Source organism: Bombus terrestris, chromosome 6 (assembly GCF_910591885.1).
Source record: "Bombus terrestris chromosome 6, iyBomTerr1.2, whole genome shotgun sequence".
Classification (NCBI taxonomy): Eukaryota; Metazoa; Arthropoda; class Insecta; order Hymenoptera; family Apidae; genus Bombus; species Bombus terrestris.
The window spans coordinates 4,819,575-5,799,216 of NC_063274.1; the positions used below are offsets into that span (position 1 = coordinate 4,819,575).

Consider the following 979,642-nt stretch of genomic DNA (forward strand, 5'->3'; position numbering starts at 1 on the left):
GCCATAGGGTCTCTGAATGATGACAGACACATCATCGTCAATCGATATTCCAGTCGTGAATTTTTCATTTTTGACTCTTCAACAGAATATTTTCTTTTTTTTTTTAGAATATAAATTATTAATTATTTTAACGTGAAATTTGAGAATTTTAAAACCTGAAATATTATGCTATAGTATTTAACTTTATAATTTTTGCACTTTAGGACTTTCGTTCATGTCATTTCATTGAACGCTAATGATTGAATATCATTTATTTGTTTCACCAAATAATTTTGTTCATTAATAATTTGAACACCAATTTCATTTCAATTGCATTCATTTTTGATAATAAGCAAGAATAATCGTCCAAATAATTCTTAAATTTCTTCATCATTGCCCCTGTATTTTACCCTAATTAATCCTCCAATTTTGCCAAACAACTTTGGAGATTACCGAAACTCTTTTTTACTCCGCCCCTCCCCCCCTATTGATACACGATGAAGCTTCGTGCTTCGAATTCACAATCGTTTCAACGGTCTATCTACTATTGTAAGTACATAGATTACGATGTGACACGGAAGAAAGAAGAAAGACGAACACAAGAAGAAGAAGAAAGAGAAAGACGAAAGGCAGAGACAAAGGGAGAAAAAAGTAAGAAGAACATCGGCGAGGGACAAACGAGGATAGCGGCCGGTTAAATCCGAAACACGGTCAACGTTCCATCAAATCGAAATTCATCTAACGGGAGAAGGGCATAAATACAGCCGTGTTGTTGCGCATCTGCTTTCGCGAAAGAACGGAACGGTTAGGAAAAGGGCGAGAGATGAGGAATCACTCGAATCGGCGGGAGCTCACGGCGGGGCGTGTAATATTCCCGGGAAGTAAAGCTCCCGAGAATTTCAAGACCCCTCCCCCACCGTCAACCCCCTGTGTCCGTCTCCCTGTGGCCCCTCTACAACCACCCATCCCATCCTTCCTTTCTCCCCCCTTCTACCCCCCTGTGCGAACGTATCCTCGTACTCGCAGCAGGCAGTACCAACCATCCCACCGACTACGAGAAGGGATGCAAATAACTGGTGATAACAACAGATAGCTGTGCCGGTACGGCTGACTCTATATCTGTGTCGGTGTACCACTACGCGGTGGCGGTTTAGGTTTCGGGGGCGAAGGGAGATCGAGGAAAAGAGCGTGGCAGGGTGGTAGAAGGGGGAGGGGATGACTGAGGGTGGTCGGCGCGGAGAGGCGCGCAAAGAGGACGAGTAACGGAGATAGAGGGAGATAGAAAGATACGACGGAAGATGAAGAGAGTACACAGAGGGTGGTCGTCGGTGGGAGTGAAGAGGCCGGCAGAAATCGTAGAGTAGCGAGAGTCAGAGAAGAGATGGCTTCGGCTGCGAGAGTAGAGGGAGTAAGAGGTGGCGGTGGAGGTGGAGAAGGAGGAGGGGTGACAACAGAAACCGGGTAGAAGGTAGCGAGATGGGGAGGGTTGGTCTCTCTGTTGGATGTGGAGAAGGGTGCAAAGAGAGTAGATAGACAGAGAGGAATGGATAAAATGAGGGAAATGAACGAACGAAGGGTAGAGAGAAAGGACTGAAACGAGTCAGCTTACTGGAGAAACGAGAAAGCGAGAAAAAGGTAGAGACGGAGATAGAAACACGGTGAAAAGGGGGTAAGGGCGAAGGTGGAAAAGAGAAAAGCTACGTGACTGTATAGTAGTGGTCCGAGGAAAGCGGCGATACGGAGGGTGACGCGAGGGGAGCATTCGAAGGGTGTGTAGACGGGTGTGGAGAGCGAAGGAGAGGAGGAAGCGGAGGGACGTCACTCGCTGTCGCATCGAGCGCGAGCGATGAGTGGCGCGCGCTCGCTCGTCTTTTGTTTGCGATACGATGCGACTGCCAGGCCTCATGACAGCGGTGATGGGCGGCGGGGGTGGTCCGTGGAGGAAAGGGATCACGGCGAGGAGGTGGGTCGGGGGCGTTGGAGGCGACGGCAGAGCGAGAGGGAGAGCCGACGGTGGTGTGCGACCGCGAGGATGAGCAAGAGGGCGCGGGGAGAGGGTAGGAGAACTGAGCTGGGTACCGGGTGAGAATCACAGAGGTACGCTACACTTAACGCGACCCATGCGTACATATGTTACATGGATGAGCGTACGTATATGAGCGTCGATACGTGCACGTAAATTTCTACTGCCGGCTTGTTCGGTGTATTGGGGCCTTGTTGTCAGCAGGTTGCCGGATGCACATCCACCTACGGATCTCTCTGCTCTTCTCTGCTCCACTCTTCTGCTCTACTCCGCTTTGCTTTGCCCGCGAGTAACGCACCGCTGTTGTATATGTATATATACGTTTGTATGTACATACGTGTGTGTATGATTGAGTATGTGTGTCTATCGAATGTATCGGGACTAGCAGCTATACATACGGTTGACGTACACGACGTTTTGGGGATAATCGTCTCTACTATCGTACGCGTACTATTGGATCAGACTTAGGTGAATGTTGTAGGGTCGTAAGAACGAGATGAACAGAAGAGAGACAGAGACGAATGTACGGATAAAAGGGAGCGTTGAGCAATTTCAGATTTGCTTCCGACACGAGTTGGTATTTCGTTTAGCAAGTTATTGAATCAGCAGCGCGGGTTTCGCGTTAACGCTAATTAACAGGTTATCGATATTTCTTTAACGAAGAAATTTTTCTGCTGGATAAATTGCGGTGAATAGCAGCTGTTCTTCCTTTTTGAAATTTTATATGATTCGCAAATTGATAAAGACTAACAATAATTTATCCTTAGAGATCAATAAATGCTACGTAATAAACGTACCAATATAATTTATTATTCTTATATTTCAACTTTTATATTAATTAATCGAATATTAATATCTTTTACAATACCACAAAGCATAATTCTATTCCCTTTTTATAATACTTTTTAATATTTTACCAACTTTTTTAAAATTCAATTAAAAATATGTAAATGAATGGTAAATTAAACAATTATTCGATAATAAAAAAAATAAAAAGAGTGTGTCGTCTATCAAGTCAAAGAAATACATGTGCCGTCCTGTGAACAGTAGAGTCTGTTCATTACAGAAAACTTCTACTGATCCCCGAGAATGTGTAGTTGTTTCACTGACTGGCCAAGCATCCTACGCACGTGAATTCATACACAAGGTCGTAAACGATCATATCCAATAATAGGATTTCAACCAGCAATTTTTATGATAGGTATGACAGAAACGAATGCATCCTATCAGGCTGATTATTACGTAAAATCGTTATTACATTCGTTTGCTCTTGTAGCAATCATCAATGATTGAACGTATGCATGCACGCAAATGCTTCGCTTATCGGAGGCTTATTGTCAATATGACTGTTTGCATGCAGAACAGTAGATATGCCACATCTGTATTTGTCTTTTCAGTATTTCGGATCCTCTCTATTAATTCCCATTTCACGTCAACAATATTTGCGTTCTATTTTGAGAATGCACGTGTTCACGCGGCACGCGCGAAAGATACCACGTTTTCCATGAATTTCTCACGTGAGGATGTTGCCTTGCTCCATTCCCCTATTAGCTTTCTCTGTGATTGATATATAACCCTGCTACGAAGTCCTTAAGAGGTTTCGCGTCGAGTCTGGATTTATCGTGAATTTACGATAGCCAGCAAATTTTCATTCAGCTAGACATATTCTTCATAACTATTCTTATACCTATCTATAAAAAAGAATAAAGCGTTAATAATTCAAGTTTACAGATATTTCTCTACAATGAAATATTCCAATGCAGGTTTCTAACTTTCTTTTAAAGATTTTACATTTCTCGAATGTTCAGAGATCTCAAAACATGTTTCCAAAATATTTTAATAAAGTTTAAAATTGAAGACGTTATAAAGATTTTTTACCGTTACAGTCTATGTGAAAATCTGCATGGATTTTTTACAGAGTATTCTTTAGAATAACGACGACGCGACGGTTCACGATATGCCATAAATTACTGAACCGATTGATTTGAACTTTGGCGTACGTGCTGAGAATATCTCTATATCTCTTACTACTTTTGGATCAATATTTTTAACACATCTTTGCAGTTTGCAGAAGTTTCATGTGCTGCACATTTAAATTAACTCTCGGACACTACCATGGTTGTTCATGAAAAGTGAATTTTTTCCCAATTATCGTTTTCTAATAATACCATCGGAATATCGTGATGTTATTTGTAAAACAATTACAAACAATAACTTGTCTGCTTTTCATTTAATCTTGAATAATAATAAAATATGTAATTGTTTGAGCTTACTGATAGAAATCAGTGAAATAAAAGAAAGCAATGAAATCTCACTCACAATAGATTCTAAGTGTTACATTGAAATCTTGCTGCAATTTTGAAAAAATTATTGTGACGATACACGTTAGGCAACGATTCCTACGATGTTAATGATAAGGAATTGAAATCTTTCTGAAACAATTGAATTATCAATAAATGTACATACCTGCAAAATTACTATGTCACAATCTGATTTGATTTTTTATATAAAAAAATCCGAACATCAACATCTAAATGTATCATTTAAATAGAACAGCTGTTTAATTTTTTCCAAGCGTAAAAGCGATACGTACTAAACGATTAAACTTAGTCAGGGCTTACGTTACAAAGTTTATCGGCAAGGGATTCTGTGTCCTTAATTGCACGACGTTCCGCGGCGAAACATTTTTGTTTCGCGACAGTGAGCGAGCAACGCCGCGGAAGCGCGACCGATGTTTTATTGTGACAAGGCTCAAGTGCGAGGTGTTCGGTGCACGGGAGGAAATATACAACCGCGAGCTTTAAAGTGCACCGATGCACCGCGCTCGAGAATTTCCGTGGATATAGAACGCGCACGGTTCGTAGGAGTATACGCGCCAACGCGACCACGTATTATTACGTAAGCATTCGATACTAAAGAATGCCGTGCACCAACCGTCGCGGTATTTTATTAAACGTTTCTCTATTTTAAATGGAAAAACGCGAATTTTTACCTTTGATAGAGAGGAAATGTTATGCTAAGAATAGGATAGGCGAACAACATTTTAAAAGGGAAGAAATTTGCGTGATTGTTGTTTACATGTATATTATATTGAAATTATTTTGTAAATGGTCATTTAGAAATGGCTAGTGCAGAAATGTTATATTAAATCCGTAGCATAGAATTTTGGAAAGTAAATTTATTTATATGTTTTAAGTAATTCTATTTCAAGATTTCAAGATCCTCATTGACAAACGCTTATCAATTATTGTAATCTTTTGAAATCGAAATGAATTCCGGTGATTATCACCGAATTTGGAAATCAAATTAAAATTTTGTCAAGATATTGTTTTAAAAGGTAAGCGGAGAAAAATCAGAACGAAAGAAAATGTTCGAAAAGAGTTGATATTTTCCGTCATCCTCGTTTTATTAAAAAGATATAATCATATTAAACGATGTAATTATATATCATCAACTATATTCGAACTGAATTTACTTTCTATATCTCTAAAAAGTTGTAGATATGAAAAATAAAATTCTATATTACTTCTGTCTTGCATAGAAACGCTTTATTCTCAGCTAGTAGATACATATGTTTCTTTTAAAATGTATATGTAAAGCATTCGAATCATTTGTCCGGAAGAATATCGGGAAGAAAATGGGGAAACCTGGCCGAAAATAACGGTTTGGTGATACGAAGAGGAGGCGAGGTAAGTTCGAGATGACAGAGTGGGGTCAGAGGATAACTCGGGTCTCGACCGGAGCTGCTTTTGACACGAATACGTTTATGCGATCACTTGGCCTCTCGTTTCTCACGTTAAGGCTCTGTCCACACCGACACCGGATCACTTATCGGTTATTTTATTTCAGGAAGGACGCGTCGCCGAGCTTCTTTATAACTCAAGAAAAAAGATTTTCACCCGCTGATATTCTAAAGGGATATTTCAGCTAGGTCGCGAAATTTCCTTTTTTCCGTTTTTTCTCGTCTTCGCTCGCGCTTACTTGGATACGTCTGAATCTATAATGCTTTTGATATCAAGCTTTAGTCGGTTGGTATAATCGAGTCGCTTCGCGGTGAAATAAAAAAAAAAAAAAAAAGACGGGGGAGGAAAGAGACAGAAGAGAAAAAGAAAGAAAATGAAATCCGCTGACGACAGAGCTTGGTTTTTAAGTGAATCGCGTCTGTAAACGCGACGTCGCGTAACACGAGTGCGCGAAACACCGCGAACCTATTAGCGCGTGAAATGGAGCGACTTGAAAGAAACGAATTCTATCCTCATCGAGGACGACGGTAATCTACGTAATCGCAGACACGCTTCAAAGCGTTCAACTTAATCCGAGATGCAGGAATTTTCTCGACTACTAACGCGTAATTAATTCGCGAGCAGCATCAATTAAATCGCGACTCACCGATTTCGCGAGTGCATACTTCTACAAATCGGTAGAACAAGAAAGGAAAGGCTTACTCTACCTCGGCCAACGTCCATTATATTAATACATCGGTATCGATTCTGTCGTTTAAAATCAACGATTTGAATAGAAGCATGCAGCGTGTCTTCGTATAATTACGAGCGGCATAAAACAACGGCGACGGACGCACGGATTTGGCTTCGATATCGGCGCAAATTAAAAATAAAACGCAAGAGGGTCGCATTGTGATGTCACCGTCAACTTCGAGGAACATGAAAAGCGTGACGTACAAAATTTTTCTCTGTGTAATTGCGATAAAAGTATATCTATATATTTACATATATACATGTATATATGTGTATGCGACAGAGTAAATTAACGTTTCGCGTGTAGCACCTTGCCAACGCAACGATATAAAAGAAACCGGTGCAAATGGGTTAAGGACGAGATACTTTTCACGAAAATCGCAACACGCTCGTGTGGTTCTTTTCTTGCCCGTTGACGCGTTTACTACTCAGCCCACCCATCCGGTGACTTCCGGTGACATGATGACGAGTATAACTCCCGGGCCATTCGGCGCATTAAACGCGAGGACAATTAAATGGCCCCTTCGCTGATTCCCGCCGGTAACTTATTCCCAAAGTTTCCAAACTTGGTCGCGCAAACAACTTTAATTAAATATCTACCAGCGATGCCTGCGCGCGTTCGTCGATGAACCACAGACGAAGAAGGAAGAGCTGGAAACAAACGAAAAGAAACGATCATCGAGCGAAGAACAAGAGAAAACGAAGAAAAGAAGGTAAAGTTAAAAAGGAGAAAGATTTACGGAGAAGAGATAGAGAAAAGTGAAAAAGCGAGAGAAGTAAATGTGAATACCTAATAATGTAATACTAGGCTAATTCTCTTTAGAAAACTCGGAATCGCGGTTTTCGTTAATGAAAATGAATAATGGACAGGGTAGATAATCATACCGCATTCGATGTACACAACCACCCCCAACCACGCCATTTTCTAATTGAGTCCATCATCGTATTGGCATACCACGGTTTTCGTTAATTGTAATGAATCGCGAGTCCCAACAACGCCTGTATTAGGGTAAATACAAGACTGGCTATTTTTGTTACGTGGAATCGAATTACATGTACGTTTCTGTAAACAAGAGATCACTGCGATATCAGAAAACCGTTTTAATGAAACATAACGAGAAAACTTGTCACGACTTACCCTCGGCCATAAACAACGTGATTTATATTCGTACGTGTAAATTATATAAATCCTGAATTTTTTAGAATACTACTTGAAGATACAGTTATTTGTCTGATTGCTTTTTAGTGTATCGATTTGATTAATTGTATGAATTGTAGACTGTAGTAAAATATTGACATTATGTGTATATATGATGTTTACTATGTTGATTAATTGAAACAATTTAATTGAAACAATTACTAATTAAGTTAAAATGTGAAAAATGTAATCCACAATAATAGTATGCCAACTATTTATCCATTTAACGCACTTACATGCCCGTGACATCTCTATAAAGAAATAAATAGTTTTTAATTTAATCTTTAATAAATTCAAGGAAGGCGTATAATTTAAGATCTCAGAATCTAAGTATACATATATATCTTATAAAAAATAGACGATACACCCATCTGTATTGTAAGTTGTTTTTTTATTATGAAAAGAATAATTACATACTCTTACTCTGTTAAACTTCCCATAGATACGTAAACATCCACAGTTTATTTATGATAATCGCATCGACACCGGCCAATCTTCGTAATCAACGTTCGTCATCAATCCGCCACTCTTGTGAAATCATTTCGATCTTGACTGGATGCATCAACGTGGAGTGAGCCGGGAACGAAAAATCTCTCTCTTTAGGAAAATTATCGACGGTTCGGAGGAGCGCGATCCAGTCGAAGAGCACCATTGATACGAAAACGAGTATCGACTTTGACTGTCCACCGACTCTCACCTTTGCCAGTGCGTTCCTTTTAATCTATCCGCGTGATGCAACGGACTGCAACGTTCTTCTGCCTCCGAGGGCTTTCGGATAGCAGTAGAGGAAAAGAGAATGAGAGAGAGGGAAGAAGGAGAGAAAAAAGAAGAGAAGATGTATGCGGAATCGCGCGCGTCGAGTACGTGGAACGCATTACACGATCATCGCGTACGGAAAGCCCAGATCAATTACATAATGGCGCGACTGAAACGGATGCTCTTCAACCACCGCCCCGAGCCCCCTTAGCCCCGTCCCACCCCAAAGCGTCCCTGCGCTCCTGGCACAGCCCCTTTCGCAAAGTGACTATAGAACAAAGGGTTGAGCCTCTTCTCTGCGGGCGCAGTAATTATTATGCTCTTTGACGATCCCTCTGTCTGTCAACGGTAACGCCAACGGAATCGATACTTCTAAAACTTTAATCGTTTCACGTATGAGTGACATGCTTTCGCGTTAAGCCGCATGTAAAAATATTTCACGTCCGCAGCCGAGCCTCGGGGGAAACGAGGAGGTGTCGAGAAGGGTACCATCCGTGTCGATGATTTTCCTTTCATCTGAATCGATGACTCGGTGGAGTAAAAACTTTATAGATCGGTAGATATAGGGAAAAGTTTCGATTTAGCTGTAAGATGTTTGGTTTGGCTGAGTGTGTCGTGCGAAGATATCAGGTTGAGGGATTAATAATCGTCTAAAGGATTAATAAACGATAACGAGTTCTTCTTATTTAAAAAGAATGTACTTAAAATATCTTATCGAATACGATATCTCTTATTAGATATATCCATGTACTCGAAGATTTTGCAACCCATACACTGTGGCACCTTAAACTTTAGGCCATTAAGAACAGTGTATAGGTTCCAAGGACCTTGACCCATTGTGTAGATTTCAAGAACTTCCACAGTCCCCATAGTTGATTATGTGGTTCTAATGTATGCCATATTGCTTAAATATTAAATATTGTATTGTTATTGTAGTAAATATATTTAATTTAATTCTTAAACGATTAACTTTAGTTTGGGATCTGTTTCGTGTGGTATAAATAATCGTCGTGGATTGATACGTACGATTGATTGCGAAAAAGTCATGTTAACTATGAGAAATTGTGAAAATCGTATAATCATAAAAAATGTGTAGAAAATATTGTGTAACCACCCTAGAGGAATATTATTCTTTTCTTCAAGAAAGGTATATTCTGTCCCATTATTTCAATGATTTAGATAAATATGAATATAAAGAATATTAAACCTGCAGACATGTTTGTCGACTTATTAGATAAACTTTCAGTCTTTTCAATTTTCGAATTTTAAATATTTAACACTATATTCTACAGGAACTACTAAGAGATATTCGATATTACTTCAGAGACGAACAGAAATAAATACATTCGATCAAAATACAACTAAACGCAGCACATAACAATTACATAATTTCTTATCGTGCCTATTACAGCGACTCAGACGTTGATAAAGGAACAAACAGATAAGAAATTGTTGACTCTATGTATAACAGCGAAGGAGAGGGAATACAGAAGATAAACGGAGGATCATGATATTGCCGAGAGTTAGATACTTTCCTGGATCAGTAGTGAAAAATGATAGGGCGCGATCGAGCTGGCGTCGCTGGGATCTCATTATACCCCGTGGAAAGACGAGATCGTCTCCGTAGAACTTCTTTTTCGCCTGGAAGGAAGGAGGGCCTCCCGTTTCACGATACAGAAACGCTTTCCTCGTTAGTCTTAATTTTCTCTTGCGGCCCGACATAGGCGACGACACTTCATATCGCGAACGACAGTACATTCGTGGGAGCGTTAATGACACCGTGGAATACACGCGATGAATAAGATCGTAATAACGAGTGCCAACCGTTGTTCGCAACGGACCCCTTAATTTTCCTGCCTAATGTTTGGATTAATTTTCCGTTCGTCTTTTTCGCGCGCCGCGTATTTACTTTTGTTGAAATAAAACAAAGAATGTAGGCCGCTGTCTCCTATCTGAATATGAAAATCTCTTTTGCAGCTGTATCGTCACAGATTCTCTGTGTATACATACAATATGCATGATACACACTTTCCGGCGAATCACAATTATAATATATATAAGTATATGTATATAATTTTGTTTCAGCGGAATATCGTCACTGCCAAATACTCAATAGCATCCTGGATAATTTAAAATATTATTTTGTTACTTCTGCAGGGGATGAGCGCGTACATATAAAGTGCGCGCTTATATTGTTCCTTTCTGATTCTACATTAAAACTGTTTCACAGTATTTTGTTGTTCCATTTTTTGTTTGGAACCTGCATGTAGACATTTTATTTTGATATTTGAAGTATACAAATGTCTTCGTTATAAGTTTTAGTTGTTATTTTTCATAATAAATTCTTTATATATTTATCATCTTAAATAATCTTGTATAATAGATCGTTAAATTTGTACGAACCAATAATTCCACTAAAACGTAGAACGATATAACATTAATCTTGTCATATTTTTAACACATTTTATTTTAATACCAATCAGTAAAGCTAAGTCAGGCAAAACTATTTTACATGCTTTTTATTTTTAGAACTTAATATTTTCTGTAAAATGTCAAGTTCTTTAATAAGAGATATTACAGATCTTTGACCAGAACGTATCTAATGATACGAGGCGAAAAAGAACTGAAGGAAATGTCTGACTTTTCAAACGCGTTTCTGATGGCAGATATCGCGTATCACTACATACATACACGCATAATATGTACACAGACATATACCAGAGATGCTCTTGGCCCGAGCAAAATCTCAGCCCGCAGGAATGACAATAGACTGTCAGATAATGAATCCCCACTGTCACCCCCTTTACCATCTCACGTCCTAAAACCCACCCTTTGCCATGCTCTCTCTTTCTCTACCTGTCTTTTTCCCGCGCGTATTTCCTTTCTCTCGGCAGCGACGGGTTCGAAACCATCAACTTTTACTTATCGAAGAACAAACTTTTTCACGACATCGATATCATAATGATAAATTAGACTGATCGAATCGACGACGAAATAATATTTGTCCAGCTAATTATTTATTATACCATTCTCAGTTTATATATCTCTAGTTTAGAATTTTAAATGAAGAAATTTAGTGAAAATTACTTACATTAAACTTATATCTTAAGCGTTTATTTTAAACTGCATAAAATATGAAAAGATAACGGCCAATGTTTTGCTAATTCTATATTCTTTTTTTAATTTAAAGATACAACATTGCGATATTGCTGTTAGGGCTAATTTTCTTTAATAAGTAATTAGCTTTCTCCTTTCTATTTTGCCATATAACGCTTATTTTATATTAGTATTTTTTCTTTTTTTTTTTTTCATTTCTTGTAATACAACCAAATTGGAATAAAAAGAGTCGTATTATTGCGTAAGCTAATAAACGATGTATGTAACTTTTACTTAGATCTCAGTTGTATCTCTCGCTAACTATACCCTTTATATTTTCCACCCTCTACTCTTGTAGCAAACAGGACTATGACCGAGTAGGCGAGGCGTCCACTTAACGCTAATGCCCCTTTTATTGGTCAAGATTCCAGTCAAAAGCTGAATAGACGCTCGAGTTATACTCCCAATTCAGTTTCCTCTAAAAATTGAACGAACAATTCATTATACCTGCTTGTAAATATTATACTCAATCCCGTAAAATCTCATTTGGCAACTAATATAATTTTTATATGCCAAACGATACAGATTAATTTACTTTGAACAAATTGAAAATAAATTAAACGTAATTTTCCCATTCGAGCAAATATTTCTATATTTTTTTGATTATGATTGATTACGTTATTTATAGCTATTCCTTATATTGTTTTCAATTCCACATTTAAACATAATTAATATTCATTTCCGTTTATAATTCACATATTAAAAAATAAAAGAAAGGAATTCAGTCGTTTATCCGCTTACGATTAAGCCGATGGGTTCTTTTAATCTAAAGTATAATGCGTATTTAAATTTATCATGGTACATGCGAATTCTCTTCCATTTTTTCCTTCCTTCTTTTTTTACGTGAACTCGGAAACGAATGAAGCAAAGCCGGAAAAAAGAATTGGAACGTGAGGTGTAACATATCGAACTGAATGTTGAAGCCAGTGAGAGAGCGAGTCGAAAAAAAATTTTGCCTGGGCCTGGAATAACTCCAGGCAGAAAAAGTGAGCAAAAAATTTCCATAAAAATGCACTCGTACGTATAATCCGGATAAAGCTTAGCATCGTGAGAGCGGCTATGTCACCAGTGGAAATGGCGAAAAAAACAGAATTGGTATGTGGAAATGACGGTAATCGAAGATTGTAAAAGGGCACGTGAAGAAAATGTTATAGCATACAATAATTTCAAAGATATCTTCTTGAATAAAAAAGACATATATATATATAAGTATAAAATTCATGTTAAAAATAAAACATGTTAAAAAATTATCTTTAACAGGAATATTGTAGTACATATATTAATGACATATGACTAAAATATATATGGGTTAATATCATATTAGAAAATAAACATTTATTATTTTGTTAAATAAAATTTAAATCTAGAATAATTTTGTGAAAAAAATATATTTTCGTTACTTATTTTGATACATTCATGATAGTTTGTATATAAATATGGCTTATACATTTAGGACCTGAAATTCATCTTTTATGTATATAATTTTGTTTCAGTCTCATAGAACAAAAGATTTGATCATTCCTTTTTTAATCTTTTGTCCACAAATGTTCGCACTGAATAAAATATTACTTCTAAATTGTATGTACAATATCAAAATATCTAAATTTCACCGATAGCTTTAACAAAATATTAAGGAAATTATTAACATCAACAAGAATGGTGTAGAATATATTTATTACAAAATACTTCAGATAATGTATACTTACTGACGTACGTCCGCACAAAATTTGGAAGATAACGACATTTGTTTATGTTGTCAAGTTGCAATATGGAAATAGTGTTGCGTTAGTTTCCCGTTTAAACTTGACTATAAAGTTATGTTCAACTACTATTGTGTAAGAAAGTTTGAATAAAAAAAGATATTTTTGTACCATGTTATGAAAGAATGGAACTCAAATTACAAATGAAAATATGCACTTTAGAAAAATATGACCCTATTTTCATTGAGTGAACTTCTGTATGTTTGAAAAATACGTTACTTAAAAGATTGATTTATATGCTTTAAAGTCAAATACGTGATATATTTTCATGAGATCTTAAGTTTTAATGATTACGCATCAGTCTTCAGACTGTTAACTGATTAGTCATTAGCAGTAAATTAAGCTTTATAGATCACAATGGTTTAGTACTTTACATTCAACAAAAATAATCTGTAGTTTAGGCATTTTCATTAACGGGCCTCTTCTTATTCTAAAAAATAAATATAGTTTGTTAACACACGATTATATGTAATCAATTACATTAAATTTAATGCCGTTCTAATAATTATCTTACAGTTTGTTTAGATGGTTTAACATCTGTACTAGAAGTACGTGTTTTGGACCTCTCTTGTTCTAATTGTGCATGTAAGGATGCTACTTCGGACGTCAACTCATCTCGTATTTCTTGTAATTTTGCGACTTCAGCTAATACTGACGCTTTGTCTTTCACTAGAAACGAACAAGAAAATTAATCATATTTACAATAATACTAGAACTATCAGTAAAGAACTATTAAGCCTACTTTCTCCATGAGATAATATTTGATAAAGCTTTTTATTCCTTTCTTTAACTTGTGTTAATTCCTTTTTTAAGTTTTCTACTTGACTCTTTAATTCATTAATGATTTCGTCACGTTTTTCCACCTCTACCCTTAATTGAGCAGATGCAATATCATCATCGATTTTATTTAATCTCGCCTTCAATATATCCTTTTCTTTTTCCTTTGTGATTTCTTCTTTTGTCTCCTTTTCAATTCTTTCAAAAAATTCTGTGTCTAATTCTATAAATAAATTGACTAAATTAATAATTTTTTATCTACTTAAGATTTAAAATATGAAATTATTTTACCTTTGGATTTAGTATCACCATTTTCTGGAGGTAATACTCTATTTTGAGTAGTAGTAGTAGTAATGGTAGTAGTTGTAGTAGAAGTAGTTTCTAATCCCATATTGTTGAACTGCTCCAATGACATAGTAGCCTTTTTTGATTTTTTCCCTGATTTCTTATTTGACTCTTGCTCTTTTTCTGACTTGACTGCACTTACTAGCTGCTCTTCATAAGCCAGCTTTGACAGCAAAATGGCTTGATGTAATTCTTGCTCAAACGTTTCCTCGACAGCCTTAAGGAAATCACAATTGGACGTGATAACACACAACACTTATAAATATGTCACTACTGAAACAAAATCTTAGCTTTAACAATTTATATCTAAAACTAAACTATGATTTTCACACATATTAGTCAAGCCTGTGCTGTCCTTTATTACACACAATTGGTTGGGTGTCATTGTACCAATGTCCAGATAAAAACTTATTTTATTAAATTTATAACAAAAATTTCATTAAACTAAAGACAAGTAAATAAAATACATTATAAAAAATGTATACATTACCATTGTATCTTTCTGTTTCCATTGTTCCCATTGTTGATTTTCATTGCTACTAGTTTTTTTCTTTTTTCCCTATAAATAAAGAAAAAGTGTAAAATAAATAAAACATTTATTTTACAAATTTCTGAACATTATTATGATGATATTAAGAACTAAATTATTCTATTAATTATAAATTGATTTGCTTCCTACATTTAAAAATATATTGAGATTCATTATATACACCACTAAAGGACAAAATCAATATTGAAGTTCGTTTCAAAATACAAGGTCCCGCCACGACTTACAAATACTATGACGTTTACCGGGTAATCAAAAACAAAAAAACAAAAAAAAAAAACAAAAACTACACGCATCATACCTTATTTTGTTTTTTCTTGTCGTCCTTTTTTGGTTGCTGCTGTTGTTTCGATTTGTCGGTTTTAGATTTTTGATTCGTCTTACCGGCAGTAACATTCTTCTGAGATTTCTTCGGCTTACAATCATCATCATCAATGCTGAGAACTGCGAATCTTGATGGTACGGCGGTCGCCATTTCTGTGAACTCTGAATATACGTATTGATAACGAAAACTACAGAACTTCCGGTATCATTATACTCATAAAACTTGTAATGTTCATTGAGTCTTGTGTTATTGCATCGTGTATCATGTAAAAAATGATATAACCTAGTACAAACGAACGACTTACGTGCTATACTTATCGCACACAAACGGATGTATAAGGAAAAATGAAGAACGATGTTAAGCTATCACATAAACCGGAAACGAATAGTAGACGTTATTGCAAACTTTCAGCGCCTCTAGCGGAAAATATTATGGAAATTACACTTACCCGCCCGGCGACACAGTAAGACCAACTGTAGAAATAGAAATAAGAAAATTGTATATTTCAAAGTTTCAAGAGTTTAACATGGTACTTATACTTGAAAGAAAATAAATTTATTACTATTATATATCTCAAAGTACTTACATATTTAATACCAAATATTATATTTGAATTGTTTTATACATACATACATGCTATAATCTTTTCCTTGATTTGTGTTAAAGTTTTATTACTGTTTATCACAATATAACAATATAACAATATTAGTAATTAAGAAACGTTATCGATGTTAAATAGTTTGCAACTTATTTTATAATTAATTTCATATACATTTCAATTTACATGTCATAACTGATAAAAAATATTTTAGTTTTATAACTCTAATATAATATGATATTATACTTTTATACTTGTACAAAATTTAAATGTATCAGTTATTAAAGTTATAAGTTGATCCATTTTGATATTTGAATTTATATTTACATCATAGTTATTGTTTTATACTTCATAATATTGTAAAAAAATTTCGTAATAATTTTGTAATTAAACTGTATTTCTTTTTGTTTATTTGTTATACACTAAATTTAGTTTTTTAAACTTTATATTCACGTTATGTATACAAAATATAAAAGTATGCTATTTATATTTAATTGTAGCAAAAAATGCATTCTACATAAGTATTAAAAACATAAAATCAGATTGATATTAAAAATTTATATACGAAGTATTACATATAAATGCAACTATTGATAAATTATATTGAAGTGATAAACCATGAGAAATGTATGTGTATTACCAGGTATTACTTAGCATTTAAATCCTTATCACCTTTGATCTTTTATATAATTTTTATTTCATTATCATATATAGAATAAAGTCTTTTTAAAATCAACAATGTTTATTTATTCCTATCCTGAAAATAATATTTAGCGCAATTAGCAATTATTGGAATAATTATAAAATTGTAGAATTACTAAAATAAGATATGTATATAAGTAGAAATTGGTAGAAAGGTAGGAGATAGATAAAATGCAACAGTTGGTAACATTGTCGAATCGAGAATCTCGAACAACGAGAGAGAAGGAAGTATCCATCACACATCCATCCATCCACCGTACAGAGCCCCGTTGCACGTCGGGAAATTGAACATGTACGTATGTCGTATGAGCGACGTAGAGCGTTGAATGTGTCGATTGCGTTCGGGGTTGGCTTGTACTTTTCGCGGTTAAATGTGCGCGCAGCAACATCGCATGGTCAGCTATCAAGACGTTTGCGAACCCTTCTAGTTTATAGTGACTAAGTGATAAGAGGTGAGGTGAAAAGAGAAACTTCTTTTCTTGGGACGCTCGCCAATTTCGGGGCTATAACATTCTATTGCGGCGTCGTCTTAACAAACAGTCAAGAGAACACATAAAGGTTCACTGCTGTGCATCTGTGTGTGGAATATATCCAATCACGGAATTCGCGGGCTAAGATGCCCGACGTGGCTCTCGCGGACAACGTCGGCATCGAGATCAACGAAGATCGACGAAGCGGTGCACGGAGCGACGCTCGCTCCTGGTTTCCCGCGAATACACCTCCGATTCCATTTTTATCTATGCCCGCGCATATGGGTGAACAATTTGTCGTATTTTGAAACATCGGAGTGCTTGTAAATTAATTGACTGTTTTGAAGAAAAAAGATATTTGTTTTATATACTACGGATGATTGCTATACTTTGTTCAAGATAACATAACATGAAAACAACGACAATTTGTTAGTGTATTATCTGTTCTTTTTTTCTTTCTCTCGTGTATTTCTAATAAAATATGTAATACATGATTTTGGAACGAATATTTATGGTGCAATTTATAGATCTGGAAGAAGGACATATTAATTAAGGCTTAGTAGCAGGATTTACTCTAGTGGTTATATTGTCTTTTGTATTTATGCCTAATGTAAAATGTTACACATGAAGAAATCAAAAGCGTTTTGATCAATCAATGTATGTACTTTAAGTTTAAAAATTTACAAAATGAGAGAAACGTAATCGAAAAGTGTCCATAAACTTAAGAGAATCATTTATTCATTTGCAAATTGCATATTGCATTTGTTTATATGGTTTTCCATAGATATTTATCATGTTTCTTCTCAAATTAAATAAAACCACTTATTGTTACTATATATTAAGACCAGATTTCAGTCAGTAGAATAATTCTTTCTTATTGTTACAATACGCGAACAATTATTACTTGAGGTGCTTCATCTAAAGATAGATAATATATAAGATATTTATGTTGAATTTCAATGCTGGTTTTATGAAAGAATAATATTAAGTATCTTTCTAAAATGTGTGAGCAAACAGAAATTAATTATTTGGATGGAGATGTTGTTTGGGTGAAACTCGGAGGTTGTTGGTGGCCTGGACAAGTTACTGGGTTCCACAATTTACCTGAAGATATTCAACATGGATTTCAAAAGAAACCTTTAATAGCTGCTGTGAAGTTTTTTCAAGAAGATACATAGTAAGTAATCTTCAACTTATTTTTATTATATATTAAATCTATTAATGTTTTTAATATTATTTTTGGCTAATAGATATTTATATCTTTTATATATATATGTCTCAATGTTTTAATTTTTTCAGTGAATTTGTCAAGAACTATCAACAGATTTATAAATACAACTGTACCCTGAAAGATGAATTTATCAGGAAAGGATTAGGTAATATTTCTTATATTTAGAATAGTATATTTCTAATACTTATATGTGAGTATACAGTTTAAAATAATAAATATAATAGGGTAGGTTGGGAGGTCATTCAAACCTACTTTTTTTTTTTTACTTATTTTTGCATATCAAATATTCTCTTGCCCAGGTATACCATCCAACCTGGCACATTTTGTATAATTATACATTTTATAATATTACTTGCAGACAAATATAGAAGCAGATGCAAAGATGGATCCAGATACATGGACAAATTTCCTGGAGACGTTGAAATGGCTGAAAAGTTAACAGGAGGAGATCCTGATATATTAAGCCATGATAAATTTTCTCCAGAAGAAAAGCCAAATATATCGGCTTTATTTGGAGATAAGAAAATTCCTAAAAAGAAACGAGAACGTGAAGAAGGTCATAGAAAAAGTGATAGTAGCGAAGTTGTACGAAAAATCACACATCCACGATTTTTAAAAGAAAGTGATCATGAAGTTCGGATACGTCAACAACCTAGCAGCTTACCATCTACACCGAATAATAGTGGGTCTCCACAATATCCTTGTCATTTATGTAATTTCACTTCCTCGCGAGTAAATGTTATTATTTGTCACATAAAAAGCCACAGATCAGGAAATTCACCAATGTCCAAATCTAAAGTAAAAACTTATTCTCAATATACAAGTAGATATTCTGATGTAGATACTCCAAAAAGGAAATATACAAAGAAAGAAAAAGGTCAATCAAATAAGAATAAAAGCAGCAGTGAATCTGGCAAAAGAAAACAAATTAAACAAAATGAGAAAGTTGCTAAAAAGAAAAAGACTTCAGATCCTAAAATTCGCGATACTATATTAGCAGATTGGGAAGATGAATCAGATGAAGAACTTAGCTTGAATAAAAGTAATCCAACTGATATAGCATCTATGAATGATTCTTCACCAAAAAATCAATTTGATTTTGACAAATCAGAAGAACTTAATGAAAAGAATAATACACTACCAGATGCTAGTGAAATTATTGCAGAAACTGAAAAATTACTTAAAGAAACCGAGACGCTTACAACAATTAACATAACAGAAGATTCTTTATCTGATAGTACTAATATTTCGAAAAATCTGAAATCAAATCTTTTTGATAAACAGTCGTCCGAATTAGAAAAAGATGCTAGAATATCTGATGTTAGGAGTAATGAGTCTAATAATAAATCACAGATGGAAAAAGAAACTTTTAATGTTGACAGCGAAAATAAACCTACTGCATCAAATAAAGATAAAAAATTATTATTATCTTGTTTTGATTTCCATGAAGAAGAACCATCCATACCCCCTGTAAGGAAAAAGTCTCGTGCATTTCATCAGAAAAAAGAAATAATAAAAGAATTTGAAATGAGTCAAGCTTTAAAAACAGAACAAGAAAAAGAAATTGAACATAATAAACCTGAAGATGAAGATAATACTAGTTCAAATGAATGTGAAAGATTAAATACACAGTCATCTTTAAGTGAGCAGAGTTTAGAAAAAAGTAAAAACAGTGACAAGGTTATAATTAATGATAAAGAGACAAATAATAAACTTGAACATACAAAGGAAAAAATTAAATCCGGAAAAGAATCAGAAAAAACACAGAAATCTAATGTTAATACTTGTGAAACAGAATTAGAAATCGTGGAAATATTTGAAGTTGAAAGGATTGAAGCTGAGAATGAAAATACTACAAATGCTTCAAAAAATGTTGAGATGCAAAATTCTCCTACAACAAACGTAACGTTAAATATTAATAAGAAATTAATAGAAAACAAAAATCTAGATGTACAAAATATCCCTATTGATGATGAACAAACGGACATTAAAGACGCAACTATTAAAGGAAATGCAGAAAATGTAAAACAGGAACCTTCAAAGCAAGTTGAAGAAACTTCGTTTGAGCGTTTTACAGTAGAAACAGAAAATGAAGTTATGTCTGAATCTGCTGAAACATTTCCAGAACAAAGTGAAAATTCAGATGCAGATATGCTGGATCAAGATCAAGTGCCTAATTCAAATTCTACAAAAATTTTATCAAATGACGACCAGTTAAATATTACTCTTCAAGGTCGTAAGCCCAGTAGTAAATTAAGAAAATCAGAACCTATGCGTGCTAACACTAGTGAAAGTGCCAGTGGTTGTGAAAGCCCAAAAATAAGGGATAATAAAAGCAATTCAAAAATATTTGAAAAATTTGAAATAGAAAAAACATCAGAATCTGATAGCGAGCGTTCATATGGTCGAAGAAAACGAAAACCAAATAAAAAATATTTAGAATCTGATATATATGTACAAGATGCAGATCAAATGATATGTAAGACTGATGAAAGTCAATCTGAAAGCGAGGAAAAATCTTCTGAAAAAATAAAAAATAAATCAAAAAGAAATAAGAAATTTATAGAAAATATTAAGAAAATAAGCAAGGACATTGATCTTGAAGCAGAAAAAGAAATAGAAATTTCCTGTAATACTATACATACAACAGAAAATAATGTTAATTCTTCAAATATAGAATTAAAAGATGAATTATTTGAGAATACATCTAAAAACCAAATGTTTATAGAATTAGATACAAAACTTGCAGACAATCAAATTTCTATTGAAATTCCTAAGAAGTTACAGGTATCAACTGAGGAAAAAGTTCTACTAAAAGAATCTGATACATCTGTCCTTGAAGATACAAAATCTGCAGTAACAGAAGATAATACTGCTAAATTTGAAGGTACAATTCTTGAATATGAGAAAACAAAAGACAATGATACTGAAAGTATATTAACTTCAAGTAATCTTTCACAAGAAGATTTAAAAGATCTAGAATCTCCTACTTCTCTTCAACTGGAACTTTCATCAGAGAAAGAAGCATCTTATCAACAATTAGATACTTCAAAAACTGTTGACATGCTTCCTCCCAAAAAATCTCAAATAAAAAAGTTTGAATTATCACAAATTGATATTTCTGGTACTGATGAAACTCAAAAAATCATGATAGATCCTAAATTAAATAGTGGACAAGAACAAATGAAAAATGTAACTACTAATGAAACAATTGAAACTAGTACAGATACAGAGGCAATTAATTCTTTAAAGCAGGAGAAAGATGCTCCAGAAAAACTTGAAATAGACACAAATAATGTAGAAATTACAAAAGATGTAAATCAAATAGAGGAAGAAAATAAAATTCAAGGTGGAAACACAACCATACCAATAAATCAAAAAATTCAGCATATAGAAATGGAAACATTGGAGAAAGAAGAACAAAAAACTAAACTAGAAAATTTAGAACAATTGCCTACAGACTCAATAAGTACATTAAGCGAGCAGCAAGCTCAAAATAGAACATCTATGCAAACAAGATATAAAGGAAAATTTACACCAGATACATGTGCAAAATTAAAGAAAGATAAAGAGTTATTTCCTGAAGAAAAATCAACAAATACATTCCAGGAAGCTTTCTTAAAAACTTTGCATATCGACAAGAAAAAGGGTATAGTTAATGATTCTGATACAACTGGTAAAGGAAAAAAAGGTAAGAAATTAGTGAAGAAAAAGCCTGAAGAAGAAATAGATATAAATACATCTTCTGAGACAACTCAAAATATGACAACTGAAGATCCAAATATTCCAGAAAATTATCCTAATCTTTCTCAAGACAACAATTCTCAAGTCACAGTTATGAGCAATTTTGAAGGTATAGAAGTAGTAGTTGATCAAAATCTTGAAATCGATGCTAAAGTGGATGATACTATTTTTCAAAATGTTGACCAACTTACATCAACAAACGAATTTAATATTATGCCTAAATCATTGATACAATCACCTACTGAAGACAGTACTAAATCTATCAATATAGATGTGCAAAAGTTAGATGAATCTTCAAGATCATTAACTTCTACACCTTCCCCATCATCAGACGTTAATGTACCAGTAAAAAAACGTGAAATGCCACGAATAATTGAAAATGTAACATTGACCGAACCTATGCAAATTTTAAAGTCAAAATTATTAGATAAATTACCACAGAAAGGAGTAAAACATAAATTAGAAACCGATGGTACAAAAAGGTGTGACCAAAAGGGTGGTCCAAAAACGAAAATAATGAAAATTGAATCTGCATCTTCAAATACCAAACTGAAAACTGGTTCAAAGGTTACATCTCCACATTTGTCTTTAACTAAAAAGTTACAAGTTTTAAAAGCTGAAGAAGCAGAAACAGTTGCTATGTTAGAGGCACAAAATGAACAGTTAAATGTAAAAACTTCAAAAACTCCAACTACAACTACTACAACTGAAAAATATATTCAACAAAGTTCACAAAGCTTGGCAGATATGGAACTAGATATAAATTCAATGCCATTTGTTTTAAGTGAAGATGTTTTAACTCCAGAAAGCATTGAACAAATGCCTGTTGTTATATCTTCTATTATACCTGCATCTAGCACAATTCCAACACTATCTTTTACACCAACTACGCAAATAGTATCTCCCACTCAAAGTCAGTTCAAATTGAATGAAACTACAAATGAAATGTCACCTTCAAAGAAAAAGAGTGGTACTCCAGCAATTTTGAAAAACAAAACTAAGGCAAAACCTACAATTACAAGTATAAAAACGCTAGTGCCACCACTTACAGGTGGTGTGAAAGGTATAAAATTTCAAAATACGCCAACAACAAACAAAGTGCCACCTCTTTTAACACAGAAGAGTACATCAGGAAAATATGTAGTAGTACAAACATCTGGAGGTCAACAATTGCGATATGGTGTTCAAGGAAAAACTGGTGTGCAACAAAAAATTGCTATACCTGGTAAAAGTACTGGAAATGCCCAAGTTGTTCATCAAGGTAGTAAAGTAGTTATATTAACATCAGCACAATCAGGCCAAACTAAAATGCTACCTTTAAATATTTCTAAAACATTAAGTGGCAAGGTTCAAAGAATTATGACAAATAAGGGTCAAGTGTATTGCCCTATCAGTCCACAGGGTATTATAAATTCAAAAACACTCATTGCTCCGAAAGGAGATGGTGTCTCAGCAACAACATCTAAGCTTCCTGCTGGACATAAGATTATTAACACACAAGGTATAATAGCTTCAAAAGGAGTTCTAACTCCTATCTCAGGAACAATTGGAAAGACTGCTTTATTGGGAACGTTGTCTCAAGGAATTTTCACGAAAGGTGGAATTTATACGCCGATAAGTGCTTCTACTTTAGGCGGGAAAACTATCATTGGATCAAAAGCCCTAGTTACAAAAGGTACAACCATTTTATCTTCACAAAATTTAGGTACTTCTAAAGCTATTTTGACCCCCATATCTCAAGCTATTTCTGGCAAAACAATTTTAAGCACTCAAGGTATAGTAAGCAATAAGGCAACAGTTTTGACACCAATAACAGGACAGCAAGTAAAAGCTATTGCAGCAAAAAGTCCATCCAAAGGAAATAAAGTACAATACCAATCAGCGCAACAAAAAGTACAGCTTCCTATGTTACAAAAATCGCAAAAAATTCCAATGTCTACTACTTCACAAGGAAGATCTGGTCAAATGAAAACTGGTAGCAGCAGTACAGTAGTATTGCAAAATACCATTCCTACACAAAAGACTGTGCAACAAGGAAAGAAAGTAATTAAACAGACAGTTGTACAGCAAGGTTCTACTATTCAAAATATTGTATCTCAAAGTAGCCAACAGACAATAGGTCTAAGTCCACAAATTCAACAGAAAGGAAAATCTGTATCTACATCAAGTATACAAAAAGTTATTATACCTCGAAGTAATCGACAGCAAAAAACACAACAAAAAATAGTTGTTCAAAAAGTACAAGAACCTGCAATTACAACTGTACAAAATATTCAATCAAAACAAACGGTCTCAGTACCATTAACTACTGTACCAAATGTATCTAAAACAACAATTCAGCAAAAACAGGCAGCTAGTACTACTGCAACTACAAGAATTAGTACAAAAGGCCAATCAGTAAATAAGACTACTACACAACAGCAGAAGAATTTGTTGAACATTGCAATGAATTCAGTAACTACGACTAACGTGAATACAAATGTTTCTACATCTTTGTCTCTTCCACCATTAGAATCTACTGAATCTGAGAGGAAATCGAAAATAGAAGATGTACTTGTTGAATCTGTTCAAAAGGACCAGCCTAAACTAGAAAATTTCAATGTTGAGAAGGGTAGCGAAATAGAGAAAATAGAAGAACCGAAAATAACAACACAACCACAAATAATGGCTTTGCCAACAGAAAGTACTGATGGAACACAAACTTATGTTTTGGTAACTATTGATGAACAAGGACAAATACAACCTCTTGATAATAATACTCTTATGTCACTAGAAGGTACTACGCAAAATCCAGATGGCACAAGAACATTATATATAGATCCTAGTTCATTAGGAGAAGCAGGCACATTAGATAACATTGTTCTTCAATTTGATAATGCTGTATTACCAAATATACAAACCAGTGCTACAGAAACTACTCAAACAATTATATCAGAAAGTCTTCCTACTTCAGAAGTAATACATACATCAAATCAAGATATTTTAGCTGCTGCTTTGGCAAATACAGATTTTCAACAAGAAATCAATTTAACAGAAAATCCGGCAGGAAACGTAATGACCACTGGTTTGACTCAAACAAGTTTAATTAATCAGACTATCTTGCAGTCAACTATCGTACCTCCTACAGAACCAATATCTTCTCCTTGTGTGCTTGAAACTTCATTGACTTTAAATCAACCCATAATGACGCCTTTAGAAGTGCCTAGTAATTTGCCAATACAATCAGAGTCAACTCCAGCTTCTGCTGTGACAACCATCCCGTCTTCTCTTGAATTACCAATAACAATCACAAGCCCTAATATTTCATATATTTCGACGGGAGAAGCACAAATACAAATCCCTGGTAATTCTATGCCAGATATTGGAGAAATCATGGAAAATCCAAGTACAGCAGAGATCGCTCGAGCGGAAATCCCCGCAAGTACTCAATATTTGGTATTACCAAACTTAGAAGATAATATTGCTGTAGGAACTTCGAGTGAACAAAGTAATACTATTTCAATGCCTAGTGTTTCATATTCAGTTTCAATACCAAATAATATAGTTTTACAAACTTCACAAGTCCAAACTACTCCTTCAATGCCAATAATAGACGATACCTATACTGAAAATGTGCAATTTGCTTCAACTATAGAACCATCAATGGCACCAGAACAGACTTTTGTAGATGTACCTGTTTCTGAAATGCTTGTTTCAAAACCAGTTGTTTCCAAGAAAAACATAAACTCGCAAGACACTGCTGCAACATCAGAAATGGCAGTATCTCATAATGTTTCTACATCTTCCCAAGAATCTATTGTATCAACAAATGAATCTCCCTTATTAAATGAAGAACAAGATACCACAATACCATTGCAAGAAGTATACTCTTCTCAAGAAATTTCTATTAAGTCAGAAGAGATGCTCTTGGAACAAACAGTTACAAAGGAGGAGAATAATTCAAATGTGGGAATTAGTAGCCAAAGTGAAGAAGTTAGTAATAATGATAATATAGTACATGTACAAATTATGGAGCAACCAGATGATGCAATGACAAATAGTATGTCATTAATGGATGATAATACTTTAGTTACTTCTGAATCCAATGCAAAAATTTCGTCTGAAGAACATGCGAATTTTGAAGTTTCAAATTCAAATGAAATAAATACAAATAGCTCACAAGAAACACAGAATATAAAAAAATTTAAAGAATTAAGTTTTAATGAACGATCTGCTAATAAAGTCCATTCTCCCATATGTGAAAAACAAGCAGCAACATCCAATGAAGTAGAAGTTGCTCAAGAAGGGGCACAAATCCTACCAGCAGAGTCACTGAACCGTTTAGATGAACATAGTATGGATATAGATGAGGTTATTGAATCTAAAATTTATGCTGCAAATACAATGAAAGAATCCGAAGATTCTCAAAGAGATGAACCATCATCTCAAGGTGAATCAGATTTGATTCAAAGAAATTTAGAATTACATTTTGGAGAAACAAATGCAGAGGCTAGTCATGAAATACCATCACAATCATATGAACAGTTTGGAATAGCAATGACTACTGATTCCACTGATTTACCTAGTCAATCTGCTACAAAGTCTGAAAATTCAAAAGAACCATCACAATCAATAACATATGAACCTATGGAAACAGATGAAGAAGCTGTTGTAACAGAACCACCAACACAATCATTTGAACATTCAAAGATAAATGAAGCTTCTCAATCATATGAAGCATCTGCAGAAGCAAGTACAAATGCGCCTACCCAATCTTTTAACGAATTAATGCAAAGTCAAGAAGAAAGATCAACTATTGATGATGCAATTGATGATCAGACGTTCCCAACACAGAGTTACGAAGTTGGTAAAGCAGAAAATATTCCAGAAAATTTAGAAACGGATGCTGAAATTAGTCAGGAAGGAAATATGCCATCTCAATCTAATGATATTGGTACAGATGGGATTGGCACATCCTCAGTTTCTACAAATAATTCTGGACTTAATGAAGATGAAACTGCAAGTTCATCTTATGTTCCAGAAACACCTGAGAATCAAGAAAGGGATCCAGATCAAGAGAGTGCAATAAGTACATCATCTTGTGAAATTCCACCTTGTGCTGAGTTGAATATTGCATCATCTAGTGCAGAGCATACAAGTATCCATGACAATGGAGTACCTGAAATACCTACATCTTCATATAATTTGAATCCAGACATTACTTCAACTCATGTGGATTCTGTACCAACCTCTAGTTATGAAGAGCAAAATGTATCAACTTCTTATGAAGTTCCAATCTCAATGCCAGGCCTAGAGGAAACATCCTCTCAGAATTTTGTTACAGAAAGTACAGATCATAGAAACGAACCATCTAGTTATTATACTCATCACCAGGAAGTAACAGCAAGCTATTATGAATCTGTGGGGCAAGAAACAAATTCGAGATTGGTTGAAGATCCACAAGAGGAAGTTACTCCTAGCTATTATGACAGTAATCCACAAGAAGCAAGTCAAAGTTATTTTAATCCAGAAGAAGCCACACCAAGTTATTCCAGTCATAATGTTTCTCCCAGCTATTATGATCACAGACCAGAAAGTGAAGCAAGTCAGAGCTACTATTCTGCAGATGACATAGAAAAATCAGAGCAGTCTTCCTCACAAAATATTGAGGCATCACAAAGTTTCTATCAAGAACAATCTGATGAATTAAAATTAACTCAACAAGGAGAAGCTACACCAACATATACAGAAAGATATCCAGTTGATTACACATTAGAAAATTCACCAATAGACAGGCACGATCTTGTAGAAAGTTCTGTACCAGCCACTAGGCCTACAGAGAGGTAATATATTATGATGAGAAGTAGCGTTGCGCTATAAAAAGAGTCCTTGTTTTTATAGACTAATGGACATTACAGCCATTGATAGATAAACTCGTCTATTTTCAAATGTAAATATAATATTAAGATGATAAATAACTAAATATAAGTTAAAATTAGATTCTTATCTATAATTTATAACAATACATATACATATATATGTATATATATATACATACATACATATATACACACATACACACATACATACATACATACATACATGCATGCATACACGTATCACAAATGTGCAATGTTTATGTACATCTGTGAATAAATATGTATGTATATATATATATATATTAATTATATATATTCGTACATAGAATTTGATAAGTGAGCAGTGTAATTACAGAGGAAAACTATGGTTTTGTTACAAAAATATTATCTTATACATATATCCATCTTATTTAATATATTGAAAAAATATAAACATTTCAATATATTGAATTAGATTATCATTCATAACTTCTTTCTCCTTTCTTTTAACTAGATACAATACTTTATCATATACTAAATTGATTATATGTTTTCAAATACAATACATATGCAATGTGTATATTGTAAAACTTTGTAAACTGTCATTGGGATAGTAGTAACAACTGTTAATTATTGCTAGTTTTGCAATAAAACTTAATAGTTACACTATATGGACAAATGCAAAATGTAAAATATTTGTATATTATTGTGGGTTCTTATGGAGAATAATCAGAATCGAATAAGAATTGGAAAAATAATTCAGTGAAACTTTACTACTACTCCATAATGACGAGTCCTAAGGAACGTATAAATGCACAATATACCTTCAATAAGTACCAATAATGTACGTCCCAAGATATTTGTAAAATTCAAATAGAAAGTTTCTTGGATTATTCTTTAAAGACTTAATTTTTCAAATAAGTTTTTCATTCTCCTTTTTGACTACTTATGAATCTATTTACTGACAGGAAAGTCTTTATGTATAATCAGAAGTGTAGATAATTAAGAGAATTAAGAATTGAATTATTACACATACATTGTTTATTTGTAGGTAATAGTTTACATTTATGATAAATAAAGAAGCCTATTATTTGAATTATGATAATGTATAATCCGTGTGCTAAAATGTAAAGAATAAAAAAATTTAATAGGAGATCTGTCATGTTTGAAATCAGTCAATATTTACAGGGGAGTAATTTAAAAATAAATTAATAGAAATAAACGATTTAATGTAAACAAGATCATTTTATTCCTGTGAAATATTTACAATTACATACCATAATTTTATATGTAAACAAATTTTTACACATGTGCATTAATATACATGAATATTTTTAATAGTTTTAACATGTTTTAATAGTTTTTCTAATAATTTAGAACAAATAATTCTTTTTGAAGAATGATGTAACCCTCAAACAAGACAGATTTCCCAACATATTCTAGTATAAAAACAGTTATATTATATTCTTTATAAACTCATGTTATCAAAAAGAAATTTGTTTTTATTTTTCGCGGCGTTTTCAATCGTGATCACGCATGTATATATTATGTTACTGTTACGGGAAGAAAGTTATTGATTATGATATATCGGATTTAATGGAAGAGAAATTAAGCCAGAGAAATTTTCGAAAATGGACTGAATTGTTAATATTCTTTGATTGCTTTTTGAATTCAATCAATATATACATAAATACACGTGTACATATATTTTTCAAAGCAATTATATTATAAAAGTTTCTATACCTATAAATAGTATGTAATACTGTGAAATGGGGAAAATATAATTACATTTTCTATTAAAATTTTCTGGTACAATCGTAAGTTGGGATATAATTGCTTCATTGAAGTAATCAAATTTAAGTGACATAAAGTGATATTGATTAAAATAGCATTAATTCGTTGTTATATGGATAACAATTTGATATTTTCATCACTAACAATATTATCTTTTTATTTCTACAGTGTGCACCACATACACGATTGTAACTAAGAGATAAAATAAATACATAAATATTTACGTAACAAATTATATATACAATAAATGTTTTTGTTGTTTTATTATTTGGACATGCCCATTACAATAAATTTTTGCCTGTAAAAAAATATATTTACTATTTTATTTAATGTATTTTCATAAAGAAACTAGTAAGCAATATTTTTATTATACTTTAAACTGTAATTTACGAAAATTATTGACATATATATAATTTACATGTATAGTTCACATATATATGCAGTAAAAATTTTTTTTATTATGATCATATAACATGTTAATTATTAAACATTTTTGTATGCAATTTACAAACATATAAAAAGTACTAGTATATATTTATTATTATTATCAAAGATTTATTACCTAAAATAATCCCAAAATACAATAAATTATGTTACATTTATAGACGTATGGTCATTTATATACAATATAGTAATATTTGCAATAGTTATGAAGGAACACAGTCTTTACAATCATTATCTCGATTGATTTAGTTTTATTTTCGCCAGTATTGTGCAAACTTGTGTAATTGTTCCACTAATACTGCCATTACAGCTGTTACTGATAAGTCCAAAAGATTATGTACATAATGCACTGCTTCTTCGTCGCTCAAATCCAATCGTAGTTTATCTTGAACTTTTTTAACAGCTTTATCTGGTTCTAAAGCTATGTCTGGTACACTAGCATCAACCATTAACGAAAACAAATTTAGAATTAAATTTGCATGTCTGCGCAAATGTAGAAATGCAGTGTAACATTGTTTTCGAAATTCATGATAATGTTCCGAACCTACGCCCCCCATAGCTTCAACCATCTCTTTACTCAATTTCATTGGTGGTGGTAAAGGCTTTGGATCTCGACCCAAAATATAGCCGAAATCTATATGAAAGAGTTTACCTGAAATATAAATGTTATTCGATTTTATGAAATGCTTACAATTTTATATATGTATGTTTATTGATTTCATAGCTTATATAACTAAGAAATTTATACCAGAAATTACCTGACGTTGTTAAGAGTAAATTATCTAAATGTCGGTCACCAACACCAAGTACATATGTGATAATGCAGTAACCGGCTGAAATTTTATGATTTTATATAATTCAATTTGATATAAATTATTTCGGGAAGACAATTCTTACCACAACTTCGAACATAAGTATCCATAACTTCAGGTACAACACCATAAGGGCCATTTTCGGATGGATGATGTTTTCGGAAAAAGCTTAATATGGAACCTTCACTAGCTAGAACTTCTGCAACTGTTGTAGATTCAATAAATTGTAAAAAACCATGTCTAGTACTTGTTGCAAGTACCCTAAAAATAAAGTAATTCATATTTTAAATAACGTTATATGTTGACAGATTGTTCTAAGAACTTTTACCTATAAGGAGTAAGTTTTAAATCCAAATTTTCTCTTCTTAATAATTTATCCATAAGTGCAATTGTTTGTAAAATTAATTGATCTTGTCTGAGGTCATCGCCATGTTTAAAAATCGCAATGTATTCGCTGTTTTCCGTTGTTAAAAATGTTAATTTAGAAGGCATAAGAGCTGATTTAAAAAGACTGGCTCTAAAAAATAACTTACATTACTTAAATATATCATATATCATTATTATGGAGAAAGAATTGCACATACTTTTCAGGTATAATTCCCTTGATACAAATTTCTGGATCCAAGGGAAAAGGTATTGGTTCAAAATTGGAAAAATTGATTTTAAATGCTGGATCCGGATCTGCCAATAATATCCTGAGCCGGTCAGTTTTCTTTTTACGATTTCCGCTTTCTCGTGCAACTGCTTTTACCAATGCTACTAATTGATCAATAAACATTTTTTGGCGTAAAAGAAATGCTCTTCTTTTTTGCCAAACAGCATTTCCTTGTGCTAGCATCATTGAAAACATTGACATTACAGTATTATACATTTCTTTAACACGAGTATCTTGTTTTGCACTTATTGATGGATCACTTTGATCTTCACATTCAATAGAGAGATACCAATAAAAGTAATTAGCCAGTGTAGTATTTTGGCATGCACGAGTAATCAGAAAAGATGCTAAATCCATAAGAGAATCTTGACTTGCTGAGAAATGTCCACTTTCAGATTCACTGGACTGTAAATCATGCATAATTATTCGTAACAAATTAGAGAAATTCATTGTTTATACTATAAAATTACTTACTGTTGTTACAGCTGTAGATGAAGAATCATTAATTTGTACTTCTCTATCTAATTTTTCAACTTTTTCAGATTCCTTTTCTTTTATTAATGTCTGATGTGCCCTTTTGATGCTTTCAAAATCTTCATACTTCAAAGCTTGTACTAATTGCAACAAATACAACATTAAGTCATCATCAGGTGCTTGATTAAGTCGAGTAATAGCATATCTTCTAACAGCTGGATGTGTAAATGCTGGGCCAAGTAACTCTAATGCATCTTCAGGGTCAGGTGGTGCCCATAATGCTAACATTTCTAATGCTTGTCGTTCTTCTCCAGCAACTTTCCAATTTACGCATTTCACGAATTTTGTTAAAGCCTTCTTTTGATTTGACAAATAAAATCTATATTTCCAAATAAGATCTTGTTCTTCTGTAGAAAGAGCCGTTGTTGGCGGATAACTTAATATTATGTTTAAAGCATCACGAACATTTGAAGTTGGTTTTAATTCTCGAGTATGGCCACCGCTTCGTAAACTTCGAGCCAATTTATGATGTTTTGCTTCCACAAGATTTTCCTAACAATAAAAATATATGAATGAATATAATAATTATACATATACTACACATAGATATATATAAGATAATGATTTAAGGGTAAGCCAAATAATAAGAACTGACTTTTTTATTTTTTCTCTTTCTTGGAAATAATTATAGCTTTTATGATAATAATCATAAATAAAGTTGAAATCTATTGTATATTTTATATAAAAGTTTGTAATTATACTTACTTGCAAAATTTCATAATCGGGCAAAGTTACAACATCTGGTTGTGATCTGTGTTGAACAACTTCATCCCCATCTTTTTCGTAATACACTATAGAGTACTATAAATATATATAAAATATTTAAAATATTTAGATTAATAATAAAATTTATAACAAAATTATAAATAACAATTATATAATAGCCTATAGCACCAAAATTTAAAGTTTTTCATACCGGTATTCCATCCATAGTAATTTCTGGAAACTCAATCATTAAGTACAAGTATTCAGATGCTCTTTTCTCTCTTTCATTAATTAACTCAATTTCTCTAAATGTTAATCGGTCCAGCCAGTCAACTTTATTCATTTGACCATTCCTGTGCTTCTTGACAAGTTTTGCTAATCGTTGCATTTGTTCTTTCCCATGATCTCTAGTTTTTCCTGGTGTACTAGTTAGTACACTACCATCTGCTTCTACCCCAGGCCACACTCTAAGGTCTAGCATTCCTTGACGAAACACTCCATGTTTTCCAAATAAAGATATTGTTGTACCACCAACTGGTAATTTTCTACCAGGTCCAGCACAGTCATATAAACTTATACATAATTGAGCATCTCGTGGTAGATCAGAATAAGAAATCGGTAGAGTTACCCATTGATTCCAACTAAGAAAATTCATATATATATTACACGTATTTTAGAAAAATACTGTCACCATACTTCCAAAACAATAATACATACTTCCAACGTGATGTGAAATGTTTATATGCTGTATGAACGGGTAAAGCAAGTGGTCTACCACCAGCCCACACCTGTAAAGAAGCTGCTAAATCCCCACGTCCTCCATTGGTTCCATATAGACCAGAGTATTTCAACATAGGGTCGATAAGCAATTTATCATATTCTGGTCGTTGTCTTTTTCCTTCTAATGTTCCTCTATGAAAAGGAAAATGTACTATATTAGAATAATTTACATTAAAATTGATATGTATTCATATGGCATTTTAATTAAAAGATCCAGATAATCTGTAATGAAATATTTGATTGTCTGTACTACATTTAAATTAGAATTTGTAATCGGATTATTTTATATTTTATGATACTACCAGTAGTCCACCTGTTTTTATTGGGGAAATACATTATGGAACATTTATTATGGTAACCTGATAGCAGCTGATACTGACACTTATTACATTTCACACACTTACAATTAAATCTTACATTTTAATTTGTATTTTCGTGTCTAACGAAGAACTGTACACATAGAAAAACTTATCATTAATATCTTCCATCATTTTATGAAATTACAAAGTTAACATATTTCTCTACTTCACATTTTCCATCATTCTGCCGCGTCTATTGTGCTTAATACATTGGTATATATACCATACTGTATGAAGGAATATTGCTACCATAGGGATGTGATATATGTACGTACATAACATATATAGGTATAAATATTTCCTAATAGAGTCATCTATAGTATTTTTAGTAATATAAAAAGTTATGGTAACAGATGTTGGTAACAATTTTTATATTATCGATTGTTAATCAGAAAGTTGTATCACAACTTTCATGCTTTCGTTTATAAGTAGGCAACTTATCATTTGTAAACAAAGTTATAGCATTACACAAAATCTGTATAAATAGTGTACAAAATACATAATTTTAATTTTACTTCTAATTTTGTTGCAAATTTACTAATAATAAAGATTTGTCTTTTTTATCAAATATTAAAGATATTATACAAGTACTATGAAACAAAGATATTATAAAATTTATTTTTATTATAGTATTATAATATCTAATATTTTACTATTTCTTTCTATTATAATTTTTTATTGTTATTTACTTCACTATCAATACACAATATGTTTTTGTGAATATGTTTCTTATTCTTACAATCTTGTTGTATTTTGACAGATAAATAAATCATAAAACATAATATTTCAATATAAATATTTATTATTGAAATACATATAGCATTGCTTGAATAAAAAGTAAGTAGTTATTTTATTCCTGTTTTTGTATTATTGTAAATTAAAAAAATTTTAATAAAAGCAAAAGCAGAGAGGAAATTCTTCTCTGGCAAAAGCAACCATAGGGATATTTCACATTTTTGTTGGCAATACCCATTTTACTGAAGTATATTTCATTCTAGGAATATTCTTCAATCGTCATCCCCATTTCTAACCAATTATTACGAGTTCTCGTCTTTCGTTTTCTTCTGGAAAAGTCAGACGTGTACTTAACTATCATTTTTTGTCATAGTATTTTACTACTATAGTAATTGAAGAAAAATGTTTGGATCAGGGGCTGCTCCGATCGTAGTACTGAGTATGTAAAACAATTACGATTTTGGTTGTCATTTATTTCAATAGTGAGATTAAGAAAAATTTATTTCGTTATGTCGTGTGCTTTGATTATTGCAGGTCAAAATACGAAAAGGGATACCGGTCGAAAAGTTCAGAGAGAAAATATACAAGCTGGGAAGGTGAGTCTGTACGATGCATAATTTACGTACATATTTGCCTTTTAAGGCCTTCATTAAATATCTATACGCCCACGTGTATATTCTGTACGAATAACTTTCGTTACGAAAAATTGATGCTACGTAATAATATAAAATATAGTATTTATAACATTTATGACAAATAAGGTCGGAATAAAATTTATATATCAAATATTAAATAAATTACTTTAAAATTGAAAACGAATATGAACTAATTCTACATTATTTACATATTTAGGTGTTTTTTAAAAATAAATTTAAATAAATTTATTTTACATTTAACATGAATCTACGAATTTTTAAATGTTGTATCTTTCTATAAAGGCCATTGCAGATGTTATTCGAACATGTTTGGGACCACAAGCTATGTTAAAAATGTTGATGGATCCAATGGGAGGTATAGTTATGACCAATGATGGAAATGCTATATTACGAGAAATAACGGTACAACATCCAGCTGGAAAATCTATGATAGAAATAGCTAGAACTCAAGATGAAGAAGTTGGGGATGGCACTACATCGGTTATTGTATTGGCAGGAGAAATTTTAGCTACTGCTGAACCTTTTCTTGAGCAAAATATGCATCCTACAATTATAATAAGAGCATTTCGCCAGGCTTTGGAAGATATGGTGGCTATTCTCAATGATCAAGTCAGCATAGATCTGGATTGCAACAATAGAAGCAAATTGATTCAGGTCATTAATTCCTGTGTGGGCACCAAATTTATTGGACGTTGGTGTGAATTGGCATGTCAAATTGCTTTAGATGCAGTTTATACTGTAATGCTTGAAGAGAATGGTAGAAAAGAAATAGATATAAAACGTTATGCAAAGGTGGAAAAAATTCCTGGTGGCACTATTGAGGATAGCACTGTTCTTAAGGGAGTAATGTTCAATAAGGATGTTACTCATCCAAAAATGAAAAGATATATTAAGAATCCAAGAATAGTTCTATTGGATTGTTCCTTAGAATACAAAAAAGGAGAATCTCAAACTAATATAGAAATAATGAAAGATACAGATTTTACCAGGATTTTAGAATTGGAAGAGGAGTTTGTTAAGAAAATGTGTGAAGATATTATATCTGTAAAACCAGATGTAATAATCACTGAAAAAGGAGTATCAGATTTAGCACAACATTATCTTGTTAAAGCTGGAATTTCTGCTATCCGTAGATTGAGGAAAAGTGATATTAACAGAATTGCAAGAGCTTGTGGTGCAACTGTTGTTAATCGTACAGAAGAATTACGAGAGGAAGATGTTGGTACTAGAGCTGGTCTTTTTGAAATTAAAAAACTTGGGGATGAATACTTTTGCTTTATTACAGAATGTAAAGATCCTAAAGCATGCACTATAATTTTGAGAGGTGCCAGTAAAGATGTGTTAAATGAAACTGAAAGAAACTTACAAGATGCTCTTCATGTTGCAAGAAATCTTCTTATTGAACCTAAATTAGTACCAGGTAATATTTATTATTAATATAGCATAATACACAAAACGCGCATGTAAAATATGTATTATTATATTGTATTTGTATTCTTATACATAAAGGTGGAGGAGCTGTGGAAATGGCAGTATCAAGGCTTCTAACAGAAAAAGCAGCAAGACTTGCAGGTGTAGAGCAATGGCCTTACAAAGCAGTGGCACAAGCATTAGAAATAATTCCAAGAACGCTTGCACAAAATTGTGGAGCAAATACAATCAGAACCTTAACTGCATTACGGGCAAAACATGCCACTGAAGGAATGACATGGGGTATTGATGGAGAAACTGGTCAATTGGTAGATATGAAAGAACGTGGAATTTGGGAGCCTCTATCTGTGAAACTGCAAACATATAAAACAGCTATTGAAACTGCTATTTTGCTGTTAAGAATTGATGATATTGTATCAGGAAGCAAGAAGAAGAAATCAGATAATGAGCCTGGTCAACCTGCACAAGTTTCAGAAGAATCTATGAAAGATTAAAAACACTGAATTTATATTGCACTTGCAAAGCTTTTATTTGTTAACATTTCATAATTCGTATTCATGATAATTTTATCAAAACTTAATTCATGTTTATGAGAAGCATTATTTGCCTGTCTGTATGCATTTTCATAATAATAAAAATACTTTAAGGTATTAAAAATTGATGCAAATATTATATCTATTTATATATTGTTTTCAGTAGTTCATTTCCTTATCCGTATCAACAATGTTTCATAAACTGTCTCAGTGCATGTTTAATATATAGCAAAATAATAATATGATACTGCTTAAATATTATGTTCTGAATCTTTATGTACCTATCACTTTCACATTTACATTATAATACTTGTTATTAACTTCAGTTCCACCAAATGGGTAAATATTTTTATTCAAAATTTTGATCTTTATAAATTTTTAATTATTCTTAAATTTTATGTTCATATGTCAGTGTCTCAAATAGCTTGAACTATTCTCATTACTTCAAATATTGAATAAAATGTTCATTGAGAATTTCTGTAGAAGATTGTAAGTATTTTGTTATCAATTTTTATCATTTGCTTGATTTGTTACAAACGATCAAATCATTGTAAATATAATTCTTCATAAATCATAAGTTTTAGGTATTTAAAAAAATTGGCAAGATATAGCCAGTTTCCTATCCCATTCTTCATAGTCTTTTTAAAGAAAGGTAACATTAATTTATAACCTTTAATGATAAGTAATTAATAATAATCAACGAGGTGTAAATCGAGCAGTTGGTATAATGTAAATTTTAGATTCTAAAAAATGAAAAAAAGTTCAAGGAGATTGTAATACATTTTGAGGAAGGTGGCGTTTCACGCGACATAGGTATATTGATTGTGTGTGTAGGGTGGCCGGCATGAGTAAAGGCCGACGAATGGGACACAATTTTCGTAACGGCTCTTTGCGAAACTTAAAACTGTTCGGATAGACTGAACGATGAGCATGAATGTGAGATGATGCCAGGCACGTCTCGCAAATTGGGAACTTCGAACGGTGGTAAAAACCGACTTCCTTTCAATTGTTTTTAATCTTTCTACACAATATCGATGTCGATGTTTCTGTCAAGGCTGGCAGATGTTTAATATATCTTCGCGATTCGATACGATCAAGAGATGCAAAGTGTATCAACAACATTTTTAATGCACGATTATTCTGATCTTAATGAAAATACATCCACGTGGCTACGTGTGTACGGAAGTGAATTTCGTATCTGTTTACTACTGGATTGACAGGTGTCTATGTTCTGTTAGTTTTGAACGACGACTATTAATAAATAATTATTATTGTATAGCATTACACATTGATTTTAAAAGATTAAAGAACATTCGTTATATTACTTCTGTTCTATTTATATTGATAGATATTTGTAAATAATGTTGTTTAAGATAAGTTGTTCATGTAGAAATAAAACGTTTATTTTGTAAACATTCGTATTTTTGTTATATACATATATATACATATGGATATCTTTTGAATAATATTATGTTTGTGAGAAAACTTATTTTCTATTAGTTGATAATTTTATTTTAGTATCTATCAAGTTCTTTTTATTTTGTTGACAGAATACATATAATTTCTATATTGGTAAAGTGATATATATAAGCAAAGTATATATCTTTTACATGTAAAAATCTTTATTTATTAAATAGGCCCTGAGTGGGACACTTTAATGGAGGTTCACCATGAACCAATTGAAAAAAACTATAAGTTACTGGAAGAAATTGGAAAGTAAGTTGTCATACAATGTACAGTTTGCATTTATAATAAATATATGAAATTACAAATCTACATATTTATAATTTACAGAGGACAATTTGCAATAGTACGGAAATGTATGGAAATAAAGACTGGAGAGTTTTATGCTGCCAAAATTATGAGAAAAAGACGAGTTGCCAGAGGCGTGGCAGCTGAAGACATTGGTAGATATTTTTGCATATTTGATAATACTTTTCCTGTATAAATAATTGTTGAATTTTTGTTTTAGCTCGAGAAGCAGGTTTATTAGCACGACTAAGACATCCAAATATTGTTTCATTGCACAAAGTTGTTGACACAGGCACAACAGTTGTTTTACTTTTAGAATTAATTTCAGGAGGAGAACTTTTTCATTGGGTACCATCTGGTGAATTAGAAGCTGCACATGTGGTTTGTAATTTTTTTTTTAGTAAATGTAATCTAAAATAACTAATATAAAACAAATACTCAACAATGTAAATTTGTATAGGTTCGTCAAGTTTTAATGGCTCTTAGTCATTTACATTCTCATCAAGTTGCTCATTTAGATATCAAGCCTGAAAATATCCTGTTATCAACTCCACCACCAATGCCAAATATAAAATTAATAGGTAAGTTATTACATTAAGGTTTACATGTGAATGTATTGTTTAAAACATGTAACAAAAATTTGTATATTTCAATATACAGATCTAGGTCTTTCACATCGATTAGTACCTGGATCTGAACACAGAGCATTATTTGGTACACCTGAGTTTGTTGCTCCTGAAATTGTAAATTATGAACCACTCAGTTTGGGAACTGATCTTTGGGCAGTTGGTGTTTTAACATATATTCTCTTAAGTGGTGCATCACCATTTCTAGGTGAAGATAAACAAGAAACTTATGCGAATGTTGCTGCTTGTCAATATCAGTTTGACAATGAATATTTCAGTACAGTATCTGAAATTGCCAAAGATTTCATACAATCCTTGTTGATCAAGGATCCAAAGTAAGTATGAGAAATTTAGAAGCAGTGTTAGAAAGTTTAATTTTAAGATATATAATGATTTAAAATGGAATGAAGTAACAATGAAAAATTTGATTTTCAGAGAAAGAGGAACCGCAGAATCGTGCCTTAAACATCCTTGGATCCTCACGGTCTGTTCCTGAAAGCAATATTATAATTTCCTTTGTAATTGCCAGAGCTGACTATCATTTTTATTTTCTATCATTCATATTATTCTTTGATTTCTCATGAAATAATGTTTATTTATGTACATCGCATAACGAATGTTAGTAGCATTTGTACAGTTACATACCAATTATACATCATGCATATACATTATTTCTCACAGAATATACATAAGTTAAATGTAACAAATTTTTTTATTGAATATATGTACCTTAATTATTATGTTTTAGAAAATATAATTTTTTACATAGTACTATATAATATAGAAATGTTATTCATGTTGATAATTCATTTTTAAGGAAACGTTTTTATTGGCATTTGTATATAAATATATGACTTCGTAATTGTATATTGTAATGTAATTGATCATAAAACACGATATACATAAAATACATACATAATATGTACATAAAATAATATAGTATTGAATAGTTGTGTTTGTTTGTTTTTCTGTAGGAATCAGAAGCCTCTCAAGGTCTTGGTGGAGCAATGATCAGTGCCGTTAAACGAGGCTGTGTTGAGGCTGTGTCTCAGTTACTATTGCAAGGAGCACCATTGAATGTGAAAGATTCTGTAAGATTCTTTTCGCTATATACGCCCAAATGTAATATAAATAAAGTGTGAATAATTTTGTTTTTTAAACAGAAAGAAGATACGCTTTTACATATAGCTTGTGAAGCAGGGGATGAAGGAATGGTAACTTTTTTAATAGAGAATGGAATAGACTTGGATACACCGAACAAGAAAGGCTTAACACCACTACATGTGGCTGCTAGATATGGTTATATTAATCTTGTTAGACATTTGTGCCTTGCTGGTTGTGATGTTGATAAAACAAATCGTGGAATTAGAGCGGATGTGACAGCAATCAAATATGGACATCCAGATATTGCATCATTGTTGGATAAGCTTCGAAATGTATGTTATTAAAATGGTCTATTTTTGTTATATTTGGTATTACATTAATGTACTTATTTAAAATTATAGCCCATTCAACGTGAAAATTATATTAAACAGTTACAACCAACACACAGACCAATAGATCGTTTACACATAAGACTCTTAGGACATTGTGCATCAGGAAAATCATCCTTAATAAATTCTTTAAAATCGGGTATTTTTAGTTTTGGATTTTTTAGAAGATCAAGAAGTCAGAATTATACTACAAAGGTATTTATTTTTAATACTTTAAATATAAAGTAAAGGTATATATTATATTTATTTGGCACGTTGAGAGTGAAAATTATTTTTACTAAAACTAATTTTATAGAGAGAACCAAGTATTGAATTAGATGTAACTAGTAAGCACGGCTCACTTAGTTTTGAGTACAGTGACAGTGAATATGAAGGTACACAAGGAGTAGAATGGAGTCGCGGTAACGTAGGTAAGGAACATAACTAAATATTCTTATTTATGATTATATGAAATTACATATATTTATAAATTTATTAATTAATAAGGTGGTGAATGTATCTTTTGGGAGTTATGCGGTCGGGAAGAATTTTTACCATCTTATCACTATGTACTTACTTTTCAACAACCTGTTGTACACCTTATTACAGTTAGTCTTAGAGAACCACTCACTATACAACTTCAGCAAGTAAAATTTTGGCTACGATTTATTTCAGATCGTATTGCATCAACTAATTTTGGTAAGTTTAACGATCTGTTTATAAGGAAGAATATAATTATATTTATTAATTATTTATATATTTATAAATTACATGTCTTTGTCAAATATGTTTTTGCAACAGGTTTTGGTGGCAAATATAATGATGTAAAAGTAATCTTAGTCGGTACTTATGCTCCAGAACCTCTTGCTCCAAATACAAATAGTGCAAGCCTTCTTGCCTCCCTTTTACCTTTTTTGAGAGAGTTCGCACTAATTTTGGGAGATGAACCCCAAATGGTCGCAGTGGATGCAACTAATCCTTCTAGCCCTGGTCTGAAACTTCTAAGATCATACTTGAATAATGCAAGGATGGAATTTTTAGAGGTGAATTATGAAAGTAACAATATTTACATTTTTTACACATATTACAAAACAAATTTTTTAAAAAGTATTATTACGAGTCTCTCAGATTTAACCGAGTTTCCATAATAACTCGTAATTAATTCTTTATTAAACTCAATCAAATTTAAGACATTTAGATATTTGAAATTTTGAATTAAATTTTTAAGACACACCAATTTAAGTAAACTATTGCATGTCATCATACATAATATCAAATTAAGATCATTGTATGAAGATCACTTACTTTAAATTAAGAATGTAGGATGTAAATCATAAATGAATATGTTATTGCATTAGTATATTGATGATAATTTCTTATGAAATGAGAAAGATATTTAAGGGTGTAAACATATTTTAATATTTATGATTTACATCTAGGAATCTCAGTTCAACATGAAAATCTACAATCATTTCATGCTTGGTTGCACGAGCGACTCGTTTAGTAAAAAAAAGGTCAATTGATATATCACTGAAAAATTGATGCCAAATATACAAAATATTAAAAGGTTTAGGTTCAGCTTAATATATTTGTGTACATAATTATACTTCCACATCTTTTTACAGGGATATCGCCAGTGTTTGTACAGCATGCAATAAATGTGTGCATTAACATTTTCAAAACGATTCTGATCAGAATCGAGTCATTTCATTTGCATAGTGCCAATTACATTTAAACGATTCACGTCTCTTTGATTTCAAATCCCGCAATGTTAATACTATGTTGAACAAAGCATTCATTCCTAAATATGATGCAATCCTTTTTGTTGAAGTTATGATTCAGTAATCCATGGTCATTTCATGATGCATGGTTGATTTAATATATATGTATAAGTAATTAAGCTCACCAAATATAATACTTTGTATTATCCATAATTTTCGATTAAAATAATTATTTGCGACATTTAATCAAGCACATTCTCTAAAAAAACAAATATTATAAGTAAAATTTCTCAAATCTGCTGTCACTTTATCACATAATCAATTTACTAACGACATATATTTTAGTTGCTGATTATTTGGTCATTAACGTTTATTAACATCAGCCTTACTGCATGCAATGCATGATGTAGGAAGGACCGGAAGTTGCAGAAAGTATTCTCCGACGTGACACGCCGCGGGCTGCGGCCTCGTACGTGCCCTTGGCGAATCTTGATAAACAGGTCGAACTATTTCTCAATTCCTTTGATAAAAGTGATGCGTATAATGAAGCTGTAATTTATTTAATAATTACTCTAATGCTTTATCCCATTAATACATACGTGCACTACTGTCCAATGCAATTAAGAAACTACTCTTGTATATATTTTCTGCATCAGTGTATTATTTAATACTTTTCCCTTGTATTTTATTGTTAAAGATTCCATAATTTTATTATAGAGTGCACTAGTGTGGACTGGTCTTGCTGAATCTTGGAGATCGTACATGCAATCATTAGAAGTATTTCCAGTTATGCTAACACAGGAGGAATTTTTGAAGGAAGTGAGAAAAATTAATCCATTAGTTTCCTTAGAGCACTGTAGACATCTTGGCTTACAATTACAGGTTTCTGTTCCTACTGTTGTATCTTTTCCATTTAGTTTTTGTTCTTGATACATTAATTAAGATTTAATCTGCAGAATTTAGGAGAATGTATGCTTCTTCCTGGGAATTTAGTAGTTTTAAGTCCAGAATGGTTTTGGCAGGATGTAATAAATTGGCAATTAAGCCTAGAACAAAGAGGACGTCTTGGTGGTCGTACTACAGGGGTTTATGCTTTAGAAGATTTTCAGGCTCGTTGTCCTTGTCCTGCAGGACAAGCTTTACAAGCTTTACAGGCTGTAAATTTATGTGTGCCGGTATGTATTTAAATGTCTGCATTTTATTCATAAGATAAATTTATGTTATTTTATTTCAGTGTGAGGTGGATGATGATGAAGTAGAATATGAAATACCATGTTTAAATCTCGTCGAGCGTTTACCAGGATTATGGGAACCATGGAAATCTTGCTCCAATGTTTTACCTCATTCTGGTCTTCGCCTTTCTCCATCCGAAGCACCCTTATATCATTTGACTGCAGTATTTCCACATTTACAAGTATGTAAAAATAACAAGCACTTATGTAATTTTATAATTGTAATCACATTTTTGATAATAATGCTATATAGGCACAATTGAGGAAAATTACACAAACATGGGATCCATCAAATTCAGATTTATATCAATGGTGGAGAGGATCAAAATTATGTATTGGTCCTTGTGAAAGTATTATTACTTTCGAAGAAGAAGAACAGAGTTGTATAGAGATAAGAGTACGTGGACCGCGAGGTACCAGTGCTCAATGTTTCGCTCTTTTCAGCATTATTCTCGATGCTATTGAAACAACGATTGAATTAGTTGCTCCTGGCATGTTACTTGAAAGACATTGGTTAAGTCCTAGTCAACTTCGGGAATATGATGAAGTTAGTTATCTAATAATAGTTAAATAAGAAAGTAACGCAATATAAAAAAGTGTATTTAATGTTTTTTATGAAATTTTATAGGTAATACATTCTTGGGAACCAGCACCAGTTATATCAGCTCTAATTGATAAAGGTCTTGAAGAAGCAACACTCAAAAATCCTTTAAATGGTCAAGAAGAAACTATATGGGAAATAGTAGGTTGTGGACTACCTTTAATAGAAAGTTGTCTTCCTGGACCAAAGCAACCAATAAAACAAATCAAGTCTGCTGTACAAAGAAGATTGGCGCAAATGCTCGATCCCCCTGATCATCATGGAAGAGATTGGTGTTTACTTGCTGTGAGACTAGGTTTGGGAGATCGAGTCGCGCAACTAGATAGTACAGTAGACAGTCCAACATTAAGGTGAGACAAATTTGTAATAATTATTTATTATAATCCTGAGCAGCTAATCATGTATTTCGTGCAATTTATTATTTGATAGATTGCTTAACACAGCAGGTGCTGATTGCACCGTAGGATCTTTAATACAACAACTACGAGCTCTTGATCGGGAAGATGCTGCACATCTTCTGCTCTCTTATACACCGACATATATATTGTCAACAGCTGCTGATTCTGAAACAGGATCTAATCTTTCTAGATGACAATGTTGCATTTATCAATGGTGCATTAATACTTTTTGAGGAAGATGCATTTCTGAAAAAAACTTTTATCCTCATTATGGGTTTGATAGACTTATTACGTCACCGCTTCCGCCCAATATAAATTGTGCATTGCTCTTTAAGCTAAGTACATACATAATAGTACATTCCTTGTGTACATCTTTAGAAATGCACATGCACCCATGTGTACTTTTATATCAAAATATTAAAGCACATTTTAAGCGGCACAAAATTCTTTTAATATATTCTTTTTAATATATATACACACATACACACACACACGCGCGCGCGCGCGCACACACACACACACAGAGGTGAAATGTTGCATAAGTTGCATAAATTTCTGTCCTTTCTTATGAGCTCTTATAATTCTAAAAAAGATATCATAATTTAAGTATACTTGTTAGCATAAAATATATTTATGCTAATTCTGTGTTTCTTTTAAGTTTGCAAATATTTACTTAAGGAGATATATATAAAACGAAGTTTTAATTTATAATATTTAGAATCTTTTTAGTTGTGAAACATTTGTAAGCATTTGTATTGTGATATTATATTATATGATTAACTACATTTTTAATCAAATTTCTTAAGTAAATTTGTATTAGACAGAATAATTCTAAATATTACACATAAAACACATTTACACATTATATAATACGATATTATCGTATTTGATACTAATATTGTTTTGAAAGCTTTACTTGATATGCATATATACTATATGTCTTGCCAAAACTCAGTGTTAATATACGCTGCTTTTTATGATATTTAGAAACTATTTATGTGAAAAAAAGGAGTGAAACAGTTCGCACAATTGTTTGCTTTTGGTAAATTTATGGAAGCTCCATTCTTATATGGACATTTTTTACTAAATCAACATTCCTAAAATATTTATTATGTGCCATAAACGAGATTTGCTCATTTATACTTATAAAAAAAGAAAAAAAAACGTTGGAACGTTCTCTAAAAATTTCTAAATTTCTAAATTTCTAAATTTCTAAACTGATCCTTCTGCTGATGTTCATGGAAATAAAACACTTTCTTATTAACGATTTGAAGCTTACGATACAAAGGATCATTGTTCAAAACAATCTCAAATAATGACAATGGATTTTGACATAAGATATTATTCATGTTTTATAGGCACAAAAATATTACACAAGGCGCACTGTTCATGTGTAACGCGCATGGATGTATGTATATCATTAAAAATACTTGCTGTTCATCGAAAAACTATTCTTTGAACATATCTATTGTGTATTAACTTTATCCAGTGAACACTGCTTATACATAATGTGTTGAATAGGATATGATTTTTATTCCCATCTGACATAATACAATGTTTGATACGAATCTCAAATATATGGGAATAATTGAACATGATATGAATATAAGAACAAGACAAAAGTAGTGTATCTAGTTACAAAATATCTAAAAAGTTAGTTCTAATTTGCTCTTGTAAAATGTATCTAAGATACTTCTGTTATCTCTGTGTTCTATGCATATGTATTTGCTATACAATGAACATTTACTATGATGTTGTGTGATACACGAATTGTCTAATATTTTGGTACTGAATCATCTTTTCGATTTTGGAATTTGGTCTTAAGTTTGCATTCTTTTATGCACTGTGTTCATCATGCATTTATACGTCGACGTTTGAAATATTAAACGTTTTAATATTGTACATTACATAGAGAATTGTTTTCGTAATGCGGACATTAAGTTACAGACGAACATTTACTTTTGAAAGTTTTGTATTGTTAATTAATTATTTAGTAAAAAGGACATTTTGCAGAATGGGAAATTGAAAAATATAATAAATATAATTACAATCGGTCTTTATTTATACCTTGTGAAAAATAGAAATATAGTAATATTGATTTTATTGAACTTTGTAGTATTTACAATTTTCTAGTTTTTATAATAACCTGAGTGTTTATTGAAACCTGCTCTTTTTAAACCTTTTAAAATCATAATTGAGAGATCATGTCTGACCAATGACATCATTGAGAGACTGTATTCTTCAAGCTATAATCAAAATTGATATTGAAATAATCTACTAGTGTCGTAAAACAATTCTGAATATAAGAGAAGAAAAAAAAAGATAAACGAACTGCAAAGTGTCGAGAAGTTGCGTTCAATTTTGTTCATCGCGTAATGACTTAATAAGTTGTATTTATATTTCTTATCCATACCTTTGTAAAAACGGTCGATAGTAATAAGAGTGAATATACATTCTGAATGAAAAAACGTATATGCTGCGCATTTATTTGTAACGACAAGCGATGAAAAATATATTAGCTGAACGAGATGTGTAATTATTCCTTTTATACTAGGAAAGATGTCAATAAAGCCATGTTGCTTCATAGGTGTATTTTAATTTATCATGAGCCCAACTAATAGCCCCTTTCATAAGTTCAACTTCCTATAAGAAAGCAATATTTTCAATATAAGTATAAAAAAGTATTAATACAAAGTATATTAAATAGAGTATATGTGTATTTCACTACGATAGATAGTAAATATACTTTATTAAATTAATATATGCAGCTACAAAGAATTTTATTTTAATATATAAAAGAATTAACGTACCGTTTTTGGATGATCAAGACGACAGAATTCCCGCGTTTACAACGTGTAATGTACGTTGTAGTGAACGACATCGATTCGATGGATCGACAGGGGTCGCCGTTGGGAGCGGGAAAATACAAATATTAGAAAGACAACGTGGACGATATGGCGCGAAATTAGACATTTTTCAAGATAACAGAGAACAGGAGAATGTTTATCTCGGTATGGTATTTATGTAGACTAGGTTACGTAGCCGACAGGAAACAAGAACGGAATTCCTTCGAGCCGAGAATAGCATAAGGGAGGTGGAGATCGCGTTTCGTTGGTAGTCAGTGCGACGAGCAGCAATCAGCCAGTAAAGAGCCGAGATAAAATCGGGACGACAGCCAACAAGGCGACAAGCAATTATAGAATTGGATTGGATCGAGAAGTTCGAGGAGGCCTGCGACGCCGGTTTCGTTTTATTTTAGCTTAGCTTTCGAAGGCATCCGGTTGTGCATTCTCATCGCGGATCGTCGCCACGATTACAGTGAGTGTTGTCCCCCTTTTAACTCTAACTTGTCTTTTCTTTCGCGCTATTTGTTATTAAATGTTGCTTACCGGTGAGTAGCAACAACGGCTTGGGTGCCGTATGAGAGCTAGATCGCTCGTTTTTCATATCGTGCATCGTCGAACGATACTGGCTGAAGTAAGTACTTCGTTTCGTATTCGTATAAACTATATCAAGTTTAGATGTGCTACCGCATCGTTTTTTATTAAAAAGAAACAGGTTAGAGATATTTTACGTTGCTCTTCGCGAGCGTATTTCTCATGGCGGTTTGATTTTGTAGTAGCGTTAGCCTAATTGTAGATATGCAGTAGATACGGTGCGATTATAGTCAGACCAAAGCAGAGTAACGCTACTTTTAATTTGAACGTTGTTATATTATCAACTTGTATTTATTCCCGATTAAAGATTAAAATAAGAAGTGGATTAAATAACAATTCGCGAATTTATAATGTTACAGATGCATCTTTGATTAATGATAATTAATAATAATAGTGTACTGACAAATTACGCGTTTCGTTACTGTAATATTAATAAATCAGTTTATATATATATATATGTCAACATTAATGAATTTATTAGGTTTAAACTGCCGACAAAGAATAGGCAATAAGAGGGGAGAAAAACACAGACTATCATCATGGAGGCGATTAAAAAGAAGATTGCGGCGCTGAAGCAGGAGATGGACGCCGCTAATGAAAAAGTCGAAGCAAATGAAGCGAAAGCAAGATCAGAGAACTTTCGAGCGGATAAACTGAACGACGATGTAAGGGATTTACAGAAGAAGCTGGCGCAGCTTGAACGAGATTACGGTATTACCAAGACGAATTTAGAGCAATCCACTGCCGACTTGGAGCAATGTGAAAAATCTTGGTCTAAGGTGCGTAAAGACACGTGCTACATTGATTTACGAAAGTCGATATTGTGTAATTGACGAATGATGTTAATAGGCAGAGCAAGATCGAACTACGTTGACCAAAAGGGTACAAGAGATCGAGGCAACGTTAACGAAGAAGGAAGAGTTGCGTCTTTCAGCTCAATTGAAACTTGCACGTGCGACAGAACTTGCGGACGATGCTCAAAGGTTTATATTACATTTATTATATTTACTGAAATGCTTTTAATAAGCGATAAATAAATATCGTTCGTCTTAGCAGATATTCTTTGTCATATTTTATATCTCTATTATCAGATAACTTAGAGAATTTTTATTAAAATTTAAGTAACGTATTGTAAAGAAATATTCTTAGGGTAGATGAATTTGTCGAGTAATATTTTGACACATCGTAGACTTTATAATTAGCACGAATGTTTGAATGCGTGAATAATAAACGAATCTTTCTTTTTGTCGTAGAATGTGCAAAGTATTAGAAGACAGAAGTCGGCTGGACGAAGAGCGCATGGAGAAATTGATGCACGAATTGAAAGACGCGAGATTAATCGCCGAAGATGCAGACGCAAAGTCTGACGAAATATCGAAGAAGTTGCAATTCGTTGAAGAAGAACTGGAAGGCGCTGAGGAGAGAGTCAAAACCAGCGAGGCGTTTGTATAATTATGTTACTCTATTTTTTCCACGATTCCCATACCATTCTTCTTTATACGTTTAAACGCATTTGCAGAAAAATCGTAGAACGAGAGGACGAGCTCTTCATTGTGCAAAACATAGTAAAATCTTTAGAAGTATCCGAGGAAAAGGTAATCATCCTTTACGAACTATGTATAGTATATAAATTTTAAAATAGCAAAATTCGATCAACTCGAAAACGTTTCCTTATCATATATTTCGTATTACAAATCAGCTTTACCGTGTTAAATTTTTTAATATACTTTTACATATTAAAAATTATTCACTTAGGCTAATCAACGAGTGGAAGAATTTAAAGTACAACTAAAACAGTTAAAGAAAAAATTGAGAGAGGCCGAGAAACGCGCCGTCCATGCTGAAAGAACGGTGAAGAAGTTGTTGAAGGATGTCGATATGAAGGAAGGTAGGGTGTTTAGTAGATGAAGATCTACCTTTTTTTCGAGGGCGATATTTTTCAACGATCGCTGTGTTTTAGACGAACTGAGAGAAGAAAAGGAGAAATATAAGGCAGTCTGCGACGACATGGATGCCACATTCGCAGAAATGACAGGATATTAAGGCCACAGAAACGGACGGAGTTCCTTTTATTTTGCTATTCTGAGCTTCTTCCGCTTATTCGCTACATTTAATAATGGACATCAGTCGGCTGTACTCAGCTACGCTGATTTGACTCGACTCGTTATAGTGTACCGTTAAAAAAAGCTTTCAATGGTGCTTCAAACATAATTTGCTATGCGAAATTGTGCAATTAACATAGCAATTAGAGAGCGTACACTGTACTAGTATTCCGTTAATGTAATGCTTTGCTTCAAGCTTAACACTCTATAAAAGCTTCGGGGCCAGAGATGATTGGACTGATGGTGTTATAGTTGCTTCAGAAACAAATAGTCTCTTTTCGATAGAATTAACGGCATCGCCTATTTTTCTTTCAGAGACGTTGAAGAGGAGTCGGTGAATATGAATGCAAGCTCGATACTGCATCCTCTTTTTATCATTGTACGCCAAATCTGTATTTTCAATAAACGGTATTTAAAAAAAAAAGAATTCTTCATCGTAGTATGATTTATGAATTAATTCAATACCTTGTTAAATCCTGTCAAATAAAAATAATATGAAAAGCTTAAAGAAAATGTATACAGGGATAAACGATATCTCTTTTATGATTCATAACTGGGAAACAGAAACTTAAACTATATACTGCTAACTTTTTATAGATAAATTTCTAATTGCATATTCTCATATTATAAAAAAAAGACGTAATCGGGTAAGATTTTATTTTTCACGTTTTAAAACATTTCTTATCTCTTCTTTTTAAATAAATTAGTAGTTTTTAATAAATACATTTGCAGACAGAGAACGGTCTGTAGAATAGTTCTATCGTATCGAGTAATTTTTTTTATATGCTGTATATATTTTTTTTGATAAAAAAAAATATGATATCTTTTTTATATGATAAAAACTGTATAAATTTTTTTAGCAAAGATATTTTAGGATTTGTATATTCGTTAATACTCGAATCCTCAGCTTTGTGTCAATTGAACTATTGGAAGAGCATAAACGTCTAGAGAAGTCGAGGAATTCGTTTGCGTCTAACTAAAGAAACCGACTATTAGGTTCTTTTGCATTTCTTTGAGTCTATAAAGCATTGTCCTCGTCGGTCACGGAGTGCAGTAACCCGCGAGCTTTGCTTTGAAAGACCGTGCGATCATATTATCTTTACGAATTTTATTTTTAATATATTAATACGTAAGATCATAATTATTTCACAAATAGGGTGAAACGTTTTGTTCGACGTTCTGTTTTAACGTAGTGTGAAAGTGTTTTAAATGGACTAATAATAGCCGTAGAATTAGTGTAATATCGGAGTAGTAAAAAAGTGTTTCCAATATATGAACTTTTGACGCAACTCAGTTCCCTAATTTTCAATACTTAATCGTTCCTTCTTTAAAATATCGATTCATGTGTGTCGAATATTCTCGTTTTTATTAAATTTTCCAACATCTATCTGTACAATTAGAACAATGTTCTCTTTTACATTTGAATTCTTCTATTTATAAAATATTCATTACTCTTAAAAAAGAATGGAGAAAAAATATTGCAAGATTTAATTAAAAATATTTCAAGAATTCGGGAAATTTATAGAAATACTTTTTATATATAGATTGCACATCAATAGTGTGCATGCCTTGATTAAAATCTTTTAATCAATTAAGATGATTCATAGTAGAATATTGGTCGAACGTTTTTGCATTATCAAAGAACGATCCAGATTTTATTAAAAGAAAACAGAGTTTCGTTGATAAAAGATTTATTGATCGAATTTTCCATATAGCTTCGCGTCGAAACGTCGGTCGTTGTGATGAACGCGATTAAGAAACGCCTGCAAACGTTGAAGATCGAGAAGGATCTGGCGATGGACAGGGCCGATCTATGCGATCAACAGGCGAAGGAGGCGAATCGGCGAGAAGAAAAACTAAAGGACGAAGTTCGGGAACTGGCGAAGAAGCTGGTGCAGATGGAACGCGACTTGGAACTGAGCAAAGCTCAGTTGGAAAAGTCGAATAGAGATCTCGAGCAAAAAGAGAGAGTTTATATCGTGGTTGGTGATTTGTAAAAGCATAAAATCTTCTTTCAATACATTCCATAAATATCATAAATTAAAATAATTCTATTCCGATAAAAATTAATTTTTCATACGGGATAATGATCATTTTTACAAAACGTAAGAATAATTAAAGATAATCTTTACGAATGACAACAGACGCAATCGGAGTTGGCGGTTCTGAACAGAAAGATGCAGCAGTGCTTGCAGAATTTGGAAAAATCGGAGGAACGCCGTTTGACGGCTCAAGCAAAATTGGCACAAGCGATGGAGACCGCGGAAGACGCGAAACGGTTTGTCCAGTGTGAAAGAAGACGAAAGGAATTCGATTAACGTTTGAGATTTTATTCGTAGTAAATTGTTGCTTTTAGCATCTGCAAAGTTTTGGAGAACAGAAGTAAGCAGGACGAGGAAAGGATGGATCAATTGATGGCGCAGCTGAAGGAAGCGAGATTGATCGCTGAAGACGCTGATACAAAATCGGACGAGATCTCGAGGAAATTGGCTTTCGTCGAAGATGAATTGGAAGCGGCTGAAGAAAGAGTGAAATCGAGCGAGGCGTATGTAGGACTAATCGTAAATCATTTTATGATAATTTTTTTACAAATTTTACTTCCATGTACAGTAAGTAATTTTGTGCAATGATTTACAGCAAGATAATGGAACGAGAGGACGAATTGTTCATCGTTGGTAACATATTGAAATCTTTAGAAGTATCTGAAGAAAAGGTAATAATATATTATTTATCAAATATTTTTTGAATTTTTTATTAAGAACAATATTAAATAATAAAATAACTTTTTTATATTTGAGACAAATATTTATTAATCGACGCTATAATATCGTATAATGAATCACTTTCTTGATGGTTAAAAGATCCTGAAACAAAGTGTAAAAGATTGAAGTTAATAGCTAGTTAAAAAATTCCCATTTTGGAAATTTTGTAGGCTAATCAAAGGGTGGAGGAATTTAAAACACAGCTGAAGGAGTTGAAAGTGAAATTGAAAGCTGCCGAAAAAAGAGCCATCATCGCGGAGAAGATGGTCAAAGTGTTTTCGAAAGAGTTGGATGCAAGAGAAGGTATCTTTTTTTACAATTCTTTTCATACTTTTTAGTAAAGACCTCCCTTGTCTGTATTTACTTTTCGCTTTTACTTCACGCTTTTGTTTTTCAGATTTCTTATTCAGAGAGAAAGAGAAATACAAATACATCTGCGACGACATGGATTCCACGTTTGCTGAACTCACCGGATATTAGTCAAACTTTTGTAATATCGAACTCTGTTATTTTCTACGCCAGTGTATCCATATTGTATCTTTTCTATTAAAAGCCACGCTCGAACTTACTTATTCACGTATTTAAATTCAATCATAGAGTGTAAAGTAATCTTCGCTAATTAATTAATCCGTTAACCGAGTCGTTTTTTAATCAGACACTCTCGTAATCTCAAAGTTGAAGCTTAATAAAGATCAATTTGAATTAAGCCAGCTTTATTTTTTATACATATAAATATAATATAATTCATTTCTCATAAAAATGAAACGATAAAATAGAAGATCCCTAAATAAGGAAATTCCGATGTCCAAGAGATCGACGATGACTAAGCGACGAATCAACTCGTCTGCCCCGGTTAACAGGTTAATATTCATTTATCTAAAATCTTCAAGGAGTGAAACAAAGAATCAACAAAGGCGATTTTCGTACAGTACTTTACAGGATATCAATTTATTTTATCGATTCTACGATCGACACAATGCTTCGAAACGCCATACCACCGACTCGAATACAATTTCAACCGTGGCATTGATAGTCACGTCGCGTCGCTTCGTTTGCTTCGCAATTGTTTGAAACAGGGAGAAAGATCGCGACTTTTTCGACGGGGTTATCCGACGTCCCTCCGCACCTAGCCATGCCACTCAAGAATAGAATCTCGATACGCAGATACACCCTCACATTCGCGCCTTCATCTCGTCTTTCTTTACCTTCTCTTTCAGTTCTTTATTATTATTATTATTTTTTCTTTACAACGATGCTAATAGTATAGTTACAGTAATAATTGTTCGTTTGATTTGCTCACTCCCCACGCCTTCGTTCATTCGCAAACGCGGTCAAACCGGTGACGTAATCTCAAATACTCAATCGAAATAAAGACAGTTCCGTATGAAGAATCGCGACCAAGGGGAGTTTGATGAATTTTTATAGAGACACACGAAAGATCTAGATAACTATATAGCGATACAAAGTCCATCATCGATCAATTTTTAGATTTTAGACGTTGTAAAGCTGATGCTTATGATTATCGATATTTCTCTCTAAAAGGTTCTCCGCTACGTCATTTTAGTTTTACATTTTACGTGTTGAGAATATAGTACTTATACGATACAATTGTACGACTAGCTTGGATTTTTCAGAAGGACGTAAAATATTATGTTTGTTATGTCGATGTTGATGAACTTCCATCGCTATTTTGTTTTTTAGATTTTCGCATTACTTTTCATAACGTGTACCCGTGTGTAATGCGATTGTGTGTATTTCGAGGTGTTTTAAGTGACGTCACCGTTTTAACTGAAACGTACAGTTGGAAGCATCGTTCGTGGCTCAACGATTAACGCGGAGGAAATAATTGGCAGTAGAGTCGTGTGTGCTCGAGGAATTTCCGGCTCTTCATCGAACAGATATTCTTAATAAATACCGATTGACGAATACGATCAAAGATGTATAGAAAATCTTATTAAATCTTGCAATAAATTCTTTAGATACTCCAATACGACGATTCGAATTATAGTAATGCGTTTGTTACATTCCAATATATAGTGGCTTTAAAAGTAAGCCAAAATCCATAACTCATCCTCCAGATCCTAGATCGATACTTTCAAGTATGTATTTTAAACTGTAAGTCCTTACAATACCTGTATTATCTACTTCGATAAAATAGAAGGTAAGCGTTCATTTAATCTCGAAAAATTGATTCTGATAGATATGATTATTTCGAGAGATTATTTTGTCTGGAGCCAGAAATTCCCAGAGGTAAAAAACAATCGAATAGAAAAAGAATCCGGGCATATCGACGAATATACGGAGTCCTCGTTAAGCGGACGTCAGTCGGTCGGCGATATAAGCAAAAATGTACAAAAAACGTTATCATCGTCGCGATAAACGATACCCGCTTCCCGAAAATGATCTAACAAATTAATCGAACTCTACGAGTTTGATTGACGTGCTTCTCGATATATACATTCATGTATGTTGAACCGTAATGTATACGCTTACACGCGCTTTTAAGTACATATGTATATATATATTTATATAAATTTATATATATACGTATACCTATATGCCCTCGTCTTCGCAGTGTCGCGCACACTCTTGGAACTCAGGTTGGAATTTCACGAAGGAAACGATTGAAAATTCATTATAAAGTTCGTCGAAAAAACCGCTCGTTTTTAAAATCCTAAAAATCTCGAAAAACCTGCTACCTGGTGATGATAAAAATCGCAATTGTAAAATTATTGTTTCCGGAAGTAGGAAATTGGCCATGATTTGGCACTATTCGAGTTAGTCTGCGGAATGGCAGTGTCGTGGTAGTGTGTGTTTGCAACTCGTGGATCACGGTACGCGTAAAAACACGCGCGTTAAACCACGTTATTTTTACTTTCAAATCAGTCTGAGGGAACGTACGAATTTGTCGCGGCTCGCGCGGACCGCGGTGCTTCGCCACGTTTCTATTTTCCATTTGTTTTTTGATTTCAATTTTAACGAGATCGATATGCTTCTTTCTTTTTTTTTCTTCTTTATTTCAACCGTTACCGAAAAAACCTCGAAATCTGTGTGAGAACAGGTTCTTCAGATCGCTCATTTAAGAGCCATCGTCGATGCCACGCGAACGTATTCGCGTGCAATTTGTTATTTCGTACTCGCCATCGAACCCGTTAAGGTCCAAACGATATATATGTATATATAATTTATTATAATGTTGCGTAAGATATTTTACCATCTCCAGTTAAACGAAACACCCTGTGCATTATCATAAAAAGACTAATGTTCTGATAATCGATATTGTTGTAATATCCAAACTGATGGAAAGAATACGTATCTGATCTAAAAAAAAAAACCAACTAAAGAGAAGCTTTGATAATATAAAATTGATTGACGATTGGGTGTACAAAATTAAAAAAAAAAAAAATGGAAAATATTATACATAATGCAATGTTGGACCTTAATGGGTTAATTCGAGTTTGATTATCATTTAATCAGAAAATAACGACCGTTTGGATCTCGAATATAATTCGAGTACAATTCGCGAATATTTCGGTCGAAGTGCGCGACATTCGAAGAGAGATGTTGATGTATTTAATCGACGAACGAACCAGAGTCGAAATGGTCGCTGTCGATGTTAGACTAGCGTTTTGTCGGCACGGCGAAAAATTTACAGAGCGGGAGAGGAGCGTGCGGTCCGCCCGCACGCGGAAATAATGCCTTACTTAGAAGTCTTAGGATTTAATAACGGACTTAAAGTAATCAACGGTGTTTAGACGTACGTATAAACTTTACAATGCAACAGAGCCCAACCTTCGACGAGCCCGTCTTGAAGACGGACGAACGCGTCTCATTGTTATCTTCTAAAACGTACCACGAATAGTTTTACGTTAGCTCGCGTAAAACCGCGCTGAATCGGCACTCTCTTTCGAGTTTCTTCTCGGTTAATAACTCTCATTCCGATTCTAATACCACGCGCACGTATTTAACTGGACACAGGCGAGCACGGATCGAGAACGTGGAAAACGACGTCCGGCGATTCGTTCGTTGAAATTAGATCGAATACGAGCTCGTGAACAATCGCAATCGAACGGAGAGTAAGAAAATCAGTCTTACGAATTGAAAAAATCGCTTCTTTCGGTAACGAACGTTACACGAGCTTTGAACCGTTTGTTGAGATTCGTTGTTGCTCGAGGAGCATATTATTCAATAAAATTTGTAATATTTGATCAGAAAAAATAGTTGATGCGATTAGCTAACACAGTGAAAGATAACAAAATGACTAATTTCTAATATTAATCATCGTTTGCGAAATTTAATATTTGGTTCATATTTAGGAAAAGTGTTAGTTGAAGTTAATCGGTACGATAGTACAGGATAATGAGTCAATTTTTTGATATAGCCGTGTTAAGGAATTTTTAAACGTCGTAAACAGACGAAAAAGAATATTTTAGAAGCAGAGAAATACATATACCGTCTACTGTGACTCATAAAATAAAACATTTCGCATATATACAAAACATAACATAGAATTCAGGAGTTGCAGTTTGTATAATGATCGAATCGATTGCGCCGGAGAAGTCGATAGAAAAACGAACGCAGAACGTAGTTGCAAAAAATAACGACGGACCTGTCTAGAATCGTAGAACGGACAGCATAGGCCAGCGTGACCAAAATAAATGCTCCCGGTGTGCATCGAGAGGAGACAAGTTGTTTAGATCGTGACAATTAGTTACGTAATGATCAATTTAATCGACGTCGAGTAAACGTTTTTTCAATTGTGTTGTACCGTGTCTTTGTCATCGTTATTCTATTAATAATTACTTCTACTCGTCTATACCATGAGAATATCCAATCGGTCAAATGTATGAACGTTCAAAGCCGATCGTCCATCGTTCGAAGAAAGATCGAAACGCGAGATTTCCACGAATACAAGATACCATCGTTTTCCACGATTCGCTGGTGCTCCAAGGACTTTCCCGTGCTCTGTTCGTACGATTAAGTCTTTGGTCTCGAATGGGTCGCCCGCCGGCAAACGAGTCGCAGCGGTCTGAGCAAATTGTCGTTTGGCACGCACTCTTACACGCGATTAACTCATTCAACTTCTTGACCATTCACTCGTTACGTACACGCACGCACGGATATAATATCTCGTTGCGTCATAGATAAAGAAGAGAAAGGTAAAAAGTGTATAACTTGTTCGACGTTCCATTAACGAGGGATAACGAGTCGGTCGAATTATTTTTGTTAACAATGCACGTGATACAGTTCATTTCACGATATTTATTTTAATATTTCGTTTATTTAGCCTCTCTCCGTTATCTATGAGCGATTCATCTGCCGATATTCCCAGCAACGAATATAATTTAATTTTCATCTATAATCGACAGAGAGAAAAAGGGAAACGGACGCGCGTACTTACGCGTCACCAAGTCCTATCTTTCAACTTTTTTTTTTCTTTTTCATTTTAAATCTAACCACGTCGAAACATCCGGCGAGACACCAGATAAAAGGATTTTTTTTTCATTTATCTAACTCTTTGGACCATGGGATCAAGAGAGGGAGAACAGAGATATCTTGGCCTACCACGGACAATAACGGGAAGTAGAGGAGGCACACAGAGGAAGAGAGTGGAACGAATTAAACGGCGATAGAGTAATCGGAGGAAGGATTATTTTGGGTACTCGGCCTTGACCATAGGGAGCTCCTCAGACCGAGTTTCAGCTTCTTCAAGGAGTCGATATCGCACTCAGCTTCGCTGAGCTCTGGCCTGTCGGAACGGTCGCCATTCCCTGGCACTACGTTTCCCTGATTGCCTCCGACGAATGTGGTCTCCGCGACCGATATCGGCGGTAATAATGTGCGTAGAGAGCTCCTGCTGGGAACATGCCATCTTACGGGACAGCCAAAGAAATGAACTTACTACGGGTGAGAATATGACATATATGAGTTTGCTTTTTTTTCAGCATTGTTGGCTGAATCTTCGCCGTACAGAGAGTTCTATGAATATTGGATGATCTATGAACATGAACATGATACATGGCCTTTTTTTGGAAATCAAATTTGGATCATTGTTTTATGATCGAGTTTCGCGTATGATATACTGTGCGAGTTTTCTACTTGTATCATTTGGGAGTGAAACTTTGTAAAATATTTTGTGATTTGATAAGTTTGATTAAAAACTAGGCCTTTGGATCTTAATTATATACTATTCAGTTGGTATAATGTAATGATCGCAAATTTTTTAACGATGTTATAAGTCAATGAATATATATTCTAATAAATTTACTTTTCTCATTTTGCCTCTATTATCTATGATGTTGATCTCATTCATTACATTGTCTTATAACTGCATAATTATTATATTGAAACCTCTTTGCATATGTGTGTGTGTGTGTGACAATTTAAGAAAAAACTACGTATCAAATTAATTACTGGAGAAACGCTCTGTACGATGTGTTATGATTACGAATCAATTATGAATGAGACGAATGATAATTTAACTAATGAATGTATTTAATATAAAAATATTAAAAATTAATGAAAGATAGATTATTTATCAATTACCTAGATCGTCCTCTTCGAGGAAGTGACTTCTGCTCTGACATGGGCGAGATGTCTGAAGAAGTGCTCGACGTACCGTGATAAATGAAATCGGAAACGGCCCGAACTAGAAGTAAAATTTTATTACTAAGGTATTATCTTATGAACGAGTTGGATAGATGATTACGCATACTGTGTTTGAGTTTGCCCGCGTCCAGTTGGTTGGAAGACTCTGTGCGAGAGCTCGTCAACTGATCCGGGTCAGACTCGCTCTCGTCGGTCTCGACATCGCCCGGAGTTTGTTGCTTTCTCTGCTGTCGTCTCCTCGAAGAAACGCTCTTCATGCTCTGTGAATATAACACGATATGTAAGACTAATAAAAATATAAAACCTGTGACTTCTCATCACATTTCACAAATGAATCACTACTTTAAGAAATATCATTAACATTAAAACGTATCAAGTAGAAATAATTGTATAAAACTTTACTTGCTTCTTTTTTATGAACAAATAATAACAGGGACAGAATCTATTTATTTCCCTTGATATATAAAATATGAATTAATACGTGAAAGAGATGTGAAAAGGCCAATTTATACAAAACAAATGTCTATGGGCAATTGCAATATGTTTAATACATATGTATGTACGCTAGCAATCAATAGTTACCTCATAACAATTAATATCGCGATTAATATAGAAATTAATATATGTAATTAATGTTACGTTATTTATAATTAATGTAATGAATATATTCATCAATTAACGTAGTAAGCCCTGGGATGGTATTAATGGTTGCATATATTACAGATTATAGTTTAATGGGAAATAAGAATTTAGTGCTCAATAAATTAGTAAAATATTAACATTCTTAAGCTATTAGCTATTATTAATTTAAACTGTGAACTTACTGTCGCGGCAGGTGGAGGGCTTGCGCACCCTTCGGTCATGGCATGCTCGTGATACATGAAACTGTGTAGCAGAGTGTTGTTCGGGTGGAGGCCGGCTGCTGAAGCTTCCGCCGCGCCTCCCAGTCCTCCCAACCCTCCCAACCCTGCCAGGCTTCCCCCGCCACCCTCCGAAAGCTGGAACGTAGCGTACGGCGAGATGTCCTCCGCTGTCTCTGTAACCCACCAGAGGCATTGCCTACCTTTCAAATCGCGTTGGGATGAATTTTTTATGTGAGAATCGATTTTTATCTGCTCTACTATAGAATGATTTTACTTTCATTTTGTAATTTCTCTGTTACAATTTCTAACGTGAACTATGATTCTTGAGAAGCAACTGGTTTCTTGAGGAGAATATCACGAAACTATCATCATCAATCAAACGCACCTCTGTGAATTTTTTGGTTTATTTTGTTAATAGATGTTTTTGAAAGTATAGAATAAAATATCCAATAATGCAACTACAATAATATTCTTTTATATTAGAATATATTTTTTTATAATATTCTCCTGAAAGCAGGATTGACAAATATAGAATTGACTACAAATCTCTCTAATGAGTTCTCGTCACTATTAATTTAGAAATTTTAGTGATATCCTAAGTGATACAGTTTCTAAAAAGTTACAGAGGGTGGTCGATGAAGGCAGAAGCAATGCATGATGAAGTGACGAATGAAATATGCAGTGGAACGCGAGTGAAACATTCAAGATCGGTCGCATAAAGGGTAAAAAGAAAAAAGACGATGATCTACGGTGATGGAAGGAAGATGTAAAATAATCCACCTTTGCTTTGTGAACAGCAATCGAACGCTAACGGGTCTGCCCACTTTGGTTGAACAGCGCTACGCGTGCGATTTTCTTTTACCTGAACAACAATTATAGTACCAAACCTGGCTGTCGTCCGTATCGTAACAAAGGTTCACCTGGAATCTTGTCGGGCCCTCCACCCGTATTCGCCGCTTGTTGTAAAGCCACCTTGTGAATCGTCGCGTAGTAACGTTCTCTTTGGGTTTCGGCATTCTGTTGATTCTCTTGGGTCTCTTTCATGGGACGCTGCATTCTGTCTCCGAGATATCCTTATATATAAATAGAAATAAAATATGTATGTACTTTGTATGAATAAATATTTACAATATATCTATCGCTGATCAAAATTGTTTCATGATCCATTGATTGTGAGTTTCACCAAGTGGAACATCAACATCTCATGAGTTATATGCAAGATGAAACATTATTGTAAAATATAGATAATTAAATATCACCGTAATTTATTTTATTCATATATGGTTTAAATTTATAACTAATGAAACATCCGCTTTCTTTACAGGGAATTAATTTTTCTAAAAAATAATTTTACGAATGGCATGAAAAATACAGAGCGAACTGCGATATAGGTAAACCATTCAGATATTAAATGTGGAGTTCGACAATTGATAGAAATTTACAATGAACAACTTACTGCTTCGCCAGCGAAGACCTACGATGACCACAGCGACAACTAAGGAAACAATGGCCACGATCAGAGGCAGTATCACTTTCACATCAGCGTAGAATGGCACGGATGAAGCAATTCCACGTTTCGACAGTTCTGGAGGAGGCGGTTCTGCAAGGTTTCAGGAACACAGTGCTTTTGGATATAATTCTTTCAACTTGAATATTGTCACCAGATTGATTCGTTTTGCTCTATTTCAAATTTTGTTAGAAGCTGTGAAATGTCTCTATCCTTTGTCCATTATAAATTAACTGCTCTTGATAATTGAGAAATGATAAATTTGTTGCTTATTATTCGAATTTTGAAATTCAGCTTTAATGATCAATTGGTTTGGAACGAAGAATAGTTATATCATCAAGCTTACCGCCTTCCTTTGTCAATGTTACGAATGTGAACTCCGCTTGATTGTTACCAGCTACATTGTGGGTTTCAACTTTCAGCTGGTAAACCGTACTCGGCTGTAAATTTGTCACGACAAATCTTCGTTGCATTTTCACGCTGTTTGAGACTAATGTCCAATGAAATTCGTTTATGGGTCTGTACTGAATCACGAAGAAAAGAATCGGACAGCCATTATCTGGCCACACGTGAAGTCGGAGGACTAATGTGGTCGAGTTTGGACTGAGAAAAGCCGCGGCTGGTGGTATTCCTGGTGCCTGTCCCTGTGTTCGAACTGAGAGGACTGGTGACGATGGACTGCTCCCAATTTTGTTGTGAGATGTCAAGTATAGTTGATATGTGTTACCACATAGGAGACCCTAGAAATTAATAGATTATATCAGTAATACGTTCAGTATAAAATATTCTTGAAACATTTTATTACGCTTTGGAAATCTTTTATTTTAAAGATATGAATATAGAATAAATGTACGTCTATTATACCTTTAATTCGTGACTTGTGGCATGACGAGATAGTTGCAACTCGTCTAAATTTCCATGTGTCGTTCGATAATGTAACGTGTAGCCTGTGAGTGAAGCACCACCATTGTGTCCAGGTTTCCAGTGCAACAAAATACTGCTTGATGTGGAACTCGTTACGTACAGAACGGGTGCACTAGGTGGTACTGTGAAAAAATTCCAATTAATCTTCTTACAACTTCAACTATTAATAACCATTTAGCCTTCAAAAATTAAACTTACCCTGTGCAGTCAAAGTATAATGTAACTTATCACTGCCTTGAGCGTTTTCCACCTGACAAGTATAATTTCCACCATCTTGTGATTGTAAATTCGACAGCACGAGTTCTCCAGACGGTAAAATTTGTATGTTTCTGGTTGCGTCAGTACGAATTTGTTCGGCTTGTCCTTTATACCACTCTCTAGTAGGGTCGCCAACTGCGTTGCAAGCCAACGTAGCAGATCCTCTCCATGGTCGCACTACGTGGCCTCCAAAAGATGTAATTCTCGCTGGTACACGATTTGTTGGAACCTGTGCGGCTACTCTGGAACTTTGACCTTCGCCTACACGGGTGCTACCAGTCACCCAAAATTGATATTCTACGTGTTGTTGTAAATCAGTCGCTTCGAAATAAGTGCTTGTTGCTGGCAGTGTTCTTTTACCGTGATTAAGTTCCTCTCGGCCATCTACGACCCTATGACATTTATATTTTTATAGTAATAAAACTAAATAGAAATTTATTTAACGATTTCAGTGTGGTTGTTTTTACCTCGTATACAGATTATATTTTGTAATAATTCCATTTGGTTCTAAGGGTGGGAGCCAAGAAATAAAAAGTGCCTGCGGTGAGCTTACCACCACTTTTATGTCCGCTGGACTGCCTGGCACTGTGGATAAATTAAAAATACTGCAATTATTACGTTTTTACTCATAAGATTATTTAATTTCAAGTTATTTCCTATAGATACTTCTACAATTGTGTAAACTTTCAATTAGATTGACAAAAATTACCATCCTCTTCTGTTTGGCAGTAAGTTACTGTTGTAGGTACTCCATCTCCAACTCTTGTAAAAGCTAATACTTGAATGGTATAATTTGTATATTTCCTCAGACCCGTAAGAATAATGGTTAGAACGTTAGTCTTACGAACCTAAAACAAAGTGACGTTGAAGAATCTCAGTTTAAATCTGTCTAAGTAAAAGAGATATTATGCTTACTTCCATTTCATCGACACTGCGCCACATATCCGCCAGGATAGGTTCATAATGTAACTTGTACCCCTGAATAATACCATTGCTGTGCGTATTAGGTGGTGGCTGCCAAGATACTTGAAGTGATTGTGAAGTTAACGCAGCGCATCTTACATCTTCGGGTGGCATGCTGGGCACTAAATAAATTAATTTTTGTAATTAAATATACCTTTCGAAATACACAATTATTTGACATATTAAAAAATATCATTTACCATCTTCCATTGTCTGTGTGAACAAAGGTTCGGAAAGTGGACCAGATCCAACTTGATTATACGCTTGAACCACTAAAGTGTACTTTGTATAGGGTCGAAGGCCTGTTAGCCGAAGTTCTGCACCCCCTTCTTCTCCGTCTCCGGACACAGAACTGAAGTTATACGAGGGATTCGCCGAGCTGAAAGAAGATTGCTAGCGTAATGGAGTTCTGAACTTGAATAGTTCAATGCGCTTCAAAATATTTGTATAATTAGAATTGAAATGTAGTGGCGACAAAAAGGATTTGTATATCATTGTATTTATTACAGCATTTATATTCTAATTAATTAAGTCCAAATATATTAAACATATTAAATTTGATGGTACTTTTATACGACTACAAAAATTTAATACTATGAAAATGAAGTGTGGCACCTGACAAAAAAATTTTATTTAAGAAAATTTCTAGTATCTTTAATTTCTGTTCAATATATTTCGATTCTTTTAAACAAAATATTCATCATGTTACTTCGATGAGCGTATTTGTAATTAATACATTGCAGAAGAGTTATATCTAATTAAATCATGAAGTACTGGACCCCATAAGAAAGTTTTTACAGAACCGGTTGATTTTCATTAGACATAGGTCATTTTTCATAATTCCGAAATTATAAAATATATGTAAAATTTACTAACATAAAATGTTTACTTATAGAGTGACAACTTTTGTGCGTGAATTTTAAACTAGAACGACTGTACAAGACAGATTACTCTGCTTCGATATTCCTACCTTGTTTCCCTGTAGCCAACATTGAATCCCTGAATGTCACCGTGTCGGAGTTCAGGCAGTGGTGGCGACCAAGTAATTAAAATTTCAGAGGAGGACAGAGCCCTAGCTTCAAGATTAATCGGGGGTCCAGCCGGTCTTTGTGGCTCGGTTCTGACAATCAGTTCTGCCGAGGGCACTGATCTACCCGCTGGTCCTTCGGCTATTACGCGTATAGTGTATCTAGTTGCCGGTTTTAATTCGTCTATTAGAGCTGCATACGAAAGAGGCGGCCCGGTGAATTCTTGTTGTTGCCACATTCCAGCTGTATAATACAATTTATTCAATAAATGTTGATACATATCACTAGACTTGGAGTGTTTATGCAAATTCAAATTTTGATCAATTATAAATCAAAATTTGCTTGATCTACTAAACATTACAACGAGCAATGTGATCTAGAATGACAATAATGATACATATTTTATTATTAGATTTTTTCGTTTTTTTACTATGATATATTTTCTTTAAATAATTGAAAAATATTCACCATCGCCTTCTTTATATTGGAGAATATATTTAGTCACTTCACTGGTGTCTTGTGATTTATGTTGCCATTTAACGTTAATGCTTCGGCTGGCAACCATGGCAGTTTCTAAAGAACTTGGCGGCTGTGGTGGCTCTAGATTAGAATGAAATTGATCGTTCTTTAAACGAATATTTTTTTAGTAATATCTATTTTCATCGATGAAATTATACCTTGTACGAGGAGTTGCACTAACTGTTGATCACGACCATACAGATTGCTTGCTTGACAAAAGTACGCGCCACTGTCTGAGGCTTCCGCCGAAGAAATTTGTAATTGTGCAATCACACCATCCGGTGTTACTTCTCGTTTCACCGTAACTCTTTACACATGATAAAGTAACCGTAAAAAATTTAGTCATAATCCTATGTATAATTAATATCTAATAGAAAAACAATTGGAACGCAACTTCTATGAATTGAAATTCTTTCTAATATAAACACTCGTGTATGTACATATTCATCTTACACAAAACACTCGCCAATAAATGACGAATCATCTCATACAGAAACAAATAAAAAAAATTGATCAAAATTTAATTAAAAGTTAATAAAACTTTAAAACAACTTTTTTCTATCACGCGTTTAAAAATATAAGTTCCTAGCAATATATCAAAGAGTTTCATTCGACAGTATTCAAGCTAATCCCAGCTTTACCGATAGTTCGTCGAGGGATTTAACTCAATTTTTCCTCCTTTCAACCAGGTGACTGTGACCGGTGTGTCGCCGTGTACCTCGCAATGCAAAGTTGCTGTGTCACCCTTCTTCACGGTGACGAGCCTCGATGGTGCCGCGAAATATGGAGAAGCTACCAAGACATCAAAACGAGAACATAATGCATTTTACGTTGATTTTACTGATATACAATTTATTATATGATTATTCGATTTATACGTTCAACACAAAGGTACTTACAGTTTACTTTTAGCTGAACTACTTTGCCAATACCACTCCCAATGCCATTGCTCGCTTGACAGAGGTAAAATCCTTCTCTGTCTTCTTTCACGTGTTGCAATAGTAGCGTACCATTACTGAGGATTTTCGTGTACGCTCTTTCCCGCAACTCCTCGTATTCACCGGATTTGCTTCCTATTTTGTTGAGATAATGAGATATATCGAATCTGTTTTGTCAACGAATTTTAGACGTTTTTTCCCTTTCTTAATTCCCTTTATTATCCAACTAAGAGCAACGTTTATTCGAGGTCTTCTGATAGAAATTCATAATAAAAATGGTACGAACTTTTCCAACAACTCAATGCTTTATACAAGTTCATTACGTAAATCAGAAACAAAAAGGACTTCCGATAAGATATAAATGAGCGCTTTAAACTTCACAGATTTCTTGAAACTTTATAACATTCCAGAATCTGCGATCTAAAGTTGAGAGAACAGTGAACAACGCTAAAAAAAAAATATATTAAATAAATTCTTGAAATTTCTTCTTATCGCTACGATGTTAACAATAAGATCCAATTATGTAAATCGACTAGAAAAAAATTGCAAATGAAATATTGTCAGCCCTTAATGGATTAACGTAGCAAATTTCTTACCCGTGGCCTTTTTCCAAACGATAGTAGGTGTAGGCACGCCCTGCGCTTGGCAGTGCAAAGCGACGTGCTTGTTTCTTTCGACGCTCACGTCCGCTGGTTCCACGATCCACCGCGGAGGTACTGAAAACCAGAGCGGACAGCTTTAGACAAGTCGTTGTAATACTTCCGTGTACGTTATTTTTACTGGTCGTTAGCGATTTAGAGACAGGTACGTCGTGAGAGAGTCGTGAAAAGCGCGGTCAAAGGACGAGCTCGTCGACGGTATGGCGCTATATCGTCGTAAACGCAGTATCGAGATACATATGTACAAAACGAGAAAGATACACTGTACAAAAGTGAAAGTACGAAGAGAACGGAGAACGACGGCGCCTGTCGTCGACGAGAAACGATCGTTCCTTTTTTTCGTTCTACTCTTTACTTTTCTTTTCGACTCCGTTTCTATTCGAAAATGATTTATCTGAGAGGTCGAGCGTTCGGTATCGGAAAAACAAGCCGCGGAAAGATTCGACACGCGACTAAACAAATTTTGACAAAATCTCGAATTTCCGTAATAATGGTGGAAAAAATGGTAAATTTACATAATGAAAAAGTGGCAGAGACATTAAGAGATAAAGTGAATGAAGGTTCGTAGGTGAGGTTTAGTATGGAAGTGGGGTTTTTAACTGTCGATGCGAGACGTCCGCGACGTACAAGCCTTCGACCGATTCTCTTGGATCGCTTGGAACAAATAAACGACTGGAATTGTTTCTCTGCTTCTACTAAAGGATCATCAATGTAAAGCGGTTCGATCGATACACCATCAACGTACATACGTAGCCCAAAAAGGAGACAGACGAAAAGAAAAAAAAAAGAAGAAAAAATTAGAGAGAGAGAGAGAGAGAGAGAGAGGAAAAAAAAGAGAATGAGGTACACAGTGCAGTATGAAGCATCTATCTGAGATCTCTGTATATCTAGCTACGGCTCAAACGAAATCGCCACTAAATGTGTGCATCGTCTAAATTGCGACAAACACCGGATATGAGCGAGTTTCCAAAACGGTATAAATGATCCGTGACGGTACGCCGCGCATCGACCAGTGTCGAGAGTTTGAGGTTTACTGTATTTTTGGGTGTACTGTTTGGCGGGTTCTACTTTTTACGGTGGTGAAAAACGCTGCACAAGCGAGATACTGTGAGTGGGAGTTCCAACGTTTTACAAGACGGCAAATACCGGCCACGCATTAACGCGTGCGACAATATAATATATATATAAATATATATATATGTGTATGTAGACCAAATGTATGTAAAGATTGTGTGTATAACGTGTTATTAAATATATAAGATACTCGTTCAATTGTGGCGTGAAACAAGTAGAACTCTCGGAAGAAGAAAAGGCGCAATTGGGCAGGAAATGTGAGGTTGTTGGATGAGAGCATGTCGGCGGAAAACCGAAAGATATATATCGTGGATAGGCGAATAATAATATATATATGTATATATAGATATATCAAGTACCCGCTTCTAACGACTAGTTCGACGAATACGAATTTAATTAATAATAAATACGTACTACTAGCCTACATTACCGGAAAATTCGCGTTGGAAACACATGGGGCGCGTGTTCCTTTACTTTCGACATTGCGGCATGCAATGCATCTATATTTCTGCGGATACGTTCACATAGCGCAGCACTTTGTGTGTTTATATATTTGCCTTATTATCCATTCTCGTTTCGCGTACGGTCGGATGAAACTAATTCGAGTTCGTTGCGACTCGTGCCCCGTGTATTTCGCGACCGCGAAGGAAAGATAAAAAAGAGCGTGACAGAGAGATAGAAAAGACAGTGAGAAAAGCATGCAGAAGTGTAATGAAAAAAGGTTGCCTTCCAACGAGCCCAAAGGAGAGCCACAGCGCATAGGTTCTGTGAAGATTTTTGATCGTGAGCAGAGTGGCACGTGCTCGTACTCGGTTAATCAGAAAACACTTAAAATATATATATATATATATATATAGAAGTAATAATAATAATATATGTACACAAACACGTAAGGTATATGTATATATAAATATATGTATATGCAGACAGAAAAAACGACAGCTATGTCAATAGTAAAAAGAGAACATGCAAATAAAGTGTGTATGATGCTCACATACACGCACGCACGCAGGCCAGAAGAGAGTTTTATTTTTGTTCGTACACATCGCCATTATCATTTTTTTTTATAGTTTTGCTTGGTTGGTTGGTTGCTCCGTTTTAAAGAAACGAGTAAAAATAAGGAAAGGTGCAAACTGTTACCTTTATTATTCGGTCAAGTCAAGCAAACCTCGGGGGTCCACGAGATACCGACGCATTCCCAGAGAGCCAAAGCAACGTAAATGTAATACACACTGTGTTTGAGGGAACAAGGAGATTTCTTTGGATTTCTAGGAGAAAAGGACGGACTCGATGATTCAAGAAGGTTCAATGATGAAACGTGCGTGATCTCGCTACGAATAGACTCTGTATTCTTGATCAATCGAACAGGCCACAGTAACGTGTATTGCTATATGTAACAGAATTATTGGTTTTAATGGTTCGTCTTTAATCCGTGCGAGAACACTACGACGATTAACGATGGTTATGCAAGGATCGAATTAGTAAAGCGTTATGACGTGATTCGATCGTTATGGATGTTAAATATGGACGATAGATTATGGCGATTTGGATAGAGGTGGATCTGGTGAATCTCTCCGGATGTACAGTTGGGATCGGGACAAAAGTTGATCTCGACCTCGACGTTATTTCTTTCACAGAATATATATATATATTTCTCACTGAGTTATTCTATTTATCTGTTTAGCAGATATTAAAAATTCTCTTTATATCGATCAAAATAGATATGTAATCTCCGATTGGCAAAAAATATTCAGGTACATCTACTAAATGTGCAGATTCACTTTGTCAAATGTCTACCAAAAACCAAACGACAAACACGAACTCTAAATAGATACGTACAAAACTCTTACAGCAAATTCAATCGTCTAAAAATTTTACCAACAAAAAGCAAAGTAACAAGTACGAATTTTATTTGAGACGATATACTAAAAATATTACATTAACCTAAGGAAAATAGGAAACAAGAACAACGAAAAGAACGTGTTAGCTTACTAGGAACAAACCACAATTACCTGGGATTTAAGGAGAGAAAGAAACAAAAATGGGCGAATGAAAAATTCTTCGAAAGGAGAATAAGAAGATAATTTCATAGCGCGTATACGTAAGAGGATAAAAGATATTACTGATATTTCCGTCGAGATCGATGGGAAATGATGGTATAAGATCAAAATTGGAAGTTTCGGGATAATGATGGAAAAGGTCGCCGATCATCTAGTTACCTTTTACCTGTAGCTTGGCCGTGTACCTGACCTCGGCGGCGGGGTTCGCGGCGACGCAGGTATAGTCGCCGGAGTGCTCGGCCGCGAGGTTCGTTATACTGAGGAGACTCGAATAAGGATCCAGTTGGGAGATGTTTGCGACGGAGGCGAGATTCGGCGGCAAAGGGAAAGGACTTTGGCCGTCTTTTAGCCAGGATATAGTTAAGGGTGGGTCACCCGCCGCGACCCCGCACACCGTCCGCGTCCGCATCCCCTCGGATAGTCCCTCTTGAAACGTAAATGGCTCAATAATAGGGGGTACTGGAAAAGGTCAAGAGAGAAGAGAGAACCATACGTGAGAGCGAGAAAAAGATGGCACCAAAAAAAACGCAAGAACCTTTTTTTTGTACCAGGTACATGTGTTCTTTATATATATATGTATAAATATATATATAGATGTTTTTCTTCAATATAGTAGCGGTATGTTCATATATATTATATATATAGACAGTAGTACGTCCATGTATATGTATAGATATATATATAGAATATAATATGTATATATATATATGTAGAATATGTACAATAGAGGCAGTATAGTAACGTAGCAATGTAGAGGAGAGAGAGGGTGGCCCCGCCGCGGACCTGCCCCTGCCGCCCTACAACACCTTGTACACTTATAACTTGGCATCGCACACTCACGCTGCATACGGTCGTTCCCAACGCAAGAGCTAGCATTCGCCGACTCTTCGAAAATTTAGTTTCATACAGATAACAGATTTTTGTTTAGAAAATACTTTATACAAATTTACATTCGTACATATAAGCGATGCACTTACGTTGTTAATTTTTATCCAAATGTAAAATCTCTTTTCAAAGAGTCGAGACAAGGATGGAGGAGAAAACACAGGATGTGATAATGGCAGGTCTCGTGCAGGAGGATGAGCCACGCTAAGCGTGAGCCGTCATTAAGTACCCGTCATCAGGTCTCTACGTTCCTGAATGACGTCCGATGGCTTTATATCAGATAAAAAAAGACTCCTTCTCGAATGAACGCGTAAGAATTTAACGAGCTGTGTGATCACGCATCTTCATTGTATCGGTTCACGTTGAAAGCTATTTACAGCGGTGAGACAGCACTAACACACATCGAAATTTTCAGATGAAGCGAAAACGAAGAAACGTGTGCGAATAGAGACTGTGGAAAATGTTTTGTACTCGCTATGACTTCCACGGAGGCGCAAGAGAAAGAGAACAGCACTTCGAGATCCTCACGCGGTTCATTCGCGAGTGTGGGCAACCGTGTACGCACTCACGCGATCGACACTCGTACGGATTTCGGGCGGTCAGGCGGTCGTCAGGCAAAAATGAAGGGGGCCTAGAGGAGGATTACCATGAACCACAAGCCGCTGCGTGTGTGATACCTCTGCGGCCAGATTACGGGCCACGCACGAGTAGTTGCCGTTGTGATCTGGAGATAAACTTTCAATCATCAGTATGCTATTGTACTGGTCCATATTGGTGACACTGACTCGCTCCGACGGTCCCATAGATCGTCCGTCCTTGAGCCAGGAGATCGAGAGCGGCAGATCGCCTCTTGTCACCGAGCAAGTCAATGTAGTTCTTTCGCCGAGATGAAGATCACGATCTGCCGTGAATGGGCTAATTTTGGGAGGAACTGGAATAATAACAACAACGACACCTCGTGAACTCGAGAAGCATAGACGAAGATAAACACGTCGCATCTGGCAATCCTTCGCTGCTCATCGTGGAATCCTAGAAATTATCTTCTTCTTTTTCTCATTTTTTCTTTTTTTTGGGCGGTTCTTTCACCTTGCGATTTAGGTCATATTCGATTTAGGTCTTCGTCTTTGCCACGAGACAATAGTTAAGACTTGGTATCGTCTTCTCGGCATCGAAACACCTGTAACAATCGTACAATAGTGGCACGAACGAAATGCCTTACCGATCACTGCGACGTCTCCCGATCTTCTCGCGTTGTGTCCTTGTTTGTTCCTTGCTGAACACGTGTACACCCCTGCGTCGCCCTTCTTCTGTACGCTCGTGATGACCAAAGTGCCGTCCTTAAGCACTTTCTGCCGGAGATCGTCTGGTAATTCGCGATTTGCCCGCTCCCACTTGATTTCCTCGATCGGGTAGCCAGCCACTGGACACTTCAAGCGAAGAGTTTCGCCGGCGACGGCAGTTACCTTTGGAATTAGTCGAATGTATGGAAGACCTGAAGGGAAAATCCAGCGATTAATATATTAAGATTTATGGATTATGGAAGAAAAGTAATTTATCGGTAGTTTCGCTGATTTAAAATAATTAGAATCAGATCCAATAAATTGGAAATATTTATTTATGCAATTCTGAAATCTTAGAATTAATTTTTAATTTTGCAACCTTTTTGAAAATTTTACCCGAAGCTTCTACAAGTCAGAATGAAAGATTTTCTTATTGCAGGAATATACGAAATTTCGTAGCAAGATAACTTCGAAAGATGTGTGTTATCATTGCAGTGAGAAGTGGAATTGGTCTGACTATGAACACGGTAGTACTACTTTTACACTGCTGGAATAAAATTCTCTTGTCGGCAACAAAATTTTGCATGAAAACATAAAATCAAATGCAAATTTCGCACAGAATGTGTGAATAGCAAAGAATGACAAAATTTTGTTACTTCGAATAGATGAAATATTCAACTGAACGCATGAGCAAACGGCCTAACATCATACGCGGTAATGCTACTTATTCGTTCATAGCTGATAACGCAGTGACGTATTTTAGCCATTTTACGTGGCTCTATTTACTCGTGTAACTTATTTCCATTTTATTTAAATAATTTTCAGCTGCGAAGGGCGTCATAGAGTCAGAAATCAAAGCTCAAACGTAAACCATAAATTGGACAAACTCTAACAGGACATCAATTTGCTAAACATTATTCACGAAGTTCGGTCACCGGATTTAGCATGAAATTTACCGTAAACGTTGAGGCGTGCAGCGTGAGTGACTTTCCCTGCTCGATTTTCAGCTGTGCAAGAATATTCTCCTCCATCCTCCACCATCACATGACTGATATTGACGTGCGATATAACATCGCCGTGAACTGTCACGTATTGACCGATAACGAACCTTCGGACATGGATAACAAATTCTCCTTTAATGAACCGTAAATTATTTCTAGATTATATCTAATATAATATTTCTAATATAATTTATAAATTATTTTTGACATAATATTTACAGATAGACGAAAATTGGCAGAGAAATGCGCAAAACTCTAGAAAAATGGCCCTCAAAATCGGTAGATATCTGGCATTGATGTCGAGTAACTGATACAATCTCGCTTTTTTCGATAACGCCATGTATATCTCAATATTGTTTCTCTGTTTCCTTTCATTAACTTCAACGAATCACTTAGATACATATTTATAGGATACATTCAGTCATATCTGTCCTAACCCATGGACGATCATGCGTTCTACCGAGTCTCTACAGCATGTGAAACCAGTATGTAAAAGAACAGAGTTTTTCCGTAAAAATTCTCATTGACAAAATAATCAGCGATGCACTAAACAAACCTCAGAAATTCCTATAAACTCGTACCACCGTACGTCATTCGTTGATCTTTTTTTCCAGCTTATATTATCATTTAGCAGAATTCCGAAAGGACGAACGAATATTTCCATCGAGAATGTTCCAAATTGAAGCTATATTTCACGAGCAAAGCTCTCTACGCAATTTCAGCAAAATCCTCCAAGTTAATGAACAAAGTTTTTTTTCAATTAACGATTAACTTTGATGGGGGAGGGAACACAGTAACTTTCTACTTCCAATACAGCGCAGAGAGACCACTTTTCAATTACCGCGTCGCAATGCGCGTTCTCGACCAAAGCGGCCCGATTTCAATGAAATTGCTAATTTCACGTGTACCGAGAGTCGCGGGAAACAGTTTGTGCGACGAGAAGCGAATTGCACGCGTTTCGCCCGAAGCTGGAGGATCGTATAGGATGGCTTTTCACAGAAAGGGGAAGGAAATGGTCGAGAACGAGGCGGTACAACAACGAAGTGGCACAGGAGAAGAATCACAGAGCGTCTTTTATGTCGATCTGTCGTTAAACCTTACGAGGGTCTCGCGTCATATCCTCTCGTGTCCGTCCTCTCGTACCTTTGCCTTCTCTATCCTCGACGAATGACGGCCCGTGTCGTCGCAATAAATATTCCCCGGCTTCTTGCTGGGATATTGCACTTGAAATTGAAATTGGCCTGGCTGCAGATGCGACCTCTTGACTATCGCCGCCAGGAGATTGCATTTTAATTACGAGGCATCAAGCACGCGTTAAAACAATTGTTCCAGAGTTACGATCGTATGCTTTATGCGACGATCAAAGAAGCAGTAGCGTATTTTATCAGTCGTATGCGGAAGTAATGGTTGTCACGTTGAGTATCGTTGAATTGAGATTTAGCACGGGCACGTGACAAATTAACCGACTAGCGGAAATAGTTTAAAATTAAACGATCAATATTAAGCAGACAGTTATAGAAATGAAAAAAATTTAATCGGACAAAATATCTCGTCGGAGTATTGCATAATTTAACACGAGCGTGTTGACAAATTAATCAGCTAGTTGGAATGTTTTAAGATTAAACGGTCGATAGTTGTAAGAAATAGGAAAGATTTAACAAGCTGGAATATATTGTTAGTTGATAAATTATTACGCAAGACGACCTTGATAACTTATAATAGGTAATAAATCAAATTAAGTTCGATACTTAATGTAGCAACACTGAATACTTGGAGTAAGAATATTCGTTTCTTGTTTCTTTTCTATCTGTTAATTTGATAAAATGTATTTATATAATTCTTGTCTATAACCTGCAACTTACAATTTGTCGATTCTACTATTATTAATATAACAAAATTAAATTTGATGTTTGACAAATCTATCATTTTTTATTTATTTCTTGATCAAAAAGCCATTATATGATTGTTACAGTTAGATAAGTTAAATTAAAAACCATACGAGCAAAATCTACACTTCAGTCTTTACACAACCTCTCGTACAATTCTATATCCGGATCAAATTAATTAAGTAACTTATAATTTGCCTTGCAGCGTCTAATCGATATATGCAACAATTAACGACCAATTATACCTTGCATTACGTTAAATACACCGGTATTTGGTTACGTACAATTAAATGAAGCCTACCTTCCGTTGGTTGGCAGAGGAAAGCCGTCCAAGGCCCAGGAGACTTGTGGTGTTGGATTCCCAGCAGCGGAGCACTTCAAGGATACAGCCGGGCCCGGTTGCAACGTTTGTTCGATAAACGAATAGAGCAGCATCGGTGGTGCGTCTGCGAACAAAGAAAACAAGACCAGGACACGTATATTTCTCGGTATCCTTCGTTTTTAACATTCTTCCCTTTTCCAACTACCCTCGTACTTTGCTCGCGTTTTATACGACTTCAAAGAAGCATTTGAAGCACACGCGGTTATGAAACGGCCAGAGAAATATCGAAAGAAATACCGAGCACAGAGGAAGAGAAATTCTTTTTTTTTTTTTTTTTTGACGTTGCTACTCGACACAGATTGGACTTTCGATCGCGGTGAAGTCCCTCCGTTTCCATCGGTCGATTCAAAACGAGGATGGAGAAAGGCGGAACGGGAAGCAGAAGAAGAAAGGTCGAGTCAGCTCGACCAGAGAATAGCCATTCGATTCGTAAATGACCGCGACGCGATCGGATCCATCTCGTTAAAAACGATACGCGGGAAGGTTAGGGAGCAGCAGGTAAGGGTTGAATTGGATAGCAGATAACGGGAGAAGTAGAAATCCCCGTTTGCTCGGGGAAGAAGAAAGAACAAGAGGCAAGAGCGTGAAAGACCACGACGGATTCTTGATTCTGAAAGCCGCCACGCCTGCCTGCCTGCCTGCCTGCCTGGCTGACTGACTGTCTCCCGTGCATCGCGATAGAAAACGAAAGACAATGGGCTCTCTGCGACGGAAGCGCGTCAGAATATTTTTCTCTCTCGATGTTTCTATCTCGACGACACGACGACCGGTGGAAAGGGGTCTAGGAAGGATGAAACGGAGAAAGAAAGAAAGAAGAGTAGAGGATAGAAAGTAGAGGTAGTGGAAAGGCAAAGAAGAACTGGGAAAGTCCAAGATCGAAGTCGAGCCTCTCTCGGTCGACGCCGAGGGACGGAGCTCGCAGGATGAGAGACTTTCCATAATTAAAAGTGTCGATTTCTTCGTCATTAAAAATGCTCGAGCGTCCCGTTACAAAAGACAGTTCCGTCGTCTAGAAACGAAGAGACAAGCGGGTGGATAGATACGTAGATAAATAAGAAGATAGATAGATAGATAGAGAGAGAGAGAGAGAGAGAGAGAGAGAGAGAGAGAGAGAGAAGAGAGAAGGAGGAACAGATGACTAAAACACTTTTGTCTATGATGAATACAGGCAGGAAGTAGAAACTATGTTCGCGGATCCGTGTGGAAATTGATGAATCTCGTCTCGATGCCTTCGAGCGATCGTCAATACGTAGTCGCGAAACCGCGACACTTCGTCCGCTGGTTTCAATAAAACAGAATTTCTACCTGATGTTTATTCAGTCTGTCTGCCTTGGGAGAATCGTGAAGGAAGCAGGGAAATCGCGAGGCGAGTGTCGAAACGTTATGTGGTAGTTGGAAAATGTGGAGCTTTCCTGTAAATGGTCCTGAAAATGGTTCGTAGTAGTATAAGTCTATAATAATTCATAATATACAACTGTATAGAGTATACCGCTATAATATTTTAGTATACACAAAAAAAGATCGAGATGCTATAAATATAGCGTTCTGAGATTAACTGCTAATCACTGAGTGATAATTAAAATAGATGTAAGATAAAAGTGAATAAAATATATGTATATGAAACAGATATGTACAAACATAAAAGACATGTAATTGGAAAAAGATACGAAGGAATAATACGCGAGCATCGAGAGCTTTTGTTAGTTGGAGCTATGGGTCATTTAAAAATGTCCACAGAATTAATCAATGTAACTGTGAATTTTTTAGGAGACTGTTATTTTTACGAACATCATCATAACGGTTATTTTACGTTGAATACTTTGTATGCTTTTACACATCGTGTACACTCTATGTATTTTTCTATCTCAATGTCTAAATATGCGCGCTCTAATTATACATTATACACAAGCTTAAATAAGTTACAGCTTTGCTTCGTATTAATTCGTAACAACGTTTATTACATTAATTAAACGTTTTCAACATCACATCCATAGAAATCTCTTTTTCCTGTATTTCACAGCATGAAAGAATTTTGAGAAAGACGAACAAATTTCAGCGAGGAAAAAAATGTCCCAGTTGTCGACGTTACAGCTTCGTCGAAGTGTATTCACGAGGCCGTGAATCTTCATTCACGCGGCTCGACAAAATACGAGGCAGCCTGGCGTAGCCACATCCACGAGAGAGGCGAAATTTCATAATGCACTATAGTTCATAATTTTCGCAGGAAAAGTAATAGTTTAGTGCTCTTGCGATCGTACTTTTTATATACGCAAACTCGGCCTTTTTTTTCTTTCTTTACGTCACCACGAAGGCAAGAAGAAATTCGAAGCACCACGAGAGTGTTCCTGTCGAAGTCGAGAAAAGCGATTCGTAGGTTACCAGGGCGTTCGATCGGAACGCGATTGGTCTCTATTCGGTTGCAGCTCGTCAACGAAACGACTTTTTTCCGCTAGCCTCTTGGCTCGTGGCATTACAGGCAAGTCATCTCTTTCCCTTTTATTCCTACATTTTTCCTAGTCGTAAAATTGTAACGAACCGGTAATCCTCCCTCTCTCTCTTCCTGTCTCTCTAAACTCCTCCTTGGATATATATATATATATATTTTGGCCTCTCTCTGTTGCTCTGTGTCCAGACCACGGTAGGTCCTTACCACGGGTGTATGGCTTGCTCGAATTCCCTTTGACGTAAATTCCGTGCATTACCGACGCTGACGAGCGAGAGACGCTAACTTCATTGTTGTTTCAAAGGCTCTCCTCTGGCTGGTTTCCTCCGCGTCCCTCGCCAACGGCATGTTCCTCTTTCATGCGCTACTCCTCATCCATAGGTTGGCGGTCCAGATATAGGGCAAACGGTCCAGAGAAAGAAGAAGGGAGAGAGGCAAAGGAAGGAGAGAGAGAGAGAGAGAGAGAGAGAGAGAGACACTTCGTGGTGGTTACCAAAGAGTAGAGGGGAAAGGGGGTTGACAGTGGTAATAGTGGCGAGTATGGAGGAGGTAACGAAAGGGATGGGAAGAGGTAAAGCGGCGTAAAAGAAGCCTCCTCCACTTCAAAGCGGAGATCTCTGTTCTCTCGACGTAACGGTCCACGTGGTTGACATGCTCTTTTCATGATAATCGAGTTCCTGGTAATACGATCGGTAACGTTCACTGCCGATCACGCGAACCTACTTTGGAGAGCGCTACGCTTGCATCGCTTCTGACACGTAACCGTGTCGCGTTCTCGAAAAGGGGTGAGAGATCAATTCTCACAGGTATCGATCGGGTGAAAGTATTTTGGGGGCAATGGGGCTCGATTTCCAACGATCGATGAACAGAACACTTGCAATGATGGAAGTTTGTAAGCGGCGAGGGGAATCGTGATTACAAGCTTGGTTTGGGTCTGCCAATTTGGTATTATACTCGATGTGTCTTTAATGGTGTAGTATTAACGAGGCATGTTACGCAATATGTAATTGCGTATTAAATCGTTTTGATATCATCATTCGTTGAATTTTAATTTTTCTGTTTTTATATCGATACGTATTGGACATGAGTACCTCCGAAAAATTACGCAAATTAGTTGTAACGATGTTGAGGGTTGGAGCGAATCAATTGGAAATTCGAAAAAGTCCAAGACTGTTGAAATAATATCTATTGAACGTAAAATTCGAGCACACGCTGCTAAATTACTAAATTAGATTTGATGAATGAATTTTTAATAAGAAATCGGTTAATTCTTGAATAATTTCTTAGAACGCTTGCTTGTTTCAATCGAGGTATCACTTGTAATTATCAAAGAGCTAAAATTTGTAAACTGTTTGTTGTTCAATATAGCGACACTTGAATCGATTAGTATTTTTAATTAATTTTATGCCAGTCGAAGTGGAACGCAATTATTAAAATCAAATTCTAGAGCAATCAAATATATCGATAATCAAAATCAGAGGTAAAACAGTAAAATTTATTAATTCCATACAAATTGCTTGGTTAATAAAAAAAATTAATTCAAAATTAATATTCTAATTGTATAGTTTTTTTCTAGACGAAAATAAAAGCCGTTGTTTATTTTACATACATTTGCAATGGAACGAGGTCGCGGATTCTAGACGTCACGTCGTATCAATTTATTAAATTTCCTCCCTGGTAGAATGGCAAGCGTGATGCATTTCCATGCTAATTAGACCGCGTGAATTTTCACGGAAGCGATAAAGTTTCGAGACGCAGAAAATGAATCTTCGAGAATGACCTAATTTGCTTTGTGCCCGACCAAGGTTGATAGTTCCGCGAAAAGTGAATTTATACGTATGCATAGACCTATTGAAAGCCCCCTCATTTGCAATTCCGATCGAAACTGCACCGCAACTTTCCATGTAATTTTCCTTTGTGCAGTCCAAGTCGAAATGAAGCCGAGTATGTGGAATTTGGTAATTGAGATCGAGCGAGTCGAATCGAATGGAATACTGTACGTACGAATATATGCTGTTGCGCATTTGCGTGTTTCTGCATACGAAAATTACGTAACTTAAAGTAGCTATTCGATCGAATACCTTTTTCCAAGTGGTATTCGTTAAATTTTCAAAAACGACGCGAAATTTACACAGGTAATTGGAAGAAGATCATTTCTAAAGAGATTTTCCCAAAAAGATGAATTTAATCCTGTTATGAGCCCCAAACCTGTAATATTGCCCCGGTTTCCATTATGGAAAGGTATAAGAGATAAATGAACATTCCTTACGTACCGCCCAATTGTAGTTCCGCTGAGGCCTGTGCAGTGTCACCCTCCGCTCGTCTGACGATACACTGGTACATTCCACGATCTTCTCTGCTGATACCGTTCAGCCTCAATAATTCTGATTGTCTGCCGGAGCCTGGAAGCTGGCGACCATCCTTGTACCAGGTAACAAAGTGTGGTCCAGCTTGTGGATGCGTGCTGACCTCGCATCTAAATTCGGCATTACCTCCTAAATGGACGCTTAACAACGGTGGCGTCACTTCGATGTGTAGCGGAGCTGTCACGATGAGCCTGAAGAACGATTATTTACTTTGTAACATTGGTTTATTCCTTCCAAGTGCAGGTTTCATTAAGGACTTAATCAAAGACACCTTTTATCTTATCATTTAATTGGTCATGAATTTTAAATCGCAAACGGTTTAGTAATCTTATCGAAATATCAACGCTTTCCTTATCTTACTATCTTTGTAATAAAGTACCGGACGAAATAAAGGCGTTAATAATTTCTTTGTAATAAATTATCAAGATATTATTTGTAAAGTTAAATATGTAGATAGAGTATTTGCAGGGAGTCCACGGTCTATGGGCATAATTACCAGAAGCAAAGCTTTAATTGGTCGATTAAATAAGTTTCTCGCTTTCTCTGTATAAAAGGAGATAAAAATGTTAAAAATTTAACGCAATGGATATCTTTCTATAATTAAACGTTCTCTAGAAACTTCTTGACCTAATTTCAAGTTCTTAAACTTTTGTATAGTAGGAAACGCGCTAATTTCGGAATACGCTTTGCTGAAAATAATATATTTATTCTTTTCACTTTCGTATAGATGTTAATGGTTAGGATATAATTTATTAATTATTGAATTTCTTTCTTAATTTATTACTATTTGTATGAAATCTATTCGTTACCGAATTTCTGCACTAGCTTCGCCACCAGGATTGGACGCAGAACAACGATAAATACCGCTATCTTCTAACGTCACAGCTTCGAGGGCCAGAACAGACCCGAGCAATCTGGTCCTTGGTCCAGAGAGTACCAGCATTGGCTCGGAACCGGTTTGTGCGTACCATCTGGAAATTGAATCGTAGATGGAACATTAAACCTTAAATGATCGAACCACTGTTTGTGTAAGCAATATTTTACTCTTGAAATAATCCAACAGTGCTGTGAAACATAACGGAAGATTTAGTGATCATAAAGCTTAAAAACACTTTCTGCTTGCAATTATGATTCATTAAAATCGTTCTTGACGTTATGTTTCAATTATGTCTTCGTTAACGTACTTTCTCTATAAAGCATTATGAAGTTATACAGTCTAGTACAACTTATGTTTGTTAAACATGTATAAAATTAATATAACTTCTTAATATATCCTCTTCTAGGAAAATTTTTAATAAATCTCTAGATTTATTTAAGTATCAAAGAAGGACTATACTCAGATATCTTATTGTAATAGAATGGGTTTTATAATCGTCGAATTTTACCCCCAAGACTATAATCGTATATATGTATATACATATAGTATTATATCCGTATATTGCACATCTTTACTTCCCGTTTATAGCTTTAAGCTTCTTAACATCGTAATTACAGAATTAATATTACTATCATCTTAATTATAGATTTAGTACTACTATTATCTTAATAATAATCACCGTTAATTAAAGTCTTCGTTGTTGTACAAAATCTAGTTCCCGTTTATACAACCCACGTATTAGCAAATACTTAGCTACTCAGAAAATTATTGAAACACGTGAAAACCAATTTTTATATTACGATTCTTTATATTGCGATTAAAACGAAATCAAACACATATTTACGAGATTCATTCCACTCGTTATTACCTATTATTTTCATTTCGCGCTATCCACAATAACATATTATTTCTCTAATTTATATCTCATGCGAAATTATCCAAAGTACCAATTAAAAATTCCATCGAATCGACCAGCAAACAATCGTGAAAATTCAGCCGACGATAAATTCCCTCGTAATCTCGATTAATTCAAACGTCATTCTACTCACTCGGCAACATAATATATCATCCAATTACATTAACTGAATCCATTGAAATCTCTTTATCGGCGTACAATTCGCGAAATTCTAGCCGAACATTCCGTTGAAAATTTGTCGGCAGCCGCGCAGAAATCCTTTGTAGCGTTCGCACGAAAATGGGTCCTGGCAGCATTCCATTCTGTTCCCGTTCTCGCACGCGAATTCCGGTAAAAATTTTCAAACGTAACGTCGCGCGGACCGAACATTTCGAAGCTAACGCGGTTTGCATGATTGCAAGTTAATGCGACTTTCCCTGCCGCTTCGGAACTTCCTTTTTTCCCGGTAAAGACTCGAGGAATAATTTTTCATCGGAAGGCAAAGCGCTCGCGTATCAGGCAAAGGGCTGGTTGGTGGAACCGAGGCGCTTCAATTTCACTGGCTTTCGGGCACGACGACCTAGAAACGACATCCAGTCGCATCCACAGTGAGCATTTATCCCGGAGATTCCGTGCTTTCTTTCATCCTCACCTACGTCTTGACAGTTTTCGATCGAAGCACGTTCGTCGGCTCGAACCACTTCCACAGATCCCCTGCTCTGTTTTTCGTTTCTTTTCCTCTCTTCACTTTCCCCGATCTTCTTCATCTTCGCCTTTTTCGTCCTCTCTATACCTCACCTAACCCCCTTTGTTTTTTGTAGATCGTCCAGGAACATCGTATCTTGTATCTTTGTTCGTTCTTGGATTTCTTGATACGTAAGGGAACTGACTTCCTTCGGGAATTTTAGTTGGTAGTTCTAGGGGAAGTTACCCGAGGTAAAAAGGTAAGAAGTTAGAGTTCAAACTCGTCTAGTAGATCAGTTCTTCGATTCTTTCGAGAGCGTCAAGATAGCTGAGTTAAGTTAAAGGTGTATTTTATTTGAACTTTGCGACTTTCTGCGAAGTATTTCTCTCTCCCTCTCTCTCTCTCTCTCTCTCTCTCTCTCTCTCTCTCTCTCAAGGAAAAGGGAATTACGTTTGTAGCGCGATCAGTTTCATGGTAAATACGTGCTGCACATGGTCTGACTGCAGGTAAATTGCAGTAAGTTTGTTGTTAGAAACCGAGCGTTTCTAGTTTCGATTGATTGCTCTTGCTTACGTCGTGTTTTGGAATAATGGATGGTGTAGGAGCGTGCTAATTTATAAGATGAATGTATGGTCAGCCACGTGTTAGAATACATACAGCCACATGTTACATGTATGTATAATCTACTAAAACAATGTTTCTTTACGGAATCCTACACAAATCTTCACAATATGATACAATGTAACATAATATAACGAATGAAACGAGAGTTACTAAATTTCTGGAATTTAATTAGTTTAACATTAAATGAAAAACATTAATTAGTTTATTGAACATTACATCGTAGCCTCGCTTTAAGTTACTAGATGTATTACTATTAGAAACAACTTTTGAAGAAGATACAATCCCTTTTCTTAATAATTTTCTTCAAATTTTTCGCTTCATCGCCAATTTCCTCTCTTACTGGCAATTGTTTTCTGAAACATGGTCCTTAATTCACTAGTCACTGTTCTTTTTCTTATTATTAGCATCATTATTGTTGTTAATAAAATAAATTACCTAAACGTACAGCTTCAATTGCTAAAACATCCATCGCTTCGTTATTACAAGATAGAACGAGTTAAAAATGGTTTCACTCATAAATCTGTAGCCGAGCCTAAATCACGCGATAAAACCAGTTCACCTCGTTATTTCAGTCGAATGGATTGGTATCGGTGAAGCATGTAAGTACTGTTCAAGCATATCGTTCGCAAAATGTCTTGGCACGCCATGCTGGCTAGCGATAACGTCAATAAATTTTCATCTCTCCAGATGTTTCTTGTCCGGTGCATGCATCTGCCTGTGGTCCTGGGTCGAGGAAAAGGAGATCCAGAAATTCCAAGAGAGAAAGAAAGAGAACGAGGAGAAAAACTTTGTAGAGCAGAAGGCTCCTCGAAGACCCGGTGAGCGACATGGAGAGTTTCCGATTGTGCTCCGTTCGCGAAGCTTCACGTTCGAGTGCTTCCACTTTTCCTCGATCAAAGTCCTGCCCAGTCCTTATTTCTTTACTTACCTTCTATCTCGAATATTCCTGCCTCCGATCCTCCTTTTCCTGTCTCTGACTGTCTTTTCGTTCATCCTTGTTTCGATCTACCTTTCGACGCTGAAAAACGTGGCTCGTAGTTTTCTTTTAGATTAAAGAGCCAGATTAGAACGTGCGTTGCTTTTTCTGCTTCTTTTGTACGTTACGCTTTTATCGCCTTTCCATTGGCATGGAGGAATTTTCTCTGTACCTGAGCTTTCAGACGTTTGTCTTCGATCTATGTAGTTCTTCGGCGAGGGCAAATGTATATGTCGATCGTAGTTGATTTACACAGTTGTACGTTGATTTATCGTTTTTTAAAAATTGATAAAGGTGGAGAACCCAAACGGTAGACGCACAGAGATTTATCGTATCACACAGAGATTAAAAGGTCTTATTCCGAAGGATTACGTCTATAAACAGTCCTCGAAGGATCGATGAATTTTCATATCTTGCATCGTGACGGTAATCCTATCACTAGGAAAGGCTATACTCCTCGGTGAACGCTCGATTTACGCGAGAATTCGTGTTTCCGTTTTATGGATGCTTCGTTTCCCGCCGCTTTGAACTCGCAACGACCAATGCCCCGCAATTACAGCGTTAAATTCGTTTATATCGTTTGTAATAATAATTGTAACATTAAATTTACCATGCAACACGCCATCGGTTTTCGATTACGCGTAATTATTCCCATGATTATTTGGATGTATTATGATTTAATTTATATTTGCCAAACATTCACGAACAAAGACTGTACATAGATAGCTCGATCAATTGAGCTGCGTCTTTCGTTCCATAAATATCCTTTCGCCGTAACTTCGTTCGCGTGGACTATCAATATAGAGAACAATTTTTAAACGGATGAACTTTTACGAATGAAATATCTGCATATTTTTCATACCAACAGTTAGACTGTTCTCCGTGGTAAAAAATATTAAATTATCAAATGTTTGGATTTCAGAACAAATACGACGTGAATAATAACCGTCGTAGCTTGACAACTCGAACGCCAGCTATTTCTCAGTTTCCAGAAAACGGATCGAGATGGAACATATTCTATTTTCTTTCCCGGACACTAAGATATGGAACAGAGAAAATCCCAGCAAAACTCGTTCAGTAGTTCTTACATGATGCGAGTATAAGCAGACAAACAAACAGACAAAAATTGAAAGAACTAGTCTTCTGGACACAATAGCTTATGAACTGTTCCTGGATAACTGTTTTTCTCTTATTCAATACACAGACACGATCCTTCTATCATTTTATTATTATTATATATAGATATGGATTGCTAGATAGTTGGAGAATTTCTGGCATTTTAGACGCACGTCGGTGTATAGTCACCTGCATGTTTTGATCTTCGACATTTTTACTGTTTAATTTGCCTTTCGTGAATATAAAATATTGTTCCCTTAATAGTAAAGATATCTCTGTATCTGATTTTCGTATATCGTATTAAATAATTTAGAAAATACAAAGTAAAGAACCAAAGAGAGTATTGCTCGATATTCGTAAGTTGACTAGTAGAATGAGTCCTTCGCGACAGACACAGTAGTACTAACCAATCATTAGTCTCTAGAGCGACGGAAAAATTGTACGATCTTTGTTACGTACAACTGGTTGTAACGAAGAGAATAAGAAGAAAGACTATGTTGTATATTGCAATAGAAAAAAGAAATATTTTTTTTAAAGATGACAAACAGGAGTCATGATTATTGCAATTATACATATATATATATATATGCTACATAAATCTCCAAGTATTCTACACACTGCAAATATTAAATGTAAAGTAACAATTTAAATAAAAGATATAAGCTTCTAATTTAATTTACATAAACCTTATGTATTCACGTTAATGCGATTAAAAAGATGCTGCGTATCTAAACAAAAGTTCGCCGATGTAAAATAAAATTTATACTTTTTATAACAACTCTCCGTAATGAGTAAAGAGCTAAGGTATCTGTATCGAGATAAATGAAAAACTCACCGATATTCAGGAGTAGGGCAGGCCTGTGCTACGCAGACTAACGACGTTGATTCATCTTGCGCGACGTGAACAACGCCAGAGTTTTCAAGAATCACCGGCGGCATCACCCCTCGGTGATCTACAAAAAAGAAAAAAAGGGGAAAAAAAAGAATCGTTCGAGAGAGGGTCGATTAATGCGGCGGGTAATTGGAAAAAACCTCGGCAATTTCCCGGCGATAAGAAAAATCGGCCTGTCCACCGGAGTGAAAATTACTACCTGCTATCCTTACGTTGGCCACGGAACTCACTACCACTTGTCTAGTGAGACGATGCATCGTTCGACATCTGTAGCCGTGTATTTGATCGCTGAACTCCAGGCTGTGGACCAGAAGTTCCCCGGTTGGTAAAAGGTGAAACTTCCCATCTGCAACGCAAATAATGAAAAAGAAATTTATGCCTTTGTATCGTTTATTGTTTCTTATCGTCGTAGTTTCTCGTTACATTATATTATATATCCGCGTGTTACGCGTATTCTATACACTTTTCATAAATGCGTGAACATGCGTAGTCTAGTTATAATCATTCGATTCAATAACGATATCCATTAATTTCAACGATCTATAACAACGATCGTTCGTAGTAAAACAACTACGATAATTTCAGCCATAGATCGTTCGTCGAATCTAATAAACAAAAGTATCGATTCGACGAACTAAACTCTCTTTTCAGAAACTGTTGCGAATATTCTCGATACGAAGTATAATATCGGAGTCGCCATACGTTTGGACGCGATTCGCGTTCGAAAGCTTTCATCACGACCAGAACATGACCGGGCTATCGAGTAGACGTTTTGCAATCCGCAAAACGGCGAAGGCTATCTTGCCCGCGGTGTTAAACGCGATTATATCGTCCCCGGAGCAAATAACTGCACGTTCGATGAATTATTTAACGCGAGATACGACGATAGTGGGATTCGTGATACGTTGCAGAGCATCCTCTGCGAGACACTCTTTGGTACATGGCAGAAATATAACGAGGAATTTTCTAATCTCCGTATTATTCATAACTGGCATGCGTGGCGATAATTTATAATCGGCGTCGACGTTTCTCAATAAACGTGGCACGCGGATTCGGAATTACCTTTGATAACTACTCTGTGCCATCGATGAACGAGCTATCGCCAACGTTTCGTGATATTTTCGTCGGTGAACCGGCGAACGGTTTTACCGTAACGATAATTATGCTAATTCCGGGATTTCCAGCGGCCTGTTCTGGATGACTGGCGGAGGTACTGCCTCGCTGTTCTTGCCCTGCGCGGCTTAAGCCGATGCTCGTTCCTTAGATAAGCCCGAGCAACGTTAATGACGGTAGTTATCCTAAACATTCGCAGTCGTTTTACGAAAACCCCTATTCACGTCCGGATATCTTTAACATGGCTTTCGAATATATGATTATCTTGCACGAAAGAGGTCGTTCTTCCATTAGTTCTCGTCTTTCTTTTTATTCCTTTTTCCTTCCACGTTGTTCGGCGTGTTTTTCGCTCTTCGTTTTTAAATAATTTTATGTGCTAGACAAGATTGGCCGCGTAGTAGTGACACACGTATGTGAATATGAGTGCGTGGAAGTATGTGTGTGCAGTTCCGTCAGCAGTGTGGTACGGAAGATGGTGAGACAAAGAAAGTGCTGAGATGCGTGCAAATGTATATCGACGAAGATCTTGGAAATCGTTTATTAAATAAATCTAAAACTATTTTAATATGAATTCTAAGTGTAACCTTAGTGTTCCTTTACTTTTGTATGAAAGATGCTGAGACAAAGAAAGTGCCGAGATGCGTGCAAATGTATATCGACGAAGATCTTGGAAATGGTTTATTAAATAAATCTAAAACTATTTTAATATGAATTCTAAGTGTAACCATAGTGTTCATTTACTTTTGTATGAAAGATGCTGAGACAAAGAAAGTGCTGAGATGCGTGCAAATGTATATCGACGAAGATCTTGGAAATCGTTTATTAAATAAATCTAAAACTATTTTAATATGAATTCTAAGTGTAACCATAGTGTTCCTCTACTTTTGTATGAAAGATGCTGAGACAAAGCAAGTGCTGAGATGCGTGCAAATGTATATCGACGAAGATCTTGGAAATCGTTTATTAAATAAATCTAAAACTATTTTAATATGAATTTTAAGTGTAACCTTAGTGTTCCTTTACTTTCGTATGAAAGATGCTGAGACAAAGAAAGTGCTGAGATGCGTGCAAATATATATCGACGAAGATCTTGGAAATCGTTTATTAAATAAATTTAAAACTATTTTAATATGAATTCTAAGTGTAACCATAGTGTTCCTTTACTTTTGTATGAAAGATGCTGAGACAAAGAAAGTGCTGAGATGCGTGCAAATGTATATCGACGAAGATCTTGGAAATCGTTTATGAAATAAATCTAAAACTATTTTAATATGACTTCTAAGTGTAACCTTAGTGTTCCTTTACTTTTATTTCGTCAATTAAGATCCACAATTCTCAACAATTTTCATTCTATTTCTCGTTGCTTCGTTGGAATCTTGCATCGCGAATCGATGAAGATTTGTACAAGTAATTGCGCGTTTCTTACCTCCGTGTTTGTTGGTCTCGCTAACGAAATTTCTAGCCGCGCGTAGTACACGCTACCTCCGTATCCCTATCCAAGATTCTACGTTATTGCGTCTACGTTCGAACGCAAATTCGGCTACGAGACATTAGCACAGCTAAGACCGGCAGAGATAAGCGGCCCTGCTAAATAGCGATTGTCGGCCAAGTCAGCCGGCTTGGATGGGTTATGTAGTTTCGGTATCACACTCGATGCTACTACCTATACCCTGTCCTCTCGGATCTATTCAACGTAGATAGACTGCGTATGTACGTGACCATGTACACGATGTACATACGCGTATGTATGCACGAGACGGAGGAGGCTGCCTCGAATTACGTGCAGTCTGACCATAGCGCTATTAGTAAGATGGATATGTTACGCTTACAGAAATATAGCGACCATAGATGGGGAACAAAGGCGGCTTAATATTACATAGGCAGCAAGAAATACGGGATTGCTGCTTGTGAGAGAATTGTTGTAGAGCCGCAAGAGAACGGCTGAATGCGTTGTGAAGTTAAAAACGGCAAGTAATTTGATGAATTGTAACGTTTATTCAAGGGGTGAAAAGATATTCGCGTAACATCTGCGTGGAAATTAATTAGTTGTGGTTGTAGGAAGGTATAAGAGGGATGATCGAATAATTGGCAGAATTTTAATATTAATTAGGTCAACAGAAAGATGTCTATATAACGTCCAAGCACAAATTGATTGTTTCAGGGTATGGAAAGTTAAGAGAAGGATGATTAAACAATTTTTAAAACGTTCGCGTTCCAGGTGCATAAAATTAATTGTTTTAGGATATAAGAGATTATAAAAGAAATAGTTTATAGAATTTTAATGTTTATTAGATGGAGAAAAAGGTACCTGTACGATATTGCAGAAGCGATAATGTGATATTTATTAAATGCGCATATAAAACGGTAAACTATTAAGAAACGTATGAAATAATAATGCCCGTGTCCTGGTAAAATAAAAAAAGAAACGCAATCAAGAGAAATGCGAAGGAAGATCTCTCTTTCAAAGATAAAATATCTGCGTTCAAGTTCGAATGATTCATTCAGTTGGCCAGTTACACTGAAATGCCTTTCCTCCTCTGTTTTAATACATCATGTTAACCTTTTTATATTATTTGCTGTTCGAATGCGAGCAATTAATTCGCACAATTTCCCGTCGATTTCTCTGAAAAACCATCGAAACGAACACTTTCGTTTAATCGACGAATGTTAAATTTGCGCGCTCCATTTACAAACTTTTTCTGTTCTATTCGCCGGCACCATTTTCTGTTCGAACGTTTGGATTAAATTACAAACAAAAAGGACAGGAAGAAAAGATAAAAGAAAAGAAAGGAAGGGCACAAAATGAGAGAAGGAGAAATAAAGAAAATTAACAACACGTTTGCACGCTGAAAACAATGAAACGCGGAACCGTATTGTACCAATACCGTTTGGTCAATGTACGCGCGCACCTTTAACGAGTCGTAAGCATCAACTTTGCGAACGCATGTAACCTTTTTTGAGAGCCGTGTATTCAAACAATATCGTTTCACGAAGACGATTCTATCGGCGAGCTCGTACGCGAAGCAATTAAAACTTTTCGCTCGTTTCGCGCGACAATTTCGTGCGTGTTCACGAATAAACGTTCGACAATCCTCTTTGGAAAAACGTTGGCTTGTCAAAGAATTCGTGACAGTGGACATGGCGGTAATCCTCACGCGACTGTGTCTGCACACGTGTACAGTGTACATGGATGAAATGTGCACGTGGAATTAATTGCGGGCTGATCCTGATAGATGTATAGGGATAGATTTAATGGAAACGTACAGGATATAATATATATAGGGTCATTCAGAATTAAAGGAGAAAACGCAATGAAAGAAGGCTGGCAAGTTCTTGTTCGAGCTTCTGTACGTTCTTTAATCCGAAGTTGCTAGTTTCTGGTATATTATGGTAAATGTAGACTGACGATATTTATGCACATTCGTGTTTTTATGAGCATATTATCTTCGGATATTTTATGCATCTTTACATATTACGTGCACTTTGCACGTGTTTACCTTCAAAGTTTCTCGTAAATCGGCATAAATACGGTACAACTAGCTACGAATGAAAACGGTTAATCAAAGAGAGCTTTTCAAAGTTGATACGTTGAATACTTGAAATTTGTGCGGAAAAGTTTTTCATCTGGCGGTACAAGGGATTAGGTGGAACGCAAAATATTCTTTAACCGGGAAATAAATCGTATTGTATATACAAGTGAACATTTTGAAAATACCTTCAGTTTGGAAGATAACGTTGTTCCGTAGATCGTGAACTGCGAAATACAGTTATTGGTTGAGCAAAAGCCCGAACTAATTTTTATCAAACCTGGAGCAAATGTAACAACAATGCGAAAACATTTTTGAAGTAGCGCACATTTGTACAAAATTATTTTATTGTATTTAATTTTCGAACGAATTTCTAGAGAATTTAATTGTTTACTTATCAGATCGCATCTTCTGCACGTTTGTATTGTTTCGATTTGTATCGAAAGCATTATGATTCCGAACGGAAAATGGAATTTCCGTCTAGCGAGTTTAGACGAACGACGGAAGCGGAACACAACAGACAAAAGAACTCGGTGAAATTTAATTTCTCGAGAACATTCGGAACGCTGTACACGTTCCTGTCTCGATTCGAATGATATTGTAGATCTTGCACTGGATTTGTTACATTCCTCTTCGCACGGTGTTTACAAAGATCACAAACGTGTGCCGCGTTTGTGACAGGAAGCAATTAAAAGAAACGGAGAGTTATTTTTAAATATATTGTTTTCGATATATTCTCTAAACATATGAGAAGCTAAGTAAATATGAGAAGCAAAGTAAAGAGAAGCTAATAGTTAGAACAATAATGGACGATTTTACGTTTGCCTTTTAAAGATTATGCAGAAATTCTGCCTGTTCAAGATTATCGCGTCATCTTTTATTATGTACATTATCGAGTAGTCCATTATACTTAATATTACATTACTTACTATACTTAATTTTACGCCATATATTATAGAAATTCAGGATAGAAGAAAGAAGAACAAAGAGAGGAAAACGAGTGAAAATTTAACGAGATGAAATACGAGTCAAAAGTTAGAAACGAAATGTTTAAACAAGAGTATACAGATATAAGTTTCTATTTAAGATTATAAAAAGATTTGTAGTTTGTATACTATTATTCGATATAATGGTAATCCTAAAAAGGGACGTTATTCGCCAGAACTCATAATTGGAAAAAATAACATTCGTCAGTTAAGATTGTCGATATCAAATTAAATAATTTTATTTTCAATATTATATTTCCTATCGGAGAGCATACTTCGATACAATATTGGTGAATTGGTATCAGAAATAGTCGACACGACACATCGTAAATATGGAGGAACGAAGACATTATTCGCGACACTTTGATCTGTAGCGGTTCCCCTTGGATATTAGCCACTAGGGTGCCTTCCGTCAGAACATCACTTCCAAAGCATGTACTTACTTCCCTATACATATAGTTTCGCATCTTTCAAATATATTTTTCTGCTTTCACTATTAAGCACTTTGCTGTCTAAAATAGATAAACTTTACACCGAATATTATAACATTTTAAGATCACGGTATCGATGCATTCGATAAAATCTTCATTCTATATTCTCTCTAAGCGACAGTATTTTAGTTCTACTGGAACGTATAATTATAAATCTTTTGACTTGCCTATCAATATTTAATATATCCAAAAATGTCGTATTGGAAATCTATAATATGTCGTTGATTAAAGACGAAGGATATCTAAATATTTTACCAAACAAAACATTTTTCTCCAAATAGGTTCCAACCAACGAGGAGGAGATAATTTAATATCCTAATATATCCCTTTCTCAAAATAAATTTGTTATTGGTCGATAAAACTCCTTCTACGCACTCGTCTATTGCAAATACAATAAATTAACGTTTCACTTTTAATTTAATAATAGTTGATGAAGGAGAAGTATTTTGCTCTAGAGCTATTTCGTTTAACAGGCTACATATGAACAATGTGATTCGAAATGAAGTATCGATTTTCCATTAATTTCTATTTCCATCGCGTAAACCAATTTATTTCTACGCCAAATTCTCGCGCAAATGAGACGGATCTATCGACGATAGTCGATCTCTGTAGACGGTTTAATAGCTAAAACGCGTTATAGATCAGTAGGAATAAAGACAGTATCTTTGACAGTCGCTTAATCCATGCCGGTGCCTTCCGCATTTACCCGCACCTTCCCAAGTGCTTTCCATCAGTCCCAATTCCCATAATGTCTCTGCTATATGGTCTCCGATTCCGTGAAATAGACGATTCGTTTCGAATGTTTGCATGTCGAAGATATGGGTTTCTAAATAGCCATGCTGACAAGTGCGCTAACAGACAATACGTGAAACGTGCCAAGAATCAAAAGAGATTCGGCAAATTGGTATGCTCAAATCGTAGGTTACGAAATTTTGTGCCAGTAAATCCTGAGGAATACGAGAATTTGATCTTCCATCTCAGCTGTTTTAAATTCTCTGATATAATTAAATTCGTAATACGATCGATGTGTGCTTAAATTTACGTTTTTATCTCGAACCGATCTTCGGTAGTTTCTGATGATTCCTATTCTCATTGTTCATACGAATATTTATAAATGGTCAATCTTTTACCTTTTAATTTCATCGAGCTGCATTAACGATGGGTTTTGTTCGAAGACGCGTTCCTTAAAGTTTCAATCTACATCGTCGATCGACTACTCGCTGAAAGCTAATTAATTCTTTCAGAAAATCGATTTAACGAATACGTCATCAGATATAAGGTCACTAAGTTTTAAAGAAACAGCATCTTAGAAGTTTTCTGAGCGCTGATAGTATCGTAAAAAGAAATTTTAACAAGGAGGAGAAAGCATAAGAAGGCAAGAAATTATATCGGAAAGCCAAGCGGGAAGACCAGGAGGTTCGTTAAAAACAAAGCTACATGCAGGAAATTTTATGTATCACGCGATAACAAGGACGGTTCACGGTGTGCCAATATCTTCTCGTTGAGGGCGACGTGTGTTTTTACTGTCGTCTTTTTTCCATGGTCGTATAAAAGTTACGCTATCCCGTCGTTCGTCGCTCGAAGACCGAACGACGATGCTCGTTGGATACCAGCCAGCTCTGTATTTTTTCATCGACTGCCGCTATCGTCGGCGAATATGCTTTTCTCAATGTTCTGCGTAATTATAAAATTTGTCCAAGCATCGAGAGTTGACGTAACGTGGAACGAACTGATTTCAGGATCTACATATGTCGGTCGGACGTTCATTATTCCTATCGCTCGATACAATGTACTATACTACATTTGATGATCCTGACGTGCTGACAGTTCGCCAGAGCGCGTGTCCACCAAAATGTAAACAAGAAGAAATCTAAACGAAAAGAACAAACCAGACGGAGCAACAAGACGAAGAATAGGCAAGTAGAAGGGAAATAATTATCAGTGAGACGAGTAAGGTAAATCGCGGGAAGATTGCAAGACCATCCTCAAACGGCATTAACAACGGCGTGTCGCGTCCAATTAAAAGGATTACTAATTAAGCTTACTAATTAATAGCGCGCGAACCGACGTGATATTACGTTTTAATTACCGGGTATCATCTTTTTCAATGCGTGTCGTCGCAGCGACAGAATAGTAAGAGAAAGAAGGAGAAAGAAAGAGAGAGACAGAGACAGAGGCTCGGGGAAAAAGCAAGACCAGCCGACGACGTTCTTAAATCCAATTAATTTCTACGACTATTAATGAGCGAGTCGCTCGACCGTTACGAGGTCGATGTCCTCGACGATCTCTCCGCGACCTACAGCAACGCCGCGGGACGGTGATGCAAGATTATTGTGGATATTAAATTTCACTGTACCGGCCGGCTGTACGCCCGTGGCCGGATATTAAATTTTAGTCCTAGTAAGCAATGCCACCAGCCGGCTATTATACATCGTGCTACCTTCTACCTACGTGAAAATCGCCCCTACAACCTTTGCCATCTCCGCTCTCCTTTCCTACACAGTATCCTCTCTTTCGTCTCAGTGTTTCCCTGTTTTACCGCACGAACGTGGCCGTATAATTCTTCTTGTTTCATGCTTTGTGCTTCGTACACCTATCGGCTGCGTGTGTTGTTGCATCTGTGCCAATGGAATGTCCCTTGGGCTTTTATTACCACCTCCTACCACACGAACGACCGCTACGGGGAATATTACATTTTGGTAGATAGGCGAAATTATCGATTATATGATAGCGCGCTGCTTTTCATATAGAATAATAGCGTTCGGGAGAGGAGACTGCCGCAAACTCAACCAGCGCGGCTATTAGCCGTACATATTCTTCCTGGTGTATACACTCTCGCGCGGCTTTTGGAAGAGAGCATGGTTTTTTGTTTAGGTAATGCTACCGTCGAGAATGGATTATTGTTAACGCCGGTTTCTAATCTTAATTGGAAGAAGAGCGTAGAAGCGTCTGTAGAATGGTAAAGAGATAGAATAGCAAAGTGCGTGTAATTATGTTCCTTTCTCGATAAAACTCAGCATTAATTTTGTCAAAAATCTCTACATGTATTTTAGTAATTGTAATGAAATGTCTGTAACTAGCCGTTTCAATTCTGAGTCGGTTTAATTCAATTTTAAATCTTACAATATTTGAAGTAAAAACTACCTCATTGAATATATCTTCGAGGTATTCCATCATTCTTAATACAAATATTTTACTGTACCGTATGTATAATCCCTTGATCTGTTGATGGATATCATCGAACGTGATTATCAAGTATCACTGCATATTTTACGTAGGTCATATTATTTTTTTATTATTGCCATGAAAAGATTCTAACCAGGTTAGGACTGAACGTACCTTCGAACGATTCGAATACGCTACGATATCTTCCCTTCGACTATTGCGAGTATAAAACGAAAACAACTATGTAAAAAGGGAAAATCTCTTACCTCCTTGTAGAGAAGGATAGATGTAGAACGATGGTTCCTGCAACCAGGACACCACGCGGACCAGATCTTTCACGAAACTAGGAACGACACATCGTAACACCGCTGTGCAGCCCCTCGATGCACCTCCGATCACCTCCACGTCGACTTTGTATGCTTGGGCTACCACTGTGAACAAATAAACGTGAAGTTACATTTGCGGTTGTACACAATTCCAGTGGAAAGATTTATGGCTGTAATTTTGCTTGGTAGACGCAGAGACAAAGTTATACTACTAAAATAAATGAAATAATACACGAAGGAAATAAACTAATATCAAAATAATATTCTTCATCGATAAGCCAACTTTTCAAGGAAACAGTTCAACATATGGATATAAATATGGATATAAATACAAAATTCAAAAGCGTTAAATCTCTAAACGATTAACATACTAAGTTTTCAGAACAATAATTCGGATTTATCAATGGTACTGTAAATTAACGTCGTATGAACTAAATAATCATATCTAAAAATATATTAGACCCATTTCTTTTACCCAAATCCATTGATATCATAAGCATATCATCCTTAACGATCGCTAAGAGATTCATAAAACTTCTCCCCTATTTCCCATCGTTTCTCCTCTGACAAATTCAATTCACCAAGTTCATATCATCGCCACATACTACTACTACTACAGCGTAAGTATTACAATTCTACGTAATCTCTCCGATTGGAATATTTTTCTCCAAATTTCATAATTGCAAAACGTTTCCGACAAAACTGATCAATGCCGACGGCAAACAATTTTACTGTCGTTTAAATCAAAACCTTCAGCGAACAACCTTAGCAGTGATTCGGAGAACAATCTAGAGTTCTATTAATCCAAACTTTCGACCCAGTGCTACTCGCGTTGAAAGGGTGCCGCGCAGCGATAGTTCGCGTTGATGGTAATTAAAACGTTACGTTACACGCGTCGCCCTTATCCCTCGTTCACTCGCGTAACGTATACATTGTACACATGTTCGTAGACTTATATACAGGATGTCACGTCGTTACTCGTCGTCGACAATCGGGTGAATCTCGACGTCGACGTCGGGGAAGCGGCGAGGCGTGAGGCGACGCGAGCGTAACGAACGCCTCGTCCTCGACGTCTGTCGCTCGTTTTTCTCCTTTCCTTTTTTGTTTCTACCGTCGCCCAGCCGCTCGAGAGGCACTATGCTCTTCCGGAGATTTTATTTACGTGGAAATTCCAAGGGCGACGGCCAGCGACGCTGCAACCGGTTCTGACACGCCGACGCGACGTGGCGACGCCGACGAACGTTCTCTTCCTCTCGCGTCTTTCGTCCCTGTAACACGCTGAATTTCTTCCTTCCATCGTTTTCTTACGTTGCAGCCTTCCGCCCAACGAAGAAACTCGTTCCCTGTCTCCGTCAACACCTTTTTATCTCTTCTCTTCGCTTATTGTCGCGTTTTCGCTCGGTAGTCGCGCCTTCAGCTGCCTGCCACGTTACCCATATTACGATATTTCATCAATTTTTCAAAGGATTCGAATTTCCTCGCAATTCCCTTCTCTTGGCTTTTGGCGTTGCCTCGTGTCGTCGAATGTTTAACGTGTCCCTGGGGAAGCTAATAACGCGCTGATCGAGCGACGCGAACTCGATGCTGCAATAGAGATTCTTCTGGAAATGAAAACACTTAAACGCGACGGGCGTCGAACGCGATTCGAAATTGGAATCTCGCTGTAGCTGGCGAAGGCTGCGGGTTACACAGAGGAACCCGCGCGGTGTGATTGCAGCGCGATGGGGGTTAGGTCGTTTGATCGGAGAGAGGAATTTTTTCGGTTCGATCGTCGTTCGCGTTGTTTCCACTGCAGATGAAGGCAGATACCAGTAAATGTGGGTTACGCGAGTAGAAATTGTAGTGTCGCGTTGATTATAGTACGCCGAAGTCAATTAAATTTTTTATTGTTGCAAACAGGGAAATTGATATCGGGGATACTAAATGATAAGGTTGATCGATGTAAAATAAAGCAATTGTCTTTTTTGTTTACTTTATTTAATTTTTTATTCGATAGTTCTTCGGGTCAATTTAAAAATGTATCGTCGATTTCAAGCTCCCTTTCTCGTTAAATGACTGACGCGTCAGAGAGTCTTCTAGGATTCGTTCGTAACTTGCGTTGTTTAAACTAGCGCTTAAATTTAAAAGAAGTAGAAATAAGTGGATATTTATATGATTAGAAACAGTATGAAAAATTCTTACTCGAATAATATTTTCGAATCGATAATTTTATCGTTAGAAACGCAATCAGAAAAATGCGACTACCAACTGTTCTACTTTGGAGTTAGATGCGTTATTCGTACAATATTGCGTTAAGAATTAACTTTAATTGCAATAATTAAAAAAGATCGTACGAACGTAAGTAAGAAGTAGATATAAATATCAAAACGATACGGGTAAACGAAACTATCGTTGTTTTGGCCATCGTGCATCGGTGAAACTAATAGTCAGAAAGAGATAAATATTGAGAAAATTAGACGACAAAGTCAAACGATAAAATAAAAGGAAGTAATTTGCGTATCTAGCGTATTTAATTTCCCTCGTTTCTTAACTTCTTTCTCGCGTTAATTTTAAGCTGTACCGTTAATTGAAGATAATGAGAATGGTAATCCGATACAACGTCTGGTGAGAAATGCAGTAGATTGAACGATTAGTTCACGTAATAGCCCTCCTATAGTTAAACAGATTGCACTGTTGCTTATGTTGGTCTACAGCTATTTGCATATTCAAATTGGGCAAATAGTCTTTGTATTACGTTCACTCGCCCAAGACGTGTTTTGCCTAAGGTATGATACAAATTCCAAGGTCTTTACGACACAATGTCAGCAACAGTACGATCCTTCGACAAAAATATAGTTAGTTACACCAAAAATGTAGCCCTTGCGTTCATTAAATCGTATTCGCCAGAATTTTATTTCTTTTAGAAAACGGAGTCGAGACTTAAACTTAAAATCTAACTTAAAACGTTAAAATCTAAACAAATCTTTTTACAAGGTACAAAATATAAATAACAGTAACTGTAGGACGTAAACGCTGAAAGTTTTTTGATCTGCTTTCTTCTTTCAAGTCTTTCTCCCACTTTCGCGCGATAAAATTGTTGTCTCAAATCACTAACATTAGCTATAATCGAAGAATAAAATTTTGAGGAAGGTTCGAGGTCTTGAAACCGAGCCTCAACCTTGACGTACCAATGTAGTCAAAGTCAAAGGATCTCGAACTTCATAACACGCGGTCTAAGATCCCCTCAGACCAATCTCTGGATCGTGTAATCTCCACAGTTTCAGAGACGTGAAACACATCAAAATCATGCCAGAGGTCTCAGGATCTCGACTTCAATAGCCGACAGTTACGAAACTCGCTAAAGCAAATTCCCAGATCAATAAGATCGAGATCGTAAGACATTGAACATCTATTACGACGTAAAAGAATGCGTTTCGAATTCTAGATCCTGATTTCGAATTAATCTTAGATCCCAGATACGCGAGCTTATACCTTGACTTCGAATTCTACTCCTCGAATCTCAGATTTCTGTCCTCTCCTGCAAGCACATCTCCAGAAACTAAGAAGTGTCGTCTCGAGCGTAAGATTTTACGTTTATAGGTAGCTCTGGTAAAGCTTAAAAGCATTCCGTAGCGTGGTTGTTGTTGGTGGTTTAAAATATAAACTTTTAAAGTTCTCTCTGCGATGCTAGGATCAAACTTGGTGAGCTTAATAATTGTACGAAACACTATGAAACTCGAGGTCCTACGTGTTTAAGGTTGGACTTGCTGGATGTCATGTTCCACGTGTGAGTCAAAAATTTCGAGTCGTATGATCTGAGGCTATGAAATTCGAGGTCCTTTAAAAACTCGGTATAACGACCTTCTCATATTTGCATACTGGTACATTCGCCAGCTACGATACGCATTCTCGAAATTCACCACTCAACTACCCTTTTCTATGATATAGATATCGCACATCTTCTGACATGGCTTCCACTATCCCGACACCTGAAAGTTCAATAACAAGCTGATCGACAAGCTGAGAACGAAATGCGCTTGTTTCTTCCGCGTTTCTCTCTGCTCTTCCCTCTCTTTTCTTTAATTACAGCGTTACGCACATTCTCATCGATCGATGATGACGCGTTTCGTTTTATCCCGATTCATCGCAAATCGCTTATGTCGTCCTTAACGCAGGAAGAACGCTTCTTCTCTCGGGATACACGCGACAACAACGACCATCCAATGAAACGAAGCGAAACAGTATCGATACGACATTCTTGCTGTTTCTAGGTTTCCTTCGATGCTGAACGATGCAATGGGCTGCGAAAACTTCCGATTCGGATCAGTGGAGCCAGTTCGGGATAGAAATTTCTTTTGTTAAACTGAAAGCAGGAAGTAAAGTTTTAATTAACGGCCACACGTCCCGGCCAGAACTTTATAGCCGCGAGGGAGTAGTTGGCAATCCTGAAAGCGTCGGCCGACCTCGCAGCTGCCACGGATTTGCATTCAGATTGCATTTTTTTTCCTCTTTCTCTTTTTTCCTCCCCTCCTTTCTCTCTCTATCTCTCTCTCTATCTCTCTGTCTTTCACTCTTTTTTTAAAGAGGTAATTACACTGAGCTCCACACGGAGAAAGCCCGGCCGCGTCTCATCTGCATCCGGCCGGGTTTAAAACATCCTTCGTCAGGACTTGCCTGGATTCCGTGCCTTGCCTCCTTCGAGGAACAAGACCAACGCATCTCCTAATGATTTTTTAATTGCTCCTCCTATTCATTCGAACGCCCCCGGCGCAATCAACGCTCGTTTGCATCGTGTTCTTTCGCTCCGCATAAATTGTAGTTGGTTGTTTAGATTTTGCTGTCCATGTTGGACGTCGTATTTTGAACAATGTAGACGGACTTTTATGTCGGAGAAACGAAGAACAAATTTGAGACTATGAGCAGCTGGGGAACCGCGAATCATGCTCTTCTATCATGTCAATCGTAAATAGAACATTGACTTTTTTAGTAGTCAGGTGTTAGTTCTGCGCGTAAGATCTTTGTCTCAAGAAATGTCTTCTGTTATCTCCTAAGTAAAAAGCAAATGAAACGATTCGAATTCCATCTACCATTTCCTCAATAGCGCTGAGCTTCTATCAGCAACGATACAGATAGATTAAAGATTTTTATTGCAAAGCTTGTGTCGCGACAGAGGAACGTTGACTTGAAGTAAAGTTTTAAGGAAGAAGGACAATAGATAACGATAGAAGTGTAGAAAGTATTGAGAAAGTAAGATCGAGATAAAATCTGCTCGTAGTTGCGAGCTAGTACGTCACGTGTGTAAGTATTTTCGGCGGTGTGCAAAGGCGAAAGGCTGACTATAGAAGAAAAGGTAAGCGGTACAAAAGAAGACGCAAGAATTCCAAAGATATCTAAAGAAGTAGATCAGAAAGTTGGAAAGAAGGAAACGAGGGAGATGTTTCCGCGAGATTGCGCTTGCCAGAATCTGATGCTAGCGGTGTAACATTATAAATAGCCAAAAGTCATTTATTTAACATGAAAAATAATTCCTTGCAATTTGAACGACCTTTCATATTTTATTCCATTTACGATTCAGCTGGTTAATATCCAATAAGCTAATTCCAGAATCTGTTCGTGCTTGGATGTTTTAATATCTTTGGAGCGAACAACGTATCTTCATCGATATATTTAAATTCTGTAAATTCGTACTTTTACAAGTACAACTAAAGAAACAGATAAACAGAAATTTATTATGCATACTTTTAGATTATTATATACATCCTTTACGTTCCTGTATCTTTAACCCATTGACGTACAAATAAAATGGAATTTGATGCGTCTGAAGAATATTATTTAATCTGGCTCGACTGAACAGTTATAAGCAAGCTCAGAAACAGAATATTTCATTTCGAAATTTACATTGCTGTATAATATTTAATCGAGTTGATATATAATGTTAATGGGCAGTAATTAAGTAACGTTATAAAATAATAAATTAATAATTCTATAAAGTATGATACATTTCAAAACATTTTCGAATATACAGAGGAACTAAACATTTTGTCACTGCCAAGTTGTTTCGCTTCTTATATTATTTTTTACGCACACATGGTATCTCTTTGCAGGATGTTCCTTTTTATTAGTCGAAGGTATAAGTTCAGGAAAATGTGCCTAATATTTTACCTATAGCCGAATTGGGAACTCAATTTGCGATGGTTTGTTCCGACAAATTGTGTAGCACATCTTCTGCGATATTCATTTTGTTATCGGTACTGTTGCGAAGAAAGGAGGTGAGAGCATCTCGGGCATTTTAAATAAAACAGAATCGATGCACGATTTTTGACGTCAGCCGGAGACAGTTCTTCACGTCTCGGAGACGTCAAAGTCTACAATGACACATGAAATGGATGATGTATTTCGTACGTCACTGTATACCAAGGAGTTAAAGTCTCACAAATGCGCAAATATCCGAAGTCTATTCTAACGCAAAAGAATATAATTTATATTTAAAACTACGATTAATCTTAACTATATTTTGAAGTGGAAAGTAATCGAACGAAACAGAATAATTCCTGGCACACGTAGAATATCGACTCTAGGATCGTAAAATAGAATTGCGAAGGATTAAATTGCCTCTTCGTTCCAGCGAATAGAGAAACTCTCAATACCATCATATCCATTACCAGTAATTTTCTTACCTGCCCTGACCTGGACGTCACGGCTGAGCACTCTACCGACGGAATTGCTCGCCACGCATCTGTAGGCCGCGCTGTGCACATCCTGGCGGAACGCGGCAGCCGGAAACGGCAAAAGGACCAACGTGCCGTTCCTCAGCACCCTCCGTACTCCCGGTACGTCGTTCACCGGATGTCCGTCCGCGGTCGACCAATCGATGTTGGGCGGGGGACTTCCTGTCGCGGAACAGTCCAGCCAGGCGCCGCTCGAATTCGAAAATTCCACCCTTGACGGTGGCTCGATCACGAAGCTTGGGCCACGTAAATGTGCGTCGAATCCATGACCACCCGCGGATGTCACCGCCGCGGCTGCACCTGCGAACAAAACGAAACGTTCAACGCTCGAAAATTCGCATAAATCTGCCGGCTGATTGCGGAAAAACGGCGCCGTTCGCTGAATCGTTGACCGCCCGACACGCGACAGTTTAATTGCGACGTAAATCCCGGCCCTCCTCCATTTTTGCATATTTCTCTCACCACCCTCTGTTCCGGGTCTCTGCTAATAAAACGCTTCGCGTTCACTCGTTTCGTCTACGAGCTTTTCTTTCCTCCTTCGTGCGGATATTTCCGCCGTGATTGCGAATCTTGGCTTCGACGTCTGTCTGCAACGAGCGGAGTGCGGCTATCGATGGACTCGAGGCAGATTTAAACGCGTCAGAGCGCACGAAATGCAAAGACACACGAAATAACAAAATGCAGCAACGAAATATTATTTATCAGGAATCGTGGAACACGAAATGGATTAACGTCTATAAATTGATATTTCTCCAACTCGTCGTTCGCGTTACTCGTGCACCAAAAATGATCCCTCTCGCGGTTCTTCGTCAAACGAAGAAGAAACTCACGTAGTGAGAACAATATCTTTTTTCTGATCCGAAAGCGCCGATCGTTCCTAGTCTTAGCCTATGCTAATATCGATTGACATGCTTCTAGCAATTAAGCGTAGATCTCGATAATTAGCGCGTGGTTTCATCGTAAAAATTCAAAGCGCACTACGAAAGGAGCCATTGTTCGTGCAACGATTCCATGTAGTTAACTTTCGTTAGGAAATTTTCCGCGAGAAAAATTGGAGACGGTTGCGAGAGAAACGGAGGCGTGCGTTATCTGCGGGTTATTCTTACGCGGATCGTAGATTGTGCCGTGGAACGCAATTCGTCGATTTTCAAAACCGATTAAACGCTTCTGTTATCGCGATTGTCGAGCGAACGATGGCCAGCACGTAACGGGCAAGTTATCCTACTCGAAGTATATCAGAGGGGTCGTACTTGGACATAATGCTTTGATCGGGGGTGCGAAGACACGAGTCAGCAAGTACTCGGCTCTTGCATCGTTAGAAGCCACTTCAGGCTAATAACTCCGGCCAGGCCACTCCCGCGACTCTGGAGTGTAGTTTAATTGTCGACGTTATTCGTACGCTACGGTAAAGAAACTACGAGCGAAGTTCTGTTCTAGCGGGTGGATAGCTAATATCGTTCATTGCCCTACTCTTCCGTACCCTTATTTCCCCATTCCATGAAACGATTTAAGATTGATGGTAACTATGTCGAATGACAGAAGTATTCGGACACTGTAATGTCCGAATAGATCGATCTGGGTTAACGGTAGAAATATCATGGCTTTTCCTTTCTCATAATCCTCTGAATCCTGTTACGATTCTTTAACTTTTTACGTCTCAATCTCGTTTTAGTTTCAACCGAGGGAAAGGCTTTTAACGTTTTACGATAAAAAGATCGTTAATATAAAATTGGAACGAGAAATCACGAACGTTAATAACCGTTCCTTCGTATTTTCCTTGAGTTTAGGAAATTTTTTAAGGATAGAAAGATACGATTTCGATCGGGAACGACTCAAATGTTAAGAGTATTCCTTTGTTATAGTTAAAAAGCAATTACCGAACACAACGATCCGATATCATTTCAAACAAAAGGCAGAAGAAGCTTGATCTTTGGTTTGCGAGTAAAACGTCAGCCAAGAATGGTTGTGTCAGTGAAAATAACAATTTCTGCCTGTCTACTCTTTGTTGGGTTAATTCAGCATTTCTGTCTAATCCAAGAGACTGTTTATACGTGTACAGTTTCGTAATTACTTCGCTGAATTCTTTTATATTCATACGTTCATAAATATTTATGTAAACATCGACACCGCGGTACAGATTAAAGTCATCTCATCTTTTTCAGATGTACCTTTCACTGAACTTTTAGAACCGCAATCTAACAGGCTTGAAAGATCAACACATCGATGCGTTGTTGTACAAAGACGAAAATAAATTGCATAGCCATAAAGAGACGGAAATTACTTTACGCGGAACATCACAAAAATTTCCACAGAGAGGCACGTTATATTTTCCCAAGACCCGGTTCCTCTAGTTTTTGATAGACGGCGCATATGGACGAGGATAGGACGATAACGGCGATCAAAAGAAACCCTCGTTGGTTCGTATCCGCGCAGAATTCCGTTGGTTCGATTTTAACGAAGATCACGATTTCATAGCGGCCACTGTAGAAAGCGTACGTTCTAAAATTTGCGTATCGATCGCTGGCACGCTGGCCGTGTGGTCGTGTGTTAATTAAAAATTCATTTATCTTAAATTCAATTTCCTCTGACTACGAGCCAGTCGTGCTTGCTCTCTCACTCTCTCTCTCTCTCACACACACACGCATATACATATCCTGAATGAATGAAAAAATGTCTAAAAAATTTATACCATGCAAGTAGAAAGAAAGGGGCGAGAAAAAGAAATGGTAAAAGTGACAAACAGAACGGGAACGCAGCGGTAATGCAAAATTAATTCGTCTAATAAAGGCGTAATTTTTGAAGCGAAAGAGCATGTTCCGCCATTAAAAAGAAGCACCGCCGCTGGCTGCTCACGAGCGTACTGAAACCAGGAGATGGAACGATATTGCATATCTCTCTGGCATCGTCCATAAGTGAAGAGCGGTTCGGTGAAACGTGGAACTCATAACGACGCGACGTCCAAGGGAACGGACGTAACTCGTTTATAACGACATTTGAAGGAAGAAGAGGGATACAGAGAACGAGAGAGAGAGAGAGAGAGAGAGAGAGAGAGAGAGGAGTGAGAGAGAGAGAGTTTTGAGTCGCGACCGAATTTCGTAATACCCGTTGCAGGATAGTATGCGCGTCGCATACAAAACACAAAGTATGCAAATCCTGGGTGCCGCGCGGTCGAATTGAAATCCCCGTAGTGTCCGGCAATTACAAACCGTCACGGTGACTCGCTTCCGGAATTGTCTCGAGCACTTAATTACTAATTCCAGCCAAGTATTTCGTTGGCCGGGGGCATCGCGTTGAATTACACGCATGGCACCTTACCCTCCGCTCGTTCGTTTTCCACGCGCATACATTATACACGCGAGTGTCGCGATTAATGTGGACATCTCGACTTTGATGGACGGAACGTCGCACGGAATTGTTCGCTTCCGCGGTACAATTTTTTAATGGAAATTACTGCTGCGTTTTTAATGCTGTTTTCGGGCATTGGTTTTTAACAACAGGCGATATTGACTTATGGTTCAGTGGTGAGTCTTCGGGAATCCTTGCGCTGCAGTAACTTTCATCGGAGAATTTGTGGAAAGAAATTTTGTTCTTTCTATTTTTGCTTTTTTTTTTTAGTGTACTCGACACAGACAATTTTTTAAAAATTAATTTGAAGGTTTAATCCCTTCGTTGCGTCAACTATTAGAGAAAATAGTTTGGACTACAATTTTAGAGAACCATGGTAATGTAAAGGTTCTTAGAAAGAAAAGGAATCATCTAATACCATTGGAATAAACATTCTTTAAGTTATTCTACCACGCAAATACGTTTAGCTGATTACTTCGTTTTCGGTTTCTAATCAAAGTATCCTGGAAATTACATCAATTCGCCGATTTGCGTTTAGTTGATCACCATATCGATGCAAACTGAATTTCATTACATTTAATAATCGACAATTAAATATGTAAATGGAATGGCTAACTAAGAATAGTACACAGCTATTGTTACATTATCATCACGCGTATACAACTATTCCCGTAATAATATATACCAATATATAAAACGAAATAAATATAAGGCGAATCGACGAAATAATGGTTGGCTATATGCATATGCATCCTGAATATATACGACCTAATTTAAATGATAATTATTATATAATTGCGACATTAATACAAAGCTAACATTGGAAACAAAAAGCGTAATATTCTACTCCCGTGTTGGACGAGATTGGACGCTTTTTAGTTTAAATCGATTGAATAGTTCTCCTCATTGAGGAAAATTTAATAAAAAGTTTACTCTAGAAGTATAATTGTATTATAAGTTTAGAATGAAAATTCCAGAATTATACTGTGATCCCTAAGTCATGGGAATGTATCGTACCATGTATTTGCGGGAATTTCAAAATTAGAAAAATGTCTGAAATACGTATAATGCACAAAAAGATAGAAAGTATGCAAAATAGAATATTCCTTATATTTCCAGGGTTATGAATTTGTTTGATCGAAACTGTTCGATGGAAATATTTTGCGATTGATTAATTTTGAATCAAGGGTTTCATCGATTGATTTCGATAATAGCCTAAATATAAAAGAACTAATATATAAAATGTATAAGAAGAGAAATTAATATATATATATATATATATTCTGATCATGATTCTTGATTGTTCCCCTATAATGACAAGCACTTTTCTATCGACAAATTAAAATTTAATATTGCACATCGATATTGGACGAGATTCGACGTTTTTCAATAACGTAGGGTAATTATGGAATTGTTAATTCGACGCGAGAATTTTTATCGCGCTCCGGGAGAAATTAAAATGCGAATTAATGGACGAGTTAAAAGGAACATTTGAATTTAATTGAGGAGAAGCGGCCGTGAAATAGCCGCGTTGGTTGCAAAGGGAACGTGTACAAGATGCTTTAAATCGAGAGAAACAAGGTGTTGTTCATTTTCCTCTTTTTTCTTTTTTTCGTCAGTTTAGTTGCAAAGAACTACGAATGGATGAGGAGCACTGGGAGGCAAAGAACGCGAACCTTTTTGCCATTTGACTTTACGGAGCATGAAGGAAATTATCCCATGCTGAAGCTAAGTATCACTAGCAGTCCGTAATATCCGTTCTTGTTAAGCTACTTTCCATTCTTTGCCATTTACGCTGCTGATAAATTATTTTAAGGTATCAGTTTTTACATTTTCTATTTATATTACTATAGGTTTGTAAACAATGTTGCAAGCTTACAACGTAATGTAACATTTCATACGTTTGTGAAACATTTTTTATTATACAAATTTAGATTGTAACTTTTTATGTAATTTTAGTATGATCTTTTAAAGATCTTTTCAGGTGTACGGTAAATGAATGAACCTAATTTTCCTGTACAAGTGCAAAATAAATTGGATATTCTACTATCCTTTTATATCCCACTTAAACAATGATATTTTCCTTTCTACGATTCTCAGAATCATTTTACACACATAATCTTTTCAAGCAACATAGAGCTTCCTGTTTACCGAGCAATAACAACGTCATCTTCACCACCGTAATCTTTTTACACGACCAATAAAACGACATCGTTTGATAAATAAGATACAGTATTTTCAATCTTCCAATAACGTAATCACTTTAACCATTGATCAATCCTAAGATCTCAATAAAGACAATCTCATTAGATTTCAATAAAAAAATACATCACATCAAGCATCAAACGAATTACATTAATTTAATAAAACAATCTAAAAATGATCTTTTAGAAAATGTCTCCTTTACGATATACTTGTTCCTAACTCAAAGAAATGAAAAATTCAATCAAATTCTGACACATCCCAATCTAATCCTAACGCTAATAAAAAATTCTAACACAATTCAAAAAAATAAATTTTACACGTCTATCTTTACTAAGTCGGAAGCCACAGTTCAGGATTTATCGCGGTTGCGTAAGAGAGAGTCACAATCTCTGGAAGATTTAGATTCGAACGACTGCAGCGGATAGACAGCAGAACGAGAGAATTAAAAATGCTCGATATCAGCGAAAAGAATGTCTGACTGAATTCAACCGAGTAACGCTCTAATTTTTTATTTGCCCCCTTCCCTATTATCCCCGTCTACCCGTATCGATACGAAACCGTTCCGGACCGCGTTCGTTAGATTCCTCTCGGGGAAATCTAAAAACGCTCTCGAGCCCCGGGGATCGGATCCGACCAGACGATCCGTCTTCGCGGAGCGTCGTCTCAGGCATTTGTTCGACGAGCCGGAAAATCGAACGAGAGTTGGATGGATGACAGGAATTCCCGACAACGTTGGGAATCGCGCGGATTGCACGGAACGACCGGGACGTCCGAGACAACCACCGGCGGACTCCATAAAGTGGCGGAACGCTAAATAGCGACCGGGACAATTAAAGGGCAAGACGTTCGAGAGGGATGGAGACGAGAAGCGTCGTAGGTTTTATGTTTGCGCGTAAAGTTGGAAGAGAAAAGGAGATGTTCGTTGAAGATTGTAAAGATGCGAAGGAAAGAAAAGAGAGGAAGAAAGTACGGATGAAAGCAGAGCAAAGGATAGAAAATAGCGAGAAATGAAAAGGTCGAGAAGAATGGGAAGAGGAGAAGAGTTTGTGAAAATGGCGAGAAAATATAGTAGCGAATGATAAAAAGGGTAAAGAGTGCGAGAAAGGTGAAGAGGGAAGACGGATAGAAGAAAGGGAGTTAATTAAGAAACGGAGATGATGAGTAATAATAAGTTAGAAGCTAGCTAGGATAGAGAGAATAAATCCTTTCTATTTAGAAAGGAAGAAATTCGCACGGAGAAATAGAAGAGTAAAAGCTGCGAAAGAGTAAGAGGAGAGCGAGAGAGAGAGAGAGAGGGTTGTAACGATAAGCGAGCGAGAAAGACGGAAGGCGTGAGAGCAAAGGGGAAGAGGATGAGAGAGAGGAAGCACTCGGCAGGTAATAGCTCCCAATTACCATAACGCTTGGCTAAGCCGACTAATCGGTTCCGCTTATGCCGACCGGCAAATTATTATTAATCACATTGCACGTGGATTACCGTTTATGTACATCCCCAGCGATGGCATTTGCACTCTGGGTCACGTCGCGCGTCCATGCCAGCCTAGTAGCATGAATTTCCAAATCGGTCTTTGATCTCACGGTTACTCACGCTCCAGTAGAACTGGATCCTCGAGAAATGCTAAAAGCATTTCCGGCGGGTTACTTCTCAGAAATTCCTCGATTCGAAATGTGGAAATGCCGATAACAGGCCTCTCGCATCGTGTCAGAATTATATTTGTTAGCATTGTTTGCCGTCAATGTCGGATTTCTAACTTTTGTCAATATATCGTCAAATATAAAGCTCGTAACCGTGTAATCAATAGTCAGCTGCAATTTATGGCACTCTATAAATTATGCAACGTGTACGTAACATGTACACTCATATAGTTACATATCGATATATAGGTATTGTTATAGAAATTACATAGTCAAAGTTAAACTCGAGTTATTTCATTTTAGAATCTTCGATCGAAATTTTCATTCTATGTTGTACGCGATGAGTGATTCTATGGTCTTTGCCAGCTGATGGAATTTTCGAAATTCTACCTTTTAGAAATATTATAATATTTTAAAATACATTACTACCAGAGGCAAAACTTATACATACGTTGTAATTTTTAATCAACGTTTCAACTAATTCCGTATATTGCATTTGACAATCAAAAAACACACGTGAAACAAAATTTCAATTTTAAAAGCTTTATACCATTATTTCGCGTTTCAATAAAGCTTTGAAACTAATTTTTCCTGAAAAAAAGAAAACGTAATATAAGTATAAAAATGGATCGTCCACTTTATACGAGTGTAACGAAAATTGAAATTTCAAAAATCTCTCTCCATTTTCCTATACACAAATTTTTAATCTCGACTTTTCCTGCGTAAAACCTTTACAAAAAAGCATTCTGATATTAAACATAATCGACAAATACCGATCAAATAAATTTTGATCCGGGACACAAAAAAAAAAATGAATATCATTTTGTTCAAAAATTTCGTAACCAAATTTGGGAAAAAGTTGAAGATACTGAATCTTTCTATCAACAAACTACTCGACTTTTCGATATTTATTGATTAACTTCGTGATTACTTTACCGCAAAAACTTGCAAAGTATTCAGTTTCTTGACAAATGTCGAGCAACTTTTATCTATTTCTCGTAAGAATACAAGTCTTGTCTTTCTTGTTACAAAATGATACGTTGACTAATACAAAAATTTGTTCTCCTATTAATTGCATTCGACGTTCAGCTAAAAGTATAATTTGTCAAACAGCATTTATACAGACGACAAACGATAATATACAGACTATAAAGATATGTATATCAAGTGTCAAAAATGCTACGAACTTCTCGAACCACCGGAGAGAAACCAATATACACATTTGTCACGATGATCAAAGCAAAAGTATCGAAAGGTTTGTGGTTCCTTACATCATCGCTGTACATTGGCGAGGAGATTAATTGTCCGTCGTAAATCATAGCGGAATTTCGTTGGGAACGTCGGAGTTCGTCGAGCCAGTTTAGTCGAGGAAAAATTGATAGAAAGAGAGGATTATATTCGGAACAAGTTTCCTTCCGTGAAAAATTGGGTTGCTTCCAGAATCAGAGCTTTTGTGCGGGATTTCGGGACGTCGCGTCGCGTCGGTGGAGTCGGTTTCCATGAAACGAGCCGACTGGCTCGGGACCGGCCAAGGTAAGCTCGACTACGAACTCGGAATCAATAGGCGGAACAAACTGTGTAGGTGGATAGAGGTCGCTGGTAAGATTGAATTTGCAGACTCTACCGCCCTTGTCGGTGAGAAGGGACCGGATAAAAAGAAAAAAAAAAGAAAGGAAAAGGAAAGAAGAAGAAGAAAAAAGAGGGCGAAGGGCAAACCTAGAACGGATAAGAGTCTAAAAGTCTCACGAAGGTGGTTCCTCGCGAACTGTTTCCCTCTTTTTTCTTCCCCGCGAAGGTTCCCGTGTTTACACTACCGATCAAGACAGCAATTATTTGATCCGGCTGTAGGGACGAACTTCATCGCGAATCGTAACCTTTCGAGGAGAAGGTTCTCCACTTTCCTCTATCTTTCTACTTGTTGAGATTCTGTTCTCTCTTTCCTTTCTGTTTGGAATTTTGAGATAATTTGATATTCGCTCGAGTGGATTTTAAATATTAAGCGGAATTGCTGGAAATTTGCTCATCGTCTGAGTTTTCTTATTTCAATACCGCTTTATAGGTAAATAGCGGATACGGGATTACCGGTTCAAGAAGTCATTGTTGGAGTCGATAAGGTTTATACTTGGGGTTGGAGATACAAATATATACTCCAGTTCTTACCTTTCGTTCTTTCCGTAAATAACTATGACTATTCTTTCCTCATTGATTCGTTTAATCCGTAAACTCTTTTCCTCTATATTAGGAAATTCTCGAGAAAAGACAATTTTCTCTATAGTAGCCGGTGGTTTGTGTTAGCGTCCTATTCAAGTTCAAGCGTCGTACAAATATCCATCTAAAGCTGCCAGAATATCTCCCAGTGCACGGTATACATTTCTTTCCTTTCAACGTATCCAATTTCCTCTCTATCTTTTTTCAATATTATCGATCGACGTATCTCGCAACAACAGTCGGAATTACTTCGAATAAACCGCAGTTAATTTTTACCGTGTAATTAACCTCTCCAATTACTTTTGGTTCAGTTCTAATCTTCAAGGAAGTAACATTTCTTCATTTTCAACCTTCCTGCATTTCCTATCTCACGAACAAATTTACATGTATTGTACGTCGTTATCGATTTACGATAAAAGAGAATAACAGCAGGTATTAGATGAAAATCGAATTGTCCAATGAACACGTATGTAGTTACATGGCTGAGCACAGCCTAAGGATCAAGGCAATTTGCATCGAGCGGAAGAAAACAAATTATCTGATATAATATCCGATTAACAAACATCCACGTCTATCCTTCTCCGCGCAACGATCAAACACACTCGCTAAAACCCTCCACAAACAAACGAATAATCTCAAAGAAAAACACTATCAAAGCTACTTCACCTATTTGATACGAACTATGTACATATCTACCCCGTACACTTAGTTTTTTTAATTCGCTAAACAAGCAAGCGCTAGTCGGTACTCGCTGCATGTTCTATCAGCTCCTTGCAGGAGCATAATAGGCTAAGCTGAGCGATAAATTCTGGGTATCTTGTCGCGCACAGCTACCAACGGATTCATCGACGTATTTTAGAGGACACTCGAGTCACCTGAAATATTCACCTCGACCCGTTGGGTACGTCTGAAGCCTTATTTCTCTCTTGCTCTCCCCCTGTCTCTCTCTCTCTTTTCTCTCTCTCGAGGGTTCTGCGTTTAAAGTTTAAGGAGACCCGTATTCGCCGTTGTACGATGTCGTTGTGTTTCCGACTGGTGTAAGGAAAGAGCCGTGAGCTTGTTCTAGGTCGATACCAGCTTTTTCGTCTCCTGTATGGATGGCTTCCCTGAGGCTATGCAGTCACGTCGCTGCGTTGTAACTTTCAGCTGGACCGATGTATTCAATCTGCTACGGTGATCCCTGTACCGGAGTTTTAAATCTCGATGTACAGCAGCAAACGAATATTTTCCATTAAGTAGCAGATTGTAATCTTTGTTTACTGTGTCTAGATCGAGGATACGATCAAAAAGTTTGTACAATTTTCATTTTTTTAAGACAGTATGTATTGTTTCTCGATATTTATATCGTCCCCTTCAGAGCAATCACCATTAACGATAATACTCTTTTGCCGACGTTTGCTCTATCCTTCGAAACATTTTTGGGATTCATTTCGTTGTATGTATTTTAGTTTGCTCTGCGTTTTTTGTTTTATGTCTTCGGTGTTCTTTCATAGGTTTTTCCATTCATGGCAATAGAAAGGAGGCAATTGAGAAATCACAACTGTATCGTTCTTTGCCAGAAACTTTCTAACGAGCAACGATGCGCGAGTATGTTCTTCCAATCTAAGCGACCAGAAAATCGCCGAAATTGCGGACACACAACTTAATCAACGGATAATCAAATCCGAAGTGATCGGTCGATTTAAATAAACAAACTGAAGTGAGTCACGAACAGACGAATTTCAACAACATAAAGCAATCTTTCTTGCAACAGGTATTTTCTAATTACCAATTTGCGCGAACGTTTTGATCACACCTCGTATAGTATATCCTGCATTGTATTAGGTTCTTCGGAAAGTTCATTTTCAGAATGAAATTCTAAATTCCGACGTTTCTATCTATTACTTATCAAATACAGCAATTAGGGTGAGACTGAAGATGAGTCAATAAAATGATGTTCTTCAACGAGACGTTAGTTCTCGAGGAATGAAGATCGAATAAAACTCGAATGTCAAAGAGAGGCGCAATCTCGTTAATTGACAAAATGTCACTGCAACGTATCTATAATACAACGTGTACAGCTGAGAAAGAAATACGAAGCGACGAGGAAACGAGGCAAGCGACCGATTTTAGGAGCCAATGCCACAAAGAAAACGTCAGGGGCAACAAGTTGCGAAAGTTGTTTAGACGCCTTGGAACTGGTTTGGCGAACGCTTCTGAAAAACTATCACCGTGTAGGGACACGGGGCAATTTTACAGCGTATACCGGGCCGGGAAAAAGTTTCCGTGGCGGGCAACAAGTTGGAGAAGTTTCGTTATGACCGCGGTGGCAGTGCCTCGTGAACGGTCCGTGGGGCGTTTCGAAGAGCGTCGAACGACTAATCTTACGGCTTGCGGAACCTCGATATGAGACTATACGTGGAAAGTTTTCGCGAATCCTGCTCGTAGAAAAACGTCATCGATTTCATGGAATAGGGGTAAAGTGAATTGTCTTGGTTCTTCCAATCAACTACGATCTTTCTTACCGGCCACTTCTTAACGTTCGAGATTATACGATTCGAGGATAAAAGGAAAATTACGAACGTTTGGGTCTAGTCTTTTGATTTCTTGAAAAGATTCGTGAGAAGGACACAAGAATATTCTTCGATGAATATTTGTTTAAAAATTATTTTTAATTTAAATTCTACGCGAATGAAATTTAATATGATGCTACATGCTAGAATAGATGGTACACTTATATAGGTAATGCATTTTTATTTTCAAATGCTCTACAGATTTAAAATATCTTTAGCAATACACTTAGATAAAATTAAATGAATTTCGATAGAATGCGATCTTTTTACTGCTACCAAACAATGAACTAAACAACTCCCGAGTTATTAATACCCAGAACGACATCCTCGTTATCTACCTTCATAAAGTTTTATCTTTACATTTTCTATTACGCGTGCATTAACCCTCTTTTTTTTCTTTCTTTTTGTTAGTAGTACCCGTCAACTGTCGATCTAATTTTCTTCGTCATAATTAATTTATGTATGGCACAGCAATACAGACGGAAATGAAAAATCTCGGGCCCGCAAGAATACAAGGACGTAATAACGCTCTCTTTCATCTAGCATTATTAATTCCACTGCAGGCTTTTGTTACAATAAAAATGAATTTTTCATAAATGAAAGAGACAATACCGGTTTAATCCGTAAAAAATGAAGTCATAGTTTCCCTTTATTCCGCGTAGTCGAAATAGGAGATGCAAAATACCATTATTTTTTTCGGCAATCATTGCAATCGAACGTACCCATTGAAAGGCGTTCGGACGAATCGTAATACAATTTTACGTCTCTCTTATTCATAATATACATATATTTATACGTATTTACAGCGTTACCATAGAACAGTGATATATACACGTGCCATTATATCGCGATACTTCGAGGTTTCGCGAAAGTTTCAATTAAGACGAAGAAAACGTAAGAGAAGGCTCGAGAAGTAACCAAAGATTATATTCCGCGAGTTATTCTCAGCCGCTCGTATTTTTTTTTTTTTTTTCTCTTGGACGAAGAAAAGAACGAAGAGGGTGTTGGAAAACGCGAAAGCTCGCGCGCACCTTTCTTTCGAGCGGAGGTGAACGCACCTTTGGTCACTGCTGATGTTGTCGACTCTCGGAGGTGTTAGTCGTTTTAATTTCTCGAATAGAGAGGAAGAATGGAAGGGAGAGATACAAGAGAAAGAAGGACGGATGGATTGTGATTATTTGAAATATGAGAAAAACTTTCAACCCTAACCGCGCTTAAGACGAGAACCTAACCTTCCCCTATCCTCCTCCTTCTCTTTTTCTCTTTCGCTTCCACTCGCTTCCCTTTCTCTCGTTGTTTCTCGTTTCCACTCTAAGCCAGAGCATACACGTTCTTTCAGTTACTTTTTCCCTCCCTTTCAGGCTTCCTTCCTGTCTTCTAGTACGCGCAGATTTCACAGCGTACCACGAGTGCTCCGTAGCGTAACCTTTTCGTCATTTTAAAACGCTCTGAAAGCCCGTACGGAGTTTTCGGGACAAAAAGCTGCTTTTCTTCCGGTTACGTTAGTTTTATCGTGCTCTGTTCACCTGCCGACTTACTTTCTCTCTTCCTCTGTTTCACTTTGTTTCTATCTCCCTCTTCCTTTCTCTCTCTCTGTCTTGCTTTTTTCTTCTTTTTTCTTTTCGACGTCGTAGCAATTTCTCAGCACTCGTGGCTCGCTCTTTCATACGACGTCTAGTTGATACTTCCGATAAAAGAATCTTCCTGGGGGAAAAAGGTCCCGTGAAAATCTTGGTGTTCTTGTTAGACGGCGAACTTCCGGACCAATTTGTCGTGGTCAAGAGACGAGCGTCGCGTTTCTTTAACTATTGAACGCCATCGATTCGAAAGACGAATTAAGTTTCTGGTGATTTTGGGAACGTCTCCTGACCAATTGATCGCATAAATATATAAATACTATAAATAAATACTATAAATAATTATAATCTTATATAGTTCCTATCAAAAAGCTGTACAATAATAGTTTTGCCCCACGATATTTTAAGATATGTTCTAGTTTCTCGTGCTTAAGTTTCTGCAAATGTCCACGAACACTTGCGAACATATGGTAGTCAAATTTTCACAACTGTAAGCAGGTAGGTATTGATTACCTAAAATATCAAATATAATATATAAATATTTCTATCTGTGGAAGATAAGTTTTCCGCTTAAATGCATCATTATGAAATGAAAATTTCGTTAAAAAATATTATATGCTTCGTTTCGTCCATGAGTAATTTATTAAGAGCAACAACGCATTAAAGTCACAGTTACAGAACGAAGTCGAAGTATCCACTGATCGTAAATTCTAAAAAAAGAAAAGAAAGCCAACAGAGTAACACGTATGTTGTTCAAAATTAATATCTGACGATTTATAGTCACCACATAAAGGAGTAGTTTTAAGAAGAAGTTCGCGAATGAAAAGTGCTCTATCAGCAGCAAAAAGACGAAACTCGTTTTATTTACATAATTTTCATTCCGACCAAGCTTAAACGAACGTTCTCAAGCGTTCCGCGTCCAATCCCGCTCGCATATCGATTTCGTTTGCCATAAGAAACCCGAACAGCATGAGATCGCCCTAAAGAAACAATCGGCTCTTTGATGACGGAGCTATCAAGCAGATGTATGGTGCTTCTCTTTACGATTCACCGAGCGAGACTCGACTCAAACGATCCATCGGCAGGCGGGTAAAAGGATTTCCCGATCGTCGAGTGGGACGTAACAATCTCATTTTCTTTGTCCCGGAAGATCGAGTGGGTGGTGAGAGGCGGATGGACGCGTTCACCGCCCCGCAGGTGCAAGGATATAGGTTCGCCTGGAACAATGAACGCAATCAATGCGGTGTGGCACCCCTTCGACGTCAATCAAACGGTCGGTGTACGCGCCAGTAGCCCATTGGCCCCGATTGCCTTTTGTCGCCCCTGTAGTGTTCGCTGTACGCGGCAAAGAGGAATTGGATGGACCAGGATCCACGCGGATAGCCAGATTTGCATCCAACAAAGACAGACGCGGAAAGAGTGGAAAAGGAACTCAAAGGATAGAGCGAGTTGGCTTGGGATGAAGTCGAAGCTAGGGTAGATGAACATGGGTGGACAACGATGAAAGGGAATGCGACGCGTGAGGAAGGATGGATGGAAACCGAAGAGAAAGGCCAGAGGAGTATAAACTGATAAATGGAATGACACGAAGGGGGAGCGTAAGCTTGGTCAGGGAATGGCGAATTGATGGTGGGGGTTATATAGGGGTGAAAGGGGAGAGAGAACGGATAGAGAGATTGCAGCGGACGGTAAATGGGGCGAATTCCAGCCGAATACTGCCTGCTTGCGACACGCGTGTTGCAGTACTGACCAGTCCACGACCCAATTTCGAAGGGTTGTTTTCTCTCTCCCTCTCCCTGTGTATTCGTCTCTGTCTGGGATGCGTACCATCCCTTCTCTTTCGATGGTGGTTTGTACTCCACTCTCTCTCTCTCTCTCTCTCTCTCTCTCTCTCTCTCTCTTTCTCTCTCTCTATCTATCTTTGTGTCGATCTTCTTGAATCGAGTGCGTACGTGAACGAGATATACATATATGTGCACGTATATATATACGTATGTATGTATGTTGAAGAGGTAATATATCGGCAAGCGCGTTGATTCGAACGTATTCGGTAGGTGGAGGCGTAGAGGGTGCGAGTCGATCGATTATCGCAACACGAGAGTCAGGTGAAAGCGGGTGATCCTTGTTTCGAGCATGGATACTCCCTGCTGATTGATTGCTATGTAGGACGCTAATATCGCCACGCGGTGACAACGTGTAAAACATCGTCCCGTGTCTACGATGTTTCTTGTAGTTCCATAGTAGCTGTTGCTTCGTTGCGAACAGACAATCGTCGCTATCGGCCAGATCAAGTTTTTCATTCGAAAGAATAATTAGCTCGTCGTATCCGCAAACGTCCGATATAATTTCGTTGGGTATTTTATCGGAAGGCGAATAGGAATTTCGAGCGAACGCTCTATATTATCGATCTCGTCGGAGTAGCCAAGAGGAATTTGTCGATACGAATGAAATTTCGGATTGCACTCGATAATAGGTTTAAGTGGCGTTTTAATGACGCGGTATAATAATTACACGCAGCTATCGATTGCTTTCCGCTTTCCATTGGCTAGAGATATATCAGATCGTGCTCGACACGACGAATATCGGCTCGCATCTTGTTAGCGATATTCCATTACACGGCGACACGCTTATGAAACAGAAATAACATTTAAGCAGCGTGCTAAACGAACTGATTTTAACGAACGGCTCTTTCGACGTGCTCCAGCCGACAAGTTCTTGTAATTAACAGAATTGTTACCTCTTTTTTTTCTCTCTTTGTATTCCTGTTTTTTTGTTTGACGTTGCCATCGTGTCTACGACCTGAGATAATTGAAGATGAATCTTCCACTTGCTGAATGTTCGATGTTTCATGCGCGGTCAATAACCTCGCCGTTGATCGATAAATGCAACTATATCGCGCTTTGTAATTATAGATAATGCACCCGTGGAAACGTCGAGTCGCGTTGCTTTTCAAATTTTCCATGTCTCCGAACGTCAGGCGCGGAAACGGTGATGCGCCATCGACATTTTATTCGAAACGTGATAATGCTCGTGACAATTGTGTTAACAATTTCTAAAAAATCTGTTCCGTATCAGTGAAATGTAACGCTGAAAGCACTGTTTTACTTTTTAAAGCAGGAAATGTTTAAATCAGGAAATGTTTAAATCAGGAAATGTGCTTTTAGTTCGAGAAACGTCTATTTTAAAGTATTATCTTTTAATGAAATCCAAATGTTTTATATCTATAGTTCCTGGGAGGAAAATTACGTAGCGTTTTCAATAAGTAGCTAGATTTTAGGTTGAACGGAGTTATTAAAAGAATTTGCACGAGTAACGAATTATTAATGTTAAGAGCGCTATGTGCAAAATTAATAACACAGAAAACTGCATAATTTTATTAATATGTTTATTGAACTTTTAAACCTAATTTCTGATACGTGTAATGTATAACGTCATTGCGTCATTGTATAACTAGACTTCTAAATTTATTCAAGTTGCAATCAAGAACATAAGATTTGTACAAACGCTATCTAAACTTAAACGAAACGTCTATATTCTGTTCATACTTTTTATTACACTATAGTGATGTGTATATTATTTAATAATCAACATTTTATCAAATATTATTTTTATTACGTGTTTTTTAAACGTAATATTAACATTTTATCGACGGATCTTTTCGCTCAACGCAAATGATACATAATAGTTACATCAATCGTGCACCTTTTGCAAGAGCCAAAGCGCTTTTAGCGTGTATACCTATTACATTGTAATGTAATAATTTTACGTAGGACGCCAGTTGATCGCCGATGCACAGCGTAAATTTTACTTAAAACACCAATTACCATGCTTCGCCGTTAACGTTGTTAATATCATACAAAACCATAATAAAACTTATACTTTGTGGAATTTTGGTTATTGAGTACATAACATAATTAGTGGATTTTAGACCCTTGGACAGATTAAATTTTGATTGTTAAATTAGATTTCATTAAAATTATTAATATTAGTACGATTAAGAAACGACTAAATGATCGTTCACAAATATTTCCACAATTATCTCAGGACCCTGCACGAATCGATGCTTTGGCGTTTGAACGAAGAACGTCGTAAGACTGCGTGTGATTTCGAACAAGTTAACGAGGCTATCTTCATCGTTTGGTAGTTTATCGTCTTCGATGGATTTAAGAAACGAGCTAAGATGGTTGTCGCGGAGTATTATGGCAGTGTTTCTTTGCAAAAGGAAAAGGACGATGGGGAAGGAGGGAGGCGACCAAGGAGGGAGGACTATGAAGGAAGCAAGGACGACGGGTAAGGACACCGATGATTTCCCAAGAGGGATCGTCTACTTCTTCTTCCGTCCGCTTCTTTCTAGTATTTCCTCGCGTCGTTTTATCCTCGCAAGTAACATTGTTCGTGTCTTAAGCTCGGCAACGTTATTTCATCTATTCCATAGTCGACAATTTGTCTCGTTATAAGCAGAGGTAAGAATCGAGATGCTCCGCACAACAGAATTTTAGTATTTCACGCTTTCCGAATGCTGAAGAAAGATCGAACAATTTTAATACAGCGGTGAACTAATAACATCCGACCAATTTGATGTTACACGTGTCGATAAAATGACTTGTAACCATAGAAAAATATATGGACTATATATTAGAGCAGACATGATTGATTAAAATAAGGACATTTCTAATGAGAGAAACGCGCAATTCAATTAGGTGAATGTTTAGGGACTTTTTATGCTTCGGGAACAATTTTTATAATCGAAGCCTCAAAAGACGATCAGGATCAGACAACTTCGAGCAAACTCATTGTTCGACCTATGTTGCTATTCTCTATCGCTAGATTGGAATAGAAATTCTGCAGAAAACAGGCAACAAATTTCATTTGAATTCCTCTATCCTGTTATTCTCTCTTGGAGCCAAAAGTTTCGGACCTACAGGTCCTAGAAACTGAAAATAAAATCAATTTAAACTTTTCTTACCGTAGGAAATTGTTTAGTCAAAAATCTACAGAAGTAAAAGAAATTACTACTTGCTTCACGAATTATAGTTACGGCTGAGAAAATGATTCTAAATCATTAGCCGATAATGTAGACCAATCTTTGCAAATTATTGCATGTTAACACGTATTTATAGATGTTCTGGCATATAGTTATCTTTTGCTAGGTATTTATTTTTTCAACAAATTTATACGAACTATTGTACATATTTTTCGTATACATCTTCACTGAGTTCTAATCAATGAAAATCAGCATCATTTAACCATCGTGAACGTAACCTTCGACGCTTTCAACGCTCAGAATCAGACTAAAACGTGAACATCATTTCGATATTTTGGCAGACCACGTTCGTTAATTTTTTCTAACTTCCTGATGAATTAAATCGAATCGCATCGGATAATATTTACCAATGTTTCGCGTTTGTACACCATCTCTCGATTCGCTATCTGTTACTTGAGCCGAGATGTATACAGATTTCGATGGTATACGTATATTTGTTCGCTGGAAGATAAATAATATCGCCTGACGATATTGTGCTACGCGCCACGAGAGAATTAGAACGGCCGTTATTTTTTACGTAACGCGTATTTTTGCAATATCTGTTTGCACAGGGTGTTCCAGAAGAACAGATGAATTAAATACAGACAGGTAGAGGTAGATTTTGGTGATTGCAACATTTTTTGTTTAACGAATATGTATTCGCGATCGTGATTTATTTTTTTAGTAGTAAAGCTTTGAAAATAGTGGGTTTTAGCTCGTCGACGAGCAATCCACGATAGATTGACAATTCTAGGTTCGGAGTTTTAGTAAAATTTTTAGCAACAAATTATGTATTACCTTGTATGGCAATTAGAATATTTATTGATTATAATATTTTATTTACATATTTACACATGCGTCGAAACTTTAGTACAGTACTTGGGTCTCTCTAAGGCTGAAACAAAGTCGTACGAAAATAAGAAATTCCTCTTTCGACTAAAGTTTCTTTTATAACGTTCTTTCCGTATATTTCAAGAATGGCTTAAAAAATATTTAAATTGAGTTGCGTTGACTTCGACATCGGTATGATCTTCTTAATTACAAATATCAGTGCTACTTGCTTTTGCCCTCCGTCCAAAGGAAAACAACTGTTCGTAATTTTATACGTGACAATCATAATTATGAAATTTCAACGTAGGCGAATATCCTCATCGAGGATAGATTCTAAAGTTGCGTTTCCGCGATATTTTTCCTTCCTTGAAAAAGTGAAATACGGTAGACGCTAAACTCTGGTAACATATGTACTTCGCTCACAGTTTGTACACATGTCCAACACGAATCGTACAAAGATATATATACGATCATACGTCCGTTTTATTCATCACAGTTTTCTTAACGAACTCAATTTCACCGGATACGCAGCAGAGATAAATTCTGTACTTCACGATGGCCATAAACTTCCATCTGATGTTATCAATTTATTTTTCCGCAGGGCGGGCATAATTCAGAAGAGGAAGTCATAACTTGATCCCCTGCCGTATAGAAAGCTTCGGTATACCGCTGTCCTCCGTCGTTTTCTTCCGGTGCGGCCGGCTCACCTGCGGGAGGTCTTATCTCGCTGCGCCAGCCGTACTTCGGTTGCTCAGCTTACTCTCCGTTTCCATCCACTTCCACCCACCGCTGTACGGCTCGTAATACACACAATGCAATCGCGCATTCTGAGAAAAATTCCGAACAAGCTCTTTCTCCCGATGTTACGACGACACTGAGTGGCTTTTACTCCGCTTCCTATTCCAATTCCCATTATCACGAGGGCGCACGATGGGGATTATTTTGAGTGGTTATGCGTGTATGGATGTTGCGTGTGTGTATAGTGCGACGTTTTAATATCCTACGCAATTGTGTGGAAAACATTGCACAGTACTGGTCGTTATACGCAGAACAATTGCAAAACTTGAGTGAGTCAAAGCTGACGAAATCAGTAGTGAAAACAATCGCGTTTCAGACACTAGGACAATGATATTGACAGAAATACAGCCGTAACGTTGAATTAATCTTGAAATTCGAGTCACGACTATACATGTAATCATTAACATTTCCGGTTTATCTATTTGTCAATGAGACACCGTCAGTCTTAATTTCCTACTTCAATTGCGTGGATTCTTGAAGCAACATGCAGAACGTACTATTCTAATTTTATGCGGACACATGAATTTAGCGCTAGAATCGAGCTTGTCAAAACGACGCACTTTAAATTTGTTGTTTCTGCGATTAAAAGCTTGTAGCTAAAAGTGTCTTTGCCAAAATTAACACTGACTTTTACCGGGATAGGAATGTAATATCATTTTTATCCAATCGTTTTCATCATAATCGTTTGTGTACAAATGTATAATTCGAGTTTTAAAATCTTAATACGGTAGGCTCATAGCGTATATAAAAATCGAAGACTCGTATAATACGAACTACATCTCTGAATCACATGCATCAAATCTGCAATGTTCAATAACGTGTCAGAAATATAGATCTTGCTGAAGCTGCGACTGCACTCGATACCATTATTCCGAGTAACCCGTAACCGTGGAACATAAGTGCATTACCGCGTATTCCCCGTCCAATTTCCGGCTTTCCGCTGGAAAAATCGTTTATCCGTGCGTTTCCAGGCGTTCTCGAGGATATTCGACGAGGTTACGTACGACTTCACGATATACGTACGTACGAACGAGGTTTCTTCTTCGGGGTGGAAACAGTCTCGAGGGTCGGTCAACGTCTAACCGGGAAACGTCTTCTCCGCTGTTGCAACGCTTGGGGGGTTGATATCCCCTTTCCTTTCTTTAGTATCCCCTAGCACCTGCACTGGTACTTATCTCGAATCTCCAGACCGCACCTAACGTGCTTCGTCTTCGTGTTCCCTTTTTGCTCCGCAGCCTAGTTCCACCCTTCGAAGACTGCGAATTCGCAAGCCAATCGGCCGTAGCTTCGCGTTACAGACACGCGAGAACAGTTCTTAACTGGTATACGTTGCCATAATTCACGGTGTAATGGTTCGCAGGTGTGCCGCATCGGGACGTGTCGTCGTCTTGATTGCCGAGCGCCGTGTACACGATACTCGAATCCTCGTGGTGCTATTGAACACGCGATGTGACGTGTGAGGGAAGGGCTGTTAACCGTGTTGCTCTTTTGATAGACTCGAGATCGCTGCCTGATATCGAAGGAGCTGCTAGTTATCGCGTTACTGGAACGTGCTTAACTAGAAGCGCGTGTAATTGAATGCAAATACGCGTACAGCGAGGAGATGGTTTACGAAATAGTTCCGGATAAAGATGTTAAAACATAGAGATCGATGTAACTGGTTGAAGTAATTTGAGATTGTTGGAAGGCGAGCGGCAGGATCGCGACTCCGTTTGCTTGTACCGTCACGTTTGCTTAAATTCTATCAGAGTCGTTTCGAATTCAAGTAGTAAAATATTCCTCTTTAACGCTTTCTTTTCATTAAATAAGCATTTCTATTTCTTAAGATTCAAAATTATCTTCCGACACGTATGCGTATCTCTGATTATTCTTCTACAAAGAACGAGATATCCTCTTGACACATCTAAAAATTACATAACTTTACAGAACCACATTTTCTCGTATCCTCAGCAATGTTCATTAAATCCTACAACCCTCAAGCTGTCCTCTACCATTCAGAGTACATAAGAGATTAATTGCGTTAGATAACCTTCTCAGATCCTATTCACCGCCATTTTTTGCCAGTTTCGTTAAATCTGCCCTCTCGGCAGGAACGCTCTTTCCTGTTCATGGTGTACAAGAGATTAATTATATTAGAGATTATCGTGCAAGCAACCCCCGAAACTCCTTATCAACAGGATCGACTGGCTGGTTGGATTAGCTTCGATGGTTCGGTGCGCTGAATGCGACGTTATCTCTCGCGGTGCAGTAAAATTGGCGGTGCTTTTTGGTGTCACGAGGCGTATAAACACGTATAAAGGTTACTCCTCGTGTAGATGGTCTACTACGATAGTCCCGGTTTAACGACGCCGACCCTTGGTAATAAGAGGCGTCCCGGGTAACCGGCAACCAACGCTTCCAACCTACAGGCGGCTGCGTCTCTTATCGGCGGCGTTTATCTGCTTCGCTTGTGAATCAGTACATACGCGACAGCCATTCTTTACTTCTATTTAACGTCGCCGACAGACAAAACTAAAGACAGCAAATAGGATTCTCGCTGAACGGAAAATATTTCATTCTGATTCACGTACGTACTCTTGGAATAAAGGATATGCACGGTCATAAATCGAAGCATTAAGTGGACAGCGCTTAATCTAGCTATATCTAGGGCTTTATGCATCCTGGACAGATGTAAGCACTCTTTTTAGTCTAAAGGGTCTTTAAAGTGGAAACATTTTGAATTTCAGGTTGCAGATGTCATTTACGAGTAGACGTATGAATCTTCTGCTTAAAATCGCCCATTAAAACGTTATGGTATAACATAATCCTGTAACGCTTTTTATTTTACGACGATCTGTTCGATACGAACGTCGACTACAGCCAACAGCTGTCGAATATATTCTCGCGACCGAGCGTCGATTAAAGTCAACAAAAAGTAAAACAAACGCTACGTAATCGCTTAATTACAATATACGTTTATAACGTAATATTAAACGTAGAAAAGATTAAAGACTCAAGATACTCCGATCCCAAGACATAATCAAGATTAATACGATGTAAAGCGGGTTACTCCATTTATTGCGAGGTAAGAATCTCTTCCAACAGTCCTATTTTCCGTGATCATCCGGACTGAAGTTTCGGTGCGAGGCTTACAGTTAAACCAAGAGTTTCGACACTAATTACTACCGCCATAGATAGTAGTTAGTTAACGGAGGTTTAATTCCCTTTATCATTTTGCATTTAACGTAATATTCCATATCCGAACATTTTCCGCATCCAATAACGATAGGATAGTACTTTAATTAAGGAAGTATGATTATCCCGAAACTAGGACGTTCGTTCACATCGCGTTCGCACGTATAACGCTTTTGCTAGACATTTAATTGGCCAGAAAGGGAAAGCAAAGGAAAAAATAATGATCGAGCAAATTAATCGCCGGTGACGCGTTTGGCGACCAGAGATCCGCGTATATCTTGTAGCAGAACAAACCGAAATTGACAAACGGAGAAAGAAAGGAAGAGGAGCGAGAAACGCGAGATAAATTCGGATTTGCGGTTCTAGAGCGAGCCGAGAGCCGGGAAACGGCGTTGCGTCTGCTACGCCGGAATTTCGTCTCGCTGAAAACAACCAGGAATTTCGGCGAACGATTGCGAATAGCCGGGAAATAGGGTGTACGTATAGTCGAGTTGCGTTTCATTCACGTTCCATCGTGAATTCCATTCACGGTTAAAAGTCTCGCCGAAGCCGCGGCAGCCCGGAATCTCTCTCCGTGCACGGCCACGGATACAACGTGTTCGAGGGAGCCAGAGGAACGAGATCCGATGGCGGGCGCAGGACAGCGACTGGTAAAAACAGTGAGAGAGAAGGAAGGGAGGGAGGGAGAGAACGAAAACGAGAATGGCTGTGGAGTTGAATTGCGAGCCGCGGGACAGAAACGGTGAAAGCTCCAACTTCATCCGCGTAACGATAATGGGGCAACAACGCCGGAGGAAAACAATATGTAAATCGTTCGTTCGCTTCCCAATCAAAGTCAGAATCCGCGACGCGAGCTTCCGCGTCTCTCTAACGACGCAATTTAAATTCCGAACGCAGCACCCTGAACTACTGCTAAGGTATATATCTTCGGTGGATGGAGAAAATTCAGTCGCGTTACGACGAACAGGAAACGGAAGCCACGTAGAAGGGACAGAGAAGTATCGTAAGAAAGGAGGAGATTAGGTCGGAGAAACGGTCGAAGAGAGACAAGGCTAGCGAAAGAGAGAGTTGGCGGAGTTGCGTTGGGCGCGAACTCGCGTCGAAGTGACTTTTGTAACTTCCGGTGATCTTACTTGTATCCTCCTTCCATTTACTTCGTGACTACCGCGTCTTTTCTCTTCTTCTCTTTCTTATTTCCTCCAGGGATCTCCCTAGTGCATAAGCGATTCGAGCTCGCAACTCTTCTTATCCCCATGCACGCGTCAGAGTTCGACTAAGAATTGGATTTCATAGAAATGCATGAGTCGCTCGCGGGCGTGCACCGGCCAGAAACGAGACGGATCGCGCTTCCCGTGTTTTAACATTTTTCCGGAGATCGTAGCGCGCGCTATCGTATCTCGGATGACTTTGTCGATGAATATGATCCTAAAATATACGGTCCAAAGCTGATCCACCGTTTCCTGCAATTTTATCCACGACGGATGCGATGTTCTCCGTTTCAAGAAATACGATAGTTTCCGTAAATCGCATGGTGGACCAACGAAAATGTCATCCTGCCTGCGTTTCCATGACTCTGGTGTTCCGCTTTCGTCGTCGGAATTCGTACGTACGTTTGCAAAATTCGAACATATCGAATTAATACGTATGGCGTTCCATCATCCCGTGTTAACAAATCGTGTATTTATTCCGTTTGACACGGCCACGACGCCGTTGACTACGGATTTCAATTTGAAATCCCAATTTACGGGCGACGGATAGAGGGACGGTTTACGTCAAAAAGAAAACCAAATGTAAGAGAAAAGGAATAAAAAAAAAAAAAAAAAATTGAAAAAATGCGAGTTCGAATCGGCCTGTGTACGTACGAGCCAGGCATGAATAATTCAACGGGGCTTGGCCCGTATTCTAAGGACGCGCTTGTGCATATGTTACGTTGCACGGTATGAGACCGGTTCGCGGATTCGCGGCGGCAAATCGCGTGCAGCGTACGATTTCGACTGGTAATAAAATGCGAGACGCAGATGGGCCCGCTTGTATTCGGCCATGTTTACGTGCGTCGCTTCCATTTACATAGGGCCATGGTATTTTTAGTCGAATCGATATCGAGGCGAATCGGACAAAGAAACACGACTGGGGAAAACGCTTGAATTTTGCGCAAATCTTGACGATATCGATTGTCATGTTAAGTGCGAGCGAAATGAATTATAGAATTATTGGATGAAGAGAAGGGGCAAGATTGTATATTGCGCAGGGATGTTTAGATCAGAATTCCTGTAGCTGAAACTGTGCTAAGAACTTTTGTGTATACCTTTGGACACTTTTATGCACGATTTTATGAGAATATTTGCGTGCAGAAATATTTGTACGAAATATGTTTATGTGCGCATGTAGGTTGATTAAAGAGATTCTTCTAGTTTATCGAGCTATTTGTTTAACTTGTAGAAAATTTCTGTTGCAAATATACGGAATGTGTTACCTTCCGTAACAGATGATGGAAACAAAAACATGGCTTCCATTTGTCTGTGTTGCTCAGTTTATAGCTATTTATCCGATCAAAAACTAGGTATATATATGTATATATAGGATACTTAGAGAGTGTGCTCAAAATACTTATGTTTGGTTTGTACATAAATTTGCAGTTATTATACGTAACTGAAGAAAAAAGAAAATACGACGATTCTTCTCATTTTCACTTTTACGATTTGATTTTTTTGTAAATTACCGATTCGATCGAGATCTAAATGTCGTGCGATCTATAAGATAGTAGCTTCTCAATCGCTCAAAAACTGCAAACATTTGTATACTTCACTCTGTATAAAGCGAGATAAGGAGAACGTGTCTACGCAAAATACAGTCCGAGCAGTGTGAAACATCCAATACAAATTTGATCATACATTTTCATATTTACGGGGCTCTTTCCCAGTCCATTGCATCCCCCGTGTCTCGTAAGTTTCTTTAACAAACGATTCTCTAGAATCGAATGAAAACAGCGCGAAATTTAAATCCCACCGGAGGGAGCGTCGCACGAGTCACAAGACAGCACAAACCCATACACTTCCTCTGCGAATGAAAACCAGCGTGCAAACGAACTTTACGCTCGCGCGATGCTCGCCTTTGGGAACGCGCAATTCTCGTAATCCGCTCAAAAGGAAGAGATACGAAAGTCAGGGACGAAAGGTTCGCGGGGGCGAAAATCGAGGCTGAGCGCGTCAATGTAAACGAGAGCGGCGTAAACGGAACCAACAAGACTTCATCCTCATCTTCTACCTCTTTTCTTGGCCGGATCGTGGTCTGAATGTCCGAGCGAAGGGCTAATACACGAGGTCGCACCGGCTCGACGTTGAAATATCGGCATATAAAGGCCCGTAATGTTCATAGGATGGTTGAAATTACCAGCCCGGCAATGGCACGGAGGCAAGAGGGTGGGCTGACAAACGACGAAAAATTTAGCGGTAATCTCGAGGCCGAGCGGTCTCTGGACGAGGCAATTCCCTCGGCTGCCTCTACCGCGCACCGTAGACGTTGCTCGCTTTATGTGCGCCTCTTTGACTCGCGCGCGCCAACAACCTTCTACCCTCTCGCGTACCTCCTTCGCCGCCCTCCTCGGTCGCCTGTCTCCATCCAGCGGTACTCCTCTTTCTCCTTCTAACACACTAGCAGCAGCCTCTACATCGGTTCAGCTTCAAGCTCGCCCTCCGTCGGTTCCTCGTCCTTTCATCTTTCGTGCCTCATCTTTCTCGTCCGCTTTTCTTCCGCGCCCGGACTGAAAGTCTGCGCCGTACAATCGCCGCGCGGAAAGTTTTCGTCTGGAAATTTCGACGAGGATGCCTTTCCGCCGCACTGCCCTATCCTACTCGCATCCGACGAGTCCACGGAGCTTGTTCTCTCTCTCTCTTCAACCTGCGGTCTTCCCAGCTATATCATCCCCGTGTCTCGACCCATCCCAACCACCCGACGCTCGAATAGATAGAGAAAAGGAAGACTTCGCGGGGAATAAATTTTTCGGCGATTCTCTCTCGTTCCGGCTGGTCGAGCCAACGACCACCACGCCGGAAGAATATTTTACGCCGGTGAGAGGGAGAGAGGGGGGGGGGGGAGAGAGGAGGAGAAACCGGGAGTGTGGGAGTGTGCTTGATGAAAATATTAGCGGGCGGCGTACGAAAAGCGAAGCAGCACCGGCTTCTTGCTGCTCGGGAAGCAAGAACAAAGATGGCCAGGGAATAATGAGGCGGCAGAACGACCGGAAATACCGGGCCTTGGCTTGTGAGCGGACGACAGAACGTTCGAAGCACATTTAACTGTGGCAAGACCGAACTTTTTCTCTCTGTGTCTTTCGCTCTTTCTCTCTGCGTCGCTGATCATTCCGAGGGGATGGGCCATCCTTTGTCTCCGAAGCGATACGGAGTTGGTTCCTCGCGCATGAATTATTTCGAAGTTCTTGAAAATTTCCACGGAGCTCGTTCGCCTCTTTCTCTCTGACCATTTCTCCCTTCCAATCTTGCGAAGCTGATTTTACCTCCGAACGAATTCGCTCCAAGTATATTGTATATCGTAGTTGCGCATCTTCCGGGTCACGCAGGCCTGTACGTCGTTTGATATTCCTTACGAGATTCATCGTACCAACGGGAAAAGAAATATCTCGAAGAGAGACTTATCCGTCGAAGAGCACGCGAAAGGCTGAGCGTTGTGTATGCGCTGTTCGTAGTCGGAAAAAGTAAATATAGACACGTATATGGATAAATATACGTATGTATGAGGAGAGGGATAAGCCGTGAAACGGGAAACATCCTTTATATTTGATCGCAGGATACGTTTAGATCTATTTCGAAGGGAATTGGAAGAAAGAGAGCGTAACGGGAGAAAGGATAGCGAAGGATGTTGGATATGCTCAAATATTTGTATTTTCCAAATAATTCTTCGATTCGTACCGCAGATGTTTGCTACGTTTGACTCGGCTATTTGTTGCTGGTAGAAATATGATATAACGAATGGCTCAGAAAAAATGATAAATCGTTTTCGTTTTCGGGATCCAGGATTCAGTTTGAACAGATGCGGACATGCAATGGAGAATCGAAACATTTATGGTATTATTAATAGAAACAGTTTATGGTATTTTGTTGTCTAAGAAATGAATGATGTAAATTTTATAAAGCATCGTGTCTGTCGGTAGGGTTACAACATTGGATCGAAACGCCATTCTCTCAACTGAGACTAATTTTTATAGGATTCAATGTATCTTATCGACTAACTAGTTTCATTATTCTAAATTTATAGGAATTACAATTAGTTCTAGAATTCCAGTATTCTCGGAACGGAGTTGTTTCTCTTAAAATAATTTTTGTTCTATGACATTGTTCGTAAATTTACGTTTCCAGAAACTTTCTGAAGACTTTCTTCAAATTTAAACACACAAGGAGTTTACGAGATATATTGTTCGTAATGTCGTCAAGATACACCTTCTTCGTGGTTTTGATATTTTTATCGCAAATCTTCTCAACATTGAATATATGAAATCGGCAGCTTTCTTTTCCTTTGTTAAATATGTAATCGACTCGACAAATTTAAAGTTTGAAGAAACAATCTTTCGTATGATTGAATCCTCACGGTACATTTAAATTACGAGTAAAGAGAAAGTTCCAAATAAAAACATGAATATTAAATACGATATTTGCAGAGTCGTCTATTCCGGCTTTCAGTAAGAAAATATAAACTTCCTCGTTGCCATGAAATGTTAACTGAAATAAATGTACACTTTGCCTGTGTTTCAAGGAATACGGGAAGATCATAGCGGAGCAAGAACTCAAAAGAACTTGGCTCCGTGCAAAAGTTCGTTCGAAATAATACAAAAAGCATACATAATTCTTCGTATACATTATAACGCGTTCCATCTGCTGCAGGATGGCTAGATTCGTTGGAATTTGCATTTGCCATGAACCCTGGCAATGTTCGTTGGCAAAAAGCTTGTGAAATTATGCAGTACACGAAACCAAGTAGTCCGATTCTGGACAAATGTGCAATTACGTAAGAGCGAGCCTCTAAGTAGCAGAGAAAGGAAAATGAGCGATAAAAGAATAAAAGAAACGTTGAATACAGACACGGATAAACTAGGAAGAATCGCAACGAGACGGTCGAATGCGTTTATACAAGCATCGACATACAGTGCAAGTGCATGGTAATTCGGACAAAAAAAAAAAAAAAAAGAAAAAAAAGAAAGAAAGGAAGAAAGGAGGGGATCGTGGTTCAGGACCCGCGAGGGAAATGTTTTACAGTATCGAGTTGATGCACCAACGATTCTATAGAACACAAAATGGTGGCTGTAGCGATAGTTGGAAAACTAACGGGAACGATGTATTCAGGTTTCGTTATATTTTCGCGATTCTACCTCTAACGAACAGACCGATCTGTAGCCGTAATTTATTTCCCTGTGTCTGCAATATTCATGGAATTTTCCTGCTCAAAGTGAAATTCGAGAGAAACGGGGAAACATTCGTCAACAAGTGAAATCGATATTGCGTTGCGCACGGATAAAGTTTTCGATTGTAATGAATTTTATGTATACGGTTACGAGGTTAGTATCAAACAAACGTTAGTTAGTACGAAGAGTGTCGTGTTTTAAGTTCATAAGAATAAGTAAGCAGTAGGTAAAAGTAGTGGGAAAATTAGACGGAAAGAATTTCTTTCGATAAAGAATGTTTCACACGGTCGATCTACGATTTCAGCGTTCAGCCATCGACTTGAGAACGGGAATAGTTTCGATGTCGTGCGATATAACGAAATATTATTATCCGCTGCAGTTATCGACATATCCGTATGTACAATATGCTCAGAATGTTTATCTTTCGAATTGAAAGCCCTTTCAAACGGAGCAACTGTGTCGTCTTGCACCTGTTGACTTCACTTTCTTGCGAGCAAACTTCTAGTCTCGTCTCTGATGTAATGCCATCCGTATAGACTTTCAAACGATGATAGACTGTTTGATTTTGAACGCGAAACTCGTTTAAACTCGATCAGTTTCATAACTGTAAAATCGTTCGCTTTTATGCAACGATTTCAGAAACTTATCTCATTATCTATGTATACGACCGAGGAATCTGATTAATACGAGACACTTTTTATTATCGAGGGGACCGCTAAGTGTTGAGGCGCGTATAGGTGCGTTGCTCGAAATAAAGGACAGTATTTTGTGCTACTTTGAGTTTCATATCTATTGCTTGTTTTGTACATTTTTTGAACGATTATCTTCGTCGATTTATAAAAATATCAAACGAATAACTCGTCAAACTCTATCAAACCTACATGATTTCTTTTCGCTTTTATTTGCTTGGTTGGTTAATAGAACTGTTCATACTAGTGATCTTCTAATTATCTTAATTATAAAAGAAATAACGATGGCAAGAACCCACAGTGTCAAAGCATTCTACAACGATAATAAAATCACGAATGTTTATACAAATTCATATTTTTATGAGGATAATTAAAGGAACATGGTCAAGATAAACGTTTCATCTACCCACTAAAGATGCTATATATCTCTACTCTGGATATTTTATGTATTTTTACATTCATACGTATTATTAATTATCATTCAAACGTAGACATCCTATGCATCTTTCCTTTGAATTTCTCATGAAAGCACAAATATCTTTGCTCTGACGATAATCGTAGGAACAAGCGTATTACGAATAACATGCAGGAGTATCTCGCCGCAAAAAGTTCCACGAGCCTTTGCGTCTGAAACACTAATCCAGCGATCGCAATGGAAGCAAGTACCGTGTTTCCTAAGACATCCTCTGCCCTTTTCCTTCCGTCTGCTTTATCCAGGAGGTATACGGTGTTTGTTTGTACTCGTAGTCTCGTTAGAAGTACGCTTGAATACTTCTAACAAGGAACGAATGAGGGGAATGAGGGGATAGACCAGCCAAGGTAATCCAAAATATATTACCAGGGCTTTGTACCTTTGTACCTTCCGCAAGCTATCCCTGGAGGGTGGTAGTGTACGCTCTCCCCACCAATCTCTCTTGCTCGTTCCTCTCTCCTCCCTATCGCTTTTCCATCGCAGCATCCCTCTTTTTTCACCGTATTTTCGCTGTTTCACTCGCGCCCTCCGCCGGTCTCATCCCCCTTTTACGCTGGAGTTATTACCACGCCAGGGCCGAGAACCGCAAGCTCCACACGCATAGATAACGGCTTGGCCGCGCTCGAAATGAATTCGAATCGCGCAGAATTTAAAAGCCCGCAGGTGGAACGTGTATGTGGTGCGCGCATCCGCGCGCATTTGCACACGCGGAACGCGAACGGATCATACGTGCAAACGCGTACGTACCGGAAAAATATCTAGCGTTCTCAGGCAAGAATTTCGCTGTGTTCGATTTTTTATCATCACGGCCAGCCATCCGTCGCACGTGCGTCACGATGAATAATCGATACAGTCCGAGATTTTATTTTCTTCGACAATCATCGAACGCTACCTGTGTTTCTTACCGAAACGAACCACTGTATCTGATATATCATTTAGGCTAGAAAATTGTGCGAAAATGACGTCGATGAGTAGAATCACGAAAGCGACGTGGAAGGAAAGAGAAGACGGTTGAATGGATTTGAACGATCAAAATTTTTATACGAATCGCAGGGGAAATCTCGGTGAGATAGAGAAAGATGTCCGCATCGGTCGTAAAGTTAAACGAAGTTACATTTCCAAGCAAATAGCCTTTTTTGTCGGACGTCTAGCCTAGTCGTTAAGGCTGATCCTATCCGTTTAACGTTACGATACATGCGCTACGAAAACTAATTGAAGCGCGACGCTACAGCAATATTGAATACTACACCCAGTCTGACCAGCTAGTATTGATTAACAATTAAACGTGTCACGTTATATAAACGTGCCCGCCGCTCGTGGCTGCTCTATGCGTTCTTGAAATTGCTCTCTTAGGGTGGGTCGGTCAGTTCGATGAACCTTCCCCCGATCATATATCTCCTGTCACGAACATTTGTTTTTTTGTGCATCTTCTGCTACTGTGGCGGCTTAGTTATCCAACCGCAAAATGTAAAACTGTGCCCGCGTTGTGCCACGTATCGTTTATATAATACGTATAGATCGCGCGCAACGACAAAAATTTACTGCTAATTACTTTTCACCCCGTCTACAGACGCCTAGGTTGTAGATAGATGGGAAGTATTCGCGCTCGAATGACGCTACCCGATCCGACGATATTGAAATTAATTAAACCTCGGCACTCTTAATTAAATCAACGTTCCATGGGGAAAAAGGGATTGTCTTTGAGGCACAAACGGGTACCCGTTCTCCCATTAATATATCGTACGATGATATTTGATTTCACCGTTGACCCAGTTTGGCGCCAAATTCTCGCGACCTTTGATCTCTGCCAAGCGTTGTAGTTTACAGAAGACTGACCAAGGCACGATGGAATTTCACGTTTTAACTTTTCTTTTTTGCTTTTTCCGTCTTTCATTCTTTTTCATCCCCCTTTTTCCGTTCCACCCAATGGCGACGGATGCAATGTCCTCTTGCTCTAGTTGCCCCACTAACGTATTCTCTCATTTTTGTTCGAACGGGCGAATTAACACGGCAGACTGGGTGGAAAATTGTGCCGCATGGGCCGAGTGTTAACACTTTGCGGCTCTGCTATCTGCGCGTTCCCACTCTTTTCGGCATCGGTTATCCGTTTTACAATGTTTTGAGCTTCCGCGAAATAAGCAACGTGTCTGTAAAAAAAATGTCTATTCGAGCAAACCGCTTGTATGTTGTATAGTAATAGAACAGATGAGACGAAAGGCGAATTCATTTGTTTTTCACGTCAAAGAGCAGAAAACGCTTCGAAATTGCTCGTCTGAATAAAACGTGCGAAACTCGTTAAGAACTGTTCGAGGATTATAGTTTTCGACACGTATTAGCCATTGATTGTTACTCCTCTTCTATTCTTCCCGCTGGAAAAGTGCTTTCGAGCCACTTCGAATTACCGTGATGTAGGTCAACGTGTACCTATCAACTTGCACACGCTTTGCTGTTTCGCTTGTTATCTAGAGTACGACACTTTGTGTGTGCACAAGAGTGTCTAAAGTAGTTGTTTCGATATTTAGGAGCCTGACTGTATTGTGAAATACGAAGACACAGGCTACTTTGCTATTCGAACTATTAACTCTTAGGTATCGCGACAGTTGTTACTGTTTCATTGAACGTTATTGAGTATGCTTAAGTATCTGTTCATTCTCGAAATTTTTCGTAAACTAATTCTGGTGATATTAAGAAATTAATAATTCTTTTATAAACAATTTTTTGAAAAATCTGCTCAAATATACAGTGCTTAATATTTATATTATACCTTTTATGTTTTGGAAACGTAAAATTATAGTTGCATGGTAAATGCTTTACGATAATAATGCATCAAATTGCATTAAATACGTATAATTCACCCGCATCTGCATAATTATTATTGAAATGTTTATTTCCATCGAATATTTCGGTACGAAAGTTAAAACGTAATTAAAACGCACGATTAAATTTTACAAGGTATTCGAAATGTAATTACAATTTGAGGTAGCTATCTTAAAACTGATTACTTTCATCCTATAATCAGTAATTATACGGAGAAACTGATACAATTTATTCGTTCTATTTGCAATGTTAGCTGTTACTCTCGAAATTGAGCAAGCTTTCGCAGCGCAATAATTGGAACAGTAAACCGTTCCAAACAGCCTTTGGCGAATCGCAATTAGCGTGTTCACAGTCCCTCAGGCTTTTCTTACCTCAAAGCGCGTGGTAAGAGCGTGAAATGAATTTCATAACTTTACAGCGAACGCTGTAAATTGAACAAACGAGCGTTTACATTCATGGATGCTCCCTATTTACAGTGCATTAAGATAGTAAATATTATCGGATAAATACCTTTGCGAGTAATTACCTACACTTAATGTTACATGTCTAAATATGACATGCGGGACAAATGTGTATATTGCAGCAATAACGGGCGTATAATATTTGGAAATTATATGCGAGCCAATATACGATGCAATTTAATATGCAGAATACAGATTTTGTATGACTAACAAAGAAGGAAATTGTTTTTTAGAAGTTATACAACAGTACTAAATCTTTACAAGTGTGCAATAACGTTTAAAAAGATTTGTTTAGTTATATGTTAAAATAAAAATAACTTTTTAACTCGAATAATATGTTTCCATATTATAAAAATTATTATAAATTAATTAAAAGATTTCATCAATTTTCTAAGTTTAATTTAATTATTTGTGGAAATATTTGTTTTAATGAATATTACACGTTGCTTTATCTTTGGATTTGGAGATTTGGAAAAATGAATTTCAAAGATTCTAAATATATTTATGTATAATCGATTAAAAAGTAAAGCTGTATTCGAGCAAGAGATAAAAAGGAAAGAAATATTTCACGCTTGGTATGAATTTCCACATTATGAATTTTATATTTGTTGCTTGAAATATTACTCGATTGACCTACTATATGTCCAACGTATTCTCTACATTAGGAACTTTTAAATTTCATCGATTTCTACGATAAATCGAACACTGCGAGACAGTGCCGCGGAACGTTTTATTGTGAAAAATAATTCTCAGGATGGTTAGCACGGAACCGTGAGTTTTGTCAGAAACAGGGAACTATTTCGTGAATTCATTGGAGCGGATATCTTTACGTGTTTTCCCCTCTTCCTTTCCCTTCCGCAGCGATCACATTCGCCCTTCCAATCTGCCCTCTTGCCACTTCTCGTTTCTTTCTGCACGGTTCACGATATATTTCACGGACTGAATACGAACCATGCCCGCGTTGGAATCCTCGTGACGTTGGTAAACGTCGAGTCTTCGACATCAAAGAATATTGCTCCCTTCGCTCGACGTATTGCTACTGCCGCACCGACGACAACCCCTTCTGTCCACGGCTACCTTCTCAACAATGACCTTCCTCCTCCTCTCTCTCTCTCTCTCTCTTCCTCTCACTCTTTCGCCCTTTTGTTTCCTTCGCGTAGGTTTTGCTCAAAGAAATGTTTATTCACCGGCATTTTACCATTACTGGGATCGTACACCGACGCAGAGGTTAGGCGAACCAGGTCGTTTTCAAAATAATACAGCCATATGTATATCGCGGGTATATTTTTATCGGTCGATCAGAGCGCTCCATCGATTCGTCGCAACTGAGGCGCAAAAGCTTCGGCGTGAAAGAGAACGAGAGAACCAGAAGGAATTGGAGGAAAAGAGACGATAACGAGAGACCGAAGGAACGACGAAGACGCAAGATGAGAAACAGCAATGAAAAGAGAGAAGGGTAGAGGAGACCGTGAAGAGCAGGACAGGGAAGGTCGAGAGAAAGGGTGAAAAGGGGAAGGAAAAGGAAAAGAGAGAAAGAGGTTCGCCCACGCCACCCACGGTAATTATCGAAGGCGGGGTTGTCGACCTCTTTTAGTCCTGCCTGCTTGGACTTTTACCGGTGGTGGTTGCCTCGAGGATGGTGTTCATCTCAAAGAGAGGTATGCACGTAGCGGCGCGATATCAGAGAGATAGTTAAGCGTGTACCACCGGACGAGGTTTAATAAAACCGCCTACCCTTTACACCGCCTGGATCTACACGACAAATACCAGGCTGCACGCAATAAACGAAACTGAGAAAAAGTTATCTGTGCGTTGTTACGTACGTTCGACGCAAGTGGTCGGGCTTAACGCGTCCTGCGTGTAAGTACACTTTCGGGGATAATTAATCGTGCCGATGTTGGATCCAACAGACGTCCGCGCAACCGTTATCGGTTTTCGATTCGGATGAAATTATACGGTTTGTATTGAATCGTGGCCGATAGACGATCGAAATTAGATAGCCAGGAATGTGTACCTGCTTCCACGGTTATATTCTTTCTATTCTAATAAATGGTTCCCTTTTCCTGTTCGCTTCGTTAAGTTCGATACACTTTATTAATCAGTGCGCATTAATGGATTCATGGAAGGTAATCATTCGCCATCGTATAGGGATGTAGATATCGCTAGCTGAAAATTTTCGAGAAATCGAACCAGCTAAAACAATGACCTATTTAGGCATCCATATGAGACGCTCTTGATCGAAGCTTGTATATCGATATAAATTAGTTTTATATCAGCGAAAGTTTGTTTGAAAGTTACTTAACGATTTCTGATATTATTTCCGTTTGATTAATTTATCTTCGATGCTTTTACTTTCTTCTTCACTCATCTTAATAGCATGAATGGAATTGAAAGTCATCAAACGTTGTTATTTCCTTCGCGCAATATCGATTCATATTTTCGAGAACGCTTATAGGAATGAAACGTATGGATAGAGTCAGATTCAGGAAAAAATCTGACGCTTTCGAGATTTCTATCGACTCTTCTAACTACTAACGAGCCAAAACTTCTCTTTTCTGCTTGTCGAACTGGAACACTCTAAGTCTCCCACTCCGTGGCTTTTTGCCCTCCTTTTTCTGGATTCCGCTATCCCGTCCTCATCCCCGGAGATTTTTTCTTCTTCCCCCCCCTCTTTTTTTTTTAACGAAGAAGAGGAAAGTCGCCGGAAGTTCCGGCAACTTTGCCACGGCTCAACGAGTGGAGTCAATTTTTCATCGCTTTCAGTTGCTCTTTCGACGGATAACAGAGAGAATGTCCGCGGAGAACCGGCGAGACTTATTTTCGATCCGCAAAATGTTAAAACTTTTATTAATGGCCCATTCATTTTTATAAAACTTTTTACAAACTAAGCTTTGTTTCTAACTTACAGGCTAGGTTAATTATTCTACAAAATTGCTATGTTGCTGAAGAAAATGTTTATCTACAGATGCTGATCAGAAGATTAACGTGAGACAACAAGGAAATTGTTCTCGACAAGTTGAAATCACGAAAATGATATCGCACTTGAGACGATACAATTTAAAGCTGAGTAATTTTTCTACACGGAGTATACATGTAGTATGTATATATATATGTACAGAAATTATATTACTATTTATATATGGAAATTATTAAAATGGCTTTAATACAAACTAAAGTCAATTAATTTTTTTAGATAAAATTCTGCATTGTGTTATTGTCTATTTATATGAATTGAATATTTAATATATAGAAAACGTAACATGTGTATGTTAATATTAGTGGTGTGTGCTAGTATTTTATGTTATGTATATCTGTATATGTTAACTCAACCTTCGTATTTCGCGGAAATTTATTTCAATTTAATTAAATAATACAGGACCAATAAATTACGATGTATTCAAATGTTTATGGACATGAAATATAGGACATAGGACAGTGTGTGTAAAAAAAAAGGGTCCAGAGGTATTCGTGTTTTTATTCAAATGACCAACACATAACCTCTTTTGGTAGTCATAAAGTAATATAAATTACCATGGAGATAATTCATGATATGAATAATATGAAAGGAAATAACGTATTTTACTCACCAGTCTGGTGTTCAACTCACTGTTGTCTGCTTAATTTTTCATTGCAAATAAGTAAGTAGGTACATATCATAAATAAACACGTGATGTTATACAAAGAGTCCAGAAATTTGTTTATAACGTTTGAGAATTAAGTGATTGAATGGAATATATTAACACAGTTTAGAAAATTTATAAATATTTGAAACGAAATTAATTAATTATTTTATACGCACAACTACACAAAGGATCACTCCAACTTGTTCAAATTACAATACTTGAATCTTAATACGACAACTTTCTCAACGAATAAGAATCTGACACCAATCAGAGAGTTGTATTTGTTTGTACGCCAATCGCGAAAAAGAGTTTAGATTAATATAAAAAATTAATACATGAAGAATGCGCACATAAATAATCCCTTTGAATTATTTAAATTATTCAAATTATTCAAATTATTCAAATTATTCAAATTATGTGAATTTTGATGACAGATTTCTTAACCAATGAGGTTCTCTACCAATCGGAGAGCTGAGTTTATTTATACGACCAATCAGAAATATTTTCGTAAATGCTTACCTAAGTAGTAGTATATGTACATGTAGGTAGCAGTGATAGTGTTCTTACAAGTTCGGATGTATTTGATATTTTGAAAGTGTAGATATCTTCGCGGAGTTATAAACCGTTTACAGTCTTAAAAGGTATCCTAATAGTGAAATATTGTCAAATTACAATCACGGACAAAGATTCGTTTCAACGACGGTGAGAGAGAATCTTCGGTATCTCCTCAGAAGTATGTACATTTACCTTGAAATTGCATCGACAATAGTGGGTTTGCATCGATCGAATACACATATTGATTTGTTTGCAGTAAACGTTGCCTATCGTGTTAATTCGTTGACAGAAACACAACTAAGAGTTTGCTATTCGTGAGGTGTATAATTCTCTCGAGTAATATGGATACCAGTTATTTGCACAGTATTTGATTCGTAATGTCCATTTGCATCATTTAATTTACTAATTATATATTCAGCCTAGAGCGTAAATTACACGCGGTAGATAAAATAACACTAATATTGATTTTAAATTATTTAACTAATTTCATGCTTTCGTATTCGTAATAAAATATAACAGAAAAGTAATGACGCTTTACGTGTGTGGTATGGTGTGTGTGGTACGGTGTGTGTGTATGTGTGTATACGCGTATATAAAACGAATTTCTGTATGTTGACACGATTCAGGTCCAACAAGACTCGTCGTTAAATGCGAGATGAAAAATGAAGCGATTTCATCGTGATATATCGTGAGCAATATATTGCGATTTGTTCCTTGCAATAACCAATTTTTTATCAAATTTTATTGGGACAATGTTATCGTCAGATGAGTTCGTTAAGGAGAGAGGGAAGAGGATGGCTTGATTACTAGATGATCATACGAGAGCGAGAAGGATAATAGTCGAGAAAAGTGTGGAGATGCTGGAAGCGGTGAAGAATGGAGATGAATTGCTGTGCACATCCTAGTGGGGGGTAAGTAAGAAAGTAACAGAAAATATCAATTGCCTTCTATCTCCTTGTTTCGTCCCGTCGTTCCTCCTCTAGTTTCTCATTCTAGATTTATGTTAACGGTTGCTCAGATTATACGGATACGTATTCGCTCGAACGACAAAGTATCTCGAGTCACGTAATTTCTTAAAATGACTACTAGATTTCATTTTGAGTATCTTAGTAAATAAAAGAAAAAATTAACTTATATGCGCGTATGATAATTCATATTTTTAATTGAAACGCGTATCTTGTTGAAAATATACATGTTGATTTTTAGCTATATACTATAGGATAGAACCAAAGGGATACGATCCACTATGAAAGGAGAGATAGTGATGATTTATGTACGCCATGCAGGTTCAATTTGTATCACGTCAGGTTTTACCGACTGAGACGTGTAGCTACGTGGACAACTGAATTATTGTTCGAACTAGAATCGAGATATTTATAGATAGAAATAACTGAAACGATATGTACGATCGAATCAGGAAGATTTTAAACGAGTGTCTTGTTCAATTTTGTGATCTTTATTACCGTCTGAATTCCCAGTTGAATCTTTCTATCGACGATTTTTTATTTTGAAACATCTTGTTCTGAAATATGTATGTATAAGGTTAGAATGACATTATGTATGCACATATGTATATACTAATGTATGTACGTACGCTGTCTTTTTACATGTATTTTACATGTATTTGTACATGTATTTTAAATTCATGTTTCTGCCTTTTTTGCACTTATGTTACTCGTTACTTAAATATATTTCTCGAGTTCTCTTGCAATTTCTGATATATAGTAATAAATAATACAAATTTCAATATTATTTTGAAGGTTATGTTCTTATCTTGCACTATCTTAAATACTTAAAATCAATATTTATTTATTTACTCCACCGCAATATTTAACACGTTTATACAGATTCCATTCGTTAAATTGTTATTTATCTTGCATCCCATATATTCCAATTTCGCGATATTCTGTACAGAGAAAAAAAAAAACACACACTCTGCTAAAAGTTTTAAACGCTTATTATAATTCTCTCAAAATTGGCAAAAACGTAGATAAATCATATTGTAATAATTTATTTAACTCGATCATTTAAAATTATTAAATACGAAAAACTTATTAAAAACAGGAGATGTACTCTAAGACTTTTGTGCCAGAGTGTACGTAAAATAGAAAAAGCACGTTGTCTCGAATCGTAAAAATTCATTATCAACTGCAACAAGCACCCTATTCGACGATATCGTCCGTGAATTCATTTTCCCCGTGTTCCACGTATCTTTGGATTTAACCGGAGGCCGTGACGTGAATGCAGAACTGCTCAGGAATCCCTGAGCTGACTCGGTTCGGATAGGATTCGCAGTTTTGGCGTGGAGCCCGTTGTTTAAAGGAGTCCAAGTGGTTGAAACAGGAGCTCGTACCACGCTGCTCGGACAATATTACTTCTCATGGAGTCGAGAATTTGCCGTAGGCCGTAGGTAACGTCGTGCTAATTCGCAGACTCGCTCCGTCGACGAAAACGGAATATTACTGTCTGTGGTCCATGTTTCTCTCGGTATTTGAATCTCTGTCGTTTCAACGAATGTCTGAATGCGTATCAGGCCGTATTAAAGACACGTGTCCCTTGCTTAAATGTGGTGCAACGGTAGTTGCAATTATAAAGGATATGGGCTGGAAAAGTGGTTACTGTTAATGTGATCGTTTAGTGCTGTGCACGCTACAATTTATTTATTAGTTTGAATTTTTTCAAGCGATTTTGGATTTTTTAGTTTTTTCGGAATTTAATAATATTGGAATCTCTTGTTAAGATTGATCTCATACGAAATTAGAGGAGTCGTGTACTAGTTCGTGATTCTTATTTTAACTTTTAAATCGAAACTTAAAGCCTTAATATGATGTTTTGATTGTGATAAATTGTAGAATATAGCGATTACATTATCAATAGAGTTAGTGAGATTTTGTTTACTAAAGATTGTAGAGGAATATTTCAATAAAAAATATTTACAGGGAATTTCATTTTTAGAGTGTAGCGTATGTTGTCGCTTGGTTTCAGTTAAATATTGCAGTTATTTTTAACAATTAATCTTTCCATGTTAACAATCCATTAACGTTTCTTTTTCCTATATTCTTTTTATAGGGAAGGATATTTATTATACTTCGTTTCTAACTTAATAAAATTTACGATTACCAGAGTCTCAAACAATTTTAAGTATTAAATCCAGCAAGATTACCATCCTGACTAAACAAGGTTTATCAATGACAAGATTAAATTCACCTTCCAAAATTAAATGTTTCATTTATATTGTAGGATTTCTTTATTTATTTAGAATGGATTAAACTGGAAACGATGGTTATTTAACGTGAACTAAATACAGTAATGTGCTATAACTAAGACAACTAAATAGTTAATTTACAACTCTTGTCACCACGGTTTCAACGCTCTCTCTCTCTCTCACGCGAACCATCCTCCTCAACGATGCTGACAACATTGTCTTTGACGACGCTGACAACGCTCTCCGACAACGCTGACCACACTCTGACGTCTCATCTAATTACTGCCTGTTAATTCGTCTTTCTCCCTTAAGCATCCCTTTGCCTTTTCTCATAGGCCCACATCGACCACACCTTAATCTGCATCGGAGATAAGACTTCCTTCCCGACCTTTGGACTCTTTTGCACACGTCACCAGCTTATCATCATAACCTACACCGAGCCCGTCAACATCCCCAAACCAAAACGTATATGTGTCGAGACTTCAGCAAACTCAGGCAGTTCTTGTTCAGCCTTTCTCTGATTCAGTATATTATACTATCTCTGTAAGACTATTGTAATCATTGAATTTATAATAAAGTTTGATAAAAGAAAGTTAAGAGTTGGGCTACGGCTCAACCTTCTTTCTTTATAATCTAAGTCACAAGTTTACGTGACATACACGTTCCGCGACCGTCTGCGACTGTCACGTAAAATTACAATTCACAATTCAGATTATATAAAAGTAACAAGGTCGAGCCGTAACTATTAGCCCTCCTTTTATCAATCTTTATTATGAATTCAATAGTCACAATTGAATATACACTGAATTGACACGTATAAATCACAGTTCACTCCAATAACTTTATATAGGAACTAGTTACCCTGATGGTTATGTATAAACTAAGTATGCGACTGGTCTAAGGGCAGAAACTCGGTAAAAAGATGTTGACTATTCTAAAGATAGAAAATAAGTGAAGTTCAGTGACGATGCTGAGTCTGAGGAAAGCTAGTTATGGGTGTATCTAGCACACCGGACCATCGGATTTGTTGATGACAATTTTGGTTAGGAAGGTGAGGGCAGTAGACATTGCTTCTGATTGGATAATAAGAAGGTTGGTGGAATAGGAAGGATCTTAGCCGCCCTCGATAAAAAGTTGCTAGTGGGAAGCATCATACGTGAGAAAAACTAATTTTCCCGTGTCAACCCGCAGTAAACAATAAATGTAAAGGACACCTGAAATAAAAGATACTTGTTTGGTCTGAAGGACCTTAACTATGGAAATGCCAAGATTTATGGTGGCTCCTTAAGACTATTGAGGGTACGCAGTGAGGATGTATAGATATTTGGATGCCATCTTGCCCATGGTGTGTGGCCTGGTCTCTGATGTGGATTGAGATTTGGTTGATGTTATCGGCCACGGTCACATCTTTTTACCGCGTAACTATTTGACTGAAACACCAACGACACATTGATGGGCCACACGGTCCATTGAAGCTTGCAGACCCTTTTGGCCTGTCGGCATTTAGGCTTTCTCGCAACGTTGTTTATGGTTCACCCGAGATTTCTTAGACAATCTGTCCAGGATACTACAATATTTACATATTTAGTCATACAAAAACGCATTTCTAGTTTTCAGAGTGCTATTAATTTTTTCCAGAATATACGCAGATATCGCTGATAATTCGATACGAAAGTCGTTCTAAATATCCAAACATTTTAAATACTAAACAGTGAACAATCATGCAGAAATTCCACCAGAAGTTTCACGTGAAATTCGCTAATGTTGTTCGCATAGACAAAAAGTTTCAATGAAATGGAATTTCGTACCGAGCGTTTGCCACATGCTCCCAGTTTTAGACACTGAAATACTTTTCTGTATTAAAATATAAACGTCGTACGGTTCGTTATTCGCATATTAATGCTCAGGTTTCTGATCGAAGCTTCTCTCTGGTGGTAGCGAATAAAAACTCGTCGTTATCGCGGTGGTTCGAATTTTACGCCAACCATTGATATAATCGAGTCTATTCAGTCTGTGTAACAGACCATATCGGTCGTACTCCCAATGAAATCATCTCGTCGAACTTACCGCGCATTGAATCTTTTACCGCGATAAGAGCTGTGAACATTGAAGTACGAGTGTCGACCCTACATACAGTATGGAGTACTATAGAGCATAATTGCGGAATCGGAAATAAAAGTTACCCTAGCGGACGCTCTGAACTTCCCCGAGTTATCTGTACAAATATACAAGTCAATATTAAGCTCTTTCTATTCGTACAAAATCCAAATGGTAAATCCAGTTCAAAAGAGATATGGTTTTTTTTCCTTTAAATAAGAGATAAAAAAATTATTGCACACACGTAACAGAAAATAACGTTATACAAGAAATACGTTAAAAAACATGTCCTTAAAGCACAAACTCTCTCGTGTTTGATACGTTTTCCAGTAACAGTATTTATAAAGAACCGAAGAAATTCATTTGAATTCATTCTTTGATCATTTGAAATTGGGATCGTCGTAGAATCTTCGACATGATGCACCTATAGCAGATAGTACAAAGTAAAACGTACAAAATGTATGTTCGAAGATCACGAAAGACCTAGTCTAAGGGTTAATTAACTGGTTTCATTGAAAATTTAGAAGTTAGAAAACAATATTGGCTTACATAAAGTATAATCAGAAAACTTTAATTAGATTATACAACAAACTTTATGTGCTTTCGAGGTTCTCGGGCTCTAAAGGAACAATTTTTCGCCGTATCAAAGTTTCCCTTTGTCTCTTCATTTCATAGTCTCGCAAAAACGCGTCGTTTTTAATATCCACCCCATGGATCACCCTCAAAAAAAAGAAAAGACACGAGCATACCATGCCAACAGAGACGAACCAGACGCGAATTCCTGAAATTGCTCGCGTACTACCATGACAAAGTTGCCTTTGTCTGGCCCGCTCGCTAAATCGGTAGTCGTCGATCGATAAACGGGAAATTAAGACGCGAAACGAAAGGTTAATGATCGTGTATAGTGCATAGTTTATATCGAGAAGCGACTTGAACGGCGATTGTATAAGGGCTGCGAGAGTTTACTACGCGAAACGCGACAGGGCCCGCGAGCGATCGGACAATGACATCTTTCAGAACAATTCATTGTTCCAAGGAAGCTCGTCCGCTTACGAGGGGAGGCAGTCGGTGGAGCAGAGTGCGGCGTCTCTGGGTGCTCGCAGTTTCTCCGGCTGTCCCCTGGCCCCCCTGACGGTTAGTTGCCGCGGGCCGTCTCATTGAATACACGCTGGGACAATGTAGTCTGCACAATACCGGTGTCAGCCGGAAATGACGCCACGCAGAGAGAGACAGAAAGAGGTGGTGTACGCGTGTAGTCAAGCCTCGCGAATTGGCGGCGTTAAGGCAGCCAAGCAAACCCCTCTTCCGCGAACGAGCAGGCTATCTACACTGCGTAACGCACAATTGGCCATGTTGCAGGCTGGCATACGCGGCTGACTAGGCTATTTCTCTGTCTGGCCACCCATCTCAGACGGTACTTCTGCCAGACGCGTCGATATCGCGGTTAGATGGCGTTATATCCGTGCAAATTTTTCGATCACGTTATTCGATAAGCGCGCGATAGGTAGCCTGCAATGGGATTCATTAACGTGTTGCACGAACAATCGAACGATAAGGAACGGCTTGATGGCGCGTCGTAGACATTGGGTCGTACAATGGCGTCGATGGAACCAGTCAGATGGGAACCGTTTTAAGTATCTCGCCGCTACGGACGCTATTGAACCAGCTTTCGGTGCCCGGGAAAATGACTGATCGGAGAAGAATTGTCTGTAGATCGTCGGCTCCACTTTGTTGCGTTCAATGGCGAACGTAAGTTAGACGGAAAGTTTTACTGACGAGGAAGATCGTGGCAGTGTTGATCTTGGATCCTCGAGCTTGGATTCGGCAAGTTTGTTTGCCTTTTCAGATAATTACAGATAATACGAACAAAGAAAGAATATTATGCAGAGATGCGTTTTTGTAGCAGTATTTGGCTACTTCTATATTCGTTTTCTATGTTGAGGGAACAGGGATAAAGTAGAACCAGGCTGGAGAATAGCCAGTATTTGTCGAGAAAGTTCAAGGATGATTGTAAGCAGTTTTGACAGAGAAACGGATAGTACCTTGGTAATATTTTAGTCATTGAAATATCTCTTTTTCGAAATCAAATTTCTAATTCAAAATTTTACGAGAAAGTAGCTTATCGAAATATCCAATGAATTTAATTCTAACTGTTTGATTGTGCAACATAGTAGATACGCGTGAATTTAGTATGCGTCGAGTAGAGAATTTAGATATTATCATCGAAATGGCTATAACAGGTATTGACTTTAAATGTGACTTCATCTTTCAGATTTATTGATAATTGTTAACGTCCATAAAGATTCACCGTGATGTAGGATATATATAGTGCTATATCTATACTATATTGATAGTTTTGAATGATATACCGCTAAGATAATAGTTCTGTTTCGAAGCTTTCCGATCTTAAAACGATTGATCTTTATTTATGTTCATTTGTTAAATAAAATTTATTCAGCTTACGAGTAGAAACAAAGCAAATACATTCTATAATTATTCCACTTAAAAGCACGTATATTCCAAGTATAAATATCATAATTAATAATCTGGTGAGCTATGAACTGTGTGAACTAATTTCAAGGTAAACGGGGACGTTTTCAGGGCAGATCATTCAGAAAGTTTCCTGACTGTCGAATCGATAATCCGGCGAATGAATTTACAATCTCAACCTAAAATCGGCGGTCGTAAACGTTCGGTCACGATTTTGCAGTAATTAGCAGTGAGAGGAATTAGAAAAGTTTTAATTAGTTCTTCCGAGAGTTAAATCTTACAGCGGAATTTATTAGCATAATTTGGAATCGATCGCAAACGAGAACAATAAAACGGTATGTATAATTGAATAGCGTGGAAGTGGAATATTCAAGACCATTCGCGTAACTGATTCATCAGCCATTATATCATTGTTCCATTGATATAAATTTTAAAACGAGTATCTGATACAATACTTATTTCACAATAGAATATTCTATGGTGAAAATGTCTGGAAATGAAATAAAAAGAGAGAAAACGGGTCGATTATTGAATATCTGGTATAGTAGTCGTTTCACGGTGGAACTTTCTACGGCGAAAACGTCTGAAAATAAAATAAAAGAGAAATCAATTATCGTAATAAACAACCCCTTTTGTGAAGTCTTGCATTAAAGTCGCCCCAACATGATAATTTCAAGACAATGATATCGCTGTAACGACTCGCTAAAGACGGCGGAAGTTTTTTAATTAACGCACATTAGGCGGTTATACGCTTTACATGGCAAATTCATTTATCACGAGCGTGAAGTTTCCTACAAAAGATGCAGCAGCCTCGTCCTGCAACGGAAAACTTTATTATGCCGCAAGCCAACAATCGTTTTACATATCCCGTTGTAGTTGAAAGTAACAACACCAGAAAACATACATTTCATCTACAAAGAATTGCGGTATTTTATCGTGTTCTGCGTAGGGTCGCGTTGCCCTTTGCCTCGAACTTTATACCAGCTTGCGAGTAAACGCTACTCTCCGAAAACCGATTTTTATTTAACCAAATTGCGAATTCTCCTTTATTCTTATATTTTATTACAATCCCACTCTTTAATGTATGCATTTCTGCATCTCGAAGTATCCATTTTAAAGATTTGAGTATTTAGCATAAATCAAAGAATTAGATTCGTAGCAGTTTGATGATAATTTTCAAAAGTAATATTAATTTCATCTTTTCCATAAATGTTGCTTCTAGCATAATTGGCGACGTATTTAGCTAAACACCAACTTGTCTTCCCATTAAAGCAAATAAAAATTTGATAAGTATCAAACAAGTTTCCATTTACCGGATCACGTCATAGCCTTCTACAGTCTGTAAAAGACATAATCTTTTAACAGTAAATTTTTATCGAACTGTGAATACGTAAGAATTATCACGGACGAACATCGATCCATTTTCCCGTCTCAATTCCACGATTTTACAAACGAGTCCATTAATCATCGAAATAGAATCGTCTGGTTCAATAAACCTGTATATATACACATACACATACATACACACATATCTCTACTTTCTCAAACGGCATATCTCTCAGAGAATCCCAAGAGCAAAAAGTAACGCGTGTTCGTCCTTAATTCGCGGTGTGCATCATCTTGTCCCTCGTGCACTTTCACTAGCCATTCGAGAATCGGGATCAATGTCCCTCGCCATGGTTCAGCGCGTCGTATTGACCTCGGGCCAAGAAAGATGCAATTGCCTCCAGTCGAACCTTCAAGGGAGAGCGGTGTGAGCGTCGTAAGAAAGTAGGCCAACAAAACAAACCGCATCGCCTGATTCATACGCTGCAAACTGTTGCTACGTTTCTGGCGAGCAAGTCCTACGTGCGCCGTTTTATTTACGATGCTCGCATAACAGTGTTAGAGAGGCTATGGAGCAAAGCCGAGGGATGATGTTGCATGACTCGCATGCTCCCACGCCAAAGAAGGGACGAACCTTCTTGCACGAGATCCTGGCTAATTTGCAGTCCGAGGATGCTCTTTCGATTCGAGAAAGAAGAGCGTCGGAAAAACGAGGACAGAAAATGAGAAAGAGAAGGATCGAAGGAAGGGAGAGAGAAGGAGAGAGAGAGAGAGAGAGAGATTGCGAAGGTAGTAGAGAAACTGATGTCCTCTGGAGATGAGCAGCCGCCTGAAGGAGAACGATATTGCTCCTTGGCTGGCTGGATACTGTGACTCCACCTCTTTCTCCTTTTCCTCTATCCTGCGGACCACGAATACGAGGAGAAGGATAAAAAGATTACAGGAGCAAATACCCGAGCGGAGACGAACCCGTCGTCGAATGGACCAACGCGGATGGATAAGAATCTTTCGCCTCTCTTTTAGATGGCAAACACCGTGCACAATCCCTTATCCACGGGGATAATCGATGTATTAATTCTTTTATCGAAATCACTTTTCGCGTTCATAAATTTTAGGAGATTTGTATTTTTGGAGAGAAGTAAATTTTGGAAATTTATGAATTTCAGATATTTTTGGCTACATTAATCCATTAAAGGGTGATTTTACGCGAAGCTAATGTTTCATCTGTAGTTTTCTTCCATTCAATTTATATTATTCGATTTTTGTTTCTTTTTTTTTTTTTTTAATGTATAGAAAGAAATTGAAAAAGTTTGTTCGATACTTTTTTTCGTTTCAAAGAATTGGCTTGAAATTGTTTGCGTCGATACTGGATCTTGTTCGTAATGGATTTAAGAATTCATTCTTGATATAAAGTGCGATGCTCTTAGTCAAAGATATAAATACAAATTGGATAAAAATCCTATCTAAATACTCGAAGATAGAAAATGGTATTGAAATATAATATGTAGGATGTCACACCTTTTGTTACCTATATCTAAAGATGACTCGATACTTGAAAAGCATCATGATTCTATCTGAGTGCCATTTCCCTGAAATGGCTTTTGTCCTGTTCCAGATAGTGAGAAAATATTTTTTCCGATATTTCACGAGAAAAACGTATTAATCGATGTTCGTAAAACTGAAATTGAAATCCAATCTCAGAGGACGTCTACAGCCCTTAAAAGAGCGTGTATCAGACGACCTGTTAGTCGTATATCCTGTTCGGATCAAAGGAGAGTAATCTTTACCGGATCTCGTGGAAAATCCATGGGATTTATGAAGCACCTCGCTGACATTTCTCGATCCAGTTCTGTAGAATGTAGAAGTTAAGAAGAGATCATTAAAAATCTATCTCCCGTGAATTATTTATTTCTCCTGTCCCTTTCTATTTCTTCTCTCTAGCTTCCTATTTAAAGTAATCGGATAATTATGATCAAAGTACTCATATTTTTCATTCATATCGTCGTTTTGCTATTTCGTTCGAAAAGTATGCTCCAAAAATATTTGAATAGAAATAATGTCGTCGATTAAAAGTTTTAACATCTCTCTAAGAGAAAATAATGTACAGTGAAAAATCTTCGAAACTATTCGATTAATTAATTACGTTTCCTTTGACATAAATCTTCATCTTTGTACGATAAAATTAATCGAAATATGCTCATTGTTTCTATTTCGTATGTAGCACGTTATTATTATTATAATTTGTGATCATTCACTAACTTAAAATCCTTAACCGTGGAATTTTCAGATGTTTCCAATATTTGCTATTTTAGTACATTTTGCTCCAGATCGTTCTTCATCATTGATACTCTTTACTATTAAGTAATACCTAATTATAGATTTCGTTCGTACAATTTTATGATAATTCTCTTCAAAATAATTAAAGTGAAATACTTTCCAGAGCTACGTGCAGATATTTGGTCAAATAGATTTTTGATGATTCCTCTTAAATAAATTAATTCAGCATTCCTCTATATAGACACAAGTACAGTAATAACCAGTGTTTCTTTGTTATATTATTTTCTTCAGCTAACATCCACTATAAAATAACACTCCCTCATTTTTTTTTTTTGCTTTCAGAGAGAAACGTATGAAATCTCGCTGAATAAACATTTTTGTACGTCGCTGTACAGAATATGCTTTTTCGCTTTATTTCGCTTCTGCTATAAAAGATACACAGCTGGTCATTTTTATTGATTTCACAGACGACTCTTGTTTAGAACAACGAACATCGTTTTGACTATATTATTAATTAGAAATTGTACGTGCCACAAAGTGAAATTATTCGAGAAATATCCATCGACCTTTGAAGTCGTTTGAATAATTCTGGCCAGGTAATATCCTACATATTCAATACCAATGGCATATTATGTTAAATAAATTACGACTACATCAACGAACAATTTAAATGCACAGGAAAAAGTCTGTTCCCTCGACGAATAAAGATAGAAAAATAAAGAAGAATCAATCGCGAGCGGATTTGTATGTTTAAGCCAAAGTCGAAATCCTCGTTGGCAAAAGCGTGTATATGTAGATCTGAAACCGACTGCAGTTTTGACAGCGCGTTTACCATTACGCTCTCGTATTGTGTATATTCCCATATGAGCGCCCCCGTTGAGAAGCTTGTGTCCTTTTGATCCACCCTCGCTCTTCAGCTGGCAAAGAAGAAAAGAAAGAAAAAGAGCCGATAGGATGAGGAGTGACGGTCCTTTTGCGCTGCGCGCGCGAGGCACGCTGCTTTGGGAAGGACGAAAGAGAGAGAGAGAGTGCAGGCGGAAATAATATTTTACCGTCGAGTCAACGACCGCAGAAGCACGCTCTTATCTCTAGCAAGGAATATCACGAAAATCGGAAGCACGAGGATTTCGATAAAAAGTTCCAGCAGCTTTGCGCGGCCATTCGAGAAACACCATCGATGTCTAAATCGCGAATTTCTTCAGAAATCTCGTCGCTTCCCATATCCAGGAATATCCAGCTATATTCACCGAGAAATTTGTTTAATATTTTTTTTCTTATTATTTTTTCTCTCGATTAAATTCTCTAATCTTATGAGTTTTGAAAGAGAAAAAGAAAAGATGAAATATTTACAGCGCTGTAAGTGCTATAAGTCAGGAAATCTTTTCTTCCTGATTTGTAGAAGAACTTTTGTAAAAGTTCTATTATCGTAGTACACGTTTTATATAGCATAGGTAAAACAATATTTTTCAAAAATGTATATACGTGAATCTCGAATTTTTTGATTTTCAATTCTCCACAAGTTCAGATTTTTCGTTATAAATCCGTAGATCTTTAGATTTTTAGCTTTTTGAATTTTTAAAATTCCGTTTTTTATTATTCGTCGGATGAGGTTTACGCAACTTTACGGATTATTGTATTGCTCGTTCTCCAATGGATTAATTGGTAAGTGAAATGGCTACGCGATTGTACGATATTATTATCATTAAAAAGCGAAGGTGAAAGGAAGATCGGCCGGACACTCTCTAATTTAATATTTTACGTGAAACTACTTCCTTATCTGGGATTTTTGATAAAACGTTAAGTGAAGTCACGTTTAATGTTTTATACTCGGGAGAATGGGACTTCCTTGTATGTTTATATAAGCAAACATCGTACAGAATTGGTAAATCGCGAAAGGAAACGTAAACCTGTTTGTATCCACTTGCCAGAAATAGGGAGAAAATGACGTCCTCCCTTGAAAAATCGCAACATGTCATTATTCCACGAAAGCTGGAGGGCACTTGATGAAAAATATAAAATCACGTTAGTGCAACACAAAGATATATTTTACAAAAGCCGGAAACGTCGTTACGTGTCTTTAATTTTACTTACACGTAATGTTTTCTAAATTCTACTGTGTCTGTTTATGACTGACCTCTTCTACTTTATTACAACGTGAGTTTACATTACATCGTTTCTCTAGTATCGAGTAGTTTACTTATTGGCTCTCGATTTCCAAATTAAAATAACAATTGAAATCTGTACTCGTAAAATATCGAAAAAGCTATATTTTATCTATAAATTAGTTTTTCAAATAAAATATCGACTCGCTCTTCTCTATTCTAATCTAAAACGCATAAACATCCTCAATTATGCTGAAATGTTAACCGAAATAAATTTCATCCATAATTTAGCGATCAAACTGCAATACCATTTACGATAAGCAAGGATATCGTGAGATCTTCGTTGGCGTGGCATTTCGCGTGTCTTTCTAGGACAACAGACAGCTGGAGAACGGTTGTGCCATCAAACCGGAAGGCATCTCCCGGAGGGCGTTTATGTCGCCAGGCGACATCAGTCAAACCGACATGTTACTTTGGTCGACGCGTTATCGTGAAAGGCAGGTGGATGGATAGGGAAAGATGGAAGGTGAAAGAGGGGTAAGAGACACTGGAGAGCATCGGAAGAGGGGAAGTGACGCTTGAACCAGAGGAGGGGACGTGAAAGGAGAAAGCTCCGACTATTCCCAGGTGTAGTCGTGCTGTATCTCATTCTCGACGCGAGCGTCAGGTCGACTGAGACGACGGTATGCCGCTCGTATCGAATTTGCGTCGTATTTGCTCGAGTAAGGCGACGAGACGACACTTTCTTCCGGTTCCTTCGGCGTCGTTCCTCTACCATCGTGTCGGGAGTTGCGCGATAGTTGTTATGACGTGAACGTTTTACCAACTAAAGGGAACACGCTGGTCTTTTCTCTCGGTAGCTGTTGACCCTCGATTCCGGAAATTGGTCGACGTGTTACGTAACTTGTATGATAGGATTCGTTTTATGAAAATTATTTATAGAAATGAAATAGCTGGCACGTTTGTGATTGTGTTTTTAGAAATGAAAATTTCGTGGCTTTCTATTACGAGTCTCACAAATTTCTGACATCTTAAAATTAATCAAGTTACGTTCTTGATTTAAAAAATTGTATCGTTAAACATATTGTACGAAAGTACACGAAAGAAGAAATGCTTCATGCTGAACCTTTGCTACAATATGCCGTGATTACATCGTTTCACGACCAAAGTGTTAAACACTTTCTCCATTAATTCTAATAACTACAAGTTACTTGCTTAACTACACGCCAAGTGTATCTATCCTTGTGATTTACATACTCTCGTACACAAGCTAGCGTTTCCTCTCATTGATAAAACTCGCGTATCTTTTCGCGCATATCTCGCGACTTTTGCCGCGAGAACTATAAAAATCCAGAAGAAACACAGCAGCGTAGCACGGAACGAAGGTGAGCCACCTCTCAAGAACACCCGTCAAAACGTTTTCTATCCCAGTAACCGGCGCTGTCCCACTCGACAGGCGAGGGCGCACCCCCGTGACCGGCTGGCTGGTCCTGAATTTAAAGCTACACGCCACTGTCGGCGTATAGACGATGGGACAAGGGAAGAGGGCGAGGATCAGACGACTGGAAAGAGAGGTAATGAGGGTGCACGGTGTGAGATGGGACGAAACAGAATGAGAAAGACAGACGAAGAAAGAGAGAAAGAGGGTCAGGTGGAGGGGGAGTGTAAAGGAAAGAGGAGAGTAGGTGTTCGAGAGGGCAAGGCGAAACCATCAGCCATCGACCCCGAGAGTCGGATTCGAGCTCGTTATATTCTCCTACAGGATGCATCCGCGTCTCTGCATCACCATGCAGTTGCACGAAAGCGGCAGAGAGGGAGGGGCGCACATTCACCCGCAGCCCATCGTGTACCGATACTATCGTGGACACGTAGCACATAGGTCCTCCTCGTGCGCTCGTGTCATTGAACGTGCCACGCTGCTACCACCTCGGTCACGGCTAATGTGTATCCGTGCAGTCGCGACGAAAATTATACATACACTTCCGCCTGTAAGTTGGGACAATCGATAGTTTCATATAAAACGTAACGAGCAGCGTTATCAAGGAACGATTAATGGATTTGAGCTTTGTGTTGGTGAATTTGCAACAGTAGAAGCTTAGTTGAATAAAGAAATGGAGTTTTGAAAACGTAGTATAGTTTAGACTTCCTTATAGTACACGTATATTAAGAATATAATAATTATATAAGTGGAAAGAGTGTTTTGTCTGACTCATAGACAGTGCTACACGTAAACAGGAGTGCGTGTAGAATCGCGTTGCGATTCGTCGACTTCCGGTCTACCATAACTCGGTCTGTTCATTGAAAGTAACTTGAAATTGTTGGGAATAAAACTGTTTTTCGAGGTGAACTTCGTTTCCATGGAAGGAGGGGAGGGGAAGGTACGATTTTAAAAATTGAAGCAGGATCGTATTCGGTGCGTGCGCTCGTTGAGATTTCAGCGTAATGGACTCTGTTAGCGACGACGATTGTGTGAGTGTGCTTGTTCGTGGATACACTGCTCGAAAATTGGAAACGTTATTTTATTGACCAAAAATACGAAACGCGCTTTCTAAATCGGGCAGAAGCCAGGCGAGTACGAAATATGGACGCGATTAGATTACAGCGATGAACGTCGAGCCACAGTTCTACGTGCATCGTCGAAACGAAAATTTGTAACTATTTCGAAATTGCTCGAATACTGCAACTACAAAGGGGAACGTAATTGGTCGTTCTGAAGCAAATCCGTATAACGAAATGACCTACGTATGCACATGGGAAGCTCGATTCAAAGACCAAAACCATTTAAAATGATTTTGTTCCCTTTAAGTTTGATTCTTTATACTCGATATTATATGAGAAGATTATCTCGCGTCGTGGTTTTTGTTTCAATTTGTATACGTCTATCCGTAAAGCGATAGCAAAAGCAAAAAAAAAAAAGGAGGAAGGAATTAGAATTGTGGGAAAAGCGGCCATATTTTCTTCTTTATTCCTGTTTTCCACTATAAAGACGATGGCAATAGAAAGTTAGTATTTGGATCGATACTTTTAAATGACATTTATGTCTATATATGTGAAAAAAGGCGAAAGCGAGTAAAATAGTCGAAGCTTTAATCGCCGCAGGAATAATCGATATACTCGTCTGTAGGACGACGCTATCAAATTGCTGTTACATTTTTGGAGAACTTTTCTTCAATCTCGGGCTGACCTGTTTCTTTTGCATGCACGCTTTTGTCATGACCTCGATATTGTCGTACGAGACGCAGGTATTCCTAAAAAAAATAGTCTAACGTTTATTTTTTGATGGAATTGATTTTAAATTTATTTTATATATTACGATCTTAGGATACGTTTTGTATATTACGATCAAATATTCTTTGCTTTTTATAAATTATACGGTAGGGTTAGAGGTTAATATATACTAATAATTAGCAACGATATTTCCATATTCAAATTTCTTCTTTAATTGGGTATCGAAAAATTAATTTTTGACCTGTATATTTATATTCAGAATATTCATAAAGCTCGCTGAGATTTTTCACGAAATGGTCAGCGAAATTCTAAATAAATCACAGTGCCTGTTAAATAATTTTGGGAATTGTTGGGAAATAATTTAAGAAAATTGGGACTAATTTTGGGCAATGAAAGGATCAACGATAATCACTCCGTTTCCATTATTAAACCTGTTAATCTAGTCACCCCCTAACCAGAGTTTCGTACGGATCAAGTAAACTATAATGCAAATATGTTTTAAACCAAAAGAATTGGATACCGCGCTAATATAATATATCGTAACGTCAAAGTAGAAATTTTCAATATATCCGCCACTTTGATTTTCGCCAAGATATCGACCGTCTATCCGCTCTTTGCTGCCACGATAATGCACATTCATCAAAGGAAGGTCGCGTGGTCGTTGTAAACAGATCCCTGCGGTATTCGCTGCTTTATCGCAAAATTACATTAAACGGTGCAGTACGATAAATGTGGGCAATTAATCAGCGGCAGTAGCCATCGAGCTTTCGAGATGAGTGGCGACGATTTTGAAATGCAGTTTCTTAATTCACCAAGGGAACGAGCGAACGGGGCGGTGGTTCATTTTTTGAAAGGAACGACAGACGTTGCCCGCGAGGAGTGTGCTACCGTATGAATATTAAATGACCGAGGCGTGCTGGACCGCCTTCGTAAACAGTAAAACGAGACACGGAAGAAAAGCTTGAAGAAAAGATGGTCGATGGAGGGAGAAGGCTGACCAAAGTGTGTCCCTTTTGCCATCTCGTGTTTGAAACTGTTACGTGTAATTTTCCAGGAAAATTTCCACGAAATCTTTGTGAAGATTAAATATCGGTTTAATTTCGGATATTATAGAACTATGGAGCTACAGTTAATCGATAGCTGTACTATAACGCGAAACAGATTTATTGAAAATTGAAATGGATCCGATTGCGTGAATTCTGAATATTGATTCAGTTTTGTCCGAAGAATTAGATAAACGTATCAAGAAGTCTCGTTTAACGTGAAAAGCTTAAATGTCTATACACGCACATAGATACTTTTACAATCTTAAATCATAAATCTAGGTCATTTTCAAATTTATGTTTATAACATATAACATCGCCTCGTAAATTCCTATTTCACATAATACTCAAACTTTGATCGCTTAACATCGCAACACAGAGCAACATATCCACATTTCGAAGTACATAATCGTAAATCTACTCCAAAGTATCCATTCACCTTATCGTTTCCAATAAACAAATTTGCGAAACTTTCGCGGTCGTTTTATCTCTCAACCAGACGCATCCTTGTCGAAGGATAATTTGGTGGAACGAGATGGAGTTTAAAAAAAAAAGGATATGGTTCCTGGTCGGGCTCGACTCCAAAGTTCCAGTTTCCGAGCAGGTTAACGAACGAGGAGGCTTCGGCTTCTCGGCGTGGCATAAACTCGTGTCTTTTCGATGAACGAGGAGGGAATAGCCTCCCCTAAACCCTACAGAGACTCGGGATGGTTGCAGGGGTAGGGGGTTAATGGATATCGAGCGAGTCGTGCCAGCCCGCTCACCGTCTCCGTTTCACCCTCTTGTGTTCCTCCTCCTGTTCCCCTTCCGCTCGTTTGGGAGCTTCTTGAAGACTACGAGAGGAGGACGAGATTGTCGAGACTGCTGCTCGCTGGGTAGTTGCTTCATCGAGATCGCGGTACATCGGTACGTAACGATGCACCCGGTCACCGGCCGAGCATGATAAGGAGAGGGTTGGAAAAGTAGGTGTACACGATGATGAACGCGTGTGCGCGCGTTCCGTATACATACAGTACGTGTACGACGCCCGAGAATTCCTCACTTCGTTCCCTGCTACGCTTTGATCTATGGCGTAATCTGCGATGCGTGAGGAATTTGCAGAACGTCACGTAGCCGATAAGGAAATCGTCCAAGGGGAGATAGAGAGTGCGCATGGAGAAGATAGCCGTGAGAATGGGGCAGTTACGAACGAGCTTGCGAACGACCGTGATTTCTTGCTAGAAACGAGGTTGTTAAAGAGGCAAACACGTTTCTTGCTTTGATAAGAGCCAGATAGTTCGTATAATCGAGAAATTATTATTAGTCTTGGGATGCAACGAGCTATGTACGACGTTTGCGATCGCGTAACGGTGATCGTCAGGTTGGAATATGTTGTGCATTTTGAAAGGAAAGGAGAGGAGGAGGAATGACCTGATGAATCCTCGTTTATTGTCCGAAGATCACGCCACATATCCGTAGAATCTATGTAAGCCAGTTCGAAATCGTAAGGTTTCCGTTTAATCTATTTTGAGAGGAAGACCATAGGATGGTGCAGCGGAAATGAAGATTTTGGTATTCTGGTAATCCGGCCACTACAGTGGTGTGATATCGTCATTTGCGATGGATGGCCGCATTAAATAGCGCGTCCACGCACAAAACGTTGCGAACATGCTCGAAACATTGGGAAGAAGGATAGATACGTGGTGGTGGACGAATGTGTGTTGCGGAGGAATCATCGGCCGTGATGATTCGTGTTCGCGTGCACCGGGTGCATTCGTTAAATTGCAGAGAAAACGGTTGAATTATTCAGAAATAATTCGAGGGAACCACGGCAATAGCCTTTAGTGAATTATTGCCAGGAATGGAACAGTGGAGAGGTCGTTTGTTTTACTACTGGACGAGCGCAAACTCCGCGACGAAATTATTCGCTCGGACGTAACCGTGTTCGCGGACGATATTCCCTTTCTTTCTCTTTTTTCCTTTTCCTCGATTCTTCTTTTTTCGATAAAATGCCTCGCGAAATGACTCGAAAAATAGAGCAACTACCGCGTGGCCTGCATCTTTCTCCGAATCCATTAACTTTATGGTAATCACGTTATCTTGGACTAATGCACGAACAATTTTTTACACCTCTTTTTTTCTCCTTTTTTTTTTTATAACGTGTCAGATGTCGATGCGACACCGCGACTACTGATGTTCCATCTTTGATCGAGCGTCGATAGAGAAGTTGAATTAAAATAAACGTAAAAATACACACGTACAAAAATATACACGTACTTTATATAAACTATCAATATGAACATGTATTTCAAATAAAAATTATATTCTTTTTTTTAATTGAGGTATAATACTTTCGTACGAGGAAATTACTTTGTGGACTATTTGAAAATCAACGCTTATCGGGTTCGTTATTTTAATTTCATTATATATTATTTTATATATTTAAGAAAGATTTGAATGATCTTAGGATCTTGGAATACATTGTTTTCTTACAATATTTGTCTAGTTTGAAACACATACGTTCATTCAATTTTACATCGATTATAGATAATTTTATCATCGGTATAACTCGATCAAAGCGTAATAACCAGAAATACAGACTGGCAGCGAGAAGGCGATTGCAATCGTGTGATATAATTCGTAAAATCGACGGGCGTCTTTATCCCATTCCGTTCCATCCGTTCGTTCCAAGATATCCTTGCGTTTCTCTAAACTGGATTAAGACGCGCCGCGGACTTCAATTTCCTAGGAGGAAAATCGAACTAATCAATTTTCCAGGAATGAGAATCGATCAGCTTTAACGTTGATTTCCGTTCTAAGCTGCACCGAATTCACGTCGAAAGATCGTTCGTAATTTCGTCGTTGATTTTTCGTTTACGTATCCATCGCCTCGTTCACAACTTAATGTTTAACATAAAATCCGCCTTTGTCGTGTAACTGCTTCAGCGTCAGAAGAATACGCTGCTGTTTTTGCTCCTGGAGAGCGTCAATATATTTATGTGGCCATTTTCGCCCACTTTACGAACTAAATACAATAAGACGTTATCAACGATAACATAATGAAGAAACTACAATGATAAAGGTGTTTCTGAAGCCTTTCAGCTTGTTAATGTGACCATCTTCAAGACGATATGTCAATTTTACGCAATATGACATTATCAACGATGATTGATAATAAAATATAAAAGTTACAATAATAGAAGTCGTACAAATGTAAAATGCCTGTATAATATTCATTGTATCGTATCGAAGCGTACAAGTTCGAATACAATACCGACAGTAATTACATTACAGAGACATTTTTTCTCGTTGTAATGATGTAACGTGATAAAGTGAAATGATCAACGTACATGCTGCGATATGATGTTACGCTATTATTAATATCGCGACGATAAATCAAAAGCTCACTAACGATCCGACCCAAGAATTGTTAATTTCACGATTTATAAAATTTTCTCCTTAATATTTTTAAAACGCGATAGCACGGACGTGGATGTAATATGGAGATTCTACCGTAATTAATTTTCCAGAAATAAGAATTTAAAGTGGGGTTTGACGCGAATTTCCATTCTACGCTCGACCCAGTTCGCCTTGGTACTTAGACCATCGATCTTTCGTTTTTTATGGCGTTGTTCACGATCCTCTGCCCAACGTAAAATCCGCCTTTGTCGTGTAGCCGGTCAAGCGCCAGAGGAATAGGTGCGCTGCTGTTGCTGTTCCGGAAGTGTCTCAGACTGCACGGAACACGCCTCTTACTTGTTCGTAAGTTCGTATTAGCTCTAAGCAAGAGCTGTCGTACTTCTCTCGTACACGCAGTGTTTATTAAATTTTCACGTAACCCGGCGTAGTTCGCCGCCTCGTAGTCGAACATTCTTCTGATAATGGGATTTCAGCCGATCAACTTCCCTCCACTTGTTTCGATGGAAACTTAGAAACTTCGGCTTTTGTAGGTTGCCGCATCGTGCACCAGATCGTCGCTTGTTCGTCTTATTTCGATGCATTGCCAAAATGTAGGCTAAGTTAAGGTGAGTAGGATAGTACAGAGTTGGAACAACGATGCCACGGTGAAGTGAGAACATCTTTACATACCGATAGAATTGAAATGAATTTTAACGAGAACCTGTGAATTTGTTTCTTTCTAGTTGGAGCTTAGGGTCATTAGCATTACATTAGTTAACTATGAATTTTATATATTTTTTTGGGGGGGGGGGGGAGGAACCGCGATAGGTTGAAATATACTGCGTAACGTTTAATTTTTGCGAGATACTCTGCGTATTGTACTTGTGCACCTTTCTGTGACAATATTATTCAAGTTATTTCTATTGTTGACAATTTTTCAGACCATGAAATTTGTCTTATTTTAATCGTACTAGAAAATGTGGGTCATCGATAACCACCGTAGCAGGCAACGATTATAATTCAATAGTGTTCTTTAGTTTAAATTTTGCGGTAGCGATTGCAGTGAGCGATTTAAACTGTATTTTACGCAATCTTGCAATGTCAGGACACAGTTTATGTCCTGAGTTTATGTCTGAGTATGAGATCTTCTGCATTCGCGTAAAATATTGAAAACATCGTAACAATAAATGCTTGATGGTTATATACATGCGTGTTTGTTTTCTTTATTAGGAGTTTATGGTTTATTCTAGAGTACATTATGTCGCAAGGATCTTTTCATTTAACGATGATTCCCAATATCGGAGTTCCTCGATGATTTCAACCTCTGATTTTTAAATCAAAATTCTAGTAAAATTGGTATGGAAATCAGTAAGGCTAAATTTCTTTATAGAATGGAACACATATCTTAGCATTTTTCAATCGCTTAGTACGATATTGGAAAAATTATGTAGCTGCGTTTAAAAGCCACAAAAGAAAGTTGATTGGTCACATTTTTCGTTTTTTATAGAGAAGCAATTTTAAAATTCAATATGCTTCCGACCAATATCTGTGTTGTGAAGATTCTCTTTCTATTTGATTCACAGATTAAATATCACTCTTCCGAATAGTTTAAAGATATTATTTGTCATAATACGAATTATTTGTAGAAATTTATGATTTTTAATTCATCAGAATGTTTCGCTTTTCAACCGTGTTATATATTAAAATAATGTAACTTTGATTTTGCTGTAAAACGAATACATCAAAAATTCTACGTATTAGCATATTACCTACTCTGACAAATTTTCCCTAATTAATAATTTTCCTAATAATTTTAATTAATAATTTTTAATTAATAATTCCTAAATAATTTTTTCGACCTCGCTATCCCTTAAGTAGAAAAAACTGTTGCAAAAAATATCTTGTTCAACGCAAAAGAGTAAAAACTCGTCGACACAAACCGACCAATATATCTTCGAAATTCCTACTTTCCTCGAGAAGAAAAAAGAAAGAAAAAGAAAAATCTCATTTCCCCGAGTAATCGATTGCCCATCGATTCACAGCAATTTCATTTGACATCGATAAAGCCCATACGATGAATTAAAGAATTAACCGGACGAAATACAATTGTACAGCACATGCGATGCAGTGGCGAAGAGGGGCGAAAGGCACAAACGTACCGCTAATGACAGAACAATAGAGTAAAAGGACACGAGCGTTTAGCGCGGTTCACGCCGGCTATTTCAAGTTTACATTTGAATTTTTCAACTCTGACAAATCCTGTGTGTTTAAAGGGTGGCCGAGGCGCTGTGTTTGCCTCGCTGAAAAATTTCATCGATGCTGCATCGGCGATAAAGCATCGGGCGACGCGACAAGGAAAAACGACGAAAAAAGGGGGAAATCGAGGGGAACGAGAACAGGTACGCGTGGAAATGCGTTCGAGCTGTTTAGCGTATCGTTTATTCACCGATACGTGACCGTCGTGCAAGCCGTTCGATCGAATTGCATAGATATTGAACACGTCTATTTGCCGGTGCGATTAAAGTAGCCCGCGTGACGCTCGTTGCGCGACTAAACGTACGCAAACACGTTTATCGTGGAATAATTTAGTAGCTGGTAACGTAACGTGCACACACGTGCGATACGTGGCTAGACTAACGCCATGGTCCTACTGGGATTCACGTTGAGTATCACATGCACGCGTGCACATTCTCAGTCAGAAGTGAACGTTAGCCTCGTCTGCTCATGTTTATTTGACCATTTGCGTGTACATACTGCCGAAATCTCGAACTAAGACTATTAAGATACTAAGTAATTAATTAACCTAGTCTTCGAGCAATGGAAAGTTTCTCATATTCTTGTTTTATCAAGGGTAACGTGATTCGGTGTCTTGAAATTTTGACGTTTCTACATATTTTAAATACCAATACTTTCCCGCGTTTCGCTTCGTGAAATTTTTAAATCGTGTCGTAAGACTTATAAATTGGTAATTGGATAGTATAGTTTGTTTCGACGATAAATTTGATACTTGTTAATCCATAGATAAAATGTAAATTTTGATATATTCGTGGTTTGTTTATTATGGATTTTTCGGCTTTCGTTCGTGTTATTAATATGTTGCGTCCTGTTTCTACGTTTCTTGAACGCTCATCGTTTACAGTTCACTTGCTTCAGACAATTTTCAAGTAACTGAAAATGTACAATAAACGTCGAGGCGACGAACGAGGTTCAAATGGTAGCTTTATAACGGAGGAGAAGAAAGAAGAAGATTAATCAACGATTAACGAGTAATTCTTTTGAAGATACAAGGAACTCTCTTTGTTCGTTAAATTTACCGTTAAGAAGGACAATGTTCATAAAATAGGATCAAGTGTCGCTTTTGCAATTTTTATCTTATAATCTTAAAAATAATAACAGAAATATCTGGCAACGAGCTTTCAACTTAATTCCTCTTTGATTTCAAGCAACTTTCGATCTTTCAAGAATTACGTAATAAAATGTAAACTATGAACGTGCTAACAATTACGAGACTTATTATAGAACAAATTTCGAATTTTAGATATAACACGCAAATTTGCTTTTAATTATTGCTGTACACGTCAAAAGTAAACGATGTTTTTATGATCGCTACCGAAAATCTTGAAAGTTTCGAAGCGTGATTCTTGGAAATTTAATCAACGCTTCGTTTTCGCGTTATACGGGACTCTCCCTCGTCGCCATCACCGGAAGAGACGTAATGTCGGAAGGCGCGATGCAATTTGCACGGCTCAGAGTCACCAATTGGCCATACACTCGGGACACTTTTGTCGCTGATACGTGTCGTTGATTCAATGACCCATAGCGATTTTATCGAGGACATAAGTAGTTTGCAAGAGGAGGATCGATCGGTTTTGTATTCATTATTTTCATTCCTACTCGCGTGTTCTCCTCTTGTGTTCTCTGCTTCAATTCAATATTGTATTGATTCCGATATCGTATTTTTTTCTGTCGATGACTCAAGCAATGTGAGCGATTATATAAACAAATTTAAAAAGTTAAAAGATTCTTTTGAAACTGTTATTAAGCATTATTTGTAACGCCATTTACCGAAACGTTTTATCATTCTCTAGTGGATCTTTTTACTAATTCTATATTTTTATTCATCACTTGTGCCAATACGCGTGCCAATTTCTTGTCTCGTAGCATCAACTCTCATTTGTGGCAAACAGTGCTTACGACATAAACAAGAATTTTCTTTCAATTTTAATGTTCATATATTAGATGCATCTAATGTAATTTACACGTGTCAGGACTATTGCACTCGATTATTGTCATTTAAAATTCAATCACTCAAGCTCTCGTACCAAACACTTATTCCCACGGGATATACAAGAAAAAAAAAGAAAAAAAACCCCTGGAGAAGAAAAAGGAATAAGAATTTCGATGAAATATCTCATACACCGTCGCTTGTAATTAATCAAACGGATTTAAAGTCCATATATATTAATTTCTTTTTTCATTGTTCCAACAAAGAATCATATAGATATATTAGCAATAGCGAGAACTCTCTTACTCAGCCCTTGTAACAGAAGCAAAGTAAAAGACTGCTTAAATTAAAAGTAAAGCATGGTTTAAATAATCGGAAGCTATGCTGTACAATTTTTCAATTAACCTATCATTCACGCGAACTTAACCTAATCCCTACCTACATAAATAATACCGTCTCTTGTTGCCATAAACATCGGGTAGGAAAGCGACACGAGACTCGCGTTTGGTGCAATTTCCTTCCTCGAAGAGAGTCGCGGGCAGCCGAACTCTGCTTCTCAAAGGTTTGACCCGGTTGATACGATTACGGATCGCCGTTTAAATTATGTTTTAGTGTCCCGGAGCTGGTAAAGTGGCAGGAATAATGAGCTCATTACCGTGCAAATTAGCTGTGCGATTCGTTGGCTCAGTCAAGGACGACGATATTACACGATGGTCGACGATACAAGTTCGAGAACGTTGCCAAGGAGCTCCATTGAAAAACGAGAGCCCGTGGTGAAGTACCCCCACGCGTGTCACGGGGGTGCAGTTCGTGTGTACTTGCACCCGCCTGTGTATATCCTCTTTTTCCGTAACAGGAGAAAGAGAGAAAGAAGCTTTTGTCGTGTTCACCGAGCGTCGATGAAAAGCAATCCCGGCGAATGAAAATAAACGGGTCCGGCCGACCACTCGACGAACCAACTGGCGTGCGTGTTACGGTTGAGAGTTTAAAGAGGGTTGGATCGGGGGTTGAATCGGGGGGAGACGAAGGAGCACGTTCCAAGGCGGCGCAACACGAGGGCGGCAGCGCCAGCCAAGCTTCGATGTTTCACCCATGGTCGATCAGGAAATTGGCTCTCCTTTCGTCGTTTTATCGCGCGTAAAACTGTGACGCCTCTAACCCTGGTGACGACTTAATTTACCGGCACAATGCTTAGACCCAGCGAGAATTTCAACTCTCTTCTCCCTTTCTTTGTTTCTTTTACCTTCTTTCATTCTTGTATCTTTGCTACTGTCGCAAAGTTGCTGATTAATGGGTTCGAAGATCATTGGATCTTACCAATCCCCTTTTGGGGTTTATTCCGACAGTTTCGGTCATCTCATAAAGATTGGTTATATCTTCCTTTCTTGTTTTTTTTTTAATTAGTATCTTTCATTAATTTTTGTTGTATTTTTACGGTTGAACTAACCGGTTGGCATCGCCTGCAATCATATTAGTTACACCGACGTTGGGACGTATACACATTAGATTAAGTTAAATAACTTAACGCGTTTCAAAGAGTTAAAGACGCCTGAACATGCCTCGAGATTTATAGCCACCTATCTTTGTTTTATTGTTCGTTTTATTTTTGCAAGTTTATGACGTTTGTTGTTTCATTGGCGAGGCTCTTGCGGGCTTTAATAATGATTCCAGTGAAGGAGACTGAGTATTCGCAATCTTAATCGCTTCAAACGAAAGTTTAATCTTTTACGGCTATCTACCGGTGTGAAACTTTCCCCGGGCAGCTACTCGTGTAGGAAAAATTGCGAGGAAGCTCTTTTGGAAGTTAGAGAAGAGGATTCTTACTGTAAAGAATCTTCGTCCAAAGTTCTGAATCGTAGATACCTGTGTAGCGCGATCCAGGAGCCTTAAATACACAACGAGGATAATTTACTGAAGTAGACTATTAGGAAAATATGGAGAGCAAACTGAAAAGAAGACCTCTTAACCTAATGTCCAAGTAGAAACCAGTATTGTGCAGTATTAAAAAATTATTGAAGTAAACGTCGTCTACTCTTATCAGTTTATTATTTTTTTGTTTAATCTTTACAGCAGGTATTTCGATCAAAAGTACTGTAGACGACACAGAAAATCTGTGGTATAAAAGTCTAATGTTCGATAGAAGAGATTTAAAAATATTCCCCTTTCATAATTAAAGAGGTATCTTATTTGAGCTTCAAATTCCTTCAACGTTTTACCACATTTCTGAAATCTTTTTCTTTAAATACTTAAGCTTAATAAAAAGTGCGGTAATATGAAGTAGGAATAGGCAGCGTTGGAATTTGGGTTAACCTTGACGCCTTTGCTCACATTTTTACACTACGTAACAGAAAGGCAAGAAAAAAGAATACAAAGAAAATACGGCAAGAAGAAAAGGAAAAATCAAACTTGTTATATTCGCGAAGAAAGGGAAGAATTTCATGTTGACGTGATATGACGCGACGTGACCCCAGGGTGTAGCATTTCCCGGCAACCAGCCGGAACCTTCAAGAACACGGGAAAAGAACAGCGCGGATATCCGTGGGCAGACTTTAAAGTAATAATCCAGAGACGAGGAGCGAAGTAATTTCAATTGTAAATGCCCGGGCGCGGTTAACTTTGTTCGCTAAGGAAAATAGCCAAGACGCGGACCTTTCTTCCCATGATCAACCAGGGTCAGAGGTGACAGTCATAGATTCAGTTCTAACGTGTTTAAATCGCTTTCCATTCTTGTAACGTGAAAAACACCAAAATGGGGAGGAATAAAACTAGTCTTCGAACTTGATTTATGGCTTTACATTTTCGCGATCGCCAACGATAAATTTGTATTAGCCTATAGTAATTATTATACAATAGGCTGACCGCTATTAACACGGGAATATTAATTATTTCAATATCTGAAAAATTTTGTTGACAGAAAAGCTGGGTTACATCGGTGATTACGGTAATCCTTTAAAAGAGTCTAATTTTGATCGATTGTTCTTGATCAATATACGCATGATTTTCCCAGATCTTTCTCGCAACACTGTGAGTATTGTAGGAATAAATATATTTTATCGTAGCGGAGAATAGTTGCATTATGATGTTAGTTAGTAGTTCATTTACATGTTTGATTATCGATTATTAAAGGTAGTTGAATTTGATTTGCATAAATACAATGAACGAGTGAATGCAAATTGGCACGTTGGTATGATTACGAAAGTACGATGACCGAAGATGAAAAAGCCACGTGTATCATTCCAAATGCAATTTTTTTTATTTAATTAACTTTTTAGTTTTATCGAAATAAAGCGCACATGAGTTTATGGAATATTTGATTTGCCATTTATCAATAAATAATTTAAACACGTTATTCACTGAATAAGCGTTTCAAAACTTATATCCTTAGAGATCGAAGAATTCTCTGGCCCATATGTTTAACATACTTCGTAACAAGTACTTTAAAACAGTACTTTAGTACTAATTGGTATCAATGTCTGTTACACGTGTAATTCGGGTCAGAACCTCATTGCGTGTACGTATGATAGCTCTTGAATTACGTTGTTTTCTGCTTCATAAAATTTATCTTATTAGTAGAATAAATGTAAGCAAATACATGGACCAATAGTGAAATTTCTTTTCACGTGTATTTATAATTATCGAATATTACGTTTTACGTAAAAATATAACGTCGAAAACAAACAGTAACTTGAGCAACGCGTGATCATCAAGCGACACTTCGTAAAAAAGCGAATATTATTATTCCTCGCTGAGATGAACTTCTTTAAAATGGAAAATATTTGCCAACAAAAATTGTCGCGGAATCATCGCGGACACAAATTGTCATGGACTGTAAATATTTACGCAAATACATGTTTTTATGAAAACAGTTAAAAAAAAAGTAATCAGAAATTTGCTTCGCCTATTATATATTATAATAAAAACTGTACGTTAGATACTTCGTAGAATTAAATTCCACGCAACGTATACATTACCTTCGATATAATGTAACATCCAATAAATGAGGAGAGATATGTACATTGACAAAAAAATACGAACCGAAAATACTAAGAGAATAAAAGATATAATGGGGACAGAAGGTTATATAATTTCTACAAATGTGCAATGTTTGCGAACATGTAAAAGAGGGGAGATTGTTTAGTGGCGTTCGAAGCGAAAGCAATGAAAACGAAAAAGAGGAATTCACCGATGGCATAAGAATAAAAACATCTGTCGTGGTTGAGTTTCGTATGTGGCGATGCGTTTGAAAATCTCATTTGCCTCGACGATGTTTTTCTTCTACCTTACTGCGACCATGGACAAACAGTTATGCATATTCGTTCTATATTTTTTCAACGATGCGAGCAAAATTGAAACGCGCTTTGCGAGATTGAAAGAAACGAATGACGTGGAAGGAATAAAATTAGACACGGAAAGGGGCAGCGAAAGAAGATATTATGACTCGCAATGGCGAACGTAAAAGTTTCTCGTTCGCGACGATATCGGAAACGGGGAGAAGGAAATTCAAGAAACAACCGTTGGAATGAACGATGGAAAAAAGGACGATACTCAACCTGGATGAATATTGTGCTCGATAGGGAAAGTAGATACTTATGTATTTCAATTGAAAATTCCTTTATCCGGTTAATAGAAAAGAAGAGATGAATTAAAAAAATAAAAGAAGAAAGAGAACTGCGTAGTAGAAAGTAATAAAGAATTCCGTACGACGAAGAGAGTGATAAAATGATAAGAAACAAAAAGTCTTAAGGAAATTTTAGGAGAAATGCAAATGAAGTAGCGTAGTAAGAGAAGTGCAAGTACAATAAAGTGGGATTTATATGCATATGTATATGCTAAACTGATACTTGGAAATCAAGAAAGTTTTTGATACTGACAAGCTTCTTAACAAGTTCCAAAGAATATTTGCAACGTGCTGTATCCTAATACATATTTAATCAGCCAAAGTTAAATGTTCTAGTGGTAGTTATAGACGTCATGTTATTTTGTCAAGGTACGGTCATATAGCTTGTAACTTGGCCATTAACGACCAAACGATAAAACAATTCGAAAAATGTATTTCCTGGGTTTCTTACCAGTATCTCTTTTTTTCTAATAATGGAATAAATAAACAACAGAAAGATAGATGAAATTGCCAATTCAACTCTTCAACGAGACACTTGAAACTTAACAAGATTTAGATACCATCGAGCATTTTTACATAATTCATAAGAAAGAACATTTCGGTTTAGTAGATGATTTAAGATCCTTCTACAGTACCTTACAATTCATTTCGTTTCATGCTTATTGAAATTGAATAGAAAAAAAATGCCATAAGATTACCAGTGTATCTTTAACTTCTTAACGCGATAGAAGGAAATGGCGAGGAAGTATTATCGAAAATAGCGCGATCAACTAGAAAGGAGTGAAACATTCAGCGAGAATCGAGAAAGAGTTCCGGACGATGATATGGATCGAATTAAATTGAATATGCTCTCGCTAAACAGCAGGGATATGTTGAATTGAATTTGGACGGAAGCACCGGCTGTAATTCGATTCGCGAACGTCTAACTGAAAAGCACGCTACTAGCACTCTATTTTTGCTATTCGACAAAGGAATACGATGATTGCATGGCTTCTAGGATAGAAAGGGAAGAAAATATAAATAACATCGTACAATGGTACCTATGTTTCCGTGCGAGGGCGCAATAACGTTTGCAACTTCTACTTTGTATTCTCATTACGTGTTTCCTGCACGATTAATATTGAAACAAAAATGTCGGGCGGTTGGCCAGGAAACGGAATTAATAAAGCGTTGCGTTTATTTCTTGTTGTTACGGAATACAGGCATGACCGTATGCCAAAAGACAGAATATATCAGCTTTGTAAAAGTTTTGAATAATTTCGTAGAATCGATAGAGGAGATACTTTTCTTGTAAGTAATATCAGAGGATAGTTCTGATGTTGCTTATAAAACATTCGTTCAAATTACGATAATAAACGATAGTCCTCTTTTAATGATATTTTTCAACTCGCAAATTACAAATTATCGATAGATTCTCTTGCGTAATTGGAACAAGCTTGATAACGAAACGAATGAAATTTTACAAGCGTACTTTCATTCGCATAAAATTCTAATATTACAAGAAGAAACCCAATCGTCGCTCGTTATTCGCAACTACTGTAATCGTTGTACAAGGAGATTCAAGTTTAGGAGAAAAGAAACGCAACAGATACAGAGTCGTTCTTATAAAGAAAGTCAATGAATTTAAAGTATGATTTGTTATTTCATCCACCGTATTGACCAGACGAGACTTAGTTATACCTGACATTCGTCCATTACCACGAGTAAACAACATTTCCTTACTGCGAATAAATTCTCAGTTTCCCTCTCCGATTGTTCTCTGCCAACAACCTTCTGCATGATAAACGACAAAAACCTTCCCATGTCAACTGTCTGCGGCTAAAAAAAATTTCAGCGGTGCAAGAATACGAAAAACGTCAGGAACGGCCACGAAACGTGGGTACGATAAGCGCGAAAGTTAGCAACACGATTGCAGCGTGAGATGTCCCTTCCGTCCGGTGACGAGGGTGCTCGCAAGCGTAAGTGGTAGTTTAGAGTGTAAACGCGGTGGTACGAATCAGTTTCCTGGAGTCTATATTCATAACGAATAAGTTATTCAACCAGCCCAGGGTGTGCCTATCTGGTTGTATGTATAGGCCCGTCACGTTGTCTCGTATTATCCACATAATCGGAGAACGTGGAATGTAACCAGAGAGGAAGAGAAGGATTAAGCATAGATGAGAGAGTAAGAGAAGGAGAGAAGGTAAGAGGAGGAGAGATAGATAGATAGAGATAGAGATAGAGATAGATAGAGAGAGAGAGAGAGAGAGGGAGAGAGAGAGAGAGAGAGAGAAGGAAAGTGACAGAGCATATACCTTATCCGTATGTCTCGTACTCGTCGTTGGCTCCGCCATCTCTGCGAGAGCGCAACCCTTCAGACTGTCTAGGGATCCGTGTACAAACCGCCGGTATACTTGAGCGATAATTTTCACAGTGACTGACAGCACTCGCAGAGCCGCGTCCTGCTGTTTCCCCGTTTTTATTTTCGAGACAGAGTATTAAGCTATTTGCGTTCACCGGATCCGGTCGCTTTGTTTTTCGACAACAACCTTCCCGCTTGACGTCTCGCGATAAAGTTCGATCGATACTTCTCGTTCGTTCGTTCGTACGTTCGTTCATTCGTTCGTTCGTTCGTTCGTTCTTTTTACCGTGGAGTTATTCCGCTGGAAAAATAAACCGAGCCGACGAGAATAGAATAGAGACAGGAATAGAGGAAGAGAGGTGGCGCACGCTTCGAAACTTTAATTACGCGATTTCGTTATAATTATATCATATTTGGAAACGAGCATTTTTGTGTTTTCGGCTGCTACTGCTGGCATAGACAGCCATAGGGAGAACAGTTTCAGAGTTTCGTTCCGAATCGGTAACTTCTCGCGCTTTCCAGAAGTAACTTTTACCCAGCGTTGTCGATGAACATTTCGAATTTAGTTTCGCATCGATTCGCGCGTCAGGTCGGCTTCTGACCTGCCATTTTGCCATTTCCGAGGAAACGTTGCCTTTCGCGTGACGCCCACTTACTTTCGTTCATTTCGATGCTTACGTGTTTTAAGTACGTGTACTCGTCCTACCTCTCCACGATACATACGCGTAATCGCGATAAAGATCGCATTTGACCTATCGCTTAATTCAAGTAAGACGTATCTTACTCAACGATGCGGGAATTTAGAAGAAGATACAAATTACGGATAATACACGATTACGTTAAGACTAAGTGATGTATAAAAATATCGAAGAGATTAAAATGAGAGATACACGGAAGAGCGTATAATGTAAGGGAGGAAGTAAATCCATGTACCACAATAAAAAATCGCTTTTTCCTAAAAATAAGCATATCGTCGTCGTAAACTTGCAAAATTTCTATGAAAAGTTACGAACCGGTCGATTAAATCAGTCTGGTAATCATAGTATCGAAGCTAAGTATTCTGATTTCTAAAAAATCAACGTTCTTCTACATCATCGACTTTCTCCGTTATTATAATTCGACAAAATTAATTAGAAAATTTTATATTGTATTTATATTAAAAATTCTCATCCGAATGTCGATGGTCTCTTGACGTATCATAAGAAGATGAAACGTGTGTAAAACGAATGAAACTATCACTTTGATAGTTCTAGATATATCGATATACGAAGGATTATTTATTAGAAGTACTAGCCGATACAGCCAGTTTTTGCTATCGATTTTATATTTTTTATATGTTTTAATAACATGGCTGACGATTTTGTGAATTTCTATTGGATCGGTAAACGTAGCCCCATAGTCCGTGAAACAACATCGATTGTTACACAGCGAAGTCGTGAAGTTGCTTTTGACGTGCCGCATTCCGGAAAGAGAAAGACACTGTTCGGAGAGGAAATCATATTGCTTCGCTACATTATGCTAGCGATTCTAAAGAAAATACGATCGCAGCGAAGAAGGTTGCTGTTGCGTTGCGAATATCCGCGAAACTGTCTCTTTATATTTCCTGCTGTCTCGTGGTTTCTTCTGTCATAGGTTAATGTTTCACGCGCTTAAATCCTACTCGAGATGTGCTGCTTAAAATGGTGAAAATCGCATGGAAATCTATTCAGTGGAACTCGAGATTAGCTCGAACATGCTATAGACGCTTGCTGGGAACTTTATTTTACGCCATGGATATACAGAAGATATAGATTTTCAACTTTGACGTAGATTTACTAGATTCCCTCGATCTGATCAAAGTTGCGTTAAAAGTTTGAAACGAGTAGAGGAACTCGAAAATGTTGCGAATAAGGGAATGGTTAGCTGTACGATGTTTCTATTGTAATTCCGGCGAAAAGCTGTGGACAAAGCTGGCAAATTGTTAAATAAGCATCGTTGAAAATCCGAACAACAACTTTGAAAAATCGTTCAAAACTACACGAGGATCTTTAAAAACAGATTTTATAAATTTGTCGAACGATTGCTGGAAGTGTGTAAAGAAATCGTTCAGAAACGTGGAAGTTACTTCAAATAATACGGCTTCTTATCAGTGGAATCCTTCGCCGTTTTCCTTTTCTTATTTGTACGAACGTTAATGATCATATAACCGCAGGGAAGATCAAATTTATTGAAATCAGATGCCTAGTTTTCGCGTAGAAACGCAGATATCTCTTTCCCTCATAATCATGCTATTTTTGCGTTTATTAATCATGTATCGCGATAATGATATGGTATAATATTCGAAACGAGTCATTCATTGAGTTACAAGGCATTTTCTTTGCAACTATCGCGATTGTCACGACTTTTTCGAATTAAACGTTACACAAAGACCAATCGTTTGATGCAATACGTTTTTCGAAGGTTCCATCTCTCCAAATTCCAAAATTTCCCACGCTCAAACGCAGTGACATATTTTCATACGAAGATGACGAAGCTCTTCATAGCGCAAACATATTTTTCTCCACGACATCTCTATTTTATTTACTACATCGTGTGATTTGAATGTTACACGCAAATGTATCTTACGAATGTTATCTCGCTGGTTACTGTACCATTCGATACTATTGCGTCCAATTGTTATACCATTATCGCTTTATACACAGCAATTACGTACGTATTATTGGTTGAAGTCGTAACGCCAAGAATATCCTTAAAGCAGCCTAGTCACTGACTAGGATCATATCCATACTCCACCATCGTCTGGCGCCCTCCATAAGACACCGCTAACACCTTATCTGCTTATCCCTAATTTCGCACAATGCACTACCGGTGAACAAAGGTTGATTAAAGGTTTGCTTAGCCATTAAAATATTCCATTAACGTTCTCGCCTGTGTGCTATCGGGCGCACGGTGTAGGTGAGGTCAGGTGAACGACGAAGAAAGAGGAATTACAGAGCGTATGAGAAAGTGAGACGGAGATGGACAGCTAGACAGAGGGAGACATATATATCGTGGAGAGTGAAAGAGAGGAGAAGGCTAGTAGGCAGAGGAAGGACGAGACGATGGAGGAACCTTATTAAGGGTGTCTGTTCCGCCTCTTCGAGCGCTTAAATTTCAAACTGTCGCTCTACGAAACACGGCGACGTCGTTAAGGCTCGGCCGTCGAGATTAAAGGCTTTCGAGATTCGAGAGATTTAAAGTCTGGAATTGTCCGCAATTAGTGCGAAACGGATAAGAAGAGGACAGCGACTGGTAGGGTGGTAACGAGGGATGGGACGATGGTAGAGAGTTGACCGGGTGGCGAGCTCCTTCAGGAAGAGTACAGAGAGCTTCCTGCAAGAAACGAAAGAGCCAGTAGAACGTTAACGAGAGAGGTCTTAAGATGCGTCGTGATCATTATCGACATTCTTCATTGTCTGAGCGATGTCGTCTCATCCTCGTCCGGACAAACGTATTGTTCTTACGAACGCAAATAAGACGATGTAGCTCTTTGTGGACGTCGTCGCGAAAGCCAATCGTCCGTATCAGTCGCGTCGACTGTTTGTTTCCCTTCGATTCCCGCGTTTTTTCCTGATTTTTCTTTCTTCTTCTCTCCCTTTTTTTCTTTTTCTTTTTGCTTTTCCTGGTTCGCTTGTTACCCAGCGTAATAATGGATATCGTTGAGAGACAGAATGAAAGTTACGGTAGAATAGATTTTCACCTACGCAGCATTTTCCATGACGATGGCTATTCAATTTTGATATCCTCCGTTTTTCGTCGTTTTGTAAAATAATCGTTGTTTCTCGGTTCGACCATACGTACACACGCGTATTACTGGGGGGAAAAAATTATTAAACGCGGAAGCTAAGGATTTGGAAAAATGTTGGTACAGAATTTTGACCGGTTAGAGAATTCGTTTTTCGATAATCGTTCCAAGCAATGGAAATAATTGACGATATTTGAAGCATTCATTTAATCACCGATAATTATTAACATCTGATTTCGTTAGTAATAGTTATTAACCACTCGACTGTTTAGCGATTGAAAGTAGGTTAGTGAATTTTTTCATTACGATCGAGTTAATTGCGATTAAATTTTAAAGGTTTCTAATAAAACATCGTTTACGCGTACTTCCTATTGTTAGAAAGAAAACGAATGGAGGATTTGCTAAATCTATGCTAAATAGAAGGCAACGTTCTTCCTTTCGAATAGTATAATTTCTCTAGAGAAGTATATCACTCGCATCCGAAAAATATGTGTTAGATCCTCTTTCGCGTTTTTCACTGGCAAATTTTGAAATGAAAACATGGGCCTGGTAGCGTGGCGCACGTTCTTCGGAATGAAATTACAGTTTTTCCTTTTTGCTGGCGACGAGAGATTCTCTCTAACGAGACTTTTTCACGGGGAAATTTCCACGAGATATATTCCACGAACGAACGAACACGGCACCGGTTGATCGAGAATTTTTATATCTAAAAGAAAAAGCCGGGAAGACGCAGTTCGTTAACCGGGCCACGATTATGCCCGTGATTTTTCGATTCGAATTTAAATAGAGCCTCGTTCGAGTCCGCCGTACGATTATTGTTCCTTTAACGCGGTCATAATATATGTACTCGAACATCGGTTTTCTCTCGAACGGACGCGACCGCCGTCCAACAAAATTTAACGAGCGAGTGAAAGTCGTTCATTTCTATAGTTGATGATATTCGTATTCGACCAGCGGTGTATTTTGCTATTTGATACGTTTTACGATTACGAAGATTATTCAACGCGAATCAAAGGCTAAATAGAGAAATAAAAGTTTATAGCGGCATGAAAGTTCTAATGTAAAAATAAAATGAAATATTTTATTCGTGAAGCGAAAAATAGAGACATTCGGTTGTGAGATAAAGGTAGAATATTTTACGTTTAGAAATGAGACAAGAAAATATTTCGTGGGAAGCTAGAAGAGAAAGTTAAATTTGGTAGCCGTGCTGATCCCAACTTGCTCTGTAGATTCGGAGGGTACTCGAGGAATAATATCGTGATTCCACTAGTTTGGATATGATAATTTTATAATGGGTCACGTTTTTGTTAGAAATCCCTATTTCAGCTTAAGCAAACTTCGAATGAGAAAAACGGGGAAAATTGAGGAAGTATTTCTTTAGAAGGTTACGTGCTAGGATGATTCGAACGATAAATAAATTTAGATATGTAGCGCGATAGCACTCCGTAAAGTAGGCACTTGTTAGAATCGCGGTTAGAGCAAACGGTATTTCTTTTATCACTTCGATTCAATTCGAATTATTTCCACGCCAAATGTTTTTAATTATACGAACAATTTATCTTTCAAGTACTGTAGGCACGTATACGTGTCATATTATATCGGTGAATGTCGCCAATATGAATTACAAACGTATATATGTGTTCAACGAGATTTTCCTACTACGAACCATCGAGATACTCGAAATACAAAAACGCGTTTCAGTATTTTCATACGGTTAGGTAACATATAGAAGATGATCTAGACGTTGTCTAGAGAATATGTTACGAAGAAACATTCAACTCCGGATTTAGTTCATCCAACGCTTAATCTTGAAACAGTTCAGAAGTTTCTTCGAGTATGCGTTAAATTTTCTATCACCTGTGGGAAATTTCTTACTGTAATAGGAAATGCAGAATCTAACCAAAGATATTTCTCGTATTCGTTGCATGTATTTTCACGTTTTTAAATCCTCAATTGTATTCGAGAATCCGCGCACATACTTATCAATTGGATCAAACTCGAAGCTTTTAAACGAAAAGACTTTTTTTTATTGGAAAAGTATGCGTACACAGAAAATCGTAAAAAATGAAAAATCATTGGTCGAAGACCGATTTTTCAGAATTCACGTACGCGATAGTTGGAATAAAGGAACACGTCCCTAACAGACATACCGTACGAGACGTTTTCACACATGACTCACTCACTGATGTCCGAGATGCATTCATGCACACAAGTTACGCCGCATAGAACGTGGTCCTTTGATTCGACGGCTCGATAGGATGCGCAGATTCGCCGCCTCTATTTCACAAATTAGATTTACACGGATGTCACGTGCTCGGTCGTTATCTCGTTTCCAATACGCGTTGCCGAGCGAAACTTTTAGAAAGAGGGTAGACGCACTCGCGTCCGTACACGACGAACGTGCGATTGTTTCCTGGACGGTGGAAGCAGCTGGTTTTTCCCGAAATAGCACTGCGAAAACCCCGGAACTATCGTCGATGCTTCCGCGCCTCTTTTTTTCGCGGTAATTTTACGCGCCGGCGAATTCCGTCAGAGATACCCGTGAAATCAGTTCGTCCTTTCATCCCTCGTATCAGCACATCCACGTTGAAAAAGGAAGGTAGAAAAAAAAATTTGGGGAAAAATGGAAACGGCGTTTTGTGAAAATTTCTGAAAGCACCTGGCAGACTTCTATCGATCATCGTCTGACACGTAACGAAACGATGTATCCGAATGTATAACGTGCACGAGTATATCTGTGACTGTCGAACACGGCTCTATCGCGCCTTTTTCACGAATCGGATCCATGCGAGACCTATGAAACTTCACTCAACGACCGACAAGATCAACTCGCAAAGTTAACGGACAGCGTGACACACGCGAAAGCAGACTCGTAATCGCAGGACACTTACCAACAAAAATTAGGCAGCTGGCCAGCATCGTTCGGATCCTGACCCGTTCTCGGACCTCTTGGTCAACCCTGTCGAAGGCAACTTAAACGAGGAGCACTTAGCCGGTGGTCCTCGAACGTCACACCGGTGCCGGCGCTCGGTCGTGGTGGAACGTGGTCGTGGTCGCGGTCGCGTCGATCGACCGGTAGTTAGTCAGAGGTCGCGTTCGTTCCTCCGATCCTCTGTCCGTGGCCGCGACGTACGCGCGAAGTAACACGCGACGACGAGGCTGCGAGGATCAGCGACGATGGTAAGTCACGGATGGTTAGGGACTTCTCTGTTACACGACGATCGGTGTCGTGATCGACGTTGATGGTGGTGCAGCCGACCGCGAAAGTGCACGCGGTGGCGGTGCAGGGTCATACGTGCGCGGCCAGACTAGTCGCGGCGTAAATCGGCGCCGAGGAGAGGAGAGGAGGGGACAGATAGGTGTAGATAGAGCGAAAGAGGTCCGGCAGAAAACGCGGCGCGTCCACCCTCGCGAAAGTCTTTGGCCTCCGGCACCGCCGGCCACGACTGATCGTACCGGAGAACCCCCGCGAGTCGTCGCGCGCATGCGTTCAACCCTCTCCCTCGTGAACTATAGCGATCCTTCTCGCGCCGACTTCAGCTTTCCACTGCCTCGCTTCTACTCCGCTCGGCCGTGTCGTAGGGGTTGGAAAGGGTAGCTGCAGGTGCCACAAAGAATGAAAGGGAGGACGTACGGTGCGCGGCCGTTGCACGCATCCAGCATTCGTAGATGCTTGCGATGCGTTACGCTTTTGTCCGTTTTTCTCTCTGTCTCTCTCGCTTCTTTCATTCTTCTCCTTCTTTGTCTTTCTTTTCTATCGTTCCTCGATATTGTCTTACTATGGAGAAAGAAAGTTCTTTCCAGAATATACGGTTGCGTCTTCAGGTACGCTCTGGATGTTCGACGTGAAACGCGAACAGGTAGGTAGATGATCAGGATGGGTTAGTTTGTGATTTCTGGCTCGGCAAGTATCTTCTTCTTTTCTCTTGTGCGTTTTTCACGAAGTAGAATGCTACGTAAAGTAGGATGTTGATCCGACCGCTGTTTTCGTCGAGTTTCTGTTGTATATACTTGCTGTTGTAGTTCCTTTAGAGCGTCGTAAAGAGTAACTCTAGCGTAATTTTTATTCAGCTTTGTCGCGGATGTTTTCTCGTAGCTTTTGCCACGATCGACGGGGATGGCGTGTGCATGGGTGCTTGGAATGAAAGGCCGCGAGTATTATGCTTGGTGATTGTTCCACGCACGGTGGAACTTTCGAAGACTCGGCCGGCCCGTATTTTGTATTTTGTGTACGACGCGCGCGCGCGCGCGCCCGTGTTTTCGCTTGGAAATTGTCGCGCTCGCTTTCCACGACACGCTATTAATCTAAACGACGGCGCACGAAAGTTTGTAATATATTCGATGTCATTTCGCTTTTAATTTATTCGGTTTTACGTTAATTAAAAGAAAACACAGGCTTTTTTCTATTAAAATATTTGGGACATGCAGCGTTATTAATTTATGTAGAGTTTTTAATTTTACTTCACTGCCTGCGTCTTCGCTCCTCTGTTATACGCGACCAGATTCGCTATTGAATTTTAACGCCTAACAAAAATTGCGTTCGGAGCAGGTTTCTAGTGGAAAACTACGTGCAAGCTTTTCAACGGTGGCAGCAAGTCTATTGAGGTCGAATAGGTTTGCTCCTATCAATTTTTCGTAAGAGTCTGTCGTCGTTTTCGTTTTAATTCTTTGGTCACACAGTCGACGCTAAATGTCTTGGTACTAGATCAACGTCACATGTGCGTAATATTGAGTTGGCAACTAAGTGATTGCGGATTTTGTCAATACTACCTAATGCCAAAATCCGCAATCACTTAGTTGCCAATCCAATACATTGTATCGTGCGTTCAATTAGACTGGTTACGTATGTGTTAAATTTTGGCAAATTAGAAAATTCATTTCAGCATCTTTAAAAGTAAAAATATGGCATCCAAAATAGTTTGGTACCGGTCGATATTTTATACATCATCTGATGACAAACGCGTAAAACAATACCTGGATCATAGCTTGGATATACCGAAATATTTGGAATGCATACGCTAGTAACCTTAAGTTGTTGAAACCGATACACCGAGATCCCAATATCTATTCGTTTAATATGCTATTATCCCTGTCATTGTGTACAGCAGTTGATATTTTTACGTTACGTATAGGTATTCCCGATCCGAAGATGTTGTGAACCAAAAATCGCATGAACTAATAAGAATCAAAGACGTTAAGAATCATAGAATGCATAGCCTGAACTTCTAAGATCATTGGGACTCACGTATTAGGCTTTTGAAGACGTAGGAATTTGCATTTCGGATCTCCGAGATCATCGAAACCAATATATCGGACCTCATAAGTCGTGGAAACCCATACGCTAGGACTTCAGCACTGCCACGACGTCGTTCGAATCCATACACTAGGATCCTGACATCCTTGGAGCCTACACGCTAAAACCCGAAGGCTTTGAAACCAATACACTATGACCATGAAACTATATACACACCTAGAGTCTACTGGCTAGGTTTCAGCAAGTTCTTAGCGTATCAGCTTCAACAGCCTCGAAGTCCAAACGTATGGATTTCGACAATCCCAAAGGTCTAGTATGTGGGTTCCAACGACTTTAGAGGTCCTGTGTATCGAATCCGATGACCTTAGAAACCTAGGACGTAGATTCTAACAATCAGAGGCGTAGTGCGCGAGTTCTAACGTTAGGGGACGCCTAGTTTATGGGTTCAAACGAGCCAGGAGACCTAATATATGAGTTCCATTGATCATAGAGGAACAGTGTGTGAGTTGCAACAATCTCCTAGTTTAGATGTTTGGATTTTAACGACATTGATGTAGCAGAATACGCGTTTCATTAATCTTGGTGTCTTACGATCCTGGTTTCGGCGATTTCACAGACCTGCTGTATGAGTTTCAGCGACATCGTCGTAGTACTGGTATATGGGTTCCAACGATCTTGGAGTTCCAGTGCATGGATTCCAATGACCCGGGATGTTTAGTCCATGAATTCCAATAACGTGAAAGTCGTACTATATGAACTTACACGTCTAAATACACGGATACATACACGAATCTTTGCAGATTCCATTTTGAATATTATCCAACTTCGATTCTCCGTAATTCCTCGTTGAACGTATCAAACAAAGTTCAAACGCAATGCTTATGATACTGTTTGCTATGAAGTATCGATGAGTCATCAGCGCGTTTAAACTATTAAGAGTCTCGCGTATAATTTAAACGGGCCAGCGAATAATTCATGATTTCGCATACGATAGAGATTAAAGTTTCAGCATCCTTGCCGCATATAATCCCTTCCGAACCGCACACGCGATTTGCGAGCTCCAATGATCGTTTATTGTGTTGAAATATGTAGATGCCGTGTAGAGCCAGGAAGAATAAAGCAAAAGCCGGATATTGTGTAACGATCGTACGATGCGATACACGTCGTGTTTGAAGCCACGATGCGGTGACGACTCAAAATGTTTCCTCGTTACGTAGTAACAGCTTCGTAGAATTATAAATCGCTTAATTCTTTTCTTTCTTTTTTCTTTTCTTTTTTTTTGTCTATTCATTTTACGTGTCTGACGTTCATAGAATTCTCCGAATGGCGAAAGGGAATATTTTTGTCAATTTGGCATTGCAATTTAGTCGTTCGTGTTTTCGAAATATACGGGAATTTGCTCGTATCCGAGTTTCAGGTTCTTTATTTTATTATGCGCGTCTGCCAGTTTCTACGTGAACGTCAGAATAAAATAGTGGAAATTGTATTACTGTGCAAAAGTTGCAGACTTTTCGAGAAAAATTTCATAAGTGAAGCAAAGGGTGTGTCCGTACGATATTATTTGTATTCTGTTGTTACTTTTCAAGCATTCGATTCTGGAATTTAGTAATTGCCGCAAAGTATCTCAAATCGAAATATTCGATATTTTAAGAAGAAGAATATCTTAGAAAAAAAAAGGAAAGAAGAGGAACATGTATAAATGTTTAATTTCCATTCGCGAAACGTTTTTACAATATTTCCAAAAGAATTTTGATATGATCTCGTGTAACGTATCACAATTTAAATGTAATGGATGCTTAAAAAAATATTTTTATACGTTCCAGTAGTATTACATCACGGAATCCATAGGTTCCGTTGATTTTATAAAACTTTATAAAGTGACGCTAAAGAGAACGTATTAGAGTCAACCCCTACACACAGTAAGGAACAAATCGTAATCGTTATCGTTACAAAATCGTCGAATGATCATAATCTATTACTATACTGTGTATATTTCAGTAGCGCGTATATATGAAATCTCAGACGTTCAGCGACTTACGGGAATATTCGATCACTGGGGATAAAGTTAAATTTTGATAGAAAATGGTCTGTACATTCTCAAACTTTAAAACCTACGTATGCAATCGTAAAGGCGTGCAAAAATTCATAGCAAGATCCTCCAGAGAAATACGGATTTTACGTATCTCGTCTGACTTGAAAAAGGAAAAAAATACACCGATACGAGCTCGATATTTGTCTTCCAGTACATTCTATTTATTTGTCCCCCGGCTAATCTAATGTAAGAGCGGCAAAGGCAATTCGAGCGAAACTGAAGACACGCGTTTGTATCAGAGCTTAACGCCCCATCGCGAAATTCGCTGCTTGTTTCTTTGAGCGTTCGACGAGCACGCTCGTTACCCGTTCCCCGACGATTCCTTTGTAACAGTTTGCTGAAAATTTATCGCGCTTTATGACGCGTATATTGCGTCCCGGCGTCTTTCTCGTTACCGGTTGTCATGTCGAGATTTCTCGAACGAGCTGCCGACGCGTCGTAAAGGGTGGTTGGCGAAGATGGAGAGCGTCGCGTGAGTATCAGCGCGTATGAAAAAAAAAAAAGGGTGAACATTTTGCAGTCGTTGCATCTTTGAGGAACTTTGCAACTTACGTGCACGCAGTCTCTCGTCCAAGCAGCACCGAGCTACCTCGGAATGTATAATTTATTCTTTTAGAGTTCCTCCTTATGTTCGTCCATCTTCTTTTCCTCTCCTCTCTCTCTCTCTCTCTCTCTCTTTTTCTCTTATCTTCCTGGTTCCTCTACATTTTTTATCCTTACTCAAACAAGGCTCGTCGTTTTCCATATCGAGCTTTCTTCTCGCAGCGTGCGTTGTCTCTGTGCTTAAAAAGCAAGAAACGAAAGGGAGAAAATGCCGTAAAAAGAGAAAATAAGTAAGAAAATACAAGTCGGAAAAATACGCATTCGATTCTTCAATTTTTACGCAGTTATTTGCCAGAGATTCCAGCGTCCGAGTTTTAACGACTTTATTAAAATATACTCGCCTCCAGTTTGGTTTTCATTCTCTCCTCTCCCTTCCCTCAATTTCTCTCTCTCTCTCTTTCTCTCTCTTTCTCAGGTTTTCTCGGTGCTTTCCGAAACGAGCTCCTGGAAGTTGTAAGAAACTGGATGGCTGCAGTTTCTTCCTCGGAACAGAGGATGCCGGCTATATCATATTCATACAGTTTTTACAAAGTTCTAGGGCTTCGTTGTTTATGCATACGCAGTAGCGAAATTTCTATACCAGAGGCAACGATCCAGCTCGCGATGTAAATTCCAGCGAACGAAATTTTCTGGTTTACTAGGCTCGAACGATCCTTGATCCTTGACTGAGAACGACGAGCCGACTTGGCGAATCAATTTACATTTTATTTTGCTACAATATATTTTAGACTTTGTAATTTAATTAGACGAGCACCGGTTCGTTTTTTAACGCACGGGTAGATTATACGAAAGGTACAAGGTATTTTGTTTGCACTGGCGAACATTAAATTCGGCTTAATTAATTCTCCTTTATCAAGAGTTTAATGCGGTATTTGAAGAATTTTCTAACTCTGGAACAATCCAGTAATCGGGTTAAGGGGCTGTTCGGTTTAGCGCGCTGAAAATTATGCGTTTCTCGTAAATGTTTTGCAGAAAAATCGTTGAACATAATTGCGATTTTTGCGTCTTTCCAAATTATTGTAAAACGGAGGAAAATATTTTATTCAGTTGTACGCGTTATACTAGCGAAGAGAAACAGAACCAACGCTAAAAGCATTGCCTTTTTATTTTTATTTTTATGTTTTTTTAGTGTATTTTATCGTGGTGCGAAAAAATGGCAGTCTGCAAATTGACTTAAAGCAAAAAGCGTTCGTTGTAATCAGCAAACAATCTTTATTGTAATGGTATTTGAATTCTTCGGGCTAGAAAATTGGAAAATATGGTCTCCAGAAAAACGTGTGATATATAAAGAACTACTCGTGATAAAATAGCGTGACAAGGTCTTCAATTTTCTGATTGCGATCTATTGGACTTGTTTCATCAATTTCGGAAAAAATCTTTGAGATGCTTGTTTTAGAAATTCCAAGTTATCCATTAGAGAAAGGAGAAAACATTCAGCCCGTGATCCCTCGGAATCGAGTAACCTTCCCAACTTATTAGCCGCGTCATAAATCAGAAACTCTTTTGAAAATAGAGTTAAGCTTAATAAAGACAAATTACTTGGGCTTGAACCTTTTCCAATACAGACACGGTATAATGTGTATTTGATACATTATAATAGATCAGAACGATTCATTAATATCAAAGCTAGTGACGACTAAAAAGTTTAAAATTTATATTTAAAAAAAAAATGCGCTATCGTAAATCTAGAAATTTTCGAAAAATTTCATTTCGACTATTCTGACAATACTGTTTTTTTAAGAAACGAATCATTAGACGTGCAAACTATCGGAAATCCACTGAATATTAAATAAACAATACTAAACTAGTCTATAATTATAATTCTCGTATTTTAAATATTATCATAGGTATACAATTATTAATAATTTATCTCCTATAGAAAGTTGGAACTTGTTACGTATCAGAAACAATGTAAGATTTTAAACAATCTTAAGAATAAAATAAGAACTCCTTCTGAATTTTTGTTACACCTTCAAAGCGTTGCCAGTCTGGAAACTTAACCCTGACCATCTCTCCGCGTGCGTCTTCGAAATGATCACCATGGAACAAACAGGGAAAGAGGAAGCAGCAGGACGGGTTGTTTTCGCGAAGGATGGAATCGCTGGTAATAAGGCTGGACACCCAGTGTACAGGCGGAAGGATGTGTTCATTGGCTGAGAGAACGGGGCGGCGACGAGGGACACGAAAGTTTTGACGTTAAGCGACGAGGGAGCTTGCAGGCAAGCTTGAGCCGTATGAAAGGAACGACGGAGACATACGGAGCCGAGGTAACTGTTGTCGTGGTTAGACAGGGACGAAAGGAGCAGGAGACGGGGGAGGAAGTGGCGCAAGAGAGAAACGAGGAGTTTGAGGTTGGCGAGTGAGATTGGCGATGAGAAAGAACAGAGAGAGAAAACCGAAGGTGGAACGAAGGTAGCACGGCGTGCAGGACGGAAAGAGACGCGAATAGCCCGAGAGTGGAGAGTGAGAATGAAGGAAGAGAGTGGAAGCACTCGACAGGGGCAAAGGAGCAACAGGAACGAAGACAAAGAAACAGAGAGGAAGAGAGAAGGAAGGGAAGAAGGAGAGAAATAGGAGAGCGTGTCAGCATGTGTGTATGCGTACGTGCAGAGAACGAAGGCAGAGCTTGGTGCGTCCCGGGGTTGCAGCATGCACGAAAACGAAACGAAGCGAAGGCTGGAGCGCGAGAGACGGATGGAGCTAGGCCAAGTAGAATGAACGAGGAGAGAGGGTAAACGTGGTAGTGAAATGGGCGAAAGGAAGAGAAAAAGAGAAAGAGAGAAGGACAGGGTTACCGTGGAAGAGAGCGCGTGCATCGGAGGCAGAGGGATGCAACGACTGTGTCCGAGCACGTCGTTAAAACCCGACCCGGGGCTACGGATTCCGAGTCGTCTACCGGTGGTAGCAGCCCCTCTTCGGCATCCTCGACACCCTCGACACCCTCCAGCAGCGCCGGTCTATCGCCCGCGCTCTACTCGTTCGACTATTGTTTCGTCAAGTGCGACGTAAAAGACTCGAAGATCCGCCCATTGTACTGGCTATTAAGGCTGTTGTCTTGACGCTCTTTTTCTCTATCTGTCACATTAGTCGCCTGTATCTCTGTCTCGTTCTCTCTATTTCTTCCTATTGCCTTCTATCCCCGTTTCTTTCTTGCTTTTGCTCTTTCTCTATCGTTTTCGGCGGGAGAAGCCACGTAAGGTAACTCGTAAAAAGCTAGCCGGAATGATTTGCACGAATTCAAATTTGTCCCCGGCTCACGTTCTCCGCAGAGAAGCGAATTAAGGGACCAGGGAAAAGGGTACCGCGGGAACGCGTGCTTTCTAGGTGAATGCCTCGGGCACCGGATACGCGAACGTTCCTCTGTTGTTGCCAGTCAGTGATGCGCGCGTGTTCTGACCTTAACAGAGTGCCTACACCGAAATATCGGATGCATTTTCGGGTCTTGAAAACGTTGGCTCTGGTTACGCGGCTTCGGGTACTTCTGTGGCGCGCTCGTTCGTATGTGTGTACGTATGTGTGACCCAGGTATATAGAACACGGAATGTTGGGCTCGCAAGGTTCGTACAAAAGGGGCTCTGGAGCTTCCGTTATTTTTTGAAAACTCTCTATTACGTTCATTTTATTCCCATGATTCTATTAATATTTCTTTATCAGTTTCTATTACGCAAGTCGATGTAAACGATAGATGAAAGATGATCTATTTTCAATTTTATTAACGAACATTGGTAGTTATAAATGCTGTTAGAATTTTAATAACCGCTTCACTTTCGACCCGCGATTGCGCGAAATGTAGTGTAACATAAGTAGAGACAATTATCTGTTTATATAACACGTTCACTATATTACTGAAATTTGGGTATATTACGTGTTACTTTGCGTAAAATCCATTTCTTTGCCGTAAAGATGCACACCCTTTACTCAAATTATTGTAATTTGTATATGGAAAGCATTCTTCGAAGTTTTGCGATTTTTAATCGAAGCGCTTAACAATCGTATTGATCAAATGAGAAGAACGAAGATGATCCAAATATTTACTCATAAAAATTTACCTTTTGAAATTTGTTTACAATTACCTATACCATTGTTTATGACAAATAATCTTATGATTAATTAGTTTGGCACTTGAAAAGTTGAATACTAATTATACATATATCCGGATAATAAACCTGAAAATTTATAAAAACTGAAGTTAGGTTTATCAGTTTCGTTTATAAAAATACGTGGAGGTATCGAGCGAGGATAAAGCATAAAATCACATTCGATCATGCGCGAAAAGATCGATAGATAATTCACGACCAAGAATCCTATAAATACTAACAATACGTAGAAGTAGTCGAAAAATGATTGCTTAATGATACACCCGATCTATTAAGAGCTTCATACTATATTAAAATTAAAGATTCGGCAAAGAATTTCGTCGCATGTAATTGTCGGAGAATACCGATTCTCTAATTAGAGCAGAATTTTAACGAGACAATTTCTTGAAAAATTGATGAGTTTTATAATTGCCGTTATTTCTTGGAATAGCTTGGAGGGAAGTATTTCCGCATCTTCGAATTATCTTTTCGCAATAAAACTGTAGGTAGTCGCACTTCATAGCGTTGACCTAGTTAGGTAAATAACGAGCATCTTTTCTCGGAAGAAACTTCTATTACAAGTTGCCGCACGCTTTCAAAACAGATTGTCCTACTTAATCAATTTAATTCGTTCTTAAAGTGGTTCCCGATCCGACTCCGACACGATTACATCGATATTATCGTTCAGAAATTTTACAGCAAATATCGTATTCACGTAACGCGGACTAATATTAATGAAACGTAATTATCGATTCGTTACGTATCGCGCGAGGAAATCACATATCAAAAACATTACCATAAACGTATAATCCTTTAAACGATCATTTTTTAAACCGATTTCTTATTCCGAGTTTACCATCGAACAAAAAGCTCTCGAACGTAATACGTTCGTTACGCTGAATTTATCTCTTTAATACGCGTACTGGCAGCCCTTTCCCGCGCTTTAGGAAAAAAATCTGTGTTTCTCCGAGCGCAGAAAAAAACGCTCGTAATTTAAGTTTATTTCCATGCTTGATTTACCGGCAGTCCAATAATCGAATTCTAAAAGCGCAGCGAAAGCGGCCGCGACGGAACACACACGCTCCGCAAACCCTACCTCTACAGCGTAATATATCAATGCAGCCAGTGTGGAATGGTACGTCGTTTGTTTTGTACTAGTTACCTCTTTCCTCCGCATTCTTCCGACCATTTTGTCCCTCCCCATTAGTCCTCTTTTCTGTCTGTCCTCTCGCTTTCGCCGTTTCTTTCCCGCCCTCCCTCCTCCACAACCCTCTCTACCTTTTTATAATATCTAGGCGCAAATTGCACTTGGCGACGTTGCAATTGTTCCCTTTTATTTCCTTTGTGATGCGCCGTAGGTACGAAATTGACATAAACAGTGGTTCCGAGCTTCTGTCTCCCTTGCCACCCATTCCCTCCTCTCCACCATCCTCCTCGCCTTCTTTTATTCGTTGGCTTTTCCCTCACTAGCCCCTGGTAACACGCCGCTGTTCGAGGCTTGTGTGACGACAAATGAACTATTAAGGCAACGACGGAGGAACATGGCTGAAATTTTCACCGACGACCGTTTTAAGGCTTGGCGACCACTTAACTTCGCCATCGCGTGAATTGCATCAGACCAACATCGACGAGTTTCACCGTGGTATACGTAGTTTAACGCATGTACGTACGGCGTTGCGAATTTGACGGTGATGTAATTTAACACGTTTGCACTTATATTGAAAATGGGAGTTTGCCAACTGTATATTGTATAACTGGGTTTTGTTTCGTTTTGTACATTCATTTAATTGTTCGTTTAATCGTGACGTGACTGATCGAGTATCCGAGTACCCATTTCTATATCTATCATTTTCGATAATTTTTACATTTTCTAGCGAAACCGTTCTATCGCCATTCTTTGGATATTTCAATGTTTGAATTTATCCAAAAGTTATAGCTATGAAAGATTTGAAGTTACCTGCAGACTTGTTGAATGGTCACAACGTTGTGGCTGACTATGTAAGAGCTAATCTACTGAAGTCGCGTGTGAAAGCGTAGCATTTCGTTGAGACTCTCCCGTTCCAGTTGCAGATTTCTTCGATGAGAACTGATGATACGTTTGCATCGTGTTACATATTTTTATTGACAGTTAATTTTCATTAATTATTATCGCAAAATAATTGTCCATATTAAGTATGAAATCCATTTTTAATTTTTCCTGATCGTAGATTCATATCTTCCTTTTCCATCATGTTTATCGATATGTTAATAAGCATTAACAAAGCCTATATAAACTCATACCTAATCATTGTTCCTAAAAAATGCTATTTTATCTGTTACGAATTTTATTGTGTTTTTAATATTTAGATTCTCGGGCTTATTAGCACACAAGTAAGCAGTAGCATTTTACAATTTGATTTTCAAGCGTTAAGTGACAAGTTACTTTAACGTATTAGCGCGAAACCTATTCCAGCGCGTACAGCAAAGCGTAGAAATGAAGTTAATGACGAGAGAAAGTCGATTCGTTTTATTAATAGACGCGCACGAACCGACACGCTATTGATCAGGCTATTAATCATATTACACATCCCTTTACGAAATGTTTCGTAAACACTCATCTTCCAGCTACGATACATACATACATTGACGTACACGTATAAGCAAAAACTGTATCGAGTTTCGGAATTAACTTCCGCGACGCCTTTCACGACGTAGTTCGTAAATTCATGGCATATCCGCGGAAGAAACTGCTCGAAACAGATTCGAAGAACCGAAGACCGAGAGCAGAGAGAAGGTGGCTGCCACGAGAGGGTGAGAGAGAGTGGCTGGTCGCAAATTGGCTGGGTAATCGATGCCGATCTTGGAATTCCATCCCGAGATCAGGCTTGTTGTGCCGTTTAATTAGAATACGGCTGCACCGCTGTGTCAAATACCGGAGTACCGCTGCCAGAATGGGTTCAACTTCTGCAGATTTTCATAGTTTCGTCAGATTGATCGAGCCTGTTATCGTACCCCATTGGCGTTTCGTGCTTTGCCGTCGTCTATCGCACTCGGCCGATCCGTATCTTCCGAAACGACCAGTCCTTAGAAAGAGATTTAAGAAGAAGAAGGAGATGTTGAAGTAATTACTTCAAGAAAAACTCTACATCTTTACTTTTTGTATATCCGTGACCTGGAGCCCGCTGTTACGAAGAGAATAGAATTTAGTGAAACAAAAAATTCGAAATAAGGAGAGGTCCATATTATTGTGCCTTTGGATGTAAATTATGTTTTGGGTTACGAGGTCTAGAAACAAAGAGCTATGAGTAGATTTCTATTGCTGTTTCTTGTAGCCTTCAGACAGAACTACAAGATTAACTTTTTGGGTAATGTCCTTTGCAAGAATTTAGTGAAACAACAAAATTATAAATAAGGAGAGGTCCATATTATTGTGCCCTTGGATGTAAATTATGTTTTGGGTTACGAGGTCTAGAAACAAAAGAGTTATGAGTAGATTTCTATTGCTGTTTCTTGTAGCCTTCAGCTAAAGCTACAAGGTTAACTTTTTGGTAATGTCCTTTGCTACAATTTAGTGAAACAAACATTTCGATATAAGGAAAGATCCATATTATTGTGCCCTTGAATATATAAATTATGTTTTGGGTTACGAGGTCTAGAAACAAAGAGCAATGAGTAGATTTTTATTGCTGTTTCTTGTAGCCTTCAGACAGAACTACAAGATTAACTTTTTGGTAATGTCCTTTGCAAGAATTTAGTGAAACAACAAAATTATAAATAAGGAGAGGTCCATATTATTGTGCCCTTGGATGTAAATTATGTTTTGGGTTACGAGGTCTAGAAACAAACCGCTACGAGTAGATTTTTATTGCTGTTTTCTGTACCCTTCAATTAGAGCTACAAGGTTAACTTTTTGGTAATGCCCTTTGCTACAATTTAGTGAAACAAACATTTCGATATAAGGAAAGATCCATATTATTGTGCCCTTGAATATATAAATTATGTTTTGGGTTACGAGGTCTAGAAACAATGAGTAGATTTTTATTGCTGTTTCTTGTAGCCTTCAGCTAAAGCTACAAGGTTAACTTTTTGGTAATGTCCTTTGCTAGAATTTAGTAAAACAAAAAAATTCTAAATAAGGAGAGGTCCATATTATTGTGCCCTTGGATGTAAATTATGTTTTGGGTTACGAGGTCTAGAAACAAAAGAGCTATCTGTAGATTTCTGTTGCTGTTTCTTGTAGTCTTCAGCTAGAGCTACAACTTTTTGGTAATGTCCTTTGCTATAAATATATGAACGTGTTCCCTATCATAGCTCCTATTCTATTATATTGTAACACTATAAGAGTGAGGATCTGGATCAGCATACACTTATACTTATACCTATACTTATTTCAATATATTTTTCTATTACAAATTCATCTATTCGTTCTTTTATCAGTCAACCTCAACAGAATGGATATGCAGGTCTGTCTCTTCTTCTATCATTAAAACAACGTTCTCGGCCTAAAACATACTAAATACAACATCACGTGCATGAGGACACGCCGGTATCGGTAAGAGACATGACGAGAATGAGAATTCGGAGATCGTTCAGAACATTTTGAAGCTCGTTCTACAGCTTAATCCTTGTATGCGTGTAATCTTGCAAACATTGTACATCAAATAGGATCAAACGTATATCCAATCACGATAGATCGATCAAAATATCTACCCGTGTCTTTATAAGGTGGTTCTTGTTCTAAAGTTTGACCAGCTATCCATAAGACATAACAAGAATTCTAATTCCTATCGAATGGTATCTATACGATATCGAAACTGATGGAAGCTAACGAGAATCGTAAGCGTCGCACAACGCGTAATCCACGTTCAACGTCGACCAATCACCAGCACGATGTTGCAAAACTTGTAGAAATCGATTTGAATTGATTTGACAGGGACATAAACCATTAATTAACGATTGTCGGTTTGTTTAATTGGCATTAGTTTAATTGCCGTTACTATCCACAGCACCTCGAACGGAATCAATGGCGAAGTAATGAGAATACCGGAACCTCGAATAAATGCGAAAAAAAAAACGAAGGAGGGTATGGCCGAGGATTGGCAGAGAAGTAGAGAATGAATCGATCGGAAGAAAGGCTCGTCGATGCGAATGTTTTCTAAAGGATAATCGAGACGGGGAATAAGATAGCGAAACGAAGGAGGAGCGGCCAATGGAAAAAGAGAATTAATGAAGATTGAAGCCCAGTAGACGACCAATTCTGAATACGTTATTACATCTTTTCATAATGTACCCCGTCATTATTTCTGTATAAGAATATTTATTCAACGATCAATCGATAATACGCGCCATGGTCGTGTGTATGCTACAACCGTTGCATAGCTGGCTAACCAAGCTCATGACAATCGAAACGATTCAAATTGGACGAACATTGCAACGCCAATTACAGGAAAATAGAACCGTCTTCGACTATAATAGCATTAACGGAAAGAACTTTCTGATTATTGTCTACTTATTATTCTCTACGTTCCTGTCGAGTTCTTAGCGATATTCTTTGTACTACGATGCTCCGAATGTAATTCTTTGTTACGAATTGTATACCTTTGTTAATATCGTGAGCAAATGTGAAGTTTGTAGCGTGTATGTTGAAAGCGTATTAAGAGAAAAAGCAAAGGAATTAATATACATTCGTTGTTTCATTATTTTATGGTCTCAGATTTTGTCTTCTGTTAAGGTAATTTCTTTTGTTTCCTCCGATTGAATTCATTTCTTGGAAGACTGACTTTCATCATTTTCAGACGCTTCATTTTTATCCAATAGCATCTGTATTGCATATCGTAGGATTCTACTACGGAGAAATGAATTGGAAAGGTGAAGATGGAAAATCTTGACGCAAAGTTAGGTGTACTTAGGTGCACTTAAATTTCGATTACGTGGAGCTCTGAATAGACGAAGATTTTTGTTCCTATTTGCACTCGTTAGCATTACAAAGATAGTTTATTATCATTTCCGTTATTGATGAATAATTGTTAATAATTGTACGTCTACTGAATACTTCATGAGGTACATCCATGAAAGTTCCAGATTCCATTTTCTCAGAAATAAGACTTCGTCTTTAACAATAACTCGACGAATAACGTAGTCCACGGATTTCTACGCTAATCCATATTTTTATAAAATCTTGAAAAATTTCAATTTCAAAAATTTCAAAAATTTCAATTTCAAAATTTCAATATACAACGCGTAAGAGTATATGGAATACAACACATACAAAAATATACAAATTAGTCGTTAGAATTTTTAACGGCTGAAACACATCTCCGTTTAACTTCCATTTCTCCGTTACTACCTCAGTGAAGCTTCACCTGCACTCGTGAAAATATGATAGTTCATAAAGATTCATAATCGATTTACAGAACGCGATTATAATCGCGAAATACGTTCATAGAACGTTCTATCGATCAAGGTCTTAACGGGATTAAAAAAACGGAAAAAATCGACAAGCAATAGGTGGGTTAAACGCCCTTTAAAATTTAAGGCGTTCCACCCTTGGCGTTTCGCCCTCGTCCACGATCATCTAGCTAGCTCGTGGATAAAGAGAGCCGTCGAACGAAGTAAAGCGGAAGAAAGAGGGAACAGAGAAGAAAGGCGCGTCTTAACGTCCCGAAGGCGGCAGATGCGAGAGCGAGATAGGCCACGAATCATGGTTCGAGGGGCGGAGGAGCAAGGCGGTTACGTGAAGGGTCATAATTAAATTCAGATTTGGCGGGGCAGGTGGTGGGGAAAAAGAAAAGGGGAAGAGGGGTTGGTCGAGAAAAATCGGGGAAGAAAAAGTAACAGGGAGAGAAAAAGAAGATGGAGGGAGACACGGCGGAGACGCGTCGCTGTCGTCGTCCTCGTAATTGAATTAAAATTTGAATCGTTGAAGAGACGAGTGCCTTAAATGACGGAGAGAGGAGAACGACGAAGCCTTGGAAAGTCGGATAGAGCGAATGAAAAAAAGGCTGCAACCGCCATTCAAGGATATATCCCTTCGAAGAGTAATCTCGCGTCGATTTCTTCTTCTCTGGCGAAACTGTAAAAATGCAAAGTGAATTCTTTTCACAAAGAGAGCCGACGGAGCGTATTTCGCCTCGCTTCGAGACAGAATGAAATGGTTCCCCGTGTGTTATATTGTATTATATATTGTATTGTCTGTGTATATATATATATATTCGTATATATGTATATGTATACATTCTACGTACGTACAGGAGACATTTTAAACGGTCGCACCGTACGATCCAAATTGTGACGCGTATTCAGTGCTGAAATTGGTTCCAATTCATGTCGACGAGCAGCCTTTGCTCGAGCCGGTGGTGGCAACCTGGAATTTGTTTACATCGTGCGAACGGTGAAACGTGAAAGTCTCTCGGACAATTTGTAACCTTATATCGAACAGATTGATATTGAAAAATAGCTGCTGGATTGGTTAATTATTTTCCGACAATCGTAAAGGCAATGATTTTTTAGTAATTCTCCGACAACGACGGTGCGATTTCTAAGAAGCTTTTAGAGTTTTCGTATTTGAAAACTCGACGATTCTCAAGTACGAGTGTAGAACGTAATTGTTACGAGTTACAAAATTTATCGTACTTATTAAGGAATTAACGTATTTGTCGTTCCCTAGAAGTATATATTCCTTTCTTTTCTTTAAAAATCGTTAGAGTTTTGATTTCAAATGTTCGGTCACCGTCTCGAGGTTCTCTAACGAGTGAGATCTTGTACGATATTTTGTGACGATCAAAATAATTGAAAATCTACCGCTGCTAAGCCCACGAAACGAATCTTTCATAGAAATTATAGCACTGATTTAAAATCCTGGCGTCGTCATATCCGAGAATTTAGGTTCGTTTAAAACAATTCAACGAACATTTACATCCTCGGGCGAAACGAATTCTATTTCGTACGTCTCATCATATTTAACAAGCTTATTGTCTAGTCGATAACATTTAAAAGCAACTTCTGGCTAACGTACATCATCGTACATATAAGGTAACACGCAACGTGTGTTCCACGAGTACAATGTGTGTTGCGCAATGGAAAATCGAATCAACGTTGCACAGTGGCCGCGTTAGGTCATAAAACGTCACGTACTTACTCGCAACGCATGTATATGGAACAGCCGAGACTCGTGCTTTCCTTTCGCTGTGTACGAGAATGGTTGTACGTATCCGAGAAACGGGTGGCTGAACGGAGATCTTTCTGCCTCTCGTTTAAAGAGCGATGGCCGCTGGAGGACGGAAACTCTAGCCTTTCGAGTCGAACTTGGGACCGAGTTAAGAGTTTCTCCCTTTCTAATCTCTCTCTCTCTCTCTTTCTTTCTCTCTTTCACTTTCTCTTTGCTTTCCGCGTTTATTTCTTTCGTGGTTTCTATTTTCGTCTTGTATTCCCGGGTGAACGGCACGAACGAGCGACATTCCGCCACTTTGACACGTTTCGACCATCCTCCGAAATTATTTAGTTACGAGAGATTCGTGAACCGATCGAATTCACTGATTCCAATTGGTTATTTAAATCACGTCAATGATATCGAGCAGCATGGGAAATTATTGAAACATCGGTGTTTTATGTTGCTGTTTAGTCTTTAATCCCATCTTCCTTTCGTTATTGTTAAAATTGTCACAAAATGAAGAGAGTCCAAAAATCGATTCAAAGGCGTGTTTAATTCGTTGTAATCATAGCTGTGTTTAATTCGCTGCAACTTCGTTAAAGATTCGAATTTATTGAATTTGTTAATGAATCGCTTTGACGCGATATTATATTTAAAGCTTCAAGTTTTCTTTGAACGAAAAAACAACTTCAATCTTTGAACGTTTTATGAAAAACATTTGCACACCGTCGTATTTATCATCTGGTCATCGTGCTAATTAACTATACTAGTACAACCGAGTATATTAAACGCCGAGTATATTATTTAATGCTACCTTTATAGAACGACAAAAATTTGATGCCATGAAAAATGTAACGAGAAAAAATTGCTTAACTGAAAAGTACGAGTATTTTAAAATACCTTTTCTAGCCAGTGTATTGTATCTGAAAAAATAATAAAATAATCCAAGCGATTGCTATTCCACTCAAATCTTGGATATTTCATCGTCAAATTTCCCAATTACCCAGGCACAATGGCTGCTGGTAATATAAAGCAGAGTAGGCGGATAGAACTAAAAAGGAAAACGAGGTGCTTGCATGTAGCGCGTAAAATGCGACCTATTTAATTGATTGTCGCTGCAGGAGAACGTTAGAACGGTAATTATTTTTAATTATCCCTTTACCGGCCGAGCAATTACTCAGCTGTATCGTTGAAGTTTTCGCAAGTCGTCCCCGTTAATCATTTATACGATGCGCAATCATTCTTCCGGGGTAAGAGGGCGGATGTTAGTCAATCCTTGTGACCGAAGATTAATTTCAGGAAAGCCGTTCATTGCCAAATTGGCTTTTACGCATCAGGGGTGATTTAACCGATAAACATGGCCCGCTTTGATCACGCGTATCGAAGTAATCGGCATGCAATTCGCTGTATATTAGGCCTCTGTTTGAAATGAATCAAACTCTGTTATCATGGATCGTAACAACATTCCGCCATGCCGTTATTTGTTGTTAACGTGCACTCATAAAGGTTCGAACAACTGGTCTAATTAGCACTTCGAATCCAGGCAACTTCGAATTCCGCTCTTTGTAGATGATAATCCTCGTAGAGGCAATATGATACGTCGTCGTGCACAGTTTCAAGTTTTTCACTTGGATCGATGTCTTGGACATATTGGATATATTTTGTAATTAAATTTATCAAGTTTCGATGTTGTATCAATGCAACGTTTCATTTGCAGCTTCTTCCTTTCTTTTTTTTTTTTTTTAAGTCAATTTGTACCGTTTAAGTCAATACCGTGGTATTGAAAATAATTCGAAAACGTTTTTTAGTATTTTTTCATGATTATATTTTCTTCCTTATAATTCCTATAAATTTCTGCGTTCCTACGAAGTTTGAGAAAATTGATGTATTCATCGATCGTTCAACTATTTCCCTTCACTTTTTCGCATGTGTACAGTAGCTTTTTCTCAAAGTATCTGTCATTTTAATACACCTTTTTTACCCTGATAAAACGATATATATATTCCATGGTGAGAGATAGTATGTTATTTTGAATGAAGAATTTCATAACTTAGATAATTAATCATTTTCGCGTAGGCTTTAATGTATCAAATAATTACATCTTTCCTCCTTTCGAGTACCTAAATTATGATAGCTCTTGAAGCTATTTCTTCCTCGAATAAAATATTAGGTTGTCCGAAAAGTTCCTTTCGTTTCAAAAGCTGATAATAAATGAACAACAATTTCTGTTTTATATTATTTTATTGAGTTAGGTATGATCCATTTCGTTATATTTCTATTATTATGTTCGTGCATAATTCAATAAACTAATATAAAACAAATTATTATTTATTATTTCCTTATAAAACGAAAGAAATTTTTCGGACAACCTAATAATTTTGAATACGATTCTGTCTATTTTAAAACTGATAACTCGTTAAATTTCTTCTGCAACGTGCAGAATTTCTATCCACGGTAGTAATAAGCGAGAAATGTCTGTGAAAAGTATTTGCTCTCGTATGCATTGGTAAAGTCCCGACAAAAAGATCGTTTAGGAATATTCAGGAAGTCGCGTCTGGCAGACTACACGTATTTCTCAGATATTAGAAATGTATTTTCCGTGATACCATTTCATCACGAGATTTTAACGAGTCGCAGCTCCATTACTATCTGTGGAAGCGTCTGCATATCGACGGATATTCTGTTTCTACTCCCCCTTTTCGGAACATAGTAACACCTGCGACGTCATCAGAATAACGCGCGATTTCTGCACTCTGCGAGAAGCTTTCCGGATAATACATGTAAAATCAAAGTTTTATTCGTTCGCATTACTCAAAAAATTCGACTGTTCGATCATTAAAAAATGTCTTTAGTTTGTTGACGTTATACTCGATTTAATTATTTTATATCTTACTCCTATGTTATATTATCACGCTATATTATTTTATATGACGCTATATTTTATTTTATCTTATTTCATATTTTCCCAGAATCATATTCTTCAAACATAGATATTCAATTTTTTTTATTAAATTTTGTCACGTTGAAAAGGACGATCTAACATGTTTATCCTTTAAACACGTGTGCTAGGTAGGAAACAAACTACACGACGTTCATATCGTATTATATTGCTACCTTTAGCATAGAGCTCGATTTAAAAAAATGTCGACTCAACTTTTTCCAGAAAAATTGCTTATGCGAAGGGAATATCTTTTACATAGGTAGACACTATTTCTCTCTCCATTTCCTTACCTCTCAACCGAAACAGTACTTGGGTCTAAATGTTCGCGTCGAGTCTCAACCAAATTTTCACGGAACTATTTAATCTCATCTATAACTTCAAGATAATTTAACAACATCTTAACGCACGCTCTCGCGATATACACAGGTATAAATTATTTTTGGTCCAGCTGATTATTTTCGATTATTACTCATCTTTATGCTTTATAAGGATACAAAGTTACCCACGTATCTTGTAAAAGCCACGATTTCCATTTTGTTATTTATTTCCCATTGAGGATTAATCGTTCTCAACGATAAACCCAGCGTTAGGTGGTTAAATCGGTTGCTGCAGAAAAAAAACGCTAACGTCCGGTACCTCGAACACGGGATGAACTATTCGCCGCCTGCACAGGGGTCGAAGGTTGTTTAATTCGTCCCTGTCACGGCCTCTCTCGTTTGAGGTAGATTCTAATCCGCAATTTCAATGTCTCTTTCTCCGAGTCCCGAAAGAAGCGCGAGTGCAGGGCAGCCGGGGAACGAGAGAAGCACAGCAGGAAAGGCGTGCGCCAAGTACGAGAAGGGATGCGAGAGAAAGAGAAAGAGAAAGCGAGGTCGCACAAAAACCGAGGGATGCGAACCGTGAATCAACGGACGATTCACAGCGGGACTCATTCCGCTCTGCTTTTATTCCTGAGACTTGTGGATTGATGGTATCGCTCGCAGATGGAAATGCGTGTAATTTTTATAACACCCGCGCCTCGCGATCGTCTGCACCTCTGAAATTCTAAAGGGTTTCCGCCGCGAACGACGCGCCCCTATCCGACGTCAGTTATGCCTCGTCAATTTTCATACGTCGTTCAACGTGCTGACCTTTGGCCGCTTTTGTGTCGGCCAAATGACCATTTCACAATCCGTGCACCTGTGGCGGGTGCACGAGAAATAATAAGCATTGTTTTGAAAATTAAACGCGCGTCTTCTATAGCCGCTAGTTTTCGGGGAAATTCCGAGCGTGGAACGAAAAAATGGATGATTTGGGGAAGGGAAAGTATTGGATGTATCGGTGAAAATATATTTTACGCAACGGTATGACTGACGTAGGTTCGTAAGGAAGAGCTGCGTTGATCGAGTTTGTTGCTGGGACTGTTCTCACTTCAACATCTAATCGCCCATCAACACAGCTTTGATATTAACTAACGTTACTTCGAACAGAGGTTCCATACTAGCAAATAATCTCAGACACGTCTCTTGAAATATGGTTTCCATTCTCAATTTTCGGGACTGTTTTATTGAGATATGTATAATTTTATGTGCTAGACTGAGTTAGCTGTATAGTAGTAATACTTGTATGCGAATATCAGTGTGTGAAAGTATGTGTGTGCTAGGCGTCTCGAAAGCAAAGAAATGTAAGCTGTTCAATCGGTTAACAGTCGGATGTGGAAGAAAGTGCTGAGACGCGTGCAAGTGTGTATCGATGAATATCTTTGAAATCGTTTATCAAATAAATATATAATTATTCTAATATAAATGCTAAGAGTAAATTTAGTGTTCCTATACCATTATTTCGGCTATTAAGATCCAAAATTCTCAACATGTTTACACTCATTCAACGTGAATATCAGCACGTAAAAAGAAATACGCGTGGAATAGTTGTTAAATAGATGGTACATTTATACTGTACATGTGAGAGTGTATGTGAGCGTTGAAGGACTTCCAGGTCTCAGTTGAGACAAAAGCGATTAAAACAAACAAACGACTAGGATGACGAGTCCTTAGTGTAGATAGCGAGTGTAGAGCTGAATAATTTGTAAATAAATTTTAAACTATTTGTTTTTCCAAATCCTCTCTATGCCTTAAAAATAGTTTTTGCCAGAACTATGTCGTACATGAGTTTCATTAAAATCGGCGATTTATGGTCGATGATGTTAGATCTTTCGCAAGTTTTGTCCGAATTGGATTTCAGCTGTATTAATAGAGAAAGCTTATGTTTGTATTTAGAACGAATATAAAGAAGCATCTGGTTTTCATTTACTAAACTACGTTGCTTGTCATATTATGCGTTACAGTGACAGGGACGCAGAAAGTTTTTAAACACGTATGGTCGTCGGAATGTGGTCGTAACGCGAGTAACAATAAACCTGTCATGCGTCGTTTTGAAATTTTTGCCGCAGTGACAAAAAAAGATTGCAACGCAGTGCCGTGATTGCTGCGTCAAAAAATATTTCATTTCGTCGATCAATTTCGTTATTAAAAATTGCTGTTATTGTTACATCGATGTAACCTTTATCTTTATCGAGCAAGTACAAGTTACTACACCCACATTAAATATCTGTCTCCTCTCGAAGATTGCTACCTTATATCATAGAATCTTGCTTAAAATATCTCATCTGGTACATAATACGTATTTGTCGAAACGTGACACGAAAACAAGCCTAACTCGATTACTTAAAACCAAATAGCTCCAACAGAACAAACATACGTGCCTCATCGTCGATCGATCTTCCATCCTCTTTCCCCTCCTGCATACCTGTTGAAGATTTACTACAAATTACCAAACGATAACGCGCGTTCCCCACCCATGAAACACTTTTAATCGAGCAGCACGAATGCCAATTAAACCGAGCCACCCTCGTCCAGGTGGCAAACACCGGCCACCGGAAATACCAGCCACGCCTGTCCGCGTTCCCCGACCGACTCGCGTTAACCCTATACACGTAGCAGCGCCGAACCTATTCCTAGTAGGACTTACCGCGGAAAAATGATTTTCCGTTTCAATCGTGGCACGCGGCAGCGATCGGAACGAGTGGTGAGAAATAAACGCCAGGTAACGAAGTTCCGTATTGATCAGTGGGGGACGGGGTCACTGGCGAACCGGTTAAGCGATTCGTTGATCGTCCGTCTGCGATCTCTTGCAAAATCATTTATAAACACCGGAATCAGCCGATTTTATCGACCACCGGTAGGCGAGTGTCACTTGTGCCATTCCTGTTGGATCTTTCGCTCCCCCTATTCCGCCTTTCAACCCCGTTGCCTGCACCTCTACAACCCCTTTTCTCTCTCTCTTTCTCTCTCTGCCTCTCAGCCCGTCCCACGCTCGGTCAATACGACAAATCCGCCGGCAATAAAACACCGACTCGCGCGTTCTCGTTCCTCTTTTTTGGCATTTTTCTCCTCCCTCGCCCTCTTCCCTTTGTCTCTGTTCCTCTTTTTTAACCTCTCCCCCTCCCTCTGTCCAGCTACGACCAACAGCGCCCAACTGCCACCCAACCTACTCACCCCCATATCCCCTCCCACTCTTTCCACTCTTCGTCCCACTCTCTTTCGTTCCACTCGGTCTCTTTTTCTCCTCTTTCGAAACCTCGGCGTTTGCACGTATCCCAGAGCCACCCCGTATGGATCGAGGCCGGTGGCCCAACAGCGAATAATAAATTATCGTCGCCCGGCAGCGCGTGTGCATCCGAATTTTCCGCAGCCCTCCTCTTCGCCCCATTTTTTCCACCGTTTCTCCCCTTTTCTCCTCTACCTGTATATATTTATATATTTCTCTGTTTCTCTGATTGGCTTCGTAGAAAATACAGCGGCGGTTAATTCGAGCGAAATAAATAAAAAAGGAAAAAAAAGACATTTTGAAATGGTTGAGAAGGGAAGAGGGCCGTGTGTAGGGCAGTGTCGATTGAATCCAGGTCGACGCGAAACGTCCGCGTTTTTTCAGTGAAACGCACCCACGTATTCGTTACCATTTTTTTTGTAATTCGTTTTTTTCATTTTCTACATCTGTATCGCGTTGCAACGCGCTGCGATAAGAATTTCGATGCGGCTGTAGTAATACAGTGATATGTATAGTTATACGTAAGGTGGAATTTTCTTACAAGTAGGAAAGCCACGTGTTTTTCGACGTTTATCGCCTCCGAACCGGTACCGTCGATAAGAATTTCTTTTATTTTTATTCCCGTTGGTCGCGTGTGACAGCCAACGCGTTAACCACACTACTCGAAGAGATTGTTGCAACGTATTAACAAACGCGTGACGGATTGCGTGCCTGGATATAAATATTCTTACTGTTCGATCGTGGATGTTACTGGCTTCGACTATGACAATTTTGAAACTTACGAGTTGGTTATATTACAGTTAGTTTTATATCGTAGTTAGCATTTTTACAGCGTGACATTTTGTACAGCAGTCGTTACACATATTACGTTTTGATTACGCTATTTATTAAAATGTCTATATTTCCTAAGATAATGGAGCCGCAATACCGTATATTATGTTTGAACAAACGTATTACCAAGATATAAAGTACCTATATACAGGCGAATAAATAGCGTTGTTCCAAAGATAAATGACTCTTTGTTTTATTATTTTATCGTCTCTGTAACCTCGTTGTCTTACAATTAGCGTTACTCGTAATTGTTGTTTTCTTGTACGAGTATACAGAGTGGTCCACAATTCACTCAAGAATAACGATATCGCGTAGATTTGTTTTTGAATAAATTGAGTTTGAAAATTTTGCAAAGTATAGATGCAAATTTGCTTAATTCGCAGCCCGACTGGAGCAGATAATCGACAATGGGTGCTTGTTTTGCATGTAAAAGTAAATCGAAAATATAGAACGCAATCTTTTCGTAGCACGTTTCGTTTCGGAGAAGATGAAATTTGAAAATTGGTCCGGTACACGTGCACCGAGCTAATTCTTAACTAACATGGTCAAATTCTATTTCCTCGAAAACGGGAACGACGAAACTTTATTCTCCGTTTGCAACGTAATCTTCTGTCAATTATCTATTCCTGTCTAGTTTCGATTTAGCCAAAAAACCAAGCCTCGTTCTTAAGACATTAATAACTGCGTAATTAACGATTCCACGTAAAGGTACACTTTGCCTGTTCGAAACAAGAACGTTAATCGCGAAACACCTCGTTAAGCTTAATGAAGATTCTTCGAAAGCGCGAATTGGGTAGAGAAACGGCAGACACAAAAGTCTAGATGTCTTGGAAATTAGTTTATCGTCGTTGACAGAACAAGATGGAATTCTTGAATAGTCGTGCAGCTCGTTTATTCGGCTGCGAACAAGGCTACCTAACCTTCTCGACGGTTGTACACTCGCTACCGAAGGAATTCTGTTACGCGATTCTCGTGTTACACACTGTCTTTACAATGCACGTTACTCGCGTTGCTTTCCACGTCAACTATAATTACTACGAGGTTAAGTCGTCGTAAGTGTATAACGTTCCGAGAAAGAATACACCATTTGCGAATTTATCCTGTGATAAATGTTTCTCCAGGGTATTATGGTTTCCCTTTTGAAATAAATGTCACGATTCTTGTTACCGCTTATCGGTCGTGTGTTGCGCCTTCTCGTCTCGCTTAATCTCTTAATTTTACGATTCCGTATCATCGATCGCTCGTGTCACGTCGGGGACGCAAGAAATCACGAAACCGATAGATCGCCGGTGATCTCCTCGAGTCGCAGTTCGAACGTTTCGCGAATAAGGCGAAGAAATTCAACTTTGTATATGATAATAGAATTTATTATGCAAATCCAATAGACTGACGGTTCAAAATGTTACAACAGAATGATTCAAAGTGTTACAAGAAATGTTTTAACAGACTGGGGCGAACGTTTATTTTGGAGAGTTTTTATACTGAGGTTTTAGTCCTTCTGGAGGGGTTGTCTACTGCTATTTGTCTACTATTTGGTTATTGTTTCGATGGCTGTGATCGCCTAGCCTATCTTATTACTCTTTTTGAGCGGGTGATCTTCTTGAGCGTGTAGCATTTGCCAAGCACCGCCAATTGCGCTCAAACTTCTTACGGAGCTCGTACGTGGCAATTCGTATCGACCGATCCCTTTAACGAGCCGATCGTACGACGAAAATATACGAGCGAAAGTCAAAGCAGAACCTTCTTTCTGTACTTCGTGGGGATCTCGAGCCAAACACGCAATGTCCGCTCTGTCGTTTAATGACGTTACCTGCGTCATTAAAGCCGACCGACCGGGAGATCGGTGGGTGATCGGTGATGGCGCCTCCTTCGATACGAAACGGCCGCCAATTCGGATCCGGCGGGCACAGTGTGCGCCTAATTGGTCAGATTTGTAATCGACTACGGTGAGCGTCAGGTCGATTCCAGTTTGGCACTACGAGGCTTCTCGTGATAGGGGCGAAACACGACCGCGAACGTCTGACGAAGATGGAGGTAACGCGCGTTCGACCGGATAAAATAGGACGAATATAGAAACTGTGCGCTTTTTAGACGGTACAGGTAAAACGATGGGGACAGATGGAGAGGGTTGAAATACGAAGGTGGAAGGGAAATGCAAGGTGAGAAAGAAAGAGGGGCAAGTGCATGTAGAAGGCGTTCCAGAAATAGATGGCCAAATGTTGGCCACAGCAACTTGACAAACACGAACGTTAAAATATATCGTGAAACGTATTCGTGAAGTGGATTCGACCGGCAAGGGTTCGTTTAGTCGGGCAGTAATTAAAATTTTTATTGAAATAAATGGAATTTGTGTAAACGAACGTTCTATCGCGTATGGAGCAGCTCACGATGGTGTTTGAACGTTTGCCGCAAAAATATGTTACACGAAACGTTTCGAATTTCATTAGTACTGCAACGGAACTCGATTATCGTGATTACATCGGTAAAATTTTTAAACAAATCTGAAAATATACATAGAAGCTGTGAGATATTTAATGCAGAGATCACTGAAATATCTGAGCAATCAATTGTCCCTTGTATAATAATAAGTTGCATCTTTGATGTTTATCGTACTCGATTATTTAAAACAACTACTCATGCCGTTTACTAATTTTTTATTAGATATATTTGCAGCAAAAATCTCGTAACGTTTACATGAGTATGAAATTATAGCAACACAGTGGTGACAGTCAGTCGTGTCTTATTATAGTGGCAATGAAATCTCAAAATATTGTTCTATAACTGATATGAAATATTTTTACCTACTTTATGGTAGGTGTCCAAATACTTTCGCATATTTCTATTAGCTTGTTTCATTATTCCAGTACAATATTGTATAAAATACTCGAGATCGGTATCAAATTATAGCAACACAGTGGTGACAGTCGTGTCTTATTATGGTGGCAATGAAATTTCAAAATGTTTTTTTATAACTAACATGAAATATTTTTACCTACCTTATGGTAAGTGCTCAAATACTTTCGCATATTTCTATTAGCTTGTTTCATTATTCCAGTACAATATTGTATAAAATACTCGAGTTCGGTATCAAATTATAGCAACACAGCGGTCACAGTCGTGTCTTATTATGGTGGCAATGAAATTTAAAAATATTTTTCTATAACTGACATGAAATATTTTTACCTACCTTATGGTAGGTGCCCAAATACTTTCGCATATTTCTATTACCTTGTTTCATAATTCGAGTAAAATATTGTATAAAATACTGGAGTCTGATCACGTATTTCTGAAACACCCTGTATAAGGGAGTCTCGACGAGAAATAAACGGAGAGAACGAGAGAGAGAGAGGAAGAGAGGAAACATAGGAGGGTTGGAGAGCGAGAGGAGACATGGCCGTGTGGCACAGATGTGTTTGAAACATGCTACCACTACCAGGCCTACCCCAAATTTATACTCGCACCCTCCGACCCCGACCGCCCACACGGTCATCCCCTATTTCACACACACTGGCGCGCAATTCCTAAACCGCGCTAATTTAATTGCTCCTCGTCATCGATGGCCATTAAGCGAAATAGAATTGTCGACGATATCGTTGCCTGTACAAGACGCAATTTCTGTAAATCCAACTCCTTGATGGAAACTTCAACTGCTGGACGTCTAAGGGTTACATCGAACGATCTTGCCATGTGCGTTCGTTTGACAGAATGGATTTGAAACTTTGGATTGGAATAGATGGAAGCAGATAGTTATGGGCGTGAAACACTCATGGAATGTACATAGGTGTTCGTAATGGGAAGCTCCAGGTACTATGAAGACGTCTTACAGACATCTTAAAGACATTTGGTGTTCTGTACGTTGTGTACACTCTGGAAGGATATCCATGAAATCTGAATTACTTAGGCTAATTTGACAAAGAAGCTACCTTCATACAGATCGAATTAGTTTTTAGCTATTAATAGCTTACGATAAATATAAATGTTTAAAATAAAAAAATATTTAATTTTGTCGTGAAGAAGATGTAAGAACTTTTTCTAATTTTCGTTTAATTGTCACACGTTTTAAAAAAACGATGCACTATCTTAATTGTACTAATAATAATATAAATTCCCGTACAAATAAACGAATATATAATCTGCAACAAACGGTGCGTAATAAAAGACGTAGCCGTTTTGATCGATCGAATAAATTCGAACTGAAATTTGCGTTCGATTTCGATGGGTGTCGCGTTTAATGTGAAAATAGAGATAAGTGGAAGCGTTAGAGCGTTACAGGGATGAAACGATACCGTTTCCGGTTTTGCCAGTCGGTCGGTTACCGCGGCGGTGTCATAAATTGGTGTCAGTCGATTGCACGGTTGCGAGGCCATCAGCGTCCAATAAATTTATGCGACAATTGATGCTGCCTGGACGTCTACGGTGAAGAGCCTTCACTTGAAATCTAATTGGTCGCGCGCGGCCGAACGCACATCGAATATGCCGTTAATTGAAACAGAGTAGCGAAAACGTCGTAACGTTCGTGCAAGACAGACTGAAATTCATCGTCTTGCCGTCTACTTCCCTCGTGTTCCTTTTTTGATCAAATTACTACGAAATATTAATATTTATAAAAATGTCGCGTGTCCTGTTGTAAATGTATTATTTTGAATTCTTTGATGATGGATTTCATATTTCGTACGAACTATACGTTTGTCAGCTGTCACAGTGGGACAAAACGAACAGTGACAAAAAAAAAAAAAAAAAAAATGTTTAACTCTGCTTCCGTTTTAAATATTTTTGAAGTATTATATTACACGCATATCAAACAATTTCTCAAAATTACAGATTCGAATTTATAAAACTTTAACAATTCTAGCAAATGTAATTTAATGATATACTGAAATCTGTTTCACGTTCAATAGTATCGCGATAAATAAAATTACGTATGCCATAGTAATAAGATTCGTTTAATCCGGAATTTTTAAAACGATATATTCGTTAAACAAAACATCTGTTACGTATATTATTTCGTAATGTAACGTTTGATCAATGAAATACGCGACGCGAGAATAGTTTCATGAATAAATTGACGTAAATCGAAAGTATGCCGTAATTTACGTATTTTCGCGATTGTTTTTGGGTTTAGCAAAAGCAATATTGCCTCGATATAAGCCATGTTTCTTTCTTTACGGAAGCGTAATGACGAATCGCTACCTTTACTGCGAACTGGCTGAAACGCCATAAATGGGCAGCGAGATGAAAGAGGAATTCCTCGTTCCTGGAAAAAGTTGCCTCTTCGAGCAGGAAGGATTTCTCGAGCGATTCGTTCGCTTATCGATTCAGTACCTAGCAGGATACTTGATCGAAAAGAGATCAATGCGCTTTCTAAAGGCAATTAGGATGTCGAACAGAACGTTCTAACAACAAAGTACACAGATTCTTTTCCTCTTACTTCTCATTCGATATACAAACTCCGTATTTTCTGCAGGAATAATTCGCGGATTCCCGTGCGATTAAAATTGTTTTCCAGTCTTTTGTCAAATTTTATGCGTAGGTGATCGGACAGAAGATAGTTTGGAACTTAAATCAGAAGGAATATGATAATATTACGAAACAAAATTGTAATAAATAATTTACTAATGTTACATAATATATATTACTAATATATTACTAACATGTTAAACGGTGTTGGTACAAAGGATAATTTAGTTTCTACTAGAAACGATATATCGACTCGAAAAGCTATACGTACGCGAGTAACAAGCTTGCAAACGATATGATCTCTGCTCCATAGGATATTCAGTTTACAAAATGTAGACATCGAAAGATTAAAATAATTTTTCGAGCGAGAAATTCTCTTATCCGATGAAACTTCATCGTCGAGAGATTAACTCGAACGCGCGTTTAGCAAGCCGGAAATCGTGTACTACTCTTATGGATCACGATCATTGGAAGCGGTTTAAAAATCTCGCTTCAACGCACCTATACCAAAAAGAAACACCAAGAAGTTACTTACCAATTTGTCGGATTCGAGTCGGATGAAAGAACCGGGCCACCGTTTGAAACGAACCAGAAAAGAAGAATAAAATATCATCTGGCTGGTTAGATAAAAAAAGAAAACGTGGAGGGACGAACCAAGAGAGCAAAAGGGGGTGGCATCCGCGCGAATAATTCGAAGACGGACGCTTGGTAATTATTCAAAGCAGATATCTGAAGGGTCCAATTAGCGTCGGATGCTTTTCGAGGCTTTCTTCGAGGGCACCTGCAAGTTCTGTAAATTGGCTGCATTAAAAACAACGCGGCGATAGAACGCGAACGTGGAAATCCGCGCCGCGAAGTCTCGAGTCTGCAGGTTCGTTTCATCGATCGCAATTATTCTTCGATAACCGAACGCCGTTCAATGAGAACCGTTGTCGACGATTATTATTTGATAATTAGGAGGTTCGTCGATGCATTGTTTTCCAGCAGTTTCGTATTCTCACAGTTTTGATAGATGCAACTGGATTTTATATATTTAGTCTGACGAGGTAGGTAACAGCCGTAAAACCTCGATCCTCTGGAGACTCGCTGTCAAGCTGCGCCAATGTGACCATATATCGCGCGAAGATAAGACATAATCGACAATCACCTGCCTCTCGATGGTCAGTTAATACAAACTTCATCGATCTCCCGATATATACCCGACATCGGTTTAATTCTACAAAAGCAAAACGTACAAAACTAATATATAACGATACCGATCCGTCGCCGTTGCCAACGATATCTCGTGTAGCGTTCCGCGTGAACGTATTTTACGTCATTGTCGATTCGCTGTAAACTCATATTTATTGGCACAGTTACGTGTATGTTTTAAACTTTCACGTTGTATCGCAAACCGAGCGATATCGCGCGTTGCAAAATTGAATATCGATCCACTGGTTCGATAAACATTAGAATCGAGACATAGTTCATGGGAATAGAAGATAAATAGCGGTAGTTGTCGCGATAATAGTAATTAAGCAAGCTGTAATGGCAAGGAGTTAACGGGTAGGATCGTCACGCGAATATCCTGTTTCGAGTTACGCGGTCGTCGATGCTTTTGTAGAACGTTTGCATCGTGTAACTTACACGAACGGATTATTAATGGCAACAATTACGGTCAGCCACGGTACGTTTGGTATAGGAATTTCGTTCTGTATACGTCTTCTGACAGGAAGTTTCCTCAAGTTCGTATCTATCTAAATAGAATCCATTATCAACCATTATCGCGCACTATCATTAAGTTGGTTCATGAAACGGAGATACAGAAAATGAACTGGCAGCAATTCCGTTAGGCAACGCTAACGAAAAATTAAAAACGTTATGTCCTACACAGCTTGTTTCTTAACATTTAATTAAGATGTTCGCCGTAACTGCGCTTTCAGCATTTGTACGTTTCCATCTTCTTCTTGTTTTAATAAATAAACAGATATTTCACGATTTATTACTTTACTATATTTATTGCTTTGCAACTTTAATTAACGACATCGTTAATGATTCTTTCGTATTTTCTTCCGATTTAAGATACTTTTTACCGATAGGCAAACACACGATCGAGTAGAAGATGACTCGAGGTTTTTTGGGATCAGCGTGGTTGTTGCTTGTGAACGCAATAAATAAAATTTAGACGTTAAATAGATCGACGTACTTGCACGTAGTATCTCCGACGTGCGATCGAACTAAGCAACGTAAACTTATCGGTGAATGTGAAATTCTTGAGAGTGTACATAGATTACATCATTTTATGGAAAGAAAATAATATGGAAACTGGATTACGCATTAAATGATCAGGCAGAATAATAAATTATGTTTAGAATAAGCGAAAGTTAAAATAGAAAGTTGATCGTTTAATGAATCTTGTTGTATTTCTTTTACATTTCATATTCATTCGATTTAATTTCCGTTAGAACAATTCATCTACCGTTTATCGTTGGTTTCTTGTTAGTTTTTCCCTCTTTCCTATTTCATCAGTTTGCTTCGTTTCAATTTATTCTGTTCTCCATTCCATTTCTATTGTTTTTACTTCGGATTGTAACCTCGTATCTGCCGCGGCCACGCTGCTTTACGTGTATTTCATCGCTTCGACAAACAGGTCGCTAAATAAATAAACAAATACTGATATCCGGTAATTTCTTGAATATTACATTACAAAATTCTGTATTATGGAAATCACGGCAACTTGTTAACATTATTTATCGCATTATTCATCAGGCCGCGTTATTAATCTTTTATACGGGATATCGGCTTATCGTCAGCGAACTTCAACAAATTCGATCGATCCGTCTACAATATTCTAGAAATATCGAAATTACTCGAAACATTCGTCGCGATTAATGACACAACATTTCATAAATTCATCAAATAAACCTTTAAGCATGTGCTCGGTTTTTTGAAAAACAAAAGGAAAGAACAGAAATCCGTGCGTTTGTTGATTCAATATTTTCATTGCGTTACTTCAAACTATAAAAGACACGTTGTCGTGTCTACGAAGCTGATATTTCAATTTTAAGTACCGTTTTACATTTTCATCGATATGTAACGCAAAAAGTAGCCACGAACACCGTGACAGATGATAAAGCAAATATTTTTAATGATAATGCGTGGACTATATTTCAGTGGTTTTAAGAAATTCAAGACAGACAAACGTTAAGAATAAATTGGCGAATCAAAATAATCGGAATCATCGATATCAACAGAGCGTACGGTAATGCGCAAAGAAAATGTAACTCGCACGTCTGAAATATTTCTTTTTATAAATTTTACCAGATACTCGTTAGATACGTAACATCGAGTTTCGATATATCGAATAATCAATAATATCATAATTATGTGTATTAAAACCCATTTACAAATTAACTATATAGTCGTAAATAATATTTTCCCAGCGATTGTTATTCAAATAATTGTTGAGAAAAAAAGTAGGTACGTTCCATTCGCAGAAGCAGACAAAGTACAAAATTGAAAGCACAGAATCCCTCTTTGCCGTTACTAAATAAGAAACAACAAGTAATTTCAGACAACTGTCTTTCAAATTCTCTCGGAAGAATAAAAGTTTCTTCGCAAGTAAAAGGGACGTGGAAATAAAAGTACGAAAGATATAAAACGAGAAAATCACAAAAACTCTTTCTTTTATTTACATTTCTCGGCGCGTTATACTTTTCTATGTCGAACAAAATTTCCTACCTCGGCATCGAGAATGCTCAGGGCACGTAACCACGTAAGTGCCTTAATTGCCGCGTAACTTGATTACGTAAATTAATTAATGGCAGGATATCGGGCGGACCGCGGCAGTCTTTCGGCTGTCTCTCGTAAAACGTAACGAATTTCGCGAATGCTTGGCAAAACCTGGTCAAATTTTCGCCTGGCTTCGTACGCCTCTTCTTCGAAATTAAACGACAAAACTCGTTCTCTGGAGAAAGCTCGTTGAACAGCTTCGCGAACAAGGTAAGGGAGAAAGGGTGATGGAATCGTGAAAGAATAAAGGCAATTAACGAAACGAGTCTTGGTCTCTTCGTCGACGAAAATATCTTTCCAATCTCTTTTCATATCTTCTTCGTGTCTTTTCTTGAACGATATTCGTCTGGTTCCGCGCGTCGCAACAATGATTTTGGCGAACGTAGGCTTCTTGTTATACGAGCGAGGGATGACGTTGAAAGATACAAAGAGATACAACGAGTTTATCGTGGGCATACATAATTTACATTATTGGACTTTCCATTCAATTTGAAGATCATGGAAGAGGAACGTGATAATTCTGTTTATTTCCTATCTTAATACTTTTTATATTTAATAACTTTTTCCTATTTTAATGCGACGTAATTGGGAAGGAAAATAACACGTTGGTTTGAAAGATGCGACTCTTTTAAAAAAAGTAGCTGAGAAGTTTAAACGAAATTTTGTGGAAGTCAAAGATAATCGTTATTGAAACAAACAATATCCTAATATTACAACGAGTAGTAGTATAGTTACAATTTTTGAGAAATACACGTTTAGTTTCAAAATCAAATAATGAAATAATTGTTCGGCGATTGATGACGCATTGAACTTTTAAACTGCTTCTCTATAGAAAAAAGTAAGAAATGCTTATTATGTTCTTCTTCCGTCTCTCGTATTCTTGCATCTTGCCTAAATTAGTAGCAATGCAAAAAAGAAAAAAAAAAAAGAAAAGAAATGGAAAGTTTCGAGGAGTTACAAATTACCATACTAATTAATTGAGAGTATTTTAATATATAAATATTTATTATATAAATATTTCATATCTTCAATAATTTAGTAGGTTTTGTGTAAACTTATTATTTTTCAAATTATTATTTATGGTAGGTTTCATATTGAGTAGTTTTCTGCAAGAAGATTATTTTTTACATTGCAGAATCACGTGTTCCACCGTGGCCGTAACATTGCGTAATTACCCCGAGGAAATAGAAATGAGCAATTTTTAAAATTGAATTTATTTTCATACACGAGAATGCTATATTCTATAAAATATTATCCTACGTCCATAATTGCGTAGGTAGTTAATTAGACTTCGTGGCCTTACAGTTGGTATTTCTATTGTTATCAAGGAATTACGTTTCTTTGATAAAACATATCGTCACTAATGGACATCGTCGTTTCGTACGATACAAACTTCAACAAATTTGAACAAATTACAAGAAGATTATTTTTTACATTGCAGGATGACGTGTTTCATCGTTGCTGTAACATTGCGTAATTCAGAAGCTGAAGGTCTTATTTCTCGAGGAAACAGAAGTGAGTAATTTTTGAATTTGAATTTATTTTCATGCACGAGAATGCTATATTCTATAAAATATTATCCTACGTCTATAATTACGTAGGCAGCGTAGGTGTAACGTAGGTAGTTACGTGGGTGTTATCGAGGAATTATGTTTCTTTCATGAAACATATTGTCACTAATAGACATCGTCTTGTCCAACACAAACTTTAATAAATTTGATAAACACCTTACCATATAAATAGGTCAATACTCGTTTCAATATCGTCAATAGATGCTATTTTACGATTCTAACGCTACCTACCACTTTTAATACCATTTTGCAATTAATTCAGACTTTGAAATCGTATCATTTCGAAATATCTACTCTCTTCGTTCCCAATACTACCTTACAGTCTAATAAATCAGGATTAAAGATCCTCTCATCCATTCAAGGTCGCTCAGACACTCTCCAATGTATTTTAAAATACATTATGTAATCGAAGAAAACAATAATTTACAGTTACTCGCAAAAGAATATCAATAACCTCGAGAAGCGAAAAAAAGATGGTCCCGTCAACCAACTTCGCAGGCGAAATAACGAACCACTCGCTCGATCGAGTTTCTCCAATTTTTCTTTTTCAATTAATGAACTCTGCTCGCGAACGACGCATTTCGTGCAAAGGGTAGCTTCGAGTGAAACATGAAAGTCGTAATCAAAGATGGATTTCCGACGTTTCCCTGTGACACATAGTTACGAGGTTTGCTGCTCCTGATTATCCAGCGCCCTGTGCACCGTATCTTTTCCGTAGAGCGATATTTGCCGAAAGAAGCCTCGGACCGACCGTGATATGAATTTTCGGAGCCATTGGTGCTTCGCGTAATTTTCCCATTTCATCTCGCTCTACGCCGAATCTATTAGGTTGTCCGGAAAGTGTCTTTCTTTCGCAAGCGTGTTTTTTACAACAATGCACCTTCGCACAAACGTGAAACCAAGTCTGTGAAATGTCGCGGCGTTTATCTCAACAGAACAAAATGAATCGTAGGTAATTGGACAAAATAATATAAAACAAAAAACGTGCGCCTATTATTTCCTGATAAAACGAAAGAAACTTTTCGGACAACCTAATACGAAACAAAAAATTAATTTGAGGTTTGTAGAGGATTTGTAGAGGATTGTAATATAGAATAACGACAACTTTCTGTTGCAACCCGTCAAATATATTTCAAATAATCAAAGAAATTAATAGATATAAATAACGTCGAGAGACGCTCGTACAAACGTATTCGCCAAGACAGTGTATAATTTCTCGCTGATAACTCGTAGATATTGGTCGATAACTTCTGGATACTCGGTATATACTCATTTTCTCGCGATCGCGTGCGTTTGTTTATACCGGTCGGGGGAAAGTCGGAAAATTCAAAGTCGTCTTTGTTCGAGGTTGCACGTAGCGGCAACATTATTTTACCCGAAATTTATTTATCATTACATTATGTAAGTCCTAACGATATTGATACTCCGAGGCAAAACAACAACGCGATTTAATTTCTCTTCTACCTCGTGTGCCGATACAGATTTAGTCTCGTCCGTAAAAGTAAATAAAAATCACGAGCGAAACTGTGCTGGCGTTTCGCGTATCGTAAATTCAAGAGCGCTGTCGCGAAGTCTGGAAAATCGTGGACGACGTTAGCGGCGCTCAGGAATGGTCGCGTTTCGAATTCATAGCAGTCGTCGGTCGCCTGTTCTACGCGCTATCGCTATACTTTCCGAGTGGATCATTCAACCATACCGTGTCCATGATATTTACGTCGTTACAATCTCGTAACCGAGGAAATGTTATTGCCGCGAGCGGCAACGATAGTAAATCCATTGGTTCGGCGATACCGCGGTCTGGCCACGCCCGTTTTGCCGCGATTTTAATTTTCGCGCGCCAGATGACCGTGGATTCATAAATCGAAAGGGGACTCGCCAAATCGGGAATTTACAGCCGTTTGATTCACGCCGCACGCGTGTGTCGTTGCGTGTGTGCAAAAGGATTTGCGCGATTTATTGGTTCGCAGATTCGGAACAGGGGACAAGGGGTTGGAAGAAGGAGAAAGGAGAGTATTTTGCCCGCCAATGAATCTTTATTTGTTCTTGGTGTGGGTAGTTGTGGGAATCTGTATTTACGTGTTGAATAGTCGTAGTGCTCAATTATGCATTTACTCGCGCGTTTTCAATCTTCGCCTATACAGCAACGCGTGACTTATCGCTTTAGAACTTTCTCGCACTTTTTGCAATTTGGAAATTTGCAAATCTGTTTTCGTGTGTTTTCAAAGTGACGTGTACCTGTTCGCGTGTATTGTCGGATGAATATCGTGCGGTGTATTATATCTCAAGGATCGGAGAAGGATCGTGTAAAAGAAATAAAAGCTCGTTTTGTGTGTCAATGAATTTTTAATCGTTGCTGGTCCCACGTGGAAATCCAATATAAAAAGAAGTACAAAATATGCTGTACAATATTCTATCCCCCACGTCGTTACAACTTCTTCATTTTTCAATCCTTTTCCTTCGTGAAACCGAATTATGCGCGGATATACTGTATGAACGACGTGGGATCGAATTTACAATATCTACAATATTATTTGCTAAATATTTTGGTCGAAGAGTAGCCCGTACCCTCTCGTTCGGATATATTCCGTGAATTCAACGAAACGAATAGGGATATCGAATTCCTAATCGAAAGAAAACACGCGTTTAGCTCGGGGATTTTTGTATGCGAATGTCGCAGGTCGACGAAAGAGGTCCGTCCAAGGGTTTGCCGGAAGTGGATTGGCAATCTCGACCAGCTTGTATGTACAACCAAAAGCTCGATCTCGTTGCGTTACGAAGAAAGGGAACCTCGGAAGCGTGATGGTGGCCGCTGCTCTCGCTGTTGTCCTTTTCTTTCTTCTCTCTGTGTCTGCTTATATTCCGGAAGTCGCGGCAGATGGAACCGCGCGTTTCTTGTCGCGACGGTGTCGCTGTCGCGTTCTTCTTTTCATTCCTCCGCGATGGTCGTGTTCGCGTGAAGGAAACAAAGAGAGAGAGAGCGAGAGCGAGAGAGAGAGAGAGGGATAAAGAAGGAGGAATCAAAGATGGATGAACCACACAAGAGGGGTCAGGCTATTTCTTCGTGAACCGACAATCGGTGTGATTACAGCCAAGATGTGCACTGGTGGTGATCGGTGAGCAAAATTTCCTTCTAATTATTCGCGGTCCTCGGTTGTCCTTTACCACCAGCCTGAAAAGAATTTTTCGTGCGTTAATCGGGAAGGGACGACGGGACCTCTTCATCGGACGATGGCCCCGGTAACGGAGCTTTTGTTTACAAGCCCTCTTTGTCTCCTAGGACCCAGAGATCGTTGTTTTTTCTCCGCTATTTTGTAACGTGAAGTAACCCCTTTAATCAAAAGCACGGAAGCGACAAGCCACGTGGAATTGTTCGTTACGTGGCGGCGTCGCGTCGTTTCGTCCCAATTACACGGCTTCGAAACTCTGTTTCCACGTTATTTCGTCGAACCGAGCCTCTTCCCGCCGATTAATCGCGATCGGGCCAAATCAAATGTTTATCATCGCACGTTACGCTACGAAATGGACGAATGTTTTTGCGATATATAGAGATGGGGAGGGAGGCAGAAAGCTTTTTATGGGTTCCTATATCGAAGCTGCTGCGTGAACAGCTTAATCGGTATTTAAACTGCGCGCCATAAATTTAGATACATCGGGTCCGTTCATTTTTGATCGGGTATATTGGATTTCTCGGTCGCGGCTAACTAGTTTTGCGTTTCAGCGACGCTTCAACGTTTCCCACGAGCCCGGTTAAAAAATTATTGACGCGCATTAAGGGCTATTTGTATCAACTTCACTGCGAGAATGTGTCGTTCGGATCGATGTCAATGCTGTTAGACTCTCGAGGCAAACCTTTTAGAAAAGTCTTTCGATTGCACGTTAGCGTGAAAATATGTCAGGATGCGTGCGAACGCTATCGTTCGATGATAAATTCTGGTCATATTTCTTTTAGAAATATTTTAAAGATGTTCGTGAAGTTTCGTTATATAGTTTTTAATACTCTCCGGATTGGTTTTAAATTTAGATAGAAAAGAAAAGTTGGTCTTGTAGTAATTCGGACATATGCAGACTCAGTGAAATATATTAGACAAATATTTAGAATATTTATATACTGATAATGTAGAAAATCGGAATAAATGAACAATTAATCGTCATTGATTCGAAAGTATTTGTAGAATAATCGGCATTTTTGAATATACAAGTATTTCGTTCGTTAAATTTTCTAATTATTCTTCCATCTGGGATACTTTTCACGCGAAATCGTTTTTGCAATTCGATATTTCTTCCTTTTTAACACCGGTATTTATTACCACACACACACGCACAGTATTTGCCAGCGGGTCCCAATAAAACCGTATAATTAATCACAACTTTAAAATCTATTATCCACCGATAATTCTCTGCGTCGATTCAATCCAGGATCCATTCCATTTATCTTGCCCAGCCTTGACAAATTAAATCGAGGATCAGTAACAACATTCCCCATAAACAAACAAGCAAATAAATCCCCCTGCCTTCGAATACCAGCTAAATCAGCTAATTAACGCGTTACCCCTTCAACGAACGTGTCAAACAAAGATCCACCCGTCCAAATTAATTTGCACGTGCCAAGAAATTTCGTTACAGCTTCATCCTAATTTCGAGAGTTGGAATTCAAGTTAAAGAGGAAGAAACAAGCTCATGGAAAATTTGTTACAAATTCAAACGCTACTGATCGATGTTTTTAAATTAATATCTCGGAATTGATCAACTCTGCTGGGACAAATATAAAGAAAGAGAAAGAGAAAAACAGAAAAAAGGGAAGCCACGGATAACAGAAAATTCATTGCTTATAGTTTCAAACACTTTCGATCTCTGTTCTTGCTTGGAAATTGATACTAAAACGAAGAAATAATAGAGAAAGAAACGGGATCTTGGAAGATTCTTAGTAACTTCCGAGTACTCTTGATCGCTGTTCTTCCAAAGTGGTACTAAAGTAAGGAATAAGAAAAGAGAAAACAGCGTAGAGGAAACGAGATTATGAGAAATTCATTATACCTTCACCTTCGAACCGATGCTTACTTTATAATGTTATAGGGAAAAGACAGAAGAAATAAACAAAGAACAAGCTTTTAAAACATTCGTAACAAAACGTTCGATATTCTCGCTTCGAAATTGACAAACTTATCGAAACGAGGCAGAAAGAAAGAAAGGGAAGAGAAATGAGATTATAAAAAGATCGAAAACGTTAAAAGATCGATATTCTCGTTCGAAAATCGACGAACGTACTGAGGCAAAGAAGAGAGAAGACGAACGAAGAAAAAAGGAAAGAGGAGACGGTAAAAGATTTGGAAAATTAAATTGTTTTCTTACCACCGCCGCCGCCGCCGCCGCTCCATCCGCCACCACCACCGCCGCCGCTCCATCCTCCTTTCCATCCACCGCCGCCGCCACCACCGTTCCATCCGCCACCGCCGCCGCCGCTAGGCCATCCACCTCCACCGCCGCTCACAGTGATCACTTTGATGATTTTTCCACCGCCGCCACCACCGCCGCCGCCGCTCCATCCGCCACCACCACCGCCGCCGCTCCATCCTCCCTTCCATCCACCGCCGCCACCGCCGCCACTCCATCCGCCACCACCGCCGGACCAGCCGCTGCTTATGTAACCGGCTGCGAGACAAAACGAGAGCGTTCGTCAATTTTCTTGACTCGTTAACGTACACAAATTGCTACGCTGCCAGGCTCCTTCCTATTTATTACACTTTTCTTGATACACAGAGTAGACTGTTAAAAATTATCCTCCCCATGATTATGGTTCACTATAATCGAACGATTCCGGAAAGTATAGAACGATTTTCTGTTGACTTGATATTAATTTTTGAAATTACCGATTGGTTACCTTTCCGAAGGATAACGGAGCAACGCTAAAGTTTAGGTTTTTGATTAGCGTGGATTTAATTTTTACGATTCATCGTTAGTGCGGTTAAATTCGCGCTTTCGATCAAAATTCTTCTCATCTAAGATCGAGTTCCGTCGAGGTAAGTTTCCGTTCGAACTTCGGTTCGAGTTTCGGTGTTTTCTAGAAATAGAAATCGTCGGAGCGACGATACAGTACGGTACTTTTAGCCTCGAGTAGGCAACCCTTGAAGCAACACTGTTGCTTCGTGTTATACGAATTCACAGAAACGTAACTTTCCTACACGCACGAACCTATAATTCTTTCTATTTGTTTAAAAAATTAGACTGCGCTCGAATCGAATGATAGAAATCGTATAGTTAAAATATCGCGTTAGACGAGAATTTGAACCCCCGTACAATTATTTATAACGCAAAATCATTTGAGAATGTTGCTCGCGGCGACGCGACGTCGTTACAAGATACACGGTCAATTTGATTCTTGGTAAGTCGATTAACGATGGAAGGCAAGCGATCGTGAAAATTGAGAGAGCGTGCGCGGCTTTTTGCCCGTCACTCGATTAACGTCTCCTCCCGAGGGTAAGAAAGCTCGTTCCGATCGCGCCGTGTTTTTCGTCCTACGACTCATCCATCGTCCGTGCTCGTAATCGGAAGGAACCACGGTTTGCTAGCCGTGATATATACCGCGATTTCTTAGCTCCGTTAGAATTTCTCAGTCACTTTAAATCCACGTTCACTGGCCTTAGCAGATACTACTCACCATAGGTGGTGGCTACGAGCGCCAAGAGGATCGTAATCGCGAACACCTGTAACGAAAAGATGTCGTGTAAATCGTATCCGAAGATCCGGCGAGAAGAAAGAGAAAGAGAGTACAGAAGAAAGAATAGAAAGAACACCGTGTACGAATGGAAACGCTTGCGAACGCGTCTTAGCACGTACCTTCATGTTGAGGTGTTTGATGCCCATCGTCGTGACCGGTGCCTCTTTTATAGCTCTTGCCTTTCTTCGCCGATCCCCGCCTTTCCGCCTCTCCCCGTTTAAGCAACGAAGTTCGTCTTCTGCTGTTCGTAACACCTAACTTTCGTGACCACCACCATCGCGACAAAAATCCCCTACCTGGCCTGGCGATCAAGCCAGCATACACATCTCGCAAAAGCCCCCTCTTCTTTAGGGTCTCTCCTCGTAACGTCGTAACCAACGTAACGAACCGCGCGCTGGTTAATCTGAACGAGCAATCGTGAATCTTTTCATGAGGCCGACATCGCGTCTGGGTTACAGGGTCGTGCGATCCTTTCTGCTTACTTCTTCATTTTCTACGAATACGTACGGTTGCGTATATTTGGCTCTGCGTCGGCTTCGTCCACGTATCGATATTTCATTGTTGGATGTACGTGCGTGAGAATATTTCTATACGAACGCCTCTATATTCGCTCTCGATGCATACGAATGTCTCTTTGTGTTCGTTTTGTTCGTTTCTATCGTCGCTGCGTAAATGTTTCCACAGTGGCTATAAAACTTCTATAGCATTGTATTTGTCGCAACAATTAGGATTGACGTGCTAATTAACTAGATCCAAGTATATTATATTTCGCCTCGTGTTCATCGATATTTTCATACGATTGATACTCGACACTATGAAAATGAAATTTAGAACCTGACAATGCGCGCTGCATCCAAGGGTAAGCGTATGTGTGTACATATTCTGTGCGTTTGTCGCTGTACGTTTGCTGCGTGTGCGTACGGATGTTTGTGTATCGGTGTATGCGAACACGTGTATCCATCTCTAAGTACATTTCGTGTGAGTATGTGTGACTCGGTATACAAGGTACTGCTTCACTCTCTTCTCTCTTTTTTTCTCTCTCGTGTGTTTGTGTACGCGTATTGTTGTCAAAATCGCAGATCGTGAGGAAATTCGTCGACCTCGTTGCCGCAGGAAATGCGATGATTCATTAGCAAGATAATCCGCGATGCTTATGGAATGTTTACCCGCGAGAGACGCCCGACATGAATTCTTCTTCTACTTCTTGTTCGTCGTTGTCGAACGAGGTCGACGCGGTGAATCTTCTTACAATAGATAGTCGTTAGAGCGAGGAAAAAGCAAAGGGAAGGAATCTTCGGAAGATCTGAGGATGCGAGAATTTGATGCAATTTCGTGGAAAATGTGTCGGTCTGGGAACCAGGAGACCAGGATCGCGAGCGAAATGGCATAACGTTTTTGCACGTTTTATCGTTTTCGTAACGAATATCGCGTTTGCGATCTTGGAAACATGAGAACCGAAGTCGTGTGATCAGCTGCATGTTTTATCAACTCGTTCCTCTGCATTATGATGTAATTGTTATGTCATTTCTATTTAACAATTGTACGATGAACAATCGTACACCGCCGGAGTAAATATTACACAAAGTATTTCTTAAAAAGTAATAAATCTGCTCTTTTTGAGTATTCAGGACGTACATATGTACATACATGAGTCATCCAAAAGTAAGATTGATCGACTGTATTTTCTGAGAATTTCTAAAGAATTAACTTTCCACTTCATGATCAGAGAATCAACGTCGATCGAGCTAAATTGCAAATTTCGTTGCGAGAATAACAAGATGACCGTAATTCTCTTCAAATTGATTTTATATTTTACCAATACGTATCGTATAATCGGTGTGATTGTATCCTATTGCAGTGGTTATAAAATTTCATAGCTTTTCATACAACGCATATGAAGCGTCTATAAAAATCTTCCATAGTATCAAATTGGTCAAATAGTTTCGCGAATCGCTGTACGTATATCCGAAGCTTTTAGAATGGGAAAGCACACATATCATCGACGTGATTTCACGAAACATTTTGCGGTAAGCAGATTATTAACTAGTAACGTATAAAGGCCTCCTTGAACCACTAAACTAATAGGAAAACTCTAAAACTTCCATTTTGCCAATTACAAACGGTCCGTCCTTGAATCCCAGCCAATTCCTCCGATCCGGGCAAGTACCCATCATATTGCCATACTCCGTCCCAAACTCATCTACATTTCAACCCATTACGCAAACTACACTTTTACCAGACCGGCGAAACGCAACAGCCAGTAGCGTCATTGTTACGAGATTCAGCGTTGCTTCTTAATTGAGTAAATTCGCTGCAGCATCGTGATCATGCGAATATCCAGACACCAGCTACCATTTCACCGCTACGTTATTCATTGAATTCTAATCGCACAATCTAATCTAAGTTTGGCCAATTTCAATTGTTCCGCGGCGTTCACTTTCTAATTCTTTGGACAATTTGAAAAAATATTTAATCTCTTATCGTTTGTAATTCTTCGTTCTGGTTTCAATCACGAGATACGTATATTAATAATTTAATATATTTTGGAATTGATCGTTAATTCACAGGTAGCTTTTAATTCTTTTTTTAAATGCATCGTTATCTCTATGTTGGGAATAGATCGTCATATAAATATTTCCAAAAACGAGAATCGATTTTCTATCGAAAAAGATTCCCTGGCATTCGTTTGTTCTTTATTATCTGCGCTTTATCTGCGAGAGTCGTTCGTATCGTTATTCCATATCTGAATACAAATTGATCGGTTGTTCAATTTCATTAATTTTTCTTTTTTAATTTCATTCGATTTATGTCTACATATATATGGAAATATCCAACGTAAAACAGTCGTGTTATGATATTTAGATAATGAAACAAATCTTTATATTTGCGTTATAATTTCAATCGAACTTCCGATATCTCGTTATACTAATTGGTGCGAATATACTCGTAAACGATCAATTTAAAGAAACCCTCGTTCACATTTCGTTTGCCTGTGTTCGTAAAAATATAAAATTGCATGAACGCTCGTAATTTAGTAATTGATATTCAGGATCGTCTCAGCGTTTAGTGCGAAACACGCAAAAGGAAAGAAGGGAGGAAGAACGAGGAATAATTTTATAAAAGGGCGAAATAACGAATGGCGAATTGGCCGGACCTAAATTACTCGCTTTTTCGGCCGAAAGTGTCCATTATCGTGGATTTCCTCGATCAATTGGGGTTTCGCGATGACGATAAGCGTTTCAACTTCGTAATAATGGTGTTTCGAGCATAAAATGGTACGATTCGAACCGATCATCGCCTCGCGGCTCGCTCCTCCAGACGAGAACCGATCTTATTCGTCGGGTTGCATCGTCGAGGCGCTTAATCGCTCTGGAAAACAATGGAAATCGACGATAATGGACCGTCGTTTTGGGGGTGGTTCGCATGATCGTTCGTTTCTGCTAATGCGTCCACGATCACGATACATCTCGCGCAGAACGATCGCATCGCGTGAAACTGTTCGCTTTCTCGAGATGGAATAAAGGTAAACGACGTCTCCCGAGACAGGGGCCGAGCCTTTCTGGCCTTTCACCGATTCTTCGGGCCGATCGACTTCTTCTTACGTTCAGACGGACCTCGAAAAATTACGTCAAGGTGGGATTTCCTATACAAAGAGTTTCTGTTTTTTCTGACTGGTTTCCAACTGTTGCGTTTATCTCAGCCGATGTATTCTATAGCAAGCGTGCATCGCACCTTTGTTCGTACAAGTCACGCGATACCTAAGAAAAAATAAGACGAAGGTATAAAGTAACTAGGAGTTATTAACACGTTGATGTATTAATGCGAACGTAATTAAGAATTGAAAGAGAGATAGCGAAGAAAAGTGGCGATTCTGTGTGTTAATTCAATCGATATCATACAGAAAGCAAGAATTTCTACAACGTCTTCAAAGAAAATTGAACAAAAATTTTAATCTTCTTTTACGTTTAATCTTCTTACAGTGTAATAAAATGACAAATAACTCGGAATAACCAACTCGCAAGATAATTGTCGTTTTATTACATCGAATATTAACAATTGTTTGTTACGCGCGTGGTAACGCTCGAGATGTGATCATTTGTGAAAAGACAAATTCGATCAGCGACTTATAAACTTTTAGAGTTCCGACGATACTTTCGAACAAGTCCAACAAACTTCTTCTTTATCCTTATCCTTTTCAAGTTATAAATTAAAAAAATAACACGTGATTCTTATCTAAATAATAACTCGATTTATGTCGATTTACAATACCAAAGATTTTAGGTAGTCATCATGGAACATAGATGCTTCGAATTGCACAAAAGCACGTTTAGCGCTACGAAGCTCACAGAACCATGATCTTTCGGTCCCTTTGTTCTTCCTGGCAGGTCAGCCGCGACCACAATGACTCTTCTGTCTGTGGTCAGACGAAACAGAGGCTCGAACAGCTCATGCGAGGATTTGAATGATGCTCGTAGTACAGTCGCGTTACTCTGAATCGACCTATCGGATCTGATCGTGCTGCACTTCACCGGTGAAAGTTGCACTGTTGCGCGTTGAACAAAGATATACGGGATAAGAATTACTTGGCAGAGAGACCGGTCCGAGGATCCATTCGAGAATTATTGGCTCTGATCTTGCAGAAATTTTGACGATAATTTAGCTTTTACCTTCTTGCTTTACTTTTACTTTTATTCGCCGATGAAAGTATCGAAGAAGGTAAGGATCGATTTACGAGGAGAATTCGAGCTACGATTACGTTGAACCTGTAAAATCAGTTCATCGTTGATTCAGCGATCGGACAGGTTAGACAGGATTTTTTTATTTCATCGTGGATTAGACGTGATGCAGGAGCTTAAAAAGATTACGTGAATTGGGTGGTGAGGGGTAGACCGCCGGTAATTAATTCCATGAGTTAATTGGCGTAGAATGGGAAATCTAGTTAATTTGGAAAGGATAAGAGGCGTAGTTTTAGAAGTAGTTTGAGTCGTGCTTTAATTTATCTCGTCTTTTACTTCTTTTTCCTACAAGATCTGGATTCTATCTAATAAAAACACGTACGCTTGAATAATTTCTCATCTCCTTCCGTGCAATAATAAATCCGTTTCGCTATGAAAAGACGTTGAATTTTAAAGTTTGGAATTTAGTCGACAATTTTTACTCTGTGGAATTCTCATTTCTATATAATTTAATATATTTAAATAATCGATATTTCTATCCGCGACTTCCCATCATCTTTTTTGTATATTTGAAGTTATTTCTATAGAGCAACTAGAGTATAAATCGAAAAATATTTCGATTAAAATTGAGAGAAATAAATAGAATTTAAATATAATATAAATAAAACGTTTTATTTCTGTTCTCTGTTCTATAATACAGAATTTAGAAATTACATATCCTGTACTCCTAGAACAGGTTTTAAAATATTATTTATAAATTAATTATATGAATTATATTTAGACCAGGAACTTTCTCTGTTTTGTACCTGTTACCGTGTATTAATTTCATCTTTAAATCGTCATTTTTTTACATTTATTTATTGGTTAGAAAAATCCTCGGTAGTTTGCAAGTAAATTAACAAACTCGAAATATTAATCATCAACTTCCGTCCATTAGTTCGCTATTCAAAACAACCATTCACCATTCAACATAAATTCTACCACTTCGTCTGCGTATCACAGAAAAGTCTTCCTATTCAAGCCATTCAATCCACCATCAAGGAATTCGATTCGCTCGTAAACCATCTCGACTCTCGAGCAGAATTCTTTCGCTTGGCCTGTTATTTCTGGCGAAACGTAGCTGGGATCCGCCGAGTTGCACAATTTCCTTCTGTTATTCGATCTCGATCGTTGATTCAGTGTCCAGAAATTTCATTCTCCTCTCTGTCGTAAGAATTAACCTTGCCTCCCGTCGCGTTTCTTCTTCTTTCTGATTCTGCTTTTATCATTTACAACTCGTTTATCGCCCCTTTCGATGATACACGACGATGCATCATTTCTCGATCATTTTTACGACAAACTTATTTCTAATATCATCCGTCTTAAATGGTCTACTGTAAGCGATAATTATCTGGTTTTAACAGCAAAATTTTACAATCGCACGACCTGACTTTTTGCAGTGAAGACACGTTACAGTGTAGAACCACGTTATACTGGAAAAGATGTTAAAAATCGACGCTTGGATACAAGCATTGATATTGGCTTGACAACTAAATGATACTATCATTTAATTAAATGATGGTAAATGGTACTAAATGATATCGTAAATATCATCTAATGACAAAATAATCACTTAGTTGCCAACCCAAAAATTTCTTAATTAAATGCTTCTTACCACGTTGCTATCGATCGTTTATTCTACTGCGTGTTTATGATATCCAATCGTTGTTTCTGTTCGATATAATTTTATAGCACGTCGAAAAAAATTTCGTTTCAGACAGATTTCTCTATCCAACTATACGTTCGGTGAAATCCGCAATTAGAATCTACTCTGCGCAAACACGTGCTTTCTAATTGAGTCTTCCTCGCAGTTGAAAATTAAGCGCCTCTTTACAATTTAGTGGATTTACATCGTTTCATGCGATTCGTAAATTCAGTTTTCGTCGCTCTTTGTTTCATTTTCTGCAGAATTTTTGATAAAGAGACCAGGAAACGTGAAACACGCTTCACTGTTTTGTCCTACTGTTTTAGACACTCTACGGACATTGATGTATGGAACAAAGACGAATCATACGGAAAGGGTTGATCCGATACAATAAAACTTGGCATGCCGTTGTTAAACGAGCTCGATACAAATTGTATCCTTTCGCGAACGTTTGCAATCTCCGCAGCATTATGCGAAGTGGTGAAAGTTCCGCTGTTGCAGACACCCAAGGTGTAATGGAGTAAGTATAGCGCAGGCTGGGCACGGAAAACTAGCCAGAGGGCGGCTGGTTCAACGTTCAAAGCGGACTCAAAGCAACAATAGCTCGACGTGTTTGCGTTTACCGATCGATGCAATCGAATTCGACCGACCGATGCGGTACGATGGTTTGATCGTTTCGGCTTTTGGCTATCGCCGATACGTTAGCACGAGGATCGACCGAAGCAGTCGAAACGATTTTCTTGCAGCTCTACATAAATTGGGAATAAATTTTCTTTTTATCCTTTTTGTCCGTTCCGATAAAAAGCGGATAACGAGATGCGATATTCGATTGACGAGATCGCGATTATCGGTTTCAGATGGCCAAAAGAATGCAGAAATTTGAAAGAAAGCAAACTTAGTGTATTTTGTCATCTCGAAAAACAATTTATCGCTAGCTTCGTCAAACCGTATTGCGACAAACTATTTTGAATCGATAACGCGTTCAGGATACTGTAGCGTTTCTATTTATCAAACCAGTTAACATTTCAAATTGCCAGATGATTTCAGTACTCAATATTGTGGAACTAATTCCACGTATTTATAACATCACTTCGAAAGATCACTGCAACGCAGTGACCTAGCGTACTTCTACCATTTACGAAATTCGACGCAACGATGGCAACATGGATAATCGTAAATATACAGAATATATAAAATATTATCGTCACGCATACGTGAAACTCATATATATATACATACATACAAGTATTCATCAATATCGGTGGTGAATTGCGAAATACGCGAGCATTCTCGATATCGAAAGAGCAAGGGAATCTCTCTCACCGCGAGATGCTTCTCCGGCACGTGACGTAATATTACGTGCCTCACGGTCAAGAGGTGAAAACTGGTCGGACCTGCTAGCGTTGGAGAGATTTTCTCGCTGAAAAACCCACGTATCGTCGAGTTTATAGGCCGTAAGCATCGATCGGTGTTCTTCGTTTTTTCGCTTTTCAGGGTCTGCTTCTTCGTCTGTTCCTTCGAATAGGCGTCCTTGCGGAGTTTCATAGTGTGTGCATAAATGTTTGTAACGCGCACTCTTTCGTACTTGCTCCTCTGTGCGCAACGGAAAGAGAAGAAAAAAGCAGCGAGGAAACGAAGGCGAAAGTTTTACAAAGTACAAAACGCTGACATTGGAAGCAGCGGTTTACAGAGAGTTGCACTCTTGGAATTAGTTTAAGGGGAAATGAAAACTGTTGATTATACGTTTTACCAGTGCGGGATGTTTCAAATATCTTTCGAGATGTTTTGTTGGAAGAAGCTTTGAAAGCGGCTGTCTCGCAGAATAATAATCGAGGAAAATGCTTTGAAGGATAATTAGAGAGCCCTTTAACGCCAGAATTAATCCACGCGTAATCTGTGTTTAAATACGTTACGCGCAGCAGATCGTGAATAAAGAGATACGATAAATAACGCGCGATTAATCTGGTCTCTAATTTTACAAATATCAAAAAAGTAGGTTTACGGAAAAATAACGTCCGTGGCATCGATCAAAGTACAAGGGAAAGGTAACAGCGCGAGAACTTGTCTTCTCTAAATATCCAAAACACTGGTGATAGTTTTATCAAAACCGTTTCAAAAAGCCAGGCGAACATATATATGCCAGAACCTCTCGACAAAACACACCACGAAACAAGCATCTCCACGAGAAGCGTTAAATCTAAAACACGCGACACCACAGCAAATTGAGCTTTTTCTATGCAAAAAAACAAGTTGCTCGCGTCCTATGTACGTCGAAACAGAGGAAAACAAAAAATCCACCGTATACACGTGTACGTGAACTACGTTAAACTGATATCGCAAGATATATTAAATCGATAAAAATATTAAACAAATAAAGGTATCTATGAACCAATTAAAGTATAGTATTAATTAACAATTACATCGTAGCTTCACAGTGTTCTTTAAAAAGCAGAAGGAAGAAAAACACGTAAACCGTTCAACGAAGAGAAACTTGTCTATAGAATGTCGAAGCAAGAGTGTCGATGCGACTCGATTGATTTATCGGTCTTATAGATCTATATCGTGGATGGTCGTGGTCGAGGCCACTAAGGAGTACATAGCGGTTGCTTTCTCGTCGTTGCTTGGTCGAGAGAGGAAAAATAGGGGACGATGTTCTGAAAATACAGGAAATCCGATGTTCTTGCAGTCGTTAAGGTTAATGGGTATCGAAGTAGCATCGGTGGAAAGCTAGAAAGAAAGAGATATATATTGGAGAGAGGGTAGGGTCGCTTGGGTGGTGAAGCATGCCGGTAAAAGAGCGGACAAAGTGGTGGAAAACGGCGATAGTTGTCACGAGCATTGGCCATTCGGGGTTTGGCTTTTGTTATTTTCAAGCGGACGCTGAAATTAATCATTTATTATTGGCTTATAATTCCCGTTTAATTACTGTCCCGTTTCGTCGGCACGAGCAGCATGTGTTGTGTATTATTCGTTTAACATTGATCAAAACATTCGTTTAATTCGCCTCGACGATGTGGATAACAATTAACTTCGCATTAACGGCGTATTATTTGGCGAACGAGTTTGCCGCATCGTTCTGCTCTCTCGTCAGATTTCGCGCCACCATTACCCTGATTAGAATGATTAATGCCCTGCTGAATTTTCCTCCTGTTTAAATCGCACCGTTAAACGCAATCGTAAATTTCCTCGGCTACGATTCCTCGCGCTTTCCGATTCAGATTAAGGAGATAGCTGAATGAAATCGTCAAGCGTAGCTACGTGAATGAGGCTCTGCTATTCGGTGTATGTAAAAGTAATGGCTGTTACATTTGTGTTAGTTAAGATCGCAGTAAGATTTTACAGAGATGGAAGAAATATTGGCCAAGTAATTGGAGTGATTTGAAATTAAATAGCCAGCGGTGAGAAGACGATCACAGGGAATAGATAAATTCAACGAACCAGAAGAAGATAGATGCATCGCGCCCATTATCCGACGATATTTCATTTCGATCGGACACCTGTTTGTTGTTATAGCATTTACACAATATAGAATTAACAGTATTTTAATGTCGTATTTAATTGACGACGGGAAATAACTATGTCATGAGAATTCCTATATACTTTGAACATTTCGTTCATCAAGTGCATCTACGCATCTTTAAATTTCTCATAAAAATCCGCGACCTAAAGATCATCGTTAAGCTTGCGACTGGTAACGCTGCAACGAGATGTTTATACGACGAAAGATGTTCCGTGGTTTAAGTACGAAAAAACGCTCTCTGTTACGACGTTGTTTAACACGGCTATGTCATAAATAATAACGTCATGATCATGTCCTTCCCTATATTCGTAATTAGAGTTCAGAGATACATTGAAAAACTACTTCTTAAGATATAGAGAGGATTTGGAAAAACAAATAGTTTAAGATTTATTTACAAATTATTCAGCTCTGCATGTACTCGATAACCTACTCGCTTGGTTGTTTGTTTTCTTCTGATTCATTCTAATTGCTTTTAACAGTCTTTAATATCTTCTAACCGCTTTTAATCGCTTTTGTCTTAACTGAGACCTGGACGTCCTTCAACGCTCATATACACTCCACACGTACAGTATAAATCTAGTACCATCTATTTAGCACTACTGACGATAAATAGCGATATCGACGTTATATAGACAAGATAGGTAGTAGCTCTGTTTGAAGATTATTATTGTCAAAAAGAATTGGAGAAAATACCAGCCCAGCAACCTTCTTGTACTCGTCACGATTTCCACAATCATTCCATTCGTACAGACATGTATACCTGGTGATTTATTTTTCACTGCCGCAAGCGAAAGACACGAACCTGCCACGAATGCTTTCCTGCCAAGACCGCTAGCAAATCCCAGACGAAGCGCACTTTCCTGCTCTTGTTACTCGTTCTTCCTACTTTCTCTTATTTCGCTTCCGTCTGTATGCAACATTCAGGACATTATCCTTTTAACATTGTAACTTCAGATATTTTGTAATGTCGAACGATACAACACTTGCCAACATATCACCGTTAATATCACCGTAATATCCTAGGGCGACGTCATTCCTAACAACGACGATATTCTTCGTTCAAAAATATTACGCAAACGAAAACGTACGAACGTGCAATAATATTAGGTTGTCCGAAAAGTTTCTTTCGTTTTATGAGGAAATAATAGACGCACAATGTTTTTTGGTTTATATTATTTTGTCGAGTTAAGTACGATCCATTTTGTTCTGTTGAAATAAACATCGCGACATTTCACAGGCTTGGTTTCACGTTTGTATAAAGGTGCATTGTAAAACAACATGTTTGCGAAAGGAGGATGCTTTTCGGACAAACCTAATAGAAGAAAATATATCAAAAGTAAGGATCGACAGATGGTTTGTAAAAAATCCAAAATTGGTAAAATACTGAAATATTTCTATCCGATGTATCTGTGTAGTATTTAGCCTGGAAATAAGCAACTGGTTTGCGACTCGAAGCAAACAACTCGCAGTCCCTTGTTCTTTAGTCGACAGAGTGAGAGCTCCGAGAACAAGAAAGAGATACACGAAAGCGAAAAGCCATAAAGTTTTATAGTCGGACGAACAGTGACATCGTTTGGTAGACGACGAGTAGAATATGTACGATGCTTTCTCGTTTTAATATCAACTATCCTGACGTGATTGTACGCTGCTTGGCCAATCACTTTTTCATTTGCCGTCATCTCCAGCCTCTCGCTCGTTCTCCGTGTTCTTTCTCGCCCGGTTCGAGAACAAAGTCAAGCTGAATTGCATGTCTGGCTCGTAATAAGTAATTTATTCGTAATATAATTTTCTCGTAATAAGTAAATTATTTCGATGCAGGGCCGTACTAGCTGTCGATTGTCAAGGATCGTCTTATTTTCCAACGTATCACCAGTTCTCATGATCATACGCTGTAAGACGCGTCGAATTTACGCTAACGTTCCGGGTAACGCGGATTTCTTTGGTACTTTGGCTGCACGTATGAGCACATTTGCAGAGCATCGTATGAAAATTACTCGCGCGTGGAAAACTCAAACGCCTTATTCCCTTTCTCCTTAAGTTTTAACAGCAGAGTGCACTATGATGCATCATAGTGATCCGACCGCGATGAGGCAACTCGCTCGTCAGGCTTGCCAAAGATCCTGAAGTATATCTTTGTGAGAATCAGCTTGAGATTCTCTTTTTATTAGGTTGTCCGAAATGTTTCTTTCGTTTTATAAGGAAATAACAGACGTACAATGTTTTCTGTTTTATATTAGTTTGTCGAATTATGCACGATTATAATAATAGAAATAGAACGAAATGGATCACACCTAATTCAATAAGATAATATAAAACAGAAATTGTTGTTCACCTATTATCACCTTATGAAACGAAAGGAACTTTTTCGACAATCCAATATTTCTCTGACCTTTGTCTCGTTAGAATGAAATAATTCGATGTCTATAGGAACTGGATACATCGTAAGAATGAGTTTGTAGGTGAAGATGCGTGCGTTTGGAAATTGAAAGTGATTTCGACGGCGAATAATCGTATGACGCGAGAGTATAATGTTAGTTTTGCACGCACGCTCAACGGAAATGAGAAAAAGAGTGACAATCTGAAAATGAGTGGAAGCCTTGACGTTAGGCACGCGACGTGACTAATTGCCGGTCATTAAGGTATCAAACAAGTATTAATGAGTGGAAGTCACGCAGCTACTAAACGATAGTGTAATTGCTTGTTTGGAGTAGTAGCGTATGGCTGTGTGAGAAGATGATATCAGAAGATAGGTAGCTTGTGTTTTATTACTATTAGAAGTGCCAACATTTTGTTTACCTTCGGATGAAAGAACATGATGAAGAACAACACGATAACGACTTATTTCTTCGAACAACTTTCTCGAGAATACCAAGATGAAACGTCTATTTTTTTTCTTTTTTTTTTCGCAGAAAACGCGAAGAAGAAACACTGTTATATCACGCAACTAGCAAACTATACTGTAACGATCGTTATATCAAATGATTAGCAATTTGTTAATCTCCATTGACTAATATCCATCTGATAAGTTTCTCTAGTATCCTGTATCGTATACGCTCATTGAAAAATCGAGATTTACGTAAAATTCTCTCTCTGATGTTATTCCTTGTGATTATAAATGCTTAAGTCATTCCTGTTTTGCTAATGCATTAAAACGTTATTAATATGGCAGTATAGGCATATATGTATAAATCAAAAATACTTTTACCATTTTCTCTTTCGAATTCAAAATTTTGATTTAAACGTAGAATATAAAATTTAGGAAACTGCGGAATATTTTAATAATTTTTAATTACCTACACCGAGTGCCATAAGAAACGCAGATGGTCGATCAAGTGACGTTTATGAAGACGAAAAGAAAATGACTCTGTATATTTACGAATAGTTTACAGCTAATTTCAGCTTAATAAATTAAAGAAATAACTTTAAATTCTTGATTTTAGCTCAGGTACATTTCAAAAGTAAGTAAATCACGTTGCAAAAGCTTTGCATATTCCTTTACTTGGAAATTGGTACATCTGTTTACATAAATATGAAACTCATAAAATTTATACCCACGCACATCCTAAAAGGGAAGTCTCGAAAGCAAGTCGCTTTCAGAGTATCACAATGAAGATCCCCCCTTGCTTCTTCGTGTCTTCTTTTTTATCGTATCAATAAAATTAAAACGTGGCTACTTGGAAACGAGATTTTTACTTCACCACGAAGTACCATAAATTAATTTCTTAATTCTAGTTTCACCGATTATTTTTAATATTTTACGCTTTACCTTCCACTTTATACACATTATGCTCACAAATGTGTACATACCAATGAAATAATTTCGAAAATGTACGTAGAAATTGCCGGATAGATATTCAATATATTTTCAATACTCTCAATGTTGTATCAAATGCTTATTTAACGCTTGTACGAAATTTTCGTAATAGATCGACACGATCATAATAAAGTTTTAAATTTACATGTATAACACACACAGTATATCCATAAAAATTTTCTGCTCTAACTGACTTGAGTCTAACTTTGTGAATATAATCGTTTATATATTTCCAATACATCGTAGCATTATCAAATATTTTCCACGCTTTTCTTTTCACCCGATCGGTCGCTAACAGATTCGAGGTGTGACTGGTCGCGTAACGAAGGGTTTGACGAATAAAAGATTCGCGGAGGATGATTAAGACGTAATTAATAGTCGACAGAGGAATGATATTGAAGAGGATCGTATCTAGCCAGCGGGTCTTCCTGCCGCGATGATTATTAGGTTATCACGGAGAAAATCACGAATGCCGCTACTTGCATCTCGTTACGAGAACTTAAGCGCTTCGATATGGACGGTAATGAACGGCATTGTTTGCCGGCCGATGCCTCGCCGTACGTTTTCATCTCTTCTCTTCCACGGATACGCCGTTAATTATTAAGCGCGTACTCCATCGTCGTTCATTATGCGCCCTACGATCCTTAATATCGCCCTACACCGTCCGATTTATCGACGACCCTCGTCAATAAAAATCCCTATGGTCTTTGACTCGCGTTCCTCCTTCGATCAGAGTGGCACGAGCAGCGCGCCGTTGAATCGGCTGAGGCAGTGAAAACATCAGAAAATACGATATACATAAAGGGAAATGACGTTTATTTCATACGAAGATTATAAACGTGGAAGAAATCGAGTAGTTCGTGGAATCGATCGCACGGATGATAAAAGAGATTTTTTTTCTAAATACAAAGTATAATACGTTTGATTTGTATTAAGAAGTTTGATCGATGTTCTCGTGGTAAGTCAATTACGGATATTCATGCATTTGTGTTAATCGTGAATATACACGATGCAGCGTAAACGCAAAAATACGTGAAATATTAAAAATAAAATATACGTTAATACAGTTAATAACAGATAAGACATACGTTCGGTTTATTCGTTTGTTGGAGATTAACTGGAAAGTAGAAGTTGCTGCTTGATTTATCTCGATAGATAGAACATAACACGCTTAAAAGGAAATTCCAAAATTCAGACGACGAGATCGTTAAGTAAACCGACCACTTTTTACCGCCTCGAAGAAGGAAAATCGCTTTGACAAATTTTTACATAGAATTTAGCTTCCGCGACGTCTTTCGCAAAAATGGCAATAACGTTAGAAAATTGAAGATCGAACTGTAGGAAACTTAATTATTTTGGTCGATTCGTCGCTCGTTAAGCGTCGACAAAAAGAACACGAAATAATTAGAGCAGAATTTACTCGCGTACAATTACAACGATAATTTTCAAATGATATGGGTCGAAACGCTGTCCCGTACTATTTGCGAATAGTCGAGGCTAACGTTGAACCAGCTCGACGCGAATGCGTGGAATTATTTAACGAAATAGCTCGATGCTCGCGCGATCCTCGCAATAATGATGCCTACAGTCGCAAAGTGACTCGACGGAATGAGATTGCAGGCAAGGTGCCTGTCACGTTTAGGATGCAACGCGCATAATCGCTAGACCAAGTATTATACATATGTACATGCACGTATACATCGATCCGCTGCCATCACCAACGAGTCACAACTGGGTAAACGAAAGTCTAATTAAATTCGAATGATTTCGTTGTGAAACGAGGAAGTTTGGTTGACAAAACCCGGTCACCGTACGTTTCCTAGAGACACACACAAATGTACGTGACTTTGCTTATCATCGACGTCGTTGTTCGCTGAGAAAATATCAAAACTGCGAATTACATTTTCAGGGATACTGTCGTATAGCGGCTCGTTACGAAATCATCACGCTTATACGAGTATTCTATGAATCATGTACATTCTATAAAACATATTGAAATTTCCTCGACATTTTAATAACTCGCGAGACTCGATTGGTATAATTGTATCGATAAAGTATCAGACAAATCCGATGCGATAACGCGTTATTTAATCACGTTGAATTATTCAAAGTTTTGAAATTTCCATGTTTATAAAGGTTTAGCGTTTCGAAACTGTGTGCTGAAAATTTTGTTCGATTAAACATTGAGAGTTTGGAATTTTTCCTGTGAAATGTTTCAGAGATATCTGAAAATAGGATACGCGGAATAAGTTACCGCGTTAACCGGTTCCTGAAATGAATCAAGTACATATTTTTGTGTTTTCCATTGGTATAGAAGAGTAGCGTGAAATTGCATTGATATACGAGGTTTCTGGTTCGAAAAATGAGCGAATTGTAAAAAATGGTTATTTTATGATAATAACTTTCTTTCTTCTACCAGGGACGTTGATTAAAAAACATGAACATATTTCTCTCTTCTTTTCGACGAATTTGCATATTTGGTTCTGCTCAACTCTATAACCTCTAACAAAGAAGTTGAAGGGGGAAAAAGGTAAAATAAAAAAGGTATTACATATTTACAGCATGAATGTACAAAACTAGAGGTAATAAAGATTATAAAATCGTTATTTATATATATTTTTGTTACTACATGGATTAATGCAAGTGAGAAGATTGTCTTAATTCTTGCTAAATGATTCAGTCAAACTTTGTACGTGTTTAGGCTTTGAAATAGAAAGTGAGCACAGTGCTGAATAATATACTACTTTGGAAAGTAGTTGCTAAAGCATACTCAGTAATTCATAATAGAACGATGATTAACTGCCTAAAAGTATATTTAACGCCAATTTTCTCTCAATTTTTTATATATCTTCGGCTTCTCTTTTATTATGTCATAGTAATGCTTTCTACTTATAAGGACATATCGTGTAAAAGAAAGCGGGACAAAGGTCGCATTTGGGCTCAACTTTCGCTCAAAATTTCTTTCCCCTATACATATACACGTACATATCTCGTATACGATACAGCAATCCAGGTATACACGGATCCTTTTCTGATAATTTTCAAGATAATATCGTTTCCTCTTTATCCGTGGTCCACGCAGCGATTACGTACCTGTGTCGCTATTAACAATTTAAGAGATAAAAGAACGGTCATGCCAGAAGGACGTTGTATAGCGCGAATAGTATCTTTCACAAATCGTAAAATAAGACGATAGCCTTGCGCGAACAATCTTTCCGAAAGGATAATACATTGTCATAGTTATGTAACTTTTCTACAGTCATTAAAATCCAGAAGCATTCACATCAAAGTCTACGAATCATTTTAAAAATATCTGTATCTGTTGAAGCTGGACAACGTTGAGATAACCTTGAGCAACAACGATCCAACAAAAACACGCATTTCACTTTACAGCGATCAACGTGTACGATCGAACGATCCTCGGCAAATTAGCCGTAAACAAAGAAACGAGATTAAGAGACGGTGTAACAAAGTTTGGCTCGGTTAATTATTCATAAGCATCGTTGTATTAAAAGGAATAAATGGCTGGCAGGAGGGAAAAGGGAATCGCCACGATGAATATCCATGACGACCTCTTCCTGCCCGGACAGACAAATGCCGGAAAGAGCTTTAAAACCCGCCGAGACAAGGATACATCGCGGACAAAGTATGCAAATGCGGCCCATAAAAGCGTGCACGTTAGAGATACAAACGGCAGAAGATGAGTAATCGACATGGTTCTCTGCTACGAACGTAGAAATACACGGTGTGTATCGTTGCTAGTAAACAGAGACTTGCGCGCTAGCAGCAACGTTCCTCCTCGATCCGCTCGAGATATGCAAAGGTGGATAAACAGAGAACTTGGGCTTTCATCTTCTCGACCCGTGTTTTCAAATCGTCCGGTAAATACCCGCAACAGAAGAGAGAACTGTCACCGAACGAGATAAGTTCGATCCTACCGTGTACATACAGCGTATACTACGTACGTAGCTGTGTATGTTTGAGCACCGCTTGTTCGCATAATACGCGTTTAATCGCCGAATAACGACGTTATGTAGAGAAGACGCATCACCATATTGAGAGATGGGTACTTTGTGAACCATTTTTGAAGCTCGAAGTCGGATAGTGAAGAATCGGCAGAGTCGTTAAACCGTATAATTACCGAAGTTTCAAAAGTTTGTAAACTTTAAAGTAGATTTTCCATAGCTGGTCATAGGCTTTCAAATAATACACCTGGTAATTAATCGCGCTTGTTGCGACCTTGTTTTCATGAATTGCAACGATTTGCGATGTAGTTGGTAATTTAGAAATTATTGTCGAGATATACTGTAAGGAGTAAGAGGAAAAAAACTCACAACATATTATTAAACATATTATTACGAAGTTTGTGTAACAAGTGAAAATAGCGCAGTACTTAAATATGGAGAAAGATGTTGTTTACAAAGTAGGAAACGTCGTCTGGCAGACAGAAACTAACCATTTTAAATACACGCGTTTTCCTTGCGCCAGAAATTGAGGAATTCGTTGAAAAATTTCATAAAGAGGCGGGCGCTCGTATAAAGACGGTGGAAAAATTTCTGGTAAAGGTGGATTTACGAGCAAACCTTTTCACAGGTAAAACCCTCTCTTTAATCCGAATAAAAAGTTGTTTCTTGTCGATCTTTCGTCTACTTTCTAACTATCGTTTTGAATACCGCCAGCGACTTTAAAATATAATGGTCCTGAAATTTATATTTCCTACCTGTACGAAAGGAATTAACTAACTACAATTAAGAAGGTCTCTCTTCGAGTCGTATAAATCTAAGTTTTCCTTTTTAAATAGGCCAGTTACGATCGTGTAGTGCGACTCTCGAGTTGCACGAGTTACGTTTATCTTAAAAACGCGCAAGTATCTCGAGAATGATAATCCTCGCGCTGTTTCCCAACAGCATAAAGGATTGTTAAAGAAGATATAAAAAGTAAGTATTCTGTTACCTATACGAAGATAAAAGCAACGTTTCCTCCGAAGACAGTGTGCCAAATTTTCTCCACACCTCGTTCCAAGCCTAAAATCTAACAATTAGATCGCTTCTAAAAACTTTTAATAATCTGAGTATTGGTAGATTCAGTCCGGATCCAGGCGTTTTTAACAGCGATAACAGTGACGATAAAATTATAACAGGTAAGTTGGCATGGCAATTAAAGTCCTTAAAGGGGTTCTGAAGTACGTCGTCGGAAAGTTTCAATAGGAACCAACGACGGAGGAAGCCAGATGGCCGGGGTCGAGCTAGCGGAACACAGTCGCTTTCGTCCCCTTAGCTTCGTTGCAGAGAATTATACCGGGATCGTACGAAATTCAAAGAGGGCGAGAGACTGAAACGATGGGTGGAGCAGGGCATAAATGAAAGCTGGCCACGAACGATTACGAGACACGAGGGACGGAAGAGCGTGACCAGTTCGGACAAATTGCCTTTCGATTTATGGCGACAGCAGCTAGAACTCTCTGTACGTTACTGCCGATGCCGATGGTTGTGTGGTGGTGGCGCGATTTGTTAGCTGGCCATGCACTGGCCAATGCCTCGGTGAAAATACTAGGACAGACAGAAAAAGCGAGACGCGGGATTACGTCGTTACCGTTGCGGAATATCGTTCCACTGATATCGATTTAATGCGCGACATTATCCTCCCCGGAATAAGAAACGAGAGGTCGCGATGCGATTCACCCGGTTCGGCGAACCTCTGACTAATTGCTGATTTATCGTGAATTTCCGTGGAAGATGACGGCGGTACCTTTTTCCTTGGCGTTAGAATATCGTTTGCCAGTACGGATCTGCGAGACTTTAAAGCTTTTGAAAATACGACCCTAAGCGAGTTTCCTTCGTAACATTTGACCTTTCGAACTTTACAAAATGAAAGTCCCCTCAGTTTATAAAGTTAATCTTCCTCGTGGCAAAGAATTTTGAAGCGAGCTTCTCGTAGGTCCGATCCTTCGAATAAAAAATCGCGGGCTGAAAAAATGAGGGGACGCGTTATTATCGAATTTTCTCCGAGAGTAGCAAAGAAACGAACTTGGTGTAAGGCGAGTCCAATTAGTATCGCGGCGACTAATTAGGTGTATAACACGGTTCGACGAACACGTGCTTCTCCCTATCGGCTATTTCCACGATCCCTTCTTTTTTCTCGGCGCATCATTACCAGCGTTGATTAATTAAAAGTAGCAGAGAAACGGGAACGCTTTATTGTTCCTCAAAATCCTTCCGCGTAACTGTGTCACACGGTACGTTACGAAATGCGCTTCGATAGTTTGCTTCTCATACGCGCACGTTGTTTCTCGGTTCTTTGATTCGCCTTAAGATTCGCTGTTATTTATACCGTCTCTTTGCAACAGGCAAAGAATATGGAAGTAAGTGATACGTTTCTCGACTATTCGACGTTAATATCTGTGTAATGAAATTAAACTACCGACAGAGAATGAAGTTGATCGGATTAGCTCCTAAGAAACTTATCTATAATTACCGTAAAAACATCGATATTTACGCTAAAATAATAAGAATATCCTGCGCGTCAAAAGCATCCAAAGGAGGGTGAAAATTATCAGATACCTATAGGGTGGGATTAAACAGGGCAAAGGCTCGTGGAAACCCTCCACTATCGATTCTTAATAGCCGTTGATAACAAGCGGCCCGGCGTCGGCCGTAGCTGGCAGCCAGAGGAATTCTAATGAATTTCATTAGCGACAATGACGATTAAAGTGATAACGTGCTCGTCTTGCGTCGTCGTCGTCGTTTCGTCGACGTCGCACTCGACGTCCACGTTATAGCCGTGAATCAGTGCGCACGTCTATCAAGAAATCGATTCCGCTCGGTCGGCTACGAGCACTTTAGAACCGTTCCTTGTGGGAGGAACTTAAAGCCACCCTTATCCGCAACTTAACTCGTTCGTCGTAAACGTCTTTGCTCGAGAATTCGAGTAGCCAGCCCCGCTCTTTTTAGCCGCCCTTCTCCTCTCTTCTCTGTCTGCTTTCAAAGAGTAGTTCGTCTTTTAAATGAAACGCATCCGGAATGAAACGCTCCGTTCAGTTTCCTCGGTGATCAAACACGGCTACCCTTAATGGATTTTTTTCTGGAAGATGCATTGCTGGATAGATTATTTTTCACCGGCGAATTTGTTAAGGTTAAAGGAAAATAATTACTTTTTATCCTTTTGAAAGAATGTATATATATACACGTATATGGAATTTAGACGTTTAGATCGATGAGACGAAGAGATCGCGAGATACTACGTGGCAATTTTTAGTTCTGTGACAATTTAAAAGTTACTTAATTAAAGATCACGTAGGTACACGAGGCAGAGATGATTCAGGATCGTGAAAAATTGTGCCTTTCTCTTAAGAGTATCGTCTCTTTATGTTTTTCATACCGAACTAAGTTATCACTTTGTTCTTTGCCACGATTTGAAAAGTAGTCAATTTCTATAGCGAGAGAGACAAAGGCACGCATACTATTTTATGGAAACTATCGGTCGACTAGCTTGTACCGCTATAATTCTCGAGATTGTATCGCTATATAGATCCGTGAACACGTTCAGTCTACCTGACATTTTAATAGGAACTGTAGCATTCAACGTGTCCGAAAAGCACTGATTTCTAGGGACGTTAAACGTTCGACAGGCGATTCGCGTAAATTCGGCGCAACTTTTAATGAAGTTAGGGATAGTTGGCCGGCAGCTTCCGCGCGACGGAGTACAGCTTTCTGTATAGTTACGAAGTGGTATTACTCTGCTGTCAGCGGTCTGTGCTTTCACCGGGTGCTGGGTGGATAACGCGGCATTTCGAGACATCAACGACTCGAGAGGATCTGTTCGCATTCGAAGTTTTTTTTTATCGAGCAGCTTGACTTTGAAAGCCGCTGAAATGGCTCGAGGCAGAAACTTAGGAGCCGCATATTTTTCCCTCTATTGTCTGCTGGCTACAATGAGGGAAAAGTTTGGAAACTGCCGGTTATAATAGTCGAACGAGAATTTTAGTTACCTATGTACGTATGTATATGATATATATATGTGTGTGTGTATACATTATTTTTTGATATATTTCAGCTTTCTATATATCTAGTTTAATATATTTAGCTTTGTTCCAACTTCATCTTAAATATAAGAACTGACCTATCGATATAACAAATATTTTTACATTTTCGCGAAGATTTTCCATCGGCTGGAACGTTTCGTTTATGTTCAAATATTTTGCCATTGCCTTCCGGATGCTTTGCACCTCTTTTAAATATTTGATCTCGCGGTGCCATGATCCTGTGATTCTGCTTCGGTCTTTTGTTTTTGTCTGGCTTATTAGAAAAATCTCTGCGAAGTAGCCCGTGTATGTATAAACGGTGCTCGAGGCTCTTCGGACGATAGCTTTCTTAAAAAGCACTCAATGTTTGGAAGCATAAAGAAAAGTACGTTCCAATCTTTCTACCATCACGCCCATGTTAAAACAAGGGAACACTTCGGCTCCATGTATTTCATGGAAAAATTATAAATATTCGGAGGCATAAAATTAAAATTTCCAGGAATATCCGCAACGATATTCCTCCGTCTAAGTTAAAAAGTTTGCGAGAAAGACAATACAGCGACGTTTATAATCGCGTTGGTGTTATAATACGTGAACGTTGGAGTAGAATTTTCCGTGCAGGGTCAGACAGTCAGACGGTTGTGTATTGTTGGCGAAATTTCTGATAAAATCTCATCGCGTTATTAACATCAGAATCTATTCGTGTCGTTGGCGATTCGAGTGGTTTAAGAGCCTATCGCATCGACGACTTTGACTATCGACACCTAAGGTGGGTTCTCTTGTGTCAAACGAGGTGTAAGCGTCGAGGGTGTTCGCACGAATTATCGAGCAAGCTGCGGTCCAGACTCTCCAGGAATTGATTTTCCACCTCTTCCACCTTCCCTGCCTATGCTTTGGAGCTTGTTCTTGCTCGTGTCTGGACGATAGGCGTTGATTTTTGAGGCCCTTCTTTCTGAGATTCATCTCTAACTAACTAACAACGTGTTGGTATTTCTTGTAGCAAGATTTAAGGATTGTAATAATAAAAATCCTGAATTGATATAAAATGGCAAAATGTAAAATACGCTTAATATTCAAATGGAAATAAATAATAATTGTACATCTAAACGAAAGAATCTCTATAGATATAATTATATACTAACGTGTGTATTAATTCTGCCAGAATCGAATTTCTGTTTAGTTTATAAGGAAAATATTTATTTTTTGTTGATTATCAATGGTAAAAACAGATCTTTTTGGATGGTTTTATAAGGAAGACGTAACGCGCTGGAATCGGAACTAATTTTACTCGAAATAAATTATAGCAAAATTAACTTCCATTCTAGTCACCTTTACAGTTAATTCCACGTTATACGAAACACCCTGTATACTTTTAATCACATAATCGAGAAAGTATTGACAATGTTATACGCACGTTTATATTATCGTCTACGTTAGAGCAGATAAATACATTTATCGATTATTTAATTACTGAAGTATTAAATCACGCAACATTGGCCGTGAAATAAATTAATGAACATATGAATTTCCATTTGAAATATACATGGTGGGTCATGTGAATTGTCATAAATCTATATAAATCTGCGTTGAAATGTTTCCTTCGGTTCCCATGATACAAAAAGTAATTCATATATACGCGTGCACAATTTATATGGTATAAAATAAATAGGTCGCGACGAATAAAATTATTTGTTCCAATTTCACCCAGTTTTGTTCGTAGCGCATCCCTTAAACAAAAAAATGGGGTCGGGAAACTGTGTTGAAAATTTTACGGTCGCAAAGGGAACGTTGTGGTAGGTAAATATTTTTACATAGGTTAAGCTTCTAGTTTCCAAGGTCGAAGCTAGCCGAGTCTAAAAATATTCCAAATATTCCCCATCGCGCAACTTATCCTCGGTATGTTAAGAGAAGTTTCATTAAATATGAGAGACAGTGAGAGAGAGAGAGAAAGAGAGAGAGAGAGTAATTAATCGTTGATTATTAAAACACAAATCCCTTCCAAGATCATAAAACTAATAATTTATTAGAGTTTAACGTCACCCTTTATCTCGCTTTTATCATTTTTAAATTTATAAAGAACGAAAGAACGTCCGGTCCTCGGTATGTTAAGAGAATTTTTATTAGCTGCGAGAGAGCTCACTAAACCCTGGCATAAATCCTCCTCGTAATTAGTCGTCGATTGCCGTTCGTCGAGTAGCGAACCATCATCCCGGGGCCACGAACCAAACGTTCGAATCAGAGCAGTTCGCACGTACGAGCGATCGGCAAACGAGCCGATTGTTCGCCATCGAGCCAGATTCCACACGATGGTAGCAATAGCGCGGAGGTAGTAGGACAATATCCATCCACGAGCCGGTCGAAAAGGTTCCCGAATGGCGATCTATCGGCAGATCGAAGAGCGAGTAGGTGGACTTGTGCCAATCGCGGATGTCGCAATTCCGGCTGGCCGGCACCGACACGCTGGAATTCCGCTCGAGGAATCACGCGAGAATTCTGTCACGTGGGAATTCGAACGCTTTTTTTCCAGCGTGCCTCCTCCATTATGAATTTCAAGCTTTTCCTAGAGAATTCAGGGAATGCGTGGCACGTACCGATCCTTCGACTTCTTCCCCTCGATTTGGATCGCTCGTCGAACGTTGTAATGCAAAGTCCCTCGGATAACGAATTTTCTTTTCCTTTTCTCTCCTTTCGCGAGTACAAGTGTCCAATAATATAAATAGACAGATCGATCTTTGTTAATTCCAATGTTTGATTCGCAGCAATCGTTTATCTATCGATTCTTCTTTCTTTAATTCGCGATCTTAACGACTAATTAGATGCTTCGTTGCTCTAATTTACCTAATTATTCGTTCTGTTCCTCTAACTCTGATTCCTCGTCCAACCGCAAACGTTCCACTACGTTCTTCCTTTAGTACGTCAGCTTTCCTTATAAAATATATAAAAACATCAGAAAATATACGTTTCTTTCGCCTACGATAAAAAAAGTCACGGAATGGGAAAGTTAAACAATCGGTGGCATTGAGGGAAGAAAAGAAGGCTTCACGCTCATTTCTCTTCCAATGTCGTCGCTTATAACGTCCTAGTTCCTCGCTTTTCGGGCCGATGACCTTCTTTGTAATTATCTCTACCCTAACTCGTGCCAGTTATCTGACCACGAGACCACGACTAGGATAACACTTTGATCTCGACTTAACAATTTTCTAACTTACTTTATATCTTTCGTCGACTATTCCAGCAAAATCGTGTATTACACTTTCTGTTTTTTTTTCTCCTCTTTTTTTAAGTTCTTCTGATTCTATTTTATTTTAGCCTCTTTGATTAAATAGTTTCGATCATTGTTCTTTGGTATTCTTTGGTCTGGTTGGTGATCGTTAGTTGGATAACGCGGCTGAAAGAAACGATAGTAGGATTCGTTAGGGGATTACGATTGTTTTCCAGAGCAATGTGGATTTGTAGCGATAGGAACAGGAGGGATGATGAACAGAGGAAATGATGTTCGAGTTGAAAATCGTAGGGTTTTAGCGGTTTGAAAGAACGAAGAAGCGTGTTTGATATCTTTGAAGCTTTTGTAAGAAGGATCTTGTAGGAAATAATGGAACAGGTTTCTATGTTATATGTCTTCCTTCTATCTGTTCATAGGGTGCTTTGATGTTTCCAGAATTATCTGTCAATGTCTATCATGAATTCGATAAGATAGTAATAGCAATGCGATAGTAATTGCAATTCTTATTCTTGTACTCGCAATTACGTTATATAGACGATTGGATGATCATTGTCATCGGCTGAATGAAACTAATCATACGATGTGTTTTGTACGAAGCAAATTTCTTTAATACGTCCCTTCGGCATCTTCGATATTACGATGAAACTATAAATATGGAAGTATGAAAATTTTAAAGATTTATATAAAGAACATGTGAAAAGACAAAAATACGTATGCCAAATATCCGGTGTACTGCATTCGTTGTATAATATTTATAAGATGAAACAAATCTTTATTTACTTCCATTTCTTCCATTACGTTCATTTCTGTGTTCGTAAAAATTTCATATCCATAAATTTATCTATAAATATTTTTGTTATATTATATGCATGTACTCCTACAAACAATGATGTACGTGTATGTACATATATACATATTCGTTTACGACGACACTATTTCTTTTTCAGAAAAAATCGGATACATTTTTCTTCCTCGTAATTGAAAACGTGAAGATACAAAACTTGAAAAATATAACGTTTGTATGAATTATAATCGAAGGAATTAGATCATTGATCTTGAAGTATCAAACATGTTAATAAAATACAGTAAAATAAAACAGGTTTATTCAAATTATCGATTAAGCGATTCTCACCTCGTTCTGATACGATATTCGACATTTAATAGTAAAATGTCGCAACAATCCATTCTTGAAGTTTCAAGTATTATTTAATATATTTTTTGAATTTTATTTATATTTCATTTTGCTAACAATTTCAAATCGCTTTGAAATCTACGAATTATGTCCCGATGTATGATATTACTAAGTGTGTGATTATCACAAGCTATGCAAATTATCTGTAAGTCATCTTTACTTATTTTTATAAAAATAGCATTTGCACATACACGCGCGCATTTTGAAACATGTTTTATTGAGTTGGCAACTAAGCGATTGCGGATTTTGTCAATACCACCCAATGACAAAATCCGCAATCGCTTAGTTGCCAACCCAATATTAACACGTTCTATTTCTCAATATCATCGGAAAATTAGTTTAAGCAGTGACTTGGTGCATCCATTGCTATAGACTGTGCGAATACGTTCGATTTCATAATCAGCTTGCAGGACGAAGTATATCTTCCTCTAAAAGGTTAATGAGCGAAATGTTTAACGTAGTTTAAAGGTGCGCAGCATCGAACTTGACGAAAGTTCAGGATTCTTTCCGACTATTCCAGTTCTCCAACTCTTCTCGTAAACTTGGATCATCTCGAGAATGAACAGCTTGGAACTAGTCGATATTCGTCCAGAGTTGCATATATATCGAGTTATCATTGGGATTAGGGGTGTTTAACGAGTCTTCATTTTAGCCATTGTTGTTATACAATGTAGATGATAGTTAATGGTACAAATATGATTATTACAGAATTTGACAATTAACCGTGGCGATTAGATACTCGAGATGCTAATGACAATAGTCTTAGGTTCAATAACCAATACACAGTCAACGGGATAGCAAATGCGCTTTATTCCAAAGTCTAAGTCGAACTGCCTTACTTGTCCACAGTCCAAGTGGAACTCACCAATGTACTTTTCTCTGCACCCGTCGGGTCAACTATATTTTTGAAGAAAAGCTATACAACTACTCCACACCTCTGTTTGTACAGCTATAATAAATAATATAATATAATATGATAAAAAGTCTAGACTAAAGTATTGGGATTTCCCCAAAAATTCGAAACGAAAGGCCCCGATGTTCTTTCATCTCCGACATATATATGTCGGATTTAGTTAGAAATTTTGGGCGTGAAATAATTAATAAGTATAACAAAAGCTATTGACAATGTTCCTGGGCTCAATAACGAATCCACGGTCAACGGGTAAACTCTTTGTACAATGGAATACATTTTGTAGCACGCAGACACGTTAACTCAGACGCTGGGTTACTTTCAGACTAACTCCAAGACGATGACAGTAAACTCTCCAAGGAGATTGCAAAATAAAAGACAGATACAGTTACATATATCAAATACATATCGATCGGGAATATCAATAAATTCCCAAGCGCCGTAGCTAGGCAGTTCCACATAAACCAGCATTGCTCCTGATCAAGACTTGATTGTTTATACAGCGTATCCCTCAACACTGGTACCTCCTCTGTAAGACATTTCGTTCATCCCGTGACCGTGGCTACGTTCGGCGACCAGTTATGTCACCTCGAGCCCAAGTATTGGGGAATCTTCCAAAAGAAAGGTCCGATGTCCCTACATCTCCGACATATATATTGTAACATGTCTTCGATTTCACTCAATCCAGTAACACTGCTTTAAGGATGTAATTCTAAATAATCTAACGACGAGCATTTCGTCTTACTCCAACCGCGTTGAAATCTTATTACAACGTACGTAGATGTCTTAAAGCTTTGTTGTAGAAAAATAGAGATTGAGCACATGTTTATTAAATAAAAGCTGTTTATTTTACTAACTTGTATTATACTTGACCAATCTATAGTTCTGACATGTGCTGTATGTTTCTAAAATTGAAAACCTATACAAAGTAAAACTTTCTTACAATTATCGTTTATCGAGAGAATAATTTAGCCAGGTGAAATATTGATTAGCAATATTTGGACACTAATATTCAATCCTATTTCAACCCTGTTTATACTATTGTACGACATTTTTTGCAGTAAGTAAATTATGAAAGGCTATAAAAATATGTGTAAAGTGGAAAACTATTTTGTGGATTTACACCTTGTGTTAGCTATCAGTGTACATGTGAACAAGTTCAAACTAACAAAGTGACTAGAGCTTAGAAAAGAAATGTACGAGCGATATGTGCTTGAGATTGAGTAACTAGTGGTTGAAAGTACATATATGTATATGTACAGGAAGATGAGAGTGTTTCTAAGTGGGTCCAGTGCGTTATGAGAGTTGTATAGTTAGAACGTTGAGCGGAGAGAGCATCAAGAGTTTTTCGAGGAAGCATTTGGATAGACCGGAGCAAGAGAGAACGTTGCAGAAAATGTAAATGCATATAGAACAATTGCTCTACTTAAATTATGCCATTATCAAAGAGATTCACGTTATATGTACCACGGTATTATTTTTTGCATTGTGTTATCTATGTTTTTGGTTACTTTAATTTAAAATTGTGTGCCAGCGAAAAGTATCTCTTGTATATTAGTTTCGTTTCCATGAAGATTCTGCAAAAGTTTCATTTTCTTTTCGGACGTCAAATTTTCAAATTTTCAAAAATTCAAACTTTCAAATTCGAATTTTCAAAATTTCAAATTTTCAAATTTTCAAAAATCTTAATTTTCAAATTTGAATTTTCAAATTCCCAAAAATTCAAATTTGAATTTTCAAATTTTTAAATTTTCAAATTTGAATTTTCAAATTTTCAAATTTTCAGAAATCCAAATTTTCAAATTCGAATTTTTAAATTTTCCGAAATCCAAATTTTCAAATTTGAATTTTTAAATTTTCAGAAATTCAAATTTTCAAAATTGAATTTTTAAATTTTCAAAAATTCTAATTTGAATTTTCAAATTTTCAAATTCGAATATTCAAATTTGAATTTTCGAATTTGAATTTCCAAATTTTCGAAAATTCAAATTTTCAAATTTTCAAATTTGAATTTTCGAATTTGAATTTTCAAATTTGAATTTTCGAATTTGAATTTTCAAATTTTCAAAAATTCAAATTTTCAAATTTGAATTTTCAAACTTTCAAATTTGAATTTTCGAATTTGAATTTTCAAATTTGAATTATCGAATTTGAATTTTCAAATTTTCAAAAATTCAAATTTTCAAATTTGAATTTTCAAATTTAAATTTTCAAATTTGAATTTTCATATTTTCAAATTTGAATTTTTAAATTCGAATTTTCAAATTTGAATTTTCGAATTCGAATTTTCAAATTTGAATTTTCGAATTTGAATTTTCAAATTTTCTGAAATTCAAATTTTCAAATTTGAATTTTCAAATTTGAATTTTCAGATTTTCAAATTTTCAAATTTGAATTTTCAAATTCAAATTTTCAAATTTTCAAATTTGAATTTTCAAATTCAAATTTTCAAATTTTCAAATTTGAATTTTCAAATTCCAATTTTCAAATTTGAATTTTCGAATTTGAATTTTCAAATTTTCAAAAATTCAAATTTGAATGATCAAATTCGAATTTTCAAATTTTCAAATTTGAATTTTTTGAATTTTAATTTGAAAATTTGAAAATTCAAATTCGAAAATTCAAATTTTAAAATTTTGAATTTTCAAATTTTCAAATTTGAGTTTTCAAATTTTCAAATTTGAATTTTCAAATTTGAATTTTCAAATTCAAATTTGAAAATTTGAATTTTCGAATTTGAAATTTCAAAAATTCAAATTTTCAAATTTAAATTTTCAAATTTGAATTTTCAAATTTTCAAATTTGAATTTTCAAATTCAAATTTTCAAATTTACAAATTTGAATTTTCAAATTCAAATTTTCAAATTTTCAAATTTGAATTTTCAAATTCCAATTTTCAAATTTGAATTTTCGAATTTGAATTTTCAAATTTTCAAAAATTCAAATTTGAATGATCAAATTCGAATTTTCAAATTTTCAAATTTGAATTTTTTGAATTTTAATTTGAAAATTTGAAAATTCAAATTCGAAAATTCAAATTTTAAAATTTTGAATTTTCAAATTTTCAAATTTGAGTTTTCAAATTTTCAAATTTGAATTTTCAAATTTGAATTTTCAAATTCAAATTTTCAAATTTGAATTTTCGAATTTGAATTTTCAAATTCAAATTTTCAAATTTGAATTTTCGAATTTGAATTTTCAAATTTTCAAAAATTCAAATTTGAATGTTCAAATTCGAATTTTCAAATTTTCAAATTTGAATTTTCAAATTTAAATTTTCAAACTTGCATTTTCAAATTTTCAAATTTGAATTTTCAAATTTAAATTTTCAAATTTGAATTTTCATATTTTCAAATTTGAATTTTTAAATTCGAATTCTCAAATTTGAATTTTCGAATTTGAATTTTCGAATTTGAATTTTCAAATTTTCAAATTTGAATTTTCAAATTCAAATTTTCAAATTTGAATGTTCAAATTCGAATTTTCAAATTTTCAAATTTGAGTTTTCAAATTTTCAAATTTGAGTTTTCAAATTTTCAAATTTGAATTTTCAAATTTTCAAACTTGCCTTTTCAAATTTTCAAATTTGAATTTTCGAATTTGAATTTTCAATTTTTCAAAAATTCAAATTTTCAAGTTTAAATTTTCAAATTTGAATTTTCAACTTCAAATTTTCAAATTTGAATTTTCGAATTTGAATTTTCAAATTTGAATTTTCAAATTTGAATTTTCCAATTTTCAAATTTTCAAATTTGAATTTTCGAATTTGAATTTTCGAAAATTCAAATTTTCAAATTCAAATTTTCAAATTTGAAATTTCGAATTTGAATTTTCAAATTTTCAAAAATTCAAATTTTCAAATTTAAATTTTCAAATTTTATTTTCGAATTTTCGAATTTGAAATTTTAAAAATTCAAATTTTCAAATTTAAATTTTCAAATTTGAATTTTCAAATTTTCAAATTTGAATTTTCAAATTTTCAAATTTGAATTTTCAAATTTCCAAATTTGAATTTTCAAATTTCCAAATTTGAATTTTCAAATTTTCAAATTTGAAAGTTTAAATTTGAAAATTTGAATTTTTGAAAATTGGAAAATTCAAATTCGAAAATTCAAATTTGAAAATTTGAATTTGAAAATGCAATTTTGAACATTTGAAAATTTGAAAATTCAAATTTGAAAATTTAAATTTGAAAATTTGAACTTTTGAAAATTTGAAAATTCAAATTCGAAAATTCAAATTTGAAAATTTGAAAATTCAAATTCGAAAATTCAAATTTGAAAATTTGAATTTGAAAATTCAAATTTGAAAATTTGAAAATTCAAATTTGAAAATTTAAATTTGAAAATTTGAATTTTTGAAAAATTGAAAATTCAAATTCGAAAATTCAAATTTGAAAATTTGAAAATTCAAGTTTGAAAATTTGAAAATTCAAATTTGAACATTCAAATTTGAATTTTTGAAAATTTGAAAATTCAAATTCGAAAATTCAAATTTGAAAATTTGAAAATTCAAATTTGGATATTTGAGAATTCAAATTTGAAAATTTGAAAATTTAAATTTGAAAATTTGAATTTTTGAAAATTTGAAAATTCAAATTTGAAGATTCTAATTCGAAAATTCAAATTTGAATATTTGAAAATTTGAAAATTCAAATTTTCATATTCTTAAAAATTCAAATTTTCAAAAATTCAAATTTTTAAAAATTCAAATTTTCAAAAATTCAAATTTTCAAAAATTCAAATTTTTAAATATTTAAGAATTCAAATGTTCAAAAATTCAAATTTTTAAAACTTCAAATTTTCAAATTTTTAAAAATTCGAATTTTCAAATTTTCAAAAATTCAAATTTTCAAAAATTCGATAATTCAAAAATTCAAAAATTCAAATTTTCAGATTTTTAAAAATTCAAATTTTCAAATTTTTAATAATTCAAATTTTCAAAAATTCAAATTTTCAAAAATTCAAATTTTTAAATATTTAAAAATTCCAATGTTCAAAATTTCAAATTTTTAAAACTTCAAATGTTCAAAAATTCTAATTTTCAATAATTGAAATTTTCAAAAATTCAATAATTCAAAAATTCAAATTTTCAAATTTTCAAATTTTTAAAAATTCAAATTTTCAAAAATTCAAAAATTCAAATTTTGAAATATTTAAAAATTCATATTTTAAAAAATTTGAAAGAAAAATAGAAACAAAAATAGACACAAAAATAGAAACAATAATAGAAAGAATAATAGCAACAATAATAGAAACAATAACAGAGACAATAATAGAAACAATAATAGAAACAATAATAGAAACAATAATGGAAACAATAATAGCAACAATAATAGAAACAATAATAGAAATAATAATAGTAACAGTTATAGCAACAATGTCGGATTTCGTTAGAAATTTTAGGCGTGAAATAATTAATAAGTATAACAAAAGCTATTGACAATGTTCCTGGGCTCAATTACTAATCCACGGTCAACGGGTAAACTCTTGGTACAATGGAATACATTTTGTAGCACGCAGACACGTTAACTCAGACGCTGGGTTACTTTCAGACTAACTCCAAGACGATGACAGTAAACTCTCCAAGGAGATTGCAAAATAAAAGACAGATACAGTTACATATATCAAATACATATCGATCGGGAATATCAACAAATTCCCAAGCGCCGTAGCTAGGCAGTTCCACATAAACCAGCATTGCTCCTGATCAAGACTTGATTGTTTATACAGCGTATCCCTTAACACTGGAACCTCCTCTGTAAAACATTTCGTTCATCCCGTAACCGTGGCTACGTTCGGCGACCAGTTATGTCACCCCGAATCCAAGTATCGGGAAATCTTCCAAAAGAAAGACCCGATGTCCCTACATCTCCGACATATATATGTTTACCTATCTAAGTAATATACTCTCTGTCACGTTGAAAAACAGAGTCGAATCGATGTGGATCGAACAACGATGATACGCGACTTTTTCGAGAGATGCAAATTATTAACTGAATGTAAAATTCTATCGTTTTTATACGATATCGTAGAAATATACCAAGTATTTTTAATGCTTTCATTTACTTTCGTCTACTGTGTACTGTGCGTGTCTTCTCGCATACAGACAGAAACTACTGACAGAAAGCGTAAGAATGAAAACGAGGCCAACCTTTTATCTCTATACTTTGTATTACGTCTCGTATGAACTTAGGTTTTGGAACTTTTGTTTGCTATCCTGTGCCACACGTAGAGCGTATAAAATTGACACTTACGCTTTCGTTAAATACATATACAGGAACTGTGCAAATATGTACGGCACCTTATAATCTTATCCAGTGCTGTGCACACAGAATCAACAAAGAAACTCCTAAGCTCGTTGCGAAACGAATAGCCGGCATTTCTAGTCGCGTAAACGGTTCCTCTGGTTACGCTGCTGAAGGATACCGTTCATTTTTCCGACGTCGGTCGCGCGAGTGTTTTGCATTTTTCCAGCGGATGGGGACGCGGACTAGGCAAGCGGTAGGAAATAAACGCGGAATAGGTGGCTCGCAAAGTGCTCGGGGATCCGTGAGAAATATTCAGAAGCGGCGGCAAATCGATTTCGAGAAATATACACAAATCTATTCCTGGGCCCGGGAACGACGTCTCGGCTGCACGACGAGGAATTGCCTCGAGCTTGGGAAACGATAAACCGGAGGAAGAAAGAGGAAACGGAAAGGGCGGTGGGAGAACGAAAAACCAGGGGAGAGAGACGGATGAGAAACGACGTTCTTTAGCTGGCGAAAGATCGATCGCAACCTCGATAAGTTTCTGCTAGCTGGAAATCAAATTTTCAAGGAAGTTCGCGCGCGTTCGACTTTAGCGCCGTCTGCGTCGAAATCGGCAGATCGATTCCAGTTTCGAATCTCGTGCTTGAAAAGTAAAAGCGCGTGAAATGAAAAGAGACAAGCACGGGATCGATCAGACTCGTCGGGATCTGCGTGCTATGTTTCGGGATCGAATGGATTTCGTATTATGACGAATCGCGAGAATTACGTCGGATGCGACTGCGACGGCACGCGGAAGCGAACGATGGCGGATAAAAAGTTTCGCGGAGGTTGAATATCGAGCTTGAATGTTGAAGATGATATTCCAAGGAAAAATGAGGTTTTGTGGTAATAAGATTGAATTGGCTGACGAAAAGATTAGGATTTAGGATAAGATAGGGTTATATGAGTCGGTTAAGCTTCGAAATTTCAAAACTCAAGTTGGAAGTTTGCGTATTATTCCGATCCGTTCCGTTCTAGATCTTGCGACATAAATCACAAAGAATATGATGCGCAACGCTCGATGGCTGTATCGTAAAAAGTCTAATTTATCACGAGACGACCGGATAAAATAGTAGCTTCCAACGTTTGTATCTCGTTATTCGGAAGTTTATTATTTCCAACCAGAAGGATCGTAATATCGATAACAAACATAATTGAGGACAATGATCGTTTAAGTAAATGACAGTGCTGACGAATTCTGTCTCTACAATAGAATTAAGGTACTTTAGTTATTCAATGATGGAGCTCTCAATGCCTCCATTAGCTGACGTCTTAATCTCAATTAAGCTACATTCCCATTAATCGACATAATCCGACATAGTTCAGAAACAGTCCCAGCAAGTCTTGGTAAAGCCATGTACGCCCTAAATCCATTCTCGATAACGTTCGATTGCGCGATTTCCCTGTCCAACATTGTCCTCGAAGCAACTCGGAAACAGCTTCGCTAAGCCACAGTACCTTTGAGCAGATCCAACGAAATCCCGACCGTTGCGTTCACTGGACTCGTAACGAAACACCAAAAGATTACACGGTAGAAATGTTACACGACATAGTTTGAAATGAATAGCTTCGTCGAACATACGACGAGATACGACGAAAATATCGAGGTATTTCGTTCTATTAATTCTATTGTTAATTAATTTTCTTAATCCTTCTTTATTTTTTTTTTAACTATTCCTTTACGAGTTCATCGGAGATTACAAAAGGAAAAAGATAGAAATTAATTTGATCCAATTAATATACTTCTGATCGCTGATACTAAAATTACGTCCTCTTTGCAAAGGAAGACAAGACACGAATTTAAAAATCCTATTCAAGTATATCTACGTTGACAGATAATTTCCATTTTTCGTGCCAAGTACCAACGATACAATTGCAGGTGTAACACTTCAAACAATTTTTGAAATTTATATCTTTCTAATTAGAAATCCGAGATAATTACAGCCGTAGCGAAGTGAAATAATCACCGGTTGCGAAAATGTCGACAGATTTACGAGTATCATCTTTTTCAAGGACGTCTTCTATATAAAGATATCTTTCACGGTACCGCGCAAAACCCCCCTAATCTCTGTTGTATTAAAAAAAAAAAAAAAAAAAAAAAAAAGGAACAAAGGACAACGAAAAAACCTGCCGTAATTTGTTCGGACTTTTTCTTCTTCTCCTTCGTCATTCACATCTCGAGTGATCGCTCGTGAATCATGACGTATTTTACGAGAACAACGAGAGACCCGAAATTGCCTGGACGCTCAGGTTTGTGAATAGAAACCAAGGTTATACCACCTCGTTGTGTCCATGAAAATTAGCATAAAATAGCAAACAGCGGATCGTTACTCCGCCGACCGATGCTCTCCGCGATAGTATCCTCCTTTTTCTTTTCTCTGCGAGTGCCGAAACTATTTGAAAGGATCTCGGCCTTGACACCATGCTTAGTCATCGTACACGAGTACAACTTCCGCGAGATTTTGCAATTTCCTCCGTTTGGCACCGTGACGTATCTTCGACCATTATATAAGGTGCTTTTATTTTATATATAGACTGTGAAAAATTAATATCACGAACGTTCGTGGAACGTCGATCGCGTATACTCATCCTCGACAAATTTGTTTTCAATTTTGGCGAAGAATATTTAAGTAGTCAGTTGGTTGCGCGGTGTGTAACTTCAAACGTTGTAATCTCGGACGTTGGCAGAATTGTAAATGTAAAGATGTGTCTTAATATAAAATTTAATATAAATCATACGCTTCTTCGCTAAGGTGCGCTGTTTAACCGGAATTGAAACTGAATTTATATTCAATTCGAAACTTTGAGAAGAAACTCGACAAATTGCATTCAAAAATTTGAAAATTCGCGCTTCAATTTACATTTAAATAGCGTGGTGTTTAAATAGCGCGTGTGCTATTGTTTTACTGAAATTTTCCCGGCTCGAAGTATTATAGATGATTCATTACATTAACTCAAATTAGGTGAGAGATACGACACTTGATTTGATTCTTGAACGGAGTCGCTATAGATAAATTTCCTTCAAAATTTAAATCAAATTTTAAATTCCCCTAAAGATACTGACCCAATGGCTGAAATATTTGCCTTCCGGTTAGTCGATCTTTATTATCAAGGACTGGCGTTTTATTAAATTCTTTATGCCAGGTTAACATCGCTCGTTTTGAAAAATCTAACAAATGAATATTGCGAAATAATAATGCCACGAGAGAAATTTTAAACGAGTATCGATTAAGTCTGTTTGTTTTAAATGAAAAAGTAGGTATACACGTGAAAATAAAAATAACGCAAGAGGAAAGAACGAGTTTGCTTAAAAACATATATTGAATGTACTCTGTAAATTACGTTTTAAAAGGCATACATGTATACTAATTAGTAATATATAAAATATAAAACAGGGAGAGAGAGAGAGATATCTAAAAACAATCAGAACGTAACAATTAAAGATAACAAAGAAATTAATTCGTTGAATTAATGTCACTGTAATATAAATTTCGACTTTAGATCGCTTTCGAGTTTCAACGATATTCTTTTATAGTATTGTTCGCTGATCAACGTATCTGTCATTGTGGAAGCTGAATATTACGATCGCAGAATATTCTAATTAATCACACGAACCTGAACAATACGTAATCGCAAAATAGAATGTGAAAACCATTATATTCCAATTACATTAGCTGGAACGTTAATTCTTTTTATGGAAACAGCGCAAGAACATTGAAAAGAATTCCCGAACTTTTATTATAGGTTGCATTATACCTGGTCTATAAATTCTTAAAAGATCCGGCTCTTTTATTTATCAGGCGATTAACTTATCGATTAAATTACTCCACGTGTGATTATAATTCTTCGTTTAATTGTTGTATTTATTTACGATTGTTTTCTTTTTAATTTTAATAACTCGGATAATAGTTATTTAAAACAACCAACGATTATATATCGTCTAAATTTCTTATTCTAACTTCTTCTAACTTCTAACTTCTAATTTCTTGTCTTTAACGGTATTCAACGCAAATAACTGCCTTTTGCGAATATAATTACCATCAGCCTTTATCCAGCACAAAATAATGAACCATTTGAAAGAATCACAAGCCTCTAGTAGCCCCATCGCAACAAACAAAACAAATAAATCCCTCCGCGAAAGAAGACGATACAAAGAGCATTCAATCGCATCCTCTTCAATATTTCCAGCGACTTCGCGACATACCCTTTCACATCGCACGTCGCGTCGAGACACTTTTGTTCAACCAAGTTCCGTACTACCGTGGAAATATTTTCACACGTAACAGCTCGTATCGATCGAAAGCCGATGTCGTTGCCAATGCACGTCGTACCACGGCAATTAACCTGTAAACGTGCAAGATTTCTCGGATTTTCAAATAAAAGAAATTAACGCGTGAGCATGAGTATCGTATACGATTTGCGATCATCAAGATTATTCGTAATCAAATTACAAACAGACTGTTTGAATGCAATTTTTCATGACGAATCTTTGCTTCGAGGGAAACTGAAAATCTCGCCCGAGAGATTAACACGAATAATAAACCATTGTTTGTTAAAAAGAAAATAAGAGAAATTAGCGCAAGTGGTGTAAGGTTCGGTCGTCTAGAAAGGAAAATTTGAAAGTTATGAGCGTAAAAAATGTAAAACGGAAGAGTTAATCATTCGATGACAAGCCAAAAACGAGAAACACGAATCGCGTTCCATCCGCTTTAACTTTTAATTATCGGGGCTCGCGTTGCGAACAGTCGCTGATTGAGTCAATTGCACGCGAATCCATTGTATGTTAAACCGCTGATTGCCTGGTCCAGTCACGCTGTGCAACCAGTTTTACAAATATCTTTTCTAATCCGGAGCCTCGTCGTGTGTAAAATTTCGCCTTTGTTTAAATCTTACGAAAATCAGAACACATGCTGGTGACTTTCGAGATATTCGTCAACTTAAACGAGTAAAGTAACTTCATGCAGAGATCACTATGTACCTATTAATGAAGTTGTATAAATAGACAATAACAATCAAACTGATATACTACAATAATGTCATTGGAATCAAACTGTAATAGAAGAAAATCGTAGGTAGAAGAAGAAATAATTTTGAAACTTTTGCGAGACCCAAGTCGTCAACTCGAACGTGTCTGGCCAGGCTTTCGTCTGATGTAACCGCCTTCTTTTTTCCTACGACCTTCTATGATCTTGACTGATTATGATCATTGAAGTGACAGGAACGAAATTCTCTGTTTAAACAAGCAATTAAGTCTATTCATTAATCCAAAGTATCGATTTCCTAAAATACATTACCTTCGTTTATTAATATTTTCGAATAGCCTGGCAATTAAATATTATTTCTTAAAGCGCATAAATTGAAAAATTTCTGTTCTCAAAAGCAGTGAAAATTTGTATTCCAATATATAGCGTTATAATACAAGAACCGTACATTTAAAGGAAAAACCTTCCGTAACGTCCTACTGCGGATGTCTTGATCCTGATTTCACTTGCACTTTTTACGTGCCTCGTGCTCCGACGTTCTACAGATAAGAATATTTAATCCCTTTCAACACCATATTTCGTGCAATGCCTTCTAGCGAATCGGAGTACGCAACCGTTGCCACGTTTCTATCGTGTGAATTCATTTAAGTTCGGTGCAGTAAAAAGGAGAAAGATCACCTTCCGCTATTTATTTTGGATTAAGATTGTTAAGTAACGTGTCGCAAGTACTCCGATTCTCAGAAGGATTCGCTTTTTTGTTGCAACCGCTGTTACGTTTGCGGTGTACGAGTTCACGTTAACGAGTGACTCGATCTTCCTCCGATAAAAATACTCCATTTTGTTATGACACCACGTTTTATGTTACGTTCGTCGCAATGTTTCTCCTTCCTTTTACCTTCCTCTATGATTAACGATCGAACCACACGGCTTTTTTGTGCATCTGTAGGAAACTCGCCGATGCAAAAATACACGGCATGCATGTAATGCGTAAAAATATACGAATTATTAACAAAGTAGGGTACCGTTGTGGTATTCAGCGAGTGAGAGGAACTTTTGTTCGGTTGTTGGATTTCTTTAATCGCGAAAATTAGACAATTTTCGTCTGACAGTCTGAGAATGCAGAAACTGGAAAATTTAAACGATCCATCGTAGTAGTATCAGCAGATCTATTTTATTATGTATGTAACCATACTTTGTTACATTTTTTACATTCCATATCTTTCGACAAAATGTATATTAATTGGCAATTGGGAATCCATGCAGATTCATGAAAATTAGCGTTAATGATTGTACAAAACGTCTTCACAGGTCATTCACAGGCACGGTTGAGTACACGTCGCTCAAAGAAACGTGTCAATAGACGCATTTCAAGGATAGGAATATCGTAGCTCCGTTGCAACACCATAGTTTGTGCTGTGCTTCTTACAAAATGGCTTGTGCAGATATAATCGCGAAGCTAATCTCATCGTGTGAGAATTCCTCGATTCAGCGTGCCATGAAACGCAGAGATCATCTCTGGTCTCTCCTTTTTGTTTATATTAATCGATCAACATGTTGCAAGTTCCTCTACTTCTCCAGAGGATTTATTTAAATACGCGTGACGCGCGTTCCACGTATCTCTGACCTGAATAATTAAAATTACTACGCCTGGCGGTACATTCCAATAGATGGTACGAAATCCGTTTGAGAAATAGAATAATAAATTGGTTTTTGTCGAATCATTTCTCATCGTAATCTCTCGTCTGTTTCCCGATTGCTTCGTATATTCCGAAAATTTTTAAAACTATCTCGACTTTTGTCGATTTAAGGCTATCGACTAGGATTACATTACTTCCTGTAGAAATCGTTTTTAGAAATTTCATTCTCGACGATTTAATTTCATTCAATTAAATACAGTTCTTCCATAGTACAATATAATTACAAACGCGTTCATAATAATAATACGACGAATATCAGTTTGATATAACGAATATTTAGTTAACAAGATTACCAACGCACTGATACACAGATAATCTCTTTGATTCTGTGCGAAAGATTTTGTTAAAACGTTAGATCTTTCTCCCGATCGACGCTGAAGCAGAATTTAAATACAAAGAAATTAGAGGATGCTGTGATTAAGCACAGGAAGAGTTTCCGCTGGCGAAACGTATCGAGTTTAAAACGAATGCGTTCGGACTCTCTCGCCGCGTCTATTTTGGCCAGCAAGATTCGTATCTAAACGATTCTAGAGAGCACTTGCGTAACCTCGATTACGATCGGTCGTACGAAACGTCCGCAGATGAGATCACAGCCTTCGCGTGGTCAAAGACCGAGCGAGAAAGAGAAAGAACAAAAGGTGCAGCACAATGGATAATCGGTGGAAAATTGCAGCCAATTATGAAACACTGTGACTCAGTTGTCAAACGTTTAGCATGCGATCGATGGATCGATGGCGAAGGCCGCTGATAAATCGCGTGTATCTATCGCGCGAGGCCACGAGAACAACTGATTTATCGATCGACCGATCCCGCGTCGTTATTCAAAAGATGCTCTAACTCTTGGCACAATTTTTTGAAAGGTTAAACTTGAATAGAGCACAGTGGACGATCCAATCGTCGCGTTACATTAGCGTTGACTTTTCAATCGTACCACGATCCATTCTGTCTGCTTTCCATGTTAAAAACCTCGTCACGACTCGTTCAATGGGCATGTTGTATATCGTTGATTCGCTTGTGGAGATTACGGGTGCAGACATGCCTGCGCGTTCCATTTTTCTTACACGCCATTTGGACCCTGCCTTGACTAGACCGAGTGTGTGCAAGTACCTACATATTCTTTCGCCAACTTTTCTCGCAAGTTCTACGCGGTTTCTTCTATCCAACTTTTATTGCACCCGCGATGCTTATTTAACGGGCCGTGGTAGAAACTTATGGCACGGCACGGTTATCGTGTTTTTTTAATAACGATCTATATTATTCTTTCTTGGCGAAACATCTTAGTTCAGCATTTCTATATTTTTACATTTATGCGAAACGAAGCTGCCACGAGTGAATGTTTCAGGCGGAATGAAATGATCATATGCGTGAGTGCAAATGTGAATATGAAATTGACGAATCTCAAAGTGTGTCGATTGATAAAAGCAAACACAGAAAAAGTGTATATGTAAAAAAAAAAATTTCTATTGCTGCTTGATGCCGGCAATTTTGAAAAAAATCAACGTTGTTTCAAACCAAACTGATGGGAATATGGTTAACACGAGACCAATCAAAAACTGCAATTTTAAGTTGAAATCTATATTTCACTTTTTTATTTTTTTTATTCTTTCTTTACTTTTCGATCTTTTTATTTTTATTCTTTTAGATTGTGTTCCAATAAAATAAATATTTATTTTACACTTCTGCCACTCTAATTATACTAAAAGGTAGTAACAAAATCAAAAGACTTCCTCTCGAATGGTCGTTTTCTAATGATCTACTCGTTAAACATTGCAGTTACATATGCGTGTTGGATTTAGTAAAGAATAACAGTCTTTGATAATTAATTAAGCTTTCCTACATCTTTCAATTTTATTATTCGACTACGCAATTAATGCTTAAGTTCTTGCAAAATAAACGAATTATTTCCATAAGTCTATACGCTGTAAGAACATAGCACGAGTAATCATAAATTCCAAACTAAAGTACAAAAAACGATATTATCATCATTGTGCGTTACTTTCTTAATTTACAAAGTTCCTCATTTCATCTCCTGAACCAGTCAATTACTAGATATTAAAATCACCGTTATCCTAATTAAGATTTAAAGCAACTAAAATACCTCTTAGATACTTTCAACAGATGTAGAATGTATAACCTACTTTCCAATTTATAACATTGATCGACGTAACTTCTGAACCATTCCTATCACCATTACAAGCATATCCCGAATAATAGTAATATTCATTCTTCGTAGAAAGTTGGATCAAACAACGTCAAAATACGTTTCTGACGGATAAACTAAACGAAGAATTCGTTACCTACAAATGAGAATTATCCTGCTATAAGTACAGATGATTCCATGATCGTGGTACAGAGCCAGAAAGGACACGATTTCTCCTGTAAAACCTAACGTATCCTGTACCTAACGTATACCGGACGTTAATTTAAGTAACAATTGGATGTTACACCAAGACGTTACAGCAAGTCGAAATATAGAGAAACGCGACGATACTACGATCGAGCAGACGTTTCAACGTATCTTTCCACGAGAAATCGCATCCTATCCGTTTGTAGCGCGATCTCGGAACGACTTTGTACATCTTAATGCCAACGAACATCCCTCAAAACCCAGCGTCGTCTCCATTGCGCGGCATAAACCTTGCCGTGAGTCCTTAACGGCCTGGTAATGGATCTCACAATTCAGGCAATTTCGAGCGCCAACGCGCGCGCGCGTACGTACAGCCCATAAGCAAAGCCGCACTAATCCGTGAAAGTAGGCCGGCGTGCATTACCGCTAATCGCGCGGCCGGGGTGTCGCGCAGAAGCGTTTCAGAATGAAACATCCCGTACACCTGGTCGAGGCTAGCGAGGGAACCACAATTATCGGGGTTCACGGTACGCGCACCTGCTTACCGCAGTACATCGACTCGCAAGCAGAAAACCAGCTCGAGCCAAGGAACACCGCCGCGATTGTCAGCGTATAGTCGACCAGCCACCTTGACTCGGTCGAAGACTCTCCGCTCTTCGTCACGCGCACCTCAGGCGCCTCCGATGGAATAGTCCCGCCTCACAGTCGCCGATATCGCAGGAGAAAGTTTTGTTACGCGAGCCCTGTAACGTTTTAACCGGCGTTATGACCGGCGTTACGTAACGCGAGAACGCAGCTGCGAATGCGTGCAGCTGCTAAAATTGGAGCGGTGGTTGTGTAGTCGCGAAGGGTTGATTAACTTATTAACGATAAACGTAAGCGTTAACACGCTGCAAAGTCGCTTTTCTTAACACTTCTCTTAACGTTCAGGGGAAAAGCGCGATGAATCACATTTACAACGCTTTTTAACGCGATTCGACGCGTTTTAAGGCGATTCTACGAAATACGTGTTGCTTCGATAACTGCGGATGTACAGTTGCCACTGTCGGGCTACTTCCTCAACGTGAAACCAGTTCTAACAGTGTTTACAAAGATCGGAAATTTACGGAAGATCGGAAATTTTCTAGAGAACAATCATAAAATCTGTACGTTCTACCCTCGGTCATCCTGTTTCGGCATTGGCCCTCGAATATCCGTATTTGTTCTACGCTCTTAAAGTTTACCCTTCCGTAGGATCGATGGACATTGGGATCATTAGATGGACGAAAATATCGTCTACGTAGTAAAAATACGATGGACACAAAGAGAAGCTCGGTAGATATTGAACAGGGTGTTAGTTTTCTTCGACTAAACGAATCAATATCAGATCCTTTCGTTCGAATTTATTCTTCTTTCAACATAAAATCTTTTAATAAGTGCACAATTCTTGCACCATCGTTGCGTCTTAAGCAATGCTAGAATCGAAAGGAGACTACGGATATAGATATCTATAGGTAGATATTAAATTAATATAATAGATTCATTATAGAAATTTCAATGTGACTTTAAACTCATCGTAATTAAGATTTCCGATAATAATAATTGCTTTCGTTGCATTTTTATCTAATTGACGGTCTAACTAACGACCACGTCGTTGCGCTACGACAAGAAGTAACTTCACACTCGCCTGTATCTATTATTGCATCCTGCGATCTAATGAAATCAACGACATTAAAATCGCGTTAAAAGTTGTCTAAAATCGTCTTTCAGCTGCGTTTTACGGTCAAAGTCCTCGCCTATCCACGCGTAAAACGTAGTCCTCTGAAACGAGTTTCGCGATTTCCAAACCGTCGCTTTCGACGTATAGATCTTGAAAGTGGTTTCAGCCTGGTTTCGCTGTTCCGTAGTCGTCACCGGCTCTCTACACACAGTAGCGGCTATTACGGGAAAAGTACACGGTCCTCGTAACAGAAGATTCAGTATGTGCTTTACTGACGAGTATCCGTCGCAACTGTGTTGCGTGGCTTTGTTCGGGAGCAACCGGCCTCGAAATTTGGCTACTTCTTCGCAGACCAGCGCAAGGAGACGCTAATTGCCACGGGTTGACACAGTTCGCGCGAGGAGGCGAGAGTGGCGTTTTAGTTGGATGAAAAGTAGGCTGGCGCGCGCGTGAGCTCAATTCGACGCGTGTTGATGGGCCTCTTTTGTCGTGTTCGCGTTCCTGCTTCGCGATAAACTACTTTCTACTACAATGGTCCCGCCTGTGTAGAGAAAAAAACGCCTCGATTCCAGAAATTGTCCACGACTGGTTCGGTTACGAGTAAAAGTACGTTTAGACAAAGCGAGCGAACGCTCGTTCTCCCGTCACTTTGGTAAAATTAACAGCAGCTGTATAGGGGCGCTCTTTTCACCACGCTCGACAAATTGATCCTCGTCCAACGGAGTTTTGAGCGATCGTTATCGACAAACGTCGAATATTTTAGTTCTATTGCCAGTTAACCGGGTCGAATTAAGATCTAGAAAGCGAAGAATTAGCTAAAAAGCGCCAGCTGAGTTCTTTCGCATATATAATTTATCAACTGGTAATATCGGTGAATTGAAATTATGGGATACGAACTTCTCTTTTACGATTTTAACGATACTAAATGGAATTGGATAACCGGCCTCGTAATTTGTAGAATTTACTCATAGAATCCCGTTTGTTCGATCACCAAGCTCATCGTTGTTACGCGAAGGAATTTATTAGTTACCGATAACTTGTAACCTCTGACTCGTAAAATATTCTTTCGCTAACGATATTAGTCCCGATATTATTACGGTATTATTACACGCCAATGCCACGATAATAAATTCATTGTACTTTGATAGGATAATAACGTACGAGTGCAGGTCAGAAATTAAAAAACATGGAATATCTACGTGGATCATAATTGACCCAGTCTTCGCTTCCGATATTGGCGGACGTAGCTACAAGTGTGGAATACTCGTTCGATCGCATTTCTGAATCTGCTTGTCAAACTTGCGTTGCCACCAGCTACCGAAATACTACAGCAATTAACTAGGGATTTCAAAATATTCTCACGTGTCATGGGCAAAATTATGAAAAAATTACGTGAACTTTTCAGCCGATAGAACTTTATCCGACGTCACGTGTTAATGTCAATTACGCGTAAAATGCTAATGCGCCATTAGATTAGGTAACGTAGCAGCTACGCTCGCGTCCAGCAATATCGTACCGTAGATAGCGTTTGAATTAACAATTGTTAATTTATTTCAGTATCAAACATTCCATCGAAGTCTATTCAGTCTTATCACGACGTTCTTCGCGATGATCCAACGATTAAGATTTATTTCACGCGTTATATTACCGTGCGTTAATAAAAAGATAAAATAAGCATAAAACCAAGTATACTTAACGTGTATGTACGTACCTGTCATTAACTCGTTCTCATAAGCGTAAAATATTTCATTGTACAGCGATAAGGAAAAAGGTCGACAGAACAGGTTTTTACCCTTGCATGCTAATTAACCATAATTAACAGGTATGAGCTGTCGTACTACTTGAATCCGTAAAGATCGACGGACTGAAATAACTAGCTAAAGTAAATGTACATAGTTTCGTGAACTCATAATCGTACGTGTCACGGACGTATGTATACGTCAAGCGATTAAAAGAGCACAGACTCTGCGCAGACGTAAATTCCGTCGTAACAAAAATAAAGAACACAACGATACTGTTTGATCTTGGATTTTAGTCGGCAGTCATTCGCCACAAGACCAGTCACAGAGCCGATTATGAGAGATTTCAGCGTCGAAGTCTTGCTGTTTTAAGTGGTGCAACAACGTGGAACAAGCAGGATTCGCGAGTAGGACTCAGTAGGATCGGTCGATCGCGAATCGGCTCTTCAGACTAGTCGTCGGGGATTCATTTCTTGTGTTATGCCGTTGGCTGAACAATCGCCGTATCGATTGTCCGAGCCGATCGACAGCGCTGAATTTAGGATTGTTTCGTGGGCCGATTTGCCGGGTCCGCCTCGCAATTAGCTCCTTATTGATGACCAAGACCCGATGGACTATCGAGTAATAGATTACGGTGGTCCACGAATAATTGCAAAGCTTGTGGACGTGACCGGTAAAGTTTTAGTAATGTTTCAATGGGTTTCTCTTCAGTTATTTTTTATTGTTTCCGATCTTTAAAGGCTGATTTCTAACTGCTGCTTTTCTTAATCTCTCGCAGTCGTTCGGGATTAAAGTTACCACGCTTTGGATCAGTTGCATGAGAAATTTAAAAAGATTATTTTAGACGTATTTAGTATCTTCTGTTTGTTTATTATATTTATTAAAAGACATATATACGGATATCATTTCACTTTGAAGACTATAGATACTTGTAGATCAGAGCGACCATTGGAATATCCAAGTTTCAGTTAACAATAAGCGAGAATTATTCGGTCTAAGCAACTACTAAGACAATGTTAAGGATTCTCAATCATAAATGGTTTAGTAAATTAGTTATAGATAGTTTATATTGCAATTAATGAACCTACGTATTGAACATGTATCTAAAGTGTATCTAAAATGTATCATTAGATATGTATGTTAAAAATTGAAAATTCTTTTTCATCGTCTTCTGTTCTCGAAATAAAATAATTCTGAAGGAGGATAGCCAACGTTTTAAAAATATTTTAAATAATAGAACTATTGCATTTTGTCCTAATTAACTGCGTTAAAGCTACGTTCAAATGACAAGAACGAAATGTTTGTTTCTCGTTCGGAATAAATTTCTAGACTGTTAACAGTTTTGCATTTTCGAAATGCATCCTTGAAAAGATATTCTACGTCACGTTGATTTACGTGTTAGAAATTACACGGGACAATAATTTTCATAACACCGTGAAACGCAATGAAAGTTAAAAGTACGATAAAGAGGATTGACTCGTAACATTTTACCGCGTTTATCGACGGGAACGAATGCAATCAGAAGACAGGTGGTCGCGAGTGCGAATGTCAAATTTGCATTTATAATTAAGCATCCGTAGAATAGAGTTTGGCACGGCGAACGATTCTGCAGTTGGTCGAATCGAGTCAATCGATTCGTCAATTTGTTTACAACGAATCATCGCGTGGCCAAGCTGTCGATGACAAAGACAAAATCACCTTGTAACCAAATCACTCGTTTCGTTGTTTGTTCATGTTAATGGAATCAAAATGGAAAACGGGGAATGGATTCGACGCGCGCTGGATGTGTGGCGTAAAAAAAAAAAAAAAAAACGCAAGTGGAGGGGAAGAAATAAAAAAAGAGGGTGATTTTACTGGGAAACTCGCATAAAATCTGCATCTCGTGTCTGGCCGATTGTTTCGAGTTTCGTGCTGACTTTTACCCCACTTTTTTATTCCGTTGAGATACGAGACGCAACGTGTAATATCGAATGCAGTGGAAAAATTATTTCATACGGATCCCTCTTCCATGCACGTTAATTTAAACAATTTTAATCATACATTACGATCGCAAACATTTTTCAAACGAATCTTTTCCAAAGATCATAAAACTCGGTGTTAAAAAACACAGTTCGATAATGTAAATTGAATGAAAAAGAATCGCAAATCAAATGTTATTTTAATGGAACGTTATTAATGGATTAACGAAGATCTTCATTGCCAACAAAATGTTGGCTATCCTCCTTCAGAATTATTTTGTTTCGAGAACGGAAGACGATGAAAAACAATTTTTGATATTTAACATACATATCTAATAAATCCTTATCGATCTTTAATATACAAGTAGCTTATATCGTTGTACAAAAAATAACCATCTTTTTTTTATACTACTTTTACTTTTATCGATTCCTTAAGTGGCAAACGCTAGACATTCTTCCGCCGATTCCCATAGTTTGACCGGCTGCTTTCTTCTTTCCAACCTTCTACAACCTCGAGTGCAGCGTGTCAAGGCTATCCGAGGCCAACGACACGGCGTACCAGAATCGTCTAGCCGCGAGACTTCGATCGTTTATCGTGTTGCCGCATCCTTTGCGGTTCCCTAGCTGGAAAGCGATCAAGAGAAAAAGAAAGCAACCGAGAGAAGTTGTTCCGACAATCCGTGAAACCGCTGCACATTCCACGCAGCTACGCTGCGCGGCTTCTCTTATCGAATTGTGAAACGAATTCTTATCGATCTTTATCTATCGAACGCTATTCGTATAAAATTGAACAGATGTACGGTCGATGGGATTGCAGTGATATTAGGTAACTTTCATATTTAAATTATTTTTATTGGAAGAATAGGAAGGATGTAGTAGATTTCATACTTGAAAGTGCAAGAATTTATTGCTACAAGAATTTACAAAGTGACGTGATTTTTATTAAGTTCGAGCTGCGTCCTTGTTACAATAGCCTTTTTCAATTTTCATTATTTGAAAATGATAACTGGATCAACGATTTTTCTATCTACGAAATAATAAGATTAACAAAACAATATACAACGTATGAGACATCGACAAGTCACGAAACTCGTCTTGGAGAAGCTCGACTATCGCGAGACGAAGATCTCTGTGTTTCAAAGATCGTCAAACCGAAACTCAATCGCTACAGAGACGTTGAGAACTGACACGATCCATCACAAACGAACAAATTCAACGTAATATTTTCTGATTTAATGGTTGTACGTTGACTTTCATGACTATCTGCGACCATTGACCTAATCGTAGTTACTCGGATCGGCTTGGAAGAAATTGAAATGTCTGTCTGCTGAATCTCTAGCTGTTTATTCATCTTCGTTGCATGCCATTATTCGAATAGTGAATCTCATGGTTCTTGGGTAATTTACAGCGAGCTTGGCATTTCCACAGGCTTGTCTATAGAATCTCACGTGTCCAGTCATCACTGTCATATGTCATGGTAACCAGATTAGATTACGTCGGTACAATAGGACCATTCTGATTCAGTATAAATTCAGTATAAATTGTGCCAAGTATTACAAATTATTTTCATCTAAATATATTTCCGTGTCGTAAATTTTTCTTCCACTAAGAGTACACATATGAATATTCGAAACTATGGTTCATAGCACGTGTTGCTTGAAATGTACATAGAAACGATTGTTTCGTCTTACATCTTCTGTTGTTATTTCTCTATTCAGAGCTAGGATCACAATGGTTATTATCTTATTCTTTGAATAAATCTATCACACCGTTTTGAGCCGGAAAACTTTCATTGCATTTTCTTATATGGACTAGGGATACAAACAAAAGAACATCTTAAATATATCGATTGTATCTAGAACTATCTTCTAGTTGCTATTTACTGTAACTAGAGCATCTGCATATAGATGACGAGCATGAACTCACGTTGTTATTTTCAACATCTTCGTTACACGATCTACGCGTAATATTAGGAGAACGTATGTAAACCTAATTTTTATAATCTGTGAGTTTACTTAATGAAGCACGAACAGAGATGAATTACTTCAAGTTACGTCGCCTTTAGTCTCTTCGAATCTACGTATATTATAATTCACTTTTAACAAATCCGACATGGCAAAAGAACGTAGGTCCTTCCAAATGAGCTTCTTAGAAGATCAACGCGTATTTTCTTTTTGCCCGATTGCACGATCGGAATTAAACTTCGCAATAAGAATTGTGACTTACTTTCATATGTTCGTTGGATATACAAAGAGATACGATAATAATAGATAGCATCAAGAGGCTGTAAATATGAAGATAAATTTTCAGAAATAACGTTCGCAACATCGCGACTTTTCCCTGCTGTATAACTTGATCAACGTGGCTCGAATGAACTATCATTATAATAACGTGCAAGAGGCCGACGATCCACAGTGTCGAGTTAATTTGTCGTCGCCTGTTAACAAGCTCAATTATCTCCTTCATAAATATTCGCATCATCTCCATTCCGCGAAAAGGAGTAAAATCTTGTATAGCGTTAAGAGAAGATGGAACAGGTGAAGGGTAATCGAACGTTGCATCATTTGTGCGTTTTGCATCGGGATTACGATGTAATTGAATAGCAGGGACGATTGATTACCGTGGAAATTAGAAAGTGAGGCCCGTCTGATGGCCTCCTCCTGTTCCACGGTTACTGAACCATAGACCGCGCGCATGTATATTTTTCCCGGGCGAAATAATCGAATTTAGACACGTCGTGAATGGCAATTCAAACAATCGCATTTCCATGCAGTCAAGCAAATATCGAGCGAATCGAGCGAACGACGTACGAGTGGCCGTAATTCACCGATATGTTTTACATCGATGATTTTACGTGAATTGTTTACGATGCGGAATCGTATCAGCGCACGAGACCGTGCAGTTTAAAGCTTCTCTCGAATGAGCGGGAGCGCGCCTTGTTACGCGTGTATCTATAAAAATATGCTCGTTCGACTGAAAATACGTCGATCCAGCGTTTGGAATCAAAGCTTTCAAACCGATACGCCTGACTCGTAGTTCGAAAATCTCGTATAGCCACTCGAAATTCTGTATCCGAGAAGTATTTTGCTTTTGCCGCGGTAAAAATTATCCAGAAAGGGACGGACCGTTATAGAGTTTGATGATCACTGAATCTATTCGAGCCCCGACCCTTTTGATGTTTAATGTATACAAACAGAATGGTGGAAATCCGCGGATATTAGAGGAATAAGCTTTAACTAAAATAGCGTATTTAAACAAGTGTGTTCAAGCTAAGAGACTATTGAAAAGCAGACTTTGTCTTTGCGAATATACGTGCCCATTCATCGGTAATAAAACAATTGGAGAGAAACGAAATAATCCATGAAACTACCTTTGAAAATGCTTAGATTGTGAAGAATTACGTATTTATTTATGGTAGACATCCAATGGTGTTTTATATCGTATAATAAATCACATGTAGACTATAAAGAGTTTAATTCGTTTCAAACTGTTTCAATGAGATTTAGTTAAGGGAATTGTATAAACGTCAGCGTATAATTGTTGATTAATTATCTTTCTATAAAATTCTAGCAAGTAGTTTTCGCAATTTCGTACCACCACGTATTTCGGATTGTCATTTTAATGAACACAAAATTTGAACCAATTAATTATTTCTCGTGGAATCGCGTTCTATACGAGACTAATATTATGATATTATCATATACGTGTTACGTATTTTATTTAATTGTTTGCGTTTTGAAGCTTTATGCTAATAACGTACCTATTGTTGGTTATACATTCTGAAGATATCGCAAGTTACGAGCGATTGAAGGAAAAGATTATTGTAGCCTTTCATACTTTAAAACAATCGAATACGTTAGAAAGTGTTCATAGAAATTTAATTAGAAGAGCAGAAGTATGTGTTCGGCAGAATGGGCAACATTTTCAGCAATTTTTGTAATAATAAACTTTATAATTACTTCATATTATTTCGTTATGTATTCCTAATTTTCCGTTACGGCAAAAACAAACTTAAACTGCGATAATATCCATCGAGACAACGATCTACAGTGAGATACGTTATAACGAAACGTTGTAAAGTGCACGCGTACCCAGCGAAGATTCAAAGTCGATTTTCTCGAAAACGAAGCCTCAAACGAAAAATTGTTATTCTATATTTTCGACTTCTTTTTTCGCGTAGAATCACCCCCTTTTCGCTTGTACCACCAGTTACCAACCACCCTGTATATGTCGATTATGCGTTATAGTTTTTTTTTAATTTCACAACGTTCGATCCCTCCGATGATTATTTCGATCTATATTTTAATTACGTTTTAACAGATTTTACAAAAATATAGAGTAGATCGTTCCTACTACAGTTTCTTTAACATAGTTGACTATTTGTAACGTCGGAAAGTTTCTTACAACAACGTGATTCGCAAGGACCTAAAAGTCTCAAAGAGTATTAACCACATTATACATGCTGATTTTAAAGTAGGACAGACTGAAACTCTTTTTCAAGTAGATGTAGATGCAGAGGAAATTTGTAGATGGAAATATCGTAGCTACTGGAGTTCGGCTTGGTCCTCTAAGTGAAGAATAATGTCTACGGGGATTCTCTCTCGACGAGAAGAAGCGTGAACAATTAACGCTTGACTTCCATTCTTTTTTTATTCAAAGTTAACAATGCCTGATTATTCGACACATGTAAATTACATTTGCCATACTATCGTACGATCTATTGGAGAATTTCTTCTCAATTAAATATACGAACGATTTCTTGATAACAAACTTCTGCTACTCGTATCCGCAAATTACTGTGTATAATGTTTAATAAATAGAAGCGATGATCAAGTACCAATAGTAAAAAATCACCAAAAAAAGGCAGAAAATAGCGTGAAATTAAAAATTTTGGCGGGTTTAAAGAAAGAATCTGTTTTATAAAAAGAAAAAAATAAACTTTAAGGTGCTACAACAATTATTTAAATAAACTTCTTGACGAACCTTTTAATTTCATCGAGAAGAAAAATACATAATAAAATAATAATAAATAATTAATAATAAAAATATATAATAATATATATAATAAAAATATATATTAATCCTTTTTTGGTTTCTTGTTTCGATCAAGAATTACGAGGTGGATCTTTCTCGCCGATTGAAAACTGCAACCCATGAAATAGGTTTAGAAATCTGTCATAATTTTTTTTTACTTTAAAAAAAATTTTTTTGTGTTCGTTAAATATATATAAAACCATACCTCACAATTCAAGAACTTTATTTCTTTCTTTTCTTTCTAAAAAAAATCACGAAAAACGCTGTTTTAGAACATTCTAATTCAGGACACCCTCTTAATCGATCGGTTGTAGACCTGTATCATCTTTAAAGATCTAAAGAGAGACTCAGTGCTAGAAGAAATGTATCGTACTAAATAAATTGATTTATTACATTTTCATTTATCTCAGCTCTCGTCCGATATTGTACAAATCAGGTCGCTAATAAACAAGGGGTAAGAAACAAGGAATTAATTAATAAAGAGGTCGACCAACAGCTTTTGAAAGTTGTTCTTTATTTTTCTGGCATTTTTATAATTTGCTATCTCATTCTTAATTATCTATCATAACGTCGCCTTAGTCCTCCTCATTTGGTTTTTTCTTCTGCAAAATACGTGTCCAAGTAATTGTCTCTTAAACTGGCGTTCCTCGACGATGTATCTGATAACTGTCACCCATTGCCATCGACTCGGTTCGGAGAATTTTTAACGAGCTAAAAATCGTAGAATCTTGGACGAAGCGTTGTCGTTGAAAATGGCATCATTTGTCGCCAGTTGTTCATTGCGCGCTGAAACGTGTGCAATGTGTAGCGAAAAGGTTCTTTATACGGGACGTGTGGCACACGCGTGCACGCGAAGCAACGAAATAAAAAAGAATAGATAGCACTGGAGAGCGATGGAGTGAGAAAATCAGAGACTAACTTTTCACGCGTGCCATGTTCGCGACACAAAACGCTAACGGGTCTCTGGACTTGCAGCCTCCGTTCCCGTGCATTTACAAAATTTCCTCGAGCATCGCGGAATTGTATCCGTCTACTTCAAAGGATTTCGCGTCGGGAGACCGCCACGAGTCGGCAAAGCGGCCGCGAGTTAAAGAATTATTCGTGAAAGCCGTGTACTCTCGTTTAACAAATTGCGATTCCCTCAATACGAGCGTTGCAAATGGAGGGGAAATGCACTGTCGCAACGCTACGCTCAGTTTTTCAGTTTAGAATCGGTTTTCTTTGCTTGCCAAATAAGCTTACTTTAGGATAATTTTGTCATTGTTGCGACGAAACTACAGCAGGCTGCCGTATAACGCGAGTTCCTACAACGACGATTCCTATAACGCGCCAAAGATACTGTTTTCGTGTAACGCGAGTCTTCGTACAACGCGCCAAATGCATAAAATGAAGCAAATAGATTCGTTGAAAAGATCGAATCTGCAAGCGAAATTGATTCAACAATTGAAAATGAACATCTGCTTCCATCAAAACGAAGACGTAGAAAAGTAACTTTGGAAAACGATTCGGACAGTGACTAATAATCGAGACAGTAAAAGTATTTTTCAACGTAGAAAATCTTAAGGAACATAACACATAAACTTGTTTAATTACATTTTTATTAAATTTCTATGAAATAAACGATTTTTTACGTACAACGATAATATGTCTTCTTTCAATCAACTTGGTATATATTTACTTTTAAAGTACTGTCTTGTTTCATAAAACATAGAAGATAAAAGTTGGCGTAGCAATAATCGTTTGAAACATGTTGCCTTAGATTATTATGCGAGTTATGGGAGAAAAATTCCCGTAGACCAGAATTTCCTATAACGCGAATTCATATAGCGCGCAACGTATTAACCGCGTTATACTGCAGTCTACTGTATAGTCTACTGCTTATAGTCTGGCGAGATAAGCATTTAACAGCTACGGAAGTCGCGGTTACTCGTTAAACGTCAACGTTCTATTAACGCAATTTCTTATTTGCTGTTTTATTCTAGTCGATTTGCTGGTCGTTAGTCGCGTTACATCGGAATCCAATATCTTTGATTCTACAGAGAGTCAGAAATTATGCAGCCGTGCATAATTCAAAGGAAAGAGACACTGAAAATCAATTAGAAATTTCCTATTATTGGTAGATCCTATAAAAACGTTTAACCAACGTTCTTAGCCTAATACCAAGACCTGTTCGGCTCTGAATCATCCACAATCTCCGACAGAGTCTTCCCTTCGTTCTACTCTTGTATCTTTCTTGCTCGTACAATCCAACAGAACCAGCGTTGCCTCGCCTATCGCGGATAGCGCGACACTAAGTGCATTTCCTCGTAACAGAATCCACTTAATCCGTGCGCGAATCACGAAATCCGGGAAACGCGGTTACCGTTTCTCGTCTGGCCGCGAAATTCATCCGCGTGAAATGGCCATCGCGAGAAGGTTCGCAGGACAAAAGCGGAAATAATTCATGTCGGGAATGATATTCGGTAACGTGCACTGATACACGATGCCACGGTTCGATCGGACCTAGTCAGCCCTCGAAACAACGGTCAGCTTTGATAGGCACATCAGAGTCCACGTGATTGATCGATGGCCCCACTGGTGAATTACGATCATTGCGAGCTGGCATTGTGGACGTCCTTTTTAAAGGTACGTTCGCGGTGCTCCGTCGCGACATTACATCGTAATGGTGACACTTCTTTCGGGAAACTTGCTTTAATTGATCCGATTTGAAAGGATTACGCGCGGTAATTGATTGGAATTCAGGGACCGAAGGAATTTGTTAATAGTTTGAGTGGATTAAGGGGTTTCGAAGGTGAATTTTCGAGATTAGAGTGACCCTTTATTATTAGTCGATGCTATCGAATGTGATTATTGATCGAGATTTGCGATTTGAAACGCGACGAATAAATTAATCTTCTACGCTTTTTGAGGTAATCAGCTTTTAGATAATGCGAAATGAACTTCGTGTTTTGGGTTTATTCGTTGTAAAAGAAGTATACTGGATTGTGAATTATAATATGCCAAGAATTAATTTCCATGTAATAAAATACAAATAAAAGACGTAATTTCGATGTAATAAATCAATCTTTGGAATCTTGACTGCCTACTTTGCAGCAAGTTTGAATTGATAGTAAATCCTTCTTGTGTACGCTCTTCTTTATATAAAGATACCTGTATATCAGGTCTGTGATATAAATTTAATCTTCAAAGGGAAAGTTAAATTATTAACAAGATCGTTATCGTTTACATATCATTAGGTAAACGCATAACATCCAAAGAGAGAAATCAAGAATGAGGACTAACAACATTCGTCTGATATTTTTACCAGAATGTCGTGGTAATGACCTGGAACTTTCTGTTCGACGTACTACTTTCCTTAAACCAGTGTCTTCAATTAACGAAATATCGCACGCTTACGAAACATTTAACTTTCTTGCCATCGAAGTATCGGATGCAAAGTGAGGAAAATTATCGAACGATTGGAAATAAACTTCATAATATTTCATAAACTAAGGTACCCTACTGTTTGACATTCTACAAACACAATCAGTTTGAAAAGAAAATCACAAATTTCAATTCAATATATTCCTTGATCGTCTCAAAAATTGTACTAAAAAAAATACACGTTTCGTGTTGCTTACAGCAATTCTCTTGCGATTCAATCACATGACCTAAAACTGAACAGAATTTTTGAACAACGAATTATCACCTTCTCTGCCTTTATAATACTCTGGAAAAGCGATCAGTTGGAAGATAAAGTTACCATTTCGAAGATAATCACTTGGCTACTTCAAAATCTGTGCACGAAATGTTCTATACTTGTACAAAGTATCCAATAAGTTTTAATCTCTTCCACCAAGATACTCCACTTTATCCTACTCTGCACTCTACAAACTTGGCCAGTTACAAAGTAAAATTACTCGATTCGTTTCTTCGATCGTTCCAAAAGCATTACACGAAATAATCCATATTTATAAAAACCTCTTTTACCAATTCGAATTACGCAATTCGAATTGAAAACAATTGCAAACGATAAATCTTAATCTTTACCATCGTAAGGGCCTCTGCTTCGTAATAGTCTAAGAAGGCGATAAATTCCAGGATAGAATCGCTAAGCTCCAAGTTAACACGATTTCTTGACCACTTGAAAGGTTTTGCCAACGAAGAATCCTCAGAAATACCCTCGACGAGATAGCAGCGTCGACCTTTCGCCTCTTGCCAGTGGGAACATATCTGACTCCGCGACGCTTCGGTGTTGGCCAATACGGAAAGCAGGATATGTCGCAAGGATGTCGCAAGCATCACGAGAGGCGAAAAAGAAAGGATAACGAGTCCGGTGTTCTCACACGAGAAATTACGCCGTCGAGCAGCCATAATAATAACGATCAACGCAAACCAGTGGCCTTTTTCTCCGACAGCCTGTCTTCGTTTTAATAACGACGGGAGCGGTAATGATCGACTTGCTCGATCGAAAACCACGGGTTGCAAGCGTTGACATTATCTCTTGGCAATCACGATAGTAATTACTATTAACCTCGAGTTTGCCTTAGCCGTGGATAAATCAATGCAACCGATTTAACTTAAATACCAAGCAGTTTTCTTTTGTTCTCTCGTTCTCTCTCCTTTTTTCTTTACCATGAAAATGCTGTATATGTTAAGAGTCCCGACCGAGTAAATTTTGTGAATTTGAATGGAGGAGTCAACAGTTTTGTGTTGTATTAAAATATAATTCGTTTGGGATTGATCGTCGACGGTGGAGATTGTTCGTTCTCTGGGAATACGTCCAGCCGAGTGTTTTCTCTTGAATTATTGAAATTTTAATATGGTCTTTTATTCTGTCAATTTTGTAAATTTCGATTCTAAGGAATTTGATCTAGGATCGTGTAGTTTTATGTTGTTTCAATTGGTAGCGTAACTTTCCAGGATCGGTTTAAGAATAAGATAGAATACGGCTTTGTATTTATAATGTAACATGTGCTTTTATATGTTCGTATAAACACATTTATAAACCGTTTTATATTAAATAACGAGTAAGTTAATTGATAAATCAATGGCGAAGTAATTTTCCCCAAATGTAGGTTAATTGAATCGTACAACAGAATTTATTCTGTTATTACAGAAACGAGCGCAGAAATATCTAGCCAGAGAGTGTTTCTATTTTATCGTTTGGCATTCTGTTAAAGTTTCAAGAAACGGGAATCGAAGTAATGAAATGTGAAACTTAATCAAACGAACATTCCAGTGGAGAACAGACACAAACAAAATGGGAAATACACGAGCGAATAAAAAATAAGACGAATCTATAGAATAACTTTTTACTTGTAATTTCGTTCCCAAATAAACGAATATCGCGGTACGTAGCTTCATATTTGCCTTATTAAATAAATATCGTTAAAAATTGCGCACGTTTATTGCAATTCTTGCTTATCGTACACAACGATGAAACGACGAAACGATGGACCATGGACGATGAAAACAAATATTACATTTTTTGCGTAATAGGTACTTTTCATCGCGGTAAAAAAATTACAGATAATAATTTCAGTCTTCCTGCCAGCGTAATTACACTTCTGCCAACTTGTTACGAAAAAAATATTCATTTCCACAAAATTCGCGTTTTCTCATTTTTGCTCGGAGTATCGCTTCCCGTTTAATTCATTCAAATCTATTAGCGTCAAACATTTTCCGCGTGCTCTACGTTAGTCAGAAATTTAAATTTGAAACTCTTATATTCGAACGGACAACAAATCGGCTCACGGTACGAAAAAGCTAGGAAATAAACTACGGGAAAGAAGAAAAGCTATTTTATACTCTGAAAATTACGCAAAGATATATCACCGTGGTAGACATCGCGTCTTTCTTGCGCGTTTAGTTGAATTTTCGCGCGATTAGATCCAGAACGAAAGAGTTTCGTTGGTCGCGCTGAGCGAAGGAAGAGAAACACGGACGTGGTACGAAGCGTGGAAAAAAGAAGCACGTTATCCATCTATCTTCGTGATAAATCGTTACTACGTTATAAAGCGATTTACGACAATTGTCCGTTGCATACCTCGATACCGAACGTTTCGCAATTAAGCCGCACTGTCCCCTATCGAAAGATTTCTTTCGCGTTGTTAATGCATTTCCCGTCCCTCTGAAATCATTTCTCGAATACCGTAATAAGGCGTATCCGCTATTGGGAATACTTTTACTCTTTCCAGACCGGTCAATTATCTCTGCGGCTTAATTATTACGAAACAGTTGTTTGCTTCTCTTTTTTCATATTTTCCTACCTGCCTGTTAGTCGCGTCATTCGCTGTTATTTGTAAAGCTAGAAATAAACTTGATTGGAAATCGAAGATATATCTTTGATCGTTCGAACATAATCTCTGCGTTTTCTTTATTATTATTATTATTTTTTTTTTTTAATATTTTTCGCACGTTGTGCCTTTTTCCCTTTCGTTTTTCTTCCTTAAGAAGCGTCCTTTTTTCTTTTCCTTTTCCTAACTCGAAACGATTAGTCGAGTAATTAAGTTACCTGTTTTTTTATATTTCGTTCACTGATGAATTTCTTTGTTCCGGCCTGTACCTACTCTCCATGTAATTGCTACAAAGTGGACGTTTAACCCTGCAATCTCAAATGACCCAGTGGAGCGTGAGTTAACCAACACTTCCCGTCGAGGAAGATCGATAGTCTTCGTCTTGGAAGATACCAAACACCTAAAACTAAATTCGACGTGCATTAGTTTGTATATTTAATTGCGACGAGATATAAAAGGTGAGATTAATAGGATATATTGGATCGGTAACTAAGTGATTGCGGATTTCGCCATTAGATGGTAATGACAAAATCCGCAATCACTTAGTTGCCAACCCAATAGTTGTGGTCTATCGTTTGAGCGCGCAGTGACAATAAATGAGACAGAAATTGAGAAAGAGACTACGAAATATTTAGCTTGGAACGAGTTTGAGAATCAACGAAAGCTACTTCAAAGAATTTTTTAGCAAATAACGAGATAATCGTTCTCTGCTGTGAGTATACTGTAAGCAAGTTACGTACATCAGTGTAGGATAATAAAATACGTTATTGTTTGCATAATCGTATCTAAGTATAAGTAATATTTAATAAGTACTTTATCGTACCTAGATATTGAAAGTTTAATGTCTGAGTAGGAATATATCTAACAAAGATTTTAATACAATAAATTTTATTTCTGTCTTTATAATTAATTTTATTTCCTATAATTCTTTTTAAGGATATATCCGTTTATACTTGAGCGTAACATCAAGTTAGAATTTAAGACAATTTATTTTAATATGAATTAAAGATGAAACGAACTACATAAATTCTTCATTAATCGATATTAACAAGACTACGTTCCATTTTTATTATTACAAGATCCTTTTAGTATAATGCAACAATGTCCGGGAACAGAAAAGGTTATCCAAATCGCATAAAAATAGCTCGTAACAGTGGATAGGAAGAATATAAATGTACTTAAGTATCACTCTAGAAAATTACACGGATTTTAAATTTCTCGGTCGTAAAAACTTTTTGGCGAAACTTTCGCAAGAGTGTTTATAGCTCGACATAAATTCATAACTGCGCTCGCGTTACACCGCGATAATAGATAAGAGCTAATAATATGTAGCTCGTTAATTATGCGTGCGATAAAGAAATTAAAAACGGAATTCACAGAGAAATCTGAAATACATATCGTGTACCATAGAAATTACCCTTAATTCCCTACAATAAGAACGTGGTTTGCTTATGGGGCAAAAAAATATAATTAATTCCTTGCTTCGACTTGAAAAATAGGAAACAATGTGTGTTATAAATGAACATATATCATGTTATTATAACAGTACACCCTCTTCAGAAATCGATAAATAAAATATAATATAAAATGATAAAATAAAATATGATTCTCATATAATTATATGAAAAAAATGTTTAAGAAACATTTAAATTAATCAGAAAAAATTAATTAAAAAATTAATTAGTAATTAGAAAATCAAATATTATTAATACATAAATAAATAGGTAAATGGAATATATTTGATACCTGACCTGATTAAATTTAAATTTATTAAATATAATTGCGTAGACGTAACATTTAACCATCGTGATAATATAATTGTTAAGTGTAGAAATCACTATTAACGACCCAAATAATACGATTAAATTAACCACCTCTTACTAGCCCGGCATACTAACTCTGTCGAAGATGGAATGATTTTGATTTTTCGGGACAATTCATGGAATTACAATAGGATCCAGTAACGTTCACGCTCTGTGCAAAGAATTCGCTTTAAAGAACGATTATTCAACGAGCACTCGAGCCGTGGACTGATTCCTAGGAAGTGGAAGAAGAAAAGCGAACCGTCAGACTTTTCCTCGTTTGTTCATGAGATGACGAGGCGCGACGCCCCCCTCTCCCTTTCTTTCTCTCAAACTTCCAAACAGTTACCAAGAGAAAGGTGATTGATGGTAGAACCTCGTGAGTGGCTTGGCAAAATTTCGCGAGAAAAGCAGCATCTGCATGACAGAAAAAAGAAAGGAAAGAAAGAGAGAAAAGGAAGATAGAGGAGGAAATAAGAGAAAGAAGCTCCTGCCGGCCACGGATAATTAATTCGATTTGCCACTTTCTGGGTGCAATTAATGATTCCTCGCGCCACTGCTGATTTCCTCTCTTCTAAAGTCGCTTTCCAACGGTCTGAATGATGACGAAATCGTAGAACACCAACCGCGCTTATAAGAATCTATAAGGTGTTCACGGTATTATGGACCAATGTTTTTCTCGTAAATGTTAGATATTCGAAAACAGTGAAAGGAAGGAAGCTTCAATGTTTCTTACAGCCAACGTAATACAGTACATCGATTTTTTCATATATGCGAGAATATTGCATAGTTTTTTTAAATAGGATGCTGTATATATATTTGTATACCTTATGTAAAGACAAATTTAAGCGTACTATCGATTCAGAAGAGGTCAGGAATGAACCAAATAAATTCAACATCTCGTAATGTTAAATCTACAGTGTGTTGCATTGACACGGTTACGCTGGTCCAACGCTGATGCGCGATATCGCGGACACCCCTTTGCTTGATTGTTCTGGTCTATTCGTTAGAACACACATCCATCGTAATTATAGTTTAAAACGAAGAAACATGGAGATCCCGTCGACTGACAACGTTCCACGTGAAATGAAACAAGCGCTATAGGTTAGCACTTCCCGATCTGATTTCTGCAATGATCCGTGACGCTCGAGATGGTTAAGAGCGAGTTGACACGCTCGACAGCCTATAACGTACATAGAAACGTCGTTGAGATGGGATCAACAGGAAATACGAATGACTTCTGGGTAGCAATTAACGTGCGTGACGTTCGGGGAATGTCCAACGTAATTGTATTGCGGGCCGCTGCAACAGTCCACGCAGTGACCGAGTCAACCGACATAGGCTTCAAGCATTTCGTAGTTAGTTCTATGGCCAGCTTTTGAAAGAAAGCCTGGTTAATGAGCTGAGAATCGAGATGCGAGTCTTTTTGTTTTGGTGGATGGAGAAGAAGGAAGTAATTTGGTCGAAAGATGTCAGGTGATTTTAATCGTGCAAGAGGGGCAAGTGTCGGCAAATTGAGGAAATATGAAAAAACGAAGGGACCTGTCCGAGATTGTGAAAGAAGGAAATGACAGAATTCGTTTCCTTTCTTTGGGTTTGATTGTTTCACTGAATTTGAAAGTTTTTTTTTTTACATTGCGCTCGTATGAATAGCGTTTTTACCGTGAAATACGATGGCGTTTGTTTCTCCTTTATTTTATTTGTTTTAGCTCGTGCATTTTTGTGAATGAAAAGAATAAATACCGAGAGTGAAATACTTTATAATTAGACTGTAGATGTTTATACAAATCTAGTTTTTTTAATTCTATCGTTGCTCGTACAAATTTAGAACGCAACTAAAGAAACGAAGTTTAGATAGGCATTTGTTTCGTTATTTATATACTTGAAAAATTCTGAACTTTGGATATTTTGTGTATTCTTGTATACCATATGCGTCCTATAAATTTTTGTTCATTTAAATCTTCTGTCAATTCATAAACATTTTCGCAATCTACTTGAAATATTTATATAAACGTAATGGATTGAAATGTATGAAAGTAAAATGAATGACGGAAGATCAGAACAAAAGAACACCGGAAATACATCGTCATAGTATTCGCAATAGGTAGTTTTCATCTTGGTTTGTTGTAGTGATCGATTAGCGACTACTAGAATTCAATGTTCCGCCGTATCAACTCGCTCATCATCGTCGCAAGGTATTGCAACTATACAAATAATTCATAAATCTTATTCGTTAAATAAGACAGAGTGTATGGTAAAAAACGCGAAATAAAAATTATTAAAATAAAAATATTACTCAAAAACATCGTGTCTTTTTTCCAATACGTTCTCTATTTAATAAAATTTATGTGCATTCCCAATATCTAATTGATATTCAAATGCAGATTACCAGAGAAGTTTTTTTCCCACGGTTACAGCTCGAATGAATTATTGTCAAAGATCGTTACGCATGATCGCGCAGTACCACACGCAGTATTCCCATCATTGAACGAGACGATCATGCGAGAACGAGAGAACGCATAATCTTCGTGAAAACCTGAGAATATCGCGTAGAAAAATAATACGCTATAAATATAGCTTGGCTAAATATGTTTTCTGCACAGGTCGAGCTTCGCAATATTTTGGAATGAAATATTACTAAGAATTCTCCTTTTAAATTGTCAGAGTCCATGATTCTGAATAACTGATTAATGGTGTACATATCAGTCAGTTGAACGTAGTAATAATTATTCAGAAGATCGATTTGTAATATAGCTAACTCGCGTGTCTAACACGAGGATAGTTTACTCGTTTATATACACCGATACGTTTGAAAGTTAAAACGCCAGCTGATTAATGATTAAATGCAATTCCACAAGATTGAAACTGGTTCCTTTTAATTTGCGACTGATTTATTTTAAGACAAAATTACCAATGCTTTGCAGGACACAGGAAAATATAAATATATATCGGAGATGAAAGGACATCGGGGCCTTTCATTTGGAACGTTTGGAAAGGTCCCCAATACTGTAATCAAGACTTTTTATTATAACTGCATTTAAATAATAAAACTGAGGAATAGTTGTTTATGTTCTAATCCGAATATGGGTGCCCGAGGTTTATAACGGTGGGCTTGTGCTCCAAGTGACATAACGGATCACTGAACGTGGCCATGGTCACGGGAGGGACCTAACAGAAGTATGGAATAATTATATAGCTCTCCTTAAAAACAAAGATTGACCCGAGAGATACGGAGAGGAGTATATAAGAGCAGTTCCGCTTGGACCGGAATTTAATTCATTCAGATAAGTTCTACTTTTACGTTGAGTCACACTAGAATCGTGTGTCACATCGCATTCGTCATCCCGTTGACCGTGGATTCGTTATCGAACCTAGATTCGTTGTCATCGACATCTCGATTATCCGATCGCCGTTGTTACTTGTCACATTTTGTAGTAATCACATTTGTATGAGTAAATATCATCTCTAGTACATCACAACGATGGCCAATTCACGTGGAGATTCATTATATGCCCCTGACTCTAATGATAATGGTATCTATGGATCTATGGTAGTGGTCAAATGTTTAGAAAACACGAAAAACTTGTTCGTATATAGAAACATATTTTACGATAAAACTGTAATAATATAAAGTATAATAATACAAAGAGATTCGCATATGGAAAAATTCTATTTTGACGACGAGTCACGTGAGATCTTAATTTTTGAGACACAGTTTTCGGAGTTATTATATGATTATTTAAATAGGATAGCGAATTCTTGAAGATCGAAGTTACAATTTAATTTCGAACAACTCGAGATCTAGTTTGACAATTTTATCGCATACCGACGAAGTGAATAGGAAGTTGCGAGCAGTGGCACTAAGTTTCACGACTGATGAAAGTACGATAGAATCAACTGTATGAAGTTACAGAGTGAAGGAAAGAAACGATTTTAAGCCGAGTAACTTCTTTCTTAATCGGCAACGGAACAGATTTCGCTTTCGCACGGTCAACCCTTGTATCGTTCGCTACTCACGTTCGACTACCTGACCTGTTTGTAAAATTATTTTTATAGCTCGTGTGTACCACGATAAACAAGTGTGTAGGGGCAAACTGGACGAACGTATGAATCTACCAAATGTATCTACGTTTCCTCTGAAAATAAGTATATTTCTCGAAATATCCGTAATTGAAAAATCTAGTGGAGTAATTGAAAGGAACGACAAAGTTGTTGGAAATTTCACGAAATAAAAATTGGCTGCATATATGATCCCAGATACTTTGACATAAGTTTCATTTCTTTCATACAACACGTAGCTTACTTTCTTTGAAACGTAGTGCTTTTTAGTCTTTATACGTTTTCAAATACACAGCAATGGTTGATAACTAGAAAACGACGTATTAAATCTTTTTCTATCCAGATTTACGTAACTAATGAAAATATTGAAAATTTTACTGAGACTTCGTATCTAAACACTCAAATTTTTGATACAAAAGAAACGATCAAAAAACGTGTGTTTTAATCTGTAACGGAGTCATTGAAAATACGAATATAGTTGAAACATCTACGTTTTACCTTTTCTTTCGTATTAGGTTGTCCGGAAAGTTTCTTTCGTTTTATAAGGAAATTACAGACGCACAATGTTTTTTGTTTTATATTTATTGAATTATGCACGAACATAATAATAGAAATAGAACGAAATGGGTCACACGTAATTCAATAAAATAATACAAAACAGAAAATGTTGTCCATCTATTATCACCTTACGAAACGAAAGAAACTTTTCGGACAACCTAATACAATGTATTATACCAATACAATCTCAGTCGGATTATTTCAATGTTAAAAACGAATAATAATATAAAATCACATGTCATCGACGTACAAAGGTACGCGATATAAATAGAATATTTCTTTAATTCACTCGTCATTTTGTATCTTTTTCCACAAGATATCACAAACTTGTTAAGCTGTTGATTGAATTAGTCTATGAGAAGTAATAGTAAACTGTATAAAACGTTTCGTTGTATCTCCGTTCCAAACTTTCCACCCATTGTGTGCCCAACGTTTCTTAAATTTCCACTCGACGAAATTCAAGAGATCGCGTTGCAATCGAACGAAAACATCAGCCGAACGTGCGCTCCTTCATCACGTGCGCTGAAACCAGGTAAATGTTGTCTCGTTGGTCGTGGAGCTGGTCGGAGAAAACGATCCGCTTTAGCCGACGGGGTTTCTCTGTCCGTGTCCTGTCTCCTCGATCTGCTCCCTTAATAAAGCTAATTGCACCTTCTCCGACCTTTCGCCCTTCGTCACCCTTCCTTACGGTCGGTCTTTTTCCAGCGACGTCTCGCCTCAAACCCTCGTCCTTTCCGGCGACATCTCTCGTTTCAGCTTCGACGGCCAAACGTTGTTTAGGTCTCGCGTTAGCGTCCATTTAAGGACGCGGTCGCATTAACGTTCAAATAAACGTTAGTTAAGAACGAACGTTGCAAGCTCCGTTTGTGGCGTTAACATTGTAACGCACGTACCAACTGTACGCAGCTAAGTGGAGCTACAATTTTATGTCTGAAAATGACAACTTAAACTCATCGTTAAAGTATCCTCTTCCTTATGCGCGAGTTTTAGCCAAATAAATAACAACTTGAACTGTCTGAAATTCTCCCCTGTTAACCCTAAACGTTTCATACCTCTGTCATCCGCAATTATCACGGCTATATACAAAACTCACCCCCTTCTAACTATTAGAATCACACGAATTGGCTGTCGGATAGCGAAAATTCATCGAATCTCTCCAGAGGAATTCTCGTTAATGCAATTCCATCGATGAATTTTATACACATTTAATAAACCCGTTTAAATCCAGCGCTAATCGTCGTTCTTCGCTCGGATCCTTGATCTGATTGTCGGAGTAATTCCGAGGCGTTCCATTCTCATTTAGCCGAATCGAACGGTTGGCAAAGGGGTGATTTTCCTCCAGCCTGGAACATCTCTAGTCGGTTCTTCTTCCTTCCATCATTATTCCATGTCCTGGCGGAGTCGTGCTTCCTACCCTTGTAATTTTTCATTCACCAGGAATATCCAACCGGTGCGCTACCGACGCAGGAGAGAAGAGAAGTCGGAAAGAGCGATGCTTTCTCGAGTGTGAAAGCTAGACACTCGAAACACAACCCTCAAAGATAAGTCTCGTGCGAACCGCCGTCCTGTATTTTCCTTTTTTCCCTCCTTCCCTCTCCCTTTCTTTCGTTCCTTTTCCTTTCTCTTTCCTCTCTCCGTTTTCTCTCCTCCTTTCTTTCTTTTTTATTTGACACGACGCTAGCTTCGGTGAATCGATAGTACGAGACTTTATCGCACAACGTATCTTTCTCCCATTTCTCCTCGACCATCTCGCAGCAGATTCGCAATTTGCATGTTTCAAGCTGTCGCGCTCGCGTCGATGAAGGTTTGGGTAAAGAGGCGCGTGCCTTCGCGAGGGACTCGCGGTCTCGATGCTTTGCCAGATAGATTTTCCTTTTTTAGATGTTTGCTTGAGGAACGTTCTTGAGGAATTTTTTTTTTTTTGATATTACGAAGAGCGTGGGATTTTTAGGAATTTCTAGAAAGAAGATTTTTAGAAATCTACAAATAACAATATTAATTGATTAAGAATATTACACTGTACGTATAAAAATGATGCAAATCTGAGAAATTCGTAGATATCCTAATGATTATATCTTTAAAATAGAATCGAATTTTAGGGCAAAATCTAAGAATCTAAGGATCTTTATTCTCCAAATGTTAAGAACGATTATACACATCATACGTTTGCGTAAATTTCGAATACAGAGAAAGTAACTCATAAATCGTGGTTACTCGATGTTCTATGACACATATTTTCCAGATGTCACGTCTATGACTCTGAATTGGAAGTTCAAAGAGCATTCGCGGCAATCGAGAAGCCTTATCACCTTGATCGATCACTCGACATAACGAGATTGGCTTCCGCGCCTCCAATGGAAAACCTCTATTTTTCACCAGCCATGAGTGAGGCATGAGTACGTATCCATCATACGTAGGTACTGTTTCCACCTCTATGACTTGAATGTCGGTGCTCATGTCTTAGATATCCGCCATCTTATACGTCTTAAATCTATTAACTTCGATATTATTAGAAATGTGATATGAGAAGGTTCTCCTCCGAAATCGAATCATCTTTTTATCTTTCTCTGTTTTTAGAGCAACGTTTGCGTAACTCACAATTGACAACAGATGAAAAATATATATTTTTTATAGCCATATGATGGGTTAAAGAGAGAAAACAATCTTTACTTTGTAATTTCTTATTCGTACGAGCGCATTCGTTGCTATCGGAGCATACGTTCGACGATTATTATGAGATACAGTACATTAGAAATCTGAGTTATTATCGTTGCATCGATTATTTTAAAATACAGCTATCGCATCTCGGTCAATATGAATAGTACATGAAATATCGTAGAGGAATTCTTTTTTACTTTAGAAAAAATTTTAGTCTGAGTATGTTTTTATGAAAAGCGTACGTTTCTAGATGAGAACCACGGTGGCTTAGCCCCTTGATCCTGCGGTTGTTCCTTTCTTGCGCTTCCTGGAAGGCCGTATTAGAGCTTCAAATTAAGGTGTCACGTGAAATATATTTGTACTTCTACGTCTGGCAATTGTTGGAACTGGCGGAAAAATAAGCGTGTAATTATACGTATAAAGCGAAAATATGTCGCATTGTCAGTGACAATTTTTCATGGTTACGGTTATTACAGGGCTATAACTGGACGAGAATGTCAAAATAAATTGACTCGATGAATTTTTGACAAAGCGACATGCTTGATTATAGAAAGCTGCGTTTAAGAATTCATCAAATTGGAAGGGCGGATCGTAATTATAGCTTATTCAGTTGGACAAAGTTGGTTTTACCCGTTAATTACAAATTTATACTCCTGTAAATTTATAGTCGAAATAAAAAATTAACAGATTAATTAACTACGCTACAATTATCGTATTGTTTGCTTTAAAAATTGTCCAGCTTTTCGAACGATATGCAGATGTTTTAGACGTTACGCTAATCAAAAATTCTATACTGAACACTTGTGCTTTTTGAAACTGGGCATTTTTTTAAAGAAACGAGAACGCGTTGTGAGATTGCGTTGGGAAAGTCTTCACGATCGCGTCAGAATTGAGCCGAGTGCAAAAAAGAATTCTATACAAAATAATTGCTAGAAGAGATTACAATTATCAGTTGGACGTAATAATAATAATTGTCGTTGCGTCGATGATACGTTAATTAGACTATCGATCAATAATATAATATAATAATTATATTTAAGTATACAAAACGTTACAAGAAGGTGAGCGGTACTTACAAAATTTATAAAGTGGCAACGGTAAACAATAAAGAAAATTCAGCGGCTAATTTCTCAAATTACAAACGGTGTAATTTCACGTTAGAAATGGTGTAGCAGTGCGAGTCACTGAATCAACTAACGAAGCTTTGAATGAATCACCTCTGTCTTATAATATTTGAATAATTACTACTATTACAAATATTGCGCTGTAGTTAAATTAATCATCGTTAAATAATCTTTAGTCAGTGAGAAATAATTAACGATTATTCGATATAGTTTCTTGCGTGTATTGGTAGATCTATAGATCATTCTATAGAAGACTTTATGCTAATTGTATCCAATTTGAAACTACAAGAACAGCAAGAGTTGCAGCGTGCGGTAGAACCGAGAAACGAAACAGCTGCGGGAATTAAATTTGTAATTACGCCTGTAATCAGCCGTGCCGCTTCTATTTACGCTCGTCAAGCGACAGAAGTCAATGAGTGAGTTCGTGAATAATTAAAACTGATTAATTTGTTGTGCCTGTTTCGAGATTTAATGTACCGCTTCATTAACTACGCAATTATCCTCAAGGGCAATTAGGATATCAACTATTTTTACCGTGCAATGTAATTAAATCTGAGGGGATAAGGTGTCGATTAATTTACACGAACACCGGAATATATCTAACTACGAAGTTTATTAGAATATACCCGATGCTTACACTAGTCGTACAATATACTTGCTGTTTCGTTTCGCGGTCGCTAATCGATCGGCGCAAAGAAGTGTCGGTTAGATTGTCGCTGCTCGAATCTCTCGGTAACTCAGGATGCGTCGCTACCCTGTCCGCTATATTTATATCCGTCGGAGTTGACGATAGGCGTTGGGATTTGAATTTCGAGAATGTTCTCGAAACGTCCCAACGGGCGCCGAGCTCGCGACCTGTTTACAATTGTCGGTTTTTTGGGTAGCTGACTCACGAGCCTATGGTCACGGCAAAAACGATGGATTTGGCCTAATGATCGGAACCGCCTAAGGTCGATAGATCTATAATTAGCTCGTGTTTGAGTAAACACGGTTTCTTGTGTAGCGGATTTGCTGGGCAAAAACTATGATGATTTTTATCGACAAGTACCGCTACAGTACCCCCCCCCCTGCCATTGTTAACGTTCTCTTTTGTATTAGCTTTTTTATGATAACGGGCGTGCCCTTGCTAACCGTTTAATTCAAACCCGCTTAAAAGCGGTCGGGAAAACGAACTTTCCGGCCCGAACGCGTGGTGTAATGCGCTCTTGCGTCTCCGTCGCTTTGTTGCTCTTGCTCGCTGCTTTGCGGTCGGAAAATTTTCCTAGGTACAACTACGTCATGGGCTTGTGCGTTCCTTTCTAGGTGCTCAATATCTTCCGACACGATGAAGGCGGGTTTTAGACGGTCTACGGAGACTTTTACGCTTTTATCCTTCACGCGTATGGTAAAGGTTTTTTTCCCCACGCTGTATCACTTGATAGGGTCCGTCGTACGGCGGTTGCAGAGGGCCTCCGATTGCATCGTGACGAACGAACACATACGGCGACGTTTCTAAATCGCGGAACATGAATGTCGTCTTCTCGCCGTGTTGTGAAGTCGGCAGAGGTCTGATCTCGCTCATTCGCTCTCGCAGACGGTTTGCGAATTCCGCGTTGGCCTGTTGTTTTGCTGGTACGAAAAATTCCGCTGGCAATCGTATGTCCGTATCATAGATCATTTCGGCTGCCGTTGTGCCCAGATCTTCCTTGATAGCGGTTCTAATGCCTAGAAGAACTATGGGAAGGCTTTCGACCCAGTTGCTCGTATTGTGGCATTTGATTGCGGCTTTAAGCTGCCGGTGGAAGCGCTCTACCATCCCGTTGGACGCGGGATGATAGGCTGTGGCACGCAAATGCTTAATGCCGAGCATCCGGCATAGTTCTTTGAAGAGACTGGATTCGAATTGGCGTCCTTGGTCAGTTGTTATTTTTGCTGGGACGCCAAACCGCGCTATCCATGTGGAAAGAAGAGCCGAGGCAACGGTCGTTGCCTCCATATCCGGTATAGGAATCGCTTCGGGCCAACGTGAAAAACGATCGATACATGTTAGACAGTATCGGCAGCCTTGAGAGTACTGCATAACGATGATGTCTAAATGTATATGCTCGAATCGTCCTGCGAGCTCTCCGAATGTTCCGGACGGCGTCGATACGTGTCGCGTTATTTTACATTGCTGGCAGGGGATGCATTGCCGTGTCCACGTTTGGCAATCTATTTAACGCAGGCCAAACAAAACGCGATTTTACTAATTTCTGGGTTGCGCGAATTCCTGGGTGGGAAAGTCCGTGGAGTGCATTAAATACGTCGCGCCGCAAGGATTTCGGTACGTACGGTCGTACGATGTCGCTTGACACGTCACAGTATATTTTCGCGTCGTAATCCGGAAAACGAATTTTCTTGAGCTGTAACGCGGATGTACCGGAGTTAACGATGTTGCGGAGTTCTTCATCGTTTTCTTGCGCGACGGCGAGGGTTTTGTGATCCACGGATTTTCCTATAGCTTCGATGCGCGATAGGGCGTCGGCGACATTATTGTTCAGCCCTTTTATATGCCTTATATCGGTCGTGAACTGACCGATATAATCTAGGTGCCGGAACTGTCTCGGCGAACACTTGTCGGGATTTTGACCGAACGCGTAAGTGAGGGGTTTATGATCAGTGAAGATAATGAAATTTCTCCCCTCTACGGCGTGTCTAAATCGTTTGACCGCGGTGTACATGGCGAGCAATTCGCGATCATACGCGCTATATTTTCGCTGCGCGGCGTTTAAGGGTTTAGTTAAGAAACCCAACGGTTGCCAAGTGTTGTTCGCGCGTTGCTGCAACACCGCTCCAATTGCAAAGTCGGACGCGTCTACAGCGAGGCTGATGGGCGCGCCAGGTATAGGATGCGTTAACATCGTAGCGTTAGCTAGGGCGCGTTTCGACTCGCTAAAGCTCGTTTTGGCGTCCTCCGACCAGGTAATGGGCATGTTGCCCTTTTTCGCCCCTCGCAGCAAATCGTTGAGGGGTTGCAAGATTTTGGCTGCCCCCGGTATGAAACGTCGATAAAAGTTAATCATACCGAGGTACCTACGGAGAGCTTTGATATTCGCGGGGAGCGGTGCTTCAGTTACGGCTTTTACTCGATCGGCGAGCGGTTTTATACCCTGCGCGTTTACCGTATGGCCTAGGAAGGCTATCTCATCGACGCCGAACTCGCACTTTGCTAGGTTGATTACAACGCCGTAATGATTTAGACGTTCGAACAAAATCCGCAAGTGCTCGCGGTGCTGTTCCTCGGTTTCCGAAGCTACCAGGAAGTCATCGATGTACGCGTATACGAAGTCTAAGCCACGCGTGATTTCATCGACGAAACGTTGACACGTTTGCGCGGCGTTTCGAAGCCCAAACATCATATTGGTTGCCTCGAAAAGGCCGAATGGTGTCGCGATTGCTGTTTTTTTAATGTCCTGAGGCGCGATTGGAATTTGATGGTAGGCGCGCACTAAGTCAATTTTTGAGAAAATTTTCCTACCGCGTAGCTGCTGCGCGAAGTCTTGGATGTGCGGTGGAGAGTACCTGTCAGGAACAGTGCGAGCGTTTAGCGCCCGGTAGTCACTGCAGGGTCGAAGACTTCCATCCTTCTTTAGGACGACGTGTAGCGGAGATGCCCAGGAACTCTTCGATGGACGCATGACTCCTTGTTCAATCAGCGTTGCAAATTCCGCCTTGACTTGTTTGAGCCGGTCTGGTGCAAGCCGGCGGGGTTTGCAGTACACGGGTGGACCTGGTGTGGTCTCTATATGGTGCTCCACGCCGTGCCGGATTTTCTCTCGCCCAAAGGCCGGTGGGCGCGTTAGATCAGGATATTTTGCCAACAGTTGATGATAGACCGAATCCCCCTTTACGGTCTTAATCATGAGTTGTTCGCAGTTGGCGGCGTATCCCCGGATCGTTAGCTGAGTTGTTGTGTCAAGAAGACGTCTCTTTCTTGGGTCCACAAGCAACCCATAATGGCTCAGGAAGTCCAGGCCGATGATGGGGGTTTGCACGTCGGCGATCGTGAAGTGCCATTTGAAGGCACGTCTGAGGGACAGGTTCAGCTCCATCGCCAAGGTGCCGTACGTTGCGATGGGCGTCCCATTGGCAGCGAATAATTCGTACGCTGCTTTCTTCACGTCCCTGGATAGCCTGCTTCGGGGATAAACGCTGATGTCGGCCCCGGTGTCTACTAAGAACGAGGTTTTCGTTCTCTGATTTACGATGAAGATGCGGCGAGATCCCAAGCCGTCGTGGTCCGCCGCTTTTACGGACGGCTGGGGTCGTTCCCCGTTTTCCACTTACACCGGGCGGTGCATTTTTTGGCGCGATCGCCGAATCTCCTGTGATAAAAACAAATTCCGTCCTGACGCGGGGTGTCACGCGAACGGGAACGGCGACGGCGTCGTGTAAGGGAGTTCGAGCGTCTTCGCGGTCTACGGTACGCGTCGATTTTTAAAGCCTTAATCTCCTCCCTCAGCCTGTTGACTTCGGCGGCCAGCGCGTCGTTTTTGTCTGCATGCGGTGCCGATGGCTCGGCGATTGTGCCCACTCTATGCGCGCGGTGGCCGTGGCGATCGTACGCCTCGTCGATTCTATCCGCAGTCCTGGTCAGCTTTTCTATGTTCGTATCGTCAACTGCGGCCAGGACTTCCCTGATACGGTCAGGGAGGCGGTTCCTCCACAGGTTTAGGATGAACTCGTCGGACGCGAGCGGGCTGGCTAGTTTCTTTAGGTCATTGTAAAACTGTGAGGGCTTTCTGTCGCCCATCTCTTCGCGTTCAACTAACCTTTCAACCTTGGCGCTGTCCGACTCTGTCAGGACGCGGATTAGCTCGCTCTTCAGTTTCTCGTACTGGCCGGTGGCGGGGAGGTTGGTCACGGTATCCTCTATCTTTGCGAGGTATGGTGGGTCGAGGAATCCCATGAGGGCTAAGGCCTTTTCGTCATCGTGGTTAATGCCGCCTACGCCGAAATACTTCTCTAGGATCGAAAACCAGATCCCGGTCTTCGTAGGCATAAATGGCGGCACGCGGAACGAAGCTGGAGATGGTTTGCTCTCCTTTTCCATAGTGTGATTTGCGGACTATACTGTTCACACCGCGACTAGTCTATCACTGTCACCTCTTACACAAAAAAAATCATGTCGGGGTCACCAGTTGAGGGGATAAGGTGTCGATTAATTTACACGAACACCGGAATATATCTAACTACGAAGTTTATTAGAATATACCCGATGCTTACACTAGTCGTACAATATACTTGCTGTTTCGTTTCGCGGTCGCTAATCGATCGGCGCAAAGAAGTGTCGGTTAGATTGTCGCTGCTCGAATCTCTCGGTAACTCAGGATGCGTCGCTACCCTGTCCGCTATATTTATATCCGCCGGAGTTGACGATAGGCGTTGGGATTTGAATTTCGAGAATGTTCTCGAAACGTCCCAACGGGCGCCGAGCTCGCGACCTGTTTACAATTGTCGGTTTTTTGGGTAGCTGACTCACGAGCCTATGGTCACGGCAAAAACGATGGATTTGGCCTAATGATCGGAACCGCCTAAGGTCGATAGATCTATAATTAGCTCGTGTTTGAGTAAACACGGTTTCTTGTGTAGCGGATTTGCTGGGCAAAAATTATGATGACTTTTGTCGACAAGTACCGCTACAAATCGAATATTTTGCGCCATTCCAAGTGTTCGTCGATTTGTTCCCATAAAACCATCAAAATTCAGACGAATCAGAGTCTCGATTCTTTTGAAAAATTAACGAAAAACGTGGGAAGTTCGTACAACGTGTTCTCCCACACAGACGTACGAAGGATATCGTTCTATCGTACAAAAGATACCCAGCGAACAGAACAACTTTCAAAAGAAAAATTATGAAGCGTTCTATTTGAACTGTTGTACGACAGTGTAGTTGCAGTATCCATCGAAATTAAGAAAACGTCAAAACGTTAAATCAGCGAGAAACTGTGAGGGAAACGATCGACCAAGTCGAACGAACATAAACCTGAACTTTATATCCCAAGAGGGTGGACGTGCTCATGTAGTATACATCTAAGGAGGAAGCTTTCGATCATGCGAGAGAAGGCATACGCGCGAGACTGGCGAACTTGGTACGCTCAATTTAGCGCATCGATCGCGCGAGCAGCGTCGTAAAACGGAGAAACGTTGCTACCGCCAGTAGTTTCGGTCCGAACAGAGCGTATACTTGTAAGTTATGGGAATGACGAGAAGGTGCGAGCGGCAATATCCTCGTTTCCGAAATGTCGTGCTTCGACTGTCGTTACGAATCGCGGAATCGCGCCTCTCGGGAAATGGAGAGAATCCTGCTTCCGGTTGCGTACCTCTTCTTCTTCTCCGATAGTTTCTTCGATCTCCTGTAACACCTTCTGTCGCTCGTCTGCTGAGATTTTAACTCGATTTAGTGCCTAACAGCTTCGAAATCGCAGGTTTGCGCGTGAAAATAGGCGGCAATATATCGATCTTGACACACGTCGCTACGAACTTATTATGTTCCATATCGATTAACAATATAGCCAACGCGAACTAGCTTGTTAACAATATACGAAATGCTGCTACAGAAGAACGAACCGTTATACGTTGAATCGATCAAGTAGCTGTACCATATAATCCTTTTATTTCTAGTTCTATGAACGCGAAGTAAATTGGTTTTATCTACGTTAGCAGCAGGGGAATCGATTTTCGTACTGACAGAACTGATTTATGGTCCCATGTTAAGCGAACATTTTGTACTCGACTTGACCAAAGCCAAACACTCTAACTTCTTGAGTTCTATGTACGCAAATACTGTTTCTCTGCTCTGCATTTCCGACCGACTGTGAAACGTTTTGCAAACGATTTTCACTCGAATTGTCTATCGTTTGTTTGCCTACGTGTACAGACATTTAGATAGATGCTTTTGAATATTTCCTCTTTCTATCTGTTTCAATAATCTGTATACGATTCTTTTCTCTCTCTCTCTCTCTCTCTCTCTCTCTTTCTCTTTAATTTGATAAAAAAATGAAACAGTAGCTATAATCGGATTAGCTTCTTTTTTCTTTGACCTCGTTTATAAATTAAATTCTTTCATTTTTGTATATCTGGCCTCGCTTTAAATCCAATCCTTCCGTTTTTATATTTTTGCTCGTTGTAATTGCGAGTGAAACTCGTTCGTAAATCATTTCACGAGGCTTTTCTACTCGTTACAATAGTTTTGGAGAATACGTTGGTGGATACGTGTCTCCCGATTTTCGCGACGATCACGCCTATGTACCGAGCATTTTTCCGGCTATCACGATAAACGACGCCATCGATGAAACGGCGAGTTGATAAATTTAGCCTGCGATATGTTTTTCCACCCTGGATAAATATTCGCCAACGAAATCTGAGACAGCTGTTAATCAATACCGCTCTAATTCTATATATTCTCTGTCGTTTGTTTTCGTATCCAAATTTGCATCTCGTTTGCACGATTTGTTACTTTATCAATGATACTATTCGAATATCTAAAATCAATTTGAAAACATCCCTTGAACATGTGTCACCGCGTATATTTTATTTCTATTCTATGTTGCATTTAAAAAGCGAAATAAATGTACACAGCGTCTCGCGAAAGTACTTCAACGCGGTATTTATGTATTTTGTGTGTGTGTGTGTGTATGCGCGCGCGATTGTGTGCGTTATATTAAACACGTTGAAATTTCATTAGCACCGTAACGAAACACAGCAGTCATGATTAAGTTTGATAAAATATAGTTGGAAATGGATGATTTCTTTTTATACGAAGAGCGTATGTGTTACTGCGCCTATTCATAAAGATTTAGAAGTTGCTAACAGAAGCTCCTAAATCAATATAAAATCTTCCTCTCTTCTTAAAAGCTCTTAGGTATTAGGCACTCTATACTCTATATATTCTGTACTTTACAGCTCTATCCTCTATAGAAGCTTCCAAGTATTATAAGCTGCTAAGTGCACAGCTGCGAATATCCATCGTATTTACGGCAGGAGCTAATTCACGCTAATTATAAAGAAAATCTCGTTGGAACAATATAAATTAAATCTGTTTCGAAATATTTACAATTTAATCAATCACTAAAAGCGATACTACGTTATCAACTTAGTACAATTTATTTAACTTCGCCGTCCCTCTCGTTTCTTCTCCGCGTCTCGATCTCTTCAGGTACCTTCTCTTCCAAATGTTAAAATACGTTATTCTTGAAAAGCGTATCTTCAAATATTTACATCTTTAGACATTACCTATATTTCGAATCATCGAAATGGATATTAATTTGCTGATTTAACGCTAGAACTAACGATAGTTAACACGAAGCTATTTCTACCAAAACCAGTGAAAATGATTGGTTTTTAAATAATACGCAATAATGGAATATTTTTATATTTATCGATTTATTACTTTCTTACAGAAGGAGATGTTATGTAGTACATTTTTGGCATTATCGATCCATCTGGTGATCCCTAAATGAGGCTTGACACATTTATAAAATTATAGAAACACTCGTTTTGACTGCTGTGGTATTTCTAGTGTTAGCATCTAGCGATCTAGCGATTCGGGATTTTCCTGATATCATCATATTGAATGATATGCAATAAAAATTTTAAAAACGTGCGAGAAGTTGCACAAAACGAGGAAACTGGTTAATTGGGATTCGATAAACAGATTGCAGGATCCTTTTACAAGTACCAGTCATTTGAACTGGTATCGATGTAAGTATCCTTGATACAAAATTATTTTATTATATTCAAATTCATTATATTATTCTCTTAGCTATGGTTGCGAAAGTCATTACATCATTGCGAAGAAAAAATATAACATGAAGTAGGAATTTTAAAATAAAATTGTAAAACCAGTCAGTCTGATTGGTGTGGTAGTTCTAGTGTTAATTAATAGGTTTTAATATATCGACATATAACGTTCGAGGCATATAGACGCGGTCAGAATAGCAGGATTAAATGTTTACGTAGGATAATCCATAAATGAATAAAGTAAGAACAAAAGAAATGGGAAGAAAATTGATATTCTTCTAAAAAGAACAGTTGTCCTATATCCTGAAAAATGTATTGTTCGCTCGATAGCAAGGTATTTTTTAAAATCGCGTCACGATCATATCGATGGTACAATTTCGTTCAAGACTAATCGATCTTCCGGTTGGAAGCACAAAGGAAAGCAAAGTTATTCAATTCTCCCGAACAAGGAAACGTCACGTAACGTGGACCAAAGGCGTACCTAAGGCTTTCGAACGCTTTTCAAGCAACCACGTCTACCAGCCACGGGAAATAATCGCGTCTTTTGTGGGGCGTTCGTTGAAAAATAGCCGGCCCATGGATTCCGTTTCTCTTCGTGGATAGAATTTTTCGAAACGATGCACGTCGGTTTACAAAATGTCACGCGAGACACTGACCCCGGCCATTGAGAAATCCAATTCCCAGCGGACGTAGAAGGCAACGCATTGTTTTGACAATCCATTGCCCAAGATCCATTGATCGCGACACGTGCACAAGACGAGTTAACTTCCTTCCTGTACAATATGTACCTAGTCCTGTTGTTTCCTTTCTACTTGGATACCTCAGAAAGTATCGTGAGCTTCTAGGATTTTAGCGTGTCTTTCGTGAGACAACTTACATGCGTTATGAATAACTATGAATCTCTCTCGTTAGTATGATCGTAAAAATAAGATGGATTTATTGGCTTGGCAACTAAGTGATTGCGGACTTTGTCAATAGGTGATATTGAAAAATCTGCGATCACTTAGTTGCCAATCCAATATATTGAGCAAAGAAGGAAAGACTTGTTATATTTTTCTTAATAAGTTTATCGAAAAATGACAAAATCTCCGGAAGTAGTGGGGGTATGTCGCTCGATTCAGGATCGAAAGTATGTTTGAGTCACTTAGCTGTTCCTTTGAGAACTTCATAGGAGAGTTTTATGTTTTCACTTTGTGATTTCTGTTGAAGTGGTCACCACTTTTAAGAAAACTCTACATCTGGTCTTTTTAGTTTTCTCAAGCACTGAAGCCATCGACAGCGCATGGACAATAGACTGGAACGAAGGCAGACCATAGACAATAGACAGGCGATGATGGTTTTGGGGTTTTCAGTTATAGGGTAACACTGTTAGCGTGCGAATCTGGACCAGCTCGAATTATATTCCTACTTGTACTTACACTTCTGTATTAAAATATATTTTCTACTTTACAATTTATCCACGGGTTCCTCTGTTCATACATCTAATAACCTCGACAATTTCCAACGAGTTTATTCAAAGAGAGCAAGATACAAAAACGCGGAATGTAATTGCAATCAAAGAATGTAAAGCAATATCAATTTATATGGTAAGCGTAAAGACGCAACAAAATAAAAGACAAGAGGATTCTAACGTTCGAGCGACGAACATTTTACGACACCCGAGTGACGCTGAGTATTCGCAGTTGACAAATTTTTGATTACAAAATCTAGAAAAAGGTAAACTCAACTTTCACGGACCACCTAAATTCTTCGAGTTAATACCCAAACGCTATTTACATCTGTTAGATCATCCTGTATCGATAATACGACCATTGATTTTCGTATATCAGATATAACTAAAAGAAATTACACGTTAGCAATTCAATGAGTGACGAATTTTATCGTATTTTTTTAATAAAGTGTCATCTTTTTTTTTATTAAATCTTCTATGCAAAATTTATGAAACTCTGGTACCAACGATTTTCGTGTTTTAAAATTAACTTTTGAAAAGACAGCATCGCTTATTAGATCAGATATAGAAATCGTACTACACCTTATTATCACCTGTATGTACATTTCAAGCATTTATCGATGCAAACATTTCGTACAATTTTATACAAACTTTGCGCTCGAATTGTCGAACAAATGGTATTAAAAAATCTAACAAATAATTCGGTCTTCGACAGATCTGTCTCTTCGTTTTAATCGCAATTCTCGTAGAAAATTGTGCAATTAAGCGTGTTAAACCCACGCCTAACAATATTACGTAAAAATGTGCAAACAGATATTAAAAATATGTTCGAAAATAATTTGAAACAGAATGACCGAAGCTACGCGCTATGTTTTTCCCGAAATATATTCATTTCTCTAATAAAATATATTTCTCTAATATTCATTCGCTTTATGGGCGAATTCTTCAAATACTGCACTTTGAAATTAGCCGAGCGTAAATTATAAAATCGTACAACTCTATCGGTTGTAGCTGCAATATATAGAGGAACGAACAGTGATAACGTGATAACGGTATTAAAAATTAATACGTGAAAAGTCGGTTGTGAAACAGCGAATTTAAATAGCACACGGCGAGAGAAAGAGAGAGAAGAAAAAAGGCTAATATTAAATTTCGTGAGATTGCGTTTACCTTCTTTCCTGTGCAGTAATAAAACGTACTATTCTCGTGGTTCTCTTCAAATTCTCTAATAACATTTACTAGACTTTCTTCTTTATTTTTCGTTCTTTATTTTTAGTCTCGCTCTTCCATCTTTTCTAACTTGTTGATCAGAGAAGACGAGGTAACTTGTCATGCGAATAACAGTCAATAACATAGTTTCATATTTATGACAAATAAATTAAACGTTCGAATATGTTACGACACTTAATACCAAGAAACTGCTGAACTTAACGCCACTGCTGTGTTTAAAATTCAAAGAATGTACGCACGAATGTCTAAAGTTGTACAAAGAAGCTGCTGTTTAGAAGTTTGCATGGTATTGACGAGAAACGTATTCTAAACTTTCGTGTTCCACGTGTCATGGTGCCGATCATGCGACCTCGAATCTGCATCATCCTGTCGTCGTTCGATCCGCCACAAACCACCCAGGTTTGTGGTACTATCAAATTTATTACTTAAGAAGTCTTGAGAATCGCCACGTGCGTCTATGGACTTGTGTGACCTCGAATTTCATCAGCTCGCTGTCATAGCACAGGCCACAAACCACCCCAGGGATGTGGGAGTATAAACTCAATTACCTAGTATCGTAGGATTCGCCACAGACCACCAAGGAATCGTGGGGCTACCAACTTCGTCACTTTGGAATTGTTAGACCTCGCTACGCAGCATCCTCAGGATTTTCGAATCTCGAACCCCACTACGAGGAATCATAGGCTCCGCTACAAATTACTCAGGAGACGTGGGACTTTAAACTTTACCGCTTCGGGCTTGTGAAATACGCCCGAAACCATCACGAAGTCGTCAGATTTCCAACTCTATTACTCGGCAACCTACAATCTCCGATGTATACTAACTTGAGTACGATAGAAAGTCGAAATCCACGATATGGAGATCGTTTGATGTGTATAGTAACGAGATGTGTATAGTTCTGGATGCCGGACTGTGAATTTTGTGTTCGCGTTTAATATCTCGAAACATTGATTTTTTAATTTTTCCTCCAGGATCGTAGATCATAAACGTGGCGCCACGAATTTACAAACCACCGATCTAAGATCCTAAGTTCAGAACTCAATGTTTGGACTTTGAGTCTTACGTTCAGACTCAGATCTCGGATTTAGATTCAGATCTCAGGATTCAATGGGAACACTTTTGGATTTCCAATCTTCTATCTCGATTCAGAATTTTCGGTCGTAAATTCAGATCGCTAATTCCAGGACCAGACACCGGATCTTATTCACATTCCGCATGTAAATCATGGATCGCGAACTTTCTTCGTTCGAAACACGTCCCGCGACCAAATAAAGTACAGAGCCTCGTTTCTATCGCCTACGGCGAACTTTGTCACTCTCGACTGAAGATTCCGACGTTCTAATACTTCGAGCTAGCCGATGAATAATTTGTTGCCATGAAATTGTACATTTTGAAAATTTGCTTACGTTAATCGCGTAGCTGGAAATTATAAGACTACGAGCTATCGCTATATTTTTCGCGTGCAGGGAAGATCCGTTGTCTTCTTCCAAAAATTTTCCAATTTCATTTACCTTCGTAAATGAAATTGGACGAATTACTGTAACGTACATATACCACGATATACTACGTGTGTGTTACTATAACGTACATATAAGATCGATAAGCACGTTGTTTGCTATTTCCTCTTCAAATAAAAACCTGTTAACCTACCAATTTCTCATCGCCACACCATAGAACAAGAAAACAGAATCTACTCCAAGAAGAGGTTCCGGGAATGCTACTACATGTTGTTATTTATTTCTCTTTCTTGATAAGAACCCAGTAACCTTCCGATTTTACATTATTTCACTATCCAACAGAGAACACCCATTATTCTTTCCAAGAGTACAATAGAATCTACCGATCTTCTTCTTTCTTACATCGCAACAAACATTTCCTCTCTCTTTGCCAGTTTCTTTTATCAGTAATAACGAATACGTCATTATTTCCATCGTAAACTCCTATAGGCATCTTGGCCTATATTGCAGCCAGCGCTGTATCGAACGCGAGTAGCCAGGTGGTAGGAAAGTGGAATATTATAAAACGCAAGCCCCGGTGCGTACTTGTTAAGCCGCTGGACGTCGTTTCATCCCCGGCGCGCCGCTTCATTTCTGAGAGTTTCGCTGCACGCCCGGCTGCCGTGCGAATTACAGAGAAAAGGAGGGTTGCACGGAGGCGGGAAGAGGGACGGGGCGGAGGGCCGCGGTTAAGAGAAAGGAATCAGCGTGCCGGCACGCGAAACCGGCAGAAGAGACGACTCCCTAATCAAGGCGACATTGTCACAGGACGAACAATATCCAACGCCGACGTGCACGCGAACTCACCCTCCGCCCTTTTTGCGCGCTCGCGAGTACCAAGAACACGTATTACGCGCGCGGACGCAGTCAAAAGTATACAGGGTGTCGCTTAACTAACGTTACAATTTGAAAGGAAAAAAGATATTTATACGCGCAGAACCACATCCTTCGAAATACTTTATCATCGTCGCTTACAAGTGACACCCTGTACATGATATACACGCGTACGCGTAGACACGTGCGTGTACACGATTACAGAGACGCGGTTAAACGTATACGCGTGGACGAGAACAGGAACGACCTAGAATAAAAGTGTACAAAGGTGTGTAGGGATCGTGAGACGAGATCGTATTGGTGATGGCGGGGGAAATATGCGTGTTCCTCCGAGTGAAACACGAACACGAACACTCGAGCCTCTACAGAGCTATTTCCTCTTCTCTGCTCTTCTTTCAACGTGTTCTATCTCCGTTTTCTTTTTTACTCTTTTCGCCGTTCTCTCCAGAGCCTGCCACCCCCTTCACGATCCTTCTTGCCTCGTCTAACCCTCTCTTTTCCGTCTTGGCTGGATTTTCCGCGCTTGCGTGAGCCCCGAGACTCCAAGGAGAGTCTCGTTAACGCATAAAGGGACGCGTTACTTGTACTCCTAATGGGAATGAACCCAAAGAAGGAACCACCGACACGACTTTTATCTTCTTGTACACCGTTCATCCGTCTGCGTGTGATCCTCGCGTGTGTCTTCCATGATCCGTTTTTATCTTCGACTTTCTCCTAGTTGTTTTAGCGATGTCGGAGCTTTCACCGTCATTGATGATATATATATATGGTTTTACAATACTGATCGGTTAGTAATAACGAACAGAGATTGGTGATAATTTTATTTATAAAACATCATACGCGTTGTTCGAAATTTTATTTCCGATAAAACGATATTATTCATTTGTGTTCGTCGCGAAGGATATGAAAAATGTTGGCAAATCTCGACGAAGGTCGATACTTGGAAATTGAAAGTTTCTCAAGACGCGAGTCTTTCGTCATCCAGATTATGCCACTAGTTTGAGACTTGGGACCTTGGAACCTTTGAGAGCTGCGAGGTCAGCAGGATCAAAAATATAATCCGCTTTCATAGTTCACGAGCTTCTTCGTATTTAACGTGCATACTAATTTCAATTTTCGTCTATTCCGCGCTGCGAAATATCTGTTCAAACGAATTATCGCTATTACGCTTATTTGGCGAGAACAAGTTTCAATTCCAGAACTATCTATCGTTATTCTAAACTCGCTGGAACTTCATGCGGAATCGAATCAAGTACCTCTTGAACGATGCTCGTGATCGACTTAAATTATAATAATACGAAGCAAATTTATAATAGATCGAAACGCGAACAGAATAGCATAAACCCGGGCAGATTCCAATTTAGAAGTTCAGTTCACTCCCTCAAACTCGCCGTAACTTCCTTTCAGAATCTTTTTTCCTAACGCGGAGTACACAGCATTACCATCAATTTACCTAGTCCATTAGACCATTTACTCGATAGCAGAGGATCCTCTTCCTCTCTTCGTCGAACGGTCCGATATCAAACCGGAAGCTCGAAACTTTCCTTAATAAATCTTCAAGCTCGAACGAGGCGGGAACGGCGCAGCCCCAACATCGATACCGTTCATAAAACGCCTCTCCCTGGACCGTTTCCGGTCTTTAATTATGCCGCAGGAAAAATCGTCCGCAGATAAATGAGAAAAACGAAAAAGTTACCAGCGAGTTGAAGCGTCGTTCGAAAAGCTAGATAGCCACGTAACCGTACAACTTTTAGGATTATAATTAGTTCTCATCGCTATCGGCCAGACTCTCGGATAGTATTTAAATACCGGCTTGTATATATTTATCGTACATAGTTACACCTGACCGGCTTAAATATATGCGTAATTGATAGAACGTCTGTTGGCTATCTTGCGACTGAATTCTCCGAGCTACGATACTTTAGGTAAATTGCTCTCTCTCTCTCTCTCTCTCTTTCTCTTTCCCTCTCTGTCTCTTTCTAAAGGCTCGCTCGGATTAGACGAGTAAGGTTTGAATTCGATATGAATTCAACTCTGGATTGAAATAATTGAAATCTGTTTGATATTCTAAGCCTGTTATTTTAGATCATTTGAAACATTTTGTTCGCGTTCCTACGTTTACTCTCGTGGCGTATAGCGAGTCGTTTGTGTCAAAGTAATTTGAAATCCACGTAACTTTGTTCTTTTGCAGGATTTAAAATATCTTTGAATATGTTGATTTTGAAGTCTGTTTGTATTTGTTTAATGTAGAGATCTATCACTCTTTCTTTTCTCTCTTTTTTTTTTTCTTGTAAAGTTGAATTGAGGTGAACTTGAAACTATCTTTATCATCGTAAAGGTGTTATTTTACTCGAACTTGCGTCAAGATATTCTCCAAAGCTTCGGGCGAAGTTGATGTTCTTTCAATCGCTCTGGACTTGGAAGGAAAAGCAGTTACAGAGAATAAATAACGCGAAGATAAATCTAACCATATTTCCCCGATATTTGTTTCTTAAATGAAATAAAATTGATAATGGTAGTAAGTAAAATTTCGCGAGCTATCGTATTGAGAAGATCATACAATTTCTTTGCTCAATATGACGAGTATTTTCATATTAATGAAATTAATAATACGTTACGACCATAGTATACAAAATTATAAAAAATTACTTATGAATCCGACTATAAGAATTTCTTCCTTCAAAAAATGTATCCCGGTACTAATTTATTTACAATTTTCATTATTCGTTACATCGTATTTGGAAGTTTACTGTACGTTTATAAAACTCAGCGGCTAATATCTCCACTGTGTATCGTCGTTACAACGATCGATCATATCTCTTTGCTGTTATCATCGTTGGCGTTTGTTGGTCGTGCCTGGTAAAATTATTTTGAACACGTTCACCGTTCGTTCACGTTATCTATCTTACTATCCGTCACGGTATTGCACAACTAAAAATGATAAAATAACGCGTTCCTCTAATGTCGGCTGCCACAATGAATATATTTTAATTTCGCATCCGCCGTAACTTACACTTAACGTAATAAATACCCGCACGCCGTTATGCTCTGTGGACGATCTGAAATTCTTTTCCGTGCAGCTACTTTTCGCAAAAAAAAAAGTATATCGAGACTACGTGTATAACGCAGACCCATAAACTTTGATAATGCGTTAAGTGGGAATTTATACTTATGAAATATTATACGAAATTATCACGCGTCATATATCGTCGTATCTGATATTTTTGTATTTTTATTATACAGGCTGTTCGATGCAACTACATCAATTTTATACGTAGCTTTGGAACGACAGAAGATGGAAAAGAACTTCATTAGGCAAATTTACTTGGTTTCAAACGAGACACGATCCTGGTGTAGCGATTCTACCATAGCGGAAAAGATTCGGAACAACGCTAAGATTGATAACGTTGATTATTTCTCGTCCCAAGCGAATTAATTGCAAGAAGTTAAGAAACTATTCCAGGTCTCTTAAGCGTTTCGAGCACGCGGTCCAATTGTTGGGCAAAGTCAACTTGCAGCGAGAAACGGTAATGCAGTTACCGGGTTCTTGAACACTTTTCCATGAAACTCATAAGTTTCTGCCGTGTAAAGGAATATTCTCTCCCCGGGGTATACTTAGGATAGACGTGGTTCTCGTTCGGGGTCGTCTTCAATCTCTTTTAAATCTCCGCTTTTCTCCTCTTGCTGCTTTATTCAACGCACGATCCCAATGACCTGTAATTCGTTCGTTAATTGAACGATTATATTACGTTTTGCTAATCATTTAATTGATCAAAACCACGATTAATCTCTGCATAATTCTAATCATTTTCTACATAATCCACTAATATTCGTCAGCAATTTATCCCATATTAATGTTACGTATATATCGGAATGTATTTAATTCTGTAGAATAATATAATGTATTTTAATGGAATTAATACAACGAACATCATAAATGCATTAGCGTCGACGTATATGAAATTTTACTTCCTTGACTTCTTAGGTACAGTCGAATTTTGTGCCGGGCTGTTTCTCCGTACAACAGAGTTTGACGCGAATTATGCGTAAGCGATACAGCACTGCAATTTGCGACGGATATATTGTTTTCTATGCAAGCACATTGAAATGAAGTTTTTGATAATTAAATAACCGTTTTTCTTAAAAATATGACGCATGTACTTGAACTTTAATAATTAGTAATACAATTGAATGTGACTGTATTTTCGACCAAACGCGGGGAAACGCAATCGCGAGGAAACACGTCAACGGCAGTCGTAAATTGCCATTATGATTCTAAGAATCGACACCGCGAATAGATCGATCCCCTGATTTTCGTTGAGATAATAGGGGTGGTTGAGTTGGTATAACGCTGCGATTATCAGGGTTATAAAATATATATTTCCCACAGCTTAGTACAACAACACAAGTTAGTAACGCCGCTGCTTAAGATATAGGTGATGAGACAACTTACTTGCGTTATGAATATAGTATCAAAAAAGAGGGAGGTGTACGCTTTGTTACGCTGCGAGGCTTTAGTATGGTTCGCGTTTCTGACCGTCGCTCGCGGTCCTACAATGTCGCAGGCGGATCGGCTTATCACCCCGATTGCATACAATGTATCGACGAGCGACTTCCAGAAACGTCGATTTCGGCCTGTTGTTTCAAAAGAATGCGGCATATGTGATCATAGGCGCGATCCGAACTTAGTGACGATCGTCTTCCCGAGAAGACCAAGAAATGATCTAAGGTCAAAGCAGTGTTTTTTGAAGATTCTGAGAGCACACGTCGAGAGGTCGGATGTATAAAGCTGCTAAGCCGAAAGAACACGTTGACATTGTTTATCACTGAATAATCTGTCACTCTTTATCATTATATTCATCGTTACTAAATACACAAACTATATCACCCTGTTAACAAATAAAACATCCTTACTCTAGACCCATTTTAGATACTGCATGAATAACTATGAATCTCTCTCGTTACTATGATCGTAAAAATAAGATGGATTTATTGATTTTGTCAATAGGTGATATTGAAAAATCCGAAATCACTTAGTTGCCAATCCAATATATTGATCAAAGAAGGAAAGATTTGTTATACTTTTCTTAATAAATTTATCGGGTAACTAATAATACAATTGAGTGTAACATATTTTAAAGCACGGTACGACACATATACCCGCGTCACATATTTTCACGCTCATAGCGCGATAGTGTTCTTCGAATTGCTCTTCGTTTTCTATTTTGAAGCGATTTTCATCTTGAAAATTGTAAAAAATTATAAGGATACGGATCGGCATGTTAAAAAGAGCATCAAAAGAAAAGACTATATATTCTGTATGTATATTGTTAACACTGTCATAAAATGTTGCGAGGACAAGAAAAGTGTGAAGCAAGAGAAATGAAAAGATGTTTAGTTCCAACGGAGAGCGAATGAATCAGTAGAGCGAGCCACTGTAGTTCCACTTCAACTCGCAACATAAAATGACTTGCATCCTCTATATAGAGGCGATCCGAGTTCCGGCAAATTCATACTGTCGTGTCACCTTGAGAGGTAACCAGGCAAGTCAGCGTAGCCAAATATCTGACATCCCGGAAGATGGAGATGGAGATCTTGCCCAGGAGAAGCAGCGAGTTGGTGATAGAAATGAATGTATACGTTGTTTGCTTCTTATGTATATATTGCTTTATATATATATATATATTTGTACTTTTGTATATGTATTAGTATTATTACTGAATAAAAGCTTAAAAACTTACTTAAGAAACGCTGCTTATCTTTCCTTGCTATTCATGTGGCAAATCTTACAATATTAAAATTAAGATATCTTTTAAACTAGTCATTTTTCGAGTCAAGTACCGGTATACTCTTCTGTAGAGAATTAAAAATTGCATCGAATAGTGTGTAAAAAATGTATCGTACCATTTAGAAAAACAAAGATCATCCTCAAGTCTCACAGGTGCATCCACCTAGATAAGATCTGCGACCATCGCCAAATGTCCCTCTCGAAATAGGTTAAGTTTTACTTTTCTTTTTCTTTCTTTTTTCTGCACGTGGAGAAATCCTCATGGACACTCCGCTGCTACTAATAATCGGCAACAACAGAGTAGTGTCGGACTCTTACCGACTAAAACCTACCACAATGACCATCCTACGCTTGCGACGGGAGTGCTGCAGAGACCTCTTACGAATTATCTTTTCGTTGTATCCCCCTCCCACGTCCTCTTGTTCGAGCCAGTCCTAAAAATTCCCTAGCTGTTGAATTTGGTGCTAGGGGGAGGAGCATTGTCCCTAGCATCATCCTCCTTTCTAGTCGCAGTCAGTTGGGACGGCGATGAAGCGGCTCTAGGCCGCCTGACCGCCAGGATAAGTTCTACCTGAAACACTTTTATCTTACTTTTATATTATTTATCGTAATTCCATGTTATTTTTATACCATATTATTTTTGCGCGCATGTTGATTTAAAGTTCCAAGCGAGACAATGGTTAGACAAAGGTTCTAACAATTATCCTAATAATATGTAATGCACATTTCATTTTCTAAACGTCTCAATACCAGAAGGGGAAAAATTGCGAATTTATTTTTTACCCGATATAATCAAATCTCCACGACAAATTTCTAATTTACTGGGAAAAATGATTAGGCTCGATAGTAATTTGACAGTTTGATAAGAAAATTCTATTAAGCGACACAAGAACGAAAGTATTTGCACGCGACATGGTACGCGATGCACTTTTCGTTAACGCACGTATAGGCAATAATGTATCAGCGGAGGCGCGCGGAAAATTCATTTTCCTGAAAATATCGTGAAAGACTGCCCGCGGCGAGCATAGAATGATAAAGGGCCAATAATAACGTCGATACGACGCGGATTAACGTGCTTTCGTTGCTGTATTTTTGCGAACAAAGCTCGAAGGTAATAACAACGCCGGCGCCGTAGGATTTCCACCTCGCTCCCTGTCTGTTACGTTCATTAAAATTTAAACGAACAACACCGCGATCAGTTTATTCGGACGCAATTTACACGATGCGACGCGTCAGTTTAACGATACCACCAACGTTTTTACATCCGTGAATAAATTTAGCAAATTTACCATGGTACTAATGACTGAAAATTGATCTCGACCTATCGATGGTCAGGAAATGCCTATTTGTACAAGGTTTCGTTAACGATGTTGCGGCATGGATCCTTATAATTAAACAGCGAATAATTTTTGGAAAATTGCTTGGACAACTTATGGAACATCCAAATGTGTCAAAATTTAAAGAATGTACGTCGCAACAAGAAAATTTTGGCAAACCATTGGAAAATTTCACTGGAAAATGTTAAAGAATTATTACTTGATCTGTAACTTTAGAACTGTAAACAATTTATAAACCGATATTGTAGTAAAAATTTCGTTATGAATAAATGTTTACTTTGTTTATAACCACCATATCTCGCGATCATCTTATTACTGTTTTAGGCGATTTTAATTCATTGTACTCTACTCATCGCATCTCAAATTTTTTCAACGGGGTTTGTACATTTTAAGAAAAATTGATACTACGTCAAAACTCTACAACAGAATATTTTTCTACTGAGTAGATACTAGAACATTATTTACCAACGTTTCCATCAAGATAAATGAAAGTTTCGACGAGACATATAAAAAATTCAGCTTACACCTGTACAATGCGCCACTATAGTGGCTTTCACGGATATCCGATGTTAGATCCGATTAACATAGGTAATAAATTAATTTAGCCAGAAACCTTTCCAAACAAACACCGTTCCACGACAGTGGCTTCATATCTGTTCAAATGATAAAAATGAACATATTAATCAGCAAGCAATAAATTACGTGAGCCGTCCTTGAAACAGCTTCATGGATCTGTTTAGATTTGCTTGTCACAAACAATTAACTACTCGATAACAATTGAAAAAGATTTTTGCATTAATCGAAATCCAGATCTTAATAATTTCATGTTTCACATTTTAAATTTTATCGAATTTATACCGAGTATCTAAATATAATTTTTTAGCGTATTTCTTGTTATTTTGTTCCAAATTTTGTTTCTCATTTCTAGATATACAAATCTCTCCTTTAAATATTGCACGTAATTCATTCGAAATTTTATCAATGAGGTTTAAGTTAGTAAATACCATGGAAGACAACACAGGTTCTTAATTTATCACGTTGCCCTTGTAACTTTGCCAAATAAGTTTTATAAATTCTTAGGTTTTTATCTCGCAGAAATGCAAATTTTTGACTAATTAAACATTGATAATTCGTATCGATTATCACACTTTGCATTAACCGAGCACCTGTTCTAGTATTTTTGAATGAAAATGTAGGTCATCATAGGTGTATTAATTTTATATCGAAACTTTTTTGGTATTCCATTGCATAGGTGTTACACGTACGTTCGCACGTAGATCTTTTACATTTTCTTAAAAGACTCGATGTTTGTAGGATTTTCGTTCCAACTTGGAAAAATAAATCCACATTATTCTTCGTTATATGGTGTATATGATTTTATAGTGACAATCTATTAAGATAATTCATTCGCCATGTCTTTTTCCCGCACTTGACTAACTCGATTTTCTCAATCTCACACAAAAGCTATTTTCTATCAAAAATACGATATATTCGCGATATAACTATAAATTCACCTATACAAAAGGCTATAATAAATGACATACCTAAATTTCAAATAATACGTGAACAAAGAGGTGGAGTGAGTTTGAAATTATGCTAGTGGAACCTCTTCTCTTTATAGATCATGATGATGGATAGTCTTGAAGTCCGAGGAAGGATTTTAAATACGTCACGGAAAGTTGAAAAGCTCCGGCTAGAATCGAAAATTTGACTGACGACTTCCTCGAAATCGCTTCCTGCAAAAGATTAATAGGTTACGAAGAACAGGAGTAGATACGTTGTGACTCGTGAAAAACTCGGTTTCTTTTTCGAGGCGATGTTTTTCCAAGATGCTTCTGGCCGAATATTGAAATATCGATGAACCGGCTTACGATATAGCCGGACATAATTTCCATTAATCTGCACCCCTTTTTACTCGTGAACTTTCGTTCCTTTCGTTTTATGAACTTCCAAAATATCATTTCTCTTGTTAGCACTTTCACTGCCTTTGTACTTTCAAGATTCGCCATGCTTGGTAACCGTCTTGAATTAATTATAAATTGTAAAAATATGATTTCCTCTATTAACACGCACTTGTCATCGAAACAATCACGATTCTTAAATTCGTTTGTGTTAAATTTAAATTAGATAAATATAGATTTTAAAACGTATACGACTTGACAAATTAATATATTCGTCACACCTGTACAATCGTATTTGGTAAATTTATTATATTTTGAATGAGATTTGACTCGAACGTAGATTCTAAAATATAATCCTTCGTTCGGAAACGTGTACATAGAAAGAAAGATTTGCTTCGCAAATTTGTTACAATTTGGATTAAGTTCGAGTTAGATATATATATTCCAACGATATAGTTCCATCAGTATATTTATCATTTACAAAATATACCTCTTGAGTTTACTGTGACTTGATTTAACTTTGAGTTACAAGTTTTGTTCCCCGCGTCATTGCTATATCAACGGTTCACTCGTTTAGTACTCAAACTTCATAAATTTGTTACACCTACAACATTTACACGGTATAATAACTCTCGCTTAATGTAATGGCTACAGAGTATATTTCCAGCAAACAAAGTTACAGGTCGTAAACTATCCATAGACCTTTACGATCTTCGCGACATCATAATTCAGATACAACGCGATGGAACATTTTCTTTGCTTGTCTAACAAGATTTGTCATCGATGTTAAACCACAGTTGGTATCGAGCTGAAAGTAGGCTGCGTGCTTAGATTCCGACGCTGTATAAATATTTCAAAAAACGAAGTGATATCTTCGAGCAGACTGGACTCTAAACGCGACGTCTCTGGGGAACAAGAAACGTAATCCCCGATATTAGAACATCGGACATTTATCGAATAAGTTGGAAACTATACGAGCATCTTGCTCGAGAGATCTATCGTGTGAACGAATGTTTGGCTATGGGCGGAGAAAAACGTGAAAATCAATTTTTCTCAGTTTTCTGATTTCAATGATATATAAATTTTGATTTATAATTATTATACTTTTGTTTATTTAATAAACATTTTCGAGCAAATGGGGAAATTTTAACGTAACACGATTGAAAATGAAAACGATCTGCTGCGTCCAAAGCTGCAAGGTCTTCTAAAAATAGCTGGTAAGGCGACAAAGTTTCGTGGAAGCTACGGCTATAATTATTAAGACAAACGATATTTTTCAATCTTTGAATCGGACTACTTTGAAAGACACGTTCCAAAATCGAATCGACGAGTGGACAATTTTAATACCATGAGATCGCTTGATAACAAACAGGAAATGTGACTTGTCGTGTTCCTTGCCTATCTTATTAGCGAATAGAATAAAAGGATTTTCGAACGTCGTGGAGCGTGTTAAATTCTAATTAAGCGTCACCAAGCTGAATCCATCAAGGTTCGTAGCTTGAAATCTCACTTTGAGTCCCGTAAAAAGTTTCGGGCATAAACGAGCTAATAATTAGGCACGGAAACAGCCGCAGCTCCAGCTTCCGCGAGAACTTGTCCGTCTATCTTACAGGATCGCGGTGCCCTGAGGCGGGCCGCGTTAACTCCAAGTTTACGATCCGACAGAGGATTTCGTGGAATTGGAATGAACTTTGCCTGAATATTCTCTCTTTCTCCGACTTAGTTGCATTTGCGATGTTTAGGATGCTGAGTGAAACGTCCAAAGCAGACAATACTCGACTGCCTCCTGCTCTCTTTCTACGATTTTAGGCTCTATCGTGTCTTATTTTTGTCGTTCAAGGGTTTCTTAAGTTTGAGGGAAATATGAAAGAATCGTTGTTGCGGTACGCGTGATTTCTTATTCTAATTTTACTTTGTTATCAATATTTTAAAGTCATTTTGTTTGCCGATAGAAATGCAACGTTGAGACATAGAAATTTAAGGATTCTAAAATCCTCCTCTCTAAACGCTAAATGGATTTTCCTTCGTTGACGAGGAACACGATTACGACTGATCGCTATTTTTCATTTGGATGGAGCAAATAAGAATTAACAACTGTTACAAATACATTATTCTACAGTGAGACAACAATTTCACGATAACATGTCTTCTAAAGCATTAAACTTGTACCAACAAAATCGAAGTGAAAGCTGTCTGAAGAACTACGTACGTAATAATGCAAAATTTCTATGAAAAAATTACGAGTTGATCATTTCAATCACTGTGCCGGCGTTAAAAGAAAATGAGTCCTCTGCTATAATATTTAAATTCACGTGTCAGATTCGAGCAGCTGGCAGATACGACGCAGGCTACACAACTGGCGATTATTATTAGACGTCGACCGATTTCGCGTAGAAAAGCGATCTGTGGTCCCATAGGTACATTTCCCCAATGGTTATGACATCGATTACTAGCCCGGTGGAATCTCGCGGGCGTGTCGAGACGATCGTAAAAGGCAATCGCGTAACTATAATCGCAGAAGCATATACGAGGTCGGTAGAACTCGTTACGATCGCGAAAGAGACGAACGCATTTCGACCTGGATAAGCCTGGGACACCGGGATAACGCCCGCATCCCATCGCCGCGTAAAATTTCATAGGTCTGCGAAATTTCTGCTGAGAGAGTAGTCGAGTGACGCTCGAACGTCCCTTCCCTTTTCCAATGCACCGACCCGTGTCGATCCATTGATACACTGCAAAATTGTTCGAAATCGTTCCAACCACGCTGTTTCACAGCTTAGTCACTGTCAAATTTATTTCGATAAACGAGAGCGTAGATTTATCGGTGGGGAAATTGGCGTTAACGTTGCGACCGAAGTACAAAAGTTGTGCGTGTCTTCGGTGTCGGTCGAGACGTGTATTCTCCGATGACCGGGCTTTCTCGATCGATGAAATCTCGCGAGTATTACGAGTCATCGATAGATTTCAGAATTGAGAAAATTGTATTCTTACATTCGCATCTACCTACAACGATCTCCTCTCGATTATCTATCCCCGTGTAGCTCGGAATTGGACAAATTAATATTCTTGAAGTTTCGAAATTTGATTAACCAAGAGACGATGAAATCTACAATGTAATTTTCTCATTCTTGGTTTTGTTGCTTATCTCGAGCAATAGAATCTCTTTGACTCCGCTTGTGCTTCGAATTGCGGACCGTCTTGTGTATTAGGTCATCCCATAAGTTCGTGCCGTTTTTCGAGCGGTTATATATGTTAAGATTGTTTACATACCTTTCAGTTTCTTGAAAAAATGTGATCCCCCTCTCATTGTACAACTTCTTCCCATTTTTCATTATTCCGTCTCGATAAAAGTTCTCTTGTCTTTCTTTAAAATATGAAATGTATGCACAAAGGTCGGCACGAACTTATGGGATGATATATACTAATATAATACGATACTATATTGCAATTTGTAGTTGTATATTCTCAGTTATATATTCGGACAAGATGATCGATGTCGATACATCCTCATAGAATATTTTCAACTAGCCTAAGGACCCGCTATAAATCTTAGGATTTGTTTAGCTAAGATTCTCCAAAAGGGACAAATAGCCTTTCTCTTAACAGTCCCTAAGTCTATCACCTACTATGGGAAGATACGAGAAATCTTCTTCTCACGTACGATGCTTCCCGCTAGCAACTTTCTCTCAAGGGCAGTTAACGTCCTTTTCCAACTACCAACACAAAATTAGCCAATTAACAACGACGTCCATTTCCCTCACTTTCCGAACCAAGGCTTTCCTCAACAAATCCGATGATCCCGCATCCTTAGACACACCCCATCATAGTTTTCCTCTATAGCGTCACCGTGACGGAGACTCTCTCTCTCTCGTACGAGCTCATTAACGATTTAAGTGACATTTTTACGAGCAGTGATTACTCCACGTTCTAACATAGAGTGGAACTTAGATCAAGTTCGTTAAACACTCCTAACTCTATTCTTAATGTGAAATCGACATATATATTGTTAAATATACTCAAGTGTTCGTTCCTATCACTATCACGATATCCAGCTCATATTCATAACTAATCCCGCTGTGAATTGCAAGCATTTGAAATTTAATCTGTACTTTGACGATTGTATGTTGATAACGATAGTAGAAGAAGAATGAAACAGCTGATATATTACGGTATTATCGATCGATCGCACCTCATTCATACTTTCATGTACGTACGTTACTACAAGGGCCTGTGCCGGTGTAAGAGCTGCGCCACGTGAACAGAATTCCTCTGAAGGAGTCTCGAGAATATCGGGCGAGAAATACTCCTAATTCGGTAAAAGTAGATGCCGGTTTCCGGTTGCGCGTGTAAAGCTTCAACTTTATGCGGCTGCGAACACGAGCACCATGGGTGCACATGCATAGACGCCGCTGGCGGAGGCCTTAAACAGCGACCGAAGTTCCTAAGTTGCTAATAAACTAAATAAGGACTTAAGTATGGTATAAGGAAACGGAGTTTGCGGTTTAACGTGTAACACGGCGAATTTAAAATCATATCGTCAACGACGTCGCGCCACGCGCAAACGAGATAAGTTGTTGCCTGACGAAAATACGTTTAAGTAGTTCGGATATTAAACTCGTAACTCGTTGGATCCGTACGTTTATCTCTGTTCCTAAGCTGTTCCTTGCCGAATAGACCATTTTCTCGGTGGCTCGTAACGCGCTGACAAATTTGTCAGCAATGATTCTCGTAATTTGCTTGCAAGCCTGGCAAAAGCTTTGGAAAAACGATTCTTTGGCTCGCGGCCAAATTTCAGATTTGTGGCGAAGATAGGATATACAGGATAAGTCGATTGGCAGATTCTGTAGAACAGGAAGCAAACAAGAAAAGAAAGAGATAACTTGATAGAGGAAATTTGGGTAGGATTATTTTATGAAATTTATTAATTCCTTTAGAATCGAATATTCTTTCTTTTTTTGCTTACGAGAAAAATTTCTTTTTCTTCGGATAATTTTTCAAGGAAAACGTAGTACGCGTCATCTTTTACAAAGACAGACCGAAGTTGTATTCCGTAGATAAATAAATCGATATAAATGAATGAAAATCAATCTATTGGAAAATTGTTGGAAGTTTTGCGATGCAAGTGAATAAAAATAAAAATAATAAATGGTACGTAAAAGGAGGATGTGTTTCGTGGTGTAACCGCGAGATAGTCGTTGACTTGGCCTCTGCGTAATAGTCGCGAGATCGCTGTTAATCCCCGGAGGTAGATAGTCATTCACGGACAGACAGGCTAAGCGGATCGCGGCGGATTTTAATTAGAGAGACGACCGCTTCCCGATTTCATCGTCTAGTGCTCCAACTCTCCGTTCCTTGAATCCAACATGCGCTCCGTCGACGTCTAGAAAAATTCGTGGTACTTTTACTTCTTTGATCACTCGCGTTTCGTAGTTAAACACAAGCTCGCTTTCGTCTCTCCACTACCTCTCCTATTGAATTACTGAATTCCGAGTAATCGAGTTTGACGGTTTCATACGTTGGTTGTGGAACTGCTATATTTGAACAGCCACATATATGTTGATAAATTACAAACGTAATAGAGTACGAGAGTGATTTAGATACCTAATGCTTTGCAAGATCTCGTGGAATTAATCTCAAAGATATTCGAGATTGCAAATTGAAAGTTATGCATGCACGGTATATGTATAATACTGTTTCTTACATTTTATACGAAAGTATCACATTTACTTGAAACTTTATGCAGGTCGAGTAGTTACGTAGTTTCATATTAAAGAAGGAGAATAGTTACACCTTGCGCTACAGACAACGCCACTTAATTCTCCCATTTACAATTTTCATCCGCCTTTGATCCCTATAATCGCTTTACTTACAATTTCATTGCAACTAATTTGGCAATAGGAGGCAGTCGTCTTTTGCTCCATGTACTCGAACAAAGAACGTACCGATCGTCGAAGATTAAGATCATCGAGTTCGCCGTTTCGCTCGAAATATCTTAAATTAATTGTTTCTATCCTCGAAATGTATCTTCTGATCGATCTTGGGACTTTCTTACTTTCTTAAATCACAGAATACTCAACCGATAAAAATTACACATTCGCCTTAAACAACGTATCTGTGAAACGCGTATTAACACCACCGGCGTATTTCTAGCAACGAGTTCCGTCCATCATCGCTGGAACTTTGCATCCACGGTTCATCCAGCGGGTGCATGTTTCGCTAACAATTCGTTACGATAATGGAGCGAGCGCAACGACGGCCCGAAGTCGCTAAATCGACTCGACGAATTTCTGACGCCAACTATCTACTATCGCGGCTAAGTGCTGAGAGTGCACTTTTCGGCTGGATATACGTGTACACCGGACCATTTAGCGGGAAGAAGATAAGTTCTAGCCTCGGTTACTAGGCGACCAAGACAGCCTTCACGCGAGCTCCCTGTTCGAAACGAAGATCAACCACCGACCGATGAATAATACTTTTGTATAGTAGAACAAGAAGCAGCTTTCAAGTACAGAGCTTATCGGTATCCAGCAAACTCAGCGATTCCTGATGTTGGACAGTTCGACGTCTACTTACCTCTTGTACAGCCTGCTTGACAACTTACGTTGTCATATCTTTTTGGTCCTTAATCCTTTGACAATGTAGCGGAAGACAGGTTGTGGCGAACTATTGAACGTAACGTCAAAGTTTAATAGTCTTAAACGTCATCGTACGTAGAGAAATTAATGACGTTTATTGCAATCTTTATCGCAAAGAGTATTAAGAATACGAGTATAGGTTTGCGTTGTATTTGATATCAGAAACGCAAGAAATTTTGACGACGAAGAAGTAATTATTCCCCGGATTCCAAGTTCCTTTTAAATTTTATCAGACCGTCGAATTAAGATACTTTGATCGTATCAGGGTTGAAGACTTTGCACAAGAATTCTGTGCTTTTCTAAATACGAATAACACGGCTCTTGTGCCTACCGTGTCTTGGTACAGCTCTAAGTGTTCTTCGTGAGTATCAGTTGGCTCTTTTTAATTTTTCGGGTGTATAGATTCGACTGTTTTGGTTATCTCCTGCGTTCCATTGCATTTATTACGTTACTTCCGCGTGATCTTCTTTTAAAAATATGCATACGTTCGTCGCATATTTTTATACTCCTTTCCCCGACCGTGTGGCATTAAAATGCTTCCTTTAACCATCAAGTAACGTCAAGTTTGCAGGATCGACAAAAGTGAACTTATCAGGTTTGCCCCGTATGGTCTGCAATTATACAGCTCGTACTCGACCATCGAGCACGTACACAACGTGATACCACAACAGTAAAGTTTCGTCCGATACAAAAAGAAAAGCATGGAAACTTCGTGTCGAAACTGCCAACAATGACGAAGGGATATCCAGCGTGTCCAGTGGCAATTACCCGTTTTCCATGCAATTTTTCCGCGATACGTTGACCCAGTTCCGCGAACACTCGATTTCATCGATTAAAACTTCCGCCGGTTTGCCTAACGCCCACCCCTCTCGAAACTCCAACTCGATGCCCCAACCCGAACGATTAATTCTCGCGCCGTCACAAGCGTTACTCTTCTCAAATTCCTTTCTCTCTCTCGCTCACCCTCTCTCTCTCTCTCTCTCTCTCTCTCTCTCTCTCTCTCTTTCTTCCCATGAAATATTCCTAAGGAGACAAACGTTCCGGTGGAACAAGCACGATACGTCGGATACATATTTTCTGTGTGCTTCGGGCTAAGAGAAATCATGTCGGAGCAAGGAAGAGAATCAGAAAAAGATAGAAAAGAGAAAGAGAGAGAGAGAGAGCTTTGGAAAAAAGCAAGAAGCACCCGGGGCTCGTTGTTGGTGCAAAGGGGCGGTCGAGTCAAGGGGATGAAAATTTCGAAATAAAACGATAACGAGGGCGGCGTACAGTACACCAAGCCCGCCTGCTAGAAACCGTCTGCTGCTTATTACGTCACGCTGAACGTAGTTACTAATTAGTTACATTCAAAGCGCCGCGGCGCGCACCGGCGTCGTCGAAAGGGGTTGAACGAATGCTGCTACCACCGGTTCTGCTGCTGCTGGCTGTTACTGCCGCTGCTACCAGCAGCAGAGCCAAGCAGACCGACAGAGATGGCGATGCTGGTGCTAGAGAACGAGACTGTAGATATTTCACTCGATACTGTATACTACTACAAGTCGATGATACTAACAGAATATAGGAAAGATAATGTCTGCTACTCGTATACGCTGGTTCACGAACCTATCCGAACACTTACCGGAGAAAATTTTCATGTCCATGTTTTACGCGCTCTATAAAAGATGTTGAAATTTCATTGGCATCGTAAGACACGACTGTCACGCTGGTGAGATATAAAACTGATCTGAAAACTTGTAGAGAGATTATTATTTGTTGTACAGACCGTGATCGGAAATTTATGGCACGAGTGAAGCGAGAGAGAGACTCTACGGCTCGAGGTAAGGCGAAAATCGAGAGTAACAAAATCGCGTTGGAGGCTACATTTTCGAAAACATCGACTTTCCATGCTACTCGGATATGCGTTTTGCCTAATTCGCAAGTCGAGCGAAGTGCATAATCGACGGATCATTCTACATGCGAAAATAGGTTGAAAACGTAGAATGAAGGTTTTTCGTATGGAGTTCCATTTTGGAGGAAATCGAATCTGGAAAGTGTATGTAGCAACGAACGCGTTCAAACAGTCGTATTCAAAGTCTATTTTTGACCAAAACGGGACATTAAACGACGAAATTTTATTCCGTATTTTTAACTTGCTTTCACGTGCAGAATATCTGCCTATCGTGTGTCGTCGACTTCTGCTGAATCGAAAATTAGTTAAATACACGTACGGGTACTTGACAAGTTTGGAAACTCGATTTGCTCGCAAATGAAGCCTCCGACGCGATATTTCTATTCTTGGCTCTCTTCTTATTTCGAACCTGGGAATCTTCCTCGCTGTACTTGCATCGCGAACTAAAGTAACGATACAGTGATGTTGTCGGAAACACGCTGACTTCTACTGTACCAGCCGTAACAGTATATTAATAGTAGCGATAACGTTTGTAGCGATACACGTCAGTGGTATAACCGTATAATCATATACCTCCATGTGGCGAACTTAAATTTGTTTTCCTGGTGCGGAGGAGGAACGGGCAGATGAAAAAAAAAGGTGGAAAACAGAGGAACAGGAGGGTGAGAAAAAAGAGAAGAGAAGAGGAGGGGGAGGGGGTAAAATGGAGGAATACACACGCACAGGAAGAGACCGGAGAAAGCAACCGAACCCGCGTCCTTTCCCCCGTAGGCGGATAGTTGAAAACCAGGCACAACGCGTCTGCGTCTCTTCTCCTCTCCTGTCTCTCCTTCTCCTCTTCGCGGCGTTCTCATCTCTATCTCTTTCGGATTTTCCCTTTCTGTTTGGCCGCCGCGCGCGAGCCCGGCTCTCTCGCGCAACCCTTTTATTTTACGATCTCGTTTCCGCCGCGGCGTTCCTCTTTTTTTTCCCCTCCTCTTCTCTGTTCGTCCTTTTCCGAACACCAGCCGCTCGTCTCTGTTGCTCCTTGTTTCAACCTCGTTCCTCCTGCTTTTTTCAAGCCTTCTCTGTTCCTGTCGCTATGCATCCTCGTCGGGTTTGTAACTGCTTTGACTCTCCTCCACTTTATCTCTCTCGCTCTCACTCTCGTACTCTCGCTCTTTCTCTGTCTTACCCACGATCGCTCTCTTTTGCCTCTGCGCGTAGATTTTTTCTCTCTTTCTCCTATTTTCTCTCTTTTGCCCGGTTCCAGCGTCTCTTTCGCTCCGTGTTCCGGCTGCGCTCCGCTCGCCGCGTATCCACGACGAAATCGATCGACCGAAACCGTTCCGGAGAGGACGAATGAAAGTAGCAAAAGAGCAGGAGAGGAACGAGGCCTGAGCAGATTATCGGGCGGAACAGGGAACGACAGAGGATGGGCATCCACAGAACGATTTAAGGGAACCGTGGCAAGGAACGAACGAAACATTGCCAGCCATTTCTATCGGCATCGAAGCCACCGTAGAAAGAGGCAACGCAACTTCTGCTCCGGCTTTTATGCCTCGTTGATTTATTATTCTTTGGTTGAATCATTCGAGGAACTGGAGTTTTCATTTTACGTTCGGAGAACCTGCTCCTCTCTGCTCACGCGTCCATCGTTTGTCCCTTCGTTCGAAGTATCGAGTTTTCGTGATCTGTGCTGTCGAATACGTCAGAGCTGTGTACGTACAAGACACAGAGGATATTCGAATAGGAAGTTTAGCGTTGCTCTATTGTTTCTAATTATCGGACTGTAAATTCTTACGAAAGTTCGTGATTTGATGCCACGATTACGCTTCACGTTGCGTATGTGCATATGTTACACATACTTTGATAAATTAGAGACATGAATATTCAAAAGTGAACAGAACGATCCATAAAACGATAAGCAACTCAGCGATCTTGGTCAATTACAGCAATAACTGCAATGAAATTTTATCATCGCGTGAGTTTCAAACGTCGAGCAAATTTGAAAGAGAGAGAGAGAGAGAGAAGTTTCTATCCCAAACTCGTGGAAAAATAGAGGAAACGCGTAGCACGTGAATTTCAAAGATAAAGGCTACAAAATATATAGAAAAATAATGACTATCGATTTTAGGATTGAGAATCGACACATTGCGTATACAGAAATGCGTTGTCACAGAGTTCATTAATTTCCATGAATTAATGATACAATTTTTACATATTAAATGATACATACATCGTTGCGTTTGATTAACAATACGGGAAGAAAAGTGAATTGATGTAATTCGTGTTTGCATTTTTATTGTTACAATTTGATCGATGAAATTGACAATAAGTTATGGAAGCAAATATTGAGAGAATAAATGGAAAGATAGGAGAAATATCGCAAATATAGAAAAGACAAAAAAGATATAAAATACAATTTGTATCCTTTGTCCAAATTGTTTGTTACGTTCTCGGTGGGATTCGTATCGTTGTAGAAAAAGTAATCGATCGGATTAAAAGTTTCGTTGATTTCATACGGAAACTGAAAATTATTCGCCGCTGCGAACTTCGAATTCTTTCAATTTCGAATAATTTTTACATTTCCAAAAGTAAAAGTCACATTTACGAAAACGAACGCTGATTCGATTTCGACTATATAAGAAGAAGCACTTGTTGAAAGATTAACTGGAAAATCTGGTATATCTCATCCGTATAAATATAATCTGGAATATCGATATGCAAATTCAAATCGAATATAAAGGATTAATCAGAGTTCTAACAAGAAATTGTCCGCGAGCCATGAAAATTTTACGATGTATAAATTTCTATCTGACCCAATGGCGGTCGTCTCCCGTTCCGCGTCGAACGTTCTATTTCATCTCGAATATTTTTATCTCATCGCCGCATGCACGGTAACTCTTTCATAATCAGCTTTCCTTTTTTCTTATCTCGCGAGCCAGCCGGATCAATCGACCGTAACGCTTTAAGAGCGCCTTCCCGTGATACGATTGAACTCGTCATCCACGAAAATTCTAAGAAATTTCGTCCCGATCACGATACCAATGCAATCAAAAATTCTAGTAGATCAAAAGTATTCGCGATATCTATATAATAACGTACGTATGCATAATAAAACACGACACGAGTGGAATATCTCTCGATTCGCCTACCTACGATAATTCAAATAATTTCAAAAGTATGCACGAATTACACAGTGCGTGATTTTCTTCTCGATACGTTGCTCTTTCGTTGCAAATTCCAATTTCGAATTGCGATATTTATTTACACGAACTTAACGCGCCAAATTATTATATTTTCGCGTTATGCCGTTACGTTTCGCACGAATATGTCACGTTTCACGCGTAAAACTTTATTAACGTTGATTATCATTTTTATCGACAAATTTCTAAATGATCATCGGCATCGTATAACGCGTGTTAGATGATACTTGATTCTTGAAAAAAATAAAAAAAAAATCGTCCCAGGAGCCATTCCATTGATTCTATTTCAATCCGAATATTCCTTTAAAATCGTAATTTCATCGAACCGGAAATCATGTCCCGTACTGGTTACAAAGAGATACATCGGCGTAACACGATTTCTGATAGTCCCGCTGAATTATGGCGGATCGATCGGCCATTTAATCACAGCTGTCACGCAGCGGACATAATTACTGCAGAAAGATATTCAATGGCGGTTTCAGTTGCTGACGAAATTCCATCTGGCCCCTGTTGGTCCGGTTGTTTCGACCATACAGCGTTTCTGCTCTTCCTTTTCCTCCTCCTGTTTCGTGATCTCGTTACCGTAAATCTTTCCCCGTGTACTCCGCGAACTCGGCAAAACCGATAGAATCGAATTATTCGTCCCTCCTGCGCGCCAGTTTCCACCAAAGAATACAGATGAAGTTAGTATGAAGTGCTCCTTCCAACCGATAAATCTTTTCGAATCGCGTACCGATCTGCCTCTTCCTTTCTTTCTCCAAGCTTTCTTTTTTCCATCGTCGTCGTGGCTATTGCTCTCGCCGAACAATGAAATCATTTCCGCGGCCAGATTGCTCGTTACCGGCTCACGCGTTCTCGCAACCGGACAGATAACCGAATTAAATGTAGACATCGCGATCACCTGAACAGGCAAAAGCTTTCACGATCTCGATTTTTCCTCCGCGATGAACCAAGATTTTCTTGCTTACCTTGCTACATAGAATCGCGGATGATACTCGCGAAACGAATACCGCGAAAGATTTGCTGACACTTTGATGAAGTTCGGGGTGAAAGAACCCGTAGACTGCTGGGTGAAAGTAACTTTCCTTTATCTCTTATTATTAGGCGTTTATGAAGAGATTTATGGATTACGTTTATACGATAATGTTTCAGAGGAGCGTAGAGTAGAGGAGTGTAGAGATTATCGGACAAAAGCAAACTTTCCTTAGATTTAATTGGGCGTTTTACGAGATTGTAGCAATTTGGAAATAATTTTGGTAGCATTTATTAGGAGATTGGATTTTAAATCGCGAAGCGAATTTAGGTTGAGAATTTTAGGAAACGAACTTAAGGGAAGAGTTTTAGGTAGATATTATTACAGAATATAACATGATTATAACATGTTCATATACTGATATATAACGAAACATAATATTATAGTCTTCGTTCGTTATATGTATTAGAAATAGAATCGCAATTCAATTGCTGAGAGGTGAACGTGTATACTTGAAATATAAATTTGGAGAAAATCTACAAATATTTTTCTCACCTTCTATGAAAATTTACGTTTCTGATTCTATTGAAAATTTACGTTATGATTCTACACGAAGAAATTAGATATTTCCCTTGAAAAGATATATAAATTCAGGTACAATGAAACGGAAATTCTCAGATTCCTGAATACACACGTTGATGAAAAAATACGAACGAAAATGATTTCGTATAAACATCACAGAGAGAACTTATAAAAGACGTATTCCACTTTTCAGAAAATCCCATACATCGTTTAATTCCATGCTATTAGGTTGTCCCAAAAGTTTCTTTCGTTTCATAAGGAGATAATAGATGCACAACATTATTTGTTTTATATTATTTTATTATATACAGGGTGGTTGGTAACTGGTGGTACAAGCGGAAAGCGGGTGATTCTACGCGAAAAAAGAAGTCGAAAATATAGAATAACAATTTTTCGTTTGAGGCTTTGTTTTCGAGAAAATCAACTTTGAATTTTGGCTGGAACAATAGCTTGGCCACCACGCTCTCCTGATTTAACTCCGCTTGACTTTTATTTATGGAGCCATATTAAATCAATTGTCTATTCTGAAGAAATCGCAAGTTACGAGCAATTGAAAGAAAAGATTATTGTAACCTTTCATACTTTAAAACAATCAAATACGTTAGAAAGTGTTCATAGAAATTTAATTAGAAGAGCAGAAGTATGTGTTCGGCAGAATGGGCAACATTTTCAGCAATTTTTGTAATAATAAACTTTATGATTACTTCATATTATTTCGTTATGTATTCCTAATTTTCCGTTACGGCAAAAACAAGCTTAAACTGCGATAATATCCATCGAGACAACGATCTACAGTGAGATCCGTTATAACGAGACGTGATAAAGTGCACGCGTACCGAGCGAACATTCAAAGTCGATTTTCTCGAAAACGAAGCCTCAAACGAAAAATTTTTATTCTATATTTTCGACTTCTTTTTTCGCGTAGAATCACCCCCTTTCCGCTTGTACCACCAGTTACCAAACACCTTGTATATTATATTCTATTACTTCAAAATGGATCGTACATAGTTCAATAAAATGTTGTGCATCTATTAATTCTTTACAAAATGAAAGAAACTTTTGGAACAACTCTTTTATTTGCCGTTAAAATTAAACAGATGTACCGAACTATCGATGTTTCAACGCTATCGGTTGCCAAAGAAGCTTGTTTTTTTAACAAACTTCCTTCGTTAAAAGAGTTATATTTCTCATTTGGGGAAATTGTTGTCACATTGAAGTAAATATTTTCCACTAACCGATACCATCAAAATCAGAAAGTCGATAAAAATAAACTTCTCGTATATACGATTAAAGTACTGAGCTAATTACACCGATGGTACGAGTGTAGCCGTACAGTCTGTTTTCTTTTCAGCAAAAATTTATTGGATGTAACGCGAATCGGGTAAACAGGGCATGTGAAATAATTGAAATGGAAATATACGTCATTGATGAAGTTTTGTTGAAATTTGAATTCGTGTATCGGGTAATAATATTTGCCGACAAAATATTTCCCTTTCAGAATCGGCAGGAAATTTCGAAAGAATGAAGCGCACCGATCTGAATGACAATGAAAGCTTAACTCCTGCGTTCTGTTATCCAATGATCGTACATTTAAAAAAGCAGAAACGGAAGTTTATCGAATGCACGTTTACTCCCTAAAACGTGCGACTAACGGTGAATTTATTTAATCTCGAAACTGCGATCAACTTCGAACGTTCTTGTATCTGGTTGCCATAATTCTTAGCCGCCTACGTGCTCGCCAACTTAAATCACTTTTACTTCGTTCCACTTAATTAAACGCGACATTGTAATAATTTCATACTGAGTGGAAAATGCCTGGCAAATCGATCGCCTATCCATCTCGCCATTAACGTCCCTTCATGACGGGGACAATCGAGTTCAATCAACGGCAAGTACGTTGATAATTCGATAATCGTAAAAATTCCCAATTCCTAACGTTATTTCTGTACTCGATAACATCTCCTGATGTGTACTCCATTATCATAGCGTTTTCACACTATCACTAACACTGCGACGCGGTTAAGGATCGTTTACGTTTACGCATTCTTTGCATCTTCCTATAATAAACGCGGCAAAATCTACGTATAACAATACGAACTTGACATTTTAAAGCTCCTGATATTTTACGTGGAAATAGAAGTTTAGACGGATAGATCGAACGAATAAGATTAATCGTATGAACGTAACATAGATGATATAAGTTGATGAAGTAAAATGAAGCAATGGTTAACCGAGTGCGTCAGTTAACTGGGAATCGGTTAACCGCGCCACGCAACTTTATTGAGATGCCCGTCTCGCGAATCCTATGAATGGAATATCAATTACTGGAAAACGAACGGGGAAGATCATCCTGACTTACTTTACCCTGTTGTGAGCCGTCATACGGCAGGTAGCCTGTCGAATAAATCTCTTCCCTTGTTACGCAATCGGTCGCTCCCTCGATCCATCGAACGAGCATAAATTCTCGTTAGAAAAATGTCTGCTTATGCTGCGCCACGTATTGTACTCGATACGTGAACGAAACTCGGACGCGACAGTGTAAGTCGCTTCGACGAACAGCAATTAGCGATCTGTGTTGTTGAATCGATATGCAATTTCTATTTATTCCATCTAAGCACATAATTTTAAGCCTGGAAATTTCAATGGTAAATTAACGTTACGATTAATCTTAAAATCGTCGTGTTACATGCGAAAAAATTCTTTCGCTACGTCGCGTGATGAAACTAAACTAGCGTGAATTTTTTAGTCTCGTAAATTTGTTGTTTAACGCGACTCGGTAAACGCGAATCTATGTAACGCACGTTAGTACGGCAAACGTGTTTCCTTATTCCCAACGTTGTTGCGTAACAGTACGAAACACCGAACAAAGTTGCCAGTGTTAATGTTACAATTATCACGTTGCGCTAACGATATTACAGATTTGCTAATTGAGGTTTCGCTGGCGAAATAACCAGCGTATCGTGCAACGAGCATCGTACAAGTGATTTCTAACGGCGCAACGACAATTTCTAATACCGCGACACGTCGTAATAACGACACATGTAATGAAGTTTCCCTCGCGTCCACCGCTGCTCGATGCTATGCGATTGCTTTACCTAAATCGGTATTTTCACCGGTGTTAAATTATGAAACTGAAGTATTCGCGCTATTATTATCATAAATTGATTACCGTCGAAATGTACCTATTATAATATGTAATATGTAAATTGTTACGTTATGTAATCCGATGTCGATTAGCAGCAAATATTTCTAATCAGCTTTGCCGTGTTAATCCGATTTATTGTCTGAATGTTCGTTCGATCAAATTAAAATTTTCAATTTTAGTTTTAAATTACTATCTATCGATCTTGAATAAACCTATTTCGATTTGGTAGCTAAAGTTGGACGAATAATACACCGGTATTGCGGTAGAGTATTTGTTATGTTCGTGAACCGAAATGGATTGAATTAGTTTGTCGCGTTGCAAAGATTAAGCCTCGAAGTAGAAATAGTCGATTACTATGTTGCACCTGATCTACGCTGAGACATCGGAAATTTGAATTATGCGCTGCATATACGTAACATTATTAGAGAAAGGAGGATTCAAAATCAGGATACACACGGGCGCAAATTATAAATGAATAATACTTGTCACTGTGTTTGATACTTTTAATATATTTACGTATATTTAGGTGCAAAGTGCAAATGTTTTACATAGAACGTGTCGTGCAACTATCGCGTGGAGAATTATGTTTGCTAATATTATCAACGCAAACGTAACACCTGCACCTTCTTGCGCAATAATTACCTATGATTAATAAATTGCAAGTCACAGGTCAGTAGTTTCTTCCTTGGAATTTAGATTTAGACAGCGTAATCAGAAAATGATAACTAATAAAATTTACTTGTGTAACTTCATCTGCTTTATTACCAAACTTGCAAACGTTGTACGAGACTACTTATCGATACCCATAACGCGTCTTTCTGTTAGTCTAAAATTTTCTATTGGTCTTTTTCCATAGCACTTGTAACCGTTTCTACAGCACTCGTCGCACATTTCAAACCCGACGTACATCTCCTGTGAATATTTCAAGTCAAACTAAAAGCATCTACTAATTATTGACAGAGAATCGAATATCGATACGATCTTCTTCGCCAAGAGCTGCCAAAGTCTTAATGCAAACGTTATCGCTCATGAACTTCATATACGAAGATTAAACAAAAAGAAAAGAGGACACGAAAGAAAATGATCGCACGAGTCGTTCGACCGCTATTCATCGCGACTATCGACCTGCGACTATCGTTTCGTTCTATTCGCATCCGTGGCAAAATAGAAAAAGAAACTCTCATTCACATAGCGATAGAAGGCAAAAAAAAGTCGAATCGATCGACGTGAAAGTGCCGTTAACGCTCGAATTCCGCTAATCTGAGCGAAGAAGGAAAACACGGCTGTTCGGATATGGTAAAGACGAGACCCAGCTGTTGGAACGCCAGCCAACGACAGCGAGTTGAACGCATCGCCGGCCGGTACGTGCCAGGAAACGCTAATACCTGAACAGCTGATTGATCGAACGGGTTTGCTATGATCCTCTCGTAATCGTTGTAAGCCAAATACGTGCCATGATACGCGTTACCGCAACCCCCTGCGTTACATAGAGGAGGAAACGCGACGTGTTAAGTAGCAACAGGACAAAGATTATCTCGAAGCGACGTTTGTCAGCTCCACGGCTGGTCGTTTACCGAAGTGATCACCTACGGTCATCATTTGCGTGGCTATTCGTGTTTCGCTACGCTATTTGACACGCGGAATTATTTTGCCACTCTGTGAGCGTATCTTTTGCTGCTCGGTTTTGTTGTTAAGTGACGGAGAGCTTTGCGCGTATTAAGCCAGATACAAATGCCTGTCATCCTTACGGCTGGATGGTCGCACGACAGTTTAGCTTACCATCTCTGGTAGTAACACTGTTTGTGTTTCAGCGTTGTTGTTGCATTTGTAATAAAACGATTTCAGAGAGACGTGTTTCGAGCAAATAGATGATACACTGGATTATAGGTATAAAAATTTCGTTGCTATATTTAGCTTGGACTAGAAGTAAAGAAAAATATTATTAGACTGTCCGATAAGTTTCTTTCCTTTCATAATAGATGAACAACAATTTCTGTTTTATACTATTTTATTGAATTAGGTGTGATCCATATCGTTCTATTTCTATCATTACGTTCGTGTATAATTCAATAAACTAATATGAAACAAAAAAACATTGTCTATTATTTCCTTATAAAACGAAAGAAACATTTCGGACAAGCTAATATTTTGACGAACATGTGGCAAAAGAGAAAATTGCTCGCAGATGGATGAGTAAGACGATATGCTACGCAACATCATCAAGGGCGACGGTTGTAATCGATGGTGCAACAATCGTAAAGAGTTGCCACGTCGCATGCCTCATGGAAACGTAATTGTTGGCACCGATCAGTTTGCCAATTTGTCTAATTATCTGTTTAACTTCCTAGCGGGCAATTTAACCTACCCTCGAGGGATTTAATTAACTCGGACGAGCACAGTTTGTCCTCGCAAACGGAACACATTCGACTGCAATAAGTTTGAAACGCGTAATGCGTATAGATCGGACGAGAATGAATCCGATTCTTATCGTAGAAGCTGGCGAGAAGTAACGAGAAGTAACGGAGAAGTAACGAGGAAGGTTTTACTCGGAGAAAACGTAAGTTTCGACAATTTCTCCGTTTCTTGGTGGCAATTCAAAGTGTGCAATTATGCAAGTGCTTCGCGTTCCAAAGAACGTACATGCGGGAAATTTAAGACGAAGCTTAAAAGGTTCGAGTCTATTTTTTTCTACGTTTCGTCTATCTTTGTAATCTTTCGGAATACCCAAGAAGGAAGTGAGAATTCAGAACACAATTGTACCAATAAAATTTAAGCAAATTTACAGTTCTACGCATTCTCGTCCGCGAGCTGACTGATAAAACAATTCACTTCGTAAAGCCGCGAACTCTTCGTTTCGATATAAAAACCATTCGATCTTACCAAAAACGAATGCAAATATTAAACCTGCCATTAAGCTTTCTCACGAATAACCAATACTTTCGAATATTCTTCGGCAATTACAAAGGCTATTAGTATTCTCTCGTTAACACGCTCAATGCGAAAGACGCGAACGAACGCGTGATAGGAATTTCCTATTTTCTTTCGGACGATGCCTGGATAAATACTTTGCTAAGGGAAAATCCATGCAACCCGTGCCGCATTGAACGCGTTGATTGATCCACGATCGATCGATATTCTCTAATTAATAACTGTAAAATTACCGATTGCGAGGATAAGAAAGGGAAAACAGGGGATAGAACCGAAACAAAGGGCGATCCTCTTGGAACACGCGAGCCGACAGACTTCGAATCAGCGCACCATTACTATCGATTTATAACTTTTAGCGTGAAAGCACGAGCTGTTGGCGATAATGAAAAGGAACAACCGCGTCTGGTCGACCAAATCCCGCGTATTTCCACGGCCACGTTATTTCTGCGAGTCGCGAATTAGCAATTTACCTCGGTCGAGTATTCCTGGCAAGCCGATCGTCCTCTCCTCTTAGCCCAGGCTAAACGCAATTTGCTCGAACGGAGGCTAATGCAAGAGTTAGTAGACAGTCAGTGCTGTGGGTCACGACGTAATCCGATTTCCTGAGCGTTAATTCGCCTACCGACCAAACCGACCTGCGCTCCTGCGATCGCATTATTTCCAAGCCGGTCACTCGTTTCGGGGACACCAGCGTCAACCGCTTGCCTCTACACCATGTCTGCAACGTTTCGACGTGGTTACGACTTTGGCTAATAGATAGATAAGATAATTCCCTCGAGTTTATTTCTAGAGTTTTATACGATCGTTATTACTCGGTCGTATAAAACCACGTTTCTGACGTTTAAAGATATCTCGAGTTTGAAGAAAATACGATATATCGTTCGTGAAAATTTTGTATCAAATATCTTGGTGAAACGCGAATTACGAGACCTCTGTTTGCTAATCGTTTTTGTTCGTTAAAATAAGAGCGAGATTAGCGAAATATAAAAGGTGGAAACTAGGAGAACGACTTTCGTGTAACGAGAATTCGATGAAGCGAAAATACGAGAAGCCTCGTGAAAATATTCGAACACTTGCTTAAATACCTTTTACGAATATTATTATTATTTATTAGGTAATTCTAGTTGGTTTACAAGATATTTTACAAGATATATTCCGTTCGTATTTTTCTGGCCTTGCACTTCTACTTCGTATGCCGCACGTACTATTCTTCTATTCTTTCAACGTCACTTGGACGATACTCGATGTCTACCCTTCTTGCCAACATCCTTCCACTTATATTTAAACATGTATCTAAACCTACTTATTCGATCCTGTTATCCTAAACTACGCTAAACTACTCGGATCTACGAGCTACCTGATTAGGCACTTCTCTTGTCCTTCCCTTGCTCTTTATCACCCTATCCAATTAGCGTTTATGGAATATATTATGCGTGTTACGGGAAACATCTTTACACCATTATACAACTCGACCATCGTGATTATATTAGTAGAGTTTGGAACAAATTTGAAAGTATAGTGTACGCAGAAATTGCAAGATATTTGATACAAACGTATTTAACAAACGAAATCACACGTTTCGTTCAGGACGCCACGGGAGTATTTTTATTATTCAAAGCATACAATGGCAAAATAATAATAAATTGATGATGTTAGACAATATTCTTCTCCAATGGATCGTTTGTCTTGATCACCGTGGCGCCTTGGTTAATAGTTAAAAGCGACATATTATAACAAGGCTTCGTTTATTTCAACAAACCATTCGCGTTTGTCATTTCGTAAGCAAAACGTGCAGAATATATTATTGAAACGTGTAGAAGATGCTAGTAAACGGTATTTGCTCATTCTATATATAAAAGTAAGGTATGTGCACACTTCTAACTTCAATTATATGATTATAAAGCAGCAATTACGATTATTTTCTAAGCTGTGTTTGTAATAATATTCGTAGATTACCCTTCAAAGATATGGACGCAAACACAGTGCACCGTTAGATGCAAGATATGTTTTCATTTTTTCCTTAATAGACGCACCTTGGTATGTTACCAACGAAACAACACATGGCGACCTTAAGATACCTACAGTTAAAGAAAAAATATCCAAATTCAGTAATAGATATAACATAAGAATTGACAACCACCAAAACCCTAAAAACTAATTACTCAATTACTCGACACGACGAATCAGATCCGCAGGCTAAAAAGACGTTATCCTCGAGATTTACACGTTAGATTCAGCTAGAATCAAACATACGATAATCATTTATTATTATTATTCACGTTATAGTACCACGCCGGAATAATTTATTTATAATTCTCAACGAGAATTGGTTGTAAACTGTAAAAAAAAAGAACTGTGTGTCTATAAGACTAAAGAGAAAACACCACACTGACCTCACTAAAGAAATAAAATAGACAAACTGGAAGATGGTATCCCGCTGGGGGTAGCCATCCGCACATTATCTTTGTTTTTATTTAATTCTTTTCATTCTCAATTTGTCCAATTTGGACATTTGGTAGAATTACATGTTATTTAACAATAAGAAGAATTTACCAAAGAAGAATTTACCAAATGTCCAGCTGGACGAATTTTATGGCACAAATTGAATAATAAAAAAAAGAAACTGTGCGTGTCGACGTGAAAAGAAAACTTTCTACGATTGAGCCGCGTCATCGCCAAATAAAAAAGAAATTCTTATGATTGTAAGAAGTTCAAGCGCTCCGGTCACCAATGACCACCGTGGCGTCACAGGAGAAACCATGACCGGTCATATTTGACCAACGTGGCAGTCAAAGTGTTTTAAGCAGTTGATTATCCATCATGCAGTAATAAATCACAACATTCAGCATCTTTCGGACCACATTTAACGCTTGTTATACGCTTAAGACGACCATGTGCGTGTTACATTCTAAGCGGTTTTACTAAACGCGTTTGTGGTATATATCTTGTGATATATGCCATACGTTTCTTTATTATTATTATTATTATTTAATTTGTACCTAGAAGGGAGGATGAAGTGGAAGGGCAGAAAAATATTAGCAAAATTCAGATGTGGAAACGAGACCAAAGCAAGGGAATACTGGAAAGAAGAGGGAGCAAAAAGATGCAGACTATGTAAAAGGAAAGAAGAAGACCTGAGACGTGTAATAGAAGAATGCGAAATAACGGGAGGACCAAAGGACACAGAAAAAATACTAAATGAGACTGGAGAAGGACTAACAGAATTAAAAGCAATAATAGAGAAGGGAGGAACGACAATAAGGAAACACAGCAAGGAGGCAAAAGCCGAAAAGTTGCCATAGTTTTAAAGGCAGAGTAATTAAGGGAGTGCAATATAATAGAATGGACAAGAGGAGAAGGAGATGTATAAGAAGCGAAATAAGTAAAAGGGATGTAAAACCGAAAGCTCGTCCAAAGTCGAAAGGCACGGACTAAGCAATAATAAATAAATAAATAAATAATAAATATTTAATTTGTACTTTACAATTTGTCCAAACGTCCTAAACATTTGGTAAATTTTTCTTAAACTTAATTGCTAAATAACATGTGGATGGTTACCCCCAGCAGAAGACCATCTTCGAGTTTGACTATTTTATTTCTTTAGTGAGGTCAGTGAGGTGTTTTCTTTTTAGTTTCCTTTCTATGAGAGTTATGCTCAGCAAAAGCTGGCTAGTTTGGATGTAGTGCCGTTCTTTCCCTGTATTAGGTTGTCAGAAAAGTTTCTTTTTAATACAAAAGTTGTATGACGAAATAATAGACGCACAAGGTTTGTTTTTTTATATTATTCTGTCGAATTACGTACGATCCATTTTGTTCTGTTGAAATAAACACCGTGACATTTCACAAGCTTTCACAAGCTTCATGTTTCTATGAAACTGCGCTGTTGTAAAGAACACGTTTGCGAAAGAAACACACTTTTCCGACAACCCAATATTTTTCTGCGTACCTGCTGATTTCTTCTTTGACCGTTGGTATTTTTAAGTCCCTGCGCATATTCTCGTTTCTGACATGCCATGGAACGTTGACTATTGTTCTCACTATCTTCGATTGTAGTGGCTCTAGTTTATTTATGTGGCCCATTGCTGCTGTCCCCCATAGTGGTATTCCGTACGTGCAAATTACTTTTATTATCTTTCGCCATACGTTCGCGATAAACATCTTGTAACTTCTATATACGTGTTCAAATTGTTTGCAAACTTTACCAGTACGATCGTGTCTCGTTACGATGCTAATGAAATCTCAAAATGTTTCATACAACGCGTACGATATAGACGTTAAAGTTCCGTATATAGCGTGTAGTTGAAATACTTTGGCGAGACAGAGTGTATGTTCGGAAAATGATTGCGCAGCAAAAGTTAGAGAATAATGCAAATCGCGAACCGCTGTTTCGCAATCGATGATTGCGTTCCGTTAACAACGCGTGATTTGCTGATTTTCGGCCGTAAAAGCGAGCGTATCGCGGAGCGATTGCCCCTTCGAAATCGAATACCGTAATCACGCGTTCGCAACCGAATTTAATCCTTTCAGCTATGCGTCACCTGTTTGAACACGCGCTCGTGACATGTATCATTGTGTCGAAAAAATGGGAAATTTTTATTTCGAGAAAATTTGTGCATATCAAATCGTAGAAAGGATCGAAATTGCTAAATTCCGACATGGTCGAGGTAATCGATTTCTATAGCCGAAAATATGAATTTCTTGCTCTACCGATCGCCAGATGCGCCTGTTCTACGCTGGTTACGAGCGACAGAATTGTCTGCGATCAGGAGATTCAACTTGCAGGTAGAAATACACGTGAGTGGAGACATCTCTTCGTGAACGATCGAAGATCCCGGCTACGTGACCAGCACACGCATACGCGATGAAAACGAATGAATTTCCGGCGAACGACCGTGGCTGCTAGAAATTGCAACGCGTTATAAATTGAATGCGAAATTTCATCGGAGATTTGTTGTTGCCGTGCCACGCAATTTCACCTCGCAGCTGCGTTTTTTTCTCGTCCTGTATTTAATAACGCACGTGTGTGCTTCGAAAAAAAAAAAGAAAAAAACGGAGCGAAAAATGGCGCGAATTAGATCGCATGTAGTTGTTTATCGAACGAATTTACAAAAATTGAACTTGTCCCGATAGGCGCGTCAACAACGTTCCACATCTGCAAAGGAAAACAAAAAGGGTGAAAAAAATAGGCGAAGAAATTTATCGTATGACGTAAAGCCTTGTTTTCGATATTATTAATAAAACTGACGATTAATCGTTTAATAAACTCTGAAAATAACAAAAAATCCCCGATGTTTCTTCACCTTTCGATAAGAATTGATATTTACATAATACGTGATATCGACTCGAATAAACTCATTCAATATGTATACGTCTATCAGATTTAGATGGAAATAATAAAGGTCATAAACTGCTTTACGATAGTAATTTACGTTTGTTATTTTGAGAATTAGAAAATATTCGATTTTTATCGTGATCGTTTAATTCCTAATTTTCATCGTTAGAAAAGATAAATTACGAGGCAACGTACGCGGAAGTTTTGCCAAGCGTTTCGTATTGTTTCATTTACTTTCTGGTAATGTGAAACGTTCGCGCGTACGTTAAACAATCCAATTTTTCGAATCCATACATGAAGTTATTAAAGAATAAAGCTTTTTCCGTTTAAATAGAATTCCGCGTATATGCGCATACACATAGAATTACGAAATATCGTTGCGAACAATCGGGAAAACTTTTTGTTGTCTTTTACAAGAAATACCTGCACCGTTTCGTTTGTTATGAAATTTCATTTTGCCACATGCACGGGGGAAACGTATGCGTGTAAGAAGTAAAAATAGAGACGCGGATGGCGTTTACTTCAATTCACTGACTAAATCAACGATACATAAAAATAACGTCGCCGAGTATTGTGAAACTCGCCAAGCATAACGCACGGAAAAGAAGAGAATTATCGGAAAAATCGTTTCTATTCGACCTCATTAGCGGCGAGAGTCAATGCGACCAGTCTCTCCTCCGCCACCAAAACGTTTCATACAAACGATCTCAGCCTGCCGTTTGCAACGATTACAATTTTGTTGATTCGCTCTTCGTTGCAATTTCGTCGATGCAAACTCGATGCCTTGAACTTCGTTGGGCTTAGTGTTAACGACGATCGATCGAGGAATCGCAGAAAAACGATGATCTCGCGGCAAATTAACGGCAAAAATCTTCTTAAACGAGGAGAAAAAAAGAAAGGAGGAGGGCGAACGTCACGATCGTCCGCGAACGATTTAACGCGGGAAACGAACGTTATCCACGGGAGGAAAGTTCGGTCCGGTGTACGCGGTTTTTCGCGATTCATCGCGGCTATCCGGCTATCCGAATTCCAGCTGAAGAGGCCGAAATGCCCGGCGCGGAATACCGGAGGAAATAATTTTCAACGGAACACAGGACGGGCCCCGGCGAACGAACAAAGATGAAAAGCCAGTCACGAATATGACTGACATCGAGCTATATCCTGGCGATCCACACGAGCCACGAGAAGTGGCAAAAAAAGGATAGGGTGGAAAAAAAGAGCCGGAGCCTGGCCTGGACCGATGTGGAAGAATAGAGGTGAACGTTGAACGAAGACAGCTCTATAGGAATTGAAAAGAAATAGACGGATACACGGATGAAAAGAGGAAGAGAGAGGTGGAAAAAAGGAGAAAAAGAGAGAAGAAGGTGCTTTGGAGAGCGGAGTCCAATTTTTAATGAAAGCGTGGAAAGAACCATAAGTGCATATAGTGGCCGCATTTGTCCGCTTCTGAAGGGCTCTTCATGCAGAAGAGTCCTGCAGGACTATCGTGGTCGTGGCGAGTCCGATCCGGTTATACCCTGGCTGTATATCAGGGAAAAGGTGGGGAGGGGGGGAGGAGGAGGAGGATGAGAAAAAGATTCCAATAATTGCTGGTCGAAAAATATCGACAGTAAACTCTCTCGACCTTTTAATTGCACACCGAAGCACAAGGCATATTGGTTTTCCAGTCGTGTTTTCTCCTTTCGTGCTCTTTTGCCGATCCAAATTTCTCTTTCTCTCTTACTTTCGTTCTCGTTTATACGTTCGTCTCTCTTTCGTTCGTTCACGGTATTTCACTCTTCCTCTCTCGGACTAAACCTTTTCTACGCAAAAAGATAGTACGCGCCGAGTTTTCTCCGAGGTCATTCATACGTCGGATGCTCGATCCTTCCGAGGGAGAAATTTATTTCTTTTTTCTTTTTATCACGAATGGAGGAGATATTTTTTGAGAGGAGAAAGGAAGAGATTTAGTTGATTTTAATTTTGACGGAGGTTTGGATTTGTGGTGATTATTATATGAGGAAACTTGCCAATGGTACTCGCTATAGTATTTTTATATTGATTCGAATATCGGATTTTATTAATTGAGATGAAATACGTCTGGATAAAGGGCCATTTTCAAATATTAGCTTCGGGCAAAGAGAATTTCTCGATGATTAAAATAAGTCAATTTATCGGAAGATTCGTTCGAGTCAATATAAGATTCGGCTTTAATCGTCCCGATTAATTATTCTTCTTTCCTCTCTGCAATTTCCTGACGAGAAATCTTATATTTTGATCCCCATTCTCTGTATTTCTCCAACCTTTGTCGAAGATAATTCGGTTAGACGATCGAATAAAATTAAATTCGCTTCAAAAACGTTTAAAAATATGAATTTTTGCCATTTCATAAATTTCCTTCATCATTTCGCGTTTACTGTCTAATGTATCAGATAAGCGAAAACGCTCTGACGTTTCTTCCACGAGAACAATGTTGCGGAGATACAGAGAATCGTAATTTTATTTATCAGAATAATGGAATTGATAATTATTAATAATTAATAATTCATAATTATAAAGTTCGATTCTTTTATAAAGGAAGCTTTATAGAAAAATTTTCTTGGTCGTCTCGTGAAACGAAATAACGATAAGCCGTATGTCTAAAATTTGAGATTGAAATTAAGTTATTCGTTTGAGGGGCCAAAAAAGCTATGTTGCTATTTTCGTAAAAGAAAAGGAAGATGCGTAGAACGAAAAGAGAACGTTCATCAAACTAAGAGTAACTATTTTGTTAAATAAAATGACGTTCCTGTATATCTCTGCGTCGTTCCTTTTCTTCATGGGAGGAGCAACAGACGTACGAATGAGACAAATTGTCGTCGTTCGAAAACACGAAAACTGAAAATCGATTTCTAATTCGTGATCGCTCGGTGAAAACAAAAATCTTTAATAAATCGATTTGCTGTTTCGGTATTGCAGCCGATGAATTTATACCTACGTTTTGTTTATGCATAATCGCAAAAATAATTCACGCATGACCCTCGTACATATCGAGAGGCAATATTTTGTAGTAACAACATAAACGCTCATTCTTTATGGGTATTTAATGCGTAGGTATTTTGCGCATGGTAATTTGTTCCGTGATTGTTAGGTCAACGAGCACGTATGCTTTATCTCGATGCGGTTAAGAACGGTGTGACTGATTAATCGCTATACGTAGTTATTTATGAAGCTCGAAATAATTGCAGTGGATACGGATTATTATTAATAAACGATGTACGATCGTAGGATAATTGTCAAGAAGATTTGTACGTGCGTGTTTTTTAACGAAAAATATCGTGAGTGATGTTCTACGATTAGAAAAAGGAATTTTGTTAAAATTTACTTGTACTTCGAATAATCAAATATTACGACGGAGTAATATTAATATACACGTCAATCGTACACATCAATGATACAACAGATACAGTCATTAATGTTCGATAAGCAATTATGATTATTAATATAGCGAACAATGAAAATTATTATTGCTTACGAAACCGATTTTCCCAGAATTTCGCGTTACTTTAAAATTACAATGCAATAGCAAACTATAATTATTAAATATAATTTCGGGGAAGTTAACGTGCCAATTTCAAATTAATGTTTACGATTTATACACCAAATATTCGTTAAAGTCTAACGAAGTACTTCGCTCAATTAAATTTTAAATAATTAACTTTCGCAAGATCGATCTTCGACTAGATGAACGATAAACGTTTTTCGGAAAATCTACTTCTTTAATCTTAGAAAATATCACCACGATCTCCGTTGTATATCCTTAAACGAACTACGCTCGGTCTTTTTTCCTTTTTTCGTTATTCTTATTTAACATCAACACGATGGTAAATCATAATCTACTTTCATTTACTCGTACAAGTAAAGGAAAAATAAACGGAGGATAATGTTAGGACAGAAACTAAGACCAACCTAATCCTAATAATCGAATTAAATCTGAACGATATTAAGAAGGGAGCGAGTATCGGGCAACGTAGCTTATCAACGGGAGCAAACAGAAAATTCACGAGAATTAAAATGAAACAGATAATGGATTCGTTATGAAGCACTACAAACATTGATCTTCCTTTGTACCGCGTTTCTTATTAAATCGAAAGCGGCTACACTGTGGATTAGGTGAATATACCCTGAAATACAGATACACGAAAATGAAATTAAAATTGGAATTATCGACCAAACCGATTACGAGTTCGGTATATAACGCAAGTAAATGTACATCCTTCCTTTCTTTCGCGTTATTGTAGTATCGTGGACGAAAGGCCTAAAAGATATCGGGATCAGATAAGATATCGATTAATTATAATACATTATTATGATTAGTTCACGTTAAACAACCATCGTTTCCTATTTAACCAACATCTGTTTAATCCATTTATTGTAAATAACGTAATTACAGTAAAGATCCTATATTATCGTATATCCGAGAAATAATTATCAAAGCCAATTTCCTCATTCGGAAACGAACAAACGAATATCTATAAATAATCGAATCGATCTGTCGCCTATTTTTCTTGGAATTGTACTTTTTATAGAAACTTATTCTACACAGAGTTGAGATTCCTCGTGTATCACATTTCACGGTTAGCCTAATAGGTTTTATTTATAGTTATTAATTGTGGATAAAATACGAAGGATGGAGAAATCATCGTTCGGTGTTTATGTCTTTTCTTCTTTTGAAACTTTATTTATTCTGTATAATAGCTTGTCAAAAAGACTCGGCTGTATTATCAGATAATGGATGGATTTTAACAACATAAGCTCCACGGAATTTTTAGTAAGGAAAGATTCACTATAACTATAATAAAATAAGCGTAGTTTTTTTAAATATTTGGTAATTTCTTGACATTAGTCGCGTCTTCTTCGCGTATCCCTCGTCGCATGGAAAATTCGTCGGAGCTTGGTGTAGGATTGGTAGAATTGGATTTAACCGAAACGTTTGTCCCAGAGATCCTTGAAGTTGGTCCTGGAACGAGAAAAACCACATGAACTTCCCATTTTCTGCCCTAAGAATATTCTAAGTCTAATAGCTGTACAGTATTTACAGTATTTTCGTTTACTGAACATTTGAAATATCTACAACACGTCCAAATGACACGAAAGTTAGCTACCTCCAACAATACTTCAAAATTAAGACGCGAGATTATCTTCGGATATTTGATTACGCACAGCAACAATAATCAGCTTGCTGATTCTCTAAATTTTGCTTTCGCCTCGTTTTAGTAACAAATCTTATGAATTTTCATGTAGTAGGAACTTCATCTATGGTAACAGCGTGAACTATCGATAATCAACGTGACACGAGGCCCAACACGACGAACGATAGAAACTTTCCAAGCGAATTAAAACACGAATTTTCTCCTGAAACGTCTGCGGTACTATAAAAAACAAAAGTTACATTTCGTAGGACGAAAATTTTCAATGGGCATTGAATTTACCAAAAGATTATTGAATCTACGCTATAGTACTGAAAACCTAATCGTCGTTCAAATTCAACTCGTTGGAAATTTAATAAACTGAAAGTTGGCTATATTTAATAATCGTTTAACCTGCGAGAATTTTCCAACTATATCAAATTTACTTAATCAGTAGATATCGAATTTTCTAAAATATCAGTGGATCCATCATCTAAGACTTGGCCATCGCATAAATTTGAACAAATTAACGAAATTGATTCGACTGTTAATGGAAAAAATTACACTTGACACGCGAGAATCCTCGATCGATAGCAGATTCACTAAAGTATTACCGGATTCGCTAGAAAGTTTAAGATTCGATCGTCGTTGAGATTCCAGAAATCTCGTGACTTCAAACTTGAGTCTTAATACGGAATCACTTGTAACGTACGAGTTTTCGATCAACAGACGTCGAATAGTCGCGGCAAAACATTCAAAATTGGTCGTTTAAGTTCAAACAACTTGGGCAGGTGAAATTAAAGGAATGACGTACTTGCGACAAAGGCAGACTCCGTTCTCGCAGCGACCTCCAGCTTTGCCCATGCTGAGACAGTTGGCAGCGCAAGCACTATGTTCTGCGACTCCTTTGATGGAGAGAAGGTCGCAGGTCACTCTTCTTTGTCTATCGGCACGTTCCTCGATACCAGCTTGTTCGAGGAGCTCGTACTCCTCCTCTGAAATTTAAATACCGTCTTTAAGCCTTCTGTCTGCTGCGTATAATAGATGAAACACGGTAATTGGCAAAGGAATCGAGAATTAACGCTCGGATATTTCTCAATAGAAAGGCGAAGACGGTGGAGCATTAAAACAGCAGCTGTCTTTAACAATGAACAACGAATACGAATAACAAACAACGTTTTGTCTTTCTGCGTTTACCGGTAATTATTCTGCTAATTACCCTTATTATACCCGGTAATTATTTCTTGAATATCTGATAATCATCGAGAAGAATGGAGGGTCCATACAGCTCTGGTAAATATTTAGCTAGCGAGCGTATCTTTTGACCGAATAGTCGAACTTGTTAGATTATTTTCACTTATCATGTAAACGTAAAAAGCGCAAGGTTTATTGAGAGTTATTTATATCGAATTCGTATCCAGTCAGCTAATATTTAAAAGCTGTTAAATGAGAAAATTGAAAGTATTAAGAGATTAATATTAAAAGGTATTAAAGGATCGAAAAATATGGGTGTTAAAAAATTAATGTTAACGAATAGAACGAACTTTTATTCCAGAGGAATGTCGAGAGATTTTCGTTAAACGGTTGAACATTCGTGACAATTTGCGAGTTGTTTAATTAGATAGAAGGTTCACTTACCCACGGGTGCTGCCATGATGGCCGCTACAGCCACAAAGAGAAGAGCCACAAGAAAATAGACCTTCACCATTTTGGCTAAAGTTTTTGTGAAAATTCGACGGTAAACTGTGTTCAAGTTACTGAAGAATAGACCAAGAAGTGTCTGATGACTGAACGTTAGCTGGCGCGGTTTATATACAACTCCGTGTCCATTGAACCATGTGTGTACAAGTGCATACTCAATGAAGTGTAGTATATAAGGCAATCTCATCATCAGCATACGGGTAAGTCCCTGAAACCTGGAATGAACTCTTGCTGTGTGGTCGCGTCAGACGGAAAAAGGTTATCTCTTTTGTAATTGCTAATTGCTCTACTTCGATAAATATATCTGTGTTCCTGATGTTGCAGAATCAAAGATCAATAGTTACAATTGTACAAATTATGCCACTAGTATCGATAATTCAATGATATTCTATTAAGTTGCTTCGTTTGCGCTTCAAATCAATTAGCTATTTATTAAATATTTTACCAAGTGCATTATTTTGTTTCTCATATGTTAGATTTAAAGATTGACAATTACGATTACATAAATTGTAGAATTAATTGTTAAATACTTTCATTAGATGTTTTATGAAAAACATTTTCGTTTAAATCCGTTTTACGATCTCAGACATTGAAAGAATGCGTATATAATTCATCCGATAATTTGTATAACAAATATCTTTTACATTCCCTCATCGTCTTTCTAATTAATCACTTAGATGGGAAATAATAATATGCTGATTCCCGAACTGAAGTAAATTTCAAAATGTTTTTAAACGATTGCAATAGAACAATGCAAGATGTTAATGTTGAACACTGTGAAAATTGGAATAGAATGGTCGTATTTTGGGTGTAATGAGAACAAAGAGAAATATTGATTCTCGAGGTGTGTGCTTTTTTTATTAAAATTAATCGAACTTGTCATATCAAAATATTTCCATCTTTCTTCGTTTTATTCTTTTTATAAATAATATCTTTACAACCATGTACATATATAACATATAATATTTCTATTCTCGTAATTGAACTGCAAATCTTTACGCAAGTTTATATTTTTATTAACGTAACTAAATTGTATTAAATATGTGTATTATCGAATTAATCGAACTTGCCATATCAAAATATTTCCATCTTTCTTCGTTTTATTCTTTTTATAAATAATATCTTTACAACCATGTACATATATAACATATAATATTTCTATTCTCGTAATCGAACTGCAAATCTTTACGCAAGTTTATATTTTTATTAACGTAACTACATTGTATTAAATATGTGTATTAAATATTATAAAAAGCTTGAATATTTTATATATTTTTGCATGTTACGCATATACTGTACACTTCTTTGTTCTTATATTTTCATATTTATTATAAACGCATAAACATATCCGTAATCTACTTGAAATGTTCTAGCAAACTTAAAGTTGCCCCCTGCTATTGGAAATTTTCTACATTGTTCGATAAATAAGTTTTATCTGGTGTTTTCATATAATTCATTGCTTCGATTTTTTGTATTTCCAAATTTAGATATACGAACACATGTATGCAAATTGGGGATTCCTAGAGCGAGAAACTTTTACGCTTAACACCAATTATACTCTCTGATACCGAATACTAACAGATAAACGTTAAAGAATTTCCGTTATCTGAAACATTGGGTTTTCCCACACGCATACCATTCCTTTCAATCAGTGTTATTGTCTTTATGACCGATGTTTCAAAGTCACGATCTTTTCCTTTCGTATTTCATAATCCGAGCTTAAATTTCATTTTATAAATAATACAATTTCAATTTAATGAAATAAAATATATAAATAAAATAAAACCTTCAAAGATTTATCTTCTCTTACTGCGAACTGCGACTATAATTTTGGAACCACAACTGTAAATTAATGTACAAATTGTAGCATATTTTATAATTACGAAATTTTTATAAAATTTCCTTTCTATCTTTTATAACGAAGGAAGAAATATCTTGAAATAATTTAAGTATTTTGTTAGGTTCGTCGCATGCGTCTAATAAATTTATAAATCTTTTCTGTTCAACAAATGACAATGCGGTTGAATGAAAATTTTGCAACCATTCCGATGATAAATAACAACATATCGCTTTCTAAGTGGAAATTAATAAAATTAATAAAAAATTGACAACGTCGATTATTTAGAAATTACAATCTTAATTAAGGACTAATATAATTTAACGGAAGGGAAAATTTTTCGTTCAAGGTAACGTTACGACACAAAAGTATGATTTATTTTCGATATAAGATTTAAGGAAAGATATGATTAAAATTCTCTTTTAGTTATTCCTAGATATTTTCATCGCATACATATTTTTCAGAGACAGAGTACTTGCCAAAATTGGATATTTTCAGAATGTAAATATACTGCCATATTTTTTTATAAAGTTAAAAGCTTTTAATACTTGCTTCCCTTCAAGGTATATATGCTTGTTATTTACGTAGCCATTTCAAATAGAAGTAGTATTTCTTGATGTGGACGTACATTCTCTTATTAGATACTACGATATTGTTTATGAAGGAAAATTAAAAACGCATAGAATATTGCATTCGATTAAGAAACTTTATTTAGCACAAATTTAAATTACGGACTTTCCGTATACATAGTTAATTTACGTTAAATCTAATAATTCATTCGTATCATATTTTCTCGAAAAATAAATCTTCCCTGTGCGCTCAAAGATAAGCACCTGAATCACGCGACATAACTTAGAAAGTATAATACTCTGCTTTTCATCTTTTTTTTACGCTATGTGATACAGAACGTTACGTTGTGTAATAGAAAAATTGGTAAACGTGTGATTGAGAAAATACAAAAATACGTATAATTAGATCAAACGTTATAATACTGTAACTTTATAAGCTATATCAATACTGTAAGATAAACTACCGTGAAAAACACCTGATATCCCTACACCATTACAAATTTTCTACCGCTATATCATACTTTTAATATTAATCCCACTTCTATCAAAAACAATTTAAGAATTGTTAATCAATCGTCGGTAACTGCAAAATTTTATAAGACGAACCGATGCTGTCAAAAACCTGTAAAAGTCAACGATATTTCAATTTCTTTTTTTCAACCGAGTTACTGATATCATATTTTCCGGTGGTTGATGAAATTTTAAACAATCGATCCGAAACAAAATATTTCACTTTGTTTCTTTACATAACGGTATAATGTGCTGATCCATTGCGCCATAAAGCAGATATTGTACACTTGTCGAACATGTCATCTTGTTCCCCCCCCCCCCCCCCCGGGCTCCGCTTGTACGTAGGATAAAATGTACATCATCCTTGTTCAAGCAACGTGTAAATACCACCGGGATTCACTGTAGACTTGGAGTTGTGAATTTTTCCTCGTTGATAAACCAGAATTTCGCAAACCAACGTTATTCTATTTATTAATATCTTCATTGAGATTATCTTGGTCAAGGAAAAACTTCGCTGATTTTTCCATACCCGTAGTTCCTTATCGGCCGACCGTGAGAGACGAAACGTTAAAGTTGTATCTATAAATTGAACGATATCGATTAGTTCTGGATAGACGACTATTTTTTAAAACTAAATTATGGGTATGTTATGAATTTATAGAAAATCTAAAAATGAAGAAACACATAGAATGTACGTAATTGGCAAAAATGAACAAAGCATGATACGAAGTTTATATTAAATATAAATTTAGTAGAAGCTTAAAGTACTTCTAAGGTCGATTGTTTCTTATAACTAAATTATGGGTATTTTATGAATTTATAGAAAATCTAAAAATGAAGAAACACATAGAATGTACGTAATTGGCAAAAATGAACAAAGCATGATACGAAGTTTATATTAAATATAAATTTGGTAGAAGCTTAAAGTACTTCTAAGGTCGATTGTTTCTTATAACTAAATGACGGGTATGTTATGAATTTATAGAAAATCTAAAAATGAAGAAACACATAGAATGTACGTAATTGGCAAAAATGAACAAAGCATGATACGAAGTTTATATTAAATATAAATTTAGTAGAAGCTTAAAGTACTTCTAAGGTCGATTGTTTCTTATAACTAAATTATGGGTATTTTATGAATTTATAGAAAATCTAAAAATGAAGAAACACATAGAATGTACGTAATTGGCAAAAATGAACAAAGCATGATACGAACTTTTCATTAAATATAAATTTGGTAAAAGATTAAAGTACTTCTAAAGTCGACTGTTTCTTATAACTAAATGACGGGTATTTTATGAATTCATAGAAAATCTAAAAATGAAGAAACACATAGAATGTACGTAATTGGCAAAAATGAACAAAGCATGATACGAAGTTTATATTAAATATAAATTGGGTAGAAGCTTAAAGTACTTCTAAAGTCGACTGTTTCTTATAACTAAATTATGGGTATGTTATGAATTTATAGAAAATCTAAAAATGAAGAAACACATAGAATGTACGTAATTGGCAAAAATGAACAAAGCATGATACGAAGTTTATATTAAATATAAATTGGGTAGAAGCTTAAAGTACTTCTAAAGTCGACTGTTTCTTATAACTAAATTATGGGTATGTTATGAATTTATAGAAAATCTAAAAATGAAGAAACACATAGAATGTACGTAATTGGCAAAAATGAACAAAGCATGATACGAAGTTTATATTAAATATAAATTTAGTAGAAGCTTAAAGTACTTCTAAGGTCGATTGTTTCTTATAACTAAATTATGGGTATGTTATGAATTTATAGAAAATCTAAAAATGAAGAAACACATAGAATGTACGTAATTGGCAAAAATGAACAAAGCATGATACGAAGTTTATATTAAATATAAATTTAGTAGAAGCTTAAAGTACTTCTAAGGTCGATTGTTTCTTATAACTAAATTATGGGTATTTTATGAATTTATAGAAAATCTAAAAATGAAGAAACACATAGAATGTACGTAATTGGCAAAAATGAACAAAGCATGATACGAACTTTTCATTAAATATAAATTTGGTAAAAGATTAAAGTACTTCTAAAGTCGACTGTTTCTTATAACTAAATGACGGGTATTTTATGAATTCATAGAAAATCTAAAAATGAAGAAACACATAGAATGTACGTAATTGGCAAAAATGAACAAAGCATGATACGAAGTTTATATTAAATATAAATTGGGTAGAAGCTTAAAGTACTTCTAAAGTCGACTGTTTCTTATAACTAAATTATGGGTATGTTATGAATTTATAGAAAATCTAAAAATGAAGAAACACATAGAATGTACGTAATTGGCAAAAATGAACAAAGCATGATACGAAGTTTATATTAAATATAAATTTAGTAGAAGCTTAAAGTACTTCTAAGGTCGATTGTTTCTTATAACTAAATTATGGGTATGTTATGAATTTATAGAAAATCTAAAAATGAAGAAACACATAGAATGTACGTAATTGGCAAAAATGAACAAAGCATGATACGAACTTTTCATTAAATATAAATTTGGTAAAAGATTAAAGTACTTCTAAAGTCGACTGTTTCTTATAACTAAATGACGGGTATTTTATGAATTCATAGAAAATCTAAAAATGAAGAAACACATAGAATGTACGTAATTGGCAAAAATGAACAAAGCATGATACGAAGTTTATATTAAATATAAATTGGGTAGAAGCTTAAAGTACTTCTAAAGTCGACTGTTTCTTATAACTAAATTATGGGTATGTTATGAATTTATAGAAAATCTAAAAATGAAGAAACACATAGAATGTACGTAATTGGCAAAAATGAACAAAGCATGATACGAAGTTTATATTAAATATAAATTTAGTAGAAGCTTAAAGTACTTCTAAGGTCGATTGTTTCTTATAACTAAATTATGGGTATGTTATGAATTTATAGAAAATCTAAAAATGAAGAAACACATAGAATGTACGTAATTGGCAAAAATGAACAAAGCATGATACGAAGTTTATATTAAATATAAATTTAGTAGAAGCTTAAAGTACTTCTAAGGTCGATTGTTTCTTATAACTAAATTATGGGTATTTTATGAATTCATAGAAAATCTAAAAATGAAGAAACACATAGAATGTACGTAATTGGCAAAAATGAACAAAGCATGATACGAAGTTTATATTAAATATAAATTTAGTAGAAGCTTAAAGTACTTCTAAGGTCGATTGTTTCTTATAACTAAATTATGGGTATTTTATGAATTTATAGAAAATCTAAAAATGAAGAAACACATAGAATGTACGTAATTGGCAAAAATGAACAAAGCATGATACGAACTTTTCATTAAATATAAATTTGGTAAAAGATTAAAGTACTTCTAAAGTCGACTGTTTCTTATAACTAAATGACGGGTATTTTATGAATTCATAGAAAATCTAAAAATGAAGAAACACATAGAATGTACGTAATTGGCAAAAATGAACAAAGCATGATACGAAGTTTATATTAAATATAAATTGGGTAGAAGCTTAAAGTACTTCTAAAGTCGACTGTTTCTTATAACTAAATTATGGGTATGTTATGAATTTATAGAAAATCTAAAAATGAAGAAACACATAGATGATGATGATGAAACACATAGAATGTACGTAATTGGCAAAAATAAACAAAGCATGATACAAAGTTTATATTAAATAAAAATTTTGTTGAAGATTAAAGTACTCTGCTAGAAGTATAGACAAAACAAATTTCTGTAGAATCAAGTAAATTTTCATAAAAATATGCCATATAAATTTGCATAAATATTGGTGGCCCGGCAATTACTATCGCTTGAGTAGGATGTGTTAAGGATATGGCAAGCTTTAATCGTAATTATTGACGAATCATAAGATAAAGTAACTCGGGTCTAACGTAAGGTGTATAATATTATTTATGTCACATAGAATCGATTTACTATGAAATAGGAAAACATTGCTAATGGGTTGAACTAAAATTAAATTATAAGTATGGAATTAAAAGGTATTATCGTGGGCTATACCTGTTCATTAATGTCTGTTACACGAGTAATGTCTGTTACAATGGAGAAGATCGAGACGTTAAATTTGAAGTGTTCTCCTTCGGCGAAAATAATTACCGAAATCGTAAAATGAATAGGATACTTGCAAACAATTTTCGCGGACAATTAATTTGACGTTCTTTGTTCATTTAACAGCGAATAATTCTCACCTAATCTTCTTGAGAGATATTCAGACCTCGTTTTATTGTCCAGTGCAGCAGTTTATGTTTCGTTGCTGAATAAACAGTACATCGAGTGAACTGAATATTAAATAAATAGACATCGTGATTGCGTACTAATTATATTGTATTAAAATTACCAACCACATATCTGAAGAAGCCATTACCAACCACATACTAATTAATTTAAATCTCTTTCAACTTTTTACTGTTGTAAAAAAAAAAAAGAAATATTGTTGTAAAAAGATTTCCAGTCAATTTTAGTACCTAGTTTCATTGCGTTGTTGAATAATTCAATTTGAATAATTTACTATTTAATATTGATATATCGTGAAAGAAAAGCTTCAAGCGAAAGACCAAAATCACATTTCTGAAATGATATTGCAATATGTTTACCATTTAGTTCTCTTGTCTCCCCGTACTCTTTATTTTACTTTTATATTAAATTACAAAACATCTTTCATTACTTCGTACAAACTTTTATATCGTACATTGGTGATATGACAGTACAAATTGTTCGATACAAAGACATCGTACAGATAATGCATCGTATAAATCACTTTGCATTACGCTTGATTGAGTCTCTTTTTTCAATGGAAAGATAATGCAACGTATTATAGATTCATAAAATATACAGTAACAAAAAGGAAAGCGAAGCTGATAGAGTAAAAGATATAGTAACAGAAAGGAAAGCGAAGCCAGTAATATATAGAAGTACAATAATAAAAGGAGAAAAGAAGAAAAAACATGATTAAATATGATAAACGTTAAAAGATTTTTAAAGACGGATGTTAACCAAAGTAACGACGTGCTCTATCCATGAAAACTGTGAATTATTAGATAGTATACGTATGTAGTCCAGCACAGCGATTATAGTACAAAAGGAAGAATTATTTTGTTCACAAGCTAGCTGTTTTGCCAAAAGGGTTAATCCTCACGCCAACATTACGAAGGCCATCGGTAAGTCTTTTGCCCAATTCAGTGTCCACTTCCGTAAAGTTCTTCACGGCCCTCTCGACGATGAACGTTGACGCATTACGAAGGCTATTAACCAGGTTGTTCACCAGCCTGGTCTTTTCGTCATCGTTGAGAACTCGTCTCCAAAATATGGTTGCCTGTTCGAAATTATCTTCTTTGTCTACCATGTCGTAACGGTCCACGTCGCCACTCACGTGGAAGCTTGTGGAACGAGCAGCTGGGCATTCTTGTGGGCCATTGAAACTGTTGGGGAAATAGTTCGGCGCACCATTTTGATTATAGAAGGACATAAAGCTATCGCGTTGATAATTCATCGCCGAAATCGCCTAAAAAATAAAACGATTCTTCGTTTATTTTTCCTTTTATTATGAGTAACGATACAGTTATTGGAAAAAATATAAAAACAGATGAGAAATTGATCTACTTATTGATTACTATCGTTATGATATACGCTTATTGCCATATTATACAAATGGAATATCTTCTTTGCTGGCTAATATATGCAAGTATATTATATATGCATATGAGAGCAATTACCTTGTACGGGCAGTTCACAGGTAACTGAAGATGATTCGGCCCAAGACGATGCCTCTGAGTATCACCGTACGAGAATAGTCGACCCTGTAGCATTCTGTCAGGACTTGCTTCAATACCAGGTACCATGTGAGCCGGATTGAAGGCTATTTGCTCCACGTCAGCAAAGTAATTTTCAGGATTTCGGTCTAGCACCAGCTTACCAACAGGTATGAGCGGGAACTCGTCATGTGGCCATACCTGTTCAGATAGGAACAAAGCGCTTCTTTAAATCTTACTACCATCGCAAATTTTCTTAAAAATTTCAGCCGCGACACGAATCTTTAATTTCTCCACGATTAAAATCAATGGCTATTCGTTGTGACTTATCTTAACATCTCATCTTCAACGTATATTTCAATAAATGAATAGGAAAATTTATATAATATACGTTGATATGATACGTTGATATAAGATAAATAGTTACTAATCATAGACTGCATATTCATCTAGTTTTCTTTTTACAAACGTAATCGTTTAAATCCTGCGTATAAAATTCGAACTCTGTTGTTTGAACCAACGCTTGTATTTTATAAAATCACGTGATAAAATTACTTTATCAAGATCTAACTTATCGAGTTACATTGCCATTACTTTGGTCAAATCGAAGGGGTTCCATCTGAACTTCTTTACTTGACACGGCTTCATCACTTGAATAGAGAACGTCCACGTCGGATAATTATGTGTAGCGATCGCATTGTAAAGATCTTTGATCGAGTAATCGGGATCAGAGCTGCTTAATTCAGCCGCCTTATCGACTGGGATATTTTTAATTCCTTGGTCGGTCTGAAATAATTTCAAATAATTTTATTAAAAGAATAGAGATGAATAAGTATATGCATACATACAAACATTTTTCATTCATGACAAAATCTCTTCTCTTTTCTTATTCTTTGCTAGATTATATCAAATTAAATAAAAATACCATAAAATATTGTATATGTATTTAAAAAGCATATAAATTTTTAATATGATAAATAATCTTTAAAACTCGGCAAATGAACAAAATTGAGCGTAATATTTAACGTTGTAATATATAATATTAAAGTTGAATATTATCGACAGCTTCATGTTCTTTTATTTCGAAATTTATTTCATAAGCTACCGGCTTTTTCTCAAAATAAATGCACATTTTCAAACATTCCATTCATTCGATTCGGTTCACGTATATCATTATTTATACTCTTTCTCGTGTTTTACGCCGTTTTGTATCTGCAATCGACATTCGCTGCTATTTATGAAACATATTTTTTTATTCATAACGAGTTTTTTTGCTTTAACTTTCGTTTCTATAAACTAATTGAATACCAAATATTAAACCTTGTAATTTGGAAACTGATATATACAAATCTTTTCAAATAAAATATAAAATATTTTGACTGGCTAATCTTCTTATACAAGTATTTTCAACACGGATACACGGTATCTTATGTTTAATTGTTTAACTTCAATTGTTTAAAATTTAAAACTGCGCTTCCATGCTTTGATCAAAACAATCAACAGAAGTAGACTTCTTTTTCTTCTTCGAGAAAATACAATGGAAAATACAATCTGACACAATCTGATACTATCTGTTCGCGTAATAAAAAATGTAGAAAGTCGCCTCACCACAATGATAGCTACAACGAGCAAACGCGTCGAACCGTTGTATCATTAATTTCCACAAAACACAACAGATCTAAACTCATCTCTTTTCGTTTCCAAGGTTTTACATTCTTTACGCAATAAAGCTTCTAATCACGTTACATATATATATTTTATAAACTATCGTCGATAGACCGTAGAATCTGTTGTATACACAGAAATAAAATCTAAATAACAATTTATTTCACCTGCTAAAAATTGTAATTAATATTTTATCTGAAACATTTTATGTGTATCTTTGCGTACTATATTGATTCTACGTATTTTAAGGTTTTCAAACATCGCGTAAAAGCTTAAGAAGCCTTCTCATCGATGTTCAATTTTCGTTCTACATTTTCACAAACATAATCTCTCGCTATTTCCTAGTATCGTACAAGTCATATACCTCGGTTTCTCCAAAACGACGACGCTTATCCTGTAAAGTATAATAAAAGTCGCACCTTGTAGTGGAATTTACAGTAGACTATGTCGTTGTCGGCGTTCACCAGCTTGAACGTATGGGAGCCGTAACCATTCATGTGACGATGACCGTCGGGAATACCTCGATCCGAAAACAGGAACATGATCTGGTGCGTTGACTCGGGTCTCAGAGAGATGAAGTCCCAGAACATGTCGGCGTCCTATGCAAGACAATTCAATTAACACGCCGTTTAGACTGGTGCGCGCTAATTAGTGAACGCGGATACACTGTACGCAGAATAGCAAGGCATACATGTAGTCGCATCTACGCTAACAACTATATAACAACCATATAAATGTGCAATTACGCGCTTTTCGACGAGAAAACCGAAAACGCACGCGATTATAAAAACGATAGGAACCCGAGAACGATAAACTATGTCCCTTAATAAATAAAATTACTGCTAGCAATTCCTGTATCAGTATCAGTGAATGATAAATCGCAAACATCGTTAGATGGCATCGGTCGGTGCAACTGTATGCAATTTTCTTCTCCAACGTACAAGATTATTTGCGAAGGCTATACACTAAGTTCTCTTCTAAATAAACAAAACACAGTGTACGTTCTAGTTCGCAGCGACGATCAAGAAGCTTCGACTCAACGTTACATTGCTACGCTCGCATTTCCACGAGGAACAGGACCGATTAGGGATCGCAAGAGCTTCTACGTAGGATTTCACAAGTATCCGAAACTCGACTCCGGAAAGTCACGAGTATTTAGGAAATCCTACGCTGCAAGAAAGTTTCCAGTTCCGGCCGATTTAGACTAATCACTGTCTGACCTGAATCGGGTCTCCAGAGGTATCTGAAAATTTCTAATACTATCTCACGTTAATTAACTTATCGTTTACTGATCGGATACCAGGCAATCCTGGCATGTAGCTGTTACTCTAACAATCTTGGTAATTTCAAAATAAACTTCACAAGCTGGTCTTCAAGTTTTGATCCCTCGCAGATGTTTTATTATTTCTACCGCATAATCTAATTACCTCGTTGTACTATCCTGTCGTATTTCCGTTAGGATGGCTTAAAAGAAATGCGAGAAAGTAACACTTGAAACGCTTTTAAACATTTATATTTCATATTGCTGTGTTAATCTTAATCAAACGCTAAAGTTTCAGATTCGGACCTGAAACGAATTCATATGCGACGAACAAAGCATAGCAAAGTTCCAAAATCAGTTTCACCATTTCGTAGGCAATAAATTCTGCCAACAAAGCTACCACGATTACCGAACTCTTACTATACAGAATAAATTTGAACATGATTTAGCTTGAATACAAAATTAAAATAGTATAATCGTCGGTTATAAAGTCCGTACAACTCGTAACGTTTCTTGCACGAACTTAAAGTAACAGGCGACAGAAAAATTAACTCTGACTGAGCAAAATCTGCATGTCCAACTATCCGAGAAGGAACAGAAAAATAAAACTCTAACGTATGAATATTTAGATCCGACTCTAACGTTGTCTATCCTCTAAAAAAGGATAGAAAAGAAAACGACCTGTTGCAAGTGTTGAAGAAATCTCAACTTCGTAAAATGCAACTCGCTAAACCGATCGGATAACAAACCTTCAAGTGAGTGACAGGATTTCTTTTTTGCGTGTGGATAAAGCTGGGGAAGAATATCGGGTCCTTGATGAAGAAGATCGGCGTGTTGTTGCCCACCAAATCCCAGATACCGTCCTCGGTGTAGAATTTGATCGCAAAACCACGTGGATCTCTGCGAACGAAAGAGAACAAAGAATCGATCGATGAGCAAGAAAAAACAAACTCACAGGACTAAAGCATTGCTATTAACGGCTATAAAAGGAAGTTTTATTTCAGGGAAGAAATATCTTCCTCTCGTATTTCAGTCGCGATTATGATCGAAGGGACAATCGACTGAACGTTCAAGTTAAAACGCAACTGAGAAACAGTGACAAAAGCCGTGAAATCGCGCGTGATTCATCGAAAATTGTCGTAGCTACAGCTTCGGGAAGAAAAAAAAGGAAATTTTCCACGATTGGGTAGTCGGCCGATTAATCGCGAGGACGACGCGCGCGTTCGCTTTTTCGCGCGTTTCCGTGTGACTAAGCCGGTTGATTTGTACGCAAGAAACAACGGTTGTTTCGAGCTCCGTTTCCGGCATTTTTGCAACCCATAATTGTCATGAATTGCGCGAAGTCTGAGTTTCCCCTTCGCGGCCATTAGTCTCCATTGTCTTGGGACCATTCGCGCTTTTGTAAACTACTTTTTCAGGTAATTTGCAAGTAACTGTCCGTGAATAGTACAAGCATCGATCCATTATGTACGTTCCGTGGTTATTTTTAACTATTCGAGCGCGGATGTTCACGCAATTTTACATTTCTTACAAACGTAACTAAACAGGCGGATTCCAAGTAGAAACACGTTTCGTCCGTCAAATATTCCAATGAACGTTATTTTATAAATCTCTGGCAAACGTGCGAGAATCAGCAAGCGATTCGTAGGAGAACAATAGGAAATATTTATAAACTTCTGATCTACAAATCTCTGATCTCATCGTTAACGATCGAAATAAATCTTCACTTCCTTAACTCGGTGTTCTTTCGTTGAGCAAGAATTTTCTGAAGCTCAGTCCCCAGCCAGAGAACGACGCGCGGAAATTCTTCGTCCCTTTTAAGGGGCTAATGAAAATAAGAAAATTTCTACACGTATGAAATACGAGACGAAGAATGGCGGGCATCTCGCGCAAGCACGTTCGAGCGGAAATGTACACGTTGGCAATTACCTGACGGTATCAGAGGAGCCAGACTCGCCGCCCACGCTGGAAAATCTCACAGCGACCGGAGTACGTTTTCCAATGGAGGAGAAAACCTTTGCCTTACAGTAGTTGGTAATGTCGTGGGTAACTTCGAAATAACCGAATGCACCTGCGACCAAACAAAAAGCAAAAAAGAGATAACGATTCAGTAGCACGGTCGGTTATCCGCGTTACTCCGACGTTCCGAACGTTTTATGGATATTTCCTCTGTGCATATGTAACTTCTTCTACGACTTTTCAGTTTTCCCGCGGCCTTCTTATTTTTTCATCTTCTTTCGCTTGTTTTCTCGTTGGTCGGATTATACGATACGAGGCTGCTATCTGGAACTGCAACTCTCGTGAATTGCTTCGTTCCGTTGGAAGATAGAAACGAAGGCGGTGAAATACGACGGCGAGACGGAAGATGATGATTGTTAAGCAGATGAGATGGTTCGTCAGAATGTTACGTGCTAATTCGGACACCACGATGCGAAAGATCGTTATGTTCGTTAATATGTCGATGAAAGTAATCGAACTGTCTTTCCTGAAATTTCATCAACCACGTGTAAAAATATTGCTATGACGCTACAAATAATATACATTATAATTATAAAGCACTTTCCTACGTTAATTTAGTTTCTTACATTAACCAGCAAAGTGCTGCTGTAATTTAAGCATATCTTGTCTCGTTTATTCCTGATATTTAAGTCGTTGATTCTGTAGTATATAGTGTCTCTTAAGTACGCTAAACACAATTGATATTATTTTTGGTCTCCTGGCCGCGTCAAAGATGAAATTTGCAACGCGAAAGGATTAAGAACAAGTTTTTAGAGTTACGCGCGTGAGCTTAAGACCTTAAAAAATCAAATTCAAACTTTAACATTGCATTCTACAGATTGTTCGCACTTTATCATGTGAAAAATTCTTCCAATACCTCTGCTATAGTAGATCGCGAGACTAGCTGCTGTATTTTATAGCTCGACAGCTATAAGGCTATCATATAGTCATAAAATGTATACATAGAACAACACATATTTCGTTATATTCTTCGGTAGATGTCCTGCGATATGTTGAAAACGTGACGAGTCAACGTACCAGCTCCTTTCGCGTGCACCACACGCTCCGGAATCCTTTCTCTGGAGAAATGAGACAGTTCGTCAATAAAAACGAAATCTTGAAGCAGAATAGGGCCATTTGGACCAACCGTCAAGCTTGCTGTCTTCTGAGCGATCGGGTTTCCATTTCCGGTTAGCAATACATTCCGGCCCTGAAGAAAACAATAAACCGTTGATAAAGAAAGAGCTATAGATTTTTGCAGAAAGTGTCATGCTCTTGTTTAAAACTAAAATTCAATTTCTCTCGATACGCTCAACTCGAAACATATCTTTTCTATGTGTTGTTTATTTCTATACGTTCGAATGAAATATTTTGTATTTATTTTACTACCCATGTTACGTTATAATGATTTTTTATTTAGATTATTAAGACGAGTCGCCTAATTTCGTTTGCATTCGAATTAATATATTATTTCTTTATCATTTATATATCATTATCTCTAAAAGCGACTGCTTTATTTCGAGAAACTGCCTATTAACATTCAACAGCTTGGTAATAACTTAAATCAACGTAGTTGAAATGACGATTACGTCGAATGTATTTTATGTGCCGCGATGAGTCGTTCTTTCGCGGTCAATTAAGTAAATCTGACGTGTCGATGCGAATTATTGTGATGGGATTGCTGTGTTACACGAGGGATTGCGTTTTGTGCAACGCAAGTACTATTCCATAATCAAAGTCAACATTGACTAATCCGTTGTTACGGAATTAACTCGAAACGCCGCGTAGATATGCAACCGGTGAAACTCATCGCATATCGCGAGAACAGTTTCATTTTGTACGTTGCACTGTGTGCCAAAGTGTTTCCGTGTGTGGTAATTCTACGCAAGTTAAATTTCACTGCCCTTTTCTAATGAAAAATACAAGCTCAGATTCCTTATATGTGCGATGTACGTATATCACACACAGAGAGAAGTGGACACAAGGATTGTAAAAACGAAGCCTCTCAAAGTACGAAATGAGAAATGAACGAATGGTTCATCAACAAATAAATTGAGACACAAGCTGACCTTTCTAACGAACCTTTAACTTCCAGTCTTGACTTAGACTCAGACTTAGACTTTGTTTTCCAAATTGATTTCGAAGCTAACATTTACTCTGTTCTACGCTACGCTCATGGTGCTTTTCTTGGCAATAAAATAGTCCTTGAATAACGAAGATATTCGACGTTTAAATAAAATTTGCAATGAAAGAAACCGAAAGTACGAAGAATTTTCGGGTCAGAATTTTACAAAATTTTAGCAATGGAATTGTGAATCTTTCTAAAAAATATCAAAGAGGCAAGAATATAGGTAATATTAAAATGTATATAAAACATGCAAAGTAAAGCGTTTATTGTAACGTTCAGTGGATGAAAGAACCTCTGTTTAGGACGCATATTTTAGTTATGTCAGTAATACAAATGTCTACTAATAAGATTATATGTTACGACATAGTACCTGGAGAAGAGTGATCTTTAAAAAATAACATCAGTAGGATCAAGATTTCTACCTGAGATACATAGAAAATGGGAAAGTTGACGACTATCGTCTGATATCTGGCGATTAGCAAAAAGTAATATTATTCGTGCATTACTTCTTATCAAAAGTAATAAATCTCGATAATAATCGACAATTCATTTACAAATCTACCGAGAAGATATATCGGTAACTTGAAACTAAAAATCGTTACCAAGCCCATCTGTTACCTACGAGTGATCGATATATGTAACTATGTACCATTTTTCAAAGTTGCAGAATAGTGTCATTTTTTATCGTACACGAACCACGTCCATGACTCACTTCGAAGTCTCGTTATAGTAATTATCGTCGTTCATGGCCGATTCTACGGAATATTTCGATGGTAATTTCTAATTCCATGGAGAATCGCGACTAGCGATTCAATTATCTTGCAAGAATCGTCCGAGTGCATCGAAATAAAAATGAAAAAAGAACGTGCAACTATCGTGCGTTATTCGTTTATCTAATCAACATATAATAAATACGATCTTTAACGAAGAAAATACAATTGCAACGGAAAAGAAAATAACGCGTTATTTTGAACGAAGCGATAACCGATAATTTTTCCGGTGAAAACGAAATAATGGAGAAACAACGAACATGAAATATGTTTGTCTAATATGTTGTCTACCTTGTAACCTGTAATTATTGCAAATACATAGTCGCTGAAACGAAACCGATGTTCTTTATTTTTGAAACGATAGTGGAATTGAATATATTTTATGAAATAGGACATTCAAATTAAGTAGTAATTTGTACTAATTGACTCGCGTTATTTTTTCTTTCCTCTGTCTCTTTTCCAGAGCAAAAAATTAATTTTTTCAGAATAAGAAATATTTCGTCGTAAATAACTTTCTTTCTTCTTTTAGAAAAACAAATTCTTATCTAAACTGATGTGTCAACCTTTGTCGATAATAAAAACCCTTCAACTAAGACAATTTTTCTTTATTTTCTGAAGAATGGAAGATGCGTGGCTGATTTTCTTATTCTTAGAAATAAAACATTATTTCGTAAGATCAATTTTCCAATTTAAACGAATCAACTTTCCCATTTGAAAAGTCATGAAATGTACAGAAAGAAGAAAAATAAGCTACGCTTTGACCTTGGAAACAATGTTGCATATTAGTAGCTGATACTGGATGATGTACATAGGAAGTGGAAAAATACCGTATGGTAAATAGAGAATTTGCGCAAGGGACCTTTTATACGATATGACGAGTGTACGGAATAACGCGTACAAAGGTCACGTATCGTCCTCAGAATAATTTATGCACAGAATGCAATTTGCGAGAATTAAACTGTAGATGTTATGTAGACGGGATAAGATAGCAAAATTCGGTTTTAAATGATCGTATTAGGAATTTTCAATAATTTTGTGCAAAGGATGCAGTTCGCGAGAATTAAACTGTAGATGTAATTTAGATGGAATAAGATAGTAAAATTCGGTTTTAAATGATTACATTAGGAATATTCGATAATAGAAGAGAAAAGGAATTTACAGTACAACACAGAGTTAGAATATTATTTCCATATGCACTATCTTGAGATTTCAACTTTTAATCTTAATGTTTGAATTATATCGGTACTTTCGATGATATAATACATTCTTTCAAGCAAAAACTTCAAAAGGTGTTCTGTTTTCCCTGAAGTAATCTCACGAGGGCAGTTGATTTCAACGAAATAACAGTATCAACATGATAAGGATTCGTCCAGCTGTTAATTAATTGCGTACAGAAAATATGCTCGACCTTCGTAAATCGTAAATCTTCGTGATCCTACGTAAAGAAAATAATTCTTGGACATTATTATGCTTGTTATATTAAATGACAACGCGTACATTTAATATTTGCTCAAAAAAGTAAAAAAAATAATACATCTCTCGCTTAATTGGATCGCACACTTGGCCTGAACTGTTTATTTTGACAATGGTTTTACGTGTTTCATCAATGCCAGTTGTTATTAAACTTTAATTACACCTACATCGTTTTAAAATAATTTCAATATTCAAAAGAATGGGTGTACAAGTGAAGTATACTACTGGAGAGCGAGCAAAAGCTATTTTCTAAAATAAAAATAATAATATTAACGAACATTATTAATCCTTTTTTATTTGACGAATACCTTTTTTATTATAATGATTTGTCTAAAATAAATATCTACTGATACTTAAACAATGCTGCTTTTAGAAATTAAACAGACGCTCATAGCTCACGTACCATCGACTAAATTCCTACCCAAGTAGTTAATGACGATATTTTTCTTACTTTTGTGTGTTTGTGTGTATATGTAGTGTTACCTACTTTCTATTCCTTAATTCGTAACAATGTCGAATAGGTAGATTTCAAAGGGATTCCAACGATTTCATTATCGTTCCACTCCAAACTGTTACGCAATATAGAATGTAAATATTCGACTTATCATAATACGGAAAAGGAGTTTTCGACTGCTCCGTGTCAATGTAAAATGTCATATACAAATTTATGACGATGTAACCAACAGCGTTCCCCTCTTTTCCGTGAAACGAATCGCACGGCTCCTGGATTACTTCGTCTCGCAAATCGCGTGGGAATTTATGTTGCAACTTGTTTCACGACTGGCATTGTTCCTAAATTAATTTTACGGTGTACCATGAATCAGCGTAGTTTTACGAGTGGCGCAAGTCCTTTGAAGAAAGAGAAGGACATCGCAAATATCCTTTAGTGGCTGCTTAATTTATACTGCCATTAAATTATGATAAAGCAACAAGTCTTTCAATTGTCTTCTTATCGTACTTTCTCCTTCTCAAACATTATCTTTCCCTCTGTTTGATATTAGAAGAATTAAAATCTCATTGAAATGTTATTATAGCGATATAGGAATAGCTATTACGATAGGATCGTAAAATTTTCCAAACCAACTATCTTCTTTGTTGCATAAATCGTTATTTTTATAGCGATATCAAATTAATATCACGATGCTGTCGTAGTGTAAATGAAATATTATTTTACACTGAAAAACATCGCTATTTTTATAATAATATGGAAATAATATGATGATATTATCGTAGTATGAAAGAAATTCCTATTTTTATTAGAAATACCAGTTTAATTAATTATCGCGCAAGCTTATCGCTTATTTCCGATTAAATTTCTTTAATTTATCTATGTTAAACTTCTAAGAAAATTCTACTCTGATCTGTTTAGTTTTCTCGAGTACTGAAGCCATCGATAGCATATAGTCAAAAGACTGGGACGAAGACAGACCATAAACAGTAGAGAGGCGTTTATGAAGACGTTGTCTTCGGGGTTTTCAGTTATAAGGTAACATTGCCAGCATGTGGATCTAGATCAGCTCAAATTATATTCCTACTTGTACCTACATTTCTGTATTAAAATATATTTTCTACCTTACAATTTATCCATGCGTTTCTCTGTTTATACATCTAATAACCTCAACAATCTATTTACTTATCTCTAGGAATCAGGCTTTTTGACTCATTTAAAATTTTCCAAACCAAGCTGATCTGAGTGCGTATCATTCAGTACACATCTCGAAGAATACCCTTTCTGTTCTGTAGTTATAGGGCGAAACGCAATTTGCGGTGTAAGTTTCGTTTCTTTCGTTCTACTTAATGAAAAATTATGAAAACAAATCGGAGATATTTTGCCTCGTGGCGAACATGCCTGTGAATTTTTTCAGAATTTTACAGAATCTTTCAAACGCTGATTTTATATTGAAATAATGTCGGGTATCGAGTTTATATTTTTACAATGTTACTGTCTCGTTATGGATATTAACGTGTAATTTTTTCAGATTTTTTGAAATGGAGGAACGTGGTTAAAAGAATTCAAAATTGCTATTTGCTTGTATTATTGCCTTAGTTATTGACGTGACCATGTTAATATTTTTATGATTGTAGCATAATTTTATTGTGATTATTTATGCATCATTTTTCACATCTTTCGGAGAAGTGTATCATAGTTAAAAAAAAAAAAATTGTGAATCGACCTGGATCAATAGATAGCTCTGTTAATTATTCTAATAAAAAAAAGAAGGAAAAAGATAGAATTGTAATTTTCTCACATATTTTCTAATCGGAGTATTTGAATCGATTTCGTGACGAATTGCAACATGAACTTTTTTTATATAATAGTTCCAGTTTTCTAGAACAATAACATGCGACATCTCTCGTGTGCCCATCTGATAAACACAACTACGAAATATCGATCTGTACTGGTATTGTGCAGTAAAATGTAAATCTGATTAAAGGGAAAATAAAGATCGAAACACGTTAACATAAGTTCTTGTCGTTACCTTAAAAAAAAATGTCACCATTCTACCTCAATACAATTCGCTTGAATTAAAAGATTATCGGACTTTGATCGCCATATCTCAATAAAATTTTCAACGTAAATTTCAATGTTTAATTATGGAAAAATAAAGTTCATACTTTTATTTAAAATTTGTTCTTAGACTTTAATTAAAAAATGTGTAAAATGGTTTACATATGCAACTAATTAATTGGCCACTTTTTAGAATTCCGAAGAGCTTGCTCGAACTATTTGAATATTTCTTGAATTTTTTACATTTGTAATGGTCTTTTTTTCACGAGTTTGATGAATTACCTAACAGCTTATCGCTTGGCAATTAACATTCAAAATTATACCACCATTCAAAAATATACTTATAAAAACGTTATTATCTTTCAGAAATAATTATCAGTAATAACTCTTACTTAATTGCCATCGTTCTATTTTCTTTATTTCGTCCACCATCAATTGTGTACATATATATACCTACATATTTGCATACGCAATATGGAGCAATATGGATATACATTACAAGTACGATACATACTCACAAAATTATTTCTCTTTTATATAAATAAAAGTACCATAATACTAATAAATATCTCTGCCACTATATCTAACAATATCGTGCTTAATATGACTGTAAATAGCATGACTGGTAGCCTAATATTATTTAACATTTTTAATTTATTATTATTATTCTAGTAACTAATCATTTTATTCGTTTATTATTTATTATTGACTAATCACGTAATATTAAAAAATCCAATACACGTTTAAAAAACTTTACTTGTGAGTTGCAGAATGATTATTACGTAAAATAGATCTTATGAATCACAATTAAAATAGATAATCGATAAAATTACATTGTCATCGTTGAAATATTACGTGTTGTAGATAAACTCATAAAATTCTTCACAACGAGAGATATCGAAAAGCATATCATGCATTTCTTTCGATTGTATAGATATTCTTCCGATTCATAACTCAGGATGATTTCACGCGCGCTATCATCAAGCAAATTTTGTTTATCAATTTTCTAAGATACAATAAAAGAAATCTGTAACGATTAGTCAATCGTTGCAAGACGCGTGTGAATTTATTATCGCAACGTTCATGGTGAAACAGGTAATCTATTGAACTTTGCTATTCTAACTTAGTTTCATTTTGATAGTGAAAGATAGCACGCGAACTGTTCGAACAGAGTGAGCACATCGAGCATTTCGAAGAAAAATTATTATTATTGTTCATATTATTGCCTGTTATTGTTACTTTCTTTACAGCATTATATATTAGAATGGTAAATAGACGACATTCAGCCCTTCTGCTTTTAATATTTATTGCGGTTCCTAACAAAGAAACACAAAAATTCAAGAAACAATATAAATCGTAAAATTAAAATTTTGAATTACTAGTATCACACTTGAGATTCGCGTCTTTTATTTTTGAATCTTTTGCTCCGTAGCTTGCGTCGAAAAAAAATCAAAAAATCAAGATTGTCAATTGCTTTTTTTTTGAAAAAATTTGTGAAAATAAATTTTATTCTGAGAAAATATATCAGTAGATAAAAAAATATTTACGTTTAGTTAGATAGACGTAGTAGATTGAATATTGCAATCTAGTAAGTTATCATTGGCAGATTAATCTGAGTTATCGTTTATGCTAAAAATTATGTTGACATAATACTGAAATTTCTTATTTCGATATATATATATATAGTATGATATACACTTATAAAAATGTGATTTATATAACACGAACTTAAAATCGAGTGGGGGGAAATTTGTAAGTCTATCCACTTACTAAACGCGTGACGACCGCTATAATATAGATTAAGAAGTACAACTTAAATGTCTAATGCGTACAAAAATTTTGCATTATTTTTAAATTAAACTTTATATGAATAACGTTTCCTAGATATCATCGAAACTATCAAAAATTAAAGATCTTCGATATATTTTAATGAATTATTTCAATAAACTCTCCTAATTGAATAACTTCTAGTTGAATAACCTTTTCGTATTATCAGAAAATTACGTCGCCGTAGTACGTGTATCGACTATCTTAAAAATATACCCAACCTTCTGACTTAAACTATATAAGTGGAGCATGTGCCTACCATCAAATATATTACGTCACACAGAATTTTACATCGTCACATATCTACATTCAGAATGATCGTCTCGAAATATTAGAACCTAGGAAAAGAATTCGTTAAATTGCTTCAGCTATGATTTAAAGAAAATTTAATATCAGCGTCTGTTTATAAATATGAGCTTCTTTTAAACTAACACGTTTTACCATGTTAGTAAGAGTTTCTTAAACTCTCTTTTCTTTGCCATTATATTTATTTTTCGAGAGAGCTTTGATTCAGAGTACGAAACAAAAAATTGAATTGCAAAGAATAATATTTAGAGCGTAAATATTTATGCAAATTTGTGTTTTCATCCAAATAGAAATTTCGCTTACCCTCCGAGTATTACAACGAGCATATTACTTTAGATATCTTTATCTAATATGGATATTTTTACGTATTATGTACCTTTTGTACATCTTCGTGCATTTTCACTTCCCACGATTTTAAAAATGTCTCTAACTCTATCAAGGTGCATTGCTTATTCTTACACATGCAAAACATTGCACTTTAGTAAATTAATAATGAAGAACACGATGAAGGTGTTCGTTTTCAATAAAACTGGTATCTCAAATTTTAGTGTCTTACGTGTTCTTTACAAAACGATCTGAAACATTGTGTTTCTATTATTAATGATCAAATAAAAAGCAATTTTCCTCACTGGTTAAACGAAAATTCAATGCTGAAAGAATCATTGGCTAAATACTACAAATTCTGCATTGAAACCTCGTTAATCAACGATTACAGCAACGTATCGTTGACTTGATATCTTCGAATTATCAAATGAACTTCGTTTAGTGGAAGTTTAAATTTCAAGCAACTCTAGTGAAAATTTATAGTTCAAGGTTGACGATCACGTAACCTCAACGATCTTCGCGAATTGTTGACCGTGAATGTTTCACGCACATTTTGACCTATCAAACTTGAACGTTTCTTATAAAAAAAAGTCATACATTTCGACTTCTGATACGAGACGTAAAAATAGAAACTACTCGATGAATAAGAAGTCACCCTTACGCAAGATTACATACGAATTGTCGTCATCGTGAGTCGTCAAATGAACAGAGTGGAACGATAATCATGCAGGATCACCCTCTGCGTGGTTGTACAACGGTTACCACCCCATCCTATATAATATCGACATAACGAACGAATTATGTGCAACATGTTGATCAAATGGAAATATAACGTTCAATTTTATAATTAATATTTATACTCGCCTGTATTCGTAATGTACTAATAGGAGAAACGCTAAAATCAAACATCGGGCTGTGAATATTTATAATTATAATTAAAATCACTTGGACTTAAAGTGGTATAAACGATGAAATCTTTCATTTGAAGAAAACTTTAAGAAAAATTTCAATTTTTAGCTAGGAAGAAATTAGAATTTTTCAAACAAATTACTGAACGCTGTGATATTGGTTTTTCGAATCATATTTGCACTTTGCGCTTGTATTTTGCGTTTGTACGTTGGGTCAACGTTTCGTAGACGTTGCGGTAGTCTACAATAATCGATTATTATTATTTGGAAAAATAAATCTATTTGTTAATAAATTGCTACACAAATTTTATTACAAAATATACTAATGGCGACTATTAATAATAACCATATCTGCAATAGAGTAAAAAAATACTATAATATCACAAATATTTAAGTAAGTATACTTTTCATCAATACGTTGCAGAATTTTTACGATGATAATGATATTCACTAAAAAACACAGCTTGACTTGCTCTGTTAGAGAGAGTCATCCTTGAACCGATTGCTCAAAGTTCATGGTACCCATTATCATTATCATTACTTTTTACCATCGTTGTTGGTCAACTTAACGTATTACAATTTTTTAAAAAGCTTTACCTTTGAACAATATTAATTTACCTTCGAACTTCGATTTGTCATTGCAGCAGAACGAATTCATTAAAATTCGAATCGCCCACCTACGCTTTACCAAACTACAGATAAACACTGCAGCTATTTTTTATATCTGTCACATCGATCAAAGTCTGTTGCATGGTAACGTTGAACCGAAGTGACGGATAAACTGAGCGTACGTTTTGTATGTTGTATGTTTAACAATAACTATACAACTGCAATACATAAACTAATCTCTACGATATAGCGAGTTTTACATTCAAATATCCAAAAGCGAAACATTAATTAATACAACGATTCCCAGAGACAGACATAGCAAGTGAATTATTTCATACTGCTCTTGGATACCTATTTATTTTATCAAACTTGAAACGTGTAAACTTCGTTTCCTGAATGATTCTACATCATTGTATCCAGATTGCAAACTTGCATACATTTATGGAAAGTAATATATGGCGCAAAAAATAATATTCCAAATATATAAGATATTCAAAATAAAGTACTCGTATGTAATAAGCGATAAATAAGTAAACAATAAGCAAGTAAATAAGTTTAAACTCTATTTTTCTCGATAAGTTCGTAGAAATATGAGATTGCATAAATATCTGTAGTGTGCAGTTAGTAGCGCATTCTTGATGTTACTACGACCACGCATGATTTACCTGTACGTTTTTCTTGTATTCATTCAGCTGTTCGGCAGCCGGGTCTCTATTCATCTTGAACGTTTTGTCGTCTTCTGTCTCTTTCTTGCAACAGTATCTTCTAAATAATAGTCGATGGAAAGCCAGCGTATTATTTGTCTTCTTCGAGAGGAATATGTTCTTCTGCGTGCCGCGTGCCGAACAATAACTGATCAGTGGAAATGACAACGGTCTTTTATCATCCAGGACGGCCGAGTTATGATCGAGCGCCAATGCGGCGTTACGAGTCAACACTCGACCCAACGAGATCGCCCGAATCACCGGTATAAGGCCCGAGCCGATCTTCGGCATTCTTCGGCACAGTACGTCGTGCGCAGATTGCCTTTCTGCCCCGCGTTGATGAATCTATGTATAGGCGCTTACTTGCTCTCTCGTTTTTTGTTCTCTTTGCAACCGGTGTTAAGAAATCGACAAAGCTTGGAAAAGAACTGAAAGTTTCCACAAATGGATAATTTAAAGGAAACAAAAAACCATTGTGTTCGTAATGGCCGAGAAATTTGTTGAGATCATTCGATATCATTGAGTGTTTTGTCCATTACAATTCGATTATTTTTAACATAGATTGGGGAAGTGTTAGAACATATATCGAAAATTTTTATAGATATGTATATTATCTATGTTACACTAAATATTCTGAAATTTCATTAGTCACGATTATATTACTAAAATTGCAAAACTATACACATATAGAGGTTATAACATATTACGTCGATCTATTTATCATCTATATCACGAAATAGTATATGTATATCAAGTATATTTCCGGGATATTTTTGTTGTATTATCAGAATATTTTCAATGATTTTAATCCATTAAAGGCCGAACAATATTTACCATAATGTTTCTAAACACTTCAATTTCCGTCTTCAAATTATAGACTGTATGTAGAGGAAACAGTAACAAAATAATATCAAGCTAATCCTTTGAATTCTCTTTCATGATCACGATGTTAAAAAACAGAATTCGGTAGTATAGATTGATTTGAAAAAATGTTGCGGATGAGATGGTACGTTAACGTAACGTTAAATAAAAGTGGTTAAATAGAAGTTGAAGATGAAGGATGATAAATTTGATTTAGTTAAAAATGAACAAGCTGTTAAAAAAGACGTAAATTAGTCGGACTTAAATTTCAGTCGCAAGAGTCATTATTTCTCAATTTAAAAAAACGTGGGTAATTCATATAGTTTTATCCAAATTCTCGTACATCTTTATGCAAATTAATAATATTCCTTTAATATTTCCACAATTGTGTGATATTTGTCATAATATTTCCGGCATTCTTTGAAAATTTGCTCGTAAAACTACCCAGATGTCTGACTATTGTATTCCTTTCCCATTTATTAAGAAAAATGATGATTCTATTGTTATCGTGTATCTTTTGAGCTGAAACTCCTTCATCGAAAAATTGTTATCTTGATAATTTTCAAGTAGGCACATTATATGCTTCAATTTAAGAAGGGAAAACTGAGATTTCTGATATTATTTGTTATTGAGTGATATCAACGTAGAAATATGTTACAGCGGAATAAAGAGGTTCCTTCGCGTCTCAAAATTTTACTCATTAAAAGTTTGGGATTGCAATACATTGGACGCAAACTAACTACATTAACTTACTTCACAAAAAAGATCGAACAAAACAAAATTATAATTTTTATAACAAAAGTAATTCTCTTTCAATTGAAAAATTCAAATAAAACTTTAAATTTAAACCTAAGACAAACGATTCAGATTTTTTATATCCAGGGGGACATAAATAATTAGAACTTCCACTCTTGGCGAAGAATCCAAGGGTTTGGCCATTGTTGTAAACAAGTTGCTCAAAGTCCAGTGAAAAACTAACTAAACAATCTTGCGTAAGATAAGAGAAAATATAGGTTGCTATTTAAAAAGGGGAAAATATGTATTCCACGAGTTTGGTTGTTGAAATAAGGTACCTGCGACTTGGTTGCTACGGTCTTTGCACATCTCAGTTTCCATCGTTTTTAACTTAAGAAATCTTGCCCCTATCTTCCAGATTCAATTGGCAAGTAAGCTCTTTGTATAAAAGATAAATAGTAAGATAGCTCGTATTAATTATTAGACTGCGGATATTTATGCATTTATAGGAATTTAAAAGTGCAACAAAAATGCACAGGGTGTATATAACGTGTGAAATTATATAAACCCCGCATATCATATGCCTACCTATTGATGAATGAATTGATAGAATTTGATGACAAAATCATAGTCATATTTGTCATAGTCATAGTCAGTTTGCAAACAAAACCTGTTTAATAGAATCAAATAGTAGATTCACGTCAGAAATCGAGCAGATCCTGCTAACCTAACCTAACGTCGAATTGATGGCCGAAATAACGCAGTATCTGCGCAACGTAATTGGTCGGCAGAAAGGCAGCAGATGAAGATGTTATTTCGAACGTCATAAAGACTTTACAGACTTTGCTCGATTTCTACTACCATTAACTGTTAGATTAATGGACAGAATTTATTCGATTTCTGCGACCAATCTGCCCCAGCAGATTTTGTTATATTTTTGCTGACAGTTTACAAACATAAACGAACATAACATATCCTGTATCAAATCTACAGGCCTTTTGTACATAAAAGCTAATAAGAAGTATCCGACAAAATCTGCTAAAGTAAATTTGGCTATCTGAGTAAAGAACCGCAATCTATTTTTAGTTACTATACTATACTAGAGATTTTCCACAAAATTTTCGTGCAATCTTTATCGAATTGGTTTACATCATTGTTGTTACTTGTATAAATGATAATAATACCGCAAAAATAACATTTTGAAATAATAAAAATTTAATCCTTTTTAACAAGAACAATAAATTTAATCCTATCTAAACGAGGTACTCGATGTATTAAAACTAGCTTCTACTATGCAAAATGTACCTTTGGTATAACTGATATGATAACAAATATACGGGAAGATTTGATAATTGATAAGCCCCTTTCACAATGTTGCTTATCCTTCAAAACCTGATATTTATTTTACTGTCAAACGCGAAATTGTCTACTATGCAAAATTTAGTATGGATATGATCGTGTGTATACGCAATAATTTGATAATAATTGGTAAAATAATTGCACCTAAATTATGTTAAAAGGCATAATACAGAACGAAGAAAATGTTTTTTGCAGTTTTGCCCATCTTTCAAAGTCTACTGTTTACTTTACTTTCAAATGCGAAATTGTCTAATTACTCTGAACAATGTAGTTAGAATGATTGCATAAAAATCGAAGTGATGAGTCACGGGAATGGATACCTTCACAAAAATTATAGAAACTTATAAAAAGAAAAAAATAACTTAATACGAATATGAAGTCAAACCCTGATTTCTATACTGACCGAATATTTTCTATTTTCGTCTATTCTATTACGTATTGTATTCGCGTCAAGATTCTATGGTAAAAAATCGGCGATTTTCCTTAAAAAATAAAATGTTTAATAAATTTACATTTATTAATTGATGATCTATTTATAACCGGTGTCTATTGTTTATCTTCATATCGATAAATAGGTCATATAGATCTTTCGAAGTAATAATGATGCTATTTTGTACTCAATTATTATTATCTATTTACATAACTATTTCCAGATAGTTAATCAAAAACAAATAGTAACAGCACGATACTACTTACGACTGCAAAAGTAAGGTCGGAGTTTTAAAAAGTATCCGACAAACACTCGCTGATGATAACTTCAATGGACATCGAACGATACAACGATACTGTTAATTAAAATCTTTTACGAATTAAAAGATACTTGCATAAAATAAATAAACACTGGTCAAGTGATCTTAGTGGAAAATATTTAGCCAGAAAATGGAAAGCATCGTGTTTCGTTGTTCAAAAGAAATAACTCACCGATTTTTAAAAATCATATATTTTCCAAAATCACTCACGCTAATTATTATTTCATAACATTAAATGTCAAGCAGCAAGATCGCTTCTTCAATCGCTTTTGTCAATTAATATAATAAATTATTTATTTGTCGATATTAATTTATAAAATATGAAAAATGATTTACCGTAGTGATAATAATGATTCTAGAATAACATGTATAATATATTTGAAGATAATTGCTATCGCAAATATGCTATTAAGTATGGTAATGCAACATCTAGATATAGCATTGTGACGCATAATACATTAAGAATGGCACAAGTACTATTTTCATCATACCTTCGTTCCTCAAACATCGATTTGAACAAGTCATTTTCTCGTACCTGCTTTGCTAACCCAGTCTCGTTGTCCGGCCAGTATCATCGAAACCAGCGAAACTTTACAGGAACTGTTTATTACTGCACTTCATGCATGTAAAGTTTCAGGTCGCTGGTTAGGATTCGGACGGCAACGCAAATGAAGTTAGCAAACCGTACTCCAACTTCGCCCCGTATAAACAGTCATTGCGATTATTTGGAAAACAATCAGATGTTGTCCCTACAAGTTAGTCTATGCAAATATTCGAAGAAATAATTCAAACTTAGAAACATCAGGATATAGTTTCTTGTATAGCTCTGTTACACAATTGCCACAAATCAAAAACAATTCTTGGTTAGAGAATACGTACATACTTATAAAGTTTACTAAATATTGCAGCTTAAAACTTTAAGCTAACGTTTAAATAATTGGATGCAACTGAATTCAGAAGTTGAAACTTACTTTATTTGCTGTCAGCTGAATATGATTAGTTTCTGGATTGTTTTGTGTAACTTGAAAAAATGAAAAGTACTAGTCAGAAGCTAATTTTAATTTCTATTAAGAAAATTTTTCTATTAATTTCCATATTAATCTCTAGTATGATAGAAAGTATGTGGGTAGATGTCCAAGTACGTACATATAAATAGACAAAATGCGATCATGCTTTGAATAAATACTTAATTGCTATTGAAAGTCAAACATAATTTCGTTTGAATTATTTGTCCTTTTACTAAACATACCACACAGAAATAAACTTTTAGAAGCAGTTTTCAAAGGGACCTTTGTACATCATCTTCATAGAGAAACATCTTGCGGAACAAAACTCAAAGATTACAGAAACTGTAACGAAGAATAGTTCTATAATTAATATTTCAAAAGAAATATCGTATGCTTATGCTAAGAGAAGCAAATCGAGACGTGTTGTTTCGCAACTTTCTTTATTAACGCCATTGCAGCTTCATCAGAGCCAGGTACAGTTCCGAGCTCGACACCGAAAGCGAGCTCACACACAATAATGCGCAGCCCTTATACATTGTATACATCCTGAATTTCACTGTTCCTCGCTTATAACACAGAAATTTACAAAAATTCTCATAAGCCCAAGTATTATGGCGACTTTTTCCAAGTCTCAAATGCATGTAGGTGTTGTACTACACTGTGTTCGGGTCGCTATACATTAGCTAAGATACGCAACTTTTAAACCATCTCGCGCTTGAAATCGTACAAAGAATACAATAAAATCGTTCCTCGTCTTTGGTAATGTTATAGGGAGGGAGTAATATTGACGAAAAATGAAGTTACAGCGACCGATGAGAGATTAAATATATGATTTCATTTGTGTGTTTATCTGTGTGTGTATAGATTTACCAGAATCGCATTTGTTTCGTTTATGGACAAAAACTTAAATTACATGCTACGTAAAACACTATACAAATATCTCACAATAGTTTATGTACACATAAATTCATTAAAACGCTCTTCAGAGACCATCTTGTAAGATAGAAGAAAAATAGGCGCGATCGAACGCGGTGATATTAGAGAAGAGTTAGTAGCAGAACATAAAAAATATATTATATTCCATGTATACGTATATATATATATATATTTTTTTTTAAGCGAATCAAATCACTTAAGTTTGGAAAATAATATACTCTCTAACGGAAAGAATGTACAATAATAGATTATGCCTAAGACTATTTGAATCGGTTGCACCTCTCATCCCTGCAAATGAACATTGTACAATGGTTGTTATCTAACTTCCACGTAGTAATCCTGATTTTTATTGCAGCTAAGTAGCAAATGTCACGGCAGCTTTGAAAACCATTATTTCATATCTTTATCCATTATCACATTTATTGGCGAAAACGTAATGCTATACCTCCAACGTTCCTCAATCAACACTGATTCCAAGCATTCTTAAAACTTCTTATATGTATACGCAAGTCTAAGTAGTTCTTAGATACGTGTCTCGTTCAACGACGCACAAAGAAGACATGCATAATTAAGAGAAAAGAAGTTCCGTTACAAATTACGTTATCAATACGTAACATCGAATTAGTATTCCGATAAAATATTTTTAAAGGACGTTTTTAAAGTTTAAAGCTAAGGATTATAAGCATTGCGTTAAGATATTCTACTTATCTCTCAATTTTAAAAAATTCCCCAATGAATACCCCATATCTAAAAGGTTAATTTTTTGTCAATGTTGCTTAACACGATATCCTAAAGGAAAAAAAATTTTCTGTTTAGAAATTATCATCCGTAATGAAATATTGTAAATGATTCTTAATACTCTCAGAAATTGTACAATATCTCCTTTTCTTTCGCTGTTATGCGTATTCGTTTGCGTACTTCGCTACAATCGTTATATAAGTATAATTAAATAGATGCGGCATTCGGTTGACCAAATGATAGGTCTAATTTATCGATTCCACGACAACATATCACGAAAATCGTTTAAACGCCTTGATTTATCTATAGAAATTCAAGCTGAACCATACACCAGGATCAACATACTTCCAAAATTTCTAGGCTAGCCATTCATTGGCACTGGTAAAGGACATTGCACTTGCCATACGATTAGATGACTTTGTTCTCCATGTTCTTCAGCATTTGCAGCAATAGCACTGTTAGATCGTTCCATAGTATCTTCTGTGTCTTCTCCATCACCTGAACAAAATAATTCACAATTACTTGATAAGTGATTAAACAAAAATACACAGTAAAAGTAAATAAAAAGTGCGATTATCAGTTGTCTTTTGTACAATACGATGCATGTCAGCTGGAAATGCCCAACCCCCAGAGAATGAAAGAAGCAGGACAATTGTATGGTGTACAATTGCTTGAGAAACGGAGGTGCAGACACAGCTTTTCTATTAATGAAAATTATTGTAAGAATAGTTTGTGCTATACAAAAGCTAATGACTTTTCATTGACTGCTCTTATTTGTCAATCCAGAGCAACAATTATAATGAGAACACTTGTACATAAACACCTATACATCTTAATGCCGATATTTTCATAAAGAAATGAGAATAATTATTTCAATGTCAGGTTAGAAATGTATCTAACTACTAGCGAATTTGTTAGTTTAGAATTTCATTACACCGTGCACAAAACATACTCTCAATAGTTAGTATAAGTTTCGTTGGTAAATAACACAAACGATATATCCACTCAATCAAACAGTTATGTAAATCGAATAAAGATCCATCAACCGCTTTTCATTTTTCTCTGGGGGCATACCTGACCAACTGCCATACAATCAGATGAGTCGCCACGTCACTCTCGTCTTCCGCCTCATCTGCTGCAAGTGTTATAATTGTATAAAACAACATCTTGATTATGTTTTTATATACCCAATGAATTTAATTTTTCGTGTTTATAAGGTCATTAATCGAATATGTTAAGAACACAATATTAAAATTATAAATATTACTTACCAACTCTGAAATCTATATAGCCTTCACCACCTGAAAGAACAAGCATTGCCGGTTGAGAACCATCTGACACTGCACTTTGACCACCATGACCTGCAATATAAATTCAATAATGTAATATATTAATTTATTTCTAAAAATTAATAGTAACCAATCAATTATAAACGAACATACCAGGCACTGCAACGAACATTTTTACTGCATCTCTATGTCCATGAAAGCTAAGTTGAGCATGAGCCATACTGCAATAAGGTATGTAACTACCGGGCGTAACACCACGATCCGAGGCAAAAATTCTGATACCAACGCCCGGTGCATCACCTTTAGCATTTCCTACTTGAACTCTGGATACTGCCATTGATCCACCAGCACCTGTTTTACATACATCTTTTATTCATAAACATTTTATTATCATAAACATTAACATTTAGTTTTGTTATTAACTTCTACAACAACATAATCAATTTTTTTAACTTACTTTCAGATAAAGGAACAGAGATTATTACTCCGTTTCCTGTGCCGATCCACAGCCTGTTGGAGGAAATAAGTAATGCAGTAATTCTTACAAATGAGAAGCCAAGTTTCCCAGTTCCAAGCATTTTGCTAACATAAGGTTCAATATCAACATCCTGAAGATGTTGATAAGTGTGAGCGTGATAGAGTCTTAGTGTTGAATCTAATCTAATGCTGACCCACACTCCTTCACCCAGCCAAGCTAATTGTCTCACTTGCGACTCTCGCCGTGGGTGAGCATCCACAGTGCACTGAAAGTTTAAATTATAAAAATGTCATTAATATGTTAACACAGTTTACTACAAATTAAAATTTTGAAAATATAGATAAGTATAACGTATATACCTCAACAGTCATTAAAACTGGATCTATTACATGAATTTTATTTCTATATCCGCACCATACTGTTTTACCACTAACGGCAGCCATACACCTAATTGAGTGTTGTGGACTACCCAAAGTAATCACATGGTACTGAGACAGATCCCATTGCCCGTCTGGACCTCTTCGAAATAACGTAACGGTTCCGTCGGCAAGAGCAACAAGAACTCGTCCTTGTACATGTCTAAAAGGAAATATATATATCACATATGTATTGCAAATTAAAATACAACAATGATTTAATGTATAGTAAAAGTTACATACACGATAGCCAATGCGGCATCCTTCAATTTGACTGAATGCAAACAAACTGACCATTTAGCGACAGCTGAATGAACAAACACTGTACCATTCTGAGCTCCAAGCCACATTGTCGGTTGTATTGAAGACATTTTTTCTATAGGTGCATCTTCCTCAACTTTATTTTCTTTCTCCTCATTTTCATCTTCTTTTTCATCCAGTTGTGAGTTTGATGCCTCTAAATTAGCTTTCACAAAGTATACCTTCCCTAAATTTATCGTTTCGCTATCTACATTTTCCGAACTTTGTGGTTCAGTAGTAATACTTTGATTAACATCATCCGATTTTTTAACATTTTCATTATTTTGTTCTTCTGATACATTTTCAGATTCATTTTTGTTTTTTTCCACCGAGGCTTGAGTTTCCTGTTTATTTTTTTGAGTGTTCTGTTCAGTATTTGAAGTCGTATTTACTTCGTGATTATCGTTCTCATTCACTCCATTAGCAGTTTGAACTGGATCTTCGTTCATAGCTTGAGTGTAATCACTCTCTTTGGCTCCAGGTACACTTGCAATGCAAAGTAAATGTCCTTGACAAACGCTAAAGACTTCCAAAATATCCGCTGGATTGTTAGCATCTATCACAGTAACTTTTGACATCTTTTGAGTCGATGTACAGATCCACACCAATGAGCTAAGATGTTGCTCTAATTGTTCTGCCTCGACCCTTTGATTTTCATTCTCTTGAAGCTCCTTATCTAAATGTTCAACAGCATCTTCCACTTCATTTTTTGTGTTCGTACTTACTTCTTGAGCTTCAGCAGCATAAAACACACTTCCTCCAACCATACAACCACCGTCTCGTGTTTTACCACCACTTAGGTTTACACCAGCACCACACCATATCTAAATAATGAAAGACAAAATAGAATATGGCGCTAACTGTGTGTTTAGATCTGATTACATAAAAACAATTACACATATTTTATATATTAATAACAAATAAATGCACCTTCATGCCAGGTTCAGATTCCTGTAAAGGTCTGCAATAAACTGGAACAGGAACGGGTTGTCTAACTGGAGCACTTGGTTTTCCAGGTAAACTCCAACCATAAGCATGTAATCGCCCATCCTCTTTCCTAACATGTGCACGGACTTGACGATATTGCTCTCTTCGTTCATTTGCACGTCTTGCTACGAGTTTCTCAGAAGATCTGTAAGAATGTATCAAAAGAACATTAATTATTCGATTATTTTTGCAGTACACATGATCAAGACAGAATTTTGAATTATAAAGTTAGTAGATTTACTGAATGCTGTTATTTGTTCAACCATATATTCCTATGAAGATTCTCTTGATCACGGAATATTTTCTTGAATTCGAATGAAGCTTTAATCCAATCGTTCTTTCCATCATCTTGTATAACAATGTTCAGGTTCGTTATTTATACAATAAGATTTACATATATATATCCACGTGTAGAAGCGAAATGTTAGACATAGAGCAGAACAGATTTACCTGCTGGCCAATAAGCACCCCACCGAAAACCAGAATAACCAGGTATCTCTTGACAACGCCATGAAGGACAGGCAAGGACGAAACCCGAACGCGAAAATCAAAGCGCAGAGCAAGAGTGAAATAAAAGCCAAGTTTATAACATAGTCAAAACTTCATTTATTTGTTGATCAATAATGATCATATATTATCTTTCTTTTAAAAATGTACAAACTTTTATTTACAAAACTATTGCTTTTCCAGCATGACTTTGGAAAGATAACAAACAATTTACTTTGTTAAATAAGTCATTACTATTCTGAAATAATAAATGGTAGATTGATTTATATAATAGGTATATGTAAGCAATTTTCCGTTTCAGTACAGACGATTATTTATAACTTCATTAATATTACGAGAAATAGATAGATGTATTAATGAGAATAAGATTATCAAAAGGGATCTGTGTGCCACGGACCATAATCCTCAGTCCTTCAATACTTTATACTGCGCATAGAATATACACCCACAATTTTTTTTCATAAAAAATGGCAGGTAAGAGGGAAATCGTAATTTGTTAAAAACCATCACATTTGCAAATTGCTGAGGCAACAAATTATTTAGAAATGACTCACATTTCTTAAGAATGATCAAGAGTAATTGAGAGTCGTGACAAAAGATTATGGATCCCAACTGACCAAAGAGGACTCTAATCTGGAAAGATGATATCGATTCAAAAAAAAAAGATTATAAGTCAAGATATCGAAATTCTACCCCACCAAGAGTAAAAATCTCTTGTTGTTGCAATAGCTTTGGTAAAAATATTAAAATAAACTTTACATATAAAATTTGTACAGTGATTGTGTATATCTCTCTGTCAAAATTTTCGTTGTAAAAACAATCACAGTTATTAAAATTGTAGTTAGAAGAGGGCGTGATGGTAAAAGAAAAAAATCTCTATCTGAAAGATAGAGATTATTTGTCAGACTTCAGTGTCAAATTGTTATAATATCTAGGTGCGTGTATAGAATTTGATTGATTTCTCACATGGTGTCTCCCTGGTCGAAAAACTCATGGCGACCTTTCAACGTACGTCTACGCATGGTATCCAGAGGCGGTGCTGGGACAACTTGATTGGTTGGTGCACTATACCTCATATGAGGCAATGTGTTTGGTCCACGAACTAAGGCTCCTCGATCCGCAGGTCCTGTGAAGAGACTACTAAAACTACAAACAAGACAAAAGAAAGTAATAAATCGTTATCGCATTCGATATTTCAGTTTCTTTCTATGTGAAATGATACTAACAACTTCCATACAGATACTTTTCCACTTGATATACTAGAAGGATCAGTCTTTGTTGCTCTTATCATCTCTGTCCATCTAACTGCTTCTTGAAGTTCCATGAAACGTTCCTTATATTGATTTCTCTCCATAAGCACCCTAGCCATCTCGACTCTGGTAAACCTCTTCCTTTGTGCTAATGATACATCTTCTTCATCGTCACTTTTGGCTGCTTTTGCTGCTGCCTCTGCCTCTTCCTTAACTTTTTTCAATTCTTCTTCAAGAGTAGTGACCTTCTGCCGTAAACGTTCTCTAGTTTGTTGCAAGCCCCGAACTTCTTCGCGTAATATTTCTTGTTCACTGAGAAACATATTTACTTATGTATATATTGCATATTTACAAAATAATACTTACTTATTATCACCTCAAAAACGACATTTTACCTTGTGAGTTCATCTACTTTCACGATTAAATCATCTTTTACAATATTAAGCGCATTTCTGAAAAATAAATGTGATATATAAAATGTTATAATAAATATACTACAATATTATTATAAAATATATAAAAGTACTCACTTTGTAGCTAGCAATTCATTGTTTTCCATAATAAGGTTTTCCACTTCTTTTCCCATCCCTAATAAAATATTATTTTTCATAATTAATACAACAAAACATAAATGCTTTCATTGCTAGCGATACATATATTAATATATCTTACCAAAGAAGTTGTCATTGACTGCATACGAGGTTATTTATATCATGCGATTATTAGTCAAAATATGACCACAGCCAACAGAAGTAAGGAGGTAAGCAATGAAATATAAAATCACATTAGTACATACTTTTCCATATAACTCAAACAGAAAACTTGTAATTTCTAAAGGAAGGACGGTGGTAGAAAATAGTCAATTTTGAATAACGAATAATATTAACAAATATTTTGCAACACCAATAAAGTTAACTATCTTTTACTACTATCCTTTTTATATAATTGTTACTATTTATGTGATGTAGATAATATTGTAAAACTTTTATTTCATTAATATTTTATAATTATAATTTTAATATTAACCCTCAGAGTTCCAGAGAATTAAGTGTAAGACCTAATTGTTAACTTAAGAATTTGGCATGCAATATTGATTTTATTTGGATATTGATTTTATCAACATTAGTATATAGGAAAGTTGAGCATGCTTGATTAATATAAAACGAATATTGTACTATTCGATTCGTCAATGACTATATTCATCGCAATGTACACATCATCTTAGTTTTGCATGAGAGAATGAATTTGAGAACTCAAAGGATTAACAAATAAATAATGATATTTGTATAAACGTTTGGTTATTTTATGAAACATACCCGACGAGGCATATTCCCCAGGATGTACCCAACTACCTAAGATTTTAAGGACAAGGACAGTATTAGTTATAAGACTCTCAAATTATGTCAAACATTAAACTGTTTAACAACAGTTACCGGTAATATCTGCTCCTTCATCCATTTCACCCAATGCATCAGCATCTTGAAAACTCAGTTCCTGGTACAATGTGTTACCACTTCGTTGCTCTCTTTCTGTTCTGCTTCTTCCACCAGAAGTAGCTAACTTTTCTACAGTCGGTGATGTCGGTGTAACCAAAGGTGGAGGTATTTCAGTTTCTGGACTCTCATCTATAAATTAAAAAATAAAAGTAGAAACATAATATTACAGAACGAAAGTTTTACAGAAGGAAAACAACATACGTCTAGAAATTGCAGTTGTTTTGTTTGCTTGTACTGGTTTATCTGTTAATTGACTTTTATCAGATGTTTCAATAGCAGCTTCACTGCTACTGTCCAACATTTCAGTTCTTAAATTAGCAACAACATTTGGTGGACTTTCCTGGTCAACATCTTCTGCATTTATGCTAGCTTCTAAGCTCTGAAAGCCATAACTCAATGGTCCAGAACTTCGAGACATGTGAGTTAAGCCAAGAGATGGTAAACGAGATGGACCACGGCCACTAGATGAATTTTCTAATCTCTCTGTACTTCCAACTAACATCTTTGTCCTTTCCATATAATCTACATGCGTTTTAAATAGTTCCGTATATCTCTCATGTAGTCGAGTATATTCACGTTTCAATTCAGCTTCTTTTTCTTCAAGACGAACAACTAAAATATGTTAAAAATGATATCCCATGTCTGCCTTAACAATTTTATTACAAGGATTATAGTATATTACAGAACACACTCTAGATTTTGCTATAAACATACGATATGTCCAATTTAAATGTATGTATGTTATTATTTTCGCAATTATTAAAAAATTTTTCGTATTTTTAATAGTTAGAGAAATAATAGCATATATACATTTAAACCAGATATACTATATACAGCATAAAAGTAAATCATTCACCATATGTTAAATATCCCATAACAATAAATAAAGCACTTAATAATAAAACATACTTTTAGAAGTATACATGCAAATACTTGAAGTCCCACAGATACATGTTTATACTATTAATCAATTAAATAAAAATAAAACAAAAACTTTCTACTCTACTGTAGAGGGATGTTCTGTGAAGGGATGAACTGAGAGAGCCATTAGCAATTGTACCGTGATCATGTGAATTCTTTGTTTTCAATTCCAGCATTCTTACAATTGATTCCAAACTATCAATTTTTGATAAAAGTTCTTTTCTTTCATCTTCTGCTACATCTTCAAGCTCCAGCAATTTCTAATCAAAAAGTCATGAAGGTTACTTTTTCTCAAAGAATGTTGTATATAATTCTAAGTGAAACATCAAGATTAGAAAGCATTACAAAAATTTGAATTATACCTGATCAGATGCTTTTCTTAATTGTTTTTCCCTTTCATATTGTGTAACAAGTTGTTCATTGTCTTCCCTTAATAACTCTAATTCAACTTCACGCTCTTGGTTTTCGGTATAAGATATGTCTAGACATTCTAAGACATTGACTAGGAGGGGCATTAGGTCCTTGACCACATCTTCGTCATAACGTGCTATCATTTTTTCAAATTCTTGATAAATACTACCAGCCAGAGATTGCACTTTCTCTGACATGACCACATGACTATCCTCATGGGTCCCATATACAGTTTCTTGATCCATCTCTATTTGACTCATTTTTTATACCTAAAATACAAAAATTTCTAATAAATATTATTAAGTCATTTGACTTTCTTATACCATAATTTAAATTTTCTGTTTGATTCCTATTCCATATTTTTAATTTTTCATTAATGTATCACAGTAATGTCCTAAAGTAGTTTTTAGGCATTCTGCCAAGTAAGGTGCATATATTACAAAATAGGAATGACAAGTCAAAAACAGTATTGCACAACTACAGAAGAAAGTAAATTTTCATTATTGCGCACTTAAACAAGGGGCAATTTATATAAGGGAATTGATATAAACATGTAGAAACGATCGTTGCACTCAACTCTTAACAGTCAATACTTTGACTTTACTTCGTATGGTAATCGAGAGAATTTTTTAAAAAAGCTTCAAATAGCAAGACATGGTTAAAAAACATGAATCGCATATTCTTTACGCGGTTTAATATTAATCGTTACTTTATGTCGTACTAATTGCCAAATACGGTTAAAGAATTCTTGACGAATGTTTGTAAGAAATTCAAATGTCAGACGCATAACTGCACATAACCTTTCACGATACACAATTCAAGATCGAATACACTTTTAAAACGAGAAGATTAAATCAGGTCATCACGAATTCACATTACAAAACTGGTGAATCCCGTCGTACATGATCATTTGCAATATCACTATTTTTAAATATCGGAAGGTTCCCCAGAGGGACAACGAGGTGGAAGGTGGAACGTCTTGCCTTGAAGTGGCCCGTTCCGTGTTGTGATCTGTGACGTTTCGCAACCACTAAACTCTTGCTTCTCCTTTTTTTCCCGTTGTTTTTCTCACTTGATTGAACACTTGTGTAAAACGTTGTACCCGATCATATGAAACGCACCAAGGCGGCGCGGACTAGAGGGAACATTTTTCGTGCATTACGTTGTTCAATCTGACATTAGCCAATTTCATTAGTTTCTGTCAACTCTGTTGACGATCGTCTTTATACGCAAATTTTCGCCATTTTTTTTTTCTACTCAGTACCGACCACGTACCGACCACGCACCGACCAATACTACAAACGTATGGTCGTCTCCTGACGTGTTCACAAATAAACCTATGAAATCACAAGAGATGGAAACATTTTTCCGTTTCCATCATGCCCGTTAGATGGCCGAGTCTTCATTCTGTTTCCACAGAATCCTAATCTGTAGTTCTAATATCTGATAATATGTAGCGCTATAAGATTCCTTAATTCGACTGCAATATTTACGTAAGATAGGTACTGCATATCTCTATAATGAATCGTACTTTCAAGTTATCGCAATACTTCTTTAAAAACGCACTATTATATGTTAACAATATGTATAAATACGTCCAAATTGTCCAAATTTTTGAAGGCTTTATTTGTATTGTTATTTAGTGGGATAACAAATATTGTTAAATAAAAAGAAAAGCGACACATTGAATGAAAAGATATAAAAATAAATATGTTACATTTTCAATTAGAAGATAATGTACAACTACGTGAAACATATCGCATACATTATAATAAAATTTTGCTAACTTTACACATTAGAAGTCATTTAAAATTATAATCAGTAACGACTACGAAAACCTCCTCCTCTACCACCCCAAATTCCACTGCCTCTTCCACGTAAATTACTCATTCCGTATCCTCTATTACCACCGCCACTGTATCCACCGTAACTGTTTCTTGAATATCTACTACCGCCTTCACCATAAAGGCTTCCGCGATAACCGCCAGCTCCGCGCATTAATTTTGCGGGATTACCGTTCCCCGAATGAAAACCAGTCGAATATCTCCTTGGTGGTCTTTTTGAATAGGAACCACCTGTAACCTGATCCAGTTCATAACGGCAAGCATTCATTCCGCAAAGCGATTTGATTACATTTAATACCTAAAAAAAAAAAAGCAAAGCAAAAGCAAAATTTCGTAATATTTAAAAGAAGAGTAATGCAGCAAAAAACATTGATATATAGAATAGTACTTTTTGTTCACTAGGATTTAATTGCAGAATAGTTTCAGGTTCTTTTGCAGCTTTCACAACGAGACTTTCTAATGCGGGTCGTAAAGCTACTATTGCTGCTGCATGAGTCGGATCCATATCTAAGTTGATCCAGTTATCCAGTTTTACTACATTATTGACGTACTCGACCTTTCGAGAACCAAATAATAACAAATGAATCGGTGATACCATAGTCATTTGTTTACAAGATACTGCTCTTGTACGAATCTGTGAATAAAAATAAATTAACATAATCCCAAGATTACTTAAATTTATTACATCAAAAAGAGTAATTTTACCTTTTCCCCGAATACGAATAATGGAAATGGGAAATTTTGCTCAAAATTACTGCAATTCACTGACGTTTTGTGAATCAACGCTGCTTTAGATTCAGTAGTAAGAACCTTTCTTTTTTCTTTGTGATAGCAAACATTTGGATAAAGACCCATACATAATAATGCAGTAATTGTATCAAGACGAGTATCTGCACCAGCGTGATAATTTAACGGTGTAGGGGAAAGAGTTTTTTCCGGAAATCCCGCACTTACCAAAAGTGCTTGCAATTGATTCTATAAATATAAAATATTGTTAATATATTGTTTTACACTATATAAGAAGGCATTATTTATAGTTACCTTAGCTTCCCATGTCACTCTTAATGTGGGCATACTTAAATTTTTCGAATCACAAAATGTTTGTTCTTCATACTCTCCCATAGATCTAGCTTCTTCCCATGCTTGGAAAGCATGTAACATTGCTACATGATCGCTATACCTTGCACCAGCAAATGATTTTTGTTGTGCAGATAACCGTCTCAGATCAGGTCCCATATTATACACTTCTAGAAATGTTGTACTATTCGCAGCCATTGTTGAAAGTGCATCACCCACACAAAATATACAACCTAAGATCATCATTTTACCCAAACGTGGTTCTATTGGTAATCGAGCCAATATTTTTCCAAGAGGCGTTAATTCATTATTTTCATCCAAACATTTCATCTCTGAAATAAATTACAATTATAAAAAAAGATAGTTTTAAACAGTAATGTGACAAATATTTATATTTGATAATGTTCAATGGAGGGAACGTACCGCGTAATACGACCTCTGCTTCGATTACAGCATCTATTGGTGGTGGTTCAATTGCTTTTGACAAGAACTTTCCAATACTTCCTAATCTTAATAATTTAATACTCAATGCTAGCTCGTGTAAAGGCGTTCTAAACATTTCGGGTGTCATATGTTCGTCCATTTTATTGTATCGCGCTTTAGAACATAGATGGAAACAATACCCTGGTCTAACACGGCCTGCTCGACCCTTTCTTTGTTCTAAGTTTGTCTTACTAGCCCAAACAGTAGCATAATTCGTCATATTATTATGAGAAGTAAAAAGCTTCATTTTAGCTTTGCAAGAATCTATTACATAAACTACATCGTTAATTGTGATTGAGGTCTCGGCAATATTTGTTGCTAAAATAATTTTCGTTATTTCTGGCATTACAGGTTCGAAAACTTTATGTTGATCTTCTCTTGGTAATTGTGAATGCAGTGGTATAATCATGTAACTTGATCCCCCATAAATAGGGTGTTGTTGTAAATGTTTCATTAATGCAAATATTAAGTTCCAACCAGGTAAAAATATTAGTATAGCACCAGATATATTCTGTTTCTTAATGTGTTTTAGTAGAGCTTCTATAAGTTCAAAGCTTATCTCCTTTTCATTAAGTTGCGCCATGACATTCTTTGTTTGTATAGAGTACTGTATGTCAATAATTTTATTTAAATTTTCTTCTGGTTCTCCTTCCATTGGTAGATCATCTGTATCTCGACTTTTTCGTTTCCTTGAATCCAAAGGTGGTACAAAATTTGTTAATTGTATACAATCTTCTAAGAAATATTGTTGTACTGGATACGATCTTCCAGGTATTTCTATTACCGGACAATTATTGAAGTAATTACTGAATAACGTAGTGTCGACCGTAGCAGACATTAGAATAATTCGCAAATCTGGATATATATGAATCATATCACGAAGTACAACCATAATAAAATCAGAATTAACATCTCGTTCGTGAATTTCATCAACAATAACATGCGATACACCCCTTAAGCCACCTTCTAATTTTCTTAAAAGTACGCCAATAGTACAAAACATTATACTGCCATAAGGTCTCGGCAAATAGGATTCAAATCTTACAGAATATCCAACAGATAGTCCTAAATCTTCGCATCTTTCTAAAGCAACTCGATCAGCTACAGATACGGCAGATATTCTTCTAGGTTGTGTAATAGCGATACTACAAGATGCACCTTGACCTGATGCAATGTAGTCGTCTAAAATAAACTGACATACTTGAGTTGTTTTACCACAACCTGTGTTTCCACGAATAATAATTATAGGATTTTCATTGATGGCATTCATTATTTCATTCTTCATTGAAAAAACTGGTAAATAAGATCTTTCCTTAATACTTTTTTGAAGTCTCTCATCTTCTTGCAATCTTTCACGTTGTTCATGTAATAAATCCTCTGACAGCTGTTCTAAAGACATTACGGCTAATGGTCCCTCATCAATATTGCAACCAGTCCATGGATTCCAATTTTGTTGTGGAGGAGACCAACTTATTACTCCAGCTGGTTGTGGTGCTGATGAAATAAAATCATCTAACACTTGATTTGTTAATAATGAGTACGAAACATTAAATGAATCTCTTTCTTCCTTTTTACATGTCTATAATACAAATTAATATTATAAAAATCATAGCTTAATTTATTTAATAAAAATAATGTAGATTTGTAAGAGTAATGTTAATATCAGTAAATAATATAAATCACCCGATATAGTTTCACTGGAATTGGTTTTATATCCAGATCGTTCAGAACATCATGTATCTGATTTATCAAATCTGGTGAAATTCTAACTGGATATGGTTTTATTTGTTCTGCTTCTCTATGTTTTTTCAAAGTTCCACTAAATGACTCAATAACACCAAGATGATACAACTGTCGAACAAGAGACAAGGCACAACTTTTTGATGCAGTTTGCTTATTTGAACCAGTCTCACGACCAGTAATATCTGAAATTTTTAAGAACATTTTTGTTATAAATAAATATTGATTTAGATATCAATTATATATATTATTTTGAAAACATACTTCTTCCAAGTTGTCTTACATAAAATGTCATTTCAGCCATGAAACCTCTAGATATAAATTTATATTATTAATATTTTATGTATATTTATATTATGCTTAATAAATCTAACAAATAATTACAATAACATTAATTCAACTTACCATTTGAAAATATCCAAGACCATATTGGAGTACATTGTGATAAATTTCTGTGATTGATTGCACCAAAACCATTATTGAATCATTTCAATAAAAGTTTCGGTTAAACAGCAGTTTCATCTGTGCACAAGAGAAAACATTTTTCTCTTGTACCAGCATTAAGTATAAGTAAATAGCGTACTCTAAAATGGTCTTGTAGAATTTCAAATGCTATGGTAAGTCATTTATGTGATTTTCTTTATATCATCTTCAAACAGATCTTAGATACAATTGAGGATTTTAAGTGACATCACAATACCACATTGATAAGTCCAATCCAATGTAAAAGTAAACAGCTACATTGAGACAATCCATACCTCATATGATCTGGACCAAGTGGAGTATATTTGTAATCAGCATTAATTTTATTAGTTTGCATAAATTGATGAAGTTTTGATTTGGCGTTTTCTATAGTCCAATTCCCATGAATTCCTGAATTCACATCAACATCTTCTGCATCTTCAACTTTTTTCTGATCTGCTATTCTATCAATATAAGTATAATTGCTTTCACCATGTTCATTGTAAGCCCTATATGCTTCACCTATGTCGTTTGGACCCATTCCATCTTGAAATACAGATTTTATTGGATATACAGGCTCTGATTTAATAGTTACTGCTCCTTGTTGTTGAATGCTTTGTGTATCTTTTGGAACATCATCAGCATTTACATGTCTTGATCGAACTAAATAATTAACGTAATCTTTGGCTGCATTTCCTTGAGCATCTTTTTTGCTAGTTGAATTTCCTGCACCCACGTAATCAAATCCGGGTACTCGTAATTCACAAAGAAATCGTTGTCGGTGTTTCGGCCCTATAATTATTAATTATATATCACGTCTTTATTTTTATATTATTTTGAAAATGATATTATCGTACCTGTTGGTCTTATATCAAATTGTGGTTCCTTGCAATTTTTTGCGCACCATTGATGAAAGAAGGATTTTATATCACCCATTTTGGCTGTACTTTACTTTAGGGAACATAAAATTATTGACTTTTTATATATAATTATAGAATTTAACCTTAGGAATCTTAAGGTTTGAAACTTCTGCGTATGTAAAATTGAGCGCTTTTAACGTCTTTTACACGTTATTACGAACCGTTCACATTCAGTACTTTTACGCCATATTGGCTTCTATCCATTATTTGTCCAATAAGTGAAGTCGCTGGTTATGAAATGAATACATTTGGATGTCAGCCATTTTGTAGCGGGATTTTGAATCATGTCTATGGAATTAGATCTGTTTTAGGTTGTCATTTTCTCTCCAGCGCGCCATGACGCGGTCGGTTGTGCTAGAGTACATATGTATAAACTAATTTTCGGCGAAGTTCAGTTCAATGCTGATCTGTGTAGAGATAGTGCAGATCATTGTGACGCGTGTTGCGGATTAGTTAAATGATAGATAAAAGCAATATGACGTCATACTATCTTGTAAAATACACTAAAAATATATATAGAGAAGAAATAATTTTAAACGTTGAAACGATAACTGTTCTTTTGAATTCATATTCTACACAACGCTACTTACATGTCTGACTGTAGCTAAATACTATCAATTACTACTTATGTACGTTGTTTGCCTACACCAAATTATAATTTATAGTATAGTTTGCAATTAGCAACTCCACTCATTGATCGGAATCATGTAATAATAAATTTCGCAGTTACATATAGCAATACATTTTTAGTATGTATAGGGAAATTGTATTAAAAATAATATTTTCATGTAGGTTATGTTTCCTTATGAGCATTGTATATATATATGTATAAGAAGCAGTCCATGAAAAGCATTATACATATAATTTAAAAATATAACAAACTTCATATAAAAATGAATGACACATGAAAACCCATCAATTGTAGATAGTGCTGTATCATAGCTCTCCTTTCCTACTTGAAACACCTATTGTGTGAAAGATTGAGTAGATTCTTTACAAAATATAAGAAAATCAAACTTTAGAAATTAGTTAACAATTTCATATGATTAAAATATTAAATGATATCAGCATGTTTTATGATATGACTGGAATTAAGGAATTGCTTATAATGTTTTATCAGAAACATATAAGAATTCTGATTTTTGAGGAAAAAATTTTGGTTCAGCAGTAATTAGAAACGAACTAGAAACATTCCTTTTGAAGATGATCAAAGTGGTAAATTAGAAGAAAATACGTTTATTATTTATTAGAAGAAAATGTTATTTTAATTAAAGTTATTGAAAATATCTTCATATATAATATTTTTAGAATAATACATACATTAAACATAGATTCATATGAAATTTAAGATATTATAAAGTATAACTTTTCTTGTACAATATAAAATGATTCATTAAAATATTTAATAATTTTTAATATTATTGACAATTTAAATATATACTTATGTTACAGGTTGAATGTATCATAATGCAATCTATAATAAAATGCTTAGCATTAAGATATACATATAGAAGATTTTCATTTATGATTAGAAAAAGAAAGTCTAAGGCAACATGGTATTAATAGAACAGGAAAGTTAATACCTAATTACTATTACTGTCTATTTGAAGATTGGGTTATGCTTACATTAGATACAATGTTGGCTGAACAGGAAGAAAAGGTATGATTTAATAAAAGAGAGCTGAACATTTTTTTAGAAAATTAAGCATTTAAATATTTATGAACTTTTAGGATATGATTTGGACACCATCTAAAGTAATAGCAAGACTAGGTGTAGAAATTAATAACGAACATTTAATATATTATGGTGCTGAAAAAAATAATATTCTAGTGCTCAGCTCCACTTTGTCAGATGGCAATCTTCACTTCTATAGGAATCCAGGTTTAATTATAGACATAATCTCAGATTTGAACTTGTAAAATAAGGATTAAAATTTATAATTTAATTTATTTATTAAATAAATATAGATTTTATAAATATTATAAACAAGAAATATAACAAATATATAATACAATGATATTAAATATATTGTATGTTACTTATTGTATACTGTGTTGATTACTTCACAAATTTTAGGCAATTAAATACAATGATTGTGAAAGCAATAAACAATGGCATGATTATCATTGGAGGTAGTATTGTTAAAATATTATCATATGTGAAATACAAATTTCAAGGTAATAAAGAAAGTGTAAATTGAAATAAATTTGATAATAAATTGAATTAAAATAATTTATATACCAGAAATATAGTGCTAAATATGTTGTATTTATAAATATATCTTCAAAATTTGGTGGCAGTGATAGTGGTGCTCATTCAGATGAAGCTATTTCATGGAATAAGGGTTTGAATGAATGTAAAACCAGTTAAAATAACAATATATTAGATTTGTGCAGATGCATCTCTGATTTTTCCATTGCTCATTGGAGAAACTTTTGCTTGACATTATTACTGAACAAGAGAAAATATTGTTTTAGACATTTAAGAAAAATTTAATAAACCATTTTTAAATGAAACTAACCGCATTTCTATCGTCTCTTACATATACATATGTGTATGTATGTTTTTAAGTTTTTGTAATACTTTGTAACTTGGTAAGTTCTTTATTATGTTAATAATATCAAACAAAAAATTTTTTATTAAAAACTTAGGTTATAAACGAAGCGTTATATGTGTTTTTTTTAAATTCTTATTATTTTGTTAATTTTATAAAAATTCAAGAATTCTTTGACGGCGCGGCGCCTGCGCAATGATAGTGTTCCTACGCGGCAGGTGTTCGTGGCGCAGGGTTGCAGGCGTCGGATAGTGGTTGTTCACGGTGGGGGTAACATCGTTTGTCAGTTGTTTTCCGTAAGTCCGCGCTCGTGGACGGGCGCATGAAACCAACCCCCAACCCCTTTGTCAAGTTCCCCGACTTTATGGTTTCTGCCCCCGTGAGATCAGACGTTCAGAGACTGGCGGGCTCGACAAAAATTCTCACCTTCCGTACGATATCCCTTCTGATTCCAATCTCGTTGATCTCGTTAACATAATACTCTGTTAATTTCCAACGTTCGCATTGATCCGTCATTGTCGGTATGAATGATGATGGACGTGGAAGAAACCAATACCGCGTCCACTGCAAGTTCCTCACCAAGACCCTCCAGCCCTGCGGCAGATTCGACTTTCATCAGGTAAGGATTCAGAGTTTTATGTTTCTTAAGGTTAGGCTGCACACCATTTGAACGATCGCATACCAATACAGGACTATACATATATAACAACTATTTCAGAGTTGTTCAACAGTTGTTACCGAATACAAAAATTATTTTTACAATTTCTTTAATATGAAATACTGTTTCGTTCGCTGTATAAAGCGCATAATGTATATTACGTTATTTGTTGGTCTATTTGAAATAAACTTCGAGGAAGCTATACATATGTACATGTACATAGGTTTAAAAATAAGAGTGTTGGTACAACTGAGGATTTGAAATAATAAACGATACAAGTAATGAAAAAATAAAAAGTAATATTTCAGTGGAAACTAAGTATCAATTTCGACTAATATTTCTTGTTTATTCTTTAAGTTTCTATTTCTGACGTCTATATCGTTTACCATTTCAATTCCTCAATTGCATCGGGAAACGTCCATCATAATGGCGGCAATATTTATTTGAAATAATCGAATTAATATTTACACTTTGATGAATTTTATTATTATTCAGAACAGACTGTGTGCATTACTTAGTGTATAAGGAGATAACGCTTTGTGCATCGTGAAAGATTTTTGCTTCTGAAGTCGTTACGTTTTTCCTATTACACAGTCGCGTAACGTGACAAAGCGGGCGAAACTTTTTGAATGTGTGCATGATCTTCTAAAGTGCTCCCTTGGGAAAGATGATAGAGTCGTGTTTTGTTATCGTGTTCATGTTTTTGGAACTGAATGCAATTGTACAGGTATCATTTAATAATGCAAACTTTAAGAGCATCACGTCTCGTCCTCAGCATTCAGCCTTGTCTTTATATCCAACCGGTTTAAAAATATAAACGACCAAAACTTGTTGACTGATTTTCTTCTGAGTTACCGAATTCGTATTTACGTTCACGATATCCTATATATGAATTTTTACAACTATAAACGAAGAAAACTTCTATAGTTTCCTTGTTTGCAGCACAACTTATTTGGCATAGTCTTTATCATTATCCTGCTATATAATAACCTAACCTTCAATTGGTATCATTCTATTAACTTAACCTTCAATTGATATCATTGGTATCATTCAATTGGTATCAATGTGTTAACTATGTATATCATTACATGATATATACGATATATGATATACCTACATAGTTAAGTTACTTAATTTTAGAATATTTTATCTTAATTCGAATTTTCTATTTTACGCGATAAAATCCATGTACGCCATTTATCGCGCAAGATACAGAATTCGAAATCGAATTGAGGTTATTAAAATTAAGTAACCCTGTAATGAAATTTAACGCTAACTGTACTGTTGTGGTCATTTATAACTGACAGTGAGAATTCAATTTGATTGTAGGATAGTTTATAATTGGCATTTTGGCTATCTTCTCGTTGCGTCACGAAATTATTTTTTTATCACAAACTCTAGACTTCGTTGTTGCGAAACGATATTCATTTTACGAACTTAACATTTAATCAATACTTACATATTTGACATTTGAATAAAAATGTACATATTTGAATTTATTTATAACCGATATTTCCTTATTTAGAGGATATATATGTACAGTTAGTTTATGTTATATAGTATATACGTTATATAGTATATTAATTTCATATATTATAAAATTTAATTATTTATAAAATTTATTTATAAAATATGTTTTCCAATATTTCGAATCAACGTAGTTCAATTTAACGAGCTTCTCTTTCGTTATTTTCTTTCCATCGTGAAATTAATTGCCGTTCATTTATTCATAAAATTAATCGTTGTTATTACGCGTTTGCAAAATAACCAGTTTTGACAAGATGCGAGTTATAGGAGAAAAGCTTCGCGGAAATGAACGTTCCATTTAATTTTAAATACGTTTTTTGCAGCGGCTGGCAAGTCGATTTCCTCGTCTTTTAGTCATTGTTTTTAAAAACGCAAATGCCGGGGAAGGTCTCTGCAAGCGTTAAACCTTGTTCGTGGTTTACAGTGCGTGAATAAAGAAATTTAATTGAATACATTGTGCCTCTCGGAACGAAAGAGAGATCGGGCAAGCGAGTTTCGAAATAAAAATTACGCGTTCCTTATCGTTCCAACGTTTCTGTGGCACAACGTTTCTGGGGGGAAACGGAAGTCGAAACGTTGGTTACAATGTGTTAATACTTCTTCGCGACTGGATCAATGAGCGCATGAACGTTGCTCATTATTTTTTCACGCGCAATATCCACGTTCTGCGTGTTCATTACTTAGTTGCCATTATTCGCCATTTCTTTTTATAATAATAACCGTGTCATATGAACGGACAGGAAAAATATTCCATTGAAGCTAGTACTCAATTTCTGTTATTTTTTTCTTATTTTTATACACTATCGAGCTTGGTCTGCTCAATATATACTATCCTAAAGTTAATGTTCAGTGTTATTGTATTATACGTATAACGTAGGATTATTACTACAAGCATTAGTTCATTGGCAATTATTTTACATTATATATGTATCGTCCGAAAATCCAGAATCAATATATTAGTGTTTGTTGTATTATTCAGTTCCAGTTAAAATCGCATTCATAAAAATTAATCGCGTTATTGGATTACTTAAAAAAAGAAATACCAAAATTTTCTTTTCACTCTTTTCCATACTCCATATATTCCTATAGGTAATGTATCTTATATCGAAGAAGAAAATATTCTACAAGCATCATGCAAACAATATATACACGCATGAGCTAATTATAAAAGTATAGACTTCCTTGTGCAGCGATATTCATTTCCGGGATATCTTTTCTGAATTACCAACCTGCTTCTGAAGCTTCTACTTCGCATTCTTTTATTTTTCGCTATACGAAAACCATTTACATATCTTTTTGTGCCATCTACGCTCGCTCATCATACAATCCTTATTTCAAAATGAAAGTTCTCTCCGACCAAGTCGAGTGTGTTTACGGTGTTGCTAACTTCTTTTTTTCCTTACACGCATACTTTCGGCACAAATAACTACCGTTAACTATGCATCTAAGCGGAGAACTTACGAGAGATTCTTTATTTTTACACTTTCTCGTTTGCCAAGTGCAGTAACTGTTTATTATGCGCTTTTGTTATGATTTACTCGCTGAAATCATTCATACACGATGCTCTGCTTAATTCCACGTGCTTTAATGCTTTTAATTCGCGATGCTTTAATTCCACAAAAAAGAAGAGGAACAAAGAAAAAGGAACAAAACTGTATAGCAAAGTTTTACAATGGATCTTTGGTTAGAAATCTATTTAAAAATTTCTGCTGGTTGGAACAAAATTAAATTTGTAATTTATAATTCTACGTACGGACAATACATGATAAATTCGTATTTCTTGATTTTAACCTAGTCGTTTCTTGGATTTAAAGATATTCTAAAAACAGGTGATGTATCCACTAAATTTTGTAACCGGCTAAGAACGTATCTGATACTTAAAGCACGTCCTTTCAGAGTTCATTCATTTCAGATTACGCACACAATACAGGCGGGAACAATACGATAATTTTTTCGCAGCGAAGCAGTTTGGCAATTCAATATGTTGTTGATCAATCCTAAGTTACCAAACTTGTACTTCCTTTTCTTTTTTAAGAGTCAACCACGTGATTTCTCATTCTCTTAAAAATTTGCAAAAGATTGTTCGTGATAAGATTAAAATGCAATTGATTTCTACCAAATTTCGTGAACTTATCGGCTAACTTTAAAAGATTTACATCTTTGGAACTAACAGGTTATTTTCGTTTTCAATGATGTCGTATCAAGACTATCCTGTTCAGTTCTGTGAAGTGATATCAAATTGAAAAATCAACAGAAATGTACTCGTTACGTTTGCCTCCTGCGATTAATAGTGTGTCGGATCTTAAAACTGACTATCACGCTCATATCCTATGATCTTCGTATAGAATACAGAAAAGATGTCTTAGATAAATTATTTAAAAAAACTATTGTAGAGCGTGCGATAAGTAATTCGCAGTATAATCCTTCGATTGAATTCGGCAGCTTTAGAATATTTCTGCGACGTCGTACAATAATTGATATTGTTCATCTTTTGTTACGGACAGGGATATTGTTACGAACGACTGTTAAAAAAGATCGATGTTCTTCCGGATTTAATTGGAACTGACACACCGGTATAAGATGATAACAAAATCAACTTCAAACGTGGTCGGATGGTATTAAAAATCGATTTAGAATGATGATATTATTGCTTTTCATATTGAAAGTGCGTCTGATAATTCTCCATTATAGAATGGAGAGTATTAATTCTGCATAATGGAAAATTAAATACGGAAAGCATAGCTAACCGCCATTACGTATAATGTTGTTTATTATACTTGTTTCAAAGTAACTTCCAAACAAATACAACGATGTTGTTTTTCTGCTAAATTAGAAATAAGAGCCCTACTCGTTCGCAATGGTAGTTGCTTTTTTAGGATGAATTACGCTCTTTGATATCCGTATCAGTTACCTATAGAGTCTGATATCTTTGACCAGCAATCAAATCTTTACGAAGATCTCATTAATCCTACTTGCAGGTATATTTAAATTTGATAACTCGATGATGTTTAATCTTATGAACGTAATAATATCTGAGCTATTAATTACTTTTTCATTCTTCCTTTTTATGACGTTCTCTTCCATACTCGCTTACCACTTGCTAATTGTGAAAATTTAATCGTGTCGTAAATGTTCTATGTTTTATAATTATTATTTCAGTATGGAAAATGGAACCTCGCTTGCAGGTGTAATAAAGCTTTCACGCGGTATCCGTTTTCAATATTTCTACGATGATCGATGTTATGTCCCAATCTTCTTGTTACTTTCCAAGGAGATTCTATTTTTGCTAAAGCTTCTATCGACTTTTCTTTGTCCAAAGATTCTACTTCGTCTGTTAAATCCGCTTTAAGTACGCTATATAGTTGATAAAACGTCTTAGTACATGCATCGTCTGCTTCCCTTCGCACATTCATCCCTGTCTTGTTTCTCGGTAATTACCTCGTATATTCGACATTCAAAATTATTCGATGAAAGATTCGCAACGAGTATGTTCCAACTTCAAAAGCAACCACGGCATAGATACCCGATACCTCTACGAATATTTTAATAGTTTATTCTCGAATACTCGATTAATTAATTAAAAATCGCTTAAATAATTCCCAATTCCAATCTTCGATATTTCATATCTTCGATCCCTGGTCGCATTCGCGGTTCGGATCACGCGTGATTGACCACCTTTTAGGTACAGATATTTTCGGCCGACCCACTTCGTTTCACTCGAACTCGGCGAGTAATTATTATCGACGACACTCGGAATAGTGGTGTAGCACCTACACCAATGTAGCGTATGGTTTCTGTCATCATCGTCGCGGCTCAAAGCGGTCGCGGGCTATTGGTCGCCGCTCGATAACACGTACTCTTCGGCTTCCGAAATAGGAGATCTATTCATAGAGGAGAAGCGGCTTCCCCTTTCCAAACGCCTCTCCGGGGGTGTCGATCCATCCTCTTAGATCTATCGGTTATTGATGAACTCGGGATCCTCTTTGAAGGAGCATCAAAGACGTTGGCGGGGAAAATATTTGCGCGAAGAGTTTTCCAACCTGTCGAATCGCGACGAGTCGGTGTCGATGCCTCGCGGAACATGACAGCTGACCGTATTAGCTTCCGATATAATTTCTTATCGTGTCCATTTACGCTGTATCGTTGTTGCAATCGCGGATGACAAAATCGTATCGAACTTTAATACGATCCAGCCGTGTAAGCTTTCTGGGTTAACGAAAAATGAAATGTTTAACCGGTTGACAGAGGATTTTATTAATCGTTGCATCTCTTGTCGGTGTAGGGTCGCTGGGGCTCGTGTTTCTATGAAATTAGGATATAGAGATGTAACAGTCACGTTTGAAAATAGATGGGCGTGAAAAGTTTTCGTTTCTCGCGTTTTATCTTGTTGTAGCGTACAATTGACTTTCTAGCATTATTTCGCGTTACAATCGATATTTTGGACATGTATCGCATCGTGAAAGAGTAGTAATTAAATGTAACTGTACGCTAATTAGACGAGCATTCGTACGGTATATATGCACGTTATATTTATATTTACATCGAGTTCCTTGGGTCTGTCTTTATCATTTCTTAATCGTCATCTTGTGTTTATTTTACCAACAGTGAAGGGAGATCAAAATAATTGCGATATATCCTATATAAACAGATATTAAACAGAGTATCATCGGCTAAGCAAAAGCAACGATAATAACCAACATTCTCTATATTATTCAAACATGTTCAAACATATACTAAAAATTGTAAGATATACGTGTAATTAGTGGACCGTATCCCGTGCCATTTTTATTTTCCAATCCGCTTTTCGTATTTGCACATTTTTTCTTTTCAACGATTGACTCGATGTCAATCTTTATCATAGTAGTAAGATTCTTTCATTTGGTTAACATTTGGTAATAGAATCTTTCGTATTAGCGAGCTTCCAATAGTTTTCTGTATCGGAGATTCACAGCATAAGTACTTTTTCTACTTAAATATGCAAACGTCACGCATTCGACTACATTTAAAATGTAGCGAACTCATGAAACGTATCAATACTCCTAATATCGTCACGCGATGAATCACAGTTTCATTTTCTACGAGAAGACAATTTTGAAACTCTGACACGCTATCAACCAATCTCAATATTTTCTTTTTACTTGGTCATAGAGTTGAGCACGTATTTTCGTTGATCTCTTAAACATTTCCAAGATTCGTTCATCGTTATAACGTCAATTTTACAAGGTCGTACGATATTTTATAAATATTACTGCTTTTTCTCTTTACAAAAGTTCATCTAGATTTACGTTCAATCATTTCTATTTCAACTATCTCGTAATTAGAATACCTTACCTTTAGATACGAACAGACTTCGTGGTTCTTTAAAAATCGCTTACAATTACGTGATATTTCTCTTACAACAACTATCGTTCCGATCTGTGCAATTGGCCCCTGTGGACTCATCCATCTTCGATTTTTTTCCCTGTTGGTCCATTTTCATTTCGGCTGGCTTAAGGGAAACGCACGTTCGCCGCGCGAATTGAACTAAAAACTAGGTCAATCCTGATTGCTCGGATGGAGTCAGGGCCGTAGTCAAAGGACCACCCCTGTGCGCGCAAACACAATCCCGTGTGTACGATAAGGAAGAAGCGAATTCGCGAACAGAACGACCCGCAGAGGAACCTAAACGACCCTGGTTCCAAAACCTTCTTTCTCTGTTTCGCGTCGATCTTGGACTACTTTCGGCCGATTTCATCCCTTCTGTCCGTTCTCTACACCCTGTTCGATTGAATACATAATAGATGTTTCCATTTCAGCGTGAAGAGGGAGCCGAGCACGGAAGAACCCAGCAGCCCTCTCGAGGCAACGAGTCCCGCTTCCATCCTGCGCAACAACAACGGTGAGTCTTTATTATAAATGATCTTGAGGCCTCGCTGGTCCAATTTAAGCCACCGGTTATTTCTCCGCGAGCACGCGAAGCTCTAGCCTCGCTAAATGAACGCTGACTTGCGGCGAACTTATTGTGATCGGTGAAAAGGGGAAGCTTCGTCTTTTGTTAGCATTTTTTAAAGCCAGTTTCTTTAGAGAGAGGAGGAAATTATTTAAAACGCGATAAACGCGTTATTGCTCGAGGTCTTGATGAAACGGAATGCTTTTTAACTTAAGGCCAGAAGTAAGAAACTTTGGAAGTTTGCCTTATGAGTCAGTGAGTACGTAAGAAAGATATTTCAGCTTCACAGAGGACGAATCGATCAATTCCACTTTTTGCTTGAATTTCTTAGTTTTATCAAGCGGCTAATGTTCGGTCCTCAAAAAGCAGACGACTTGTTTCTACGAGTTCGTTTATCGCAGAAAAATGTAACGAGTGATGGTGTATTCTAAAGTGAATTCAGAAAACAGTATTGAACAGTACGAAGTTGATGAGTGCAGATTGCGGCTGAGGTAATTTTGGCATAATTTCCATTCTTGGAACGAGTTACCTTGATCAAAGTTTCTATCGGAACACGCGGCACATTTCTGCTTGGAATTCTTCCGATATTATATCAGCTTTTGGAACTCGCGAGTTAATTAACGACATCCGTATAACGTCTAGTTGCTCCATAAGACACTCGTAGAACAGGATTCCTCGATCGAAGTTAATTCAGCCGCGTCGAGAACAAAAATCGCATGCTCGGTTTCGTTTTGCCTGGAACGCGAGGAATCGGCACTGGTTTTAGCTTCTGATAAACTTGTCGCCTGCCACGGACCAACGTATACGAGATCGGTCGAGGAAGAACGGCGGTAACAGGGAATTAGTCGATCGTTGGCGAGTTAATCGACGAGACGATCGATAAAACGCGATCCTCCGTAGTGGCAGCCCGTCAGCTAATAACGCTCGCCAATTGCAAAGTGCAATTTTGATTTATCGTTCGGCCTACTCGAAATCGGGGCTCGTGATAGGACAACGACGAATTAATAACCGGCCGCGTATTTGAGCGGACCGGGCTAACAAGTGTACTCAAAGCTCGTTCATCCGTGCTTGACACGTACGTGTCTGATACGAGCTGGTCGACCCACGACCCAGTTTTATCGTCGAAGGCAGTTTGGTTCTCGGCCGACAGTTTTAAAGCCGATGTTAATCTAAATCCAATCGCAGCCTCTGTCCTTCCATATACCCGCGATAATCTTTGTCGCGGCGATAAGAGGGGTGAAACGGGGGTAAAGAATGAGAACCGCTGACCGAACCGGTGTGGGATGAGATTCCAGCTGTAGCCGGCGTTGGATCGATTCAAAAGCGGCAGCAAAGCGCCCCACCCTATTATGTGTTTTCTTCAACCTCCCCATCCCTCTCTCTTACCTCCTCCACCTACCTCTTCTGCCATCCTAGCTACGCTACTTCTCGCGTTAAACCCCCAAACTCTATCCCGCGCTCACCGTTCCAACTCCCTCGTACCGACACGTAGCCTTCCTCCGAAGCTTTCTTCCCACCCCTTGCATTCACCTGCACCTCGCCACCCCTTTCTTTATCCTTCCTTTTATGCCGGAACGGTTTACGCCGAGCCGGAAGATGCCGGCGACCGGAAGTTCCGCTCTCGCCGTTTCGCCCCGCGATAATTGAATCGCCGCATTTTTTTTCTTCTCTCGCAGGACTGCCCTTTGCCACCCCAGCAAACTATCCTCTCTACAGATTTCTACTTGACAATGAAACATCGTTCGTTCGAGGAATTGTCCTTGGCGGACGGAAATGCAGACCGAAAATTTACGATTGCGATTATGGGAATTTTAATCCGGTGATCTTATTTGCAGTAAAAGGATGTTGCGTGCATGTATATGTAAATAATCGTTGATCGAGCCAAGATCGCAAGGCGAAGGTATGATAAATGCAATTTTCTTCGCTTTGATGGTACTTGGCGGTTAAAGGAACGTACTTTAATGTAACATGGTTAAAAAGATAGTCAGCTTGTTCGATTGAAAGACGTAAGGCTTTTAGCAGTAGATGACAGGTGCACTTTTGTGCAAAGAAATTTCGTGGAAGAAATTAACGAGTTAAGATTAAGATACCTAATATTTTCGAAATCGGTATCTTCGATGTAAATATTTCTTAAGAGAGCTGCATCGAAATTTAACGAAGAGGCAGTTTTGGAGATGCACGAATGATCGACGAGGTATTGTATTTTTAAATTGTCTTCAATGTTCCATGAGTTGAACTACTTTTTTCAAATTTGTCGCGGAATTTTTACCATTATTCGTGTTTCATTCACCTTCTTGCGACGAACGAGCTCATGAAATTAAATCGTGAAAATGAAAATTGTGCGTTAACGATAACGATATTTGCGCGATGAAATGAAGGAATCGATACAAGGTAGAATAGGATCAGTTTGATCATCTAAGAGGATTAAACGAATGTGCGTTGTCATACCTTATCTTTGCGATCCTCGAGTGTTTAGAGAGTTATTTTGGAATCTAAGTGTTCGTGTCTGGATAACCTGGGATTCTATATTGAGAAAAGCGGCCATCGAATTTCGTTTACGTTTTTGCGATCGTTCGGCAATAGTTATCCCAGCTCTAGTCGTTGCGAGAGATTTGCGGTGAATTTATTTTCGGTTCGCGCACACAGTACGACAGGGTAATTGAATATGAATAAAATAGATTTAGCGAGCTAGCCGGATGTGCCGTTGCATTACCGTGCCTTCGGTGGTCGTCGTGAGAATGCAGGCACCGTATCCGGGAAATAAATGTTGTGCCCGGGTAAAAACAGTCGAAGTATAAAAAGCGTTGCGTTTTTCAGTCGCGAGCTCTTTCTCTTTTCCGAAGATAGCCGTTTGCCAAAATGAAACGAACGAACTTTTGTAGAGATCTGGTATCGACTTGTTGTGCTTTCAAATTTATTTATGCGTTCGCTTCGCCAACGTAAGCTGCATCGAAGTTACGAACAAAACTTTCGTCACGCGCTTCGACCTTTGGAAAACGTATTTCCAAAATATATCGATGAAATTCGAAAAACGAACCAACTGCCTGTTTGCTACTAACTATACTTATCCTCGATCTATGTATGCTACTGATAAGTACGGAAATAATCCGTGCCGTTCGGTCTTTCACACCTGACATCTAATTTATCGTACGCCGATAAATATCGCGCAATAATTGTTTTTATCTTTTTCAGCAAAAATATGCTCTTTAGCTTCGCGTAGACACCTATACTATGCCTTATACTCTGACGTTTGTCGTGGCTGATAAAAAACATTCATATACTCCGCATCCACTTACGTTCGTTTAATCCGATACCGTTTACGCGAAGATGGCCTTCCGTATGAACCGTATCCGTAAAAATACTTATCGAGATTCCTTTATATAAAGCTGACGAGGAATGTTTCAGGCAGTTCGATTGCTCGATCTGCTGCAATGCAATAGTTCGATCGCGAGTAGCAGCAGCTCGCGTAATGTAACGTAAGTACAGCCCGAACCGATCTGTATATATACACGCGCGGATGTAACCGGTTTCCCAGGTTCATTACACCGAGTTGCGCATCTCCTTTCCCGACAAGTGTGCGGCCGTGTGGTCACCGGCAGTCGACAGACTTACTTACACGGGGACTTCATCCCTTTTTCGTAAATGCTGTCGGTCGTCGTTCAACCGGCGGCCATTTTCTTGGATGCAGGATCGCGGGTTCGATCAGGAAACGCACGATGATCGTCGCGTAGCCAGGCAATGAGAAGATAAGTCATCGAACCGATCATCGCCTAACTCGATCGTTCGCATCGATATGCCAGCGTTTTCACGTTGGGCAAAGCCGATAACATCGATCTAATGGCCGTATCATAGATCGATCGATTTCTAAAGTCAATCGGTTGCAAAACGTGGACGCATTGAGCGACAAGAAGACGCGTATGCGAAAACTTTTGCCTCGTATCGCGAGTAAACGCGCATCTCTCTCATAGTCTTACGATTTGACCGATGATAATAGAGTTCGCGGTGTCGAGGGTGCGCTGCTGTCTTCGATCTATTATTTCACGCCTCTATCTATTCCGGTTGTTGTTCCACGGAACGTCGTCGACGTAAATCTCATCCTGGCGCAAAATGCGTCTCTAGGCGACTTAAAGAGCCGTACTGGCGGCAGTTGCGACGTTAACCACGAAACGAACGTAACTCGACGAGCCGCGCGTTAATTCGCTTAATCGTAACGTCGACGTGATTACTTTCGACGCACGGTTCCATCGGTTCGCCTAACGAGAATACATAACGCGGTAGGTGCGCGGCACCGCGTATCGGAGGGGTGGCCGCTGTGCGGCACGATTAAAATCAAATCGGGATACCAGGAAACGTTGTCGTGGTTCCTCTCGAGCTGCAGAGTGCACTTGCCTAATTGAATCGTCAGAATTCAGGAGCGCAACAGCTTACGCTCGTTCGCGCCGCACATCGCCCCACTCCGCTTCTCTCGCTCGTTCTCGCCCACCCTCCTCCCCCATCCTTCTTCGCCGAAATTCTTGCAACCCCGTTTGCCGAACCGCCGCGTTCTCCGTCTTCTCTCAACGGACGATCGAGAATCTCCCTCCGAGGCTGGCGCATCGCGAAATCTTTCCCAGTCTCCTTCTCCTTATCTCGCGTTTCACCCTCACCCCCCTTGCCCGTTCCGTAGCTGTCTGCTCCACCGCGTCCATGTTCCGTCCATCCTCGTCGGTTTCACGCGACTCGCGTACTTAGACGAGCCGCATAAAGTGCCGGTACAAATTCTGTTTTAGCAGCGGGTCGAACACGGCCGACCGTTCGGCTCTCCCGGCACTTCTCGGTCAATGAACCGCGGGTTGCTGGCGAACCCAGTTGGTCCACTCGCATCCCCCACCCAGCTTCTACGGATTACCCCCTCCCCTCTCGTCGTCAAGCGTGCCTCGATGCACGCTACCCCCACCGGTACGATCCAAACGACAGGGCTCACCTCCAACTTCGCCTTCTCCTCTCCCCTCTTCTGGTGCACCTAACCCCCTCGAACCCCCCTCGATACCACAGCCCCTACCACCATTTCCAGAACTCACCTCCGACCCAGTCGCTTAATTCTCCTTTCTCTGTCCTTTTCTCCCCTTCTCATTCTCTTTCTCATTCGTAGTCATTCTTTCTCCCTTTTCCCTGTACGCGCGTCTCTTTCCCTCGTTAGTTGGTTATCTGCCCTCTCCTTCTCGCCCTGCTGCTGCTCCCTCTGCCCCGTCGCCACCCCCTGTTGCATTACCATCGTTACCACCTCTTCCTTCGCTTTGTACCACCACCTTCACCATCACCTCCTCCTCCACCCTTTTACTCGTCGTCGTTCCTCCACCACCCCCCTCCCCTTGCCTCGCTAGCTCGCTGGCTCGCTCGCTTGCTCGCTCGCGCTCTCCCCTCTCCACCATAGCGAGCCGCGGAACCCCGCGTAATGGCAGAGCGTGGGGCTACGAGTCGGGCGAGTCGCGCAATGCCGTAACACGTACGACGGAACGCTGGTTTTACTTACCTCACAGGTAAGACTCTCTCTCGCGCGATAGAGCGAGAAAGGGCGTCGTACAGCGTAGCTTCGCGACAAAGATGGGAAACGTTGGTCGTGAACGACCGAGCGAGAAAGATAGACGCGTTGGAAGGAAAATAGAGGAGCGCCAGGTCGGTCAGATCGGGAGAGAGAGAGAGAGAGGTGGAAAGCGTGGAAGGTAAGCGAGCGAGAAGGAGAGAGAGTCGGCTCGCGGAGACGAAGACAGAGCACGGAGAAACATACAGAGAGAACTCGCTCTCGGCACTCGCACGAGAGCGAGCGAGTCGGCTCCGTATACACCACCGCGACTCGTGACAAACGCACGTGATCGTAACAGGGCAGCTCGCGGCTATTTGCCCGGTTCCATCCCCTTTTTCGATCGCCGCGTTCTCCATCCCCCGCCACGATACCTTCCGTTTCGCGAATATCGGCACAGATTTTCCGATATTTTTCGCGCGCTGCGTACGTTCCCCGTGGTTGTTGTCGCTCGTACAGTCGCTGACTGGAAGACACTTGCCGATCGTCGTCGATATAGTCGCGACATCGGTACGACGCAACAGGTCGATCGAGTTTCCGAGTAAATCGCGTCGGTGACGACGTTCGACGTCATCATCGTCGAACCATCGTTCGTCATCGTCGTGTTCGTCGTCTTCGCCCTTTTCTCGTGGGTTAACGTCGTTGCTGCCACTGTTGTTGTTGTTCCGCGGTTGCACGCGCACGGACAATGATCCCAGTGAAAGAGGATCATTACGGAGATTGAGTGACGTTCAGTGTGCTGGACCGAGTTGATCCAAGTGGACACGACTGTTCGAGCCCGGTAATCGCGATTTCAACGATCGTCCGATGAATTCTGTGTCCTCTACGAAGGACGCGATTATCTAAATCGTTTTCGGAGGAGGAACCAGGAAAGAGTCTCGATGGAACAAGAAATCGTTGGATTTTCCACGAATCGATGCGGATAGAGGAAGTTTCTCCTTGTCTTTCTCCTTTGGCTGACGAAGAAAACACGCGAGTAGACTATTCGCGCGAGGTGTGAACGAGGCTTTAGGCGAAACCAGTCACGGTCCGCGATTTCTGGCGTCGCGTCGTGGTACTTCTCCTTACCGCGGTGGCATCGTCCTGTTATCCTGGAAGGACAAGGACGCTTAGAACCTCCTCGCCGTTTAATACCGCGCAGGGAAGCGCGATCGCAGAGGAAAACGCGCGTGCTGGATGCCAGCGTGTATTCTGCATCGTCTCGTGCAGGTAAAACTCGTCGAGCGTGGCTCTCGCGCCTCTTCCCTTTTATTTTCGTACGAATCGCATGCGCCGCGCTCGGATAATTGCCGAGGAAGTTGCAAAAGCCGCATTGTGTTTTCAGTCTCTGTCGGTTGTCTCTCGTCGAGTGAGAAAATTTTCGACGTCGCGCGCAACCCTTTCTTAATCGCTAGAACACAATTAACGATGAAAAGGTACAAAAGAGAAGAGTACAATAAATAGATAATAATCTTTCCTAAAACGATGCAATCGGGAACGAATAATCGACGAGATCGTCGTTATGTCCGAAGAAGAGTTACGCGAGTTTCGTCGGCTCTTACGTGATCGCTTAAATCGTTTCTCTCACTCGGTGATTTCACCAGGAGCGTTCGAATGATCGATATTATTGTCAACATGGAAGGTTGGCAACATTGTATCGACGATATATATCGATCGCGCAGAGGGTCTTTTACGCGCGATAACGTTAACAATAAGATAATGAAATAACGTGAAGAAAATATTATATAAATTATATGTAACGATAATATTAGTCGTTCGAACGCTTCTTAACGCAAACACTTCCGTTCCGTGGCGAACTTTTTAATCGATATACAACTCTTGCGCAACGGTGTTACGAATCGGACAAAAAGCTCCAGGAAACTCGGCTACCTAAATCCACCTTGGCCAGATTACGTCACGCTTGAATTCCCTTTCTTGATCGCGGCTGTAACTCGACGGGGGTGGGGAGGGGTATTTAAATCGGGGAAAGGAATCTCTCGCATATTTGCATCTTATAAGCTACTATACAGCCTATAGCCAACTATATAGCCAAACTAGTTATAACACACTGATATTTATTAAACGATAAAGATAGCTTCAAAGACGGTTGAAGAGGAAAAACAAAAGTGGGAGAGAACGAGAGAGAGAGAGAGATTTGAAAGAAAAAGAAACTGACGATAAAACTGCGCAAAAGAAAGAGGGAAAATTGAAAATCAATTTAGTTCGGTTTTTCGCATCGGTAAAGAGCACGTGGTGCTATCGAGATCCAAGAATACGCGTGTGCACGGGGCTATCGCATCGGATCCGATTTTGATAACTCGAGGCAAGGTGAACGCACTGACTTGTGACGCAGATGGAACGCGGAACCGAGGCAGGCGTTGCAGGAGACAAATGACCGTCTGCGAGGCCGCGAAACCGCCATTCGGACCAGCCTTCTCTCTCTTCAAAGCGCGCCTTTACGCGACCGATTTGTCGGACAAGGGCTTTTGCCGTGTGTGCGCCCGCCCTCCTTCCTTCTTAACCGTCTCTCTCCTTCTCTCCCTCTTTGCCCCTACCTCTTCGCTCCCTTCGCCCTTTCACCCCCTTATTTATCCTCCCTACCCCCCGGCCTCTCCACCTCTGGCAACCCTTTGATGCAAATGCTAATTCGCGATTACCGTTTTTGCTTCGTGCCAAATCGTGATTCACTCGATTTATAAATCATTCGCGACGGATTATACCGCGGGTAATGTATATCCCGCGGCGCGTATGCCTCTCTCGTGCATACACCGCGAGACTTTAAATCATAGCCTGGTGCCCCGTACTCGACCGTGATTTCGTCCTTTGCAAGACGCGCGCCGTTCCACCTCGTGAAAAGCCGATTCTTCAAGTACGAGGGTAACTAAGCACGAGGCTCGAGGCAGTCGTAATTTCGATTCACTCTGTCAATGAGATGTTTTTGGGCGTCGATTCGGTTGAGTGGGTACAGACGAGTGGACGACCTTAGTCGAGTGATATGGATTGAGTTTTGCGTTTGGAAGGTTTGGGTAGCATCTTAGGACAGTTGCACAGTCTTTCTCCTCTATTTATTTCTAGAGAAAGTTATAACGAAAGAATTCGGTTGTAGGAAAGGAATCGAACATTAAATTATTCGAGGCTCGAGGTATTTACGCGTTAATCCTTTTAGTGTCGGATGCTTTTGGTTCGTGAAGACATTTTTTCCTTTGAATTACCAATAGTAGAAACATGCTTGCTTGATGTTTCTATAAGATAAGAGGATATAATGCGTTAAAATTAGGACCAGTTCTACTGAAAATACATTTATCGTCGAGTTAGTAACTCGTTGCGGTACAATATCGTGGATATACGAAATTAGGCAGGAAAGAGTTAAATGAAATACAAATGCAACGATACATCGGTCGTACGACCAGCTTCGATCACAAATTTCAGACACCTGGCCTGTTCTTTAACTCGGAAGAAGCATCTAACTCGTTATCTTATTTCCAAATACTTTTCACGCAATAATCTGATAATCACGCAATTATTTCTCCACGGATGAACGCAACTTTAACGCGATAGAAGCATTATGACCGTGGAAACTAAGAATACATTCCTATGCATAGATTTTCAACATTTCGTTTCTACATTTCCAACCAAGTTGTGCAAACTTATCTTACACGTAACAAGAGCAAATACGCGTAAAATATCATTGCACTTCGACTGATCGCATACACCTCGACTAAGATTAACAGTCTCTTGATTTATCATTTAATAATTGCAAGCAGAAAGCGGCTGCGATCGAGCGATATACCGGTTGATATGTTAATTCAACGATCGTTCGAAAATTCGTTTCCGATTAAAAACCGGTGAAACTAGAGAGCGGGTTAATCGTCTGGCTTGGATTTTTTAACGAATCCTATTCCCGCCACGGATGTAACATCTGTTCTAATCCACCATCTACCTGTGTACGTACACGTACTTTCTTCGTTCGTGTTTATTAAAATCTTTCGACGGGGAACTTTACGCGCGAATCGTTACGAAAATATTTGAGACTCACGAGCTGGCGTAACGAGCCACGGTTAAAGAGAAAAAGGGCGAAAGAGGGAGAAGGAACGAAGAAGCGAAGAGACGTGAGTGCGAGAGAGAGGCAGCGCGGAAAGGTGAAGGGGAGGAAAGAGGAAGCGAGAGAGCAGGTAGAGAATCGCGAGGAGGAACGCACAGGTGAAAACGAGAGGACAAAGAGAACGAACTGGGAGGGGGTGAGGTGGTTGGGAAGGGGCTTGCGACCAAGAGGAAGGAGGGACGAGCCAGGAGGAAGTCAACGTCCGAAGATTACGGCAATGACATTCGCTTTTTCTCACTCTCCTCCTCGTGTTCCTCTCTGGACTCGCTGTCTTTTTTCCTTTCGCGATCTTTTCCTCCTTTCGAATCCACCGATCTTCTCTTCTCTCGTCGTTCACCTTTCTTTCTCCTCTTCTCTCTCTCTCTCTCTCTCTCTCTTTTCTCCCACTATCTTTCGCTGTTACAGCTGGCGAGAAACGTTTTGGGAAAGAATAAAAACGCTAATATATTCGGCTATCGACCATGGTCGGGCCAAACTTTACCGATCGATCAATAATCGAAAGATTATTCCGAGAGAAGCACGACTTGCTCTTAGTTTTGTTGATTCCACTTGCAACAGGATTATCGATACCGTTCGATGAGCTTTGATCTCGTGGCGGAAGCATTCCTCCGCGTGTTCGTACGTAGCGACGACTCGTTTGTCCGCGAAAACCTAGGAGATCGGGGAAATCGAGCAAGGTAGAACGAGATCGATCGCGCATGCTCGAACTTCCAGTTTATTTATACGTCTGGCCAGAGAGACGAATAACAGAGAGAACGAATAACAGTTTCTTCTTTTGTTGATCGCGTTCGAAGTCGTGGTTTTCCCTTGGTTTCTGATTTTCGTTTCGTTTTGATTTGTCTTTTCAGCGATGGATCACGTGAAAAGCCAGGGGACCACAGACCCACTGAAAATCGGTGGAAAAGGCCGTGCTTGCGTTACCCGAAAAAAGTTTTCCCCTTAGATCGTTCCGTTGTGCAACGTGGCAAATAAAGTGAAACTCAGAGAGAAACGAACAAAATATAAAGAAGGAAGAGAAAATACGCGGAGAGGAAGGAAGAAAAGGACGAAGAAAGAATATATATACACATATATAAACATAAGCGTAACACAAAGATAGAAAAAAAGTCAGGGAGAGAGAAAGAGAGAGAAGCAGAGGAGCGGAAAAGGAAAGCGAAAGCAGCGAATGATCTCTCGATCTCAACCAAAAAGGAAAGATAATGGGTTGAACCCTCGCATCGTTTTTATTTCGAAGCGGAAACCCGGGGAGAGAGAGAGAGAGACAGAGAGAGGGAGAGAGCCAGAAGGGAAAATAACGATGTCGATGAGAACATGCCCTCGCACGAAGACGATACCGAGCGTCTTTTCAAACAATGCTGAACCCTGTCGAAGATCGCGATCCCACGGATTTTCGCAGCCCTCGGGCAACCAGATAGCTAACGAGAAAGGTCTTCTCTTCCTGTTGTGACACGGTGCCAGTGAAGTGCGGATTTTTTTCCCCGTTTGTTCGTGCAACCGCTGCCAGGTGCTTCGTAGTTGTTTGCTTTCGCGTTGACACGGGAAAAAGGATCGTTAAAAAAAGAAAAGGAAAGAAAAAAGAAACAAAGGAAAAGAAATAGAATCTTGCGCGATTAACAACCTTCTATGAATCCAAGCACACACATTTTGTGATCCACAGTTCTTCGACTTCGTTCATTTAACATTTTCATCTCGAACGAACCACGTCTTTCATTTTTCTCATATTTTCTTTCAGTCTCGCGTTTGTTCCGGTTTTAACCAGCCGCGAGTACCATCATCGATCGTCTCCTCGAGTAAAGAGTAAAGAGCAGAGAGTAGCCTGTTGCTCGGCTAGTGGCAAACAACGCGCTGGAGTAGACGCAAAGAAGATACATGTACGTTGTATATAATAAATCCATATAAGTTTCTCTTGGAGCATATCAAGACGTAAAGTTGTTGAATCGGTGAAATTCGTGACGAGTCGGATTGAACTCGCCGATAAGGATCGGGAGAAAATAGAAACGTGTCACGGCGAGCGTAATAAAGCATCCGCGCGTAATCGTATCAGATTGAATAATAGGCTGCTCAAGGCTACCGAAAAGCATTGCCCCCGGCCGCCAGTGTCTGGAGAATAACGAGAATCGTATGAACGGGAGCAACGCATAATGTGTTCGAAGGCGCTTTGAAGGAGAGAGATTAACAGATAAAACGCGCTCTCTGGCCAAGCCGTGGACGTGCCAAAATTGTTCGTCAGTTGCCTGCGGACAGCTTCATTGAGAATCTGCCTGAGGAGTAACGGCCAGTGACCTCGGTTCAACCGCTCTCGAGAGCTCCGTTCGAGAGGAATGCTTTCTCGAAACCGTAGCATCGCGAAACCTGACGATCTTCTTGCGAAAACGTCGTCCTTTTCGCCCTCTTCGTCTTTTTCGTCGTCTTCTTCGTCTTCCTCGTCATCTCCGTGCCTGTCGTCGACGTTCCACCGTTGGTGAATCGGTCCGCGAGAAAACGAGATGTGCTCGACGATCGTTCGCGCGTAAAGTTTCCAGGTAACACGCTGTTTGGAGGAAAGCCGAGCGAGTGGATCGGGAATTTTATCGAAGTTGGACCGACGCTGCATTCGACGAGGATCAAGCAATTCGTAGAAACGCGGAGTGCCTCGTTCAGGTACTTTTCGCATTTTTCGTTCTTTCTTTTTTTTCTTTTTTTTTTTTTTTTCTTATTGCGTGTGCTCAAGGGATTGAACGAAAAGATATCACGGGGATAAAGAGCATAGATGTGTGTCGTTTCGCGGACTGTTCCTTTCGCTGGTGATACACCAGTGAATATCCGGTGGGCACGAAGGTGACGCGCGATTCGTGAACCTCCTAAAGACCGTTTCGTTGCTGTGTTCCGTTTCTTCGTCGTGCGACGAAACTTGCAGTTCTGAACGCAGGATATATGTTTATAAATCAGCAGTGACACCTCCTCGATTCGTTAAACGAGAAACATCTTCGTACAAGGATCAGTTCGATTCTCAGTTCTTCGCCGATCTTAAGAACGGCGCTCTCGCGTCAAATCCTTGATCGAGAATAATATTTCATAACGATACCGTGGTACAGTGGTTACGTACTTGAACGTACGAAGAAGGAAGAGGCAAAGAATAATTACAGAGACATATAGCAAGCATAAAGAAAAAAGGGTCTCCTATAAATCTCGACATAGAAAAGTGATGAACATCGAGCCGGACGCGAATCGAGTCACGTAGCGAGTCGAGTACGCGAATGGTGACCGCAGTTGGTACCGAGGTGCGCGATCACCGACGTCATTATCACCATTACCTCTTCGTACAATGGACGTTTTCAAAATCGATCAGTCGCTGAGCGCGGGTCTGGGTAGCGCCCCGGCGCCAGACACCCTTACACCGGAAGTGTCGTTCGACGCTGGTAGTGAATTCAATCTGAGCTTCTTCGACGGACCGGAGGAGAACAGCACCCAAGGCTTCAGCGATCCCGGTTCCGTTGGTAGCGCCAGCGCATCGCCTCCACCTGGAACACCAGCCAGCATCCCTGTAAATCCTCCGAACGCCGCCCTACCGATTGTCCAAGTGCCCCCTGGCATCGTCATTAAGCAAGGTTTGTTTCATTTTCCTTTTTTTTTTTCTTTTTTTCCCATCTCAATTTTCTGTTTGCTTTTCTGTCGTGTTTTCTTTCCTCAGACGTTTCGTAATCTTTTAAATCCATTTCTGTTACCCCTGTCATTCGATTGGTACTAGGTTTTAACACGTACGATTCACGAAGGTATTTAAATATTCAGCGTAGACGATTTTTACGTATACGTCGTACGTGTTGGAGAAGATATTTTGCAATTTCATTGGCACCGATGTGCGACTATCACGATTATATCGGTAAAATTTGAAGTCAATCTAAAAATGTACGTACGAGCTACGATAGACGTATTTACTCTAAACGTATATTTGGTAAAAAATTAATATATAAGCAGCGATCTTGAACATATAGTAAGCGTCAGAAATGGATGCGCTAAATTTTAAGGCTTATTTACTGAACAATTGCTTGTTTTATGATCTCTGTGAAATACGTAGCTATCTAGTCATCGACTATGTTGCAGTTTCTATGTACATTTTTAAATTTCAAATGTAGAATTTCCAAACGTAACCGATGATCGTCGAGCGTCGTTACGATGTTGATAAAACTGCAGAATATTTCATAGAGCACAGGCGATATATTCGTAAAAGGTTTCTGCAAATGTTCAGATGTATCCGTGAACAACCGTATATAGCCATTTCGTTATTTCGTACGGCGATCGCGATACAATCGGCAAGAAGGTGTGTGATTCTATGTGTGTTTAAATAAACCGAGGAACATTGTGCGAAAAGATTTAATCGTACAATTATTTTTGACTCATCCTTTTCACGTACAATCACCTCCTAGTCGAAGTAAAAATAGAATGAATTTACGTTACGATATTGTTATCCGGTGATACTTTATGGTATGCCGTTGAAAGGAGAAGCATTGTTTAAAGTTTAAGCGATGATGTTTTGCAAGACGCGTGCCTTTGTTACGGTTTCTCGCACGGTTTAGTAACGCCGCGTGGATATGGGCGTTATGAAAGCGAACGGAGGAAAAAATTGGCGCGTCGCTCGCGTACCTGGCATTTCATTATGGGATGATGAAAGTTGTAATTGATTGATTCAATTTTACGGTCCATGATCGTACAGGTAAAAAAGTTGACCAACTTATACGTTGTTGCTTGAAAGCGATTTAGACGTTACTTTTTTTACAGGCTATTTCAGTGTATTGTTGTTCAGCAGATAATTTATATCGCTCTATATCCATAGAAGATCGCTAATATCCGTGCCGTATTTACGCGTTCATTTCCATTGAATTTATGACACTTGCGTCTGAAATTACTTGAAACGTCTTGAAATATTTGTCCAACGGAGAAATATTTTACTTGCTTGGTCTCGATCTCTCAATCTTAAACGAAGATCTGGAGAATATTTAAGGGCACGTGAGGGAAATTGGTTTTATCTATCTTGAATTCCTACTCATTGTCGATAATATGTAAGTCTCGCAGATTGAACACTTATCTCATTGACGATTAAAGTTGGATCCAAAGTCTTGTAATTTAAACGTTTGTCCCAGTAGCAAAGAGAACACGTCAGGATAGAAGCGTTCGTTCGAAACTCTCCAAAACGAAGAAGCTTCGAGACCGACATTGATATCTCTTGGCCCTCACGAAACTTTCAATTGTTTTAATAATGCCGTTGCTTATTTTACAATTCTGATTCGCCATGTTTATCTGTCGCTTCCATCGTTCCCTCTTCTTAGATGGTTCTGTAAAGGTTACGATACAAATTGGAAAGGTCGCCGAGTGGTTTGCAATAGTCGCGATTCGTTTCGAGGCGAGCACAATGCTATCAGGCTACAATATAAATCCACGAAGCTCTGGTTGGCTACCACCGTCCTACCGATTTCTCTTTCAATTGAGTTTTCTTCGAGCGTTCCCATTGTCTGAAGGAAATATCGGATCGAAAACTGGTTTCGTACGATCCTCCTTGTGAATCCAGCCCAACCCCCGTCTCTCCTTTTCTCTTTCTCTCTTTCCTTCTCTCTTTGCCGCTCTCTATTTGCAAAGAGAACGGGGGCTGACATTTCACTCGCGAATCAACAGTGCACGGTAGAGAGATACACGTTTTCTTCTTACAATTAGGATCTCGTGTAATGCAGATTCGTTGCCCTTTTGCCGCGAACATCTTCGCTTGGGAAAATGCGAAAATCGTACCGATCAGCGTCGTCGTGGCGAAAGGGGCAGAAGAGAAAGCTGGACCGGTTGTTTGATTGTATCTATTTATTTTTTAGGAAGAAATTTATTAAAGTCAGAGAAAGACGATTGTTGTCTTTAATATTTGTACTTCGAAACACACGTATCTCGTTGGTTTGATAGAAGATCGTCGATTTTAAAGTGTATGTAAAAATTGGCTTTAAAAATTGGCTTTATAATCGAGTTAAGCATTTGCTAGGACAAAAGCGTTGTAATTACTTAATAATCTTATATTTGGAACGAATAGATTGAAAGCGGAGAGAACTTGTTACGAAAGCGATATAAAATGTTCCGAGGAAATAATACGTTTGTCTGGTCGTTTGCAAACGATTCAAATTTCTTGCGCGTCATCCGACATACAACCGACCGAGGACAAACTGCGTAAAGTTTCAAACAACCTGAGACGTGACACTTTGAAGGAATAATACGAGTTACATGCATCTACCTTATGTGACAATCAAAAGTTGAGACATCGCGACAACAAGATCAGCATTAAAACAATTTAGGGATATGCATTATCGAATGAAACTTTGTATACGTTCAAATGTTAATTACACTAATGTTTAGCTAATACAGGACCGTGGTTTGATTTTTATAATGCGATCAATTTTTAGATATATTTCTCGTGCACCGTAAATACTCCAATTATCCAACCCCATTGTGTTTATGCGAGTGAAAACTTTTATATACACAGCTAGAGCATAGTTTCCAATATTAACGAGATTAAAATACTTTAAATGTTTTACGTACGTCTGTATGTTGTACGTATCTTTTAATCCTTCATAAATCCATAGAAACCCGCGATATAACGATAATGTTATAAATTTTGCCATTCGCGTCTCAAAATATCGAAAACTACTATCAGAAGCTATTAAAATTCCCAAGAGAGGAGATACTATATCAAGTGTCTAATACGATCAGACCGCGATTCTTTCAACATCACTAGGTAACTACCTTTTCGTTAACCATGAGAAGCGTCGAGAGATGTCGAGGACCACGGTGGAAGTCGCCATTTAAATTATACATTCGTCTAAAAGGACCGTGGCGTCGATTTGATGCGATGGTTGCCGAAAATCCAACTTTGAATTTCAATCTCGATGCGGTCAAGGTCTGTCACGGCTAATTCTATTCAGAGCAGTTCCCTGAAGGGAGACGCGTTAGTACGCGACGAATCGTCACGAGGAATTTCCTTTTTCTTCGAAGCTTCTACGCTCGTGTCATCCGCTGTCGATAACTTTCTTGATGCACAAGGAACAGACTCCTGAATATTTCTCGACCTGTCATCCCGCTAGGGTCCAAGGGAATTCTCGTGAAAGCACGATGACGCAGTTTACCTTTGCGCACGTCCATCCGCATAATTCGCCGGCTCCGCTGTCGTTCACGCAATTTTTTCTCGTTCAAACTTCGCAAGAAGGTTCACCAGGCACTTTAGAAACAACGAACTTTCGTTGAGGATCGATAGTTCGCTTAATCATTTCGCGGTACTCTTTTTAAATCGTTGCCAACTGCTCGCGAGAACGAAAGCAGCGTCTTGGGTTTTGTTAAAAGTCAAACGAAGCTTGGCACCTGAAGGTTTTGGCGGTGTTCGAAGGGAAGTAGAATAGAACGGATGATATTAATGTTCGTCTGTTTGATAGATCCCTTTCCTGCCTGTTTATTTGATGGAGTGATTGAGTTTTATTGACTGATGGTGAATTATGAGGCAGAAAAGTTTTCTTCGCTCTGTGTACGATATTTTGCGTGGATATCTATCGATCATTGTATTGCGAGGTAATTGTAGAATCGACGTAAGGAAAGTAGGAATGGAGCGGCGTAAATTTTGACACATAAGAAATTGTTATCTATCGTTGTAAATTAAATTACTCTGTGAATAGTTGTACGTTTATAACATAAAGATGCAAAACTGCACGTTATACGGGTAATATGCAAAAATATATAAAATATCACGAGTATGCTACCCTTCGTCAATAAAACAAATCTTTCTGTCTTGTTTCGAAACAAACGTTGTTTTACTTACGTTCCTAACAATATTTACACAAACATCCTCGATCTACTAACAATTTCGTACATCTCTCCGAAGATTCGCTATCATTCGGTTGTTGCTCTTAAATAAATTGTGTTTATAAGAAGTAACTTGTAGCAAGTCATATCGATTTAAAGTTACTAAATAAATTCTTATGGATAAATCACTTCCGCTAAAATAGAAAGAACAGAATTTTCTTCCCTGGAAGAAACATAAGAATACAAGGTTATATGAAAAACGTAGATGGAACAGGAGATTAGAAAAGTAACCTATGATAGAGCGGAAAACTATTAGTTACACCTAGCTTCGATATATATATATCTTTTCTATTTTTATGTCATTGCGGAATGCTTGCATCATCGCGTTCTAAAAAATTCGTTTCACTAGGACTCGATTCCTCCAGGTTCGACAGCGATAATCGATTCGAAATCGACATGTATTCACGATGATCTGACGAATGGAGAGGCGATGCTCGGACCGTCGATGACCGTTCGCAGTCATTGGCGTCCTGTTCGTGTCACGTAAATCGTCTTCCTGGAACGAAGGCCACGAGAAAGTTCGTGCCGCTGGTTCAGTGCCACGGTCACGCTACGTGCGTGGCATCGACACCGACGAAAGTAAACTAAATCCAAAGGATTACGCAACACCGTTTTAACAGTCTCTCGATGTGCTTCTTTGACCGCCTTCTTTCTCATTCCATCTTTTCATTCCTCTTCGTTTTTTCATCTTTTTGTAATTTATTTTTAACTGCTTAATAAATTCTTGCGGACTCGATAGAACCTTCTTGCTAAGCCGAAAGATCTCACGACGGGGGCATTTGCGTGTAAATTACTGTTACACGTAGATATACGATATTTGTTGGAAATTTAAATAAGTTGATGATAATTAGTATGAGTCGAGTTTATGTTAATTAATTAAGAATAAGGAAAAGTACATATGTAGATACGTGAGATTAAATTTGGAAATTCTGTAACAATATTTGTGTCAAAAATGTAAAAGATATGAATATTAAGGAGACGTTCTTCTCTGGCCAAAATTTTGCCCAATCTTTTCCTATGTTTTTTTTCACAATAATGCATATGTATATGTCCTTTAAAATGCATACGTGTCGATGAATTTAATTTATTTCGACGAGAGAAAGCAGTCTTTGATCAAAATGAACTCTTAAATCCATATATTATAATAATGTAACAGTTACAAGTTTACATAATTACCGAACATTTTAGACAAATGATTATTCTTGAAAAACGTTCTAGCGTCTAAAACATCTCTTGGGAGACAAAGTTTAGAAGTTGTCAGGTATTTGAAAAAAATTGCATTTCTTATTTCACGCGCTTGATCGTTCAAAACGTCGAACTCTCATATAAATGGCCGGCTACTCAGAAGGATCTCTTCAACGTGGTCATTGGTTTTGAATAATTGCCGGCTACTTCCGAGTGTAATATAAGCACGACAGAGTCGTGTGTCGAGTTAACGTGCTTTATTAATATTCATGCAACCAGATACTCGTTTCTTGTCTTCGTATGGCGTTCACCTTTTCGATACGTTTCCGGATTTTTTACACGCCTGTATACTCGTCGTTTATCCTTTGATATAATCCAGTTTTCCTGTAGAAAAAGTGACGGAATCTCGTTAAAATTTATGGTTGCCATAAGAATTCGAAACGATCGCACACATGTTGTTTCGTGGCGAACCGTGTTTTTCTAAAGCTATATTTTGCTTGTCAAGTAGGAAAAGGGCGACGAAAGCTGACTCGCGTACTCGCTTTTAATCGAGTCAGTCTGGAACTACCACTATGCTAGTTTCTGTGTCTAAAAATAATTTCCGCGGGACTAATTTGTTCGTCTCGTACGAATTGAACTTTCTATCCGCATTCGACAGGTTATCGCATCATTTCCTTGCCCTGAAGCCTTATAGCTACCAGTTTTTGACACTTACGTAGTTTCACGTGTTTACATAACTCTGTGATTTTTATCCATTCGTTGCTACTATTGGTATTGGTCTCCATGGTTAGTTAACATCAGTGACAATTACATAAAATATACTTTTAATTATCTACATTAAAGGAATAAACACTTGTAATCGCCGTCCCGATTTTTAACTTGTTGAATATGTGAGACATGTTATAAGTTATAACTAACTGTAATATGTTTTTAGCTCCTTATATTATTTATATGCTTATATTATTGACTTATTACGATATCGTATTAAATTTATTGGATACATTTATATATTACGCTGTAACATTAAGTATTTATAATTACAGATAGTTACGAATGGTTTAGTTAGCAAATTTTCTGACTAAACGAAGGAAAATAACACTATAATTACGAAAACTTCATAATTACCCAAAGAAAAAGGGAAAACGAAGAAACGAATCAAAGTTGTTTCCGCAAAAGTTAGAAATAGCTTAACCTGATTGGCGCCAGTCACGTAAGGGGCGCCAAATGCGCGGCGTATACCACGATTAGGTACGTACCTGGCGCAGATACGAGGAGAGGAGCCGGGGTAGAACGCGCGGATATTAACGCGAGGAAATATTCTGTGCACCGGCAAAAAGTGACGCGGTATTCCATTATCCTCGTCGGCACGATGCAAAACCGGTCGAAATGATTGGATTTTTATCTTCCATCTTGCTCGTTGCCCCGTTCCCTGTCTCTGTTCGTAGCGCGTATCGCGCGCAAGTTACCGCGTTTCTTCGTTTCTTTCTGGCGTGTTACGAGTAACGAGGAACACCGCGCCGCTGCGACCGAGTGAGAAAGACAAGGACGAAAGACGCGCGCGCACACGAGCGCGAATCGCGCGTGGAGACGCATGTGCGTACGCGAATGTGTGCGCTGTTACCGTGTGACTCATCCAGGTACATTGCACCCGGTACGTGTCCGGTACAAGCTCGAGTCGGTACGCTCAACGAGCGTCCGCGTCCAATATTTTCCGATTTTTCGATCGACTCAATGTCATTTTGATTTGTCCCGCCCGATGATTCGATATTTCAAAGTGAAGCGTGCTTTACAAGTGAATTTATCGTGGGCTTTGGGAATTGCACAGGCGAAGAACAGGCGGTGCGGCTGTTGAGAAAACCGAGAAGTATAACTTATCAAAAGTACCTATAAGAGCTCGTCGGATACGCGAATTTAATTGTTTTATGCCAGTTGGCTCGTGATTAACGACGATTACTACCATCGACCAGCCGAGGGAAATGCTCTCGAGGCGGTTTGTACTTACGAGGTTACGATCGTAGCCGATGTCTCGCGAGTAGCACGCAGTTTGACCACGTACGGATATAAAGCGTAACGTGTCGTTACGTTAGCACGAAACCGATACTCGCCGACGGACATTCGTTAGAAGAGCGTTTAACCCAATCGCTTCCTACCGGCCTTGCCATTTCCTTCGAACATGTGCGTGCGACCAGAGAAAACGAAAACATCGAGAGTGGTGTGGTCTTGACTCGGAACGGTGCGCTGGGAATCGCGTGTGAATTATTAAAAGTCGCCGAGACGTGTGGTAAATACATACTTCTCGATCCGTCTTTCTCCGCCCTTCCTTCGACTTTTCAGAGCTCCTTGACAGTGTCTTGTTCGTACCATCGGTTAGTCTCTTTCGCTCGTTCCCTTTCGTCTTCCGTGCTGTGCGTCTCCGTTTTTGTCTCTCTCCATCGTGCCAATGCCAGTTCGCGTCTCCCTCTTCGTTTCTCCTTCTCTTTCCGACGTTCTCGCGCGAATCCTCGTCGTTCTCCGTTGCACCTCAAGAGCAATGAACTCTCGGTAGGGTATATCATCAGTGAAGTGATGCTACCAGTGCGCGTGTGCGCGAATGTATGCGTGCGCGCGCACGCGAGACCGTGCGTGTGTAGCAGCACACAACACGGTCGAGTCGCGCGTTTCTATCGCACCTTTTCTCTTCCTTTCTTTTTCCCTGCATATACATACGCGTCGAATAAAATGAAATCACGGCGTATAGGATACGCGGTGCACCGAAACATTGGTGCACGCGCAGCTACGACCAGAGACAGCCACGTGTAGAATGCATACATCGACCCTAACCGCGATACATCTCCAATCCCCTGCTTTCTTTCTCTCTCTTTCTCTCTCTCTCTCTCTCTCTCTCTCTCCCTCTCTCTCTGGTCCCTCTCTTTCTCTTTGCATTATAAAACGATTGACCTTCCGGATACGTTTTAACGAGGTATCACGCGCGGTGATAATGGCCGGACAGAGAGTTTCGCGGCTCGTAATTGAAAAAGAAATTTTATTCCTTGCTTCGGTATTATGCCGCACGGCAATCTAGTCGCTCGCGACTCGCTCTCAAGTCGTCAGCCAGGAAACTAACAATCCATTTGCTATTCGGTGCTTTGTCTAGCGCTGCGTGCAGCACACTCTTCTTCGCAATACGTTAAGGAAACTCTGGTGTATTGCTATTCGAGTAAATCAATTTAGTTAAATAGAGTATTGCAGTTTGGCATTGAGGTAAGGAAAAATTGTGTTACGTAAACTTAAAGTAATTGGTTTCTCAACTAAACAGGAGAGAAAATGTTGCATAATTTCAAGGGTCATTAAAGATTTATTTGATACCTGTTTTTAGTTGCTCTTTTTTTAATTCGGCTGATAATTAAATGATATGTTAATCGGTAGTTTGTAGCGCAGTAGTTAGGGATAAGATTTTTTGCAGGGTAGAAGACTTAGCTAATGGCAATGCTAATGACGGTAGAGGTAGAAGAGACCTTTTTAGAAGGAGAAAGAGAGTCGTGTTAGCGTTGGCAGTGCAACGCCATTGAACTGCCTACTATGTAGGTATACAGTATACAGTACCAAGTGGTCATGCAACGGTAAAATTAAGGGAAATTGATTAAGATCGGCTGTTCCGTGTGTATCTGATCGAACTTGTACACCCTGACTTCCTGGTGCAGGAGCAGTGCCTCGTGATTAATGCGAATTCTTTGATGTTAAAAACGTATAAGTACATGTAACAAAGTTACATTTTTTCTACAAATTTTCGATTTATTTATTTACTTCTGATAAAGAAAAATTCAATACGATTATCTTCTTTAATAAAATACTTTGCTACAAAAAATATTTTCTCCATCGAATATCGAAGTTTCGCTCTTAAAATACATTTTTGCTGATACCTATAATTTTCAAGTCGCTGAGCAATTCGATATTCTTTACTCGAATTGTCTTTGCGTATACAAAAATTCGTGTCATTTACCGGCACCCAAAGACCTAATATTTAAACGCGACAGAACTGTCTATTTGTGTAGACTCTAGACTGTAGACTGTAGACTGTAGACTGTAGACCGTGGAGTGCAGAGTGTAGAGTGTGGAGTGTAGACTATAGACTGTTACATTCCCTCATGAGTATGGCGATTCTTCCCGCAATGGGGTCGTTATTCACGAGATAAAAGGCACGGTAAAATGGTGGTTACCGCGAAGCGATTTCGTTGCATCAACGAAACTCGTTCGGCGCACAAATAAGCGCGCCGTAATCGCACGTGCATTTCAGGCACTGTGTACGTTACATCACACATATTACGTGTCGTGTACCGTCACACGTATGCATACGCGTTCCTTGACGCGTTAAACGCACACGAAGAGTGATTATTTCCTTTCTTGCTGACCCGCTGTAGTCCTCCCTGTTGTACACTTGTTTTTTTGCACGTACTTGCACACCCTGTCTCGTACACACATGCGTATAACACGTATACAGGTGTGCACGTACGTATTTGAGTAAACTTGGAGTACACATTTTCCTGTACGCGTATCGAGCTACAGTATATGTACATCGAACACGAATATACGAGAAATGAGAAAGATAAATGTACGTGCATAGGTCCACCGTGAGCGAATGCTAATAATATTCACTTCCTGTAACTCAGTTATATTAAATCACTGCAACCGCCTCTCCTGCTTTTCTGCGTTATTACCGTTTTCCTCCATGCATTACCATTACCTCCTACTGGCAGTGCGCGTGCACATGCGCACGCGCACCAACACCAGCGGCCGTGTACGCGTTCAGCCACTCCGATGAAAAGGTAAAAGAAACCACGTTTCCTCTACGCATCCTTTTCTTCCTTGGCTGGCAGTCGCACGCTACCACCGGCCGTGCTTTTCGTTGTTCGGTCTATCGTCGATCAACCAGTGTTCTCTTAGCAAACTTTATTACCACAGCGTTTCGCTCTACATATTTTCCATTCGGAATGTTCTACATAAATAAGCGGCCGAGGAAAATAATGCTTGTTATTTTCGTGCGCGGAGAAAGCTCGTTAAAGGCTCACATAACTTCGTCAAATCTACGTGGCAATATGTACTTATTTTCTCGTTTGGAGAAAAGAACTCGTTTGTATTGTGAATAATTTTCGCACTTATGCAAATTCCATACCCAAGCAGCGTGTAAGTGCCGCTGCACGTGCGTTTATCGGTAGACCCGAAGCGAAGATCAAAGAAAAGTGACTATAGCGAGAGTAGATCGATCTGGAAACTCGTATCTTTTGCCCGAAACGAGCGAACGGAATCACACTTTTTTTTTATCTTTATCACGCCCACTCTATTAGCGTTTCCGGACGATCCGGTTTCGCATACCGGTCTATTAGCGACGCTCAACTTTATTCGTCTCTTCTGTCTGAATTCGATAACGTCCGGGCCCTTATTCTTTCGCCGGCAACCTCGCCCCTCTTTTCCGCGTACGTGAACTCCTTGCACAGCCGTCGCACTGGTGTGTGCACGTACACGTATCTAGCGGTAAGGTAAGGACGCAGACCTTGACCATGAATACGAGTTGGTGGATTGCATAACTATAGTTATGTGCGGTGGTACGGCGCGCGGTGGCTCTCCCTGCGACAGTAAAACGTGTCCGTGTACGCACACTACGGACTGCACGCTGCATGAGTGCGTGTGCGTAACGCGCATGTGCGCGCGCACACGTGGGTCGATCAGTGGCGAACGTCATCTGTGTATACACGCGAAACGACTTGACTTTTCCGTCTAAAGATCCGAACAGAACACAATTTACCGTCAGACTTTTAGATTTAACGATAAGTTCAATATGTGCATTAAAGTCGGTGACGGTGTCGTTGACTTTACGAAAATTCGAAGATTTAAATAATTTCACAAAAATGAGAAGGTTTAAATGGCTTCTTACTTATGTAATACCACCGATAATTGGCGATTAGATCGACGTATAATTATATGCAGCGAGATGTCATTTAATCTTCCTCGGTGTTCTAGAAGGTATCGATGATGAAAAATTACGTACATAATCGTTTAATAACGTTTATGTTTCTTTAAACATCTTTTCTTATTTAGAATATCTCGCTGATAAGAAGCGTGGATTATACAAGAGTTAATGAGATTGTATTAAGTATTGAAACCAAATATTTAGAAACTACATACATATTTAATGTCTTTTAGAATATTATATCCATTTTGAGGAGATCGATAGGATTAAGTAAGTTATTAAACATTATTTTATCAAATTAAATATATAATAATTAACCTCTATCATCCTCGATCGAATCTTATTAATCCTATCCTCCTATCCTCGATCTTAGTTACTCAACGTTTCTACTTTTTCCTGCGTTTTATTTTCATCTGCTGTTTGCACATAAGACGAGAAATGTGTATGTATCGGCTGCGATACCACATACTGTCATCGAGTGCACTGCACTCGTCGGCGTATCACGTACTCGCGTGTTCGCACGTGAGCGTGCACAAATGCGCGCGCTAACACACAGTAGCGAATCTGCGCACGCACGCACGCACGCGCGCTTGCGCATATGCGTACGTATACACACGTGCGTTCAGCGACGCGTTGAAACCGGCGGCATTGCGTACGCAGACGTAAAGGCTGCGACCTTGCCTTTAAGCTTCAAACAGCTGTTCGAGGCGTTGTTTTGAGCCTTCGTGAAATGGAACGCGAATGAACGCCGAGGGGTTGCGAGGCGTCGGCGGCGAGGGCGTCGTAACCTGTGGCCTCGAGATCGCGTTTGCACCAGTGTTAAATCTTCGGGTCGATGTATTTTCATTGCAAATTCATTCGCGCTTTTACGCGCGATACGATCACTGGGTCGCATCGATTTCTTTCGAACCGATGATTCTTGGAAAATTACGCCTAAGCGTTGTTCGCCGAAGTCTGATTCAAAATAAGTTTAATTCTTTTAGTTTAATCGATCCAGCGGTTTATCCTCATGCTCATCGAGGTTGCTTCGTAAGAAGAATCGTTTCTGATCTTCAATTCTATTTATTTTTGTTATATGAATGTCGTCAGAAATTGTGTAAAATTTTCAAAACATGTAATGCTGTATCTGACTAAAAATATTATGGGATTATATTTCCTACCACAGTTCTACCTTTTAACGATTATATTCTTTAACTTACGTATAACTGAAATAGCGTAATATCTGAAAAATATTAGACTACCATACGTAATTATCGTCAAGCAATTTTCAATCTTACAGATTAAATTTAATATCGTAACCAAACTTTATCTCGTATGTAACTCGCGTTTGTCACGTTCGGCTCGCAGTTCAATGACCGCGTAACGTTGTAAGATAAGAACTTAGTTTCTTATTACCCGTACGGCACTCACTGTTTATGTTATAAAGGGTAAAAATTATAAGGAATATTGAATTTTTCTCTCGAGGTAATTTTTATAAAGTTGCTCAGTTATATCGTTATTATGTGTTACATATCCATCCGATGTTAGCAGGTTGAGGGGGGGCAAAATTAAAAACTTCTATTCGTACAAATTAGTCATAAATCGGCTGCTATCGTGTCGCCTTTATCAGTTAATTCTCACGTTTGGTTCTCCGAAAAAATCGAAGGGCCGAGTCTCACTCGGACCCTGCCATTAGACGTGAGTTATCGGTTGCACCACCCACTGGTCCTGATTTTCCACCCACTTGAACGCACTTCGTACCTGCCTCCGCATAAATTCTCTGCCTTTCTCTCTCTTCCTCTTTCCGATTGTTATCTGCAGGATGTTACGAGCTAAAGTTGTGCACGTCGAACATCTCAGACGAAAGAGAAAGTCCGTTTGAATTAAGTCGTCTCAGTTAAAGAAGATTTACTGGTAATTACTTTTCACTTAACGCTTGATGCTCGATTAATATTAATTTCTTGTCTCTTACCGTGTTAACGCTTCGATATGTGTTAATCATGTTGTATCACGAAGTCTTTCCAACAGAAAGATTACGTTTGTAAATTCATTATGTCTTCTAAGTGGTAATTAATTTTATATCGCGAAAGTATCGTGAAACGTAGTTTGATAACCTTTAGATGAGATTCGGTTGATAACTATGTGTCTTGCTGTCACGTGTAATTTGACATTTTCTAAATTGGTTAAATATCACTAAATAATGTTGTTCGTAATGTAAAAAGGGTAATTAGGAGATGATTATATAGCTGCGATTACGTAATGTCATAAATTATCTTTGACAGGGAAAATTTAAAAGATAGAAATATAGGAAAGTTCCTACAAGATTTTAGCGATGAAGATACACAGCTATTATAAAGTTCAAAGTTTCTTAATGACGTACTCATTAATTTTCTCAATCCAGCTTCGACTCGATATTTTTTGAAATAAATAACATGGGAATATGAGAAAGAACACGATACGATCATTAACGATGGTCATTCAGTATCGAATGACAAAAATAGTTTCCGCGTAAATTTTCTCGACACTTGAAAATAGCCGTGCAGTTATATAATGCACGCTATCGTCGAGGCTGGCTGATTTTCCACCTGCACGCAGCTAGTTCGAGTCGACGCACATAAATTTGCCCCACCTTCTCTTACGATGATTATCAACGGGAAGTTATTCGACGCAGTTTCACCTACGAGCACGCGTGATTCTCTATCGAGAAGAGGACGACGAAGAAAATAAAGAAGAAGAAGAGGAAAGAGGAACAACAGTTCACGCGTACTCGTGATTTTCGTGTGTCGTAGTGGGTCGGCCGGTCGATCGTAAACGATCATCGGTCAGACGATGAATTCGACGCGAATCGACAGCTTTTGATCGGTCGATTCGTCGATGGATCAAGATAAATCGTATGGAGAGGGATGGGTAGGGGAAAAAGGTGGACTGTTCGCGACGATGGCCGCAGAGTCGATGGTTGTTGCGCCGAAGGAGAAGGGAAGGCTCATCAAAGAGGCATTGAACTCAGGATTCCGTGCGAGGACCACCGTGGAATAAGAAGCCAGCGACTTGCGCGATTCGTTCATTCGAGGGACGTGCGAATCACCGGTTTTCGCGCGCACCGCGTTCACCTCGTCTACTTTGACGGTCGAAGACCTCCGGTTTCGCAGGATGCCGAGCCAAGGCGGACATCTCTTCCGCTTCTTCGCGATTGACGGACGTTGATGTATCAAAGAGTTCAACGGACGCTTGAGAAACGCGAATCTCGCCGCGGATCCTCTTTTTCTCACTCTAATTCTAACACCAGGTCGTTTCTTTTTCTTTTTTACCATCGTTTCCTTTACCTGATCTTCCTTTTCTATCTCTAAACCTAAATCGCCGATCTCTTATTCTCCTCTCTCGCTCTTTCGTTCTTACGATTCTCTTTCTTCCCATTTCTTGTCCATCGAAACAACGAACGTTCTCTTTGCTATTTAGTTTCTTCGCTTAACTTGATCCTTAGTTAAACCTGTTTCCGATTTCGATGAGAAACTCCGTTTTGTGACATCGTTCCTGACAGTCACGAGGATCGTGTCCTTGTAACGGAAAACAGAGAGCCATCAGATAGCGAGAGATGTCCATGAATCGGATTTTTCTGACCGTTATCTGGTACACCGGGGAAATTGCACGGAGCAGGAAGGAGGAACATTAGCGGATGGTTCGGTTCCAGTTGGAATAAATAGAAGCGTTTTGAACCATGGCGTTATCGATGCTGGGTTATGGGCCGTTTGGAATACAAAGGAGAAGGCGTGCTTGTTCAAATTATTGTACACAATGGCCGAAGGACCATACAGGCGAATCACGTAGTTCTCGGATCAGGTATTCTTGATACGCCACGCTTGGCTGCAACTTAAGGTTTACGGTTAATTTCGTGCACTGGCGTTAACGCTGGCTTAATCATCTTCTAACTTCGAACTGCTTTGGATTTCGATATACTGCTTAATCGTTTAATTTAATTTTTTATTTATTTTATTTAATGCTCGCAAAAAAGAAGGAAACGAAGCAGTATTATTCCAATAGAATTAAGACATTATAAATTTTCTTCCGCCTTTTCTCATTTTGCTTCTCGATGATTTTATCCTCGCAACTGACTACGTCAATATCCAAATATCTTTCATTTGTCAATCCCAGCGAACTTAATTTAATTACTTTTAACAATCGATAATTGAACATTCAAATGAATTAATTTCACGTAGAAATAACAACAACATAAAACTATTCATCAGGCGAGTTCCATAGGATCAAATTTTTGGAAGACACACGAAATTCACGTAACGTAGTATTAACGTATCCATCATCGTATTTCTATACAAGCATATTATCAGCCGTAATTTTGCCAGTGACGTTGATAAAAATTCCACGACAATCAATAAGATCATGTAAGCATATGCATTATGCAACAGTACTTTCGACACGTTCCCGAAACACATGACTCATTTCCCTGCCCATTAATCATTTTCCGTGACGAACGCTTAAGTATTAAATACGACCAGGCACCACTCGCGGAACGATCGAACGCGTCGTATGCAGAAAACGATAAACGTTGGGATACGCGGCATGCTCGCGTCGAGGAGAGCTACAAAACGGTCGATCATGCACCTGTCGTGACGCTGGTCACTGGCCAATGCACTTGATGCATTATTATCGAACCGAACAGACCTTCGTCCTCTTTGTCCGGCTCTTCTTCTTCTTTCCTTTTTCTTCTACATCTTACTCACTTTATCTTGCTCCTTGTAACGATCGCACGATCGATCGTTACTAAATACTTATACTACACCATCATTTATAGTTATTACCTGCATCTACGAACGCTTATAGCGAATGAGTCGAGTCTCAAACATTATCTGGAAACGATCGAAATCCTTAAGAACTATCGTCCTGTTTAAAATCTTGGATCAAAGTTTTATATGCAAGTAAAATCTTAGGTTGCTACCCCGCACAACTTGAAAAACTTTGATCGATCGATCACTTTCTTGGGGATTTGAATCAATTCTAACGCCTTACATAAATCCTGATACTTATGCGTATATCCTTCCTATAGTCTGATAAGCACTGTCCTTATCTACTGAAACGAGCAACGTATTGCTGATCAACGCGACGTTTCGTGCGTAGGATAACGAGGGTTTGTTGCTCTGATTGGAAGAGCGAATTTAGAGAAAGGAAGTCGCGCCGGAAAGGTGTGCAGGAGGAAAAGTTATCTGGAGAAAAAGTTTCGGACCGGTTCGTCTGGTTGTCAGGGATAACCGATCGCGACCACGTTAACAATGATTCGGTACAGGGCGTTTAAACGCGTGCGGTTGTCTATTTCCATCGGTGAAACGATTTCGCGTGCCACGACTTGCAAAATAAGCATCGATGACTTATCGTAAAGGCAGAGATGTTTCAGATACGTCGTACTTTCTTCGTTTCTCTTTTCGAATACTTTCCTTTCCTTTTGAAAATAATCGTACGATCGTGTATTATCGAGGGACAAAGTGTTAGGTACTTCATCCGGCTGACTTTGAGACAGATACGCAGCACTCGCGGGCGGATTAATTATTCAGAGTCTGTCCAACTAGTTAGGTGATTACGACACGTTAGCAGATTATATAACAGCTTTAAACAACATGGGTATAACATCTCGACGTAGTACGCATCCTCAATAACTTCCTTAGCAGTTTAAACGTTTGCAAAGATATGTAAACGTCGATTCGAGTAATTTAACACAGATTCAATTTGAAAGGCTATGGAAGTTAATGGATTTAAAAATAGCAGAGAAGCTTGAAGTACAGAGTAAGTAGGAACTCGTTTGAAAAATGTTGTGAAATATAATTAACGATCGTACAATGCTTTGTTTATAAATTATGTGGTTTGTAGCCGCGATGTTACGTGCACGCAGAAATAAATGTTTGGAAATTGTACGTAAATGAACCAGAAACGTAAATAAATAAATTGGAAACGTACGTAATCTGAATAAATAAATCGCAAAGATAAATGAAAAAGAAATGCGCATGAAAATAATTTAATCGAAGATACGGGCAGAGAAACCAAAGACTAAAATAAAAGAGAGAATTTCTATACTTTTCTTTAGCTTTGTACATTTTTTAGCATTCTATGACGTAGCTTTTCCTAATTATTTAATTCTTGGTTTTCGCCTTTGAATTGCTTTCAGTTTCCGTTTTATCACTGTACATCGTCTGTACACCAATACTATTTTTCTGTTACATTTTTACATTTACATTATGGCACTTATCTTCCCTATAACGTAGTTACTATCTCCTATGTTTTTCATTAGATAGAATTCGTTTGAATAAATTAATTCCTGTTGATACGCATTATTTGAATATTCTAATATCTTAATTATAATAAAAATCTGCGCCATTCGCTGCAAGATGGATCGAAAAACAACATACTTTATGAATATACGTATTTACAATCGTATGCGTTCTTAACTCTTATCAAAATCTAAAATTCCAACGAAGTACTGAAACGTAGCTACAAACCGAAGCTATTAAACGCAACGATGAAAGACCGATTCTGTTTACATACGTAAATCTCAGCGCGATTAGTATTGGCCGTTTAAAAGATTATTCTATTGATTTTAATAAAATTTCAAAAATATACAAATTTACAAATAAAACATATTTTTTTTATTTCTCGTTATCCTATCAGATACATACACGAATACAATTTTTCTAAAAAGGATTTATCTTTATACTTACCTTAATCGAACTTTAGATTTTGATAAGAGTGAGAAATACATACAATGATAGATATTTGCATTTTTAGAGTATGTTACGTTTTGCTTGATTTTGTAGTAAACGATGCGGAATTCGGTTAGTCGTCTCAAATGACAAATAACTCGATCAATAAGTTATGATCGAAATTTACCATATATCGAAATTCATATTGAAATTCATCCCCAGGCAAGTTAACGATAAAGTTAAATCGGTTCCCAGCCGATTGCGAATCACGAGAATCCGTCTATCGCAAGAAAGGAACAACTCTCACGGATTAGCACGTGTTCGCGGCGACAATTCGTTACGCAATTGGGTCTAAGTGAATCCGCGACTTTCACGACGCGTCGCGTTGCCGCGTGGCCATTTTCAGCGCGGCGATATCTCGTGGCGCGTCGCGGGTGATTAAGAGGTTCGGAAAAAGAAAATCCCGCGGCTCCCGTCGAGTCGTACACGTCGGGGCCGACGACTAACGACGACGATGGCTATGACAACGGGCTACGACGACGTGGAACCACGACGTGTGTGTGACGTTGCCACGAAGCTAGTCACCACGAGGTGCCTTAATATGGTTACGTAAGGAAAGAGACAGCCTTACCATGGCAGCCTTTCAGCAAGGCATGCATATACGATCGCTTGGTATAAGCCATAAGCGGTTGCGCGAACACGGAAGAGCTTGCATCTCCTTTACTCCCTTTCTGTCGTGTCTTTCTTGCCCCCTCATCCGTCTTCGTCTCATCGTTTCTCTTTCTTGCTTACCCAGTCTCTAATAGCCTGGCTGCCTCAACCGATTTCCTCGTCCCCTCTCGGTAACCGAAACGATCTGAACGATACGTAACGTACGACCGGTAAAGGGATCCAGGAAAAGATACATTCAGAAAATCAATCCAGCCGCTTGGGGCTCGTGCTGGGGCGGACTTTTTCCACGGCGAGGTCCATGGCGCCTCGAGACACGTCGTCGTAAATAATACGCGGAAACGGAACGAACGTTGGTCGAGCGGATGGACGGCTGGCTACGACCGACAGAACCGGCCCAAGTGAATTCAAAGAAAAATGTCGTAAATAATATGGAGCCAGGGCACAGTGTATAGTAAGGCGGAGAGTGAGAAAGATGGTTCGATTAGCGAGCGAGAGGTTCGATGGACGTTCAGCACCTGAATATTCCAAGATCGTCCTACCGTTTCACATACCAGCTTCGATAACGCGGATCGCAGGCGCACGAGCTCACCAACTAACGCAGCAGCCCTGTTTGCAACGGTTTTCCAAAGTTTAAGACAGATTTTACGCGCTTCTGGAATTCTTTGAAGAAAATACGCCGCGCAGCGTGTATACACTGCCGTTTGTACATACAGGCTCGCTGGTCCTCGACGTGATTATTAATTTACGTTATCAGGGAAACGACAGATTCGAAGAAATACGAAGGAGTTTTGATAAATTACGAATCAGCAGACAATCTTTTAACGCATATTTATGTATTATATATTTCCAATCCATCTTACTTTTCCGTATGCTTATACAGAGAGAGTGTAGATACGCGAAATGCTGCGTATAAATCTGTTGTCTAGCAACGTGGGTTTGTTCATGATGGTTTTCCGGTTCGCGTAATTGGAGCCCGTTTCTTGTCAAACGGTTTCCTAAGGCCGATTAGTCAGCGGTGTTCGTAGCTACCGGCGTCTTCTCCTTCTTCCCCTTCTTCTGTTATTAGCGAAGGATTTAAACCGATTCGTTGATTCTGCCTAAAGTGTCCGGATAGGCCAGGCACCAAGGGATTCCCGCGGACGTATAAGGTATCCTGGACATTAGCGGCGGTGGAAACGCGAATCCATCAAGGTATCCATCTAAGAAACGCCTGGTATCCCATTTCTGCCATTCGTTCTACGCCGTAGGAACGTACATTTCAGTAGCGTATCATCTTGTACTAATGCAGAAGCCACTTGCCGCCTTTACTCTGGGGAGAGAAGCTCACGTAACGCATTCTCTCTCCTTCGCCTTCTTTTTCCATTTAAACTCTCTTCCCTGCAACTATTTGCCCCTCTCTCTCCTCATTTCTCTTCCCGTTTCTCTCTTTTCTAATTCTATTTTCTCGCTTTCTCGTGCTTTCTCCCTTCTTCTTGCTTTCTCAAGTCTCGCATTCTCTCTGTCCTTTACCTTTTTCTCCTTCCCTTCTTTTCCCCTATACGCTATGTAACAAGGATGTGCAGGTGTGCAAAGCTTTCTATCTTTGCACAGCGTGCACACACGCTCGGTCGCGGGCACGAACGTGCGGCTCCGAGGAACTCGCGGATTCATACACGGTGTGCCAGCGTGGAATCGCACGCGATGCTCGCCCACGAGAGGCATACAGCGCCGACCAGCCGGCTCGATCTCTCTCGATAACGGGCCGTAGCGGGGAAAACGCGGAATTAATCCTCCTAGCGTTCGCTAGATATCATCTTCCTCCTAGCGATCGTTACACGCCCGTTCACCAATTCAAGTTTCACGGAAACAGTTTGATATTTCAGGCGCGTCGAACCGCCGAGAATCGTTTACCTTTGAGACGAATCGTCGTGGCTGTTCCACGTTTGCTCGATTGTTCTTCGATTTTACGTCCGGCGCAGGCGAGCGTCCCGATCTCTTTGTAATCTTGCAATGATGACGTCGTTACGATTTGGTAGCGTCGATGCAGGTACGAGACTTCATATGCAAAACGGTGGATCGAGGCTCGTTTTTCAAGTTACAAGAAATTACAATTTCCACTGTAAACGTCCGTAGACGTGGCATATTCGGATTTACGATTTACGCGAAATAACTAAAATTCCTGACAAATCTGTCGTCATATATATCTGGCGTTACTTACATATATCTTACTCTCCTGCTCGTCGAATAACGCTAAACGGCAAGCTATTACCGTATCTATGTAGTTAAGAGGGTGGCACGCAATTGTCACACCCTATACATTCGTCGAAACGAGTGAGCACGCGCGTGCGCACGATGGCGCGTGATTAGTGTCCCTCTGCGTCGTCTGCGAACTTACGCCGCGCCGTGATCCATGGCCTGTCCCAATCTATGCTGCTAAGGCAAAAGGAAGCAAAGCAAAACGCGGGCAAACACTCGGCTTAACCCAGTGAGGGGCCTCGGCTACCCAGAATAACTTGTTCCGCATTGCATTATTAGACGGTTATTTCGGAACGCGCTTTACGACATTTCCTTCGTAGAAGGACCTCGTCTCCTTTCGTCTCGTCCTTCCCCTTCGCGGATCTTTCACCAGAGAAAATGACATTTTTCCGAATCGCTAATTCGTTCTTCCCCCTCCCCCTTTTTCGAAACACTTTCTTATCTTCGTGGTAAACTTTATCTTCTATCCGCGCTTTTCTCAAATCAGATATTTTACCGCCTCAACCTGCTATCTTTCCTCCGAAATATCCTCCATTATTTTTTATTATCCGACATATCCTTCGTGTTCGTTGTATATGTCCCTCGTACGTCATTTCTTTTTATTACGTACGCCCCTTGTTTCTTTACATTCTCCACGTTCACCATCTCCCTCAAACAAATGTATCAAATAGCTGCTGCGAATAACAAGCAAACGATTCCCCCAGAGATCGCGTATCGAGTATAGGTATATTCGTTACAAAGACGCGATCGTTGCAAGTAGCACCGGAAGTGCTCTCGGCTTCGAGTGGTATCGCGATACTCGCTAAACTATCCGAATTTCCGGTAGCACTCGACGGCCAGTTGGAAAGAGCTTGCTCGGTTCGAGTTGGCGAGTCGAACGTCTTCTCTTTGTTCCGGGATCCCTCGAGTTCTTCGGGTTGGATACATGGGTGTGGCTGGCGCGGATCTATGGGAAATGGCAGAGGTTAGAAACCGTGTACAGAGAGCTTCGACCAGCTTATACGCGCACGTATGCACAGATCTGATACACGCGCCGGTTGCTGGTATAGAGCATTACGAGGCATCCACGGTGCTCACCGCGGGCAAAGGCCAATTCGAGTACAGGCACGACGAGACCGCGAGTCCTCTTCTCCTCGTCTCTTTTGGAGCATCGAGCTGAGACTGATGAGAAAGTACAGCTTTCCCATAGACGGCGTACTTCGAGAGTGCGCTGAGATAAAATTTCCGATTTGAACGATTAACGCTTAATTGGCATCATTGGGTCGTAGACGATCGCAAAGGTTTGCTTTAAGTCAGTGGTCGATGTTTATGTAAGCTGACATTTTTACGAATACGATCGAGCAAGAGCTTTGTTTCACCCGGTGAATATCGTAACGAACGCTACGCTTTTCACATTTATATTTGTTGAAGTGGTCACCACTTCTAGGAAAACTCCACATCTGGTCTTTTTAGCTTTGAAGCCATCGACAGCATATAGACAAAAGAATAGCAGGGAGGCAGACCATAAACAGTAGACAGGCGACGTTGACTTCGGGGTTTTCAGTTATAAAGTAACACTGCTAGCGTGTGGATCTGGACCAGCTCAAATTGTATTCCTGTATTCCACTATCAAGTCAAATATATATTTTTTATCTTACACTTTATCCACGCGTTTTTCTCTCTTTATATACTGAATAACCTCAACAATATTTTATCGTTTATCGCGTACTTTCTGTACATTTTCGTATCCCTAAATTTTTCCGACCAGTCAACAGAAACGCTGTTACACCGAGACTCGAATTCGACAATGCCAAGCTTTCTATTAAATTTTCTCCTGTTATCAATTATCGAAACGTAGAAGCGTTTGGAGCAGGTTAAACGCGTCTTCTATTCCATTTTGACAATTTTGAACGCTCCAGTTTAGGAATTTTTAAATCACGGAACCAATGATTCTCACGAGATAGCCTTCGTTCTATTTTGAAAGGTAATTTTCCCGAAGATGTTAATTAACGTTCGAATGGCATAATAGTATCGTTTGAACGCGTTGGCACTGTGATCTAAGAGTACCATTACTGCCGTAGCGACCTTATTAACGGGCTGCTATATTTGGTACACTTGATATATCGTGTTATATATTACAGTTTGTTCTGTTATTGCTATGCAACTTGTGGGCCTCGCTTTCGAAGTGAGAGTTGCACGCGGTAATTGTTCAATGATACGAATTATCGGGAAACGCGACATAAATATTTCTTGCCTATTCTTGTTGGGGATCCGGTATTCTTGTTTTTTGTAGTTATGCAACGCTCGAACGATGTAATTTATATTTATATCCTCGATGGATCGAAGAAAATAAATAAATCTATTTGCATCCATCTACTTTTGACCATTGATTCTTTCTTCAACGATATATACGTGTGTCGACTAGTTATTAAAATTTTATATTCATTCTAGAAGTTTCAAATATACTCTACATATTTCTCTTCTTCTCTAATATCGAATTATTCGGATATATTAGGTCATCCCATAAGTTCGTGCCGTTTTTCGAGCGGTTATATATGTTAAGATTGTTTACATACCTTTCAGTTTCATGAAAAAACGTAATCCCCCTCTCGTTGTACAACTTCTTCCCATTTTTCACTATTCCGTCTCGATAAAAATTCTCTTGTTTTTCTTTAAAATATGAAATGTATGCACAAAACTCGGCACGAACTTATGGGATGACCTAATAGTTTCAAATGTATTTATGGAAGCGAACGTACATTTTATTAATTTGTTTTCTCACATTCTGATCGATCCACGCTAAATATACGCTATATTTCCGAACTAACTTAAAGCAAAGTCGAACTTAAAAGATCCCTTAAAGACACGAGAGACTTCTTTTCGTTACAGACGCCACATTTCAATTTCCAAACAGCAGAAAAAGAAAAGAAAATCCTCCGTCATTGTTCCTTCGTTTTCTATTATATATGTAACGCTTATCGACCGGTTGGATGCTAGCGGTAGCCTAAATCTTAAGATCCCGTGCAAGCTATTTACCGAAGAAATTACCGATAATATTCAAGCGCACTTCTCTGCGAGAAATATTTTTCTACGTTCACGAAGAAGAGGCTTCCCACGTTAGGAAGAACTTGTTTGAAACTACAGACTCGGGAACGCGACTAATAAATAATTAAATTCAACGTACAATGTTTATAAATCGTTTAAAAGGATGCAAGAATTTGTGCGTGATGGTCGTTATCAGCGGTGATAAATTTTGCAAGTGAAAGAGATATGAATCGCGTCGCGGAACGGTAGGTTTGTGATTTCCATGGCTCCACGTTTTTCTTCTTTCCTCATCGTCGACCCTCTTAATACACGTTCGAGGTCGTAGACGCCACATATGCATTCCACGATATCTAGATGACATGACAAACGTCATTGCGTTATGCATCTTGGGAAGAAATTGATATTAACCCTTTGACTGGTAACCAACGTCTACAGTCGCTTGACGAAAGTTGTCACGGTCTATCAACAGCGCTTAAAATTGGCTAATCGGCGCTACTGAGCTCTAACTTAACTTTATTTACAACGGAGAAATACTCTAAATGTACACAACGACGTTGTATCCGTGAGAAATTGCTGTTTCATTTATTTATCGTCGCACTTTAATTTATAAGAATTTGTAAAAACGACTGAAAAGATGTTTAGAAAAGGACTGGCAGGTGAAAACGGCGATTCGATCGCATTGCATTGGAAATTCTATTTTCCGTTTCATAACGTTAAAAATACCAAACCAGCCAAAATAACTGGTATCAGATTTTTGCTTTTACAATTAACAAAAATATAAAAGTTTCCTTTCTTGATAATATCTACGTTTACTTCTGTCGAGATAGAAACGCGATTGTACACCTTGTATATACCTATTAATCTTTGTCATATCGCTTTAATTCTAATTAATTACGTATACAATAACCTAATTAATGAAATTACGTCGGAAGACAATTAATCACCAACTATTAATTCATCGCTATCAGAATCTTCATCGTTATTGTCAATATGAGACTAAAAATACTTCATTTATTGTGATATTCGTTTTAATTTCGTTTCGCCTCGATTCTTTGGATAAAATACAATATTTCGGATACTTTCTCATTAAAAATCAAGTTAGCATAAATTCAGTGTATGTGTCAATATATAAAATATTATGCCCCCAAATTTTCACCATCCTACTGCTCTAATTTCTGTAATATCATTAATCGGAGTAGTGGACTCTACCTATACGATGTATTTACACATATTATATTTTCAAAATTGTACGTATATACATACGTGTAATATTTTGCGAGAAATTTGTTCAATGTGCCTCAATCGACGATTAAAAGATGTAGATTCGCTGATAAACCAACCCAATAGTTTTCTTACACACTTTGCGTCTATATGCTTTCAATGACTCCATAAACGATATTTCAGTATTAATTTTTGTATGCGTGAACGTATAGTAAATTTAAAAAAGATTACGTATTTATTTTTTACTTTGAATTTGTAATCCTGTCACGCCAGTGTTCATATTTATCTAGGCTTTTCGTTCTGTGTCGTTTCAGTAGTGACGCGGGTCAATTGCTTTTCGGTTGCCGTAATTGTGTTTCCAATTGATTTACACCGATTAATTTAATCGCCTTTATCGACTTGGTTTTTGCTACGATGTCCCTAACGCGTTAATTCCTACTGACTTGTTTAACACGGCCAGATTTCTAAATGAATGTGAATCGATTTAACCTGCTTTACGACTTTATTGTATCGATGGTACGTCGCGCGACACGACGTTAACGGCAAGGCTAATGGTTGCGTAAAAGCTTGTCGAAGATAATTTTCGAATTTCGTGAAATTAACTTCGTACCGGTGGATTAATCACGAGTTCCAGTAATAAAAGATGTAATGGGAAAGAGGAAGTTTGGAGAAAGTTTAGAAGATAAGCGATATGAAGAAGCGCCATAATTGTACAAACCAGAATTTATTTATTTAACCAGAGAAATTTTTGACGAAAGTAACGGGAGGAAACGTTTTGAAGAGCGAATTTTTTTTTTTACCTCTAGTCCGTAGAAACCGTAGAAACAAACGCATTTGTCGCTACGTTCGTTATAATACCGCGAAACTTTACTGCGAAATGTTTGCCCTCGCTTACGTACATTTATTATATCACAGTATAATCAACTCGTTAATCAAATTTCGTTTCATTTTCGTTAAAAGCGCATAATATCACGTTTACATATTCCGTGGATTGAAATCCACTTAACTGAAATTCATTCGTTTATACCGATTTTTATTTATATTTATTATACCGATTTATTTTAAATTAATCAATACCGTGTCATAATAAAATATCGATAAAAATCAACGTAATAAACGACTATCTCGTTCATTTCTTAAGAATATTTCATAGTCGAAGGTAATTAAGAAACGCGCGAGTTTATAAATTTTGTCGACACATCGTGACAATGGAATCGAACTGCTCTCCGAAAGCGTAGAGTAATCCGTAGCTAAAGGTTAACAGGTTAATACTACTTCGAGATAGCTCTCTATACCGGAAACTTCAAGATGCTCGCCAATCAGCTTATACCAGTCGACCTACCCAAAACACTTCTTCGATCATCTAATCCGCAGGCATCTGCCTACGTGCAATAATCTCCGACGAGACTTAACGCGTGTTGCTGGCGTGTTGTTTAACTACAGTGTGTACCATTCGCCGCATGCTCTTAACGACTTTGTCATCGTCGCGACAGGTACACGGCGGGCAGCGTTTAGCCTAGCTCGAGTTAAGTTCCCCCTGTGTGTATCGAACAGCGCATCCTAGAGAAGTAACTTCTTCTTGCAGGGCTGCATTTAATAAATCGACGTCGTGGCGCACGTTCGCGGTACGGCAGCCGAACCCGGAAATCAGGACGATCTCGTGTTCACGGTGGGTCCTTCACATGACGTCACGGACTGGTTCTACATGTTTCGCATGTGTGAGCGCATACTTGTGCTACACGTAGGTACGAAGGCGCACGTAGATACACGCTAAAGTGATAGAGAAAGAGAAAAGGGGGGACGGCGCGCCTTGAAGAGGAACAGAAAGAGAGAAAAGGCACACGTTAAAGAGAGAGAGAGAGAGAAAGAGAGGGCAGGCGTACGTTGAAGAGAAATAGCACGACAGAGAAGACACGCGTTAAATAGAAAGAGAAAGAGAGACAGAAGACACGCGTTAAGCACGAAAAGGATGAGAGAGAGAGAGAGAGAGAGAGAGAAGGAGAGTTGGCTGGCGATCGTTCGGGTGCCGGAGATCCAGGAAACTGCAGCTGCAGCTGTGAGCAAACGCGAGACCGGTCATCGAACGACAACACCAGCGACGGTGCTGGCGACCAAACGTAAATTCTACCAGGTGAAATATAGACAAACCGAGGATACGAGCATGAAACACCTGAAGGAGAGACGAGGATCCGCGGAGGTGGGACCGGGTCAGGATTTATCGCGTACTCGTCAGTAGAGACGCGAGAATAATGTCCCGTGTGCTCTCGGCGCCACTTCATCTGGCAATCCTTCTTTTTTTCTCTTCTTTTCTCTTTTTTTTTAAAGGGGTTTCTCACGTTGCTGGGAGATTTTCTGCTTTGAAAGATGGAAGAGGGTGGTTTGTTCTTGTCGTCGATGCGGTTCAGCTGGGACTGCCGCTTGAGAGCTTGGATATAGCATGATCCAGACTCTTTCATTTTCTTTTTCTCCCAAGGTTTGGTACATAGCGTGACTCGTATGTATGCGATTAGTTGTTCGTTAATCCAGTCGCAATTCCAAAAGATGCAGCGAATCTTTTGACAAAACTTCGCTTTATACCAAACCAAGATGTCTATCTCGAAAAGCGATCGACCGGGAATTCTGAAACGTATGATCAACGTTTCAACGAAGAAGGAATAATCGCGGAGAGAAAGCGCGCGGAAAGATAGGAAACGAACGGTTATCGAGACAAAAGGAAATGAAAACATCGATCATCCCGTGTTATTTTCCATGTTGGAGAAACTGTTCGATTTAGAGCATCCGGCGGATTAGCCGCGAAAGACGTAGGGAAAAACACAAGAGGAAACACGCGAGGCATCGCGTTCTTTCATCCGTAAGAACGTCGTTGGAACGAAGGAACGCGTGAAACCGAGAGACGAAGAGGAACGACTCGTAAAAGGAAACTTGAGTCTATCGAGAGTGGAAGGAGAAGGAAATCGAAGAAAAGGAGAAGAGAGAAGGAACAGGGGAGAGAAATTAAAAGGGAAGAAGGAGCGAGCAACGAAGAAGGAATGGAGAAAGAGAGAAAGAAGCGTTACGTAATGCTGGGTTGCGAGGGATAGATATAACGAGTTAATTACACGACTGCGATCTCTGGGATCAATGCACCGCGGAGAAAACGAAAAAAGCGCGGATAAGGAAGAGCCGAGGAAAGAGGGAGAGACCGGATCGAGAGAAGATCGAACGTACGACCGATCAATGACGAGATTCGTCGTGCATGCAACGAGAACAAGCGTCAAGAGGTTCTACGCTTAAAATTCAAAGGATTAACCTTAGGATTCATGCTTCGAGGCATCACGTGGAAGACTAATGGGAACACGTCGTGGCTATCTAAGTTCGTCGTGCTTTCCTTTGGGAAATAATTCTTCGAGGATTAACGTTTTATACAAACCGATGTGAAACGATGAATCCAACGATCTTCTTTCTTATTTCACGTTTCCTTTTTAAATATAATATAATTCCTTAGCTAATCAAAAATCAATTCTTCGACAGCAGTCTCAAGAACACGAACGATCCTCCAGATAAGAGAAACAACGTATGTTTCGTATTTTTTAAATTAATAACGTCTCTCTCATCGACTCCCAGCCTGGTCTTTCGAGGGTTAATGGACCGAACCAGGGCTCTGTTCCTTTGTCTCCGGCTCGGTTCTTCGCTTAGATTTCAGGTTGATTTCACACTAGAACCGATGACTCGAACTTTGACACACGCGAACCTCGCTCTCCTACGAAGATCTCTTATGTCCCAAGGCTCAAAGCTTTCTCGATCGGAAGGAAGGAAACTCTGCGATGGAATCAGAAATCTGATATAGAATGTTTGCTCTTGACTCGCGCGACATAGTTCGCTAAGAATACAAAGCTCCTCAAGAACTTTCAACGTTTTACGAAGAAGGATGCTGTTTGGAAGTTTTTAAGCTCTTGATTAGTCTGCTCCCGAGATCTGTCTCTGACTTATTCGCCTTGGCAAAGAGGTAGTCGAGAAAGCAAGCGAAGCAAGCGATCTTCCAGGATGAAATATTCCTCGCTTCCGCGGCTGGCGTGCCGCAAACGTTAACTTTTCCGCACGAAATTGTCCCGACGGACACACACACACACACACACATCAAAGATAACGAGAAGTATAAATTCCGAGGGAGGATGGGTTCCTGTAAAATTGCAAGGAGATATTCGCGTGCGCGTGTGCACTCATCTGTATCGATACATATACACGTTTGGTTTCGTGCGTGCAAACGTTTCTCGTTGGTGTACACGCGTGCATACACAGTGTTCACGAAGTTCGTGCGCATATTATTGAGATCGAGCAATTTCGAACGGCCATTACCAGCTAGCATGCGGAAGTATATTTGCAAATGAAACACAAGAGAGAGAGAGAGAGAGAGAGAGAGACAAGAGTAGTTCTACCGATCGGTTTTGTGAACCGCGAGGTTAACCTCGCTGATCGGCCAGATATTTATACGGTTGTACTGGAATAGAGGAAACTGTGAATCGCATGGTGCTGGTAGTTTTGTTTGGTAAAGAATCCATTCGATCAGCTGTTCTAGGAAGGATAAAAGGCTCGGATACTTGACGTATTTTATTACGTTGCAATTTAATTCTTTAAAAAGGAAAAAGAGGAAAAAGGAACAGGAAAGAAAGATACAGAACAACGTACAGAAGTTACGTTTCATATTAACAAGCTTCTCCGTTCTAATTGCAAAAATAAATAAGAAAAGCGACGGTCGTACATCCCTCGTTATTAACATCGAATTACCAAAAACACTGAATCTTTTCTTTTTTACTGCACTGTAATAAGTATCAAGGTATTAAGGCATCAAATATTCATTTGACTTCTCCTTGGCACTGTGCTTTCCCCACAGCTGGCATCGAGTTGGACCGTGCTTTCGCGTTGCCTGCATTGCGCAACGCATTTTGTAACGTCTCCAACGTCCTCCAGATCTGGAGGATTCTAGCAATCAAGATTGGAATCTTCTTGACAGAGTTATTCGAGACTCTCCTTAATCGCTTCATTACCGTCTTCATAGTCTACGATTACTTATTTACGTTCTATTCTTCTTTCACGCCATTGCTCACTGAGCAAATTTCTATTTCAAACGCGGGACCGAAATGCGAACGAATTGTATAAAAGACTTCCCCAATGCTGTTTCATTTCCTTTGTACAAAAATTGCCTTAGGTAGACATTAATGTCAACGTAAACAATGTTAAATAAAGCAAACAATACGCATATACACGGTACATACACATACTCGTATGCATTCTTCTTTAAAAAATTCAAGCTTATTTCGAAATAAACTTTTGCCTTCAAAATTATTAATTTTCTCAATTCCTCTGCGAGTTTAAGCGCGTATAAACAGATCGCGCAAATATTTCCATTACTCGTGACGATGACTGTTTGTAGAGACAAGACTATAAATCTTGTCAACATTTAAAACACATGTGTTACAGTTTCTTCTTCTCTAACGTGATTGATATCAATTGACGATACGAGAAGGTTTAATAGGTAATATTGGTTCGTAAAACTTCAACTCTGCAGTCTCGTCATTTCATATGTATCAATCTAATATGTTTTGACACGCACGAATTCAACCGCGAAAAATATCTGCAGAATTGTTTCACCAAATCGTTCTCATAATCACTGACCCATATGAAATTTAAAAAATGCTCGCTCTAACGAACAAATTACGCGACAGCGCAGACACAATCTCTGGTCGTAACATAAAGAGAAAAAAGGAATATTCTTGTAAAACTTTCAATAAATCTGCCTCGCGACCAAATGTTTCTTGAGCTACACAAAAATTCCTTTTCGTCAACTATTCCTAGAGGTATACCTTTCCCGGTCTTCTTCTTACAAAAACTACATAAGCGACCAGAATTAAAAGCAATTTCAAATGCTTATTGCTTATTGCTTACACGCATCAATCCTACAAAGCTTACGCTAACAACAAATCGAAAAAGATAATCCCCGTTCAATGAGAATTCAGATCCATTCGAACGAATTAAACTAATGGTTCGGAATTAACACAGTCGCCCTAATCGAGCAATAATAAATACTCGCGCTCCACCATCTCTAAAATAAACAGGACACCTTATGTATGAGGTTTTCTCGGGGATGCGCGCGCTCTGCCTCGGGCAGCATATGTGCAAACGATTTTCTGTTGAACGGGTCCCGAGGGGATTTGACTTACGTTCGAGGCAACCCCTGTTCATAAATCTGCGCGTTGTAATGCCCGAGGCGCAATCGCAATCACTTTGTGGACGGGGCCTGCGGAATGCTTTATGGCCGAGTTAATACCGATATCAGGTATCCGGCTGTGCACCGAGCCAACTCTTCCGCGGGATCTGTCTCTCGCGCGTTTTCCGCTTTCGTTCTCCTACCCTCTGTTCTTCTCTATCTTATTCAATCTGTAGCCGTGGCCATCGCGATGCCCGCTAATTTCATTAACTCCGATCAAAGATCGACCTTTGATCGCTCGTTGTTCATCTCCGTGTGCACGACGCGATGGCGAGTTACGTGTTTCACGCAATCCTGTTTTTTCGTAACGTTGGAAAAAGCGAACAGGTTCGTTTCAAACGAATACGTTTGACAAACTTTCTATCTTCGTATTTCGGCTTCTTATGGAATCTCATTGGATTCAGGTGAGAGCGTAGCGTTTATGGAGCTTGATGTTTAATGGACTAGTCTCGATATTTTTTAACATTCTGTCTTTGATATAATTTGATTAGAGTTTTGTAGATTCGTGCACGAGGTTGTAACGCGTAAGAGAATATATCCCATACGCTGTGGAATGGCATACATTACGAATTACACAAAGCAGGATGGAAGTTTATACCTTAGCTTTAGTAAAGAAAACGCCTAAAAATCGTATCTTATAGTTCCGCTATATCGATCATATCTATTAAAAAATTCTTTTGCCCCATTCTCAGTTCTGTCGAGAATATTCCGATATTTTATCAATTTTCGTATATTATTAATAAGATTCTGAGCACTAACTCGCATAAGAAGATCACAGGTATCGTTAATTTGTCACTGCTTTATACAATTCAGTCACATTTACGTACTGTTATTACGAAAGACTCGAAATAACAAACCTATACTTATATATCTACGTAGATAGCTGTACTTATCGTTACAGTCGTATCGATAAAACATTAAAAATTCGCGTACCTCTAAGGCATTGTACGAGTATAGATTTTCTAATACGTACATTGTAAAAGTTTTCGCCGCTGAAATATTTTTCGACCATTTCTCCTGCCAACCTTTAGACGCGTAAACAGAAGTTTTCAAAGCGTCATTTTCCCAGACGCGAATCTACATTCAGCCGGTGTTTAATCGAATTCGTAAAAATAGAAGAATGATTTTCCAAGGAATTATGGTTTGTATCGCACAACATAACATGGTACATGGCACGCTCGTGTGATGCTCGTAGGAATATACAAGTACTCGTTAATTAGTTGTGAATGAAATTACAGAATCGTATTATGCGCGTACAAGCATAGGGGGAAAAATTCATGTTTGTTATTACCACTTATCTACATCTAATGATTTTATAAATGCTATTTTATTCTCGTGCTTCTAACCAAGCACGTGTACTCAGCTATACCATTGCACCGAGAACGACTATACCGATCGTATATTTCGTTGCAAATCGATACGAGACAACAAAATCATATAAAATGATCGAAACTTTTCCGATTTATTAACGAACGTTGCTCGATTTTGATCGAAAATGTGTTGCTTAATGATACGAATATTTAAACAACAGGTAAAGTATTTTATTATACGTATAATTCATGTAGATTGTTGCGTAGGATTTTTTATTTGAATCGATAAGATGTTCGTTGATCGATCGTTGAAAACTCTTATTCCACCTTTGTCTCTTGATCGTGTCTATTATTAATTAATTGTCTATTACGTAGACATTTTGAGTGGAGAAGGTACTTATCACCTAAGCTTATCAATCTAAATTAACGATAAATTGCTTATTTAGATGCAATAGTTTGCTTATTTGCACATTCTCAGTCTACTGCATCGTTGTATTTCTAATAGAATATTCATTTGTAAGGGCTAAAATAAGTTATATAATTCCACTTTATTTCCAAGTGGAAATAGAAGTAAGAATTCTTTGAACGGCAATGAACAGAATTTCATTCCATTAATTAGAAAGAACACGTTAACGTAGGAACTTATCTCTCATTTCTGAAAAAACACTTGTTTCTGAACGTAACACTGCACTTACAACAGATCAACGTTTTAAATAATTACACAGTTAGTCTTTTCATATCCTTTAATTCCACGCCTGAGGTAACTTGTCAATAAGAAACGACTTGGTTAACGGACTAATTAACATATTTATAGACGGCGAGGTGAAATTACAATTTCAAAGCATGTAGCTAGTATATCATAATCCAATCGATATCAACGTTACACTGTTACACGAGTTTCTCGCACGACGGTTCATACAAAGTAGAACCTCGAGTAATTACGTTTTCACGTGCGATTTATTTCGAATCAATTTCCAAATATCAATAAATTTTCGAATAAAAGTTTTTGATCAAATTTTTCCTATTCTCACGATGTTTCTTGCGGTCGATCGTTTCGTTAATTCGTGTTCTCATAATACAAATTCTGTTTTACTTTTCCTCGGCTTTTCCGACGACTGACAATCTTCTTTCCTTCGAAAGGGAACATTACGTTTTCATCGAAACGATAATATACTTGATAAAGGAAAAATTATAAACGAAAGGAGGAGGAAATCCGAAAGGTAGCTTGCCGGTTCTATCGAAAGTCCTTTGAAGTCAAAACAAAATTAATTGTAAATTTAACGTGTTTATAACGCCGGCCGCGGCCGCGTTCAAGCTCGCAGTTCCCTTTGACGCGTCGTAATTCTGTGCATAGTTGTGAAGAGGTCCTGGCAAATATTTCCCCGTACGTTTACGACGTATGTACGCGCTGAATAAGTTCGCAATTAATCTTGCCGTTTCAAAGCTGCCGGCGCGTTTCCAGCGGATCACGCGGTCGCTCGCTTGATTTTGTAAACAGCCTCTTCTTCCAGATTATCTCGCAGGATGTTTCGCTGCGTTTTATTCAGCTTGCCAATTCTTTTATACGAATTACTCGCTACAGCTATCTCCGTTTCGTTCTTTTCTTTCGATGAAGCGCAGAGTTTATTTGCACCGAAATTGCGCGATTCAAAGCTGGGTTTCTCTTTCTTTTGTATCATAACGTTACTTCACGTCATATCCGTTTCTCGTGTATTTTATCTTCCGACTTAAATTGCATTTAAATTACGATTAAACATCTTTCATCGAGTAAGAGAAAAAGCAACGACGGATACGATCGACGACGAAGAAAATGATAGATCTTCGGGGTTTTCTTCAGCGTGGGAACTGCGGACAGGATACTTTAACTAAGGAAAGCGGAATTATACACCGATGTGTTCGTTTGCTGCTATAAAAGTTAATAAACGTGTAACCTTGGTAAGAAGTTTAATTCTAGTAAAAGTTTTCGTCTCTTTGCTTGAAGTTTGCTCGTTACTTCGTAAAGTCGTGCATATGGCTTTATAAAAGTTTCGTTCATACTTTCGACGTTCATGAATCGATATATTAAAGTAGAGTTGCATAGCTGGAATGCGGCGCGAATGCATCGCTCGTACACTATTGTGTGAATGAGAAATTATATAGACACGCTCGAGAGATCGTGAATAATGCCACTCTCGGATATTCGCTCATCGAATCATCGTAGGAATTTGTTATCTGTCTCCATTTTTATTCCTCTGCTAATAAAACCGTAATAAATCATGTAGTCGTGTTATTAATTAATCGAAGCGCTCGAACTTACAACGAGTTTTATTGTAATAATAGGAACAAACTTTTTTTCTTTCATTCAATCGAACTTATTTGAATGTTTAAAGCCTATCGCTGGCTGAAAGATTTTAAGATGAGAATGAAGCGAGTCAAACAAGTGGAATTAAATATCTTATTATCACTAAATGTTAGAGTAGAAAGAAATAGAAGAGTAGACAAGATACGGTTACGGAGGACGACAATGTTAAAGCAAAATTATTAAAACATGGTTTGAAGTTCGATTAATGATAGATGAGGCTCGATACAAATTACTATTATTCGAGAGACAAGTCATAGGTAATCGCACGAACATGCTTTTGTACGAACTTCGATTGTACGGACTGTGTGTTCTCTCTCTCTCTCTCTCTCTCTTTATTATCTTCATTTTTATCTTTATTTGCCATACCAGGAATAACGTATATCATCGTGTTTTATTACCCTTATTTTTCATCTTTATTTGTTACGCTTGTTTTTCCTTTTATTTATTTTTCCACCTGTGTATGCGTAACTTGGATTGTTGTCATGTCCATCGTATTTCTCCCGCGTGCTCTTTATTTTGAGAGCGTGAAACGAGACACGAAAGAATACCCAAGCATGGTGAACATGAAACGTTGCTTAGGAATTACAGCGACATGAACAAGAGTGTGTAAATTATCGGTGTACGTTAACCAAGAGTAGCTTTCAACGAACATGGTTTATGTAATCCACAGCATTACGCTCGGCGAAGAATAAATTTCTCCGCAATCTAATCTCGTTCTTTAGAGATCTCTACTTTAAATACCATTGGTTGATACTCCTGGAATAGACACGCTTGCTCAGAACATCGTACTAATTGTAAGTAGATACGTATCCTCTTGCCGAAGGAAGAGAAAAACGTCGCAAACCATAAGATATTGAGAAAAGCCATTAAGCAGGTTCAGAGAGAAAACCATTTCTCTTTTGACCCCATCAATCTATTCGATTCGAAGCGAACACGCAATCTTAAACATCGCCGCGTATCTATTTAACTTTCAACGATGTATCAACGCTTTCATCGTCATAAAACATCTCACTGTTTCTTTAGCAGCGTCATTAAAGATACAATTTCATTTCTTACGAAGTCAGGCTCGTTTAAGAAATGAGAGAAACGAGCGAAAAATACGGAACGAAATAAGCAAAGACGGAAAGGTAACGACAAAAACAAGCAGGCAAGCACGTATTCTCTGTATTCTTCTACATCCGACGAAGGTATCGACGCCTGGACAAGATGTATTTTAATTACAAGAAAACCTTGAATAAATCGAATTCCAATTCCGGTCTCATTCGATGCACGATCGTCGTACAATATTACGACAGAATATTACGATACGGTGTAATCGATATTTAAAAATCCACAAACGTACAAACATATGAAATATCAAAAATAAAGAACATATCCGTGACGTTTAGAAAATGGCAACGCTCGTTTAATCAAGTTCCACGTGTTTTATTCGTACCTGATAAAAGGAATTAATTTTTTATAAATATTCGCTGTTGTCTATTACGAAGGATGACGTATTCGCGCATAGACTCAAGTTCGCGTAATTCTTACGAAGCGTACAGCGCTTCCATTCGCGAAATTCAGCGTGCAGCAACATTTAGCCTTGCTTTTTACTTATGCAGAGAACTCGATACTACGCTAATGTTCGGGCTCTCGCGTTTAACGCCGCTATTGTTTAGATTCCCTCTAGATACGCGGCTCCCTTTTTCCCTCCCCGTGCTCAACGTGTTTACTTATCTTTCTCCGCATTATGTAACGCCGAATGAAAAATAGAAGCCGACAACGAAAACCGAGAAAGCGAGAGAGAAGTTTCGACCCGTTCTCGGCAACCAAGTTCCAGCCGAGCCGAGGAGGATCGATCGCGATTCTGCTCACTTTCTACTCACGGTGCTCGTAAAGTTCAGTTACGTTTGTAATTTGCGGTTCGCTGTGCGCGCACCAATCGAATTCGTACCGCGGTCTCCTAAACGATCCTGCCTGAGAGTGCCATCGGCAATCCCTTTTTTTCTTCGTGCGAAAACCGATAGCAGAACGCTTTCTAATGTGCTCTGGTACTCTACTGGAAAGTAGAGATCGCGGTGGATCGTACGGTACGACCCCCTGATACAAATACGTCCCACGTTATACGAATGTCGCGATACACGCCACGCAGAACGTGGAAAGCTGGGATTAAAGGAAAATCGTTTAATTCAATGTAACGGGAAAGAAGATGAATTTTATTTTATCTTTGAACAATAGAAACACCATATCTTCTTCGTTTACACGTAAAGTCTAATCGTCGTGAAAATTGTTTGAAATTAATTTCCACCGATGTGGATTTTTTAATGCCGTTACAGTGTCTTTTCCAGAATTTCTAGGTTTTTCTCCTCGCGAATGTCTCTTTCTCCTTGAGAAACGTGATGTCTTTTTACTTTCAAAATCGCGTTGGACGAGGGTAGCAACTATTTTTCGCTGTTCTTGAAACGAATGGAAAGGAACTTGGAGGTTTGCGATTCTATAATTAATCGAAAGCTTGTCAGGAACACATTGGAAAAACACGGTATATTTATATTTCGTTCATTTTCTGATTTCGATGCTACTTTACAGTTAGAAGAGAAGCGACGTAACAATGAAACGTGGAAGAAAGTGGCAAAGATATATGTAGATGGTATTTCATATCAAAATCAAATGAAAAGGAGGAAGTCGGTTGACGATATGTGGAATTTTCAAATTATCCCTTCGTAAAGCATAACAAATTTGTGACGTGTAACAAAATTACTATTTTAATCGTATTTTTACGTCTCGTTTTATGCTTTCGAAACGAAGACTCGGAAAAAAAACAATGTAATTCAAGGAAGAAAAAAAGGTAAGGAACTGATGTCAGTAGTATAAGCGTATAACTGATCAGACGCTTAATACAATCGATTCGAATAGCTTTTACCTTGGAAACTATATACAAAATTCTTATATTTCTCTGTTATAATTTCTCTATTATGCTATAATTTTTATAAAGTTTCCAGTCGAGCATCGAATTTTAACTTTTAACTGTATCGTCACAACGACATCGACGATATGAAAATTGTTTCTTCTATCGTCCTCGTAAAACAAAATAGAAAAGGGAAGAAGGTTATTGCATAAACAAATATACATAAAATTCGTAACTGTTTTCTTTTCGAAACAAAACCCTTCGTTACAAAAAGTGTCACCGTAGTGAGAACTCGCTGTACATTTTCGTTGCAGTTGTTCGATTCTATCGTGAAACTTTTCGAAATGCAAGGAATTAAGAAACGAAACGATGCCCAGCTCTCGCAACACCCGAACAGTTTCAACATCTCCGTCGAACTTTGTCATGGAGTCTACTCTAAATTCAATGACTAACGATTCGCGGTAGCTCGAACTTTCTCCAAACTTTCATCTCAGCTATTTTTTCGCCAGATTTATCGCCGGAGTCACACACGCGCGCGATCCTTTCTAGGCGTCGTAAATTACGCTCGTGCTAAGAGTCCGAATTAATTAATTTTTAAGATTAAAGATCTCTAATGGCCATGTGAAACTTTATAAATACGAGGTGGTGGCGACGTGGCAAAAAGTTTGCCGCGGCGCGGCGACGCCGGATCGCGCCGGCAATAAATACATCTCGCGTCCTGTCGACTCGCGTTAACCAACCGATCGTCGGCGTTTAATTATAAACCGGCCGGCGATAAATACCGGCGCGTCTATTAAGCAGCGATTACAAGGCGCCGCATCGGTAAGAATTAATTGCCGGCTCGGAAGCAGCAACAATCGCGCGACGCGGAAAATGCGATTCTGGGAGGATCGGCAAACGCCGCAATGCATAATAATACCGGCTGTTTAGCCATGATTTATCGGCTAGATTTTTCTCTCCATGCTCTTGCCAACCGTTCTCGCTTGCAATTTTTCCACCTGCTTGTTCCGAGTCTGGAAATTTGGATCGTTGTACACGAGTTACGAGTCTTTGCTTCGTCCGCGCGTGAAAGCCTGATTTAGTCTATAAATATACCCAGTTTGTCATAGGAATGTTGTTTGTTTATAGGGAATTTTATACGCGAATGAAGGTACTTGGTAATGTTCGTTAGATGAAGGTGCGACCTAACTCTGTTAAAATCCTCGAATTTTCCAGTTCTTTCGTTTCGACGAACACGAAGACTCTCATAGTTCGAAGAACTGTATCGACTTGAAATGGAAAATCATGCTCGTCGATTTTCTTTTACATTTGTCTCAAACTCGAGAAACGTTTCGACTTAATAGAAAAGCGCGACACGATGAAAAACGAACGAAGGAAGATCATCAGAGTGGATAGGATGCTGGCACCTTTAAACAGAGACGTTCGAATATTCGATCGTCAAATCTCCCGCAAAAACCTTTATCAGCACTGCATCTTCGAGTCAGCCAGCCAAGCACACGCATAGCGCGAAATTACAAAAGCTGCATCGATCACGCGAGTCGTCTCGAAGTTCACAACCCGTATACTTACACGGCTGTTCCTCTTTGACCGGAGCGGTGGCTCGAGTGTCGAGTATAGGACGACGATACGGAACGTGAGTAACGGGAATTCGAAGGTGAATGCTCGGGCAAATTGCGAATTACGATACGACAACGTCGCCCGTGTACGTCTACGTACGTTTTGCACGCGTCTGTGCGTTTGTGCGAGTAGCGTCTCTCTACACTTGGGCGCAGCACGCATCGGCGAGTAACCGAGTAACCAGTAATTGACTTCGTACGAGACCAGAGTCTCGAATGTACGTAGATCAGGCGTTCGAGACGGTAGAATGAAAAAGAGAGAGTGCACGAAGCGTGATCGAGAAGAAGGACGAGGTAAACGAAGAAGGTGCGACGAGCGAATAAAAAATTTCCCCCGAAGCTTTTCGTCGAAGAATTTCGAGCGAATCGTGGTAAACGCGGTCTAACAGGCGGCTGGTAAGAATAAATTCTCCAGGAGTAGTTCCGCCAGCAGACTCAAGGAATCTGCGATTCGCAGGGGTGGGTGTCTTAATGGTTTCTCTTATTACCATTGCTCGTTTCGAGTAATTGTTCTTTTTTTTCTTCTCTCTCTCTCTCTCCCTCTCTCTCTTCTTCCCTTTTTGTAGTTAGAGCGTGCAAGAATGTTTCGTTGAGGTTGGATTGGCGCGCTCTTTACGGTTATTTACGCGCGAGTTTTGTATAGGAAATTGATATCGAGGAAGGATTAAAACAATTTGTTCGATTGGCGATTGAATCGAGCGATAAATGTGATGTAATTGCTAGAGTTATTTCAAAATTTGAGTAACGAATTACGTATGAAATTTTTATAATTTATAATATACGTGTTCAATTAATTTACATATGTTATGTATATATATATATATATATATAAAATTATGTAATTGTTTATGTACGAGTAGTTAGAAGTTTCTTCTTGCACTTTCGATACTTTTCATTCATCATGCGATAGTTGGTACGTATCTAGATGATCTATAATTAGACGCGTGCTAGGTGAAGTTGATATATGTACGCGTATGTTTCTTCAAGTATCTTTGAGTGCATTCTCGCTCGCGACACGTAAAATTTAACGTTACGCGTGCTATGCCATACGACGTAAAACACAACCAAATGATTTATCGATTATATTTTAGAGATCACAGACGAATCTACTTTGGTTCGATGGAATCTGATTTTGCAGGAGAAATCCGTGAATTACGTTTACGATTATAAATCTAAATTTTGATTAGACGCTTTGATCGGACATGGAATATGTATGTTGATTAAATTTTGATCACATCGTTTACAATGTAATGTATTACCGGTATAATTCATCAGCAGTTTATCTGCCTAATTCTAAATGGTACACGCATATTAACGTGGTACAAATTATTTGCTAAATCTACGGCTATATCGATCCTACAAACGATCATCGTCCAATTACAGGTGCACATCGAATAAATGACGTGCTTTCGAGAATTTCATAATTTTCCGTGATTGAAAATTACGCTTTCATTAGCTAAGATCGTAAATATCTTCAGAAAACTATCGTACATTCTGAGGAATAGCTCGTACGTTAATCGTGTATGCTCGTCTCATACGTGATTATTTCTACCGTAATAACCAATTAATTGGTGTCGTTCATTTTAATTAGCATCCTAATATTTAATGTCAAAGCATCATTCGGCTACCAATTAAAAGTCTTGGATATTGCAATACATTTCTAAAAGATCAAAGGTTATTCCTACAGATCGTACATAGATCCATAAAAGCAAACCGCTTTCGATTAGAATGTCAATCCTTTTATTTCAGCCGAGACCTTTTATTTACTCCTTTGTTAAACAAAGGGGTTTAAATCATCGAGGAAGATAAACGAAATTTTAATCCGCGACAAAATTCAGCATCAGAAATTCTCTGTAATTTATGGTTACTTAGAACATAAAAATACTCGTGAATAAATCGCGGGCGTAAATCAACTTCATCGTAATTTAGCGTAACTTTCGTTGCAACTTTCTTCTTACGTCACTCTTGTTTTCAAGAGCTTACGTAAATGTTGCAACTATTCAAGACAACCAGTCCATATCGTACAGACCGATATTCCTCGCGACATAAAATACGACAAGCATTATTGCGTTTTATCGTTCGAAACGACCGGTCCGTGTATATGTATTTTTTTACCCCTATTTTTCACCCCTATATTTTACCCTTATTTTAATAGGGGTAGTCAGTACGGAATGTACGATTTGAAATTTCACAGGAACGCGAGTAAGGCTTGTCTGAGCGATTTTTCATCGTAATGCCTGCGTTGAAAGTTAGAAAGGATTGAAATGTCACAGAGTAACGATACGAATATCAATGAGCGCTTCTACCACAAAAATTGAATTTTCTTCTTTTAACGCGATACTCTACCGCGTGTACGGTGGACGTGGATGTATTCGCGAAAAGCAGGAAAATATTTCAATGCTTACCATAACGCATTTTTATGCCTGTATCGCTTGTATCGGATAAATCGTTTAAAAATATCATTAGCTCTGCGATGGGACACCACTGTGGCGATTATATCGTTCAGACTTGGAAGCAACGTAAAGATGCATATGAAAGTTACAGGATATTTATCGTTGTAACGGATAATTGATTGTTTTACAAATTTACAAATGATCGTGTATTTGGATCTATGTAGCCTCTGCAATATTTTGTAGATTTTTTGGAACACTTTCAGATCGCTTCCAAATTTTACCGATGTAATTATTATGGCAGAATGGTACTTCGTAACAGCGTTGACGAAATGTCAAGAAGTTCCATATAACGCGCATAATATACTTGCGAAAGGTTTATATAAACGCGTGTATGAATATTTCGATGAATTACTATGTGTGTAATTTTTTATAAAAAATCTGTTGACGAACGCTCTGTAGGTTTATAAAGGTGTGGTTTTTATAAAGTATTTTATTTGACATTGAACTGCAGTGCGATATTTCTATTAAATAAAATTCGTAGAAATAACGGGGAAGGTAACCTGCCCCGAACCAGATGGAAAATTTTGTTTCTATTGAAAAAACAAACAACGTGAATTAAAGAAAAAAAGTAAACGTTTTTTAACGATATTTTTATCGAAACGTTTTAGTAGGTTTCATTTTAGATACACGAGCAAGTAATTCATTTATAAAATGATCAATTAATCGTCGCCGTGGGAATGCGAATAATCGTATGAAAAATTTATAGCAGTTTTATTAGCATAAAAATTGACGAATAATAAAATGTAACGAAAAACATTCGATGAACGCTTTCGATGAAATTATCGTAGGAACGACGGTACTTTATAAAAATGTATAAACGCAGCAATTTTGTAGTAATATTTTGTTAAACGCGCGTTTTACGTAACGGAAAGGAAAAATTTTCAGTTTTGTGTGTACACGGTTTTCAAGCTTGTTATTTTTAGTTATTTCATATTCCATGTTATACAATCCATGTTACGTAATAACCATCGGTTCCAATTTATTTTCATGGAAATTGTCGTGCACTGATTTTATTAAAGAACGATACTCTGTTCGAATTTTACTTAAATATTGAAAATGGATTCTACCTTGATGTCGCATTTTAACGATAATAATAATAATAATAACCAATTTAATCGTAGCTATATTTAAGCGAGAGATAAAATTAGAAAATTTACGAATGTTCTGAAGAATCTGCAACGTACTTACACGTAACGAATCTACTTTCGTTATTTCCGCGTTCTTCGAGGGCCATTCTCGCCTTCGACACCCTCCAGACATCTTTTCCACGATTGTTCCATCGTTCGAAATTTCTCGTTCCATTTCCCGTTCGCACGAGTTCAGAATTTTTACATCGAAATTTGTTACGTCGCTAAATTGGAAAATATACACTTGGACATCGGCCGATTTTCCCATGCAACAATCACGGATATCGATGTACGAGCTGGCCAAATATTAGATTTCGTCGCAGGATGATGACGAACAGCAACAATGTGCGTGTTCCGGCTGTACGAACGTAAATAACGTTTTTCTGCTAAATAACGTTACATCTACGGCTATAAATCGTGATTCCACGCAAATAACACGAAAGCTGGTGGAGTACGCGAAACCGAGCACAAAATATCGGGCTGACTGTTCAATAGAATGGTAATATCGAACTATCGACGACTGATCGACGACGTGAATTGAAAAGCATTTGCGTTAGGCGGTTAATTGACACGGAAGTTGCTCGAATTTAAACGATCTACTGGCAAATTTAATTATGCCTAATTAATCTTCTTTAACCTGACAGCATTGGACGTGAGAATGACCGAACGATTATAGAGTAGCGCTCGCGAGAGCGAAATGATTTATATTGATACGAAGATCGTGCGTAAAATACAGAATAAGTAGACCGCGGACTTTCATGCAAATTCATATTTTTGGGAATATAATTGAGAAGGTAGAGGCTCGGTAGAAAATTGTTTTACCCACCAAGTATTACAGAGCTTCGATACATACATGCTCGTTCTTGAGAAAACGGAGCGTTATAGTCTACGTTTTATGCAAATTTCCATATCTGAATATCTATCTCGTAATACGTAGAACGTTGAGATTCAGATAGAAATAATTCAAATGTTAAATTACGACGTAAAAGAAAATATATTTCTGCAAGAGGAACGCTAATGCGATATACTGTTAAAGCTAATTACCAACCCTGTCGAGGTTGAGCCGATAGGTTGGGATCTGATAGGTTTCTGTTATGAATTGATCGCTAGAAACGTTCATTTGTAAGCATTAAAAAGGCTGCATGAAAATTTTTTATGCGTGGAAAAGTCATTTTTAAACCAACCTTTTAGTTTTTAATTTGTAATTTTATTTTTGCAAAATTCTGATCGATTCGAATGTTTGAGAGCGATAAAGCTCACAGCCTGAGATGTAAGTGGGATTTTGAAGGTAATAAAGATATGAAATGTCGCGATTCGACCTCTTTGGGAAATCGTCAAAGACCCAGACTCTAAGTAATCGATCTACACGTGTTTGCTTCGTGTCGAGCTTCAAGCTCGTATTTCTTGTCGTCCGAAGTATTTGATATCGTAGCATGGCAATTAATTAAAGCCGTTGAAGGAGCACAGCTTATCGCGAGAAGCTGCAACTCCCCTAGGAAAGTATAGCTTCTAGTTAGGTTTAATCTGAAATTCTGGAAAGCCCGGTGTATATTCGCGCCGCGTAACGAGCCCGCATTAATTAAGTTCCGCTTCCGTCCGCGAACGGAAGCAACGAAGAAAGTTTAGCGGCCAGTTATCTACCGACCTCCGCAATGCGAATTTCGTCACCGAAATTTCCCATCTCTACATGCAGGTTTCAGTCGAAACGATTCGCTTTCTGTTAAACGAAGTAATTTTCGAAGAAAGAGACCTGCGATTTACGTGCTATTATGTACGAAACCAGAGTCTGTCTTTTAAGCTCTTTCGATCGTAACGAAACGACTAACGGAGGGAAAGATAAATATACAAAAAGAAAAAAAGAGAAAGAAGATAGAAAAGGGGAAGTAGATGCCGACTTTGAACGGGAGACGAAGATTTACATAAAATTATCATCCAACTTTTTGTTCAGTCTAACTTGACGATTGCAGCTTTTCGTCCGCGTGTAACAGTTGCCGAACAGTTTTTCAGGCCCCATAGAACGATAGATCGTTAAATGAGCTTCCACGAGTTTTATCGTACCGGTAAGTAATAAAAACTATTACGATTATGTGTTTAATCTAGCGGCGTGCATAAAACGTATCCTCCTTGGAGATCTTAACATTCTTGGCGATACCACGGATTCCAGCTTTTCCGTTAATGAGAATAATTAGCAGCAGGGGTCGTTGCACTTGCGTACGCGGCTTAAGGTCGCGCTAAAGTTTCTATTGAATCGAACGTGGGATTCGTCCGGCGCCTGCAGTTTCCGGGATCTTTCAGAACAAACTAACGCGATTTCACGTGTACCTATGCGTACAAATATGTCGTACATATATACAATATATATATATATACATACGTGTTTAATTACGTATTTTTATTATTTTCTACAGTTAGACGTTTTTCTGTAATTTGCATTAAGAAGCAGACATTTGAATTTTTCCTTCTCGTTGCGCGTCTAATGAGTTTAAAATTATCGCTACTCACTGCTGAACACGCGTAACCATTAGCTGACGCGAGATTTTCACTTCAAATTGATCGAAAGTGAAGTTTTCCTGTCGTAACCGCGCTTTCATGGTTAATTTCATGCTTTTATACATGGACATTAGTATTTATTTATGTCGATGTGTTTCTTGCTGCGTTCAGAAGAATTCTTGGAAAATTTTTACAGAGATTCGTATTGCGGCAATGTTAAGGCTATGACGCGTTAAAGCCATTTGACGAATAAAAAATGAAGTTGGAAATTTGGAACGTTGATAGACATAATACAGAATACGAAGCGCTATAGTATTAATAATACGTTTACGTTGCGTCTCCTTTTCCTTCAAGAAATCTATCTATAGCTCGATTTTGACCATTTAGTAATATTTGATTTAGTTAGTTTAATTAATAGACGAAGACTACGGTTTAATAAAAAATATTACAAATTTTATCGAAGGTAATGGGGGGCTATTGTAGGTAATGGAACGTTTTAAAAATTGCAGCGTCTTTTAAAATTATCTGTATTTCGTACCCAAACCTCGTCCTCTCTTCTCGACTTTCTCGGAGACTTTTGATTTCTCCAGTCCGAAATACAGAAAAAAGAAAGATAGAAAATGAGGAAAGATTGTTACGTTCCAGCATCTTCTTCAAAGGAAACATTTGAATTCTGATCGTCGAACGCAATCGTTTGTTGATCAAAATCTTCAATTCTTGGTCGAAAGAAGCGCCTACGAGAGATTCTCCATTAAATATATGTACAACATTGAAGAAAATTGATCCGACAAGCTCAACTCGTGCCGACACCAGAGGTCGTTTAATTGGCAGGTCGGCAATTAGGCGATTAATTAAGCGCGGTTAAGGCATAACAGGAGGAACGAACGGTAGGCTCTTCTTGCGTAATAATACTCGTGGCAGTGAACCTGAAGTCGCTTCTCACGAGAAACGGCTCTAAGCGGAAAAAACATTAGCCTGATGCGCCTACCTAGACGATTGTCCCGTACGGTCTCATCCTGCACACAGGTTTTGCATTTTCTTCGTCATGACGATGGGCAGAAGCAAACCTTCCTGTTCGGTTAAAAGGCAAAAGAGTAGGAAGTGAAAATTTTCCTCTCGAACGTTTTCAGGTTGCTAAATTTCATCTCCGATTTCATGCGATTTCCCTTCTTCAAAGGGAGGAAAAAAGAAATGGAGAAAAAGTAGAAAATGGGAACTTTCTTTTCTTCCCTTTTCCTCGTGATGATCCTGTTTTAATTTAGTTTTTATATCAACAAGATGAGCTATATATTCGTTTAGTAAGTCTCGATATAATTAATAATTAACAATTGCTTGCTTCAACGAGAGGAAAAGAAAACAATGCACTGCACTCTGGATTCTGGAGATTTATGAATTTCATAATGAAAGTAATGGAAAGCGTGAAATTTTATTTGCAAAGTTCTTTGCGTCTTGTTTTAGCTTCGAAATATTATTCGAATGAGATAAGAAAAGAGAGAAAAGCGTTTTTTAATATCGCGCTAAAATTTGATTATTAATTAACAAAAGTGAAATACAGAAATACGTCTTTTGTTTTCTTCTTCGACGAGGGAGCAAATACAACGAGAAAAGTTTAAAGCATAGAGAAACGTTCCGAATTCGACAATTCACTGGATGTCTAATTTTCTAAACAATTAACGAAAGCTCCTTGGAAAGTCTAACGACACAAAGAAAAGGAAACAAAGCAAAATTTTCAATTAAACCGTTAGAAAGAGACGAAGCTGCGAAATCGATTGATTAATTAAATTCTTCAAAATATAGAAAACGAACGATGCGATTACAAAAAACACAATTAAACCAAACGAACAACAAACCATCTCCACTTTCAATTTGCTTGCCGTCTAAATTTTTAAAAACAAAAAATACACAATATGCCTACAACGAACGAAATTTAAGCTAACCAACAACAAACCATCTCTGTTTTAATAAAAATCCTGTTCCATGGAACATTTCACCGATATCAGACTGTCGATAACAACGATTTAAACAAAACCCTTGTTCCCTCGAAGAACAAAAACATGCTTAAAAATTCACCAACCATCGGAAGGCGATTTAAACGAATCGATTAATTCCAGTTTCGAGGCCGCGTACAAAGACCAATACTTATGCAAATCCCAAGCGGATTCTCTGCTGAAATCTCGTTCTTTTCAAGGGCTGGTTTAATTCGATACCATAACGCGATTCAGATTGGTTTGTCATCCACGAGAGGAAGAGCACGAGGAAAAACAAGGCGGATACGCTTACCCGCCTACCCAACCATCCGCTTTATTACCAAATTCACTTCCTTTCTCTTCTCTCCATTTTAGCCAGCTTTTCAGCAACCTTGTCGACATACAGTGGCTCATGAAAATATCTGAACACTGACTATTAATAATTTGTACGTACGTATACGGTGTGGCGTAAAAATCAGTCTCCGCTAATTCTTCAGTCACTTGCTATAATCGGAAGAAGAGACGCTCCGAACGAAAGTTAATCGGCTTCCGATCGATTACAAATTTTCATATTAAGAACTTCGAGAAAAGTTTTACCTCGATAAAAATTCAAGGCCGCTTCTGTCTTTTTAAACGGAACACTGCATACACTGGTCGATGCATTTTTTAATTCTCTACAAGAATGTGCGAAAGTAGTCGAGTCGAGAAACGATCAGTTTAAAAGATGTCCTGAACGTTTTCAACGTTGCGAAACTTGTCACGAAAGACTAGGAAAACATAGAAACTAAAAGGTATCTACGCTATCTTTGCCATATCGCGTGTGTCACGTGAAATACCTCGAAATTTTATTAGCGCGTGACTACAGTCAGACATAACTGTCATCACCGTCATCATCAAGACGTCGAAAAACAATCTGCGATTGTCGTAGTCGTGTCTCGTCACAGCGCTAATGAAATTCCGAAATGTTTCGTATAACAGACACAATACGCGTATTCGTAAAAGGTATTTATTTGCAAGTATTCGAATACTTTCACGAGCTACTGTACCTTCCTCGCGTACATTCGCGACAATTTGTTCCTTCAACGGGACACCCTGTTCTCGACAGATAATTTGTTTTATTCATTAGCCTCGCCATTCATCCTCGTCTCGTTTCCTTTTCATTCGACCCTCTGTTCTCGTCTTTCCCTTTCTCTTTCTCTTATTCCGTCTATTATAGCACCGGCGCTTCATTCCGTCAGTTACGTTGCAATGGTCGAATTTCTCCCTTTATTTTTCGACCAACAAACACCAACGTTTGTCCACGTTCGTCCCTTTTTCTTCTGCCTGTCCGTCTGTTTTTGTTGGCGGCATTTCGATGCTGGCGCGCGACCGGAAACCAAACGGGTTTGTTCGAATCGATTGTTTACCGGTTGAGAAAAAAATCGATTCGAACGCGATGGCCCACATTCTGGCCACGTCTCTGCAACTGCCCGATTGGTTCTGTTCCGCTCCTACTCGTTTGAATATTTACAAGAAGCACAAGGGTATCCATCGTTCGTTCGTTGGTGTTCGTTTCGTTTTAGCCTCGTTTTCGTCCCGTTTCAGCCGTGAAAATTTCTAGCAGAAACGTGGCCCTCTCTCCGTGTGTTTCCTTTCGCAGCGAATGTTTTCAGGCTGCTGTATTTTATTTACGATTTCACGATCCTTTCGATCTTCCCTTCGCTGCTCTAAGAATTTTCCAATAAATTGCAACCATTGGACGCGCGTCGGCTGCGGGAATAGCACAATCCTATTATTTATCAAAAACAAAACTCTAGAAAAAAAAAGCTGCAGAAATATTTTTCCATAACAGTAGCAATATCTAGAGTGTTCATACGCGAAAACACGCAGAGATTTTTCCACTACAGCGAAAGGGACTGGGGACAGAACAGTTGATCTAATAGAAATTCCTCCGCATCGTCTGTGATTTTTCTTTTCTTTTCTTTTCTTTCGTTTCTACGTACAAACAATAAGAATTCACGTTCGGTTAAATGGATTGAACTGGTAGGAGTTGGTTTAATCGGCCGCTAACTCAGAACTCTCGTTCCAACAGATAAAGTTCTACTGTATCCATAGTTAGAGATTTTCCAGTTAGACGTTTTGACTGCTTCTTGAACTTCCCAGTTAAAAGTATACTTACAACCAGCTTTCGACGAGTATATAAAACCGACCAATCGCGATAGACGAAAATATATTATTCTATGCGATCCTATCTCCGCGATCTTCGATCTTTTCGCGACAAGTCATCCCCACGTCACGTTCGTTAGTCAGCTATGTGTTCTAACTCTGTTTTCGTTCCATTTCAACAGTAGAAATTTTTGTCAACAACATCTATACGTAGCGTTGTACCGTTCGCTTTTACATAATTTAGTTATGAGACATTTATTATGTAATTTATCGAGACACGCTTGAGAGAAGCCAGTTGCGTAACTTCCTATACGAGGCTTGATTTGCCGCGTGAATTACGCGCTGGAGTGCTTGGAGATATTCTAACGCCTCGACTTCACGTTCTAGTTACGTGTGTGTGTTCTTTTTTTTCTTTTTTCTTTTTTTTTTGCTTACACGTTATTCGTATGTAGTATGTGGTAAGATATTTACGAGAATGTGGAAATTATTTTTTAAGTACCGTTCAAGCGTCAAGATGAAATATGTCCAACGTTATATCTTAATCTTGATGTTATCTTTTACCTTAAAAACGTTCTCCTTTGTGCTCATCTTTTAACTTCGTTCAAATATCGATGGCGATGATCTCGTGTTATGTGCCGATTCACGTTGCTTCTTATTCCTTTCCTAACTTTTTTATTTATTTCTTTTTTTGTTATAAAATATTTTCTCGTTTGTTTATTTCGTAACTTTCTTTATATCGAACATTACAGGCGAACTTTATCTGAAATTCTAGCGTTATCATGGGATGTTTCGAAAGCTTTTACCGTTTTTATATGCCGACTTCTTTAGATTTATGAAACGATTTCTTCTTTTATTTATTTCTTAATTACTTCTAATTATGTTCTGGTTTATTAATTTCCTAGTCTCTTTCATGCCGGGTTGTTTTATGTTAATCATATCTGATATGCTAATGCGTGTGTTGTTGCCCACTCTAAAAGCTTTTCACTGTTTTTAATCCTTCTGTACTTTTCTTTCCTTTCCTTTTTTCTTTTAATACTTACGTTTCTTTCATTCAGATTTCATTTAATTACACAACGTATAACTTTTTTTATTTCCCAATCTCTTTCAAAATATCTGTATCTGTTCTCCCGCTACTATTTACATTTTTTACAAACCTCGAACACCTGTCCTGTATTTTTTCGTTATTTTTCAGGGTTCTGCTTTTTTGATCGAAATAATTGTACTACGTTTAAACCGAAAACAACGTGAACAGAGTTGTTTATTTTGGAATGCAAAGCCGTCGATGGTGTCAGCTACGTTGCTAATAAATCATCGCGTGAAACGATCGTTGCCAGCTCGTAGGCGCTGTTTGGTTGGCAGGTTCTTTTTTTTCCTTCCTGGTCCCTATTGCGGTTCCACTTGGCGCGTTTCGTTTCATAGTCACTCACCCTTGGCATTGTATTGTCACGGTATCAACCTCCCTTCTTCGAAGTCGCGTTTATTTTCATTGTCATAGTTAGTTAACGAGCCCTGAACGTCAGTTCTTGGTAAATCTGACTGCTAAACACCGTTTTCTCTCGTATTTCTCAGTCCATTTCCGACGCTTCTTCTTAATCTGTTTCTATTTCTACGGCGAGGAAATTGTAGGTACGATGTATATATATATTTGTCTGTGTATGTATATATATATATATATATTTAATACGTAACAATACAATTTATCGTTAGAGAATAAGCTTTAAACTTACAATACGTGTAGTATGTCACGAGTTTTCAACTTGAAGCGTTTTAGACGCTTGAAAACTCGAAGAAGAAACTTCATAAGATCATGTAAGGTCGTCGCTTCGAAGTTCAAATCTACATGTTCGACGTGTTAATCATCTACTTTCTTTGCTAGAAAATCGCATTTAAACGCGTGTATCTCTTCTAGAATGCTTCGTAGATATTAAGGCAGATCTGAGTCGAATTCGCCACTGCGTATTATTGACACAGTACGTCATATTATAGTCGAAACGTGTGACCCGTGTGCTACTTCTTTAATTAGTTTCTAACGGTTTATAAAGTGCGTATTCTAGTAGTTTTCTAGTAGCTACGCCTGTGGCAATTGATCGAGTAAACAAGAGGTTTCTTCTCAGATTCATGTTCTTTTTACTGGCATGAAAATATCAACCAAAAATTGGGATTAAAATATCGAATGAGAGATAAGAGGTTCCCCGTGAGAATTCTATGTTTTATAAATGTTGAGCTTGTTAGATGTATGAACAGAGGAACGCGTGGATAAATTGTAAAGTAGAAAATATATTTTAACACAGAAGTGTAAGTCCAAGTAGGAATATAATTTGAGCTAATCCCGATCCCTATGTCACTCTATGACTGAAAACCCCGAAACCATCGTCGCCTGTCTACTGTCTATGATCTACCTTCGTTCCAGTCTATTGTCCATACGCTGTAGATGGGTTCAGTGCTTGGGAAAATTAAAAAGATCAGATGTAGAGTTTTCTTAGAAGTGATCACTTCAACAATAAAGCTTTCTGTATTTAGGATATTCGATAGAATCTTCCAAGATCTGTTAATATTATTCTTGCGTGATTAATTGCTATTTACAATCGATTTGAACGTTCTGTTTCACACGCTGAATCACCTATCAATCTAACAATTCACAGAGATAGCTCTCTTATACGAACGTAATATCAAAATCGTTAAAAACCAATATATTCATCGTAATTAAATACCACGAGTCAAATAAATGGCCTACGACTGAAAACACCGAAACCATCGTCGCCTGTCTACTGTCTATGATCTACCTTCGTTCCAGTCTATTGTCCATACGCTGTCGATGGCTTCAGTGCTTGGGAAAATTAAAAAGATCAAATGTAGAGTTTTCTTAAAAGTGACCACTTCAACAATAAAGCTTTCTGTATTTAGGATATTCGGTAGAATCTTCCAAGATCTGTTAATATTATTCTTGCGTGATTAATTGCTATTTACAATCGATTTGAACGTTCTGTTTCACACGCTGAATCACCTATCAATCTAACAATTCACAGAGATAGCTCTCTTATACGAACCAAATATCGAAATCGTTAAAAACCAATATATTCATCGTAATTAAATACCACGAGTCAAATAAATAGCCTATGACTGAAAACCCCGAAACCATCGTCGCCTGTCTACTGTCTATGGTCTCCCTTCGTTCCAGTTTATTGTCCATACGCTGTAGATGGGTTCAGTGCATGAGAAAATTAAAAAGATCAAATGTAGAGTTTTCTTAGAAGTGACCACTTCAACAATAAAGCTTTCTGTATTTAGGATATTCGGTAGAATCTTCCAAGATCTGTTAATATTATTCTTGCGTGATTAATTGCTATTTACAATCGATTTGAACGTTCTGTTTCACACGCTGAATCACCTATCAATCTAACAATTCACAGAGATAGCTCTCTTATACGAACCAAATATCGAAATCGTTAAAAACCAATATATTCATCGTAATTAAATACCACGAGTCAAATAAATAGCCTATGACTGAAAACCCCGAAACCATCGTCGCCTGTCTACTGTCTATGGTCTCCCTTCGTTCCAGTTTATTGTCCATACGCTGTAGATGGGTTCAGTGCATGAGAAAATTAAAAAGATCAAATGTAGAGTTTTCTTAGAAGTGACCACTTCAACAATAAAGCTTTCTGTATTTAGGATATTCGGTAGAGTCTTCCAAGATCTGTTAATATTATTCTTGCGTGATTAATTGCTATTTACAATCGATTTGAACGTTCTGTTTCACACGCTGAATCACCTATCAATCTAACAATTCACAGAGATAGCTCTCTTATACGAACCAAATATCGAAATCGTTAAAAACCAATATATTCATCGTAATTAAATACCACGAGTCAAATAAATAGCCTATGACTGAAAACCCCGAAACCATCGTCGCCTGTCTACTGTCTATGGTCTCCCTTCGTTCCAGTTTATTGTCCATACGCTGTAGATGGGTTCAGTGCATGAGAAAATTAAAAAGATCAAATGTAGAGTTTTCTTAGAAGTGACCACTTCAACAATAAAGCTTTCTGTATTTAGGATATTCGGTAGAATCTTCCAAGATCTGTTAATATTATTCTTGCGTGATTAATTGCTATTTACAATCGATTTGAACGTTCTGTTTCACACGCTGAATCACCTATCAATCTAACAATTCACAGAGATAGCTCTCTTATACGAACCAAATATCGAAATCGTTAAAAACCAATATATTCATCGTAATTAAATACCACGAGTCAAATAAATGGCCTACGACTGAAAACCCCGAAACCATCGTCGCCTGTCTACTGTCTATGATCTACCTTCGTTCCAATCTATTGTCCATACGCTGTAGATGCGTTCAGTGCATGAGAAAATTAAAAAGATCAAATGTAGAGTTTTCTTAGAAGTGACCACTTCAACAATAAAGCTTTCTGTATTTAGGATATTCGATAGAATCTTCCAAGATCTGTTAATATTATTCTTGCGTGATTAATTGCTATTTACAATCGATTTGAACGTTCTGTTTCACTGAATCACCTATCAATCTAACAATTCACAGAGATAGCTCTCTTATACGAACGTAATATCAAAATCGTTAAAAACCAATATATTCATCGTAATTAAATAACACGAGTCAAATAAATTTCAAGAATCGACTTTACGAGAATCCCAATCGATGTTCTTAACACGCACAGACAGATATTCATTTACCATGCAATTTCTAAATACCCTATAAAGATTCAATTTAAAATTCTGGTCTAACAGGTTCCTCATCGATTATGCGCTTTGCCATCTTGCCACCAAGGCATCTACAGATAATATTTCTTAGACGTTTTGCAGCAAGGGTATCGTGAGAACGTAATGACTCATAAATGGATGAGATATCATAGCGTCTAGTCGGCAACGAAATGAATTTCTATACGATTTCACCGACGCTCGGTCGTTGATCGTGCTGCGAGTATTCTCGACTCTCCGCGACGTACACAAGGTGTCTCAGTAATTGTATATTACCATCGGCAAGGTGGTTGTTCCACGTGGAAAGATAAGTCGGGAATATACGTGATAAGATTCTTTCATGCGACGCGTCGTTTTCGAGAGAATCGAGTTCGAAAATCTCGAAGTCTACCCGAGTTTGGGTAATTTCGTTTGGAACAGGAGCGAATGGTCGAAATGAGATTATTCTACGTACGAAGATAAGTGGAAAACGTAGAATAGGATTTGTTCGTCAGACGCCACGTTCTGGAGAGAACGAGATTTGAGAATTTATCAGGTACGCGTTTTGGAAAATCAGGCCTTGAAAATATTCCACGTTTCTCACTGATTTTCGCACGTAGGATAATCTCTTGCCGATCGTTTACAAATACCGTGGTCGTAATTAAGCAGATGTTCAAATTCAATTTCACGGAAAACGAAGCGCCGTGTAGAAAGATCTCGTTGTATATTTTCGACTTATTGGATTGGCAACTAAATGATCGCGGATTTTGTAATTACCAACTAATGACAAAATCCGCAATCATTTAGTTGCCAATCGAATATTTTGTACTCGTCTAAACTCGCACAATTGTACTATGAGCTCCGGGACACCCTGTATACTCGATACACGCACGTATCACGCAACTTATTCGATCGAGCAGCGATCGATTTCTCATTAATGTGGAAGCATGATCCCGCGGACGATCACGACGAGAGTCACGCTTCCACGTGTTATCCGACGTGGAGGAACTTTCGCGACGCATTGAAAAATCCGTATACGCGGAAGCATAGTTACGGATGCGTGGAGAAAAATTCGTCTAGGACTTTTTTGATGGATCGGTGCCAGCCTCGGGATGAAATATCGTGAGAAACGTGTTTTTTTTTCTAGTTCCTTTCCTTCTCTCTCTCCTCCAATGGCGTTTGTTAACGAGGAAACGCTTATGAAATCTCGAGGTGCTTCACAGACCGCGGCATGCATGCAAAAATATTTCTGCGTATTGTAACGGGAAGAAACAGACATGCAACTAATACCCGCCGCTCCGTAGGCAACTTTAAACATGCAAATATGCATATGGCTACGACGTAAGGCGTAATTTCTTAATTTATCTATCTCTCCCTCCTCCGCTCTTTTCTCTTTCTTATTTTCCTTTTTTATTTCGATGAATTTGTAATTAGCGTGCGATCAAACACGCCCCTGTCGGATGAATTTATTTTACCTTTGTACGCGCATATACGTGTAAGCGTTTCTAAGAGCAATCAATGTCGTGAGAGCCAGGTTTATAGCGAGTATCCAGCGGTTCTAGAGAGAGCTAGTTTTAGCCAGTTACAGATACACGCCTAGATACGCAGCTTTGAATTTTCTTCGATAAACGAATCGATCAATTTCTCATATTCTAGGCGTTTATATATTTTTATCTGATATACAGATGCTTCAATGTAATACACGTATATAATGTCGTTATTAATTAGGATTTAGATAAATACTCGTAGTTGAGAAACTGGTTGAAGGCGCGATATTAAAAATCTCCGAATTGAATTTTTAGACGAAGCAAGCTGTTGGGCCAACCCGAACAAATCTGTCAATTTCTTTTCTTTCCATGTAGAGGAAAAAATGGAAGTCGTCAAACGTCTCAGCGTGTATATTCAAATTAAAGTCATTAGTACAGCACTCTGCTACTTTCTCCTTTAAATCTAATGTGCTCGTAATACGGTTTATGTCCGGTAGAATTAACAAGCCATCCCAGGAGTTATTTATTCATCAATAGCATTCCCTTTGACTTTACGATGTTCTAAACGATCAGAGCTTTCTCCATTAAAATTGTTTTCCTTCGACTCACTACCTTAGTTAATGACGTATTATCTTTCGTAATTAAAAGGGAATGAAATCTACAGTGCCGTGTTTTACGGTGATTATTAACGAGCTGCTGCGTAAGAGATGCCATTTATTTGAATGAAACTTCAACTTCACGTTCCTTCGATATCGTATACCCGATAAAAATTTCCATACACTGTAATGTACAATTTTTTCAACTGTTAATAACTATAATATCTCGAACATCGTCGGTTATGGATTATTATACAATTTCCGCGTAATACTTATATAATTTTCACTTTATAATAGCTGTATAATTTCTTTAATTAACTATTTAATGCGTTTAATAATCAAAGATCATTAGTCGCGAAATTATGAAACTCGATTGGAGAACTTTTCAAATTCTGCTTTTTACGCTTTCTTCGTACCGAGATAATTTACGCAACGGACAATTTCCTGCTGATAAAAAAAATTACAAGTCTTATAGTAAAAAATCGCAAATCGAGAACGTTATTTTATAGAACATCATTCTTCGTAACTAATATCGGAATATTTCATTCAAAATGTATATTCTAATTCACAGTAGTGGTACTTTCTCGTCCGCTCTATAACACAGCGTGCATTCAACGCGGTTCCATTATGAACATCGATATCTCCTTCGTTCGATCTTATTATCCCTATCGTCTTATATCTTCTCTATCTATCAGACAAGATCTAAAAAGGGTATCCGCCTAAATAAAGTTCCAAAGGAAAAGAGAACGTAATACCAGCAAACCGTATTTAACTCTTGAGAAGTCGCACATCACTTTGCGTTAATTTTTACTATCTTTAAACTATGAAATATTTTTACTTTAAGATAGAACATTTCGATTGATACTACAGAATAGAATTTTATATTTTAGATTACTTTAGAATAGAATAGAACGTTACTTTAGAATTCTACTTTAGAATATTCTGATTTTCTTAGCATTTTCTAAGATAGAAAATTTAAATCCATCGCAATAATTTCGTAATATTATTCTCCGTTATTCTTCTCTTCGCGATGGAAGCTGACTATTTTGAAATATTTCGATTTACGATATTAATTTAAAGCAAGTAGTTCGAATCGACGCTAACAACTGTAATTATCTTCCTCGCGTGGGAATCTTCCGTTTAAAAACTATTCCTTCTAAGACAGAAGATTCAAATCTACAGTAACAATTTATACCAATTCAAATGCATGGCAATTTTCTTCGAGAAAATAAATGATTCAACGGAATTAACCCTTATCCGACCGAATTAACCCTGGTGCGACGAGGAAAAGCGCGCTCGTGTGTTAGAGCCGAGGATGCTCCAGCTAGCCCCACGGCGCATCTAAACGGCGACGTTTCCACGTCTAGAGATATATCCAGACGCATTAGTGACATAATTTTCCCGGTGTATTTCTGTAACGTGCCAGAGAAACTGGCAGAGGAGATAGGGGAGGGCAAGTGAGAGTCTGGCGACGCCGCACCGGTCGTCTGGGGCTCTCTCGCTTAGACGAGTTTATCGACATTGCATTTCCGCGTTTTCGTTGCACAACACCTGTTCACTGCCCATATAATCCCCCACTCTGACGATCTCCAAAGTCCCTAATTGTCCAGTCTCGGAGAACACGTCATCCAGATCCTCCTGTCTCGCTCGTCATCGCCCTTTTATTAACATCGCGTCGTCACGGTTCGCAGTTGTTATTTGTCCGATTGGTTTTTCATTTTCTCGAGCAACATCGAAAATCTCGTTTGCGAACGTTCGTTAGCTAGGCTTAGGAATAACGTTTGTAAAAAAAAAAAGAAAAGAAAAAAAATATGAAAGCATACGAAGGTTATTGATTTTTAACTTTTTAGGGGATATCAAAAGTTTTCTTTTTTTTTTTTTAGGGAAGTTTGTTGGCTAGGGTTACACATATCACAGCTATCGTTTGTATTTTTATCGATTGTTCGCTTTAAGGGATGTTGAAAGTTCGGTTTGCAGGTGTGGTTAGAAATTATTGTTATTTATATTCTTGGAACATTGGAAATTCGTTGTTTCGGAAAGGTTTAATAGTTGGGATTAGAATTATCGTGTACTATTTATCTTTTCTATTAATAATTTTAACCTTTCAGGGTTTTGTTTTGGAAGGGTTGGAGTTAGGGTTACGATTATTATCGTATATTTATTATTTATGTGTTTATCGATTTTTAATCTTTTGTGAAGGTCGAAAATTTTTGTCACACGAGTTTGATGACAGGGAAGGGAAATGAGTTACGAACGTTGTATATTATTTATAGTTTCATTGATTTCTAACTGTCCAGGGGACGCTGGAACGTTGTTTTCAGGAGAGAATTTTAATTGTTCACGAAACAGAATGAATTTCACATACATCGATATCTTCTTTCAATTTTAATTTATAAATACATACCTATATAAGTTAGAGGTTTGATTATGCTTGAAACTATCGTTGAATATACTCACTCGCATACGTATACTAAGTCAACATTATGATGTGGAAAGAATGGAGATTTCGATAAAAGCCATCGTGCACTGTTACGATCGTATCATTAAAAATTATCTATGTCGATGAACGAAAAAGTTCCACGTCAAAAATTTAGGTCAATTCTACTCACATGCGATCACTCGCCGCACGTTTCACAATTTATTATTGGCTACTTACTATAGCTCTAACCCGAAGAAAAGGAAAAAAAGAAGAGAAACAGCCAGACTCGTGTAAAAGACAAAACGATTATACAGGTGTCAAACAACAAATGCTGAGAAAAGAAAAACGCTTTTAATCAACAAACAAATACTTTTTACGATCCATCTACGACACGCCTAAAACCTACGAATCTACTATCCGCTATAGTTTTCATCCAAGGAGAAAACACTTGCACTGGCAATCAAAGATAAAAGTCGAAATTGCCACCCGGTAAATATGTAGCAACACGCGTGAGACCGGCCGAAGATATTCCTGAAGCGACCATATATCTTTGGAATTGCGTAACGTGCGCCAGCGCCACTTGAAAAGAGAGAAAAAGGCGGAACGAGAGAAACGACGCAACGCAGAAAAGGAACAAGAGAGAAAGAGAGAGAGAGAGAGAAACAGAGAGAAGAAGAAAGTGAGAATCGTGGGGAAGGAGAAGAGGAGAAAGAGAATCGAGGCTCGAGCCTCGTTGCAGCGGGTAGACATCGCCCGTAGAAAGTGCATCGGGAAAGCGAACGAGGCGGACGCATAAACGCGACCATAAATTATCTGTCTCGCGCCCGTGTACGCTTATGGAATGCATCTCGCGTGTCCCTTCAACTCGACGAAGATTAGCCTCGTCCTTTGACAAACGTTGCTCCTTATTAGACCGGACGAGTTGATTTAATGAGGTTTAGAATTCGAAAGCTCCTAGCTGGTATAGTTTCACCGATTCTGAAAGGGATCGTCGAGAGGAGAACTTTGGAGTAGAGCGTCATGCTTTCGACGAGATTCAAACCGGTAGGATCTGTACGCTCGGTCCGAGATTAAGAAAATTCGGACCTTGACAGTTGGAAGAGAGAAGGATTAGATAGCGAATTAAAATTATTATTAGCGAAATTTTGCAAGCCACAAGTTGCAACTTAGAAACGTTTATAGTTGTATATTTTGAACTTGCCAGGCAACTCAAGTTGCTCAAGTTGCCAGGCAACCTACCGACATACATAATTCACTGTTTCTATCGGAATTACACATCGCTTGTATTTGTTATGTTACTGTTACTATTGCTTATCCTTTGGTATTTATTTACTTAATTATCCGTTACTATGTATTTTAGAAGGAAAGAGGCAAAAGAGAAAATTAAGAATTCTGAATATTCGAAGGTATCGAAGAGTGAATGACTAAATCTAACAAGATGAGGTAATAATTTTCTTCCTGCTTTACATAATGCAGCAATTTAAGGATAAGAACTGTGTTTAACTTTCATTGTGCTAGTATGTATCACGTAATAAGTGAGGTAACGAACGCGAACGTTCTAACAGAAAAGAATGTTCGATCTTTGGAACGAGAAAATCGAGCCTGCTAATCTTTGGTTGTTAGTTAAACATACACGCAACTCTTAACTAGATACGTAAGATTTAGTTGAGACAATCTCGTTTCGCTCGTCTAATGTTTAACTTTTAATTATCGGCTCTTGTTACGCTGCGAACGAATGTTCTTCCACGAAATGAGATTCTCTCTTTGGAAATTTCAAACTCCGTGCTTCGGGTACGTATGGATCCTTGCATTGTTCGTAAAACATTGATTTAACGTCTTCTTTCTTCTGTCACACCATCGTCATTTTCTTTCCCTATAAAATTGTTAACTGATTCGCTTAATGCAATATAATTTATATTCTTAAAAATATGCGTGTTAAATTCTTTATGGCCTATGCCATATCATTATGCCACGACAGGTACATCAATAAATGTTTCTAAACTATTCCTACAGCTCGATACAGCGGTACGTTTATAATACGAGCTGCATTTATTTGAATTATAATTCGCGTCTGACCATATACTCTCCTATCGGTTGAATCTACTTAACCACTAGCGAGCTTCTGTTACATTAACGAAAAAATTCATAGATATTGGAAGGAAATAGTTCGTTTCATAAACACGAACGGTTTATCTCTCAACAAGTTCATATAAATAGCAAAAAAAAAAAAAAAATGGGATTTTAACCTGTTAAAATTAACAGGCATATCATTTCACCGAAAGCTTCATCAGTTACGCAATAAAAAATTGACAGTAATTGACAAAAATTGCAGATGTAAATACTATATAATCCATTTGCTCTAGAAAGAAAACTATGCATAAAAATATATATTTTTCGACGAAGGAATTATTATTCGTACGACGAGTAAACTCGCCATAAAACGATTGATCTGATCTCCGGTTCTACTCTCGAAATTCCACGTTGGAAGAAGAAACTAAAGTGAATAATTTCACGTGTAACGTATAACGACACGACAAATCTTCCAAAAAGTCCAGCCGCCCTGTTTCACTTCTTCGCGATGGAATAAACCAGAGAAAAGGGAAAGAGAAACGACGAGAAAAGGGAAAAGACGAGACCGGGCGACGATTCCCAAAGCACACGGCTCGACAGCTCTCTATGGCCGGCCCTGGAATCGGTTGACTCGTCGAAATACCATCACGTATCGGCACTAGAGGCACACTCGCACACTGCACTTCTGCATGGCGGAGTACGAACGGACGGACACACAGTCGGTTGGAATACGAATGCTGTGACCCGAGCAAATATATGCGATGCGCGCCGCTTCCTTGTAAACAAGGGCTGCTAAATGCCGTGAAGTGGCTCTCCGGCTCTCGGGTCGAGGCCGCGTTCTAAACTTCTCCGTACAACTATCCTGCTGTTTCCTCGCGAGAACTCTCGACACAGAGCGCGATAACTCGAACGAGTTTCCGCTATTGTCAGTTGAAGCTCGTGGCCTGCCGGTTTCCCGTGCTCTGCTAATTTCATTAGTCCGGGCCGATCCGACGATGCGGTTTCGTTGCGCTCTCCGTTTCGTCCATCGACCCAGTGGATCATCTTCGTGCGCCAATTGTTTCAAGATATCCAGCAAATTTGGCTAAGCTTTTGGTAAAGACGGTAACACGAGTACAGTGGAAGTTTGTTTATAGTCGCTTACGAATATATTTGAAAATTGGCGTGGATCTGTAAAGTTTTGTAGATCGATACGCGAAGTAGCTGTATCCTTGTTTTATTGTTCCACACCTTTAAATCCTTTGAAACAATTCTCAGCTACTTGCCGATGTCTCTGCTATATTACACGATACAATTCCATTTCTCTGGCGCCATTAAAAGAATAGCGCGTACAACCGGAGTTTCCATAATGAAGTACAGTGGAAGTTCGTTTATAGTCGCTTACGAATATGTTTGGAAATTGGCGTGAATCTGTAAAGTTTTGTAGATCGATACGCGAAGTAGCTGTATCGTTGTTTTATTGTTCCATAACTTTAAACCCTTTGAAACAATTCTCAGCTACTTGCCAATGTCTCTGCTATATTACACGGTACAATTCCATTTCTCTGGCGCCATTAAAAGACGAATAGCGCGTCCAACTGGAGTTTCCATAATGAAGATACAAATTTAAATTTCACGATAAATTTCCAGGCTCCAGATTTTTAGACGTGTTCGTAAAAATTTGAATTCTTTTAAACGTTCTCGCTTTATTAACGATTAACGGTCTTCTAAAAGTTGCTGTTCCAATTTTCTTCTCAAGTCTTTTTCTCGTGTTTCCACGGTCTTCTGGGACGAAGAATATTTTCACTATTCGGTCGCTTTAATATCAATGCCAGTATAATTAGGCGGTAAAGATACGTTATTCCTAACGAACGTTTCTTAATGAACCAATCTGTACGCCATTTAACGCGTTGCGTGTCGTGCACCGCCGCGTTACGTCGATATTACATAGACATTATATCGACGTTACAGAGACACGTGTACAGGTCTCGTAATATATATGAGCTGCTTACCGCAAAACTGGAATGCTTAACTCGAACTATCCCCCTAGAAGCGCTTATTGCTTCGTTAATATGCCAAATCTGTCCCCACGGCATTGATATTAAGTTTTCATCTCGCGAGGGATGTTCTCTTGGACTGCGAGGGCACTTTCGTTATTGAAGTGGAATTTACTCGCGGGATATAAAAAATGTGAAATTTCAACAAATGAGATTACGCGTAATGTAATGTACACCGGTGGCCACACGCATCGAGATACTTAGTGGTATACAATAGAAACTGAATGCTTTCAACTGTTTTTACTTTCTAATTAATTTATTAAAAATCTGTTATTTTATCAGCATAACTTTTATTAGTTATTTTATTAGTTATTTTATTATACGTGTTATTAAATGGATATTAAATTGTAATAGAGGTACGAATTATAATTTGTTAAATTCTCGCGATAAATGGAACGAGCAAGCGTACCGATACTTTACGACCAGCGTTGTATGTTTCATTTATCGCGCAAAAATATTACGCTATGCTATTTTGATATTTTGACTTCGACGAAGAAGGGAACATAAATGGAATTGCCTTGGATCTTCTAAATTAATTCAAACGGTATTCTTCCATTTACTCTATTAGAATAAATCTTCGTAACAAACTGAGAATGAAATAATCGGAGAAACAAACAGTCTTGCTAAACAAATTTATCGGAGACGGTAAAAATAAAAACAATTAGGATGAAGAAAGTGGGTCAGCAGCTACTTTGATTCTTGAATCCGTGGTCGAAGTAAATTCCACGAAAAGCTTCTATCCAAGATGCTTCGAGCACTTAATTAAATAACACGCAAAGAATTCATATCGTACAGAGAGAAAATAACCTGAAAATTGTTTCCTAATTAAATAAAAAGGGAAAAGAGGCATCGCGTAGAGAAGAAAGAAAAAATAATTCCCCTTTCTGCCAACGTATTAAATCGAAGACATCTCGTCCATTACAATAATTACACCGTTGCATCGTCGCCAGCTTTCGCAGCTGGCCAAACGAAATCATCGAAAAACATCGAAAATACGATTCTCGTTAATTACGCTGAATTAAAATTATTGCCCTTATGGCGATTATTCCTCGAGGCTCACGAGCCAGAATTATGAAATTAATTAGGCAGTGTTCCTCGAGGGTCGCTCTCTCCTCTCGATAGTCCGCGATTTCGCTTAACGAGACCGCGTCGATTTCGCGTATTTTCCCATCCCCCGACCCAATTCTTTCCGCAGTTATCCGAATATAAATCGGGTCGTATGTGTGTCAAGAGATCGATAACGTCAACGGGCACACGATACACGTACATGTAATACACGATGATTAATCTCGCAAGAACAACGTCTGATAAACATGAAACGTGAAATCACACGGATATGTGCGGGTGTGTGTGTGTATGAGAGAGAGCGAGTGGGTGAATAATAATAACAGAGAAAAGCAGAATCGTCTGGCGATAATTTAACCCATCGGTGAGTAATCGATGGTATTCGATACGGTAAAAAGTCGAAATTTAATTAACGTACATGTTGAAATTTGATAATTAAAATTAAGTTTTCGGACGTATCACCGAAAGAGTAACTCTGTTTTCATTTACCAATTGGCTTTGTTCTTTATTGCTGTAGGCCTGCTTCTGCCGTACTTTATCACGATATTCAATCGCAACGATTAATCGTTATTAATACAATGTTTAACTGGAGTTGACGTTTGATTAATTCAAAGGGCTGGCGTGCGATAGTATATAAAATATCCAAAATAAAAGAGATACGATTTTTAATTATAATAATTTCGTAATTTTTAACACGCGAAGCAAATGTAAATTTAAATTATATTATTTCTCTGGTTTATAAAAATATGAACTTCTTTAAATATGAACGCTCTAACGACGATGAATTATTCCGCGATACCTCGCGTATATTTTTACTTCTAAGTAAATTTCGTTCTTCGTTGACTGAAAATGTATAAAGGTAAAACGTATTGCGAATATTATCGCACTTTCAGTAGCAGTAGAAGTACGCTATTTCTGTTGCTCGTAATTACATGTACCGTTAAACGTACAAGTATAGAATGTCGTATTGATCGCAATTACCTATACCGTTAAATATAAATACACGATTGAATGGAATCTATCATTACTTCGTTTCCTTTCCCGTTCAATGCCATAATTCACCTATGATTAATCTAACACGTCCGATACAATCGTATTTCTCACATCTTTGTTAGTTATAATTTAGTTTCTTCGTTTCTTCGATCGTAGAGCTATCATCCATCATTCGAGCAATGATCGCTTCCATTTAAAAATTCTATTTTCACCGGTGAAATTTCTCTTATCTGTGAATTCACTTTCTAATTCCATATGTTAGATACGTTCTTCTTAAGATTGTATACTATTCCCGTGTGCAAATCCAGAAGTATACACATTTCAATAGGCTCGCCACATACATATCAATCAATCATCGAATATTTGCTAAGCTTAAACATAATATTTATTAAAATAAGTTTTGAAAGACATTCTCAAAGTATAGTGTAATTCGGTTCTTAGAAAACACAATATTATTTATTTCTGCCCGAAGATACACAAATATCATAAAGAAATATCAACTTTCTATAATGTACAGTGTTTACTCGTCTTTATCTTAAATATACTAATTATGTGTTCCTAAACTAAAGACGTATGCGTAATGATAATGACTTGGATGCAGGACACAGAAGTTTTTTAATTCGATTAAAATAGACACGCATAATGTGTACAGTGTTTACTCGTCTCTATCTTAAATATACTAATTAAGTGTTCTGAAACTGAACACGTGTAGTGTGTATAGTGTACACATATATATAACAAATTTCATACTCTACGACGTAGAGAGAAATAGCCTTTTTGTACAAAAATTGTTACTGTACCAGCACCTATGCGTGGTAGCTTTCACTGGAGGATTAATCGTATCGCTAATCCAGGAAACTAATAATAATTAACAGCCACATCTACAAGTTCAATTTCGAACCAAATACGCTGCCAACAAATTATGTACTTGCATGTATGTTAATAAAACAGCCACGAGCAGCGAACGCGTTGACCAATAAAAAGCAAAACGAAATATAGTATCTGTAACGATAACAGTAATATCACTTTCGATCATCTACTTTGCTACTGGCCCAGATACGACGATACAAGGAAGAAAAATACCTAGCAACGTCCAGTCGTTCCCGGGCGATAAAACACAGCACGACAAGATGTTGAACTTTCTAAAACAGATAAACATATGCCTGTGTGACGGTTCGAGGGGAAAAAGCTAAGTGCAGGTGAGACACCTCTTTAGAGCAAATCGACGTGTCGTTGCTCCATTTCATTTACAGAGTCTACAAAAAATATTTGCTCGCAATTATATTTAATTGTTATAACATACACATATCGATTAACTACGGCCAAGTATATCACACTTCCGCGATCATTTAACGCTACTTTTATGCACGTAATCGCAAAGATACGATACTATTAAAACAGAATGGGCAAGCTGATAAAAGAAATAACGCTTCATCGAAAAATAGGAATACGTGCAAGTACTTCTGTAATCGCTATATCGGCATGTACCTATACGTAACGTAAGATAAAACAACGGCCGCTGAAAAATGTACCCGTGGCAAACAGCAAACGAACAAACGATCGTAATCGACGAAACTTTCCCCTCGATAACCCTGAACAGTAAAAGTTTATCATTTTCTCTGGATCAAAACGCAAGGATACTTTCCCAAAGAGACAAATCTCCCCCTGAAGCGAGTGTTCTAGCAGCAACCTCGGTTTTTCAGCCGCCGATAACCTCGACCCGTGAAATCCTTCGTACGTCCACGATTCGTTATTTCAAACAAAAGCGCACAGCTTTTACAGTGTTACGTTGAGTCGCGAGCACCGCCGCGATCGTTTATCACGACGATCTCTGGCGCGGACAGAGAATCGTCGTTCAGAGCGCACCTCTCGGCCATCTTATCCGCTTCGAATGCGCAATAATAGGCGCTGCCATTATTTAATCAGCGAAACGTCTCGTTAGCGATGTGGGTCACACACGAGCACGTTTCCCGGTCTTTCACGGGGCGAACGTAAATCTCAAACCGGTGGTAGCTGCTCCTCCTCGAGCCACGCTCTCTCTCCTTTCATCCTTGCCTCCGTTTCCGGAACGTCTGGCGTCGTAGCGACCACGCATCGCTGCCCCTCGACAATGGCCAACCTCCGATGGCTTTCGTGTACGCGTAGATTCGCGTCAACGATAGCATTTCGCACCGCGAAACATGTTTTTCCGACACGATCTCCTAACTGCTATCGCGCGCAAGGACCATCTTTGAAAATTCCTCGATACTGTGAACTTCCATTTAGAACGGAATTTTAGCGTCCGACTGGACAGACTCCCGGTCTCTTTCGCACAATTAAACTGATACGAAGGCGACAGGTGAAAAATATGATGGGTAACATTTCTTTCATAGAAGAACAAGTTTAACGTTTAACACGTTGTCATGCAGCTGCACGTCAAAGAGATCTCGAGATTAAACGGGTGTTTTTGTCACCCTCTTGCACATTTAAAAGACATCAAGATCGTTGATTATATATGTACAGATATATATATAATTCTTATCGAGTGTAACCGAAACACGTAGCAACCAGACTAATAATTATTCGTTTCTTACGATACGTTGTGGATTTATCAGGCATGTTTAAGACACATGTATCTTCAGATCCGGCAGATTTTATTCCCCTCGTCAACTGTTCCGTATCAACACACTTTTCAGGCACCGGCTGACACGAAAATCAGAAAATCAATAAAATTGAACCAATTAATCAGCGGAGTACGCAGACCTATTAGCAACATTCCTATTTATCTGAAAATAAATATCCACTCGAACCATCCAGCGTCCTCATTGCGCTTTCGAGCACCAATCATCGAAATCACGACTTCGCTGAAAATTCACTTTTGCACCCGTCAGTCGTGCTAATTACCCTACCGGGCAAAATCATACTGTGGGTATCCTAATTACATTAACGTGGAAAACTTTTTGCGGGGGTAATTTCCCGTTCGAAGAACCATCGCCGTGGGAGTTGAACGAGCTCTAAATAATCGAAATAAAACACGGGGAATCCGGCTGATCTCGAAATTCGTGGCCGTATTCACGATCGATATAGCAACATTTAATGAAATTATTCGACGGTCTGAATGGCGTCAATTGTATCGGGGGCTCGTTAAGTTGCTCGATTCTTAATTAATTAGCGTCCTTACGCGATTCTCGCCGATATGTCTCGAAATATCGTACAGAAATATCGTCTGAATACGCGACAGCCCGGTGGCCGTTTTCCATTTCGCCATTTTCGAGAACGAGAACGTTCGCTCGCGAGGAAACGTTTATTAACATTCTCGTATAAAAGGATGCATTTTCGAAATGAGATTCCAGCAGATGCGAATAGCGAATCATTTCTCTTCCTATATACATAACTACGTACATATATTTTCCTGTCTTTCTGTCTGTCTTTCTTTCTTCCTATCTCTCGCTGGTCTCGTGTTTATTAAAGGCTTTTTACGACCAGAGAAATTCTTAGCCCGCCGTTTTCGTATGACGTAATAAGGAAGGAGCTCGAGGCTAGGAGAATAGGAGAAACGCCCGTCAGACCGATGAGGAACATTGATAAAGTGTCCTAAAGCTCGGTCCATATGTAACTTTCCGCGTTTCATTTCACTGGTAGACGCGATGAATCGAACGATACAAATAATAATATCGTACCAAAATAAAATAAATTGGGAATTATTTGTACATCATCAGATTTCTCAATTTCCCAATTTATGGATTGGATGATCTGTGGTTTCTCGATGGACTAAATGTTACGCGTGTAATATTTTTTTAATGAGATAATACATTTGTATACATTACCGTATCACGTGTTTCGTATGATTTATTATAACTTGTACAAGACGTATGACGTATTACGTACATAATATACAGGGTGTCACCGAAATAGAGCGATGTCTTGTTGTCCGAGTTTGTAAGATTTGCCTAACTATCATTTATCGACTTATGAGCAGACAATCAGTAAGAGTAGGTTATTCTAGATGTGAAAATAAGCGAGAAACGTAGGATAAAATCTTTTCGTTTAAGACGTCGTTTTCAGGAAAGTAGTGTCGAGTAGTGCTAAGAGAGAGAAAGTGGAGTGAACATATTTACTTGGGAATTGGTCCGGTAGTGCGCGTCTATGATTAAACTTTTAATGTATTTTTTGTCGGAAACGAAGCATCTCGCAAATAAAAATTTCTTCTTCGTTTTCAATTTAATTTCGCTCGTAGAGTAACCTCCCATTGATTATCTACTCTCGCCCAGTCCGGAATTAGTCATAGTCAAGTATACTTTTTTTTTTTTTATTTATTAAAATATTTACGATCAATTCTCGTTGAGAATTTTCAATAACTTCATTTGACGTGATACAATGACATGGTTTATAATAGTTTATATCGTTGGTTCTAGTAGGATCTAAATATTCAATCTAAAGGGTATTTTCTTTTTAGTCTGCGGATCTGATCCGTCGTGTCAAATAGTTGGGTGATTAATGGGTTGTGGTGGTTGTTGACTCTTGTGTTATATCCGCTTCTGGACTTGTATATTTCACCTTTGACTGTGGGTAAGTCAAGTATACTTGACTTCCAAACAAAATTTTCTGGAAAATAGAGCCCCGAACAAATATCGAAAAAATACCGCTCTACATCCTCCATTTATTTTTCCACGCGGAATCGTTTCTTATCGAGTTGTACGACGTGTCGTAGCTGAGTTACAGGACACCCTGTATATTTCTGTATCGTAGAATATTTTATGTAAAGCGTGATCGTATGTAGATTTCATAAAAACGTACTTCGCTTTATAAAATTCAATATTTCTTCCTATTAATTTTTCTTTATACCGAAAGAAAAAGACGCAAAAAGAGGAGAAACAAAAAGGAGCGCGGTTCGTCCCACTTTCTAGAAACTGTCCGTACAAACCAGTAACTCGCGAAAGAACAAGAAGAGGAAAGCAACGTTTTCGATGTAACCTTTTTTGCTCGCCGACAAAGTTAATGGGCGAAGCGGTTCCGTGCAGCGAGACCTGCTCGCGAAATTCCCCGATAAATACGCAGGAAACGAGCCCGCATAACGATAGAAATCGATAACATCCGACGCGATAATATCGGTGGTATCCCGTGGCAGCGTTTATTCAAACGCGGCTGTGCTTTCGCCGCACGGCTGATTTCGAAACAAAGCCGAAACGGGCCCCGATAGTGTCATCGATTTATCATTGCTGTGATGGATTATGGAATTTACTTTATGGCCAACCGGTTGAATTCACCGACATGAAAATTCGTTTTGTTTCTTTCTTTTTTTTTTTTTGTGCAAAATTGCGAATATGAGTACTATGCACGTACGATATTCCGAGCAACGTTTCACCGGCAAATGTGAATTGATTAGAGCGAGGAATTTCGTTCGTGAAATGTTTAACTGTTTTTTGGAGAATTCCCATTGCAAAATTGTACTATATTTTTATTTCGTAATTGTTATATAATGAAACAAAGCGACCAGTGTAGATATTGTAAATATAGATTGTTCTACCAGAAAGGAGTAACAAATTTGTTTGGTTTAATTATTGAAAATAAAATAAAATAGGAAGGAGAAAGGGGAACCAAATTTAATTATCTGTTGTACCAGTAGTGTTACGAGTTAAAACATACCATGATCTTTGTACGTGTATAAAGAGATATTTGATAGAATTAGATGAAATTCTAATCATCTATATGGCGCAATTTCTCGAATATTATTTTTATATTTATCTGTAATATTTAATGTTATATCGTATTCCCGTGCAAATTGTAAAATGTAGCGATATAACGAACGTTAAATATTTGTCTTTATTAATATAATTTCAATTGAATTTAATATCCACGTTTATTAATTTTACATTTTAACAAAAGTAAGAATACTTCGTTATAGCTCGTTCAAATGACACTGGTTATGGTGGAAGTGCGTTATTTCGAAATGCAAAGTGAAGTATAATTTTGTATCGTTGTATCTTATCGAAACGTTTATTGAATTTCGTATCCAAGAGAATTAAACAAAAATTCTTCGCATCTCTGATGATTTTAAAGCAAAGGGTACGAATTAATTCGAAACCATTAAACGTTTCAAACTACGTATTAATTTCGAATCCTAATCTATCGGCATTGTTTTCCTACGACTATAAATTCAATGCTTTTAATTTTAACATCTTCTAAGACAGTCCAAGACTGTTTCCTCAAACCCATTCTTCCAGCAATTCCTCAAGTCGCATCCCCAAAGGATCCGGAGTCATAAACACGCTTCATAAAGTTTCAATACTGAAACTACAAGTTGCAGGTGACATAATGGATAAACGGTCGTCAAGCGTTCTTATATAACTCTAACTAATATTATATTGTTATCGATATTCAGTAAAAGCGTTCTCGTGTTTCGTCTGCAATATTCAAGGCGAAATATACAAACGGTGGATCGATGGAAAGTGTATTATAGGAAAACTCCCACTTGGCGCTAGCTAGCCGTTTTTCACAAAAATATATCAGATAAGCCTCCTAAAATAATCGTAAACAACATTTTTCTTCAACACTTGCCTGATTTTTATTCCACCATCGGTCGAGCAATGTCCCTTGCAGGTTTCTTAACGACTTTTCTCCTGAACGTATTGCGCAATGCTTTTCAGAGGATTTCTAATTAAGCATCGTTGGTATCGATTAATTACGTCCGCAAAGTCTGTTACACCATCGATTAACCGCGCCTTATTTATCGTCTCGTTTACGTTTCCCCGACGTCGTGAAGCTGAACGAATGGAATATAATTCGCCTGCAGTCTTTAAATATATTTAAACGTCGAATCATTCTTTCGCCAGTGATATGGTAGCTAATTGCACGTTTGCTGAGAGTACGCGATTATTATTATCCTTAAATAAGAAGGAAGCAGAAATACGTCGAGTATTACGTTAAGATAGCGAGGTACAAGATGAAACGGGCTCTGAAAGAATCTCGGCGACTGTTACGAAGAATATGAGGTTTAGACATAATTAAAATGCTTGAGAGACGTTTTGAGAGATGTACATGCGAGGAGAAGTGTACCGCGCAATTATTATTTTAATAATCAGTGGTTTTGTTACTGTCTCTCTCTCTCTCTCTCTCCTTGTCTCTCTGGTAGATTCTTATACGTGTATACGTAAGTCACTTCACGAGGTTTTCTAGTAACTGGAAATCTGTCGTATAAACGTTCATTTACGTCGAAAGGTCAATTATTTGTTTTCTTATGTGTTTTCTATTTTTAGCAAAACGATCAGAACAAGGTAATTTAAGAATATTCAGGTTTACGATATTTGACGAATATGTTACTGGCATTTTTTTAGAATAATGCTTCCTTTATCTCGAAAATGAGAATCAATTTATTGTACTTATTTATTCTATACGATACGATATGAAATTGCGAAATGTAACTTTATTTTAAACGATTCCTCGTGCGTATAATACGAAACGATTATTTATTTAATTTATATTATTTATATTATTTAATTATCTCACTGGGAATTTATCATATAATATATAATTTATAATTCATAATATAATTATTATTACGATAGAATTTCGACGCGAATCGTTCGAACGAAAAATTATAATTTTTTAATTCTACCCGGTTTCGTTTGCCTCTGTCCATATTTACTTCGTAGACATCAGGAACGCAAGCTGCAGAATTTCACCTGTCCGTCATCCATTCATCGATCTTTTCGCGTTTAACAAAATTAAAAATTAAAAAAGAAAAAAGAAATCCGCGGATGCTCGAGTCGCGCGGTCTAAAATTCCACGCGTTACTCTTCCGTAATTACTATATTTCTCTTTTATTTATTATATCGATACGCCAGCGTCACCGTGCAAAAGAGTAAACGCGCCCCCGAAAAACTGTCCACGATGAAACAGGACGATCGTTTCACTTTTCAAACGGGCAAATGGCCGATTCTCTAGGCGACGTAATCGAGCGTGGCCACCGGTTACCGAGCACGAGCAACTCTCGTTGAAATGGAGAGGCGATCGGTTCAATGGCAGAAGCGTGTCCGCGTGTTCTCCATGCTGACCCGTGACCGCCTCAGGTGTAATTAAACGCGGCGCCGGCAAATTGCATTCGTTGTGCTGCACACAACGCCGGGGGCCTTTCGCCCGTTTGTATTCGACAACGTGCCCTATCTCCGGTTGGCGTGCGCCAAACCTGTTCGCGATTTCGAGCCATCCAGAACAATGTGTAGGTGGGTAAGAGAAACACAGGCAACATTTAGGGATTATATTGGGTCCCTCAGGATAGTTTAATTTACCCACGGATCCCTGACCACTGCTATTCTTCAGAATCTTTACATCTTCGCTGTTTGATCTGCTCCGCTCTGTCGTGTAAACTAACAGCCGAGAAGCTAAGAATCGAGCTGCTAAAATAACAAAAAGTAGGAAAGAGGAAGAAGAAAGGAATAATAGGACAGGAGAAATCTTTGAGAGGGTAGATGGGGCGAATTGATAAGAGAATAGGAAATAAAAATGTGGGATGGGATTAAAGGACAGGGGAAGGAGATAAAAGGCGCTTGCAAGTGGCAAAGGAAATAGGTGAAAAGATGAAAAAGAGGAAGAGAGAAATTGTGAGTATAAACGAAGAGAAAATGAAATGGAATAAAGGAGAAATAAAGGTTTTAGTAGTAGCGTATGGGCAGATCGAACGAAATACATTATTAGACAGAAAAGAGGGAACAGAAAATGCGTGACTAATATAAACAGAATGGTGGATATAAATAAAAGAAAGTTCATATAGTAAAATAACAAAAACGTACTGAAATAAATATGCACAAAATATATGCAGCTGAACATTGTTTAAAATACGACAAAGAAGATTATAAAATTGTATTTATATCTCCTTTATTAAACAATCCTAATTGTTTACTACGATTAATTTACCTTTCTTAATGGGTATATAAAAATAACGTAATACAATTTCATTCGTAACACGAAAGGCTCGAGAACCTTCACGACAACGTTCAAAGGGAGGGCAAAGCCACGGAGGGAAAATAATACAAAGCGAAAGAAGGTTGAAACGAGCGATAAAACAAACAAGGAGGCAGGAAAGTGGCCGCATAAGCGGAAGTATACGTATAAGAGTATAAAAGGGATGGAAAGTCGGGGAGAATCAACGGGACAGAACGAAAGTAAAATAGTAGAATAGAAATAAGAATGGTAAGCGATTGCAAAAGAAAAGCGGCCGACACGAGACGGGACAAGAGGAAGAGGGAAAGGGAAAGTGGAGGAACGCGAACAAATGAAAAACAGGGGAGAACTGTCGAAGAAAAGGGGCACGAAGGTATGAAAATAAAGAGGCAAACAGAGAAAAGGACAAACAGGTCCGTATGAAAGCCGCCACGAGCACAACACGCAAACAAACACGTGCATCTTTGTACCTGGAATATGCATAAACGCGTCAAAGAAGCTACTGTACTAAATTTTATTCAGTGTTCCGTCCAGTTTCAACCTGGAATTCTTTATCGGCACGACCGAGCAAAGGAAATTGTATTCCGCGCGCACTCTCCGCCGTAGTTCGAGCGCTCTAACGTCTTGGAATAAGTAGTCGTATTTTATTAGCGCTTGACACAATATCCTAGTTCCATTTGCGCGAAAAATAAAGGAAAGAAGTCGTTAAGAATAAAGAAGAAAAAAGGCGGATGAAGAAGAGGAGAGGACGATGGACGATGATCGATCGTTTACAAAGACAACGCGCGAAAAAGGCAGGGTAATTCATTGGTTGCACTTCAAAAATTCAAAAAAAATATTTGTGAATGGCGCCGTAGAAAAGCAAAATCGTCGTGCGTCGCGTCCCCACGGTAGAAAGAAATTTTCCGAACGTCTGACTCGCGGGAACGTTTCTTTTTATCGGCCAGCGACCAATCGCGCATCAGCCTCGTAGCGGTCGACAATAAAACGCTTAAGTGTCGGGAAACGCGACGAATAAGTCTCGGAGACTTGCTACTAGCCAGACGAAATAAAATCGAAAAAGGAACAGGGGAGATATTTACGCGCTTGTTTCATTTCGTTTCACTTCCGTCTGCGCCTCGCGCGCCCGATATTCCCATTCCTCTCGTCTTCGCTATTAGAAACGTTATAATTAGTGCGATCGGTGATCACAGATTGGAATTATCGGTTTAATAGCAGTAGCTGCAATTTGAGACGATCGTGCTCGCTTCTGCTATTGAATCGATAATTCCGACAGATTAGTACGTCTTATTCCATATGATAATCGTTCCATATAGTAATAAATAATTATGCTATATAATAAAAAGAAAAACAGTCTTTATAACAATACTTTATAAGCGCACGATCCTTTCGATGCGTCTTTTATCGTCATCGGTATCTAGCGAGATACTGACCACTCGAACAATTCGTAACGAGATCCAGTTTTCCAATAAATTTCGAGATAAACGTCAGAAAAATTGGTGATTTCAGAAAATGATCTTACGACGTATCGTCTTGTTAGTCCGCAAAGGGTTAACGTCGAAAGCTTCTCTCGTGGAACTCGAGTTCTATAAAACCTACTTTTCGAACATTGTCTCGTATAATACGTACGAGTGTTTACGCGCTTATACGAAAGCTGCTTTCCGGCTGCACCGGCGAAATCTCAATTTCGCTTCACTTCCGGCAGCGCTTTGCCGTTTCAGGGAGCTACGACGAAGAGGTCGAACTTGTGCGAGAAATCTCGACGTCTCTGAGGCGTGCACCGCGCCCCGCGCTCTCAATTATCGGGCGACTTTCACTTCTCGTTGCGTAATCGCATCATGAGAGTTCTGCGATAATTAAGACAGCGCTCGTCGAACGTGTTATGATATCGTTTCTAGTAAACAGCGTCCATTCTTCGAAGGTGGTGGAAATATTTACGCGATGCCGAGTATATGTAACTTTGATATAGGTAAATCGGCTCGTTGATTTTATTAGGTTTAATCAGAACACCTATCGGATATTTCTAAACAATGGAACATCGAATCGATTAACACGTTCGCTACTGCAGATTAAACATTAATTTAAATCAGATCGCAAGCTGCAAAATGAACGATCGTGTAAATCTTTCGTGTTTGATTTAGAAAAAACTTCAGACAATTAGCGCTCATAATAAATGTACAGCGTACATTGCATTAGTATTGGAAACACAAGCTATTAAGTGGATTTAAGAAGAAGATTTCAATCGACGGTTAAACGAGACCAGAATGACCAAATATGTTAAATCTTCTGTTGTTTAGAAATATTTGTCTATAAGATAGAGGTTTACCTAATGGCCTTAAGTAGGAACATTTTTGGATTTGAAGGAAATTTATAAGGGAGGGTGAAGAGAGGAAATGCTGGGACGAAGGATATTTTTATTTGTATAAAAAAGTTTACAATTTGAAGGAAATTTAACAAGTTTAGTTAGTATTTCAAGGATTTGTTGACTCCGATTCAATAGTAGTTGATGTAGATGTATGTGCACTTACTGAAATTGTCAATTTCTTGGTGCTGTAAGAACTTCGTAAAAAGTTGTAAATGTAATACATGTAAAGTATAAAGAAAATTCAGCGACTAATATCTTAAAAAAAAAAATGTTAATAGGTTAAATCGTTAACAATAAAGACAATAGTAACATTTTCATACCTTGCTGAGCATTTGAGTTTGAGTATTCTTCCAACTTGCTAATTTTACTTTTAAATTTTCACGTGTAATTGAGCATGTAATCAAGTTACTAGCGTGTTGTTTACTTAAAAAAATTGAACTTATTAAATAATCTTTTTCTTTAACCGGACGAAAAGATCGCTAATCAAGTGCTCGCATCCTTGTTATGCATAATTCCTTTCGTGAGATATTTTTAATACTTTAAATTTTCTATGAACAAATTAACACGATGAATCTTATGTTTCTTTCAAATATCGTGTTGTACGTTCGTGCGGAAATATAATGTATGTTAACGTGAGATTAGATAGAAAAAATTGATTAGCTCCATAGATAAGTAACGTTCAATGTTTAAAACATTAGAGATTTATAAATACGTGTATGGATAATTGAGAGTCATAGAGTCAATGTTCGAGTACAAGCGATATCCTAGTTTATTGCTTCGTTTAATATTATTTGAATTAATAAATCTCCCATTCTGTATATTGCTAATTATTCATCATGGCTAATTAGTTCGTACGTTTTACGGAAAATTCGATTAATTTTGCACACGTTGAACAGTATTGCTAAATTTTAATGTGGTACGTAACAAAAATACATTTTGATAAAAAGGATTATATTAATAGTATTGTTATATCTTATATAAAAGATTATATTATTAGTAGTATATTAGATTGATAAAGACAGATTACATTACTCGATATATCGCTACTTCAAATTGATATTCATTAGTACGCGTACTAATTCATCTAATATTCATTAGTACAATTTTACGAGTGCTTTATACTTGAATTAAAAGATGCTTATCTGTGTCCAGATACTTTCACCGTATCAATCCGCTTCTGTATCGATATTTTTGAAATTAAGATCTACAGACGCTTTCTTTCTTATTTCGTCTATCTTTATTCGTAGTCGCGCGAACTTGTAATTTTCGCTGTTTCTCGGTAACGACTTAGGCAGGTTATTGTTCGCGAGTTTTGCCACTGTTCGAGAAGCTAATTAATTTCTCATTAGTCAGCGTCTCGCCGCGGAGAATTACAAATTTCGTACATCTTCCACCATCATGAAAGAGGAATGGAAGCCAGGAGAAGAGACTCGTAGCATATTCAAGTCTAGGTCAGAAATAGAGTTCACAGAAACAACAGGCGTTACAAGTAGATTCAGATCCAGACGCAGACTGGCGACGTTCCATGATGGTCATTCCGATACAAAATCGACTAATTATCGATAATTGCCGTACATCATCGAAGACTAAAGATCAAAAGTTCGATAAAGCAGCTTTAAAACGAAAGAAATTTCCCCGAGAACGAGACTCGGCCCGTTTGAAAACACGAAATCACGAGTTTAATAAATCAACCATCGAACCGCTCGAAATTTCACTGAAAACTCGAAACCTCTGTGCTCGCACGGGAAGAATTATACGCCGTACACTTGCCGGCGAAGTGTTTCCGCGTCAGGAAGCAGCTGGTACTTGCAAGAATACATCAGTTTCCGGCGCTGGTAAACAAGCAAGCGAATCGTCGGTATTACACGCCAGGGCGACGACGACCCGACGAATCGATGTGTGTAACCCTGGTGCACCAGCTAGCTATTCGGCTCGACATCGAATATGCATTAAAACGAGCCAGTCCAGGCCGAACGTTCAACGTTCAACGCTTGAAAACCCGACCTGAACTTCGTCCGATTAATAATTTCCCAGTTTTATTTCCCTGTTCGGCGGAGACTGGACCTCTATTGATGGCCAACCTTTCGTTTACAAACCATTATACGATATTTTGATTATTCAATATATAATTGATGATTCGCGGCTTGTGACCGTGTCCCGATCACGATGATGAACTACGTACGTATGTATATAGCATGTAGAGTTGCTACATCGAGATTTGAATGAAGTTTGATCATTGTGATTAATTGTGTAATGTACTTTTTTCTTCTTTTGGATTGTTCGTTTGGAAGATTAAGAGGAAATATAATAATCGATACACCGAAGTTTTACGTTTTACTATATGTACGGGATGCTCGTTATGATAGTGTCCGATATGATTTTTCAATCGTTTGTAACAATGTGATAAAGAAAAATTATTGACTACAATTTTCTTGTATCGATGGATGATACGTAGTAGATAATAAACATTTCCAACGTTCGCACAGGGCGATTCGATGCATTGAGTCGTAACGAATTCAAGATTTGGTCCATGATTTCGATTATTTTAATGCAACTACGTAATCTTTTTAATTATATCGGAAATCGGTGATATTAAGATGAAAATTCAACAAGCGTAAGACATGACATTTTACTTCACAGTATACCAAATTTGCAGCATATTCGAGTTCGAATTTTGGATTTAATACGTACGTACGTGCGCATACGTATATTACATATATTTCAAAAAATGGGATTTTGCTAAGGAAATTTTGAACTCTCGTTGAGACAATGCACATTGAAGAATATTTTTCAGTAATCGAAATTTAGTTACGCATAAATATTTTTATATGTACATGTTTTACAACGAAATGTTTCGCCTTTTTTCAACTCAAACGCGTTAAGCCTGTAACATTTAACGTACGAGAAAAAGTAAAAGCTGAGAGAATAATACGTTCGTGTGTCTGTCTAATTATAGAGATAGTTCACTCGAAGAAGCATTTATAATAATTTGACGCAGAATTTAGAAAGCACCAATCTAGTAGATCACGTACATCAAAGAAGATCTGGAGCCACTTTTTATACGTAAATGTTTCCGCGTGTCCTCGAAAACTCTGCAACGTTCAAACATCGTTTTAATGCAAAATTATGTGCCTTTGTCAAATGTTCTATGGCTGACGTTGTACGTGAAACCGCAATCTAAATACGTCCATTAGATCTTGGAACACGTACGCTGAAACGGGCTCCTAATTATAATTGGTCGTCGATTGATGCTTTCAGCTATTGTTGAACGATATACATACAACAGATGCTCTCTCAACTCTGTATACGCGAAGTTGTAAAAAAGAATTGAAATAAACAAACTTCTTCGATATCTGGATGAAAAAGTCGGTGAAATTGAACGGCAGAGATATGCCACTCACGTAATCCTGGACACACGTAATACGTAATTGTATAATGTGAAACGAGTTAAGAGACTGGCTCGTGAAAGTGCAATCATATCGCATCGGGCCGATCGGAATTTATCATATTAAAGTTACGTTTCTGCATCTAATTCACTATAATATTATGTAATGAATTAGAATGTAACGAGGCGTTGATCCGCAGCCAGGAAATCCTGTCTGGCTTTCTTGCCTATTCGCTAGTTACACCCACCGTCAATCAAGCCGCGTGTTTCTATTTTCCACGAATTGCCTTTCGACAGATTGTTGATTGTTTATGCAGCATTCTCACGTAACGTGGAAATTTCTTCCCAACTTTATTCATTTTCTTTCCTTTTCTCTTCTTTCTTTTCTTTTTTCTTTTTTTTTTCAAAGTCGAGGTTGATATGAAAGTCTAATCTAGCCTCTGGTTATGAGAGATTTCTGCCGAGAAGATATTGTTCGATATACAGGATGTTTCGTTAGTTCTATAAACATCGGATATCTGTGTTATTTCAGGCAATAAATGAAAATATTATTTCGAGAATTTTGCATGTATCGTTTCAAGAGAGACGTGACACGATAGAAATAGTTTTTATAGATTTAATTTCTAGGCTTTAACGTTACTTTCGGTAAACACGAAGGCTTTGAATATTTTAAGAATATCTGTACGTATAGAGTTAGAACGCATATCAATAAAGATCCTTTCATATTTTTCTGAAACTTCAGGAAAGCTTTTTGCCTGGCAAGAAAACTTTTGCAGAAGCGTTTAATCTTCTTTTTAACCAAATTTTCTAAATATCTAATTTTATAAAAATACTAACGCGCATTTACCGTGCACTTTATTTGAAACAGCAAAATTGACTTTTTTTGCCTGTCTCCTAGAACCCTCTATATTTGTTGCTCGATAGTTTATAGTACTGGTACGATCACTTGGAGTAGCTTGCACAAAGACATAAAAACAATTGTAAGTTGAAAACTAGGTCAAATTCAAGGACCAACTTTTGTAAGAATTTTGCGTGTGGTATTCGTCATGAAAATTATGCTCACGATTTATGAAGCGTGTTATATTATATTATTATATTATTTCAACACACACACACACACACCACACAATGAAAGTTTTTAGCGTACGATTTATTCATAACATTAATATCAGCATAAACAGTTCAAAATTCGAGTGACGCAAATAATCCAAAAATTTCTATCATTCTCTAAACTCACCTTCTCTACTTTCCAATCTATGGACCCGATCGATATGACTTTAACTCGAATAATACAAAATTCCAATGTTTTATAAACTAAAGAACGCGAAAGTGGACAGAGAATAAGCTCGCTGCAACATTCCCAAGTTATTTAGCTAACAGAATTCCCCGTACGAAAAATAAACGAGTATACGACTCTTAATTAAACTCTCCCCGAAGATTAATCTCCTGTGCGTCTCACAAAGGAACCTCTCGAAGACCGTTCAATAACTCTATCGCTAATAACTTTGAACTGAACGCGAATAAGAGCCGCCAAACGTGATATTCGTTCCCGGAAGTACACGAGCCAACGTACGATGAACTAGCAGTCTCGTTGAAAAATACTGAAGTTTGCTGATTCTATGTAGCACGACCTACTTCGAGGATACAAACCGGAGATCATGAACGGAACAAGGGAGGAACGGAACGCGGATAAAGGCGCGGAAGGAAGGAGAACAGAGGGAGCTTACTTTGCTGACTGGCTTCCGAGCAAGCTTTTGAACACGGCCGCTCAAAGCGCTCTTGAATAATATATGCAAGTCACACTCTCGCGAAATTTATGTATCACGTTCTCGACCAAGGAAAATACGTCGGACCGATGTTTGCCAGGCGTATGTGTCCGAGAAAATAATAATATTTCGTTTGAGAACGATCGACGACAAAAGTCGATGAATAACGCGACACGTGCGTCCTCGTCGAAAGTTTCCAGTCGATATACATCCGTTTCTCTCCGCTCTATCGCGATACAACGTATAAGAAGAAAGCGTAGCAGATAGCTTATTCTAGTTTAGGATTAACTCTCTAGGGCTGGATTAACAAATTGACGAATAATATAAATTTTTCATCGACGAGTAACACCGGACTGCATCGGTGTTCGACGAACGTTGAGTATCAGATTCGATAATTATTCGCTGTCAAATAGACGATCAATTTCTGTGAACGCCAATCACGGTAGATAAACCGTGAAAGAAGTTGGAACATTGATCGTCCACGTTGCGATGACAGAAGTTTTTGCGACGGCAGAAACGGAAACAGAGTAACGGGTCCTCGTGTTTTCTGTTTTTCCACTGTTGACGCTGGAAACAGTACGACTCTGGCCAGGTTCGGATGCAGCGTGAGAAGACAAATAATTTACTTAACCAATGACTAATTGTAAGTTGCCCGGTTTACGAGCTTAATTCGTTGTTTGTGTCGTTCGTTTCGAATTATTTGACCATAATTTGTTTGGCACATAGCGGAGGAAATGGCTTGAATAGTCAATCGCGTCAATTTGGATTGGATCGGGTAAACGTACAGCTTCAACAATATCCTTTCTATTTGAATTTCATTCTACGCTTGATAGTCCTTTGATCCACGAAGGGTTTCGTAGTTTTACATTTTCTCGTTACGAGTGTTTTATGTGTTTCAAGATTTTTTATCCAGATTTTTTATTATTCGACGAACGATACTTTAATCGATTATATTTCTCTCCGAATAAATTAAATTATTAAAGTACAGAGTCGTTAGTCGGTATCCTCCGTTGATCAGAAACGTCAATTATTTCGAATCTCGCGAATGGACATTTAAAATATAAATTGCCACGAAGTGAAAAGTCTGCAGCAGTCTAACGATGAAATATGAATTCTGTGGATTTCTAAAGCTTCTGCTTTCTCACAAATGCAGAAACATCCGCGATCTACTTGTAACTTAACATCTACGCGCAAATGGAATTCCAATCTACGTCCAAAGAAAATACCATAAAACTCTAAACAATGGCGATACTTTTCATCCACTTACGTAAGGTTCGCTTCTGCGGCAAATCAAAAGATACCGAAGATAAGTTTCGTCTATGAAGCGACTGCAATCGATACATCTGGTCACGACGACGAATCGCGCAGCGTCTTATCTGCGCTCGTCGCGTTTTCTCCGTCGACTTTCACGCGGGGGAGACCCACGATGTTTGTAGCTGTGTATCGCGACCGTAAATCTTTTATAGTTGGTCGTACATTCAGTTCGTAATCATACAGCGTTTAACATTTCACTTACCACCCCAGGCCTCGGTAATATTCCGCGGAACAGAGGCACAATTTCTATTTCTACTTATAAATTCCGCTCGGCCGAACCAACTTTCTCCTCACGGGAGTACCTCGAATTGATGGACGTTCAGTACGTGGCCGCGAACATCCGAGGATATTTCACTCGGAAAAACAGAGTGGAAACCCTATGGGACCGTATGGGCATTCGCGAAAAACCTTGGCCGAAAAATGTATTAGCAGACCACCAACATTTACGTAACTTTATATTTCTATAAATATTTATGATTGCAGGAATGAAATTTTCAGTGGAAGCTGTAATCGCAGAATCGTGCGATCAACAGTAATTTAAAATTCTAAAAATAGTCCGAAATATTCCCTTCTATCAGCATCGCATCGGTTTCATGATAATCATTTGTACGTACTATGTTTAAGTATACGTTTGTTGTTCTAGCATTAAGTTTCCCATAAATGCACGAATATCCGCGGTCATACTTGTTAAAAACACAATGAAATATAGAAATAAATCGAACGACTCGAAGTCTTTGTTTCTCTTCCTTGAAAGTTCGATGAAAGATAGAATTTATTGTCCAGTAGGTTTGAGATAATGTACTTTGTATCTTTAGAAATTGCTTCGAATATGTTCAATTTATTATGTGCCACATGTTATCACTTAGGCATTTATATTTATGTATGTTGGATCGATAAATTCTTGAAATAGAAATAGGATTCTTGTGATGCATATTTCAGTGCTACAAAAGCAATGTGAATTAGCCTTTCATTCGTATTGGGTGTGGTTTATATTTAAATTTAAACAGATTTCGTATTGAATTCGAATTTAGAAATCTTCAAGTGTTTAATTTTGTATACCTAAGAATGGAGTTGATGTTAAATTAGTTTTTCTTAGAATTTCATCTCATGCGCGTTTTAATAGGCTAATAGATAGAAGAAATTATTTTAAGCAATAAAATGCACTGATTTCCAATTTTTTTTTTTTTAGTTAGCTATGCAAAGATTGAATGCATCAATCATGCATGCGTAAGGAAAGTTTATTTAATTTATTAATAGTAGTTCTCATCTTTATTTGATTCTCCTATGCTTTCTCTTATATATATTACGTGATACATGAATATTATTAAAATATATGAACTGACAGCGAACAAATGACCGAAATTAACGTCTACTCATTTTCTATAGAATCGACAGATATGTGAAACGTTCAGAGGTCACATCAATTAACTCGAAACTATCTCTTTCGACTAAATGGAAAGTAAAAAAGGTGACACGTAACAAGTAGTTTTAAAAATCTTCCTTGAAATCTCCGTTACTTGCTTCCTTTCAATAAGCGAATTTTTGGAAACAAAGTACCTGTTTCTTAATAATTCAACGCTAATTACACACCTGGATAACGAAACTGAGAAAATTTCAAACTTCTGATAGGCTTGTACATACGTATAGTAGATAAAACGTCAATTTTCGGATATTTTCTAAAGTTTTCTTTTTCTATATAAACTGAGAATAATGTGGTCCTTTTAAACGACGAAACAGCTGCGAAACGCCCACTTAACACATATAAACTAAAATTTCATCGTAACGTTGCGTGACAATTTTAAAATCGTTCCGGATCTTCCCGTTTCCATCTTAGCAATTAAGTTACGATCTGTCAGACATAAACGAGTGTCCGTGTATTCTCGAACGGCAGTGTACACGAGTCCAAGTAAAATTCACGATAAACATCTCTATAAAACCTAAAAAACAAAATCAACTTGCCTCTCGCAAAGAGAATCAATTCGGCTAAATCCTTCCACTTCTGTCAAATATAATCGCGGTGGAAAGGGGAGAGGGGCAAAAAGATGGGAGGAAAAAAGCATTAAAACAGCGGAAAGTACATGCAACGTAGGGAAATACGATAGCGTCGTTTCGTGTCTAATTTGCATACGTGGAACGCTCGGCCGCGATGAATCTCGTTGTTCCAAGACGGAAACGAGCTCGCTGGTAAAAAGTTTGGTACGCGGGAAAATTTATTCGTGCACGACCGTTTAAGGCGTCGTTAATACGGTACGCCTTAACGAATTCCCATGAAGAAGCACCGAAAAACTTCGGTTCACCGGTGGTGTAGTATACGTCATTACGTGCGCGGTATGGCGCGTTCACTTCCGCCTTCGTCCCTGGAAATTACAGACCATCCGGGACCGCGATAAATTACAATGTATCGGCGTGCGAACGTGTGAGAGCGTTGGCACGACGTTCGATCGTTTAAGAATACACACACCGTTGATTAGGCAGGGTTGCCTTGACTACTGCACAGTTTTCAACACTTGGATACGTCGAGCTTACTATCTTCTTACATAAAGCTTACAGAGAAGTGAAGAACGTAGAAGATCATCGGCTATATTTTTTCCAATGGAATAGTTTAAAAATTGTAGTTTGTACGTTGTCGATCGATCGAGTGAAAATTTTTATTCGTTTTTTTTTCGTGTAACTTTGTAGTCCACTGTATTTTTTCGTGCTCCTTAAAATCTTGGAAATATTGCTCGCCATGGTATTAGAGTATCGAGGATAGTAAAATATAGCTTGTCTTGACGATTGCTACGTTTACCTTCCACGAAACTTCGACTTGTGGGCTAAACATTCCTCTTTAAATCTGATAGATCGTTTCCATTTCCAATTACGTCTGATCAATATTCCGCTGTTTAATCGTAAGGTGACGATAAAACCAGGAAATCGACGTGTGTGAAAATTCACTGCGATCTTCGGAAAGTTAGTTTTTTTGTTATTTTTGTTTTACAATTTTTTTTAACGGCAACACACGTATGTTATCAGTATTTTTAGTGAAAAACTCCAGGGACACGGAAAAGTACTAATTATTTTTACACTGGCTGCAGAGATAATCCAAGTTTATATTTGGAAGGCTGTTCCAAAAATTATCGCGAGGATCATTTAAGATTCGTATTACCCTAAACAATTTTTCCTACAATTTTAACCATATGTATAAATGTATCTCCATGTTTTAGTAACAGTTTTATACTTTTCCCGTGTCTGTTCTGGTCTGCAAGTATAAATGACGTTTATACCAATTGTATACGTGTTACATAATTTTCTCAGTCTTGAAATAAATATCGTTATCTGCTGCGCGTTTATCTTTTCGAAATTTTAGCTAAAACGCTATTTTACTCGGATGACATACACCATATGTCACATGGTCATTCGACGTCAAAATTATTACGGACACCCGGTGACATACCGCGCACGCCGTGACGTACTTTTAAATAAAAGTTGTCCAAAAAGTACCTTCTTTTTTAAATCCTAGATTGATTAGTTTCGTGCATTTTTTTATTACAAATCCAAAAAAGTTTTCAAAGTCATTCGAAGGAGTTCCGTTCAAAGTCTCCAATATCAAATGCGTTGAACGAGTTGTTTCTTAATTTCTAAAATCGCACAATCGCAAGTTCATAAGGATAAATCAATTTTCAGATTGGGTTTCAGTTCCTGCAAACGTAGATGCACTACGTAGATTCCAGACAAATAATAAACAAAACATATTTTTACCCTTATCATATTTTATACTTGAATGGATATAGTTGCACTTCCAGTGAGAGGACGACTCGTGCTCGACAGTGATTGTCCTTCCCGTGATTGTCTTTGTCGCGGTAGAAAAATTTCGGTACCGTTCGATGGCGTTACGGGCTTCATAAAATCGCATCGGTGGCGGTACAGTGCCGGTGATCGGGCCCCGTTTCCAGACGCTACTACGATCAACTACACTGCTCCTTCCTCGGTCTCTTATACTCTTCTTGCTCCCTTTTGCACAGCGTACTTCTCCTATCCATCCTTTCCATCGTCGCTGCTTCTTCTCGCCGCCATCTTCCTTTCATCGGTCTTTCTCTCTGTCTATCGATCTCTGTCTAACCCCTGGCCACGTAACGACACGTCTTCTGGCAGGGGTTTCACGAGAGTCCAACGGTATATATAATGTTGCGGACTACTCCTATACGGTTCCCTGTGCACTCCCTTTGCGGACGGCCCCGTTTCGCCTTTTTCCTCTTCCTTTTTCTTTTCCTTCCCTCTTCGCTCCGCTCGTCTCGTCCGCTCGTTCTTCCTCTCGCTGTTCTCCCTAGGCCGTGTGGTGTGTTCTCTCTGTAACGGTGACGCGAGCTTTCCGTTACACGAACCACCGCGTGTTGCTGCGAGCCTCGCGCCAGCAGGAGCAGCAGCCTGTTCCCTTCCTCGGTGGCGTTCCCGACCGTCGTTGCATTATGGATGCAACGGGCCTGTTCCTCGTCCAATGGAAGAAACCAGCCCGTGCCTCGGACGAACGTGGCTCTCGTACCATCGTCGTCCTGACACGACGCCACTCTTCTTTGTACATACTCTTTCAACATATTTCTTCTCCTTTTCTTCTTTAATCCTGGCCTTCCCTTATTTTAGCCTGTCTGACAGTCCGATATTTTTGTTGTTCCTTCTGGTCTCGTATTTTTATCTTTGTTTGATCGGTGTTCCATTTTATTCGAATAGAATCGATTCGATTCTTCGTCCTGTTCTTTCCTTCTGTTGCTCTTACCTCGTCCTGTGTTTCCTTCTATTTCGTTCGTTCGTCTGTTGGACATTCGCTATCTTTCTTATTCCGTTTGTCTGTGTTCGGTTACTTTTCGATTTTATTTGATTAGAATTAACAGTCTTCTATCCTGTTCTTTTCCGTCTTCTTTGTCTATGCGACTCGTCCGTTGCTCGTATAATTGTCCTTTATTTCTCGCCTTTACTTCAAATGTCTGTATCTCGTCGATTCATCTCACTTTCTCCTAATTCTCCTAGTGCGACTTCCCTTGTCTCTGTATTTCTCGCTGTTTCCCTGTGTCTATCTTCGTTTCGCCGTTGTTCGACTCTATTTGGCTAGAACCGATAGTCGCCCTTTTTTCCTCCGTTCTTTCTCCCTGGAGTCTGTGTACGCGTGACCATTTCCATCGAGAAACGATTCCGTTAGCTCCACGCGCTTTGTGCTCGTTTTTTGGTCGTTAGAAAGAAGGAAGGCGAGTCGTGATCTCGTCCGTTGCGCTCGAATCGGCGATGATCGCGTGGAAACTCGACATTGAGAAGCATGTTTACGAGCGATTCGATGAGGTTCGTTTGGAGAACGTATTGAATCGATGATCAGAGAATATAAGAATGTTTCTTGCCTCGTTCTCTGTCGGATTATATAGATACAATTTCGAGTGAAACGAGGTTACGATACGGGGGAGATGATACGACTATTCCAGTCCGAAAATAATGATATGACGTTAATGCGAGAAAATTTATTACGTTTCGTTTAACCACTCACAATTAGTCCAACTGTATCGTTAAATGTTAATGCTCGAGTCCACGTTAATGATATCTTAAACAACGGATAATTAACGATGCTATCCTGCTTATGTTTAATTCATAACATTGCACGACACATTATGATCCGTAAGCTGTTTTTATGCTTCGATCGCGAATTATATGCGACCTATATATGAAACACGAATAGAATATTTTTAAGCATTTCTGTATTTCATTTACGTATACTTCAGATAAATGTTATATTTTTTAAGTACTTACAAATATTTTTATACGTTTAATTGGGAAAAATCAGAATTCTTAAATGCTTCGAAAAATCTACAATTTACTGAATTATTTGATTCTGATAAAAAGGGGATCGTACAATTGAGCAGGAAGCTATTAATATTAAATTATTGCGATACAAGCTCTAATTTCATTCCAACGATTACAATAGTCGACACCGTTAAAACCGAAGGTAGGTGGAAATATACGAAAGATTTATCAGAATTGCTGTGAAATATTAGATAAAATATTAGAATAAATGAAATATATCATCGTATACTCCGTGCAATTTGTTTCTTATCATTATAGACAAAGTTTTCGTATAGGTTTCTTCCTTCCAAGAGGGAATAGAGATACATTTGGCAGAACGTTTACCTAGTTTTACGGATGACGATCACGTTACATAACGTAGCTCTGTCTGCTTTGTTTTCCAGAGCAACATTACGCGGCTGCCGATTCGAACAGTTCGACGCCCGCGAAGAGTTTCGTGGCCTGTAGAGTTTGCGGTGACAAAGCGAGCGGTTATCATTACGGCGTAACCAGCTGCGAGGGCTGCAAAGTGAGTATGACAACGTATCACGTTCATAATTGTGCTTTGGTCTTCCCGAAAGTTTGGACGTTTAAACGTTAAATAATTTCGAATTCTTCGAGTACGAAAGCCATGAAATTTGAGAATTTAGAAATTCGCGCGTTAAAAGTTTCGAGAATTTAAGAGCACAAGGATTACAAATCTCGAGAATCTGAGAATTAAAAAAACCTTACAATTTGGAAATTTGGCAAACTTGAATATTCGAGAATTTGAATACTTGGAGATTTGAATATTTACATGGTTGGATGTTTCGTAATTTGGGAACTTGTAAATTTAAAAGTTAGAAAATGCTCATGCTTGAAAATTCGACACTCGATAATTTGAAAGTCAACAAAATTTGAACACGAGACGATTCTAAAATGTTAAAATTCGAGAACCGTAATGTCGGAGACGAAATTCGCGTTAATTTTGTCGATTCGCGATAACTATCGCGCGGTGATATATCGCATCGTGTACGAGAAGATGCAACGCGAGAAATGCTCTTCGCGAAACTTTCTACACCGAGAAACATAATCGTATGCACTAAACTTTCCTCTATCTTGAAGTATAATTCGTATAAAATCGCCTTCGATGTATCGCTTCCTGTGGGAAAATTATCGCAGTTGTAAATATCATTTCTCCTTCTCGACGTGTCTGTGCATTGCTAGTATCGACTACTTTCGATCGTTCTCCTTACCGTTCTATTCCTTTTTCTGCTATGTGTAACGCTTTTTCTCCTATTTCCATTTCTCGTTTATTCATTTCTCTCTTCCCCTCTCTCTCTCTCTCTCTTTCTCTCTTTCTAGCTAACCCATGCCTCGTTTTTCAATTATCACTTTCGCTTATTTTCTCCCTTTCTCCGCGAATCCTCCGTTTCGGAAGGGAAAGAACACTCTCATCCTATTGCCATCGACTTTCGAACGAACCGAGAGACCAACAAATCGACACGAGGCAGCGAATTTATGGCTGACAAGATACGACGCCTATGATCGCTCGTATTTTATTGAACCTTAGAAGGTGCGCATTTCTCGACGAAAGGTACTCTCGCTACATCGTGGATTCGAAGGTTCAGAATGGTCGATATCTTCGTGCTGCTCACGAACACCGAGTTTCCCACTTGTCATCCGTACGTTCGACCGTTCGAAGATTCGAATATTGGAGAATTTGAAAATGTGGAAATTAAACAATTTCATCCTTCCGTCCTTCTTTCAAGTCCGTTAAAACACCGAGAAACGAAAAAGTTTTCGCTGGGACAAGCCAATAACTTAACGCAAATACCTCTCCATAGGCAGTCGCTGTAAAAAGGATATTTCAGTGTACCTATTCGATGAAAAACGATCGAAGACTGTGATCCACCGAACAGCATTCGCAACGGGGCGTACCAATGTCGTTAAAAGCGTTGTTTCCTACGAGCCATAAATTGAGCATTGTCTAGGATCGTTATTAATCGCCCGCGTCATATATCTTCACTAACGTTTGAGTATAATTAACGTTGGCAAGATGGTCGATCGCGATTATCGAAGAGAAACAAATTGTCCCTGCATCGACGGTTTGCGAAAGAAGTCGATGATCGGGAACCGATCGGTCTCTATGGATCGTTAACGGCGCTCAAGGCGTGCCGATAATATTTCATTACGTTCGCGACCGTGCAATTCGCAATACGCGTTTTCCGCGGCCAAGTTCGTGTTCTACTGATTTTTATTCCTTCTTTCTTTAACCGCTTAAAGGATAACTATATAAACTAACTAAAGGATAAGGATACTGGGTACGTATACGTATACTCTTCCATTCAAAAGATATCGCCATGATCGATAGATGATCCTCTTGTCGAGTTATTTACTTCGAAATATTTCAAATTCTAATAATGTAAGAATACATACATTTCGGATCATAGTAACTTTATTCGAACATTACGGTGTTTGAGAGATCGTTGCCTTATATATTGGGCTGGCAACTAAGTGATTATTCATTAGCTGGTATTGACAAAATCCGCAATCACTTAGTCGTCAACCCAATATTTCTCGTCATAGTTTTATCGGCTGTGTAGAACGACGAGTCTAATTACTAGGAAAATTCAATTTATTCAACGTACGTAGCTTTCGGTATAGTAGGCGATAAATTAAACGATGGTGAAACTTGATATCGTAAAAATATTCAAAGATATACCCAACCGCGTCAATATCCGCTCGCCACGTGCGTTCCCGGAAGAGTAGAAGTAATTATATTTTTTAAAAATTAATAAATTTGTCCCTGAAGAAATTGGGAAGATATATTACGCGTGTCTTTTATGCGTTGAAAATGAAAAACGAAGGCGATACGTTAAGCAGGAAGAACAATAGGAAACATTTCCGTGCTATTACCGTGTCGTCGTTGTTATCGTACAGATAAAGTCCGGTATTTTGTGCGATTGTTCGCGAATTCTTATTATGCGGTCATTTTTACTGCGGCTGAAAAAGGTTTTCGAGCGTTAATTTCTTAAAGATTGTTTGCACGTTTTGCAAAACGTGTTAGAATGTATTTTACTTAGCGAACTATTGTCAGAATACGTGCCACGTTCCAATATTTTGGAAATATTTATCCGTGGGCTTTTAATAGAGAGTGGTTTCCAACAGACACGATGTTTTAATTGATCAGATAATCAGCTAATAATAGAAGAAAGCTGTGGACGATCTTTAAGTGCTAATCAGTGTCAATGTCACTGGGCAATCAATAATTCCAAGGTTATTCTATACTTCCTGAGTAAGTATAGCTTTGCTTCTACTGCTCTATCTTTTATTAAGAATATTTGCATTTTGTAATTTTCTAATAACCATATTCTTACCTCGTACTTTTTATCCTTTCACTGTTCATCATTCTGACCATGATAAATCACGATTGATCTATAAACAATCAATTTAATTATTATTTGCAATTTATTTATTCGGGAAAGATAACGTTTCAAAAAATTATAGAAAACTGGTATTTTTCAAAATAGATTTTATCTATATAGTTTATAGTAATTTAAAATCAACTTTCAATAGTTTAGAACATACAAAATTTTTGTTTTCTTTACGAACACCGTCATTTTCGCGAGATTTATAACACAAATTTAATCGCTTCTAAAAATCATTATCGCGTTTGTATTAAAAAATGAAGCTTTCTGATATAAACTGTACACTTTTGCAAAATTTATTCCGACGTTTCATTAACATTACGGCTAGCTTCATTAGGGATGAAATGACACACTTCCAAATGGATATACCTTACCAGGGAGCCTGAATGTTGATAACTGTATGATACCAGACCGTGATACCCTACTAATTCATTAATATATTTTCTCTAAAATTTGAAACATCGAAAATATTTTTATTGATCTGACAGCTGAGCGCAAGAAAATTCTTTTCAGCTTGAAGAATTTCGTTGCAATCTTTTGATGATATGATAAGGTAACGCAGAATTTAGAATGGACGACTTTAAAACTAGTCACCTTTTCATGCCTAAGATTTCTTACATTTGTATCATATACTTTTCAACTTTTTGTAGAAAATAAATAGTAATAATTGACGTTACATATAATGGCTATATTGCAATATTTATGAGTATAATTTAAAAAATAGAACCTAGGTAGATGGTTGTTTTACATACCAAATATTATAACGAATACTATGATTTGAATATTTGAAATATCTTTGCGTTTTGCGTACATTCTGTGCCTTCAAACTTCCCATACACGCGTAAAAATACACAGTTTAATGATGACATTTAAGATGTGAAATTTATAGTACGCTATATTTAACAGCTTGCCTGAGTCTTTGTTGGTTACACTGTGCGAAGGGTTAATGGTAAATCACAAAAGAATGTATCAAGTAGAAAGTCGAGAAATTCCAACCTGTGTAACGTGAACAAGTGTGTAATTTCATTCTAAATGCAAATTATCTAGAAACTTTGATCTCCTACCTCCAATTTAACGCCGAAAATACAAACAAATCTGATCAGCTATAGTTATTCCGTGTATCGTTACCTTGTCGTTGCTTTTTTATCTTCGCTATTCTTTCACAATTCCTTCTCAACGAAATTCCATCGCAAACACGTAACTGTTGAAACGAATAAATTACATTTAATCGTCCTCCTAATAAAAGCCCTGCCAGTAACAAAGTAGGAATACCACGAAGATATCAGTCATTATGTTAGCAGTAGGTAGCAGTCATGTCGTCATCGTATCTATCATTATAATACGTCATCCGCCTTTCATTCCTCCTCCATCATTTCCCCGACATGTAGAAATTTTATTCATAACTTTGTGAGATCCAGTCGGGTGGATTTGAATTTTCTAAAATATCAGCCTGTCAAATTTCCCATAAAGAATCGAAAATACCTACTTTTTATACGCGAAACCAGAGATGCAGAAAATTTCGAGAATAAATAGATAATCCTTTTGTAAGTCGTCGGAGACGCTGTACATTTATGGATTAGTATGTCTGTAAATTAATGTTCGCTATCTTTTACATTCAGATCTTTCTGATAATAATTTTAATCCAGATAATTACAATCACACCGATTTTTTTATAATTACGCGACGAAGTTTATTTTCATGATTAAACTTATGCCATGTGACCCATAAACAAAAAATCTCAAATTCGTTTAGAAAATGCGTGGGATCAATCTACGCCTGCATAAATACATTAATCGCGCATTTGTTTCCCACGTACAGTTAGACCACACCTACACATTGAAGAAAAATAAATCTCAATAGCCACGTAAATGTCCGCTACGTATATGCAATATGTTTTGAAACAGCCTGTATAACACGATGCTCGTTTTTTCGCCGATAGCTCCACTTTCCAGCGATATCGAACGATACGGAAATTCTTCGGGACGTTCATCGACGAATCTCTCTAGCACAGAGGGACACGGAGATGGAGAAAACGTAACGATTCGGAGAAATCGTTGGTTCGTTTCGTATCTCCCGGCGGAGCGTATTTTCTCGCGAGGAAGCGCACTCACGAGGCCCAGACTCGCGCGATGTGTACGTGCCTTAATCTTGCCGCGAGATGCACATCCGCCGGTACTCCTCTGCTCAGATTGAAACACGGAAGCCCTAAGGCCATGGTTAACGGTGAATTGGTACATTCTCGCGCTCCCACCGATACATGGACGAGCTGCACGAGCACATATGTGCGTACTGTGTACAGTATATGAACATTTCTGGTCATGAGGATTAGGATAACTAGCGAGTTTGTATGTATGAAACGTATAAGCGTACATAATGCACAACTACATATATATATACATATATGAACATTTCTGATTAGAAGGATCAGGATATCTACTGAATTTGTATACATAAAACATATGTACGTACACGGTGCGCATGTTTGTGTATCTGAACATTTCCGATCATTAGGATTAAGACATCTACCGGCTTTGTATACATGAAACGTGATAATCTAGATCGTGAGATAAATGATCAATAAGTTGGAATTTTGTATTTGTGTAAGAGAATACTTGGAGATACGTGGTAAAGATTTGAAGGAATTGTTCGCAAGAATTATGGAAATGTTTTGTCTACGTATATTAAATTAACGTTAGAACAACCGATTCATAGTATATATCGAAACACGTACGTTGTACTATACGTAATGAAAATGTATACGCGGGTAAATGTAATTATATTCCCATTTCAGTAACAGTCAACGTTAATTTTGTCATCAGTATTTTCATGTTTTTAGCAGTTATACAATTAAATGCGACCCGTCATTTTAACGAGCTTGGTAGTGAATTAATGGAGAATTACGTGCGTTGGTTTTCAGAATTCTCCGATATCAAAAGAATTGTAGCGAGCTGGCTAAGGATAGAAAAATTTCTACGAAATCTGCATCCCATTCGTGGAATCGTTTATAGAATATAACGATAGAATCAAATAACCATAACTACACTGCTCAAAATAATTAGAGAGTTGTCTTCACCTCGGTATTTGACCTCGCTACTCGTATCCATACAGATGTCTGTCTTTCTTTTTAATGATTGCCCTGAAGACAATCTTCGTTGCATAATTATACAAAACAACGTGTCAATTTATCGAGTCTATAAAACTTCTTCGTTTGTGTTTGCTTGGTTGCTTCAATAGAACTATCCATAATAACGAATCTTTAATTGGTTTGAATAGTCAAAATCAATCGAAACAGTGAGAGAAGCAGTGAATCGAACAAGGAGAAGAAAAATGTTTGATATAATTATATGCAATTAACGAGATCGTTAATTATAACACGAATTCGTTATAATCCTCAGGTTCACGATCAGAGAAGAATTCTAAACACGTGTTTTTCATAATCCTCTAATGATTTTATGAATTAACTTCAATTTCAACTTATGAACAGAGATTTATAGGAACATGCAGACGCTTCCAATACGACGAAGCCAATTTCCTGGCTGGAAACGAATACACGTTCGTCGCTCCAGCCGCCTCTTGCTTTTTTGCTGTTTTCATCGTGTTACAATTTCGCGAATCACAGGAAAACGTATGGTGAGATCGAAAGTTGCGACATAAATTAAATATAAGCAGAAAATTGCGACAGGAGATTTTATGCCAGAACAAACGTGCATTTAACGTGAAAACGCGTTCTCGTTCTTATTAACATTTGTCGATGTTTCTAACGCAATGAGATACGAAGGAATATCGATTTTGCGAAATCTCTGTCGCATCATAATTACGACGAGAATCGACCTCGAGCTTGAATCTGTACATCGTTATTGTAATAATTTCATCGTTTAATACCGATAATAAATACGCAACGAAAATTAATTAATCGAATAGTCTAAAACGCTTTGAATTTGCATGTAATACCAAGTTTCCAATTTGCAGCTCTGGCTAAACGAATTTCGCGGAGGTCAAATGGTCCTCTGCGTCCTGTCCGATTAAATTTAAGCCTTTCTACTAGCCAGGCGCGTTCGCCTCTTTTAAGTCTGATTTATTATGCATCGTTCCACTGACTCACTCGCCTCTATCGAAATTCTTCGAAGGATCAATCGATATGCCTAGCCTGAAATCAACACGTTAACACTTTATCGACCGTTCAGTGCACGTTTTACGTATATTTTATACACGTTCGAATATGTCTTCGACTTAATTGTATTTTTATATTTAATAATATTTGTTTGTGAATTCTAATCAATTCAATGTACAGGCGCAAAATTTCATCAATTTTATCGGAGAGAATTTTCAGGAATTTCCGCGATGTCGATGTGTGATTTGGTCGAAAAAGAAGCTGGAAAATCTCCATAGAAAATAGAGAAGAGAATTTCATCGAACGAAAAAGGCCACTTCGAATCTTTCGAGATTCCAGTTTTTGTAGATTTTTCGGGAATTTTTATCAATTTGGTTAGCATAGATACGGAACGTAATAAACGTACAAAGACCAAGCTAACAAGATTTGTTCCGTGTTTATAAAATTGCTCGCGAAACTGTGTGCTTTTGGGAAATTCAATGAACTGTATAAAGAACTGGAATTAAAAAAAATTTAAATATACAAAAGTATACGAAATACGAACGTTCGTTAATAATATTTAGAGGAAATAAATCTCTATTAACGTATGATTTAATTTATACAATATCATAAATGAACAGTGGAATTAATTTTAACGAACATTTCTTCGAAATAATTTTTCACTTTCGTAAACGGGAAAGAAGGAGAGAAAGAGAATTATCATCTGCTTGAATATTTATAATTCAAAGACGCGTTATACATATTTTCGTTTTTATCTCGCGCAATTAGGTAAGCATAATGTAAAATTATAAGCCAATGTTCAATGAGTCAACTCGTAAACAATCCGCAATAAGCCAATGTTTAATAAATCAACTCGCAATGGTAATGCATCCATTTGGAAATTAACTGGTTCGTTACCGGAATAAAATACCTATTATTGTTTCCTAATGCGATGGAAAGTCTGATTCGATTATAGCGGCGATTCGAGCTCACCGAAAATGGTGACGCATGATATTAGCGTTCAAAAATTCCATCTCCCCGTGTACCTGAGCAAATATTATTATCGTACACGAATCTTGAAATAAATGAAAGACTATAGATCCTGATTCGATCTTCTATAACTGGAATTTCCTTTACTTTATTACGTTCTATCTGTTTAATTTCATTTGTAGTTAGTCTACTTTCGCTCTCAATGTCTCAAATATAAGTAAGTAACTTTCAAATACGTACCTCGGCTGTAAGGCTCGTCAGATTATAAATTCAATCTATTCTTAAATTCTACGCTGCAAAACAAGAATAATGAACGTTTCTCTATTTATATGCACATCACCGTAATTATACCCCTAACGCCGAATCCATCATCATCGAATATCCGATAATAAAAACAAAACGTTAGCCCGTATATATTCATTTATTCAATCTGCAACGGAAGGTTTATTACTTGGCAGCTACGTTTCGACAATTTGCAAACTGATACACAATGAAACGTATCGATTCCAATAACGATCCGATATCAAATGCAAAATAGCACTATGGATTGTTGAGAACACAACTGTCCGCTTTCTATCCGATATTCGGTATATTGGCCGACGGATATGTATCGATGTCGATGCAACGCATCGTTACGAACCGGTTTCATTAATTAATATCATCGTTAATAGACCAATAAATCGATACGTTCGATGGTAAAACGAACAGACGGCTCGAGCACGCCTACGAGTCTCTTCCATTATTTCGTTGCTTCGTTACTCTGATGCACTGTCGGAGTGGCAAGCTTAGAGGACCCTTCAACCGATGTCACTTATCGTTTCTGTTGTTTTTCTCGTTTCCCTGCTCTCCTTCTCATTTTTCTATTGTTTTATTGCGGATGTGTGTGCGTATATATGTATTGTTTTATTTGATTTTATTTCAAGTGTGTTTTTATTGTTTCGATATCAGTAGAGAGAAATACATAACTGCAGAGTAAATAGACGGAGAAGGATATTTTTATTGAATTAGTTCTCAAAACACTTTTGAAAAATGAAACATCGTTCTGAGATTCCTTTACGGAATCGGTGAAGTAATTGATTAGAGACGGAGAATTGTTACGTGACTCGTAAAACTGTTCCACGCGGTATTAATTCTTTCATGCTCGAGTACTTTAACGATTTATTAACTAATTAAACGAATCTACAAAAATAACGTTACGTACGTTTTACCTGTGTAACATCTTCGATTCTAATTAAATTCTCGTACATTAATACTTGACTGGATTCTGAAACAGTTTCGAGATCGCACACTCCAATCGCTCCTGCTGGTTCAGTTGAAATAAATAAATAAAACCAAGCGACGTTTGGTACAGTACACGACTGTACCAATACGAGAGTGCGAATAAAAGATTTCACGTGTCGTGCTATTTCGAACGTTACGAATGATAATATCAGTTTCCTATTTTTGCGATAGTTTGCATTTGCACGATATAGCATAGACTTTCGTATTTTTCTTCTTCTTTTCCATTTTATTCCATCGAATATGAATATTTCTGAACGTCGTCGAGTATATTAAACTTTTCACGGTGTAGCATGAAAAGAAAGACGCTAAAATATAGCGCACCGTAAATTTCACATCTTAAGTGTCATCAGTATTTATAATACGTGTATTTATTATTTATAAAGTAAGAAACTACGAACGATATTGGAATTTTTGCTTTTGTAAACGCATACAGAAAATTGCAGTTATGGAGAGTTAAATACGCGTTATTCACTAATTAAAGTTACAAATTACTGTACCAATTAGAATAAATTTTCGAATTATACAGCTAAGAGATTGAATTTAATAAACGAACGAAATAAATGGGAAAATTTAAATAACTGAAAAATTTTAAAAATTCTCTCCGCTAATTATTTTTATCCTCATCTCCCACGTGTTTTATATGCTCCCGTTGAATATTTAAAAATGTCGAGTTCGTTCTGGATGAACCCTGCAGCTTGAAATGCCTGCCTCCTGTCCTTCCTTTACCAAGCTTCTCCAACTAATAATAGGCTCGACTACGTAATTTTATCACCTTCAACCGTTGGCCAACTTTTCCAGGATGAAGTAACCCTTTGAACACGCCGGTTTTTATTGAAGAAAACAACTTTCCGTGTAGTACGTGTAGCGCGTTTTAAAATAACAGTGGAAGCGAGATTGGGACACCGCGATGGGGCGCGCTGGCGAAAAGGGGGATGAAATCGGCGATTAATAATTCAACGAACAAGCAAAAAATAAATCTTGATCGCGATAAAATTGTCGCGCCGAAAATAACCGCGGGAATTTATACATTTGGATCGATAGAGAGCAATTTTACACAATGAAATTATTTCGGAATTTAAACAATTCGACATCAGATGCGCCTATATCGTTTCAACGATCGATATGAGACACAAAGAGAATTAATTTTATATAAATTAAATAGTATAGACACCACTTTTCTTAGTTCCTCCTGTGGAATCCAAATTCCTTTCTGGCTTATTAACGATGATTGATTAATATAACGCACACCTATAGAATGTTACGTTGATGCTAGGAATAAGATAAATCAGTAAATTGAGGAACAGAATTTTTTAACGAGTCTCTAGTTCCAATAAAAGTTTTCTTTTTCATTTTCCAAAGATTTTTCACATATTTGAGGGCTCTGCGTATTTTTCATGTTTTGATACAATTGAAATGTCCTGCACCCTTCGCAACGCTTTAGAAACAGGCTAATTCATTTGCGTTAAATGTTCGAACGAATAAAATGTTTATCAAACATTTAAACTCGATATTACAGTGGCAACAGAGAAAACAAGGTTTAATTTAAAATGAAAATGCAGTTGGTTAAGGGTGAAGGTGGATTAAAACGGTTGAAAATAAAAGAGAGTTCTACTGTATTTCATTAAAACGTTCACCTTAAAAAAGCTGCAATATAAGCATAAAATATCCGACAGCTTATAAATCTATCAGCATGCAATTACACGCGTAACCAACATGCATACATTCATGCTCAAACCAAAGACAAACACGGCTCGGTAACCAATCCAATCGAATCAACTTTTCAACCACTCGACCCGCCTATCAGTTTCAATACGATTTTCATTGAATCTGTCGGTTATATCCCGGAAACGTGGCCGTCAACTTATCGAATTAATTCCCACGAAATAAATTACCTCGATCTATTCGCTTCGGTTCAACTTTCATTTCCGAGTGCCGAGCCGCGTCGTCGAACAACCAAACTGAATGACTGCCACTCGCGCGCCAGCCAAATCACCCTCCCATCTACGGCAACAGCTTAACACTTTCGTTTCTAAATTACATAGACACGCGTGCAAGGCACGAACATTCGTTCGTAACTTTTACGTGACTCATTTCCCATGGCAAATAAACGATTTGTACAAAGATTTTGATATCCAGAAATTTACGAGCAACGAACGCCAAATTAGCGTAGAACCTGATCTATCGACAGAAGAATATGAATTAGCCTGTCATTCGAATCGTTCGCTGTTCAAAAATATCGGATGCCGAGAAAACTAGCGGCAAAACGCTTTCAAATCGATTCTTTCGTCGGCGTTGGAACGTTTCAAGCAGCTTTTATTAATTACCTGGCGTTAATCTCCACCCCCGATCCTCGATCGGTCTCTTTTATAATCGCGATAAAGAGGCACCGAGTCGCTGGCTATACTCCGCAACGTCGTACGGCGAAACTCCTCAGCCGTTTCTACACGAAGCGCATTAATCATAATACGTCGCTTATTAAACGAACCGTCCCGTTTGCCGCGACGGCAACGAGGTCAACCCCGACTCACACCGGAACACAGCCCTGACCGACCCTCGGTTAATTTCGAGCTAAGCCGAGCGTGCGTGCGTGTGCACGCGCGTGTCATGTCCGGTATATTACGTTCCGTGTGCACACCGGTTACAATTAAGTCGGTCTAGAAACGTTGGGCGGCTAACAGACCCGCAGATGGTCCAATTTTTCAAGCTTTATCGAATATGGAAAATTCGGAGGAATTTGCTTCTCGCAGACTTCTGTTTAACGTTTTGTTTTCCCCTCAGATGCTTCTTTTTCGCAACAAAGAAATAATCTACGATTTTTGTATCACTGTGAGAAGGCATATTTTTAATGGAAAGATACATCAAAAGTAGGTTTCGCAGGATTTAATTATCTACGTACGATGATGTAGGCGAAGAGACGTACGAATTTTCCGGTGGCGGTTTTCAAAATATCACAGATATATTTGTTGGTAGAAAAATATGACGTTAACACGACGTTGCACGCGTGAACGAGAATAACGGGATTTTAGTAATTTAACGAGATTTAAAAGCTTTCAATGGTACAAAAGTGAGGGAAATATTAAAAGCTTGGAAAGCTTGAAACACGAAGTTCAAAGACTTTAACACGATTTTTAATGGTTAGCAACTTTTGAAGAATTGAGTTTGAAAGACTTCGAGGAAGATTTGAAAGGCGAGGGCTTTCGGTTTGAAGATTCGAAGATCTTCATGGACTTGGTTGATCTAAAACGTTTGAAAGATTGAACGTTTTCAACGATTCCAAAAATTTGCAAAATTGCAACAGCGTGAAACATTCAGAAGCTCTGAAAACTTTAGGGCACGTGGAAAATTTGATAAGCCTGAAGCGTTTGAATGATTAAACGTTGCAAAGATAAAATATTCACCCGATATAAAATATTCTAAATTAAAATTTCTTAACGATACGAATGATATTTAAGCATTCGAAAATTGTCGTGAAACTAAAATACTTTTTTTTAAATATGTATTGCACGTGATAATACTATTGGCTTTTTAAACGTTTCAGTTTAAGTTAAACTGGGCTTCAGATTAAACAGCTGAAATTATCGGCTTTTTCAATTACGTACTTATATATAACACTTTCAAAATACCTTAACATCGATCTCCGATATCGTCTTCAACCAAAAGCATTGCATCCACGAACCACTGAAATCCTTTCTTTGCTTTTGCCAATATTTCCAGAAAATGTGAAGAAAATCTCATTTACAATCACGTCACAATCGCTTCTCACTTGCTCGATACGAAATATGTAAGCACTTTACAGGCGTCTCACGATTCGCGTTTCCGCTTCTTCTCGCGTTCCTTTCCATGAAAACAACGTTTTTCAGCTTTTTCGAACTGGTCACAAAAAAAGAACCATGTCTCGAGACTGACTGTCCAGCGTCGACATTCTTCCGATGTTCGACCAAGATGGAAAATAAAATTGAATTATGCATCGCTCCGTTCAAATAGAGAAATACCTTATCGAAGGGAAAAAGAGTCTCGCACGCAAATAATTCAGCATCAGCTGGCACCGATTCGAAAATTCTTGCGATTGATACTCGACGACGCGACGTTTCCTTTCGAACAAGGTTCCATTCTTTTTCCCAAAAATATCTTCTGCAACCCCGTTAAGAAGATATTTTATTGTACTTTATATCTGTGGAAGAATCCATTCCTTTTTCTGCGCTTTCTTACAAGATATAATTTCGATACAATTTACGCGTATGTTCGAGATTTCAATGATCGAATTTGCCAAAAATACGAAAAAGATATCTGATTACGACGATTTGAAAGACGTAACTATCAGCAGGGGAGGACGATCAAAAGTATGTTTAAGCGCTATATTTCTTGAAAACTGAATTTATAAAATATTTTCTCTGATATTTCGAGATCTACTTGACCAGTTGGTTCGAAATTTTGCGCTCACCTTCGGCGCGTGTATTCGCATTTTTATTTATTTTACTACCCGTTATTTAACGTAACAGAGATTGGTTGAAAAATTCATACGAAATGTTCGACGAATTGATTCGCGATACTTTATTTCCAAAAAGGAAAGTAATTATGTGATACTGTATAACGAGGAAATTGGTTTTCGAAAGATAAATTATTCTTTGAGATTTGTAGATTCACCGGTCGATGAAAATTCTACTATTTGAAGGTGGAAAAGTAAATCTGGCTGCTTCCGTTATTTTTTTCAGAGCACGAGGATATTTTTAGAAATAAAGCTCTACGTGAATCGACACGGTAGATATCCCTTTGAAATTTCACGAATATTCCAACTCTTTCGGATGGAATTTCACAAATCCTACGTCTCTATTAAGCAAAAGTACAAATAGGTACAAATTATCGGACAATTCATAACGAAATTAAAGAAGAGAAGAATCTACAAAATTAATTAATTCCCAACAATTAATTCCCGCAGAGTTAACGATCACGTTTCCATTCCACAAAACTAAACTCTAAGCTGACATTAATTTTCTTCGTCAGTCTGTATCTCCCCATTTTTTCAACGTTATTTCTAATTTTTCTCATCGTTTGAGACGCGTGCTCTCGTTGACAAGAATACGAAATTCGTTATCTTAGCGATCCGTCAGCAGAGAACACTGGCGATAATTCAAATCCTATGCAACCGGATAGTAATCGACTGGGAAATGAAAAGCAAAGGCTGAATCAGCGGGACGACCTCGGCTTAAAATTAATTACGCGAGATTCGCTTGCCATAACGTGGATCCTATCCGACTGCAGGATATCAGCCTTCTCGGACCTCGTAATGCCTTTACACGTGCACGGCCATAGAATTAGGAAGTCTACAGGATCTCTCGTTGATCTGTTCCACTTTCTCCGTGAGAAGGAATTCGATAATTCTTCGACGCGCGGAAACTTTCGAAAATTCTCCGATTGTTGATAGTCGACATCGTATATAAACGCTTGTACGTGGTTTGTTAGCATAGATAATGGCTGAGCCGTAACAGATAAGAGAAATTGTAAGACCAGATATCTTGTAAATGACGTTGCAGCTCCATGGTATGGTTTGCATGTATTATAGGTATTGTACTTTCATCGACGATCGATTTGTGCGTGCGTATTAGCATTTGAAGTTTTAGAAGAAATTGATCAGGGGAAAATGGCTTGAAATTCTCGAAAGGAGGAATAGAAAAATACGATAGACTTTTGTGAAATATTCGTTAAATATATGAAATCTTTTTGTACAAGAAAAGATAGACTTTAGAAACGTATATGATTAATCTGTTGGTATTAAAGATTTATTCGATCATAAGAATGAAGAATATGAAATTCGTAATTACTACTACGAATTACGTAAATTATTGCCAAGTATTTGTATTTCATCATAATGTTGAATCGATCGATTTATAGGATTAATGTTACCACACGTAACGAACAAATACACTCCGATGTCGATAAATTATTCAATATTTTCCGAAATATCAGCAACATACATTATGCACACGTATGCATATGGGATTTAGCAACTACCTAATTTCTCTCGTATAAATCGATTTTTCCTTACAATTATGGCTGTTTGTTTTCAGCCGCTACTGCGTGGTAGTTTGATTTCTTCGTAATTTTGTAATTAAAAATACACTTTGCCAGAAAGAAGCAAGTTTCCGGATTCTTTCAAACGACGGTATATATTTCCCTCGTATAAATCGATTTATCCTTACAATTATGGCTGTTTGTTTTCAGCCGCTACTGCGTGGTAGTTTGATTTCTCCGTAATTTTGTAATTAAAACTACACTTTGTCAAAAAGAAGCAAGTTTCCGGATTCTTTCAAACGACGGTATATATTTCCCTCGTATAAATCGATTTATCCTTACAATTATGGCTGTTTGTTTTCAGCCGCTACTGCGTGGTAGTTTGATTTCTTCGTAATTTTGTAATTAAAAATACACTTTGCCAGAAAGAAGCAAGTTTCCAGATTCTTTTAAACGGCGGTATATATTTGGAAAAAATAAGAACAGTGTCACAGGTGTTAGAAAAGTAACAAGTTGCGTATGGTTTCGAACTAAAAAGCATGTTTGTTCTTCGAGAAATTAGCACACCATAAATTCACGTTATATTTCCGTGTTGCGACCATTCGGACGCTTTATTTGCCAAGCGTTTACATAAAGACGATAAACGGATCGATACTCGTAAATCAATGAGGGACGTCGAGCTGTAGAAGCGGTGGCCGGTAATGGTTGTACGGGACTATCTTGCCGTTTTAGAAAGCTCGTTTTTTCCCCTATCGTTTTTCTCCGCGAACGACATTTTTACGATCCCTAAATCCAGCCTGAGACCTGAGAGAATTAATCGGCGATTGTGCCAGTATTCGGTATCCTTGAGAGCTAGATCGATTCCGCCCCCTAAGCTACGGCTCTCAGACTTTTCTCGGTCGCACTGCACCAGCAAACTTTCACTCCAGATTATCGAATATCCTTCTAACAATCATTTTTACCTATAAACGATGAAATTTTCTTGGAAACTTAACAATTGGGAAAACTTTGTCGTTAGAGCGTTTCAAATGTATATCTACGTATATAGAATTTATGAACGCAGATCCAAGGCTATTTAATTCGTGTTGACGATCATAATCTTAGTTGAGTTGAAAGATCTATGAAATTTGTATCGAAAATTTTGCAGAGAGGCGATTAAAGTTCGATCGACTTCTCGACGTTGTTCAACTCTGCCAGAATTATCAGACAAATGTCACATACTTTAACTCTTGTAACTTACAGAAGGAGAAACTATAGGAAAGCTACTTTCTCTCTGGTTTTCATGATTTTTGGGTGTGCCGTACAGATCAACGTTTTTCGAACAACGCTCTCCCGTATGTACGTGTAACAAGGATTGACAAATCCAACACAAACACAATACAGCGACGATATTCACTTTTAACTGAGCTATAACACACATTTCGTACAGTCTGGTATATGCGTTTGTGCACAGAGCTTGAGGCTCGTCCAGCTCTCGTTTATTATTACTATAAACAAAAGATAGCCGGTCGACGAACAATACGTTCGGTTACACGTGGATACGGGAAAAAATTGTTCGAAAAAACGCTCATCGCTGCAACATATCCAAAAATCATGGAAATCGGAAAGGAAGTAGCTTTTCTACAGTTTCAGCATAAAAAAAAAAAAAAAGAAAAAAGACAATGGTAATAGAAATTAAATAAACAGCAAACGTATCGATAGCAGGTTCCAACAATAAACCGAGGAAAATATCTGTGGAATTGGAAAGTAATCTGAAAGAATTTCCCAAGTGGCCTTGTCTTATTTTTATATTATTTCGCATCGTGTGACACAGTATCCGTTCAAAACGAATAGGATTTACCAACAACGTATAGCTCGAGACAGAGGAATCACGAACGTTCAATTTTCAACGGGCCAGTTCGACCATAACGTTTGTCGGATTTGTCGAGGCAATATCGCGCGATGAAAAGGGATTTCTCTTTCCCTGGGAAGACGATGGAGAAGCGACAGAGGCAAAAGAGACCGACGAATCGAGGCTATTCGACGCTCGAACAGCCTTTGATGTGACCCCGTAATCGCTTTGAACTTTCCACCGTGTCTCGGCGCGTTAATATTTGTCAGCAATTTCTTTTTTCCTTCTCGATTATGCTCGAACACTATTACCGGCTGGTATCGATGATAAACCGTTCAAATCATCGAGTGGGGCACTTATTACGCGATCGTCTGAAAAGAGAAAGCAATCGCGATGGAAGGGATTAAATAATATAGAAAAAGACGTGAATTGTAAAGTTCTTATTAAGCGGGTTGGACGATCTTGTAAACATACGTAGCCGACGATGATGACAGAGGCAAAGATATTGTTAGTCGAGAGCTTCATATCATTTAAATCCTTGAAACCTTTGATATTAGCATATTTCGTTTTAATAAATTTTTGCATAGAAGAGGAGGAGAACTTCTTTGAGGTAACTTTGAAAACTATCAAGCGTCTTACTGATAATCTACATTGATCGATTGACTGACATCAGTAAAACTGTTATTAAAGCACATGAACACAAGAGAATGGAAAAGTGTCAAGGATTCGTAAGACGAATGTTGCTTTTCTTAAAACCTTAAGAAAGATAAAAGAATTGTATATTTAAAGGCAATTAATCAGGATGTAGATTCCAAATGCTAAAATGACTATATTTCTTTTAGTAAGCAGCGTACTAATTGAATTAGCGAAATTTATGAAGATTTACATTCGGTAATAAATTTTAACACCAAATACGGAATTTTAATGTCGCTGCTCGAATGCAAATTCTTATTTCTTATATTCTTCCTTTTATTCTTCTTGAGGTAGCAACAATGCACGTGAAAGTATGATTGCTCGTACTGCCATTGCTCGTAAATAATAATTCGCTAAATGTCAGTTCTTTTTCTTTTCAGGGCTTCTTTAGAAGAAGCATTCAAAAGCAAATAGAATACAGGTGTCTGAAGGACGGCAATTGTTTGGTCATCAGAATAAGTCGGAATCGCTGCCAATACTGCAGATTCAAGAAGTGCCTAGCTGTCGGCATGTCCAGGGATTGTAAGTAATCACTTGCGTAAGCACTTTTCGTTAACTCACTACAATACCGATAGGATATCGTAGGAAAGGAATCTTTGAAACGTTTTAAAAGATATAATTCCATTCTTTCAGTCATAGTTTTCGTACCAAATTTTATACAATTATATCCTTTTCCTTGTCTCCATAGCAATTATTATACTTGTTTGTCTTTTTACGCGCGGAAACGTATCGATAAAGATGCACGATCAACGATAACATACGGCGGTAAGTATAATAACTGGCGGCAAAACACGATCTCGGTGAAATGATTGTCGATGAAATGATTATCGGTGATTCGAAGGTAACCCTACTGAAATAGCCATTCATGAGCCAATTATAATCTCTTTTCTTTAATAAAAATAAATTACTATCCCTTTCGAACGTTTCTCTTTTGTCCAAGTAATAATTTTTAATTACTTGAGCTGGTTAAATATGTCAATGACGGGAAACGTGCAAGCTCTCTAGTTCCTTTGCCGCAAAAGTTGCTCGAATTTATTCGCAACTTAGCGCGATTCTTTACATGCCCAGTGGCAATAGCTGGCGTGTCTTTCAGTTTCCGGAAATTCCGGCATCCGTCGAGTAGCGAGAGAGAGTAAAGCAAACTGAAACGAAGTTGCGTACATAATTAAACGTCAAAGTTCCATCGTGCAATATGCGGTGGTGTATAATAGGAAACCGTCGGAGCTTTCTGAGCTAGCATTGTCGGCGAAATCGTAATAAGCCTCTGCTAGTCTTGTGATCCGCTTAAGAAGCGGATGTAACCGGGGTAAAGCTGGCCCGAAAGCTCTGCACCCTCTGTTGTTCGCAATAATTCTCTCGAGTACCGTATAAAATACTAATCTTTCGTAAATACGCTGATTTTCGAGACAGGATGCTAGGATGAGCAGTGTAGCGCGCGTAGGACGTCGAAATATTATTAGATCGGTACATACGCTTATAGCTTTTTTCACATGATGCTGCAACTACACGCACAGTTACCTCGAGCGATATATTTATCTTCGAAATAATTTACATCTAATTCTGTAGACTCCCTGCTTCGTAATTTCATTACAGTAGATTCCACGAAACGTCATATTAATCGGCGTGAATTTCATATAATTCTACATTTCTATAATCTCGTCATAATGACTTCTTTCAAGGATCATGTATTTCATCGAAATAATTTTCATGTAATTCTGTAGACTTCCCTCTATAATCTCGTTTTATTAGCCTCTTCCGAACGTCGTATTAAATGGGTAGTAACTTTCGCGTAATACTATGATTATTTTAGACTACGTTCTAAAAAGAACCACCAACTTTAAGACTCGACAAAACGTTCGCATTTTAAAACCGCCACCAAACCGTCAGAATCAACGGATCGCTTCTTAAAATCTTTGTTGTCTTTAAGGACCGACGACGATAGTATTTTTAAGTCGGTATTTTTAAGAATGAACGATTAGATTGCAAAATTGCTGTTCGAATAACTAAAGTAAATATCGTTCTCTCGATTTCAGCCGTTAGATACGGCAGGGTGCCGAAACGTTCGAGGGAACGCGGCCCCGAAGACACAGTACCGACCACCACGTCAACGACCACTACCACCGGAGTACAACAACTCACGTCCCCTGCTGGTGCTAACAATAACAATAATAACACCAACAACAATAACAACAACACCAGCAGCCAAAACAATAACAACAACAGCCAAGCACAGAACGCTATACCGTGTGTGCCGCCAGCTGCTGTGGTAGAGGCAGATCAGTCAGACGCGGACGTGAAACAGTTGGCGGTTTACGACGTGATACTTCAAGTTTCTCAGGCGCATCACGCTCACTGTGGCTTCACCGAGGAATCAACGAGGGGCATCGTCCGGAAACCGATGATAATACCGGTGAGTTTGCTCGAAAATTCAGAGTGAAGTTACAGAAGCATGGATACATTAGTAGCGGATAGGACGAAGGAGCTCGTTCGCTGTTGTAACTTTGTTGGTTAAACAATAGGAAGCAAAATTATGAAGATTGCTCTACGTAAAAATAAGAAGATTAATTGTTATGATTTTTTACATAATACATATTATGTAAAAATATGCAATAGTAGATGTAAGGTGGATCGTATGTATGTGAGAAATCTCTAAGCAATTATTCGAAATACTTGCGATCAATAGAATTCCAAATTTCATCTCATTATCGTTACTAGGTCTATTAATACGCTTTGATGGCCATATATATTAGGATGTTTGCTGATATTTAGTACGAATCGAATATTTCGTGAATTATATCTGTTATTTCATTGGTATTATATTCGCCTTATATTAAGAAATACCATAAAATATGAAATAAAATAAAATTTGTTAGAGTATTCCAGTAAATATAGCGAATAGATAAGTATCCTTATACTTGTGGCCAACAATGTGTATACATGGTTCATTAATATTTCACTAATTATTAGTGTACTATTTTTAATACTATTATTAATTATTTTATATTATTACTTATATTACGTTTATTTATTGGCATAACGTTTCATTAGTTGGTTCATTGGTTAATTAATTATTCCAAATTACCACGTCGTATCCGCTTCTAATTAATTGATTAACATATTAGAATGACGCGGTGGAACTGGAACTGGCAGCAACGCCTGTTTCTTTTATAATCCTGCTGATTAGGCGAGTACTTCTTCGCAGCCCGCCAGTCCAGAGGACCCAGAGGCGGCATCCTCGACAGCAGAAACAGTTGAATCGCAAAGGATCTGGCTTTGGCAACAATTCGCCACTAGGATAACGCCATCGGTACAAAGGGTGGTGGAGTTTGCCAAAAGGGTGCCAGGATTTTGTGATCTTTCGCAGGACGATCAATTAATTCTGATTAAGGTCGGTTTCTTTGAAGTCTGGCTAAGCCATATCTCAAAGATGACCACTGACAGTTCGATGACATTCGAGGATGGTACTTATATCACTAGGCAACAAATGGAATTGATGTACGAGGTAAGAACTCGCTTGTCGTTTTCTATGGCCGTAGGTTGCAATCAGTGTCTAATAATTCGATGTGAAAAACAGCATAAATATCTGAAAATTGAAACGTATTGCGGTAGAGTCTCGTTTATAAGAACAAGCTAATACTTTAATATTCGAAACTCATAACTAAATCTCAGTTACCCGAACAATGGTCGAACGTAACTCGAATTATCCCGTGACTATTAAATTTTAAATCTCACTCGATATCACAACGACACAAAATGTCAGAGAATATCAACAATCGTCCATTAATTGATCAATACGAAACAAAAACAGCCAGACTTCGTGTCTGCTTTGATGCAATTCACTTCGGCCTTAAACGCCCATCAACTGTCGGACACCGAATTGGGCCTTTTCTCCGGCGCCGTGCTTCTGGGTGAAAGACCAGGTCTGAACGACGTGAAAACAGTGCAGAGGCTTCAGGATCGTCTTTTGGAGGCGCTGAAAGTTCAAGCGTTACGAAATCACACGGTTTCCGGCGAGGCTACTTCCGCGGGAGGTTGTTCCGGTGTCTCGAGCGTCTCACAAAGGATACCAGAATTAAGAACTCTGGGTGCCAGACATGCGAATCTGCTCGACTGGTTCAGGAGGAACTGGACCAAGCTCAAATTGCCACCCCTGTTTGCCGAGATTTTCGACATTCCTAAGTGTGAAGAAGATCTTCAGTGAAGAGGTGATTATCTTAAATTATGATTTCTTTGTGTTCTCTAAACTCTTAACAAGTACAGTGCAATATTGGTCGCCGCTAATCCATAGAAATACATTAAATATCTAAAGTATATGGGTAATCTGTATAACGTTTGTTAAATAAAACAGATCCCTTTCGTTTCTTTAATTGCGTTCACGAAAGATCGAAATCTGCATAAACAACGTCGATCTACCGATGAGATTCTACTGTATTAAATAGGCCGAAATGGTGTTTACATGGGATATGTAAAATCCCATCTTCGAATAATTCGAATCTTTCTTATTCTTCCAATCTCGTGGTGCGCGTTACTCGCGAAGTCGCACTCCATAAATCCACGTTTGCATTTTCGTCCACGCCCCTCAGCTCCACGATTCGATTTGCAATTCAACGCGGCAATCTGCACGATAGCGAAGAATTTTAATGGTGGGATCGTCTTTGAAGAATGTTTCAGAGTACATCGAGTTAATTCGACGAGAATGAACGGCCCTGCCGGAAGAGTCTTTCTAATTGCCGGTGTTCATCGCACAAATGCAGCTCGGACATCGAGGACGATTTGTTTTCGCTCGTTGGCGGTGACGTACAGCGGTACGATGACGAGACGACGATTCGATTCGAACGAAAAAAGAAAAAAAATAGGAAGCCACCGATATGGCGACTCGATCTTCGCCATCATCGAGATCCATCTTGTGCTCTTCACTTTGTTTCACTCGTACAGGCTGGGAAGATGGATCGTTTGGCAAGGCGAAGGGTACAGATTGCTGATCGAAACACTCTTGACACGATATACGAAGAGAAAGAGAAAATTTATCCGATTAACAGGAATAGAACGAGCTATACAATGCGAACAATCGACGATTGGATCGATTACGTATTGGACGAAGTATATATATATATATATATATATTACATAGGTGTGTGTATGTGTGTGTATATATATATATATATACGACGAGTGAATAACTTTTAAAAAGTTACTAGATTTTGAAAAAGAAAAGTACTCTTTCTTTGAGATAATTATAAAGGCAAGCCCTCCTTCGATTGTTCTAAATCGTGCAAGGGTAGGTAGAGAGTTCAAAAGGGGATTTTCAAGTAGAAGGAATTTGTATCATTCGCTATACGTGTGCAATAAGACGCACTAATCCAACGAAAGCATTTTAAATAAGTACATAGTCAAGTCGGTGAGCAAGGGAATCAAGTTTCGTATCATGTTGGTCTGGCGCATATCGTTGATTGCAATAAAGCGACGCAGTGATCGAACACGCGTCGCATCAAAAAGATAGCACAAAATCGTGATCGCTTTACAAGGCACGTTTATTATTACGATTTTATCCAGTTAAAATAATTGTCAAGCGAATTTTTCGGAACCTTGGCTAATCGAGGATCGTATAAACGTTCAAAGTGCAGTCCGTGTGCAGCGATCTGTCGAAAACAGTGATCGAAAATCTCACGAATACATACGAGTACAAGGTGCAACGTCGAACTTGTAAACATATCGAGAACATAATATCATATTTTTTTCATGCAATCGACTCTCAAAAAATACCGTTTCCATCCCCCAGTGTGAAAACTGTGACTCAATAGATAGCTGCACGTTCACGCGATCGCAAAAGAGAATAAATATATAAATAAATATGGTGGTACGTACATATAAATGATACACGCATGTTGCAACGTGGACGAATGCATGCGCGTACAAAACTGACACTTAGACACTTAATATACATATACAAAGTAAAAAGTTTCACGCTATATAAAAGCTCAAAAGGAAATCTTTATAGGACGTATCTCTCTAGATGCATCCGCTACGAATCTCAATCTATGCAATCTCTATTTTTATTACTTGACAAGTAGTATAGTGAATTACCTTTATGGATATTGTTGCGTCGCTTCAGGGTGTTCCGCGGAAAGTGAGAATAACATGCTCGAAGTTGTTCTTTCGTTAAGACTTCTAAAATTCTCGGTATAAGGATTTTTAGTGAATAAATATCTCGCGTACGTAACGAAAAAAAGAAACGAAGAAAAATAAAAGTTAAAGAATTGAACGTTGTGTATAATAATATAATGTACTTGTTACGTTGAACTGTTGTATTTGTTATCGATCCACGGCCGAAAATCGTTTTCCGATCGTTGATAAAATCCTGAAGTGAGCATGTTTGAATCTTCGAACTCTTGAACGCTAATAATTCTCTGACAATGACTAGCATGTAACGTGTATCGATATGTAATTAATATACATATACATATGTATATATACAGTGGTGGATAACAGAACATCTAAGGAATTAAATCATCATAGTGAACGCTATAATTTATTAAGGAGGAACTATATTTTATAACACGGGTCACAGTATAGTATGAGAATATATATGATCTGAAAAAGGATGAAACAAATAATTATATGTATAGGGACGAGAAAGAATGTATTTTATTTGAAGAAAGCAATATTTTAAACAAGAAATGAAAGATTCGTTAGACAAAGTAGTATAAATTTAATTGCAACATTTTATCGATATATTTACGCCGAATTTAAGATTTAATGTTCTTTTAGATTTTCTTTTGGTCTGATTGAATTTCTTATTCCATTATCAATTTTATGATGTTCGCTCGTGGATAATTTATGGATTTACATTACTTTGTAAAAGATACTATTAATAGATTTTCCTATTAAGTCCTATTATATGAATACAACTTCACAAACGAATGAATATCTACATATCAGAGAGAGGGAATTTCATAAATCAATCATACAAATATTAGCATTAAACATACAGTTACGCAAATACATAAAAATATGAATTTTCAACCTTTTCTTTAGCCATCACTGTATATATTATATATTCATTGTGAGAAATGAAGAAAATGTAAGTTTATCTATTAGAGAAATTAATGTTTTATCTAGCGTCGTACTTAAATTAAATATAATATATCGTCGATATATCACTGTCGCTAAAAAAAAAGGAAAGAAAATGTGAAAAAGACTATCTTCACGATAACTAGAAGGAGGAGAAAAAATTCCAACTCTAAGCGCTCACATCAAGTTGTGAATAAACATATCATACCTAATTAATATATTGAACAAAGAAGGGAGATATCATCGTTTAATATAATATAAATATGAGTCTATATATATATTAAAATATATATATATATATAAAGATTATAAATCTATATGCAAGAAAAATAGTTATTAAACGCATTATGTCGAATGAGCGTAGATCTACAATAGTAGGCCATTTTTCAATCCATTAAGGCAACAAAAATTTATATGCGTGTACATTCATACACATGCGCATACGTATACACACGTGAACGTAATTATAATTTTCTTTTTCCTATTTCTGATTCCTCTGATAAAAAAAAAAAAATCAACAACCGAATGCTTCTCTCGGCTCTCTTACAATCTACCAAAACAGATCTGCGCGAAAATATGATGTAATAAGAGAGGAAAGCACGTGCAGCGAATCGTGCTGGAATATCTTTTAAATTATTACTAATATCTTGTCCTCTTCGTCGCGAGACACGTAAAGGAGGAAAATTTCAATAAAATGTAAACAAATCAAGTCACTTGATATACCTATATGTATGTATGAGAATTTTTATGTGTACATAAATTCTGCAACTTGAATCGATTTAGTGGCTGTCCTAATCATCTATATTAAAGTAGAAACGAAAATGAAGAGAGAAAAAGTTACGACATTTTCCTCCTGTGATATTTGAATTGCGATTCGTTTGTTTCTTTCTTTCTATTTTCTATCTTCTTTTTTTCAAAATTTCTAGTCCCCACGACTTATTCGTCAAGTTAACAGTCGCGTAACACGATACGCTCGTAAACGTTGTTGGAACACGTTAATCGAAACGGCCAAATACTTAAATAACGATATTAATATAAACTATAATGATCGCTCGATCAGGCCGGCCAATCATCTTTACTGGATTTCTCCTATTGAACTCAATGCTATCGCTACATAAGTCATTGAATCTCATAAACGTTCAAAAATATGCTATATTCCAATCGCATAACCTCAATTTGTTTCACATCACACATCAAATGTAGTTGATTCGTTTTTGTAAATTGTCCGACTATTATTTCATCATAATTCGATAAATAAATGATTGGCCGGCATAATCAGAAAAGCTAATAAGAATGAGAATCGATGTTATATTGTTTAAATTAAAGTGTAATATCCTTTCTTTTTCTTTCCCTCGTCTCGTGTTCCGAACGAAGCGCAAAATCGCCTTTTCCTCTTTACACGTTTCCTCTCAGTCTCGTTTCCATTCTCCCCGTTCCATCCACTTTAATCTCGTGTGCTATTTGCTCTCATATGCTACTTTTTAACATTGAGATTTCGGTCATGGTGCTATAATATCTGTACATATACTGTGGGAATCGTTGTGTAATCAATGTACCATTATTATTAATATTATTCGAACTATAATCGCATCCAATATAGCTATTATTATTATTTTATTATTTTGATATACTCATATTTACATGACCGTTACGTTTAACAATACATCAACTTATAAATTTGTCTCGTAATTTGCGCACGAATATTGGGAAACGCTAACAAAGAAAAAAAGATGGCGATTCCTTTCATTTCAGAGATAAAAATATATAGTAAATATATATATATATATAAATATATACATATATTCCGCCCGTAAAACAGGACTCTGCAATAATCATGATTTTGTTTGATATTGATTCTATGATTGTATATTTATAGATAAGTTGAGCTCAAGCGTGCATCTCGTTGCGTACGCTATATCGCATATATTATACATACTCTTCATTTTTATATAGGCGAGATATCGACTGCATACTATATCTATACCGGATGTTTTGTAAATCGTAAAACAATCAGGAAAGTAGAAGATTCCACGGTCAAATACAAGGCGATCCCGAAAATAAAGGTATTACTGAATCTGAAGCATCTAACATCTTTGACAGAAACTTGACGATAACCTAAATAGTACTTTCTACATTATATGTTAGGTAGATTTGTGCGAGGTCGTCCTACATCCGGCACAGAATCTGCACGGTTCTTCTCTGATCGATTCACGATTTATAAAACAGCCTATGTATAAAACGATATATCGAAGTGATTGAGGTGACGATGACGATGGATGACGGCGTGCCAAGCAAGGCGGGAATTGTTCTTTAAAAGCAAAAAAAATATAATATTACATATATATGTATAAAATAATATAAACGACGATAATGATATTAAGGTAAATAAGTACGACAAAACGACTGCTCTATACTGCTAAAGTACAAATGTTTCATTTATTTGTTTTATAAAAACGATATCGATTTGTTAGAGATTAGGTTTAATGCGTGCACGCTCAAGCGCGCGATGTACGTGTAATTATATTTATTTGTTAATCTCTCCCTATATCTTTCTCTCTCTCTCTCTCTCTCTCTCTCTCTCTCTTTCTTTCTTTCTTTTCCTCTCTCAAGTATAATAATGTGGCCCCTCCATCTACATATATAGCGTCCTAACGTGACGCATACACAATAACGTGATACGCTCATGCTCGCTCATTTCACGTTCACCACGACATCTAATTTCACACGCAATCCACATATCTCTCCTGCCGTACTTATGTAATAGTCGCATGACATATGACAGTTTGGTCCTAGTAATATATGGGTGCGTACAGGTACATAAGGATACGAAATTCGTCGTTTTCGTCGTAACACGCACAGATTTTGAGCTCCTCATACCCCTCTCACGGATAATCACCATGGTGGTGTCAGATGATCGATGCTGAATAGCAGGAAATATAACTTACAAACTATAGCTAACAGAATGGTTCTTTTTGTGCAGCGTTTCCCAATCGTTTCCATTTTTGCCAATTAACTTAACGAGCCTTGATCTTTTATGTTTTCTAATTAAACTTTTTACCATTTGTAATTATGAAGATATCGTATTGTGTTCGTTCTGAAAAGGTGGAAAGGTGTATGTAATATAAAGAAAATCTTATGAACTCATGAACTACCTTTGGATAGAATATCTGCTTACTATTTCTAAACTAAACATTTTCACTTTTTGTAAACAATATGTAGATTGGGAAATGTTGATTTGTTTAATCAAGATGCGACAATAATACGTATATATTGTTTAATGGCAAAGCAATAAATTGTATAAGTACGACTACTTATGAAATTATAATGACGTGACGTGATTCAGCAATTTTGTTCCTTAGATACAACAAATGATTTCAACTACTGTTTTGTCGTTGTAAAATGTTTTAATTCATTTGTGCTCAAAATGTCGAAAACAATGCATGAATTTTAAGAAACTTTCATGTTTTAATTCAGAATATTATTGCCAGATAAAAGCGTGAAAAATATTTTTCTAACAAAAAGGACACTAATTTTTTAATACGCCTCTACTACGAATAATAGTTCCGAGCAAAGATGAATTAAAATGAATTTAATATTTCATACAACGCTATTTGTATTACAGATTCAATAAATACGTTATTATTGTCGTTGCTTGATTCAATCATATATTCAGCGTTATATTTCCATCTCATTCATGGGTGTTCATTAAATATTATTTTCTCTTTTATATTACTTCACCTACGATCGTACTTAATCGCATCAGTATCGTTTCATCCGATAACCGATTAATTTCCGACATATCAGAATATATTCTGCTAAATCGAATAGCAATTCAATTAACATTTAATCCTTTCGCAATGCAATATGTTTTCCCTATTTTCCATCAGGCGGCCTGCATTAATTTATTGTACAATTAATACACGCTTCTGTTCGCATGAATATCTTAGCGCGAAGTATTTTTATGATGTATAAATAATTTTGAGAGAATTATATATGACATTTAATTTGAAATAAAATTACACATGATAAGGTACGCAATTTAAATTAATTCGACAAATGCAAAGAGTTTGAGTAAATAGGGAAAACAACGGAAGAAATAAAATAAAACAAAGTAATTAACCGGAGAAAGAATCGCTATTGAAACTATTGGATGATTCACGAAATTGGAATCCAAAGGAAATGCAATGGAAAGTAATTGTCATGCTGTTCGTAATGCATCACGATCTAACGGATGCACGAAGAAATAAAGAAACAAAATAATGTATGTATATCTCTATCATACATACCGTCGCAATAATCGATCGATATTTTATATTTTTTTTTCCTGTAAGACAAAAGTTTGTCCACTTTAGCTCTTTGCAAATATGCGCGTATCGATCGTATTTTTGTAAATCCTCTAGAAACCGATTTCATCTGAAGTTCACGCTGCCGATATTGAACGTCTCATAACGTAAAATTGTTTTGCAACGAATCGCGATAAAAAGAAAAAAACGAACTAGATCGCAGAGAGTTAAAATGCTCGGACAACGTTTGTCGACGGTAGAATACTTGACCATTTGAGTGCAGAGGATCGTGACCGCGTTCCTCGATACTCGGACAAGAAATACGAAAAGCACAGAAACGCTTCTCATATTTCTTCCGTTATAAAACAACTATTGGACATGCACAACATCGTATGTCCAGCAGTTGTGCCTTTACATTGAGAAAATCGTTCGTGATTCACTGTTATTTGATCAGTATCAGTTAATAAACTTTTTAAATAGTGTTAAAAAATAAAGGCAACATTTCTTTCTGTCTCGAATCCTTCATTTTACCCAAACTCCCAAAACACATTCTATTATTTAAAATCTACAATTTAAATGTATACATAAAACTACTCTCTGCACTCAAATGGTTCAATCAATGTTTAACGAGATTTTAATTGTCGTATAAGATCGTTTTGCGATAACAAATACAGGCGAGCTGAAACAATCGGAATGGAATTAAATTAAATTAATTATATAAACTGTAATGAATTTAACTTGAATCTCGAATGCATACTTTTTAGTAAACACTGTTGATACAATGATAGTGTAAATGGATTAAAAAATCTTGTATGTGTGTTAGAATTATTCGTAGACAATTAGAAAACGTAAAGTTTCTTAGTCGTTCACATTCATGGCTTCCTTCTTTCGTATTTCCGCTCATACTTCGTCACGCAAAGATGGAAAATTCAACTATTAGTCATTTGTCCAATTAGCTTAATATATAATGTCGATATTTTAAAAACAACAGTATCGATAAAATCGACTTTCGATCTGATCAGATAAATGTTTAATTATTATTCGAAATTGTTTTAGAGGTTAGAAACTGGTCGAAACGTCTTCTGTAGTTCACAGTGGGAAGATATACGAAAAATTGCGATGCAATACAATATTATGAAAGTTACTACTAAATGTAATTATCAGAAACATGTTTCCATAAAATTGTTTTAATTAATATTCTGTTAAATATTTCCTTTCTTGTAATAACAGAGTTAAAAATATTTTTCACATGGTTATATTGTGTATTTTTTATGCGTGTTTTTAATAGTGTAAGCAAGTTCCGAATTTTCCGGAACGACCGGAATAATACGGGTATTCATACTTAGATATTCATACTATCCGGATAATGATTCAGTAGTATGTGTAAAGCAATATCTGTTACCTGAATAAGTACCTGTGTTATTATTTTAATTTTTCACACTAAAGTGTAAAAAACATCTAATTGTAAAAAATTATTTGCAAAAATCCAGATGAAACAGAATTATCAAAATATTGAAATAATACTTTTAGAAAGGAATACAATTCACGTTCATATCATACTAACTGACCATCTGAGTACCTTGGCTTAAACTATAAATATCTGTTTTATTCGGATAATATGAGTATCCATTGCTTAGAATACGCATTAATATTTTAATATAAACAAATTTCGAAATATAAAAATTTAATTTTATAATCTTGACAATGGAATGTTTTTTTAATTGTTTTTGTATTTACATAAAATATATTTATATTTATATTAATTCGTTAAATGGTTTGTACCAGTTATAATCCTTTGTTTAGTATAATTAGAAAGAAGACAAGAAATATAACTAAGAACAAGTTAATATGCATGGACTATATTGTATTTAAATTATATCCACCAGCTGCAAATGAAATCCAAAATTACAATGAACTATAGTTTATATCTAAAATGATGATTGAAGAAACTAAATAATATAATAGGGTACAAACACTATGATCAAGTTTTGGTAAAATACAAAATAAAGTTATTTTATGAGATAAAGTTTTAAATACAACTTTTTATTATACAGCAATATGAACAAACATCTTTATTAATTATGGAATAAAAATAAAAAATGCTGTAAATTACAGACATGATACATAAAAATTAACAAATTTAACATTAATAATAAACTTGTACTAACCCCTTGCCTTATGATTTAAGTTCCTACAGCGCGTGTCGTAACCATCGGCAAGGTCGGTCAGACGTCTTGTCATTTCACGGTCTGACTGCGCGTTTGAAGTTGTTCAAATAGCACCGTTCTTTTGATGTGTAAGGTACAACTAATTTTATGTTGCAACATGTTTGATAAATAATTACTACCAATTTATCATTGAACAAGATTTTTAAGGGTATATTTCTAACATTTTTCAAGAAAATATATCTGCGCGTCCTAATGCGGTCAAGAAAGAAAATGTTTGTCGCATGTAGCCCGAAGAATGTACCACATTTCTCGCTCATGTTTCTTATGTTTGGCCCAAAGAACGTGCCACGAGTCTAGCTCGTGTTTCTTATGTTTGGCCAGAAAACGTACCATGGCTCTAACTCGACGTCGTTGGTTAAGTACAATTAAATAAATATTCTTAAATGTTTCAAACATCTTCAATAAGAAATTTAGCTTCATTAGAATACAGAACTGTTAGATACAAATAAATAAAACTAAGATTTTTCTTGCCATCTATAACTTTTTCTATAATCACAATTTAAATTCACCTTAATTTTGTTCCTGCTAAGTTTTAGTACATGTATTTGCACTGTATTTTTATGTATCGAATAGAGTATCTATATTAAAATATAGTGCTAAAAAACATAAATTCCTGTAAATTAAAACTATTAATAAGAGAAGAAAATTATAAATGATAATAAGTGTTAACAAATTTCTACAATTTTGAAAAGTAAAGAAATGGACACAATTACTTTATATATATATATTTATGATTACATATCTATGATAACATTTTATGTTATAGAAATAAGGTAATTACAATCTGCATTATAATTTGATTCTGTTTCAAGTTGTTCTAAGTATGGTATAGTTTCTTCTCCTTTTAATACCATTTTTTCTACTTTTGCTGGTAAATTAATTCCAACTAATTTGGACAGTGCACTCCTTTTAACTACCCCAGCATCTTTCCTTTTTTTGCGCTGTAACTTTTTTTTGATCTCTTTTATCCTTTTTTCTGACATGTGTAGTTTCTGAATATGTACTGCTAATCTTTGTTTTGTGCCAATCTTTATTTTACATATATCACATTCATATGTTTCTCCAAGGTGATAAGTCCGTATATGATGAGTTAAATTATTTTTAAAGTAATAAACACGAGGGCATTTTTCAAAAGGACAAGGTATAACAGATCTATTTTCCATGTGAACTTGAGAATGAATTTTTAAATGTCGTTTGCTCAAAAATATTTTATCACAGTTTTTACATTTGTAATCTGGAATCACAATTATAAGTACTTAAAATTAAAAATCTTTGAATTTAAAATTAATATTTACCATTTACATGTTGAGTTTTTTTATGAGCACAAAGAAGCAGCCATTTTTTAAAAACTTCATTACATCCTGGCATACTGCATGGATATTGTTTACCTCCTCCTTCGTGATATGTTTTATGCTCTTTAAATTTTGTAATATTTGTAAAACTTTTATTACATTCATCACATTTATGTAAAACCGAATTATGTTTTGCCATGTGTATCTTAAACTGGTATTTTTTTACAAAAGTTTCATTACACTCTTTGCAAGTTAATTTGTCACGGTTTACATGCATTGTATTATAATGACGTTTTAAGTTATGTTGATTAGTAATATGTAATGAGCATTCTGGACATCTTTAATCAAATTAAAATACATTATTAAATTTAAGATATAAAGTAATAAAGAAATTCACCATAAGATAAAATTTACTTACTTATATAACTTTTTTATCGCATTGTGGCTCTCCATATGTCGTTTCAAATGACAATTGTTAGTATAAGCTTTATCACATTCTGGATAGGTACATTTGTAGTCCCTCTACAAATACATAAACCACATCTATCTAAATGCAATTACTAACAAAACAACTAAAAATAGATGTTAAAATATAAAAAACATATAGAATGCAAGCACTACCTCTCCTGTGTGAAATTTCATATGTCTTTTTAATCGAGATGGTCTATAAAAAGATAAATTGCAACCATCAAAGGTGCACTTGTGAGGCTTTTCATCTCTTTTGGTTTTAACAGCAACATCAACGTCTTTCACCAAATCATTAGATTCAGACAAAATACTCTTAGATTCTGAATTTGTATCACACCCCATTATGAATTATTTCTTTTACAGTATATCCAAAAATAAATTATTGTATATTAGCATATTATAAATATCTACAATATATATATATATATATATATATACATCCATATTTTATTTACATTATAAATTCTGTTACATTACATTACTATATTATTCTTTTGTGGTAATTATTATTCTAACTTGATAATTTAAAATTATAGTAATTAAATTTGATAATGTAAATTTTCCAAATGCTGATAATATTTTACATATCACATTCTTTATGTAGACAAAACATTTTTGCCATTAAACTATTAATGATCACATATAAATACAAATCACATTCAAAAATTCATTCAACACGTACCACAAACAGAGATAAGTAGGAAGATCGCCGATGTTTCCAGAAAAAATTCAGCCAAAAGTATGCTCCATGAATTATCGCCTCTAGCGGGCAAATGGCCGAACTATATACACATAGGTATGCTCAACGAAAGAGCCGTACGAAGTTGACCGGAAAGCAAACACTTAATGGCGATTCGAAAACGAGCGGTAAAATCATAGAGATATGTATAGACGAGTGCGGGAGCGAGCTCAAAAAACGATATGTATAGGAATAGAAAGAAAATGCTGCAAAAAAGCCCTTTGTGTTCTTGCCTTATAACGCATGCATATTCGTATAGTAAATATGTAAATATAACACCGATCAACGAGTGACGTCAGTATGTAGCTTTTTTTCCTATTCCAATATCGCATCCACTTATCTTTATATCTCTACGAGCAGAACACTGCGCCGTGAAAATCTAAGAGCAAAAGTTTCTTGGTCGATTTTGCGATTTTATATCAGCAGAACATGACGGTATACGAGGTGGCACAACTTCGCCGATTTTTTAAAATGACGTCACATTCCATGAATTTTTCAAAGTTGAAATTTTCGAATTCTTGAAAAAATTTTTCAAGATACATAAGCAATTTTTATTTTTTCGTTCTTACCTTTTACTAGTCGCCAATACGAATGTATATTTCCCCTCTCGATGTACGTTCGTGAATATGAACATTTTTCCCACCAAAAGCACTGGAGAAGTAACGTATAATTCCATTTTTGGCTACTAGAGGTCCTTCTTCTGATTGTGAATATTTTGACTGTATCACCGATCTCCTTACTTATGCTGCAAATCAGTTATTCATCTGTGTCGCTCACATTTTTTGTGACATAGTTGCAGCTGATCGATGACTAATCAGCTGTTGACTTAATACGTTTTAGACGAAGTGGATATTTTCGAGTAATTTTTACGACGTAATTGGTAATTGACAGTGAGATTTTGTATGGCTAAACACGTAACTCATAGCATAAAGATACGATCTTGTCAAAGTTATATGATATTGTTTACTTTTTAAAAAATTCTACGAAACGAATAGTAGGTAAAGAGGTTATATTTACCTATGTTCGTTTGACAGTTTGAAGGTGAGATGCGATGCTAAATTAAGATCACATAAATAGAGCAAGAGCTAATTGTAGTATATAAGCGCAAAAATATTATTTTTAAAGGATATTTCTCTAACCTTGAATTGTGGAAGATGCGATGCGTATAAAATTCTGCGAGAGGTTAGATCATCTTTGATGTTTGACGTTAGATCTTAGTTTTGTACAAAGTGTTTGTATCAAACTTACGTACGAATAACAGAAATTATAAACTTTGAGTTCTTGACAAGAACAGATTTTACGTAAGGATAAGAAAACATTAACAAATACAATAACTTCATATTTGCAAAGATAAATATGTAAGCAAAAGCGGAATATAATAAAACCACTATAAAAGAACAGTTAATTATAACTCGCGTAAATAAATCAATAATTAAAATTTCGAAAGAGATATGTTTAATAGAATATTATTTTGGAAATGTGTTAAGTTTAAATTTTATTATTCAAAAGTTATGTAATTTATATTCCAAATAATGGTATGTTGTAAATAATATCAGAATCTTCAGAAAAATAATGGGTCAAACGCTCAGTGAACCTGTAACAGCTAAGAAATTAGCATGCTGCAGAAACTCAAACTATCGAGTTGGAAGTTCCTGTATGCAAGGATGGCGTATCAAAATGGAAGATTGCCATGTTCATATACTTTCATTACCTGACGATCCTGGTACAGCATTCTTTGCAGTATATGATGGTCATGGAGGTGAGAATATGACATAAAAATATAATGTTTTTAATTATAAGCTGAAAATATTATTGTATTGTTTAAAGCTACATACAAGAAGTATTTAAATACTGATTGATTTGAAGCACACAGAAAAAATATACTTTAAAAGAAAATTTCAGGTTCTATTATAATTGCTGTAAATTAGAAGTTATAGTAGATAAGTTTATATATAATTCCTTCCATCTTCAAAGAAGTAATAGATAACATTGATAGGTGCGGCAATGGCACAACATGCTGGAAAACATCTTCATGAATATATAACTAGAAGAAGCGAGTACAAAGCTGGTAACATTGTTGAAGCTATACAACAGGGTTTTCTGGAATTAGATAAAGCAATGCAAAATGATGCAGCACTTAAAGATGAACAAGCAGGAACTACTGTTATAGCACTTCTTATAAAGGACAATATTATATATAGTGTAAGTTCTTTCTAAGTTACTGTTTCTTTTTTTATTTTATTGCAATTATTGACATATAAAACCTTTACAGGCAAATGCAGGTGACAGTAGGGCAGTGGCAAGCATTAATGGTAATGCTGTTCCACTTAGTCGCGATCATAAACCTACATTGAAAGATGAACGTGAAAGAATCGAAGTTGGTGGTGGCTGGGTTGAATTTAACAGAGTCAATGGTCAATTAGCATTATCTCGTGCTCTAGGAGATTTTATGTTCAAACGAAATGAACGTAAACCACCGCAAGAACAAATCGTAACTGGTAATAGATAATAAATAATAATATGGAATTCCTAATGAAAAATTGATATATGTTAATGCATCTTTATATTTATAGCTTTTCCTGAAGTTCAAGAGTTTCGAATAACAGAAGATTGGGAATTTGTTGTATTGGCTTGTGATGGTATTTGGGATGTAATGACGAGTAATGAAGTAGTCAATTTTATACGAACACGTTTAGTCCAGTCGAAATTTGGGATAGGAGAAGAACAGGATACAATGGATCCTGAAGAAATTTGTGAAGAGCTTATGAAACATTGCCTTGCTCCAGATGCCTTAATGGGTACTGGTTGTGATAATATGACGGTCATCCTTGTATGTTTCCTTCACGGAAAACCATATTCTCATTTAATTTCACGCTGCAAGGAATCTATTGGTACAAATTCCTAGTTATATAAATTATTGATATTTTATGTTGATTATTTTTTTAAATTCTTTATATTTAATTTTACATCATAATGATGAACAATGTCTCATTGTCATACTTCGTGATGTCAAAGTTTATAAAATTTGTTAAGCTTTTCTATGAGCTTCGTTGTTTTAAGTTTTATGAACACAAATTTTTAAAAAAAAAGATTGATTTTCTATCAACAATATTTTATCTTTCATTATAATTATTAACATGTCTTATTTATAATTTTAAAAAGCAAATTACAAATAAGCTGAATTACAAGTTTTTATTTACAGTTTCGAACAATGGACAAGAAATGTCCAAATATAAGTATAGTAACAATTTTAGTAAAATGCAGTAAATTTTCGTTCAAAGTCCATAGCGATCTTGTAAAGAAGAAACAGCCGCATTGGCAAGAGAACTTAATCTGCCTGCAACCTTATTTACTCCTTGACGTACACTTTCTCTAACATCATCTAAATCAACTCCAGTTCTTCCACCGCTAAGACGTATTGATAAAGAAGACGTGGGGGATGTGACAGTGGAACTTCCTGTGCCAAAATAATCAGCTGATGAAATACTAGATGAACCCTCAAAACGGCGCAAATTATTTTTACGTTCCCACTGTAAATTAAAGTGGCATAAAATTGTAATTTAAATAGAACGATAGGATGTACAAAAAGAATATTAATATGTAACGGCAACTCACAGAATCATCATCTTTGTTGTCCTGAAAATACTGATCGGAACTAATAGCCTTGGCACTACCAAATTTCTTCTGTGCTTCTCCTTCTACCATCGTTTTAACATCATTCTTACTATTATTTGGTTTGCTCGATGGAGGAGCTACACGTTTTGGTGGTTCTGGCTCTGCAACAACAATAACTTCTTCATTACGAGATTTGTTGTTAGTACTGCCACTGTATGGTGTTGAAAAGACCACATAAAATTCGTCTAAATTAATAAAAGGATCTCGTTCGACATCAACATCTCTCGGTCTTGGTTCAGAAGCAGTTATAGTCCTTGATGATGTTTCCTGCATTATTGTTCTCATATCACCAAGTGCAGAATGACTTGCACCACTGTAAATTACACATATTTCCAATATATCGTATTTTATGTTATGTGTACAATATTTACAATTTCTTTCTTTTTTCAGTATTATTACACAAAATAATAATTCTTCAATTATATATAAAATTATATAGATACGGTACATATATTAATAATAATATTTTATATAAATATATGTATACAAGCTTACAAATAAGATATAAACATTACCTTCGTGTATTAAATCCCATACCAAGACGTTCTGCTTGTGTTGCTTTAGAAGGATCTAATTGTTTCGTTCTCTGTTCTATCTTCTTAGCCTGTTCACTTAAATTCTTTTCATAGCGGTAGGCAAGCCGGGTAGCAATTTCATCTTGTTCTTCTTTTGTATTTTCTTGTTGATCTTTTTCCTGTGGTTCTTTATTAGCTTCAGCAACACTTTTTTCTAATTCATCAAAATTTGTTTTGACTCTTTGAGCACCCAACCCACCAGTTTTCTTGCCCAACTATTATAAAAGTATAAAAAATTAATGGCAAACTTTTAATTAAAAGTGTACTAGTATTTTAAGATTGTGCTAGTATTCTAAAGTCAAAATAATATTTTAAAATTTATACCATTCATTATTAAATTATGTTAAATATAAGTGGTGAATAAATAACCATTTGTATACATACACCACTTCGTTTATTTGAAACCTTTCTGACACCTATGGTTGATTTCCTTTCAGATACCAAGTTTGAGGTAGAATCAGATAACTTAACAGTAGGGCCTAAAGAATTAGCAGCAGTTTCTAAGCTATCTTTTTGATTATTTTTGTCCTCATTGTCATTTACTGATACAGAATTAGAAGCAGGAACCGAATTTCCCTCAGGATATAGTGAAGACTGATGATATATCTCAGCACTTTCATGTTCTTTAAAAAAATCAACTTCAGCTTGCTCTTCAGATGTTGATGTTGGATCATCATCTAAATGCAGCTACAATAAAACACAACCTTAAGAAAAATTAATTGATCTAGATGTATTTTAAAACAATCTTTTTTTTTATGTAAGATACATACACGCTGAGCAAGTTAGTCATATAATGAAAATAGTCTGAAACTGTTGGTGTAATGAATAAAATAGAACATACAATGATAAATAATTTTGAAAAAATAGTGCATATGTTTTTACAACTATTAATAACTGAGCATAAAAATGACCACATATTAACTTTTACAATGCTATCTTTAAATAAAGTTTTAAACAAGTATTAGTAATTCGATGATGCTTTTGTAAAAGTAGTTTTACAGCTCACCATTGTCTTATTTTTTGTTGAAGGAAGAAAAACCTATAATTACCATATTTGTAATTATAAAATGTTTAATTAACTAAATTGCATGTTCTGTATGGTGAATATACATACAAACAATGTATATTTTACCTTTGTTCCATAACGTCGCATTGCTTGAGCAGATGCCTGCGCCAATTTTTCTCTATACTGCATAGCAGCACGTGAATTATACTTTTGCTGAGCATCAGTTGTTGTACAATTATGTTGTGCAAAATATTTTCTCTGGAAAGTATAACAAAGATTTCTATAATGTACTAATTTTAATAACAATTAATAATTTCAAATTTCACAAACAGCATTTGCATTTCCACCCAATTGCATGTTCCTCAATTGCAACCAAGTCCAATTTGTGTCAAGTTGAGTAGATCGAACAAATGTCAAATGGACACCTAATCCTCGATGAACTGCAGAACAGTCGATGCATAAAAAGACACCATAAGTCACACTGGACCATGCTGGATTTTTTGCATTGCAATCGAAACATGTCTAAAAAAAAAATCATAGTACTATATCAACATATATATTATAGTAATATTTGATTAATTGCTTAATTATAAATTATAGATTTAATTGATGATGTAATACATTTTTCAATACGAGAATTATAAGGTTCTATTATTGTCGAAATGAAAATTGACACAAAACATCCCGTAATATGTGTCATTATGAGACAGAAGGAAATTACAGGTTGGGGATGAAAATATGACATTAACGTCAAAATTATTGTCAGATTATTGTCTTTTGTAATTTTGTACAACCTGATACTCAACATCGCATGGAAAATTAAGAAATAAGAAGCAAACCTTATTTGTCGGAATAGCTCGTAATCTTTTAAAAATTTCCTCAATATCACTTTTACTAGGCGCTGGATCTGCCATTTTTGACGTGTTGTCAATGACTTCGCAAAGTATTCTGGGATGCGTGGCGGCAGCTTTTTATACATAGAGGTCGCTTGCTTGTAATTCGAAGCGAATAATTTACTAGAAGCAGCTGGAAATCATTGTTAATATTTTAAGTTCATATAAACATTAAGTCATTCACTTTTAATATAAGAGATGCAAATTATTTTTAGATATTCAATGCATAATAAAACATGTATAATATAAAATAAACACTAAATTTTTAAAGATTTCATGCAATATTGGACTTTTTCATTAGTTTAATAATGAATTTATATACAATTTTAGAAACATTACTAATATTAAGAATTTATTAGAAAATTTTTTTTTACATAAAATAAAAATAAAATTTAGGATTACATATATTTATTAAACATATCAAGATTTTTTTTTATCATTTGATATGTCAGGTCGTTGTCCAGTATTTGGAGAATCGCTTACATTTACTTCTTCTTCTTCTACTTCCAAGTTATTTAACCTATAATCAGCGACTTTATAATGTAATGCACAAAAATTAATATTCATGAAAATAACTTACTCATCTTGTTCAAGACTATACAGCATTTGGAAGCCAGCATCAAGACTTGGAGGGAAGCCCATCTCAGGATCTAATAGTTGAAGAGTCGGCACTTCTCGGTACACATTCCCAAATTCATCAAGTTCCTCGAATTGCAATTTATTAGCTGCTTCATCTAAAACCATCCTATAAATTGAACAAATATTAATAGAAATAAAACATTTCATCTTCAGAAGCATTGCAGCCTCTTCAGTACAATTAAATACTTAGCACTATAAACATTAAGTTCAAATTGCCTCTGTTTCTCCATCATTGCCTCAACTTTCTTTTTCATGTTATTTTCAAATTTCAGCACATATTCTTGATAGTAGTCATGAAGAGCAGCTACTCCACCAATACCTGTTTCCACTAATACCCTTTCTAATATATCCTATAAGAATATACACACATATATTTTTTATGAATTTCTTATTTTTATAAAGAGTAAACTGATAAAATTTTGTATTACTGGAAAACCATGATCTCTCTGTTCATATGCTGCCTTCATTAAAAGTGTCATTCTTCTCAAAAAATGATTTGCAATATCTGTAAGCGTTTCTATAGCTATATTTGAAGATTTTTCAAATCCAATGTGAGCTAAAAGAGTAATAACTGCATGCTTCAATATAGAACGAGCTGTTTCTGGTGTAAGGTAATGTATCGTTGAAGCATTTTTAAATACATTTCTAAAATAAAAATCTTGTTAATGTTTTACTGAATTATACAAATGTATTTTATGCATATACGTTTTAATACCTCTCTTTTTGTACTTCTTGTAAATCTTGTACTTCAATTGTTGTCATATTTTCCAGTACCATCCCTTCTTCCTAACAATTAATGCAAATATTATTAAAGAAATATAAGACTTATATGTTTCTAATAATTATTTCACATTATTACCATCATCCTTAGTTGTTGATGAAGATTTATAGTATTTAATACATGAAGATTTCCCATAGGTAATCTGTAAGTAAAAAAAGAAAAAGCTGTATAATGTTCTAAAATCAAGATCTGTTTTTAAATTGAGGATAAATTTACTATACATACTCAGCTTTTTTATCCACTTGAAAATCACAATCAGGGTTATTTGATTCTTCCATAACTTGTCTCCAAATATTTTCTATGACATCTGGAGTTATTACTTCTTGTTTTAGAGTTTCTCTTGCTGGTAATTCCCCCCATAAAGTACCAGTTCCAATATTTTTAGTAGATTTCATCGTAAAAACTATAGTTGGTATAAAATGATCAATTTTTACATTTCTCTTTATTATACTGCTAAAAAGCAAAATGTAATTAATGATATAATTATAAACAGTTATTTAAAATAATTCATAATTAAAAATATTTCCACTGAAAAAATTTATCTAATGGTATAGTATAAGTGATATTAAACAATTTTATTTCTTATATTACGCACATGAAAGTACAGTAACGCAGTGCGATACAATAAGTATAGTTTTTCTATTTAAAAACCCGCGCACACATTGGTATATAGCTCACGTGGCACGATACTGTTGAGAGAACGTCATTGCATTTTGGTTAAAAACCTGTAATCAAATAATTGTCCATTTTAATAACAACGTCAGGTGTGCTTTACACATTTATGAATTGTTTAAGAATGATATTCTTTATTGAATTTTATACGATCAAAATTAAACTTCAATTAATCTTGCATCTCGTTTAAATTACTTTAACTTAACATAGCTAAATTTTAGGTTAGAATTACATTCTTGAGCGCCATATAATTGTTTTGTATCGTGACATTAATCGAAATGACTTTCGATATATTTGAGAATCGATATTTCAAGTATATGATTATGGAGCAAAGAAACTAGTTCTATTACAAGACAGATTTGATATTTAATTTATTAAGTAAATAGTAAGTATGAAATTTTTATTTTTTCATTCCTTATTCATCTATCATATACGTACCTATATGTTAATTAACACTTTTCGATATAAAAATTCTTCGCATACAATTATTCTGTTAATGAATAGCAAGGACAAATATTGTTTAAAAAATAACGATCACTCACTACTGAATGTTTTTGATTCATGAGATATCATCTTTCCATTGTTTATAATCTTCTGCGCATGCACAGCGTATCATGCGAACGCGAATACATTTTTTAAATACTCAAGTAGTAGATTAGAAGTTATTCGAATATTAGAAATGTGCAATATATTTTAAGTGTATGCAATTACTTTTGAAAACATAATTTAGTGTAAATTACTTAAGGTATATATATGTATATACAATGGAAAGTGCAGCAGCTTCGATTCTAAAACGAGCGGTAGAAAGAGATAACAATAAACAATATACAATGGCCTTTGTATTATATCAAGAAGGTGTACAAATACTTCTTGATTCTATGAAAGGTAACATTATATATATATTTTTAATTTTATTTTGTTAACATTATTAATTTTTTTTATTATTATAAGAAATTTTAATTTCTATTTTAATTTTTTTAAAATGTTAATAAAAAATTTATGTCTATCTTTAAATATTGTATTACTCATTTTATTATTTTATATATTTTTACAAACTTATAAATTGATTAACAAATTTTTAATATAACAATCAGAAACAAAAGATCCAATAAGGCAGAAACATTTTGCTACCCGGGCATCGCAGTATTTGGACAGAGCAGAAAAAATAAAGGATTTAATTGAAAAGCAGAAGGCAAGTGGCATATACAGAGAATTAATCAAAATTGAAACTGGTAGTACAGGATATGGTTATGGTACTGTCTTTGGAAGATTTTTAGATGCTACAGTTACATATATTTGTATCGAAGACCCCTATATAAGAATGTTTCATCAGGTATTATTTAATTTTAATTTAGTTTATAAGTTATATATCAATATATATATATTATATATTAAGTTATATATCAATATATCTTAAACTGATATTATATTTTATTTTTAGTGTCAAAATTTGGTAAGGCTATGTGAACTGGCAGTAAAAAAATGTCATGCACTCTCTAAAATATCTTTAATTACAACCCTTGATCCAGAAGATAAGAAGAATCAAATAGCAAGATTAGAAGAACTGAAACAGAGTTTATCATCTCATCTTATTTCTTTCGAATTTAATTTTTCTGATACTTTACATGACAGACAAATAGTGTAAGAATATAGTTTAGTTAGGTGTAATTATATTTATTGAATCATTGTATTTTATTCTTATTTTAGTTCTATAAGATATAATATGTAATGATAGAATATTTTGCATTTATTATGTACTTTTGTTTCAGACTTAGCAATGGTTGGATAATTAAGATCGGCCGTGGATTAGATTATTTTAAAGCACCTAATGGAAAGTTCGTATTAGGTTCTTGTGATCTTGAATTGAGACCTTGTTCTGAGACAACCATAGATGTATTTCACAAAAGTCAACTAAAGAATGAGCAGTTAGCGACCTAAATAATCAATGCAGGAAAGTAAATAAAAATATAACAAACAAATTGGTTTTATTTATTCATCAGGTCAATTCAAATTACATTATTTTTACAAAACTTGATTTCTTCTACTTTAGGATTATAAATTCTATTATAAGTAGCTTGTCATTAGAAAAGAATATACTATTTTTATCAGTATTTTTTGTAATTTTACTTATATCTAAATTAAGATTCTTAGAATATGATACAATATATAATATATTTTTATACAAATGTAATAAAAATATACATTACATATATATAGTGTCTTTATTATACAAGTATATAAACATAAACTCTCTTTTTCTTATAAAATGTATTCGACATATGTACAACTTTCATATTGATTTTAACTCAAAGTACTATAATCACTGGCCCTCGCGATATCGATTTGTTTTGCGGCTTTTTTACACGCTCTTCTTAAGGATTTTGTGTATCTTAACAATCCGGCTTCAATTTGATCTTCATCCTCGGTCAAAAGATCTTCAGCTTTATACGACGGGAGACAATCTGCGCCTCCGACAGCAACCACTTGTCTTGCAATCTCTGGATCTACACAGAGTCTCGTAAGTGCTGCTGCAGCAGTAATTTCTAAACGTCTATATGCCTTTTCTAAGCCAGGAGGTCGCATTCTAAGAAAAGAAACTAGCGCGATAGAGGCACGAACTTCCGCCAGATGCGTTCGAGCTTCAGGTATACGTGCTAGTTCACTGATAAGAGCTGCTACCTGCTCCATTAACCAAACATTCCTGCCAGCTGACCTTTTCACAGTTTTGAGCAACTTCTTAACCGTGTCGTGTTCCAGTATCACAAATGCGCATTTTCTAGATTTGGACAGGTGATGGAACGCGGCTGCGACTAGCAATAAAGTCTGACCACAGTTGGTGTTCTCGACTAGACGATTTAAGGGCAGTATTAAATCCTTTGCAAAAGGTTCCACATACGGTAGACCTAAACCATTGACCCAGGGTGCGGTGATTTGTACAAGCAATGCTGTTGCTTCCATTTTCTCTTTCTCAGATGTATTATCCACGACTAGTAAGTCTGTCAATATCTCTGGACCACCGTCTTTAACAAACTGGTTTATTGCCGTAGCAGAACAACACACGCTCGCCAATGCACGTAAAGAAGCTGCGACAAAATCTACTGAAGTCCTACCAGCTGTGATCAAGGAGGTCAAAAGCGCCCTGATGCCTGAACATCTTGTGATACTGCTTCCTGCTCGAGGTCCTGCCAAACCTAGAGCAGTTAAAGCTGCTAGAGCACCTCTGGCTAACATGATATCATTTTTTGGCGCTTCTTCCAACCCTCTGACTACCCTCTATAAAACAATATTGATTTTAATGTTGTGTATACTATTTATATATATATTCTTCATTATTAATCACTTCATGATATTCGTATATGTGTATTATGCAGTACGAATTATGTCTTACTTCGATATAAAAATCCAAACGAGTGTCTACAGTAGCGTCAATATAATTCTTCATACTTTCCAACTGCGTTAATATTGTTTTCAAATTGTTTTGTTGAATTCTACACGGGGGCGGTGCACCTAACTCCGAAAGCAGGGAGAAAGCGTCTTCCTCTATGGCACGTAGAAGCTGCTGCTCCGATCTGCCACTTTCTAAATGCGACACTTTACTGCAAGGAATATGATTCGTCAGTATCATTAATACTATCCATAGATTATCAATATTTTCTGTAGTCAGCATTATTTCTGTAAAATTGAAATATAATTTACAAAGTTTTGAGTCATTTTTTACACTTACCTAAAGATATACTGATAATGTCGATCAAATTGTTCAGCTCTAATAAGTAATTTGTTTGCAGCAGCCGTAGCTAAAGTCGACAGATTCTTCAAATCATTCATTTCTTCTTTTTCGTCTAAAAATTCGCTAGGTCTTCGTTGTGGTAGAGCTTTGCTTTGAAGAGTGTTACCACACTCGTTGTCGATTTCCATTGCGAGATCGCTCAACCATGATCTCACCGATGAGGATTGTCTGTAAGTTCTGGAATGTAGAGTAGACTTGTAGGATGATTCTATCTCTGAAAAGTTAGTCGCTATCGATGAGTTTGCGCTTCTTGGCGCGGTCGCATCTTCCGGTGGTTCAGTCGCGTACAAGAAATCGCCAAGGCACTCGTCTTCCAAGGAAACAGGTGGCGGAATTTTCGACGCATCTACTTGATCGTCTTCCGTTCTGTAAAAAATCATTATTTGTCGATTAATAAACTGTCGCGATCAATGAAAATTATAAATGAATTATGATTTATTAAGAATAAAATCAAAATCGTGTTTAACGTTCGAAGAGGCAGATATCTTCGCACAATTTTATTAGAAAATCGTCATTTTCTTTTTGTTCATAAAACTATAGGATTTATGAAGAAAAAATAGTTTATTAACGTAATATGTAATGTTCTATGAGTATGGATAAGGAAGTTACACGATCTACAAAAGCAATTAATAAGTATAATAATTTTAAGTTTGCTTTTCTCAAGTAACGTATTACTTTTTATTTTCAAATTCTCAGAGAAGAAAATATTTTGTCCTCTCGTGTTAAAAATGCTGCAGCTTCAGGTCCAGAAAAATTCTTATTAAATAATCCAAGTAACACGTGTCATTCGTCTCGTGTTACGACATTAAGAGAAAAAATGATATTGCTCGGGACAATTAAATAACTGCTTAATCAAGTAATTTCGTCACTCATTAAGCTATCCATTAGTGTAATAACTCTATATTGCGTAAGCATAAATATACAATATTTGTTACGTGCCTGATATTTTAAACCTGACGTCCAATTAATTGCATCGAATAATATAAATTCGAACTATATCTTTATAAAATATAGAGTAGATACAATTAATATAAATGTATCAAAGTAACGTTATTACTGTATATTTACCTCTTTAGAAGTTTGAATTACCGTTTAAAGCATTTCATTCTTCGCGAAAATATCGTAATGTATTTATTTTTTATCTTAACAGTTATAATGGCGTAGATAATTGTATCCGTTGATCGTACACCATGAAATTTATGCAACATCGCTTCATCTCACGGACTTGTGTTAGCCTGTTTTAACTTATACGATGAAAAGTCATTGATCTTCGTTCCCCCAGAGTGATTCCATTCAAAAAGATCTAATTTCTATCTAAGTATGTTATTTAATATGTTACATAATGATAAACAATGTTATCAACTTTCAACATTTTCTCAATTATCAGAATATGCGCTTACTCTGTAATAATACTTTTAATATCGGTCAAATTCCTCCATACACGCGAATTTATATTGCAACATTAGCGGTAATAAACAATTTTATTTGTCATCCTTTTAAGAAACTGTAGTATCTTCCTTCAAACACTTCTACGTTTATTGTTTTCCTATATTTATACCGTTTCCCTCTTCAAGGATTTTCAATTGGATAGATTCGATTTTACGTGAAATTAAAAATTTCTGATAAAAATCTTAAAAATAGATGTGAGAATTGTATTCTAATTCTTTATGTAATGTTTTACACTTTCAGTTTCCTTCTATCCAAGTTTATCTCAATATTATCCGATACTGTTTAGTCAAGAGATATTATAGATGATCGAAAACTTCCAAACTATACTAAATTTATAAAAAGAGATATGTGTTTATATAATACTTCAATGAAATAATAAGCTTTTCCTTATTCTACGCTTTCTTATATCCACTTAAGATACGTCTTTTTCCGAATAAAATTTCAATTTCCAGTAAGTACAGCGAATGATCGACATTCTAATTTGCAAATAATACAAAGTAAATTTACCTTCGAAATCATGTTATATCTATATCCATAAAGAGATCTATATAATATCTTAAAATGTCAAACTTTTCCTCGTTGTATCCTATCTCGCGTTTATCTAAGAAATATCTTTTCCTTAAACAAAATTCCGTTTTCGATGCACATGGTGAATCATCGATGTTCCACATAAATAACATAGATGAAATTTAGCTCCAAAATCACACTATATTCATCCAAGAACCTACAATACCTTGCTCATGTCATAACAAATTCATCGAAACCTTCTTCCATTTTACTGCAACAATCGACCAGCATCTTCACTTAATCCAAACATAACTCGGAAACATAAACTTCCAACAAATACGATAGATCACAGATGACCCAAATTGCACGAAGAATCTACGGTACCTTAATCGTGCCATAACGAGACAGGAGTCTCGACTACTGTCGCCGCGACATAGTTAAGGCCTAACCACTGTCCAATCCGCATAACCAGGTGCACGGATTCCGTCGTGGAACAATCGGAGATCGACGAAGGAACGGATATATTATAGCGCAAAAAGCTGACTAATCGGTCAGCTCCGGAACTAGAATCGTTCTCTCATGGACGACGGTGACTAATCCCATTTCTTTGACTAAGCTGTACGCCATCACCTGCACACAATCCACTCGGTGCGGTGGCTGGAATTCTTCGTACGTTTGCTGTCGTCGCACCGGGACACACCGGGGCCCAGGTTGACTCAAACCGCGTCGCTCTTTCATTTAGGTATTCCTCGTGTGGCACGTTACATTGAATCACGTACTGGCTCGCGTACATCTATAGGGTGTCAAAAGAAACACGTCCTATTGTCTTGTTAGATGCACAATGTTGGTTCTATTTTAGAAAACCTATTTTAAAACCTGCAGGCTAGTGAAATTACTTTTTATGACACTGACGACGTTGAAATAAATTTACAACAATTGAACGATTCCGAAAATAAGCGAGTGCAGCCACAGGAACCATATAGAGGGCTGAGAATGATAATGATATAAATCAGTTCACTGCTGGTGCTTATATAATGATATACCGCGCCTATTGTTACAAAAGGTTGATCATTAAATTGCAACTTAATTAAACATTACACTAAAGAGATAATACATGTAGAAGTTAAAATACGTGGTTTTGTGAATTCAAATTGTTAAAATCTTGGCTCACGCTATTATGATGTTCATTTCGCCATATGTACGTAAAGTAGAATATTATAGTGTTTGAATTATTTCATCTAATCTATGTCTTGAGAAGAAATGGAAGACAGTGTAGATAGCATATAGAACGATTTTGGTCGACTGGGTATGTTTTAAAGAACGAATCCATGTCTCGTGAACTTGATAAAGAAAATTGAAAACTTACACGAACACTTGTTGGTCAATATTGAATCAATACCAATTGAAAATTCAAGGACAATGGGTATAATAACTACCCATATAGAAGGAGGATGAATATTTGATTTGGAGTAGTATAATAAATGATTGATTTAATTGATGATGAAACAAATAATTATGTAAAACCTTCTTTTAAATTAGTCTTTATAACATTACATTCTTTTCAATCCTGATTTTCTATTGCTTTAATCAATTTTTATTTATTTGCAATATTCATTATTACATAAATTTAAATTTATTTCTTCAACTTCTGATCATATGCTAGAATTATTAACATTTTCAATCGATTATTTGTCTACGTATTCGTAAACGGAATTGTTGAATAATTTAGAATAATTCGCATTGCTAACGTTCTTCTTGATTTTTTGTTTGATTTCTAATGCATCAATCGTCGATATAAATCGATCTAAGTATTAATTTTATATAAGAGCAAACGTTACAAAGCGAGTTTACGAATCGATCGTCTTTTGCTTCCTGCTATTAATATAGACTCTATAAGTTGCTCCAAATACCGGATTGAACTAGACACTGAGTTTAATTTGCGTTGCAGATGCTCGAACGTATATTAATCGATGTTAATTGATGGTATGTCGTAGTATTTTCCTACCCGTTTTATTTATGATACATTGTTCAGAACCTGTAAGATTTCATAGAAGATATTGACTCAACAATTTCAGAACACGTCTAACATACCAATTTTGTCACTCACTTCCCTGAATATTAATCATGAAGACGCAAGGACCATTAATTTTAATCTTCAAAAATTATATTCGTCGGTATTAAAGGCTTCGATATTTTTACTTTTACTTTTACTTTTAGTATTCATCTTTTACTTTTATTATTTATTCTTTAATCTGAAAGATAAATTTGTAATTTGTAAATGTTGCAAATTATATATGTTTCGCTCTCTAAATATCATAATAAATACTGTACTTTGGATATTCTACATACTTGTACTCTTACATATTTAAATTTTTCATGTGTGTACAAATATTCACAGTCTAATTATAATACAAATGTAATAAATAGTAATTGCATGTTTAAAAGTCATTTAAAAACTTAACGATATTCACGTATTCGATATTTGTTAATTGTAAAACAAAAAATTAACTCTTCAATATCTGCTTATTCAATATCTATTCCTATATAGCATAAAACACGATTTCTGTTTTCCTCCTTCAAACGTTCATAAAAGATACTTTACCGAAATCACTAAATTGCGCGGAAATCATGCTCATTAAGTTTCCTGTCATAAATCAAACACGAGCTGAGTCGTTTTCGTCACGACGCGTTTTGTATAATGAGTATTTAATATTCCCGGCGATGAGTTGCGCTACTTCCAATGCACCTATAGATTGACGACCGATCCACGTGCATACGCAACCACATGACGTTCCACCATTATATAGGGGTAAATGAGAGTTTACGAAACAACCAGAAGAATAACATGGGAAGTGCCTTACGTGTTGCATTCCTATCGCTTGGCTCACTCTGGGGACATTTATCGCGACGATTCATGTTCTTAAAACATACATCCTTCATACCTTATCGGCTCATACAAGGCGCGGCTTATTTTCAGAGATAATGCCCTTTGGTATGAGACCCTTTAATTTCATGGCATTATCGATCAAATATACCGAACAAATATATATTCTGGATTTGAAATAACTGCAGTGTAGAAAGCGATTGAAATTGTAAGATTAGTATACATATACACATGTAATCATTTGTGTGCTCTACGTTTTTTCATATTTTTTTTTTTTTTATGGCAATTAGGATAAGAGATATATTACTATATTATAGAGATAACATACATGCACTAGTTGAAAAATGTGTTTTCATGCTATCGTATTATTTGTACACTATTCTTCGTGAATACTTTTTTATTCGTAAAACAAATGTTCATCGTGTCACCCCATGTAAATGTCAGATCGTTTATCAGCACATCCATCAAATATGTATCGCATTGCTATAATACGTAAATATAAATGTTTAACATAATCAATATTTACGTTTATCATATTTATATGTATATGTACAAATATTATATAAGTTATTGTATTATGTAAGTTGTTCTAGGTATATGTAGAGTCATTCTTTTAAAAATCTTAAAACACTTCTGGACAAATTAAAAGAGAGAAATGTATAAAGAAATAATTATGAATTGCAGTATATCCGAAACAGTTAATTATTAACTTATCCCCAACTATTTAAAAATATCATTTTAACCAATTTTTAATAATATAATATTTTCATGCGCAAGACATGTCAGATCAGTCCATCATAATGTATGTATCTGATCTGAATCATAGTAATTAAACTTTTTGTAACTATATAACCATTTTTAACAAGATTTTTTGTATTTAAATTACCTGCGCGATCTTGACACTCCTCGCTCTTCGTGCGTGTTAAGGACCATTTTATTTCGAGGTAAAATTCTGGAGTCCTTGGGAGTAGAGGTATATGTTGGGTTCGGAATAGTCTCATTTTCCAACCAAACAGCACCGATTCTCGAATGCATTCCATGTCGTCGATCCTTAACTCGCTTCCGTCTCCTTCGTCTAGGCGTTTCATTCTCGTATAATTCGGAACAATTCGATCGTTCGGAATCGGAGAAACCGGAATCTAGACTTCGGAGATCTTGACTCAAAGGACTGCACGATCTGTTTGCCAGAACGATATTATTCTCGTCTCCTTTATCTTCGTCCTTTATTTCCATTGTGACCCTATAAAATTTTGAAAATGCTTATTTTTATGTATTACAATGATTGAAAATGCTTATATGGAAAACTTATCGAATATTAATGTAATTTACTTTCCTAGCATCTTTGCTAGCATCTTTAGCCTCGATTAAAAATTAAATAAACTTCGCAATTGCATCTAGTTCTATCCAAGTTAAAAATTTTTCGAAGAAACGTATTTAACAAATGATATAGAAGTATTTGTAACTGTAATCTGCATAGAACATATACGGGTTCAGTCCTTGAACTGAAATTCATCGCACTGATAAAATTGTATCCATAAGTCAAGAAAGAACTGGAGCAAAATTTTAAATGGTCAAATTACATATTTATCGTTCATTAAAATATATTATCTTATTCTATCAACATATTAAAGATCCTTTCTAAAAAAATCACATATCACTGATATACGTAATACAAGTATAATAGTAAGTATAAGTATAATAAATAATCGTACATTAAAATCAATTATTTTTGCAAAAATAAATATACAAATATATAAAGAACTACGGCAGATTAAAGGATAACATTTAAACATGGAAATAATGCTGGATTTATTAAACACCATTGTGATTAAAAACATAGTTCACAAAATACGAGACTAAAGGCATCAATGTAAAGAATAATTCGTGAACGATTTGAACGCTCGAAAACTTATCATACGGTTGTTGTGAAACTTAAGTAATTAAAGCTAACGGTACGAAAGTAGCGTTGTGTGTCAATGTGATAAGGAAGAACCAATAATAGTCAAACAAACGTACTTGATATGCTCGAGCAAACTTACGACAATATAAATTTCATCCTGATCGCAATAATTTCACTTACGTCTGAGTCATCAGATTTTCCTCGTGTATCGTTGTCATTCTCGAATATTGTCGTTCATCGTTTTCGTTTAGGCAGACGCGAATCGCCGTTACGTTTTCAGCATCGATCGTGTCGCTGGTATCGTTGATGCTGGACGAGTGCTCTTCTTCCGTTTCCTCTTCGGCTACTTCAAGATTGTACGCTATGTTTTGCTTGACATTAGCAAAATCGTTCCTCGAAGCGAAAGGATCCAAACTTTCTAGATCCTGAGACGCCATGTGACTCCAGAACACTTTGCTTTGATGTCTCTTAAACGCGCTCATTTTTTATATTCGCTTTCCTCGGCCAACTTTCGCGGCGATTCTAATCTCTTTTTATGAGGTATTCTACGTTGAACTCGTCGAAGGAGAAATTAGTTCAAATGCTTTGGGAAAGCTCCTTGAAATATTCAGGTTCGACAGTAACGACGAGGATGAGCAATGATGCCACATGTGATGCCACACTGGGGTGGTTTTACGATTCAGTAGAGCGAAACGACCCTCCTACAAGTCGCGTGCACGGAGGACCGTATGGTGTCCTTTGCAACCCCCATGAAGAATCCAATCGCTTTTCTCACTGACACCAAGAACTCTTCCTTTTACACGTTCTTTAAAATTTCTTCTTTTTTAAATTATGATTTCTAAACAATTTCTATTTAAACTGCACAATTTATGGCATGTACAAAAAACATGAAAATATCAACTTTTGGAGGTATTTAGATAGTATTTAATTGTAAACTTTAGAAGAGCATCGCCAAGTTGTTGAATGATTTAGTTCGGTCTTTAGTGAATTTTAAGTTCATTGTTTTATCGTTAATTAAGTACTAACACACATTGTCTCGCGTGCTTATGTGTAATAATTTGTAGTAAATACAGTATAACGATACCAATATTGTTCGGAATTTATATGTCGAATCAATAATCCATTAGATGCACTCGTACATCGATCGATCGATCTAAACGTATTGGTGCTTCGCGAACGACTGACTCGTATCGGGTCGCTTCCGACTTCCTCCCATAAGTCGCGCTCCCTTCCCGCCTCGAGCTCGTAAGCCAACTTGTATGAAAATAGAGCTCCTCCCCTTCTCTTTTGTCACCTCTACGGGGTGCGTACCAGTACGTGTACCCCCGTGAACCCTAGTATGTGTAACTCATGTGTAACCGCCAAAGCGTAACTAGGTGCATTCTACGTACAGGGCAGTGGCGTCAATAGGAAGTCCGTCCGGTTGTTTTCTATCAAATATAGTGCAATTAAATGTTGCAATTAAGGTGTTTCGACCCCTGCAAGAAACACAAGACAATAGTCAATTTTTAGTAACCTAAAGATCAAAATTATTTAACGAAATTGAACAAAGAAATATCATAGAGGGAACCGGTAATAATTTAGTAATAAAAGCAATATTAAAACAAACACAAGCGAAAAATTATATAATATATTAAAATGATTTATTAAAAGAATAGATTAATATTCATAATCGCTTATGTTTTATAAGAAAAATTTGCGAAACAAGGAAGGCCGTTCATAAATTTTTGGAGAAGGGAGATTAAAATCGTGCGGATGCAGTATGTGAGCCACGAGCGACGTCACGAAATCACGCCAATGCTATTTTTAAGGGCCAGGTGTGACTCCCGGTTCCCTATCGCTCTCGTGCACATGTATGTACACGTGGGGGTCGGCTTCCCCCTGCGAAAACAGGCTGAAGAGGCATTTTTCCACCACCACCGAACCTAGGGGCACGCGCCGCTCTGGACATCTGCGTGAAATGCTTCCAGTGATGAGTGTTCCGCACCTTTATATGTATGGATGATTCACTTAGTCAATTCTTTTACGACTTCGATCGCCGATTCACTTCAATTGGTTGGATTTGCGGAACAGTCATTTAAAACTGATTATGCATTAGCGATTGTTTCACTCTAATAGTATGGAACGATTGCATACATTAGAACGTGCTAAAAATTTATGAAATATTAGTTTTATAATTTGTATCTTGTATGTATGTGTATATATCACTTATTACAGTGTACACAATTACATAATCTAGCATTGTTAAATTTTAAGTACTTTACGCGTTTAACAAAGGATATTTAAATCATGTCGATGGACCATACATTCTAATTACGATTTAAATTGCTGGAACAGAGACTATGACGCATAGCCTAGCAAGTTTTATTCTTCCTTTTAACGATCATTTCGTGGATCGATGATTTCACACGTTGGAATTTTATTAATAATGGATTCCTTCGAACGTAAAATCTTTGGATGTAGGATGCTCCTGAACGTAATACATAATTAGTTCCTCGTAGCATTACATTACAAAAAAGATCTCTTAAAACCGTTAATTAAATCGTAGAATCGACTATGAAATTATATATACTTTTACCAATGGCGACTATATCTTACAAATAGTTTCTTCGACGATTCGTGGAAAGTGAGATTATATGACTACATCGAGCAAAAGAAAGCGCGTCTTCGAACATTAATTTGCATATGCAGCACCCGTATATTACTCGTATATACACGCGTGTTATGTGTGTACATGCATTGATGTGAATAAAATGATTGAAACGCGAAGACATTAGCTTTACTGAAATGCCAAGGCTAATTTCGCGCAGAAAACCTGTTATTGCGCGCGCATCTTCGTAGTATGCTATTGAAAGAAAAATGATAAAGGGGTAAATACACGTTTTTAGAAACATTGAAAGAGCTATAATCAATACGGTATACTTCTTGATTAACGATAATCCAGAATGCCTTTATTCTGTAACGACCGTTGTCCTATGGCATTGTCTCGAAACGTCAAATACATATGCGCGGTAACGTCTGCAGCTATGCGTCCCATAAAAGCATCAAAAGGTCTACAGGACCCCTATTGTGCGTGGAGATCCGTATGAAATAGGGGACAGCTGGGAGTAGACCGTTATTTAAACGTGCGCGCGCGCGCGCTGCCGAGCACGCGTCTATCCAAATTGGTTAGTGGAATTTAAATTTCTGATAAAAGACTCAGAAACTTTTATCGTATCATGTGTTCCGATAACTGCAACTGTAGGGATACAATCGAATTTTTACCAAGCAGATGTTGAATTTTGCGATCTCATTATATGTCATGCATACCAAATACTCCTGCAAATAGAGAATTTTTGTTTATGTATAAATATAAAAATCGTATATAATTTCATAATTTTTTTACGAAATTATAGAGTTTTAATAATATATATGTACATGTACTCAGATATAGGAAAATACTATTCTTTACATAAAATGTTAATATTTTATGATATAAAATTCTATCTATTAATTCCTGAAAGAGATTGTTCAATCTGTAAGAATTACTAAACATTCCTTTTTTACAAATAAATCTACATATAATTTAATGTACTTTCATTAGTTATATCTCTATTTAAAAACACAATATAATTAGATGTAAGTAATATTATACGTATTATTGATAAAACATTTAAGTCAGCGTATGATGTGCCAATTTATACCTTTGACAAGCCTTAAAAGGAATTAAATTCAGAATCGTATCGGTCATACCAGTATGCCGCGCCATCTACATATGAATATTATATCAGAAGATTCTTGATGTTTTTCACTAAAATTTAATGGTGAAAAATACCTTCCGTTCTCTAAGCACTTTAATCTCATTTTTGATTGGTGAAAAATAATCTGAGTCTTTTATGTTAACCAATCAAAGAAACGCTAGAATGGAATGCGGGAAGAAATCTTTGGTGTTTCAAGTGGAGGTGCCACTAACTCCACCTATCGATAGACAATTTCTTGTAATTGTGCTTTGCTGTGGCGTTGAACAAACTTTATTCGATTATAAATTGTGTCCCATTGCTTTAGCAGTAATTCAAAATGGTAATTAATTGATTTTCATCTTCCTTTAGTATATCGTAAAGTAATATTTTTGAAATATCGCCAGAAATCGAAATTATAATGAATTAACTTTCATTACCCGGTTTCGTATAGAGATATGACAAATGGCGCACGTGTATCAATAGATCTTTTTAATTATAAACTAAAAAAAATTATTTCTTAAAAATATTATAATACAATTTATAAAACAATTGTAACTTACAAACTTTTTATAGTTTATTATACTTTCAAGTGATTGAATAAATAATACTTCGCATTATTAGACGATAAATTAATGCAAAAAATATCATAAAGATGCGAAAAATATAATTAGAACGTGGCAACTTATATGACATAAAGAAATTAAAATATATGGAAAATGTTTGTTAATATTAGTAATAAAAATAGTTCTAAAAATTTAAATGGTCATTTGCAGGTTTCCTTGAATCCTGTCAGGATCCTCAAAAATGAAGCAGAAGAAGAGAAAGCAGAAATTGCCAGGCTAAGTTTGTTTGTAGGAGCAATAGCCATTGGCGACTTAGTAAAGTCTACACTTGGACCTAAAGGTATGGATAAGATATTGGTGGCTCATGGCCGATCTGCAGGACAAGTTCAAGTTACCAATGATGGTGCAACTATTCTCAAAAATGTTGGTGTGGATAATCCTGCTGCTAAAATCTTAGTAGATATGTCGCGTGTTCAAGATGATGAAGTTGGTGATGGTACCACTTCTGTAACTGTCCTTGGTTGGTATAATTATTTTAATTTCTTTAATATCATTAGTATATAACTTAGGAAAATTCTTTTATATTAAAAATAATATATAAAATCAATATAAAATTTTAGTATTATTTGTACTTAATATGCAGTGTTTAAAATAATCATTTCATATTTTAGCTGCTGAATTATTAAGAGAAGCAGAGAAATTAATAGATCAAAAAATTCATCCACAAACCATAATTTCTGGCTGGAGAAGTGCAACTAATGTAGCAAGAGAAGCTTTGAAAAATGCTGCAGCTGATAATTCTGCAGATCCTGAACGTTTTCGTGAAGATTTATTAAATATTGCCCGTACAACTCTGAGTTCAAAAATTCTGTCCCAACACAAGGAACATTTCAGCAAGCTTGCAGTAAATGCTGTGTTGCGTCTTAAAGGATCTGGCAATTTATCAGCTATTCAAATAATTAAGAAGCGTGGAGGAACTTTAGGTGATTCCTTCCTTGATGAGGGATTCTTACTAGACAAAAAACCTGGTGTACATCAGCCACAGAGAATAACTGATGCACGTATACTTATAGCGAATACTCCTATGGATACAGATAAAATCAAGGTAAAGAAGAAATATATGAATTTATAATAGTTCTATAAGTTCTATAGTAATTCAGCAATATTCATGTATATATTGGTTTACAGGTATTTGGTTCTAGAGTTAGAGTTGACTCAATGGCAAAAATTGCAGAATTAGAAGGAGCAGAGAAGGAAAAAATGAAGGTAACTATAAAGTGTAATTATATTACAATTAACAAAAAGAGCTATGTTTAATTATTTATAATCGCGTGTTTACAATTTAGGATAAAGTTGAGAAGATCATAAAACATGGCTGCAACGTTTTTGTTAATAGACAGTTGATTTATAATTACCCAGAACAATTATTCGCTGACGCTAATATTATGGCTATCGAGCATGCTGACTTTGATGGTATTGAACGACTTGCTCTTGTTACTGGTGGGGAAATTGTCAGTACCTTTGATCATCCTGACATGGTGAAACTTGGCAAATGTGATCTCATTGAACAGGTATGACTGAATAAATTGGAATTATGATTAGTGAATTAGCACTTTTAAAGATACATTAATTTTTTTAGATAATGTTGGGTGAAGACACTTTATTACGATTTTCTGGAGTTCCTTTAGGAGAAGCTTGTACAGTAATTATTAGAGGTGCAACCCAGCAAATTCTTGATGAAGCTGAGAGATCTTTGCATGATGCGCTTTGCGTATTATCAGCTACAGTACGTGAATCGAGAATTGTTTATGGAGGAGGATGTAGTGAGATGATAATGGCTTGTGCCGTAATGAACGCAGCTACTTCTACTCCTGGAAAAGAAGCAGTTGCAATGGAATCTTTTGCTCGTGCATTGCAACAATTGCCCACTGTTATTGCCGACAATGCTGGTTACGATTCAGCTCAACTAGTTAGTGAATTGAGAGCTGCACATAATTCTGGCGCAAATACCATGGGCCTCGGTATGTTTATTTTGATATAATAAATATAATTTACAGTTGTTATTGTTATAAATAGCAATAATAGATTATTAATTATTTTGACTTATCTCTTATTAATAGATATGGAGCAAGGAAAAGTAGGCTGTATGAAACAATTAGGAATAACTGAATCTTGGGCTGTGAAGAGGCAAGTTTTAGTTAGTGCAGCAGAAGCAGCCGAAATGATTTTACGTGTAGATGATATTTTACGGGCTGCACCCAGAAAGCGCGTCAAGGATCGCGGACGTTGTTAATTAAACCAGATACTCGTTCACTGCTTTATCTGCACTGCTTTTTTCGTAACACGAATTATAATTAAATAATAAACAATTCAGCTTCGTCCCTTTTGTTAATAAATATTGACACTAATTAATACCAACATATTTCTTTAATGCTATGGTATGTAATACTATTTTACGTTATAAATTTTACATCACTGTTCGAAACAGAAATAAGAGAAGGGTTTATAAGAAAATCGGACATTTTGCGATCATCATTTTTTATAACAATACAATAGTTTTAACATCAATAAATGCTTAATACCCTAAAATTGTATATTTTCCTTACTAAAGCTTTGTATTAGCAACATCTATACAAAATTATAAATTTGAATAGAAAATTATTATAAATTCGTACAATTGTAAGGAATACTATTATGTACATCAAGTCAACCTAACTCGTATTTTTAAATCTTGAACTGATATTATATTCGTTTACATTGACCAATATACGATATATATTAAAAGATGAGATATGTTTATGAATATAAATTTAAATTTATGAACTTAAGTGAACTTAAAATTATAAGCCAATTTTTTAGCCAAACTAACTAACAAGTCATATATATTCTACATTTAAATGTGACAAAAATAATTTGTTGCTTTAGTATGCAAATCGTAATTTTGGATCATAACCGAGTTTATCAAGGTTAGGATTACAAGCAAAATTAATCATTGGAGGTGGACCACACATAAGTACTATTGTATCAGGTGATGGAGGGAATAAATGATCCTTGATCATATCCGCATTTATAAATCCAGTACTGTACGGCCAATTTTCACTACTAGTATCTATCGTATACCAGAGTTTCAATTTGTTAGGATGATTCTTCGCAATATCATCTAATTCATCTCGAAGTAATATATCTTTTTCTGTTTGATTGGCAAAAAGTAGTGAAGCTTGAGTTTCATCTGTAGAATCCTTTATTATAGCACGAATTAATTGTAGCATTGGTGTGATTCCTGTCCCACCAGCTAACATTACAATCTGCAACAACATACAAATTTATTTATTTCTTAAAGTTTACAAAGAGAAAATATAATTGCATAAATTAAATACATGTACCTTTTTAACATTATATTCCACAGGTGGATCTTTTCTCAAAATTTTTATAGAAAATTTTCCATGGCCTTTATAAACAAGCCGACCAGAAGGTCCTCTAAAATCAACTGTCTCCCCAATTTTTAAGTTTTCTAAGTATTGAGACATTTTTCCTCCTTCAGGGAATTTTGGATGTACATTTTTAAAATATACCTAAATATATAATTTTATTCATGACTCTCATATTAAACTACATAAATCATATTTTATTCATTTTATTATTTACCTTAATAACAAGATCTACATAACCATGGTCATCATCACTTGATACAGGTGTATAAGAGCGTATAACGACTTCATCCCCAATCTTCACTGTTAAATGAACATGTTGACCGATTGGTAATCCTAATATATGATCGGAAGTTGGCAATGCAAATCTGAATTTTCTTGTATCATGACTTAATATGTCTTTTTTTATTAATGGTAAACTATATTTAACAACTGGTTCAACCAGTAAAATTGGAGATTTCTTTTTCTTATCACTTCTCCAACTGTTGTAAAATTTCACTGCTAATCCTATTACAGCTATGGTTCCTACAGCAGCCAGTACTGATACAAACTAAAACAAAAAAAGGAAAATATAGAAATTACAAATTTAAAAATGAAGTTTATAAAATAAACATATTCATTGTATTTAAAATTTTGATCAAATTTGCAAGCATTTTGAAGATTACTAAAGAGTTATATGTAATACTTAAGTACTGATTTTTAATACACAAAACTAATTTGAAAAATATGATATCAATTCAAAAGATATTATCAACAAAGTAGATGAGAATACTCAAAACGTGACAATCTATTGAATGTCATCTGCATATATAGAAATACATTAAATCATGAACTTTATAGATTCTTCTTACAACAATAAATGCTTAGAATCTTCAGCTTTTAAACAATTTAATTTACTGTAGTACATAACATGTCATCACACAAACATTCTTACAATTTCTTTTACAATTAAATTACACTTTTTATCCATTTATTGAAAAGGACAAACCTATTACCTACAATGAAACAATAATAAACTAATATACGAGAAATTGATTGCTTGAGTTATACAAAAACACAATGCCAACCAGTTACATGCATTGCGGCTTATTAATTTTTTTCGAAATTTTCGATTAATAAAAATAATACGGTTTCAGAGAACTTATATTTTTTATTCAAACTACTTACCAGTGATCGTAAGTTTGACATCGTAAATTAAATCACACGTGGTTAGAATCTCAGTAAAAAAATGTTGAAAATGAGGCTAAGGTCGTAATCACAAGAGGAGATAGAAAAGGTAAACAAAAAAGGAATCCGTAAGATTCACAAGTGCTAATGCTTTGATAGCACACTTATTGAGAAAGAGTACGGAAATGTCTACAGTTCGTTACTAGTTTTGAAAGTTTTTCATGCACACACTTCGAGAAATTGCCGGCTTCTACATGGGGTCAGACACAGGACGCTACCCTTTAAAATAGATCTTACTTCCCTCGATCTAAGAACAGTTCTACTATTCCAGTATATTTATAGCTATATTACCGAAGGTATTACAAACGTAGAGTAAATGTGGCTTTATATATTGTAATATGTTGTATATTGTTAAATATTGGGTAACGCATCAAAAGAGGATTGTCATAATTATCATAACTGCTATAAAGTATATAACATAACACTACAATTTTTCTACATAATTTTATATATATATATGTACATATAATAACAGTATTAATATAATAATATTAGACAAATGGAAGCATTTTTATCAAAGGGAAAGTTTTTTAATCAATCAACTAACCTTAGTGAATAATGTATGTATACATATATTACGAAGAGCTTAATAAAGATATATATTCATATATGTAAGTATATTCATAAGATTCATTGAAGTGACAAATAATAAGAATCTAAGGAGTAGATTTGTATTAATTTAAATTTAACAATGTTTTGTATTGCTTCAAATTGTCGAATTTATAAATCTGATTAGATGATCAAAAATTTAAATAATAGCAAGCACTTACGTACTCGTTCACTTTATCTGTCTAAATATAATCGTTTAATTACATAATTTGATAATGAACAAATTTAATTTTCGATTAAGTTCAAACTAAAAAGAAACCATTATATTTAAATAAATATTTTATATTATACGTTTATGTATAAACAAATAATAAAAAAATTTTATTAAATGCCATATACGCACGTTAAATCCATTTGATGCAAAACTCACTTCATTCGGCATAATTACGATAATTGTATTATTTACTATATATTCACAAGGAACGTATCACCTTATAACTATTATATCATTCAATTCAGTTTATTTATAAATGTCGTTTGCAAATTAAACTATAAACGGTACTTATTCTAAAAGAATTCCATGAACAATATTATAATCATCGGCTCAACTGGATGATCGTACAATTTTTACAACTACAATCATATTTACTGAATGATGAAACAATCTTGATTCAAGGTCGCTGCTTACTGATAATATGTTTTTAGATATTCTTTTTATAGCGTAAAAACTTGTAAAGCGTTTAAGATAGAGATGTTGAAAAATAACTTAACTAATTTTATATTACTTTCAAGTAATTTGAACAATAATGGCACTACTCGTTAAAAAAAAATTATAAAATGAATGATATTTCGCTTATAATATCATGTCCTTTTAACAATTATCTCAAAAGTACAAAATATATGTATATAATAATTTTTCAATGTCATCTTATAATAAATAGGTATAAATGTATAAATGAATAAATGTATCTTTATATAACTACACATGTATACAATACAACAAGCATATAACACAAATACAGTATAGAACAACATAACAATAAATTATATTCATGTACATATAGTTTTCCTATAAATACTACATCTATTGAGAGTTATAAATGAGAATAAATTGAAAAGGTAAAAACATTGTCATTATCTTAAAATAATCCAAAAATATATCTGCTTAACAAAAATAAGACCTCGAGTTTGTTATCCGGGCTAGCCATTTATATCACTCAATCGATCTCGCGACTTTACAATATTAGTATATAATGTAAAAACTGTGATGAAATTAAAGATAATCAACTTTACTTCATTAAAAATAATAAAGAAATAACATATTCTGTAGTAAAATATTTTTTATGTTGTTTCATAATGCGATATACAAATTTGAATAATATTAATATATTTATGTTAGTAGCGACATCTTAGAAATCGTTATAACTTATAGGTTAGTTGACGATAGAGGTTAGGTGATATATCAAACGTTGATGTAAACAGATAACCGAATTTGTAATATAATCGTATAGTTTCAAGATCACGTTTTGTCTCGTGATTTTTGACGTACTTAATTATATATCCCAATGACAGCTTTACATCGTGCGTTATATACATGGTTTAATCTTTTGATTTTTCTGATTCTGCTTGTCTTGAGGCTCGATCAGAGGACACAATGGAATTGGTTTATTGTTTTTATTCCACTGTGGTTGTTTGATCTCATAGTTTCGGTTAATATTATTATTAATATCATTACTCTTTTTAAAAATGGACGTATTGATCATTTACCCCGGGAAGTAAGTTTTTTTCATCAAAAACTATTACTCGCATATAAATTGTAAATATTACTAATTAATTTGTTAATAAGAAGATTGCAAAAATTTTCACTTTAATTTGTAGTATACTATTCCCTTAATTATATGAATAAATAAAAAATTTATTGTCCATTCTACTGCTAATAAGAATTTTGTTAAAAAGAAAACTTAATTTGTTATGTATTGAGTGACAAATTATATGTAACATTCATTATTAATTATATGTAACATTCATTCATTGAAATTCTTGAAAATATAATATTTCATACAAAAAGTTAAGCTTATGAATTTGATATAAACATGTAATGTGATAAAATTGGGTACTCATTATATTTTATGAATGCTGAAAATATCTTCTTTTCAGATGTGGTATACATCAGTTATGCTCATGAAAATAAGTGCCCAAATTTTAATATGTTTGAAATTAGAAGCACCACATTGGTTTTTACCAGCAAAACTTGTTTTGGGACCATTTTGGATTCTTCTTCCAGCATTGGCAGTTGATGTCTTTATAAATTTGATGCATCATTATCGATATTAACAATGACCAAATCACAGCCGATTCAGAAATATTACAATAAATGTATGTAATATCTACCATGTTTTATATGAATACAGTTTGTATAAATTAACTTTAATTATTATTGATATAATTATTATCAATGCCGTCAAAATTATGTTGATTTCAATTATAAACAATGGCTATATTTTTTGTATATTTCAGGATCACTTTTTTAACTTAAAAACATTTTGAAAAAGAGTAGTAATTTATTATTTATTTTCATCTCATATGTATATGTTATATAATGATTAATTAATAGGTACAATGTGTGTAAATACTTTTCTGACATTAGATTTTATTTTACATACCAGTCTTTTTTGGATAGTAAAAGTGACAAAGTATATAGTGCATGTTTAGATAGTATGGTAGTCACAAGATGCCACTCTAGTTTACTATAAATACTCTATTGCACAAGGATGAATAGGACAAAGATATAAATAAGTAACTCTACCTCGGATCCATTATTGAAGCTTTTCTCATTAGTTCATAAGACTGTCATCTCTTACAAACAATAAAGTGACTGTAATATTTTTTAGTATATTTATTAATATATAAAATAAATAATAGTGAAACATTAGAAAGAATTTATGTACTTACCTTTACTGTTATGCAACATGGTTCATTGACAAATGTCTTTTGCTTGCATTGTGCATATGATAATTATTCCAGCAACCATCTGTTACATTTAAAGTCCTACATCATTGAAATTCTTTCAATGAAAATGATTAGTGGAATTGGAATGTAATTGTTAGTAGAACACAGTACGAATGATACAAAACATTTTGCTAGTTTAGTTGATAGTAGAACAAATTCTGTAACAGTGTTTATACATTTTTACTATGAATTTTTTAATCTAAGTATTCCTTTTGTGTGAATAGAACTTATGAATTCATAAAGTGAATAAATCAACAATTTTATAGTGATCTACTGAGCTGGATATAAGTAACATGCAGCAGGTAGAATGACCAGATCTGTTTTTACTATGTTACATTAAATATCTATATAGTTTATAATAATTAAAAAATTAACAATAAATTTTGCAAAAACTAAGATTAATACTATAAATTAAGCTATCTAAATATTAAATATAAAAATACTAAATATTACAAATTATCATATATACAAGTTTATAATTTGAACTCATTATTTATTAATATTTAAATAAATAAATATATACTCTATCCAATCATATTTATTATTTTTATTGCAATTCTATTTTACAGATGAACGTGATTTATTTTATATTTCTATGTTTATTATTATCATTAACGAAAAGTGGAGCTAATGAAGATCAAGTTACAGTGACAAAAGTTCCAGCAGGTCATATAGCTGAACTTCCATGTTTGAGCAGTGATGATCATCATCGTTTTATGTTTTGGCACCTTACTGGTAATAATCGCATTATTGGGCCTGGAAATTTAATGGATGAAAACAAATATAATTATGAAGTGTTAACAGGAAAGCTTTTCATAAGAGTAAGTAATTATTGTAAATATTCCTCTTACAACTTTTAGGTATTTTATCTTAAGAAATTATATCTTTTATTAGAGTGTATCAACAGCTGAGTCTGGTTTCTATAAGTGCTTTTCCAAAGGTATATCAGATCGTTCTAATATCACTAGTAATACTATTGAATTAATAGTTAAGAAAGATTGGGAAGATCTTTGGGAAAACGATTTTGAGGTATGTTAAAATACGTTATATCTTCAATAAATATATCTTTCCTATTTGTTTTCAATACTCTCTTTCTTATAGACAAATTTATTACGGGGTATGGCTGCTGTTATGGTAATAGTTGTTGCTATAGCTATTGTTCTTTTCATTATCACAACAAAAAGGAGACACAATCGCAATTTTTTTGGTAAATATTATAAATTGATATGTAAAACAAAATATCATATTTTTATGTTTAATTAATGTGAATTATTTCAGATTTGGAAGAATCAAGAGAAAATTCTCCTGCAAAATATACGCCAAATATCTATACTGTTCCTCCACCATCTATGTCTATACCAACAATTGATGAAGGTGGTATTGATAATGAAGCTCTTGACATTGATTTCCCAAGAGTCTTTAATCAAATGCAGAAATAATGAATAATTTTGTAATATATTCAAAGAAATTTTGTTTCATGGTGAATGCAATATAAAGACATACACACATACATACATAGCCATATTCAAATTTATATACATATACATTGATTTAGGAATTGTGCCATGAAGACACAAAATACATAATCATTTCATAAGTAAAAAAATAGTTTTAATAAATGTTTTGTAGATGAGAATTCTCTTGCAACATATTGTATATATATTTCTGTATATAAATAATGATTAAGTAGTTTAATTATATGTTTGAGAATTTGCAGCTGTTCCATGAGTAGTGTTCAACATACTATCATTCGTTACATCTTCTTCATCTTCTTCTTCTTCCTCTTCTTCAGGTTCCACTTCAGTTTCTAATAATCTTATTTTCCTATTGTTTTCACTTAAAACAGCGGCCACTTTTCGCGCACCACTGACTGCTATTTTTTTAGCAGTTATACCTTGAAAAGGTCGTGGCCAACTGTTACCTAAAAGATCTGTTAAACTAATTGCATTCTTATCTTGATTTTCAAAAATTCGGACGTTATTCAATGGCAATTGTACAAGATACGATGCATGTGTATGTTTGTTAAGTAGCAGTAAACTGAGATGTTCGTTAGAGTAAAATTGTAAATCAACTACAGTACAGTCTATGTATGTTTTGGAATGAGATTCTGTAAAAAACAAACGTTATGTTACTTTAAAGAATCAAATTATTAAATATATTTATAGTAAAATAACAAACCTGATTTATAATCTGTATCTATAGTACTTAATTTAAACCTAAGAGAAATAGGTTCTATGCATGAACACTCGACTTTAAACAGTCGTAATATTTGATGGTCAGCATCACATGTAGCTACTAGCAAACTATCATTGTTTGTTACAACTTGCGATGATGTAAATCCTATAGACGGCGACAAAGCAATATTTGATATGGTAAAATGTTCAATTAATCCTTGGTAAGACTCACGAAAAACATTATGTATAGCAGTAATTAATTTCGCATGAGACTGTAATAAGGAATAATTAAGGTCTTGTTTCACAATAAGAGGATGATCACGAAGACAATGATTTTCATCGAGCATAGTAGCCCATTCGCTTCCTTCATGAGTTAGACAAGTTTGTAAATTCTCCCGTCGCAAGTATTGACCTAACTTTTCTAAATTCACCCCTTTTCTTCCTCCAACACCAGATTCAGTCATATCAAAACCGCGCAAAAATTCGGCGATAAATGTTAACTCTTGTTGACTGACACGACTTACTTCAGATGGTATTCTTTCATCTGACAGCCTTAAAATTGCAACGTATAACCACCTTAAAATAAAAATATAAAATAGGAGAAATAGAAATAGAAATAGTAGAAATATTGGATAATAATTTTATTTTTAAACGTACCGGAAAAACGCTTTATAGTCACGCATGCTATGATCTATCACTTGTTGAATTTCAGAAGATTTTGCTAAAAAAGCTTCTGATGCATGAAGAGCATTAGTTATAATAGTTTCATCAGTAAGTCCTAGTAATTCATACGAGCCACCTAATCTGACCATTCCTCTCATTTCAGCTAATTGGTATACGAGGGCCATCCCAACGCTAGTTAAATTTTTTAAGACTAATTTCTACAAAATAGGAATGGATTGTTGTGATGTAGATAAATTAAAGAAATTATCACCAAATATTACCATCGTACCTGTATATTACTATAACACATTTCAATGCTATGTCCTAATTTTTTTAAACCCTTTTCAGTCAAATCACGCAGCAAGAAATTCTCTAAGTTTTGGGTAGGTATACCAATCATTAACAGTTCTAAAAAGTCCGCAGCAACTCCACCAGGTGGATTTGTTTCTGCATATCGTGCAAGTTTTTCATCCATTTCCAAAAGAATTGTCTCCCATGCTTCAGATATTGCCATTAACGTACGTGAAAGATAATCCATCAAGTATTCGATATTAGCTTGAGCTTGTGCTACCTCAAATTTAGATAACAAATTTATAGAAATTTAATATTATTTTAAAATAAACTTTTAAAATATATTAAGCAAAAAACCTTTAAAAAAGCTGTGTCTTGTTCCAACAGTGGACACCATAATCTACTTGCTTTGATGCCAATATTATCCTTCCATGTAATCCACATTGATTTGCCAAATCCACCACTAATTTCTAATATTTGACCATGACCAACAGAAATTGTACCACAATAGAACATTCCAAATATATACATTGCGACATTTCCATCATCTAAGCCAAGCTACAGCATATACAATTATCTATAGATGATCACAATGTTAATATTCCAAAACATACATGATATTTAAACTTACAAAAAGTATATCTAAAGTTTGAGATAAAACTTCCTTGCGTTCTGATTCTTGACCAAAACCTCTATTTAAACTAGGTAAAGGTGGCAGATATTCTCCAGTCGGTAGCATATTTGCTTTGCTACCGTTTAACAAAGTATCACTTTCTAAATTTGCTAATGGTAACCATGTCATACACGTAATTGCATTGTGCAACATTAACTTTGTTCTATGTATAATATTTTTATTCTCAATATCTACAAGACACACTAATTTAGAGACTTCATAACAAATCGCTAGAAGTTTTCCATCTGGTCTCCATGCTAAATTCGTTATAGTATCAGATTCCTCTTGAGGACTCAACAACCATACTCTTTGCCATGTTAATCTATGTAACGTAACTTCTCCTATAAAAATCATTTTAATAAAGATAACATTATTTATTACATTTATGATATTCAAGAATTCCTACTATTATAAATAAAACTGATATTGTGATGAATCAAACTCTGATAATATTTATTAAAAAATTAATAATATGTTTTTATTAACTTATGTATAAATAATTAATATCAACTATAAAGTGTTATAGAAATTTAAACAACCGAAAAACTTCAACTTTTTATTTACTAAATGAAAAATCTAACCTTTCACATTTGCGATTGCTAAGAGATCCATTTTTGGAGACCATTGCATCCGTGTTACTTCAACTAGAAGTTGTCTTTCTTCTAATTGTCTCATACTACCTGCCATTTTTGTAATATTGATCAGAATTTAACTTTCAACAACATTCTGTCGAACTATTAGAAACCGCAACTTTGAGGTTATGTTTGCCATCGGTATATTTTGTTTATAAATAACACAACATTGCATATATATACATAAAAGTACGAAAACCAGTTTTTCTACATACATCTAGAATCGAAAGCCAAGACAAAGTGTTCAAACCAATCACATACAGTACATGCATATATTTATTAACATTTATAGAAAGACAAACTTTTATATACAGTTTCAAAATTTTTGCGTTTGTCATATTTCAGCAAAATGTAATTATGAATGAAGTATAAACTTTACACAATGTCTCTTTTAATGTAATACTAGATACTATCAGATAATATATACATATAATCTGATACAATTAAGATAAAATGCTATTATGCTATACATATCGCAGTGTTATGAGTCATGAGTCAGGTAGCTTCTTAATATCATATTTTACTTGAAAATGTTACAATCGGGATGTATTAATTTCATGTAGGTTCGTGTATGAAAAATTCCTGAATGAGCGTAACAGAAATGCGACAGTTAAACAAATTGTCTAAATGCTGCCAAAAGCAATTCAGCGAATGTCGAAGGTGGAGAACTAAAATTAAAAATAAACACCGTTACTGACTTTTTAGCATGCGCACGAGCTGCCGGACATTACAGACAAATATTTCGCGCCTAAACAAATTTCCGATAGAAATATCATTTCGAGTTTCATGCGCTAACAATAAATTGTTATGATACGTACGGCCGTACTAAGTCTAACCGAAATGGGATACGTGAATTGCGTGATGCGTCTTCTCTTTAGGAATGAGGTCATTGAAGTTCGGCACAAAATTGGAGTAAACCAGATTTTCACACTATCGCATTTTCAGAATGTGAACTCTGAATTTTAAAATCTAGATGATAATTAATATTATAAAATAAAATTTTGCATTAGAAATTTTCTTTATATTTTTATCCATTTCTTTAAATATTGATTTTTACAATAGCATTTGTTTTATGTTAAGAATTTCTGAGTAAGTTTGAAAAAACCGAGGATCATTGGCTCTTGAGCGTAGAGGAAATAAGAACTTTCGATTTTGGATATTTCAAGAATATTTTTCTGCATTTACGTTAAAAATGCGTTAAAAATTGGTGATCTGCAATACTGAGGCCAGCTTAAAGCTAAGATATTTATATGAAAGTGAATGCAATTAATATTCAAGGGAAAATAAGGACTAGTGAAAATTTCGGAGCTTATTAAAAATTTCTGGTTCTGTGTAAAAAGTAATTATATTAAAGCCAAGAATTTTATTTCTCATAAAAAGGCAAGAAAGTGTAATTTACAGACAAAGAATAGAAACAGACGCAACTTAACTTTCTGTTTATCAAACAACCTATCACGTTAGTAATATACGTTTAGTAAATACGAATTCACCATGTTCACAATATTTAACAAAACCTTATATCTTTAATAATAAACGTTCAACGTTCAAGCAGAGAAAAAATAATAAAGAAACAAAATACTATTCACAAACGAATAAATCAAACAGCTTGTACAAAGACTCGTTCAGTAAACTCCCACACCTCATCCAGAAGTATTATCAAAATAAATAAAATTTCAACAAAAGACACGAATCCTGTTATCCTTTTAATCGTCTACTTCAAAAGAAATTCATTTTTGGAGAGCTAATTTCCACTACCTCCAATTCATTGTAAAACCAGTCATAAATCGACTTCGAAAGTTTGATCGCGAATTGATCATATTATTATATGATCCACTATATTAAATGGAGCATTTTTTAAGATTTCTAGTCATTTCTTAAAATTTTATATATATACGCAAGTAATTCATTTTTACCAAAAATGATAAACGACCCCTTAACGAAATAGGAAATTTCTAAATGAAGAAATGAAGAAATCGATTAGTTCTTTAGTACTAGATACATTTGAATTCATAAATAAAATTACAATGTTTTCCGTTCTTTTCATATTGGCAAAATAAGTCAAAATTCTTTGCAATAATTCCACCGTTCCACTAGAAAGTGCTATAGACTTATAGGCTTCTTTTTGGATAGCTTACATCCTGGGGATTGATAATTCAATCGACGAGTTTACTCGTCTAGTTAACAGGTTAATTAAAATTGGTTCGCCCTAAAACCTCAATAGTCGCGACACCTGCGTCTACGTGGTTCTCAACCATCACGGCGCTACGGATCCATCCTACCGATCAATTCCGTGAAACTTGAGGAAAGATCCCCTAACCCGTTTCGATACATTTTTAAATTCATCTTTCACTCGGCAAAATCTAGTCGTTATTCTATTTGTATATTCAGATCGGAAAGAAAAATAAATCGTGGCGCGTAAGAATTTGCTGCAACTCGTCCATTCATAAATCTATTCATCGATACCAAAATCCGCTCGGTGATGTGGCGCAGCCAGAACGAAGAGAAAAAACGACTTCGCAGCAGTTCCATAAAAACGTATTCGTAAATCTATTCGTCGATATCGAAACCTATTTATCGCTAACGTGCATGCAGAATGAGCGAAACAACTCGAGGCGCGTAAGAACTTGCGTCGACGACTCGTCAAATCGCTCGTCCGTTCCTAGATCTATTCTCCGATATCGAAATCGTTAGCATCGTGTAATCCAGAACGAAGATAAAACCAACCGGCGTTAGAAGTTAGGACAAAGTCGATCGAAGGTGGTGGCAGGCTGGCGAAGAACGCGTGCGGAGCAGGAGGGCGCCGAGGAACGCCACTGGCCACGTGACCCGCCAGCAGAATCCGCGGCGTCCGCCGAAAATCTAAATCCGTCCGAGCCGAGAAGAAGAGGCACCCGCCGCCGGCCTCCGGGGACTCGCCGCCCGAGACCGCAAACGCGATAGTCAATAATTGCCTTTAGGGTACACCGGATCGGCGAGCGCCAGAAGAGAGAGATCGAGCGCGATCATCGTCCGCGTGTGCAACCCAACGACTGTCGGACGAACGCAACCCGTTCCTCGGTGGCTTGGAGCACTAGGGGAGGGTAGCCAAGACGTCGAAAGGATGATACGCGTCGACGAGACTGACCCGGTGGGCGGTAAGGGAGACCAAGCATTGCTCGATACACCAAACGGCGTGCCAGTCTATGGAATGCTTACGATCGCGTCGAAGATTATCGTGCATCGTTGGTGAAATATTTGATGGGAATGATTTATTGGAACATAGATATCAAGTTTTGATAATTATAGTTTTATCGTACGTATGGTGAATAGGTATGCAGAGTTTCGAGTGTAAAATTCTTCGGTATCGAGGATCATCGTGATCTGTTTGTGAAACGTTTGATGGGAATGATCTTTGGAATATGTAGACGCAAAGATACAAAGTTTTCTCAAGTATGATATATTATTTGTGGTGAATAGGATTGATGTCGATTGTACAATTGTTGAGCATCGAAGATGATCGTAGTTTGTTCGTGAATCGTTGGAGACGATTGTTGGAATATATATATATATGTACGATAGATATAAAGAGATATGCAATTTCCATAGTATATGGTATATTATGTGGTGTGAATAGGACTAGTGTCGAGGGTTTCGGGTGTAGAACTGTCGAATTTTTCAACGTCGAAAATCGTTGTGCTTTGTTTGTGAATGACGCGAACGATTTTTGAAATATAATAAGATGTAAGGCTCTCATAGCATATTGTATATGGTGAGTAGAATTGGTGTCGAGGGTTTTAAGCGTAGAGGTGCTTCTTTTTAGGAGAAATCTTTTGATACATATTTTGCTGGTACTAAAACTAACTGGAATTTAGATTGGTGCGTTGAATAAATGTAAATGTGAAAGAGATGGTGCGTCCGAAAAAAAACATATATATTCAAACAGGAAATAATTCTACGCTTGAAATTCTCAATCTCTTCTCTCCCTACCTCATACAAACAATGTGCTATTATAAACTATATATAGTGATTTGAAGATGTTTACTTGCATGAGATAGGGAGAAAAGGGGAATTGTTTCCTTTTAGACAGATTATTTTAATAATTCGTTATTTCTATGCAGTTTCTGTAAAAGGGACGACGCGTATGAATACTATAATGATTTAAAGTTATCTGTTTATGCTACGAGGCAGGAAAGAAGCGTCGAGGTTTTATGCGAAAAACGATGTAGGTTTCGTTAAGTTTCCTCTTTCTTTGGCTAGTTATACTCGTGGTGATTTCATTCTTATCCAAGTGAAGCGTGCAGAGTGTGTTTTGAGCGTGGTTTTTCTTTAAATAAATGCAGTGATTCACTGGAATTTGGGACGATGCTGGAGCGTCACTGGTTGTTTACCGATCTTTTTAAACGACCGGTCTCGATGAACCCCGAAATCGTTCGAGGCTACGGATGTTTCTAACCAGCTGTCTCGTACAAAAGGGTGAAATGAGGTCGCGGCCGGCACGAAACTATGCGTTTGTCGCGTTCGTCAGGAGATGTTTGTTCAAAACGAAGAAGGAATTTCGTATCGAAACAAAAAGTAAACCACACAAAGTATATATAGTTCCGTGATTAAGAAGTCACATTGATCAACTGCATAGATTGGAAAGCAGAGAAAAATGACGTTACAAATATTATTTTATTGCATCTACATTGGAATCGAAAACTTCTGTTGTTTACAGTATTCTCTTATAATAATTCAATTTGATAACTAAATTGCTAACTAAATAATGAAAAATGTTTGTGTCTTAAGAAACGACATAACGAAACTGAGAAATTGAGAAAAAAACAGAGTCGATGGATTTTGCTTTTGACAGATTCATTTATCGTTTATACGAATCACGGTCCATCATAGTCGCGAGTTAATATAAGAAATAATTTTGTTTTTCATTCGTTGCTTTCCTGTAATTTCAATCTAGATTTTCGTTTGAAATTTACGTGACAAATTCATGCGCCTTTCTATTTATATTTTCTATTTAAATTCCGATCGCTTTTGCGTAGCATAATTGTATACATCGTGCATGATCGCGATGGCAGCTTATACATCAAAGTGTGACCACGGTCGAGACACAAAAATTGCTAAATTTATACGCGAGACAATTCGATATACGTTCACCGCTTCCTGTATGTGAGAAATCTTGAGTTGGCGAGGTTCCCTCGTAACCCAGGCTCAACGAAAAATAGATAATTAACGAGCCATTCGGTGTTCGTTTCGAACATCGCGTGTTAAACTATGATGGTTTTGACGAGTCCTTATCGTAAGTAAAGGAACGCGTCTGTCACCGGAACTGTTGCCACCGGTAACGGAACTCGAGTCGAGTTTCAGCATGATCAGCTTTCGATTCGAGCGACGAAACTTCCATATACGAAATAATTCACGTGCCACGATTTGTCTCTCTTTATAAAAATATACGTTTCTGAATTATTGTCCATTTCGAATTCAATTCATTTTTCTTCCAGAAGAAAATAATTTTCTGTACGATAATAGGGTCGTTTTCCATGCGCTTTATTAAAGTTAATCTAAAAAGTTAATTTAAAAAATGCCTGAACTTTTTACAATTTCATTTTATTATTTGTAGTTTAAATCGAACGAACGAACTGAATTTATTATTCGTTATCCTCTATTTTTATTACTCCAACCGAGCAAATAAAAGAATACGTTTAAATGCGAAGAACGTTGTGAAAAATCGTGAAATAAAATTGTCTCGTAGTCATTCTTCTTCTCTAAGGATGATACGTATATCTGGATTTAATAAAATCAACATACCGTGTGTTGATGTAAATATTAAAACGATTTAGTATTGCAAGACAATTTCGTTCTAGATATGAAGGTACGATCAAAGTCAGAAATATCTGAATAAATCGTAATATTAAAATACCAGTGACTTCTTAATTTTAATCGGTTGTTTATAATCGCATCAGCCTACTGTAATCGATTCGGTTGAAATTATAAATGGAGTTTTACAATCTCAGAAAAAGATCGATTTATTTAAAAAACTTTAGCATTTACGACGTCTGATCTTCCAAGTTACCTTTTATAGAAAACACCTGGATGAGCGTAATACACGTCGAGTAAGAAAGTATAGTCTGATCCAACAGCAGGAAATATATTGTATTGGGTTGGCAACTAAGTGATTACGGATTTTGTCAATACCACCCAATGACAAAATCCGCAATCACTTAGAATAAAGATGGTCTATAGTAATTTATTACAATTTCAAAATTCATTTCAACGATCTAAACTTTGATATTAATTATAAATTCTCGTATTTTACAGAGCTCGAACCGAGTTTCCCCTATCGAAATGTGACAGTGCGTCGGGGCGTGGAATTCAAGGATCATTATGACATCGAATCTGAGATCGGACGGTGAGTGATGATCACACATCGATTTCCTTGCGTATCACATTTGGTATTTTTATTGTCGATAAACAAAGAAACGCATCGTACCCTACGTGCTCGCGATGGGAATAGACGCGTAAAATTCGCTACGTAACTTTCCAGAGTCGACCACTCGACCGAATTTATGCATATAGAGGCACACGATCATTGCAAATATCGCGGCGAGCCGCAGGGTTGGGCATGCTGTTTCTGAATTTGACACAATATGCGTGCTGGTATTGCGCAATGATTATACAAGCTGTACCGAGACTCTAATGCATGCCTCAGGCATAGAGGAACGTTCCAAGGAACACGGAATTTCCGTTTTGAAGGACGCAACCTCCGCTGACATGGATAAACGAAATCAAAGCTTCTAGTAGCCTTTTTGAAGTCAATTGTTAATGCTATTGCGATGCTCGATTTTTGGATTTCTGAAGATCTTTTTTGACGCAACTGAACGCTCGAACAAATTTTTCCACGAGAATCAGACAAACGAGATTTAGTCGAACGAGACGTAGGAAACGCGATACGTTTGACCTTTCAAACGTATGTTTAATATGCGAAAATGTTGTAAAAATTGTAAGGGACACCGTTGAGATAAGTTTGATTTCGTAAAACACCTTACGCGTATAAAGAGAAACGACTTAGAAGCGGTTTCAAGAGTAAAACAATTGGAAAGAAATATTTGTAAGGTAGAGTAACGAGGATATAGGTGATAAATTTTCCGTTGACGGAGGTGGATTGAGACTGAAAGAGAGTCCGAGAAAGAGGAAGGAAAAAGTACGAAACCTTGACGTGTTTATTCCTTCCGGCGAACGTGGTATTCCTGTCTTGTATACATCGTAATCTTTCAGTTACTATGCGTGTCTGCCATTATGAATGAGACTCGGACCTGAATGATTTTTACATGCAACGCCGCCGCTTTCACGAGCCAGTAAACCTACGAAATAAACTGTTGGAACGTTTGTTCTTCCCATTTACCATTTGCATTCCAATTTATGCCATATTACCGCGATGTTTTTAAACAAAATATATATTGCGTAGACAACGTTGGTAAATAGCTTGTAGTTACTTATCAAAGTAGGAAACGTTGTCAAAACGGAGAAATTACTTCGATGGATGTATCGAGTTTCAAAGGGAAGAATTTTATTTTCGATTAGGATCGGCGCAAAGGTAAGATTTTATTTTTAATTGCGAGACACAATGTTGATGTGTATTCGTAACCACTAACCACGCACAAGGTATTGACGGATGGATCAGTGCCAAAGGTAAGATCTGAATGTCAATGACAAACTATTAGTGAACTATCGATTCCGAATGATTGTTTTCGATCGGGAAATATCGGAAGATCTTCATCCACGATGCGTGGTTTAATATTTCAGATTGTTCGAAGAACCGATAAATTGTTTGCGATTTTTAAAGAAAATTCCATCGAATTTTTATGGACACATAATCAAGCAGTTTGATTTCTTTTATTCGAGATGATTAGATAATAATTGGCGAAATGTATTGGAATATTATGAAACGATTTGAATGGCTCGATAAATAGAAAATACTTGCTTCTGAAAAGTGGCAGAGGATTCTCTACAGAAAACTAAGATGTTGATATCCGATATTGTTTCAAGAATTGAAGGAATTTCTATACAATTTTTAAAGATTCTTTAGAAATCATCGAAGAAGAATTTTGTGATTAACTTCAGAATTGAAGAACAAACTTTTAATCGAACATTCGCTCGTTTCGCTAAGCGTATGTGTTTTATCAATTTTTTGTTATTATGACAAACTTTTTACAACAAACACTATCGCAGCATACACTATTGGCGTATCGTAGTACTTTGATCTTTACTTCGACGATTGCAACGAAATTAGAATCGTTCATAATGCAAACTCTATTCAACATTTATATCTGCAAATTCCAATAAAAGGTGCACGATCTCGAGTCATTGACCATTTCTGTGATAAAATTACTTCATTCACGATCAATGCGATATTTCTGGCGTCGAATTTCTAGAAAATCTCCGTCTCGAATTATCGAGCACGACTGTTATTCTAATAGCAAGTTGTACAATCGTAAATCATATTTTCCAATTAACCGGAATCGTTTTCATCGTTCGGCGATCTCTGTCGAATTGGCCATTTTCCATCGAGTGCATGATATAGCGTGAATCATTGCAATGAATCGTAGCCACTTGCGAAAAATATCTGCTGGATGGCCATCGAAATGAATCGAATGTGCTGTGCAGCTTGATAACGAAGGTATGCAGAGAGTCGACGCTGCACGAAGTTCGAAGTGTAATCAAGGTCCTTGCACGTCTATAAATAATGAGTTTTTCGTAGTGACTCACGTTCTTGCGTCGAATCGCCCAGCATCCCGACGCTTTTACTCTTGATACATAGATTCGATCGAGCATCGACGTTACATTCCTAGCTGAATCACTTTTTCACCTTATCTGTGTATACTCGAGTTCGTTTATAATTGTAGATTATTCCTTAGCTTGAAATTATGATAATTTATCGTATTGTATAGTTTATGTACACGCCTGATGTACATCCTTAAAGACTCGTAGTTGGTCAGTGGAAGAACACGCTGTTGCAGTAATTTTGCATCAACTACAATACTGTTCGATATAATTGCGAAATTGCTATTAACAATGATTTTATCGTAAAGAGAAGCTAGAAAGCCGGTAGGTTCGATGGACTGACATATTACGATACGAGATCGTAGTAAAAATCGATCGTAAGGGAATTATTGGAAAACGTACGTAGACAAGAAGTCAGAAAGATCAAAGTGGCAGGGTAGATAGCTGTTTAATTTTTTTAAACGGATTATAACAACGTAGTAATAACTGTAGCGGTTCATTTTCACGCTAATTATTTGAGCAAACATTTTGACGCTGTTCCTTCTAAACGAACTCTTGGATCGTTTTCACATCGCGAGTGATTAAAATGCAGATTAAAACGCAGTCTCGCCACGGCATCATACGATTTTCTGGCAAACATTCCACTGCGATAATTTGTAATTTCTGCGTCCATAGTATGCTCTACTAACTCAATGAGTCACTCACTAACTTGGCTTCGTGACAACCACGTTACACCATCGTGTTCCAACAAGGCTCCAAAAACCATAGGTTGATTCTAGGCTTCTCCGGATTTTTCTTTCTACGCGGCACATACGTTTTCTCTGTTCACGAACATTTTTCTCGATTCGTTCCAAGTCAACGTGAGATTCCTGTGCGTATTTATAAACGCAGAAAACAATAAATTATATCAATCGAGTGGAAAAGAATGCGAGTATAATCTCCTTTGTAACTATACTTATAGCCAAATCATCTTGGCGCGGTATGAGCGGCAAAATTGTCAAAGTTCTTGCCGGCGTTGTTTGGCACAACAACACGCGATAAATTTTGAAATCGCGACAGGTGGACACGAGAAATTTATTTTGTTTGGTACAACACGGAATTGGACGCAACTATTTGCAATTTAATCGGGAAAAATCGATTCGCTCGTTTATCGTTCTTTTTTTAAATGATCGCCTTCGTGATTTTTTAGCTTTTTCGATTCGGGCTTTATCCGATTTTATGGAGTTTTAATCGGAAGAGTTACCTGCTCTAAACTCTTCTCTGTTGTTGCACATTTTTACATGTCATTGCTTAACTAAACTCGAAACGTAATATTAAAGATATCACGTATTGCTCGTCTCTTGCGAAATCATTTAGCATCGAGACGCGTCTGTTTGTATACAAAATTCCTAATTTTCTTGGATTTCGGTGACTCTCTCTGTCTGCGAGAATGGCATCCTAACGTACAACGTTAACGTTTTGAGTAAAATTTTGCTGGAGGAAAATCTTTCGTAACATTTTCTGGCATTTAGAAAAATGCTTGAAAAATGAAAGCGAAAAGCGTACACAAACGATTTAACGTTATAATCTTGAAATTATTTAACTTTTAATCGATGTGCCATTTACCATCAGCACGAGAAATGTAATTTTCATTAAAACAGATAATTCGGACGAATTGTTTTAACAATAATATAAATTACGATAAGAAAAAGGAATAAGGCGTCTTGTTTACATAAGAAGAAGGAATGTTGGAGTTAACAAGGTCAAAGTTCACGAATGCGACTGCTGTTGGCGTTCTTGAGACGTTCAATGAAATATTAACAAGGTGTTTTTCTTCTGTTCCTTCACATACCTAAATGTTCTCGAGTTACCACGATTTATTACGCTGACATTTACTATTGCAAGACTACAAAGAAATACATACTATCATGTATTATTTAACCGTCTATTTTATCCCATTTTCAAGGTTCCAGCAAGCATCTTCTTACCATTAATGAGTTCCATTTCATTTTAATTTCGTTACCAATGAAACTCTACTTTATCGTAAAATTTGATATTTAAAAATGATTTAAGGATATTTGTTAACGAGTATAGCTTTCGATGTTTGGCGCACATTACCATGCATCAACAATAGCTAATGCGTTTCTGTCCGTCGAACAATTTACATGAAACGTGTTTATGCTTCGAGTGAAAGCGATTGTATACGTTTAGACTGGAGAACGATTTTTTTCGTCGAAAATAACGTTTGATTTCGCGCAGTATCAAGAGTGAATTGTTATAATTTACGAGGCTTACGAGGTCTCAAAGAACGTACGGGTGAAGACGGTTTATTGGATAACTGACAAAAGTCAATTTCTTTCTTCGGTAAATATTTGCTACTGTCGCTAAGTCGTTCTAATAATTCAAATGTTCTAGAAAATCGACGACGGGATAGAAAAATGTATCGAAATGAAATGAAATTAATCGAAAGATTAGAAAAAGATTATAAGAAATTTAAAGAAGACTAGAGAGAGATTTGATACCATAGTTATGAAAATTGTAAATTACAAGTATTACAAAAAGATGAAAAGATATTTGAGAAATTATTCCGCTGTTTAGAGACGTGAAAAAATGCTCGAATTACTTGCACAGTAAACGTAACTTGTAGATAAATATTGCAACGAAAGGCATCTATAAAACAACGGTTAAAACTTTTATTGCACAACTGGTAATTACTTGCCAACTTTTAAAGTGCCTCTAAAAATATTCTGCCTGTACGATTCCAATTAAATAAAAATCAACTATTAATTTTACGAATCGCGCGGATTTGCATATTTTTTGGTAACTGCAGAAACGATAGATTTGAAAGCCATCATTTTGACGAAACCGTGCGTACGATCGCGTATAATTCTAACGTTAACAAATGAAAGCGAAGACAACGAGGCGATTGAAGTCGTCTTGATAGAAGTTTCTACGAATTCTTACGTGTACAGATACGTGAAACGAGATCGTACCTATTTGCAGAGGAAAATTTGGCACCGTTTATCGATGTAAGGAGAAAGTAAGCGACTTGATGCTCGCCGCAAAGGTGGTGAACACGGCGAAAAAGGAGGACAAGCGATCGGTGGAACGAGAGGTGGAAATTATGAGACGGTTACAACATCCACGACTTATCCAGCTCTACGATGCCATTGACACCGGCAAGCAGATATACGTAATTTTGGAACTGTAAGCTCTTAATACAGCAAATGTGTTCATTTTAGGGGAATCATATCGATTATGATTATTTTCGCGTATGTTCAAGGATCGAAGGTGGCGAACTATTTGAGAGGGTGATAGACGACGATTTCGTGTTGACCGAGCGTAGCTGCGCCGTTTTCATGCGACAGATCTGCGAGGGTATAGAGTTCGTTCACCGACAGAATATTTTACATCTCGATTTAAAGGTGAATTATATTGAAAAATATCGATTTGCGTTATTGGTTTCCACGCGGTACAGCTGAGTTTTGTTATTCGACGATTAATACATTTACTGTTACTAAAATATCACTTCTCCTCGGCAATTGCATACGCTTTTCGTCATAGAAATTCTCAGTTTAACTGTATTATGAGAAAGATTATTATTTATGAAAAAGATACGCAATTCCCGAGGAGAAGCCACATTTTAGTAGGAGTAAATGTATTTTTTGTATATTTTTCATTCATAGTTATATTAACGTAATTTGCGTGTTAACTCTGAAGTATATCTGGTTTATTACATAAATGAACAGAGTTATTAAATAGAAGCTATAGTTGATGAATTTTAAAAGCGTTTTACCGCTTAGTTTGGTTTAATTTATATTGTACAATTTACCATATAATTACGTTATTTTGGTTTCTAATTCACATTTGACGATAAGGTAAATGATATACTCTCTGTTTCTAGCCTGAAAACATATTATGTTTGACAAAGGAGGGTAATAGGATCAAAATCATAGACTTCGGTCTGGCGAGGGAGTACGATCCAAAGAAGAAGTTGCAAGTTCTATTTGGCACGCCGGAGTTCGTTGCACCGGAAGTCGTAAATTTCGATCAGATTGGTTATGGTACCGACATGTGGAGTATAGGCGTCATCTGTTACGTATTGTAAGTTGCCCTTCAATTTCGATCCGTTTACTTTACATGGAAAAGCAGGAACATAAATATTTGAGAAACGTCTAACAACAAGTAAGAAATATCGACAATGCTTGAAATATACGTGTAATAAATGTTTTTGATTTTTCGAAAGAGAAGATTTACGAATTTAGAAAATGACACGTATCCGATTAATTTAAATTTTTATATATTCCAGTTTTTAAACTTTTAAACTTCGAATATTTAAATTTTCAAACTGTTTTATTCTCAAATTCTCCGCGCTGAACGTATTCTTCCGTAACTTCTACTAAATTTAACGTAGAATTTTGTTTATTTTATCTATCTTGCATATATACATATAAACCCTGATACATACTTCTCCGTAAATGCTTATTAGAAAAATTCTACTACAAACTTTGGGCAAGTAACCTTCAGCGAAAAACGTGTAAAACGCGTTTCGCATTCCACAGCTCTATTTTCTAACAACGCGAAGAACATAAACTTAACGCTTGGTGATTTAACTGTAGATTGTACCACTAAAGTTATTTCTCGTTGTTTGTTCCTCGACGAAGAAATTAAAAATCTTTCACATTTCGTTACTCCATGTAAATTACAACGAGACGTAAGCAAATTATTTATTTCTATTTTCAGATTATCCGGTTTGTCACCGTTCATGGGGGACACAGACATCGAGACAATGGCGAACGTGACCATCGCGAAGTACGACTTTGATCATGACGCATTCGCCAATATATCCGAAGACGCGAAGGATTTTATCCGTTGTCTGCTAGTCAAAGACAAAGAGTACGTATCGCTTGTTATTTTTGAGAAATATTACGTCGTACGAAGGTGACGTGGATTTATGCTAAAATATCCGAACCACGTTGCTAATTACAATTGACAGAAGACGAACGTGGACACTGACACGTTCGCAAAACTTATTAATGAACGCAGCTGCCCAGATAACGAAATACACGAACAACTTTCCTGTCTTTGACTGTACGTACATCGTTTGCCAAGAAAATTCAACAGAGCCATCATTTTCTGTATCCTTCGATCACCTTATTCCATTTTCTCGATTAAATGATCCACTGTTTCGCATTGTTCGGATTACGTTAAGTAGGATAATTCATGGCAAATGTTTCCAACTGTGGGGTGTAATAAGATCCCTACGTGCGCACTTAATACAAACAAGAACGATAAGACTAAAAATTGATCGTGTAGTTACTGTAAATATTGAAATTGCGCAATTTTAGTCTTCCTATTGCCAATTGCTATTCAATCATTTACAAATTAAGTGCAAAGTATATGAACAAATCATGGAATATTCATAGAAACTGGCAGGCTAAAAATTAATTATGTAGCAAATGGAATAAATATTAGGATTTCTCGTCAAATATTGAAATCGTGTAACTCTAGTTTCTCTAGCCGTTTATAAATTAAAAATTAAAAGCAAAGTACGCGAGTATATCATTTTGGCGATCTTTTTACGTCAAAGGCGAAGGCAAAACTCACGAAGAAATTGTAATTTTAATTCTAATACGTAATCAAGTGTAACTTCTGTTTTAACTTGAGATAATGAAATAATAATTGTTGCATAATTAAAATTGCAGTGGGAAGAAAATTGCTAAAATATTTTCCGATTGCTTTTATTCCGATCGTTATACTTCGCAATAGATTTCTAAAGATTATGTTACATTTTCGTATTCTAAATTTCTTAATTGGTCTCTAAATAATTTCTTAATTAAAAGATATCGAAATTGAATTCAATTCGAAGTGAGATCTTGCGAACGAAGAGAAAAACAAGTTCTTCCGAACGTTCGATTATCTGGACAGTTACGCTCGCGTTTTTGTTGTAACTCTTTCACGGTTACTCTTCGACTTTCTCTCTCTCCCTTTGTGTCTGATTAATCCCGAGCATGTTTCCTTCATTTTCAATATGTTGCTTTTCACTGGAAGCAAATTTCACTGGAAATCAATGATTTCAGCAGGAATTACGATTTTACGTTCCTTTGAATTAAACTCCTAACAGAAAGCACGCAAGTGCGTTCAACGAATCGAATCGAATCGAATACTCAATTTCTCAACTTCATTTTGAAGAAGAATCGAATTACTCTCGTGCGCCGTGCGTTCACGAACAGTCTCAACATCCGTTCGACCTGCTGCTTCTAAAAAAAGCATTCAAAAGCGGCCAAGGAAGCGGAAATCCATCGTACATATAGTTTCTTGATCTCGAGACGTCTGTCTGGCTTCTGATTTTCGAATTCCATTCAAGGAAACACGTTCTATAGCTTCACACGTGTTCCCCGCGTTTCCATCTCATCATCGCTATCAAACCATTCGCTTCCATCGTTGAAAATCTATATAGAGTTGCACGTTCCCGGCTCAGAAGAAAACAGGCAAAAATTCTACACACATATATATATACACACATATATATATGTCTGTGTAAAAGAGAGAAAGAGAGGGAGAGAGAGAAAGAATAAAAAAGCAACAGAGAAAGAGAGACACAAAACATACGAAATAAATTCCTGGCGATCCTGGATCATCCTCACGAAGGAGCTGTCCAATCTTTCAGCAAACGAATGTCGGCCACGCACTGCAGGGAACATCGTTGGTTGGTGAAGAAGCCAGCGACGCAGCAACAGCAGCAGGTCGAGCAAACGGTGACGATATCGAAGCCGAAGACTCCAGATCTGCCAATCCCTCGAGTGGAAACGAGCAGCATAGACGAGTTGGACGTGACCAAGGACAATCTGAGGCTGTTCGTGGAGCGCTGGCGTGAGCACCCTGACAGCCCGTACATCATAGATATTCCTCAGTGCGTGTTGACTCAACAGAATTCAACTCGCGATTACGAGGAATTAGTGTCGTTAGGAGGTCACAGTCCGTCACCTTGTGCCAGTATCTCCAGCACGCCGTCGGAAGCGACGGATGGCTCACCCCGAGAGAGCTACGGCACGTTCTTGACGGTACCTAGCTACGGTCTCGAGAGGAGAGCCTCAGAGGGCGTCACCGCGGAGAAGTCAAGGGGCGACCCTGCCAGTCAAATCATCTTGGCTGATGAGATAATCAAATTATCAGAGCGTCTGAGATCCATAGCGACGGGAGCGAGCGGATATTCAAACGAGGAGGAAAGCTCCTCGGAGACAGGCGAGCAGAGCAAGAAGCCGCTCGAAGACAGGGACAAAAGGAACGGTGTTCGTTCGAGGAACGGATTGGTCGCTGAAAATACCGAATGCAACGAAATTGCAGAGAAATTGTCGAGCATAGTGAGACACAGGAAGCTCAACGGAACTACGTTCCATAGTAGTCGTAGTTTTGATAGGAACACGGAGACCAGTACCGTGAATATGTTCGCCTCGTTGAAGAAATCGAAGCAGAAGAAAGAGGAGGAAAGAAGCCAAAAAGGCTCTATAGAATCGGTTAGGTCGGAATCTTTCGAGAAGAAAGTGGAAGATATAACGAGTAAGAAAAATGAAATAGTATTTAACAGAAATGAGGCTGAGATGGATCTTACTCCACCGTGGCGGCGCGCACGAGTGAAACAATTTGGTGAGACCAGTAGGGACGTCCCACGAATATCTGCCCTTCGTAATTTGCATAAGAGTCTGAATCTGGACGAACCTACTAATACCAAGGATTTGTTGCTACATTTGCTTGGTGAATGGGAAGGTGCCACGAGGTCGTCAGGAGTTGGTCGCAAGTCTGTCAGCGTTGATTGGTGTGGCGAGGAATCTGTTGCTAGGAAAACGATGAACTCTTTGGCCGAATATTTCCAATCGAAACAACAAAAGTCGACGGCGACTAACGTTAGTTCATCCACGTCGAGTTCGATACATCGTTGAGACGACTCCGTTGGTGGAGTTGAGGGCTACGTTGGATTTGCCTGTCGTTCCTTACGGCGACGACGACGACGACGACGACGACGATGAGGATCGTTCGCCATTGTGAAGTTCTCAGGGCAATACAAGATATAGAGACGGTGGTGGATGACACAGTGAAGATATACGATTATTTTTTGTTTAATGTATACAAATAGCGTTGCTACTTCCGGTTTGGATGGAACTGAAGAGTTTGTAATGAGTGCGCAATTTCATTTGAATTCATTTGTGTCGAATTCAAGTAAATACGTGAGTTCCTGGTGAATTGCTCGTGTTGTCAAATTTATTATGTTCGATTTACAAAAAAAAAAAAAAAAAAAGAAACAAATGATTATTAAAATTTTTCGATAATCGACACGTGTATTCATTATTTTCTTTGGTCTCCAAGAAAATATTCCTTTCACATTCAGTTTGGTTAGCAACAAAGGGAAGAATATACATATAGTAAGAGACAAAAATTTTCGTATAGTTGAAATGTAAAAATAGAAGAAGAGATGTTTCTTGTACTAAGTATATTTAACTACATGTAACTGTATATTATGTATGAACTTGCTATAAACCAATTTGCTCATTACTCCACTTTTTATGAATTTCATCATTTCATTATACAAGTACATGATTAACGTTTAATTCTCAATGAAAAAATCATTTACTTTTGTAAATTATTCATTCATCGCAAGAAGGTGACACAAATAACGATAAATTCTGAAGTAAATCGAAGAAACAGTGTTTGCAACATCATCTTCTCTACCTTCTGATCTGTGAACCTTCATTAACGTGGCTTCTAAACGGTTCAAATGTACACGAAGAAAAACTAATCCATAAATGGATACCGTATAACGTCAAAAGAAGATCTTAAAGACTGGGAAGATATAGAACCAGATTTCTCTTAATTTTATTAGTCTAAATTTACTGTTAACATTAATTGTTCGTCGATAAGAGAAGAGAAGGAAATCAATTAATTGTATTACACGAACAATTTTGCCTCGACAAGATGTTACTATTATGCGAATCTTGTCTCATTACAAGTTACCAAATAACTACGTTAAAATTTGTTTGTTTTGTTTTAACTACGTTAAAATAACAATAGAAAATAGTTCTCCATCGCAACTATGTATATGAACATTTTTGTCTCTCGTCGTGCTTAAGATATCAACCGATTTGCTTAGAAATAATCGTAAATTTGATCGATTGTTTTGCTTCAGGAAAAGACCATCCGCTACTCAACTCTTAGAACACCGATGGTTGGACGTGGCCTTGGAGAATCCGATCTGTAAAATTAGATTAAAGCGGTATGTCATCAAGAAGAGGTGGATTAAAGCGGTAAACACCATACTGGCGTTGAGACGAATGGGTGCCCATTTAGAACTCGATTTAGTTTGATAGCCTATGCCTAGATTACTTTTAGATAGCCAATTAATCGTTAAGTTTCGATTCTCGTTGAGTATACAGAAATATCGCGATGATTTCCGGGCAGGATACTTGCATCAGCGTAACCATGTGAAGTATTATTTTTCTCCTAATTTGCGTCCCTATTAAGACGTAACGATTAAGACATTCGTACGTGTAATGAAATTGACGCTAGAAGCTTGTAAATTTTTCGTAGACGCTGAAATTTTAGTGTTTGATTAATATCCCCTTGGAACTGTAAATTTGAAAACTGTGACAGTATTATAGAAACATTGATACGATGATGAAACTAATTCCACTTTATCATGGAACAATGTACCAAAAATTATTATAAGCCTAGATGTAATTCAACCATTAATTCAGACAAATATTTTAATACTTTTCATCGTTACCACTTAATGTATTGAACTATACATATCTTCTCTTATTTGTATACGAATGAAATACGCGAGCCATATAGTTTAGCGACGATTATTTATCTGTTACGTAATTAACATTTGATTTCAGGTTGATTTAAATTAGATAGATAATTTAAGAAGAACTTATGTCAATATATGTATGTATTAAAATAATTAATTCGACATATCTTTATTTTCAATGAGAATTCTGAAAGTTTGATTCTGTTTTAAATATCTGAAAGTGTTTCTTATTAGACGATAGAATTTCGATTGACTTTTTCTTCTTTAAATTTAGAACATAACTATAATTAGAATAAGAATAACTATATTCATAACTATAACTTTAACCAATATTTTTCCATTTAGTTTATGCTTTGACACCAGTCGAGGTTTCGATAATGTAAGTACTTACATATATCATAATATATAATCCATTATTATATTAATAACATATGCATATCGACGTGTAATTCTATCAAATTAAACGGCATATTATAATTTTTTATTTATATTTCTAATAACGATTACGAATGTAATAAATATTCTATTTTCTATGACTTTGTTGCATGAAACTGTACGGTAAACTGCCTCTTTGTTGTCCGAGTGAAGGATTATGTCCGTCGTAAATTTGTAATCCGTGTTCATGGTACGCATGATGATTGTGTATTTGTCTCTAGCTATTCGAAACGTCGCGTCGCCTCTGCGATTAATAAATACTAAAAGGTCGAAATTGACGCCACCGTCGATAAAATACACGCGTTCAGCTACGAAATTCCCGCAACCACGTGTATTGTGAATTTATGAGGCTATCTCGCGATAGGAATTCGTATTATGTAAATACGAGCATGTAACGCACCAGCCGTGCCTTTAAATAAAGTCTTCTACAGTGTCGTGGACGACACAAAGCCGCACGATATTGTATTATATTAATAGATGTAGTTCCACCTGTTGTCTGACGTTTCCTATTCCCAATCGCGGCTGTTGCTCCTCGCTCGTTGAACAGCGAGCCTTCAAATAATTTAACAAATTCAACAAATCTGAGAAAAGTAATAACAGAAAATAAAAACGATAATAACGACAATATTAAAAAGAATATCGTTAATTTGTTCTCTTCTATTATTTATAGTCGCATCAATCATTTGCATGAGTTATTAGAATAAACTAAAGAATGAAAAGTTATTATATATTATTATATGTACTATAGATAATTTAATAATTCTTGCGTTGATTTATAATATTTCGTTTTGACAAAACAATTGTTATTTGGAAATACTTGAATCTTGAATATGTACGATAATGAGTTATATATAATATAGTGTATGATTAGCGGTATAATTTTGTTAGAATAAAATAAAATTGCTATAGTTGTTATTGCAATTGTACATTCTTTCTTTAAATTAATTTATTGTTTGTAATAGTTTTAAAAAATGAGACTGATCGGAGAATTTCACGATTTCCAATTCAAATTCGTCTTCTAATATTTCATACAGATGGCGACGTCGTATAGTCCGGAATTGTTTTCTAACATAGACAGTGTTTATTATATAGGAAAGGTTATATCGTTCTTTTTCTGTTTCAGAAAATATTAATTAGCAATAATTATAATTTCTCGAATGTGACGTGTGATAGTAGTTATCTTTTTCATAATTTGATGACATTCGTTCTTCTCAATATACATTATACTTTATTTTCACAAAGATGGTGAGTAAATGATGTATTGTAATAAAAATAAAAGTAATTTTGTGTCACTTTAGACATATTTTAAAACAAATGTATTAAGTGTATGTTAAAGTACTATTTAAAGAGCATTCAATTCAGTACAATTCAGTAGGTTATGTTTCGGATACGGATGTTCACTAAGGATACGTAACCATACATTCTTTAGATTGTATATCAATACATTTTAAAATATAATTTATTTATATTTCAGGTGGATGCTTTGCAAAATTGGAGTCCCTATGCTAAAAAATACGAACCCTTGAAAGCAGGTAGCATCGATGGTACAGATACAGAACCACATGATAAAGCTATTAGTCGTGCAATGCAAGCACATTATGAACCACCTCATGGATTAAAATCAAAACCAGAAAGGACATTATTTGTCGCCAGATTTGGTCCAAAAATCACCAAACATGATTTAAAGGAGGTATGTTAATATACTTTAACTTTTATTGTTTTCACAAATAAAAAAAATATATATACTTAAATATTAATAAATTTAGTTTTTTTCTAGATATGGAGAAGTTGTATCAGCAAAAGTTATAGTTGATGTTGTGACTGGATTATCCCAAGGTTATGGATTTATTGAAATGAGAAACGAAGATGAAGCTAGAAGAGTAATTAGACGTTGCGTAGATGCTACGTTAAAAGGCTATCAAATTTTTATAGATTACGAGTGTGGACGTACTTTGCATGGATGGAAACCAAGGAGACTTGGTAAGTTATTACATCCTAATTGCTTATAAGTGTTCAACTTTCTAAACTCTATATTATAATATGTACAAAATAACTAATAGTTGTTATAATTTTATGTAGGTGGTGGTTTTGGTGGAAAAAAGGGGTCAGGGCAACTTAGATTTGGTGGAAGAGATAGACCTTTTAAAAAACCAATCGTACCTAATATTATTAGGTCAAATCCTCATCATGAACAACATTATCATTTTGAAGAACATCATCAGTATCAAGAACATCATCAAGGACATCATCGTTATTACCACCGTTAAGAAAGTATCCATAATTAAAATCTTTTAATAATTTTAACATTAAAATATGTTGTAATAATGTTGTTGTGATGCACCTGCGCTTGTTTAAAGATTTGTTTGTGGATTTTGTAGAATTGTAGATTTCTACCTTCACTCAGGTAAAAATATTTGAAATCTACACTTATTTTGTGAAATATATTTTAACCTATTATACATTATAAGTAATATATAAATTAAGAAGAAAATATCAATTACTAAAAATAGAATAAATTTAATGTCAGAAACTTTTAATGAAGAAACAAATGTTTAATACTCCTCTTAATTATTTTCTAGAATAGAACTGAAAACTACATAAAACATTCTGTTTTTTATCTTACTAAATCTGTGCTATATCTAAACCATCGCAATATATTTCTAACCGTTGTCTAATGTCATTTAAAGAATCCTTTTTTTTTTCAGCATTCCATAAATTGTAACCGATGCCAAAACTATCACTGTAAATCACGTTGTCTTCGCTCTCAAAAATTACAAAACATGTTCTAGAGAGAATAGCACTCTTTCCAAAATAAAGCACGAATGTCCTAAAACAATTTTGATTTATCCACAATAAAGAATTTTCTAATTCTCCAATTCTAAAAATTACCGTCGCTCTACTCATCATACAACGCCACAGCTCAATTTTATGTCGCTGTTAGAACTAATTAACACCGAATTATTTTAATCCAGGTAAAATCAACGGAATTCAGTTAATTATTCAATTCGTTTTATCGGAAGATATATAATCCAAAACTAATAATGATGCCTAGCTCGTTAATTGCGAAGGTATTTAAACCATAGCGACTTTAATCTTGTTAAATTATATCAAATTCATTTTATAATAGGACATTCGTTGAATCAACTAAAACTGTTCTCCTTTTATACCGTATAAAATTCTTTCTTGCACAAAGATAGAAGAATATTGTTCAAACTATTGTTTTCGATTGTATCCCGAACATTTATACGTACTCTCACTCTGTATATTTGTAATCTCGCACTAAAATCTTAAGATGGTCCAATTACGTATGTTAAATCAGATCAACTTCACTATAATGAATACCATACAACTTTCGTTGAATCAACCAAAACTACTTTCTAGTATATGTAGAAAGCTTTCTTGTTCTTCTTTCTATCTTCAAGATTTATATTCCCATCCTATGCTCGGAATCACGCGTTAAAATCTATGAAGATGTTAAATTCCTCCAATTGAGTAGGTGTATGAAAGATTAACAGGCGTCGCATGACCAATTAATCAGCGATCATTGGGAGAGCGAGCAACGCCAAGAGAGTCGAATTTTCTGGCGTGGTGTGAAGCGAGGTCGTCAGCGTCGTGGAACTTTATACTCGAGCGTCGGCGACACCCTCTCCCTAGCACGGCCCCCTCCATATATGGAGCCGCCTCGTGGTTCGACATCGGCTACGCGAACGAAGTCTCAGCCTCCAGGCTGCCTCTGATAAGGTAGCCTCCTTCCTCGACTCGTCTCTCTCTGCCTCATCCACCTTCGCCAAGGTCTCAGAGGGGCAACCCACATTCGTTTATCGCGGCTCCTATTTCGTCGGTTCGGACTCGGACGCTGCTCCCGTTTTCACAACATAAACGCTGTTCTGCCCCCAGTGCTTTTTTTATTCACGGACACAGCTGCCGGAGGTGGCAGCTCGTATACACGGTCTTCGCTACATTTTGTAGCCGTTAGATACTAGATGTCGCACACTTTACTCTCTTTAGAGTTTGAGTTTCGAGTTCTTTTTCTGATTCTTTCGAATTCTTATTATCAAACTACTAAGAGTCAACTTTATTATGAGCCTTTATGTGTGTAGAATACAAGTGTAAAGTATTAGGAAGAGATTGGTGAGTTGAAGCAGATCACTTGTCCATGAAGTATAATCTATTCTAATGATGATTTGACTATACTTGTGGCTCTTCTATGTGAATAATTAACGTTTCATAAAATAGAAATGTGTAATACACGTATAACGTATTGTAATACATACAAGTAGAATATTAGGAAAGATATTGAAGTAGTAAAAAGTGAATTTGTTATACTTGTAACTTTTCTATATGCACGATTAATAGTTTATGCAACAAAGATTCTTTAAGATTTTTTATAATGTAAGAATTTATAAATCTTTTCTGTTAGGATCAATATGTAGATTCTTGTAAAAGTAAAATTTGTTCTGTCATGCGATTAATATCTCATTATCATTATTGGAATTAAAATAGTGATTTTTTTAACACCTTAATTTTCTCATTTTCTTTAGTATACATCATAAGAATATATATATATAGATTTATAGATCTTTACTGTAAACTATAATAATTGTAGAGTTTGTTAGAACATATGTCAGTAGTATAGATATAAGTTTCTTCGTACGATAATAACATCATAGAGATTTAAATAAGATGAATTTTTTGAACATATTTTCAGTTATCGTGTAATAACTAAATGACGTATAGAACATCATAATAATCCTTTGCACATAACTTTAAAAGCTATATTCATATTTTTACTCGTTCGTTCGTTGCGTTTGCACATTGTCGCATTTTTCCCTTGGATATTTGAACCTTCCATCTGCTTAATACATTCTTTATGACTTTGAAACTTTCATTTTATGTTCTTAAATCCCACGATATCCTTCGAACGAGAGAGAAAAATTTTATTTTATCCGACATAAATATTTTTATTAACTCTTCGACAAGAGATAAATTTTTAATAAATACTTTTATTAAATATCCTTTGAGAAACATGGCGAAAATTCCCCATTGTTATTGATAAGATATCATAAATAAAATATTAATACGAATTGTTTCAACGTTATAAGCAAAATATTGAACGATAAAGCACGAATAATCGTTGTTTCAACATTACAAGCAAAATATTCAACGACAGAACGTTAATAGATATTGTTTCATTAATCTTCTCGTTAACAGTGAATAAATTACGTTCTACGCAAACATTTGTATCGCGACTATAATAATGATTACATTAATTTCAGGCGCACAAAGTGCGTCGGATGGCTTTTAGTAAAGGAACCATCATTTTCATGTTGTTATTGCTGCAGGGTAAATATATTTAGTAATGTGCCGTAGACCAGTGGACAGTAAACTTTCGACCGGTGCGGTGGCGAGGTTGAACACGATACGGGACAGATATAATGTAGCTATATCAGCGTCAGAAATAACTCACTCGGGGAAAAATTTATCCTGTATTTCTATAATCGTTCTAGCATATGCACGGATAATGCTCCAAAAGAAACACGGATAAATTTACTTCTAATGTCTTTTTCATGTTTGTTCAGCGAATTGATGTTCTGTAATACTCCGAGCTTTGGTTAAAAATTTATGCACAGACGGGCCACCCTCTTAAGAACGTATTTCGAAAAATGAAAGCACTGAGATAAAAGCTACGGCTTTTATCGTACGCGATAAACAGTTTCGTCGAATAACGTTCCCGTGAAGCGTTTTTTAATTCGCCGCAGTTTCCGGCTTTTATTCTTTCCTTTCCTTCTCCCTTGCTCTTGGTCAGACGTGAGCACAATTACGAACTCAAGATTTCTCGTTCTGCCATTAAAAGTACTGCCCCTTCCCATTTTCTTTCTTTTCTTTAAGCTAACCGGCGAACGGAAATGAAGGTAAAGTGGAAACGCGAAAAGGTTTGCGAGTGGTTGGCACATAACGTTTGAATAAATTGCTATCTTTAAATACTTAGAATTAAGCGCCCTACGATCAGCATTTGCGGATTAAAAGTGTTACGCCATCGAGCCAGGTATTGGAATGTGCATTCGTAAACTTGGGATTTTTAACGGACAGAAGAATACGTATATGGACTTGTCCAAGATGAGTAGGTTCGTCTTGAGACTGGTTAGGAAATTAGGTAGAATTAGCAGTGACAGATACTGGTTATTGAATAAGTTATTAAATTTAATTAAGTTTAAATTGGTTGCTTATTAAATTTATTAGTAGATATTTCAGGGCTAGTTACAGTAGGTAATCGCTCAATATTAGCTGTAGCCGCTGTAGGTAATAATTTGATAATTGTTTCAGAATTAGTTAGAAAGTTAAGTTTTAATCGCAGCAAGTCCTTAGAATTTGAATTAAATGTCGTACAATTTATTATTAAGAGTCGAAGTTACTTACTCACTGGATGAAGATAAAAAAGTATTTGAACATCGTATTTATTTTGATATCTGTATAGTACTTCATTAGGAGAAAGCTCTCTCTTATTAACTTTGTTATCATCCGAAGGTACCTCCTTTAGTACGACCATAGAAATTTTATAACGTGGCGATGTACGAAATGTTACTTTATGAAACATTTTATTCTATAAATAAGCGATTGAAATAAAAACTGTGTAAGATTTATTGCAACTATGAAGTAATCTACTATATTTGATATTTGCACGCATTAACAGAAAATTTTCATTGAAAATCGTACAAATTTTTGTTCTGACCTGTATTCGATATGCATAGTTAATAAAATTTACGTTTCTTTTCATATGAAAATTCTGTTCGGACAACTTACAGCTGACGTTATTACAACCGATTCAGCGAAGTAGATTGTTCCCCTGAATCGTTCAGACAGCCAGAGTATTCCACTCCATATTCACCTGTGAACTTCAGAACCCCTCAAAACTTTAAACTTCTTTTTCAAACATCACAAAACTACATAAAATAAATCGAATAACTTTCCAATATCTGAAAAATCCATACCAAACACATATCGATATAAGCAAATTTCCTAATATTTTTATTCAACTGTATCGACTCAATCTCGATCCAATGAACACGTTCTCCGACCAAAACCACCATTCACCATGAAGAGACGGAAGAGAGAAGCTATCTTTAATAAATAAAAGCAGTCAAAACATGAACGAAGAAGTATCATTCGCTGCGGCAGACGAAGCTCCTAATCAAGTTATTCAAAATTCGCGTATCCCTTCCAACTTGACGATTCCATCGATGATTCGTGTCGGCGGGCATAAGCTGCGGGGGTGGAAGTCAGGAGGCAGAAGGGGTCCACGGGAAAGGGAGCGAGATCCACACACGGGAACGTGTATGTAGAAGGGACGAAAATAGTAGCGTGCCAGGATCGTATCACGCTCGCATCCAACGAACGTGGATCTGCTTTCTATTAATAGCGAAACGAAAGGGAGCGGATCTCGAGTCAGCCTCGCCGAGTAGGCATCGTTCCGAGCCTTGGTGCTGTCCAGGCTCTGATCGCAGGACTTCAGAGCCGCTCGAGCTGTCGCGGACTCCACATTCCACCGGCAAAAGCTCTTCCGTGCGTGCCTGTTGAGAAGCATCTCTTGCTCGGCTGGTGCCCCGAGGCGAACCCTCATACCACACGTCATACACACACACACATCTCCCACCCACCCACACAACATTGCCACACACATTCACACCGTTCGAGTGTAAGTTTCTAATAGCATCATTCTATTCTTTTTCTTCTCTTCGATATGTGCTTCATTATTTAACTTGGTTTGATTCAGTGACATAACGTATATCCGTATTTTGAGAATGTTTTCACTCGATCTTGGATCGCTCGTGTTTGCATGTCGATCTACGATCGATATGGATATTTCGAATCAGTGACCAGTTTGATCACCGATGCTTAGCATAAGTTTGGTTATAGTGATATTGTATGATCGACGTCGCTGACTAGAGAGGATTTCGTTGTCTTCGTTGCCGTTGCGTGGATCGATTTGATGTATCACGGGGGCAGGGAAAGCGAAAAATTGGACGGAACCGAGTGTGAAAGTGAAACGACCACGGGTAAAGATGAAACTGTTCGGATCCGGCGTGAGGACCAAACGCTTCGACGGTCAAATTTTCTGTCTGAAAACCATCGTGCAATGTTGAGCTTGACTGGATGTATAACGCAATAGATGGCTGATATAGACGATAAACAGCTGAAAGGATGGTCCCGAGGCTCTGTGTAAATTTATGTCGAATGACCAGAGATACAAGGCTCGCGAGAATTCACGAGCGAAAGCCGCGCGCAAGTGGTGTCTGACTATGCTGTGAGTTTATCTACTGAAGCTACTATTCGAAGATCAGACTTCTCGTTGACCTCGGGCAGAGTTTTCAAAGAGGAAACTCTCCGAGTGAGAATAATTGGACAAATTTCCGGCAGATATTCGAAACAACTATTACTGGAGAACTTGCCGAGTCTCCGTTGGAGTTTTAGTTTCACCTTCCGCTTGCCTTTCACGGTGTGCTTTTCCACGATGGGACAATTAATATGTGACTCGTTCGATCGTTTTCGAAATTGACTATCGGCAAATTGAAGATGTCTTCGTTGCTCCGTGAATATGATTTTAGTTTAATAAAATCGCAAAAGGAAAGCAAGGGATGTTGACGTTCGACGAGCGAACAAATAAAACCGTAAGCTACTTCATTTCCACAAATTTGTCAGAATGTTTACCACCGAATGGAGAGTTGAAACATCGAATCAGTTTTTCGACGATACCAACTTTTTTTTTGTAAATAATTCTCATCTTCTATAAAAATATTATATCCATAAATTTTCATAATTTCATACTTTTATATATGTATATAGCTCCTATACGATACGTGTATAGTTTTCTTTTATATGATTTCGTACGGATCAATCGGATAATCCTATACATCGAAATCCTAATATCTATCTTTAACGTAAATGCAAATCTCGTGTTTAAGTTTACAGATTAAGCGTTAAGAATTTGAGATTGGATAACGAGTAAGGGATGAAATTATTTCCCTTTCCTACAACGGCAGAACAAAGAGCACGAATATAGAATCGCGTTGGCTCCTTGATAACTCACCGCCTATAAATGTACGGCAAATATCCCGTTTCACGACATTCGATCGTGACGTGTGTAATTATATAATATTGTTTCCACTCCTACGCGTCAGCCATCGCGTGGCATTATGCATCGTAGCATGTAACGTCTAAACGCTATGCCGGGTAATTTGCGAAATTAGCGCTACGAAGCTGAGATATCATTTTAAAATATCCCTGCAATCGACTTGAACTTCGACGAATCAAGCCGTGCGTGATTCTTCGCGATCCTTCGCTCCGAGCGAAGAATTGAAAGAAAAATAGCCGTAAGCGAATTATCGGTACGAGCGACTGTAACTGGAAGTAGTATCAACAGAATAAAAGATATCAAAAAAGAAAAAAAAACAGGAAAGAAACGAGGAAAACTTTGTCAATGGGCCGAGGGAAGGAAAGAAAGAATGTCTTGGAGGTCGAAGCTTAATTTGTTCGCGAAGACAGGAAACGATGAGCGAGTTCGATGACGACAACGGCAACGAAGACGAGATCGAGCAGAAGGTGGAGGAACTTCCATAGAGAGCGAGGGAGGCAAACGGACGAGAAAAAGAGAAAGAAAAAAGAAAGAAAGAAAACGGGCGAGAGAAGAAGAAAAAGCCAATAAACGTAGGAAGAAAGAGGAATAGAGAGAAAAAGAGAGAGAGAGAGATAGAGAGAGAGAAGAGTAGAGTTGGTTTTCTAAAATTAGAGCGACGAGGAAGAGAAGGGGATGGCTCCTTATAGAGCTTGCGACGTCGAGCTTGCGGCCAGGGTTAGCAAACTGGCACTCTCTTTCTCGTCTCAGAATATCAGATTACCTTTGCAGCAGTGCATCGTCTCGCCCCTTCGACTTCTTCCTTTCTTTTCTAGCTTTCTCTTTCTCGCGGCAGCAAGGTTCGATTTATGCTCAACGTGTGCACCCTTCGTCTCTCGTCCATACCTTCTGTTTCTTTCCCTTTTTGCCACTTGGCTTGTTGTTTATTAAAAATTTGCTGTGAGAAGTGCGCCACGTATATCTGCCCTCCAGAGAACGGACGATCGAATCGCTGCGCGCCAACCGATCGGCCATTTTTTCCGAGAGACTTTCCGCCCGCGAGTGCATCCGCAATATTTTTCTTTCTTCGAGACACGAGACCGAATATTTTTTCCAAGCCTGTTAGTGGTAACCTCTCGAGAATACTTTTCGTAAATCCTTTAGTTGGGAAAAGATGGAACATTCAGATAGACGATTCGATCGTTTTTTTTCTCGGTTGGTGCAAAGAATTGTGATCGAAGATTAAGTAACTATGCGCTATGCGAGATATAACGAAGAAATTGTCGGATAAGGATGCGTTGTGTTAATCGGTGGTTTGTTTGCGTGTTGCAGTACCGTAACCACCAGCAAACATGTCTGACGACGAGGAGCAATACTCGTAAGTATTGAAAGCCGACGAGGAAATATTCTGAAAGATATTAAATCCAGTCCCTCGACATTCTTCGTCACGACTTGTGAATTTGATTCTGTGAACGAAGCAATCATTGAAAGAGAAGTAAGAGAATAAACGTCCACGATCGACAAATCGAAGATAAGTGGAAAGTTACGTAAGTACGATTCGTCGAACGTTGGTTAAAATTAGAGCAAAGGGCATCGTCGAAATGTCCGTGAAATCGGAAGTTCTTGAGTGACGGGGAATGCCGAGGATATCTTTTAGCTGAGGTGAACGTAACTTTAAGTTAAGAGATAGTACGATATATAGCCCATCGGAAGCGTCAGAGAAATATGTCGTCGATAGATCACGTACAGTCTTTCTTAGTGGCGATTTGCAGGGTCGAGAAAAAGTCACTGAATCCTAGTTACTTATGTTCTCGATGCAACTCAGAATCAATCAGGTTGCTACGAAAGTTGAGGATTTACCGAGATTCCCCCCCGCCCCCTCTCGATGTTGATCATTGTCACACAATGAACGGTACTCAACAAAACGAATTGCGTCCACGTAAGATGAAAAATCTCTCCGTGATTTGTGCCCTCGTATTATGTTTCCCCTGTTGTTTAATACGTTATTATCGATACGTACCTCGTCCAATTCTCACCCCCCAGAGTTTTGTTGTGAAAGTAAACCACCCTCCCCCCGCCCACGTGTCTTTGTGTTGAGCAAATCGTAATCGTTGCACGTCATCTCCTTGATTAAATTGCTCGCTAAAAATGTTTCCTTTGTACCATCTTCTGATTATATTTTACGATATATTCGTTGCCACTTAGGGTTTCAACAAATATAACGAATTTCTAAAAGTAAATAAATATTTTATTCTTAATATTATTCGTTCGTAATATCGAAAACGTAATCAATTATATTTAGAGAGCCATAATTAAAATGTTATTCGGATAAAGTTCGTTTCGTTGAAAAGTCAAGCAGAGAAGTTCCAAACTTCTGCATAGCAGTACTTATTGTTTAACGATATACTTCGATGTATAAATATTGAAATAACGCTAATGGAACTATCATACGGGAAACGAGGTCATGGTCGATGCAAACGAAACAGTTATCGTTTATTTTTAAAACGATGAAATTCAAACACAGTTCGCACCTAAAGATGAGTCGTCCGATCGAATCGAACTTTGGATCTGTATACAGTATGTTGAATAGACGTGTCCAAAAATGTCATGTTAAAATGTCTTCGCTTGCGAATCTCTTTGTGCCTCTGAATCTCGTTGCCCGATCTGAACTCGATAAATTTAATAGCAAAACTGTACAGAGAGTCAAGTATCACAGTGGTATAAACCAGTTGTTTGCTATTCTTTATAAAATACTTTCGTAAAGAGTGAGTTCTGAACTTATTCTTATAAAAGTTCGTTATATTTTTTGAAACACTTTCAAAAATGGAAATACACGATTCGACCGAAATTCTCGAAATTTTAATTCACATCACCGTGATAATTTTCAGCTCGTCGTGTAAACGTAAAAAATTTCACTTTAAGGATGAGCGAATTTCATTTTTAGCGAGCGATCGAGTTACAGCCCCATGAAAACGTCCATTTGCCCCGTAGACCCATAAAAATGTGCCCCTGTTGCCCGAAAGCCCGAGTTTTGTTTTAGTATTCTCTTTTTATTATTCATTTAATAGCCCCTTTGTACGCGTTTACCTGTACCCGGTGACTAACAAATACCATTTTCCATTTTCTGTTTTACAGCAGCGAGGAGGAGGTGGTCGAGGAAACGTAAGTGTTGCTGGTAATTCCTTAATCCCTCGAGATCGTTCCAAAAATACTTCTAACGTCCACGTTCTCTCATTTTCTCATTCCAGGAAGTAAGTTCCAGAGGCGTGTCCGCGTTTAGGTGTCTGCTACCACTGCGCAGTCACCAGGGAGTCGTAGTTGTCGTTTTCTGATCTCGATTTTAGATTTTAGGCTCCTTTAGCTGTGCAACGGATCATAACGAGCGTTGATCGTGCTCTAAACGTTAGATTCTTGCCAATTAGTCATCTTTTTTAGGTTTTTATGGTCTCTAGAGGGATCGTTCTTGACGGTTAATTCGAATGTAGTTAGCTTGATTAGTCAAAATTTGATTAAGATCGCGTCGTAAGATCGGTATCAAGACTTTGGAAGGTATGATCCTCTGTATTCGTTGATCAGTCGTTAAGTAATACAGTATAAAACATTGGAAATTGTTTATTAACAAGCAAGTAACGTTGTTTTAGTGATTTTTAATTTGAGTATATCTATAGTAATGTTATTGTTGGAAATTTATGTAACTTTCTGGCCATCGAAATATTAAACACCGCGTTTTCTCGTGAAACACGAAGCCAGTTAGAATTAGACCAGACGTGTTTCTTTTACAAAAATAGGACGGATGGTTTGGCGGTGCCATCTTGTTGCCTCGAATGTGAGTTTACACAACAGCAAAAAAGGGGAAACAATTTCTCGAACACCTCGGAGGCAATTGATCGTAATCGCAGTGTAAAATAATAGAAACGCGAAAGTTAACGATTTTCATATTCGTAAGGTTCGCCTAGCTATGAAATCGTACGATATTAAACGAAATATCGTTATTTGCGTCACATTCATTTAACTCTGCTCACACATCGATAAGTAAATAACAAAGGAACAAATTTCCACGTAGCATAAATTTTACAAAGAATTTTTGATCTTCGAGGAATTTCCAATCAGATTTTAGGCATCACGGAAGAGCAAAACTTTCGAAAGCATAATAGTCGTATCGAAAAATCACGTTCGTGCCTCAGAGCGATCTCTCTCGAACTATTGTTAAAATTAGAATCAGTCGTGCTTCTCTCGCGAAAATAGAGCAAACGAATGGCGCGGTATCTACGAACCTCGAATCGAATATTAAATCATCGATGTCGTTTTATGTTCTAACCGTTCAAGAATCTAGAGAATCTCGAGAAATTACGGTCCGTTTACAGTTTCGCGAGTGGAATTTTTCTTTCTCTGCCAGCGTCCATTTGTTTGCGCAACAACGAAACACGATTCAATGTTTTCTTCCCAGTGGCAATTTGTCTGAAGTAAAACAATTTCGAGTGGTATCGAAGAAAAATATTGAGTCGTTTCGAATGGAACGGTAGGATTGCCGAGAAATATCCTTTCGCGAGCTAGTTGAAACGAAACGCGGATGCATCTTCCGGAATCGCGTTATCCATTATTTTTAACGGGGCCGATATTTCTTGGCGATTCTTGTAACATTCACGTGCAATGAAAAGAGAACACGATCGAGGGGAAAGAATAATTACCAGTGTCCGATTTATCGACCTGTTAGTAGACTCCACTGTAGACACCTATCGATGCCATTATCTTTTGACTTTGGTTTATGATCTTCGTTTTTTCTCTCTGTTTTTCTGTTCGCAACTCTATCTATAACAATCCGCCCCTTCGACTGATATCTTCACAATACAATACACAAAAAAAAAAAATATATAAAAAAATTACCAACCGACCAATCAATCAAAACCGCCAATCACCATCGACCAAACGACCAACGCGGCGCGAATTGACAAATTGCAAAATCAAAGGCAGCCGGAGAGGAAGATCGAGTAAGTTTTCTTGAAAACAATTCTACGTTCGCCTTGTATCTTGTTCAGGCAGCTATTTTGGCAATGTTCACTTCTCTCGTTTTTTTCTTAGTCTCTTTTACTCTTTCTCTATTTACTTACTTTCTTTCTTCTCTATCTATCTCTCTCACTTTCATTTCTTCTATTTTCTTCTTTGTTAATCGTTTAACCGTTTATTGCTGTTGTTGTGGTTGTTGTCTTGTATCTCATACAAGTTTAGTATTGTATATCTGTCTGCTATCTCGCTCTTACATACATCTCTCTTTGTATAAATGTAACGTATTTTTTGTTTTTATTTTTCCACGTGGTACATCTTACTCTGCGCTGTAAGACACGATCAAGTCTGTTTTTTCTCTTTAGCTCTGTACCGTATTTTTATTCTCACGCTTTTTCTTGTCATCGGTGTACTTTTTTGTCCAACGAAACGTACATTCTGCCGCGAGATCATCATTTTCGCTTCCTTCGTTGTCAACGCGATCGACCTGATCTTTTTCCGCAAAAAGACACTCCTTTTTAAGCATTATTTGAGCATTTATCGTTAATCATTGGCTCTTTTTTGTTCGTACCTCTTTTCTGCCATTCAACAGCAAATTTTATCAAACAACGGACATGAATAATTTCCGCGAAGAATCCGATTTTTTTTCTCGTGATTTATAACAATCGTCTCTTCTGTCCTTCGGTCGTGCGTGTAATTCAAATACCATTTTAGCGCTCTTTTTATTATCCATCTCGCGACGGTTCTCTTTCTTTCTCCTTTTTCTTTTATTTTCTTTTTCTCCATACATTTTGTCAACCGTAGAATTTTTGCGTTTCTCATCTATCGAGACTTGATAACTCTACCGAGAAATCGTACGAATCGTTTTCTTTGCCGGTTAGATGGAATTTTCGAGTTAAACGTTAAAACGATTCGATGTCGTTGCTCGTACAGTGGCGGTGAAAAATGGCCTTTTCCACTTTAGCATCAGCGAAACGTACCGGTGTCGCTGTTGCTTTTTTATCACTTTTGCACTTAAAACTATTGTTCGTAAATCGCGATCCCGTGTACACGAGATATACTGTCTTGAGATATTTTTTTTTTCCTCAAAGGGAATCCGACTTTTGCGAGTACATTATCTCTTTTTTTTTCTTTTCCTTCTTTTTTATTGTTTTGATATTTTTCACTTTACTTTTTTACAGTATTTGTCTTCCGATTGTCAGTATGTTCTTTTTAGGGACATCGTGAACGTAATTATCGGTGAATTTATGGTCGAGAAGCGAAATGGAAACGACAGAGACAAACCTCGTTTTTTAATCTCTCTTTGCCTATTCGACCTCATTTTTCTCTGTTATTTGGTCCGTCCACTATCTTCTATTATCTTTGATGCTGTGTCGCTGTTGTTGTGTCGATGGTTGAACGAGTACATATGTCTATTACGCCGCTATTTTGTTCTGTTTGATACACGTCTCAGAGATTTTAGTTAGCGTGATTTTTTGGTCGTTACGAATGATACACACATTTACACCGTATACGAATGCTTGAAAAGTGAACAATTTTCCAATCGATGGCTATGGCGATTAAAATTCTACTTTCGAAAGTATATCTTTGAAAATTAACACTCTACTATTCTGAAGCCTACGATAACCAAATAATCTGTTAAAATTAACGTACGGTGTGACCTGTTCAAGCAGATATATTCTTATTTTCTGTTATCTTTGTCTAAGATTAAAATAACCAAGATAACCGGCTAGTGTGTTAAAAGTAATTGCAAAACGATATTAAGCTATATATTATTTGATTTCTTTTATATTTGTTTCAATTTTAACGTTCGTGATACCAATATAATTCTCTTCTCAATGATAAATACGACTTAAATTAAGCGCAACTAAAAGTTCAGATATTTCGAATGAGCTTCGTGACATCAATACGATATTTCTTTTAATGATAAATACGATCCATCTATCCGCCCTCGTTGTCAATTCGAAGAGTTCCATATTTATAGAATTATTTATTCAACGGTCAAAAGGTTCGACGATTTTCCGCTGTTTCTTGAACGTTATTAACATCCAATCAAGCGTTTCATTTTTCAAGCAAGATCGAAGGCAGAATAAATCGCCCATCACGCCTTTACCACACCTAACTTGTTCTTGTTTTTTCTGCGTATTACGTCTGTCGCATAATTGTCGTTTTGTTATCGCATTCTGGTCTGTGGAAAAAGGCTTTTTACGAAAAGAAAAAAAAAACCTATGCGCGCGTAGCTTTTCCAAAGCACGAGTACACGTATGTATGACAAAATCGTTCGAACGAAAGAGACGGTAGGCTGCCTGTTCTCCTGTTTTACGTTGTCTGCGAAAAAGTCGATAAGAACACGCTCGTGAGACACGCGAAGGTTCGCGCTTCGTTGTCTTCGCCAGCGAACGCGAAACTTTCCTACGAATACTGTCGTAAAGAAAAAGAAGGAACCGAGGAGAATAAAAGCGGGTGGAACGCGGCAGACTGTCGTCAATTTTAACAACGCCGTTCTTCGACCGATCGGCTCTCAGGACTTTAATCGAACCGGGAACGTATAAGATAACAGAAAAAAAGATAAAAAAAGAACGAGTAAGAGAAAGAAGCAATAAGCCAAGCGGAATGTAGTTTGCGCGGGCTTCCGCCAGTCCCAAAGTAACCCGTCTGCAAAGAAACCCGAAAGACTGCGATTGTTATTAATGTGCCTTTCCTTTCTTTTTTTGTAGGGGTAGGGCGTCCCAAAAGTAAGTTGAATCTCGAAGGTTGTTTATTACACGTCAATAATACTTTCTTTGTTCTTCGGCCGCTCTCACAAATATCCCCAAGTCCGCGCTTCTTTTCGAATTTTTGGCGGGAACGAGACGAACAAACGGTACGGTTCATCGTATCATCTGAATTTTCTACTCTTACAAATCTATCTGTTCCAAGTATTGATATATAATTCGCAATCTTTCCTCATATAGTGATTTATACGATAGAAAATTTATAACGAAGGAAAGTTATAGTGTTCGAGCGAATCTTTCGAACGAACGATTCGACGAGCTTAAAAGCTGACCAATTTTTCTACAGGTGACTGTGATGATTAAAATCTTACCTTGGAAAGTATATTTCTTAAATTTTACACTCTACTGTTCGATACTGTGATAACATTGTATGTATATGTAAGGAAAATTGAAAAAATTTTATTGGATATTTTTATCGCGTTAAGATATTTTCAAAGATATTTGTAAACGATTGAGTATTTTCGCTACAGGTTTTTGACCGTTCAAGCTAATTAAAGGTGGTTGTCTATACGTTCACACGAACATTTACTGGTATACGAATCGTTTCGGTGAAAATTTTTATCGTGTTAAATGAAAGAACGTTTAAAGGTTTTTGTAGATAGTTGGTTGTTTTCGCTGGAGGTTCTTGACCATTCGAAACAACTAAAAGCAATCTTGTCCACGTAAATATGTACGGGCGATTTAACGTTGTTTAATCGAAAAGTTTTAAGGCTTTTGACCGTATTATGCGATGGCAGTTGCATAAGGGGTGCGCGCAACTAATATAACTTGCGTCGGTTGGACGATTGCCAAACGTTTCATAAATATGTGTACGATAACGTAATGCGGTTTATTCTTATACCAAAGCTGTGGTGTCCGTTCGAAATGTTTCACGTTCCACTGTGATGTAATGTAATTAACGAACAAACAGTTCGGTGGAAGAATACAGCCATTGTCAGCTTTGATATTTATTTCATGCCAAGAATCGGTATTAATACTTCGAGTATGATTTATTCTGAAACATCGTTTGGTATCTCTCTATCGCCATCTAACGCGCCTTTAAAATTTATCATTCTGTTCAAATTTCTATTATTACACTACAATGTTACTGTTATTATTGCATTGTAACAAACACTTTATTTAGTTTGTAATCAATCGAACGCATTACCCGCGGTAAATGTAAATTTCATTAATGGTAATTTGAGTTCTGAAGTTAAATCTAAAGAATAATATTCTCGGATTATCGGAAAATTTGTTTTTTCTTTTCAGAATGCGTGTTCAACGTTCACCATATTTTCTTTTTGTGCAGCTTGAAACTATAAATTCCTTTTGTTTTATTTGTCTTTTATTTGTTTCCTCCGTTCGAACCCTCGTGTTATACGTTTCGTATGTTCTCTTTTGTCGCAACAGCTGTTTGATACCCATTGGAAATTCGATAAAAAAAAAATAACTGTTAACTCTGTGTAATAATATGTATACGTAATGTGTCTCGATCCCGCCAAGAAGAAGATAAATATGGTCTAATAATTCGTGATCAGTGCTCGAAGCAACCAACCCCCGCCCCCAAGCTCATGTTTCTCTCTGTCTGTCTATCTATCTGTCTCTTTTACCCCCTTCTCGTGTTTTTTCTTTTTGTCTCTCTATATTCTTGATTAATCACGAATTAACGGCTCTGTATATAATCACCGTGTGTCTGTTACACGCGTACACCTACATATGTGTATACGATACATACGTGTCCACGAGTCCACGAAAACCGATCTTTTTACCCGTTCATCTCGTTAAAACTTCTACCCACTTTGATGTCGTGTTTTTTGTCTCCTACGTTTCCAAAGGAGTCGTGTTTTTTTGGTTTCTGTCACTTTGGTGATCACCCAGTCTTCCCATCTTTGTCACGTTCTGTTAATTATGTTCGACTTTGCGCCATAATCAATCGACCCGCAGCAATTGTCGCAGAAAGATCGGCCAAATTAGTCGAGGGTCGCTGAATTTTTGTGAATCGTTATGATGGATGCAAAAGGCCGAATATTTCAAGTAATTTGCCGAGCAGTTTCATAATATCGTTGTGCAACATTCGTGTTACATTGCCAACGATGTTAAACGTTGTTTATTATATTGTGGTTTTCACTTGAGAATAAAACTGACCCAGAGCAACTTTTGGAATCGGTCCCACTCGGTCATTTTCATTTTTCAAAGTACTCGCGTTGAATATGATAATATTCGATAACATTAAAATATTTATTGTATTATATGAATTATTAGAGACTAGTATTTTTGTATTTCCCCTGATTGAAAATAGCTGAGATCGGAATTATTTCACAAACATTCAGCAACTCTTCTACATGACACGATCGTCGAGACTTCATTTTTCATGTATGTAAATTGGCCAGCACCTCGGCTTTCGACTGTGGCTTTTTAAGGCGTTGTGGATAATAATTGATAATAAGAATGACGACAGCGATGACGCTGATAACGGCGGCGACTGTGCGTGTTGCTTGCATTTGAGTTGGGAAAGAAGAAGAAAATGTCTGACGAGAAGAAGAGTGAATGCTAGATCTCCAATTCTCTCCCAATTATCCTTTATCATCGTCTTTGTGATATATTATGAGAAATCGTTTTATTCGATAAAATGATACATACACTTTTATCGTACAATTATTATTTACACTTGTGATTATTACTTTAATTTTTATTGTTCGTTTTTATTATTTCGATTATTTAATTTTATTTTTATTTTGATTATATTTTGTCAGGAAACATTATCGTATTAATATTACCATCTCAAGGTATATAAATTATTTTTCGAAAGAAACTCGAAGCTCTAATTGGCGGATAGAAATTTTGTATTTGTAATTTTAATTTCAATAGGAATATTCTTGTCCCGATCGTACGCTGTTCAGATCTGTCAAAATTTTCTCTTCGAACCTGCTAAATTGCTTTCTGTATAAATGCTTAATCGCTTGGTCTCGAACGGCTTTTGAATTACTGTTTCCAGCTAAAAGAACTAAACTCGAACCGATATACAAATATCCCATGTGTCTCTTCCATCATCGAGATCCAAAAATCCACAAGCCGTCTATTTTCCGCAACGGCGGAATCATCTTTATAATTAGAGATTCTTCCCTTATTTTAAAGTTATCCTGGACCCGATCCACGTGATGTAATTTGACCAACGATATCGTGTCTGCACATATTCGAGAATACCTTGAATTTTGAAATGCCTCCAAATACTCGTTAAGACGACTCCTTAGTATTTTTCGTTTTTGATATTTTTACTATCGCTCAACGTACATGATTTATATTGAAATAATTAGAAAATAAAAGCAGCGAGAAACAATTCAGTTTGGTAGCGCAGATTGACCAAAATGCCTCGATGCTTATGAATTGTAATTTGAATATCAGACATTAGACGTTTTTTACTTTCTACTTTAGTAATTTTCCTTGCGTTAAAGACGAATGATTCTCGAAGTCTTTTCTGAGTTTTTGTGCAAGCGTAAAATCTTATTCTCGCGAGCCCCGAAACAAAATTTAAATTCAAGTGACCGCATAATTCTAGCTAAAACCTTCCATCAATTTTCCAATATCCTGTTCCGTGGGAGTCTAATGGATTCTCTGGCAACAAACTCGTCGGTTTCCCTCAACCCTCGTAAACTTATTAACATCTCTCTCTTTCTCTTTCTCTCTCTTTTTCTAAAACTACACTTCACTTTCTTACATCGTGCACCTAATTCTCTTTTATTTGTCCATATGCTTAAACAGAAACTTTTCAATTTTCTCTTCTGTCTGTCCGTCCATTCGCCCGTCTGTGTCCGTTTGTGTGTGCGTCTGTCTGTTTGTCTGGTTGTTACGTGCGTGTGACGAGAAAAAACTAAAAGGAAAAGAATAAAAAAAAAAAAAAAAAGAAAAAAAAATAGAAAGAAAAGAAAAAAGCAGGAAAAAGACAAAAACATGAAAATAAGCTAAAAAAAGAAAGAAAATTATTCGCCACGAGAGAGAATGGATGAAGTGTAATAAATAATAGAAAGTGGAACGTGAGAGTGGCGTATCGGAGTTCTGGAAGATCTTACGAGATCTCTCAGAGGACGAGCGACAGGAACTAAAGAAAGTTACTTTTGTTTTCGCTCCGGCCTACATCAGGGAGTCTGGGGAGAATATCGAGTTTATGAAGGTGAGGAGAAGATCTGGGATCTGTCCCCGAGATCTCGTAGATACGATATATCGGGGAGATTTAGTATCGGCACGTATTTACATTCTGTCGTTTCCCGTTTACACAGAGGCAAGAACAGAAAAGGAGCGACCTAGACGAACAGCTTAAGGAATACATCGCAGAATGGCGGAAACAGAGAGCCAAGGAGGAGGAAGAACTGAAGAGATTGAAGGTTCGTATTCATAAAACAACCTTAGATTTCCTTCGTTGTCACTTTCTAGACATATAGTAGTAGACCATCACCATATACAATGTCTGTGCATATATTGTATGTGTTACACAAAACGTTTCGAAAGTTCTTCAACACTGTGACAACGAGACACGATTATCATAATTGTCAAACGAATTTGGCATTGGCGAAATTTTAAAGCAATCTGGAAATGTATAAAGAAGTTATAAGATATTTACTCTAAAAACATATATAAAATAGTAATAGTAAAAAATTAGTATACATCGTAATAAGTGTTAATAATGGTTTCATTACATATTAAGGTATATTAATACTACAGATAAATGACTGTTTCAATACTTAGCTTACGTACATTTTCATACTTGTTTCAAACTTTACCAATGCACAAATAATATATACATGTGCGTAAAGCCTACAAGTATTTGAATACATTCGTACGCTACTGTAGTATATTTTCTGTTACGTTTCCATGAATCTATATTATTCATTGCTTCCTTTCGTGTTGTTCGCAGGAGAAGCAAGCGAAGCGCAAGATTACTCGCGCGGACGAGGAGAAGAGATTGGCTCAGAAAAAGAAGGAGGAGGAAGAACGTCGCCAACGTGAAATCGGTGGGTTTATTCTATTCTTTTCCGTTCTTTTCCTGTTTCGATATTGTTTCGGGAGATTACCCGATTTTCTTTCTGGAGATTTTGCTGATGTTTTCTTAAACTTACAGAGGAAAAGAAGCAACGCGATATTGAGGAAAAGAGAAAGTACGTGTTTGCCTTCACCAAATCTTATATATATATATATATATATCTAACTAATATAGTAAGACAAATAATGTCCAACATATAAAAAAATACAACCTTTTTATCCAGACGTTTGGAAGAATCAGAAAAGAAACGTCAGGCTATGATGCAAGCGATGAAAGATCAAGCGAACAAGAAGGGCCCCAACTTTACCATCACTAGGAAAGATCTAGCAGTTCGTATCGTTCCCACGAAGAAATTTGAAATTTTGAAATACATATATCGTGCGATAGCATAAGATCATATAGTTGGAATGTTATTAATATATTTTTCTGTTCGATAAAGGGTAACCTTACGTCGGCGCAACTGGAACGCAACAAGACGAAAGAACAGCTGGAAGAGGAAAAGAAGATTTCGCTGAGCATTCGCATCAAACCCTTGGAAATCGATGGTATGTCCATTGAGAAGCTCCGGTTCAAGGCTACCGAACTCTGGGATACCATTGTCAAGCTGGAGACCGAGAAATATGATCTTGAAGAGCGACAGAAACGCCAGGACTATGACGTGAGTGAAAATACATGAATATGTAGCAACTGTAAAAGATAGTACTAGGGGATAGTACTAGAAGGGAGGTTCTTAGTGTTTGTGGTCGGTTATGTTAAACAAAACGTCATCGTTCGCTGATGATCCTCTCCTTTGGGTGCTGATCCCACAAATACATTCTGCATACATGTATATTACGTACATTTATGTTTGTAAGCATCGGAATGTTTTGAATAATTGTCTGTTTGCTCTTAGCTTAAAGAATTAAAGGAACGTCAGAAGCAGCAACTGAGGCACAAGGCTTTGAAGAAAGGTCTTGATCCCGAAGCCCTCACCGGCAAGTACCCCGTAAGTAGCACGTTTAAACGATATAAAAAGATAAAATATAATACGTTTTCGCAATGAAATCCTTTAATACTGTACAATTATTTTCCTTACGTAGCCTAAGATCCAAGTGGCCTCCAAATACGAACGTCGAGTGGATACCAGGTCTTATGACGATAAGAAGAAGCTCTTCGAGGGTGTAAGTATATTTCCCATAGATTCGATCAGTCGCTGATTCTTCGAATATTCAGCTGACCCAGATATGCGATAAAATAAATTTTACCCGATTTGAGATCTCAAGATCTAATAATAACAGTGATCGGAGAAAATGGGAAAGGCATGCTATCTGAAGAAATATTATTATGAGTACAAAATTGAAACCTATATGTATATAAATGTTTCGGAGTAAGATTATTAAGAAAAGAGATTTTATCACAGTGATATATGGTCAAAGACGTAGTAAAATAAATAATAAGAGATACGATATCACGAGGGATAAAGAAGAAGCGACACAGCTCGTTAAAAAAGTAGTCGTAGAAAGATAATAGTTGAAAAAAGATGATCACAGAAGAATGTCAATTGAATCGCAGGGCTATGACACGCTTCTAGCGGAGTACAACGAGAAACTATGGAAACAGAAAACAGAACAGTTCATGAAGCGTAACAAAAGTGAGTCCTATCGAGCTCTCTGTCAGTGTACTACCCCTTTTGCTTGCGTTGCTGGTTGTACCCCTAGCCCTTTGCCCCCTCTTCGTTTGCCTTAGGACCGTTGAAATGATCGTGATTCTAATTCGTGTTGGACTCCATTTAATAAATAGTAGATTTAGACTATAGAGATCGTTGGAAGTGTTGTTATGCTCTTGTTGTTTCGTTCCATAAAGTAAAGTACTCACATTTCATCCTTCATTGATCGTAATTCATCGCATCTCCCCATAATTTATTATTGAAACAAGCATGGATATGACGATCACGAACGGAAGAACTTATACCACGAGTCTTAGAATAAGTGTCAATCATAAGATCACATAGCGACAAGATGTTTACGACAGATGCAAATTATGTATCCATCATCTTGATTGTCTCGTGGATGTCCCGTATACAGGAAGAACATTTGTCAAGAAATCTTTCATTTAGAAAACCGAATACGAAACACATCGAATGCGAAGCGAAAGACTCTACGCTTCAAGTTCTATTTTTTTACGCTTCTAAAGCAAAGAATACAATTACTTTAAATACAAACTTCAGTCATGCTCAGAATCTTATCACATCGACATGTTTCTATCAAACATTCTTCGTGGCTTGACATTTTAGTAGAGTGACTAATTAAAAATCTGTGTAAGAGAATATAAGAATTTGTACCACGTAATTAATGCAAGCTAATGGATGGTTAATATGTATGTAATTCTTTTGGAATCGTAAATGTACTCGTTTAACTTAAACATCCGACATGTACATATATGTATATACAAAAAGCAGGTTCCAGCGTAATACTAGGGTTCGTTGACTTGTCCTGCTAGTTATCAAGCCCCAAGCTCATTTATAAGGAGAATTTATACAGCAATATTTTGAAAACCGAGGAAAGAGACCAGGCGAGTGCCCCGTGTGACGATGTATCCTAGCATGCCACTTTGTCCCTTAATGTTGCAGGGCCTGACCGAACAGCAGAAGGAGTCCATAGAGAAGCAGTGGGCTCAACAGAAGGAACAATTCCTTGGTCGTCAGAAGAGTATGTATGCTAGCTTCATCTTCGAGCAAACGCAACACCTCATTTGTTAGAAATGTATATTTTTTTATATTTTCAAACTTGAGCTTCATAATCTGTGGGAAAGACATTTTTGAGTACTGTTTTGGTTATTTTTATATAGTTGAAGATATTCACTGCTAATTATTAAATTAGAATTATATTCTAGAATAACCATTTTTAATTTCCTATCTGTTTTCTGTACCTTATTAAGAATATTTTTTATAAAGGAGGAGTGAGATCACACATTAAGTGGTTAAAGTATCTGAAAAAAGATTTCTTTAAAGACTGGGTTTCCAATTTCTAGATGGAAATATTAAATATTTTGGAATATTTATTTTTAATATATTTTTTTTACTTTATGAAGAATGTTTCTTTTGTAAACGAGGGAAGGGGTTGTCAAGGTCAGAGGCTATCTAGTTATCATAAAAAGAGATCGTGACTTAAAAAAGGTGGAAAAATATTGGTTTCAAAAAGGAAGACTATTGGCTATAGAATTCGAATAGGAAAGAATATCATAGATCTACGTATATTTCGCGTGTTTCAAATAATTTGTGTATCAACTGTTCAAACGAAAATATACTAATGGAAAAAGCACTTTGCTATCTTTTACCTGTTTATTATGTTATGTATCTCGGTGTGCGTTTGCTCGAGTCATGGGTCTTGAAACCTGACCAGCCACAGTATTTTCTAAAAACTAGGGCAGACTGCAACGGCCATAGAGTGAAGTATATTTTGCCAACGTTGAAGAACCTTGCTCGATGAAAAGCGAGAAGAACCTTTCAGAAAATTGAAAGCATGTGCCTGTACATTTAATTCTTTGTTTATTTTCCGTGGAAAACGTAACTTTCTACGACTTTAGAATCTTATTCTTCATTCTTATAATACTCTCCATCTTTTTTCTAAACATATCCTTATGTGCAAGACAATTTCCAACAAATCTTCTCTGTCATCGATCGAGATATATTTTTAAAAATTACCAACACGAATTAAAATATCATCGATTATATAACGGACATATCTTATGTTCTTCTTTGAAACAGCGAAATTGCCGAAGTGGTTCGGCGAGAGGCCAGGCAAGAAACCAGGAGACCCCGAATCTCCAGAAGGCGAAGAAGACGTGAAGGCTGCGGCTGAAGACGAAGAGCTTGAGGAACCACAATTCGAAGAAGAAGAAGAGGAGGAGGAGGAAGAGGAGGAGGAAGAAGAAGAGGAAGAGAAGAAGGAGGGTGAGGGTGAAGGCGAGGAAGAGGAGGAAGAAGAAGAAGAGGAGGAGGAAGAAGAAGAGGAAGAGGAAGAGGAGGAGGAGGAGGAAGAGGAAGAATAGACGCCTCTTTCCAAAGATCAGCAACACCTAACCAAAGATTTAATCGATCGATCACCAAGAAATATCGAAACATCCTACGAACCATTGAAATATAATAGTCGTGGCTACAGTAGAGACAACAATGGCGAACCATTTTCCCAGAATCTCGTTGTTATAGGTAGCTTTTTGTTTTGAGCTTTTATTGCGACATCGGAGTAATCGTACGAAGACGGTTCAAGAAAGAAAGACGAACGGTCTACACGTTATATTTTTCCGTGAAAAAATCTAACCTATAACGGTGAGAATTCCGGTGAGATAAAACACGCTGTTACTACCTCTCGGCTGTTCTACCACTACTACTTCTATTACTATTACTCTACTACTTCTATTACTACTACAATTATTATTATTATATTGTACAAAAAATACACGCACACACATTATCAAAATAAAAAAAGAAGAGGTTTATCGTGTACGATTTCCGCGAGGAAACTTTCCTACCCCAGGAGAAGACCTTGATTTGTTACGCACACTGACACTTGTAATCACGATTGTAAATTAAGAGGCCTATGGAAAAAACTGTTCCGAATTCAAGACTTCAATAGTGTTTTTATTATTTAACTCTTTATTATTCAAGACATTAACACATTGATTATTACTGGATTTTTTTCTTACTTTTGCTGGCAAATTTTATTAGCAATAAATTCGGAAATTACGAAAAAGAATGTAGCAAAATACATAGTGTGCAATCTGTGTGGTTCGCGAAGGCAAAGAAATTTCCCCTTTAAAGTTCCTACTACTTACATATGTGCATCGTGGGAGTCAAAAAACTTTCGTCCGCGCCCTTGCATTCCACTAACCTTGCTTCCTGTCTCGTAGAGAAATACGGATACGGATGAGATTAATGGCTTAATCATGAAAATTATCATAATGCCAGTTTTTCTTCTCTTGATCTTCTTTCACCGTTCTTAGTTGACCTTTTCTTCGAGTATTCCTTTATTACGAGTACAAGCGTTTTTGATGAATATAATTATTAGCACATATACACTGCCGATAATTCACATTGTTTTTATTGATGACACTCGTACTTTATCGATAGCGCGTTGTTTTGTTTGTCAATAACATATCAACATATGAGTAAAACAGAAATATATTAATCGATTTATGACCCTATGATAAACACGTATCCGACAATCGTCATGGAGCTTCGGATTCGCGCCAAAACTTATAAACAGGTATAAAACGCTCAAGTGCTGCCAACAAACGCCCTTAAAATAAACAATACGGAATCTGCGTGTAATGATAGTTGTCGTGCGAATTTTGGTACGCCACGAAGTTCGGGCTTCAAAAGAAATATTTGGATATATTATATGAGAACTCAAGCTGAGAAAAGTATCAAATAATTGTTTCTATAATTTGGAAATTGTTTACATTTAACTATGTGTCAACAAATTGATTCAAGATACAAAAACATTCTGAAAATGAATCATTTTGGAGATCTATTTTGAGGTAATTTGCTAGTTTGTTTTATATTTTTGTGAAAAAGCGTATTCGCTTTGTAAATCAACCGAAAACTAATAATTATAATAGTCCTCTTGGTTTAATAAACATGGATTATGTTGCTCATAAACATGGCTTTTAATGAAGATATACTCATTGACATTTGATTTTGTTAACGTTGATTATGAAATTGATTAATAAATTTGCTAATTTGTTACTATGTATGTATTATCGACCCAATAGTTCTCATATCATAGTTCAGTGCAATTACTTCAGTGAAACTACAAAATTGGCGATCGTCGTTCGTCGACAGGAAATCATGCAAATTTACATGTTAGGACCGCAGTTCGTTAAAATTCAAGACAGACTTCAGTGACGGTACAATGACGCAAAACGTAAGAGGTAGAGCAAACGAGAGACCATTGTCTGTTTCTCTTCTTCTCACGTACATACTTCCGTTGATGTGTTCTATCTCTCTTTCTTGCTTTCGTTCATCTCACTCTAGTTTACTCAGCCGATAGTGATGGGAACGATACAATTTCAAACAAACTACACCTATACTACAGAATTGATTTTTCAAGCTACTTGCTTTATACTTGATATTTCATTTTCATTTTTTATATTTATTATAATCGTACAATTATCATAATTTTTCAACAAAATAAAATTGGCGCTATGTACAGTTGTTCCACCTGGTGGACGAAAGAGTATCACTCCCATCGCTAGTGGATCGCAACTATTTATAATGGTAGCCGTTGGCTTCAGTCTCGTGTTTCTTCTCTCCTTTACGCTCATTCTTTCTCTGTTTCACACCGTCGTCTCTATTCCTTTTTCTCTCTTTTTCTCTCTTTCAGTCTACAGAGTGGTTCTTATTCTTTGTTAATAGTGTCTCCAAGCATTCGTTCGAACCAGACTACGTTTGTCTCTGCTCTCCTACCTGAGAGGACCGAAATAGAGTAGCGGCAAGACCCCGACACTACCGACGCGACGCTACAATTTCATCGTGGACCGAACAATAAACAATAACACGACGACCCGTGTCACGAGTTCGGGATAGCGACTACCGCGACCTGTTGCCGGCTGCCAAAAAGATCCCGCTGGATGTCGCGCGTGTGTTAGTGAGATCGTGAAATGTTCGTTTCGGAGTGTTTGACCGCGGGAACGGGGAATTGTGTGTCATGGCGGTGATCGTTCTGCAGAGCAGCCACGTTCGTGTACACATGGCTACAATGTTGGCTATCAAGGAAAAAAAGAAAGGAAGAATGAGGAGCTGACTACGACGCGGCTTGGCCACTAGAAAACCACTCTCGATGAGGTAAGTATAAAATAATACGTACGATATATGAACGGATTTCTTTGGCAAATGACAAGTGACAGATACTTCAGTTTGGACACAATTACGTATTACCTTCGTGTGTTGTCTGCACCACGTTCGACGAGTATTTGAAGATTCGTTTCGTTAAGATAGAAACCGACGCCTCGTGCTAGAGCCGGAACTCGACGGAAATTGACGATTTCTGTCGAGGAACGACCGAGGACGCGCTTCGTGGTGGTTCGTGTTAATTCGCGATTTCCCGATAGCCGGGGCAACACGCGATAAGAACGATTACGAAATTGGGCATACTGAAACGTGAGAATAATTGGTAGCGTGATGAGGATAGTATATGCGAATAAGGATATATGAGGGGAATTAGGATTTTCTTATTGGCGAACTTTCACTTGGATGCTCAGAGATTAAAAATGTCAACATGCGTAGGGCGATGACTTTTTATCATTCTTGAATGTTTTGGATCATTTTTAGACGAATGATACTTTATGAAAAATGTTACGAACAGGTTTAAAACCTGTTAAACTAGGGACACAAAATAATGTATTTATCATTATGACCATGACTTTATCTTTACATTCACCTTTCCCTTTTATAATGTCAGACATAGAGCATATATTGCAACAGTTATCTTGCGTAGTATCGTTTTATAATATTTTTCTTTTTACGTAAATTTGTTCAATCTTTGACATGTATCGGAAAGAGTCAAATTAATACTTTGTATCTTACTATGATACATTATTATTTTTTGTTTTCGTTAACATCTTGTAATTTATTTCAGATCATGTTATGTAATAGACAACTGAATTTATCTATTTATCATTTATCTATTTAAAGTCACATACATCTTATAGCTACAAGTACATAATGACTACATTATAACACGCAGTTACTGATATTCAAATTTGTTAGTTTTAAAAATTACTCAGACATTAGCGTCTAATTGGAGTTATTGTGGTATAATTGTTTTGAGAAACGATTTTAATATTTTCCATACTGTAAGTGGTACATTTATTATACGTAATTGTTATTTGCAGACTCTCACGTAGCATCTGGTAAATAACTCTAAGAGCTTGCATAGTAATAACGAAATCGCGTCTTTATTTCAAGTAATTATTTCGGCTTAAAAGCCACTTCTGTAAGCCGGTTTATAATGAATCTCATTATTACTCATTATCAAAATATTAGAAGCATCATGAATTCTAGAAATATCGAAGAAAAGTGCTTTAATATTCATTGATGAGACATATGACGAGCAATTATCAAGGATGGTCGATAAATTATAAACTACAACTTTACACGAATAAAGCTTCATTTTCATTTCCTACAAATTTCAAGCAATTTCAAGCAATTTCAAGCAATTAGAAGCAAATTCATTTGCATTTTTATTCATGATGTTAAAATACTCTTAAGCAAAAATTTTTAAGTATTCTTTCACGAATATTTTTGTTTCTTCTCCAAGTTTATGTATTAAAGGATAGTTTTGTTTCTTTTTATTCGTATTATGTTCCTTTCTTTAATGGAGATGAAAATATCCTTCTGTGAACTGCAGTACGTGAATTTGTATCAAAGCTCGTGTTATTCTGTCTTTCGAACTGAGGTTGAGATGGAAGCTTTTATCGTAGATTATTCTTTACAATATTCTTATATTCTCAATTTTCGTATTCAGCTTCTTTGTATTTCACGTTGCTTCATACTATTCCATTCTTCGAATTTTTCAATCTAGGAGAGAGCATAACGAACGTTAATAGAGACTGCTTAAATTATATTTTACGAACAATTTCTTCTCCTTTCTCACATTAGAAAGCGAATTTTGAAGGATAAAATATCTTTAATCTTTTTGTCATTATACTTAAGTTAATAGTAAAATTAATCATATTCCATTAAAACTTGGTAAGAACTACTATTACATTTATAATATAAATTATTTTTATTCAAACATTAAAAAGCGCTATTTCATAATATACGATAGTGTCGTGTAAAAATTATAATATGTTAATTTAATTTAATAATACTGCAAAAATTTCTCACCGTATAAATTAAGATTAATGCAAAACATACATACTGCAAATAAATATGCGTATAAAAAGATTGTGGTAATACAATTTTTTTCAGTAGTATACATCTGTTGTATTTATATGTCAGAAATATTTAATATTTTTAGCAGATTAGATACAACGCAATACGATATGATATGACAAGATAGTATGAAATGCAAAATAGGGAGATAGCTCAATTACAGTATCTATTAAAGATCAATTAAGTTTGACGAGGGTTTCAAAATAGGCTACGAAAGATGCGCAACGATCTATCTAACATCGTCGTGTATGAAAATCTCTATGTATTACACACTTACATTGACAAGCAAGGAATTAAGCGACTACAGTGCGTTGTACTGTGACACAATTGAAACAATTCGAGATTACCCACGATGGCCCATATAGGTTGCAGATTGTTGCGTAATAATGCATAAGAGCCGTGAATGCGTATTTCCTGTTATTGCGCGTTTATGCGTTAACAAAGGATGGGTAGTGTGTGGAACGCAAGCGTTCTGTTCGAATGGCGAGCTACGTAGGCTGGACGTATTTCAGAAATACGACCGATTTTATCTCAACTATAGCTAAACATGCTGAAGTATTCGTGTAACCTATAAGATCATATTACGTTAATATAATTTTATTAAAATATCTCAATTTAGAATTATTGGTACGTATAGTATATTTATTAAAAGTTACGTATATACCTTTCGAAGAACTACGCTTTATTAAATTTATTATAATTATTATATCGGGCATAATAATTATCTTTTGTTTCTCAGAGGAAATGGTTCTGGAGAATAATGTAAATCGAACATCGCCATCAAAATTATTATTATTTTAATGGAATATGTAATGAATAATTTAGAGGTCGATACATGCGTGTTCGGCAGATTAAATTTTGCATAATTTTCTTCCATTAATGAGAAAATAATCCACGAAACACGTAGAAGATAAATATGTACTTCGAATTGAACTTTCCACGAACCTATTACGTATTTCATTGTTATTTCGTTGGGATTAAAGTTACGGTTTTTCTACGTATAAAAAAACCTTTCCGATATCATTTACGTGAAAATCTGTTCCTCCATCGCAATCAATCGTCGTCCCTCATCGCTCTCATTCGTTATCTATGATTAAAACACGATTTTATTCGTCCCTCTGGTAATATCTAGTGAAATGATATCTTCACGCTATTGGTCGTAGAAAATGGGAATGATATCATCTGGTGGCCGTTGCCATCCATGCAGGAAATTAAACAAGAATGCATCAGTTGTCAGAGGGAACATCAGAAGTCGCTTAAAAGCAACGCTTCGTTACGCCTTCACAATAACCTGATTCAGACTGTGTCAAGGGAACGTATAAAGCCAAAGTCAGAGAGGTGCATCCATGTAGGCAAGAATGTCACACCTGCTGTTAATAGTGAAATAAATAGCGTCTTTACACTTAGAATCTCGACACTTTGCCTCTATATATGTGTAAGATAGAATGTCCATTTTTATTGATAACATACGTACGTAATAGCGAAAATGGTAAGAGTCGTGGTTGATTTCTGTTTAAGGAAAAATCTTCAAACAAAAGAATTCGGATTCTATTGTATATTTCTTTCCTTTATTTATACGACACGAAGAGCATATGCGAAAGACGTCTACAAATATATTTGTGTTAGTATTTTTTATTTTAATTTTCCTTAATAGGTTTTGATAAGATGGGATTGACTATTGAACTTGAACATCTTTTATCATGTTGTTTCGTCTGATCTTCATGTAATATAACAAGGGTATACACTTAACGTAAATCCCTCAATATTATGTATTTTCTTCTACAATATGAGATTTGAAGGTACATTTCCTGTGTTTTGAAGAACTATAGATATAAGTTAACTTTCACATTTTTATTTCGAATGTTATATAAACTAAATTAATAAAGTTGAATTTGGTATAAGTCCATTTCAGTTCGTCGCCATATCTGTTCATCACTATAATTTACACGCTTGTACATGGTTACGATAATTGCCGTAGCGATAATTTACAGATTTCTATACAAATAAACCATTTGACACATGTAAATGCTAGGAAAGACTGGTCGATTCGCTGATCTGATCAAAATCCAGTTTATAACGACGAGTCTTGTATAATCCACACAAACACTTCACAGACTATATCGATCCAATTGAATATATCCATTAATTGGTATTCTGTTAATCAGGTTGAAAACCATCGTAATTCTCAATGTTATTCTAATTTGCTATTCATTAATATTAGAATAAAACTATTTAACACTAGACATACTATCGAAAAAACTCGGCGACTTTTTAATCTTCTTTGATATCTAAGGATATATGTATAAAGATTTATATGTATGTACATAGTTTATTGAAATTCATTAAAATTAATTGTGATAACCAAACTGGCATTGTCTGATAGTGAACCACGTATACCGAACACGAATCTCCGATTAAATTAGATTTTACTAATCTCTTAAAGCCCCAATCATCATGACATGTATATACCAAGTCAATCGGAGCTGTTTGAACTCCGTAAGTGTTCCTGGAACTCGTTGCAAGTTAGATCTGGTTTAGATCCTTCGAGAGTTCAGGTTAGGCATGGATTAGATCTAGGTGGATCAATGAGACTTCAACCGAGTCAGCTCGTCGTCTTGATTGATTTTACCTAACTTTTAACAAGCCTACGTTGTTCCAGCTGGGATTAGATCAGTGTAGGTCAGTAGAACTCTTGTCGAGTAGGTATTGTAGTTGACTTTACTCCATTTCCAATGATTTCTCTAGTTGATCCTTTAACGGTGTGGCTTGGGAGAGAATCAGGAAAGTCATCGAATATAGTACTGTAAATGGAGGAACATTGTGGAAAATGGGTTTGGACGACTAAATTGTGAATCGAGTAAATCGCATTTGACGATTCAGTTTCGGCTTTCTAATACTAATTACGTCTGAGTCGATAACTGATAATTGTAATGACTCTTAAAGAATTTCATTAAATAAGCATTTCATAATGATGTAAGTATTTAACTAGTAAATACACAACGTCTATACTTATACTTATCATAGATCTATAGACTCTCCTTTAGAAAGGCCCTCAATTTCAGGTCTTAAATATTCCAATCATTCGTAATGGTGTTATTAGTGTTTCTTATAAAATATTTATTTTTGTGATTCTCAAAATTACGACAATTTTTCTCTCGAATAAACTGATTTCGTCTTAAAAATCCTGCCAAACTAATCGATAATAGATTGGTAATATAATTGATTACGTTTGTATTTCCTATAGAAAGTTGCACTATCGAGTATATTTGGTCGTAGATGAAATTTGGTCGTAGAGAAAATGACGCGATAATTGCAAGACATAAAAAGTACCTTAAATCACCCACGCTTCTCGAAGCGGTTTTACCATTTTTCTTTATTATTATCTGTGGTTACGATAGTTTCTATCATTCTCAAACAATTAAACCTTTCCACGAACAGTGAAACGATTAAACCTTTCGGTGTGTTGCACCGTGTGATAAGATAAAACTGCAGCCTTCTGTAGGTGGGTATTAGCAGTGCGTAGCGCAATAGAATCGCGATAACGGTACCGAGTCTCTTACGTGTTTTCGGTGTATGTGCCAGTTTTGCAGTTCGACGTAATCAGTTAGAAATACACAAACTTTACGGTTAACGCTGGGCGGAAATGAAAACGAGATTACACAGTTGTTACCGTGCTATTTCTGTAAAATTACCTTTCATAACCGTGTCTCGTGGCCTGCTGTCGTTACGAATTTTTCACATGTCAAGTGTCAACATTTTCCCGAACGGTGCCAGATTTAATATACGAAGAACGCGTTTCAAGGAGATACGCAAAAAGGTTTAGATTATTTAACATTTCGAAGTCGAGTTAATCTTGTTAGGATCTAAAACAATTTGGAACTACGTTAAATCCTCGCGACTTTCGTCCGAGAAGTCTCATCAGCCAGAAGTTAGAAGAAGAGTATTACTTCTCTACGAGGTTACCAGTGTATATTTTAATCTTCTTCTATGTAATAAATCTTTAAAATCTAACGTATATCGAAATGTTGACAGGTATCCCTTTAAAGTCCCTATATGAACAGGATTAAGACGTCAGTTCATTTTAGATGAGTAACCCATCTTTCTTAACTAAATCCCCCTTCATTTTTCTAATTTCTTCTTTCTCGTTTTGCGAGAGATCACTCGTGCCGCAAGCTCGTGAAGCATCTTCTTTCTAAGACTGAAATTTAACGCTATCAATTAATTTGATAAATCTGCTGTAAGTTCTTAAAGTTCCTTTGATATATCTTCCATAAGTTCCTAAAATTTCTTTATATTTCAAACTTAATCCTTAATGATTAACATGGCTGAAGTTTTATCCTGTTTATATCTTATTTTAATATTATCATCCTGTAATAGTACAAAGAATTACAATAATTTCTTTACTTTTCACCTAATACTGAATAATAATAAGGTTGTAAGGTTTAATGTTAATTGCAATTAAGGAATATCGATCGTTGAATAAGATTAATTGAAAAAGAAATATACCTACTAATACTAATTAAGTGACAAATATAATAAACAATTTTTGCAAATAGTATTCAAATAAAGATTTATTTTGTCCTTTAAATACCATAACGAGTATGTACTCTAGTTTATATATTTCTCGTAATCATATACAATATTACTAATTATAGTATTTTTCTAACATTTATAGGATAATATTTATGAGCGCATGTTTTCAACACGACTTGTATATTCTGCCGGAAGTTACAAACGACGGACGATTACTCTCGGTTACTCGTGGTTTCCGTGCTTTTCTTCGACGATTATACTTCGTGTTTCGTCGTTTCATCGCACGATTCCGTTTCTAACATACCGCAGATGGAAAATACGGCGATCTAGAATACCCTTAATGGCATTATGGTATTATACAAAATAGAATTGGGTGCTTGCGGGATTTCAGAAGCCGTAACAGTTAACGATGCCTTGGGCTACTTCGAGAGAGTCAGTTGAACAAAATTTGATGGTGTGTCCGGGTTGCCGAGAGCACGCACGCTGGCGAATATATTTTTCTTCGGTCGTCCCATCATCGTGGTTCACAGTCAGTTCAAGCCATCGCGGACGAACGGATTGTCGTTCACCTGTTATCGTACTATGTTCTCACACGAGTAAGCCTGCCATCGCGATCGTCAAAGGAGAAATTATCACTCCGATATGGTGGACGAGGAGAACAAAGACGAGATGGATCAAGAAGAAGATAAGGAAGGGTGAGAATATAAGTTTCTCGAATCGCCAACGATCGCGCGTTTGCCTTTCTCCAGAAAATTCTACGCGTGAGATTAGCTGCACGAGAATACCTTTCCTTCGCGACCAGACAGTTGTTAGTCCTTCACCTGGCGAACCTTCAAATCTTTTAAATCTTCCGAACTTTTATAGAAAGTCGTTAAAGAATATTCGTCAGATTTATCGGATAATGCTCGAAAATAAGATTAGCCATAATGCGCGCCAAGTAGCGCAATAAGTTTTCTCTTGTTTACCTCCGTTTTCTTGATAAATCGCATCTTTTATTACGCTTTCTTTTTCTTTTTGTTTGCTCGTGTTTTAAAAAAATCGTCCAAGAGATCGATGTTTCCAGCAGACAACGATTATTCTTGGACGAGGTGTGTTCTTAGAGGCGATTATCCGATGGCGATAATTAAGTTTCACCTGGCCAGTGTCTGAATCGAATCGAGGGGCGGAGTTTCAGCGACATATTATCTTCCGCGGCTAAATCATTTTTTATTCTTTTTCTTCATTCTTTTTTTTTACAGTTCATTGTATATGTTTACAGACCCGATTCTCAATTCTGTTTAATCGATTCCATTGCAAGGTATTCTCGGCCGAGCTTCGGGTTGTTCTCTCGCTGTTCCTTTCATTTACCGGCTTTTCTTCGGATCCTTCCATTTATCCTGTTACATTTTCGTAACGAACCTCTTCATCTTCTCAATGGAATTAAAACGTGACTCCTTCAAAAGCGTTTAGACGAACTTGAATACGAATTTCCTTAGGCAATATACCGGTGAAGTTCGCTTTTTCGCTCGTTACGCGTCAGCCAAAGGGACCGTTTCAAAACAAAAGTGGTTGGTACGAACGTTTCTCGAAAATTTTCCAAGTTTTCGACTTTCAAAGGAAACGTAGTTTCTTCGTTTTAATGAAGAATGCCTTTTGTGTAGAAAATATTCTGTAAAATCTGTTGATTAAGATGAGATAATTAAATAGTCCATTGATTAACTTTAAGATAACTTTAAGATACTGGAAAAAATTTATGATACGGAAAAAAGAAAAATTGTACGATTAAAGAGACGAGATGACTTGAAAGAAGATAAGTTTCGTTTGTTTTTACAAGTTATCTAATGGATATACAAAACAACGACTTGGGAAATATTTATACTTTTATCGCAAATATTCTTCACATTTACGCTGCCCTGTATAAAGAGTGACTATAATTTCAAATGTTTGTAAGTAGTCCATATATCTTACAATGTATAATAATTAAACATTTCCAATATTGCGTTTGAACGTTCGTTTCATTTTCTCTTACAGAGTGTATGAAGATTGAAAATTGATTTATTTATCAAATTTAAACAATACAGTTTGGTTTGAAAAAAGCCTAAAGTAAACAAGAAATGAATTGTAAGATAATCTCGAAAAAGATTTCAAGTTAGATTTCATTTGCATACACGTCAAAGCAAAATGTACAGAAAGGTTGGCGAGACAATTTGACATATACTGGGAACTTTTCAAATCGTTGAGTCCTTCCCTAAGGTAATATCGCATTTGCATATTCAGTTGCACGCAGGAAACGTGAAACATGTTCTTATCTTGACCTATCTCTTGCAATATTAATTCCATTGATCTGTTTATAGAACCTTTTTCGCTTGCAGTGTTCGAAATATTTTCCACGTAAATTATCGAAGAATAATTATTCTCGTAAATTTAAATATCAGGTCCCAAACACGGAAACAGGAATTAAGATCAATATCTTAGCATTTGTCTAAAAAATAATTAACTTATCCAAAACGGGAGTCCAGGAGGAGGGAACTAAAGTAATTTCAATAAACAAATAAAATCAATCAAATCGTTCTCTGAATTGTGCTACAAATTCAATTAATATCCATAGTCATTTAATATTCGCAGTAGTAAAATTCTTCACTTTTATATATGAAAGCTATGTCTTTCTTTTTCTACGAATAAATTTCAATAGTTACTTTCACTTCTAATAAATAATTATTGCTGTAAACAACTGAATTCTATAAAATTCGTGAAATTCATTGAAGAGATGATTCGGTTGATCAGCATCAAAATACCTTTGAGGTATTTTTATTTCACATTTATGACGACAATTCTGCTTCTCAATTGGTGATATGTGTTCTGCCATTTGCCTGCATTCGCGGTGATATCAGCAAGTCCTTGAACGCGTCAAATCGAGCTGACACAGTAAAATGCAAAAATTCCTGTTATATAGCTCGGGGCTGGTGGAAAGGTTGAGAGTCTGTGAAAATTTATTGTTCTCCAGTATAGGGCGATCCGCTTTGCGTTTACCTATGCCCTTTGATCGTCCCACATTTTTTATTCGTACATTAAAAACTCGTTGTTTGCTATTAATTTTTTGTCCTTTCGTATCTTTATGTGAAAGGTTTACTCGTATTCCTCTGTGCCGGTTGAATTCGACTCTTTGGGAACAGTTCGTTCGACAAACGTTCGAGAACGTGCACGATAATTATACAACCGATAAACCTACAATCCTCTTATACTGTCTGTGCTTCACTGAGTCACGAAGGTATCCGAACGTTTATCGTGGAAAATTTTTATGAACATATTGCGTATGTTACGCGAAGTTCTTTGAAATATTGTCGCTCTAATGAAATACGACTATCCTGGTTATTGGACTGCGGATTTTTATCTAAATTCATATTACTTATTAAAAATGTAATTCGAAAAGTAGAATCTCGATAGAAGATCTTTTTAATAAGTATTACGGAGGTATATGATAAAATATTTTATATATCTTTTTCCGAGGAAACCAATCCGAAAATTTATATAGGAGTTAAAAGACATTTATTGTAAATATACGTTTAATAACATATTAATAGATGCTATGAATATGCTGTTAAAATATAATATATAATCAGAGCTAAAGAAGCTCTCACTAAGTATTGTGGGTTATTAATATAGCGAATAATTTAATAATGTTTAAAATAATTGAGTTACTCCGCAACTTCTCTATTATACATTTCTATCGAATAATTAAATGTTCGAACAAATACGAATACACGATGCTCCTAACACGAACAATTTTTCAAGGAAGAACTCGCGAAGTTCTAAATGGGAAAAAGTTTAATTCTGCGGAAATAAATTCTTTTTAAATCTTAATTTTTTATATCGATTTCTCGATCAAATTAATATCTCAATGACTCTCATAAAATGTATATTTGTAATAAATAATTCGTAATTATTATCACATATTACGTACGATGCTAATGAAATTACAAAATATCTTGTATAACACACGCACGTAATATGTTGTTAAACAATTTGTGTATCTCGTTTGTTCTCATGCAAGAATATAATGGCAAAATAATAACAGTAATAATATTAGTAAAATGTTTGATACATATTATTAATAATACTATCTGTGGCGTATTTGCTGGATATTACCAAGGTGTAGAGTTCAAATGGATTACGTTGGCTACCTCATTTGGCTATACGCTGACCTTGTGTAGTTAATAATACATGTATTATAGTTAAAAACACTTCAATACCGCGTTTATTAGTCACCATTTTGAGATATACGTACTTTTGCCGTTTACTCTCTGAGACATTACTACGTACACGAATTAAAAATGATTTAAATACAGTGTTTTATGTCAAATGACATTTTTAGGTAAAAAATTAATTATACAATATAAGTATCTTTTTGTAATATTTTATTTAAAATATCTCTTTCTTGGAATTTCAAGTTCCTAATAGATCCAAGATATTTTACCTGGAATAGCTTTGAAGAACGCGCATAGATAAATTAGTACATACTTCTTCTTTGATTTCTCAATTTGAAAGGTCATTTTATACGTATATGACACTGAAGAACTATCATTTCCTTTTTAAAGCTGTAACTATAAATATTTCCTCTTAATAATCAATCCGTTAGATATATCTTTTTTAATAGAAAATAGGAAATAGGTTTATTACTGGAAATAAATTTTGTTGGAACATATCTGTTTGAAAGACATTTTTGCATAATGTAAATATTTGAACAATATTTGAATTAATGTGACTACAGCTTTGATCTACGAACGTGTTTAAAAGACACTGTTTTGCATTTAGAATTGGACATACCACTAGAATCGCGAAACAGTCATTTTAGAAGCCGATGAATACTAAAAAATTATTAATATATTTAGTCATTGGTTTCAGTTCTTCTATTTTTGGGATTTTTTTATGAAAGTGATTTTGGAGGCCTTTGGTTATAAATATTACGCACGAAGCTGGTAAAAATAACCGGTATAAATACATTGAAGAAATATGTTGGTAATTCCGTTTAATTATTCGAAGGCCGACACGGTGATTATGTCGAATTGTGAGTTGGGTTAGGTTTCATCATACATATACGTCACTGTTAGAGGAATTGACGCACCTGCTTTTTATTGTATTATGCTATCGTAATTTCGTCGTATTATCGTATTAAGTCGGAATGCGTATATGTATCTAGAGTACAGTAGAACTAGATCAAAGAACATTAAAATAATTCATAGAGATATTTCATTCGACTTGGATACTAAATAGGAATTATTTTTAATGATAAACTAGATGTAATTGCAAGAAAGTGAACAAGGCAAATAACATACAAGGTAGATAATAAACAGGTCCAAATAATAAACAATATGAAATATGTGTAATAAAATGGTTTAGTACTTCACATTAATCTTTTATTAATGAATTCAGTGAAAAAGATTTATGAAACGTGTTTACTACGTTTCATTAATAATTCATTGGTAGATTTAATGAAAAAAATTAAACAAGTTCTTCCTAAATCAATTTACTCTTACTATTGCAATCTGTTGATTGCGAGCTCTCAATAAATATCTACGAAACGATAACAGTAAAGTCCACGTTTAGGTACACGTAGAAATTATACATTATTTTGGTTCTGCTTGTAGATCGTACTCAAAGTTCAATATCATAATATTGTTTCGTTTCAAAGTTCGAAAGTGTTTTAGCGAAAGTTCTCCATGTGTATTCATACCAAATCAAGTAATTTGAACGCGTGATCGTTAGTGACGTGATCTGCAGGCTTTGTTGTACCCTTCGTAGACTCTTGAGAAACTCATATCGAGTATTTCTGCCAGAGATGTTTACAAAATCGAGAATATAGATTTACTGCTGCATGGAGAGATCCTAAATCAAATCTTAACGCGTTTGTGTTTGATTACGTGTATTTGCTTAGTCTGGTTTCTGATCGATGACTGATTCTGATACATGAAACTAGCGATTAATTCATGGTTGATTCAATAACTTGTTTTCTGAAGATGAAACTTTTATTTAAAACGTTATTTTTCAATCAAAATTACGTTTACGTAAAATTGATAGATCAGTAAGTTTCTTGAATTCTGAACGATTTTCTCCTTCTTATCTTTTCTCGTATAAAATCTTATATATAATGTACACACATAGAATGCCCAAAGAAAGCTTGTATAAGAGATCAAATAATTTTGTCGTTGTGCATTATTTTTCTCAGAAATTTCAAAATATGTATTTTCCAATTTTCTGTCTCGTTTCATGTTCATAAATATACTTCAAATAAATACGATTGGAAAATAAGAGAGAATCGTGTTTCCTTCGTCTTAATAACTTTGTCCTTGAAGACGAAAAAATAACTACACATCTAAGTCAATATACATAATGAATTACATACGACACGTGAGTCCCTTTGCACAATAATTTACCAATGCATATTTAAAATAAAATAATTTAACTATATTAGTGAATCGAGGCGTTACATACAAGTTGCAGATTATACATTTGCCTTTCATAATTTTACAATTTTACATCGAGTAACACGATCGGATGACTCGTAGTCTGTCAAATTTGTTTCAAAAATTTCACTGTATTTATCATCAATATCGCCACGGTTATCGATACATACAGTTGTATGTATCATCATGTATCGTCATACAGTTTCATTAACAACGTTTAATTTGATTGGTCGAGAGAGCCCCCTTAAAAAAGATGTCGCGGAAACGTTTCTAAAGCATTACGTTACAAAGGCGTAAAAAATGTAACTACGCATTATACCTACCTAATACATTCATACTTCTTGCGATAAATTTTTGAAATATGGATTACGATCACATCGTAAAGTGTACAGAATACGAACGTTCTCAAAGTATCGACGTAATTGTTGCAACGCGACACTCGCTTTGTATATTTTGAAACCAGTTTCGCCTGTGCCCTTCGCGGCAACAGAGCCAGACGTTAAGTGGGTTGTTTCACGTAGGACGGTCAAAAGGAGATTGCGTGATCGACGAATCGCTCGATTCCGTACCGATCTCTTTTGTTTATATAGTGTTGCTTCGAGGAGAGGGAGAACCGGTGAGAGACAACAGACGTGAAAGAAAGACGAAGACACGTTTATTATAGCGTTCCTCCTGAAGGCTCGAAGCGCAGTACGCGTCGTGGTATCGATTCGTGGACCATGCGATTCATTTTTGTAATCGATCGATCATCGAATTTGTGACTTTATGAGTGAATAGGCCGCCTTCTAAACGGTGTACCATCGATATTGGTTCGAGAGTGAGGAAAACGAGTTGAATTCGCGAAACGTGCAAGTCCTTTGAGTTACCGGAATCCGCTTGCAAAGAAGAAATATCTTAAAGTCGCAATTGGACGCCAGTCGTTGAAACATTTATTTTAGACCAAGATTTTTCGGATCCCGAAGGTAGTTACATAGAAAAGTATCGATATTATTTCGTAATGCCTGATCGACTTCGTCGCTTTCGACTTTAAGTTGAAACTCGATTGAATTTCGATACCTCGTGTAACCATGATTAGTATCGGTTAACCTATTAGTCGAACGGTTTAGAATCTCGATTTCCAACCTGTGGATCGTGACTCCTTATTTGAGAAATGTGTTTAGATAAAATTTAGTAATTATTCTCGTAGTTGAAATGTAGTTTATAAATAGACATTGCACTTCTCGATATTTATTTATTTTAATGTGACGTTGCAATATTCGAGTACAGTGGTTTTAATGTTGATTTTAAACGAATGAAATGAAACGAATTAACCTTGTTCGGATCTACATAGTCCAAAATAAAGAATACATTTCGCTAGGTATTATCGAAATATACATAGCGTTTAAGTTGTATTATATTTGATTCTAGTATTAGATGTACAATGATTCGCGTTAATATTCCGCTATCTAGAATATTTTTACAAAATGAAATTTGAGTACTATTTAAAAAAAAACAAAATATATAAAATGTATCGCCTCCTACCAACCAACTTTGAAAACTTGAAAAGCAGATATAGTTGGAGATACAGCCGCGGAGAAAAAGTGAGAACAGTTAAGATCTATCACGGTGTATATTTTATATATTGAAAGGGAGCAGAGTTATTTGATTATTATAAAAGGGGTTCGTGACTCGAGAAATATTGGGAAACACTGCTTTAGAATGTTACCAGGCTTCCTAAGAGATTTGTTTTTCTCTACAAAGTATGACGTACGCTGCGTTGTATTCTGCGTTCTATCGAATTTCCTCCGGTTTAGTAAAACGTAGTGGATCGTGAAAAATTTCTTGTTCCATGGACTAAAATTTTCATGATACTTGTGAAACACGCGTTCCCTGGATGGAATTGTAGCGGGTATTCGAGGTAAAATTCACTGACAAAATTAAAACTTCAAGTGAAATTAAAAGGAATGGGAATATTCGCGGTACAAATGATTTAACGTTGATTAAACTAAAAGCGTAGTTTATGCAAGGAAATTATAATATCAAAAAATAAATAAGAAAAAGCATCAGTTTCCTCCGGTTCTACGCGAACGCAGTCGCGAACAGCAGTTAGTGAAATTATAAATTCATATGAATAATTGTCGTTTGATTAATAGCCGCTCTCGGTATACCTCAATGAGCTTCGCAGTCTAGATGTTATTCCATTTCAAAAACCTTCGGAATTCTTCGTAATCGAATAAATTAATTTTATGGTCGCGCGTAACAATATGCTTCGACATTAGAATTTTTGAAGATCTACTTGAACTTTCATTTTCGCTTAATCATATTCATCGCACATACATATACATCTTATTTCTTATTAAAAGATACGTATAAGGGCACATAAAAATAAAAGATCATTTTCTACATATATTTGAATTCGATTTGACTTTAGTCGCATACATAACTTCTGTTCATTAACTAAAAGGATACACAAGACTACATGTGAACAAGAATCTTGTGTCATTTTCCAGACATATTTGAATTCAATGTTTCTAATCTTAAATTTATTAGCATTTGACTGTCCGTTTTTTGCGGTGCATACTATCAACGCCTATACGTTGTGTGTTTACTATTCTCGTTCTATAATCATTCCAAAGTAGAGCAGGTTACATATGTGTGTGTATATATATGTATATATTGCATAAATGTTGAAATATATGTATATATTACATGAGTTTTCTTTTTTTCTTCAAAGGACAAGAATGTTTTATCCGATTCCTTGGAACATGCTAAAATGTTCAGAGTTTAGCTAAACTAGTCGAAAATGGTTAGACTAATCGAGTAATTCTCATCCGAAAGATTTTTAGATTTCGATTTTAATGATAATCGAACAATGTAGGACGATATGAAATTATCGAGTTGCTAATGGAAGGCTGATATTAACTATAATATCGTTGAATATTGTAACGTGCTATTACACGTTCCCTATTGCATAATTTTACGTATAACATTGCGCAATATGTTAATTTAGCCGCAACGAATAGGAGTTTATGAATATTGCCTTCAATTTGTATTTGTTACAGTTCTCGATGTTTTCTTCATCCGATTTCCTTTTTTTTTTTTTTTGGTGCTCAAACCAGTTTGTAATTTCAGTTTCGAAAGAACATTATAAACGGCGATCTATATTCCATGCATTTTTTTCACATCTACATTCAAATCTATGTTCGTTAATAACAGGCGAAGTTGGTGATTGAATTCTCTGTATGCATTAAATAGCATGACGCAAAGGTATGCTCTAATTGCAATTCGATATACTAATCGTATGCACAATATGTTCGTAGCTTTTTCCCATCAAATCGTGGCAAGATAACTGACGTACGTAAGTGGCAGAAAAGAAAGACAAAGAAACAAGAAACTGGTCTCTCATACAACAAATTCTAAAATTAATTTGTCTTATAGTATCGATTAATGATCTTTGTACACATTGCAAAGTTTTCATAGGAATTCTTAACGTATCTTAACTCTTGCCCTGTAAGCCTTTTGTTTTAATAATTGGGTAATTATGTTTGTATGTATGTATATGAATAAATTGCTTTTGCTCGATATGTCCATAGTTGAGAAAAATTATTTGACGGAATTATACGACAGAATTATTTCATATTTTTATTATAACTCTTAAATTTAACATTAAAAATGGAAAATGCTAGATAACATATTTCAATTAAGCAGAATAGGTAATACGTATTGAAGATACCGTATCTATGTTCAACTAGACGATATTATAAACTGAACTAGAATGAAACTAAAAAGAAACTGAAATGAATAAAATGATAAATATATTTTTGAAAGGACACCGAGTAGTCGATCTGAATTGGCTACATATGAGGTACAGGTCAAGAGTCAGAAGTGTTTTCTTTGCAATACAAAGTTTAGCAATTCATACTTCATCAATAAAAGAACGTCACGTTTCAATTAGATAGCGACATTCAATTATCGTTCGTTTTTATCAGGCTCGATTTTATCGGGCTGATCTAGTCAATTACATAATGGCCAATCTTGTTTTGCGCTTTTAATAAGCAGATCATAAATATCATACTGATACGTTAATTAAGTATACCTGTCGAATAACAAGTAGTATTTGCAAAGTTTCTTTATTATATTCTTATACTATTCATATATTTTCTATATTTTTATGGTGATCAGTTAACGTTAATTTCCGACAATATATATTGCGCTCACGAACAGTATTTACACACGTCGTTACTTTTCAACGAAGCATTTTTTACATCCTTATTTTTCAACGAAGCATTTTTTTTATCAAGTTTTGTGATACATTTCATTTTTATACTATCAACTTTTTGTCCTAATATGAAAGTTACTAAATGCTAAACGATATTTACTATGTAATTTATTGTGGAGATTTCAGTAGAGAAACGTGATAAATACATTTTTCTTCATTTTCTGATCTGTCGTCACCTTAAGCAGAGATGACATAATTGAGAATGAAAAGCAGATAGATTTTATGATATACATATGCAAATCTCTTGAAAATAGTTGATAAGTTGACAAAATTCTGTAGATAGAAAGACAATTCTGGTAACATTTTTATTATTGATCGACGATATGCTGAATTTTCAAATTGTTTCTATGTAAAAAATAGGAAATGTGACTTATCGTGTTGTTTCTCTGTAGCCTCCATATATTTGGAGCTAATTAATTAATATGTAAATATCACAGTAAATACGACAGCGTGCTAATACTTTTTATATAACTACTGTACTTTGTATATTTCACGTTATATCTGGCATTCAAAGTTGAAAACTTATAACAGGAATTGTAATTCTGCTGGAACATCGAAAGTGACTCGTTTAACGGTGATTCGTATGTACAAATATAAAACTGTATATTTTATGGCGTCACGGTGACATAATACCTGAGTAAGAACGCAAATAACACCGATACAACAGTCAGTGAAGCTGCGTCACTGAAGGAGATCGAAAAGGAAAGTGCATGAGTGCATCTGCAGTAGTTGTTTATTGTGTGATCTAGTAGTGGCTCATTTCCACAAAATCACGGAAAAATGTTCATCGATTGTATACCCTCCTGGCTCGGTTTCCTGAAATGTAATTCGGGCTCGCCGGAAACTCCAAAGGTCTATGGGTTGAGCTTCAAGTGAGTGTTTTTCTCTTTTAAATTATTAACACTTTATAACGTTTTGTGACGTGAATATTTTATTACGTTTATTTATGGCTATTCATTATCGCTGTTTTCATTATCTCGATATCCAAAGTCACAGCTTATAAATATTATTCATTTTTCTTTAACGTTCTTTATGCTATTATATTTAGGTTTTACAGAATTCTTGAACACACACACATACGTATATAAGTATCAAAAGAAATATAAAATTTCATAGAACGATCGTTTTATAAAAATTATTGGATTTCAGATTTTCAATGAAAGTAAAATGCTCTAAATAATTATAATTTTATTTTGCTAATAACGCAATCAAAATTGCAGTTATAGAGGATCAAATAAAACTGTATATCGTATGTAACGTGTAAAATTAAATATCGTATGTATGTTAATATCGTCGTTAAGTTAGCATCGTATGTTAATTTGTATAATTATCTTGTATAAACAACAATTGTCGATTACTTAAGATAAGAAATAGTTGAATATTAAAATCCTCCAGATGCAATTTTTCCACGTGGCATTATTAATGATATTTTTTTTGCGAATGAAAAGAACTAATGGAACGCTGTTTCAATCGGAGACAATTTTGCATTATGAATCCGAAGGCGAAAGACAACACTTAGAATAATGCTACATGCGACTGTGTCATTGTTTTATTTAAAACTGTAAAGGGAATGTCTTACTTAAAACTTTCGAATTTACACTGACATTAGCGGCAGACAGGTACATTGCGAGTAAACTAGAATAAATTTGCATAAATTTTCAAGAGTCAATTTGCGAAGCATGCTGTTAACAATTTCATTTGAATATCATGAAGCTTTGTGAAAATTTGACGCAAAAGTTTCCACCGTAGTTTCGCCTTCCAAGGTGCGAAAATTAATTCTGTGCTTGGAAAGTGTTTAGAAGCAAGAATTACGTAACTGATATCTACTTCTAAACATCTTTGTCGTAAAGTTCAGGAACTTTTGAATCTTAAAATTTCTTTCAACCTATTCGAAAGCACTTTGCATTTCTTACGTATTGATGTGAGTATTTTCATTTAATTTAATTCACAGGAAAACCGATTGTTTGTCGAAGACAATAGTCTTCCCACGCCACAAAATTAACCTGAATCTTTATCTCTTTAAGACTACTATCCTTAGAAGGATATTTATAATAATATTATCAGCGAATAATACGTTAATTAGCCTTTCCACGAACAATATTTATATTATACAGTTTAATCCGTAGAAAGATGAAATTTAAATCCATAAGGGTAAGTGTATCGAATCTTATGCGTAAGTATTTACTGTATCGTTGCAAAGAAGATATTGGAGAACTTCCAACACTATTTTAAACAAAAGATGAGCATAGATTAGCAGTCAATCTAATATAAACCACGCTGCAGGCGAACGACGCTGAAGTGTTCAAATAGATACATTTCATACGCTACAACGTGTAATACAATGATCTTATCTATTACATGACATCGAGACTTAATGCACTCAAATTTATAATTAGAATTTCGATGACACAATATTTAGCCACAACTCGACCATAAAATATATCGAAATCGATGAAACACGCGAGATACGTTTGAGTTTCTTAGAAGCCAAAACTAAACGTCGCATCGACAACTAGATTTTGTGGCAAATATTTGGCTCGATTCGAAACATAGTTCTTTATAGACAAACATAGTATCTTTATACGGGCTCGAGAATCTTAGTTAGAATTTAACGCCTTCATACATAAATAATCCAACGTTAAAAAGATTCCCTCGTATATTTCGAAAAAAACATTGCTTACGAAATCTTATCATTTTAATTTACTTTCCAATTTATCGAACAGATCAGTATTTCACGTTATCACATATTGTTTCAAGTTTAGAATCTATGCCTCAGCTATAAATCCACCTTTCAAAGGTACAATTCTGAAGATCCAAAAGCAGTTCCTGATCAATGAAACACCGCTGCCGAGTTGCTTTATCTTTCTCGCTTTCAATATTGCGTGACGTAACGACGAAATTTAACGCGTTCGAATTTGTAACAAGCTGCTCGAAAATACGGTTTCTCGTTGTGACGATGCGGTAGATCGTGTGTCGACGAAACAGCGTTTTAAGTTCGATTTATTTTCCTTGGTCCGAGAGTCGTTATGATGTAACGTTTGGATTTAACATACTCTAATTTATAACCAGTGGAATTATGTAAAAGTTATGATAATTCGAAGGTCAGCTGGTTTCGATTGCTGCAACTTTTACACAGTGAAATTAGGCCAGAGTCCCTTGTTTTTCTTCTCTGAAAACAAGTCGCTCGTAATCGCGCTACTACTTCTATTTAAGATACGCTCAATGTACATACCTCTTGGCAGTGGTGCGGTGTCCAACTATGCAAAGAATGTAGTAACTAATAACTGGTTAGTATAACTTGCTATTACAGTAATAACTATCTAATTACCATAATAACTGCCTTTCTGTATCTTCGAATCGTTACGTACAGACTGAGAATGTTTACGTAAAATTTATATTCTTATAAACACACACAATATGTTTTATATATTACGTATATTCTATGCGTTTTTGCACGTTTAAATTTTCCTGAATGAGTACGCAAATATTGACAGTTTAATTATAAACGTTTTATATCTTGATCGAATGCAAAAACGCAATAAAGTTATGTATGGTGTTTTTATTCTTCAATGATGTACTTACTGATATTAGGCGGAACACAGTCAATGTTATAAGTGTCAAAGTTTATGTCAGTTTGCTACAAAGTGATTGTTTAATAGATACCGCATTTATCCAGAGTTAAGCAGCGTAGATCACGGATTTAAGTATTTCAACGATAGTTCGCGTGTGAATTAAATGTTTAACTTAGAACGTTTATTTTGCTTTGTAAAATGTCAACCTGATTGTAATTATGAATGGCACATGTTTCGTCGGAATTTTTTACAAATTTCTAACTGTTCAAATACAGCGATTTAAAATTAATTATCTGTCGAACGTTTGTGAAATCTTCTTTGAAATACATAGTTTTTAAAGAAGCACATTCTAAAGTTCGAAGTCGTATGCGTTTTGTGTTAAATGTATTGAAATTAGTGTCGTATAATTCATAAGAATACTTTCAATGTATAATATGACACTAATTAGTAGCACACAACTTGTTTCATCATCATAATTTATACTTGAAAAGTGTTTCATGGTTGATTTATATAATTCATAGCTAAAACGATACTTCAGTTGAATAGGGTTGCGTTACACGAAGGGTCATAGCTTGCGTTGCTTGAAACTGAATTAGGCACAGCTATAATGCAGAACTGGTCTAACATTTCCTTTCCATATATGCGATCTTTTTAGATGCTAATTATAGTAGAACGTCGTACAAACGTCGTATTGAATATGTACGTATTTCGAAAGATTTATTTTCATTAAAATCATGCGTATTTAAGTTGCAAATTATCGAAGGACTTCTAAATACAGATGTCAGAGTAAGAGAAAATCAGATAACTAAACATCATTTAGAAGCAAGTTTTTTCTAGAGAACATTTGATATTATTGAGAAAATATCTTTCAAAAAAGTGGTTTGTTTAAACTTGAAGCGTGACCACTGAAATTGTCTATAGATTGTTAAGTACGAAAAAAGTTAATTTCATGTTAAAATCATCCGAAGGAATCTGATAAATAATTATTAATACATATTAAGTACATATTTATTACCAATTTACCAACTACATATTTATCACATCATTCAGTATCTTTGCGTTATCCATATAAACTTAAGCGTCGAATATCGTTAATCGCGCGAGATAACAAATTATATAATAGATAAATTTATATTTTTAGTAGCTTGCACCATTCGTTTTCCCGATTCATGATTCATTTCTAAATTGTATATATGTATATATACAATTATATATATGAATAATATAATTATATTATTAATTATGTATATTATATAATTATATTATATATATACATATAATTGACGAATATAATTATAATTATAATTTGCAGAAATTTATAAAGCACTTGATCAAAGATTTCTCTCTTGCGATATGTCATTGTAATATTATCACACGTCTTGCAGCCTTACATAAAATTTGATAAAGTTGCTATAAAAATACGTAATTAAGAAGGTAACCCTGTCACGAATATTCGCGAGCATCGCATTAACGCACAATTAACCCAATAATAAATGTTAGGTTTAAAATTGCACGTCGTATAAAATTGGCAAGCCTGTGTGGAAAATTCGTTTTTAACTACTTGTGTAATTCGATTCCACCGAGTCCATAAATTCCGTTGTCGGAAATAAGCGTGTACACCCACTTAATCTTCGTTCGATACGCTTCGAAACGAACAGTTCTACTATACGTAATTCACGCAGCCCGACGCGAGTGATCACGCGAAGTGTTACCGAGCGGAATAAACAAATTAACGACAACGAGAACGTCTAGAATTTCCTCGATCAACAAGAATCTTCGATGTAAAGTGTTTGATTTTGCGTGTTTTTCACAGTTGCGTTGCTTTCGTTTAGGTTTGTGCGAGGATTTCGAAATGGACATGAATTGTTCTGAGGCCCTTGGACATCGAATTAATGCTAGCAGGATTAATTCTAGAAATTACAAGATTTAATAAATATAACGTTAGATCGAGAAGTGCGCGGGAAAGATTCGTAAGATTTCAACAGATTAAAATGAAATATGGAGACACAAGAATAAAACGGGGAGAAGCCGAGAAACTTAATTTCTCTGACACAGGTACAGATAGGCATAATTAGCTGTTTGTTAATTTTCTTCATCGTCGTTTATTCATGTAGCGAGAGAGCGAGACGTTACGCTTACGTACACATACTCATTGTTTGTTAATTATTTGTTTTAACGACGAATTGTCTTTGATCAAGAATTAGGGAGTGCCGCGTTACATTTTTCAGTAATTTACGAAAAAGAAGTTTTAACGAGTGATGTTGAATGAAACTTTCATACTATCGAAAGATTTAGATTGAACGATGTTCGCAAGGAACTTCCCTTGCTTCAAAGAAAAATAAAAGGAGGAGATTTAGGTTAGATCTTGATGAAGGTGATGGTAGTTTCGTTATAACACGCGTAATACCGAGGAGGAGAGTACGTATTACGAAATGAGAACACACTTTCACATTATCTGTCGACGTAGATCGACAAGTGAAGCATTTTACTTTTTTCTACACATATAAAGAAAGAAAGGTTTCAATTAGCTTCATGTTATATTTTTTGATTTAAATGAGATTTTTACAAGCCAGGTCATAGTTGATCTGCAATAAATTTCGGTTATTGAGAAAGATTAAAATTGGCAGTGATATCAGAACACCTTGATCGAAGTGTATGTATTTTTCAATATTATTTTATCGCAGACAGAATATCTCTGCGTCGAAGTTTCATCGTTGCAAATGTTCATTGTGTAATGAAATGACCGATACAAATGGGCTTTTCGACGTTTTCGCTTCTATTAAAGCAAAATTTTTGCATATAACATTGATATTGAAAAGATTTCATCGTAGAGGTTGGAATATCACGGACTGCTGTCATCAAGAGTGAATAGAAATGGAATGAGTGATAGAAGCGAGTTGAGGTTTCACCTCGCGCCAGAAGAAATTAGATATGCAAATTAAAATTATTTATATGCAAGATATTTTGATTTTAGGAAGGTGTTTGAAAATTCGTTGAATATTCACGTACAATTAACTATTCATTTATGGGTCACGGGATATAACATATTAACACGATGTAATAAAAACCAGTGGTGCACAAACGTAATATTTTTATTTCGGATGCCTGTGAATTACTCATTTTGGTATCGTAGAATATCGACTAAAGATTAAAATTATGATTAAAAATGTATATTTAATATGAACGACAATAGCTTCAAAATTTGTTAATAAATGCACGCGATCGTTATTAAAACTTATCCCACTGGTATTACAATATAATAATCCATCAAAATTTGACAAATTAAAGAGATTAATTAAACGCACGTATCTCATTAATTTTTAAAAATTCAATGTAGCAAACGAAGCTTCGTTTAACTGGCAGAAAAATTTTATTCCACGTTTCCACCTTATTTTTACTAGTAATTTTATATACATGTGTTATTACCATACAGCAACGATACTTTCGATATTTTATACGTCTTTACGTATTATGTGCATTTTTAAATTCCTCACAAATGTATAAACATCGACGATATAATAATAACATTGGTAAGTCGATAAGTTGCAAATAATATCTAATTCTAATGCGAAGCTCCGCGTTTTCAACTTATTTTTACGAGTCATTTTACGTTCTGACATTTTCATTTTATTCGTACGTCGGTTGACGCAGCTCTTCCATTTACAAGGCGATAGGGGAACATTTTCGGTGATGACTTCTCGCGTGCAGGGTTGACTTTGTTCTGCGAAGAAGGCGTTAGCTAAAGTCCGTTAGATGCAGAGAAATGATGACGAACCTAGTACAGAAGCGTTGGCTGGAAATCTCTAAATGGGTCACAGCTTTTTGATTGAGCTTTCAGCCCCTCAACAGCTAGCGTACGGTATGCTTACCTTTCATGTCTTCTTTCACGCTTCTTCATTGTGATCCTTCCGAGTGAATATGATTCCTTAGCCGATACCTTTACAATATCAACCAACTGGAACCTTTTTCTTTCTTTCATTAGTGTCCCCCCTCAAGTTGCTATCGCTACAACAAATATACTGTTTATAAACAAAGTTCTAACTCTGATCATTTAGCTTTTTGCGCTACATCACGCGGTGTTTCTTTGTCTCTAAATTAGTCTCTCTACATCTTACGAAGATATTTTCGTTTAAGTTTTTATTTTTGAGTAGATTTTTGGCACGTACAGGAAATAATCGCTATGGATCGGTTTTTCATTACCTGGGATCTCTCGCGCAATAATCTATCAAGTGATAATATTACTATTAACGTATTTGTTCAAAGAGCGATAGACACATCCGAGTTAACTAATTTTTCGAAATAGTCCGTCAGACTGAAATAGTCGATTAATGAAATAACACGAGAAGGAAGATTTATCTTGACCTTTTCAAACCGTAGAAATTTCTAAGCGGTACATATCGCAGTAATCGGCAAATATTACGACGAGCATGGAAAAATGTTTCTCTGCTATCGTGGCTTGGCACGTGGCATTAAGATTTAAAAATGTCACCGAAGCGTGCACAGTGAACAGCGCTCGATTTCGATAGCGCTAGATTAATTCCGGCGAAGATCGATCGATTCCAACCATTTGGTCGTGAATGGTAAATACGTTCATTAGAAGATTCTTTTCCCTGAAAGTGGAAACCGCAGAAAGAGTTTGAAACAGCAGAGGAAAGATAGATAGATGGAGAGAACTCCCTCATAGCTTCCAGTTGGACACGTCTGTCTTTGTGTTTGTCTTTCTCCAGTTCCTACGTTTAACTTTTCTGTGGAATTAAATTTCAATATAAGTTGCTGGCTCGCCGGTTCTGCTTCCAGAGGAACACACCTGTCTTTTTCCATTTATATTTTTCTCTGCTTTTCTCATTTTTCATTGACTAGTGACGAAACGAAGTCTTCCTTCACCTCCATTCATAATGAAATTAATGCGACTGCCTTTTGCCGCGGATACAGTTCTTAACGAAGGGTCAAGGGTCGAAGTACCAGGATTTTCGTTGCTGGCCTAATTCATCCGCGTGGTAATATTAGTTAGTCCTTATTGAGGATCAATTAGTAAGTAATTGGGACGGATATGGGAACGCGATGCTCTTTAAATAACGCTTGAAAATCCATCGAGGGTTTCAGAATTCCTATCTCATCGATTCTTCGATTTAACGTTGAACGATTTCGCTAGAAGGATACGAATAGTCTCCCTTCGGAATAATCGTAAAGCGCCTGCTTATTATTCAAAGTGAAATGTCGTAATATGTAGAGGATAAAACGAGTCTTTATTTAAATCTCCCTTGTTTGGTCGTGTCGAGGAATGGACGAGGGTTACACTTTGTTTTCTCTTTTTCTTGTCGACAGGGATTCGTAATGGAAATTTTAATAGAGATTTAAAACGGTTTCAGCTTGACGTTTCTTTCATTAAACATTTCCATTATTTTAACATTTATCAAATGCGCTAAAAGCCGCTGGTAAAGGTGGAGAACGAAACAAACACCGGTGCTTTTAATACTGTAATATTTTTACTTCAGGGTGAATTTATGTGACACGATACAAAAGATATAGAGTCAATAAAGATATTAAAGCGCAGTTGTCTCTCGAGTAGGTAATACTTTGATTATTTTCATTAGGTGTATGAATTAGCTGAGCTATCTGTTATAAACGAGATTTACCTACCATTTCGCATTTCGGACGTATGTTTCTCTTATTAATAAATAATTCTGAACACGGACAGTATGGTCGAATTAGTAAGGAATATTTTTCATTGTATGTATGTACAACGGAATTCCATTTGTCAGAACGAATTTTGTTACGGTGCTTGTTTTACCGAGCATGTTGCTCAGTTTTATTATGCGAACTGGGACCACGCCGCGTAAACTAGTTACACGAACCCGTTTCGTTGTCTTGAAAATACGTGGGTGCTCGTTCTGCGCTGCTTTGTATACGATGTTTCCGACTATTTTCTTGAAACGTATTAAAGACATGCAGATCCGAGACGTTGAACTTTCTCGATGATTATTAACCCTTGTCGCTCGGCATATTTTCCATTTCCTTATTTGTTTCTTTCCGTACAGCGCGAAGGCGAAACTTCAAGGAAACATATATTTTGAAAAAATTCGGAGCTCGTGTAATTTCGTGCTACATAATTGCCAGTAATATCTTTGTGTTACCGTAGAGAGGACGTCCGAGTTGTTGGCTGGATTTACGATGTCCCCTCAGAAAGGGCAACCGACTGTAAAGGGTTAAATGATGCATTTGTGGTTCTTGCGGTTCTGAAACTCAGCTTCAGCTTTGCCCTGAGAAGGTGAGCCGCGTGATGTTCGTAAAACGTTGGAACAAAGCGCAACGCATTATTTAAGAACCAGCTCGAAATTCAAAGTATCGCGAATGTGTCATTAACATGGAAATTGTTTAAATTCCATTGAATAATATATATGCGAGAGTAAAAATGTGAAAGTAAATTTACACAGTGATCAATAAATCGAGGATGTTTATGGAAGTTCCTATATTCAAAACCTATAACGTATATGATTTTACCATTCGATTAAAGAACTCGCGTGTCACTTTGAAGATTTTACTAAAGATTTACTTGAACACCTTAAAGTCAGTTTAGGATTGGATGATACAACGCAAAGATTCTTTTGCACAAAACTGATCGACTAACTGGTATTAGCGAATGAACAAATTACGAGTTACAGCTTACAGACTGTTTCTTTGAAATTTTACAATTTTACGTCGAACACGATGATCAAACGACGGTAATTTCTGAAATTTTATTCAGCCAGTATCAATGTTATTCGCTATGTATCCTGTGAAGTACAAAATTTCACTGATAACAATACTTCAATGGTGCAAGAAGAGCGAGAAAATCCTTTATAAGAACAGGAAAGTTATGTAGAAGTCCAAGTTTCTTATCCAAACGAATAAACTCGGATAGAATCAGTGAATTCCTGTTATACGAAATACCTTGTGATCCTTTACAACGTTCGAAGTTTATATTATTCGTTCGAGCATAAGGTATCTTCAAATCGTTTAATTCTTCGCCGAATTCTGCTTCGCAGGAACATCGTTTTATCGAATAAAGTTTTTGAACGAGAAACCAGAATGCCTTTGTTCCGATGCCGCTTTCTATTCTTTTTTTTTTTTTTGGCTTTTACCGAATAGCAAAGGAAAATGGTTGCAGGTTGTGCGAACGTTAATTCGAATGAATATTCACGAAGTGAAAAGCAACGTGAGAGAAGCCGAGGCATTGTGGGATCGCTCGAATCCCACGTCGACCGTTATCGGTTAATGAAACTCCTTTTCCGTTGTTTTTTCGGTATGGAGATCATCAGCGGATTTTATTGTATGCATATGAATTCAAGCCTGTGCGACGCGTATTTGTAAATAAACGACTGACGCGAGATAATAAAATCCGCTTCGTCAACTCTAACGACCTTGGCATGTATTCTCTTCTAGTTTGACAAATTTATAAAGCGATCTTTTATACTTGCTGTGAAAATCCAACGTAGACCGAAATCTAATTTAATTAACCTAAGCTGAATGAAATTGAATCTTAATCAGGATCAAAGCTAAAAATTACACCTAATCTGACCGAGAAAATTAAACCGAATCAAATTCCGATCTAATTTGATCTAATTTTTATTTTTAACTAATCCGACGTAAATCTTCGAGAAGTATGATAATGCGATAGCATTGAAATTGATCGTATGTACATATATGTATGAAATTATTCAGCAGATAGACAGTGATTATGATAACATATCTCGAGATCATTAGAATAATTGCCTTTTATGATATTAACATACGTATGTATATCGTGTATTTAGAATGTACACGAGTAACTCTTTACGAGCCGTTTCTATGTCGTCAGTTTCATCATTTTTCTCGTTCTTTCACTATTTCGCCCTTTCTCAACCTCATCTTCGAACCGTGTAATTTGATTTTCGTCGTTTCATAGCGATCGATTCATGGTCACGAGCGCTTCCTTACGCATTCAACGATGTCGTTTAAACTACTGACCCTTCGTTTCTGAACCTTGGCTGGAAACGAAAGAGGAAGTTGTACGTTAAAACACTTCTTTTCCTTTTTCTTTTCTTTTTTTTTTTTTTGATGGGAATTTTGATCGAAACGTAAGAACACCGTTGTGTTTATAATTCCATCTGTAACTTCTATTGCTTTCGACGAAATGTTTCCGATTTATTTATTTATTTCTTTATGATACTTCGAAAGGTAAACGACGCTCTAACGACAAATTACGTTACTTTCTGGTACGCAAATTAACATATCTTTTCGAGTCAGAAACGAGGGGAACTTTTCACCATGTTTTTCTGGCATTCGAGCAGCATTTTTAATTTTTTACGCGTGCCTTTGCATTTGTCCCTTACTTTTGTATGGTCCCTACGGTATCTTGTCCAGGACAGAAAAAGGTCTGTTCCATTTGACGCTTTTTTCTTTTGTTTAAAAGAAACTTGGAGGAATGGGGCACACAATCTCAGGTCGTAAATCATACAACAAAATTACGAGAAACAAATCCTTTATCGCGCGCACGTGTCCGTTTTTTTTTTTAGTTCAAATAGTTTAACAGATTTTACCGAAAATTTGCATTTATTTAAATAACTCGGTTCACGGGTGTAGAATGTTCGTTTAATTTCTCCGAATGTTCTCTATTTTCCTACTTTGCCTCTCCATGTTGGCATGGACCTTGCACACTCGGGTTTTTCACAATTGCTACATAGCAGACGAACGTAATATACCATTTCCCTACATTTTCCAGCATCACCGTCCGACTTTGTCTGTGATACGAGAAATAGAATTTCTAATGTTTGTCAGGAGTTGCTCTCGTCGTACGTATTTCCGTGAAGATATCAGAAGCACATTCATAAAATTCATGTTAAATTTTAGGAACAGCTCAATTGTTTGCTTCATAGTATGGTTTCAAGCAGTTTGTAGTAATCTCATAATCGGTGCTACATTTCGTTTAGCTGCCAGAGTAGCGTGCAGTTCACATTCTAAATAACCCTATAATCATTCGACCTGACTGTCAATTTATCGTTTCCATGTCAGACATTAACGCGTTGAATGGGAAAGATCTGTTATTTCTGACTGCCAATGTTTTTAGACAGAACGACGAATTGTTAAATTATGGGATTGTCAAACAATAAAACCGATTTATTCACGAATCTCTTTTATTTATAATCTTATGATTTATGACGCTAGTCTATTTTTTATGCATTTCTTTAATAAATGCAATTTTGTTACTGATTTTTTTACTAACGCCAATTATTTACAGGTATTGCACTTATTATTTTTTCGATTTCTTGCTTAAGAAGGAAATTTTGGTTGAGAAACGATTCAGCTAACAGGTTGAAAATTTATCATCTGCTTGACTAATTCTTTTTTACGACACAATTTTTTTTATCATTTTTAAAAATCATTTGATCACTTTGACTCTTATGTATATAGTCAACAAAAATACCCTCGAAAATTCGAGTATTATATACAGAATAAATCTCCATACTTTTAATTCAATCAAAATCATATGTGTTATTAATCCCTTATAAATACAGACAAACTGCACCGACGAAAAGGTTTCGTATCAAAGCAACACGCGTCAGGAAAGATACTGTACCAATCATAGTTGACATTTAGCATTAAATGGTTATCGTTTCGTTACTTTTAAGTCTGTCTGTTTGCAAGCCCGGTCGTTTATATCCACACCCGAGTTCTTCGCTATTCCAAGCTTTTAAAATATCTAGAAAAATTCGAAAGATTCTCATCAACACGTTTCTCCTGCATTACACGATCATTTATCACGTCAAACGTTTGAAATATCTTTTTGTTAAAAATACAATTTGTAGGAAGAAATTAGGTGGTGAAATTTCCATTGAGTTGACAACAGGCCGGTGTTGCCTGCAGAAATTAATTTATTATTGCGTCATTACATAGATACCGCATATTGTTCGTCATATTGTACATAGTAAATATTATATTAAATTCATAATTGCCTCTAATGAGGCCCAAAAGCTATTTAATTTTCTATTATAATTTCTCATTATCCGTGGTTCTCTTTATTTTCTTGAGAATTGCCGTAATATCGTCACACGAGAATAGTCGATCAGTTGCATATTGATCGTTCGTCGAACGAATTCAATCGTTAAACGATCTCTCGTTTAGGCTTCGCGGCTGGAACGGAGAAACGATCGATCGAAATAACAAACGGCCAACCGAAAAACGGACACCTTTGCGCTATAATCGGATCGGATTTGCAGCGAGCCACGTTTCGCGCGGTTTTCCATCGATATCGTTTCTCAGTCTCGATTAAATTTTCATCGTATTTTCCACGTTGCTGTAGATCCGCATGGTTCGCATCCATATGCTCGAAATAGACTGCCGACATGCTTGTTTTATTTTTCCCCGCGTTTTCACCTCGTGTTGCCGCGAGATCGCATCCGATCGTCTTTTCTCTTATTTCCCTTTTTTCTTTTCGTCTTGTTTTCGAGACGCAAACCATTGGTACGTTGTCGCACTGCAATCGATTATCTGCTCGCTGCGGGACGAAACAAGTTAGAGGATAATTCGAGGATGGTCAGTGAGACTAATCAGCGAGACACGTCGGAAGCTTCTATTCGTTGCTTTGTAATTTCTATCGAGTCCTTGAACGTAAGAAACAAAACGCGCTTCGATACGAATACTTATCGCATATTTTCCTGTGCTCTTCGTACGTCCATATTATCGTTTAACGATATAACAGAGGTCGTATCAATTTTTAACTACGTATTACGATAAAAATTTTGTGATCTTCTGTTTACGATAAAAGGTAGCATATTCTGTTCGAGATACGTCAGTAAAGAGCTTTATTGTTAAGACTGTTCGAGGTTCCATAATGTAAAATTTTTATCGAAATATGTTTCACATATGGAAATCTTCAACGATACTAGGTAGGCATATAAATATGTCATTCGTTCGTGTATTACGTTTATTTCATCCAATTTGAAACATCGGTCAATTTTCGAGAGGATAAATGTTATCGAACGAGTATATCGAACAGAATCCAGAATATCGATAGGAATTATAATACGTTTCGCATACATTGTAGCATGTATCCTTGTCGCTAGACTGGGAATGTTTAAACAGATTCATGTTTTCAGAAATCCAACTACAGAAATGAAACATTCGACAACGACTAAACAGATCTGTTTCAATCTCTGAATATCATAATATTCACCATCTAATTATGGATATCTCTGCGCATTACGAACATTCTGCACGTCCCTATATATTTAAATTTCCCGCAAACACACAAGCATCCATAATTCAATCAACGTTTCACGAAATTCCTCACTAGTTTTCATTCGGTAGATCTAACACTGGCCTAGTTTCAAACGCTTAAACTCAAGCTATAATAATCACACAAACTTCCATATCCGCTCGAATCTTCTATACGAACGAGTTACTTTATACTCGAAATTTTCCAACCCCTTCTAACGACTTCGATCTTTCAATTACAAAAACTTTGATTCGCACAGACAGCCCACTCATTTTCAGATTACCCTTGCGCCATTAGTCCGGCAGCAAATTTCGAGTTATCGTTGCCCGTTTCAACCCTTTCGGGTGTCCTCGATCATCCCTTCGTCCTCGATGTTCGTCGTCCGATGTATTCGAAAATGGACGCGGACAAATAGCGCGGTCGTCGACTATCCAAACGACGATTTAAACGATCAGATCGAGGATATCCGTACGTTAATGGAAAAGAGGTCGTGTGCCCCGCGCTTCGAGGACAGCTAGTGCTTTCAGAGTGATTTTATATCACAGCATCTCGGTGTTTCTCGTGTGCATTGTAGGTTGCTCGGATTCTCGCCGGAACTGGGACAACGGGTGCATTTCGCTGAGGGCACGAACTTACGGTGCAGGGAAGATAAGAAATCGCCGACCGATGATGATTCGGAGGAAAGGTTGGCAAACCGGGGAGGACCGGCGATTCTATCGCGACGATTTTCCTCTGACGAGACTCGCGCGGATGCGAATGGGAGTGTGAATGGTGAATGCTACGAAATAGAGACCTGCGCGGATCTCTGCGTCTAGGATATTCGGAGAGAAGACGGAACTTTGGTGGAAAGTTTACAATTATCTGAAGTAGTTACATGCTGTGGGACGAAACTTTATTAACGTTTAAAATGTAAATGTTTCGAATGCTATGAAGCGACTATTTACTGGTATCTACATAGGTAGTTGGGAAAGTTGGGAAAAAGGAAGCTCTGGTGGGAATTTTTGTCGTTATACGAGAAATTTTTATATCGTATTTAGACACATACAATTACATAAATATTATACTACATAAATATCCCTGTGCGATAGGTACGTACATATGGCTGTGTAGGGTGTTTAGAGAGAAAAGGCGACATTTTAAGGAAAGCGTTAAATTTCCGTGGAACAGTTATACACGCGTAGTTACAGACGGTGTTCAGATAAACGGACGAATTATGAATTTAGTATGAATTTTTAGAATTGCGTGAAATAACTAAATATGTATACGGATATGTATATAGGATGTTCAGAAGAAAAATGAAATTTCAGCGTGCATGTATTTTTACGGTTGAGCGAAGTAGCTACGTATAGTTAGTTATATAGGATGTCCAATGAAAAGGAAGAAACTTTAGAGCGTAGATAATTTTATAAAGAAGGTAAAATTTGATATCAGTGTCACCGAAGAGAAATACTCTATCATCTAGTTAATTAACAACTTATGAAAGTACAATTTTACACGTGAAAGAGTTATTCGTTCCGTTCGCGATTAATCACGATTTTCATCCAAAGCTGCAAACATAAAAATTCATTCACCTCGCGTTGAAAAAATTCAAATCCTTCCTTTACAAATACCCTGCCACGCACACACACACCCACATGCGCACACGCTTCCTTTCAGACCGTGACAATTCTATTTCGTCACGCAAATAGCAAATAGAGCCGATTAGATATTCGATTAGACGTAATTGCGAAAGAGACGAAGGGAATTGGTATACGCAGGGCGGAAACGTTTCGGTGTTTCGCGCTGCCACAATTTCCCAGTCGCTCGCGACGCAGCGGTTCAAACATTCAGATAAATATCGTGACTGTTGTTTTATTAACGAGGGGAAATGAAAAATCGCAGTCGCAAGCAGAGGGTGAAATTATCGATCGCCGTGCCATCGAAAGATTTTCGATCGTGATACGCGAAGCTAAGCGAATGCAGGCTAATTGCCAGGGACTAATGAAAATGTAACAGAGGTAAAAGCATTATGGACTAATTAGATACATATACGGGGTGTCCCGTATGATTTTATCACTTGCAATCTGTCTCGCTTGCTTCTGATAATATGTATGTTGAAAAATGTTTCGGTAGCGAGCTAAATGGTTTCGAGGGGAACGTAATTTGTCACGATTAGTTTTTCCCGTAGGGGAACGCATAAAGGACGTACGAAAGTCATCGACGTATTTTTAAACGGGATCATATATTTTTTAATACGTTATTCGATTCAGTTGCACGTTCTCCACGAACAAAGTATTTGTCCAATTCAACGTATGAAAGACAAAGACAACGTAAACGTGAGAATATCGATTCGTGTCTTCTACAAAATTGGACAAATTAAAGTTAAAATATGAGCTAAGCTAATAGTATTTTGACACAAATAATTAACACTTTTCTTTTATACGATTTCATTTAAACAAATACGATGATCTTCGTACATCATGTACGTGCTCCCCTACGGAGAAACTAATGACGTTAAATAATATCGCCCTCGAAAACATTGAACTCTAAATGTTTTCTAATATTATCAAAAACAAGCGAGATATTGCAAATGATAAAGTTAGGTGGGACACCCTGTATAGAGTGAATTCTTCGGCGCGTGTCTATTATTTAATACGTCTGAAGGCTATGTATTTAACGAATGGCACAATGGTTGTAGTATAGTTTTTGGCGCGTTTCGATAAAACGATTTAGAGTGGATAACAAAGAAGCGGATAATATATCGAGACAAAGATCGTTATCTGAAACAGAGGCCGATGGAGAACGAATGCAATTTCAGGCTTGGGTAGTAGCGGGTATTTTAGTAGTAGCGAATGTGTTAATGGAATGACGACATACGTTCGAATTATTATCGAAGTTTATTAATTATTATTATAAGAAATATTTGCCTGTTGATATTTGCTCGTGCGAGCTGAACGAATTGTTTGACTCGCACATAAACACACATCTTCATCGTTATCAGAATTAGATGAAAATCTTCTGGAAAATACTGCGATTTTAGGGGACGATGAAACACGATTTCACAATTATCAGTATCGTTATTACTATCTAATATGAATATCTGTTTATTCAGATTTCTTCGTTATTGTTACTTATTCGTTCTAAGTTATTTATACGAAGTGAATCGTTTGACTTGTGTATATTTAGTTTTAGTAGACTGCGATCGCGCGGGCCAAGGCGTTGGCCAATGACAGTACTGCGGTCACAGATTTATAGTTAGACAAGATTTTCGCATAGGATCGAACGAACCGGTGAAACGAAACAGTTAACACCGAGAGCGGAAGGATACATGTGCGAGTCACAGGTAAGCTTTCCAGTGGAAGCCACGTATGGCTGACGCCGAGAGCCATTGAGGATATCGCGAACGTACCGGTACTTGCCTAATACTGTCAACCACCAAGGTGAGAGTGCATTGACAAATTGACGTGTACTTAGCTAATGCCGCGTGTTACTAAAGAGAAGCGTGGACGAACCGACGCGACGCGACGCGACGTATGGCTATAATACTGGTTATTGAGCCATTGAGGTAAAGGGTGTGGGCCTCGTAACTCGCGATATATCTCGAACCGCAAAGGTATCAATGCCAGTTATCTGCTGATTAATTGTCTAATAACCTCGAGATGGGTTTTGAAAAGAACGATGCGAATTAATCTGAACGATGTTACGTAGTATATTTTCATAGAAGATTTTGCTGGATTCGTGATCGGTTATTTTACTGAAATTTTCAAGTACAAAATTACTACAACATTGTTTTCTTTGGAATTACCGAGAATTTTGAATTGAAGCTTCTTCGGGTTTCCTCTACGCAATTGTTTCTTTTAATCAATTGCCACGCATCGTCGGAGAGGTCGTTTTAATTTCATATTAATTAATTTTGAGTAATCGTACGAAGACGTAGCGATAAATAATCGCGCGATAAGATGTGAAAATTACGACATTCTTTGGTATAATCTTAATTACGAACAATTACGAAGGTTAAGAAGTGCACGATCTGACGAGCATTTCTTGCTGGAATTTATGCGCGAATGACGTACGATCGTTCTTCGGAAATGTACTAAATATACAAATGATTCGAGGATGCATTCGTAGGGAACTTAAATTTCATTTTGCACAGTGTCAACGTGATATTCTGAATTAATTTCAGCGGCGAGGAGTTTCAAAATTTATCTCCTTATTTCATTCGGCGCGAGTGAACCTTTTCCGACAGATGCGCTAAACTAATTAATATTTGTTTATCATGAGATTTCCCGCATGGAAACACCGTATTTAAAGATACTTCGTATTTTATTTTCAAATGTGCGGTAGCTTACTAGAATTGCCAGTGATCAAATTGATTACAATTTATAACTTTTCATAGTAATTTTATGGATTTACTATAGCCGATACATTTTTCGAGCTTTCGGCTATTTCTGTTGCTTATATGAGAATAAAACTGTGTTTTTCCTTTGCATTGTATTTTTTTCTACATTTTAACATATTTTTCATTTTAATCTCCTTGGCGCAAACTTATACGTTGATCGTTCTAGTGTTACTATTAGACTCTTACGATAAATGACGGCCGAGAACAGAATAAGATACGAGAGAACGTAATGATTCAATGCCGAAACAATTTCCAATGCAAAGGTTCTAATAATAGTCAGATGATTCTGACGGTGGTAACAAGGTCATTCTTTAAGGAAAGCTTTATAATGCAACTTCTTTCTCTTTCTAAATATGGCGAATGCATCGATGAGCCTAATGCGTTAGCCCGAGTTTTCTCACTTCTAGACTTCCATTGTGTTACATAAGTTTAACGTGTCCTTTAAAATTGCATAAAAAATGTAACGAATATGTGCTTGCGATATTACACGCGTTTATCAATGCTTTCTCTTAAAAGAGTCTATATTTTGTTACTTACGTTCGCATCTATAAGTACTGGAACACTTACGAAAAAACGCTGAGTATGTTTAAGAAATTATTCAAACTTTTCAAGTATTTTAATATTATCTCAACTAGAAACTTAAACTGCAAAGAATAGATACGTTCGATATTATAACAAAGATTTTACTGCCTATGTACGATGGAATGAAATGATATTTCTTTATCACTATGTAACGCGTTAAGTATCGTCGATCATAGTTTCAACATTGAACAAGATTTTTTTCATCGAATTTCGTTAACTTTCTGATTCGATTTTTCTCTTTTTGAGTTCAAAAAAAACACAGTTAGCAATCGTCCGAGTTTGAAACTTCGTTTACAGAACAGTTGAGGATAATTGAAAACTATATCCGACTCAGAGTTCTCTCTTCTTTTTTTATTCGGCGTTTCCAGAGAATGGAAGATTAGAATTGCTCTTCAATTTGCTCTCATCCGGATTTACACGGATGCTACGGGAATCAAATAGAAACAAAGGATTCTTGTCTGACCGGAGTCGGTTCTGTGTCTGTCGATCCAATCAAATATTCGACAAAGAGGCGAAAATTACCGTAAATTCCCTCGATCGATATACTTAACGTTGTAATCTCGACGCAACGGCTACTGAACATTTTCAATCGAGTCGTAATACTTTAATTTATCATTGATTCGATTCGGTTTGAATAGAAATTATTGCTTACCAATTCTACGCGCAAATATGGATAATATACATACGTTAAATCTGATTCATACGTCATAGTAATAATGTATATTAACTTTGATTTATTTTATCGAATTAATGCAACGTCATATTCGAACGCTTAGAATTAAACATCTCTTTAAATCTCATAAATATTACACGATGTAATTTAACACGGTTTATTGTCTGCTACATCTCTCATTTGTCGCAATGGTTGTGGCAACGAACGTTAGAAAATTGAGAACAAAAAAGTAAATGCGTGGAACGTGATCTTTAGTAGTAGTAGAAATCATTTTCATTGATTATTTTACGAAATGTGTTATAAAACACAACGAAGAAATATCATCTACGACCGAAAATTCGTCTTTTATATTATGTGTGTACATATGTATAAGATTGAGGCACACAGCGGTGTAAGTCTGTTCGGTGATATTTATCATAAAAGTTCATTATATTTTTCAAATTGTGGAAACATATAGGAGAAGAAAATAAAATTATAACTTACTAAAATTATTACTTACTAACTTACTAATACTTCGAAGAGTCGCATTACGCGACTAAATTCAAATTGTCACGGTCTTGGCATGCACATTATTTTCATCTTGTTATATAAAAATAATATTCTATTTTCGTGATCTTCGGTATTTCGAAAATTATTTATTATTCGTTATTACGTATCTGCATATTATTCTCTGTTCACCAATATCCCAGACATTCTCCAATGGAAGGGATTTCGTTAAAGTTTTCTATACCCACGTGTTCGATATGTATCTCTTGACAAAATTGAAATGCAACCAGCTGCATCAGTATGTCAAATACAATTCAGAGATATCTTTTACGTTTGAGAATTCATCTTGTACATGCACATGCAAGTAATATTCTACTTTAATGATCTTCGGTGTTTTATAGATAATATTTATCACGTATTATTGTACACTTACGTATCATTACTGTTACTGTTATCATCTACTGTTCAGTGGTATCCGAACAAATTTTTAATTGGTAAGTTTATTCTAAACTTGTGTCGCTTTGAATTAGACTCTTGTTACCATTTATCGAACTTAATTGCAACTGTGAGAATGATCAATAGCGTATGGTTAAGGGCAGCCGTTCCATTTCACAGGGTAACTTGAATTTATTGTCCCAATTATTCAGCACGATGGTAGGTTTGCAATGAAAATACCTAAACGATTGTCAGTTTCTCATTAAATTATATCAAGAGATTTGCCGGAGAATGGAGCAAGCATATTAGCATTTCAGCGTTCGAATGCGCTTTTACTGTACAGTTACTGAATACAATGACAAATCGGGATTAACTAATAGGATAGACATAATACAGGTCGTCACATTTAAATACTCGAACCCGTGAATTATAGCGAGCGAGGACATGCTCTTTCGTAAAGGTTAATCGAGTGAGACGTAATTATGATAATTGTAATACATTCTTTGTGTTAGCTGTATCTGTAGCGTCAGGCAATTTGCGTTCCTGTTTATTACTACAGACAGAAATTGATCTAGAATTCGAGATAATAACCAAACGCTGAGAAATTAGACTGTCAGATCGTCAAATGGAAAATGTAACTATTTGCATCAAATTCATAGTATTAGAGTAATTTCTCTTTTATTCTATTTTCTATGTTTAGAATTTTGATTTCATAATTTGGCGATAATAGAAAATAATTCTATTCATTGTCAGAGATTAAAGAATTCATCTTCGAACAGCTTAAATCGCCTCTGATTAACCAGAACCCGTGCGAAACTGAGAACGCCAATTTCAAACACAGAAATAGCTTGAAAATAAAATTCGCTAGCAGCATAAAACTTGGCAAAATTATCGGCTTGACGATACCACAGCCTTCGAACGATACGAGCCCAGGACGTAAACCTGCATAGTACGAATTATTAAAGTATCATACAATACCGATTATATAGAATCATTGATAAACATGGCGAACCGTTTCGTGTTAATATAATATCGACGTTCGTGAAACACGCGCCGTGAAAGCTATCGCAATCAATTGCGAGACAAACTGTATAATCCGGAATCTTAAAATTTGCCTCTGACCACTACGAAATCGTAGGACTCCTCTCGTACCTGATCAATAAAAACCCCTAAGCTCGTAAAGTCGTGAATCAGTTTCTGAAGTTATCTTAATTCTCGTAACATGAGAGTAACAATCAAGAAAGCTTCGCCATAGAGTTCACATCGTTCTAAGGATTGGTACCTAGGATGTGGTGTAACAGACAGTTCAAAGGACGATTCGAATTTCCACACAGAGAAAATTTTACTTGCAGCTTGCGTCTATGCGTTATGCACGTTTCGTGTTTCACGACAGTGCACAGCAATTAATTAAATTCCACGACTTGAACGACTGGGGAAGCTTACAAAGTTGCTTCGTAAATTTGAGTTTGCGCTTTGCCATTGAGGGTAATTGAATCGTTCTTGCGGTTACCGATTTTGTCCGAGACTCGCTATGCGCTTTACCGAGTTTGCAAATATCACCACCTACCATATTCGTAATCGTTATCGCGCGTTTCATCGCAGTTTGTAATTATTTTACCGTGGAAATATTTTCAAATTTTTCTTTGTAACTCGATTTATCGCGCGCCGTATTTTATTTCAATGGAAAATTTGTATTTCGATATTGACATGCAGGATACAAGCCGATTGTTCGATACACGCGTTCCAAGGAACGTTTCGAAAAATATTTCGAATCAAGTTTCGGAACTTTTCTTCCTGGCTTGTTATGCGGCAGTGTATTTACGGGAGTGGCGAATCGCGAACGCGCCTAGTCCGCCTCTTCGTGCGTAATATACGATGGTGCGTGAGGATTAAACAGGGTGGCATGTAAAATAGGTAAAACTAGTGTGTGGGAATAAAGAATCGTGCAGGTGTAACGTTCGGCGTATTACGTATGCGCATAACTTACGCCTAGCCAGCCTCGACATTTTTGCAAATTTAAATCCCTGACTTCTTGGGAAAGCTTGCGTGCCACGTGATTTGTGGATTGCTCAAAGTATGACGCGGCTATTGTTGACTCATTCCGTTGGCGATATTAAAAAGTAGGAGAAAAAGGAGAAGGAAAATATAATTGAGAGTTCCGAGGAACGTTTTCAAATTACCGATCACGACAGACTGGCGACTAAGGTACACGTTGCACCCTTTTTTATTTGTGGAAATGTAACGTTCCAAGTTATCGAAGCACTGTCCGTATGTAATACAGTCTTTGAATGTTTAATAAATGTCGTGCTAGACGAAACACAGAATTATATGTATTGTACAGAAAGTAGGACCAGGCTTAAGAAATTAAGTGTTTATATTTTATAAGTATCATTGTTGCGACGATCATGGAAATGGTTATTTTTATTATTCTCTGCAATAAAGAAGAAGAAAGGCTATTATACAGATGAATTTACGAATAGGAAGATACTTGTATACTTTTCTTTTTGGAACTGAACGCTTTAGTCCAGAATGTTTTATTGCCACTGTGCTGGAGTGGATGGTCGATTACGTTATACAATTTTCCAAGTGCAATAAATTAATCAAACTATACGTTTTTCTTCTTATAAATACGTTTCTTAAAAATATGTTTATTAGTAGTATTAATGATTGATTAAGCACGCGTATACAGGATGAAGCTAGAGTTGGTCGTTAGCACGTTACAGCGAAGAAAATATTCGAAATGAAAGGTTACGTTAAGAGAGGAATTTATTGCTGCGAATAAAACTATCTCCTCTGCAAAAGGTTGAAGTCATCTTGTATTTTTAAGATGGTTTTGTATATTTTACTTTTTGCATTATTCATCCACGTGAGAAAAATCAGTTAAAAGATCGGAAATATCATATAACGGTGTTATCGAAATAAAAAGATTGTCAGTAATTTTGGAATTGTCGCTATTTTTATTCCGAACATTTATCAAACTCCGACGACGGCTTTGCACCGATCACGTACGCTTAAAATCGAGAAATTGGAAATTCTTAAATGTTTTCTTTAATTTTTCTAATGGTACATTAATTTTTTTAATGTAATTTCTATGTTTTTCGTGCGTTCCCTCTGTATCGCGTGACATTCACGAGATTAAAACGACAGTGACGAAACTAGGATTAAAATAGATTTGTATGGGAACTAAATTTGTGGCTTTTTTCGGTAACGACGATAGTTTTCGAAAAAAAAGAGAAAAAAAAAATGGAATCAGGTCGAACATTGCGAGGTATAATATATCGAGCGTTAAATTAGTTTTTGCTTCGCAAATCGTCGAAAGCCATTTTTCGAAGAAGGAAGTTTGCTGAGTAAAACACAAATATACATGTTTTATTGGCTATAACGGATATCTACGAGCAGAACAACAAATTTAAACGAGAGATTTTTCTTTATGCTTGACTTTATAATCTTGATTTACATTTTTTCCGATTATCGTCGTTATTACCTCAGCGTTGCTACGATTGACCGATCAAACATTAAAATATTGAAGAACAGAGAGTATTAACGCATCGATGATTGTGTTTCGTAGCTCGCAGAAAATTATCAAATTAATCGGGCAATATTACATTTTTTTCATTTATTGCCTGTTTTATGAGCATATTTCTTTTATGAAAGCTGATGTAACAATCAAAATGTTATCGAATATTCGGATGTACGGTAATTTTGTTACAATGTACGAAAAATATCAACGGAGGTATTTATTACCGTATATAAATAAATAGATGTAAATTTACTTATATATAAATGCTAAACATAAATTCCTTCCGGCATAAATTTTGAGCTTAGTTAAAGAAAATAATATATTTAAAAAAATAAGAATGGTAAAAGGTCATCGGAGATATCACGAACAGAATTTAAGAATCCCTTTCAACGTTGCAAGTACAAATAGAATCCCAAAAAATTTCGCTGCGTGCAATCGTAACGTACAATGGATCAGATATTAAAAGCAGATAGTAGGAAATTAAGAGGCTGATATCGAGTTCAGAGTGCCGTAATCATTCACGATTACGTAAGATGCAGACCGGAGAAGAGTAGGAAGATTAATTTTTAATTAGAATCGACGATCGCATTATCCACTACATTTGGAATCGAAAGATTCTGTACCGTGCAAGATCGATTCTTACCGATAGCGACGTAAAGCTTCACGCGCGCTCTTTCATATTTTTTCCATGAGAATGTCATCCACAAATCAAGCTACGAATTTGAAACTCGTTTCGATCGATTGTCTATAAATAGCATTCGAAGAAACTAATTTCTCGCGGAGAGAAACACACCGCTGTAGGGTAATAGGAATTTTGTTTCCACTTAAAAATTTTTATTGACAGAAAAGTAATACGCGTTGCCCATTTTGATGCGAGGTCGGCTCGTTTGTCCGGGTCAATAAAAAATCATTTCTCGGCGATAGTCGGTCGTATCGATTATTCCGCATAGACGTGTGGCTACAATGTTCCGCTTTGAATAATGCAAGCGAGTAAAAGGTGAGACTAATACTCGGCATAAATGCTGCTGCAAATAGTAATCGACATTGGTTATTATTTAACATCGAACAACGACGAGAAGTGCCTCATACTTATTTTTCTCGATCAGTGGTGAAATAAAAATTCCACTCGATAAAATTAATATTTTCCATGCTAACGGATAATTTGAAAATGTTTTCACTCGAGGGGGACTCAATTTCCTGGCAGATAACGATAACAGTGTGACGAACGTAAAATTACAATGGCAGCTATGATATTTTTGAAATCGTCGATGTAAATCGTTTTGTTTTCCTCGCGAACGATAGAAAAAGGGATGAATTGGTCACAACAATTTTCAAGCGTTTCAGCATGACTCAGCTTTGCCACTCTCAACTCGTTTATCGCGTATTATCGACGTTAAGTGGGGCGTAACGTGGAAAAGTCCATTGAATAAATGTTTCGCTTCTTATTCCGATTATTCCTTTTGTCCTAATGCTCATTCGTGGTGCTTGTAAGAAACACTGTCTAGTCGGTGATGGAGTTGTATAAATTTCTTGACACAACCACCCTTGTCTGTGTTTACCTTTTTCTATCTTTATCTTCATCTTTTATCCGATCCATACATTTCACTTCTTCTTCGACACAATATTCGTCATATTACACGGTCGCTGTAAACGTATAATTTTATCGGAGAAGAACTGTGCTTTTAACCCGTCACGGACCGACGTTGCGTTAACGCAACGTTTCATTTGCCATGTTTTTCAGGCAGATTATATTATCGAATAGTATTTTCCAACAGCTATGGCTATGAAGGAGAATACGAAGGAATCGATGTATTAGGTTGTCCGAAAAATTTCTTTCGTTTTATGAGAAAATAATAGACGTACAACGTTTTTTGTTTCATATTACTTTGTCGAATTACGTACGATCCATTTTGTTCTATCGAGATAAACATCGCGACATTTCACAGACTTGGTTTCACTTTTGTATGAAAGCGCACTGTTGTAAAAAACACGTTTGCGAAAGAAAGACACTTTTCGGACAACCTAATAATCGTAACATTACGACGAAGCATTGGTCGGTCCTTAATGAGTTAATTAAATCAGGAATTTGTGGAATCTCGATAAAGATTGTGAGAAAACTGTTTAAAATTTTACTCGACGTTGAGTTAGGATACGAGTCGGATTCCACAGATCGACACAGATCACAGATCCACCGTGTTAGGAATTTTTAGCTTTTACCACATTATTATCTACATGTTCATATTCGCTGAATACATCACTCGCCTTGTTAAATATTTTTATTCAGTTGTAGCTTCGGTTGTATCTTTTCAATTAAAAAAGAATTTATGCAATTTCATTATAATTCGATAGTGTTCCTTCAATTGTTCCTTAAGTTGCTTTACATAGCGTTGGTTAATAATTTATGATACGTAAATGCGCTACCCACAATTGGTTTTGGCCGTAAATTTTTAACTGTTGAAGGTTACGGTTGATAAATCGACCACGTGTCTTGGGAAGTCTTATGTTTGGAATGTTGGACCTCGTATCGGTTTGCCCTTTTCTGCTGATCATTTGTACGGCGAATGACGCTATAATATTGCGTGTGATCGATCGAAGAATGATACATTCGTAGGATCGAGAAATTTTGATCGACGAATCGTAAATCGAAGAAACAGCTTTCGAGATATCGAATGGCAGAATTTTGAATCGGAGAAATTCTTGAGTCAGGGGACTTTATATTTATGGAATCAAAATGTTCCATTTGATCGAAGAATTCTACGTTATAAGAAATTGAAGATGGTTGTTTAATACATTTATAATCGAAATTCAAAGAAGAAGCACGTTGTCCATCAAGTCGTACGACGTAGTAAGATGGCATAGAATATAAGATACAAAATATATCGATATAAGTGTGTGGTATTTGTTGTAAAGTAAGCTTTGAAGATTATGTTTGCTTTAAAAATAAAAAATAAAACGAACTATTATGTATCTCAATAGTTAACAACTTATCACGAAGAAATAATAAAATTGTAATTGCGTAAGAAATAGTTGTAATGTTACGTACTTTTTATCGAATGTTAAAGCGTGTCTCGGAATATGCTAATTAAAAAATCTTGTACACGTATTTCATCGTTGACGAACAATGAAAATCACGGGAGGAAAGATATTTTTGTTGACTTTGAAAATTATAACGTCGCTTTACAATTAAAAGGAAGCATTTTAATATAACAGCATTGAAAATGGAAAGAGCCTGTTAAGCTCGAATACACAAACAGTCTAAGAACAGCTGGTAAGTTGGCGAAATGTTAGCGAACACGCGTAAGCAATGAAAAGCCGACTTTCTCATCAGATACATGTTAACTTTCAGTAAAAATAAACTTCATGACATTAACGTACCGTGCGTTTTTATTTTTTTCTCTTCGATTTCCTAATTTTTAATGTCGAATGTTGACGATCGTTGAACCTGTTAAACCTGCGATCCGACTCAAGAACACAAAGCCACGTGGTTCGTATTGTCCGATAAAAGCAAAATTAAGACAAAGACCTTTGACTCTTCCATTAAATTACTCAACCCTTCCGTGATACAAATCCCGTCAGATTACCGCGGAAGCTCGCGGAAGACGATTAAAAACCTGTTGTGACTGAGTACTTGGTTCCGGGAGCGGAACGAGCGGATCAAAAATTCACCGTCCACAAGCATGTTGTATCGCGACGAAAAAGAAGAAAACGGGAGGGAAACGGGAGGAAAGAGCCTAAAAAGACGCGGACGACGAGCACAGCGTGGAAATATCTGTAAAAGCAGAGAAGAGAGAAGAGAGGAGGCTTCACACGTGTCTGCCCTTCCTACGTCACACATTTCCCCGATAGTCAGCCACGTAGCGCAATCTCCAATTCGTCGTTCGTGCCATCGGTGTTTCTCATTCGCGTGTTCGTGTACACGAGCACAGACGGAATCTGTCGGAGGGCGCATGTCTGACCGACGATGGCTAGGAGGGTGCGAGCAAGAGGGTAACACAAGGGTTGGACGGAGACGAGAGCCCAGTGTTAACCCCCACTTTACCTCTCGTAGCATCCGCCACTGCCGAGCCCTGGTCACTAGTCTGATCAGTCTATCCTGTCTCGCGACACGTTGCGCGTAACTCGTACCTTTCGTTCCTTTTTCTCGCCGCGAACGCATTTTCACTTTTTCTCGCCCCTTTATCGAAATCCGATCGCGTTACCGATCGAAAGAACGAAAGAATTCAAACTGATCGTGGATCGATTTGATCTTTTTTTCCAGACAGAACACGTTGCAGTCGCGAGTACGTAGCGTGACCGCGTGCACGCTTCTTCTCTCGGCCCGCGCTGATTCAACATCGTGTTCCACCCGATTCAAAGAATTGTTACATCGGCGATGTTCGCGTAGTTATAGAAACAGCGAGAGAGAAAGAGAGAGAGAGAGTCGTTTGGAAAAGACAGGACTGTCGAGATACATGGAGTCAGTTTTGGGTTTCGAACTTATTTTTGCCAGGAGAAAATACTTGGACAAAGGTAGATCACGAGGTCTATCGTTTGACAAGTCGCAACAAGGTGATCTTCTCGATCGTTGAATCAAGATCTCGCAAGGTTTTATCTGCTCGATCCTTCGGATCTTTATAGTGTACTTTTTCAGCTGGAAAGGAAAGATAATAGAAACATTGTTTTTCGAGACGATACTCAGGTTTGATATTCAGGAGCGAGTGACGCGAGCATTAAGTATAAGAGAATCGTAACGATGGCTGGAGGTTGGCGAACCGGTAAATCGGAGAACCTGGCGAAACCGAGATAATTTAGGGCAATATCTTAGCGTCCTTCGGATCGACATAGTCCGGAGTAATTCATATACGCGGTCCAATACCGTTATATGGGATTTCAATCCACGATATCACCGCAACGTCGCCGATAAATTAAGTTACAGGGCTGGAAAGCCAGCCTACCGATCGATGCTGCTAGTCACTCGAGAGGAGAGAGTCTCGACAAGCGTGGGAGAGGGTCAACCGGAGAGAAAGTGAGGCAAAAGCTCGTTCGGCGAAGCTGTTTGACGACCTCACGTGTATCGGGGTTCACCGAGGTCGTCGACGGTTCTTGCCGGACGGTGACGCGTGACCTTCAACTATGGTTCACGCGTCGATGACCAATGTGCTGCTCGTCGCCGGTCCATCAACCGAGAATCGTCCACTTCCTCTGTCAAACCTCTCTAGAGAAGATCGAAGATTCGACGTTTAACCGTACTAATCGAGGATAAACGTAATAACCGAGTATAACGTTGGCGTAACAGAACGATTAAAAAGTAATCTCAGCGTGGACATCGATGTTTCAAGCGTTTAATCGAAATAAACGTCGTGATATTGAGACGCTAATTCGCATTTAATACGCGATGAAGTTTCAATGATGTTTTGGCAAATGGAGCGTTTGTGGATGATCGATGGTAACGAGACGTCCAACGTTCATTTACCAAGGGTCGAGCATCGCTAAAGATTGATTATCGTTGTAATATCGCTCTTCGATTCGGGGCTGTGTCTCTACGATTAACTCGTTCGATGATTCAAGGCGTTACACGGAAGAGAGAAATACACACAAAGACAGGTATATTGGATTAGCGAAGGATAAACGTCCATCATTGAAAGATTTACAAGGTGTGTCGAGAATAGTATTCGTCACGGTGTTAAACGTTCAACGACGATATTGTTATTGATACTTTGTTGGCGTCGAGAGGTATAAGTTAAGACGGTAGGATCTACGAGTGACTGGGATGAATGAAGTTGTGGAGGTAACTTGATTCTGACCACGTTGTCGTGGAAATTACTTCAAAAGTATTTTTAATACGGCTAACGTATACAGACATTTTACCTATCCCTCTAACGTTTGAAGAAAATTAAGAACCTTAAGAAATTGTTGAAAACTATGCAAATTTGGTTAATTACGTTCACTAAGTAAGGAGACGTTGTTGTTTGCACGTGTTTAAGCGACTTGAATGGGGATGAGATAGCAGCAAGATGAACTACTAGGAGGAACAACCTTGAATAAAGTTAATTTTGCCGCACATCGGAGATGGTGCGTTTAATTTGAGACGGTATGATCGCTGGAAGCGGTGATGAGGAAATCCCGTCGGACGAGGAAAGGAGTTTAAATTGCAAATGCTGCGCCGCCGGATCGACGATTGTCGTTTCCACGTGGCATCGGACGCGTTCTCCACCGAAATGTAATTTAAGAGAATAGATCCATCGTCGAAGGGGGGTCGTGTGAAAGACCTTGCGTCTATATGCAGTTCTTCAAGACCATGGACGTTAATTAATCGAACATTTATTCGCCGAATCGAAGTTACAGTGACTTTAAATAACTCATTGTCAGTCGTTATAAACAATTCGTATCGAACACGACGATAAATCGTACGTAATCGACATCTTCTTCTTCTTCCTCGAATAAGATGGGAAGATTCACTGCGAACAGTGAAGTGAAAAATAATTTACCAGAGACGATCAAACGTTTTGAAGAAACATTTTCAGAAGATAGCGTTACTACGATCAGCTCAGTGATTGTTATGAAAAATTGTTTTGGAAACTGAATCAGTGTACGATGAAAAAAGCACGATAACGAAAAACTGGGTAGACAATCGTTTTTCTTAAAACAATTGTTGTGTATATACTTAGTGACCGCGATACTCGAGATACTTGGTAAGAACAAGACAATCAACCATGTCGATCTTACATCTTTCAATCTTGCATGGATGGAGGATGAAATAGCTTGAAACTTTCTTCACCTTTAAACGATCACAATAAAGCATTGAAACTAGTGTATACGAGACACTCAACGCGAAGAAGACAGCCTTTCGATTAGCTTCAGAGAAGTACACACAAGATTCGTAAAACTGTAAAGAAGGATCTCAGAGGCATAAGAGCTAAACACGGACGTCGACGTAACTTATGATGGGCTGCAGACCGGCAGCAAAGTCGAAGGTGGCGGAAGGGTGCGGTCGCGGGCAGCTCCAGGCAGCTTCCTCGTCGCCGAGGTGTAACGAGGTGATCATCGAGCTTCCCAGCGAGACGACGATCGTTCAGAAGCGAGAGGATCGGGGTTCGAGCGCGGCCGCCGGGACGGAAGAGGAAGAGGAGGAAGAAGAACTGGCCAAAGAACGAGGTTCGTCGTGTTGGTCGTCGAGATTCGAGCTGTCGTTCTCCGTGAACGAGTCAAGTTTCAGCAGATAGCTGCCAAGTGAGAATGCAGAGGCTGCGTTCGACCTTCAAGAGGTCGCGCACCCCGACGGGAGCGGAAATGAAGTCGCAGTCGAGTCTCGAAGTACCGAAGCAAGTCAGATCGGCCTCCTTCGACGAGATCCAATTGGAAGCTAAACGACAGGACGATGCGAGGGACGGCAGATCGACCAGGACCACGTCCTCCTCGTCGTCCTCGTGTTCACCGGCGAGGTCCCAAGATTCGTCGCGTGGAAGACGATCCGCGACGCTCAGGGTGCCGCAACTGCACAGCGGCCAAAGGTCCAAGAGTTTCGACGTGGCTGAACGGAGCTATGGATCTTCCTCCAGTCAACAATCTCTTGGCAGCGTTCGACGTCCAGAGACACCGACGATTCAGATCTCTGGATGTTACCACTGTATTTGCGTGGAAGAGTATAAAAATCTTTATCTTAGTAGAGACGAGGATGATCCCTCGTCGAGAGAAGATCTCGATGACGAAGCAGATGTAGTAGACGACACTTCGGAGGACGAAGACTCCGAATTAGTGGATAAGAGCGAAGCTAGTCCAGAAATTAGAGTCACGTTAACGACGTTTACCGAGAAAGAGCCAGATGTTGCCGATGTGGTGTCCGAAACGACGGTACCACCTCCTACCGTGGTTCCTGAGGTGGTTCCTAAGGTGGTGCAAGATGAAATGTCCGATATCAGCGAGGTCAGAGGCGGTCTATTTCCGGGCAGGGAACGTAGAAGGTCGATCTCCTCTCCGAAACTTGCTCGGCAAGAAGCTCTAACGTCGTACCCTCTGGAGCTTCCGACGGTGGTTAGCTCGACCGAGGATGAGGAAGAATCGACCCACGATCTTGGCTCGAGCAAGTGCAAGTTCGTCGTCAGAGATATCTTTTTGACCGTTCCGGAGTTGAAAAGAGATCGCGCCGCATCCGTGGACTCCTGCTTCAATAACAAGAATGGACATGGCGAGGATGCCGATACGTTGACCGTTCCTCAGCAAAATATACGGTCGAAGAGCGTCGATATCGTTCTGCCTACCGAGGCGCAGACGAGGTACACTGCTCTGCTGCCTGACACCGAGGCTCGACCTCCAAGAGGGTGGGTACGTCTGGTGAATGTAACAAGTCCCTTGTTCCGTATACTTGAATACCGTATCATCGATGTTTCTGTATCTCTGTATTTTTAGTTTTATCATTGTCGTCTTCACGCTTCACTTTTCTTTCTTATTCGGCCTCTCTTCTGTTAGCTGTATGTGTTTGTCAAACTGTTCTCGTTGTTACGCCGTCAGTACACGGTGATTACATCGGGTGTTGCAAGAATCGAAACGCTAACATTTAACGCGCAGAATGATTATTTCGTTTTTGTAGCTTTCAGAACTCGAAATGAAAATGAGAAATGCTTGCGTCATGATTTCGACGAGATGTACCAATCTGCACGTTTGCTTCAATGTGTGATTAATTGTAACACGTTCCGAATAGAAGTATCTTTTATTGTTAGTATATCGTAACGATATTGTTAACTGACGGTGCATACTAAACACGAATCTATTATAACAGACATGCTATTGCTTTTACATCCTCGATATTACTATCGTTTAGATAAACAACTGTTCCCTGTAATTGATCGGTGATGTATTTACTTGTGTAATGAGTTCGCAGTTCTTTAAAAGAACGTTAGAGATTGTTATAGAGACTGTTCTATTATTCTTTGTAAATGATGGGTTTAAGTAATTGATCATTACCTCAAAGTATTTGTACTTTTATCGAGAAGTTTGTGTATTTATATTATAAATTCTTTGAATTATCTAATGATTATTCATTAAATATTGGTCGCACCAAATTGGAAAACATTGCGACGATATATTCCAATATTAACCGTACGGTAAATATTCCAACAATCTCAAATATTGTAAATCCGAACTTTATCATCAAACGATACAATCGAAAACATTATTTATTTATATTATATACCATATATTTGGCTAAAATAACCAGCGCGAATAACAATTTTATAATATTCCTTAAAATAAAACGAAAGGCGAACGAACTTATTACGTAACGTAATACCTTGCTTCATTTTATACAATCGTTAGTTATCTTTCTAGCTTTATGGAAGTTTTACCACGGCAAGGCCATTATTTTAAACTCGATTCTCAGGAAAAACCTATATATTACTTATGAAATAAACTATCAGCTTTCGTTTCCGGACATACTCTACCATTACGTTATTTATAGAGAAGAGCTTAGGAAAAAGAGAAACACATTGGAAGAACTTTTACGGGCAATTTCAATCCACTACACCTGACACAGCATTTAAACTGTTTAAAGTTCTACTCCATATATTCTCGTTAAATTCTATTAAACCTAGCAATCATGTCAAAATTAATACCTATTACAGCACAACATTGGAAACTGCTATTTTTATTTACGTAAGACGAAAAGCAAGAGGGAAGAAAGAAAGAATTGCGGTATAAAATTCCTCGATTCCGTCTTTTCTCTCGTGCAGTTTACGCGAGCAGTTTAATCGAAGGCAATTTAATTTTACCGCCTGTACGTTTACGGCCCGATGTCCACGTCTTTTGTTGCTTCGAGCTTCGATCAGGCTTTTCTATTTCGGGAAGATTAAGACGTCAACGATTCAAGAGAGAGAAGTTGATTAGAACTCCGACGTGTTTAATTGAACCATATGGTTCATTGTGGTCGCTGCTGCGACTTGCTAGAACGTCGAGCTTCTCGGCTCGAAATTCGTCCTTTGTGGAAGCCAAACGATATCGGATAACGAGATTTTTCACTAGATTACCGTACAAGTTCTGTGGGAAATCAGATCAGCGATCAGACACGGCTGAAAAATTCAATTTTTAGAATTACTTAATAATACGCGTAACTTCTTTGTCTCTTTCTATTCTTAATTCGGCACGATAAATCGCTTTTACATATCAGACGTTTATTTTCGTAGAAATTAGCAGGTAATTTAGTTGAACGGAGTGACAAAGCGGTTATCAAATTTATCGAGCGACGAACATTCGAAGATTCTAGCAATTTAAACGAATTCTGTGCGAGAAGAAAGTAAAGAAGCTGGCTAATTATTATTGCTTTATTCTTATCGAACGTCGTTCCCTTGGTGCATTTACTTCCAACTATAAATCGCCTAACCCCTTCATTACGGACGATTTAAATACGTAAATAGACGACCTATTTGCAGTGTCGCGAAAAATCACTGTCAGACCTTGTTATTTCGACGTAATAACAGCAGTTCTAATAAGGGTACGTTTCTCTAAGAACAAGTTTCTCTTTGTTAGATTACGTGAACAGATTTCTTGAAATCTTCTCCACGCAACAATCCGCTATTGTCTACTTATTCGTAAACTGTTGTTTGCTTCGAAAGACGATAATAGTATTATGAAATGCGTAAGTTTTGTTTATGACTCCTGTTGATTCGAAGGAATTTTGTTTTCTCGGAGGAAACGCTGGACTTTAACACCACTTGCAAATATTTGTCATTTATCAAAGAACTCATTCGTATGGTAATACATTAATGCAAAATAAATATCTGCCAGATATTAAAGCCGGATAAAAGATAAAAATTCTCTTCGATGAAATTTACGATCGAAATTTCGCTTGTGCGCGTAAATGGCTCAGGTTTCCTACGAAGAGTCAACATATCTCGATAAAAAAGACGTTAAAGTTAGAATTGTTTTTTAACGTATAATCCACCAAAAAAAAAAAAAGGAAGATATGTAGGAAACTGAAATACAAATAAAATAAAAATATTAATGACAAAGAAGTTACAGTTATTTGAAGTTATTGAAATTATTCGTCGAATGCAGCGAGCATAGAAAAGAAAAATGCACGCGAATCGACTCATAATTTCGCTTAATGACAAGTTTCAAAGGGTAGAAAGGCCAGTTACTGTGCATTTTCTTTACTGTCTTCTTGGACAGAAAGTTTTTATTCGATCGTAATTCTCTTTCTCTCAATCCTATTCAGCAAAACTCGGACAATTTTTCACCGTATCGCGATGGAAGAAACGGAAAGGAAGATCAAACTAAAAAATGAAACCAGAAATCGCAACAATCAATTCTCACCAGTCCAAAGTTAGATCGACGGAGGTAAAGGAGTTAAGAGAACGTTTAAACTCCGTTAAACAACATAAATCATTTCGATCTCTAAATATTTATTCGTTTCGGTCCGTAAATTGTTTGCTTCACAAGCTCATCGAAAGCGTTTCTCCGCTGTTCGAATTTATCAATGACGATAACGACACCCATTGAGGGACTAAACGGTAGTGAAATAATGCATAAAGCTTGCGTATACAAAACGGTACTGAAAGATGTGAAGAAGAAAAAAGAAAAGAAAATATACTCATCGATATCTTCCTTCTTTTCTCAAGCCGTGGTTCTAACATAAGTATAAAATTCTATAAAGAGTAGACTATCTCTCTAGAGTTTGGCACATCTTCCACTTCTCGGATAAAAAGAGCTTTCTCGTAAATTTTTTTTTTTTGAGAAATAAGAACGTTACGACTATAATTTTTATTTTGAGATATAATTAATTAGAATGTCAATAGTGTAGTAAAAAATAATATCTTGTAGAAAATATTGATTTACTTAAGGAAGTTATTATTAATATTATATTGGCCTTTATCAACGTTATACAAAACATTGTATTGTATAGGATAATACAGTTGGTCTTAAAACTAATATATCGAACCACGTTAAAAATTTTTATGTTTATACAGGTGTAAAGTACGAGATATGATAGAATTTGATTAGAGACGTGCAAAATTGAACAGACAAATTTATAAAAGTCATTGCCATAACTTTATTTTATTTTATTAAATTCATTTTTTGTATAGTAAAATATTCGGTTATATCATCGGTTTCTATAATAAATTACGGAACGGAAATGAATTAGTTTTTACCTTCTTTTTTAAACGAATATAATCTATTTTTGGAGAAGAAAAGGATAGAACGTTCTTTATCATAGCAACATATAAAAATATGTAAGACAACGTACAAGAATCGAAAATTTTATAATCGCGAGACTCATCGTAGATAATTTATAATGTGCAATGAACATTTTCATGATTTAACAAAGAATAATGTTTATCATAACGTCGTAACTTGAATTTTCTCAAATTTCATATAATCGTAGTACGTATCGAGGTAAGAGAAGGAACGTTAAAAAAAAATTTAATAATACGTGTTGATTAAAAAAGCTTGCAAACAAAATGTTAACCCAACGTTGGTACTCGATAAGTTAAAGAAGCAAACTAGATCGAAGTACGTCAGAGGACTTGTTCAGTAAGGTTGGGTTCTTCAACTTTCGAAACTTCACACCGTCTCGTTCGAATCAAAATTGGCGAAACGGTAAAGTTTCGCGGAAGAAGAGAAGTCTTGGCAAAACTTAATCTGTATCTTTGGAAACACGATCTAGGGGCAGAGACTGATTACGATACGATTGCCTGTGATTTGATTACAACAAGACCCGTCGATTTCTTATTGGCCCATTAGAAACTCGTTAACTTGCAAAATTTAACTCGGGTTTAGAAACGAGTGTTTGACGCCAGAACTATCAAACCAGTCGAAACAAACAATTCGTGATTTTTCGTTCAAACCTTAGATATACGAATCCGCTCAGATGTTTTACGGTATCCTTTGAGTAAGCATTTGATGCTGACTTTGAATTTTAATTTGCCTGAACCTCTTCTGTAAATTGTTAATATATTAGCGATGTATGCTTTGCTTATCGTATAAAGTATTAGTCGAATCAGTCGAAACAAACGATTCGTGATTTTTCGTTCAAATCTTAGATATACGAACCCGCTCAGAAGTTTTACGGTATCCTTTGAGAAAACATTTGATGCTGACTTTGAATTTTAAATTGCATGAATTTCTTTCCTGATTGTCTGAAAATAATATATTAGCAATGTGTACTTTATTTATCGTATAAAGTATTAAATTATAAATGAAACTATTACGACATATTTTACCAGTCTTCTTTCTCCTTCTCAATTTTAGAGTTAACTTTTTTTTTTATTTATTAAAATATTTACAATCAATTCTCGTTGAGAATTTTCAGTAACTTCATTTGGCGTGATTCAATGACATGGTTTATAATAGTTTATATTGTTGGTTCTGGTAGGAAAGAGTGAACTTAATAGCAGTTTTTGTACTTTTTAGCAAGTTTTTATAGGTAGATGTACAATAATAGCACCTTTTGGGGGGGGGGGGGTGTAACAATTTCTTGTAATACGTACGGATGAAAAGTTTGCGTCTCTTCTTTTGTAGCAGTAGGAAACAGCCTTTGAAGGGTGCGATTCAAAACCTTTCTTCTCCTACGGTTCACAAAAATATTCCGTCATGGAATTTCGACTGCAGCCAAGAATAGATATTAGCCCGACGATTTTCGATTCGTAATTTGTTCCCCTATCCCGTATTTTGATCAGGCAACTAGCCCGAAGACATTCTTTTTTTATTTTTTTCATTTATGCGACAAGTAACGATCGATCGCGAAGAAATGGGAAGAGAGGAGGCTGTGATTGAAACGAGATTTTTCGCTGGCTGAGAGAGAGAGAGAAAGAGAGAGAGAGAGAGAGAGACAGTGGAAAATGCAGTGGCAGTTTCACGCCCTCGATCGAGCTATTTCTGGCTCGCTTCTTGGATAACGAACATTCGCAATCGAATTACGAACGCCAGGAATTAGCAGGAGAATGCGATACTTGCGTTCCGCTCGTCTCCTCCGCGAGCAAAAGTGCCATTCTACCAGGGAAAAACGTTTGCCCTTGTAATTAGAGAGGCAGAACGAATCGTAAAGGATATTTTGGCGTTTAATTAATGCTCCGGATTAATCTCTACGCGTGCAAAAGTTCTTCGATAGTTGCTGTTTATTCTTGATGATACGTAAAAACGTCACCCTTCCTCGAAACAGTGGTTGCTCGTTGCGAGGATGAAATCGTCGTTGATGCGAATTTTATTTCTCATGTTTTTTGAAAATTTTGCTGCTGTTAAGTGGAATTCTTGTTATTAAGTTTGAACGAGCAGTAAATGACTGGAGCGCCAGGAAAATAAAAAGAAGACGACCCTTTTTGGAGAAAGGATTCTCATAGAAATTTCATGTATATATAGCGAGTTACACAATTATTGCTATAAATGCTCGCAAAAAACGGCTTTGAACTACCGATGTGTTTTTACAATACACGGCTTAGCCAACGTACACTATACTAGTGTATATTTACTTAATTTAACGTATATTGCGATGTACATTACATTAAGAAAAACCTTCGTTATTCCAACATGCATTCTCACGAATGTTGAAATTTGTACTTTAAAGAAATATCAGTCGTTCAAAGTCGGAAAACGTAACGATACGAATGTTTATTTATTCGACTCATTGATAGAATAATTTACTTCAATTTTGATGAATATTACATTGTAACTGTATCGTACTATAGTTATATAGGAATATTACAGCCAAAGCATAGATGAATATATCATTAAGTATACGATCAATGAATAATATACGAATAAATAAATTTAACTCACTCACGACATTTTTTTTTACACATGTACGTATAACATCTGAGCATATATGTTTTGTGAATCCATAAAAGCGATGAACGTTGAAAGTCAATAACGTTCGAGTGATAAATGGCACCCATACGTAGTGGAATTAACAGAAAAAATTTTTTTCGTTTCTATTGGAAATTTTCCCTTGTGGCACTTACATCGTTTATCGCGTTCTCAATTAATCTATAGGTACTCGATTTATGAGGGAATTAGAGTCGAAGGTAGAGTTCCATCAATTTCTGTGCGTTCAACTGTTTGGCTCATTAAATAGGAAGTAAAAGCGGCGTGCATTCTTCGATGAAAAATATATGTATCCATCGCATGAGAACTTTACTTTATCCTTTAATCGATACTTTCGGTTTGCTTCCTTTTGCTGTTTGTTGTTTAATTGATTCTTTCGGCTTAATCTTTCATGCGATGGAGCTTCTACGATTCTCTTTTCATGGTAGGCTATTAGAGCGGCGACGTTTAGTTCTTTTGCGGTTGGATGATGATGATGTCGATTTGTTACATCGACGTAGAACAAATATAGGACTTGTCGTAATTAAAGGTGCAAACAATTTGTCGATTGTTTCTTACACTGTGAAAACTCTGTATGTAAACAAGTGGTTGAACCGTTATCTTCTTGTTTATCGCTTAAAATAAAAGACAAATTAGTTGAGTCGAATCTATATATCCAGCGTAGAAATAAAGAATAGGCTATTTTATATTCTCGACACGTGTACGAAAGGAGAAAAGAATAAAGATTTGGCTTCCATCTTTCGAACGCCTGCATGACGAAATATTAAAAGTATCTCGGAAAAAGCTATTGTAACAACCAACTATATTCAAAGTATTTTAAATTAATATAAAGTTTAGAACTTAATTTAAATTAAATTATACATAGACCAAGTTTGTGTAAGCTGAAACACGATTCGAGAAGGAGTTCATGCTTAGAAAGCTTAATAAATGTAATATAAGGTATTCCATATTAATAGATCTATTTTTAATGGAAAATATCAATCTTGGACGAAAGTAAAAGAGCAAGTTTAAAATCTTGGCGATATTGAAGTTTTATCGATTTCTTTATGGTCTGCTTTTCAATACGCGGTTTGACGCTGTGTATTACAAACTGTCGATACATACCAAACCGTTTTTCACGTCGTAGAGGTCTTTGCAGCGAACTCGTCAATCGACCCGCCAAACACGTTTTGTCAATAAGGTAAAATTTTCAAGCAGTTACCCGCTGTCATGGATTTCCGCGTTCGTCTACCCTTCTCCAGGATTATTGATCCAAATCGCTGAACGAAAAGGTTGGAATATGTTAAAAAGATGAAAAAAAAAGTATCGGACGAATGAGACTTTGAAAGTTTCATGATATTTTTCGTGATAAATGTCGCGCGAGATTACAATGATTCATGAAAGCATTTTACTATAGAAAACGTATGTATATTGCGTGGGTTATATGAAAAATTCTGAAATTGCATTAGCATGTAATGAGATGCGGGTTGGCGTGATTACATTGGTAAAATTTGAAACCAATTTGAAGGTATACGTATATGTATTAGGTTGTCCGGAAAGTTTCTTTCGTTCTTTTAGGAAATGATGGATGAATAATATTTTCCGTTTTATACTATTTTATCGAATTACTTAGGATCCTCTATGTTCTATCAAAATGAAAATCCCAACGTTCGACAGATTAGGTTTCATGTTTGTATAGAGACGCATCGTTGTACAAGACGAGTCTGTAAAAGAAAGATACTTTTCGGAAAATTTAATATATAGAAGTTACAAGTATTTAGTGTAAACATACAGCTAGTAAAAAATTAGAACGTGGCATGAACAGCTGTATTAAAAGCGTATAAGCGTTAAAAATAATTCTATTGAAACATATATAATGGACGATAGATTGTTTAAATATCTTGATGCTCTCTGTGAAATATGTATTTATATTAAATATCTCGTAACTTTTATATTTTCAGCCTTGTCCTTAAACTTCAAACCAATATAATCGCGATAATCGGATCTCGTCATAGTCCTAATGAAATTTTAGACGGTTTCGTACAAGATAACATGATCATATGTGCATACGTGATATATTAAATTTATAAAGGGAAGAGCTTCACCGTTGCTGTTTTATAATTCGTGATTTATCTTCAATAATAACGAAATTATTTTGTTTGATGATCGGTTTTAATTTTATAGTTACATATTGTTTGCATTTTTTATCTTTTCGTTTACAGTTGATTTCTTCGAATAAATGAGGCTCTGTGAACTCGAGTCAATTAAGAACACAATTATTGGTTTATGGAAGCTTTGGCAGATTTATCTTTCATTTGGCGCGGCTTAATTAACCTATAATCTTATACGGATTAATTAACTAGGGATAATAATTTATTACTCCTTTCGCCGGATGACGTTCAAACGTTTGAACTTTCCAACGTTTATCTTCAATATCGATCGAAACGATATCACTGAGATTACAATTCACCACTGTCCACGTGTACATGGAAAATCTCGCGATATTAATTCGAAATACATTACGTATAATTCGTTACACCGATAGTTTCTTTCAGATAAATTGAATATCCTGTATTTATCGAGGCAAATATTCGAAGGTAGATTTTAACCCTTTAACCTACAGCTACCTTAACGTGCCAAACGTAAATATTACGGGCATAGCCCGTACTACACAAGTCGTGCGAGTGGCTCGAAGGCTGCGCGAGCCTGTTCACGTTTTCGGCCCAAAATTCTCGAACGTAAATCGTAGGTTAAGGGGTTAAATATCATTAAAAGACATAGAATCACAGTTTCTCTTGTAATTCCATCGAAAGACATTAAAATCGTTAAATAGTTTGAAAAGCTACTAGTTAACGATTCCATGTTCCCACCTCTGTCCGACAGATTTGACAAACAGGATGAATTTCGATGGCAAAGGACTTCTGAACATTGAGATGTCTCTAAAGGACCACAGACCGAGGGTAGGGGACGAAGTATGGGTCTATTGGTAAATGGAATTTTCAGGTTCTGTATTACGGTCGCGTATCCTCCAGGGGATGTTTGTGAATGTTTAATGACCGCAGAGCGTTCATTATTAAGGGACTAATTCTACATAGCGCATCGTCCCCTAACCAGGCCTCGTTATATTTAGAATTAATGCGGCAACATAAGTACCATGCGTTCTCCTCTTTTATCCATTCTTCGGGTTCCACGTGATACTCTGTTTTCGCCGCAAGATAATTAATTAATCGATTTAGAAACCAGAGAAATCTTGTCGTTTTTCTTTTACTTTTGGTCGAGGCTGTTCGTAGTCTCTCCTATGGTTGTACTGTCGCAGAGTAAGTGGGAAGTACTTTAGGGATGACCTCAGCACATCCGAATAATCAAAAATGTTGGCCTATTTTATAAAATAAAAGAGTCGTGTATTTTGTTAGAACGGAAGCAATGTTTCGTTGTATAGCGTTTAATGAACGTAACACGGAAGTTGTTAAATCGAAGCAGACGTTGAGATAATATTTAGTCATATTTTCAGAGGCTTGTTACGATGGTCCTCGAAGATGCTGATCGTACGAATAGTTCGCCTTCGCATAAATTTTTCATCTAACAAAAGAAATAGAATATGTATATTCGCGTTTAAAACAAACATCTATTTTGTATAATAATAAATTCTAAAATTATTTTATCTTTGTTTGAAAATTTATATAGACGATCTGACTGATAGGCTGATAGACGATCGTTAAATGTTAATCGTTCTAATAATTTCTCTACTATAATTCATACATTTTTCTACCGCGTCTGCCTAAATAATCAAACAAATAAGTTGATAAGCAATTATTATTAATCATACGAAATATTTGCGTAGATCTCGGATTAGATCGGTGAGCCAGGTAATTACAACGTCGCCCGGTTTCGTTGTTAATTGCGGCTATCGCTTTAAAATAATCATACTGCCTCCCTAGATCGTTTGCAAACTCGATTAATTGCAATCTATTTGCGAATTCGATCAACGTTTGACATATAGTCGAAATTACGCCGGCCTAACTTTCGTTTAATAACGTTTAATAACGTTTCGTTACTATTTTTGAATATTTTCTTTTGATCTCGCGTAGATTACCGTTGATCTGTTAGACGCGGCCGTACGAAATCTTCCTTAAACATTCTTGAGCAAGAAGTATACCTCGTTATAAACACCCTGCAAAGCTTGCCTATAAGCAACTAAATCAAGTATAAACAATAATTTCAGCCGAGAAAAGCAACTTTCACATTACGACGATATATTATTTATAGTCCAAAGCGAAGAATTGTTACGGCAGCGTTTTTTACACGGCCTCGCAGTGTGAATCAATCGCTAAATCTACTGACCATACAACAGCCATAAAGTAACGTGAAACAGGAATCCCACAATTTTTACATTGCGAATTACAAAACTTTTTTAATCTTCTTAGGCGGATCGGGTGTGGCGAATCTGCTAATGAAACGAAGCAGAAAATATTAGGTTCGCCGGATTCAGCAAAAAGCATGCTACACGTACGGCGAATATAGTTTGAAAAATCATTGAAACACGACGACGCGAACGAATAATTTCCGTTTTTCGTGACGTATGAATAACGCGGCGGCCTTTCGCGTGTTTCGATTTTCCATATCGAAGCTATTTGATACGCAACAGATAGTCGTTTGTAACGAGCATGACAGAGGAAAACTACGTCATTCCGTGTTCCCTCTTTCTGTCTCGTGTTTGACCTAGATATCCGGCAATTTCCGCGGACTAATTATGCAGAAAGCAGGCTGCGCGAGGGGCGGCTCTGCTGCGAACGACGGCCTAAAATTTTTATATAATCGTCCAAAGGGAACGGTAGATCCACGGGGTGACTTTTGTCGTTAAAGTTGCACGCCGTGTCGCGCATTATGTTCGGGTCGCGTCTTTGAAATTTAAAGTATCCTTGAATTTTTTACGATGCCAGCAGTATGCTTCCGCGATATTCTACGGGACACGATATTAACTCATTCTTCCGACAACGTCGTCTCGTCGAAGATGCGACCCAGACAACAAAGAGTTCCGGTTAATTTTGAAACTTCCTTCCTATCCTCTTTTGTGCTTTTAACTTGTCTACACAGTCGCTTGAACCGTGAAACACGTACGGTCATTTATTTAATCCCTGCACAGTGTCGGACAAGGCGTCAAACATAGTAATTTTGCTCGTTAAAGTGGAACAAATTTACAGGAGACGCGGTTATTAATAATTTAGTCATAGACTTGTAACAAATTCGAGATAGATAGATGTGTATTTTTTCCATTTAATACTGGGGATGTTTGAAAGGGTCTGTCACGGTTGAGACGCTTGTGTAGTATATAAAATGCTCATAGTATAGAAAAATGTAATTGTTTATAAGCGATTTACTCGAACAGCGAAACAGTGTGTACGTGGTTACATTAAAAAGGATCGTATTAAAAATGAATGTTCCTGGTTTGGTATACAAATACATATTGGTTCAATGAAGGCTACGAATTTAAATATATTTAGAAAATATTCCTAATTAAAAATCCACCAGGAACAAGCGGATCAAAGAAAATTAGTTCACTTTGTGCATAGATACCATAGAATATTCATTAAATAATCTACAAGTTATAAGAAATAAATGACAGTAGTTCTGTTGACTCTTTTAATTTAAATATTTTTAGAGAATCCTGTTTTTAGAAGATTAAAAATCCACCAGGAACGATAAGCGGATTAAATAAAAATTATATTAGATCGTAAAGAAAGGTACGTGATGGATTCTCAAAATTTCATATATCCACGTTTGGCATTTTCGTAGAGGCACAAGAAATTCTACATTACGATGCTTCTTTAATCATTTTTATAACTCTGAATATCTCTGATATTACATAACTGTTATTTATTTACGTAATTTCATTTGCACTGGCATGATTTATTTTTACAAAATACCGTTCCATATCTACGAATCAGTTTTCCCAATGAAACAATAAAACCAAACCATTTAGTCTACATAAAAGCAATACTAATCGCTATCTAGCTTGACGAATCGTCATTGTGTACGATCAGCATGAAAACGTCGATAAAACCCGCTTACTTCAGTGTCGTCTAACCGTTGTGAAACGTGAATCGATGTGTTATGACAGGTCAACTGTGCAGTTTGTTACGTTAATTCCTCGCAGAATGATCAACGGCTTTGTCCCAAATACGGTGCAATCGTGTATCCCAGTTGTACGAGGATTTAAATTCCAGAAGACTTTACTAGACAGTCGTTGCTGTTCTCTCTCATCCCATCGGCCCTCCAATATGTATTGTCCGCGTCCTAATGGAATTTCTGTAGAGGAATTAACGTCAACTGCAACAGCACACCGGCGATATCGAAGTGTCACTCCGTAATCGAGTGTCTTGCCGTTTCAGAGGGAGAGAAGAGGGTGGAACGAGTGGCGGTCACCGTGAACCCCGATCAACGCCCGATTGGGGTCCCGGTGCACTTAATGGAGAACATCTTTGGGTACCGACGTCAGCTTCCGGTGATTTCTGTTACGTCAATGACTGTTCGGTAAGTGTTACCTGTAAACGACAACTGTTTTCGAGCGTTTGACTGGAGATGCAGAAAGAGGATGGAGATTGGATAGATATAGATGGAGGTTATTAGGGTTGGGTCAGGTTTGACCATAGGAAGACGAGGATATTCTTGCACAATGATTTAGTAGCTAATTATATTAGTAACTTGATAGGTTTATGAGTTATAGAGGTATAATTTTGTATGAAAAGAGGATAATCAGATGGCTGCATATTTGTAAAACTTCATCTCTTTTACGTAGCTAATTTGTTACCGTTATACAAGAGAATTTATTATTATCGATCATTTGTAATGTTGCAATGATTAATATTGCTTGGGTTGGTAAGTTGCAAGTTATAGATTATTTATAGCTTTCTTTCTAATAATTTTATCAATTTTTGTCAAATAGACTCAAGATAATTTCCACTATAATATATATCGATTAATTAACGAGTTGGTAGTTATGTATTGCGAACTTCTCTTTTACAATTGTTGAATTCTGCAATTTTCTAAGAAGGCAATTTTTATAGCCAAATCGGTTGCAAGTTGTAAAATTGATTCGCACGATTTCGTTCTTTTCATTGTTAAACGTATCACTGCCATGCAAGAGAATTTGCAAATACTAATAACTCGCGATTTATGACTTGTAAAATCTTCCTAATGATATTAATTCTTCAAATCTTGCTAATATATCAGTTTGTGATATTAATACATCACTATCACTGAATCCTATTATATATAAATATACAATTGTACAGGATGGAAAAGACGAGGGGAATCAATTGTACATAAAACATTTTACTGCCTAAGTGTTTTACAGAAATATGTCGATAAATACACTTAATGTAAACACGCGATGTACATAGATTTCTCAGAACTATAAATAATAGTCATCGGTAATGAAGATCTTATATTCTACACTCGCGGATGGTGCAATTTGCAGATCAATTGAAAATTGAGTTCGAATCCACAACAATTTAGTCGGAGTATTATATTTCGTCGAAGCGTCGATACCGTAACGATATCCGCATTGCAACGGTAAAAGTATTCGGTTGAAGTAATGTACAACAAGTATCGAAATACTGCCAATAAAATTATGAATGCAAATTATTCAACTGCATCTATTTGTATCGCTAATTATTTCATCGAAAGGAACTTTACTGTCGGACGGTGAAGGCCAGATCGTTTCTGTACTTGCGTATGCAGTATGTGCTCCACATTTATTTCCTTCAAATTTACTTCTACGGAATTATACAATTCAACGAGTCTTCTAAATTTCGAGAAGTTAATATATTTTGTTCTCTTATTCAGAGAAATAGAATCTCGTTATTTCGTAAAAATAACGAAAAGTATAACATTTGTTCGATTTAATCCATTTGACGATCAGACAGATTATATCGCTTAATGTTTACGTTTACGTTTGAATTAGATTTCAATAAATTTTCATTTAATTAATACGTATTAGTAGTACGTTTGAACAAATGAAAGATCCAATCTAACCTTTTTGATCAATTTTGGACGTTAAGAGGATTAAACTGAAAATACGTTAAACGTTAATAATTTTTCGTGAAAAAAGAGCAGTCATACAGGCAAAATTGGGAAAGTCACCAAAGTGCGTAATTACGTGTCGTTAATTTACGTATCACGCAGGACTAAAAAGTCTCTTTAGTTGCTATTACGTTTAATTGGTATAAAGTAAAATATTCTACGTTCGTGTCGACAGTTATCCGATATCCATTAGACGAGGCTGAATACTATCGATAAATATTATATTTATTACATTTATTATAGAACCACATTGGGAAGGTAGAGTATCGTCTGAAAAATTGATCTGGTTCTGTCATTTCGATTCCTAAGAATGGTTCTACCAAAAGTTGGTGCGACGAAATTGGAATATCATGACAAGAACTGATCGCCTTTACGTCACGACTATTCCCAACGAGGATCTACATACATAGTTTTCATTTACGTGATATCTTTCATCCGTGAATTATTGCGAATGGCATTAAGAGAAAAGAAGAAAAAAGAGACTTACGTAACGAGAACTACGTCACTTTGTCGCACACCGTTTGTTCACTTATTAAAACCATCTTTCTCGCAGAATAAAATCGTAATTAATATGATTGAACCATGACAAAGAACGATAGTTATTCTCTGTTCTATCTTTATTTACAAATGGCCACTATGATATACATTCGATGAAGTTGCTACTCTAACTATATTAAGTTTCATTGTAAAAGAAGGGAGAATAAATTATTTTCTAACTGGGTTGATATTTCATTAAAAACAATAGAAGCCCTGTCAATCACACGGTTCAAAGTTAATAAAAGCACATTGATTTTAATTCATGTGGATTTTGATCTTTGCAACGTATAAATATGGTATATCGTGTATCTCGTACAAGTACAAACATACAGAATATGAAATTTTTCTCTGAATAAATTAATTATTATTAGGTGATCTCATAAGTGATACGGTGGGTTTTCGTTATTAGATTGTCGCGTATTCTCGATGATTGTTCTCGAAAGCGATGAATGTCCCTTTATTTTTATAACTCTTCTACTTTCCCATTAAGATTTTTATACGAGTTTCATAAAAGCCCGATAGTAGCTTCCATTGTTTCTAACTCAACTCTCAGAAAAGCCTCGTTGTAATACGACGTGTTATCTCGTATCTTCAAATTATTTATTTATAATTCTCAATGAGAATTGATTGTAAAATACACCCAAATAAAAAAAAAAAATCTTCAAATTAATTTCTACGGCAAAGTGTATCGTATCGTTCGATTCTAACAACGAAATCCAAAATTCTTAATGAAATACGATTCAATCAGCGACTGTCTTCGATTCTCGATTATTGGTGTATTTGTAAGACGGAATTTTTACGTAATGCGATTCAATTAAAATGTTACAGTTGCGATTTGATAAACAATTCTTATGTTTCTAACGTTACAACATGGACTTCTGCGAATAGAGAACGGACTTTGCAACTTTTGTGATAAATTGTTTCCTTTACAAGCGAATAATGTTCGTGAATTCAGTTATTACTGTCTGTCGAGCAAAACCGTGGCGCACGAGATCTTTTTTTCCGACAAAACTTTTAAAAAGCATTTCTCTAGTGTTTGCAGAAACTTTTTTACCCGCAACCAGAATTTTATTTCGCTCGCGGACGCTCCGACAAAGTTTCATACGGATCATCTTATCCCGTTATAATATTCAGAATATTCTCGATCATTCTCTATAGTTTTTATCCAAGACGATGTACGCGTATACATTTGTTTAATGAAAATAATTAACAAATTTTTCAAAGTTTGCTTCATGTAATAAATTTCATGGCAAGGTATAAAGTTTAGTAATATCCAACGTTACAGTAAAATAGAATTACATTATAAAGTTTGATAAAATTTATAATTAACAACGCGACATATTAAACGCGTGATATACATTTTATTTTTCAATTTTAGCTATGTTTTTATGTATTTATATAGTCTTACGTGTAACGTAAAAGAACGTATCTAAAATTCAAAAATAAAATGTACAGAAAAATTCCCATGTGAGAGACACGTATCGGTACTAGAGCTATCGGCGATTATAGTGAAGCATTTGTACCCAAAAAAAAAAAAGAAAAAAGAAGAAGAGCAAAGTGGGAGGGGAAGATACACGGAAAAAATATGTAATACTTTTTTGTAGATTTTTATTCGAGTATTCTACGAAATCAATGGGATGCAAAATTCAGAAAGCCATCGTTACAAATTTCTAAAATTTCTATGAAAAATTACGAATCGGTTATTTTGATTATTTTGACAGTTCTAGCGTTAACAATATGTGGATTGTGGATTTTTATGCATTTATAGGAAGACTAAGTTTGAAACTAAAAATAGCAGATAATAGATACACATATCAGATCGTTCTACAGTTAATGTCTTTTGTTTTACATCTTGAATTCCCAAGACTGTTGAAATTTATACTTACCAATTAGGGAGATTTTTAATTATTATAAAAAAAAAAAAAAAAATAGCAATCGATGTAACAATGATCCGGAGAAAATTCTCTCTCGCGCAAAAATATATAACACACGTAAGAGTGATTACGATATTAAATGGACGATACAAATTTCTGTCATGAAAATTAGAGCCTGTTTTTCAATTGTGTCGATAAAAATACAAATTTTCATAGACGTTCGTAGAGACTAGTAAAAAAATTGTTAAAAATATTTGGTTTCTCTTTCTGTATCGAAATTAATTCTCACAAAATTTAAGGAACGTCTTTATCCTTTCTGCAGATAATGATCCGTGTTATCTACGTTTCTATTCTAAAGATATCGGAAAGGAAGATGATATCAGAAATATATGATAGAGGAGAAAGTATTTCATTGAAGCGAAATATACGTTGAAACAAAAGACATTGTGAGTGTAAACGAGTGGAGAAATATGAGTTGGTGAACATAGTACACATTTCCGTCAAATTAACGAAACTGCGTATAGTTGGGAAATTTTCAGAAGCCAGCAGAGAATCGTTTCTGTGGCACACAATAGCAACTGTAACAAAATGCACTGGTTCGGTCTGATAACGATGCTCTGACGTCGTTTTCACGTACGCATCCATGTTGTTCCCTTTGCGTTGTGTTAATTGAAACACTTTGGTACACGTTCAGAAATCTCTGTCATCGTTAACAATGTTCTGGTGCACGGAGAATCTTTGTTGCCTTCTCTGTATGATGTACGCTTGGACACACGCGATCCAATTTGGGCGTAATTTGTCAACGTAAATTGTTATGGCTTGACTTTGATTCCTATTATAATATTTCGACGGTAGATACTGCGTAACTTCTCTAGAATTTCGAACAATTATTGGACCAATCTTTGGACAAGTAAACTTTTCAATTGTAATTCTTGAAAGCCTAAATTCGACTTTGATCTTCAAGGTTTCGGGTTTAACTATTTCTCGCAGAAGTAATAGAACGAAGAAGAAAAAAGAAAGAGGAAGCGAAGAAAAAGCACGCGGTGCACAAGACAAATAAATTGAAGAGATGAGAAAAGAGACGAGAGAAAGGAGAAACGAACGAACAGAAAGTATATCCAATAAAGATGAAAGCGAGAAAGAGAAAAAAGGGCAGGTCTGGAATCGAATGGAAAGCGAGACAAAGAAAGAAACAACGTAATAAGGAAGGGATCAGTTAGGAAGATACAGGGTGGGAGGCAGACATGGAAAAAGCAATGGGCAAGGAAAGACGAAGAACGGAAAAAGTAGAAAGAAATATGAGAAAAAACAGAATGAAATGCTTAAACGTAGATGTTTGATGGTGCGAATGTTAACAACTCTACGCAGTTGGTATATTAGAAAGATTTTTATAAACATTGTTACGTAGCCAAATTCTAAAACTTACTAGCAAAGAGTAAATGTTCTATCGTTATATGATGTATTAGCCTTTTCAAGAATGACTTTATCAGAGTCATTAAAGTACTTTTTTTTCTAAATTAAACAACGTATTAGACTATGGTCACTAATGAAGTATTTGAAGAACGACAGTAGTTACCGTAACAAGCCGTACCGTAAAATAAATACCACAATCTGTCGATTATTTTGTCGTATTCGTTGATGTTAGTTTGTTAGAAAACGCATTCGCTGCTAGTTCAGGCTAATTTGCGGTTCAGTTAAGAAAAGAACTAAACGTAAGTATTAGGTCATCCCATAAGTTCGTGCCGTTTTTCGAGCGGTTATACACGTTAAGATTGTTTAAGTATCTTTCAGTTTTATGAAAAAATGTAATGCCCCTCTCGTTGTACAACTTCTTCCCATTTTTCATTATTCCGTCTCGATAAAAGTTCTCTTGTATTTCTTTAAAATATGAAATGCATACACAAAGGTCGGCACGAACTTATGGGATGACCTAATACGTACACACGTATGTGAGAATCCCTCAGCAAGTAGAATTTGTACTAAAGTTAGAATCTCGAAACGTTCCGTGACTCTTACGTAGATGAAACGTCAAAGCATAAGCAGCTGAATATCTTCGGTAGGAAAATTGCACGTTTCAAAGAACACGACAAAGACGTTTCGAAACGATATTAAATCGTTTAAATTTCGACGTTTCGCTGGAAATTCTACATCGGCGTGCGAATAAACTCGACGAATCGACACACCTATAGGAAAACGAATCGATAGAAGTCGACCACCGTGACGAAACAATCGAACACCAAAATGGGAACTTGAAAACTAAATTGCACGAGACGAATTGTACATGGCGAACTTTTTCTATTATAGTGGCGCGAATGTTTCTCGGCTAAACCTGCGAGGTGTTCGAAGGCCGTTTACACGTTGGCTGATTTAATTTGGATAGTTTTCAAAGCAGCCATAAATTTCATCTAACGCAACGAACATCGATGTAGAAGTACGGGCCGCTAAACTTCCATTTGGCTGTCAATGATTTATGTTCTGTTCGCGTGGTATATCGTCGCGAAGGATGCACGAGGTTTTAACAGGCTATTCATCGGAATCGAACGGCGTATCGTCGAAAGAGGAAATTAACTGGCGGTGGGAAACACTTGAGTCCAGGTACATGCTCATCCTCTTCCCGTGTTCTGTGTTTCATAGCTGGTTTTCGTTTGCTCGCTCTGCATCCGAATTAAAAGCGAAACGACGCGGATGTTCACGTCGCTGGAAAATTCTTTGTGCGGTTGCTCGTTGTTGATAACAGACAGACCCGTACAATTATGTTATTTAATTAGGTTAGATGTGTCGGTTATGGACGTAAATGTGTAGACGTAAGTCGCATCGTTAAAGTTTATTTTCGAACTTGATTTCAATTTTTTCGTCATTCTGTATCCGCAATAATTTACGCAAACAGTTAATAGAAAAAAGAAAAAGAATATATATATATTTCTTTATTTTCAAGTGGCATACTACATATTAGGTGATTAAATCGAAGCGCAACGAAGTCGAGAACACGTGAACGCGTGGTAGGAAACGATCCATTATATCGGTCCGTTTATATTATACATGTATAGTCGCTAGCAATGAGTGCTATTGTACAATAATCTCGTGCAATTGTTATCGCAAATACGATTTCACACGCTAAATCACGGGATGAATCGATTAAATGTTACTATAATCGTTTTCTCGTTATTACGTTAAATACTCGTCGGTTCAATAACGAGTAAATAATTACCGTTTATCATCTGTTCGATAACATATTCGCTTATCGTTCTGGAGGAAACGTCCCGTGATTTGTCGCTTCGCATTGTATTCCGAGTTATTCGTTTATCGAACGCGCTATGAAAACGGAATAAAAAAGAAAAAAAGAAATAGAAGAAAAGGAAGAAAGAAGAGAAAACAGATAAAATTGAACAGGCGAAATAAATGAAATAATAAAAAAAGAGCGAAAGAAAAAATGAAACAAAAAAGGGAGGTGACGAAAGTCATCGCTTTTTAACGTGTCAGCACGTTCGAACATCCTATTTTGTGGTAATTCGTTCGCAGGTTGGAAACACGGCCGCGAGAAAAGAAGCGAGAGACGTTAAAACAGCTTTTAATTACTTTTTTGACACGCTATTTTTAGCGGACCGACTTCTTCTCACTTTGTCTCTATGCAAACGACGGAAAACATTTTATCAGACTTCCTCCCTACGTTTCCTACGTATTTGTTGAATTTTAATGATTGTTTCATTCAGAAACACAGGAGGCGCAATCTTAGAACCATCCTGTTAATTATTCTCTTGGTGTTCTTTCATTCTTTTTCTTTTTTTCGTCTTTCATCTTGGCTTCGTTGTATAAATGTTATTATACTCCCCGCGGTTTGTTCTTTATCTGTGTTAGTTTTTAAGAACACGGTGCATGATTTCCGGACTAAATGTTATCTCCTTATTACACGCTTCTATTGTTCCATTTAGTCGAATGACTTTGGAAAGGATAACTAAGGGAGAAATCGTTGGGAAGCAGATATTTTTCCACGATATTTCGTATCGAAGTTTCGAAGATCCTTCTAATATGTATTTAACGTTGATGAAATTAGCTTTGATTGGAAAATTTGATTTCGAATCGATTACTTTTCTTTGTGGATTGAAAAAAGAATTTCACCCTGGACAATACAGTGAAATATTTTCTTGTGTCTTTTCTCGTTGGGGAGAATCGTCAGAGTATCTTTGGTATTTCTTCTTTTATCATTCGATATATGATTCTTATGTAGTTGTTATTATTATTACTATAGATAATAACAACTCGAGATATATATCTTTGTATCTTTTTCTAGTTGTATGTTTTTTATTGATTCTTTCACACTTACTTTATAGAGAAACGTTTTATTTTTATAATTTGCGCGCGATGTGAACTATTTATTCTCAATTTAATATCATCATTCTGTGTAAAATAAAATATTTGCAAAATTTCAGCGTATTCAAAGAGGGCAGAACTTTTTGAGCAAAAGTATCTCTGGAATCTGTAAAGAAAATATAATTTCAATTAAATTGTCAGAAGCATTTGTATTTATTTATAGGCTATAATTATAGACATAATTCTATTTATACGCGTGACAATTTTTCACATCATCGGCGATATTCTCAGAATATCAACATCGATATTTCAGCGAAACGATATAAACCAGGCCCCCTGTCCAATGACGAATTCATGTAAGTGTCTGAAGCAAATGTTCAGACCGTAAGTTCCAAGTACGTGTATAGCATAGAGAAGCATGTAGAACACGAAATGCTATTTAACATGACTGATTTAGGTAGAGTCGAGGAAGTTGGATGGCAGAAAGGTAGGCAGCTGTACGGTGTTTCCTGAGAACAATGATCAATTAGGATTACTCTAGCAGGTAAACGTTACGGAGTTTGCAGTTCTGACATGAAGTTATGACCCAAATTCATTTTACTACTTACAAGGAATCATCTTATTTTCTCAAAGTAACTTCGGTCCATAAAATACAACGTTCTTGAGCTTCGAGATTTGGCTCATCTTATTTTTCTATTATTAAAAATACATTCCAAGTTCAAAGAAAAAAAAAAAGAGAAAAATATGTAAGGATCGTTGTTGTTACGCATGATTTCCTATTGCAATTTTCTAGCAAATCTTTTCGTGAAATATTCAGACTAAAATTGGGACATGGAATATCGAAGGCCGCAACAGGCTTAAAAATAAAACACGTTACGCGATAAATCACATCATTCCTCTTCTCATCTTTCACTTTCGCCTTAGACAATGATTAGTTACAGCCAATAGTTTCAGTAAACCGATGCTCGTTAAAAGTTGACGACATTCGTTACCCACACGTCCCTTTTTCCTCTTAATCCTTCGCACGGTGTCGTAAAACGGCTCTACCTTCAACACGTAGCAGCGTAGAAGGTACTGCAAGCGAATAATCGTAAAAACCAAGGAGTAAAAGCATAGGAAGAAATGTCCGGCATGTTTCCCAAAGATACGACTATTTGGTGCGAGAATAAAAACGCGACGTAGCCCGACATGAAAAATAATGTGCGCGGTACTGACGTGCCACGATGGACAGTAGTTGGAAGTGGTCGATAGAAGAGGGCGAAGAAAAAGAATAATACCGTCGAGCTTCGTTTCTAGGATTGAACCTCTGGACAGCTATATATTCGAAAATATATATGAATTATCGTCTGTTGAATGTTAATGAAAAAAAAAGAAAAAAGAAAAAATACATCTAGTATATATCTATAATATTTTATATATAAGGTATAGATTATATGTATAGACGCATACGTATATGATCAATCATCATAAGTATACATGTATCCACCCACCACACTCGACTTTTTAACATGTAATATTTCATTCCATTCTCTTTTTGCTTGTCGTATAGCAATTATGAATTTCTAGAAATATTGCCGTCTACCATATCGATAGAAGAATAATTGTTCTGCTGTTGATCTCAATTTTCCGTACGATATGACCATGCTGTTTTGTTACATTGCTAATGAACAATATTTCTTGTAACATATAAATGTTTTCTGTGATATGTTTTCAAGTATTTTCGTGAATCGCTGCATATTATACGTACGTTGTGTATTCATTGATTTATCCTTATCCTGTATGCAGTCGACTATATAAATATATGATAAAATATGCATTTAGCCGGATGAAACAGAATGATCATGGAACGCGTCAATTTTTCTGCCAGTCAGTCGTCCTCGTTTCAACAACTGTACCAATGATTGGAAATACTTTGGCGAGACACGGAGTTCGACTACGTACATTTTTTATCGGTGATATCATTTTTAGACAAAGACGTTGGCAATGAATGAAACATTAATGGGAACGATTCTCGTTAGGAGCAAACGCAAAAGGAGAGAGAAAGAGAGAAAGAGAGAGAGGAGAGGGAGTTGTCTCACAGTTCCATGTTTATTTCGTGCGTTTCCTTTTGCTTTTACGAGCAACGCTGCTCTTAGAGATCGGACCGTGCGTCATTTCATCACGCAGATATATCCTTCCCTAGAATATTTCTTTCCTTTCTCCGTTTTTTCTTTCTCGTCTAAATCTGGAAATTCAACCAGAGAAATGAAATTCTTTTTTTACCCACTGGAGTTCGATATTGCTTTTATGATATTTTGAGAAATTGTAGGTCAAAAGTATAAAAAGGGCGATGCGTATTTATTCGTGTTGCCATCTTTCGACGTAATGTTCTTTTAAATTTGATTGAGATAACGAGGGGAACATGCCAGAAAACGTCGTAATTAAGAATTTTTAATTAAGTGCCGCAGTTTCGCCCGAACCGAAAACGAGCACAGTTGATGCTTACGACTGGCTTAATTACGTAATTTAATTGCGTTGAATAATAAATGAATTACTTCCTAATGAATTGCATGATTTTGAAGCGTCTAAGCATTACGATCTTATAGCCACTATAATGATTTCTATAATTATAGACAAACGTATAACTATGTACACGGCTATATACAAATTTAATTAGTGAAGCTATAAGTGGTCGGTTTCATATACACAATTGCATTATTAATTTTCAATGTTCATTAATTTTCTGTATACATTCCGAGTATAAAAAAAACGCAAGCTAGTTTAGAGTATGCGAGCAAAGATTCTTTGTGACGATCATTTAACACGTAATTTTTCTTGTCAAAGGTAATCGGTATTATGACCAGTGTTATCGATAGTATAATAAACGATTGATGGGATATAAAGGTTTATAAATTGTGTATCCTCGCAACATGTTTGCGACGCAACGTTTCCGAGTTCCTTGACTCATCGGTTTCATTCAAACACGTTATATCATTAACGTAATGCGGCTCATTGATTTTACGCCTCTATCGAATCAATTATAGCGTAGATATTAATTGATTTCTGGGAATGTATAGGCAGTGTCTATTTTAATTCTCGTGCGATGGACGAAAATAAACATTCAGCCCTTAAGCAATCGCCATATAGGATTACAAAGACATTATTTTGGTCTTCTTTCATTTTTCAGCGTAACGCTATAACAACGCAGAGTATGTTTTAACAAACATATAATACCATAATTTTAACAATAGGCTACATCACGCAAAATAAAAGCTGGTGTAAAGGATTTTTCCTGAAACTTTACACTTTTCAATAATTTGGTCATCATTGACATTCAAATTAATTTTGAATACGTTTACAGATTATAGGTACGATCGTTGATACACTTGCATTTTGTATGAATCTGCCTGGTAACTTAGTATTTGTATTATGAAAGAAATAGAAACATGCCATTATCTATTCTTCTTATTACTATTGCATGGCCTGCTTCTTTTGTTTGTACACGTTGTACCTACATCCTATTGACATAGTACTCTACCTAAAAATAATCCCGTCGTCACTTAATCACAGACCCTAAAAAACATGTTAGTGAAAAGTTAAAAAAGTTAAACTTGCCACGAAACTATTCTTTCTTGCATATTCGTATTTACCGGGTTGGCAATTAAGTGATAGCGGATTTTGTCATTAGGCGATATTGACAAAATCCGCAACCACTTAGTTGCCAATTCACTTAAATTGCACGTGAAGTATATTCTTTTTTTTACAAGTAAAGAAAATGTTTAAGCTCCTAATTACTTCGAAATGAAATACCTTACTTGAGTATGCGGAAAATATTTAGCTATATATCACAAACCGGTAGTTTGAACGTTAATTTACCTCTCTTATTCCAACAAATACGCAAATAATCTTAAAGTTCAAGCAACGAAATTTAGGACAAATAATGATTTCCCTACTTTTATACATCGTTTGGCCGGGCTACTTGAAAAGTTGATAATCCTGATTTGGAGCGTGATTTAATATTCCCTGATGAATACATTTATTTAGCCAACGCTTTAAAAAATGAATCTTAACTGCAGGACGATGATGTAGCAACGAGGAAAATTAAGCGAGGCTACTACCATTCTATGTGTATTAATAACGGAAATTGGCAATTTACGAAACCTCTTTGTTCAGGTATAAAAAGAAAATTATCGGGCCAACCTTGGCCACAGGGTAGCAACGAGGTTGAAAGAGGGATGGTAGAGGCTGTAATTTTCCGCGTGGCATCTACCACGATAAATATTTTTGCAGCTAGTATGCATGGTAGGAAATTGGATATATATGTCGGCGACTGAAAATTTTGCGTATCATCTGTACTGAATGGCTGTGATTCGTGAATTTATTAAAAAGATTATAACGTTTGTCCGCCTCGTTGAAATTAAATTTTTTACGCGCGACTTTAAAGACAGAAAAATTCATTGAAATCATCTTCCCATAAGGAAAGATCGTAATTTTTAATAATACGTTTCTCTGTTGTAGATACATGAATTTTATATCATATTATTAATCTTCTTGGAATAAGTTTTCAATATTTAACGCAGCAATTATTGTCACGCTTTTACACGAAACCAGTAGGGACGGTCTTGAAAATTCATAGTAAAATTTTCTAAACTGATACGGATATTATATGTCAACCATTTCCTCTAGCGTATCCCATTTATAATATTCCTTAAGAAAAGATTCAGTTACATCATTTTTCCATTGAGCTTCCTTGATTGAAAAATCTGGAATAAGGAAACACTATCGTAGTAAATTAAACGAGATTTGCGGTAGTAACGTTTCCATAATAGCCTTAAAGTACAGATTGTTGCACATAATTTTCGCTAATCGTATTTGGTTGGTTTAGTTTGTCAGGATTAAGTTTCCTAATGGAAAGAGGATCCTGTCCTTTGTCTTCCTTAAGAAAAAGAAACAGTACGAAAATAAACGCGTTACGTAACGGAATTTGTAGAACAAAACTGTTTGCAAGGAAATTATTGAAAAAAGGGAAAGTATGCCAAGGTGGCGCGCGATCAGAGCGTCGTTTAAATTCGAGTTTGCATAAAATATGAGTATCGTATCGCCGTAATTTTCGATCCAGCCTGACGAAGAGAAACGCGCATAGATTTTTGACCGGTGCAAAAAAAGCTCGTTCACGGCAACAACACCGTTTTCGGTGTAAAATTGCCTATAATCGACGAAGACCGCTCTTGGTAACACCCAGACCGAAACATTTCTGTTTCCAACTATGCAGCAGTTTCGAATTTGTTCCTATGTGAAATCCTATGTGAATGGCGTAACCAGGTTTTGTGAAATTTGAAACCTGCGACATGCGTCCGTGTACAAGGTGTTTCATACAAAATGAGTATCTCTAAACTTTAGCCGTGGGTTTTATACGTCTCGATTTGACGAGAAAACATCATGCGTGAAAAAAGTCAAACTAGAACTGTTTTCATTTTGAAAGTAACAGTGTCAATCTTTTTGATTGACAATGAAGGTTTTCAACCAGGTTATATGTATATTAGCGTAGGCAGAACTGATGGAAGTTATATGGTTTCATAGCACATAGAAAGTAGTATGGTTTATGAAAATTCATATTTTTATAAACGAAATCACACACGTAGATAAATGAACTATACGTGGTTTGTTTTATGATCTGCATATTATATAGGGCTTTGGATATTTTCTGTATTTTTGCGCATTGAAATTTTCCATAAATGCTTCAACGTTCTTAGTTTAGTCATATCGTAGAACAGTCTTTAATTATTTCTACAAGCTACCAGTCATACAATTATATAGAATAATTAATTATAGGAATATTTGTAAACAATTATCTCTATTTTAAAAATTGTTTTCTTCCATAGTTTCATACTACAATTTATTACAAGAAATATCGGGAAAAGGTTGGTTTAAAAATTCCTAAACAATTTTCACAATCTCTGTTACACACAGAATGGATTTTGTTCTTGATAGTTCTAAAGCATTTTCGTAATAACACCAAGGGTATCGTAATTCAGAATCTCTGAATATTGTGATAAATATAACAGTAGTATAGCGATCCGAAATTGGAAGAACGCGTTTGCGTCTCGCGGGGGATGATTTTTCTGATTTGTGTCGACACGACCTTTTGTTCCGCGTATTTCCCAGCATTCTACGTTCATGAAATATGTAACTTTCTGACTTTGCCCGTTATTCTTATTTCCCTGCTGTTTATATGTTCATGTTTGCTTCTTAGCTTCATCAAGTAGCTACCGTCCATGCTTCTACGATACTAATTTTATTGCCTCTCGTCGTTTCTTTCATTTCTTCCACTCGAATCGAATACTCGCTGGATATAACATCCGTTGGAATTGTATCATCCATTTCGTCATTATTTATACAACGGCCACTCTGATAAGATTAAGTCAACGATGAATCATACCTTTCGATGATTTATCTCGCATCATTTCCATTGATGCACCCGTATGAATGAAACGAGAAATTAATTGAAAGATTTAATTAAAACGGATGATATTCGATTTTCGTTTTTGCAATTACTAAAATCGTACAAGTGTTCTTGTTAACTTTCATTGACTCTGTAACCATAACTCTAACCGATTGATCGTATGTACACGTTAAGAGTTAAGTTTCTGATAAAAGTGGAGACTTAGTAGATGGAACGCGCAATAACACGAATCACAATACCCGTCGTTCCAAACCGAAGAACTCTTTTCTCTTCTTTTTGCACTTTTCTGTACCTATAAATTTAACGAAGATATTAAAACAGACAAAATAAACAAAACACCCTGTATATCAGATTTCACGTTTTCATTAAAATATGGTATTCGATACGTTCACGTTTAACACGCGTTCATGATATTCATTCTCTACGTTACATACACCGATAAATAATATTTTCGTAAAATTTCTGTCTATGGTATTTTCGAATTTTGTATGCGTACGCCGTATGAATTATAATGAAATCTTTTCGCAATCTCGCGATTTTACGACAAGTCGGGGTTACAGGTACGTATATATGTACATGTACAGACCAGCATATAGCTCGTAAGATTTTAGACGAATTTCATGATACCGCGTGTCCGTCATATTTAACAAGAATCCAAAATCAATTTCCATCGCATGCATGCGAGCGTGGTAACGTCTGGTTAACAGGACCAAATGGAAGCTTTCCTCCTAACTAAGTAAACAAGCATTATTTGCATTAAATTATACTTAACGTGCTTCAAAGTATGTTTAAACTTGTCGCGGGGCATGATATTTATCGTTGCCGAGATTCCAACGATCGATACACATTACGCGCGAGCATACTTCCGCCGTAGCGACGAGTGACTTCCTGCTTCTTCCGTTGAAAATTAATCTTGAATTTTTCAAACGATTTCGATCGTCGTTCTTTTATCGATCAGGTAAATATTTCTATTCGCTTGCTTCCTTTAGGATCGTACCACGTTACATTATCTGACACAAATGTGTCTTAATTTCTCAATTTAATCACCCGCTGTATTTATTTGTTTATTTAATATCGCTACACGCCTTTCGTTTATTTATTCGTGAAACGTTTTCTTCCTGGTACGTACGATTGGAGTCGTACGACAAAAATAAACTTTGATTTCATACTTTTCGTGTACCTGGACATTTTTCTCCCCTTTCAAATGATCAATCAAATCGATGAAATATTTTTGGGATAAAGAACAATTAGTGTAGAAGAAAGATAAGTACAACATGTTTTTCATAAGATGTATTGTAAAACATATTGAGTAATCATCACATATTAATATATAAAATAATAAATTTATCAGATTGTTTGGAAGGTTGGTAGTAAAATTTAAAAAAAGATTGAAGAATTAGTGTAACTTCTATCGAGATTCATAGAATGAGAAATGTCATCAAGCTTAATCAGATTATCATACCATTAAATAAGATATATGTATCTTTTTTTTCGACAACTTTGCATTATTTATCGGACGACTGATCATTGTCGCGATAAACAGGCCGTAACGTTTTATAAATAGCATTATGTATTCTGAAATGTCGGTTTGCGTACATAGCTTGATCGTCGTACGTAGAAGAGTGTCGTTTACTTCAATTGAGAAAGAGGCTGAAGAGCTTCATACGCAAAGGAGCCACGGCTCTGCTTCATTGTTTGGACATTTCCAGGAATATTTTTCCGTGGAAAATTCGCTTCAGTAGTGAAAAAATTGAGGATTTTCGCTTCACTGTGCAGGGTGGAAATGTAAACTTGGAAAGCATATTACATATGTAGAAGTTAATCAAATGGAGATCCGAAAAAATAGATCGGCTACGTTGATGCAGTAAACTATTTTGCGAATTTAACCGTAGCAAGAAAAAAAAGCTTGTATGCATTCCATGTGCATTATTTAAAACGTTTCAAATAACGTTCTAGAATAAAACGGGCGGAAAGTTTTCCCCGTGAAATATTTAATTTATACAGTTTGGTTTAGAGCAGTCGCAATTGGTTGAAACAGGATTTAATTTTTATTTTAACCGGCACATCGGCAACGCGTTGTTTCGAATATGAAAGCAGAACATTTTTTCGAAATTTAAAAAAAGGAAATATCCGACGAAACGTGCTCGTCATATAGATATCATGATAATCAAATTTGTTCCATTTCGTGATATCCGTTTGGCCAGAAAAATTATTCCCATCGTCAAAGGAACGTTGTTCCTTTTTTGAGGAACTTTTTCGAGGTTTTTCCTTTTCGGAGGAGTACGGTGTATCGCGAATAATTTTTTAAGAACGTTCGAACGAGACAAAGCTATTCCAATCATCGAAATACTATGATATATTGCATTCGTCTAATTAATATAATAATAGGCGTATAATTCTTTTTATGGAAATATAAAACAGCATGTTAATCATGACAAATAAACTTGTATCGATCGAAAATTTGCAATATTCTAGGCTTTTGTAGGAAAAATTCACGAGAAGTATTAATGGTAGGAACATAGATTTTAAAGTATTCTTTTGATAGAACAAGATTGGACGTGTTAAGAGGAATTTTCAAAAATCAGTTCCAAAAATTCGTTGCCGGGGAAGGCAGGAAATTTCTCGTGAAAAGGGTCGTAATGGTATTCAGTGAATAACAGGAGGTAGACGTATAATTCAACAGCATTGAATCTCATAAACTCAGAAATCTCTCATAAATCTCATATTACTTTTATTGCACAAGCCAATGCTATTACCAGAAATATTATTTGCTCCAACATTATGTGTTTTTAATGCAAAGTTTCAGAGTATTATTAGTGAGTAATCTGAGAATTTATAATTCTGTAGTTATCTCATACTTCAGGATTCCATTAAATCGTTTCTCAATCTCCAGAAGCTTACTAACTGTGCTATCGTTTTTGTGGCATGCACAAAGCGAATAGTAATTCTCTTGTATGGTTACCAATATCCTGGAATTTTACAGCTATTGCTCAATCGTGAGACTGTTCACTCGCAGCCGTTCTCTGCCTTCGATATCAGTGATCCACAAATTCCAATTTCGAATCGCATAAAATTCTTTCGTGTCCATTAAATGTCGAATGTGCATGAATCAAAAGAAAGGGAAAAAAGGAATGAAAAAGGGATGAAAAAAGTCGAGTGTGAAGCCAGTACGGACCAATACGACCACGTCGATAATATTCTCGATTTACAGTGTGGGTACTCAACCTTTCGCGAATGCATACCATCAGACTCAAAATTGAAAAATTGCAGTATGTAGCGCGAAGAGGAATATATCTTGTAATCTATGTACAATGCACGAAGCTAAGACTATATGCTTATTATAGTAAGCGTTATTCGATTAGGCTTAACATCTCAAAATTCAACTTTGAACCTGGTACAGAATGATCAAACTTGTACGTTGTAAGGTGTTGTTAGATTTCAATATGATGACTAAATTCGAAGAATGAAAAACTACCGGGTATTTTACGTTCAATAATAATAATAAATATAAATAATAAGAGTAATAAACACGAATTATGATAATTTTAACTGAGAATATTAAGCTTAATCGATAAACTTCTTACCCATTGATGAGAAGGAGCTATATATCCGTAGAAAACTATGGTCGTTTAATATATGGATATCGATTGTTTGATTTTGTAAGGAAAATATACGGATGTTTATCTATGGTACACAGAATTTCCATTCCAAAATTCTGATGTGTTAATCTATGTACTTTGCTTTCCGTATCTCTTAGCTTTCACGTTATTTGGTCTGATGAATTATTCCAATATCTAGATATCTCTAAGGCGAATATTTTCCCAGCAATAGATATGTTCTTTATACACAAAAGAAAACAGTTATCTGTTATTCTTTACCTGCTGTTACTACTTGTATTTATCAAACGTTTGGCAAATATGTTATTTGAAAACAATTTACTTCTTAAGTAAGATTTTCGAATTATGTTTCAAGCAATTTTATTTCCAACTCGCGTCTTATTTTACTCGGAGTAATTATTTGATCTTTCTACTTGTCGTTTTATTTGGAGTATCTAATTATTTGACCTATTTTCCTTTTCTCTCTTCTTTTTTTTATATTATTTGGAACAATCGTTTGAACTTTTGAGTCAATATTTTCATGTCAAATATAATGATTCTAGATTCTTCCTTCCAACTGTCGCGTTCAATAATCCCACTTTGGTTGAGAACCTCTGATTTATAGCAGTCCCGATCGACACGGAAAATCGAGTATGAGATCTCGTTTAAGTGCGATTTCCGCGTCGATCGCAGCCAGCAATTTCCACGCGATAAATAAATCTTACGGATCGTCAGCGACGTGCCCGTTTTCCAAGTGGAATCCGAGCATCAGCCGCGTGTACCGGTAACGAAGATTGATTCCGCCTGTGGCCCCAGACTTTGATGAATCGGCGTTCGTTCATCCGCCGAGTTTTCCATTTAAGTTTCACGCTGATCCCTTTAGCCTACCCCTTTCGCCTGTTTTTGCGCTTCGTGAAGACGTTCGGACTGATAACGCGCGACCTTTTACGCTATTAAGATGATCGATCGTCGCGACGTTGAGGTCCATTCTGCTGAACGGCTTAATTTACAGGCTGCTAATTCACATTTGGCTTTTAGGGCACGTGTTCCGGCCGCTTGTGTTCGTGCTCGTTTTACAAGTCGCGATCAAGGGTTGAGAAGAGAATGGGAGCAAAAGTACTAAATTAAATGAAGTAAAATTTGTCAGAGGTTCTCGACCGATTGTAACGAGCAAGCTTTCCAACAGTTATGGCTAGCAATGTGCATATGAGATAGATACTTTTATAATCATTATTAAAATTATTTCTCGAATAAAAATTTTCGACGGAGGTATGATACGTTCCACTGGATTTACATTTTGCGCTTTTAAAAAGCAATGAATAAAGAAGAGTGGCTGAGAGAGCAAAGGGACGAGAGAGACCCAACGATAGGGCGAGATTTGCCCGCAAATGGTCTCGATCGATCAATCCAATTTGGCCGAAGAATGGTTTGAAGGTGTCTGTGCCATCGAATTCGAGTGGTCTGGCTCTAAGATCTCTTTCTCGATAAAATTACGTCTCTGACGAAGCAATTAACCGGTACCATATAAAAAAGAACGGAGAAGAAAGAGAAGAAGAAGAAAATATCGTATCCTCGGATGGTGTAGAAAAAAACGCATAGACTCGTCTCTTCTTTTCCTTTCTTCCTCTCTCTTCTTTTCTGTACAAATTGCCCCACTCACAGAGAAGATCGTGGCACGTTTCGGGTGACTCATGTAGGTCAATATAAACCGTGACGGCTGAGCAATATCGGAAGGAAAAAAGTTTTTCTTTGAGAGGAACTGAAACGACGGAGAAGAGGTTCGATGAGGGTCTGTCGACCAGCCTTGACCCTCTACAACCTCTACCGACGCTCCTCTACTCGACCGCGTTTCTCTCGTCGAGAATCGTCACAATTTTAAAGCGCTGTTCGTACATAGTTTATTCAAGCCTATCGGCGAACGATAGAGCTTGATGGTTTTTGTTTGACCTCAATGATCATCGTTTTGTCCCTTTGATCATCGTGTAGACAATGGAAACCGATGAACCTTCTAAATCGTTTGAAAGGTGGCGAACAGGATAACGTGATTTATACGTGCACCATGAATTCCGTGAATCCGCTGTCATCTGTCTTTCCACCCTCTTTCTTTCGTGTTTCCTTGTTTTCTCCCTCTTCTTTATTTATTTTTGCTTTTTATAGCCACGTAAACGTGTGCAAATTCTGTCAACGTTTCCATTTGGACAGGGGACAGGGACAAAGTTTCATGGAGCACAAAAAATTTCCCAGTTTTTGCATCGTGTTCGTTCGTCCTGTGACGTGGCGCATTCATTACATCGATCTCGCGTTCTTGCAATCAACGAACGTGTTTTTGTTACGTACTATGTACAACTGCTATAGATTACTTGGCGAACGAACATTTGCCCTAGTACGTTCCCTTTTCGATTTAATTTCTATTTCTTCGTTTCGCAACTGGAGGAAGAAATTTCTGAGCGCACTGATGCTGTAGAGTATTACGTGAAAATAGGAATAAAGCAAAGAAACAAGGGAAATGGGTAGATTACCGTATTCTCGACACGTAACTTTTATCGATTATGCCATTAAAGAGCCGCTAACGAGGTTCCGACTGTTTTCGAACCCCGTTAAACCGATTTCGCGAGCGCTCCAGCTTTTTTCTCTTTCTTTTTTTTTCGAACAACCCCTACAGACTAAGAGGATTGTACGGAACGTGGATCTTATTTTCCTCCGGTTTTACTATCGTTTACTTCGTCCAACAGCGATTTAAAGCGTTATAGACGACCCTGCTGTACCCGAGACATTCTTTAACAGAGAATTTCATTGAAATTGCAGAAACACGGGCCCCGGATGAAATGCGCAGCCTGCAGAGTGGTAGCCCACGCTGTGTGCGCTGTGAATCTGAACTTCGCTTGTAAATCTAGCTTCCGGGATGTCGGGGTCCGCCAGTATCGGGAACAGACGAACACTCACCACCACTGGGTACACCGACGATCACAGAAGGGGAAATGCGCAAATTGCGGCAAGTCGTTCCAATCGAAGCTGAGCTTCACCTCGAAGGAGATTGTCGCGGTGAGCTGCAGCTGGTGCAAGCTGGCCTATCACAACAAAGAAGCGTGCTTCAACGTTCAGAAGATCGGAGAAAACTGCGAGTTAGGTATTCACGCGTCTATCGTAGTGCCGCCATCCTGGATCGTGAAACTCCCCAGGAAGGGCAGTTTCAAGAGTAGCTTGAGAAAATCACCGAGAAAGAAGAAATCTGGAAGCGGTGCTGGCACCGTGTCCAACAGAAAGAAATCGAAAGAAAAGGATAAGGATAAAGAACAGGATAAGGATCAGGGGATGTTATGGGTGGTGAAACCTATACCTACGCCATCTGTGAAACCGGTGCTGGTTTTCATTAACCCAAAATCAGGTGGCAATCAGGGAGCCAAGCTTTTACAGAAGTTCCAGTGGCTGTTGAATCCGAGGCAAGTCTTCGATCTGACCCAGGGCGGACCCAAGATGGGGTAAGTTTATGCACAATAAATAGACTGACAACTTGGATATATATTTTTATCAACATTAATTTAAACACGTGGAATTTCTATAGCGATCTGTTTCATCCGATTTAAACACGAAGAGTATAGGAATACAGGGTTTTTCTTTTATTTTCCTATTTCTCGTTTAGAGAGAAGCAACTTTAAGATTTAATATCAGATTGTTGGTACATTCGATTTTGGAGCTAAATGTTTGACGTACATTGGAAATGTTGAGAATTTTGGATCTTAATAGCCGAAATAATGGTATAGGAAAACTAAATTTACACTTAGAATTTATATTAGAATAATTATATATTTATTTGATAAGCGATTTCAAAGATATTCATCGATACACACTTGCACGTGTCTCAGTACTTTCCTCCATACCCGACTGTTAACCGACTCAACAGTTTACCATACATTGATTTGTTTTCGAGACACCGCGCACACACATACTTCCACACACCGATATTCACACACAAGTATTACTACTACGCAGCTAACCTAGTCTACCACATAAAATTATACGTATCTCAATGGGAAATTTTAAATTACACGCAGGTTTCGATAAAATCGCTAATATATCGGTAATACGATTGTGACGATTTTTGAAATGTATCTACTTGCAATCTTTTCATACGTTCGCATACTATATGCTTCATGTAAATCTTTACGCATTTTGATGTTCCATAAACGAGATATGTCCTATAAATATCCGCACTCTAATAAGAGATAAGAGAAGATATAACGGAGATGGTGGATACGTATATCGATCTGGTACTGTGTTTATTCAAGTGGTAAGATATTTCACGATGTTGTGGAATCGTAAATTGTCAGACATTACCTATAGGTGAACGCATTTGACGTGTATCGCTAATTAAAAATTTATTTTATATCCATCGTTGGTTATTGTAGATGTTTACGATGGGCAACTCTTTTGTCGAACAATTTCTTTATTGTTGCAGTTTATCGACATTTTCTTTTGTCGGAGAAACTAATTTCTTTATTATTTTCTTACGTTGTTTAGTTTCTCATGTTTCAACGACGAATACAATTATTTTAATTAATTTCTTTCGTTTCACTTCATTCGTAGAATATCTACCCTTCGAAGGATCTGTTTTAAAGGGCAGAAAGGAAAGAAATATTTTGCTATTTATATTATGCTATTTTCTATTTCAGCAGTCAGGGTTATGGTAGGGAATTAGGTTAACCGAATGGAAATTCAGTTGAATTAGTTCATTGGTCTTGTCGAAAAGGCGGGAGGGATATTGGAAAATATGACAAATGAACAAGGGATTTAATTAAAGTTGCACTTTCTGGCTCGCAGGCCTAGTTCAATAAAGGTGAAGCTTTTAGAATAAAGGTCGTCGCTACGGTATTATCGGAACTTCCTTCGAAAGTTTATTCAAAAGTTCTAGCGTTTCATTTGGTTGCTTTCACCACGACACAGTAAACAGCATTGTCCACGAATATACCGTAACTTTGTGCATACGATGATCAAAATTTCTCGAAACTTACCTAGCAATCAACTTTCCTGTATTTTTCTAACGAACCACTTGTAACATTTTATCTCGCTATTCATCGAATATCTGAAATTTGTTAATTATGCAAATGAAATTTACTGCATCTGACGATAACGAAAATAGGAACAAGTAGCTTTCTTTTACTTTAACATTAATTTGCAAGCGATATTGTTGTTGAAATCGTATTTGGTATAGGTATGGACAAACATCGTGAAATGTAGTATGCACGTGATGGCGTTATCGTCTTTCGAAATTTGACTTTTAAAATATTTCTGTATTACATTGAATAAAAAGCACGTTACACACAAACATTTGTTATGTCGAGTGAAACGCATTTAATAATGCGTTAAAAATTCTTCAAATATGTATCATATACGGTACAAGCTGCAGCTTGATTTTATTAATCAAGTGTTTGAAAATAAAAGCCATCAATCGGTTAGCTTCATTTTATTTCGAACGATTCGAGATATTCCAGCAGTGAATCAACGAAACCATCCGGACAATATTTTTAATTACCAAATATTCGGTGCTAGGTGATTCGTGATAATCACATTTTGGTTAAGTTGTTTGATTGTATGGTACGTTTTAATTAAATATGTATATTTGTGTGCGCGCCTGCATCCACCTTTATACTCCATGTTATAAAATTATTTATCGCATAATATACGTAGACAATAGAAAATATCCTATAATCCTACAATTTAATCGACTATTGTCGTTAGTATCGACTGTTCAACTATCTTTGTGATCTCTGCGAGGTATATACATATGTACTTGTATTAACCGATCCTTTCTATGTGCAATATGTTTCCAGATTTATTTCGAATTTCACCAATACAATCTTGATAATCGAGTCTCATAACAGCGTAAATAAAATTTTAGTCAGTAAAAGATGTCTACAAACGTTTGAATACCTTCGCGAACTTGTTCTTATAACGCGAAAGGCAAATAAAGAAGAAACTGTTTCCTCGAAAAAGAAAATATTTCCTCGCTTTCAGGTTGGAATTATTCAAGACAGTTCCTAATCTACGAGTTCTGGCGTGTGGCGGCGACGGTACGGTCGGTTGGGTATTATCGATCCTGGATCAGATCGGCGCATCTCCTCCACCAGCGGTGGGCGTGCTTCCTCTGGGAACCGGAAACGATCTGGCCAGAGCATTAGGATGGGGCGGCGGATACACCGACGAGCCAATTGGGAAGATTTTGACGAATATCGGAGAGAGCGATACGACGTTGTTGGATAGATGGCAACTGGTAGTGGAGAGGAATCCTGATGCGCAAGGCGACGATGATAATGGCAAAGGCAAAGAGAATCTACCTTTGAACGTCGTTAATAATTACTTCTCCCTTGGTGTGGATGCGCACATTGCCCTTGAATTTCACGAAGCTCGAGGTTAGTCTCTAAGGTCTCATCCTGCGGCCCTCCTGAAATAGGTTTTCCCAAGCGGTATGCAACAGTTTGTTTAAATTATTTAGAGACGTTCCGTCGGTACCGTTGAACCGTCGAAGAACCCTGCAAAGTAGTTAGGAACCTGTTGCTATATTTCATGCGAACGTCTTTCACTGAAATGCCATATTTTAGACCCCTAAGTGGCCGTGTGTTTTCTACGTGGATGGGAACGAGAGTGAATGTAGAGTGAGAGGATGTAAGGACGTTTTGAGGGTGAATGGCTGTGAAGGATCGATAGTTTAGGGGTTAGAGGAGTTTTAAGAGAAGATGTGACAGAATTCTTTGCAAGATTTAATCCGTTAACCCAGTTGATCTCTTGGTTAGACGTTTTTAAAATTATGAAACGGGAGAATTTTAACTGGTAAGGAAATTGGGTATCTAATTGACAAATTAATTTGATAGATTGAAGTAAAATCCTTATATTGTAAATCTTTTTGTTATCAAGTATCAAAAGTATTTGTAACAAAAGTATATCTATACCTTCCATTGAGCTCGTTCGAATTAAATGGCCATGGTTAAATACAATTAGTTGTCGGATCTGAATATTTCGACTGACATAAATATTTCAGATATTCCGACTGTTACGAATATTTCAAGCACATCGACTGCCAAGTAAAAATATTCTAGTCGAGTCTCAAAATATAAAGTTGCTTAGGAAAGAAAAGAAACAAGTTAGCCAATAAATCTATTTGCGGAGGAGCCTCATTGAAATTCATTGAATATTTCAACCACTATACCAGTCGTAAACGTTATTTCTATAAATGTTAAAAGTTGATCAAATATTTATATGGAAAGACAAAGTAGTATAAAAGTATTCGATTGTTTTGCAGAGGCGCATCCAGAAAGATTTAACTCGCGGCTACGAAACAAAATGTTTTATGGTCAAATGGGTGGTAAGGATCTCGTGCGACGAAAATGGAAGGATCTCTCAGAATTCGTGACGTTGGACTGCGACGGCCAGGATATGACACCGAAATTGAAGGAGCATCGAGTTCACGCTATAGTCTTCTTGAACATTGCCTCGTACGGCGGCGGAACGCATCCTTGGGGTGCTGCGAGTGGAACGAAAGAACCATCGACGGAGGATGGAATGATCGAGGTTGTTGGTTTAACGACGTACCAGCTTCCGCTTCTTCAAGCAGGTGGACACGGCACCTGCATTGCTCAATGTAGCACAGCTAAGCTGGTTACTACAAGGACCATTCCAATGCAGGTAAATTTTCTTCATGGGGAACCTTTTATCCTCAAGTGCTATGATGAAATATCAGGTATCGATACAAGTATTCATTTTCTCACGGGGTCTCCACCTATCTCAATGAAACATACAAATTTCGACTTCTTTATATTATAATTATAATTTTAAGGATCGATCTAATCGAAGATTAGCGAGAGTTTACGTCGTATGTTATTTTGGAGTGATCTTAAAATTATGATAACATTTATCGTTTCTGAGTTATTCCAGGACGCCACGGCGGAGACTAAACTATCACTTGTTACAATAATTTATTATGCTAATATTTCATTAAAAATTGGATATTCGATCATAATACACGAGAGTGATTATATAGATTTAGGAGATAAGATAAGACAGAAGATAAGAAATTAATCTTTTGTGTATCAGGGAAACTTAAGAAACGCGTAATAAAAAGCTTGGATAATTAAACGGTATGATATAGCGATTTAGTGAGTTTGAGCGAGTAAATAATAGCTTAGCGTGTAATGAAAAAAAAAAAAGAAAATACAGAAGACAGATTGCAAATAAATCAGGCGTCGTGAACATAGGAAATACTATATTACATAATCGTCTATGATAAAAGTCCAGCTCAAATTACTTTATTTATTTATATCTCTTGCATTTTTCTGGCAAACCCTAAGAATATCACAACTGAGGTAGTTTCTCAGATTATCACGAAATAAAAATTTAATCGCTCGCCAAATATCATTTATTGTGTACAACTAGAATAGCCAATTGTATACAAAAAGAACTATAATTCGTACCTTAGGTCGATGGCGAGGCTTGTCGACTGCTGCCATCCATTATAAACCTAAAACTGCTAAACAAAGCGACAATGCTAGCGAAACGAAGGAACGCGAGCAAACCTCAGCAAGACGTCAAACTGGAGAGGTTAAAACTGCCGGTGATGAAGATCAAGATGTTAGATTACGAGAGGTATCATCACGATAAAGATATGTTGAAGAAGGCCGCGACCACATGGATCGCAGATCCACTTGATCTCGACGCCACCACCGACCTAGAATCACTGAGGAAGATCCTGGCAAAAGACCATAACATGGACACTTGTTGCTTCCTCGACTGTAAGTACGACTATACCGACTGTTTGCTCCTACGATTCACAAGATTTCTTAGCCACATGTAATAATTTTAGATTTCTTTTCTTAATAAAAATTTATCTGTAATGCTTAAGTAACACGAAACAGTAGTAAATATTTTTGGAAGATTGCTAAATATTTACAAAAAGGGAACTATCGTTGATTTCAATAATTTTTTAATATCTTATCAAGGTCGTCAGCCTTGAGTAATGTTGTGAAGAATTCAGTTAGGGATCGTCGTTTGCTAAAGAATTATTATAAAAAAAAGAAATTTGTTCAAAGGTAAATAATTTTCTGGGCACAAATTACGTCGTACTAACCATTCGGATCAATTTTCAGCGTGTACCGCGGAACGATTCTTTAGGATTGATAGAGCTCAAGAGCAACTCCATTACGTGACTGATGTAGCTGTCGAAGCGGTGTACGTCCTCGAGGAGAGTGCCTCCAATCAGTCGAACGAGCCTGATGGGACGAAGATGTCTACGAACCAAGAATCGGAAGCCGCTCATCCGTCGCCAAGGTACTTCTCATTCATCGAATTAGAATATCTTATTTGAATCGTCTTCGATCGATTTGTTATGACGATTCTATCATATGATCCTTCTACTGATACGTAATCAACATTGTACTGTGCCTTTTGTATTGGTCGAAAGTAAAACGATATGTAACTATTAAAGCCGTTGATGGAACATGATGATGTTGTTCTTTGTTCAGTATATACCGGCTATATAGAAATATTGTAAAAATTAATTCCATCATATGGCGTTTAAATAACTTTCTTGCTTCGTCTCTTATGCTTATTCTATTGGTACAAAATTTTAAGTTATTAGTTTACGTTCTATTATGGTAGAAATTCTGTAGATAGAGTCTAATCTAAGATAAGACATTTCTGTAATTTTATCATTGTACGATATTTCCCTTACTTAATATAAATTAATAATTAAGCTTTAAGCAGAATGAATTTTGAAACTCTAATATATAAAGCTGTTGATTGATATGAAATGATTTCAAATTTGAACGATACTGTATAAAGATAATTTATATAATTTATATAATGACACATTGAACGAGATGTCAAAATTAGAGAAATGTTTTCGAGTAGTTAATACACATTAAACAAAGAACAATATCTTTTTATGTGATATAGCAGTGTACTTATTTGTCTTTCGTCTATATTGTCCACAGAGAGATAATTAAATAATTCTGCATGTAATAACAGTGATCAGGAGCTACGCAATTATGACTCGTAGCTTCAAAATAATAAATACCTTGTTTGAACCTTTTATTGCCACTTCACATATTCGTCCGTGTGTCCATGATATCTGTAATGGTAATGCAATCGTATCATTAGATTAATAGAAAGAACGTGTAATATAGCGAAGAACGACCAAAGAAAAATGCAGCCATGACAAACGAGAAGCCTAAAGAAGAGCCAAAGGCGCAGCCAGTTTCCGAACCACAGAACGCAACGCCTGAAACTGCAGCGTCTGAAACTACAGCGCCTGAAACTGCAGCGCCTGATTCACCACCTGAAACTGCAGCGCCTGAATCACCACATGAAACACCACTTGAAACGAAGATACAGGACAAGGATCAGGATACTGCGAAATCTCATGAATCGTTGAATAAAGACGCGCCTCAGGATGGATCTGCAAATGTGAAGAAGGAGGAAAAAATATCTGGAGACGCGAACAAGCAAAGCAGTTCCTCAAAATCAATCTCTGCCACGGTTGTCTCACAGTCACAAAATCAAACACTACCTACCTTCATTAGGTAAGCTATCATCATTTGTTAGAGTCAATTTGATATCACAGCACATGAATGTAGAATTAGAAGTTTATAGCTAGTTGTACTAATAACAAGTTTATCCCGCAAAGATTGGATTATGCAATTCCATGGGACGTTTATTTAAGAATCTTTTTTATTGAAGAAGAGTTACTGATCAGGATTGTCTATATGAGAATGCAACTTTCAATGAAATATTCGATGGAGGAACGTTTGAACTGTAAGACATAGCGATGAGATTAAGATTCTACCTTTTGTTAAAAAATGGTAAAGTGTTAAAAGTTCAAGATGAAGTAAAATTGAATGTCTTGTATGCACTAAGTATTTTGCTCTTCATTTTTTAAATTAATTTTTTTATTTAACGTAATGTAACCAGTGTAAGATAGAAATATAAAAAAGGATATAAAATATACGTCGATTCACGTAACCAGAAAGAAAATACGTAACTTTAGAGAAAACGGTGTTATGTGTATCTGAAATCTCTATGTAAAATCTCTACCTTGGAATCTCTATCTTTAATAATAATACCGCCAACCTTCCATTCCGCATTCCTTTTAGCTGCAGGAATCTATATCTTCGAAAACAAATCCGCACGCATTCACTTCCAAACCAACCACTCTAGAGAAACTTTAATTTCGTTCCAGTGCTTGGGATGTTCCTTTTACTTGGTTTTCTTGGTTACTGTTGCGGAGGAATGCTAGTTAATACTGTATTATACCGTAGCGAATACGTTCGTTTCTTTCTAGAGTTTCCCTGTGCCAGTGAAATGGGGAAGCCTTTGAAAATATTAAATTTTTTTCTCTTCTTCTTTATTTTTTAACTTCTCCCGCTTCGGCTAACCACAATATCAATTTTTTGCGTTACTTTTTCTCCACAAAGCTCGAAACCTCCATACTATCTGTCCTATAAGGTTTTATATCGAATAAAATAGAAAAAAGTTACAAATTAAGAAAGAACAGAAAAGTCAGAGAAGAACGATTAATTTGAATGCAAAAAGTATAAAGAGGATAAAAATAATTTTGTTTCAGTCCACGAGATAGACTTTTTGGCTTGAGTTCTGAGGTTCACACGTTTCACACGAGATTACTGGAGAAAGCCAGCGATGGTATTTTGAAAGCAGCGAAAATCGGCGATCTACAGGCTTTGAAAGAATTTCACGAGAAAGGATACTCTCTTCTATCCATCGACTCCTCTGGACAAACTGCTCTTCACCTAGCGTCGAGATATGGTCACAAGGATATTGTCAGATATCTCATCGCTTGCGCACCATCGAGTATTCTCAATATGATCGACAACGACAAGTAAGTTGTATTATATAAAAACAGGCAGAAAACTAAGATCCAATGTATGAAAACGGATAAAAGATGAACAAAAGTTGATTCGATACAAACAAACTAAACAAACGTGGCTACCATGAAAGGGCAGAAGGAAGGTTTTCCATGACATTTCAAAGTTAAAAAAATTAGCTTCGTTTATAGCACGAGGCATAAATAACCGACTATAAATGCTGTAGCGTAAATCGGAAAATTTTTTGTTCATATTTCAAAATCTGTTCAGTATATGCAAACTATAATACCGATCAAGGATGAGATTTATTCCAGGCGCGTAAACAGAGAGCAAAGAAAGAAAAAAAAATGATCTGCACTTTCTAATTGCAGAGGTCAAACCGCTCTGCACAAAGCGGCTCAATATAAACGTCGTTCCATTTGCTGCATGTTAGTGGCTGGCGGTGCTACTTTAATCATCAAGGATCGACACGGCAACACACCTCGCGATCTAGCCCTGCAAGCGGAGGACCGTGACCTCGCGGCGTATTTATGCAGTAAGTGTTTCCATTTTTTTCTTTGGGTACCCTGTTACAGAAAAAAATATTTCGCGAATCTAAGTTGCGAATATGACGACGTAATAAAGCACAGAATGGTAACAAAATTAGGGTCAGTCGAGAGAAATAAAAATCTACGTTAATAGCTTTATCAGATGAGCGAAGAAAACATTTTCTATTTCATATATTGTATTATTTTATAAAATCACAGTGTTATTTTTATTTCTTCCTTCTGAAGATTATATTAATCTTAGTTTTATCTGCCGGTATTACCTCAAAAAAGAGAAAAGAAAATAAGAAGAAAGTTTCTCTTTCCTATTTTCTAGATTAGAAATTATTAATCTACATTGAATCTATCTTGAATCGGTCATGAAAATATTTAATATAGATGGTATATAAAATGTGAAAATAAGGAATGCTCGATATCCAAAGGAAAGGGAAAGGATCCTACACTCTTATCTTTGATATAATTCTAGGTCATATCATCCCATTTCTTCTTGCACTCTGACGCAATTTACTATAGACAAGTATTAAATATATACTCCAATAACCTTACAAATTTTCCTAGAAACGGTCTCGCGAGAATGAACAAATATTGTTTGCGACATCTATTCTCCTGATAGTCGTATATTTGCATGAACTCGGAATAAATTGTTTATCTGCTTTATCTCTCACAATTTGTACAAAGCCGTAATATGAAAGGCCGACGATAAGATTATGCAAAGTTTTCTAAAGAACTATTCCATCGACTGTCCTTCATCGGAAAGAAAGTCTTTGAGAAGCTATTCGATCAAACATCCTATCATACTGAAATCCTTTTTGCCTACGTAATGCTCCCAGTGGATCGTTAAATCGGCTTTGTTCGCTGCTATATAGGTCAAGAGCAGTTCCAGCTGACAACAGAAGAAATGGAGAACGCGCTCTGACCTCCGGCCGTAATTGGTAGAGCCTGAGCTGATCCTGAGTAAAATTCTATCTTCGATGGAACAACCAGAGGGAGATCTAGGCGAACGAACGACGATCGTCACCGACATCGGTCATCAACGATACACGTTCGTTTTTCCTCTCTCTCTCTCTCTCTATCTATCTATTTCTCTCTCTCTCTCTCTCTCTCTCTCTCTCTCTATCTATCTATCTATCTCTCTCTTTTTGTTTGCGTAAGTCGCATGTGATAAATCGATATTTATTCCATCGACAGATTAGCGATGTCGACGCGTAATTTACCAAGGTGCTCTCCAACCTTTCTCGTCGGAGCCTCGAGATCCCTTTCTACGAACGTGTAAATTAATTACATTCTGCATAGGTGAACAATACATAGATACATACGTGTTACATATGTACGTGCGTACATGTGTTGTATAAAGATTAGGAAACTTTTTCGATCGATTACGAGCCTCTACATGCATACACGTATATATTTTTAAAATCGTACTCTCGTATAGCTAAGAGAGCAAGCGTATAATAATTTGCGTACGCATATTTTCTCTCGACTTACCAACGACGAAACCGCGCGAACAGATTGTCCGCAAATTTTTTCGAAGATAGTCGCACGAATGTCGAGGAATAATACACGCGTGTGTAGAAGATTCAAGTGTAATTAGGAAACTTTTTGCTCATTCGCGACGTCGCTGTTGCGTGTAACGTATCGGCGAGTTTTAAGGGTGTGGAACTTGACGGGGCACGACCCGAGAAGGAAACCGAATTAGTGAGAGGCTAGGATCAAAGGAATATGATAATTGGAAAAACGAAATCGAGTAGCTGATGTATTATAAAGACTAATCTTCACCGTATTCGTTTGTATGATTTTTTATTTTATATTTTTCTACGTTCCATTTTCTAGGTATTACGAGTTGGCGAAGTATAAATAAACCCTATCTTTATCAATTTAGCTCTGTCGTTCCACGTAGACGCGATTTTTACAATTTTTCGCCTCCGCGTTTTAGTCGCGAACGCTGTCGCCTTCTTTCAAACGCGGAGGACGCGTAGTTTCTAGGGATTAGCGTTCACAGAGTTGGACAGAATTTTTCGTTCCAATTGAAATTAGAATTATTCGTTCGACCATCGTGATCGTTAGGATCGTTGATCCACCGTAGAATTCTCTTTGTTGTCCGTTGAAATTTTTCAAAACAGATTGTTATCCTTGTTGCGCCCCCATAAATTTTTCTTTCTGTTATTACTCGATCGATCGTTCGAGCTGTACGAGCCTACGTTCGAAGAAACGTTTTTGATAATCGTGATCGACAAGCGAAATATTTACCGTGACGGTTATTTGTTGAATTTCGTCAAGAAGGAAAGAGGTTCTATCCGACTCTGCTGGTGTACAAACGTTTACTTAAACTGTCTTGTTAAATTGTTCTCTTCGCTTGTTCTAGGATACCTCGTCGCATCGGGTATACATATCTTTTTCTATTTAAAGAAACAAGTCCCGCGTTAATATACATATTATATATATCTATATATATATATATACATATATATATATATTTTCTACGTACGTTAAAATACTGATATAATATTTATTGTTCTTAAGATACAGAGGTTTCTTCACGATGCTGTTTTTTCTTGTCATGTGAACATTTGTCGAACTTCTTGGCACTGCTTGGACACACATACACACACACACACATATATACACACACACGTGAACACACGCGTACACACGATTACACACACGATTTCAAGAAAAAATGTAACTACTGAGAGAAGGAAAGTGCGCATGGATTTAATAGAAAAATCTATGAAAAATATTTGCGAAGTTGGATAATACAATCTACTTTGAAAAGCTTCATACGTGGGATTAGCGTGATATAATCGATTTAACGTATTTGCGTGATCACCTGAAATTTAATCGACATGTCTTCTAGCGTTATATACGATATCGAGATACAATCAGGAGTTTCGTGATGGAAAACACCGATTCAAACGAAATTGCGCCAGTCAGTCGATGAACCAACAAAGTCTTAAATCGCAGTTTCATATGGAATCCATAACGGAGGTGCCTCCATCAAAATTTATGAACAGAAGAGTTGTCTTGGGATAAAATAATACAATCGTAAGCATCGATCGTAGAATAATTTTCCAACATCTCTTCCATGCCAACGCAAGTATTCTTTTATCCTTCTAACACACCTGTATGTTATTCCATTTGAAACAACTAATTGAATATTTCAATCCTCTGCAAACTCTTTAATACGCAGCTTCAGGGTGTATTTCGATATAATTACACAATAACTTTGAATTCTCCTTAGGCGCATTAAAATCAGCTTTTCCTACGAATTTTTATCGAATTCACGTGCTTTTAACGCAATTTTAGGATTCCATTATTGACAGCAGATCCATTGTATCGCGCCTATCCATAAAAATGATCGAAAGTAACGAAGTCTTCGAGAAACGTAGCCAAGCAGCGACGTTCACCCATTTGAGCGATATTAAAATCGATTGAGAAACGAGAACAAGCAGAGGTCGGATAAAAATGATAGGGGGAATAATGATAAACGAATGGATAAGCGATCGAGGAGAAGAATTATCATAACTCGGTACCAAAATGAAAAAAGGGATCAACGTACGAACACCAATTAGCTCTTAAAAAGACGGTCTATCGTCGCTTATTATATTATACTATTACTAGACTACTCTAATTTTATTGTCGAATTATATCGTATAACGTATACATATGGTACTCGTTCGAGCATCGTTCGTTCCTACGGGCACGTGAAATCGTTTTCTTCGACACGATGGAGTTACGATAATATACCTTTAGACGTCTACGAGGTAAGTTATCCATGTTGGACACCCGCGAACGCGTTCACGAATGTTTAACATCAAATACTCTCTCTCTTTCTCTCTCTTTCTTTGTCTCTCTCTACTCGATTCGCGATAGCATTAAGTATTTAAATAACCACTTGAAAACGTATTGTAGATGATAATAATTTCTTGTTTCATGCGTGTTTCGTGTGTATCTGTTTCTCGCGCTCTCATCAGGTAGAGCCATCTTTCATCTTCCAGTTCTATCGACCCGCATATATTTTTGTCGTTAGGCGAACTATCCAAGGAATTCCTACCAGAAACGATCTTCGAACGTTTCAACGATTTTATGATGTAGCAGCATACATTGTAGTAATTCGCGAGAGGAACCCGATATTACAAATGAACAATTGAACGTTAGATCGATGTGCAACGATTTATATAAATTGTCCACGCATCGATTCGTCTGAATTTGTTCGATTCGTATCCAGCTTCGACTCTAGTCGCGTTAAGAAGCGTGAAAAATACGAACACGCAGAATGTACAGTAGGTTGGGTGAAATAGATCGAGAGAAATCGTATTCGCGCGTGTCCGCTCCTCGTTTGTCTCTTATCCTCTGTAATTAAACTGATATTTTTAAGTGATCGAATTAGAGACCGAGATTAGAAAAGTTCCGCGGCGAGGAATCGTACGTGCGTATACGGCCGCATATCAAATAAATTAATTGTAAGTACATCGGTAGAGAGTGCTGGTATATCGAATATCGCGATGGTGAATCGATTCTAGAAATGCCTTCGACCGTAAGATACGTTGTTCTGATTATTTTTTATATGTAGCGTAATCACGATGCCTTTGTAACTCTATCCCGGTTAAATGTGCATCGTTCATCGAACGGACGATCGATTTTCCATTGTATTTAATGCCCCTATTATTTAACGAGAACAAACCTGAGGTCTTACGTTCGATGAACGTCGCAACGATTTAGAGAAGCACGAAGAAAGAAGAAGCCAGAACTGTACGCTGAAATATAGCTTTAAAAATTGGTTGAACGTTTTATTCGATCGAGAGAAGCTTCGTCTCGCTTATTTAAATTAAGCCGAACGAACGGAAATGTTTTAATTTAAATGATATTGAAATTTTCCAAGTTCTCAATGAAACATTCGTTAACTCCAACGTTATTTGAATTTCATTAAAAATTTCAATTAAACTTACGTTCAGAGTAAAAGATCCTTCCTCGTTCTGTTTTTCGTTTCCATTCCGGCGTTTATGTTCCGTTATCCTCGGTTCAAGTTATCGTAGAACAGCCATCCTTTCCTTTCGGTTTCGTCGTCTACGTTAACGTACATCGTGATTATAGCCACCTGCGTAAAATTTCGATTCGACGAGCGAACGTTTCTTTTTAGGAATCGATCCACAAGTAAGGTTGTTCTTGCGATCGTTCTATCGTTTCTCGCCTCGCGAAGATCCTTCGACGATGCGCGATATCGCGCGCCGAAACGTGTAAATCGTGAAATCGAACGATAAGATTCGAATACTTACGAATCGTGTTAAATCGTCGTGTTATTAAATGCGAAAGTTATAAGAAAAGATTTGTTCTTTATTTCATTTTCTTTTTCTTTTTCTTCTTGTCTCATCTATCGCCTAATAGGATCGTGACGCATTCGAATCGTTTCAATTACTCGGAGATTTCGATGCGCGTTTGCGTAACTTTCTTAGCGATCGAGTTTAGGCACCGGTTATAATATCCGAATTTTGCACTTTTTGAATCGTAAGTCACGTTCGTGTAGATGTTTCAAAGAATATTTTCCTAGATTCTAAGATCTGTACAGAAGCTATAACGAAGAAATAACGAAGGTTACGATAAATAAATGCTCGATGATGATGTGATCGATCAATGGGGCGAAGTAGTTAACGAAGGATGAATGAACAGCGTTATTAATGTTAAAGTTGAATTTCATTATTAGCTAACGGAAGTTGCGAGTTTATTTTAAGGGATCATTGTTGGAACGTTGTGCGGTTAAAGGTTTTTTTTTCAAATATCTGGGGAATAATGTTTATTCGAGATTACTATAGAAAATAGAGGTAAAATAGGAATAATTTTAATCGTAGAATAATACAATATTATTCTTAGCTCTTAACGGATATGGAAACCGACACGTACGTGTAAATACTTGGAATAGAAGATATTTCAATTTCATGCCACTTGTTCGTTGCATCAATCGATCGATAATTCCAATATCGCGATAAAAATTGTCTCGATAAAAATTTAGTTCTTCTGGGAGATATATCCGCTTCGATGAAAGGGAGAAGAATCTGTTTTACGCGTTATCCAATATCTTTTCGAATCCTGTACATATCGGAAAGTCTCGCACGCGTATGTATATTGAAATCTCAAATAGTCACAATTTAACATATTGAATAGAAGAAAAAGGAAAAAAGAAAACGATCGATTATATCTGTGGAAATGTTCGACTTTTTAAAAAATTGTCCGTGACATTTTATTCTCGTAACGTAACGTAACGTAACGTCAGTAGTCGATTTATTCGTACGTGCGTATATAAATGTATTTTTACTGAGATTATCACGATTAATCGATGGTCACGAGGCAAACACGTATTCAAGTTTTCACAGACGAATTCAAATTTTCTAATCCCCTGCGAACTTCATTGCAAGTAAGGCGACGTTTTAAATGGTTTTCCATTGCTTCCCAAATTTTTGGACCATTTCTCTTCGAACGTAACAGAACGATTCGAGATTCCCTTTGAACTTTCTCGTGTTAGTCTTACGCTTTAACCTTCGTCGACGTCCAATAAAGCGCGACTCCTGTTCTCCCTTTCTTTTTCCTTTTTGTATTCGTCATTTTCATCTTTTCTAAAGCGATGATCAATAGAGAACCGTTCTATCGTGAAAATTCATTGCGTCACGGTGTTTCTTAGAAATTCAACATTCCGGAACAAATGAAAGTGAAAGCGTCAACATAGATCGAAGCATGCTGTTAGCCGAACAACATTTAACTTTGAAATTTTAATGCCAAAGCAGGCATTATAATATTCGAGAAGCATGGAAATGTCAGTTGATATTAATGTTGTTATTCGATGCATTTTGAAGCGAGAGGTTTGAGAATAATAGCGCGTCCGTGGCGATCGGCGATAAATTTTTTATTAAACGATTCCTGAAGATATACAGGGTGATTTACCTGATACGGTGACTCGAATTTATTCTACGATATTCGTTATGCAGAAATGTATATGGCACGAAGATCGCATAATTTGAAGAAGTAAATGCACCGTTATTAGAATTATTCTTTTCGTCTACGATAGTCATGCAAGGTTTTCAAGATCTATATCTTTGCGGTTATTATAGGAGTATTAAAATTTGAATAAAAATTGTGTGCGTTAAATACGACATAGACTCTCCTTTTTTTTCATTTATTCGTTGTTAAATTTTCCTATTTCGATCATCGTTGCGTGATTATAAAATTACGTTATGACGTAGCTTGCATTATATGATAAACAATTCCAAGTTTATATCATACTTTTGCTTCCAAAGAGTTTATTGATATTCTAAATTTAGTTAGAATACTAATGAATACATTCTGCGACCTCCAATGGAAACCAAAAATAAAACTTACATCCAGTAGACAAAAATAAAGCTTATATCGAGCAAGTAAAAATATTCTTCCACTTATTTCTTCAGTAAGATGTGCATAAAAGATCGAGGCGTCAAGACATCGAATCTAACTATGTTATAGGTATTACGACTGGATATTTTAATTTGAAATTTCAGCTTTATTTTCAAGCTCCGTACTATGAATTTTCTCATAGCATGAAACATATTGATCTTGCTCACAGCCGCTGACAAGAATCTCGAGAAACACTGTAACGTGACGATTAAACTTCATCATCGAGTATAATTTCTCGAGTATATTTCTACGATGTGTATAAAAATACGAAGAAACGTTAATGCTTATATCGAATTTCACGAGATATATATTATCGTACATGATCTGTTATAGAAATAAGGAGGTTGAAGGAGGAGGAGGGTAACGTTGGCAAAAGATCAAGTGGTTTCATCATCCTTCCAGAAGGACGAATATAAAATAATTTCATTTCCTGGTTTCTAGCAGAGTTCCTCTTATTCGAACGTTATTCTTTTGCTTGGATAATTGCAGCAATAAATAAATAAATAAATAAATAAATAATAAACGGTTCGAACGTTACGTTCGAATTTCGTAAAAACGCCATAAATAAATTCAGGTATATTTGAATAAAAATATTCCAAATTTAAATTCTCTGGTACGAGGTAATTATCGAGTAATAATATTCTCAACACTTCTATATCGCATTGTATTTCAGCGTAGTTTGATCTGCCAACGAATTATGATAATAAGAATTTAACTTCCCTGCTGCTTACATTGAAATTTATTGCTTAAAATGAAAAATTATATTAAATTAATTCCAGATTTCAGACATTGAAAATCAGACTGAGTGTGAGAGCGAATCTTCTAAAGGACAAATAACTCCGATATTGCTGCAAAGGGAAAGAAAGGACATGTCTTTGTCGATGTATCGCTTCTCAAGGGAACCTGTTACTTTGATTTTTCAAAATAAAACCTTTGTAAATGTAATCTCCTTATTTTTTATAACAGATCGCGTATTTGTAATACACATACGAACTATCAAGTCAAGTAACGAGTAATACGAGTGTTTCAAAAAAAAAATCGCGCATTAAAAGAGAAGACTGGAAGAAGGATATCAGAGAATGTTAAGAATATTGAACAAATAAAAAGCTATCTAGAAATAAAGGAGCAAGTATCAATAACTGGAATAATTACTTTACATGTAACTTTGTTAAATGATGGAAATACTCGTGTTGCTCGTGGAACGATCTTAAACGACTATTTAAACGAAGAGATGAAAAAGTCAATGCCGTTCGACGTTCGCGACTGTGTATCGAGTTTAAGGGAGAACCGGAACCAAGAAGATAATGAGAAACGAGGGACGTTCCCGAAAGTTCGAAAGTTTCCTTCAGATCAAATCGACTTATCGGTATAGATAAATATTTTCACTGATTTCCTCTCGGAAAGCAATTTCCTTTTCGTCGTCGGTCATAAAACCGTGTGCCTATCGCTCGGTTTTAGTATTATTATTCGTTAGGGGAATAATCGTTCTCGTAATCGCGCCAATTACCACGCCCGCGATTAGATCGAAATCGCGACAGGCAAAGCTTTCACGCGAGATCGATCATCAGAACCGTGAAGAAGGACATTGAAGAAGCCATTACTAGTTAATGCATATGAAATGTCGTTTCTCCGGAGTTTCAGTTTGATAGGCAATGGACCAGCGCGTGAAATTTCCTCCTATCGTCAATTATTCGATTTCAGCGTCAAAGGAAGAAGAAATTTCCTATGAATCGCAATGGAAATATTTCGAATAAAAATATCCAAATTATGTTTCGTGCGATTCTCTTACATGAGTTTTTGAGAAGATGTTCCAAAAGTGAATATAAAGGAAACTTGGAATTTTTAGATGGTTGAAAAGACATTCTCCGTGTATATTTCAATCTTTTAACGTACAAATTATCTTAAAGGATCTCTGAATGTTAGAACTAGCAATTCTTGTAAATTCCGAACAATGAAGTTAATCGAGAAGGTGCCATTGTATCGTACGAGAATTACTTTCATCGAATATACGACGTTTCGAACAAACTACGTGTCCTTAAAATGTAATTGGAGAAAGTGACGTTCCGTATGCATCAACCGAAACGAATAATTCCGCGTAATGAACGAATCGCGAACGTATCACGAGTAGAGCAACCAGAGGAACGAGAGTGGTAAAAAGATGAATAAACGCGAAGAATAAAAAGAGAAAAAGGAGCAAAAAAAAAAAAAAGAAAAATAGAGAATGTGAGATGATAATCGGAGAGTGTGTGCGAGAGTATGAGCGTGTAAAAATGGTGCGGAATTTCCCAAAGAGGAAAAAGAAACACAGTATTGCCTTTTCTCAGGGACGCGGCCTTGGCCCGTGAGTTTCATCTTAAGTTCTTAGAGCAATAAATCGGCGACAATCACGGCGTTTCGGGCCGAGTTCGCGTCGCTGAAACATCTTCTCGTCTGTCCCGTGTGCGCGTTTCCATTTCTGTCCTCTACGCTTAGAACGACGACGACGAAACCACGCTGAGCCGCGATTCATGTGAATACTTAACTAATTTCGCGCGCTCGGCTTAATACAACAGTGCCTGCTCAACTGTCGCAGGTGAGGGACTGAAGAACAATCGTGTTGTCGTGAAGTTGTGTAGAGGAAATAAGTATATATACATACATATGTGTATATATATATATATATATTTAATGGTGTAATATTTTGGAAATCTAACGATCGAATTTACATATTTATATTTTAAAAATTGTTAGTTGGTATTTTGGGGTTTTTCTTTTAAGTGGCTTCTTACTGTTTCATTCTCACCGAACGGTGAATGAAATTGGAAACGCGAGTGAAATGGAGGAAAAGTTATCAATTCGAACAGCTGTGTTACGATATGTGGCATAAATCTGCACGAAACTCTTGGGATATCTGTTTTTAACAAGAATTTAGTATCTCACGTAGAACGTGAACTTATAGTTTCACGCGTCTTTTAAATAATATACCAATACATCAATGGATCGCGAATCTTTATGTAAATTCATAATTCTATGAATATAAGTAAAAAAATGGAACATAGAAAATTGTTCTACTTATCAGGTATTAAAGAGGTATTACTATATTTTGAATATTTTACATATTTTCGTATGTTACGTGTATTCGGTGTAAGGTATTTGTGCAGTCATAAATTCTCATAAATGCATAAGAATTTTAACGTATTTAAATATTAAATTGAACGATATTGTTCCATATTTCTTAATAGTTATTTAATTCTTACGAAATTTGAATCAAATGTGACAACTGTCCTAAGACTTTTGAACGGTGGTGTACGTGTAAATATTTGAATTTTGAAGAATTAGAGATTCACTTGTTTATTACGTATTTGTTCACACACACACACACACACACACAGGTTGTAATAGATTATTGAGACAAAATATGACGTAATTTATTTCCGTAATAGTGTTTCCTTTATTATTACTGTGCTATTATTTTAGAATTATTTACGTCCTTATTATAGCATTGTTATTTATATTTATATTCTTACTGCCTTATTATTCGTCGTATTATCGACACGAGAATTACGAAATCTATCAAAATAAGATGTTTCGAAAAATTATTGCCTGTTGAAACTATGCAAATTACTTCTTATCAAAATTATATACAATGTTAGCTTTTATCAAGGTAAAAGTATAATCCTATATATTTATTTATTTTCAACACACGCGTCTAATATAATTATTTACCATGGCACATTACAAGTCGGTAGTACTAATATTAATTAATGTTAATAGCGTTAATGTACGTTACGTTACGCGTAATTTGAAATTGTTCAGGATCGCGTTTAACGTTATCTCCGCAAAATCCTATTAATTCACCCTGAATTAATCCCACAATCGTAAAGTATCCATGTCGATACGAGTGAGAAGATAGCTAAATTCTTACTAAAATCTCCCCACGGTCTGTAATTTTATCGAAAGCAATATCGATGGAAGTACGATGCATAGGAGGATGTCGATGCACCTTGACATGCGGCAGTTAAACAGGCTTCGATGTATTTCCGGTCCACGCTCGCAATGTCTCGTCGACTATTAGTGGCGTCAGGATCGATGCATACAAGTGGGTTTTGTCGCGTGGATATTTCTTCTCGCGTGCGTATTTTTCTTTTCGCGTGAGCGAAACTTGCGTTTCAAAAATAGAAAAAGGCGCAACGTTATAATCTGACGACGCGACGGTCAATTTTCGCCTGTTGCGAATTCTCGCGTGTCGTTGATGCATTCGCGAGCATTGCGACATTTAACTGAAGATAAAATTCGCTCGCCCACATCGGGCTTTAGTCGCGTGAAACTTCGTATTTAACGCTTCGCTAACCCTTTCGTTGCTGCGGGTGATTATAATCATCCAACATCGAGCGCTTTCTAACAAAGGTGACTATAGTTACTCGTAAGAATGTCGTATTAGTCGTTAACTACAATTAATGAAGGAAATTTCATATTTTACTTGTACTATAATTATTTGATACAGCTGTAAATAATGTTTGACGTAATACGGTTGATCATTAGCGATGATTATAGTCATCCGTTAAAATTTCGGATTATTATAGTCACCGGATAATAATACCAATTGTATTTAGTTAACGACCGTGACTGAACACAGCATAGTTTGATATTTCTGGTTAATACATTCACTGTTATTGACGCTCATGTTGCGCTGATTCAAATATTTGAGTAATCCTGCTGACGCAACCACTGGCAGAATAATTTATTTAGGGAGGCAAACAGAGCGGTGGCCAGCGTAACGAAACGAAAGATTATTGCTTGAAATGAAGACATTTGCTATGAGAGAAAAATCCAATTCGAGGAATAAGTCGTTGCATTTTAGCAGCAGTGAATATTTCAAGCGAGATTTTCGTCTAGAATTGTGCAATTTTTCTATTTTGTTATATTACTTTGATATACGCTACGAGTCAAAGCTTTGAGATTATTATGTGTTTCATAGAGTCTAAGAACTTTGAACAATATTATCTTAGAATATTTTTTAATAATAAATCTGTCGAAACGAAGGGAATTATTATTCGTATCTGCTTTATTTTTACATTAATTTCGACTAAATAACAAAATTAGAAGATGCTGACTAATTTCGAATTTTTGCCCGATAATGTATATCATACAGTGTGTTTTAATATTTTCTATGATAGATTAAATAATTTATAGAACTTGATTATTCTGGCGCATATTTCTTTAGAATTCGTTATGCATTATGTAATACGTTGACTGCTGCCCGGTTGTCCTACTATTTCATTAAAAAACAAATTTGTTTAAACAGACTACAGTTGCATTTAAAAGACTGTATATGTTAGTAGGTATGATATTAAGGACATTTATTTAATTTAAATACTTTAATCAATTCACGTTGATGGCAGTCAACGTGTCAATCACGAATGACACGAATAAAAGACAAAATTTACATTGTTAATAATTTATAACGTGTAGAAGGTATAGTTCCGCTGTTATACTATCGTTATGCAATAACGAAGTATCGTATTAATCGTTAATTGGATTCTAACGAAAGGGTTAAAGTGTGAAATTCGTCGACAATGACAAAAGAAAACTACCCCTTGGCTCTTTAATTAACAGCTTTGATACATAAAGCCGTAATCTTTCTCTCAGAAAATTATATGTGTGAATCCTTTCAGCATTGGACGTTGTATCAATCTTGTCGAATTTCGCTAAATGAATTCACGTTCTCTAGTTTTTCTCGCAACGAATATAAGCAAATTTTACGCCTATATTTTCTACGATAATAGGTATGCTAATAAATATACGATAATATATCGATAGCCAGTTACATTTGGATGTTTATGCACTTATCAAACAATTTACAGAATTCGCCTAATAATCCGCCATATACAAAGTATTCAAATTAATAATTAAAGATGTACAAAAATATGCATTTCTTTAGGCGTATTTGCAAGAATGCAAATTTGCGTAAACATCCACGGTTCGCGTATTAGTTAATATTAATAAATCCAATCGAGTGAAGCGACATTACGTCACAGAGTGATGACGTTACAAACAGTCTTTCCAATTTATCACGCTTTCTTTGAGAACATTTAACAGGCGCGTTCCTTAGCAAAAATCAATCGCCCGTTACACAGCGAACGAAACTGCATTTCCGTCTGTCTGTTCGTCTAATCTGTCGAAATAGAAAGAGAAGAGGAAGCAAGAACACAGACAGAAAGAAGAGAAAAAAAAAATATAGATTAGGAAGCGTGAACCGATTCTGAAGCGAATCGAAACGGAGCCAGGGGAATGTTTAATCGATTCGCGCGACGATTTTAGCCGGTAGGGTTAACCGTGCGCCACTAATTTAGACTGCAGCTGGTCTGTTTTGACTGCGGCAGAACGGGAAAACAAAAGGGGTACTGTTGTAGCTCGCCGTGCATTGTGAACGTCGACCTAAATACTACGATTTTCCCCTCGGTAACGAGCTGAGCTTAGTCCGTTCGTATTTCATTGTCACGAAAGTTGTTGGGTGGTCTGTTCTATTCCTATATTCTGTCCACGTCAAACGTGGCTGCTTGCCGAAGTTGTGAAAATTCTTTCCGCTGGTACGATCTACGCGGAACGATCGCAGAAGGCTTATTTTAATTTATCTGATCGTCTATGGCTGATCACGATGCTGGTCGATCGTTCAGTGACGATTTATTAACAGTCTCGCTGCTATTGACGCGTACGTTGTGTTACTTCGTCCGGTAATTGGTAAGATGGGCTCTGCGAAACCTTAGGAATCGTTATTTTCAACGTCCTATTGTTTACCAACGTATAACTTAATAACTATCGGTCTATGCTATCGTCGTATAAGCCACGGGACGCTTAGAACAGGTACAGACGAACGTTGGAATTACAAAGTTAAGTCGACATTAGATTGTCATCTTTGCGTGTGCTTTACGGAAAATTGAATTATACGTGTTAGGTTTTGGAGATTTTATTGCACACGTATTTTATCGAAGAAATGAAAGAAATTAAAGAAAAGTCGCGTAGCTTATGGACGGAAGTGCATATATGTGCAATTCATAGTAGCACGTTTTGTAAATTTCTGACCATTTGTGTCCACGTGCTAGAATGATCGCTATACCAGTTATGGGTTAATCTTAAGTAATATCGCGACCACATTAAATATTACATTTCTGCTTTTATGTATTTTGATAAAGTAACTTCGAAACAAGCAATGGATGTCGTAATGGAACAAATATTATTAATATAAAATAAAGAAATTTTTAATGGGAAAGAAAAAGGGTAAAATTGTATGTGCGGTGATCACACGTCGTTAACAGCAGTGAATATATTAACTGGTTTGTGCTGAATGAATTGAAGATTTTTTCTCGGATTTTTTTTTTTTTTTGAGTATTAAAGAAGGTTGTTTAAGTTTAATGAAAACTGTGAGTTTGGTAGAATTGAATTGATTTAGAGGTAGATACATGTGCATTTTTGTAAGCATTGGGACATTTATGGACAATTGAGAAGTTATTGAAACGTATTAAGACTATATTATTATCTAATTTCAATTCTCAGAGTATAAAGTATTTGTATATTCAATACCGAGGTAAAATTAATTATGTACAACAACATTGAACGTTCTTCTCTCGTCTATATTCGTCAGGTCCCTCGATTCTCTATTTTAATCAATTCTATCATTCGTATTATTAGGTTTACCACTGTATTTGTGGATAGACATCTCAAAATATACTATTTCATTCGTCTCGAGATCTTCTACGATTTACATCACATTATAGCGAGATTGACGCATATTTTCAGAAAATTTGTATACGTTTTTCACCATTGTTCTGTACGAATAGAAAATTCTGACCGATTAATAAGTAAACGTTCCCATATACATAAATGTCCTACGAACAGCAGTGTACATATAATAGCAATTAGATTACTTGCGTTTATTAAGTATTACTACAGATAGCTTCTGATTTCTATAATTATGACGATAAGCTCTATACGGGTGATGATGAACGAGTTTGTAAAATATGTTTGTACGAAGTTGGAGGATCGAATCACAACTTTGTCAAGTAAAAGTGTTTGGCAATAGACAGCGTTTCGAACCAACGTGATTACAGGAACGATCGTGTAATTTGCAATGACTTCTTTAATTGCTGCTCGCTATTTTCTGAGTCTATGTAACTCGTACGAGTAACTTCTCATTAGAAGGATGTATCAAGTGATTACTTTATAAGTAATAAAAAGATTTCTGATTCTCGAATCTGTGCTTTTCTCTGTTCTCCTCAACCTTCAACCAATGCTATACCACGATCTTATACACTATGTTACACTTTGACTACGATACCGTGATAATATTTATTCCACGTGCGTTACAATTAACACGTTCTATTTGCCTGACGAAGAGCAACATATTTCACTTTTTCAATCAAAGAATGTTTTCCTATGGCGTACTAACTGCCGGTTAATCCGCTACACACGATCGGTTTTATTACCCGTATCGAAACACCCTGTATATTTTCAGATTGATTTCAACTTTTATCCGTACAATTACGATAATTGTATTTACTTACAGCGTCAATGAAATTGCAAACCGTTTCATGTAACACGTAATATATGTATCAGGTTGTCCGGAAAGTGTCTTTCTTTCGCAAACGTGTTTTTTACAACAATGAACCTTTATACAAACGTGAAGCCAAGTCTGTGAAATGTCGCGGTATTTATCTCGACAGAACAAAATGGACCGTAATTCGACAAAATAGTATAAAACAAAAAACATTGTGCGTCTATTATTTCCTCATAAAACGAAAGAAACTTTCCAGACAATCCAATATATTCGTACAAATTTCCCATAACCGATATTTCACGCAAATACTCTTATGTATCGCTTTATGCATGTCGAATAAAGTTTATCGAATATTTTATTATCTTGAATCATTTGGTATTTAAAATACCGGATATTTATTCCTTACCGTAGAAATTCAATTATTTAATTTCATTAATTCCCGTTCATTAGTTAACAGCTCTGGCGATTACCTAATCTCACTTCGAATTGAAAGTAGATAAGGACCAAGTTTCGAAAGAGTCAATTGCTTGAAATGGATACGGATCCTCTGGTCAGAGAGATTGCATGTCCCTACGACTTTCCTATGAGAGCTTCCTACGAGAGCTTCCAAACTACTTTTCAATATTAAGTTCGCGTCGTAACTTTGATTTGACCTATCCGACTTCAAGGAAAATTTACAGGCCAACTTTCTCAACTACCATCGAATTATCAATACGGTCGTCGTAAAATCTCGTTCAATTTCCTGCGCGCTTTAAGATTTTGGTGAGAACGTAATCTTTTACAGCGGAACGGTTTCAAAGTTTGCAAATATCCTGGATCAATGCTGTTTTACCAAAGCTGCGATTTTAAGCGGATTTGAATTTCTATAGCTCTTTATGTTTTTGCCAGTTTCTTCTCCTGTTCGTGATTATTCTTCCAGTTAATTATTTCTTAGATTAGCCTGAGATTGGCATTTAACTTTTCGAAAATGGTTCTTCGCATTTCTTTATCTTCCTTCGTTTTGTAAAGTATATCCTTTGTCAGGATAGAAATCAATACAGGTAAATATATTTACGTCTTTACGCTGATTTCCATAGGTCGTTATTTATTTCAGATTTTGCGTAACGAACAGCAACGATTGTTCGATTATTTCGAAGCAAAATATTCTCAAACTTATGATATATAGCTCGGAATAAAGTTTAAATTTGTTATCCGTGGCCTTTCTGCTGTACGAATTAAATGCAACAAGTTGTATCCGCCGAAACAAGAACCCTCCCTAATTAACTTTCGTTTGTACTCCTTTGTGCTCATCTTGTTAGGAAACTTTCGTTTTTTATGTATTTAATGGGAAGAGTTTCGCTTCGCTTTCATCGTCTTCCTATTATATCAGGAAGCAAAAGTTTTAAGTTGCATAAGACAAGCCTGTTGCCTAGTTAATCGATAATAAGTAAACCGTTGGAGAAATTAATATAAGTTAGTTTAATTTAATTCATGTTCTTACGCATGGGTGGTAGTTAAGAACGCTGTATTTTTCTGGAAATGAGGAAACTCTGGCGAACAAGACCATTGTACATTGTAAATTCGAGGGCTTTAAATCAAGTGTACGTGAGTTTAAAAGGCTAACTGAATGTACTCGCTACATACGAAACATGCGAAACATGCGTAAACATTCCACAAGATAAATTGCGAGCAGAAACAACTCCAGTACTTTTATCAACTTGCAGCATTTTGCAATTGAACTTTCAAATGCATCGTTCGTATTTATTTCTGTTATTTCGTATTTTTTATTTTCTTCATTACAATCCACGTCTGGAATGTTTCAAATGGGGATAATAATAATAATAATAATAATAATAATAATAATAATAATAATAATAATAATACTAGCACTGTGTATATAATCGTAATATTTCGCTGTGTATATTAATTAAGTTCAATCGTTAAAAGGAATACAGACTAACAAATAACATTTAGTTATTACACAATTATAATATGCAGATCATTGTGCATAATCTATAAATGTACTATGATACCGTTTGTAATTCAAACATAACTAAGCCACAGGAACTAGATCAATTTTAGATGAAAGGCAACTCCTCGTCGTAACCAGTTACAATGTTCCTCTCTTGGACATCCAACCGGAAGCGAGCAAATTAATACGTCCCTTTGAGAATTCGCATAAACTGGAACATTAAGAATATCTTCCACGTCGCTGCTTCCTGAACGGCCGCCCACTGTTTTGTTTCTCGCCTTATCCCCGGTGTAATTTTCTGGTAAGAAAGCAATTTGACAACTCGGTGCAGTTGCAACGGAAGCCGCGTTCGCATCCAGATCCTTCAGGTTACCATCTTCTATCAAAGCTCCTAAATATAAAATATTTCGTATCATTTGCTAAGGCAATTTTACGAAAGAAGAAAAATTCGTGTCACTTCGATTCTCTTTTTGATATTTTCCACTTTCTACTATCAATTTGTACTTCGTATTACGTTTGCAATCAGAATTATAGTTTTTCCATTCTTCTATTAAAATTATACATTATACGACATGTAATTTCATATGAATTAATATCTAGGAAGTTTCGAAATTTGAAATTCTGAATTTTTTTTTCCATCAGTGAAGGGTACTTTAGAAAATTGTTAGTCGATGGTGTTAACTAATGATCATTAGACGAATCAAATTACCAGATATCAATAGTCCTTCGATGATCAACGATATCTTCCAGTCGTCGTTCCGTCGATTTTCGAACCAGTTCACGCAAAGTCGAAGATTCTCCATAGGTTGACGCGTTTCTCGCGCGGTGTGCTGTTTGAGAACAGTCAGAAACGCTCGTGGTCTTGCCAATCGCGATATATCGACAACAGACGAGGAGATGGTCAAAATGGAATTTAAAGTTTGATAATTGCTCAACAACCCTTTAACGAAAGGCAAAGCTTCCTTTGGGCCGTATTTCCAGTTTTCCATCCAGTGTATGGGAGTCTAGAAATTAGTCAAACGAATGTTCGTAATTGTATGAATCTATCGAACCTTCTAAATGCAAGATAAAAATCGAAAATAATAGCAAAGTAATAAAAGACCTAATGACTCAACCATTGGTAGATATTCGTAGTTAGTACCGTAAGATTAATATGAAATTTTAAGAAATTTGTTTGAACCTTAGTATCCTCGAGGCGCAGGTTTTCCACGTCAACGCGAATAACATTCAACGTCTTTTTGGTCAGATTTATTTCATCGATAAAGAAATTTTCCAATGGATTTTTATTTTCCTTGTGTTCGCTAGTCGTTGACGATCCAAAGATCGAGATGTGGCGGTCGATTAGTTCCTTCAAGTCCCTCTGAATTTTTGTTTCCGTCTTCTTGCTGCTCTTGTCGTTACTGACGGACGCTTTGATTAAAATTCCTGCCGACAATTAACCAATTTATAGCCACTTCGTAAATTACATTTCTATAGAAAAGGATGAGATATTTCAGTTACGGAACGATTGCTCTTGTTAGCCCTGTATTGCATTCTCGAAAAAAGAAGAAAAATTCCAACAAAAGAAATTGTCTTCGTTTCTTAGTCATCCCAGTTGTATTAGGTGGTCCGAAAAGTTTCTTTCATTTTATAAGGAAATAATAGACGCACAATATTTTCTGTTTCATATTAGCTTATTGAATTATGCACGAACATAATAATAGAAATGTAACGAAGTGGATCATAACTAATTCAATAAAATTTTGTTCATCTATTACCACCTTATGAAACGAAAGAAACTTTTCGGACAACCTAATATCATTTCCTACTCCCCATCGAAATTATCATCAGCCCTAATAACAAATTCATATCTTCGTGAATGCAATTTAATTTAGAACATAGAAACTTTACAAACGACTGTCTTACTAAATAATATGCTTAATGAGTATTAAATTCCGGGTTTATTTATATATTTTATCACGTAATATACATTCCGTGCAGTTTTGCATTCTCGACTCTCCCATAGACACATAAGAACCCGCAGTCTGCTACTAATATTTGCTGATAAAAACTAAACCTTTCAAATGCGTTAGCGCAGCCTCGGCAGCAGTCCTCTCCCAAGCTCTATGCGCGTTCGCGGGCAATCCAAAGCATTCTTTAGGCGAATCATTATCCGGAACATATTCCAACGCCTTAGCTGCCTCCTCGAACGAGCCATGAACCACCCTGAGAACGTCAGCCAGCTTTCTACGACCGTCGAACACCTCGGAAGTCCAAACGTCGCCAACGATCGAGCACAACGCTCTCATATCGTAATCATCCTGAAGGCGACCACCGTAAATCGCTACGTCCAACAATCCTCTGCCAGTTTGCCAGTTTCCATTCTTATCTTTACTCTTCGTCGACTCTATTTCTCTCACTACTAATTCATATGCTGCTTCGAGATCCGATTCGTTCCATTCGTACGACCGGATCCAACCTTGAGGCACGAATTTTCGTCGTTCTTGAAGTGTTGCGTGCAGCCACGACAGCAACAGGCTGCCAGGAACGTTCACGTTCTTGTGCTTTTGACAAAGCTGTTGCAGCGATCGTTTTACGTTCCTCTTAACACCTTCCGGTGGCTCGTAAGCGAGTTTTAAACAGAGAGCCGCGAGACTAGGGTAGAATCCCAGGCATTGTTCGGTGGTTAACCAAATTCTTGCAGCAGGATTTTTGTTGCTGGTGCACATCGGTGATCTGAGAAGGCTCTCCAGTCTGGGAAGCCAGTTGAGAGCCAGATGCAAGTTGCTGAGCAGTATCCAGCCTCCGTTCCTGTTTCATCAACAGATCAGTCGCCTTAATCTTTCGTTAATTGAACTTTTCCATAATGACGTTTAATTGTTAGGTGTAATTATATCGTTAAACTATATGGTGTATGCATTCGTTGCGAGATTTCTTAACTTTCGGTTGCGCGCCTAAAATTTACTAATCGGCATGAAAGTATGCAGGAAAAGTTGGAGATCGAGGACTTTCTTTCTCATTGAAAAGTTGACGCTTTTTAAAAATGATCACGGAAGCTTATTATACAGTGCAAGTAGGGGCAAGGTAAGGTGTTTGTTTGGAAGCAAGAATAGGAAATTTCGCACGCTATATTCAGCAGTAAATAACACGAAGGTTGATAATTTAATCGCAATGTATACGCAGCGCACGTAAACAATATCGAATTACGTGATGGAAGTACGTAAACAAAGTCCATAGCTGATTTAGTACGCCATCGTGAAGACTATGGCCTCAAGCCAAAACATTGCAGCTTTCCTACAGTAAGTTGGCGAAGATAACGAGGCTACCCGAAGACATTGTTTAGCATATGTGAACGGAAGTTAGATCCGAAAGTTGAAAATCTCGAGTCACTGAAGCATCGTATTATGGATTTATCGTTTATTAATGAAGCGAATCATTGAAATAATCTAAGACTGTATCAGCCATTCTGTTTTCTGCAAGAGGATACATCTGTTTTATCGCGTGACAAATATTTTGATTTCGAAGAGTATTTGAAGTAACGTCCGTTATTAAATATCGAACATTAATATCGAATTTTTTATTCAATATAACCGGAAAGCGGATAAAACTTTCCTCTGAAACACGTTCCAAACGACATTTATCGTTTTAAATATTAAATATGAATCTTGACCTCTTTCACGTAACAAGGGACATAATTAAACTTACGAAATTTTTGCCTCTGAACGCTTCGTAAAAAGCTATGCTTTAAATATCAGATATAGCTAAATAAGTAACAATTAAGAAAACAAAATTTCTCTTTGGAATAATTTTCGGATGACACTTCTTCAAATACTCGATATAAAATTGTATCATTTGATATGCAGAAAGTACGATGTTGCGAGGACGAAATATCTTTTTTCTTATCATGATGACATAAATTCATAAAATCCATGAAGCTGGAAATTTATATTTCATCAAGTTAAGAAAGGCGCATTACCGACAAGCACTCTCCAGCGCGAGTTCAGCCTGAGCAACTTGACCCTGTCCAAGTGATACTTCGACGAATCCTGTGGCTGATGCAACGTGATTATTCGCTAATGCTGCCAGCTCTGAACCGGGATCAGCTCCCGGTGATAGAAGCAGCAACACAGGATATGTACTTTCGTTTTCAGCTACTTTCCTCAAGGACCAGTGCGGTGGTGCTAAATTTTTCACACCTTTCCGAACGAAAATTATATGGGAAATCAGAAGGTAAGCAAAAATATATATATATCTATAAACTCTTAAACGCATGATTATTCGAAATATAAAAGCGCATTGAGTATGAAATTGTCAAAAAATTGTAGAAAAATAATTTTTAAAAATCTAACTCACTTGGTATATTTTTACTTAAAAAAAAAAGATATATATAGAAGATATAGGAAAATGAAATAATTTAATAATATAATAATCCAATGGCTTATCTGTACATTTACCCCGATACTTTATATGTTAGTAGTATAATATTAAACGTATCTGCGATATGGTGAAATAAGAATGCGTTGGCAAATGGCAACACTATGCTTTTCATAGTTTGCTTTAGTGGTCTTAATACTAAGTAGGGTAATCGACTTATTCTCATTAATACTTTTACGTTTAAACTACTATTTTGAATAAATTATAATTTTTTAAATTTTCCTCTTTCTAAGAAAAGAAAGATTTTGAAACAGTTATATCCCTTGCGATTTTATCACAAGGTTGTTGTGAAATTTCCATATAATAATTGTTAATAACATTTTAATTAAACTACACGTATAATTATCGATGAAACAATGTAATCGTTGTTAATAATAGAAAAATAAAAAATTACCTAATGCTTCCGCAGCCAATTTCGAGAGCGCCGTATGCAAGTAATCAGGACGAAGGGTTTTTATCAATAAAACTTTTTGGAACGTGGTTAAATTGCTTTCAGCGTAAATATTGCTAACGTCGCTCAACCAGCATTGTTTCATTTTTACGGCTATCTGAATGACAGGAAATGACCGTTCGCGGTAATAGAAAATTATATCACTGTAATTTAAAAACAAGTTCGTTAAGTTAACTTACTTGTGGAAATGAAGAAACTAAAGTTCGAACTGATAGACGTCGTTCCTCGGGTACCCAATCGGGTATTTTGTAATCGGAATCTTCGTCGTCATTTAATGGAATTTCTCCTAATAAGAAATTTCTTTCAACATCTGGCACGGAATTCAATGAAAGTGCCAATTGTAATGCTACTGGCAATCGATGTTCTCTATATACGGCCTTCGAGCAATAATGAAGAGTCAAAGCAATTAACCTGTAATAGATTTTGTAATTTTGTAATTTTGTAATTTTGGAAACTTCAATGTAAAATCATATCGCATATAACATACATATAGTAACATTAACGTGTAAATGTATATTATATTACGTACAGTATAATTCAACACATATATACAATTCGAGTGTATTAAATCTAGATTCTATCAAAAAATTATATTCCAATTTTTGCATCGAAAATAAACATTGAGAAATTTTATACTATACCGTAAAATTATATTATACATATGGTACATACGTATGTGTACTTTACAGTAGACTTTTATCCTATGTGATATTAATAAATAATTGGACATTGGAAACGATCCATTAATGAAATAAACAACCCTTAACGAGTAGTTTCTTTTTCGACCATTTACTAACCGTTTTTCGATCAGCTTGTCTTGCTCCCTTTTATCTTGAGATAGTATCGATTTGCGGTAATCTTCCGCCTCCAAATAAATATCAGTGAAAGCTTCGGCAGAAAACACGTACAGTGGACTCAAGGCGGTAAGACCTCTCACAGTTTTATACAAGTTGGCAGCGAATTTAGCCAATTTTTCGTGCTCTTTGGCTCTTCTGTAGACAGTATACAAAAACAGAAATTAGGACAAAAAATTAAAACTTCGTTATGAATAGTCTGTCGTGGAACTTTTTTTCGGGTCGCGACTGAGAGCATTCGTGAAAAGGAGTTACTCAATGAGTCTCAAGGTTTCGTGAATTTAAAAAGTTTCACATGAAATATATACAGAGAATATTCCGCAGTGAAATCGCGAAACTTTGCCAGCGTAGTCGGGAAACTATTTGAAGCAAAAAAATATTACATAAACCATGAGTAAATTTCAAGGAAGTTCGTTTTGAAAGTCTGAGAAGTTTGTTGGTAGAAGCGACAAGTATTACGATATATGATTTACATTTAATACCCTTTTAATTCATTGTATGTAAATTAGCTTCGTGCTATGTATATATCAAATTCATATCACTTTCGTTCATTTTCATAGGTAGTCATAATAGCTTGACGAGGTTAAATTCTTGTTAAATTAATTTTCATTCCCACTCTGCGTGCATATAATAAAATAATAATATAAAACAATTTTATGTATAATAAAATGACTATAAACGTAAAATAACTTAACTCAAATTCCTATGCTCATCGTACGATCTAACGATACAAGTTGAAGGTTCGTATTATTTCTCCAGATAGGTTTTTAATCATTTTCTTTTTCTTGTTTGCTTCAATCCATCAGACTGAACTTCATCGTGAGCAGAGATAATTGTACAATTCAATTTACTACAAGTAACAAAGTTCATAAAGTAAGAATAACAAATGTGCACATCTTACTTTCAACATTGAAAAATCTATAATTAAAGAAAAACGTTGCTCTATAAAAGATACACGGGGACACCCAAGAACCGTGTGAAACAATGTTTATTGGTTATTGAACATTAATAGGCGATTTTACCCAGGAGTATTCTCTGTTAGATTTACTAACTAGGATATTCAGAATGAACGGAAGGTTAAGCATGGAGCACGTGTATACACGTGTAATCCATATATATGTATATGGTTGGACATGTTAATCTGTTGATCACTTTCAGGATTTACAAGAGTGGCATAATTAATTCCGATAATACCGCTGCTTCGCGTGAGAATATATGTTTGTATTATCTAGGAAGAACAGAAATACCATGGAATATAGTTTCATATTTTTGCAAGTGCTAATTTTATTATTCACAGAGAGAATACAAGGTTGTAGAACTTCTTTCAGAAACTCATCGTTTTTTACCTTTTATTTCAGGTTGAAGAAAGGAAGCTATGAGTTGTAAGAAGGTCAATCGAATAGAATTTTTAATTTCACTTACAGTTTCAGATCATTTTGTTACATCTCTGTGTTACTTCACAGAACAACCTAACTTGTGGAAAATGACAACGTGAGTTCGCACTCGCCATCTATATGCAGATGCGCTAATTACAATAAATAGTAACTAGAAAATAGTTCTAGATATAATCGATAAGTTTAATCGATAGGTTTAAGATATTCTTTTTGTTTGTTTTTTTTTTCTACCTAGTTCATGTAAGAAAGTGCAATAAAACTTATTCAGCTTTGAACGGTGTGATAGATTTATCCGAAGAATAAACTAATATTTATTGTGTCTTACCTCTAAATAGAGAAATGTCAAATATGTTTCAATTAACTTCATAAATTAAAAGGTACGACGTTAGACAGACTTCTGCTTAACATTCATCATACAATATATAATTGAGGAGCTTTCTAAAAAGGGATCTATAAGTTTCTTTCTTTCTCTCTTTGTCTCTCTCTCTCTCTGTAAATTTTTATTCATTTTGTAAATATAGAAAGGACAAAGTTTTCTGGAAGCCATGGTAATTATCGTTTCAAACGTAGCTAATATGAGAAAACTCGGGTAAAACTTCTAGCATCATTTATTGGTTGGACGCTAGTTATTAGGCTGTGGATTCTTGTGCATTAATGGGAAATTTAAAAAATGCTTAAGATGCACATAATATATGTTATTATACGATATAGAACAGCCAAAGTATAATAATACTGATGATATTTAGATGAATCAAATCTCTGTCTAGATCCTATTTCTTTAGCTATATTTTTAAAAGTATGAATTTGCATAAATACCCACAGCTTACTAATTACATACGCGAATAATGAAATCGTGAAATTTAGGAAAATGTATATTTGACAAATGTAGCTACTTTGAAGGCTGAAATATTTCGACAGGATCAAATCGGACCGTGGTTTACGATATTCTCTACTCTAAATAGCTTGCTGAACCCAACGTGTCGTGGCAAACCATAAAATTGATCAATTTCACCATAGAACACCCTATACGTTCTTAAGAAATAATTCTCAAAAAACTGCGACAGACCTGGTGACGTCTTCGAAGCTTCGTCGACTTTCCTCAAGAGCCAGAGCTATTTCTTTGGCTTTCGATTGAGTGGCTTCCAACGACGACAGAAGTCCGCCCTGGGATCCTTCAGATTCTTGAAGAAGATCTTGACCTCTTGCGGTAGCCAGCTGCGCCAACAGATCTAATCTCGCGGTGTCCCGTTCCCCTGATAATTTTTCCTCGCGTTCCAGCGCTTCCTTTCGCTGCGTCGCCAGTTCCGGAGTCTCCTTCAACAGAACCTGACCAACCCGGCTAAGGTAATTAATCTTTTGCACCAATATTTTACTTTCCACGGATTTTCAACGATCATCGAACAAGTTTTCCAATTTCGTTATGGAGCCACTCGAAGCGAGTTATCGTCTGAACAAACTTTTTTCAATTTTTTCGAATGGATGAAAGAGAGCAGACATTCTCTTTGACGAGAGTGAACAGAATAGGGATGCTGCTTTCTGAGCAACGTAGTCACGGAAAATGTACTTCGTAATTGGAATAATTTTTTAATTCTGCAGTTACGATAATACGATGCCATATCGAATCTTCGAACTCGTAACGTTAAATTAAGCGGAATGCCATGTTAGAAAACGATCGAATATAAATCGGTGCATCGTCATCTTCCTCACCTTTTCGACGAACCTCTCCGCCAGACTTTTGGTACCAGCTCCAAGAGCGATCTTAAACAAGACCGCGTCGACTTCTTTTGGAAAACCATCCAATTTATCTCGTCTGGTAGCCAGGAAAAGTTTGAAGCCTTGAGGTGCTGGTAATGTTCTTTCACCAAGCTTCAGAGGACGTCTACGTAGCAGTGGCAAGAGGATCGATGGAAATTCGACGAGTTCTTCCACCAGTAATGGTTTGCCAAATCTTACGGCCAACTCTAGTGTAGTAAAAAACTTAGCATCTTCTGGTTTCGTTATCTCTATTCTTGAACCAACGTTGTTTTTCAGCCACGAAACCGCGACACCGGATGGATCTATAAATATGGGAACCAAAGGACCTCTGAGGGCACAGGATGCACCAACCAGACTTCCAGTGTCCACGGGTAAACCTTGAGCTCGCCACAGTAGCCTTTCTCTTTCGGTGATTAGGAGATCGATGGCTGATTTCTTCCACTTGTCATCTTTTCCAGGATTCTGTACTCAAATATATTTTATTAAGTTCGATAGGGTTTAGCATTGATTATTCTGACTCTGGAAATTGGTATTTTGTTGTGCCGATTAATTTTACTATTATTTTTACAAAAGTTGGAAAAGGAGATATTGTTATATTTGGTTCGAATTTTGGAATTTTTAACTATTTAAGCAACCTTTTGGTATTACAGATATCATTTGAATTTTGAATTCTATTCATCCTGATTGTTTAATCGATTTTATGTTAACAGAAATATTATTCGCTTCGATGCCTAAAATTTCTAATTATTTGGTCAACGTCTAATTATTCAGAAACTGAAAATTAGCTTCAAGTACTTTCAACTGCTAAAAATTCCTAGATTACTCTTAAGCGCCGCTCTTCTTCTGTAAATTCGCGAGACAAATTATTGTACTTACTTCATAAACAAGTAAGGATGCGACATTAGCAGCCTCGACGTCCAACTTCTCTTTCCTGCCGGTTAATTCTTCTAATTGTGCTTGCCAATCACGATGTTCCGTGTCCAATTTTTGAAGTAGCGCTCTAGCTGTTGCTAGTCTTGCCTCTGTTGTCTCGGCACGTAGTTGAAGCGCAGCGGCACCCCTTGAATGTTCCGCGAGTTCCTCTTGAAGCTGTGCTACACGACTTTCCACAGTGTTAAGTCCAGCTGCTAGCTTGCCAATCTGAGCCTCAGCCGCTGACAAACGTCTGAAATGAATTATGTATAATTTATATATTAACCACATCGCCGTAAATTCCAGTAAATTTTTATTCATAAAATTATCGATGCCAAACAAAATATTTTTTTTATCTGTTATTAAAACTTTTACAGAAACTTATTGCTATGAAAAGAAATTCTGAAATGTTATCTCTAAATTTTCTAAAATCTCTAAATAAAAATTCTGAAAATGAAAAGAAATGTTATCTCTAAATTTCTACTAAATTTAGAGATTTTATTAACAGATAAGATTGATTTCCATAAAATTGTATTGCCATGAAAGAATCAGTTTTCAAAATAAAATAAAAATAAAATTCTATGCGTGGAACTTTCAACAATAAACAGTATAATGTTCGGTTATATTTTATACTGTTTTTCACTGTATAGTTTTCTCATATTATAATTTTTTAATATTCCATATAATTTTTTTTAATTTCTGACCGCTGTGTGTTCTGAGTGTTTCAGAGCGAATGTTGTTACATTTTATACTTATCGTTCCCTGTGTTTTACTATAATGGCTCGGATATAAAATGAATACGTCGAAATATAAACCCACTGGGTCAATTGTCGTTGTTCCCTTTCGAGAGGCGCGACTTGCTGAAGAATCTGACCATATTGGAGGTTGGCGAGTACCCAGGCAGCCAAAGGTGCTGCAGCTACCGAGGCTCGTTTTGCGGTTTTCTCCTCGAAACTTTCCGGCCGCTCCTTGACCAACTTGGCAACCGCCTCCAGACTCGATGGTGTGCTTCTTCTCGCGTCCCACGTTCTAAATCGAACAAAGACGTTATCACGTTTTTCAAACTCGCCTGAATGGCCTCTGATGATACAGACGATGAGAGGGGAATCTTGTTTGCGAATTGTCTGATCAATTTTGGCTGTTAGTTTACGTGGGTACTTTGCTTATAAGTATGAACAGAAATATCGTTCGTCATGTTGGCAGTGTGAACGCACCTGTTACGAGTTAGGCGATAAAGAAGGAGCAAATGTTTTAGTATGTACGTTACGAATCGATGACTGTTTATGAGATAAGATCAGGTGTTTGCTCGAATATACAGTGACGAGAAAATAAATAGTCTTTGTACCAGATTCAACTTAATTTTGTTTACGACTGAAGTATTAATATTTGAAATAAAAATGTAGAAGTTGTTCCATATCCACAGTGTTTCAAAATACAAGAAACCTATCTTTAAATCCCATATTACATGAAAAAACTGCTATTATACACTGAGTAGCGTTAAATTTCATGTCGCCACATAAAGTGCATTTTTTCTACAATAAATGGAAGTCGACGTAAATCGAGTTATGTCTTGTAACTTAACGAGCAAGCTGTGTAATCTATCGATTTAAATTTTTGCGATTTTTACCAAGCAACATTTTTATCGTCAGGACAAATGAAGTAAAGTCTGACGAGAATTAATAATTGTTAAAGAGCTTACCTTATTTCGTCCTTAATACCACGTTTTGCCAAGAAAGTCTTCATACTATTCCAAGAAGTGTCTTTTATGCCCATTAATCGAAGGACACCCTCGAGGACGTCTCTTACAGGCGCTGGAGGTGCTCTTAAAGAACGAACTTCCGCCAATGCATCAGCGCTGATACCAGCTACTGCTTGTGCCGCTTGTTCTACTAATGGCTCGACTTTTCCTAATTCGCCATCGATATTGGTCTATATATCAAATTCAATTTATTTATTTATTTTTTAACTTAGAAAATGATATACCTACACGCTTTCAAAAGCAATAGATTTAAATATAAGAAATTCTTTATTTGTACATTAAGAAGAGAAAAGGATATCTTTTGTTATTTCTATGGTATTTTTTATAGTGTCTAATTTTTTAACAATTTGGCGATGAATCGTGTGAATTATGTATAACGAAAATGTATTTACTTTAGCATCTTTGCAATATTAATGAAATAAACTAAAGCAAGTAAAGTTTGTTATCACCGACAAATGCTTCGGTTTAGTGAAGATTTTAGAAAACAAAGCGCGTAGTATAAATAAAAATATGACGTGCTGTATGTAAACATTTCTTGACAATTGTACAATATTTACCTTCCTGCGAGCTAATTCTGCACTTTCTCGTTCAGTTTCAGCCTTCAAGTTGGCCATTTCTCCTCTTTGACCTGTGGCACCTCTCATCGTCGCCGTGATTTGTTCGAGAGCTGCATTGGCACGCCCTTGTTCCGCCTAGGAAATTAAGAATTATCGTAATTAGCGCGAGAAAACATAATGTGTTCCTATTAATTAACTAAAGATTAATATGCCAACGTCGCTTATATCAACAAAGTAATATCGTATCGCAGTAAACTCGATAGAAACTAACGAACAGGACGTAATACAATTTCGTAGCAACGTGCGAAAGCGTAACGCATCTCTTTATGTATTTAACCAAAAATCGTTAATAATTATCTCGGCATCGTTTATACCCTCAAGTGGCATCATCATAGTGAACTCGATGGAAATTAGCAAGGTTAATGTATACCTCCAGCTCCTGACGCTGTTTCGAAACTTCGTCCTCCAGTTTAGCCACTTGCGCCCCGGCTTCCTTCAACTTTCCTACACCAGCTTCGAGACTGTTTAATTTCTGCTCCACTTCCTCGCTCCAAGTTGCTTGCAGATGTTTCCAGGTGTGTAGTAAAGCAAAGAACCGAGCAGGAGCTTGCTGCTGTCGCGGAGCTTCAAGATGAGCCTTTACCACCTCTTTGATACCAGGCAACGTCTCCTCCGGATCTTCGGCTTCGATACCGTTTTGTTGATAGGCTATTTCGGTTAAAGCACCTTCCCAGGACCACCATTCGCTACCAACTCCAGGACCAATCAATGCGCAATGTCTAAGGAGACCCGAATGCGACAACCAAGGCGAACGAAGCTCTCCACTGTCCAAGATTATGGTTACTCGAAGATAATTTCGCAAACCTACAAAATTTTATAGTAACAGAAGTATATGGTGAGGCTAATTGAATTTTGTGTCGAGTTCGGAGTGTTTGGAATGAAACAGTAGGCGCTAAGATTGTACAGATGAGAACAGAGTTACGATCGAAGACAAAACTGTCTGTTGGAACGTAGAAACAAACGAGCAACGTATTGTGTATTATTAAATATATTTAAGTATTTGTAATTGTATACTGTACATAAATAGTTAAATATACTATACACAATGGCAAGTACCATAAGTAAATGTTTTGTTTATGTACATTTATTAGCGTAAGTGTCTTGTCGAAGTAATTTTTTGTCATGTTACGTACGATGATAAAGATATTGCTCCAACATGCCCGAAAAATCTTCTCTTCTTGCCACGTCAGCCAACGGCGCTATTAACCCGTCGAGTTCCTCCACTGTAAATAATCCTGGGAGCTCACCTCTCGACACTATTGCACTAGCCAAAACAGCCAACCCAGCTTCTCTCATATGATGCTCTTCTAGCAAAAGCAGAGTCGGATCACCATCGATTCCAGCAGCTTGAACCGCCGTTTTCACCGACGCTCTGCCACGGCCTGGAACATCCAATTTTTATACGATTTTCAAGTAGCTACACACGATGTACAGCAGATAGCGTATAAGCGGAGAAATCATTATCAGACTACGGATTTTTGTGCATTTATGGCATATCGAAAGATGTCAAAGTGCATAAAATGCGGATAACACAAAAGTTTTTAAAATATTTATGAAACCACAATGCCAGAACATCCTACTCAGGTTCTATATTTTTTCTTTTTTTGTAACATTCATAAAAATATGAATTTGTAAAATAATGTACGTCTAATAACGAAACTTTACAGTTTCAGACTTCAAGTAGAATAAATATCGAATTATGCCTTTTTTTCAGCGCCCTGACAAATAATTTATCCCATAACATTCTACTCTTATATATGAATTTTATCTTCGTACATAAATTTCCCATAAACATAGAAATTACTTATACAGTACCAGGTCCCGAGTTTATTAGTCGAAGAGAAGAGTACGTGGCAGCGAGTCTCACCGCCGATTTTCTTCCAGCTCCGGGTCGTCCAATCAAAATTACACCCCTTAAACTTGTACCAAAAGCCCAACTTAAACCTGAAAAAGATATAAACCGGAAATTCTAAGTTTTGCCATCGTAATATAACAATAAAAAACAAAATCGTGATTATTCAATCACTATTCGTGATTATTATACAGAAGAATATTTCTTCTACAATATTCCTCATTAATACGTAACATATATATTTACAAAATTAATTTATACAATTTGATAGAATATATATTTTAATAAGCAGAAATTCTGCATGGATATTAAATTCTATTAAATTTGCTACTATATCAACGAAGCGAAGTTATTTTCTAAGATTTGCTAAAACTGATAAAATTTATAATCTTATTTTATCAGACTTGATAGAAGATCTACATTTAAATACAATCAAATTTTATATAGATAATAAATTTTATTAAATTCATTAGTATTATAGATATTATACTGTAACAAACATATGTCTAGTTTAATTTATCACGTGTGAAATACAAACAGAAAGAGAGAGAGAGAGAGAGAAAGAAGAGACAAAGATGAGAAGCAATATTCCTTCTAATTTATCGAGATCATAAGATCATTATGAATAAATTAGCAATTTATCAATAATCATAAACCGATTGCGATTGAAAGATGCGGCTAACAACGATCTCTCTAGCGCTATCTCGTTAAACTTACAAAGTGTACAGGTATGGAGCAAATGATCGGTGGAATAAGCTCGTTGGGAAATAGCGTAATATTAAGTTAATTTAATGTGCTTACCGGCTACCGTGTGCAACAGGTGAGACGAAATCGATGCCTGTACCGGATCGCCTTCCCTCGCGCATCTCGCTGCTGCGTTAATTATCTCCTTCCGCCATTGTTCCTCATCCAACGACAGCAAACCATTGTTTCCGTGTTTCCATATGTACACGTCGCTTCCGGGCGCCAGCGACTTCGAGCTCTTCGAGTGGATCACAGATTCCAAACGAGCCTGATCTCTGGATGTTAATCTGGCACGATCGAAAACACGAAGATATAAAATATAGACAATCGAAGCACTTGTCGTGCTTAGAAATCTTACTCTACTGGTGACAGAGAAATTGTCAGTTTGCGAAGTAAACTTCTTCGTAAGCTTCGAATTTACGGACATTTAAGTTAAAAATTTGCGATAGGGAAAAGTGCTGTTTCAAAGGTATAAAATCGTGAACGTGAAAGTACGTATTCGAGCTTGGAAATTTAAGGCGGAATATCCATTTCGTTGGAACTTCAGCTGCGAAAGTGCTCTTGCCTGGGATAAAATAGGCGTTTTCCAACATCCAACAAATGACGCGTGATATTCGACTCGCCCTTCGGAGAGGGATAGTACTTCAAGCTGTCCGCCCATAAGATCAAATCTTTGGGAGTCCAATCGGTCGTCGAGCCGTGAGAAGATTTGATCGATCGAAAAGCATCCAACATGACGGGCACCGTTTCAGCGATCCAAGATTCAATCATAACTTGATCTCCTTTCAAAGAGTCTCTCAGGTGCAACTCCAAGATGACTACGATATCTCTCGGGCTTGGATATCTATCTCACAAAACGAACAAATTCTTGTGGCTCAAGTTGCTATATGCATTGAATATAAATACAAAGATATAGAAAATTAATTGTCGAAATTCAGATAGGCTGCAATGTTACGAAATTGGTTGGAATATATTTTTTGAAACAATGAATTTTTATAGTTGAGATGTTTCGTGAAAGAAGAATGTCTTTAAGATAAAATGATGAATTCGATAAATTACGAGGGTTTTAGGCCTGGCTTTTTAAATACTCGAAAAACTTAGGAAATTGATTAAATTATTTTTTGGCACGGATACTCACGGCAGATAATGAGTGGACAAAAGAGCTTCTAGTCTTGGATGCAATCTTGTGGTTGCGTCCGCTGTGCATATGATCGTTAGTGGAACTCTTGCAAATTCCAGATCTTCTTCGTGAAATCCTCCTTCTTGAATTAATTCCCGAACTAATTCCTGAATAAATTACACTCTTATACTCTACATTACATTCGAACGTTTTGTAAAAACGGACGAGCGAAATAAAGAAATACGACCAGATTACGCTACCTGTAAATCTTTAGACGCGAGTTGCAAATCTTCTAAAATCAAAACAACTCTGGATCCGCTTCTAGGTTTGTACGTTCTTCCGTGTGAAGAGGAATTTAACTGAACGCAACTTCGTTTTAGTTTCATCACCAGATCCTGAGGTCCATAGAGAGAGGAACCTTTTATCAAAGTCGACTGCTCGATGTTTCGTATGGAAGAAAGTACGACAGATATCAGGGCACTCTTTCCACAACCCACTGGACCTCTTATCATCACCGGTTGGTTATTTTTGATCAATGGTAAAACAAACGATAAGGCTTCCTTCATTCCACCTGAATTATGCATAAGCGACAATCCGTAACTAAGAAATTTATCAGCGCATTATAGATTAAACTATAAGTAAAACTATTTTCAAAAACTATCACTTTATCTTATTCGTATTATCTGTAATAATATATTATATTTATTATACCACTTAGAGCAATAACATAAATTTTTTAATTCGATAGATTTGTTCAGCAGCTACGTTTGTTTCAAATTAAGTAGAGCTTAATCGAAGTACCTGACAGTGAGACAGGACCATCGTCAGTGTCTGCAGATTCGTGAGAATCCCCAATAACTTCCAATCTATCTGTGTCTTGATTATATAATACAGAACATGGTTTCTGCGGATCTGGACACCTAAAATTCCACACAGTACATATCAATTTTGAACTGTATTTTTCACGAAGAAAGAAGATAAAGTTTGTCCTTATACGCAATATTATCTCAGTTTTCAAATAATTCTACTCTCAATGAAATTAAACGGTATTTACATTTATTAATCAAGGTAAATATCAAGCAAGAGATATTCTGTAAAAATGTCTGGCCTCAAAATACCGTAAGAAATCTGCAATTAATTCTTCCTTCATTTTCGTTTTCTCTCTGTTTACAAAATGTCGAGTAAATGTAAAATACAATTTTTGTTACGGTCATCAAAGGAATTAAATCTACTTTTTAATTTTTTTTTTTTTTTTTTGTTAATTTTTGAACGTGTAAGATATCGTATCAAAATTCGAGCTTCCGATGAAATTTTCTTCCAAAAGAGGAGAGTTTGGACCATTTTGTAACATGTCTCTTTACGTTAAAATATCATCTGAAGAAACCTAAACACTTTATCTTATAATCGTCTATGAATCACTAAACTTTGTCTGTTGTTAAACGCCTCAAATTGGTGTATAATTCTAGCAATAAAATTAGAAGTCTTCCTACCAGCAGTCAGTAAGTTGATAAATCAACCGCGCCAATTCGTCTTTAGTGCTTTCATTTCCTATTTGACTGCATAAAGATGCGAGTAGAGCGTAAGAAGCGGAAGTACGAGTATGACAGCTCTTCAAATGGCAAAACGTCGTGTCCATTAAGCCCGATGCCGAGGAAACGTCCGCGTTGATCTTCAAACACTCGTCGACGCACGAACAAAGATGGGAAATCGCGAGTTCCTTCGCGGCCTCCGGAAGTGCATTCAGTCGCCACGACACCAGCAAAGAGCTGGCACTCGTCGAGCCCAAGTGGACTACGCCTAATCGCGACACAGTCGCAGGACTTGCGCCGGCAAGTTTGTGAGTTTCGAAAATGAATCTGTTTCAGAAAATTGTGCGAATGAATATTTTAAAGCTATTGCTAATTTTTTAATTAATTACTTAATATCAAACGTGTATGTTACGATTTAAGGGTAACAACTGTCAACAGAATTAATATACGTCATTAAGGCGTATGTATAGTTTCAATAAAAAGTTCTACGTCCCTAGATTTCATCTCGTTCCTGTATAGAATATTAGAAAATGTTGTAATTTGATAAATGATAGTTATTTATACATTTTATAATCAATATTAAATTCGAAATATGTAACAACTTCGGAAAGTTTGACAGTCCGTGTTCCGTAAAGAACAATTTTAGATTTGTACGGGAATTTTTCAAATGAGCGAGTACGCGAGATATTAAATTGCTTAAATCGATTAATTGAATCGTTGTGTCATAGAATATTTGTAGCGTATACGAATGAAATTCGAAATCTCTAAAACACGAGTCATCAGATAATTTGGAAGAATAGAAATTTACTTTGTTCCAGAACCAAGCTTCAAACCCACGCCATTGGGCAAAGTCAGTAATCGATTGTCGTCTAAGGCAGAATTTAGAGCTTCTGCCCAATCTGGTTCTACGTCGCCGTTCAAAATAATCCAAGTTACGGAATCTCCAGCGGATACAACAACGTTGGATAACAAACCTTCCCTCCATTCCCTGAAATAATAACGAATTAAAGAGATAGCTGTATTTGTCGAGATTAATCTGTAAAAGAACGATATGATGTCATTTCTCATTAATTACACCCACAAATCGAAATATTTTCCGCATAGTTTTCTAATTAAATCTATCGAAAGAATTTGGTATCGTAAATCCTCCAAAATTTTATCTGAGAATGTATAATTTTTATAATAAGTTGTAATTTCATTTCTTTTGCATTGAAGTATATTAATACAAATTACTATAGAAATATATAAATAAAATTATTGTATATTTATGTAATAAATCACTATATTATATACAGTAATTATATATGTATATAACAAATTTGAAAGAGTTAAATTTTCAAATTAGATTAGGTACTATCGTAATCTGGATTTTGTATTTTCTAATCGTTCAAGATAGTACCTGGTTTGTGGGTCGACGCGACCCAAAAGTCTCGATTTCGGCATCGCGCCAGGAAATACGTGAAACTGAACGATAGTTTCACCGATTTTCGTTAGTGCATCGCATAGAAGTTTCCTGATGGTAGTTTTACCGCACCCTGGTGGTCCAACAATCGCCACACCCGTTCTGCTTTTCAGCTGGTCGTACAATTGAACACATCTATTTGCCATTTCCTTGCTTAGTTCCTGTTCGGCGCAAAGTTCGAGCAAAGCATTCTGCAGATCTTGTCTTTCGATCAACGTGGACGACGATGGACTTACTCTTGGGAAAACATCGTCTAGTAGAGAGAGGAATCGTGGAGTGTCCTCTTCCGTTAACTTTGGTAACATTGAGGCCCTAATTGCAGCCACTAATCTGTCATATAGAAGGCGACGAAGCTTTTGTATTTGTACATTAACATTTTTAATAATATTTGCGATTGATTATATTATTCGTAAAACTACTCAAACGTGACGAGAAATCACATAATTGATAGAAAACCAAGTTTGAATCTATAGGATACAGCGTTCTTTGTATTATGAGGAGAATTTGCAATTTGTATGGGACGAATCAAATTTGCATATGACGAACAACTATTGACTCATTCTAATGAATTGAATTGATTATTTCTTGAAGTTTTCAGTTTAAACAAGCTTCGATATAGGTTTAGAGTTAGCCATTATTAGTAGAATATAAAGTTCAACCTAAACATCAGTATGAGACAAATGATACAAAATTTGATTACTTTGGAATTTTATTAAATTTGAAATTCTTAGAATAAGTCCAATAACGTAGCCAGTCTGAGTTTTTTGCACTATGTAGGAAGATCTTTAATTCGCGTTAAGTATTTGTATACCCATTTTTAGTCATAAAAGAATTAAAAATAATTCTTAAATATTAATTCACATGTAATTTTATCAACACTATGGAGTGTCCTCGTTACGCACGTACGTGTGTAATGATTTTGAAAATTGCAACGTGGAATAAATTAAAGAATAAACGAGATAAATGAGACTTCGAACCTGCTGGTCTCATCCAAGTCAGTTTTCGTAGGAATAGCGTCGAGTACGGATCTAAGCGCCCTAAGACCCCAATCATAATGTGGCTGATTGGAAAGCAGTATCTCCGCGATATCGAGCATTTCCACGAGTTGCTTGGCGAGTGTCGAGGCATCCAAGAATCCGGCACATTCGAGCAATGCTTTCACAATGTCAGACCTGTCCGGGTGTGCCATTCCGATCGGTCTGAACAGTCGCGCCAGAGAATCCGGAAGCTTACGACGTCCGCCGTATTCAGAGCCAGCCGGGTTCATCGTGATGAACACGCAACAGTGTCGATCCAGATTCACTTTCTGATCGCCTAACAGAACTTGAGACGAACCGTCACGAACTGCTTCCTGAAGGGGTCTAACGAGCATAGCTACAGCGCTTAGCGTTTCCTCCTCGAGGCGATTGAACTCGTCGAAACAACCCCATGCGCCGGCTTGAGCCAAACCCCCTAGAATACGTCGCATACTTCCGGCGTCCATTCCTGATGGTGGAATATACGAATGAGCGAAGCAGTAATAAATTATGCGAAGTTAGCGTTTACGTTGAATCGTAAACGAAGCGTTAAATGTACGCGAGAAGCTTGTATAAATTTTCTATAAATGTTTCATAAATATCTTACGAATAGTTTGTAACATCTTTAGACACATTTTCTGAACTTCTCGCAAGTATCTTCTGAATATTTTATACATAACGAAGAAATTTTGAGGATAACGAAGGTTGTTAAAAGTCTTACTCAACTGTCTAATAAATGCGTGGAAATTAATTTTGTAACGGTGGATAAAATTACAAAAGTGGTTACTCAACGCATTGTGGTCATACAGGCAGGTGTTGAACCGCGAAAAGGAATTGCTAGCTCGTAAACGTCGAAATATTATTACCTTCGTCGCAATTGAAAACTAAAACAAGCCTTCCAAGAATAGAGCCGAGTGCTTTCACGCTTTCAGTTTTTCCGGTTCCAGCTGGCCCGGTGGGGCTGCCGCCCAGACCAAGTTTCATCGCCTGAGTAAGAGCCAAGAAACACCTTTCGGTTAATGGCGTTTGAACTAATCCTACCGCCGCTCCTTGATATTCGAAACGGTATGGAAATTCTGCACCGGCACACCGTACAACTGCTCCCTTATTCTACAATTAATATATTACAGCTGAAAATTGTGTTTCATCGAGATCCAATCTTCCTAGCCAATATCAGTTCTCGCGAAGCACATTTCGCCGGCATTAGTTTTCTCGAATTAATTCCAGAATTAATTGGAAGCTGTTGATTGAAAATAATTGTCATTGTGAAAAGTATGGAAGTTTTTTTTTTTAAGACAATCGTCTATTTTTTGGCTATTTAAAGTTAATATCGAAAATATATCGGGAGCTTGAACTTGAAATTGCATTTGCTTTTTCAAAATCACACATAGTAACGTATGTAAGACAAAATTTTCAGAATTTCAGTCGATCATATTTCTGAACTTCCGCAAGTATAGTTCTTTTATTTTCACAATCAACGAACTTGTAATTTCATTGTCTCGAGACACGTTTTAGAGTATATGGAATTTTTCTCAACATAAGACGTCATTTTCTTAGTATCTGAAGTTAATTCAAGGAAAAGCAGGGTAGTCATGAAATAAAGTAAAAATCTTACGGTCCTATAACTTCTTAGTTGTCTCTGCCAGGTCCAAACGGTGCTTTCTTCCCGTTGTGTGACGTTTAACAGATTTCTAGCTATCTCCAGATGGTGAACGGTATCAAGCAGAAGCCCGCGTGCTTTTAATGCTGTTAATTTATCACCAGCATCTTCTAAGCCTCTGTATCTCGCTCTTTGTGTCTCCAGATATTCGACAAGCTTCTTTAAAGCTGAACCACCTTCCTTCAAGGCGCTTTCGCATCGTTCCGTGAAACGAATTTTTTCTGATAGCAGTAACACCTTAATACGTATGAAAGATAATTATTAATAATACCAAAGGCAAGTCTAAGAGCTTTGGATCTTTCCCAATAATCTTTATCCTTTTATATATTTTTTCTTCGATCGTTAAACATTTTTCTATTTGATATTATATGTAAATTTTCTACTAATAAGAAGCTTCAAATTAAATTAAAAGATCGCACGATAACAGTCCCAATTTATTATTCAATTTTGTTGAAATTAATATAGACTTATTATTTAGTATTTAGTTTAATTGTTTGTCCAATGGATTATTATTTTTTTGTTACGAAACTAACAAAATTAATTATATAATATCTTTGTATTAGGTTTTGTTTAAAGAAATAATTGCAAGTTTACGTAAAAAATATTCAAACATTTGTAACAATATTTTTATAATCTATTTAGCGTTATTTTTTACTGTATATAGATGGATAAAAAGTTAATTGATTTTACTTGAGTTGGATAGGATGATGGATCAGGCGTAGCATCTACCAAACATTTTTCCAAACTTTGTCGGAGTGCATTTTTCATTTCTTCCTCGAGGTTACTCAACCAGCGTGGTAATGGGTCCTGAAGATCGACAGGCTTAGGTAACTGCAATATTTCACCTTCTGGCGATACAACAGCCGTCAGTCCATTATCGTCTTTTATTATCGAACCAACCCCTTGGTATAGTTTCGATAGGTGAGCTTCCAGGCCCCGTCCACTGGCTGACACTAATTCAAGAAGGTCTTCGTCGCTTAAAAAGTATAGCCGTGGATAAGACGAACGCTTCTCCTTTAAAAAAGGCGATATGAAGTTTCAAATATAATCATGATATACCGCACTCTAAGAAAATAATAGCTAAACAGAATTACTGTACAAAAATAATGGTAAATTCCAAATAATAAAAATAGATATCTGTTATACCTCCAAATATTCGTCGAGGCTTTTCTGACACCTGTCAAGTAAATCTTTCAGATTCGTGAAAGCTGAAAGTGGAAGTCTTCTCAAAGATGACACTCTCGGATCACGAGACACTTCGCCCAGAAGATACCTAAATATTTATTTCATATACCATAAAACACCTAACCTGATTAATAATTTCCAATGTAATTAAGATAAATAATATAAGACATAAAACATAAAGGAGCAACGTATAAAAGAAGTTTTAATTAAAAATATTTAGTAGAATCTTTCGTGTCAAATTTACCAATGTACTTTAGTCGTCAAATATTAATTACCTGAATTCTTTATTAGCCCTGGACCATCTACCGGTATCATTTGGGGCTGCACCACCTTCGTAGACTGGTTCTAAGTAAACCCACTTCCTCTGTATGGTACTCAAGACCTTTATTCGTTCTTCCACTTCGGACAATCCGGCTTCGCACCTTGCAACTCTGGCTGCGAACCTTTCGTAACCTGACGCGCCTTTTGCACCCTCCAACAGGAGCCTTAATTCACCTTTTAATCAACGGATAAATTTCATTATTATTCAGAAGGAAATTCGGTGCTTTAATTAATTGTTTTCGTTAATCAGCCATTCACCTGCTCGAGCTAACAAACTGCCGTATTCTTCAACAAGAACGATACCAGCGTTTCTACTGTCCTTCGATTCTTGAAGTTGCAGATGAGCTGACGCTTCCCAAGATTCCAGTTCCATTAAGCCTTGTCGAATTCCGCTTTCTGCCGCAGCTCTCTTTGTTATTTCCTTTAAAAAATCAGACATTAAAATATATAATAGACGCGGCAAACCTTCTTAACAATCGAATCTTTCTATTTTCTAATCCCTTGACTGCCACTCGAGAGCAAAGTATTTTCTGTCTATAGTCCGATGACACAGCTATAGTTGTCACAAATACAGAGCATGATACATTAAATGCAACTATAGAATCAACGTAGGTCCCTTTTAAATCATTTATAGTACAAAAAGAATGTTCAAGGAACTGTCAGCCACTTTTAATTTCAATAACACAAACAATGTTATGTGATATGATAAAATATAATTATTACTTTTTAGAATAATAATTTGCTAAATTATATATAATATAACAAGATTCGCTTCTTAGTTTTAATAAATCCTGGTAACTTTTATAAAAACAGCATTACCAGCAGTCGAAGAATTGAAATTATAAAATTATACATCTGACTTATCACCTTTATTTTATCAACATTGTCCCTAATGTTGTCCGCAGAACGAAACAGATGACCCAACGTGATATCCCTCACGCTTTTAACATTTTTTAACTCCAAGAGTGACATCAATTCTCCCCAATGTTCCTCTGCGATCTCGTCACCACGAAGAAGCTGTAACCATTCGATGGTCCCTCTCACCTCGCGAACCTTCTTCCCAACAAACGTGTCCATTTCTAAACTATCTTTCTGGTCCATCGATTGTTCTTTCAGTCGATCCTTTAACTGAACTTTTATTCTACTTTCCCACGAATCGAGCCAGTCATGAAGTCTAGGTAGTCTTCTTCTAGCCACGGTCCACTCTTCATCCTCTTGATTCTTTAATTCTTCCAGAAACTCAGCTTGGAATCGACAATTAGATTCCTCTACCTCCATCTGCAATTCCAATGTTCTCATATTCTCATCGTTGTCTTCTAGAACGTCATCGACATTCAGTTCGATCTTCCGACAATCGTTTGTCAAAATTTCTAATTGCTCCTTCAAGTATGTCCATCTTTCTTTCATGGAGATAATCCAGTCTAAAGTGAGGATTTCCGGTTTCGAGGACCATTTCGCTTGCCATCTTTCGATCTCGTCTCGCAGAGCTATCGCTCTGTGGCGAAGATTCACCCTTGCATCCTCGAGTTCACGATCTATTACAGCCTTGTGACGCTCCAATCGATCGGCTAGGTCTTGCCAAGCTGTGTACGCTGCGCTGACACCTGTTTTGATGAATTTTTCAAATAATTTCATTCGACAGTTTATTTTTTTTTTTTTGTAGGTTAATTAAATTTTTAAAAAAGCTTGAGAATTTAAAAATTATAAAATTGAATAATTTCAGTTATTAATGACGGTGTTGGTGTTATTCATAAATGTATGTGAGCTTGAATTATTATAAAAGACACTGCGATTACGTGGATGTAAGCTGAAGTTAGCAAACTACATCGAACAAGTTATATTACAGCTTGTTATACTTCAAAACATGTTCGATAACTGATTGACATTTTTATGCATAATATATGTAGGATATATAGGAAAGTAATTTTCTGTTGACTTCGTCTTTTTCTATTTTAAGTCCGCGGGCAATTTCAATTTTTTAATAGAAATATCTAGCAAAGTCCTCTCTTACACGCGAGGGCATCAGGTATTTGCATAAAGAATCCTTTCTTATGCTTCCCTCTCTGAGAACAAAATTACTTGTTCCTATTTTATTTTCGCTTCCTGTCTACCTGAATACTGAATCCTACTACGTTATGTATATATTATGATCAATAGAAATACAAATGCGATTTGATATGTGAAAGAGGATAAGCTCTTACGTCTTCAAAATTATTTCCTACGGGCAATCGAATCGACGCTATGAGTACGTATGGAAACATCATGGAACAAGGAAATATTCTTTGACATCATATAGCAACAATATTACCTTTCAGATAATACTTACGTAATTTTAAAAATTGTTTAGAATCATTTATAATTCTTACTTAAAATAATACACTGCTTAAGGCAACTGATGAATCGTTTCGACTTCTATACGCTCTTCGTCTACCTATACATTTCTTTAATTATCCCTTTATAATTAATATTCATTGCACGATGACATATTAAACTTCTAGAACTTCTTCGTTTCTAGAAGTTTAATCGTTGATTAGTGCAACAAAATCGTTCATGGTGGCAACATTCGAACTATTTCCAGCAATATACATATACTTAAATTAAACTTGGCTGGATAAGTTAATAATGATGTAAAAATTATGTTAGTCATAGCACTTTTTTCCTTACATTCAGTTGGTTTCACAATTAAATTTATGCTATATCGTATTTTATTATTTTGACTGCAATCATATTGTCATTTACCTGGCAGCTCCGAAGAGATTTAGCTTTATGATAATTTATTCTTTCAGAGCCATAGTTAATTAATTAGTGGAATAAGTAGTGTAATTACCTTCGAGCTTCTCGCTAGTCCAAGCAGCCAGCACTTTAGAGAGGCCAGTAATGGCTTCCACCTCTTCAGCCATACCGGAAGATTGCGCCTCGATTCGTGCATGAGCTTCGTAGGCCGATCCAACTTCCTCCACGTTTCGGGGTCTACGTTCGAGTTCCTTCGAGGCGGATGAAAGAAACTCCACGATGGCAACTAGTCTGGAAGAGGCTTCCACCCTTAAATCGGAACACAAACGTTCCCAATAACGACGAGAAGCTGATTCTAAGTCGTTTCTGGTTGTTGCCGTATCTACGCTGATACACCAGATCTTCACTTCGCTTCCGCGTAACCTTCCGACCTAATTTAATTATTAAACTGTAGCTAAGTAGTTCAATAAAAAACAATAGCGTAGTAAATTTCTGGTAATATCGTCTACCAACCTCTTGAGCCCATTGCTTGGCGTCTTTGAACGCTCTTGTCCATTCTTGCGGTGATCTTCCTTTCAGCCTTTTCATTAAAAGTTTGACTATTAAGTAGTTGTAAATATGAAAGTTTATTAAGTATAGAAGGATATGAAACATTAAATTCTGTTAACGTTTAGAATGCTAACTTTCTACACAGTGTATAGTATGAAAGTAATTTTAATTAAATCACAACTAATAATATTCTTATTACGTAGTATAAGATCTTGGATAAAGTAATTTATTAATGCATCAGTACTGAGGCCATCCTGTAAGTAATTAGATCGCCTGAACAGAATGAAATGAAAAAGAAAACTCGAAAAAGGTTACTACTGTGCTTTGTATGTCATCAAAGAAGCTGCGCCTTCTTCTACGAAAGCAGCGCATTAACTCGTTCTTAATTTCGCAAGAAGTACGTACCTTTCAGTAGCATCGATCCTCGCTGGCGCAGCCAGGTACAGCCATTTCGTTCGCAGCGTTTCCAGAGCGGAAAGAGCGATCTCAGCTTGCTTATAAACGCCGCCGTACAAATAACAGCTCCTTTGTATCAAAGCACCGAAATGCGCTTCAGTCGCGTCGCCAACACCTCTGAAATTCATGGGGATCGATAGGGATCGACGAATCGACGAGTACAACTTGGCACGGACCTCCTCGAGGGACGGTCGCCATTGCAGAGACCCGTCCCGGAACGTCAATTCCACTTTAACTTCTGGCAACTTTTTCAGCAACGACGGTAACGCTCCTCTGGCGCAGAGAAAAAGTTCTTGTTTTATTATTCTATTCCGTACACGGATTATCTATGAATATGAAAATTAAATAGACTGATAGGACTTGACTAAGATAGGAGTGGAAGGATTTTTGTTTCGATTTTATTTGACAAAGAAAGCTTCTTTTACGTATCTCCCGTTTATGAGGAAACAAAGAATAATGGAAAGTTTATATTTATATAGTTTAATTGCTGAGGATAAATCGAACGAATTATTCAAAGTTTCTAGTAGCTTCTAAAGCGATTCGGTACTAGCCCATTTGCTTAGAATTATTTGAAGTAACTTTTTAAAGTTTCAGTGTCGTTTAAGGTAGCTTAAAAATCGTGTGGAACTCTTTGAACATCACTAAATTTCAAATATTTTGGAAATGAAATTTTCAAAACGACCATGTATTTCGTTTCTTCTAACGAGATTTCCAATTACTGTAAAGCAATTACGATAGATTTGAACTTTCCACAGTTTACCTGTAAGCCACGCCTAATGCTTTGAGCAGTTGTCTATCCCAATGTAATTTCCATGCTTTCGTATTTCCGTATTCAGCTTCGACAGTATCGACGATCGTCCTCATGTTCATCAATGCGTCTTTCCAAGCATTCTGATTTCCGATCATATTGACAGCGTCTCCTTTCAGTAAATTCGATACCAGGTCCCGTAACGAACTGTGCTTCGCAGCTAACTCCGAATTCTGTTGCGCAAACTTCCTCACCTTTCTCAATAAAAAGTAAAAAGCAAAGTACGTCGAATTAGTCGGTAATCAATTCTAATTAATTCATTGTCTACTTTTACGCTTCTTTACGGTATCTGTTACATGTATAAGCCAATCTTCAGTAAAATAGGTCGAAAGTACTAAAAATAAAATATAAATAATTTGTTTTATTTTTCCATTTTTCTCGTAAGAATATTCCAAGTGTTTCTTCTCTTTTAAGCCTTCAGGCTCTCAATTATTTAATTTATATTTCACTATTATATTCATCCTAGGTACGTTGTAAATGTTCATATGATACATATGCTATACATAAATATATTTTTGTAAAATAACATAAATGCATTGTAAACTGCAGATTAAATTAATCGCGAAGAAGATTGAAAAATTACCAATTCTTTCAATCTAGCGGTATAAGCATCAACAGCCTGAGGATCGGACCAAACTACACCAGATTGTTCTTGAACGGCTCGTGCCAATTCGAGCGCGGTCGTGAGCATTAAAGGTCTCTGAGACGGTACCATACGATCGCCAATTGTGTTGTGAAAGGTGGCGACCTGTTGTAGAGCTCTGGCACGTCCAGCTAAAGAACCTGCTCTTTCAACTAGCTCCCTCACTTCACGAGGAAGTTCGACGCCTTGACTCGAAAGTGCCCTAGCTTCTCTGATCAAAGTCATTAGCCTTGGATCGTACGTGACCCTCATCATACTGGTGCCAGTTAACTCCACCACCGCAGAGTCAGTGCCTAGCGTCAGTTCCTTTCTCGCGACAGCTTCTTTCGTTTCTTCGGTCTGACAAGCGAATTGTGTTTTATAGTAAGGCTGTAGAATAATATAAGACCTTAAAATGATACAATTACCCAAGTATCAACGAAGCTTTGTCTTTTCCTTTCAACGTCTCTCAGCGCTGTCGTTACTCTCAAAGAGATGTCTTCGTAACCAGGAAGATCCGTAAGCAATTCCTTTCCTAATTTATTTAAACTTTCCAATCTTAATTCCGCAGATCTGGCAGCTTGAACCTCTTGAAGTATTCTCGGACTATCCAACAAGTCTGCCGTATCCGGCCCGGCCAGGCAATTCTCTTTAGATCCGACGATCAATGACGAAGAAAATGAGAAGTTAAAACGTAAGAAGGTGGACAGAAGGTTATAATATTGTAATCGAAATCATTTTGAATTCATTGGAGTCTCGATTCCTTTTCTCCTTTAGAATTACCTGTAAGATCCCCGTAAGCTGAGAGCAAAGCCTCCCGTTCTCCGCGTAAAGCCCTTTTTAAACCATCTCTCTTCAATAGTTCGAAGTACCGTCGAAATTCAGCGAGTAGAGAGTTTGGAGTAGTAGCATCGGCAATTTGTGACTTTAGTTTCTGCGCTACTCTTTCTTCAGCGGGCACCAGCCCTTCTTCGATCTTCCTCTTGAGTCGGTTCCATTCAACACACTTGTCGTCGTCATCGAAGACCACTGATGAACGTATAATTAATTGTGTGTCATTGCGTAAAGATAATTGGATAAAATAATTAATATAAGAAGCACCCGCCGCTAGATAGATTTTTTTCGTATATTTGTTAAATTATTTGTATGTTTCTTAAAATTTTATCAAGCGTTACTTTCACCATAAATCATTCTTTATGTGTGTATTGTTTATCGTTTTAAATACTCTTTCGACTAGCTTTGTATTATGTTCTTTCTTGGTAATTTACCATACATAATTGTTCTATATTAAAAAGATACTATCGTCGTATCCCTTTATTAGAATAATCATTGTTTTGAATGTTTAATAAATATACATAATTCTACATATTTTTGTTAATATTACTGAGGCATAATTTATCGACTTCTGAGCTTGCTGTAACGATCACAAATTACGCAATAACACGTGTATCTTTTGCAATAATTAAATGTTAACAATGCAGGGATACCTTTAACATCATCGAAACAATGCATCAAAGCATCCGTGTCAAGTCCAGATCTCTCATTAGGAGTCAGCAGTCTGGTTAATTGCCTATACTGAGCACGTAGCTCCCCAATCTGCCTAAATACCAAGAAAATCGCCCATTGAATCCAGGTACAAAGCAGGAAGAGCAAATTAATAAGAGATACCTGAGCCGTTTGCCAATACGTGAACATCTTTCCGGGACGTAACTGTCACCCTTCCACGGATGAACTGAATGATGAGGCCAAAATAACGTAGTGAATTTCTCCACCATGTCTGTCCATTTCTCGCAAATTCCTGCACCACTTGATATCGCTTCAATTTTCACTCGATCGTCGTTAGTTCGAATCTAGTTTGAGAATGAACACGAGCAACTTCAGAAAATTTTAGAAAAATATATTAAATCCGTGGAATTCTCTTTCGTAAATACAATGCTAATTAAAAAACCGAATTCAATCAAGTAAACTGATTTTTGAAAGATACAAAAATGAAATGGATAAAGAAAGTAAACTAGTTCTTAGCAGTTTCATTTAAACGTAATTTATCATAGAATATTAGTTGGGATATTTTACCTCTCCGATTGTGTTTCTTACGAGAGATACCACTTCGTCTCCAATAACATCCACAAAAGATTTCATACGTTCCTCGGTGTATATTAGATCTCCTAACTTCCACAAGTCGTCGGTGTAGCCTGATACTGCTTCAACAGCGTCATCCACGCTAATTAGCCCATCTCTGTGTACGAAAAAGAGGAATATAGCAGATAAAATATACCAAAGTGAAAATAATTCAATCTCTAATTGCAGCACTGGAAATAAAAATTCAGAAGTTCTCCTATACGTGGCTGTTTAAAAGAACAAAGGATCCCAAATTGTATTAATTTTGTATTAAGACTATAACCTATATACTATATCATAGAAAAGAAAAAGAAACGAAACTTTTTATAATACCATTAGGTAAATTAATACGCTTAATTTCTTATCTCAAGTTTTATATGCCAATTGTAACAGGAGTAATGCTTTCACGCGCAATGTTCCAAAGATAGCTAGAAAACGTATCTCCATAAAATTTCTCACGATCCAACTACCGAAGAATTCACTGAAATGATCTCTTTTTACGACACCTAGCTACCGCTGCGCTCTCCAACTCGGCTCGGATGCTCCTCAAGGTTTTTACAGCCTCCGCGTAAATCGTTTTGTCGTGCGATCGTTTCGCGTCCTCCCATGTCTTTCTCCAATAATTCTCCTCCTCGACGACGGAAGTCGTTGCTGACGAGCCAAGAAGATTCTCCTCCAGCTTCTTCAAATAGGATGAATTGAGACCAGAAGACCGAAGTGTTGGCGCCCATACTTGACGGAGAGCTTCGAGCAACGTCGATCCTTTTCCACTGCCGGTCGTTGTAACTTGAACGAGGTCGTGGAAATTCCTTTCTGTCACCGATGCTTCTGTTAACTACATTAAGCTTTCATTCATCAGTTCGTTCGACTTTCTACTTTGGAACGTATTAAGCAGTTTAAGATCGTTGTTCTCTTAGACGCTATAATTTTATTTAAACGACTTCACGCCAATGACAATGCAATAATTGTGTCGTTCTTATTGAAATAATTTGATCGAAACGTCGTACGTGTCGATAACAGGGAATACGTTGATAAAAATGGAAGAACGAATGTTTAGAAAAAAATTCAAATGACGTGCATTTTTATCGTTTAATGACATGTAGCTAAATAAATGACAAATAATATTCTACAATTCTTCCGTAACGCGTTAAGTAATCACGCTTTTTCTACCTTCTGCTTTTATTTTTTATTTACCTTGAAGAAGACCAGAGTGTTCCTCCCAACGGGTAACTCGTTACTCAACTTCAACCGCAGTTCCTCGTCTTCCGCATCCGCCGGTTGTGCACAGAGAATTCTGCACGCGGCTCTGTCCAAGAAGTTGTCCAACACTGTTTGCTCGTCCGCGATCGTCTCGTCGTCTTTCAGGGGCACGCCGAAGAAGTGGCCTGCGGTGGACACTATCAACGATCTACGCTTGTCGAGCACCACCATTTTTTTTCGTAAACAGTAGAAATTTCGTGTATTCTTGCTGCGAACGTTGTCGTCACGGTACCATTACGAAGTTTGCACGAAACACCGACGAAGTGGCCGTCCTTGTCGCGTGGTGATCGTTCGAGTTGTCATGACGACTCCCGGTCAACACAAACTGGCTGTCATAGCTGCCACGTGCTGGCGCAGTACGCGCAGATCGTAGCTTTCGATTCTAGTTAATGGAAAAAATACCGGAGCTGATATTTTTATTGGACGTGGCGGATTTGGAATCGTTCAAAGGGTGAACAATTTCTTTATACATTTTTTTAAGTAAAACGATCCTACTTAGAAGTATACGGACGTTTATTGATTTGATACAGTGTCTGTTATAGACCTTTCCAAACGAAGAACAACGTTATTACACCATCATGATGGAAAGTTTCCAAAGTTCCAGAAATCCATCGAACAAGTATAGCGTGAACACTGTGTCTTATAGAATTTTTGCAAAAATCATATCAATGCATAGTTTACGATTAAATAGAATTATTACACCGTATATAACTGTGGTCAGAAGATTCTAGCTGCTACTGAAGATGACAATCATTGTGGTTGTCGTTACTATAAAAATAAAAATGTTTACTTAATAGTATCATCTAGGATGTATTGCTACCACGATCTTTACACGCAAAAGAAATGTTCATTCCTTTGCACGTACCACTGCTTCTCATACTAAAATAATTCTAATAATAAAATAAAAAATCGCTCGTCTCTCAGGTATTTTCGTCTATTTATTTACAGTTAGGTATATCTATCTTCGGAATCTTTGTAGATCGCATCGTATTCATAAACAAATCGTTGGAAAACGAAGCGAAAATCGTTTAATTAATAGCTGCGCTGCAACACTGGCGCGCGCAACTCTAATGAAGGCGCGAGGATTCACGCATGCACGAAGTTACCGGCATTGTTAACGTTATTACCGCCGAATATTTGCATAATCGGAGTATAGCTGGCATCCACGCTTCGAATAAGCAATCGGAGTACATTCCGATGAGCGTCGAGGCCGATTTATGCGCTCGCGTGCATACGTATGAACTGTCCATGCATACTTCCGCTCGCAGCAAATGACGTGTACGATTGGAGAAGAACCTCTTGGTCATACCACTTGTCAGAAATATAATTAATGAAACAACGGTTAACAGTGACACATACAGAGATCAACGGAACAGTATTGGTGATGGCTATTCTTTCTTGTAGAACCACTTTGTAAAAGAAAAAAGTAAACGATACGATTCTCTGTGTAATTTTCTTGTAAAATGTGATTTTTTAGCGCCAAATGCGACTATAATATTAATTTCAGCCTTCAAATGGTTATGTAAAATTTCTAATGATTCGACTTTCTAAATGGTCGTAATGCAAAAGTGGAATTTTTGTTTCTGTTTATTCTATTGGATTGGCAACTAAGTGACCGCGGATTTTGTTATTAGGTGATAATCATTAGGTGGCCAATCCAATAGATTAGTCTTCCTAATTTTGGTCTCATTTTTCGTATTCGTAGCACGCTAATGGAAATCTTATGTTTCGCTAGAAACTGTCCACGTTACTTTCGTTATTTACCTTTAACGTGCAACTATTTAACGATAGTGAATTGTAATGTATTTAAATTTTACACTCGAAAGTTACATTCCACGTGGAATCGTATGTTTTACAAATTTATACAGTACCTTGTAACATAGTACCTAATTTGTGGGTACTTTTACTATTCACTTTGTATCATGGCGTTTGAAAAATACAGCTACGTGACGTCAAAAATTGCACTTTCCGTCAGAGATTTTTTCATTTAAAAAAATATCTAGGTAATGTTTGTTTCAACACATCGCCCATCGAACTTTTAGCCGTTGCGGATCAATTGCGTCAGTGGCATTAGTTAATTGACGCACCGCAATACGTATATACGTCAGTAGCAGCGAAAGCGTTATTTAATGTCATTATCTTGAGAAAATCGATCTACTTTTGTACTAAATAAAAACGTTCTGCTAGTTTGATTTTCATCTAGAATCCTTTGTCTCTCGTCGTTTCTTTCTACGGAAGTCTTGCATTTGGAAATATTTCCCATAATGTGGAAACTGAAACGCTGGTTCAGCGAAGTTTCTTTTATGCAAGATGAAGAAATAACTATATTAAATGAAATTTGTATTAGTACAGATCGTAAAATGCACAGCAAGATGTATGAGCGCAGACAATAAATTCATCGATGAGTAATTAATAATTATTCACCGTTGGGAGATATCGATGACTAAGTAACGAATCCTATCGCGTTTTCGCAAAGTACGATACGTTAATTGATTTTAAACATCAACAATTGTAGCCGACGATTTATAATTCGTAATAATTGACGCGCACAACTGCACGTCGCATACAAATATCCTTATCTTCTCCATTTTCACATGCTTAAAATTCTACGTACGAGATGATCCATTTGCCTTGATCGTTTGACATCATTTCCTAGATCTTTCGGGCAAAGGCTGCTTTCGTCCGTAGTTCTTCCTCTGTGTTGATCAAATTTAATATAGAGAAAGATATTGAAAAAGGAACGAGGCGCGAATCTTTGCTCTACATACAAATTTTCTAGAACCCGGCACTGTTTCATAAACTACGAAGCTAAAATTACGTTCTTCCATCTGCTTCAGCCGCCGCAGCAATTTCTTCCGCAAACGACCTGAAAGTGAACATACGCAAAACATCCAAAAAGAAGTCTGATCCGGTGGGAAATCAGTTGTCGCTGCACGAGGAAGTCGTGTTTCCGTACATAGCAGTCAAATGCCGGGGGACATTCGTTTTATCTCGCTCGTTCTCGACTGAAATTTACCATCAAAAAAATACCCTCGTTGGAGTGGAAAGAAGCGAAACACGAATTCTTGATACCAGGATCGGGCCACGTGGTCACGTAATCAGCGGCTACTCAACATCGAAGTACCGCTATAAAGCTCGCGGTAATATCAACGCATAGTTTAAATCGACTACGCCTTCATAAAAATGAGCTCGTTATGCGCAGCATAATTTACTCCGAAAATATTCTCCGATAAGATCGTCATAAATTAGAAGGAAATACCGCGTTAATATATTCGCTAACTGTTTGCTACGTTTACTTGATTTAATTGGTTTCGGATTATTTATTCGCCTTGCGATTATTCGATAAGTATTTGGCAATTTTTTTATTATTCCTTAACCATCGTCGTTTCTTCTTGAACGGTTAAAAATATATGACAAATCTTTCGTAACAATTGCAAGGTGATTAGGTATTATCTACTATGATAGAATTATGCAACCTCGAAAGTTGATGCAGCTTGTTGCTCGTATTTTTATTCGCGCGATAGGAAAGTCGGCGAGGAAGAAAACCGAGTGGAATAGAAAAACGTGGCAGGAAAAGCAGTATACATCGGTGGCACGCGATATCGCAGCACGACGAGGCGAACAATGGGTCCGACTCTGCAGGCTGCGAGCGCAGTGCCCGTTTTATACATGCGAAGAGAAGATCGCAGCGATTAGACGCGCCAAGGCCGCGTTTACTCCACGATTTTCCTCGCGTCATTCGTAAGAAGTATCGGCAACGCAGCGATAGATCGTTGCGACCATGCTAGGACGCGTGCTTTCAGTCGAGGCGCGGACGCCGTTCCGTGTTCTTCCTCTTCTGTGTTTTTGTCCGAGCTCGTTTTCGTTTTTTCAGCACGAACGGTCCACGTCGGTGGCCTTTCTCTTCGGAGATCCGATCCAGTGAGTCTGTGACTATCGAGGTGAGTTCCTAGATAAAATACACTTTCCACGCTTATTCTTTGGGTATTTTACGCGGTCGAGGGGCACGCGTTTATTTATCGGTCAACTGGAGTTATCGGAAGAAATGAAGTTTTCAGTTTCCGTAACAGTTTCTCGTAATTCAGTTTCTGGCTGATTCTTTCAAATTGTGTGATTTAAAACAGGTCGAAAACGGAATGCTATTTTGTAATTGTTTCGTTATCGTTCATAGAGATGTGACTCCTTCTTCATTATTTTTGTAGCATTGGGCCAAACATGACGAATGAAATATGGTCGATAATTTTGATTAAAAATAGACCACGTTTAAGAGTATCTTGTTCGTTCTTTGCCGTGTAACAGATAGTTATAGAAAGAAGTATAGGACATATGAACGTAGAAATTAACATATAAATGTAGAAACATCTGTATGAAGAAATACAAGTTTTAGACACGTACATATAAAACTCAATCTATAATTTCAATTAAGTTGCTAATAACATCGGAAATATGTATTAATAGCGTGCATGTAGTTACAGGGAATTTTCAATGTAATTATCGTTTCTCAGCTATGAGAGTGGAGAACAAAGTCCTTCTTAGCAGGATATATTTTTAATTATCTTTACATAATCAAAACATCAACAATCGATACTAACTAATCTTACGAACGACGTTACGTTACTCTGTACACACGTCCCGTCCGATAAAATTAAAACGAACTTGTAAAACCGATTTCCTAATCGAATCTCCAAGCTTCATTTGTAATTCATACTTCTCACAAGTTTTCTATATCAAATTAAGACGAGATAAAAATCTGTGCCCCGGTCACGATTTCAAACGACGACGGCGACGATTCTCCTCGCTCCGGACATCGTTCAAGGTACCCAAAGAATTACATCGAGTTAAGTTCTCGGCCTGCTCGAACAGCCTTTTCCTTTTCATTATAGTACAAGAGTACCGGTACCTTCGTTATCGCACGGCTATTTTTACACTGTCGCTTATGCAACGAAAGATTGGCGATAGTTTTCCGCAACTAGGTCCCCGAACGTGCCCCGTTTTCGATACAGTTACGCGTAAACGCGAGATTCGCGTGATACGCTCGGTATATTCACTCGAGCCGCGAAAGTGGAGCGTATCTGAAAGTGTGCCGGTCTGCGTCATCAACAACGGGCGTAATTATATTATGATAAACACGGTTTCACATAACCGTTAGATAAGTAGTGGATGTTTTTACCGAAAACTTACTTACTATTTGTCCATAGTGCTCTTCAGCTTCGGCGTAAACAGATAGTATTTGTGTATCGTTGATAAAGAAATCTTCGGTATGATATTTTTACGATACTATTATTACTACTCGTACAAAGTATTCAACGACTATTATCGCATCTACGACTCGAACAGTACGGATTAACAAAATGGCACACATGTTTGTATTCCACTCGCATATTTTCCCATTTACGTACGAACGTGTAAATTTGAATGGCGTTTCAAAATTTTCTCACGCGACTCGTAATCCCAAAGTCTACAGAAACGTGGGATATTTTCTTCGAATTTTACAGTTTTATACTGCGAATCAACACTCCTTCGATCTATATTTGTAATTTATTGCACTCTTAACGCATTCATAGGTATATTTGTTATATGTTCTACGATAATTGTACTCACAGCTGTCAGAGCATACGAACACGCTTCGTCGTGATATAATTTTAAGATTAGTGTTGCGGCACATTGTTTTCCTCCGCTTATTTGCGCACATCTTTATGTTTTCATAGCAAATCCAACATTACTCGATGTTAATCTTCCTGCAAACGATTACGTATACTGCAATCTCGTTTCCCTATCCGCGTTTATTAGTATTTTTTACTGCTTTCATGCCGAATTACAATGCCGTAAAAAGTTTCCTACGTTATGTTTATAATCCATGAAATCGAATTTTTCCTGCAAACGAGTTACAGGCGAAAACGAACATACGACGGAAGTTCTCTATCGATAAATTTAAGATATTACTCGATGTTTATATTTTTCAAACATCATATTTTTCAAACGCATCTTCGCAGAGTCCAGATCGATGCAATTATATTAATAGCTTTCCTTACATCACTTATATTTATCATTGAATCGTCGGTGTGCAGGCATACTTTAGTTTTATCGAATCGTAGTCGACACTTACGAGTGTCGTTGAACTTCTCATTCATGATAAGCCATTCATGAGCAGAATCGAGCAGAATTCATGATAAAGCACTAATTCGCAATCTTTTCCTTCTGTGCAATTAGACTTTCGCGTAGATCGTTTTTCTTTTCTGCGGTACAGTTTCGTACGATCATAGTTTGACCCAATTACGTTGCTAATTTCTACACAAAGATATTTTTGATTTTCGGAAAGAGACACGAGCATAAAATTAAAATGAGAAAGAACGTGCACGAGGAGCAATTTCTTTATGTGTTTCTTCGTATTTAAAAGATATTGTTAAGGGGAAGAGTAGATAATCGGGTCAAAAACAACTCGAAACGCGTCTAATTTGCCTCGTGTTAAATTACGATACGTTTGCCTCTTTTCATAATATCGACGTTTCACAGCTCCTTGTTATCAAAATTTGATATGCTTACTCCGAATAAGAGAATTTACAAATTTACTGCGGTATGATAATATTTATTGTACGAGTTCTGTAAAGTTTGATTGAATTTTCTCAAAGCTCGAGTTGGTTTAGAATACTTCAAAGACTCTCGGACAGCTGTAACATAGCAGAACTGTAGCAATAATCGACTCCCTCGATCTTGACAGACGTTCACTTAATCAGTGGCTTCATTGATCGCGCTCGTGCTTACGTACTGTCATAAAGGACACGATTTTCCGCGTGTTTGAACAAATAGAAGCTGAAAGAAACGTAGAATCATGTCGCGCAATTAGCAGTGAATCACACGCCGTGCATTTTAAACGATCGTAGGAGCAGTTGCGTCAAAAGACCAGCTCAGGAATTTATCGTTTTTCTTCTAAATCGAAGAAAAGGAGCTTAGTTCGTCTGAATTTTTAAGGACTCTATCGCCTATACGATACATCTGCTATCTTTGAAAACTCGAATATTTTATTATCCTTACGAAGCTAAATGATATTTTCGAATTTCTCGTTCAATGATCATTGACGTATCGTAATCTTGATCTTTCGAGTGTTAAATTACTTGCGATTTAAAGACCAAACCCACGCATATGACTCTTACTAATTGTAAAGGTGAACGGTTGAACAGGCTGATAATTTTACAAAAAATGAAAAACATTACTACGTACGTGGAAAATGTAGCGAAAAATTCATAAACCACTCCGATGAATTATACATAGCGGTAGACTTTTTCACTTATTTAAACGTTATAGAAGATATGTTTAAAGGTGATGGAAACACTTACAGGAAGACAAGGCAGTTAGAGATGGACAGAATTTTTGTTGGATTTCGATGAACAAAATTCACTGGACGTTCAGAATTTTCTGGACATTGAAAAACTTTTCTAAACTTTCGTTTCGAATTTGTTTGTTCATTTCATCGAATTTGTTTGCGACATTTTACAACGCTGCAAATTAAACTCTTTCGTGCGAGTCATAACGAATAGGCTGTTAATAAAGTCCATCAACGATCCATTTTCAAACTTAGATCGAAGCTCTGAAACAATCCAGATATAACTGAAATTGATTGATCGATCTAGCGGAAATCAAACGTTTTACCTGATCGACCACAGCAACTAACTGAACGTTCGAATGATAATATAATTTTTTAAGAGAAGCTCTTTTTAACCAGCATCTTCTAACAACAATTTTCCATTAAACATTAAAGTAACAATGTTTCTTGACATTTTGAAACGCTCTAATATCATCCGTATTTGTCTTATTTCCACTATTAATATATAATAATTCTTCCCACAGGTGGAAGGATAACAGCCAATTAAAAATGACGGACCAACCACCAGGCAAAGGACCGCCAAGTGCTATTATGCTGGTGTTTTCAGCCCTCACACATATCCTCCTATTGGCGCCAGTGATATACATTTTGGTTTTGGCCTTTGGAAAGTACAGCTTCTTCTCGTGGCATCCCATTTGCATGAGCGTCGGAGTAAGTAGTCAACTTGGCCAACGTTAATTGCACAATGGAACAATTAAAGAGGCACGTGGATCAGGAATGTAGTAGGTGCTTGACTCCTACGTTACATCGGTAACTCGATACGTTGAAAATTACATTGCACAAAAATTAGCGATTGAAGCAACAGGTTGGTTCTTATTCGAGAAGAAGAGTCGGTGCAACTCTCTTGTTTAAAGTCGACAAACATCCTGCAGCAACGAATGCGTTTCGTAATGCCACGGTGGCCATAAATCTTCTGTTTACACGCTGCGGAGTTACGGAAATTGATGTTTCTCAGTTTCGAAGCGAAGCTTAAGAGAGGAAAGCTTCGCAGCTTAATTCTCGAACGTCTTATGCTCTAATCTCGTTCTAGTTGACGAAAACGCCTTTAACGTTTTAAGAAAATCTTTAGCATAAAATTGAAGCGAAAAGTTACGCGTTATATCGATAACGTTACTTCCATATTTTCCTTAAGCGTGAAACGCTATTCTGCATGAAATTTCACTCCAAGTGTATCCTTTTATCTGGAAGTCCGATAACGCCAAACGAAATAAGACAGGTAATTGTTCTATTGTTATCCGATATTAAACGAGAAATAGAAGAGTAGCTGTTCGCGATATACGGCTGTTTAGAAATAACATCACGACGGTATCTTTACAGGACAAGAATACTAAAACGAAATTCTCATGGAGTGAAATTTTACGATAGCACCTAGTTTATTTGAGAAATTGAAGAAATTTCTTAACGATAGAAAAATAAAAATAAAAGTGACCCGAAGAACGCCGTGTTTACCGATATGAAAAATCTTCGATTGAAATGAATCCTTTTGATATAAGTTTCTGTTCAAAGAAAGCTGGCGAAACAGACGTTTATAGAAAGTGTGGAATATGAAATATCATCCATCGGGAGTAGAACGCGGAAGACAGTTTACGTGGATAACCGCAACTTTTTCATTTTGGTGAAAAGGCAATTCGTATTTCACACCAACTACATAACGAAGCATGTAATATGTCATAGAAGTTATCTTGCGATGTGTTTGAAATATCTTCACGACTAATTACAACATCGACGTACGCTGAAATCATTCGTATCATATTTTATTTACGATGAGGATTAAACATTTTTCTGTGAAACACAGAATCACAGCCGTGATTCATGGGGCTATTAAAACGTCGCGGGCATCCGATCAATTTTCTCGTAATTATTGTTTTCACGGTTGCAAATATCCTGGCGCGTAACATAACACAAAACTATCTAATATCATAGGTATACAATACTATTAATACAACTAATTAACACTATCGGTTAATAAAATACGAATACCTTCTTGTACGACTATACTTCATTTGTTGTACGATTATAATAAGTATGATGGCATGCGCACGTAAAATATTAAAAGTAATTTTCCACGACATTAATGAAAGAACAAATATGGCGAAAGATATCTGGAACTTACGGCATTGTTTACGTTTGCAAAGCTAAAAAAATAAAATGATCGTGTGTCTACCATTCTGAAGAGTTTTGTATGTAAAAGACATAAAATCCTAGACATGATTAAGCGACCTTCGTCCAAGTGTCTCAACTCTTAGATCATCCTCGTACTTGGAAGAATGCTGAGTTCTACTTACTCACAAGTGTTCCGAACAATGTTCTTAAATAAATCAAATATAATCGAATCTGGAGTATGCAGTATGTTGGTAACAAATGAGAAGTAAACTTAGCAAAGATCTGCAATAAAGGAAGAAAAAGAAGAAGAAACGAAACCACCCAACTTCGTTGATTAATCTAATCACTAAAATTCTTTCTTTTTTTGTCTTTCTTTCTAATGATATCATGTCGATTCATTATCTCCTTAAAACATCGTAGGCGTGCACACTTGTATATCCACCGAATTAAACGGTGAAGGAATCCACCGTTGACCCAGATCGACAAATTGGTTGCAACATTCTCTGAGTAAACTAAAACGATCGCTATTTTCTCTGTCGATTGCTGTCGATTGCTGTCGATTGCTCTGCCTATCAAATTCGTCAAACACTAAGGCTTCGTGTTAGAGCTCGTCGTTAGGCCGAGTTTATGACACGGCCAGGAATAATTGCTATTTTTGAGAGTTAGGACATAGCGCTTCTACCATCTGGGTATCAACATTCAGATGGTGCACTAACACAGTAAGTGATGTAAATGATGTAACGCTATAAATTGAAATTTTAAGGAACACGTTGGCTGCCACGGTGGTCATCACGTTATTAAGCTTTTTAGAACGATTGAAACAAGATCGTAAACCTAAAAATTTTCGACAGTGCGAGTGATTTACATAACGCTGTCGGAAAAAGTGGGCAAATACGACATAATAGTTTGCAAAAATTAAACGTTTAATGATGTACTATATTTCAATCTAGAACCGGCCTCTAAAAGACACTTTGCGACTCTCTCCCGATATACAAAACATTCGTCATAATCCAATGAAAACATATTAAAAACATAGATATTTTGGAATATGAAACTAACTAAAAGTAACCTTGACAATCACCTAAAACACTTCGCAACTCCGTTGTGGAATCTTACCTAACAATCTTCGCTAAATCTACTCAAATCCTATGAAACTTTCCACCTGATCGAACTGACATTCATTCCCACAGAAAAACTTATCTGTTCCCTTTGTTCCCATATAAAAATTCTTTAAACGCCAATCGATTAAGTAGCAACTTTTTCCTCGATACAGGTGGGTCTTCTGGTAACCGAGGCGATATTCAGCGTTTCCGGTGAGGCGTATATCGGCTGGAAGGTGTCCAGAGCCAACAGAGTAACGATTCACTGGATCCTGCACGCCACCGGTCTAGCATTAGTATTAGTCGGACTGATCATCATCGTGGTCAACAAGAACAACAACAACAATTCGCATTTTGTCACGCCTCACGCGATCCTCGGATTGGTCAGCATTATCTTGGCGTTTCTAACAGCTGCGTTCGGCATCGTCACCAACAATTCCAGGTGGCTGTATCCGCGTTTCAGGCCGGTTCTTCTGAAAATCATGCACGCGTTCGGTGGTATCATAGTCACGGTGCTCTTGCTTGCGACGTTGATCACGGGCACGTACTCGAAATGGTGGCCTGGTGGCTATACTGGAAGAAGCTTGACGTTCACAGCGTTCTTCATCGCGGGTTTCTTCATCCTTCTGAAGCCGGTTCTAGGAGCTGTTTCGAGAAGCAGAGTGGTTTTCGGTCCGCCACCTGCTACCACCTAATTACTCTGTATAATATCGTATATTACTATAGCAAACGTCTACGTACTGTAGCAAAGGGAAACAATTTCAACGCTTTTATCCAGGATCAACGTACCTTCGACAACTTGACTACGAAGGCACAGAATTTCAGATTTTCAAAGCCAATGAAAGATGTTAAAGATTTATGAAGTACATGGTAAACGTGATGTTCGTACTTGTCGATGAACGAGAAAGATTCTCATCCTTTTTGCATATGCGATAAGTATAGAGAAGCCTGAAGTAGATTCAAGAGCATAATTGTGTTCAGAGTTTGTTTGTAGTCTGTTCAATAAACGCGATTTATTTGCCTTACGTTACTCTAGATTCGATCAGAGATCAGCATAGCAATAGAGATCGATCTATAAAAATATTCTTATCGGATTAAGTATTTCGTGTCGATTACATTGACATAGATAAGACGTTTTTATCGTGTCACGTAGTAAGATAAGATTTAATCGAGTTAATTGCTACGATTGACTTTCGTTCGTGAAACATCGTAATCGAGATCTCTATACTTGAAATAGTTTTATTTTTCATGATTTCAAAATCCATAGTTTTCTTCGTTATAAGAATGAAAGGAAGAAATAATATTCTCTACTATTTAACGGTGTAGCAAGCATACTAGTATGGCATTAGTATGGCAGACAAAGCGTATTAAATATATTATCCACTAGAAATTTCACATTTTGAATTGTCATATATTTATTTTCTTAAAAAATTTAAAGTATGTATTTCTCGTACGTGAAGCAGGAAATGTACAGGATTGAAGAAATAATTATTTTCTAAATCGTTCATTCTGAATTATTTATCATTCTGTTAGAATGTCAAAGGGTTAGTCTACTTATAATTCAGACATTCCGTCCTCCAATGATTGTACAGCGATTACGACAGCATTTTTAAAGCTAGATTTAGATAATTTCTTTAATTCCTAAGATAATCATCTCGATTGTTGTTCACAGTATCAAGATGATGTTCAATACTTTTCAAATATCCAGCTACAAAACTCTATTAATGCTAATCGTAAAGTTCAAAATCAGGGCTTAAGTTAAAATAAACGAGTGATAATCTAAATCCGAATAAGCGATGTCTAACCAGATACTCGTAGAATTATTCATAAATGAACGAAAAGAAAGATTTGTTATACCTCGGTTGTGTTCATCGAACAGTTAACATGCCAAAAAACAAAAAAAAAGAAAAAGGAAAAAGAGAGAAGGAAAGAAATGAAACGTTTATATAAATGCACCAAAAATGCTTGTAAACTCACCTGGCAAGAGAGAAACGTATATTTTTAGATATATAAATAAGTAGTACATATAAGAAACGTTTACCAAAAAGATAATGCAGATTTGTAATATTAACTTATTAAGATATTATATAGTGTCGTATAATATTATTTAAAAATAAAATATATATATATATATTGAAATAATAATTGCTTGGGCATTTAACATAAGATTATTAAATAAACGAATAGAGAAGACAATAGACGCGGCGGCATTATCGTCAACCATATATATCAACACTTTATTAATTACACACGCATCATATACATATATATATATACATATATATATATATATATATAGAATTTACATAATGTATATATCTTCCGCAATGCAATGTACATGTATATTAATACAATTTCTTATCCTCGATATAATCTCATCGTCTCTTATATATCGTGTTTTTTCCACTTTCTCTCATCTTTTCCCATAATTTCTCCTTTTCTTGGACTAACTTTTAAAATTTCTCATAATCGTCAACGCACGATAAACATCCGAAATCGAACCTAATCACGCGTAAAACTTTCGTCTCGTAATCTGTTTGTGTGTATTATCGTTAACGTTGTGCAACAACACGTAATGTATTGTATACATGTATGTATGTATGTACATTCATGTTTGATGTACATATATACATGTGTATACGTATTTGTGTTTGCGTATTATTTAGGTGCACGTTTATTTGATATAGACAGAACACGACTTTGGATTTTTCGTTTAAATTGCTTTGTCGCATTCCTTCGCCTTAGAAGTTACATGCGTTTGATCATGCACTCGTCTATACGTTTCCCGTGTGCCTCTCTGTTTCATTGAAGATATACAATTTGATTGAGGTATACGTTAATTCTAGTGAAAACAATAGGATCGATCGAATTAATTAAATCTAATTTAAAAAATTCCAAAGTTTTTGATAAGATATATGTGTGTTACGTAATCAACTTGTAGAATATGTAAAAGCAACATTTGTAAACATCAGTTGTAAAGTTTCGTAATATTTTCTTATAGATTTGAAATATTTAAAGTCTACTAAATTAAAAATTTATTTGTACGTGTGATTTATCCAAGCGTTAGATGCAAAGATAATTAATCAAATCCAAGGAAACAAATGGCAAAATCTTAAATGTTTGTATATGTATCTTAAAACAATGGTAAAGTACGAAATAAAATTTTTATGATACAAACGAAATTCTCTTCTTACACATACATTGTGTGTAACGTCCAATGACAGAAGAAAATGGTATATCAACGCGAATAATGCGATATCTTCTAATAGCAGAAATAAAGCCTGTAGCTGTAGCAACTAAGAATTTCTAAAAATTTGATAAGTAATAGTATAAAGATATGTCAGCATTTTTTATTGATCAGTAGTATAAACTTATATTAACAAAATCACATGACAACAAGGAAATTGTAAAGTACCTTATAATGTAACTCGCAAAAATGAAATAAATATGAAAGATTTACAAGAATTACTTGAAGAAATGGAACTGAAAAGGTTTCTGAATCATAGGCTGATTTTAAAAGTAAACACTTTTACATTGATATTTTCTGAGAGACACGAGTAGCGTATCAGAAGCAAGCGTATTAAAATTGCTTCTCTTCGTCCAGAATAATTTTCCACAAATCGCAGTTTTAATCCTATTTCTTCAACATCCAACTATTTTCCATAGACACATGCTCGCCAACGTACAAAAATCTGTCTTATTAACGCGAACGAATATTAATCCTATCGTTTCCCATGAAACATAACGCATCTGCTACCGCCTAACGCTATCCTCGCTCTCGAACGCTTTTCTCTTTCTCGATTAGCTCTAGGACACGTTACTTTGTACTGTTCGCTCTACTGGTTGCTCTTGGTGACGTAAAATCCGAAACATTACTCGGTAACCCTGAATTCACGTATCGAAATCTTCGCACGAACGATCTCTGCAGCAATTTAGAAACGAAATAGCCAAAGGAAGATTATCTTTCAGTTCGAGTACTTTGAAACGTGAATCTTTTGATCGATAAACACTTACAAATCATATTAGATATCAAATATGATTTTGTTGGAAATTATACAGAGAAGATAGTTGCAATTATTTTCTTCTAATTATATTTAATTAATGAAATATTCAAGCCATTTAAACCATCAGCCTCTATACGTTTCATTGTAATAGCAACAAAGTTACCGCGATGTTACCGATAATTCTACGTCACCGAAATCTTAACCCTATCTAGGACAGTCGACCACGTGGCCTGACCGGTTTAAACCGGCAGCTAATGCTCTCTATTTATTAATTTATATTATTTAATTATTATTATTATTCATTACTTTTGTATATAACATAACTCTTTTTATAATAATAAATATTGTTATTGTTGTTGTCAATAACGCGCTAAATCTTTTGTTTAAATTTCTTTTTAAACCTGCATTAGATTCGCCTATCTAGCCTAAGGACATTAAAGTTCTCTCGAATGCTTATCTATCAGTCACCCTTTCTTCCCACGAATCCCAAGCACTTTATATCTTCTCTTTTCTCTCGCGATTGTTTCTCCGTACTCTTTTTAATCGCATTTCTTAAGCTGGCAAAATCTGCCCGAGCAATCGATCGTCAGGGTTCCCTTAAACGAAGAATTCTCGTTTCTTCTTTTCTTCTCTTTCTTTTTTTGTTTCTTGATTATGTCTCGGATATGGCTAGTTGGAGTGCGTTTCTCGCGTTCCTATCGGTATAATTTCGTTTCTGTCTAATCTGAATATATCAGTACGTGTACCTTCATTCAGATTAATTAAGTTACTTGAATTCCAAGAGGATTTTTGATGGAGAATAAAGGGAACGTATTTATGAATGTATGTCAAAAATATCGATTTGTAATTGAAAACATACATGCATAATAGAGAGATTTTATATATACGAAATATAACGGAATGTAAAGTTTAGAAGAAGAGGTATCGGTACATGTCAGTAAGTACTAAAAATAATCTGGAAATAAGATTACATTACTTAACAACTATTATTTTTTTGTCTTTAAGTCAACGAAAAACTGGGAGGTCTCGAGTTTTCTCTTAAAACCTGAAAGCATATTTAATTGAGTTTCGTTTAGTCAAGTAAATTCATTCGTATCGATATGTGAAATATTGCAAATCATTTGCTATCAAGAAACTTTGGTCATAGATGAGAACAAGCATAGAAATTCGAGTAAAATAGATGACAATTGCAGGCTGGTTTCGTATTACTCGAATTGAAATTTGTTGAATCGAAGTAACTTGACTAATCCATACGAAGTTTATGCGGTTAGTCTAATGCTTCTTCCCATTAAACGAACAGTAGCGGAAATATTTCGTTGAAAAGGAAATGAACGTTTCATCGAAAACAGACGGATCTTAATACAAACGATAGATTATTAAAATCTATGATACTTAATGGATAATTGTATACTTGGTATTTTGTTCACCGTGTTTTGTACCTACTCGTATGTTTGTAAAATGGAGGATTGACAGGATTTCGGGCATTCAATTAACTGAAAGACTAACTGGGATACAAAGTCCTGGGTTTCGGTATTTGAATATGAATCGATTCGATAAACTTTCATTGTCTTCAATGCGAAGCTAACGAGCCTCGATTGGATACGAATTCCGATCTTGGGATTCGAATATCGTTCTATTTAATGTTTTTTTTTTATTTTTTACTTTTTTGCCTATTTTCTGTGAAGCTCTGAGTATTAACAACGACTAGATTCTAAAATGTTAATTAGGTCACCGAGGATCCATCTTGTACGCCAATAGTGAGAATCCTCCTCCACTTGTTCATCCCTTTGAGCAAAGGATTAATGGCAAAGGACGAATATTTACTCTTAACGTCCACTTTCATTACTTACAAACCATATTGATCGCAGATGTAACGAGAGCTGCGACTTCTTACGAACGAGTCGTATAGTTGCAGGAAGCTTCGAAATTTTCATCGTTTGCAAATTTCATGTTTACGTGAATCTCGTGAAACTTATTCCAATGAAAACGGTTTGCTGAAAATTCCTGTAACCACGAACCACCGTATAAAAAAAAAAAAAGATTTTTAAGCGGCAAAGTTTCTTGTATTTTTTCCTGTTCGTTGAATTTAACGTAAACAACAAGTCAAAGGATTGTAAAACGATACTCTAATTTTAGCTATGGTCATTTTACGCGCAAACGAAAAATACTTCGACGAAGCAACGAGGAGAACGAGACCGGTCAATTTGTGATAATAAAAATTGTGTACGTTACCAATGAACGCGAACACGTGGATCGTTAAGAGGATAAAAAGTGGAGTTAGGCCCTTGTTACTCTAGAAAAGTACACTTACACACACTTTCCGCACTATTTTTCGTCGTGTTCACTCACTCAACGAAACGCAGCGAAAAAAAAAATCGCACCACACAGATTCTCACGCGCACGGATATGAATTAACACATTTTGTATGTCTGCCTTTTCGTAATTTGAACGCAGCGAGATTTTGTTTCTATTTTTCTCGGCTTTAATGTCTAGTTAAATTGTTTCGTGACGTTTCTTCGCTCGGAACCTCCCTCTTTCTTGCGGTATATCAAACGATGAATCGTGTCGTGTATTTTTTTATTATTTTCTTATGCTTGTCTTTTGTACACGTAATATAATAAACTATGCGACGCGTACACCAGTGTACAAGCGCCTATAAATATAATGTAAATATTTAATATACAATAATGTGTATAATATACTATATATGTATATCTTGTAACGTGTGTATATGTATATGTGTATATGTATATACATATATACGTAAAGTATACCGATAAATGTTATACATATGATACAGCTAACAACACTTTACAAACGGGGTCACATAAAAAATAAAGAATCACGATTTCTCACGTTTATTGACTGTGTACGTACGCGCGTAATTTGTCCGGTGTGCTCACGAGACATCACTGACTTAAACGTTTATTTTATGATTCCTATTTTTAGGTCTGAAATGATCCGAAACGCTTTTCTCGCTGAACCGTGAAACGACACAACCCTCTCCTCTTTCCTCCTTCTTCCCTCTTCGTTCTAAACACCTTCCCATCATCTCACTGTCTATGGTTCACACAAAAATAAATATATATGATATATATATATGTATATATACGAATATATTATATTATATATACATATACATATATATATATATATATATACACACAATACATGGTTTCTTCTTTCTCTTCATTTTCTTCTTTTTCTTCTTCTTCTACACTCTACGGAACAAGCGTTCGATTCTCAGAAGCACGCAGAACAGCTATTAGTCTAATAGACTAGGTGAAACCCTGAAAAGTTTACGTAGCTGGAAAATAGATATTATAATTGATAACGGGAACTGGAGGCGTTATACACGCGGAAACACTCGACAGTCGATCTACGAGAAAATAGAGTTCTTTTCTTTGTCTTTTTAAGTGTAACAAGGACAGATCAAGTGTTCGTCGTCCTCCAATTGTGGATACAATCGAATTGCAAGTTTAAGCGGGCGAAGTATTCGTTGGCCGAAAATATCGTACGCAAAGGATCACGACCTTTCCCTTTCTTTTTTCTTCTTTTGTAATTTTGAAGAAGGAGTTTAATATGTGCATATCTAATTTCTATACAATTAATAATATTATAATTAGTAAGTTTTTATAATAAGTATGTATATATATGTAAGGAAAATTAATGCAAAACTCGACGAAATGATTTGTAAGGAAAGAAACTAATAGGATTACAAAAAGCTCTAAACGCACATTATTTATTACTAATATAATGATTTTCTCAATTAAACTGGTACAGATACGACTTTGTATCGCTTATTTTCTGCCAACCAAAATTATTTAAAATGAGAGCATTTTTTAATGAGAAGTTCATATCTATTTTGGTATATATTTTTCATCTTGTCTTGTGTAAGGAGAAATAAAAGTGACTTAATAGCTTGTGTTATCCCCTTTACAAATATGGCTACCACCTATCTATATTAATAGCAAAAAATAAAAGGAACTCCCCTATGTTTCTAAGCTCAGTTTATAGACTACAGAATTAAACTATCGAAGCAGCTGCTTCTCCCTAAGTCTCTTAACCGAAATAACTCCTGCGTACAACGATCGAAAAATATAAGCTTTTAATATACAAGCCAAGCAAATAGTCGACCTGCTTATGCTACATGTGACAAATTTTAAGATAGAATCGAAGAAAACGTGATTCTAACGATATTATTAGCTGGGAATGCTTAATATTTGCAGGAATTAATTTCTGAATGTTGAAAGTAACGAATTGAATATAAAAAGTAACGGTAGCCACGTCGATATAACAAATGATTATAATTCTATAAATTTTGAAGATATGGAAGCTAATATAAATTTTAAAAAATTTGTAAATGTTACATTTCGCTTTATTTCTCTTTTCTTTCAGTATCTGAATATTAATTGCACAAGAAATTATTCATATTTATTGCTCAACAAATTATCCAGCCATAAATCTTTTTGTAGTACGTAATCCTATCGTTACAATATCTCAAGTAGCGTAGTTAATTGTTCATCGACACCTGTTTAAGGACTACATCGTCGAAGGGTAAACGTCGACCATTAACTTTACTATCCACCTGGAAATATGCAGAGCGGCATAATTCGCATCGCATCATCGAAACCTTTGTAAGTAATTGTCGTACTTCGTCCGTTTAAATTCGCTCTTTGACCTCCCACTTCCGATCATATTGCGTACATTATTATAACGACAAATAATTCTCTTCTATCGCTGAACATTATATATCTTTGACGCTCAACAATTTAATCCTTTAAGCATTGAACCACAATATTTATTGACTCTTTGTAAAAGCTTCAATCCCACTATCATCGCTATCGATAATAATAATTCCTAATTGAAAAGATGTCAATAAAATAGATCATCATAGTTATGAATTATTCTTCTCTATTTTCAGTCTGCGAAAATGGAGATAAAAATATTAAACTTCGATAAAATGTCATGTTAATCAGTCGTTGGAGATATCGAAAGAAGTAAACCGAAACCATAAATAGATACATGAATCGCTTACGCTATCGCACGCTTAGTACGTAATTCTCTTACGTAATTAAAATACCCAGAGATTTTTAATCTCACTTTAAATTCCATTGCTACGATGGTGGCAACGCTGAAAGGATTAAAACGACTAAAATACAGCAACAATCGCGTCTTTAACAAAAATATTCTATACCCCATCAACTAACGATTGTTGCGATCTCTCGTTTTTGGAGGACATCGACAGGTGAACGCAGGAAGAAGGATAGCGCTAATCATCCTCGCTTCAGCATGATAATACTGTCTAAGACCGCGTCATTTTTCCGCTTTCTCAGCACTTACAATTAGATCCGCTTCCTTCCCTTCTTAAATCTCCTCGACTTTCCAATTCCTCGAAATTTGCGCTCTTCAACGATCGCACTTATTCTCTCGATAAACGGTACAGCGTAGCTGGTACTTAGGTATGAAACATTTCGCGAGTCAACATCGAAAAAATACCGAACGCTCGCGTAACTAGAAATGGTGCTTTACAAAAAACCAGATGGTGGCGACTGAACGTGTCGGATAACAACAAATATTCTGCGACAAAATTGTCCAGTGGATTAATAGAAATTTAGCCTGTATTTTCTTCTCTCTTTTTTTCTTTTTTTTTTCTTTTTTTTTTTTGTTTGTTTATGGCGGGTGATACGAGATTACATAGATGTGAATTGCGACGAGGCGGAATTAACCGCGAACTCCTCTTGATTTTGACGGCTAAATCGAACATGCCTAATCGCACGGAACGTCTAAATTGATCCGCTCTGCAAGTGAACATTATCTTAGATAAGATACCTTACACGGGAGCAATTGAATCGTTCAGTGATTTCCACCTGAAAAAGGTGAAGTGTCATTGCTATATCTTAATAATTTGTATAATGACGCTTCAGCGTAGATAGCGATAAATACGTAACTTTCCTCGCTAGAATACGTTACAATTATTTAATTCCATTATTCCTCTCGTTATCCTCTTGTTATTTTACCGTCCGTGTGTAAGATTTTTTTTTTATCATTTTCTTTGTATTCTTCGTGTCCTTATGTATGTACAATCGAAAGCAGTGGAGTAGCGTAATTTTTCCTATCAGTTTTACATCGCAGCGCGCGTGCTGGAGTCGTGTCACAGTTTCTTCACGCGGAATCTTCGTCACATTGACAGTCTTCTATCTAGTCGCGATCGATAAATTTTTTTTAGTCCTTTTCTTTCCTACATTTCATGCGATTCGCTATACCGATTACAAGTTTTCACATACTATCTTACAACGAAATAATGGCCATTTAATGTTTAACGACGATAATGGTTAAATATTCTTACGTCTACGTTGGAACTGTGAAACTTGTAAAGAAAAGAAAGCAGAATATCAAACATCTTCTCTGGTAAAGCAAACGAGAATGAAAATGAAAATGAAAATTTTTAAATAATTTAATAAATTTCAAAAATATTTTAATCGTCATATAATTAATCGTAGATTCTATTGGAATGAAAGATATAATTTAATAGGATTGTGGGATTCGAGTATATGAAAAAATACACCGACTATTCCTCTTTAAAAAAATAAATCCGTAGGAATATCTCTCTTCTATTGGAACGTTCAATGCCATTCTTCGTTTGACCGCCACCCGATCGATCATCGATCGTTATTGAACCTATCTGCGATATGCAACTACCTGTTATTGGCCTGTTGTATCTTTGGCAATAGATTTCTGGGCAGATTCGTCTTTACAGATAAAATGAACATCGTGTCAGACTTGTTGGGATGTGATCAAATCGGTTTTACTAGAATTCTTCAGGATCGACGGTCCAGGAAGCTTCTGAGTGGTGCCAGACGTGCTCGAGGGTTGTACCATCATTGGCTGACCGTTTACCAGGACTATGGTGTCTCTCACGGAATTGTATCCTGCTGGTGGCCCTACGTTAGAATTATTTCATGAAACTTAGTAGATCTAGTAGATTGTAACATATAAAATGTCTGATTTTATTGTATCAATGTTTCCTAAATTTTCCTATTTCAACAAATGTCTGTATCTTTGTAGATGATTTTAAAACTAAAGATTTTTTATATCGTTTTAATTTTGTAATTTGTGCGTGTAGAAATGCATTTCTCTTAGCGTTTGATGAATATTAGTTCGTGTATGTACGTGTGCAAAGTTTTACTTGAAATTCTGTTTGGAATTCTCTAGATATGCATGACGTTATTCTACACATTGTACGCAATTTCTGTTGTTTCGCTTCCATTAACATCATGGTATGAAGCTATTAATTAACGTTGATTTATATGCAAGAAGTATACGTTATAGTTAGGATTTGCTTATTACAAGAGCAATAATTTCTCTATTATACGATGATAATTACATTAGGAGAATTTGTTTATATTATTACATTCTTCGTAATAAAAAAAAATTATTTGAAGGATATTTGCAGAAAATTTTCCGAAAATATTAGTCATGAAAAAGATTCCTTCCGCAAAATATAATTAAGAATTAATGAATATAATTAAGAATTATTAATCACCATTGGGTGATTAATAATTAGCAATTATCCTAAATATATCTAAATCGATTGTTATAATCCTTCACTGATAAAAGTGCCACTTATTACTTAGAATTCTACCAACCAATTTAATACTGTATAAACTATTGACACATTGCATATGCATTTTGCATATCTAGTTTTGTCACAAATGCATAGACAGGCTACTCGTCACATTTGTGCTTTACAAATAAAACAATCGTGTGTTGCTAGCGTTTCATTCTATCATAATTTGGTCGACATCTATGCGACTGATATATCATAGTTTTAAAATACGAGGCACATATTTTCTGCAGCACCCTGCGTATCCAACAATCGCGTAAATAAATATATAAATAAATACTCGGTCCAGACGTATCTCATTATCGATCACCGTCAGCGCACGATGTAAGCGGAGACCTCTACACAAATCCGAGATAATCTCGTTTAATATAAGAAAAACACTGTTTCCTTGTGTCAGTACAGTGTTAACCTTCGCTCAGGCATAATGGCATTGAGTGTCTGTCATAGCTTATTATATCTAAATTAATTATTATCTGCTACCAGCCGAGTTAAATGCAATTAGAACCGAAACTGATGAAAATTGCGCCTCGTACGACCATGCATCCACCACGCCGCTCCACGCTGTGCCGTGTTTAATAACGTAATACACGTCCTGTCGGATGATGTTTACTTGCACACGACTGGAGCTTAATCAAGTCCTTGATTACCTGGCGACGGTGTATGAGTGAGCGTTCTCGACGGAGTAGAAGGATTCCTGGTCGCAGGACCCCAATCAGAAGTCGGTTGTAAAAGCATTTTCGCGCGCCACCAAACATTCTTCCCGTTGCTCTTCTTCGTTTTCCCTTTTCCTGGTCTTTGCCACGATGGCCTGTTGTCGAGATCGTCGTCATCATCGTCGTCTTCGTCGTAGGCAGGACGACGACGCCGATCCCTCAGTTGATTCTGTAATGAATAACGTATTAACGAATGTATTTCAGTCTGTTTATATCTGGCAACATTTTGATAATATTAGTGAAATTGTTGATAAAACTATTAGGATACCAAGGTTGAGCTATATTATAATTATTACGAGAAGCAAGGGTCCTTTTTTTCTTAATTCTGAAGCGTCATTTACTATGCGCATGGTTGGTAGAAATATTAACACTTTATTGATCAGGCGGCTTTTGCTATAAATAAAAACTTGTCACGAGACTGGAATGGAAGGATTTTTAGAAAATGAAAGGAGACATTGATGGTTCTCTTCAAATTATCGTGTATTTTAAACCAATCGAGATATTAATATTTTACTTTTTAAAATACTACATTTATACACTTTTTTGGAAATGTCAAAGTATTTTCGATATTTATTTAGATAGAAGGAGAATGCTTGTAAGAAGAAATGAATGTAAAGGTAAATGATCGTAAAAACAGCGTGAAGTGTAATGGATCTAGGGAGATACGATCTCCGAATCATTACTGTCAGTGTATCGTCATTCAATGTAGCTATTATTACTTCGCTTTATTATAACTTATATAAAATCATACAGTAACTACGCACAAAAACTTTAACTCTAAACTAGTAATTGTCACGAAAAGGGGAAAAAAGCTATCGACCGATATGATAACTGGTGCACCTAAGTACTTTGTTATATTAATATAACTGTTTCTGTGTTACAATTATACATGACAAAACACTCGAGAACTGAAAGAACTTCTGCCTATGCAATCAAGGACTCTTATAATCGGCGTGCCAATAATCAATATTCCAATAATCCACATTCTATTGTATGCAGCAATCCTGAAACTCTCATTCAATTCCTCCGACTTCAAGAGACCAAATACTTTAAGTGTTATCGTGTTACTAAATTACTCTGTAAACGACGACACTCGTATTTTACCGCGAACAACGTCGAACGATTTAATTTTACTTACGAGAGCCACGCCAACGATGACCAATACTGGTATTATACCGACAACCCATCCAACAACGTCCGCCCATTTCGGATAAACGTAGCCACCGTATGTAAGCGGCTCGTATTCGACCCAATTAAAAAATAGGATGAAGAAGAGCGTAGCTGGTGTAACCACTTTCCACATCCACGTCCAGAAAAATCTCCAGGGACGACTACGAGGTCCGATCATCTGCTGCACGTCGTCGAGAAATCGATCCGCACCGTAGATCCAAGCGACCAAGATACATTCGCCTATGGCGATCAATAACACCGACCAATTCGCTGCGTATTTGTCCATCAATTGCAACCAGTACATACCAGCCTGGAAGTGCAGCGAAATGTGACATTTTAATTACGAGCAATCTTCTGGAACGAACCCTCGAGTGAATTATTTTTACAAATATAGTAAAATACTTTGAAGTTTTCAATTTATATATCATAAACTCGTAGAAAAATAATTTTAAAACTCTATCTCATTTTTTTTTTTTTTTTTTTTTTTTGTAACTTTTCATTTGGGAAAAGAAAGTATAACGTACATAGAACATATAAGCAGATTAAATATTGTGAAAGACGATAATTATTTTATTTATCGTATTCTAATATTTCTAAGATACTTTGGGGTATAGGTAACAGATATATAAAAGAAGATAACAGCTACGGATAACACTAAAATATTCAGACTGTAAAAACAATAAGACGATAGAGTAAAAAGTAGTACAGTTTTATAAATGGACGGGCAGTCTATCTGTTAGCTTACGGCAATAATTTAAGATACGCATAAATGCACTCGAAAGCTTCATCTGATAAGTATCGCGTACTTGTTATATATTAGTAGATATAATTATGTTATCAAGTGACAAGATTATGCATTACAGATTATTAATTACGGAATATTAATATAATATGAAATTACCTAGATGTGTGAATTAGATATAATAATTAAAATACATATATAATCGTAGGTTCCTAATGTTATCTTCATCGATATAATACATTTCTATAACTAATATGAAGCTTTTTATAATGATCACGTATTTTGAATTTAGTTGTGTATTACTTGGTATTTTTCAATCTTATAAATGAAAAGTGATTAAAGTTCGATAAATACAAGTTTCTAGTTATTAGTAACATTTAAGAATTCTTTTTCCTACGTCTGGAATTATTTAATTATCCTTTTTGGTATCAGTTATAGAAAAGAAATATTCGCAGTTTCTCCTATGTACAATATAAACTTACATTGGTAGTGAAAATGATACCACCGGCGTAACCAAATACAGCTGCTGCCAAGACAACCCATAATTTGTAATTTCTTAATGCTGGAAAGGCATCGAGGATCGCTGTGGTAACAGTTTCCATCAGAGCGAATTGAGAGTCGAGACCCAAAGTGAGCAGCATCACGAAGAAGAGCAGCGACCAAAGTGGGGCAACTGGTAAACGAGCTACTACCTATTTGTATAATATATTTTTTTAATAGCAAAAATATATAATTAACACAGCATGCTCTATATATATAATGAATATATAAAATATATCTTTTAATGATTAATGTATAGTATTTATACCAATGTTTTTGTCTGATATATATTTTTAGATACTGTAACATTTAACATTAAAGGTATTAAATACTAAATTTTAGAAAAAGAACATTTAAAACGTCCATAAATACAGGAATGTGTACCTAGTACACTGCAGCATAAAATGTAACAGTAGAGTGAAAAGTAAAATAACAAAATGACTAATGCCCTTTCAGAGATAGGTTCTTTCCTTTTGTATGAAAATAAAGAAGCCTGTAATCTGATTTGTAATCCTAAAGTCTTTCAGTTCTCCCTATAATGTCTGTGAATGTTCTCCCTATAAATGAACTGTATAAATACTACTAATACATAATAAACATTGATTGCACAATAATTATTAGACTACGAATGTTCATGTAAATTCGTATGTTTCTAGGCACAACCAAACGAAAATAGGCCCTAAATAAAGATCTACAAATATTATAACGAATATTATATATATTTTAGCGCACTACACATACATTCTGCACGCTTAAATTATAGTGGCTAGTAATTATAATTACACGTATCATTTTAACAAATCTAGCGAAATGTTAATCGAAATATCTTGAAGCGCGTGAAGAGTAAAGGAAAATAAATAAAACCAATACATGATAAATCTTTAAAAAATATTCATCAAACATAATTTCAGAAAAAAGAACTTGAGCCTGATCTAAAATAAGTTTACAAAAGGAAGAACGTTTTACGCTAATAATAATTCTATATTCACATACCTCAGGATAGACAATGAAAGCCAGTCCAGCACCCTGATCGACGACAGACGCGACGGGAACGTCAAGCTCGTGAGCCAGGAATCCGATCACAGAAAAAATGACAAAACCAGCGAAGAAGGACGTGCCGATATTGCTGACGGCGACGATCAACGAGTCCTTGTAACAATTGTTGGTGAATTTGTTGTAGGAGCTGAGCGTTATCAAACCACCCCAAGCAGGGCTCAAGGCGAAGAAAATCTGCACAGCGGCGTCGCCCCACACTTTCGCGGACATTAGCCTTTTCCAATCGGGCGTTAGATAAAAGAGAATGCCCTCGTCGGCACCGGGAAGTAAAATCCCTCGAATGAAAAGAGTGATCTATAAACAGAAAACAGAGTTTTTCGTTTACAGCTCTACTGACTTAGAGAGCGAAGAAAACGTGTATTAATAGTAACGCGTATTAGTAGGAATTGAAAAAAATTATCGCGATATTAACAAGTATGGAAAGTAAGTCAGATTATAGGATTCCAGAAGAAAATAAAAATTCTAAAGAAGCGTTGATGAAAATTACGCTTACCAGAACGACGTATGGGAAGAGAGCAGTGAAATATACAACCTTTCCCGAGCTTTGAACACCTTTGCTCAGACAGAGGAAGACGATAATCCAAGCCAACAGGAGATTCACTGCCATCGAGGGTCGAATTGAACCTGTCTCCTCGATGCCACTACTCATCCCCAACACGTGATTGCTGTGTAACGCATGATTGAAACGATATATTAGAAAAGTAGTTTAGTTCGCAACTAATAACTTTATTTTCTGAATTATGTCGCTTTTATCACTACTAAGTTAATTACACGATACAAAGCATAATTATTCTTTTGTTTGATTTAATAGCAATACTTGCGAATGTACTCTCCTTACTTGAAATATTCCTCAGCAGGTGGTCTTCTAATGGCACTAGTGATGTTTTCCATAGTCAGACCCATGGAGGCCATCTGAGTGGAATTTAAACATTTTGTTTTGAAGTAGCTCATGTTTTGAGACATACACGCCTCGGCAGCTTCTGGCATGAAGCAGTCTTCGGTGCTCCATGGTGGTTCGCACTTGCTCCATGGCAGTTTACCAGCTCCTGCACAAACCAATTAATATTTCTTTATTGATATTAAACACCGATGTTTCGATAATGTTCCCTTGGTCTAAGAGACGTGCAATGAATTATTTTTTATTGCGATCGTCGCTAAATAGATAGACGGATTAACGACGACACATTTCAATGGTTTCATTATTTATTATTCGTCTCTCTTCATGTTGCCTCCTCATATACCTATCTATTTTTCCAAGAACGAAAGAAAGAAGAAAAATTCACAAGGAATACCGCGAAACCTAGATACCCGTTGGCACTCGAAACGCAGTAACCTACACTCGGACGAATCGATAATTCACGCACCGTGATACTGTGTTCTCTCGTTCATAAAACTTATCCGACACAAAAATCTTTTTATCCTTAAAAAAAGGAAAGAAAGGAAGTAAAAGATATGTAACATTATGGATAACACTATAGTTAAATCTCACCGGCCACGGAGACGAAGATGTAATAAAGGGTCCAGGCGATGATCAAATTGTAGTAGAGCATCACCACCGAGCTGACCAACACCATTCCATATCCCAAGCCGCGGAGTAAGGGGCAGAAGCGTTTGTATGCTGCCACTGGGCCAAGGCTCGCGTACTGCCCTGTGGGAGAGAATATTGCAAAAGAGAAAGGAAAAAAACAGCTGAAGAAATGGATCGATAAGCCATTTGTGCCAGGCCTAGCTGTGCACCTGCAATTTACACGGAATATCGAATCGCAGAACAGGGGTCGATATCACGAACGGTTCACTGGTTCGCCTAAAAATAACGTTACGTAAGCCTGGTAACGAAGAACAATCGTTCATTGATCGTTCTATTTCGGTAAATCAACAAGCGTGGACATGGGTTGACCTTGAGCACAAGATGACCATAAGAATGAGGTTTGCATTCTTATCACGCAGCTGTATGTCTATTTCCGTGTGGTTTCGCCTCTATGCCTTTATGGATGAGATATCTTGCGACGTAATTTCGTTCATGCGATGATATAAGCGAAAGATCTCGCGAAATGTCTATTTTTTTTCGTATTTGTTATTGAACGTTGTTTTCTGTGGAAAAACCATCCCGCGTATTTTGTGATATATTCGAATTTTCTGCGAATTTATGGATAAGATATCTCGCAACGTTTTAGGCGAGATAAAAAGAATAGCTGCATGCTTTTGATAGGAAAAATAAAGTCTGATACTATTTACTTTGCGATAGATCTAACGTTAAAGCGTCACGTATTTTATGCTTCGTCATCGTAATGATGTAGTTTCGATGTCCTCGATGTTGCCGATCCAACTCGTAATATTTAATAAATATTAATATTTCTCATTCGATTTATGTTATTTCCTTTCCTTCTTTCTCATTTTTCTGACGTAAGGGAACAGCTGATCGCTGCTCTTGGAAAGTTTCAACGTGGATTTCACCGATATAGAATTAATCGATAGTTATTTGGTGGCGTACTGTAGTAGCTTCGCGTTCCAAGTATTCCAAGATAGGTGCGACTGTTTTCTAAGAATTTTGAACTGGCCACTACAGGACAGGCAGATTTAAAATAGAACTACTCGATTCTTTTCATTACCCTTCGCGAGACTGTAATATCCGCTGGTCTTCTGAACACGAAACACGAGGAACATATATATTTTTCAATTTCGATAATTTTACAGAGAGATTGTACTCGATCGGATTTGAAAGCGGAAACAACAGCTGTTCATTTTCATTTCATTTCATAGATTATGTAATACCACAGCTTAGCAGCGATTAGTTTATAGCCCTTTGCAATATACCGAACATCCTTCATAATATATCTTATCCTAATACTCTAGTGATTGTTAGTTACCTATTTACATTACATTAAATAAACGATATTCTCTTACACGAAAACGAAGTCACTTGATTATCCAATATAACATCAAGATTCTACCGTGTCAATATAATGAAATACTTGTACATTGTAACAATGTAACAATTAAACGCTCCACGTATAGATAAGAGAGATTACTTCACTTACCTAAGGAAAGCTCCATGAACATGAGAGGAAGCCCGGCGATAATGAGCATTATCGTAAACGGTATTAAGAAAGCACCCCCTCCGTTCGAGTAGCATAGATACGGAAATCGCCAGACATTGCCAAGGCCGACGCTGTAGCCCAGAAGAGACAACAGGAAGTCGAATTTCCCTGTCCATGTACCGCGTTCTGGGTGTTCCTCTTCGCCAGCCTGCAATGGTGCCTGGCTGTTCGCCACCGAGTACTTGTCTTCGTTCTGCTACAAAGGATACATCGAATTCTTTTATTCCCATTCTGTCTCCTTTTACTCTTTTATGCGATAGAAGATGGTTCTTTGTGCTCATCAGAAGTTCGATAATTCGTCGATGAAAGATACGGAGTCGAATTCATAAATGTTCGTGAAGGTTATGGTCAGCGGTTCTCAACTCTCGAGTTGAATTTCCAATGAAATTTGAAGTTTAACGTTCGAATATCAGAACAGCAGATCTTTCAACGTCAAATAATTCCACAAACTTATCTAGAATCATGGGAAAATTATAAATTTACCATTGTAATATTAACGTATCAGGAAATTCCAACATTTCGTGTAGGAAAGTAATTTACCACGTTTACTCGTGGAGGGAAATGTTTTGATTCCAAGAGCGGGACGAAGTAAATTAAAATATTTTCATGACTGCAATATCTGTTTCTTATACTTACCCATGTTTGGATAGAGTAACGAATCTTGTAAGATAAAATGTTAAGATACGTCTATGAACATATTCTGTAACGAGTGATTTCCATAATACACAATTCATAATGGCATCAGGCAATACCGTACACGTTTTACCAGATAATAAATCAAATGATCCTTGATTTAAAACGCACTTAAAAAGTCACGAAGAATAAGAGAAAATAACGAGCCACGACACGCTAAATAGCAAGTACTTAACTTCGTTCATGGCGTAAAAGAAATTGTAATATCGTTAACCGTCGAATCAGGTCAGACCTCCTAGAACCAGGCGGATTCCGCGTATTTTCCTTTAACTCGTATTAACTTTGAAAATCCATTTCGAACATTCCTATCTCCATCCTAGCGTCTTAATTATATTACCCGCTTTAACTTCGCCCTCTTACGTTATCGATCACAAGGAATATTACCCTGGAGATTTCTTTGAAATACCAGCGCCCTGGTTGAGAACCGCTGTACCGTGTCAAGGCGAAAGGTCGCGGAATTTTCGCCATTTTCCTTGGTATCGATAGTTCCCCAATGGTCGATGGATCGACGTATGCAAACGATGTTACGTAAACGAATAGTCGGAAGAACGAAATCGCAGAAATTCTACGAGGTTTCTCTACTATGCAAAGAAAGATAATGTGAATAGTAACGACCATTGGGAAATCAACGCTAACAAATTGCTTCGACGTTTCGATCTGTCGTGTATCGTCTAATTTTCACGACATCTTGAACATTACATACAGATAACAGCTGGGTGTAGCTTTGTAGGACACGCGTGTCAAGTGCAACGTGGATGATTTATGGCTGATGATTTACGTTCTCCACGCCGCGCCGTTTCGTACTATTATATTTAAATTGTCTCATTCTTGGAAACATCAATTCCTTTTGCATGCATTTGTCCCCCTCTCTCGATTTAGCAAATATACTAAATATTCTCTTCTCGTTTACTATAAGCTATTTATTTGTAACATTTTACAATTACGTATTTACAATTACTAGAGCCATCTTGTAAATATTTTGCCACAAAATTTACAGTAAAAATTTAGAAAAAGATTAAGATATCAAGATATTCAATATTTCTATCATATTAGCATGCATTTCTTTCCTCATCCTAATTTGTTAAGTGTAATATTGCCTGCATTTGTTAAACCATCTGTTTCTAATATTTTTGTAAGTAACGTGACATCGAGACTGCTAAAATTTGTCAATGGAATTTAAAGTAATTGGAAAAATGAAAAATATCGAATAAAATGCAAAGGTGGTAAATATTTTGTATTTCATAAACGAATATCAAGACACTCGGTCATTTGATAGAATTTATATTAATATGATTCAAGGTCCATGGTATGAGGATTAAGTCGTCAAAATTTCGTCAAGATATTTAGAACAATAGCAAACGTACAAATTTTTCATTAATGGCATTTTGTGTTCAACTATATAGCGTGATAAAGTACGCGTGCACTGCGTGAAAGCGTGAACTTTCCATGATATTAATATCTTCTAGCCATCGAGGAAGGGTGTGATAGCAGACTGCAGATGTTTATGCAAATTCATATTCATCATGGACATAGCTACAGAAATAGAACTTAAATGCGATTTAATTAGATATCACAAGCATTTTACTTTTTGCACATTATGTTCATATATAATTTCTATGCATTTCTTGCGCCTTTAAACTTATCATAAGTTTTATTGAAAATATTACTATGAATGCATAAATACACGCAGTTTATACGAGTACCTTAATTGAGATTTCACCTAGAAATTAGAAACCGAGACTTTTGAAAATCGTAATAAATAATTGAAAACAATAATTAAAAGAATATCCCTTGCAAGAAATTCGCTAATTAATCTTGCTGTAAATTATTTTTTAACCTCGATAATAGTAACCTACATCGTCTTCTAACTTATCGTAATTGATAAATTATCGAACGTTCTTCGAAAATTATTTCTACGAAAATTTATCGATGAAACAGGATAGACATTCGTACTCTGGTAATTTAGAAATAACGAAGTTGAAGGAATTATAAAAATGATGAATAAAAGTCTATTTAATATTGGCAGCTAACCTTCTTCCAAGTAAGAGCATGCTTGGAATTGATTTCGCGGAAAAGTGATGCGCATTTGAGACGGAGGTGACCCGCGTTCCAGTAAAATTGCAATAAACGTTCGAAATGTCTTGAGACAGTTAGTAGATCGTAATAAATCATGAAATCATAGCGCTGATATTAAATGCCATATGATATTGAAATTTGATCAGGTATTTACATCCGTATATTTACATATGTATAATTGTTTATATCTCGACGATATTTGTATTTCGTTTTATCTTTTTATTGCTAGTCGGTCGAAAAGATGAGATTTGTTTTGTTAGTCGAAAAAACATCGAAAGCCATCGAAAGCAAATGCTTCTATGTATTGCTAATGCACCAATCAGTGTTTGTGCTCTTAATTATTTGGGATTGCGTACCTTGCCTTTAAATTCCATTTAACAGGATCTCTTGAACATTTTCTCTTTCCTACGTCTCTGTGTACATCATTTAATGAATTAGTAAAACATTTTTTACATCTCATTCGTTTATATAAGCTAACTGTATATATTTTTCTCTAAACATTGATTTCAATGGATTTCCTTAACGCCATGTCCTTTTATTGAAAAATTTAGTTAAATTAATACAAGAATACGCGATATGCTACATTCTTTACATTCTCTTATATATAGCGGCTCATTACACCATCGCACTTCACTAATAATCTTTCATAGTCGTACAATTCGATCAATTTGCAATAATTTCTGACTCAATTATAATGTTTTCTCTCGTAAACAAACAAAATTATAAAATGACGAAGTGTCTCGAAAATGTATATAGTTTTCTTTTATGTTTGTTCAATATTTCTCGCAAATGCTCGTTTCTATCCTTGTTACCTCTAATTACTAGGCTTTAATTTTTACTACTTAACGTATTTACCATTTAGTGCTTAATTATCGTGAGTTTCGCGTATACACTAATCCAAGTTGCTAACAACTTTAATTAACTATTGTCGTATCGATATTTCAGATTATCGGTGCTTAGTATTTTTAGAAAAGAAGGATGCAATATATAAAAGGAAGATCTTCCACAAGTAAATAATTATCGGCGGAGTATCTTTTCTTTTTCAAATAATTTTGCTACCCTCTTTGTGTATTAGCTATCGTTTTCCGATATTACTGTTATCAAATGATGTTAGCTCGATGCTTTCCATTCTCCGATGTTCCATTTTTCTTTACCCCGGTGTCAATAAATTATATAATAAATTGTAATATAAATTAAAATATTTTCAAATTACTGAGAACAGGGTTAATCTCTTGACGGTATGATAACGTGACGAACAATTCCCAATATTTGCTGCACTATTGTCAGATACTAAAACTATATAGATATATATCAAGTCTCTATAGAAAATAAATAGCTATCAATGATATTTGAAATACAAAATATATACTATTATATTTGACGACTTGCTCGAATCTCTGTCTCTCGGTGAATCATGTATCAGTGTTAAACGTAAAAATCTCCAAAAACTTCCGTAATACTTTCTACCTCCGATTCTTAACAAAAGTTAGACTAGAAAATCTCCTTTACCATTAGGAAGCTAAAGGAGAATAAAAGAAACGCGAAGAAACGAGAAGAGACTGGCAAAGAAAATGACTAACCATCCGCTATGTCAATTCAAACAGACTTTAATCAATTCGAACGTAAAGAGAAAGAAGATCTGACATTAAGGAATCTGTATTCGACTCTGTCTTGTCGTTAATTAACCCCCTTTATTACGAAAAGGAGGAAATAATTAATTCGACAAAATGACCGTTTTCGTGGAAAGATTTTCATCGGGCGAACGTTTGTTTGTCTGATTGCGTAATCGACGTTCGCATTAAGGTCTTTGCCGACTTTAGTGTTTTACAAATTCTCGCGGACGATTCATTAAAACGTTTGCCTTGACGCTCAAGAACATTAAGTTTTCGCGAATCGATTAAAAGCCGAGAAACTCATTCAAGGAAATTTCATTTTCGAGATGGATCCCAGCTCTCCGCTCGGAGAGCTGTTCAGCTCTGGCCATCGATTTTCCCTCGAGCTGCGTTCTTCCTCAAGAACATCAGACCGATACTCCTCGCTCGATAGTCGAATGAAAATCCTAAATCTTCGACGGTGCGGCGAAATGTCAAGCATCGACAGGAGCTGGATGTTGCGACCGAATTCCTCGCGTTTTTCCACTTCGATGGGTCGAATCGAATATCTTCCTTACCAACTTTCCTCGATATTTCGCTGTTATTGCGGTACGTGTGTTACAATCGAACTAGTTTCGCAAGAATTCCATTCGACGTGTATTGATTCGATTTTAATGTGAAACTATTTTTACACAGATCGCTATGACTCGTACTGGAAAGGGAAATAGGAATCATTACTGGAAAAATTTAAGGGACAGTACAAAAGCTGCCAATAATAAAAAATTTGGTAATTAAATGAAAATTGAATAAGATTTTAAAATTGCTATGTAGAGGAGATGAAAGCAAGAATCGATAAAAATTATTGTAAGAAAAATTGAAAAAGCAAAATTAAGTCCAGTAATTAATTAAGTCCCAAAATTAACTCCGAAGTAAAAGGATTATGAAAACAAATTTTTGGAAAAGGAATAAAGTGGTATCACGAAATATTAAAATGATCATTTCAAAAGAGACTTGTATTATTGCATCTACTATGCAACAATGTCTCTTTCTATTAAAAAGAAAAGAAAACAATATACAAAACGAATGATTAAAAACAAACCTTCTATTACCACGAAAAAGAGAGTGTAAATTTAATGGTGTTATAACGAGGACGAAGCGGACGGATCCTGGAAATGAAATAAATGGAGAGGAAATTCAATGGTCTTCGAGGCGTCTGTAAAACGATGTAATTTTAAAGCGAAAATAACGAGGAACCAAGAAACAATGGTGTCCGTGAGGTTGTATAAATGTCGCGTAGCGAGAGTTGACTGGGGGTTGGCACAAAGAACGACTTGCATCTTGAACGATCGCAGGGACGAGAATGCTTCGTGCTTCCCTAGTGTGTGCGCGTAATTTTCAAAATTCGAGTCTAAATCGGTGAAAAAGTCCCGACAAGTGCATTCTCCTGGGCAGCTGTGAGCCGTTGCTTTCTTTCCCCTTTGTTTCGAGATCTTAATCGTCGTTTAATTCTCATTTAATTTTCTATCTGTCATGTTGAAGTATTTCAATAATATACGTTTTAGTATAATAAAAAAGAATAAAAAGAAGAGAAATAAAAACGGCGAGAGAGAAATAATCGATATGATTGGTAAAATATTAAATAAAATCTAATTTTCGTTGTTTCAATTAATCTAAATTCTAGATAATTAGATTTAATTGTTTTGATGTATAGTTATGTCTAATTCTATCTTAATTTCTATGTTTAAATTATAGAAATATACGTGGAAGGATCAAGGAAAATTCATAACATATTAAGTAAATTCTTATTTTCGTTATTTTCATTGAATTAATCGAACAGATTTAATTGATTTGGTATACCGTTATGCATAGCGTGACTATTTAAATTATAAGAAATTGTATGAAAAATTTATAATACTTACGTCCCAGCATTCCAGATAGGAACGAATCCTTGGTGAGGACTCCTCCATTCTCTAAACTGGCACCGAACGCTTCTACGAAGTCAGACGAATCTTCTCCTCTTCATGCTCTGCAAACGTCTGAGAACTCGTACTGGCGCATCTGTTCTTGATTCACTAGTGTCCATTGTTAATGTATAGCTTCGTCCTAGCGGTAAACCTCTATATATCTTTCGTTTCATCGATTTTTCTACACCAATTTCTTCCCTCGATGTTCATTCTTCAGAAACTTCCTTCTGTTTATCTCCTAAAACAACACACAAACACATACATTAAACCATCCAGTGTCACAATACATTATCATCTAGTTACAATTGCACGCTTGAAAAAATTATATTTCGCTTCAAACAATGTCCATATTGCTCGTTAACATCATTTTTGCTGTTTTAAACAAACATTTACGATCTTTCTGATCTTTTGGGCGAGTTCAAACGAAACGATCGGTGGTGAATGATAGAAAAACAGCAAGTCGAAAAAATCAACATCTCTAAACAGTAATTACTCGCGTCCTAATTGCTGTTATCAAGTTCACACCAGATACATGGCCAGGCAGTAACGTAGCTACTTCTTGTAGCTGACAGATCGGGTCACGCCGTATTTCTATCCCACCCACTATTTCCATCATTCCCTTTTCTCGCTGTTAATTGCGGAACTCGACCAACGATACAATCTAGTGGAAATATCCTTTACACCAGGATAAATAACACGGCAGAATATTCTTCCCAAACGACTGTGCAACCTTCGGGTAAACCGTATCGCGAATCGTTAATTTCGAGGATACTCGCGAACGTGTGATTATTCAACTTAATAGGAATTGTCGAATGATGTAATGTAATTATACGTAAAACAATGTAATGTACTTTGTAACATTGTCAGACCTTCGTTCTGAGCGGCAGAAGACCCGCGATATCGACATTTATGAAAATACGATTGAAACGCTGTTGAATGCAAGTTGATTAATAATTCATCGAATATCGTAATTGAAATAATTAGAGTACGATTGAAATAATTAAAGAATTACTATTCGAAAAATGATATTCCATTTAAATGAAATCTCCGTTAAAGATTCCTATTAAAACTAGGGGGTGATTGCTTTGTTTTAGATGTTTCAATCATCCCCTTAAATTATTTGATTATTTAAACGAATTAATTATTTCGTAATACGATACACGATTTATATTACGACATATCGATTGTTCTACATTTATAGTGCCATATTATTCGTGTAACAGAAACGTGTTTCAACCCTCAAGTTATTCATTGACGTTTCAAATCCATTCATAAATTATTCGATTATTTAAATCAATGAATTATTTCATAACAAAATACACAATTTATATTAACTGTTATTTACTGTTCTTACGGTTATTAACTGTTTTAAATTATAACAACCTCGAATTGTATCCTCGAATTGTTGATCAGCTTTCGTTATCTTAAATCCATTCTAAATAATCCCATCAGTCCTTAAATATGTACAGCCATGCATCGATTACCCTAACAGCTCTGTTTCCATAATCTATTTTACGATATCGTTTTAAAGAGGCGCTACAAGTCGCTACAACAGGATGCAATTTTCTCCGGAAAATAACGCGTGCGCGTCCCTCGCAGCACCTGGGAACATTCCGCTAGGGTAGTTTTCATCGAATAACACGTTCGCGGCGCAGCCACTCTACAAAGAAGTGAAAACGCGGTATGGATCGCTTGCACGGATGGACGTTTACAATTTACGCGATGCAATTAGAATTAATCGAAGGTTCGGATAAAGATCTCTAAAGATAGAGGTTCGATCTTGAAACTAGCGAGAATAGACTATGGAATGGATAAATAGAATGTTACGAGGAGACGATATCAAGAAATTAGATCATGGCTACGATATTCCATGAGAACGCGAGATATGGTTAATGTTAACCGTCAGCTGTTGACCTTGTCCGTGGCAAACTTTCGTCTTTAACTTCTTCGTCTGAGGCGGAGGGGTGCAACTTAAGTGCGTTCTCGCTGCGCAAAATTTTACCTCTTCCTCGTCGAAGATAGCCATAGAACATTTTCATAATCGTTACAGAAATTCTATATATCATTTTTATTGCGTTTTGTTGAGAGTTTGCGGGTTTAAGCGTGATAATTAATTTGCAATTTGCTTGAAATATTATATATTCAATTTGAAATTGACAAAATATTATCTAGATTATAAATAAAATTACTCTAGTATTTTAACGTTGTCTAATAGTGATAAATACTGTTTCACAGTGTACGCTTAATATGCATTAATACAAATTTTTGCGAACTTTATGTATTTTAAGTGTAGAATTAATATTCATAAATTTGACAATTGTTTGTCAATTGATTTAATGTAAATAGGAGGGAGGATTGATCCAAAGAAACAAGTCGCAAGAAACGACTTGATGATTTTCAAAAAATTGTTGATTTACCAAAGATTTAACGAAAGGTTCATGTAATCGTTGGGATAAAAAGTAACTCGAGCGCGTTTAATACACGACGCCACTATAGTCACGCTTAAATGTCACCCGGCTGGCCATGGTGGCAGTTCACCCAGTACGCTATACACGTACCTTTGCTCACGGTCTTACGTAAACTCGATAGTGGATTCTACCTTTACGAAATCTGTGTCAGTGGAGCCCTGCACCGAACTGTACGCGAAGCTTTCGAGTAATCGCATATCAACGCGATCTGGATCGCAACTGAAATCGAATTTATACGAAACGCGTGAAATCATGACACTGTTCCAAATGAACAGGTAGTTGAAAATCTCGTCAATTCACCCCTGGACGATCCATTTTCGATGCAAACGAACACACTAACGAAGGAGAAAAATTTCCACGCAACGAGATGATTTTTCTCGAATCACAAAACGAAATTTCCGACAGTGTTTTAATCGGCCAGAGTCGATCCGTAGCAGTTACGTAACCGCGGGACGAATGTCGTTCACCGAGTGGCGTTTCGTCCCGGACGAGAATCAGCCCTCGAAACGGGCGCGTTCAATCGCACGCACCTGATTATGCTCGGTGACGCAATCCAGTCGGTGCACATCCTCCACTGGGATTCCACTTGGCCGGTGGTCGATCAGCTGTCGTCGCGGCTGGCAGCGGTGCTCGCGCTGCCATCGGAGAACTTGGCGAACCCTGTGCCAAGGTCAGAGACACGCACTGTCACTGCTTCTCAAGGTCACAGCGATGAACCGTACCGCGCGTACGTCCACGGCACGACACGAGATAACACACAATCAAGCAAAACGATTCGACAAACCGAACCTCTTTGCGAACCTATCGTGCGTTCTTTCTTGTTATTCCACGTCACACCGAGTACATTATAACGTTACATGGTGTATCAAAACGATGATACCGAGACCGACACCAAAATCATGTATGTTGTGTGTGTCTCTGTATGTAATAAACGAGAACAAGACGAGAAGAAGAGCGAAGAGGCAAAGATAGACGAGACTAGACGCGGCGAGACCAGACGAGACGAAATGAGACGAGACGGACGGACAGACAGACAGTGGAAACAGTCCGTGCCCGGGCAGCCAGCCAGCCAGCCAGCCTGCCTGCTTATGGGAGAGCTTTTCTACTTGCAGCACCCCCAGTCGACCCTGTCGAGCCTCGAACTCGACGGATCGATCGATATTACTGCTCCTGCGAGCTGCGTCCTACCCTAAACCTTGCACTCTCTCTCCTCGGCCACTTCACCACCTACTCTCCACCTCCGAGGTGCCCACCTTCCACTACGTAGCTATCGTTTACAGCGAAACTCTTTAACTTTCGGAATGCTACTCGACCTTGCGTCGCCACTGTCTCTTTGTGCTCTTTTTTCTTTCCCCCATTCCTTCCTACTTTTCTTTTACATTTTTTCGCCTCCGTTCGTTCCGTCATATAGGTAACTCGTTCGCCACGGTACACATGCACGGTGACGGTCTCGTTCTTGATGATGTAATTAGCGGTGTTTGCTCTTTTGATTTAGGTAAGAGGGACTCGTGTATTTCTCGTTTCCTCCATACCTCGTCGTCGAGCTCGGGGTTAGTAATTGCTCGGTGCTGCAGTGCATCGTTTTCGTAATAGGGATTTCTTTCTGTGTCTTCTGAAATTCTCCTCTCCATCGCTTCGTATTTCAATACGTTGATTGCCAGGTGAGATTTATGCGTACATTTTCGTTTATATTTCATCTACGAGACAATATCCAATTATTACAAAACATCGTATTACGGTAAAGGTTATCTATTGATCGTCGAAAAACGTATGTTTTACTTAACGTGTTATCTAGTAGTATTTGCAATATTTAAGAGTTTCCAGACGATATGATATTCATTCTATTTTAATCATCCTAAAATTAGAAAAACCCGTCAGATTGACGGTGACCATCTTGACAACCAACCTGTGAATATTTGTTTTCACATAGAATCTTTTTTAATATATGTTTACTAACCATCGGTAACTTTTAATATAAGCGCACCAGTGTAAAGTTTCTGTTCTTATTTTAGACTTCTTGACGTTGTGTTCTTTTGATCGGAAGGTATCGGGCATAGTTTAATGCAAAGTGTTTCACTGTGCATGGAAAAAGTGCGAAAATAAAGTGAATAGAGGAAACGAACGCCTCTTCGTTTGAGGTCTCGTTTCCAAGAAAATAGAATTTGAAAACTTGTCGAGTACACGGTGGCCTTGTTCTCGTGAAAATCGAGTTTGGAATAGGTGTCGTCGACTCTTCATCGATAACCACGCTCAACGCGTACCATTGGGAGTTCTCTAACTGCAAGTGCAGGTGTACTTGTCGAATTTTTGAAACTCGATTTTCTGGGAACCTGGACCTCGCACGACAAAACTTTATTCTTTCTTTTCAACTTATTTTTGAATGTAGAATCATTTCAGGCAATTATTATTCTACGGTTTTTATTACGTCTATTTTATAAGCTGGGCAAAAGTATTGGTGAAATAGAAATTTTAGAAATGTGTTTTGTAATATGAATGATGCTTAATAAAAAATATTGTTCTTTCTAAAATTCAATAAAAATGTAATTTTTAAGGCTCTAAAAATGGTTGTCAGGTATCGACTAATTGTTTACTTATTAAATTTTCAAATCTAAAGGCGACTAATAATATCAGTAAAAAGATAGACGCTTTTGTTAAAAATTTACTTTTAGAAACTAAAGGTAGTAACATAATAAAATAAAATTATTTGACTATTTAAAACATGAGAAGTTAATTCTAGAGAAATAACTTTCATGCTGTAAATATTGTTCAAAACGCCTACAAAAATTAAATAAACTATGTGGCCTTGAAATATTATTTATTTTTTATGCAAGTTAACAATGTTAATATTTAGTGATGGAAGCAAGAACTAGCGTTGCTTTTAACTTCCTCTATCATTTAAAAGAACCAAATAAAAACGTAAAGATCATTCGTATGAAAAGCTTCTTTGAAAAATCACACGTACAATAAACAATAGAGAAATGCTATTCGATCCAAATTTCAAGAAAATATGAAAAATTCATCATTACGGTATGCGTGATTCCTCGTTTATTTTTTTAAGACACCAAAAGTGTTTGTCCTCTTTCTGATGAAACTCGAGCGTAATTGAGGCATAACAAATTTGAGAAGTGGCTAAATAATTTAGAAAATAGAAGACAGAATTCTCTTTAATGTTGTGTTTTTTCGGTGATTCTCTATCCAATTATATTTTTCTAGCACCAAAGGATATTTCACTTTGACCAAGATACGAAAGAATTATTATACGCACATATAATTTCTTCTTTTAAAACACTAGAAATCTTTTTATTTGTTGACATGAGAACAAAATTGGAACGTGGAGGTACCAAAGCCACACTGGTTAAAAATACAATAAGGAATTAAAAATTCTTTTCTATTCGGCAAAGTGTTCAATATTTTATGCCTTGGTACAAGACCAAAACAAAAATCGAAACACAACCAATTCGAATGATTAAAAATGGTTCGCCAATCGTTCGTATTAAAAGAAACGAAATAAAAAGTCAATGTTCTATTTCCATACACCTTCTTACGTCACCTTTCGTACACACGTGAACACTTCTTATATTTTATGTTCGGGTCGGGCGACCTATCTATTTGTTCATCGATCACTCTCTCTTTCCCTCTTTTTTTTTCAACTTCGAGTCATCTTTCTCTCTTCCTTCATTGCGATGCTACGCGTAATGGAAGTATCACCGCCAGCATGACGCAGGGGTGAAAAGTCTTTTGTTCTGGCGTATCAGAAAGCAGAAAAAAAAACGCGTTACGATGATTTGTCAAGTTTTTCACTGAAATATGCCACGGCTCGTGAAAGGAAAAAATTTGGAGCGGTATGTTATCGATGAATTAGACAAGTACACCTGCATGCAACGTGGAAAGGTTTCAAAATTATTTGTTTGTTTAGGCACTTTTGGTTTGTCATAAATTTAAAACTCCAAATTTACATTTTTGTGTTACATAATTTTTTAACCTTTGTATTTCGCGTGTAGTAATAAAAATCGACAGAGCAGGTGGAATTTTAGAATGGTCTCTTCTACCTTTCGCGTTAAAACAAAACTTCTGAAACCGATGAAATTTCCATTTTATAATTTCCTGAATTTGTATTTTCTATATTTGGACAACCGTCAGCTTTCTTGGACGAAGAAAAATTTTTCATACGTTTTTCTGAGAATTATAAATATTATAACTGATACTTTCATTTTTAAATATACAGTAGCTCACATTAATATTCGGAACTGTGAGACGCGTGACATTATTGGCGGATATACTTGTCTATAGTAGCTAACTAGTTTACTATGTTAAAAAATAATCTACAGGTGCCGTAGTTAATACGAGACGCATATTTTTTCTAAACGAATAACAATGAAAAAAGAAACACAGAATTCATAAAATTTGCTATTAATCTCAGTCGCTGTAATTAAACACATTCTTAACGCTATAAAGGAACAATATTTCTTTACGAATAGAATTTTTATTTACTTCAAAAAGCCATTATTTCTTTTGAAACCTTAGCATGCCGCGAACCTTTAAACAGGAGTGTAAATAATTGTTTAACTCTTTGAACTATTCACCCTTCTCCTCTAACATTTTCCTTTCGTTACAATTATGAAGAAGTTATAACTTATTCAAATTGCTCATATCGTTCTCTGTATGTGTAATGTCTCTACGTAACGATACCAAGTTTTTTCAATTATTCGAAATGGAGTAAAAGTACAATGAAACGTTCCACATAATGAAATTTAGAAGATATTATTATTTCAAAATTATATTTCACAGAATATTTATTATTTAACACTTTGAACTGTTCACTTTTTCCCTCTTACATTTCCACTTCAATTATGATCCAATTCGAGATACAAACCACAGTACAGTAAAATTTTCTACGTAATGGAACTTAAAAGACATTTCACAGAATACCTATTATACTGAATACTTTTTATAAATTATTATAGTCTCAACAATTCAACAACAATAACAATAGCAAGTTTCGATCTGGAATAACCGATTTCAGGTCTGATTAGGCGATCGATTCGTGCTTCCTATAGAAATTTACCCGGCTACAGCCAAATTACCGAAAGTAATTTACATGGCCTAGATAATACTCGCTGTTATCCGCTCGACGTGAATGGAAACAGTCACGCAAGTGTTAAATTGGAGGATGAACAGGGCGGGCAAGAGTTCACGTTCTTGAAGTGGCATTGTGAGGGGGTTGCATTGTTGCGATTCGATGTCATCCAACATCATATCGCTAGTCGGTGTTCTTTTATTTCAATGTGTAACGATAGAAAATAGGGTTCTTGATTAAATAAAATTTATGGCACAGAACACGATGCTGTTTCTAATCTCGATATGATAATCGTTGACCCTCTCAGAACCGAAATGTTTTCCGCTTTGTAAGAAAAATTAGTTCCGTTTTTAATCATGAATAATAGAAACACATCTTTTCAGATGGTTTTGTTGTAATTAAAATTCTAAGATCAGTTTTACCGAAGACATATATCTATTGGTTAACTAATACGAAACAATCTTTCTTATAGGCTGAAAACAATTTAGTCCCAAAGAGATTAATAATTAATAATTATCGGATTTTAAGAAGTAGCTAGATTGGCGTGAACCTTATGACGAATTTTTATTTAATCATGTTTATTTAACATAGTTAGGAGAACTTGAATTATTGTTAAACAATATTTTGGCATTATGGAAATTCTTAAAATAGGAACTCTTGGTACAGTTACAAAGATAGCTTGGATATTTATGAAAATTTAATAAACTAAAAAGATTTTTATTACAAAAATGTGTTAACGATTGATCGGATAAAATCAAATGCTCGAGGAAGCAAAATTGCAAGAAAGTATCCATAAAACTATAGACTTTACGTCGATAAAGGCAAAATTAGATTTTACAAGAATGTTCTTTAATCATAGGTATCACGTTTTAGTTTAACGAACATTCTGCAATTTTATTACATGCGGCTGCTCGACTATGATAAACCGCAGCCGCTGCCTACGCGTTTTTCTTAATATAGAAAACTTAAAGAATAGATTATGCACATGATTTTACATTGATAGATAACACCGATACATATTGAAGTACACTATCATACGCTATATTTGGTATCATATTTGTCTCGTATCGTATTATATCGTATTATATCACATTGTATATTATTCGCTATTGCCTACGGTTATCCTAATAATCTGAAAAATTTGTAACTTTATAGAAAATAATGAAGTACAAATCTATTAGCAATTTCATTATGAGGAAAAATTAGAAAAGTATCATATTTATTTACACGAATTATTTGGTCCCTTTCAAAATCTATCGACTAAAATATCTAAAATATTTAAGTACTAAATATTTAACTTTAAATATTTAATTACTAAAATATTTAAAATATTTCCACGTTTCTAGCAGTGACATGTTGTACCAAAATTTCAAATTAATGCTTATACACGATGTTATACACTGTATAACGCTGTATGTACTGTCGTATACCGTGTAACTGTTACATTGATTTTCCAATCATTAAGCAGATGCCCCTATTTAATTGTCTTAATGACATCATTAACCGTGGGTGTAAGTAGGTACTAACCACAGTGTACCAAATCATGAGTCGAGCTGAATTTCGGAGGATAACTGTAACAGCGGATGACATGGCAAGAATTTAGTGCCCACCTACTCAACAGTCGATGACGAAAACGCTGACGTCATAATCACGGTAATATAGCAACATGTGGCCCCCGCACAGGTCTGATTTACGACTTTTACTAAACAAAATTTTGATGGCATAAAAAGGAATTTATATGTTGTCTGTGAACATGTGGCGTGGCGAAGTTCATTTAAAATTGAAATTAACATAAAAATGACGGAAATCGACTGATGTAGAATTTTTAATTAAAATTGTAATATAATAATGCAACAATTCTAACGTGTAAAAATGTATCGTTGGATCGTGATATATATAAGTTGATCGATTAATTTCATGTTTAAGAATGTTGAATGTTTGTAAATCTTTCTCGATGAAGAATTCGCAGGATTACAGAATCATTGATAAAGATTAATTCAGGTGTTTTATAAACAAGGACAGAGGATGAAAGATTGAAAATTAGCGTGGATATCAGTATTAAAATTGATAATCTGTGACAGGGATTTCAAGTTTCGCAAAGAAAACAGAAACTGAAACTCTGATCAACTCTAATCTCTGAAACAAAAATCTAGAAACTGAAAATTAAAGTTAATATCTTTCGACGCTAAGGAAAATGGTAAAGATTTCCATATATAAATAGCAAAAGAGATATAAAAACAGAAAAGCTTGTCTAATACAATCTTTCTAGAAGATACAATTGATCTTTCGTAATATCTTAATAATAATTGTAAAAGTCTCTCTTATAATAATAGACAAAATTTAAAAAATTATAAAAGGATACAAAAACTTTGTCTGAAATATATAAAATGGATTATCGAAACTATTCAAACTACTTACACAAAAATTATAATAAATCAGGCGAAGTTTTTGTTAATCGACACGACATTACAGTCGAACCTCCGTCCCTCCGCAAATAAAAATATACAAATTCTACTTTGTATCCTCCTAAAAATTGCCAAAGAACCCTGTAAGAGCTACGAAACCCATAAAAAAGTCTTATCCGATTCGCCTTCAACTTTCTTCGCTCCCGACATCCTTAATCCCGTCTTGACCTTCAGCCGTTCTCGTTCTCATATCGAGTTCCCTTTAAAGTTGCTCGCTCGAGAAGAGACACCTGCGAGTGAGGAGATTCGGTAACGAAGCTCGACCCACCGAATACCTATGTATATCGATTGACGATTGGTATCGTGAGCGTAGAACGAGAATGAATATGTGAAGGTCGAATCAGGTCTTCCACGTCAGCGGAAGTCGAATTTCTTTCCCCCGGTAATTTTTATTAAAGTAAGAAGAAGCTGTGACGATCGGAATGAATTATAGCATTGGATAGTAAAATTTTAACTTTGATTTGGCTCGACTGCAACAATTCTAAATACGATCGATTTATTGATAAATATTTGCGCCTATAATGGGTATAATGTCAATATTATATAAATTAGAGATAAATTTGTGGTAGAAATTTGTACATAAAGGTCATCAATTTGACAAATATTATTTTCTAGATAATATTACCAATATTATTAAATATTGATATGTCTGTAGCAAATATATATGTGCGGAATCGTATAGGACGTATATAATATGAAAAATATGTAGAACGTTCAAAATAAAATACTCGTTATGATATTTTGAGAAAGAACACAGAAAGAAAAGAAACACTTTCAATATTTAATGATAACCATTGAAATTTATTTCATCTTAGAGTTTTGAATGTTAGAATGGAATTCAATTGGGTATATATCTGGTTCAATTAGGTAGATACCTGGAGCATATTTAAAAGGACGTCTTTTGTTGTTAATTAAACTTTATCAATCGCATCGATCTGATTTCAACGAATTTTATTCTCACGTACATTCAAACCGCATATTAAATATCGCAAGAGTGGAAGACTATTAAAATTTAACTAATAAAATTTCCTGCTACCAAAATCTAGATCTCTGTTTCACAGAAAAATGATTAAGAATCCAAAGAAATATACAAGAATATTAAATCTATTTAATATTGGACCTATGTCTCTGATTTTCCATCATTCTCGTCTTTCGTCATTCTTATTTTAAGTTAAGTCAAAATTATTAATCCAGCAACTTGGAAGAAAGTCTCGTCTTCTTCACGAGTGTTGTCCTCGATGATTTGTAACGATAATTAATGCATCATACTTGTTAATTAAACGCGGTCCATAATTTATCTCTGACCTCCCAGCGAAACGGAGGTAATCAAGTTGATCAACCATGAAAGGTGAATCGTGTTTACGCGTCTGGAGGCCACGATGCTACCATGTGTTTATCTAGCACGCAAATACATACGTGCGATCGATCCAGTAGTGACCAAGCCGAGATTCGTTAATAGGACCAACGTTAAACTGAATTATCGAGTCGCAAATGAAATTTATCGACAAACTGTTGGGCGTGATTTGTAACATTGTAATTATTCTATACACAGGTGAAATCTGTAAATGAATTAACACGTGCACTGTGTAGTGTGTATCACAAGGTGTTCAGAAAAAGGAAAAAGGAGGCTCGTCTCTGCTGGAGTTCTGAAATCTACAGGAACAAAGGTAGACACGAATGGCTTGCTGCCTCTATTTTCTTCCTTTTTATCATTCCTGTCCTTAGGCGCTTAAATTTCAAAAACATTTTCCTAAATGAATAATTGGGTGTCGTACGTATTTTTAATAACAGAACTATGTCAATAACAAAACGATATAGAAATCGAAACATTCTAAGTATATGTATCTATGCGTTGTTTTGTATCAGATGTTAAATTATTTTGCGAAAAATATTCTTCGCCGTTGATCATAAGAATAAAGGTCCCTCCAAGCCGATTTTTGCTTTTCCCGCATCTTCTATTACGTTGGCCGTACAACGATGTTGTGCAAAGAGAAAATATTGACACAGTAGTCGCACTTCTATATTACTGCGTAATATATTATCTCCGCATTTCTCAACGGGAAATCTCAACAAAGGAAGCTTTTCCTGGTATTAAATTACGTAAACAAAAGGAAACAAAGGAAAGATAAAGGATGAGGACAGAAAATATGTGCAATTTTTTCAGTACTCTGTACCGCGGATCTAAAGTCACAAGCTTGCAAATGCAATTCCTAATAACTCAGACTCTGAAACTCAAGCCGTAAACTTCCAACGAAGCTCGAGCTTTTAGACCCTAATCACCAACCGTTGGCTCCGAATTTAAGATTCCAGATCTCAAACCCGTCCAAGTCCAGGACCTTAAATTCTCAACTCTGCGATATTATGTAATATTATGAAAGCTTGGTTACTTGATCAAATAACTTTCAAACATTTTGTAATAATAATTTTTATCTCGCAACTTTGAAAAATCTTACGCACACTGTAGCGTATTCTGGACAATGTTTAATCGCATTGAAGAATTTTTGATTGGTTTGTGATTGGCTAGAAACATTCACAGGGAAACCAGATACTTATACATCGATACAATCAGATACTTGACTAAAGTAACATACAGTAGCTGAAGAGGTATTGTGCGCTGGTATACATGCACCGTATTTATTATAGCGTTTACATACTAATGAATTAGAAGACTTACTAATATTCTTACACGACAAGAAAAATTCAATATGAAAACGAGATATAGAAGCTGATAAAGGAAGCTGCTTCATTAGAAGATAATGGGACGTGCGTATACTTTTTATAGTTACTGCAGACAATAAACCAGTTGCTTATCTATTTCGATCGTTCAAACATATTCTCTATGATGGAACATGTTCTCTACGACTATTTAATGGACCAAGCAGGATGTACGATACAATTTCGTAGGGAAACAGGAAAGGAGAAAAAGGAGAAACAATCGGACCAAACGGAGGTGGCGATAACAGCGAGAGCGATGAAAAAAAGCGTGAAGTATCACAAAAAGGGGCGAATAAAAGATGAGAATAAAAATAGAGCGACAAAGAGAGGTAGATGGAAAGAAATACGCAGGGATGGGAAGATAGATAGACGTAGAAGGGGTGAAGGGTAACAAACGAATGGCAAAGTTGGCCTTGATCGAAACTCGGCCGCATCCAAGCGGAAGCTTCATCCCCTATCAAGCGACCCCTGGTCTCTGTAAATCCGTGTACTTTTCTGCTTCCCATTCGCAGAATCTCTATCGTGTTCGCCACCCCAGTTCCAGCTTTTCGACTGTGAAAAAAAGCCTGTTTACTTCATTCTGTTCCTGCTTTTTTCAAAGAGTTTTTGCTTTCGTCTGCGATAACGACAACGATTGTCTCGCGAGGCTGTGTTGGCTTCGAAAAGAAAAAAAAGGAAAAAGGAAGAAAAGAAAAGAAAGAAGAAAAAAAGGGGGTCGACTGTGGACGCTTTTCTCTTGGTTTGATTAAATTCGAGCCGTCAGATCGATAGATCGCATATTTTCTTCTGTGCCAGTGCGTCTTTACTTCGAAGATTGAATAGACCTTCGCGAGAGTTTAATGATTTCCTCTCGCGACTCCAACGGAGCGTATCTGCTCTCCACTGGTCTATTATCCTGCACAACTCTCGAATGGCCACTATCTGGCGTGCATTTCCAACATTCGATGAGCCGGAAATTGCAAGATCGTAACGAAAGTCCATAAATTGTAATCGCTTACCGCACATTCTTATCATATTTATCACCGAAGCTGCTAAATCAGTCAAAATGGTCGATACCGCGATTTTTACAATTATGTTTGCAATTATTATATTAAAAACGTACAGCTTTCACTCATACATACTCGTTTATTTTCGTTTAATATATTGCTTTAACATTAACCGACTATATGCAATATGTCTCGGTATTAAAGGTAGACAGCGTTGATCCCAGTGTTGAAACTAATTTATGTTAAAAATACGGATCGATCTCGATGTGAATCTGATGTTAGTTTGTATTTTTATATCAACATTTTCAGAAAAATATCTTGTAAAAATATGTGCTGAATTTATTTATTATCCAGAGGTTATTCTACTAGGGATATAAAATATAACGTGTTATTTAAAAAAGATACGAAGGTGATCTTGAAGTTTCCTACACCCACGAAAAAATTGTCCCTCGATACAATAGAATTTTTATAAATAAAGTCTTTTCATATCTGAAAATAACAGAACTAATTAAAGGGATCAAAATCGATGATCCACGATACCATAGTATTTAAGGACCATAGATAAAACATGATAAGTCTATTTTCTTTTTCTTCGTTTCTCTACTTTTGTGTCATTTGTTGACTAAAAAGAAGTATTCTAATATAAAACAGTTGAAGAAGGGTATAACCTAATAAATTCGAAGAAATACAAAAATAAAAAAATTGTGGTAAGTCCACAAGGTTTATTAAGAGACAAATACATCAGTTTACTTGTTAAGTTAATTTAACTAATCCCCTACGATATGATTTAATTGAGATTGGCTCAACATTATATACTTTGTGTTATTATCAGTTATTACCATTACCATATACTGTATAAAGATAACTTGCAATACCGTCTCCCAGAAATTATTGAAAATATGCCATTCGTGGAAGAAAATATAATATTTCAATAAGATCGGGAGCCACAACAAACAGCTAGAAACGTACAGAATTGGTTGAAAACTCAGAAATGTTTGGTTTTGCATTGACCTGTACTAGCCCAGACCTCAACTCCATAGAGAATCTATGAGGATTATTAAAAAGACGAATGCGTGATTCGCATGATTCATCGCCATCATCAATTATGGAATTGCATAATAGAATTCAGGAACAATGGGAACAAATACCTTCGGATTATTATCAAATTCTTGTAGGGAGTATTGCAAGACGTATTAATGCTATTTTATAAGCAAAAGAGTCGTGGACGAAATACTAATGCTGTAAATATTGGACTTTTGATAACGTGGTGTGAAAATGGTTTAATCAATTCTTTTTGCTACAGATAAATAAAGAAGATTTATACTGTAAAAGAATTTTTTACATTTTCTCTAACCACGACAATCGTATGTGTTACATTTATTTTCCATATTCCTTATTGTTAATGATAATAGATAATAATTTACAGAAAAGCTGTTACTATTGGCTCGGTTCTGCTCCTTACTGCATATCAAGACGATAAATTATAATTGGACTTGTGGTAACTTTTCGATGAGGAAACTTTCGTTGCCAAAAGAAAAATCGAACATCGATTTTTTGGTAGCTATTAAAAGATTTCGAGGGCGTATCAAATCGAGTAATGTTCTTCGAAGAAAACATACTGTTATAAACCTTTGACATATTTCGAGGATAGATATAGATGTGTATCATCGAAAAATCTGGAGTAGTTGGCTCGGCACCAAATTACTGATGACACCTTAGTCACACGAGCACCGATTTCTGTCTAATCAGCGACTCTCGATCATCCGGCTAAATGGTCCGAGCTATCTGCTACAAGAGCGATCTCGGGAACTTTAAATTACACTGTCAACTTAAAAACTTGATAATTCGTCGATAGCGCACATTATCTGTTATTCGAGTTAATGAGGAAATTTCTAAATCTGCAAAGAGGAATGTATTTGAAAGAGTGTAGAAATAATTTCGAGTGTGTTTAACTATTTATCAATCGTCAATTTCAATTGTGATAAAGTGTAAAATATAAAACGCCATTTGAATATGGAAATAAAAATTCTTTTTCTGCCTTTCTAGAGACTTTAAAACGAATAAAATATTCTAGATATAGATGTCCATCCTAAATTTATTTAATCTGATTTTCTATATTTATGTATCACAACACATCGATTCTGTGCTAAATGAATTATCCATCATTTGTATATAAAACAGAGCATAATAATCACATTCTATTTTCTTGTCTTTTTATGTTCATATTCTCCTACGTTTATGATATTTTTAATTCATACGTATGTGGTAAGAAACTAAGAGAATTTTTCACGTCTTGAACCCGAGTAGTAAAAGTTATATGCGAGCACTTCTGAATAACAAAATATTCATATCGTATACAGAATATTCACGTCCACATAATATAAAATGTAATCGAAAGGGGAAAGATAGACACAAACTAAATAATTGCTAGAAAATCATTTTTCAACAAGTATAATTTACCTCTGCTTTAACCGCATACACGTGGCGGAATCAAACTTTGATCTGGAAATTAATTTTTATAAAAATGTTGCTCTTTTCCTGTTTTCAAGACTTGGGAAAGATTCAAACGCAAAAATAATTCCAACCACGCGATCGTTAGCCAAAACTTACGTTTCTTCCTTTTCCCTGTACTTTCCGACCGCGTTTCCTTTCCCACAAAGTTAACGGAACCGCGAAACGTAATGCTCGCACGACGCGTGCATTTAACGTTGCAATTAACGAGCAAGTAGCGAGAAACATATTCAAGCCAGAGGTAAAAAATAACATATTTTTTCTTTCATTTTTACGAGAAAATTATTGAAACAAACATAATTATTATTTCAATCGAAGGCAGAAAATTAAATGAATCAAAAATATTAATTTTTGAGTGATCTGATTACACGAATAATTATTACGAATGATTAACATTTCTTTGTTTGTACTGATGATCATATTATGGGATATCTCTTTTTGGTTACCATCAACCATTATCAGTGGTAAAAATATTTGGTAGTTGTCAATATTTCCTAGTTTGTCAGTAGATCAGTAATCATTATCACGGGCGAAAACTTTTTCTTATTACTTTCCATCATTGTCAATTTTTATTAACACTACTAGTAATTAATATGATCATTATAATTGCACTTCGAGCGTAGGAATCCAATTTTAATGTGTTTCCTCTAGGTATTATTTATTATCAGTAATGTTAACAGAAATTGACGACAGTTGAAAGTAGTACAAAAAAAAATCTTTTACTATCAAAGTGTAAAAAGATGGTATAAAAAGAAATTTATACCATCAGCAGTACAGTCAGTCCAAAAAGTATTGGTATACATATTTTATATTTTATTTTTGTAGTATCAAACTGTTCTAGTTATAATACGAGATTTAATATTCCTAAGACCTAATTAATTAGACCGCAAATGCTGTAATAATATGCTTTAATATTCCTTAATATGGTTTAATATGATTTAATATTCCTAAGACCTAATTAATTAGACCGCAAATGCTGTAATAATAAATATAATAAATAAACAGAGTGTTCGAATACAGGTGTTTGAAAATTTAAGGGGCGATTCTTGATGTCGAAATAAGACAAAAATCAGGAATAAAAAAATTGCATTTTCGGCTTTGTATTTTAGTTATTGACAATTAAAAATCGGTCGAAAGATCCCTGTATGCGGGCAAACCTCCTTACATGAACGAAATTAGGTCAGCCTAAGCAACGGGGTGCACAGGGATCCTCAAATCTAACGATACGTGGGCAGCCGCTTACCTCGTACAAGTCGTAGAGAAGAAGATTATGACATTTGAAGGCGTAAACCATTCTGCACGACGTTCTGTAAGAAAAATCCTACATTAAACATTATAACTACTTAATCATTAAAATCCATAACAGCATAACGGAAACCGTTTCATGAAATTTCCAAGTAAACAGGATTAATGTTTCCTCCAATCCTTCGCCTCCATAAATAATTAATAAATAATAGCACATAAATAATGTTTATACAAATTTCATACGCGCATCGCGATCGTCCCGCTCGCAGGTACCCACAGAAAAGTCGCATACGCATTAAGTATTCTTAAGATGCTATTAAATGTGAAAATGAACGCTATGTTGGATGAACCATGCACATTTTCCGCACAAATTACTGATCGTTACGTATTACAATATTTACATATATACATATACATGAAACAAAAAATGTAGAAATCATTTTTAATGGTTATTTCTTATCAGAATTACTTAAAATCATAAGATATGAATTGTTATACTATACCTTTCTTAATTTTGATTGGAACAATTATGGTCCCTGGTTGGAACGAAACGCAGTTTGCGTATATGTATAAAGGCGTGAGCGGAGAAGCGGCATTATTCGCATGTCTGGCCAAGTGGCACCATTTGACATCAATAATTTCACCCTTTTTCCTGTGAACTAATGGTTTCCTGTTCGCCTTAGACCCTCGTTTCGTCCCGAAAGCTCAATTTCCCTTTTATATTCGCCTCGAACCCGTTGAAAATTGTCGAAAGACTCCGCTGACTTCCAACTTCTCCAACCCAGGTTTGCTCCTCGTTTACTCATTGTCACGAAATCGGCCAAGGAATTATACTCGGCGCCGTCCGTGATAATGCATGCTAGATTTAGCATGAAATCGATATTCTCTTTGAGAAACTTCACCGTTAAATATGTAGGATCTTCCACCACATTTTTATTCCATACTTCGTGCTTTTAAATAACATGAAGTTTTCTAAGTATCCTTAATGCATTTTTTTTGTAATTATTAATGAATATTGCTAAACTTTTTCGTAATAAAGAAGCAGCTAAAACTAAGTGTAATAATATTATATAAATTTATACGTTTATACATATTTTGGAATAAAATATCGTAAGTTGGATTCGCTCAAAAATTAATAGTTAACATAATCAACGTTACCAATCAATTAAATTTAGAGTAATCTAAATTAATGCGTAGATCGTTATATTTCAGTGCTCACTTCGAAAAGAAGCTATATCCATTCTCATTCCTTTTGGTATCCAAATATATGATAAGAATGTTCATTATACCCGATTAAAAAAGCAAATGAAGACGACAAAGAAAATTTTCCATTCAATTTCCAGTTTTTTCCACTATACTTTATAACATAATGTTCTTAAATATAAAAAGAACGTCCTCCTTTATTTCTCTGTGAGAAATCTCGCTGACGGTATGTGTAATTTAGTTCATTAAAAATTCTATTATCTTTTTAAGAAAAAGGTAAATGGAATTCAGCATCGGAAGAAAAGAATGAAATATTCTTAACAAGTTTTCTCTGACGAATTCATGGATTAGATTGTCTCGTATCTTTTATTCGATATAAAGAGGAATTTTAAATGAGGAAACTTTATCGACAAAACATGAAACTGCTGTATATGTATATATACATATATATGTACGATATGTACTAGATGGAGCTGAACCGAAGTTAAGTAAAACATTCCAATGTTTTGGTATTAATATATAAACGCAATTTAAATTTTGTTGCGTAAAATATCAGACCTTCAAATTCACCACTCACTTTTTAATCGACTCTTGTGTTCTTTTACAATATTCAAGATGGAGTTTCGTAATTTATAGATAACAATAACAAATCAGTATTGAGACAATACTCAAAAGCGACTATTAAGTATAGAATTTATAGATAAATTAAATTATAATAAAAATAAGGAATGGAACGTCACACTAGGTAATTAAAAAGTATAAGACAAAAATATGCGTGACCATTTCTATACGAAAGAAACATTTACATGTACATATGTATGCATTTCCTGCTTTTACGCATATGTATGTATGTATATTAATACGACCATGATCGATCATTAATATTAATGTATGTATAAATTTTATTAAATATATTTTATTGATATCATCAATGCATTATTATAAAAATCAATATTAATACTCACTAAAAATTAATATCAAAAGCATTAAAACGATCTTGATGCGTGATCTAGGTCACATTTGGTCGAGTTATCGATAAATCGAGAAACATCGCTGTGCTCGATTAATCGAGAATCTCGATAATCGCAGCTGATCGTGGCCGTGTAGAACAGTAGACAGCAGTCAAGAAGAAATCGTAAAATAATTTTTTTTTCCTCTCTCTCGGTGTTGTAACATTGACTTGAAAAATTCGTGTAGCAACGAGATCGACGAGTCGCACGATCAACGAACATTGTAACGGTTGTGTGCTCACGTTCGCAGTGTTCACTTAACCTCGTTCAAACATTCGTTTCAAGTTAGAGACAAATATACCTCCAGCTCAAAACCATACTACGTTCTCTTTCTCTCTCTTTTCCTCTCCCTCTCCCTTTCTAATACTTTTCTATCTATGTACTTCGTCTTTCTTTCTCTATTCTATTCTAAAGTGTGTACTGCAAATACGTAATACGTTGTAAAAACGTATTAACTTGGTAACTCAAACATTGTGGTGAAAACCGTCGATAAGAAAGTGTCCGACTAAATTTAGTGGTAGTGTATAAGTGATTCGACGATACTCCGAAACAAACGGAAGAGACGGTCGTGGTGAGATTTCTTATTACGACCGACAGAGAGGGAGACAAAATTTTGAAGATTCACGGTCTATGAGCAACAGGGGCCAAGAAGACCCTGGGGAAGATCACGCTTCCAGGTGTATATTAATATTTTATACCACTTATCTAGAACTTTCTTCGTCATTGTTTACCCCTATCTTTTATTACTGGTTCTTCGAGTACGACACACTATTTGCATATATCGCGAAACATAATATCGTACGAATCTACGAGGCTAGACTATTTTTAACGTGCTTTGTTTTGGTGCAACGACTCCATTCGCTTCCCGACATTGAGAAGTTGATCTTTTTTCTGAACTGTCATTCTTTAATTGGCAACACCGCGAATCATTGGTAACATGTCACAAGCATGTGTTCTTAATTAAATGAATTACAAGTATCGGAAAACATTTCTAATTTAATTAAATTCGCTTCTTTTATTTATATCGTTACTGTGCTCGATTTGATGTCCGGGCTTTTATAACGAAATTTTTATTTTTATGTTTAATACGGAAGGGAAGTTTTACGCAATTCTATTGCTAAATACTAGAAGTTCAAAATTCTTTAAATATATATGTAAATGTAATATAACCTGCTAGAAAATCACATGCATATACTTTGTAGGTTATGATTATGTTTAAACTCTTATAATTCATTGCAAAATACGGAAACACACAAATATTAATTAGTCTTGATTGAATTATCCTTTATGTATCATAAAATGTTAAGATATTTTCATATTATAAAAGATATTGAATTGTTTAACTTACGTTTGTTACATAAAACTAATTTTTCTTTTAATTTTGTTTTAGAATATCTGTTACAATACAAATATTGTAATCCCTACCTTCTGTTATTACATTATTAGGGGAGAAGCAAAGAGCCCTTGCAGCGACATGAAGCGTGCAGTTGCCAAGAAGTTGATCGAGCGATATTTTTATCAATTAACTGATGGATGTGGCAATCCTGATTGTGATAATCAAAACTGCGCATCAAGTGGAAAAGTGCATAACTTAAAACCTATGTTAACATTTATTTTTATCGGAAGTATTTTGTTGCTAATAAAATTTATATTTTGAACAGGTAACAAATCTGACTCCAAATCAAGCTGCTGCACAAGCTATTCAATTATTTTCCCAAGAAGCAAGACTTTGTGATGGAACACAACCTAGTAAAGTAGCTCGGACAACTTTAGAACCTGGACCAGCATCTTTAGCTAAGAGTTTACCTGTTAAAAGTGTGAATCCGACATGTTCGGATGAAGGTACTGCATCAAATTCCAACATAAACCCTGCTCCTTCAGCTACTGACATTCTTACATCTCCAGTAAAGAAGGACATTTCTGTTGATACAAATGACTTAATATCTCCATCTCAAGCTTTAACAGATAAAAGTGCTCAAATTCCTTTCAAAAGCAAATCACTGAATAATATGGAGGTTTGTGAGCAATCAGTTTTAAAAGAGAAATCACCTGTTTTACTTCCTATCCTATCAATGGATAGAGGTAGTCATTCATATCAATTTTTCAAAACAGATTGTAATTCCATTCCAAATAAATCAATATCAGATGAAGAAATTTTTCAGAGAATATTAGATAGGTATAAAATTCATATTCCAAATTATAATAACAATTCAATTATTAAACCAAAAAAATATAAAAGAACAAAAACATCATCGACATATAGAACGAATAAGAGACGTAAACGTAATTATTCTCCAAAAAAACTTTCCTGCAAGAAAAAGTTTCATAAAAAGTGTTATTCTCAATTTATTACAAAATTATTAATACTTAATTTGTATCTCAGATGCATTGAAAGAAAGAGGTACACAAAACGTGTTTTTGAAAGTCAATAATAATTTTTAATATGACTATTTTACAAAATTTTTAATAAAAACTGTTTATCAAATTCATGTGCAGTTACTATGTATATGTTAATAAATATTGTATTTGATTCTTACTTCTTGTTATTTATTTCTAACTTAAAATACTATACATAGTTAAATATATATTATAATGCATTTTTACAATTACATATAGTAGCAAATTATTTATAAATGTTTTGATAAAGATATTTAATTATTTTGTCAACAGGAAAGCAAGATCCATATCTTACAGAAGCAAAACTATTGGATATAATAGAAAGATGCAAATCGGAGGGATCTTATTCATTATTAATTCGTACATTGGGAGAGATATTTTCATGTGCAAAAGCATTAAGCCTTAGTTTCCAAAAAACTGTAAAAAATGACTCTCCTCTGGCTGCACTTCTTAATAGAGCTTCAGATAGCCTATTAAGGCCACCTGGTGATATGGATAAAGAAGCTATTCGATCTATTCAAGGAGAAGACAAAGAAGAAGACAGCAGTGAACCATCATCTACAGTTCCTAACAATGATGATACTAGCATTGATTTACCAGCTGTGCGAAGAGCATTTGCTGCTCTTTGGTCCTTACCAGGTAAAAAAGTGTTTCGTAAAATAAACATCTTAAATAAAGCTTATGAATACATAGTTTCTTAAATCTTTTCTGGTATTTAGGAGAAGTGTTCAAATCCGCTTTAGTTAATGCACTAGTCACTTTGGCAGATAATATTGAACTAGATTTGAGAGTATTTCGTATTATGCCATGGGATAATATGGATAGCTTGTTAAACGTATTCTTAATTGTATTTGAAATTCCTATGCTTGGAAACAGTGAATATTTGGAACTTGCTCTTCATATGCTTTGTAAAGCACTGAGCTGTTTCCCTATTGTGGCACAAGCTAAACTAGCACGTGTGTGGGCTAAACATTGTAAATCTCGACTCCCAAGTATTTTACAAGCTCTGCAAGAATTAATAACTGTTAAGGTATAACTATTTAGTACAATTGAAATCATTAAAAGCTTTGATAGCAAAATATTTTTTATCTATAAGAGTTTTCATTTCTACAGGTTATAGGTGGATCTTTTACGCGAGATTATTGCGTTCAAGATGCGGACACTATTACTGCTCCCACGAAAGTTATGAAAATTTTATACTATGCAAGTATGCTAGCTGGTGAACTAGATGAACCTGATTTAAATATAGATGAGGATGGTGAATCTACGAGTAACGACAAATCTGGGAGATCTCTGTCGCAAATTCCTCAGGTGAAATTATGAAAATTATTATGAAGTATCAAATTATTTTATGAATATGTCGTACAAAAATATTATTAATATTTTAATAATAATGATAATCGCTTACAGGACCCATTAGCGAAGGAATTAGGAATTACTGCACTAGATGCACGAAAACCATTTATACCTTTCACTGACTTTTACAATGAACCACTTAGTGATGCGATAGAAATGGACAAAGATTTTGCATACTATAAGAGTGAAGAACCCATGAAATTTAGTTTTATGAATTATGCTTTTATCCTCACTCCCGCTACAAAGACACTGGGCTTGTATTATGATAATCGTATTAGAATGTACAGTGAACGCCGAATGAGTTTTCTACAGACTGTTGTTGGACAGCCTACTAATCCTTATTTAAGACTAAAGGTTTGTACACGTTTCATTTGTTCTTCTAACTCGTATTAATAATTACTTAAAATAGGTGAGGAGAGATCGTTTAATAGATGATGCGTTAGTCGAATTGGAAATGGTGGCAGTGGAAAATCCATCTGATCTTAAGAAGCAATTAGTCGTTGAATTTGAAGGTGAACAAGGAGTTGATGAGGGTGGAGTCTCTAAAGAATTCTTTCAATTGATTGTAGAAGAAATTTTTAATCCTGATTATGGAATGTTCACGACTCAAGTAATTTAGCGATCTCCATTAATTAAAATCTCAGAAAATTTTTTTTATTGAGAAAATTACTTATATATATCTCAAATTATTATAGGAAGATACACAAATGACATGGTTTAATCCAACATCGTTTGAAAGTGACGCACATTTCACGCTAATAGGCGTTGTTCTTGGCCTAGCAATATACAATAATGTAATACTAGATGTACGTTTCTCTATGGTAGTTTATCGAAAATTGCTTGGTAGAAAAGGATGCTTTGCCGATTTAGAAGACTGGAGTCCTACATTATATCGAACATTGAAGGAATTGATAGATTATACTGGAAATGATATGCCAGAAACATTTATGCAAACTTTTAGAGTGGCTCACAAGTAAGCTGTAAATAGATTAATAATTATTGAATAATCCGTATCTAATAAACGATAATCAATATAATGTATACTATTTCATAGAGATGTTTTCGGGTCAATATCTTTCCATGACCTGAAACAGAGTGGTGACGAGATATTTGTGACGCAAGAAAACAAAAAGGAATTCGTAGATCTTTATGCGGACTTTTTACTTAATAAATCTGTCGAAAGACAATTCAAAGCATTCAGACGTGGATTCCAAATGGTCACGGATGAAAGTCCACTTGCATTACTTTTTAGACCTGAGGAAATTGAACAAGTATATTTAATTTATTTAGGATTTAGATATTTTTATCGTATCGATAATTATTTGTAATTAATGTCTCATTTACAGCTTGTTTGCGGCAGCAAAGTTTTTGATTTTGCGGAATTGGAAGCCGCTACGGAATACGAAGGTGGTTATACTGTTGATAGCAAAGCAGTACGTAACTTCTGGCGTGTTGCACATTCGTTACCACCAGAAAGTCAACGAAGACTTCTACAATTTACTACTGGAAGCGACAGAGTTCCAGTTGGTGGTTTATCAAGATTAAAGATGGTGATTGCAAGACATGGTCCAGATTCTGACAGGTGAAATTTTTAAATAAAGTTGCATTCCTATTTTGCAACATTACACAATAACTTCTAATTGTACAACTAATGTAACGCTTTATATTTTAGATTGCCAATAGCCCACACGTGTTATAACGTATTGTTGTTGCCAGATTACAGTACAATAGAGAAATTGCAAGATCGACTGTTGAAAGCGATTAATTATTCAAAAGGTTTCGGCATGTTATAAATGGGCATAAAAAAAAGCTTCGATCCCCCCCCTCCCCTGTCTTTCAGAGTATATTGAACTATAATTCGGAGTTCGAGATTCTCTCCTTTCGTTCCGCTATATAGAAGTATTTATTCGGATTTTATGCAAACACGTGGAAATGCTAAAAACCTCTGCTTTCGTAAAGTGAAAGAAAATAAAAAAGAAATGCTAAAATCATCTCCTGATACCGAGAATACCTCGCAATCAATCGTCCTCCAATGTGTTTCCTCCTTATGCAAGCGGAAACTGGAATTGCTGTACAAAAAGTAATACAAAATCTTTGCGATAACGTGCTTTGAAACTTTCTTACGTCTCCGTGTTATTTAACTCGTTAACGCAGATTAACGTACTTGATTGATCAGTCTTGCCGAGTTGTTTTGATAATTTATATTTCCCTGCATTGATTCAATGGAAAAGAATTTCCATTTCATTTCCGAATCAGCTTTTACAGAACTATTACAATTTATCTCGTTAATTTTAATTTTATTCGTGAGATACAGCATGATACAGTGCATACAGCTTAAAAATAATAGTGAGATGCGCAACTGTGATGTATGTGAAAACGAACCGAGAATGATCGGTCAAAATTTGTAGAAATATACGTATCGTAGATTTAGTAGATCCTATAGTTGATATTCAATATTGCAAGAAAAAGCCGAGGAACACCCCCTTTGACGTTTATCGTCACATTGTACACAAGACATTTTATATATTATAAAAGAGTAACGAAGAGGATAAAGAATAACGCAGAATCATGAACGCTAAATCCTTTTTTCTTTCGAGTTTGTATGTAACTTTCCGCTTTCCATTTCCTTTTACATCACGTTTTATCATTGTACGTAAAGTATCTAATTTATATATATACATATACCAGTTATATATATATATATAAATTCTATACAAATTATATAGAACACACGGGAAATGAATTTGTATAAACGTTTGTAATCAGCGGCTTTCTCAAAAAACTGCTCCACGTTGTCGGCTGTCTTATTATTAGTCACGTGACAATATACAAATAAAAAGTTCTATCGAATAATTCATGCGCCATTTATTTTCGCATCAATTTAGGAACATAAGAAATCTGTACGTACGAAAGCGAAAATAGTCGAATTTAAATGAATCTCGCATTGTAATAATACGTTGTCAAGTGACAGATGCGGCGGATAATTTCACGCAATTTCATTTTGAACGGCAACATCTCCCCTTGAGGATAAATTAAAATGAAAATTAACTGATATTTTCGCCGCCGTTACGACCGACGAAGGACAAATTGTAACTGACGTTGAATCGTACACCGTGTCCAAACGGAAATCACGATTATGTGTACCGAAAGCGATCAAGCCGTGAACAATCGTGCACCCTGCTTTTTCAATATGAACGATTCACAGAATCAGAACAGTTTCGATTTTGTACCAAAGTCTGATTATAATGAGAAGTGGCATCTGGAAAATAAATGTCTGTTTCATAATCAACAAGTAAACGAGAAATAGAATAGTTCAAATACGATAAACGTTCTTTCACTTGTATTTACAAATTTTTCTCTAGTCCTTGCAATCTTTTCTTTTTCTCCTTTTATATACTTCAGTCTATACCAATTACCTAAAGGGGGAAGAAATTTGTAAATTATACGTTGATTAATACATATCGTAACGTTTCACTAGTACCTCGAAGGGGACAAATATGAAACGAAGAAATTATACACGGAGTGTCCAACGCCGTGTGATCTTTGTTCGCATTTCAAAGAAAAATTCAAGTCGAAAACAGATGGAAACGATTTAACTCGGAGATCAGGCGATTGGAAATGTGACGATGAGCTTGGAAAGAAATCTTTGAAATGTATCGTACAGGATCCTCCGATTACCGAATGGAAATGGAAAAATCCTTACAGTGTTTCTGATCTTGATCGATCGAAACGTTGGTATCGACGTAGTTTTACTTCAGGTAAATTTATTGTAACGCCTAGGCGCGAATTAAAATTAAAAACGCATTTAAGAAAGAAAATTATACTTAATTGGACGAATATCTCGATGTATTAGATATTAAATCTATTTTCCTTCCGAAGGAGATGACATTACAACGAACTTGTTACGCGATCTGCATAACAAAGATTCCCTAAAAGATTATACGAAGAACAATTTCTTGTATAATTTCCGCGAATACTTGGTCAGATATCAGGAATCTTGTGGCGTACCACGAACAGAATATTCTTTTTGGGCTCTTATTAATACGATGGGTCAAGCAACAGGTCGATCTTTCCTTGCATTGTTGTATGTCATACTGAACGTTATACCTGTTGTCGAGGTATTGTTTAATGATAATCGATTTTTCATATTAAATTACTTGATATAGTTTGAGAGATTTCACTGTTCAAAATAATTAAAGCATCCTTCTATTTTGTTCGGCAAGGTATTTGATATTTTAACATTTCTATTTATTGTAGACATTGTAAAAATAATTAACGTACTAGATATCTTCGGTATTTTATTTGTATGCGATATCATAATTGTTTTGGGCAGTATGTAGTTTTATTAATCTTGATGGTTTTCCAAATAGTGTATTTGTTGTAAGAGCAAAATTTTTCATATTTTTAACCTGATAATTATGTCAATTATACAAGGATTTCTTCTAAGCGCTGCAAAATTGAATGTCTCTTAATTTTAAAACTTACAAAAACGAAATTTTTTTAAATAAAAAAATATAGCATTGGAAAATTGTTAACGCTATATATATATATATTGTTTAAAATTTTAATGTATAAATATTTATATAAAGATCTAGTGCTTAACATCTACATGTTATATAAATGGTACTTTTTAGGTATTCCTATACTTATTGCGATTCGTTCTGGACAAAGTGATTAGCATAAGCAACAGCAAAGATTTCCAGCAGACGGTGACTCGATGTTTAATATTCACGACAGAATTATTCAGTGTTTATATATGTCTAATATTTATATTCGGTTTTATTGTCTTACCGATTGTACACATGGTAATTGATATAGTAGCAAAGATCATGCTCTACAATTAATAGTAATAACAGTCATTTAGTCCTAATTGAATGATACTAGAAACAATATGGTTATTACGTGAATTTGTCATATAATTATTGAGAATCGTTTAAAAACTTGCAATTAAAAAATTCCTGAAAATGCACGTATCCAGCTTACCTTGCCAATATAAAGATTCGTATTATTTTATAATTAAATCGATGCTTTGATTTTCTAGACTAGAAAATTTTAATTTATTGTTACGAAATCCTCCAAAATTGTTTAAATTCTCCCCCGATCTTTCTTCAATTATCCGATCTACTTTCCCTATAATATTTTTAAGGATGCAATATCACAAACAATAATAAAAACGTATATCATAGTATACAGTGCGATTTTATTAAAAAAAGAAACGTGTCGACAGCACATATTGAAAGCGAATTAGTTTTTTTCTTTTTTCGTTCGTTAAACGCATAATATATAAAATCTTCGCTATTGAGTTACTTACTGAGTGAATTTCTCTTTTCTTTTCTTTTTGTTTTGAATGTATGACAATCTGAATGTGTAATTAACTAAAACTATTAAAATCTATACTGCTTCCGTCGAACTAAGATCCAAGTACAAGTTAAAATTCTTCCCTTTTGTTAGAAAACACAGAAAACGAATAAGCTTTTTCAATTTAAAACGCGTAATTGCCCCTCGATCCTGATTTTCTTTCTCACAAACGGAAGAAGATTCCATCTCGTAAATTTCAATCTCTTCCTTCGAATAGCGTAGAAGAAAGAGCGTTAGCCTGGATTTATTTACAGGTTCTTAGCTCGACAATGACGTAGCGCGAGAAAGACGAAAAGAAGACCCTGCAATCGCGTGATTTCTTACACAACGATCGCAAGCAGACAGCTAACTGCTACGATGCAGAGAATGAAATTTCAATTCCTATCAACGCGACGGATACGTGTTACAAATCGAAAGAAGAAAACGTATCGAGAATCTTTCTGGTACACGTTCGGTCCTTAATTGGTCACTTTGTACGAGTATCTGAACAATTGATCCGACGGCAGTCTCATTGATTCGAAGCGTGCTGCTTTAGGCAAAGAAACGAGTGGATGTGCAAGAGTTTCTCTCCCACTGACGCATCCGATCAAAGTGCAAACTCGATGCAAATTATTTCGAAAGCACTCGAAGAAATCAGCTTTACAATAACTTTTCATATAAAATCTAGTTCTATCGAACGGACGCTGAACGCAACCGAATCATAAACGCAGGCAGATATCGCGAATGCGATGAAACACGTACGTGTGGTCGAACGAATAATTATCATCGACGTTGATAAAAGAAACTACCACTGCCATAGATCCGAGTATGTACTTGTTGCGTTGATGTGTTCCGTAAATATACATAAATCATGATCGTCAAAATCAACTTATTGATAGTATACACAGGGGAACGTCGCATTATACCTATTCCCATCATCGCTGTCCGTTTGCATAAGCAGACGCTACATAAGACGAGACAAACGAAACGTGTCATCGCGTGCACGACGCGTGTATTCCTCTCGAGTAAAATAGAAATATTTTGATAAACGATACGTGGCGTGTTCGCGCTTTAAATCGTTGCACGTCGCGGGGAAAGGAACGGTGAATGATTTTTAAACGCATAAAACGGAGGTACACGTTCGAAGGGTAAAATCTCTAATAGACGAGTGCTGGGAAAATAACGCAAAAGAAAAGAAGGAGATGACGGGGCGCGTGAATGTAACTCGCGGCACCCCATCCACATTCCAGATCGCTCTTTAACGCGTCCAGCACCGACACGTTATTTTTGTTCAGGCAAAATGTTTCGCGAAGATCGTCGTCCCAATCGTTGTCCCAACAATCGAACTCGTCGTCTTCCTCGTCTCTTTCGAAGTTCTTGAACTCGCTGTAGGTAGTGCAGCGGTCTTCTTGGTATTGCCTGTGCTTCCTCTGCCAGGATTCCATCCATCTGAAGGAACGCGTCTGTTCTTCAGCGACTTTTAATTAAGAACGAATAGCGGGAGAAACAATTGGAAGCCTCAAAGTAAAACCCGTATGGGCGTCAATGAAGATTCGAAAAGAAAACTGAAATATCACAGCCGACGCGTCGTTTCCGGTTTTTTGAATAGAAGATGCAAAATAAAAACGGGTTTATCGACTCACCCGATGTCGCAGTCGCAGGTGAAATAGCTTCCCCTCACCGTGAGTTTCAATAGAAATCGTTTCCCTGGCACGCCTGGCTTGTACCCGTTAGACGGATTGTGAAGAGTTCGCGCGTCGTTGTGATGAAGATGAATCGTCACGTTTCTTACCCATTCCGCGTTTTCAAACATTTGCTTGGGCACCGTGCTCACGCTCGTGTTGTACATGCCGAAGTGCAAGTGCGGATTTCTTATGCCCTGAAATAAATGCGACACGCCACTCTGTTCGTTCATTCGATAAATTTGCAATTTCCTTAAGAATTTCTAGCATTTACAAGTATTTCTACAAATGAGTTTCCTTAAAGTACAGCGTGTCCCGGCTGACTCGATCAGCTCGAACTGCTTGCAGGGTATACCTGGTATTGAAATATTTTTTATAAGAAAGTTATATAGTCTGGAGGAACGCGTTATACGATGGGAATATGTTTTCTATGGGCGAAGGAGTTTCGGAGATTTCCAGAGCAACTTTGTTATTCTATACGGACGCTATATTATTTTACAGCAAAATAAGTAGGAAGCGTCGAGTTGCGAGTGAAATGATATTGACCTCTGTTAGTCCCAAACCTGATGATCAAAGGGTAATTTCGTTTTGCTTCTCGCAAATTCAGTTTACGCAATATCAAGTTGAGGATTCGATACGATCAAACATTTCCGTAAGACACCATAAGGCGCATTACGTATAGATCTCGACGGAGAATTTTCTGTAAAAGAAAGTTTATTAGAAATACATACTCGCAATATATCTGGGTTTATTTCCTTCAATGCTCGACCAGTCAGCGTTATATTGAACAGTTTGTTGGGGAATTTTCCTTTCATTTCTTTCTCCAAGTTCGTGTCATTCTGTACCTATAAAGAAAATTTCTAGATATAAATATGTATATATCTTCTCTATTTATGTTTGACTGTCTCCGACTTGGTGGAAACATTTTGTGAAAAGACAATATTTACGATAGTAGAATTTTACACGTACATCGATGACCAGATGCCTTAAGCCGTTGTTGTACTCAAGAATGTTGGGGAAGTTGAAATTCTTCACGCCGTTGTAAGCGGTTATATATAACTTACGGAGTTTTGTAGCTTTGCATAGTGCTCCGCTCTGCAAACCGGGAAACGTTTTAATTTCGACAGGGAAAATGGTAATTTTAGTATAAAAATCTGTAAACTATTTTAAGCAAAAAGAAAGAATAAACTGACACGTGTATGCAACTCGTGTACGACAATTTCACAATTTTTATACTCGTTTGATAGTATTTTGTAGAATCCTGAGTGTGTAGGTACGTAGGTATATATAGGCTAATCGCTTATGATGAAACTAAGAATAATCGTGGAAATTTTTATAAACGTAATTAAAACAAATAAAGCGAACGAAACTTAGAAATTTCATTCGCCTAATAAATGTTAAACCAAGAACTCTACTCTGAATATCTTATATACACATATTTGCATTCTGTGCATTTTTGCCTGTTTAATATTATCATAAATGCATACAAATCTGCAATATAACCGAGCAGAATTATGCAGTTGTAACAAAATAACGATAGTTCGAGTGAACGTTTTCGTAACAAAATCGGTCGGTGCACGTGTAAATTATCTTTCTGTAATTAATTATCGTATATAGATATTATTGGAGAATAAAAATGATCGGTCAGTGATAATTTTATGGTACGACTGTTTCGAAATTTTATCTCTCAACTGGAAACTTACCTCGAAAGTCATCAAAGACAGTCTTCGTATGTCGAGTTCCTCGAGACTGTCCGCAATACCTAAGAAACTAGTATTGCTAACGGCCGTGATCGGATTATCCGCTATATTGAAAGTTTTCAATTCAGGTAGGGTGTGCGTGATCAGTGGCACAACTGTCAGATCGTTGGCACTTAGGTCCAAGTAATGAAGGGACGTTAAATTCGATGCCATTTCCGCTGGTATCGATGCCAACTCATTGTGAGCCAGATACAACGTTTGTAATCGTCGCAGTGGCAATTCTGGCACCTTTAAACGATACAGATACAATGAAATAAACGTTCCTTCGTACGAATCGTTCCATACTACACGCATTTAGAGATATTACGTACGCTTAAGAGCGAGATATTGCTTAGATCAAGATACAAAAGCGAGTCCTCTAAACCGTGGAACGTTCTTCCGCGTGATTCCAGAAGCAGTTGTTTGTTGTGACTCAAATCGAGATGAGTTAAATAGGGCAGATCGGAGAACACACCATCATCGAGTCTGACTAATCGATTGTAGGACAGATCTAGCCACGTTAGGCTCTGAAAAGGAACAGAAGTTTGAATTTTCGTTTCGTTCCCATAGAATTTATAATATTTCCTTTTCGCGCGAGATACGATTCTTTTCGAATAATATCTCGTATTTTTTAAAAGTGGAATTTAACGATTAAATTTTTTTTTTTTTTTTTGTAAATCTTTACCGATTATGAATTAGAGGAGGTATATAAATATGGTGAAATTTCATTTAAAATCGTCGAGGAAGCATTAAAATCGATTTACAATCAGTTTGTAACTGTATGTCTTAAAAATATCCTTCTCGTTTGTAATTTGAACCAACAAATTTCTGACTGCCTACTCGACCAAGCCAATTAGTTGGAACAGAAGAAGTATTAAATTTTAAGGAATTAGAAAATTAAATTTTCAGCGTGAACGATACTTTTCCGCGACGTAGTATAACAATTTGTAGTATAAGTCTTATTTCGTTGTAAAATTCCACTCGTGTCCTGGCGTTTCGCGTATCGTTCGATCGCGCGTTAATTCCAGAGTACACGCGAATTTTCCTCGTCGTTAGTCTAAGAAATTCAAATTTATTTATAAAATGCGCGCAACTAACTCGCAATCTAAATATCGCGTCTGTCGTGTGAATTCCCGACAAGGTGTTCCAAGACAGATCCAACATGGATAAACTGGCCGCAGCTGAGATGGACATGGTCTTTATCGGTAGCCTCATGAACTGATTGTGAGACAAATCCAAACTTTCGATATTGGCGTCTGAAAACATATTGTCTGGTAGCGATCTCAGTTTGTTGTGAGAAAGATCGACGATTCTCAGTTTCTTCAGCGGTCTGAGCGCCTCTGCCGGTATGTCCATGATATTGTTCCAGGAGAGCAGAAGCACTTGGATGTTCCTCGTGTTTCTGAAGCAGTCGAAGTCGATTTCCATCAGCTCGTTGTGGCTCAGGTCTAGCCACTGTAGGTGCGGCATATTTCCAAAGACACCTTGGGTCACGTTGCTCAGTTGATTGTGAGATAAATACAGATGCGTCAAGGAGTATTCGACTGGTTTGAAGTAGTACTTCATTATGTCGGATATGTTGTTGTAGCTGAGGTCGAGGACCTTGATGTTCGATTGAATCGTCCCGCCAACTACAACGCGACGAAATAAAATCAGAGTTGAGAACAAGGAACGATTAATGTTACAGGCAAGTTCGTTGTGTATATCTCGAATTTTAGATATATTCTCGAATATTCTTAACGTTTAACGAGGTCGATTCGACGGCACGGGTCGCCTTGAAAAACCAAGTTTCTCGAGAGTTCGGTGAAACATAAATCATTCTGCGCGTATTTTAAACTTTTTACGACGTAACGATAAGCCTGTGACATAAACTTAACACGAAAGCAATTCCTTAGCGAATAACGCGAGGAACAAATGTCTAATCGAGCACTGAACGTATCGAGGATTAGAAATCGAATTGTTGATGCGTGTTAATAATAAATAATGTCTCGAGACGAGCGCGAGAAACAATTTAGCAGAGGCAATGAGATCGTTCTTGGCAACATCGTGATTCCTAATTCTTCCAATAGAATTCCCAATTCTATTTATTACATATTCAAGAGAAAGTATACAGATATTTTTCTGGTATTCGCATAATCATAAACGGAGCAATTGAAATGTCTACGATTATCAGTTTGGCAACTTTGTAGCAAACCGTGTGATGGCCTTCACACAGACTTAAGAAACGAATTGTTAATTTACCGAGCTCGTCTTTTAGCAGAAATTTTTAATATTTAATATTTAAATATTTAATAATATTAATAAATATTTAAAACTTTTAACGACCCAGCGATCGTTATTCGTACTTCAACGAATCTCTGATATTAAATATCCGATTTCCGAGCTCGTACGATCAGGTCTGGTCTCGTGGTAAAAAGAGTTCGAGGATGTTACGTTATGCAAAACAGTCGCAGAGAAATTAGAGGTAGCATCTGCCGATTTGTAACCGGGTTTCATCGAGTTTCCTTCAGCAAGATTAAAGAGATCTGTTTAAGGGTGGTCAAAAGATTTCCACGATGGACTTACTGGTGGTCGGCGGTGTAAACGTAGTGCTGTTGATCCATAATTTCGGGATTTCATTGTGGCTGGCGTTGACTTTGAACGAGGACAAAGTTCCCACTTGATCGAACGAGGCAAAGTCGAACTCGGCTAGGTCGTTGTAGGCGAAGTCAAGGAACTCCAAGTCTGGCAGATTCTTAAATATAAATTATGATTTTCATTAAATTGAAAAATTCTCCGAGACTACGAAGACAAATGTCACGAAACTTTTTTTGATCCGAAACTTTTGTATCTTTCTTCGTCCTTCAACGTGTCTGTTTAAGAATATTTAACGCTAGAACGAGCGGTCTTAATGGATGGTCGTAAATAAAATCACACGACAAAATTAAGACACAGATAGATCGTATTTTAAAGTGAAAATCAATATTAATCGTACAATTAACGTCTACATATTCTTGTCGATAATTGGAAGGAAAGGAGAATTAATAGGTCGAGTATAAAACTGATAGCGACGTATGAAATTAATAAATATGATTTATTAATGAAATGAATAAATTAATAATTAGTAGGTATGATGAATTAAGTGTCAAGGAAATTTTATATTCTAACAGGCTTTTAATTAATCGTCTGAAAACATATTATACGATAGGATTATGAATTAGATGCAGCAAATATAATGTTCATGTTACCTGGAAGGCTTCGTCCGTGATATCTTTTATCTTGTTACCCCTTAGGTTGATATATTTCAACAGCTTCATGTTCATGAACGCCCGCCTCTCGATTCTATCTATAGCGTTGTCCTCTAAATTTATCATCGTTAATTTTGGTAGGTCGACGAACGTGTGGGTTAGAATCGTTTTGATCATGTTGAAGGAGAAATTCACCTCTTCCAGGTACGAATGTATATCGCCCTGAATTAATTCAAAATGAAAGTAGACGAAGCAGGTTGAAATGAAACACGCGATTAGAAAAATTGTACAATTCCTACCTGAAACGTTCCTTTCCTGATATTATCGATTTCGTTGTCCTGCAATTCTATTCGTTTGATCCTCTTCAAAAAATGGAAAGACGTATCTGGCAGTGATTTAATTTTGTTGTTGCTAAAATCAAGGTGCTGCAGGTTCGTCAGAAACTTAAATGGCGCGTTTGGCACTTCAGAAACGGAGGAAGAGAAACCGTGAGACATCCTCAACGTTAGAAGCGAATGTCCAACCTGACGAAGAATTATTTTATTTGCATGAAAATTTCTTTCCAAATTCCTTCGCAATTAGTAGAATTTCATCGCGCAATGGATTATGATCCGAGGGGACAATATTTTTCCTTTGACATTCTTCGAATAAAATATTCGTCAGTATCTGAATTCTCCTGTTCTGCTGCGAGTCGTTGTATAAAATTGTATCAAATGATTATGTTTTATCATTCTACGTGCTCATTTAGCTTCGTCGAAGAAGCAAGAAAAGAATTTTCTTCCGTCTTTTCTACGTACCGGAGCATTTTATTTGTCCAAACTGTTGAGAGGCAAATTGTTCGTATAATAGAAATTTAGTGATCCTTTTCGGTACCTACGATCTCTCGTTGTAGTAATATCATAAAAGTTTACGTAAGTCAATAGGACGATACTTGAGATAGGCAAATTTACTTTGCGAAATTTCAGTTAATGCTAAAGTCTAAGTTCCACCGTGTATGTTCGTGAATAGGTCAAGTACTCGCTGCGACGATGGATCTTTACAGAAGCCTGTTTTATTGGAATTATCTGCGGCTATCAAGGCCTTCGGTGAATCGGGAATGCGGTTCGAATCTAGTTTAATTAACATATTACGGTAGATTGCTGATTCTCATTGATCAAATGTATTACGGTTTTGTATGGTTGCTTGCTTGATAAACGAAATAGTAAGAAACAGAAGGAACATTGTTATAGAAAATACGGTATAACAATCTTCCAATTTTTATGACAATGATACGACCATTGATAGATACAACGAAACTTCAGATTTTTGTAAAAAAAAAAGAACAAAAAAGGAAAGAGAATTTTTAAGTTTCTAAGTTTTCTTGAGTTTCTTTTGATCGTTGAATTAAAATTAAATGAAACGTGTCCGTATTTTATCGCACTGAAATTCTACGACCTCTATGATTTACTTGGAAATACGCGAAACGAATAAAACCTGTATAGAGGAGAATTTCACTGTGATTATCATATATATTTTATCTTTCTGAAATTCTACGACCTCGATAAAAAATATTTTACGTCAAAGCATTAAGATTATTACGAACGTTTAACGTTGAAATTACCTCGGAGAAAGCTTCGTCTTCTATCGAGGATATCGAGTTCTCCGAGAAGTCCAAATACTTGATTCCGCGAACGTGCATGAAAGCATGAGCCTTGATGGTATTCAGGTTGCTTTGGACTATACGAAGTTCCTTGATGTCCATCCCGTATTCCATAAAATCGTCCGACGATAACGTTGATTGTGGCATTCGCGAGATTGAAAGGAACCGCATGTTCCGCATTTGTCGTAAATCCTGAAGGGACACCACGCTGTTTTCTCTGCCGCTCAAGTCCAGATTGTACAGGGAATATTGGAAACCATTGAATACTTCGGCTAATAACATGCACGATAAGATGTCGATTAACGTAAGCTATCAATTTAAAAAATGGCCAATACGTTCGAATTCGATGAGACATTGAAATTCGAAACTTCAGATTCTTGTAAAAGAGGGCAAGAAAGGAAAGGAAATAATCATATTTGATGAGACAGGATTTTTTTAAATCTTTGAAGTGAAATTGGAAAATCGATGGAATTAATAAATGTCAGATTTAGGAAATTCTGTGATAGACACAACGTTATCGTCTTTCATCTTACCTGGCGAAAACGTTTGAATCTTGTTCTCGCGGAAAATCAAAGTACGTAAAAAATCGTATTCTTGGAAGATAGGACTCGAGAGAGAAGTGATATTATTGCCGGACAGATCCAATAATTCTAGAGATGTCTCCAAGCCAGCCAAATCAGGAGAATTCACCTCCATTAGATCGCAATCGCTGAAATAAAGTTCCCGTATTCTCGAATCCCTGAACGTACCCTCCTAAAACACATAGTTTAATATTTTCTCCTAACCCTGAACGTTTCATTACACCGCGTAACATACGTATTAAATTGTATTAATATTTATTACAAGCGAAACTTCTATCATTTGGCATTCCAGCGAATCGACAATAAATCATAAAAAATTATGCGAATATCAAGTATCGTGATTTCTTTATTTTGTCAAGGATTTTAATTTCTGTAAACGTAATACAAACGTTCAAAAATTCAGATTTAAAAAATGACTGATTTTTGTATCCTAGAAACATTTTTGGCCAATTATTTTAATTATAATATTTATAAGGCGAATATAAATTATAATATTTGACAAATCTTACCTGTACCATAGTTAAAGGATTACCATCGAGATAAGTTCGGTTAACTTTATGGAAATGCTGGAAATCACCAGACATCAGAGTTTCGATTTGATTATAATCCAATCGCAGTATATCCAGAGACAACTGCAGGCCTCTGATTTCCGGCTCCTGTTGCTGGTTTAACATCTTCGATATTCTGTTGTAACTAAGATCCAACACCTTCATACGCTTCAGGGACGACAATTGCGCATAGGGAATATGGGTCAATTGATTTCCATTCAGGTACAGATATATCAGATGTGCCATGCCATCTCTGAACACGGAAGGATCGATCTCTTTCAGATTATTTTCGCGTAAATCGAGCATGTCCAAGTAAGTGAGGCCCGCGAATGCATCCGCCGGAAGTTTGTCGATCGCGTTTCGTCCCAATCGCAGTTTTTGCAAAGAATTCTCGAGACCGCGCCAATTGTCCGGCGTGATCTTTGATATTTTGTTACCTGCAGAGCAAGTGGTGTAGCTTTTACTTAGTTTTCGGAACTGTTTCTTTCCAAATGTATGATACGATGTTTTAGTAATTAATACGTAATTAAGAATTATATTAGAATAATATTATTAAGTATACAGTGGTATTAAGAATTATATGTTAAAATTTGAAAGAGAAATAATTTTAGGTAGAAGTCGTTACTCTTCTTAGATAGACTTATGACGAGACAACAGAGGATTTTATTTAGGATCAAGAATAATCTTTGAGTTTGATTTAATTAAGCTACGAAACTAATACAATTTGTACTATTAATTCATTCGTCCCTTTTACTTTTCTTTCTTTCACATTTCTGATCGTGAATCAGAAATCTCAGCATCTGATTTTTATAATGCAATCTTATATCCATGTAATTCATCCTACATCCACTTAATTTCACTTTTGATTTCAAGCATGATGACAATAATCTTTCACATTTTAAAACATCAATATACACAAAGTGCTTGTTACGATTATGTTATCTACTAATGAACCGTTCCTTAGTGATTCGATGATACATCAAAACTGGAGTGCCTTATCAAACCAGGTTATCGGCCAATTTTTCAAGATGACAATAAGTATGCGATAAAATTAAACTGTTACGAACTTCTCTCCTTTATTGGAGCAGAATTTTACTTCCTGCCTAATGAAACCAATAGCTGTCGATTAAATTTACTTATTTGAACTACTATATTTTCTACGAACAAAAAGTAATAGATAATTTATAATAGAAATTTGTCAAGTCCAATTATATGAATCGTGCATTTCCCGACAAGTTCGGATAATGGGAATTCTACTACGTTAAAGAAAATTCCAAAGATACCTGTCAGATCGAGAAATTGCAATTTCTGCAAATGTCTGAATGACCTGCTGGGAACCTTCTCTAGGCGATTGTAGGGTAATTCGAGCTCCCACAACGATCTCTCAAGCCCTAGGAAAGCTTCGTCCGGGATGTCGGCCAGGGGATTATGTTTGATCCGTAGATTGTACAGACCTGAGAGGTAGAGGAATGACTTTCATGTGAAACTGAACTGCCACGCATCCTATGTATATATATATGTATATGTAACGTAACGTAATCGATGATGCAAGGAATTATTCGTGACATACGGTCATTGCCCCTCAACCCCTATTTCATTCTTCCCTTGATCAACGATCTCTTCGAAATCCCCTTTTAAGCGCATTCTAGCATACATAAGCGAGTTAATATTAACGATGTGAGAAAATTACTTGGCATTTTATTTTTCCACGGGATATTACTATTTTCTGAGTTTGCGTATAGGAAGAAGAATCATTTCTTTTTTACATTAGCGAATATTTTATTTGGTCCTGGCATTCTTTTAATTTTTCTTAGAAGCTCGAATGTCGATTGGTCGTTGGAAAACAGTGACTATCTCGCAACAATATACAGAATATTTGAAAGTTGTAAGAACCGAAATCGTGAGAATCTCGAATATTTCGACCCTTCCTCTTTATCATTGCATATCGAAAGTTTTATACGAGAAATTATCGTTTATTCAATGTTATAAAAAATTATTCTTTGTTAAACGTTACTTATATGAAATGTTCCCTTCCTTCAAAATCTTTTAGTAATACGGTCTCTTATAACTTTAATTCGTACGCCATCGTCGTTTATAAATTCCTCCTTACCTGTGTTCATAAGAAACTGTGGCTGAAGAAACATCAGTCCGTTGTTCTCCAACTGCAGCATGAACACTTTGGAGGAATTTATCGGCTGAGGTATCCGCGGCATCGGCACGTTGTAACAGGTGACGATACCCAAATCCGGGATGGCTTTCGAACAGGTGCAAAGAGGGTTGAAGAAACACGGTGGATATTGGACCGGAAGCTCGTGCATCCGAACCAGGGACGCCCACATCATCATCAACAGGGTAAATATCATCAGAGCATAACCCACTTTCACCATCGTTGCCAAATGCTGTAAACCCATTTTTTATTTTACCGTCTCGTTGATTTCGATAATTGTGAAACTTTTCCCCTTAGCTGCGTATAGTTCGGTAAAATTTCGAAATGTTTAATTAAAAATAGGTTTAACGATTCGAATGCTCGTGGACTCTGGAGCTTTGAGGTAGAAAGAATAGAAATGTCTCAGATCTGATGACTCAACTTTAGTTTTATTTCTACTTGTAAAACACTTGTAAAACGCTGGCAAAGTTATACTAAACTGCGACACGTGGCAGTGTGACGTTCCTTCTATTTAAATTTCATTCTATTGTATTGTATTTAATAGGTGTCGACTCTAGAAAGTTATCTCGTTAAATAATATAATTCCACGATGACGAGTTTCTCCGATTACTGCATTTTCGTCATAGATAATCGAACTTTAAGCAGTTTTTCGCAAACAAGCCAATTATTAGATACTACAACATAATCCTCTTAACGTAGCTGCACGTGGTTTATGTCGTACATTTTCTATGCATATCTATACTAACGTAAATGAAACTTAAAAGAAATTCGCGTATTTTCTATCATTGTTTTAACGTCCGTTTAAACTACATTTTTCATTTTTATCGAGCATTTGAAATAATTTTATTTCTTCGAACGAAAGTCCGTTACCCTTTTCATTGAGCGTTGGCAAGTGCAGATTCAACGAGTACTATAAAATATAAACACATAAGATCAAAGATTGAAATAGAAGTAAAGCAAGTAAATGTAACTGTAAATTTCTCGCGTATTTTTTAATATAAAAATCATTGAAATTCAAATATAATTACTCTGATATAGCAGCAAGGATATAGACTTTTGTGAGCGAGTTAATAAGCAACTAGTTACGATAGCGAAAAATAAATTTGGATCGGATTTTAATGAAGTTTGATAAGATGAACATATTTTAAGAAATTGGATTTATTTTATGCCATTGTACTTTCTTTTCAAAGCGTGAGTGCCTACATGCTTATAATTATCGGTTCATGCCAGAATTCAAACGTTCTTCGATTACTTTCTAGTAGTCTACAAAAGCACATACATTTCTCCATTAACAACCAGAAATGAAACCTGGTACTTAGAATCTTATACAATGAAAACGAAATAATTTCATAACAATTTCTCCAGTGATCGAACGAGCGATGTCTCCCCGGCAAATTAAATCATTTAAGAAAACACTATATTCCTGGTTGTGCAAAGGTCAATCATTTGTCTCCAAAAAGATCCACAACGTGTAAAGATCACCACTTAGTTCAATTTTTGTTTATTCAGCGTTTTTATTTAACATTCTTTTCTTTATGAGCACATTAGATCCTTTATACCACACGAATCCTCTCCATTTCTATTATTTTTCTTTTTGGCCTTTTAAAACTCGAATCCATAATGTTTCACTGTCCTTTGCACATCCACGATTCGAACAATTAACAGAAATTTTACCATGCTTTCTTGGATTAAGAGGACGCTACTCGAGAATCTGTATCGGAGCTCACGATCGTGAGATCGTCGCGGATCGCTCGCGATGATCGCACTGACGATTTTGCTAGCTAAGTGGCCGCTGCCACCCCGTGTGTAATAGGGCTTCGGGAGTGCAGTCAGTTTCGGTGCTTCCCTTTACCCGATTATAAGGACGATATTCCATTAGGCGACGAATGAAAATACTCGCGCAAAACGTTAGTGAACATTCGAATTATGGCTATAGTTATCTGAGGATACGCAGGCACGTGGGGCGCAATGATAACGTCATTAATCAGATTTCACCCGGCTACTGTGTCGGAATATTTGCATCTTATCTTTCGTATGAAATTTATAATTAACCGATAGTGGTCTTAATAAAACTTATACATAATATCGCACTTTTATGATTTTCCTAAAAAATCTATGGTTAATTGGGTTTGTCTATGGTTAATTACCGGTATGTATTAGAAGTTGTTACAAAAGAACAGAAGTTAGAGTTTGATCTATTTAACGTAATCAAAACGGTGGAACAATCGAGAAAGATGTTTGTAAATTTAATAAATTTACATTATAAATGTGGTTTCATACTTACGTAACATTCACATCTTAGCAGTTGAGCATCGTATAACTTGTTTGTAATTGGATTTTATCTCGACACTTGTTATTAATATCAATAAAGATGTTCGGAGGTAACGTTTCATAAATAAACTTATGAATTTAGTTTGAAATTAATTATGTGAATAAATAGCAAAGACGCTTGAGGGTGCTGTAGATTAAGTCTTCTCCCTCGCTGCATCGTGTACTAATTTCGCGACTGCGAAAGTCGTAGGGTACTCGAGCATTTTTCCTAGAATCGTCAATGCGGACGAACGCCAAAGAATATCTTACGCATATTCTAGCATCCTGAGTAAAACTGGGCGTTTTGGATAAATCGAAGCGCGTTTGTATAAACTAGAGATTATATTCCCTAGTAGTTCGTTTACAATCATCGTATCATTACGCACGCTAAATGTATAAAACTGCAAAAATTACTAGTAATCGCTTAGAATTAAAATCATATCTGTGTTCTATTGGAACGTCATAATCTGTCAACCATTCTTTCGATAAACATTGCAGAGGGAAAAAGAATAAGAAACATGATAATATTACAGAAGACTAAAGATTAAATATTATTTACTATATCACCCGCGATGTCGTCTGTTTTCCGGTAAAACTGCGAAACAGCTAGGTGCCAACTTCTCAGCATATGCACTGGGCATTGATATAAATATATGATTACTCATTCACGTTATATAAAACAAATATACTTTTCACACGCTCGACATAGAATTTGTACCAGTAACATGTCGTAACAATAAATATTGTACGTATATATGTGCGTGTATATATAATATATACATAATATTTATAGGTATATTAAAACATTCATAAAAAATATGTATCTCTTGTGTGATCGTCAGTTTTTTTTTTTTGGCCACATCGAAAATTCACATGGATTTACGCGCAGTTCCGTTGATTAATTCCTGAGAAGTTTTCGATTCCTTTTCAGTTACTTTCTTGTGCGACGGAATTTTCGGAAGACGTGGTGCGATCACGAGTAAAGTTAATCCGATTATATGTGGAATCAGGTATACATACCTGAAAAAGAGAAACATATTACATGTTATGTTAGAATTTTCGTCTGATTACGCACGTATATTATAAGTAGACTGGATTTTTATGAATACGACCAAAGAAGTGGTATGTAAAAAAAACATGAATTTATTATTACTTACAGGTACATTTTCACACTTGGTATAAATTCCAAGAGTATAAAGCTGAATGTCATATAGGCCATTAAGAATCGCGTTGTAGTGAACGTAAGCGCATCGTATAGGAACTTCATCCCCTTGGACCCTAGGAAGTATGGTCGTATGTTACGACGAGTCTGTTTGATAGTAAAGGTTGGTCAATGATCAATTAATGATTAACAAAATGTTTTCTTTTTTTTTAATGATTAAAAACATATAGCAAATCAAATTCGATATTATTACTAGCTTTACTTACAATGCGTGACACCATGGTAAAAAAGGCTCCATTGGCGAATGTTAAATAGTAACCGGGGTAAAAACCATGCCATAAGGCAGAAAGAGCGTACGTGAACACAAGTTTATTGTACTGTGTCCTTTCATATACAATCGACCTAAGCCACCTATTGGTTCCTTTATTCCAGTGTTCGATACTGTCCCTCATATTCAGAGACATCTGAAAAGTACAACTGTCGCATAGATTTTGATTCGTTTAGATCATACAACAATAATAAATCAATAAATTATGAAACACAATAGTACAGATCAGTAACCTTAAACTTAGATCATAACTTCTATTACGAGCTCGATCGATTCAATCTAAGTGATGTCGTCACTGCTGTATAGTACATATTAAAGATTCTATAAAAAATATAGTGATGTAAATTTGCTTAGAATATTTTTATTTCAAATTCAAAAATAAATCGACTGAACCAGATATACGTGTGCAAATCACATCATGTTTTATTTATAACTAATTGATATGCCAGTTTTTGTCCGGGATCTTATATAAGCATTTTTAATAATATGCTTAATGAAATTTCTATTGACTTGGTAAACGTGAATCAACACCGCTCGTCATACAACGAAATCGTGATGCTTCTGACATAACATACTTTGAAAAGAGAAAGTCATTGCTCGCAGTTGGGTTCATATTGCCTCGCTATATCGTAAAAGCGATTCGTTTAATCATAGGATAATGTTTCACATATTAAAATATATTCAGCGGTTCTCGAGATTATCCCAAACATACCGACGCTTATCGCGATCTTTATCTAAGCACGTATAGATATATATAGATTTATCTCTAAAATAATCGTATTCATTTCGAAAAATTTACCTCAAACCCATAAACATCAACATTGGAAGCTAGATCCCATTTGGGTTCGCCATTCGTGTCATAACCGTTGAACCCAAACCCGGAATTATTGCAAATGGCATCGGCGAAGATCCACGCGTGATAGTATTTAAAGCGAACTAGCATAGTGGTCACCATCAGGAACCACATTTTATAAAACACCGTGGTATTCTCGAGGAAGTCATCGTCTGTAAATAAAGTAAAGTCTCGTCAGCGCTCTGACGTGGCGACAATAAATATTAAAGAGACAATATATGACTAGAACCTTTTAGCTTCTGAATCGGATATGTTGGAATGAAAGTCACGAACATAGCCGCGCACAATAAGCTCACTATGACCTTTTTTATTACGACCGGTGACGGAGACGGTTCCAGGACTATCTCATCGTAGTGAGCAGAATTTTTATCACAGCCCTTAAAAAGAATAAAAAATATCAAAACTCCATGTTACGATCTTTATTCTTTTTTTCTTTTTTTTTTTTGTTGTTGTTGTTGTTATCGAGAGCGTATAAACGCAAAAAAGAAAAATGATGATTGAACAAAACTCTAACCGTCAAAGCTCTTGCTCCAGTTAGATTACGTCCATGAATAAAATCGATGTAATCACGATAAAATATCACCGGCCCAGCCATCAACGCTTGAAAATGGAAGACGTAGCTGAAGTACTCTAACGTCGTCGGCATCTTTCTAAAATAAGCCATGCATATAACAGGTTGGGTTTGACCACAGACAGCAAAGGAAATAAAATGATAAATGTAGGAATTATCCGGAGCGCAAGCGATATTATCATTTGAATAGATATGTGATTCAGCTATGTTGATGCGTATGTACTATGGAAGATGTGTTCTTCTGGGTGTGTTGTGTTGCATATTATATAATTAATGTTGTGGAATAAACGACCGGTTAACGAAGACGTCAACTCACTTCACGGCTTGATAACGTTGCGTTGGCGTGAGTTCCTCTTCACGTCGCGTTAACCCATCATGTATGCTGTACGCAAGGCTGGTCACTTTCTGCGTTATCACCATAAGTGGCCCTGAAATGTACACGATGTAACGAGATCTTTATATAGAAATACATATTTTTTATAAACCACGCACGTTCCTGTGATATATTCCTGTTATATGTTATATATTTACTGAGACATATTTTTTATATAAAGTGTAATTCCTATATTACGATGACTTACAAAGTAAAAGTAAAATTAGAAAAGGAAAATTTACGTTGTTATTGTTTAAATTTTCTAATAATTATACGATAGCGTTCAAACAATACAATGTACGAATGACAAAACAATTTGATCGTACGAAAGAAGAATACGATGCGACATTTACGATGACTTAAAAGTTACGGTAAATGTCAAGGAGATCAAATAATATCTTTCTTACAATCGTGTAGCTAATAATTTTTTAATATACATAAGTTTTGATCTTTAACACGTCCAATGACGCAAGTCAGTGTAACTAAAATATTTGCTTAGAAAAACACGTGAAAAATATACTGTAACTCTCGTATTCGAAAACATACCAATAAGAAGAAGATATTAATTATTTAGTGAAGGTGATACACGTGTCTACTTACCAGTGATATCGAGTGTGTACGAGCCATAATTGTACATCTGTCGATGGTAATGCACGCAAGATAAGTAGAGCATCGCCGTTGTTAACACAACTCTGAAACGTATTACCAAGATGAGTTGTTAAGTTCAAAGAACAATCATTGACCGTGATAATGAGAGTAAACATGGAAACACTTCGGCCTTTAACATTTAACGACTATTTATAACTTATAATAAAAATTATCTTATTATATCCTATTATTATGTACAAGTAACGAAGTTCCTATTTTTGTAGTTGTGTTAATAAAAAAGTTTCGGTTTTCCATAAAACATGCGCAGTTTAGTAGTTTATTGAAATTAAAATTTATGAGTAGTTCTATGTCTAGTGATCTATATCTAGAGTTTTAAAGTACAAGAAAGATACATTTAAATGCTGTACTATACAAAAAGTTAGAAATAAATCATTTGATGGTAGAACTACAAGTTGAATTTACAAGAGTGTATTTTTTTATGTATAAAGTATATAATAAGTAGAGTATTTTTTTATGCAAATTATAGGATATGCCTGATACTAAACGGTTCGACGCTTATTCTGTTTGAAATCGCTTAACTGTTTCTCTTGAACAATAAAACTTCTCATAGTAAAATTAGTTAAATAATTAGGTATTTCTTTATTTATAGGCACGTCACTGTGATACGCGATAAGAGAGATATATAAATTTTTAGATAAATTTCGATATAAATATAGATTCGTAATTATTGTTCAAACTACAAAGAGTATAATAAAAAGATGTTTTTGGATTTTTATTATCTATCAAGTACTATTACGAGAAATTATAAATTTTATAAAGGTACATTTATGTTTCCATTGTATTAGTTTTATTACAAATATGTTGTATCTATTATGTAGATACAAAAGGATTTGAAATTTATCATTTCTGAAAAGAAATTGCACCGTATTTACATGCTCTAAATTGATAACGTGTAAAACGGGACAGGAACTTGTACTTGTAGAATACTTACGTTTCTATTCGATGTTTTATAGTGTTCAAAGAACAAGCGAGGGAATTCTAAGTAAATCGTAGAAAATAAATCTTCAAAGTAAATCTTACACTCTGCTAAATCACATATTTCAACATAATTCACATATCTTCGTGGTTAGTGGGATAATTTTTCAAGAAAAACGTTTTTCATCGGGGAGTAATATTTTATCAAGCTGCGCAAAGCTTTCACAGGATATGAAATCTATAGTGACTAATGAAACGAATCAATGTGCCCCATAGTTATAATTATAATGAAAATATCGATATAAATAACTTGCCTCTGTATATTACGAGGATTTTGTGTGCGCATTGCTATGTAACATAAGGCGGGGAGGCCTGCAAGGTGAATCGCCTGCCTGAAAAGATACGAGTTTTCTTTTTTAATGAAGCAAGGTGGTTAAATATAGAGGGGGTTCTCAGGATGCTACAAACATTCTTTTCCATTTATCTTTTTTTCTTTTTTCTTTTCAGTCTCATGCGCTAATCTATACAGTTGATTCTACTGTACAGGATATGTCCACTTTTAATTAATATAATAAATGTATTATTTTATAATATTTTCTAAATAAAGACTTATTTCAAGAGAAGATCGTTTTAACGTACGTATCTCGAACATAGCATATAATTATTAGAATCGTGAATTTTCATGCACTTATGCAAAATTCAAAAAGGAAAATGTATAAAATGTATTCAAAATTGATTTCTTGTTATAATTTTTAATAGGCGGAACAAATTTCTATCGGAATTTTATTTCTGCAGTTGATAGTTCATAGAACAATAAATTTGTAGAAAAATCCTCAGTCTACTTATTTTCGTATAATATGTTTCGTATAAAGATCCGGATATTATAATTAGAACGCTAGATGAAACACACAATGTTCGTGGAAACAATGAATTGTAAGCATTCGGATATAAATATCTCGACACTTGTTCAAATCGTATATTTAACAAAAAATCATTCCTATATCGAATTTTTCGATATAGATGGGTAATTATTTTGATTTCTCTAAATTTAATACATAGAATCGCTACTGTTCGTACCATGGTAAAGTATTACATCTAACTTAAGATAAGTATCAATAAAAGTAAAGTTTTTAATGTATCAATTAATCGTGGGACATCTTGTACAATAGCATGAGTGTATAAAATGGCCTTTTTGCACAACACTATCATGCTTATCAGAGATACAACACTTTTCTCAACTAATTGATTTCTCTTTATTTACGTAGATCTGTTTACCTGCCGAAGCAGAAATATCCAAGCGCAAGGCCGATGACGAGACCAAATACATGTCTGGTGGCTGCTGTCACGGCAACTGGACTAAGAAACGTTCTCAAAAATCCAGCCAATATCAGTGCTGTGAACTGTGTTAGTAGAAAATTCACCTGCGCATAATCAAGAAAATGCATGTGTTACGATATTGGCCGATGTAACCTTGTGTTGAAAAAAAAAAAAAAAAGAAAATTAGATATTAACACTTCGTAGGCAAACTGGATCTATTTTTACTGTTTCGCGCTTTCAACGAATCTTTCTGGAATACTTATCGATATCGCGACTAAGTTATACAGTTCCTTGTTGAGTTAAATATTTGCAATTTGTTAGAAGAGAGATGAAAATTCACAGGAAAGAAACTCAAGCGTGAAATTTCGCGAAATTTTGCTCGACGATTCAGTTTGCCTAACATCGTCTTATTGCCAAATTTTAATGTGATGTTCGAATTTCAATTCAACTATTCAACTTTCAAGATAATTGCCAGTTTCAATATAAAATTCTTAATTATCTAATAGCACGTTAGTTGAAATTTATTCCACCTCCTGCTGCAGAAAGATCATGGTTATTATGTGCAATCATTCCTTCAAACGTCAAATGCTATCGCAGAAGAAACAGGCATTCGATTCCTGTCAAACAAGACTTTAATATTGCAGCAGTTTCTCGAACAATGTAACATAAAACGTAGCTTGAAATTTTATTTATACGTGATTCTAACATTCTGTCATAATTTTAAAGATTCCAGAAAATCTATCTTACCCAACAAATTTCTTCAACACAATAAAACAGGAAATAAGAAATATACTCAAGTTCTATTAAGCTCAATTTACTTGACTACATTTGAAGCATCGGGAAAATAACTTAGCTCTTTACCAGCATAAATTTATCTCATTTGCAGAACTGCAAAAACTCTTCAAATTCTTCGGTCAATAAAATTTCCTAAGCGCTAAAATCTATAAGAATAAGCTTACATACATATTGCGCACTATGATTATAATTGCAAAAATTCTATTCTCAGAAAAACGAATCACTCTGAAAATGAGAAAATTTGTAGAATTCTTTAGGAGTCTTCGCATAACGCTTTTTTATCTTTCCTTTTTGAATTCCTATGGTATTTTTTGTTAAATGAGTCTTTTAAAAGTCAAACTCTGCGTTTCGTTTTCCTAAGTTCATTAGCCAGGAACGCGATTAATATCCAACTTCTAAAAGATAAATCACTTACCCCATAAGTTCGTAGTTTGCATAATTGCAAGGTAAATTTTCAAAAATAGCGCTCCTAACATTATCACTTTTCCCTATTTTTCGATTTTCAAATCGATCAATGCGACTTCCCAGTGACGCAAATTTAATTAGCAAACTAACGTGTAATTACGTTTGCAGATAATTTTTTACATTTGCAAAGATATAATTGAGTTGCGTCATTTACAAAACAAAGATATAAACTGCCTCTAACATTAAGGCTTCGGTGATAAACTGACGAATGACAGAACTGATCAACGGACTATGGATGTATTTTCCTTTTCTTATCGGGAATTGGTTATTTTCTGAGTCAGTCCTCACGGGGAATAACAGGAATAACCTCGTGGTACGTAATAAAAGATATGTCTTGAGAAATCATACTCGAGCCAAGATTAACCATCATATCAAGCCTATGGACCGTTTGTCACAACTTTCATGTTTCACGCATGTAGATTAGAATTCTAAAAGTAGTGATCGCAAAACGTGGAAATTCTGAATAACCACTTTGGTCCCCACGGGCTTCTCTATCTCGTAAAGAGCAACAGAATGTGCATTGTACTCGTATGAACTACGAAGGTCGCATATGAAAGAGAACACGCTAGCCTATATCGTCCCTATTGTTCTTCGGTGTTTATAATGCGTCGTATTCATAAGATAAAACACGATTTTGAAAAAAAGAGAAAAAAGCACTGTAAATTACGTAGGTAGAGCGTTATATTTGAAGAACTATATATTGCAGTATGATAGATTTTACTATTATTTTTGTTTATAATTTTGAAATGCTAGAATATAATACAGCATATTAAAAATAACGATGGAAGTTAAAAAAAAAGTTGCTTCGTACGCGAAAATTACTATGGAGATTCGAACGAATTTTGAACTCTGCGTGAAAATACATATATATTATAAAATTTTAACAAAAATTTCTCGTCTGATGCATCACTTACTTTATATTTATCTTAAATGTTCATCCGTGAAGCAAATATCCTAACATGCATATATTTGTATCGTTTCCCGCGTATGCAAATACAAATAAAACAGGTCGGAATCATGCCACATTCCAACACATCGTATACGACGCTAGAATTGATCATTATGAAATTTATTTCTTTCGTTCGTTATAAAATCTTCTTAATCAGACAATCTTGTTTGTATTTAAAGCGTTTTATGAGAATAAGGCTGTATATGAGGTAATTTAGTGTTCCAAGAATATTAGATTTGGGGGGCTAAAAGCATCAATTACATGATAACGCGATGCTGCGATTAGAAAAAAAAAAAAAATACACCTATCTAGATCCGCACTATCTTGTACATCTACGAAAATTTAATTTCGAACCAGGTGAATCATGATTCAATATTCTTGAAGCCATTCGATATTCGTACGTGCGTACAATTTTTTTGCTAATATTCCTCAAAGTTAAATCGTTCGTCGACAAATAAATTATTTTTTATGCAAATTAGGACATTGTATATTATGTGGTTGTTTCTAACTATGCAGTAATCTTTGAGTTTTTGCTTCCCAATCTCAGATTCGTTTCAAGAGACAAGTAGGATAATAATGTTGTGAGAAAGCTTTCAACGTAAAATGGAAATACGAAATATATACGTATCATTAATAATATTTAAAGATATCCCGCACATTTACAAAATTTGATCACTATAAGAGCACGGTTGGATAGAAAGTGACGAAGAACACAACGAATTTAACACTAAAAATACCAGAATGATCAAAACGCCCAACTTGTCATTTTTTCGTCGAAATTTTATGAATTTACAACGGGATATTTTAAAGATTCGAATTATTTATTGCAAAATATATGTTATTGATAATTGTATTGTTAAGAAATTATTAGAGGTTCCATCGAATTATTGTGGGGCTATTAAAATATTAAAAAAAAAATAATTTCCTATTTATCAATTTCTCCGTTACAAAATTTGAAATATTCTACGAAGACTTCTTTCTCCTTATATTATACGAATATCGGTATCTATCTAACGGTCGACATCAAACAATACCAAAGAAAAAGAAGGAAATAAAGAACGGAATTAAAAGTTATAAACAATGAAATTCTAATCGGTATTCTAATCGAACGCATAAGCAACGAACTCCACTGATAACTGAAAATATGCATAATGTACACTCGTATTATTGACCTCCGATGACCCAAGAGTGGGATTCCCAGAGACAATCACAGAACCACAGACAGAAAAGCGGATAAGGAACCGACGGTGATCCCCGGCTCGAGTTGGCATAAAAAAGATAGGGAAAAAGCTTTAACGTAAAATTGGTATATAAGAGCAAGCTCCAGCCGATTGTGGCATAGAAATCCATCAGCTCTACAAACAAGAGCATCAGAGATCTTGTGTCAAAGAGATCCAAGTGAATCAAAAAACAATTTCCAAGATGAAATTCATCGTACTGGCTCTCTTCTGCATGGCCGCGTACGCCGCTGCCCAAGAAATTGAACCTGAAGCTGTGGAAGAATACTACGTAAGAACTTTACTATTTAATTAATTGTAAAATTGCTACTTAAAAATTAACACTAAATGTGATTGAAACAATATTACAATAGGATAGTAGTTGGATAATTAGTACTTTCATCCAATAGATGGTAATGTCTAAATCTGTTACTCTGCAATAATTTGAAAATTGCGTATGGACTGCTTACAAATATACAAATTAAAAATGTCATCAAGCGAGAATTGTTTACGAAAATCTATAATAGAACGAATTTGAGCATTTTGATGAATTTTCCAACGCTACATCTTAAACTTAACATTTTTATCCTTGTATCATGTTAACGCATCAACCCTTTAAATACCACGAACGCATATATGGTACACGTGCACATGGCACATTCTATTAAATACCATTAACAAAAAAGGAAGAAATAAAACAGATTAACTTCGTTCAGGAAGCTTAAATAATTCCAATAGAAATCCATTTTTTAAATCGCGTCCCTATCGCACAATTCGATTAATATTAGTAGTGACATTTTCTCCTGCATAATAACTCCAACAGCTTACTAATAGTCCAAATAAAATTTCATATGAAAATTCTATAAATTATCAGTCGACCAACTATCCTATTTGACATAAAATCGTAAAATTATAAGCTTTAAACGAAAATTCTAAAAATTTGTAGCTTGTCAATTTGCTGAAGTTACTAGTTAATTGAATATTATTCCACAACTGCAATCAAGTATCGATATTCGAAACTTCCCTTACAGCTATCATATGAATCAATATATCATGAAAAAAGGTTCTGGTCCCGTTCTTCGTTAACTGTGAATCCATATTTTTTTCTTCTCAGGGCTCTCCTCGTTTTCGACGACACGCTGACCCCCAAGGGTCCCTTGTTATCAATGGAAAGAAACCATTGAGCGGACCGGATCGTCGCCCATCCTTGGACGTCGATTATCATCAACGCGTCTACGACAGAAACGGAGTGAACGCGGACGCGTACGGTGGATTGAATATTCGCCCAGGACAACCTGCTCAACCACACTTGGGTGTCCAAATCCAGCGTGAATACAAGAATGGCTTCATCAGAGGATACAGCCAGGCTGAACGCGGTCCTGGCGGCAGGATCTCGCCCAGCTTCGGCGTGGGTGGTGGATTCAGATTCAGACGCGACGTCGATGACGTGATGTCAGAGGAACTAGGATATTAAATCTATCTATGCGTACAGTTAACGATTAGATTACGGATTTTTCTGCAAATTCATAATTTTTTTGGACACAATTAGAGAAATTTAGACAGAGATCAGTTTTAACGAAATATCAATTACTATTAGTATTGTCTCGTATTAATTGCATTTATTTAATATTTAATGATTATTTATTTGAAATATGCATTTACTTTGTTTCATTTCGTATATTTTACGTAATTGGTAAGACATTGACGATTAAGAGATTGTACTTAAAAGAAATGATAATAAATGTAATGTAATAACATAAATGGTGTATAGTTATTTGTGGCCAATGATAAAGGTAAACGAACTTGTCTAGTGCGAGTGAACTTTTAGCGCATTGAGTACAAGCGATAAGCGTTTAGAATGTAGCTAGTGATTTTGACAGCTGAGCTTGACGATGATGAGGTTACAGTTATTGGAATATATGGTATACGTATTCTAATATTATTCTAAGCTATACGTATAGCTTAGAATAACGGAGGATACGCGGCAAAAAAACGAGTTCGCTCGTTTATTTGAATCAAAATGATTTTAAAACAACCTGTGCCAAGTATTTTTGGAGAAAATTTAGTGAATTAAGTTAAGATATTACTTTTTAATAAAAAGAAAAATATTGATAATTTACATAAAAATAAAAATAAAGATTCTGTTACTAAAAAGAAAATATGAAAAAAAAAACAGATATAAATTCGCTAATTTAGCCATTACACAGTAAATAATATTCGATCCAAAAGAAAATATTTGAATAGCAAATACTAGTAAAATCTTGTATATCTAAGAATGAAGTAGAATATATGATGTATCTTAATTTTCAACCCAGTAAATTAAAAGCACAGAACTTATCGGAGAAAATTAATCAAGCGTAATACTTACAGAATTTATCAAACAATTAACTCTTTCTAATTTCTAAAACAGCTCTAAAGATAATATTTGAAAGCAGAATATGATAATACTTCGTCGTAAAGTGTTTAAAAGTCAGCTTGTAAGAGAATAAACTAGGTCTCTGATATAATAGCACGAAAAAAAAAATTTTTTTCCAAGCCAATAATTTATATATAACTTAGCAGTGTAGTTGACGTTATAAAGAGTGCTATAAAGAAAGATATTTAACATACGTAATCATTTTGTCATGATACAGTATCGTAATATCTTAAGCGCCATTATGTATTCGAACATAGTTTAATTTCTAAGCAGTGGTTCGATGCAGGATGACCAATGGAAAGCACTAATATACACGTGACTGTGGTCTGTTACGTCATTGTTATTGCGATAGGTGCTGTTTCGCGTTCGAGCTTGCAATTGAGATATACATCGATACGAGCTTTTAAAAGGTTAATGATACTATTGAAATTCTCTAAAAAATTATAAAAAATTTCAAGTATGGGTTACATTTGAAATATCTACATTCCTTTCATCGGAATTTCGCGTGGAATTACACGGGAGTTTGATCTAAAATTCCATTAAAAACAACATACATCTGTGTGTTATGTACCTATTAAGTTGTTAAGTATGTTATTTGTTAACATATATATGCGAATGCACAAAATCATAAGAATTAATTTGGATTTCACAAGAAAAATGTACGCTAAACAAATCTCGAATGAAGCTTGTAGGAACGTTTCTCGTTTATCGCTGACATCTTACTGATTTTATCTTACCATTCGAACAATCACCTCATGAAGATAAACTATCGAACACGGTAGGTCACCGTTTCATGAATTATTACCTCGCGCATTGCACTTTATTTTTCTTTAGTCGAAAGCATTTCTCTCGATTTTTATCTTTTCTTTTTCGATTTTATTGAAAATGTTCTGAGTAGAAAAAAATTTCATTTTCTGCCATTTCCCTTGCATTTCTAACAATAAATAATTATTGCATTTTACAAAAAATGACTAGAGACATCGAGAAATATGGTTGTAATACGTTGTTTCTCCTACGTATTTTCAACTTTATTATTGACACGTTTCACAGACAGCATAAGATCTCCTACCAGCCAAAATTATAGATTGTCGCTTTGGGGACATTTTTTAATAGGAAATATGTTTAATACACGATACAGGGTGTTTCAATAAATATCAAACGTCATCCAAAAATATCCAGTATACCGAATAAATTTATAGCTCGTACATTTAAAATTCTTCGTAATTTACAAAATTTGTAGAAGTTTCTAATTTAACACTACCTACATAAATTCTGTTAGCAGTACAAAATTATTTGCTTCCTAGTTTTGAAGGTATAAAAGACAAATTTATCAACAAATGCCTTTATTTCGAATAAATCTGATCTTAACTTATTTAAAAATATCTAATCAAAGTTTATAGAGATAAGAACATCCGCAAAAATTTATTTCATACACTCTTGAAGATAATATGCTTATAACTAAACTCTTGTTCAACTAAATTTCTGTATATGAAACACTATACACAGTATAAATTTTTATACTCCACCCGCTATCTGATACCAAGAGAAGTATAAAGCCTTATAAATTAGGCTTATCTACCTTAAACCGCCCTAACTGTTCGTAATGAATTTTGGAGCTACCATTTTAAATTACACTGAACTAGCTCCCATACAATTATTCTTTTCTCGGATTCGTGATTCTCGACAATTTCTCAGTCTTGATCGAGAAAAACTTCCCCATTTCGTCCACTAAGAAAGCCACCAGTGACAAATAACGTTTGTCCGTGGCCGATGAAATCCGATAACGCGACCAGCTGAGAGATCACTTATGCCATTGATTCTGAGATCACGTGCAGATTTTCCTTCAAGCTCGTTAAATCAACTTTCGTGATTAACCGATTATAGAGCGCGAATTCTGCACACGCACATCTACTATCAAATGTCGTGATACCACATGTTAATACGATCATTGAAACATTTTCATTCTGGTACATCAGCGACCTTTTATTCGCTTATACACTCTGTTAAAAATAATAAAATTGTTTGTGCGATCTGTTTGAGGAAGACGATGTCCGAATAGAAAATCTGCTCTCAATTGAACCTATTAACTTACGTTTCCGCGTAACTGCCGAAATAAAATTGTGCTTCAAAATAGAACTCCGAGGAGGAAGAGGGGAATTTTTATCTTAGAACTGACGACGATTCGCATTCAAATCTTATTTTTATCTGATCAGATTATACATTCAAAATGTATTGCGCACTACATAAATTTTTATTACATCTTATTCGCAGAATCGAAATACGGACATGGAGTCAAAGTCAAGGGATATTGTTCATAGTCTAATGTTTAGTGACTCGCGTAGCAGTTAACATATTAGTAGAATATATAATCCACATGGAAAATACATTTATTATACACAAATTTACACATTTACAACAAACGTTATGAACTTGTATAATTCTTATAACACTGTGTTATTCTTAAACTGCCATGTTAAAATAATTATACTCTCTTCGAAATTATCTTTTCCATTTCATTAGTATAAAATTTTCCATTTGCGCAATAGCAAATTACTCTTCTTTCAAGTTGTACCGTAGGTAGTAGCTGTTTCGACACTTATGGAGAAACAGTTCATCAACTCCCTGAATGGCTGAATTGGTCCTCCAAGCCCTAATTAGAGTTTAGAGGGACCTGTTCACAAATGACCAAATTGAAGAAATCTAGAACAAGAGTGCTGGCAAAATTCAACATCTCAGAAATAATCAAGAGGTTGTACGAATCTAGTTCACGTCGCTTCTTAAAAAACAATGAAACACCAACCGATACAATGAGACTACTGTCTTCACAGATTTTTTTTTATACGCGAACTCACTTTCTCCTTTCTTCTGCCTTTTTCATCCACTATTTCACAGAGAAGGAAATGGGTTAGAATGGCGATAAGGGAAATCAATTAATGTAACGGTATTTAAACTTGAACACACGTACGTACAAAACACGTTTAAACTACATTCTTGGACGTAACTGTAACTTGAGTGACGCAACGGTACCTGATGTTCTTGCGCGAGGATGAATGGAGACCGCGAACGGTTAGTTCTTTCTTGTCTCAGCTAACAAAATACAGCATCAGGTAGGTCTGGATTTCCAAATACCGTGCAATTAGAGGTTTGTTGAAGAAGAAACGTACAACTAGGAAATCCTTACTTATAGTTAGTACGATGACGATTCCAACTCTGAAAAGGAGGTACGAGAAAATCATCTTGATTTCTCACGTAGAAATGATAAACACGAAGCAATTTGTCGATCTTCAAGCGTTGACGATTAATCTTATAAAGTGACTGTGTCATGCGTTTTCAACGATACGGACATCGATGCTGCTTTATTTCTAACATGGTTAAAGATGCTTATATTTCTCCTTGTCATCTGTTGTCAAATGGAATATTGTATTTTGAAATAGTGCGACTAGGAACGAACAATGTTAAAATGTAGTTTTGAGTTGGAATATTTTAATTGTAATAAACGTGAATGAATTGTTTCCGATTCAATAGAAATCATGGACATAAATACAAATGTGAAACGAGCGTTAATTCATTTACACGCTGAATAAATTCATAGAAATGAGTGTTCTTCGCATAAATAATCTTTTCTTTCTCGAGCGATGTAACACGGATTGTTTTTCCAAAGAGCAATACCAATAACATGCTAACTTTACAAATCTTATTTTTTATATAGATTATCATCGCATAAGCGAAAAGTTACTTTATATTAGAACAGGACAAAATTTAAAGATTATAACGGGGCAAACGGAGCAATTTTATAAAAACAAATTGTAATTGACAAGAAGAGCGAATGTACGATATAATTTAATGTAATGTAACAGACGAACGTTTAATACGGATAAAGTACCTAACAGAAATTTTGCTTGCATACAAATATCAATTTTAAACTTTCTTCTGTCCGCCACTGTAGATATACAAGTACATTATTAATTTTTGTAATCCTAATTTAATACGTAACATTTAATACGCGTGAAATTTATGTGGAAATTCTAAAGATATATTCATTTGAAGTACATATGTGTAAATTGTATGGAAACAGTTTTGTAAAAATTGCTCGGCACATAGCAACCGTAACAGAAATTCGATCGATAGTATAGTAAACTTGAAACGCTAAAAGTGAAAAAAGAAAATAGAGAAAACGCAACTTCTTAAAAAACTGCTAAGTCAGCAACTTGTAGCAGAGAGAAATGAAAGTACAGATATTCTGAATTAAGATCAAAGTTTACTGAAACAGCATATAAATTATTACATAAACTGTTAAACTGTTACATGTTATCTTAAATACTTTCCAATATTATAGGATCAAAACTTCTCTTGACTTTAAAATGTAATTCTTTCTAAGAAATTTATTATTAATGTGGTATCTAAATGGGTCTTAGAGGAAAGGACAAGTAATGATGTTCTGATTCAATAAATGATATTCGAAGCAACGAAATGATTACAATGCTGTTGTACGTCTTATTCTCATGGGCGGCTTTCGACTTCCCAATTCATACTCTCCGGCTTCTACACTCGCTCGCTCTCGCTTCTCAACTCACACTCTGCACACCTTTTGCATCCGTCCTCTCCGGCATCTCAACTAACTCTCCCTTTAGGGTCTCTTTGCCTTTTCCCGTCCTTCGGAACAGGTGTCCCGAAACGCCTGTGGTCAGGTTCACGCAGGTCCTTTCCACGAAAACTGTCCACTTAAAAAGACCCAACGGCACATTGATGTACCTGACGATGCCGCGGCTCTTGCAACTTTGTCTACGGTTCGGCCGATACCTTAGGCCTTTTGGCCCCGATACTACATTAATATTTCCAAAAATTAACTTTTATTATAATTATCCACACGTGTGATATGTAAATATACTTCGGCATATTATAACACACCAAGTATATTATATAATACATATCACATAATACTAATGTTTCTTCAAATTTATGTTAGTATAATTAAAGCCTGAGACTTGAAATAAACTTTATAAGAACGTTAATACCATGATCTCAGATTTACTGATAATAGTACTTTCTACGTGATAAATAATACCTTTCGCTGCAAAAAGATAGTGGTTATTACGTTCAATCATTCCTTCAAACGTCTAATGCGATTGCACAAGAAACAGGCATTCGATTCTGTCAAACAAGACTTTGATATTACAGTAGTTTCTCAAAACATGTAACGTAAAACGTAGCTTGGAATTTCATTCATACGTGATTCTAACATTCCGTCATAATTTTAAAGATTCCAAAAGATCTATCTCATCCAACAAATTTCTTCAACACAATAAAATAGGAAATAAGAAATATACTCAAGTTCTATTAAGCTCGATTTACTTGACTACATTTGAAGCATCGGGAAAATAACTTAGCTCTTTACCAGCATAAATTTATCTCATTTGCAGAACTGCAAAAACTCTTCAAATTCTTCGGTCAATAAAATTTCCTAAGCGCTAAAATCTATAAGAATAAGCTTACATACATATTGCGCACTATGACTATAATTGCAAGAATTCTAGTCTCAGAGAAACGAATCACTCTGAAAATGAGAAAATTTGTAGAATTCTTTAGGAGTCTTCGCATAACGCTTTTTTATCTTTCCTTTTTGAATTCTTATGGCATTTCTTGTTAAATGAGTCTTTAAAAAGTCAAACTCTGCGTTTCGTTTTCTTAAGTTCATTAGCCAGGAACGCGATTAATATCCAACTTCTAAAAGATAAATCACTTATCCCATAAGTTCGTAGTTTGCATAATTGCAAGGTAAATTTTCAAAAATAGCGCTCCTAACATTATCACTTTTCTCTATTTTTCGATTTTTAAATCGATCAATGCGACTTCCCAGTGACGCAAATTTAATTAGCAAACTAACGTGTAATTACGTTTGCAGATAATTTTTTACATTTACAAAGATATAATTGAGTTGCATCATTTACAAAACAAAGATATAAACTGCCTCTAACATTAAGGCTTCGGTGATAAACTGGCGAATGACAGAAATGATCAACGGACTATGGATGTATTTTTCTTTTCTTATCGGGAATTGGTTATTTTCTGAGTCAGTTTTCACGGAGAAGAACTGGAATAACCTCGTGGCACGTAATGAGAGATAGGTCTTGCGAAATCATACTCGAACCAAGATTAACCGTTATCACAATCCTATGAACCGTTTGTCACGCATGTAGATTGAATTCTAAAAGTAGTGATCGCAAAACGTGGAAATTCTGAATAACCACTTTGGTCCCCATGGGCATCTCTAGTTCGTAAAGTGCAACAGAATGTGTATTGTACTCGTACGAACTACGAAGGTCGCGTATGAAAGAGAACACGCTAGTCTATATCGTCTCTATTATTCTTCGGTGTTTATAATGCGTCGTATTCATGGCATAAAGCACAAATTCGAAAAAAAGAAAAAAAGCACTGTAAATTACGTAGGTAGAGCGTTATATTTGAAGAACCATATATTACAATCTACAATTTTGAAACGGTAGAATGTAATACAGCATATTAAAAATAACGGTGAAAGTTAAAAAAAAATGTTGCTTCGCACACGAAAATTATTACGCAGATAATTTTAATTACAAACTATGTTCTCTGCGTGAAAATACATATATATAATAAAATTTTAACAAGAATTTCTCGTCTGATGCATTGCTTACTTTATATTTATCTTAAATGTTCATCCGCGAAGCAAATATGGTAACATAGATATATTTGTATTATTTCCCGCGTGTGCAAATGAAAATAAAACAAATCGGAATTATACAACGTTCCAATACATCGTATAAGATGCTAGAATTGATCATTATGAAATTTCTTTCTTTCGTTCGTTATAAAATCTTCTTAATCAGATAATTTTGCTTGTATTTAAAGCCTTTGGTGCGAATAAGACGGTATATGAGTATATGAGTAATTTAGTGTTCCAAGAATATTAGATTTGGAAGGTTAAAAGTGTCAATTACATGATAACGCGATGCTCCGATTAGAAAAATAATGTACTTATCTAAACCTGCACTATCTTGTACACCTGCGCAAATTTAATTTCGAATCAGGTGAATCATGATTCAACATTCTTGAAGCCATTCGATATTCGTACGTGCGTACAATTTTTTTGCTAATATTCCTCAAAGTTAAATCGTTCGTCGACAAATAAATTATTTTTTATACAAATTAGGACATTGTATATTATGTGGTTGTTTCTGACTATGCAATCTTTGAGTTTTTACTTCCCAATATCAGTTTTGTTTCAAGAGACAAATAGGATAATAATGTTCTGAGAAAACCTACAACGTAAAATGGAAATACGAAATATATACGTATCATTAATAATATTTAAAGATATCCCGTACACTTACAAAAATTGATCACCATAAGGGCACGATTGGGTGGAAAGTGACGAAGAACGCAACGAATTTAACATTAAAAATACCAGAATGATCAAAACGCCCAACTTGTCATTTTTTCGTCGAAATTTTATGCATTTAAAACGGGACATTTTAAAGATTTGAATTATTTATTGCAAAATATATGTTATTGGTAATTGTATTGTTATGAGATTATTGGACGTTCCATCGAGTTATTGTGGGGCCACTAAAATATTTGTAAAATGACACAAAAATACCACAAACTACAGAAATATCAAAAAAGTAAATTTCCAATTTACCAATTTCATCATTGCGAAATTTGAAATATTCTACGGAGACTTCTTTCTCCTTATATTATACGGATATCGATATCTATCTAACGGTCGACATCAAACAATACCAAAGAAAAAGAAGAAAATAAAGAACGGAATTAAAAGTTATAAACAATGAAATTCTAATCGGTATTCTAATCGAACGCATAACGAACTCCATTTACAACTGAAAATATGCATAATGCACACTCGTATTATTGACCTCCGATGACCCAAGAGTAGGATTCCCCGAGACAATCACACAGACGCAGACAGAAATGCGGATAAGGAACCGACGGTGATCCCCCGGCTGGAATTACCACAAAAAAGACAGGGAAAGAGCTTCAGCGTAAAATTGGTATATAAGAGCAAGCTCCAGCCGATTGTGGCATAGAAATCCATCAGCTCTAAAAACAAGAGCATCAGAAATCTTGTGTCAAAGAGTTCCAAGTGAATCAAAAAAACAATTTCCAAGATGAAATTCATCGTACTGGCTCTCTTCTGCATGGCCGCGTACGCCGCTGCCCAAGAAATTGAACCTGAAGCTGTGGAAGAATACTACGTAAGAACTTTACTATATCATTAATTGTAAAATTGCTACTTAGAAATTAGCACTAAATGTGATTGAAACAATATTACAATAGGGTAGTAGTTGGATAATTAGTACTTTCATCCAATAGATGGTAATGTTTAAATCTGTTACTCTGCAATAATTTGAAAATTGCTTATGGATTGGTTACAAATATACAAATTAAAAATGTCATCAAGCGAGAATTGTTTACGAAAATCTATAATAGAACGAATTTGAGCATTTTGATGAATTTTCCAACGCTACATCTTAAACTTAACATTTTTATCCTTGTATCATGTTAACGCTTCGACTCTTTAAATACTACGAACGCATATATGGTACACGTGCACATGGCACATTCTATTAAATATCATTAACAAAAAAGGAAGAAATAAAACAGATTAACTTCGTTCAGGAAGCTTAAATAATTCCAATAGAAATCCATTTTTTAAATAGCGTCCCTATCGCACAATTCGATTAATATTAGTAGTGACATTTTCTCCTGCATAATAACTCCAACAGCTTACTAATAATCCAAATAAAATTTGATGTAAAAATTCTATAAATTATCAGTCGACCAACTATCCTATTTGACATAAAATCGTAAAATTATAAACTTTAAACGAAAATTCTAAAAATTTGTAGCTTGTCAATTTGCTGAAGTTACTAGTTAATTGAATATTATTCCACAACTGCAATCAAGTATCGATATTCGAAACTTCCTTTACAGCTATCATATGAATCAATATATCATGAAAAAAGGTTCTGGTCCCGTTCTTCGTTATCTGTGAATCCATATTTTTTTCTTCTCAGGGCTCTCCTCGTTTTCGACGACACGCTGACCCGCAAGGGTCCCTTGTTATCGATGGAAAGAAACCATTGAGCGGACCGGATCGTCGCCCATCCTTGGACGTCGATTATCATCAACGCGTCTACGACAGAAACGGAGTGAACGCGGACGCGTACGGTGGATTGAATATTCGCCCAGGACAACCTGCTCAACCACACTTGGGTGTCCAAATCCAGCGTGAATACAAGAATGGCTTCATCAGAGGATACAGCCAGGCTGAACGCGGTCCTGGCGGCAGAATCTCGCCCAGCTTCGGCGTGGGTGGTGGATTCAGATTCTAACGCGACATCGATGACGTGATGTCAGAGGAACTAGGATATTAAATCTATCTATGCGTACAGTTAACGATTATATTACGGATTTTTCTGCAAATTCATAATTTTTTTATGGACACAATTAGAGAAATTTAGACAGAAATCAGTTTTAACGTAATATCAATTACTATTAGTATTGTCTCGTATTAATTGCATTTATTTAATATTTAATGATTATTTATTTGAAATATGCATTTACTTTGTTTCATTTCGTATATTTTACGTAATTGGTAAGACATTGACGATTAAGAGATTGTACTTGAAAAGAAATGATAATAAATGTAATGTAATAACATAAATGGTGTATAGTTATTTATGGCCAATGATAAAGGTAAACGAACTTGTCTAGTGCGAGTGAACTTTTAGCGCATTCAGTACAAGCGATAAGCGTTTAGAATGTAGCTAGTGATTTTGATAGCTGGGCTTGACGATGATGAGGTTACAGTTATTGGAATACACGTATAGCTTAGAATAACAGATGATATGCGGCAAAAAACGATTTTGTTCGTTTATTTGGGTCAATGTGATTTTAAAACAACCTGTGCCAAGTATTTTGGGGGAAAATTGAGTGATATAAGTTAAGATATTACTTTTTAATAAAAATAGAAATAATGATAATTTACATAAAAATAAAAATGAAGGTTCTGTTACTAAAAAGAAAATAAGAAAAAGCAGATATAAATTCGCTAATTTAACCATTACACAGTAAATAAAATTCGATCCAAAACAAAATATTTGAATAGCAAGTATAAGGCTGTATAAATTAGGCCTACCTGTCTTATACCGCCCTAATTGTTCGTAATGAATTTTGGTGCTACCATTTTAAATCACACTGAACTAACTGCTGTACAATTATTCTTTTGTCGGATTCGTGATTCTCGACAATTTCTCAGTCTTGAACGAGAAAAATTTTCCCATTTCGTCCGCTAAGAAAGCCACCAGTGACAAATAACGTTTGTCCGTGGCCGATGAAATGCGATAACGCGACCAGCTGAGAGATCACTTATGTGACTGATTCTGAGATCACGTGCAGATTTTCCTTCAGGCTCGTTAGACCAACTTTCGTGATTAACCGATTATAGAGCGCGAATTCTGCGCACGCATATCTACTATCAAATGTCGTGATACCACATGTTAATACGATCATTGAAACATTTTCATTCGTGACATTCTGGTACATCAGCGACCTTTTATTCGCTTATACACTCTGTTAAAAATAATAAAATTGTTTGTGCGATCTGTTTGAATAAGACGATGTCCGAATAGAAAATCTGCTGTTAATTGGATCAATTAACTTTTCGTTTCCGCGTAGCTGCCGAAATAAAATTGTGTTTCAAAACAGAACTCCGACGAGGAAGGGGGAATTTATAACTTAGAACTGACCACGATTCGCATTCGAGTCTTATTTTTATGTGACCAGATTATACATTTAAAAATGTGTTGTGCATTACATAAATTTTTATTACATCTTATTCGCAAAATCGAAATACAGACATGGCGTCAAAGTCATGGGATATTGTTCATAGTCTAATGTTTAGTGACTCCCGTAGCAGTTAACGCATTGGTAGAATATATAATGCATAGGGAAAATACGCTTATTATACACAAATTTACACATTTACAACAAACGTTATGAACTTGTATAATTCTTATAACACTGTGTTATTCTTAAACTGCCATGTTAAAATAATTATACTCTCTTCGAAATTATCTTTTCCATTTCATTAGTATAAAATTTTCCATTTGCGCAATAGCAAATTACTCTTCTTTCAAGTTGTACCGTAGGTAGTAGCTGTTTCGACACTTATGGAGAAACAGTTCATCAACTCCCTGAATGGCTGAATTGGTCCTCCAAGCCCTAATTAGAGTTTAGAGGGACCTGTTCACAAATGACCAAATTGAAGAAATCTAGAACAAGAGTGCTGGCAAAATTCAACATCTCAGAAATAATCAAGAGGTTGTACGAATCTAGTTCACGTCGCTTCTTAAAAAACAATGAAACACCAACCGATACAATGAGACTACTGTCTTCACAGATTTTTTTTTATACGCGAACTCACTTTCTCCTTTCTTCTGCCTTTTTCATCCACTATTTCACAGAGATGGAAATGGGTTAGAATGGCGATAAGGGAAATCAATTAATGTAACGGTATTTAAACTTGAACACACGTACGTACAAAACACGTTTAAACTACATTCTTGGACATAACTGTAACTTGAGTGACGCAACGGTACCTGATGTTCTTGCGCGAAGATGAATGGAGACTGCGAACAGTTAGTTCTTTCTTTTCTCAGCTAACAAAATACAGCATCAGGTAGATCTAGATTTCCAAATACCGTGCAATTAGAGGTTTGTTGGAGAAGAAACGTACAACTAGGAAATCTTCACTTATAGTTAGTACGATGACGATTCCAACTCTGAAAAGAAGGTACGAGAAAATCATCTTGATTTCTCACGTAGAAGTGATAAACACGAAGCAATTTGTCGATCTTCAAGCGTTGACGATTAATCTTATAAAATGACTTTGTCATGTGTTTTCAACGATACGGACATCGATGCTACTTTATTTCTAACTTGGTTAAAGACGCTTATATTTCTCCTTGTCATCTGTTGTCAAATGGAATATTGTATTTTGAAATAGTGCGACTAGAAACGAATAGTGTTAAAATGTAGTTTTGTGTTGGAATATTTTAATTGCAATAAACGTGAAAGAATTGTTTCCGATTCAATACAAATCATGGACATAAAAACGAATGTGAAACGAGTGTTAATTCATTTACACGCTGAATAAATTTATAGAAATGAGTGTTCTTCGCATAAATAATCTTTTCTTTCTCGAGCGATGTAACAGGGATTGTCTTTCCAGAGAGCGATCCATTAAAACGCTAACTGTTACATGTTATCTTAAATACTTTTCAACATTATACGATCAAAACTTTTCTTGACTTTAAAATATGATTACTTCCTAATTATTTCCCAAAATTAACTTTTATTATAATTATCCAGACATCCTTATTCTAAAAATTTAGTCGATTATTTCGAATACAGATGTTAGTACGAACTCCACAATAATAAACTACACAAGCTTAATGAAAATAAACCCTATAGCATAAGCCATAATGAAAAAGGAAGTTACCACTGTCAAAACTAATCACTTGTACACCTTATGTATAAATGAATATACATTAATTTACATAGATGCGTTCATATGGAAAACAAGCATTATGTTGATTAATAATTTCCGTGCACTTTGCATGCGGCTCTCGAACTAATTTACTTAGTATCAATGACGATTTATTTCGCCATGAGGGTCCAAGATGAATAGATCACGCTGAACGCGATACTCGGTTCGTCGGAGGCCAATGATCTCTGCTCGTTTCTTCGTAGTTACACGACGCAAACTATGCTTCACGAGTATTTTTTTGCAAGGTCAGCTTTTTATTTCAAATCGTAATACGATTAACTGCATGCAGTTTTATGTTAAGTTACCTTTCATTAACTGCTTTTTTAGTCAATACATATACCATGAGTATAAATTCATGGTACGCAGGTAAAATCAAGAAAATTTTATTACTTAAAACAAGATGAAAATCAGGAATAACAAAATTGCGTTGGTTTTATTTTTAAGAACATCGAATATTGAAAACTTGGCAAGTAAACGTGTATTTGACTAATTTCTAACTGGATAAAAAAAGACAATTGGCAGGAGGCTACTCTATACTTTGCATACTAAGATATGTCGAAAATATAGAATAAAACTTTTTTTTATCTAACGTCTCGTATTCGAGAAAATTAAATTTGAAAATTTCTTGGCCAAACACATTGAAACTTTATTTTCGTCAAACCAAAGCACCCTGAGGCTCCAATGAGAAACTGTTATTCTACACTTTTTTCTTATATTGGTATATAAAATAACTTATTGTCAATTGCCTATTTCTGTATATCTAAGAATTGTTCAAATACACGTGTATATGTATACTTGATAAGCTCTTAAATTTGACTTTCTTAAAAAAATACCTCCAACGTAATTTTGTTATTTTTTATTTTCGTTTTATATTTATCTATCCAGTCTGTCTTGTTTTACTTGTATCATAAATTTATACCCACGCTACATATAAAAATCATTCGTATATCTTTTATCGAGCAACAGAGAACGTAACTATTTACAAATATTTTTCAGCAAATATATTTTTCAAATCTACTTTCTTACGTTTACAGTTCAAGATAAAAAATTTCCAGTGCGTTGAACGTTACGCTGTATTTCAAGATATACTTACACATAGATCTCACACAAGCAATGATTAGAATAATCTATATAGTCTGTACAATTTAAAATTCATTGCATGATGTTGAAAATGATATAATAAACATTTGTAATCGATATCACGATAACACGTTTACAAATTTTAAATTAAAAAAATTAACAAATTTATCTACTGAAACTATATGCAATATAACTATGTGTATATGTGGAAAATACTCAAAACTGAAAAACACTGAACATGTATTTTAATAAGTAATATAAAAGGCATATTGTAACTACTATTCTGCTATTCAGTGATCAAACTCACTTTTCCTACTTCATATGCAACAACCGTTTATTTATCAAGGAATGACCATTAATGTCAAGATGACGTCAGTTTGATAATTACTCACTCAGATTGTTTGTTATTCAAATTATATACATAATAGATCATACAGATACTATTACTATTAAAGAATTATTTCATTCATTATACAAATAAAATAAATCATCATCAATGAATATCTTTCAAATCATGATGCTGAAAAAATACGCAATCGTGATTTCGCTATTTTAACTTTGGCATGTGATAACGGTTTATGTGGAACTGATACGAAAATAAATAAGTTCGTAGAACGATATTATTTATCAGTTAAATACCTTGTGTTACGCGATATAATCGTCTGAATTGCGTCAATTAAATAAAGTCGTAGAGTAAATAAAGTAAAAAATATTAGTCGATCTAAATATTCAATACTAAGATTTAGATCTACGTATATACATATTCTTACTTTACTATTTATCAACTCAGTTGAAAGTGTTGAATTTACAATCATTACGTATATACAACATTATACTTTAATAAGTTATTAAATTATCTAAACGATAAATATATTTATTTTTCGTAAAATCGGTTTCATGTTTCTGTGCATTGTACCTCGCTTATGAAACTAATCGAAGGGATATATCTTTATCGTTAATATCTAATTAATAAGGATCAATTTTTCTGAACAAAATGCAGGAAATACGAGAGTTTTAAGAAGGTTAATTATGTTAACCAAAGTGACTATCAAGGGATCAATTTTTAATAAGAATGCTATTAATTAAAAAAATAATTGTTATCTCTAAGACAATCGTATCCTAAAAAAGGCAACCAAAATTGGGCCAGAGAATTAATGAGTCGCCGATTTGTCAATCATTCGAGACATGTTATCGATATCAGCCAAAGGAACCTTAATTTAGGATATTCAGTATTTAACAACTGTGACTAAAATTGTTCAAATATCGCTGGTATCAAAGGAAGAAATCTTTTTTCAATATAACGTATTTTCTGAGAAAACGATATCGGGAAATGATAAAGTATTTCGAAAAATGTTCCTGGATACAAATATATGCTCGCATAATAGTCGTGATACAATCTTGGATGAAGAAAGAGATATAAACCAAATCAGATGAACATGTTTTTCGCAGTATCGCTAATACGTAATTCTATGTACAATAACGGAACACCTAAAGAACGTCGTCTTTTTGTGGATGACTAAAAGTTAATGGGAACGAAACGGGAACCAACTCACGTTGCTTCCAAAAATAGAGAACGGCCGGGTTCTCTTCTGCATTTTTCTAGACGCGTTATAACATTTACAACCTTAGTTCGCAATGTATTCTTTAGCAAGAACCGATCGTAAAGCGTGTTATATAATAGTTCCTCGATCACACCTCCACACAACATTGAAGTTAAATCCTGTTCCTCGCTACATTGAGAACGAATCAGTAGAATTAGCAACTACGAAACAGGGTCACCTTGTTGAGCTCATTGTCAGCCGATAGCGAATGAATCATATACAGTTATTGTTGCATAGTTACCAAATAGTTGTGGAAAAACAATTGCATATTTCTTATTTCTTTCTTTCTCCTCTTTTTATAATAGCCTTGCACGAATAGTATGATCAGTGTATTTAAACGTAGCTCTTTGAAATTCTTTTATAATCATTGAAAATAGTTCTGGGCCCTCTTGTACATTACTTTCAGCTATTGGTTGTACAATAACTAATAAATAGAAAGACATGTATTTTCAGGTGACAAAATGAAATGGACCTTATAATTTAACACTGAGAATAAGAGATTTTCTTTCTTAAGAGTTCTCTCAAGTATACTTTTGTTATAATTTTAAAAAATCACTGAAGGATAATGCCGTTACTATGTTAAATAAAAATCCAAAGATATTTATCTTTCGTTAAAAAGGAAAAGTTTGTATATGATTATAGTCTTGTTGGTGAAAGTAATAGAAATTACTAATAATAATTTTTACCGAATCGTGAATAGATGAAAATGAACCGTCCTTCGCGCAATAATTCATCAACTATATAATAATATTAATAAATTAACAAGTTACAAATTATGTCAAGTTAAATTAAAGAGTTACAAGTGATAGATTTCTATTTTGTGATTATATTTTTGTGATTAAATATAATAATTAAATGACTTGTAATTTGTAAGATTTACTTGCAAATATTCATTTGCTTCATTATTAAACTCATTTTACTGTTATACAACTCGTAAAATTTCTTTCCATCCAGATTTTGTTTCGATATTATTACGATGTTATTTGTAACCATTAACAATAATAACTTTCCTATCGTTTGCTTATTATTAAATAATAATAAAAAGATTTAATTAAATTTGTTTAACTTTATTAATTCCTAGAATAAAAAAATATAATGGTGTGGAATCTTTCATCTATGATAGCATAAATTTCTTCCGATAATAACTTTTAAAAGTTAATACTGAAAAATTAAACTTAAAAAGCTTGCAATTTCACTTTCAATTGTGAAAAATGGTTCTGGCTCTATTATTTGTACTGTATTAAAATTCATTCAGTATTAATGATTAATATCATAAATGAATGGATCGACTGATGGAAATTCACCGAATTAATTAAAAGTGCAATTGGAAAAATGTAGCGATCAAGCTGTGAGCTCAGCACACGATAAACCCACTTCTTCTTATACGTTCCTTGCATCGAATTGCACTGCTTCCAATCGATGACGTTCACGTATCTCACGCAGCTCTAAAATTAAAAAGCATCGACGACAGGTTACGACATCAGCTTATATGAATACAGATCCCGATAGCGTACCTCATTCTCTTTTTTTCACTTTCATGACTAAATATTCACATTTACATAATTTGAATTATTTTGGAGCACTATTTCCCTGTAAACATGATTTGCATAAGCTCAATTCACGGAGAATACGAGCAAGCAGATATATATATGTACATATAAACAATCGAAATTTGCATATATTCCTATCAATTCTGAATACTTACATATTTCATCGCAGAGCAATATTGATAATTTGATATAGATACTTGGTAATAACTGTAAATTTGCAGAAATTATCGAAATAAAAATGATTATCATTATGAAGACGCTATTAATTGAAAGGACATATTAAATGATAGGATCTAATTGTAAAAGAAAATGGTAATAACGTCATTAACCTTACAACGTAAATTTAGGTAAGGTTATCTCTATATCCTACTTATTCACAACTATTCCGCTTGTCGTAGTGGGAACATTATATCTATTCGTTCGAAATTCGCATGCTATAAATTAACTGCTTTTAACACACCGTGAATGAAAATAATGGAAAAAAGTGGTCCGCTAAAAGTAATGCCAAAGAAACGGTTCGTTTGAAACGGCTCCTTTCGAACCACTCAACGGCTGTGAAATTGCACCCGCTGCTTGTTACTGCACGGCAATTTTCAGGATACAATTACTATCGTTCAACCAGCAAAAAACGATAGCCTGACTAACACTCTTTCGATTTATTTACACGTGTCAATTTCATGAAGTACTTACGAATGAATACTATTTAATCTGACTGATACGATATAACTGATATGTTGGTTTAATACGATTATCAAAATATTAAAAGAGTATTAGTAATAATAATTTAGTATCTTTTTCAAAGTAATATAATTGAAATCGGTAATAATTACTTAATACGCAATTATAAATAATGAGCAAATAATGATAAATAATCATAAATTACATGTTTGCGTGAATTTTATAAATTAAGTGCTCTCATCATAACTTTATAAATTTAGTAATCACTACTGGTTTCATTTACTTTATTATATACGAATATTCGTATCTATAAATAATCCTTATATCATGAACATTTCGTTTACACATGTTCCGCAAATTTTACTGCTATCGAATTTTACTTTCCCCGAAAGTCAAATGTTTACTATTTAAGTAATCAGTGAACGTTCGCACGTTCGCACGTTCGCTGCTTATGTGGAATTAGTCCACGTTGCATTCGATTTTTCCCAACTGTTGCATCTGATGTAAAACTCGTATAGCACAGATTGTCCCTCCCTGAATACACTCACCGGTCATTCTATTTACAGAATGACATATTTCGTGGTACGTTGGCACTTACTTTCACGAAATTTCTTCGAAGTTCGTGACTTCTATGCGTGACTTCACCCGCAGCTTTTAATGATAACCTCATCGCTCTGCGAGACCTTTAATAGTATCGATATTCACATCGCTGTAACACCTTCAGACCGTGTACGAACTTGATCTTATCGAGGGATCGAAGCACATAGAAATTGCATGCTCGCATTGTGGTTAGATTAAACGTCGAAACATTTATACAAAACACACTATATCCGAGAGAGGCTATTTTTAAGATTCTTGTCGTACCATATTTATATATCTCGTACATTTTTCAATGCTAAATTATGTGATAGACGTATGCTACAAACATAGTAAATGGATCTTTTTCTCACTTTCACAACCAGCGTTCGATAAGATACACTCCTAGATAGAATTAACCCGTGTAGGAAACAGAAATTGCATCAGAATGTGCCTATGATGTAATAGGACAGGAACATAAAACAATACAAAAATGCAGTAAACGTAGTACAAAACGTATTAAAATATGTAACGTACGGAGACAATAAATAGTTCTTACTGAAGATATTTATATCAATTCCGTGCACGTATACCATATAAAATACAGCATAGAGAACTTATTAACGAATAGTTAACCCTTCGAATCATAAAACCAGCGGTCACAATATTGTTGTTCAGACTATCTAACAAACGTATTCCAAATCGTTTTATGCAGAAGATAACCAGAAAATATACATAGCTCGTAATGTTGCTATCTCAAAAACGTTGGTTGCGAGTGTAACGAACCCTAACCTTGACATTATGAAATCCATCGTCAAGTGTATACACAATATAAAACAAGGTCAATAGCAAGAAGGATACTTACTCAATAAAAACAACATATATCCATAATAGTCTAAAATTCGATCGATGCGCCCTCCTTTTGAGTGGTAGAAAGGTAAATAAGAGAGGTGGATGCCCGTGAGAAAATCAGAAAGAGATATAAATTTCGGATGAATTTCTCACCTGATCGATCGGCACGTCGATGAAATCAGCGAGCCAGGAAAATGTCCGGGAACCGTCATAATAGTCCTCCATGGTCGTGGTCATTGTCAATGGTCATACAAATCAAATAAATACGCGCGCACACACCACCCGTCACGTTGACGGTACCAACGTGTGCCTTTAGAGGATACGGTGCCACTCCGTTCGGTTGCTCTCTCTCGAGGGAATATGATCGTTAGAACGCAACGACTCAACTACGGTGGAGATGCAATGACGCCGTCAACGACGGTTCCTGAAATGCAGCGCCGCTACGTTCCGCGCCGGCTAGCAGCCTTGCCGGCATTCAGGGCCGTATCCACGGGTAGTATAATCAATTGCACGTGATGTGCTGGACTGTAGATTCTCGCTCATAGTTGAATAGTGAAATAGTATTTGGCTACGGGCCCGTAGATATCTGGCTCGTACATCTGGCGTGACTCGATGATTAATCAAATATTAACGACTATGACGGAATTCAAATTTTAAGCTATAATGCTCCTTTTTCATACAGAATTCTTTTAGTAATACACGTATGTATGTATTATGCAAATCTTACTAAATCTACGATATCCTTTTACATAATTTTTGACGGCTCAAATAAATGTATTGATTTATAGATGACTTTTTATTATAAATTACTGTGCATGAATTCTCAAATTTATTTTTTTCATCAGGTTTTATAATATATATATACGTGTGTATATGTCATATATTGAAATTATTTGTATCGTAAATATATTCATAGCTAACCATATTTTATATTATATAGGAAGTAAAATGAAACGTATTTGCCATACATAGATTTATTTCAAAATAGTATACCAGATAATCGGAAAAATAATAAGCAAGTCAAACATACGAACGAACAAGACATAATCGCAAGAAATAAATATTCCAAGGAGGACATAAGATCATTAAAGTCTTAATATCTATTTGTATCTGGCGTTCATTCTTATAACTATTAAATGGCATTGTTATTGTCAAATATTTAGCATCGTGAATCATAATATAATATCGTAGTAACTTCATCAGGAACTTTTTATAAAATTTTTCGATATAATAACAAAATTGAAAACCAATTCCTTTTTTTATGAAAATGCGAAGGCTTCGCTTTACTGAAAACAAACTTATGGAAAAATCACAAACATATACATGTATCAATACAATAAAAATGTTATCTTTTTCGTCAAAGAACACTTTATGTCTATTAACTTTTTGAATGATCCAACGGTCTAGAAGTGGGGAAGCAACTAGAGGAGGAGATAGAAGAGATGCTAAAGGAAGAACTTAATTCCAAAGCATACAGTCATGAACATAGAAATATAGAAATATAGCACAAGTACAGTAGGATATACGAGAGAGAAATTTTCAAAAAAAGAAAGTAAGGAGGCGAACACGGAAAAGGGAAAAGGAAGAACTCAACTCTCTAAATAATACTATGATTCTTTTTGCATATTTTATGAATTGTTGAAGTATTATTGTACTTATATACGGATGGAGCAATAAATACTTATACTTGTTACTAACTTTTTGTACATTTTAGTAAAAAATTACATGAATTATTTAAATAAGTCTTTTAGATCTTTACAACTACTATCGCAAAGATAATCTAAAATTAATTCTATTGTATAATCATGTTATAAATATTTATATTTTAAATATAATATACTGTATTTTATCATAGTTTAAAATATTAGATATTTATTGTTATAGTTCGAATGCATTTTTTTTGTATTTAGTATCTCACATTATTGACTATTTTAATTAAATATTGTACTTATCATAACAGGAAATGTTACTAGTTACTAGTAGTTACATAGTACTACGTAGTTACGTAGTAACATTTTTTAAGTCATAAAAAGAGTTACCTTATATGAAGTATATAAGATACTAGATACTCACTGGTAAACAATGATTTTGGTGATTATCTAATTATTAAGACCACGTGTGTGCGGAAAAGATTAAAATATTGATTTTATAAAATATTGAGTAAATTATTTTGTAAAATTATAAGAAATACAATATACTCAAACAATGGCTGCCGATGATGCTATGGAAGGCAATAAGCTGGCAGAAGCAGAATTACAAGAGTTTTTTATGGCTGAAAAGCAAAAGGCACAGATTCAAGCTCAGGTGAAGTAGATCTTATGACATAATCAGAAACTAAAAATGTTGTTCTTGTTACTTATGAATTGTTTTATTTGAAATTGAAATTTATTGTAACACATTAGAGAGGTTAATTTATTGAACATTGTGTATACTAAACATGATTTTTTATTGATACTGTTGTTTTATAATCAAAAATTTTTTAATATCAATAATGTAATTTTAGATCCACGAATTCAATGATATTTGTTGGGAAAAGTGTGTTGATAAGCCAGGAGTCAAATTGGACAGTCGAACAGAAACATGCTTAAGTAATTGTGTTGATAGATTTATAGATGTTTCGCTTTTAATTACAAATCGTTTTGCACAAATTTTACAAAAATCTGTAGGAAACATGTAATATTAAACAAATTGTGCTTATAATAGTTGCATTGTCATTACCAAATATATTAAATAAAGCTCTTTTTATCTCATTTATATATTGAAACAAGTGTTTGCGCACACACATATGTGTTGAAAATAAAACATTACTTAATATTGGTCAAATAACAAAAGGAATTATGTATTTTCTTTAACAAAATCATTTTTTTAAATATATTTATACAAAAATTCAATGTATATGTTACAAAATGTACATCTTAACTTACAAATAGCTGCAAAATTTTTCAATTTGTTTGAAAACTATAGAAATATAATATATAACAACTACGATGTTATAACAAGCATGTCTTTTTTTCAAGTGATACATGCTATTTTAATATCACATTATGCATATTGAATAACTTCTAAGACTATAATAATTATGTTGAATATAAGTAGTGCAATTAACTGCATTTATATATATAAACTAAAAAATCTATAGAAAATTCTTCTGATTATGTAAGGATGTCAACAAAAAATTAGAATCTCCTAATTGGTAGAAATAACATTGTAAGTGTTTTTGCACTTAAAGTATTTAACTTTCAGTTTATATATTCAAATATTTGAAATGCTGAATCTCATTGTTGGGGAATTCAAAAAATAAATTTAGCAATGCAATTATTTTTAATTTTCATTAATTTATTAAAGGAAGTTGCATCTCTCTTTTGCTACAGAAGATGATTAAATACACTTGCTTGAGCAATAATAATTTAGATAAATGTTTAAACATTTAATTTGTAAATTTATTTATGACAAACTTAATAATTTTCTACTGAGTTTAAGGAATTGTAATGATAATCCTATAAAGAAGAGCACTTGCTTTTGGAATAAATAACCAGAAAATATTCAAGTCTTAGGAAAAATATAGTGCAAGAGATGTAACTCCATTTAAATTCTTTAATATTCTCGAAAATATATATTTTAATTGAAATATATAGGACTAATATATAGGTATCATTTTTGAATGTCTGATAATTTACTAATTCAAATTCACAAAGTATTGAAGATTAGTTTGTACATGAATCATTTGAACTAAAAGATATTTTATATATTTCAGCTAAATGTAGGTTTATTACAGTAGTATTTAATATTTTTTGCAAAAATTAGAATATATTTTACTTGCTTTCAACAAAGAAGAATTGTTCAAAAACTAAAAGTTAATCATGAAAGAATAGAAAATTTTAGAATAGAAGTATCAATTTATACAGAAACAGTTTACTTTAGAATATTAATGTAGGAAATTGGAATGGTTATTTGTATCTTAAGATTAAATATTATGTTTTCCGATTTGTTTATAGTACTATATTGAAAATGCACTCAATATGCAATTAATATCAATTATAAAGTAAAAATAAATATAAATAACAATGTTTTTTCAGCTCAACAATTATGGACACACCAACTTTTATATGGAAATAGTTGTATAACAAAATAGAATTTGCATATACATTTTGTGTAAGTTGTATGTCCATTTTAACGCGATATATATCTATATATTATATATAATCTAGTACATGTTATATATAATATATATTATCTGTGTATTCAAACATATATGTATTACATTATTTTGAATTCTCTAATTAATAAATATTTCTGAACATTGCCAGTGTTACTATGCATAACTTGCATTGAATTTTTAATTTAACATGATCAGATGCATACTGGCCTCTGAGGAAGACACATGTTGTAAAATGCATCTTTTTTCCAAAAATCTTTTGATTTCCATCCACACCAACCTTTGCTTATTATACTTGGTAAATGATCACGACCTGTATAATGAGGGTCCAAAATTAAGAATTTAACATCTCCAGTAATTTGATCATAGCTGACTCCTAAAATTGTATGTGCTAACACTCCTCCACCTATAATTTATTTATATATAAAATTTAAAAAAGTAAACGATTATTCTTCCATTAAAGAGGAAGAGTTAATTACCAATCATTACTGGTGTACCCTGTGTCTGAAAGTGATGTAGTAGATTTGGAGCTAATGATGATACTTCTTCGCCTGTAGATGCACAGAGTATTTTAACACTAATATCCAAAAGACTTTCCAATACAAAACCTACTTCTGTAGAGCCAATCCATTGTTTACTATTAATAAAATTTGCAGGTTTGTCTCCTATATTAACTAAACATTTCTGTATTACATGATGGGAAGGTATTGGTATTTCAGTGTAACCTTGTAACCTGTAATGATTAATTTACAATTAAATAAAATTAGATAGAAAATTTATAATTTCCTACAATTAAAATTACCTGAACCATGAAATAATGGTTTGTAAGGATCTATATGCACATCCCCAACCATTATCATCAAAATTATCTTGCATATAATGATGATACATATATGAACCTTGTACAAGTTGTACTTTTCGATTACCATTTATTGTATCTAATTAAGAAATTCGTGATAATATATAGAACTACACTTATACTGTAATATAATATAATGTGTTATCATCACTATATTAAACATACCATCATTTATCGAAATTGCTTCGTGAGGATTTCTAAGTATACTCTCTGTTTCTGAATCATTATCAAATTTCACAGCATTTGCATAACGAAAATACGGCCTAGTCATATCTAATCCCAAAATTTTATGTAAATTTTCACGATATTCCACTGAAATTGAATCAGATATATATATATATTATATTACATAAATGTATTAAATTTTATATTTTATACAACATTGAAAATCTTACTTGTTTCTTTATCACTATAACCACTTGGATAAACTACTGTGATCAGATGCCCAAAACCTTGAGGTTTGAAATGTATGGGTACTGGAAGTTTTATAGATGTTTCTGATTTTTGCAGTTGATTTTCAAAACATTTTTCTATCAATTTAATACTTCGACACATAGATTCTACCAATATGCCATACAGATCTGCTGAACTTACATTGAGGTTGACCAATGATAGCGTATCAATAAATAAATTACATTCCAAACTATTAAATGGTCCTATATTATAAATATTACATTTGTTTGAATTCATTCATCGCATATTGAAAAATATGAATATAATATTTAATATTAAAAAATATAAATATAATACGTTTTATATAATGAAGTACTGGAGCATATTTAACATTTTCTTCAGAAAGTCTGTCTCCAGATATTTTTAAAAGTATATAAGCATTTACAGCATCCTAGTAATTTAATAAAATTAATACATATTTTTTGAAGAATATCAAAGGTATAGACAATATTATAAAAGATATTAAAAAACATACCTCCATTCCCATAGCTCTCACAGCTTTTTTCACATTTTTATTTCCTTCATAATCAGATATGTCTAGAATTTCTCTTAAAGATATATCTTTCTCAATATTTTCATTGTTAAAAAGGAAAGCATTTTTTGATGGAAAATGAATTCCTACTTTTCCTGATACAATCTGTTACAAGGTAATTAGTATATATAATATGATAATAACAGTTTTTTTTTTTGGATAAAACACAAATAACTTACATTTTTTCTTGATTCTTCTAACACTTCCATTATATTATCATTTTGTGCAATTAATGGCAGGCTTCCTCTTAACCTAATATAAATAAATTCTCGACAAATATCATTTTCATTAATGACATTTATATCAGTAACAGGTTCAAGTTTTAAATGAATATAAAAATACGCCTGTATCTTTAAATTGTCATGTGTATACTTCAAAAATAATGGATTATCTGTGATATCAATGTCCTAAACAATTATAATATGTAAACGTTAAAAGAATAAATTAAATAAATATATTTTCTTCTATTTCTGCAGAATTACAATTAACATATTTTTACCTGAAACGCATCAGAAAGTTTTTCTTCACATTGACCCACATGTAAAATACCACAAAGGTATACTTCTGCTGACATATGTAATTGTAACATCGTATGATTTATGTTGGCTTCAACATTATCTGCTATATGTACGCTGAATGTCAATACTGTTAATGTGTTATTATACATAACACCATATAAATGACCTGTTACACCATCTTTTATATTTTTTAAACGCTGAAAAATTACAATATTTATACAATAAGTTTATGTCACAATACAGGAAAAAATAGAAAATATTAAGAGACATATTAGGTATTACCTCTATGACATTAGATAAAATTCGCAATTGCGGCGCCATTTCAGCGATCTAATTATAAACTAGTTTTTTATATAAATTAATTCTGCATTAAGCGTGTGCTATCGCCATATGGCAAGGTTTGATTCAAAAAGTACATTAGAACAGGTGTAGTCATCCAATCAAAATTATATGAAGTACAAGATACAGGCAGTCCAAGTGTCATCAACTAAACGTATATAGACGGTAACAGAATGGTCATGCGTAGTTACGTATAGTTACGAAACTAATTATATTTGATAACATTCAAAAAGCCATGAGCAGGAATGTCATTCGCAATAATCGCAATTCGACATCGAAAGGTCGAATGATGTTATTGAACGATAGCAGTCAATTTTCGAACATATAAGATTTGTTTACTAAATGGAAAAGTTCTCTGGATAATGTTGGTATCACGAAAGTTACTAGTGACTTGTGGTAGATTAATTTCAAGCTTCTGTCTTTCGTAGATCAAAATGTTCTTCACTCGGGTTGTGTGTAGCAAAATGGCCGCCCGACTAAAGTGAGTGTGACGTTTCGTGAGGTGATTGCATCGTTGTTTTAAGTGGTTCTTACGAATATTCGTTCATGTGACATAGTGTTATTGTGCTTCCTGTGTTTATTCGCAGGTCCGCTAACAAAATCCGAGTATTCGATAAAGTAGGTAAGCGTAATTTATATTTATTCGCGCGCAGGATAAAATTCTTGCGATGCTGTTATACATTAAAATTTCATCAATTTTACGATTTTATAACGTCTTCTTATCGCGTATATTTGGCGAGATGATAGTTGTTTAATCGTTCTACCACATAGTGATAACAATGTTCTCAATTGTACAAGTGATTAACGTCGATCGAAGATTATACTTTGAATTGTTACTCTCACCTTCTCAAGTTAAAAGTGGGCGTTATTTAAATGACATACGCTCTTGCATTCTAAATGTACCGAATGACAGAGAAATAGCACGTTTCTTTGTAATTTCCAACATTCCGTATCGATTCGGTGACAATATCGTCTCTTACCTTTCGGCACATCCATTTCCGCAAAAAATAGCACATGCATGCACGAAACATATCCTTTTAGTGTATCGAAGATTTGTCGAGGTTACACGATGTCCATGAGCTGTCTCTTAACTTTACTTTTCGAAATTTCGTTTAATTATGGTTCGATACAAGATCTGAAAATAAAAGAGATTTGTCTCAGGGCTTTCTTTTCACTTTATTTATATTTGTGTTGTTGTTTAATCTGTTTTTCAATAATAACGTATTATGTAACATGTACGTTCACATTTATCGTTAATTATCAATACAAGACGAAAATATTTGATATTTCAAGCATAGAATGTATCAAGTTAAACAAGTGATATGTTATACTATTATTTAACGAACGTTATTAACAGAATCGATAATTAAATTTGGAGCCTACGTATAAAACATACTATCGTTGAAGCAATGCCGCATCGGAAGCCGTACCAGTAAACGAATGTAGCGCAACGAATACTTTCCAACGTAGTCGAAACGACCTGATCGAAATACGTGCAAAAAATGTAAATATCGTTACGTTATAATATAATTTTAAAAAGGGTAGCTTCTGTTATGTCAAGCGGCGCTCGAATCATGTAAACCACCCTAAAGAGACAGCTTGATCGGTACGTTCCTGTCAGCTTGTTGGTCAGCGATAATCGTGACGCGTCGAGGTGTACACGTGTCCTTTGCATTCCAATTTCCCGCCACGGTTTTTCTGTCCTTGAATACGTCCTTTTTCCGCGTTTTAGTGTTTGACATTACACATTCCCTTTTATAAAATAGGAAAACACAGAGAGGAAGATTGAAAACTATCGTGTTATGAATTAACCCTTTGTGCATAAAGTACTCCACCCAGGCATACAAAATGGTTATTATACTTTCAGTACATCTTTCAGCTACAGCAGTAATAATTATACCATAGAATTTCCGACAAAATATGAATTGAGCAATAAAGAGAGAATAATGCGGAAATTAAAAAGATGCCAATGGTCATAAAACCATCATAAAATTATCCCCTTCTCTGTATCCATTATGAGGGGTGCAGGGACGTTTTCTTCAATAAAATTATGAACTGCCAACAAAAGGTATTTTTTTTGTTCTCTATGCTTTAAATGTCTTACATTCCTGAAGAAATATATGATGCAAATGAGGCACATTTTATAATTAATTATAATTTAATAATTCCATTGTATGTGATAAAATTTTAGCACAAAATCATAAAGTACACAACATATCTACATAATATGCAAGCATCATACATAACTGGCGAAGATGAAGGGAATATTTAATTGTTAATTTCTAGTACAAAGTAATTTCTTTATTTAAAAATTGTCTGTTATTTTTATTAAAAACAAGTTATATCATATTTACATTTACAAAGACTAAGACAGACCTAACTTCGATTATATTTGTCTTTTTTTAATTTTTAATATTTCATGATTATAAGAACTTTTCGTTGATTTCCTATTCTATCCTAACTTAAATCAGTTAAATTAATAATTAATAATAAATATTATATATACGTACACACACGATATATTTTATTCTTTACAGGAAGTTATGTTTTTATTATTCGAGACGGTTGGTGATTAATAATAAAGTACACAACGATCAATATTTCAAACCATAAAAATATAACTTCGTGTAAAGAATACAACATATCATTTGAAACTGGAATTTCATTATACATGTGTGCGACGTGCCAAAAAACATTGGAGTTACCATCGAAAAGTTTAGCCGGGACAAAATCGGAGTGTAAAGGGTTAATACGCTTCCGAGGCGAGTGAAGCAGCTCATGCGAACCCGGGCAATTAACTATTGGCTAATTACACAGTTAACGAACGGTACACGGTATTCTTGTCGAATAATTCAGTCACAATGCTTAATTGTACGCTGTAAATGGGCTGCTCTTCCTCCTTGGGTTATTACGTTATATTTTTCCACGTGCGTCGAACACACACGGATGCGTTTTCTCGCCGACGAAGAAAAACGCCGCGGTTTCCCGCTGTGCTGTTTCGCGGCCAAAACATCAACGATTCTCTCATGCGTGTTTCTTACCTAATTAATTCAGCCTTAAGCAGCGCTTCTGAAGCCGAGTGAGAGGGAGCGACCGCAACCTTGCGCTGAATGTTACGAGACGTTTGCGCCGAATGATCAAACTGCCGGATACTACTCTCTATTACGAAAAATGCGAACGGAATCGATTACTTTATGAAAATTATATTCACTCAGTTAGCACGTAGAATTTTATGAAGAAACAAATTTATTTCCTACGTCTTATTGCTTACTCCATTTCTCGAGTTGAAGCGATAGATCTATTTGTATTTATAAGAGCCGCGATAAGGAAGCAATTTTACTTTCCATTAATTTGTATAAACTAACAAAAACAAATCCGAAATTGAATCATTTTTTGAAATAGAATTCATAGACAACTTATGCTCGTAATAATGAACTTTTACGCTTTTGTATATGAATTCTATACTTTTCTTCCTTTTCCGGTAGTAAGTATTTCAACGTATCTTAAAAAATGAAAAAGAAATTCAAATAAGATATTTTAACTAAGGGATAAATATACGTGGCCTGAATTGGTTGGAAAAATGATGTTAATTGCCTATGAAAAATGTTAAAGATTATACTCGTTAATATAATATCCATCAGTTAGTATGGAAAATAGGTATGACACGTTTATAATGATTTTGTTTATTTACATCGTGCAAATATTATTCGCAATTTGCCTTTCTTTCGAGATTGTATATCTCGATCGTATGTGATTGTAATGAATATGTGAGTTATTGAAAGTAAATGGAAATTTAATTCAGTTCATGAAACTGATCGTATAATGAAATTTAGGAAAAGTGTTATCTTATTATTCAATAAAACATGCCGTTTATTCTGTAATTGTATTGTTAATTGCTTCACATGTAATTTAATTCTTTCATTTGCTATGGATGGAAAATAGACTCGTTAGTTTCAGGACTTTTAAGCAAGTTAGGAGGAAATTGCATAACGATGTAATTAAATGATTCGTTTAAATGAGAGTTTTTTTTTACTATTTTGCATAAAAGCATTTAAAAGTATTTAGAAGATATAACATTATCTTCGATTGAATATTTTCGATTTATCCATCGCATTTGTATAATGTACAACGTAATAACGAAATAAAAGTTGAAATTTATTCAAATAATAGTAAATAACATTTACGAAATAGAATTCTTTTAATTGTTTGCAAAGAGATTAGCATCTTTGTAGATGCAAGATGTTTTGAAACACGTTGATTAAAAACTAGCAAACATATTTCCTCTATAATTCAACCTACTGATAATACCACTTTATTTACATAGTTAATAATTATGCATTTATCCTCGAGTTTTAAATGCTCAAATTTAATTCACAAGCGAATATCTGGCCGAATACCTGGAAAAAAGGCTCCGTCTGTTTGTTATTTGCTTCGATGGTCGCATTTATTTTTGCTTTGTTCGATATTTTAATTAGCAATTGAGCATCTCGGTGAAACGCAGAGTCTCGCCTATAATTAGATTCAATAAATTTTTTATGACATGCTTCTTTCCTAATCTACCTTGCTATTTAAAATCGCGTTATCCGGCAATCGTCTCTTTTTTTTTTTATGAATTTCTAACAAGGAACTTCGTTAGTTTTAGTCCAAGCGAAATTACGAGCAACTGTTCGTTAAGCGTAACGAGAACAATTTCTTTTACGAGTTTTATAGTAGAATTTGTTTGCGATACTTTTAAAATTCCTCTCGTATGTAAATTCTTTTAATATTTGATTATCAATGTAACTGAATGAGAAACTCGTTTTTATTATTGTTTCAGAGGGGAACGTATCCAGAGGATGGACAATCAATCTAAAATATAGGTAAAGCTTGAATATCTTTTTTATAAATTGTAAGCTCGTAAAGATTTATCGGAGACTTAACTTATCGTGTCTTATTACTTTATTACGAATCAAGTCGTAAACCAGATAAAATTGTAAAAATAATAAATATCATATTTAATCCTTACTGTAGGAACGTAAGCTTTTCATGTCCGAGCCCGGCACACGTTTACATTCAAAGGTTACCATAGATACATTTACACAGGCTATTTTTCAGCAAACTTTCTATTTTTCATACGAAATACGAGTTAATTAGAGTAGATCATAAGAATTGATTAAAGTCGATACTCTTTGTTATACGTATTTATGCGAATATCAATTACCATAGATCTAAATATGCATCGGAGATTCTGCATTCATTTCCCCTTTTTATCCCGAACATACTGTGAATTGTCTTCGTTGAAACGTACTGACACTTTCAGAATGATAGCTAAGACCTCGTATGGTGTAAGAATCTCGAGTCAGCAGAACCACGTATCTAGACGATCCATATTCTATAGTTTCTATACAAACTATATCGTGTAAATGTAACTTTGGAATATAAGAGCATCTGTTTTACAAATTATTCTGTTGTACAAGGACAACTCTGGAAATATAACGCGAAGATACGCAATACATAGAACGTACGTTCATTAGGATTAAAATTGTCTACAAAATTGAAAATTCTTCCTTTTAAATAATATGATTCGCTCGAGTACACGACTAACATCTTTATTGCGTATGCCACGACTAGATCGAGGTACAAGCGCAAATTTTAATATCACGCAACAAACTCAACCATTCGTTCGTAATTTCTAAGCTAAGATTTATCCTATCCTATTGCACCAGAGCAATTAAATTTGATAATCATTTTATCACGTATAAAATCAAGATCTCGTTACGGTAGAGATCCTCTGTATATTTCAGTATCGAGCCTCATTAGTAAGATTTTCAAGAGTGCTGCTCGCCATTGCAGCGTGACTCATATTACCAGGCCTTAGCGTTCGGGAAAAAATCTCGGAATAGCGATACATTCTTCGCAATTCCTTGTAACTCAGCATTTTTTTGCACAGAAAGGAGACATTCCCGTTCCGATGGAACTCCTCTATAACGTAAGAACGTTATTAAGGGAAATTTATTTCGTACCGATGGAAGTTAACTAATTGATACTACAATTATTACAATTGTACAATTATTAGATCGCACTTCGGTGTGGCTACGCACGCGAATATTTCATATTACTGGCGGAGTAAAGCAAAAACGAGAAATGTTGCGTTTTAACGACGCATTTCAGGAAAATGTAGACGCGCGGTTAAATTCGAGCGAGTTGCCACAAATGGAGACGAAGTGCGAAACCGAAGGCGATATCCAACGTGACCCAAATGCGATTTAAAGCGTTCGCGGATACACGTATCTAGCACTTCGCGAAGGACAGAATTGCTTTTCCAGATTGCCAGCTTTATGATCGATCTTACACGCGTTCAGATTAAGACGTCGTAGAAACTGCATGCTGTGTAGGATTATCTGTTGCTTTTCGACAAATCGTTACGTATCTGCTTTCTCATTAAACCCACTAGATATTGACGTTGCGTTAATGCGAATATTTTATTTCCCACTTTTGGGTCATTTTCGATTAAATCGTTGTTAATACACGTATCTTCTTATTTCAATCTTATGTGAAGATTTTTCGTGAAAAGTAAATCTTTCGTTAAAAGTAATTGTTATAGTGGTCGTTTTACGTGTACATCGTATTATGGCGTGGATATTAGGAATGTTTAAAAATTTACGAAAGACGGTGTTATGACTTATACATGTATTAATAATGATTAAATTACATCGATAAATAACTTCACAACGCGTACTTTCCAGATGAGCACAAAAATACAAATTCCTAGAGTTTTATAGGTCGTCTCCATTTACCAGTTACGAATGAAGGTTTCTTCTGCTTATTGAAACGAAATTGAAATTGCGCCGTAAAAATTCGACAACTGCACCGGAATTAATCGTGGTTTTATCGTGGTTATGATAAGGAATTTCAAGGACTTGTTTAATATTTCCTTCCTTACTTTTAAACGCTTTAATTCTTTCGAATTGGACAGCTTCTGCAAAGTATTTATTATTCTAATATATCTTTCGTCTTTTTAACGAAAAAAACGATGTGTAAAGCAGTTCATTTATGTCTCTCGTATGCTTGTTGCGTTTATTCTTTTACGCATTATCGCCAGTAGCGACATACAAAAAGAAACATCTCGTGCAAGGTTTCGTTAGCATGTGATTTGGAGATTTTCATCGTGGAGGTTGTTTGCTCAACTGATTTTTTCGCTTCTGTTTATCGATAAAATTGTTTGCAGCTGGATAATCGAAAGAATATTCTTAATATACTTGGCGTTCTTGATAAAAATTATATTTTTAAGGTAAATGATAAAGCGGAACAAGGTACGTCTTAGAAATTTCGCGTAAAAAGCACGTATTTGATTAGATAAACTTTGTAAAAAAAATAAAGTGATTCACTGTCGGAAATGTAATCTAAGAGTACTATTTTTGTTTACGATTTCGATAAAATTTTACCATCTTCTTTGATCTCCTATTACATTCATGTAAATTGCTGTCTTTTATTCATTTTTTTTAACATTTGTTTAAATTCGAGGATAATATGAAAAAGATTGTTATTTATATACATGATTTTCCGATTTCCTTGCAACGTTAAAAGTCCTTCTCTCGGTTAACATTAAAGTAAAATCGATACAAAAGAAGACAGCCGCAGGAGAATCAAATGTGCGTAGTCGATTCTATATCAAGGATACAATTTTATTTCATTTATCACATCTTAAGGAAATGTATCTTTTAAGAAATAATCTACATATTGATCTAAATGACGATTGAGGTATATTTTCACAAAGAATATTACTTAAAATTTTATTCTAGACGTAAATTTATATTCTCGATCGACTAGATAACTATTAGAACGCGTCAGGAATTCTTAATTCAATCTCCTGTCAATGCGAATAAGGAGTTTCCGTGTCTGAATGCAATTCTGTTCGGACTCCACGGTCATTAAGAAACATACTGCGAAATCGTTAGGAAATACTTCCCAATATTAACGACTTCCTGCGGTAGCCTGTCGACGAGTTTCCAGAAATTGCTCTCTTAAAATATAATTACACCGCGGAACAAGAAGCTCCTTTATAAAATACACGAAGTCGCTTTTGCAACCTCCTCTTATCTCGCGTTCCAGCGATCTTCGTTTCCTTCGTCTTCAAACGTTCACGAGTGCGGCGTAGAATTATTAAAAATAATATAGACAAAAAATTCGAAAATTTCATATAAAAGAAAAAAGGAATCGTTGGAGATATTAAGATGCACTTCAAGCTGGTAGAAATATTCTGTACGTTTCAGCGTGTTCACTTTTATTTATACAACTGAAACATAAATTGAACTAATTGTATTATGAAAAGTTTTATTACTGTTCTTTCTTCCATAGTACAAGATTCAAATATACATTTCCTGTACATTGTATTTTATGCCAAATTCAATCTAGTTTAGTTTGTAATTATTAATAAATATATTTTTCGAAATGAACATTTGAGAGCCGTTCTGTAGTGCTTTTCAAACTACAAGAAATATATTTTTAAATTCGATAAAAAAGAAGTAGAAATAGAAATCTTCGCAATACTGTTATGTTAGCATCATGATTAATTAGTATTAATTATACCAGTTGATTTTTTACAAATAAGCATTTCCCTGTTTATACGCACGATACTGTGCGAGATTTTCTTAAAACATCACAAGTCTTCCCCTGGGTCAAACGCAAGCGAGATCGAACTATAAAAAAATTCAAAGACCACAGCAGGATTAATAAAGAACAAATTATTTATTTCTATTTGTGTATCTCTATACGAATGTTCTTTTCGTTCACTTTCGTCTCGTTTCCTTCCTTTCTTCGTGCACGGCCAACTTGATCAATCCTCGAACCTTAACGCGCGTTACTCCACGACTAATATTTTTCTGGGTCACGTCATACTTTCTTCTCTCTGTTCGAGCTCTATGAAGTTCGCGTTACCGCCTTCGATACTGATTCACCTCTGTCTCGTGTGAATCGTGTTACGTTACAATGGCAGAGATAGTTAGAAAGTTGTAAACGAGGATCTGCTTAGAATCCATATATACCCTAACTGTTAAGGAGAGCTGTCCTCTTTTTTGCGCCCATTGTCTTTGCCCGTGTATTCTTGATTATTCTGCTTTGTTTGCTCGTGTCACGGTTTCTAACGTGGCGGGAAATTTAAGTTCGTGCAAAGATGGTTGAGAAAAGGCGAAGAAATGTCATGGTTCGGATCGTAGAAAATTGCCAGCTACTTACTGTTATTACGAAATTAGAGAGCATTGTTGTAATTATTTCATTGGAGTATTCTCGAAACTTTTAAATTCGTTACAAGTTATCATTTATATAACCATCGCTCTTGATGAATTTATTATATTTATTAACCCCTTTGATGATACAAATATACTAACTTGTATATATTTATGTGATTTTTCTTTAACTCAAGCACGATTTCAAGAAATACAGAGACACGTACGAGTAGATTATTTTTCTAAATTTAATATTTGAAACTATCTTCCGAGATCGTAGATCTCGTTTAATACATATACATATATGTACGTCTTAAACGAATAAAACTGTGGAACAACAAGTGTTTATTCGCTTCCAGCCTTAGTAAATTCCTTGCCGAAGAAGTACATGCGCTGTTTTCTCGTTTCTTCGTCCCGTTCTTCCGTTTTTCATACGATATCGTTACACTTGCCGAAGAAAGAATGTGACCGTTTCTCGGAGTAAGAAATCGTAAACGCGCGCAGTCTTCCGCGGGGTAATGCAGTAACGCCAGATGGAAAACGGCTGGTCACGGTACAGTAACGTGTACTGTTAAAGAGAAACACTTCGAACAAATCTGTCGAGCGTGCTCTTTGCCCTCTTCTTTTCTCCTCTTTCTTTTTTTCCTTCTCTTTCTTCCTCTTCCTCCTCTTCTTCTTCTTTCCTCGCTTTCTTTTCTTATTTCTTCTTTTCTTTCCCCGGTTTCGCTTCTGTCCTCGCGTGCCAGGGATATTAATAGTGCACAGTTACGAGACATCGGTGCGAATAAGCTTTGCATAAATTACGCGAAAAAGGGGAACACGCTGGTTCAGTGATCGAGAATTTCGTCGGATATCTTTGCCACGATCTGCCCTTCTGGATAATGTAAATCTTGTTGCATCGTCGACGATGAATAACCCGCTGTCGAAGCTGCCTGTACGTGGAAAGCACGTGGCTCCTTTGATCGATTTGATTTTCCAATCGGATGCTCCGTAGCTCGTCGAACCGATTTACTTCGTTCTCTGTCTCTTTGAACACTCTGTTACCTGAACGTCCAAGCGTTCCTCGTCTTTTATCCTCCGTCCTTCAGTTATAAACGAGTCGATTCTTATCGAGTTGTTGCTCCGATTCTTATGAATTCTTTCTAAAGATGATCGAGCAGCTCGGAAAAAACGCGGTAATCTTTCGATCTTTGATCGACCATACTTTATGCATTTAGTTCAAGAGTGTTTATCTGTGCACAGACGTCGTAATATTTGTTGCCATTTGTCGTAAGATCAACATTGAATTTTTCAATACTGGCTATGTACATGATTATTGTTAGTTCCAGCTGTATGAAGTTCATCTCCCGGCACAAGCTTCAGATAATTGTCGTTCTACTGTATCGTTGTTTGTCTCTGCGTATATTAATTTAATTATTTACATTATTTATACGATCATGTATTATATCCAAACGCAAATCCCATATCGCTAGATAAACGAGAATCTCGCGGAATACCATGTTTTCTCACGCGTTTCTCGTAAATGCCCGTCCCTACGTGACTGACAATGACAAATAAATCTTTCAGTCTATGAATTACTCGCGATACCAACGAGCATAATAGCCGAGGAGTTTGATGCGCGGAGATTTAGCAGAATTCACTTTGCCGTTAATAAACTGGCTTTTCTCCGCTACGACTAGACGCTCTTGCTTCTCTCGATTACTATAATTAACGTGGGCATCCTCCTAGTATCTGGTACCAGCGTCGATATAATAAGTTCTAATTACCTTCAATTACAGATTCAATTAATTTGCACGTTCGCGCACCGATCTAGCTTTATCCGGTTACAAATTAAAAGAAAGGCTGGTTCGCTGTTTTACGGGCGGCCGTTTCACGCCCTGTGTTCGTCACTTTGTCCTGGTTGCCTGGCTGGCTGGCACGGTCGCTCAGAGTCACGAGCATTACTCTTTTTTCCCGTCGTTCTTGTTAAGCTGATATCTTTAGACGCGTGGAACGGGGCGAGGCACCTTGCGGTTTTCCTTGGCGGGACGAAAAACGAACGTCGAACCTCCTCTCTTGGGACTTAGCCTCAGTGGCGCGTACGCCACTGTCGCCGATGACAACGGCGACGATGTTTCGACCGTTTGCTGGCAGGCTGGTTCGCGGCAATTCGCAAATTTGCAGAGTTAATAAAAGCCATCCTTACAAAGATTTTCTATCGGCGACTACTTACGATATCAGCGATTTTGATAAGCTTGGAGCGCGTTGCTAAGAACAACGTAGCGAATCATTTTTCCATATTCTCATGCATAACTCGATCTTAGCTTTCTGCTGTTACAAGCGAGAGTATTTGCGTTACCGCGTATTGTATTTGCGATGTTCGATCGTAACGACAACTCATGGTTGATCCAGTCCTTCACAACCTCTATACGCGCTTCGATTGTTACCTGATACATGTTAGACAGACAGCGTGCAACCTTGCCTTCTGTGTCTGGGAAACGAACGCGAGGTAAGACAAATACGAGAGAAAAGAGATGAAATAGAACGATAAAGTAATAAGGCATTATAGTGGAGGGTGATACGGTCACCAATAGCCTTGAGCAGTGATTGATTTTGGACGCGATATAGTCTGACATTGTATATTACGAATCCCGTGTTTCAACTTTCTGCTAGTGAAATTTTAAAAAGCTTCGCATAATATACACGCGATATATTCAATAAAAATATTTTATGGCAACTATCCAAATACTTGCGGCATATGCATAGTATTATAGAAGATAGATATTCAACTTTCTCAACAGTTCACGGGATACAGCTTAACCCTGTTACGATATTCGTATTTCTATATCTCAATGTCAGTCTCGTTTTGACCAAACAATCGGATTCGCGACGCTTTAAGAAGATGTTTAACATAAAATCGAAGGGAGAAATTAGGTTGTTCGGAAAGTGTCTTTCTCTTACAGATCCGTCTTTAACAACGATGCATCTTTGTACAAACATGAAACCTAATCTGTCGAATCTAATCTTTTGTAATCTTTATTTTTATAGAACAAAATGAAGATAAAATAATATAAAACGGGAATGTTGTGCATCCATTATTTCCTTATAAAACGAAAGAAATTTTTCCTAATATATCGATAAGACGTTTATCATATTTTGTTAGAACTTGAGATACCTTTCAACGTTAGAAAAATACGATTGAGTGGAAAACGATGAAAAGAAGGCGGCGGAATTTAAATTTGTACCTATAGAGCGGTGTAAGTATCGCGTTAGGAGTCCATCGCGAATCGACTTTCGCAAATCGTGACCAATGAATTTGCTGCGAGCGATTCAATCGACCCACTGGATAGCATGTTCGATGTATGGTTAGCCATTCGTTAGTCGGTTGCGATAGAAACGAGTTGATTTGCGCCGCGAGCAAGCAACCGCGTTTCCCTTCCCTATCAAACGATGCCGAAACTACACTGCGCGTTTTATCGCTCGTAACAAAAGGATTGCAGGCTAGTATTTTGTGTGAAAAGCGAATAACACAGCGTCGTCGCCTCCCCAACACTCGATACCTGCTATCGCATCGTTTCCCTTGCGTCTATCCTGGAAATCTCGCGAGATGAACTCGTTGCGCGTTTACTCTTCGCTTTACTTCCACTCGATCATCCTCGTTCTTCGCGCTTAACTTTTACGATCGGATAATGGCTTCCTTCGAACGTTATTGCGCGTGTTGATACGCTTTCCGCTCGACGTTTGAGTTTGGAAATCTGCCGAAGACCGTGAAAATGGCGTGATGATGTTGGAATATTTATATATATCAATGTATATTTAACGAATAACTTTCTTGCAATGATTGTATTGATTTATTTTATAACGTATATCATTAAAATCATTTTTATTCCCATAAAGAAATAAAATTTCAATTATAGAGAGTTAAGCCATTTTTCTGATTATACCTCGGTGTAAATATTGGCTTGGCAACTAAGAGATTGCGGATTTTGTCATTAGCTGATATTGTCAAAATCCGTAATTATTTAGTTGCCAAGCCAACAGAATGGCGTGGGACAGAAGAGCGCCACATCATAGCAAACGTTCGGTCGATACGAAAAATTATGCTACGTAAGCATGTCCTCCCAGATGGTAGTACAGCGGATCGGCGTGCAATCGGAAAGTTTATTATTCGAGCCATGGTCACGTTGTGTCTTCCCCTTGGTCTCGACGCCACCTGAGTCGCTGATGCGTGCGATCCACGTCGCCGAATTTCCGTTCGTTCTCGCTAATTGCCATGGCTAACAAGGAACAGCTGTATAAGAGGTTGGCTTCCCTTACGATTCTCGTCGTGAGAAATTCGTCAGGCTTTTGGTAGTTTCGCAAGCATTTGCATAGATACCGGCTGTCTGTTCCCACGGGGTGCGTCCTGAATCGTAAGAATTGGTGAATTTTCAAGCATCGTGATCAATTCAAATTCAAGCACGATCAAGTACTTCTTACGTATATTTCAAGAAAAAGTTTAAGATTTAACGAGTATTCGTGGGAAACCTAAATTACGATTTTCTGTCTGAGTTTTATTGGAGCAATAGCAATACAGTGAAATTACTTTGAGTTTACGATATCGTAGAAATTTATTCATAATTCACGAAGCTCGTTCGTTGACTTCTACGGCTAATATTAACGCGACAATCTGATCGATATACATGTATGTAATAGATTTAGTCACACTTAATAGTATTATCGGGTATTGGAGTAATTTCACAGCTCCGTTTACTAGTAATAAATTTTAATGTACCGTGTCCCGACTATTTAATCAATTTTGTGGTTACTATTGAACAACATGTGTACAGCGTTTGATACGTAAACGCTTTGGTCTAGCTTTCATAATGAATGGCCACTTTGTAAGCCGACCTCGTTTACTGCGTTTTTTCGTTGGTTTATCAATGAACATCGTTTTATATCTTTTTCGTTTCTCATTTCTTTCTTTTTAATTATCCAATGACGGGATCACGAGTGTTCAATAAAGATTGCAATTAGCGAATTAACGAACATCATTCGTCATTTTAATTAATTGGTCGCTAAACGATTGGAAATGAAAACAAATATTCCATTCAATTTATTCCATTTCAACTCTCAACTTGGTCAAGGTTCTCTGAATCATAGCTACCTATTACGCGTTTTTCCGGTTTGCTGAGAAAACCATTAAATTATATCGTACGCTACCTTGTAAAATAATCGTTTTAGTGGATAAAAGTGCAAATAAATACAGTGACTCGCCAAAGTTTTTATGTACTCTATAAAAAAGGGCTACCTTCATCGAGATACGATTCCACGAAATTTCATTAAAGATTCGGCGCGTTTTATACCAAGCCGACGAAAAGCAACAGTTTCGTATGTAACACGTATCGATACATAGCTAATTTAATCCTCTCAGTGTCAAATACTCTTAACACGTTGAATGTTAAATAATCGAAATATAATTTTTTTAAAATATACACACACACACATACATATATATTTTTAATAAACGTGTTATACAACTTTATTCGTATCAAAGTAGCCCTTCCCAAATGATGAAGGTCTATGAAGACCTTTTTATGACCTGTGATTCTATAACTCGATCAATGGGTGTCATATTCATACTGTCCCCATTTCTTTACTTGAAAGTGAAAACTAATTGTTCTTGGAACATTGTAAATGATATGTGTAAAAACATTGAAAGAGATCGATATCGGAAACAACACGATAATCTATAATTACTCTATAATTACGCTGTAAAATGCTTGTTGAATGAACGCATTGGGTTTAGCTCGAGAGGACACTCGATGTGAAAGTCCGATTCCACGGTGGACGCGCGACACGGTTTGCTCAAAATTCGAAAACCAGACAATAAAACGTGGCTATTCATACTTACGTAATGAGGATTCTTGTATTAGTATGTCCGGCCGCGCAATATATTTTCGCGTGACATAACGCGCTCGTCATAGACACCGACCAAGGATAAACTCCAGTTGAATTATTCAATGTTTGATCGTGCAACAGATTTGTCTCGTCGATGTTGCCCCCGATTATTCAGCAGGAAACGACGGAATTTCATTTTGTAGGATCAGATAGACGAAGCTTTATTGCAGAAAAGGATGCACGAGGATGATTCTCTATATTTTGCTTTGCGATATACGTATCGTGAATTTCAAACACATTCGCCAAATTCCAGTACCGAAGAAAGGATTCGTAATTTTCCAGTTGTTAGTAAATTTGTAGACGTTCCTTTTCATTTTTTTTTTTCATTATTTATAGTCGTAATCTATATCAATTAGCATGGATTATTAGCGACGTAAAAGAATGAAAAATTACGATCATAAATTGCTATATAATTTAGAACGGTTTAGCGTGGTATCTTTAGGTCTTGAAGGATCCTTCGTGGTAAAATTAGCCCCGTGATGCTGATTTTTCTATAGCAACAGATTGCCTATTCTTGGTTATATTAACGATAGAGATACGTACGTATTACATACGTGATCGATCGAATTATTTCTTAGAACACGTGTTCGTTCAAATTGCAGACAATAGCGTTTCATTAGAAACCCTTTGATATAATAGAGTATTCTACGTTCTGAATATGAAACAGAAATGTTCTGAATAGAATCGCAAGTAGCTCTTGCATACATTTTATTATTCACATGTTCGTTACAAACATATATATTGCGTCTATGTTACAACCAGATTCCTCTAAAAAATCAAATCATCAATGATAAAGAAATAATCGTTAAGTCATCGTTTCATTGCAATCCTGCATCGTAGCTGCGTAGCTCGTATTTTTAGCTACAACTAGGCGTTAAGAAAGAATTTGAAGGATTATCGCAATTGTTATTATTTCGTATAATTTCTTGTTGTTTGTTGTCGCTATCGATACATACGTTGCGCCGCTTCAATTATCTAATTATGCAATTTATTCACTATCTATAAATAACGTTGCGTGGCGCAATTGTTGCGTTTTTGGTTTTGCGCACTTCGAGAAAGTGAGGCTTAAATTGAGAGAAACGAAAAAGGCAACGGATAGCGTGTTAAGATAAGTTTAATAATTTTTTATTTTTTTTTTTTTTTTTTTTTAGTAGCGAATGTGTTGATTCTACCTTTGAAATACGATTTTATACAAGTTATTTATTATTTAACAATTTCCTCGGAATTTCCTTACGACCAAGTCAACTGTCAAATATTTTTCGAATTTTTATCTATCCAGAAATGTTGATCGCAAGCAATTCAGTTATTTAATACGGTTAACACAAAAGTAGATTTCTAATCTTTACATCTTTGCTTCTATTGTTCCATTCGCGAACCCGTCGTGCAACCGCTGAACCGACGTTTCAGTATTCCTCTATGTGTCACGAAGTGTCTCAGTATTACAAAACGCAGCAAAGTTTATAGGAAATGGTAATCTAAACCTTGGTGTGCTTTGCAAGCATACTGTGACCACAACGTCTGATATTCACGATGTTTAAGCGGCACACTTGAACCGCGAAACGTTTCAAAAAGAATTCCTTCAACTTTCCAATCTTCTTATTTTTCTTCCGATATTTTCTTTTCTTTGAACATTTTTCATGAAAATATTGACGTTTATCGAAAAGCGTACGCGAATGTCGACGATTCGTAAGAAAACAGCGTATCACGTGGGACGCATGTGACTCACGGTGTTTACTATGCGAGCGAAACTTTTCACAATAGAATCTTCTCAGTATCCTTTTACGTCGTATTATAAAATCATAAAGAAAATTTAACGAATTTATCGTAATACGGTGATCATTTTTCTGATCGTCAAATCCCTGTCCCATTTTTCACTTTCATCTTTCCGCGATATCATACCTAGTCGCAGAAAAATAAAGTTTTCGTTTCTCTCTCGTTAGTTAATAAAGTTTCGACTTTCTCTCACTCTCGGCAGTTTAATATTTTTATCATCTCTTGCACTATGCATCTTGTAGCTTCTATGTTCATCTTCAAATTTCTCTCCAACCTCACGAATATAATCGTGAGAGTTCGAGTCTCGCTACAATGTTAACGTTCTTCCATATAATGTTCCGTATAAGACTCGTCATATGACGCATTGCAATAGGCATTACGATACTATACAAGTTACTAAACAAATATTCGAATACTTTCGTCGGAAACTGTATTCGTTTTCCACGAATGCGAGAAGGCTAAGAACATCGGGCGAACGCACGCAAACAGAAGAAACCAGACGAGACGTTGGTTCGAGTGACGATGCTTGCACCAGGCATGTTCGTTGACGATGGTTTGCTGGTCGTTTCGAAAATACACGCGGAATGATTCACCTCTCACGCATGTCTCTGTCGTCTATCGGTGTGTCTAGTGCATTATAATGCGGGCTGAACGAGCGGATAGTGCGCGCGTTGGAACAATGGCCACTTAAGTTAACTGGCTGATTAAATGCTCACCTCAGTCACCGCGGATGCACGATTAAATATGGTGCGCACCATGGACGCCGTGGTCGTTTTGCTCGATCAGCCGCGACAGGGAAACGTTTCTCGCCCTCTCTGCAGTGTCTCCGTCGAAATATCGATGGTCACTTAATTAAAAAGCGTAACTGAGTTTGTAGAAGCAATCGTTTGTGATTCGACGTGTTCCCTGATGATTATGAGTCGCAGAGTGTGACATGTTTCGATATATGTGATGTTGTATCTTCGAATGGACGAGTTAACGTTCGAGAGTGGGCGAAAGGAGACTGTAACGTAGAGTTGGTTTATTCTTAAAAATGGTAAACTCGTTATCTATACGTTTCTGGAAATTCGCGTTGTTTGGTAAAAAGATTGAGATTCGCTCGGATATATCTATCGTGTTTTTTTTTTTTTTTTCGAAAGAATGATCGTAACGTAGTTTTATCGTATTTTTGCGATTTTGGCAGCGTTGATCAATGTTTTGTTCTGCTTAGTTTAAATTATCCTATATCGAGTCTTGCGTTTTCCATTTTTTCAAAATACGTTGAAATATTTGAAATCCCTCGTAAACCTTTTTTCTTTTTCTCTGACTTGCAGGAAAAGTTGTATCATGCAGGTTATTGCTTACGTATGATGGTTAAATATGTTGAATTAAATAAGAAATAAAAAATAAAGGGGTGTAGCGTTCGTAAACTAGGGTCGTTTATAAATATCAAACTCAAGATTTATTTATATAATATTTCACCTCTAAAATTCTAGATACATGTTGCACGAATGAAATATTCACATTCGATATTCAATAAATACCTCTATTCATTCTTTACGGACAAAGATTGATTTTATTTAAATCGAGGGAATCATTTTGCGGTATATCATTCTTACTTTACTCTGCGATACTTTTAAACGGATATGACATTATCTAATTAAAAAAATTGTCTTTTAAATTCTTTTTCCAGCAGTCTTTAGATCTATTAATCATTCTAGTAATCACTCCACAGCCACTTCCAAACCGTGTTCAATTAAAAAGAAGATAGTGGAAAAATTTGGGTCAACGACCATCTTTAAAATAATTAATCAGCTTTATAAGTTGCGGATCGGAATTCCATTCGTTTGACTCTACTTTAGAAGCGTCTATAGTTCGTATAATAGGAATTTATTTTTAGATAAGTGAGCTTAATTAACGGAAGTTGGTTTAATCGGACAGTAATTAAAACTTTGTTCGGATCAGATCACACCAGATAAATGGCGCTCAGATAAATAAAGTTTTACTGCAAGTAATTTCTTAAAAAGAAAAGATCCATAAAATTGACTCGCTCTAACGAAGTACTGTAAATGACGAAAAATCATGGTAAAATCAGGACTTCCCGGAAACTGCTTGACGCAACGATTCGCTTAAGCGCTCGCTACGCTTGCTCTCGCGACAAATATTAATCAAACGTGACACTGTTAGGTGGATCGCGTAAAAAGCATTCGTGTGTTCGCGATCATTGTGTCCGTTAACATGGAACGCAATGTATCGTTAACCGATACGCAAGTGCAAAGAAGGAGGAAAGAAAAAGCGCAGGGCTATCGTGTATCTCAAAGACAAAATCAACGCTCGAACCACATGCTCTGGAACCGAATCCCCCCTCCCCCACGATGAAACAAATCTTTATGGTTGTTACTCGAGAAACCGGATATCTAAAGCTTGTTTTCTGGCAAACGTGGCATACCAAGCGCCAAGACGTTCTTTATAACTTTTTGATATCTTGAAAGCTATCCCTCGAACATGAAACAATTTCTTTAGCATTTCACTAATCGACAATGAATATTTTGTCTGTGTGATAAAATTGGATTTTTGCTACATTCAAATAGGAATATTTTTTTTTGGATTAGTCGTATGAAATTACTTTTATTTTACATAGGCAAATAGTTTCCTTTTTATAATTATCTGCTAATTTATGAGAGAAAATTATTCGTATTTGGAAACAATTTTACTCTTCTTAATCGCGATCTTCGTAATTATTGATCAAATATTAAGATGTAAATATAGGTTACGCTTCGTTTTATTTGCAATACACCGTATGTATTATAAGAAAAGTTTAAAACCACAGACAAAACTGGAAGATTGATTTAATAAGTCCTTGACTTAGTTTGCGGAGATTAGGCGTTGACTGCGGTATGATCAACACGTTGTCCTTGTTCATAGAAGAAAAAGAGCAACAAGGAGAAACATACACCGTTTAGTTGATAAATACCATTTTGTTTATAAAAACGATACCATAGAATAAAGCCCTGTCGTTTGGGGATCGACAAACGATAAAAGTCAAGTATTAGTCGATCGAATATGAGAAAATCAAAATTTCTTTTTCGCGATAACGCACCCAGTATCTGAATAAATTTCCTTATCATTGAACGAATTGAACGAAAACGATTTAATAGCCTGAAACGAAATAAAATACAAATATGGCAAATATCACTGTCGAGTCGTTCGAAACGTAATTCGACTTTCGTACACGGAATGTTTCATTCATCCTGAACAATTTCGCACCTATTAACTCAGAAAGATGTATCAAGTCACAGTGCTATGAATGACAATGTTATGATTCATAATTTTTTCTTAAGGACAATTCTTACGAGGTTTGAAGTTCATTCATTACGAACGTGTTTATCAATTTCAGTCTTGCTCGAAGAAGCTTGGTTGCTTTATCGTTTCCAACGCTTGCAAATAAACGTTTGCAACCGTATTGTCTCTAAGTATCGATTCATAGTCGTCAAATTAGTTCTAATCTTAAGGTTAGTACGTTTATACGTCTCGCTAACGTCAGATTTGCAGAATCTGTGTGACTGGAAGTTACTGAAATGTGGAAATGATATCATCTGAAAGCGAACGTTCGTTTAAACTATCACGACTTTTTTTTTATTCTACGTGATAAAACATATTTCAGAGTGGTAAAACGTATCACATGTGTGGACACATCGTCTGAGATCTACTCTTTAAAAATATATGTCATTACCTAGTTGCGAATTAAAAATGATGGAAAAATCGCCAATCACGATACATATTCTGAATCAAATATTATCACGTTGATATCGTCAAATGTTAAGGAAGGTCTTTAAATTTTCTATCTCAACCAGCGAAAGAGCTGCTAATTTGTACACATAAATTTGGCCGTAAAATTGGATTCTCTCGTATGTTCCTTAAACTCGAGGCGTTGTTCGTTGATAGGAAGAATAGCAGCATGGAAATATGAAGATGTTCAAAATAATCGGATCACTTTGTGAAGCATCTTTGTGTTTCGAAAGATAAAAAGGAGCCGTGCATTTTACAGCGAATGAAAATGTGTTTAAAATTCCTCCTTTTTTTTTGTAGGTTCGCATAGGCCACTGCGGGAGTTGCGATGCCAACGTATCACAATGCGGGTGGCGGATACCCGAATGTGTCAGCGCCAGCGCGGCAAGCGAAGCTCGATGGCAATCAAAATCACCATACGATCCCCTCAAACGTAACATCCCATCCCCTTATACAAAATAGCACGCAACACAACGTTCCTTCCAACTTGTCTACAAGTAACATTCCGTCCCATCCAGTATCACCGACGATGACTACGCATTCGAACGTCACCTCTGCTAATATAACCAGTCACATGAACACCGGCTCACCACCGGTAATCCTCACCTCGAACGTCACCAATCCTAGCAATCCTGCTGCGTTATCGGCGAATCCGAGGCACGAGGTCAAACTCAACGCTATGCCGTACGTATTTGTTTCTCGCACCATCGCGAAATTACATCGATCGTATGTGAAACGATTGGATGATCGACCTTAGCTTTGCGTTTTGCAGTATGTGATTTTTATAAAAATCCTTTATTGCATCCAATGTATATTATGTCTATATATATATATATGTAAACTCCCTAAGAGTTCAAACAAATGGGCAATGTGACCTTATTTGTCGTTAGGGGCAACCGATTTGCCAAACAGTCATTTCACAGACGGACGGTTAGAGAAGAAGAAGGATTTCTAGCGTTAGAAACAGACACGATCATAAGAGAGAAATTATTATTTAGAGTATCGAAGATTGACAGAGGAAGAGTGGTAGTTTAGGACGTGAAAATTCTCGATTTTCAGACTTAAGAATCGATCCCTGAATTATCCAAGAATTGAACATTATATATATACATAGATAAGATGAGATTAAAATTAATCAATTTTCAGTAAAAATTGTAATTCAGTAAAAAAAATCATCATAATCAGTAAAAATAAATAAAAAACGCAGAATAATATTTTTCGATATAAATTTCGATTTTTTGATTCGCGAGAAGATTAATTTTGAAAATTCTTTGTATACATAAAACGCGGTTCTCTGATATAAACTATAGCTATCGTATTTGTACGTAGTTTTTACGTAACTTTTATGAATTTCACGGGATTCTAACAATTATGAAAAATGACTTATGCATATGCCGTGACTTGTACTCGAGTGAAAATTCAACGACGCGAAAACGATCTTTATTTTATAACTGTATATGATTTGAGTAGAAACAATTCCACTATGATATAACTATAAATATACTTGCATCGATCGTGTAATATGATATATATATTGATAAAAGAAATTCAAATGACAAAGGTAATTTTCGCTACGAGATCCTCGAACTTCTGCCTATAGGGATCTGCTTGTTTTAATTGTCCTGGCAAGAATATCGGCTCGCACAATTATACGCTAATCAGCGCATTAATCGAATTTCATTTCACGCAAACTCACGATTATCCGTTGTTTTTAGATGGTTCCACGGGAAGATATCGAGGGAAACTGCCGAACGATTGTTGCGGCCGCGCGAGGACGGCCTGTTCCTAGTCCGGGAGTCGACGAATTTCCCCGGCGACTATACGCTGTGCGTGTGCTACGAGGGCCGTGTCCAACATTACAGAGTGCAATACACGAACAAACAATTAACTATCGACGAAGAAGAATTTTTTGAAAATCTGGCCTTGCTGGTCGAGCATTACGAGCAGGATGCCGATGGATTGTGCACGCAGCTCACCAAATCTCTGCCTAAACAGGGCAAACAGGACTTCTGCGTGGATCTAAAGGCGTTCAGCGATGCTGGTTGGGTTATACAGACCCACGAGCTTGAATTGAGGGAGTGTATCGGCAAAGGAGAGTTCGGTGACGTGTTGCTGGGCGTTTATCGGGGCGAAAGGGTCGCCGTGAAAATGCTGAAAGACAACAGCGAGGCGGCGCAGAGGTTTCTGGCCGAAGCGAGTCTCATGACTTCGCTGATCCACGACAATCTGGTGAAACTGCTCGGCCTTGTTTTCAATAATCAACACATGTACCTGGTTACGGAATATATGAGTAAAGGATCCCTGGTGGATTACCTGAGATCAAGAGGGAGACTGCACGTTTCCAAGAAGGACCAGATCAACTTCGCGTAGTACGTAAAAAGCACGGATACAGCTGGATTTATGCTTCGCTGGGGAAACACGCGAGGTGTCACGCGCTGATTTCTTCGAAACTTTGCATATAGGCGGATGCTCGTTTGCGTAGATATCGAATAGTTTGCGAAATAGAGAAATACGAATGGTATTTTGCTCGCGTTCTTCATGCTGGTACGCGACCTACTCGCCATGTCCTCCTAAAGTCTGCGCATGCTGCGTTCTTCGCCTCATTTTCAACTCAATCGTATTTCTCCGTTGTTACAAAATTTCTAGAAATTTCATTTGATAATGCGAGTGAACAATATGCACGAATACTTGTCTTAATTCTGATTTGATGACAGATTTTCTTCTTTGATCTAAAAATATTGTGTTACGTTCTTTGGACCATTGTAGTTTGGCTCGATCGTTGTTTTTCTGTTGTTAAATAAAGATACAAAATATATAGTCTTGGTTAAAATTCTTCTTAAGATATTATGTCTTTCTACTCGTTGAAACAAAAGTTAAATTGGTACATGTGTCAGATGATCCAATGCTATTGTAACAATAAGTAGTACTGACGCAATCTTGAAATAAATAACATGTACTAACATTACTTGAAATTGAGTCAAAGCTTAATTCATTGAAAGTAAATTTAACAGAAGTTGATTGGACGCAAGAGGTAAAATATTTTCTGTTTATCTACGAAGCTTCGTTGAAATCAGCGCGCCGTTACACTTTGCATAAATTATATCGTCTCGTGTGTCAGAGAGGGCTGGTTTTAAGTATGCATTTTGTTACCTTTCAGCGACACGTGCGCAGGCATGGCGTATTTAGAATCCAGACACGTAGTGCACAGAGATCTGGCCGCGAGAAACGTTCTCGTCGCGGAGGATAACTCTGCGAAAGTGTCGGATTTCGGTTTGGCACGGGACGAAAATTTTTCTCTCGAAGGAGGGAAGCTGCCCATCAAATGGACTGCACCAGAGGCTTTAAAGCAAAATGTAAATATCAAGTTGTGAAATAACGATTCCACAATGCCCAATTTTAACGACACCATTCACGTATATACGCAATTTGCAATTTCTTGTTTTCAGAAGTTTTCAAATAAGTCTGATATGTGGAGTTTTGGAATACTCTTGTGGGAGATTTATTCCTTTGGACGTGTACCATATCCACGAATTGTGAGTAGAGTTCTATGTATGTTTTCTTGTTGAACTATCGTCTGTGTTAAAGTAATCCACATTGATTTTCTTCACTGTTGATTTCAGCCACTAGCCGATGTTGTGAAGTGTGTGGAAAAGGGATATAAAATGGAGCCACCTGATGGTTGTCCTCACGAAGTTTACGATATCATGAGACAAGTATGTCTAAAAATTTTCTATGATATATATATACGTAAAAATTATGTTATACGTTGTTACGAAGTAAATATTCTTTACCAGGCATGGGACTTACAACCTGAAAACCGACCTACTTTTTACGATATAAAATTAGTGCTGGGTCAACTGAAAGCTGAGTACACCAAAGGTGTGAATTAAAGAAAAGAAAAAAGAAAAAGAAGAAATGCTACTTATTATTCCTAGATTAAAGTAGAAAAGACACAAACGAAGGAATTAGAATTTTCGAGATTTTTTTTTAAGTCAGGGTCAAAGGTAGTGGCTCTAAATACTTTTGTTACAAAAAGCAATTTTCTATTGTACATTTTTTATTGTACAAAAGTAGAATCTGCGTTGCTTGTATTTATTGTTACATTATTATTATCGCTATTATTATTATTTTTATTTTTAAAGATATTTTTTTGGTTTTCATATTCTTTTACAAAAATACTTTCCATATAAATTAATATACATCAATCGTGCCTTTGGCCAAGTTGTAAGTCTTGAACGAAAGAAGTACAACTTGTACATCCGAAATTCAGGTAACACTTGAAAGGATATTCACAATACAATTCTTTTCCTTTTTCAATTACTTTTCTTTTTAGTTCTTTCCTTTCATTGTCGTGTTTTTTTGAGATCGAGTATGGCAGTCTTTATAAAGCTGCTTAATCTCGCGGTTTTTCGAGCAATTTTCGTTATTGTCATGACTCGAGAAATATTTCCAGGTGTAAGAAGCGCCTTACATTGAATTGAATTTAAAGAAAATGAAACGTAATTATTCATGATAAATACTTATTACAAAGTAATCGTTTGGACTTAACTTGTATAAGGATGGATATATTGGAATTTTTTCACTTACGTGTAACGGTAGAACAGAAAAAAGGTAACTAGATTTTTATCGTCGACGGTTTGTCAGAGAGATGTTTGTATCGTATTATAGTGATTGTAGATTACAAGTACTTGTTAGTCGTATACGTTTTTTTTAATCAAAGATTTGTCATAGGAAGTATTAATTTTTAACTAAATTATTGCAAACTATTATACATGATTATTTAAGTTGCCCGTGAGATATTTGACTATATATTAGTGATGTAAATGTATTTGTAAATACTTTTGTACATATCTGGTTATCAGAATGGGAAAAATAAGAAGAATTAATATTTCCAATACACAGATTGATATTGGTTAGAAGATTTAACAAGAATTGTCTATATGTTTTTGTTTTTAGTTTTTAAGATGGTTACTTTACATAACTATCCGAATGTCCATATTTCAATTGCACTACCTAACGAAATGGTATAGAAAAAAAAAAAGAAGGATCGGATAATTACATATTTAAAGTTATTAAACCGTAGGCGTTTCGTGTTATTCTATCTTCCTTCTGTAATATAGGAACCACCACTTATTTAATACTTTCTCCAATGGTTATAACGGACTAATGATATTTATTCGTAGAGGATAGGTAGTTTCAAGCGAAATAGAAAAAGATATGACAAATGTTGAAGAGATAGTTTCTTGGTTCGCTATGAAAACTGGAAGATTGGTATACAAAGTATGTTACTTGATATCAGGTTTTGGATCTAATTTACATAATTTCTATCAGAATCATATACGCAGAGACTTATTATCCGAAATCAAAGCCAATGTACTCAGTTCCTCGCATTTTTTCATTACTTGCAATAGTATCCGAAAGAAGGACCGTCATGACTGAACCGAGCTTTGTAAGAACGATAATAATCTTTAACGATAGACCGAATCTGTTTCGCGAAAGTGCGTATCTAGTTTGAGTCGTAGAATAGTCGTAATAAACATGTAGCGTATTTATAAGCGTACCAGTCCGTTTATAACTTCGATAGCATGTAATATAATGTATATGGCTCTAATCCAGTACCTAACGTTTTTTCGATGATACTACATTTGTCGACCTCTATTTGCGACTATGAAGACATTCATGGATGCATATTTCACATCCAACGTAATCCATATCGAATGTCACCCCTTGCTTTGGCATTTCCCACGTTTCTACGTTGAATATCGAAACCCTACATTTTGTTATATCTTTTTTAAGCCGCATCGTATTTACAGTGTGGTGTGACAAACGTTACTTCATAATTATCCTGTGTAATTTAACATATAAGCGAGATTTTGTTACAGATCAGCATTAAGCTTTTATGAGTGCGACCAGTGTGTTAGATTCGTTAATTTTTTACTTATGATAAGTTTGTTAGTTTGTAAGAAATTTAATATATATATACATATTGAATAACAAATTATACGATATTCATGATTCGGATGAGTTCGCTAAAGTTTGTCCAAAATTTATTGATTATTCAAAGTTACATCCTTGACTCTGGATAAACTAACAAGCGAAGTATTCTTTTTTTCTAAAGCTATCAAATGCTTCGATTTTTCTTTCTTTTTTTTTTTTTATTTTTTTAAGACAAAATGTAAGTTCACGTGTTTCTATATTTATGTCTTTAAGACGAGAAACGAAGAACAGAATCAGCGTTATATTGGGATTTGGATACGGTGTGGGGTTTCTCTTTCTTCAATGATCTTGATCAACCAATTGATCTTGGACAGACTATAGTTTACAATGCACGGATGTATTTGAATCTGAAATGTCTGAAGAACTGAATGCCTTTGCGTTGACGTGGATGACTGTGACAATGCACGTGCATGGCAGTGCACGTGAAATGAATTTACATTAAGAAAGTTTTCATTCTGGCCTCCAAAAAAATTCGACCCGTATGATTTTGAGGGTGTAGAAGAGCGTTTGACCTGTATGGCCGCGTTGTTACAAAGTATACATTACCGATTTTAAAGATTCTCAGTAGACAGTTGACCACAGTTATAAACTGTGGTTCATCGATCAGAGATAACAGCCGTTAAACGAAGCAAATTAGCGATTAATAAAACGAAAGAAGGTGTACTGTATTCGCTCACTGGTTACAATTATTTCCAATTACGAGACAAACGTGTATATTCGCCTATTCACAATGTTTTTCTTTTTCTCTTTAAGAGGATCATTTATATATTGTGTGTACACTGATACGTAAAGCTTATCGATACGATTGGGTCTTCCAAAGACACCAAACGATTAGAGAGCATTTGTACGATGTTCCGGAGAAGTACAACTTTCAAAGAAGGGAGATGCTAGTTGGAAGAAAATTTCATTTCGCACAAAAGTAAATCTATACGATATTCGTTTGTTCTTATGTCATTATTTCTCCATTTAATCTCCAACGTTATACTTTACTGCCAAACGCTAATAAAATCGTGATATTCATTCAAACTATATCTCTTCATTTACTACCATCCCATTGAGAGAATCGTTAATTACCTGATGCTTCTCTGTCGAGCAACGATCAATGGAAAGAGCGGAGCAATCAGTTACAGCGTCGCAATTATTACGTTTACTATTCTGCTGCGTTATTACGTTCTCAGATGCGTTATTCATCGTTACAAATGCATTAGCCTGTTTACCGTTGCTTAACGTCTCCACATCCTCGGGTATTCCAGGCAAAGCTAAAAATCTTTGTCTAGCTTTTGGTCGATGTTGCATTTGCGAACCTGTCTGAGACGCAACTATTTTATTTCCCTTCAATCTTTTGAAGATCGTGAAAGGACGCAGATATTCGTGTCTCGAATTTCCCGAACTTTTCAGTCGACTTCTTATCAGTATGTTTCTGCGTGTATGATATGGTCGTTTGAAACCGTTTCTCGATAATTCTCGAGATTGACCGCTAATAGAACCGCCAATCAGCAGATAATCGTTCTTTTCTCTGTCCACGATTATCGAATGTCTCGTTTCGTGCACGTTAATACACTGTTCGCCAACGGAAACACGATTTCCGCCGGAAACATCGTGCTCACCACCGTTGTAAGCGCTCGTATTCGGCGGAAGTGCAATCCGATTGTTTTTCTGCGATTTTAGCCTTTTATTCTTTGCGTCGTCTCGATTCGAATTTAAATTATCTTCGTCGTGAGAATCGTTGAACGGTTTGTCGAGATGGAAATTGGAGAGGACGCCTTGGAAATTCGCTATATTGCCGAGCAACGAGTTCAAGAAAACAAACCGACTTTCCATCATGGAATATATCACGGAGACAATGCCATTTTCCATTTTCGAACTGCAATGATAAGAGCTACTTCTATCGCAAACGATCCTCGAGCAGTTTGACTCAATCTCTTTTCGACGAAGTAGATTTTCCGAGATCTCGGCTGTTGTTGTTCCTGCTGCGTTTGAATATGTATGCTTCAGCGGTGGAAAACGTCTCAGCCCATTTGTCATCTTCTCGCCTACGGATCATATCGGTCGCTTGTATTTCTACCGAAGTGTACCCAATATCAAAACTGTACTATCCGAATTAAATAAAACGCATTGCTTTTTTATAATTTCCTATCGTTCTCCGACCGATTCAATGATATTCACCGAGTGTTCTCTCCTTTTTAATTAAAATACCCCATCTGATAATTTTTTCATTTTGCAAGATACGTCGAGTTATTTGAAGTTGCTTTGTTTCGTATTTTTTAAAAGATATACATTGTACAGTCTGTTGCGAGGTAACGAGAAAATATTTTAAATTGAATAAAGAAAAACAAAGGCAGCATAAACAGGCAATAAAATATTTCTTGGCTGTTTTCAGATAGTAGATGGGATAATTTATCTAAGGTATCAAGGTGTTATAATATTACCATAATTACGTATTTACTCACCATTCATTCGACCACTCTTTGGGAACATCTTTTCCGCGAGCGTATTCTTTTCAATGTCATCGTTGGTTTCGCTGCTCGTAGAAATCATCGATATTAATTCGCGTTGTTCGTCGCTGCGTGTCACAGAAGAATGTTCTTTCTTCGAAAGAAGACATCTATCATCCTCGTCATTCTCATTTTCTTTGTCAACACTCTTCGAGGAATCACGTTCTATCTGTCTTTCATTCGCATTCTTCCATCCCCAGAAATCTACAAATTGCTTATTGTATTTAACACGAGTCATCATGGAGACGATCTGTATATTTTTCCTTTTTCTATCTTTTTTCTGCGATTCGGAATCGATCTCGTTTTTATTCGAAACGCATTCAAGTTCCTTTCGCTGTTTATTTGGGCTCACTGGCTTCGCTATAACGGTGTAGTTTAACGTTTTATACAAATCGGAAGACGACTTTCGCGACGGTTGCCTGTTTGCAACCGTCTGATTTACGGTTTCTTGGTGTATCGGTGCATTCTCAACGATTGGTTCCTCTTTTAACGCTCTGTCATCTTCTTTTTCGTCATCTGCTGTTTCTTTGGACGAAGACGTAACACCCAGCGATTCGATGTTGTCAGGCTTTCGAACGATTTCTTTCTCAGTTACCAGGACGTAATCCTTAGCTTTTGCTTTTACTTTCGCATCTGATTCCCAGACTACCGTCTCCTTTTTTGGTTCCACGCCAGCTGTCGTCGTAGAACGCTTCTGATCGCTTTCGCCCTTCTCCGCCGGTTCTTCCTTAATGTCTTTGTAATCAGAATCTATCATTCTTTCTATACTTTCGGTCTCTTGCTTTATTGGAAAGCCTGCGTCAACGGAAGCTTCTATCCCTTCAGAGTTTTCTTCGATATCTGTCTTTCTCAAAGTACCGGTTTCTATCCCGACGCCCACCTTCTCTCCAACATCCGTATCACTTTCACGCTCCTTCTTAATACTCGCTTTTCCACCATCGAACGTCTTACTTTTCGTATCCTCGTCGTCATCGTCAATCGTAATTATCTCAAACTCTTTACCGTCGACGCCAATCTCCTTGATACGAAACTCTATCACAGAATCTTCTTCCTCGTCTCTCGACTCACGCCCTTCTCCCTTTACTCTTTCTCCTTCGTTCTTCTGCTTCATTTTCTCGACAATACGCGATGCAAGTTTGAACAAGGGCACGCCTTCCGAACAGCACGCGCTACTTACGATCACGTTTCCATGCCGATCGATTCTTAAGCCAAGTTTTTTTTTACCCTCATCGAGACTCTCTTGCGAGGAACTTTCTTCGCAGCTGCAAGTGTCCTCGCTGGATTTTGATTCCACTCCCTTTTCCTTCGAACGAGCAACGCAATCTTCGCCCGTTTCCGCGTCTCTGCACGTGGTCGTTCCATTCTCAGACGTAGCAACGGCCTTATCTTCTTCCTTCCACTGGACAGTTCTCTGTCCAGGCTCGTGAGGTTTCAACGCGAGCCTCCTCGGGTTTCGTGCAAACGGATCTGGCGAGTCTGACATTCTTGCCTGCACGTAAGGCTCGAACAGTCCCGCCTGGGCGAAGCCAAACGCGCACGTAGATTCAGAAAACTGTCGGATAATTCTGGAAGTGAGAGTCGGACCGGGTACCGAGATGTCTCTTCTCCTGTCGAACTCCGTCTCTACTTGGCGAATTTTCGCCTGAACGTTGTTCAGACGGCACTCGGCGATCACCTTCTGAGAATGGTAGGGCGAGAAGTTGACGTTCACCCTCTCGTCGCATTCTTTTTGCCGCAAAGCTGATAACAGTTGACGCAGCTCGGCGTTCGTCTTCATCGACAGCACGGTCGGATCTATGGGGCCGCTGGTCTCTACCTGGGAACACAGACAATGGCGAATGATATTCCTCGTGAGCCTGTGAGCGAACGTGTTTTCATAATATTCACGTTCTGTTGGAAAATTACCAGCGATGCGTGGGTAGACAGAGGGTGAGTTAACCGACGTGGAAGACGGAGCATCGTCGGGTTAATTTTGGCTTTCGTGAGAGCGAGGTTCGAAGAAGGAATCGAAGCAACGGAGAAACGTCTTCTCAGATTTATCGAATTTCTTTTCGGGTTTATCGAATAAGAGACGAGCTTCGATCGAACTTGTGCATTTTCGATGAAACCCCGAATTTACTTTACGACTGTGAGATGATTTGGAATTATTTCTACACGACTAACACGACTTTCGATTCTTGGGACAATTTTAATTAACCTCCAGCGATTTGCTTCGCGATCTCGTTCGAGCGACCTCGCGCTTTATACTTTACACGACCGTGTCGTTGAATCGACCATCGATGGTTTTAACGTTGAACGCGACTTTGACCTTTGCGTGCTTTTAAATCATTTAAATCTGAGCGAGTTAGGTCTATACGATTTGAATTCTCCCGATACATTCGTGAAATAAGGTTGTTGCAATGAACTGGATATATCCTTGCAAAATTTAATCACCAAGGAATAGTTAAACACTAGACAGATGTGATATGACAAGAAAGTAGAAGAAGAAATTGGGACAAACGAGTTTGCAAACAAACGAATGGACTTGCGATCTCACTCATTATCCCGAGAAAGTTAAGAAAGATTAATAAAAAATTCAGAAGGAAGGACAGCATTGAGACGAAGATGCTCACCTCGAATCCAAATCCTTGACACTCTGTCACCTTCTTATTAATCAAATTCTCCACTTGCGCCTTCAAGACGTTCACCTTGAGTTGCAGCAACGTAAACAGCGGAATAATATTCACCGGAGGATTGGTAGTCATGTGAAGGTTGATGAGCGCGTTCGCATGCTGCGCGTTTCTGCACTCGGCCAGCAGCTGCTCCTTGTTCAGCGTCTCCAGGCACTTGATCGCCTTATCCATCGTGTCCTCCGTGCTACCGGTTATATTCGATCCAGGTATTTTTCTTAAAATTAACCTAGTAGCAGCGCAAGAAATAATTCCTGGCAGCGAGAGAAATTGCGACGCCAACGCCTGCAAACTTATGGAAGCTGGACAATCTCGTTTCGAGCAAATAGTATCGCCGTTCGTAGCCGTGCAACGATGCTCCTCTTGTTCGTGAACGTCGCAGCAACATCCCACAGCATATTCCTTGCCATCCAAGCCGCGTTGCTTCCTCTGACAGCACGAGGAACAACCGCGAGAACCGTCTTTGCCTCGAGTTTGAACTCCGAATGGCTCCAACACCGGCATAGGCACCGGATAAGGATAGAACGAGGGTGGACAGTGGATGGACGCGAAGGGATTCACATTTGTCGACTGTCCTGTGCTGTGTTGCGCTACGCCTTCGTTTAAATTGCTTGCACCGGTTTGTCGATGACAACCACCTGGCAGGATAAATATCGGCGCTGCGCTGCTAACGCAGCTACGAATCTGGTCGAGGATGTTTTGAGGCAGGCTACCGTAGTTGGGTTGCGTTTGCACAAGGACTGGTTGAAACGACGACGGGTACGTGTTTCTTGGAGGTTGCAGATTTGGCTGGTACTGATGATTCGCCAGGAATACGTCCGCTTGATGGAGTTGGTAGAACGGCTTGAAGGAATCTGTATTGATAATTTGTCCAGTTAACGGACGAACGGTGTCCTTTTGCATCGTTTAGTATAAAAGAATCGTACGGTTGAGCGCTAGAATGCCACAATTCACGAATAAATATTCCTTTCTTTGCTTATTATACGGGGTGCCCTATCTAACTTGGTAATCTTAAATATCTCACTTATGATCGACGAGAGGGAAAATATCAGGGGAGGAAGTTAATAATTTGATTCCGAAGTTTAAATACGATGGTAAGCGCGAAATTATTCTCAAAGATCATATTTTTCGATGTTTACAGGATCATCGACGTTCTTCCTAGATAGGATTATTCGCGTAGTTTTATCATCGCTGCGTTAGAGATTCGGAAATTCGGATCAGAATTAAGCGCAGTAATTAATTTATCGTATAATCTAGCACTATCGCGTAAATCCTTCTATATGTCGTAGACGGTTTTATGGCAACCTCACCGTTTGCAAAAAATGTTTACCTTTGTAATACTTAGAGATGCTCACGTGCTTTTGATAATACAATTGTAGGTATAGGAACACGTGATGTTTAAACATACGGTTAACACACGTTACATAGGAAATATTTTTGTTTGTCAGGAGAGGACTGATTTAACTTAACACGAATTTAAACAAGTACTCTCTTTGTATTACAGATATATACATATATATATCTTAAAATTCGCGCTTTGAAATATTCTTATCTCGCGGATAAACCGAAGGAATTGCTTGTAAGAATCTGTTTTTAAAAACAGGCTATCGGTGAAATAAAGCTTAATACTCGCGGTACTTCGCAGTTTGAACGTTTCAATGACTTCGTTAAGGTCGTTGGCTGTGCTAAAGAAGATTGAAATTATCGCGGGAAGCACGAAGAGACACTTTTTGTCTGTGAAAATATCGAGAATGTCTACATCGTCGCAGCAATGGGAATATTCGCTCACGGTGGATTGAAAATCGTGCCGCGATCCTAAAGATGTTTGGTATAAAAATGTGGATCGGAACTGCGAAACGAAATTCCTTTATAGGACTTTATTTTAGGAACAATCGATTCTGAAATGAGCTGTATCGTAATTTTCGCGGTAGAATTCTATTAAGGTAAAATCGACCATGCTCGATAAACTCTCGGCTCGTTTTTTATTTAACGTGAAATTTCGCCTGCAATTTTTACTGCATATTCAATTTTCAACTCGCATTATATATAGAAGGTAATTTAGTCGTTCAAAATAGAAGAACGAAAATATAATGCGAATAATAATTTAGCTTTATGCGTTAGGACTCGATCGATATAACATTAATCTTGAACGTGCAACATTTTTCCAAAGGTTATTCATACTTTTTTAAAATCTGCAATTTTTTTACGCTCACAGCGCAACCTAATACGAGGATCACAGGCGAAAAATGTGACAAGTACATCTTTGCTTATTTTTTTTTTTTTAATTTCGGATCACTCGGTGGCAAAAAAAAAAAAGAGTATTTTGATATAAGATAGTGGAAGAAGGAAATAACGCGATAAATTCGACGATATAAGCTTTCGACGATAGCCGATAAATTCAGAAGGTTTTTCAGGAAACGAGTAATATTCGTTTGTCTGGTAGCTATGTTAATTTCATTTGATACAAAATGATATTAACGATATTTTTTAAACGAGCACGACGGCGACGAAAACACGTTAAAATCAAAGGCAAAAGCAGTCGGTGCGTGGAGTTGATTGAGAATATGTGAAATTCTTGTACAAAGGAAACGCGGCTAAGTATTTCCCGGTGACTTGTGACCATCGTATGGAATATTTCGTGCAACCACAGGAAACGAAATTTTTCTATTTGAATTCTCCGAGGAGCTCGATTTTGAAAAATCGTCAAGCTTGACCAACAATAAGAACTACCCGTAAGAGAGGATGTACCTACTTTGAAAATATTGGAAATCTCCGAAAAAGGAATAAAAAATAATTGAATAAAACGACAGGAATAATAGAGGAAAGTTGACGAATTTTATTGAAAAATATAGAAATCAGGAAGAGATTGGAAACGCGAGTCTAGTTATTTTTACCACGAAGCGCAATCTTTTTCTCCTTTCTTCTCTTTTATTTTACATTTTCAATTTACTTTTCTGCCAAATATCGTTCCATGTTTCCCACAATCGTCACAACCACACGCACTTCGGCCTACATCCGAAACCTATCATACTCATCGAAGTATCTGAAATCCTCACGAATTAGAAAAACAAGTACGCGATAAACTGGTTACCTAAAAAACTCTTCTTTTAAACGACTACAGCCGTTACATTAGAAATTTGTAACGTTTATCAAGATATCATCGGAAATCTCCCAACTTTCATGATAAAAGAAACTCACCAAATGAACGTCTTATCTTAAGTAGCTACACCGTTGTACATATTGGAAATTTATAATATTTATCAAAACGACATCGTCCAAAATTCTTCCAAACGATAAAAAACGAAATTAACGAACTCGTAACAAAAAAAACCCCTTGAAAAAGCTTAAATGACCACCGTACCAACTTTGTGTCCACGATCAACGCGTTAAATACTACGAAACCACTGCCACCGAATTGCAACGAAAAACCTTCATTAGGTTCTCAAAGCGTTTCATTAAACCGAATCCGTTCGACCGTGATCCTCGATCCGAGAAGCAATATTTACCAGTGAAATCCCAGCTCTGTCGATAATCGATACACGCACTATATATATATATATATATATATATATATATACATATACATACGTTTACATGTACATACACGTACATACGATAGTACGAACTGTTAATAAGTCTTGCAACACTAGCGAAATACCTTGCGGATTGGTTGTATAAGCAACGGAAGGAGTGGTTTGCATTTGTTGGGTGACCGTTTGCGGTTGTTGGTACGTTATCGGGAAATTCTGGCTCGTCTGTTGTATCGGTAGGTTCTGGCTTGGCATAATCGACGACACAAACGGCAGATGCTGAGGTAAATTAATCATGAAGAGGCAGGTTAAGTCCTTTGAATTCGGTCTTTTTCAGAGATTTTTCGCTGTGTTGTTTACGACGGTTCAACGGAAGTGGTTGGTTTTGCTGTTGGATGGCGAGTTTCGTTGCGGTCCTGTCACATGGAATTTTGAATTACGGCAGCCTGAAGGGATTGTCGGATTTGGTATTGGTTTACGGGTGACGTTTGCACCGTTGGTAGATTCCACTTTGTCGTGGCATGAAGTTGTAGCGATAACGATTGATATCATTCTTCGACTTGTTGCGAGTCGTTCGAACCGTTTTCGCGCGAATAATCTATTTGTCATTTACGTTACGTTCCCAGTACGATGGATTTAAGTAGATTTACTTGTTTTCGTACGAATATTTAGAGGAGCGGCATCTTTCGATTGGAAAAGTGATCCTCGAAAGATGTTATCAGATATCGGAATATGCATGTGCTTCGTTTAAACAAAAATTACATCTTTATAAGATGTAAGATTTCTACGAATAACTGTAGGAAAAAGTATTTTATAAGATTGGCTAGAAATTTGCGTAATAATCGTTGCATCGTACGTGATAACTTTCATACTCTGTTACTACACGACAAGTGGCATAAAATTTTACGAACATGAAGTTAAGGAACTTCGGCTTTCTCGTTTGGATTCTAATTTGTGGGCAAGCGTATTACACGTTTACTTCGCGAATTGAGCTCTGAACCGAAAAATTGTATCCAAATTACTTTAACTTTGAAACTGAGCTTGTTAAACTTTCCACACTTTTTACATTTCCAGAAGAAATACGAAGATTAAACTCGGTTTTACCGAAGATCTAATCCTTTGATTAAAATATCGAGAAATTTTTAATAAATACGTAAGAGTCTGTTGCGCGCTTTCGAAAATTCCCAACTGCAACTCCTCCCATCGAAATGGCAAAGATAGAAAGCAGATCAGAAATGAAAAAATTTCAGAATTTCCTGGTGCTCAAGCTTTTTATAGCTTCCGCGTCAAGGTAAGCGAGCTTTTCTATTTCGATCGGATTATCAAACGAATCCGCTCAAATTTTACAATGATATCAAGTATCCGCGAGAATCGAGTATCAACGAATCGTGGGAAAGTTCAAATTATTTCATCTGGTATTAAAATGAGCCAGCGAGTAAAACTTTTAAAGAACAAAGGACGAACTCCGTTTAGTTCGGGATTTATCAAAGTAATCGCGTTAGAATTAAAATCACTTGTTGGAGCTTTCTCGCAGCATCGTTACGATGCAGGGACCCTGTGAAATTCAACGAATCACCGTCTAAAAGATTTCCTTATTATCATAATTGCCCTATTCCTGTCACTCGTTATCTAATTTTCTATCTTGGCTCGCAAACAGCCGATATCGATCTCGTCGAATTAATTCGAACGACGAATCGATTCAGCATGTTCTCTGCCGTTTAAATTTTTCAATCATCGAATCGAGCAACTAGCTTCAAAATTCAGACGATGAAGTGGTACGTGTGCGTCATTTTATACTTGTCGTCTCTTATTAATTTCACTAATTTTATATATTCTTATATCACGTTATATATTTTTCCAAATTAACGTCTCACGTATCTCTTGCGATTTACCGCAGCAATTCTGAGATCACTCTTTTCCTATACATAAAGTCAACAAGTACATAAATTATTTCTACCGGAGAATTGTTTAAAATCCGCGATATAAACTATGATGCCTCTCCTCGAGACGCAAGATTAGTATGCAAACGAAAGACAAAAGAGAAAAACATATTATCACCTCGTTCAAAACAGCGAAATTGACCTTCGTATCTTCTCTGCATGTTTACTTGACAGGAAGAATATTAATTATTTGCTATCTATTAACGTCGCGTTTATATCCTCCTTGAAACCAAGCGAAAAAACTGCCCAGCTTAAACGTCTTTTTAGACGCTTCGTTTTATAATTTACCAGCAATTACACAACGCGTAAGACAGTCTTGTTTTTTAACAGTAGATACAAACGAGAGATAACGCGCTAGATTTACTGTACGTTCATTCTCGCGTCGAACGAATTGATGAACACGACACGTTCGAGCTATTGAAAATGCGCGCGAAGTAGCTAAATCGGTCTTCGTTCGTTGCCGAGCATCATGGAGTACGTGACGTCATTGGAAGATAAGAGTTTCATTATCTCGGTTGCGCGTTGCGAGGGGAATCGGTACGCGTAACAATTTCCTACGATACTTTCAGAGTTCCACCGGCTGGCTACTTGCGGCCGACTCGTTGCCACGCGTGCATCGATCTTACCGAATGTTGAATGCCGATATCAACAACGCCTTATCTGTCTCTTATTTGTCACGCATTTCGTATCCATAGGCTGCGAGATAGCCGGGAATCTTTGATTGTTCGTCGTCGATCGTAGTTATCGTTGTTGTTCGCGTGACAATCGTTCTTAGAATAACAATCTCATCGAACCTATCCAGAAGTGTTGTTTTCAGTTATTATATCAGAATCAGAATTGTGGAAACTGAGTCATTCAAATCGAACTATATAGTGCATCCGCCACGATATTCCTACAATTATTCGCTACACGTGCTTCGATTCTACAAGATTCCTACGTTATTGGCGACGTACGAGGAAAGTTATCGTACGTGCAAGTTGTTCGATAAGTATAGAGGAAAGACGGCGGCCATTATCGTGGATTAAAAACGTAGGCGGCCAGTTTGAACTTTAATTGCTCAGCTTGTTAATAATCGCTGCAAAAACTGGTGACGATATCGTTTGGAGCATGAAGTCCCACGAGGTTTGGGAGCGAAGCTTCGCCTTCATCGAAAAGAAATTGCTGCCGGAAATGGTGCACGATCGTTGCTTCTGCGAGCCGAATTCCAGGGAATTCGTCGAGTTCGACTCGGCAACGATTCGTCTCGACGAGCTGAGTCGAAGCAGCGAGATTTATCGCGTGACGATCGTGGTCAGGTTCTCCGGCGAGCCACGCAGCTTCCCGCTGTTACTGAAACTGCTTCCCGAGGAAGAGGCAGAGCACAAGAGTCCGACAGCGTTCAACGCTTACCAAAACGAAGAAATGTTCTACTCGAAGATGACGCTCAAGTATGGAACCGATTTGGTTCCAAAGTGTTACCTGTCGGATTTAGGTCGTTACGGAAGACCGGTGATCGTTCTCGAGGATTTGGAGGAAGCTGGTTACACGCAGGTGGACGGTGAATTGGACGAGGAACACTTGAAATTGTGCGTGCAAGTTCTGGCCAAGTTTCACGCCAGAGGGTTGAGATTGAGAGCGACAGAACCGCAGGTCTTCAGGGAATTCGAGGCGAAATTGCTTGAAATTTCTCTCACCGAAGAGACTATGTTGCATTACGAGAAGAGATCGACTAGGTAATTTCTTGATCCTTTCTTGGTAATAAGATGCGACGCTGATTACTAAACCGCGAATTTTATCAATTAATGGGGGATTTTAAGATGAAAAGATATGTGAGACACGATAGACAGGAATAATTGATATAATAAATAATAAAATGATAAATGGTAAAATATTCACGATAAAGTATCTACGTTCTATTTCTTGAATCGTGTTTCGAAAAATATAAAATTACGAAAAAATCCGCAAGATAATAATTATGACGAACCGTGTTAAAGATCGTAAGACAAAGGTTTCGTTTGACAGAATTTCGGATACATGTGCTGATAGAAATGTACTTACGATACGATAACGAAGATAACAATGGTCTGTGTATGAATGCTAGGAAAAGGCTTGGTTCTCAGAACGCATTGATTACGATTTCGTGTTGTGTCGATTACTCGAGTCGAAGATTAGGATCCACGTAACTTTGTGAAAGTAGCGAGTACGTGTTTCTCAAAATCGTACGATCTACCGTTTTCTCTTAATGATGTAAGGTAGTTAGAAAACGTAAATAGTAGGACGAGGAGAAACACTAAAAGAAAAGGGGGGAATATGTAACACGGAATTTTCTTAATTCTGGCTAAGCATTGGTAATTGTAGTTAACAATTGTAATTATGGATTGAACAAGTAGCATTCCATTTTTTTTTACCGAATGTACTATAATCGAATAAAATTAGTGTTGCGACTATGGATCGCGTATGAATTCTGTGGCGGGATTTAACAAACTCTTGATTGATACTCTCGATGATGCCATTTAAGCGTACTATAGGTATAATGATTATTTCTTTAAATAATAGATTAAAAGTAATGTGGAAACTAATTTTTTTCAAAATACCAGTACACATTTGTTAATAGGAAGACGTCAAGTATAAGAAAATTTAATCAATGACCGGATGGATATAAAAATAACACCGAACTTTGGAGTATAGCTTTCGACTTAAATTTCCCTTGGACGAATTTTCGTTCGTGATACTGATAAAAGGGTTGATAAATCTAACTGATGGAAGAATTGTATCGTATCGAACGTGCGATAGTTTCGTCGTTGGGAGATACATAGTAGGTATCTGACCGGTAATATTGACGTTATCGATGTTACTGGCAATAAAATAGCAACTTCGTTATAGGCGCAATAATCGGTACACAATTGAAGCGGACAGAATGCAAAATTGATCGAGTTTCCAGTATCAAGAGATTGACGCGAATCAATTAATTGCCAGTTTGTTAGAAAATCTGAGCGTGGCTATGTCCTCGCCGTTCCACGTTGGAACATATTATTATAATAGATTCGTCGATAATGGTTTTCACGCCTAATCACGCGCAGCCACATTTCTCGAAATTTTCGTTTCTTTCGTCCAACACGAGAAAAAATCGAATAGCAACAAGATGAATCTTAACAAAGTTCATTCTTCGCAGAAAATATTTTTTTTTTTGATTTTGATTATTATATCAATAATATTTATTAATAATATGTATAATTAATTATTATATATATATGTATATCAATGTATCAAAATATTACACGCTACGCGTACGATGATTTCAGAATGCTGGATATTCTCGAGACGATGCCGAACTCTGGGTTCGTAGAGAGGATAAAACATAGATTAAACAAGAGACCAATGGAAATAGTGAAAGCCATCGCGACAGGGGTGAACGACGTCTCTACAATATGCCACGGCCATTTTTCACACGATAATCTACTGTTCAAATACCAGAACGGGAAACCGATCGACGCGAAGATGATCGACTGGCAAACAATGAGATATTGTTCGCCGGCTGTCGATCTCGGGCCCATTCTACTGTATAACGTGACACATGAAAATGGGCCGTCGGAAGTGCAGAAAATTTTGACGCTGTACATCGACACCGTCAGATCTGAATATCCAGAGGTAGACAGTGAACGTTTGAGAGAAGATGTCGTCGACAAGTTCCTCTTTGCTTGCGTCGTACTGTCAATTTTAGACCACATTACCGACGACGAACTTACTCGAGTTTTGTTGTTGCTAGAACAGTTGGACAATTTCGATTAAACGCAGAAATAATTTCGCTAATCCACCAGCCACAGGTTTTGTAAAAATCACGTTTCTCTTACGTATTATTAGGCTGTTGATATTTATAGAAATCAAAATGTTTCAGCAACAATAAGGTAACATCGGTAGAGGATGAAACTATAGCACGCTTGGAAAACTACTTGATTTTTGCTTGCTCATTGTTGGTTTAATCAGGTTACTGAAAAGTGCAGCTGCCTTCTTATTACGTTATTCGAGCATTGGGAACCAACGTTTCCCATCGAAACGAGTGCCTTTCACTGATTAATCATTAAGACATCGGAACACGTCGTTTTAGCCTATTTTGTTGTGTACATAAATATGTTATCAAGTGTTCTAACTAGGCTATATGCAATATTGCGTAAAAGTCTTACATCATCTAGGTTACTGGTTTTATGGTGGCAACTAAATATACTTGTAGGAAAATTTCCACGCGATTTTATATAAAATCAAACCTTTAGATATCTTCTTCGTGGTGCTGTTCGTTTGTGATTTCTTCCGATTCGAAAATTTCTTTCTTCTTGATTATCTGTATGGATCGTTTAAAATGTGCTAGAAGAGGAAGCAATTTAGATACGTGATCAGTTTTGTAACGATATTAAATAGAATTGACGGAATTATAGCAGGTAAATAAGTGCGTTTAAAAATGATTCGAGATAACAAACGAAGATCCGATAAAATACCAATTATCTGAAATTGATTGATACTTTCTGTGACGACTGCTATTTATTGGATATAATGTTTCCTATATGGCCGAAGACAGTTATACGAACGAATAGATCGAATTTAGTAGAAGAAATCGCTTGTGGCTGGAGGTTTAATGTCTTTCTATCTTTAGCGCGCCATATTTTTTGCCTCCTTTTAATAGATCTTCTTTTTTGATAAAAGACGTTTTGTAACAAACGAATATTTTAGTTACAAATGCGGCTAATAGAACTAATTGTTCTTTTCAGTCCAATATATCGATGAATTTAAGATTGTACGACTTGTTACCGATAATTTTCAAGAAATGAGATTGCATACTTGCAATTTTAGACTCAGAGATAATGACGATATTTCTAATATATTATCAGTATGAATTACGCAGAAAATAATATCTTTAAGACTCCTGAGTCATTGGTCCGGGTAATAATAATTCGTAGATGGCGACTGTTCTGAATTTGTAAAATCATTAACTTCCGCCTTTGATCTCATAATTTATCATAGTTTAATATGCATAATCGCAGTAAAATTCAATTCACGGTGTAAGACTTTACGGATTTATCATTTACATATCGACTTTATCGTTCCTCTGATTGAGTCGCTTCTTTTGTTGTTTTCTTTTTCTTGTTCTTTTTTTTTTTTGTATTTTATAAAGATAATAAATCAGCCATTGATTTGAAAAGTAAATTATCTCTTTTGTTACCTATTTTTACGATAATCGTAACAATGTAAAAAGACTATTGACGCGATGCTTCGTCAATTCCCTACTGTCCTTTTTCCCTCCTAAAAAGCAAGCATTTTATTGAAAACAGTGGAAATTCTGTCGCAACGATAGCACGCGACAGTTACACGCCAAACTTTTCATATTTTATCGAAGATTTAATATTTTCGAAATTATTATTTATATTTGCGATATCTCCTCTTTTCGCAGTGATAATATTTTAAAAATGCTTATGAATTTCGGCTATTTCGCGCATGGCTATCGGAGTCTTTGCCATAGCGGCTATTGCCCCTAGCTGCTTTGACAACGTTCAAATGCATTCGAGTCATTGAATTTGATTTTTCAGCGCGTATAACCGAACGATGCTTTGATTCCCTCGTTTCATCGATGCTGGAAGATTAAAATGTAGATCACAGGAACCACCCTCTCGTTTCGTTCCTCTCCCCTTCTCTTTCGCTCTTCTGCCCTCTGTGTGCACTCCATCTACCCGCAGCTGTTACGACACACGGAACCGTATCGGCGTTGTTCTGTGAAATGTAACATTACTTTCGCCCCGAATAATGTTGCGGATGAAAAATGTACTTCGACCTCGCTCTGTTTCGGACACGGATTTATGTACTTACATACACCGAGCACAGCGCTTGCCACATTCGTTATCCAGGATCAAACGTTCCGTTTCCACTTTTTTTTCTCCTTTCATGCATCGTTTCAGACTTATGCCCAGCTTTTGCGATCGATATCGATGGTTTACGGCGGTTTGCGTACCGAATTCTACGATATCGCAATCAAAATCAATTAACAATGTGAAGATATCAAGGATTTGGATGGAAGAAAATCCATGGGCTGTAATTAGCCCGCGGATATTTATGCAAATTTATACCTATATTTATGCACAACTGTGAAAGTAGAACCTGAGTAGAAATTTGTTTCCCTCGCTTGATGTCGTAACGAATCCTGATATTTTTAATATTCAATACGTCGTCGTCTACTATGTGTATTCCGTGTGTTTCTATACTTTCACGTTTGTCATAAATACATAAATATTCGCAGTCTATCTACAGCGCGGAGTAGCACTTGAATTTTTTGAACACCTTTTATTAGAGTTTTCGTTATGTTATTGAAACATTCTTTTTGTTTTTTAATTATTCGGTTATCCGAACAATAATATGAAAGCTATATCACAGAGTGGTTTGAAGATAAGACGATAAGACGAGCGATGTAAGCGGCGAATAAATCGTTGGAAGAATTAAAGGGACTGTTTCCGTGAACAGCGTTTAGAAACATTCGTAGCAACGGAAACAGTTATTAGATAGTACGAAAAGCGAAAAAGAAACTAATCCCGCGGAGATACTAAGTTCGAGGAGGATTTATAATATTACATCGAAAGATCGATCAACGAGATAAGAGGAAAGATTAGAAAGCCAAGGGAAAAAATGACCGAGATATACACATCTAGTAACGTGCAATAAATTATCATTTTCTATATGAAACGCACGTCATAATTTCAGTTTGAAAAAGACTATTATTCGGTTTTTCTGTAATTAATTAATTCGGATAATCGATAATGCATTTTCAAGCGTAATTTCGATTACCTGATTTTCTTCGTACAACCCAATCTTCCCCCATTAATCGAATATCGTCACGATCAATCCATCACGTTTATCTTTCTTGATAGATTTCTGAAGACAATAAAACGTTCACAGGTGAATATAGGTTAACCATATTTCGAAATATTGGTTGCATACTAACTCTCGGACGCTGTAATACGTCGATGGAGAATGAGGAATTCGGAATGATCGATTTACAATATAATTGTCTTCAAGATTTTCCGCATTTTTAGTACCATACATAAAAAAATATATAGTTATAACTTTTTATTGAAAATATAACAATATTAACAATTACGTTCCGTACGATGATATTAAAAAAGACGTGTAACATCATATCTTTCAGATTCAATCTCTGCTAAAGGTAATTAACCTTGCTACAGCTCCCTAATTTTTGTCTTCATTTTATCTTAATAAACCAAACGATTTTCAACGTTCGGAAACAAATCAAAGAGCGTAACTTATAATTACGCAAGAAATGACTCCACCGTTCTGTCACATTTCTTGTAAACTTCATATTTCTTACGGTCGCTTTCGTCGGTATCGTATATGTCTAAGAGAGCGTTAGAAAATTTCACAAAAATTTGAGAAAAATAGGATCGTCATCAGCGTGAGATTACCGATTCCCTGTTTCAATCGTACGCTAATGTTCCTGAAGCATTAAAAAAAAAGACCTTTATCCAGCCTGAAACGAAGGCAACATCGAGATACAAAGAATTCATGGAACGTAGCAGGATTAGGAAGTATTTTAACGATAGAGAAACACGATCTGGATGAAAATTCGCACGATCGAATTTTATTGAAAATACTCACGATCCAATCTTTAAACCTACGTATCCCCTTCAACCGGTGGCGCCTCTTCCACATTCGGTTCCTCCCCTGTAATTTCAACCGGTAGCGATGAAAGTTGAGGTTGTGGGTTAGGTTGGTGTTCAGATTGAGCTTGATTTCTTAGCGATCTACTAAACGTTCGTAGACGATCGCAAGAGGCGGACAGGCAATAAATAGCGACCAGAATAAGAAGGAGAATAAAGGTGGAAATTATCATGCGACGAACGCCGCATCTTCCCTTCGCTGTGGCCTTTAGGATCGGCTTGCACGATGGTAAAAGGTCCTTCGCGGAGATGTAACACTCCACGGTTTGGCGGGAAGAACTGGTAGTGCCATTACAGTCGCAGAGTGCCTCCACTGCACGGAAACCCATTCGATATTGGGAATTTTGACGATTTGATTGCCGAGATGGGAGCTGTTTAATTGTGCACGCTGGATTTCGATCGCGGTCGACCATGAAAGTCGATCGTCTGATTTTATGCGTTCGTTGGCTTCCGTTTTAAGCTCGTTGTACACAAGCGACGGGGTGATCCGACAGGATTATGTTCTTAATGATACAATGCACACGAGTGTACGGTTTCTCTTGCACAATAATTTACCGATTAACGATATCAATAGAATGTAGATATATTTATGGAGAATTTGACGGTGCAAAATCGAATGGAGTATGTAAGATATGAAAGTACAGTACTTATTGTAATATTTGGCAGGTAAAATGGTTCTCTATGTAGGTGACATTTTTTAAATTACATTCATATGTCCAGTCCAAATATTGGTAAACCGGCGATTTATTGGTTGTAAGTTATAGATTTCTTTTTCACGATTTTATAACGTTTCGCGAATAGGATGATCGTAATAAATTACGTTTGCTTCGTTATCAAACTTTTTAATTTTATGTAAATATATCTATTAATACTGGTAACACGTGACTCGTAAAATTTTAATAATAACGTTAATTCGATTGTCTATTTCTTTTATGGGATGTTTGTTTTTTATTTAAGAGCCACATTGATACGAGTTCCTCGTTGCTTTTCTTCGACAAAGTAAGGAAACAATGGAATTCGTGTATAAAGTTGTATTAATTTTGCGATAAAAGTTGCAGCTTTATCAAACACGTTTACGAATAATTCTGTATCTTTCTTACCGAAGCAATTTGAATATCCACGAAGAGACTGAGACATATTGTAATATGTTATCGAACAAATTACAATTACAATTACGATTACATTATTATCTTGTATTGTTAAGTTATAGTTTTCTAAAAATAGGTGGAAAAAATAACGGGAAAGAGATGGCTGCTTTCTGAAAGCGTAAAAGGTTGAAAAATTATTTAAATATTTATATTTGCCTTAATAATATTTGCATATCTACGAAATATTGTTTGGTGGACATTCGCATCACATTTACCAGAAACTCTATGCATTTTAAGGAGCTAAAAATATGTCACACTTATTTCATATTAGCTCAACTATCAGAGTTTCGTTTACAAAATGTATCTGTTTCTCTGGAAGCAAGGCAGAAAAATAAAAAGTAAGAAATTTCCGAAAATTTTCTAGAAATATAAATGATCGTTATAACGTATTGCTAGGATAAACGAACTTTCTATGTATTTTAAATATAAATAAGCTAAATAAAGTGAGATATATACCAAGCACCTGAAAAGCGCAGAAGAGGTCCATTAATTATTCGGCTGGGAATATTCAAAGCGTTAATCAAAAATAACAAAATTACTGGAGTGTAAGTTGTCGTGTGTCAGGTCGGATACAACTCCAAATATAATATTCAATTTGCATTAATCATATTAATTTAATTTTGTCTCATTTTCGTATCCTATATTTCCTTATTCTCGCATAATAAATAATAAATTCAGGTTAAAAGATTCAATTGGATTTCCTCAGCGTTCAGCTCGAATATCACGTTTCATTTCATTTTGAAAATTATTTGAAGAATTTAGATTCGTGATACAGTTCGGTCGTCCAATGTCGGTTGCCCATTCAAAATGTACCTATTCAACGTAATCAGAAATAAGTATTTGGACGCGTGAGATGCAAAAAAATGCAAGATCACGTCGATTGAATTAGCGATATCGAGTGTCTGCCCCTGATGACTGCAATTTCGCCTTTCGTCGTTCTCACGACAAGAACAGAACGTTGATCGTCGTCGACGTTGGCCGCCGTTATCAACGTTACAAGGGACGAATGACGAGAGACAAGATCTATATTTTACGGTATCTGGAATTCGGAGAATCGCGGCTGTAGATCGGAATCGTTTGCGGTCGACCTGAATGGAGTCAGAACTTCCAGATTATGAACATAGTTGACGACTCCCTTACGGTTTATAGCTTTAACATTTGCCTAATTCCACCAAGCGAATCAGATATTTGCTTCCGGTCGACGGCGACTTAAACAATTACGCCGACATATCGGTGGGGATCATTTTCGAGGATTCATCCAATAAATTTATTAAGTATCGCTTAAGTATTTATTTTAAAGCTCGCGAAAGTATCTCAATACATACTTACTCGATACATACCACGCGAAATTTTTACGTATGTACTGTGTATGCGTGTGTGTGTATTAAATAAAATATTTTGAAATTTCATCTGCACTTTAACGATGCACGAAAGTCACACGGCGATTATTGTAAATACATATTTCGTATTCAAATTCGTATTTCATGAAACATGGTCGGAAATGGGAAAAGTATTTGCGTGAAGTTTCGTTTCATGTGCGTGTAAGACGATCTAATATTTCTAAAATATCGCGTTATATATCCATACGTATAAATATTTAAAACTCCATAAATCGTTTCTAACAAGAAGCTCGGTCCCTTGAAAGATTCGATTTGAGATAACCGGCATTCTTCACATCCTCCACGAATTATCTGAAATTCCAAGATGTAAGAAAACACTTGATATAACAGTGTTTTACTCGCCACGATTTGTTTACCGCCGTTTTATCTGAAAACCCAGCGTCTATCCAGAGGAGCCAGCGTGATAAGTCGCAGAATTATTGGATTTTGGTTAGAGTTTCACGAACAAACAAAACGGTATCAAAATTACGGCATTTATAAAGTGCCGTAAACCATTAATTAGCGTTATGCGGCAAAACACTTTACTTAGCTGCATCACGTCTTCGCGCAAACGTGGATTTAATAATAAGTAGACTGCGCCATATTGAAGCCAAGAACTGTTTGGTGCGGTGGTTACAGCTTGTGGGTTTCATCTCTCAATACGGTTGCATCATCGTAACGAGCAACAAATTTTTTTATGCGATGAAAAGCTGCAATATAATGACCTTCGAAGCAGGTACGCGTATTTTTCTGAAACAACGAGTTAATAATAGGAAACAACGAATAGACCTCTCGAGTTTCATTTTCCGATTTACATTGCATCTCGTTATTTGCTTGAAAAAGATATTACCGCAAAATAGTAAACAGTATTACTCGAGTGATTTTAGATTGTTTAATCGCACGAGCAATTTCTATAGAAGAAATATCAGTATCGGAGCAATACATTTTTCTGCAATTGATTGGTTCTCGTGGAACCTTCTGCTGCCAAATGTCAAAGAAACGGGTCAATGACGCAGGAAAACAATTTATACAAGTCGTAGTTGCGTCGCAGAATACTGAACACAATCCTAGTTTCTCCAGTGCCGTAACTTATTTCCGTTGAAATCATATTAACCCTCTTGTCTTCCATCTAGTCTCTCACTCCGCTAAGTTTATTTCCATTTCAAGTTGTTAGGAACAATTGTCTCGTCACTCGATCGAAACTAACATCTAACAACAATCTTCCATGTATTATGAAAGTATACCAAACATCAATTTCGTGATTATTATTAGAATTAACATTAAGAAAGAAAAATACTATTTCTTGATCTTGATATCGTATTCTACGTATATTATCTTGGAAAGTTTAAGCAGTTTCTGAGCATTTAATTCCGCGTTGCAAGCCATGAAAATTAACCAATATTATTAAAAAATAACGTTTCTCCATACGTTATATTTTACAAATATAATTTTAGAAATTTCAAACAATTTCTAAGAAGCTCTTTCTGACTTTACGAAGATGTAAATATTCATTCTCGTTGCTATTAATAAGTAGTATTATGTCTTGATATAATATTGGTATATGGCATTCATATAAAATATAAGCCTTTTAAATAAAACTTTGTTCGCGTCTCATAAACGAATTGCTGAATATCGGTGTTTCAACGGAACGTTTTAATACGGATAGGGAATGTGACGATAGTTCAGAACATGTTCTACTCGTCCACAATTTCGTTAAGCGTGAGTTATCTAAGAAAAACGAAAAACATCTCACCAACGACTACCAACTGCTTCCTGTGCGCTCGACTATTTTTATAGCCGGTAGTTCTGAAGTTCTTGAAGAAAGTAGGTAGCAACACGGTGAAAATAATTTCGTTCGACCGAAAGCAGCTTGCTTAGCGTACGACACTGACGTTAGGTGATTGGGCTACCGAGTTAAACGCTTCTACGTCTTTATTCTTTCGCCGCGCTTTCCACAGCAAACGGAAATCAACAAGGGTGAACGTTCTTCACTCTGGAAGTTCTTGATGTTAGGGGAATACTGAGGCCGCATAATTAGTTGACGTACCGCAACGCTTCAATCGAAAAGACATTTGTTCACGGAGCTCGTCGGTATTCCGACTTCACAGAGAAATAACACGTTTCATGGAGAATTATCACGAAAAATATATCTTTCGATAACTTTTTTAATGTGCTATCTGTTTCTACATACATATTACGATTCACATTTACATATAGTCTGAATTTCGATTGATCAGCATCGGTTCCATCTCTTCAGATACGAATATCCCAAGATGGGAACAGGGAAAGCTATGGATAAGCGTGTTTCCCCGGAGGAATGTGACCGAAACATTTATAAAATCTTGCGCGTTTCTCACCCGACCGCTAAATTTCCCGCGTGTATGCCAACACTTCGCATCGTCTGAGATTTTTCTCCACCGAATGCACGAACATTCCATTCCGCGGATAGCGAAGGTATACCGAGTACACGCCGGGAATACATCAAATAATTTTTTTCCAAACATACGTAGAATCTTTTGAAGCGTGTGGAACAATTCATAGATCAGAACGCGGTCGTATTTTTTTTCAACGCGCAGTGCGCGCCATCCATAAATCTATTTTCAATGTTTATTGCCGCCAATGTTTATCTTTAGCTAATAAATCCGAACACGTTAGGAGAAGCTAACATCACGCTACGTTGCACGAATCAAGCGTATGTATGTTCATTGAATCGCAAAATTGTTCGTATAACTAGCAAATATTACGAAAATATATGAAACAATAAGAAGATGCTCCTACAAATCATCGATATTTTCAACCATAGTCGTTATAAATAATTTTCAAACGATTCTGTGCTAATACAACGGTATGTTAACTCAGATCTGTGATAAGATTTGATTTATCTAAAACTTGATAAACTAAAATTTTACTTTAATCCGAGAAACTTCTTATCCGAGATCTTTCGACGTAAAAACTGTCAATGTAAAACTTAAAATAGCGGGTCTTAATGGTTTCGCTAATTTGCTAATAACGCTCGAGGCTCGCCTCATTTCTTGAATGCCCTAAAACTTATCAACGAGATTACATACGAACGACGTATCGTTTTTTGGCAGAAACGTTAAATTCGTTTCCCATTAAATAATCATTTACCACTGAATACACGGTATAAGTGGCTTTAAACGACTTCAGCCTAACCGGCGATGAGATCGGTACAGCGTTTTACGAAATTTACGCTCTTCGTGTTGTATATCGCGGCGAAAGCCACAAACCCGTAACGAAACCGCCGAAGTTCTTCAGGACTTAGCATCGCATGTCCGATCAGACAAGAGAACCATGGACAGTGGTTTATGCGCTCCTCCATCTACGGATTCTCGTTTAATAAGCTCATCTGTATGCGGAAGTACATTATCTTGGGTGACGCGAAGCTTTACGTGGACGTCGCATTGCTCTGTTAATTTTTCTGCCGGTTTATAACGTCGAGAGGTTACGCCGATCGTTATAGCGATTTTTCTTGTCTCATATTTTTTATTCTCTTTAACATTCAAAGATACGATCGCAACTACCGTTCATAATTATCCGGATACATAGGTCGATTTGTAGTAACGCTACTACTATCTATTTGCGTTTGATCAAAATGCAGAAATTCACGATGAATTAATAACTAGAGGTAGCACTCGTTACCTTTCTTATAGAATCTGTACAGAGACACACGCACGTGCGTTGTTACAGGAAGGCAAACTTTTAATCGCCGAAATTTTTCGACCAGAGAAATATTCTTGTACAAATAATAACCGCAACCTAGATCTTGTCTACTACAGAAAATTAGAATTCCCGATGCAGTTATGTATATCCTGGAAAGATTGGACAAGTAAAGTAGATCAAGATATCCGTGTAAACTGCAATCTCTGGAGGTTCGAGATACGCTGGTAGAATTCGACCATTCGGAAAGTCGGAAGCCTAGGTTTGGATTGGACTCCCAGGAGTGACCTTCCAGATAGATTTTGATCCTTCGATAGGATTCAACCACTTTGGATCTTTGAATACGATAGGATCAAAAAGTTCTGGATATTGGATGTGATCCAATCCTTGAATTGACTTTTAAATCACAGATATATCGAAGACACATCCGAGGCTCTCAATATGATTGAATCTTTTTATATACTCAAAGGTTCGTGGTTAGGTACTCGAAAGTTCATATTCAACGTAAAGTCTTTACTCTTTCGAAGGTTTTTACTCGAGTAGCGGCGAAGATCGAAACGAATGAAAATGAAACGTATTATTTCGTTTAAACAGGAACGGAGTTTGTTCCAACTTTGTTACTTGATCAAATTTATAATGCGTTAATTTCTTTCAATGTCTATTAACAATAGACGTACAATAATATAACAATGTCTATTACAAAACACATCAGTTGTCAAAAAGTTGAGAAAAGATCAGTTTCATTGTAAATATCGAATACTGAGCCTATTTAATTGCAAACAATATATATTTTATTCGATAGGATGTAAGTATTATAAATACATTTTTCTTTTTAATTTCGTTTTAAATTTTCTTGTAAATATTTCGAACAACGTAATAAACAGGTTTGCACTCATCTCGCAATCCTTATTCGCTTATAATATTTGATACGTTTAATAGAACATCACAATTAGTACATCTATTAATCGATCCTTATTCATCAGAAAGTCTGCGCTCATTCAAAGGTCTGCAGTCACCCAAGAGACCCTATTCACCCGAACACCTCTATTAAAACGTACTTTCGTCTACCTAAGAATCCTATTTTAGACGAAAGTGGTGTACAGCGGTTTACTATGTTGAAATTTGTAGATGGATAGATACTTTAAGTACTGGCTTGAAATATTGCATCATTATATCTACTTGGACTTGGATCATTATATCTACTGGACTTTGATATATGGTTTTTCCAACAAAATTAAATATTAAAGGATTAGGTAATAATCGAACATGAAATAAAATTCTTATCTTATCGTTTCTGTCGGTATAAAAGTATAATCTCCGTGTAATTATCTTTCTTCGGCCTAATTTTCTAAATTGTTTGATCGATATTCCGCCAAATAATGTATCACGAAGTAGAAATAGAAGTAAAAGTCTACAGCACAGGTGGTCGATATTTTGTTGCAATATAAGTTAGTCTCTCTATATTATCATCGATATTAATACAACCAATCGCCCAATAATTTTTTCTAAAAGTTAACCACATCTTTTATCCTCTTTTTATCCTTGCATAGTCCACGCTGATCCCTATGTACGTGACCATGGTCACCAATAATCCTCGCGATTAATCTTCTGGTCAAGGTTCCCTTTCTGTATCTTCTTATCTTAGATTATCAAGGACATATTTTCCACATCCTTTATAGCTTGCAGAATAATACCAGGTCCGTATTATCTCTCTGTTGAAATGGCAGACAGGTGCAAGTGTAAAAGAATAAGAGGTTTTTTATTTTCTTGTTCGCAATGGTAGGACATCGCCGCGTTATTACACTTTTTAAAATAGCTACTGTACAAACGTGTATTTTTCCGTAACATACCGACGAAAAATTTGCAATAATTATGTGTTTCATAGAACATACGAACTTGGAAAGAAGTTAGCTTAGAGTTCTAGGCTAATTCCAATTTTAATTCTATATTTTGGAAGAGTAAGAGGATAGATTCTTGTTACTCTGTTTTTGCGAATATTTTTCTATAATAACAGTAATAGTTAATTGGATTTCGACCTCACAGTCAAGAAATACGACTTGATTACAGTTTTCCTAGCCACGGGCTTCCTCGTTCGATCTCCTTATTCATCCTTTCTACTTATGCTATTTTATATTTTTATATCTTAATTTTATATGGCAACTTATATTTTTATATACATGTATGTACATACATTTGTTTTGTTTAATAGCAAAAAACGAATTTGCATAAATATCTACGATATAGAGATGAATAATTAAAAATGCAGAAAGAGGGCCGAGCGATTCGTGCACGTTTTTACAGTTTTCCCTAGCAATTTATAGAGAAACCAGGAAAATTACCAATGCCGGTGCGAAGAGACGGAAGAAAAAATAGAAGAGGGCGCAATTAAAAGACGATTAGGAAATTTCGTGGATCGAGCTACGGTTTACTTTGGGGTGCACACGAAATCTGACAAGTGTGAGGCGAATTTTAATCGAAGCCACCACCAGGGGAATCACGCCGAAACTGGCTTTCGTATTCCACGCAGGGCTTAATCGATAAATTATCGAGAGATTCATGAAACCCCAGGCAGTTTTTCAATTCGCGTAATTCACCGATTGCTGCGACGACGGTGCTGTCGATGGAATACATAAAAATCGCAACCATGGACAATACAAGGCGCGTTTGCTTTGCGTTTAACGCGTGCACGCAACGCGGATGAAATATCGGGAATTAAAATTCTGCAATCGGCACATTCCATTTGATGAGCATAATCAATTATTCGAGATGTAATGCTTTATTAATACGCACTTTATTCTTTAATGATTCGTTTTCAATTCTTCGTGTTTCTGCTTTTTATTTCATTCTTCCGACAGAGATATACACAGGCTGACGAAAGTATTCGTTCACTTGTGAAATTCACCTGTGTTATACAAAACATTTTGTATGTCATAGGACACGATTATCATGGTCTTAATGCTAAAGAAAGAAGTTACAAGATATTGATGACGAATATATACTTGAAGAAAATTACAAAATTATTCGAACAGTTAATTGTCCATTATATCGGTAGGTCTTGATATTTAAATGATATTAATTGATATTATTTAATACTAATCACACGTTCAAGGCAATGTTATATACTAATGTTTTATTAAACGTATGCTTGCAATAAATGCCTTGCAACTTGTACATACATCTCCAAATTGGCTTCAAATCTGACCACTTTGCTTACGGTACATGGTGTCCTATTACAGCGTTGACTCGTGAACGCAAGCGTAATTTTACCATGTAAATAAAAAGTTAAGTTACAATTACATTTTATTAGCACGCTTCTGAATATTCTAATAACGTTTTAAATTAAAAGATGCGTTTACTTAATTTTGTGGAACCCGTGTGCACGCACCCATGCGTATATAAACTTTTATTAATATCCTAGAAATAAATTTGCCGCTAGGTATAAAAACAGCGATAAACAATTATTCTCGTTAAATTTCGCGTTACATTTTATATTTATACGCTAACGTTTTACGATCAGGTTAAGGATATTCTTAAACCGCGAAAGATTCGAAAGTATATTGGAAACCATATTAATTGTTAAACAAATACCTAAAAATGGGAACGAAGCAGCGATTGAATTATAAATTTAAATTGATTAAATCGCTCAATAAATTTCTGTCTTAGCTTGAATCGTTCCATCGACGATTCGTTCACCTCTTTTTTTTTCGCGCAATAGTATATCAATTTCTGTGCAACGAGTGGATCACCATTGGCCGCCAGTTTCGGTGCTTCGAAACAACAGCCTACCAGCAGTCGCTCCGTCGACAATTGATGTGTTAACAGTCAATTATTCTTGGCACGTGTCACAGAACGTCGATCGATCTCGTGCACATCATTCTCTACCCAACTTTTTTCACCTCGAAACCCACCCCCTTTGCAAACACTCATCGACGATGCCACGCAACGATGAAATTGCATTTTGATTCGCTCTCTTTTCTGCCGGTTGTCGGATGCGCCACGTTAATTAAAATAATTGATAGCATCAGCTATCTTTGACCTTCGTACTCACTGCCATCGCCATAGCGTTTCGAGCTTTTTTTATTCTTTCTATTTTATTTGCAATAAATGGAAACGTACCTTCTTCATTTTATTAACACAAACGGTAGAATTAAAAATTTTTCAGGAACCGTATGACGATATTGATACATATATAACAAGCTATATATCTGCAAACGTCTAGACCGATATATCTTTTCCTTTCGAATATTTTTTTCATATTTTATTATTCGATAATTCGTTAAGAGTTTATAAAAGTTTTTAGAATTATATACGTTCTTTACAGATATAAAAATCTCAGCAATTGTCGATTATACAATTGAAATTTCTTCCTACGTATGGTTTTTCCATTTCACTGTGAATTTTAATTTGTCATTGTTACTTTTTTACTGTTAAATCATCCATAGTATTTAACGTTCCTTGGTTCCATTATTCTGTAAATGATTTTACAAATCAGATCCAGACTTAGCAGACTTCTTTCAATTTCTCATGTCGGTTCTTCAAAATTTGCTCCATGATTTCTAAATCCAGAGATTGTGGTCGTCAATACACGATTATTAATTCGTTATTTTTTCGTAGGAAATGCGAACCTTCGCAAGTCTCTTTCTACGCATTTTTAAAATTGCAAATTTTATTTTATTCTGCATTTTGAATACATAACGTGGAGAACCATCGCGTTTTATACGATACCAACAGGCGTTCCAATATCTGGTATACGTTTATGAAAAAATATTACTCTCATTGCTTTCTACCAATCTCCCCTAAATTAATTTACGTCTCTGGGACACCCAATAGATACGTCCTGTCGTGGGCAGACTCGTTGTCGAATAAATGTTGGTAGTTGTCCTGGTATTTACACGGGCAACCAACCAACGGTGTCCGGCCAGTTTGACTGTCCGATCGAATATTAAACTGCTTCGCGCGCAATTAGCTCGTTGATTAATGAAGGTGGAAATTAAATAGCGAAGCGATACACCGCACGCCCACGTTTCTTTAATTATTCTTCGTCATTAATTAAAGAGAACTCGTCCGCTTTTCTCGCTTCCTATCTGCAGCTGTCGTTTTATTATTTATCAAGATTATTTACTTTTAGACATTGCCGACCTTATGCATCTAAAATGCTTGCATTATAACGTCGAATATATAGCGTCGCTTTGAGCCTCGTAATTAATTACGGAAATCGTATCAGCTATTAGGAAACGTCGAGGTTTCGAATACATCGAAGAATTTACTTCGCGGTTAATATGATTACTCGACAATATTCGCAATATTCTCTGCGATGTCTGTTCTTTACGATGAAATCATCGTTTCATATGCGTTTCCTGTTGCAATGTTTGAGGTAAAGGCAAGATGGTTATTAAATATCGATTGGGAAAGATATATCTCTTATTTGTAGAAAGATTCGCGGGAAAGAGACGTTGAAAAGCAGAGCAACAAGTATGGAATTGCAGTAGATACTCCCTTTATAGTCCACACGGTCTCATACCACGGCCACCTTTGTCTCCATTATTTACTTTTCAGATTCTATATACATATTTCACATTTTACATATATACACTTTGCATTGTAAAACGTACAACTAGTTCTACATCAAAAACACTAACATCTTCTTTCGAATCTACCATTTATTTATATATTTACAAATATGTTATGTGTAAATAGAAGACAGGAATTCGATCGAAAAACAACATCTCAGAATCTTGATATTTTTACTTGAATACTGAAATCGATTCTTTCGTAACTTTCCCTTTAAACTATGTAAAATATCCAACAGCCCAGCAGAGATCTCCTCCAACACTAAGCCTTAACTTGAAAGAATCGTACAGGATTTTTTCTTTTAAATCATACGATGATACTCGTTGGATATAAAAGACTTGAGAAACGACGTCAGGAAGGTAGCCGTTTATCGTTAATAATGGAGCTTCGAGTTTAATTACTGTCGTTGGGCTAACTTCGTTCATTTATATGTTATCCTTCAAGCTATAAGAGCGTAGGATGGAACAAGACTAATTTGAAGGTGGAAACGACAGCCGCATCTGCGTTCCAGCCATTCGACGGAATGTCTTTATTACATAGCTGGTCCGGAGGTATTGCACGTTCAGGAATTTCTTCGTTTTTCCTGATAACGATGGCAGCAAACGGAATACCGGATGTTGTCGGAAGACATCGGTTGATAAGGGTATCGAAACCGACGCAATTAAGACGAAATATAATAAAGTCGATAAAAACGACGATAGCGATTGCCGAGAGCAATTTCCAATCGTACTATCCTCGAAATGAAAGTTTTTAATTTAGCTAGTAGGTATTTATTTCGGTTGAAATATGATGCTATCGATCGTGTCTATTTCTACGGCGCGAACGCTCGTAAACTTTTATTATATTCAATTAACCAGCCGGCAGCGAAACATTCAATAAATATAATTACATTCCATTAATTTCATCCATCGTAGAGAATACGATGCAACGATCGTTATATTTCATCCAGTTTTCCCAATTTTCTTTCCTTTTTTCATTCAATTAAATTGATCACCACATCCCATTATTAGAATTTGACAATTGATCGTCCATAATTCAATTACCCGACTTTCTCCCTTTCTCTGTCCCTTCCACTGTCTTCCGAATGATCAATCGGAATTTGTCTTATTTCCGTTTCAGCCGCTGCCCCATCCTTTCATCCTTCCATTAAAAGCGGCCTGCCTTTTTACGTCTCCCGTTTTTCTCATCGCGAGAAGCGTTAATCAATCGCTGCTTCCCTTTCCGCTTCTTTCTCTTCTTCGAATTTCCTGTATAATTTTGTAAATTTTTCTACGTTTATAAAATTAATCAACGATAGTAAAGAAAAAGGTACGAACATCGTTAATTCTCTCGATTACTTTTATTTTTTTCCTAGAAAATTTCCGAAAAATCTACGTTCTACGGTTTGCATATAATTCGCATGTGTCTTTTAATCCCGCTCGTGTCGCTACATGTTATATTTTCTATTTTTTCTTTTTCTTTGTCGTTTCAACAGGCCGGATTTACTAAGTCAGAATTTTTTGAAACGGACAGATGTTACCACGAGTAGGTATACACGGAGCAAGGCGGACTAATGAATATGCAGAGAAAAAAGAAGAGCATGCTAAGGAAACTTATATGGTCATGTGTGCCTGAATATATTTTACAAACGCCACGTGTGCAATATTTACTTTAAAAGCAACTCGAAAGGTGGTACACGTTAACGTGTTTTCCAGACGAACAGCGTTTAGTTTCACTTATATCTTTTCATCTTTTGCGTCTCTTGTTCGTATAACGGTTTTGAGAACTCTTAACGTTTGCTTTAACGTAAAAGCTTTTCCGTGGTTAGCACTCGTATCACAGTCGAAAGGTATCTTTGTTTTCAGTTTAATTTGATTATTCCAAATTAATTCTTGATGTCCATAATATTGTCTCGGTAATCTTTCAATGTTATATTTTCTGTGCAATAATAATAGCAATGATGTAAGTGTAACGCGAGTATGGGTACAACGTATTGCATAAAGGTAATTATGAAACAAAATAGGAATTCCACTCAGCTATATATAATTTTAATAGAGTTTAGGTTGGGTTATGATTAATGTTCTGGTTTATTTTGTTTTGTTCATGTTTAAGCTCATCGCTTGGAAATATCTGTAAATGGAAGCCGTCGCAAAGCCAGAACGCAGGTGGAAATCAGGAATATTATGCATAATTGAAATAAAACATATACGTTGAAAATTAATTATTTATAAATATCGAAATTCAAGCGACCTGGGATTCGAAGAGAATAAGATGAAAAAGGGACATAATCTTCGATATGTAAAATCCATCGAGGAATAGCATTTTGCGCAGGAATTTTTTACTTTTCGTTAGGAATTTCGCTGCAGTTCGCGTTTTTAGAATTCTGTGCATCGCATTTTATTTGCGATTGTTTGGAGTTCAGGAATTCATGAAGATTCCACAGATACGAAGAATACCAGAGTTTTTAAGAATTCAAAGCACGAGTTTCTCAAAATCGTAAGTGTCCCAAGGTCCTTAGAATCGTAATGCGAGTGGCGAAGATGATCATCACTGACTTTCGCGAACAAGGAGGATCATCGTGGTTAAATTCCATGAATCCCAATGGCGCTCGTATCGAATCCTACGAGTCTGTGGTTGTCAGTATCGAATCCCACGAATTCGTGGTTGTCGGCATCGAATCTCACAAGTTCAGCTGGTTGTTTCCCCTCAGCTACGAGTCTTCGTATATGTTGGATCTTATGACACGGAAATCATCCGTACGAATTTCCAAGCTTTAGAATCTGTACGAGACTCGTAGTTTTAACTTTTCTTTTTTCGTTTCTCATGTAAGATGTATATTTTAAGTAATTTTCTAGCAAAGATCTTTCCTCATAAGTTACGTATTTTTCTGTTTAATTTGCAAAGCAAACGATAGATTTGAGGCAGACAATTGATTTACCGAAATATGTATTATTTATTCGAAATACGCTCATTTATGCGATATTTAACTTTTCGTTGCACAATATTTACAGCATTTATATCTGCGCACTCGAATTATTGAAAAATAATATTGCTTTAGCATGCGTTCTTGTTTTATTCAAACTCATTTATTTTTAATCAACATTTCCATTTGATAATTTTACATTCAGTTGCTTCGATAAACAAACACCTTTTACCGATCGAAATATGTTAGTTGTTGTACAAACGCTGTCCGCCTTTTCGTGCGCACTATCAATGTTATAATGTTCTTATATAACGTTCTTCTATAAGCGAATTTTTTTTTTTATTTAGATGAATTTTACAATCAATTCTCATTGAGAATTATAAGTAAATTTTTCTGGCGTCGTACTATGTCGTGTTTATCGTGTATTTGATTCTACTTAAATCTAGTGCTTAAATCTAATGTCTTACTGAATTTGGATATTTCTTTTTTGGGTATCTTGAGGTCGCGACGTACTGTTTCGTTGGCAACATACCAAGGTGCATCTATTAAGGATCTTAGAGTTTTCGATTGGAATCGTTGAAGAATTTCCATGTTGGAATTACTTGCTGTTCCCCGTAGTTGGATTTCATAGGTCCAAATAGGTTTTAATCTATAAGCGAATGATTTACACAATGCGAAATCTTTGTAATGACGAAGTCTGTGTCTGGTAACGCAAAATAGTGGTATAGAATTTTACGTTACATATTAATACGACGAAATAGTATACAGGTTTCTATAGCGTTTGCTTCCGCAAGCGGCTCATATTGACCGAAACGATGAAATTTTATTCGTGTCTGTGGTTGATACTGCAGCCGGTAACAGTAATTGTTAATACACACGATCTCCGTGTTGTAACAGGAATCTATTACACGCTATTGATCATCCGCATTCATGCAAATTTTCGTTTCTACTCATACGTAGGATTCGTTGTTTAATTAACCGCCAGTAGTTAATCCATAACTATATGATATCGTATTTTTCAGTGTATTAAACAGCGGTTAGAGGATGCGTGGATAACAACAATTACGATAAATGAACCTGAACCGTGATGACGAAGGTATTTAGTTCTGCGGTAGCGTGTATGATTTCATTTAGGTATGTCAATTACCGGCGCGACGGTAATTAGAACTTTGCTATTCTTCTTTATATCAGGTATAAATGACTCGAGCACTTTTCGATCTATGACCTTCACGGTAAAAACGTTGATTGCGCTGTATTAACAATTTAAAATACAAAGTGTTTAAGCTATCAGTTTTCAGCGTTTCTTCTTTTTTTTTTTTTTTTTTTTTAACTAACAGATGTGTGAAAGAAGCGAAAAATAGAACAGAGTTTGAGGACTTTTTTTAACCTACAATAGGATTCAATAGATTTTTTAAAATTTATCGTGGTTTATCATTAGTATAAATATTTTCAAATTGATATAGTTATTATTGTTTTTACACTATATGGCAATTTCGCAATTATATGATTATAGAAACGTGTTTAATAGCACAAGATAGATACAATAGATTTTGAGTTAGAGAATTCTGAAAATTAGATAAATATTTTCAAAAATTGTACAACATTACGTTTATTAAATACGCTGAGGAAATTCTACTATTTCAGGCACTAGAAGCTCTGCAGAGAAATCTTCCACATGTACGGGAAACATCTATTCAAATCACCGTACTATGTACGAAAGATCTTGGAACTTTGTCTTTCTCCGTTGTTTTTCAGAAATTTATCACTTAAGAGGAAAACGCTAGAGGCTATAACAACACTATGCATATCTTGTACAGTGAAACATCACCGTGTTCAACATTTTTCCTACCTACTTAAAATGTATGCCATACATAAAACTTGCTATACTCGAAATCTTCATACTCTGTTTAAATTTCTTACTTCGTTGGACAATTTCGAAAATGCTCAAATCTCGTCGAATATCATACGATGTTATTCTCGACATTTCGTTGACCTATTTCCAGTGATTCCACCGGATGTGTGCATTGGCTAGATTGTCCTTCAATAATAAAGCGACTGTCTACAATGAGAAGTGGACTTTCTATTCTCCTATCTTTCGCCATTTTTCTTAATTTCAACGGCCGTGCTGCTTGCCCTTGACATAATACACCATCATCGTACTCTCTTTCAACCCCTTAGCGACCGTGGCGTTTTAAATGACGAGGTAATAAATTGCATCAGTCGGTGGAACGACCGCTCGTAAAACTTGGCAACAGCTTAATTAGAAGCGAACCGGTCAATTTGCGGTAAGTGATAAGGCGAAGGAAACGCGAGACGTTTAATCGGTCGGGTTTCGATCGAATCGTGCGTTATGGTCGGGATAAAAATTAACTCGTCAATTTGAATTATCTTGCACCGGACGCAACACGGCAGTGAACTTCCTCCTTCGAATAATCATCGATACCGAAGATCCATTCGCTCGCGGCATTTGATCTAACCCTTTACCCGGGTTCACTACTATGGTTTCCAACGTCTGCGTCGTATTTTTACTCGCTATATTATTTTCAGAGTGAAATTGTGATGTAACAAGTCGAAGAAATAGAAACGGCTACTCTAAGGGTGAAAAATTTGGGAAGTGAAATAAATTGAATTGTTGGGAAAGCACACGTAGGGTTCTACAGGTATTCAGCTGTGGTTCGTTTATTCAGTTATATAATATCCATTGTTTTCTACATTGCGTCACAGCTTTGAAAGCTTCGTCACGTGATTTCCATAGAAAGAAGTTGGCTTTGATGTAAAAAAGAATCAATATCTTTTCATTTAAATGGTTGTAATCTGATGGTGACAAATCTAGAGAATACGAGGGATGCAAAAGAAATTCAGGTAATTGTGTCTGTATTTTTTCTTATATAACATAGGTGGCTAAAAACAGACACATACACTTACCACCTAAATCCAAAATATCAGCAGCTCTTCTTACTGAAAACGAACTGAAATTAATTCTACCGAAGATTATCGATCGCAATAATTCCCTGAGAGATTCGATTTTTCGACATAAGCGCGTTACTAATTCAGATTTCCTGGGAATTCGTTTGTGGTTTCGGTGTTTTACCATTTCCCGTCAGCTTCCACTATGCAAGGAAACTTCACTGCTAGCAAGATAACCAGTGTTCGTGAACCGTGTACGTGTGAATCCTAATCCGACAGCAGCTGATGGTCAAACTCCTGTTAAGGGTACTCTCTTCGTCGCCTCACATACCTGACACGTCACGGTTATTGTGATTCCCACATACCAGGAAGTTGCCAGTGTCTCTTCATCGCATCGCGTTACAAGCTCGTGTATATTACTTCAAACAGTGGCGTAGATAACAGAAAATACTGGACTACGTATTATTATTAGACACAGCGCTGATGATATAAGACATGGCTTTGTAATAATAACCAGGGTATTAAAACTAACGATGAAGTAACATAAAGTAACATTACGAATATAAAAATGAAAAGACACGTTCATAAATAAGACACTCGACTACAAAAGAATATATCCTAGATATTTCAAAATAATAAATAAAGTAAAAGAAGATGTAACGATTTAACCTAGGACGGTTCAGTACAGGATCCTTCTCTATCCTAGAAGTAATTCTATAGCGAAAAGTAAGTAGTATAAGTCAGTTTATCAATTCTCTGTAACAGAAACACATACTGCTAGATATAAATAATGGTACACATACCTGTTACGTTTATCAGAAAACTCCAAGAAATTTTATTTCCATTGGTACTATTATGTGTATCTCATTAGCACCTAGTATTATTATTTTGTCAGTATCAAAGAAGCCGAGAGATTGTACTTCGACGTTGGTGCGTCGGCTTTAATACTACGCGTTCGCCCTTTTTCACGCACGCTTTCCCAAGATTTAGTCGCGCTTTGTTCCTCCGTCAGGAATACAATATTTTCTTCCAGTGTCAGTTAGATAAGGGAGGCACGACACGGGCAATTTCAAGGCTGTGGGACGCTTAAAGAGAGAAAGTAGGCGTTTGAAAAAGAAACGGAAGATCGTCGTTCGTTGAGTTTACTACTGGCATGCTGTCCCGATAAGGGTGAATGAATGAAAATGGGGCTAAGCAGCGCAGCCTTAGTAGAGACCCAATTCATTCGGATAACTTTGCGCTCCTTTTGCCGCCAAAGTATTTTTAACGATTATTCCTACTCCCTCGCTTCTCGCCACTCGCGAAAGTAAGACAGACGACCAGCTTTTGTTAGTGGTTAATGGAATCGATGCCGCGTTGTTGGCAAGAAGCTGCTCGATGGAAATAGAAAAGGTATACGATTACGATCGTATGACGCTTACTTCGGTTTAGAATGTTTAATTCCTATCGATCTAATAGGTAAATTAAATGCTACGATCGAGGGATGAATTGTTATACGATAACATTATGTCTTTGAGCGATTTGTAGAGTTTGTAAGGATTCCGGTGAAATTAAATTTTATTCTGTGTAAAATGTAAATGATTTTCCACTTGTTAATTTGGAATTGTTATAACGTTATATCTTTGAACGATTTGTAAAGTTTGTAAGGATTCCGGTGAAATTAAATTTTATTCTGTGTAAAATGTAAATGATTTTCCACTTGTTAATTTGGGATGCTTTCTATCGTGTTTAGAGTCGACATATTTTAAATAGAATTCCAACGTCTACTTGAATTCCATTCAACTGCTGGAAAAGCAGCGAATAAGCGCAGCATAATTGTATTTTGACTACTTATTTGATCGCTACGAATTATTGTTACCCAAGGTGAGATCGATAAAGTCAACATGATCAAAGCACAATACTCTGTAATACGAACCAGTTAGCTGCAGAACAATTTCGATTCTGAGGATGCTATAAGCTCGCGTTTGTCCGCCGGTGTAATTTCATGGCTCGACTTCAATTATCATACGCGGTCACGTAAATCGGCTCGAGGGAGTTTTCATATCTTCTCTGATCGTCCTGCACACGATTTAAGCTTCATACATACCGCGTATATTCGCATTTCCTATCGATCATTTTGACAGGCAACGAACGCGCGCTTTCGCCTCATACACATACATATATCGGTTTTCAAGCCGGTCGTTCGTGAACGTGACTTATTTACATGTGCATATTAGAGTGATCGTTGTTTATGTATATGTGATTAAAGATTAATCGGATAGCGGATCGTTTATTAACATTGCTCGCTTAGCGGTTGCACGGAATTAATCGCGCGTAGATTTTACAGGCAACTTGTTCGTTTTTCGCTTTTCACGATGCTGTTGTGTGTATACACGTATGCGCGCACATGTGAAATTTCTCGAAAATGTACAAAAACGATAAACAACGGGAGAAATCGTTTTCAACGCGGTTATGATGCGCTTTCATGACCACCGATGCGGTCATGCATTTTGAATATGCATATATATATATATATATATCGATAAATTTCCCTTTCAGTTCCCTTAAAATAGCAAATAGTTTGCTGCTTTTCCTTTTTCGTTACGTTCGTACGTATTTCGATTGATTTTCGAAGTAGAAATGGCAACTTTAAACATGCACATGCACGCGAAGCTTCGAATGCTCAGAGCGGTTCTACAGTTTCATTTCAACTTCTGAAAACGTTTGAGGGTGTCGTAAATTGCGCCTTTTCCCGTACTGCGCTGTGGGTTAGGACAACTTTACTACCGTGACACAGAAGATCGGTATTCTTTCGTAAAATCGTTGCAAGAGAATCGTTCCTTCACTGGTTGTATCATTAATTCTGCACTCGGCTAGCATTCTAACACGTTCCATCAACTCAGTAATTAAAAATCGAACTTATTAAAAAAGATTACGACTGCTAATAACTGATATCTTCTAAAGTGTCTCGGAAGCGTAATTACGGATAAAATTCGTTCTTTTGGAATCACGTTCAGAGAATCTAATTTAAAATTCACGAATTTTCTTCTAAATCGAAACATTCCACGAATTTCTTATTGAAAGATCAACATAGCTGCTAATTGTCTAGTTTCTTCTCATTTTATTATCATTTTCATATATATATTTGATGTTTTATTTTCTTTTCAAAAACGATGCCGATGCCTGTAACATTTAAGTAAATTCGTCACGCGTAGGAGACTTTGGAAAGAGGCAGAACGTTTCTAGGTGTAAGATTCATTTGATACTGAAAAAATTATGTTGTAACCGATACTGGACAAATTTCGAGTGCAATTCTCCTTCATCTGACAATTCTTCAAAAGGCGAAAAACTGTCTGGCCTCGGTCATTTTTCGAATTCGTCACGACTTTAGCGGAAAAAGGAACACAAAAGCGCCGCGATATTGTTCAAGAGAGACTCGTTGTTCTTTACGAATTTACCTATTCAATTGAATTTCACGCTTAGCTACCTACGATCGGCTATTGTGCTCGACCCGTGACCTAAATTATTCTCTCTTCCGAAACGGAACAGGAATAGTTTCTACTGTAGTTCAGGCTAAATATTTCTCCACCTCTAGCCATCTTTGATCGTGTCGAATCGGCAAGCACCCTCTCCTCTAAACTCGATCGATTTCGATAAGTGTCACGGAGAATTTTACGACTGGTTTAAGCTTTGTATCGATCCCTGAAAGTCATTGTAATAGATTGGCACCTAAGTGACCAAAGCCATTTAACGGCAAGTTAGTGAATTCGAATGGAAATGTTTCCAGCGAATAACAGAACCATTATTTTACTATCCTCCGAATTGTCCATTGGCCCTTAGCGCTGAATATTTTATTTCATAGCGGTGAGGGTTTGCTATCTTTATGCGATAATTAAATTCGCTTAAAAAGATAAAATAGTTCGTAATAGTTTGGTAGAAAAGCAATATGAGAAACATATTAGAATTTGCCTAATTTTTATTTAAGAATAATTAATTGACCTTTAAGATTTAGTAGAGTGAATTTTTCTTTTTGAGGAACATAAAATATCAAAGAATCATTTTTAGATATCAATGTCAAAATCAAATACAAAGAGAATTTCATAATTCGAGATCATCATTGCAGCAAATCTACCTTAAAACACAACCCGTCAGATACATCTAGCTCCTACCTTCGTCTCTTCGCTCATTTCGCATTCTCCTTCGTACCATTCCTCGTTCATCATTCCGCGCCATATTCCAAACACACGGCGAGCATGTCTAACATTAAACGCACTCAGCCAGTTATGCTAGCGCTATTCACGATTTAGTTGCTTCATGGAGTTTCGTCCTCGATCGTTGTTATTAGATTCTGTACAATCTAATAAATCTTACGATTCACGTGTCTTTCTCGATACGACGAACCATGTAACACACTGTTCGAAACCATCAGAGGCTCGCTACTATGAACGGTTCTATCGCGCCAATCGAGCAAACGAAAGCTTAGAAAGGAAATCTTATAGGCTTCGTAGATCGTTATGTTATTCGCGCTATTCTGTCACAAGTTGGCTGTAAACGTTTACCCATTTATTGGAAAATTGAAATGTAGGTGTACGTATGTGGAATGCAGAATCTCTAGCGAGTAAAGTGAAAGGAAAGGAAGAAGAAGAAAGATGGAAAGGGTTGACGAATCTGGTCATTCGCGCGGGTGGCTGAAAAGCTGACGGAAACGACAAGGACGAGCAATAGGCTGGTAGGCCGTGGCTTGTCATCGATGAAGAATAAATTCCAGGAACGGTACGTTCTGAAATATGATGGTTCGAACAAATAGTGACATCCGTCGTGGCCTGGGGGCCGGCATCGGTGAGTGCTGCATTGTCATTCCGTGCGAGTAACGATCCAATAAAAGGTGAGCGAGAATCGTCACGACCAGTACGGAGAATAATGGCTGCGCGATAGCAGTTCCTGTACGTCGATATGCAAAGAGTTCTTGCTTGCTCGTACGTATAGGCTTTAACGCGACCGATTTCTGCTTTGATTCAAACCGTTTGCTTTATGTGGTCGAATAATAGAGTAGGAGGATCCAAAAGCCGGACCATGTTCGTTAGTGACGAATGGGAAAAACGCGGAATGTTTGGTAATTCCTGATACGATGGAACGAACGTAGTGAAATCTTTGTTATATCACGATATAACATATAATTTAATGTATGTGCATAGTTGAAGTGTAAATTGGAATTATCACTTTATTTATTATCTGAGAATGCGGATTTAGCGAGCTTCTTTGAAATTGATTGAACAGGATAATACGAAGGTCGGAGGGAAAGACAAGCACTTTTGAAATTCAATAATCAAACTGTGTTATTAAGTTAAGCAAGCAAATTTTTGTGATACGTTCATAAGGTTTTAACCATAAAGTACCAGACACATAATGTGGTCTTGTAAAATGGCCCCAATATGCGCTGATCGTACCTGGGAAGCATCTGACTATCCGAAAACTGTGTTATTATTTGAACGTGATTTGACATTGAATATATTTGCTCTGTATTTAATTTCAGAACATAATTTATCATTTCTAGATTATCCACTCTCATCGATCACAAACGTGACAATTTACCCTTCCATCTCAGCGAAATAATATCTCAATGTAATTGCATTAAACTTTTAACGAGGTTCGTACGTTGACAAATTTTAAAAAATGAATCTGCACTTAGGCGCGTGCACTTTGCGAACGCTCGGTTTCTTCGCTGGCGTGACACAGATAACTTCTATTCGCCGCGGTCCCTTATGCGCCCAAGTGCGTACGCGCTGCGGAACTCGTAATTAGTTTTCCATTGGACCGAGCTCGTTGTAAAAACGTCGCGGCCTCTTGGTCGTTTCTCAGCCACGCATAAAACGGCGAAGGTTTGCGATCGGCTTGAAAGCGGCGAACAGAACGCGATAACGAACGAATGAAACGGAAAATCGGTGAAAGAAAAGATCGTAGTCGGGCTAACTCGTTGCTGTTCGTTAATCCTCTCGTATTTGACGATAACGATAGGTTTGTTAGACGGAAAAATAATGTTGCACGCGAGGAACCAGAAATTTTCCGTCTGAGAGAACATTCTTTCGTTGGAATGAATTTATTAATGATGTAAGAAACATAACAAGATATAAATACATTGCTTAAAACAACCAGAAGATCGTTTCTTGTATTGCTACGATTTTTACATCTACCTTTTGCATTTGTTCGCTTCTTCTAACGACAGTCTTCGAATTAGTCTTTGTTAAAATATATAAATAATATTTCAATCTATGTGAGGATTACGCAACTTTCACGATTTTTCGCGATTTATACGGTACGATAATTACAAATTTTACGCGCAATATATATGCGCCGTATCAAACAATCTAATCGCACGGTATTTCTGATAACGACGGAAATAAATAAATTGCCATTAATCCGCGCGAAAACCAAATCATAAAAGCGCCAAGCGCAATCAAGGTATTAATCAGCAGGAAATAGGCGGAGAATGGAAGAAAGAGAGAAAGTGGAATTGCAGTTGCTCTCATCTATGCTTCTGCGATATTTAAACGAGACACGCGAAGGCATCGCGTAGCAGCGTTAATCATTGAATCACGGGGATCGACGAGTGGAAAGTTTTTGGAAACGAAAGCTGCTCGTTCGTGTAACGCGAGTTACTCATGAACTTGCAAAGGGTAAGTGGAAGGGGATGTTGGAAGGGGAACGGGATGGCTCGTGTTCCGTGGAGTCGAGCAGAAGGGGTTGGTCGTTCTTCTTGGGCGATCGATGGCGCCAAACAAGATTTCCGGCGCAATCATTTTTACACTCGTCAGCCTGTAATTACGTGTCATTAGCGGCGAGAGGAAATTTCACCAGGTGTCGATTTTCTGAAAGCGCGAGACCATCTGAAACCTAGTCGGTCGCTACGTTCTCCACGCCTTTCACCCTCTCTTTCTCGTTTTAATTGAGACGACTGTTCAACCTACGTTTCGCTTCGTATAATGAGCATTTCAAAACTGATGCATATAAGTGTACACACAGAGACGACTGTACAGAAAATTGGATTTCCCAGATGGCCTTAAACGTCGTACACTCGCCCCCGTGCAATTAAATCATACTACGAACAAGATTTCTTCGTTATCCTTTGTCACGATCGTTTCTTGTCTCTACCCGATCTTTTTTCGGTTCTCGTTCCTTTAGTCATGGAATTGTTCGCAAAACGGATTCGCGATTTCCAATTACTCGTGCTCACTGAAAATTACGAGACTCCCCCTTCCTTTCATGGACGCGCTAATAATTTTAATTGATAGGATTTCGTATCAATTGCATCGGGCGATAACTGGCGAACGACGCAGCCGTCGAACTTGTTTAATTAGCTCGTCGATTTGCAAGGCGTTTCAATTAATTTTTCCTTCTCGCATTAATTAACTTCTTTCGGATTATAAATTTTCTGTGTGTCCGATTCGAGCAACATTCGACCTTTGCCTATCGTTATGAGCCCCGAATGTTAATGGATGCGTTTAATTAACGCGTTACACAACGTTTAACGCAATTAATCGTTTCGAGCGCGCCTCGCGATATCACGGTGATATCATCGTACCATTTAATCAGGAAAAATCGGTCTCTACCCGCGGTTTTTTCCTTCCGCTGCCTCATTTTTCCCTTTTTTCATCGTTCCATGTCATGAAATCGTGTAATCAAACTCACCACCACGCTGCGCTGTCTCCGGGGAGTTGTATCGTTCGATTTCGTCGCGATAATCCAGCCGCGCCTTACCACTACTTTTCTGCTTCCGCTTGGACGCGACGTATTTCACTTCGCCTCGCCTTAAAACATACTTTCTACTGATATCGAGACTTTAATCCTTCGTCTCGCACTCCATCATCGACAACACGACCGTTCACAACCGCTCGTTCTTCTTTTTCCTCGATCAACAGGCCGTGCTCGATCTTCGAACATGGACGAACTTTCTTTCACACCGAGTACTTCTTTTTTCCTTTCATTGAGAGCAGTTCTTCGGATCTCCTTTCCGTTACTTTCCTTTTCTTCCATGCGTATATTCAATTCATTTTTCCCAAAGAATTTACCCTTCAACGACAAGGTACATGTTGGTTAGGTATATCTTTGGGAATCGAAGCTTTTATTTTCTATCTCCATGATTTTCAAATATATTTTTGTATCATTGGAACACGAATTAAGTTAATCTATGATGCACAGTTGGAATAATTGTTAGTACGTATGGATTATGATACGCATGCATTGTATCATGAACGTATACGTACTATGATACTTTACCGTAACATTGTACAGGGGAGATATCGTTAGAAAGATTAATGGTATATATCAGCCATTGAAATGGATCATAAAATCTTGAGATTTACGCCGTAAGCCTTAAAGAACTATTTATAGTCTTTCTCCATCTACGAGAAGTTATTTGTGTTGGTAAATCGTTGATGCGGACTATTAACAGAAAGAACAAACCTGACTGACCTGGTGGTTTTTAAAATTGAGCTAAGATTCCGAATGATTCATCGACCGTGACTATTTGCGCACTTTATTTAATCTATAATGATAAATTGATAGCAAGTAATCGTCGAGTTGTAAGAAACATTTTCATAAAATATTTTCCAACTGATCAAAGATGGTGGCAGTTAATTATATGCAATTCCAAAATATACAATAACGCGGAAGTTACTTTATAATGTTCCTTAACAGGTTGGAAACAAATCTAACTCTGCCATTTAATTGCATTCTCCTTAGTCAAATCCTACAAGAACGGGAACGTCAAACGGGACACAATTAAATAAGACTTTTTGCCATTACTTATAGTCGTATAAAAGACTCGTTTTACTTCGCACAGATTTAATCCTGTATCTCATTTATCCCTTCTTCGCTATACTTCCTGTACTATTCCATAGAACGAGATGTACTTAATCTTGCAGGATTATCTACGATCAAGAGAAAAAAAAACCGCTGAAAAACGTATCGCCGGTGTTACCAATTACAATCAATAGGAAGTCCAAGACGAGCGGTACGAAAAGGACCTTTTTAGGATCGGTCCGATTCTCAAAAGCTCGCCTGTTTACAAGTCCGTCCCTTCGTTTCACCGGATTCTCTGGCTCAGCGATTTCCATCGTTCTTTTTTCTTCTAGAACAAATAACGTTGGCTTTGAGTCGCAGTGGTTTCGAAACAACGCCACCGCCGCGCAGTTAACCAGCGAACCGAATTTCCCAATGGCGTACCAGGCTAAAAGACTCGGATATCATCCTCTGTGGCAAATTATTAATGCGCAATGTAGTATTCCTGCATACGTAACAATCATCATCGAGTCGTATCGTTCGGTTGCGCGTGCTGCATAATATCCAGCAATTTGTCAACTATAATACACGTTCAACTTCAATTGACACGCGTGCGATGGAAAAGGATGGCGGTTCAGTTTGTTTGTAATTGCAACGCTCCGAAATGATACCCGGTGTATAACCGCATGAACATCGGCTCGTTCGGTTTATATCTTTTTCATTAATTTTCCATTAATCCACCAACGTGGCAGAACGACGTGGTATATTTTTATAGTTCGTTTCAAACGAGACTTAAATACGCTTGTTACATAATGGACGAATTGTAGGGGAATTATAATTTATGCATAACCTTCTGCTACATAATTTCGCGAATTTCGAAATTGGAATTTCATACGCGCAAAAGATTTCACATGATTACAAATGTTCCGGGGATGATGCGAGATAAGTGATAGATTAAATAGTATTGAGCGATTAAAAGAACAGTTAGACTTGGGTCATCTGTTATCCTAATGACGAATGTGTGACGGTGGTTGTACAGCGAAATATTGATGTTTGTTTAACACATTGCAGTAAAATGACGACTATAGCCACCGCAAGAAATTGCATTTAGTAGCCGTTACGAAAGAACTGTGCAGCAAAGTTAATATGTAAATAATGTTAATATGTAAAATATGTTGAGCAATAATATTCTGTGTGAGACGATCTATTCAATAATAAGTAATTTACGAGCTACGGTTTTAACTATCGTTTACTCTTCGGAATATTAAGAATGCTAATGGAACACTTTTCTTAATGGAGATGTGATACGATAAATTTGTGCAAGGGTGTTATTTTCATTAGGGACACGTGGGGGAATAATCGTACGATGGGTTTCACATGTGATATGCTTAAACGTATTAGAGATGCATAATAAATTATAAATATGGTGATCGAGGAAAATGTTTTACATTTTGTAGTTTAATATTTTAATTAATCATCAAATCTTAACGTATTGTATTTACATTTTATAACTAATGGCTGATTTTTTATGTTGGACAACATTTATCATAATAAACAGTAAAATAATATTAATGATTTGTTCCATATAAGCATAATTGCCAATTAAATTTCCTTTCATATCTCATATTAAAATAAACGTAAAATTTTCCTTGTTTACGTCACGTTCTTTACGTGAAATAGAATTTTTATTTTATTTTCAAACATCAGTGAGAAAGTAAAACGACATTCGTGAGTTTCATTCGATAAATCAATTTCGCTATTCAATAAATTGCTTTAAAACGGTTGAACATAATCTTTAACAAACCTCAAAATTCTACCCCCATCAGATATTATATATTGCTCGCCAAGAAAAACTGCTTAAATAAGAAAAATCTCAAATGTAATTAGATCTTAAATAGGAAATCCCACAATGGTGTTGCGATCTTTTGTATTTCATACTACTATTTAATTAAAGCTAAAATCATAATTTCACGATAATTCTCGATACTTGGAAACCTTCATGCCATTTTTCACAACAAATTCTGATTTTACTGAACAAATCATAAAAAGGAACTGTTACCACACTGGAAAATACGATTTGCATAATTTTCATCGCGAATGCCGTGAGTCTTAATCCGACGCTACCGTGCATCCAGACGCCTTCAATTACTTGCAACGTCACCTCGTGTACCGCTAAAACATCGGTTGGCACGACGCGCTGGGGACAGAAAACTTTTCAGATCTTTTTGAAACGGCGCGCGAATTGCAACCCTCGCTTAAATAGACACGTCGTGGCTACCTAATTGGATTCAAAAGATTCTAGCGCGTGCATCTTCGTAGAAACAGCAACCTACTGCACGATGCGTTTGCTATACGTACGCGCGTATGCTAGAAGAAATAGAGAGGCCTGCTGGCTCGTGTAATTATTATTCCAGCGGCTGAAAACGTTGGCTGTGATGTTGACGTCGCAATTAAACGTATATTATTGCTGTAAACAGAACGGCAAGCTGGTCCCCCGACGAGTTCGCTGCATCGCGGAACGCGTTTTCGTAATTTATGGATCTCTCGTCTTTCTTTCGTGCTTCTTTGTTTCGCAAATGGTAGGAGGAAGGGCGTGGATCGTTGGGAAGAGATCGGACGAGGGGAGCAAAGGGGTGGCACTGGCAAAGGTGGATCCTAATTAGGCGTCACCGGTAAAAGAATAACGTTTGGTATTAAATGATGGTTATCTAGACAGGATAGAGACGAAAGGGGATATCATGGCGAATTGGATAACACAATGGCGCAAAGCGCATTTTCACGAGAAATTACGATGAAATATTCGTGCGGCCAAGCACGAAACTCCTTGTTCCCAGTCGTAAAACTCTGACGATAGGAACTGTCGAGTTGGTTCAGGATGAATCGCTGGGTGAGCAAAGGAAAATCAAAAGCAGAGGAACATTTGAGAAATTAAATCCTTTTTATGCAATTAACACTATGCAAAATGAAATTTTTCTCGTTATTTTATATAGCCTGTTTTAAATTTTATATATGTACGTTGATGATACGTAAGGTTTCTGGGTCCTCTATGGAAGATAGGTTTTCGCTTTTAAGCGTAATTAACTTTGTGTTCTGTCCTTGCCTGTTCCAATTAAATGCCTTGCCTCAGAGCATTAGCTTTTCACAACTTCCTATGCTGTTTGAATTCAATTTTTGTCTTCTACTATATTCTTGAATAATCTGCATCGCAGTTTCAGGTTTTTGAATTTAGAAAACGGAGCGCAGTCTCTTGTTATCAAATAGCAAAGTTGTTTTAATTTAATGCATGTCTTGTTTCGATTAATCAATTATCCTCTATCGTGAATTCCATTTGAAAGCTCAAGTACTCAGTAGATGGAACTTTAACAATTTTAAAATTAATATTTCATAATACTATCCTCTTCTATAAATTTTTCTTTCAGTTTTCGACAACGACATATTGCAAATTGTAATTAACGAAAAATCTGCTCCGTATTAATGATAATTTTATATAATATTTATAACAATTTCATTTATAGTATTATTAGAAAATATAACAATTAATGATTTCATACGTTTAATGAGTAGTTGAATAATCTAATCACGCTTGACTCTTTGTCGACTTATTCAAATTGATTCATATTAAAGAATCGTTAGGTTGGATATAATTAATGAAAAGTTCGTTTCTCACGGAGTTAATAATCTCGACAATACGGCTAATTGTACGATATATGTAGTAATTAATGCTTTAACTTGCTTAATTAGAAAACTAAAGAGCCTCGTTATCTTTCCATTTTCCCTCGTGAATCGAGTAGAAAATTTTCTGAAATAAAAATGACGCTCCACAGTAGAACGAGTTCCACGTTACTTACCTCGGAACGTATAAACCAACCGTATTTAATTTTTCCCGACGACTGCGGTCCGTCAACCGTGGCCACCCCAAATACGCAGATATACGCGATTAATCTTGAACACAACGCGAAGTCGTTTTTTAGCGGTTATCAGTGTTGCATCTTCTATCGAGATGATACAATGATAATGTCATCCTTTTCCCTTAGTCTATCTCTCGTTGGTTTTTCTCTTTATTCTCATATTGATACGGTAATATGGTAACGTTTAATAAACGCTGTTTATGATTAGGTAGTTCTTTGTAAATAAATAGGGGTTGCGTTCGGTGGACGATTAAAAGAAGAGCAATAGACGAGGGAGATTTTTAAAAACGACGAAGAGCTTAACGCAAAACTGCTGAGAACAAAGATTTCTTTTATCTATTTCTATTCTCTTTACTTTGTTTCGTTTTATTTTCTTTGTATTTGGATATGCTTCATTCCATATAGTTTTCTTAGTGGAATAAAAAGCTTGTCATTCCTTATCTCTGGTTTCATTCATCATAGGCTTGTTTGTTTTTCCTAGTTACAAAATGTCATAGAAACTCGTATCATTTCTTCACTCGTGCTTACTTGTTTGATGCAACAGAATGTTCAATAGTAGCATCCACCTAATTAAGCAATATACTAATATGTAATAATATAATAAGCAATATACTATTCTAAAAAATCATCGGATATAATCGACAATTTCTCCATACCGAGATAAAATTTCGATCTTTGAATTTATTTAAATAATTTCTACTATTTCCCATCCTTCTCTTTCTCACCCCTCTTCACCTCTGCTATTCATCCTCTCCCTATATTCAACCATCCTATATTCAGCCCGCATCAGCCAAAAAAGAAAACATTTCGAATAATAAATACGTATCACCAGATCACAGTGTCGGCACCAGCGCGAGGAACAAAACGAGAAGAAGAAAAAAGGGGGGTGATTTTCTGGAGACTTCGATCCTTCACGAGAGATTGGAACCGGGGTTGATTATCGTATCGATGGAAGACAACGGTACGCGTGGGAGTACGCGCGTGCATTTTCCCAAGGTGTAGCCATTGTCGATGATGCTCTTTGATCGGCCGGCCTGGTTACGATGGCGATGATGAAGGACTGATTACGCCGCAGCGCACAGTCGTCGAGGTTTAACAAACCTGGCTGAGATGCGTGCGCGCCAGAGATGAATGCAGCGCGAGAAGGGTGGCGGCGGTCGGTGATCACAAAAGAGCACTGCGCACCGTGAGCGGGAAAACAATGCGCGGGGAGCATGCGTGCTCGACCTGGCAAATGAAAACCGACCCGGCGAAACGAGAGCACTTTGCGTGCAAGGAATTACCTCGCCAGACAGATCGGGGAATTGAGTGGATAGAAGAAGACGCGGGGATTCGGATGAGGGTAGAATAGGGCGAGCAAGAAAAAAGTTTAGGGATCGCAGCGATGTGTTGGGAAGGGTCGTGTGGTATAGGTGCGCGTCTCTCGAATCGTCTATGATTCGAGCCGTAAGATATTCGTGTCTGCGATGGGGTTACGGTGAAAAAATAGAGGTTGGAATTAATATTCGGATTCATGTTCGTTCAGATTATCGAAATTTTCTTCGGGGCAAAAATGGCATTCCTTTTGGTTTACTAACATGGTTAATCTCGTGCGAAGGAAGATGAAAATATCAGGTTTTCCGAGCCACGTACACCGTCGTTCATAAATACGAAGACAAGTAACGATAAACACAGACACACTAAAAGCAATGCATAGGTGGATGCGTTAGAGTTCATGAATGAAAGGCAGGTTTCAGGTTCTCACGTGTACCGTGGCTTGTCAGTGGAACGTACTAGTTGTTTAAGGCTACTCAGCTGGGTTTATGCCTGCAGCGATGAAACGGAGCTTACGCCGCGGTATGTTACCTCGTACTTAATATACGGCTGCAGACGGAGAGTGTGCAGCGCAACGCTGCTGCGAACTTACACCGTTCTGGGTCACCGTATGCAACTACGCTAACGAACGAGGAAGGAGATACCTAACGAGGAGGAACTTTCGAATCTTCCTAGCGAAGTGGCGTTCCCGTCGAGAATTAGTTTAAAATTCATACTTTCCGCGAACGTGGCAACGGAAATTTCTGCTCTTTCTCGTTGAACTTTCTGCCATAGCGTTTCGTTTCATCAAATTACACAGGGTCGTCGTTCAATGGCAACGGATTTCACCGGATCTGGTTGGGTACAAATCGTACAACTTCGCGTCGTCTCGAACGGCTGGTTGTAATTCAACTTTCGCAGGCATAATTAACGACACCGGAGAAAGGATGTGTAGGGTGCAAACTTTTAACGACGACTGTACGTACGGTGTAGGATTCTCTGCGGACTGCGCGCGACAGCTGAGTTCTGCTTCGGTCACGACTCGCTCCATTTCAAACTCTTTTCGACCCCTAACTCATCCCTCTCGTATCCACCCCGTTGCCATCTCCACTGGGAAAGCGAAGCTCGATGCCACGCTCGAACCGGATGGACCCAATCCTCCAAGCAACACTCTCCTCGACCGATTCAACCCTGTCGTTCGACTTTACGCTATCTCGCATGCTTGTGCGATACCATTCAAATCACGGCCGTTTCTGACGATTTAAACAAACGACTCCAATTTGCATGGATGCCAGCCGGAAATGTAAATCGTATCGTTCGGCGGCGACGTGAATGCGATGTTTGAAACGTGGCGTAACGCGCGACTATTTTACGGAGCGAATGTGTTCCCTCGGAAAACTCCGAGCGGAAACTTGCGTTACGGATTCGCTCTATTTTGCTGCAGGTAATGGTGTATGGCTTCGTTGAGGTTTGTTTGATAGATTCGCTCGCTGCGAGATTTATTCTTCCTGAATATGTTGCGCGTCTCTTGTTCGTAAACATATGACGCGAGAAAGGAATGGTTAAATATTTAAACATGTTTGGTATTAACTTCTAACTTTATGTTTTTAGTTTAGGTATTATGTTTACTTATTATTCAGAATTTAAGAAAATCGCAAGTCGAAGATATTTTTATGAAATAGTACATTTTAATGATTCTTATAATGCGTTCTTTGAATGGTTTCACACTAATTGACTTTAGTGACGGATTGTTTACAAATAGCAATAAGATATTTTCGAATAGCGATGAGATACAGGCTACGGAAAATTGGAAGTTTGTCATCACTTTGCTGATTTCGAATTTGTGTAAGAAATATGAACAGGTAGACAAATGGATGGATAAGAATTTTTGTTCATTTTCATTAAAGGCTGCGCTTAGGAATTTTTATCTCGGAAACATTTTTGTCAGACCTAGGTAATATAAAAATCAATAGCGAAATCGCGAATGAAATTTTATTTGATATGCGCCATTATGACATTCAGCCAGCCAATTAGACCATATCGATCATTTCCTAAATCTTTTATCTTCTGGAATAACACATAGAAACTAATAAAACAACATAAGACACTTCTTCTGTGAATAATATAACTCTAAAGTCTTAGGCAGATAGAAAATTGAAACGAATCACCGGCGAGGTCTTTGTCGGACGAATTCTCCGGCCGATAGGCTGATAAAAAATTCCACTCGCTTGGTAATGTAACTTTTTGCCGACACTATCCGTGAAATTTTCAGGCACCGAGCCAATCGGTTCCCTCTTCCGTCGCGATGTTAGCTTTCGCCGGCTTTAATGTGCAACTCTGTCGCGGAACGTCCCGTTGCAAGCCGCAAGTTCGACGAACTTCGTCGATATCTTCTGGCATGAATATCTAAACGTATTAATTAACGAGTCTGTCCGAAAAGTTTCGTCTGGCGCAGTTCGTCGTTCCGCGTCTGGAACACGAAAGGCCGGCATAATAAATGTCGCCGTCACACGGCCAAAATCGTCGGCATTTACGTTTTCAAAACTTTGTCTCGCCACTGCTCAGATATTAAATGACTTACTCGGATTAACGGCGCATACCAGCATGATGTCTTTTGTTCGGAACTGAATTCTATTTTCTTTTTTTTTTGAAAGTACAGAAGTCTAATTAGAATCGTGTACCGATGAATGATACGAAGAATTATTTATTTAAGTTTTCTGTGTCATTTTAGTAACTGAATATTAAGCAATTCGAATTTGGAGTTTCATAGAACGTGTTAAAGCGATGTTTTTGTAGTTCCATCAACACAGCATTGTATTCCTTTCGAAGCGAGCCACGATTATTTGAATTTGAATAAAAATATCATCGAATATATTCGTCGCGCTATTCACTGACAATATCCGAATTGAATTTTAACCTGATCTCGCGTAAGCTGCGTTTTACACGGACGGAAATCAAGAGCGAATATAGCCAGTGGATAAAGCTCATTTTCAATACGCGAACCAGCGAGATCGCTAGGCTAGTTCACGTAGGTGACATTTTAAGCCAAACTTTCGGGTAGTCGAGCGTCGGTGTATAACGTATTCAACGCGAGTGAACAGAGATTCCGATACAGTCAGTGTGCCCTCCTATAATCGAATTTTCCGCTACGACTACTTGTTTCACCACCGATAACTTGCCGCCGGTGCAATAAACGTTTTGTTCTTTTGTATGGAAAGAACGGGCTGGATCTTTATGCGGTTTTCATTTAGTTCAGCGTGCTCGTTCGTTTTTCCGGATGTTTCAGAGCTGTGGCTTGATTACGTAGAGGATAAAGTTTATTCCGCAGATGATGAAAGGAAGATTTTCTTGCTTAGATGTTCCATATTTTGCTGTATACGTGTGGCAAAGTCGCAAATTAAAACATATACGAATTCACAGAAGTATTTCGACATTTATAAAAACATTTCATGAATGCATTATATGCGATTATAAAAAACTTTTTGAAATTTCATATAATGAGACACGATTGCCACGATTACATTGGTACAACGCGAGACGAATCTGAAAATGTACATGGAAACTGCAACATACACAGTGCAGCGATATCTTTCGCAGAGAACACAAAAGTATTTAAACAGTCAATTATCCATTACACCAATAGGCCTCGCAATTCGATGAGACTATCTTTAACATTTGTTATACTTACATTGAAGATGGCTATTCATGCCGAATATTAATTTTTGTTCCAAATATACGTTAGAAATAGAAATCTTGTAATCGCTATACACATTTTCAAATTAATTTCACATTCCAATGTAATCATAACACTTGTATCTCGTCATAGTGGTAATGAGATTTCTTTGTGTTTTATATAACACACCGAATATTCATAAAAGTTTCCTACGTGTTAATGTGTAATAAGCGTGGAAATACTTTCTTTCGCCGCTGTATATACGTGAACCCATTTTTCAGTCAGTCGACACGTTTCTACGGTCATAATTACAAGCGCGAGGTGATCGAGGTATTAACGAACGGGGCGCGTGCAGACGACGAAATCCGCTTGGAAACGCTGGTACAGCTGAAACCTAATCACGCGCGGCCGCCGAATTACATTCAAGCTTACGGACAACTGCGTTAAATGGAAATTGTAGGCTTCGGGGAGGGGAGGAGTGGGAGGTGTGGGGTACGGCAATCGCAATTGGGCCATTGTTTCGATTGCGTACAGACATTTTGGGTAACTGCGCTTTCGCGGATGCCAACGCCCGCCACCGACGCCGACGCCGCGGTATACGTCATGAAATGCCGATACGCGCGCAGATATGTACCTGTCGCCGTATCGAAATAGTTTCCGAGCCTGTCGATTACGTTATTTAGATAGTGGACGCGATACGCCACCGATATCGTGCTCCTGTTAAACGAGTCCTCGACGAAAACCGCCGCTGGAGCTCTAGGCTAGCTATGTCACACGGTATCGATATTTTTGCGCCAGCTAGACGACATTTCGCTAACGCCTCGCTCAGACGCCCATCGATGTACGGATTTACGGCTCTGATATTGTATCGCTGTAATTGGACAGTAGGTTTCGTTGAAAGCATGATTCCCTTTGTAATCAACACTACCGAATCCAAACTATAGTGATTACTCTCAAGTTTTTTTTAACTCTTTTAAGACTGCTGGGATAATTACGCGACGAGTTAACTTTTTAAACGACTGCTGAATCGCTGGAATTTCTCCACATCGCTGAAGACTTTTAGAATATAGGACCTTATCGTAACTGGCATTGCGTACGTCTCGCTTAAAAAATTATATTAGATAGTATAATATCAAATTCGAATGCGTTATGACTTGCATTATCATACTGTTGCATTCGTTATTGAAAGAAAAATTCATCCGGGATGAGTGAACTTAATGGATTCTTTACTGTCAAAGAATAAGGATCAAAGAGAATACAGTATAGATAAAGAGAATGAGATATGATTATCGAGAGTTGTAGAAGTCTCTCTGAAGTTCACCATGGAAATGGTAACAATCTCGAGAAGAATTACGACGAATAGTAAGTAAAAGACGCGGATTATTAAAAGGAAGAAAACTTCTACCGAGAGTGACGAATACAACGATAATAGTAGTTATTTTGTGAATTTTATGGGTTCTTGATGTTTACGTGGGTTCGAGCAAAGAAAATGGTGAAAGGAAGCGTAGGTGAGTCCGGAGTTCGTTGGTGGATTGATGTATAGACATAGAGCTATCTATCAGACCCATGTCTCCGCGTGAGGACGTTCGACGCATCGAGATAAGGTACTGTATTTGGAATGTTTACGATAGCTTCGGCGTCTAAATTGCATTCTGTATTCTATTTCCTTAATGTAAAGGGTTTGCTTGATGGTATGTGGTTTTGTAGAAAGTGTATAGGTTGCTGTGATTGACGAGTATGAGACGTCAGCTAGTTCAACAGGAATAAGTTACTTCGTATCTTTAAAGTAAGGTAAATATACGGAGATTTGATGTATGGATGAAGAATCTGTTTCAAGATTGTTACAGTTACCTTGGAAATTCGCGAAAACCATTTTCTAAATTTCTGTCCATTTGCGTTTCTTATCCTTCTTTCTTCCATCTACGTCTCTATTACGTACGTGTGATACAAATTTCCTGGTAAATATAAAAGCACGCGGGTTTAGGTTTTTACAATTGATAAAATTGGAAAAACATTATCTGAACAATAACAGGAAAAATTTTGTGATAACGCTCTCAACATTTAATGGTAATCGAAGCTCAATTTAAGTTGAACATATTGAATTTTCCTTGTCTGTATGAAAAATGTTCAGGTAATAATTTAGTCTATAAAAATCTACCAACTTCTCCACTTCTGATATCGTTAGCCATTAAAATTTAGAGATATGGCATAAAACCTGGGGCCGCACAAATGAATTCTGATAGATCTACGTTTGTAAAACAATACTCGATGGTCAGTCAGAAATTCGAGAGGAAGAGAATCGATGGAAAACCATTAGCGACGAGAACAGGAGATGTCACTGCAGGACGAAATCTCGCGTTCGATTTATCTTTCGCTGGGTCTTCAGCCATTTTTGTTCGCCATTTTCGCGCCTATGCATCATCGTTTTCATTATACCCACGCGTATTTGCCGCCGTAAATTCGTTATGCGAATTTCACAAGCCGACAGGCTCGTCCTTCCCGTAATTGCGACGACGTTGATTCGCACTGATTAATTTTTCCTGCGATTCCCTTTTTCTTCTTCCACGTTCTACCGATGTAATTGAAAAAAGCACCTAATTCCGAGAGCGTGTTCAGTTTAATCCTTTTTTCGACGGCGTCCTGCGATAACGAGTTTTTCCAAACGAAAGCAGCTTTTTATCGCGTTATCGTTATCCACGATTTCTGTTCCTTCTCGTTTTGCTTACAGCAACGCAACAAACAAGCAACTTCAAATCCGAAAGTTTATCACGATGAAAGCATATTTGCAGAACACACGGGAAAAACATTACAAGTGGGTTTTTTCACGAGATAGCAAGTTGATTTTTTTACACGGCCGTGTTTAACGATTTCATCGTTGTAGCTCAAAGAAACATGAAAATTTTGATCTCGTGGAATGTTCGAAACTTCGCGCAGTTTAACGCGGACAGCAATCAATCGATCGTCCTAATCAGTGGAACAGCAGCGTCGATTTAGCATGGACGCGGCATGAAATATCACTAGTTTGCATGACATTAATTAATTCACGAGTTAGAATTGCGGGTGTGCTTAAATCGTTAGTATGGACGGCTGTAAAGACCGGCAGACCGATTCTCTGGCGTCGGTTAGGCCCGGTGACAAATTGTCCATTGTATCCGTCTGGGTGTGCAACGATTGGAACCTGCGTGCTAGTCGGATTTACACGCGAAATTCCAGTTAGAACTAGCCCGTGGAAACACAAAAGCACGACGTTCGGTGATAGAACCGAATCGGGAGGGGTTAGGATGGGTCAGGAACGACAGAGGATACCGGAAATGGATAGCGCGATAAGCCACTGATTGTGATCCAATAGATCGGCGAGAATCCTACGTTGAAATTAATGACGGTATCGAGTGTCGCCACCTTCCAAAACTTGGATCTGATAGTCGTTTTTATTTTTGGTATTTAGTTAGCCATTTAGTTAGCAAAACACGAGAAAATAGGGAAAATGTAAAGTTAAATGAAGAAAAGTTACGCGTATTATGGTTGAGCGCTGCTATCATCGTGGACTATGCAACTTGAATGCTTTTCGAGATGTTTTAACAACATAACGCAATGTTATTCGCCAAACAGCGGGAAATTTAAAACACACACTGCGAGTAGCGGAAAATTAAACTGTCTGTAATCCGAAAAATAAATCTCATCCGACATTTGTATACGCGAATTATTTTCATCGCCTCTGTGTTTAAAATGGATCTTTCTGAGGAGCACCATTAATTTTATAGACATTTTGCATAACTAACGGTTGTTCACACCGTTTTTATGGCTTCGAAATTATCATAGGTAAGTAATTATCGCGTTCCTTCTGTAAACTAATAGGAAAAATGTTAGTTCTCGGGAAGTAGCTGCGATTTGTCATAGCACCTCTGGCGCTGAGAGAGGCCACGGTAACCGTTAAAGAAGGAAGCGAAAGGGTGAAGTTGACGGGCTCTCGTTCTTTTCTTTAACCTCTTTCTCTCCTCGGCTCTTCCCAACGCCAGTGTAAGAACAGCTTCTTTGCTTTAACGACTGTTTTCTGACCCTGTTGGTCCAACTTTCGGCATCGCTTTCAACTGTCCGTCGCAGCTAAGTTTCTTTATCCTTTTGCTGTTGCGTGAACAAAGTATCAACTGTTCCAACGAAATTGGTTTCGATTCTAAATACGACTACATATTGCTCGTTTTCTGAATCCCTTCTTGTCTATATCGTTTGTTTCACACGCGATGCTTTTAAATAGCTTCTAAATAATTAATCAAGTATTTTACCTGTTATTTACTGCAAACTGATTTTACATGTTTTATATCTCATTGGCATGTTTTTGTTAATTACGATGCGATATCAATTTCAGATTTAGTAACAGTAACGTAAAAATTTTGTCTCTCGTTATTTATTTATCAATATTTCATTTTAATTTATGAAGATCGCGAGTGAAGATCATAGTATTAAATACATTTCCATTTCTTTAAATTCTATCACTGCCAATCGATCTTGAAATTGCTTCATTAATTGGTTTTACAGTCAAGTACCTACGCGTTTCTAGTCAATTTTCTAAACATTTCAAAAATATTGAACGCTACAAGATTAGATTTCCAATCATCCTCTCTTTCATTGTTTCATATTAAAATACATTCTTTTCGTCGTCAAGTATCCTAGAACAAGTATCAGAAAACTGTTTTTTCTCTTATTGTCTTCATATATTTCCGTCTTGTTACCTTTGCTACCTTTAGTTTACACATGTTGATAACATTCTTCCTACCGTCACTTTTATTCGATACAGTTCTTTTCGCCTCACTAGATATTTTCTATTTTCAGTTTAACGATTCCTACGATCGCTTCGATTTTACAAATCCTGTTGCTCGCACAATCGACAAATTCTTCCATCCATTGTATCAATTCGTTTCACGTATTCGCACTGTATATGCACCAGAGCTAGAAAACACGTCCATCTCAGCTTATCAATTCTTCCTTCATCCCCAAATGCTAATCTTTCCACGTGCCAAACTGTCCTACGTTCGCGGAAATTTAAAGATGCGCGAAATGTACAATTATTCGGTAATTTTCCGTTCTATCGTTACTAGCTGCTAAAGCACGACTTTGTAATTACCGATACGAAGACGTACGTCATTTTATGTCCTAGCTACAAAGCGCGGTCTTTTCGACAACGCGGTGGAACAAACGACAACGACAAAGCCGTTCCAACCAAATGTAGTTCTAAGCTCTTTCCGTCGTGTAATGCTGTTTAATGCGAGACGACTAACGACGCGAACTAACGTCGCGCACTCGAGCGCGTTTTCGAACAGAGAGTTCGCAGATTTGTGTGTTCCAGGGAAATCGAGAGAATATGTGCGAGGTGGCGGGCGCAACGTCACTGCGGTCTCGCGCAATGCAGCTCTGCGGTGCATCGCACGATGTATCGGATATCCGACCGTTAACGTTCAATAGATTTGCTGTCGCTATCGCGTTGTAAAGTGTCTGCCGCTAATTAAACGTCGCCGTGTTGGTCGACTATTTTCTACTAATTTCTGCTGTTCCACTATATTTTTCGCTAATTGTAATTATACATATGTATACGTATAGAAAACGGCACGCCTCGCTGTTATTATCGACTTTAATATATATCGGCAAAATCGACATTCTGAGTAAACAACATTGACTAACATAGCTCTACGGCTATGACAACCTGGTAACTTTATTTCTTGATATTGCCGAAATATTTTCAATTAATACTAATGACGTGTTACAAAATTTCAAATGAATCTTAATTAATACTTTTATTTATTATCCAACGAAAAGCCTAGTGTACGGACATAGAACACGAGAGAAGATATTTTTACGTAGATCTCGGAAAGTTGAACCTGACAAAAACAGATATTAAGGTCAATTAACGATTTTTTCCTATTGGAAAATTCCACGCGAAATGATGTATTGGAAACTGCGTTTAGAAGAAAGTTTTCGTTCACGGTTGAAAAGCGGTTCTACCCATTGTACGATCTACCTTTGTAAACGTTGAGAAGTTTTTGCACACTTTACAGAACAAGGAGTTTGAAAAGTTTCAGTTTGAAGAGCATGAGCGTCCGTATCCAAGATGCAAACGCGCGATTCTGAGAGACTGATGTTAGGAAGCGTAACCTTAGTACACCTTGAAACCCGCCGAAACTTTTACTCTTCGCATTTTTCTTCGAAACAGCGCCTCAAATATTATTCCTTGGGATACGAACGAATTGTACGAGAACCATCTTCTGCGAAAGTGTCTTCGAGTCTTCGAAAATGCGTGTTTGACGATCGACGTCTCTCGCAAATGGAACTCTCGCGTGATCACTGTAGGCTCGCGATAAATATTGAAACGGCTTGTACCAACAAAAAGAAACGCGCAATTGTATATTCGACGCGTAGATTGGTGGTCCCTGAGGCTGAAGAGCTAACGAAGTGTGGCATTCGTGACCGTTTTTGATATTCTACTCCGCGACTCAATCCCGCGGTACGTTTTATCGCGACCGTTGTGTGGGAATTTACACACGCGGCGACATCCTTGTATACTTAAGCCGTATGATTTATTCACCTTTATCCGGTTCGAATGCGAGCACATACAACTACTTAGGCGAGGTCTTACGCACGACGAAAGACCGGAAGTTTTCCTCTAAATCAGCCAGGGTGCAACCACAACAGAAGTGGATGCCGCGTTAAATGCAGTTTCCAGTTCGATCTTCATCCATTCCGGTGTGGAAAACCTCGAAGGAGAAAGAGCACAGGGATTGGTTATGAGGTCTGGTAGAAGGTGAAGGGTGAAACACAGGAAAGAGAAGGGGGAATGGATAGAATGCCGGATAGAAGGGTCGAAACTGGTAGCAGAGAAATACAGAGAGTGTGTGCTTATGCCGAAATTCAAAGCAATCGGCGCAATAAGCGAAACAATAGTGCTTACGAGCACGCCAACTTCGCACCGCGCAACTTCGTCGGCTCGGTTTGGCATGGGCTTCCTTATCTACCCCGGTACCGAGTTATTTAAACTCTCGTATCTCTGCCAGTCCTGTTCTCTGGCCTTTCTGTCGTGTGCACTCCGTGCGTCTCTCTTTCTCTTTCTCCTCCTTTAGTATTCCAACCATCCTGCGCCAGCACCCATACCACCTACGCTTTCCGCTATCCTCTTGCTAATGGCTAATGATTATTGCCGGCCCGTTAGATTGCAAGTGTCTGGATAGCAACGTAGCACAAGCCCACTGTAATAACGATGTTTTATTCACTTGGAGACACTTGATAGACCCTGCTGTCGGGTATTTTGTCAGAAATAACGGATTCACCCCTGTACTTCGTTCATCCCCCACCCTTCTCCCTCAGTTCAAGGCTCCATTGTTCGAATAATAAGAAAATGAATCGACAAGAACCGAGTGTGCAGTCGACAATGACGAGGCTTAAAAATTACGCAAATTAGATTCCGCGATGAATTTTGTTCCGTGAATTAAAGTGCACGATCGCATTTTATCAGAATCGTACGATGAGTTTGCATTAGCCGAAACCTTCTCGAAATTTATCGTTGCTGCACGCGATGAAGGATGTATCGTACGAAGTTTGGATGTATTTTATTGAATATTTCATTTATGGATTACCGTGTAGGCGTTTGTATTAAAGAAGATAATAATCGTATGGGACAACGGAGACCTTTGAATATCTGAATTCGTCCCACGCTGATTCCACTATAAATTCCTCGTCGAGATTCACTCTCTGGGGTTGTGGAGATGCAGTCGCAACCACCTGAAGAGCAAATCTCGAGGATATGCGTTTAATACCGTTTAGGTGAAATAATCAGCATGATGTTCTTCGTCTCATGCATGGAACAATCAAATTTTCGATTAAACGTTCACTACAAGGAAAATAAAAACATGATATCTGTACCGTGTACTATCCGATCTAAATAAACTAAAACAAAAATCTAAATGCCAAAAAGTCGGCACAAGTATCGCGTTTCCAACCTCACAAGCTAATACATCTTACCCATATATCCAAAGCTAAAATTCTACCAATATCACTATTTTTTATTTTCACAAAATTTGATTAGGAAACCAACAATACTAAGGACTAAAAATATTGTTTTATATTGTTTTATATTATGTTATCCCTATATTATCCAGACATAAACATTTTAACACTTATATTTAGAGTCGAAGTACAGTCAAAATTTATCCTTCTTACAGCGCAACATCTGATGAAACGAACAATACAAATGTCGGTTACTTTTTTACTCTTATAGCGTCGCGTTAAAATAAAATCTGGAGTAACGTCGATAGAATGGAAATCGGACTCGCAAAGAATGGGAGTGCACAGCGGTAAATCAGCATAGATTTAACGGTGGAGAGCTTTATGGAGCGTGAACGTAACATCGAATTTCATTAGGCGCGGTTGTGTATCGCGGACAAGAGAACGCGGCAAATTCCTTGTCGTGAAATTAACGATAAGGAATTTGGTTGTTAAACGGGCGATCGAGCTGTGGCATAAAGTGGTAGGGAACCGGGTGGCGGGTGCACTTGTTAATTTCCCACGTTACAAGCGTTGTCGTCGACGGCGTACATGTATAATATGTCGGTTTACGACGTGTTTATTAGAGTTAACCGTGTTGCGGTCCTTGTATATGAGAATACCTGCTCGTTCCGCATAAGCTGACAATTGCCGTGGCAGCAGGTGACAAGCAGTCATCGCGGTTCCGCCGTCGACGAAATCCACGTTACACCTCTCTCATCGTGTATATGAACGCGCGATCTACATATGACGAAATTTATGGCGTCATCCGTCACAAACAGCTCATTGCCCGGTTGCTAATTTTGAATCCGATTCGCGAATTAACGTCCGAAACGTCCAGTCCCGGTTTTCGAGGGTTGCTTTTGCACCAGCCACCCTATTCGATTGTTCTTTGCTCGCAAGTGAGTGGGTAAACCTATTGATCGGTTAATTGAATGATTAATCAGGACCCTGCGGTGAATGTTGTAGTCAGATCTTGTTAAACGTGTTTCTGGTTGCCGAACTAGTTAGTTAAATCGATTCTTAATCAAGATATTGTTTAATCTTGCGATTAGAACTTAATAAAGAGAAATCAGTGTTTCAGTTTGGTCAGTGTTAGTCTTTGTTGATATACATTGCTGGCTACAAATATTACAACACGTTTATTAGAAAACTCTATCAAATATTCACTCGTATTTTGTTTATTTTATTTGATATTTCATATTACAAGGCACGTATGACGCGAGTGAAGACAAAATTTAATCTGTACCATATGTCATATTTTATCCAGATACAGCAAACTCCTTTCTTATGATCTGGCAATTTTACATCGAACAGGATAATCAGCTGACTCATAATTTGTAAGATTTATTTATGGAGTTTCGTTCGTTTTGTTATCAAAGTTGTTACTGCTATGCAAGAGAATTTGTTACTGGCGATAATTCGTAAAATTTTATTAACAATATTGGACTAATTGCGTGCAAGAACGTTAGTGTATTGGACGTTACATGAATTACAGGGAAAAAGTTATTCATTTTGATTCCTCTGGTTTCACATAGGACATAAAAGATACAATTTATATAAAACAATATAATTTACGTTTTCAAGGGAATATCAAAGAACACGGAAGAAGTACGGCACACGTGATGTCATGAATCGAATTATTTGTTCAGCGAGGATCACGAAGGGAAGTCTCGAGTTTACGATTACTGCAACGCAGGGAGAGCCGTGAAACCGTTTGCACGTTGTAACAAACCAATGGTAGTTTTTTAAAGGAAACATTTATGGATTTTACGATGGTTTGGAAAAGTTCAGAGGTGAAGCTTCAAGCGGGAAGAAGTTCTCGAGGAAAGCAGAGAAAGCAATTGTGGTTGCATCATCATCGCGGGGCATCGAAGCGCGACCAACCGTTCAAATCGTTCCAGACTTTTCATTTCAATTTGTGCTTAAAAATTTGTAATACGACTGTAAGTTCCGTAAATGTCACGTAAAAATGATAAAGACGCGTTATAACGTCGATTTCTTTCGTCGAGCGATATGTCGACCAATGGTGCGAGCTCAACTTATCGGTGCTTCATTTGAAAGTGAAAGATAATGGCGGGGAAGCAACTAGTCGTTTCCATTTATGGAATCTATTTCTTTGTTTTCACTCAATTCACTTAACAATAGCCAACGTTGCTTTAATGCATTACATTCACATCTTTTTTTCAATCTAATTCAAAGTCAAATTTGCGTTCCTATGACTCTTAGGACATTAGAACTAACAAGACGATAAAAATGATTAATTCACAATTTTTTACAGAAATTTCATAGATTTATAACGATACAGAATCGAAAAGGATTTAGCTATAAGAAGAGATCAACGAAAATGTATTAAATAAATTCTTGGAATTTCCTGTTAATCGCGATATTAAAGAATAGAATTCAGTTACGTAAATTGACTGCAAAATATTGCAAATAAAAATGTCACGTTAACGCAATGTTACCTCGTAACTACTTCACTGTTGATTAAAGTGGCAACGTGTTGTAATAATTGCCTTGCAAAACTTAAAAGGAAGCTGTTTCACGTGCATTTTCGTTATTTACCTATTGATGAATATATATCTCCTCCGTGATAGATTCTAAAACAAATTTTAACAGGTTTAATCTTAGACGAAATGCTCAATCCTCGACAGTTTTAATATTAACGTGTCGTACGTTGTTTACGCACGATAGATCGATCGATGTTCGCTGAAATAGCGGGTCTGCGTATCTTGGCATTACCTCCGCTGGATCCAACAATCGCGCGTACAAGTTGCGGCAGATTAGCGAACGAAATACCGCATTGTACTTGAACGTAGAGATTCGTGTTCCACTGCAATTAAATTACGCGAACCATTAACAGATAACGACAGCCCGAAGAAATCGATTTTGGTCTAGACACCGCGTCGATGGGCTAAGTAAATGCGCTGGGAACTGGGTCTTTGGACTTTGATGGGCTAAAAACTTTGTCGGGTTTGTGTTCTCTGGCGAGATTCATCGGTACCGAGTAAATTACGAACATTCGGTGGAATCGAAGTTACGCTTCCAGCGTTTAAATCTTATACTCGATAATATAACTGTGAGGTGATTTGAAATGTAAGATTCGAGATCTGGTGGAATGTAATTATAGGAAAACACTTCTAATATACGTTAATTATCATATGGCTCAGACCTGTTGAAATGTCTACAGTCTACTTAGTCTGATCTATTGCCAAGGAACCGCGTCTTATTCACTTACATCGTAATTCTCGATATATTGTGTATGTATAACGATAAAAACAGGTTGAATATCAATTGGTAGGAAAAATATTGATTCGAGAACCTGAAATTATATGAAATAATCGCAGGAATAACTTGAATATAATTATTAACTCAATAACGAAATTACAAGATGTCGAAGATATCTGTGAAAGGGATCAAAATTATTTTAACAACTTTTATGGTAAATTAACACTGTTGTGAAGTGAAAGAAATTGTTGTTTTATTTATTACACAATTTCCTCTTGAAATATATGGTACATAACGTTTCCGTGTACCACACTTGTGTTTGTAATAAAAGAATAAAATGTTTCCTGTAATAAAAGCAACGAGGAGTAAAGAAAAGGATCTAGGGGAAAAAAGAGAAGAAAGATGCCTTTTAATACTAAAGATTCGTTAGCAAAATTTCCTACTAAGTTCGTGCGTTAGATATGAAAATCTAACGAATTTATGAGTGACCAGTTCTATAAAAATAAAAGACAGACGAGAAAACATATACATGTATTTTATACGAACGAGATAAATAGAAGATGACTTTCAAGAACCGTACCTATGTAATTCATTGTGAATCACCTTGACAGCAAGAGTAAAAGGGTTGATACAAACCTTTAAAGAGTATGTTCAAAGCTCTACATTTACTGTAATTACTTTCTTCAACATTGCCTCAAATATCAAGCTACCATTTTCATCTCGCCGTGTAACTAAAATATTAAAATAATTCTATCGGTACACAAAAAAAAGTATATACATATATATACACACACAGAGTACATCGGCAGTGTCGAACGAAATTGGACAATATTTCTCTATTTCGAAACGAAACTGAAGCGTTTGCATTTCATCGATATCTCGATTAATCGGCGCGTGACTCGGCCGATCGGCCTCAGGCGTCAAAATTGACGGAAATTCCAGAGCGATCTTGTCAGTGAGAAATCTAGATTGCCTTTCGTACTGTACATTACAACTCGATAGTCCGAATGTACGGGTGGTCGCGTTACTCCGTATCCTATTGGACAGCATAGTGGCGGTGGACGCAGTTTCCTTGTTCAGAAACTGAGCTGACGGCGTGCAATGTCCGATCCAATCTACGTATGTGTATGGTCTACGGCTAACGGATGCCAGCCCGTTCTAACCGGTCTGGTGTACGGTAGTATCGTCATTCCCTACGATCTACATGGTCGCGTAGGCGGTGCAAAGCCCGATGTAACTATACGCGTGTGGATACAGTCAACCAAGGACGCTGTGTTTGGTGGTACAGTAGCACGGTGCCCCGGAAGCCTTGCCAAAGGCGACAAGGGATGTTCGCTGGCTAAATTGCTGCTACTGCTTGCAGAATATCTCATTTTTAGTTAGTTCTCGACAACTGTTCGAACGCGTTTTTCAACCCGGACGATAGCGGTTTGTCTTTAACACTATTCCTACCCAAAATCTGTATACTTTTCTTATCGCGAATAAAAATTATAAGGAAAACGTGATAAGTATATTTTTTATTCTTTTGCTTTAATGTTACTTTATGACAAGAAAACGGTATTTTAGCATGAAGTAGTTGATAATGGAAAGAATCAGGTTCAAATATATACGAGTAATTTTGTCGAAGCCAAATAGGTAACATCACGTTTTTAAAAACGTTATGAAAAAGATGGGAAAGACACGTCTAGCTAGAAAATAAAATAAAGGGACTATTTTGAAAAATGAGAAACGTAACTTGTATATTTTTTTCCCTATGGTATTTAAATATGTTTGGTTCAATTAATAATGTTTGCAGGTAAGTGTAAAGTGCTGGTTTATGCTTTCTATACATAATTTCCAAGTTATATATATGTATTGTTGTTTGTTCTGTGTTTTGGCTTTTATAGGGTTTGTACATGTAGTTTGTAATACGATAGGAAATGATTCGTCAGATAGGAGCTAAGAAAATATGACCAATAGACATTTGACTTCGACATTTTTCGGTGTATACAATATCGACAACCCCATTTGTACCATTTTTTGGATTTACGGACAATAGGAAACCCTAAACGAAATCGATATCTTATGTATAACGTGTATGGGGTTGAGCTCGTTTGGATACAGCAAAGCATGGAGGCGAATGTTGGATATTTTGGTAAATCGAGGTCATATCTCGCGAGAAAGAAGATTCTCCTTTTATATTCCATTCTTTGGACAACAATCGCATTCTCGAATCATCTTAACACCCGTACGAGAACCTTCCGTAAAATCACTTCGAAAGTGAAGAATTTTAACTGGAAATAGCCGTCGTTAGAGTGCGTGCGTTTATGTATTTGTTGGAAATTAGAAGATGCGAAAATACACATAATGCAAATAATATGCAAAAATAAGCAATAAGAAAAATTATTAAAAACGATTCGAATAACTCTATAGTGGGGTTATTCGAGCCAACAAAAATAGCCAACTAATAAAAGAAACGACGTAAAAGTTCCAGAAATAAAGCGATATACCTATACACGTTACTGAATTCTAATAATTGCAACTGAGGACATTAACCTTAGGCGAAGTAACTTCTTACAATTCTATGATCAGTTCAGACCGACTTAAGAATGGCTCAGAATTGATTTCGACAAATTGCAAGGCAAATCACCTAGTCCCCAGCTATCGACCCTACTTTACCCTATTCACAAAGATATGAATTTTTAACCACGATGAAAGACGTTTGGAAAATTACCATTTTTTATTTACCATACAAACTTTGTATTTACTGTTTCCTGTGAAACCCCGTCTTTCCTTTTTAGCTAACATAATATATCGCAGCACACTCGGAAGTAGTGTTTCATTGCCACGTTCGCGTGCCATGAACGCCTAGCAACACGTACTACATAATAATGTTGCAACGTCAATATATTTTGTTAATTCGTACCTGAAAGTTAGTGCCGCGAATAATTATGTTGTAAACTAAGCTGGCTATAGTTCGGAAACTACTAACTCGAAGGCGGTTTCGCCAGGTGATATGATTTCGAAGTAATAGGAATCTCGGTACGATGAAGCTTCGCTGTTGAATCTAAGCTAGCAATGGGAATAGTTCGTCGTAACGATATAAGCTTTTGTTGGATAGCGTGAACTGTGAGCTAAACGTTCCTAACTCCTGTTACTAGTAACTAGTAATTAAGCGAGGCGCTGCTGTGTGAAACGACCTACCCTCTGTTCCACCCACCTTTCAACTCTCCCAAGGGTAACGGAGTAAACCGTTTGTGTCCATGAAATTCGCGCTTGTTAAGTAAGCATGTCCAACGACAACTTTTTTTTCTGCCCTCTATGTCAAGTTTTATTCAATCGACAACATCCGAGAAATATGGAGGGGGGGGGGGTGCGTTGCTTGGTTTCACCGGAATGATCGAATATCATAGTTCTATTTCTAAGTTCCATACCAACAAAGTCGTTATGCATATACTCAGGTGAGTCACTGACCAGGGTTAAGGTTAGGGTTTCCCTTTCTGTCATGGTTAACACGAATCCTACCGTCTTCTATTTAATCCTTACTTCCATATTTGTCACACCTTCGACTTAATTTGTTTTTTAATATTGAATTGGCCTGGAAGTTCAACATGAAGACTACAGGGGAAAAAGATATTGGAAAACAAATTTGCTATCTTTTACAGGGAAATAGTTTTAAAATTCAGTATGTTGTCAATTAATTCTATGATTGTTTGATTTTGAACTTTTCTACCCTTTCCATAGTATTAAAAATATTGCGCATGTTACAATATTATAGTATTGAAGATACTAAGATATATTGTTTGTCTTAACAGATTCTTTTTACTTTTAGCTATTTTATATTAAAATATTTCCTGTTATTTATAACATGATATTGAAATCAGAAAATTAATAAAGACATACCTATCACGATTATTTCCTGCGATTTTCATGTAATGAGAATATAAATAATTAATTATTTCAATTACTGAAAATAAAAGAGAATGAAGCTTCTGTACATTAAAATGTATATATTTTAATAGTATTTGTCTACGAATAATAAACGATGTATAGCACACTGGCTTTGTACGTTCATCTTGTAAGATTGACTGAGGAAATGAATGAAGGGTAAATATTTTTATATAACTTTTTCGTCGAGAATTGGATTCCTAAAAATCCTTCCTATAAAATTCTGTACTTTTCAAAGTCTACCAAAGTTCATTTAGCATTTCGATATCCCAGATACTTGGTTTTAAACCTACTTCTGTGAATGCTATTCATTTTCAATGCAAGGTAGTATCCCCAGTGGATACATTCGGAATTATTCACATGAAGTTTCGAAAAACAAGCGGTAGGAACGTCGATTTCGTAACTCAACTGAAAAATTGTATGCACCGACCACCGTGTATTCTTTTTCGAAACATGGTTTCGCGTCGAGAAACAAAATTACCGGGATATTTACCACTAACACATGCCATGAAATGTTTACCAACTATTCTTTCTCGCTGCTTGGAATGCATGGCAGGTTGAATATTCCGGAGCTTCGTTTAATTCAACGTGAAAACGCATACGGAATAGAGATATCAGAATTTTGGCCGCTTACGGGTAGAGTTTCTACACGCGAATAGATTCAAACGTAAATTGTAATATAATCCACGAGATATAACGGTCGTTTTCCTCTGGCCCCGGTATTAATAACGTCTTAATTGGAAATTAGACCATGACACAGGTGTTCAGCCTTGTTTTCTGCGAGGTTACATTCTGTATCGTATAAATTCGTACAATTAATTAATCTAATAGTAATGTAATATTATTTTACCTATGGGATACTGTACATTGAAGTATATACTCATTTTTGTATCAGCTATTCTTAAGGGATGGTAGTTCTTCTTTATTTATTATTCCAAATGATTTGAAAGAATTAATAATTTCCTTCATGGAACCTACCCATTCATAAATGGTCTGTCAACGTAAACTTCCAGGTTATCAAATCTGATTTAAGGGTGAATTTAAATCGTGGTAACGCCTGTTCACAAATAACGTGACTCCATTGTATGCAAGGGCGTT

General features: G+C 36.6%; 42 protein-coding genes and 16 long non-coding RNA genes across 142 annotated transcripts; 29 read left to right on the plus strand and 29 right to left on the minus strand.

Annotated features, from left to right (window-relative positions):
* Window positions 1–2,790: 2,790 nt before the first annotated feature.
* LOC105665814 lies at window positions 2,791–8,645 on the minus strand. Its single transcript, XR_007224339.1, has 5 exons — window positions 8,093–8,645; window positions 7,616–7,926; window positions 7,363–7,540; window positions 4,469–7,128; window positions 2,791–3,693 (listed from the first exon to the last, which is right to left on the minus strand). It is a non-coding gene; the product is annotated as an uncharacterized LOC105665814 (long non-coding RNA).
* Window positions 8,646–12,956: 4,311 nt separating this feature from the next.
* LOC100642487 (G kinase-anchoring protein 1) lies at window positions 12,957–15,787 on the minus strand. Its single transcript, XM_020863481.2, has 7 exons — window positions 15,646–15,787; window positions 15,318–15,502; window positions 14,960–15,028; window positions 14,416–14,686; window positions 14,090–14,347; window positions 13,862–14,016; window positions 12,957–13,777 (listed from the first exon to the last, which is right to left on the minus strand). The coding sequence occupies exons 2-7, from the start codon at window positions 15,489–15,491 to the stop codon at window positions 13,745–13,747; spliced, it is 960 nt and encodes a 319-aa protein (XP_020719140.2). The 5' UTR covers window positions 15,492–15,502; window positions 15,646–15,787; the 3' UTR covers window positions 12,957–13,744.
* Window positions 15,788–16,860: 1,073 nt separating this feature from the next.
* LOC100642366 (mucin-3A) lies at window positions 16,861–29,969 on the plus strand. The gene is made up of 3 exons (XM_003395934.4): window positions 16,861–18,288; window positions 18,411–18,487; window positions 18,701–29,969. The coding sequence occupies exons 1-3, from the start codon at window positions 18,113–18,115 to the stop codon at window positions 27,910–27,912; spliced, it is 9,465 nt and encodes a 3,154-aa protein (XP_003395982.2). The 5' UTR covers window positions 16,861–18,112; the 3' UTR covers window positions 27,913–29,969.
* A 263-nt stretch (window positions 29,970–30,232) lies between these two features.
* LOC100642247 (phosphatidylinositol 3-kinase catalytic subunit type 3) lies at window positions 30,233–34,238 on the minus strand. 2 transcript variants are annotated; one of them, XM_003395933.4, is made up of 10 exons: window positions 34,065–34,238; window positions 33,585–33,779; window positions 33,079–33,508; window positions 32,868–32,963; window positions 32,103–32,654; window positions 31,558–32,033; window positions 31,302–31,490; window positions 31,059–31,234; window positions 30,920–30,994; window positions 30,233–30,813 (listed from the first exon to the last, which is right to left on the minus strand). In XM_003395933.4, exons 1-10 carry the CDS (start codon window positions 34,136–34,138, stop codon window positions 30,413–30,415), a joined length of 2,664 nt encoding a protein of 887 aa, XP_003395981.1. In that variant the 5' UTR covers window positions 34,139–34,238; the 3' UTR covers window positions 30,233–30,412. The 2 variants fall into 2 exon arrangements, with proteins under 2 accessions (XP_003395981.1, XP_012164589.1); XM_012309199.3 differs by having other exon boundaries at window positions 34,052–34,208.
* Window positions 34,239–34,990: 752 nt separating this feature from the next.
* LOC100652074 (T-complex protein 1 subunit gamma) lies at window positions 34,991–37,495 on the plus strand. The gene is made up of 4 exons (XM_003395930.4): window positions 34,991–35,180; window positions 35,276–35,337; window positions 35,680–36,817; window positions 36,907–37,495. Exons 1-4 carry the CDS (start codon window positions 35,144–35,146, stop codon window positions 37,320–37,322), a joined length of 1,653 nt encoding a protein of 550 aa, XP_003395978.1. The 5' UTR covers window positions 34,991–35,143; the 3' UTR covers window positions 37,323–37,495.
* A 462-nt stretch (window positions 37,496–37,957) lies between these two features.
* Window positions 37,958–47,747, plus strand: LOC100651800 (death-associated protein kinase 1). Of its 4 annotated transcripts, XM_020863329.2 has the most exons (21): window positions 37,959–38,345; window positions 38,416–38,594; window positions 38,999–39,077; window positions 39,156–39,268; window positions 39,334–39,494; window positions 39,574–39,694; window positions 39,774–40,074; window positions 40,175–40,223; window positions 40,714–40,830; window positions 40,903–41,175; window positions 41,245–41,427; window positions 41,528–41,642; window positions 41,719–41,910; window positions 42,013–42,254; window positions 43,343–43,432; window positions 43,650–43,814; window positions 43,889–44,107; window positions 44,167–44,346; window positions 44,418–44,711; window positions 44,793–45,115; window positions 45,195–47,747. In XM_020863329.2, the coding sequence occupies exons 2-21, from the start codon at window positions 38,588–38,590 to the stop codon at window positions 45,355–45,357; spliced, it is 3,387 nt and encodes a 1,128-aa protein (XP_020718988.1). In that variant the 5' UTR covers window positions 37,959–38,345; window positions 38,416–38,587; the 3' UTR covers window positions 45,358–47,747. The 4 variants fall into 4 exon arrangements, with proteins under 4 accessions (XP_003395976.1, XP_020718988.1, XP_012164588.1 ...); XM_003395928.4 differs by lacking the exon at window positions 38,416–38,594 and having other exon boundaries at window positions 37,958–38,345; XM_012309198.3 differs by having other exon boundaries at window positions 37,960–38,581.
* Window positions 42,780–43,394, minus strand: LOC125385268. Its single transcript, XR_007224340.1, has 2 exons — window positions 43,264–43,394; window positions 42,780–43,191 (listed from the first exon to the last, which is right to left on the minus strand). It is a non-coding gene; the product is annotated as an uncharacterized LOC125385268 (long non-coding RNA).
* Window positions 47,203–48,272, minus strand: LOC110119330. The gene is made up of 2 exons (XR_002307739.2): window positions 47,974–48,272; window positions 47,203–47,806 (listed from the first exon to the last, which is right to left on the minus strand). It is a non-coding gene; the product is annotated as an uncharacterized LOC110119330 (long non-coding RNA).
* Window positions 48,273–48,293: 21 nt separating this feature from the next.
* Window positions 48,294–51,141, plus strand: LOC100651601 (tropomyosin-2). 2 transcript variants are annotated; one of them, XM_003395926.4, is made up of 7 exons: window positions 48,294–48,481; window positions 49,082–49,379; window positions 49,450–49,583; window positions 49,854–50,042; window positions 50,120–50,195; window positions 50,356–50,488; window positions 50,561–51,141. In XM_003395926.4, exons 2-7 carry the CDS (start codon window positions 49,140–49,142, stop codon window positions 50,641–50,643), a joined length of 855 nt encoding a protein of 284 aa, XP_003395974.1. In that variant the 5' UTR covers window positions 48,294–48,481; window positions 49,082–49,139; the 3' UTR covers window positions 50,644–51,141. The 2 variants fall into 2 exon arrangements, with proteins under 2 accessions (XP_003395974.1, XP_020718989.1); XM_020863330.2 differs by lacking the exon at window positions 48,294–48,481 and adding an exon at window positions 48,491–48,640.
* A 1,303-nt stretch (window positions 51,142–52,444) lies between these two features.
* Window positions 52,445–54,004, plus strand: LOC100651485 (tropomyosin-2-like). The gene is made up of 6 exons (XM_003395925.3): window positions 52,445–52,684; window positions 52,847–52,980; window positions 53,059–53,247; window positions 53,340–53,415; window positions 53,635–53,767; window positions 53,862–54,004. The coding sequence occupies exons 1-6, from the start codon at window positions 52,445–52,447 to the stop codon at window positions 53,942–53,944; spliced, it is 855 nt and encodes a 284-aa protein (XP_003395973.1). The 3' UTR covers window positions 53,945–54,004.
* Window positions 54,005–54,382: 378 nt separating this feature from the next.
* Window positions 54,383–181,417, minus strand: LOC100647260 (Down syndrome cell adhesion molecule-like protein Dscam2). Of its 10 annotated transcripts, none has more exons than XM_048406452.1 (30): window positions 180,851–181,417; window positions 103,439–103,789; window positions 96,723–96,887; window positions 87,374–87,520; window positions 87,118–87,235; window positions 81,919–82,080; window positions 81,017–81,300; window positions 76,220–76,364; window positions 73,988–74,139; window positions 72,971–73,243; window positions 71,026–71,325; window positions 67,670–67,789; window positions 67,035–67,208; window positions 66,777–66,927; window positions 66,294–66,442; window positions 66,085–66,216; window positions 65,559–65,859; window positions 64,789–64,967; window positions 64,541–64,710; window positions 64,335–64,473; window positions 64,093–64,210; window positions 63,566–64,017; window positions 63,308–63,489; window positions 62,790–63,183; window positions 62,393–62,521; window positions 61,857–62,009; window positions 60,898–61,109; window positions 60,180–60,333; window positions 60,011–60,113; window positions 54,383–59,321 (listed from the first exon to the last, which is right to left on the minus strand). In XM_048406452.1, exons 1-30 carry the CDS (start codon window positions 180,876–180,878, stop codon window positions 59,084–59,086), a joined length of 5,775 nt encoding a protein of 1,924 aa, XP_048262409.1. In that variant the 5' UTR covers window positions 180,879–181,417; the 3' UTR covers window positions 54,383–59,083. The 10 variants fall into 10 exon arrangements, with proteins under 10 accessions (XP_048262409.1, XP_048262407.1, XP_020719024.2 ...); XM_048406450.1 differs by having other exon boundaries at window positions 54,383–59,336; window positions 61,824–62,009; XM_020863365.2 differs by having other exon boundaries at window positions 54,383–59,318; window positions 61,824–62,009; window positions 62,393–62,536.
* Window positions 59,262–62,334, plus strand: LOC125385232. Of its 5 annotated transcripts, none has more exons than XR_007224278.1 (4): window positions 59,262–59,371; window positions 60,909–61,167; window positions 61,562–62,035; window positions 62,261–62,334. It is a non-coding gene; the product is annotated as an uncharacterized LOC125385232 (long non-coding RNA). The 5 variants fall into 5 exon arrangements; XR_007224279.1 differs by lacking the exon at window positions 62,261–62,334 and having other exon boundaries at window positions 61,556–61,658; window positions 61,734–62,209; XR_007224276.1 differs by lacking the exon at window positions 62,261–62,334 and having other exon boundaries at window positions 61,562–61,658; window positions 61,734–62,209.
* Window positions 141,888–365,992, plus strand: LOC110119340. 3 transcript variants are annotated; one of them, XR_007224280.1, is made up of 4 exons: window positions 141,888–142,044; window positions 142,493–142,777; window positions 216,139–216,212; window positions 365,915–365,992. It is a non-coding gene; the product is annotated as an uncharacterized LOC110119340 (long non-coding RNA). The 3 variants fall into 3 exon arrangements; XR_002307752.2 differs by lacking the exons at window positions 216,139–216,212; window positions 365,915–365,992 and adding an exon at window positions 167,850–173,622; XR_002307751.2 differs by lacking the exons at window positions 216,139–216,212; window positions 365,915–365,992 and adding an exon at window positions 143,073–143,533.
* On the minus strand, window positions 218,592–223,249 carry LOC110119341. Its single transcript, XR_002307753.2, has 3 exons — window positions 222,924–223,249; window positions 221,618–221,917; window positions 218,592–219,437 (listed from the first exon to the last, which is right to left on the minus strand). It is a non-coding gene; the product is annotated as an uncharacterized LOC110119341 (long non-coding RNA).
* Def (defensin) lies at window positions 344,655–346,571 on the minus strand. Its single transcript, NM_001280909.1, is given in 3 exon segments — window positions 344,655–344,694; window positions 345,678–345,858; window positions 346,502–346,571. Coding segments are annotated over 3 exon segments (291 nt in total).
* LOC100651198 (catalase) lies at window positions 349,915–372,077 on the minus strand. Of its 2 annotated transcripts, XM_012309185.3 has the most exons (9): window positions 371,694–372,073; window positions 361,213–361,384; window positions 360,106–360,247; window positions 358,926–359,076; window positions 357,335–357,514; window positions 355,845–356,036; window positions 355,215–355,451; window positions 354,638–355,003; window positions 349,915–350,059 (listed from the first exon to the last, which is right to left on the minus strand). In XM_012309185.3, the coding sequence occupies exons 1-9, from the start codon at window positions 372,021–372,023 to the stop codon at window positions 350,048–350,050; spliced, it is 1,782 nt and encodes a 593-aa protein (XP_012164575.2). In that variant the 5' UTR covers window positions 372,024–372,073; the 3' UTR covers window positions 349,915–350,047. The 2 variants fall into 2 exon arrangements, with proteins under 2 accessions (XP_012164575.2, XP_012164574.2); XM_012309184.3 differs by lacking the exon at window positions 349,915–350,059 and having other exon boundaries at window positions 354,091–355,003; window positions 371,694–372,077.
* Window positions 372,078–376,864: 4,787 nt separating this feature from the next.
* LOC100651077 (JNK-interacting protein 3) lies at window positions 376,865–387,628 on the minus strand. Of its 11 annotated transcripts, XM_048406466.1 has the most exons (20): window positions 387,156–387,628; window positions 386,124–386,441; window positions 385,901–386,021; window positions 385,042–385,452; window positions 384,778–384,969; window positions 384,661–384,696; window positions 384,017–384,034; window positions 383,875–383,932; window positions 383,740–383,796; window positions 383,321–383,656; window positions 383,061–383,240; window positions 382,038–382,085; window positions 381,531–381,732; window positions 380,544–381,424; window positions 380,244–380,463; window positions 379,864–380,149; window positions 379,560–379,772; window positions 379,389–379,478; window positions 379,192–379,252; window positions 378,485–378,615 (listed from the first exon to the last, which is right to left on the minus strand). In XM_048406466.1, the coding sequence occupies exons 2-20, from the start codon at window positions 386,430–386,432 to the stop codon at window positions 378,612–378,614; spliced, it is 3,723 nt and encodes a 1,240-aa protein (XP_048262423.1). In that variant the 5' UTR covers window positions 386,433–386,441; window positions 387,156–387,628; the 3' UTR covers window positions 378,485–378,611. The 11 variants fall into 11 exon arrangements, with proteins under 11 accessions (XP_048262414.1, XP_048262419.1, XP_048262416.1 ...); XM_048406457.1 differs by lacking the exon at window positions 379,192–379,252 and having other exon boundaries at window positions 376,865–378,615; window positions 387,156–387,623; XM_048406462.1 differs by lacking the exon at window positions 379,192–379,252 and having other exon boundaries at window positions 376,865–378,615; window positions 379,560–379,757; window positions 387,156–387,620.
* Window positions 387,629–387,774: 146 nt separating this feature from the next.
* Window positions 387,775–393,199, minus strand: LOC100650843 (dosage compensation regulator). Of its 2 annotated transcripts, XM_003395920.4 has the most exons (9): window positions 392,636–393,199; window positions 392,075–392,570; window positions 391,581–391,627; window positions 391,260–391,501; window positions 389,517–391,155; window positions 389,058–389,425; window positions 388,722–388,991; window positions 388,405–388,650; window positions 387,775–388,314 (listed from the first exon to the last, which is right to left on the minus strand). In XM_003395920.4, the coding sequence occupies exons 1-9, from the start codon at window positions 392,712–392,714 to the stop codon at window positions 387,991–387,993; spliced, it is 3,711 nt and encodes a 1,236-aa protein (XP_003395968.1). In that variant the 5' UTR covers window positions 392,715–393,199; the 3' UTR covers window positions 387,775–387,990. The 2 variants fall into 2 exon arrangements, with proteins under 2 accessions (XP_003395968.1, XP_012164573.1); XM_012309183.3 differs by lacking the exon at window positions 392,636–393,199 and having other exon boundaries at window positions 391,722–392,210.
* A 702-nt stretch (window positions 393,200–393,901) lies between these two features.
* On the plus strand, window positions 393,902–395,215 carry LOC100646903 (deoxyhypusine synthase). The gene is given in 4 exon segments (XM_020863378.2): window positions 393,902–393,913; window positions 394,151–394,201; window positions 394,203–394,358; window positions 394,430–395,215. Coding segments are annotated over 4 exon segments (408 nt in total). The 3' UTR covers window positions 394,619–395,215.
* A 304-nt stretch (window positions 395,216–395,519) lies between these two features.
* Window positions 395,520–536,244, plus strand: LOC100646780 (ecdysone-induced protein 78C). 4 transcript variants are annotated; one of them, XM_003395889.4, is made up of 8 exons: window positions 395,520–395,872; window positions 403,234–403,316; window positions 505,735–505,859; window positions 524,015–524,156; window positions 525,668–526,044; window positions 526,819–527,136; window positions 527,443–527,839; window positions 528,296–535,845. In XM_003395889.4, exons 1-7 carry the CDS (start codon window positions 395,781–395,783, stop codon window positions 527,833–527,835), a joined length of 1,530 nt encoding a protein of 509 aa, XP_003395937.2. In that variant the 5' UTR covers window positions 395,520–395,780; the 3' UTR covers window positions 527,836–527,839; window positions 528,296–535,845. The 4 variants fall into 4 exon arrangements, with proteins under 4 accessions (XP_003395937.2, XP_048262424.1, XP_048262425.1 ...); XM_048406467.1 differs by lacking the exon at window positions 395,520–395,872 and adding an exon at window positions 413,857–416,595 and having other exon boundaries at window positions 403,230–403,316; window positions 528,296–536,244; XM_048406468.1 differs by lacking the exon at window positions 395,520–395,872 and adding an exon at window positions 413,857–416,595 and having other exon boundaries at window positions 403,230–403,316; window positions 526,837–527,136.
* On the minus strand, window positions 421,985–427,503 carry LOC125385234. Its single transcript, XR_007224282.1, has 2 exons — window positions 424,344–427,503; window positions 421,985–422,434 (listed from the first exon to the last, which is right to left on the minus strand). It is a non-coding gene; the product is annotated as an uncharacterized LOC125385234 (long non-coding RNA).
* On the plus strand, window positions 507,143–513,151 carry LOC125385233. The gene is made up of 4 exons (XR_007224281.1): window positions 507,143–507,633; window positions 508,464–508,607; window positions 510,680–510,963; window positions 512,235–513,151. It is a non-coding gene; the product is annotated as an uncharacterized LOC125385233 (long non-coding RNA).
* Window positions 536,245–537,164: 920 nt separating the features above from the next.
* Window positions 537,165–537,693, plus strand: LOC110119361. Its single transcript, XR_002307775.2, has 2 exons — window positions 537,165–537,289; window positions 537,388–537,693. It is a non-coding gene; the product is annotated as an uncharacterized LOC110119361 (long non-coding RNA).
* Window positions 537,694–537,925: 232 nt separating this feature from the next.
* LOC100650598 (zinc finger protein 41) lies at window positions 537,926–540,402 on the minus strand. 3 transcript variants are annotated; one of them, XM_012309179.3, is made up of 5 exons: window positions 540,285–540,402; window positions 539,659–539,758; window positions 538,927–539,030; window positions 538,512–538,846; window positions 537,926–538,450 (listed from the first exon to the last, which is right to left on the minus strand). In XM_012309179.3, exons 1-5 carry the CDS (start codon window positions 540,389–540,391, stop codon window positions 537,972–537,974), a joined length of 1,125 nt encoding a protein of 374 aa, XP_012164569.1. In that variant the 5' UTR covers window positions 540,392–540,402; the 3' UTR covers window positions 537,926–537,971. The 3 variants fall into 3 exon arrangements, with proteins under 3 accessions (XP_012164569.1, XP_048262427.1, XP_003395966.1); XM_048406470.1 differs by lacking the exon at window positions 540,285–540,402 and adding an exon at window positions 539,130–539,330 and having other exon boundaries at window positions 539,659–540,167; XM_003395918.4 differs by lacking the exon at window positions 540,285–540,402 and adding an exon at window positions 539,130–539,383 and having other exon boundaries at window positions 539,659–540,165.
* A 212-nt stretch (window positions 540,403–540,614) lies between these two features.
* LOC100650403 (probable protein phosphatase 2C T23F11.1) lies at window positions 540,615–544,348 on the plus strand. Of its 2 annotated transcripts, XM_003395917.3 has the most exons (6): window positions 540,615–540,756; window positions 540,841–540,897; window positions 541,272–541,474; window positions 541,712–541,917; window positions 541,988–542,213; window positions 542,289–544,348. In XM_003395917.3, exons 2-6 carry the CDS (start codon window positions 540,875–540,877, stop codon window positions 542,618–542,620), a joined length of 990 nt encoding a protein of 329 aa, XP_003395965.1. In that variant the 5' UTR covers window positions 540,615–540,756; window positions 540,841–540,874; the 3' UTR covers window positions 542,621–544,348. The 2 variants fall into 2 exon arrangements, with proteins under 2 accessions (XP_003395965.1, XP_003395964.1); XM_003395916.4 differs by lacking the exon at window positions 540,841–540,897 and having other exon boundaries at window positions 540,617–540,756.
* On the minus strand, window positions 542,889–545,960 carry LOC100649958 (ADP-ribosylation factor GTPase-activating protein 2). 2 transcript variants are annotated; one of them, XM_003395914.4, is made up of 8 exons: window positions 545,811–545,960; window positions 545,302–545,493; window positions 545,098–545,229; window positions 544,972–545,004; window positions 544,350–544,652; window positions 543,906–544,180; window positions 543,331–543,703; window positions 542,889–543,245 (listed from the first exon to the last, which is right to left on the minus strand). In XM_003395914.4, the coding sequence occupies exons 1-8, from the start codon at window positions 545,883–545,885 to the stop codon at window positions 542,991–542,993; spliced, it is 1,638 nt and encodes a 545-aa protein (XP_003395962.1). In that variant the 5' UTR covers window positions 545,886–545,960; the 3' UTR covers window positions 542,889–542,990. The 2 variants fall into 2 exon arrangements, with proteins under 2 accessions (XP_003395962.1, XP_012164560.1); XM_012309170.3 differs by lacking the exon at window positions 544,972–545,004.
* LOC100650280 (STAGA complex 65 subunit gamma-like) lies at window positions 545,861–548,009 on the minus strand. 6 transcript variants are annotated; one of them, XM_012309171.3, is made up of 9 exons: window positions 547,880–548,009; window positions 547,510–547,734; window positions 547,363–547,426; window positions 547,219–547,289; window positions 546,932–547,148; window positions 546,690–546,853; window positions 546,445–546,609; window positions 546,267–546,384; window positions 545,861–545,997 (listed from the first exon to the last, which is right to left on the minus strand). In XM_012309171.3, exons 2-8 carry the CDS (start codon window positions 547,677–547,679, stop codon window positions 546,285–546,287), a joined length of 951 nt encoding a protein of 316 aa, XP_012164561.1. In that variant the 5' UTR covers window positions 547,680–547,734; window positions 547,880–548,009; the 3' UTR covers window positions 545,861–545,997; window positions 546,267–546,284. The 6 variants fall into 6 exon arrangements, with proteins under 6 accessions (XP_012164561.1, XP_020719129.1, XP_020719128.1 ...); XM_020863470.2 differs by lacking the exon at window positions 545,861–545,997 and having other exon boundaries at window positions 546,216–546,384; window positions 547,510–547,687; XM_020863469.2 differs by lacking the exon at window positions 545,861–545,997 and having other exon boundaries at window positions 546,217–546,384; window positions 547,510–547,737.
* Window positions 548,010–548,200: 191 nt separating this feature from the next.
* On the plus strand, window positions 548,201–549,935 carry LOC100650723 (MIT domain-containing protein 1-like). 2 transcript variants are annotated; one of them, XM_012309175.3, is made up of 5 exons: window positions 548,201–548,341; window positions 548,702–548,841; window positions 549,051–549,289; window positions 549,398–549,597; window positions 549,726–549,935. In XM_012309175.3, exons 2-5 carry the CDS (start codon window positions 548,721–548,723, stop codon window positions 549,892–549,894), a joined length of 729 nt encoding a protein of 242 aa, XP_012164565.1. In that variant the 5' UTR covers window positions 548,201–548,341; window positions 548,702–548,720; the 3' UTR covers window positions 549,895–549,935. The 2 variants fall into 2 exon arrangements, with proteins under 2 accessions (XP_012164565.1, XP_012164566.1); XM_012309176.3 differs by having other exon boundaries at window positions 548,203–548,341; window positions 548,687–548,841.
* On the minus strand, window positions 549,925–559,691 carry LOC100650153 (protein inscuteable homolog). Its single transcript, XM_003395915.4, has 5 exons — window positions 558,664–559,691; window positions 557,470–557,823; window positions 551,681–552,109; window positions 551,345–551,552; window positions 549,925–551,229 (listed from the first exon to the last, which is right to left on the minus strand). Exons 1-5 carry the CDS (start codon window positions 558,963–558,965, stop codon window positions 550,258–550,260), a joined length of 2,265 nt encoding a protein of 754 aa, XP_003395963.1. The 5' UTR covers window positions 558,966–559,691; the 3' UTR covers window positions 549,925–550,257.
* Window positions 559,692–562,410: 2,719 nt separating this feature from the next.
* Window positions 562,411–565,354, plus strand: LOC100649498 (T-complex protein 1 subunit beta). Its single transcript, XM_003395909.4, has 7 exons — window positions 562,411–562,542; window positions 562,976–563,285; window positions 563,437–563,870; window positions 563,954–564,031; window positions 564,112–564,336; window positions 564,405–564,786; window positions 564,886–565,354. Exons 1-7 carry the CDS (start codon window positions 562,540–562,542, stop codon window positions 565,056–565,058), a joined length of 1,605 nt encoding a protein of 534 aa, XP_003395957.1. The 5' UTR covers window positions 562,411–562,539; the 3' UTR covers window positions 565,059–565,354.
* LOC100649622 (NADH-cytochrome b5 reductase 3) lies at window positions 565,287–568,664 on the minus strand. Of its 3 annotated transcripts, none has more exons than XM_048406969.1 (4): window positions 568,400–568,664; window positions 566,411–566,743; window positions 566,149–566,337; window positions 565,287–566,070 (listed from the first exon to the last, which is right to left on the minus strand). In XM_048406969.1, the coding sequence occupies exons 1-4, from the start codon at window positions 568,409–568,411 to the stop codon at window positions 565,687–565,689; spliced, it is 918 nt and encodes a 305-aa protein (XP_048262926.1). In that variant the 5' UTR covers window positions 568,412–568,664; the 3' UTR covers window positions 565,287–565,686. The 3 variants fall into 3 exon arrangements, with proteins under 3 accessions (XP_048262926.1, XP_012164554.1, XP_048262925.1); XM_012309164.3 differs by having other exon boundaries at window positions 568,373–568,662; XM_048406968.1 differs by lacking the exon at window positions 568,400–568,664 and adding an exon at window positions 567,361–567,679.
* Window positions 568,665–570,209: 1,545 nt separating this feature from the next.
* LOC100649730 lies at window positions 570,210–572,678 on the plus strand. 2 transcript variants are annotated; one of them, XM_048406970.1, is made up of 5 exons: window positions 570,210–570,345; window positions 571,548–571,799; window positions 571,873–572,007; window positions 572,080–572,185; window positions 572,257–572,678. In XM_048406970.1, the coding sequence occupies exons 2-5, from the start codon at window positions 571,548–571,550 to the stop codon at window positions 572,415–572,417; spliced, it is 654 nt and encodes a 217-aa protein (XP_048262927.1). In that variant the 5' UTR covers window positions 570,210–570,345; the 3' UTR covers window positions 572,418–572,678. The 2 variants fall into 2 exon arrangements, with proteins under 2 accessions (XP_048262927.1, XP_012164559.1); XM_012309169.3 differs by lacking the exon at window positions 570,210–570,345 and adding an exon at window positions 570,513–571,280.
* On the minus strand, window positions 572,491–576,113 carry LOC100649293 (anaphase-promoting complex subunit 4). Its single transcript, XM_003395907.4, has 7 exons — window positions 575,361–576,113; window positions 574,738–575,120; window positions 574,464–574,664; window positions 574,105–574,386; window positions 573,810–574,033; window positions 573,157–573,728; window positions 572,491–573,085 (listed from the first exon to the last, which is right to left on the minus strand). Exons 1-7 carry the CDS (start codon window positions 575,464–575,466, stop codon window positions 572,670–572,672), a joined length of 2,184 nt encoding a protein of 727 aa, XP_003395955.1. The 5' UTR covers window positions 575,467–576,113; the 3' UTR covers window positions 572,491–572,669.
* A 2,159-nt stretch (window positions 576,114–578,272) lies between these two features.
* LOC100649174 (calcium-dependent protein kinase 16) lies at window positions 578,273–593,341 on the plus strand. Of its 5 annotated transcripts, none has more exons than XM_003395906.4 (7): window positions 578,273–578,545; window positions 581,700–581,790; window positions 587,145–587,348; window positions 587,425–587,566; window positions 588,046–588,245; window positions 588,885–589,037; window positions 590,812–593,341. In XM_003395906.4, exons 1-7 carry the CDS (start codon window positions 578,512–578,514, stop codon window positions 592,079–592,081), a joined length of 2,094 nt encoding a protein of 697 aa, XP_003395954.2. In that variant the 5' UTR covers window positions 578,273–578,511; the 3' UTR covers window positions 592,082–593,341. The 5 variants fall into 5 exon arrangements, with proteins under 5 accessions (XP_003395954.2, XP_012164553.2, XP_012164551.2 ...); XM_012309163.3 differs by lacking the exon at window positions 578,273–578,545 and adding an exon at window positions 578,566–578,703; XM_012309161.3 differs by lacking the exon at window positions 578,273–578,545 and adding an exon at window positions 578,571–578,720.
* Window positions 593,342–595,413: 2,072 nt separating this feature from the next.
* Window positions 595,414–597,217, plus strand: LOC100649059 (U11/U12 small nuclear ribonucleoprotein 35 kDa protein). Its single transcript, XM_048406971.1, has 4 exons — window positions 595,414–595,626; window positions 595,856–596,071; window positions 596,148–596,361; window positions 596,461–597,217. The coding sequence occupies exons 1-4, from the start codon at window positions 595,624–595,626 to the stop codon at window positions 596,646–596,648; spliced, it is 621 nt and encodes a 206-aa protein (XP_048262928.1). The 5' UTR covers window positions 595,414–595,623; the 3' UTR covers window positions 596,649–597,217.
* LOC125385345 lies at window positions 597,089–601,771 on the minus strand. Its single transcript, XR_007224468.1, has 2 exons — window positions 601,371–601,771; window positions 597,089–601,267 (listed from the first exon to the last, which is right to left on the minus strand). It is a non-coding gene; the product is annotated as an uncharacterized LOC125385345 (long non-coding RNA).
* A 160-nt stretch (window positions 601,772–601,931) lies between these two features.
* Window positions 601,932–620,889, plus strand: LOC100648673 (troponin T). Of its 19 annotated transcripts, none has more exons than XM_048406952.1 (15): window positions 603,000–603,047; window positions 604,823–604,868; window positions 606,626–606,656; window positions 608,458–608,478; window positions 611,209–611,226; window positions 615,382–615,412; window positions 615,519–615,623; window positions 616,154–616,250; window positions 616,358–616,394; window positions 616,503–616,608; window positions 616,719–616,937; window positions 617,172–617,264; window positions 617,359–617,439; window positions 617,831–617,909; window positions 620,025–620,889. In XM_048406952.1, exons 1-15 carry the CDS (start codon window positions 603,015–603,017, stop codon window positions 620,306–620,308), a joined length of 1,281 nt encoding a protein of 426 aa, XP_048262909.1. In that variant the 5' UTR covers window positions 603,000–603,014; the 3' UTR covers window positions 620,309–620,889. The 19 variants fall into 19 exon arrangements, with proteins under 19 accessions (XP_012164543.1, XP_048262916.1, XP_048262918.1 ...); XM_048406950.1 differs by lacking the exon at window positions 603,000–603,047 and adding an exon at window positions 603,913–603,978; XM_048406951.1 differs by lacking the exons at window positions 603,000–603,047; window positions 617,831–617,909 and adding exons at window positions 603,913–603,978; window positions 618,888–618,966.
* LOC110119350 lies at window positions 620,485–623,438 on the minus strand. The gene is made up of 2 exons (XR_002307763.2): window positions 623,125–623,438; window positions 620,485–623,023 (listed from the first exon to the last, which is right to left on the minus strand). It is a non-coding gene; the product is annotated as an uncharacterized LOC110119350 (long non-coding RNA).
* Window positions 623,439–625,645: 2,207 nt separating this feature from the next.
* Window positions 625,646–627,094, plus strand: LOC125385346. The gene is made up of 2 exons (XR_007224469.1): window positions 625,646–625,820; window positions 626,357–627,094. It is a non-coding gene; the product is annotated as an uncharacterized LOC125385346 (long non-coding RNA).
* Window positions 627,095–636,659: 9,565 nt separating this feature from the next.
* LOC125385344 lies at window positions 636,660–655,936 on the plus strand. 2 transcript variants are annotated; one of them, XR_007224466.1, is made up of 4 exons: window positions 636,660–637,128; window positions 640,956–641,296; window positions 650,136–650,264; window positions 655,804–655,936. It is a non-coding gene; the product is annotated as an uncharacterized LOC125385344 (long non-coding RNA). The 2 variants fall into 2 exon arrangements; XR_007224467.1 differs by lacking the exons at window positions 650,136–650,264; window positions 655,804–655,936 and adding an exon at window positions 642,376–642,434.
* A 13,394-nt stretch (window positions 655,937–669,330) lies between these two features.
* On the plus strand, window positions 669,331–732,966 carry LOC100648090 (eye-specific diacylglycerol kinase). Of its 2 annotated transcripts, XR_007224461.1 has the most exons (12): window positions 669,332–673,600; window positions 686,459–686,600; window positions 707,714–708,387; window positions 710,921–711,315; window positions 712,203–712,585; window positions 713,376–713,688; window positions 714,043–714,223; window positions 715,081–715,476; window positions 716,517–716,789; window positions 717,147–717,310; window positions 718,187–718,362; window positions 718,509–732,966. XR_007224461.1 is itself a non-coding variant. In XM_012309159.3 (11 exons), the coding sequence occupies exons 1-11, from the start codon at window positions 672,519–672,521 to the stop codon at window positions 718,234–718,236; spliced, it is 4,053 nt and encodes a 1,350-aa protein (XP_012164549.2). In that variant the 5' UTR covers window positions 669,331–672,518; the 3' UTR covers window positions 718,237–718,300. The 2 variants fall into 2 exon arrangements, 1 of the variants encoding a protein (XP_012164549.2); XM_012309159.3 differs by lacking the exon at window positions 718,509–732,966 and having other exon boundaries at window positions 669,331–673,600; window positions 718,187–718,300.
* A 2,176-nt stretch (window positions 732,967–735,142) lies between these two features.
* Window positions 735,143–767,135, minus strand: LOC100647022 (cytoplasmic dynein 2 heavy chain 1). The gene is made up of 45 exons (XM_020863424.2): window positions 766,745–767,135; window positions 766,057–766,385; window positions 765,506–765,668; window positions 765,101–765,282; window positions 764,920–765,032; window positions 764,216–764,461; window positions 763,861–764,081; window positions 763,394–763,792; window positions 762,763–763,004; window positions 761,952–762,275; window positions 761,511–761,577; window positions 761,092–761,428; window positions 759,132–759,868; window positions 758,523–758,685; window positions 758,219–758,438; window positions 757,905–758,031; window positions 757,449–757,772; window positions 756,714–756,995; window positions 755,965–756,208; window positions 755,060–755,567; window positions 754,020–754,412; window positions 753,429–753,608; window positions 752,582–752,947; window positions 751,893–752,011; window positions 751,352–751,662; window positions 751,110–751,258; window positions 750,537–750,815; window positions 750,029–750,258; window positions 749,191–749,319; window positions 748,509–748,757; window positions 747,746–748,179; window positions 747,316–747,450; window positions 746,699–746,928; window positions 745,819–746,028; window positions 744,964–745,252; window positions 744,040–744,549; window positions 743,399–743,658; window positions 740,882–741,076; window positions 740,264–740,495; window positions 740,028–740,181; window positions 739,176–739,395; window positions 737,277–738,010; window positions 736,401–736,645; window positions 735,930–736,224; window positions 735,143–735,611 (listed from the first exon to the last, which is right to left on the minus strand). Exons 1-45 carry the CDS (start codon window positions 766,979–766,981, stop codon window positions 735,316–735,318), a joined length of 12,309 nt encoding a protein of 4,102 aa, XP_020719083.2. The 5' UTR covers window positions 766,982–767,135; the 3' UTR covers window positions 735,143–735,315.
* A 3,459-nt stretch (window positions 767,136–770,594) lies between these two features.
* Window positions 770,595–779,767, plus strand: LOC100645987 (transmembrane reductase CYB561D2). Of its 2 annotated transcripts, none has more exons than XM_003395883.4 (3): window positions 770,595–770,751; window positions 774,656–774,842; window positions 777,568–779,767. In XM_003395883.4, the coding sequence occupies exons 2-3, from the start codon at window positions 774,681–774,683 to the stop codon at window positions 778,087–778,089; spliced, it is 684 nt and encodes a 227-aa protein (XP_003395931.1). In that variant the 5' UTR covers window positions 770,595–770,751; window positions 774,656–774,680; the 3' UTR covers window positions 778,090–779,767. The 2 variants fall into 2 exon arrangements, with proteins under 2 accessions (XP_003395931.1, XP_048262933.1); XM_048406976.1 differs by lacking the exon at window positions 770,595–770,751 and adding an exon at window positions 772,017–772,068.
* A 2,669-nt stretch (window positions 779,768–782,436) lies between these two features.
* On the minus strand, window positions 782,437–806,319 carry LOC100644846 (sodium- and chloride-dependent glycine transporter 1). 6 transcript variants are annotated; one of them, XR_001098765.3, is made up of 12 exons: window positions 805,668–806,314; window positions 802,625–802,907; window positions 796,285–796,540; window positions 794,736–794,894; window positions 794,085–794,292; window positions 793,740–793,911; window positions 793,184–793,540; window positions 792,133–792,342; window positions 790,877–791,218; window positions 789,673–789,907; window positions 788,101–788,342; window positions 782,437–787,599 (listed from the first exon to the last, which is right to left on the minus strand). XR_001098765.3 is itself a non-coding variant. In XM_048406974.1 (12 exons), exons 3-12 carry the CDS (start codon window positions 799,485–799,487, stop codon window positions 788,176–788,178), a joined length of 2,121 nt encoding a protein of 706 aa, XP_048262931.1. In that variant the 5' UTR covers window positions 799,488–799,526; window positions 802,625–802,907; window positions 805,668–806,318; the 3' UTR covers window positions 782,437–788,175. The 6 variants fall into 6 exon arrangements, 5 of the variants coding, with proteins under 5 accessions (XP_048262931.1, XP_048262930.1, XP_020719021.1 ...); XM_048406974.1 differs by adding an exon at window positions 799,470–799,526 and having other exon boundaries at window positions 782,437–788,342; window positions 796,285–796,537; window positions 805,668–806,318; XM_048406973.1 differs by adding an exon at window positions 799,470–799,526 and having other exon boundaries at window positions 782,437–788,342; window positions 805,668–806,318.
* Window positions 806,320–819,967: 13,648 nt separating this feature from the next.
* LOC105665811 lies at window positions 819,968–822,391 on the minus strand. 2 transcript variants are annotated; one of them, XR_001098764.3, is made up of 3 exons: window positions 822,305–822,391; window positions 820,640–820,995; window positions 819,968–820,198 (listed from the first exon to the last, which is right to left on the minus strand). It is a non-coding gene; the product is annotated as an uncharacterized LOC105665811 (long non-coding RNA). The 2 variants fall into 2 exon arrangements; XR_007224470.1 differs by lacking the exon at window positions 822,305–822,391 and having other exon boundaries at window positions 820,640–822,235.
* A 49-nt stretch (window positions 822,392–822,440) lies between these two features.
* Window positions 822,441–829,425, plus strand: LOC100650076 (ubiquitin-protein ligase E3A). Of its 2 annotated transcripts, none has more exons than XM_012309148.3 (12): window positions 822,441–823,026; window positions 823,740–823,931; window positions 824,011–824,191; window positions 825,020–825,385; window positions 825,466–825,776; window positions 825,860–826,057; window positions 826,157–826,456; window positions 826,512–826,712; window positions 826,798–827,075; window positions 827,157–827,373; window positions 827,449–827,684; window positions 827,775–829,425. In XM_012309148.3, the coding sequence occupies exons 2-12, from the start codon at window positions 823,824–823,826 to the stop codon at window positions 827,893–827,895; spliced, it is 2,517 nt and encodes an 838-aa protein (XP_012164538.1). In that variant the 5' UTR covers window positions 822,441–823,026; window positions 823,740–823,823; the 3' UTR covers window positions 827,896–829,425. The 2 variants fall into 2 exon arrangements, with proteins under 2 accessions (XP_012164538.1, XP_003395884.1); XM_003395836.4 differs by having other exon boundaries at window positions 823,796–823,931.
* On the plus strand, window positions 829,293–831,067 carry LOC105665827. Its single transcript, XM_048406552.1, has 4 exons — window positions 829,293–829,394; window positions 829,581–829,860; window positions 829,964–830,220; window positions 830,737–831,067. Exons 1-4 carry the CDS (start codon window positions 829,293–829,295, stop codon window positions 830,944–830,946), a joined length of 849 nt encoding a protein of 282 aa, XP_048262509.1. The 3' UTR covers window positions 830,947–831,067.
* Window positions 831,068–831,282: 215 nt separating this feature from the next.
* On the minus strand, window positions 831,283–844,827 carry LOC100651402 (chaoptin). The gene is made up of 16 exons (XM_003395847.4): window positions 844,697–844,827; window positions 842,966–843,254; window positions 842,139–842,309; window positions 840,817–841,292; window positions 840,260–840,479; window positions 839,688–839,998; window positions 838,387–838,611; window positions 838,088–838,309; window positions 837,426–837,594; window positions 835,959–836,491; window positions 835,193–835,387; window positions 834,825–835,109; window positions 834,091–834,216; window positions 833,853–833,966; window positions 833,083–833,318; window positions 831,283–832,888 (listed from the first exon to the last, which is right to left on the minus strand). The coding sequence occupies exons 1-16, from the start codon at window positions 844,697–844,699 to the stop codon at window positions 832,597–832,599; spliced, it is 3,867 nt and encodes a 1,288-aa protein (XP_003395895.1). The 5' UTR covers window positions 844,700–844,827; the 3' UTR covers window positions 831,283–832,596.
* Window positions 844,162–876,752, minus strand: LOC100642450 (lysophospholipid acyltransferase 6). 2 transcript variants are annotated; one of them, XM_003395855.4, is made up of 11 exons: window positions 876,460–876,752; window positions 851,479–851,624; window positions 850,518–850,595; window positions 849,220–849,311; window positions 848,563–848,674; window positions 848,190–848,325; window positions 847,905–848,052; window positions 847,622–847,827; window positions 846,761–846,958; window positions 846,490–846,641; window positions 844,162–846,352 (listed from the first exon to the last, which is right to left on the minus strand). In XM_003395855.4, the coding sequence occupies exons 1-11, from the start codon at window positions 876,541–876,543 to the stop codon at window positions 846,202–846,204; spliced, it is 1,503 nt and encodes a 500-aa protein (XP_003395903.1). In that variant the 5' UTR covers window positions 876,544–876,752; the 3' UTR covers window positions 844,162–846,201. The 2 variants fall into 2 exon arrangements, with proteins under 2 accessions (XP_003395903.1, XP_048262932.1); XM_048406975.1 differs by lacking the exon at window positions 851,479–851,624.
* Window positions 855,047–856,707, plus strand: LOC125385347 (hymenoptaecin-like). The gene is made up of 2 exons (XM_048406977.1): window positions 855,047–855,238; window positions 856,061–856,707. Exons 1-2 carry the CDS (start codon window positions 855,152–855,154, stop codon window positions 856,418–856,420), a joined length of 447 nt encoding a protein of 148 aa, XP_048262934.1. The 5' UTR covers window positions 855,047–855,151; the 3' UTR covers window positions 856,421–856,707.
* On the plus strand, window positions 865,435–867,083 carry LOC100631061 (hymenoptaecin). The gene is made up of 2 exons (XM_048406978.1): window positions 865,435–865,611; window positions 866,434–867,083. Exons 1-2 carry the CDS (start codon window positions 865,525–865,527, stop codon window positions 866,749–866,751), a joined length of 405 nt encoding a protein of 134 aa, XP_048262935.1. The 5' UTR covers window positions 865,435–865,524; the 3' UTR covers window positions 866,752–867,083.
* LOC125385348 lies at window positions 868,223–875,021 on the minus strand. The gene is made up of 2 exons (XR_007224471.1): window positions 874,165–875,021; window positions 868,223–874,095 (listed from the first exon to the last, which is right to left on the minus strand). It is a non-coding gene; the product is annotated as an uncharacterized LOC125385348 (long non-coding RNA).
* Window positions 876,753–878,317: 1,565 nt separating the features above from the next.
* On the plus strand, window positions 878,318–879,060 carry LOC100652278 (mitochondrial import inner membrane translocase subunit Tim8). Its single transcript, XM_003395932.4, has 2 exons — window positions 878,318–878,610; window positions 878,810–879,060. The coding sequence occupies exons 1-2, from the start codon at window positions 878,512–878,514 to the stop codon at window positions 878,981–878,983; spliced, it is 273 nt and encodes a 90-aa protein (XP_003395980.1). The 5' UTR covers window positions 878,318–878,511; the 3' UTR covers window positions 878,984–879,060.
* On the minus strand, window positions 878,896–883,317 carry LOC100647378 (ufm1-specific protease 2). The gene is made up of 10 exons (XM_012309147.3): window positions 883,107–883,317; window positions 882,806–883,021; window positions 882,486–882,713; window positions 882,250–882,411; window positions 882,072–882,165; window positions 881,717–881,977; window positions 881,487–881,633; window positions 881,265–881,400; window positions 880,942–881,195; window positions 878,896–880,868 (listed from the first exon to the last, which is right to left on the minus strand). Exons 1-10 carry the CDS (start codon window positions 883,143–883,145, stop codon window positions 880,657–880,659), a joined length of 1,749 nt encoding a protein of 582 aa, XP_012164537.1. The 5' UTR covers window positions 883,146–883,317; the 3' UTR covers window positions 878,896–880,656.
* Window positions 883,318–883,600: 283 nt separating this feature from the next.
* On the plus strand, window positions 883,601–910,491 carry LOC100650959 (tyrosine-protein kinase CSK). 3 transcript variants are annotated; one of them, XM_003395921.4, is made up of 8 exons: window positions 883,601–883,785; window positions 887,980–888,022; window positions 904,127–904,510; window positions 905,542–906,195; window positions 906,984–907,179; window positions 907,273–907,359; window positions 907,447–907,539; window positions 907,621–910,491. In XM_003395921.4, the coding sequence occupies exons 3-8, from the start codon at window positions 904,155–904,157 to the stop codon at window positions 907,714–907,716; spliced, it is 1,482 nt and encodes a 493-aa protein (XP_003395969.1). In that variant the 5' UTR covers window positions 883,601–883,785; window positions 887,980–888,022; window positions 904,127–904,154; the 3' UTR covers window positions 907,717–910,491. The 3 variants fall into 3 exon arrangements, with proteins under 3 accessions (XP_003395969.1, XP_012164534.1, XP_012164535.1); XM_012309144.3 differs by having other exon boundaries at window positions 883,601–883,781; XM_012309145.3 differs by lacking the exons at window positions 883,601–883,785; window positions 887,980–888,022 and adding an exon at window positions 900,853–901,094.
* Window positions 899,550–900,882, minus strand: LOC125385337. Its single transcript, XR_007224453.1, has 2 exons — window positions 900,775–900,882; window positions 899,550–900,705 (listed from the first exon to the last, which is right to left on the minus strand). It is a non-coding gene; the product is annotated as an uncharacterized LOC125385337 (long non-coding RNA).
* LOC100646656 lies at window positions 909,467–919,022 on the minus strand. The gene is made up of 4 exons (XM_048406553.1): window positions 918,602–919,022; window positions 914,931–915,881; window positions 912,274–914,134; window positions 909,467–911,856 (listed from the first exon to the last, which is right to left on the minus strand). The coding sequence occupies exons 1-4, from the start codon at window positions 918,812–918,814 to the stop codon at window positions 910,850–910,852; spliced, it is 4,032 nt and encodes a 1,343-aa protein (XP_048262510.1). The 5' UTR covers window positions 918,815–919,022; the 3' UTR covers window positions 909,467–910,849.
* A 1,948-nt stretch (window positions 919,023–920,970) lies between these two features.
* On the plus strand, window positions 920,971–925,632 carry LOC100648940. 2 transcript variants are annotated; one of them, XM_020863338.2, is made up of 3 exons: window positions 920,971–922,169; window positions 923,739–924,260; window positions 924,332–925,632. In XM_020863338.2, exons 1-2 carry the CDS (start codon window positions 921,565–921,567, stop codon window positions 924,223–924,225), a joined length of 1,092 nt encoding a protein of 363 aa, XP_020718997.1. In that variant the 5' UTR covers window positions 920,971–921,564; the 3' UTR covers window positions 924,226–924,260; window positions 924,332–925,632. The 2 variants fall into 2 exon arrangements, with proteins under 2 accessions (XP_020718997.1, XP_003395952.1); XM_003395904.4 differs by having other exon boundaries at window positions 920,972–922,169; window positions 923,739–925,632.
* Window positions 925,633–979,642: the final 54,010 nt, after the last annotated feature.

Bases quoted from the DNA above. Each gene is read 5' to 3' on its own strand.
- LOC100646656 (XM_048406553.1), bottom strand. From the start codon at position 918,814: ATGATTAATTTACCTCAGCATCTGCCGTTTGTGTCGTCGATTATGCCA. The intron at 915,882-918,601 runs GTATGTACGTGT...ACGATGCAAAAG, and splicing joins TATTAACAGTTCGTACTATC to GACACCGTTCGTCCGTTAAC. The intron at 914,135-914,930 runs GTGAGCATCTTC...CTGTGTTCCCAG, and splicing joins GTCAAGGATTTGGATTCGAG to GTAGAGACCAGCGGCCCCAT.
- LOC100649730 (XM_012309169.3), top strand. The intron at 572,008-572,079 runs GTATGTTAAAAT...TCTTTCTTATAG, and splicing joins TTTGGGAAAACGATTTTGAG to ACAAATTTATTACGGGGTAT. The intron at 572,186-572,256 runs GTAAATATTATA...GAATTATTTCAG, and splicing joins ACACAATCGCAATTTTTTTG to ATTTGGAAGAATCAAGAGAA.
- LOC100651402 (XM_003395847.4), bottom strand. The intron at 841,293-842,138 runs GTATCTTTGGAA...CTTGCTCTGCAG, and splicing joins GCAATTTCTCGATCTGACAG to GTAACAAAATATCAAAGATC. The intron at 837,595-838,087 runs GTAACATGAACA...TTTATATTTAAG, and splicing joins TCACGGACGAAGCCTTCCAG to AATCTGCCAGACTTGGAGTT.
- LOC100650723 (XM_012309175.3), top strand. From the start codon at position 548,721: ATGGAAAGTGCAGCAGCTTCGATTCTAAAACGAGCGGTAGAAAGAGAT. The intron at 549,290-549,397 runs GTATTATTTAAT...TTTTATTTTTAG, and splicing joins ATATAAGAATGTTTCATCAG to TGTCAAAATTTGGTAAGGCT. The intron at 549,598-549,725 runs GTAAGAATATAG...CTTTTGTTTCAG, and splicing joins TTACATGACAGACAAATAGT to ACTTAGCAATGGTTGGATAA.
- LOC100651198 (XM_012309184.3), bottom strand. From the start codon at position 372,023: ATGCCGAAGATCGGCTCGGGCCTTATACCGGTGATTCGGGCGATCTCG. The intron at 360,248-361,212 runs GTACGTTGACTC...GTTTGGTCGCAG, and splicing joins GGTGCACGCGAAAGGAGCTG to GTGCATTCGGTTATTTCGAA. The intron at 355,452-355,844 runs GTAATGGCAATG...CTATCTGAACAG, and splicing joins ACCCCTTCGATTTGACCAAA to GTATGGCCACATGACGAGTT.
- LOC100650280 (XM_012309171.3), bottom strand. From the start codon at position 547,679: ATGAAATCTACTAAAAATATTGGAACTGGTACTTTATGGGGGGAATTA. The intron at 547,427-547,509 runs GTATGTATAGTA...TTTTACTTACAG, and splicing joins CAAGTGGATAAAAAAGCTGA to ATTACCTATGGGAAATCTTC. The intron at 547,290-547,362 runs GTAATAATGTGA...ATTAATTGTTAG, and splicing joins ATCAACAACTAAGGATGATG to GAAGAAGGGATGGTACTGGA.
- LOC100650403 (XM_003395917.3), top strand. From the start codon at position 540,875: ATGCGTATAAAATTCTGCGAGAG. The intron at 540,898-541,271 runs GTTAGATCATCT...AAATAATATCAG, and splicing joins CGTATAAAATTCTGCGAGAG to AATCTTCAGAAAAATAATGG. The intron at 541,475-541,711 runs GTGAGAATATGA...TAACATTGATAG, and splicing joins AGTATATGATGGTCATGGAG to GTGCGGCAATGGCACAACAT.
- LOC100650153 (XM_003395915.4), bottom strand. From the start codon at position 558,965: ATGAGCGCGTTTAAGAGACATCAAAGCAAAGTGTTCTGGAGTCACATG. The intron at 557,824-558,663 runs GTAAGTGAAATT...AAAATTTTATAG, and splicing joins GAAAATCTGATGACTCAGAC to GGTCACAATGGAAATAAAGG. The intron at 551,553-551,680 runs GTAAGTGTAAAA...TATTCCTTGCAG, and splicing joins CATTATCAGTATATCTTTAG to TAAAGTGTCGCATTTAGAAA.
- LOC100647378 (XM_012309147.3), bottom strand. From the start codon at position 883,145: ATGGCGCCGCAATTGCGAATTTTATCTAATGTCATAGAG. The intron at 882,714-882,805 runs GTAAAAATATGT...ATAATTGTTTAG, and splicing joins AACTTTCTGATGCGTTTCAG to GACATTGATATCACAGATAA. The intron at 881,634-881,716 runs GTAAGATTTTCA...ATTCAATTTCAG, and splicing joins TTATAGTGATAAAGAAACAA to TGGAATATCGTGAAAATTTA.
- LOC100649498 (XM_003395909.4), top strand. The intron at 563,871-563,953 runs GTAAAGAAGAAA...ATTGGTTTACAG, and splicing joins TGGATACAGATAAAATCAAG to GTATTTGGTTCTAGAGTTAG. The intron at 564,032-564,111 runs GTAACTATAAAG...TTTACAATTTAG, and splicing joins CAGAGAAGGAAAAAATGAAG to GATAAAGTTGAGAAGATCAT.
- LOC100651485 (XM_003395925.3), top strand. From the start codon at position 52,445: ATGAACGCGATTAAGAAACGCCTGCAAACGTTGAAGATCGAGAAGGAT. The intron at 52,685-52,846 runs GTTGGTGATTTG...GAATGACAACAG, and splicing joins AAGAGAGAGTTTATATCGTG to ACGCAATCGGAGTTGGCGGT. The intron at 53,416-53,634 runs GTAATAATATAT...GAAATTTTGTAG, and splicing joins TAGAAGTATCTGAAGAAAAG to GCTAATCAAAGGGTGGAGGA.
- LOC100648940 (XM_020863338.2), top strand. From the start codon at position 921,565: ATGAAGTCCCACGAGGTTTGGGAGCGAAGCTTCGCCTTCATCGAAAAG. The intron at 922,170-923,738 runs GTAATTTCTTGA...CGATGATTTCAG, and splicing joins TACGAGAAGAGATCGACTAG to AATGCTGGATATTCTCGAGA.
- LOC100642450 (XM_003395855.4), bottom strand. From the start codon at position 876,543: ATGACCACGACCATGGAGGACTATTATGACGGTTCCCGGACATTTTCC. The intron at 850,596-851,478 runs GTAAACAGATCT...GTATCTTTTCAG, and splicing joins GGATATTTCTGCTTCGGCAG to GCAGGCGATTCACCTTGCAG. The intron at 848,326-848,562 runs GTGAGTTGACGT...GGCTTATTTTAG, and splicing joins CAACGTTATCAAGCCGTGAA to AAAGATGCCGACGACGTTAG.
- LOC100652074 (XM_003395930.4), top strand. From the start codon at position 35,144: ATGTTTGGATCAGGGGCTGCTCCGATCGTAGTACTGA. The intron at 35,338-35,679 runs GTGAGTCTGTAC...CTTTCTATAAAG, and splicing joins AAAATATACAAGCTGGGAAG to GCCATTGCAGATGTTATTCG. The intron at 36,818-36,906 runs GTAATATTTATT...TTATACATAAAG, and splicing joins TGAACCTAAATTAGTACCAG to GTGGAGGAGCTGTGGAAATG.
- LOC100650959 (XM_003395921.4), top strand. From the start codon at position 904,155: ATGCCAACGTATCACAATGCGGGTGGCGGATACCCGAATGTGTCAGCG. The intron at 906,196-906,983 runs GTACGTAAAAAG...GTTACCTTTCAG, and splicing joins GACCAGATCAACTTCGCGTA to CGACACGTGCGCAGGCATGG. The intron at 907,540-907,620 runs GTATGTCTAAAA...ATTCTTTACCAG, and splicing joins TTTACGATATCATGAGACAA to GCATGGGACTTACAACCTGA.
- LOC100650598 (XM_012309179.3), bottom strand. From the start codon at position 540,391: ATGGAATTATACGTTACTTCTCCAGTGCTTTTGGTGGGAAAAATGTTC. The intron at 539,031-539,658 runs GTACGTGTTGAA...ATGTATTTGTAG, and splicing joins CCTACTTATCTCTGTTTGTG to AGGGACTACAAATGTACCTA. The intron at 538,451-538,511 runs GTAAATATTAAT...TTGTGATTCCAG, and splicing joins AAAAACTCAACATGTAAATG to ATTACAAATGTAAAAACTGT.
- LOC100642487 (XM_020863481.2), bottom strand. From the start codon at position 15,491: ATGGCGACCGCCGTACCATCAAGATTCGCAGTTCTCAGCATTGATGAT. The intron at 14,687-14,959 runs GTAATGTATACA...GATTTCCTTAAG, and splicing joins GGAAACAGAAAGATACAATG to GCTGTCGAGGAAACGTTTGA. The intron at 14,017-14,089 runs GTAGGCTTAATA...GTTCGTTTCTAG, and splicing joins AATATTATCTCATGGAGAAA to TGAAAGACAAAGCGTCAGTA.
- LOC100631061 (XM_048406978.1), top strand. From the start codon at position 865,525: ATGAAATTCATCGTACTGGCTCTCTTCTGCATGGCCGCGTACGCCGCT. The intron at 865,612-866,433 runs GTAAGAACTTTA...TTTTCTTCTCAG, and splicing joins AAGCTGTGGAAGAATACTAC to GGCTCTCCTCGTTTTCGACG.
- LOC100652278 (XM_003395932.4), top strand. From the start codon at position 878,512: ATGGCTGCCGATGATGCTATGGAAGGCAATAAGCTGGCAGAAGCAGAA. The intron at 878,611-878,809 runs GTGAAGTAGATC...ATGTAATTTTAG, and splicing joins AGGCACAGATTCAAGCTCAG to ATCCACGAATTCAATGATAT.
- LOC100651601 (XM_003395926.4), top strand. From the start codon at position 49,140: ATGGAGGCGATTAAAAAGAAGATTGCGGCGCTGAAGCAGGAGATGGAC. The intron at 50,043-50,119 runs GTTTGTATAATT...ACGCATTTGCAG, and splicing joins AGAGTCAAAACCAGCGAGGC to AAAAATCGTAGAACGAGAGG. The intron at 50,196-50,355 runs GTAATCATCCTT...TTATTCACTTAG, and splicing joins TAGAAGTATCCGAGGAAAAG to GCTAATCAACGAGTGGAAGA.
- LOC100648673 (XM_048406950.1), top strand. From the start codon at position 603,928: ATGAGCGAGTTCGATGACGACAACGGCAACGAAGACGAGATCGAGCAG. The intron at 616,609-616,718 runs GTTCGTATCGTT...TGTTCGATAAAG, and splicing joins TCACTAGGAAAGATCTAGCA to GGTAACCTTACGTCGGCGCA. The intron at 617,440-617,830 runs GTAAGTATATTT...ATTGAATCGCAG, and splicing joins AGAAGAAGCTCTTCGAGGGT to GGCTATGACACGCTTCTAGC.
- LOC125385347 (XM_048406977.1), top strand. From the start codon at position 855,152: ATGAAATTCATCGTACTGGCTCTCTTCTGCATGGCCGCGTACGCCGCT. The intron at 855,239-856,060 runs GTAAGAACTTTA...TTTTCTTCTCAG, and splicing joins AAGCTGTGGAAGAATACTAC to GGCTCTCCTCGTTTTCGACG.
- LOC100649174 (XM_048406949.1), top strand. From the start codon at position 579,869: ATGAGGTCGCGGCCGGCACGAAACTATGCGTTTGTCGCGTTCGTCAGG. The intron at 581,791-587,144 runs GTGAGTGATGAT...ACCTATTTGCAG, and splicing joins ATCGAATCTGAGATCGGACG to AGGAAAATTTGGCACCGTTT. The intron at 587,567-588,045 runs GTGAATTATATT...CTCTGTTTCTAG, and splicing joins TTTTACATCTCGATTTAAAG to CCTGAAAACATATTATGTTT.
- LOC100651077 (XM_048406457.1), bottom strand. From the start codon at position 386,432: ATGAGTCAAATAGAGATGGATCAAGAAACTGTATATGGGACCCATGAG. The intron at 383,241-383,320 runs GTTAGTATCATT...TCTTGTTTGTAG, and splicing joins AAAGTATCTGTATGGAAGTT to TTTTAGTAGTCTCTTCACAG. The intron at 381,425-381,530 runs GTGCATTTATTT...TTCATTATTTAG, and splicing joins AATCTGAACCTGGCATGAAG to ATATGGTGTGGTGCTGGTGT.
- LOC100649958 (XM_003395914.4), bottom strand. From the start codon at position 545,885: ATGGCAGATCCAGCGCCTAGTAAAAGTGATATTGAGGAAATTTTTAAA. The intron at 545,230-545,301 runs GTTTGTGAAATT...TATACTTTCCAG, and splicing joins TGGGTGGAAATGCAAATGCT to AGAAAATATTTTGCACAACA. The intron at 544,653-544,971 runs GTGAGCTGTAAA...GTTTTATTGTAG, and splicing joins CAACAAAAAATAAGACAATG to CTGCATTTAGATGATGATCC.
- LOC100644846 (XM_003395874.4), bottom strand. From the start codon at position 802,672: ATGGAGGAGTCCTCACCAAGGATTCGTTCCTATCTGGAATGCTGGGAC. The intron at 796,541-802,624 runs GTAAGTATTATA...TATCCTTTGTAG, and splicing joins CCTATCTGGAATGCTGGGAC to CAGAACGAAGACAAGTACTC. The intron at 793,541-793,739 runs GTAAGCGTAATT...TTCTGTTTATAG, and splicing joins TCTTCCCATACGTCGTTCTG to ATCACTCTTTTCATTCGAGG.
- LOC105665827 (XM_048406552.1), top strand. From the start codon at position 829,293: ATGAACGATTCACAGAATCAGAACAGTTTCGATTTTGTACCAAAGTCT. The intron at 829,395-829,580 runs GTAAACGAGAAA...ACGTTTCACTAG, and splicing joins GTCTGTTTCATAATCAACAA to TACCTCGAAGGGGACAAATA. The intron at 830,221-830,736 runs GTATTGTTTAAT...GGTACTTTTTAG, and splicing joins ACGTTATACCTGTTGTCGAG to GTATTCCTATACTTATTGCG.
- LOC100645987 (XM_003395883.4), top strand. From the start codon at position 774,681: ATGACGGACCAACCACCAGGCAAAGGACCGCCAAGTGCTATTATGCTG. The intron at 774,843-777,567 runs GTAAGTAGTCAA...TCCTCGATACAG, and splicing joins CCATTTGCATGAGCGTCGGA to GTGGGTCTTCTGGTAACCGA.
- LOC100649293 (XM_003395907.4), bottom strand. From the start codon at position 575,466: ATGGCAGGTAGTATGAGACAATTAGAAGAAAGACAACTTCTAGTTGAA. The intron at 574,665-574,737 runs GTAAGTTTAAAT...TATATGCTGTAG, and splicing joins AAACTTTAGATATACTTTTT to CTTGGCTTAGATGATGGAAA. The intron at 573,729-573,809 runs GTACGTTTAAAA...TTTTATTTTAAG, and splicing joins GACTATAAAGCGTTTTTCCG to GTGGTTATACGTTGCAATTT.
- LOC100642366 (XM_003395934.4), top strand. From the start codon at position 18,113: ATGTGTGAGCAAACAGAAATTAATTATTTGGATGGAGATGTTGTTTGG. The intron at 18,289-18,410 runs GTAAGTAATCTT...TAATTTTTTCAG, and splicing joins TTTTTTCAAGAAGATACATA to TGAATTTGTCAAGAACTATC. The intron at 18,488-18,700 runs GTAATATTTCTT...TATTACTTGCAG, and splicing joins ATTTATCAGGAAAGGATTAG to ACAAATATAGAAGCAGATGC.
- LOC100650076 (XM_003395836.4), top strand. From the start codon at position 822,980: ATGAGCAACAGGGGCCAAGAAGACCCTGGGGAAGATCACGCTTCCAG. The intron at 823,932-824,010 runs GTGCATAACTTA...TATTTTGAACAG, and splicing joins ACTGCGCATCAAGTGGAAAA to GTAACAAATCTGACTCCAAA. The intron at 824,192-825,019 runs GTACTGCATCAA...TTTTGTCAACAG, and splicing joins TCCGACATGTTCGGATGAAG to GAAAGCAAGATCCATATCTT.
- LOC100646780 (XM_048406467.1), top strand. From the start codon at position 416,313: ATGGACGTTTTCAAAATCGATCAGTCGCTGAGCGCGGGTCTGGGTAGC. The intron at 416,596-505,734 runs GTTTGTTTCATT...TTTGTTTTCCAG, and splicing joins TGGCATCGTCATTAAGCAAG to AGCAACATTACGCGGCTGCC. The intron at 524,157-525,667 runs GTAAGTAATCAC...TCTCGATTTCAG, and splicing joins TGTCGGCATGTCCAGGGATT to CCGTTAGATACGGCAGGGTG.
- LOC100648090 (XM_012309159.3), top strand. From the start codon at position 672,519: ATGCAGAGGCTGCGTTCGACCTTCAAGAGGTCGCGCACCCCGACGGGA. The intron at 686,601-707,713 runs GTAAGTGTTACC...TTGAAATTGCAG, and splicing joins GTTACGTCAATGACTGTTCG to AAACACGGGCCCCGGATGAA. The intron at 712,586-713,375 runs GTAAATTTTCTT...TTCGTACCTTAG, and splicing joins CAAGGACCATTCCAATGCAG to GTCGATGGCGAGGCTTGTCG.
- LOC100649622 (XM_012309164.3), bottom strand. From the start codon at position 568,411: ATGCCGAATGAAGTGAGTTTTGCATCAAATGGATTTAAC. The intron at 566,338-566,410 runs GTAAATAATAAA...TTATATATTTAG, and splicing joins ATGTAGATCTTGTTATTAAG to GTATATTTTAAAAATGTACA. The intron at 566,071-566,148 runs GTACATGTATTT...ATGTTGTTGCAG, and splicing joins TGGAATATAATGTTAAAAAG to ATTGTAATGTTAGCTGGTGG.
- LOC100647260 (XM_048406447.1), bottom strand. From the start codon at position 180,878: ATGCTGGCCAGCTGCCTAATTTTTGTTG. The intron at 74,140-76,219 runs GTAGGCTTCATT...CCATGTCCGAAG, and splicing joins CCTCTGCCAACCAACGGAAG to GTTCGTTATCGGTCAATACG. The intron at 67,790-71,025 runs GTAACTAGATGA...TCTGGTTTTCAG, and splicing joins GGCCAAGCTACAGGTAAAAG to TACCTCCGCGGTGGATCGTG.
- LOC100642247 (XM_003395933.4), bottom strand. From the start codon at position 34,138: ATGATGGAAGATATTAATGATAAGTTTTTCTATGTGTACAGTTCTTCG. The intron at 33,509-33,584 runs GTATGTATTATT...GAATTTTCTTAG, and splicing joins CATTTCACATCACGTTGGAA to TTGGAATCAATGGGTAACTC. The intron at 32,964-33,078 runs GTATGAAAAACT...ATATATTTATAG, and splicing joins TTACTATGGATGGAATACCG to TACTCTATAGTGTATTACGA.
- LOC100650843 (XM_003395920.4), bottom strand. From the start codon at position 392,714: ATGGGTGATATAAAATCCTTCTTTCATCAATGGTGCGCAAAAAATTGC. The intron at 392,571-392,635 runs GTACGATAATAT...TAATAATTATAG, and splicing joins ATTTGATATAAGACCAACAG to GGCCGAAACACCGACAACGA. The intron at 391,628-392,074 runs GTATGGATTGTC...ATTTATATCTAG, and splicing joins CTTGGTCCAGATCATATGAG to AGGTTTCATGGCTGAAATGA.
- LOC100651800 (XM_003395928.4), top strand. From the start codon at position 38,303: ATGATGCCAGGCACGTCTCGCAAATTGGGAACTTCGAACGGTG. The intron at 39,078-39,155 runs GTAAGTTGTCAT...TATAATTTACAG, and splicing joins TTACTGGAAGAAATTGGAAA to AGGACAATTTGCAATAGTAC. The intron at 42,255-43,342 runs GTGAATTATGAA...TGCATGATGTAG, and splicing joins CAAGGATGGAATTTTTAGAG to GAAGGACCGGAAGTTGCAGA.
- LOC100647022 (XM_020863424.2), bottom strand. From the start codon at position 766,981: ATGGTGGTGCTCGACAAGCGTAGATCGTTGATAGTGTCCACCGCAGGC. The intron at 763,005-763,393 runs GTAATTTTTCAA...TTATTGAGAAAG, and splicing joins CCGCTAGATTGAAAGAATTG to GTGAGGAAGTTTGCGCAACA. The intron at 743,659-744,039 runs GTGAGGAAGATG...CGGGTTGGTCAG, and splicing joins CGGAGAGGTTCGTCGAAAAG to GTTCTGTTGAAGGAGACTCC.
- LOC100649059 (XM_048406971.1), top strand. The intron at 596,072-596,147 runs GTATGTTAATAT...TAATAAATTTAG, and splicing joins CCAAACATGATTTAAAGGAG to TTTTTTTCTAGATATGGAGA. The intron at 596,362-596,460 runs GTAAGTTATTAC...AATTTTATGTAG, and splicing joins ATGGAAACCAAGGAGACTTG to GTGGTGGTTTTGGTGGAAAA.